Consider the following 1,027,019-nt stretch of genomic DNA (forward strand, 5'->3'; position numbering starts at 1 on the left):
TCATCATAAGGATTTTCTTTTCATTTTTTGGCCCTCATTCAAGCAAAGAATAAGAAAAAGCAGAGACTATTTTCTCACATGTGTAGTGATGTGCAGAAGGCATGTTCTCCACCTGAGAAATATCTGGTAAACTATTGCAACTATACTTTATTACTCAAGTTGGCCTGGCACTAATAAATATGTGAATTCTCGTTTAAGTCTCCCTGTAGATCAGTAATCCCAATCTTTCTGAAAATTCCCATTCTGCCGCCTTCCCCAAAGGGCTCTTCCTTGTATTAAAAGCATAATAGTAATAAGAGTAGAGAAGCCCTTAGCATGGTCAGAAATTCAAGGGTAAATTAGGATTCGACTTAAACATCATTATCTCCAGATTCTTGTCCAAGATCCCAATAATTACAAAAAGCAATAATAGTAATAAGGCTCTAACTCTCCTTTTAGGTACTGGGTTCATTATGGTGGATAAGCCTCTTATGGGTAAAAGCTGCTTCTAATCTCTCTTGGCTGTTTATGGAAAGGTATGTCCAAGTCTTGGATAGTTTTCAGAGAAGAAAAACAAACAAACTGGATTCTTTTGAAATGAAGAGCTGAGAAACTTAACGGAGAATGCTGTTGAGTATTTGTAACTGCGTGTGTTACATGGGCATTTCTCAGAAGGGCTCCTCCAAGAGTAGGCATCCAGCGTGCACTGAAGATCCAACTCCTTATCCCTGGCCTTGGAATAGAACTACTCCATCCCCTAAGAATGAGGTTTGCAGAGCTTTCAGGGTTATCCACTTTAATTGAAAGAGGAAAATAATCGAAACTAAAGTAAGCCACATATGGAGACATTGAGAGAGCCTAGTCTCTCACTCCCTCTCCCCTTCCTCTTTTCCTCTCCCCATCACCCCCTCTCTGTATCTGTCTCTTTCTATGTGCATATATGACTCTCTCCTCTTTATCCGACTCTGTGACTCTCTTTATCTCCCTCTTTTTTGTCTCTTTATGTCTGTCTCTCTAGTTTCCTGTGTCTCTGTCTTTTTTCTCTGTGTCTCTCTGTATCTTTCTGTCTTTGTCTCATGCTCACTTATTCACACACCCCATGCTTGTACAGGCATGTACACACACACACACACACACACACACACACACTGTTCTTCAGGCCTATTTCTCCTAGCTTCAGTCTTTCTATCTTTTGCCACATGGTCTTACTGTTCTTACTCACTATTACTCTGAACCCCTTCTAACCCCAAACCGACCCCAGACTCTCTGTACAAGTCCCATTTTTAGTCACCTTTTAATATATATTACATCGAGACTCTAAGAGAAAGAAAAAAACTCATAAGCATAGGACAAGGGAGTGACTAAAGATCTAGAAGGCACATCAGCTTCCTTTTTTAAAATTCCCACATTGGAGTGGATAGACCTTGCTGCTCTACAAAGGATACCTGTAATCTGTACAGCAGGTAGGAGGGGAACTTGAGACCAGCTGGAGAGGTGACTGCCCTGGGAGGCAAATGGGATTTCCAAACCAGTAGCAAAGACTGGCACACCCTAGAGTGATAGGGAAGAGGGACCTAGGGTAAGACAGGGATTCCGGACTTCCCCGAATGCAAATGATTCAAAGATGAGAACGTTGGGCTCAGTTGGTAGATGATTGTTTGGCATAAACAAAGCCCTGGGTTCAATATCCAGCTTTGCATAAATCAGGTATGTTAATAGATGCCTGTAATCCCAGCCCTCAGGAGACTGAACCAGGAGGATCAGAGGTCCAAGGTCATCTTCTGCTACATGCAGAATTCAAGGCCAGTCAAAGATTTATTAGACTCTGCCTCAAGATGAACAAAATAGAAAAGATGAGGACATGTCATCAGGAAGTTAGTTTACCCTTGGCTAATTCTAAGGACAAATAAAAGCAGGACAGTTGAGTGGATGAGAAACCCTGAGTCCTGCATCTGGTTCTATCATGTCTGGTCACGTGTCTTCAACACACCTGTCAATTAATGCAAACTCTCTGGATTCCCTCCCAAGACTTAAACTAATACCTCTAGCTCACCTTCTGGTGTCAAACAGTCAAATTAAGGAGCAATGTGAACAACTATGGTGATGAACATACCCAGTAAACCACTGAACATTACAGGCTTTAAATACCCATAAAGTTCTTTGCTCTGATACTTCAATACAACTGAACCTGAAGAACTCTTGTTGTTTTGCATTTATTTGTGTTTGTGTTTGTGTTTGTGTGTGTGTGTGTGTGTGTGTGTGTGTGTGTGTGTGTGTGTGTGTGTTACAGCATGCATGTGGGGGTCAGAAGACAACTTAGAGGAGCCCATTCTCTCCTTCCATCTTGTCAGTTCCAGGGATCACTCAAGTCATCAGGCTTGGTGGTAAATGTCTTTACCCACTGAGCCACCTCATTGGCCAAAATCAAAAGAACTACTGAGGTTTGTTGGAAGACCAGAAACCCCATTGTTTCAAACACCACTCTCGTCGTGAACACACTCACGTTAGCTCAGCCAGCCTCACAGCATCCCCAGGTAGCAGGAGTTGGTTTGGGGTTTGTGGTGGTATTTCTCATTCCACGACTAAACTTGTGCAGAGTATAACCATCAAAAGAGTTACCTTTTTAAAAGTTGAGAGTACCCTTTCCTCAACCTGAATTGGGCTTTTTCTGTCACTTGCCATGAAAGAATATTTTTATACAATGCAAGGTGAAGCAAGCCTGTCTAAATAATATCAGTTCCAGCTCATCCAAGGTTCAAGGGCAACTATACCACTGCTCTAGGGAATTAAGTCACACCTTCTATTGTTCTCCAGCCTCTAAATAGCCTCTAAGGACTGAGGGGATGGCTCAGTGAGCAGTGCTTGCCTTGGAAGCATCATAACCTGAGTTGGAGCCCTAGCCCAAGGCAGGCATGGTGTAGTCAAGGTGGGAAGATTCCCTGGGGCTTGCTAGCCTCGGTCTTGCCCAATTGGTGAACTCTAGGCCAGTGAGAAATGCTGTCTCAAACAAGGTAGACAGAGTTCCTGAGCATGATATCTGAGGTTGTCCTCTAGCCTCATATACAGACACACATACTTGCAATGCACCTACACATACATTCATGAAAAAATAAATGGGGCTGGAGAGATTGCTCAATGGTTAGAGATAACAGACTGGGATGGAAGTCCATTCTCATAATCCCTACACCCAAGAGGTAGAGGCAGGAGGGTCAGAAATCCAAGGTCTGCCAGGGATTTGCTGCCAAGCCTGACAACTCAACTCAAGTGATGGAAGGAGATAATCAACTTCCACAAATTGTCCTCTGGCCTCCACACATGTGCCAAGGCATGTGGGTATACACACACACACACACACACACACACACACACACACACACCCCAAATGAATATGTACTTTTGTTTTGTTTTGTTTGTTTTTTGAGATGGGTTTCTTTGTGTAGCCCTGGCTCTCCTAGAACTAACTCTGTAGACCAGGCTGACCTCGAACTCACAGAGCTCCATCTGCCTCTGCCTCCGGAGGGCTGGGATTAAAGATATGCCTGGCTTATACTTTTAAATTTTTTAAACAAAAACAAGTTCAAGATCATCCTCAGCCACATAGGGAGTTCAAAACCAACCTAGAATACATGAGATCCTTTCTCAAAAAAGAAAACAATGAAGTGGCTAGAGTGAGGGAGAAAGAAAGGTCTCTTCCCCCCCCTTTATCCTTTCAGGATTCTAAAATGAGGTTAAAACTTTAACGAACTTCAGAGCTAGAGTAACCCCGAATAGAATATCAGAGAGTTTTGAGTTAGAAGAGTGTTTTTATTCTCCAGCCAAATGTATACTCAAATCTTCTGTGGCAGCTGTTCTCAACCTGTGGGTCACACATCAGATATCTACACCATGATTCATAACAGTAGCAAAACTACAGTTATCAAGTAGCAACAAAAATAACTTTATGGTTGAGGGGGGTGACCACAACCTGAGGAGCTGTATTAGAGGCCACAGCGTTAGGGAGATTGAGAACCACTACTCTATGGCTTCTGTGACAACTGACCACCCAAAAATCTGCATATATAATTCCAGTGGCAAGAAATTCATTTTAGGCAATTTCGTTGCTTTGTCCACAAGTTCTAGCCTTCCAGGGCATGAATCTTCACTCCACACTCGCATATGAATATCCCCAGGGAATGGACCAGGCCTTTAGAAAGAGCATTAGAAGATGATTCAACAGTTCAAGAAAATCCTTTCCCAGACCCTCAGTGGCCAAAGGTTCTTTGTCCCAAGTTAGCCTGCTTGAAAAAAAATCATCCCTTCTGCATTTGCATTTCTATTTTTTATGACCTATCTTTTACTTGGTCCAAATATTACACCTATGAGCAAAATTTTCTGGACAAGAAATAAATAAATTGTTCCAAAATGCCTGTTTCCTGAGATAATAACCAATGGCCAAAGATCAGAAGACCTTCTGTAAGAAATGTGGCCGTGGGGATGATTGAACGGGTAAAGTGCTTACTATGCAGGCATGAGGACCTGAGTTCGGATCCCCAGAGTCTGCATAATGCTGCATGCCATAGTATGTATCTGTTAACCCAGCATTCCCGTGGAGAAATGTGAGAGTATGACAGGAGACTCTCCAGAAGCTCCTGGTGGACACAGCAGCAAACAAAAATACCTATCTGAAGTCAGGGAGAAGGTGAGGACGGGGGCTTCATCTTTGGTCTCCACTCACATGCTGTGGTCCATGGGCATGTACAGTCTTACACATACACGCATACACATATATTATTCTCTCTCTCTCTCTCTCTCTCTCTCTCTCTCTCTCTCTCTCTCTCTCTCACACACACACACACACACACACAATAGAAGGAAAAGGAAGAGAACTAATAATAATAATAATAATAATAATAATAATAATAGAGACTAGTGAGATATTTGATCTAGAGAACAAATGTGAGCTGAAATTCTGCTTATCCTCTATCCATTCATTTATCTATTAATCCATCCATCCATTCAGCTATTTACTGTTCATCAATCCATTCATTCATTCATTCTCCATTCATCCATATCTATTATATATGTAGAATTAGAGGCAATATATCTGTCATAAAAACACATTTGCCGTGTGGTGATGGCACACACCTTTGACCCCAGCACAAGTGGATCTCTGTGAGTTCAAGGCCAGTGAGTTCAACTAGCTCTGGTCTACAGAGCTAGTTCCAGGATAGTTAAAGCTATACAAAGAAACCCTGTCTCAAAAAACCAAAAAAAAAAAATTCTTTTGAATACATTTCTTTAAGCTGAAAATTAGGCCAGATTTCTTTCCAACGTGAAATAAATGTAATTTAGCTGATTAGCCTGACAATGAGAACTGGTATTGCCAATTATGATACATGGTGGATATTTTTCATGAGGTTCATAATAAAATCTGCACTACATTTTAACATATATATATATACATATATATGGAGAGAGAGAGAGCAGAGATATGACACACTAACAAAATTGAACCCTTACAAGATAGTAAATTTATGACTTAAAAAATGAGGACAAAGAAAAATTATGCAAGAGGTGTTTTGCTTTGAAAAATTCAATTTGTGTCCATGAGCAAAAAAATGCAAGAGAGAGGTTCTATAGAAAACAATTTTAATGTCCGTCCTCCCCATGACAGACCTCTAGACTCATGAAAACAGCCCTCATTTCTCATTCTATCCTCCTCCACTTTTTCCTCCAAAGTCGTCTTAGCCACTCTCATAATGCATGATCCAGTATACCCCAGAGGTGAGAAGAAATGAGCCATCCCAGAGTCACACCCGGACGTCCTAAGTCCTGCTCAGGAAAAGACTGTCCACTCCACTCCATCTTCTCAGAAGCAAACCAGCAGATGGAACATCATTTCTTATCCTGAGCCAAGGCTTCTCTCCTGGACTATGTGATACTCATCTCAAGATACATCTACCTACAAATAGAAAACTCTCCAAATGTAGAAAGCCTGGGCCAAGGGGACAGCCCAACAGATAAAAGAACAAAAGTCTGGTGACCCAAGTTCAATATCCATAACCCACATTAAAAAAAAAAAGAGGTAACATGTATTAGTAATCCCAAGACTCCTGTGGCAAAATAGAAGGCTGAGACAGAAGAATTACCCAGTATGGGATACACATGCACACACACACACACAGACACACACACACACACACACACACACACACACACACACACACACACACACACACACACACACGAGAAAGAGGGAGAGATTTTTCAAATAGAATCCAAAGCTGAGGATGTAGGTTAATGGTAGTGCACTTACCTGTCATGTACAGGGCCCTGGGTACCACGCATAGCACTGGTAGGAAACTAGTAAACTATTAGCAGGATTAGAAGACATTAGGGCTGAACTCCTCCCTCATAATCAACAGTTTATAAAGCCAAGAACTAGAACTGAAGACTCATTTGCTGCTCAGAGGAAGGGGGCCTGGTCCTATCTTTGGATCTGGGAGGAACCGCCAAGACCACGGATAGCTCCCTGGCTTTAAGAGGCCTAAACTTTACAAGATAACTATCTAATAGAAAGCTTTCTGCTAAAGAACGATTGCCCCTCCTATAAGACCCAATCAAAAAGGTTGCCAATCACCTGGACAGTGGCTGGAGAGATGGCCCAGCAGTTAAAGAGTTCTTATTGCTTTTGTAGAGGACCAGATTGGATTTTCAGCACCCACGTCAGGAAGCTCACAACCCTCTGTAACTCCAGTTCCAAGGGATCTGACACCCTCTTATGGCCTCCATGGGCACTTTCATGCATGTGGTACACAAACTCATGCAGGTATACATACATATGCATATATAAAAATAAGAACATTTTTTAAAGAAACCCACCTCTCAGCTGGGTGTGGTGGTGCAAGCCTTTGGTCCCAATGCCCAGGAGGCAGAGGCAGGAGGATCTGTGTGAGTTCAAGGCCAGCCTGGGCTATTACACAGAGAAACCCTGACTCAGAAAAAAATGAAGGAAGAAAGGAAGGGGGGAGAGAGGGAGGGAGGGAGGGAGGGAGGGAGGGAGGGAAGGGAGGGAGGGAGGGAAAGAAGGAAGGAATCAGCCCTCAGGAATGCTACCTAGTGTGGAGACTTTAGAAATCATATAAGGCCTGCCTACAGTGTAGGTCAGCATAATGTCCTCTTGGCCACTGTCCACTTTCACTGCTTGAGAGTGTTATCCTCTACCACACAGTATACTCTATCTTCTACACTATACTCTATGTCTCATCTGAAGTTTTTTAATGGTGATCACAAGGATCAGGAAGTTGAAAGAAAGCCAGAGAATGATCCTAGTAGTAGTATGAGCCAAAATAAATAATAAGGGAGAAATACTTTCTTCCGGTACAGCCATGCCTGTAATGCCAGCAGTAGAGGGCTGAACTTTGTAGGAATAATCAGTAAATCCATAACTTCTTTTTGCTTGTTTGTTTGTTTGTTGTTTTTGTTTTTGTTTCTCGAGACAGGATTTCTCTGTGTAGCTTTGCGCCTTTCCTGGATCTCACTCTGTAGACCAGGCTGGCCTCGAACTCACAAAAATCCACCTGCCTCTGCCTCCCGAGTGCTGGGATTAAAGGCGTGTGCCGCCACCACCCGGCCGATAACTTCTATCTTTAAAATGTAGTTTATAATTTTAGCAGCAAAGCTTAAATACTATGTAATTTGTCCTCCTTACTATGTCAAAATTTTTGAGCCTGGTAAACATATATTATCCTTCAAGACCAGGTATTTGTATTAAAATACACTGTGATTGCACATAATCCAGACCCCAGATAGTGGTTTCCACCCAAAAAAATTATCTTTCATATACTAGTCTGAGCTTAGATAACAGTTAGCAAATATTCTTTTAAGGTGTGTTGCTTTTGTTTATGTTGCATTTGTTTAACTCTGTGAAGCTGTGATACTGTGCCTGTGTAAAATACCTCGTGGTCCAAAAATTGCTGAACAGCCAATAGCAAGACAGGGGAGAAAAATAGGATGGGCTGGCAGGCAGAGAGAAGAAATAGATGGAGAAATCTGGGAGGAAAGAAAAGAGGAGAGAAGGAGGAGGACATAAGGGGCCAGCCACCCAACTACACAGCAAGCCACGGAGTAAGAAATCATGAAAGATACACAGAAATAGAGAAAGGTAAAAGCCCAAAGGCAAAAGACAATTAAGAATAAGCCCCCATGTGTGATTTGGGAGCTGGGTGGTGGGCCCCCCAAAAAGCAAAAAACTAATAACAACAGATAACTCTTGATAAATCAGACTGTGCGAGTTAAGTTCTCTGGGTTTTATCATCTTATTCAGGGTGGAAGCCAGCACTGTTAGTCAGATTTCCATCACCGAGAAAAACAGTGTAGTGGAGGAAGGATGTGTGTTGGCTCATGGCTCTCAGATGTTTCTGTCCATGGTCGACAGCTCCATTGCTTCTCGGTCTGTGTGTGATAATGCAGAATATCGTGGTAGATCCATAAAATGGAGCAGGAGGTGATGAGGGGCAGAGAAAGCATTCTGTCCCCAAGGGCACACCACTTAGTTACGTGTCTATTGCTGTGACAAACACCACAATAACGGTGACTTATAATAGGATTTAATTTGGGGCTTACCCAGGTAAAGAGGAGGACCCTAAGAGAATTGCCCCAGGAAGGGGAAAGGGTGAAGATCTCCTGGGTAAACCAGGAGGGGGAAACAGAAGGGAGGGGGTAGTGGGTAGGAAAATGAGGGTTTGAGATGGCCGAGTTGAGGGGGGGACAGAGAGGGAAAGCAATGAAAGAGATATCTTGACAGAGTGAACCATTATGGGGTTAGGGAGAAATTTGGTGCTAGGGAAATCCCCTAGGAACTCACAAGGAGGTCCCCAGCTAAGACTCATAGCAATGGTGGAGAGGGTGCTTGAACTAACCTTCCCCTATAATCAGATTGGTGATTACCCTAATTGTCATCATAGAGCCTACATCCAGTGACTGATGGAAGCAGATGCAGAGACCCACAGCCAAGCACTTGGCCAAGCTCCTGGAATTCAGTTGAAAAGAGGGAGGAGGGATTATAGGAGCAAGGGGCGGTCAAGATTATGATGGGAAAAACCACAGAGACAGCTGACTCAGCTAGTGGGAGCTCATGGACTCTGGACTGACAGCTGGGGAGCCTGCATGGGACAGCACTAGGCCCTCTGAATGAGGGTGACAGTTGTGAGGCTTGATGTGTCTGTGGGTCCCCTGGTAATGGGACCAGGACTTATCCTGGGTATATGAACTAGCTTTTTAGAGCCCATTCCCTATGGTGTGATGCCTTACTCAGCCTTGATGCAGGGGGAAGGGGCTTAGTCCTGCCCCAACTTGGTATGACAACCTGTGTTGACTACCCAAGGGAGGCTTTACTCCCTATAAGGAGTGGATGGGGGTGGGATGGGGGAAGGTGGGGAGGGAGCAAGAGAAGGAGAGGGAGGGGGAACAGTGGTTGGTATGTAAAATGAAAAAATAAATAAATAATTTAAGGCTTACAGTATAGGGTGAGTCCATGGCCATCATGCAGGGATTGTGACAGCAGGCAGACAGGTATAGTGCTGGAGCAGTAGATGAGAGCTTACATTGTGGTCCACAAGCATGAGGCAGAGAGAGATGTAACTGGGAACGTCGTGGGCTTTTGAAATCTAAAAGCCTGCCCTAGTGACATACCTCCTCCAACAAGAACACACCTCCTAACCCTTCCCAAACAGTTCCACCAATTCAGAACCAAGTATTCAAACATATGAGCCTTTGGGGGCCATTCTCACTCAAACCAACATACCACCCTATGACTCAGTTTCTCCAAATAGTCCGCCAAACTTTTCATCATCTTCTGTCTTGGCTTCTTTACCTATTGGTGTGATAAATGCTCAGTTTAATTGAGAAATTGTTTATTCTGGCCCACAGTTCAAGGCACAGTCCTCCATGGCAGGGAAGTCCAGTTGGCTGGAGTTTGAAGCAGCCGGCCGTGTTGCATCTTCAATCAGGAACAAGAAGCAATGAACACGTGCTGTTTCTCAGTTCACTTCGTCACTTATCCAGAGGAGGGCCCTCGCTAAGGAATGTTGCCACCCACAGTGGGTGTGTCTTCCTTCCCTGTACTGCCTGATTTTGTGTGTCAACTTGACACAAGCTAGAATCAGAGAGGAAGGAGCCTCAACGGAGGAAATGCCTCCATGAGATACAGCTGTAAGGCATTGTCTTAATTAGTGATCAGTGAGGGAGGGCCCAGCCCATGGGGAGGACCCAGCAGGCTGAGCAAGCCGGGGAAGCAAGTCAGTAGGCAGCTCCCCTCCATGGCCTCTGCATCAACTCTTGCATCCAGGTTCCAGCCCTGCTTGAGATCCTGTTCTGACTTCCTCCCATGATGGACTATGATCTGGAAGTGTAAGCCAAACCCTTTTCTCCCCAACTTGCCTTTTGGGCATGGTGTTTCATCGCAGCAATAGAAACCCTAATTAAGATATGCCCCAATTAAAACAATCAGGATAATCCCCTGGACAGGTATGCACACCCACCTCCTGGGTGATTCTAGATTCTGTCAAGTTGACAATTAACACTAACCATCACACCTCCCCAAAATGTCATCAAATGATGACTCCTTCAGTTGATTAACCCATTGGTTAGGTAAGAGCCTTCCTGGTCCAACCACCTCTCAATAGTGAATCCATCTGCTGGGGACCAAGCCTTTCAACACGTGAGCCTTTAGGTGGTTGGGGGCATTTCATATCTAAACTATTACACACTCTGGTTGTCACATTTTTAAAGGAATAGAGAAATGATCCAAGAAGAAAATAGCACATCACATGAAGCATCACTCCTTTAAACAGAATCCTTTTAGCTGTATGATGGCTCTGCTAACATGCTATGGAGGAGCCTTGGTTGCCTAGCAGAATTTAGAATTCCCCATGAAAGCATGTGGTGGAGATTGGAGGAACACTAGTTTTATGGTTTAAATGTGAGATGTTTCCACTGGGCCCATGTGTTGAACAGTGTTTTGAGAAGTTTTGGAAATTTTAAGAGGTGGGGCCTACCTGGAGGAAGTGGGTGACTGGATATGCATTTTTGAAGGCTAATCGCTGCTCTTTCTCCTTCCCCTTTCCCTCCTCTCTCTCCTTCTCTTCTCTTCTCATCCTATCCCTTGTCCTCCCCTTCCCTCTCTTCTTTCTACTCCTACTTTCTCCTCCTTTCTACCTGCCATGAGATAAAGAACCTATGTCCCCACATTCTGTAGCCACCATGATGTTCTGCTAAAGCAACCGGACTGAACCCTGTGAAATGATGGGCCAGATTTAATCTTTTGTCACTTAGGTGGTTCCCTCAGGAATGTTGGGCACAGCTACAGCTAACACACACTACTCAGTATCTGAACCACATCTAGTTCAGAGAATAAAGTGGAACCCAGCCTCCAGGGACAACATGGCCTCTGCCAGCTTGAACTCTCAGCAACTTGTATCTGTAAGTTGCTTGTGATCTGTTGGTAACACCAATTAAATTCATTGGTTCACCAAGCTAGAGTTGAATGGTGTTGTTTCTTTAGTCTTTTGTTGGTTTCTTATGTGGGTGAGTAGACATTTGTTCATTTCCCCAGGGCAAGTTAACAATGAATGATCCAGAAAAAAAAATCGTTTAGGTCACTGACATCAGGTATCCATGTCACAGCCAGCCCAATGTCTGTACTAACTACATTAACACTAGTTGCCAAAAACATAGGCCCCAAGCATGTGTGAGTGTTGGGGTGGAGGACTGGCATTCCAGGAGCTTATTGCCTGTTCACTGACAGTCCAAGCCAGTATCCCTGATGGACAGGTAGGTTCCCTCCACAATATAGTTCGGAGAGAAATGTTATTCCATTTGCTCCAGCTGCAGCCAGCAGAAGAGGAATACAGCATGAGATGGCACAAACACATCAGAACGTTTTGGTCCAAAAGGACATGACACATCCACTCAACAGCTCGAATGCAGCCAGCTGACCACATCAGGCACTGTGCCCAGGAAAGAGGGGAAGGTGTCCTGAGTGGCTTTGTCCACCAGGGTATGTGTCTCTCTTAGAGGAAATGTTCATATAGATGACTCCCATGCCAATGCCACCTGATTCTTCTGCCGGGATTATCTTCACTTGGAGTGTGAGGTGTGTGTGGGTGTGTGTGTGTGTGTGTGTGTGTGTGTGTGTGTGTGTGTGTGTGTGTTTACTGAAGACCAAACCTAGGGCTTTGAACATATTAGGCAAGCATTCTACCACTGAGCTCTATCCCAAACCCACTCCCTGGCTCTCAAGGTGGTTCTCAAGGTGACATTGGCACTGTCACCTCTGTGTGACGACTGCAGTTACACTGGAATTAGCATAGGAGAGCAGAGGAATGAGGAATCTGGGAGGAGAATCTGAGTATCACTCTAAAACATGAGCCACTTTCAGTATGAAAAGAAGTCAGAAGTGGATACAAGAGAAGGGGCTGGCTTTCTTGGTCATTTGATTGAGTAGGAACAGTTCACTAACCATTATGTGAATCAGTACATGTTGTTTTCCATTCAAGAAATTCGCCCACTTCGTTTAATGACAGCCACAGACACTGCAAAGAATTGAGATTTACATTCATGCTAGGGTCCTTCTGCAGCCAAGAGAGAATGGGGAGTGGGGAACAGTTGACTGGATTTAAATTCCTGCGTGGTGAGCTGGTATCTATGACCCCACCACCAGGATTCTTGGGAATAAGAGCTTCCCAGGTCCTTTCTCCACTCTCAGCAGCCAGCCAGGCCCTATAGATTACTCTCATATACACACAGAGTCGGAACTCCGACGTCTATCTTAATTTTAAATCCTTTACATTGACTTCATCAGCATGGCACCCCAAAAGCCATGAGTCCAAGAATTGTGAGTTTAATCTAACAGTATACTGATTTCAACAGCTGCATTCTGAAGCGTACATACATGCAGTTCTCTTCATGCACACCAGAGGGCACTGTGTGACCACTTACTGCAATGGCGTGGACTCGCTTCAACAGTTTGCAGAGCAAGCCATCTTTCACAACGTGTTTTCCAATCTTAGAGGATTCTTTAAAGCAAGATAGGCGGTCAATACGGAGACTGTAAACTGAGAAATAGCTTGATTTAGAGTCTCAGGAACTGCTATCTGGAAAGCTGATTTGAGTAAAGCCAAAAGTAGATCCAGAAGAAAGAACAAAGGACTTGGTTAAAGAAATCAAAAGCTACAACCGTTGCTGGGGTGAGAGCCTCAAGCGTCAGCACTGATTTGATCAGTTACAGTTATGGAGTGGCTGCGGCTACAGCTGGGCATGGTGCTAGTTCAGGTGCAATAGTTAGCTGGCCCCTAGGCTCCGTTTTAGACTCCTTTTAAAATGGAATTTCTAAGGTTTCCAAAAAAAGTATTTATTGGCTAATTGCTCTTCTATTTTATTTAGAAATGTTTCAAAATTGCCCTGCAAATAGCAATGTAAGGTCGTTCACACACCAAAAGACTTGGGCAGCTGTGTGTGCAGAGATGGAGAGAGAAAGGAGAGAGAGGGGGGACTTGGTGCTGGCTAGTTTTAATCAACTTAACACAAATTACAGTCCTTTGGGAAGACAGAATCTGAATTGAGATAATGCCTTCATCAGATTGGCCTATAGGTCATGGTATTTTACCACAATAGGAAAGTAACTAATACAGCCTCATTCTGTATCCACTGGGGAAACAGGAGCGTGCTTTAGGCAGAAGTGTAGGGATGTAGAGAACATTGCTGAACCCAGGCTGTGCAGAGTAGGAGGTTATGAGAGATGGGGGGGAAGGGGGAGAAAGAGTGAGCATGCGCAAACTCCGGTCATTAGCGGAGGGAAATGGGTGTCGGTAGCAGCCCAAAGTCTGGGGAAAGCTGGTTCTTTCTCCAGCATTTGTTTCAACACGGCAGCGGCTGGGAGGCAGAGTGGAGGAGCTTTCCTGGAGGCCATAGCTCTCCATCCGGGTATTACTCCTTGGTCTGCTGGAAGGTGGGGCTTGGTCGCAGCTGCCTTTCAGCCCTGGGAACTAGAAGCCAAGCAGGTTTCTCTCTCTTTTCCCCAAACTGTCTTGAGTGGCCTTCTCAGCATGAGGGTCCCTCTGCTCTGATGGAACAGGAATCCTAGAATCAAGTACTAAGAGGGGTATAGGCTTTATCTACCCTGATTGTGCATATAAGGAAAATGGAGGCCTAGAAGGGAGTAGGCTTTCACACAAGGTCAAACAGGGCATTAGTGTTAGCCAGGGTCCTGTTTCTGTGTTCTCTCCCTAGATGTTTAGATGAGAGCAGGATCCCATGCTTGAGCACCTTACGTATCCCCGTCACCACTCATGACACACTGGGTCTCACAAATAGGCACGTCTACCTGGTTCCACTGACTAAGTCCAAGTCTGGTGGGTACCTGTGCTGGTTGGAATTTTCTGTGTGTCTCAACCTGATACAAACTGGAGTCTTTGGGGAAGAGGGAACCTCCACTGAGAAATCGACTCCATCAGATTGGCCATCGACGAGCCTGTGAAGTATTATCTCCATTAATGATTGATGTGGGAAGGCCCAGCCCAATCGCGGGTGGTGCCACCCCTGGGCAGGCAGTCCTGGGTTGTATAAGAAAGGAAGCTGAGCGAGCTATAGTGAGCAAGGCAGTAAGAAGTGCTGCTCCATGACTTCTGCTTCGCTTCCTGCCCCAGGTCCATGCCCTGACTGCCCTCAGGGAAGGGAATGGGACCCAGCAGGCGTAAGATCAAATAAACCCTTGCCTCTCCTGCGTTGCTTTCAGTCAGAATCTTGTCACAGCAACAGAGAAGCAGACTAGAGCAGTCTTTAACAAAACAAAATATAAAGGTAGTTACTGATGGCTGGAAAGATGGCTGGAAAAATGACTCAACTTACACCACTAGCCTTATAACCACGGGGACCTGAGCTCCCTCTCCAGGACCCACATAAAAAGTGATGACGCGACAGGAGGCAGAGACAGGAGGACCTCTAGAGGGTCAGCTAGCCTGGCCTACCAGGCAGAGCCCCAGGCCAATGACACGCTGTCTCAAACAAAAAGGTAGAAGCATCTGAACACTGAGAGCCAAGGCTGCCCTCTGACCTCCCAGCATGCACCCATACACGTGTAAATGTGCACACACTCACACACTCACACACAAATAATTGGCATGGATAAAAACTACATTTGAAGAGCAAAATTAAATAAGGGCTAGAACTAAAACTTAGAAAAAAAATAAAAGGAAAATCTTCATGATGTTAGTTTGGTTGTTAATTTCTTAAATATGCCGCCAAAAGTGCTAGCAAGAAAATGAATGCAGAACATCCATTGGTCATCGTGTTAATTACATTTCTCACTGCTATGACCAAATACCCGACAGGAAGCAATTTCAGAGATAAATGTTAGCATTTAGCTCCATGTTCTTTCTGGTCCATCATGAAGAGGAAGGCACAGTGGGAGGAGCATGCAGTACTCTGTGTCTGCCGCCAGGGAAGCAGAGATACATGAATGCTGATGCTCAGCTCACTCTCCTGCTTTCATTTAGTAAGTCAGGAACCCCACCCCATCCATTATGCCTGCCATGTCCACAGTGAGTCTCTTTCTTCCGTTAAATGCTTCAGGAAACACCCTCATAGACACCCATACTGTACAGGACTGTCTTCCAAGACAAACTGCCGCCATCTTCCTGAGTTCACCTGGGCCAGCTTACATCTCCAAGCTGGGCTTGCTGGCTGTTGACCTTCCCTCATGGGAGAGGTGGGGAGAGTCATGAGACCCTCAGCTGAGCATGTGATTCTGCCCTAATTGCATGTGGCCTCGGGGAGGAGCTAGAAAAGTCTGGGAAGAACTAGGGAGGGGGTCCCATCTATGGGGACCTAGGGGAGTCAGCATCCATGCTGAGTGTAGGCCTTCAGTGGAGCTGCTTTTTATTTTGTTTGTTTGTTGTTGTTGTTGTTTCGAGACAGGGTTTCTTTGTGTAGCTTTGGCTGCCCTGCCTCTGCCTCCCGAGTGCTGGGATTAAAGGCAGGCCTATTCCACCACCACCAGGCCAGTATGGTTGCTTTAAGACCACCCACACTCCTGCCTGTGACCCCTCACCAATTGCTCTGTAAGCCTGATAAATTCAGAAGTTCCCCACAATGAACTTTGGAGGAATTTGTACCTCCATGTGTCCCTGGAACCTTAGGAGAAAGAGAAGACGTTTTATCTTTTCCCTAGGGAAGGGAGTTTAGCAAAACATGGTCATTGCAAACCCAATCAGGTTTCAGTTAACTATCGCACATGTCAACAGAATTTTCTCCAACAGGAAAAAAAAGAGCTAAGAAGGGGCTGGTGAGGCCAACAAGCTGCGGGGAGTTGGAGTGTCTGTTGTCTGAGGATCCAGTGACCTCTTCCCATCTCTGTGTGCATGGTTCATGCACATTGTGCACTTACACAGGCAAACAGTCATATACATACAAGAAAAATAAATCTTTTTTACAGTTACATAGCAGATAGATGTCAGAGCCATCAGAACCAGCACACAGATCACAGGCATCTGGCACCAGCATGATTGACTACTCCTGGATAATGCTGTGGAGCATTAGGATGGCCGGGCCTGTTAGTTCAGTCACCTTTATTTTTAAATAAGGTAGGTTTCCACAGCTTCTCCCAAAATGTTCTCAGAAACTGGTGTCTGTTAAATAAAAGTTGTTTGTTGTTTGTGTTTTGATTTCTATGTAGTCAAAGTGCATGGGGCTGTCCCTGGCTCTGTCATAGTTTGTGACAGTTTCTCATAGTTTCCTCCTACCTCAGCCTGCTGAGCACTGGAGTTAAAGTGTGCACCACCAGTTCCTGGCTGTGTATGATTTGGAACAAGCTCCCAAGTTTCAGGTTTCCTAGCAGAGATGAGCACCTTACCATGCTTTAGGAATTAAGTAACAACTGTAAAATTAACTAATTAATTGGTCAATTAATGAAATTTTAAAAGCTCAAGTGCCCAGGATTAAGAACTACTCAGAGGGGTTGGGAAGCTGGCTCTGGCTGCACAAACATGAAGACATGAATTCAGTCCCTAATATCAATATAAAAAGCTGGGCGTGGCCCCACACATTCCCGTTCCACCGGTGCTGTAGGGAGGAAACACCGAGTCACAGATCACCAGGATACTGGCTGCCAGTCTAGATGCAGGTGCGGTGAGAGACCCTGTCTCATGGGAATAAGGCAAAGTGGAAAATTTCCTTTAGCAAAAATCTAGTTTTGTTTAAAATGTGCAAACCCTGGAGAGAATGATAGACATCAGGCCTGTCACTTTATGGCATAAGTCAAAGCTTGACATAAAGTTCATACGACACAGTGTCACCTGGTGTGACAGATTGTTTTATGCACCATTACAAAATATACCACCCGTTAAACCATGAATTTTCCAATAACAAAGATAGAAAGAAATGTATTTACTTCCATTAAAAACACAACATGCATTTTAATATGCTCGGCTTTTTTAATATGTTCTACTTTTGATGTAATATATTTAAATACATATTTTGGTGTGATATATTAAACCTAGATAATGTTTCAAGTTTTACCATGTCATCTTTTCAATTTTTCCATATGATTTCACCTACTTCTACACTGTAAGAAAATGAACCATGAATATACATTCAAAAAGCATATATATGGGGTACACATTGACTCTTTCACTTGAGCTCCAGTGGGACGCTGTATGTGGCACTTCCCCAACTTCAGGGACCATCCTGATGTCACAATTTAGAATTCCACCTTCCTCTGTATTGGGATTTCTCTCTAGAAAAACCTGAATCAGAAAGTAAATAAATAAATACATAAATAAACTTTAACTTGCTATGAGAGCTAACGTTCAAAGTCTCAATGAAATCAGACTTGCTAAAACATAACAGAAGAAAACGTGTGTGGCTTTCCATCCTAGCCCTCGGACTAGGAGCTGAAAGGCTTTTCCTCCCTCTCTCATATCTCATCTTTCCTCTCGAAGCTTCCAGGTGTCCTGAAGCATCGGTGGCATCTCTCCAAGTCGTTCCTTAGGAGAACGAAGTTTGATCCTCCTGTGGATATGGCCCCCAAATCTGCAAGCAGTGAGCTGGGCTCTGGAAGGCGGGGCAGGGGCGGGGATAGGCTTGCACCTGCGTTGCCAGGCAACCGTTGCTGCTGCCTGGATCCCTCAATTTATGGTCACTCTGCTCCCTCTCCTGGCAGTGCTGGGCAATCTCTGAAATTCAACAATGGGATTGTATCATTTTGAAAGAGAAATGACCAGAATAGACCTTGTATCCTTATGTCTAGGGAGGTAACTTTAAAAGCTAAGAAGTTGAACAATAGGGGGAAAGAAAAAACTATTGATTTCCTATAAGCCAACATTATAGGAATAATTAGAATTCAAAAATAAAGTACTATCTCCAGTAGCATGCCCTCGAATTGAAGTTCTTAAATAAAATTCCAGCAAAATCTATATAGATACACGTTCATAAAGCCTTGAAAGGAAGTGCCAAGAAGTCAAGAGTTGATAAATAACGCAGAGCTATCCTTTGGTCAGCTGCAGTGATGTCGGCTCACAGTAACCATTCTTTCTAACTTGATGTGCACACACAGCAGTCTAAATCCTCAGCAAAAACAGCAACAGTTTCTCACCCTACAGCAGATATGTAAAACTGAAGACAACCGTCAGGCAGGCAGGCAGGCAGGCAGGCACGCAGACCCAGACCCACCAGTTAGGCTTCAGTAGTGAAGCGTGCTCCCTGTTGATAAGGGAGTGGATGAGCAGACAGAACAGAACAGCCCAAACTGGACCAGAATAACTAGAGACCACTGGTTTTGCCAAAGGGACAGGTAAGCCAAAAGATACGGAAATGTCTGGCCCCAAGCGGAACTAGTGCGATTGGAAACCCTAAGAAAATAAACACAGGCAGGAGCTTCATAGCTTTCCTAAAACTTTAGCTAAAATAATCCATAGAAATCCATACAGAGCCCTGAGTTCAACCCCCAGCACTGCATAAAGCCAGATATAGCAGGACGTGAGAAGTAGAGGCAGGATGGTCAGAAGTACTAGGTCGCCTTCAGCAACACAGGAAGGCTGAGCCCAACTTGGGCTCAAAAAAAAAAAAAAAAAAAACCACTAACGAAAGTAAATGTAAAGTGTCTACTGTAAGAGATGTTATTAAGAGAACTAAATAATGAGCCACACACTGAGAGAAAGTATTTGAAAAATACGCAAATTATACAAATAAACTCTAAAACTCAACTAAAGAAGACAGACACAAAAGTGATTTAAAGATAAATAAGAGCTAAATCAGCTGGTGGCACAGGCATGTGGTCTCAGCACTCTAGGAGCTGGGGTAGGGTATCATGCATTCCCAGCCAGCCAGGACTGCAAGGTGTGGCCTGGGGTATGGCTGAGTGATAAGGGAGTTCTTAGCAAACCCAGGACTCTGGTTCAATCCCCAGCACCCAGCAAATCGTTAATAAAGGTCTGAATAGACACTTTAACAATGGAGATGTGCCGATGACAGAGAAGCAGGTAGCAGTGTGCATCTAATAAATTGTTAAAATACAGAAACAGAATTAGAATTACAGCAGGAATGCTTATCCATTGCAGGTGGGATATGTAATGGTATGGTCACTTTGGAAGACAGTTTACTAAATATAGTCTTACAGATGAGCCAACAATTATATACATAGCAACTAAATAATTGCTAGGAGTTATGTCCAAACAAACAAACAAAAACAAAAAACAGCATGCAAACTGCAGGCAGCAATGTAGAATGTGACCTTCACAATGTCCAGCATGACCTTCAGAGGTAGGTAAGTAGCCTAGCTAGGGAGCACCCATGAGATAATAGGAGGATGAGCTCTGAAGTCATGCCAAGACAGTGAAGAGCGGCTAGTGTTGTAGGCTGTAGAATACAGTACACATGCACAAAGCCCTGGCTTCAATCCCCAGCACATAAGAAGGAAAAGGGGAGGGGGAGGGAGTGAGGGAAGGAGAGAGGGGGAGGGGGAGGAAGGAAGAAGGACAGGGATGAGTGCATATACATTGCTAAGAAGAAGGAGCCAATCTAAAGAGGCTACATACCACATGATCCCAATTACATGACAGGGTGGAAGGAAGGAAAGGCAGATAGGTACCAGCTCCAGGAGTGACGGTGGATGTGAGCTGAGTGGGGACACGGGATGATGACAGAGTGGGTGAGACTGTGAAGTGTGAGGGAAAGCCCGGAGTGTGTAGTACCAGCATGAATGAAGAGTGTTTGTTACTCTAGGAGAGAAGAGTCCTTCACCACCCATAGAACTATAATGGGACCATCTCTGAACAAGGGTTTTAGGTGAGAGAGAAGGCCCTATATATAAGAATTTAACATTCAAATCATTTCTTATTATAGTAAAAGACAGAATGCTTAAATTTCCTCTTCAATTTTTTTTTAAATTACAGTGAAATTCAAATCACATAAAAGTGATTTATCATTTCAACTATTCTGAGATTATGGTTCAGTGTAAATCAGTTAAACACATTTTCACACTATGGGTTTACAACCCCATCAGCAATGCTTGGAGTTCCAGGTTCTCCACACTCTTGTCAGTCCTGGATGCTTCCTCTTTGTGACTAATAGTCACACTAGAGAGTATGACATCACAGACTGTTGAGGGTTTTATTCTCAGTTGACTAGTGGCTGTAATAGTCATGATCTTTCCATATATTTACTGGCTTGGAATTGGTGGTGGCTTCCTGAATATGACACTAAAAGCATAGCAAACAAAAGAAAAAGATAGATTGTGGGACTTCCTTGACATTGAAAGTTGCTGAAACTAAAGGACACTATCGATAAAGTAGAAGAGGTACCAATGAGATGGCCCAGGGGATAAAGGCACTGCCACCAAGCCTTGAATTCAATCCCTGGGACCCATACCATGGGAAAGCAGGACCAATTCCTACAAGTTGTCTTCTGATCACCACACACTACTGTGGCATTCATGTACATGCACACAATACACATAAAAATAAGTAAATAAATAAAAATATAATTAAAGGAGCTGAAGAGATGACCCAGTGGTTAAGAGCAATTGCTGCTCTTACAGAGGACCCATGCTTGGTTCCCAATACCTACATTGGGAGACTCACAACAAACAATATCTCCAGACCTGGAGGATCCAATGCCCTCTTCTGGCCTCCTCAGGCACTGCACTCACATGCGCACACATACACTCAGATATACACATGTAAACCTAATTAAAAATAAAATCTAAAATTTTTCTTCAATTTTTTAAATTGTGTGTGGGGGCCTGTGTGTCTATATGCACCAGACATGCTCAGTTCGAGGAAGTGGATTCGTGCCTCTATCTTTATACTTTTTCAGAGCTGAAGCTCCCTACACTCACATCTATTCTCATTCCTCCACCCTCTGGATGCTAAAGATCCATTCTGGGATCTACATTCACCCTTCTTCCCCAGGATCCTGCCTCTGGAAGCTTCCCCTAAAGTACTCAGGGCTCTGAAGACACACTCAGCAGGTACAATGTGCATCTGAACCAGAAGGGCCTTCATCACTGGGATGGTTTCTTTTCTATTTTAAAAGTTTACTTATTTTTGTGTGTATGGGTGTCTTGCTACATGTATGCCTGTGAACCACATGTGTGTCTGGTACCAACAGAGGCCAGAAGAGGCTATCAGATTCCCTGAGACTAGAGTTATAGAGAGTTTTGAGCTGTCATGTGTGTGCTGGAAATGGAACTAAGGAGGTATAAAAGAGCAATCAGTGCTCTTCACCACTGATTCATCTCACCATCACCCCCCCCCCCATTAGAAGAGTTTCTGCAAGTGCTTCTTTCTTCATAGGCTGTAAGGGACAGGAGAGACACTTGTGTGGTGCCCCTCAATGTCTCAGTACTCAGCCTGACTTGTTATTCAATTGTCAAAACCTCCCGACACAGAGTTCTGGGATTACAAGCACGCACCACCACACCCAACTTCGTGAATACTAGATGAGCACACTATCAACTGAGCTGTATCCTCAGCCCCTTTATGTGCCTACCATGTAACCCTCGAACCCAGCATGAGGAAGGAAGGAAGGAAGGAAGGTACACAGACTATATATCCTTACATCAGCTTTATTCACAATCACCCCAAACTAGAAATATCCAAATGTCATCCCCGGAAAAATGGTCTCTCTACACTATGCTATGCAAGTCAGCAAAAAAGACAGATCTGCTGATACACCCAACAACAGGATAGAGGCTCACAACATTTATACTGAGTGAGAGAAGCCCAATCAAGACCAAAAGAATAACATCAATAACACCAGTACCCTTAGCATGGACTATGATCATGTTTATATGAGATTCTAGAAAACACAGCTGATCTTTAGTGATAGATCTGTGGTTATGGGAGTGGTGGGGAAGAGACAGGTGTCCTAGTTATCTTCTGCTGTCAATTTGACACAAACTTAGAGTCACCTGGGAAGAGTGAGTCTCGAAAAGTTTCCAAGAGTGGCCTGTGAGCATGCCTGTAGAACATTTTCTTAATTGCTAATTGATGTAGTAGAGCTCAGCCCACTGTGGGTGGTGCCATTCCTAGGTAGGTGTGCCTGGGCTGTATAAGAAAGGTAGCTGAGCAAGCCAGAGGGTGCAAGCTAGGAAGAGTGTTCCTCCATCAGTTCCTGCTTTGAGCTTCTTCCTTGACTTCAAGCCTAGGCATCCCTCGATGATGGACTCTGGCCTATAAAGTAAAATAATCCCTTTCCTTCCCCAAGTTGCCTTTGGTCATTGTGTTTTATCACAGCAACAAAGAGGCAAAGTAGGACAAGAGGTAAGGCGTGAGGGAGTGTGCACATTTCCTTCACTGGAGTTGTGGCTTTGTCCCCGGTGGGCATGCAAGTGACGAGTAGAAAACCACTGGTGGTTCTGACTACATGTTGCAGCCCATTATGCACAGATCACACCTGAGTGAGATTGCTTCTCAAGAAAGGTTCAAGGTCCTCAGATCACAGCAAAGAGATGTGGGAGACTTGGGAGCTGGAGGAATGAGAGAAAGGGCTGCAGTGGCCCTGTGGACAGGTCAAGTCATGAGGGAACAGGGTACAGTGGGCACATGTGAGCCATATCAGCTCCTAATGAACAGAGAAATGAGTGCATCCAGGGGACTAGAACACCTCCCAACCTAGCTACTTTCGCAAACTTAGTATGTAATTTGGGAAGGTGCCCCTCTTTCTCACATACCACCCTTAATTTTACTTCAAGTTGACCTGCAATCTGCTTCTAGATTAGGGAGACCCCTGTAGCCTAGAGACATAGTCCTGGTATGACCCATAATGTAGACAGGATACAACGTTAGCTGATAGGTGATATTCCCTCTGATTAGCAATCTAAAGGAGTATGCATGTAAGCATCCTGAGTTCAGCAGTGTGGAGTGGATGCCATGGGTTTTTCTACATACATCTTTTAATTCTGCTAGTAACCTTGTTAGTTGCTCGAATGCACATAGTGACACATTTAATTGATTGAGACATTGTATTGCAAATAGCTCTTTATAATCTATACACCAACTATTTACAGGAACAAGGCATGTTAGCAGTTGAGCAGGTAACATTTAGCCTGTTTAGCATTGTAGCCTGTACTTACCATACTCTGAGACTAATTTTCAGTGTGTAACAGAGCCAGTTGGCAGAGACTGAGCAGAACACTGACTCTCTGGAAAGCAATGCAGTGGTATATATTTAAACTTTGCCTGGACAGACTTAAGGGCAGGCAGGGTTGTAGCTAGAGTTTTCCTGCCTGGCCCACAGTCAGGACAAATCTCTCTCACCTGCCAGTCCCACAGCCCATCAGACCCAACCAAGTAAACACAGAGACTTATATTGCTTACAAACTGTATGGCCGTGGCAGGCTTCTTGCTAACTGTTCTTACAGCTTAAATTAATCTATTTCTATAAATCTATACCTTGCCACGTGGCTCGTGGCTTACCGGCATCTTCACATGCTGTTTGTCATCGTGGCGGCTGGCAGTGTCTCTCCCCTCAGCCTTCCACTTCCCAGCTTTTTTCTCCTCCTTGTCCCGCCTATACTTCCTGCCTAGCCACTGGCCAATCGGTGATTTATTTACTGACCAATCAGCAACACACTTGACATACAGACCATCCCACAGCACAGGGTTGGACATAAGCTTGCCTATTTGAAACACAGTGTTGAGCTGTGGAGAGTTCTGTCTGAGACAAGCCCTTGAATTCCATGTCTCTAGTCTGGAAGAGTGAGTGGCTTATTTAGGTATCTAATGCATTCCATCCACTGTGCTACACTTTTAAGTTTTGTTTAACACAGGTAGGTAGATGAGAAACAGAATAATGTCGATTCTGCAACACAGTGTTTAGCTTAGTGTGGTATGTTTTTATTTGTTTGTTTTGTTTTGTTTCGTTTTGTTTTTTGAGACAGGGTTTCTCTGTGTAGCTTTGCACCTTTCCTGGAACTCACTCTGGAGCCCAGGCTGGCCTTGAACTCACATAGATCTGCCTGTCTCTGCCTCCCGAGTGCTGGGATTAAAGGTGTGTGCCACCACGCCCGGCACATGGTATGTATTTAACACATTCTTTCCTGTATTTTGTTTAAATGTAGGAATTAACAAAGTTGTACATGTAAGACCTTAAGTGTGCTGACTTTTTTAAAATAAATTTTACTGTCTATATTTAAATGAGACAAGGTGATACTCTAGGATATATGTTATAGACAGTTAAAAGCTGGTGATAGTGAAGCAAAAGAACATAGCCATCATTACAATAGATTCCTTTGTTGTTGCTGGTGGTGGTGGTGGTGGTGGTGATGAAGATGATTGATGGTGATGATGATGATGATGATTGATGGTGATGATGATGATGATAACAAGAACAGCTCACCAGTTCATTTCGCAAGAAAACTAAGTGAAGTAAAATTTGATCACCTACAGTCCTCATGAAGCACATTAGGCCTCTAGACCTGTTTATCCTTACATGGCTGCCGCTTTATATCCTCTCTTCATCTCTTCAATGCCTCTGCCTGCCACCCCTGGTGACCACTCCATTTCCTTTCCCTTCTCTCCTTCTCCTTTCACCCCTTCCTTCTCTCTCTCTCTCTCTCTCTCTCTCTCTCTCTCTCTCTCTCTCTCTCTCTCTCTCTCTCCTTCTCTTGCTCTCTCTCTCCCTCTCTCGCTCTCCCTGTTTGTGCAGTGTGGGTGTACATGCATGCACTTGTTCATACACTTTGGATATAATCTGGGGCTATTATGTCCCCTGGGCAGTGTAGCTGCGTAAAATAACTTTAGGAAGTCAGGAGGTATGATACCTCCAGTTTTGTCTTCTTTCTCATGAGTGTCTCGGCTATTGGGAGTCTCTTATGTTTCCCTACAGATTTTAGAGTTTTTTTGGTTCTGTTTCTGTGAGTAATGCCTCTGGGATTTGACAGAAATTGTACTACATCTGTAGATAGGTGTCGTAGTCAGGTTTCTATGGTTGTAATGAAACACCATGATCAAAAGCAACTCTATTTCAGCTTACAATTCTACATCACAGTACGTCACTGAGGGAAGTCAGGGCAGGAAGTCAAACAGGGCACAAACTGGAGGCAAGAACTGATGTCAAAGCCATGGAGAAATGCTGTTTATTAGCTCATTCAGCCTGGTTGCTTCCTTCCCTTCCTTCCTTATTTTCTCCCTCCCTTCCTTCCTCTCTTCCTCCCTTCTTTCCTTCCTTCCTTCTTCTTCTCCTCCTTCTCCTTCTTTTTTGAAAGGCAAGACAAAGTTTTACTTTTAAATGATTACAAGCACACCAAATAAGATGGAATAAGTTCTTGAGTCCTAGCATCTAGTAATTTGGGTGAAGGTACACTAACAGCAGCCTGAACAAGGATATTCACTGACCTGAATCAGCCAGAATGGACTGCTGTACAGCTGGCTGCTACTTCACACCAGTTACACATAACTATTTACTACTTTTTCACAGATACAGTCCCTGACTTTTCAGAAAGTGCAAGGGAACAAGTTACTCCCTTTCTTTCTCTAAATAATTGTTTATTTTGGCTGACCGGTGGTGGCTCATGCCTTTAATCCCAGCCTCTTGGGAGGCAGAGCCAGACAGATCTCTATGAGTTCAAGGCCAGCCTGGTCTATGGAGCAAGACCCAGGAGAGGCACCAAAACTACACAGAGAAACCCTGTCTCGAAAAAAAAATTGTTTACCTTTCCTACTAGACCAAGAAAGGAAAAGTCAGCATTGACACCTGTTGCTTGCACAAACACACAGGAAAGCAGTGGCATATACTCTTTAAAGATGCAGAAGGTAAAAAGATAAAACTTCAGGTAAACACTAAACTAGACAAAATGCTAGATTTGCTTCTCCCCCAAAAGTGAAGGGATCTACAACAGCATAGAGGAATAATTTTATGCCTTCCAGAACAGAACTCATCTCTGTGGATGCTTCCTATTCCATAAGGGCAACTAACTCCCATGTCAACCTACAGAGCAGGTATTTCCATCTTTTATCTATTTATGTGGTGGCTTTTGTGGATTTCTGGCTGAATGTCACACACAAAGGCCAGGAGGTTATCCAGGATTTCATCCCTGTTCTGTTAGAAGTAGTTCTGGAGGACGGCCATCTTCCCCTGGGTCTCCTCCACCTCACTGCTACAGCTGCCATGGAACCCTAGTGCCACAGCCTCCTTGGCCTTGAGCTCCGTCTCCCTCTGCACTGTTCAGTCTCAGCTTGGGCTGCTTCTTTGGCCTGCTTCAGCCTCCATACTTGCAGGCCTCAGACACCTTCTCAGGCCGCCCACTTCAAACCCTGCAGAAGGCGCTGGGTGCCCTGTAGCTGACCGGCCATCACAGCAGGGACTCCTAGCCAGGAGAATGGCTTTCAGTCTGCTTTCTTATGCCGTCCAGGACCATACCCTCAGGGGTGGCACTGAACCCTATGGAATAAGCCCACCCATGTCAATCATCAGTCAAGAAAATGGGCCATAGGCTTGCCCACAGTTCATTCTGGTTACAGGTATTTCTCAAATAAGGTTCCCTCTTCCCAAATGACTCTAGCCTGTATCAGGTTGACATGAAAACTAGCCAGAACACTAGGCTTTGAGTAAGATACCATTAGGAACATAGTTAAAAACCAGGCCGGGCGGTGGTGGCGCACGCCTTTAATCCCAGCACTCGGGAGGCAGAGCCAGGTGGATCTCTGTGAGTTCGAGGCCAGCCTAGGCTACCAAGCGAGTCCCAGGAAAGGCGCAAAGCTACACAGAGAAACCCTGTCTCGAAAAACGAAAAAAAAAAAAAAAAAAAACCATTTTGTGTAACTTACAAAACCATTTTATGTGACTTGAAATATGATGCCTGAGCTTGCCACCAGCCAGCTCTAATAAGAGTGAGGCCTCAGAAGCAAGAGGAGTTTGGTCCAGAAAAAGCCTTGATATGCTAATGAACTAACTCCAAGGGAGTGTAGATATGCTAGTGAACCAGCATGGATCTGGGAGTCCTGAGAGTGCAAAGCTACCGCCCAATGAAATGATACAAAAATAGGAACTTTGGAAATGGTCTTTAGGATCCCACTGCCAGATTCCCAGGACTTGGTTTCTCTAGCCTCTGTGTTGATGGCCATTAACGTGCGGCCCTGGCTTCAGTGATCTGTGGTGAACTTCCGGCACTGTCACTGGGCTCACACAGGCCCACCTGTGAGCTAAACTCTGGCCTACAATCTCAAGTACTTCCTGGACCTTCATTAGTGCCAACCTTCTATCCTGCCACAGCTAAAAGACTTCACAGTGGACATGGGTTGAACCTGTGAGCTTTCTAAGTATCCTCACCAAGAAGATTTCCCAGTGGAGCCCTGCAGAAGCATTTTCTGCCCAAACAATGTTCTCTACTTGGTAAGATGTCTGTTTAACTTTTATATTAGCATAGTATGAGAAGGAATGTTTGTGTGTGAATAAACTGAGTATATTCAAAAGACAGTTCTTATGTGGGCATGCTAATTTCTGAGCACCATGGGCTGTACTCTTCTCACATACACAATTGAACAATATTGGCTTTTCTGACTCATAAGCACACACCATTTTCCCATTTATTTGTGTCTCGCTCAACATCTTCCATCAGTGTCTTACAATTTTCAATGTGTGCATCTTTTGCCCCTTGACTAAATTGGTTCCTAATTATTGTATTTTGTTTAACTAGAAGCTACCATAAATTAGATTGTTTTCTTGCTCTCTTTTTCAGTTAGGCCATGATTTATGTATAAAATGCAACTGGTTTTACATAATGATTTTTGTATCCTGCAACTTAACTGAATGTATTTCCTTATTTTTGGATTTTTCAGACTGAGGGTAACCTGTGTAGCTCGGTCTGATCAGGACCTCACTATATAGCCCAGGCTGGTTTTGAACTCATGACTTTAGAGGACTGTCAGTCCAGCAATATACCTTCCTAGTACATGTCTAAGTATTTATGTCTTCCAAGAATAGGATTGCCATGGCCCTCAAATAGCTGACCTAGGACCAGTGAAAATCAAACCTGATGGATACTAAAATTCCCTTTGACTGGGAAATCTAAGTCATAGCTTTAAGATGAAGTTTCAGGGCACTGTGGTAACAGCTAAATGCTATAGTTAGTCTGTGGAAAACTTCAGATGATGGAAATAGAGTTTTCCATGGTGGAAAAAATGCAATCTTCTACCCTATTGTAAAACTACATGGAGTTAATAGGATTTCCATAACGTCTGTCTAGTACCTGGTCACCTTAAATTAATAGTATATTTGTAATATTCTCATTGAAATATAAAATGACCACATATTCTCCCACTTTTGAACTCATCACATAGATTGATTTAATAGAAAGGTGTTTTTATACTTTTTATATTTTACTTACTTTATATATATTTTTTCCCTGTATATATGCCTCTGTACCACTTGTGTGCCTGGTGCCCACAAGGTCCAAAGAGGTGTCAGATCCCCTGGAACTGGAGTTAAAAACAGTTGTAAACTGTTATGTGGATGCTGGGTATGAACCCAGATCCTCTACAAGAGCAACAAGTGCGCTTAACCACTAAGACATCTCTCCAGCCACTATTATTTTTAAGACAGGGTTTCATGATGTAGCTGAGGATGAACTCAACTCTTGGCCCTTCTATCTCTGCCTCCCAAGTGCTAGTATTTGATTTAAACCTTTTTTTTTTTTTTTTTAATTCTCACTGCCTTTTCTCCACTCAATCTTCTCTACTCCATCTTCCCTATTTTTTCTTCCTTTATGTCTAAAATCACTCTTTTTTTTTTTTTGGTTTTTTGAGACAGATTCTCTGTGTAGCTTTGTGCCTGTCCTGGATCTTGCTTTGGAGACCAGGCTGGCCTTGAACTCACAAAGATCCGCCTGCCTCTGCCTCCCGAGTGCTGGAATTAAAGGCGTGAGCCACCACCACCCGGCGCTAAAATCACTCTTGTACCCAAAGCATTTTACCTCCTGTCCTGGGCATCTGTATCCCTAAGCATAACTGAACCTAGCAGCTAACTGACAGCTCCTCAGAGAGCAGTTTGGGGAGCACTCTCTGATATCTATCACCTCAGTCAGAACCATTAAGAAGCTTTACAGTTTCCTCCAAGAAGCACAGGCAGGAGAAGGGGTTGCTGTGCGCTGCCCTTAAGCAGTGTCCTGGCTGCAGCATTCTGCCTGCAGCATTCTGCCTGCATCGAATCATTAATCCTGTCTGTATGGGTGAGAGAGGGCATCAAGAGTCTGTATCTGTCTCAGAAAGCCCTTCGAGGAGTAGACATCTGAAGCTACAGGGACTCAGGCTGCAGAGCAGATAGATCACTGAGTTCTCCTTAAGAAAGATGAGCAAGCGCACGCCTTTAATCCCAGCACTTGGGAGGCAGAGGCAAGCGGATCTCTCTGATTTTGAGGCCAGCCTGATCTACATAGTTTTAGGATAGCCAGGGCTATGTAGAGATCCTGTCCCAAAACAAAACAAAAAACAAACAAACAAACAAAACAACAACAAAACCGAGAAGTGAGCAGCTAGAAGTTGATTTGGATGGTTCAGAAGCCTTTCCCCCAAGACCTCTCACACATCCCCACACTGGAATTTCATAAAGGCGTTTTCACCAGACCCTCTTCTGAAGTATTCAAATTGTTTTAAATGAAAGTAAAACTTAAAGCGTGAAGACAAAGGCTATTAACACTTTTGTTTATGCATAGTCCCGCAGCTCTCAGGTTCACCAAAGAAGCTTCTTCATGCAGAGGACAGGACCTCACCTGATCAAAGTACAGAGAGTAAGTGTCAGTGTCAATGGAGTGCCCTACCACAAACGGAACATCCATAGCACTCTTCGGGGCCTGACAGGACCACTCTACTCAGGAACTTACAGCAGCCGTGGTTGTTTGCACAAGACCTGCAAATGATAAAGACAGTCAGCAGCAATCCAGCACATATCTAGGAGCAGCTCACGAATTCCCACCCTAACTGGGGAGCTATTGATAGTTGATGACTTCTAGGGGAGAGAGTGTCAGTTTTAATCAGTCAATCTTTGTAGACTCAGCTTCTTCCGGGAATTTTCTTTCACCCATCCATAATCAGAAGAGTGCAATGGATGCTTTTGGCTGCCTAGGGCTATCTCTCCACTTTTACAGTCTAGAATCACCTGCCTGGAGTATGGTCCAGCCCATGGTTAAGATGGGGTCTTCCCACAGCCATTAACATAATTAAGATAATCCCTAATGGGGATGTTCAATGGCCCCTCTTCCAGGTGATTCTAGATTCTTTCAAACTGACAGTTAACACCGAAGGTCACTCCTGCTGTCCAGTTGCTGAAAGAAGCTCAAAATGACCTTAAACTCTGGACAGAACCCTGGTTGTCTTCATTAATATCCATTTCCCCAACTCTTGTTAATTTTTGGTGGGAAAGGGAGATTAGGAGTTCTGGAAAATGCTAACATCTCTATCCCTTAGATGTTTTCACATGGATCCAATCCAGTTATTTCATATACTTTGAAAAAAATTAAATGCTCTTAGGAGCAAGGGGACAAAAAGTTCATTATAAACAATTCCAACTCCCACTCTCTCTACTGGTGTATTTGTTAACCACATAACTGATCCCTGGTTAATCTTTCTAGCGTAAAAGAAACAGCTTCTCTGTATGAACTGAGTCTGAAGCAGTGTTTTGCATTCTTCTATAATCATGCTCTGTCAGGCCCTTTAAAGCTGTGACAGGTTATTGCATAATACTACTAAATGGATAAGAATAAGGTTGTATGAACTCCTCCATAGGTGCACGAACACCTTTGAAGAAAAGCATAAACTGAACACTCATAATGTGATGTTCCATGTAAAACATTCTGTAATTATTGTTTATACTTGTAAATTATAGCCCACACTATGGAGAAATTTAATTTTCATAATTCCTAGTATTTTCACTTAATTGTATTCTACAATATGAAAAACATGAGTGAAGTTTTGGATTTGAGATATCACCAATCATTCTTAGTCCTTAGGTTAGAAAAAAAAATAGAGTGACATTGAATAGTTGTTCCTTTATTTGTACAAAAAAAAATGGATCAGATTCAGCTATATACCAAGATTTTGAAACTAGATAAGAGGGCAAGCAAATGAGATTTTCCCAGATTGACTATCCTGCCTGAAAAATATGCTAGGACAATGGTGGCACAGAGCTTGTGGGAGTAACCAACCAGTGTCTGATTTGACTTAAGGCCCACTCCACATGAGGGAACCCATATTTAGCACTGCTTGGGTAACCAAGAACCAGAGACTAGATAGCCCAGGGACTTAGGGTAAAACTAAATACTACTGTTGAGAGAGAGAGAGAGAGAGAGAGAGAGAGAGAGAGAGAGAGAGAGAGAGAGAGAGAGAATGGAAGGAAGGAAGGAAGGAAGGAAGGAAGGAAGGAAGGAAAAGAAAGAAAGAGAAAAGAAAAAAGAAACCTAATAAAATGACTCCTAATGATATTCTACTGCACTTATTGATCAGTACCTTATTCAGCCATCACCAGAGAAACTTCTTCCTGCAGCAGATGGGAACAAATACAGAGACTCACAGCCATATATTATGCGGGGGTTGGGGTAGGAGAACTTAGAACACACAGCTCCATCAAATTCTACCCCTCAGAGCTCAGGAAACCCCAAGAAAAGAGGAGGCAGAAAGAGTGTAAGAACCAGAGGGGATGGAGGACACCAGGAGAACAGGACCCTGTAAATCGACTGAGCAAAGCTCATATGACCTCAGAGACTAAGCAGCAAGCACAGGGCCTACATGGGTCTGCACCAGGTCCTCTGTGTATATATGATAGTTTTCAGTTTAGTGTTATTATGGGACTCCTGAGTGTGTGAGCAGGGGCAGGGGAGTATCTCTGATTGTTGTATCTTTTCTTGAGGATCTTTTCCTTCTGTAGGTTTGCGGTGTCCAACTTGGAAGTGATGATTTTTGTTTGATTTTGTTATATTTTATTTTGTCATGTTTGGTGGTTATCTCTTAGAAGCCTGTTCTTTCCTAATGAGAGACAGAAAGAGAGTGGATCTGGATGGGAGGGGAAATAGGGAGGAAGTGGGAAGAACAGAGGGAGGAGAAACTGTAATCAGGATATATTTTATGAGAAAAGAATCTACTTTCAATAGAAAAGGAGAAAATATAGGGTTTTTTTTAAGATTTTACCAGGTTGAAATGTGCTAAAGCTTCATGCTCATACCTATGAATAAAAAACTTCGCAACCAAAATATCTAAAAATTTTTCACTTTTAAAAATCAACATACACCAAAATACCCCCCATTTCACCCCTTAACCCTCTAAACTGTTTCTAACAGGTCTCAAGTTGAAATTTCTATGCTATCTGCAGAGATCAGGTCTCTGACATCAGGAGACTACACTTTCTTCTTCTTTTTTTGGAGGGGCGGGTAGGAGGTGAAAGTTCATTGTTATTCTGGAATAGAGCAAATATGAAGAATTAATGAAAAGAAAATATGGGCCACTCAGGTTAGGGTAGTATCCCCACTCAGCCAGACATAGGCATGCTTTAACATGGATCTCAGGGAGGAGGAAGCTGGGTCTCTTCGTTGGTTTGAAAATTACTTCTTCAAACACATGAGCCAGCCTCATTAGCCAAATTCAACAATGCTCCCTTTGTAAATGCACAAAGGCATGTCTGTAGACACTTAACGGTCTGTTGCAGATGAACTTGAGAAATAAAGCATTGATGTGAAATGTCCTTCATTAAATATATAGTAAGCAGGGGTGTTGGTTAGAATCCAGAGTCTAATAGGTCATTGTACTCAAGAGTAGACTCAGTTTTTTTCCTTTGAAGCATCCTTTTTGTCTCTAGTCCTAAAAGATGTTGGAACTGCAGCAGAAAGCCCACAATTCTAAAAGTCAAGGACGTTTAAAAGTTGGTCACAGAAAGTCTAGTGTGATGGTAAGCACTTGTAATATGAATGCTACGGAAGCAGAGACAGACAGATCACTCACAAATTGGCCACAGAGCTAAGGATGAAGCTCAATCATAGAGCACTCATCTAGCATACACAGGACCTAGGTTTGGTACCCAGCTTTGGAAAAAAATAAAAATCAAGAAAGTTGGCCACAGGCAAATTAGTGCAGTCAAGTACTAGAGGTGTGACATGACACTGTCCAGGTTGTCCTTAGTACTGGGTCACCAAGATTCTGCCGTGTTCCACACTAAGAAGGGCAGCCACAGAGACTGTGTCTGCCATGTATGAGGTACATCTGTTCTGGAACAAATCTTCAGGATTATGTGTCTCACACAGCAGTTTAGATGATGTCCTCTGGGAGTCGCTATGGTCTTCCTCTTCCATCACCTCTTCCTGCACCCAAGGTAGCGTCTTTTTCCTTCACATCGTCCATGCTTTGGTAAATCAATGAGAAGCTCTTTCATATCTAAAGTGTAAGAAGGAGTGGATAGGCCAGTTTGAAGTTTTTTACCTTCCCAGGAAGCCTTCAGTGTGTTAAATTTGGGGTAGTTTCCTCCTCATTCCATAAGTCTGAATTCTCTAGCTTCTTACAAAGATGAAGGATAAGACTCCAAGCCCTTTCACTATGATTTACTAAATCTAGCTCACAGTGAGTGCTACTTCTTCTGAAATTTTGAGCATTTGCTTGATTGTTTAAATAAAGATTTCCGTACCAGAGCAGTTGGTCCCTGGTAGACTTAATTAGAATCAGAGGGGATCAAAGGAGACACATGGTCTCCAAGTGATTCCAGAGGCAGTCTTTGGAAATTGGGGCAGGAGGAGAGGCATTACAAAATCCGTGGTCAGCTAGATGGGTGACACACATTGCTGCAGGCCGCAGGAATATATCATAAGAACTCAGCTGGTTATGGCAAAGTCACTACCTGGAGGGATCAGGGAATTCCTCCAGAGGAAGCCAAATCCCAAGGATTTTTTGGTGTTACTTGGCTTGTTATACTGTTATGTATTCTGTTATGAAAATCATGTGTGCCTTCATTGTTTTCCCAATTGACTTTTCCTTTAGAAGGGCTAACAGTGTGGACTGATCACTCTCTGGACATACACATTCCAGGTATTTGGAGAACAGCCTCAGGAAAGGCTTTCTCTGGAATCAGATATCTCCCTTAGCCACTTTCAAGGACTAGCAGTAATAACAGTCCACATGAAAGTCTCCTGATTTAAGGTAAATTCCACTAGGAGACACCACCTAGGTCAGGTGGATGTTAAGTAATAGCTTTACACAATTCAGCTCGGACCCTCCTTTCTTACAGCCTTACTAACTTTATAGACCGCTAACTCCTTACCTAACCACTTCTAGGAATATTTAGATAACCTTCTGCGCTGACAGCTATACTCAGCCAGAACCCCAGTTCAAGACTGCCTGTAATTATTACCATTGGCAGCATCCAGCCAGGTCCATCCCCAGATGGAGGAAAGTACCTTATCAGAGATACCTCTGTACTCTCTAAGAACAGACTTAAGCATCCAGGCTACCCATTTGAGAAAGCCTGGCGGATGTGCCAATTAAGCTTTACTTCCTGCTTTCCCAAACCTTACCTCTAATTCCAGATATCCCTTTAACTATCACCAAAGGCATCTAGCTGTACACAGGTTGCCTAGTGACTGAGCACACTTTCCCCCACCCTGCAGAGAAACGGCAGATAGCTTGGACAGATAGGAGCCACAGGAAAAAAGAAGGCAGTTTTATTTTCTCCCATTGACCTAGCAACTTATAGATTCTTAACATTTTCTACTAATCACGTTTAAGAGTTTAATAGTTGAGCACATAAGATCCCTCTTCTATGCCGGGCGGTGGTGGCGCGCGCCTTTAATCCCAGCACTCGGGAGGCAGAGGCAGGCGGATCTCTGTGAGTTCCAGGCCAGCCTGGGCTACCAAATGAGTTCCAGGAAAGGCGCAAAGCTACACAGAGAAACCCTGTCTTGAAAAAAAAAAAAAAAAAAGATCCCTCTTCTTAGATATTACCCGAATTTAGCCTTTAGTTAATTCATTTCCCCATTGGTCACTTCCCTTTGGGGTTGCAAATGATAATTAATGGTTATTGCCTCTCAATGTGATTCCTATCACCCCTCCGTTTGACCCTGGAAGCCTGGCTTTATATACCAGGACTTCCAGGGCACGGGGAGACGGAGAAGAGAATGGAAGGACTAGACGGGTAAGAACTTGAGAGGAACAAACTGAGATGGGGAAGTACTAGATTGAAGGGCTAGAAGAGAGTACTAGAGGAACGAGATGGAAGATGAGGAAGAGCCAGATGGGGAAGAACAAAATGAGGGAGAACGAGAAGGAGATGGGAAAGGAGATGATATGGGAAGGAACAAGATGGATGAGAACCTAGAAGGGGCAGAACTAGATGAGGGAATTAAGATAGAACCTAGAGGGGACCTCAGACAAGTGTAGAGAGAAATCAGGCTAGAAATGAGCTAAATATGAGAGCAGAATATAAGCTTGTAACTGACACAGAATAATAAAGTATATGGACTAAGGAGTTTCGTGTACATAGATTCATTTCTTCTCATCAAAGATTAATTATCAGCTGGTTGTAGATTCTTCCCAGACCCTGGGAGGGGACTATCGAGGGGCTGGACCCCCATAGTCCCCAATAACACATCTGCTATCTCAGCTCTGGAAGTCTGAAGCAGGAGGACATGAGCTTGAGGCCAGCCTGAGCTAAATATGGAGACCCTTTATAAAACAAGAGGGAGAGAGTGATGGGAAGAGAAAGGAATGAAGGAAGAGTGAGGGAGGGAAGGAAGGAAGAAAACAAGAAAGGAAGGGAGGGAGGGAGGGAGGGAGGGAGGGAGGGAGGAAAGAAGAAAGAAAGGAAAGAGTGAGCTAAAGAAGGGAAAAACAAGGGAAGACAAAAAGAAAAAAATTTAAAAAAGAAGAAAATCATTGTCAGGGCTCAAGCCTAAGCATTCAAGAAAAATTTGGGCAATATAGCAAGACCACATCTCAATAAAGAGATGGAGGGCTGGGGCGATGACTCAGTGGCTAAGAGCTCTTCCAGGAGATCTCAGTTCAATTCAGTACCTACATGGTGTATCACGGCCATCTGTAACTCCAGTTCCAGGGGGATCTGATGCCTTTTCTGACCTCCACAGATACTAGGCATACATGTGGTATACAGACATGCAGGCAAAACACTCATACACATAAAAATAAAATATTTAAAATAAGTGGATAAAAAGCCATTGTTTCTAGGGTTACTGATAAATCCAGAGGAGTTTATACTACAGGATATTTTATTAAATTTAAAGCATTCAGGAGACAGATGTGTAACCATTTGACTATAGCCATAACTTAAGACTGTGTGTTTTTAAGTCTCAGCCACAAGAGCAAAGCTCCAAGTTCAAATCTAGATCGTGGCTGACTGACTGCTGCCCTGTTCCCAGCGTTCAAATCAAAGATGATCATGAATCTTTCTCACAAGAGTGAGAAAGTCCACCTTTAGGACTGTGGTTGGGATGAAATGAACTAATTCATTTGAATTGTTCAAAATGGTTCCACTAGACAGAGGGGTGAGTCTGGGACCTAGACATCCAGCCAGGTGTTATAAAAGCCTATACCAGTATAGTGCATCTGCTTCCTCTCAGTCTTCCAGGGGCATGGTCCTCCAATCCACACTCCCTGGTAAGGTCCAGTTAGAAATTCTGAGGCAGAGCAGTGACTCTGTAAGCCTCTGTATGACTACCCCTACTGAGGACAGCCAACAGGAGCCAACCCAGAGCCAGACTATTCTCCTGGGTCCCACAGTGGAGGCTTCTGGTGTTCTAACTTCCCAGAGATGGTCTTCATCCAGAACTCAATGGTATCCCCTGGCAAAGCCCTCTATATGGGCTTTGCAGGAACAGAGGATTTTTCTATGAATCTGCAAGTAGCATCCTTTGATCAGGTAAAGCACATCTGGCTCCCAGATGATGGATGTCACTGACCCCAGACTGTTGCCAGAAGACCGCAGTCATTATAAGCAAGATGACAATCTCCAAGGGAAAGTAGTCGGATGAAGAACTGAAGTGGTGACCAGACTGTCTGTGGGGTCCAGATGACAACCCTGTGTGGGGAGCAGATGAAGACCCTCACTGACAAACTCTGACAAACCGTGGGGAGGTAGCTCAGTTGATAGGGTGCTTGCCTAGCATGCACAATGCCTTGGGTTCAGTCCCCAATACTGAATAAACTAGGTGTGGTGGCACATGCCTGTAATCTCAGCAAAAGGATCGGGAGTTCAAGGTCATCCTCAGCTACATAGTGTAAGAATCACAAATATGCAGGAGGCTCTTGGCCATCAGCTTTCCGAGCTGGTAGCTGGTGCTTGCTTGGCTTGGCTCTCAGTTCATCCTAGGGTTGAAAGGTTATAGGCAGTCTGCTACGGGACTGAGGCCAAGTATCAGAAGGGGAGGGACCCTTGAGCCCCAGGTTATATATCAGATGGGGCTTTGCACCCTGGATCAGTAAAACGGGGATAGAGGGGCAACCCTTGGAAAATTATACCTCACTGAAGAACTCAGCCAATGAGGAATAATTTGTGGCATGAAGATGTGTTCAGGATTGTGAATAAAGACTTGTGAAAAGAAGCTGTGTCTGGCTGTGAACAAAAAAACTGGAAGGAGTCTGTGTCTGCAGAAGCCGATGGGCTGATTGAAATTTCAGTACTGTGGAGAGGTTGGAATTATGTAAGTTCAGAGGCTAATGACTTTATCCTGGGCTAGTTTTAACCTTCTGGGACAGCCATTTCTTCCCCACTCTGTATCTGAACTAACATCTCGTGGTAATAAATAAAAAGCTCTTAGAAGCTACTGACATGGCAGAACTCTGGCTTCTACCAACCCAAGAGCTAAGAATGTGGCCAGAGGGCATGCTGGGCCTGTAGAATAGCTCCCCATCTTGTCCTGCCTCTCTGCTGTAACCACCAATGGATTCTAAAGTTGCCTTGATTTATGACTTTCTTTGTTCTGCAAAACTAAAAAACTCTGTGAAACTGCTTCCACACAAGAACATAGAATTTGGAGTAACCTAAAATCCGTGTTCCCAGGCCACGGTCACTCAGAATCTGTCTCTTACTCTCTTTAAGCTGAGAGCTGTGGATTTTACCTTAACGGGAGTATACGAACCACTGTTTTTTGAACCAAATCAACACATCAGCCTCTTTTTTGTTGTTCGCTTGTTTTTTGTTTGTTTGTTTTGCCCTTTCTCTAGGGTGGGAGCTTACTTTGTAAGACTGTAAAATAAATTATTTTGCTTTCACTACCAAGGCTCCAGAACTATTATTATGAAGTGAGGATTACTCTTTCTCACAAGAGTGAGTTCAAGGCTGGCCTGATCTACACGAGACCATGTTTGAAACAACAAAAAGCATCCACAGATAATTTTGCCTAAGACTACAACCCATCACCATGAGAAATGTGGACAGCCAAAATAGCCTCCCTAATACTAGGCGTTTGTTTCCTTAGTACCTAGCATCAGGCCTACAGGCTCACAGCAGAGGATGCTGTCTGGGTAAAAACAAACATCAGAGTTAAAAGAGCAAAGTTGGGGACATTGGGGAAGATAAATAAGGCTTGCAGCTGGTTGTGAGATGGCCAAGCTGACTTGATTAAGAAGGTCAGACTGGGTGTGGTGATGCAGGCTTTTTTAATTCCAGCACTTTGAAAGCAGAGGCAGATAGATTTCTGTGAGTTCAAGTCCAGCCTGGTCTACATAGTGAATTTCAGGACAGCCGGGGCTATGTAGAGAGAGACCCTGTCTGAAAAAATAATAATAATAAGTAAAGAGGAGTTCAGGACTCTGGTAAACACAACAAAGTTTGTCTTGGCAGGTTCTTGTGGGTTCCCATTGCAGCCCCTCTCTGAGGAGTATATGCACAAGATTCTGTTGTCCTTCCCCCAGTAAACTTGTCATTTTTTGCATAATTACACTTTTATACATCTTTAAAATTTTCTTGCATCTAGTGCATCTTATTGTAGTCCTCTGAATTGTGAGTAAGAACAGCCTGCACCTATTTAGGAAGGGGACTACCGCAGACTGCCTAAGGGCAGGCTGAGGGCAGGAAACCCTGGACTAGGACTTAGAAGACTCACGCCTCTGTTTTTGCTTACTTGCCTGTAAAAAAGAATCCTTGGCAACTCTTTCACTTTCCCTGTCCCCAAGTGTGAGTTCTCCTTCAGGAGGAACACAAAGAGAAAGCTGGAGGGACTTCTGCCACAGCTGGGATCTAACAAGGCTTCATATGATTTACAGACAGATTTCTAACAAAGAAAGTGGATATTCATTATCACATTAAAACTTGCAGGATCAGAAGCCCTCCCCCTTCCTCCAGGATGGTTATCACGTGCAGAGGTTCCTAGACCTGGCTCTGTGCACTCACCTCTGTGTGCACTTACAAAAATGTGTTGTGAAACATGAATAAATAAAAACTCTTCCTGGTTCCATGTCTGCATTTTCGCCTTTAATATTCCACTCCTCAACTAGATTTTAAGTGCCCGGAGGACAAGAAGGCAAGAGGGCTCAGTGGGTCAAGGTACTCTCCACCAAACCTGAAATGACCTGAGTTCAATCCCCAGGCTATACATGGTGGAAAGAGAGAAGCTCTTACAAGGTGTCCTCTGATATCCACACATATACTATGAGATGTGCTTAGATACGCATTCTCACATACACACACACACACACACACTCACACACACACACACACACACACACACACACACCAAATTTTTTAATGTCATTTAAAATTTATTTTATGTATGTAGACATGTTGTTCAACTATGTGTATGATATATATGTTTATGCATAGCACATACATGCAGAAGCCCACAGAAGCCGAAGAGGGCATTGCCATATCCCCTGCAACTTCAGTTCCAGGTGTGAGCCTCCGTCTAGGTGGTAGGAACTGAACCTAGGTCCTCTGCAAGATCAGCAAGTACTCTTAACTACTGAGCCATCTCACCAGCCCCCTAAAACAAAACTTTCTTAGAGTATCACATAGTGTATCTTTTAAAACATCTCACACCATTGGCACATAACTCATGCATTTAATAGGAACAGAAACAAAAACAGCCTATACCTTAGAATCTGACTTCTTTTTCTTTCTTTTTTTTTTTATGGAGAAGTTATGCTTTTATTTCCATAGAAAACAAAAGGCTATGAGATTGTTCAAGGTTAAAGATAATCAGGCTTGATCAAGGAAGACCCCCTGAAAATTCTGACTACAGACATAAAGAAATCAACCTAGAAGAACTACAAGACACATGATGTGTATTTGACCTGCTCAAACATAAAAACAAAACAAACATAAAACAAAAAATCATCTTTAGCTAACTTGTGTACACCATGCAGTCTATGATTATATTACTATAGATATGTATATTACCTTTAAAAGTTTATGTATTTTCAGAACAAGGAGACCAGATACCTGTAGCTAAAGTTTTTCTGGTTCTGTTCAGCTCCCATGACCCTGCAGCTGGCCACTTGAACACATAGATGCTTATATTATTTAAACTGTTTGGCCTAATGGCTCAGGCTTCTTGCTAGCTAGATCCTACATCTTAAATCAACCCATTTCTATACATCTATACCTTGCCACGTGGCTCGTGGCTTACTGATACTTTACATCCTCCTCCTCATGGTGGCGGCTGGCAGCATCTCCTCTGCCTCAGCCTTCCACTTCCCAGAATTCTCCTTACCTTGTCCCGCCTATACTTCCTGTCTGGCTACAGGCCAATCAGCACTTTATTTATTTATTTATTTATTTATTTTGGTTTTTCGAGACAGGGTCTCTCTGTGTAGTTTTGTGCCTTTCCTGGAACTCACTTGGTAGTCCAGGCTAGCCTCGAATTCACAGAGATCCGCCTGGCTCTGCCTCCCGAGTGCTGGGATTAAAGGTATGCACCACCACCGCCCGGCCAGCACTTTATTTATTAACCAATCAGAGCAACACATTCAGAGCAGAATCTGACTTCTTAGACTAACTTCCAAAAAGGTGGATTTCTAGGTGGTAATGTGTGGGAGCCCATTTTCAGGTTCCTCGTGGCTTTACCCAGAAGGTCCGCATAGAGGATGATTAGGACCACAGGCCTGAGTGCAGGTGTCTGAGATGGTCTGCACTTGGCTGTGCTGGGGGAGGAGATCTTTTGCTCCACCCCTTGGCATCTCTATAAATACCCTGGGGCAGAGACGGTCGGGGCCTGTTGGAAAAGGTTCCAGGCCCTCTTGAGGTTATCCTTTATTTTCTATCTGTTTATCTCCGAAATATAAATCCTTCTATCTAATATTTCCTGCTGCTCACACTCAAGAAAACTCTGGGGAGCTGTGGGGTTGGTGGGTAAACACCCCACAGTAATGTGAACATTAATTTTGATTCTCAGTTTGCCTGGATTAAGAAACCCCTGGGGGCCGGGCGGTGGTGGCGCACGCCTTTAATCCCAGCACTCGGGAGGCAGAGCCAGGCGGATCTCTGTGAGTTCGAGGCCAGCCTGGGCTACCAAGTGAGTCCCAGAAAAGGCGCAAAGCTACACAGAGAAACCCTGTCTCGAAAAACCAAAAAAAAAAAAAAAAAGAAACCCCTGGGGGACTAGTGAAACACACCTCTGGGTGTGTCTTGATGGCTTCTCCAGAGACAATTAGATTCTGAAGGCTCTGATGTATTAACAGATGAATTCATCTGTTATGGAGGCGATCGAAGGTAGCAGGTGAGGCCTGTTTAGAGGAAGTAGGTCATTAAAGGCATGTCCTTAGGAGCTGTGGCTCACCTTGACCCCTCTCTATGCCACACTTGTCTCTGCCTCTTGTCTGCCAAGAAGTGAAACGCAGCCTCTGCCGCACATTCTTGCTGCCCTGATGCCCTGTCCAGCATGTAAGGCCAAGAATGCACGGACCGAACCCTCCAAAACCGTCAACTTAAATCTTTCCTCCCTCTGGTCGTTTCTTTAGGTGTTGGGGTCAGAGGGATGTAGGAGTAAGCACTGCGCCGGGCGGTGGTGGCGCATGCCTTTAATCCCAGCACTCGGGAGGCAGAGGCAGGCGGATCTCTGTGAGTTCGAGGCCAGCCTGGGCTACAGAGTGAGTTCCAGGAAAGGCGCAAAGCTACCCAGAGAAACCCTGTCTCAAAAAACAAAAAGAAGAAGAAGAAGAAGAAGAAGAAGAAGAAGAAGAAGAAGAAGAAGAAGAAGAAGAAGAAGAAGAAGAAGAAGAAGAAGAAGAAGAAGAAGAAAGCATTAAAGCATTGCAGGCCCACAGCATGCTGGCTTTATACCGAAGGAGGCTGTTCCCACCCCTTTCACCCAGGACGCCTAAGCCAGCACAGGGCACTTCCCCACATACAGGACTTGCTCTTTGAGAGACGAATCCATGGCTACTAGGGAATAAATACCCTTCTAAAGAAAGAAAAATATCAGATGAAGGAGATTGTATGGGTGCAGGAAGTGGTTTATACTAGCCCCTGATGAAGAATTAGTACATTGATGGGATCCCAGCTCCTGTGAAGGACAGCCGGAGGTAGACAGACATGAAGCTGCCAAGCAGAACTGCAGATGCTGGTCCTAGACTTGTCTCCTGAGGTAAGGCACACCCTGCCATGAAACTTTACACTAAATGATCATACAGTGAACTTGATTTTTAATTGTTCATCTTCAGCTGGAGACAATAGCCTAACCTTGAGAAAAACAGACATATACATGTATAAGCACACACATGCACATGTAAATCCCCACATAGTGAATATTTCAGCCAGGTGACATTTGTTCCCATGAGTCCCTTCCCCAATCCATGCATGACTGATGTCAGACCCAGTCTTGTGCAGGCCCAAGGCAGGCAAACTATAACTTCTGTGAGTTCCTTCTTCCTATCTTCTGCACTTACATTTGTTCTGCCCACCTTTCTTCAGTGTTTCCTGAGCCTCAGCTGGATGGTCTTGTTCAGGGCTTACCACTCCACTCTCACTTATACTCAGCGCCCTGAGCACTCATGAGTCTGCATTCACCACAGCTCACTGCAAAAGGAGGCTTCTCCGGGTTAGGATGGGTGTAACATTTGTCGATGTATATGAACATAAATGTTTAGAAAGCAGTTTAGTGTCACACCTCTTGAACTTAACAACTGTTATCCCCTAAGACCTCCTCAGTCATGGGTTTTTGACTGGGTTGACAATACCAGAAATGAATTTCATTCTGCAGAGCAGGCCTCAAATCCCAGCAGAGAGTGGTTGGTTACCAGTGGGTGCATCTTGCCTTGTGGGTTGGTATTGTCATTTGTGTTATGAATTATTACATGGGTATGGTGATATTTTATTTGAACTAAAATGTGATTTGTATGTTAATAAATAAAGTTGCCCGGGTGTGGGAGCCTGTTCTCGGGTTCCTCGTGGCTTTACCCAGCAGGTCTGCATAGAGGATGATTAGGACCACAGGCCTGAGTGCAGGTGTCTGAGATGGTCTGCACTTGGCTGTGCTGGGGGAGGAGGTCTTTTGCTCCACCCCTTGGCATCTCTATAAAAACCCTGGGGCAGAGACAGTCGGGGCCCATTGGAATCGGTTCCAGGCCCCTCGAGGCTATCCTTTATTTTCTATCTGTTTATCTCCGCGATATTCTCCACAATAAATCCTTCTATCTAATATTTCCTGCTACTCGCACTCAAGAAAACTCTGGGGAACTGTGGGGGTGGTTGGGTAAACGCCCTACACCCGGGGGTCAGAGCTATTAGCAAGCCATAGCAAAAGTTGGGCAGTGGTGGTGCATGCCTTTAATCCCAGAACTTGGTAGGCAGAGCTAGGTAGATCTTTGTGTGTTCAAGGATACAGCCAGCATTGGAGACACACATCTTTAATCTCAATACCAACCATAGAAGACCTGGAGGTCTGTACAGACAGGCAGTGACTAGGAGGTCATGTGGTTGGGTTTACAACCAATGAGAAGGCAGAACAGAAACTCTATAAAAAAGACAGACACACAGGAAGTAGCTCTCTTTGCTGAGAGGAAGGACAGCGCCAGTGAAGGGTAAGGTTTCTAGCTCTGACCTCTTGGCTTTTAACTCTGCAATTGTTTCTGTGTTTCTTAATTAATAAGACCATTTATCTACACATGGGTGAGCCCCCCACCAGGATATCCCATGAGTGCAAGGAACCATGCTGACATGCTCGGCAGATGCAGCAGCGGGCTGGTGGGCACCCCACTCCATGTGGGTATGGCGGCAGGGCGTCGGGTGGACATTTACAACCCAGAGGCTGCATCCGTGTGGAATGATTTATGATAATGAGGGGTAAAAAGAAAGACAGGAAAATACAGAAAGGAGAGGAAGAGAGAGGAAAAGAGGGGGGTGGGGTTCGAGGGTGCATACCTCGAAAAAGCGGAAGAGAGAGAAGGGGCAGAGTTTTTCCTTTTACATGCAGGGCAGTGCCAGGGGGTGTAGATAAAGTTTTCCTGCCTGGCCCACAGTCAGGACAAATCTCTCTCACCTGCCAGTCCCACAGCCGCTCAGACCCGACCAAGTAAACACAGAGACTTATATTGGTTACAAACTGTATGGCCATGGCAGGCTTCTTGCTAACTGTTCTTACAGCTTAAATTAACCCATTTCTATTAATCTATACCTTGCCACGTGGCTCGTGGCTTACCGGCATCTTCACATGCTGTTTCTCATCGTGGCAGCTGGCAGTGTCTCTCTGACTCAGCCTTCCACTTCCCAGCTTTTTTCTCCTCCTTGTCCCGCCTACACTTCCTGCCTAGCCAATGGCCAATCAGTGTTTTATTTATTGACTAATCAGCAACACATTTGCCATACAGAACATCCCACAGCAAGGGGGCAGGATTAGAATATTAACAGTTTGCAGATTCATAGCTGGGTGAGATTGCTGATGTCTTTCCCAGCAACCTGCAAAACACCTTTGGGCACTGTGACAACTGCATCGCTTAGTGATTAATCAAGCCATTGTTGAAAGTGCACTAGCCAGCCACATGGTAGGCCATGGACCTAGAATACCAGTGCTGAGGTGTATGGGGCAGAAAGATGAAGGCAGATTTCAAGGCCAACCTGAGCTACAGAGTAAGATTCTGTCTCAAAATAACAGTTAAAGCAAAATACAAAAATGAAAAAGAAATAACTTGGTGGCATATAGTATCTATTTTCAACATCTCCAGACCTGACCCTTGAAAGAACAAGAAAATGAGAGTTTAGTAAAATTAGGGAAGCTGACCTTCCTCCCACAGTCAATACTATTTTGACTCTACTCAAGGTTCTACCCATACAAGGAAAGGATAGAAAGTCAAGACTTGTTGCTTAAGAAATGCAAACTAGTTCATTCAACCTTCACTGAACCTGAAGTACGAATTATTTTTAGTCTCATTTCCTATGTCAGCCAAACTGGTTTAACCTGTTCACAATCCACTTGGTCCAAATGTCAAAACTGTTGTGTTTCTGACAAGCATTTGAATACTCAGATATCTGTCCAGATATTCACTATGAAGCCCATGAACAAGTTGTCCAAGAAGACAAAGCTGGGAAAAATCAAGAGCCCCTGAAAATAAATTTAGCAACTAAGAACAATGTCTAGTGTTTCACACACACACATACACACACACACACACACACACACACACACACACACACACACACACACACACAGGTGAGGCTGCAGAGATGGTTAGGAACACTTACTATTTTCAGAACACCCAGTTTGCTTTTTAGAACCCAGATGGTGGCTCACAAGTATCCATCCCTAACTCTACTGTAGGGAATATGATGCCCATTTCTGGCCTCCACAGGCACCAGGCACACATACATACTTTCAGGCAAAACACTCATAGTCATAAAATAAATAAATAAAACAGGGTGAAATGTTAAATATACAACAGCAAAAAAAAAAAAAAAGAGTATTTTCAGGAACTACAAGGCAGAACCAACCAATGGAACCAAGAACATATGAATGCATCAGGCTAGCCATGTGTTAGTAATTGCTAAGGCTGGATGGAAGAACATGGCAATGAATCTTTCCAGCCCCTTCCGTAGCTTTTATGTTTGAAATTTTCCATACTGAAAAGAAAATAGAGAAAAATGATCCAGGAGAAAAAACAAAGCCAGTTTGTTTTTGTCGAATGCTGCCTTTAAACAGCTAAACAAAAATATGGAAACATACTTACAATGCCTACAAAATCCAACTGCGTTGTGGTGCGGCAGCTTCCTGTTAGGAATTCAATACAGAATGCTGAATTACTATCAGAAGGATCACCCATTATCCCTGAAACTTGTGACTTTTAACAAAATGGATTCTCCTTTGGGGAGAAAAAACAGCTTTTAATCAATTAGGAGGAAACATTTAGAAAACAAAGTGTGTTGGTTTAAACACATCTATACATGCAAACACACATCCGCACAGAAAAACAAAACCAAAATCTATTCCATGCACAACCCTGCCTACTCCGGAGGCTAAGGCCGGATGTAAGGAATTTCAACAGCTGCCTGGGCTACAGAGGGAGTTCAGGGGCAGCCTGGGCAACTGTAATGAGACCACATTTCAGAAAAAAATAAAAATAAATAAAAAAGCGTTCCCACACACATACACACAAATAGATTCTGAATTCCCTAAATTTATGTGAAACTGGGTGCCCCTATATAAGTCCATTAGACATACAGCCTTTGTAACAGTGGGGTTCTTGTATATCAGGGGGTCCTGTCTATGCAGGAAGGGATGCTAGTGGGCTTTTTCTGCCTTTCCTCACCCCATCATGTGAAAATACAGCAAGAAGACAGGAAACCAGAAGGAAGCTTATAGGAAACCAAGTCGGTCAGCATGTTCATCTCTGGCGTCTTGGCCTCTCAAACTACGAGAAAATAGATTTCCTCTGTTTGAGCGACTCAGGATATGGGATTTTATTACAGAATAAAGTAGACTAATAACAGTGAGTGCATTAAAACTCTGCATCCATCCGGTTTCCTGCAGATGTCATTTTTCTCTACTGCTGAATAAGTACTATTGTGTGTAGACAGCACTTCGTCATTATGCATTCATCTCTTGAAGGATTCTAGGTTGGCTCCATCCCCTTGTGAATAGAGCAGCAGTATGCATGGATGTGCAAAGTGTCTCTGTGGCAGGAAATGGAGACTTCTGGGTATTTGCCAGGAGAAGACCCTAACCTGTAAAGTGGACCAAGACAGGGTGATAGTAAGTGATGTGGAAGGATGGGTGGATAAAGGGACACTGAGGCACAGAAGGAGAAGTGACTGGGGTAAGGCTACAGGAGCATGGGGGGAGGTAGTAATGGAAAGGGAAAATGGCTAAAACGTACCCTATTTCAAAATGCCACAGGGATATGTAATACCTTGTACAGCAATTTCTAAAAACTACACAATTCTATCAAACCTGATGCATTTCATATGCCTTTTCTCAAGCAAGTCTTTCTTTTTTTTAATTTTTAACATAATTTCTTTATTAAATCTTTGGGAATTTTACATCATACACCCCAATTATGATCACTTTCCAGTCCCCCCATATCCTCCCCTCCCCGCTGCAGCAGCCCCCCAAATGAAAATTTTTTAAAAATCAAACCAAATCAAAACAAACAAAAAGAAAAACACAAGAACAAACAACAACCGTTTTCCGTCCTCCATCTTTCCTGCCTCTGCAACACCTTTTCATTGGTCCTGGAGGCGTTGGGAGCCAAGGTGTGTCACACAGTCTTCCCTTTTGTCCAATCAGCTTTACTTCAAGCAAGTCTCTTATCAGTTATCAACTCATTTAATTTCCTGTAACTCTTCTGGCTTACAAGTGGGGGAGGGGAGGGGTGTGTGGCGAAAGAGGAAAGAAATAGAGATAGTCCACAATCTGTACGCCAGGCAAGCGCCTTCTTAACTTCTCATTATTTATGGTGCTTAAGTGTGTTAGGGCATGCATGCATGTTTTATGAAACTAAAGGTGATCTGAGTGGAGGAGGGTTTCTCGACCCAGCCCCTCTTCTATCTATCAAAGCTAGAGTTCCAGAGATAAAATGTAAAGATACAGAGAGGCATACCTTGGACTCAGAGAGACTGGCTGGTATATGTTGTCTTGGAAAGCCCACTTAGATGTTCTATGTAAAACGGATGATAACATCTACTTGGTGAGCACCCTGAGCCTTAAGAAACTGTGCTCACTGAAACAAATGTTGCTCGGTGGCCAGGGAGATGTCTAAATGGGTAAGAGCACCTGCTGCCAACCTGAGGAACTGTGTTCAATCCCTGGAAGCCACATAGTAGAGGAGAGAACCAATTCCTACCAGATGTCCTTTGACCTCCACACATGAGCCATGCTGCGCATGTGCGCAACACACACACACACACACACACACACACACACACACACACACACACACACACATGCACATTAAATAAATAAATGTAAAAAATTTAAGTGTTAGCTTGTTATTACTAAGAGAAAGAATTTAATGCCGAGAACTATGGTGTTTGAATTGATCATCAATAAAAACAGGCACTGGTGCAAATCTATATTGTCTCTAGGAACTACATACCCAAACTCTTATGCACAGAACCCCATGATACAATCTGAATCCTACTTTTATCTGTGAGTTAGTTTAATGGGCGAGAAACCACAGAAGCTCTGACCCCTTCGTGGAAAACGGTTCCTTCCTGTATCTAGCACTGCCAGTGGCTTTGGATTGGAGCCACTGTTCTGAGTTCTCAGCCAGGTCCCGTGCTCTCACATGCAGCTCCTCTTCCAATAGTCAGGGCTTCTAGACCCTTCCATATGGTTCCTGACATCTGGAGTAAGCTAATTAATGGCTTCAAGTTTTTTCAAAACTTTGAGTATTTTCATTTAAATACTATTTCCCTTTGATAGATCTCATTTTCATTACAATAAATTTCCAATAACATAATTTTATCAATATAATTCATTCTTGTTATAAAAAAATTAAGTCAGAAGTAAACCAGGGAGGTGGTACATGCCTGTAATTTCACCATTTTGGGAGGCTTGGACAGGATCATGTGTTTCAAGTCAGCCATGGCTATATAGTGAGACCCATCTCCAACAAATGAACAGACAAGAACCAAAACAATAACAACATATCAGCCATGATAGGAAAGAATACTGATCCATTCTCAAGACTGCTGAATGGTGTGAAGAAACTAAGATGTTGCTGCTTCCTGTGATGTATAAAATCAGATAGCTGGGGGTTGAGGTGGGGGTGGAGGTGGACGTGGGACTCAGTCAGTAAAGCGTAGCCTTGCAAACAAGAGGGCCTGTGTTCAATCCCCAGGAACCATGTAAAAGTCCTCTGACTTCCACATATGTACCTGAACATGTGTATCATGCACAAACATATGTAGTAATAATAACACCATTTAATCTTTAAAAAGCCAGGCGTGTTAGTGGGCTTCTACTATTAGGAAGACAGAATCAGGTGGATCCTGTGACTAGCTAACCAGCCATCCTAGCCTACCTGGCAACTTCCAGGCCAGTGAGAGACCTTGTCTCAAGAAATAAACAAAATAAACAACAACAACAACAACAAAACCAAGTTGGATTAAAACAGAAATGATAAATGAGATTGTCCTTTGAATATGAAAAAAAACCTTTTATTTATTTTTGGGAATTTGATAAATATGTACTGTACTTACATCATTTCCCTTCTCTTCCTCCCTCCAACTTCTTCCATGTCTTTTGCCCTACTCTCTCCTCAAATTATCTCTTATTCTTTTTTTTTGTTTTGTTTTGTTTTTTGTTTTTTTTTTTTTGAGACAGGGTTTCTCTGTGTAGCTTTGTGCCTTTCCTGGAACTCACTTGGTAGCCCAGGCTGGCCTCGAACTCACAGAGATCCGCCTGGCTCTGCCTCCCGAGTGCTGGGATTAAAGGCGTGCGCCACCACCGCCCGGCCTCTTATTCTTTAAGTATCGTTTTACACACACACACACACACACACACACACGTGCACACACACACACAATGTATACATATAAATTTATCAATACAACCTGCTAAGTCCACTTGGTGTTGCTCATATGTATATGTGTTTAGGGCTGACTGATTGAGACTGGATGACCTATTAAGGGCTCATCCCTGGAGCAGACTGCTTCCCCTCTCTCCATAGTCATTAATCACCTATAGTCTTCATCTAGGGGTGTGGCCTTGAGGGATTTCTCCCACCCACGCTGGCGTGTCAATTGGTGCTGTCGTTATTCAGGTCTTGTTTAGAAACTTCCTGGGTGCAGCTTCTCTGTCATATGTAGGAGACACTGTCCTGCAGCAGATGTCATCTTCAGTGACATTCCCTGGGCCTCAGGGGCTCTGCTGTAGATGTATCAACTGAGGTCGCCCCCCCCACACAATTGTTCTTTGCATTTTGACCAGCTGTGTCTTTCTGCAATGGTCTCTGTCTACTGCACAGAGAAGCTTCTTTGATGAGGGATGAGAACGACATTTTCTGACAAAGGCTGTTAAAAAAAAATCAAACAAACTAAATAAATAAAATGAAGAACTAGATCATTTTCAGATGCTGTGTTTTGAGAGCTGCTTTGAATAACAGAAAACTTCTGACCGACGTAAATGAACCTTCACATCATAAGATACTGTTGTTTTCTTGTGTTCTTGGTGGTGCCGAGAATTGAACTTGGACTTTGCAAGAGCTCTGTGAGGCCTCTGCCACTGAGCTACATCCCTCAGCCCAAGATACTACTTTATTTCTCCCAGTTGTCCCCGGAATTAACAACATAATTATATCTAACACAAAATAATTATATATAACAAAATAATTATATCTATATATCAGATATATGATACTAATTAAATTTGTTCAGTCATTACCTTCTCTATTATGCCCTTTATAGGGCTTCTTGAATTTTTTCTTTATTTTGTGTATATCTATACTTGTTACATAGACAAAATAGATTTCCAAGAAGTCTTCCTTACATTAAGGTACTTAATAGGGACAAAAAGCATGTGAGTTGACATTAACAGGGACATAAAAGCTATTTAAAATGCACACGATGACACAGGAGTCCAGAGGATATAATCCTCAGTGCTTTAATCCTTAAAGTTTCTCCACTGAAAGATTTAAAGAAAAATGCAACAGACAATAGAAACTGTCGATTCCCCCATAAAGATTCAAATAAAATAAAAAGTCTGAGGGAAACGCAGACCGCATGGAGATTTATGCCCAGGCAGCGGGGCAGTTGTTCTCAACCCCTTCCTGGTGAACAAAGACCCCTAAAATCTCGGAGTGCAGCTGTGATTATTGCTGAGGTGTTCAGACCACTGACAATCCAGCCCTTTATGAGCCCCACTGCCCAACATGTGTGCTGTTTTCAGCAGAGCTGCCATCCATTTGTTGCCAGGGGACTGCAATACGGGTTTCAATAGCAAAGATACTGAAGTAGCCCCCTGGGGTTCAGTGTTTCCCTCTGGGAAGAGCAGTTACCACAACAAGTAGGTTGTCCCTTTATGCACTCCTTTGCTGGCCAGGCTGCCTCCCTGGATTTTCCTCTGATCATTTCTCCCCCATCCCCCAAGTCTGTATACGATTTGGCAGCTGAATTGATCTTGTAAGAGAAAGAGGTTAACTTGGTGACATCCTGTGAGCCGCACATCCATTCAGAGGATGAGAACAGATCCTAAGTTTTGACAGCTTGAGGTTTTCTTCCCAGCAGAACGAGGCTGCATCATTTGTGACAAACAAAGTGTTTCTGTTAGAGCTGCATTTAAAATATTAAAACGCCAAACTCAGTGCTTCTGTGTCTCTTTGCAATGTAAGAAGTTATGTTTTTATAGAATAAAGGCTGAAAATAATTGGCAAGATCAACAATGCTTGGCAAAGAATTAGGTCTTAAGAAAGAAGGGGGGTTGTTCCTTATGAAGGGGGTGGGGGTGGGGACTACTAAATGGCAGCGGCTTGTATTTAAGGCTCACCAAACTGCTGAGCTAACAAATTCTAAAAGTCACATACAGAATAACTAATGGGAGGTGAGCTAAACAGAAGACGCTCATGTGCAATAAATAGCAGTGATGTCAAACTATGTCGGTCCTATGATTGTAGCATAATAACGTGATCGTAATCCTTTTTATCTCAAATAACATGTAATGTTGTATGTCAAGCAGAATGTACATTCCTTTGAATGAAAATGTTCTTGAGATCCTGCTTAGACTTGAGGATAACTTTTAAGGTTAGATTATTAAACTGAGATCAAATTATTAAACTACACAAATATGAAGCATAAAAATGTGTGAGTTGTAATAATTGCCTCCTATTAGTCTTCTTTGTTGTGTGGGGGAGATTACAACCTTTTGAAAACTGAGTCTGAGAAGAACCATTTTCCTCCTCCTCCTGTTTTTCTTTCCTTTGTTGAAACAGGGTCTCACTCTGTAGCCCAAGCTGCCCTTAAACTCAAGACAATTGTCCTGTCTGTCTCCTAAGTACTGGGATTACTGGCATTAGATATTTTTTCATGCTTAGGGACACATATTTTTGAAGCAGTCAGAGGCACAGAGCAACAAGTCAATAGTATCTAATATGGTAGCCAATATAAAATTTAAATGAAGGGAACTTAAAATTTCAGGTCTTTAATTGTGTGACCCATATGTGAGAAGTTCAGCTGCCACAGTGAATAGTGGCCACCATATTGCATAGCCCAGATGTAGAACACCTCCATGCTCTCAAAGAGAGCTGTTTGGCATTGCTGCTCTAAGGACAAGCCTATTTTCGAAAAGAAAATAGACAGGAAATGTGGAAGAGGGACAATGAAGGAAGACATGGCTAGCTCTCAGTGTGGACCTAGGTTTCATCCATCATTTCTCACTGTCAGAGTTTGGGAGAGGTTTCACTGTCCAAATTACCAGTCTCCTAAACGTCTATGGACTCTTTCAGCAAATGCCATCAATAAACTTTCTGTCAATCAGGTGTGGTGGTGCACACCTTTAATCCAGCACTTGGGAGGCAGAGGCAGGCAGATCTCTGAGTTTGAGACTAGCCTGTCTCAGTTTCCCAAGTGCTGGGATTACAAGCATTAGACTGTAATTTACAAACTGAGCTCCAGGACAGTTGGGGCTATGTCATCCAATCTGCTACATGACAGACAAAGCATCACTTTCTAAAACAATTACTGTGCAAGTTCTAACAGGCACAGTGATATTGAGAAAGGGTAAAGCAAACATACATTAGCTAAAATCTGTAAAATTCAGAGAAGACAAGGATGTTTCAGTAAAACAACAAGAATGGGGAGGATGCTTGTTTTAAAGGAAATGATATACAATCTGAACAATTTTACAATAAAATGATTTGGACTTAAAAGTCAAAACATTGCATTTATTTTCCCACTACTGCCAGACAAAAACTTTTTTTTTTAGGGTTTATTTTTTATTTGTGTGTCTGTGTTTGCATATGAGCACCCAAGTACTTGGAACCCAGGAGGCCAGAAGAGGGTGTGGGAATGCCTGGAGCTGGAGTTGCAGGTGATTGTCACCCTGACTTGGGTGCTGGGAACCAAACTCTTAATAGCTGATCCATCTCTTCAGCCCTAAAAGCACTCTTAATTTTTTAAAAAAGTAATCAAACCCATTTAAATATATTCCACTCTAAGTAAACGATAATATGCAAGCAAACATGATGAAAACTTAAAAAAGAAGTTTGTACTTTATTTATTTGTTCGTTTGTTTTGGTTTTTCAAGAAAGGGTTTCTCTGTGTAGCCCTGACTGTCCTGGAACTTGCTCTATAGACCAAGCTGGCCTCAAACTCATAGATCCACCTGCCTCTGCCTCCTGAGTGTTGGGATTCAAGGCATTTGCCACCATGCCCAGCTTCCACTTACTTTTTTAAGGCAGGGTCTCTCACTGGATACAGAACTCATGGATTGGGCTAGGCTGCCTGGCTAGTAAGCTCCAGGAGTCCACCTGCCTCTAACTCTCTGGCACTGAGATTTCAAATGTGCACCACTGTACAAAGCTTTTTATATGGGTGCTATAGATCAGATTCATATCTTCATGACTACAAGGCAAGCGCTACTGACTGAGCTGTCTCCCCGGAGCCAGAAGTCTGTATTTACTGATAAATGCTCTAATAACTAGTCCATCTCATTCCTAGAACATTGACTATTCTATTGAATTCCTAAATTCAACGGAAAGGAATCATAAAATCACTGTCTGGCGTTAAGAACAGAGAGAACAATATAACAAAGAAAATAAGTAGAAATCAGCAATATAAACCTGGCAAGAAGCCAAGAAGACAGGTGCAATAAGAAAAAAGAAATAAAAACCATATTTCCTTTGTGAAAAAGAAAATGAGAAATAAAGACAAGTGTAATTTCTGGCACTTTTCTCCCTTAATAAAAATAAATGGAGTTCTGACCTTTCAAACCCTCTGGAAATTAGAACTTTCTCATACATAAATATATTCCTGATTTTCTTGATTAAATTGCTATCATCAGTAAGATACTTATTAATAGCCTCCCCCCATTGCTCTTTGTTTAAGCAATAAATCCATGTCCTTCCTCCATCTCTCTGTAAAAATCAGTGGAAACTTACTAGCAGAATTTTGTTTCCATTTTCATGTGTATGTGGCACATACATATATGCATAAGCAATTTTGCACATGTAGGGGCGTGTGTGCAAACTGTGTGTGAATGTGGAGGCCTGAAGTTGATGTCAGGGAATCACTGTTCCATTTGTCTTATTTACTGAGGCGGGGTCGCTCAATCAAAGCCAAAGCTCACCAATCAATATGGCTAGTCTCACTAGTCAGCCAGCTCTGGGAATCTCACTCCACCTCTGACGCTGGAATTACAGGTAGGCCGTCACACTCACCCAGCTTTTATGTGTGTTTTGGGGGATCTGAACTTCAGTCTTCACATTTGGGTGGCAAGTGATTCAACCATGGAGCTGCTCCCAGCCCCAGAATTATTTTCATTATAATTGGCACTGTAGTAATTTGATCTATGCTAGCTATTAATTTTTATCTTTTTTTTTCTAGTCTCTCTTCTTTAGTAGACATATACCTCCTTGAGATTTCATCCTCAATGATTTTCTTCTTGTAGGACATGATTACAGACCTGCAGACATACAATCTCAGTTCACAAAAAAGGCCCACTGATTCGCAGACAGACCTGGGAGTTAATTTGCTGAGATCCAGGCTATCTCATTTTACTACCTGGCAGAGCCAGCCTGTCCCTGACACCCTTGGAATTTTTATCCTGGAATCTTAAACTCTAGGAAGCAGACAGAAACCATATGCCCCTTTCTTGCTTAGAAGCCTAAACATAAACTGCCTGCAAACATCTTTAAAGCACCCACTAACCCACTAAGCATTTCCACTAGAAAAAATCAGAGAGAGAGAGAGAGAGAGAGAGAGAGAGAGAGAGAGAGAGAGAGAGAGAGAGGAAGAAGGAGGAGGAGGAGGAGGAGGAAGAAGAAGGGAGGGAGGGAGGGAGGGAGGGAGGGAGGGAGGGAGGGAAGGAGAGAGAACACTACACAAAAGACTTCTAGCAAATTCTTCACCTGGAAGCAGTGTAATGAGCACAAAATTCAGGGTCAGCCAATTCCCCCGATTCTCACCTTCCCGAAGTTGGTAATTTCTATCATCTAATCGGTCAGCTTTTCCTGAAGAGATAAAACAGTGAGAAGGCAGGTTGACATGTCCTTACGTGCCTCCCCTCTTTCAAAAGAGCCGAGGAAGAAAGGAGTGGTGAAGAGAGAAGAAGAATGAAAACAAGAACCAAACAGGCAAGACTTTGGGATTCTGCTTCTCTCTGTGTGTGCATTATTAGGAAAGGGAATCTGGACCCCGAAGACACTCGGTGCATTTATACAGGCGAGCCACCAGTTCCATAGCAGTGATGAGCTTACCACCTAAGAGACTTTTTCAGCCACACAGCTTGCCAGGGGGTGTATTCATTCAAAATCAAAACAGGCATAGCTAATCCACTCTCCCAGCAACCACACAGCAGGCTGCAGTGGCTGTAGATTATTATTCCCTCCAGCCAGGCATAAAAACACTGGCCTAACGTACAAGGGGGTTGTTTAATGGTTGCAATCTGAGCCATGTAACCAAGACCCCCAGGGTATCAAAAGAGAGAATTCTTTACAGTACGTGGTGGAGACAGTGCCTTCTGGCAGTGGAAACTCCTGACGGGCAACCAGCATATGCCAAGATCCGTTAATGAATCTATTTCCAGGGTTAAGCAGATCTAGTAACCTTACCTTTCATACTAGTGTCTTTCACATGAAGTACCTAAACCTTACCAAAGTGTATTAACATACAAGACAAGTATATTTGTCACATCCTGCTGAAAGGCATTATGTGACAAGTATATATCTTAGCAGAGAGATGCTTTCCAATTCTCATACATTGTGTCCTTGGGGTGGGGGAATGCCTGTTGAATACAGGGGTCACTGGTGGTTTCTGCATGAACATTCTGGATCCTCACTGGAGATGGGCACCCTTCACTTTCCACAAGCTGGGCACTCTCAATCTACAAGATCTTTAAAAATCAATGAAGAAGAACAGCTGAGGATGACAAAGTAGAGGGCAATTCATAATCATAAATATAAAACATAATCAGTTTTTAGATAGGCAGTCACGTATCCCAGTCTGTCCTTGAACTGACAGTGTAACCAAGAATGGCTTCCCGATTCTCCTGTCTACATCCTCAGGACTAGGATGTGCACCACCATGTCTGATACTATGTGGTGCTGAGGCTCAAACCTAGGACTTCACGCATGCTAGACAAGCATTCTGCCAACAGAGCCATATCCCCAGCCCCATAAATAATTTTTAAAGACAGTGACTTCTCCTGTCTCTTCTAGGGAAGAGATAATAAAAAGGGGGAAAAAATCATTGTTAAGTAGAGTCAGGTCAAATATAAGAATTTGTTTCTACTGTACATCATTAGATTATCAAAATTTTAAGAAAGATTTCCTGAAAAAAAAATACTATGTGTGCATGCATGTGGGCATGTGTATGTGGGTAGGTGTGAATGAAAGCAAGGGGGTTGTAAACACGTGCACTTGAGGGTGGAAACTGGAGGACCTCAGGTGCTGTTCATCTCATTTTAAAAAGGGTCTCTCACTTTGTCTAGAACTCAATTAGGCCAGACCAGCTGGCTATTAAGACCCAGGGATCCTCCTGTCTCTGCCTTCACAGTGCTCCATTTATAAATGCACATCAACACACCCGGCTTTTCTACAAGGATTCTAGGGTGTGAATTGGGGTCCCCATACTTGCATTGCTGAGCCATCATCCCAGTCCCCAACAATGGTACTTCTGGATTCTATAACCAATGGAGTTGAGCGTCACTGCCTTCTCCAGAAATGCTGTAAAATTGCCAAGAGGCAGGTGGATTGCTGTGAGTTTGAGGCCAGACCAAGTCTCAGAGAAGGAGATGGGTGGGGAGGGAGAGGGCGAGCAGAGAAGAAAGAAGGAGAAAGGAAGGGAAAGGAAGTAGGACACAGTGTAAGGAAAATGTGCCCGAGTTGAAACAGGGTTTACGGTGTATATATGGAGAAAGACACACCTTGCCTTGCTGAAATACTAAAACATACCGCATAAGCCTTATATTAGTTCTTACTCCCCTCAGGCATTCTAATTCTAAGCTGTTTTAGTATTCTCAGCTCAGTTATCAGAATGATGCTTTTATAGAAAAATATATTTAAATTTTATTTTATTTTTTTAATTTAATTTTTATTTTAAAACCTGTATAAAGTTGTGTATCTCTATACACTGGCATTTCAACTTTGTAACATTTTATTCTAATACTACTTTCTACTGTTTGCAAAAATGAGTTACTATTTTTTCCCAATAAAAATAATTCAAATTCTGCTTTCTCTAGGGAAACAAGTGAAAATATTTCACTGACTTAAGGGATTACACAAAATAGGGTTTTAAAGTTACTGTGTTGGTTTTAAGCATTGTCACTTTTATTTATTTTTAATATTTATTTTAGTGTGTGTGTGTGTGTGTGTGTGTGTGTGTGTGTGTGTGTGTGTGAAGAGGCCAGAAGAGGGCACCGTTCCCCGGTAGCTGGAGTTACAGATGGTTGTGAGTCACACCAACTTGAGTGCTGGGAATCCTAGTCTGAGCCTCTGAAAGGGCAGCAAGCTAACCCTCTCTCAAGCCCCAAACTAGCACTTAAAAAATCCTGAGATGAACCGCTCTTGTAGACAATTTCTTAGTATGTAGTTGAATGAATGAGCTGTAATGGGAATTTGGAGTAACTAAATCGGATAAATATTTCTGTGTGTGTTTACTAGACATGTGCACTTTATATTTTAGTTCATACATGGGAGGGATTTACGTACATTAAAAGATTCTAGCTGGTGTGGTGGCATGCACCTGAAATCTCAGTACTTGGGAAATGGAGGCAGGAGAATCAGGAGTTCAAAGTCCTGAGCAATATACCAAATTTCAAGATCTGCTTGGGCAAGTGAGATCCTATCTCAGATAACTAAATAAAATAATAATAATAATAATAATAATAATAATAATAATAATAACAATGGAAAAAGCTTTTCATTGAAAAACCAGAAAGGAAAGTATCAAGATTAGAACAGCCCTAGCTCAGGCGGTGCCTATATTGTCTACATTTTGAGACTACACTCACTGTAGGGCCAAAGTGCCTTGTGGAAGACATGCCGTAACAAAGAAGCAATGAATACTTCTATCTTGTCATGTAAACTCTCATCGGTGGAAAAAAACAAAAAAGACTAGAAATCACCACTGAGTTTGCTTTCTATAAGAATGAAATTAGATGGAATATATGTTCATATACATATATACATGTGTATATATATTTATGACAAATATCAAAGTATATCTGGGAAGAAGAGACTAGTGGGAAAAGATAGGGAAATAGTCATAGTACATGGTATATTTGAAGGAAAATGTCATTATGAAACCCATCAGTTCAAAGAGAAATAAAAGCATGTGTGTTAATAAAATGCTTGTTATTCTGTCATCTTTCCAAAATACAAATCTTTACTGAGCACTTCCTAGATAATCCCAATAATCCTAAATACCACTTCTGATTTGGCACCTGGCATGTATGAGATGCATGCACAAACTTACATATAACATGGATAGCTTCCTTACTCTGGGCACACAGCAACATGCCAGGGTGGGCACTGACCTACACTGGGATTATAGTCAGATTAATGAAATCACTCAAACTCAGATCTACTCTCCAAGTCTACCCATTCTGCCATTCTCACCTACTCTTAGTTGTTTTCTATGCAGAGTCTGGCTGTATAGCCCAAGCTGTCCTCCAACTCACAATTCTCCTAAGTACTAGGATTACAGCAAGAACCACCATGCTTAGTTAATCCACCATCACCTGTTCAATTCTTCCCTTGAATTATGCTTAGTTAATCTTTGTGAGGGCAGGGGCTAGAGAGATGGCTATTGCTCTTTCAGACACCCAGGCTAAGTTCCTAGCACCCACACTGGGTAACTCACAACCACCTAGAACTCTAGTTCCAAGGGTCTGACCCCCTCTCTGGCCTCTGCATGTATCTGCAATCGTGTGGTACATGGACATATACTCAGGTGCTCACACATACACCTAAAATAAGATTAATAAATAATTAAGAATCAAGCCTGGTTTTCATTGTTGGTAGTGGCTTTTTTTTCCTCTAAAGATGTGTGTAGGTAGTGTGTGTGTGTGTGTGTGTGTGTGTGTGTGTGTGTGTGTGTGTGCGCTAGAGGTTCATACCAGGTGACATCCTCAGTTGTTAGGTTTCTAGCTCTCCAGTTTTGTTGTTGTTTTCTTGTTTGTATTTTTTTTTTTACATCCCAAAGTTCCTTCTCCTTCCTTCCCCCCACTTCTATCCACTCCCCTTCCAGTTCTCTTCAGAAAATGGCAGGCTTCCCATGGATATCAACTAGCCTTGTTGCAGTGAGACCAGGCACTGGTTTTTGGGTTTTTTGTTTTGTTTTGTTTTAGTCAGAGTTTCTCTCTGAACCTGGATTTCAGTGATTTGGCTACATTGGCTGGCCAGCAGATTCCCAGAATCCTCCTGTTTCTGCTTCCCTCCCATGCTGGGATTACAAGCGCCTTCCACATGCCTGACTTTTTACATGGGTTCTGGCTATTGAACTCAGATCCTAAAGCTTGTACCGCAAGCACTTTACTCATGAATCCATCTTCCCAGCCCTATGTTGAGATTTAAATGTTATGTTACATGGATAGTCTCTATAAAGAACAATATCTATTACTCAACAAGTACATTGTTAGCGCTGTCTTAAGTATCCTCTATGCACAGACAGACACTACTTTCCATTACCCAAATGAATAGAGGGAAATAGGTGCATAAATAAAACACAAGTGGATATTAAGAATGGCAAAATAAGTGGGATGCCACTTTCATTTAAATGGTTTATCCACAACACAATCCTGACTTAAGTGGATGGGAACTGAGTCCTGAGTCTCCATTACCAAAACCTTTTCCCATAACCTTGACTTCCTGTTGACAAAGATCATTATCAAACAGGAAAATGTGTATATCAAATTTGCTTTCTTTTTCTCTCTTCCCTTCCTTCCTTTCTCCCTCCCTGCCTTCATTTCTTCCTTCCTGTTTTTCTTTTTTTTTCTTTCCTTAAGTCTTGTTCTACAGCCCATACTAGCCTCAAAGGAACAATCTTCTTACTCTACCTCTACAGTACATCAGATATCTTCTGAAGTAAGGAAACTTATTAGTAGTGAAACACCATGTTGGCTATAACTCAGTCCAGCAAACAAATTGGTCACCAATAAGCCCCGAAGTTCCCATCTGCCTTCATGGATTTAGCATGAGCCTTCATGTTATAAAAGTCAAAATGGTATTTTCTTCATGTGTTTCTGTGACAGGCAGCACTGGCTTCCTCCTTGACATGCCAGCTTCTCCACCTCCATCACTGACTTTCTGTTCTATCTAGAAAGCTACAGGGTATGGCTTTGCCCCCACCCCATGCTCTAAAGGAGGCCTTTTCCGGTCTTATAGCTAGACATAACATGTAACATTTATAAAATGTCAATTCCCAAATGCATCTCTTTCCCCCCTTCTTGTAAGCTCCAGACTTCCATGCCCCCAAATGGCAGCACTACCAGGCAGGTTCTCTACCTCCTGACTGTATGTCAAAACTACCTACCTTTCCTCTAGCTCTCATTTCTGTCCAGCTCCAGGGACTCTGAGGATGTTTCCAGGGACCCAATTTCCTCCCATCCTTCCACCGGTCAAATGTTAGAATTTTGGACCAGTAGATGTTTGGAGACTTTTATTACCTCCATTGAACATAATGCTTTCTGTCAGACTGTATGGTTTTTACTTTACTATTTTAGAAATATATATTCAGGATAAGCAGAGGGCTCTAGCTAATAGAATAGATTTTTGTTTTTCTGTTGTTTTGAAACAGGAGTTGCTAAGTAGCCAAGGATGACCTTGAACTTTGATCTTCCTGTGTCAAACTCCTAAATGCAGGTATTGCAGATGTGTATAACCACAGCCAATTTATGCCATACTGGAGACTGAACCCAGGGCTTTGTGTGTACCAGACAAGTGCTCTACCAAATAAAGCATACCCCCAGCTCTCCAGCTTTAAAGGAGAGCTAGAAGACAAAAGATCATGTGAGGTAAAGGAAAAACAGACAGGAAGCGAAGGAGGAAGTACAAATGAATATAGAGTTCCAAAATAGTTTGCAAAATCTAAATAGCAAAAGGACACATTTTGTTTGTGTGTGGGTGGGTGTGTGTGTGTGTACGCGCGCACGCAGCCAGAAAGAGACACAGCAACATTTCGTTGTTGGTGTATAGCTGGTTATTTTTGCTCTTTTGGGGGGCCCGCCACCCAGCTCCCAAATAAATCACACAGGGAGGCTTATTCCTTTTTGTTTTGTTTTTTTTTGTTTTTTTGTTTTTTGTTTTTCGAGACAGGGTTTCCCTGTGTAGCTTTATGCCTTTCCTGGAACTCACTTGGTAGCCCAGGCTGGCCTCGAACTCACAGAGATCTGCCTGGCTCTGCCTCCCTAGTGCTGGGATTAAAGGCGTGCGCCACCACCGCCCGGCCTTATTCTTAATTATAAATGCCTGACCTTAGCTTGGCTTGTTTCTTGCCAGCTTTCCTTAACTTAAATTATTCCATCCACCTTTTGCCTCTGGGCTTTTTCCTTTTCTTACTTCTGTATATCTTTCCTTCACTCTTACTCCATGGCTGCCTGGCTAGGTGGGTAGCTGGCCCCTAGCATCCTTCTCTCCTTGTTCTCTTGCTCTTTCTCCTTTTCCTCCCAGATTTCTCCTTCTATTTATTCTCTGACTGCCAGCCCCACTTATCCTTTCTCCTGCCTTGTTATTGGCCGTTCAGCTCTTTATTAGACAATCAGGTGTTTTAGATAGGCACAGTAACACAGCTTCACAGAGTTAAACAAATGCAACATAAACAAAAGTAATACACCTTAAATTAATATTCTACAACAGTAGGGTGTTTTGTTTTTGTTTTTTGTTTGTTTGTTTGTTTTTGAGACAAGGTTTCTTTATGCATTACAGGATAGCCTTGAACTTGCAGTAATCTTCCTTCTTCAGCCTCTTTTTAAAATATTTATTTTTATTATTTTTAAGTGTGTGTGTGAATGTGTGTGTGTGTGTGTCTGTCTGTCTGTGTGTCTGTGTGTCTGTGGTCTGTGCACATGACTGCAGGGGCTCACAGGGCCAGAGGCATTGGGTCCATCTGGAGATGTGAGTGAGAAGAATTGAACTCAGGTCCTGTGCAAGAACAGTATGAGCCTAACTGGGAAGCCATCTCTCTAACCCCAGGAAACAGCAACCTTTAAGAATAAATTTAGGTAGGATGTGTTGATGCACACTTTTAATCCCAGCAGTCTATAGGCAGAAGTGGGTGGACTTCTATAATTTCAAGGAGAACCTGGTTTACATAGGGAGTTCCAAGTCAGCTGGCTACAGAGTAAGACTCTGTCTCAAACGAAAAGGAAAAAAAAACAAACAACAAACAACACACACACACACACACACACACACACACACACACACACACACACACACAAAGTAAATTGTGTTTAATAGAATAAGAAAAAAATGATTATAATGATTTTGTTTATCTATCCATGATGGCTGTATACTAAATTGTTTCTGACTTTGCCTTTTTTTTGAATATTAGTTTATTACTTTCATCCTCAAGTTTGACAAATCTCTATGTTTAGAATGTTATGGAAGCAACCAGGCCACCATTTCTGGCAAGAAAGTTGGATGTGTCACCTAGTCACACATGCAAAGATGAACGTGACTTTGTAAAATTAGCACTAACAAAATGTTTTTATTTTAATTGTAATTGAAACAAAACGTCACCTAGGAGAAATTGTTTTGATTAAAGAATGATGTCACTGGGCATGGTGCTATAGGTCTTTAATCCCAGCACTCAGAAGGCTGAGACAGGCAGATCTCTGAATTCGAGGCCAGCTTGGTCTACAGAGAGAGTTCCAGGACAGCCAGGGATACACAGAGAAACCCTGTCTTGAAAAACAGACCAACAAACAAAACAACAACAACAACAAATAAAAACAAGAGAATTCTTGCTAAAAGCTGTAGGCCACAAAGCTGGCCATACTTCACTCTTCCACTCTTCATTTGCATTGTCAGCCCATCCATCTCTCCTGACTAGAAGCCAGGCCCCTGGAGCTCTTTGAAGGAGTAACAAATGAAACCACCAATGGGAAGTCAACTGCCCTCATGAGTAAATGATTGAGAGAGTTGTTTGCTTTTGCTTTTTATGTTGCTTGATTAATATAAATACTATTTTTAGTTGAGGTTTTAAGATTTTTGCTTGTTTTCCCTTGTATATAAAGGCCTGTTTTTTATTACATTTTCATTTATTATTGAGGGGTGCATACATTTCACAATGTATGTGTAGAAGTCAGAGGACAACTTGCAAGAGTTGGTTCTTTCGTTCCACTGTGTGGATGCAGAGTGGCAGGGGCATGTCAGGGACTCAGGTGGTCAGGCTAGGGGACAGACACCTTTGCTCACTGAACCATCTCCATGGCCCTATAAAGGCCTATGATGTGAATCTTTTTAGGCAATTTAAAACATTTTGTTCTAATGGGCAGACATTTTATTTTTATTTATTTGTTTTGATTTTTATTTATTCATTTAAAGACAGGGTGTAGTGGGTAGCCATTCCAGCTTTGACCTGGAAGTTCCAACCCCCATTGAGGCTTCAGTAACGATCAAGCCTACAAGGCAGGGCTGAGAGAGGACGCTGAAGACCCAAGATCCGGATGCGCGGGCTTTCTTGGTTCCTGGACCCTGGACGCTGGAGCTAGATCAAGCAGAGTTCTCCAAAGAACACCGCCGCCGGGATGTGCCAAATCTTTCCCAGACCCTGTTACCTATCCCTTCACTTGTAAGTTACCCCACAAAATAAACCTCCCTTTTAACTACGTGGAGTGGCCTTAATAATTTCACCAATAACAGGTTCTTATGTATTCCAAGCTGTCAGACTTTCAATGTAGCTAAGAGGATGACTTTGAACCCTTGATTCTCCTGCCTCCACTTTCTGAGTGCTGGGATGACAGAAGGTGCTGAGACTCAAACCCAGGGCCATGTATATGCTAAGCAAGCACTCTACCAATTGAGCTATGTTCCCAGACCAGAAGAATAGAACCCTTAATACAAAACAGGGAGGTATATGTGTGCATGTAGCATTAAAGAATATTTATAATAATGGGCTTTTAATTGAGGAATACATCTAGAGGATACTCTATACTGGGAATAATGACAGAAGGAAAAACTTCCTGACTTCCTGGAATCGAAGAGACAGGTCTAAGTTAGGTCATTTGCCACCTCTGAGTCAAGATAAAATATTTGATCTTTCAAATCAGTTTTAAGCCAGACTCAGTGGTCACCATTTGGGAGGCGAGGCACTCTATAGCCCAAAAGTAAGTTCAAGGCCAATCTAAAATACATGAATACAATCCTGACTCAGATAATCAAAAAACAAGATAAACCCTCCAAACAGACAGACAGACAGACAGACAGACAGACACACACACACACACACACCCCAACTCAATTTCTTCATGAGTGCAAGTGAAAGTTCTGTTACTGAGGCTCAAACAAGCTTATGACACAGCAAAGGGCAGCTAGTGTCGTCCACTACACACACAGCAAAGGGCAGCTAGTGTCCACTACACACACAGCAAAGGGCAGCAAGTGTCCACTACACACACAGCAAAGGGCAGCTAGTGTCCACTACACACACAGCAAAGGGCAGCTAGTGTCCACTACACACACAGCAAAGGGCAGCTAGTGTCGTCCACTACACACACAGCAAAGGGCAGCTAGTGTCCACTACACACACAGCAAAGGGCAGCTAGGGTCCACTACACACACAGCAAAGGGCAGCTAGTGTCCACTACACACACAGCAAAGGGCAGCTAGTGTCCACTACACAGTGTTCAGAATACTTCATTTCTATGGATGCAGGCTCTAATTGTGCAAGGGATTTAACAATCAAAGCTAACTGATAGAAAAAAAAAGCTTGCTTTCTTTCTTTTCTTTCTTTTCTTTCTCTCTTTCTTCCTTCCTTCCTTTCTTTTTTTTCTTTACAGGGTTTCTCTATTTAGCCCTGGCTGTCCTGAAACTTGCTCTGTAGACCAGGCTGGCCTCAAACTCAGAGATCCGTCTATACCACCGCTGTCCAGCAGAAATAAGCTTTCATAATGCACTCCTCATCAACACATAAAGAATTTATCTTCATGACCTGTATCATGTAACACCAACGTATCTGCCCATATCAAGCATTGCCCTGACTTTGGGATGTTGTCTATTATTTATTGGGGTGGCACGGGCATGGCATGGCATGCATGTGGAGGTCAGAGGACAACAGGAATGAGTTGGTTTTTCCATTCCTTGTGTGGATCACAGGAACTGAACCCAGGTCATCAGTCTTGGAAGTAAGTGCCTATACCCACTGAGCCAACTTGATTGCCCTAAAAGTTGTTTGAGGGAAACCTGTTGATTTAAACTTGGAAACTGTAAATGTAACAGAACCCAAGGATCTCTGGGACTGGAATTCACAAGGCATACACATAGACAGTTCTGGATGATTGTTCCAAAGGAGGCAGGGACAGTGGGGGTCCATAGAGGTCAGCTGTGCTGACTTGTTGCAAAACAGTAAAAATTCCTTTGCAGGGAACTTTAATTGAGAGCTGAGAAAGACAGAACCAATGTGACAAAGGCTGTATGTGACAAATAGATGACAGAGAAAAGAATGTCTATAAGTAGGGAAATAACCTTAAGTCAGGGTTGGATAACCTCTTGACACATGTCTTACTTTTGGGGACGAAGCATAGTGATCTGGTGGCTCCAGATGCCTGCAGTCAAAGGGCACAGATGGCAAACGTTCACATTCGCAGACTTCCTCTGCATGTGCATGTGTCCTGTTTCCTTTGAGGTGTTCTGCTCTGTGGCAAAAAGCTCATTTGATGTCTGCCTGGTGGTTTTATTTTTATTTTCACAGAATTTACATGAAATGCTATTCTGAGGGATTTCTGAAGACCCAACATATTCTTAGATTACCACTGTAATGGCTGGGCTCCGATTCACTGTGCTGTGTGGCTGAGAATAACCTTGAACTTCTGATCCTCCTGCTTTCATTTCCCAAGTGCTGGTTACAGATGTGCAGGGATCAGAGCAGGGGTTTTGTGGATGTGAGGCAAGCACTCCAGCACTCTAACGTGAGCTCCATCTCTAGCCCACAGCTACCTTCAGGTCTCTGGGTCTGTCCCCTTACTTTGGTGGGTCATATTTGGGTATGTTCCAGTGTAGAGATAAGAAGAACAGTTAGCGAGAAAATTAGACCGAGTTTCACCATTCTAGAGGGAGAACAGAAATAAAATCTAAAACTGATGTCGCTGGGCTGAACCATGAGAAAACACCGACAATTTGTTTCTTTGACTGACGCAAATGACTTCAATTTGACTCTTACAACCAGAGTGTTATTCCTCTCTTAAGAGAATGAATCTGTTCATAGAAATTTTTATCAGAAATATATTTTCCTAGATTATAGGGTATGGTTGAGGAAAATTGAATTACTAAATGAACATAATTTAGTTGTAGAAGTTTTCTAAAAACCAATATTTCATGTTGGCAAGCTAATAGAGTTATAAAATGAATATAAGTTCAAAAAAAGAAGAAAAAGCAAATCACAAGGTCTTATTTGCCAGAGGTTAACCTATTAAATATTTTATATTACCATCTGTTTTTTTTCTAGCATGTGTGTATGGTCATTTCTATATGGTATAATCATTTTCCATAATGCATATTCTAATTTTTCATTTCCATGGCACTATAACCTTTATAAGATAACCCCCTAATGGTTACACACATTTTTCCATGTTAACAAGTTATAACTCAAGTGTGTGTGTACGTATGCACACGCATGCCCCTTCAAATTTGAGGATGTCCGAGGACAAATCAATTCTCTCCTTCTACCATCATGCTGAGTGGCAAGCACCTTTACCTGATGAACCATCTTGTTGGCCCCTTTGCTTTTACATACAAGCATGTAAAGTTTACATATCACCTTGCCAACATAATATAACACTTGTGTTATATTATGTTGGCAAGGTGATATGTAACACCTGACAACTAAGCTTCTATAATGGAAACCCTTGGCTAAGTACTAATTAGAAATAAGCAAAGGTTTTGTTTTGTAGGGTTAAGACTTGAACTTGGAGCTTGGCACAAGCTAATGAGGCACTATGCCACTTAGTTACGTCCTCAGCTCCTAAAGTGTTTTGATAACTAGCATTTAGAACATTAGGAAGTATAAAATAAGTTATATAGTATCTCTCAGTCTTTTAAACTACATATTCAATCAACGTTTTGCACAGTGGTTCTTTAACTATTACAATTGAGAGTCAGCACGATGGCTTAGCAGGTAAAGGTACTTGCCACCTACCTTCATGACCAGCTTTATTCCTCGGATCCACATTGTAGAGAGACCAGATTCCCTAGATTTCTCTGACCCTCACACATGTGCCATGGCATGTGAGCACATGCATACACACATACATACAAAATAGAATAAGATAAAACAAATAAAAAAAAACAGGGCTGGAGAGACGGTTCAACACTTAGGAACATTTGCTGCTTTTGCAGAGTTCAGTTCTCAGCACTCATATTTGAAGTCTCAAAAGCTGCATGAGATTTGATGCTTTCTTCTGAGCTTTGGAGGCCCCCCACATATGTGCACATACCATCCCTTCATGTATACATACATACATACATATAAAAATTATGAATTAATAAAAATGAAAATACTACTACTAATTTTAAAAACCAAAAATGTACTGAGTTTCACTTTTACTTTCACTTCTATTCTGGGTGTGTTTTCAAACAGAGATAAGATAAACTAGCAAAAATTTAATAAAAGAATTAATTAACCCCTAAAAAACACTCGTAGGTAAAACTAACATGGGCTTTCCAAGGCAGAAGGAAGGATAGAAAGTACTTGAACTGCCTGAGGTTGCTCCACAGCTGACACGGGCCCAGAAGCATCAAATTTTCTGTTTGGTAGTTGAAGACACAACTTCCTGTGTTTGAGATTCTTAGAGCAGTTAGATTTAAAAAAAAAAAAAAGAAAGAAAAAAGAAAGAAGGGCTCTCTAGCTTTGGCTTCATCTCAATATGACACATAGGTGAACTGAGCTTTCAATCTGTGAGAGTTAATGCCAAGTATCTTAGGAAATATTGGGAGACTAATAATTTTTTAAGGAAGTATAATCCAGCTCAACGATTTTTCATTTAATTTTTCCTCTAGATTTTTATTTCCTGATACTTCACCTAGGAGATCTAAGCTGTTTCATAGACAGTATTTATTTTTTAATTTCCTTTTCCTATTTGTGTGTGTTGCTTGTGCATATGTATGTGGTATGAGTGTGTGCAGTATGCACATGAATGTGCAGGTGAATGCACCCATGTAAGCATTCGAAGAGGATGTGGAGAGTCTTCTGTTCTCTGACTCATTGCCTTGAGAGTGGGGATATCACTGCACTGGACACTTACTGTTTGGGCTTGGTTGGCTGGCCAAGGAGCTCTCAGGATCAGCTGTCTCTGCTCCAGATTCCTGAAGTTACATACACAGCTATGCCTGATGGTTTTTCACATGGGTTCTGGGGATTTGAACTTAGATCCTCAAGGTTGCACAGCAAGAACTCTTACCCCTGGAGCCATCTCTCCAGCCCCCCAGTAAATTTTATTCTTCATGTTTTAAGAAATTAATCTAGACATATAATTTCTTTCAAATCATAAAAGAGAAAGGACTGTAAATGTACATTATATGCCTGGTAATTTCTAGAGGATAATTTAAAAACTAAACTATTTAGGTTTGCTACCTTCAATGTCCCTATTCCTTCAGGCTTTAATTTTATTTTCTCCCCATACTTTGGAATTACAAATCCAAACCATGTTCACTGACAGCATCAGCTCTAACTTCCTGTCAAGTATCCATATGTGAAAGGCAGAGTCTATGAATATTTTTAAAAGAGGAGAGGATCCTTTGAAACAAGAAACAATTCCAAAGGCATGGAAAGAAAGTTCACTGACTGATGGCATCTAAAATACAAATTTCTATGGGATCGTAATTATCAGTTAGTTACCAAATCTCAACTCTAGATTTGCTGCTCTCTCACAGGACCCAGATTTGATTCCCAGCACCCATGGTGGTTCACAACTTTCTGTAACTTCAGTTCCAGGGGATCTGACATCCTCTCCTGACCTCTGAGAATATCAGGCATGAAAGTGGTACACAGACATACATGCAAAGTACTCATATACATTTAAAGAAAATTAAATCTCAACTACCACTAAGCTTAAGGAAGAGAATAAAAAATGAAACCTTAAATACAGCAACAATAACCATAATAGTGTGTGGTTTTGTTGTTCTTCATGGGATTTAAACCTACAGCCTTGTGCATATTAGGCAAGCACTCTATTACTGAGCTATATCCACAGTGCACTATACTGGGTTGGATTTTGTTTATGTGTATGAGTGTTTTGTATGCATGTATGTCTGTTGCACAATGTGTTTGCCTTGTTCCAGAGGGATTCAGAAGAGGGTATCAGATCCCCTGGAACTGGAATTACAGACAGCTGTGAGCCACTGTGTGGGTGCTGTGATTGGACCCCAGGTCATCTGGAAGAGCAGCCAGTGCTTAACCATTGAGCTATCTCTCCAGCCCCCTGTAGTGGGTTTTAAAGGCACATATTCTCCTTTGCTACCACAGACAATGATAGTAGAGAATGCTCTCTAGCTTGCTATATAGCCAATTTCTGTAAAAATGTTACATTCACAAGGAATCCTTGTGGTCAGATAGCAATATTGGTTAAGTACATGTGTCCTTCCTTCCTTCCTTCCTTCCTTCCTTCCTTCCTTCCTTCCTTCCTTCCTTCCTTCCTTCCCTCCTTTCTCTTTAATGTGAATGTGTGTGTCCCCAGAGTCCAGAGGAGGGTATCAAATACCCCTGGAAGATGAGGAACTGGCCGCTGGGAGTCACCCTACAGGACTGCTGGGAACTGAACTTGGGTCCTCTGGAACAGCAGTACACACTCTTAACCATTCAGCCATCTCCCCAGCTTGGGTATCTTTTATTTTAATGTCCATTCACTACATACAGTCCTTCATAATGGAACAGCCAGACTGCCCACTTTTCTCCTCCTCAAACTTGAAACAACATCCTGAAAAGAAGTCAAAGGACGTATAGAAGAGCACACAAAATAGACTGCACGATAAAAACACAGGGGAAAGATAGGTGGGCCTTAAATAGAGCCTAATGCATAGGAATGTGGGCTCAGGAGTTGAAGGGAGGTAGCCCATGCTAGAAAGTTGCAGGAAGACGTGCTCAGTAATACATTGCACAAAGATGTGCCCAGGAAGGCAGGGCTGACCTGTCTTCCAGGTAATCACCTGTGACCTAGCTGGGTCAGGTATGAAAACCAGTCTCTCCTTGTGGAAAGATCATCCTAGAAGATGCCAAGCCAGGACTCCTCTCTAACATAATGTCCACGAATCATCCAAAGAGCACAGGCAGTGCCCTCTTTTCTGAGAATAGAGCTCTAAGAACAAGGATTGACTGGCAAACTTTCAGGCTCCTTTCTTTCTTTTTTTTTTTCTTTTTGTTTTTTTTTTTTTTTTTTTCGAGACAGGGTTTCTCTGTGTAGTTTTGGTGCCTGTCCTGGATCTCACTTTGTAGAGCAGGCTGGGCTTGAACTCCCAGAGATCCACCCGGCTCTACCTTCTGAGTGCTGGCATTAAAGGCATGCGCCACCACTGCCCGGCTTCAGGCTCCTTCCTTCCTTCCTTCCTTCCTTCCTTCCTTCCTTCCTTCCTTCCTTCCTTCCTTCCTCTTTCTTTTTTGTGCTTGAGTGTGTGTGTGCCTCTGTGTGTGGTGTGTGGATTTATGCATATGCACGTGGAGACCAGAGATTGAAGCAACCTCCTCTCTCACTCTCCATTTGATTTGTCTTTTCACGCAGGCTCTCTCCCTGAACCCAGCTCAGTGATGGGGTAGACTGGCTGGCTGGTGAGCTCTGGGGGTCTTCTTGTCTTTGTCTCCTCGGCGCAGAATTACAAAGGCACACCACCACTCCAGAGGATTTGTGGATTCTAGGAGTCTAACTGCAAATCCTCTTGCTTGCAGGTCATTCACTTCATGACCTGAGTCAAAGCCAAGCCCCGGCAGGGGCTCTTCATAGGGAGGCTCTGAGAGACGTTGGTGATTCAACAGTTTGGACACCTAGAGGAAAGGCACGCTGCCTTTTTTTTTTTTTTTTTTTTTTTTTTTTTTTTTGCCTTGAGAAACCTCTGAAGCCTGTCTTCCTCTGTCAAAATGTTCACACGAAGACAAGAATTTCCTGACATGTGGCCGTGACATCCACATGAAATCTGTTCTTGTCCTGGCTGTTGGACAGGAAGAGAACAAGGAGTTCGAAACCAAGAAGGAGTCTCTCCAGGAGCACCTACTTTCCCACGGGGTGACAGGCTCAACAACACAGAATGGCCAGCCCCACAGCGCTGGTACAGAGGCTGAGAAGTATCACATATGATGGGAGTTTTCAACTCCACCAACAAAACAGAAGCAGGGAGAAAGACAGAAGGCAGCCAAGGAGAAAGAGAACCAAGAGCGCACAGAACACGTGAGACTATCCCAGCGAAGAGCATTTTACAAAGGACCTTAGAAGACTCTAGTGGAAGAGAGCAGATGGCTGGAGAGATTGCTCAGTTGGTAAAGTGTTTGCCACATAAGCAGCAGGACATGAGTTTGGTCCCCAGAACCAACATTAAAAAAATGAGTGTGGTGGTAAATGCTTGCAATCACAGCTCTCAGGAGGCAGAGACAGGCAGATGCCTGGGGCTTGCTGGCCAGCCAGCATAGCCTACTTGTTGAGTTCCAGGCTAGTAAGAGACATTATCTCAGCAAAACAAGTGGCCTAAAGAATGGCACCCAAGATTGAGTGCTGGTTTCTACATGTACCTTTGTGCATGCATGTGATCAAATACCCACATCCACTTACACACCATCACCACCACCACCACCACCACCACCACCACCACCACCACCACCACCACCACCACCACAAAATCAGACAGTAGGAATTGGAGGACCAATGATTCTGGAACTCTGAAGTTCATAAAAGTCTGTGCTAATGGGAACATAACATGCAATTAGTAAGCCCCCTTCAATTACAGAGGGAGCTGACATGGGGAGAAGTTGCTACTTGCCAAAAGTTACATAACTAGTCCAAGGTGCTGCCTGCTGAGAGTGGAGTTTTAACAGGCCTCCCTAAAGGTGTGCATGAGGGCTGGAATGGTTGGAGCTCTTCTCCTATAGCAATTAGCCTGGAGTTAGGGGATCGGAAATCTGCTCTAAACCTGGCTGTTAGGAGGGGAACCACAGGAGTTGGAAATATACCTGGGACATTGAGGGAGCAGCCTGTGTCCTCAAGTATCCCGTCTCCTTGACTTTAGGATGGGATAGGGCAGAGCTTGCCTGGTGTTGTGTATTTAACAATCCTTAGTTCATTTACTATCCCTAGCTACTATTGTACAAATAATAGTCACAGTATACCTAAACATCACATAATCCTTTTGCCATGGAATTTTAATTACTGTACATTAAGAAAAACTACAGGCAGGGAAGATGGCTCATTGGATGAAGTATTCTCTGTGCAAGCAATGAGGCCCTGAGTTCAGATCCCCAGCACCCAGGTAACAGCTGAATGTAGCGGCATGTCTCTACGCCCAGTACTGGGGGTTGGGAGAGTGGGCAGAGACATGGGTCCCAGGGGCTAATGGTCAGCCTACCTAGCTGAAAGTGAACTCCAGGTTCATTGAGAGACCCTGTCTCAAAACACATGGTGGAGAAGCAATTGAGTAAGATATTCTGAAGTCAATCTCTGCCCAGCATGTGCTTGTACACCTTCCCACACACATGCATGCACCACACACCTACACACACCAAAGAAAAAAAAGGTGTAATACCTAAATGACAGAGCCACTGGCATTATGTTATTAAAACTATATCTTAACAGCATTTTGCTTTCAAATGAGACTAGCAACTTTCCCTGCAGCATTTTTCATTTAATGGGTACTGTGTACCTAGATGTGTTTCTCTGTAGGATGATAAATTAGCTTGTGGTTTGGAGAAAGATCCAGGGAAGATCTCTTTAGATTGAGCTTCAGGAAAGTTTCGTTGCAGAGAATGACGTTTTACATTAGTAACCTGACCACAACCTGATGCTTTCTGTTCACTTATTTCCCTGCAACATGCTTTTTTTTTTTTCTGTGTTCCTGGGGCTTTACACAGATAGTGCTACACTATGCCCTCAGTCTGTGCTTTTGGAGGAGGGATATCTATATGACTCAGTTTTTATGTCATTCACCCTTAATACAAAACAGATTTAAAACCAAGAATAAAAGTAAAAGCAAAACAGAAAACACTGCACTTCAGTGGCAGGGGCCTGAACTATTACAACAGTTAGCAGTTAGCAAGCCAGGAACTCTCAGAAGGTCACAAGAGGCTTCTACTGTCGATGGCAGTGAGTATGACTCTTCTGGGGTTCCAATACACACACACACACACACACACACACACACACACACACACACACACACACAACTTTAATTACTATGAGAGAAACCAGGAGAAAGTACATAAGAAAGAACTTCTCATGGATATATTTTAGAGACCACACTTTTTGGACATGATTTTATACACTTTTATAGAATCAGATTTATTAGTCTACCAGAGTGGGTGTGACTTTCTTTCACACACACACCCCAACCCATTCCTGGAGAATTTTGGATAGTTTTTCTCCACTCAAAATCTCACAAATATTCATCTGTATGTTTTTCCTAGCTTTGGAAAATATTTCAGTTTTTATATGACATAAGTCATTTGGACTTTGTAAAGAAAAAAAGAGTATTATATAAGGTAAGAATATAATTCCTCAACGGACAAAATTTTCACTTTTAATATGACATAAGTCATTTGGACTTTGAAAAAAAAAAGAGTATTATATAAGGTAAGAATATAATTCCTCAATGGACAAAATTTTCACTTTTAATTGCTTGAATTGCTGCTTACTGTATGTCTATGACTTTTCTCTAAGTTGAATGTGAAAAAAGCAATCTGCTGAATAGATATTATGAGGCACAGAGTTTATTGGTTGGGGCCAAGGAAGGGCTGTGTTCCCACAGTCTGTGAAACACATCTGGAGGGATGCAAATCATCCCTCAAGTCCACCATTCCTCCTGTCCCCAATTTCTTCCCTCAGAATCTCAACCTTTTGCCTTCTTTTCACAACTTAGTACATAAATCCAGAGTATGTCACAGGCTGCATGGAAACAACTATATTATTTTGGTCTTCCAGACCTTCTCCTAACCTCTAGCCACTGGCCTTCTGACCCACTCTCATATACTTGCCCAGCTGACGGACAAATGCAGTTAATGATGCTGTTGGGCTGGGAAACCAGAGCAAAGGAATTTCCTAATCTTAGGGACAGGTTATCTAAGAGAAGTGTACACAAAAAAAGAAGTGATTTCTATTCGGTATAACTGGGGTGCAAGGTGGGGGGGGGAATTATACAGTCCTTTTCTTTCCTAAAAGGTATGATTCAAACACACACACACACACACACACACACACACACACACACGCGCGCGGGGCGGGGGGGTGAGAGAGAGAGAGAGAGAGAGAGAGAGAGAGAGAGAGAGAGAGAGAGAGAGAGAGAGAGAGAGACAGAAAGATGCTTGAGTGGCCTCTGTAAAATACATAAAAATATAGAAGTAGGCATTCCTCTATAGCTGAAATACGACCTTTTAAAAAGGTGATTCACTTAAACAGGTGGTTCCCAGCCCAGCGTTCCAATCAGATATGGCATGATTTCCCTCTATCTAGTTTTAATGGCATTTAATCTCATTCCACCATATGTACAGGTCCTGGGGATTGAACTTGGATTGTCGGGTAGTGAGCACCTTTGTCTGATGAGCAATCTTGCTGCCCAGTCATGCCTTATTTTGTTATTTGAATGAATCGAAATATCTCATGATCTTTGAAGTGGGGGGAAAAAAGCCAGAAACAAAACAAACAACAAAACACCCAAACACTACTCTAGGAGATTCGGCTATCAGTGCCAGGGCTGTTAACGGGTTGAAAGACCATGTTTGACTGGTGTACTTCAAAGGCCAACTCAATGCCATTCATTTCTCAGTTCTTAGCTCTGTAAACAGGTGGATAATTTGTTTAAGAACCCCAGGTTTCTAGAGGCGTCTCCAATGATTTTTCAGGCACATATATCCGATGAGAACAGGGGCAAGCAATTTTGGCCAGTAGGGTTTCCCTTTTAAACTCTAGCAGGCAAAGGTTATTAGGACATTGTATGACATCTGTATGTGCTTTTATCTCTGCTACTTTTACCCCCAAGACTTTTTAAAGCCATATAGCTTAAGGGATCTCCTCTGATTAGATCTAGAATTCCTCACTAAAAAAGATAACCTGCTTCTCACAGCAATCTGTAATGTTCTAGCCAGACTGGTAATGGGTGGTCCATTCTTTCTAAATGGTCCATTTGTGCATCTACGGGACGGGGGAACTTGGGTGTCTTGCAACTCTTTTTTTTTTGAGCACAGGGTTGGAAAAAGAGGGAGACTATCTTACCTACTCGAGTCAGTACACGGGCGAGTGCTGGTCCAACACGGAGCCCTTAGGAACCAAGCCCAGTGTGGAGCGGGTCCACCCCGCGAGCCGCGTCGCAGCCCACCGGGCTTGGCCCGATCCTAACAATGCTACCCTCGTGTCTCGGTGCTCGGCTCCAGCGCGCCTGCACGTACGTAGCTTGCACGTGTGTGTTGATATGGAGTTCGTGTGTGGACCCCTTAGAATAGGCTGAAACCGATTTCGCAGAGAGGCGCCGAAGACAGGTCGAGGGAAGGTAGGAGCGGGTGCGGCGGGCTCCCCCGGCCTCGGGGCGGGGAGGCAGCGCGGGCCGCGCAAGTCCCGCGCCCGCCGCTAGAGCCCCCCGTGCGCGGCTCGGCCCAGGCCCCGCTTGCCCGGCCCGGCCCCGCGCGGGGAAACACTCGAGCGCACACAATGAACTCCGAGGAGGCTGCGAGCCCGGCCGGCCGCCGCGCCCGCACCATGGGAGCCACCGCTTAGTGGGGACCGTCAACTTTCCCCCACGGGCGTCCTCTGCAGCCCCGCAGGCCCCGCGCCGCCGTCGGGCTGAGGAGACGCGGTGAGTGAGCGAGAGAGCGAACGAGCGAGCGAGCAAGCGAGTGCGCGCGGCGGTCCAGGCCTCCAGCCGGCGCGCGACGCCCCGGCCGCCTCACCAGGCTTCGCCCCGGCGCGCGCTGAGGCATTTTCTGTGGTGAAAGCCGCCGCCAACATGGCGCCCCTCGAGCCCCGAGCCCTCCGCGCCGAGCCAGCGGGGGGAGCCGGGGAGGAGGGAGGAGATGGCGGGGAGGAGGAGGCGGCGGCCTGCGTCCCCCCCCGCCCCCCGCGCCCGTCGCCGGCTGAGGCCCGAGAGGCGCCGGGCGGCGGGAAGGAGGCGGCTCCGGAGGGAGGGCCGGGCGCGGCGGCGGCGGCGGCGGCGGCGGAGCGGAGCATAATGGTGGGGAAAGCTCGGCGGCGGCGGCGGGGCGGCGGGGCGGCTGGGCGGCGGGGCGGGCGGAGGCGTCCGTGGCGGTGGCGCGGCCTGCGCTGAGCGGCTGCCCGGACCGCGGCCTCTCGGGCGGGCGGCGGCTGATGGTGGCCTCGGGGATTGCTCCAGGCCGGTGAGGCCTGCGGGCTGGGCGCTTTCCCTCGGTCCGGTGCCTCTTGCCTCAGGCAGCCGTGAGGAGCAGGCCCGGGTGGAGGCCGCGGAGAACCGCGCGCGGCCTACTGGCGCCGCGAAGCCGCGGAGTCTTGTGAGCTCCTCCCGCCGGGTGCCCGCGCCTCCCGCCTGGCCAGGCCCGAGGGCCCTTTGCGTGTAACGTGTGGCGGGCGGAGGGGAGCGATGGAAGCGTCGGTTCCCGAGACCCGAGACCAGTGGCCGTCGGTCTCCCGGGGGCTGCAGGCGAGCGGGTTGCGAGGCTTCAGCTGCCTCAACAGGTCCTCCCGGCCGTCCGGCCGGATCAGCCGCCTTGTGCCCACGCAGAGCTGGGGAGAAAAGCTGATGGGGACGCTGCCTGTGGGGCTGTGGCCCGAACTTTCACTTGGGCTGTCTCCCCTCATGCCTTTTTCCTGGGCCGAGCCGAGAGTGCTTTGCGGTGTGTCCATGGGACTTTGTCGTTGGTGTCCGTGGTACTTAGTGTTTGCCGTGTGTCCGTGGTACTGACTGTCCTGTGTGGTTTGTGAGTAGCATTCAGTGTCACAGGCAGTATGCACCCAAGTGTCCTCTAATCTGTATACACACCAGACTGTGCCGCTGCACAGCTGAACTGTGCGCTGGATCCCGGGAGGGAGGGATAAGATGTGCACATAGTATCTAGCATTGTGTGCAGTTGTGTATACAGTGTCTTTGTATAGGGTGTCCAGTGTCATAAAATGTCAGAGTATCTGGTGGTGTTAATAAGCTTTGCATGACCAGTGCCTTATACTGTGTAAACACACACTACCTGGTTTCCTGTAGAGTTGTATGCACAGTAACTAGTGTCACGTAGTATTTACACAGGACTCATGTTAGTAGGAGTTATACACCGTACCCAGTGTCTTTTGTGGTATGGATTCAATTGCTGGTTTCATTTGGTGTGTACATAATGACTGGCATCGTTATGTTTTTGAACCTGAAAGAAGTGGCCAGGTGGTGCAGTCAGGGGAAGTCACCCCCAAAGCAGTAGGCAGTTTGAGGGGTTTTTGTGAGTCTGTCTCACTCAGGTCCTCTCTCTGCTTCACCTGGGAGTTAAGTTTCCTCCAGTCCATTGTGTTATATGCCGGCAAAAGCATTAAAAATAGTCACTAGGAGACGCAGAAAGTAAATGCTTTTTAAAAATAAAACGAGAAATGCAATACTCTTTAGCTTGATTATTGTGGGATACAAACCTCAAATGATGGGACAGTTGTCATTGATTACAATTGATGGCTGGAAATTAGAGAGTGTCTGGTTGTACTCTAAAAGTTTGAGTGGTTTTGGGTAGGTAAGATGGTCTTTGTACTTTTTACAATCTCTAATGTGTTCAGTTCTCAACCTTCCTAATGCTGCAACCCTTTTAATACAGTTCCTATGTGGTGACCCCCAACCATAAAATTATTTCGTTGCTACTTCGTAACTGTAATTTTGCTACTCTTATGAACCATAATGTAATATCTGATATGCAGGATACCTGATATATGCTCTCTCTGTGAAAGGATCCTCTGGCCCCCACAGGTTGAGAACTGCTGGGCTAGAAGCAATGTGAATTTATGTACAGGCACATTACTTTCCTGGTCTTTGTTACATTGTAATAAATACTTCGGTTACATTGAAGTCAGTATTTCAGCTAACGCTGTAAGATAAAAGGACAGAGAATCAAAGATCAGAGGACACGAAAAGTGATTATGATCAAATCAAATTTTTCTTGTTGAACTCTGATTAAGAGAATTGCTGTAGTTTATACACTTATCTTTCCCCATAGAGATTGTTCATGTGAAATCAGCAACTCATATTCTCCAAAGTGGACAGTTTGATTTTTGTGTTAGCAATTGCAAGGCATTTAAACAAATATACACATGAGTGCTTTCTTTATAAAGAAAAATGGATTTAAAATGTTATAACTGTGCTCTAGTTCTTCTTAACTATTCTTCAGATATCCTAAAGTTGGTGCTCTGGTGGATGTCTATTTGTATGTTTCTTTGAATGGCATAGATTTATTTGAACCTTCACCCTTTTGTAACCCTCTTTCCATTTCCCTTTAGGACGGTTCTGATAGCAAATAATAGAGGCATTCATATCCCGGCATAACTTAATTGAGATGCTAATTGGAGTAAAGATTTTTGACATTTGTAACAGAACTATCACATGCTGTTAGGACAGTGGTTGCTTAAAACCCTAACCAGCTGCTGGAAGATTTTTATTACCCTCTTTAGCCTTCCATTGATTGACTTTTTTAAAAAAAATACATCATTAAATCTAAGCAAAGAGAATGTGTTATGAAAAAAAAAACTATCAAAGAGCAGTGAACCTTATTCTTTCACTGCTTGCAAACCTTCAACTCAATTTAACATTACTATTTTTCAGGGTGATTAATTTTGTTGTTTTGATTTAAGACCACAGACCTTGAGGCCCAGTGACTTGAGTTTGAGTCTCACTTGGGTCACTTAGTAGGCTCTTGGCAAATTACTTAACTTTTGGCAGGTTAGGCTAGGAAGAACAGGGAATAACTGAGCCAGCCTCACAGTTCCTGTGAATGTTAGGCCATTTCTGAAGCAGTGCCAGGCTCACGTGAGAAAAGTGAGCACAGGTTTGCACAGTGGAGGTCCTTACAGTGCATGGTTTCCTTCTTGATGTAGGATGTGTGGAGAGCCACAACCAATACTCCCATCTTGGTGTCTTGTGTTGCTAGTTGAAGTCTAGCTCTGAGTTATCTAACATGGAAGAAAGATGCTGTTTCCTGTTCCTTTAAAATGTATTTGATCAGTTTTGTTCATTCGGATACAAGAAAGACTGCAGATTATATACCCATATATAGTTTGTAAAAGGTGCCTATATGCTGGCTACTTCCCAGAAGTGGTCATTTTGGCACAGGTCAAGTATCATAGGCCTGGCTTAGAAAGCTCATTAGTTCAGAGCATGGGTCAAATGAAATCTGAGACCCCACTTCTCATTGTTTTGAACTTTTGTTTTCAGTGGTGGAAATTATGTGTAAAAACTTTCTAGATGTATTGTTATTATGTGTGCGTATGCATAGTGTGTATGGGAGTGCATGCTGTGACATGAGTGTGGAAGTCGGAAGACAGCTTGAAGGAATCCTGGGGAGCGAACTAGAATCAATAGGCTTTTGTGGCAAGTGACTTTACGGATAGAGCCATCTCGCTGGCTCACAGCTTTCTAGTTTTCATTTTGATGTATTGCTACTTTGCTTCTCTCAGTTACCCTTCCTGCTGTTGTCCCCCTGCCCCTTGGTTTTGTTTACAAATCATATAAAGAATAGAAGGAGGGATAATATCTATCTGTCTATCTATCTGTCTATCTATCTATCTGTATATATATATGTGTGTATATATTACTATACCTAGCTCCCTGAAGCAATTTTAACGATGATGTTTTTTGTTTTTTAATTCATCACTTCCTAATCCCTGGTATTTATCATCCCTGACAAATAGTAAATAGCTGAAATATACTATCTGAGAGTTACTTTTAACTGTTGGCTCTAATTTGATACTTTCCTCACCTACATTACCCTATCTATAACATTTCAGGTTGTGTGTTTTATATTGTGTACGGAGCAAACCTGCAGAGAGCAACCACTGTTGTCCTTTCCTTAGTTCATTCTGGAAATAGATTCCATTCCTCACCCTCAGTTTTCCTGACTGTTGTCCTCATAGTGGACAAGAGATGAAGGGTAACTGGTTTTATTCCCACATGCGAGCTGCTTGTAGTGCCTGTTCTCATACTGTCCCAAGAAGTGTAGCTCGGTTATGCTGTGGTGCCTGGGGGTTCTAGGGACCTGTGGCTTCCTGTGGTTCTCTATTGAAATGTTTGGGACCTGCAGTGTAATCACAGAAGTAAGTAGCAGGAGAGTAAAACATTGTCTGCTGTGTCTCCACCCCTGTGCAGCTATTCACCTACACTGGCCCACTTTAAAAAATGATAGATTGTCATCCTAAAAGTATAGCAGTCTTTTAGTTGTGGGAAGTTGAGTTCCTTGTAGCAGTGTGCTCCCCATCCTAGCATTCATGCCTGTGCACTGGAACCACTTGCGGGGGAAGTGGCAGTCCAGGTGTTTTGAGAAAGATGTGATCTGGAACATTAAAGGTCAGGAACTCCTGGGATGATGGCTGAGTGACAGGAATGGAAGCTGCAGAAAAGAGAGCATGTTATAGAAATTCCTCGAAGAGCAGTCTTTCTGAATAGTCTAACTCTAAACATGTGCATGAAGTGGGTACCATTTGAAGTTGTAAGCAGAGGGAGGGAGAAATAGAAATGAGCCTGCTGCTATTGACTTTTTTCCACTTAGAAAATTCTAGTTAGTTTCCACTGTGAAAACGTTCTGTAAGAATCAGAATCAAAATTACTGCTTTGTAAATACAAAACAATAATCTGTAAAGTAAAACATACATTTGAGCATTTAAAAATGCTTGCCCAGTCCATTATTTGAGTAGATAAACTAATTGTTAGAATTAGCTACTTAACAGTTGGACTATTAATAATAGGTTAGTCAGATACTTAATCTTCCATTTTTTGATGATGCCTTCTATTTGAGAACAGTTTTCTGATTTTTAAGTCACGTTCTTTAAAGGGAAGTTAGTGTTTGGAACAATATTTTCACAGTGAAATGCAGGGTAAGACCTCGGGGTGCGTTTGATAAGGGGAGTAGAAATCCCTTATGTCCAAGTGCTTAAGTGATTTATTTATTGACTCTGTGTAAAACTTAAAAAAGAAAAAAAAAGGAAAGAAAAGTAGACAGTACTGAATACTGTTAGGTCAGAGTTTTTAGACATTTAAAAGTTACATCAACCAGTAAGCCAGACATGGTGGCCCACATCTTTAACCCCAGAACTTGAAAGTCAGAGACAGGTAGATCTCTGAGTTTGAGGCTAGCCTGGTCTACAGAGAGTGTTCCAGGACAGCCAGGGCTACACAGAGAAATCATATAAATGAGTGAGTGAATGATAGACTAGTATCTGTTTATTCCTCAGATATGGGAAGGATTGATTTATGGACAGGCCACAGGTGAATTAGAAAGTGTGTGTTGCTGACAATTTGTCTAATTTTTTTATAAACAATATTTTAGAAGCAAATTAGTTTTGTTTTAATGCATACTTTAATAAGTTAGTCCATAGTTAAGCATCACTTAAGACTGCATTGAAATGTTATATTGTATTTTGTATAAAATATGTATAATTTTGGTATATTTATTAATACATTATTGTCTATTGAAACTTTGCTGTGTGTCAGATACTTGCTAGATTCTAAGGTGAATAAAATAAAAAGATTCCTGCTTGAGAATTTAGAGTAACAGTTACCAAGCCAGTGAAATAAAATGTAAAGGAAAAGTAAGTCCAAAGTGCTACAGTGAAGACCAGTTGAGATACATTGTGTTTGAGTTGGGATTCTTATGAGGTCTTGTAGATGTCTTATCTATGCTAGTTTGTAACCTCGAGATACACTACACGAATCATTTGTAGTTTCTAAAAGCTACTTTCTTATGACTGGTAACACTCCTCTGTTGAAAAGCAGAGCTGGAGTAAACACCAAGCACAAGTTTCCCCAGATACTATCTGAGCAGGTAAAGAAAGGTAGACTCCTTGAAAGTTTTTAGTGCTTTCCCCAACCACTTTGGTCTGTTTAGTAAATTTAAAATATAGCATAAAATATGGAGGATCTTGCTGGGTGGTGGTGGTGCACGCCTTTAATCCCAGCACTCGGGAGGCAGAGACAGGTAGATCTCTGTGAGTTCGAGGCCAACCTGATCTACAGAGGGAGTTCCAAAACAGTCAAGGCTACACAGAGAAACCCTGTCTGGGGGACAGGGGGAAGGAGGAGGATCTTTTTTTTAGTTTTAGCACTTATAATGTGAACATGAAAGATCTATGCAGATTTTAAAATGAGTATCTATCTGTTGAGAGTCTGTCACATAATATTCTCATTACGGGTTTTGAACCATTTTTTAAAATCAGGATGACCTTAACTGGGCTCAGTCATTTTACCTTGCACATTAAGTTACTTTAAAAGTCTCCCTTGTAAGCAGTTTTTGGGAAGCTGGCTTTCCTTATAAATTTGGCCTATGCAGCACAGCAGTGCTGGCCCTGTTGTCCAAGGTGTGGGTGACCCAGCCCAGATGTTGTGAGCAGGGGAGGCTGCCCTCATTACTCATCTGACATTTGGTGGCATGGGCCAAGGAGAGATGCCTTCTCCACCCAATCTCTGCCCATCAACATCTGGGACAGGAAGAGGAGCTGGCCCTGGGGTCATGGGAGCGGGAGGGCTGTCCCTGCCCTTTACCAGCTGCAGTCCTCCAGAGTTTTAGCCCCTGTACCTCACCTAGGCAACACAGTGGAGCTGGCCCTGATGGTGTGAGAGAGCCTACACTGAGGGCTCCTGAGGAGAACTGGCCACGCCCCTCATTCATTGCTGCAAGGGGTGAATTAGCAAGCAGTGCTGGAGAGCTCACCCTGGTGGTGAAGATAGAGAAAAACTAGAGGGCTGATCAACCTTACAGCTGCTCAGGCCCAGAACCAGGGTTGTGAATTGGCCCACCCCAATATTTAACCCCATGTATGATCTGCTGGAGCACAGATCCAAAGCTGCAGGATCTTCACAACACAGGGCAACAATAGGATATCCAAAAAGAGTCCCAGTGAGGGCACAGTATAGATAGTGTAGTAGAAGCCAGAGGCCTCAAACCAGACCAATGACTCTTTTTGCAATGAATACTTTCAGTTATAAAGGTATATGGACAAAGGGGTTTACTGTGTGACTCACTGTGTCACACTGCAGCTTCCAGGATGAGAATTTGAATTTTTTTCTTTGCTTGTAAGTTTTGTTTTATTGGGGGCGGGGGAGTTGCAGGGGCTGAGGGCAGATGCAAAGGGATGGGGAAATGAATGGGATCAAGATGCATGATGTGAAAGACACATAGAATAAATAAAAGGAAAGTTAAAATAAATATGGCCCTATAGCAGCACCGTTTATATTGCCATTATTTTTTAAGGTGTTAGTAAGTGAGCATTTCCCATAGTAGGCAAATTATATACTTCATGTATCCCTCACAGCAGTGTCTTGTAGTACAGTTTCATAATAAGATAGCAGGCCTTGAATGGTGGCTCCTGTTGCTCAAGGTCACAGAGATATGATCAATTGATTTGAATGCAAACTGAGGAGCACCAAACATTCAGTTGGTTGTTCCCCATCTCTCCAAGTTCCATGAACCTTCTGGGTTTCTGTACTGATTCACTTCTCCCTGGAACACCTTTATAAATCTGCAAAACAAAAGAGAGAGAGAGAGAGAGAAAAGTACATAAGATAGGAATGTGAGACCATGCTCACTTGAAAAAGCAGTAGTTGGAAAGAAAAGATTATTAGAGAACTGATAATCCGAACATTCCATAAATAAAGTTCAGGTTAGTTCCAGTTTCTTTGTTAATGACAGCTAGTAATCTAAGAACAAGCATAGATAATTGGTTCATTTTCTTTCCGTTGCCATAGCAGCTCATATTATGGAGACACAACTTGGCTCAGGTTCAAGAGTAGTGAGTGGGGATACTTAAATCTTTATTTTAGTGTTTATAGCAGGAGAAACATGCTTGAAAATACTTGGCATGAACTGCAGTGCTAAAGTCTTGCTGTCTTAGGAGGGAGGGAAACCTTTGTCTTGGATCTTAGCCATCTCTCAAATGGCTAAGTTCATTTGGACTGAAATTCTACCTTCTGGAAAGCTGTTCTACATGCTAGCCTTCAGATTTCTGCAGGGTGTGCTCTGCCGTCCGCAATGGAAGGGTGTGATTCCATGAGAAGCACATGCTGTCAGATGAGCAGCACTACAGCATCCAGAGTCACGTGCTCCAGGCAGTCATAGCAGTGATGCTGCAGTGGGATAGTAAATATGATTTTCTCATTTAGTAGCTATGCCCAAGTTTTCAGAAAGAAACAGTCCCTTAATGAAGGCTAATTATGGGGAAGCTTTCTCAACTTGAAAGCTATTGGGTTTTTTTTTTTTTTTAAGTTTTATTTTTGTCACTTCTGGATTTATCTGCTTAGTATTTTTCTGTCTCCAAACTGCATCTGAAAATAACTATTTGAGAGAGCAAGTCCTTAATTTTTCATCAGAATTTTACATGGAGCCCTTTGTCAATTGACATAAAGTTTATCTATTTTAACTGCTTGGATTTTACAGTTAAAAAAGTGAGACTAACCTGTTGGGGGGTAGTTTACCATTGGAGATGTATCTTAAGTTAAAGGGAAAAAAGTCTAAGGTAATTTTGCTACTGTGTTCATAAGTTAGCATTTTTTCTTATATGTAAGAACTATCAAATTAAATATCTTTATCAAAATGATGAAATTTTTATTTTAAAATTCCTACATGCTTTACCACTCTGCATCTCTCTCATATATATATATATATATATATATATATATATATATAAAATCTCCTACACGTACTAAGAGGTTACTTGCTTCTGATTGACATTGCAGATGCGAAATTATCATTTGAATCATTCAAAATAAAGATTTCTTAGAATTGTTTAAATAAAATTAGTTTTTCTCACCATGGTAATTAAAAGCTAATTAGATATTAGTTCAACTCAAAGTTAGACTTTTCCTTTGTTCATCTGTATATTTTAAATGCTAATAAGGATTATATTATGTAAACCTTGCTTAAATTAAAACTGGAACCTCTCCTTTTTTCTTGAATGTTTTAGTGTGATTTTAGATGACTGTGCTATTGGACTCACATTAGGAACCAAGAATAGTTTATCATACTGGTGCTCAGTTGAGGCATGTGCACCTTTGGAAAATGCTTTTTGGGATAACTTACAGAAAATGATGTATCCTCGGACCTTTAGCTCTACTTCTCAGAAATGGTTGAAGAATCAAATCTGCTAGGAGTGCATGCATGAGGCCCCAGGTTCTAACTTCGGAACCAAAAATCAATGAATCGAGTATCCATAGGTACAGAATAATCAAGTAGCCGGAGAAATTTATCGCTAAAGAAAGCCTGAAGTCTTTCCATGTCTCAGAAATGTAAATATTGCCACTGTACTAGATCTGGAAGATGATTGTCCAAGGGAGTTAGTACTCCCTGGTGGTCTCAGATATAGTTGTAGTCATCAGTTACTGTGCATCATATCTGGGGATAAAGGAGGCTCAGAAAATGGGTTCCATGCTGCTTGGATGTTCCTCTAATATGCACATAAAGCAGCAGCATTCTTGTTCCACATGAGCTCTCCAGGATTCCTTATTGCTCAGATTAAGAGCATGGTTTCCCTAGGGCAGACATGTCAGCTTTCAGTAGTGTGGGCATTTGAGGAAGCATTCAAGCTCTTATTCTTCTGTCCATCTCCCTCCTCAGCCCTAGCCTTTAGTTATATATGCTTGAGGAATTCTTGTTATCCCCCTTCATTCCAGGTCCTTCCCTGTAGTTTGCTGTACCCACGTGGATGATAGGAGTAGTTCCCTTGCGTATCTGAGATGTCTGGCTTACTTTCTTTGCTCTGGAAGAAATCTCTGAGCTATATGCCCTTACTGTTGCAGCAGCCACGGTAGCCGTGTCTGCAGGTTCTCCTCCACTGCTGTGTTGTCACGGCATTCTGAGGCTTCATAGGATCCCAGGAACTAGGCAGTACTTGGTCATTTGCACAGGCGTATCTGATTCTTCTTGAATGTAGTGTTCATACTCTTCCTCCAGCTCCACAAAAGTCAAGGTGCATGGTAGATGGGCTTCACTTCAGTGAGACAAGGAATTTCGGACCAGTGCCACTTTCTATAACTGCACTCACCACAGTGTGGCAACCTTTTCCTCTTCTGACTGTATAGTGCGGCCCATTTACAGACCACTGTCTTCTGTAATCATGCACAAAGTTCTGACTCTTTCTCTAGAGGGTATCATGTCATATTTTTGTGTATAAAAATATTCCTGTATTCTAGATCATACACATTGAAGAATTCTATTTCTTTTTGTTGCTGCTAGAATTTCATTTAAATGGAAATATTACAAAAGAGTATTTTTACAAAAGAGATTTTTTTCTTTTTACAAAATTTGAACTTGAAGAACAGACATTTTAGATGGCAGTACTGTCGGAGTTCGTATTTGTTTGTAGGTCCAGGTGCTTTTCTTGGACAGCACTCAGTGCTGTGAGGAAAGAAGAGGGCCTGAGGCTGGGCTCACAGTCTGGCTTACTTGCAATAGCTGGCACTCTGTGAGAAGAAGGGCTCCACTGGAGAGTGGCCACACCAATCCAATTTCTGTCACTGTGGTGAAGATGGACCACAGACTACTTGGGCCTCTCTGTCTGTCACTGCTCTGTGGGATGGGAAGTGCTCCAAGGCAGTAGACTGAGGCTCTCCACATTCGCTATCCTCCCCTTGAGATGATAACCCTATCAGGACATTTTAGGGTATTTACTCATAGTTCAGCCTTCTGATTTCAGTTTCCATTTCCCTCTTAAATGTCAGCCAAGTCATTCTGTGTAGTCATTCAATAAGCTTTTTCTCCCGTGTGCAATTAGCACTGCTATATTAAATGAAAACTTTAATAATTGGATTTAAAGTTTGCGAGTGGGCTGAAGGTATAGCTCAGTGGTAGAATACTTGTCTTTCATTTGCAAGGTACTAGGTTCAATCCCCATTCTGGAAAGTAAAAAGTGAATGCATTGCATCAGGTTTGTGTGCATTTGATGTCTCTGTCCTGTTCCTCTCCCTCTTACTGCCATCAGCTCAGTGATTTGATTTCTTTGTTTACCTCTACAGAGTTCCGGCCTCCATATTACCTACTGTTTAAGGTTTCTCTCTGTCACTGTCTAGCTTCCTTAACTTGAGAACATCAACTTTTAAATTTCTTAAACATACCCAAGGTGCTGTTTGTAGAGTTGAAGGTAAGCTTACTCAAAGTGCTGTTTGTAGAGTAGAAGGTAAGCTTACTCAAACTGCTGTCTGTAGAGTAGAAGGTAAGCTTACTCAAACTGCTGTCTGTAGAGTAGAAGGTAAGCTTACTCAAAGCGCTGTTTGTAGACTAGAAGGGAAACATGCTCAAAGTGCTGTTTGTAGACTAGAAGGTAAGCTTACTCAAAGTGCTGTTTGTAGACTAGAAGGTAAGCTTACTCAAAGTGCTGTTTGTAGACTAGAAGGTAAGCTTACTCAAACTGCTCTTTGTAGAATAGGAGGGTTACATGAATGTCGATGCTGCCAAAAGAATCAGTTCTTCGTCTTTCCAGTGCCTATTATATATAGGCAAAACCCTGAATCTGTCATTCTGCCCACAACCTGCTGGAAACACTATGGAGGGGGATGGGTACAGCAGTGGGATCTTGGACACCAGTGTGTGTGCCCACTTGGGTTCTCCCAGTCCCACCTTATTTCTCTGATTGAAATCATACTTCCACTTCCCACAGTGTTTTGAACTTTGTATTCTCACACCCCCCTACCCCCACCATTCTTGGAGCCAACCCTAGCTACTTTCTCGGGGGGCCAGAGACACTGCCATTGGGAAGTAACATGCTTTACTGCAATCTGCAAACCTGCCTCCATCTGTCAGAACCCACACCTGTGTTCTGTGTAGCATCCCCTCCAGAAACTCCTTGCCTGTTTTCTAAAAATGTTGTCCCCTCCCATTTGCTTCCAGAAAATAATACTAGAACACTTCCCATCCTTACCAAATAAAGCAAAGCAAAGAAATAAAACCAAACAACAAAAATCTTTACTGAATTCTATGCCCATTTCTATTGGTTTCTTTTCTATCCTTTACAAATCTCTCTCATCTGTAAATACTCACCTAAAGCATATCATTCTTTTCTCTGCTTTCCTTATTCATCAGCAGCCCCTGCCCCTGCTGCTCCCATTCATAGACTAGATAGGTGATCACTGCTGCCAGCAGCATGGAGATTGCTGGCCTAATCCCTCCCATTCCGGGGCGGGGGGGGGGGGGGGGCATCCTTTGTTGCCTTAGTTCCACACTTTTTGTGCTTTTCTTTATAACCTTTCAACTGCTCTCAGAACCCTTCTGCAGCCTGAAATTGCAAATGATTGGCATCGTGCTCTGCACCAAGTCTCTAATTTTTCCCTGACGCTCCCCCTTCAGAATCACATCCCTGGTTATGGGTTCAGGCAACCAGCCACACACCCTCAGCTTGAACAGACAGAGCTCGTTGACTCAAGCCAGTATTAAACTTTACATTCTTACTATCTCATAGTCCTGGAAATCCAAAGGGAGGATGGACTCTTAAGTAATGCATTCAGTAGCTCAAAGGACCACTCTTCCTTTGTTTATTCTGCTACTCTCAGCATATGCTTTATTCTAAGGCTAGTCCCCTCAAGGTGGCAAGGTAGCCACAGCCATTTGGGGCATCACATTCAGACCTAGCACTATTTGGAGAACGAAATGACCATTTTAAGACATTTAGAAGTTTCAATTTCAAAGTACCATTAACATCCATCTCTCGCCTGACTGACAGGTCAGGTGTTGATTTTCTGCAGAAAGGGACAGTGGGATTCCCAGGATGGCTGAAGACTAACCGTGTGAGGCCCGTAACTGCTGGCAGTTCAATCACTTAATCAAAAACTCTTTAGTGATTTCACTTTCCCCCTTTGCATCCTACGTCCTTATAAGACAATAATTAGATATATTTAGTTGCTTGGGAGACTTGATTTCTCCTCTTCTAAACTTGCACATTCACCCCACCCCACCCCCCGCCCCCCCAGCCAACTCCAGGATCCTCCCTAAATAGACATTAGCAGCCAACCATTGCAAATGGGTTAGGACTGCAAAATGGGACCAGACCTATGGTGGCCCTTTCAATGGTAGGTGTCTTAGGGTTTCTGTTGCTGTGAAGAGACACCATAACCACAGCAACTCTTATAAAAGGAAACATTAAATTGAAATTGGATTACAGTTTCAGAGGTTTAATCCATTATTGTCATGGTAGGAAACATGGTGGCATGCAGGCAGACGTGGTGCTGGAGAGGTAACAGAGTTCTCCATCTTGATCCACAGTCAACAGAAGGAGACATTGTGTCCCACACTGGGTAGATCTTGAGCATATAAGAGACCCCAAAGCCCACCCCCACAGTGACACACTTCCTCCAACAATGCCACACCTCCTAATAGTACCACTCCCTATGAGCCAAGCATTCAAACAATGACTCTTTGGGGGCCATACATATTCAAACTACCACTCTAGGAAACACATTTTAGCCAAATCACAGCCCAGAGTGCTTTGAACCCTAACTGCAGGACAGTGGTAGTTAGCAGTTAAACCCTCACACATTGTCAGTGTCTGCTGTTGCTATGTGCACAGTTTCCTGACACTTCAGATTGTGTGCAATAATTGTAAGATTTCAAATTATATTTCATGTTTCCAAAAATGCTGTACATTTTAAGATAATTCAATAAGACAATACCAAAACTAAAATAAGATGGAAACTTGTGTTCTTCAGACCTGCTCAGGAGTTGACTGTCAGCTGAAAGCATGCTTTATGACTCTGGGTGATGCTGCTGTTGGTGCTGCAGGGGGGAGCCCTGGTGACATGCCCCTCAGCCCTGTATGTGTTTGCTCTTTGGTCTAGAAAATACTGGTATTATGTTGAGTACTTTGTCCTCTTAACAAAATGAAACACTTGTAACCTTATAGTGTATCTGTTATATAGAATGGTAATTGAGAGTATAAATTATGGTAATTTTCATGTAGTTAAAAATAAAAAGTTCATTTTTGGTCTAATTTCATAAATTGAAATTGTGTTAGATTTATTAAATAATTTAAAAATAAAAGTTAATTTACTCGAAGATGATTTGAATAAAAGGTCAGTACTCGTTTAGTTAGTGACAGCTGTTTGTATCTAGCAGTTGACTCACTCCTCCCTGTTTCCCCCTCTAGTGCACTCATCATGCTATGAATGTGTCCCAGTGAGTCACAGTTCTGAAGCACGGAATTGCTGCCGCCTTCTTTAGCTTTGAAATTTAATGTTACACAGTCAGCAAATTATGAAAGATCCTTCTTGAAAAACTGTTTGAGAAACAAAACATTTGGTTAATTTGGTGTAGACTGGAGTAGTTGCCACATAACACATGAGTGACTAGTTAAATAGACTTGAAAAAAATGCCAGCATGTTCTGCCTCTTAGATTTCTAAGTTCCTGGGAGGCAGGGGTTATTTCATCTCCACTAATTGTTGGGAATCCTTTTGAGATTGTAAGGTCAGAGTGATTTCTGGTTCAGACAGGGGGACTGACTACTCAGAGCTGACTGTGGCTGGCTGGCAACATTTCAGAAAATTTTCATTTCCTTCATACACCTCTTTAACCTGGTTTCAGAATGTTGATACTGTTAAAGTACAGTTATTCAGCATACTATTTTATTATCCTGTATCTGATCTCCACCATGGTTATGTTCTGTAAAGGCACCACATTCTTCTACCTGAGTGTAGGCTGAGATGCTGCTCCACGTCTGAGAATCGTGTGGCCTAGACAATTCTCATGTTGAGACCCCACGGTGGGCACAAGAAGCCCTCTGAAATTTAGTGCTTTGGCTGAAAACTCTTGTTTGGGACAATCCAGTTATTAAAGAGTGCATTAACAGTATACATATACATAACAGTATAACAGGTATGGATATTCCCAGTACCATTTAGCCCAGAGTGTCCTAGAACTCATTATGTGGAACAGACTGGCCACTAGCTCACAAAGATCCCCTGCCTCTGCCTCCCAAGTGCTGGGATGAGAGGTGAGCCCCACCACCACCTGGCTGAATTATTTAATTCTTAAATCATTTATTTGGAAAGTTCAATTTTTAGAACATCATACTTTTAAATTGGGTTAAATCAATTATTAGTATATTTTAGTGTCTTATTTATACAAGTCATGTACCTGTAACTTGCTAACAAGTCTTTATTGCTGTGTTTTTATGATTGATTTTTTAGCATATATGTACTACATGCTTTAGTTTCTGTTTTTTCATCAGTTTTCTTAGGTTTCACAGCCTCTTCTTCCAGGTGTGCTGTTCTTTGTTTTCACTCTTCCCCATGACTGTGTAACACCTTCAGCTGCTTGTTCTGCTCTCTTAGCACATGGATTCTGTTGCCTGTTGTTTTTTTTTTTACTCTTTTTTGGGGGCCCACCACCCAGCTCCCAAATAAATCACACAGGAGGCTTATTATTACTTATGAATGTCCGGCCTCAGCTTGGCTTCTTTCTTGCCAGCTTTCCTTAAATTATCCCATGTACCTTTTGCCTCTGGACTTCTGTAAATCTTACTCTTATTCCGTGGCTTGCTGTGTAGCTGGTCCCTGGAGTCCTCCTCCTTCTCTGGCTGCTTTCTTCTCCTAGATTTCTCCTTCTATATATCCTCTCTGCCTGCATGCCCCGCCTATCCTTTCTTCTGCCTTGCTATTGGCCAGTTCTTTATTAGACCATCAGGTGTTCTACACAGGCACAGTAACACAGCTTCACAGAGTTAAACAAATGCAACATAAGCAAAAGTAACCCACCTTAAAGTAATATTCTACATTGCCCTCTCTTACCTTCCACTTCCCATTCAAGCTTGTTCACCTGTGCACATAAGTATTTAAATATATATACCTCATGGAATTTTAGGGCTAGGTTCTGCACAGAAGACACAAATCATTTTGAGCCTGGCTTACTTTGCTTAACATAATGATTTTTAGCTTAATTTCTAATGATAAGTATTGCTATTGCTTTAGCTTAAAAGCTTTTAGTAAGCAAAACAACAACAACAACAAAACAAAATAAAACAAAAATCCCTATCTGCCTATTTTCAGATAAGAAACAGTCAATTTGGGAACAGACTGGTCGATCCTATGTACTTGAGAGGCAACATGCTTACAGAGTGAGGTGTTTCTGGTGGTTTAGTTTGAGTTCTCATAAAGCTTAAGATTATGATTCTGAGTACTTACTAGAAGAAAAGCAAAAGATAATTTAGGAGCTAAATTAGAGTTAGGCAGGAGTTGTGCTCTGTTAGTGTTTTGGATGATGTAGGGATGACTTTCTCGAAGGTCTTCAGAGCTCACTCTGTCGTTCTGATTTCTTGACATTGATGGTAGCCCTGAGAGTTTGGGATGAAATTTATTTTTAAATTGAAAGTTATAATTTACACTATGCACTGCTAGTTTCTGTTATTAAGGTTGAGTTACTTGAACATTTGTTATGTAGGTCTTGGAATTTGAAGAAAATGATGAGATTTAAAATGTATTACAGAGGGTTGGAGAGATGGCTCTTCCAGAGAGCACTCTTCCAGAAGACTAAAGTTGGGTCCTGAGCACCCATGACTAGTGACTTACAACTGTCTGTAACTCTAGCTTCGGCTCCAGGACATCTGATGTCCTATTCTGGCCTCTGAGGGCACCTGTACATGTGCACATTCTGCCCCCCCCCCCCCCCCCCCCCCCCCCCCCGCCCCCACAGATGCAGACACATAATTAAAAAATAATAAAAATAAAATGAAAAATATAAGAAAACATATATAGCAAAGCTATTGTTACATCACAAAAGAGTCATAATTCTCTCCACCTTTGTATGCTTAGAAATGATAGTAATTTGTGTGTGTGCTTGTGTGCATGCACATATTAATGTGTGGACAGTCCTTTTTTTGCTTCATTTTTTGAGACAGGATTTCTCTATGTAGCCCTGACAGTCTGGGAACTCGCTTTGTAGACCAGGTTGGCCTTGAATTTGCAGAGATCAGCTAGCCTTTTGGCTAGCTTGCCCTAGGGATCCACATGTCTCCACCTCCCCAGTGTTGAGATTACAAGTATATAATATAGATGTAATATATGGGTTTTAAGAATCAAATTCAGGTCTTCAAGCTTGTGTGGCAAGCTCTTTACCTATTAATTGAGCTATCTCTCCAACCCTATTACTGTAGTTTAATTTTTAAAGTTATTAATAACCAAAGCAGGCAGCAACTAGTGTGTGTGTGTGTGTGTGTGTGTTTTTTCTCACCATGTAGCTCTGGCTGTCCTGGAACTTAACTGTGTAGATTATGCTTGCCTCAAACTCAGATCCACCTGCCTCTGCCTCCCAGGTGCTAGGATTAATGGCGTGTACCACCATGCCCAGCTAATAGCTAGTTTTTAAAAAGGTGGTTGTAAAGTGTCAGAGAAAGGAAGGAGAGACACACCTAACACTCAGCAATTATTTTTTGAAAGTACTTTGTTAAGTTGATAATCAATAATTGCTTTGATCAAGTAAGATAGTAAAGATTGCATTTTGACACAACCTCTCATTGTAGCAATAAAAAAAAATAGCTGGTTTTATTTCTTTATTAGCTGCCCCAAACTGCATTTAGCCAGTACTGTATAAGTGGCAGTGTAGATGTTTTTACCTGTGAGAATGTTGGGGCTGAGTAAGTGCACGTGCATTTTTGCTGGTTGTTGCCACATTCCCCTCCACTCACACTGATTTTTGTTTTCCCATCATTAATGTGGAGAAGGCTTATTTATCTACAGTCCTGACAAGAGTACATTGCCAGATATCAGTTTCATTAGCCTCACACTTAGAAATGATATTTTAAAGTTTCATTTTTCTAATTGTAAGAGAAATTAAGTATCTTTCCATATGTTTATAACCTGTTTGCAAGCTTTTTCTGGTTTTCGCCTTTCCTTATGTTTTGTTCATTTTCTTCTTCTTCCTCCTCCTTTTCTTTTTTGGCTTTAAGAAAAATGTAGAGTTTCATTAAATATTAGGGATCTTAGTGTTTCATTTTGGCGTAATTGGCAATGTTTCTTATCTGTTTCCTTATCCAGCTTGCCATTTAACTCTTTTGCCTTATGTGCCTTTGATCTTGCATGCTACATTCCTTCCTTCCTTTTTTCTTTCATTCATTTATTTTTATTTTTTTAATATGTATTTTTTATTTTTTTCTCTCATATATTGCATCCCAACCTCGGTTTCCCCTCCCTCCTCTCTTCCCAGTCCCTCCTTCAACATCCCTTCTTCCCTAGATCAACTCTTCTTCCTTTTCCTTTAGAAAAGGGCAGTCTTCCTAGGGATATCAATCAAACATGGCATATCAAGTTATAATAAAACTAGGCACATCCCCTCATCTAAGACTGGATGCAGCAACCCAGTAGGAGGAAAAGGGTCCTGAAAGTAGGCAAAAGAGTCGGAGACAGCTCCTGTTCCCACTGTTAGGAGTCCCACAGGAACACTAAGCAACACAATCATGACATATGCAGAAGACATAGGTCAGGCCCGTACAGGCTCCCTGATTGTCAGGTGAGTCTCTGTGAGCCCTGCTTAGTTGATTCTGTGGGCTGTTTTCCTCAGGTGTCTTGATCCCTCTGCCTCCTACAGTCCTTCCTTGCCCTCTTGTGCAATATTCCCCAAGCTCTGCCTAATGTTTATCTGTGGGTCTCCGCATCTGCTCCTATCAGTTGCTGGATGAAGCCTCTCTGATGATGATTATGCTAAGCTCCTGTCTACAAGTATAGCAGAGTATTATTAGGAATCATTTCATCGACCTTTATTTTTTTAAACCCAATCCTGTTTGGTTCTACCCTTAGTTTCTGGGCTATCCAGACTCTGGTTCCTGGCCCTCAAGACAGTGGCATAGGCTCCCTCTCCTGGCATGGGTCTCAAGTTAGATCAGCCATTGGTTGGCCACTCCCATAAATTCTGCATCACCTTTACTCCAACAGGACTAATTGTAAGTAGAAGGTTTATGGCTGAGTTGGTGTTCCAGTCTGTCCACTGGAAGTCTTGCTTGGTCACAGAAGATGACCAGTTGAAGTTCCATGTCTGCCATTACTAGGAGTCTTCACTAGGCTCACCTTTGTGGAGTCCTGGGAGTTTCCATTGGACTAGGTTTCTGCCTTGCCACTTAAAACAGACAAACAAACAAACAACAAAAAACTTTCAGATTTTGTGCTTTGTTTATGGTTCTTGTTGCTGACAGTTCTAGTTAGATTTACTAGCCCTTCCCTAACTTGCTCTGCTTCAGGTTTTTGAGTCACAGGACACCCCCCCAAACCACCCCCATGTACACACTTTGACATTAAAGGGTTTTATGCTTTCTATTACTTGACAGTCCTATTTTTCTGACTCTTGGTTGGATTTTCCATTCATTTTTTTGTTTTAATACTATTCATAACTATCACCTGTGTCTCTTGCAAGAAGTAACTTTACTTTTTCAGTTCTTGTTCATCTAAGTAACTTCTTGATCCTCTGCCTCTTTAGCATGTGCTGTAGGCATGAGGTCCACCACTGCTCCTGATTGTCTTCTCTGTGTAGTGTTGAACAAGGATGGAGACAGTGGATATGCTTATCTCTTTCTGCATAGTAGCTGACAATCCCAACATTTTAACCATCGGATATTCTGGTAGTTTTGAAGCCAGGATGTGCATATTAAACAATCATCCTTCAGTTCTTATTTGTTTAATGATTGTTACACAAATTTGTGCTGAATTCTGTACTTTTTTAGCATCTGTAGAGATGATAATATTCTTAGTTTTTCTGATATCCCACTAGAGTTTCTAATATTAAACATCACTGCATTTCTAGAATAAAACATCCTTTTTTTTTATTGTTGTTGGTGTTTGCCAGGATTTTATTTAGGATTTTTTCATAATCTTAGCTAACTTGTTGGATTTTCTTCCTAAGCTGTTTGTATGTTTATTGGTGTAAGTATTTGTCTCCGAGTCCACGGGAGCTGCCTTTCTGCTCCTGGGTTACTGCTGCTCTTGCTCTGATGTGGATGGGAAGTTTTCAGGTCTACTCCTGGAGCTACTTTCCCATGGTGAACCTGTTTCCTGGACAAGACAGGATCTGGGGCTTTTCTTTCTCATGGTTTACTAGCTTATCATTGCCACTTCCCGAGAAAAATTACAGAGGTCATAAAGTTGTGGGCTAGCTGAATGACTGGAAATGTCTCTTGTCAACCTCCAGTTGATTGTTTGGATGGCTTAGAAATGTATGTAGCAGGAGTCTTAAAAGTTCTTATTAATAAAATCAAACCTGTAGCCAGGTATTGGGGTGAAGCTGGAAGATCAGGGAACCAGATCAGGCCACAGCTAACCTCACCTGGCCAACTTCTCAGCTGATCTGTTTCCTCAGACTGGAAGCTTCTGAGTCCTCATCCAAATGAATCTCAGCTGAACTGCTAGAAGCCTGAAAGCTTAACCAGCCAAAATGCTTAACCAGGCCAAATGCTTCTAGTTCCTGGTCCTCACGCCTTATATATCTTTCTGCCTTCTACCATCACTCCCTGGGATTAAAGGCGTGAGTCACCATGCTTGGCTGTATCCTTGAACACATGGATTTCTGCCTAGCTCTGCCTCCCAAGTGCTGGGATTAAAGGTGTGTGCTACCACTGCCTATCCTCTATGTTTAATATTGTGGCTGTTCTGTCTCTGACCCCAGATAAGTTTATTAGGGTGCAAATCTTTCGGGGAACACAATACCACCACATTTCCCCTTTTTTGTCTAAAATTTAAAAAAAGCTTATAACTAATACAAGAAAAATTATATCCAGTAAGTATATACAATATACACAGTCAAGATTACATTAACGATGTCTAGTCCATTAACATTTGACAGATTCAGACAAAAAACTCCATTATATACATTAACAATGTCAAGTCCAGGAACATTTGATAAACTCAAAAAATTTTCATTACTTATCCTATTTAAAACAAGTAGTTCCTTTTTAAAAGTAGATTCAAAAACTGACCTTTTATCCTACCATATTCATATTTTCATAAAAGTTTCAATAATCTACCTTTTGTCATTTTTATATCTTCCCCTTTTTCTTTTCAGTGTAGATTCAGTGATCTACCCATTTATCCTATTATTTCTTTATCTTTTTTCTCAGAGTAGATTCGATGATCTATCTCATATCTATATTCTCTTTCTTTTTGCTTTCTAGGGGTGAAGATATCTTTAGGGAATCTTGAAAAGAAAATTTTTGGGTTAATTGTCAAGTCCTGTATTGTATCATTTGTCTAGTCGCTGCATAATGAAAAAGTGCAGGCCTTGTTTCAAGTCCTTGTTCAAGTAGTCTGTCAGGCTAGATCATCTCAGCTAGCCTTCTCAAAATTGTCCTGAGTAGTTTGTAGTCCAAAGTCAATCTTTCCATAGTGTTAATCAGCTTAATGGCTTTACCATAGTCCATGTGGAATCATCGTTGTGGGGTCCCATCTTCCTTTTGAAGATTTCAAAGTTGCTGTTAGGCGTGGTCATGGTTCCCTGCAGATTTTTTTTTTTTTTTTTTTTTTTTGTGCCTCCTCTGTGGTTTGGAGCAATCACAGTCTGATAAATGTCTGTCTCTTGGGACCACGAATGTTCTTCCCTAGAAGAGAATATCTTCACAGTAATTTCTCCCCACCATTTGTCTTGCCAAACTTTTCCAAACTGACCTTTGCCGATGCTTTTTGGTAACACAATGGTCCTGGTAATTCTTCTCTGAACAAGCAGCAGTAAGCCCTTCATCCCAGGTAGCAGCATCACCAACATGATGAGAAGCAGCCAGCAATTTGGAGCAGCAGTCGCTGCCTCCATGGTCCCACCACCCGTTTGTCACTGGGTCCCGGCTGCCAGCTTCTCCTTAGCAAGCCTCCTAGGCCAGCCTCAAACACGGGATCCTCCTGCCTCTGCCTCCTTCAGCAAATCCTACCGGCTTGTGCCACCACAACCGGCTGAGGGTAGCTCGGATCTGACCTGGGGCCCATAAGGCCACAGGCAAGCGGCTCTCATGAATTTGTACCACGAACGTTGGGCGCCAGATATGGTGGTATTGTGTTCCCCGAAAGATTTGCACCCAATAAACTTATCTGGGGTCAGAGACAGAACAGCCACAATATTAAACATAGAGGATAGGCAGTGGTAGCACACACCTTTAATCCCAGCACTTGGGAGGCAGAGCTAGGCAGAAATCCATGTGTTCAAGGATACAGCCAAGCATGGTGACTCATGCCTTTAATCCCAGGGAGTGATGGTAGAAGGCAGAAAGATATATAAGGCGTGAGGACCAGGAACTAGAAGCATTTGGCCTGGTTAAGCATTTTGGCTGGTTAAGCTTTCAGGCTTCTAGCAGCAGTTCAGCTGAGAGCCATTAGGATATGAGGAAACAGGATGAGCTGAGAAACTAGCAAGGTGAGGTAGCTGTGGCCTGTTCTGGTTCTCTGACCTTCCAGCTTCACCCCAATACCTGGCTCCAGGTTTATTTTTATTAATAAGAACTTTTAAGATTCCTGCTACAAATGTAGGTAGAATAGAGCTTCTCAGTCAGAAGGCAGGTACTGGGAAGTGTGGCCAGTCCTCTGAGCCCACTTCCTGACCTGTAACCCCTTGGAAACCTCTCCTACCTGCTTGCACCTCTGACTTGGGACATTGCTTAAACTATACCACAGGTTTTTTTGTTCTCATTGTACATTTTTTAACTTGGCTGACAATTGCATCAACTTCAACACTAAACCATTTAAACTCAGCTCGTTATTATTATTATTATTATTATTTTATTATTATTATTTTTTTTTTTTCAAGACAGGGTTTCTCTGTCCTGGATCTTGCCTCAAACTCACAGAGATCCACCTGGCTCTGCTTCCCGAGTGCTGGGATTAAAGGCGTGTGCCACGGCCACCTGGCAGCATTATTTTTTTTAAAAGATTTATTTATTTTTGTGTATACTGGTGCTCTATCTGCATGTATGTCTCCATACCTGAAAAGGGCATCAGATCCCATTATAGATGGCTGTGAGCCACCATGTGGTTTTGGGAATTGAACTCAGAACCTCCAGAAGAGCCCCTGGTACTCTTAACCACTGAGCCATCTCTCTAGCCTCAAACTCAGCCTTATTTTAACATTTCATTAGCATTCCTATTTGCATTATCCTATTTATAGCTTACAGATACAATTCTATTTCTTACTTTTCCGTGATCCTTTATATTCTAAAAATCTTTACTAGCATTTTCTGATTTGAACCCCTGCTTCCATTTGTTTTGCTTGATGTGACCTCTTGTTGAGAAGCTACTTCTGAACATCTAATGATTCTTGGCTGCCTTTCCATATTTAAGGGGGAGACTCCAGAGAGCTAATCACAGGTCTTATGTAGGAGCATTATAGGGATGTCAGGTGGCCAGGTGGTATTTTTTTTTTTTAGCTTCCTTCAGATGTCAGTGTCTGAAGGTCCTTTCTCTGGAACCATTTGATTTTCCAGGTAGGAAATTATTTGGATTTTTTAGTCTCATGCCAGAGTATGAATTCAGGTGTCTAGAATTTGGTGTAGGAAAGGGACTGCCAACCATTCATGCTATGTATTTTGTACTTGTCCTTTCCTAGCCCCTAGCCTGCCCCAGTGTGAAGGCTTCTCAATTTCCATGTATTGAAATCAAACTGCTTGCTAGTTAGCTCCTGTTTATCTGTTGTCAGTCTACCCACGTCCTGTTTCCATTCTGCTTTTCTTCACTTTCTGTTCCTTCCAGCCTTTCTGTGCCTCCGACATGGTGAGTTCCTTTCCAGATACACTTCTCCATCATTCAACTACCACCTCACACAGCACATAGCATTCTTAAGCCACCAGTGGAAAACGCAGACCTGCCTTTATGTAATGAGCTAAAGTCAAAAGCAGGTGCACTGAAAATATTGTATAAGACTACCTTTAGGGTGTTTTTAGAGTGTGCATGAAACCTTCATGGGTTTCATGCCTAGAATTGAGCCCCAGTCCTGAGATATCTCATAATTATGTATGTGCAGATCTCCCCTAATCTGAAAACATCTGAAATGTATCTGGCTCCAAGTATTCAGGATAAGGGGCACATTTCTTTAACATTTTATGATAGTTTTCATAAGCAACTTCAGAAATCACAGTGGCTTAAAGCAGTGATTCATGCTCATATTAGATATCACAGTTTAGCTAGAGCTCACTGTACTGTCCTCTTCTGAGATGCAGGCTGAGAATGCAGCGACCATCAGAGACATCACCCTCACCCATGCATGGCATTAACGATATCATGAAAACTTATATTGAGAATCTTACATCTTTCTAAGTAGAAGTGGCATAAATCACTTTTACTTTCCTTTGCCTAATCTAGCCCACGTGGCCTCGCCTAATTCAGGACAGTAGACCTCACCTAATGCAGCCCACATGGCCTCGCTAAGACAGAACACATGCCACACCTGATTTCACTGCAGCAGTAGGGAACTGTAGCAGTGCTGGTGATGCTTGAGACAGGTAGAACTGTTGGGTGAGTATTACTGTTGATTACTGTAGCAACCTTGACAGCCAGTCTAAGGTAGCTGTCCTGCACATCCATGGACAAGGATGCCAAGTCTACTCAGTTATGAAAAAAATCGTCTTAGGAGCAGGTGTTTCTTGATGACCACACTTTAAAAGAAGTTGAAAATCTAATGCAAAGTGAGCCAATGACCTTAATAAAAGAGCCAGAATATGAAAACTCTTGAGAATTGATAAATTAATTTTTTCACTTTTGATTACTTAGAAAAATCTTAGATAAGACACCAAAACATGACCAACTAAATAAATAAATTCTGCTTCAACAAAATTAAAACCTTTCTGTGTATCAAAGGACATTACTTAAAAAAAGTATAGAGCTAGGAGTGGTACACACCCATAATACCAGCACATGGAAAGTTGAGGCAGGAAGATTGAAAAATCCTAAGGCTGAGTATGGGCTACATACTAAGAGCCTATCTGACTGAGTAGGAGGGAGGAGGAAAGAGAGCGACAAGAAAATCATAATGTAAGTGGTAAAGGCAGCATGTAGAAAGGTAGAAATTGCCTGTAAAACTTGCACCTCTGAAAAGGGGATAATACCTAGGATACATAAAGCTCCCTATGCACCAACTAAATAACAGTTAAAATGGACAAAGGATTTGAAGGATATTTCTCCCAAGAAAATGAATAGCAAAAAGCCAACAAAATATGAAAAGATACTCAACATCACCAGTCATGGAAATCAGTTAATCAAAACCACAGTGATGGACTATTTGCACCTACCCAAAATAGCTTAGATTTAAGGAGGAGGAGGAGGAGGAGGAGGAGGAGGAGGAGGAGGAGGAGGAGGAGGAGGAGGAGGAACAGGAACCTTGCTGATCAAGGTGTAGTGCTTCAGCTGCTATAGAAAGCAGTTTTCTCATTGCTGCAAAGGTTAAACAGATTTACTGTGTGATTTAGCAGTTCCTCTTCTGGGTACATGTCCAAAGGAATTGAAAACATACACTTATCTGCCAGTGGTGATGTTAGCTAGATGTTAGCAACCGCCTGTGTCCATCAATAGATGATGGATGAACAAAGTGTAACACCTGTTGTATTCAGAGGAGTGCTGTGAGGTATGAGGAGAACTGAAGATCTGCTACATCCTGTAAGAGATGGACTGGGGAAACATGATATCAAGTGCAATAAGCCAGATGCGGGAAGACACACACTGTGGGATTCTACTTGTGAAATATCTTTGCTACATTCACCCCCACCCCAGTAAACTGTACATTGTACATTTGTGAGTTGAATGGTTTGTGGTTTTATAGCTCAGCGAATCTGTTTGAAAAAGAAAACGTTGTTAGTTCTCTAATTTGTCATTTCATTTTACAAACAAGTCTTAGTCTGGACACATCCTTTGGATACACAAATTACTGTGATCTGAATATCAGAAAATGATTTTATCCTCTGAAACTCATTTTGGAACTTGATATTATCTTAAAAAGGGAGAAACGTAATTATTCAAAAGTGGAACTTGTGGGTAAAATCATCAGAGTTGGGCCTTTGAATTAAATACTGGCGGCTTTATGAGAAGAGAGAGACCTCACATGCAGGTGTGGGGTTACTAGTTCACTCCACTCATGATCACCCTATGATGCTCAGTGCTGCCAAGGAGCTCTGCTACCAAAAGCAATCTGTAGGCACGGGCCTTCTACTTGGACCAGAACAATTAACCAAAATACGCTTGTAAGTAACTTACCTAGCCTGTGCTGTTGTGCTAGCCACAGTGGAAAACAGACTCAAGCTAGTAGAGTTAAAAAGTGAACCATTAAAAAAAAAAAAAAAAAAAACCTTTTAAATAAAAGCCTTGTGTGGCGTGTTTTGTTGTCAGGAGCCTTGGTTGTTTCTAGTTTTCAATCTAACGTGCAGACAAAGAACTAGCAGGCATCCACTCTGTGTTCTTTGTATCCCTCCACACCAGCTGCTCACACACATGGAACGATGCCATCTGATTGTTGTGGAGGTTCTTAGTGGAGTATTTGAGATTTACTCCTCTTAAGACCTAGTAACAAATCTTTATTATTATTGTGGGCTAAGTTTATGCTTTCTCTGTCTTTTTTTTCAATTTTTAAAAATAGAGGTAAAATACTCTTAGCATAAAGTTTAACCATTTCAAGCATATAGTTCAGTGTAAAGGCATTTGCAGTACTGCACAGTTGTCCTCAGCACCCACCCACAACTCAGTAAGCTGCAGCTCTCCATCCCCTCACACTGAGCTCCTGGCAGCCACAGGCTCATTGCAACATATCACAATAATTAACTGGGGAGGAATGTTCATCCAGGAAGCATTTATTCATATCTAGTTTGTGGTAAAGCTGAGCAGCGACATAAGGAAAGCTTAAAAGAGGTGTGCTTTAAAAGCTGATAAGCTGGGATAATGGTATACCTCTGTCATCCCATCATATGGGAGGCTGAGGCAGGAGGATGACAGGTTCTGGGGCACTCTGGGCTGTGTAGCAAGACCTCCATTTCAGAAAACCCAAGAACTAAATTAAATAAGAAATTCAAAACTGATAGTATTGGGCAGGTAGTATGTAGATGTATCCAACCTTCTTATTAAATAAGAAACACAGAACCAATGTAAAGAAGAAAGCCAAGAGGTCAGAGCTAAGAGCTAAAACCTTACCCTTCCTCCTGCGGTGGTCCTACCTCTCCGAACCAGAGCTACCCCTGTGTTAAAGTCTTTATATAGAGTTCCTGTCCTGCCTTCTCATTGGTTGTAAACCCAACCACATGACCGCCTCCTCACGGCCTGTCTGTATAGGCCTCCAGGTTTTCCATGATTGGTATTAAGATTAAAGGCATGTGTATCCAATAATGGCTGTATCCCTGAACACACAGAGACTTACCCAGCTCTGCCTACTAAGTGCTGGAATTACAAGCGTACACTAGCTACCACTGCCCTGCTTTCATATGGCTTGCTAATAGCTCTGACCCCCGGGCAACTTTATTTATTAACATACAAATAACATTTTAATACAAATAAAATATCACCATAGTAGTACATGTAAAATAATTATGTAGGACTCGACAATGTATTTAATTATAATTTCACATATGTAGCTTGCATACAAGTTTTAATAATGACAGTTGTGAGACACTAACAACAGGCTAAACAAAGTCAAGAAATTAATTCTAGTATTCCTAACAATTAAATACATATTTAGAAGTATCACATTTTGTTGTAGAACAGAGAAAATTTCCAGCAAATCATGCTAATTCATTTGGTTTCCTCTGTGGTAAAACATCATATTATCTCATTTACAATCATTCAGAAAGAAATTCCACTGTTTCCAGTTGGCATTGGCATTATTCTATGTTGATAACAAGTTTAAAAAGATGAGCAGAAAGCAAAAGTAAGAAAAATCAGTCTTTTTGGATCTTTCAGAGAAGTGAGGCCACGAGGGGCAAGCTACTACATGGAAAACTGAGATAGGCTGGTAGAAAGAGCTAAGGCTTCTTAGAGCTGAAGTGTATGAGCAGGACTGTGCATGGGAACAAAAGCCATGGTAGGATTGATGGACTGTCAGAATTTTAAATCTGGGCAACTAGGAGAGGACTCCAGGGAAACCCAGGAAATGGCTTCCTTATGTGTCCAAGTATTGCCTTAATAGGATCTCACTGTGAGTATTAGAGAGAAATGCCCTGTGCTTTGGGCAGCAACAGGCAGGAGGAAGAGAGGCTAGCAGATGTGCCAGAGTGCTCCATTCTTTTTTGTTTGTTTTGTTTTTCGAGACAGGGTTTCTTCAGTGTTTCCCTGGCTGTCTTGGAACGTGCTCTGTAGACCAGGATGACCTTGAACTCACAGAGATCCACCTGCCTCTGCCTGCCTTCCCAGTGCTGGGATTAAAGGCATACCACTACTGCCCGCCCTGCAAAGTGCTCCATTCTTAGTAAGACCTGTCTGCAGGCTTGAGGCTCCTTTGTGTGACCTTACCAGCTGTGTTTTACCAGAACCTAGCCAATCTGGGGGAAGGAAATAGGCAGCTTCAGTTCCTTCTCACACTCTGTCATGTGAGAGAGAGAAAACCTGAAGTGCTGGTGACACTGACAGTCCAGTAACAAGACTTAGGTCACTGTGAAGTCATAGGATTGAATGACTACTCCTCCCCACCCCTTCAACTACACGATTAAAGGCCTGTCCATCATGGCTCCATTTGCTCAGTACACCATGCCCATTTTCTCCCAAAAGCAAAAGACCATAAGGCTTACCAAAAGGTGGAAGTATACTTTGAAGAGACTAAGCAAACATTAGAAACAGTCAATGTAATAAGAATATTGTGTAATAATCAGACAGTGCATTATTTAAAACTATGGTTAAAATGCTGAGGGCAAAAGTAGGCAGCATGCAATAATGAGTGGATCATGTAAGCAGAGTCAAAAATCCTAAGAAAGAATAAAAAGTGCTAGAGAAAAGCAGTGTAGCAGAAATGAAGAATTCCTTGGAGGAGTTAGTCAGAGATGGGCTGGGTTAAGGAAGTAATCTGAGTTTGAGGATATGGAAGAATTTCTGAACTGAAAAAGCAAAAGAAAAATATGGGGTAGATAACTTCAGAATAGAACATTCAGGAGCCATGGGCACCTCAAAAATATGTAATTTATGTGTGATGGTAATATAAGAAAGAAAAAGAACTTGAAACAGTATTTGAGGCAACACTTCCCAGAGAATTTTGCCTAGTGTCAAGACATTAAGTACAAGAAACAGTAAGAGGGACAATGTCACAAGACCCACACCAAGGAATGAAGTTTCAAGCATAAAACACATCAAAATACCTTGAAAGAAGCCATGAAGGAAATACCTTGGTAAGATCAAGATATAAGGTTAATGTATAAAAATTCCTTATGTACCAGCAGTGAACAGTATAATTTAAGGTAAAACATATTGGAGTTTACATTAACATGTAATTAACATAACATAAATTAACATAACATTAACATAATTGAAATGTTTAGATAGAAATCTAACAATATATGTTCTAGGTCTATATGAGGAAGACTACAAAACTCTAATATTAGATAATTAATGTAAAGATAACTCATGGCTAGGAAGATTAATGTCAAGATGTCCCACCTTCTCAGTTTGATCTGTAATTTTAATGCAACATCAGTCAAAACCTGAGTCACTTGGTACATGGACACCAACAAACCCTTTCTGAAATTGATATGGAAAGGCAAAGACCCAGAAGAACAAAGTCAAAAAAGTTGATGGTTGCCAACCTTGAATCTTACTATGAAGATGTTGCAATCAATTATGATGCAGCTTTGGCAAAAGAACTGACGATGGAATAGAATAGAGAACCAAGAGATAGACCTGAACATCAGCCAAGGAGTCAAGGCCATGCTGCAATAGATGAACATTTGATTATAAAAGTGAATTTAAATGACATTACTGGAAATTAATTGAAAATGCATCATAGTTCTCAATGCCAAATATAGAACTGCTAAACTTTGCAAGACAGCAGAACCTCCATGCTCCTGCTCTGCTGATACCACTGTAGATACAGCACCAAAGGGACTGTCAGTGAAAGAGGGAATTAATAAACAGGACTTTAGATTGCCAGGTGTTTGTCTGTGAGTGACATATAGTGTAGAGAATAAGAACATATACTACAGACTAAGAGAAAAATGTTTCCAAAAGATGCCTTTGATAACTTTTAATCACATTTGCAAAGGGTCTGAGCAGGTAGCCTGGTCATAGGTAAAGTGCTCTAGAATGTGAGTTTGATCCCCAGAATCCAGCTGTGGTGGCATGTGCTTATAATCCCAGTGTGGAGAGATGGAGACAGGTGGTCCCTGGGGCTCACTGGCCAGCCAGCCTAATCTTGCTGAGTTCCAAGTCAGTGAGAGATGCTTTCTCAAAAAAGGTGGATAATGCTCCTGAGGACTGATACCCCAGATTGTTTTTGGCTTGCACATGCACATTCATCTGCACCCCTAAAATACAGTAATACAAAAATAAAGCTTTAATTCAATAATAAGAAAACCCAGTAAGCAGGCTGGAGAGAGGGCATATTGGTTGGGAGCACTGACTGCTCTTCCAGAGGACCTGGGTTCAATTCTCAGCACCCACATGCTGGCTCACAACTGTGTAACTCCAGGATCCAGCACCCTCACACAGATATACATGCAAGCAAAGCACCAATGCACACAAAATAAAAATACATAAATTATTTGAAAAAACAGTTAAGAAGGCAACCCCCTGGGTGGACACCTTACTAAAGCAGATGCAAAAGGTGACAAACATAAGAAAAATGAACAGATGTTCAATAAAACTATTAGGAACTAGAAAGTCAAAACATCAGCAATCAGTACATGCCTACTGTTTAAATCCACAGTCCTGGCTCTGGCTGCTGGCAGGGAGCTTCCATGCCTTGCTGGGAGGAATGTCCTCCTACTTTAGAGGACAGTCGGGCAGAGCTTTTGATGTTTTACAAAACTAAAAATACTTTTACTATAAAATTCAGCTTTCATGCCCTTTGCTATTTACCCAAATGAGCCAAAAATTTATCTGCTTACAAAAATCTTCATGTAGATTTTATAGCAGAATTTTTCCCATAACTGATGAAACTTGTATGCTATCATGGCAGCCTTTAGTAGGTGAGTGGGTAGATAAACTGTTTCATATAACCACTGGAATAGTATTTAATGTTGGCAGATGCTATCAAGCTAGCTTGTGATAGCTAGCAAGAAGGCTTTGTGATTCTAACCGCATGTCATTCTGGAAGAGGCGAAATTGTGGGAACACTGAATAGTAGTTCCCAGAGGTTAGAGGGGAGAAGACAGCAGTAGGTTAAGCACAGAGAACTTTGTAAGGCAGTGAAATTATAGTGTGTGATGTCACAATTTTGCTTGCTTGTCATTGAACATGTGCCAAGACCTAAAGAGTGCACAAAACCTTAACCTATGCACTTAGTTTGACAGTGATGTCAGTGTAGGTTCATTGATTATAGCAGGTTTCACCATCCTGGTGAGGTGTTGATGGCAGTAGTGCCTATGTGGAGACAGGATGTATATGGGAAATTTGTTATTGACCTAAAACTTCTCCAAAAGGATTTAAAAATTGTCTGATCTGAGTGTAGAAGTATTTACCAAAAAGGTAATTATAAAGGAACATATGTCTAGATTTCTACATCATTCCATTTAATGCTTATTAAAAGGCAAAGAGAAAAGTATTTTATGAATAACAATACATAAAAAACACTAAAGCTGGAGATAGTGGTGTTGCCTATAATCCCAGGAATAAGGAGGTGGAAGCAGGAGGATCAGAAGTTTAAAATTGTACTTGGCTACATAGTGAGTTCAAGGCCATCCTGAGTAAGACCCTGTCCCCCAAATAAAAAAAAAGAAAACCACCAAAAGCTAAGATATAAATGGGAGGATGGTGAAAATATATAATCATAAAGTAAAATCACTAATAGATAAGGAAGTTTCATACATATCTAAGTTACAGTGTAAACCATGGAAGCAATAGGACTTTTTAAAGTTTTATGTAATATCTGGTGTAAATATTTGAATATTTATGCAATAAAACCAAACCTTCACACATAAACCTATACTAGAAGTAAATAGAGCTCCTTCACTGCAGAGGCTGATTGCAGTCTTGTGTCTTTTTATCTTTCCCTCACCCATGCTGTCTTCACTGTGTGCTTTATTACTCGTTACAACACAGCCTCCATACATATGCATTTGCCATCAAGTGATGCGTTATTTAAATTTTGCTTGTTAATTTTTCCTGGCTTGCTGTGTTCTTTTTGTGTAGTGCTGTGATGAGACAGGAGTATACCTATAGAATGGAATTGTGGTAAATCTCGATTTCCAAGGACAATATCAGCATCAGCTAGGGGCTTATTAAAATTACTTGAAGTGTTTTGCTTACTTTTTAAGCTACAGAACTCTTGAAAACTGTTTCCCGTGTAGCTTTTACCAAAAGGAGTATATTGCATTCCTCATGTATGTTGGAAAAGACTGTCATAGTGATTTCTACACATCTTATAACCTTTCTTTTTGAAATGAAGGGCCACTTTAGGGTCTTATGGCATAGGTAGAAGAGTTGAATTTAGTATTTTTATATGGAAAGGTTAGCATGTTTGCAACTCTCCTAGGCACCTAGAAAAACATTAGATGTAAAAGTAAATGAGACAACTTTCTTAGTTGAATTAAAGAATTATTTTTAGGAATTTATAATTAATTTTATGAACAGATTACCATTAGTGCACTAAGAACAATTGTGGGACCACGTGATCCCCACTCAGAGAGGCCAGGGACAGGGACCTAGTGATCCTACTCAGAGGGGACGGGGACCTATTGATCCCCACTCAGAGAGGCCGGGGACGGGGACCTAGTGATCCCCACTCAGAGAGGCTGGGGACGGGGACCTAGTGATCCCCACTCAATGAGACTGGGGGCAGGGACCTAGTGATCCCCACCCAGAGAAGAGTGGACTGCAGAATTTGGTTTTTCCATGTTCACACAGACCTTGAGTGTCCACTAGTTTTTATGTAGAGTCTAAGAAACCAGATTCCAAAGATGTTTTCTTTTTGTTGACTCGTACCTAGTTATCATTGTTTTCCGGTATCCAACCATGTTGTTACTAGATTAGAGTTTTTGTCTTTTCTGCCTGTTGTTTGCCCACAGTACAGGAGTGGCTCTTATACAGGCAGAGTGTGTGAAATGAGTGAACACAGATATCCTAAGAAGGGGAGCTTGAAGGGTGGAGCTGTAGCTCAGCAGTAGAGCGCTTGCTGAGGATTCCTGAAGTTCTGGGTTTAGTTCCACTACTATATTACTTTTTGAAATTTCTCTTTACCCAGAACTAATTGAATGGTGGTACTTTAATGAAATAGGAATAGTCTTAATAGGCTTAGTTGTTTTGGCACTTTGAAGATGTACCACCTACTTCACCATTCACTCAGTTGCCAGTGTTCCACTTTGACTCCCATAACCAGTGATCATCCCCAGGTCTGGTGGAACTTGAATGACAGCATGTCTGCTATCTGTCACATGCCCATGGCTCTCAGAAGCCCCTGCTTGTGTCTTTGCATCTGCTTTCCTGAGATGTAGCTCACTTCCTTTTTCAGTCTTGATTTTTAATAATTTCTAGGAATGTAATATCACTTGAAGCATTTCTGCTACTTAGTTTCCGTTATATTAGTATGATTGTTATATAATAATTATAGTTGTTATTCTTATATTCTCAAAAGTTAGATTTTCTATTAAATTTGTCTATAGATCTGATAATTATTCTTGATTAATTTATGAGACGGCATCTCTCTAGGTTGCCTGAGCTGCCTTGGAGCTAACTCTGTGGCCCAGACAATCTTTGAGCTTGCAGGGCGCCAGCTGCAGTCTCCGGGTAGTGGGATTCCAGGACTGCACTGTTCGTTCTAGCTCATACCATGTGTTTGGAAAGAATAATTTGCAGATGAGTTTCATGTTTGCTATATCTGCTTGTATTATTCTCTTATTATATAGAACACAGTGTGCTCCTGATTTTACCAGAAATCCCACTTTATTTACTATGATGCTGTCATATCTTATTTTATGGTCATAATATACCTTACTTCTGCATATATTATAAACATAACGACATCTATTAATTATTTTTCTTTTTGCTTTAAACAATTATTTTTAAAATAAATTAAGAGCAACATTGGTATTTATATTTTCTCATATTTCTTATATTTTTTTCACTTATTTCTGCCTAAATTTTACCTAGGCAAGAAGCAGCATGACCCTTTTCTGAATCTCACAGGAAGTTCTAGAGCATTTGTATGTTTGTTCTCTATGACCTTACACTGTGCACACTAGATTTCCTCTGTCAAATCTGTTTTATGGCAAGGATTGCCGTTCATTACATTTTAAATATCTCCTGGCAGTAGCCACAGAAATATGAACAAGGCAGGCACTGGCCACTCAGTAGATAGTTGAGATGGCTGGATTGTGTTCCTGTGTGTGAACGACACAGCAGTACTGGGCTGAACCTTGCTGCAGCTCCTGCAGTTTCTTCCCATGGCTTATTCCATCCTTGAGCTGGCACTCCTGAAGAAGCGCATTGAAACCCAGGTGTCTGTGTACTCACTCTACAGCAGAAGCATCATAAATCATAGTTGTCATTTTTATCATCACTTAGTTACAGGTCTAAGTTTATTCAGAAACCAACTGATATTCCTTTAAAACTTGAACACCAACTTTTTTTTTTTGAGTGTGTAGTGTGTGCATGTGCATGCATGTGCAAGCATGTATGTGTGTAGAAGAGTGTTGAATATGTGCCAGGAGGCTAACGGATGACAGGTGTTCTACTCTCACTCTCCGCCTTATTCCCTGAAACAGTCGCTTACTGAACCTAAGCTAGGGTGGAGGCTAGCAAGTCCCAGCCATCTCCTTGCCTCTCCTCCCACCTCTTGCCAAGTGCTGGGGTCACAGGCTCACAGGGCTATGACATTTGACCTCAGGTCTTCATGTGTGCATCAAGAGTTGTAAACCACTGAGCCATCTCCCTAACCTAGCATTGTTTTAGAAGTAGCCCTGTGAAAAGTAGGCCATCCAGAAATACCTTCAGCCCTTCCACAGAGCACTCACACTCTTTTGGCTCTCTAGTGCTGGAAGCCACCATATCCAGGATCTGGCTGGCCCCAGCCTCCCCATTGAGTCTGGTTAAGATGAACCCTAGTGGCACTTACAAGTCTCACTCAGGTTGGTGAGAGAAAGAAGGAGGCCAAATGGGCCAAGACAGAAGGAGAGAAAAGTGAGATTCCAGCAACTTCTCTGGCCTTTCAGGGAGTACACTGAAGTTTTAGAATGGGCTCCACACTTGCTGTCTCCTTGAAGGGAGTAGCCAGCTGGAGCTGGCCCAATGCCTGCCTTCCTGCCTTGCACTTAAGGGCCTAGCACACTGCTGTGTGGGTTGTATGTTTCACTGGATCCCCAGGACTGGCTCTCCATGTGCATGAAATAAAGCTTCAGTGGGCCTCCTTTAATACTGCCACCCACCAGATACTGGGCTGTCATCCATTTGTTCTTTCGTGCCTGGAGACAGCCAGAAGAGTATTCAGAAGCTTGACAGCTATTCCCTTCATCCCATACAGAATACTAAAATTTGAATAAAATAGTAATGTATTTCCCAATAATGTAATTATTCGCTCTGAAATGAACCCCTATTCTGGCAGCTGGATCATTACTGATCATTTGCGATCTGGTGTCCTATTGTATTTTACCTCAGAACAACTTGGCTTCTCTGTCAATGGTTTGTTTGTTTCTTGAGACAAGGTCTTGCTATGCAGTTCTGACTCTCATGGAAGTCATTGTGTAGATTGGGTTGACCTTGAATCTGTGCTGATCCTCCTGCTCTACCTCCTGTGTGCTGGGATTACAGGTGTGCAGCTCCACATGCCATTGCCACATATGACTAGTGTTCGTTTTCATAAACATTGTTTTCATTTGTATATAACTCTGGAATCTCTAAGGTTCTGATAATAAAAAAGCTGAAATACCAAACAATTAGGACATGTAAATACCATTCTGTATTGCTCATATTTCACACAGTGTAATACCTAAAACTGAAATTTTATCTTGTAATATTTATGTGTTTTAGAATTAACATTAAATGTCTTTGTTTTTTGACACTGATATAAAGTTGACTTCTTAGAAAGACCTTTTCAAGTGTTTTGGATTTTAGAACACCAGACTTTAGCAGGTAACCAAGTGAATGATTGCTTTTCTTAAGTAGAAATGTAATTTGAAAGATAGAAAATGGAAAACTGCAACAGTGCGTCTCACTTCAGTATGACCAGTGTCAGGAGGTGCTGCTGCTGTTGCTTCTTGTGTTGGAAAGTCACTCTGTAATTCATAGTTTCTGCCTTATGTTTTTGTGTATTACTACAGCTAAAGAAGTAAACAGGTCATGGCACGTTTAACAAAAAGACGACAGGCGGATACAAAAGCTATCCAACATCTTTGGGCAGCCATTGAAATTATAAGGAATCAGAAGCAAATTGCCAACATTGACCGTATTACAAAGTAAGTAAATTTAAACAAACAACGTAACTGTCAAAGTTCCCAAATGCCTTTATCTCTTATGCTATTCATACGTTATAAGAACTAAAGTCATTTTGCCTTCCAGAAGAATACAGAAAAGAAAAAATAACAGAAACATGTATAGACAATTTGTATTTAGAAGCCTTGTAAATAAATACTAGATAAGTAAGTAAAAGATCAGTCTATTCTGTTTATAGTAGTTTTTCAATTATATATTTTTTGGCTCTTAGAAACTTTTATTTAAAAAGCTTGTTAGTAACATGTTTTATTGTAGTGAAACTATCTAAATAAAATCTATTGCTCATGGCTTATTTCAAAGTTACAATGAACATGCTTTTTTCTAGTAAATACTATTTTTGAGTACTTTATAACTCACTAGCAGAAATTAGCTTGAATACACATTCAGTTTAAAAAGAAAATTCCCCTTTCTTCTTAGTTTCTAATGCTATTTGTTTTAGTAGACCAAGATTCAATGTAGGAACAAAGCAAAACAACAACCAAAACCAAACTACCTAATAGATCTTCTTTTTACTTACTTTGTACTGTGAAGGAGTCTTCAGTTAGGACTTTGATTTTATTTATTTCTCCAGATGCTTTTTAAAAAATAAAGCTAATGTTACATTTTAAAAAGCTTATCTGATTTTTACATGTTAACTGAAATAGAATTTCTTTATGCTTATCCTGCCCTCCATTTACTAGATGGTGTCTATAAAAATGAAAGGCCAGCTGACCTCTAAAGACTGACTTCCATAGTGCTTTGGGACATTATTAATACATGATACAGTTGAGCCCCATGCACATCTACATGGTCCCCAGATGTGAAGACAATGAGGCTAGCTAAGATGGAAGGACCAGGAGATTGGCAGGAAGCCAACTGCAGCCCTGCCTCCTGTGGGCTAAAATAAAAAACAATTTCCAAAAATAAATAGTACATTGCTTTAATTATTACCTAATTGTTGTTTATTTTTAAAAAGCAACCATTTTGAGGTATGGTAATTAAGTACAGAATAGGGTGATGAGTTTTAATAAATCTCAGGCTATGTCTGTAACATAGGTCAGTGTTAAAAGCACATACCTTTCAAAGGTGAGGCCTATTTTATTTTTTTGTTGTTGTTGTTTTGTTTTTTGGCTTTTGGTTTTTTGGTTTTTTTTTTTTTTTTTTTTTTTTTTTGGTTTTTCGAGACAGGGTGTCTCCGTGTAGCTTTGCACCTTTCCTGAAACTCACTTGGTAGCCCAGGCTGGCCTTGAACTCACAGAGATCCGCCTGGCTCTGCCTCCCGGTTTTTGGTTTTTTGAGACAGGGTTTCTCTGTGTAGTTTTGTGCCTTTCCTGGAACTCGCTCTGTAGACCAGGCTGGCCTCGAACTCACAGAGATCCGCCTGCCTCTGCCTCCCAAGTGCTGAGATTAAAAGCGTCTGCCACCACTGCCCAGCGAGGCCTATTTTCAATTCCCTTCACTGGGAAATAAATCTCAAAGAATAATAAAAAAAAATACTAAATATGTCCTTGAGATAGCTGAAATGTTTGTAGCAGAGCATTGAAATTAGAAAAAAAGATACTGTTGTTTGGATTGAAATTTTAAAGCATGTAATTTTGAACAATTTCAGTTTCTCAGACATACTTCTTTTTCTTCTATGGAGTGTCTGTTGAGCAGCTTAGGGCACCCACCAAGAACCTCAGGAGTATCATGAGTGCTGCTGCTGGGTTGGGTGACGTGCTGATGTAGGAGGAAGAAGATTAATGCCTGTATTGATGGTGCATGTATCTGCTGGCTACTTAAGACCTGTGCGCGTATATTTGTGCATATGTGAAACTAGCAAAAGACCCAGAGGTGGTCATTGGGACCTCACACATCTCCTTTTCACTATGGATCATTGACAAGATTTCTCTTTTCTCCTTTCTTCATCAGTGTAACTTTGAATGGTGACCAAGCCATATTTTTCTTTATTTCTTAAGTTCTATAATTCTTAAATATGAATACATTCGCTTACCTGTCAAATGGTCATGGATCTATAAGTCTGATCTGAAGATGGAAGCAGAGGACCACCTAGGAATTGCCCAATCTAGTGCCCTTGCTTCTTGGCTGAAGTCAGTTCCCTTGATGTCCCCTTGTCCGAGGTTGGCTGGGAAGTGCCGTTAGTGGTGATGGAAAGTAGGTCTGCTGCTGTGTGGTCTGGGACTCCTGCTCTGCACCCTTAGGTCAGGACTTCTTACACTTTCCATAAAGTTTAAATCAAGCTACTTGGCGTAGTTCATGTCAGAATACGCAGGTATCTTTTAAACTTTGAAACTACCTTAGGTTGCCCAAGCCCACAGCTGAGTTCTCGTCAAGACCTTGTTTTCTATCTGTGCTAACTGGTGAGCAGCCCCATTATTTAGTCATGCACTAAGTGTTACGACCTTTGAGGTTACTGCCTTATGGCCTGGTATATTCTTAAGTATCTTGTCTAACTCTGCGTAATGGTGTGGTTCTGCCTGCTTTTTATTTTTATTATTTTAATCTATAAATTCCACAGCCATCATTTTATTGTTGTTCTCCCTTGGGATTTTTACTAAGGAAACTGGTTTACTTGTTCTGCAGTTCCCATGCTCTGGTTGTGCTGGTCATATCACTGTGGTCTAGTAACTCAAGTGTGACCCCAGTCCTGAATTTCATGGAATGGGGAGAGTTGTATCTAGAGACTGTAGGCAGACTCTGTAGGTGATGCTGTGCTCTACTGTAGGAGGCACATGTTAATTATTTCTCCTTTGGTGACATTTGTAGCCATTCATGTTAGACCTGAGAAGTTAGGAACAGTGGTAATAGTCTGTTTTATCTTTGTGAGTCTTCCAGCTAGAGCACTTTCCTCAATACAAGCTTCCCTGCGTCTGCCATGTGGCTGCCATACATAGGTCACCACAGAAAAGGATGTTTCACTTTACTGCTTTTAAAGATAACACACACATACACACACACACACACACACACACACACACACACACACACACACACACACACACACACCCGAGACAGGGTTTCTCTGTGTAGCTCTGGCTATCCTGGAACTCACTCTATAGACCAGGCTGGCCTCAAACTCAGAGATCTGCCTACTTAAGCCTCCTGAATGCTGGGATTAAAGGTGTGCATCACCACTGCCTGGCTAAATATGGCATTTTTTTTTTTTTTTTTTTTAAGATTTTACAGTGTTCTACTGGCATGCATGCCTTCATGCCAGAAGAGGGCACCAGATCTCATTATAGATGGTGGTGAGCCACCATGTGGCTGCTGAGAATTGAATTTAGGACCTCTGGAAGAGCAGCCAGTGCTCTTAACCTCTAAGCCATCTCTCCAGCCCCTAAAAAATGGCATTCTTAGTAGATGACTGTGGACTTCCTAAGAACCATTTGGAATTCAAACACCAAATGTTTGACATGCTTCCATCCATACCCCTTATAACCTAATGTTATCATACACTTCTGTACACGCTTGCATACATACCATGGTTTATTTTTATTTGGTATGCTGGATTTTATCTTTCTGTAGTGTATCTGTGATTTCTTTTGTTCTTTTTATTTTAGTTTTGATATTTCTCTGCTTTGCAACTTGGTCTGGCAGTGGCGTGGTCTGCTCTCTGTTCTCTTGGACTTTACTTCTGAAGTGCTTTTCATTTACTTTAAGTTTTTGACTCATTTTTGAGGTTTATCTACTTCTGATTGACAGTTTTTGTAGCTTATTGACTTCCTGTCTTACTTTGCATTTGAAATAGTGGATTATGGTTTTCCTGTTTTGCAGGTGACTATTCTGACTGTGTTCTACCTCTTTAGCCACAGTGCTTCATTTGGATTTGAATCTCTTCTTGAATTTACATTAGATGTATGTCTCTGAAGTTCCTTTTCATGCCATTTTTTAATTGACAGAAATATGGTTTCCACAGCACATACAGAAAATCTTTTTACCTGACTCCAGCAGTGTTGGTGTTTTAATTCCTAGCATTGTATTAAACATGGGGCTTTTTTCCTGGAAGGGAGCTTTAGCTATTTAATTTGAGCATCTACAGTACATATTATTCTCCTTCTCTGTGAGTGTGTGAAATTCCTTCTGGTTGTCACTACTCTTCTGAGACTGTCCTTGGCTTTGTAGTGAGAAGCTATTGGCTTAGATCATGTATTTTTTTAAAGATTTATTTATCTTTATTTATGTATATGAGTTTCTGCCTGTGGTAATTTGTACTCTGTGGGCATGACTGGTGTCTGTGGAGGCCAGAAGAGGGCCCAGATCCCCTGAACTAGAGTTAAACTGGCCCATGGATGCTGAGACCTGAATCCATGTACTCTACAAAAGCTATTAACCACTGAGCCATCCCTCTAGTCTTTCGACTGTCCATCCTCTTGGGCAACCCTCCATAGCTGGTAGTGCCAAGTGCATTTGTAACTCTGGGAAGGTTGTCATCATCTGCTTAGAAACAGGACAGAATCTGCCTAAGGAATGGAAAGGGGCTTCTGAAGAGATGTTGTCAAGGTATAATCTCAAGTAAACTTTGACCTGTCAATAAAACTATTTTTACATTTGTAGGAACTGATGTTTAATTATCATAAAATTCATATGAATTGTTATTTTATTATAAATAAGACTAGAGAGTTTAGATTATCTGAGAAGATTGCTAGGAAAGATCTCTCTCCACCTTGCAGTATCTGTAAGTGTATGGGACAGTAGGTATATGTGCATGGACCTCTTCTGTGTAGTTTGGATAGATGCTCTTATGACAAACCTTGGAAACATTTGGCCTCTAACATTTATATTAAACAAGCATTTTGAAAACATTTATGTGTTTAAGATGCTGTGCATTAGTGTTAAATCAAGACACAAAAGATGAAGAATCCTGTGACTAGGAGCAGTCACAGAAGTAAAACTTAGACTTTGAACCTCTGAACTGTAGCGGTTCCTAACTCATTGTTCTTGGGACTTCAAATGCTGTGGGCATTATATGCTGCAGGAAAAACAGGTGCACAGGTCACTTTGCTTTTCTCCTTAATCCAGACAGAGTACTCACATATGCTTTGGATAGTTATAACACAGTATTAGAGGGTCATATTATTTCCAGTGGTTATTAGAGATAGTTTACACACGTGCTGATGAAGTTAGTGTACATTATACTTGTCTTTCCTGGCCTTTCTGGCTAGGCAGGATGCTTATAGTGGAACATTTACTTTCTACTGCCTGCTAGAGAGACAGTTGAAGTAGTCACTGGCCAGGTTTCTCCCTTGCCTTGAGCACTTGGCTCTGCATTTCTACGGTTATTTGGATTGATGGAACTCAGTCCACTGAGTTCACAATGTATTGCTTACTTTAGGGTCAAATCCCAGTTAGAAAGTGTTGCCTCTGACCTCTTGTGACATGTTTGGCATTGACATTTCTGAGTCTTCCTGAACTTCTTGTCGCTACAGACATAGGTAGACCTGAACTCTAAGTCCTCCTTCCTTGTGCCTAGGCTTCCTATGAAGGTATAAGTAGATGCACATTGCTTATTTACTAAGATTCTGTCACAACCAGTTCCTGGGAATTATGTGAAATTTAGCCGTGTCTCTCTTTGTGAAATTTTATTCTCTTGGGATTATCAGAGAGGAGGAGAGTGAGCATTGCTTAAACAAGCTCTTTAGAAATGTTAGCTTTAAAACCTGCCATCTACCCCCACTGTTCTGCTCATGGGGTCTCCGGAGTCCTTACAGTGTCACTTCTGCATCCTCATCTTAGTTTTCATTGACTCTTTTTATGTACCTGAGAGATTTGTAGACACACTTTATCACTGTTATAATTATGACTTGACTTCTCATTGGGCAGACTTATAGGAGTGATAATGGATGCTGTGGTCCACAGTTGCTTCTTCCAGAGGACCGATTTTAGGGCACTCTTCTTGCCTTAGAAGCTTGTCTGTTTGCATAAATTTGTCATTTCTTTGCACTTCTATGAATAAAAGACAAGGCACCTGAGAGCATAACTAACCACTAAGGAATAAGACAGCAGTATGGAGGATAGAGAAAGGTATGGTCTGGACAACAGCTTGCTCCCATGTATAGTGATGTATAACCCTGCAGACTTGGTTTGAGGGAAAGTTGCAGAGAGAGTTTGGAAGGCCTTGAAGCAGAGAGTCAAAATGTAGATTGTCTGGGTCATGTAAAGCATCTGTAGATTTGAAGGGACATGGCTGAGAGGGTCAGGTTAGGAGTGTGTTTAATGCCTGCACCGAGGTGTTTAACCAGTAGCTAGAGAGGAATAGCAGGGGTTTAAAATACAGAGTTAAGATAAAGCACACTCATTTCCCCCTTCCAAGCTAGGTTGAATGGTTCCCTATGTCTTAAGCATCTGCTTTTTGTGTGTGCTCCTCTGGAGTTAGTTGCTTTGCATTTTCCTGCCTGTGTTGTAGTCCTCCTGCCTCTTGCTGTCACTGGGTTAGTGCTACCTTTTCTGAGGTGTCACTAACTATCAATGTGCCATATTCTTGCCAACCTTTCTCTCGTGGCTCATGGAGTCCACCTGGCCAGCACCTTGCTCATTTGCTATCTCTGCATGGCTCCCTATGTTGCCTCCTGCTGCCTCACTCCCACTGTACTCTAAAAGCCCTGGGCTCTCTGTAGGCCTGGCTGCCTCACACTGCCTGGGATGACACTCCCAGGCTCTCCTTTCTGTTCTCCCTCCACAGCCCCACACTTCTCTAGTTTTCATATATGATCATATTCTTAGAATTCTCTTGATTCCAATTGTTTATAAAATCCAAAGCCCTTCTCAGTTAGAGCTATCATGTCTTCTTTTATGTGCAACTCTTCCCACTTGGCGTTTCACCAGAGACTGTCCTGGGGTATGTGAGAATATCACAGATCCTGTATTTTTGTATTTTTCCCCCATTCATGAACATGTGATGTTGTCATGTGCATCCTTTTAAGACCTGCTTCACGCAGTTTTGAAGATGTTGACTTTGATATAGTTAACTCTAACTGTTCTCTCTATTTTCATAGTAATATGCTTAAATTCGTTTTTTATCATTTGTTAAAGTTTCTTAGAAACTTTAAAAAATATTTGTGGACTGTGGATATTTTAAGATTAGATTACTCATGCATGCCAGGCAGTGATGGCACATGCCTTTAATCTCACTCAGCACTTGGGTGGCAGAGGCAGGCGGATCTCTGAGCTCGAGGCCAGTCTTGTCTACTGAGTAAGTTCTGGGACAGCCAGGACTGTTTCACAGAGAAACCCTGTCTTGAAAAAAAAAACAAAAACAAAAACAAACAAATAAAAAAAATAGATTACATCATTCACGCTTACCAATGTGAGTGGCAAGTACAGCAGTTGGGACAGTAATAATGATGAGTGTTTGGGCTGGGACTGAAGCTCAGTGGTTGAGTTCTTGCCTAGTATGTTTGAAGCTGTGGGTTCTGTCTGTTTCTCTCCAGCACTGCACAGCCATGTACGTATGCATGCGCACTCACAGAATACTAAGAGCTGTTTAGTTGCACTAAACTGAGGAAGTAATTTCAAGAAGGCCTATAGTAATGGAGAGCATGGAGCCTTCATTCAGTGGTATTTAATTTTCACAGCTCCCCTTCTCTGTCCTCCCACTCACTACTGACGAATACAGTGAAGCCGAGGAGAGTGAAGGAAGTTGTGTAGCACTCTACTAGCTGTTGGAGACAAAACAGAAGTCTGAGAGTGCCCGACTCACTTTCCATTGGTGGTGTGCACTTCTCCACTGACTTGTAGATGCTCTTATTCTAGGTATGATTTCCTCCAGGAATTGTGTGTTCTCTGAACATGTTTTTGTCTTTTAGTTCTCATTTGTTCAACTTTTGACCAGCATGGCTTCAAACTCACAGATAACACATGCTTCTGCTCTCCAAGTGCTAGAATTCCAAGTGGGCACCACTGTGCCAAGGTCCCCATTTAGTTTTTATTAGTGCGACTGCATCCAATCTTTCCCCTGACATTTTGTGCTTTTGAATTTTTATTTAAGAATTTCTTGTATTCACCAAGAATGATAACTCAAGAGACTGAGGTAGAAAGATTGCCTTGAGTTTGAGGTCAGCCTGGGCCACAGAGAGAGACCCTGTTTCAAAACAAACAAACAAACAAACAAACAACAACAAAAAAACAAATAAGAAAAAATAATTCATTTTTCTGTTTTAAAACAGGTTTGTTTTATTTTTTTTTGTGAGTATATGCATGAGTTTGTGCACATGAGTCCAGATGTGTGCAGAGGCCATAAGAGGACATCAGATTGCTTGGAACTGGAGTTACAGACAGTTGTTAGCCACCTAGTGTGGCTGTTGGGATTTGAACTCAGGTCCTCTGGAAGACCATTAGATTCTTCTAACTCTTTAGTCATCTCTCCAGCCCAGAATTCCCCCCCCCCTTTTTTTTCAAGACATCTACAAGAATATTCTCTACACTTTGTTTTACTATCATAACAGCTGTACCTCTCAGTTCGGTTTTAGTCCACCTGTTTTCTATGGCCATTCAGGATCTAGCTAGTTTCATTTCACTCTATAGTGAATCTCCCTTCTTTAGGATCTAGACACAACTTATTAAAAAAAAAAAAACTTGTAAAAAACAAAACAAGATTGTAAAAGCCCAAGACCTGTGGCCACCCATCATGGTGTGGTTTATTTGCAGTCAGCCTTCTTTCTCCACTGCTGTGCCCCCTTTGTGGGTGACAGACTCTTCTCTGACAGACTCTTGGCTTGAGTTAATTAATATCATACCCAGAGCTGATGACTGACACAACACACTCAGCAGTCTTCAGTGACATTTGCTAAACACTGAGGGTGTATAGACTCCTTTTACTCAGTGATTTGTCTTTAACAACTGAAAACCTTAGATCTTTGATGAACTGTGCAAATCCTCCTCCTAGCCCTGCTGTTATCTGGTTTGTTTTATAGAGAAAGTCATTTCCTTACTTCTGAAAACTAGCACCCCTTTGCACCCAGTATCTTAGTAGAAACTAGGGAATTTCCATGGCTAGGCAACATTCCCTGTCCTCCTCACTAACACAAGACAACCGGTGCCTTGCTTTCCACGTTGGTGATTCCCTGGCTTGCTCTAGGTTGGACATCCTAGAGCATCCTTAGTCTGAAAATGCAAATTGAAGATGATCTTTGGTCTCAAGCCTCAAAGTGGTACTCAACAAGTTTGCATTTTAGACTTGAAACAGCAAGGGATGCTCAGCTGTAAATTTTAGGCAGAGATTCCCCAGGCCTAAATCATTTGTAGCTACCAGCATTTCTGATAATGTTTAAGTTGTATGTTCTTTTTCATGGTTAACTATTTTTGGTCAGTGTGGTTTGAGATCAGTTTGCTGAAGATATTGGTAGTTCATTCCAGGAAGATATCCACATTTAGCATATGATAGTGGAGCTAGCAGTATTTCCTAATGGGAAAAAGAAAAATTTTGAGATGTCACTTACACAGTGCAACAGTTCTGCACCCCACTGACTCTTTACCTGAAGCCCAGAAATACAAACAACCTGGCCTAGGGCTGCTTACCTTTCAGCTGGGTTCAAGATTTCTTTTTAGAGAATTCCTTCATGATTTACCTTGGGGATGGGAGCGGGGAGGGCCACAGGATAAAGGAAATGCAAGTAAAAGTTATGATACACAAAAAGGGAATTGTGACCATAGTCTTGATAAATGTCAATAAAGTTAAAGCAGTACTAGTAAAAACTAAAACTAACACTCAACATAGAAAAGAGAACAAGGTAGAGCAACTAGAACAACAACCAAATCTAGGAGTGATAGCAGAGCTATACAGAGGGCAGTCATATATTCATATAGCAGGTTGTTATACTGAGCAGTATCATTAATCCATCCAGATTAGCAGATAATACTGAAGAAAGGATTCCAATTACAGAGACTGTGTGTACTGTGACTCCATTCTGAAAGCATTCAAAACCAGGAACATTGAACATGCTTGTAAGGAACGTGTCCCAGTGCTAAAATGCATGTCTAGCATGTACCAGACTCTGGCTTGAATTCCTCGTGTGTGTGTGTGTGTGTGTGTGTGTGTGTGTGTGTGTGTGTGTGTGTGTGTGTATGTGTGTATGCGCGCGCACACGCATACACACAGTTAAAACAGAACTTTAAAAAGAAGTAAAGAAGAAGGAAGAGTCTGTTTGGGAGCTAAGTGATGAAGAAGGGTAGGCAGAGTGGGCAGGTTCATGTCTCTGCCCCTCTTGTCCCTTGCTGTCTTGTCTTTCTGTCCCCAGTAGGCTTGCTAGGAACAATATTAACCCACTGAACTCTGCTCTAAAGATCCAGATCTTTTAATATTACTTATCATTTTTAGTTAGTTCTCTCTTTTCCACTGAAGACCTTTCTGTGCCAAATTAGCAAACTGAAGACAGTATCTCAGTTGCATGGGAATTATGTCCTTTTAATGCTTTGCTTCTGAACATTCCTACCTTTTGTGGAAAGTACACTCTACTAAGATTTGGGAATAGAATTGTGGTAAATGAGATCAAGAGGATTTATAGATAATTTAAACAGAAGGCCTAATTATTTTGCTTCTTTCTTTCACCAATAGGTTAGATAAGATATATGAATTTTCTGTGACTATTTTTTTATAAATGAGATTAAAATTAAAATTATCAAACTATATGTGATTTTAAAAGATTATATTCTAATTTATTTTTTTATTTTTTATTTATTTATTTTTTTTTGGTTTTTCGAGACAGGGTTTCTCTGTGTAGCTTTGCGCCTTTCCTGGATCTCGCTCTGTAGACCAGGCTGGCCTCGAACTCACAGAGATCCGCCTGGCTCTGCCTCCCGAGTGCTGGGATTAAAGGCATGCGCCACCACCGCCTGGCCTATATTCTAATTTAAAATGAAAAAATATACTTATTTTGTATATGTGCATGCAAGCATTGTGCGTCCACATGCCATGTGAAGGTCAGAGGACAACTTGTGGGAGTTGATTCCAAGCCTCTTTGAGCAACCTGTGCCAGCTGGGCATGGGAGGCCCTGAGCTAAGTGTTGGTCCAGATTCCCCAGCATACACTTGGAATAAAGTGTTACGTGGTTACCAGAATGGTGACTATTCTCAGGTCTTAGAACCTATAACCAGTGTGGAGCTGTTCACAAGAAGTGAGAGGGCATGCAGCCATGAATTAGAGTTTTGATGGGCAGGAAGCCTTGCTACACTTCTTGGCAGCCATTTTCCCCTGGGTGAAGCCATTGTTTTCATCTCTGGGCTCAGTTCTCAGTATTCATTTAGATGCGGTGCAGTTTCTGAGACTGACTCGTCTTTGGGTTCATAGGTAAATGATAAGTCAGAAATGGTTTATACAAGTTCTGACTTTCCTAAAAGTAATAAGTATTTTCTGTTACACTTAACTGTATATGTTTGTTTTTCTTGTGGGGATAGAGGGTCTTCAACATGCAGAATTGGTTCAGGGGAGATGAAACTTAAGAATTTTACAGCTTGTTTCAATGTATCACAACAGCTGCAAAGTAGTATCCTGGGGTCCCAGACAGTGGGAGGAAGATTGCAGGAGTGGAAGTGAATAGGAAAGATGAAGAAATGTACTGAAAATGTTCAAAGAAATTAAATATGTCCTTTAAGTAATTAGACATTTCTACACTGATGATTTGTTATGCTGAGTCAAATTGTAGTAGAGGACTAGAAGGTGTCTGTGACTGTCCCTCAAATGAACTCTGAAGGCCCAATGCTTTACAAGATAGTTCCTTGTGCATCACCTGGCTTCTCAGCTTGTCAAGACAAGTTTACTGAGCATGCTCAGGCTAACAGTACTTGGGCTAAAACATCACTCCTCTGTATAGGAACTGTTTTGTTCTGGCCCAGTTCTTGCCATTTCCTTTACTTTCTGAGAGAAGTGGTAATCAGTCCTTGAGTTAGTGTTTTACAGAACGGGAGGAAAGGGGTGAGCATAGAGAGCTGGTAACCAAAGATGCTTCAATTACTGAGGAAAAAGTAAAACTATTAGGTGTTTTAGCCCATGCCCCAAAGCAGTCTGAGGACAAAGCAGCTCAGAAAACCTATTTTTATGGTGAAAATCCATGGATCAAAGTGTATCAAGAAATAATAAGATGCAAAAATGTTTTTCTTAACAGTCTGGGACCAGAAAAGGGAAATCCTCAGGAAAATGTCCTCTATCTGGCATCATACAGCCACTGTGCAGTAGCCATCTTCAAGCATCTTGTGGCATGGTGGCTAGTTTAAGAATTTCCTGAAAAAAACAAAAATGTCGCCAGGCAGTGGTAGCACATGCCTTTAACTCCAGCACTTGGGAGGTAGAGGCAGGTGAATTTCTGTGATTTTGAGGCCAGCTTGGTCTACAGAATGAGTTCCAGGACAGCCAGGGTATGTAGAAATCCTGTCTCAAAACCCCAAAACAAAAACCCTACAAAAATAAGACTTTATTGCTACCTCAGATGTATAGTTTACAGAAGTCCTAAATGAGACAGCCCAGGCAGATGAATGTAGTGAAGGCAAATCTGAGTAGAAAGGCTGTTGCTCAGTTTAGACCTAAACACTAGCCAAAGTTTACACGGCATGTAAAGTCAAACCTGCTTCTCTAAGGGCAGTCGTTCTGATTGCCAGCATGATGGCACAGTGGAGAATTCCATGTGATCCCATGAGATGACTCTGTTCAGAACACAGGTGCACTAACTACAAATAATAGTGCATGCATTACCTTTAGACTACATATGTGTAAAAGAAGAGTTTCCTGTTCAAGTTGAGTTCCATCCCCAAGGACTCTCACTGTATGTGCAAGTATTTCACAGTCTGAAAAAAATTACAATCCGAACTATTTCTTTTTTTTTTCTTTCTTTTTTTTTTTTTTTTTTGGTTTTTCGAGACAGGGTTTCTCTGTGTAGCTTTGCGCCTTTTCCTGGAACTCACTTGGTAGCCCAGGCTGGCCTCGAACTCACAGAGATCCGCCTGGCTCTGCCTCCCGAGTGCTGGGATTAAAGGCGTGCGCCACCACCGCCCGGCCTATTTCTTGTCCTAAGCATTTTGTAAAGGGAGGTCAACATGTATGTGCTGGGGTTCTTAGGACTATGTAGGACACACTAGGTCTTTAGGATGTACGTTGCTTCCCAGCTTATATGCTGCATTTTAACTGAGGTTATTGTGCCCCCCCAAACCCCATGTTAAAATGGCTACTTTTGTGTAAATCTGTCCATTGGTAGTGTCACTTGTGGCTTTGTTCCATGCTTAGAAGGTATTCTCACAGCAGTATAAGAAAGTCTCTAGTGTTTCCCTTTGAATGCTTGGTGGTTTTGTTTTGACTGTTAAACTTGATCTGTTAGGATTTGCTTATGGGCACAGATGTACACAGGGCTTCTTCCCCCAACTCCATCCCAGCAGTCAGGTGTCCTCAGGCCATGCAGTGATAGCTGACCTTTCTACCAGTGATCTGAGTGCTCCTTTGCATAGCCTGCATTCCTGACATGCTATCTTTAGTATCCATGGCTGTCAAAATTGTCCTGATTCAGACTTTTCTGTTTCTTTTAGTTCTTGTTTTGCTCATCTTCCTGAGTGGTATTTCAGGTGCTTATCTACCAGTTACTACTCTTTAACTCTCACTGTCTGGGACTCAGGTTCAGATTACTGCTAGAGTGTGGGCTGGGCATGCACAAGGTACTTAGTCAGCCCTTAATACCTGACCCATTGACTAACTAATGAAAACAAACACCTGATTGTGGTATATCAGTTCTTCTATTTTTAATATCTTCATTTGTTTCCCAGAAGAATTTGTGAACGTACTTAGTTTGTCAGCTGAATATCTAGGTTCTAAAGATGTGGTTTGTGAATGAAGATTCTGTTGACCCTTGTTGGATTTTGGGGCCCTTTCAGCTGTGTTGTTCTCTCCTTTCAGTGTCTTGGAGAGCAGCAGCAGCAGGAGATGTCTTGCATAGCCGGTCCCATTACAGAAGTACCTGCTCATTCCTATGTACTGACGGGACTGGGTGTTGAATTTCATTAAGTCCCTTTCAACCTGGATTACATTTTTTAGGTTGTATGTCTGTATCTGTGTCTGGGTGTAGGGATGCACACAAGAGCACAGGTGCCCATGGAGGCCAGAAAAGCCTCTGATCCCTGGAGCCATAGTTGCAGGTAGTTGTGAGTCACCATATGGGTTCTCCAAGAGAGCAGCGTGAGCTCTAAATCACTGTGCCATCTCTGTGGCCCCCTTAGTTACATTTTTAATGATTTGTTTTACTTTTAATCTCTTAAATAAATTTTGTATTTATAGTTCTCAATATTAAATTTTCAGTGAACATTTGGTTATGGTGTTTGCTTTTGATATTTGAATTATATAAATGTGTTAACATGCACAAACAGATGTAATATTAGACTGTATATTCAAATATCTTTTGTTAAAATTGTGCATGAGCTTTCCTTTGGTATACTAGTTTTTTTTTTTTTTTTTTTTTTTTTTTTGGTTTTTCGAGACAGGGTTTCTCTGTGTAGCTTTGCGCCTTTCCTGGGACTCACTTGGTAGCCCGGGCTGGCCTCGAACTCACAGAGATCCGCCTGGCTCTGCCTCCCGAGTGCTGGGATTAAAGGCGTGCGCCACCACCGCCCGGCTAGGTATACTAGTTTTTATTTTGCATGTTGTTTTGTAAGGTTTTTTTGTTTGTTCGTTTTTTAATAATCATTATATACCAGTACCCTTGCCTACCTTTATTACTTATGGGCTAGAAGAGAATCTGGTCACTGAAAGTATGGCAAAGTCAACTTCTGACCATGTCCCCAGTGGTGTTTTTTTCTAAGGAAGCTTTTTTTGCCCACTTTTTCTTTATATCTTTGGAAACTGGATATTTTAATTGATCAGATAACTACATTTGGTCATTTAACATTTTCTTAGAAGACTATAATATCTATTATTTGTGAAGACCTGAGAAAAGTAGCCGCTTAGGACTCTGGAGATTTCCTTTTTGTGTGTGCCTGTGCCCTCTAGATAGGTCTGGTTTGCATGGTTCTTCACTGTGAATTCAATTAGCTAGTCATAAGTCTTCGTGTTTTTTCCCAAGAAAGGACTTCTAAGTTAATACTCCCAGGCTGTTCTTCTGACTCAGTGGCCTTAGCCTTGACTGACTGGGATCTCTGTGATGTTCCTGTTTTACCATTGTCTGTTCCAGCTGCATGACTGACAAAGTGTGTCACCTTTGGAATCTACCTGGGCCGTCTCTGTACTCAGTCCTGTGCACCCCTTGCTCGTATTTAGTTTAGGTCCCAGATCTGTTAAATCTCTAGATCCATGTTCTGTTTTCTGTAGATATTTCCCAGGTGTGAACTCAGAGAAGGGAACTAATGTCTCCAGCTCCCTATTTTTGCCAGCACTTCATTTATTCCTCACAGGTTTTGGATTATAACTGTCTAGGTCTTGAGAGTTTCTAACGACTTTTTTCAGTGCAGTTGCTCTGGGTTCCAAATCCTGTACACAGAGACCCTGATCTTACTCATGTTTATGTTTTTACATTATTGTTGTTTTTTTAATTATCTGGCAATGTTATACTGTATGGATATTCTGTATTGAATTTTTAAAGTATTTTATCCTTTGACAGTTTCATGTATTGCATTTTGACCTATCCCCTGCCCTCCTTCTCCTCCCAGATCTCCTGCAGTTTGTTTTGCACGTTTGTTCATTTTCCGTCTTTCTGCAGTGCTTGTTTTTCATCTTGTCACATTGGATGTGCTTTCCATTTTTATTGATTCTTTTGTTTTTGTGTTTCACTATATATGGTGTTTTGTGTGATAATTAAGAGACTTTTTTGTTCTAAGTTATTTATAAATTTAAATAATCTCTAAGGTTGCTTTTAAAAGCTGTTGACTGAGAATGTGGCAGAATTAGTATGCTTGGACTTCATCTTCCTCCCTGACACATTCTTATTTGTTAATTACAGCGTCTCCATTGTCAGAGTTAATGTTCTGTTCTGTTCTCTAATCATAATCTCCATGTTTCTTTCTGTCTTAGTCCTTCAGTTAATTTTATGACAGAAAAAGGAAATCTGTAAAAGTTAGCTGCCTCCTAAACAGAAAGTCGCCATCTTCCCCATGCTGAAAATGCAGGGCTTGGCAGAACATCTTTTGCTGAGCTCATCTGGGCTTTCCCAGAAAAAAAGAACAAAAATTCATCTTTTGAATCAAGAAGGTCCTTAAATGCTGGGTTTTGGTATTTTTCTTTTCCATTTTCAAAATCATGATAAAATTTCTTTTTCTTTCTTTCTTTCTTTCTTTTTTTTTTTTTTTTTTTTTTTTTTTGGTTTTTCGAGACAGGGTTTCTCTGTATAGCTTTGGAGCCTGTCCTGGAACTTGCTTTGTAGACCAGGCTGGCCTTGAATTCACAGAGATCCGCCTACCTCTGCCTCCCGAGTGCTGGGATTAAAGGCGTGTGCCACCACTGCCTGGCTGACAAAATGTATTATGTCCTGTTTTATTTTCTCTTATTTTATTTTACTTATTTCTTAAGATTTGTTGTGTTACTTTCTTTTCTTACATAGGATATTCCTGGGAAGATGCAGAGGCCATTCTGATTTGTCTCATAATTTGATTTTTTTGTTGTTGTTCTTTTGAGGCAAAGTCTCACTTTGTACCTTATGCTAGCCTCATACTTGCTGTGGAGGCTTTGTAGTCCAACCTGCCCTTAAGCTCAAACTCTTGATGCCTCCTGAGTGCTGGGATTACAGGACAGCATCCATATGTGCTCTGTTTTTTATCTAGATTGGCAAAGGGCTCTTTGGAGACCACTAATTTATAGGGAAACAAAATGTTGATGTTTTCTGGTTTTTTTCTTTTTTAAATGAATAAAAATAGAAGAAATTTATAGCATTTTGTTTGTAATAGAACCAATAATAAAGATTAAACCAAATGAAGTACAGATGGACATAAGCAAATTGTGCAATGTTGGAGTAAGTGTAGCTGGTGAACATAGCATAGGAACTACTATTATTTTCTGTGGTTCAGGGGAGGTTTGTAATGTTTCACCTTTTTACCTTTTATTTTTAAAATACCATAAATATGTAAATCAGTTAGCACTAGTGTGTGCTGCCAGCCACAGAAATATGAAGTAGGAATTCCACTGACTGTGGCAAAGCTATTACCTGAAAGGGTCAAGGACTCTTCCAGAGGGAAGCCAAGACTCAAGAAGTACTGGTGACACTGGCTTTTGAATGTCTTAGCAGTTTCCTGCAGTGAATTTCTTGTGTTTTGTAACTTTCCCATTTGATTCTTTCCCCAAGAACTTCTAACAATGTGCTTGATCATTTACTGGGCACAACTTCCCTTATATTATTGGGGTATTTTGGATAACATTCCCCAGCTGTGTTTATTATTCATTAGCAAACATCTGGCCAGGGCCATTCTCTGGACAAAAGTATTTCATCTGAGACATTTCTCCTACATCCAAGGACAAACTGCAGATAGATAAGCATTAGCTCATCTTGCCTACAGATAATTCTTAACTCCTTACCTTCACCCCAGTTTATTAACACAAGACCCTAATTTAAGAGATTTACCACTTACTATTCTGAGATGGTGTTTTGGACATCTGCTAGTTACTGAAATAAGGTAATTATTTCCACTGATCCAAGGAGACTACAACAAGGCCAGGTAGATGATAGGTGCCAAGCTTCGTTTCTTGTGCAAATCAAGCTTTAATCCTCCCTCTTTTATCTCAGCCCAGGTGTTATTCCTAGTTCTAAAGATTCCCATGTTAGCAATTAACTCAGAGTGAAAGTGCTTTTACTAACCAAATACTACACATTGTGACACAGGTTCCTAGCAACCGAGTAAACTTCCCCTACCCTACTAGAAAGTGATGCAGCCAGAGAATTGGTGATTGTATGTGTATATAAACTGGAAGCTTCAGAGACTAGGGGGAGAACAAAGATGGAAAGAACTAAGATAGAACAATGAGAGAACAGCAGCAGAAGGGACAGAGAGGAGCTAAGTATGAGAACAGAAAAGAAGCTATGTAGGTAGATTTGACCTAGAAGAATAAAGTGAATGGACTAAAGAGCTCGATGTGCTTAGATTCTTTTGACATCCCTCAGATTAATTCTCAGCCGCTGATAGCATCTATTCTGGACTCTGGGAGAAATCTCCACCGACAGGTACCAGTGGGGACTTCCATAAGTGTGTACATTGTGTTTCTGGTGATGGCGTGTGTCCATGTTCTTTGTCTAACAACCATTCATATAATCTCACACACTCACTAGCACCATTTCCTGAGTTTTGAGTACAAGTTCTTTTGAAAAGTATTAAAAGTATTCTAAAGTCTTTGATGGAGGATTATGAGAACCTGTCTTTAGAGTCTGCAGAGTAAAGGCAGTAATGCAAAAATTAAATTGCTTGTTTGACCCAAGTCTGCCCAGTGATTTGTATTGTTAATCGGGACTGTTTTGAGCCACTGTTGGTCCAAACATGCAGGTTTAAAATAGTACCATATGCTCCTTAGCAAGCCTATCTGAAAGGACCAGTGGATTGTTAAATTACCCCATCTTGGGTGAAGCTGATTTGATCTTTTCCTCTAGTTCCTTTACTTTATAATTGTGTTTGTAGCTTTAAAAAAAGTGTACTTATACCTTTAAAAAATGTTTATGTCTTTGAAAATGTTTAAATTGTGATGTAATTCAGAACATTGCAAATGGCTAAAAACAAAATGTTAAAATGTTGCAACCTAAAACAACTCATGTCACAAGTACTTTATTAGGGTGATGTGCTTTTGATTTAACTTGGGACACTTAGAAGGAAACTTTGTGTTTGTAATAATCTTTGAAGAGCTTGGAAATAAAATCTTTGCCTAATTCATCATTTTCCATGAAAAAAAAAATAGCATAATAGAGTTGAGGGACACTTTTCCTCTTTCCTTCCTCCCTCCCTCCCTCCCTCCCTCCCTCCCTCCCTCCCCTGCTCCTTCCCCCATTCTTCTCTACTTCCCTTCCTTTGTTCCGTCCATAAATATATGTCATAATAAAATAGGAACAAATGGTCCTTCCTTTTCTTGTTTTTACTCCTTTTTAGTTGGCATCACTGGAAATTTCTAACTTTGTGTTTCCTCTGTGTTCAGGTATATGTCCCGAGTCCACGGTATGCATCCCAAAGAGACCACCCGTCAGCTGAGCTTAGCTGTGAAAGATGGTCTTATTGTCGAAACTCTAACAGTGGGCTGCAAAGGCTCAAAAGCTGGTATTGAGCAAGAAGGATATTGGTTACCAGGTGATGAGATTGTAAGTATATTTAATTTGATAAATTCAGAAATTTGGACTTTTGGGTTTTTTGAATATTAATATAACCTATAGAAATCCATTGTCAGAAATTTAACAATTCTTAACATTTTTATTAACACTAAAGCTCTGTATTGATAGCTTCCTTGTGATTCCTTAGGAGAAAACTAACTTTTACAAAAATCCTGCTATTCTGTCTGTTGTCTTGCATCTAAAAAATAAAACTAAATGTGCATATAAATCATGGTACTTTTGGTGCTTTCTTCAACTAATATTAGTTTAAAAAATGTTTCAGTGCAGGACAGTGTTTACACTGCCTAGATAGATGGAAAGGGACACATTGCTTCTTTAGGAATGCTCACTTGGATAGCATCAAATCCCAATCCAGGCTTACGGCAGAGTTTTCATGCACCAAACAAAGGTCCCAGATGTTAGAATGACTGGCCCTGGTCCACACTGACCAGTGACTACTGGCAGGCTTCCGGCCCTAAGCATAAGCCAATCAGGATGGATATAAAGTTACTTCTTTTGTACCTTCATTTAGCTCCAGCTGTGACATCTCTTATGGGGGTGTGCTTTGCATGATTGTGTCCTTTCAGGACATGGCTTTATGCTTGAGAAGCACATAGAGAAGTCCTTTCGTCTTGCATAAAGATTGATTTCATGTGTGGTATTTCTATCTCCCCATTATATTTTTTGATATTTTAACCAACTAATTGGAAATGTCTTAGTTATTATAATAAACATCATTTCAGATAATAGGTTTTAAATGTATGTTTTGGGGGATTTAATAATTCTCTAAAATCTAAAATTTTGAAAATTTCATAAAATCTTAAAAACTGGTTCATTGTGGGAAAATTTCCTGAAAGTTTTTGCTTCATTTCATTTTTCTGGTGATATGACAGACAAACCCATGGGTTCAGTGAGACTGAAGGACCACCACCAAGTGTCTCTGATAATTCTAAATGTAGGAAGCTGTCCAGGCCTGACAGTTTTATCCATTTTATTTATATGTCAAAGCCTCAGAAAACCTGGGGGTAGCGTCGTTACTTGTATCAGTGTGATTAGTTTGTTCACCGGAACTGTTCCTCAGAAGAAGTGTAACTGTTGCCACCAGAGCAGTTTCCTTTCCAGTCCCTGCTGCATCTGGAAGCTTCGTTGGTGCAATAGCCAAGATGGTGTGAGCCAAGATAGAGCAAAGGTAGAAAGTGAGAGTCCAGTGACTCGGGACAGTCCAGATAAGCTGGTGTATCCTGTCCCAAGCACGTGGACACTTAGAAATTCAGAAGACCCAGAGAAGGTGTGCGATGGGAGTGTAACTGATGACTGAGCTGACACGCAGGGCTTGGAGTTGTGGGTCATGTGCACATTCCTTTGGGTTTGTTTGCTCCTTTAAAATTGGTGGGTTTTTTTTTTATATACTTTGTTCTTCCTTAGACTGAAATTTCTTTAATTCATCAAGCAGCTAACTAGCTTATTAGATGTTTCCTACAGTATTAGACTTTATATTTCTTTTTATTTGTACATGTTTTTTTGCACGTATTTATTGTCGTCTTTCCATCTCTTTTTTACTAAATGAAATCTTAAAGTATATTAAACAGCAGCTATACAGGTTTAATGCTAATTAGTCCTTATTCACAGCAGTTTTATACTAAATATGCACATGTAATATAACTGAGTATGTCAAACTTCTGCTTACGTTATAAAATATATAACCATAAAAACTCAAGGATAAAGTAGTATGTGGAATGAGATAATGTCTATCTTAAGCATTCCTTGCTTACATGTCTAGAATTGTTTAAACATCATTGATTTAGTCCTCAGCTGTAATGTGGGCATATTAATATTTATTTCATTTAATCAAATATTAAGAGACATCATAACTAAGACAAGGCTTTCTTATAAATGAAAGTATTTAATTGGAGGCTTGTTTATAGTTTCAGAGGGTTAGTCCATTATCATCATGGCACGGAGCATGGTGTCAGGCAGGCAAGCAAGGGGCTGAGAGCTTACATCCTGACCCACAGGCAGACAGGCAGACAAAGAAAGACACTGGGCCTGGTGGGGGCTTGTGAAACTTCAAAACCCACCCCCAGTGGCACACTTCAAACAAGGCAATACCTTCCTATCCTTCCTAAACAGTTCACCAGCTGGGAACCAAGTGTGCAAATATATGAGCCTATGTGGCCATTCTCATTCAAACCACCACAAGGATTAAATGAAAATATGTTCATTCAGCAGTGAATATATACACAAATATATTCAAAGCAAGTGTTTTGACCAGTAAATAAGTATAGTTAGTAATGACCTCTTGTGCAGAAAGGTAATAAAGTTAATAATAATATGGTGTATATTTCAAAACAGCTAAGAAATGGACTTTAAATGGATATGTTAATTAGCCTGATGTGATCATTCCACTATATATGTATATGTGTGTGTGTGTGTGTGTGTGTGTGTGTGTGTGTGTGTGTGTATGTATCAAGGCATCACACCCTAGAAAGTTGTAGTTATTACTTAAAAATTAAAACTTTAAAATGATTAAAATAAGTGTCTGTAGACAGTAAAGTAAAAGCATCAGGTTTTTTTTACTAGCTATAAGCAGTCTTTTTATACTATTTACTTTGTAATCAGTATTCTCCAATATAAATACTGTGAAGAGCTTGCCTTGAAAAGGTAGCTGTTGTTGAAGGTATAAAACAATGAAGCTGGCTGACGAAATGAGTATCTTACTACCTGGGCTGATAACACCCCTGACTTGGCAGTAAGTGTCCTCATGCCCTATGATACCCCACAAGCTCATGTGACTAACCATGTCACCTATATCACAGTAGATATTCCACAATGCCCAGCCTTTGTGTATTTTTTTTTTATTAACTCTGTCATCTGTGCAGGAGGCAGGTCTAAACTGTGAACTGACAAGTTAGTAAATGCCCTCCACACCACAGATACTATGTATGTTATTTAAAAGTTCTCTCCTGAATAAAAAGTATACCTCAAGAATGTTTGATGGAAGGAAGGGCCACCTTTTCCAATTTATACAAAGTTCTGTGGGCCAGGGCATTTGGGGCTTTATAGTTTCACCACTTTGTGGTTTCAGTTGCTTTGGTGCCCTACAAACTTGAGTTTTAGAGTGCAGTGTGTATGATGAACACATCGTTCAGGTTACAATAGGCTTTTAGTAAGGGGGTTCTGTTATTTAAGAATAGGTGCTAATGCTCTTCTTCTTATTCCTCTGAAGAGAGAAGCTGTAGTATTGGAAGTGGGTAAACAGGATTAATTCTTGAGTCTTACAGGCTTTGTCTCCTGAATTACTTTATGTAGCAGAAGTTGGACGATGCTTGTCTTAACTCCCATCAATGTGTGGAGAAAGAGAAGCCAATTAGTATAGTTTTCCTTTCTCCGACACAGCTATGGTAAAAGGAGCTTAAAAGTCAGTTTGTTGGTATAACATTGTTAATACACTCCTACTACCTCTTTTTCTCTAATGGTCAATTTTAGAACTTGAAACAATCAAAAAACATGCATCTCTGGACCATGATTTTTATTAAGTACAGCAATCATGTCCTAAAAGCTCCCTGTCCTATATGAAACTATATCTGTCTTTGAGGAAGCTAGTATATTATAATACAAAGGCAGAGGCCCCGTGTTACTAAAATTCCTCCTTCTAGCATATTCTCAGCCATTTTTCATTGGTGATCTCATACACAATTTGCACCTCCCTGTGTAAGCCCAATTCTGTTGGAGAAACTATGGTCAAAATGTTTAGTGTCTAAGTATCTTCATGTTGATTCCCATATGTGTATATGAGATGGTGGAATAAAACAGCAATCATTCACAACAAGACTACTCCTATTTCTAAATGGCCTGCTTACACAGTAGTCGATAAATAAGTATACACATCAGTCTGTTTTCTAAATGACATATCCACAGTACTTGAAAAACACACGGGAATTTTTGTGGTCATCTGAAAACTCCTAGACTGGTAATAACATTACATTAACTGATAGGGTCTGAGTAGTTCTTATAAACATGGTTTTCTTAGCTTTTGAAGTTCTGTTGGTGAGAAGACATGGAGTGCCTTTTTGCTATCTGAACATTTAATACTTTGTCATGTCGACACCTTTTCTCTTTTCAGTTTTTAAAGCTAGCAGAGTGCACTTTTTTTTTTTTTGGCATTCTATGCAAGACTGGCCCAGTATTGCAAAATAATTAATGAATGCATACATATACATGCGCACACACACACACACACATGCTTGAATGTATATATGCCATACATGCATGCATACATGCTCATGTTCATAGACTGCTTTATCATCTGCTTACTCTAAAGTACACATGATGGGATGCCATATCTCCAATATTACATCCCCTTTATTCTTAAATTTTGAGAATTATATTTCTTGGGCAGAGTTTTACCACTTGCTAGAGGACTGAAGTTTAGGATTTACGAGTTGTCTTTGTAATCAATAAGTTAATGTCTTACAAATTAGCCTTTGGTTTATAAAGTGCTCAGCAAGGGTAGGAAGGTGTTTCCAAAATACTTATTTTAACATAGGAAGCAGGCAACCTTGAGTTTTGGATCATTTGCAGATAAAATATATACAAATGTATCTTGAAACCAGGTGATTATTATGAACTGTTGGTGAGTTCCAACTTTATTGACAGTTCCCAGGGCAAGGCCACACTTTTATTTGTAAGTGATTTTGATCCTGGTAGTAAAGAATTGGTTGCTAGTGTTGACTATGGCTTAACAATCTTTTATAAAAATGATGTTGCTTGTAAAACTTCTTTCTCTGTCTATGGACCTGCTGGATTTGGACTCAGGACCTCATTTCTTTCATAGTTCATGGCAGTATAGGGATCAGGCATCTGCTGAGAGCCACAGATTGCAGTTTTATGTAGAATCCTCTGCTCTCTTGTTTTCCTGCAGTGAGTCCAGACTAAGTGCTGCACTTTCAAGTGAATCATTCCTAACATCAGGACTTCAAGCTGCTCTTGGGCCTGAGAGCATCATTCTAAATGAAAAGGGGCATTCTACATTTTTCTTTCTGTATTTTTCACTTCTCAATTGTCTTAGGTTTTTGATATTTTTTAAAAGCATAATTAATGGAAATATGTATTTTGTGGTTTCCTAAAGAGATGAGCATATTATCTTAGCAGTGAATGGGCTGAAACCCCACCCCCAGTGGGGCAAGATGGACACTTGGAGGGAGTGCCGTCATCTGTTCTTTCCAACTCAATGCCAGCTTGTAAGAAGGGTTGACTTATATTTATCTTGAAATTTAGCTAAGTTCATGCCTCTTAGGTAAAACATTGGATTAGAATTGATGGCCTTGTTCCTCACAGACCTTACAGCCTGAAGCCACAGCAAGAGGGGCTTCCCTGGCTTCATTCTTGAGGAAACATGTCGAGAGGCTGCTGAATTCAACCTAACTAGACATTCCAGTACATTGCATATATAAAGCATGTAAATTTAAGAATTAATTTTAAAAACAATTTAGATTTTGGCCCTTTTTTGTTATAGTTATATTTGTCATTAGACTTTTGTTTCTTTTTTCTTTTTGGGGGGAGCAGGGGTTTGACACAGAGTTTCTCTATGTAGTCTTGGCTGTCCTGGAACTATGGAAGTAGCTCTATAGACCAGGCTGGCCTCGAACTCACAGAGATGCACCTGTCTATGTTTCCCGAGTGCTGGATTAAAGGCGTGCGCCACCACTGCCTGTCACGTTCGTTGTTTTAAATACCCTAAACACAAATTTCAATGTACGTTGATGTTGTTTGTGTTTAAAAATTGAAATGTTTTTATTATCTTTATGTCATTTATGTATGTATATTATGTATTTTTTCTTTGAATATTCATTCCCAACCTTGGTTACAAAAAGAAGTAAACAGTCCTTTATTTAGTAACTAGTAAGTAAATGCTGGCGATTGTTAGTTAACTAGAAACCAGTTACACTAGAGTATTCTGTGATTTGAAGCCGTGATTTACTGAGAAGTGACTCCGTTAAGAGTCTGTTTGCTCAGTGGGTGAGCAAACATTTTGGGTGGGTCTATCCTTCTCCTCATGTGTTGGTGGACTGTGTGTGTGAGCTCCTGCTGTTTGGCCCTTTCTCCTTCTGAAGTCTGTTTCACTGAGCAATATTGTAACTTATTTTCTATACTGAAAATCACTAAAGATATGTAACCATCATATCCTCCCATGTAAATGCTTAGCTGAATTTGTTAACAGAATTAAATTAAACCTAGAATGGTAGAGGACTCACTTTACATTGTATCTGCATTAAAGCACACTGTCATACACATGCTTAGTAGTGTAATATGGGTCTGCTCATAAAGACATAGGGAGTTCAAAAGATAAAATTGCCTTTGATTATTGAAGAGCCTTGATCAGAATTTGGAATACCTTTTTTCCAACAGTTCTTCAAACGCCTCCCTTGGTACATGGCCAAACATCTTTCTGAGCTTCCTTTTTATCCCTGAATTGGAGCTAATTATATTTTCTGTTCTGCCTTGCTCAGAGAAATGTTGTGAAAATCAGATATGATAATGAGTTCTGAAGTGCTTGGAGAGAAATGTACTCATGTGATTAGAAGCATGTTATTCATTTGTGGCGGCTTCATTCCTGTTTTGTGCAATACATAGATAATAACACTGGCTGACATCTCCTGAGTGATCAGGCTGTGCCAGACACTCCTCTGTGCACTGTGTACATATGAACTCATTTGATTCTTACCAAGCCACAGGAAACAGCTACTGTCATTCTGTTCATTTTACAGATAGAAAATGACATATAGAGAAGCTAAGCATTCTGCCCAAGACTATATGGCCATGAGTATCAGGGCCAAGATTTGAACCAGCCTGGTTCCAGTGTGCTAACCGAATGTGTATCAGGCTGCTGCTGGTGTTTGCTCCTAGGATCTGAGGGCAGCCTGTATAGATTTCATGCTGTGGTGAGAGATTGAGTTTACTACTCTCACATTCATTATTCTGATTTTTAGACAGTTCAGTGTAATCCAGTTTCAGACCAATCAGACATGCATTCCTGGTAGTGTACAGGTATGGGTGGCACAGACTTTATTTGCTAGTAAGATGTTTTCCTGACATGACTGTACATTTCATGGTATATGAATTCCCCAAGAGATTTCTCATTGTCTATCCATAGCCTTCTTCTACAGTCAGTGACAACTCTTAAGTTTGCATGCTACCATCTTTTCATTAATGATGAGCTCATTAATAGACTTTTGTTAATATTGTCAGCCAAGTAGTATGAATTGTACTTCAAGTAATAGACCATGTGTGAAATCCCTTTAGCCCTGTATATTATCTGATATGAGCAAAATTGTGGTAGAGAGACCAAGATGATCTTGTTTTTATTTTGAAAGGCCTACAGTATGCAGCCTTTCTCCAGGACAGCAGCCCCAGACAAGGTGAACTAATTTTGCACTATGTTGTTTTATTTTAATTCTGCTTTTTTTTTTTTTTTTTTTTTGTAATGGAGTTCTAGCTTATTTAGGTTAGCTCAGTTAACTCTTGCTAGACTTGTTTGTGAAAATTGTAAAGTCTTTACACTGCTTCCAGTTTTGAACTTTGTGTTAGTGGGTTTGCTTTTTAAAGCATTCTTGTTCTGAAATAGCATTTTACGCATGCTGCTAACTAGGCTGTATCTAGAGCAGCTGATGACTTCTGGTGACATCCAGTGCAAATATAAACTTGGCTTATTGGCATAGTGACAGATGTGTGTCAGCCTCACTATTTAATTTCTGTTCACTAAAGACAAACTGGAGGCAGCTTGGTCATGGTCCACATGACTCATTTACACCTCAGAAAAATTTTAATAGTTTCTGAATTAGTGATGTTTGTGTGTTTGGTGTGTTATGAATAGCTCTTGCCATGATTAAAATAACAAGAAGCATTGTCTTCTTTAATCCATGTGATGATAGAGTTAGTGATATCCATATGAAAAATATACCCAAGCCAGGTACAGAGGCACACGCCTGTAATTCTAGCACTTGAGAGGCAGATCTCTATGGGTTTTAGGCTAGCGTGTTTTACACAGTGAGTTCCAGGCCAGCCTAGTCTACACTGTGGGTTCCAGGCCTGCTAGTGAGAACTTGTCTTATAAAAGAAAACATAAAAGTATTTTTTAAAAAAGTTAATAATATCAAGCAAATTAATTTAAAAAGTTTCTGTACTTTGCTTCACTTAAGTTATGGTTGCATTCCTGCAAATTTTTTTCAAAGTGTAGAGTTAAGCACACAACAAGGACAGATCCATCTCAGTGTCCGTTTCATAAGTAGGTAAAAAGCGTGTGGTGGAAAGAGGAAGGCGTTGATGTGGACAAGCTGGAACTGTGTTCTTCCTGCCCTCTTAACCATCCCAGTAACTACTATTTGACCCATCATGTGAAGATGAATTAAAATAAGAAATTAAATCATGAAGGATGGCAGTTTCTATTATTAGTCAATATATATAAATCATTAATGTCCTTTAAAATATTTCCAAACAGCCATGAGAATAAAATATTTGTCTAACTGCTTAGAACAAGTTCTTTAATTAAAATATAGACTAGAATTCTGAGGCTTATTTATATTAAAAATTTTGAATATGAAAATGAGATAGCTAATATACAATGTGTGTATAAGCTGTCTATCTGAAATGTGACTCGCACTTTAATTTTAATTCAGCTAAGCACCACATACATGTCTTTGGTGTACCTCAGTCAAACTTGGTAGTGTAGATACTTTTTTCTGAGTTTTATGTAAAATTAGTACTTCATGATTGCAGTTCAAATGGATTGCTCCATCAGATGAGTGTACATTATTGTTCTGGTCAGTGAAGACCATCAATTTCTTAATGAAACGTTAACCCAGAAAGTTTAGATTTCTACAGAATTGACTACTCTGTCCTCACCGTGGCTCTGGATGTGGGTTGGACATACACTGTGAACATTAGTGACTGACTATGCTCTTTGTGAGTGGATGTTGGCATTCAAATGTGGTTGAAGTAATCAATGCTTATTGAATACTAGCTTGAACCCCATTTTCTGGGATAATATTAGCATCTGAGAAAATGAGGAAGCCACTCAACCTTGGAAAGAGTGTGGATATACATAAAAATAATGGATAGCTAAACCCAAATGTGGAATGTCAGGATCCCCACCGGAAGTAGCCTTGGTGTTAAGTTTTCCCTTTGTTCATTTGACTTCCACATCTACAAAAGAAGGTCAAGAGTTAACCTTTACTCTGAAGTATACTTTAGAAAAAGCGAAGAGTAACATTTAGAAAGAATGAATTCTAAGCTAAAAGCAAGTCTGAGTCTTCCTGTCTCTACTCCGCCTGCCCTGGCTATTCAGAGACCTCACTAGTCAGACCTGTTGAAGAATGCTTGTCAAGCCTTTGTGTTCTTTGATTGCTAGGACTAGCCACATCAAGAAGCGAGCCTGCTTCCTTCTGTTTCATACGGTAATCAATCTCTTTCAGATAGTGTGACTAAACCTTTAGTTTCATATTTTCAATTTATTTTTCTAAATTCAACAGACCCTGAATATTTGGCGACTTGTCGGGACTTGGGCATTTTGATTAGTTGTTATTTTCAGTTAAGCATCAAATACTGTGGATGAGAGACGAGCACAGTGAGCTCCACCACATGGGACTATGCACCCCGTCCCCGCAGTATGGCGGCACTCAGTTTATAATCTGTAAAAAGCAGGACAAAACACAGGTTTGTCTGTTTGAAATATTAAGCTGCCAGTTGGTGTGGGGCACTCAGCTTATAAAAGACACCATTCCTTATGTTGTAGTTTTAAATGAAAGATAATATTAGACCTGGGGTTGGCTTTGGGCATAATTCACTTTGGAGCTGTTTGCTATCAGATCATGTTAAGGTATTTCTGCGTATTGATACTACATAGGAGAGAATCCAAGTTTTAAAGAAGTCAATTTCTAGATATTTTCTCTCTTGTTTTAACACAATAAATGTCTTAAATTGTTTATAATGCCTAACTTGTGATGGACTTTAGTTTCAATTTTGTTGTTAGTTATTGAAGATATTGACAAAATATCATACGAAATTATTTTGTATTTTTTGTAGGACTGGGAAACAGAAACTCATGACTGGTATTGTTTTGAATGCCATTTGCCTGGAGAGGTGTTGATATGTGACCTGTGTTTTCGTGTGTATCATTCCAAGTGTTTGTCTGATGAGTTCAGGCTTAGAGACAGCAGTAGTCACTGGCAGTGCCCAGTTTGCAGGGTGAGTACCTATGAGCTTTCATGTGCTGGTCAGAGGGTTGAAATTTATGAATATAGTGTCACCAAGATACCCCAGGTGGTCTTGCCAGGTGAATGATAAATCCTGGAGGGTGGGGGTTATCTGCTGAAATTACTGTGACAAATGAACACAACACTCATAAATACACATACAAAGCATACCCCATGTCTCAGGGTTTACATTTCAGAGAATTTTAGTCATATGAAAATATCTTCTCTTCCCATACTTTACACCTATTTCTAGATTATGTGACTGCTTAAAAGGATAGCTTTTCAAAATATGAACTACTTGCCACATGGAGTTCTCTTCAATAATGATCTTGTAATTTGTGGCAGAGTTGATGCTACTGAAAATACACATGGGCAAAAGGCAGAGTATGGGGAGTATTCGTGATGAGCTTCCTGTCTTAGAGCTGTGGAAGTTACTTTTCTGTCATCATGACTTAGTTTATTCTTTGCTTATACTTTATGTGGAGGGTGGAAGGATGGGACATTTGCACATTAAGAATTCCAATTACTTGTAAAATGCATTGTGCGGTTGGTAAAATACATATTTGCACAATAATTTTCCCTCATTTTTCTCACTGACGAATATGCATGCTGTGAGATTGTAGTGCGTCTGCATATGAGCGATGTGTGCTGACTAAATACTGCATTTCCCAGGGCACTGATGCTGATGGTACGAACTTGTTTGGTTGCACGGACTGTTGTTTTATAATTTGTATTACTCAGCAACTTAGCTGGAATCATGACATTGTCCCAGTTACCCAGGAGTTCAGATTCTGAGTATGTCTTAAATAATGCTTTAGTAATTTGAATGTTTAATTTCTCAAAATTTTATTTATGTTATTTTCTCCTCTTTAACATCAGTCAAAGATTTCATCTGGGCATGATCAGTGAATGTCCAGACCCATCCTCCATAGTAGCCGAGTCCTTGGTTACCTCAGGACACTTGGTGCAGTGTTTCCTTAGGAACTGAGGTCTTGATTACCTGAGCCCACTTCACCCAGAGTTTCCTTACTAATTGAGGCCTTGAATTACTTGAGCCCACCTCACCTAGTTGTCACTTTGTAAGTGAGGGCTTGAATTAAATGGGCTCTCTACCCAGTCCTCCCTTGGGAACTGAGGTCTTGATTACCTGAGCCCACTTACCTTAAGAAGTATATAAAAGGCAACTAGGACAACATTAGAGACCTGTTTCAGGTGAATTATCGGGAAAGGTGAGACAGTATCAATAAATAAATCTGACTGTATCAGTGTCAAAGCTGAGGCTGTAGATTTCTTCTAGATATTCAGCAGCACGTGATGTCCACGTGGAGTTAGTACAGGCATGCAGGTCACCATTCTGAGCAGGGCTGGTGTCACTTAGTTCTCTTTTCACAGATTTGGATCATGCCTCTTGAAACCAAATACATCTCTCTTATATTCTAGGAAGTAAAAACTTGATCTCTCAAGAGGAAGAGCTGGGCCTGGTGGCACAGGCCTCTAATCCTAGCTACTCAGGACTGCTTGGGCTACAGAGTAAGTTTAGGGCCAAACTAGAAAAATCAGAGAGGCCCTGTCTGCAAAAACAAGCAAGCAAGTAAAAAACTAAAGATGACTTCTCTCTATATATATATAGCTCAGCAGTAGATTCCTGACCAGCTCTCCTAGCATGTGGGAGAGCCTGGATTCAATCCCTTGTACCTCATCCCTGAGAGAGGGAAAAGTGAAAGCACACCAGTGAACACCAGGAACAAGGGAGCGTGAGACCCACCCACACCTTCAGGTTGTTACAGTTGATGTTCAGTTCTTACTTCCTAGAAGGAGTTGAGGTAAAAGACTGAGAGTTTTGAGGCAGGGTGACCGCAGTCAGGGTTTTGAGTTATTTATATAAGAGATAGAAAAGGAATCATACTTTAAAGAAAATAGTATGCGTGAGGTTTTGTTTCTGTTTCTCATTCACAGTTGCTCTGCTGGGTTCTGATTAGGTTGTTGTTGTTGTTGGTGGTGTTTGTTTTGTTTTTGTTTTTTTAATATTTCATTGTCAATTGACTCAAATGCATGGCCTCATTTTTTTTTTTTTTTTGTTTTCCCTTGTTCAGTTTGGATGTGTTTATGATACAAGGACATAATTGTACTTATGCAAATGATACTGTAAGTCACATAAAAAAAACTAAACTGTGTATGTATAGTATAGTATATGAACTAGCCTCCAGTAAGACTCAGAAAGCCTGTGTTTGAGGCTGAATGTGGGGAATTTTACCTTCATCTCTGAAGCCTCCAAAGAAACCATCATTTGTTAAGTTAGGTCTATTCTGTTGATTTAATAGTTATGTTCAAGAAAAGGTAATTGCTAATGATTCTTTTTCTAGTATGAAAAGAAATAATAACCTGAAAGTTGTAATGGAATTTTAAATGTGTATCAGGTGAAATTTAGTTTTTAAAACAAAATAAATTTCAATAAAAGCCTTCTTTAATATTTAACAAATGAGTATTCCTATTGAAATATTCCTGGACTAAGAGAGCGTGGGGTTCACATACTAAAACTCTAGAACTGTGGTTCCGATTAGAATAAACTTCCTAGTCTCTTTCCCTCTGTGGAATGTCAGACAGTTAAGTAGGATAGTTACGTATACACACAAAGAATTTTGTAGAAAAGAACCTTATTTCCAGTCAGGCAAAAATAGCAGACAGAAATCAGTCATTCTTACCAAAATTGAAGTTTAAAGCAACATGCTCTAATAACCGGTAGAGAGCTGAAGACTTTTCTGCCGTAGGTCCCAGGTGTTTGGAAACACTGCTCCCTCCCCGCTGTGAACTGCACTGTCACACCAGTCACCTTGTGTCTCAGGTCCGAAGGTTGAGAGGACAATGTGCACCTTTCCCAGCCAAAGTCATTTCCCAGTTTTCTGATTACTTTAGGAATCTTGCATTGCCAAGAACCCTTTAGATGCCTGCTTTCCAAACCATGGATGTATCTTTGCAGACACAGCTAATTGTTTTTAAAGAGTAGCCCATGAATATCTAAGTAGATTTTACTTTGAGAAAAGTATCCTCACCGTTATATACTCGTTTCTGTGAACTTACTAATTTAGAAAATATTTTAAATAATTTTTAAAAACTGTTGTAAAGAATTAAAGTAAAATAAGAAAAGCAAATTCATAGAATTCCTTTTCTGTAGGTGAATATTCTTCAGGCTTCTTGTGTTGTGCGTATGTGTTTGTGTGTGAGTGACATGCACTATTGATACAGTCAGCTTGTCTCCAACTGGCTGTGTCCTAGACATCCTATTTGTACACCTTACAGTAGAGAAAAGCCACGGGTCCCTCACTTGACCAATTCTTCTAAATGTGTATTCATGTGCCGCCTGTCTTTCTCCACTGACAGCTTGTCAAAGATGACGTTCACATTGCTGTGTTTGAAATCATACCCAGTTTCAGCTTCTGAAGACTGTGCTCACTATTTATTTCTTCATGAAGCTGATTTACATTTTATTTTCATGAAAGGATCATGAATTTACTAAGCAAAACTTAAAAAAAATCCTGTTTTGAAAACTCCTTTAAAGATTTTATTTACATAAAGGAAGTACCTTTAAAATACAATATAGTTCATGGTACTTTTCGAAAAGCATGTGTGTGTATTGTATTGTGTGTATATGCATGATTCTGTCTGGTCAGTTCTAGTAATATGAGTTCACTGACTACAATTCTTCAATATGACAAGTATAGACAGTTATATTATTTACTAAGATGACCACGTGCCCTTCAAAGAGCGCCCACTCACATCACAGCGCACGGCAGCTGTTTTCATTGACCCATTGGACTTCATCAGGTGTCTCATTTTTACCTCACTTCACGTTGGTATGTCGGTTCCAGATTGCAAAGTCATGTACCTCTTGGTGTCAGGGTTTGTGGTAGGCGTGTGTGTCTGTGTCTGTGCGTGCACTGCATTCTTATTAGCCTATAAGCTTTGGGGGAGAAAAAATCATAGGACTGTTGGAGTGATACCTGTGAACATTATTCTTGGACTAAGAGAATTGGGAATCATCAGACTAAAATCAGGAACTATGGTTACAATCAGAATCAACTTTCCAGTCTACTTTTTCCTCTTAAAGTGTGGAAAAAATATAGGATAGTTAGAGATCCTAATAAGGAACTTTTGAGCATTGTTTTAACATACAGGCAAGGTCATCTGTTATTAAAACTACACAACCACCTGCTAGGGTGGCACCATACTGCCTTTTGGCATAGTGTTCCCTGGCATTCTGTGGTGGTGGTGGTGGTGGTCTCTGGTGCTGTCCAGTATGAGCCTCCAGCCACATGTAGCTCTGGCTACCACAGCAGACAGTGTTTTGTTTTTTTTTTTCAAAAGTCATATTCTGAACCCTGTACAGTCCCAAGAGAAGCATCTTCCAATGTAAAATGTCACCTTCATCAGAGTGCTATAGCCTTTTTCTCCTCGTCAGACTCTGCTTATTACTTTAAGAATTCTAAAGGAATGGTCTGCACAGACCTTCTCTTCCCAGTGTACAGACTCTGTAGCAAGCCCTCTCTGTGAGAGCAGTGATTTTCATATCTGGGAGTGTGACATTTGCTCTCTAATACCTCATAAAGTATCAGAACATTAACAAGGGGAGCAGAACCATCAAGCAAGTGAAATGTCTCCTTTCCAGACATTTGGTACTTGCCAGTGAATGACAGAGATCGGGTTCCAGAGTGGGCCCCGTCCTCTCCTCCTCCCTTCACCGTGTTCGCCCTCCTCTATGGGTCAGGTTTGTTTTGTCTTGGTTTTTTGTTTTGTTTTTGTTTTTTGACATGGACAAGTTATAGATTCATGTTAGTGCCAGTTTAAATTCATACAGTTTTCATCTGTGACTATAATGTGCTGTGGGCAGCAGGTAGGACACCAAGTGTGACCATGCTTGCATAGTCAGTGTATCTCAGGAAGGGAATAATTAGACGTCATGGTGAGTCCCTTGCTCTCATGTTTGTATCTGGGCCTCAGATGGAATACCGCTCTGAGATTTTGCCCACAAGGGATAATAACAGTGCCACATAACTATTCATCACCTCATCTGACTAAACTCTACATCACTTTACATATCATGTAGTGTTCATGCACACACACACACACACACACACACACACACACACACACCCTACACCAGACACCACAACACACCAAGCATATCAGACACCACACACTATACCAGACATCACACACCGGACACTAGACACTATATACACACACCACATATATTGTACACTGCTTTTGAGTGAAAGGATCCTCTTAAGCAACAAAAGATAACAATTGTTACAGTATGTCTTTTTAAAAACTGGAAAATATTCGTCCCTTCTCAAATATCCACGTGGCATTTTTCTCTTTGAAAAATTTGTTTGTGTATGAATTGCATGGTGAATGAATGTAGCTCAGTAGTAAATTATGGAAGCATAGGCAATACAGATAAGAAAACAAAAAAGATGGACGTTGGAGAATATCATCATCATATAATGTCCTGGGCCTGGGTTATAAAGCACTCTTAGGTTTGTAGCATGTGACTCCCTGACCCTTGACCTCACCTCTAAAAAGTCCACTGAGGTCTGAGAAAGCTCCTTTTAAGGCCTCCGTCCTGTGGGAATGGCTTTCAAAGTCTCCCAAGCTTCTTCTGAATGTGCACAGAAGGGACAGGTTTTACCAAACAAATGGACAAAGACTTGAGAAGTGAACTTAGTGAAGAGCTGGAGACATGGCGCTGTGTTTCAGAGCATATACTGTTCTTTCAGAGGATCCAGGTTCAATTCCCAGCACTCATCTAGGCAGAGCATAGCCACTTGCAACTCCAGCTCCAGGGTACCTGGTGTCTCTGGCTTCCTCAGGCACCAGCCTTTTAAAATTAACTTTTAAGTCCTATGTCAAGCCAGCCCCTGCTGCTTTTTATGTCCCACCCCGGGGGTGCAGTTTGCCCATTAGGTAGATGGAAATCAAAGGAGCAGAATTTGTTTACTATTCAAACTAACCACAGAGTGTCTACATGAGGGAGCATCAGGGAGTCACTGACTGCTCAGAGTACCTGGTGTGGGTAAGTCACATGACTACAGTGTTGAGGCACTTGGAAGCTGTCCCATGGAAAGAGTTGGTGGTTGCATCTGTACTTCTTGCATGCTTTGGGGATGTGGATAGTATAGTGTTTTCTAATTCCTGAAATAGAGTGATATGCAATTAATGCTCACAATGAAATGAGACCAAATGATAAATGAAAGTGGTTTATATGCAAATTTCTTTTATGTGTCTGCTTTGAAATAGCTACTCTTGTTCTTTGGTTAGTCCACTTTTATGAATATGAGCAATTTATTAATATCTTCACCCTAAAGTAAATACCTTTGCTTTCAAGCTCCATATTAACAAATGTAGAATGGAGATTTGTGTTTAGCTGGGAACTTTTCTTGGGCCCCACTCCTCCCTCTGCAGACCCCGCCCTCAGAAAGCCCACCAAGTAGTGGCTCTTCCTCCCGAGCTGCTCAAAGACCTCGCCTACAGGGTATTTAAGGCCCCTCCTTGGGAGCAGAGGTGTGATTTCTCCTTCCCCTGAGATCACCTGGGAATGCTTTGCTCATTAAACCTGGACTTTTAATTTGGCTCGATTTGGCTTATTGCATTGGTGGATAAACCCACAACTGGGGATTCAAAAGCCTTATCAATTTGACTTTTACATTTTTTTTTAATGGTAAGTAATCATAATACTGAAAATAATGAACATTGGTCACATTTTTGTTTTTAAAGACACCAGCATCCTATAAATTTAATTAAAACAGAAGTAGAAATTTACTTTTAACATGATGCTGCCTGAACCATGTACTGTCACCAGGTGACTTTGTTGCTTGGTATGGGCTTAGCCATACAAAAAAGCAACGAGAACTCTGAAAATGAAGAAGCTGTTCAAATTAAGTCCAAGACGGAAACTGTAAAATCCTGCATATAGTTATCTAATCATTGTAGAAGCTACCTAAGCCCACCCCGGTAAGAAAAGAAGTAGCATGATTACTATATTGCATTTCTGTGGTAAATGTAACAGTTTTACAGTAAACAGGCTTGGAAATGACTGATGCCTGTGTGACATGTTTTGGGCAGTAGTGTATTAGATTCTTGTGACTTCTCTTTCAGAGGCTCGTTAGCACTTAACTGAACTTTTTAGATTTATTTTTATTTAGTACATATGGGTGTTTTGCCTGCATGTATGTCTGTACACCCACCACATGCATACCTGGAACCCACAGAGATCAGAGGAGAACATTGGATATCCTGAAACTGGAGTTACAGATGGTTGTGAGCCATCATGTGGGTCCTTGGAATCAAACCCAGGTCCTTACCAGGATAAAAACTCTTAATAAATAAAACCACTGAGCCCCATGAAGCTTATTATAATGCTCAAGATCTGAGAAGGGAACACTGACTGACTGAACAAGGCTGACTCCTGTACAGATGGGTATGATCTGAAGCAAAACTTTTTAGTTTTTGTAGTGTTGAGGAACAGAAAGTATATAATTTCCTCTTGTCCACACTGTAAAATACATGGTATAGGGTGGGAGGGATGTGGAACTACACAGGCAGAGGTCTCACTGTCTGCATGTTTTCCTTCTTAAAAACAGAACAAGTGGTTGGGTGTGCCTTGGCACAACACAGAAAAGGAAGGCTGGCAGGAGAGCTCAGTTGTCAGGCTTAGGGACCTGTGTTCCATCTCTAGAACCTAACATGTGGAGGGAGAGAACTAACTCTCTTAAGTTATCCTTTAATCACTCTGTGTGTTAGTGCTGTGTTTGATAATTTGGCAGGACTGGGCTCTTGACCAGGGAAGGCCATGCCCATGTTCTTAATTCATTTTAATTGAAGAAGGCTAAGGCCTGCCAGTGAAAACAAGCATAATCTTCAAAACCGTGAAGGAGTTGAGGTGTGTGTGTGTGTGTGTGTGTGTGTGTGTGTGTGTGTGTGTGTGTGTGTGTGTGTGTAGTGTGTTGGGATAGGTGGCACTCTGACTTGGGTGTGTGTTTCTGTGTTTGTTGTGTGTTGGGCTCAGCAGTACTTGGACCTGGTCAGGAGCTGTCTGTTTAGTGATTCTGACAATCATGCTTACTTTAAAAGCTATTCCTCCATGGGTTGGAGTAGCTTTTCTCAGGCTACTCAGATTTGTGCATGGCCTAATGGTTACACACTGCCACACTGTGTCTGTGCCTTAGTGGGCAGCCCTGTCTATTTCCTAAAGCTACCCCAGAAGTCTTGCTCTGTGGATTTTTCTTTTCTTTTGGTTTTTGAGACAAGGTTTTTCTATATAGTCCTGGCTGTCCTTCTGAAACTCCCTATGTAGACCAGGCTCTCCTCAAACTCACAAAGATCTTCTGCCTCTGTCTCCCCAGTCCTGGAATTAAAGGCATGTGCCACCACACACAGCTTCTGTGGGTTTCTTTTATGAAATAGTAAATCTGAAATACACCTGGTAATGGGAGAAAACCTACAAGCCCCTCAGGTATAAAAATATCTTGCAGCCCACATTTTGTTCTCATACATCCCTGAGAGAGGTTCTGCTTCTGTTGAGAAGCCCCTCTTTTGTGGGAGGGAGATTCCATCACTCTCTGGGTCCAGACACAGCTCTGTGGTGGCTAGCAGCAGACAATGACCATCAGGAGTGGGAATGTGCAACAGAAGGCTGGACGGCAGCTTCAGGATCTGGAGCAGAGTTCCCTGTTTGTCAGCAGAAAAGAGGGCTTGAGTTTCCAGTAAAAACTACACACTTCACAAACTGATCTGGTTTGCCTGTGAAATCCCTTCGGGTCAGTCCCATATGGCTGAGGGCACTGAAGCTGCAGCCATAGTGGCTAAAATGAAGCCACAAATGCTTAAAATATAACCAACCTCCACAGTGATTTGAGGCACACAGTGAGAGGAGGCACTTCCTTGTATGAGCAGCAGACCGAAGTTGGATAAGGATTGAAAAAAAACCAGACTCAGGCGGCCTGTGAAGTAACCTTCCAAAGGAGCTTTTGAAGACTCACCACTTCACACTTACTCAGGAGGGCAGCAAAAGGTGAAATTTCAATTGCTGCCGCAGTATGTGCCTACTGTTTGTGGTTTTTGTTTTGTTTTTTAATGACCCTAGGCAGTAGGTCACACAGGACAGCATATAGACTGTGACCACTTAAGTCTTGTCCTTCACCCAGCTCGATCAGAACCCTGGGAGTGGCTTATAGACATTGGCAGTTGTCATTGAAGGAAAGATTTATGTTAGAAGGGCACACACAGGTCCCTGTGTGGCATCTGAGGACCACATGGGGCACAGCTGGCTCTTGTCCCTTCCCATCATTTGTCACTGGAGAGTTTACTTGTTCTAGGACTTAATAGAAATGGACACTGGCATCATTTCTCAAGGCTTCTAGCTGGTTTTCATGTGATAGACTAAAGTGGAATGTCTAAACCCAAGAAGAACTTTTCAGGCAAGGGTAAGAGTTTCTTGGAGTAATATATGAAGGTTGTATTTAAAGCATTTGGCCAGTTTCCACTGAACATAGCTAAGGAGGGGAAGCCATTTAGCTATTTCCTGTCACACTCTTCTGGAATAGTTACTTTTCTAGGCTTATGAGATCTGCACTTGTAATTGCACTTAAATCCTCCAGCCACCTGGCTGAAAACAAACTTTCACAGTCTAAGAACTAGTGTCACCCTCTTCCCTACTGTGTATTCCAAGAAAGCGCCACCCTCCCGTTATTGTCCCAGTAATGTTGCTGTGTGCGGCCTGCGCAGATCAGTAGCCCTGATCACACAGATAAAGCTAGAAAGAACTGAACTCAGATTCTGTTGAAGCTAGGTGATGATGGGAGCAAGTGGGAGAGGGAGTTCCCTGAGCCTCAGTGTGATTCCATGCTGTTACAAAGTGTTTTAGAGACAGAAGAATCTAGTGGAGATGTTTCAGCTGTAGTGAGATTCCAGTTCCATCTGAGTTTTGCACATAGGAAAACATAGTATTGCTTTATTTTGTGCAGCACTGGCATCAAAAGAGCTTAGATTCAAGCCAAAAAAACAGAGTGAACCATACCATTGGTTTATGTTTAGAACGTAGGTGCTTGGAGTTCAAAGAGCCGAGGCCACTGTTGCCAGCCACGTGGCCGCAGACAGCCCAGTCGGGCTTGAGTAACTCAAAGGAGGGTGCAAAGAGGACAGATGTTTGGTTTGTGCAAGGCTAGGTTCAGTATTCAGTGAGCGTATTTTAGTACTGTATGAAGGGTTGAATGTGTATTTCCTTGAAATGAGTTACCTGCCTATAGACTGTAATCTGGTCAATAGCATTTCAAGACTTCTGTCGGGTATCTGCTGCTATTGTAGATGACTGCATGGACATTTCTCATTTGAGTTCAGCAGTGCTAATGATGTGTCCATGGTGTATAGAGCAGACCAGACAGGGCACCTGGCTAGGAGCACGTGTTTCCATGCTCCCTTCTTTTTAAAGGATGTAGACTTGTTTTCCTGCATGCTGGGAAAAGAGGCACTTGTCTCCCCTCTTCACCCCTGTATCTAACCACTTACCATCTGTTTGTGTTAGATGATGGCATAGCCCATCAGGCTGAGAGGGGAAACATGGAGTGTGCCTTCTCTTTGCCAAAGAGTCCAGGTGAGAAACGTAAATAGAAGGAAAGCTAGGTCTTAAGTGGTAAATGTCTGAGCAGAGTATGACACATGCCTATAATACCAGCATTCAGCCAGATGAGTACCAATGCCAGGCTAGCTACATAGCAAGTTCCAGGCCAGTCTTATCTGTATAATGAGGCCCTATGTCAAGAAATGAAAGAATTATCTGAGATTATTTCTAGATAGTAAATTGTCAACTTTTTATTAGATATTTTAATATGCATATGTAATGAATCTGAAAATATTTGTTTTTCTCTCCAGGCTTAGCATATTAAAATGACTTTCTGTGTGTAAATTACTTCCTGTGTGTAAAGCTTTCCAGTAGAAATGATATTAACTGTGGAAAAATCATAATCTAGTAGCTGAAAAGTTGTGACATCCATTAAAATAGAGCTAGACCCATTCATCTCTCTGCAGTATGATGTAACAGTGCCGCCTTTGGCCTGGCATGTGCCTTTGTTCTGACAAAGGGACATATGTCCTAGTATCTTAGCTGTCTAGAAAGGACATGAAATGTGAAATCCAGTTTTCTCGAGAGGTAAATCAATTCTAATTAGCAGTCATTTCTATTTCCATTAATCTGGCATATGAGATAAACATGTCTATAGCATGAAAAACAGATATGTTAGTGTGTGTACTCACCATGCACAGTTCATCAACAGATTACTTTTTAATGTTTTAACAAAATATGATATATTGAAATTGTCTGTTTGGTAGTATCAATTTACAGTGTTCCCTAAAAGACTTTAACCACTGATCTTTAGTAAACTTAGAGATTCTCTGTTACAAATATTATTTCTCTTTCTCAGAAAATGCTTTGAAGTTTTAAAATACCAAGAAAAGATAAAATTTTCATTTCTTAAGCATTATGTCAAGGACAACATATTTTTCAATTCCCTCCTTATTGAGAGAAATTTTACTCATGTTATGCAAATACCACAGACTTTATCAAATGTTGGAATTAATCTAACAAAGTATTTAGTCCTTTTTAGTTTCCTGCCTTTTACACATGGACACATAAATGATGGGCTTGTTTGGCCTCTTCTTTCTTTCTTCCCCAGAGCATTAAGAAGAAGCATTCAAACAAGCAGGAGATGGGCACCTACCTGCGGTTCATTGTCTCCCGCATGAAGGAGCGGGTGAGTGCTGCTGAGTCCTGGCATCTTGCCAGGCTTGCTTTGGTCTGGCTCTTAGCACTGTGGTTCTCGCACTGGGAACCGTAGCAACTTCTGAGGGCATATTTGGCTTTGATCTAACTTGGTTTCCAAGACAAGGTCTCAATCTGTAGCCCAGAAATGAACTTGAATTTGTGACCCTCTTGCCTCAGTCTCCTGAGTGCTGGGATTATAGGCCTGTACTACCAAATTTGGTTGCTGTTTTATTCATTTTCTACAACTAATGTTTTTGTACTGGACTGGACTCTGTGTTTTGTCTTGTTAGACATAAGCATTTTGTTGACGACATTCAGTTAAAACACAGTTTAAAAATTAATTTATCAAATAAACATTTGCTTTGGTTATTGCTACTTAAAGTGAAATGGAATTTCTCAAATAGCTGTTCTGTCAAACCTTGAAGAATGCCACATTACATTAACTGTACACATTCTCCATTCATTATAAAGGACATCTTGTGAGATTATAAGATATGTTGAGTTTTAGGAATTGATGCTTTACATAATCCTTTTATGTATTTAACAACCTTTTAGGCTATAGACCTTAATAAAAAGGGAAAGGACAGTAAACATCCCATGTACCGGAGGCTGGTCCATTCAGCTGTTGACGTCCCTACCATACAAGAGGTAACTTGGCTCCTTTTATTTCATGTCCGTGTGTCTTTAACTGTCAGGTTAGAGAGGAAGTTGTGGCACAGCGGAGGTGGCTATGGTGTCATGATGTTGTGCATTCATGCTTTCTAATGCAAATTTTAAAAGACACGACTTTCCACCACTGACAGCTAGCTTCTTGATATTTGTTGATTACAGGAAGATATTCCAGCCTGGGCAGCTTGACATTTTGTATGTAAAGTATGATTTCTGAACATACCTTTCTATTTTAGCAGTGTGCTTGGGAGTTTTAGGTCAAACTTAGGATGTAGAATCGATTTAGTATCTTGGGAAACCATCAAAGGAACAAAACTAGAGTTAAATCTAAAAGAAGTAATTCTTATATCTTTGAGAATGGCAAATAGTGAGTTTTGACTATGTTCACCGTCTCCCTCAACTCCTCCCACACCTAACCCCTCTTTCCACCCACCCAACTTTATACTCTCCTTTTTTTAAAAGCCCATCAAGTCCATCTTGCGCTGCCCATATATCTTGGGCTTTGGTCTTGTCTTTGTGCTACAGTATAAGGTATGAGGATGTAAAGACACAGCCCCACCACCACCACACACCCTGTGCTTGGGCTCCTATAGTTCCTTCCTGCCAAAACCCTCCAGACCCCACTGCCATCATCCCTCCCTGAGGCCTTCTGGATCCTGTAAGGCTCCCTGTGAAATGGGCTGATGCTAGCTGGGTTAATACTTTGGCCTTGCATAAAATGAGAAGTCCTGAAAGGAAAATTAATAGAAAGACAAGATTTTTATGATCTTATCAGTTTAAAATCCAAAATATGAATCATGGTTCAGAGCATAACTCAACAGGAGACACTTTAGGGGTGCTGTAAGGAGGTACTTATTAGCCTGGGAAAGGCCCTGTACAGGCTGATGTACCCCAGCTTTTCAGAGGCAGGAATATAAGGAGGGAAGGCAAGCATCAGACCTGGGATGTGCCACATGGCCTGTAACTTCACATGTGATGTGTTGATGTGAGAAGTGGGAATCTTCACTGAAGGAAGGGCAGTTGAACTAGAGTTATACAGGAAAGAAGCTGTAGGAGCAAAGAGGTGAGGCACACGGGAGGGGCATGGGGTGTGAGCATTCTTTAGAGGCCTTGGCCTTGGCCTTCCAAGTCATTTTTAGGCCAAGATCACTGGAATTCAGAAATGCTCTCTTGCTGTTTAGCTACATACACACTACTTGAAAAAGTTTGGTTTCCTTTCTACAAGGAGGGAAAAGCCCTCCAAATTATTCTGTAATCCTCTTTGGCTACCAACAGTAAAGCTACAGAGAGTGCACTGAAGGAGTCCTTTTCTGTGTCTCGTCCATGTAGAGAAAGCTGTGCATTGCCTTGGTCTACAGAGGAACTCTCAAAACTTCACTGCAAGCTAGTGTCTGTGCGTGCCTTAGAGCAGTGGTTCTCAACCTGTGGCTTGCCTATCAGATATTTACAATATGATTCATAACAGTAGCAAAATTACAGTTAAGAAGTAGCAATGGAATAATTTTATGGTTGGGGGTCACCACAACATGAGGAACTGTATTAAAAGGTCACAGCATTAGGAAGATTGAGAGTCACTGTCTTAGAGGTTTGGTGACTACTGTGGAGGCTAAAGGCTCCTTTTTCCTGTCTTCATCCAGCTGTTAGAAAGAGGGCAGGCATGTGTGGTCCTGCTTTTTCTGACAAAGCTCAGCAGCAGCTGCTACCACTGCTGCAGATGAGGTGTGGCAGCTGTGCAGTCCACCACCGCTGCAGATGAGGTGTGGCAGCTGTGCAGTCCACTGTGGGAGTTAACACAATGGGCACAGTGCTACTTGTGGCCCTGTCACTTCTGGTGGGGGCAGCAGGAAGAGTCCTTATGTCATCTGGACAGATTCTGTTGTGTCCCCTTAAGGCCTGTCACTCACAACACATTTGTCCTTCTGTCTTTTATCCCCACAGAAAGTGAATGAGGGGAAATACCGGAGTTACGAGGAATTTAAAGCTGACGCACAGCTGCTGCTTCACAACACAGTGATTTTCTATGGAGGTTCAGTTCTTTTTGTCTTTTGTGTATAGTTTTGAAAATGTTAAATTCCATGTTGAGAATATCTGTCCCAGTTCCTTGTTATCCATACATGAGTAATTATGTTAGAATTTAAACTGATGGCTGCTTGCTGGTGTGGTTTACAGAGGTGAGGACCAGTGGTGTGAGGGAAACATTCTTTCACTTTTTTTTTTTAATGGTGCTGAGGATGAGGAGCTAGCCCAGGGCCTTGTGCATGCTAATTAAATACTACCACTGAACTAGATCCTCAGTGAAATGTACTCTTTACATTCACATGCTTTATCTTAGCTAACAGGGTTGTCCATCCAGGCATCTCATTAAGTCTGATACTTTCCCACTAAGATCTCATTCTGAAAGTCAAAAGGTCATTCTCTACCTAGAGAATTAGTGGTTGTGTTAAGTGTGAAAATGGAAGTTGCCTGTAGAATTTATTTTGTTACCTGAACATTCTGTAAAATGTGTGTTTTGATGAATGTGTCTCTATTTGGTAAACTGAAATGACTGTGGGGTCATGGACTTGCTGGTGGCAGTTTCTGAGTATTGATGATAGGTTGTGTTTCTCTTCAATTACAGCAGACAGTGAACAAGCAGACATTGCGAGGATGCTATATAAAGACACGTGTCACGAGGTACTTACCATTCACACCTAATCATTAAACCTGCTATAGTCCAAATTTATTTAAGGCTGCTGGCCTTCCTTGCCACATTTTAATTACGGCATTTCCTTTGAAAGTAATTTGATTTTCATGTTTGGCATACATGGAAAGTAAGTTAACAAAATATTTGGTAACTTTCAAGCACTGCTAGTTGCTCTTGGGAGTGTTGGTGAGATGGTGGGATGTGAACAAACTGCACTCTGCAGCAGCCAGAGCCACGTCGTGGAATGGGGCTCACACATGCCCCCAATAAATAGACCAGTGGGCAGACCAGTTAAGGAGAGAACAAAGTGTTTAGGCAGACAGTAAGTGAAGCCCCTGCAAAGACGGTTTTTGTAAAAATTCTCATAGAAGAAGTGTGATTTCTTCAGTTCATTTCAAATTTGACTCTTCCTTTTTAGTTATTAAACGAATATTCTGTTGAATGTCTACAGTGTGCCAGGCAGTGTGTCAGAAGGAATGAAATGGTGATGTAGGTATAGACTCCGGTGTATGGAGGGTTGTCTTCTGAAGAGATGTTGACATATGAAAAAAAAAAAAATACAAGTGACCTTTACAGTGATGAAGAGAATAGTGTGCCAGTGAGGGATGCCAGTGGGCAGAGCAAGGGAAGGGTTCTGTCACCCGGGCGTGGCTTCCACATGCTGCTCAGTGTGATGGCAGAGTCCAGCCATAGCAGGACCTTCCGTCATCCCAGAAGATTTGAAGTATACTAGATTAAGTCAGGAGCTGACGGAGAGCTCCTGTCAGTCGCACACAGCTGCATTGGTTGGCTGTGTGGCTCAGACCGTTGCTTTGCTTTTCAGCTGGATGAGCTGCAGCTTTGCAAGAACTGCTTCTATCTGTCAAACGCACGGCCCGACAACTGGTTCTGCTATCCTTGCGTATGTGGAATTTTGTCATTCATTTATAGAGTACTGTTTGGATCATATTTACTTCCTATTTCCTTGGGGATGATAATACCTGTGAATTATAGTTCTTTGCATCATAGTACATGTGGTCTTAATGAATATGCACAAGTGAAACATGAGAAAGTAACACTAATTGCTTTTCTGAATCTCAAACAGAGTACTTAGTAAGACCATGCACTGGGTCCTTTGATAGGAGACTGAGTCTTTGCTTTTCCTATCATTTTCAACAAGAGACCTGTGGCTTTGCTTCTATCTGGAGCTCCATCATTTCCTCTGAAATGGAAAAAGGCCTCTGGGTATTTGAGGGCAGTATCCCCAGTGACACTGACATTGGGTGGACTTAGGAGATCTCACAATCAGAGAGTCTGTGTGGGACCCAAAATTCTCCTCTTTCTAACAAGTACCTAGGTGATGCTGGGACAGGAGCAAAGTCAGGGCATTCTGTTTACTCCTCTCGTGCACAGGGCCCTTGACTTTAGAGGTGACCTTATTCCAGTTCCTACCTCATCTGGGAAATAGTCCATAATTCTACTTTCTCTTAAGCATATGAATTGTTTTTCTTTATGGCAAAAGGAAAACAAAATAAAACACTTGTATGTGTTTCAGAGTTAAAAGGAAATATTATCCTAATGGATTATGTCTTACTTAATCCATGCTTCTTTATTTAAGTAGTTCAATATTAAAAGAAATAACATTTCACTTTCAGATACCTAATCATGAGCTGGTTTGGGCTAAAATGAAAGGTTTTGGGTTTTGGCCAGCCAAAGTCATGCAGAAAGAAGACAATCAAGTTGATGTACGCTTCTTTGGCCACCACCACCAGAGGTAATCCCAAACACACGCAGTAGCAAGAGCTGCGTACATATGTGTGCGGACGGCTCTTAGAGATAGTGAGGGCCATGATTGTTTCAAATACAGCACGCGCCTGTAGCTGGTAACAATTTATGCAGGTTTTCCAATATTATTGTGAACAGGACATTTCAGTGGGATGCTTGGTCCTCAGGTGCGGAGCACACTGTGCTGAGACTGAACCCATCATGTAGGGCGTGTGTGTGTGTGTGTGTGTGTGTGTGTGTGTGTGTGTGTGTGTGTGTGGTGGGGGGTGTCCACAGGCATGTCCATTCCACACTGTAAAGATGCGCACGTATTTGAGTCTTCTCTGTAAGCCTTTAACAGACAGAAACAATCAACTTAATTATAGCATCAGTCTAAGACTGTGGACCAGCACAGTGAGTGTGGAGAGACAGCGCACAGTTGCAGAGCATCGTCTCCACTCCCAGGTTTAAAAACTTCCATATGTGGAATACATACAAAGAAGCTGATAGAAAATTACTTCATATATTTCATAGAAAGATACCAACCTATAGGATGGCATGCTTACAATACTGTTCTCAGTGTGAGTTATGGCCCTGATAACATTGAACATTAAAATTAGGATGTTAACAGTATCGTCATAAAGTGTTGTGCCCATTAGTTTGGATTAGAAAGGTGAATTCAACTTTTGAGAAGTGCCATTGGATTCAGATTAATGAGTCCATTGATAAAGTCAGAAAAGGTTCCTGTAACAGATAGGAAAGGAACGGGAATCATGCTGAAAGTCAGCCGTGCGTGTACTCTGAATATCTCCGTAGTTCTTAGTGTCTGGGGCAAAGGTCAGTACGAGAAGCTTCAAAACAAAGGACTGTATTTTCCCTCCTGGTTTAAATTTGTCTTAGATAACCTGTGAGTACTTTAAATGCCTGTTTTCTCATTCATATAGACACACCTAGCAGACACTGTTATGTTAAGAAACATAAACTAAAAACACAATGTACAATTTTAATACAGAGTGAACATTTTAGCTTTTGATGAATAGGTAAATTTTAGCATGACAAGCTTCATGCATCACATCTAGTTAGTTTCAGGTTCTCACAAGGGGGCACTGTACACATCCAGTGGGGTAAGTCAGTGTCTGTCAGCGTGTGTCCAAGTCTCTGCACTGACTCTGTCACCCAGACACACTAGCCAGGCTCTCTGAGCTTTGGCAAAGCTGGGGCCTCACTCCTCATGCAAGCTTGATACAGACATAAGCATAGCACCTAGCTGGTTGTGGCAGTCCACAAAGTGATGAGTTATAACGCCAATATAGGGAGAATGGGGAAGGGGAATTGTTTTTTTAACTTCCAGATAGATAGGTCTCTCAGCAGACTGCTATTCCATCACGTAATGCAGAATCATTGATCTGGATAGAATATGACATGAATGATTGCTTAGGAGATACTGTAAAAATTCTATTATATTCAAGTATTTGATGTATTGAAAATAAACAGAAATTGTAATCATGAATTAAGCATCAAAAAAATATGACTCATGAGAAGGCACTAGTTGCTAGTTTTGAGGGATGTGTTTTTTGATAGTATATTGTATTACACATGAGAGGCAGAAAAAATTAAGCAAATAATTTTGGACTTGCTTCACCTAGACTGTGAAGTTGACTTAGCCACCAGGAGAAACCAGTTGCCTGTACATAGGGCCTGTGGTAGTGGATCTATCTAGAATCTGCAAGATGGTCAGTTGCTTTGGACCAGTCAGCTTCCTTAACGCAGCTAGACCTTTTTGCTGTAAATTGCTAGAGATGGCATGACCCCAGTAGGCAGCCAGCAAGAAAGTTGTTGAATAATTTGTAATAAGTCACAGAATCAGTTCATACATCTTTATTATGCTAGCCTTAAATTGTGGGATGTCTTTACTTCTTTTTTTTTTTTTTTTTTAGCTCAGAGTACCCAGTGTTAATTTAAACTGACACCTATGCATGGAAATGTTTTAAATTGTGTTGATAATGTAAGGGAAGGAGCATCTATCCTGGTAGGTGACCAGCCCACTCTGCACACCTTGCCACAGGATCCTCACTGAAGCAGCACACTCTCACACTTTTGCTGACTGCCCTTGTGCAACAAGAGCACATGATTTCCATGTTCTAGATCACCTTTACCTCCTGTCACCTCTTATCTTTAGCTTAGTCATAAAGGCAGAGAGACTATGTATCAGGAGCATGCATCACATGCTCCCAGTTACCAGTCAGTGTGTGTACATGCACTCACGCACTGGCACACACACACACACACACACACACCTATTCCTTTCCTTGAAATCTCTGGCACATGTTGTAACTCAGATGCACTTCTGAGGGCTTGCATTATTGCTAAAGAATACAGATCCAGTTCCATGTGTTAATTTGGTTTGTCTAAAGCATAGGGGCATAGCAGAAATGTAACTTAGTTAATAAAAGGTACCCTCATTGTATGCAGGTACACACACACACACACACACACACACATAAAAATTATGTGCATTTTGAAATGGTTCCATAATGCTGATCAGCATGTAGCTGGATGGGTCCTGCTAGCTTACATTATCCAAAACATAGATAATATTTTTTAAAAGACTTACAAATGTCTCTCTGAACATGGCAAGCTGAGGTGACTAAAGAGGACAGCGAGGAAATCACCGTGGCCTGGGAACTGGCTCCTCACTTCTTGTCTACTGGCTAAGAGTTTGGTAAGCCTGAGTGTGAGCCTCTGTCAAGTTGTTGCAGATATTCTTTCCAGTAGGCAGAGTCCACACCATGCTCTTAACCCTTCCCACCACAGTGGCTGTCTCTAACTACACCTCCCAATACTTCCCATAGGGCCTGGATTCCTTCTGAAAACATTCAAGATATCACAGTCAATGTTCATCGACTGCATGTGAAGCGCAGTATGGGCTGGAAAAAAGCCTGTGATGAGTTGGAACTGCACCAGCGGTTCCTCCGTGAAGGCCGGTTCTGGAAGTCTAAGAATGAGGACCGAGGTGAGGAAGAGGCAGAATCCAGTATCTCCTCCACCAGTAATGAACAGGTGAGTGATGTCTCGGTAAGAAGGTCCTGCTGATTCTGATTTTTCAATGCAGAAACCTCTGTGTACACTCGTCACTGTCATAAACAGGTTTTGACATCTTCTTTCCCTTTCTGTAAACATCTGTAAAGTGCTCTGCCCAAGTAAGCAAACCAGTGCAAAGATGTGAGTGGGTAGAAGCGCCTTGGAGCCTGACCCAGCCGGTGGGAGGAGTGTAAGTGTGCTGCTTGGCTCTGCAGCTCCACTGGCCCTTTGATCACCAACCCACAGCGATAACGAAGCACGTGGCTGCTTCGTGGATGGAAGGACTCCCTTCTCTGCTGCGGGTCCCTACAAGTACTTTCAGCACAGAGGTATTTCCTAGTGTGCCGAATAATAAGATGTTACTTTTATAATGCCCACAGCTGAAGGTCACTCAAGAACCAAGAGCAAAGAAAGGACGACGTAATCAGAGTGTGGAGCCCAAAAAGGAAGTAAGTTGCCCACCTCACAGTGTCCAGGTGGCAGTGGAAAGAGGAAAGAGTCTCACAGTTCGGTCAAGACAGTCAAGTAATGTCCGTCAAGTTAAAGCCCAGTCTCCCGACTCCTGTCGTTGTGGACTGCTGCTCGACCAGCACACGAGTGCACAGTCTCCTCCGTCCCCAGTAAGCAGCCGTGGAGCAGAGTCCGGGGAGCAAGCAGGGTGCTGCTGCGGTTCCTGAGAACCCGGTGGTTTTCATGGTGGTGTGTGAAACAGAGCAGTTATCTGATGAGCCTGTCATGCCAGCTTTGAAAACAAGGAGACCACGGTCAAGCTTCCTTTTTTGTGTGAACTGAGCATGTTTTAAAATTGTAGATCTGGCTACATGCCAGACACATTCCATAAGGTGTGGTTTATGATTCTAGGAAATCTGTTGATAGTTGATAATGATTTTATATTTTATAAATCAAAAACTTTATTTTAAAAGTATATAGTGAAATCATAAATGAAATTTTTGTTTAGACTTTTCTTAAGCTATTAATGGTTTAACTTTTCATTTACTGGTTGTGTTTGGGGAGGATTTATTTGTGACAAAGTATAACAAGATACCAGCATTACTTGCTTGTTAATAGCCATTTGTGTGTGTGTGTGTGTGTGTGTGTGTGTGTGTGTGTGTGAGAGAGAGAGAGAGAGAGAGAGAGAGAGAGAGAGAGAGAGAGAGAGAGAGAACATGCGAGCTTGAATGTGCACATACACTGAATTTTTCTCTTAACAGAGCTGTGTGAGTTACATTGCCCTGTTTTGCTTCTAAACACTATAGGAACCAGAGCCAGAAACAGAAGCAGTAAGTTCCAGCCAGGAAATCCCCACAATGCCTCAGCCAATTGAGAAGGTGTCGGTGTCAACCCAGACCAAGAAGTTAAGTGCCTCCTCCCCAAGAATGTTGCATCGAAGCACCCAGACGACTAGTGATGGCGTCTGTCAGAGCATGTGCCACGACAAGTACACCAAAATCTTTAATGACTTTAAAGACAGGATGAAGTCGGACCACAAGCGTGAAACAGAAAGAGTGGTCCGCGAGGCGCTGGAAAAGGTGGGGCTGTGCATTGCTGGGGGGCGGGGGAGAGTGGACAGCCTCTCGCAGGAGCGGCTGAGCCAATATTCCGTACACTGTTGTAGTTAGTAACGCCTTCTCGCTAGCACCTTTTGGGCGTACTGAAGTAGTGGGAACAGAGCCTAACCTCAGCAGGAAGGCTTCATTTACCTGTGTGTCCTGTCTGTTACTGTCTTCACTTCAGCTGCGCTCTGAAATGGAAGAAGAAAAGAGACAAGCTGTAAATAAAGCTGTAGCCAACGTGCAGGGTGAGATGGACAGAAAGTGTAAGCAGGTGAAGGAAAAGTGTAAGGAAGAATTTGTAGAGGAGATCAAGAAGCTAGCGACACAACACAAGCAGCTCATCTCTCAGACCAAGAAGAAGCAGTGGGTGAGTAGACGCTGTCCCCACTGCTCCTGGGAATGTGATCTGCTGTGCTGAGGTCAGCTCAGAAAAAGAGGTGCAGTGCACACAGAGGGACCCCTGCAAGAGTAGCTAGAACCCCTCCTGGGCAGAGTGCGCAGACACTGTGGTTGTCTGGTCTCAGCTTCAATCTGGAGATGTCTAATGGTAGTCAAGCTGAAAAGCTGCACATGTGTCCCAGCAAGCGACGTCCCTGTCCTAGACATTTCCTGTTACAGTAGCCTTCAGAAATTGCTTCCTTTTGCTTAGAGTAAGAGCATGTCATTGCTCGGTAAGTGCCCTTCCCTCCACCTGCCTGCAAGTGACACTGAGTCCTGGTCCTAAGCCGTTCCTCCTTTTGGGACTCCTGCACAGAGCCCCATAGCCCTGAGGGAACTACCTGGTGGGAACAAGTCTCCTTATGCTCCTTACTTGGTTTCAATTTAAATAATATTCTAAATAGCATTTCATGATAGTTCTTCCTTTTACCCAGCTTCTATTATGAAGATTCTGTATATATATGTAAAGTTTTCATGAAGTCTGTGGTAAGAAAGAATTGTTATAAAGATTTAGCAGAAATGACAAGGGCATCTTGGCACATACACAGAAGTCTGTATGGACAGCTTGGTGGGAAGAACTGCTGGCTAGGGAGACAGGGCTAGACAGGGGCTAAGGTGTGCTCCAGCAAGCTCCAGAAGGCCCAGACACCACATTGGTAATTCTGTCTTACATAAGACGCTAGATTTATTGAAGACATGACTCTCTTCACCTTCCCAGCAGCAATATGGTAGAAGTTGCCATTGTTGACGTAGCAAAATCACCAAACTCAAAATACTAATTTCAACAGAAAATAAAACAAATATGCAACCAAAAAGAAAACTGGAAGGTTGAATTTTGAATTTTTACCAACCCGAGTGGTCTGGGTCCTCACCGTGTCTGTCAGCCAGGTGCAGAGTACAACTCTATATAGTCTTGTGGGTTATAAGCTCAGTCTGGTCTCTCCTGCTCATCCTCTTTGCAGGCATCTACAGCAGTGCAGCTGCTAGCTCACCAGCCCTACTTAAAACTCAAGCATGGGGTTGGGGATTTAGCTCAGTGGTAGAGCGCTTAAGGCCCTGGGTTCGGTCCTCAGCTCTGGGGGAAAAAAAAAGACAAAATAACAAAAACTCAAGCATGAACTTCCCCTCATTTCTTCTCCCATGTCTAAAGGTCTAGCCTCAACACTAGGCACTTTTTGACCCAGCTGGCCATTGTGAGAACTTCTAGTGTCAAGAGTGACTTCTCCCTGAAAAGGCCAAGCTAGGACTTCCTTCATAGATATGCAGTGGAGGGATTGATCGTGGGAGAACAGAACTACAAATGCCTGTCCTTAGGGAGTCAGGGCAGCCTGAGTCAGGAGGAGTTGATGCTGGAGCTGGTGGACATGAACAAGCCTATAGAGACACAGGGATGAAGTGTGGGGGAGATGCCTGAGCCCTCACCCTGGCTTCCTGTCCTTTCACATGTGATACTCGCAATGCACATGCATGTGCCTGTAGGCTAGCCTGAGCCAGAGAGAGCTTTGCAAGCGCAGCCTTAGAAACTTAGCGGGCCTGAGCCGTGGGCTCCTGGTCTCATGTGTGCCTCCCGCCCTGCAGTGCTACAACTGTGAGGAAGAGGCCATGTACCACTGCTGCTGGAACACGTCCTACTGCTCCATCAAGTGCCAGCAGGAGCACTGGCACGCCGAGCACAAGCGCACCTGCCGCCGGAAGAGATGAGCCCGCTCGCCGCCCTCACACGCAGCGGTTTTTCTTTCCAAGAAGCCAAAATTGTGTAGAATTTGCTTCCCATTTTGCACCAGCCTTTAAACACTTTTCGTGGTGAAATTTTGCACAGTAGTTTAAATCTTTTGTTAATGCTCCTCCGGCATTTTTCGGGGGCTGAAGTAACATCAATGGAGGGTATTACTCTAAATAAATTCTAATTGAAGATTTGTTGCATTTTCAGCAAATTTTAAAGCATTTTTAGGTTTTACAGAGATTTTAACCTTTAAACAACAGATCTTAAAACAACAGCAACAACAACAACAGGTGAATACGAGTGAGTCTAACAAAGACGGAACAGAGCTGAATGTAAGAGCGGCAGACGCTTCAGAAGAAAACAGACTACCTGGCCGTGACCTGGCCGTGACCTTGCTGAGCTGGTTTTGTGTAGCTTGCTCACTGTTCACAGGCCTCGCCTGTGGCTGTGCTGGCGGCATGTGATTGAATATAGGGAACAGGGTTGACACAGCAGGGCTAGCCCTGCATATTTTTTCTTAAATATTTCCCAATTGTGTTTTCATTATTTCTTTTCAATATATAACTTTTATAACAAATTATTAGCTTTGATCTTGTAGTTTAAAATTGCAGGGAAACTGGGGTAATCTTTTACTGAGCTGGATCTTAGAGAAAAATGAATATTTAAATTTTAAAGTTTGCACATTTCATCTTTGTCCTGACATGAGTGCTTGTAACAAAATCAGCAGCAAAAACAAAAATCAAAAGCCAAAAACTACCTGTACTCAGAACGTGGAATACAGCTGAGACATGGAGTCTCTTCACTGAGCGCCCCCTCCCCAGGGCCACCCTAACCTTACTCCCTGTGTCTCCTCGAGTAGAAGTTACTGCTCAGAGAGAGAAAGCACTTAGGTCTCACAGAAGCCGTTGTGTGTAGGGAAGGGTCATTGCTACTAACGAACTCCGTCGCTGTACACAGTGAATAATGCATGTTCCTTTTCTTGTATTAAAGATGCCGTGATTTGTACAAAGTCTGTATTTTGCGGGATGTCTGGTTAAGAAGCATTACCAGTAGGAATGGATCGATAGTTGAATAACATTTTTATATATACATAGATATATAAAAGACAACCAGGAAAATTAAATTTCTTTAAAACAATTGGTTCCCACCCCCACTCCAAGACCGATCATAGACCAAACCAAATTCCCACTTTATCCTTTAGTTATTTTTTGAGGTTAGAGAAATAATTTGTAAATATTTATTTAGACCTTTGATATTTATTAAAGGAATTACTCACAACAGAAGTGAAAGAGTCGGGAGAAAAGCCTTTTAAAAAAGTTTTCTCCGGTCCATCAGGGTCACTCTAAAGTGAAAGCTAAGGAGTCTTCTGTGAAACCTCTCCATCAGGCCTGCTGCTGGTGCAGATGGTGGTAACACAAGTTAATTGACAAACTACTGCCAATCGGAGCACACGCTTTGTCTAGAAAACCACCAGGAGCCATCCATCACCTCCTCCAGGCTCTGCAGTAACCGCAGTAGCCGGCGCCAGCGCTCCCTCCTCGCTGCTGCTGCCGCAGAACCATCCTCGATGCGCCGCCGCCGCTGCCCTAACCAAGGACACGGACAGTCTTTGTTTTCAGGTTTTCAAACTTCGATCCACCCTGTGAAAGCAAGTTATTGTGGGAATATTTTTGGTGTAAAATCATTCCAGAGTATGTACTATTTACCTGATAGCTGCATGAAAGTGAGGTTCCTGTTACTTTGGCTTCTTGTCTCTGTCGACACGGCTGCACATTTCCAAGTTACTACAGTGTGAAAACTGTGTGTTTTAAAAAAACAAAAAACAAAAAACAAAAAAAAAAAAACAAAATTAAAAAAAGATTGTGGCCTGGTTTTGTAAAAGTTTTAGGTAAAATTACAATTGATTGTTTTAGGAATCATTAAAATTTTCTGCAATCATAAAGCTATATCAAGGTGTTGAGTTAAGCCACTCTGCACATTGTAAGTACCCATCGTGGCTGTCCAGTTCTATGATGCATTCTGGCATTTTGTAAGCTGCTCTGACTAGCAATATATAGATTTCATTTACTGTGTTAACATTGGTTAATAAATGTATTTAAAAAAAAAAACAACAATTCTTGTTAATAATGTGCTTTAGTCCAGTGTCATGTACCAGACATAAGACCTGAAGGTCGTTCAAAAGCGGTGGGTTGGTTGTGGGGACTGTTAAACCAGTGTGGGGAGCTGGAGAGATGGCTCAGTAGTTAAGAGCACTAGCTGCTCTTACAGAGGACCCGAGTTTGATTCCCACATGGCAGTTCACAGCCTCTGTAACTCCTGTTCTAGGGACAAAATGCTCTCTCGGACCTCTGTGGGCACCAGGCAACAAATGGTGCACATATTATGAAGGTAACACATTCATACACATAAATTTAAAAAAAAAAACATGTTCTGTTCAATTCTTCACCTCAACATTTACCTTGGATTACGAGGGTCATTTCTCAGAAAGGAAAGGATGAGATCATGTGCTCATATCTGCTCTTGACTGGAGTGCTGAGCAGGCAGGGCAATCCTGTTCTCACTTGGGATGACAGGTGGGTACGATTTTACTAGTCTGCAGCTTTCACACCAATGTTAACCTGTCTGCATGTAGTTTTTTGTGTGGTTTTATCATTGGCATCCTGTAGTAGTACCATAGTTGGGATGAGATGGTTTAGCTTTGAACTTACTGTACGATTCTGAAGCTTCCAACAGTCCTCACAGAATATTCAATCCACTTCATTTTTGTCTTTGTCTCTGTCTCTAAACAAGAAGCTTACCTGTTTTTTTTTTTGTTTTTTTTTTTTAAACCCTCAAACTTTGGACACCTAATTCTAGACCTCAAGCATAAGAGTTGTGCTCAGAAAGGTTTTCAACTAAGAAATACTTAACAGGTATGAGCCCGTGACAGTACAGAGTAAGTGACAGTCTCACTGCGACCGCCCAGGCCAGAGTAGAGTCGGTGATGATCTCACTGCCTTGGTGTGTGCCAGGAGACAGGAAAGCAGTTTGCACCTTCCCCCAGGATACTGCATAGAAAGAGCTGTATTCTAACACATTACAAGGAAGCTTTTCAGTTAGTCTAGCAACTCTAGCCTCGGTCTGGCCACACAAGACCAGGAAAGTATAGACAGATCAATTCAAAGTGATCTCCTAATATACCTAGATATGCTTAACTGGTGAGTCACAGAGCTAGGTGTCAAGCTTAGGTTGGTTTGATTGCAAAGTCCATTTTTTTAGCCCATCTGCTGTGCCAGACTTGATAGAAAAACTTAATGACCATCCGACATTGTGAGTGTCAGCAAGTTCAACATCCCCTGAGTCGTACTTGTCATCTCCCCCCCCCCCCCCCCCCCCCCCCCCCCCCCGCTGGCATCTCCACTCCACCCACACATTGCTCTCTCAGTCCAGGGCAGCCATACGCTCACTGCCTGAGAGGGACAGCAAACAGCTGTACCTGTGTCTTCATCTGTAGTCTTCAGTTTAGAGGTGCACAAACCTGAGGTCAGGAGTGTTATGGAGTGGCGGCGCTCAAGGCCTTGGTGGGTTTGAGCTGCGGAGACAGGCCACGCGGGCAGGGCCAAGGGGGAACTGTGGAAAGTTATTCACACCACGCAGGTATAGCATCCATGTGGAAAGGTTTATTGGGGGGAAGGTAGAAGGAAAGGGAGGGAGGGAGGAGGACGAGGGAGAGAGTGGAGGTGCACATCATGTGGGAATAGAGAAAAAGAGGGGAGAGGGGAGTTTCTCTTAAAGATGGTATCAGGATGCTGGGTGGGTCCTAACAAGGAGGTCTGGGATTCATGCACTTCGAGGTCCTACTTAAGCACAGGCATCATTGACAAGTTCCCAACTCTGAGGACCACAGCTTTATTGCCAGGAAAATAAAAGTGATGGGTCCATATACCCGTGTTTAAGACAAACTGCATGAAATTCTATAGATGCCTCATGTCCAGAATTATCTTGACCTTCAGGTTAAGAATTCTTGACCCGGGGCTGGAGAGATGGCTCAGAGGTTAAGAGCACTGACTGCTCTTCCAGAGGTCCTGAGTTCAATTCCCAGCAACCACATGGTGGCTCACAACCATCTATAATGAGATCTGGCACCCTCTTCTGTATACATAATAAATAAATAAATTTAAAAAAAAAAAAAAAAAAAAGAATTCTTGACCCAAGCCAGGCGGTGGTGGCGCACGCCTTTAATCCCAGCACTCAGGAGGCAGAGCCAGGCGGATCTCTGTGAGTTCGAGGCCAGCCTGGGCTACCAAGTGAGTTCCAGGAGAGGCGCAAAGCTACACAGAGAAACCCTGTCTCGAAAAACCAAAAAAAAAAAAAAAAAAAAAAAAAATTCTTGACCCAATCGAGTTAATGAAACATCAATATGTAGAGAGACAAATAGAGTTACTGTTCTGTAGCATGACTCTTAAAGGGTCTTACTAACAAAACAAACCCAAAGCCAGGTATTGGGGTGAATGCTGAAAGATCAGAGAGACAGACCAGGCTACAGCTACCTCACCTTGCCAACTTCTCAGTCGATCGATCCTGTTTCCTCAGACTGGAAGCCTCTGAGTCCTCATCCAAATGGATCTCAGCTGAACTGTTGCTAAAAGCCTAAAAGCTTAACGCGACTCTAGTTCTTGATATTCACGCCTTATATTACCTTTCTGCTTCCTGCCATCACTTTCTGGGATTAAAGGTGTGTGTCACCATACCTGGCTGTTTCCAGTGTGGCTTTGAACTCACAGAGATCCAGATGGATCTCTGCCTTTGGAATGCTAGGATTAAAGGTTTGTGTGCCACCATTTTCTGGCCTCTATGTCTATCTAGTGGCTCTTCTGTTCTCTGACCCCAGATAAGTTTATTAGGGTGCACAATGTATTGGGGAACACAGTATCACCACACTGTTATAGTTCAAACTGCTCAAAGCCACATAGATAGCTCACCAGGGAAGTGCACATGTCAGGATCCATGAGTGGGTCTGCAGCATGAAAGGCTAGAGCTTGTCTGCTACTTGTGAACTTCCAGGCAGTATGGAGTCTGCTGACCAGGTGTGAGAATTCACAGAAGGTGAGTGTTACTGCATTAAACCACAAACTCCATAAAGCAAAATGCTGAGAGGGAAATACAGAACTATACCAGAACTATACATGTTATACAGTAGCCATGTTGTAAAAAATCACAACCAGGTAAATTTAATGTATCTCATCAAACACTGTTTAATTTGCAAGTAATATAAAATTACTTACAGTTATTACTTTTGATACAGGGTCTAACATTTTCCTTCCTGGCCACAAACTATGTAGCCAAGGATGACCTTGAACTTCTGATCTTTTCAAGCTGTCCCACCAGAGTGCTGAAATCATAGGCATGTGCCACCACATCTGCCTCATGTGGTTCTGAGGATGGAACCCAGGGCTTTGTGCATGCTAGGCAAGCTTTCTACCACAGAGCTACACCTCAGTTCTAATATAAAAATTATGACTGATGGCGTTTGCATTCTTAGTTTGTATCAAGCTTTCAAAATCTAGTATTTAATTACTTTCTCCCTGTCTCCATTGAGACTAGCCACACTGTCCCATGTGACCAGTGGCTTCCTTTGTCATGGACAAGTACCTGTCCTGTCAGTGACTCACTGTGTCATTCACCAGCATACATGTGTTAGAGTTCCTAGGAGCTGCAGAAAAAAGAAAAATTAATTCTTGCCAGAATTAGAGCCTCCTTGAGGCTCTGTTGCAGTCTCAAATTTGAGAGCTTAGAAATTGTCTGGTCACCATATTCTAAAGAAAAGTGAGGACCCTCACCCCATCAGATATCCTGTAATGTGATAAGGATTGACCTTGAGGAGGTAGTAGGCAAGACAAAATACCTACATCCTCCAGCTAGGAAAAAGCCTGACCTGGCAATGGGGTACATGCATTTCACATGGGACCCCACAGAAGTCCCGATACTCAATGAACTGGCAAGTCCCGGGTCTGATGTGGAGCAGCAGGTGAGGGGCTGGTGACGGGGCTGGCAGAAGAAAGGAGTTTTGGGAAAAGATCTCATGCAGTTGTCTGTTCCCCTGCTGAGGATGTTTCTTTGTACTTTCCTTGATCATTCTCAAGAAAGTTTCATTCTCCTGTTTTTAAGAGGGAAGAGCTGATGAGAACATCCTTTGCACCTAACCTTTGTGCAGAAACAGAGCATTTCAGATGGTATATTTTGCCACTCTTCAGGGAAATGTTAAGTGAAGCAGTCCAGAGGAAGACAACACTGTGATCCTAAATGGATGAGATTCTAAAGCAGTCAAGGACAAAGATTCAGAGAGAACCATGCCTTGCAGGGGTCAGGGATGGAAGTTGCTAGTGAATGGTCAGAATCCCAATTAGGAAAGATGAGTGAGATCTAGAGACCAACAGCAACACTGTGGCTCCTCAAAGTGTTAATTTGGTGGCTCTCATCCCCATCCTTACCAGTATAGAAAAGACTGAAACCAAGGACAAAAAAGACACGGAATGAATGCAAAAGCCATCAAAAATACACCTCCCACTGAGAGACCAGGTCACACCCACCAGGACTGCTGTTCAGTCATTATCCTCATCTGCAGTGTCACCTAGACTCTGGGGTTACAGGAAACCTCAGGTACTGTTGACTTCTACATGTCCCATGTCTTCCTATACACAGCAATGATCTCTTCTGGTTGCTGTGAGAAAATTCCTGACAAAACAACTTTAGGAAGGAAAGGTCTATTTTGGCTCACCAGTCAAGGTTCCAGTCCCTCATGACATACGAGGCACAGCAGCAGAAGTCAGGGGTGTCTGGCCATGTTCTGCAGCTGGAAGGCAGAGAGGGATGAATGTTGATGCTAAGCTCTTTCCCCTGTTTATTCAGTCAAAGACCAATGCCTGCCAGATGGTTCCACCCACATTCAAAGTGGATCATTCCTTCTCTATAAATACTCTCTAAAACAATGAACTCAGTCCATTTGACAATGACAATTAACAATTACATATGCACACCTAGAATGAAAATCTAATAAAAATTGTTAGACTCCTCTAGCAATATACTGTGCTGAATGCATGTGAATGTGGTGTGCTCAACCCCACTATGATCAGAGAATTTGCAATGCCTGCCTGAGGAGATGGAGAGAGAGGGAGAGATACTGTGAGACAACATGATGCCAGGTGACTGCAGGTAATTAAAAGATGGGAATCAAAACCACACGTAGAGGATAACTGGTAGACAAGATAGATGCTCAGCAGTACTATCAAGGATGTAAAAAAGCTAGAATCCTTATGCACTGCTGGCAAGAATGTAAAATGAGGACTTGGAAGATGGCTCAGTTGGCAAAGTGCTTCCTGTGAAAGTATGAGGACCTGAATTTGATTGCAGCAAGCCACAAGAATATAGAGATTTAGCTGTATATAACAAGCTATTATCTTGACTGATCAAGGTGTCCTTCAAGAGGAAGCCATTTATCAAGGAATATTTGGTGTTATTTAGCTTATTAATATGTCAGCTGTCTTCTGCTATGAAATTCTTATGTGCCCATATACTACTAGGCCATATTGGCAAACAGTTAAGCTTCTCAGACCTACTGCTGATCCACTAGGTAACTAACACCCCTGCAGGGCCTAGGAGACAAGCGGGCTGTAGATGCATAGCTTTGTTTCTTGTGCAAATGAAGCTCAGACCATCCCTTGCCTTCAGGCCTAGTAACATGGAAGAGCTATTGACTCAGGACAAGAGGGCTTTTTGCATAACCAGGTGCAGTAAGGACTGGAGCCAAATTCTAGAGGCAGGCAGAGCTGTGTGGCCAGAGAGAATAGAACAAGGAGAATTTCTGTAGATGGTAGGCAGAACCACGTGGCTGGAGAGAAGACAGAGTTCCTCAGAGCCAGGGTAAGGAGCAAGGAAGGAAAGATGGAGAACGAAGGAACAGAGGACAAAGATGAGATCGAAAGCATAGGAAATTACTAAAACTATGAGGACAGGTATAAAAGGGACAGAAAGGAACTGAGTGTCAGGATGGAACTGAAGCTGTGTAGATAAAAGTTTGTTATAGAGAAATAAACAGATATAAAAGCATGGTGTACATAGATTCTTTTCCCTCAGATAACCCCATGCTGGATGGAGCGCCTTCCCCAGGACTCTGGGAGGAATCTTCCCAGGACAGGCCCCTGGGAAAATTCCATTATTTGATCTCTAGAACCCATGCAGAAAAGGCCAGGCATGGGGTTGTGTGCTTGTAATTTCAGTGCTGGGGAGGTGGAGACAGGTGGATCCTGAGATCTTTCATGGAGCCTTGACTACTTCCAGCCATAGAGAGACCCTATTTTTTTTTAAAAAGATAGATTATCTATCTATCTATCTATCTATCTATCTATCTATCTATCTATCTATCTATCTATCTATCTATCTATCTATAATCCTGCTCATGTGGGGGGCAAGAGGGAGAGAGAGAGAGAGGGAAACGTGGACAGTATCTGAGGTATGATACCCAAGATTGTCCTTAGGCCATATGCACATGCATGGAAATGCGCACAAGCACACACACACACACACACACACACACACACACGTAAAAGCAGGCAGTCAGCTCAGGAAAGTCTGGAGTTACTTGGATGTACCATACAATATGACCACACGGTCCAGCCATTTTACTTTTGGGTATGTATGTTCTGAATTTCCACATGTGGGGGATCCCCAGCTACCCGGGTCAGAGTACCCCAGGTGTGCAGGGAACCATGCTGGCATGCTGGGCAGATGCATCAGCAGGCTGGTGGGCACCCCAAGCCATGTGGGCATGGTGGTGGACAGTCATTCACAACTCAAACGCTGCATCTGCATGGAAATGGCTTATAATAGAGAGGTGGCAAGATAGGAAAGAGGGAGAGAAGAGAAAAAGGAAGGGGGGTTGAGGGTGCACACCTCATGGGAGGAAAAGCAGGAGAGAGAGAGGAAGGGGAGGGGTTCTTCCTTAAGATGAGGCTTTTACATCAGGATGCAGGGAGGCTCCAGGTGCAGGTCAGAATATTTTAACAACATATACCTCACAGAAAGAAAAGCATGGCTGCCACAAACTGTGCACACATGTCCATGGCAATGTCACTCCTCAGAGTCACAGAGTGTGTCTCAGATGCCCATGGAAATACAATGAACACACTCTGCAACAGCCCAAAGCAGAATGACAGATGTATTTATCACTTATCAGTCTTATGTCTGGAAACCTATTGAGCATATGTGCTTATCACAGAGGAAATGAACAATGTGATTAACAAAAGTAAGATGTTTAAAATCTCAGGCTGCCTAAAAAGACTTTGTGCCACCAATAGGGACTATGAAGCATCCAGACAATATCGTATCATTTTATTGTTTGTTTGCTGTGGTACCAGAGCACCAGCCCAGGGTCTCATGTGTGCTAGGCAAGTGATCTACCAAGATAATCCATAAAGAACCCAAGGTGTAAAACGGAGTACATACTGTTGGATTAAGGGAAGGGTAGTAAGGATCTAGTTCCATAATCGGTTTGTATTCACAAACACTGGAAAGATACACCAGAGGTAATATAAATGGCTAACCAAAACACCAAGTTCTCGGTGACTGCTTCAGAGTTGCCACATTTGAATCAAGTGACTCAATTCTTATGAAAATTTTATTCTTTATACAAAATGAAATCATTTCCCTTTCCCCAACAGCCCACATGTACACATCGAGCTGTTGACCATACCAAGTAATGGAGATATATTTGTTTCCCTCTTAAGTGTCATTTCTACCCTAAAGGTTTCTCTCTACGTGTCCATACTGCTAATGATTCCTTTGCCCCAGTTAACCTTCAGTCTTAGCAAGACTTAGTGGCCTTGGTGTTTGTGAGCCCTCCCATGCTACACAGAGGAGACCGTAATGAGGAAACACTGCCAAGCCCCTGCAACCACCCCCACCACCCTGAGACAAGACCAACCACTTGACCGCAGGGGACACTAAACTCTGAATTGATTGGCTGGTCTTTGATCTGCCAGCTGAAGACAACTTGGAATATGGGGTAACAATCACTGTCCTCTTAGATCACTGGCTCTCTGATACAGCTGGCTGAGGATCCCATTGGGGTTTATCAGGCAGCATAAGGCCATGTGCTCTTCAAACCCCACCCTCACCTCTAGTGAGGCACTTTAAACGGTAAGAATTCCCTGTGTAAGAATTCCTATATATGCTCCTTATATAGACTGCCAAGGAGTCACTGAAACCCAGGAGAGAGGCTGAGTCTTTGTGTCCTTTAAAGCAGCTGGAAGGACAGCTGGGAAAACTAGAGAGGCTGTCTCCAGAGTGGCCCTCAGTCATATCTAAGGAGGTCTTTCTGTAGAAACCCATCCCTAAGTCATCCTTTACAAAACTACACAAAGCTGCCTGATGCTAATGCCCAAATGTTTGATGCAAACTTCAGAAAGGTCAGACGGAAGGTTTAATTATCCACATTCCAGAGGATCACAGGATTCTTTCAAGCTGCTTCTCAACAGCATCCTTACTTCACTTTAAACACAGATGGAGTGAGAAATGAAGTAAGTCTGTTTGCCTCTGCTGGTGGACTATTGAGCAGAAATTAAGACAGAGCAGTTCTGAACTGTGGTGTGGGGAAAGAGAATTTGGGGGTATCTACTGTCACCAGGAAACTCGAGGCCTGGCTTATTATCCTCTCTATGTATCACAGCCCTGCATTTCTAAATGAAGAAACTAGGGCTATCAGATGCAAGAGGGGACCTGGTGCTGCACTACCAATCAGGACCTGCTCTACCATTCAGGTCCCCACCAACCCCCCAGGACCACCTTTCACGCATCTTTACCCATAAGCTTAGCCAGGCCCCACACCATACACAGGGGCCTTCAGGTATTCCATGCATTAACCTGAAGAAACAAAAATGCCACGTCCGTGAGACTAGGGACATGGCTTGATTGGTCAGGTCACATGCTTTCTAGGAAAGTTTAATATACTACATTAGATCCACAGCACCCACATAGAAAGCCAGGTACTTGTAATCCGAGCACTGGGCAGGCAGAGACAGGAAGATCCCCAAAAGACAGATACTCTGATTCAAAAAATAAGGTGAACGATTGAGTAAGACCACTTATGTCAACCTCTGCCCCCACACATATGAATAAACACATCCACACAGATGTTACATCCTTTTTGTTCATCCCAGTGCTCAATGGGTGTATTCTATCAGGAGCACAGTTTGCACAGCTTCCTCATCTCCTTGAACATACTAAAACTCTTCAGCGTTAGGGGACTATGAAGAACAGCATTTTCTGAGTTTTTCCAGATAGCGTACTGAAAAGGGGCCAGGTGTGGACAAGTTCCCTCAGCAGGCACAGATGGTAACTCAAAGTACATTCACTGGACCTAGAGCTAAGAACTTTATTTTTTAACAGTCTCATGTAGCACAGGCTAGTCTTGACATTACTATGTAGCCAAGGATGACCTTGAACTTCTGCTCCTCCTGCTTCTATCTCTTGAGTAGAGTCTGGATTACAGGTGTGCACCAATATGCCTGGTTTAGAAGCATCTGTATCCTGAGCACTGGGGCAGGAGAACACTGGGTCCACTGAAGTCAGACTGGCTACAGGGAAGGAGTGATGGAGCACAGGAGGGGAGGCTTTGCACAGAAATATTGGTCTGGTCACGTGAGAAGTGCTTTTGTTCCCAGGTTCCTTGGAGTCCTGTGGACATTTAAGTCATGATTCTAGTTTACCAATCAGGAATGTCAAATTTTCCCTTGGGCTTGACCATAGCTGTCTTTACTTCTATTCTCTACCTCTTGTCACTAAAATTGGGATATAATTTCTTCACATCAGCAGCAGGTAAGAGGTTAAGAGAGTGAGCCAGCCCGGGCGGTGGTGGTGCACACCTTTAATCCCAGATTTTGGGAGGCAGAGGCAGGTGGGTCTTTGTGAGTTTGAGGTCAGCCTGATTTACAGAGCTAGTTCCAGGACAGTCAGGGCTACACAGAGAAACTCAGTCTTGGAAAAAAACTAAAGACATTGAGCCATCATTTTGATACATTTGATTAGATGAATTCAGAGAATCTTGTATATGGTGGGGAAAGAGGAGAGATCTTCCCCAGAAAGTAATGTTTCCCTGCTGTATAAATGGACACACTGTGGAAGGACAGAGACTGGAAACAGGAAGAACTGAGACTTCCCTCATTACTCATAGCCTGGTCTTGGGTCTAGGGATGCTACATCTATACCCTCAGCAACAATCAGTGTATGTGAGGTGTGTTGTTTAAGTATGTGTTGAGTGAACACCCAAATGAGACAGAACTTGAATTAAACATTTGCATTCCTTCTTCCTTTCAGTTCACACAACTTTACCATTCCACGGGTCATTTGATGACTCCCCTTGGGAGATACCTAAACGGGTACACTTCTCTTACACAGAGTGGGACGTGAAGTTGAAAGAACATGTCTCCTCCCACTCCAGGTATGTAACTAGGCTTCCTGGGGTATCTTATCTGCTTGCCTCTCCATTCTTAGACTGCCTCTAGGATAAACCCTGGCAAAACAGGTACCACCTCAGCAAGTTCACACAAGGCATTCACCATCCGGTTTCTGAGGCAGCAAGAGGAGCCTGACCCCTTTATATTTCTACTTCTTCTACTTGGAAAGTCAGATCTCAGTGAAAATGACCTAGCCACTGTCTGGCAGAGGTCAGATACAAGGTCATTTAGTCCTATTTCAAGGGAAGGAGCCAAGATTGAGTATACTGTAGGGAACAGAGTCAAGATATGACACAAGGTGACCTGGCCTTGCCCATCATGGAAAGACATAATTGCAATAAAATGACAGCCCACACAAATACTTGAGCCAGATGACCAAACCAGGAGAAAAGTATTGGTTCTATGTTCCCTCCGTTTTTTTTTTTTTTTTTGTTCATATAATCAACCCGAAAGATCAAAAACCAGTGTAAGGCAACCAGAGTAGACCTACCTTTGCTCCAAGGAAATGAGAATGCTGACATCTCTAGACTTTCTGATGCTACAAAGAAAACCCAAGGACCTTGGAAAAGGTCATTTAGGATTCCATTAAGACATTCTAGCACAAAATAGAAAACAATGTTTAGTATATGGGAAGGATCAGGAATCAAGAGGCCTACATACAGATGAAGCAAGCTACAGTAAACATTACAGTCCATGTGGTAGCTAAGGAATGCTTCTTTCACCCCAGAACTTCTTCCATAGAACTTCACCCCACTATTTCCATGTTAGTAGACAGACCATTGGATCTCAACATACTGAGATGTCATAGTCTGAGATTCCTAGGACGGAATAATTCGCCAGTAACCAAAGTGCTACAGAACATGTCTCAGGACTGCAGCCTTGTCCTAGAGGACAGAGTGTACAGGACACTACACTAAAACATGCTATATATACATGCATATATACATATATATAAGTACATATGTTGGATCTGAAGTGGCCTCCATCAGTACAGTTCTTGTGGTTACCTGGTCTCTATTTGACTAGTTGTTATCAGGGTTGCCATTTTGAGAAACCTGGGTCTGTAGACACACCCCTTTCTTCCAAGATTCTTTCACCTTGATGCTGCCAGGCAGGTCTTATACCTTTTGCACACTCAAAGCAGCATGAACATTTGTCATGCCTGATACAACCTGGGCAGAGGCAAGTAGAACTCAACACAAAGGCTTTAGGTTAACCTTGTGCTCTGCGCAGATGCACCTATGTTCTGATACTGTGAATAAGCTCTGAGTGGAAGCCAGACGTCCAACTAAGCTGTCTTTCTTCAGGACATATCCATCTTGATTTGTGATCCTGGGTCTCTCCTTGGCCTCGAACTCAAAGATTAGGCTGGTCAGTAAGCCGCAAGTATCCAGGTTCCCTAGTGCTAGGCTTAGGAGCACATGTCACCATGCCCTTCTTTAACATTATTGTGTTTTATATATATATATATATATATATATATATAGGGAGGGTGTACCATGGTGTCCCTGTGGAAGCTAGAGAACAACTTTGTGGAGCCGGCTCTTTCCTTCCATTTGTATATGAGTTCCAGGATCAAACTCAGGTTGCCAGGCTGTGTGGCAACTGCTTAACCAGCTAAGCAATTTCCCTAGCCTCATGCTGATCCTTTTTATAACCATCAGGCTAAAGAGCAGGTAACTAGTCGAGGCTTTCCCAAGACAAAACTGTTAAGACTCCAAGGATCTTGAGCAAAAGATAGAACCTTTTGTTATTAAACAAGCAAAGACAGTTTGAATTAGAGGACAGGCAACCAGTGACCTGTCCAGACATGCCAAGTTCCCCTTTGACACAGTAAATAGAAAGGTTCACACACAAGACATGCTTACTGTCTGTCCCAAAGAGTTACCAATAATCTGTACACTTGCAGCAAAATGTGAACAAATATATTCAGATATATTTAAAAGAATAAAAAAAAACATTTCACAAAACATTTGTTGCCATAGAAACTGCTGTTAACTAGAAATGCCTACATCAAGATTTATACATCATCCAGAGCAGGGTCATCTGTACTAAGTTATGCAACAAGTCATGTAAACAGAGTCAGATACATTTCCCAGCAGGAGTCACCTCCTTCCTCACATGGAAGTGGTCTGTCCCAGAAATTTTTTCCAGGGTACCAATTAAGAAACTGCTATGTTCAGAGCAACAAAAATAAAAGCTTTTATTTGTTCATTTGAATATAAAACAGGCGTTATCACAGATGTACAAAGCGTACTGGTGGTTGAACATACAAGAAGGTTGCTGTCCTTTGCACATAAAAATTTTGTTTGAAACTGTGATTGGTTGAGTATACGAGTTCTCTCTAACCAGTCACCACACTCTGAAATAACGCTGCTAACATTCAACTGATAAAGGGACCGTCCCCTTGGGTAAAGTGTCAAGCAGGGTTAAATATATATAATAAACAAGCACCATGAGGAATCTGCTCCTGTTTGATTAGGTCTGTGTCTCAGTGTTCTTTGTGTACCCTCTTTTTGTGCAAGTTGATTACATGGTTTTGGCTGACTCCAAAAGCACATGGTCACAAGACAAACATTTTTTTTTTTAAAAACATTCTCATGAATGATTTATCTACAGTACGATTTCTAATACATAACGATCCTCCTTTATTGCTGAAACTGGTGGTACTTAAGCATCTCCTTTCCTTTTTCTTGCACAATGAAGCTTCCAACCCAGTCCACCAACTCTTTCCAACCTAAAGTCTAATGTCCCAGATGACAGGATGCAGAAGAGACCTGCTGTGAACGGCCTGTGCAACTGTACTGCAGCCTTCGCCCTCCTCGGGTGTGAAGCTGATATGGTGAAAAGTTAAGAGTATGTTTTGAGTGACATCTAAATTTGCTCTGCTTCCTCACATCAGCCAGATGGAAGATTTCCTGCACACTGCAATGATGTTTACCTATCAATATCCTATCTGAAATGTCAAACCAAGTTCCCTTTAAGAGAGGGAGAGAAAGAGAGAGTGCATGCATGTGTGTGTATGTGTGTGTATGTGTGTGTGTGTGTGTGTGTGTGTGTGTGTGTGTGTGTGTGTGTGTGTATACATGTATCAAGAAAACGTTTCTTTGTATGTGGTAGGGATTTTTTCCCCCTTGGGAAGCTACAGACTGTTAGGAATGTGCATTTGAAACATGTATAAACACATAGCAATGAGCAAACAATATTTGAAAAATCAAATGATTCATGGAGATGGAAGAATGCTTTACATATGCAAATTAAAAAATGCGCCACTTAAATTAAAAACAAAATAAACAGCCTTACATCTCAGAAGTGAAACAAACTCTCTTTTAGCAAAGGGCTGACTGTTGACTGCATATAACTTAGGCAGATAAAGACCTCACCCATAATGCAATCAAGAGCCTCATTTCTGCCCAGCAGCAACTTTAGTCAGGGTTATCTAGTACTGGGAACCACTGCAGGAGAATACTGTGGCAATTATAAAAGAGACCCCCTGCATTGCTGATACATCCTCCTTGGTTGGATGCAGACAGGCCAGATAAACTGACAGATAGAGTGGCCGAGTTGTAGACACACATAACCAGGGATTGGTGTACCAACAGTTAGTACAAGGATGAAGCTGACAGAATACCTTGCTTCAACCAGAGCTCTGTTTTGAGTTCCTGGAATAGTGGCTACTCAGGACCAACCTAGGAAGCTCCCAGGACTAGAGGATTAGAGTTGGCTGGGTCTACAGTCTCAAGACATCACACATAGCTTTTCCCTCAAAGCTGTTCAGGACATTTATCTGCTCACAGTGGCCAATGGAAGGGATAAATGAGTGACACCTGGTACAAATGACCACAAGGTATCATTCTTTTCTCACTAATCAAAAAAAAAATTTTTTTAAAGTGACACACACACATAAAATGCCAAAATAAAATAAAATTGACATTATGCAACAGATTCTTGCAGCTGAGAAAACAGTGCCATTTGCCAACCTGGAGCCCCTCAATGTCATTGGCACATGCTGGCACGAAAGCATTCACTGTCGTCCTCACAGCAAAGGAAAAAATAGTGCATGTTTGCATTAAATCCCTTTACTATCTTAGAGACGGCGGTGACTCCACTTGCTGGTCTCTGGTCTAAGACAGGGTTACTGGCAACCTGTGATTGCTCGGAAACAGCCAAGTATGTGTGAATACAGTGGAGGGCGCACCATGCAAGTGACAAGTTCTGCATTTAAACTTTAAAATCTCCTTTGTTCATTAGTGAATTTATATTTCATATATATATATTTGTTGTGATACTATCCACGCAAGATAATACAACACTTTTTTATATTAGCAAACATTACAAGACTTTAATATTCTTGAATGTTTTTTCTCTTTTATACTTCTAAAGAGATCAAAATAAATTAAACATTTTGTACATAATTACATATCGAGGAAGTTAACTTATTTTTATCTTTTTAGTTTAGTACAAAGATATCTGCAAGATAGTTGCCGAAATACCTTATTTATAATCGCTTCTTGTTCTATGTTAACTTCAAAGGCCATAAACTGGCCTCTGTTTCTTCAGCATGTCTCTGACAAAGAAAGCTGCTAAAATCTAATTGGAAGGTGCTACCTGGAAGGTTCTCGTACCTCAGTAAACTCTCCTAGAAGGGTGAGATCTAGTGATGGCTTAAATTAGTAACAGATCCATGTCATTAAGATTCCATGACACATTAAAACAGAGAAAACAATTCTTTGTCACACTACATAAATTGTTTAAAAGAACCCATTTGGAGGGTAGAATATTCTTTTTAATCGCTATTTTGGCTTAACAAAATACCACATTTACGAAGAGAGCACTTCATATCCAATAATTAAAAAAAAAAAAAAAAAAGAAAGAAAGAAAGAAAAGAAAGTTCTTAAAATGAGCTTTTCTAGCAAACTGAAGGCAGTGATCCAAAGTCCTTCTGAGCAAAATCCAGCATAAATTCCCATTTCATCTCCCTGCCAGGTGACTGCTCCTAGAAGTCCTCCCCCAACCCCAACACACAAGGCTCCTCCTTCGAGTGTGGCCGAGTGTCTGCATGTCTCTGTGGACACTGAGAAAAAAAAATGGTCACATCCGTAGAAAAGTCTGTGGAAGCCAAAGTGACGGGACTACATGTTATAGGCCACGTAGATGGGATCCAGCTGGTCTGCCAAGAACCCGTCTCGCAGGTGCATCCTCTGTTTCTCTCCCCGGGAGTTGATGGGGATGACACCGATGTCCACCACGACCACCACTCCTACAATCAGGTAATGCTCTTCCAGGACCACATTGGTTACCAAGGGAACCAAGTCCAAGGCTTCCTGCTCTGACCCATCAAGTTCAACCACAACCACTAACAGGTTTGTCCAGGTAAAGACAGCACTAGAAGACAAGAAGAAAACCACCATCATTGGGGGAGTCTTTTACATAATGCTAACACTTTTCTGTTCAGATCTGCCTGAATGATCACGTGTGAATTCATCTCCTCAGACTGGCACATCCCTCTGAGCTGTGTCAGGCATATAGTCTTTCTGGACACAACATACCTTTTTGAATTTTCTCCTGTCCTTCTCTCATGGTGGCTCCTATGTGTTATATGGTGTTTTCTGGATTCTGCTTCTCTGGCACAGGGCCACTTCTGCCTCCTTAAGGGAGTCTGGATTCCAGTTCTGTTGTTTTACAGCTGCCTGAGATGTGATTCCCCCACAACTTTCATCAGCCTCCCAGCTCTACTGTTGCAGGGGTTTGAGCAGCAGCAGCAGGAAGCACCCTTACCCCAGTGCTCACACTTTCCAGTCCTTGGGCTCAAAATAAAACCTAGTCAATGTGTGTGAGCAAGATGATCCCAGCAGAGGGTATAGATGCTTTACCCTCTGGGATGTTTTTGCTTGTTCTGGGGTAGCACTACCATTGCCAGGCTAGAGATGTGCCTGAGCTGACCCCAGAGGACAAGGCAAATGTAGGGCAGAGGCATTGGGCCTATTTCCAGCCAAATAGATGCTAAGGTGACCTATCTGATCACCCATATACATGTGAGTATGATTAGTAGTTCTGTCTCAGAGTACTGAGTTGGAGATGACAGTAATGCAGAAGCAACTAATTCATACAGTGGGTATTTTTTTGGTGGGGGGTCTCCTGAGTATTTAGTCTACTTAATTACTGGAAGCATGAACCCAGTGCTTTACCATTTGAAACTCCATTACCCTTGTGACATTGGCTTTTAGGACCAGTATGCACAAGCTCTGGCACAGGTCTGCTTGACTGTAGGAACCAGAATGCTGAAGGATGGAAGGAACTTTATGGACAAACAAGAAGGTTCCTGGTAGGGAGGAGGGCACAGGAAGAAGGGCACCAGATTTACAGCCAATCACATCGGCTCTCCCCTACCTGTCTAACAATCTCTATCCTATCTTGAGATGGAATGAACTTAGAGGACCTATTTTTCCTACAAGCATGAGACTAAGTCTACTAGAAAATAGTGAAAATTTTATTCAGTATCATCAATGCACATGTATTATGCTAAAAGGGAGAACTGTGGAGAGCATTACACAGGGTGTTGCCTTGGGACGCCTGTACCTCCTTAGAGAACAGTTTTGAAAACAATTTCCAAGATGTGCTGACATTTCATACATTTCATTCCCTTAATCTGAGTTCCTGTGACATTGAAATATTGGGTTGCATGACCTCTATAATACATTGTTGTGTCTGTGATATCAGTGATCACATACATCTCCCAGACACTCTGGGTCATATGGTATTATAGCATCTGAAATATAGGCCACTGTCCTGAAGTACTAGGCACAGCTCAGCCATCCAGAGTGGGATGGGGATTAAGACCTTCCAGCTATCACAGCTTTCTCAGGGGCTGTGTCAACACAGCAAGTCCCCTGATGAGAAATGAATTTGGTTGGCTTGAATTTGGCAACATGGAGCTGGTTTTGTCTTTGACATGGGGTTTCTCAAGTGACAGGCAACCTAGAGGACATGATGGGGTGTTGAGAAGACACACAGAGAAGAGTGTAAGAGGACCAGCAGAAGTAGGGGAGGAAGTCTGTGACTAAACAGTTCCCAAAGTCCTGAGTCCATCAGAATCAAATCCCTTGATTCATCAGTTTCCTTCTGGGGCTTCTATAAGAATAGGGGAATTGGAGACCCTGACTGATCACCTCAGGATCAGACTCAGTTCAGGAGCCACATGGTAGATAATCACAGTGATGCTTAAGATAAAAGTCCAGAGGGAGGCCCTTCAGCATACATCTTGAGGGAGATGATAAAGGCAATTAAACTGAGGCTGCACCTGAGATTTATAGCCACATAGGGACAGAATGAAGTCAGCCCCAGGCCTATGTCTTGAGTATCAAGAGTTTGTACTGCTTTTGCATTCTGTCATCTATCCACAGTTAAGGAGGACACTGGCAACTGGAGGCCTTGTTCTTTGTTTGTTTTTGTGGTGCTGACATCGAATCCAGGGATTTGGGCATGCCAGGCAAGCATGCTAACACAAACCGTGGAGGCCTATGTTGGTAAGGATCTACAGCAATGTGACCACAGAACAATTCATGCATATATAAATAGGATCTCAGGTTCTTTGCCAAGACCTCCACAATCAGATTCAGGACTGCGGCAAAGCACCTGCCTAGCATGTAGGAGACACTGGGTCAAAGCCCAGCATCACAAAAAACAAGTAAATAAATATACCTGTACTATTTATATTCAATAAATGGCAATTAAATCTGAGCCTGTTTTTGGAATTCCATTAGAAGAAGGAACAGTCTCAGAACCGAGGTTTGGAGACTACTCAGAGCATTCTTGCACCTGTTTTCTTTACTGGTTATACCTCAAGACTGAGATTGGTCACATCAGGCTCTCTGCCAGGAGGGGGTATAGTGCCTTAGTGAATAAACACCTTGCCTGTCATCAAGGGAGTGAATAAACCTACACTGAAAAGCATGGAGTTACTTTTCATTCCTAAACACACCAGGAAAGTGCCAAGCAAGTCTGTGACTGCCATTAGTAGAGACTGATGAATTGCTCTAGCCTCCTTGCTTCTCCCAAACACAGGGAGCAGAAGTGAACTCATGGCTGGAGGTCCTTCTGTTTGTCAATGGCACTTTACAAATGCATTGAATGGGCTTGGGCAGTAGACAGATGCATGCCTCTGGGAAGGATAAGAACTCATATTCCCACCCTTGGGTCACTGTGTGCAGGGCCACTGTATGCAGGACTTGTGACTTGGGCTTTGGTTTAACTGAAGCAGTTCTTACCTGGTATACAAGTCTAGTGAGGTCGGGCCAAAACAATGCCTCTTCTAATGTCCTTCCCGCGCCCCCACAGAAGTACAACATTTCTTATTAATCAGTCTCAGTTGAAGGCCTGTCTTGTTTATTTTGTTGTTGTTTTAATTTGTGAAAACATGATATAGGAGCAAAACAAATGTCACATCTACATAATTGCAGACAATAACAACTTGGGTTCCTGGAAATACTGTTTAAGCTAAAACTCTTCAGTCATCTGGGATGTCCTAACAGAGTAGGTTCTTTCTTGTATTGTCCTTAGCCTTGAGAAAGGCTTACCTTGAAGAGACACCCCATCCTTTCCAGTACTTTGTCTTGGGGAAATTCTTCCATATTCCTGTGAACAATAACTAGGCTCCTGACTTCAGAACAGACAATGACCTCCCATCCTCTTACCATTCTGTGACACTTTTGTGGGCTCTGATGACTGAAGTCTCGATGTCTATTGGGTGGTACCTCATGCCCCGCAGCTCCATGGCTTCATCCAGTGCCCCCACCACGTAGAGGGCATCATGACGCTCTGTTGGAAAAGAAACCAAGTACCAATCAAGACGCACCCCCCCCCCTTTTTTTTTTTAATTTTGGCACATCTAATAGGTATATTGAATTTTTCCAGAACACACACAGGAGAACAGGTGTTTCAGGAAATAGACTCCTGGAAACTAAGAATGAGCGGAAAATGCAGTTCACTATACTGCCACTCCAGAGGGCAACAGCAGTGTCCTCAGGTTGTCCCCCTGTAGCTATGCTGAGGGTGTTCTGGTTTTCTTTTCTTTTTTTTTTTCTAAGAGAAAATAATCTTGAGGCTGGGGTGTAGCTTGGCTGGTAAAGTGTTTGCCTGGCATGCATGTTCTGTCTCCAGCACCTCATAAACTAGGTGATGGGTGCAGCCTGCAACCCCAGTTTTCCTGGGGCGGAAGCAAGAGGATCAGGATTTCAAGATTATCTTCCACTACACAGTGAGTTGTAGGCCAGCCTGTGCTTCTTGAGCCCTTAGGGGAGGAATGCCCCATAGATGGAATCCTTCGGTGTGTAACATTTTGGGTGCAGCATCTTGTACTGGCTAACGTTTTGAAGTCTTTCCAAATCCCTACTTCTGTCAACAGTCTGTTCTTTGTGGTTTCCATTGTGCACATACCTACAGTTTATCCACTAACCCACTCAAGGACAGTAGAGCAGCTTCCAGACTTGTACAATTATGAATAGGAGTTTCTATGCACACTTGAGGACAGCTTCTTCTCTTTTGTATAAACAAACAGGACAGGAATTTTTAACTTTATGAGAAATTGCCCAAACTATTTTCTGCCCCTAATGTGTAAGCATCCCAGTTGCTCCCACTCTTCCTGGTTTTAGTTTTTAGCAATGTTTTTAATGTCAACATTTCCCCTGGGTATGTAACACAATCTGTGGTAGCTTAGTTTGCAGTTCCTAACGACTCATGAAGTTGAACACCCCTGTATATACTTATCTCTATCCTTACAGTTCTTTGATTAAATGTCCATAGATAAATTTATGGAGAAATTATATCATTTCTATATCAAATCTTCCAATCCATGAACACATTTTTTGAACCTGTCCTCCATAGTGACATAGACAAGCAAGGAAAGGAGATCCAGATCTAGAGGAGGTTGGCTGCTTTCTCCTGGGGAAGTGTCAGCTGCCTCAGGCTCAGGCATTTTTCTTATCTTCCCAGAGGCTGGATGCCAGGCCACCAGGTTCTCATTTTTTTTCTTCTTAGATATTTGTATGTATGTGTGCATAGGCAGGCCGTAGGTCAATGTTAGGGGTTTTCATTTATTACTCTCCACATCATCTTATGAGATAGGATCTCCTACTGAACCTGGAGCTCAGTAATTCAGCTAGGCTGCCAGCTAGTAAGCCCCAGGTATCCTTCTCAGTATTCCTAGCACTGTTATTAAAGCCATATCTGGCTTTTCTTAGACATTTTGTATGAATGTGTATTAATTATATAAAATAGTAAGTTCCATTATGACACTCCATACAGGTATACAACATGCCTCTCTATTACCTTCTTACTCCTTTTGACTTTTTATCCTATCCTGCCTAATTTCTGAATCTGTCCACTGGGGAAAAGCCAATCTTCTTTTGGACCAGCTTTTACTATCAGACACAAGATCACATCTTCATCAGCGACCAAGGGACTAAGTTAACACTAGTTAGCATTTAATAGCCTGAGCATTGTGGAGTGGAACTCACAAGTCCCTAAGGGCTTCACTAGTCCAAAGGCATAAAGGTCATATCTCAGCCAAAATGCAACTAGTTCCCTCAGCTCAATTACAGGAGTTCCTCAGTGTGTTCATCTCATGTAAATGGGATGGAAAGCAGTTTCTGATCATGCTCATGAATGAAGATTTCCTCAGGTCCAGGGCCTTAATATTTACGGGTGTGTGTGTGTGAGTGTGTGAGTATGTGTGTGTGTGTGTGTGTGTGTGTGTGTGTGTGTGTGTGTGTGTGTGTGTGTGTTGCCTATGCCTGTGGAGAGGAGAGGCTGGCATCAGGTGTCTTCTTCAGTTCTTCTCTGTCTCCTGTACTGAGGCAGGATCTCTCACATGAACTCAAATCTTGCCAAATAGAATAGTTTAGCTAGTATGATCGCTCCAAAGATCCCCTGTCTGACTCCTGTGAGCTGAGATTTCAAGCAGGCTGCCATGCCTACCTAACATTTATGCTGGTTCTGGAGATCAAACTCTGATTTTTCACTTGCTGGGCTATTTCCTTGGGCCCCACAAGACTTACTTTTATCCTGCAGAAAAATTGTATATTAATGAAAATGTGGTCAGTCCTATTTTTGCTTAAAAATAAGAACCATCCTTAATTTTTAACTGGGTAAAAAGTACATCAGGAAAAATTTGAAAGAAATGATTAACATGAAGTAACAGTATATAAACCTTTCCTAATCTAAGTAGACAATCAAGATGGAGACCACTACTTACTTGCTTCTGCTTCCCACAGAGCTTTGTTTCCTTACTTGGAGTGGAGGTTCATGCCATCATCCAGGGGCCAGTGAGGTGAAGACAGTAACCATACTCTGCTGCCCTGCACCACCTTTTACAACTCTGAACGCTACATCCTTGATTAAATGAACCCATGACTATCTATCCTGAAACTGCCACACTAGCATGTTCTATTTCCCTAAATGCAAGGCTCAGCTTAGCAGGTGTGTTAGGTGACTGAGGAGGCCTCATCAAGGCCCAGAATCTCACCTGCCCAGGATTCTGGTCTCACTATGATTCTAGAAATACACGGTAAAACAGGATTCTTCTATTTTTACCTAGATTAGGGAGGTGAGAAAGAACTATGAAATAAGCAAAGGATGAATATTCAAGCCAGTTTACGGTTGTGTGTGTGTGCTTGTGGGTGCACCTGAACATGTGTCAACATAAGAGATCTCCCCCTTAATTGTTCTCCACTTTACGTTCTGAGACAGTGTCTCTCACTGAATCTGAAACTCACCAGTTTGGCTAGGTTGGCTGGTCTGTGAGCTCCAGGGATACACTTTTTTGCCTTCTTTGTCCTGGGATTACAGGTGTGTGTGGCTACACCTGGCTTTTTACATGAGCACTGGGGATCTGACCTCAGGTCTTTATTCTTGCATAGCAAGTATTTTACCACCTGAATTATCTCCCTAGCTTCTGACATATTAAAATTAATCATGGGAAAAAATTAATCGTGTGTGTGTGTGTGTGTGTGTGTGTGTGTGTGTGTGTGTGTGTGTGTGTGAGAGAGAGAGAGAGAGAGAGAGAGAGAGAGAGAGAGAGAGAGAGAGAGAGAGGGAGAGAGAGAGAGACAGACAGACAGACATGTGAGCCTTAGGCATGCACTCTGCCACTGAGCCACTCCCTAAGCTTGTGAGTATGCTTTGGTATCTTGGCTTTATGAAATACCCAGTGTGGCTCTCCACATGGAGGCACAGACAGCTAGCAACAAAGTATACCCCTGCTAGACACAGGGCTATGTCCTAAACAATGGGAACAGGAAGGCCCAGTTGCTAGCCATCAGGGCCCAGAGCCTAAGGACTACTCTCTTCCAAATGTCATAGAAGTGGTCCTGGTAGGGACAGCAAACAGCCCCAGGAACTTATGAGGACACTCAGCAGACTTCACCATAGGGAGTGCTGAGCTTGCATTTAGCTTTACCTTTGCTCTTGGTTCTCAGAAAGACAAAGGAAAGGGATGCACAGCCCTGCCTACTGCATCTATATCTTACCTGCCTGTGTGCACATCTTCATGTGTATGCATTTGTACAAGTGTGTGCACATTCATATATATGTACATGAGTGTGGAAGATAGAAATCAGCTCCAGATATTTTCCTTGGTTGCTAGTCACCTTGTTTGTTGAGACAAGGTCTCTCACTGAACTTTTGTCTAGGCTAGGCTGGCTACAATGGCCACAGGGAACTAACTTTCTAGCCCTAAGATTGTAAGACACACATACTTGAGTTCTAGGGATTAAACTCAGGTCTTACATTTACATGGTAAACATACTTTGCCAATTGTACTAACTACTCAGCCCCTACTTGTTTCTCTTTCAAGATTAGGCACTTTCAGATTAGTAGGGGCAAGCAGAGGTCCTAGTATGGCTCTCAAACTTTAAGGTCATTTTCAGTATTGGTCAAATTCAATTTCTGTACAATGTGTGTCAACTTCCAGCCTGGACTCACCTCCGTTTGCATCTGTGAGCTCAGTTCTCCGCAGGAAGCCCAGGTAGCCTGTGCGGGCCCAGATGGTTTGGGTATCTCCAAAACTCAACCGGGAGTTGAAATGATCAGACTGGAGAGACTCATCTCCATAAATGGTAAAATAGCCACTGGCATTGTGGGCACTATGGACCCAGATCTGTGGACAGAGAGAAACATCATTGTACACGAGCCACCCTGTGCATCCAGCCTTCTCCAGGGAAGAGAAGTTAACTGTCTTTATAACTCAACAAGTTATTTTCCACAATGGCCAAGGTTTCCTTGGGTCAGTCTGAATACAAGGCAATGGTGGCTTTGTTCAGATGTCTAGGGGTGGGGCAGAGGACAGGGAGTACAGACACCTACAAAGTTCTCTATAATAAAAGTACCATGCAAAATACGTTACAGTGAAGCAACCAACTAAGCCATCACCTACTAAAAATTACTTTAAAGCAGATTACTGGAAGATTTCCAAGTGAATACAGTTGTATGAATTTCCTTATAGTTTTCTAAATGTCATTTCTAAGAGCAACTAGAAAATGTTCAAAGCTTTAAGATTGTGCTTTTCCCTTTCACTTGGCTAGCATACCTTTTGAAGCAGACTATGATAAAAATAAGACAAAATACAACGAAGTGGCAAAGTCAACAGAAAGGAGAATGTGGGGTCATTGGTAGCACAGTTAAGTAGAGGCTGACACAGATTCAAAACAATAGCTGTGGAACCACACGAAAGGCCCAGGGAAATAGTGTAGCCAACACAATTCCAAAGACATTTGTACAATGCATTCAAGTGATGTTGGCACACAGGGCCAGACCCATAAGGAGGGCTTTTGGATTATACTGTTTGCAGCACAGGCATTCTGAGATTGGATATTTTGTTATTTTATTAACATTGAAACATGGTTGAGTATGCTGAAGAGAGACCCTCATCTGTATTGTTTACCATTTTATCCCAAGACCCCAGAATAGTGCCTGGATCCGAGCAGACATTTACTAAGCACTTATTGAAGTAATCAAAGGGTAACATATAGATAGAACAACAACATCAGATGAGGTAGAGGCAACTGTTTTTTGTGTCCAATATGAAATATTTCCTTGCTAAGACAGTGTGACAGATTATACTGGTTGTCAACTTGAGAGGATCTAGCATCACTTTGGAGACAAGTCTCTGGGCACATCTGTGAGGGATTATTTTGATTAGGTTAGTTGAGGTGGGAAGAACCACCCTAAATGTGAGCAGTTCCATTCATTAGGCTGCATTCTAGACTACATAAAAGGGAGAAAGCTAGCTGAACACCAGCATTCATCTGTCTAGGCTCCTTGACTGTAGATACAATGTGACCAACTGTCTTGAGCTACTGACATTATGATTTCCCTGCCATGATGGACTATACCCTGGGACCATAAACCAAGATAAACTCTTCCTTATTTTCCTTTTGTCACAGCAACAAGACAAGTAACTAATACAGACAAGGTCATATAATTCAGTCTTTTTTTTGTTGTTGTTTTTTTTCGAGACAGGGTTTCTCTGTATAGCTTTGCGCCTTTCCTGGAACTCTCTCTGTAGCCCAGGCTGGCCTCGAACTCAGAGATCGGCCTGGCTCTGCCTCCCGAGTGCTGGGATTAAAGGCGTGCGCCACCACCGCCCGGCAAGCAATGCACCACCAGCCGCCTGGCCACTTTACTGTTGTTTTTTTGTTTGTTTGTTTGTTTGTTTTTTTCGGAGCTGAGGACAGAACCCAGGGCCTTGCACTTGCTAGGCAAACGCTATTCCACTGAGCTAAATCCCCAACCCTTAATTCAGTCTTAAAAAGGGAAAATGGAAGTGTGCCATTTCTAACAACACGAGTAGGAGAAGTCAGAGCAAGACATATACTGCCTAATCTCACCTCTATGTGGACTCTGAAAGGTCGCTCATAGAAAGCAGAGGCAAACAGCTTTCACTGGTGCCTGAGGGTGGACAGGGATGGGGAAATGTTGGCTGAAGGGTAATAGCCTCCATTTAGATGATGAAGGTCTTCTGGAAGCCATTATACAACACAGAGACTATGCTTTTTCGGTTTGAAAATTGGCAGCAGAACTTAAATATTCTCACCACACACAGGAAAAGGTAATTTTATGAGGTGACAGGTGTACCAATTACCTTGAATGTAAGTCATTTTTACAATGCACACAACCACTACTGCATCACAAATATTGTGTGTACAATTTGACTTATGCACTTTATTTGCCAATTATGATTCAATCAAGCTGGAGTAAAGATGAAAAAAATCAACTTCCTGGCATCGCCAGTCCTGGTTGCCTTGGGAGGGGGCAGAACTCTGAATGCAGCACTTGATTAACCTAGTACAGATCATTTTACATGATCACAAGATTCAAACTCAGGGTCACAAAGTAGCCAGACAAGAAAGGAATATGGAGAGCAGGTAGAAATGGTCAGGACTTGATCATGTGTCTACCCACACGCTCTGTGGGAAAGTGTTCCTGGGTGGGCTGATACTGTCCAGATGCTGGTGACATGTAGGGTAGAGGATGCAGGCATGATCACACAAAGACATTTTCAGCTGGGCAGCCAAGGCATAAACAGGATAACTGGAGGAAAAGGTAACATGGCTCTATACATAGTCTGAGACTTGGGCTTTGTCATTTCCTCATGTTCTCTACTTTCTCAGAGAAATTTTATCAGTGGAGAGAATAAGAGAAAGGACAAGGTGTGACACTTGACCTCAACAAACGAGTAGCATCAAGGCCCAGCTGATGTCAATGGAGAAAAATTTAGAGGCTAGGAAGCATGATGAGATACTTCTCTCCAGCCATACCTTACCAACAGCCTGGGGGGACCAAATGACAGGGAATCAGTGAGTGGGATTTCATCACAAGTGGTATAAAGTACCATTGTCTGCTCTCTGATCTAAAACACATATCTAACTACCACTTTGCTATTTTGTGGGCTTTGAGTTTTGTGGCCATCATGCTAAATGTAGATCTGTTCATTCTGAAGGTTTCAATAATTTTCTGATGAAGGAGTTCTTAGAAACAGAGAAGGCTCATGAGAACACTCTACAGAGTGAGTCTACAGAAGTCAGATTTGCTGTGCTTTTGGAATTCTCTGATGACACGTCTTCTATGTCTTTAGGGGAATGCCACTCTATAATACTGAGATTTGCAGGCATGACTGAAGCTGTAAAGCACATCTCCAGCTCCTTCCTGGTCACCATGACTTGCTTCATGTGAGCAGCATGAGCTGTGGATGACAGGAGGCGTCAAAGCAAAAACAGGCTCAGAGTTCTGATCTGGGAGGAAACATCTCCCAGAAGACTTTCCATGACTCACCTCTCCAAGGTGGGAGTCTCCCAGTGGGCCTTTAGTTTCTGGATTGGCAATAATAATCCGGACCCCAGGAAGTATCTGTTTGAGATAAGAGAGGAGACAATTTCTGATTGCGGCTAAAAAGGCAGGCAGGTATCACACTCTCCCATGGCAAACTAGCCTCAATGCCAAGGGGGCCATTTCCTTTCCAAAGACCATTTAGAGAGCACTGTGGCATGAAGTTAAAGTGTGTGCCATTATGAAAGGATGTTCTTGCTGCCAATGCTCTATGATTCTACAGTCTGGGGCAGAGGGACTTTAAAATATGAAACCTGATTGTCAATGATATCTCAAAGCTGATAAATGCCCAGATCTGACCTTTACAAAGGAATTCTGAAGCAAAATCCATGATAAATGATGCAAAATTTCACATGGTCTGCTGTGCAAGATAGGAATTTGCACACTTTGATTTAACAGCCTGGTATATAGGGATTAAGGAAGGAGACAGACCAGAGTCAACCGGAACTTGAAGAGTTGCAGAGGCGAATTTGCAGGGATATGCGTGGTCTAAAAGTAACCAGTTCCCAAATGATCCTTGGTAAATGAATCAATAAGGATGTTTTTGTAATGGGTAGAAGTAAAAGTTTGGGCCAACTCCTAGCCCAGCCTGGTAGGTTCTGACTGGAACATCTATCCTGCTATTTACTCCTCTCCACTATATCTGTATCTTGAGCCCCCGGGGACCCATTCCTATAGGTGAACAACTTTTATTATAGACACTGACACTAAGTCCTTCCTCTCAATTGAACTTAGCAACACTCTACTGTATCACACAGCAAAGGGCTCCAAAGTCTACTCTAAAATCTCAAATATGGCCTACCTTGGTTCAGAAAACTTAACTTTCTATAGTCAAGTTGAAGCAAGACACTCTGTGGTACAAACTCATGACATCTTAGAGCAGTCAGGCTGTACCTGAAGGGTGATGACCCTGGTATCTGTACCTAACAGTCCCTCAAATTATGTTGGGATGGTAGTTACTACCTTCCTACCCTGATAACCACTTTATGAAGGGATAGTACTTGCAGAAATGGACACACATATTCTAAAAGGCCTACAGCAACATAAGCTGCTTTTAGAAGTGTGTCACTTGCCCTGCAAGCATGAGCACTTGCCCTGCAAGCATGAAGGCATGAGTTTAAATCCCCAGCATCCACACAAAAAGCTATGCATGGCTGTGCATGCCTGAAATGCCAGCATTGGGGATTACAGACAGGTGGATCCCAAGAACTCTCTGGTTAATCTAGTCAAAGACATGATGAACTTCTACTTCAGTGAAGACCCTTTTGAAGGCAATATGGCAGAGAGTGAGTGACAGAGGAAGGCATCCAACATCCTGCTCTGGCCTCTACATGTGTGTGTGAACATGGGCATGCATACCACATACACATCCATGAATAAAATAAACAACAACAGAACTATGTCAAATGGAGAAAGGATTGCTATTTAGGGCAAAAAAGGAAAAATTCATGTAAGTTTAAACATATTTTTAGTTCTTTGAAGACTAACAATGTGACAGAAACTAAACTTAATAGTTGACCACTGAGAACCATTATTCACATACTTCTTTTTAGTATGATACCCTGATTTTTAACTAGACCACTAGGATAATAAGAATACTTAATAACCTTTGCTTCTATTATGTATGAGCAGGTGACTAAACAGTAACCACTGGTACTTAAGTATAAGACAGCATGAAAATCTTCTCAATGTTCTGAAAGTCTTTTCTCCTCCTGAGAGTTGAGACTGGGACTGGGAACATGGGACAAATAATTGAACTGGAACACTCATATTAGAACCTAGGGACAGACACCCTTAGGACAGAGGCCATAGAGAGAGAGGTAGCACTCAGGCATCTAGTGATTCGAATGCAGCATAGGTTTGTTATTTCAAAAATAAACAATGTTCAAATACTATTATGGACTTTTTTTTTGTATACATAGCCAAACCATCCTGAAACATTATCTTCAAGAAAGCTTTCATTCCCGAGGTAATACAGGGTCTCTGAGAACATATTCCTTGACACTTTAAAGTCCATTCATCCTTACTCACCTTCATACTGGGATAGCACTTTAACACTTTTAATACTTACTTTTCCAGATTCCATCAGAGGTAAGCTGTGAGGAGATCCTCTTTCTACCAAGCGGACTCTGTAAGTGGAAATACACATCACTCAGTGGGCTTTTTGGACCACACCATTGTCTTTGGCTACCTTTAGTACATGGCTTGGGTTTGGCAAGCTATCAAGGTAAGTTAATGGTTAGTATTATCCCATGGGAAAGGTAGATGTTCCAGAAAGGGCTACTGATAGTAGAGTCAACAATGCCCTGGCAAGGACAAATGGCAAGAACACATCTGTAGTGACCACAGAGAAAGGAGATGGAGTCAAATTTGTCCCATTTGCAAAACAATTGGAAAGATGCCTCTGTACTCAAAGTGCCTCTGCACTTAAAGGGGAAGGATGAGCATCAAATGGCATTCTTAAACACGTCATGTGCCCAGGCCATGAACTTTCAGCCTATAGTTAGTACAGCTCTGCTTGGGTATAGACAACATGCTGAGAAAGGCAGTGCCTATGTGTTGTGGAATATTAGTTGAAGATGTGTTATGTTTGTGCTGTGGAACATTTGTTTAGTGATACACAGATGTGTTGAATTCTTTTACGTTGCATTTGTTTAGCTCTGTGAAGTTGTGTTACTTTGCCTGTCTAAAACACCTGATTGGTCTAATAAAGAGCTGAATGGCCAATAGCAAGGCAGGTGGGGCTGGCAGGCAGAGAGAATAAATAGAAGAAGAAAAAGGGAAGAAAGAGGAGCAAGAGGAAGAGGAGGAGGACTACTCAAGGGGCCAGCACCCAGCTACACAGCAAGCCATGGAGTAAGAAGTAAAGAAAGAGGTACAGAAATAGAGAAAGGTAAAAGCCCAGAGGCAAAAGACAGAGGGGATAATTTAAGAAAAGCTGGCTAGAAACAAGCCAAGCTAAGGCTGGGCATTTATAAGAAAGAGTAAGCCTCCATGTATTTATTGGGAGCTGGGTGGCAGGCCTCCCAAAGACCAAAGTGTAAAAGAGTAAAAACAAACAACTACACCTATGGGCTCAGTAGCCACAGGTGGCCTGCTAAACTAAGAGTGCCTAACTAAAGAAATAGTGAAAACCCTCTCTAGAAGGGAAAGGTTTTTAGTCTAAAGCATAGTTAATAGTAACTTTGTATGGAGAACTGCTGAGAAGACCTTGGCTGACCATGACCAGAGTAGCTCATTGTACTTCCCAGGGTTCTGACTTTCAGGCTCTGTGATCTTCACTATTCATTTTCCTTTCTTACCAGTTAATTAAGGACTAGATGCTCTTCACTTGGCCACAAGACAATTTTATGTGTGTATGTATGAATACACGTGTGTGTGTGTGTGTGTGTAGGTGGAGGGAGGGGAATGAAGGTCAGAGGTCAATACCTTCTACTACTTTTTTTTTTTTTTTTGCCTGAGTTTGCTAAGTAGGCTAGGCTATTTGGCCAGAAAGCTCCAGGGATCTACTGTCTCTGCCTTCTCAGAGCTGGTAACATAAACATGTGTCATCATGTCTGACTTTTTGACAATTTTTATTCACAAAAACAAAGAGTGTTTGCAAATACTTCACAAGGTGGGCCTGCACTTGGAAAAAGAAAGAGCTAGGAGCAGATATGAGGCCAGGGCAACATCAGATCACAGGAGGGCTTCCCTTTCTGTGCTTTATCAGCACATCCCTCCAAGACATAGGATACACAAAGCCCCCATTCCTCCACACTAATAAAGAGTAGTAAAGCAGACCCCAAATCTTCCCAGAGAATTCTGGATGTACTTGGAAAAGTATGCAGGAACACTGGCACATAAACCACAGAAGTACAAATTCATGTTAGCATGTGCACACACATACATAGAACACCTGTGTGCATGTAACACACACAATACTAGCAAATATACCAACAAGAAACACACACACACACATCCTCACACACATGAAAGTCTTCGTTTGCTTGTAATACCTTCTTTACAATCATAAGCATTTTCATATGTAGCCCATTTTAATAACACACTATCCAAATGCTCTTACATATTCGACACACAATACTCTTGAGCATACATGAGCTTATGTGCATGTATACAGCATGCCCACACCACACCACACATATACATATGCAGAACTGATGCCACTCACACAATACACACCAGGGACCAAGCTAGAAAAAGGCTCCTGTTCAAACAAACATTGTCTTCGATTTTACCCTTGCTTCTCCTATACTACTGCCGACCAATCATAAGTCCACTGGGATGCCCTTTTCACTGTCCACTGTTCTTGGGAATCTTGACATCCACCTATTTATTGGGTAGTGATTAGTCTAGAATCCATGCTTGGATTTCATTCCTTCCTGCCTTCCTCCCAGGATGGTTTCATGGAGCCCAGGCTGATCTCAAACTTGGGATGTAGCTGATTTTCTGGTCTGCCCACCTCTTCCTCCCCAGTGCTGGGATTACTGCATGTGCCACTACCTCCAGTTTATGCAGTGCTAAGGATGGCACATAGAGTTTCTTACACACTAAACTAAGCAAGTGCTCTACTAACTGAACTACATGCCCAGCTCTAGAATTCATAGTGTTCTAACCACACCCTTTAATCATTACTTCAGTTTACAACCCCTGATGGAAACAAACAAATCTCCACTCTAGACCTTTATACCATACTGGGTTAGGATCTGACAACCCATTAAAATTGTTTCTTAAAATGTTGGAGAAATGTTTTTCTTTCTTAAAGATGGAATAAGTCATGTGCTTAAGAAAAGATCAAACTGAAAGAGATCAGGAACTATGAATTCATTTTAAATAAATACACAGTAAATAACTTATTTAAAAATTAGTAACTTTCAAATAGCCCCTGAATACTTTCCCTGTATATGTGGGAATTAAATTTATTCTGGAAATTGGAGGAATATGTATCCTCATAATGTGAGGCAGAAATGTTCTCTATGGCAACCTGGCTACAAATGCAGATTGCCAAATCCCTAATACTGGGGCTACAAGAATAAAATGAGTATTAAGCACAGAGGCATAAAACCAGGCTGAAATGGTTAATGACTCTATTTAATCACTTGTTTCCACAGGATGGACCTACTGAGATCTTGATCTCAATCTCTGAGCTACCTTGCACCTACCCATCCTCTCTCCTTCTTTCTCTCATAGTGCATAGCATACTGACAAACTAAGCTTTCCCAGGCTAATTAAGTGGTAATTGGGCAGGTGTCTTGACACTCCCAAGTGAATGTCCCATTAAATCAATAGGTAAAGTAATTAATCCTTATGACAGATCCTCACATAGCTGTAATGAGAAAACCACTAGCCTACTTTCATAGGAACACCAGAAGAATGAAAGTATAACATTTTTAATAGCTCTCCTATCTCACTGCTTTCCAGCTTTGGCCTTGTGTTTTCTCTGAGGATAGCACATCTGTGTGCTGTGGATGGAGACACTAGGCCTCTATAGGGAAGACTTATCTCACCACTAGAATCTCCACCCTCTTTCTGCCCAAGGCTCCCAGCATGTTTCAACCTACCCTAAGAACCTCAAAGTTGTTTTCCTCCCCCGCCCCCAGGTATTGCAGGTACCTGCAAAGACTCATTTTCCTGTGTCCATCCTAAACAGGGAAATTGAGACCCCAGAGCTAATACCCTGTTCCAGGGCCATAAACAGGAAGAAGATCTGGACTCAGACCTGTCCAATCCTGGAGCCCCTATGTCACAGGAGATGCAACACAAAGTATATTTAAAATATGTCAATCAAGGTCAAAAGCAATGCTGAAGATATAAAACCTGGGCATTATTTCCTTCTAGAAGGAGGTGGTTTCAATGAGGAGGAGACTGTGTTTGAACTGAGAATGACAGACTCAACTTCTCAAAAGGCTATCAGAGAAAAAACCCTGGGAGAACACCAACCATGGGGTATCCCAGAGGACACAGATGAGGCTGTCAATGTGTCTGGATGTCAGGACGGTGGACCTCCACTGACAAGTGAAGGAAGGATCAAGATGATACTGAGATTTTATGCAGTAGGCCATGGAAAAAGGGCCTAGGCAGATGGAGTGAAGTGGGCAGGACAGACTTAGACAAAAGGCCAAACAAGCAGAAACATTGTAAATGTCTATCTATTAAAAAATATAGTGGAGGATAGGTCTGAGGAGATAACTCATTCAATAAACCCAAGTTTTATCCCCAGAACGCATGTTAAAAACACTGGTCATGATAATATGCAATTATAATAATTTCAATGCCGAGGAGGTGGAGGCAGGGGGATTCCTGGGAACTCACTGGCCAGCCAGTAGAGCAAATGTGGTTAGTTCAGTGAGTGGTCCTGTAGCCAAAACCAATCAACCAACTAAACAAACAAACAAAGGTGGACATAACCTGAGTAATGGCACCCCAGGCCGTTCTCTGGCCTACTATGTGTGCATTCACATATGAGCTCTTGTGTGCCTGAGTACCTATACAAACACACACATGTACACACAGATGCACACACAAACCCCACAGTACAAATTTAAGGAGTGAGTTGCAGAGTCATGGAGGGAAGGAAGCATCTCTCAGCCCCAGGATGGGGAAGAGTTGCTGGGATAGAGAAAGAAGAGCAGGTACATCTACTAGAAAAAGTAGACTGAAAAGGCCTGAGGCAGACTGAGTGAAGAAGGTAGAGGAGTAAGATACCAGGAGATACTCTGGTGGCTAAGGAATAGTCCTCAGTTTTTCTCTGATACAGAAGAGAACTCAGAAGTTATTTCAGGAAAACTGCACTGTATCATACCCAAGCTCCAAGAAGGTCCCTGGGCATAGTCCACCATGCTGATATGAGGCCTGGGGACTGCTCAAACACAGCCCCTTAGTCTAAGGTATCCCATGCAGGAGGAGCTGTGGTTAATGATCAAAGTACCCTAGAAGGGAAGACTATTATTACTGACCTGAAATTAGGACAAAAGTGTCACTCAGAAGGCCTTGGTCAAGATAACAGAATTAGTTGATCACAAAGGGCTCATCTTTGACACAGGCCTCTGGCTCTTTCCAGCAGTACAGTGCTGATCTGATGTTGAACATGGATTACTTCATCACTATATACCATGCAGACCCTTAATCCCTCATTTCATAGCACTGTCTCCACACCCTGCCCTTCTCAGTAAGGAGATTTGTCATAATGAAGACAAATGGAGGGTTAAAGAGATTAATAGATAAAGACAGTTCTTGAGACATTCTGTTCTTTTGACAAAAGAAAACTCCAAAATCCAGACTTGAGGCTTTCCCTGATAGCCTAGGTACTCACAACACAAGAGGACATCCAACCAGACTGCACTAAGAAGCCTGCTCTTCCTGTATTTGGGGGGCCAGGCCAAAGGCAGAACTGCTAAATTGTCACTAACACAGACACTCTTTGTGCAAGCTGTACAAACAAGACATTTTCCAAGTAAGGTTTATATTTAAGTGGATTTGTTTTCAGATGCAGAAGACATCACTTGGAGACCTTCACGCCTCTGACCCGGGAACAAATTATTCAGTTGTTCTAATGCTGGTTCTGAGTTTTGAAAGTGCTCCAGATTGAACCCTGACCATCCAGAACCCGATTCTGTGGGGGAGAGTGCTGAGGAGAAAGACATTTTCATTGGTCCCCAGCCGTCATGTAAGGAGTTTTAATGACACAGCCTCTAATCATCTGTGATTTGTGAGAGTCTCACATAGCTCTATGCAGGCTAGGCAGGCCATCAACAAAAATGCTGTTGGCGTCTGTTTGGTGCTGCTGATATTCAGCATTTATTTCATGCACTGCAGTGTGTGGGCAGTGTCCCTGACTGTATCAACTACACAACAGCATATCACTTTTGATGGCAAATTGCACCAATCAAAAATGGCTCCAGATATGGCCCAACATTAGCTAAGGATGCACATAGCCTTGTGGGAGTAGGGAGTGGTGACTACCCTGGTCTCCCGGGTGTTGCATGCTCCACCTGGCCACTAAATCTGGACCCCTTCTCAGTTTGCAGAGCTACTGGTTCCTGTCTCTGAAGAGTTTCAGCTGCCTATTCTGTCAGGCAGGGATGAGTGCTGCTTTCCATCTCTTACCTCTAACCACACAACCACTCTTGGTCTGTTTTTCCATGTATTATAGTGCTGATAGATGCGTGAACTTCTAGAAAACACAGGGTAAACAGCATACTACCTGGTGTATAGCAACACACTCATGTAAAACCTAATCAACTGAGAAATACATCAACCTATGCTGGGGCATTTCCATGGCCACCAAGCAGAACACAAATCATATCAATGGGGGGCACTGATGTAAAATAATAACAACATTTTTTTCTTCTTCTCTCTTGGCCATCTCAATAGGATCTTCTACTTGAGGCAGGGCTTCTTATGTAGCCCCCTGCCCTCTCTTCATGAGATAAACTTTACATAAAAAACACAAATGACACACACCAATAGCTCCATTTTAAAATCTTATTCAGCAGCTTGGCAGAAAAGGTAGGTTCACATCTACTTTGCATAGAAACACCTATATATGGCGTGTGTATGTGTGTGTGTACTCGCACACATGTGCGCGTGTGCATGCATGCACGCACGGAGACACACACACATTCTCATGTAGAAATGTTGACATATATTGGCATGCAAAATAGAACCTGACTAAGATGGCCATGGCTTCCAATTAGCAAGGTATGTTAGACACTTCTAGTCATACCATTGGTCTTATACAACCAAGTTTTTATCTGTAAAGTTTAAGCCAACTTGTTCTGCCATCCATTTTATCCATGTAATGATACTTTGAACAAGGAAACATGACTCCTTTCACTTTTTTTTTTAACTTGGACACACATGTGCCAATAATGGAGGAAGGGAGAAAAGGAGAGAGAGGACAGAACTCATACCTGTCATGTCTCAGGGCTCTCATGTCAACATAGACAGTGGTAGGGTCAGGTCCTGATGTCCCCTGCAAACAACAACACAGTATAGTTAACCTGTTTGCAGGGAAAGAAGCTGTGTCTATACTTTCTACTAACTGGTAAGCATTTGTTCAGTAAAACCTTAAACTGAATGAACAATCCAAAAGACCAACGATGCTAAACTTACACCTCTCCAAGTAGCCTTTAACATCTGGTTTGAGCTTCTAAATTCTCAAAGGAACATTTTAAGATCACACTGGCCCTTCACAAAGCTTGACCCCATCCATGCATGTATAATAAGAATAAGGGAGGGATATAACCTCTTTTACTAGAAAATGTTTGGCTGCAGAAATGGATTGTCATATGAAGTGTCTTGCTCAGAAATTTTCACAACATGCATACAGAAAGGCTATTTTTAGACCTTAAGATACTGAAGCAGAAGTGTGACAGGTGCTGACAGATTGAGGAGGAAGATACAAGAGATAATTATTTTGTTCCTTTTAGTCCTGCTTGTGCCTCCAGCCTCAGGTTATTTTTGTCTGTGACATAAGTCAGGGAGGTTCTATGTTTCTTCAAGCCAGCTGAGCAGTAAGTACTCTGAGCTGTCTTCATTTAACATAGCAGTCCAGAAATCTCATCTCAGCATAATAAATATCTTCTAAAAATAGACTGGACTGACTTCTGGCCTCTGCTCAGGAAGGTCTTTATTATTGAAATGGTATAACAGTTTACATTTAGTGATAAGGCAAGACAATACTGAGGTTGAAAAAATACGGCAACCACAACAGATCTGTGAAAGGGGTGGGAGAAGTTAAGCCCTTCAGAATTTACTTAAACTACACTATATTTCTTTAAGAAAGAACCTCAATTTTTCACCAAAAATATGTTTAAATATAAGAATAAAATAACAACAGCTTTGTTGGGCATGGTGGTGAATGCCTTTAATCCCAGTGCTCAGGAAGCAGGGGCAGAAGCAGGTGGGTACTTTTAAGTTCCAGGCAAGCTAGGGTTACAGAGTGAGACTCTGCCTAAAAACAAAACAAATCACTACTTTTTTGTTCTAACTCTCAGTGACAGTGGCCATTGGGGTCCCATCACTGAGAGCAGGAAAAAGCAAAACTTACACATGCAAGTAAGATTTAGATGCTCACAGTGACAGTGACCTAAAAATAATGTTCTTTCTACCTTGTAATTATTCACTGGAGTTGCAGATAGTGAAACATTGTCCAATGTAGTGAACAATGTGAAACTCAAAACATGTCCTGAAAAGTGGACAGTGGTGGGAAATGGAAGTAGAGCCAATCAGCAAGGAAACCAATGATTAAATTCATGATGATGCACCATCTACTCTAGGTGGTACCTCAGCCACAGGTCTACAAAACACCTGTCAATTTCTGCACTGCACTTCCAGCCTGTCCTGATGTTGGAAGCTAGAAAGGTAAGATAAGGAGGTGGGTATGCATTGGTGTGATGAACAGAAAAGTCCCCTACCTGCTCAACCAGTGTCCACAGCCTGTGGGGCTACAAGCAGCAGGAGGGTGGGGACAAGAAAAAAGGAAAAGACAACAGGCCAATAGACAGGAAACACAAAGGACACACATAGGAGAGACATACAGAAAACGCAACAATTAAGAATGGGATGAAGAAAAGGGAGGGATGGGGTTGGGGAAGAGAATGCAGAAAGCAAGGAACAAAGTAATAACAAGATCAAAACAATGTCAAATATGGAAACCATTAAAATTAACCATACTATACTGTTAAAGGTGAAAAAAAAAACTGAAAAGATGTCAACATATCCACAGAGCACAAAAGAGAAGTAGAGGACAGGCCATGGCATGTTAATTGTGGCATTATCTTTATCAGTAAAGTAGATAGCATGCCTCAACAGTGACTTTATGGTGTTTTGAGTCTTCTCTTTCCAATGGCATTTGCAAGTATATATCTGAATGGTTCACTTCAAAGTGTATATTTCATTGGTTTAATCTATTGACTTGAAACCATTTTTAAAATGTATTCTATTTTAACTTATGTGTGTGCATGTATCTGTGCCTGTGAATGTAGACACTAATAGAGGACATAGGTGCTGGGAACCAAACTCAGGTTTCCTTCAAGAGCAGTAAGTGCTCTTAACCTTTCAGCCACCTTTTCAGCTCCTTAGTAATTTTAAGTTTCTCATTATGACAGTGAAGAGAAGTCTTTACATTTATAGTTATGGTATCCCACCCTATTCATAAGATTACTAAAAGGAGAGCATCAGAGGTGCATTTGAAGTATGAAGGTATCAAGTACCAGGCTCTTACACTGTATACTTGCTCCTTCCTCTTTACACATAGAGTCAGCCTGGGCTACATGAGACCCTGTCTCAAAACAAAAACAAAAACAAAAAAGGTCCAAATTTTTAGGGAGAGTGGGGGTGGGATAAGAAAAGTGGATTATTCGGTTTGGTCTAGGCAAAAGATAGTGAAAATACAGTTTCACTGGACTATAATCTGCCAGGCTGTGCCATTAGCTGCCAAGTTGGTAAATGGAATGATATTCACAAGGACCAGCCAAAGACCATCTTGCTCGGTTTTGAAATGTTTTACTGGAACATGGTCCATTTATTCACACATTATCTGTTTTTGCCTTGAGCTGAGTCTTCTGAAAAGGTCATACCAACACCAAGCCTGACCTCCTCACTCTGATCCTGTAGAAAAACATGCCCAGCGAGGGCGCTTCCTTTTAAAAGGCCGGTAAGCAATATGAAATCACTCAGGCTGGAGAGTGGTGCAGCCTTGCTGGTCCCACTGAACTTAAATGACAAGTTTAGGTTCTGGTTTCTTGGTTCAAAGCATAGTCTGAAACCCAGGAACTTTTCTTGACTGTAACAAAGAACAAGTCAAGTGATGGAGAATACAGGTTCTGTAATCTCGGATCGGAGTCTTAATTATCAAAGACAACATAGAGCAGAAGATGATAGGAAAGTTGTAGCTGACAGTGACTACTAACTCCCCAGAGCATGTAAAAATCTCTGACAACACTTTATTTTTAACTTCTCTTACCTAAGAACATGGCAGAGGAAAACAAGTGGCTTGAAAGTGCAAATTAATTAAACTCTTATTATAGCTATTTGTTTTATTCTGAGAGACTTATACTGCCCTTTGAGCATTCCACTTTGTTCTCTTTAATGATCAAGGACTTATTTCTATCATCGTGATGATGGTATTTCTCTTTCTTTGCGGGAGTTTCAAGATTTAAGGTTTACTAGAACTATTACTATTGATTTAATTCCACAAAGTTATTTATAGACAAGCTTTCCTCTCAGACAAATCACTCATTTAATTCTATGTAATAAAAAAGTCAGCATTCACACTTAAGCTTTTTTCTTTTCCTTAATGAAAAAACAACTGAGGTCTCCTTTGGGAGATGGAAGGCATTGTTTTTCCTTCTCTTCCTTTAATGAAAAGAGGATGCTAATTTTTGTGTTACATAGCTAATGCAGAGAATTTTTCTGCTTTAAATAGCCATCAAGGCTATGGGAAATTGTTCTAGCATAGGTTAATAAACAATGACACTGTTTAATGGTACTATAGAAACTGAACTTAAGTTGGGAATAGTGGCCCATGCCTATAATCCCAGCACTTAAGAGGCAGAGGAGGCCGGGTGGTGGCGGTGGCGGCGGCGGCGGCGGCGGCGGCGGCTGCGGCAGCGGCGGCGCACGCCTTTAATCCCAGCACTTGGGAGGCAGAGGCAGGTGGATCTTTGTGAGTTCGAGGCCAGCCTGGTCTACAGAGCGAGATCCAGGAAAGGTGCAAAGCTATACATAGAAACCCTGTCTTGAAAAAGCAAAAAAAAAAAAAAAAAGAGAGAGAGGCAGAGGAAGGTGGATCTCTGTGAGTTTGAACACAACCTGGTCTATACAGTGAGCTCCAGGAAAGCCAGAACTTCATACTTGTCTCAAAAAAAAAGAGAGAAAGAAAGAAAAAAGAAACTGATGTTAAAGCTAATTAAAGTCATACTTAGATTTTTCCCAATATCTACGTTCATCATAAATTCAATAAATCAAAATTACATCATTTTTATAGCTCAAGATTCTGAGAAATACATTCCTAAAAATGATAAATGGCTCATTCTTATAGATTTCTTTGTTTTTACTTCATAGCTCTGTCAATTAGCAAAGTCCACTTACCTCTCTAGGCTTTTCTCTTATTATAAAAACCAATGACTAAACTTTATCCTTCATGAATATGGGAGGATCTAACTAGAAGCTGTCCTGATAAAAGGGTCCAGCATGTTAATAACACTCCACATTCTGTCTGTCTGTCTCTGTGTGTTCTTACAGAGCAAAGCTTAAGTGTCCATTTTCACTTGTAAGGACATTTCACTTGATGCAGATTCACACTATGAGTTCATTTTGGGGAAAACTCAGAAGTGCTATATGCTTTTTACATGGGACACTAACCTCCCACCAAGCAAGTATTCATTGAACTGATACACTATAATTTATGTTGAAATGCATAGGGTTGATGGCTAAAGGACTCCAGTTTTTTTTTTTTTTTCTGAAACTTATTCATACTCAGAAGTGACAGAATCAGTGTATGTGAGAGTGTGTTGAGTCCTAAAGAGGGTCATTAGCGAAGTTGTTCCCCAGCACAGCTGCTTACATAAGACAGGACAGAAAGTGTGGAGCAAGAAAAGGCAGAGGAATGAAGGTCTTTGCACCTATGGAGTCTGAAAGGTCTTACAAGGGACCAGGAAGGGGGCACAGCCTCTGCCATGCAGATACTGGACAGCCCATTCTAGGCAGGAACATTGAAGATAAAACTGTCAGCAAGCAAAGGCATGGACAAACTCCATAGAAAAGAAGGTTGTTCAACATAAAACTGACCATGGGTAAAGAGATATGTAAAGGTAGTGAAAACAGCTGGGTGAAGATGTTTGTAAAATAAAAACAAATCCCTAATTTATTCCTTCTAAAGTTTAATTTTTAAAATTACATTCCTTTATTTGTGTACAGTGTGGGGAGGAGAATGTTGAACACATGGACCATGGTGCATGTGTAAAGGTCAGAGGACAATCTATGGGAGTTCTCACCTTCCACCACATGGTTTCTAGAGACTGAACTAGGACCACCTCGTCATTTCTCTGGCTCCCTTTTAAACTTGAAAATGACATGCTATCTAATATATTTGTGTATGTGTATATACAATTATAGATGTGCCTGTGGAGGCCACAGGACAACCTCAAGTATTGTTCCTCAGGTACTGTCTGTCCACTTTTCTTAGAGACAGGGTCTTTCACTGGCTTGGAATTTGCCAATTAGTCTAGGCTGGCTGGCCAGTGAGGTCTGAAGATCTCCTGTGTTTTACCTCCTTGATGTTGGTATTATAAGTGTGTATTATGTGGGTTCTAGGATTTGAACTCAGGTCCTTGCAAGGTAAGCATTTTAAAACTGAGTCATCTCTCCAGCCCCCTCAAGATGCATTTTAAATGGTATTCATTAGTGTCTGTTCAGTAGTAGAGAGAAAAAAAAAGTGATGGTCTTGACCGTCTTCTGATGACTTTTCAAGAGCTAGTATTACAGGCATGCACTACCATGTTTGGTTACATACAGGGTACAAAGCCCAAGGATTTGTACATGCTATGCATGGCCACTCTACCTAGTAGCTACCTCCCCAGCCCTACAAAAGTTACTTCGCTAGTAAAATCTGACCCAAATAGTCCTTGCAAGCCTATTTTCCTTTGTGTATCATTTACTTCAGTTAATTTCTATTATCAGACATTTTGATATTTCTAACTTAATAGTAGTTACAGTTAGAAAAGGAAAAACCAGGTAAAAATTAAAATGAAAGCATGGGAAAAAAATGAAACAGTACAAAAAATGCTTGAAGATTTTTCAAAGACCCCCAAATAGGGCCATAACTCCTACTGGTTATAATAAAGTTCAAGTTAGTACCCATACTTATGAGTTTTTTTTTTAAAGAAAGTAAAAATACACTACTATCTCCCATTATGAAGCCAACACTTCATTTACTCAACATTGTTACAACACATTTATCAGAAAACCAACCATTAGGTGCCAGGTGCATAGGAAGCAAGGATTTCTCCCGTTGCCTGGATCTTACACAATGTTTCATTGCAAAGAATCATTTCAAGTAAGTGATGTATTTAGGGAAACCAGTAACTATGTGTGTGTGTGTGTGTGTGTGTGTGTGTGTGTGTGTGTGTGTGTGTGTGTATATATATATACTCATTTAAGCTTTGGAGTTAAGATGTTAACTCTACATTTTGTAACTTCTCCTGTGGAGACATGAACAAATGTCTATTTATGCCAAAGAGGGCACAAACAAATGCTCAATGATTCTAGGTTTAGCTTACTGAATCAATGAGTTTATTGAGCTTACTTAAAAGGGACACAGGTGAGGAATCACTTATAGGAGAATGAATGACTTAGGCAGCTGCATCACCAGAAAGCCCACTCCAGCATGGGTGATGACTTATGAGTGCAACATTTCCAGAACTCCCTACATAACTTGGCAGGCAGCTTGGCTGAAGACTTTCCTGGGCACAGACTGGAAGCACTCAAAGAGTATGCTCATCTGCTCTTTTTTAGCGATCTTAATCTTGCATCTTCATCCCTTTACAGGTTCGGAGTATTGTGGGAGCTCAGCTGGGAGACTAGCTCCCACATTTTACAACAGGGTACTCTTGAGGAGAGAGGGATAAGAGATATTCGATAAAAGGATAGAGGGGAGAGAGACAAATAGAAACACAGGATAGCCTCTGGAGAGTCTGGATCATAATCCACTGGCACCTTCTGTCTCTTCTAAAGGGCTATTTATAAGAATGCCAAGAAGTGGAGCAAAGACCTCCCCACTAGCTCAGCCAAGTGTAGACCCTTCCAATCACCTAGTACATGGTCAAGCAATCCTCTAATGCAGCCCTGCTCGGTGAAGCAAGCTCAGACCTCACTAGGAAACATCTGTGGGCCTTCACAGTATATCAAAAAAGGAAAAAAATAGTGAGGGGAAACAAGAAGTGGACTAATGAAAAAAGGAAAACCACCTAAGTTCCCTTTGCCATTGCAATTGCCAGGCTTCCTTTAGAGAGCTGCCTCTCTCTCCCAGCTATTTCATAGAAATGCAGCCTTTTTATTTCTATGTTGCTATGGCAGCAGCAACTTCCCAGACTTGCTCAACATAATGAAATTTTCCCTCCAGAAATTACTGCCTAAACATGAATCCATATAGATCAGTGATTCTCAAGCTGTGGGTCTCAACCCTTTTAGGGGAGGTCAGATGCCCTTTCATAAGGGTCATATATCAGATATTCTGCATATCAGATACTTATATTATGATTCATAATAGTAGCAAAATTACAGTTATGAAGAATCAATGAAATAATTTTTTGGTTGGGGGTCATCACAACATGAGGAACTGTATTAAAGGGTCACAGAATTAGGAAGGTTGAGACCACTGACATAGATTATTTTCTTGTACCTAATTTTTGAAATAAAAGTCTGACAGCCCAATTTTGGCCAAGAGCTACTCTTGTGTCAAAGTTGAAACATTACAGGACAAAGTAAATGCTGTGAGTAATGGCTATAAATGCAATCTCCAATTAAAAACAGAAAAAGAAACAGGTGTGTACCAATTATATCTGTGTGATGAAAAGAATTACATCTAACATAGGTAAGCATCTGCCAGGGAAAATTCACTCAACAGGTCTGCACTGCACACCTATCATTGAGGTTCACTCTTCTGACACAGCACTCACTGGTTTCAATGAAACTTACCTGTAAGCAAATTGCCAGGTTCACTCTACAGCCAAAGGAAGTGCTAACAGCCCGTGGGTGGAGGCCCAAGTCCTTAAAGAGCTTTGAGAAAGACTGTGTGAGGGCAATTCGGGGACGCTCTTCTGCCACAACCACACACGTTCTTACCCGGGACAAGTCCAGTCCTCGTGCCTGGAAATAAGACAGGGACACTAAATAAGCCTTCAACTTGTGTAGCTGTGTAACCTAGACATCCTTTCACTCACAATGCTACAGGAATGATGAAAATCCAACGTTGTTCTTCAATCTAGTTCCATCTGTACCCAGCATTCTGTAAGCCACTCTAGGAGATTAGTGCAATAAAACCAAACCAACCAACCAACCAACCAACCAGTTGAACAGACAAACAAACAATCAAAACACAGGACAAAAACATATAGACTTTAAAAATTAGTCAAGATGCTATTGAAAATATGCTTGGAGCAATAGCAAGAATCTTAAGGAAATGGTTGAGGCAAGCACTCTCATTGAGGAAGAGCAAGCATTAATGTGCATTCTTTTGGGAATGACCTAACAAGAATAGACATACAATAGGACTAGAAAGATGGCTCAGTGGTTAAGAGTGCTTGCTGCTCTTCTAGAGGACCCCAGTTCAGTTCCATCACCTACATCTCAGGGTTCACAGCTTTCAGAAACTCCAGCTCCTAGGGACTAATACTCCTTTATGGCCTCCACAGGTACCAGGAAACATGTAGCATGTTTACACAGTGCACGTGCATACACACACACACACATACATACATACATACATACATACACACACACACATTTTTAAAAAAAGAACTCACATAAGGGATGGGAAATATGTTTAAATATATTTTAAAAAGTTTATAAATATTTAAAATACAAACACATTTAAAAATATGTTTAAACAGAAAGGCAAAACTAAAGTGCTTAGGCAATTTCCTAATGACAGTTCTCCATTTATATCCTTTTTTTGAATATTTATTTATTTGTTTGTTTATTGGTTTGTTGAGACAGGGTTTCACTGTGTAGTCCTGGCTGTCCTGGAACTCACTCTGGAGACCAGGCTGGCCTCAAACTCACAGAGATCTGCCTGCCTCTGCCTCCTGAGTGCTGGGATTAAAGCCCTGTACCACCAGGGCTGGAGACTTGAAAAGTCATCGACCAACTTTCATTATCAAGTGCATTTCCATTTCTATATAGTAAACACATCATTAATCATTTCTCAGGTTCTACAACTAATATAGACAGCTGAACTGTATAATGAAAAGTACAGGAGAAAGAATTCAATGAACTGAACATAAACACTGGATGGCTAAAGCCAGCATGCCTCAGGCTAGGCTGAGGGAGATGAGATCAGTCACAGAGGGGCCTCAACTGAAGGCAGTGGTGCACAATGAGAGTAATGCTGGCTTGAGTGAAAGCAAAGCTGTTGACACAGGAATTAGCCAAACTAGTCCCTCAAGCATTCCCCAGCAGAGATAACAAGGGTTTTATGTGCTTCACCAGTAGGCTACACTTCCAGACTTCAAGATCACTTTGACATTAAAAACTGGTGTATAACCATAACTGCATGCATAGAGTTGCATGGGAACAACTAAACTATGGATGATACTAATAATTTTGTAAATGTTCAAGAGGCTGTGCCACAACAGCAACTCTAACTAGCAATTCAAAATTTGTCTCTATAATTCTTCAAATGTAGGAATGTGGGTAGAAAAGTTGCTTAATTCCTCTGAATTTAAGTTTCTCATTTTTAAAAGGAAGACAGTAATGTATCCTGCTTCACAGAGCTGTGGCAAGTATCAACTGAAATGTAAAGTGCTTGGTTATCACTCAATTATGATAGTTATTATTATGTATATGCCAACAGGAAAAGCTAGTGAAAATGCACCAGACTACTTTGTAATACAATATGGATATATCTAAGAGATAATTATGATCTGTAATTCTTTCTTATACAAATATGTAATTTCAAAACATCTTAGTTGCATATTTTGTTTTATTGCACTGGGCTGAATAGGAAAAAAATTCAGAGGAGATAAATGTACTATGTTCGGCTTCACAATATTCTTGCGGGCCGCAAGAATATATTATAGAGATTCAGCTGTATATTAAAGCTGAACTTTGATGGGCCAAGGGTCTGTCAAAAGGCAAAGCCATTTATTATGAATATTTGGTGTTACCCAGCCTTTAATATTTCAGCTGTCTTCTGCTATGAAATCCTTGTGTGCCCAGACCTATTGGTAAACAGTTCAGCTCCCAGACCTGCTGAATCTACTAAGTTACTAACTGCCCTGTTGAGTTTAGGAGACAAGCTGGCAGGAGACACCTAGCTTTGTTTCCTGTGCTAATGAAGCTCAGACCATCCCCTGGCCTTGAAGAGGTCTAGTGGTTCTCCAGAGCATTTTTACTGAGAACAAAAGATGCTTTTACATATTAAGGTGAGAGGTAAAAACAACATTCCTGAGGAGGCAGGGAACCACGTGCCCAGGGAAAGAAAAGGCAGGCATTTTCTGTAGTCAAGGACAGAACAGCATGGAGAGAGAAGACAACAGAGGTTCCATAAAGGGTAAGCAGATCTCAAGCAGAGTTTTCTGAGTGCCAGGAGTAGAGAGTAGCAGAGACGGAGAAAGAGGGTACTAGAGAAAGAGGGTACAGAGGACGAAGATGAGGCTGAAAGCATAGACATTAGTCGTTAGCAGGACTATGAGCTAGGGAGCTGGACGGAACTGCAGTTATGGAGACAGGATTTCATCCTAGAGAAATAAAGTAGACGGATATAGAGCTTGGTATGTCTAGAGTTGTTCCTGTTGTGAATGCCTGGTGGGGCTATTGCTGAATTGACAGAATTTTGTCTTTGAGGAATAAAGTTAACAGACATAAGAATATAGTGTATGTAGATTTTTTCCTTCAGATCCCACGCCGCACTTAGCTGAGCCCCTGGACCCTGGGTACTTCATACTATATGTGTACACACACAAACATAAATAACCTGCACAACTGTAGACACACACACACACACACACACACACACACACACACACACACACACACACTCTGCACATACAGACAGAGAACAGCAGATTGGAATACTATCAAGACAGATCTTAGTATTTTTTTTCCCCTCTTACTAATGATTATTCAACTTAACATGAAAGTATGTCTATTAAATGTCCTCAATTTAAATGGAGGGAAACACTAGTCTCACTTAGTGTAAATCAAAAAAAAAAATTAAAACCAAAACACTGTTCACTTAGTTGCAAAATGAATTCTGTTATAGCACAGACCTTCAAATAAAGGCCTTTCAACAAGCTAAAGATGGATGTGTAAACTTACAACTTTCTACTTGAATATTAGTATCAGATAGGAACAGAGAAAAATTTAGCATGTCTTGAACACTGATGGAGGAATTTAGGACAAACTACAGTCCTGCTTATTATTATTATCTGTGGCAGTGGAAAGCTATTTGTGTGGAAAAGCTAAAACCTCATTTTCCCCAAAATCAATCTGCAAGCAGATCAGATTCAGCTCTTTGAGCTGACTTAACCCAGTGTATGAGTGTCTTTTCTCAAGACCAGAGTGGCCTGAGTGCTAGTGAGCATTGAGGCCCTTGCAGGGTTGCTTACCTTGAGGGACTCAGTTTGTGAGCCCAATCCCTTGGTGCAAAGCTCCATCACTGAATAGGAACAGAAGGTATCCCGGACTTTGTACTGACTCACAGCAAGAAGCCACAAGGCAGGGTTGGTCTCCAGTTCAGAGGGTGGAATCAATATGGACTGATGCCCGGAGTACACACTGTAAAGACAAAACAGGCCATCAAGGCTGGTACCCAGGGTAGATGAGAAAGAGAAAGTAACATTCACCCTTGAGAAACAGGACCACTTTAAGCAAGAAATTTTCATCATATGTAAGATAAATGTAATAGAAAAGTCACATGTAAAGATTAAGAAAACCACATAGGAAGAAAGTTAGGACAATCAAAAGAAATCAGACACCTGATCTTCCCAGTTTCAACCTGCACTCTAATATGTCCAACCCACCACACAGAAGGACATGTACAGTAATTCTTACTTTTTATCTTTGTACTTGAGAATATACTTATGAAAATGACAGATTACATATTTTAATTCACCATCAATTGATTAGGTAATTGGTGTAGATTTAAAGATTAAAGTATTTGTTCAAACTGCCATTCTTAATGTTTGCTTATCACTGTGAATTAATAATACTTGATTTATTAATAATATTGACAGTAATAAAGGATCCAAGATAAGTATTCTGAGATTTAAAGAGATATTTTAGGTATATAGAAATTCATAGATGAAACCCACATCAGTTATGTTGTATCAAAAAAATCTCTCTGTGTTTGTGTGTGCATGTGTGTGTGTAATTTTCCCAGCACAAGGTATTTCTTCTTTAATGTGGCCAATCTCATTTTAAAAATTTCAAAGCCAAAAGCAAGAGGGCCTAGCTGCCTCAAGAAATATAAGTAAACTCAATGAGCCCACAAACTCATTTCGAACAGGACCCTTTACATAGAGAAGCACCGTAAAGGGAGCACGACAAAAGGACACATTATCCTCTCTCTTTTTTTTCCATTTCAAATTTCACTTATTTTTGTCAAATGGAAATATAGCAAACATGATCTTTCCTATGGCCTTTTCAATGAAGTTACTAATTAGAGAATGAGGAGATCAGGTACATACAAAGAAGGAAAATCAGACTTTAAATTATCATTATGTTTTAATTTAAACTGGCTATTTCTTTTTCTCTTTTTAAAAATTCTTATCATGTGCATTTACACAATGGATTATTACTCAGCTGTAAAAAAACATGGACACCAAGAAATATGAAGGCAAATGGATGGAACTAGAAAAAAAATCATTCTGAGTGAGGTAACCCAGGCCCAGAAAGGCAAACATGGTATGTACTCACTCATTAGTGGGTACTAGATGTAAAGCAAAGGATAATCAGAATACAACCCACAGCTCCAGAGAGGCTAGGTAATAAGAAGGGCCCAAAACAGGACACATCGATTTCCCTGGGAAAGGGAAATAGAATAGATCTTCTGGGTAAACTGGGGGGTGGGTGGGAACATGGGGGATTAGGTTGGGTGGGTTGGGGGTGGGATGGAGTGGGAGAGTAATGAAAGAGGTGTCTTGATGGGGGTGGCAATTTGTGGTTAGGGAGAAACCTAGTGCCAGAGAAAACCCCAGGAATCCACAAAGATGATCCCAGCTAAGACTCCTAACAGTAGTGGAGAGGGTGCCTGAACTGGCCATCTACTGTAATCAGATTGGTGACTACCCTAATTGTCATCAGAGAACTTTCATTCAGTAACTGATGGAAGCAGATGCAGAGACCCACAGTTAAGCCCTGGGCCGAGCTCCCAGAGTCCTGTTGAAGAGATGGAAGAGGGATTGTACAAGCCAGGGTTGGGGTCAAGGTCATGATAAGGAAGCCCACAAAGGCAGCTGACCTGAGCTGGTGGGAGCTCATGGACTCTAGACCAACAGCTAGGGAGGCTGCATGGGACATACCTAGGTCCATGGCATGCAGGTGATAATTGTGTAGCTTGGTCTGTTTGTGGGGCTCCTAGCAATGGGATCAGGACCTTGAGCTGGCTTTTGGAAACCTATTCCCAATGCTGGGTTGCCTTGCTCAGCCTTGATGCAGGGGGAGGAGCTTGGTCCTACCTAACATGATGTGCCATGTGTTGTTGACTCCCTTGGGAGGCCTGCCCCTTTCTGAACGGCCATGGAGAAGTGGGTGGGAGGGTAGATGGGAGGCGGGGGAGGGGCGGGGAGGGAATGGGAGGAGATGAAGGAGGGGAAACTATGGTCAATATGTAAAATAAATGAATTTATTTATGTATTTATTTATATTTTGAGACAGCATCACTAAGTTCCCTAGGCTATTGACTTTGACTTTATTCTGTAGCCTTGGCAGGCCTTTAATTGTGGTCTTCCTGCCTCAGCCTCCCATGTAGCTGAGATTATAGAATTGTACTGTCTTTCATTGTAACATGTCTCAAGAATAAAATGTCTTAAGCTTTTAAAAAAAAAAATCTTATCATGGGGCTGGAGAAATGGCTCACATTTAGGAACAATGGTTGCTCTTCCAAAGGACCCAGGTGAAATTCCTAGCACCTATGTGGTAGTTTACCACTATTGTCTGTAATTTTAGTTCTAGGGGATCTTCATGTTTCCATGGGTACCAGGCATAAATGTCACGCAGAGACATGTATAGAGGCAAATACTCATAAACAAAAAATAAAGAAAAACTTTAAAAATTAAAATTCTTATTATACTGGGTTACATAAGACCATTTCTAAATGAGTGTATAATGTACTTTGAGCATATTCCTCTTCATCATGCACTGACACCCTTAAGTAAATTATTTTTGGCTTGATTTTTAAAAATGTTGTCAAGGCAAAAAATACATATGACATTAACTTTACCATTTTAAAAATTCATTTTATTATTTTATACATATGAGTGCTTGCCTGCATGTATGTTTGTATATCACGTGTGTACCCAGTGTCCTTGAAGGTCAGAAGGTGTCAGATCTCCTGGAACTGGAGTTACAGACAATTGTGAGCTATTATGTGGGTGCTAGTAATCGAACCTGGGTATTCTTGAAGAGCAGTCAGTACTTAACCAATGAGCCATCACTCCAGCCAGCCCCCAACTTTCCATTTTAACCAGTTCTAAGTATACATATCAGCAGCTTTTGTTATACTCACAAGGATGTGCAAACATCACTCCTATCTATTTCCAAGCCCTTTCTCCACTCAAAGAGAAACTCTGTACCCTTATAAATAATATTTCAACACCTCCCTTTTGTCTTGCCCTCTATTTCTGTGTGTGAACTAGCCAATCCCAGATGCTCCCTGTAAGTGGAATTATGCAAATATGTCCTCTTCAGTATGGCTTATTTCACTTAGAATAATGATTTTAAGGTTGCCCACCTAGCCATGTGTGTCTGAGTTTCCTTCCATGTTACATCTGGATACTATTTAACTTGGTGTACACATCACAAGGTGTTTACACATTCTCCACTGATAGATATTTTGCTGGGATCCACCTTTTAGCTACTGTGAGTAAAGCTGTATGGAGCACCATTATACCAACATCTGTTTGGATACTTCTTAATTCTTTTGACCATATATTCAGGAATATAATCGCCGAACTTCAAGGGTAATCCCGTAATTAACTTTTTGGAAAATGCTGACACTATGTTCTATACTGACTGTGTTAATTTTGCATTCTTACTAGAATGCACAATATCCCAGTCTCTCTGCATCCTTTGCCAGCACTTGGTATTCTCTGCTTCAGTACAGCTACTGTAGTATAAATTGATAGATACTTCACTGTGATTTTGATTTGCTTTCCCTGTGGAAATGTGCAAATGGTTATAGTCAATATGTCATAATCAGTAAAATCTCACGTAAATAATCCTTTTTTTTTTAAAAGATTTATTTATTATGTATACAGTGTTCTGCATGCATGTATGCCTGCAAGCCAGAAGAGGGCACCAGATCTCATTACAGATGGTTGTGAGCCACCATGTGGTGGCTGGGAATTGAACTCAGGACCTCTGGAAGAGCAGCCAGTGCTCTTAACCTCTGAGCCATCTCTCCAGCCCCCTCATGTAAATAATTCTAATATCCAATAGAAGGATATACCTTTACTGATTTGACATTGGGAAGTTATTTATTAAGGATCATTTTGTTTTGTTTTGTTTTATTAAGACAAGGTTTTACTTTGTAGTTTAGGCTTGAACTTAATGGTAACCTTCCTGTTAGAGCATGACAAGTATTAGGTTACAGGTGTGAGCCATCATACTCATCTCTAAAGATAACTTTACATTAAGCCTATTTGACAGAATTCAAATAACATTACATAAGTATACCTATAAAGTATAGCAGATTTATATACTATCCTAACAACTATTTTCTATTCAATGAAATGTGGTTAGCTTAGTTCTTGAGAGCAAACTTACACCAAAATGTTCTTCTATCCAGAATCAAAGCTTTTTATACTCACTTTTCCCACTAGTTCCATCAACCTTCCAACAAATCATTTGTTTTCTTTCAAAGCATATCCATATTATTCTTCAATTACCCTTTTAAGAAACATACTTTGGATCTGACAGTAAAGCAGATGTCTTCTTAGCTCTGACAATGCATTTAAGGGATTAACCTATACCTCTTCTCATCCAGTTCCATGTAAATTAAAAATATCATCCTAGCCTTTTTCCTAGAAATGTGCAGCCTTTCTCAAGTTGCTCAGGGAAGCAGAGCATTACCAACTGGACTGACTTTACTGGAACTTAAGATTTCATTTGCTACCAGGAGGCCCCATTTTCCAATTGTACTTCTTGGCACTCTAGGATGAGTTTACAGACTCTAGGTGTGAGTTGGAATTAGAGCCCTCCCTACTCATTAGCTACTGTGTTGTCTCCAATTAGAAGCCTCATGTTAGCACTGAGCAGCAATCAGAATAAATGGAAAATTTACCTTGGTTGTATATATATTAAAAGAATTACCTCAAGGCCAAACACAGGATCATACACCAGCAAAAGCCTAAGCTCTAATAAGCTTACACATTATATATCCCCCAAATCATAATTACCCACCAGGAAGTACTTTGTGTCTTTCTATCCTGAGAAGCATAGGAACATGGTGTTTTCTGTTAATATCAAATGCTGAATATTTAGCCCATTCATGATACAAGGTTAACAATGCTACTTTAATTAGATGTTCTTAGAGGCTTTTTATTGAAGCTGAGATTTAAACAGCTACTTGTTCACACTAAGGACTTTTCAGTACCACCAAACAAGCTTAATGACATTTGAGCCCAATGTCTTAGGGAATAAAAATTGAGGTATATAATCTTATAATGATTTTCCTCTTAATTCTGACAATCTACCATATCTATATTCCCCACTTTAAATTTGGAAAATGCTAGCATAAGTAAATCCAAATTGAAGAACATTAAATACAAATAACCTACAACTCAATTTCTCAACATTGTACACCAGGATTAATGAACTGTTTGGTTTGAGTTTTAGCACACAAAAACCTTGGGCCCAGAATGTGAATTTAGGGCCATCTAATTTCAAGCACATTAATGAAAATTATACATAGATTCACTGACCTCTTTAGCATCCCAGAGAAATCAAGTAAGAAAAAAAAATCCATATAGCCAACTCTCTCTCTCTCTCTCTCTCTCTCTCTCTCTCTCTCTCTCTCTCTCTCTCTCTCTCTGTACATCCCCCCGCCACACACACACACACACACACAGGCATTGACAGAATTCAAATAAAAATGCACAAAAACATGTACATAGCAAAGCAGGTTTGCACCACAGAATAAAATGACATTTAGTAATTGCAATGTTGTACAACTGTCACCACAGTGCTGTTGTGGAATACTGGCAACCATTGCCCTACAGTGATTCCTCTACCCTGACTCATGAATTTTGGATTTGCCCTTATCAAATCATCCAGAAAATTCTGATCCAACAATTTTTACACATGCTGATTTTTCTGGGTACTGATTACAAATAAACACTCATATGGCCAAGACCAGCCTATGTAAGAGCAGGTTACCTATACAGAACAAAGTATTTTGTAAGATTTCCTGGAATTTGATCTATTCTAGGTTAGAACTAAGCTTCAAATGATGGAAAAGACATTTTTCTTTATACTATTTAATTAAGTGACTTCAGATTACTAACTGGACAACCCACATACAAACAGGTGCCAACGGCACCATCTTTGGCTCTCAACAATACAGCAACATAATATCCCAGGATACTCCTAGGCTGAGCCTCCTTAATTAGCAGGTCTGTGATGAAGAGACACATGGGCTACACTCTGTAGGCAAGCTTTCTTCTTGGGAAAGCTGCAGCCAGGTGTGGTGGCACAGCCTATAATGTCAGCACTGAGGGGACAAAGATCTCCTAAATTTTGAGCCTGGCATGATGGATAGCAGGACTGCCTTAAAAATAAACAAACACTCTCAACCAAGAAGGTATCTACAATTGATACCTGATGGCAAAGGAGAAATGAGTTTCCTTCAATGGAGTCTCACTGGGTATATTAATCACATTTCAGGGTAGGCCCTGTGCCTAAGAGTAAGTAGTTAACCAACACAAAATGAACTCAATGGCAGTTTTTTTGACCTTTTGTCTCATTTTGTTGTGTTTGGGCATTTATTTATTTATTCATTCATTCATTTATTTATTTATTTATCTTACTGGTCTTCTGCTTATATATTTTGGTTTCTGGTTTTCTGTTGTTTTTTTGTTTAAATGTGTGTTTTGTGGTTTTTTTGTTTTTGTTTTTTGTTTTTGAAAGAGACAGAGGGTATAGAGTTGGGTGAGTAAGGAGGTAAGGAGGACCTGGGAGGTTTGGGGGCAGGAGAGAAGTGTGATCAGAATACATCATATGAAAACATTAAAAAAAAAAATAAAACAACCAACCAATCAACCAGCTTAATTTGGGTATGCTTTGCCTAACAAAAAACTTATCCCTGTTAATTAAACATGGAATGAAATGATTCTCAGTAACTTGGGTCAGTCATACAGTTGTTACCACAGTGCTACTTTGGGACATTCACAATTCGCATTACTCTAAAGTCATCCTCATGTCCATTTGTAGCCAACTTTGCCTCTAAACCTTGTCTGCCCAACTATTTTATGGCTATAAATATGGTATTTCTATGATTTCATACAATTTAATCATGTTGCATATGGACTCTTGATTTGGGCATTCCTTAATCTAGCATGCTTCTGAAGGCCATGTACACCATGGTTCACTCACCCACGGGCAGAAGGGTGTCTGGGTTTTGACTAAGCCTCTTGTGAATGGTGACATCAAGCCTTCCTGAGGATGTGCCAACTTTCCCATCTCCTGGTAGATGCCGAAGAATGGAGCTGCTCCATCACAGGGTACATTTATGTTCAACACTTACATAGTGATAAATTGTGATTCCCCTGGCTTACATTCCCATCAGCAATATATGAGAATTGCAGTTTTCCCACACTAGTAGTTACTGTCACTTTATAATGTATCTCTTAAGTCAGAAAAACATTTGAGTCCTGCAGAGCTCTGTGCTCCACCCTTGCCTTTGGCTTATACATGTTTTAGTGTGTATAAATATATGTCACTGCAGTTTTAACTTGCATTTTCCTAGTTAACACTAGACATCTGGTCTTTATACATGCATTCTTTTGGTATAGTACCTATGAAGGATCATGTCCATATTTAAATGTTTGTTTTAAATTTTTGAGATTTATTAGAGCTGCTTAAAGTTCTACATGAGATAGTTTACAAATATGCTTCCCAGACTGCAGTTTGGCTTTTTACAATGCAAAAACTTCACAACTGTGTCTTTTGATATGTAAAAGCTTTAAGCTTGTTGAAGTCTAATTTATTAATATTCGTATATTATGCATTTGGCATAATATTTAATAGTTTCTTGCCTTACTCCATACTATGGTGATTTAATCTTATGTTTTACTCTAAAATGTTTACACTTTTTGCTCTTACATGAATATTTATGATCCATATCTGTACATGCCTGCAATCCCAATACTTGGGTGGTTGAGGCAGGAAGATGACTATGAATTTGAGACTAGTCTGGGCTAAAGCAAAACAAAAATTAACCAAACAAAATATTTAAGATCCACTTGAGTTAATTTAAGTCTGTCATATAAGGATTAAAAAAAAAATCAACCAATTTCCATATGAAAGGCCAATTTTCTCAGTATTACTTATTAGAGAGTCTGTCTTCCTGCTGAATTCTTTGGTGCTCAGGTTTAAACCCAGTTAATTATAAATGCAAGAGCCTTGCACAGCCTAGGTGCAGTGAGAAGGGGCTTGGACCTGCCTAGGCTCAGTGTGCTGGGCTCTGCTGACTCCCCATGGGAGATCTCGATTTGGGGGATGTGGGGATATGGGGATGCGGGGTGGCTTGGGAAAGAAGGTTAGGGGGTGGGAGGAGGGAGGAGGGGAGGTCTGTGGATAGCATGAGGAGTGAGTAGAAAATTTCTTAATAAAGAAAAATAAATAAAACAAACAAAAAAGATAAAATTAGCAGATAATTATAAATTAAAAAATAAAAATAAATGTAAGAGCTTATTTCTGGATACTCAAATCTTTCGCATTAGTATCTCTCTATCTGTTTCTATTTTGTCTATATTTATCCACCCACCCACCCATCCATCCACTCACCAATACATTGATCTCTAGGCCAGTGTCTAATTTTCTTGATTATCAGTTTTGCTCTAAGTTGTAAAATGAAGAAGTATGGTATGATGCCAGGCGGTGGTGTCTTACACCTTTAATCCTAGCACTCAAGAGGCAGAGGCAGGAGGATCTCTGTGAGTTCAAGGCCAGCCTGGTCTACAGAGCGAGCTCTAGAACAGCCAAGATTGTTATACAGAGAAACTCTGACTCAAAAGAAAACAAAACAGGAAAAAAGGCATGGTATGCTACCTTTTTATTTTTAGCTTGCATGCAAAATAATTGTCTTAATTATGACATTTTCATACATATGCACCATTGTACTTTGATCACATCTCACATTTTGTATATTCTATTACAAGATCATGTTGGCTACTATGAGTCCTGGGTCTTGGTTCCAGGATCAGCTTTGTCTATTTCTACAATAAAGGCTGCTAAAGGTTGGTGGAGATTATACTCAGTCAACAGACCCATTTTGGTAAAAATTGATATTTTCATTAAACATTCTAACTCATAAATATGAGCATCTGATATACTTTTTTGAGTAGGTACAATAAGGGATCTGAAGGCTTTGCAATATGCTGACTCTTCCACTGAGCTTCATCTCTAGCATCTGTCTCTGAAACACTTTGAAACAATATTCATAACCTTAGAAAATATTTTAAAACAATTCCATTTTATCAATGAATTTCAATAGAATCTTCAATTCCATGACTGAAAGTTGCTTTAGGATAAATATTTCTATCTATCTATATATAGATAGATATTCCACTTGTATTTATATTTTTCTTAACTTTCAAAGAGCTACAAGGTCATGGACAGGTGTCAAATATAGTCAATATAACTTTTTTCCTTTATTTGATATTGAGTTACCAACCTCATGCTTTATCAACCACAAATATTATCATTGGGGGAGGAAATGTGGGAGGGTTTCCAGCAACCAAGAATAATTTCCTCCATAAACCAATGAAGCTGTCAAAATCTGAAAACAGATACATTTCTCCATGTATGCTCATAGCCTATTCAGCTTCATCAGCTGTCCTGATTACAAGTTTTGCAGTGAAGGATCTGGTTCAGACTCCCCCATCACTTACACTGTCCTCTCTTAAAGGTTCATTTACTGTCAAGACACCATAATTTGTATCAAAGATGACAGGCACTTGTGTTCCTCAGCCTAGGTGCCTGATGTTTCTACAGGATTGGGTCATGTCCATCAGCTTTGGCAAGAAGGTAGCTGCTTTCCTTGTTCAGCACATAATGTGGACCAGGACTTCACCTACTGCTGCTGAAGACAGTCCCTCTGATTCCTTCCCTTAGGATTTTCCACTGTGAAACTTCTCTTTTGCCCTTTGCAATGAATACCTGTTTTATGGGAAACTATTTTATAAATTCTTATTCACCAACTTTTCAATTTGCTCACCTAATTAAATCTCAACAGTTGGATAGTTTCCCATTTGACTTAAAATATTATAATCTGCTGCAAATGTTATTTTGATGCACAATTTCCCCAGTTCTCCCAAGGAAACCTGTTCAAAATGTCTCTCACTTTCACATGACCTCACAAATCTCTGGTCATTCCCTTGTTTCCTAGATGATATTTCAGGGTCATTTTGCACATACTCAGTCCAGCTTAGAAGTAAGCTATTTCTTGAGAGAGGTTTAAGTGCATTTTATTCCTATAAGATGTTTATAAGGTGAAATGGGGGTTAAAAGCTGTGCTAACTGCTACTGGGATATAGCTGTTCCCAGGTCCTTTCAAAGACAGCTGAGGAATGCATAAGATCTATTCATTCATAAACAGAGGACATTAATATTTGTATTTGTGTGTGTGTGCATGCATGTGAACATATAGCCCCCAGACGGGAATGTTCAGGTGTGTGTATGTGCATACTCATGCCAAATTTAGAGCAAGGTAATGGATGTCTTCCTCTACCACTCTCTACCTTACTGCTTTGAGAAAGGCTCTCTCACTGAACTGGATGGAAGCTAACCATTTTACCTAGGCAGAATAGCTGGTGAAGCTGTGGAATTCATTTCTTTCCACCCACTATGCCAGGGTTACAGACACACATACCCATGCCAAGCTTTTTATGTAGGTGCTGGAGACTCAAATTCAGGTTCCCATGCTTGTAGAGCAAACACTCTTACCCACTGAGCCTCCTATACCCACATTTCTAAATCTACTGATGTATGTTAGAAAACACAAAATCACACTAACATACAAAACTGAATGTAATACCAGAGTTAACTGTACTTTCTGTACCTATAGCCAGAATTCAGCTTCATCACTTTAAACATTTATATTTATTTTTATTCCCCTTACAAGAAGCAATCTTCTCCACTGAGGCCAAGCCCTCTATACTTCCTCCTATCAATTCACTCTCAAAGCTGACACCAGTCACCTCACCATGTGAATACTCTCCTCCCCCTGCCTCAGATTTCATACCCATGTCCTGCTCGCTAATGCTGACACCCTCCCTGTACTGCCTGCGTACTTACACAACCACTTAAAAAGTTTTTACATACAAGTTCCTCTTTAGACAGTCCCTAGTCCTAGATGCTGGCTTGCATGAGGAACGGAAGCTTCTCGTTCTTTATAAGTCTGATTACTGATTGTGCATCTAAGACTCCACATTGATCTTTTTTAAAGCAAGCCCTTTGTGATCTGTGTGCACAGGTTTCTGAAAAATAGAAGTTTACAGATCTCGTTTTTGTTTACATTTACACATTGCCTTTATTGTTTCAGATCATAGGCAATCAGCAAAACATCATAGCTTTTTATGTGCACTTATGTGTATGGAAGCAAGGAGACAGCCTCAGCTATTGTTCCTTAAGTACCATTCATCTTGGGATTGTTTTTGTTTTTGAGACAGGCTCTCTCATTAGCCTAGAACTTGCCAAGGAGGCTAGGGTGGCTGACCACTGAACCCCAAGAAACCACCTGTCTTCTACCTCCTCAGTCCTTAGTACTGGGATAATTAGTGTATACCACCATATCTAGCTTTTTTTATTTGGGTTGTTGGGACCGAACTCATGTCTTCTATAATATTTTACCAGCTGAGCCAGAATATATTCCCTTGGAACAAGCCCTTCTTTGAGGATGTTATGGGGATGAGGCCTAGTAGGCCTGCAGAACCAAAAAGTCTTCCATTACTGACTATATGTTGACAAGTCCTTTGTTAAATGAATATAGTCAGAGGTAATATTCAGAACAAAACAGACCCTAGTCCTTGCTCAGCTGGCATAGATGGCTTCAGGCACATGGGCCCAGTTCATAGAATGGGATATTCTGAGCTCTCTCCCGAGGGCTAAAAAAACTCAATGCAATTTTATCTGTATTGAGGCACATAGAAAACTATTAAGCATGTCATTGTTTCAATTCTATTTGCTTTCTCAAAAAACTGAATTATCTAAATACAATGTGCGTTCAAAACATATACATCTAGGCTTCAATAGAATAATTAAATATTAAATTAGAATTAAATAATATGAATACACTAAAAGTAATTATCCATGAATGTTCAAATTCATAAGAAAAGAACCACCATGGACTAATAAGAAAAAAATGAGAAATTACACATAATACTACCTAATTATACAACAGTATTAATGTACATTTATGAAATTTATACATATAAATGTCATGGATAAAATTTTATATTTGTATTAAAACACAACTCACAACAATAACACAAAACAAATAATACACAGCAAACAAAAACAACAACAAAAACCAACACACATAGGAAAAAAACAGGAAAGAAAACTGAGAAACTGTAGATAGTCATAAAAGCTGGGTCAGGAATACTGGTACCTACTTTAGTATACACTTAGATGGACGAGAAAATACTAGTTAGAAAGTATGCTACATTAGAAAATACACCCTGGAAGACTTTACGCCATCTTGCTTATCCTGGATACTTACTAAGGCCACCACTGATTAAGTGATACTGTTAACAGCTACATTCTTCAGTTTTGTTTTCTGAGAAAGGCTTTCTTATCTCTAGGCAGGTTTCAAACATGCTACGATGCTAAACCTGGTCTGAGCTCCTGATCCTCCTCCTACAATGTACCCAAGGCTGGAGCTGAACTCCTGGTCCTTCCTTCTTTACCTCCTAAAGTGCTGGACTTAGAGGTGTGTGACATCATACTTACCTCTGTATTTATTTTGTATTTCAAAAATGTCTACAGAAAAGATATATGTATATTCAGGGGAAAAAAGAGCCAGGAAAGAGCCATTTGTGTATTCTATCCTATCATTCATTCATTCTGTAAGTATTTGCTAAACATTTTCTAAGAGCCAAGCTGGTGGCAGGACAGAGTCCAGTGACCAGAGAGGTCAGCTCAGGCTTCATAGCCTCACTTCTGTACCTCCCCACAGCCCAAGGTTACCACTGAGTAAAATTAGGGAAAAGACCAGAGGAGGTGAGAATTTTGATAACCCCCAGAAGGCATGACTCCAGGGTTAAGAGCTTCAGACTCAAATCTGATAAGTCTTCTGATGATAAGAAAACAATAGTCTGCAGTGCACATCACCCTACACCTTAAGCAAGCACAGTCTACCCATTGGATGTTTCCTTAAAATGTCATCCAATTACTGTAGAAAGTAAAAGTGCCACCATTACTACACTTTGGTCCTGAGATGGGGCCTCAGTGAAAAGCACAGGGTCAGGGTTTCTACATTCAGCTTCATAGTCAAAGATCCAGAAAGAAAGGTATAAGGTTTCTTTTCTTTGAAAAACAAAAACAATCAATTTAAAGACGTTAAGGAAGAATCTCACCTGCAGAGACACCAGAGGACAAACCCAAGCCCACAGTAAGGGTCCAAGCAGATGGCCACTTCTCTAGAAGGGTAAAGCTCACACTGCAGCTTAATAGAACGGCAAAAGGCACTGGTGGCTGCATGAGACATCTGAAAGACAGAAAGTAGTACAAAAAGTAAGTGACTGGACACCTAGCACCCAGTGACATCTGTGGGACAATATGCCTGTGTTAAATTCATGGTAATTCACATTAATTGCCGCAAAGATACTTTTAGGGACAGACACAACTATGGCAAGTTTGGGTCACATTGTTCTGGAAAGGTGGATGCTGATGTTCTCATTAATCTTCCTACTTTCCTTCTTTCTTTGAGAGCCGGTAGGTAAGTGGTAGATAGTAAGCATGGTCTCACATGTGTCATCCAAGGTGGCCTGGAACTCACTTCAAAGCCTAAACTGGCTTTTAATTTGTGGCAATCCTTCTACCTCAACCTTCTAAGTTTTGTGGATTACATGCATGAGTCACTACACTCAGAAAGCTTCCATTTTGAACAAATAAACCACAATCAAAACTTCTTGACCTTCCTTGTAACTCCAGCAATGGAAAAAAGAATGCTTTGGATGTGAAAAGTAGATTATACAAATAGGGATTCTTGTGTTCACATAACTGCCTACAGGTAGATGAAAAAGGTATGAAGCTTCACGGCCACCTCTGCAGTGGAGATTGGGCCTTATTATTTCCTGAGGGTCAGGAACCTTTACAACACCTGTTCAAGATACACAGGTGCCTATACTTCACAAGCATGGAATTCCATGCTTATGTTTAGATAATAGTGGCTCAGAAGTGAAAAAATGTGCTGAAAATCATGTGAGTTTTGGAAGTAAAGTCTTAACCTTCTTGCTAACCCTCAGGTCCTTCCTATATATGAACATTCCACAATGAAATGGCAGTCAAACCCTGTCTCTGCATAGCATGAAAGACAGTAAAGTTCTTTCCTTGTAATCCTTTCCTCTCTTCCCACCTCAGAATAGATACTGTACAATAAGCAAAGTGACAGATTCTGAAACACCACAGAGTGTATCTAACAAGATCACTGTTTTTGTGAGAACCAAGCTGACTTCTGAGAAGTCAAGGAAACAAAGAAAGCTATATCAGATATGATGGCTTAAAAATATATCACAAGTTAAATGTAAAGCAGCATGCCACTGCAGTGCTAATTTATAAAAAGAACCAGTAAAGAACAAAGGCAAGGAAACCCAATCCATTCATTCAACACTTCAGCAGAAGATATAAAAGAAAGAAGGGTGAGGATTCCTATTATTGTCAAGTATCAGTTCACTGTCAGAAGTTTTGCCCAGGGAAAGGCTGTATTATGGATCTACTTGGCTGAATTCACTCCAATAATGGAAAAAGTTACTCTAGAATGTAAAATATATATGGATATATATGTATGTGTATGTGTATATGTACATGTACACACACACATACACACATACACACACCCACACACACACACACACACACATACACACACACACACACACACACACACACACACACACACACACACACACACACACACTTTTAGATCCATAGTATCTCTTTAATGGGGAAACAAAGCTATAGTTATACCATATTCCTCTAAGGTCCTGTCACTCTTTGAATCACAGTAAATTCTCCTACCATGCACTCAAGGTAAGTGGTCAAAGCAACCTTTACTGCCCAGGTACACTGGGAAGAGCACCATGCAGAACCAGAAAACAGACCTTCTGTTTATTGGGTAAATGCTGCCATGCTCAGTTCTTGCTTTGTCACTCTATAAGGCACTGTATTCAGTGCTAGAGATTAAAAAACAAACAAACAAAACAAAAGCAAAAGCAGGAATCAGATGTGGTACACTATTATTCAGCTCTTGGGAACCCTAGGCAAGGGGATTGCTGCAAGTTTGAAGGCATACAGTGAATTCTATACCAGCCTCAGGTACAAAGAGATTCTCTCTATAAAAAAATAATGAGGATAAGCCTACTCTCGAGAGTTTATCATGTAGTGGAAAGTTCAGACATAGGGGGGTAACTGTAAGGTCTGCCAGCATTTTGCCAAACATGATCAATATAAAGACAGCAGAGAGAAGCGTGCTCACATCTCCCTGGCTGGGAGCTGTGAAGTCCCCTAGGTTTTGAGAGTAGTTTTAACATAGTGACAGGAGGACAAACCGGTTAAGAAAAACAACAACATGGAAAGAAAAAAAAAAACCCAAAGAAAACAAAACAAAATAAAATAAAATAAACCCTATAAAACCCTCCATCTCTCAGCAAATTCCAGTTTGGGCCCTGACTTAGGAGTGTGTTCTGGAATGAAGTGTGAATTCCTGATTTTTACTAGATAACCTCAGACTTGAATAAAGAAGTATTTTTTCCAAAGGAAAAGGACTCTGAGAAACCCCAAAGGTCGATCTCTGAATACATGTGTATCAGATGTGAGACAGCCTCAAACCTATGTACTACTTATTTTGGTTGTACTATGATCTAATACACGGCATGTCCTAAGCAGATTTGTCTCTCAGTGCCATTTTGCTTTGCTGATGTTAAGTAAGTGTTCTTTTGCTTCACATATTCATCAAATAGATCATCAAAAATTGGAAAAACATTTTAGGAGTTTGTAGGAGTTTGAAAGAATGTCTAGTTACCCATTTCTTTGAGTTTTTCTATGGTGCACACATTAAACTGAGTCACCAGAAAGTAATACATATAGATCACACTACTGTTTCATGGAGATGTATCTTTATTAAATTAAAATTTAGTATTATAGTTCCTACTTCCATGCTCTATGAGAATAATAGAAAGTATGGGTTTCTATTTTTGGCTCTGACAGGAAGAAACTCAAAGCTCACTTAAGGATAACAGTAATTAACTCATCTTGGTTTCAGAACATTTCTTTTAGGAAGTTTTTTTTAAAAATTATTTAATACTCTAGAAAATTTGATGTGCATTCTCTAATTCCACTGAAGAGATCAAGTTTGAGAACTAAGTAACAGGTAATTGGCTCAAACTGTCCCATTCTGATTCAGAGGCAAAGATGGAGAGGAAAAGGCTTTAGACCCTGAGACGCAGGACCCTGACATCTGAACTGTGAGGATGCTGATTCTAGGTGACATCAGTAGTTCTACCCTTTGATAGCCAAAAGGTTCTCACTGTAGCTTCATCAAGCAGCAATCTTCAGGTTATGATTATGTTCAAGTTTCATAAGTAAGAGAATGCAGTACAAAAATGCAGAACAGAGTAAGAAGAGTAGAGAATCAGCAAGCAAGAAGATTGTATATAGTATTCTAGTATGCAGTTAAGATGGTGACAATACGAAAAAATTGTTAGGTTTTTGATTTTTTTTTTCTTTTTTCAGTACTGAAGATTGAATCCAGAGCAATGAACATGCTGGGTAAGGGCTGTATGAATAAGTCATGCCCCCAGCTTTCCCCAGATTATTTGGAAATTAGCTATCAGGTACTGAAAGGTCACATATGTCATAGCTTGTATGAAAATCATTTCACATCTCTCTCCATACATTACAGGAGCAATCATATATAACATTAGTGAATGATCAGTACATGGCTTGTCTGTTGTCCACCAGTGGTCTGCACATTAGGCAGACCCCTCTTCTCACCTTTACACCAGCTAGCATCCCGGTTGTGGACACACTAAAGTCAAGGTAAGCCAGTGTGTCTGGGTTGGAAGGTTTGTAGATCTGGGCAGGCCGCTTCTTTGGCAAATCATCTGCAGAGGAAAGCAAAGCTATCAGTCTACTTGCCTACACTAAAAACCGTAAAAACAAATGCACGTAGAAAGTCAGTCCAAGTACTGACCTGTGTCCAGTATGAGGGGCCATGTCCTGACATCTACAGCTGCCGCTGCCTCCCTGGACCGTAGCAGTTTACAAATCAGTTGTGTTGTCATGAGACAAGCAGAGCGACTCACCTGAGGACCAGAGACAAGAAGGGAAGGAATGAATGTACACCAGAAATGGACACATCTGGGAAGTGCTCATCACTTATGTGCCTAGTGTTCCTCATAGATTAGATGTACACAGCTTCCCAAGAGTTAGCTGAGGAAGTGGAGCTGATCTGGCTGCAAATATCACCCGTGATCTGCCAGAGCTGATTCAGCTAGTGTGGCTGGCTTAGTGGGTTTTCTCTTTTTCTCTCACTGCTCCATGAGCCTCACTGCTGAAGTTTCACTCTTGGTGGAAGAGGATGACCTTTTCCAGTAGTGGAAGACCATTCTCTAGTCTAGAACTTCCAACCTAGTTCTCAAGAGCTAGCTAGGGTATGGCAAAGCCAGGAGCGATGGTCCCATACACCCAAACAAAGCTTGGAGGCTAGGTTCCTGAACTCCTAAGGCTAAGCAGTGTCCTAGCATTACTCTCACACCCAAGAAAAATATGAGCGTCTTCTCTCTCAGTATGTGCTATTTCCACAAAGGCTACTTATGCAGATGCATTGCAGGTATTTTCTAGCAAGAGTGTCTTCCTTGGCAGTGCTCCCCACACAGCTACCAAGAACATTCAGCAGGGGGCCAGGACTGTGCTTTGCTTGTTTGACTCTGCTTCCCATAAGAGAAACACATACGCTAGTCTTTTTAACTTCCTCATACATAAAAACAAAGCACATATATATACTCTAAAAATAAAGAAAACAACCTTTTAGATTGAGAAGGGAACTTGAAGAAAACACATTGTTTTTTCATTCCAATTGCTTTTTTGTGTTTGATGATGAAGCCTTCTCTATGAGGCAGTCTGAGGCATCTTCAGTGTCAATGCACTGCAAAAGCTGCTCCCAGCTGGCCAAGGCTTCTATGTTGCTCAATTTAGATCTTACTCCCAAAGCTAGATGATAAACTCCCTGGAGACAGACTATTTCCAATTCGATTACTTTCATTGCAAACCCACATATACAGCATAGCTAGCAGCTGCCCCAGGAGACTTTAGGTCTGTGACTCACAGCTTGCCACTGAGCACAGGCAGGTGAAAGGCCCACAGCCTCCTACCCAGGCCTTGGTTACCTCTACGATCATCTTGACTGTAGGCAATGTTGTTGCAATGTTCTGTGGATGTGGAGGTCGTACGGTGATTGGCACGCAGCCTGCATACAGGCAACCATAAAACGCAGCAATAAGGTCTATTCCTACACAAGAGGAAAGCAGAAACACTCTCATGAAGCCAATCACATTGCTTAATGACCACCACTGTTCTTTCTTAGTGAAAGTTCTAGTCTGGGAAAAGTCAGACAGTTAAGGAAACAGGCCTTTAATGAACTCCTCCTCCTCTGTGCCTTTTGGAAAGTCTCAGGAATTACTTTCTTGTGGCTTGTTCTTTAAGACACAAGATGCTGAGACAGCTTAGATGTTTCACTTATATGTCACTTCTCTGGATAACTATTCAATGGTATGATTATGTCTAGGCACTGAAAACTTTACAACTACCAATAATATGAACTACCTTAGTAGCTTAATCAAATGTAGATATAAAAGTTTGGGTAGGTATTGCTTTAAGTCTCTAAAGCAGTGTTAACATGTAGCTTAGATCCTGTGAGTGGGAATAACTAGAGGCAAATGAGCCTGGTGAGAATCTAAACAGATACAGAGAACATACTAGGCAGTAATCTAGCAACTCTGCAAGTATAGTTGGGGGCAGCAAAGTGCCTCCTCCCATAGCTGTCCTTGCTACCTCTCAGGGGTCAGGTCTGATCCTACTGTTTTACCTGGAGGGTAGACTAATGCGACATGGTCTCCATCCTGCAGGTGGCCCCTTTCCATCAGCATCACAGCTATCTTCTCTGCGCGCTTGTGAAGCTGAACACATGTCAAGGAGTTGGCTATTGTTCCCTGAGCATCATAAGAAGAGGTGGTTAGGGAGATCTTCACCATAGCAGATTATGTATCATATAATCCATTTACACAAAATTCTCAGGTCAATGGGTTTTGATATAGTCATAGTTTTGAACCATAATTATAATGGTCATATTTATAATGTTTTCATCATTTTATCCTACTATATCAAGAGAAAATTGACAGTCCCTCCTCAAAAGCCAACAACTGTCAATAGCTCTCTAGGCAGTTTAAGTACATGTTCATGTAGATTTTTTAAAATATGTTAAAACAAAAAGAAAACATCTTTAGGCTAAAAATACCTTGAAAGAGGCTTACCAGGAAACATTAGTGCAGGATAGGAACTGAGAAATACCAAAAGGTATGTCATTCATTATTTCCATTGTGAAGAAAAGAATGAATAATTTATAAGTGGGCATGCAGGTATATGCCGACAGTCCCAGCACTTGGGAAACTGAGGCAGGAGGATCCAGAGTTAGAGGTCAGTCTAGACTATCCAGCAACTTTGAGAACATCCTGTACTGCTTGCAGTAACCTGTCTCAAAATAAATAAGTGTGTGTTTGTATGTGTGTGTGTGTGTGGGGGGGCAGGTAAACCCTCTTCCACAAATTACATTCAATCAACTTAAAAAAATTCCTGATACAATGTATAGTTCATCTGCATCAACCACAGGTGTAAAGACTACTGTCTACAGCTACTCTAAAAAAGGCCCTTTAAAAGCATTTGACAATTCTGACTAGCAGTTTACGGGGTGAGAAAGTCTAGGGAAGCTGAAAGTGAAAAGTGATCATGAACAATCTCAGACTAAATATATCATATTAAAGTAAGTAGTTTGAAAGAAGGATGCTGGAGCTTGTGGGACTCATAGGAAAACAGTGAGCTTCAAGACTAGGTACTGAAACTCACAAAAGAAAGATATGTATGAAAACAAGATCCTAAAGTAGCTGATAGTAGGAGCTACCATGTGGAAAACTGTTGTATGGACCAAATGTCCCATGTCATAAACACACATGTGGATGGGAGTGCAAGAGAATATTTTATGATGCATTAAGATACATACACCAGTACCTCATATTTAGCAAAAACATGCACAGTGAGCCCTATGAGGCCAAGTTGTTGTCTGATAACTGACACAAGGAAAGGCAGGGTAAGTGTGGAGCCATCCAGGTCACAGCCAAATCAGCCTTCAGACATCCACTGATGCTGTGACTGGTGTTTTAGATAGAAGAGATGCTTGACTTGCAGGTCTCTAAATTGATCCTTCTCCTCCCACACATTTTTCTTTGCATCGCAGGAAGATTAAAAGAAGAAAACAGAAACTGGTGTGTAAAGTAGACTGGTGAGAAAGAAAGCAGAATGCAGCAAAGATGCTGAGTAGGAGTAAGTGTAAGTGTATGAGATGGTATGAGTCTAAGAAATACAGACAAAAAGTTATAATTTGGTGCCTTCAAGATTAAGCATTTCTCTGAGCATTTATTCATGGACATGTCTGTCAACATGAATCAAAACACACATCTAACTGGACTTAAGGCCAATTGAGCTCTTCAAAGTGGCTATGGGGAAAAATGAACAGCATAGCTGATTCTCCTCATCAAACCCATTCCTGACATTGGAGTATGGCAGTTTTTTTATAAGCAAAAGCAGCATACCTATGGTCATACACAGGGGATGAGCCTCATGGCATACCGGCAATATGTCTCAGAAGAGAGCTCACAGAATTAGTGTATCCATATGTTCCTACTGAGAACATCTACCTGTTATGGGGGAGTCCCTTACCATCCTACTGTTATGCTATGCCTATCTCTACCTAAGATAACTACAATTTCTCTAATCAATTTTCTTCCACTATCAGAGGAGCTAAAGTGTATCCCTACTATAGTTTGGATGTGGTGTGAGTTTTCTCCAAAGTACAATGGGTTAAAATTTAATCCCAGTGTGAAATATTAAGACACTGGAAACTTATTAAATACCACGGTGTTTAGAGGTAAAGCTTTGGAGGCAGAAAGTAGGATTATTACATGATGTCATTAGAATGGAACCTCCATGGTTGAATCATGGTGGATTTTTGACAAGAGGAAGAGACCAGCATGCAGATATTCACAGTTCTACTCTCCTCCTGTCACATGACACTCTGTACTGTCTCAGGATTCTGTCAGCAAGAAAACCATCAAAAGATATGACCTCTCAACTTTGCATTCCCAGAACTGTAAGCCAACAAAAGCATTTTAAAATTATATGAATCTGCTGAAGAGATTTTATTATAGCAATAAGAAGTGGACCAATACAACCACCTATCAATAACCTGTGTGGAAGACAAAGCCCACTATTTGCCCCCTCCCTTTCTGTGGTTCTGAGATTTGAGAAGTTTGGATGACTCACAACCAGCAGTCAATAATTTCTTAGAAAATACACTTTAATTCTAGTTCCTGAAAATTCTTACCTACAGGCTTTTAACAAAATGTGAAGTTTAATCCACACGCTGTCTTTTATCTTTGATGAAGTTCTGGAACAATTTCCAATTTCTGCCATTTTCTGAGGCATAATGATAAAATAATTAACCCACCACACTCTGTGATAATGGCTCAGGAGAGAAACATACTTTATGGGAATTAGGATCTGGAGCCAAAATACATAGAGACTTGAAATTCATCAGTATTACCCTCAAGTCCCTTCAGAAGCTGCTAAATTGAAAAGAGGTAGATTATCATATAGTAGGGCTGACATCATTTTTTGTTCCTTAGCTGGGGCTATGTGATGAGGTGATCACCAAATGGGTAATTCTCTTGCTTGGAAAGAACCACATTCTTTGAAGAAAAAACAAAAAGAATAAACAGTCTTCACTTGAACATTGGAATCCTTCACTGGGCCACTAGAGATGTGATATATGTTGAGACACCTCTTTCCCTTATCTGAAGAGCAACTCATTGTAGGCTTGCAGCATGAATGTCAATAATGTTATGAGACATTATTCTATTTCTTGCTTTTCCTCCTTCCCAGCTTACAAGGTTGAATGTGACATGGCTCTACCATATAATGGGTATACAATGTGACACAAGCACATTGACACTTGCCCTTTAATAGTCTTGTGTGTTTGTGTTCATGTATGGGAGGGTACATGTTTGTGTACATCCACATGGAAGCAAGTACGTGAATGGATACCAAAGGCAACCATGAGAACTAAACTTTACACTCTGAAGTCATGTGTTTCAATCATCTTAAAATACCCATAACCCAAGAAAGATAGTAAAAAAGAGGCAAACTCATAATTATTAAAAATACTTTGCACAACAAGGCAGCATGAGTTGTAGAAAGCACTGGAAAAGCTGCAGGTGACACATGATGCATGATGGTCCCCTAGACATAGCACAAGAAACTCATTATGACAATGAATTCCCATGTATCTTTGTACTCTTTTTAATGCTGCATTTAGAAAACATGACTACACATGTGGCCTAAGATGTTTTTCTGTTGGACTGAACAAGACAATGATTTAAATGGAAATTGTACTGTAGTGACCATGAGCTACTGTTGCTGCTATGTCCCAGGTTGAGCACTTTTAAGTTGCTCCAGATATATATAGAGGATACAGCTGCTTGACTTTTAACCTTCTGAAGACACTGTAACCCTTCAGACATCTCAGAATAAAACTGCACACAGGTCATGGGAGAGTTAGGAATGGGTCACATATAAAAGGAGAAGGCACTCTTGGTCCACACTTTTTACATGCTAAGCAAAAGTAAATTTATTCATGGCTTTGTCCTCTACAACTAACTTTCTGTATCTAATTTTCTGCTATTTTTGTTGAAATGACTTTAAAGTATGTGAGTTATTTTCTAGTAAACACTTTACCATAGATTCAATGTTTTTGCTACACTAAATGACTATAATCGCAGAGCTCAAGGACCTGGATAATGTACACAAGGTCACACAGATTGGATGTCAAGCCTCGTACTCTGATGTCACTCCAAGGAGGTATCTGAGGTATCTTCCTCATAGTTAGACACAAGCAGGACAATACAGTTTTCACTAGTCTGTCCATCAAGTTTGGATCTTCATGTCTACAAGAATCTACTTCCTCGTGAGCTTAGACTTAGATGTCCACAAAGTTTGAACACAGGTATTTATTCATCTTATCAAAATGGGAGCAAGGTATTAGGCAATGTTAAAAGGGGGGTGTTTAAAGTGATTCAGGTCTAACTTGCTCTGTAAATGTTGACAGTTTGTACAGGATACAATCACCATGGCAATGCTAGGGAAGTTAAGGAAAGGGAGAAAGTTATACTCATTAAAAGATTTTAGAAGGTACCCCGCCCAGGGAAAAGGAGGTAAGTTACAATTAAGACCATACATGCTAGACATCACTTGGGAGGCAATATTCGAAGAGGGAGAGCCATGGAAGAAGCTATGGACAAAGGAAAGTCAAGAGGAGCTTATAGGAAAAAACACTAAATGGAGAGAGCCAGGAGAATCCAGGAAGAAGGAAGATTAAAGGGAAATAAAAGTATCACAGATGTGAAGGAAAATGAAAATGGACAGTTGTGTGAAGTAAGGGCAGTCATGTCTATATCTATAGGCTGAAGATGAATTCAGATAAAAAATAGAAGTCTGGGACCAGAGAGAGATGGCCCAGCAGGTAAAGGTACATGCTGATAAGCCTGAAGATCTGAGTTTAATATCCAGGATCCACATGATGGAAAAAGAGAAAACTGATTCCCACAAGTTGTCCTCTGACTTCCAGAAGCATACTGTTTCACACATGCACTCATGCAAGTACACAGAAAAACAAATAAAAATGTAATGAAACTGAAATTAAGAAAAAAAGGGGGGAAAGGGGAGTCATTTTAGATGCATGGATATGTAGTCACTGAATTCTCAAAGTTCAGACTTTGACCAAATGGCCATATGCAGGAGGAGGCCCATGGGCTGTGAACACAGGGTACCCCTCAGAGGAGAGGCATGCCATTAAACATTCAGAGAACAGGGGGACAATAGGGAAATGCTCTTCCTTGTCTCCAACAACTCCCCCTGGATAAGGTCTTGAGCAGATGTAGTATATGATGATCCATCATGGCCAACGCCACAAAGGGTAATTTCAAGCTGAGAAGGACCTTTATGACAGAGTAAGGTGAAAGATGTTCAAGCACATATATTCAGAGGGACGCAAATCACACATAAACACCCTGATAACTAGAAAGCAAAACTTTGATAATTAGGAATCCTAAACAGCTGCAGATTTACAGACTTGCAGATATCTGTACCCACCAAGAAGTCCTAGATCATGGTCTATTTATCAAACTTTAGTTCCACAGCATAAATAAAAGCCAAAAAACAAAACAACAACAAAAACCAAAACTAGATCTTTGCATATAACTTTTATTGTTAATATTCCCTCCTATATTTAAGGTCTAACTTCTAAGTGCTTTTAAGGATGAAGAGTTTGATTTCTTAATGTAAAATTTAAATAGAAAATTTATAAAGTAGAAATGGTTTTCAAACATTCCCTAGAGCCTGCAACTAAAACATATTTATATGTAAACAAGGTAGCTTGTAAAAAAGAATAAGAATATAACTATCTCTTATGACTGTATTAGTTCTCTACTGTAGATATCATTAACGCCTCAGTTTTGGGTGGGAAATATTGAGGATGAAGTGAGAGCACTGAGAAGTGTGCTTTTATTGCTTTGCTCTCTGCCTCTTGACTGCTGATGCAGTGTGATTTGCTGTCTTAAGCTCCAGAAGCTGTGACTTTCTTCACAATGGTGAACTGCAACCTCTGAGCAGAAATAAATCCTTTTCCCCATATGTTGGTTTTGTTAGAGTATTTTACCATAGAAACAGGAAAAAGAAGTCTTTGGGAGTAATATAAAGGAGGTGACCTCCCAGGAAAAAGTTCAGACTACTAAAGGAAGCAATTAGGAAATATGAGCTCTGGAGCCCTGGAGCCTACCCGACAATTGAGCAGTGTGTAGAGCAGGTGGTCCGGGGTGGTCTGTGCTCTCCATTGTAAGACCTCTGAGAGGAAAAGGAACTGGAATGACACAAGGATGTTAGAATCATTCCACTGGAGTCTGTACTAGGCAATATCAATATTTAAGCAAAAATAAATTGTGTAAGTGCATGCTTTCCTACATAGAAGCATAAGGACACATTCACATTTAAGAAAAAAACAAATATATCATCAACAGAATGAACAAATACATGGCTTTTCCCCTGCAGCTATTTAGAATTCAACGCAACTCAGCCTGACTCAGCCTGATAGCTCTAAGGACTGCTATAGTACCCTTGGTTAGGCAAGTTCCATACAAGTCAGCCCAAGTAAGAGGAGAGCTATCACCCTTATAGGTAAGATCAGCCAGAAGAGGCAATGTTGATTTCTGTGATGTTCAGAAAAAGAATATAATCTAGCTAACTTTAAAAACCTTCTATTAAATATGTGATTGTAGAATGCTAATTCTCTGGTGGTATTAAACTGCATTGCAAATTACATAAATTATTAAATGCATCTTATTGATTTAGTCTGTAATAAAAAGGACAGCCCCATTTCACATGAAGATACAGGAAATATCTATATAACACCCTAACACCTTTTATTAATAGAAATGTACTAAATGAGGGGAGTGTGATGGTAAGTTCTTTTAATGAACAAATTGCTCTACATTATTACACTGGCAATATTTAAATAATTTTGTCACATTCCTTAATAGGCCATACTGAATGGGCCTACCTTTGGGCTGTGGGAAACAGGGAGTCCTAAGCATTGTCAGAAATGAAGTATGATAATGTGATTCAGAAATAGATAGGCAAGTTACGTGCTTTGCTGCATCAGTGAGGAGGAGCTAGATATTTGCTCTTTAAGCTGCAGTAAGGAGATTAACTGTTAAACTCCCAAAGACAAAAACTGTGCACCAAGGCCACCATGAGGCAGTGTAGGCTTGACATCAGGACTGGCAGGGGATACTTAAAAACAAATGATGAAGATCAATGACTTCCTAACATTTGCCTCAGTCCTGCCCATGTTGATGATATCATTTCTTCATTTCTGTGCCCTGATGAAATTTCCTAAAGCCTCATGTACCCTGTGACATTCTCCCCTATAAGACTATGAATCTCCATTGTGAAATGGGGTAGTATCATCAAAGATGGGAAATCAGTAATAGATATGGAACTGACATAGTAAGGACTCAGGATAGTCACTCTGTGATTCTAAAGTTAACAAAGCTCTAGAGTCAAGGGAATAATGTGAGCTCTGACCTCGGTTCTCACCTTCCGGGCCTGGTCATTGTCCTCTATCTGACCCAGGTCTCTGCCACTAGCCTGGGCAATCCTCTTCCCAGACACCAGGTTTCCCACCATCACAGAGGCAGGGCCAATTTCTGGGAAAAAAGAGAAGAATAACCTTAAAGATATAAGTGAAATTCTTTTCAACAGGACTCTTTGCCAATTAATAAAGAATTAACCTAGGGAAGATATTTTGAAAGACCCAGCTTTGAATCACTCTTATTTTAAAAGATAGCAAAGGAATCATTGATGTGTTTCTGATGGCCAAAATGAACAAACCTGAATGAGGTTACATAGGAGTGATATTTTCAACACAGACAGAACTTAGCACTCCGTGGCTGATGCTTCTAGCATTAACAACAGGTGATGATGCATATTCAGATGTGATTGTAAGAGTAGTACAGAGGATAAATACAGGATATAAAACCAGGGTGCATTCACTGAGAAAGACTTCTGGATTATACCTCTTCTTGTTTTTTGGTATTAGGACTTATAAAGAGGGTTGACTCAAACTAAGCACATTATAACACATTTACCTCTTGGGATAGATTCAGAGAATACTCATGAAGGGACATGATAGATAATCACTTATTCATAGATTTTACTGACCAGTGAGGTCTGAGATTTTCCATCAGGTGTACAATGAGATGTAGAAGAGTAAACCCAGAAGTCACTATAAAATGAAAGTTTCTTTTTACTCCACTGTTACAAACTCAATGAACATTCTTTCTCTAGATTAAGACAGCAGTTTGAAAGAGAAACATCAGACATGTTTCTGATACCTTCACTTTTTCAATTATAAAAGGAGGATGTTTCTTTTAAAAATATTTTGTGTAAAAATTTTTATTACATTTATTTACTTGTGCACGTACAGTACATGTACTCATGCCATGGTATGAGTGTAGAGGCTAGAGGACAACTTGCTAGAGTCAGTTCTCTCCTTCCATCATGTGGGTCCTGGGGGAATCGAAATCAGGTTCAGGACTGGCATCAAGTACTTTACTCACTGAGCCATTTTGATGGTCCAGAAATTTCTTGACAAACTGTAGAAACTAAATTTTTTGACTGTTAGAAACCCTAACATGCTAATTACTCACATAGTTCATTAAATGCATACACACAAACCAAGGAATATATATTTAATAGGGAAAGGATAGCCATTCTAGATTCCCCCCTGTGTGTGAGTGAAATGGGGGAGGTAGAGGAGAAGGGAGAGGAAAAAGATATTTAATAAAAGGATTTCAGTATAAAGACTGAGATGATGGATTGGTGGGTAAAGTGCTTGCTATGCAAGTGTGAGTAGTGGAGTTCAACCCCCCAGAACCACTATCAAAAGCTAGGTGGGTGTGGTGGCCCATCTGTAACCTCAGTGCACAGAAGGCAGATAAAGGGGCAGAGACAGCTTTGAACAAGCTGCCTAGACAGATTAGCTGAATCAACAAGCTCTGCATACAGCAAGAGCCCCCGCCTTCACATATTAGGTGAAGAATGATTAAAGACATGTCACATCAAACCTTGAGCTTTCATATACTGCACACACAAGTGTACCCATCCATGTGACTGTGCATGCAAAACACACCACAAACAAACAGGAAAAAATTGCAGCATAAAGTAACAAAGGCAGCATAATCAATTTGTATTTAATTTCTGTCTCATGAAATTTAAGTTAGCAACTGGTAAGTCAAATTGCTACTTAAATGTCTGGTGTTTAAGTTCTATGTTTATCAATCAAGACACATGCATTATTTACTATACACGAAGAGCTGAGAGTGTCTTGCAGCTCAACCAGGAGATCATGGGGCATATAAAATAAACAGATAAGATTTACTTCAATGGATAAAAGTGGCAGAAAACAAGGTATAGAATAGGTCAGTTACCATGGCAACCACAATGCCCATTATTCTGGCTTCCCCTTGAAAACCTTTTAGAATGCTGACTCAGATCATAAGGCACTCCAGTACCTGCTCATCCTTTGCTGACTGTACAAGTTTAGTACAGGGCCACTCAACCTTCTCTACAGACATGCAGTGGTCCATGCTGAAGTTAGTTTGCCAGAAAATACTCAGTTTGGAGAAAGTGGTGTACTTTAAGGTGGGTTGAAATTGAGAGGAGATGAATCTGTGATAGACTTTGGGGATTCTAACTGCTGGTGCCTTTGGTATGAGGTTAGACTGTCTCAAATACTCAGCTTAAGCATTTACCAGTTTTCCCATAAGGTAACTGTGGGCAGACTAAATTTCTTTTCTTGGTTCTTCCCAAAGCACTATGAAAAAGAAATCTTTTTTCACATTTAACAAAACAACACTCAAATCTGGTAATGTTCTACTTGCTGGATGAATGGAGTGATGGCTGTGGGAGAAGTCCATTCATGCACTGATTTATGCAAGAACATTAATCTCTCCTGGAGCTGAATCCTCACTCATTAGCCATTTGCTTTCTACCTTTACTATTTGTTAATGATGTATCTTAATGTTCTTTCCTTGATGACTGAGGCCTGGCAAGATATTCTCTCTAATAGCTAACTTGAAACCCTGCTTAACTGGTTTAAAGGTGACTACATTATGAGTTTGAGAATTTAAGCTAGGGAGGTGAACAGTATTTTGAAGAGACGTAGGGGTCTGCACAAAGCCTTACTTTGGATACCTTTGATATCTGTGAACTCTTTCCTCACTAAGGTTTGCTTCTGCTTGTGTTCTCTCAAGGTGGAGTCTGGGACCTTATGCCACTTTCTCCTCACATACAGTTATGCACTTAGTTTTCCCAAATGATGCTTGGAGACTCCAAGTTTTATTGCTGCATTTCTTTATAAAATCTCTTGGCAGAAACTTACGATAGTCCTCCCAGTTGAAGTGAGGTGGGGATATATGAAATGCTCTTATAGAGAATCGCTGTCCCATAATCTGAAAGTATCAAACTGAGATACACCCTAAAAAGTGTGTACTTGAGATTCATGAATACTCTCCTATGTTTCCATTCAGATTTGTGTATCTGCAAGCTAGCAGGAATATCACCAGTATTCTTGAATTCCGACCAAACAATGCTTGACCAGTTGACACAAAGACAGTGTAAATCTCGTATCTGAGACACTAGCAAAACAATTCTGAAAGAGAAGCAACATCTTTCCCTTCTTGTGCTGGACCCTCTGCATGGGTCTCCTTAGTGTTCTTAGCTATTCTGATGGAACATCTTGAGGTAAGCTGTAACTGTGGACTTGTGTCTATTCTGGTAATTGTTGAAGAATTAATGCTAGTTTCTACAATAGCTGAAAGGTCTTTCAACACTTCTGTGCTCAGGTTTTTAATAACATTATACACTACTATTAATTGAACAATTAACTTGCACATTAAAAACAATTTCGTTGTCTATGAATCTATACTTTAAGGGTTCTTTTTGTAGCTCATAGCAAAATCTTTACTCATATTTGGCTACAGCCAATGTTTGGTCTGATTGCTAGTAGCATATCAGTTCAGAATAATTTTAAATATTTCTTCAAAAGGGGCCTTTGGAATCATCGACTTTAATTCCCTTGCAATATATATAGAAAATGAGGTCCCAAGGCAATGTCCTCCAAAGCCATTACAGATCATCAGCAAATCTAGAGAGTCACATACAAGTGAGTCATAGGGCCTCAGCTTAGTTACTATTTGGTATTTGCTGAAGGGATGGGGAGTAAGGGAAGACAGAAAGAGGATGAAAAAGAAAATGACAGAGGAAAAGAGACAAGACACTGTTTAGCATTTGTAAAGCCCTGGGTTCTATTTGCAGAATGAAAGAAGGAGAAAAAGAATGTGTTTTGGAGATACAATTATATTACCAAACCTGCACACACATATATGTGCATATATGTATATATATATATATATATATATATATATATATATACATAATTTCTTCCTTGAGTTAATGATCACATACAGCTTTATTGAGTAGGTACAGTATTAAAGTATTAATTAAAACCATTTCCCTCTATAACTAATAAAAGCATGTTTCTTTGGGTGTCCTGACCTTTGCTCCAGCCTCAGATCAAGGTCTTTTCCCATGGGTTGATTTTTCCCAACTACTTAGTTTCTTAAGATTGAACAGGTGAGGTCCGTCATTATGAAATCTATCTATCTATCTATTATCTATCTATCTATCTATCTATCTATCTATCTATCTATCTATCTATCTATCTATTATGGTGATATTTTATTTGTATTAAAATATTATTTGTATGTTAATAAATAAAGTTGCCCGGGGGTCAGAGCTATTAGCAAGCCATAGGAAAGCAGGGCAGTGGTAGCGTACGCTTGTAATTCCAGCACTTGGTAGGCAGAGCTGGGTAAGTCTCTGTGTGTTCAGGGATACAGCCATTATTGGATACACATGCTTTTAATCTTAATACCAATCATGGAAAACCTGGAGGCCTATACAGACAGGCTGTGAGGAGGCGGTCATGTGGTTGGGTTTACAACCAATGAGAAGGCAGGACAGGAACTCTATATAAAGACTTTAACACAGGGGTAGCTCTGGTTCGGAGAGGTAGGACCACCGCAGGAGGAAGGGTAAGGTTTTAGCTCTTAGCTCTGACCTCTTGGCTTTCTTCTTTGCATTGGTTCTGTGTTTATTATTTAATAAGAAGGTTGGATACATCTACAATCTATAGCTATCCCAAGGCTTCATGTGGTACTGAACTGGCAGGCTTTGCTGTGGGAACTATTGCTAGTAGGGTCACTAGGGCCAGACCTTCCACTACTGAAGTCATCAAAATGATAGAAAAATGGTCTAGTCACCTTCAATTTGATACTGAAGACATGTTAGTGTGTACTGACAGAAACATGAAACCCTAACACTATAGATACCAACATGCCTACAAAGAGCAAGCACTATATCATTTCCAATGTTATTTATGTTCTTAGACAGTATGGATAAGAGAGGCTGGTTTCCATCCTTCTGTGATGCTCTCTAAAAGGCAGTGTGTAGACAAATTTCTAAATGGTCTTACTAAATAAGAAACACAGAGCCAAATACAGAGTTAAAGCCTAAGAGATCAGAGCAAGTGCCACAACTCCCTTTAGCTTACCACTTGCTGTCGTCCTTCCCCTGAGATTGAGACCTTGTTCCTGTGTGTCTTGCATTTTATTGCTTTCCTGTTCTGCCTTCTCATTAGCTCTAAGACCAGCCACATGCTTCCTCGTCACTGCCTGTCTGTACAGACCCCCTGGTCTCTATGGTTGGTACTGGGATTAAAGACTCAAGGGTCACCACGCTTGGCTGTGTCCTTGACCACACAGAGACTCTGCTTGCCATGTGATTGGATTAAGGGCGTGGGCTACCACTACCTGACTTCTATTCCTGGCTCGCTAATGACCTTGATCTCCAGGCAAACTTTATTTATTGACATACACTATAAAATCACATTTCAGCACAATTAAAATATCACCACAGCAGTGCTTCCTATCTTCTTGAGGTTTGCCTGTTAAAGCATTACTTATATGTATACAATTTAAAGAAGTGGATACTTTAGTCAGCTACAGCTCTACATTTATCATAGAAATCACAAAGACCAAGGACAGTGAAAAAATACATATTCAAGGAGAAAAGAAATAGAGGAGATCTAGAACATAAGAAAAAAATAGAGACAGAAAAAATTCAGGTGTGTTGGTACACATCTGTAATCCTGACACTTGGGAGACTGAGACAGGAGAATTCTAAGTTTAAGGCCAGACTGGGCTACATACCAAGACTCTGTCTAAGAAAGAGATGGGGGAAGAGAGATAAGAGGAAGAGAGAGGAGAGAGAAGGAGAGAACAGTGAAATTAAATAGCGACAAGAAAACCTAATCAAATGTATCTGGAAAGCCAAGCAAACCAAACACCCACTTCCTATACTCTTTTGCATACTTAAACATGATTATACTAGGGGAGATTACACTACTTAGCTGTAGCTAGAGTTTTCCTGCCTGGCCCACAGTCAGGACAAATCTCTCTCACCTGCCAGTCCCACAGCCACTCAGACCCAACCAAGTAAACACAGAGACTTATATTGGTTACAAACTGTATGGCCGTGGCAGGCTTCTTGCTAACTGTTCTTATATCTTAAATTAATCCGTTTCTATAAATCTATACCTTGCCACGTAGCTCGTGGCTTACCGGCATCTTCACATGCTGTTTGTCATGGCAGCAGCTGGCAGTGTCTCTGACTCAGCCTTCCTGTTCTTTCTTTTCTCCTCTCTGTTAGTCCCACCTATACTTCCTGCCTAGCCACTGGCCAATCAGTGTTTTATTTATTGACCAATCAGAGCAACATATTTGCCATACAGACCATCCCACAGCATTTAGCTGCATAAATTCCACATTGCCTACCACATGAAACATCCTGAGTTGTAGAGATAATAAAAGCAAGGGTTTGCAATCTGAAGACATAGATTCAAGTCCTCAGCCAGAAATATGTTTGGCCAATCACTTTTCTACTTCAAGCTTTACATTCTTAATCTTTGAATTTGAGGTTACCCACCTGCCTCATTGACAGATCTATGTACTGGAGATGTGCAGGCAGTATGAAGACCTCAAGACCTGGTCACTTTTGAAGAGCACCCAGGATGAGATCTTCAGAAGTAGACTGCACGTTTATTATAAAGGGCACTGTATTCAGTCACTAGCTGAGGTAATAAAGATCATCCACCTTTAGGATGATTTGTTAAAGACTTCTGTCCAACAGTATAATTCTTTAACAGGTATCAGTAAAAGATCCCAAGCTAGGTTTAAGAAACAGGGGGTGAAGGTGGGTAATGTCGAGGAACAGAGTATGCCACCTGGGTTTAGAGTCTGTGTTGAAAACATTGTAGCTATGTAACATTAAATAAAACTCAGTTTCTCTGTAGCTCATCTTCTTCATCTGTACAATGAAGAGCAGGCTTTTCATGGGGTCCCTTGAGAACCAATAGATTAGCACATATAGAGACTGCAATGAGGATATGGTACACGCCATATCATGTTCGTCTAGCTTTGGTCTTGTCAGTATGTACCAGCTCTTCTGCTATTGAGTTAGCAGGATGAGTTCCTGCTTCCTAATTTACTGCATTTGACAATAAATTCACTGACAAGTGTGTGAAATCTAGTAGTACACAATTGATTTAGTAGCTATGAGAAGCAAGCCAGATAAAAGATAATGTGTTTCTAATCTGTCACATACTGAGACAATAGTCTCAGTCAGAAATAAATAATTTCTCATGTTTCAAAGTGTTATCTTATAGCCTACCACTTTCACTCCTAAATTAGCCACATAAAACCTGTCAGGGTGAATTATCCAGGTTGTGTACACAAGGATCCCACCTAAGGGGTATATGTCTAGTCTAGGGCTACCAATAGGTGACTGAGTGTGGTGATATTGTGTTCCCCAATATATCGTGCACCGTAATAAATTTATCTGGTGTCAGAGAACAGAATAGCCACTAGACAGACATAGAGGCCAGAAAATGGTGGCACTTACACCTTTAATCCTAACCTTCTGGAGGCAGAGATCCATCCGGATCTCTGTGAGTTCAAAGCCACACTGGAAACAGCCAGGCATGGTAACAAGAGCCTTTAATCCCAGGAAGTGGTGGCAAGAAGCAGAAAGGTATTTAAAGCGTGAGGACCAGGAACTAGACTTGGTTAAGCTTTTAGGCTTTTAGCAGCAGTTCAGCTGAGATTCATTCTGGATGAGGACTCAGAGGCTTCCAGTCTGAGGAAACAGGATCAGCTGAGGAATTGGCAAGGTGAGGAAGCTGTGGCTTGTTCTGCTTCTCTGATCTTTCAGCATTCACCCCAATAACTGGCCTTGGGTTTGTTTTTATTAATAAGACCTTTTAAGATTTGTGCTACAACTGAGCATTATCAACCCCAATGGAAGTGATATGAGAAGGCTGCACACCTCTTCTACCCACACACTCTGTGCAGATTACCTGAGTAGACTGCACTGTTTCAGCAGAGCTGCTACACCCCAGCCCTGGGGGTGCAAACACATCTTGTGAGGAGAACCTACTGCCTAGGAGTGTGCATCATGTGGAGAACATGAGTGCAGAGATTACCAGTATTCACGGATGTAACCCCTCCCAAGCCTGCTATTGACAAGACATAGCTTACAGAGTCCACTCAAGGCTATGTCAGACCATGCAGGGCTACTGGGCATACCTGGCTGCTTCTGCCGCGGTTTGGGTAAATTTGTGACACAGGTATGTGGGCACATCAGGACATTGCAAGGGTGGAGAGAGCCCTCCAGGAAAAGCTGCTTTGTTTCTGACAAATGGATGCCACCAAGTGGAGTTTTGGGAAGGGTATTTGCTGGTACCAGGGCCAGGCAATAAACTCCAACTTGATGTATACTGTCAATTGCCTGAAAAATAAGAAAGACAGTCATATTAAAATAGGATCTATAAACTGAAAAAGTGCATAGTATATTTACTTAGGGTTTTTTTGTTTGTGTATGGGGGTGTGGAAATGTGTGTATGTGTACATGTGCAAATGCATGTGTATACATGTGTGTAGAAGCCAGAGGACAACCTCTGGTGTTGGTTTTTAAGTGCTGCCTACTGTTATTTATCTTTTTTAAGAAAGAAAGGGTCTCTTACTGACCCAGAATTTGACTAGGCTGCCTGGACGGTAAACCCCAAGGATCTGCCTGTCTCTGTCTTTCCATCAACAGGATCACAAGTACATACCACTGTGCCTGGCTTTTCTACATGGCATCTGGGGATTGAACTCTGGTCCTTATGCATGCATGCACAGCAAGTACTTGACCCACTGAGCTACATCTCCTATCCTCTCCATTTTGAGTTTTTTGTTTATTTGTTTTGAGACACATCCACACACTATAGCCCAGGCAATTCTCCTGCCTCAGCCTCTGAAATGCTGGAATTACAGGGATGAGTCACTATAACTAGCCTCTGTAAATAACTGCATGCACAAAAAAAGTCTTGTCTATACAAATGCCAACGAAGGAAAAATTAGTCACAAAAGAAAACTTCATTTTCTCCAATAGAGTCTTGTGGGTAGCTGTTCCAGCTTTGACCTTGAAGCACAGCCCCAGTGAGGCAGCTGGTAACTGCCATGCCTACCTAGGACCTGCCTCTGGGGCATGGCTGGGACAGGAGCCCTTAAGACAGGAGATCCAGACATGCTGGCCTTCTTGGTTCCTTGTGATCCTGGATGCTGGATGACCGACAGTGTCAGAGTTCTCCAGAGAACCCCGCTGGACTGCAACTCACCTCTCCCAGATCCTGTAACCAACCCCTTTACTGGCTGTAAGTTACCCCTAAATAAACCTCCTTTTAACTACATGGAGTTGTTTTGTTAAATCCCCACATTAAGAGTCTTACTTGGTATATAAACTATACTTAAGGGCAAGGCCCCATGCCCGCAGTAGATAGCCAATACAAAATGAACTCAATGGTATGTTTGGAGGGTTTTGTCTCATGATGCTTTGCTGGGCATTTTTTCAATCATAAAGGCCTTTTGCTTATATATTATGCTTTCCAATTTTGTGTTTTTATGGGACTTCAGTGTGTACAACTGTGTGTATCTTTGTGTCTTTATGCATTTCTTGTGCTTTTTCTTTTGTTTGCCTTTGTCCTAGTCGGTCTCTATCTCTGTCTCTGTCTCTCTCTCTGTGTATGTGTGTCTGTGTGTTTAGTTGCCTCTTTGTTTTCTAATGAGAGAAAGAAAGGATGTGGATTTGGATGTGTAGGGAGGTAGGGATGATCTGAGAAGAGCTGTGAGAGGGAAAATCATGACCAGAATATACTGTATGAAAAAAAACTATTTTCAATAAAAATTAAATTATAAAAAAACCCCACTGTCTATTGTATACAATATATATTATAAAATTATGCATGGTATGGACAGTGCTCTGGGTGTATGAAAGTCAAAGAAAGAGATGGTTTTCTCACTACAATAAAACGGTTGCATAATTTCACATAGGGCTATTGGAAAACTATAATAATTAAAAAGAGGGTTTGGAGAAAAGAGCATATATTCTCATGATTGTAACAACACATGCTTGTTGACTTCTAACATAACTACTAAGAAGCAGTTTTGCAGTTCCTGACTTCTGCCTTTGATCTGTTCATCTTGTTTCTGGACACTGTATAGAATTTCCAATCAGGTAGTTTCAACAACAGAATATGGACATATGGGCAAAGGAATGGGTGACAAAGATTGAGCCACAATCCTATAGTGAATGAGAAGGACCTAATTAAAAGCTTTAAGACACAGCCATACTACCTGGAGCACTCTGCTCATCCACTGAAAACTGTCTTCCTCTGTGGAGTCCGGCCTCTGCTCAGCCACAATCACTATCCTTTCATCATGAAGGACAGTCACGGAGAACACAGCTATCCTGCAGGAACAGAGGGAACCTGTGGTGAGCAGAGGAGAAAGACCTGCTTCCAAGGACTCCTGTGCCAGTAAGGACTTTGTAATCAAGATTAATTACACAAATCTCAGGATTCCTTCACAGATGCAGACTAGTCCCAGACTGCTACACATGAGCTACTGTGAGAAAAGCATGGGGTGAGGGGAAACAATGCACAACTAACACTGGGAAGCTGTTTGCCATCTCTTTAAAGTTTTGGGATAAGATTATTATGCAGTCAAAAACAGCTACAAATGCAGCCCAACAGAAAATAGCAAACAAACTTACAATCTTGTGACTTTTTCTATGTATAATTTTATAGCAGGGGGTAACTTCAATTGTGTAGTTGTCCAAAGGCTGGCTATGACTAGAGAATGAATTTATGTATGATCAGCAGAATGCCCAGTATTCGGAGACCTGTATCAGTTTTTCTTGAGCTGAGAACTGTAAAGTAGTCCTTTCCTTAGTAGCAGAAAGTTTGTTTGCAACTTCTGTGCTCAAATTTGCCTGCTTTGTATGGCCAACATACAATTGCAACCACTGAAGACTTCCATAACATACCTACCCTTTCAAAAATAGATTCCCTGTTGTAGAACATTTGTTTACACTGTAAAAATGTGTCTCTGCCTAAGGTGCCTTCTGATTGGTTTAATAAAGAGCTAAATGGCCAATAGCTAAGCAGGAGAGATAGGACATCAGGGCAGAGAGAGGAAACTTGAGATGTATCTAGGCACAGATGTGGAGCCAGCCAGATGTGGAAAAAGTTGGACACACAGAATGGAAGAGAAGTAAAAGCCACGTGGTAGAATGTAAATTAATAAAAATATGGGTTAATTTAAGTTCTAAGAGCTGGTTAAAAACAAGCCTAAGCTAAAGGCCAAGCTTTCATAATTAATAATTAGTCTCCATGTCAATGGAAGTTGGATGGCGGGGCAGAGAAAGACTCGCTACATATGATGCCCAGTGTGAGGGCACATATTTCCACATAGGACCAAAGAAAGCTTTAAAAAAAAGTTTCAAACATGCAAACACAGAGCCAGACAAGGCTTCCTAGTACCACAGTCTCTCAGGCAGGCCGAGGTATACAGAGATGCAGCTCCCTGCTGCTGCTTGCAGGTTTGAGCCAGCCAGCACCATTGTGTAGAGCCATGTGTGGCAGGTTTAAGGCATGGCTAACATGGTCAGAGAAGGATGCAGGTGTGTAATAAAGCAGTCCGGACTGAGAAAATCTTTAAACAAATAAAGTTTAAAAAATGGGTATAGACAAGTCATAGAAAAATAGTTTAAAAATAATAAAATCTTTAAAGAGAGAGCAAAGTAATATATTTTTAAAGTCATGTAAAGATGGGAAATACACAAGGTGTCTGGATCTGGTATGGTGTTTTGTTGACTTTGAATTTTTTAAATGCTAATGTAAAAAAAAACAATAGCTGCTAAGAGACACTGGATTATGGAAAATGGTAAATAAACCAACCTATATATCTTAAGAATGTCTTAACTTCAAAATGGAAGTCAGAAAATATGTTGGGTTTAGGGGAGAGGTTATGTCTTTGTTTCCATAGGAAGCAAAAAGTTAATGGTTCTCTTCAAAATTAATGAAGATCAGATTTGATTGGGGGAGACCTCCTGATAATCTTGGCTATAGACATGAAAAAAAAAAAGAACAAGAAAAACTAGAGGACAGATGACTTATATGCTGATCCCTCTAATATGAGAACAGCTCTGAGATTGTATGAGACATGATAAATCTTGTTGGCTACAGAGTCCTCATGAATTATTATTATATGCATGCTATACTTTAATAAGGCATGGATAGAGGTTTGGTTATACAGTCCAAACAAACTCACAAAGTTAACAGATGCCTTGTACACACTCAAACATAAAACAAAAAAATCATCTTTAATTGACTTGTGTATACTGCACATTTTATACTTCTGTTAATGCAGTTATATACATTACATTTAAAAGTTTATGTGTTTTCAGAAAAAAAGGACCAGATACCAATAAAGACAAATAGCCCAGGTAATCCAGCCTCTCAGAATGCCTCTGTTGCAGTTTCCACAAAATTCTGCATCCAGAACAACTTCAAAGCTGTTAGCTGAGATGGTCTGGCCTCACAGATTATCCAGCCAAGGCTTCAGATAAGCTTTACACTTTCCCATCACACAGAGACTAAACAAAAAATAATACAACTAGCTCTCCCAGGTCTTGATCATTATCTCAATTTTCTTAGGTTATCCCAAAGATGTTGGTGTCCTAGACAATAGGAAACAGCCTAGTGAACATGATGACCACTTTCCCAAGAGGTGGGGGTGGATGGTTTTTTTGTCCTTCAGTAGATTATGGATGTTTGTCATCACATCAATAAGTTGATATTGGTCATGCTCAAGGAGGAAACTAAACAAAAGAAATTAGATTCAGGGATCTCATTCTGAAAAGAAATTGAGAGGATATAGAAATGATAGGATTAAAGGGTAGATTATTGAATCTACTTTCAAACTAAAAATATGCAACTACTAATCTTAAATATTTTACATTGGTATGGATTTTTGTATATCGATACAAACTTAAGGTTATTTTTCTTATACTGTATATATGTTTCTACTCTTATTAAAGGTATTGTACCTTCACAGCTCATTTAAAATTTTAATGCATATTTAAATAATACAGATTAGTAGTTAGTTATCTATTATAATCAAACTTGTAGTCATGTTAGGTATGTTTTCAAGGTTAAGCAGAGGTATATTTTAGATAGGTGGTCTTCAAACACTTCAGAGATCTACAGAATATGGCACTTAAGATGTTTTAATAACATAAGGCTTTTCATGAAAGTGATACATGTCTGCTCCTGGGAGCACCAATTTACTTAAAAAAAAAAAAAACAGTGGGCATTGAAGAAATTCTATATGAAGTTGCTTTCAATGTGGCAAAACTAGCCATTTGGGTAAGAATCTGCCTTTGCCTCGACTGCTGAAAGTATGCTGTCCAAATTGGACAAGCAGGGCACAAAAAAGGTGACTGCTGAACTTTTTCAAGACAAAGTAGGACAGTCCTTCGAAATTCCTGCTTCACAGAAAAGTCTGTCAGATATTCCATACCTGTAGGCTGAAGATAGATGCCCCAAAGTTGCAGAAGAACCTTGGGGTGGCTGTCCAGTCAGCCAGATGTCTTTGTCATTTCTATAGTTTTGGAAGTTGCTTGCTCTGCACTTCCTGTTTATTCAAGTACGTATTTGCTGGTTTTGTGTGTCAACTTGACAAAAGCTAGAGTCATCAGAGAGGAAGGAGCCTCATTTGAGGAAATGTCTTGATGACATCCAGTTGTAAGGTATTTTATCATTTAGTGATCACTGAGGGAGGGTTCAACCCATGGGGGTGGTGCCATTCCTGGGCTGGTGGTCCTGGGTTCTATAAGAAAGCAGGCTGAGTGGGCTAGGGGAAGCACATCAGTAAACAGCACCCCTCCATGGCCTCTGCATTAGTTCCTGCCTCCAGGATCCTGCCCTGTTTCAGTTCCTGTCCTGACTTCCTTCAGTTATGAACAGCAATGCTGAAATGTAAGCCTAATAAACCCTTTCCTCTCCAACTTGCTTTTTGGTCATGGTGTTTCATCGTAGCAATAGAAACCCTAAGACAAAGTAAAATTATATCCTTCTTGGGTCTCTGATGGGGGCTGAAGATAAATAGTTATACTGTTTTCTTTGTTACCAAATTCAGAAAAGAAATTGACAAAAGAGATGTAAAGTTTATAAGGCTGAGAAACATAAAAGCTTTAAGTTGTTTATCTAAGATGTTTTTAGGTCTAAAAAGATATTTTTAGAATGGTAATACAAGTTATGATAAAAAATGGTTTAAGTATAAAACTTTGGACTCACCAAGATGGGATAGATAATGGAGTAATTTCTACAAATTTGCCAAATACAAATGGACTGGATATTGTAAATGTAATTTTTTTTTTTTCGGTTTTTCGAGACAGGGTTTCTCTGTGTAGTTTTGGTGCCTGTCCTGGCTCTCGCTCTGTAGGCTAGGCTGGCCTTGAACTCACAGAGATCCACCTGGCTCTGCCTCCCGAGTGCTGGTATTAAAGGCATGTGCCACCATTGCCTGGCTGTAAATGTAATTCTTACCTGATAATTGTTCTTGTTGTACATAGTTTTACCATGTTAGAGTTAAAAACCCTTCCTTTTTATTTAGACAATACCTGATAACTGCTCTTATTGTTTATAGCTATATTACAGTGAAAACCTTTCCTTTTTATTTAGACAAAAAGGGGGAAATGTTGTGGGATATTTGTACAGTACGTGAAGATGTATTGCTGTGATTAGTGTAATAAAGACCTGAATGGCTAATAGCTAGGCAGAAAGATTTCTGGGGAGAGAAAGGTAGAGAAAGAGGAATCTAGGTGTGAAAATTAAGCCCAAGAGACACCAATGAGACATAGAGGGAGTCAGACATACAGAATGAAAGAAAGGTAAAAAGCCACATTAAAATATAGATTAATAGAAGTAGGTTAATTTAAGTTATAAGAGCTAGTGGGGCAAGCCTAAGCTAAGGCTGAGCTTTCATATTTAATAAGTCTCTATGACATTGTTTGTGAGCTGGCGGCCCAAAGAAAAAGTTGAAAAATCAATTCCTGTCTTCCAGTTCCTTTTTCTGCTCCTCAAATGTTTTTTTTAATGCTTTGAAAATTTCATGTGTGTATACAATGTATCTCGCTCATATCCACCATTCTCCTCTCTCTCCAACTCCCTTCCTTACCCACAACACATCTCTCTCTCAACCTCATTTCATTTTTTTTTAAAATAATCAACTGTGCCCAATTAGTGCTGCCAATATACACACGGGTATTGGTCAGTCACTGAAGCAAAGGTAGCCTGTCAGTGGATACCCCCTCCAAAAAGAAGACTGACCCTGCATCTCTCAGCAGTCAGCCATCAACTGTCAGTAGCTCCTCAGCAAAAGACAGATGGGTTATTTTGAAGTTAAGAGAAGCTGGCAAGGAACAAGCCAAGCTAAGGCCAGGCATTCATAATTAAGAATAAGCCTCCATGTGTGATTTATTTGGGAGCTGGGTGGCAGGCCCCCAAAGACACAAAGAGTAAGAAAAAACAGTCACAACACCCTTGCCACATAACAATAAAAATACTAAACACAGAACAAAGAACAAATATTAAATGCTGCAAGGGAAAAAGGCCAAGTAACATATAAAGGCAGATATATCAGAATTACATCTGACTTCTCAATGGAGACTCTAAAAGCCAGAAGGGCCTGGAGAGATGTTTTGAAGACTCTAAGAGACCACAAATGCCAACCCAGACTACCACACCCAGCAAAGTTTTCAATCACCATAGATGGAGAAAACAGGATATTCCAAAATAAAGTCAAATTTAAACAATATCTAGCCTCAAATCCACCCTTCAGAAGGTACTAAAAGGAAAATTCTAACCCAAGGAGGTTAACTACATTTTGCAAAAACACAGCAATTTATCTCACATCAGAAAAACCAAAAGTAGGAAAACAAATACACACACACACACACACCCCACCACCACCACCAAAATAACAGAAATTAACTATCCTTGGTCATTAATGTCTCTCAATATCAATGGACTCAATATCCCAATAAAAAAGACAGACTAACAGAATGATGTGAAAACAGGATCCATCCTTCTGCTACATATAAGAAACATACCTCAACATCAAAGATAGACATTACCTCAGAGTAATGAGACAGAAAAGGATTTCCCAAGCAAATGGAAAGAAGCTGGTATAGCCATTCTAATATCTAACAAAATAGATTTCAAACCAACACTAATCAAAATAGATGAAGGACACTCCATCCACAAAGGAAAAATCCAACAAAATGATCTTTCTATTCTTTTTTTTTTTAGGTTTTTGAAGATAGAGTTTCTCTGTGTAGCCCTGGCTGTCCTTGGACTCACAAAGATCTGCCTCCCAAGTCCTGGGATTAAAGGCATGGGCCACCACCGCCCAGTGATCTTTCAATTCTTAACATCTATGCTCCGAAAGCAAGGGAATCCACATTTATAAAAGACAAACTTGAAAAACTTACATCACACAAAGACCCTCACACATTGGTAGTGTGAGACTTCAATACCCCACTCTAAGCAATGGACAGGTCATCCAGACAAAAACTAAACAGAGAAATAATGGAACTAACAGAGGTTATGAACCAAATGGACCTTACATATTTCTATAGAACATTTCACTCAAACACACACACACACACACACACACACACACACACACACACACACACACCCATTCTTCTAAGCACCTCATGAACATTCTCCAAAACTAATCACATACTTGGTCATAAAGCAAGTATCAACAGATAAAAAATTAAAAAACTTCTGCATCCTATCAGACACCATGGCTTAAAGCTGAATTTCAAAAACAACAGAAAAATCTACAAATTCATGGAAACTGAACAACTTTCTACTGAATGACTACTGGGTCAAGGCAAAAACAAAGAAAGAAATTAAGAACTCCCTAGAATTCAATGAAAATGAATGCATAATGTATGGAGCACAATGAAATCTGCATTTAGAGGAATCAAAGACCAGATGTAAATCTACACACATATGAACACCTCATTTTTGGTAAAGAAGCCAAAAATACACAAAAGAAAAAAAGAAAGCATCTTCAACAAGTGGTGCTGGTTAAATTGGATATCTGCATGTAGAAAATAAAAATAGATACCCTACACAAAAACTCAAGTCCAAGTAGATCGAAGACCTCAACATAAATCAGATACACTGAATTTGATTGAAGACAAAGTGGGGAATAGCCTTGAACACATTGGCACAGAAGACAGCTTCCTGAAAAGAACACCAATGGCACAGGCACTAAGATCAACAATTAATAAATAAATGGGACCTCATAAAACTGAAAAGCTTCTATAAAGCAAAGGACACCATCAATAGAGCAAAATCGCAGCCTACAGAATGGGAAAATGCTGTGGGATGTCTTTCTGTATGCTGTGAATATATGTTGCTCTGACTGGTTGATAAATAAAGCTGCATTGGCCTATGGCAGGGCAGGATAGAGCCAGGAGGGGAAATCCAAGAGAGATAATGAAAGGAGAAAGGAAAGTCAGCAGACAATGCTAGCTGCCACCAGGAGAAGAAAGATATAAAAGTATCAGTAAGCCACAAGCCATGTGGCAAAGTATAGATTTATAGAAATGGGCTAATTTAAGATGTAAGCGCTAGCGAGAAGCCTGAACCATTAAGCCATATGGTTTGAAAATAATATAAGCCTCTCTGTGTTTATTTGGGTCTGAGCGGCTGCAGGACCTGGCAGGACACAGGAAAATCTCCTACTACAGGAAAAGATTTTCACCACTCCACATCCAACAGGAGGCTAATATCCAAAATATATAAAGAACTCAAAAAACAAGACATCAATAAACCAAATAATCCAATTGAAAAATGGGGTACATATCTAAACAGAGAATTCTCAACAGAGGAATCTCATATGGCTGAGAAACACTTAAAGAAATGTTCAACATAATTAGCCATCAGGGAAATGCAAATCAAAATGACTTTGAGATTTTATCTTATACCTGTCACAATGGCTAAAATCAAAAATACAAATGACAGCTCATGCTGGTGAGGATATGGAGCAAGGGGACACTCCTTCATTGCTAGTGGGAGTGCAAATTTGTACAGCCACTATGGAAATCAATATGGCAGTTCCTTAGAAAATTGGAAACCGGTCTACTGCAAGACACAGCTATACCACTCTTGGGTATATATCCAAAGGATGCTCCATCTTATCTCAAGGACAATTGCTCAATTATGTTCAAAGTGGCTTTATTCATAATAGCCAGAAACTGGAAACAATCTAGATGCCCCTCAACTGAAGAATAGATAAAGAAAATGTATATTTACACAATGGAATATTACTCATCTGTTAAAAAAAATGACATCAGGAAATTTGAAGGCAAATGGATGGAACTAGAAAAAAAATCATCCTGAGTGAGGTAACCTAGGCCCAGAAAGATAAACCTGGTATGTACTCACTCATCACGGGACATTAACAATGAAGTAAAGGTTACTCATGGTACAATCTACAGACCCAGAGAGGCTAAATAACAAGGAGGGCTCAAGTGAGGGAAGCATGCATCTCCCTGGAAGGGGAAATAGAATAGATTTTTCCAGTGGACTGGGGGTGAGGAATGGGAACAGAGGGATCAGGTGGGGGTGGGGTGGGGAATGAGAAGACTGGAATTGGGGGGTTATGGGGGGTCTGTGTGGAAACCCAGTGCAGTGGAAACTCCCTGTAATCTTTGAGAATGACCCTAGTGAAGACTCCTAGCAATGGGGGATATGGAGCCTGAGCTAGCCGTTTTCTATAACCAGGCAAGGCTTCCAGCAGGGGAACTGGGATACCATTCCAGTCACAAAACCTTCAACCTATGATCTGTCCTCCCTCCAAGATGTGCTAGGATAATGTTGGCAAAAAATGACTGGCCCAACTCGAGGCCCTTGCCACAAGAGGAAGCCCATGTCTGACACTGCCTGGATGGTCAGGAACCAGAGGCTGAACAAACAGCCTAGAGACCCAGGATAGAACCAAATACAACTGGTGAAAAAATTCGATGAAATAATTATTAATGATATTCTACTATACTTAAGAGATTGGTAACTAGCCCGATTGTCGTTAGAAAAGCGTCATCTAGCAACTGATGGGAGCAGATGCAGAAAGCCACAGACAAACACTAGGCAGAGCCAGGGGAACCCTGCAGAAGGGGCAGGGGGTGGGGACTGCAGAAGCCAGAGGAACCAGGACACCATGAGAACACAGCCAACAGAATCAACTAAGCAGGGTTCATAGGGGCTCACAGAGACTGATGCAACAATCATGGACCCTTTATGCGTGTGAGCTAGGTCCTCTGCATATACCTTATGGTTGTGTAGCTTGGTGTTCTTGTGGGACTCCCAATAGTAGGAGTGACAGATGTCTCTGACTCTTTTCCCTCTCTCTTTCAAAGAAAAAAAAAAAGCAACAACAAAGCCAATAAGCAGCACTCCTCCATGGTCTCTGTATCAGATCCTGCCCCCAGGTTCTTGCTCTGAGTAATTGTCCTGACTTCCATCAATAATGAATAGTAATGTGAAAGAGTAAGCCAATTAAACTCTTTCCTCTCCAAGTTGCTTTACATCATGGTGTTTCATCACAGCAATAGTAACTCTAACTAGGAAACCAACACCACCAAAAATAAGTATTTAATTAGCAGACATGTACCACTAACCTTCCTCTGTAGACAAACTTCATGGGTTCTACAGCCAAGGCTGTGGCTACGATGTCATCGGCATTGTGTCTTCGTCCACTGACTACCATCAGACCATCCATCTTACCCACCACAAAGACAAGGCCCCCAGGACCAACAAATCCCAGCAAACCTGTCCTTATGAATGGGTATTCACTGATTGGAGCCCCGGAGCTCGTCATGGGAAATACCTAGGGAAACAAGGCTGTAATTAGGTCAACTCAAAGGGTTAGCAGGGTCTATAGTCTCACCACTTCTCTAGAGAGAGATCACATTTACTTCCTTACCTCTAATAACTCTACAGCATGAGGTCATGGTGACTCTGTTTGACAGTCTATGAACATGGTATGTTGTTTAATCTTTGTCATCAATTAGACTGGATTTTGAATCACCTAGGAGACACAACTCTGGTCATACCAGAGAGCTTTAACTGAGGGAAGACCCAGTCTAAATGTGGGTGATATGCTCCATGAGCTAAGGATTAGACTAAATACAAAGGAAGCTAACCACTGACATTTACCTCTTGGTGCTTCCTGACCTTAGGTGTAATTGGATAAACTCTCACATTCCTGCCAGCATGGCTTCCCCACCATGATGGATTGTACTCTCAAACTATAACCAAAATAAACTCTTCCCCCTTAAGTAGCTTTTGTCAGGTAGTTATAGGCAGGTCAAAAGTAACTAATGTACAATGATACACATTTTTCTCTTGTGTTCCCTACAGGCTCAGCAAAGTTCTGTTGCTTCTGCATGTCTGGGTGATGTGCAAGGGCTAGAGGAATCTCCTCTCACAGGCTGAGTCTCCAGACAGGCAGCACCATAAATTACTGCACTATGCTTAAAATACCAGGTGTAAGTGATTAATGGAGACTTGAGGTACATTTTTAAATAACATATATTGGCAGTAACTGATCCCTATTCATTAAAATGTTACTTTTCCTTATTAAAAACATGCTGAAAAGGAAAATGTAAAAGGAACACAGCTAGTCTAAAATACAAATCTTGTTTCCTTCAACTTTGAAGATAATCACATAGAAAAGGAAAGTTTTACTTAGATCACTCAGCTCCAGTTCCAAGGTTTTTAGAGATCTGAGTTCATATTCACATGTATGCTTACTCTGAGATCAATGTAGAACAGAATGGATAATCTGTTCTACTCATGAATCAGTGAAATAGTGTGTCAATCCTAAGGCTAGATACCATATGAGAAAAAGAAGAAAGCTCTAAGAATACCGTGATACAGTACAAGACACCTGAACCTGTGGACTTAACTCCTTTCATGTCTCTGTTTACTGTGTTCATCACCTACATAAAGCAGGTTATCTATGTACATCAGTCACACATGTGTATACCACACATTTTACATATATCCCACATGTATAACACATGTACAACACATATCAACACACATGTACAACACATATCGACACACTATATGTATATCTATATCCATGATCTGTCACCACATACCTTACATATTCACTGTACCAATGAAATCATTATTTAATGTGCACATTTGTTCAGATTCTCTTGAGTTCACACCTAGCCAAGTCTAATCTATGCTACAAGATTGTGCAGAATGGCCAGCTGACTTCCTGAGTGAGGACATTTACCTACACACCTATGTACACATTCTCCTATCACATATGTGGTTTTTCATCACTCATCTGTAGCTGAGAAAAACAACTAATGAAAACCTCATCTCCTGGACACTGGTTAAAAGGTCAGAATAATGCTGATAACTCAATTATCAAAAACAAAAATATAGTATGAAAAAAGCCACCAGTTTAACTACTATGAATGCTCTTTTGTGAAATCATTATCTTAGTAGGTTTCTAGTCTGTTTCTGAACACCTGGCAAAGCTGTTAGAGGCCAGAGTCAGGGAAAGAGCTGAAGGAAGGAATTTCTCCATCAACCTACCTCAAAGGTGTTCTTGGTCATGCCGGAGAGACCATAATATGAGGTTCCTGTGGCAACTGCACAGACACAGAGCTCCCCAATTTCATCTGTCCTGCATAGCTGAGGAATCCCATCTGGCTTCACTGAACACATGATGGCTAAAGGAAACATAAAAAAAAATCACAAGGGGAGTATGAGCAAGAAGGAGGAAATTAATAAATCCATGAATACCAATGGAGGCACAAATGAACAGAAATACCACCTTGAATAAAATTCCAATAATTTCCAGGTGCTCATTTTCTCTAAGAGTTGTAACTTTTCATGTTGGAGAAAAATGTCAGATTTCATTATTATATCAATCATTTCAATTACTTTCAATTTAATATGAAAATCATATTTAAAGTATTTAAAGAAACACTGTGTGCCATTTACATATGACATGATACTTAGGGATGTGTCAGTCTTTCACTACACATATACCAGAAGAACAGGTCAAAGTTCCAAAGCACATTTTCAGTCCTTCAAATGAACCAGCACAGGTATCTGCTCTCAAGTCATCCAGAGTTTCTCTAAGTTGAAAGAGAATATATAGCCTCCAGTATCCTACATAAATCTAACACTTTGGTTTAAATTACCTGTTGCACATAATCCTTCAGAGAATACCACTTAAAGGTTTTGGCATTCAGTGTGTGTGTGTGTGTGTATTCATGCACACTCATATGTCAAGGCGAGAAGTGTCTTGTGTCTTCTCTGTTCACTCTTCCACCTTATTTTCTTTTGAAACAGGGTCTCTCAATGAATCTGAAGCCCATCACTTCAGCTATGTTATCTGGCCAGTAAGCTCCATTGGGTTTACTTGTTCGTACTTTCAACATCTTATAGCATCAGGATTACACTGCTGTGGCAGATTTTTAAAGGAGTGCTGGGGATCCAAAGTCTGATCATCATGCTTGCACAGTAAGCACTTTGCCAACTGAGCCCTGGCCATCCAGCCTTTTAAGCATACATTTAATGATGTGTTATTAATGATGATTAATGATTAATTATTTAATGATGTCTCATTAATCTGACTCACACATTTACTTGATAACTTATGTGACTTCAGCATCCTACCTACCACCACTACAAACCATAAGCCTGACTAGGGAGCTAAGGGCCTAGTGTCTTAGACAATTTGACGTTAATAGCCAGTGACAGTTGAGTGTTTAGAAATTCTATAACCTCCAGAGGCTGGCATTACATCTAAGAAACAGAATCAACAGAAACATGAAAAGTTAAACTCACTCACAATAAGACAAATATACATCCAAACTACACCAAAAAGCAGTCTTGTAGCAAGTGGGTTCAAGGTCGGCCTAGTGAGGTTAGTAAGACCTTGCCTAAAATAAAATGTACAGGAAAGGGTCAGACATAGTGGCATAGGCAATGCCAGCACTCAAGTGGCAGAGGCAGGCAAATCTTTGCAAGTTCACAGCCAGCTTAGTCTATATAGAGTTCCAGGACAGCAGGGTTATGTAGAGAGACCTTGTCTACCTGAAGAAACAAAACAAAACACCAAAATGTATAAGAAAGGCTGGGGAGGCAGCAGGCAGCTCAATGGTAAAATACCTGCCTAATGTGTGAGGGTGTGGGTTTAATTTCTAGTAGCAGAAAACACAATCAACAAAACAAAAAGTAGACCAAAATGTCTTCACTTATCAACTAGAAAACATCAAGAAGTCTGATGGGAAAGGCAGAGAGAAAGTGGGATTAACACCCATCACTGCCAGGAGTATGAATTCTTACAGGCTTTCTGGAAACTATTGACTATAATCAAAATGAGGTGGGCATGCTGTCCTTGAAACAGACACAGACCTACAACTAAGATTAAGCCAGTCAAAATCCTAGCGTAGATAGGAAAAGAGGCTTATAAAGGTCTACCCTAGCTGAAGTTACTGACAACTGATGGCTGATTCAGGAGGAAGAGTAAGTTTTTCTTCAAGAATGCAGTCCCTAAAAGGCTGCTCATGATGACCCTATACCCATGTACATACAGGCAGCACTAAGTGGATTTAGTGGGTTTACAAAAAGAGGCAATTGGAAAGATGGTTCAGTATTAAGGGCACTAGCTACTCTTGCAGATGACCCAGGCTTGATTCCCTGTACCCACATGGTGGTTTACAACCATCTGTAACTACAACCTCAAGGGATCCAACATCCACTTCCAGCTTCCCTGAGCACCAGACATATATGGTACACAGACACATATGCAGGCAAAACACTTATACACATACAAAAATTTAAAGAGAGAGAGCACATAAAGGTGGAGGTAAACTGGGTTCATAGGGAAAGAATTGCAGAGGAAGAAATGGGGGTAGATTTGATCAAAACAGCTATATATATGTGAAATTCTTAAATAATAAAAAAGAAACACTTCACTTCTGAGAATTTTTTTTCATTATACTCCCACACCCTTGTAGAATGAAGTTCAGATGTGGTCCTTCACATCAGAATGCAGCAAAGAGTACAACTCCCCCAACTGTGGAAAGCATATATTATTGTGCATTCAAACTGTGCAATATTGTACATCATGGAAAGATTAAAGTTCTTTATGTGCTAACAAATGAACATAAGACACAAAACATGGTGTACTATATCCTATCGTTGTGTTTAAAAAGCCCAATCCAAGAAAGACAATATACAAGTAGACATGGATGTGGGGTATGTTTCTTTGATATGATACTATACCATGGAGTATTTCTGAATAGAAATTTCTGAAAAGGAAAAAAAAAAAAGAAATTTCTGAAAAGAAACCTGTGATGCTGTAGGTGACTTGAAAAACAAAGATTTTCATTGTTATGTCACCTGAATCTTTTGATGCCTCCAGCATGAGAATCCATTTGCTTAAAGACTAGTTTGCTTGGCATCGTAAAGTAAAGCAACAGAGTTAGGTGGTCTGGCTAATCCTGGACAGCCTGAATTTGGAGTTTAGAGACCTAAGCTGCTCTGACTCTAAAAGAGCTTTCATGACAGCAGGTGAAATGGAAACGGTTAGAAAGCTATAGAGAATTAGGAGCACAAGAGACATGCTTTATTTCTGTTATGCTTTGAACTAGGCAAGCAGAAAGACCACTTCATTGTGATAGACACACTTGATTGTGATAGACAGTGTGAAAATTCCATCTCTCTGTGATTCCATGAGAGCAGTGTGGCCTTTTACCCACCAAGATTTGTCCCAGTACTCAGATCCCATCCAAGATACCATGAGAAGCTAATTGGCTATATATTGTTATGTAGTATAACTAGACATAGAACAATGAGTGCTGTTCATATATGGACTTGCCACTCTATTGTATGAAGGAACATGGAGCAACTTAAAAGAAGGAGGCCTAGATTCTTCAGAACAACTCTAATTGAGAAAGAAATGTGGCTCCATGCTGGAAGACAGAAATTGAGGACAAATATGCTGATATGTGTGGCCTTGTGAGACAGGAATCAGGAACAACATTCGGCCATAAGAACGTGAGCTGTAGACTTGTATGTGGCTCAGAAACACCAAAGCACGTTATATGAGGGTCTAGAGGGGCTAGAGGGGCTAGGGAGGAAGGTGGGGGTATGACACAGCAGTGTCTCTTCAATCAAGTGATTCCCTATACTGCTTTCATGCTAAACAGTATATACAACACAACTCTTATTCCTCAGGTTTCATACATACTGCTCAAAGCCTTCCATGAGGCTGAGCTTTGGTGTCTAGCTTGGGCTGAGGCATCAGTTAAGATGATTGAAGAGGATGTCTGGGCTGCAAAAAAGGAAGCATCTCAGGACAAGCGTCTGGGTACAGAGTCAGTCTGGAATGTCTTCCTGGAGAAAAGGGTTCCAGAGGAGAGATGTCCTTCACCAGCCTTATGAATATTTTTGGTTTCTTTTTCTTGGGAGAGAGAACATTGCTTTTGGTGTTTAAAGATTGACCAGAAACGTCTTAATATTAGGAGTTTCAGTGTTGAACCTGAGATGTCATATAAAGGGAAATGGGATGGACAGTAAGAGAAGATGCTAACCTGTGTTCAAAAAGCATATACCGATTGTAGAATCAGAAGGCCATTCTAGCACTGTCTACTTCATATATGTGCTGGTTGGTTTTATGCCAACTTGACATAAGCTACAGTCATCTGAAAGGAAGGAACCTCAATTAAGGAGATGACTCAGTAAGATTCAATTGTAGGCAAGTCAGTAGGGCATTTTCTTCATCATTGATTGATGTGGAAGGGCCCAGCCCATTATGGGTAGGGCAAACTTAGGCTTATGGTCCTGGTTTCTATAAGAAAGCAGATTGAGCAAGCCTAAGGGAGCAAGCCAATATACAGCACTTCTCCATAGCCTCTCTGCATCAGTTCCTGCTTCCAGGTTCCTACCCTGTTTGAGTTCCTGCCTTGGCTTCCCTAAATGGAATGTAACCCAGAATAGATAAACCAAATAATACCTTTTATTCCCAAGCTGTTTATAGTTGTATTCTATCACAACAATAAACACTCAAACTAAGAAAACACCCCAGGGCTGTACTCACCTCCAGGCATGACAAGGCCAACATCCTGCACTGTGAGCACAGATAGCTTCTCCTCTGAATCCACACGGATCACACCATAGGTCAGCCCATGCATAGATAGCACACCTCGCCCTGGTGGCTGGTTGCTGTCATCTGTGGGCCTAAAAGGATAGTTTTAGCTGAGTATGTGCAAGCAAAGAAACCATTCTGTCTTTAGATGTGCACATCTTCACATATACAAGTAATACCTATAGCCAGGTATGGGTAGGGAATCTTCTGGAGAGGAAGCTGGCTACCATCTGTACCAACACTGAGTAGCACTTGCCTCCTGTTTATGCAGTGTTAGCTCTACCCAAGAGTGGCCCCAGAGTTCTCAGGCTAAGTAAAAATGCCTTAGAATGTGAAGACAGCATTAGATCCTATACTCTCCCGATACTCCCTCAGGACACTGGTAATAATAAATAAACCTACTGATTCATGATGCCCTTTCTGCTCTCTGAGGTCTGGTTTCCAAGTCTTGCAAATGGTGAACAAGAGAGAGCAACAATCCTAAGAATATTCATAAGCTCAGGGAATAGAAAAGGTGAGCATCCTGGTTGTTCAGCCTCAGTTCAGATGTATGCTATTTAAGCTTAAGCTCAATTACATATGCAATAAAGAATCTAAGTTCTATACTAAGCCATGCTGGATAGGCCAATTACTTAGATGATAGGTATGCTGTAAGAACACTTTATGGTTTAGGAAGTATGGATTTTAGACAAGGCACAGTTGAAATGATGACCATGTCTTTATGTCCCCTGTTGCCAGCAGGCTCCAAGAGCTGGAACCTCTGTAACTCCCTGGTCTTCAAACACCTCTATCCAAGACCCCAGCTCATACCCACTATGGGGTTTCTCATTGCTTTCTTCTTTCTTCTGCCTGGAACATTACTTCAGTAGACACACATACATACACACTCTTTCTCCAGAGATTTTCTCAATTATGAGACAAGAATTAACTAGCTTAATAAAAATACATCTGCCTACCACTCTCATTTCCAGAGCCTTGAGAATGTGACTGTGTGCAAGCCTTCCTCCATCCAACTCTACCATTCCTAAGAACAAGCAGCTGGGTTATTCATTTGAGCAGGAGCTAGCAATAAAAACCTTTTGATGAATAACTTTACTAAAGAAAAAGTCCAAGATTATAAACTTCAACAATTAAAGATTCCATCATCACATTTTTTAAATAATTTTCTTTATCTTTACTATATTTTAGTGATTGTGTGCATGTATGGGGGCATATATGTGCTATGACCTGCATGTGGAGGACTTTTTCCACTACGTGGATCCCAGGGATTAAACTTGGGGTGTTAGGCTTTGTGGCAAGTACCTCTACCTACTGAGCAATCTCATTAGCCCTGTTTCTATATTTTTCTGTGGGAAAATCTTTCACAGGGTCTTAAAATGTCTACATTGGTCTATAAACATGAGTTTATGGTTTAACTATGAATACTGTGAAGGTTTATAAAGAAGATAAAGAAGCAAAAGTTAAAATATGGGATAGTATAAAAATTACAATTTGCAAAAGAAGCTCTTACTTGTATCAAGTAGTTGGGATGTTAAAAAGTGTCAAGAAATACAATTATTCTACTTATAAGAATTAATAAGGATAAAGCTAACCAACTATGAACATTCACCTAAATAATAAGACCTATATGAAACTGTCTGGAGTCAGTAAGCTTAAAAAAGAAAGAAAGAAAGAAAGAAAGAAAGAAAGAAAGAAAGAAAGAAAGAAAGAAAGAAAGAAAGAAAGAAAGAAAGAAAGAAAGAAAGAAAGAAGAGAAAAAGAAAGAAAGAAAGAAAGAGAGAGAGAAAGAAGAAAGAAAGAAAGAAAGAGAAAGAAAGAAAGAAAGAAAGAAAGAAAGAAAGAAAGAAAGAAACGAACAACACAAAACACTACATAGCTGTTACTTCCTTGCCTTTGCTCTTTTCTGAAGACTTCAACAAACCAAAACTATAAAATGAAAAAACACAGCCCTCAGGAGCCCCATCACCCTTTTCCTGCCTCATGACAACACTCTACAAAGATTTGATGTGCAAGCCAGTAGTTAAAATCCGTAGGATTAGAGCTGGGGAAGTATTTCAGTTGGAACAGTGTTTGCCTAGACCACACAATCTCTAGTTCTGCACAAACTGAGTGTCATGGCATATGCTTGCAATCTTAGCACTTTGGAAGTGGAAGCAGGAGAATCAGGAGCTCAAAGTCATCCTTGGCCACATATAGCAGGTCCAAGGCCAGTATAGGATACATGGGACCCTGCCTCAACAATAAATAAACAACAACAACCCCCCCCCCTCCAATTCCTTAAAGCTGGTTGTGAGCTAAATTGTTTGCCCTCAAGGACAACCTTCCTGGTACCTATGCTAGCCTTACTTGGAAACAGAACCTTCCCATACACAGCAAAATACGATTATACTAGCTAAGTGTAGACCTTAAATCTAATTACAGATGTCTTCAGGAGATCCAAAGAAACACAGGCAAGGGAGAATGTCTCATGAAGACAGAAACAGATTAGACTAACACACAACTCAAAGGATGCCCCAGCTATTGGCTACCTTCAGCAAGTGGAGGGAGATCTGTGACAGATGCACTCCCAGGGCCTCCAGAAGGAACAATTCTGCCCACACCTTGACTTTGGGCTTCAGACTCCAAGAGGAGAGAATTAAGTCTTTTTTTTTTTAAATTTTTAAGGCAGCAAGCTGCATTTCTTTGTTATGATAGCCTAAGACACTTACATATTCTTAGTAATAAAGGGGAGAGAGTTACATAGAAGCAACATCTTTGGCTGGTTCTGACAATCCCAAGCATGGGAACATTGGCCACAAGCACACTTAGTAACAATGTGCTCTGCAAACCTAAAGCCAAGATGGTGGCATACTTTTAAGGTCCAATAGTTTGTGGTTTTTCATCTTAGTTGCAACATGTCTTTTCTACACTTGATAATAGTTGAAAAGATTCATAAATGTATTAAGTATCTTAAATTATGACTTTCAGAAGTGATTAAAACTAACCAAGCTTTAACATAGTCTACTAGTACTTATTATATATAATAGACTCCCTTGCTGGGCAGAGGAAAAAGCCCCAGTTTTCTTCCTTACAGACTTACAAAATGCATGTCAAAAGGAAAGAGGAAAGGCTTATAAATTCCTAGCTACCTTCTGTATCCCTATCATTCCACCAGCTTCTTAACTTCTCCATGATACCTGGTGTGCTTCTCCTCCTCCTCCTCCTCCTCCTCCTCCTCCTCCTCCTCCTCCTCCTCCTCTTCCTCCTCCTCCTCCTCCTCCTCCTCCTCACTGACTGCAAACCTAACACTCTGATGTGTTTCAAGTCCAGAAATGTTAAGACCCTTTACAAAGGTATACTTCTTCAAATCTCTATAGCAAACCTATATAGGTACTATTTGCTTCACTTTCAGATTAGAAATTTAAGGCACAGACATGTTTCTTGTTGGTATGACAGAGTACCTTACAAAATCAACACCATAAATAGTTTATCCTGGCTTATGGTTTTAGAGTATAGTCTACCATAGTAGGGACGGCATGGCAACACATGTGAGGCAGCTGGTCACATTGCAGCTGGAGCTTGGAACCAAATAGATGAATATTGGTACTCAGAATGCTTTCTCCTTTTATTCTGTCTAAGACTCTAGCCCATTGGATGGTGCTGTCCCACTGCAACTAACCCAATCTAGAAACTCCCTTATAGAAATGCCAGAGGTTTCTGTCCTATGTGGTTGCGGTGATATTTTATTTATGCTGAAATGTGGTGATATTTTATTTGTATGTTAGTAAATAAAGTTTGTGTGGAGATCAGAGGACATAGACAGCCAGCTATAAACAAAAGTCAGGTGGTGGTAGCACACACCCTTAATCTGATCACATGGCAGGCAAAGTCTCTGTGTGTTCAAGGACACAGACAAGTGTGGTGACACACACCTTTAATCCCAGTACCAAACACAGAGAACTGGAGGTCTGTACAGACAGGCAGTGATGAGGAAGTGAGGTGACTAGGCTAAGAGCCAATGCGAAGGCAGAACAGCAAGGCAATAAAGGCACAGATTAGACAGGAAGAAGCTGGTTCTCTTGGGAAGCTACGGTGGCATGGTGAGCTAAGGTTAGCTGGTGGCTATTCCTATTTCTCTGATAAGGCTTTCACCTCTGTATTTGGCTCTGTGTTTCTTATTTAATAAGACTGTTTAGAAATTCATCTACATGTAGTTCTAAATCCTATTAAGCTGACAATCAATACTAACCATGGCATATGCTAATTGTACAAGTAACTGGTATGCTTCAAAGTAGACCTCATACCCAAACTTGAACATTACTGGCCTCTCATCTGGATGGTTTCCCTGTCCCAGTCACTGAGATAAAAATACACATCCTAGCTAACTGAAGCTTTAGATGAATATTTAAATGCAAACATATGAGCCATACACAAGCACATTCTCAGCAAAAACTAGTCAGATCAGGCAGCACAACTGGCAAAATTCTTACCTGCTCTGTAGTTCTACCCTGTCCCACCAGTAACCTATTCACATGCCTATATAACGCTCTGGACTCTAACATGAAAGTAAATATAAATTATGTGCATATGTAAACATATTTTCAATGAGAAGAAAAATCATAATATACATGGTTTCAAACAAATATATCTCTGGATCTTTCCACATGAGTGACTGTACATACCTACAATGTATGTGCTGTATCAATGAATCCAGCTGTCTTAACTGACATATAGTATTAAATAATAGGAACATAGGGTCATTTATTTTAGCTCAATTATTTTAGTTTAATTTTTTAATTTTATTTTATTTAATTAACATTTTTTCCATTTATTTTTACATATTGACCACAATTTCCCCTCCTTCCTCTCCTCCAGTCACCTCAACCCCATCTACCCTTAACTCCATCTCCATTCAGAAAGGGGCAGGCCTCCCATGGGCTTGAACAAAACATGGCACATCAAGGTGAGATAGGACTGAGCTCCTCCCCCTGAATCAAGGTTGTTCAAGGTAATAATCATGGGGAACAGGATCCCAAAAGCCAGTTAAGACCAGGGACAGGTCCTGATCTCACTGCGTAGGAGTCTTACAAACAGACCAAGCTACACAACTGTCACACACATGCAGAGGGCCTAGGCCTGTAACTGAAGTTTTTTTGGTCCTGACCTGCTTCCTTGATCCTGTGGTCAGGACAAATTTCTCTCACCCACCAGTCTCACAGCCGCTCAGACCCAAGTAAACACACAGAGACTTATATTACTTATAAACTGTATGGCAGTGGCAGGCATTTTGTTATCTAGTTCTTATATCTTAAATTAACCCATTTTTATAAATCTATACCTTGCCACGTGGCTCGTGGCTTACTGGTATCTGTACATCTTGCTTTTCATGGCGGCAGCTGGCGGCGTCTCCTTTTCTCAGTCTTCCACTTCCCAGAATTCTCCTCTCTGCTTATTCTGCCTATACTATACTTCCTGCCTGGCAACTGGCCAATCAGCATTTTATTTATCAATCAATCAGAGCAACACATTCACAGCATACAGAAAGACATCCTCAGCATTTCCTTTTTTCTTTTTTTCCAAAAGGAAGGTTTTAACTTTAACATAGTAAAATTACATATAATAAAACAATCATCAAGCAAGAATTATAGTTATAATATCTAGTCTGTTTGTATTTGGCAAAATTAAAGAAGATAAACTATCTATCCTATATTTGTGAGTCTAAGGTTTCATATCTAACTTATCTTTTATCATAACTATGGAAATTATAACTATCTAGTCTTCAACTACATCAAAGACCTCAGAAGGATATAATATTACCTGAGAAATGGGAGAAGGACGAGAGAGTAGACAGAGATAGCTGGCAGCCTGGACAGTCATCTCACTGTTCAGAAAGTCTAAATTTTTAAAACATTTTAATGCCATATTCTGTAGGTCTTCAAAGTGTTTGAAGACTACCTACCTAACTGAATCATATCTATGTATACCTAGAAAACTTAACATGACTATAAGTTTGACTATCATAGAAGACTAATTATTAATCTGTATTTCTTAATAATCCATTACAACCTAAATGAGTTACATAAACATAATACCTCCAATGAGAGTAGAAATATATATACAGTATAACAAAATTAAGTTTAAATTTGTATCAATAAACTAAAATCCATAGCAATGTAAAACAATTCTAAACAAGTTGTTGCTCTTTAAAAGTAGGTTCATTAATCTACCCTTTCATCTTATTATATCTATACTGTCCCCTTTTCTTCTTTAAAAAGAGATTGTATTTATAATCAACCTGTTTTAAATAAAAATATTGGTTTTTCTCTATCCCACACCAGAGGGTTCTTCTGATATGGGACAGAAGAATCTTTCAACTTTTTTTTTTTTTTTTTTTTTTTTTTTTTAGCAATATGTTTGGGTTTAGAGGAGTGAGCCAATTCCATCTCCAAAGCCAGCTTGGTATATTTGGGAATTTGGGCGTAGCTTCTCACAATACTTCCTGCTGGGTGAGGGTGCTGTACTCTTATGGGGACATAAAGAAAATTTTAGGATTATGGAGTAGTCTGTGAGGCTGTGTTGTCTAAGCCAGTTGTCTTGAAACCATTCTGGATGTTGAATTATCTGGGCCATGGTGTCATTGGAGAACTTTCAGGCGGTCTTGGCTGGTCAAACCTGATGTATCTTAATCTGGAACAAATCCATAGCCTCTTGCTTTCTGTGAAAACAAAAGCAGAGCCTCCTTTCCAAAGCAACATGGGCCAGTCCCATGCAGGCTCCCTAACTGTTAGTTCTGAGTCCATGTGCTCCCACGAGCTCATGTCAGCAGTTTCTGTAGGTTCCTCCATCATGACCTTGATCCCTCTGGCTCATACAATGCCTTCTCTCTTTCTTCAGGAGGACTCCCAGAGCTCGACACCGTGATTGGCTGTGGGTCTCTACATCTGCTTCCATCAGTTACTGGATAAAGGCTCTCTGATGACAATTAGAGTAGTTACCAATCTGATTATAGTAGATGGCCAGTTCGGGCACCCTCTCCACTACTGCTAGGAGTCTTAGCTGGGGTCATCCTTGTGTATTCCTGGGAGTTTCCCTGGCACCAGGTTTCTCCCTAACCTTGAAACGCTCCCCCTAATCAAGATGTCTCTTTCCTTATTCTCCCCTTCAGTCTCACCTCCAACCCGCTCCCTCAAGTTTCCATCTGCCCACACCCCAAACTCTGCCCCCAGTTTACACAGGAGATCTCTCCTATTTCCCCTTCCAGGAAAATCCATACATCCATCTTTGGGCCCTCTTTGTTATCTAGCCTCTCTGGGGCTATGGACTGTAGGATGGTTATCCTGTACTTTACTCCTGATATCCAATTATGAGTGGCTTTCCTTTCCCTCTAACACAATGAGAATATACTAGCATTATCTCATTGATTAGACCTGTATGCAGCACTGGATGCATGTAGTTATACTTACATGTATTCATATATATTTTTTTACAGTAACCCTGTGCAGAGATGGGAAGAGGTTATCTCTAGACCATGACCATAGCTCAGGAGCAGAAACAGGTGCCGAACTCGGGTGGTCTTAAGAATCTGCTTCTCACCACAGTGCTCAGCTGTCCCCCAGCAGTCTTCATTACTTAATTTTTTACTTAAGTTGATGAAAGCAGCATTTATCTTCCTTGTTTCAGTTGTGTTTTCTTGACGATTATATTAGTTTCTGTGATTTGTTACTGCAATAAATACCTTGATATTGTCAACTTAAGAGAGGAAGGATTTGTAGCAGGCTGGACTTGTGAAAGCAGGCCAGACTACCACCCTCCCTACTGGACCCTGTAATCTACAAGCCCCAATCCACCCCCAAACCCACCCACCTTCTGAGACCACAGCTACTCCACCAGCTCCGATTTGACCAAGATCTCCAATTGGACCCTGAGACACAGACTTTGCCAGCTCCGATTGGGCCAACAGCTCTGACTGGACCAAGAGTGGCACCCTGAGACACAGACACCATTTGCACCAACTGGAGGAAGAGATTGGCAGAGGCCAGTACAAGAATATAGTCAACAACATAAACAGCAATATGGCACTACCAGAACCTAGTGATTCTACATCAGCAAGACCTGAACATACCAACATAGATGCAGCAGAAGAAAACAACCTTAAAAATGACTTTATGGAGATAGAGGCCTTTGAAGAGGAAATGAAAAATTTTCCCTTAAAGAAATTGAGGAAAAGAAAAACAAAAAATTAGAAGAAATCAATAAATCCCTTAAAGAAAGCCAAGAAAAAGCAATTAAATGGGTTAAGGAAACAGTTCAAGACCTGAAAATTGAAATAGAAACAACGAAGAAGACACAAATCAAGGGAATTCAGGAAATAGAAAATCTGAGTTGCTGTGGGATGTCTTTCTGTATGCTGTGAATATGTGTTGCTCTGATTGGTTGATAAATAAAGCTGCATTGGTTTAGAGGCAGGTAGAAATCCAAGCAGATAGACAGGCAGAGAAAGGAGAGGCAGGGAGATACCAGCCTGCCGCCCAAGGAACAACATGCCAGCAGACTGGTAAAGCACAGAACACGTGTCAAAACATAGATTAATAGAAACAGATTAAGTTATAAGAGCTAGCTAGCAAGAAGCCTGCCATATGCCATGCAATTGGTAATTAATAAGCCTCCAAATGATTATTTTTATAAGTGGCTGTGAGACCTAGGGGCTGCGCGAGACCAGAGAAAGCTTCCAGTTAACACTGAGTAAACAAACAGGAACTACAGATGAAAGCATAACCAACAGAATACAAGAGATGGAAGAGAGAATCTCTGGCATGGAGGATACAATAGAGGAAATAGATTTGTTAGTCAAAGAAAATACTAAAGCCAAAAAAGTCATAACATAAAACATCCGGGAAATCTGGGACACCATGAAAAAGTCAAACCTAAAAATTATAGGGAGAGAAGAAGGAGAAGAATACCAACTCAAAAGCACAGAAAATATATTCAACAAAATCATAGAAGAAAACTTTCCCAACCTAAAGAAGGAAATGCCTATGAAGATACAAGAAGGTTACAGAACACCAAATAGACTGGACCCAAAAAAAGAAGTCCCCTTTCCTCATAATAATCAAACCACTAAACATACAGAATAAAGAAAAAATATTAAGAGTTGCAAAGGAAGAAGGTCAAGTAACATATAAAGGCAAACCTATCAGAATTAACACCTGACTTCTCAATGGAGACTCTGAAAGCAGGTCCTGAACAGACATTATGCAGACACTAAGAGACCATGGATGCCAGCCCAGGCTATTATACCCAGCAAAACTCTCAATTACCATAGACAGAGTAAAGAAAATATTCAATGACAAAACCAGATTTAAACAATACCTATGCATAAATCCAGTCCTACAGAAAGCATTAGAAGGAAAAATCCAACCCTAGGAAGTTAGATGTACCCATGAAAACACAGGCAATAGATAATCCCACACCAACAAATCCCAAAGAAGGGAAACACAGAACACTACCACCAAAAAATAACAGGAATTAACAATCACTGGTCATTAATATCTCTTAATATCAATGGACTCGACTCACCTATAAAAAGACACAGGTTAACAGAATGGATATGAAAACAGAATCCATCCTTCTGCTGCATACAAGAAACACACCTCAACTTCAGAGACAGACACTACCTCAGAGTAAAGGGTTGGGAAAAGTCTTTCCAGTCAAATGGACTTAAGAAGCAAGCTGGTATAGCTATCCTAATATCTAACAAAACAGACTTCAAACTAAAATTAATCAAAAGAGATCAAGAAGGACATTATATATTCATCACAGGAAAAAAATCCATCAAGATGAAGTCTTAATTATGAACATTTATGCCCAAAATACAAGGTTACTCACATATGTAAAAGAAACATTACTAAAGCTTAAATTGCATATCAAACCCCACACACTAATAGTGGGAGACTTCAACTCCTCACTATCACCAATGGACAGGTCTGCCAGACAAAAACTTAACAGAGAAATAAGGGAACTAACAGCCATCATGACTCAAATGAACTTAATAGATATCTACAGAACATTCCACCCAAACTCAAGAGAACATACTTTCTTCTCAGCACCCCACGGAATCTTCTCTAAAATTGACCACAAACTGGGTCACAAAGCAAATCTCAACAGATACAAAAAACTGGAATAACCTCCTGTATTTTATCAGACCACCATGCCTTAAATTAGAATTCAAGAACAGCACAAATTACAAAAAGCCTACAAACTCATGGAAACTGAACACTGCTCAACTGAATCACCACTGGGTCTAGGAAGAAACAAAGAAAGAAATTAAACACTTCCTAGAATTCAATGAAAATGAATGTACAACATACCCAAACTAACGGGACACTATGAAAGCAGTACTAAGAGGGAAGTTCATAGTGCTGAATGCCTACATAAAGAAATTGGAGAAATCTCACACTAGTGACTTAACAGCACACCTGAAAGCTCTAGAACAAGAAGAAGCAAAGTCTCCCAGGAAGGATAGACGCCAGGAAATTGTCAAAGTGAGAGCTGAAATCAATAAAATAGAAACAAAGAGTACAATACAAAAAAATTAATGAAACAAAGAGTTGGTTCTTTGAGAAAATCAACAAGATAGACAAGCCCTTATCCAAACTAACCAAAAGACAGAGAGAGAGTATCCAAATTAACAAAATCAGAAATGAAAGGGGAGACATAACAACTGACAACAAGGAAATCCAAAGAATCATCAGGTCATACTTCAAAAACCTGTACTCCACAAAATTGGAAAAACATACAAGAAACAGACAATTTTCTGGATAGGTACCATATATCCAAATTAAATGAAGACCAGATAAACAATTTAAATAGACCTATTACTCCTATGGAAATAGAAACAGTCATTAAAAGTCTCCCAACCAAAAAAAGTCCAGGGCCAGATGGTTTCAGCACAGAATTCTACCAGAATTTCAAAGAAGAGTTAATACCAATATTCCTCAAATTGTTCCACACAATAAAAACAGAAGGAACATTGCCAAGCTCCTTCTACAAGGCTACAGGGTCTATGAGGCTACAGTTACCCTGATACACAAACCACACAAAGATGCAACAAAGAAAGAGAATTACAGATCAATCTCCCTCATGAACACTAATGCAAAAATATTCAATAAAATACTGGCAAACTTAATCCAAGAACACATCAAAAAAAAATCATCCACCATGATCAAGTAGGCTTCATCCCAAAGATGCAAGGATAGTTCAACACATACACAAAAATCTGTCAATGTAATACACCATACAAACAAACTGAAAGAAAAAAACCACAAGATCATATTAGATGCTGAAAAAGTCTTTGACAAAATCCAACACCCCTTCAATGATAAAGGTCCTGGAGAGATCAGGAATACAAGGACAACCCCAGATTAGACTACTAGCAACATTGGTGAGGGTGCCTGAACTGACCTACCCTGATAATCAGATTGGTGAATATCCTAATTGTCATCATAGAGCCTTCATCCAGTAACTGATGGAAGCAGATGCAGAGATCCACAACCATGCACCAGAGAGAAGAGCGATTACATGTGCAGTGTGTGTGTGTGTGTGTGTGTGTGTGTGTATGTGTGTGTGTGTGTGTGTGTGTGTGTGTGTGTGTGTGTGTGTGTGTGTGTATGTGTCAAGATCATGATGGGGAAATCTACAGAGACAACTGAACCAAGCTCAAAGGAACTCACGAACTTTAGAGAGACAGCTGTGGAACCTGCATGGAACTGTACTAGACCCTCTGCATACGGAAGACAGTTGTGTAGCTGGGTCTGTTTGAAGGGCCCCTGGCATTTTGATCAGGATCTATCCCTGATGCATGAGCAGGCTCTCTGGACCCCATTACCTGTGGGTGCACACCTTGCTCACCCCTGAAAAGCGGAGAGGGGCTTTGTCCTGCCTCAATGGAATGCACCAGGCTTAGCTCTTCCCCCATGGGAGAACTCTGTTGCAAAGGAGAGGAGGAGGGGTGGGAGGGAAGGTAGAGGGAGAGCAGGATGAGAGATGAGAGGGGGATCTGTGGTTGGTATGTAAAATGAATTTAAAAAAAGGGAGAGCGAAGAAGGGTTAATTTTGGCTCACAGTTCCAGAGGGAATACTGTCCATTATGGTGTAGAAGGTATATCAGCAGGAGTATAAGGCTGGTCAGTTCTTTCCATCAGTAGTCCAGAAGCAGAGTGAATGAACAGAAAGTGGGGCCAGGATATGAAAGTCCTAGGCCCACCCTCAGTGACTTATTTCCTCCAGCAAGGCTCCACTTCCTAATAATTCCATTATATTCCTGAACAGCACCACTAACTGGGGACCAAGTGTTCAAATGCAAGAGCTTATAGGGGGGCATTTCACATTCAAACACATGAATTATTAACAGAATTAGATCTTTTTCTATCACTTACTGTTCAAAGAAATAACAATACTCCAAGTAGATAAAAAGAGATGGTGAAATGAAAAAAAAAAAAGTGCTGATAAGCAGAATCCAGACAGATTCAAAACACTTACTGCAATAATCAATATGAGCAAATTGAACAATGGCTGACAAAGACAGAGACCCATTTGTCAACCTCCAGACTCAGCTCAAAAATGGAAGAATATGCTCATGACTACAGCAATGGGTGCCTACAAAGAACACGCTTCAAGAAAAGTGAGTACAGCAATTTCCAGGAACGTTAAAAGGTTTCTCCATCTAGAGATACAGAAGGAAGAAAATACACAGCTATGTATTGTACACAGTGGTGCAATCATGCACAAACAGAAACAGAGAAAGCAGCTTTTCGCCCTTGGCAATGTGGCCTCATAAGAAATATGCTGTAAGGTAAGTGACTTCAACCTGTGAGTATACTACTTAAAATATGCCTAGCATTTCCTCCCCTTTCCATGGCATTTCCAATCTCTGTAAAGCATCTGATAAGCTATTAGCTAATCTTGCTGTATAATACCTGAAGAAATAGCTACTATAAATTTCAAACTAGAGTTTGCTATTGCCAATAGCTGGCAGAGCCAGGCAAGCCTCAAAAAGCATTAACACAAAATAAACAGAGGCAAGTAAATAACAAGCAGTCATGATGATTCCTTTCCCAGGGCTTAATAGAGTAAAGGTGACTACATTTACAAAGCCTGCTGCCATCTGTCATTCACTTACTGTTTGCAAGAGAGTAAACAAAGGTCTTTCCATTTTCTCATTGTATATAGGTAATCTCCAATGGAACAATTCTCAACTGAGAAACAGTGGGTTATTTGGGGAGGAAACAAACAGGGGCAATAACATGTTTCCTTCCCCTTGTCTATAACATTCACTGTATTACTTCTATATAACAGTTCATTACAGAACATACACACAATAATAAGCAGCTAGGATTTCTTGAACTCCAGCTATGTATCAGGCATATTTTTAAACACTCAAAGTAGTTGAACCTAAGCCTATGGTGCAGGTACTTTTTCATCCTCAGGACACATGAAGAATCTAGTTAAAACACCAGTAGGGAACAGTAAGGAGATGGAGACACATAAAGACCAATAACCTCCAGAGGAGACTAGCTGATGAGGGTACTGATGCAGATAGCAAGCGAGATGTGGCTCCATCCCTGGAATTCAGAAATGTGTCCCCACAGAAAATGTACTCTACTTGGTAGTATCAAAGTAGCTCATTCACCTGAGTGTGATGGCACTAATGCCTGTCACCCCTAATCAGAGAATGTGAGAGTAAAAGGAGAACCAGGAGTTCAAGGCCACCCTTGGCTACACAGCAAGTTAGAAGTCAGCCAAGGATATGTAAGTCTCAGCAAATAGTCCAAAGTAGCTTTGGCAATGCTGCTTCTGTGAAAGATTGTCTGGGCTTCTAGTAAATCAATTGCTAAAATGCTACCATGAAAATCGCTTGAGGAGGGTTTCTTCAGAACTGCTGAGCAGGGCTGGGAAGGAGGTAGTTTTTCTAGGACAGCTGCTTTGCTCTGGAGTCACAAAGCCATTACTGAAGGCTTTACTTCCGGATGGTGTAAGCTAGTATTAAGGTGCCTGGGTCACCAAGCCGTGTGCAGATGCAGAGTATCTCCACTGATTATCAATCTTCTTTAGAGGGATCTTTTTAAACTGAAGGAAAACAGTTCAAAATGGTCCTAGTAAGTTAACAGCACCATTATATCCATTTGCTTTGAAGGTTAGAAAACAGATACTTATTTTAACAAATAGTATTTGTGGGGAATTTTTCAGAATGCAAGGAGAAATTCAAGGTGAAAATAATTCCCTAATTCAATGTTTAGTGTGAAAGACATGATAAAATTCAACAAATAAATAAAGCCATGATTTTGGACAGTGAAGTTACAAAGTAAAACCAGAGCACAATGCAGTTTTCTTTCTCTTCTTTCATATGAGCAATACTTACTATTATGCTTTGAATGTGAAATGTGTTCCACAGTCTCTTGTGTTTGAACACTTGTTTCCTTGATGGTGGTGTTGTTTAGGAAGGTTGTGAAACCTTGAGAAGGTAGGATCTAACTGTAGGAAATGGTTTACTTTGCAAGTGTTAGCAGCTATCTATGTGGCAAGAACAGAAAGGACAAAGTCAGCCCATTCTAGGCACAGGGTGGAGGCCAGTTCCTCACTGTTCTTTCCTCTGTACATGTTCCTTCTCTATCACAATAAGCTTCTGAGTGCAATTTAATTCAACCCAGTGTGGTGATCTGAATGAAAATGGCCCCACAGATTCATAGAGAGTGGTGATATTGGAGGTGTGGCCTTCTTGGAGCTGGTATAGTCTTGTTGGAGAAAGTGTGTCACTAGGGGGTAGGCTTTGAGGTTTCAGAAGTGCAAGCCAAGCCTTAGTGGCTCACTCTCTCTTCCTGCTGCCTTCAGATCCAGATGTGAACTCTCAGTTACTTCTCCAGCAGCACGTCACTATGCTTCCGGCCATGATATTAGACTAAACCTCTGAACTGTAAGCTAGCCCCAATCAAATATTTTCCTTTGTAAGAGTTGCTGTGGTCATGGTGTCTCTTCACAGCAATAAAAAGGCTAAGACAACAAGTAACAGAAGCCTTGTGGTCAGAATCTAAGGAATCAACACAAGTGAACAAAGACAACTGCTCTCTTGGTGTTCCTTAAGTCTGGCTCTCACTGAGGTGATTTTCATCTCTAAAATATTGTGATGAGATTTTTATAATTTTTCCTAAATTGTTCTTTATCTTCCTGTGTTCTAAAAATGAAACTATGGTTCTCCAATTTTGTTTGTTTGTTATTAAGTAATCATGAACACTCCTGAAATATTCATGTTAATTTGTGGACTAGTTTTATAAATTTTTTCTTTTTACAACTCTGTGTCCCTGATTACATCCTAAGAAGAAACTACTTGTTTTCATTGTTAGATGGGCATCAGAAGGTGGAGTATTACCTTTTGGTTATCTTTTTCCTCTTGATTTTCTCCAAGACTTTAATCCTATGACTGATTTTAAAAAAGCAGATGATGACTATAGGGACAGGGGCATCTTTATTATTTCTCTGGAATTATATTTTGATTGCTCTTTTACATTATTATTACTTTTCTTTGCTAGTATCAAGGTATTGAAGCAGAATCTTGTCATTAAAAACTTATGAAATGTTTTTTAATTGAATAAATTGTCACAATGTAGCATAAAAAGTAAAATATCATGTGGGGATATGGCTCAGTGACCAATAGAACTGACTGCTCTTTCAGGGGAGCCAGGTTCAATTCTACATAACAACATGGAGATTCCAAGAGATCTGATGCCATTTTCTGGCTTCTATGTCATATACACAGGCAAAACACCCATACACATAAAAATTTAAAAATGATTTTTTAAAGGTCAAATATGGATGGGTATGATACAGCATACCTACAATTTTCCATATTTGGGAGGTAGAGGCAAGAATATCAGTTAGTATCATAAACTAATAAAATCAAGTATGTTCTCTTTCTGTATCCTGCATATAAAATAGACCTAGATGTCAGGCTACTATGGGCCAGAAAAACATCTGCTAGATTATTTTTATTTATTTATTTTTGGCTTCGATCCTTCTGATGAGTTTGGTACCATACTCCATGTTTCCCTAGTATGTTTCAATTCTACAATTTGCCTTGAGGAAACGGGAACATATAAAATACTATGGGATGGCGACTGTAGGAAAGAAGTAAGTTTTTAATACTTGGGTGTCTCTGTCTGTTTTCTCTTGTTATAACAAAATGTTATACAGACTGATCAACAAGAAGAATAGAGGTTTGTTGAGCTTCCAGTTCTGGAAGTTTGGAAGAAATCCAAGAACAGGTTGCTGGCACTGGTAAGTACCTTGTAAGTATCATAACATGATGGAAGGACTCACATGACAAGATAGGGCAAGCATGCTAATCTCCTACTTCTTTCTCTCTTCATATTAAGCCATTATTGTCATCATGGGACAGTGACCTCAACTAATCCCAATCATCCTCTAAAGGTCTTACCTCCAGACACCATTAACACATGGATTTGAGGACCAAGTTTCCAACAACACCCAAAACACAGCACTTAGTAAATAAATATATTCTATAGGAAGCCAGAGCATAACAGTATGACTTCCTGCTATCACCTGCCTGACCCTCATAAAGATAGGAACACATGTAAATAGAGATGCATGCATATTGGCACACATAAAGGTGAGGTCATGTGCTGTTCTTGCTACTTTCTGTTAGCTTCTGGTCTTAAAAAGTTTCAACATGCCACTTCAATAATGTTAATTCTGCTTGGGGACTACCTTTCTCTGAGAACAATGACCAGATTAGTCATAGTAATCAACTGCCTTTGGCAACCACACAATGAGGCATATCACCCTAAGACTGGCTGTCAGCCTGCTCCCTTTCCCCATTGCTCATCACGGTCTTCTGCTGGCTCTTGGAAGCATCTCTGCATTCTGTTCATCTATCAAGAAGGATACTGGAGGTTTCATTCATTATACATGACCCAGAGCCTTCCAGTATGTTCTATTTTTGTGCAAGAGGCACTTTGTATTACTTATAAGAAAAAACCATGGTAAGATACTCAACAGTTAGTGGGCCATGGTTACCACCTCACCAGGTCTGAAGCCTTGGAAAGACTTGACTTCACATTTCCAAAAGTCTGACTCATGGGCATGTCCTCACTAGCACCCATTGCCCAGATGCAGAAGCCACCTAAACAACTTTCCCAGCTTGCTGATTTTTGGTTTGTGTGTGTGTGTTCTTCTTTTTTTAAAAGAAGAGAACCACAAAGTGAATAAATGTACCAAAGGGCTAAAAATCTACCAAGAGTACACAAATGCATTTGCAATTTTGTCTTCATGGATTACCATGGATAATAACTGAACATCTTCTAATTAAGTGAACTATAAGGCAGACAAGCAATCAGCTGCACTGTAATGTTTACTGGAGGTTCAATCTTTCCTTCATTACCAGGGCAGAGAAAATTGATCCTGGAAGAATATTGAACACGGGACACAATTTGCTTAGATGACAACATAGAAGAAATGTCAGTCCTCCTACCCACTTCAAGCCAGAGTAATTAGTCCGCTGAAGTCTTTTCTCTACAACAGAACAGCAAAATCTAACAGCCAAATGCTTGCTTTCCTTTAGAAACTGCAAGCATTAGGCAAACTACACATGATGGTTAATTTGGACTGTCAACTTGATTGGACTATGAAAACACTTTGGATACTAGTAAGACACACCTTTGGGTATGCCCAAGAGGGCATGTCCAGAGAGAATTAACTGAAGGGAGAAGTTAAATAGAAGATCCTCCTTAAATGTGGACAGTACTGCCCCATGGGCTGGGATCCTGGAATAAAAAGGAAGAAAATGAGAGAGCAGAGTCCCATCATTGCCTACTCTCTGCTTCCTGGTCTGCTGAGAGTGAGCAAGCAGCTGCTTCATGTTCCCATCACCAGAGAGCTGCCTCCAACGATATTTTAACCCACCATGATAAACTATGTCCCCTTAAAGCATGAACCAACACAAATACCTCCTTTAAGCTGATTCTTGTCAGGTATTTTATAACAACAATGAAAGCAATGAGAAATCATACAACATGAAGAGTGCAACATCATTTAAACTATACTTTATGAGATATTTAAGAAGCCCCATTTTGTCTTTGCACTAAAATCTTTAATGAAGCTTTTCCATAGCCCCAGGAAAAATAGTTTCATAGGCTATTTCAAAGCTATTTTTCTTTTTTAAAAAATGATTTACTTTTTCTCTAAGTTGTTGTTTTCCTAGCACTTGTATATCTGTGTGAGGGTATTGGATCCCTGGAACTGAAGTTACAGGGTTGTGAGCTGCCATGTGGGTGCTTAGAGGTCATCTGGAAGAGCAGCCAGTGCTCTTAATTGCTAAGTCATCTCTCCAGACCCAACAACGCTATTTCTCTTTAACCTAATAATACAGCATCAGAGTTCTCACACATGAAAAATTCATGTCAAGTACACAAAGCATGTTTTGGAGAAGGTGGTATGCAGTCAACACAAATGAAGTGAGAGTCACTTGTGTCAGCTCATTTCCCCAAAACAATAATCCTCATCATCCTATCCATAGGATACAATATGTGAAACATCAGCCAGAGGACACTTTTCTCTGTTCATATATTATAGAAACAATCCAGAGAGAATGTTGAAACAAATGCAAGTATGTATACCACTTTCATCAAATGTATTCAGGAACAAATTAAATGAAGAATGAGAAAAACACAGAATATAAACTAAGGAAGCGTGCTTTGTTTCCTAAAGATACTCAGTGTTCATCAATGTCCATTGCAGCACTACTCATAACAGCCAACTTACGGAAACAACGTAGGTGTCCAACAACAGAGCAAACCATAAGGAAAACATGGCACATATACACAGTGGGGTTGTTTTACAGCCATAGAAGAGAGTAAACTTGGGTTGTGTAGGGAGTACAGTGTAGAATAAGCATTGGAGAAACCAGGATTGTCAATCACTATTTTCTTCAACAGAAGGAAATGAATGATGTCTAGTCACCTGGAATGCCAGAGTGAAAAGTAGTCAATCAACCCGGTGATTTTTACTATTCTATTAGGAGCCAGCCTCCACCTGAGTCCCCTCAATATACTGAGCATTGTTGAGACCCTAATCTACCGCAGTGAAAAGAACACATTCCTATGACAGAGGCCCCACATACTTTGCATCCTCCACCAACAGAATTCATCCTTATGCTTATCACAGATCCTTTCTCTAGGCCAGTGGTTCTCAATCTGTGGGTCAAGATCCCTTTGGGGGACGTCCATCAGATATCCTGCATATCAGATATTTACATTACAATCCATAACAGTAGCAAAATTCCAGTTATGAAGTCACAATGAAATAATTTTATGATTGTGGTTTACCACAGCATTAGGAAGGTTAAGAACCACTGCTCTAGGCACTAGTCCTGAACTCTGTTTATCAGCTAACAGAATTCATCCTTATTTTAAAGGTCACAGGTCACAAGTTCTACAAGTTCTACAGGTCACAAAGTAAACCATGAGGTCAGTCTCAGGAAAGGTACGACCCAGTGCCTGCAAAGATGGTACTGAGTTTCATTCTTCACTTCTCTGGGATGTCTCCCTACAGGCTGTGAGGCTTGTGGGTGGGGGAACGGAAGAGGAGGGTGCCCAACAAGGCTGTCTGTAGGAAAATCGATGCAGTTAGAAACAATCACATTAAATGAAGTTAGCCAGTCTCAAAAAGGCAAATATTGTAGGTTTTCTCTTGTTTGTAGTTCCTAGATTTTATATAGTCATGTATAGGAATGTATACATATATTAAATGAAAGGAGAAGTAATATTTAGTGGAACAAAAGGCTTAATGGGAGCAAGGAGGGGTGAAGAAAGAAAGATCAGAGGAACAGGCTAGGGGTAGAATATGCTCAAGATATGATATATACCTTTAAGAAAATAAATATATTCAATACCAAAAGGAGTTATCTTTTGCAGTCAGTCATCTCAGGAAGTCTAATCCCAATAGTTAATTATAAAGAACTGCTTACAACACTAGCATTGGTTTAAATATGCATAACAATTAAATAAGGATTTAGCTACTTTTTAAGGCTGAGAAATGTGACCAGGGCACAAGGAAAGCACCAGAGAGTAAGCCAGGATTCAAAGACGGTCTTAGTTTTTTCTTCCACTGTTTTTCTCAATTCAACTTTAAATACTAAAATCATAGCTTATCTTTTTCTGTTCCTAAATTTGTTCCTGAATCTGAGGACTGATGCCAATCAGAAAACTGGCACATTTGAGAACATCACCACCCACACTAGGGAGAAGAACAATTACCTGTCATGATCTGTGTCCAGAGACTTCTCTCTCCTGACCCTCTGCCCACAAGCCAGGGGGATATGTGTAAACACTTCTGTCTCATCATTCTGTCTATCCACTGGACAGCCCTTGTCTTTTCCCAACTTCATAACTGACAATGTAAAACTCTCACCCTGGTCAGGGAGATAATAGCTGGAGATTTTCTGTACTTGTATTCTACTCCACAGCAATGCAGTGAATGTTCTCTCCTGACCAGAATATCTGAGGATACACCTCAGACTGTTGCCCGAGACCTCTACCCACTACTTCTCTCTCACCAAAGCATCCTCTGGATAGGCCTCAGGTTTTCTCAGGGAAACACAAATCAAAACGACTCTGAGATACCATCTTACACCTGTCAGAATGGCTAAGATCAAAAACACTAATGACAGTTTATGTTGGAGAGGATGTGGAGTAAAGGGAACACTCCTCCACTGCTGGTGGGAATGTAAATGGATACAGCCACTTTGGAATTCGATATGTCAGTTTCTCAGAAAACTGGGAATCAATCTACCTCAAGACCCAGCTCTACCAATCTTGGGCATAAACACAACGGATGCTCAATCATATCACAAGGACACTTACTCAACTATGTTCATAGCAGCGTTATTCGTAGTAGTCAGAACCTAGAAACAACCTAGATGCCTCTCAACCAAAGAATGGATAAAGAAAATGTGGTACATTTACACAGTGGAGTATTACTCAGCTGTTAAAAACAAGGATATCATGAAATTTGCAGGCAAATGGATGGAACTAGAAAAAAATCGTGAGTGAGGTAACCCAGGCCCAGAAAGACAAACATGATATGTACTCACTCTTAAGTGGATATTACCTGTAAAGTAAAGCATAACCATGCTACAGTCCACAGCCCCAGAGAGGCTAGGTAACATGGAGAGCCCAAAGGGGGATGGGGACACATAAATTTCCCTGGGAAGAGGAAACAGAAGAGATCTCTTGGGTAGAGTTGGAGCCAGCAGGGGTGGGAACATGAGGGACTGGATTGGGGAGGGTGGGTGGAAGGGGAAGAGTAATGAAAGATGTCTTGATAGGGGGTTGCATTTTGGAGTCAGGTAGAAACCTGGTATAAGGGAAACTTCCACAAATCTACAAGGATGACCCCAGCTAAGACTCCTAGCAATAGTGGATAGGTAGTAGGTAGTGTGAACTGGCCATCTCCTGTAATCAGATTGGTAACTATCCCAACTGTCATCAGCGAGTCTTTATCTAGTTACTGATAGAAACAGATGCAGAGATCCATAGCCACGCACTGGGCCGAGCTTGAGGAATCCTGTTTAAGAGAGGGAGGAAGGACTGCATGGGCCAGGTGGGTCAAGGTCATCACAAGGGAACCCACAGAAGCAACAAACCTGGTCTCATAGGAGTTCACAGACTCTGGACTGACAGTTAGGGAGCCTGCATGGGACTGACTGAGGGCCCTCTACATAAGTGTGACAGTTGTGTAGCTTCATCTACTTGTGTGACTCCTAGTGGTAGAAGTAGGGTCTGTAATAGTTTGAAGTTGAATACAAGATATACTTAAATTTATCCAAATGAGTGTTTCTCTCATTCATCAAAGTTTTCCTACAGTATTTGCCTTTCTGAGTAATTTCCCAGTTAACCTTTGATCATTTATCCATGTTGTGGGAACATAGTTCAACTGCACTGTCAGGACTACTTCAATTCATTCTCTGTGGATTTAAGATGTTTACAGGTGCCCTAAAAGCTTGCCAATTCAGCTAGACTGGCTAGTTAACAAGCCTCAGCATTCCCCTTTCTCTGCCTTTCCAGCTCTGGGGTTACGGATGTGCACCATCATGTCAGCTTTTATGTGGGTGTCGGGGTTCTGAATTTAGGTCTACATTGCTACATGTTATGCAGCAATCACTTTATCCACTGATTATCTCACCAGGCCTATGGAGCAGTCACTTTTAGTGGAAGCTGCTAAAGCTATGATTTTGTTAAATATACAAAAGATTTCTTAGTGAAACTTCTGCACTTGAGCCTCTTCTTCAATTCTATGGTAATGGCAGTTTTTAAAGCTTCCTAAAACAGGTTTAATCCACGGAACAAAAATTAAACTTCTGTCCAGTTTTAATCCATTATGAATTTCTATGAAACAGTCTTCCAGAAAAGCTGACAGACACTTAGATATATCACAGAAGATGTGGTGAGGAACAGGACCTAACAGCAATTTCACTGGCAAATCTGAACTGAATTACATTTATATATAAAATGGCAAACCTCTCAGTAGTGATTAGTTACCAGGTTATTATTTTTTTTGTCATTATATCTAAAGCCTGTTTGTAGACATTCCTGTTCTAGTACCTATAAGAAACCACACAAAACCTTTCTTTTGTCCCATGAGTTTAACAGACTATGTTGCCTAGAAAGTTTATTATATGTAACTTAGCAACAAGTCAACTGTCAATGTCACTGAGAGGAGACTCACAGTCTCTAGCAGCCTTCAATCTGGCTGAACTGGTTACCAATCATCAACCAGAATGTAAGCCAGACTTGAACTGTGACTGTATTGACTTTCCATCACACAGCTCCAACTTATCCTAAGTTTTTTCAGATGCTAGATACCGTATCTTATTTTTGGAAAGATTATCTCTGTTTGTAAGAGCTGTGGCTTTGAAAATATCTACCAAAAATATTAGCTAAGGGAAATTAAATTATAGACAGGCTTAATTTTTCAAAAGTACACAAGACGTGTCTAATATAAAACAATGTGAGTTCTAGCACAGCACAGTAAAGTGACAATCTCTGTACAGACTTGGCGCTGTGGGAACTCAGTAAACTCCTTAGAGACAAGGATCTCTGATTCTTGTTCTGAGTATAGAAATCAGAGGTTGACCAACACTGGATGTCTTTCTCAATTACTCTCCACCTTATTTTTCTCAGAGCCTCTCATTGGACCTGCAGCTCACCAATTTCCCTAGACTGACTAGCCAGCAAGCCCAGAATTTGTCTGTCTCCAACTCTCCAGCACTGGGATAAAGACATGTACCACTGCACCTAGATTTTCATATGGCTGGTGGGGACCCAAACTCAGATCATCACGTTTACATAGCAAACACATTATCAATTAAGGCATCTCCCTTTACTGATTCTCTTAGTTGCTCTTCCTTGGAGCCAGAGGCAGGGGTGTTTCTTCAAAGAACCATAGGCCTCCTCTGGAACATGAATCAGTCATCCAAAAATTACTCAAGGTAGTATTTAGAAATAAAACGTTAGATTCAGAAACTGTACTATAATTTCTAACACTACTCAAAGCTTGCTGCTTCATTTTAAGGGCTTTTGGTATGAGTTGAAGAAAGACTATTCTGTCAGATGTGGTGGCACACGCCTGTAATCCTAACATTTAGGATCCTCCTACCTCAGCCTTTGGAGTTCAAAGTAAGTCTGGGCTACACAGTGAGTTTGAATCCAGGGAGAACTGCATAGTGAAACCTGTGTCATAATAAAAAAGATTAAAATATAAAAGAAACACTCTGTTTCAAATCTGGTTACATGCATTTATAATTCTGAAGTCCACAAAGGAAGAGATAGAGCATCACTTGTACTTGTGAATGCTTCATGAGGATAAAACATTTAAAATCCTTTCTTTTCAAGGTTGGGAATGTCCTATGATGGTGGAATGCTTGTCAAGCATGTGAGATCCTAGGTTTAGTCCTCAATACCACCAAAAAGCAAGTAAAAAAACATGTCTACATGTGTATTACAAGTTGAGTATCTCTGACCCAAAATGTTTGGAATAAGAAATGCTCTGAATTTTGGCTGCTGCCTTGATTTTGAAATTTTTGAATAAGCACAATATTTTGTGGATGGGAAACATGTGTAAGAAAAAAATTCATTTATATTACATATATTATTCATATAGCCCAAAGATACTTTTACATGTATTTTAAAACGATATGAAAAATAGTGGGTATACATTGAGTTTTGAGAAAAACAGATGTCATCATTTCAGTCACCCATTTGGATAACCTGTGGTTGTCTGGCATTACCATCAGTCCTCTCTCCAAATTTATGTGGTACCAACGGGCAATAATATTCTCACATGTTACATATTTAGCAGTGCAAAATAGGGCACACCATTATTACACAGAAAAAGTAATGTGTCAGCATAACCAAGCTGCCTAGTGTCATCCCCATAATCCCTGTAGCACCTGTCAGCAGCAAACAGTAGCAACCATCAATCTCCACCTGTGATGCTATTGTTTCATAAGGAAGTGGCCACACACTGTATGTATGGTGACAAGCATCAGAAGCAGCAGTAAAGCAGCAGGATTCTTCTCCATGGACAAGGAGACATCTGACAGATGAATGCTTAAAATGTTTCATCAAGAGCCATTGGTCTCATGAACAAGGATCTTTTCGTAGAGATCTCCAATTCCATAAACTAATTGACGTCTTGTGTAGTCACAAATGATTGTTGTTCCAGTCTTAAATTAAGTGCATCCTACCTTTTCACCATGCCATTGTAGGTACTTACAAGTGTTATCTCTATCACTATTACTATGATTACCTCTTCTACCATATTCAATGAATGATTAACTGGAGCCTCATTATTAATGTGGAAAAAGTTCAACATTCACTTCCTCCAGCTGACTGATGGATTCTAAAGATGTGTATGTTTTGTAGAAGGAGCTCAGGCATCCTCCCCATGACACCACTTGACATATGGACGCCATCAATACAACCACTTTGTTCATTATCACAAAACAGTCCTAGGTAATAGTTTATGCCAGCATGCACATCTGTCTTTGGTGTTTGTCTTCCAAACACTGTAAATTCACAGATGACATGCTGTGGGATGTTCTGTATGGCAAATGTGTTGCTAATTAGTCAATAAATAAAACACTGATTGGCCATTGGCTAGGCAGGAAGTATAGGCGGGACAAGGAGGAGAATAAAGCTGGGAAGTGGAAGGCTGAGTCAGAGAGATACTGCCAGCCGCCACGATGACAAACAGCATGTGAAGATGCCGGTAAGCCATGAACCATGTGGCAAGGTATAGATTAATGTAAATGGATTAATTTAAGCTATAAGAACAGTTAGCAAGAAGCCTGCCACGGCCATACAGTTTGTAACCAATATAAGTCTCTGTGTTTACTTGGTCGGGTCTGAGCAGCTGTGGGACTGACAGGTAAGAGAGATTTGTCCTGACTGTGGGCCAGGCAGGAAAACTCTAGCTACAATGACACCCTATCCTTCTGAACACCTTCCATACCCATGCCTCTGTTCACTGCTGCTTAATATCCTATTAAAGACAGTGGCTTTATACTGACTATCCATCTACAATATCCTGGTCAGATGGGTAGATTCATGAAAGCATGTGACAAGAACACTTTTCTAATGAACATTTCATTAGGAGGATAAACAGTATAGCCATCTAGGAATAACAACCTTGCAGCTGTCACCCAGTCCAACCTCACTGCCCTGAGCAGTCACTGTCAGGATGAAATGTTTTTGAAACCAATTAGGAACCACATCCTTGGCAACTCATGGCAGTCAATAGTAAGAAATTCCTTCCTTTAGAACAGTGGTTCTCAACCTCCCTAATGCTGTGACACTTTAGCATAGTTCCTCATGTGTGGTGACCCCCAATCATAAAATTATTTTGTTGTTACTTCATAACTGCGATTTTGCTACTATTAAGAATTGTAATGTAAATATCTGATATGCAGGATAGCTGATATGCAATCCTGTGAACGAGTCACTGGACCTCTAAAGGGGTTGTAACCCATAGGTTGAGAACCACTGCTTTAAAACAAATATGCCAGGTTTTTGGCTTTCATAGGAAATTAACTTTGGGATGACTTTTTTATGTCCCCACACAATTATTCCTTATGAGCATCCTTTATCCTTATAGGGACTGTCTTGCCAGCTGTACTCAGTGTCTCTCTGGGATGTTACAGTGTAACATACATGTTTCATTAGCATTACATACTAGTTCTGGCATTCCATTTCATCAACAGTGACCTTGCTAAATTTGTCAGTAAATTACTGCTTTGGGTTCAGAAGATATATTTTCACCACAGATGTTTGAAATCTTGATGCAATCTCTTTTGGGGAACTAATGGTCTATGTTCCCCAGGCTTGTCTTCAACTCTTGGGTTTAGGTTATCCTTCCTTCTTAGCATTTAAATATATGCTAATATGGGTATGGATCACACCTTGCTATGCTCTGCCTTTTCTTAAAAATTTGTACAGTCGTCCTGATGAATATTTACAATACCCTCAACTTTGTAGTGATAGATCTCTACTTGTTTCCAGATTATCATGGCTTTAAGTGGCATGGGCACAATGGAATATTGACAGACCCATTCTGAACAAGGTTAAGAACTTTCCCTTCCCAGTTTTATGCACTGTTTCCTTAGTTTTTGTTAACTTGGTTCATCACCTTCAGTACACAATTCCAATAGAGTACCCCTCTTGGCTTCAGGTTATACATGGAGGTCATTCTAATATCAACAATTTCTTTAAGATGCTTTGTATGTGTAACAGTGAACAGTTTAGCTTTCTGTGCATGAGTCAAAAGCTTCTTTTTCCTTGTATTATCCATGGAAAAACTGTGGGTCCATCCCTTCTTCCTTTCCTCAACATTTCCCACAGTAGCTTTACACAATATAGCAGAATTAAACAAATCATGCAATGGTTAATGCTCATGGGCTTGTCTTCCTAGGGGATATCCTGGGGAACTTGTTATTAGCATTCCTGGCCTTCATATATGCCATGTTATCACTCCCTGTGAATATGCTTCAGTGGCAGAATGAAGGTGTGCCTGGAATAGGGACTCAGAAAGTAACAGGGTCAGTATACAACCCCCATTACTCTACTGGCTTCCAGACTGGTCAGAGGAACTGGGAAAGGACTTTGTACAGATGAACTAAACTCAGCCAGGCAAACTCTAAAGGACTGAAGTATCCCTGGCCTTGGAATTACTGTCTTCCAGAGACATAAACAGAGATGGGACCATCAGAGAAGAAGCATACTATTTTGCTCTCTACTTAACAAAGGGAAGATGGCACCATGGGGTAGAGGTAGTCCCCCGACACTGGAAGAGAAATGGAACCAGCTTCAGGGAAGGAGACAGCAAGGTCCTCCGTGAGGGGCTGTTTTTCTTTTCTCACTTAGTCAAAACTTAGAGAAGAAAGTAAAGTAATTTCTAGAGATTAGATCACTTGGATTTTCAGTAGCACCAATTTAGACCCAGATTGTAGGCAAGAATTGAATTGTCAAGAAATATATTATTTCCTACTAGTTGAGATAACTAAGAAAAAAATTTGTGTTGTAAACCCATAGAAAATAGCTGCACTTATTACTTCATGAACATACTTGCTAACTGAACACAGAATTTGGTCTCATATTCTACTCTGTTTCCAGAGAATACATGGTGATGTGTTTCATGGAAATGAGGATAAACTGAAGATGTTACAGCACCTACTTAGTGTTATAATATTTTTCTTTTTAATTTATATGTGTCTACATACTTGTGTGTGTGTGTGTGTGTGTGTGTGTGTGTGTGTGTGTGTGTGTGTGTGTATACACGTGGAGGTCAGAGATTGATATGGGGTGTCTTCCTAAATTACTCTCCACCTTATGTTTTGAGACAGGATCTTTCATTGAACTTGGAGCTCAACTGTTTGTCTGAATTGGCTGACCAACAAGTCCCACCTAAAGATCTTCCTCTGTCTCTGTTTCTCAATGCTACAATTATAGGTGTGCATTGTGTGCCCAGCACCCACTCCCATTTTCTTTCTTTTTTTTTTTCTTTTTTTCTTTTTTTTTTGGTTTTTTGAGACAGTGTTTCTCTGTGTAGCATTGTGCCTTTCCTAGAACTCACTCTGTAGCCCAGGCTGGCCTCAAACTCACAGAGATCTGCCTGGCTCTGACTCCCGAGTGCTGGGATTAAAGGCGTGTGCCACCACCACCCAGCTCCACTCCCACTATCAAAGCATAGATAGTGGGGATTGAACTCAGTCCTCATGCATATATACTAAGCACTTTACTAAGCCATCCTCCTAGCCCCTTATATCTTTCCAGATATTTTCTTTTCTATAGATATTTAAAACCTACAGATCTCATAGAAACTGTTTCCAGCTCCTGTAGTATCTTATGGTAACAATCTCAGTCACATTAGCTTGCCCAAAAGGACTCTAGCATGCCATGTTTGGGGCAGTACTGTAGTAACTACAGATGTAAGTATGAGTAACAGAGTCCAAGAGAACATACACTAGCTTGTGCCAGAGGGTTGAATGCAAGGATATAAAAGTGAATTAATAGAAATTTTTTTTTCATTTTTTGAGACAGGGTTTCTCTGTGTAGTTTTGGTGCCTTTCCTGGATCTTGCTCTGTAGACCAGGCTGGCCTCGAACTCACAGAGATCTGTCTGGCTCTGCCTCCAGAGTGCTGGGATTAAGGGTGTATGCCACCTCCACCGATCGAATAAATAGAATTCTTAAGGCTTATAAAATGTTCTTACTGAAAATAGTTCAGGATTATACACAGATATTTTGACTCTCAAAATGACAAACCTTTCCTTTTTTGACCTATAATCTTTAAATTTCTGGAGGAAAAAAAGTCTACATGAGAATTTGTCAGTGAAATCATTTGACAAAATTCTGACAAGGTAACCAGTCATGGTAACAAATGCTTGTAATCCTGATGCTTGTGAGGCTGAGGCAGGAAGGTTCTGTGGTGGTTTGAATAGGAATGGCCCCCATAGGCTTATATGTTTGAATGCTTGCTCATCAAGGAGTGGCACTATTCAAGAAGGACTAAGAGGTTTGGCCTTGTTGGAGGAGGTATGTCAAGTGGGGGTTGGCTTTGAGGTTTCAAAAAGCACATGCCAGGTCCACTGTCTCTCTGTATGCTGCCTACAGATCAGGTTGTAGCTCTTAGCTATTGCCCCAGCACCATGCCTCCCTGCATGCTGCCATGGTTTTCACATTAATGATAATGGACTAAATCTCTAAAACTATAAGCAAGCCCCCAGTTAAATACTTTCTTTTATAAGAGTTGCTTTGGTCATGGTGTCTCTTCACATCAATGGAACAGAGAATAAAACAGGGTCCAAGTTCAACATATCAATACTCTGTGTTTCAAGAAAACAAAACCAACAACAACAATTAAATTAGCCCCAATGATCATATCACATATTCCATCTTCTGCTCAGTTAACACCACTTAAAAAATGGCGATGAAAATAACAGTGTCCTTTGAGACTAATGAACCTAGATCCTATTTTTGTGTGTGATGATCTTTTATAACATCTAAGACCTACAATGAAAACCTCACCATCAAGAACACATTTTTGGGAAGAGCAAATTATCCAGTCAAATCTATATGGGGATCACATTTGTGACTTTTTTAGTGGCTGTGTTTCTATTTAACAGCATTGTAAAATCTTAAACATTTATACAAAAGACAATTTAGAGATTACTGTATCCAATTCTCTCACTTTTCTTTTCTTTTTTTTTGGTTTTTCAAGACAGGGTTTTTCTGTGTAGCTTTGCACCTTTCCTGGAACTCACTTGGTAGCCCAGGCTGGCCTCGAACTCACAAAGATCTGCCTGCCTCTGCCTCCCAAGTGCTGGGATTAAAGGCATGTGCCACCACCGCCCGGCCAATTCTCTCACTTTTCATGGAATAAACTAAGGTCCTACAACAAGTGCTTTGGTGACAGTTATGTGGCCAAGCATCAGTAAGGCTGAGCCCAAACTTAAGACTTTAGACCCTTGACCCCCACCAAACTTGATGCTCCATCTTGATTTCTACTCTTAGGAGCACAAATCAAACACATTTAAAAACTGATCTTGGAAGAGGATAATTTGGATAAATCTCCTGTGCTATACAACCCTAAGTGTGTTTCACATTTCAAGGTCAAACACAAATGTCAGGTTCTTCAGAGAGCACCTACAGTATAATATTTCTAAAGGATGGAGACTAGCTAGACTCTTGCCAATAACATGTTTCATCATCCATTTAAAGATGTGACAGTCATAATTTCTAGTTTGACAAGATTAAAAGTACCTCATACTTTGAAAAATTTCATTTTCTTAGGCCCACATTCTAGTTAATAATACAACAAAAATCTAAGAACATCACAGGTTTTCTTACCTATGGAAACTATCTGTAATGGGTAAATTTAATTGTTAGTGTCACTGGAAGTGGAATTACCTGGGGAATAAACCTCTTAGGGGCATATGTAATGGTATTTGCAAAAAGGTTTAACTGAGGAGAGAAGATACATTCTGAATGAAATACAGATCTAATGAACTGGGGTTCCAATTGAATAAAAAGGACAAAGCTAGCTGAACACCAGCATTCATCTTTCTCAGCCTCTTGGCTATTGATGCAATGTAAACTGTTGCCTCACACAGTCTTGCTACCATGCCTTCCCTGCCCCAATGGACTGTATCTTCAATATGTGAGACAAAAACAAGCCCTTCCTTTTCTAAGTTGCTTTTGTCAAATATTTCATTATAGCAACAAGAAAAGTAACTAATATACTCTGCTGGGGATGTCTTTCTGTATGCTGTGAACGTGTTGCTCTGATTGGTTGATAAATAAAACATTGATTTGCCCGTAGCCAGGCAGGAAGCATACAGGCAGGAAAAGCAGGGAGGAGAATTCTGGGAAGTGGAAGGCTGAGTAAGGAGACTCTGCCAGCTGCCGCCGCCATGAGAAGTAAGATGTAAAGTACCGGTAAGCCATAAGCCACGTGGCAACTTATAGATTAATAGAAATGTGTTAATTTAAGATATAAGAACTAGATAGCAAGAAGCCTGCCATGGCCATATACAGTTTATAAGTAATATAAGTCTCTGTGTGTTTAGTTGGGTCTGAGCAGCTGCGGGCCCGAGTGGGACTGGAGAAGACTCCAGCTACAATACTCTTCAGATTAATATTTTTAGGAAGCTCTATTTTTAATTTTTAAAAATTCTTTGACAATTTCAAACATGTGTAATATGTTTTGTTTGTTTTCATCATCCCATTACCCTCCCTTCATCTTCCCACTCAAGCTGAGCCTCTTCCAAACAAGTTCCCCTGCTAACTTTATGACTTTGGTTTTCACATGTGTATGACCCACTGAATTTAATTAGGGAAGGAACTCTCTTCTACTGAAATAAAGCACAGTTTCTACTTTCGAATACTGAGTTTGCAATGTGAAGTATACGTCCATTACATGGAATAAAAAAGACACTAAAGAGGTAGGCCCCCCAAAAATGAAAAATAACAGGTTTTAAACTAACATAAACTTCTTTATGTTAGTGTTGATAATTGAGAGGCTGGAATGAGGATTGACAGCCAGCTGCAATTACTGATGATGCTGATCAGGTGATCCTTCCTTGTATCCTCTTACAGGGCTGGGCTTTTCTAACTGGAGTAGAATAAATTTTATATCTCCATAACTACCTCCCCTTCCCTGTACTGTTCTGTTCTGAAGCAAACTGGAGTGACTTCTGATCAATATTGAGTAATGTTGTTCCCAGCCAAAGCATCTCAGAATACTTAATGGTCAGGCTGTGAGATAGCTGGTTATCACAGTCCTCAGAGCTCCTGAAATGCTACCATGTTGCTCAAAAGCTCAGAAAACCAGGGTTTCTTTTCCTTTCCTTCCTTCCTTTTTTTGCAACAGATCTTACTATGTGATGCCTAAGCTGGCCTGAAACCCACTATGTAGACCAGGTAGGCCTTGAACTCACAGAAATCCAGCTGCCTCTGCCTCCCACATGCTGGGATCAAAGGTGTGTGCTTCTCTATATCTGGCTAAGTTTCTTAAAGTACATTTTTCCATGGGCCAAAAAGTAGAAATAAAAAGGAAACCACACTTCTAGGATCATGGTTCAACATTTACTTCATTCCACTCCCTAAATTAAAAACCAGAGATTTATACAAGCCAATGAAAATTGAGTACTGCAACCTGAAAATCATATTCCTTATACAGAGTTCTAACAACTTGGGAAAGACAATGAAACTGGAGAAAACCAGAAATATTTCTCTAAGCAAGCTAGAAAATTCAAGAGAATCCATTCTTCCCTAACCATGGAAAACTTAAAGGCTATTCCTCTGCTCACACTAAGGACTGCCATGACTTCCCCCTTTCAGTTGTTCCATTAGGATAGCTGTATACTATAACTGACATCACCCAGTACCTCCGGATTGCCACAGTGAGGGCCTCTGGTGAGCTGGCACAGGGACAGATGACCTCCTGTCGAAGGCCTTTACTCTGGAAGACATTGAGAAATGCATCACAAGAAGAAATAGACCCTGGAGGGAAAGAGGAACAATGGTTAGATAAATGTAACACTGTGGTTGACTTAAAATTATTCTATAATAGTAAAATAATTTTAAAGTTAGGATTTGGACATAAACAGAGTAAGGCATCATAGAGAAACAAAACATTAACTACAATTTATTATTTATGTTACACTGAAAGATACTATTGGTAAGCCTGTGGAAAAAGAATTCAGCTGGGCGGTGGTGGCCCATGCCTTTAATCTCAGCACTCGGGAGGCAGAAGCAGGTGGATCTCCGTGAGTTTGAGGCCAGCCTGGGCTACAGAGTGAGTTCCAGGAAAGGCGCCAAAGCTACACAGAGAAACCCTGTCTCAAAAAAATGTAAAAAAAAAAAAAAAAGAAAAGAATTCAAAAACTGCAACTTCTATACATAAGACTAAAGAATTCTTTGCTGACTAATTAATTTATTTTATTAACTTTCCTGAAACCTGGTCTACCACCTTCAGGATGCAAATTCCAGAAAAATGTGTCAATTTAAACAAAGAAAATGTCTCTAAGATGAATTTGCATTAATTGCTAAGAAGCCATGAAATAGCTGACTTTCAAATACAAATTTACTTTGTTTTATGCAAGATGTTCTGTGGTGATATATATTAAAATTAATTATTTAATTAGTTCATAGTTTATCCAATTATTTTATAAGTGAAGGAATCACTTATAAACCAAGTTTATATATGTTTCTAAGTTTACTTTCACCCATCAGGCATCAAGAAAGCATAGCCTGCTTTAATTTAGAAATACAGCTCAGCACGGTTTACAGATGAGGTGAGAAACAGTCTTTCATTCAGTTCTAGTCTGACATATCGCTCTGACTTTATAGACCTGTTTCATAAAAACAAGCTATTTCAAAGCATTTAAAAAATATTTTATAGAAATGCTAACTTATTATATCTGAGTTTTTAATTAAAGTATTTTATAACAACGTTTTATTAAAAATGAAAGCTTAGCTGGGATGAGGAGGGGTGCATGCCTTTTCTCAGCACCTGGAAGGCAGAGACAGGTGGATGGATCTCTGTGAGTTCAAGGCCAACCTGGTCTACAGAGTGAGTTCCAGAACAGCCAGGACTGTTACACAGAGAAACCCTGTCTTGAAAAACCAATAATAAATAAATAAATAAATAAATAAATAAATAAATAAATAAATAAAGCGAGCAACCTTAATGCTGATCAATACAACTATAGTAGACCATAAAACAGTATTTTCTAAGCTTTTATTCTTTGCTAAAGAACTATACCTAGGAATTGACTCTTTTAATCCTCAAGCATTATGCTCTGGCTACTATTGTAGAGTTGAGAAAACAAAATTCAAAAAAGAACTATCTCTATAGAACCAGAATGTTTCTTTTGATTCTAGGCCTGCAGCCTGTAAACACCTTGTCCTTAACTACTCTGTTATACTGCTTGGTTATTTTAAGATAATCTCAACCAAGACACAGATTAGGAAAACAACAACAATAAAAACATCAAAGTGACAAGAACAACATGTGGAAAACAAGGAACTCTGACGCTTGCCCATCTTGGAATCTACAATTGATGCTTCACTTACAGGGATTTGCTCCGTCAGCCACTATTAACATGCGAAGGGAGGACAGGTTGACATCTCTCTGATCTCTATGTGCTACAAGTGCCCAGTGCATGTCTCTTGATTTCACACAAGCCACTTTTGCTACAAAGGAAAATAGAAGTTGATATGTCACTACCAGACTGTGTGAAGCTGAAAAAGACAGGTAATTGCAATTCATGGGGAATGGTAAATTATCTTGTCACCAAATCACCCACAGACCCAGGAGAGACCAACCTTTGTACTGGCAGACCTTCTGGATCCAGGAGAGGGGGTTTACCTTCATCAGTGAGTACGGGATGCTGATGACATGCATCATGTTCATGACACTCTGAAACCAATGATGAACACAAGAGGTAAGAAAAGAGGTTGGGATACAAGATAAGAGGGTTCACTGTTCTGATGTAGGGAAAACAAGTCAGCCACGGCTCAGCAGGTAAAAGAATAAACATGAGCACCTCAAGGATGTACTGTGGTTGACAAATGCAAGAGGAGCTTTTGGGAGACAAGCAGATAGCTGACTCAAGTGAGGCTCAATATTAAGGTATACTTAGGTACAATCCTTTTAGACAAAGGACCTCTTGGAGATTAGCTCATCTTCTCTACTCCTCAACTACTCCTGATCGAGTCAAACAATTTAAGTTCCAAATCCTTTTCTCATTAAAATCTTGTATTAAAAAGAATCTCAAAAGACATTTTTCAAAAGCGATGCACAGGGCTGGGGAAATAGTTCAGTTGGTGAAGTGTCTGCCAGGCAAGCATGAGAACATAAATTCTGATCCTCCAGTACCCATGAAAAAGCTGTACATGGTGCTATGTGTCTGTAACTCCAACACCAGGGGGAGTGAAGAGGCACAGACAGGGAAATCCTTGAAGCTCATTGGTTAGTCAGCCTAATCCAATCAATGAGCTTCAGCTTCAGAAAGAGAAGACCCTGTCTCAAAAAGATAAAGGTACCAGATATTTAACTTGGGCTTCTATGCATATATATGCACACATGTGCACAGGAACCTGTATACATCTACACTAACAAGTATATATACCACACACATGCACATAGGCACATACACAAAGCACAACATACACACAACACACCATACACACTCCAAATAAGAAGAGGATACATAAATACCCAAGATATTTATGAAAAAATGCTCATCACAGCAAACCAGGGAAATGGAAGTCAAAATTAAATCAGTTATCACCCCTTTCAGAATGGCTATTACAAAAAAAGAAAGAAAGAAAGAAAGAAAGAAAGAAAGAAAGGAAGGAAGGAAGGAAGGAAGGAAGGAAGGAAGGAAGAAAGAAAGAAAGAAAGAAAGAAAGAAAGAAAGAAAGAAAGAAAGAAAGAAAGATGGAAAGAAAGAAAAATGCTAGTAAATACTCAGAGAAAGGGTAATCTTAAAAAAAACTTGATGGGAATGTACATTCGTATAGCCATAGTGAAAAACCAAATAGAAACAATAATAACAAGACAACTACAATGTGATCTATCAGGATCACTACTGGGCATATTTACAGAGGAACTGAAATCATTATGTTGAAGAGACATCACACTCATGAGCTCACTGTAGCACTGTCTCAAACAGCCATGATACTAATTTAACCTAGGTATCTATCAATGGAGGAATGGGTAGAAAGTGTGATACATATACATAGTGGAATATTTTGAAGATATAAGAATGGAACCCTGTCATGTGTTGCAATAGGAATATAACCAGAGGACATTATGTTAATCAGTCAGGCATAGGAAGACAAAATACTTTATGGTGTTATTTATATGTGGAAGCTAAAATGTTGATCTCAAACAAGAGGTAAATACAGTAGTGTTATTAGAAGTTTGAAATGGGAGTTACAATGGAATGAAGAAGAGGTAAATGCACACAAGATACAGCTAGATGGGAAGATTATCCTCTAATATTCTACACTTAATCTTAGTCAAATGACCAAGAAATGGTAACTTTTAATTTTCTATAGCACAGTAGGATAACAAAGGTGGACAAGATTGATAGTTTCAGAGTAACTACTAGAGAAATTCTGAATGTTTCTGGAATAACAATGATACATATGCCCACACCAATTACTCTGCTCTTATCTTAACACATATTACATATACTGAAAGTCACACAGGATTACTTACACATGTAATTGTCAATTACAAACAAATATATAACACTTAGCTTTACAGTTTTTTATTCTTAGTCTGATTCCTTTTTAAAGAAGAGCATAATAGCCATCTCCAAAATTAATGTTGCTAGTTAACAGACTATAAACAAGCAACTTTGGAAAGGTCTCAGAACCACAGTCTCCATCCAGCCTTGCCACCATAGATAGACTCTTAGTTCCTTAAAGTGGATGATGAAAGTTGACTATAAAAATGGTCAATGCACAAACGTTGTGATTAAGACTCACATGCCTTGCAGATATATTGATCTGCAGCACAGCCCTAGGAAGTACTACAGACTGTAAACATCAAGTCAGTGCTTTGGCTTGGCTTCTGTGCCCTGGGGAATCACAGCTTCAAAGGAAGAAGCTCCAAATGAAAACGAAAAGACCACCATACATCCCCCACCAGGAATGAGTTCTCCACAGAACCTATGCAAACTCAGCTTCTGGGAGTTTCTTCCTATTGAGTTCTGGGGAGGAGCTTAAGCACCACCAAAGCACCGCCAGGACGAGGCAAAGCATATGCTACAATGTGTTCAATTATCTGGCTTTAGGAGAAGTCAACAAAAGAGACTCACAAATTGCCAGGTACTGCAGACAGGGATGTAGAACAACAGAATTAAAGTGTGTGGTCAACAAATGAGCCACTTGAGCAGAATTGGTGATACTGTCTGAGGGCGCTGGGAAGCAGGGACACAGAAGACAATGTATAATCAGAACCATGGCATGTGCTCTAGAGGTACTAACTGTAATAGTAACCATTTCCGTTCTTGAGGATGTGACAATGGAACCACATGCATCACAAAAACAGACCGGCTATGTGCTTACTCAACACCAAGCCCATCATTCTTATGCCAAACACAACAGGTAAGACTATTCCCATTTGACTCTATTAATAGATGAATTTTGCTAGGCCCCCCAGCTACTTGGGAGGTTGAGGCAGGATAACTGCACATCCAAGGCCGGTCTAGATAACTTAGCCAAGACTCTATCTCAAAAAGAAAACCCTGCCCAGTGTGGTGGCACATACCTTTAATCCCAGCACTTGGGAGGAAGAAGCTGGAGGATCTTTATGAGTTCAAGGATCTTTATGAGTTCAAGGCCAGTCTAGTCTATAAAACGAGTTCCAGGACAGCTAGGGTTGTTACACAGAGAAACCCTGTCTCAAAAAAACCCAACCAACCAACCAACCAAACAAACAAAAAAACAAAAGAAAATATCTAGGCTGTAGTTCAATGGAAGCATTTGCCTAAGATTAAAAAAGCCCTGGACTTAATTTTCAGCACTGAAAAAAGGGTCTTGTACACATAAATATGACACTCACTAGAGGCTCAGCTACAACAGTTTTCTGAATTCTATAACCTCAAACCTGTGTTATTCCCTCTGCAACAGCACATACCAACAATGCCAACATTTTGAACTATTTTTCTGCATCTCCACATATAAAAGCATCCACATGTCAGAAGTAAGCCTTACTGGACTACCTACAAGATACTTTTTCTTTTTTTTTTTTTTTTTTTTGGTTTTTCGAGACAGGGTTTCTCTGTGTAGCTTTGCGCCTTTCCTGGAACTCACTTGGTAGCCCAGGCTGGCCTCGAACTCACAGAGATCCGCCTGGCTCTGCCTCCCGAGTGCTGGGATTAAAGGCGTGCGCCACCACCGCCCGGCTCTTTTTTTTTTTCTTTTTTTTTCTTTTTTTTTTTTTTTTTAAGATACTTTTATGTTAATGGATCATACTAATAGATCTGGCTCACCAACAAATAGTAAACTGCAATATTTATATTCTCACCATTCATGTAAAAATTACTGCAGTTTTCTACTTCAGAAAATAAATGATGTTTAGGCATAAGAAACTACTAAGAAAACAAACAAGTCAGTCAAAACTGCCCCATATAAGACGGATGGGGAATCCCAAGCATGTGTTTTTTTCTTTCTCTCTTTCTTCCTTTCATTTTTCTATCTTTCTTTCCTTCTTTCTTTCTTTTTTTTCTTTTTCTTTCTTTCTTTCTTTCCTCTCTCTCTCTCTCTCTCTCTCTCTCTCTCTCTCTCTCTCTCTCTCTCTCTCTCGTGCCAAAAACACCTTTAAAATCTAAGGTTATTTCTCTCCTAAAGTACCCACAGCCAGCTCAGTAATTACTTTGCAAGTGTCACTGATAATAAGATGAACATCTGTTCATAATGCATGATAAACTTTCATTTTAAGGACAAGTCTAAAATCCCTTTTTTCCCTTGCAAATAATCTAAGAGCAAATTTCCCAACTCTTAGAAAACCAGTAAGAACATTCTGTAGAGAATGGGAAAGTGATCCTGACAGATAAGGCAATGGTAACATCAGCAGGAAACCTTCAAAGCTCACAAGATTTGAATGGGCCTTAAAAATGCCATTCTTGTAGCTGTTACCTCAATATATGGGTCCAAGATTCAAAACAGTTTTTCTGAGACCAGCTGTCCTTATTGTACTATGGCAGTAAGCTGGCTGAGTGGACAATATAACTCCTAACACAAGATTTCTTTGTTTACAATGTGAGAAGAGACTTTGCAGATGTTGGACACACTTGCATAATGATACTTTGAGGCATGAAGAGGGCTTACTTACTGTCAGTATGCCATGCCAGAGCCCCACATCCTTTTTGAAGTCTAGAACATTCACAATTGTTTCAGCTGTATAAGAAAAAAAAAATCACAGTTTTACTTGACATGATAGAGCAGCATTAGTGAAATTGCAAGGAAAACCCATCACCTGAGGGGTCATCCTGGATCTTAGAAGAATACCATATTACTCTGTCTTTACAGAAATTTTACAGTCATTTACAGATGACTAAGCAGTGCTGGCCAGGCTAGAGAGTGTTTTCAGGATAATATTTGGGCATGCCAGTGAACAGCAATTGCTGCCCACATACCATCACTGAAAAACATCTTCCCATTATCAGATATGGTAGTGCAGGCCTGTGATGACAGCACTTGAGAGTCTAAGAGAGGATGATCACAAGGCTTGGCTACACAGCTAATTCAAAGCCAGCTTGGGCATACAGTGAGACTTCTAAAACGCTGTCACATAACAACATATCCCCAAACACAGTATTAACCATCCTATTTATGTTTTGCCTTCCTGGGGCTTTCTTTTAATTTCTCCCACATGTGACCTAGTTTTTATAACAGGGAAACATGGAGGGGGGAAGAGATTTTGGCAATGCATAGGCTTGCTTTGTCATATTAGAACTGTTTAATAGTGGTAGGGGTAGGACAAAAAAGAGGGTGAGATTCCTCAAGATAGGGATGATGTAATATTGAAGCAGCATGGCAATGAGAATTCCAAAGGGGAAAGAACAGGGGAAAAGGTGTAAAATATGTTGTTGAAAATTATTTCCAAAAACCAAGGAACTTCAAAGCATGCAGGCCAGGATACACAAGTCACTATGTTTTAACAAAAAGAATAGCAGAGATCAGAGGATATGTGTCTCTAAGTGTTAAACAGTATAACCATTAATAGAGCATGTCTAACAGACAAATTATTCTTTAAAAGGACAAGAATGGGAAGATCACATGAACAGAGGGAAAAAGGAAAGTCACTTAGAAGTAGGTTTAGGGACCACTACTTGCTTCTTCAGGTCTCAGAAACTGACGTCAGTGTAGAGCTGTCTGCTGTGACTATGCCCTCCCTGTAAAGGCAGTTGGAGCCACAAGCCAAAGGCTCTTGGAGGGGTTGCTTTAGCTCTTCCTTCTCTGTGTCCACTCAACCCTATTATCATGGTTACTGCCATGCACTCTATCTCTGCTTCTCATAACTAGAGAAAACACACCAGGAAAAACAACTGTCCTCCAGTAAAGCTTGAAAACCTATTCTCAAAACTTCTTATTTAATAGTGAGGAGTGGGCTAAAACATGGCACTTAAAGAGAAAGAGCTTCCAAAGATTCACATGTTGGTGGGGACTAGCACATGTGTGCCAACTGTGAGATGAACCACACGTCTTCAAACTCACTGGTAAAGTTTTAACACCTCTTATGGGGCTGTTATTATTAAATGAGGACATGGGCAGGGCTCCATAGGTGTATACATGGAAAATTTCATATGAGGACACAGTAAGAATGCATTATCTAGAAGGACGGTAGAGCCCACCATTGCCAGCATTCTCATTTCAGACTTTCCACTGCAGTCCCTGTGTCTCTGTAACACCAGTTCAAGTTGACACACTAATTCGACTACTTAAAGTTCACAAACTGATGGATGGAATTGGGCACAAACAGATTGCTACTTTGATGAGTACCAGTAGGAACCACACAAGCTGGCTTGCCATCAGGCATCCCTGGTTAGTGGGGCATCTCCAAAAACCCAGATCCAAGGGAGTCTCAGGGCCATCCACACCTTCTGTATAGCCGCAGGCCTGTGTGAGTGCCTGGCAGTGTGTCAGAAGTGCTATCCTTGTCACAGTCACCCCAAGAACGCTTCCATCTTTACACGTCTTATACTGAAACGAGACAAAAAGTATGGAAAGAGATTTGACACATTTCTGGTCCCCACTCAATAGCTTCTAGTTATTTGAGATACTTTGAGTCTCTCCACTAGTGTAATGAGGAGAAGTGCACACCTTTTTCCAGTATACACATCCAGACCCTGGGAAAGGATGATATCCATCTTACCTCAATATAAGCTGTGTCGTTATTTGCATCTTTGATGTGTGGAAACCAGTCACGAGGAGGTTTAGAGAGGTGTTTTGATTCTGTGACAAACCATAGCAGCTTTGGCCAACCTTAGAAATAAATCATAAATTCCCTTTAAGTAAATAGGGCCTAGAAAACAGGTCTGCAGAATTTCCTTCTCTCTGATTACAGAGCTTGCTTTCAAACATCACTTCAGCCTACATGGAATCTCTGGCATTCCCATATGTTAAACTGAAGACAGTATCATCAAAAGAGTGTTCAAGATACCACCAGCAACATCATGTCACCCCACAGGTTATGAGCTACACATATTATCAGAAATGTTGACATGCCAGAAAAGTTCTGTTCTAGACTCAACAGACATTCTTCCACAAGTGAATAGCCAGTCTACAGAATGAAAGATTGAAAGGGGAAGCAAATCTCAGGGACTCTGTAGCATACCTTTGAACTGTGGGATCTCTCCTGTTGGGCTTTTGGGAAGTCCTTTGTGACAGGCATCACTAGTCAAGGCAACAGTTACTCCACAGCTTCCAAGCAAGAAACCTATCTGCTGGCTCCCTGCATCCTGAAAGGTGATCAAGGAAAGAGATCAGAATCTAAGACAAGTCCAGCAGTGGTGGCATATGCCTTTAATCCCAGGACTTGTGAGGCAGAGGCAGGCAAATCTCTGTGAGTTTGAGGCCAGTCTGGTCCACAGAGTGAGGTCCAGGATAGCCAGGGCTATACACAGAAACCCTGTCTCAAACAACAAGAATCTAAGACTAAATTGCACTCCTAGCCAAAGCACTGCCTTATCATCTAGGGTTGCAAGGAAATGAACTGCCCTCCCCAAGACCCTTCTTCCCCAACCGTATGTGTGTGTGTGTGTGTGTGTGTGTGTGTGTGTGTGAGAGAGAGAGAGAGAGAGAGAGAGAGAGAGAGAGAGAGAGAGAGAGGAGATTGAAAGAGCAAGAGAGCTCATAAGTATGTGTTCACACATAAAAAACAAGTTGTGTGGGTAGGAAAGTTGAGAGGATTTGAGAGGGGTTATGGGAGGGGATAATATGATCAAAATATATTCTATAAAATTTTTTATTAAAAAAATGATCCTAAGGTTTCATTATTGTGGAGAGAAATTATCTATAACATGAACATCTAGCAACCTGATTTTGACCCACTCCAAGACTGGTTATAGAGATGTCACACCTAGTAGGTTATAGAACCAAGAGGAATCTTCATCCAGAGTAATGACAACCAGGATCACTTTTTCCATGATGCATACGTCACATCTCAGTGGAGTAACCAACACACACTAAAATGGGCTATGGATTCAGGGCAATAACTCTGGAGACAGAAAGCTTAGAAAGGCACCAAGCTGCCAGGACTAAATGTCACCTTTCAGCAGATGTCACAGATGGGGCTGTCCCTGGCTGCAACAGCCTCAGTTGTGAGTTTTACTGTCCCTATACCTAGCTTGCTTCTCATGAAGATAGATGATAAGCAGACTAGTCACCTAGATTCAATTGCTCTCCCATCAGCTCTTCTATGCTGTTGGTTTGAAAAAAAATCAGTCTCAGAGTATCCAGCATTTCTGGAACTAAAAACATATCATGGTATAGGAGAATTGAGTTTGACCCTATGAACAACCTTCAGGAAGTCTGGCTTGTTGACTCTCCTGCCTGTCCCAGGAAATCACTGGGCAAAGCAGAGTGCTTTGGTATTCATCAGCATTAACATTTCAAAACTGCTGTCTGCTAAGTGTTTGGATTATACTTTTCCTAATGTAGATTTAAAATCTTTAGTCACCTTACATGGATTTTTTTTCAGGGAGCAACAGCCAACAAGTTAATTGCATAATTAACACAACCCTGCAATGAGAGAAGTGATGTGGACTTCACTATATGGGGACAGTTCCTATTTTGGAGACATTTTTGTGGGGCTTTTTATTGTTGCAATACTGTTTTCAAGTAAAGTCAAGATCAAACACTACTCCTCTGATGAGGTGAGGCAGGCAGAAGAAGTAGGTTTTAGCAGCAGGAAGCTGGCTGCTTCTCAAGCTTATAAATGCCTTGCTGAGTCAAGCCAACACCACAGCTGTCTCCCAGTGGGGAGTGACTGGGGTCAGAGTTACACACAGCTACCTGCAGCATACATACAGATAAGAGAGTATGACACTCTGACCTTGGGCCTAAAGCCAGGAGTCCAACCCTCTCCTACCCCAAACAATCAAATACATAAATAGACCCCTAAAAGCTAGGAACATAATTAAGTTTAAAGAGCATTTGCAAGATATATATGAATGCCTGGGGTGTTCAATCCCCAGTACTGAGAAAAATTTTAAAAAGAGAAGGAGCAACATGTTTGGACATAAATACTACTTAAGAGGGGTGAAAAACAATATGCAAGGAGCATCATGAAATGTGCACATCTTTGTTCCTTTCAAGCTCAAAAAAACTTTTTATCTGCAAGATTATAGTATCTTATGACTTAGAACTGTATGTATATAATTTATTTAGCTCTCTATCTCCAATGAATCTGTTTGTGTTTTTAATATGATCTCTATATCTTGGCTGAATTTACCTGTTATCAGTATTTGTTCCCCTAATATTATTAAATTACTTCTCTGAAAAACAAAACAAAACAAACTTCAATACTGTAGAATGGTCTTTCTGTATGCTGTGAATATGTGTTGTTACCACTGTTGAATAAAGAAGCTGCTTTGGCCTATGGCAAGACAGGTTATAGCCAGGTAGGAAATCCGAGAGACACAGGGAGAAAAAAGGTAGAGTTGGGCAGATGCCATCTAGCCACGGAAGGATCAAGATATCAGCTTACTGATAATGCCACGGCCATATGGCAATATATAGATTAATAAAAATAGGTTAATTTAAGATGTTAGAGCTAGTTAGCAGTAAGCCTGAGCCATAGACCAAACAGTTTGTAATAAAGAGAGAGAGAAAGAGAGAGAGAGAGAGAGAGAGAGAGAGAGAGAAGCAGCATGAGAAGTGGGAGAGGAGAATGACATGAGGAGGAGGAGGACAGCCCTGCAATATAAAAGAGTGAAAGTCATATGAGATTTCAAGACTGCCATCAGTATTAAATGTCTCTAATTGCACCTCCTATTCTACAAAGTACCTCTCCAGGGGCTAGACATAAGCTTCCGATAAAGTCTACCCCTCAGATAACACCAAACACACACTAGAGCCAGCTTCATCTACAACCTTCTACATCCAACATTCAAGCAAGATGGTGGGATGAGGTGATGCATCAGACTGTATCAAAACAAAGGGCAAAGAAGAAGAGCTTTGTGGTCCTTACAGTCTCTCCTCCTGACCCAAGAACAGGATAAACAGCTACAAATCCACATAGCAGCAATGGCTTCCTGTGGTCTGCAAGGTCCCTGGAAAGGTATCTGCCTCCATCTGGCTGGATGAGAGTCCAAGCCAGAGAAATGGTCACCACATCTCAGGATGTGAAATGAGATAAATCCTCCCAGACACACACTCTGACCTTGACATCATCTGCCAAGTACTTTGCCCCTAAAAATAAGCATGGCTCTGACAGGTAGTTTCTTTCTCAGGTAAGAGCACATATGTAGACACACCACACTCAGAGGAGAGAAGAGGCAGGCTGTGTCACCAGAACTCCATCTATCACACCCCTGGCAGTTCTGTAACACTAAGGGCAGCAGATGATCACTCCCTTTATGATCAAAGTTCGTAACTTTTCCTATTTAATAAAAGCTACACCAAATCTGAACTCAAATATTTCTATTTATTTCCAAAAATTTCTTCAACATAGAAAAGGCTAACTGATAATGTCATTGTTTAGAAATCGCTTGTGTGTGGCCTCTGGGGCAGTAACTCTTCACATCATTGTATCGTATCAAATTTTTGTCTAAGATAGGTCTATCAAAGGTCTATCAATTAATGTCTTTTTAGCTGTGTTTAGAATGGTAACCTTCAAGCACACACAGATGCCAGAGATAAGAAAAAGCATCCTCATGTGCAGATCATGCAGTGTTAATAATTATAAATTTTTGACCATGCTGGCCTCATCAATTATCCTCACTGTACAAGTGCATACTCATAGAAAATGTTTATTATTCCAACACAAGTGAATATGCTGTATGTGCTCACGTGCGCACACATACACAGGAACATATCCACCCATGTACAGTAACTCACATGTGAATCACATTATGGTCATACACATCCCCAGATACATACTTGGATGTCCATACACATTAAGGAACACTCACACACCATATCCAGGCATATAATAAAGTGAATCCCAGGTGTCTGCCATACAGTGTATACAAGGATACTTCAGCTAGAGGACACCCTTTCTGGAGCAGGCCTTCCTCACCCTGGCAAGCAGCTGTTCCTCATCTCCCCACAGCCCTCTGCAGCTCCACTCCTATTTTCTTTCTATTTCTGTGGTTCAAAATGCCACTCTGTTTATATAAAGTAGTAAGCATATAAGACTCTGACATTATTCCTTCCAGATGTCCCATCTGAAATGGTATTGGAAACATTCTTTGTTTTTGTTTGTTTCCAGATAGGGTCTCATTCAATAGCCCACATTGGTCTCATTGAGGGCAACCTGCCTGTTTCAGCATCCCTAGGGCTATGATTACAGGCGAGTGTCCCAGGTCCCCATAATTTACTAACACAAGCAACCAATCAATCATGATTAGAGCCCTCTGGAGAAAGCCAGGTACCCTTGACGGCATACACAAAGGCTCAGGCAGCAACAGATCACTATGGCTGTTACGCAGCTGTTTAAGATATGGCAGGAAGGGAATGACCAGGCAAGAACAGGCTATTTCATTCTGTCATCACTGGTACATACACAGTCAGATTCTTCATTCTGCCAGCCTGGCTGGGTCTGTGCAGTAGCTATCACTTGGTACCCACATCATCACACCTGTGGATAACCTTTGCTCCTCAAGGACATCTTGCCCTAACTTACTTTTCAGGTTCATAAACTCACTTGTCTGACAGAAATACATACAGGTTCAGACACCATGAGATAGTGACAGTCATTTTCCAGATACACAATGACAATTGAAATCCCACTGACAAGATTGTAGGTTGGTTTTCTCTTGTCCCCTCCCCTGTCCGACTCAAACTATAAGTTGGGTCACTAACTTCTCAGTAAAAATGCCTAGATGTTTTCCTTTCACTACTAGAATTAGAGAAAAAAAAAAAATAAGGGAAGTTGTTACTTAGGCATTAAACAACCTTTAGGATTGAGAACAAGGAGTGTTCAATAGCGCCCTTATGGCAACTCTAGTGGATGTTGAACAGGGAGATGCAAGAATTAGGCTTCACATAATTTATTACCTACTCATACACTTATTCCATTTCCAATTGTTCCCAAGTAAGAACAGTGAGGTAAAAATAAGAAAACTGCACAGGGCAACAGGCTCCTATGTTCTACAGGCACAAGACAGGAAAGAAAGTTCAGCTGCACTCTTAGGGAAATGCAAATTTAAATCACAGTGAGATTATTTCACATCTATTGGAATGGCTTTTTATCAAACAGGTGAACAGTAACAGGTGAGGACAAAACTGTGAAGAAAAGTAAACCCTGCAAACTATTAGTGGTGCTGAAAACTACTACAGTGATCCTGGGAAATGGTGTAGAGATTCCTACACTAACACCAGAGCTTCTACAGCCCTGGTTGCTGCAGGCAACAAATCATATTAGAGAGCGCCAAATACGCTGGTGAGCAGTGTATACAATATTAGCTTCTTATTGGTCTCACAGTAAGAATACAGAATAAAGATAATAGCAAGTTTAGTCATCTTAATTAGAGAGTAACATATGAGGTGAACATGGAACTTGACAATATCAAGACAACTGAACACAAGTCAAGGACCATCACCCATAATCAAGACAAGTCAATGAGTGCTATCATGTACCTGGCTTTCTATGTAAAGATACTAAGGAATGAGAAAATAGATCGAGATAAGACAGTTCCATGCTGTGCGGACAAATAAACTTAAGTTCCATCTCTGAGAGGTCTCACACCTGCAGGTGAGAGAGACATGCTGTGTGTGTGAATAACTATTCCCTTAATAGATGAAACTGATGAAAATCTGTTCTGAGCCTTAGAGACAGCAATTACATGTCACTGCACTTGCACAGCAAAGATAAAAATCCATTTACAAAACGGTAGCCAGCATATTCTCGCCCAGCATATTAAATTGCCACTGAGCCTGTCACTTCCCTCTAATAGGGTTTAATAAACAATGAGTTCTTTACCTTTCTTGTGAGTGGCACTTCAATGGGGACAGGAACAACTTCAGCCAGAAGGCAACCATAGAAGGCCACCATGAAAGCAGCAGGGTCATTGTTGGGGAACACCAGTGCCACCTGGAGATGTGCAAGACACAGAGCAGACAAAAAAGCATGATTTATCTTTCCACAGACAGCAGAATGAAAATTCCAAGACCCCAACACAATAGCATAGGCCTATAAGACCAGTACTCAGCAGGCTGAGGAAGAAGGGTTATAAGTTCAGGGCCAGCGTGGGCTACATAGCAAAAATATATCTCAAAGGTGATGGATGATGAGAAAAGTGTTTTATGCAAAATGCATAGTAAGAAATACTTTAATATGTGTCCCATACTTTTTTTTTTCAACTTACATGGAAGGGAAACATTAACAGCTGCCAACTACAGTACCATTACTAGGCAATAGCTCATTTTATTTTCTTCTCTCATCTTCCATAGCCATGTAATTTTCATGTACATAAAAAGTATACATAATATGTGTTTTTACTCTTTTCACTGATCTATATAAATAACTCCTTATATTCTGATATATAGTTCTCACAACAATAATTAAATGCTTGTATAATCCATTACTAGGTAGTTGGGTAAAAAGCTTGGGAGCTAGACCCAGATAGGACTTAATTCAGATCCTAAGGTACTTCTGAATTCTGGGATCTTAGGCACAATTTTGGCCTTTCTAAGCCTTGGTTTCCTTGTATGAGAAAAAGAGCAATAATAGAAACTGCAACTGACTGTCACAGTAAAGGTCAAATGAAACAGGGTTTACAGAGTTCAATGTGAAGCATGACACATCGCATCATATCTATCTATAAACACGTGTTACTAGTAATCCTCACATTACCAGTTCTGGTATAAGTTCAACATCAGTCTCTTACATTGTACATGCATATTTTCACTGCCTACTACTACTAAAGCTAAGTATTTAATCAGTATTTGATTGTTCCTGGTCCTTCCTTGCTCATCCAACCTCCTCAGTTCAGCCAGACTGAAAGCAGACAATTATAAACCAGCACTGATTACTAAATAGAGTTTCCAGCACTCCTTAACAATATGGCATATCTTAAGGATGGAAATTTTTCCTCTTATGGATTCCTTTGCATTTCCCATATTTACCCTTTCAATGTCTTGCTATGTTCCCTGGAACTTGTGTTTAATATACTGTAACAAAGATTTCTTGATATATTTTCACATTTTGGCATATATTTGATATTTTAAATGTGTTTCCTTTATATTCATAGGTAATAAGTATTAGACCCAATTTCCCCATACCCTTTAAATGAAGAGAGACTTAATGTTGGTGTGGACATACATTCTGAGAAATATGTTAAGTATTTTTATACTTATGGCTGTATCAGAGAATGTACTCATGCAAACTGTCATTGAATGTCAGTATGTGGTACATGACTACAACACAGCCAATTTAACGTTTATCCTATCCTAGTGCTCTCCTCTACAGTAAGTTTTTAAAACAGGATCCCCACTATGTTCTTCAGGATGCTGCCTCTATTTTCACACCAGCTCCTCTAGCATGTTGCAGCACCTTCAGTGTTAACTCTTTACAAGCAAAGTAGGTGTATTTTCACAGGCACATAAATCTAGCACATATGCATCATTTTTTGTAGTTTCTTATTCTGGAGTTCCAAATAGTTTCTTTAAATAATGTTCTAAATAGGACTTATTAATTTTGGTAAGAACATTTAGATAAGATAAACAGGCTCCCATAAAAGGATTGTGATGGCAGTTATGAAGGCAGGAGCTGTATATCTTAAATTTGGTCATGCTGGCTGTTTAGCAATACAAGACAGTTGGTGGAAATAATATTAAGTTTTAGAACACGTGATTTCTTTTCTACATGGCTAGAAGAGCAGCTAGATGAACAAGTTTGAAAAGGAATAAGGTGATTTATTTGTGTGTGTAAGCATACTAAAATTCTTTGAGACTGAGGTCTCATGTGTATCTGCCTTCATTGAGGAAGTCAGTGTGTGTGGACAGCACATTTTCGGATGGGGAGGCTCCTAAAGAAACAAGAGACAATAATAAATTTATAACTTCCCAGGTGACTATACTGCCACATGATTTATTCCCACAAAGTAGGCCAAGAAGTCTAAGGAAACTGATCAAAGCAGCAAAACACACAAAACTCCCCAATCTGATGGTCGTACCTGTTCACAATGAATGCATACTTGTCTTTCAAATCCAACTGTATTCTAAGGAGGAAGGCAGACTGAATTCTGGGATTATAAAACAGAAGTTATCTAGTTATTTGAACCTCACTTACCCTGTCTCCAGGCCGTACCATAGGTTCTTGCTTTGTACCTAATTTATGTAGAATGTTGTAAGCAACCTTCATACTTCTTGTCCATAGTTTGCCTGTTAATATAAAGTACAAACATACAAGCAACTTTAACATTCACATGCATATTCAGTTACACACAACTGTAAATATTAAGTAAACTAGGGAACATTTTCAAAGTCAAGCACATACATCTATTTTGCTCAGTATATGTGGTTGGAAGTAACTGTCATGTAGGAAACTATTGACAAAAAAGGGAACAGGGAAATAATAAAAATCTGAAAGCTAAAAACACATTCAGAAGTAGTAGTAGAGATTTTAAAAACAGCACAGAGATGAGGGGAGGAGAAGAGAGGGAGAGAGAAGAGAGGGGGAGAGAGAAGAAGAGAGAGGGAGAGAAGAAGAGAGAGGAAGGAGGAGAGGGGAAGAGGAGGAAGAGGAGAGGAGAGATTGAAAGATTTAATTTCCACCTGTTTAGCCAGTCTTATGCTTGGCCTATGACAGGGAAGGAGTTGATGGGACATGAAGCCGTAAGTTTTTTTTATTAGTTAACAGTATACAGGCATGGGAATGGGAGGGATGGGGTCTTGAAAAATCCTCTCTCACGAAGTTTACCCAGAGATTTTTTTTTTTTCTGTTTTAAGCCTTCAACTTAAGTTCCTAGAATCAGGATGGAAAATAAGTACTAAACATGACACATTGCCAGAAAATCATCAGAGCAAGGCCTTAACACCCTTAATTCCTCTCAGTGTATGATGTACTTACTATAAAGCTACAGAAAAATTTAATTGCCACATTTCTTCTGGGTTAAGCATGGGGACGACAAGTCCCAGTGAGAGTAATAAAGCTGTACCAGTGACATCCATCTCTTATTAATGTGTCCAATGAACACAAATTGTGTAAAAATGTCTCTGACAGGTCATTCAAAGCCTGATCCCCTGCAAGTTGTAAACTTCTCAGAGTGAACATTTTCTAATCTCAGGACTTAGGGATTCTGGAAGAGGAGTCTTTGCCCTTAAAGTAATTAACAAATATCTATAATCATTTTAAAATTCTGAACTCTAGAAAAAAAGTAGAATGCAAATTAAAAAAAGATAGTTTTTTTTTCTTTTCCTAGAGGTTTCCACAAGTTTTATTTAAGAACAAAACCAAGCTCTGAAGGAGTCTCACATTTTAAGCCTTAATCCTATGCCTGTACATTTCCAGGTAATTATGAGTAGTGGAATAAAAGTGACTTAAAATCTAAAGAAAATTCTTGCATACATAAGGCATTTTACAGCTTCGTCTAAGATACTCAACTATTAAGGGCTTTCAAAATAAATCAAGATTCAAGTCAATACATTCATATAAAAGTAATATAATGCAGATCAATATAATTATGTCTCAGTATACTCAATGTCCAGTTTTCCTCTTGTAATTAGAAATTATTGTTTATAACAGTTTTAATTTTTAAAAAACTGAATTTGTTTTATTTCCCATTAAACTAAAGCTACCTAAATTAATGTTGCTGTTATTTACCATTCATAGGATTCTACTTGTCTGCCCCTTAGTAGACAGTGAACAAGAAGAATGTTTTATCTTTCATTGTTCTAACTCCCAGGATAATTCCTGATTCTTAGTACATGCTAACCACTTTTTTTGGGTTTCACTAATGTCATAGGCAAGCACCAATCAAGTCCACAATCAAGGTGTGCAACTTAACTCTTAAGTATTTCATTCATTTTTACTTCCTCATCTGAACCCCATAGATCTTTAAAGTCATTTGATACTTTATTTGGGGAGCATACATCTCTATCAATAATCACTAGTTTATGAAAAACGTAACAGGGAGGTGATTTTTGTTGTTGTTGTTGTTTTTACCATAAGTACTTTAAGGATCCAGACTTTCCTTACTGTGAACAAAACTAGGGAACTATTCTAGCTGAATAATTACATTTTGTTATCACTGAATAAAATAAAAAGTAATGTGTTGTAAACAAACCAGTCAATTAAACCATTAGAGTCTGTTAATGCTTCAACTTCATTTTCAGCTGGGATTCTTAGAAGGCGGTATCTTTATACACTAACACACAAGCTAGTTTTACATAGGGTCTCAAGGAAAGTACAAAATGCAAACTTTGGGCAAAGTTCTTGAGATATACTTAGTATTTTTACATCTTGTAGTTTTCAGAGAAAAGGAAACTGAGTAAGTGCAGTTGCTAGTGTAAAACAAAGGCAAGAAACACTTCCAGAGTGGGTGACAAGGACTATTTTCTTTAGCTTCTCTTAGATTTGAATGAAGTTTAAGTTGCTGTACAGACAATGTAACTGCAGAGAAAGGAGACAGATATGCATGGGGTAATACAATTCTCAGAAGAACATACCACCCATAAAACTGGGGCAAGAATTGAAGAGAGTTACCAGTAACAATTTATAATAAGATGGGGGAAAGATTGGTAACTCAGGCAGCTAAAACCCTGCCATACTTGGAATAAGTCAGAATGGATGAGGAGGAGCTAATTAAGTTTTACCCCTACATGAGGAGCTGTTGGCAACTGATGGCTGCTGGGGAAGGAAGAGTTAGTTTTCTTCAGAGGTGCAGGCCTGAAGGCTACCCATGCTCTAATAGATGGTCTTATAGCCATGTATATACAGACAGCACTAAATGGACTCAGTGGGTATTGGGAGAAAAAAAGGAGCACATTAGGTTGTGAGTGAAAAGAGATGGTGGAGATAGGGGAGGAAATGAAAGGGAAAGAATGAGAAATGGATTTGATCAAAATATATCATATACATGTATTGATATTAAATATTTTAAAAATAAAAAAATAAACAGGAACACTGATGTGGTAGAAAAGCTAAATGTACTTACATGTATCCTAACAAAACAAGAGGAAGCATATGAAGATGGTGGTTTCTACCAGGCCAGATATGAAAAGGGAAGCACTATGCAGTATGGTTATTTTCATGAATTAAGGTTACAGTAGTCCATGGGTGCTGCTTAGTATGCTTCCTATTTCTACTGCAATGTGAAGATATAAGTACCAGATATTTTATAGGTTTATTCTATCTACATTTCTACCAAATATTCTAAATTTCTCAGCTAAAAGTTCTGCTGTTTCAGGACTTGACTGGGAATTAAATTTGAGGGCTGAAGGGATATATGAAGATTTTAAATACTATAGTCCTTCAATTACACCAATTTCCTCAGGCATTAGAACAACTGAAATTCAATGAGCCTTCTTTCCCCTGAATTTTCTCAGAAATAACCAATTGGTGGTTCATTTATTTTTGTTTCCCACAGAGATAACATTCATGTACAGTATTCAATGTCTCAGTCAAGGTTTTCATCTTATATATTGATAAGGTGTAAGCTAATATTTGAAAATATCTTACTTTCTAATATTTTCTTAACAATTAAAATTAAAGATTAACCAATAACACATTACTGACAAATAATATCAAAATACAGAAAAACGTTAAGTGGCTTATAAGACAAGTTGGAACATTTTGGTAAAGGAACAATGCATATGTAAAAATATGTATCCCTCAAAGCAACAGTGTTTCTTGTATCTCAAACTTCCCATAGCCTTAACAGAAAAGCAAAGAAGCAAGCACTAGTTTCCTTAACAAATCATCAACAGAGAGGGGCTCAAGTTTTACTCCCATGATAATCCTCTTGAGAACTCAGTTTCATTCAATTTGACTTCCCAAGCCAGAGTACTGCACCACTGCACACCACAAACTTAATCTACCTTAGTGCATGCTTGCAGGTCACTAAAATGCATACTTTAGTGTAAAGTAAAACTTCTAGGACAAACACAAAGGTTAGTGCTAGGGGTCCCCAGTGACACACAGACAGGTGAGTGTTGGAGCCATTAGCTGTAAAACAGCAGTGATTCCAAGTACATAATTAGCTTTCAGAATTAATTTGACTGGGCATGAAGATTACACAGAAAAAAGTCTCCTTTCTTTGATTAATAAAACCTTTTCCTAAGAGCATACTTTAAAAACAACAACCAAAGCTTATGCTAAATCACAGACAATAATCTCTATCTATTTTAAAGCCACAAATACAAAGGGAGCATAAAAAATATACTGCCAAACCCAACATACTTCTAAGTCCAAATCCCACTTTGGTACATGAAATGCAGAAGTGCCTCAGGGGCCCCACTCTCAAAATGCTGGGCTCTATTTAGTTCTATTACTTACATAGCATCTAGCTCTTAACCTTGTTGGCTCATTTAAAACTGAAACTCTTTCCTCATAATTATCCAAAGTGTTTGTGATATAAAAACAAAGCCAAAGTTTTTTTTTAAAGCACCACTAAATGTCATGCATGCAGATGTAAAATGACCATTTGTTTTTGTAGCTATGAAGCTTAATTCTTTGTAAAGCTGAATCCAGGAGTATGAAAATAATTGTGGTCTGTTTTCTCCATAGTGATGCAACTAAGAGAAAGACCTCTCTCTAGCACAGCCATGTGTAAAAGTTTAGTCTGCACTAAGTATACTGTGGAAAGAATTACGTGAAACCTATTTTTCTAACTTTCTGCAATGTGTATCCAGATTTTTCTGCTTCTGAGTGATAGATATCAAAGTGGAGACAGTAAGAAATAATCATAAATGCATAAACCTGAATGCTGAAATAATAAAGATTAAAATCTCCAAAGTTTAAAAAGTCACAATCCTAAAAGTAAAACTACAGATCCTGAAATCCCAAAGGGCCAAATCCTGAAAACTAATTCTCACTGAGAGAATAGGGGAAGACTTAGTCAAAGGGACAGAATGAGGAGCAAAGTTTGGGGATGGGTTATTGTCTCCACATACATGCAGGATGGTATCATGTGATGTAGAAGAAATACTAGAAATCTGATCAAACACCATCTTGGATATGGTGAGGTTGTCCAGAGATCAGTGTGGGTCTGAATAGACCAGGTAGGGATGATCACCCTTGATATTGGCTGATAACCATCTAACCAGCTAGGAGAGCAGAAAGAACAGAGGCAGAAGGTGAACTGCTCTTTTTCTTTGCTGCATTAGAGATCAGAACATGAGGCTTGGGTAGAGGAGTTAGCTCATTGACAGTATGTGTGCCTGATATACACAAAGTCCTGAGTTCAACCTCCACCAGTGCTCAAGTCCAGAATCAGCAGCCTCTGGATTCAATAACCCATACCACTAGCTTCTCCAGAGTCAGCAGGCATTTAGCTCCCTAGTATTTTTAAATGTCAGCATTACTTTTGTTTAATTTGGTATGTTGTGTCTTTTATTATTATACTGTTCCTATTCCAATACTGGAGGTACAAATGATACAGCCTTTCAGACATCTCTAACTCAATGTAGTCTCTATGAAGGTACCCAAGGTATTGCCTTTCAGTATCAATATTGTTCAAATATATAAATGCACTGAAATTTCCTCAAATTAACAGTTGTCTTCATTAAGTACTTGTATTCTCCTAAGATAAAATTTTCCAAGATCCCAGTTCTCTGGTGATTACAAACACAACACTGACCCAAATAGCCTTTGATTAGTTTTGTCAGAAGACTTGGACTATCCACCATGACATTGCAGGGGACCACAGTTATAAAGCTGTTATATGTAACAGCCAACAGTAATGATACACGTGTAGATATTTGCTTTCTGACTTGGTTCTTTATGAATGCAGCTCATCGACTTGTAACTCTTAAAGTTATATGACTTGTATGAATAAACCTGAGTATTTAGCTTGACAAAAATTTCTCTATTCTTCCATATATTATTGTAGAGTGGTCTATAAAGTATTATGTCAATATTTTCCTATCTTTTTGATATAAATCTCCCTTGATAAATGTAAATGAAACCAGGTATAGTGTATGCCTTTAGTCCTATGTGGGTGGATCTCTGCATGTTGGAAGCTATCCTGGTCTACAAAGCAAGTTCCAGGCCAGCCAGGGTTACATATAGAGACTCTGTCTCGAAACAAAACAAAACACGTATGTGTGCATGAGTGTGAGTGAGCGTGTGTATGTATGTATGTGTGTGTGTGTGTGTGTGTGTGTGTGTGTGTGTGTGTGTGTGTGTAATAAATGTCTTTTAAAGAATTTTAAGTATTTCTCCATAACTGTATTTTGGGATTTAAAACTTTTGGAGTTTTAGATCTCTGGAATTTCCGTCATCTTTCAGTTTCAGCATTTGGGTATTTTTGGGGATTATGATTTAAACCTAGGCCCAAAGGTTTGATTTTTATTCCCTACTGATCACCAATGAAAGTATTCATCTGAAAAACAAAAACAAAAACAAAAACAATAATCACAGCTTTATACATCCATTTCTGGTTTTAATTTTTTTTTAAAAAAGTAGTAACTCCTCTATCAACACAAAGTAATTTTACTAAAAATTTCTTTAAATTTTCATCTACTTTTAAACCAGAAACAAAAAAAGGAACATGCTCATAAATGAATTACCCAGAAGATACATATTTTTTCCCCAACCAGTAATGACAAAGGACAGAAAATAGATCTTACAGGATTACTATAAGTGACATTATGGGATTACCATAAGTGAGGATGTACAAGGGTTTTCCATTTGTGTCCATGGTAGTCAGACAGGGGGCCTTTGGTGAGATGGTCCCCCATCGCTGTAGTGCAGCTTCTAAAGAGGGTGGCCAGTTTGTGACCACTCCCAACTGCTCCCCTCTTGTGGCCAGCATCTGGGCACCCTCTGGCTTTGGCTGGTTTGGATCTGGTTGTTGAACTAAATACATTTAAACATAGAAGATTTTAAGAAAAATATATCCATGTTAGTATAATATTTTTAGAGTTTATAAAAAAATCTAGGAGATTCATATTTCAGGCATAAATCTATCAGCTGATAGCAAACATGCTTTTCTAGAATTAAAATGATTATGGATGTAACAAAAGAATTGAGCTCTTACAATTTCCAAGGCAACACAGAATGGAGACTTTAGGTGAATGTGAGAACCATATGCCTAGAGTCTCACATTTAAACACATGGGTTTAAAGTTCTAATTATTAGCACACAGTATTCAAGACTCCAAAAGGCTCAGCTCTTACATTATATTTTTCCCTTTACCAATGACATACAGGTAGAAACCTTCTACAAATACTCTAAATAACAAAAGCATGGTGAAAGCACTTTCATGAGTAAAACTAAAATAAATGCCTCATTGTAGAACACACTGTTCCTCTTCTTCTAGTTTAGATAGGTGTTAGCCAGTGGTGGTGGAGCATACCTTTCTTTAATCCCAGCACTCAGGAGATAGAGGCAGGTGCATCTCTGTGAGTTCAAGGCCAGCCTGGTCTAAAGAGAGATCTCCAGGAAAGCCAGGGCTACACAGAGAAACCCTGTCTCAAAAAACCAAAAAGTTTAGATAGGTGTGAAACTGAAATTATTTCCCCTATTTTTAGAAAAAGATTCTCTCTCAGAGTTTGAGTGATCACCTCCACCTGCTATCTGGAAAATCAGCTGAGACTTCTATAAATTTTATTTTATTTTTCAATTTTCATTGAATGTGTGTATGTATATGTGGTGTGCATGCTTGTGTGTGTGTGTGTGTGTGTGTGTGTGTGTGTGTGTGTGTGGTCCCATGTGTACATGAGTGTGCATGTGTAGGCTGAAGAATGATGTTAGGAACTGTCCTCCATCATTCTTCTTCTACCTTATTCATTGAGTCAGTGTCAGTCAATCAAACCCAGAACTCATGGATAAGGCTAGTCTCACACCACCTTGCTCTGGTGATCTGTCTATACTTTCCAAGCCTGCATTATACATGGGTTCTGGGGATCTGAAATCCCATCCTCACACTTGCACCCAAGTGCTTTATCCCATTAGTCATCTGTCTCCCCATCCCTCAGCTGAGTCTTAACTTCAGTTAACAGATAACAAGAAGCTTAGGTTTGATCCAGCACAAAGATCTACTTTGTTTCAATTTTAAGTTATCTAGGTAAAGACTCCCATTCACTATAGGTGAGATGGAGGGCAGAGTCCCCACCATGCTTCCCCAATCTCATAAACTTGTGTAGAAAGTATCCTTTGGCTTTGAGACAAGGATCTCTATAGTGTCATTTTGCTTTGCTATCATGGGACTGAGTCTTTACACAGAGGCCCAAATCACAGAACAGAACCACATTCCACCGAGGGGGAAGATGGTTCCAAAGCTCTAACTGCTCAGCACTTGGTGTACCTTTAACATATTCATTGGAAACAGCAACCTGCACTCTGAATTAGAGTTCTATTATTAAGAAAAGGCCAGATTATTACTCTTAATAAAATAAAGTCATTTTGCAGAAAATGTAGCATTGTATACGGAACTATAGGACCTCATAAAAGAAGAGGTAGAAAAGAATTTACCTTCTAACAACTCCTCAAAGTCATCAACAAAGAATTCCCGTAATGGGGGCCTCTTCGGTCGTTTAAGGGTATTGACAAGCTGCTGAATTTTTGCTGATACCCGACTACTTACTGGTACACCTGAAAAAATAGGAATCAGAGTGGAAATGAACAAACTCTAGAAGAAGTAAAATAACTTATGAAAAAGTTCCCAAAAAATAGTGATTTTGTTTCCTGTAGTAGGGATACAGTGTAAGGCCTTATATATACTAGACAAAATGTCTAAGCACTGACTTGTACCTCCAGTACTTCAAAAGCATTTTTAATCTTAAAATGGACTTTTGGAATCAAAACATTATTATAGCTCTGAAAACATGGAAAAATAGCCATAATTCTTAACATCTAAACATAGTATCTTATCAATTAATCTCAATCAATTTGGTTCAGATAAATCCAAGACCAGTGGTTTTGAAGCTTAGGCGAGAATGTTAGTACTACCTACCTCTGGGTGTGCTTCTGAGATGAGGGAGTACACAATGAGAAACACTGGACTACACAATATAGGAGTCAGAATTTACCTAATTCTGGAACTTGACAGATTTCAAAGATAACAGAAGTTTTTAAATAATGACAAGAATAATACCAATGATCAGTTTCAACAATGGGTATGCCAGAGAATGAAAGCTAACTTGGTAGAATGCAAGGGCAGCCGATTCTGTAAGAATTGGAACTGCTACCGTTTTAATTAAATTGATCTTTATGAATAAGTAGTATTAGGGCTTCAATCATGCTGAGGACAGTATGCCATTTGCTAAAGATATGGCCAGAACTAGGTATTTAATAGTGAACCACCCAGTCATCATAACAACATCAACAAACACTGAAGGTACACTAATTGTGGCATGTTGATACTGTTCTGTCCATTTTTCATAAAGAAAAAAAAAGAATAATTTTACTGCCAGATTCTAAACCTACCTTTTATAACCCCGGCAGGAATATAACACAATTAAAGGAGAATACAGCAGAAAGTTCATATCTGAGGCTTGCTGACTGGTACTCCATACTGGGAACTATTAATGTTATTGTAATGCCAAGATTAGAAATATGGGAACTAGGGGAACCCTTTTACTCTATAAGTTAGCAAAGCACTGAAAATTTATTTCTAATTTTGAGAAAAAAAGATACCTCCTTCTTCCAAAATCTGAGGCTATAACATTCCTATAAATCACTTTGTTTTTCCATTTAATTTCATGTTGCCCTCTGAAGTAGGCATTCAAGGTCTTAACACTTGTACTGTAAATCCTTAAAGACTCTAATGACTCAACCAACATTAGTTATACATTAGAAAAACATTAGCATCTAATTAAATCTTTATCTTCTGATGGCCAAATTACTATAATATTTACATTCTTTTTAATAAGGAGAAATTCTTAGACAATTTGGAGATGATTTACATTTTTCATGGTCAGGTCACCTTGTAAAAAAGCTCCTGAGGAATCTGATAAGCAGGACTGAAGGAACCAATGTGTATCTAGAAGCAGCATATTCAGTCAGAAGGACTCATACTAATCATAGTAAGGACAAAAGTAGAGTGTTCACACAGAAGGAAGCACCTCACTATAAGACATACCATCCCCAGTCTCCATGAGCTCAGCATTGCCATACTTTGGTGCTGTCCGGGATGTGGTAGAGCCCTGCGGCCTTTCCACTTGTATTGAGTGTTCTGAGGTGTATGTGGTTACATCAGGAGGTGCAGAATGATTTTCTGTAAAGAAACACAGAAGACAATTTTCTGATGAACCTCATGGTTATTTCAAAGGCTAAGTAATAGGGCCTCAAAGATGTCTAGAAAATACTCTGACAAACTCATATAAAAAGATCACTTTGACCAATCATGGCGACACAAGCCTTTTTCCTAACATGTGGAAGCAGATGCAATGAAGACCATGAGTTTGAGGCCAGCCTGGACATATAGATGAAAGGATCATGTTTCATAAAACAAAGAAGAAAGATTACTCTAAATAAAAGTTGGCCATAAAACTCCCCAAACAAAGGTGATTGATTTTAAGATAATGTGTACATCTCTAGTGAAAAACAGGTTAAAAAATTCAGATTTAATTTCCTAACAGGAGTGACATCAATGAATCACTGTAGCATTTTAACTAGGTTAATGTCTGACATGAGCAAAGGCTCAAGTGTTATGAGCTATGTGCTTTTTCACAGAAATAAGTCACTTTTCTTGGTATGACAACAGAGGCAGTAAATGACTCAAGCTTTGACCAGAGAGCCTAGGACTTAAAGGGAAACACTGTTGATTCCAGGATATCTCAGGATACATTTTAATCTCTCTGCACCTCAGTTTTCTTAACTACCAAATTGAAGCAATAATGGCGACCCTTTCGAGACTGGGTAAATTCAACAAATTAATACACGCAAAATTCTCAAGGTATTCCTGAAAAATGGTGAGAGACATCAAGAAATAGCTAACTATTTTAATTAAAACATGACTAATCCTAAGAAGTTGTATAATAAAGCTTATAATCTAATGTTTATTAAGTGTCATGCCATGGCTGTCCTAGTTAGGGATACCATGGCTGTGATGAAATACCATTACCAAAGAAACTTAGGGAGGGAAGGGTTTATTTGGTTTACACCTCCTTATTCATTAAAGGATGTCAGTACAGGAACTCAAGCAGGGCAGGAACCTGGAGTCAGGAGCTGATGCAGAGGCCACAGAGGTATGCTGCTTACTGGCTTGCATCCCATGGCTTGCTCAGCCTGCTTTTTTATAGAATCCAGGACCACCAGCCTGGAGACAGCACTAACCACAGTGGGTAGGGTCCTCCCTTATCAATCACTAAGAAAATGCCCTACAAGCTTACCTATAGCCCTATCTTATGAAGGCATTTTCTTAATTAAGGTTCCCCTCCTCTCAGATGACTTTAGCTGTGTCAAGTTGACATAAAACTATCCAGTACACATGGCCAAGGAACTGAGCAAATATCCCCTACAGCATTCAGAATTAAGCTCTTAAATGGTTAAATGGCAAAAGAACAGTTTTTATAATTATTCAAGCATTAAGAAGACCATGTCTAAGAGATAATCAATGAATTATACATATGTAAGTTCTAATAGTGTATATCAGAATGCTAATTTTGATTTACTAAAGCATATTACATGGAAATTTTAGATTGCTTCCTTTACATGTTAGAAGTATGAAGTCTTGTGCTACTGAAGGTAAAGAAATCATTTAATTGGGGGCTTGCTTACAGTTCCAGAGGCTTAGTCCATTATCATCACAGGAAGACCATGGCAGCAGGCATAGCAGGCAGGGTGCTAGAGAAGTAGTTGAAAGCTACATCATGATCTGCAGTCAGGGAGAGTGTGCCTGGGCCCAGCATGGGCTTTTGAAACTGCACCTCCTAATCCTTCTAATCTTTGTGAACAGTGCCACCTTCTGGTGATTAAGCATTCAAATATATGAGCCTATGGGGGTCATTCTTACTCACACCACCACAGTGTCATTCATATAGAAAAGTCTTTTTTCTTTGCCCACTTCAATCTTATACTAAGATTCTGTTTCACACAAGTTTTCATCAATAAAAGCACAAAAAAACACCACATAGGACAGGCTGTAAAGAGCATACACTTTCATGGCCAGAGAACTAAAACAAGAAGGTCAAGGCCACACTATTGGACCTTAGCCACAAACGTGCACTTCAGGAAACAAGAGTTTTGGGGTTCTGCACATGTTCATGAGTGACAGAAAACTCTCCACTGTGTTGAGAGTATTACAAATAAATTTTGTCAAGTAAGCAAAATATACAAATATCAGAAGTGTGGATAATGACTGAATTTCTACAGAAATTAGTTTGCACACGCTACACAACTCTGTTGGAGAAAGACTGGTAGTTAAGAGAGAGTAATTTGCCTTCCTGAGGAAGCTTCAAATGGACACCCTGGGTTACCAACCTATCTGATCTACCAGAGTCATCCTGGGAGCCCTTAGTTCCAAATACTTGGACAAGAGGTTTGAGAAATATGCATAGGACTGAAACCATATGGGTCCAAGTTCTGTTATCAAGCTTCCATGTCTTTGTTTCCTAGTTTATAGAATAGAGGTGATACCTATCTTATACTCACCTTGCACAGTTGGAGTGAAGGAAAAATGCATATCCAGTGCTATACTTCACTATCACTGGGTACACACACTTGTCTTGGAGGAAACATTCTTATCAACATGACATTCTATGACGTATACAGGCATATTTACCAGCTAGTTACCATCAGTTGGTTGTTTGGGACTTGAATCACAGGATATTTTGTAGAATCAAAGATGGCAACAGGCTCCTAAACAGACTATTCAGCATGTTTCTTCCTAGGAGTACCTGATCTTTCATGGTCTGAATTCTCAGCTTGCAGCTCAAATCTCAGTAATCACAATTTGACTGTTTATTTAGGGTCAGGTACTTTGCAGATGATTTCATAAAAAACAATGCTATTGGGATGGACCCTGACCCACTATAATTGATAGACTTATCAGAAAGAGGGACCACCCCAGAGATGGCTCAGTGAATGACTGAGCAAGTCTGATGATATCAATTTGATCCCTGGAGACCACAGGGGGTAAAGAAAGAACAGACTTCCAAAAGTTGTCTTCAGACCTCCACATACATTCTATGGTGCACATGCACTCCCAACATGCATACCCAAACAAAGCAATAAACAAGCAATCAACTAATAAATAGTTTTTAAAGAAAGAAAGAAAGAGGAATCAGGGTACAGACATAAACAGATAAGAGACCATGTGGAGATTATAAAAGACATGGCTCCCTCTAAGGCAGGGAGAGAGGCATCTGAGAACTCAGAACTGCCTGTACCTTCACATCTCTAACTTCTAGGTCCCAGATCTGAGGGAACATAAATATTCCCTGTTCAAACCTCACAGTCTATGTGCTTTACTATGACAGCCAGATAAACTACCACACATCCTTATTGGCAATTTCTGAGAGTCTAGCTTAAAGAAGGTGTGCCTTTGTCAGGAATAGACATAGGAGTACTAGAGGGAGCAGCAGGAGGTAGGACATGCCACCCACTCACTCCTATGAGTGGGAGAAGGAAAAGAAAATCATCCAAGTTGCCTCTTTATCATCTTCAACTCTATATTTATCCTTGTCACATCCCATTTGTGCTTTTGCCAAACAGGCCTTTGTTCATGTTTTCAAATGGTCTAATTCTCTAGAAACTCTACTACCTCATGGCCAGACATTATACCTTCAGGAGTATCTCACTACAAATAAAAACACAATGCATGCTAATGTGTGATAAACAAGGTCTGAAAGACATCCTGTAAAAACAGCAACCACTAGGTTTGAGCATCCTATGTTCCAATTTGACTCAAGTTAGCCATGCACTTCAACACATATATCATTAGGGTTATCCAATCAGACTGTGCATTAAGCAGGATTCCCACTTCTCTGAGTGGGTGAATAAATTGGAATAATGATTCCAATTTATCTGATAGTGTAAAAAATAGGAACAATGACAGCTAGATGACTTCAAAGTGTTTCCAAATTTATATGCTGGTTAGTTTTTATTATCAACTTGACATGCAACCTACAACACATGGAAGGAGGGAACCTCATCTGAAGAACTGTCTCAATTAGTAGAGAAGCCTATGTCCCTGTACTGAAGAATTGTTTTGATTGATGATGTGGGAGGACCCAGCCAACTATGGGAGGTAATATTCTCATGCAGGTGGTCTTGGGCTGTATAAGAAAGTTAGGTGAGCAAGGCAGAGAACACGCCAGTAAGAAGCATTCCTTCCATGGTTTCTGGTTCAGTTTCTGCCCTGATTTCCCTCAGTGATGAATTATTACCTGGAAGTGTAAGCTAAAAATAAACCCTTTCCTCCCCAAGTTGCTTATGGTCAGAGTATTTTATCACAGCAACAGGAAGAAAAGCAGAACAATTTATGTATCACCTTATCTCTTTCTCCTCAAGACCCTCACATTTGCCCTCACTACACGATAAAGCCACCAGTGGCTTTAAAAAAAAACTCTGTCACTGTAATGACACAGTACACCTGTTCTAATACACACCAGGACTCCTGCTTTATAGTGAGTTAACTATCTTTTCAAAGAATATTTTGAAGGTTCTTGCATATAACATCTGCTCCAGGAACACTTGTTGAGGGATGAAAAACAGTAGTTCAGATTGAAAGAGTAGGTTTAAAAAGTCAATGAAATGATTCCTAATGATACTCTTCTATACTCATGGATAGGGCCTAACATAATCGTCATCAGTGAGGCTTCACCCAGCAACTGACGGAGACAGATGCAGAGACCCACAGCCAAACATTAGGCAGAACTTGGGGAATTTTGCAGAAGGGGACAGGAGGATTATAGGAGCCAAAGGAGTCAAGGACACCATAAGAAAACTCACAGAATCAACTAACCTGAGCTCATAGGGGCTCACAAAGACTGAACCAACAACCAGGGAGCTTTCATAGGACTGATGTAGGCCCTCTGCATATATGTTATAGTTGTGTAGCTTGGTATTCTTGTGAGATTCTTAACAGTAGGAACAAGGGCTGTCTCTTACTCTTTTACCTGCTTTTGGGACCCTTTTCCTCCTACTGAGTTGCCTCGTCAAGTCTTATTATGAGGGGAAGTACCTAGACTTACTGCAACTTGATGTGCCATGGTTGGTTGATAACCCTGGGAGGCCTGCCCTTTTCTGAAGGGAGAGGGGGAAGAATAAATGGGGATGGAGTAGGGACTAGGAGGGGAAGAAGGAGGGGATACTGCAATAGGAATGTAATATATGAGAAAAGAATAAATTAATTAAGAAAGGGCAGGTTCAAGGTTTCAAATGATCATATGTTCTAGGCCAGAGGCCAAGAGGTCCCTATGAATCAGAAACACTTAAAGAAGAGTTCTCTTATCACAGTGATTCGTGTCTTTTAAGACAGCTCACTGTTCAGCTCAGATTCACAGGGCTTTTTGTTTTGACTGTGTATATGTTCATGTTCCGTAGGAACACAGGCTCAATATGTACACCTGCAGAGGTCAAAGGTTGATGTTGAGATGTTTGCTCTCATCAGATGCTCTCCATCATATTTTTTGAGACAGAATCTCATTTCAGCTAGCTGACTGACCAGAAACCTTTGGCAATCCAACTGTCTCTACCACATTGTACTTCAGTTAAAAATACCTATGGCCATACTCAGCCTTTTATATGGTTCCTGGGGATTTAAACTCAGGTCCTCATGCTTGCATGAGCAATCACTACAAACTGTGCAATCTCCCTAGTCCTCACAGAGCTTATAAAATCAAAAGAAAACTGACTCCCATCTTTCTAGGCTCATGCCAGAGGTTACCTGCTACTGCAAACTCTGCCCTTAGTGCTACCTCTGAGACTTCTACCTGTGTCCCTACAACAGCTTGTGAACTTCCCACAGGAAATTACTGGATCACCCATGCTGGCATCACTACTGCTCTTTTCAACTGGCATGAGTCCTTAAGAAATTGAAGTTAGAGGCTGTTTAACAGGAAAATAGAGGATGCTGCAATTCAACTATTTTTATGAAAGTATATGCAAGCTGTTTTGAATCTACTGGTACCAGGCATCTTAACTCACTCACTGTCATGCCCTCAACATGGAAATCTTCAGTCTGTTTATAAACAGCTGTTTCTTGGCCATGATCAATTTCAGAGTACTGGCTGGTCCTTGTTGTTGAACCTGCCTGAGTCAAATGGCTTCTTCCTTGATCTGACTTTGTCCTAGTCACATACTCCGATAGGTCACTTCATTCTGGCTTCCTGCTGCATGGATTTATAGAATGTCCTCCTTAGATACTGGAGCTACAAAATATATCCAAACCATATCATCTATGCCCAATAAATGTAGGCCAATTTAAAGTGTGAGTAAATACATAAATGAATACATTAGTAAATATTTCCAGAGAAGACCAAAGACAGGTTCTAACATCAGTTTCAAAGCTGAGTACTCTGTAATACTAGTACTGCTAGTCCCAAGGGTTAACAACAGAACCCACTCATGAGCTGTATTATAATTATACTTCAATCTTTACATCAATTCTAAAGAAAGACAAAAAGCCTCAAATTTAGTATTAATATGCAGAATACAATAGCTTTAGTTCACTAATTGAGAATGAATAAAGAATTACTACTTCAAAGGAACTTAAATGTTTATTCTTTGAAAACTTTCAATCCCTAGAGTCCTGTGGATAATTCAACCACGACTGCTCAGTGAAAGCAAAAAAAAAAAAAAAAAAAAAAAAAAAAAACTGTGCCCACCTAAGAAAAGGATGCCTATGAGATAGGGCTATCAGACCACTCAGCCTACCTAGTCTACCCAGCTGTTTCAGATTCCTGGTAGGTTATGGTCTAGGCCTCTACAAAACAGTATAAACCAAAATACTTCAAAAAGAATGTAGAGGAGATTTGAACAGAGAGGCAAAGCAGATTTCTCTGGAGTTCTGGAATTTGAACTTAAGAGTTGTCCAAACTGTGGGTGAAATTCAGACAAACCACAAGATTTGCAGGAACACAGACTGGCCACACCTCCTTTTGGTCAAGTATAAATGCTCCTCTTTGAAACACAACTGCATTAGATATGACCTAACCCTACACAAAAGTTAACTCATGGTGATAGAAAGACAGAAGTACCCTTATGATGTCAAAGCACCTAGCCAGTTACGATGTCAAAGTACTCTTATGATGTCTGCCAGCCACTGCCTGTTCCAGGAGACTCAGTCAGCTTAAGTGCTCACTGAATCAATACCCTCTCCCCTTTGTAATTAACTGGAAGACAGGACATTCCTCTGCAATCTCCCCACAGTAGAAATAAAATAAAATAGTCTCTAAGAGTGACGCACCAGCAACTGATGTCTCAGCCCAAAGTGACATACCAAGGAAGATCTACCAAGACATGCAAAGTAGGACAGACACACATACAAATGATACACCTTATTACACCTAAGACTGTATTCCTTTAACAGTTATTCAGCAACAGAACAACCATCTTCCAACATTGCTTCTGCTACAGATTGATCTCTCCTGCTTGCTAAATAACTAATAGTCATTCACAACTGCTCTTAAAATTTGAATCATCTATAAAACAAACCAAGAGGAAGTTAGGTTAGAAAAGGCTGCTGTGTTTCTGTATTCAAGGATCTGAGAGCCAAGGTTGACTTTTACCGATTGTACAGTTCCCCATATGTTCTCCTTCATATTTGTGATATAGAAATTCCAGAAAGTGTGATATACAAATTAAGGCTAGGACTATTATTATTATTCCTCAGTGTGGCTGTAGAAATCCAATGACACAGTACCCTGCGATCATACAACCAAATAGGAACTGCTGCCAAGGACTCCCTGAGCATAGGCTAGATTAGAGGATCCTCTCTGCTTTTTGTTCTGTGTGAAGCCACAAGAAAGAATCTGAGAGACTCATGAGCATAAAGTGTGAATGAATGTGTTACTACTTTCTAAATTAAATGCATTTAAAAACATAGAAAAATACAAGCTTGCATTCCCACCAGCAGTGGAGGAGAGTTCCCCTAGCTCCACATCCTCTCCAGCATAAGGTGTCTTCAGTGTTTTTGATCTTAGCCATTCTGACAGGCGTAAGGTGGTATCTCAGAGTTGTTTTGAATTGCATTTCCCTGATGATTAGGGATGTTGAGCAGTTCCTTAAATGTCTTTCGGCCATTTGAGTTTCCTCTGTTGAGAATTCTCTGTTTAGTTCTATAGCCCATTTCTTAATTGGACTGTTGGGCATTTTGAGACCCCAAGAAAGACACAGGGATCACCCAATGACAGAGAAATGGAATGAGATCTACATGAACAGCCTGGACATGAGTGGGGGTAATGAAAGGCGAGGGTTGAGGGAAAGAGAGCTTGGGGGAGCGGGAGATCCCAGCTGGATCAACAACAGAGAGGGAGAACAAGGAATAGGAGACCATGGTAAATAAAGACCACATGAGAATAGGAAGAAGCAAAGTGCTAGAGAGGTCCACAGAAATCCACAAAGATACCCACACAACAGACTGCTGGCAATGGTCGAGAGACAGCCCGAACTGACCTACTCTGGTGATGGGATGGCCAAACACCCTAATTGTTGTGCTAGAAACCTCATCGAACTACTGAGGGATCTGGATGCAGAAATCCATGACTAGGCCCCGGGTGGATCTCTGGGAGTCCAATTAGCGAGAATGAGGAGGGTTTATATGAGCGAGAATTGTTGAGACCAAGGTTGGATAAAGCACAGGGACAAATAGCCAAATGAATGGAAACACATGAACTATGAACCAATGGCTGAGGGGTCCCCACTGGATCAGGCCCTCCGAATGGGTGAGACAGTTGATTGGCTTGATCTGTTTGGGAGGCATCCAGGCAGTGGGACCAGATCTTGTGCTCATTGCATGAGTTGGCTGTTTGAAACCTGGGGCCTATGCAGGATTGTTTGGCTCGGCCTGGGAGGAGGGGACTAGACCTACCTGGACTGAGTCTACCAGGTTGACCTCAGTCTGTGGGGAAGGCTTTGCCCTGGAGGAGATGGGAATGGGGGGGGGGGGGGTTGGGGGGAAGGTGAGGGGGACGGGAGGGGGGAGAACAAGGGAATCCGTTGCTGATATGTAGAACTGAATTGTATTGCAAAATAAATTAATAAAAAAAAAAAAAACATAGAAAAATAGATGTCAGTGACTAGATATAATTTTATCTTGTGTACCAATAAGGCATTCTTAAAAATTTGAGTGCTAATTTCCTCCAGAGTGGAATGTGAAGAGGATGAAGGGTTAGTATACTTTTGGAGCCAAGAAGTATTATTTGGATTTTAACAAGTCAAAGTAAAATGTATTTTGAAAAATCACATCATAGAATCATTTCTAGTCCAAATTCATGTTTTAACCATCCTGCTGGGACAATGGAGGACTGGACACATAACATTGGCCACCTCTTACAGTTTCCATTCTGTCTTTCATTATCTTATAAGATTCATATTTTTCAGTTTGCTTTTGGAGTAAAATAGTTTAAAATTCTAAAATGTGGATTGACAAACTATGAGTAGTTGTTTACCTGGCCCCTGATTTTAGAAATATTAGCAAATAGATGTGTCTTTGTGTTTGTAGCTTCTTTTGTAATTGAGGCACCATGTTCAGCAACTGGCAGCAGTATATGGGTACAGAGCCTAAAATGTTTACATCTGTCCCTTTATAAGAAAAATTTGCTGAGCTGCTCTAAAATTATAATACTCTAACTTCAATACTACCCTAGTTGAGAGGGATGGGACATTAGGGGGATCCCAGCCCTTAGCAGCCAGGCTGTGGAAACATCACCAATTTCAGTATATATGTGCTATTTTAAGGGAATAATGTTTGAAAAGTACAAATATTAGGATGATTACAGATACATAAACAAGAGTAATTTATAATAGTGGCTATTCAAACTCTCTGAATAAATTTCCCTAATAAAGCAGACTCCACAATCAAAACATCCAACTGCCAGGCTCTTGCTCATTATGTAATAATGCATCTCTGGGGTAGATAAAGATTTTTATAAATTCATTTTTGCTGGTTTTTCATTTATTTATGTTTATATTCACATATACTGGTGTGCAACTTATGTAGAAATGCACATATGAGGGGACAGAAGTTGATACTGGGTGTCTTTTGTCCATTGATCTAACCTTATTTTTTTGGGACAGGCTCTGTGATAGCTATTCTTGGTTGTCAAACTAACTACATCTGGAATTAACAAAAACCCAAGTGGCTGTGTACACCTGTGAAGGATTTTTCTTAATTAAATCATTTGAAATAGGAAGACCCATCACCTTTAATCCAGATCTTTTGGAGGAGGGAAATCCACCTTTAATTTGAGCAACACCTTATGGTGGCAGGACTACATAAAGGAGGTAGAAGAAAGAAGTTTTTGCTCTTTGCCTGGTTGCTCTCAATCTCACGAGCAAGTTCATTCCTTCACTAGCATTAGGGTCTACTTCTTCAAGATTCCAATGTATAAACACCAACTGAGACATCTAGTCTTGTGGATTGAACAACTACCAGATTCTTAGACTTTCAAGTTGTCAGACAGCCATTGTTGGACTAGCTGAAACACAACTTGTAAGCCATTCTAATAAATGCAATATATGTACATGTGTATACACATACACACACATTCATTCTATAAGTTCTGTTCCTCTAGAGAACCTTGACTAATACAGAGTCTCTTTTGGAATCAGGAACTCACCAATTACCCATACTGGCTGGTCAGTGAGCTCCAAGAATCTATTTCTGACTCACTAGGATACGGATTATAGACAGAGGTTACCAGACCCAGCTTTATTACATGGTTGCTGGAGATCCAAACTCAGGTCCTGATGCTTACATGGCAAGCACTTATCAACTGAAATATATCCCCAGCTCAATCTCTTATCTTCTTAGCAGAGATGGATACAAGGATTTTTATGAGAATTCAGTAATACAAACAGTACATACTGAATGTAACATTCATGTCAACTGAATTCTAAAACATTCTGGGAAAATCAATTACTTTTATAAAGATTAGGTTAATAAAAATGTACTGTCAACATACTCTGTGACAATGTAAGATGAAGGCGTTATGATAAAGATTACAGAGGCTTAAAACAAGTTCTTGTGAAAGTCTAATTTCCTAAATATATATATTTTGAATGCAGTCTGCTTTTTTTTTTTTTTTTTTTGGTTTTTCGAGACAGGGTTTCTCTGTGTAGCTTTGCGCCTCTCCTGGAACTCACTTGGTAGCCCAGGCTGGCCTCGAACTCACAGAGATCCGCCTGGCTCTGCCTCCTGAGTGCTGGGATTAAAGGCGTGCGCCACCACCGCCCGGCTGCAGTCTGCTTTTGAATGTATGACATAACACTATCTATTTTGCTTTGTTCTTAGTTCTTACTCTATGACTATATTAATACAGTATGTGTTCAATTTCCCTAGTTATGTTATCTAAATAACTCCTATATTTTACTCAACATTTTATCAAATATAAATCTTGGTTTTTAAAAATCATTCAATTAAATATACTGGCTAGTCTAAGTTATATTTCTCAACTTTTCATTCTGATGAAATTTTATAGATCATTACCCCTTCATATCTAACTAAGGTTCTTTTTTTAATTTTGTGGTATTTAGGATTGAACTAAAGTCACAAAAAGAGAACACTGAGCTATAATGCCCAGTCTTAAGGTACTTACTTAATAAATACTTTCCAATAATTACCATGAGTGATCCAGAGTCATTCTAGGGCTGGGATGTGCCTCAGTGGTACAGAGCTTGGATAGTATGCACAGGCCCTAGGTTTCATGTCCAGAAAAGAAGTTGTCCTGGTTATAGTAATGGTCAGAAGGTCAGCAAGTCAGTCAATGGATTATTCTGCCAGTAATGTAGGAAGTCACAACATCAGGTCTGACTCCTTGTACTAGCAGTCTACACAGTGTCAGAATTTAGCACTGTCAGGTTTGAGGCTTTGCTATCAGGATCCTCAGTTGGAGAATAACAAGTATATCTTGCAATATACACAGCAAGTACCACATGAGAAAGTAAAAATGATGGCCCAGAATAGAATTTTTGATCCTATAGTAAGCCATCCTGGCTTACCAAAATGCATGGGAGATGTCTTAGGTGTGTACTCAATGAAATTTGCAGAAAAAAAATACACAAGGACTGGAGATTTAACAAAAGAGGAGAAGAATGCCCATTTCAAGAGAGACTGTGTGCTTGTTATCTCTTGGCTTTTTCATCTATATACAAAAGAAGTCTCTACAGGCTCTACATGAAGCAACTTGCCCAAAGGGATCAAACTTGATTTTGGAGTTTATTTTGTCTTGAGCTTTGTCAAACATGTATATGTAGGCACACACACTCATGCTATTTTCATTCTTGTTCCCAAGCTTTTGATGATCTCAGTAAAAGGTCAAGTGCTGCCAACTTTGATTTTTTTTTTTTAATCTCTGGAATGAAGTATTCTAATTCTCATCAGGTTTCATTAGCTTGCCTTTGCCTAAAAAAATGCCAATTCCTATAGATAAGTCCCAGATATTCTAGGAACTTATCCTGTGCCAAATGAGAAATTACTGAAATGTCACACATTCAGGAGTTATATTTAGGCCACATTGAGCCTTGGTGTATATGAGTAATGCAACCTTTTATAGTTTGGATAAATTTAATTCTGCATGCTATAATTTCCTCCAGTATTTCAAGTGTAAACTCACAAAGGGAAAGCCAAAGGCAGTGATTAATTTGTTCAGAAATATGTGGTGCTCTTAGTAAGATTCTGAGAATTTTCTTAAAAGAACAAAAGCAGATAATATAATCACTTCCATGTGACAGTTGGTGGGTAACCTCTCTGCTCAGGTACCATGGACAGCTGACAGCCTCAGCAGCCATCCTAAGCTCCAATAAGCAAAAATGAATTGTGTTGTCTAAATATATTTGATGGCGACATTTATATACAATGTTTAATTTTCTGATATTTCAAATGTAAGTTATTAGGTACACTGACTGGTAATTTTCTTCAATATGTGTTAAACTGAAGTAATATCACTTTGAAAGGATCATTGTTTGTTTAGAATGTTCCTATATTCTCTTTTTTACTTGCAACAGTTCTGAGAGGAACAAGGGCAAGAAATTATGGTTCACATATTTTTTCCCTTCACTGAAAAAGTGACTTCAAGATCCCAGTGGTTGTTAATGGGAGAACTTAAAGTAGATGCTGCTCTTCAGGCAATGGACCAAACAAACTCATTTGGATACAAAAAGGTCAATGCTTTTAACTTTGTTCACTGAGTTCAAATGGGGTGAAGCCTAAAACGTGAGTTTGAAATGACTTTGGCTGCCCATCAAGTACTTAAAGAGCCACATTCTGGGTATCTGAGCTGACTATGCTATGTTTAATTCATTCCACTTCCTGTTTCCTGATATGGAAAGGTATTCCTGCAGTATTGCAGGTGTGACTTGGGAGGACTGCATCTGTATCTCACTCATACTCTCAGAATAGATAACAGTGTAAAATGCAACTGCCTCCAAGTACCTGGCTGTTTATTTGGCGGCACCATGATGGAGAGACCATACTGGATCTTATTCAAGCAATTTACCTTGTGAAAACCTCTTACCATTGAACTGTTTGAGCATCTTAATCCACAGAAAACAACAGATGAGAAAAGAGATCTAGACGTCCTACTTCTGCCCTGAGAGTGAGGACTAGACTGGGGCACAGTATGTAACAAGCGCATGGACCAGAATGATAGTGTCATCCACACATTTCATACAACTAATTACTCATCTAACATGTTTCCCCTAATTATTGCTTACCTATTTTCCTAAACTATTTTCATATGCCCCACGGTCATGTTTCTGACCTTGTGGGTTTAAGATTTTTATTTTTCATTATGTATATGAATTTGGGGATAGACGCATATGAGTATAGCTGTCTGTGGAGGCCAAAAGAGGCTGCTGGATCCCTTGGAGTTGAAGTTACAGGGAGTTGTGAACAGTTCAATGTGCTTGCAACAAAACTCAGGTCCTCTGCAAGAGCAGTATGGGCTTTTAACTGCTGGGTCTTCTTTCTAGTCCATCTTCTACTTTTTTTAATCTACACAGCCTTCCTCATTCTAGAGCCCACATACAGAATAATATGGCATAACTAAATAATCTGAATGCCTTTGTCAGAAAGCATTAAGTCCTTCAAGTTCCTCAAATGACCCCCTAAGTAACAGCAACTGTATTTTATAATCTGTATCTATACCAGCACCACAATTTCACTGGGTAGTGTATTTAGCACAAAACACAAACATGTAAATAGATGTGGCTGCAAGATTTCCTAATGAATAAGAATGCATTCAAAGACCACACAAAGATGGCAGAATTCTTGCTACAAGAGACTGAGATGTTGAATAACTATAAAGCAAGACCTTTAGAAATGTTTAGTCCAATGCAGTAACCCAGGTGTCCAATATATCCTATAACCAGAGCATTCCTAGAGAACAAACCAACACTCAGTGCTAACTCAGGTTAATGACAAGAGCAAATCAGACAACAGCAAAGGCAAAGGCACCCAGTCCTCCAGGCTACGTGCATCTCACTCACCTATGTGTGTCTGGGCCATGACGTCTGCCAGCCGGTGTGCTGCCCCACTGCCCCCACTCTGAGTGGAGGAGGAGGAGGTGGTTGATGTAGTAGAGCCATGGATGGCCTGGCTGATCCAATGCTCCATGTTGATGCTGCCCTGGCTAGAGGTCGGGGTTCCCTGGGAATCACCCTGCACTGAGCCTTCGTCTTCTGAACCAGAAGAGGTATCTGTTTTCAAGAAGAGATTTGATTTGTTAAATAGTGCAACAAAGATGATCCTCAGTCTCACTGCCTTTCTACACACTGCCAAAAGATTTGCTTCAGATCATATAATAACTTTTGGCTTGAAACATTCTTGAAAAGTTATTCCACTCTTCAAATAATGCAACTTTTATATATAGTAAATTTCATAACTAAAATACCATAAGTATGCTATAGGACATTTACCTGGACATTAAAATACTAGGCAAAGATCCTAATTTTCTCAAGAGTAACTGTTTAGGAAGAAGCCAGTATCTTCCTTTTCACATCCACTAAGTTATAGGATGGGACACAATTTTCTAAGACATGCTTGAGCTGCTTCCACATGTTTACAAATAGGTTTGCTGTGATTCCTTGGAAGTTCAAAAGACTTTTCTCAATTGTAACTTATTTTTAGGCTTACTATGAGTATAAGATACCTATGAGGCTCCTCAAACTTTGAGATTTTGATGAAGAAATGGCAGCTAAAGAAGAACCCACTTTAAAGTATACATACCCTACCTTCTTCTCCAATAACCTATCTACTCTGTGATCTCTGCCTTTTCCTCTGGTGCTCATGACATACTCTCATAAGACCAAATTTTATGTTCAATGAAAGTCTATTCACTTTTTAAGCATTCATTTATTACAAAATGTTTTCACACTTAGTTGGTTTATCTTTCTATCTGAAAAAAACCTGAGATAACCTAAGGAAAATGTACATTATTCATGAAAATTAATAGATATATTTTCATTCAATGAGAGATCAGTTAGCAGCCAATGGTTAAGAATGAATGACTGTAGTGTTTGTTATCTAACATACAGTGTAAGAATGACTTAGGATCTTACCTAGAGGGGAGTTATGTGAAATAAAAGGAAACAAGAAGGCTCAGAAATAGCTCTGAAATATGTAACAGGAAAGAGCAGAAACAGCATCATTAAGAATAGCTACACTATTTTATCATAACCCACGCTCTCTATATTTTTGTTAAAAATATGTTAGAAAAACAAGAATATTAGAAGATTTCTCTCCCACTTTGCCTTTTAGCATATAATTTATATACAGTACTATTTATACAAAGTGAAGCTTAAGTATTTTATCTATATTTATTAAGACTTTGGAAGATCCTTAAATGCATATATTAATGCTATGTATAAGCTTCTCCCCAGATGCTCTTCATATGTCCCTTTCTAGTCAATATTTCATTTCTTACTCTACCCCATACCACCTTTCAATATAAAACTATAGGATACAGACACAAAATCCTCCAGAATATATTATTTAGCTAAACAAGCAACATACAAGACAGTTGATACACCATGACCAAGTGGCTAGAATTAGACAAACTAAAACCCACAATTAAAGTTCATGTTAACATTTACAAGTGAATTAATGTTACTAATACACTAAAAGAATGGCAAAATATGACATCCTCTAAGACCACAAAAAGTATTTGATGATATCTCAGGATGAAAACATTCAACAAACTAGGAATATAAGGAAAATTTCCTTAAACTGTTAAAAGTCCATCAGTAAAAATCCACAGCTAGGACTACATCTAATAGTAAACAACTAAAAGCATTCCTCCTAAGGCTGAAAATGAGGCAAGAAAATCTTTCTTTCAACTTCTAGTCAACCTTATCTAGAAGGTTATGGACAGTGAAACAAACTAATTAAACTAAGTTACAAACACCCAGTTTTGTTTTGGTTTTTTTTTTAAAAAAAGGTCTTTATTCACAGATGATGTAATCTTATAGGTGGGAAGCTAGTACAAATACTCCAAAATTCTCAATTATTGAAAAATGGGCTCGTGGGCTCTTTGAGTACAATGATTTAGTGCCACAAGAAGGTTATTTCCCTCTGGTGTTTTCCCAGGACTTTCTTAGTTCCTGTGGGAATATGCTGTTATAAAAAGTGAGACTAGTCAAGCTCCTTTGGCTCTCTGTCTTCTCATGGGATTTCTCCCTCTTACACTCACTCTACCATCTACCATACTTTGGCATAGCTAGAAAGCCCTCACCACAGGCAAGCAGATACCATGCTTCTTAACTTCCCTAACCGTGACTTATATCAGCCTTTTAAAATATTTTTAAATAAAGCACACAGCAACAAGTATTTCACTAGTCATATAAAACACACAAACATGGCAAAGGGAAAGTAAATAGGCCACTACTTCTAACCATTTTAGATGAAGGGTTAGTAAATCTGTGGACCAAATCACACCTACTGCCTGTTTTTGTGAACTTTTACTGGGATACAGTACTTCCATCCACTGGCATACAACAATGGCTGCTTTTATACTACAACAGCAGAGTTGAGGAGCTGAGAAAGCCTACAGAAGCCAAAATACTGTCTCACATTCCACAGGTAAAGCCTAGTGACTCCTGTTTCAGGTCACCATCTGAACTGGTTGACCAATTCATTTGGTTTCTTCCACAATAATATAGGATATTAGTATTATAAAGATTTAAGGATTTACAGTTTAATATATCTGTATGTATGTGTATATACATATATATCTGTCTAGCAGAAGAAAGATCTAACTTCAACTATAACTAAAAGGTATAATATTTTCTATATGGATAAATAATTGAGTAAAAATTTTTAAGGCTTTGAGTAATCAGAGTTGAGTCTTGATGATACATAATGATGTTAAAATTTCCCTTCCAAGTTAAACTCACATACTATTTTTGGAGTTTGGTTCATGAAATTGTTACCTCCTGGGTATATACCTGAAGGACTCTATGTCAACACACTAAAGATATTTGTCCATCCTTGTTTATTGTAGCAGAAGTCACAATAGCCAGGTTATAGATTCAACTTATATGCCCATCAATAAATGAATGAAAAATGTGGTTAAGTATACACAATAGACTTCTATTCAGCTGCAAAAAAGAATAAAATGAGGACATCTAGAAGAAAATGGTCAGAGAAGGAGAGTTCATTATGTTAAGGGAAATAAACCAAACCACTAAAGGAGGAACATTGCAGGTTCCCATTCATACACGGAATCTAGGTAGGTGTATGTATGTGTGTGTGTGTGTGTGTGTGTGTGCGCGCGCGCGCGTGTGTAGGACGTGAAAGCAGAAAAAGAACTATAGAGGAGAAGATAAGAACTAAAGTGGGATGAATAAGAGAGTAATGGGATATATGTGACATAAAAGGGAAAGAGTGACAAGTTGGGGAATGAATGGGATAAAATGAGAGGCAGAAGGGGATCGTGGAGGGGGATCAGAAGGACTCTGAGGAGGAGGAGGAGTAACAGCAATTTAATGTGAAGATGCTTTAATGAGATCCATTATTTTGTATTCTGACTTTTAAAAAGTTTTTTTTTTAAAGACTGCTGTTGCTGAGATAGTTATCAATTAATTCTAAGGCAGACAAAACACACATTTAAGAAGCAGAAACATTGAAGGTGTTGCTTACCTGGGGGTGTGTAGGCATCCATGGACGTCTGTACAACCAGGGATCTTCGTTTGGAAGGCATGGGCACTGCCATCTTCCTTTCTTTGTGTTTAGCAAGAGCTGCCTGGACAGCTTCTGTATGAACATCTGAAACCAAGACAGAGCCCAATTATTCCACCATTCAGACCAACCCTCTGTCCCTGTGGTACATGAGATCTTTGTACTTATGCTGAAAAATAAGTGGTAAATGAAAGCAAAGTAGTTAGTCCCACCGGCCTGAAATCCCCAGTAGACAGAAACATTTAGATTCATTAACTTTATTAGCATTTAATCTTTATAAACAAAACAATGGCTCTAAAATGCTCATGGCTTTTCATAGAGTAAATGGACCTTGACCATTACAGGTCATGTGTTCAAGCTTGATAATTCCTTTCAATATCCCATTAGAGGAAGTATATGTGCCTCATAACTCATAGTCAGAAAGTATAAGCTACAATCCAGGCACTGTGTTAGACATTTTATAAATATTAACCCATGATATAAATTCCACACGTTATTGAACGCCAAATTTATGTTTATTTTTCTCCACTGCTAGAGATGGAAGGCAAGATGTTGCATACACTGGCAAGAGCTCTAACACTGAACTACATCCCTAGCCTGAATGCATACTTTGTAAAGTTGCATCGTTACTAAGGACTTGGGGTCAGGAGATAGTAGGAAACACTGAGTTACACTGAGCAATTTTTTTTTTTTTTTTTTTTTTTTTTTTTTTTTTTTTTTTTTGGTTTTTCGAGACAGGGTTTCTCTGTGTAGCTTTGCGCCTTTCCTGGAACTCACTTGGTAGTCCAGGCTGGCCTCGAACTCACAGAGATCCGCCTGGCTCTGCCTCCCGAGTGCTGGGATTAAAGGCGTGCGCCACCACCGCCCGGCTAGCAATTTTTTTTTATCTGTAACAATTTTTGACAAATTATTTACTTGGTGAGAACTATAAGGTATAATTCAGTTTTAGTGAAAATAGATTTTTCCCTGCAATTTATTCTAATTGAGGATTCTCACCACACCTCCTCCCAGATCCTCCTGATTATCCATTCACCCAAATCCATACCCTTTCATTCTCTCTCTCAAAATACAAATAGGTATCTAAAAATAATAATGGAAAATAAAAACAAAGAAACCAGAATAGGACAAAACAAATAGAAGGAAAAAATGCCTAAGAGAAAGCATAAGAAACACATATAGATGCAGAAGATGCACACTTTCACAAACACAGAAATCCCACATACCAGAAACCATAATATATACACAAAAGACTTGTAAATAAAAAAAGAAAAAACATGCCCAGACAAGGAACCTCCAAAAATGGCATCGTTTCTGTTGGCCATTTACTGCTGGACACACGGTCAGTCCTTAAGAATGATTTATACACCCAGTGAAACTCCATTGGAGAAAACTAATTTTTCCTTTATGAGTAGTTATCAATTGAAGAGATCTTCTGGGATGAGGGCTTGTGTCTACTTCCCCTCTCAGTGCTGAAACCACATTAGGCTTGGGCCTATGCTTGCTGTCACAGTCTCTGTGAATTAATATGTGCATAAGTCCCACTGTGTTCGGGAGACCTTGTTTCTGTTGGTGTCATTTATCCTCACTGGCTCTTACAATCTTTTTGCCTAGAGCTCTGAGGAGAGGAATTTGATAGAGACATCCTATTTAGAACTGAGTGTTCCAAAGTCTCTCACTCTCTGCATATTGTTCCATTGTGGGTCTGTTTTTGTTCCCATCTATTGCAGGTGAAGCTTCTCTAATGATGGCTGAGCAAAGACACTGTTTTATGAGTATAGTAGAATGTCCTTAGGAATCATTTTATTGCTGTGTTCCTTTCCCAGAATAGTAGTATTTGGATTTCTGTTAGGTCCCTGATCTCTCTAATCAGGTTCTTGGCCAACTCAGCAGTGTCAGGGATGGGTTATATCTCATGGAGTGGACCTTAAATCTAATCAGCTATTGGTTGGTGCCTTAGTTAGGGTTTCTGTTAATGTGATGAAACAACATGACCAAGAAATAAGTTGAGGAGGAAAGGGTTTATCTGGCTTATACTTCTACTGTACCTGTTCATCATCAAAGAAGTCAAGGCAGTAGCTCAAACAGGGCAGGAACCTGAAGGCTGGAGCTGATGCAGAGGCCATGGAAGGGTACTGCTTACTGGCTTGCTCAGCCTGCTTTCTTATAGAACCCAGAACCACCAGCCCAGGGATGGCACCACCCACAATGGGTTGGGCCCTCTCCCATCAATCACCAATTAAGAAAGTGCCATTCAGGCTTGCCTACAGTCTGATCTTCTAGAAGCATTATCTTAACTGAGATTCCCTTCTCTCAGATGACTTTAGCTTGTGCCAAATTGACATAAAACCATTCAGCACAGTTGTTTACTCTGTAGCTTTGTGCTACTATTGTACCAGCATATCAAGTGGGTAGGTCACCCTTGTAGAACTTAGGGTTTGTAGCTGGGTTGGTGTTTATTGTTCTCCTCTGGTATGGACAGTACCTTCCAGTACCATGAACACTACTCAGTAGGAGTGAAGGCTCTAAGTAGGCACCAGTTTGACTTCTCTGTGCTAATGAGTTACACAGGTATTCTCTTCAGTTACCATCAGTTTGTGGAGAACAACCAATAGCTTTGGAAATAGCCTCAGTTGTTTGGTGGTGTTCATGGGGCCCCTTTGGCCAACAACTTGATTAGATGTAACTCATTCTTGGAACTAGAAAGTCACTTGGTGATAAGAGATGTCTACTCAGGGCTTTGTCTCCCCTGTTATTTGGTGATTCCATTTAGACTTCTTTCACATATGTACATATTTTAAGAAGCTTCTACTGTATTAGGTTACATTTGACTCCTCAAATGGCCCTTAGTTGTATCTGTCTCTTCCAATATTACCTTCCTCACTTCTTCCCTTCCCTCTCCCCTTTGATCTTCCTGTTCCAATCCCAGGTCCCATATTTCCTTACTATCTATTTTATTTCCCCTTTCTATGGAGACCCACCACCACCACCACCACCCACACACACACCTAGTCCCTTACTCTATACCTAACCTCTGGTTATATAGATTGTAGCCTACTTATCGAAGAATAAACAGCTAACATCCATAGATAAGCAAATATATACCATATTTATCCTTTGGGGCCAGGGTTATCTCACCCAGAATTATGTTTTTTTTATAGTTCCTTCTATTTACCAGCAAATTTCATGATTTCATTTTTTTAACAGCTGAACATTATTCCATCGTGTAAACGTAGCACATTTTCTTTATCCATTCTTCTGTTGACAGACATATAGGCTGTTTCCTATTTCTAGCTATTATGAATAGAGCAGCAATGAACAAGACTGACCAAGTGTCTGTAGCAGGATACAGAGTCCTCTGCGGACATGCCTGTCTTAGTTGCTGTTTTATTGCTATGAAGAGACAACATGATCACTACAACTCTTATAAGAGAATACATTTAACTTGAAGGCTTGCTTACACTTTCAGAGGTTTAATCCATTAGCATCAAGGCAGGGAGCATGGCAGCAGGCATGGTGGAGGGGGGGGGGGAGAGAGAGAGAGAGAGAGAGAGAGAGAGAGAGAGAGAGAGAGAGAGAGCACCTGTGCCTAGGTCTGGCATGTGACCTTGAAAACTCAAAGTCCACCCCCTAGTGATACACTTGCTCCAACAAGGCCACACCTCCTAATCCTTCTAAAGCTATCAATGAGTTCTACTCCAGGGTGACTAAGCATTTATATAAATGAGCCTATGGGGGCCATTCTTATTCAAACCACAATACCCAAGAGTGGTATAGTTGGATCTTGAGGTAAACCTATTCACTGATTCCTGAGCAATCACCACAGTGATCTCCATAGTAGCTGTACAAGCTTGTAAACCTACCAGCAATGGATGAGTGCTACCCTTACTGAACATCCTCAATAGCATGAGCTCTCATTTATTTCTATTGATCTTGGCCTTTCTGACTAGTGTCAGATGAAATCTCAAAGTAGTTTTGATTTGCATTTCCCTGAAGACTAAGTATGTTGAACATTTCTTTAAGTGCTTCTCAGCCATTTGTATTTCCTCTTTTGACAATTCTCTGTTTAGAGCTATATTCCATTTTTTAATTGGATTATTTGGTTTTTTTATATTTGAGTTCTTTAAATATTTCAGATATTACTCCTCAATAAAATGTGGAGTTGGTTAAAAAAAAATCTTTTCCCATTTTGTAGGCTGATACTTTGTCTGAATGATGGTATACTTGCCCTAAAGAAGCTTTTCAGTTTCAAGAGGTCCCATTTATTAATTGTTGACTTTAATGCCTTCAGTATGGGTATTCTCTTCAGGAAGTCGTCTCCTGTGCCAGTGAGTTCAAGGGTATTCTCCAACTTTCCCTCCTATCAGATTTAATGTATCTGGTTTTATGTTGAGGTCTTTGATCCACAGGGTAATAAGTATGGATCTATTTGCATTCTGCTACATCCAGACATCTAGTTTGACCAGCATAATTTGTTGAAGATGTCTTTTTCCAGTGTATATTTCTCGCTTTTTTAATAAAAAAAAAAATCAGGTGTCCATAGGTTTGTGTGTTTATGTATGTCTGGGTCTTCAATTCAATTCCATTGATCAGCATGTCTGTTTTGACGTCAATAGCATGCTGTTTTTATTACTATAACTCTGTTGTACAATTTGAGATTGGGGATGCTGATATCTCCAGCAGTACTTTTATTATTTAGTATTGTTTTAGCTTGTGTGTGTGTGTGTGTGTGTGTGTGTGTGTGTGTGTGTGTGTGTGTTTCCATATGAAGATGAAAACTGTCCTTTCAAGTTCTGTGAAGAACTGTGTTGGAATTTTGACAGGGATTGCATTGAATCTGAAGATTGCTTTGGTAGGATGGCCAATTTTATTGTATTAATCCTACCATCTTATGAGCATGGGAAATCTTTCCATTTTCTGGTATCTTCTTCAGGGACTTGAAGTTTTTATCATACAAGTCTTTAACTTATTTGGTTAGAGTTACCACGAGATACCTTCTTTAAGACTACTGTGAAAGATATAGTTTCCCTGATTCATTCTCAGTCTGTCATACAGGAAGACTATGGACTCGTGTGTTTTTTATTCTGTTATTTTGTGAAAATGTTTATCAGCTGTAGGGGTTTCCTGGTGCAATTTTTGGGGTCATTTATGTATACAATCATATCATCTGTAAATAAAGCTATTTTGACTTCCTCCTTTCCTATTTATATCTCCTTTATCTCCTTCAGTTGTCTTATTGCTCTAGCTAAAACATCAAGTACTATAGTGAATAGGTATGGAGAGAGTGGACAACCTTGTCTAGTTCCTGATTTTAGTGGAAATACTTTGAGTTTCTCTCCATTTAGGTTGATGTTGGCTGTGAGCTTTGCATGCTGCAACTTTCTAACTGAGATGAGACAGACAAGAGACAACTAGTTAGGGTAGAGAACTAATGGAAGATGTAACCCAGAGGCATAGAGTGGTTAATCTGAATTGTGAGGCCAGAGAGGTACTTCTGAAGAGTATAAGTGAACAGGATTATTTCTAAAGTATACAAGGATACTGAGATTCTAGGCACCAAACTGTATGCAGAATATGTTGGTTGAGAGAATGAAAACCAGAGGCCAAGGAGGCTGCAAACATACTGGAATTGCAAACAGGGTACATCCTGTTCTAAGTAGGACAGAAAACAGATGATTTTAAGCAGGCAAAGGATGTGGTTGGGGTGTGTGTGTGTGTGTGTGTGTGTGTGTGTGTGTGTGTGTGTGTGTGAGAGAGAGAGAGAGAGAGAGAGAGAGAGAGAGAGAGAGAGAGAGAGAGAGGGAGGGAGGGAGGGACGGAGGGAGGGAGGGGGAGAGAGAGAGAGAGAGAGAGAGAGAGAGAGAGAGAGAGAGGGAGGGAGGGAGGGAGGGAGGGAGGGGAGAGAGAGAGAGAGAGAGAGAGAGAGAGAGAGAGAGAGAGAGAGAGAGAGAGAGAGAGAGAGAGAGAGAGAGATACCTTTCTGGAATGTGTATAGAAAACTGTAAGAAAAAAATGAGACCATTTCCAGAGAATAAGACCTCTTATTCCCATTGTAGCAGGGAGCAAACAAGTTATGAAACTTAAGAACTATTATCTGAAGACAGATGTGACTAACTCTAAGGATGCCACCACCCATTTGCTACCCCCTCCCCAATGGTTTAGCCATTAACTTGCAGGACAGGATCTTTACATCTTCCCCAAACTCTACACAGGCAATTCAACTTTCTGTTGGAGCAGGGCTCAATCAATTATAGCCTCAAACTCTTCTTGCAAATTATTTCATTGGCACACAGCTACACTGCTTATCCATAGTCTATTGCAGTAGTTCTCGAACTTCCTAACCCCTTACTATAGTTTCTCAGGTGGTAACCCCCAACGACAAAATTATTGCTACCCCCCAACGACAAAATTATTGCTACTTCATAACTTTCATTTTGTTACAGAGCTATGTCTCAGTCCCTAAAACCATCAGAAATATGTATTTTATGATGATTGCAACTCAAAGGTTAAGAACTTCTGGTCTGTGGCTATTCCACACCACAGAGGGACACTATGATGTTCCAGAAAGCCCCAAGCATTTGCCATTTTGCGCTTTAGAGAAAACATTTGTTGATCTCAGATTAAAGCTATTAAATGACATGCATAATTAACTTATTACACTGCTTAATCTTTTTCAGCCTTTGTGTGAACTGTTTTCTCATCAACTAGACTCAGTACCATGAGATAATCTAGTTTTCTAGTTATTATTTTTCTTATGTTATCAGAACAAAAGCCAGTAAACAGAAGACCATGGATTCATGATTTATCTGAAGTTTTCAAAGAAGGTCAGATGTTATGAATTATCTTCAAATCCAACATTTTCAATTTTATATATCTTTCTTTTAAAACTTTTTGGTGGTAAACTGAAATTTGGAGAAAATCCTAAAACGCAACAAGAGAGAACTCCTATGTGATTTTATCCTGATTGAGCAACTATTTACACTTTTTCCTAAGAATTTTTCCTTTCCTCTTTTTGCTTCATGGATCACTTCAGAACTGTATTAAAGTAAGCTGTAGAAGATATATCATTTATACCTAAATATTTCTGTTTATTTCCCCAAAACAAGGTTTTTCGTTTACAGAACAATTATTTCTCTAAAAATCTGGAAATTTAACAATGACATATTAGTAATTAATCCAACGACCATGTCCAAATGTGGTCAATCAACCTAGTAATTTTCTTTATATTTATTTGGTCTTCCTAACATATGATCTATCCCATGATAATAGACTGGATTTGTCACATTACCTTTATTCTCTTTTAATCTGGAAGTTTCTCAGATTTTATTTTCTACAAGCTGGACATTTTAAAGATGGAAGACCACTTTCTTCACAGCTTTAACTATTCCTTATGACTGGATTAAGAACTGTTTCCTTATGATTGCATTTAGATTAAATTTGCCAATGACGACATCACAGACTAATTCACCTCAGTAGGTGAATGTTGACACTGGTTACTTCGTACAGTGGTGTCCATCAAATTCTTCCAGAGAAAAGATCCTGCTTCCCACTGCAAATAAGAAATAATTCGGAAGTGGCTGAACAGGTCTAACAATCCCAGCTACTCAGGAAGTGAAGGCAGAAGGATCACACAAGTTCAAGGTCTGTCTGACCTTTACACTGAACTCAAAACTAATCTGAGAAGCTTAGCATGACTCCAAGTCAAATAAAAGGTGAAAAGAGGACTGAGGATATAGTCCAGTGGTAGAACATTTACTTGCATGAGAGACACTGGGTTCAATTCCCAGTATGCCCTCACCCCATTGGCAAAGTAATCTACAAAGAGATTCTTTGAAACTGTGGATACATTTAAAAGAAAAAAAAAGCAATTGCTCAACTTCTCTACCTAACTGGACAAAAGAAAGATATAAAACAAAACAAATTAACCATGACTTAAAGATATGTTTTTTTCTCTGCTGAGTTTGATTTTAGTTATTGCTGCTGTCAAAACTCTCAGACAAGCCTGGGTGAAGTTCTACACTACATATATAGCAATATTTATATATAAATATTACTTACTTTAAAAACTATTTTAAAGATTTCTGAGGAGGGAATATTTTACTGAGAAAAGTGATTATGTAGGTTAGTCCAGGCTAAGGAGTAAAAAAGTCAAACCATTCCTATGAAATAAATGATTGTTATAATTGGAAAATCTGAGAACACTACAAAATGCCAATGTATCAATGAGGGGTTAAATGGATCTTGTGGAAATGATGGGTGAGGATTGGCATGAATCACCACAATCATTAAGTGGTGACTCTGATAAACCCAAATGTTTTGAAAGCTTGAAGTTCACTCCATGCAGCATTAAGTTACTCCTATTAAATATAAGTTACTTAAGCAATAAGCAAAACAATCATTTGATTATACAAGAAAAACATACCCTACATCATTATGGATTTTTTCATAAAAGACTAAAACAGTTTCATACACAGTTTTACTAAATTCTTCCTATGTAATCGAAAGAAAACAATTTTAAAAAAGGATATTTCAAGTCACAAAGAAACCAGCATCTCTTTGTTAGGGAATGTTCTTCATAATAAATAAGAGATGTGGAGGAGTTCACTTACAGCTGAGCTACAGGGATCCAGTAACACAAACAAGAAATACATATCATAGCAGTCATAATAAGGACAGATTGCTGACTTACTAGCCAAGTCAAGCAACATATAAATCCAATAAAGTAACTAAAATTTAAAAATCTGTTTTTAAAGCCTGCTAGATGAGTCAGTGAATAAAAGTATCTACCACCAATCCTAAACCTAAGATTGATACTCAGGACCTACATGGAAGAAGGCAAGAAGCTACTCCCACAAACTGTCTTTGGCCTCTACATGTATGCCATTAAATGGCTACACACATGTACACAGAATAAATCCACTGGACTGTATACATTAAAATATTTTCAATAACAGCAAGTCTAAATTGTCCTTTAATGTAGTGGGTAGCCATTCCAGCTTTGATCTGGAAGTTCCAACCCCCATTGAGGTTTCAGTAACTGTCACGCCTACAAGGTGGGGCCAAGGGAGGACCTGAAAGACCCGAGATCCAGATGGGCCAGCTCTCTCTGTTCCTGGACCCTGGACAGTGGAGGTTGACCGAGCAGAGCTCCAGAGAACACCGCTGGACTGCGATACACCTTCCCCAGACCCTGCGACCTACCTATCCCTTCATTTGTAAGTTACGCCACTAATAAACTTTCCTTTTAACTACGTGGAGTAGCCTTAATAATTTCACCAATACTTTAACCTTAAAGTATCACATTGGTTTAAAACATCTAAAAGAGCACTCTGAGAATTTCATCAATTATATTGTGAATAATAATTATAAGGGAAATGATAGTATCTCCTCCTCAAACCGATTCCTGTAGACCCCTCCAACAGCACATGAGGCCCATCCAAATATGGCAAAAAAAAGGTAGGAAAGAGTTAACTTTCTAAAGCTGGAGAAGCCTCTTGAGCCTGCAGCTTCGTTGTGGCTCACAATATTCTGTACAAAGCTAAGTAAGAATGTCTGAGACAGAATTTTCCTCCATGCATTAAGATGATCCAGTGTTAGGTAATCTAAATCAAACCTCAACTACTCAAACCAAACAGGAGTGTTTGACTGCTAACATCTTAGAAAAGTGATCAGCCAGATGAGAAAATAGACCTCTGAGGAAAGATGGTTTTAAAAAGATGCATCAGTGAGAGGAGAGACTAAGCCCAGGTCACTGTGTGACTTTCCTTTTGTTCTTATCCACAAAGTTGAGTATATGTCTAACTGTCAACTAGAAAGGAAACGCCCATTGTTGTTACTAGGAGTGGCTTCAAAGAATCTGGATTAAAAGGCTGTAGATCTGTGATGTTTAATAATGACTGCCAACTTGATATGATCTAGAGTCACCTTCAAGACAAACTTCTGGTATGTCTGCTAGAAAATTTCTACATTAGATTAACTGGTATGGAAAAAAGAACCTTGAAATGTGGATGGCATCATTCTATGGGCTTTGTGTGCTGTAGGTGAGTCCCAGACTGCATAGAAAGAAGAAAGCTAGCTGAGTGCTGGCATTCATTGCTCTTTGCTTGACCATGGATACACTGGGACCAATACCTTCCTCAAACTATAAGCCAAAATAAATCCTTTCTTAAGTTGCTTCTTGTTAGCTATTTTGTGACAGCCACAGGAAAAGTGATGGATATAATGTCTAACAACCAGAGAGTCAAATCCTGAAGAAGAAAAGGGCAAGGCTAAGATCTGGGCTCAGGGCAAATGAGAACTTGATGATGTATGCTCTGTCTCCTGAAGGTGTGAGAACCAAGGGATCACAGGAAGTCCCCCAAACCCCAGCTAGTCTCAGTACCTTGGACACAGGAAACAAGAACTGTTTAAACATTTAAGACTGGAAAGGGTGGGTATTATCTGAGATATAGGGTGAAACCCCACATAAATTCTAAAAGAGCACATACAATTAAAAACTTTGAGGACAAAATGGTAATATGATAAATAGGTTGCTACAAAACTGATCTTCCTTTTATCTTCATGAGTCTATGAATGAAATTTACCAGCTGTGATGCATTAGAAACCCATTAAAGCACTTGATTAAGTGCTCCACAAAATCTTAATTAAAATGTTCTTGATGCAGTTTTTCTAGCCAAATGAATTAAAAACTAGATGAGAGGCTGTGAAAGGGAAATGATGAAAAGAAAAAAATAAACCTCACTCATGTGAAGGTATTTGGTCAGATAATGAGGTTCAGTTTACACTGAGATGTCATGTCTTTCTAATGAGAGTCTGTAATGTCCACAAGACCTTAACAGGACCTGAGGATCACACTAGACACATAGACCATGTCATGAATTCCAATTGAAATTCCATTTGAAATACAAATGGCTACAACGACAAACCTCACAGGAAAAGACTTAGATCCTAGTGTACACTATGCTGCAGAAGATAACTGACTTCCTCTCTTTCTAACTATCACTATCCATGAGTACCAAAAGGTGGCCAAAAGCTAGGAAGTGACAGCCTACAATATCAGGGAAATGGAAAAATGACTTTGGGGTAGATCACAAGGTGGCCTTAATATAGTACCAAAGCAAAAAGTAAAGCTAAGCAGCAAAGTTATAACCTAGGAAGTAGTAAATGAGACAGACATAAAGGAATCCAGGAGGGATAGCTGGACTAAGGAACCACATTTTGTTGTCCTCTATGAACAGCTAGCCCAAATCTGTAAAGGGCTCAGATTCACTGTTACTAGAGAACATCATGGAAGTTGTCTTTGGAACTAGGTGACAGAAATTGATAGTTTTCTCCTTCAGTGATACAGGGTCAATCTTTCTTGTCTGTGCTCTTCCCTGCTCTAACAGTTTATAGTTTATTCACTTTATTGACTTTCCTTCTATTAATAGCCCAAAAGCACTCAACTATAGACACTAAATGATTCAAGGCCAGCTTTACACAGCACTAAATTAGCAGATCACTGTTATTAGTAAACAATTTGTTAGGAACTTCTTATATTTATAACATTAAGCACATCATACTAAGAGTCATTTCTTCAGCAGAATTTCAGAAAGTACTGGAAATAATAAACACCTTTGCATGACACACAGTGCTCGAGGAAAAGGCACTAGTGTCTCCCTCAGCAAGTTTATTAAAAGCTCAGTAATACAACAAAATGTTGGGTAACTCTGGCTCATTTGTCGCCATTTCCTGCAAGCATCTCTTTCTAAAGTAATCACCATGGGTGACTAGCTTGTAAATCTACTCAGTCAGTTCCCACTCCTCCAACTCAGTCCAAGATAGACCTTTCTGGCTTCTAACAATTTATCTACTTTATTACTTCCTCTAATAGACATTTGAAGTTTTTCTTTTCATTTAGTTCTGTGAACTGAGGATCTATATTAATGATGGAAGGCACAATGAATTTAGCAACGGGAACTTTAGAAACAACAGGATTAAGAACCTAGGCTTTGGTGGAAAATAAACCACCAGTTCTATTTGTTACTGTCTGTATTAACTTTAAATACAATTTTGGTCTTGTTGTCTTGTGTTTTAAGGTAGTGTACTGATACATAATCCAGGCTGGCTACAAACTCACAGCAATCCTCCTGCCTCCCACATGCTGGGATTACAGTTATGCACCCCCATAATAGGCTTGAATAGATTTTCTTAAGGCAAGAATACAATTTCATCATCTATAAAATATTGAATATCATCACATAGTTGCTGAAAGAATTACATAAGATACAAAAAGCAAAACAGTAAATACCTGTTGCACAACAAGTACAAGGTGACAGCTGCTTTCATCAATATTTTGAGGCAAACAGATTATTATACTGAGTATGCAACATTTAAAAGGCACAGAGGGGTTTGGCTGCTGACTCAACCTGGTCTTCATATACTGCACTATGAATTCTTAGAGCAATAATACTATGGAACACATGACAGTTGTGGTGCACATGTCATTGGCAGTCACCCAAATACACTTATTCTGATGTAGATGTTCCTGTCTGGCTACAGACTGCAAGAAAAAACAGCTATGAACCACATGTGAACAGCAAGGAATAATATAGACGGTGTTCAACTCTCTATAGGAGCCAGTGAATTACTCTATTCCATTTACCTACCATTAGTCATACCATTTACCTACAGGCTCTGATAGAGAATTCTGGAGTTAAATCCCTCCAATTCTTCCACAAAAAACAACCACTAGCATACAGGTTCTTTCTATTCATGAGACTCTCCAAGTCAAAAGTCTAAGTAAGACAAAGTCAGGAAATAGGCAGATGTTCTTAAAGAACAGAGAACTCTACTTTTGGAGTTTTGAATTTTGTTTTGAGATAGAACGTCCATATGTAGCCCAAATTCACATAAAAGTTGTGATCCACCTGCCTCAGCCTCTCACGTGCTGGGAATAAAGGAGTACAACAGCACATCCAGAAACACTCTGTCTCACTCTGAAAATAACTAGTATCCTGAAAAATGATGAGCAAATACCATCATCTGCTACCAGCTCAGTTAGTACAATACATTGACTGATATTAATAAGGAAACACTGACAATTTGTTAAATAACATCCATGCTATCAAGTGCACATTTGGTGGTAATAATCAGTGTGTTTAATAACATGAAACATGAATAACAGTGTGAAACAACATGAAGATACCAGTGTCATACATGATAGCTTCACTGCTCCTCAAGCCCTCTGTGCCTTGACCTTCATTCTTTCAACTCTAATCTCTGTCCAACCTCCTGACTCTTTTTTAACCCTCTCTAGATGTACATTTTCCATAATGATATGAAGATGAAGTCACAGGATACCTGCCCTTTTCAGGTTGATGCTTTCACTTACTAAGACACCATTAGGTTTCATTGGTATCTTTTCATGGATCAATAGTGCACTTCTTTTTACCACTAGTAATCCACTGTCTGGTGTATTTTAAAATGGATAAATGAAGACACATCTTAGGTTCTTCTATTTTTACCCATCAAGAACAAAGTCACTGTGAACACTAGTGTGAAGGCTTTTTGTTTTTTGATTTTTATAACCACATCTTCAACTCCTTTGTGTACACACCAGGGAGTATGTTTAGCTTTATAAGAAACTGCCAAACTATCTCCTTAACTGGCTATGTAATTATGCATCCTCACCACCAATGATAGACCTGTTGCTCCATGTCTTTCCTAGCCTTCAATTTTCATTATTTTGATAGTATCTTACCTTATTAATCTGCATTTCTCTGATGACATATGCCAAGCATCTTCTCCCATGCTCTATTAATCATCTGTGCATCACTTAGGGGAGATGTCTATTCACATCTTCTGTCCATGTTTTAATTTGATTGCTTTCTTACCCTTTTAATAAGCTGGCTATTAGTCCTTTATAGCCTATCATTGAAAGATTAAAAGAAACTCAGATTTGTGGCCTATCTTTCACTATATAAGAGCACAGCCTTCTAATTTCAGTCAAGTCCAGCTTTTAACTTTTCCTTGTGGATTGCACTTTTGGTATGTTACCTAAAATTCATCACCACACTGAAGTTCATCTCTATTTCCTCCACACTGTCTTCCAGGAACTTTGTGTTTTACTTATGGAACTGTAATCCTTTACCACTTCAGACCTAAATTCAATGTCTAGTTTTTTTGCTTTGTTTTGTTTTTATATACATGTGCAGTTGTCCTATTACCATTTGTCGACAGGATGATCTTTCCCCATTGCTGGTTCACTTCTGGGCTGTCTATGATGTTCCACTGGCTAATACTTCTGTTCTCTTCTCATTTAGTTTCATGGTAGGCCATGAACTAAGATATTTAATTCTAGGTCTTCACATTTCCATATGAACTTAAGAATAAATTTGTTGATAACAACAAAAGAAAAAAAACCTGGATCTCTAATGACCGTCTCAATTTTATGTGACTGAAATTATATTTAACATACTGATCAAGTGAGTTTTTGTTTCTTCTTTTGGTGCTGGTACCGTAAAGCTGTCATGTCCCACTATCACATAATGGTTCATTCCTCATTGCTAGGTTTCTTGCCTCACATACAGTGATAGTTTATCCTTGGTCACCTATATATTAAGGATTGTTTAGTTGCCTTTCCTCTTCTTGCCTTTATCTGTGGCAACTGACCTTGTCCTCTAGGTATCTTAACTAGAATTATAATGCTTACTTTCCCCATCTCTTTAATTTACAAATGCATATTAAACCTAGATCTCTTGTAGGAAATACAGACCTGAGTCTTATTTTTAAATCCACTCTGAAATCTCTTCACATATTTAGATTTCTGAGACTTATGCTGGTTGCTGAAAGTTATTTCCATATTAATAAATTTCTTACCATTGATTTATATTTCTTTTCTTATTTAACACATATTTTCTGCCTTTTCTAGTACTGAGTTTTATATAATCCCATTTTCCTTTCTCTTAACATGTCAATTATACTTTACTGTAATACTTTCTGCATGGTTGCCACTGAGTTGAAAACATACATTTATAATTAATCCAAGTAGACTTTGAACTCAGATAATATCACCTCATGAATGGTATAAGGACTTTATTACAAATTATTCCCCAAATCTTCATCCTGTCATTTGCATCACTGCTGTAATTCATTGTACTAATACGTGGCTACAATTACTTTATCTTTGTCTGTTAGGTCAATATAAAATTATTCTATTTTAATGTTTTTAATTGAAATAGAATTATATCACTTTTCTCCCAATAGCGCTCTCTTCCATATCCCTGCTCTCAAGTTGATAGATTCTTTTCTTTACTATTGCTACATATGTGTATACACAAATAATTATGTGTGTATATACACAAACAGACAGGTATAGCTCCTAAATCTATGGCTCAGGGAACAGGGGGTAGAAAGACTTTAAGAGCCAGGACAATAGGGAGTCTGCTGTGAAACAGTCTCTCCTAGAAATGGCTACATAAACAATACCAGAACAGTAGCTACATCAATGTACATGTTAACATGGAAGGGGAAGTTTTTCACAGGACCTCACTCCTGGAGAAAGAACTGCAGGCAAGTAATGACTGCTGGGAGAAGGAAAATGAGCTGCCACAGGTATTAGATTTTATCAAATGTTGAGGATTAGGCTCTCCATATCCCTGCTTACATTATCCATTTGCAATTTTGGGCCAACAATTCTTTGATGAATCTAGGAAGAATCCTTAGTTTTCAGTATGTTCAGTTTTTTTCTTACGAGGACAAGTTGGGTAGTTTCGAGTGCCTTACAACCTAATAACGGGCCTGTACATTCTTGATTTCAGTTTACCTTCCTTATTTTCTCATTTCTTCTTTGTGTGGAATTAATTTTTCTTTTCTGATGTCCTAAGTCAAATGCTTTTTTCACTTTCAAGGATATCTCCTTTTCCTTAGCATTTGACATTAATTTCCTCCTAAGCACTGTTTCCATTGCACCCTACAGATTTTAATTCTGCATCTTTTCTTCATATCTATAATCTAACAGGCATTTAATCTGTTTCTGCTTAGAGTTAGATCCATCCCAAACCTACCAGTCTATCCTATATATTTCTGCTATATTCACTTTTCTAAAATCTCCTATGGACTAGGCATAGTAACCAAATTAGTTTCACTTTCGTTAGTGTGGAGCCAATAAACCTTTATGTTCTTTTAACTGCATCTTTTGCCTTTTCTTCAATGAGTTCCCAGAACAATGCTACTGTAATAGATCATTCGGCAGGTACGGCAAAGTTCCTATATGCAGTGTGCACTATGGAAGCTGCTCATCTTAAATGAGCTAGTAATATTTTTATTTTTAATTTTAAATTTAATTTAATCTTCATTCATTTAAAATTAACAGGTCTTATGTATATACTGACAACCCCACCAGGCAGGGCATCCCTCTACAGATGGATTGTCACCATTCTAGGAATAGTAAGTAAAATTCACAGACAAATTCAATGTTACTATGTGCATTTTTGTCTAATAGCCCATAGTATTCTAACATAAGGAAATAAGCATATTTCTATTATAATCAATAAGGAAGAAATTGAGTTGTTCAGAGAAAGCACAGGCCATGCCCTAAGAATCTCTATGAGTAAAACCAGCTGTCTTGAGAAAGAAAAACCTGCAACTAGAAAATTAAACTTCAGAATAAAAGTAGAAATTATTCTAGGAAGCTCTTTGATAGCAGGGACTGTGTGTTGCTACAGTTTTGCCTCAGTCACAGTTCATAGCAAAGTGCTCAGTATACAAAATAATTTGTACATTTGTTGAAAGAAAGAATGAAAAAGAACAGAGGAGTAAGATACAAGTCTATCCCTAGAAACTAAGTGTAGCTAAGTTCACATCTTGAATTGGGTTGGGGTGGGAGAGAAAAAAAAAGCTTAAGAGGTAAATTTCAGCTGTGTGGTGGTGGTGCATGCCTTTAACACCAGCACTCGGGAGGCAGAGGCAGGCGGATCTTGAGGCCAGCCTGGTCTATAAAGCAAGTTCCAGGACAGTCAGGACTGTTGCACAAAGAAACCCTGTCTCGAAAAACCAAAACCAAACAAACAAAAAAAACCCACCAAGACATAAATTTCAATACTAAAGTTTTTAGCTCATATCATTTCTCAACTTTTAAAAAAAGTAGCACTTGAAAAAAACCTGTGACAATAATTTCCAAACTCTGACTCAAAGAAGGCTTTTAATTCTTAACTATTGTAAAGCTTAAAATTAGTTAACTAATGGGTAATGTTCATATATGCAGTATTAAAAAATTTAAGGGGGGCGGGGGTTGGCTGGAGAGATGGCTCAGGAGTTGAGCACTGGCTGCTCTTCCAAAGGACTCAGGTTCAATTCCCAGAACCCACATGGCAGCTTACAACTACCTGTAACTCCAGTTCCAGGGGATCTGACACCTTCACAACAGTGCACATAAAGTACTTTAAAAAAATTGTGCGGGGACCAATGAGATGTATCAGTAGATCAAAGTGTTTGTTGCCCAAGCCTGACAACCTGAGTTTGATATCCAGCACCCATGTAAATGTAAAAGGAGAGAACTTACTCTACAAACTTGTCTTCTGACCACCACATAAAATCCAACACACTAATCATAAAAACTAAGATAAACAGCTGTTTTGAAACCCCAAGCTTTACAAGCACAGAATCCATTTGTTGCCACCATACATCACATGTGTGAAGTTTCTGGGAAAATAAAACAAAACAAACAAACCCTACTGTCTACTCTATGAGAATGAAAATTTTTTAAGTAGCATATTAGTATCATTCTGAAAACACAAGAACCTTGTGGATCTCCCCAGAAGGATGGAGGTCATTCTAGAGCTGCCAGCTCTGTTCCAGACTGGATTACAAAGGAGACCAGCACTGAGATCAGAGTGCCTAATCTCATTAGCAAAGCAAAAACAAACAATCCCATGGTTTTTCAAGCCATATCTGAGCCCATTCTAAGCACATTACTAAACAGAATCTTGCATTTGACTTTTAATAATGTTCATTGTCATGGTCTTTTTTTTAATAACATGTAAACTTAAACATCAAGGTTTTCTCTTGTGAAGTTTCTGATTATGCAAATAGGATATTGAACATAACTAGAAATGAAGCTCTCACTTAGACCTCATAAAGGTAGTAAAGTACCTAGCACAGTGTCTGACACAATATATTCTAAGTGCCCAATAAATGCCTTTACAGTCATTCATTTTCCAAATTTAGTAACTTAAAAAGAATAGAAAAAAAGGGTGTATCTCAAAAAGGGTACATACTATTATAAAGAATTAAAGCTAGAAATAGTGATTCATACTTGAAATCTCAACACTTGTGAGCCTGAGGCAAGACTGACACAATTTTGAAGCCAAGTTAACTGACAAGAAACTAAAATGTTAGCATCTCTGAGTCTCCTGATATGAATTGCAATTCCTTTCTCTGCTTCCATTACCACAGGATATTACTTCACTTTGATTGGGGTTGCAGTAGTAAGTCAGCCATAGGGGGCCTGATGCTTTGCCATATTATATGAGTTCTTGGGAAGCCTGAGCTCAGGTATCAAGAATTAATGTAGGTTTGTGGATTTTGAAATGAAATAGAAAAATTATCATCAAGAGAAATTAAGTTTGCTACTATATAGCCAACTGAATTGATTGTTAATTAGTTCAATTATCTGTGAGGTAACAGAATTATTTCTTAAGTAACATAATTTGATCACTGAAGCAACTAAAGCAGCTTTACTGAAAGTGGTCAGAGACCTTCAGCCCTCTTAGGGAGCTAGGAAGCTCTTTCCTTACAATCTTCCTTGTTGGCTCAAGAAAAATTAAATCTACTAGAAAACTGAAAAGATACAATAGCAGTAGAATAAAATGAACTATATTATCTCACCTCTTTTTAGGCTTTTATTTTTTAAGATATGCATATTTATGTGTAGGTATGTGTATATGTGAATGCAGGTGCCTACAGAGTCCAGAAGAGGGGGTGAGGAAAAAGAAAGGGCAGTGGGAAGAGATGAATAAAAAAACCTCCTAACAAAAGTCTTCTGTGTGCAAACTCACTGTTAAGGTAGTCTGGTTATCTCTGTTTACAGATAACAAGTATTTAAAGAGGTAACAATTACTACTTTACCAAACATGAAAGAGTTGTTATGGATTGAGTGGGTATCCTAGAGCAGTGGTTCTCAACCTATGGGTCGCAACTCCTTTGGAGACTGAATAACCCTTTCATGGGAGTCACATATCAGATATTCCACATATCAGATATTTACACTATGATTCATAACAGTAGCAAAATTACAGTTATGACGTAGCAATGAGATAATTTTATGGTTGGGGGTCACCAAAACATGAGGAACTGTATTAAAGGGTCGCAGCATTAGGAAGGTTGAGAACCACTGAACTAGAACATACACTGGTACATAAGCTAGAGCTTCACCTGCTCAAAGTCCAAATGTCCTGAACTTGTGCCTCATAGGCAATGGGAAGGTGGACCCAATTCATTCACAGTAACAGACCCAAGTACAGTGAGTCTAGTGTCTCCATACAATTCCTTACCTGACCTATAACGTTCATCTCGAGAGCCTGAGGATCTTCGACGGTGGTATCGAGAGGCTGAGGAAGGAGTGACAGGTGCCCGTCGCTCTTGAGGCAAAGCTTGGTCCACTCCTGGATACAAGATAAAACAGCAGAATGAGGGGTGAGGCTGTTCTCAGCAGCTAAGCTAAGGAAACTTAGTTACAATAAATATTTACTCATTACATTCCTATGACCTATTAAACCAGGTAGTGGTGAGAAGCCTGGGCTCACTCTGCAGATCAACAGGAAGGTGGGCAAAAGCAAGGCTGAGCCCTAGAGAAGTTCTAATTGAGGGCAGGCTACAGGCAAGTGTTCTTTCTTGTTATAGTGTCTACCAAAGCATGAAGTCCAAGACATAGGATCAAATTATGATTTTTTTTAGAATAAACAGAAAGACCATAAATGCCCTGAGAAATTTTAAAATTACAGTTATCAATAAAGTCAACTTTAAAATAAACCTTATAAACTATTTGTATTTGGTAACTGGGAAATTATCCATTTGTAGCATCAAGTTTCAGCTTTTGTTATTCCCAATTACTAACTCTGGAAACTTGCTCCATTTAATGCTAAGTAGATGAACAAGATGTACTTGAAAGTAGCTTTTATTAATTAACAAAAGTGTTATGTTAAATTCAAAGACAAAAGCTGACCCCCATATCTGCTAATCAAACTATCTATTAGACTGACAGAGCACAGTACCAAGGAACACAATGTAGATGAAACTAAGTAGCATGGGAAAGAGTACATCTTTACAGTTCTGACATAAAGAAATTGCTCCCACTGAGTTCTAATAACAATCGTTGCTTCTTTAGAAAAGACCAGTGATAACTAGAAGACATAAAACATAAGCTATACCAAAAAGGAAAAAAAAAGTCTAGATTTCAGTCCTATTTTAATATTCCTTATCATATGTCAAATTTATGAAGCCAAGTAGTTCTGCATTGAGCTGACATTTCCATTTGGACTTACAGCCCTGATTTCTTTTTTCTGTTTTTTTTGTTTAATTAATTTTTTCCAGCACAATCACAGTTTCCCCTATCTCCCTACTCTCCTCCCAGTCCCTCCCCTTAACCTCTGCTACCCTGGACATCCACTCTTCCTCCTTTCTCTTCAGAAAAGAGCAGGCCTCCCATGTATATCTGCCAGACATGGCATATCAAGCTGCAGTAAGACTAAGCACTTCCTCTCCTATTAAGGCTGAATGAGGCAACCCAGTAGAAGAAAAGGGGTCCCAAAAGCAGGCAAAAGTCAGAGACAGCTCCTGCTCCCACTATTAGGAGTCCCACAAAAAGACCAAGCTACACAACTATAACATATGCATATCAGTCCCATGCAGGCTCCCTGATTGTTGATTCAGTCTTTGTGAACCCCTATGAGCCCAGGTTAGTTGATTCTGTGGGTTTTCTTGTGGTGTCCTTGACCCTTCTGGCTCCTACAATCCTCCCCTCCCGCTCTTCGGCAAAATTCCCCAAGTTCTGACTAATGTTTGGCTGTGGGCTTCTGCATATGTTTCCATCAGTTGCTGGATGAAACATCACTGATGGCAATTGACAGGCCAGACTCTTAGACAGCATGTAGGCTTCTCTCCACTCACCATAGTTTCTACTACGTACAAGATCAGGATTATGTTGAGATGATGAAAAACCATAAAAGTCATCAGAATGTGATTGATATATTCCCATCTTATTCGCTTTTTAATAATTCTGGGTCTAATATTTATACCTTCCTACAATTGTCTTGTTTTCAATGTACCTATGTCTTGTTTTCAATGTACCTATTTGCTGATACTTTTAAAATATTCCAACTGAAAACTAAAACAAACCTGATGGGGGAATGTCTTTTTGTATCTTGTGAAAATATGTTGTTCAGATTGGTTGGTAAATAAAGCTGTTTGGCCAATGGTGAGGCAGAATAGGGTTAGGCAGGACATTCTAACTAGAGAGGAAGAAGTTGAAAGGCAGAACAGAGAGTACACTGCCAACCGCTGCCATGAGAAGCAAGATGTAAAGATACTGGTAAGCCACGAGCTATGTGGCAAAGTATAGATTTATAGAAATGTGTTAATTTAAGATGTAAGATCTAGCTAGTGAGAAGCCTGAGCCAATAGGCCATACAGTTTTTAACTAATATAAGCCTCTGTGTGTTCATATGGGTCTGAGCAGCTTCGGGACCCCAAGGACACGGGAGCTGGGTGGACACAGGAAAACTTTCAGTTACACAAACACTTCCCATACTTTTCCTCCCTTAGTCAAACATTCACAATCTAGTCATTTTCCAGTTCATTTTTTTTGCTTGTTTGTTTTCATTGTTTACTTGGAGTCTCTTCCTCCTCTAACCGGGGTCACTAGACCTGTTGTGCCATTTAGGATCCCTTTCATTCTGGACTTGCTTTGGTTTTGCAGAATTTTAAGTCACTGGTTCCTTGAATTCATCCATGTCTTTCTTCTTCTCATATTTTAAAGAGGTAACTAAAGTAGCTTCCTCAGGAAAGATAAAAGAAAAATAACACATAGAAGTCTTGTGTGTCCCCAAGGTTGTCTTTCTACTATAACAGGGATAGGTCCTGGATATTCTAGGTGAAAATTATATTTACTTTTTGCCTTTCATTTCCATTATTTCCCCAAAGTTCATCATTATGATGCTATAATCATTACACTGTCTCTTCTGTGACAACTTTCATAATTTCCTCTTTATTTTCACTTTAGGAGCTAATAGCTAGTTCTCTTCTTGTGGCACAACACTAATGGTTATCTTTCAGATACATCTTTCATTTGGGTTGATTGAGACCTTGAGTGTCCTGCACCTTGAGAAAATGTCTCACTCTGTGGCTGAGACTGTTTTCAGGACAGTGTAGGTGCTCTGACATAGTACCTTTTACTGCATGACTTGTCTGATTATGTTCAAAACTGGAGCCTTGTTAACTTTAATTCCTCAGAAGGTATATATGTCCATAAGGACTGAGCAGAGGTAGTCGCCATTTCCCATAGGTTGTTTCTTTCAGCTACTTAGTGAGTGATTCCCATGATGTCCACTTAGCATCTGAATGTACTGGCTTTCACTTTGCTAAATGACTCCCCTACTTTACATATCATTGCTCTCATTCTCTTTACACACTGATTGGCATTTTGGAACAGCTCAAGGAGCAGCAGAGATAAACATACACTTTCAAGTTGTCAGGTTTACCGGCTGTAAATCTCTGTACTATTAATACTATTTTCCTGTCTAGTTCATGAATATAAGCCTCCTCAGAACTATTTTCACCCTTCACCTCTTCTCAGGATCCATAGTATACAAAGCCAAGACTACTGTCTGGTTTATTGATGAGCCTTCTATGGCTGTCATCAGTGAGATAATTTTGCATACTCCCATGGATTGAAATGCAGTCTACTACAAATGTTTTAAAAGAGAAATTAATACAAATAGGCAGAAGAGCTCCAACAGGTTGCCAGTAACAAAATATACTTTAAAATAGTATTTGAGTCAATATTTCATTCATTATATTTCATCTGACCTTGTTTCAACCAAAATTTGAAATGGTATATTCAGAGAGAAAAAAAAATCAACAATTGAGTATGTAACTCTCTATAGAACTGACTCTGTCACCATAAAGTCACTTGCACGCTCATTCTCTTTCTCCAGCACAAGGCAACTGGCCAATCCTTTCTGCTGAAGCAGATGAACCCTTAACAACACAAATATAAATAATTAGCAAAGCAGTTACAGTTCAGTGTTTAGCACTGGGAGAACTCAACACTCACTGAAATGTTTAGTTTAGGGAACTATGATTGGAGACCGATTCTCAAAAAGCCACAGAGAGACCAGCATTCTTACAACAGGAAGTACAGTGAGAGTTAAGAGGCTAACGTGGGCACTAGGAAAAAAGGCATTGTGAAACAAAAAGGGTGACAATCCCCAACATGCAACAGTCAGGAGTATGAAACCATTGATTCTCGTTCGCTAAAACACAAGCGTCAATACTGAATTCCTTCTCCCACAATATTTATGAGGCAACTACATGCGATCTATATGCCAAGCACCAAGCCAGCTCCAGGACCCATAAGCATGAAGAGGCAGAACCACACAGATGAGGCAGCTATGCATAGATAATAGTTTACCAACCTTAGATCCCATTTGGCTTAGTTCTTAGACTCACTCTTCTAACAATACACTTGGCAACCTAGGTCTCTTACTTGCATGTATTATGCATACAAACCCTCTTCTAATAATACAAGTAGCAATTTAAGACCCCCATCTTTATTGAGCTGTATTCACACCCCTCTCTGAACAGTGGAATAATTTCTCCTTAATGATCATCAAACTTGGACAAATTCTATTAAAATGCATTTCCAGTAATTTTAGTAGGAAAAGCGGGGGTCTGATTAGGCCTCAACTGTTTTTCTGTACCTACACAGTCAGGCAAATTGGGTCTTTAAAGTTAACTTTCCAGGAGAACCCCATATTTACGATCTTATATGCTTATGCATAATTGGATGTGCATATGATTTAAATCGGATGTTGTCAAACATAGTGGAATAATAGTTTTAATTCCAGCACTCAGGAGGCAGAGGCAGGTGGATTTCTGTGTGGTCAAGACCAACCTGATCTACACATAGTAAATTCCAGGCCAGCTAGGTCTACATAGTGAGACTTTGTGTGTCTGTCTGTCAGCCTGTTCCCTCACATCATGCTGCATCATGAAAAGAGACAAACACAGTAAGCAAAGACTTATATAATTCAATTTGTAGATCAAAACAAAAACCATCGATTACATACCAGGTAATCAAACTCTTCCTTTCCTTAAACAGCATAAAAGGCACCCCCAAACAATAATCAGTTCTTGAGCTGTTTTTTACCCTCTTGCAGTGTGTTTCTTTCCTTATACGTATGATTCCTTTCCTTTAAATAGTTTCCTAGCTACTCTGTAGTCTTTGTGGGCTTTTATTTCATCCTTGAATAAAAGACCAAGAACCTGGATATCCCAGGCCCAGATACCACATGCCATGATATCTGTGACCTTGGGCAAGTTCCTTAACCTTTCCTAGGCCTGGCTTTCCATCTGTATTTGAAAACAAACAACAGGTAACACTTCAAATCACTGGCTTAAGGACTTAATTAAAACCAGGACATGAGTTCTGTTATTTAGCCATTTTGTTGATGAGGTAATACAGAAACAGAAGTGGAACTTAAACATTGTGCCACATTTAGATCTCAATTTTCTCTTCATTCAGAATTACCTTTGTGTTTGTGCTAGAGGTCCCTCCCAGTGCTCAAAGACCCCTCTCCTCCAAGCACAAAGCATTCTGGATACCTCACTTTCTGGCCCTGATGACCACAATAGCAAGTACCAAACTCATCCATCTGGAAAAGAAGACACCTCCAACTGTAGCCCACCTTCCTCTCCAGCTGATCTTCCAAGTCAAATAGAAATTGTGATTCTTCCAAAGTTTTGCCTTGCCTCCCTAATTTCACCTCTTTAAACACCTCACCTACTCACCAGATTTGGAAACCTGAAGACAAAAATAAGAAAAAGTAGGAGCATCATAAACTGTCATTAAGTGATTCTCCAACAAAAATTTCTGTTATAGTTGTCATACCTAACCAATCTAACCATTACAGATGAGTAAACACTGTAGTGTCTTACATGAACATGGTACTCAGACAGACACTAGACACCATGTTATCCCAAAGAATAAGGCACAGGTGGGCCACCCATCTGTCTCTCTAACTTGAGACTCATTAGGTTAGAGGCCACAAGGCAGGATAGAAAGCCTTGAGTTACTTAAGAGACTATAATGGGGGTGGGGGGGGGATTTCTAAATTTATATTATAAAAGAAATATACCAAAAATCTTTGTTTTCAAATACATTTTAAAATGTCAGATATATGAAGAATACTTCAAAAATATTATTTGTGATCAAGATAAGACCTTGATCCAAACTGGTCTGAATACTTGGAACACTGAATACCTTGAATGAATTATTCTGCTTCTACATCTATGATTTCACATGTGCCATGGAAAGCTTCAGTGGACAAAAACTCTCAAGTGTCCCCAGGGCATCCACTGTAGCTCACCTCTCTTGGCTTCTTCCCTGGCACTGACAATAAGCTCCTTGCTGGAGCTCCAAAGCTACCATAGGCTTTCACAAAATCTGTGAAATTGCTGGAGAATTTTCCTTTTTTGCAGACTGTCCAAAACTGTTTCTGAATCAAGTCCCACTGCCTTCTAGCATCTCATTATAGTCTCCGGATCACACAGAAACCCCTATTTTTGAAGTAAGTGTAATTAAGGAATTACCCAGGAAGTAAAAAGTACCTGTATGATTAGGTAAGACATTTTCTACATTTGCTTTGTACTAACACAGATGAGGACACCACAAAACAGAAAATTGAGACTTCGTTCTGAGCACCTTAGTATCTACCCTACCATGCACACCTAATTCTTACATTACTTTCATGGTTACTTCCATTTCATCTTTTACTAACACAGAGCTATTGTATAATATCTTACATTTGTTTTGTAATCATTTTCCTATTACAGTATGTTGATGGGGGAATTCATGAACTAGCAAGGTATGAATGATCTAAAGCCTGTGACAATTTGACACTTGAATTAAACTGCTATCCTGCGTTATTTGTTTATTTTGTTGGTAGTGCTTAGAGTTAAACCCAATGCCTCAGTGTGCTATGCAAGCAATCTACATCTCAACCATGTCCCCAGTCTCAGTCTGATTTTGTTCTCCACTACTGGATAAAATACCAGTTTACTGTCAGGCCTAGGGCTTTGAGTTGTTCTTTTATGACTCAGAGTTTTCACAAGAAACTATGATCCAGTCCTAATTGGCACCATCTTTAGTGTTAGGTGACTAAACTCAACTCAGTCTGAACCCTAAGATGCTAGCTGGGCATGGGTTTAGTGATGTTTTCTTTTTACTACTGATTCTCTGACAAGAAACCTAATTCATTAAATGTCATTAAAAATAATAGGATATTCAGCCAATCAAGCCAACAGACATGTGAATAGAATATATCAGAAAACAGAGCAGCAACCTATGCATGAATCATCAACAACAGAGCTCACTTAGAACACAGGAGACTTGCCTTTGCTGATGAATGTCCTTTCCTCTCACCATTCAAGCTGGAAAGGATGCCTACTAAGTCCCAGACCAGAAATGCCAGTTTTGAGTGCCTCTCTCCCTGCTTTTGGAGAGGGAACCTTGCATCTCACCTTCACCCTCCATAGACTCATGACACAACAGAATTCCTTAGCAAAGGGAATGTGCCTGTACAGGCTTGTGTGTCCTTCAGCCTGTGTTGAAGGAGGTCACGTGCCACCAAACACAGCATCACTCATTGTCCAGAGACCAGTTGTATTTCAGTCATGAGGTTAAATTCCTCAGACAGAATGAAACATAACCAAACTGTGTACTGAGGAAGCTCAGCAGTTGTCCACACAGATATTGAACCTAACAGTATCAGGCTCAGGCAAGCAGACAGCCAACTTTATTTTCTAGAGAAAATACTCAAGTGTCAACTGACTAGCGTTTATATCCTCAAAATCAAAGACCAAGCTTTTCATTTTCCATGTACCCAAGATACAAAATTCACCAGCCTGAAAACTTTGCCAATCATGACAACTTTTTCTATCATAATCTAGCAGAGCATTTGCAGCTACATTTCAGATAAAACCATCTCCATATTGGACGTGGACACACACACACACACACACACACACAAGCTGAGTCACTTCATGTAAAGGCATTCACATCAAAGCAACTATCTTCAGTGACAACATCAGATACTGGGGTTTACAAACCAAATTGTATAAAATAAATAGAAATCAATGAACTAGAATGAGCTATTGGTCCAAAATCATGTAATCCTTTGCCATTTCTGTCACTGATTAGTATTAATGGGGCCAACTGACATTTAGATTAATCCAAATAAGTAATAAAAACAGAACTGTCACCATAGATAAGGGAAGCCTGGTACAGAAGGCTTGTGCAAATCACTGTGCACACCTGAGCAGTGAATGCTTTTGGTACTAACCTTGGCTACAACAATTGTTGAAAATACTCTCTTACTGCTCTACTGGCAAGGCAACAATGGACAGCCTTGCTGATCCTCACTGGTATGACAGGAATTTAGTGGACATAGGATGGGGAGGAAAGAATTTAGGGTCCAGAAGAAACCAGCCACTGCCTTGTTCTACCTCTTCCTGCTATGTACAAAGTCTGGAACTGGGTATACTTGCCTGCAAGCGGGTTGTGCTTACTGTGTGCAGGGGATGAAAGATGCTCAGTCAATTCATATCATATTATTGTGGGGTAAGGGACAGAATACCAAACTACAGCTGCCTGGAAGTATTACACAAATATATCATAATAAGACTGGGACTAGGATTGTCCTAACCAGAAGGACTAGGTGAAAAAATCCTTCAACAGTAGCATTTGAGTTGATGATTAAACAAAACTTAGTACAGGCAAAATATACATCCCCAGGATTTCTAACATGGAAAACAGCATGGCCATCTGGGGAAGCCAAAACCAGGCAAGGGCTGCAGGAGGTACAATAGCTGGACATGATTATTAGACCCACTCTCCGTGCAGGATTGCCTATGGTCTGCAGTTGTAACAAGTAGGGCCCATAAATTCTCATTAATAACAGACACTTTGCCGCTGTGAACCCTAGGGAGTAGCAAGAAATACAAGAAATTTGCCAATTAGCTTTTATCAGTCCAATTCACATTATGTCTCAAATTAACTCAGCCACAGCCTTGTAGCTAGGCATGAATCCATCTAGCTGCTGAAAACAAAGGAAGATGAGCTTCAAACACTGATTCTGTAGAAACAGTTCCATGCCAAGAAATATTTCATGACAGCCATGTCATAAGTAACACCTAGTCAATATACATATTATAAGAAAGGAGGTATTTAGATTCATGATAGTTTACTATTTACAGTAACATTGAAATTTTACTACTTTTGGTTACCAAATAAGTCTTCTAAAAGTAGTAAAGACTCTCTATACAAGTCTACAATGTATTATAAAAACTCCTCTGAGAACAGTGCTAGGTAGCTAGCTTTATCATCTGTTTTTGTCAGTTTGATCTGGTTTAGATGGCAACAAAGGATCATTTTGAAATCTGCACTTTCTTAGTAAAAAGTACAAGAGGAAGTGTCAAACAAGTTCCCTATTATCTCTACTCTTTAATTCTCATCTGTCTTCACAGTTTCTAGTACACTGTTCCCAATCTGAATTGAGGTGTGCACTCAGAATTGTGCTCAACCAAGAGAAGCTGTCTTCCCCAGTAGGTGCTTCACTACCATTCCTCTCACAGTGTGGATGTCCTGAGTAGCAGTGAAATCCTGTAGAAGAAACTATGTCCTGCGCATTCTCACCAGGAAGGAACCACAGCCTGGGAACTCTACCTCCAGTATCCTAACTTCATCTTATGGCAATCTAATTCATAATCATGTGTCCCAAACACCTCAGAAATATTTTTGGAATACTTTCTGGGAAATCTTAACTTTTATGTAGTAAATAAAACAGGTACATTCAACTACAAGCTCCATACAGATCCTACTGTGACAGAATGCCTTCCCAGATGGCTGGTCAAGAAAGAGCTTCCAGCTTTAGAAACACCTGCTTTCCTTGATATCTTCCTAAGTCCTAATGACGAATGAGTCTTTCATGCAGTGGCAACTTTTCAGAAAGAGGTTATCTATAAAATGCTTTTGCTAGGAAGGGTGGTAGTTTGAATGAGAATGGTCCCCATAGGCTCATATATTTGAATGCTTAGTCACCATAGGCAGAACCTAGGACAAGTACTGTTTGGGAAAGATTAGGAGGTGTGACCTTGGAGGAGGAGTGTTATTGGGAGTGGGCTCTGAGGTTTCAAAATCTCATGCCAGGCTCCTCTTCCCCCAATACCCCCTCTCAGATCACAGTTCAGGGTGTAAATAAAGCTTTAAGCTACTGTTCCAGCACCATGCCAGTCTGCTTCCCATCATGATGATTATGGACTAACTCTCTAAAACTGTAAGCAAGCCCTCAATTAAATACTTTCTTTTAAGAGTTGCCTTAGCCATGATGTTTCTTCACAGCAATAGAACAGTAATTAACAAAAGAACTAAGTCCTCCATCCTAAAATGACACCCTCTCCCGTATCACAGGAGGGCGGGATGGTGCTCATGTTTGTGGAAAGGTGGCAGGACAAGGCAGAGAACAAACTCAAAACATCCAAATTTTTACATTCAGTTTTTATCACATTCCCATCAGAAATTCTTAAATGGAATCTACAGCTAGGATCCAACTCGAGCTGGTCATCTACTCTCCAAACCTTGTCCATTTCAACAAGACTATGGTAACTGTCAACAAGGTCACTGGGAGGTCAAATAAAAACAAAGATGGGAAATAGATGAGATGTTCATTTCTAAATACTGAAGTTCACTTCAATATTTTTATGAGATTTGTTTGTTGGGACCTCTCACACACTCAACAAGTGCTCTACTACTGCGCCATAAACTCAGCCTATTATTTAGCACATAATTTTTAAAAAAAATGCATTCTATCAGAGGTATAACCCAGAACATGCAGTTCTGGGTTTATACAGTTTACAAATACATATGCTCCTGTTTTAAATACAGTTTACAAATACATATGCTCCTGTTTTAAATGTTCTTATTCTACTAAAGAGTACATAAAGTCATCCTTCTGCTTCTTGAATTTCCTAAGTTCAAAAAAATGGTCCAAACCTTTTAGAAGGACCCTGACCTGAAAACCACCTACTCTAAGATTACGTTTGTCTTTCTATTGAAGAAACCTAACACTTTGATCCTTGATGATAGGAGTACGAGAGCATGCAGGTCTCAAAGTCTCTCCCTTTCGCCCATGTCAGGGCTCAAGATTTAATTACTCATCCTCTTCCTAGGTGTCTGGCTTTAAGACAAAACAGTGCAACAACTTTAAGGGGGAAAAACTCATCACTGGGCATGCATCCTTTCTTAAGGTCTTTGTACTGGAAGAGCCAGTTGACCACGAATTGTAGAGAGAACATTCCAAATTAGCAGCAAATGTAGAAAGGACCCCGATTCTGGGACAGTCATTATCCATGCATGCAAATTCTGAGCCCAATGAGCATGGTAGGTATTCTCTTGGGGGACCGAACCTCTGGTGCCTTCGGTGTCAGCCCTATACATGGGGAAAGGCTTCCAAAACTGTCCTTTTCCCTGGGGGCTGGTCTCTCTCAGGGATGCAGGGCTCACCGAAACGAAAGTAAAACAGAGGCCGATTCCCCGCTGCACTGGCCGCCCGCTCCCTGGCTGCAGCTTCTCGGATGTCGCACACCCCGATGTGGGCAGAGCGGAACGGTCTCCTCGGTACGCCTTCACCGGGCTGCAGTCTACACCGAACCACGGCAGCTCCATTCGCTGCTGTAACAAGTTGAAAAAAAACTAATTAATTCAGACTTTAGTTTTTTTTAAATTTGTTACAGCGCTGAGCAGAGCTGCCGACCCCATGCAGAAACAGCACACAGACCACCAAAGGCTCCACTTGGTGCAGAAACCCTCTGCCCCCAGCCAGACTCGGTCCAGTGAAGGCTACAGAACATCCCAGGTAAGCCAGTAACTGCTCCTTTTTCATTTTTATTTGGTATGCCAAATCAATATCCAACAGTGTTGTCAAATGAACGAAGTAGCCTTCCTCAAGGACAGGGCAGACATAGACATCAAGTGACCTGGCCTTTCTGACAATCACACAAGGGGAGGCTAAGGTGAAGAAATACCTTCCCCAACACTTGCCCTTAAACCATTTACCTGTTTATTTACTTTTTCTTCTTCCAAATAAAACCATGCTTCTTCCCTTCACAAGCCAGACCACAAGAAATCAGTCTCTCAGCTAACACACAGGACCACTTTTAAACCAACTTCCTTAAAAATTGCAGGAAAAGACATAACCAGCAGAACTACAAGCACAGCAGACTCCTGACATTAATTTCAGTAGCCGTAGAGCTTTTTTGCCATGTCAATTCTATAACACTGGGGGGGGGGGGGGTCACATCCTGGAGGGAATAGAAATGGGGTTTATACACATGCACTTTAAGCTTCTTAGTTTTGTTTCATCCATAGAAACTGCAGTTTCAGTTTTTACCTTTAACATGTGCGTTACTAGCATTTTACCTTGAGGAAGGATATTGCTTGCATTCCCTTTGAGTTGATTCCCTTTGAGCTGACACAGGGAATTCATGCTGGAATGCCAATGTACCTCCATTTTCTTTTTCTTAAAATCTGTACAACCTAGCGCAAGTACAGAAATTCTCCAAAGCCACACATGACACAACAGTGGCAGGAAATATATCTTGTATTTTGCAAGTACAGGTAGTGCATATTCTAACACCATCTCTAAAAACACCAAACCTTTACAATCATATCCTCTGAGTCAGACTACCACAATATTTTCTAATGGTCAAATCTTGCATTAAGTTAAACCATAATCATTAGCAATAATTAACTCATCAAGTCAAAAATCATGTTTAAACCACAAATGCTCCTATTTTTATAATTACAGTGTTTCAAAGACAACAACAGATGAAATATCTATTAAATTGTATTAGGTTTATTTATAGAAAAGTCACATATGCCTTCAATATTCACAAAATCTTTGAGTAATTATACAAAGAATTTGGCTGTAGAGAATGCAGGTGTCAAGTGTGCACTCTTCAGGCAGGTTCCAGAGTGAAGGAAAAGCCTCTTTCAAATGTGGTTATTAACTTTTAAATTTAGACAGTTTATACTATTCAAGTTTTACGTACTTGGAGGCTGGGGAAGGTAGGCTCCAATTAATTTTGACCTCTTCTTTTCATACCCCTTTTGTGTAATGTCACCTGTAAGAGAAGGGAAAAAAGAAAGCATTTAGGATAGTTTTAATGGATAGAGTTGGTCATTTAATGGAGTATGACAAATTTACCAACACTTGTAACTGTGATTATCTTTGTTTGCTTTATAATTAGAGATTTATAAAGGAATTATTGTGTATCATTTACTTTAACTTTTTCCTTCACCCAAAACAAAGAAAAAAGAAAATCATAGGCATTCTTGTTATATAAAAACTCATTTGCTCAATACATGCTCATCTCTGGCCCTTTCTGGCTGGGTTTCCACCCTGAGGGCCCAAAATTAGATCTGTGCAATTTTATTCACGTCTGCAGGCGCATCAAGCCTGCTCAATCTTCAGGTGCTCTCATTAACTTAATCAACAATGGAATGGACAACTGTCTGGGCTGGGAAGCTGGCAACACCATTACAAACAGGCATTGCCTTTCATTAATGAGGTTTATTTTCTAATCAGACATGTCAGTCACAAGGACTTTAAACAGCTAAGGTGTTTTTTAAAAAACAACAACAAAAAGAAAGAAAGAAAGACTTAAGACAAAAGAAAGCATTAGATAAAACCAAGCAAAAGAACACGGGGCCCATGGAGATTTAAAAGACATTCATTGTTCAAAGAAGAATTCAAATGATAAAGCCAAAGATTCATACACAGAAGTCAAAGGCGGTCAGGTCACTAAGGACACAAGCAAAATAACATTATAGTCTTTCCTAACTGTAAGCTCCAAAACACAATGCTAATTTTGTCCTTCACTTTTAAAAAGAAAAAAAAATGTGCACACATGTAGACATGTGCACAAGCGCACAAGCACTCAAGCATATGCACCACATACTTTGTCCTTGAATTTGGAAAGGGTTATAAAATTGATTTTGTCCTTCAATTTTTTGAGCATGTTTCAGATTTTTATTCCTTGCATTCTAACCTACCTCTTCAAAGAGAAAAAAAGATTTGAACATCTATGAAAACAAAGCAAACCAAAGAATAAGTCTTACTATATATAGTCAAGTTGGTAAATTAGCTTATTCTAATGATACATGCTTAGTATTGCCATATTACCTTACAAATTTGAGGGCTGATTCTATTACTCAAAGCTGTTCTATACATCTTTGCTTAGGTTAGAAAACAATGTATGACCAGTATTTAAATGTGAGCCATAAAGCAGTAGAGAGATATGAAATACACATTCCCTTATCAACTATTAAGTGATTTTATGCTAAATGTATCTTATTACACCATTATGAATAATGGAGTCTGTATAAATGTTACACAAAGATTAAGCCAGCATCATATCTGGCTATACTTTACAACCTCAACCATCAGCTGTGTATCACTGAAGCTGCTGCATTACTCTTATAACTGCTCCCCCTCATCTCACCTCCTCATCACCACAGACACTACAGGCATGTTAGCATAGTCTAGCATATTCTTGTGATTGACCAGGAAAATAAGGGAATGGGGTAATGTATTACAGGCTGGCTATGAAATTTGCTTTTGCCTTCTTTCTACAGTTGCCTGTACCTGCAGCACTACAAGATAGAGAGAAATGTCTGGCTTTGAAGAAATAAAATAGTTTGTAAACAAAATAAACTCTGTAGTGCCTAGTTCTGTGACGTTTAGAGCAAGAGTCTAGGACCAGTAATCAGAGGAGACCTGATTTACTGCTCCACTTCAACATTCCTGACAGTAAAAAGAAATGAGGAAGAACACTGGCACCCATTCTGGCTAACCTAAACATCTCATTCCTACTCAGAGAAAAGGTAGAGCCTCTGTCCTAGAAAGGCAACAACCTCCCATCCCATATACACAGCTTCTTGAGAAATCCCCAAAACGGCAAATCAAGAGCACTACAGAAGCAGTTGCTTTACTGCCTGTTTCCACAGGGGATATAGTAACCTTGACTAACAAGCAACAGCTTTTACTAACAGTAATCATTCTTTAAACATACCATTACAACTGAAGAAGTTTGTTTTCATGTTAATTGTAATGCTACATAATCCGTCTTGTCTCTGGCTGAGACAAAACCCAAAGCACCGCCTGCTAAATTAAAGGGAAGAAGGCAGGCCTATAGGAAAATGAAAAGGAATAAGGAGAACAAGTAAGGCTGCATGTGGAAAGCCCCCAGTAAAGAGGACCTCATTTGGGCCTCAGGCAAGATGCTGTCTTTGCACTGTTCCAGCTACTGCCCATGTCCAGATTGAGTAGCTGCTTTGATAAGCCTACCATCAAATTCTTGTCCTGGTAAACTCAGAATCAATTCACATGTTGATTACACCCAAAATTCAGCTCAAGTTTCATTAATTTCTCAACTGAATACTTAAAAGCCAGAGGGTACTCACTCTTCCTTGATTTTTACTGTAGGTCAACTTAAAAGAACTGAACTTTGAATTCTTACTTCAGATTTGGTCTTATTTTGGAAAGTTCTGGTTGCTTTAAGGCTAACAAGATCTAAGGACATATTTTTTTTCTCCCAGCCCTGAATTCCCTCCTAGACTCAAAACAAAACAAAACCAAAACAAACAAACAAACAAACAAACACAACTGAGCATCCCCATAGAGGATACTTAAGAATTCCAGGTGACCACCACCTCCGAGCCTGAGAGAGTGAAGGAAGACATTACAGAATGATGTCTACCTGTCACTCAGAGTAGCCACTGTCATGTAGGCCAATGGAAGCTCTCTGGTCTGTGCTTTTAAAAGGATTCAGTGGCTGACAGCCTGTTCCATTATCAATAAACTATGTCACTTGCAAAGCTACATTTATGTATTGGGGGTTCTTTACAGAAAATTATGAAGGACTATGTCCCAAATGTCCTAAGCAGTCCCTTTTAATCCTAACAACTGATTTTAGAGAGGAAAACCAAGGCACAAATACTATTTATGGTTCTTGACTCAGACTTTAGAAATAGAGAAAAGTATATCCTTAATTCCAATATTTTTTCCTATTATAACCATACCAAGTACTGCTCCCTGTACTCTGGACAAAACTGGGATAGACATTGTCCCAGAAAGAGACAATAGCATTCCTGACTTTGCTAGTAGATTCTTTCCTGTCTGGGCATCTTCTTACCCAGGTCTTTAAATGGCTCTGTACATTTTCATCTCTAGAGAACAATCCTACAAACAATTTCCTGTTTGACTCCTCCCAATCCCTACCCAAGGAGTATAGCACTTTCAGGCTTTGAGTGACCATAGCATAGATGATGACTATCCAGTTTCCATTAAGACCTTGGAATACTTGTCTGTGCTGCATCTGTGTAACATATATTTACATATGGCTTATCCTGAAAACCAGAGTGTTGAGCTTTTGTGAAAGAGCCCATGTTTTACAGAACTCAGTGTTGACCCCACTATTTTCCTACTCTAGGACTATGAAGTGATCAATTTATTCACACAGTAAGAGACAGTGAGAAACACCAATGTCTATCTCTGACAAAGATATAATTGGCAGCGGCAGCAGCACAGACAATCAGTACAGACATGGGGATGATTAACTGTTTGGTGACTGGTGGGGCAGAGGGCAGAGGGGAAAATCCATACTAACTCTGTTATTAAAATATACCAAACAATGGGGGGGCACGCCTTTAATACCAGCATTCAAGAGGCAGAGGCAGGCGGATCTCTGTGAGTTCAAGGCCAGCCTGGTCTACAGAGCAAGATCCAGGACAGGCACCAAAACTATACAGAGAAAACCTGTCGGGCGGGGGGGGGGGGGGGGGGGGGGGGCAAACAGTAGGTCAACTTGTAGTGCTCAAAAATTGTGATACCATCTGTAGCACTGAGATTAGACTCATTCATGGTCCCAAAGCATCAGGGCTAAAAATACCATTACTCTTTTCTAAACCCAGAACTACTTAAGCATCTGGTAGTCAGAGGTTCAGCAGACAGATTATGACTAACTCTCCCTGAAAATTTACAGCAAACTTTCCAACTGAGCTTTTTGTGTCATGTAGCTTTCCAAAACCAATGATTTTTGTACTAATGAAGTTACAGATAAATAGTTACAGATTATCATCTGTGCGGAACAGATACATTATAGTAGATGACAGACAGATGATCACTGATACATAAAATAGGTAAATTAACAGATTATTAATAAATGATGGATAAAAATAGGAAAGACAGTATGAAGAAACTGGTTGACAGACAAATGACAGAGACAGACATATAGTAAATAGTAGATTTTGCAAACATCTTCCTTCTAGACACCTCCGTGGCTTCTGTTCAAGGCTTGACCCCTGTCAATGCTCTAGTGTCACCATGGAAGCACAGGCTCTCTGCAAAGTACATAGGGTTTCCCATTTTATCCCATTTTATATCAGTTCAGGTTCAACAGCCAATTGGCTGCCCCTTTTCTCTGCTTCCCACAGTGGGTCTGTGCTATACATACAGCTTTGAGGATAACACCACATAAATTCAAAGAGGAAAGGTTACAAAACGAAGGAAGCAAATCTTCAGCTCATACTGCTAAGCAAGGCTTCATTTTCTATCTCTTATTACAAGGCATACCACCCCACAGCAGGTTAGCTAACATTCCTTTAACTTGCAAACTAAAGCCAATACCATCCAAGGCTATTTTGAAAGTCAACTCCAATCAATAGAAACTTCTTAGGCGATAAAGAATTTTGCTGATTGTACATGTGTATTCTAAATGATTCTAAATGTTTATTCTAAATGTGATTCTAAATGTTTTCCTCCTTTAAAAAGTGGTTCCTCACATTAAGCCTTGAACCACAGAATTGCTTATTTTCCACAGAAAATTTCAAAAATAGCATACTTTCCATATTTTAATACCCAAGATACTCATAAGCACAAATAATAAAGTATGAAAGTCAGTGCAGAAATTTTAACCTCAGCAAGGATAAATTAAAAGTGATCTCTTGAAACAACTATCAATTTCAAGAAAAATGCTCCCTGTTCTTAAATTCTCCAATACTTCAGATTCAAGCAGTATAATTTTTTTTTTTTTTTATTTTAAGAAAGAAAAGCGATTCAGTTGGGCTTGGTGGTGGTGGCAGGCTTAGAATTTTAGCTACTCCGGGAGCTGAGTCAGGAGGATAACAAGTCCAAAGCCAGCCTGAGCTACACATGGTAAAGACTCTATTTCAAAATAAAAAGTGAAGCAAATGCTGAGAATACATCTATGTGATGAAGTGTTTGCCTAGCATGTCCAAGCCCTAAATTTAATCCCCAGTACTACAAAAATACAATGGAGAGATTAATAAACAAATCATAAGTTTACAGAGGAAAAATAGAAGCAAAAACCACGTGAGGTCAAACAATACTCTGAGAGGAGATACAATTTTTCTTTTCTCTCCCCAACAGGAAGAAAACACTCTGAGAGAAGATACCATTTTTCTTTTCTTTCCCCTACTGGAAGAATCCTTTTATTTTTGCAGAATAGTGTTTCAGAGAAAATAAATTCAAGTCAGAAAAGTAACAGTTGGTCCAGCAAATGCAAAAATTACAGTGACCAAAGAGCATATGTCATTGTGGACACAAGGCAAGTTTGCAAACTTTGACCCCAAGGAATTGGTGCAGAGCCAACCTAATTGCTTCCTAGCTCTAGACATGAAATCTTGGAGAGTCCCTTGGTTCTCAAGGATAAAACCTGTACCACTGAGCTACTTTCAGGGCTGGGATTAGTTCTGAGTAAACAGACAAGTTTAACAGTGATCATTTCCATTTTTGGTGTTGAGAGTTTATTTTATTATTTAATGCTGGAACGAATGCTTTGTATAACAAAGGCATCATTTCCATGTTTGGAATTTTATGGTTGTCAGAAGCTTCCTAAGGCTCCTTTCTTTAGTCAACTATTTTATACAGCTTTAAGAGGCACAAAGGCTCCAGTTCTCTTGTTCAAAATGTGTGTTTTAGCTCTGTGATAAGCTTTTCTCCAGAAAGAAACTATCACTCATGACAACTTTTACATGCACTGTTCACCTGCTCTGGTAGCAGAAGCAGGCAGACCTGGGGACTCTTCTCACCCAAAGCAACCAGCACTCAACCTAGAGTACTTGGTGGACCACCTGGTGTCTTTTTGTTCTTACTGATAAGAGAGGTTATACATGTCAACTTCCTATTGGTGCTGGAAAAAGCATGTGCAAAATCTCAAAGTAGGGGTCAAGTAGATGACTCAGAGGTTGAAGTACTTATTTGTCATACAAGCATGAGGACCTGAGTCTGGATCCCCAGAAGTCACAAACACCCCAGAAGTCACAAATACAATAGCACCCATTTATAATCTCAGTACTCCCATGGTAAGATAAGACATAGAAACAGGGAATCTCCAGAAGCTCACAGACCAACTAGCCTGGTATGGGTAACAGTAAACAGGATAGAACCTGTCTTAAACAAAGCAGAAGTCCAGGACCAACACCTGAAGTTGTACTCCAATCCACACATGCCTGCCTTGGTACATGTGTGTTTGCACTCACACACACAAACAGGCACATACACACATTTTTTAAAAAAAAATTTCAACAAATATTTCAGTTAGCTATGACATAATTAAACTTATGACTTATCTTACAATAGGAAGATATGTGCCAGGTACACTAGCAAGTGATAAGCATAAAGGGAACCACATGACTATATTGGTGACAGAAACAACCCCTTCAGGGTACAGAGGACAAAGAAAAGCTACCTGTGCCGGGCAGTGGTGGCACATGCCTTTAATCCCAGCACACGGGAGGCAGAGCCAGGCCAGCCTGGGCTACCAAGTGAGTTCCAGGAAAGGTGCAAAGCTACACAGAGAAACCCTGTCTCGAAAAACAAAAAACAAAAAACAAAAAACAAAAAAACAAAAAAAAAAAAAAAAAGCTACCTGACTACTAGGAATTCTGAAGAAACTTAAAATCCTGTTTTTCTTTGGTGCTACTGCCATCTTTAGGTGCTGCTCCTTGCTTGCCTTGTCCAGAAGCCTGTCCTCTCTACACAACTAGCACTTGCAGACATCCCCATTAACACAGACATCTCTTTCAAGATAACACAGACATCTCTTTCAAGAATGGAAAAGTGAACACAGTCTGCCCTGCTTACAGATTTAGCACCTTCAGGCTTCCCCCATGCATCTGCACTCATCAGCCAGAGAGATGGTTTCAAGAACAGGAATGTAAACATGGGGCCTATCTAAGCCTCTCACTGCTATGACAATGGTCCCTTCCTCAAAGGGTCACAAAGGCCCATCTTCTACCTTCTTGATTATTGGTCATATCAAGCCACACTTTAGCACATCTTCCCTTTATTATTACCTATACTATTCTATTTATTACAGAGTTCTCACACTCACACCATATTCCCAATGTAAAACTCAGAAACTTACCTTTCTTAAAGACACTTTAAGATAAGGTAACAGAGGACATTAACACCTGTGCTAAAATGAGAAAATTATCAAAGCTCACTCAAATATGCAGAGGAAAGAAAAAACATTCTCAAACACTACAGATGAACAGGATGTGAAACTTCTGTGTGCATGTAAGTGAATTATCATAATGTTCTCCCCAACATTTAGTTAATGACATAAGCAGAAAGGAAACATATTTTAAATATGCTACTGTGTGTTATTTTACTTTAGTCTGTCAGGTCTCAAACCACTTACAGGTTTACTACTCTTCATGTTTAACCGTTTGTAGGTCTCCTGTGACATTTCTCTTTGATAGGTCTAAACCTCCAGTTATAAGAGGTACTTTAGGGAAGCAGCATGTACTTCACTTTCAACCAAAGGACAAGTTCAGTTACTTGATAGAAGGCTTGAAGATAAGTGTCTATGTGACTGAGAAGTAATTCCAACCCAATCACTAAAGATCTTAAGGGTAAGAATTCCAATAAAGCTATTTCAATATATCATTAGGGTTGGTGAGGTTAAGAATAGTAGGCTGAGTTTGTAGTAACTTGCACAGTTGCTACACCAACAGTACTAATGCTTAAGGTTCCTGAAGAAGTTAGAACAAAAGAGGTTCTTTCATTTTTTTCTTTTACTTATTGTGTGTGTGTGTGTGTATTATGTATACATGTGTGTATGAATGTGTGTGCATGTGTGTGCATGCACGCATACATGTGGAGGCCAGAGATTAACACTGGTATCTTTGTCAATAGTTTTTGACCTAATATACATACAGCTCTCACACTCAACTAGTCTAGCTAGGCAGCTTGCTCTGAGAATCCCATTGTTACCTCCTTAGCCCTAGGATTACAGGTGGCTGCTATGCTTACACAGCAAGCCTTTATTCACTGACCATCTCCCCAACCCTGACAAGAGGGGCTCTAAACAAGGTCCTTGAGACATCCAGTGGCCGAGTCAGTCCAGAAGATTTTTAATTGATAGCTTTATGGAAAACTGCTGCAGTAATTTGCACAAAATTCTATAAACAAGCATCACTTTTTTAATATTTACAGAGATTTGGATATACTTTCTTTAATCAAAAAGAGAATCTACAGGGCTAGAGAGATGGCTCAATGGTTAAGAAAGAGTACTTGTTCTTGTAGAGGACTTGGGTTGGATTCCCAGCACTCACATGATGGCTCACAATCATATGGGAGTCTAGTCTCAGAGAATCTGACACCCTCTTCTGACATCTGTGGGCACCAAGAACACACCTGGTACACAGATATAAATGAGGCAAAACACTCATATATATAAAATAAAAATAAGTCTTAAATTTTTTTTTCAAAAGGAACCTACTACTGCTACTTAACTAGAACAGCCTAATTCCTAACAAAATTCTAAAAGGTAGCTCTCACCCCTCATCAAAGAAGCTTCTTTTTACAGACAATGGAGACCATTATAGAAAACCACAACTTGACACAATGCAGAGATCAAAAGATCATGGGAAACCCAGTCCCCAATAGACACATTTACAACACAGCAGGGAACATTGCTGAAAGGGGGTAAACATCTAATTTTTTGTTTTGGTTTTGTTTTTTCAAGACAGGGCTTCTCTGTGTAGTTTTGGTGCCTGTCCTGGATCTCGCTCTGTAGATCAGGCTGGCCTCAAACTCACAGAAATCCACCTGGCTCTGCTTCCTGAGTACTGGGATTAAAGGCATAAGCCATCACAATCCGGCACATCTTTTAACTATACTACAGTGTGGTGAGCATTTGACTTTAACCAATCAGGTTCAAGCTCACTCACAGGTTTGCTACTCTGTGTGCTCCTCCTTTTGTAAATTTCCTGTGACATTTTGCTCTCCTCTCCTCCTGTCTGTCTCTCTCTCTCTCTCTCTCTCTCTGCCTGTCTAAAACTCCAATTGCAAGAGGTACTTTAAGAGAGGCTGCTTGTGCTCCACTTTCAACAAAAGAACAAGTGCCAGAGAAAGGGGAAGGTCTTTTTCCTTGTAAAAGTCAGAGTACCAAGAAGTCTGCTGTGAGACTGTGACTCCTCGAAATGGCTGACTAAATAAGACCTAACAATGACAGTATCAAAAGGGGAAGAACTCATGGGGTCCAACCCCTAGACAAAGAACTATAGACAACTAATGACCACTGAGTGAGGGAGAATTAGCCTCTCTCAGGGATGAACCCTTAATCAGTTATCCAATACAAGAGACGAGAGTCTCAGCTTTAACAACACATTTCTTGACAGAACAACTCTTAGAACCTCTGAACCTCATTGGCCTCTAAGTCCTGATGGTACTTAAACCAAGTGCCTGTAAACCAAGTCTCTTAGCATTATTTACCCAGGCTACATAGGTAAATGCCATAGGTACTTAGGTAAGTATAAGTAAGCCTTGGCTATGGTGATATTTTATCTGTGCTGAAATGTGGTGATATTTTATTTGTGCTTTAATAAATAAAGCTTGCCTGGAGAGCAGAGGAATAGGAACAGCCATTATAAGTAAACAAAGAAGTCATGCAATGTTAGCACATGCCTTTAATCCTATCACCTGGCAGGCAGGGATCTGTCTGGATCTCTATGAGTACAAGGCCACCCTGGGAACAGAGCCAGGCGTGGTGGCACACGCCTTAAATTCCAACAGTAGTTAACCATGGAGGTCTGGAGGTCTATACAAATAGACAGGAAGTGATAGAACTGGGCAGGGAGAGGAAGTGATGTAGCTGGAAAGACAGAACAAATCAGATGGCAGAACAGCAAGGCATATAGGCATTGGTAGACAGGAAGTAAGTTGCATTTGGAAGCTGCAGAGTTGTTGAGGTAAGGTTAGCTGTGGCTTTCCCTGTTTCCCTGATCTCTCTCAGGCTTTCACCCTTACATCTGGCTTCGTGTTTTTATTTAATAAGACAATTTGGAAATTTATCTACACTTGGCCACAGCTTTACCACCACCCCCCAAATCTTTTACTCAACCAGGATGTGGCAGTCAGACCTTGTCATCTTTACATGCTTAGCAACACCCTGGTAATGCATACAAAATTCCCCTTGTAGGCTCCCTAGGTATCAGGTTCTTGATATGCAAGCAGGGCCTCGAGGGTGGTCTCTGTGTAGGAACACTCAGTCCACCAAAGCATGGAGAAAACAGCCAAGCTCCTTGTCCCAGCTTCTCTCCCGTGAGGCATGAAACCACCACAGCTTTCAATTCCTCCAACACATGTTATCAAGTACCATACCCAAAGAATAGTGCTGAACTTTGAGAAATCTAAACATGTGACAAGAGGAAATGACTACAACTTAACATATCCACAATTGACAGATACACAAAAAGGTATTGCTGCTTTAACCTGGCCTTTCTCCAAGAAACTTTATCTTCATGCTTATTTTACATAAAAATATCCAAATGCCATAGAAATAATCCAGAGCGTATTCATTCATTCAATAAATATCCATAGTTACACTATGGACCTGTCAATAAATAGAGTACAGAAAAGGATACAGACACTGACACTATCAATTCATGCTTGCTAAAAGATTAAGTCAAACTTAATGTTTCAAAACCTTTTTAAGGGTAAAAATAAAATAGAGTGATGCTAAGTTAAAGACTCCAATGATTTTCCTAAGCAAATAGTCCATAAAGGCAGATACACAAAATGCCTTTTTCCATAAGATCTCCCATTTATAGGTTTTAAATACAGAATGTTCCCTTTTTCTTAATAATTTCTTAATAATAATAAAATAATGGCCTAATCTTGAAAAGATTTGCAGTTATGGGGCTTGGGGACATTTTTGGAGGGGCAGTTAATAACGTACAAGAAGATGTATCTAACAAGCTCACATGATGGCAGGAAGTCTGTACAATTGTGACTTTTTATGAAACCAGAGAGGTGCAGGAAATCCTTCAGCACATACACCAAGGCATCTAGGCTCAAAGTCAATCCCAAAGCCCAAAATAGCTTTTTCTATTGGGAATAAAACAGATGGACAATTCCTGGCACAAAATATATACCTGATTAAATTTTAATGAATTCACTACCTAATTAAAAAGCAATAACTGTGACAGTATAAATTTCAGCATTAGAAACATCCTATCTAAATATATTCCCACCCTTTTTCAAGAGGCAAAGATTAGCAATATATTTCATTCAAAAGGTGGACAGTAAAAACATACTGTTTGAAATACTATATTAGGAGTTACAAGAAATATCTGTTCCATTGTGAATTTATATTTGAGGCAAGGAGTGGCAGGCTCTCAAATAGTCCACATTGGCCTAGGTACATACCCAAGGATGATGGTGAATGCCTGATCTTCCTGCCTCTACTTTTCAAGTGAGACTGCTAGAATTACAGTATACATTGCCATGAATAACTTGCTGGGGGGGGCGGGTTATGCTTTTGTTTTGAGACAGGGTGCTGTGGGATGGTCTGTATGTCAAATGTGTTGCTGATTGGTCAATGAATAAATCACTGATTGGCCCGTGGCCAGGCAGGAAGTGTAGGCGGGACAAGGAGGAGAATAGAGCTGGGAAGTGGAAGGCTGAGTCGGAGAGACACTGCCAGCCGCCATGATGAGAAACAGCATGTAAAGATGCCGGTAAGCCACGAGCCACGTGGCAAGGTATAGATTAATAGAAATGGATTAATTTAAGCTGTAAGAACAGTTAGCAAGAAGCCTGCCACGGCCATACAGTTTGAAACCAAAATAAGTCTCTGTGTTTATTTGATCGGGTTTAAGCGGCTTGGGACTGGCAGGTGAGAGAGATTTGTCCTGACTGTGGGCCAGGCAGGAAAACTCTAGCTACAACAGGGTCTCATGGCATAGCCCTAGCTGGCTTGGAGCTCACTATGTAAAGGCCTCAAACTCACCGAGATCCACCTGTCTCTACCTCCAGTATATGCTGGGATAGAAGTCACTTTTACCTGGCCTCTGATTCATTGCTTCTTAATCAAAAATCTGTACTGTATATGAGAGCACATTTATAAAGCAACATGTATTGGGACCACGTATTCCCACTGCAGGAAAAACAAACAAAAAACAATGCATCACCATAACTATGAATTTTAATCTTACTCACTAGTTAAAGTGATATTTGAATGAGCAGTATAACCCCAACTGTGGATTCTCAATGGGAAATTGAAAATACTTTACAGAACAGGTTGAAGGCCCTCTTTTAAAATAAGAATAAAAGATTAAAGGCCAAAGTCTAAATCAGAGTACTAATATAGCTTTCAACATGTGGTCATAATGCCAAGTAATTTGGATAAAGAACCATTTCAAAGAAGTGAGGAGACTCATCTAAAAGTTGCAATAGGATTTAATTCAAAACTCAAGCAAAAGAACCCCAAAATACACAGCAAATTGTTACATGTCAGGTACCATTTCAGATATTAATATCAGAACAAAAGCAAAACACAAGACCACTGTGCACTCATGCCACTTATATTCTAATCCCCATGTGTTAAATTGCTTTTATATCAATAGTAAACCCTACACCAACCATATGCTTGATAATTCAATTAATATTTTCTTTTTTTAAAAAAATTATTTATTATTCTTTTATATAAATTAGTGTTTTGCCTGTATGTATGTCTGTGTGAGGGTGTCAGATCTTGGAGTTAACAGACAGTTGTTAGCTGCCATGTGGGTGCTGGGAATTGAACTCAGGACCTCTGGAAGAGCAGTCAGTGCTCTTAATCGCTGAGCCATCTCTCCAGCCCTCAATTAATATTTTCTGGTCAAGGTAGAGAATGTAAAAATATTATGAAGTAAATGCAGGACATAGATTTGCATCAATTTTAATACTTTGCTTTTTCTTAAACAGAATTTCCTATGCAGCCTTGGCTAGTTTCAAAAAATCTTCCTCACTCAGCTGCGTCAGTTCTGATATCATGGACATACTCCAATATACCTGGCAAGGAATTCACATTTTGATAAAAATGTAAAATGAGATTTAAGTGAGCTACACGACTATGCTTCTCAAAGAAAGGATATTTTCAACTAAACAAAAATACAAATGAAAATATGTCATGTGCAGTCAGTAAGTATATAGTAGTAAAGGTTAACATGTGGATAAAATGAAAATCAAAGCTTGTACCATACTAAAGGCACACATCTAAAGAAAGAGATAGTAAACAGCAAAAATAATAATAATAATAATTGGAAAGAGGAATACCTAATCAATAATACCTAAACCCTACAAAAGATAACCCAAGGGACTGGGCAACATTAATTTCCAGATCAAATCACTAAGCTTAGCAAGGTCACAGCATACAAAGTAAAATTCAGTTTCAATATGCTAGCAATTATTGAGAAACAAAATTAAAAATATCATTGGGGCTGGAAAGATAGTTCAGCTATTAAGAGCACTTGTCACTCTTCCACAGGACTCAAGTTCACTTCCCAGCACCACATCAGAAGGCTCAACTCCCTGTAATTCCAGCTCCAGGAGATCTGATGCCCTCTTCTGGCATCACGGGCACCTGTACATATGTGTCATACATTCATACAGACACACCCATATATGCACATAAATAAAAAATTTTAACAATACAAAAAAATACAAATATAGTTTCATTACACTCACTATATGAAGAACAAAGCACATACATATCTAACAAATTTGTAAAATAGGTACAAGATATATACATATGCTGAGAATGATAAAAAGCTGATGAAAGTCTAAGATCTACATAAATTGGCATAACTATGCAAAGACTAGAAGACAACATAGAAAAATGTGAAATTTTTCTAAATTGGTCTACTACTTTAAATAGATATATCCAATAAAAGTCCCAGGAGGATTTCTGGGAGATACAGACTAGCTAATTCTAAAAGTTAAAACACACACACCCCAGTGTAATAAATTTGGTGTGGGCTCACAATGCCCAATTTTAATATTTACTATAAAGCTACAATAATCAAAACAATATGGTATCAGCAAAGAAACAGATGGAAAAGCAGAGAAGTCTAGAAGTAGACCTACACAAATTCAGCTAATTTATTTTTAACAAAGGTACAAATTGAGTTAGGTAGAGAAGGGATGCCTGCCTCTTCAACATGTCAGTAGAAAATTGGAAAATATATTAAAAAGAAAAACTCCATGCCTTATACAACATTAAAATAGATGTCAAACCTAAATAGAAAACACAACTATGAAATCACCTCAACTTTGGAGTAGGCAAATAATTCTCACAAATGGAATCAAAAGCATAAGCCACTAAAATAAACAAACAAAAAAGAAACTAAATGAACTGAACATCAGAACTTGGAACATTTGAAAATATTTTCTACAAATTGTATAATTAATAGAGTAACAACCGGAGCGGGGTGAAGCTCAGTGGTAGAACATTTGTCTAGTATGTACAAGGTCTTGGGTTCAATCCCTATCACACCAGAAAAAAGGGGGGTGGTTTAAATTACTAACTGGCAAGAAGTTATTTTCAAACTATATATGCACAAAGGCCAACAAACATCCAATTAAACACTGGCAAGTACACTCTGATGAAGTAACTAAGTACTTTGTACATAAGCATAATAAAAATGTGTATGATTCACACAGAGTTGACCTTACAAGATATGGATTTAAAAAGAAAACTATGAAGAGAGGGTGGAAATGAAATCACATGTTATAAGGCGCAGATTTTAGAGATGAGTAGGCAACTGTGGAAGGCTACCATCCACTTCTCACCCAAGATCAAAGAGGGAAGATTACTGACCGTCTGGAAATGAAAGCCACTAACTAAAGCTGATGTACAAGTAGAGGAGAAAAAAATAACATCAAGCACAAGCAATAAATTAATAAACCTGGCCCTATCACCACCAACGTTTTAAGAGATCATTGGGTATTAAAAGACAATTAAGTGAACAGAAAAAAATTTTTTCCAACTAAGAATTGTTGCACGAATCGTAAAGGTCTTATTAATAAAAACAAACCTGAGCCAGGTACTGGGGTCAACGCTGGAAGATCGGGGAAGCAGAACAAGCCACAGCTACCTTGCCTTGCCAATTCCTCAGCTGATCCTGTTTCCTCAGACTAGAAGCTTCTGAGTCCTCATCCAAATGGATCTCAGCTGAACTGCTACTTGAAAGCCTGGAGCTTAACCAGGCTAGTTCTTGGTTTTCATGCCTTATATACTTTTCTGCTCTCTGCCATCACTTCCTGGGATTAAAGGCTCTTGTTACCACACGTGGCTGTTTCCAGTGTAGCCTTGAACTCACAGAGATCCAGGCGGATCTCTGCCTCTGGAATGCTAGGATTAAAGGCGTGTGCCACCATTTTCTGGCCTCTATATGTAGTGACTGTTCTGTTCTCTGACCCCAGATAAGTTTATTAGGGTGCACAATATTTTCCACCACAAAGGATTAATATCTAGAGTTCACAAAACATAGATACTCAAAAATAAACAAGAAAAAATAAACTGGTCAAAACACTGGCCAATGAAAGAAACAAAGTTTTCAAGAGGAATTCAAATAGCTAATAAACATTTTTAAAATGTTCAACTTTAAAAGATTATGGTTAAAGATTATTTAATACAAATTAAAACTATTTTGCAATTCCATATCATCTCAGTCACTAGGACTATAATCAAGAAACAAATGACAACAAGTGTTGCTGAGGAGGTGGGGAAAGTAACTCTTACACACTATTGGTGAGGATGTAGTGTGGTGCAGCTACCACACAAATTAGATTCTGAAAACATAACTAATTAATACATATGTAGAAAATTCTGAAGTACCCATATCCAAGTACAAATAAATAAACTATATGAATGAGGAAAAAAGTAACACCAAGCAAATACAAATAGGTAAATAAATAAATAAGGTGGAGAGATGATTCAGTCAGTAGAGTGTCTGCTGCACAAGCAGACCCTCAGTTCAGATCCCCAAAACTCTCATATAAAACCAGGAACGATGGTACAGGACTGTAACCTAAGCCTTGAGGGAAGAGTGGGTGCATAGACAGGTAGATCCCTGGAGCTCATTGGCTAACCACCTTAAGACCACAGGGTGAAAGAAATGTGCATGTATAGACATGTGCATATGGAGGTATGAACATTTTAAATCAGAAATAACATATATTCTATAGCATCACTTCTTATTAACTTCTTAGTAATTCATAAATGTGTGTTGGGATGTGCATAAGTAGACTAACATCCTCTCAGGTAACAAACTGTCAATTCTTCCTCAAGGAGAAATGCCAGGCCAACCTGACTAGAGCACTTAAGAAGCTGGGCTGTAGTAACTTGGAGCCAAGAACTTCATAAGAAAGAGAAAAAGAATAGTAAAATAATTCAGCTCACACTTTAAGCTCCTAAAATACTTCATTAACCCTGTGCCATAATTACTTGTAAAGCATAGAGCATTGGGAACCATTGCGTTTTAGGACATGAAAAGGAAAAAGAAAGCAACCACACAGCCTGTTGGCTATCCCACACCATCACACTAAATATACCTGGAAATAGAAGCAAAAGATGTGAAGAGAAAGCCTGCCCTTCAGTGAGCACATTCACCTCCCCAAGACCTAGAAGACACTCAAATGCATGTGCATAAGTACACATACTAATTCAAAGCACATTTTTGAAGGACTCCATGAAATAATTCAGGAAGTTCAAAAACAGACTGACTCTAAAGGCTGAAACCATGACTTACAAGCAAAGCTCATCATTTTTTTCTATATTTTTCAGTCATGTTTCTATAGTATAGTACTCTAAATAGAGTAACTTGTGCTTAAAAAAAAAAAAAAAAAAAAGCCAAGATGCACTGGGTTGTCCTAAAATTGTTAGCTGAGAGAACAGCGATGAAAAATAAATGTAGGAAAGGAAAGTACCTGTAACGATCCTCTTGCAAAAGACACTGAAGGGGCACAACAGAGACATGAGTAATGGAGGAAGCCTAAGAAAGGATTAGAGGTTAAGCAGTGATGAAAATAGAAAAGTAGTTATGGGTGAGTACATATAGCTTCAATTTTGCTGCTATTGCCTAGTAGCTGATGAACATCTTTCCTAGAGCCCTAATCCCCCCAAAACACTCATCAGCCCTGGGGGATGAAGTGGAGGAATGGAACTGCCTGCCTCTATATGGAGCCCCATTTTGAAAAAATACTCAGATGGCAAAGCTGTGTGAACACACCTATATACTCTTCAGTAAATATGTCAATCTCATTCAACAGGTCAGTTCTACCCTGCCCCTCTCATTTGTAAGCTAACTACAGAAGTCTCAGGGGGTGGAAGGGCCTAGTGGAAGGGTCTAGTCATGGTTCCTATACACAGGACAGGTCATGGATTCAATCTCCAGTACACATATGAGAATTTGCATGCACATGCACACACACACACACTTAAGACATCTTTGTTACCATAATAGTGAGATTTACAAAACTTATCTTCTTTTTTTTTTTTTTTTTTTTTTTTTTGGTTTTTCGAGACAGGGTTTCTCTGTAGTTTTGCGCCTTTCCTGGAACTCACTTTGTAGACCAGGCTGGCCTCGAACTCACAGAGATCCGCCTGCCTCTGCCTCCCGAGTGCTGGGATTAAAGGCGTGCGCCACCACCGCCCGGCTCAAAACTTATCTTCTATAGCTACCTGAATTTGAAAAGAGGTAGCCACGTAACTAGTGCATAGACAAGAGAGGTTCAAATGGAGATTAACCTGACTAACCAATTCAGGCCTCCCAGTTACAGTGGACTCACCCTTTCCCTGAAAAAGCTTATTCAAGTGATGTTTTTCTGTTTTAGTAATGTTCAGAAACATCAGAACAAGGAACACACTTGCTTTAGCTTTGAAGAAAAACGATGTTTTCATCATACTATCAGGATTTTCCTTACACTCAAAGTATAGAGTAGGCGGTGATACAAATCACACCCACACAGCTGTCACTAGACAAGGACTTGAATGTATTAGCTTATTTAATCTCCCCAACCACACCATTCTGGAAGAACCATTACCATTAGTACCCCACAGACAAGGAACACCCCGGTAAGGTAGAAATCTTACCACTGAGTAATAAGGAATAAATACAGATTACATGAATGAAGACTGATGTCAAAGACAGTTAACTCAGCAATCACCCATCTCAACATGCTCTTGAAGAATCTAGCTCCCACTTGTTGGAGTCAAGCATCTTACATGTGTTCACAGGAATCTGACAACCTGCCACATCAGAATTGTTAATTTTCTTCATAGGAAACTAAAGCTCGGAGTACTTTGCACATTTGTAATCAAATCACGAAAGGTGTCAGAACCAGGTTCAGCTCAAGATGGCTCAGGCTCCATGTTTGCCTTCCCCAACAAGGCAGTGACCACCATCTCTGCTAGGTGAAAGCAGAATGAGTAGATATCTGGTGACATAAGCATCTTCTGAGAAGCATTCTCAATGGGAAATGGTCTGTTAAAACAACAGCAAGAGTAGTATTTTTCAATCCCAAGCACAATACAAACTAGGACTAGTAAGAATCTGCCTATTATCCCAGTATTTTGGAAGTAGAAGCAGGAGGATCAGAAGTTCAAGATCATCTTTACCACACAGCAAGTTTAAGACCTGGTAACTTCTCTACTGGGAACTATATGAGAACATCTCAAAAACAAACAACAGTAAAAATGCAATAGGTCAAAATCATCCATGATTCTTAAAAAGAGATAATTTGGGGCTAAAAGGTAGCTAAATGATTAACAGTGCTTGCTACTCTCTCAGAGGACTCAAGCTGGATTCCCAGAACCCACATAAGGTATCTTACAACCAGCTCAAGGGAATCCTGTGAGCTCTTGCTTTTAAACACACACACACACACACACACACACACACACACACACACACACACACACACACACACACGAGAGAGAGAGAGAGAGAGAGAGAGAGAGAGAGAGAGAGAGAGAGAGAGAGAGAGTTATATACATTTGTTTTAACTCTGAACTTAATGTTAACTTGTTCCAGAAGCCATGTTGCATATACAAAACTGCCACTAATTTGCCTCATTTTGACAACTTAGGTCCTTTCTATGTTTATCCTCAACAGCTTTTCTCATGTATAGCCATGCTTGAGGATCATAATGCAACATATATAGAAGTCATAGCAAAGACCATTTTTAAGAATGGAAGCAGACTGATTTATTTATAGTCTCTCATTTTTACTCTTTCCAGAATGTCAAAACTATACAACATATGCAGTCTCTTAAAGTGGCTTCTTCCATCTCTGTACTTGTATTGTTAGAAAGTTTATTCCTTCTTATAGTTGAACAGTATAGTGCTATATGGATGTAGTGGGTTCTTTATCCATTCACTCATGTTGGTTAGTTTGGGGCTTTTCTAAATAACATTCCTACAGATCTTTATATTAAATTTTTGTGGATATGCCTGAAAATTAGTTGGGTAAATGTCCATTTGGGGTTGAAGTGCTATCTCCTATAATAAGAAACTTTCAATTTTGTCAAACACAGTACAGTATTAAAGATAACAAGTTAGTATTAAATGAAGAAGCCTAGCAAATGTGACCTTAAACTAGTGGTGAAGGTCAACATCCTTGCTCATTTAATGTGTAGATGGATGTACCTCTGATGTAATAAGAAGGGATCTTAGCTTCCATGGTCTTCCTCCCCAGAATACAGGATATAAATCTGACCATAAGTAAAATGCAAGAGAATTTCAATTGAGTTGGTTAATCTCTTGATGTATTCATAATATGAAAGTATTATTTGGATATGAAGAAAGGTAAGAGGTAGGGCCTAGTTAGAAGCAGGTAACTGAAAATGGGTCCTGGGAGCTACATATATGGCTAGCTTCTTCCTGTTTTACCATTTCTTTGCTTCATACTCACCATGATATGTATTGTTCTGCTCCACTGTATGACTATGTGATACTTCTGAAAATGTGCACCAAAAAAAAAACCCCAAAACAAAACAAAAAACCCCACCAATCTCCCTTGTGGTATTCATGCCAGGCATTTAACTTTGATAAACAAACAAACAAACAAACAAAAAACCGAGTTCCTCTCTTTCCTTCTCCTGCATCTACATGAACACCAGTACAGTACAGGATGCTGATGTGGCCTCTACAGGTATGCCTTCTTAGGTTTACGCCCTGAAAATCAGGACTCCTTCCCTAGCATCTAGCAGCTTCCACCATCCACAATGATCCAGAAAGCTCAAGTCTTACACGTGGCTCTGATCCCAAATACAGTAGCTTGTGTCTTCTGGGTTTATTCACCAACAGCCATTGCCAATCAGGTTCATAATATATTCTTAAATTTGACACAGAAGGTCCAATAATGTGCTGATAAGCCACAAAAGAGAAAATCATCTAGTACTCATGGACAGAAAACACCGATGGGAACCATCTAAGTATGAGCACATGCTTACACTCTGCTGTGTCACAGGGCTGAGTGCAACATTAGGCTAGGCCTTAGCCAGGAGGCACCTAACTACCTCCTTCTGTAAGTACCAGCCTCTGATACATGAAGTACCCTCAAATCTTAACAAGCTTGGGCATACCAGTCCTGTGGAATTCAAAGGCATCTCTCCCAGAAAAGCTTACTCATCAATAGTGTTCTTTCTGTTTCAAATCCAGGGGATTTTCTGTTCTTCCGTGGACTTACATGTGCTAGGAAGGTAGAACCATGAAGCTAAGCTATGGCTCCTAGGCAAGGGAAGCTGTGACCGCATGCAAAAACAAAATGTACCACCTCTGGTTGCCCACTCCATGTAAAGAACTATCCTAGGAATAGAAATTAAAGTAAATGAGCTACATATAATTCTTGTATCACATTCAACAAATCAGTTTCCTGCTGTGGGATGGTCTGTATGTCAAATGATCTGATTGGTCAATAAATAAAACACTGATTGGCCAGTGGCCAGGCAGGAAGTATAGGCAGGACTAACAGAGAGGAGAATTGAGAGAACAGGAAGGTGGGAGGAGACACTGCCAGCCGCCACCATGACAAGCAGCATGTGAAGATGCCGGTAAGCCACGAGCCACGTGGCAAGGTATAGATTTCTAGAAATGGATTAATTTAAGATATAAGAACAGTTAGCAAGAAGCCTGCCACGGCCATACAATTTGTAAGCAATGTAAGTCTCTGTGTTTACTTGGTTGGGTCTGAGTGGCTGTGGGACTGGCAGGTGAGAGATATTTGTCCTGACTGTGGGCCAGGCAGGAAAACTCTAGCTACAGTTTCCCCCGAGCTGTAGCACCACATCCACACACAATTAGAAACATGTGGTTATGGCACTTGACTACCTTGTCTCTCTGGACATCTCCAGTATTACTTTGTGTTCTCTCGAGAACTTTTAAAAATCTTCACATATTCTCTACACACACACACACACACACACACACACACACACACACACACACACACACACCTATTTATCTTAAAAAAATACATATTTGTTTTAGTACACAGTATCAAACACTGGAGTATAGAGCTCTTACCAAGCCTCCACATACTGTTCTACAAGCAAAACCTTGAACAAATGTATCTCTCAATCAGAAACAATCATCAGTCCTGTGAGACCTAAGTCAGGGATGCAAAGTTTTTGTTCACTTAGACTTAACAAAATCTAAATGAGATGCTAATAAAGTGTCCTAAACTGCTAATGCCCATAAAGTTATCCAAAGAACCATAAAGAAATTTAATGTAGGCCAGCAAGATGGCTCAGCAGGTAAAGTCACTTGCTGCCAAGTTTTGTGACCTGAATTATATCTCCAGGGCCCACAGGTTAGGAAGGAATTGACTTCAAATTACTCTCTGACTTCCACACATGCATGGTGGCATGTGTGCACACACAATAAATAAATGCTACATATTATTCTTAAAAGAAATGTAATGCTTAGAATTTTAAGACTGAAACTCAGACACTGATTTTATTGACCTCAATCAAACAAATGCTGCAGGCTTATCAGAGCCTAGCTCCATGCAAAAGAAGTGGCTAACCTAAAGCATCTGAGACCATCAATACCACAGAACAGCCAACACTGTCGCTACCACTTCCTTCCTTAACACTTCTCATGGCTCTCCAGAATTGTAGTTAATGATCAATGATAGCAGTATCTCAAGTGATTTTCTATTATGACACTACAGCCTTTTATGCCATCAACTCTCACTATGAACATTTAAAAGTTAGCATTTCTTTCCTCCCATCCTGCCATTCCCAAAGAGGAAGCAGAACAAGTTCATGTTCTTTCCTATGTGGCTGATGCCAATGTCAATGACTACTGGAGCTGACTCATGTGTACTTGACCAGGGAAAACTCATGAACCAAAGCCCCTGTTTCCTCAAAATGCTTTCTGACCATAAATATGAGGCTATGGGTTTAAATGATAAAAAACATTTTCTTTCTTTCTTTCTTTCTTTCTTTCTTTCTTTCTTTCTTTCTCTCTCTCTCTCTCTCTCTCTCTCTCTCTCTCTCTCTCTCTTTCTTTCTTTCTTTCTTTCTTTCTCTCTTTCTCTTCCTCTCTTTCTTTCTTTTCTTACAGTGGTGCTGGGGTTCACATCCATAGCATTGCATATGCTGGGCAAGCATTCTACCACTGAGCTTTATCCTCAACCCAAGCTCCTATTTTAAAAGGGTATGTTTCGCCAGCCTGGGCTACCAAGTGAGTTCCAGGAAAGGCGCAAAGCTACACAGAGAAAGCCTGTCTCGAAAAACCAAAAAAAAAGAAAGAAAGGGTATGTCTCATTCATTCCATCACAGGCACTGCTATTTTAGGATCACTGTCTGAGGACCTGGAACCCAGTCTCCAGTGTTTTTCTGGGTGTATTGCCTTGCTCCTCTTAACCTGACTTTCCATGGCCTGATATTCTCTCTACTCATACACATCCAGTCAACTCACCCATCACAACTCCCAAGTCCTAGCCCCTCTCAGCACCTTCTCCCCAATGGGAACCCTCCTTGTCAGGTACACCCACTCACTCCCTGCCCTTAGTCATTCTGTGTCATTCTTTTACAATGCCATTTCTTCTGAGAACATCTGTTGTGTGTGACAGATTCTACCTTTCCCCAAAGCCCATGAACCACCTCTGCCCAACCATCTTCCACTGCCACTGCAGCCAAGCCCCACTTAAGCCTGCTGTCAAACACACCTCTCAGTAACCACAAGCTGGGGCCCTAGTAGCACCCCTACACCTGCTTGCTACCTGTATCTCCTCTTGCTTCCTGTTCTGGTGCCTTTCTTCTTTTCTCTCAGAATTAATGTCACTAAGCTTCCATTTTATAATAAATAAAAGAATAACACAGCAGCACTTACCTAACAGGGAACTTGTAGCATGAATCTTAAAAGATCTTATTAATAAAAGCAAACCTGGAGCCAGGCATTGGGGTGAACGCTGAATGATCAGAGAAACAGAACCAGCCACATCCAACCTCACGTCTCCAATTCTTCAGCTGATCTTGTTTCCTCAAACTGAAAGCTTCTGAGTCCTCACCCAAATGGGTCCCAGCTGAACTGCTGCTAAAAACTAAAAGCTTAACAAGGCTCTAGTTCCTGGTCCTCACGACTTATATACTTTTCTGCTTCCTGCCATCACTTCCTGGGATTAAAGGCATGTGTCACCATGCCTGGCTCCAGTGTGACTTTGAACTCACAGAGATTCAGACAGATCTCTGCCTCCGGAAAGCTAGGATTAAAGGCATGTGCTACCACTGCCTAAAGCTATGTTTAATATAGTGGCTGTTTGGTTCTCTGACCCCTAGATAAGTTTATTGGGGTGTACAATATATCAACCACAGGGAACTATTTAACGTAGCATCTGCCATAGAATAATCACTCAATAAATGAACACTATTGCCATGTTGTTACTATTTGTATGTGCTCATTTCGATTTCCTATGAGCCTTTAAGCTCTTTACCAAAAAAAAAAAAAAAAAAAAAAAAGCACCACTCACAGGAGCCAGCTGAGGGGTAGGTACAGGGGCTCACCCTTCATCTATTTAGAAGGCAGACAAATAAGCCACTGACAGTGACATGTGGTGCATAATGAGAACACACTTGAAATCAATTCCATTTGCTTTAGGCAATAGTCAGAAGGAAATGTCTCAGATGCTTGTTCTGTGGTGGTCTCAATTTCCAGGTGTTCAGGAAGAACCATTTACATACATCCTACATACCTTGCAGTCATTTAGAAGGGCCAAGACAGGCAAAATACACAGGTGTTTGGGATTCACTAATTCATGAGATTGCACAAGTTTGTTCGCAAGTACCTTCTTAAAAAAGAGAAAAGCAATGGAGAGGGTGAGCTGGAAAGAGATAGACTACTAATTGAAGACATAAGGCTTGATTATATTTCAAAACTGCCATCCCATTCCAACTGTCATGCTCAGATCCAACTGCTGCACACTCAAAGTCAAGAGGTGTATGGCTATAGTCCTACTGGGACAGATATCAAGGAGGACTTTGCCTGAGATGGGTCTTGTTCTTTGTTGGCCTGGGCACCCTTTCTGTAGAATAAATAAGTCCTCTGCTTTCAATTTCTCCTTCCCAGAAAACTGGATACCCAACCTTCTATAAGCCAAGCTAGCTCACTAAAGGAGTCACTGTGAAAATTCAAGTATAACAAAGGACAAGTCATGGTATTCCCTGGAAAGAACATGTATTCTGTTTTATCATAAAAGCAGGAGTGAAAGAATGAGTGAGTAGTTGGCTCAGTACATTTTCTAGTAGTACTCGCAGATTGTGCTTTACCTAATGGGAATCAAGAGGAAAACTGGTGAATTTGCAAACACTAAGCATTTTTCACAATCCAGGCATTTCCACACACACTATAACATTGGAGTTAAATGATGAAATTTTTTCTTACAGGTGAGACAAGTGATATTCATGAAATTAAGGCCTGAGTCCTAAATCAGCAACATGTACATGAAGCTGCCAAAATTCGTTGAGGCACTTCCATGAGCTTCTTACACTGCCAGCACTCCTAATATGTAATATGGGTTAAGTATCTACTCACAATGTAAATTATGGACAAGAGCTGACCCTGCAGGTGCAAGCCAAATGCAGCCTGCTTCATACTTGCTGGATGACTCAGTGACTCCATGCATTCAAGTTTGCAGATGTGACCTCATTCCAAACTCAGAAACCTAGGCTATGAAATGATGTTACCTACCACTTCTCTGGGTAGAGGAAGGACAATTGAATAGGAACATTCTGAATGGAAGACCTAGGCCCACCCAGTTCTCCATGAACCTTGTGGCAGCTCTAGGAAAGGACTGTCCATTGGGCCTCTCTAACCATTAACACCCTGAGTTCCCCACCTCTCTATCACCTTCTCCTCCTAACCTCATAGCCTGATATTTTGGAGAGGTACCTTGGCCATGTTACTCTCATAAATGAGTATGGAAGTTTGAATGTAATTGACCTCTGTAAGCTCACAGAGAATGGCACTATTGGGAGGTGTGGTTTTGTTGGAGTAGGTATGGCCTTGTTAGAGAAAGTGTGGGGGCAGGCTTTGAGGTTTACTATGCTCAGGATACTGCCCAGTGTCACAGTCCATTTCCTGTTGCCTGCAAGATACTCTCAGCTACTATTCCAGCACCACATCTACCTGCACACTGCCATGCTCCTCACCATAATGATAATGGACTGAACCTCTGAAACTGTAAGCAAGCAATTTAATGTGTTCCTTATAAGGGTTTGCTGGGGTCTTGGTGTCTATTCACAGCAATAGAAACCCAAACTAAGACAATAGGTCATAGTTTATAGGAGTGCAGTCAGTCAAGATTGTCTATACACAAGTAGGCTTCTAACAATTGGAATGGCATTGAAAATGACTTTGCACCAAATGGATGCAACCATAGTAACAAGAGCTTTGGGAAATCCTGAGATGAGTGAGTATTATGGGCTTCCTAATCCAGGATTCCTGACAGACTGCTTATATCAGAAACCCTTCCTGGATGAAGGAACTGTGCATAGTGGTGGGGATGGGGAGAGACACAGATAGCACATTGTAAGGAAGATCCAATATACCTCTTGGTGACCATTAACTGTCATAAGATGTCACTGAGCTGATGAGCAATCAACGTGCATCATCTCTGCCCGGTCAGTAATTTAAGTGATATGATTTAAGAGTGTACTGAGATGTAAGACAAAGACCAATTGGAGTAAGGATGAAGGCTCTTCAATAGAACGTTCTATAAAGGACAATTAAATACACTACTTGACACCTGAGAGAACATCCTATAAACTTCACAATTTTATTCAAACTTGGAAATCAGCAAAAGGCAGATAGAACTGAGACAAGTTTACTTCCTACAAGTTTACAGCCCTCTGAAAGAGGCACAGTCAGGCAGAACCCTCTGAGGCATTTCCTGTTCTTCACCCAAAGTGACTGGAAAAGAAACATTTCAGGGCCCATTACTTCCTGGGCCCAGCTTTACATTCAATAGCTTCAAGCACAGAAGGCTAAACCAATTAGCCCAACTCTAAAAAGCCCTACCACAGGCTTGAGTCTAAATAAATCCAACCAACCAAAATTCAAGTTACCAGTTTAATATTTAGTAACATCTTGTTGATGGATGTGTATGTAGCAATCATGTTCTTGGACGAATCTTTAAAACATTAACAATAGCAAATCTTACTGACCCCTTACCTTGGTTCTAGGTGCTACAGTTACCATTATTACAGAAGAGGCTTCATACCACAAATGCATAAATCATAGGGACCTTAATGTTATAGATGATTATTTAAAGAAAATGAAAATGAGTTTATGGCATAAGTATGGAGTCAGATTTGAACCTTAACCTGCTCACTGTGTCCTAGAGTCTCACATGGACTGGTTTGGTTTTATATTCTGAAAATCACTAATTTCACTTAAACTTCCTTTGTAAATATCCCATTTAACCTGGTATGTGTCCTACACTGCAGGTGCTCATCCCACAAAGGAATGAGCGAGCCGTTCCTCTCTTTCAGGTTATTCCCATTAGTTCAGAGAACCCTGCATTCTGCCATACAATTGTGACAGGGAAGCTTGGAAATATACTGCAGTAAAATCACTTTGGTGTGAAAACTAAGTGATGCCTGGCATTTTAAACAGTAGAGCTGCTTAAGCAAGGATAAAGTGGATAAAAACTCTTGTATTTCAGCACAGAAAAAAAAGTCTCAAAGATATAAACTAAGGTTTCCAGAGAAAAGATACACACATGTTAAAGATTATACAAGGCTAATGAACTAAGGAGAGTTGGTAATGTTGCAAACCCCAAAGCCAAATTATGCTGGGCTATCTCTATCATTTAGTAGTCACTCATTGCCCACCTCTGTGTCTGACCTAACAGCTTGTGACTATTAGGTAAAATCTTTTGGGATATATTAATTTATTAGACCAATAGCTTCTCAGCAACCTAAAAGCAAAGAATATTAGATACTATCTCATTTCCCCAATTTGAGGTAGCCCACCTACCTCAAGTTCTGACCAATATATCTGAAAAGTTTCTTAATTTAATATCTTCTCTTGTTCTATAACTATAAAAACCTCATGAAGTTGGTAAAGATCAATAGGATCTAAAATGAGCCAATGACCATATTCAGATCATTCACAGTGCACAGAATCGTGGGGGATGGTCCTCAGTCATTTGGCACAGAGCATGCCACTATTCTGTTCCTACTTTCTTTAAATCTGCTTTATCAAAACCTACTATTCTTCCTCAATATTAATTATTAGCATAGTTAAGTCTATTTGCTTTCTGGATACATTTTCAGTATCAACTTATTATAGTCAAGATGTTTAAGACCACTTAAAACCATCTTACTATCTTTATCGTGTACATGTGTACACACACACACACACACACACACACACACACACACACACACACACACACACAACCTATTACTGAAATCTAATATTGGGGGAGAAAACACATCAGTGCCCCAATAGACAACCCACAGAAATTAGTTCTCTGTTAACCACCAGGGGGTAGTAAAGAGCAACAGACATTGGTGCTCTATCAATAGAAAAACTGTATTTTCTAAATGCTTACAATCACAATAATGCCACAATGGTCATGTACAAGTTCAAGGCCTACAGAGTGCTCCTACATATATGAATATGTGAAAGTGAGATTCCACTTACTAACATTTTAGCTGTACCCTCACTAGCTATTAAACTACTTTCAAATGGATCTGCCAATAAGAGGCTAGCAGATTTAACGAGAGTTCTTGTGAGAAAGACAGTATTAGATTCAGTGTAAAGTAGCCAGCCATAATGTGTTATTATTATGTTATTCTACAAAGCTTGTTAAACACAGAAAAGAAAAAACCAGCATGGCATTTACTTAGGAAACTTCCTTCAGGTTCTTAATTTGCCTAGTTCATGGATATTTACCATTATAGGTTCTTTTGAGAAGCAAACAGAGTAGGAAAACTGGATTGTAAATCTTACCCAGATTCCTACCAGGCAAGTTATTTTCTGCAAAGCATTAGACCTACTCAAGTTCTGTCACCTCAACACAGTCATGTCACCATTTTAAATCTCCTTGCAGAAATTATCAAACTGGAGCTGGAGATAGAAACAGAGATGCTGACACACAATTGCTTTAAACATTAGTAAGTGTAATGGGCCTGGAGACACTCATGGCTCAGAGGTTAAGAGTGCTTATTGCTCTTGTAGAGGACCCAGATTTGATTCTTAACACCCACATGGTGGCTCCCAACTATCTGTAATTCCAGTTCCCAGGGGTTCCAATACAATCTTCTGACCTCCAAAAACACTGGGCATGCACATGGTACAAGCAAAATGCTCACACATACACAAAATAAGTCTAAAATAAATTTTAGATGTAATAAAGATTTAAGCAATTATGAATTCCACTAGAGATCAAACCCAGAGCCTAAAGGAAAGTCATCTACCCACTAAACTATATCTCTAGCCTTAGTGTTTTAAAATCATAAAAACAAATTAAATCCAGCTTTAACCTCTGTACTACAATAAAATAAGGCAAGTATCTTTTGTTATTTTTACATGTGATTCCCTGTAGGTATTCCCTATTTTAGTGACTTGACAGTGGGTATCCTGTACAGTATTTCTAGCTTTAGACCCTGCAGTCAAAGTGCAATCCCTATGATGCTGGGCACATTAGCATAACCCACGGACCAAATACATTTAATGAGCTTTTTCACATTTTCTATATGTAAAAGTTTGCCTTCTTCAGGTACCTGGGATTGAAAGTTTAAAAATGCAATCCACAAATAAATACTTGCACTTTCTTTTGTTTTTCTGTTTTGTTCTGGTGTCACTGTCCTCTTTTAAGTCAAACTGAATTTAAAAGTTAAAAAGATTGTGAAAATTGATTTCTAAACATGGAATGAATGTTTATACTGTTTTATATTAATACTTGGTAAGCCCCTACACTCCCTTTGGTTTTTTATGGACATGGTTTTGCTCTGAAACCCTGGCTGGCCTAAAACTCCCTATATAGCCCAGGCTGGCCTCAAATTCAAGGTAATCCTCCTGGCATAGCATTTATAAAATTCTGGGATGACAGGTATGAGCCACTATACCCATTTTTGAGTTTTTATAAGACTAAGAAGACCGAGTCAAACACTCATCATTTTTATGTCCTTATACACACACCACAACAACACCTTTACCTACTCAAGACTTGTATTCCTACAGACACGGGTCAACTACTGACAAGACACACTGCAGAAAGTATCAACACCTAAGAGTCCTATTCTAGGTCTTATAAGCACAGGTATCCAAGTCTTTATGCAAATTGGCTGACTATCATTCAGGAACAATGTACCTTAGGATCTTGTTAGATACCAATTTTAGAATTTGTGATTAGATTTTGATGAAAGAAAAACATTGAGGAATTCATGACAAGAAAACAGATATTGTACAAATAACAGCATAAAAGAAAAATAAAGTTTGTAAATTGAAAGTTCAGAATGTATTAGTAACTAAACTGAAGATCTCCCTGGATGCCACTCTCACCCTAAAAGATGAGTTCTAGGAAGACTTAATTTTCTATGTTTGCTCCCTGGAGATGGAAGTCTCTATTTCATGATCCTGAGCTCAGAAGAAGCAGGCCCCTGTGCAAAGTTAAAAAACCAACTGTTCTAAAAAAGAAGTAAAATTATTATCCCTTGAACCTTGGATCCTATAAATTATTCTGTTCACACATCTTGACAGTAATAATGGCTAAACTTAACCACGAAAAAGAAAAAAAAAAAACAGAAAACACAAAAATGGCCACCATCACCAAGATTCACTATCATGCAATTTACAGTACTCCTCCTAAAAAAATAAACAAAAACAAAGTATTAGTTCATGATTCTAACAGGTAGATTCATTTGCATGATCGTTTTTTTTATAAAACTATTTAAATAAAATGACTTGGCTAAGACTTCCCCCAAAAAATGATATTTTGTACAAAAATGCATTTGTAAAGCATTGAAAGTTAACAGGGCTTTCCACCCAGCTCCAGACCCTATAGCTAAGCAAGCAATATATAACCACCACCAACAACAACCTCCACAGAAAAGTGTTGGAAAAGTGCACATGCTCAGCAATATACAAAATCAAGTGTGAATTGGAGAGAAACCTTACTATGTCCTAATAGTCAGAAAATGGAACAAATGAGCCAGTGTCCCCCAACAATGTTTATACCATACTTAAAGCATGTGTAACAAGAATTAGAACACCACGGTGGACAGGTGATTCTATGTCTTATTTGCTCCTAGTGGCCCATGTTTGGTTCCTGACAAGAAAGCTGCCAATCCTCATAAGGTACATTATTTCCTTGAGTTCTATTTCATTTAAATATCCTAATCAGAAGACTATTTACAGAAACCTCATGGAAATAATACAGTGCCATTTCATGTCAGGACAATTCTGATCCTCTTATCAATCTTTACAGTAGCCCTACATAGTACTTCTGTTAACATCTATCAGGGACCTGAAATTCACAGGGTATCACATTCAGATCATTTACGAAGCCCACCATGTATCCATCAAAGTATCCTCTAGGCAGTGCCTCATTTCCCAGGACCTTGGGAAGCAGGATAATTTCCCTTCTGCTTTCTTTCCATGACTCCCTGATCCAACCCTCATTCTGTTGTTCATTTTCCTTCTGTGCTTCTGCAGTGTGAGATTCTTGATGCACCCTGACTCCTGGCTCCCAGTAGTCTGGACCCAGATTGGGGGAGCTCTCACACACTTCCTTATGGTATCATTTATCCTGCCAGTCCTGATACTGAAGAATCTACACTTTCAATTTTTACTTTGTTGCTTGTTTAGAATTTTTTTCTTCCAATTATGAAAATGGAAGAGGTAAGAGTCTAATTGCCTGGGACGACCTCATTTTTGCAGCAAGGCAACAACAGAAGTAACAAAACACAAAAGGGTTTTAACCTCATCTTTTCATACAAAAAAAAAAAAAAGGCTGCTTGGTTTTTGTTTGTTTTGTTTTCCCTATATCAGGGTCTCAAGAGTTCCCACCAAACAGGCATCCAAATACTAACTTCCAAGAAAACCAGTTGTTACATATTATGATCATCACTATTAAGCAACAATTATCCCAAAAGATACAAGTTGATCATGTTATTGGGCTCACAAATTAAAAGGTGTGTAGAAAAAAACATTTAACGAAAGGGAATGTTTCATTTCTGGTTTCTGAACAGAAAAAAAAAAGTTGATTTCTAGCAAAGCAATAAACATTAATTAGGTAACTATGCAAAATGCCTCAGGAAGATTTAACAAATAATATAATCCAATTAGTTCTTTAAAGTGTTATGAATGCAGCTGAGTTGTAATGGTAATTTGTCCATAATCAAAACTGTCACAAAATCTTTTAAAATTTTAATGCCAAAATAACCATAAATGGATAGGAAATGCAAGACAGAGGTGTTAACATTTGGACCATTTTTGTCTGGCATTTTTAACACATGGTTATTATTTTATCAGCAGAAGCATATCCCTCTCCTAGGTACTTTAAAGGTGATTTTTCAAACACAGGCTGATTTCTGGTATGTCAAAGTAGCTTTAAAAGATGTCTAAGGCATCTAAACATAAAAACTTAGCCCTTAAGTAATTTGACAAGCCTCCTTCCAGGAATAAGCCTGCAATGGTTTCACAATGAAATCTCACTGCCTTCACACACTTTAGTAAACATTCATCACTACTAAAAAACTAAACACAGAATTAAAAACCATAGGTGAGATGAACTGCACTTTATCATTAAGAAACTGTGCCAAAGTAGATTGCTCAATCTGGGGACAGGGCAAGCATCTCAGAGACCACCTAACCAAGTAGAGTGGTTTCCATTTCCAAGCTCACAAACAAACAGAAAAGTCATTCTGAAAAATCTGATAAGACTGGAGATCTGGCTCCTGCTCTCTTCTCTGGCCTTCCTATCATAGGAATGACAGTGTGTAGAATATGATGACTATGAAGGTGGGTTTGTTCTCCGTTATCCAGGGCTGAGTGAGAGATGAAAAATTCAGGATGATTGGTATTTAAGCCTTCTGTGTTTAACAACTCACTGATAGGTCTAGGGTCCTTGAAAATGGACAAGTAGCATCTACAGTGTAATGACAATCCAGAAATACGATAGACAAGAAGAATGGGCATCAGGATTGTGTCCATTGCTGTACAGGCTTGGACCAGTCATGGTTTGTGCCCAGGCCTTGCTCTGCTATCTATCAGGTAGGTGACCAGGGTTGACCAGTGGCTTTCAATCTGAGAGCCAAGGAAGACTATCCAAGGAAAAGAGGTGCCACGGCAGTCCACATCCCTGCAGAGCCTTCCAAGAGTCCCCACGAAGAACACATTGCTTCTAGACCTCCAGGCTGCCAATGTTTCTGCTTTCATGTGTTCTTATTTGTAGCTTTAAAAAATTCTTAAGAGAAGGCAAAAAAGAAAATCTAAACCTCAATTTTAACAAGACTCTAGATTCTGCATGAGAGTCAGATAATGACTCAATAAACATAACTATTCCTACTTGAAAATCTACTTATCTCTAATGTGTTACTAAGCATGCTTTATTTTTTAAAAAAAAGTCTCCAAGGACTTCAAATCATTGGATCATTGGCAGTTGAGCAGTACTGAGCCCTTCCATCACATGCATGAAAGAAAATAGACATGGGAAACAGGTGGTCTGAGCAACATAAAGTGATTCAGAATCTCAGCCATTCTTCTTTCCTTCCTTTGCTTTTCATTTTTTGACAGTTTTTATCAAGATACTCTAGCTTTTTAGTTAAAGCAACATGTTTACTCACTTCCTGAAACACACTGGCTCACAAGTGATGTTAAGTGCACAGTCTCTGTAGGACCAGTTAGCACCTGACACACACTCAGAACATCCCCCATTGGCTTCCCTTAGAAGTTTGATCTCTATCATCTCCCAGCTACTAAGTAGTCTCTTGCTACTGCCCCTCCTCCATCTTTAGTATACTTTTCATAAGTAGAGCTGGTCAGACTATCTAGTAACCACTATTACCAGGACTACATTCCACTTGATGAAACCCAATGTGGTAATCACCACACTGTTCCTCACTATGCCCTGAAGAAAGTATTTTACACCTCCAATGTTACCTAACTTATGAACATACAAACAGGATGCCAATCATGTTCTCAATGTTTGCATCCTCAGAGAAACCAAACTTTGAAATGTTAGCCTTCCATGATATCAGGAAGCAGGGGCTTTAAAAGAGAGATAGGTCATGAAGGTATACTGTATTAATTAACTTTTGTATTAGTTACTTCTGTATTGGGCACTTTTCTGTTGCTATGATAAAATGCCATGACCAAAAGACTTCAAAAGAGGTTATCTTGGCTGTTTCAGAGGGTTAAGAGTCTATCATGGCATGGCTGCAGGTAGGCATGGCAGGAAGGCATAGTAGCCAGAGCAGAAAGCTGAGAATTCACATCCTCAACCACAAGCACAGAGGAGAGAGAGCAAACTGGAAGTGTGGAACCAGGCTTTAAACTCCCAAATCCTGTTTCTAATGACCCACTTCCTCAACAAAGCCATATCTAAACCTCTCAACAGATTGTCACTAACTGGGGACCAAGCTCACATATCTGAAGCTCACATATCAAAAGCTATGGGGAATGTTATTCATTCACAGTTCACAAATGGAATCATTGTCCTCACAGAAAGACTGCCAATAAGTACCCTGCCACCTTTCCACATATGACAATATAGCAAGAAGTTAGTCCATCTGTACCTGGAAGATGCCCTACCTAGATCACCCAGTCCTCTCAGACTTCTTCCTGATTTTTTTAGTACCCAGTCAGTGTTACTTTGTTATGGAAGCCTCAGCAAATCAGACACTGAGATCCATTATTCTGCACATGGACATGATTACTCTTTCCCAGAAACTGAGACCTTCAAATGGTTTAAAATCTCTGTATCGGTGACTGTGTTTTGATTAGCCCACACCCACACTTGGGTGTGTGCTATCCTTTCAGCAAACCTATTGAAATATACTAGAATTTAAATTTCCCGTTAAAATCTTTGTGTATATATGTATGTGTGCGCATGTGGAGGCTGGAGGACAACTTCTGATATAATCCTCAGAAATGTCATCCACCTCCTTTGAGAGCCACCTCTTGTGGCTTGGAACTCACCATTTAGGCTAGACTGAATGCCCAGAGGGCCTCAGAGAACCTTCTGTATCTACCTACGAACACTGGAATTACAAGCACACACCATCACACTCATCTGTTTATGTGGGTGCCAGGACTGAACTCAGTACCTTGTGCCTGAGCCATTTCCCTAGGACAAAAATCTTTTAGCAAGATCCAAAAATAAGTAATTTAGTAACTTATACAAAACCCCTCTATGTTGCAATGACATCCAGACTTGGTCTTCATCTTTGTACTCTGTAGGCAAATGGCTGTGACAATTAAATGAAAGAGAGACCATTTGAGATCAATATACTCTCTAAGTCTAAAGGTAGTTTCATTATTTGTCTATATCAATAACCTAATGCCTAAGTTCTACACGTGTAATTAACTGCACACTTTAAATTGCTCATGCAATGGCTACTTCTTTCCTATTTTGCTACTAGCATGCAAACTTTCCTAAACATACATCTTCCTGTAGCCAAACCATTCCTAGTGAGGCTAGTCTGCTGCCCAAGACAGTATAATGAAGCACCTAATGTTTTCTTGGCCCTAGTGCTGGCATGGCCCTCTGTCTGCCACTAAGCCAACCTCACCAGCCTGTTGCCCTGCATCCTTGAAGAAGACATAGAAAAAGTATGTTCTGAGGCTATTGGCAGTTATGCCATGACAGATGTGGATGAGCAGACACCAATGAAGGTACAACAAAAGTAAGTGCAACCTCAGAGATTGAAAGGTAGTATTGAGCCATTAAACAGAGACAAACCCTAGCCTGTATCAGTTATAAACTTTCCAGGGTCATGAACTTGCTTGTTTTCACCACTGTCCATCCAGTGATTATTTCTGGATTACCCCCCTGCCCCGGGCATCAGGGATACAGCAACAAACAAAACAGGACTTCCATCCAATAGAAAGACAACAGGTACATAGCCATGCTTATTGCTACCTGCCACCACAAGGCTCTCAGGAGGTATAATTTCACACAGTGCTGCTGCTCACAGCCTCTGCAAGGAACCTCCCAAGTCATCTCCACTGTGAAAGTTCAACCTGAACTTACAGAAATCTGTTGTTCTCTAGTATAAAATGGAGAGTTTAAGGACAGAAACTGGATCTTATCTTTCTTATTCTCCCTCTGTACACCAGGTTACAAAATGATGCTGCAGCTAAGAGTGTTTAACTTATCTAGAAGAATCCAGGTCTCATTGATGCTGCTATCTGATTCCATTTTAGAAGTAAATTGACATGTGCTGACATTAGAACCTTGAACCACCTTAAAGTAGACAATATACCTTTCAATGGTTACTTCTGCCCCCAAAAGCCTTGCTCTAGACTTGAAATGTTATACAATCAAAGTGTGAAATTCAATCCAGGGAGAAAGAGATGTGTTTTCCTGGAGTAAAAACACATACATAACCAAGTTCATGCTGAGCGCCACTCACAAGGTGAAATTACATTAGTAAATTATACTGAAATGGTTGTGCAGTAAATTTCCAAGGCCACTATGACATCTCAGTGAGCCCACCACTTCTGAATGAGGACTGCTAAAGGAAATGAGATAGAGCAGCACCAACTTACACACACACACACAGGACCTGCATCAAGGAAAGTGTACACCAGCTCACATTGACACTGCGGCTGACATGATGGAACACCACACAGAAACTTACCACTGAGGTACACTAACAAAATCATCACAAGTAAAACTGAAATGGGGAATGGAATGAGAGTTCAGTAACAACATGAAAACTAAAAACCATTCTATTTTCCTAATATTGGCACATATATGCATAAAATCATGCAAATAAGATGGAAAAAACAGAAGTAAGTTTGTATGTGATAATAATGTAATTGACATTCATTCATAAGGCATGTGCTGGTGACATTCATTTTTGAGCACATTTTACATTTTAAATTCAATGAATTTAAGCAATCAAATTTAAACTTGCTGATAACTATTAATTAAATGGATGTAATACACTACCAATGGTTATAAAACTCAGAAAGGTTTAACATAAATAATGAAGCTTTAAGGTTTTCCATAAATGCAATGTGCAAATTAAACTGCAGCATTTTCAAATATTTAATCCAAATGACCCAACTTCCTAAAAATTTATTTATTTATCCCAGTCACAGTTTCCCCTCCCTCCTTTCTTCCCTCCAACCCCCTAATACACTCCTCCTCCTCCGTTTCTGTTTAGGAAAGGGAAGGTCTCCCATAAGTATTAACAAAACATGGCATATCAAGTTGCAGTAAGACTAAGCACCTACCCCTGTATTAAGGCTGACCAAGGCAACCCAAATGACCTATATTTTGTAACGAGAAGAAGTGAATATTCATATACAATTTTCAAAACCACAACTGAGATTCTAAGCAAGGTAGATTGGTGTTTAATTATCAGTAGACCAACCCAGTCAGTGTACCCATGAAGCTGAACTAGAAACCAACCATCCTGTATGTAAGAACTTGTTGAACATGAGAACATACAAATTCTCAGATACCCCTGAAATCAGGCCTCCTAGCTGTCAAAGTCAAAATGGCCCTACAAGGATCTGCAGCAATTATTGCTATGGCAGGAGCTAATGGAGTCAAAGACTGGCTCATCTGCTTAAAATAATAAAAATGGCTAACAATTTATTCCTGACACCACAAGGAAAGCTGAGAGTTCTAGTTTCATATCAGCCTTGTCCTCAGTATAGTTCTGCTGCAGCTGGCACTGTGACAATAGAAGTCACCTGAGCTGTAAGGTAAGAAGCCAAGAGAAAAGCATCTTAGCCTGGAGCAATTCTGAAGCAAACTGATACTGTGATTAATCTCTCCATTAGTTAGAATCAGATTCAAATTATGAATAATTTATATATTAGTATGTCAACAGAGAATCCTACACACACTGGCCACATCCACACAGATTTTTTTTTTCTGGCTAGCACTGTGGTTACACTTTGTTTCTAAGTATACTTTATTTTTAAAGTAGTTTTAAATACATAGTAAAATTTACTTCAAAGTACACAGATTGCCCATACCCATCTTATACCTATACAGCAATCTCTCCAACCATCAATGACCTACACCAGAATGGTACATTTGTACAAGTGATGAATCTACACTGACAAACATATCATCCCACATCTGTAGTATATATCAGGGCTGTTGTTCACCCTGTTTCTTCCTAATTTAAACAGTTTCCTCACCTCCCTCTCCCCACTGAAGAAGGAGGGAGGGTCATAAGATTCAAGAAGTTGATGAAATTTATAAAGTTCAAAAAGATCCTGAAGGTTACAAGATTTAAAAGATTCTTCCCATAGAGTTGTACAAGCAGAGAAGAAACTCTCCCCACTAGTCTTGCAGCCAAGCTTTTCACAAATCACACAGCAGCACTAGGAGCCAACTTTTACACCCAATGCTGGGTGGGCTTTCTTGGATGTATGTGCCTTTGAGTCATACATGCTCCTGTAAATAATCCTAAGAAACTCACTAGTTTACTAAGACAGACTTAGGTAGTATCATTTCTTTGATCTGTCTTCAATGCCCTATGGGGGATAAAGAAACATTTGGCTCACATATTCCCAAGGAAACTCACACAACAAGAGCTCACAAACCCATAATAAATGTATAAAAGTTTTCTTAATGTTCTCTAAAACTTGAAGACTTTGTCTCAAGCTTGAAGTGTTATTGGGAAGTGGTAGGAACTTTAAGAAGTATAGCCTAATTGGAGAAGATCATCAGGGGCATGGCCTTAGAAAATATATAGGCCTCTTTCCCTCTGTTTTTGCTTGCTGGCTTTCTTGTGAGGTACACATATTTCCCATGACAAAGAATTCTGCTAAGTCATAGACCTTAAACCAAACAAGACAATTGACCATGGGCTAAAACCATGTGTTAAAGAATTTAAGTTGATGTCCCTCAGGTCTTTTATCAGAATGGAAGACTAATACAGCACTCCATTGCTTTGGGCAAATGATGCCAAGTATGGCATCAAAACAAAATACACTGTAAAAATAATATTCTGTGTTCCACCTATTTAATCTCTGCCCCATTAATCCAGACAACCACTGAGTTTTTCACTGTTCCCATGCACTTTTGCTTCTTTGAGAATGTTGCAAATAGTCACACATTAGGTTACTAATTGCAAACCTGATGATACATTCCTATGCAGCTACATGCTGGGATTACAGGCCTCATTCACCATTCCTGAATCCAGAATTAAATTTTTTGACTGAAAGTTTTATAAAAGACAGAAGAAATACCTCAAGCATACCAGATCAAATTCATCTTACCTATGAATGAAAATACGTTTGTGATAACCACTTGAACAAAACAGGTGAAGTACATATCCTCCTACAGCGAGTGAACCTATTAGAGGAAGAGTCTTTCTGTGGTCATATACTGTGTACCCTAAATGTGGTGATATATTGTTTACCCTAATAAACTTATCTGGGGATCAGAGGACAGAGCCAACCACTAGATTAGACATAGATGTCAGACAGTGGTGGCATACACCCTTAATCCTATCACTTGGGAGGCAGAGATCCGTCTGGATCTCTGTGAGTTCAAGGCCACACTGGGAACAGAGTCAGGCAGTGGTGGAACACGCTTTTAATTCCAGCACTTGAGATCTCATGTCTTTGCTTGGAAAGTACACATGCCTTTAATCCCAGGAAGTGACATTGCTGGGTAGAGAATGGTATATAAGGCGCGAGAAGACAAAAACTAAGCAGCAGTTCAACTGAAACCCTCAGGTGTGAGGACTTAAGAGGTTTTCAGTCTGAGGATTCGTGGAAACACGATGGGCTGAGGAGTGGGTGAGGTGAGGTTGGCTGTGGCTTGTTCTGTTTCTCTGATCTTTCAGCTTTCACCCCCAATATCTGGCTCTGGTTTTTTTTATTTTTATTTTTTTTTATTAATAAGACCATTTAGCAATTCGTGTTACATCTTCCCAACTATAAAAGCAAAGGAGACAAGGAACAGAACACTCTGGAAGACCTTGAATGCTTTCATAGGTCTTCAGCAGTAAATCACATTGAGTATCTTGGTGCCTAATTCAGACAAGGGTTACACAACAGACACCTTACTTTGTGGGCATGCTGAGCACCTGTGAGGGCACCTACCTAGCTACACTATTTAATCTTCATTACGGTGGATATTAAGTTCTTAGAGGAGAGAAATACTGAGGTTTAAGGCACTTGTCTAGATTCTGGATTCTTACACTGGGGCAGAATTTTCTGGAGAGTAAATCCAGTGCCCTCAAACCCCACCTCAGATTCCAATGCCTCAAGGTCCTCATCTAGGAATCTGTATCCCCTAGATGCTGCTGCCAGGAGCTCTGATGGAGGTTACAGGAGGCAGAGTGAACACTCCTATATACTACCTCCCTTACTGCAGCACCTGGTATCAAGAGCCTCCTTAATTGCCTGAATCACTCCGTTGCACTCCTATTCTTTTTCTCATGTGCACTGAACTTACAAATAGAATAAAAATGTAAGTGAATGCAGAACTTCTGTAAGTCTATGAAAGGGAATTTACCTGAAATAGCATTAACTGATATGATACTAGGCTCATCAAGAGCAGGAAAATGCAGTAGAATGTGCATCACAAACAGCTCTCTGTTGTTCAAGAAAGGATAAAAGGCCCAGTAATCACCATCAACCTACAGCAATTTAGCTTCAACTTATAAAGTTCACTGGTGGGCAGTAAGGAGATGCCCAGCTATTGTTTTTATGCTAAGAAAATTTTATTTCATTACATAAGACAAGCTATATAAGTAAAAATACCTACTTAACATAGAGATGTGCACATGTCTATTTATATGCTAAATACCAAAAAAAAAAAGCCAGGTATTTTAAGTAACACTACTATGGACATGATTACAATTCCTTTTCATACACACAGAAACTGTCTGCTGATGGTCCAGAATCAATATTGGACAGATACGTTATCATATCAACAATTTTCCAATCAGATCTCCAGCTCTAACCACCAAACTAAAAACCATATCATTTAATACAAAAATTGATTAAAAAAAAACAGGTTTAAACATTTTTAGAACTAACCCTGTATTATATCTCAAGACTGCTTCATAAAGTGCATGTCAGATGAGAATATTCTATCATGTCAAGAACCCATCAGCATTAACTAGAAATAGCTAAACTATTTCTACATGAGTAACTTTCCAAAGGCATTTTATTTCATGTCAATATCTGAACTCTAAAACTTTCATTCTCCAATAGTTCATGACTACTTACTTCCCTACTTTATGGGAGCAGCATCTCCCCCAAGGAGTCAATGCAATGCTCTGATGTGTGACTCACCTAAGCAGCTCAAGTAACACTGTGACAAGGGAAAGGCTCAGAAACCCAGCTCTAACAGTGTTCAGCTGGATGGTATGAAACAAGTAACTTCACATAAACATCTCTTAAAAAAAAAATACACTTAGGATACCCAGAAGGTGACAGGAGGAAGGTCATAGACAGCAGGGATTAAACTGGATGCATTCAAGTCAGTGGGGTAATGGGTATACTAGCAGGCAGGTATTCTGACAGTAGTAATCTACCATGACATGAGAATCTACCCAAAGTGCTGTCACTCCCTACTTCCAGTCCTTCAATCCTGTGAGGACTAAATTCTTTTACACCTTTGCAGCCTTCACCAAGTTCATAGCTCAGCTCACAATGACCTCTGAGATGGCTAAGGATGGCAAACCCACCTGTGGCTGTTTATCTTGCCTTCCTAACAGACTTAGATCTAGTGGAGCTATCTTGACTACATAATATCTATGACCTTATACACATAAACACTGCTGATTGGTCAGAATCAGGTCCCACTCTATTAGTCAGGTTTTGCCCACAATTCCTGATGTTAGGTCACATTCCAGAGTAGCTAAGACTACAGGAAGCACTACTGTACTCAGCCCAAAAATCTCTAACCTCTATCTCTATCACTACTTTTATAAATTTTATTATACTTTAATTTTGGTGTAACTTTTGGAAATAAGAATTTTAAAAAGAAAATTTTGAAGTATCATGTTACACTTTTCCCCTAAACATCCAAGAAGTAGCAAAGATTTACTAGAAGTAACTTCCACAGAATATAATTCTACAAATAATCTATATACTAGCAAATTACTACATGGATACAAAGAGAGCTATAGAACACAATGGTTAAACCAGATCAAGAAACATATACCAATCTGTGGCCCTTCTAAAACTGCTGTAGGATCCAAACTAATCTTCACAGCAGAAATCAACAAGAAGATTAAATCTACTTTGAAAGAAGAAGCATAGCATGTTACAACATAATCAATCTTTTCTTTACATTCCTATCCACCAGACCAATAGGAGATGTTGCCAGATGGTCTTCAAAACCTACTACTTACCCAGTCTGAAGGCATGGTTCAATTGGCCAAGTACCTCCCATACAAGAATGGGGATCTATATTCAGATCCCGAACACTCACTTTAAAAGCTAGGCAGAGTGATGGATCTCTGTGATTCTCTAGAGATCACAGAGACAGGAGGGTTCCTGGGGCTTTCTCCTCAGCCATTCTAGCCAACAGTGAGCTCCAGGTTCAATGAGAGACTTTCTCAAAAGAAAAAAAAAAAAAAGACAGAGGGCTGGAAAAATGGCTCATCAGTTAAAAGCACTTGTTCCTCTTCCAGAACACTGGGATTCAATTTATACCACCCACATGAAGACTTACAACTCTAACTCCAGTCCTAGGGGGTCAGACCTCTTCTGGCCTCCATTGGAATTGTATGTGCATGATGCACAGACATACATTCAGGCAAATGCTCATTGTGTGTGTGTGTGTGTGTGTACATGTATAACTATATAATACTATATTTAATGTTTTTATGCATTACTATATATAACTATATATAATAACAACTATAACATATATACAATCTCCCAGAAATTTTTAAAAAAATAGGTGGAGAGTGAGTGAAGCATAAATATGATGGTTATCTCTGACCTCCATACTCATACATGTAGGTGTGTACACATCTATTGTCCCATCTTCCAGTGCATGACTATTCCTTATTCCTAAACTACTTGAATTGATGGCTTTGGCTATAAACTTCCCATCCAATCTCTTTCTTATTCCCACCAGCATCAACAGAGCCTTCATATTCAACCACACAAATGATAAGAGTACTCTGCTCTGACCTTGGGAATTCAGGGGAGGAATTTGTATCTCTGGACAGCTGTATGGAGCAGAGTCATGACCTAGAACATGCGCCTTAAACAATTTTGATGGAAACTACTTTGTTTTTTAAGTATACTTGTAATAGCAGCCTTTTGCCCTAATACAGTACCCTTTATTTAATAATGTCATAATTAAATAAAAATACACTAAAGCATTCATGCACACTAAAAATTTATCACTATTAATCTACTGCTCACATTTGTTTTATCCACAAGCTACCAAAGTTAACATTTTCAATTTGAGTAACATGGCTTTTGTTGTTTTGTTTTTTTAAACAAGGTCTCAATTTGTAACTCAACATTCTAATGGAAATTGGCTGTAGGGCTGGAATTCACTCCCAAGCCCTGAACCTTCATTCTTGCCCCTGTGCAACATACCCACCAGCTTAAGAGTATGGAGGGAGTATTTGTATAAATACATGTAATGCTTCTTGGCTAAAACTTTTCATATTGTTTTTAATTCTAACTTACAGAGATGAGGAAAGTTTTTACATCCAAGGAGAAGGAAATAATCATGAAGCAGAGGGGGAAAGGAGGAAACCCTCCAAGTTCTCAAGGTATCTTTTCACTGCTTATGTGTTTCCTGTTTGTTTTCTTCTTTGTTTCGATCCTTAAAATACATAAAAGATATTTCTCAAAAAAGCCTATTTTCCTGACACCTCTGTATACTGAAGCTGACAACAAGTCCAAGAGGTTGGATAACAGGGGAGAAGAGAGAAAAAGATCACCAACAAGGTTGGAAAGGAAAACATTAATAAGAAGACTCCAGGAGGACTATGAAAAGATAGTTTGGCTGTCACTTCAATTAAGGAGTCACATAATCCAAGGTAACTCAACCTCAAAAGATTTTCATTTTAAGATTTTCATTGCAATGGATTTAAATTGGTATGAAGGAAAAGGTTTACTACATGTCTTGGCTAACAAATTCCAAATGTAAAGCTTCACAACTAGCAGGTGTTTTCTTGTCATCCTCCTTGCTTCTCCTAACCCACCCCACCCCATGCCTAAGCTATTTAATCTCTACTGATGTCAGTTACACAATACAGCTCTGTCCAAATTTGGATAACAAACTCACCAGCTCTTCAAAGCCACATGGCCACTGCCAATTGAGTGTTAATACCTCTGCCCAGCTAAATAATAGCCCCAAATATTCCTTGACTTGCTAGTGCATGTGGTATTTTATTCCACACTCCCACTTCTCATATGATTAGATACGACGTGAGGAGAGACTAAAAGGTGTTAAAAACAGATACCAAACAATCAGAGAAAACCTTAGTTTCTGTGTATTTGCTATGGGCTTGATTCAAAACAGCTTTCCAGATTCCCAGGGAGAAACAATTGTTACTAGTTAGGATTCCAGCTTTATTTACAGAAAAGTCATCAAGTGCCCAATTCACAACAGCTGTTCTTATTAGAACTTAAGGCCAGAGGGAAAAATAAAAAGGGGGCAAGAAAAGCATCTGATTTTATATGAGGATGACCAGTGTGCTCAAGGGGTAGGAAAACAGGATATCAATGTCAGTTTTAAAGCATGGTTGTAACAAAAACAAAAAGAAGGTAAACTCAAATGCTACTAATACAAATAAAGCAATCAGACTTTATGAAGATATAAGTAACAGTTATAAGCTTCAAGAGCCTTCAGTCCAGCTGTTGTTCCTTGGAATCTATTTTGGCAGCAAAGGGAGGCACACAGGGTACAGGAAAGCAGAAGCTGTGCCTACCCTATGTGTAGAGACCAAAAAGACTTTGACAGTGGGATGTGAGAAATTCTTGGGTCTGTTATATGGTTAGGGGAAAATCTGAAAGCCAACAGATATTGGCCATCTGTGGTCAGGCCACCATGTGTATCAGACTCAAGGAGTTTTTAAAAACAGGTTCCAAAGACCTCAAGTGGGAAAGCCATGAGATGCTCACCAACGCTGAGGAAACAGACATATTGGGAGGAGGAAGAAATGCACACAAGATTCCAGGTAACTCTACCAAAAAGGCAGGGTGTAAGTTGCCAAGCTCCACCAGAAGTGCCCTACAATTTTACTAAAAAATTTGAAGAATCAGCTTTATCTAGTTATAATACCGTAACTGACTTTACAGACAAATTAGGTATACACAGGTACCAACAGACTCCACAAAGTCTAGCCAAAGACCTAGTCTACAGTGTGGAGGGCCACTGCTCTAAGTACTACATGGCATTATTAGAAGCACTGTGCTTCTTGATCTAGATGCTTCAAAACCTTTGTAAGACCAAAAGAAGCCTTGGAGCAACCTAGTGTTTTCTCTTCCTCCACTTTACAGCAATCTCCTGCAAAGCATTGATATCTCTGGGCCATTCCAGTAAGAAGTACCTCCATCAGTAGCCTGATTTCTGTTGAATGGATGTGAATCTCAACTTCAAGTATTAAGTCCTTCCTCTTGGCAGCTTCCATCCATTTGCTCCAGCTCATCCTCTGAGGAGCCCAATGTGCCCCCAGCTCAAATATCCTAGGTGGGCTGAGATTTCCATTTCTCATGAAAACTAGTTTCCAGGGCTTTAAATAACCTTTCATTCTCTGTTATACAGATGCATTCTCATAGTATAAGTCCATAATAACTTCCTCCAGAAGTGGTCCTGTTAGCAAAACAAAATAAAATAAAAACAAAAAAATCTGGAAACTTTTCTACCAAGGGAACTCAGCACAGCATCTTCTCATTGGCAAGTAAAGGGACATTATTATCTAAGCAAGTGAAGTCCATTCTTGAACTAAACATGATCGAATTCAGTGACATGAATATCATAGCAGAGATCTCCATCCACTCTTCCAACTTATAGAAATGTCAAAATATTGATTCTGTTGTTTTAATGTCCAAATGTAAGGAAGGATCAGAATTGACTCTGTCCCTCTATAAAGTCTTAGAACAAACAGAACAGATCTCACCATAGCTAAGCAGAGGGAAAGATGAAACATATTCAAATTCTTACATTAAAATTACACTTTTATAATTTTATAAGTAGTAGAGGAGAACATAGGAAGGGGAAAGGAAAGGGATAAAAAGAGGTAGTTTAAAGGATGACTTGTCTGCTACTCACATCACCAGGGAGGCTACCTGGAAAACAGGATCCCAAGAAAGACACAGGGATCGCCCAATGACAGAGAAATGGAATGAGATCTACATGAACAGCCTGGACATGAGTGGGGGTAGTGAAAGGCGAGGGTCGAGGGAAAGAGAGCTTGGGGGAGCGGGAGATCCCAGCTGGATCAACAACAGAGAGGGAGAACAAGGAATAGGAGACCATGGTAAATGAAGACCACATGAGAATAGGAAGAAGCAAAGTGCTAGAGAGGCCCACAGAAATCCACAAAGATACCCACACAACAGACTGCTGGCAATGGTCAAGAGACAGCCCGAACTGACCTACTCTGGTGATGGGATGGCCAAACACCCTAATTGTTGTGCTAGAAACCTCATCCAACTACTGAGGGATCTGGATGCAGAGATCCATGACTAGGCCCTGGGTGGATCTCTGGGAGTCCAATTATCGAGAATGAGGAGGGTCTATATGAGCGAGAATTGTTGAGACCAAGGTTGGATAAAGCACAGGGACAAATAGCCAAATGAATGGAAACACATGAACTATGAACCAATGGCTGAGGGGTCCCCACTGGATTAGGCCCTCTGAATGGGTGAGACAGTTGATTGGCTTGATCTGTTTGGGAGGCATCCAGGCAGTGGGACCGGGTCCTGTGCTCATTGCATGAGTTGGCTGTTTGAAACCTGGGGCCTATGCAGGATTGCTTGGCTCGGCCTGGGAGGAGGGTACTGGACCTACCTGGACTGAGTCTACCAGGTTGATCTCAGTCTGTGGGGAAGGCTTTGCCCTGGAGGAGATGGGAATGGGGGGGAGGGCTGGGGGGAAGGTGAGGGGGACGGGAAGGGGGAGAACAAGGGAATCCGTGGCTGATATGTAGAACTGAATTGTATTGCAAAATAAAAAAAAAAAAAGAGGTAGTTTAGACCAGAACATTATATTCATTAATGAAATTCTCAAAAGATAAAATACAAAAACAAAAACCTCAAATGATCCAATCTTGAGAATCAATAGTATCATGAGCAATTATATTAATATGTTTATGTGCTGCAAGAAAAAAAAATCATAGTTACCAGACAAGTGTAGTGGTGCACTCCTTTAATCCCAACCCTCAGGAGGCTCAGACAGGAGGATCAAATAGAGTTTGAGGTGGCCAGCCTAGGTTACAGTGTGAGATAAGAGTTTTTGCTGCACAGCCATCCCTCCTTAAGGACAGATAGACAATAGCAAGAGAGATGCAGAAAGCTATTAGAAGACAGGAGCCAAAAAGACCAGAGATAATAAAGACAGTTAACCTCTGTATCCTTAATCCATGAGCTCCTTGAAAACTCAAAGTCCTAACTGGTCATTAGACCTCAATTCCTTGAGGACATTAACTTATTACACTGAAATCACCTGCATCTAGAATCCCTTAATGAGGCCAACATTTGGTTTGGTCACTGTATAGTGATTGGTTTAAAAGCTTCACTGCAAATCTGTATTTTTTTTTCTCCTCACACATCATACCTTAAGCCACTCAATGGCTATTGTTCACACTACAGTGATTGAGAGACCTATACAAAGTCATAAAGAGTCTAATGCTATAATAGTCACAGCTGGTTTCACTCTCTAACTTCTTTACTTCTATTCACTTGTTTCCTTTTTTTTAATTTAAGAAGAAACTTAAGATGAAACCTCAGAGGCTATATGAGCTGGGGCCAACTTGAACCACACACTTATATCCAATCCTTCTATACCATGTATTTAGAATACAAAAAAAAAAAAAACAGAATACAAAAAAAAATGTGCTTAAGAAATAGCTGTTTGTGACATAAAGAATGTGACATTGTACATCTTACTTGCTATAATGGTTTATTCTCAGAAACCTTTCACCAAAAGATAAAAATATGTGGACATCTGACACTTGCAACATTTCTCTCCTATCCTCATGTAAACTGTCCCAGGTCATGATTGGGGCACAATGTTTTCAGAGGGATGCCATTTCCCGGGGCTTCTGCCACAAATCTCACAGACTGGATGTACACAACAGAAATGTCTTCTCTCTCATCTCTGAAATCAGAAGACCAATATCAAGGTATGTGCTTTCTTTGAAAGCCCCAAAGATCGGCCTTTTCTGCCTCCCCTAGCTTGTGACAGCATCATATCAATCTGTTATCACAGGCCCTTTTCCTGCCTATCTCTAGCCTTCCTCTTGTTTTTTTTACAAGAGCTCCGCCCTCTATGTTTATATTCATTGTGAGATACTTACACCTGCAACTCCCTTCCCCAGCCCACTCCATTTCCTACTAATAACAGCAGCACTAAGATGCAAGTTTTGGGAGGATTTGATTTCAGAACAGGTGCTGAGCCAGCCATTGAATTCAGAATTCAGTAATTGTAATCCTGGAACCCTGTAAAGTAGAAGACATGAGGAAAAAGTGCTGAAAGACAGTCATGTAGTATTTTTGGAGGTGAAACCTGTGACTCAGTTTTGATTAAACTTTCTTTCCAGCAAATAGCTTCTGCACAGATAGGGAAGAGAAAGTGTGAAATTCAAACAGGGAAGGTGAAGATCTCAAACCATTTCTTTTTCTCAAGTTACCACAGAATTCTGTACTCTATCTTGAAGTGTTTCCAAAAACACTATTTTCAAAACCACTGGCTAATACTTAAATTTTTTCCAGAAAGAATTACAAATGCCACACGATAATACCACATATTTTGTAGTGACATAAGATGAGCAACACCTCTCCCTCCTCCCCCAAAAAAGGCCAATTGTAGTTAACCCTTAGCAATCAGTACATTGGGTTCACATTTGAATTAAACATCCACAAGCTGTAAGCATTTATCCAGATTAAAGGTCAAGTCTCATGTTTCATGATCGAGCAATGAGGGAAGAAGGCCAATTGGGATGAGTAAACCTGACCTCGTCTTGACTGTGAAAGACGAAAATCATCCAAAGGAAACGGAAACCATCAGGTACCTCAGTCCCACCTGGGGCAGAATCCCCAGATTTGGGAGGGTAAAGTCTCCACAACAGCAGGCACACACACTCTTTTTAAAAGACCCTTTTTAAACTGATTTTTAGCATGCATTCATTAAATAAGGTTTGTCACCCTGGCATCTATTTCCAGTCCTCTTAATTAAAGCATGCTAGATTGTAACTTGGTTGGTAAAGTGCTCACTTAACATACACAAAGTGCTGGAGGGGTTTGATTTCCAGCATCACAAACTATACACAGTGACACACTCCTGTAATCCTAGTATTCCAGAGGTGAAGGCAAGAAGATCAAGAGTTCCAAGTCATTCTCAGGCTCAAGGAGAATTCCAGGCCACCTTAGGCTACATGAGACCCCATCTCAAACAAAACAAATCAATGCATACATGTTTCCTTCACAAAAGCAGCTAATTCCCAAAGAAGCTACAAAAATAAATAAATAAATAAATAAATAAATAAATAAATAAATAAATAAATAAATAAATAAATAAATAAAGCAAGCAAGCAAGCAAGCAAGCAAGCAAGCATTTAGACTGCCCTGGTTGTAAGCACTCCACATCCCTCAGCTTATCAAATAGGTCACAACATGCCAAGAAACAATGTCACACCTATTACAACCAGGCTTCTTGTTTTGCCTGAGCTATGACAAAGTGAGAGGACATTGGAGATGATGCTGAAAAAAGCTAAGGAAATACCACTATTGAGTAAATACAGAAACAGTCATAAATTTGCTGCTCTGGCTACAACTGAGATTCTTTCCCACATGATGTGGCAGGTCTCTTTCAGAGTTGAGTTTACTCTGAATCTTCATGCTCTTTCTATTTCTAGTCTGTAATACTCTGGGGATAGAAAAATGTTTCCTGAAGATCTTCATCATTAAGGACTTTGGATTCTCTTCTATATCAACCCAACACAGGAGCCAGCAGAGAAGGTCAATGACTTAGGTCTCTTAAAGCTGAAAGCATCAGGCCTTCCTCCTCTTTCTAATCCAAGTTAACATGGCCACCCTTAGGTACTTCATGATTTCTGTTTTGGTTTGGGTTTTTTGGCAAGAGGGGGCAGTCTCTAGACAAACAACCTTACAAACCTTACTATTATCCAGAAAGGAATAAACCTTGTTAATTTAATTAAAGTTAAAAATCAAACAAGATGATGGTAGCCATTAATACTGTTAAAATACTACATTAATATGAAGATTTTGAAATACATATCGTAAAAATTGCTAACTATACACACACAAAAAAAGATAGGAAGACAAAAAAGGCACGTGTTTGTTAGTGAGCTATACTTATCTCTGAATCATCTTTCATGCCATTTTTTCATTCTATCTACTGAAATCTTATAGCATTTCTTATCAACTGGAATAAACCCTTCATAGATTAACAACATTAACCATTTAATTATTAGTATACTTTATCTTTTTAATAGTGATTTCACCTGTACTTGAAAATAAAGAGCTTGCATAATAAATCAAAAGAGTATTAAGAATTCACTGTTTCACTGAGCATAGTAACACATACCTGTAATCCTAGCACATGGGAGGGTTAGGCAGAATGATCACAAATTCACAGAACAGTCTGGGCTACACAGCAAATTTAAGGCCAGTCCAGGTTGCATAAGGAAACCCAGTATCAAAAACTCGCCTAACCACCCCACCAAAGAATAAAAATAAAATAAAATTACTGTTGATCATATGTTTTATTTTCAAGTCCTCCCTGGCCAGAAGCTTGATGTGGCCTGTTCTTTCTGTCCATTTCCTTAATTAAACATACCAATAAAAGTTTACTAACTGTAAGTCAATTTAAAAACCTTTCTAAAGATAATTTCTCAAATACCCAAGACGGCCTTGAACTTGCTATGTAGCTAAGAATGGCCTTGAACTTCTGATTTTCTTGCCTCCACCTCCTAAGTGCTGGGATTATACAATCATACTGGCTTTATGTGGTAATCATTATTAAATCCAAGGCTTAGTGCATGCTGGACAAATCACTCTACTAACTGAGCTATATTCTCAGCCCCTAAAACTAAATTCTTACAAAAATTACAATTACACTGTAAGAGAGTTAATTTTTAGTAAAGTAACACTTGAAAACAGTTTTTTTATAGGTTTATGGAATAAGACAGATCTGTGATATACAAAACCAAATGGTTTCAAAGCTAATCACACTGTAAATCAAAGTACAAAAACCCTACATACTAAGCACCACAACAAATATTTCAGAAAAGTACAAAACAATTAAAAAAAAAAAAAAAACCCAAGGTGTCAAGAGCACTACAGGGGAATCTTGTCTGCTGGTTTTCCACACTGTTCCTCCAGGACTGGCATTCAGAAAAAACCAAGAACCATCCAGAAGCAGCATCTACGCAATCACTACTACTGCAATCCAGAATGTTGACAGGGTAAAATAACAAGCAAATAACACACTGTATTTATGGTAACAGGTACACTTATAAACATAATGTGTGCTTTTAAAATCAGCAATGTGTGTGGAAATACAAAACCCATTCTCCATTTGAGTTAATAACTCATGTCCTGGAGGTAGGTTCCAAGGGGAATTTTACAAATAGTATGATCCTCACCTGAGACACTGGTATAAGGAAATGTGTCTCGACCTTATCAAGGAAGCTGCCCAACCAGGAAAGCCCTAGGGTTCTGTGGAGCATCACAAGAACAAACTAAGAACAAAACCTTAAATGCTTCAGCCAAAAAGACAGTCTCCCTGTGTCTTCTCCCTTCCACAATTCTCTTACAGAGTAAACAGTCTGGTGGTTATAAACAGCTGAGGTAGAAGACAAACTTGGTGTTCCTGGCTTCTGTCTGGGAAGGAGAGAAATGTTCTAGATATGACACTAGTGATGGTGGCACAATAACAAGACATACTAATGCCACCAATCTATATACCTCGGATGGTTATTTATATTTTACCACAAAAACAATAAAAATTAGCAATCTACAGGCACCACCTTGTGTCCAATTTCTTGCAGCCTAAAAGGTACACTTGCTTTTAAATATATTTTCTTCCGTGATGAAAGATAAATACCATTACACTTTGTAAGATACAGGAAAACAATCTTTTAAGTGTTAATGAACTTAATAAACTCTATGAATAGTGCCTGAATATAGTCTGCAAGCATTTTTGCTTGGTGACCTTGGGGACAGCTTGCTTAGAAGTTCACATGGGGGTTATCCCCACCTCAGGCCTGTTTCATGCAGGACGTACCCAGCTCTTCCCTGTCACAGATCTAAGATATAAAAGGCCTTATCAAATCAGAAACACTTGGGGAGCTATTACACTTTGCCCAACATCTTTTTTTTTTATTTTTTTGAATCTCTATTCTTCAGGTTCTTCTCTCCAAGTTGATCTTTTACCTCTATCAGCACAAAAGAGCCAAGTGTGTGGCAAGGTTGCACCTAGACCCTCTACTACTCCCTCTATACAGGGTCAACACTGTGTCCAAATCACATGTCCAGTCTAAACATTGCTGAGACTCCCCAGAGCCACAGTTGGCCTGTATTCAAATTCCACGGCTGCCACCTCCCATCAATGTAACAAGAGGCAAAGGACCTTCAATCCCTGTGCTATATCAGCAAACGATTGAATTGAGGAACATTTATAGAATTCTAACAAAACCCAGGTCCCAGAACACATCCCTTCACAGATACTGCACCCACCCACTCTCTTCTTGGGTAATGTGAGGAGGAGGCCATTTTCTCTGTGTTTCTACTTAAAAACTCCCCAAACATACAATTCTAAGAGACAAGGCAATTCAGTCCATAGCATTTCAGGAATCATTAATTAACTATTCCCAAATCAGATAGAAAAATGAACGATAATTTTAATTCTGTTATTAAAAAGCAGCAAAAGTGCTCCAAAAGGCAAATTAGTACTCCACAACCTAATTGGGGGAGGGGTGTTCTTACTCTGACCTTAGCAAAGGGAATCTATGGCTGAGTGTCTGTGTGGGAGCTGGTGCACACAGAACTCAGAGGTCAACTTCAGGTGCTGTTTCTCAGGTGCTGTCCACCTTGTTTCTTGAAACACATCTTTCATTGGCCTGTAGCTTGCTGGTTAGACTAGGCTGGGACCCATAGGTTTCCATCTTCACAGTACTGAGATTGTAAGCATATGCCACCACACCTGTTTGTCTTTGTTCTTGATGATAAGTTCTGGGGATTGAACTCAGGCTTCAGATTTAAAGGCAAACACTTCACTATCTCCCTGATTACTTTTATGTCTACCACATATAAGCATCTTTGTTCCAGAAAATTAGAGCCTTGAACCACTAAGCCTTAGTCAGCAGAGACATTTTATCAAGCAAAAGATAAAAGATACAAGCTATTTTTATCATGCTTGATAAACATCAAGTGACAATGTTGATGGCTATACTAACACAACTTTAGCAAGAAGGTTAACTGGCTGTATAAATATACCAGAGACCTATGAGATTGTGGACACCTCAGGTGTTCCAAAAGATTTTGTTTCTAAGCACTCTGCATATCACTTGAACTGTTATAAATAAATCTCTCTCCTTGAAAGGTTCTCTGGAGCCATGTTTACTGCTTCCTGCCCATACAGCTGCTTCCCTAGGCTAGGTGCAACTTTCTATGTGAATAATTGGACAGGTTCTAGTACTTATTTCTATGGAGGGAATATACAATATACAGACTCCACAGAGATAGGTAACCCCGTGAGCAGCTCTGCAGGAAAGCATCAGTGACAAAATGTGCTACACTTAGGTTGCCATGGAGATGAAGCTCATGTACCAGGATAGCACCTCTTACTACAGTACACAAAAACCATCTGGGTATGAGAAATTTGATTTTGCAGGACACTCAGCTCAAACTTCTGTCAGTTTTCCCCACACACAGTTGTTTTATGAGATACAGGTTAATAAAATGAATTGCTACATACTGTGTGTGACTCACTATTGTCTAATATGCTTAAACATATCACTTAAGATTCTATAAAAGAGTAGGAATGTAATACAGCTCAGTGGTACAGCACTTGGCCTAGTATGTATGAGTCTTCAGGTTCAATCACAGCAATGAAAGGCAGAAAGAAAAAAATTTAAATTTAGGCATTGCCTAGGAGTAATCTACAAAGAAGTAAATGGTTGTGTCATCAAACTACTTCCTAAATATTTATGTTTATATCCATAGATCTGTGCTGCTCTTAACCTTGCTTAAAGAAACTCTTTGCAGTGAGTAGTGTCAATGCAAACTCATAACAGATCAAAGTCCTGAAAATAAATGACTGGATATAACATTTCTATTAACCCCTTCTTCAAGCCTCAGAGAGCATCTTGGGAGAAAGAGCAGAAAGAATTAAGAACCACAGAGAGGGAACATGCAGCTTTCTCTTTGTGGGTCTGAGTTACCTCACTCAATATAATCTTTTCTACTTCCACCATTTATATGCAAATTTCATTTTTCTTTGCATCTGAATAATATTCCATTATGTACATGTACTACATTTTCATTAGCCATTCATCTGTTGAAGAACATTTAGGTTGTTTCTATTTCCTGGCTATTATAAATAGGACTGAGCAAATATCTGTGAAATAGTATGCTAAGTCCTTTAGGCCATATGCTAAGGAGTGGTATAGCTCGATCGTGTAGTAAATTTAATTTAATTTTAGTTTTCTTGGGATTCTCCATGTTCTCTCTCATCTGTTGTTCCTAGCTCCAAAGCCTCAGATATGAGTACACAACAAAGGGTAACCAAAGAAACCATGAAATTATAAAGGGACTATAGGTGGGACTTGAGAGGGGAATAGCAAGATATAGGTGATATGAAGTGGGAAAATGAAAAATAGAGGAAAGGTTTCAACTGGGAAGAGGGGAGGGGAGTAAATACAGAAGGAGGAGGAGGAGGAATGAGGGACAAATAACACCAAAGTTGATAAAGCCTCAATGAATTGTATACATACATATATCTTAAAGGAAGTTAAAGCCACTTGGGCTTACAATACTCCTTATAAGAACCACAGACAAACAAAAACCCTTTCCTAGACCAGCATAATTCTTTACTACATTCTAAATCTTTTTTTAAAAGATTTATTTATTTATTTATTATGTATACAGTATTCTGTTTGCATGTATCCCTGAAGGCCACAAGAGGGAGCCAGATCTCATCACAGATGGTTGTGAGCCACCATGTGGGTGCTGGGAATTGAACTCAGGACCTCTGGAAGAGCAGCTGGTGTTCTTAACCTCTGAGCCATCTCTCCAGCCCTACATTCTAAATCTTATCCTATACCCTCAAGTAAGTATAACTACCACCTTTCAGCATAGAAGCCCCTCTACAAATGGAGACCATCACAGAAAACCACAATTCGGCATAAAGTAGTGATCAACAGATGACTGGGAATCCCAACCCCAACAGATGTATCTACTTCACAGCTCCTGCATCTATGGCTCAAAAACCATCTTGGAAAGTAGGGCAGAAGGATTGTAAGAGTCAGAATACCAGGAAGTCTGCAGTTAAATAGTCTCTCTTAGAAATGGCTGCATACATAAGATCAGAACAAAGGCATTATCAATGGACATGTTAACATGAAAGAGGGAAATTTCTAGGTGTCTCAACTCTAGATAAATAACTAAAGGTAGCTAATGACAGCTGGGAGGAGAACTGGCCTCTCCCATTGCTGAGTCCCCTAACTGTCCAAACAGAGTGGTCAGCCCTAAAACCATATATATAAAAACAACAAAAACGGACTCAGCAGGTTGTATTTATTTGTGTGTGTGTGTGTGTGTGTGTGTGTGTGTGTGTGTGCTCTCATGTGCTTGTGCATACACATGCATGCATACATATATATGTACATAGCAATGATCAAAGCAAAAAAAAGGCTTTCTACTTGAGGTGGGGGAACATGAGTAGGAGGAGTATAAAGGAAGGTCATTGGAAGGGACTTGAGGGATGGAAGAGTGAAAGTGATATAATTCTATTTCAATTAAAAATTAATTTTAAAAGAATTGTTAAGAGCCATAGAATGGGGACAGAGTGCTGTGAAATGCCATCTTCTGGATATGACATGGTCATTGCACTCAAGGAGTCACAGCAAAAGATATGTACAAAATCAAGCCAATTCAGGATCCCAACCCTAGCTGAAGACCTACTGTCAATTGATGGCTTCAAGGAGGAAGAAGAGTCCTTTTTTTTTTTTTGCAAGTCTGGCCACTGGAAAGTTGCCTATGCTCCAGTAGATGGCTGCATACCATATGCATAAAGACTTCACAAGGGACTATGGAGGGGGTGAAGTTCAGAGTGGGGACATGGTGGTGGATAGTTAGGGGGGAGGGTTCAGAGGGGTGTGGAAAGAGGAGTGAGGGGTGGATCTGACCAAAGTATACTGTATATGTGTATGAAATACTCCAAGAAGTATTAAGAAAATATTGACAAATAGTTTGGGAGATATATATATAAAATATTATCTTATATTCTTTGAGTTGTCCTACTTTGACAATATCCTTTAAAACGAAAGTTTTTTGTTTTTTAATTTGGTTGTCTGTTTAATCTATTTCTTTTGGTTTTTCATTCTTTAGATGTTACATTTAAGAAAATGTTTTCTAATCTGTGCTAACTAGTTTTATGTAAATTTGACATAAGCTAGAGTCACAGAAGAAGAAGAAGAAGAAGAAGAAGAAGAAGAAGAAGAAGAAGAAGAAGAAGAAGAAGAAGAAGAAGAAGAAGACAAAGAAGAAGCTGCCACCGCCTCAATTGAGAAAATGCCTCAATAAGATCAGGCTATGCACAGGCCTGTAGGGCATTTTCTTAGTGATTGATGTGGGAGGGTGACCCCTGGGCAGGTGGTCCTGAATTCTACAAGAAAGCAGATTGAACAAGTCATGGGGAGCAAGCAGGCTAGTAAGTAGCACCCCTACATGACCTCTACATCAGCTCCTGCCTCCAGGTTCCTGCCCTGTTTAAGTTCCTTTCCTTTGATAATGAACAGTAATGTGAATTTTAAGATGAATTAACCCTTTTCTTCCCAGGTTGCTGGTCATGTTGTTTCATCACAGCAATACTAACCTGAAGACATCGTTTAAGAGTTTTTGATCCAGCTGGGATCTCCCGCTCCCCCAAGCTCTCTTTCCCTCGACCCTCGCCTTTCATTACCCCCACTCATGTCCAGGCTGTTCATGTAGATCTCATTCCATTTCTCTGTCATTGGGCGATCCCTGTGTCTTTCTTGGGGTCCTGTTTTCCGGGTAGCCTCCCTGGTGATGTGAGTAGCAGACAATTCATCCTTGTTTCATGTCTAGTATCCTGCTATGAGTGAGTACATACCATGTTTGTCTTTCTGAGTCTGGGTTACCTCACTCAGGATGATTTTTTCTAGATCCATCCATTTGTCTGCAAACCTCATGATGCCATTGTTTTTTTCTGCTGAGTAGTATTCCATTGTGTATATGTACCACATTTTGTTTATCCATTCTTCAGTTGAAGGGCATCTGGGTTGTTTCCATGTTCTGGCTATTACAAACAATGCTGATATGAACATAGCTGAACAAGTGCTCTTATGGTGTGGTTGAGCATTTCTTGGGTATATGCCCAAGAGTGGTATAGCTGGATCTTGGGGGAGATTGATTCCCAATTTTCTAAGAAAGCGCCGTAACAGAGAGGGAGAACAAGGAATAGGAGACCATGGTAAATGAAGACCACATGAGAACAGGAAGAAGCAAAGTGCTAGAGAGGCCCACAGAAATCCACAAAGATACCCACACAACAGACTGCTGGCAATGGTCGAGAGACAGCCCGAACTGACCTACTCTGGTGATGGGATGGCCAAACACCCTAATTGTTGTGCTAGAAACCTCATCCAACTACTGAGGGATCTGGATGCAGAGATCCATGACTAGGCCCTGGGTGGATCTCTGGGAGTCCAATCAACGAGAATGAGGAGGGTTTATATGAGCGAGAATTGTTGAGACCAAGGTTGGATAAAGCACAGGGACAAATAGCCAAATGAATGGAAACACATGAACTATGAACCAATGGCTGAGGGGTCCACACTGGATCAGGCCCTCCGAATGGGTGAGACAGTTGATTGGCTTGATCTGTTTGGGAGGCATCCAGGCAGTGGGACCAGATCTTGTGCTCATTGCATGAGTTGGCTGTTTGAAACCTGGGGCCTATGCAGGATTGTTTGGCTTGGCCTGGGAGGAGGGTACTAGACCTACCTGGACTGAGTCTACCAGGTTGACCTCAGTCTGTGGGGAAGGCTTTACCCTGGAGGAGATGGGAATGGGGGGGGGCGTTGGGGGGAAGGTGAGGGGGACGGGAGGGGGGAGAACAAGGGAATCCGTGACTGATATGTAGAACTGAATTGTATTGCAAAATAAATTAAAATAAATTAAAAAAAAATAGAAAAAAAAAAAAAAAAGAGTTTTTGTTTTTTTTTTTTTTTTTTTTTTGGTTTTTCGAGACAGGGTTTCTCTGTGTAGCTTTGCGCCTTTCCTGGAACTCACTTGGTAGTCCAGGCTGGCCTCGAACTCACAGAGATCCGCCTGGCTCTGCCTCCCGAGTGCTGGGATTAAAGCGTGCGCCACCACCGCCCGGCCGTTTAAGAGTTTTTTAAGCTCAGTCTCTCTCCCTGAAAAACATTGATACTCTGACCAGAAATAACTGGAAATATCTCACCATACTTAAAGGCAGGGCTTTACACTGGTAAATAACAGCTAAATTAATTCATACAGCTTGACCCTGGTTCCACATGACCAGTTTTAAGAAAAGGAAACTGGACACACCCAGAGACATAAGAGATGTAAACAAAGAAAATGGCCAAAAGAGGACAAAAGAAAAATATGCATGCCAAGGAATACCACTATAGAAGTAACCAACACACAAACACCTTGATCCTAGAAGGCCAAACTTCAAAATCATCAATAGTTAAGTTTCTGTTACTTATGCCACCTAACCAGTGATATTTTGTTATGGTCACCTTAGCACTATAACAAAGAATTTTATTTTTGGTCTTATATTTGATACATTTATATTTTTATTATTGTATGTCCATGGGTGTTTTGCCTGCATGTATGTCTATTTACTACATGAGTGCCTAGTACCTTCAGAATACAGAGAGGGTGTCAGACTCCCTGGGACTGGAGTTACAGATGGTTGTTAGCCACCATGTGGGAACCCAGGTCCTCTGCAAGAGCAACAAATACTCTTAATCACTGAGCCAATGCTTCAGCACTTATTTGCTCCATTTTGAGCTATATTTTACATAGGGTATAAAGCAGAAATATGTTCTTCTTTTCCACTGGCTAATTGTATTGATGACTGTCCTTTTCCAATCTAATAATCTAAGTACATTTTTGCATGTCTGTGGTGTACATGCATATATGCAACTATGTGAGCATAAGTGTAGCATCAGAAGCTGACATCAAGTGTCTTCTTTATTCAGCCCTCACTGGAACCCAAGGCACAGGCTAGCCAGCTTAATCCAGAATTCCTCCTTCTCCCACACTAAGATTACAGGAAGACTGCCATGGCATCCTGGCACTTAATTGGATATTCAAGATCCAAACTATGGTCTTTACACTTGCAAGACAAGTATTCTACCTGGTAAGCCATCTCCCCAAGTCCCAATAGTCTTAGTACTTCTGCCTCCCCCACTCCAAACCCCTATTGCCACCAAAAGAAGGAAAGAAAAAGAGATTCATGGGCTAGACTTCCAGTTCTATTCCATGTGTTCTCCAATAGCAGCACTACGCAGTTTGAATTTCCAAAGCTTGGAATTAAAATTTTAAATTGTTAAAATGTGAGCCTTAAACATTTGTTATTCTTTCCTAAGACTGTGAAGGCATTTCATTGCATTTTTATCTTTTAGGAAATTTAAAAAAAAATCTGTTCTGTAATATATTAATCTGGCCTGAGAAAGGTTAAGTTTGATACTCTCTTCTAGCTTCTAAGAAGGTAACCTGCTAAGTCTTTAGAATGTCTCTGAGCCAGCTGAGTGGTGGTGGTGCACGCTTTTAATCCTAGCACTTGAGAAGCAGAGGTAGGCAGATTTCTCTGAGTTCAAGGCCAGCCTGGTCTACAAATAGAGTTCTGAGATAGCCAGAGTAGATACACAAAGAAACTCTGCCTCGAAAACACACACACAAAAACAAAACAAAGCGTCTCGGAGCCATACTGCATGACCTATGCTAGCTGTATGGTTTACTGTATGGTCCTCAAGCCATGCAGAATGATCTTTACTAAAGGGGATAGAAATAAAGGTTGTCTATATGGGTAGCCAACTTGTGAACATGATTAGCCACCAGTAAAAACTGTGGATCTTAAGGCTCAAGTGAGTTTCTTTGTTTAGCAATAGTTTATGTGTGGTGATACATATAATTGCTGGAAGGAGTACTACCCAACAAGCTGAAGTCATACCTGGTACTCTCCCAATCCAGCCCCTCATGTTTTCCCTTGATGGTTTTTTTGTTTTGTTTTGTTTTTTTGTTTTTTTGAGACATGGTTTCTCAGTAACTTTAGAGCCTGTCCTGGAACTCACTCTGTAGAACAGTCTAACCTCGAACTCACAGAGATCCACCTGTCTCTACCACCCCAGTGCTGGGATTAAAGGCGTGTGCCACCACCGCCTGGCTTCCCTTGATGTTTTAATACCCATTTAGTGAAATAATTACAAATGTGATTAAAACAGCTTTGCTAGTCTGCATTCAAGCGAATTACTGAATCTGAGGGTAGTCTTAGAAAACCCTGACTTGCAAAATCATTTAAAGCAGAGATCATTTGCCAGGTAGTCATGATCTTTTATTCCCACCATTCTTTTCAGTGTATGTAAAGCCCTAATTAGGCTATGGCTAAGTTCTACAGGGCTGCTGTCTTAAAATACAACTACATGAAAGTCAACCTTCACTGTTGAGCATCATTAATATCTCCCAAGTCACATCTAATAGAAATTTTCCAGTAAGTGGCTTTTATCAGATTAGCATTATTCAAAGGTTATCCAAAATATGCAACATCCTGATTTGTCAAAGAGGAGGAATGTAACAGTTCCAGCTATCTAGCAATAGATCCAATGATATAGACTGAAAAGGGTGGACATCTCAGCATCAGTTTACCAAAGTGGTTTTCTATTTAGAAATAGAACCCTCTCTGGAACCCTTTGTAATCTTACAAAATTTTTCAATGTCAGAAAAAGCAATTCTATGGGTTACACCTATCAACATTTACCATATAAGAAAATTGGAATTTATTCACTTTAAAATAATAAAGTCTGAGGACAGGAAGGAAGATGACTCAGCAGGCCAAAGTGCCTGCTGCATGAGCCAATGACTTGATTTCAATCCCTGGTACCCATGTGCCTTAGTTAGGGTTTACTAATGCTGGGAAGAGACATCATGACCACAACAACTCTTATAAAGGAAATATTTAACTGTGGTGGCTCGCTTATAGTTCAGAGGTTCAGTCCATCATGGTAGGGAGCATGGCAGCATGCAGGCAGGCACGGTGTTGGAGAAATAGCCAAACGTCCTACATCTTGCAGGCAACAGGAAGTTTACTAACACACTGGGAAGTATCCTGAGTATATGAAACCTCAAAGCCCACCCCAACAGTGACACACTTCCTCCAACAAGGCCACACCTACTCCAACAAAGCCACACCTCCTAATAGTGCCACTCCCTGTGAAATTATGGGGTGCAATTACATTCAAACTACCACACATGTAATAGTGAAAGGAGAAAACCAACTGTGCTAAGTTGTCCTCTAGCCTCCACAGGCATACCATAACATCAATGCACATATATTCACAGTAGTAAATGTATCTAATAATAGTCAATTTGAAAAACAAAAGTATTGTTTTCTAAAATAAAGGATGGGTATGCCAATGTTTTTCTTAAAGTTTCTTACATCTCATTTCATACTAGATAGCAAAGTTCTCACATCCATCTCCACATTCAGTTCATGGCATAGCCACTTTATTAGTATAAGAAGACACATTGGCCTTACACTGATACACAGTTTAAACAGAATTAAGAGTTTCCCTCCAGGATTGTATGAGCAAGAGATATGGAGACCATGATTGGAAAAAGCACAGGGACAAATAGCCAAACTAGTGGAAACACATGAACTGTGAACCAATGGCTGAGGAGCCCCCATGGAACTGGACCAGGCCCTCTGAATAAGTGGGACAGTTGATTAGCTTGAACTGTTTGGGAGGCTCCCAGGCAGTGGAGCTGGGACCTGTCCTTGGTGCATGGGCTGGCTTTTTGGAGCCTGGGGCCTATGCTGGGACACTTTGCTCAGCCTTGGTATAGGGAGGAGGGGACTGGACCTGCCTTGGCTGAGTCTACCAGGCTGGGCTAACTACCCAGGGGAGACCTTGCCTTGGAGGAGGTGGGAATGGGGGATGGATTGGGGGGGAGAGCTGGGAGGTGGGAGGAGGGAGGATGGGGGAATCCGTGGTTGTGAAATTAAGTTATGTGAAATTAAGGATATGTGAAATTAAGTTAATTATAATATATATATAAAAGAGTTTCCCTCCAGATAACTTACATCTTTTTTTGCTATGCAAATATAACAAATGATATTTCCATAAAGGCTATTTGGAATATGGAATCTGAGATCTCATCTACAAATCTTCTAGACTTGATTCCTTTCAAACCTACTGTCCATCTTGAACTTTAACTGGTCCTTTTGCTGGCACATGATCTCTTATCACATTTCAGTCATTTAGATAACACTGGTTTGCACAGCTTATAATGTTTACAATTCATCATATAACATCAGAAATTACAGATCTATATTTTTTACCATTGATTACATAATCAATAGTGGGTATAAGATTTCTGAAAATTTTCATATTCATTTGAAAGTTCAAATGTCTATCACTGGAGGAGAGTAATGTAAAGGAGTCAATCTTTCAGTTTCTCTCAGAATACATATGTAAATGTCTACTTCCAAAAAGCCAGAGCATGCGATTCATTCTTTTAAATAAAAGAGGAAGTTCCATGGAAAAAGTGGCTCAGAAAGTTGAGCCCATGACTGAAACACATGCATACTTCTTCTATGAGGTGACTGTCAGACCTCAGTATCGGGTTCTCACTCTGTCAGACCTCAGTATCTGGTTCTCACTCCAAGTCTTAAAGAGAAGTGTGCCCCAGTGGTAAGATTTAATAAAACTAATACTTTCACTCTTTCACCAAGAATATTCCAAGTGAAATTAGTCTTTTCTTCCTTTAACTATGTGATGTACAGAGTGAAAAGGAATTTCATGGACTGTGCTGCCCTAACTTGGGCCAAGACGCCTTTTCTTCCAAATTTCATGAGAGTCCTGTATCCTGACCAGAAAAATTCCTAGAGGTCACAGCAAGGTGGGGCCCCTGTGGGCACATGAAATGCTTAACAGCCAAAAGCTACAAGTTGAAACCTCAAAGAAGCCACATCCTAGGAAACAGACAGGCTCCAGGACCTATTCATGAGCCCAAGACATGAAGACATGGAGCCTCTACACAGCCAGAAGGACAGTCAGACAAGAATGTGAGGAAAGCTTTTTGAGGAAGGCTGTCTTCAAAGTTCTCCAAAACTGCCAAAATATTACAGTTGTACTAACTAGGAAAATGCACCTGATGTCATTTTAATGAAAATTTTATAATTCAAGAAAAGCAGCAATTCAGAACTATTATGTACATTTAAAGCTCAATACAAATATAGCATACTTTCAAGAGCAAAGAAGAGCAAATACACTGGCAGGAAAAATACAAAGCAGTTCAACTCCTCTCCAAAAAGGGCAAATAAATGCATAAAGAAGAAATCATTTAAGGTTATGGATGAAGACTGATCCTCCCAGATGTGACAGGCCCATCTCCACCCTGATGTAATTGTGGGAAAACAGAAAGCTGATTCAATTTACTTAGTTAAAAACTAAAATGTGTTCAAGTTATTTTCCATTACATAGAAAACAAGATGGCAATCTCCAAACCCCCAAATTTCTGTCTATTCAATTTTATCAGCTGCATATGTACATACAAAACTATTTCCCTAATCACCGTAACCCCAGGAATCTGATGGCCACAGATACACTGTGTGCAGTTTTATACTATAATCCTTAGGAGTGCACATCCACTGTTACAGCTAAGATTTTCTCCTTCTAAAGATCTTGTATCATCCCACTGAGGATATAAAATGCACACATAGGGATGTAAACCAAACTTTAAAAAGGTGTGCTCTCCATGTTAGTAGAAAGGGAAATTGTTCCAAAAGACAAACAAGAGTAGCAAGTTTGAATGATTCTGAAATCACTAAAGAATAGACAATGCAATCTCATCAAATGCCAAGTGACTTTTCTAGAAAAGAGGTGGTCTTCAGAGATGCACAGCTCCCCAAGGCTTAGAAGATACAAGTTTTAAGGGAGGAGGTTAAGCCTTGGACTTGCTCCTGCCAGATATGAGACACAAGTCTCAGGTGCTTACTTCTAGGCTTATTCTGTAACCCTGTATTTTTCCCTGAAATACACAGCAGACAGCTCATAAAAATGACCGTCTATAATACAAATCACCAGTCCCTGCTATAAACAAGCACACCTTACTTAGTCAACTGATGCCCCAACAAAATGCTGTAACTTTTTGTGGCAACAGCAACAGGAACAAGTTGCTTTAAAAGTGAGGAAGGGAGAGGGAGATAGCTCAACAGTAGTGTTTGCCTAGCATGTACAAAACACTGGTTTCTATTCCAGTTCTATTAAAAAAAAAAGTCTGCATCATGTAACACTGTCAACAATATTCACACAAAGGTATCACAAGAATTATGTTGTCATTCACCATAGTCAATAGCCATATGTGGCTAAGCTCAAAATAAAATTAAACATTCATTTCCTCATTTGAACCAATCAAATCTCAAGGGCTCTAGAATCACATTTGGCTACCACTCACCTTCTGCAGACACCAGCACAGCCATTACAGAATAAGTTTCTATGGTATGGACATAGGGCTCTAGATCATCACATTATCTCTACTATAGCCACTCATTCTTTACTTATGTCTGAGGAGAATTACCTTGATTTTGTTAATTGAGTGGGAAGACCCACCTATTAGGTATGGTACCATCACCTGGCTAGAGTCCTGGACTTTGTAAGAAGAAAGGGGGACTGAACAACAGCATGTATTTATTGCTCTGTGCTTCCTAAGTGTAGATGCAATGTGCCCAGCCAGCCTCCTGCGCCTTCCACCATGTCTTCCCCACTACTATGGACTGCATCCCCATGGAACTGCAAGCCAAAATAAACCCATTCTTAAGCTGCTTTTGTCTTGGCAACACAACTAAAACACTTAGCTTGAAATTTGTTTTTGTGAACAATGACCAATAGTTAAAAGTAAGTCAAGAGATTTACTACTCATATTTTCTATATGATATTTAAGATAAAAGCATCATGAAGTTCCAGTATAGAAAAAAATTATAAAATCTGTCTCATCGTGATAGAAAATTTAGCTAGGATTTTAACAGATCTATGCAATGAAACAGATGGGCCTATTTTAAGAACAGTGTTTGATGGATTTTTAGAAACATAGTAAAGTCCTTGCCAAGTAAAAGGTTGTTTATGCCTTTGCTTTGGAAATGGATTGGGGAAGCTCTCCTTTAGTACTTGGACATATTAAGCATTTGAGTATTCTGATATATGAAGTATACTTCTATTTAGCTGACTTTAAATCTAACTTTTAAAAAGAATAGCAAAATACCCCAAGTCAGCCCAGGTTTAAGCAGGTCTGTGTGAAATGAACAAAAGTATTAGAAAATACCCATTCTATTGCTAGAGCTGTGATGCTCTAGTTCAACCTACTATGTGGGGGCCATGGCTGTGATGTTAATAGCCGTGAGAAGCAAGCCCACATCTGTATTTGACTGATAGTACTCCAAAAAATACATTTTTCCTCCATTTGATGTTAATGTACTTCAGATCTGAATCTGCATTACAGCTGTAGCTGCTTTTGCCAACTAAATTATATACCAGTTACAGCTAACATGGCTCAATAAATCTGGTACCATTTTACACTGAGCTGGGGTTCATGTTCAGTCAACAAGCTAGGGAAAGCCTTTCTTCACTTGAACTCCAGTCATCACCTGGAACAGGCACATGTAGGGAGCATGGCCAGAGATGATTTCCCTACAATGAAGAGACATACACCCATTCTCACTCTGTGCCATCAGAGGCCCAATGTGAAGCTGAGGCACCAAGAATTCCATTCCTCATTCTCATACCTGCACCTACTTTGCTCATGGAAACCAAGCAACACTGGCAGATCATTTATGAAAAGCCACTTGCAGGACTTTGTACATTCACAATGGTCACACAAGTGGATTTGTAGACAATCCCTTCCTGGTGTAAGTACTACCACTCATTTCATTTCAATTGTCTGATGGCTTTTATCCACCAGGAAAAATGCCTTGTTTATCGAGACAACAACACAAGTTTGAGTCCAGAAACTTAAAATTTGAAATAGCACATTTAAAATTTGCATAAAAATCTATGCCACTATTTGCATCTTTCACCATTCACTCATCAGATAATCATCTTGAGGAGAGCTATAAATACAGTCCAACACAACCTTGTAAACTTCCTTATTTTATTTCTGTTAACTAGATTATGGGAACTTTATAGTTGACAATGTCACATCAGAATGTCTAAAGGTTGGACACACATGTGGTATGTAACATAGAAATCAACATAAATATAGTAAATGTAACACAATGTTTAAAGCAAGGGAATCTCAAAGGGTTAATTGTAAAGAGCTTAAAGACGAAGAGAAAGCTATTCTTTCCACTTGTAGTAGACCAGATATGTCACTGGCAGAAAAACATTTTTCTAGTGATAAAGGATCTTATACAGTTTGCTTTGTCAAATATTAAACTACCACATTTTACATGATGTTTATATAAAATGCACCATTCTTAGAAGAACTGTAAGTTGTCATAAAATAACTTAAAATCTTTCACACAACTTTCAACTGAAAACAGCTTAAGAAAATGAGACCATGTGTTCCTCAGCGCTACTGAGAAGCAGAAAAGGAATAAACTCCTTTCTTCCCCTTCCTCTATTTCTACAAGAGACCACAAGGAAATGTCTCATTCCATGTGAAGTCTGTGAAGTTCCAAAGATCCATCAAAACCAGGGTTCTTAGTGTCCAATAAAGACTTTTCTTGAACCAGGAAATAACTGCAAGCCTTGAGGATAAGTCATCCCATCACCAGGCATTGAGTAGGGAATCTCCACCAAAGAACCTGCTGTGGGATGGTCTGTATGTCAAGTGTGTTGCTGATTGGTCAATAAATAAATCACTGATTGGCCAGTGGCCAGGCAGGAAGTATAGGCAGGACAAGGAGGAGAATAAAGCTGGGAAGTGGAAGGCTGAGTGAGAGACACTGCCAGCCGCCATGATGACAAACAGCATGTGAAGATGCCGGTAAGCCACGAGCCATGTGGCAAGATATAGATTAATGGAAATGGATTAATTTAAGCTGTAAGAACAGTTAGCAAGAAGCCTGCCACGGCCATACAGTTTGTAACCAATATAAGTCTCTGTGTTTACTTGGTCGGGTCTGAGCGGCTGTGGGACTGGCTGGTGAGAGAGATTTGTCCTGACTGTGGGCCAGGCAGGAAAACTCTAGCTACAGAACCTTTGCAGCCAGAAAGAGAGGACAAAGCAGGAGGCAGGAGGAAACCTGTTGAGTTTATTCCCCAAATCCAGACACAGGAGATGCAGCCAAGCAGGGATTGGTGAGTCATAAAAAGCTTTCTGGAATATAGCAGCAATTTCTGCACATTCAATGTCAGAGCTTATTTTCTAGGAACAGCTTTCTCACTTGTGGACCTCACCAGCTCCTACCCATCTTTAACAATGAGGACATGAGCTCTTTGAGGGTTTTGAGAAGGAAACAGACTGACATCATCTGATACTCACATATTGCAACTGATACTCTTGCACTTGGAGCCTTTCGTTAGGACAACAACTGAAAACCAACTGACACAGCTCACTTACCACACATGTATTATGGTCTATTATTATTGTTTGGAGCTTCACTTTTATACATTATGCTTTAAAGTACAAAAATACCACAAAGATTTTCTACAAATACCCCTAAGATTATATTTATCTCTACCCCCTTCTTGTGTAAAAGAATAATTTCCTTCTATGATACAGTGACAACATTGAATTTGTCAGATTGCCTTTTCACAGTGAACAAAAGACACCACTTTTATTCCCTGGATTGATTATGGATTTTTACCATTTTATACAGTTTTCACAAAATAAAATACTTGACAACTTAGTCACTATCTACAACCTCTTCTACTGTGATATGGATAGCCCTGTGCTTGCTCATCTTTTAACATTCTTTATCTTCTCCGAATTCTTAGTAATAATAGAATCTACACATGCTACCAGGAAGTTTCCAGAAATACTAAATGTTCACATTTACCTTTTTAGTCAACATGTTTTTGCTGTTTCTATTTTTAGATTTCTGTTCTCTTAGAGTATTCCTAAATTTGCATCCATGTAATGTATTTTTAAAAATATTCCAATAACCCTTGCTTCCAGGGCTACAGCCCAGCTGGGACAGTCTTTTCATAGTTAAGCTGGCAAGCAGAAATTAAATGACACAGCTTTATAGTGTTAAGAATAAACATCTGCCTCATTTGATGGCACACACCTTTTATCACAGCACATGAATTTTTGTGTTCATAGTATATGCTGGGACTATCCTAAGCAATTTAGTACATCTTCAAAATATCTCAAGAAGCAGGTAACTAAAGGCCATGCCATTGTATAGCCAGGAATGCTGAATATGGAACATCACAGTACCTAAGGGCTGGGGTCACATCCAGGAAACCTAGCTTGGGGCACACATTCACATGGTCTTCTCTCAGTCAACACCCTTCAATGAAATTCTCACAAGACAGAAAACTGATTTCAATGCATGTGGGATTTTACAGGCAAACATTCAATTAAAGTGCCTTGCACAAACTTTGCCTAAAGAAGGACTAATTGAACAAAGCATGATAAATCAGTCTTAATACCAAATGGTTTAAGAAGTTACCACTGGCCTAGCATTAGGACAACTATGTAAAAAAGTGATGGCTCTCTCCAGAATGTGAGGTGCTGCCAGAAAAGAGTGGTTTTTTTGTTTTTGTTTTTGTTTTTGTTTTTTCCTATGCTGATTCAGAAAATAAATCACGAAGTTCCAGGAAGCCAGCATTAAGTTACACATAAAGCAGAATCCAAGAAACTGAGGGACCAGACCTCAGGCTGAATAACGTTCACAGTCCCATCTCAGTTCTACAGGTCTGATATTCTATACTGACAGAATCAGGATAGCTTGACCAACGAGCCTGGAGGAGAAGACTCATTTAGACCTGATACCAGGGGTACAAAGCCAGGTCTGGCAACCTGCCTATGAGTACAGCACTGAAGGCTGTGCTTTAAAATATACGGAATAAGGGAGCACCTGGTTTCCTCAAGTCTTAAGGTGCTATTTCATACCATTTTACAAGTGAGTTGCCATTTTGAAAATATTCTTGTCATTATTTTTCAGTTATGCTTATTCTAAGACTTACATAGTATCTCTGTTATGAGAGTCCAAGTAAATAAATGACCTGTTATAAACAACAATTAAGAAAATACTTTGATAATCCATACCAAGTAGTTCTGCTATATCTTAATTGCTCATCTTTTTCTTTTGATTGTAACATTCATTCCCTGCACCATCCTATTACCCAGTATAAGGCCCTGTCTTGAAGCATGATCCACAGGAGGTTGTGCAATGATGTGACAGGAGATGGGGGGAAATGTCTCATAATCAATGTGCAACACAGCACACACATAACATACACACTCTAAGAGATCTTTCAAGATCTATCAACAGGGCAACTAAGAAGAAATCTGTGTTCAGTAGGGAAAATGTAAGCTGCTTCCTTTCTTGAAACCCCAGTGAAATATACAGACTCATTTCCTGGGTTGAGAGGCTTTGAGCACAGTTTTGAATCAAGGACCCTTCACCAGCCCTACTCATGTCACATCTGGCAAGATAAAACAGATGCCAGCTGATGTGACTGAGTAAATAGCTTCTCTTCCTCCAGACTGCATTCTACAAGAGCAAAAGGAATAAAATTTGCTGGGTGCCTCCCAGAGAAGCTATATATACCTGGCAAGATCCCTGAATGTCATTTGCCACCCTAGATATTTCCTGCAATCTTTTAGGACTACAATGGATAACAAAAGGTCAAATTCTATTGGAAATATCACTCAAGAGAGAGACTGAAAACAACTACATTCCAGTTCCTATTCTGAAATGTCCTCCATCTTTTCCTCCTGAATCGGGAATCTGCCAAATGAAGTCAATGCTACCTCACAAGGTCACCAAGCTTGGCAGGGCATGTACAGATACCCAACAATCAAGCAACACTTTCCAGCCTCCCTTAACAGGCTAACCATAGGACGAAGTGCTGGCTCATGAAAGATGAGGCAGATATGGCTCCTGGCACTTCTAGATATAGTTTGAGTCTTCCTCACATCCCCATGAAGGGAAAAATGTATGGGAAGAAGTTGACATTCAGTACAGTACAACACATGACAATAGGAAGGAAGCCAGAGAGTAACAGATCTCTATTCTGACTAGACCACTCCTAAGTAGGATTTCAGTCACATATCATTGAACATAATCCCAGATAAGGGGATGTCTTGCAAGAGTAAAATAATTAAGTAAATACTTTGACAGTTGTGCTTAGCTTGGCACACACAGGGGAAGAGGAGACACTGGGGAAGAGAGAAGAAACACTCGGGAAGAGTGGGAGAGACATGGAGGGAGAGGAAGAAAACACTGGGAGAAAGGAGGGAAATATGGAGAGTGAGGTGGACAGTGTAGAAGGTAAGGAGAACACTGATAGGTATGCTTCAGCCATATATTCTGACTTATAATCAGTGGTACAACCTCAATGTCTCTTAAAGTTCCAAAGACCACTGAGAAGTATCAATGGTGAAAGGCCAGTAAGGTCCCTGCATGACTGGTTAAACCCACTGTATGACTAGACACAGGGTTTATACTGTAGCAGAAGTTTCTCCAGTCCCACTCAGCCCCATGGTCCCTCAGCCACTTATAAAATAATCACTCAGAGGCTTATATTAATTACCAACTTATGGCCTATGGCAAGTTTCTTGCTAGCTAGCGCTTTCAACTTAAATTAACCCATTCCTATTAATATATATGTTGCCATGTGGCTGTGGCTTTACCAGTCTGCTGGCATCTTGTTCCTCTTTTGGTGGCAGGCTGGTATCTGCCCCACGCTCCTTTCTTCTCCTCTCTCTCCAGCTCGAATGTACTACCTAACCTTACTCTGCCTTACCATTGGCCAAAGAGCTTTATTTATCAACCAATCAGAGCAACACATATTCACAGCATACAGAAATACACCCCACAGCACTTCCCCTTTTCTGTCTAATCAAAAAGGAAGGTTTTAACTTTAACATAGTAAAATTACATATAACAAAACAGTTATCAAGCAAGAATTATAGTTACAATATCTAGTCTATTTATATTTGGCAAAATTAGAAAATATTTTATCATCTATCCTATTTTTGTGAGCCTAAAGTTTTATATCTAATTTATCTTTTATCATGACTAAGGAAAGCTATAATTATAAATATCTAGTCTTCAACTCCATCAAAGACCCCAGAAGGATATAATATTACCTAAGTAAACAGGAAGTGCATTGTAAGCAATTTCTAAAAATCTAGAATAACAGAGACATCTGGTGGCCTGGACAGTCACCCAAAGTTACTCTGCAACATTGGAGCATCTATCTTCAGCCTATAGACCTAAAGTCTCTCAGTCGCTTTTCCCTGTGTCTTATAGAATGTCTAGCAGTCTCCTCTGTGAAGCAGGAACCTGAGGAACCATTTCACCTTGTTTTGGCAAATTCATTCGTCATTTTCCTATGGGTCCTGTATGTCCAGTTTATACAACATATTATCAAGCAGTCCAGGCAGGAGCAGTTTCTTGCCCAAATGGCTATTTTTGTCATAAAAAAAGAAAATTCCATATGGAGTTTCTTTGATGGCCATCATCCTCTTTGAAGTAATTGGTGCTGTCAGGAGCAGATGTGTCTCACTGTCCAGAAAAGTCTAAGTTTTTAAAATATTTTAAATGCCATATTCTGTAGGTCTTTGAAGTGTTTGAAGATTACCTACCTAATTGAAATATATTTATGTATACCTAGAAAACTTAACTAACATGACTATAAGTGCGATTATACTAATCTGTATTTCTTAATGATACATTACAATTTTGAATGAGTTGCATAAACATAATACCTTAAACAAGAATGGAAATATAGTCGGGCAGTGGTGGCGCACGCTTTTAATCCCAGCACTTGGGAGGCAGAGGTAGGCGGATCTTTGTGAGTTCGAGGCCAGCCTGGTCTACAGAGCGAGATCCAGGAAAGGCGCAAAGCTACACAGAGAAACCCTGTCTCAAAAAACCTAAAAAAAAAAAAAAATGAATGGAAATATATAAACAGTATAACAAAATTATCTTTAAATTTGTATCAATAAACTAAAATCCATAGCAATGTAAAACATTTCAAGCAAGCTGTTGCTCTTTAAAAGTAGATTCAATAATTTACCCTTTTATCCTATCATATCTCTATCCCCTTTTTTCTTTAGAAAGAGATGGCATTTATAATCAACCTCCTTTAAATAAAAATAAACATTTATAAACAATATTTTGGGAATTTGGGCGTAGCTTTTCATACATACTCTTCCTGCTGATTGGGGGCATTGTTAATCTTATGGGGATCCTGAGAAAATTAAGAATTATAGTTAAATCTTGGCTGTAGTAGTCTGTGAGGATGGATCGTCTCAGCCAGTTGCTTTGAAGCTGATTTTGGATGTTGGATCATCTGGGCCATCGCTGTCATTGGAGACCTTTCAGGGGGTCTTGGTTGATCAAACCATATTAGCCTGGAAGTAATTCACAGGTTCTCATCTTCTGTGGAAACAAAAGCAGAACCTCTTTTCCAAAGCAACATATCCTTAGACACAAATTTTGAAGTCAAGATACCTTTAAAATATACATATTGGTTTAACTTAGCAGCCTTTACAATCAAATGTCTTTATATAACTGTCTATCCTCCTTTTCCTCTCTTCCAAGCCTATGTACATTTTTACATACACTGTAAACTGTTTAGAGTTTTATTCCATCTGAATCTGTCTTATTGTAAATCTGTAATCATTTTTTGACCAATGATTTAAACTGCAGTGTGGCTAGAATCGAAGTAGCAGCCCTGGCTGCTGTTTCAGCCCATCTCAGATTCCCAACATGGCGGAGGTACGTTTACCGCCAGTTATGGAGGAACCATGCTCACTACTAACTCTGGGAAGTGGGTCTATATCTCCATACAGCAGCGTGTAACCCAGAAACCCTTTTTTTTATTGTCTGTATTAGCAAAAGCTAAATCCACCATGCAGTGTGCTTCACAGCTTGGCGAAACCTCTGTGTACTGCAGCGGGAATCTGCAATGCTGTAGCTCAAGCCCACATGCTGCAACATCTTTATATCATGGCCTCCCTGAGAGACACAACTAGGAAGCTGTTTTTAGCTCCGTTTAAAAAAAAATTTTTTTTTTTAAACTTTCTCAGGTTTTGGGTGGAAATTCTTGCTACCACATCTGGGCACCAAAATGTAGCAGAAGTTTTTCTAGTCTCACCCAGCCCCATGGTCCCTCGGCCACTTATAAAATAATCACTCAGAGGCTTATATTAATTACCAACTGTATGGTCTATGGCAGGCTTTTTGCTAGCTAGTTCTTTCATCTTAAATTAACCCATCCCTATTAATCTATATGTTGCCATGTGGCTGTGGAATTACTGGTCTGCTGGCATCTTTTCCTCCTTTGGCAGCAGGCTGGCATCTCCTCTGCCTCTCCTTTCCTCTCCCTGTCTCTCTCCAGTTCAAATGTACTGCCTAACCTTATTCTGCCTCACCATTGGCCAAAGAGCTTTATTTATCAACCAATCAGAGCAACACATATTCACAGCATACAGAAAGACATCCCACAGCATTATACCTTGCTCCAACACAGCTTCTTTTGAGAAGATGTTTCACCTTAGGAACTTGTGAGATGGCAAGTCTATCCTTATTGCACAGATATAAGGTTTCTGGTATTTGGAACAACAATACATTCTATGTAGCACCCTGCTCTCATTTTCTTCTTGATCCTTAAACACTAAGTTTCTTTCAAGGACAAATGGCTACAGACTTACCTGAGAGCTTGCCCCAAATGAAGGATGCCAGGACCTCCCAACCCACAGAATCAGAAACTATGTTTTAAACAAACATATGCAGTGGTCCTTCAGATTCTTCTAACCAAGAAAGTGCACAAAGAACCATACAGCAAGATTCAAAGATAAGCAGAACTTGGTGAAAAAAGGCCCAGGTAGGAATCCTACAAGTCAACTTGGACAAGGCCAGCATTGATATACAACCCCTTGACTCTTCCCTTCAGTATACACACATGCTAGAAGGCACTTCTTTTTTGTTCTTTGGTTGGTTGGTTGGTTGGTTGGTTTTGGTTTTTTGAGAAAGGGTCTACACAATCCAGGCTGGCCTTAAACTTCAAAAGGATCATCTTTTCTTTTGTTTTTTTGCCTCTCAAATGCCTGGATTAGAAGTGTGTACCATCACTATGGTGATATTTTATTTGTGCTGAAATGTGATTTTAATTTGTATGTTAATAAATAAAGTTACCTGGGGGTCAGAGCTAATAGCAAGCCATAGCAGAAGACATGCCCTTAATCCCAATCACATGACAGGCAGATCTCTGTGTGTTCAAGGACACCACCAGCATGGAGACACACACCTTTAGTCTCAATACCAACCATAGAAGACCTGGAGGTCTGTATAGACAGGCAGTGACGAGGAGGTCATGTGATTGGGTTTACAACCAATGAGAAGGCAGAACAGAAAGTCAATAAAATGACAGATACACAGGAAGTAGGTCTCTTTCTCAGGGGAAGGACGGCAGCAGCAGCGAAGGGTAAGAAGGCGGTTTTAAGTCTTAGCTCTTAGCTACTGCTCTGACCTCTTGGGCTTTTAACTCTGCATTTGGCTCTGTGTTTCTTATTTAATAAGACCGTTACATCTACACATCATACCTAGTTAAGAAGGTGCATTAAATGCTATCTTATTAAACCAGGCCAGGGCACAACTAAGCAAGTCAATTCCCACCAAAGTTCATCCACCAAATAGTAGCTCATTCTCTTGGCCCGTTACTTTTCATTTCATTGCTAATCCTTAAAGAACTGTATTTTAGTGGGATACTACTACTGGTCAATAGTCTCCCCAAGTCTGGGGACAAAAACAAATAAACAAACAAACAAACAAAAACCTACTTCCTTTTTAAATCAACTAATGCACAAAATCAAAAAGATGGGTGTTGTTTCCATTCTTTTTTAGGTAAAGAATCTAAAAGCAAGCAACACATCAGAAGCCCAAGAAAGGAAGCAGAGTGGGAGGCAGACCTCCCTTACACCCCACCCCTATTTTGGCCATTTGCTGTACATAGCTTTACAGAGCAATTTCAGAGGCAGTTGCTCATGTTATGACTTTTCTTTGGGGGTATAATTTTTGTTCTTTTGTTTTAGAGGAGTCTCAGTATATAACTCTGGCTACCCTGGAACACACTACCTGGACCAGGCTGGCTGTCAAACTTAGAGAAAAAAACCTTGCTTCTGTCTTCTGAGTGCTAGGATTAAGATATATGCTACAACTCCTGGTAACTTTTCTTCCAACACTACAAAAGCTGGAGATCATATCTATGCTATTTATCACACTCTTGTAAATCCTTCATAACAGTTCTTTGCACTTTTCTGACCTGCATCCAGTCTGTCTTCAATGACTAGATCCTATCTCAGCATACCAAGACACACTTACTGCAGTATTAATTTTTCTACCTGTGGCCAAATCCAAAATCTCACATCTGGTCCCTCCCTGCCAACATTAGCTACCACTGCAGGATTTGAAATGCAATCGAGAAAGAGACACTGAGGTTTCTCTGTAAAGTCTCTCCTACTGGAGAGTGTGGATGTGATTAATCATTCAGCTCAAGGGCAAGCCAGCAGAATACCTGGCCTCGCTGTAAAGTAATTGTATCACCTTCCACCTTCACTATCAGATAACAACAAGGACCCTTTAGCCTTTCTACACATCTTCCAGTCCAATTCACATGCTCCACATTTGATCCTCCTATCTTAAGATATGGGAGGTTCAATCTGACTTTGTGATAGAAACAAGAACCAGCCATAGGGTAGCTATGGGAGGCAGGATCATCCAGAGTCAATTACATACATATTCCCAAACTTCTAGTTTACTGAACACCTATTGCCTACCTGGATTAAGTGCCAGTGAGGCAAAAGGAACAAGAGAGAGCCAATTTCCTGCCCTCATTTGGGCCTTCTGCTTCATATGTAGAACAGTCAAAATGAAGCCAAATTCATAGTGTACTAGTAGTAAGTAGCCAATGTTGTGAAACAAACCACAGCAGAGGAAAAGAACAGGGACTTATTTTAAATAGCATTTGCCAGAGGTGCATTTCACCAAAATCAGACCCTTTCCTAGAAGGAAGAATTGAGAAAAGAGCTCAGAAGCCTGCAGGGCAGAATCAGACACATCAGAGAATTTATTTAGATTGCAACACACAGGCATTGTGTGAAGTCTTGTCATACTGAGAACCCATTTTAGCTTTACGAATTTCTTGTGAGAAGGTAATGTTGGTCCCAGAATCCCCCTTTGAGCTAAGCACTCCATCAAATATACAATGTGGGGCAAGCTGGATTACAACCATGGTGCTCAAGCTCTTGGAAAAGACAAGAAGGAGCTCAGCTTCCAGCCAGTTTCTCAACTCTGGGAGCTCTCTAACAAATACAGTGTCACCCCTCAGCTAAAGAGAACGTCATTCAGTATGGTACCCTACATCTCACATCCTCAGATGCTATCAATGATCCTGAGATGCTCAGAGAAGTCCCAGAAACATAAAGACAAGACTTCCCATGGACAAGGGCTGTACCAAGTAGAATGTTCCATTGAATAGAGAGGCAGAAGGGGTGAAGATTCATTCTCTCCTAAGAATGCTAAGGTTTCTTCAAATACTTTAACCTCTGTGAGCTACATTTTCCAGAAGTGCTGGCATGCCTGTCGGAGTAACAACAAGGATGACTGTAATGATGAAACTAAGTACACACAGCAGTGCACATTTCAAACACACAATTTTGCCTCTGGTTTTCTCATTCCCATTTGTGGCCTAAATGGTAGCCTCTACTGGTACAAATTTGAACAGAATTAGAAATTTCTCCAACTGTCCTCCAAAATGAGCTCGCAAACTTGACTAAACCAACAAGTTCCAACCCATTTTTGCCTAATAATAAAATAGAATAAAATACTTATTCTAATAATAAAAATTAGAATCTGACTCCCCTCAAAGCAATAATGTATCTTTCCACACCCAAGTAATTTCTTCCTGTCCATTCATTGATCTATTCTAATTCTTCACTCTGTGGTTCAGGGCCTAGATGATCAAGATCACAGGAAGACGACTTGTTCTCAATGTTCATGTTCCCTAAAATGCCAGTTTCCAAGTTGTGCTCAATACCCCTTCTCTTAATAATGTATAGCACATTTATGTCTTACCTCTCTAATTTAAGAGTAAGCTCTATTATTTATGGTGATATTTATTTGTGCTTAAATGTGATTTTATTTGTATGTTAATAAATAAAGTTGCCTGGAGATCAGAGGTAAAAACGAGTCATTAAGCAGAAGTCCGGTGGTAGTAGCACATGCCCTTAATCCGATCACATGGCAGGCAGAGTCTCTGTTTGGTCAAGGACACAGCCAATTGTGGTGACCCAAGTCTTTAATCCCAGTACCAGCCATAGAAACCAGGAGGTCATTATAGACAGGCACTGACGAGGAAGCCATGTGGCTGGGCTTAACACCAATGAGAAGGCAGAACAGGAAAGCAATAAAAAGACAAGTCACACAGAGAGAAAGTCTCTCTCAGGGGAAGCGACAGCAGCGAGTGGTAAGGTAAAGGTAGTCTTGGCTCTTTGCTAGTGCCCTGATCTCTTAGGCTTTTAACTCTGTATTTGGCTCTGTGTTTCTTATTTAATAAGACTGTTTAGAAATTCATCTACAATTATTATTGTAAGAAATTACTGTATTGTATTATAAGAAATTATTGCATTCCCACTTAGGATAATTCTATGCAAAGTAGAGATTTTGAATGTATTAACTGACACTATGAAAAAAAATCTAAAAATTTTACTTTATCACACACAAAAAAAAAACCTCACTGATATATTCATTCCTTCAAAACCACTTATTCAGCACTTACTATAAGGTTAAGTCTCTGTGAGGCATTGTCAACCTACTGACATTTAAAATGCCTTGGCCTAAAAGCAGCAAGTCTGCATAAAGACAAGGCTATAACTTCCGACCCCAAGCAAATGGCTTACAAGTGCTCAGTACTTTAACAAAGAGAGAGACTATATGCTATAAGAAGCTAGACAGAAGGAGCCCTTACCATTTTCCATGATAAAGGCAAGAAGCCAGCAGTGGAGGAACACATAGCAGTAGAAGCCAGAGAGAGCTAGTAGGGCTAAACCCCACAGCAGCACTTCCCACAAAAACAAAAACAAAAAAAATCCTTCCAAGTCTATTTTGAGTCTATCCTACTTACAGGTTAGTGATTACTGCTTCTCAGATGCTAGCAAAAGACAGAAAACTCTTGGATCTGAGACAAAGGAGTTGATTTCTCATGGCCCAGTGGGTGCATGATCTTTATAATTATGTCCATTGGTCCAGTAGATGTTGCACATACAAGTTTGCATCAAGCTGAGAAACACCTCCATGGGACAGAAAGTAAAAAGACAGCTCATTCTTTGATGCCAGATGGAAACATTACACCTCATTTTTCAACTGCAACACTGAGCAAGAGACAAAAATGAAAAGACCAGGGTCTATGTTTTTGGCAAAATCAGAAGGTCAGCAGTTCAAATAAGAATTCTCATACATTAATGAGAGGAATGACTGAAATTCTGCATTCCTGAGAGCATTCAGGTGCAAAAGGCACTAAGAAGGTGGCTAGACCACACAGGCAGAAACAAAACAAAACAAAAACACTGAGGGCAGCAGTGCATCTATATAGACCATGACATTGAGTTCAGAGTTTCCTAGGTTGGCAGAGTGCTGGCAAAGGAATATGAAGTAAATAGAAACATGCCTTATCACTAACTCATGGTTCACAGAACAAATCTAAGAGCTCCTAACCCAATGGCGTCTCTACACAGCTCCACAAAAGCTGATTTCATTTCACTCAAGAACAACCACACATTGGGGAACTGTTTGTGTGTGTGTGTGTGTGTGTGTGTGTGTGTGTGTGTGTGTGTGTGTGTGTGTGTGTGTGTAACTTGACCTCTCTATATCCAAACATCTTTTGACTTGTCTCATGTGCTATAGCCATGGTGTCTTCTGGCCAAACATCCAACTATATTCCCATCACTTTTTTGTTCCCCAGAGATATCTATATAGCATGGATTCCTTAGTTCTCTGCTTGTGTCATCAGCAAGAATTCCCTGAGTGTTCAACCCCTAAAACCAATATACATGGGGCTGAGGATACAGCTCAATTGATATAATATTTGCCTAGCATGCAGGAAGCTATTCCTAGTACCCCATAAAAACCAAGCATGGTGGTACACACCTGTAAACCCAACACTTAGGAAGTGAGTAGAAAGATTAGAAGGTTCAAGATCATCCTTAACTACATAATGAATTTTCAGAACCAACCTGGACTATGTCTCTAAAAAATAAAATCAATGTATATGTACACACACACACACACACACACATACACACACACACACACACCATGTACACACACAAAAGCAAGCCCAACCACCAAAATTCTTCAACCTGTTAACAACCTGTATTCTACATGTGCTTACTTGGCTGTTGAATAACACATTCAAACTCCAGCCTAGTTCTTGACAGGGAAGTGCTCAAAACATAACTTCCCTCCCCTGCATTTTGGGCAGCAGCTATAAATAGGAGTACCCTGAAAAAAAATAAAATTTTACCTCATTTACCCTTTTTTAATTCTCCGCTACCTAGTAGAGAAGCCAACAATGAATTGGGACTTCTTCCTACATTCAGCAGTGGAAGGAGATAAGATACAGCTTTTTAATAAAGTAGTGGCACCTCAATTCTATGAAGCCTAAGTCAGTGCTTAAATCAAACTGTCATATTTGCACATAAAGTAACTAAAACCTAAAGCTGTACCCAACCTCAGCGCAAGTGAGATGGGAGCCTAAGGACCTGCTAAGCCTACTGTTGTCAAAACCTTTGTCTATCTGATGGCAATGTGTCTCTTGTTAATTATGCTGTTCTCCACTGCTGTGACTTTAAGAAAGGGTCCAGTCAGGACAATAACTGAACGAATAGGTATTATTTACCATGAGGCTGCTTCTAAGAGAGGAGCATCATCCAGTTTGGCAGATTTCTCAAGACACAGATGTGGTGGTATTTTACTTGTACTGAAATGTGATTTTAATTGTATGTTAATAAATAAAGTTGTCTGGGGGTCAGAGCTATTGGAGCCATAGCAAGTGCATGGCGGCGGTGGCGCATGCCTTTAAGGACCTGGAGGGCGGTACATACAGGCAGTGACGAGGCAGTCACATGTTTGGGTTTACCACCAATGAGAAGGCAGAACAGAAAGACTTTAAAGACATACACACACAGGAAGTAGGTCCTTTTTTCCCGGAGAGCTCTCTTGGCTGGAGAGGATCCCTGAATCAGGAAGGGTGAGGCTCTTAGCTCTGACCTCTTGGTTTTCTTCTCTGAATTGGCTCTGTGTTTCTTATTTGATAAGACCGTTGGTTACATCTACATTTGGCGCCCAACGTGACAAGAATCCATTAAAAACCGCTTAACTTGGCTTGGCGGGAGGTCCGGTTTCCCGCCAGGGCGGCCGGCAGGTCCCGTTTTCCGCCAGGGCGGCCGGCTCCCTAGCCCGGGCCCAGGTCGGCTTGGCCTCAGGCCGGACTAACTTTGAGCTACTTGCTTAAAGCCGGTGCTACAGACAATTCAGGCCTGCCCTGCCGAACAGGGCCCCTGCCTGTAAAGTCAACACACGTGGTTGGAGCTTAAGGTAGCCAGAGCCAAGGCTTGACTAGGCTCAAGCGGGAACACGTGGCTGGATTCAAGTTCTTAGGCAGAACTTGTGGCTACGGTTCTTGCGTGTTCTCTCTCTCTCTCTCTCTCTCTCTCTCTCTCTCTCTCTCTCTCTCTCTCTGGATTCACACCTCGGACACTAGGAGGCTGTTTTGAAATTCCCTCGGATTGGTACTGTTCTACGAGGACTTGGTAAGTCACTTAACATATCGAATATTTTAAAGGAAACTATTTAAAAGAGAAATTTTTTTCCACATTTAAAAAAAAATGGGTTTTCTGTGTTCATTGGAAGAAAATTGGGCTTTGTTTGCAATTTTAGACAGTCTGACAATGGAACAGCTATATGAGAAGATTAATGTTGACCGAATTATGCATTTTATTACTATGCTTATTTTCATTTTACTATTTAAAAAGATAGTCAATTTAAGTGCCAGGATGACAGCTTTAGAAAAACTGGATAAACCTGTAAAAACTCAGACAGAAGAAACTTACAGTGAAGTTGCTTCAAGATTGGATCATAGGGTTACAGAAAGAAAGCCTGTTTTCACACAGTCACCCTTAGTTTGTCCAGTAACTGTACAGCAGTTGCCTGATCAAATGACTACACAAAATATTTGGGCTCCAATTGAAATGTTAGATTTACGAAGGTTTAAGGAGGCAAAAGTATCTTATGGCATGCATTCCCCATATGTAAAGCAAATGTTAAACTCTTGGTCAACATATAATAGGATTGTACCACAGGATTGGCGGGAGCTGGCACAAGCTGTTCTTGAACCCAGTCAAAGGCTTCAGTGGCTATCTTGGTTCAAGGATGAAGCTAAAAACATAGAAAAACAGTGGAGGGATAAAGGAATACAAGTCTGCCAGGATCAGCTTATTGGAGAAGGTCAATATGCTTCAGCACAAGCACAATGTTTATATGATGTCCAAACCCTAATTTTATGTCGAACAGCAGCCTTGAATGCATGGGACAGAGTTGAGGAACCAGGAAAAAAAAACTGAGTCATTTACCAAGGTTGTACAAGGCCCAAAAGAATCTTTCACAGATTTTTTACAAAGACTGGCTTCAGCAGTAAAGAGAATGGTCCCGGATTCAGAAGCTAGTAAGATAATAATTGAAACTTTGGCCTTTGAGAATGCGAATGCAGCATGCAAAACAATAATCAGGCCGTTAAAGGCAAGATCTGCACCTTTGGAAGATTGGATTAGAGACACGGTTAATGTTGAAGCTCATGAGCATGATGATACGTGGGTAGGAGAAGCAATTTCAAAAGGTTTGAGGAATGTTAGATGTTTTGGATGTGGAAAGCAAGGACATTTGAAAAGGGACTGTAAACAGGTCATTCCTAGAAACAATGTTTCTTCAAGGAACAATGGCAACAGACTGCCCCTTCCTTCTGGAGTATGCAGAAGGTGTGGTAAGGGAAAACACTGGACCAACGAGTGTAGATCAACAAGGGACAGACAGGGTAATCCTTTGCCTCAGTCTTCGGGAAACTCCCAGAGGGGCCTCATGCAGGCCCCAATAGCAAATCCAGTTCAAACCTTTCCTGCAGTCGTAGAGGAAACTCCTACTCAGAGCAATTAAATAACCAAATGCCTATTGGAATAAGTCATGCTGGTCAGGATGATGAAACAGAGAGAATAGAAAATTCAGGAGAAAACATAAAGAAAATTTTTTGGCAAACTTCTATTAATGAACAAAGACCAAAATTATCGATAAAAATAAATGGTGTTTTGTTGTCTGGTCTGGTAGACACAGGTGCAGACATTACATAATTGCACCAGAATTTTGGCATCCAACTTGGCCTCTTCAGGAGGTAAACATTCAACTGTTAGGAATTGGGACATTATCTCAGGTGAAACAGAGTGCAAGGTGGCTCGAATGTATAGGTCCAGAAGGACAGAGAGCAAAATTAAAACCATATGTGGCTAACATAGCTATGAACCTGTGGGGTCGAGACTTGTTACAACAATGGAATACTCAGATTAACATCCCTCCAATCTCAGAAACAAATCATAAACTAGCACATGTTTCTGAGAGAAATATTAGAAGGCATTATTCTGAGTGGTCACCAGCCATCCATATTATACAAGAACAGGGCACAACAACTGATGATCTTCCAAAAACAACAACAGCTCTACCTTTAAAATGGTTGACAGACAAGCCTGTGTGGGTCCAGCAATGGCCTTTAACAACAGAGTGCTGTGGGATGGTCTGTATGTCAAATGTGTTGCTGATTGGTCAATGAATAAATCACTGATTGGCCCGTGGCCAGGCAGGAAGTATAGGCGGGACAAGGAGGAGAATAGAGCTGGGAAGTGGAAGGCTGAGGAGACACTGCCAGCCGCCATCAGGACAAGGAAGATGTAAAGTACCGGTAAGCCACAAGCCACGTGGCAAGGTATAGATTAATAGAAATGGATTAATTTAAGCTGTAAGAACAGTTAGCAAGAAGCCTGCCACGGCCATACAGTTTGTAACCAATATAAGTCTCTGTGTTTACTTGATCAGGTTTGAGCGGCTTGGGACTGGCAGGTGAGAGAGATTTGCCCTGACTGTGGGCCAGGCAGGAAAACTTTAGCTACAACAGAGAAACTCCAGGCTTTAGAAGAGCTGGTAGAAGAACAGTTAAATGCTCAGCATATTGAAGAATCAACCAGCCCTTGGAATTCTCCTGTATTTGTTATTAAGAAGAAATCTGGTAAATGGAGAATGGTAACAGACCTTAGAGCAATTAACAAAGTAATTCAGCCAATGGGCTCTCTACAATCTGGAATTCCTTTGCCTACTCTGTTACCAAAAGGATGGCCTCTCATAGTTATTGATTTAAAAGACTGTTTCTTTTCAATACCCTTACAAGAAAAAGACAGAGAAAGATTTGCTTTCACAGTGCCTACTTACAATAATTCTCAACCGGTTAAAAGATTTCAATGGAGAGTCCTCCCACAAGGAATGTTGAATAGCCCAACTCTGTGCCAATATTTTGTACAACAGCCATTGGAAGTGATACGTAAAAAATTTCCTAAATCTATAATTTATCATTATATGGATGATATTTTACTAGCTGACTCAAATGCAGATACTTTAGAAAGAATGTTTGAAGAAGTAAAGAAAATTTTGCCTTGCTGGGGATTACAAATTGCTCCTGAAAAGATACAAAGAGGAGATTCTATTAATTATTTAGGATATAAAATATAGCTACAAAAAATTAGACCCCAAAAGGTGCAAATTAGGAAAGATCGACTACAGACTCTTAATGACTTTCAAAGATTATTTGGAGATATTTCTCATCTACGAACTATTGTTGGGGTAAAAAATGATGAGCTGCATAATTTGTTCAAAACCTTAGAAGGTGACAAGGACTTAAATAGTCCAAGAGAATTATCACCTGAAGCTGAGAAAGAATTGGCCTTGGTAGAAAAGAAAGTACATGAAGGACACGTGGATCGTATTGATCCAAAGCTGGATTGCATTTTGGTTATTTTACCTTCTAGACATTCTCCTACAGGAATATTAATGCAGAGGGAAGATATTATATTAGAATGGATATTTTTACCAAATAAACCAAATAAAAAATTAAAAACTTATGTGGAAAAAATCTCTGACTTGATTTGGAAAGGAAAATTGAGACTTCGTCAATTAGCAGGAATAGACCCAGCAGAAATTGTCGTACCTTTAACTAAGGAGGATATTGAAAAATTATGGACAGAAAGTGAACCTTGGCAAAGAGCTTGCAGTAATTTTTTGGGAGAAATTAACAGCAAATATCCCAAAAGCGATAGAATTGATCTTATAAAGAGAGCTGATTGGATCTTGCCTCGAATTGTACGGGAAAAGCCCATATCTAGAGTTCGTACATTTTATACAGATGCCAACAAACAAGGAAAGGCAGGTTACAAATCAGAAAATTTAAGTAAAGTGGTTCAAAGTCCTTATAATTCAGTTCAAAAATCAGAATTGTATGCTATTCTGTTGGTATTAATGGATTTTTCAGAACCTCTCAACATAGTAACTGACTCTCAGTATGCTGAAAGAGTAGTATTACATATTGAGACTGCAGAATTTATCCCTGATGCTTCAGAATTAACTTCACTATTTATTCAATTACAAGATATAATCAGGAAAAGGAGTCATCCTTTATATATAACTCACATTCGATCCCATACTGGTCTGCCAGGCCCTCTAACACAAGGCAATGATGAGATTGATAAATTATTGATAGGAAATGTGCTGGAGGCCTCAGAATTTCATAAAAAACATCATGTCAATAGTAAAGGTTTAAAAAAGGATTTTTCCATAACCTGGCAACAAGCCAAAGAAATAGTAAAGAAATGTCCTACTTGTTCCTTCTACAATCAAACGCCATTACCAGCTGGATGTAACCCAAAAGGTACTCAAAAGAATGAAATCTGGCAGATGGACGTGTTTCACTTTGCAGAATTTGGAAAACTGAAATATGTACACCACACTATCGATACTTATTCAGGATTTCAGTGGGCAACTGCTTTGAATTCTGAAAAAGCTGATTCTGTAATCACTCATTTGCTTGAAGTTATGGCCATCATGGGTATACCTGCACAAATCAAAACTGATAATGCTCCATCATATGTCTCTGTTAAAATGAAACAGTTTTTTGCTTATTACAATATAAAGCATATTACAGGCATACCACATAATCCTACAGGTCAAGCAATTGTAGAAAGATCAAACAGAACTCTAAAGGATATGCTAAATAAACAAAAAGGGGTAACAAAAACCCCCAGAAACAGACTGCATAATGCTCTATTAACTTTGAATTTTCTTAATGCCAATGAGAAAGGAACAACAGCTGCAGAGAGACATTGGATAATAGAAAAAACTACAGAATTAAATCAGCCTATATACTTTAAGGATGTGCTGACCTCAGAATGGAAACCAGGGTATGTGTTACGTTGGGGACGAGGTTTTGCTTTTGTTTCTACAGGAGAAGATAAGTTGTGGATACCATCAAAATTGATAAAGGTTCGATTTGAACAAGAGAAACCTCTTAGAGGAGGTGATAGTTCATCAAGCAGCATGAACATCCAAATTAAACTAACTTACCAGTAACACATGTCTTTTCATTTAATCAGATAATAACTTGCCAAAAAGGAACATCCCCAAAATTAGTCTTGGGGAAAGGTTTTTGTTTTTGTCTTTTAGGAGAATGAAGGTTAAGGAATCTGAAGAACACTGGACAAATGAGACAACTGAAGAAAAGGGACAAATCATCTATCCCAAGAAACAGAGTGAAACGGCATATGGGTATATATTATCTAAAAAATTTTATGTCTTCCTAAATGTTTGTTTCTGCTTTTCTCTAAAAATTTAACACTATTGGTCTTCTAATAGTCCCAGTTCAATTAAAATTTAAAGCTGACTTTAGAGTTGGAGAATGGCTCCCTCCTTCTTTAAACTCAAGCATGTTGTTAAAAGGAAAATGCAAACCCCCTGTATCATGCCAGAATAAAAGAGCCATCTTCTGCTATGGGACAGGAGAAAAGCCAAATTAACTAAGGGACTATTCTATTACTAATCTCAACTCTTTGATTCTATTCTGACTCTTTAAAACTTTTCTTAAAGTATAAATTTTATATCAAAATTTACAAGATTAATATATATAGATATATAGATATATATACATTTTAACCTTTGTTAAGATATGAATGGTCATATAGAGTATTAATTAATTCTAGAAAAAAGGCTTCAATTAGCTGCATATATATGTCTTTGTGTTCGAGTCTCTTATCAGTTTTCTGCAGGAAATCACAGCCAGGCCTAACATCAACTGAAGTCTCCAGGAAGAAGTTGGGGCCCCACAACAACAACAATTCCACGTGGACAATAATAACATCATTGAGCTGACAAACATCATCTACAGATCAGCTTTGAACTACAAGGTGCTCAGAGCAATTTTGAGATGACTAGCTGAGATGATCCAGTCTCAAAGACTACTTGAATAAAGACTTGAGATAAACCCTGAACTTTGGCATTATACACAGACTGGATAAGGAAGGATATGGTTACCTTTCCTAGAATTTGACAATTAACCTAAAATTTTTCTTTCAGGATAAAGATAACTTCGCCCATACCCAGCAGGAAGCAATTTTAAGAATACGACGCCCACATTCCCAAAGAGGTGGTGTGGGGCGGGTGGTTTTTTGGTCTTTTTAATGGGTTTTCGGTCTGGGATAATTTTCATTGTTTAGGGGAGTTGGTTACAAGTTGTTGTCAAGGGTTAGGATAAAGGCTAAGCAAAAGAGATTAGATTTAAGGTTCTTGTTTAAAAAAAAAAGAGAAAGAAAGAAGAAGAAAAAGACAATTACTAGTTTTAAATACTATACATTGGATTGGATTGTTTTATATTGTATACAAATTATATATATTGAAATTGATATTGTTAGAAAATGCTATATGTATATTTCTAATTGTACTTATACCGTTCATTTAACAATGCAATTTTCTGATCCTTGAATGTTATTACTACCAACTATTAGGATATAAAGAAATGAAAGTTAGTAGTTACACATTACAATAGAACTTGTAGTCATATTAGATATGTTTTAAAAATTGAGCAGATATATTTTAGACGGGTCATCTTCAAACCCTTCAGAGATCTACAGAATATGGCATTTAAAATGTTTTAATAACTTAGAAAATTTTTCTTTTTTGTTATGATTATGAGACATGTCGGCTCCTGGCAGTACCAATCTACTTCAGGGAAAATATGGGCATTGAAGAAACTGTGTATGGAGTTAACTTTCATTGTGGCAAAAGTTAGCCACTGGACAACAAAGTATCCTTGAATCAACTGTTGACAAAATGGACAGACAGGACATGAAACAAAGGACTACTGATTCTTGCCAAAACAAGTGTGGTTATGGCTTTATCAAAAGGCATCTTCTGAGGCCAGGACAATATGGCACCATCCCTGAAGTGGCCTTCGCAATTCGGAAAAGGTACAGTGCCCTTTTCTTCGAAGGCAGCTGAATAGGCAGTGGGCCGATGGTTTCTGATGTGCAATGGAACAGTAGCTGAAACAGTTATTCTTGAAGAGTAATTAAGCTCACGCCTCGCAATAGTAAACTGGCATTTGACAGAGGGATGTGGAGAAGAACGGGATGCTAAGATGAAGCCATATATACACAGCCAAGAAGAATGGACAGCTGAATTAAAAAATCAACAACAATTTCCAGAATTTAAAATCCTGAATCATGACATGACACTAGTGGAATTCAGGTGTTTCTGGTACATGGACTGCTCTCACCCAATGTGAGGTTGAATTGTTGACCTTGTGTACATCCTACTTCACAAATGAGTCTGTCAGATATGCTAAGCCTATAGGCTGAAGATGATGCCCCAACACTGTGGAGAAACCTCAGGTGACTGTCCAGGCAGCTGGCTGTTTCTGTCAACTCACAAATTTTTTGCAAGTTGCTTACATGCACTTTCTGTTTTTATTTTTGTTAGCTAATATTATTTCCTTCTTGGGTCTCTGAGGGAGTTGAAGATTAGGTAGTTATAGTTGAAGGTTAGTTAGTTATAGTTGAAGATTAATTAGGATAGAAAGTGAATTAGATACATTTTGGACTTAACAAAATAGGATAGATAATGAAATTATTTTCTCTGAATTTGTCAAATACAAATGGACTAGACATTGTTTAGACATTTATTACTTGTATATATTGTATATAGTCATTGTACTTTTGTATATAGTTTTTCTTTTGTTAGTTATAACCTTTTTCTTTTTTTCTTTTTATTAAAATAGAAAAGGGGAAATGTGGTGGTATTTTACTTGTACTGAAATGTGATTTTAATTGTATGTTAATAAATAAAGTTGTCTGGGGGTCAGAGCTATTGGAGCCATAGCAAGTGCGTGGCGGAGGTGGCGCATGCCTTTAAGGACCTGGAGGGCGGTACATACAGGCAGTGACGAGGCAGTCACATGTTTGGGTTTACCACCAATGAGAAGGCAGAACAGAAAGACTATAAAGACATACACACACAGGAAGTAGGTCCTTTTTTCGGAGAGCTCTCTTGGCTGGAGAGGATCCCTGAATCAGGAAGGGTGAGACTCTTAGCTGTGACCTCTTGGTTTTCTTCTCTGAATTGGCTCTGTGTTTCTTATTTGATAAGACCGTTGGTTACATCTACACACAGATTTTAAAGATTTCTTAGTTCAGTTCACTGAAAATACCAAGTGGAGAGACAGAAGGAACATGAAGGCCAAGCATTCACATTCAGGCTTAATGCTGTACTCACTATAAGATCAGGGCAGAGTGGTTCCATTTCAAAAGCAAGATACAGAATTCAGACCATAGAGTCACATACTTCTGTCTTCTCTTGTTCAAAAATCCCTCCACTCTATCATTAGACTCTATCATTGGTTTGGTTCCTCTACCATTCAGAAGCAGCGAAACACTACCACCACCACACCTCAGGACACATACCCCAGGCAAATAAAGACACACTCCATACTTGTGCAGAACCCAAAACAGGGATATTTCATTGCTGAGGTGTTTTATTATTTGTGTCTTTTTTTTTTTTTTGATTGAGGCAGGGTCTCATGGAAGTCCATGAATGTGTTCCATAGCTGAAAATGACCTAGAATTTCTAAATCTTCCTCTACCTTCCAAATGCTGAGATTACAGTTGTGTACTACCATACCCAGTTTTTATGCAATAGTAGGAACTGAACCTAGAACTCACTGTATGCTAGGTAGGCAAGTACTACCAACTGAGCTGTATATCTCTAGCCCCCCTTTCTTCCTATCTTTACTTAAAAGGTATGCTTACAAGCCAAGTACAAGCAAACACAACCACCCTCTACATTTAATTCTATACAGTGAAAAAGCAAAGGCTGTCACTTTCTTCTGCTGGTTGTAGCTATTTATATCAATGATGATCACCATGGACCAAAGGCTATGGTAACAGGGACACGAAGGTCTTGTTCTTGCTCCAGCCAATGTCCTGAGAATACCACAAGCTATAAGATGCTCCTCAGATCCTTCATGGAAGTGTGGAGGTGAAAAGGGGCCAAATTCAGGATTCATGAACAAAAGGCAATACAGACACACTCAGCTCAGATGTAAGCTAAAATCTGAATACAATGTGAAGAGAAGCCAGTTCATTTCCATTATCAACATGCAAATGTGACTTTTTCTCTTGAAAAACAGGAAGGATTAAGGAGTTAGGGCACCCTTTCACTCAATTCTTTCACACTCCATCTCGAATCCCTCTGATTTCCCCACTTTTCTCCACACTAATTTCACAAGTCTACCCTGAGAACAATTGTCCCCCAGCTCAATGTTCTTCTTAAATCTTCACCATTACAATCACTCTTCCTTCCCCCACTAATTTTAAAGTACTTCTCCCAATCTGTTATCACAAACATACTTATTGTTCTAATACTGTTTCCTTAAAATTCTAGAGTATTTTACACCTTACAACTAGCTAACCATTAACCAACCACACACAATGCCATGCAGACAAAAGAAGTTTTAAGCACATTAGTATTATCAATATTAAAACCTCAGAAGAAGACAATCATGATGGTATGCACCTGTAATCACAAGCACTCAGGAGACTGAGGCAGGAAGATCAAGAATTCCAGGCCAATCTGAGTTACATATTAAGACTATTAAAAAAGAAGAAGGAAGAGGAGGAGGAGGAGGAGGAGAACCACTACCACCACCATCGAAGATCTAAAAGAATTCTGAGTTGGTCCATCGGGGTGGGGGTGGGGGGAGGCTGTTTTGATCACCCAGCCAGTTCTCCTACCTTCTTCCTAGAAAACAGCTCACACTGAGCATTTGCAAACAGAAACCTTCCAATTCAGGATGACCCTAAGACAAAGAACAACTTCAGGAAAATCATATCTCTAGGGCTCTTGGTATTCTTATGGTAGAAGTCCACTGAAGAAAGAGCTTGTTAGTCTCCTCATCACAGGACTTCACTATCTAAACACTGACTTCCAGCAAGCCCCTCTGTTCCAACACTGTCAAATGACCTACATGTCTATCTTTTTCCATTCACCCACTCCATCACATTCTTTTTCATTCTTCTGTTTTTTTAAACCGAGTTACATTATTTTTCCACTTCCAAGCATTTTATTCAGACATGCAAATTAGTTAAATATATAAATGTCAAAATCAGATTGATACTAAAAACAATGGCTCTTTGTTGGCACATTCACAGCCTCACCTCTGCACTGATGGATGGATCCCTGCAGTCTCAAGGTCGCTGTTATCTCACAAGTAAAAATACCACTTTGAAAATGAAAGATATCTTAGATGTCAAGTTGCCTTCCCTGCTGTGCCCATTATTCCCACATGGTCATTTCTTAGGCTCTGTTTTGGGTCCCTTTGACTGCACTATTACAAATACCCCCAACTACACAGCAGTCAACTCCTCTCCACAGAGATGTCATCACCCTGCCCAAATTGCTACCAGCTCTCCTTCTCACCCACACTCCACTTCCATTAGGCATTAGGCACAAATTCTAGGATGCCTACAAGGGTCCCTCACAAACTTATTTACAATTCTATCCTAAAAGCATCAGAACATAGACTAGTTCCATTAACAAACACATGCTTTATAACTTATGTTTCTTTGGAGGCACCATAAAGTAAAAAAAAGTAACTCTGCAACTTACCCCAGAAAACTATCTGTGTGTCAGGCCCTGTCACAAAATTCCATCTTTAGTCAGTATCCTAACAGCCACAACTATAGCCTGAAGTTGAATCCACTCTTACCTCCTCCTCACTCTCCATATTACCATCTGTCATTTTCCTACTTTAAATGTTTTCAAGTTTAACTCAACTTTAAAGAATGTCCAAAATTCTTCACATGACATGAAAGCCAACTTCAAAATGAGCCCTAAAGAACTCCACACCTAAAGAACCCACTACAGTGTATTTTTTTTGGGGGGGGGGGTATTCACACCATTATTTGTCTCTCACTTGATATCAGGGCTATGCACTATAATCAATAGAACATGACAGAAGAGAAGTTATGTGCTGCTTCCAGCACTGGGTTATAAAGGACAGGCTCTCCTACACCTGGAGTTCTGGGAATAGTCTGCAGCCACATGATATAAGTGCATCCATCAGCCCTTCAGTAAGGTCCAGGTAGCAAAGACCTGAAGCTACCTATTCACACCAATGCTACTGTGCCATGATGGAAGGGACCTTTAAGCCCAGCCAAACTTTCATATGACTACAGCCCTAACCTGCATCTTTACTGTAATTCAAACTGAGCCAGAACCATCTAGCAAAACTGTGCTAGAATCTGCACAAAACATAGGGAAAGTATATTGTTTTAAGATGCTACACATTGGGGCTGTTATGCAACAACAGATAACTGACATACACTGGCTCACAGGCCATGTATGGTCCTGTCTTCATCTATCTCTCCAAGAATGACTTACTAGACTCCACTACTGCATTTCTTTTAGTTCCTCAAAGACTGCCCGCTCCTTTTATTTCACAATACATTTTAAAATTCACAATATGATTTTGAATTAAAATTAAAATACAAAATACATATTATTGAATAAAATAGGAAAGACAAATGTACCAGGGGTGTGTGTGTGTGTGTGTGTATGTGTGTGTGTGTGTGTGTGTGTGTGTGTGTGTGTGTGTGTGTGTTCTAAATGTTAAAACTCTACGTGAGTGCCTAGCCTTCAGGTGTTTTCCTCCTTATCCTTCTGCATTTATATTGTTACTAATATAAATTCTGCACACTATAATACTTTTGCCTCAAGCTCTCAGCGACACATACAATGTTCTTTAGTGATGTAAACCCTTGCACCAGTCATCTTTTAGGACTGAAGGGGATGCTGTCTCCACACTGCCAGTATAGGTTTGGGTCCCTGACTCATTCCCCTATAGATCATCATAACTGACAGTCCCTTTCTCTACTCACTCTCATAACAGTGGTAGCTTTCAGAATAGAGACCATGCCTCTCCTAGCACTCAGCACAAAGAGCATACCAAATATTTATTAAATCACCACTTGTCCACAGAAAATATATAACAATTTTTACTAAATATGATTCTGGAATTTTTATCATAGAACTTACAATTAAATGTTTTCTTTACAAGCACTTCAACAACCTCAGTACAAAGTGGTCAGAAATACCAATAGATAGGCTAAGCCCAAAATGATCAAAACCACTGGAACTCTGAAGGTAAATACATAATTAGCATGAATTTGCTTTTGACACTTGCCTTTGGTACTTCAAATAAAATAAAAACAATATGCAAAAGGAAAATGCATATTTTCATTCTCTGTATTTCTGTAGTAACCTCCTGTATTTCTCTCCTGTACACAAGCCAAATTTTCAAAAGAGACAGCATCAAGATGTATTGTGTCTTGTCCTCTGTTGGGGACAGGTCACAAGGGAGAGAACAAACTGACAAATATTCCAAGAGAGTAGAGGTGGATGTGATACTTCCTAGCAATGCTCTGTGAGCTAGAATCACACACAATAGCTGTATAAGATGGTGAAACACGGCATTTCAGCAAACTGTACATCACAGGAACTATGTGACTAGTTATTTTTTAGATTCAGATTACATCTCAAGTAGTTTCCTAAAAATTGTAAAGGCAATGCATTTTGTTACCAGCCACACTTTTCCTATAATATTGCCAAAAGTAAAAACTAAAAAGCATTTGAATTCAAGGACCAAGTCCATCGAATAGGAATCTCTCCCTTTTCTGAGTAAAGGAACAGATTCCATAAGGCTAATTTCTAGGGATCACAAATCCCACTCACAATCCACATCCTTCATTATCTTACCTTATGAACAATTTAACCAGCTACAGTGCCCTATATTTTAAAATGTCAAAGTCTAATAGCCTAACCAGTCAGATAAATGTATAAGAAATTTTAACTATATGAAATTAACTAACTATATCACAAACTACTATATTAATATTGCATTGATTTATATTATATGAAATTAAATACAGAAAAGAATCACTCACAACAGAATTTATCTGCAGTGACAAACTATTTTTTGTCCAAAAGGTCATCAGGGACATTTGCCTAAAAAAGAGCCAGGTTTCTGGGCATGCTGGGAGTGCAGGGTTGACCAAAGGCTCTAGATTAAGACTAGAACGGCCCTATTCAAACATCAGTGACAGAGAAACCTGTTACCTCTGAGGTTCTCCATCATCTGTCAACATTTAGAAGGAAATGGAGACTTGGAATGGTAGAAGAGAAAAGCTACCTAACTAGAAAGGGGAGTCTCTTTCTCTCTCTCAAAACTGTACACCTTCATGAGTGATAGGCTCATGAGAGATGCTAAAGTACTACTCTGTCACACTCACTAACTGTGGCCTGATCTATGGATACAATATTTCTATCCTGTAATAGTCACTTCACTGTTGCTATGATAAAATACCACAACCAAGACAACTTATAGAAGGAAGTATTTACTAGGGCTTCTGGTTTCAGAGGAAGAGTTCATCATGCCAGAGCAGCATAGCAACAGGCATGGCAGCAGGAGCAGGAAGCTACATCTTGAACCTTAAGCACAAAGCAGAGAGCAAATTGGAAATAGACATAGTTTTTCACTCTCAAATCCTGTCTCCAGTGACATACTTCCTCAAACAAAACACCTCTTAAATCTCCCCAAATAGTGTCACCAAATGGGGACCAAATGTTCAAAGATCTGAACCTATAAGTGATATTCTCATTCAAACCACTACACATCCCAGCTGTGGAAATACTGTCACAAGACTGACGAGATTAGTCTCAAAGCTGGGGGCTCCTGGCAGATTCCAACCAACTCAAAGCAATGTTTTGAAATAAAATGCCTCCCTGCATGTACATTAAACTACTTGTAGATGTCAGATGAATAGCAATGGGAAGTAGCAAATGCTAATTCCAGAAGCTAAATTAGTTTTTCAATGTAGTTTGAGATATTTTCATTCTCTAGCTTTTGGAAGGCAGAGATAAATTAATTTTTGTGAAACAGCCCTTTATATAAAGATTTTGGATACTAGTTCCACTTTACTCTTAAATCCCAACAAGTTCTCAGATTTTTACTTTTCATGGAAACATGTTTTTAATGTCTCTCCTCCATTCTCTTTTAAGGCACTTTTCCCTTACAGAACACATTTCCCTCCCACACCTATCATCCTCTCAATTAGTGAAAGTGCGTTTCCTTTTCTATATACTCAAAAAATATACAAAGACTACATTCATTTTTTTAAAAATCCTCAACTTAAGGCTAGAGAGGGAATGCAGCTGGTGAAGTGCTTACCACACAAGCATGAGGAGGCATCAACTTTGAGCATCAGAACTCATATACAAAATCCAGATGAAGTGCCATTCTTGTAATCCCAGTAATAGGGAGGTAGCTGACCTAATTTACTTATTGCAATGCAGGCCTGAGAGAGAAAAACTCTTTCTCCTACAAGATGGGTGGCTCCTGAGGAAGGACACTAGGTTAACCTCTACCTCCACAGATACACACATGCGCTTGTGTTCTCATTCTCTCTCTCTCTCTCTCTCTCTCTCTCTCTCTCTCTCTCTCTCTCTCTCTCTCTCTCTCTCTCCCTCTCTCTCTCTCTCCAGTTCATAACTGGGTTTCTATTTTAAGATTCATAGCAATAGAAGAGCCCAGAGACAATGCCTTAGCTCAAACAAGGAGCTTTTCTCAAAAGCACATTGTTGGCTAATTTGTAAGTATTCACTGAACACTCCATATATCACTAGATATAGTCTCAGGTGGACAGAGTCCCAAATCAGAGATATCTAGAGATCCCATCCCCTAGAAGAAAAGTCAAAACTTGAACTCTGCACCTACTGGGTTATGATTGGGTGATAATGGGAATGAACACTTCAGATTAAATGCTCCAAGAAAAGTCTTAGGAGTTGAAGGAATTAAAAATATCTGAGATCTGTGGAAAGCCTTCAGAGTGATCCTGAAGTGATCCTGGAGCATTACACCACCTCTCTGGGCTCCAAGTTCCTCCTGTATAAAAGAAAGTGTTGAGATCAAAACTGATTTCCAAGAGAGGCTGAAGAAGATTTTAAAAGTTTTATGAGAATTATGTATTTGTACCTATGAGGTCATAGAAGCTAATTCAAAGAGAAAAAAAATCTTCTCTCTGCTAGAATTATAATTTACTTAGTATGATAGCAATGACTATTTTTCAGGTGACTCAGAAGTTTGAAGACATTTGTGTGTCTCATGTCAATGAAAAGAAATGCTTATATACTTGAGCCTGGACCATAGACCCTAGACTGTCTAGATGGATAATAGACCTGACCTAGGAACAAAATCTGGTGTAAAGCAGCAGAGGAAAACAGTAATAAACTCAAATCAAGAACCTTTCCTATTCAGTCATAGCAATGTAATTTATTCACAAAAGAACTTAGGCCAAGCCGGGCGGTGGTGGCGCACGCCTTTAATCCCAGCACTTGGGAGGCAGAGACAGGCGGATCTCCGTGAGTTCGAGGCCAGCCTGGGCTACCAAGTGAGTTCCAGGAAAGGCGCAAAGCTACACAGAGAAACCCTGTCTCGAAAAACCAAAAAAAAAAAAAAAAAAAAAAAAAGAACTTAGGCCAAAACAAAAAGCACTGCCCCAGAGACTCAAAGCTATCCAAGACAACCAGTTTACTATGATTCCCCCTTTTCCTGTGAACCACCACCACCATATACTATAAGGCTCTTGATAAAGATTTATCTGAAGATCAAGAAGCTAAGATGTCTTCATGCAGTTTTGGGAAACCATGAGTCCCCCTCAGTCTGCCATATAACACTACAACTTGTTCAACACTTCTCTCCAGAAGTTGTTTTAGTGGCCTCAGGCCTCCTTTATTTTCAACTCAAGAAACACAAATCAGGAGTGATACCACAAAGTTTGATGTGTATGATTACCTCACCACCAGGGGAAAGCAGGACTGCCTAGGTGGGCTGGTTCCTATAGAAGAAAGGAGCTGAGTCTCCATCAAGATACATGATGCTAAAAGATTGCTACATGGGAGAAATCACTGCCCATTTAAGCTTCTAGCCTATTAACTTGAAATGGACACAGAAATTGTGCATCCTATACTCTTATCTGAATCTCTACCTCTCTAGTTCTCATTCTCTCCTGGAACGGATATCTTCATTGTGCCTAAGAGAAAACTCCAAGTTTCACTGTGAATATGAGGCAATGACCATTTTAGAAACTGGCAAGAACAGATCAAAGGAGTTATATAAAGCAAATGTTTACCCACCATCTGCAATATATGGTGTAGGCAAGGTTTCCTTGATATTACCAGTCTACAGGTGGTCTTCCTTAACATGATCTGCTAAAGAAGAGAGCATGCATCACAAAGGAAGGGACCACAGAGAGGAAACACCAAAATTGGAGCAGGAATCCAGACAAAGGAGAAGAAAGACAATTTTAAGTACTCAGTGGCTGAAGGACAAACAAAACCCCAACATAGCATGAGTCAAATAAACATTAACTTAAACAAAAATAGTCAGAAATCTTCCTGCTAAGTGTCCATCAGGATTCACATTTTTCAGCCACTTACCACATCAGCAAACTTCCTCAATGTCCTTATACACTAGCAGAAGATTTCAGTCAATGTGACTGAATTGGTCTCTATTGTTTTCTGATACATCAAAGCCTTATCTTCTGTTTGCTGATAAACTCAACACTTAGCATACTTGAAAACCCACTAACTTCCAACAAGATCTGCTAATTTGAGAACAAACTGACTACTAAACAACAGAAAATTACAATAATCAAAAAATCACTTTTTGATATTTTTCATGTATTCCCATTTTCTGGCAGGTGAAAACCACCCTTATCAAGAGAAGAAAATTATCCTATGGCACAAATAAGCCCAGGAATCTCTCTAGTCAGGGGATCCTGAGCCCCATGAGAAGGCAGCTCTCTCACATATGACAGCCTATGAGATTCTATTACTACCCTCTACCTCTGGGACTTCTGACTGCAAAACTTCAAAGAGCAAGGCTCCCAGCCTTGGTCTAGCTCACAGACTTATCAAGGCTTTGTTTTTGCTGTTTTTCTCCCTGGGTTTATTTCCTGTATACATTGCAACAAGAGTCCTAGGAACACAGCTCTAATTCTATAGTTAGGGATCTGCCTGGTAACACTGCACTTCACCTTCAAAATACCCCTGGCTCTCACCCTGAACCCAGTTTCCTGAGAGACTCTTTTCTTGCCATCTGTGGTCTCTTGGAGACTCGGAAGTCTCTTCTTAAGAAGACTATTTTCTCACTTATCCAGAGGGCCTGGTCCAGTTCCATGGGGGCTCCTCCACCATTGGTTTACAGTTCATGCGTTTCCACTAGTTTGGCTATTTGTCCCTGTGCTTTTTCCAATCATGGTCTCAATATCTCTCGCTCATACAATCCCTCCTCTCTCTCGCTGATTGGACTCTAGGAGTTCCACCTGGGGCTTGGCTGTGGCTCTCTGCATCCGCTTCCAGGCAGTGGAGCTGGGACCTGTCCTTGGTGCATGGGCTGGCTTTTTGGAGCCTGGGGCCTATGCTGGGACACTTTGCTCAACCTTGGTATAGGGAGGAGGGGACTGGACCTGCCTTAGCTGAGTCTACCAGGCTGGGCTGACTACCCAGGGGAGACCTTGCCTTGGAGGAGGTGGGAATGGGGAGTGGATTGGGGGGAGGGAGGGCTGGGGGGTGGGAGGAGGGAGGATGGGGGAATCCGTGGCTAATATGTGAAATTAAGTTAATTATAAAATAAAAATATTTAACAAAAAAAAGCACATAGGACCCCCCCCCAAAAAAAAAAAGAGGGCTATTTTCCCAACAGGTCACGCAAGATCCCACTTTCACTTCCTCTCCAGCCTGTAGGTGGGAAGAAAGAGGTTCCTCAAAGTCAGATTTTGACCACCGTGGAAAGGAATACTAAAGAAATAAACTTTTTCTTCCCTAAAGATACTTTATTTTATTTTCTATGAGTTGCCTAAGACAGTCTTCATAGTCCTCCATGGGAAAGTTACGTCCCTATTCTCTGAGGCTGAAGACCTCATTTACAGAAGAATGTTTCTGCATGATCTTCTTACCATAGATATCATGGAGCTTCCTGACGCTGTCTGCAGGCCTATATTCTATCATGTCTAATCACTGTTCTTAATGAAATGCAAGTAGAAGAACCAACCAAAGTCACAATCCTAAAGTAATCAAACTATAGTGAAAAAGCTACTTCCTTAATGGGTACAAGTTCATTAGCATGACATCTGATATATCTTTTGTGATTCAGGCTTATTGCTTCCTCCCAGTTTTCAATAATTTTAACACTAAAGGTTTCCAGTAACAGGAGAGTCAGAAGACTACTTTCTGAGGCTTAAACCTTACAGTGATACCTGTATGACAGAATTCTCTCTGGTTACCAAAAAGATAAATTTTAAAAAGTAATGTTTTTCTAACCTGGAAAATTAAGCTCACTAGAAAACCAAAGCCACAGAGTATTCTTGGCTAAGATGCATGTGATTTTATCTCAGTAAGCAAATCATTACTTTAGGAAAAATAAGAGCTTACCATTTAAATACATCTCTGCCAAATAATTTCTATTTTTTTTCTAATTTTACTTTCATATATCAGAATCATTAAGCAATACAGTCCCACCTGGTAAGTCACAGAATCTCACTAAACACTCTCCTAACAGACCAGTGGGTGGCTTTATCAACACTGCCTACTGGAGCCTCCTAGGCTCTGTAGGCTTAATTTGGAGAATCCAGCAATATTATGCATGTTTAGAGACTTTTCCCTGTATAGAAGTCACATGACTACTAAACCCCCAATCAGACCCCTTACAGTAACCAGACATAGATCATCACTCAGGGCCAGCAAGCTGATGACACCCACATGGACTATTCTTAAAACATTTTCAGAGGGCTTTGCAGCAACAATATTTATAAGGTCTGGAATTGTTTATTTGGTTGTTTGTTTTGGCCATTCACTGATGAACACTTCATAAAGACTCCCTTAATTATGATGATAATGGTCTAACTTCTCTAGTGAGGAAAAATAGCCCCTGCCAAGAGCAGTTGTCATTCATTTCTTCTCTCCATCAGCCATTAATAGAAGTTTCAAAATTGGGTGAGGTTCCCAACAGAAAGTAATAACACATGTCTGTACTAACACATGAGTACATCAAAATTAATTTAATGCTCTAACTAACTACAGCCTATTAGGCACTGTGCCTCCTATTTCTGTACGGCCCATAAGCTAAGAATGGAAAGAGTACAACAGGATATATGAACATGATTGAAATGCAAATGTGACAGAACAAAGTTTTGAGATTAGAGAAATCTTCATGTTCACATGCATCTGGTCTACAACTAACTGCTTTCCCTTTGCAAAGACAGGTATTGAATGGCTGTTACGACAGCATGTCTCAAAGCTCCATACCATTCCTTAGCCCACGGCAGGTCACAGTAGTGCAGTTATAAGTAGACACTATTTGAGTGGCACACAGTTGTCTTCCCACCAAATTTTATTATAAAATGTCTTTTAAAAGGTGATCCTCAAGTGTACAACTACCACTATTAAGCACAGAGAAAAGACTAGTTATCAGTTCAGAGAACAAATTACTATATATGGATTGTGAGATGAGGTAGGAACCTATGCATGCAGTGTGAGCATGTATACAAAGATAATATGTGTGTGTGTGTGTATATGTGGGTTTGTGTGTGTGTATCACAGCACTCAACATGGAAGAAAGTCAGTCATGAACATTAGAAAATTTAAAATGTTTTTATTGCATTAAAAGACCCCACACACAGAAAAAAATAAACTGCTAGCAAAATTTGAGACTCATTTATTAACAAGAAAAGCTATCAAGTGGTAAGTTAGTTGCATGACTGTTGCAGCCAGAGACACGTGCCATAAAGAAAAAAAAATGCATGTGTGTGGTCTATGTGTCAGACCTGTTACTCCATCTAGGCCACCAGAAGACAGAATACAGCAACAACTTTGAATATTCAAATTGAATATCTGCCACATAGCTCTACAGTCTTTTGCAAGTATTACATTTACCTTAATTTTCTCATGTAGTGATATTTTATTTGTGTTCCCCAATAAAGTTTATCTGAGGATCAGAGGAAAAAGCCAGCCACTATATTAAACATAGAGGTTAGGCAGTGGTAGCACATGCCTTTAATCCTAGCATTCGGAAGGCAGAGATTCATCTGAATCTCTGTGAGTTCAAGATCATACTGGGAACAGAGCCAGGCGTGGTGGCACACACCTTTAATCCCAGTGCTAGTTAACCATAGAGATCTGGAGGTCTGGAAAGACAGACAGGAAGTGACAGAGCTGGGCAGAAAGAAGAAGTAATGAAGATGGGCAGAGAAAGGAAGTAAGATGGCAGAGCACAGAAAGGTATACAGGTGTAAGTATACAGGAAGTAGCTCTCTCTGGAAGCTGAGAAGTTGGTAAGGTGAGGTTGGCTGTGGCTTGTCCTATTCCTCTGATCTTTCAGTTTTTACCCCAATATCTGGCTCCGGGTTTTGTTTTGTTTTTTTATTAATAAGACTGTTTAGCAATTTGTCTTACATCTGGCACCCTATGGCAAGGCATCTTAGAAGCAGGCAGGAAATCCAAGGAGAGAGACAAGAAAAAGAAAGGCGGAGTCTGGAGAGACGCCAGCTGCAGTGCAGCGGAAGGAGAAGCAGGATGCCAGCAGACGGCCATGTGGTAAAACAAAGATTAATAGAAATGGGTTCATTTAAGATGAAAGAGCTAGCTAGCAAGAATTCTTAGCCATAGGCTATAGTTTGTAAATAATATAAGCCTCTGTGTGTGTTTACTTGGGTCCAAGCAGCTGCGGGACCGTGGGTGAGAGAGATTTGACAAGACCCGAGAAATTTACAACTACATTCTCATCTTTAAAATGAGGCTATGCTGGGGCCTGGTGACAAAGGTCTATAATCATAGCTGCTCAGGAGATGAAGGCAGGGGGATTGCAAGTTTAAAGGCCTATCTTGTGGTGGGGTCAGCCTGGCAACTTAGTGAGATATTGTCTTAAAATAAAACTACAAACAATGCCAGTTGGTTAATCCCAGCACTCAGAGGCAGAGGCAGGCAGATATCGGTCTAAAGAGTTAGTTCCAGGACAGCCAAGGCTACATAGACAAACCTTATCTCAAAAATCAAACAAACAAACAATAAAACTACAAACAAAAGAGCTGAGAATATAGCCAGTAGAAGGATACTTCCAACAGCATGCATATGGCCCTAGATTCAATCCCTAAGGCTGGTAAAAATAAAAAGTTACAGTAATACTTGACTTGGAATGTTGTGGGCCCAACAGAGTATCTATTATTTAAAAAAAAATGTTCATTTATGCTAAATACTTGGGCTACATCCATTTGTGCTCAGCATCTCTTAGGATAATTCCACAACCAACTAGGCATGATGTACATCTGTCACCTGAGCAGGAGGATTAGAGTTCAAAGCCATTCTGAGATATAGAGTGACACCTTTTTTCTAAATAAAATCCACATGTTGCAGAATATTTAGATATAAACTAAAAAATAAATATTTTTCTAACCTACTTAGGAGACACCAAACAACAGAAGGCATTTTATTTTGACCATCCTCCCCTTTATCCTATTCAAGCCAAATTTCATTACAATTAAGTGAATTAAATTTCATACAGAAACACCTGGCAAGGCCAAACAAAGCCTTTCAAGGATGAACAGAAAAGTGAAATGCTTTTTTTGGTCTCCTTTGCTATCATAAAACTCCCCTTCTTCTGTTGGAAGAAGAAAGCTGCCACCTGCTGTCCCTCAGGTCTGTGTCAGCACTCTTCATGAAGCATCATCAGGAAACCCAGACAGAAATATAAAGCAGCCACTATGGGCTTTGTGCCACCCATAAACCTGGTGACACTAGTCAGTATGGGGCCCTCAAGTGGTCACAGATAGGTGAAGAATAGGTCTGTTCTGTCAAAAATCCAAAGCACATTATTGTAAGCACCGTGTGTTCACTCATGTGATTGTTTCAAACTCAAAATTATTTCTGTCTCAGCCTTCCAAGCACTGGGATCATAAAGAGTACTCTCAGCCAGTTGGTGGTGGAGCATGCCTTTAATCCCAGCACTCGGGAGGCAGAGGCAGGCAGATTTCTATGTGTTCAAGGCCAGCCTGGTCTACAAAGTGAGTTCCAGGTCAGGTAGGGCTGTCACTCAGAGAAACCTGTCTCAAAAAAAAAAAAAAAAAAAAAAGAATACTCTCCTGGGCTGAGGGTCTACACAGCTCAGTAATAAAGCAGGGCACTAACAGCATTCCTGAGGCCCTGTGTTCCATACCCAAGGAGAAGGTAGTTAAAATACCCTTTCATAAGTATGAATTCCATGAAAGAAATAAGTCATTTCTAAAATTGTAATGCAGTACAAGTTCCAAAATAGTATTATAGTCAGGGAGAGAAGAGGAGGGAAAGTCAGTACTCAGTCAAAAAAAAAAAAAATTACACATTACCATGAAATAAAATTTTAACTAGCCCAGTAGATTTCTTTTCCATCTTGATTTTATTTTTTAAACAATGTATGTGAGAAATATGTTTTCCAATTTGAAAAGAAGACATTTTCCACAGACTACTAACCCAACTATACCTAGAATTTAAAACCAGAGAGTTCACTTGTGCTCAACTAGTAAGATGCAATTGTGTTTTGTCCATTTACCACCTGCAAGCTTTGGTTTTTAAACTGTGTATCATCTAACACACTGTGATTTCTGACTGAAGGAGTAGTGTCCAACCTTAGAAAGGAAACATGCCTATTAACAATGTTGTTTAAAAAGAGAAAATAGCAAGGAAAATGTAAACATGGGAACTACATGTTCTCCAAGTTGGCACACTGCTTACAAGCACCTAATACTTTAATAAAATAATAAAATACCTAACTTGAGTGAAGAATGCCTCTATAGTCTAGATTTCCACTAAAGGTTCCGGCCACTGGGAAGAAGCCCCGTGGATGAATTGTTTCAGATACACATCCTGTAAATTACAGCCTCAAGATAGCACAGTGCCCTGGGTTTCCACCTAGGAAGGATAGCATCCTGATGTCTTTGAAGCTGATGATTAACAGGACAGACTTCAAACCAAATCCAATGCCTATTTCTAAATTGGAAGACATTTTAAATAATAAAAACTTTAAAACTAACACTTTCTTATGAGACTTTGTTACATCAAAATTCTTAGTTCAAAACAAATGTGTATGTTTTAGCTTTTGTGAAGAGCTGTAATAAACTTATTTTTACTGATTTTAAAATCCTAATGACTACCCCTATGTAGTCAAAGCCTAATCAGGAATCTTACAAACACACTTTCTCATTGACTTAATTCATTGTAAATATAAATCTTTCTTTTCAGGACTACACTACTGTGTGTTCTATGAAGGTGAACTATTAGCCAGCAGGAAGCCAACACTTTGCCATTACAGAGTTTCCTTTTTCTTTTAAACAGCACACTCAAAATAAGTTCTGCTAGGCTCCAACACAGTTGCTATTTTTACAGTTCATTTAGACTTTGAAGCTTTTGGAAGCTTATAAATTCAGAAAGAGAGCAGCTGTGCTGGAGTGGAGGGGTCTGGATGCTGGCACCATCTCCTGCCCTTTTCCAGCTGTGCAGCTCCATAGGCCATCACACATTGAGAACCTAAGCTTTTCTTCACGGCAATGCTGGCTCAGAGTCCCTCAGCATCTCACCAGTTTCTGAAGACACTGGTAGTGACCCCAGTTGTGATCAATATAAGTGAATCCTGTAGCTCTTCAGTCTGTATGTAAAGCCACATCTACCTAGCAGGCTACCTAGGATCACTGCACAGTCCATACACAGAAGAGGTCCCAGGTAAGCATCCTGCTAGCTCTCTCCCATGTTACATTCCATCTCAAAACCAAGCCTCAGGTAAGATTATATAGTTATGGAACAGTCTCAGAACTGATGTTTCAGTAGCTGAAATCTCCATTAGTGAAGAATGAATCTTTTCATAGGAAAAGAATTTTTAAGTAAATGGAAATAGGCTAAATGTGCGTGCATGTGCACGCACACCTAGCGCCCCCCCACACACACATACACATATAGGGCTAGACTAGCATCACCTAAAAACTTATTATAAATGTTCATATTCAGTCTCCATCCTCAAGTACACAGATAGCAAACTACTTCAACAACACTACTTCCCGTCATCCTAGCCAGGTAAATATGAATGAGGTAGGGGATGGATGCCTGCTGATAATACAGGCATTTTCAACAAAAGATAGAAACTCCACAGATAAATAGCAACAATGCTGATTCTCCAGTTAAAACACACTTCCTACATAGTTAATTTCTGGCAAATTGATTTCTACTTGGCTTACAATTCTTGGATATCAATAACCATGAAGAGTGTATGGCTCTGGTCCTAAGTATTCCCACTACTATAAGGATGTTCTGGGCAATCTATTTCCAGTATTGTGGACATCAAGCTTGCAAATAATGCTGACTATGACATTATTCATAATGTCACTAGGATGGACATAACTGTGATATTTCTGTGTGAAGATGGCTGGACTCACCATAGTTCTCTGTACATGACAATGTTAGAAACCTAAAATGCCACAACACCTGATTGCTATTTAACCTAGACATCAGAAACAGGATATATGTGTTTTGGGCACATCACAACAGAACTCACCTGCTTTCCGGAAGAGAAAAGCATCACTCTTATCAAAAGGAGTAAGGCCAGGAGGCTGGTAGAAGGGAGAACAATCATCCAAATACATTCATCTTAAATAACTTCTAGAGTTCAAAGAGAAGGAGAGAGAAGTGAGGAGCCTTTTGTGTTTTGTTTTTGAAAGAACTCAAAAGAGTAAGAATAAGAATTCCCTTGTGAAATCATAGCAGGCTCTTAACTGGGAACGTAGTCTATTTTTCCAAGTTTCATGAATCCACATGGGAACAAGGTGATAGCCCCTGCAAGAGTGGGTGGTAGGAAGTTGGAACTTGAGTCTCAGAGACCTGCTTAACTGTATAAAGTTCTGACCTGCACAATATTTATGTATGGACTGGCAGATTCTCTACAGCTGTCCATCAGCTATGGGTAATCTCGGCAACTTGCTCTCTAGAGCAATAATAAAACCAAAACACTGTTGCTTATCTGGGTTGTATTTGGTTTTTGCAGAATAAAAATTCGCAGTAAAATCATCTGCATTTGTGGAGAGATGCTTAGGCCATGCAGGAAGGAAAATCTTTCAAGGAAAAAAGTTAATTAACTTTTGGCATGAAGTTAAGTGATTTTTAAATGAAATAACCAAAGGTATACCTGTTCATAATATACAAGCTCAAACTTTTGAGCAAGACATACTCAATGGCTACAAATTATGATGTTGAGCCACATTCAGGGAGCTAAGAATTAAAGTACTTTTTAAAAAAACATTTAAAGAATATATACAAATAATGGAGACCCACAAAACAGAATAGTTACTGTCTGGACCTTGACAGAAAGCTAGCTTCAGTCACCAAATGTCTATAAAAAATAATGCCACTGATTATAATCCTGGAAATATTTGGAGCTGAGGTACATGCTTCTTAACTGCCTCACTGGAGATACACTATCATGCATTTAAAACAAATTTGATTTCTAAAAAAGTCAAAATAAAGGTGGTTACTAAGCTAAGCAATAATAATATTTGAGATACTAGCCTCTTTCCTGTGTGAAAATAAATTACATTAAATCAAATACAAGCAGCATGACCAGGCATGTTTTTGCCTCTCAAAGTCATCAATTAAAATTATGAATACAGTATAGTAACACACATTCACTTGCTTTACTAGTAAAAACACAAACCAACCAAAAAGACACTATAGAATAAATTCTGTTATGTGTGGTGTCCACATACCAGTCCTCTTTCCTGGAGCCTGTCAGGAAGCCTGTGTTGGGAGATGATGCCAGAGGCCCCCTTGAACATGGAACATGAGGAGAAGAGGCTAGCAACAACAAGGTGACTTTGAACTGCTCAACCACTGTATTCTAGTACCATTCTTCCAGAATTAAAATTTTAGAGCAATTCCAGCCTCTGCTCTGTGACTTCCTAAATCAAAAGGTTTTGGGCAGCAAAAACTTAGATGTGATTTTAGTGGCCAGATCTGCCTCATGTTTCCTCTGCCTTTTACTGGTGTGCTAGTGTTGAACAGAAAATCCATAATTATGTCAATTACCTCTTAGTATCAACTGACTTTTCCTGAAGACTCCAGTCAGGCTCTTTTGTCCTGTGAACTACACTTACTGCAGGACAAAGAAATCCACTCTGCTGTGAGAATGCCTGCTTCTACTTATCCAAACTTCATGTTGCAATGCCTGGCTTGAACACCACTTCAGGCAGAAGGCTAATGTTATTGGAAGAGGTTCTACTCCCGAGTACACAGCATGGTCTATACTGTTCATGTGCACCTTCATGCATAGAAATTCTCACTTCCCAATCTATCCCATCAGATGCTTAGAATAGAGAATTATGTAGACAAACCTATATCCTACCACCTAGCACCAGAACACTGCCTTGCATCTAACAGGCAGTCAAATTCACAATTAAATTCAGATCAACATATCATTTTGTTTCAAAGAAAAACTGTGGTGATATTGTGTTCCCCAATATATTGTGCACCCTAATAAACTTATCTGGGGTCAGAGAACAGAACAGCCACTAGATATAGAGGCCAGAAAATGATAGCACACACAGCCACACAGCTTTAATCCTAGCAGTCAGGAGGCAGAGATCCATCTGGATCTCTTTGAGTTCAAGGCCACACTGGAAACAGCCAGGCATGGTGACACACACCTTTAATCCCAGGAAGTGATGGCAGGAAGCAGAAAGGTATATAAGTCGTGAGGAACTACAGACTGGTTAAGCTTTTAGGCTTTTAGCAGCAGTTCAGCTGAGATCCATTCGGAAGAGGACTCAGAGGCTTCCAGTCTGAGGAAACAGGATCAGTTGAAGAATTGGAGAGGTGAGGTTGGATGTGGCTGGTTCTGTCTCTCTGATCTTTCAGCGTTCACCCCAATACCTGGCTCCAGGTTTGTTTTTTATTAATAAGACCTTCTAACAATTCGTGCTACAAAAAAACAGAGCAGGAAAGTTTTAACAATGGAAGTTTTCTTTATCATTTCAGCTATTTACTACACTGTGGTAAAAACTTAAAACTCCTGAATTTTTACTTCATAAAAAGAAGCCACTATTCTTCCAGCATCCAATCAAAACTGTATAAAGGCGTGGTACATAATGCTGGTGTTTTGCACACAGAGTCAGCATCAGCCTTACAAAACACAGACAAAAGTTTTCTCACTAAATCATGAATCTGAAACTGACCAGTCACCCTTAGAAGGATATAGATGTTCTGAATCCCTAACACTTCCATAGAGAAACCACCCAACATATCATAAGAACAGTAAGATTCTAAAAGAAGTGGACTTTTTCTTTCCAATCTGACATAACAAATAACAACAAGGACATCATGCATCTCTTCCATAGTGTAACAGATTTACACATGTCAAGGGCATCTGGTGTTTGTTGGTGAATGAGAAATTATCAGTGCTGTCTCCTTTCACCTCTTCCAAAGCTTGTCACTTTAAGTCAGCCTCTCTTAGAAGGCTGAACTCAACATCTGCCACAACAGTCCTCAGCACATTATTATAGTTTGAATTAGCAATTATTTACCAGTCCAAGTATCTTTCTGTTCTTCCTATCTCGTTCTCCCTTCTGTTGTATTTCCTTCTCTCTCCTGGCCCTGTGTTTTTTTTTTTTTTTTTTTTTTTTTTTTTTTTTTTTTTTTTTGCTTTCCCATTCTTTCTCACCACTTTTCCTGTAGTTGGAGGTTTTCAATTGAGTCAGCCAACTTACTTACAGAACACTAGTAAGATTCTTAAATTCTGTTTAGTTGTGTGTGTTTGTGTTCATGTAAGTGCATATAAGTAGAGGACTGAGATGAACCTTAGCTGTCATCCTCAAGCACCATCAATCCTTTTATTCTTCTCCTTTTTGGAGAAACGTCTTTCACTAGCCTAGAACTCATCAAATAGGCTACACTGGCCAGGCAACAAGCCCCAGACAGCTGGCTGTCTCAATCTCCATAACTGGGATTGGATGTGCTATCACACCTGGCTTTTTCATGTAGGTTCTGGAAACTAGACTAAGCACTGTTTCCCTAACAAGCAACTAAACCAAAACCCTACTCTCTGCCTTACCCTTTGAAAAGAACTCTTCCAAAATACATATTGAGTAACTACCTTCAAACTACAGACATCCTTACAGGTATCAGTGGGGATTTGTCAGAATCTTCTGAACCAAACACATCAAATGTTTCAAGGGTCAGAAAGTGTCTGTCAAGAGAGAGCTGGGGATGTGGATCAGTGGTAAAGGACTTGACTAGCTAATCTAGCATACACAAAGCCCTGGGTTATATGCCAAGCACTAAAGGGTGGAGTGGGGAGGAGGAGGGTGTAAAAATGTCACCTAGATGTCTTAAATACGGCAATTTTTGCTAACATGTGCAAAATATTTTGTTCACACCAACCATCTCTCTTCTTTTACCTTCTACCATCATATGGTAATATATTATGCACCCTATCTTCCACCAAGGTTATTCAACTGCAAAATAATGAAAGCTTGCACCTTTTAAATCTCTGGATACCCATACTAGCAGCAGAAGCTTTTGAAAAGAATGAACAAGTCTACTGTTAACGAGAGTCTCAATGTATCTTCAGTACCCTCCCCCTAAAGTAAAAATGGCCAGCTTCTCAGGCTTTAATAACAGAACAAAAAATGTTTCCACTCGTTGCCACTTCACAAGTAACCCATTTGTGAAGAATGTGAACGTAAATGTATACCACACACATAACTTGAAAACAGTGAACATCAGGAATATCAAACTTTATAATGCAATGAAATATATACACTACCAAGGATACATTTTCCTATCAGTCCCTAAGACAAATTAAGAGAGAATTCTGCAGTATAACCTTTACTAAACTGACTGTCACACACATGAATTTTCCTTTATAACAATCCATAAGTTCCACAAGCCAAGTTTAAATGCATCCAGGTGGAAGACTGGCTCCCCCATGACCAGAAACAGTTCCTTCAGGATCTACCAGAGTCAGACGTTAGGGGAACACTGAGGTCACCAAGAAACTTTCTCTAGTATTAGGCTAAATGAGTAGATCAAAAACTGAGATCTTTCAGAAAGTAGAAAGCACTTAAACAGTCATGATGCCCCATTTCTTGAATTTTCTACAAATAAATGAGAATACCAAATGCTGGATAAGGCAATGATAAAAAATGTCTTCAGGTAGCAAAGCATCATTCTATAAATGAAATGGGGCTGTTTTCATTCTATATGGAAAATATTTTGAAGCCCTTAACTGTAATGATAAACAGAACCTGTTGGGTTTATTCTATTATTGAGTATAGCCAATTATCACAAAAGTCAAAATTATATAGCTAATATAAAAGGAAGTACATAACCAATCATTCCAACCTATAGCAGCCAAGAATCTTCCTCAAATGAAGTCTCCTGCTCCAGATTTTAAGAACAAAATAAAGATAATGGACAGGGAAAATTTTGATACTAATAAAACATAATTCCATGACTAAAGTTTAAACTGCAGAAGGCGACTGGATGGTGTATGCTCCTACACTTTTATTTTTAAATGATTAACTGTTTCATACTCCTTTGAGGCACATGTGTAGGGAGACCAACGCTAATTCTGTACGAAAAAATGTGAAAGTTTTCAGTTGTCAGTTTTACTGACAACTGAAATTCTAAGGATAAAATTCTTTTATTCCAGAAACAGCATTCAGATCCTTCCACAGCAATGCTGCAGAAGAACAGTTTGACTCTCCAAGGACTCAAGGCAACAACTCAAGTTTTAAAAAACACATCCCAGGTGGCCTCAAACTCACAATTTTCTGTCTCAACTTCCTAAATGTTGATATTACAGTATACACAACCACATAAGTTGATGGCATTCTCAAAGAAAATCAATGTATGATAAATAAACTTGAATAACTGGATTCTAAGTTAAAACCCTTTATCCACATAGAAAAGATTGTTCTTAGTAATAAAGCCTTTTGTCATTTACATACAATTATATGTAATTTGAGCTAACAAGTTAGTCAGTCCTTTTACATAAAGATTCTGCACAATTCTTCGGAAGGATTTTAGCAAGATCAACCCCATGACTTTCTAAAATTAAATAGCCAATAGGAAATTACATACCATTTATAAAAGTATCTACTATTGTATGCATACATAAATGAAATGACATTTAATGTGCTTTGGAAACCCTATTTCAAATAATGTTAGCAGTAAAGTAGAAAAAAACTCAGATGACAGCCTCATATGGCATAAGACAAACTAAAGTAATCTGACCCCAATCTGTTAACAGAATCAGGAAATAAAACTCATTAGTCACCTTGACAGGGTATCCTGACAGGAAAGAACGGCTAACATTTATTTTGTCTTCATAATGGGAAATCAACATGTTGTCTTTTCAAGATCTACTATTTACTCTTTAAAAAACAATCTGCTCCAATATTAACCTTAAGTTCTTATTAATAAATACACATAAAATTATTGTATCACTCAAGTTTTCAGACAGGTTCTCAAAGATCAGAGTATGGTACATATCTAAGCTTTCAATCACTCAAAGTTACACATGTCTTTTAATTACCTTTAAGTATCGCATGGTTTATATCTGCAAAGATAGCTATTTAAAATTTAATTTTATGTTCTCATTTGGATACTGTAACAAAATGTCTTAGAATAGGTAACGGATAAGGCGTAGGAATTTACTACCCACATCTCTGGGTTTTGGAAAGCCCCTTATCAAATTGCCAGTCATGTCAGAGTCCAATGAGGACTGCTCTCTGCTTTCTAAGATGGCACCTCTCAATTGTGTCTGCATATGACATGCACATTTCCCAGAAGTCTCCAACTCTTAATCCTATCCCAAAAGATCTTAGGTTCAATATGAAGTCTGGAGAAACATATTCTGATTATAATATATGACTTAACACTCTATTTGTCACAAAACTGAATGAAGTTCATGCAAGTCAACATGTTAACTCTTTGTGTTCACCAGACTGTGAATGGGCTGTATGGATAGAAGAACCAGGAAAAGAACTTGTTTGATGATGGACATTCATAATTCGGTATTATTACCATCTTTTTGGATGTGAATTACAGGATAATAGAGTAAGTATGCAAATAAATGAACTCTCTCCATCCAGTAAGAAAATGTGTTCTACTTACCTTGTCTAAACTAAACAAACAAAGCCTCTAGGATAATATTGCAACTACTCACTTAAAATTCATAGAATCACTTAAAATTGAATGCAATTTATTGATATGCATTTAAAACAATTAGCAAAATCCTTTGTGCTTACTTTTATAAGAAAAAAAAACTGGAATTCTCATGTGATGGCCAGATATTTCTAAATAATTATTACCAGTAACTAACTGAGAAATTCTTTCTTAGGCTGGTAAGTCCAACTTTATTTTTTTAAAAAGGAATGGTAGGCTACAATACACTATTTTTTAAATTGCTCCCCCACCACCAAACACACATAGAACTAGCAATTCAAACAATGAGCTCCCCTTAAGGAAAACTGAGGAATTTTTTTTTTCAGGTGGTTAAGAAGTATTTTTACTATTGGGTCATACATATATGACCCTTGCAAAAATATAACTCAGTACCATCAAAACTCAAAAGAGCACAGACATTACAATGCGAGATAAGGTGGTAAAGTGTAATGCTTCAATAGTAAACACATCCCCAGCAGAATAATTTACAGAGGTTAACAGTTGGGTGAGATTGGGGAAAAAATTTTCAAAACACAGAGGAAAAAAGAGTTTTATCCTGTCCCACCTGGAGCCAAGCCAGGCTACTGTGCCTGAAACACAGGTAGCAAATGGGTCAATAGTGAAGCAGTTGGCTCCACCTGTGACCAAGCTCTGGCTCAGTTCTGCCCCCAGTCTCAACTGCAAAGCACTGGAGATCATCAACATCTGCCTTTCAGAAGCCCTCAGAAGTTTAGGTTTTGGAATATAATTCAGTAGCAGAGTGTTTTCCCAGCTTGTTCAAGGTCCTGAATTCAACTCAATTCCCAACAGTAGGGCAGAAGGATAGGAGGATAGTAGGATGGATGGATGGATGGATGGATGGATGGATGGATGGATGGGCAGACAAAGTGATTAGAGATAGAAATTGTCCTAGTTTGCTTTCTGATACTGTAATAACACCATGAGCAAAGCAAATTGGGGCAAAAAGGGTTTATTTCAACTTACAGGTTATACTCCATCAGTAAGGTAAGCCAGGGCAGAAACTGAAGAACTGAAATAGAAATCATGAAGGAATCCCATGCACTGGTTTGCTCAGCTACCTTTCTTATACAACCTGGGTTCATAGTGAGCCAGGCCTTCCTCTATTAATCAGCAATTCAGAAAATTCTTCTATATGTCCACAGGTCAATCTGACAGATTCCTTGATTGGTGTTCCTTCCTCACAGGTAACTCTAATTTGTGTCAAATTGACAATAAAAACTATACACAAAGAGAGATACCCACATACATATAAATACCTTTTATTATGTGATGAAATAGTATAATAATTTGTAAGCCACTATGTTTTCACTATAGCATTATGAACAACTTGGTTTACAAAATTATTTGGCCACTGTTATTCCCCATCAATATGCAAAGAGAAGTGTTCAATCATATTTCCTCTAAAAGATGACTTCGGCCATACTAAATGAACTCATAACAACAATAAAATGTAAAGTACATCTTGCAAACACCATTTCCTCCTGAAAACCAAAGTGCTTTCTGTAAAAGCCTTTCATACTCTGAGGATACACAAATTATCAGCTGACCACAAGCAGGACTAACAATGGCTATTGACTCTCCTGGGGGGCAATTTGATGCTCCCACCAAGAGTCTTCAGAATCTGTCTATATGCCAGCTAGGCCAGTCCTCTGGTGCTCTCAAGTAACCATCAGCCATGAAGAAAAAAGCATCCTTTATTACACATTGTGGATAATCAAGTGCAGGGAGAAAAGTACCCTACAGAGAAGTAAAGAAGAGCCAAGGCAGCTTCCTAAGGAGATACCACATCACCAAATGCTGTGGAATAATCCATTGTACACTGTCAATATATATTACTCTCATTGGTTAATAAAGAACTGACTGGTTGGTTGGCCATGCATGAAGTATAGGTGGGACAGCCAAACTGAGAATGCTAGGAGGAAGAAGTGCAGAGTCAGTGGAGTTGCCAGGAGACATAGAGGGAGCAAGACATGCTGGAGGACAGTTAAAGCCATGAGCCATGTGACAATACACAGATTAATAGAAATGGGTTAATTTAAGTTGTAAGAGCTAGTTAGTAATAAGCTTGAGCTATTGGCTGAGTATCTACAATTAATATTAAGGCGCTGAATAGTTAATTGGGAACTGGCAGGCGGGACAAGAAATGAATTTTACTATGTTAAAGTTAAAATCTTCCTTTTTAATTAAACAAAAAGAGGAAAATGCTGTGGAACAATCTTTGCACACTGTAAATACGTATTGCTCTCATTGTCATAAAAAGCTGACTGGCCGACAGTTGGGCAGGAAGAGATTGGGCAAGACAGCCTGACACAGAGAGAATGCTGGGAAGAGGAAAGGTGAACTCAGAGGAAGATGAATGTGCTATGCTAATAAAGGTACCATCATGTGGCAGAGTGTAAATACGAAATATGGGTTAATTTAAATGTAAGATTACCTAGTAACAAGCCTGAGCTATTGGCCCATCATTTATAATTAAGACTCACTGTGGTTATTTGGAAGAGGGCTGGTGGGACAGGAAAACTCTGGCTACAACCCCCCCAAAAAATAAAATAAAATAAAAGCCACAGGAGAGGGAAAACACAACCTTTGCCAATTTCAGAGGAAGATGGCAATTCTAATGAAATGATTTAATATTTACATGAAATAAAAAGATTTATTTTTATGACAACTGGTCAAATTCCCTCTCTTAAGTGTCTTTTATTAAATTAAATCATTAAGTTTCTTTCTTTTATTAAATCACCTTGTTGTAACAAGCTTACAAATAAAAACATCACACAGCTAGATTAAGGTAGCCACATTTTCCCAGTTCCAAACTACATATCTTAGTTAACTTCTAAACAGTTAGAATGACCACTCTGAAGCCATAGAACTTTGAGTTTAGCACTTGTGATAGCTAGTCTTGGTAGTCAACATGACTATGACTAGAATCAACTAAAATCCAAGCAGCTGGGCATACCTGTGAAGGATATTCTTCACTGTATCATTTGAGGTGAGAAGACACACCCTAAATCTGAGCTACACCTTCTGGTGGCAGTCTACATAAAGGGACATGGAAGAAAGAAGCTTTTGCCTATTCCTGTTTACATACCTTCACACTCGCTGGTAAATTCATCTATTCTGTGCTGAGGCATTCCTTTGCTGGTATTAGAACCTTCTTCTTTGGGATTCCAACATAGACTGAAGAAGACCAGCCAAGATATCCAGACTCATGGACTGAACAACTACCAGATTTTGGGCCTTTCCATCAGAAGACAGCCATTGTTAGACTAGCTGGATGATAGCCTGCAAGTCACTCTAATACATCCCACAGAGTGAGTGTGTGTGTGTGTGTGTGTGTGTGTGTGTGTGTGTGTGTGTGTGTGTGTGTGTGTATACGTATATACACGTATACACACATCCGTATACACACACACACATATATATACATATATGTAATTTTCTCATTCTATCAGTCCTCTTCCTAGAGAACCTAATTCATACTTTCAATTACATTTTTATATACTTATCCAAGACACACACACACACACACACACACACACACACACACACACACACACACAGTGGTAGAGTTGAAAGGAGGGGAGGAAGCTTTATATCCTCTTTCATGGTCTTTTGCATATACTTCATCCTTCCTCATCACTTCAACATCTTCTGCTTTAAATCAGACAAATCTTTGTGACTGTGCTCAGCTCAGCCTTTTAAATACCATCTTCTTCCCAGTGACTCCTCTCATTCATATTAAAACAAGTTAAGCAACTTCCTCTCACTTAGAAAAGTATCCACGTGCCATGAATGTAATCCCATGCATTAATTAATGATCTCTCTGATCACTCATGTTAAGGTTAAATAGGGAATCTGGTTTCAACAGCATGGGTTCCAGGGGTCAATTTACAGGCATGTACTCAATGTGAAAGGAAGAGGCCTTCATTACTAGCAGTGGAAGTACCTATTGGGGCATAACAAAGAAAACATTTACATGAATTACTGCCAAGAGCTTTATTCAGTACTTACAGAAGAGATGAAAGGCAATTTATTCTATATAATAAACAGAAGATTTACAGTGACAGTACCTTAAATAGTAAATTCACCTAGTGATTTTTAAATACTTGGATTTTAGTATACACACAACTTTATAGGAAGTTAGGCAGGAGTGTGGCTCAAAGCATATTGTAAGACAGCAAAAGAGACAAGGATGAGACCTACCTGGTCCACTTTGTTGGGTGGTCTTTGACTGGTTTATAAGTTTTCTCTCTAAAACTCACTTTCTAAGTAAGCAAATGAGGGTAACATCTATTTCCTATGGGCTTCTCCCAAGATGCCACTGGTATATGTGCAAAACAGCTCACTGTTGACCCACAATCAGCTGCTTGGTAAATGGAACTCACTTCTACCATATCATCACCATGACGATTAGAAAAATACTGCCTGCACAATACTCTGAGTTTACAAAACATCATGGTGGGGGCGGGGAGAATGATGAGAGGAGAGAGAGCATTTACCTTTGGGGCCCACATTCACACCCACAGATGGCTGAGCTTCTCCCAGAGGCAAGCTACACTGGTTGGCTTTCCTACTCCAACACTGGAGGAGCAGCACTGAGCACACAAGCAATGTGAAGAAACTTTAGGATGAAGTCCAGGGTCCCAGGCCTTGGTTGGCCACTGCCTAGCATCTCAGTAAATGCTAATCTAGAAATAAAATGTCCCCAAACTCTCTAAAGAGGTGTTCTCACCAACCAAGTGATTATCATTGGTGTTGCACCTGCTTTCAGATTCTCCTGTCAACTACACACCCACCAAGTTATCGACCAAAATCAACTATTCAGACAGAAAACAAGAAAGACAGGGAATCCTGATCTATTCAACTGGCAATTTCATAAAGCAAAAGAACAATTACGACTGTTGCTAAAAGAAAAATAACACTGAAATGTGCCCTTTTGAAATGTTTGGGGTGATCAGAAACATATCTACCTGTCACATGTTTAGGAAATCAGTTAGCAGGTTCCAAATAATATCGAAGTCTGCAACCTGACCTACATTCCTTTTGGTGGACCAAGTAGGGGGTACTAATCAGATAAGGAGGTCAAGTTTGGCTTTGCCTTTTAAAACTAGAGGAGGGGGCAGGGTAATTGACTCTTGTAAGCTGGAAGAATACATGCATCCATTTAGAGACCACCCCTAAGTTGGTAACTCAGCATCCTCCCTATGCATCTAGGTCCCTTTTGCAGAACGAAGTACCATGCACACCAGAATTATCAGTGCCTCACAAAGGCAAAAGCTGCATTCACCTGGCCTTCCTTAATCCTCCATTGTGTCCGAGGAGAAAACTGGCCTTCAAACACACCCTGTTCTATCTCCACTACAAACATGTACATGATACTCAAAAAGCAAGTAAATTCTACCAAGATTATTTCCTTGAACAGAAATGCAATGCCTAATTTTCCTCAGAGAAAACCATGAGGGCTAGAATATAAAGGGCCTACAGGAAAACTGCAGGTATAGGAAGGAAGCATTTGTGCTATTTCACACTCACTCACATTTTACAGTTTTGCTGTCTTAGGGAAGACTCAGGGGAGGCCACCTGTCCTTACCTACAATTGAGAGTAGGAGCCTGCCACACTGAATGGTTCTAGAAGGAAGCTGGAGTGCATATCCTGTGTGTTGCCTTTTATAACCATGAACCAGGCATGGAAACTGGAAGAGGGCAGAGGAAAGGAGGGAAGAGACTCAGAGAGAAGACTCAGAATGGAATGAGACTGTCAGTTTTGGACAGGCACTGGAGCAAGGTACTGAAGGCTAGTGCCCTTAGGTAGAGGACATCACAATGGTTACCCCAAGAAAGGATTATGCAGAGCACCTTCTACTGTGGGGTGGCATGTCCTCTAGTCTGAGGAAGAGGCAAACATAGCCACTACGGGTCTCCAAATCTCTGATTTTGGAATCTGTGTCTAACTCTTTTGTTAGAATGCTTGTCTGGCATTCAGTAGACCCTGGGCTTCATCCCCAATACAGCATAAAATCTGGTATGGTAATACATGCCAATAATTACAGTACTCAGGAGGATAAGAAGTCCAAGGCTATCCCTTGACTACAAAACAGTTCAGGGCCAGCCTGGCCTACATGAGACCCTCTCAAAAATAATATGCCAAACTAAGTGAGGCATGGGAGCTGATACCTGTAATCTAGGCACTTGAGGCTCAGAAAGTGTTGCCTTAAGCTACAAGTTAGAGGCCAGTCTGGGGTGCACTGAGTATCATACATGTCAGGGCTACATTGTGTGACCCTGTAGCACGAATCTTAAAAGTTCTTATTAATAAAATCAAACCTGAAGCCAAGTATTGGGGTGAATGCTGGAAGATCAGAGAAGAACAAGCCACAGCTACCTCACCTTACCAATTCCTCAGCTGATCCTGTTTCCTCAGACTGGATGCCTCTCAGTTGAACTGTGCTGCTCAAAAGCCTAAAAGCTTAACCAGCCTAGTTCCTGGTCCTCGCGCCTTATATACCTTTCTGCTTTCTGCCATCACTTCCTGGGATTAAAGGATCACTTCTTGGAATTAAAGGCATGAGTCACCATGCCTGACTGTTTCCAGTGTGTGCTTTAAAATCACAGAGATCTGGATGGATCTCTACCTCCCAAGTGATAGGATTAAAGGCGTGTGTGCCACCATTTTCTGGCCTCTGTATCTAGTGGTTATTGTGTTCTCTGACCCCAGATAAGTTTATTAGGGTGCACAATATTTTGGGGAACACAATATCACCACAAGACCCTGTCTTCAACAGTAGCCAGACTTCAGAGAAGCAAAGACAGCAAGCAGAGCCTGGAGACAGACAAAAGATTTATGTCATATGAACATGGTACTCAAAACCTAGCCCTAGGGACCCTGATGTGTCAATGATCCAATGGCTAAAGAGTCACCACTGTGTGGTGGCTTCAATGTCTCAGTCAACATGGTAGAGGGGCTCTTGCACATATACATGTATGTCTTCACTAACACCCATCTGCTCACATGTACATACATACTTGCATTCCATACACTCAAATACACCACACACAAAAAGAACACACTTGTGATACCCACATTGCATCTCAGGGCTGTAGGAGATTCCAATACCAGAGCTGTCACAGTTGTGTGAGCTAATGTCTTTACTGCAGGCATCATAGATGTAGACAAGATGGGCTTAGAGATACACAAGCTGTAGGACACCAATATGCAGGTAATTTTGTTTAAAAACATTCAACTTCTTTGTTCATTTGCAGGTCAATGGAAGGTATTCATGTTACAACAAACATGAGGGAATTCTCTGGAAATACTCAAGCACACATACTAGACACACAGGGATGAGACAAGCAGTATACACACATATACATGCACACTAGATGTGGTAGTTTGGATGAGAATGGTCCCCATGGTCTCATATTTAAATATTTGATCCCCAGTTGGTGGAACTGTTTGGGAAGGATTAAAAGAGTATCCTTGCTGCAGGAGGTGTGTCACTGGGAGCAGGCTTTTGGGCTTCAAAAGTGTTCCCAAAGTGTGCTCTCTTCCCCCACCCTCCTCTCTCTCTGTCTTACAGTTATAGATCAAGACATGAGCTCTTAGCTTTTTTTTCACCCCTCCCCCACCATGGACTCTAACTTTTTAAGCCAAATTAAACACTTTCTTTTATAAGTTGCCTTGGACATGGTGTTTTATCTCAGGAACAGAAAAGTAACTAGCACATCAGCCTAGAAACTATCTGCTCAACCACAACTTCTGCACTTTCCCATTCCACTTCCTCACCCCATCAACATCAAGAGATATTTTCTCTGCTAACACATAACACCCAGGGGAAGTGCATCTTCCAGGCAAACTGTGATCACTCAGTTTTCCTTTAAGTGCCTGTGGGTCTCCACAAGCAATCTCTCCTTGACTCACTTAAGCTTAGTTAAGACTGGAAATGATTTCCATGGACTAGGGATTTCCTCCACCTGTTCCAAGGTTCTCCCCTGGAGGAGAAAGCAGTAAGTGGTATAAGACCTAGGGATATGTGCCACCATTTCATTACCATAAAACATTTTCTTCTATCAAAAAGGAAAAGAGATAATTTGACATTACTGGAGATAAGGAAACTTTTCTATATCTGAATGAATGCAAGCAGTCAACGAGACCCTAGCATTTGACTTAGTAGTGAAAATAAGTGACTCAATGTAATCTCTTGTCTTCAGCTCACTGGAGAGTCAATCACATGCCCATGGCAATGTGGATTTCTGCCACAGGCCTGCCAATGAACAAAGCAGCTGATCTTATCTTTCAAATAAAATTAAATGACCCTCATATCATTGCCCTGCAATGTGTGGTTCTCTTAAGGCTCACTTATCTATTCCACATCTATGCTACCTACAATAGGAACAAGGACATTGAATTAAACACACTTTGTAGCTCAGTTACTAAACTACATTTCAGCCCTTTGACAGGGAGGTAAGTTCACACATCCTACACCCAAGGATCAAGACAATTCAGGAGAGAGAGGCTTGATCTCTATCCACTTTCCGAATGACACTCTTACTATCAAGCAGCTTACTTATCTATGCTTCTATTATTGTTTTTACATTGGATCACAACTAAGAACCTCTTTGAAAACTGTTCATTTGGATTTTATAGTTTACAAATAGTCTGAATAAAATTATAAAATGCCAAACCTTCATTCAGAATTAACCATGTTATATTATAAAATGACTACTGAAAAAAATGACCTATGAAATTAAAGTCCATATTGAAATGCATCAAAATGTCTTTCATAAAGGGAAGTATGATTGAAAGAACAGAATGAAAATAAAAACATTCTAAGTATCAGGCAGGAAAGTTTATCTTCGATTGTTGATTCTATATGCTTAACGAATTATAAAGAGTAAGCTCAGACACAACCTTGTAGCCATGAGCTCAATCTTCACACTACTCAGGTTCCACTGTAGTAAGGAAGCTGTGTAGAGGAAACCACTTAAATTGGCACTAACTGAACTGCATGATTTATGGCTACAAATTTCATGGCAGTTGTTCTCCAAGGTATGACACAGAGAAAAGCGTCAACCTTGAATATAGCTATTACTAATGGTTTTATAACAGGGACCTGAACCTAGAAGGTCTTGGATAGACTGCTCAAAATATTCTGAAAGGAAAGGCACAATGAAACAAAATAATCTGGGTTTTTTTTTATTTGTTTGTTTTGGTTTGGTTTTTAGGTGAGATTAAGAAGGAGAAAGAGGCAGGCATAGTGTTTCATGCCCATATTCCCATCACCTGAGAGGCTGAGGCAGGAAGATTTCCATTAGTTAGAAACCAGCTTGGGCTAAGAGCAAAGACCTATCTGAAGGAAGAAGAAAGTGAAGGAAGGATGAAGGTGAAGGAGGAAAGTAAGGTGAAAGAATTAAAACATGTTTCTCAGAATTTAAATTCTGTAATATGCAAGTACACAGAAAAAGTAGCAATACTTTTAATAATTATTCAATATTATTTTGAATATTTAATAGTTATTAAAATTATTATAATAAACTTGAAGCAGTAGGATAAAAAGGTAATTATTATTTCTAAGCAGTTTTTTTTTTAAGTTCACAGTAAAAAATTGTTCCAAGACAGGCATGGTGGCACACACCTTTTATCCTAAGACAACCAATAATATATAGAGAGGCATTCTCAAAAAAAAAGAAAGAAAGGAATGGTTATTTATTAAGCGGTGCAATGTTATATTCATTAAGCAGCGCTATTTACCATGTGAGAAAATTCACGAGGTACAACAAAACCCACTATAAGAGTTTTTTAAGGGAAGGGAACAGAAGGGACATGCTTAGGCCCATGGAAAGATCAGGCAGGAAGAAAGGGTGGAGGGATGAGTGGGACCCGCTTTTATAGATTCCCCTCATATATGTGAATATGGGCTTATGTAGCTACCCCACGAATGCGCACAGATTATGTGATCACGCTGAGTGCAAATTAAGAGATCACGCAGCGCACGGATTACGTAGAACATAAGGCCCTGGGATAACTAAGCATCTTGCCTGTGCATGAGTGGTCATGGGGTAGTGACTAGGAATTCTAACAAAAGGAAAGAAAGGGAAGGAAAGAGGGAAGAAGGAAGGGAAGGGAAGAAGGGAAGAGGGAAGGGGAGGGAAGGAAGGGAAGGAAGGAAAAGAAAGGAAAGGAAAGGGAAGAAAAGATAAAGGGGAGGGGAGGGGAGGGGGAGGGAGGGGAGGGGAGGGGAGGGGAGGAGGAAAAGAAAAGTAAAGAGAGAAAGAAAGAAATTGTTCCATTAGTTATGTATCATTGTATTTGGGGGGGGGGGTGAGGGGAGAGGTTGTTGTTGCTGTTGCTACTGCTGCTGCTGTTGATGTTAGAAAGGTTATCACTATGTAGCTCCTGCTTGCTTGGAGCTAACTGTATAGACCAGGTTAGTCTCAAACTCAGATATCCCTCTGTGTCTGTGCTGTGCTGGGATTAAAGGCATGTACCACCACACCCAGCATGTACCACTTTTAAAATCACTTGTGTAAAACAAAGACAGTACATACAGCAAAACTGGTATCTCAAAAAGTTTTACCAAGCACCATACTCATTATACTTTCATTACATTTGCTTTTGGCATCTTAAATGTGTGAGTCACAGGCAACTACTTTTTGTGTTCTTCTGGTACCTGATATTAACAAGAGGTTATCACTATGGAAATGTGCTTTAACCTTTTCTACCATCAGAATGCTTATAAAAAATTATTTCACTCAAATGTACGGTAAGAGTTTCCCACTTTCCCATTTCTATAAAGTATGCCTAGTCAAATTCATCTTAGTGTACCTACTGGAAGTTATGCATAAGAGAAGAAACTAGTGAGCATATCAATGTGACCAAATGCCAACAAATGTATGCAAATGAAGGGCTCTAAAAACAAGGTCAAGGGGTTGCAGTAGCTTATTGCAGCAACTTATCTTCCCACAACCTGAGCACAGTCCTGAACTCACCCCAACTCATCACTGAATTGATTCTGTACCGTGATTAATGGGGAAAATTCACTCTAAGTACCAGCACACTTTACTCCTAGAAAATCTATTTAAAAATTCATGAGCTGTGCTTACTACTCTATGCAACCCAGAATCATTAGCAGACATGATATCTTACTTTTATTTTTTATCCATATTCCAGATGAGGAAAAAAAAAAAGAGCATTTGTCTGCAGAAGACCTGTCTACAGATGAAAGCACTGGGTACTCCAGAAGAGGGCCTCACAAAACACATGGTAGGTGACCTACCTCAGCTGATAATACTCATGTTAGAATCTCATGATCCAGCTTTGGGCCTTCTCCAGAAAGAAAATTAGGCCAGTTTATCTTCCTTATTTTTTCTCTCATGCAAGGTGCCTCCACGACTCCTGGTCTCAGTAGAGACCATGGCTGGGGTCATTCTTATTATTAATAACCACCACAATATCCATGTTCCCATCACTCAAATGCCAACTTTTTTCCTCCCACCCCTTACCATGAGGACAAGTTTGTCCCAATTTCCCTTCCCTCTCCACTTCTGTAGGATCCACAAAAGCTGGTCTATGAATCCATGGGCCGCTATGATATGAAAAATAAACATCCTTTCAAGAGTCACACTGAAAAGCTGGGCATAGTAGCAAATGCTTTTAATCCCATCACTCAGGAGGCAGAAGCTGGTGAATCTCTGAGTTCAAAGTCAACCTGGTCTGCAAAGTGAGTTCTAGGACAGTCAGGACTATTGCACAGAAAAACCCTATCTTAAAAAAAAAAAAAAAGAGTCACACTGAAGTCCCTTTCACATCACTACAAGATCCTAAAACACTCTAGAATCCTCAGTTACCTGAAAATCATGACTGATTTTCTTCAAGGATGAACACAGCTAAGGATCTACCTCAGTTGATAGAATACCTACTCACCATGCACACAGACCTGAATTCGATCTCCAGCACCACCTAACACAGAGTGATGAGACAGACTGAACTGGAGGCAGGAGGATCAAAAGTTCAAGGTCATCCTTGGCTCTTTAATTCATTCTCCAATGCCAGCCTGGGCTACATGAAACCATGTCTCAAAGAAAAGAATTGATGCAGGGTATATAGGTTCAAATGTGACTACAAAAGAGAGTAATGAAAGATTGTAACTAGATATCCAAAAAGGTGGGCCAAATTTAACCTTCAACTTTCTACCTGCATGACTTACGCAGTAAAGTCATTCTTTAGGAGCACGCCTATTCTGATGAGACATCTGAAGACACACACATAAATAATTTCAGAAAAGAACAGTTAGCTGTGAATAAAATCAACCTACTATATTTGACATTCATTTTCATCAAATAAGGCAAAAATATCAAGAAAAGAATTTTTTGAAAACAGATAAAATGATTCTGGAAAAGTAGAAAATGGGTTAAGAGTTTATAGAGTCTTGGGCTAGGCAGATGGCTCCGTGATAAGCATGTAAGCATGAAGGTCTTAGTTTGGATCCCTAGAACATTCATAAAAAGCCAGGTATGGTGACATGAGCCTGTAACTGGAGTGGAGGAGTGCAGACAGATGGATCCCTGAAGCTCATTACCTAGCCCATAGTAAATTCTATGAACTTCAGGGTCAGTGAAAGAGACTGTTTAAAAAAAATAGAAGTGGACAGTCATCAAGAACATCACTGGACATTAATCTTGGGCCTCCACACAGCTGCATAAATGTGCACACACCCATACTAAAAAGTACATACATACATATCTTGTAGGGGGAAGGGGTAAAATAGTTATTTAAAAGTTTTTCCAGGACTTAATATCTCTAAGTCCTTTTTCAAGTAATAGAATTTTAGAGAAAAAGTCTATACAAGCACCCTTTTTTTTTGTTTCACAGAGTGAAATGGAGTCCTTATGACATGTACTATTTTGTTTATTTATTTGCTGGCAATATAGGGACTGAGCCTAGGGCCCCATGCATGGTAAGCAAGTGTTCTACCATTGAAGTATAACCCCAGCACTGAGATCACATTTTCAATCTAATAAATATAATCTTTCTAGTCCTTTGACAGGTACTTCCACATCTCAGGAATGGTTTAGGGCTGTGGCTGTAACACAATATTGAGTATCCAAGCAGACTTGGCTCAGTACCTCACAGGCATGGTCTCCTCTCAGCATCCTCATCTGATGTATATGTATACTAAGGCTCTAAGAGAGACAAACTCTTGCTAGAGTACACTGAAACTTAGACTGAAGCTCTAACTCCTCTTCCTTCTTTATTCATCACCATCAAACAAGAAAGTTGCCCTTTTGCTGTGTTTTATTACAGGATATTTTAAAAATTGTAAGTCCTACTGTCACAGTCATTGCCAATGTAAGAATTCTAATACTGGCCCAATTTGGGAAATGGCACTCACAACACAGTTTTGTTTGCCTTCATATCCTCCAAGGTTCTAAAACAATTCCAGACAGAATTAATAAGGCACAAGCTAGGATTTGTTTTGCTCTCATTTGAAAAGGTTGCAAAGGGACTTTTTCTTTTTAATTGAAAAGTTCTCCTGTTACTACCTTCTTTATCACTGATTAGTTAATAAGTACAAACAACAAGAGAAGGTTACCATTCTCCTAAAAGTAGTGAAGGCATAAAACAAATTGAGCATTTCCATCTACCTGGCTGGAACAAACAGGTGCTCTCCATAGGCCAATGACCATGAACTAGAATGCCTTAGGCTTCCCTTAGTGTGTATCTTGGGGACACTGCAATCTAAGCCAAAAATTGCATTTCCTGAAGGAATCACATGAATCTAAGAAGCCAAAAATTCTCCATGTGACCAAATGGCATCAGAAACCTACAAGAGCTTTTGGAAGCCACTCAGAGCCTGTGAGGAGAGTGCTGCTCAGTCAGACCCTTCCGTCTCTCATGAGTCCCATATATCCCCCATGTACTTCTAGCAGTGGTGACTTTATCCTTTTCTAACTATACTGTTTTACTATCATGCTAAGAAACAAGCAAGACTTCAAGGTTCTGAAGATAATTAGTTCAGTCCTTCCTTCTCTGCCATAATATAGAGCATTTTGCCTTTCTCACTATGAACACACCTGTACACTACACCAACTCCCACCTAGCAGAGCAGGAAGTGCTGATTCCATGAAGGAAGCATTACTGGGCATAAAGAAAAAAAACACCTAGAATGCCTTAACCTAATAAGCAATAATTCACTCAGTGTTTCCTCCTCTTCAAAATAACTAGTTAAAATTGTGCTAGCAGCAATACATAGTGAACAGAGACCAAGTCACACCTACAGAACAACAGAAACATACTTTTCTTTAAAGACTCCTCCCAGCAGGGCAGACTGTCTAAAATGTATATGTCAACTGATACTTTAACACCAGAGGCTTCATGGCCCAGGTTAAGTATGAGTGGCCCAACCCATTTCCAATCCATAGTTCACAACAGCCTTTATGCTCTACCTACTCTATGTTTCTTCCAATGCTGCCTGGTCATCCCCTAAATGATTTTAGAAACACCGATACACACACTGAGGATACATGTTCCATAGCACTTTGTAGCATACTGACTTAGAAGATGAGCACTTTCCACTTTTATGTGCCTTGTGCCTGAACCTGTTATTTGGCCAAGTCCCTATTCAATATTGTGACTAAATAAAACGATACAAACATTTGCTGTTTCTGAATTAAATGCAGATTGATTATTTACTATACATCTTATTACCTAGACACACATGAGGATTTGTATATGCAATGTCAAGTACATAATTTATTTTTTAGCTTAAGCTTTGATAACATTTTAAGCTTTTGAAGCCCCTTTTGACACACAATCTCTCATAATTCTCACTTCACCACAATTGTTTCCTACACTCCCATCCAAAGCCTAACTATGAGGCTGCTAATCTGTAACTAGAGACTGCAACTCACAACTCCAGGGAGGCTACCTAGAAAAGAGGACCCTAAGAAAGACACAGGGATCCCCCAACGACAGAGAAATGGATGAGATCTACATAAGCAACCTGGACATGTAGGGGGTTGGTGGGTGGTAATGGAGGGCAAGGGTCAGGGAAAAGAGAGCTTAGGGGAGCGGGAGGTCCCATACCTTAAAAAACAAAAAAGCGCCGGGCAGTGGTGGCGCACGCCTTTAATCCCAGCACTCGGGAGGCAGAGACAGGCGGATCTCTGTGAGTTCGAGGCCAGCCTGGGCTACCAAGTGAGTTCCAGGAAAGGCGCAAAGCTACACAGAGAAACCCTGTCTCGAAAAACTAAAAAAAAAAAAAAAAAAAAAAAAAAAGCAAAAAGAAATTTATTTTTAAAATCCCTATACCTATAATTTTACTTATTAAATATTAAGGTAAATTTGCATGCCAATGAAATGATTGTGCTGTTTATTTTCACACAGAGAATTAAATCTTGATGATGCTTTTGATGATACAGGATGGAGAGCATCTTTGGTGTTTTTCAGAGTTGATGGATACTTTGATTTTATTGTTAAATTGTCGTTGCTGAGAATGTCCTGTCACATAAATACCTGATACAAACAAACAAAAAACCCAAAGGTACAAGGTAGAGCAGAAGCAAGGAGACTGTCCAAGTTACCAGACAGACCTAATACCCAGAGTCACATGCTTCCTCTGGCTTTAACCTGACCAGAAAAAAAAAATTGCTTCCTATGTATTCAACATCAGCACAAATATATCCTGGCTCAAAAGACACAGCACTAGATAAGCCTTGTTCTAAGTACTTTGGTTCTATACTTACTACAGGATAATTTTTTAAAATGTAAAAACAACTCCTATGCAAATCAATGAAATGGGAATGCTGAGGAGCCAAGAGTACCACCAACACAGGCTCAAACAACACTGAGAGATCACACGCAGGCACTTGAGAAAATAATGGGAGCACATTACTGCTACATTCCATATAAAACAGACTCACTCTACTGGGTCATGGGATCCTTGAGATTGTCTTCTTTATGAACAGAAATCATTTGTGTTTTGCTCAGAAAAAAAAAAATCTCCAAGTTGATGTGTAGTCTCACAAAATCTGGGCCTTTAGCCAATAAAAAAGATGTGTCAAACAAACGTGAATTTGCCTGATCATTTTAAAACCCTGTGAAGGAGCTCCTAAGACAGACAGTAACATGGCTTTCAAAAAGTACCCTGGCCTCCTCCCACTCCATATGCAAATTCTAGACAACTGTATAAACTGCAATAAGAAATACTCTCGAGCCGGGTGGTGGTGGCGCATGCCTTTAATCCCAGCACACAGGAGGCAGAGGCAAGTGGATCTCTATGAGTTCGAGGCCAGCCTGGTCTACAAAGCGAGTTCCAGGAGAGGTGCAAAAGCTACACAGAGAAACCCTGTCTTAAAAAAACAAAACAAAACAAAACAAAAGAAATACTCTCTAATATTCTAACTTTAGTATGGGGTCCCCTTATTTTCTAATAAATATTTATATAAAACAAGAATCTAAGCACCCTACTGATACCTGCTTTTAAAAAATGCTTCAAATTATTAAGGGCCATTCTTCAACCAATGGTGGGCTTGGGATGATTTGCACAAATCATGTACTCTCTGAAGCCAGACCATGAAATACAGTTTTCTCCTTGCTGACCTGAGAGAATGGAATAATACCACCATCCTGAGGCCATCCTGATATGTGGAAGCCCAAATATAGCAAGGAGAAGATACATGGTATGCCGGCCCAAGCAGCAAACAATGAAAAAAGTTCCTTCACACCATCTCAGTCTTTTCAGCCAAGACCCTGGACACTGTGAAGGAGCAAGATACCATCACACGGTCTCAGTAAAAGTTAATGACAAAATCCTTGAGCATTTGGGGAAATACAATTATTTTCTACCACAGGACTCTGGGTTGGTTTTTTTTCCAACACCTGCCTGCCTTCTGATCCTATGCAAACAGGTACAAGTTCTTGTCCTATTACAACAATAAAAACAGTCCATACCAAACACTGTTCAAGTCTTAGTAAATCTACTCTACATAGAAATGGCTGGCATAAGTCAAAGATCTGGTTCTGATAACTTTGGAGTTGCTCAGAAAGAAGGTGATATTACAAGGTCAAGTCTGAGGCTTCATGGGCTCCAGAGCCAAAAACAAGAACCATTTTTTGGTTCCTTTTTACATGCATCAGCTAACAGACTCCTAGCCTAAGGCTGTACATCAGTAGGTCCAGCCATTCCCCAACCCCCACAAATACTGCATCCTAGAGCATAAGTGTAGGTAGCAAGCCATCACAGCCATAACCCAAAGGCTAAAGACAGAACCAGGAAGCAAAAGACATTACAAATCCTCCCAACAGGAGCCCTGGGCATTGAATAAGAAAGTGGCAGAACTATAGGACTAGGAAAATGATACATGGAGAAGGCAAGAGCTGCCTATCATCTCTAACCTCTACACAGTCCATTCTCAAGTGAGCAAAACCAGCATTAGCATTGACAGTGCCATCCAAGGACTGCATTTTTCTGCATAGGAGTCACATGCACTCCATTTTGATAGCCTAACTAAAATAATGCTTTCCTGATTATTTTATTGCACATAGGAAGAGCTTTCAGAATCCACTTTGATCTTTAGGAACAGGGAAGTGGGGGGGGGCGGTGTGTGCATCTAAGCTTTCTCCCTTAAAACGTCTCATCTCTTGGGAGGGGATTAACCAAGAAAGAAATCAAATACCATAAAATATATCCATCAATTTGAACATTAAATTTTAATAATACATTTTAAGTTGAAGATGAGTTAAGTCACATTTCTAAACCTCTAAAAGCAGTGCCGGGCTTTGATGGGAGGGAGTGATGTGCAATACACAAAAAGCTATGTCTGTAAATGCCAAGGCTGAATAATGGCTCAAACATACAGTAGAAGTAGAAAGTCTGCATCAAATGCTTCCCTCTCTTGCAGCTGTCCTCTTCCATAAAATGGTGAGTTATTTGTCAGTTCAAGACAAGTCATAGAGATAGAGGGGGCCAGAGCTCCAGAATGGGTCTCTGTGGGTCACCTAGCAACCTAGCAAGACACACAAGAGGTACCAACCCCTTCCCACCCACACTCAGCCATACAATGCCAAGTGGAAAATGAGAACACAACACTCTTACCAAAAAATAAAAAATAAAAGGTAGTGTGTTTCACCTTGGATGTGTGATGTGACAAATAGCTAGAGTACAGTTAATCCTGCTTAAATCAGGGAAAAAGTGGAATGAAGTGTTCCACTCCTGATTCTGATTTTGAGTTCTCGTTCTCTCTCTCTCTCTCTCTCTCTCTCTCTCTCTCTCTCTCTCTCTCTCTCTCTCTCTCTCTCTCTTTGCATGATTCATTCTAGTCTTAAATGACAGAAAATGAAAGTTACTGGTATCCAAGAAAGATTCAGATACAAATCAAAGTATGTATTTCCTTATGTTAGCCAGTTTTATATCACAGTAACAAAACACTCAAGAAGAAAAACACAGAGGATTTATTCTGGCTCATGGCTTCAGGAGTTTTAATCCTTTGTCCCTAGATTCATTGTTATGGGACTGTGGATTTAAGACAGCATTGTTGAGAAGGCATAGTGGCCAGAAAAGAGGGAGAGAATGGGGTAAAGGGAGAGAGGAGAAAGAGGAGAAGAGGGGCACAAATAAGCAAAGAAGAAAAACAGAGAGGGTGCTGTGGGATGTTCTGTATGTTAAATGTGTTGCTCTAATTGGTCAATAAATAAAACATTGATTGGCCAGTAGCCAGGCAGGAAGTATAGGCAGGACAAGCAGAGAGAAGAATTCTGGGAAGTGGAAGGCTGAGGCAGAGAGAAGCTGCCAGCCGCTGCCATGAGAAGATGTTAAGATACTGGTAAGCCACGAGCCACATGGCAACTTATAGATTAATAGAAATGGGTTGATTTAAGATACAAGAACAGTTAACAAGCAGCCTGCCACGGTCATACAGTTTATAAGTAATATAAGTCTCTGTGTTTACTTGATTGGGTCTGAGCAGCTGCGGGACTGGCGGGTGAGAAAGATTTGTCCTGACCCTGGGCCTGGCAGGACCAAGAAAACTCTAGCTACAGAGGGGGAAGAAGCAAAAGGTGGAAAATGTATGAGAGTGTATGGCCCTATGCATGCGCGCGCGCACGCGCATACACACACACACACACACACACACACACACACACACACACACGTGTGTTTGTGCTGTGACATAAGACATACTCTTCAGAAGCATAGCACCCCCAATGACCTATTTCTTCCAACCAGGCTGAATGCATTCAGTTATGAATTTGTCAATGGACTGATTCATTGAAGTTAGTGCCCTCCATATATAATCACATCTTGAAGGTCCACTGACTAGGAACTTTGCCTTTGAAAACTGTTTTAGATTTAAACCTTAATACTCCTTAGAAAGAATGCTAGCTAAACAAGGTATGGCTCATGTCTACAATGCAGAAAGGATAATGAGTTCAAGTTTGGGCTAAAGTATGAGGTGTTTAAAAAAAAAGTAAGCATTGTACATTAATTGTGCACTCAGAATTATAGCACTTAGCCGGGCGATGGTGGCGCACGCCTTTAATCCCAGTACTCGGGAGGCAGAGCCAGGCGGATTTCTGTGAGTTCGAGGCCAGCCTGGACTACCAAGTGAGTTCCAGGAAAGGTGCAAAGCTACACAGAGAAACCCTGTCTCGAAAGACCAAAAAAAAAAAAAAAAAAAAAAAAAAAAAGAATTATAGCACTTAAATGCCTCTCAGGTACTTTTATTTTTAATAATCCCACAGTCAGTAATTCTATACAACCAAGAATCACAAATCAGATAATATGATCGCATATGTTCTGAAGCAGGGACAGTTAACTACAGTTGAGCTGGTAAAAATGACTAATGGTATAAGTTTATAGTCACATGAAAACAAGATGTACTGGCAATTGCTAAACTAGACACACTCTAGTTTCTACAGTGGCTTGGCTAAATGCCTCTCCAAGGAACACCATGGGAAGAATATTAAGCAAAATTGAGGCACATGGCATAAAACATTTGTCAGGAGATTTTAATTACCAACAGTACTAGCTGTATGACCCAAAGATGACAAACTCCCACTTGGCCCTTAAACTGTAACTACAATGAAATGCATTTAATTGTCATTTTTAAATGGAAGGAGCATCCTTTATTTCTTTGTCTTATATGTAGCAAATCCTTCTAACTAGCCTGTAATTGTGAAAATCAATTTGCTCAGTCAGAAGACATAGCCTCTTCAAGGATCTCATGAACCATTAAGGAGATTTTGTTCTCAAATGGGATAAAAGGCAAGAACTTCTGTCTTAGTTACTTCCCTATTGCTGTGAAGACACCATGACCAAAGCAACTTATGAAAGAAAGGGCTTACTGGGGCTTACAGTTCTAACTGGGAGTGGCTTGGGCTTTTGAAACCTCATAGCTCATTCCCAGTGACACACCTCCTTCAATAAGGCCACACTTCCTAATCCTTCCCTAACATTTCCACTAATTGTGGACCAAGCATTCAAATATATGAGCATACGAGAGCCATTCTCAAACAACAACATCCTAACAGAAATGGTCGTGCTAGTCCCAAACAGATGTCACTAAGCATATCTGCCAGCACAAAGTATGGCCCAGGGGTTCTATAGCACTCTGATTTTGCACTGGCCCTTTTCATCAATTCTAAGTTGCAACATAGTTCTCAAGTATCTCTAGGAGAGAAAGGGAATTAAGTGATGCCAAGTGTACTGGCTATTTTTGTGTTTCAATTTGACACAAGCTAGAGTCATCAGAAAAGGAGCCTCAGTTGATGAAATGCCTCCACGAGATCCAGCTGTAAGGTATTTCCTCTGTTAGTGATCAATGGCCCAGCCCATGGTGCGCAGTACATTTCCTAAGCTGGTGGTATTGGGTTCTTAAGAAGGCAGGCTGAGCAAGCCATGGGAAGTAAGCCAGTAAGCAGCACCCCTCCATGACCTCTGTATTAGCTCCAGTCTCCAGGATCTTCCCGTTTGAGTTCCTGTCCTGGCTTCCTTCAGTGATGAACAGCAATGTGAAAGTGTAAGCCAAATAAACCCTTTCCTCCAAACTTGCTTTTTGGTTATGGTGTTTTGGCACAGCAATAGAAACCCTAACTAAGACATCAAGGGACTTTACAGAGTTTAGCAGACCAAATACACAGCCAGTTTTTGTAAAGCTAAAAGTAGAAGTCTGTGGTGGCTTGAATAATGGCCCCCACAGGCTCATATATTTGAATGCTTAGTCACCAGGGAGTGGCACTATTTGAAAGGATTAAAAGACTTAGGAAATGTGGCCTTATTGGAGGAAGTTGTATCACTAGAGGTAGGCTCTAAAGTTTCAAAAGCCCATTCCAAGTCCAGAGTCCCCTCCCATTGCCTGCAGATCCAGATGTAGACCTCTCAGCTACTTCTCCAGCATTGTGCCTGCCTATGTGCTACCATGCTACCTGCCATGATGGTAATAAACTAAACCCCTGAAACTGTAAGCAAGCCCCAATTAAATGCTTTCTTTCATAAGAGTTGCCATGGTCATGGTGTCTCTTCACAGCAACAGAACACTAAAACAAAGTCCATATTGTATTATAAAGTCACAACTGAATCACTTTTGAACTTGATCTGAAACAGGCATGAAATGAGAGCACAAGAAGGCACTGTTCCTGTCAAGCCAAGAATAAAACAATTAAGTCATGTCTGTGATCGCACACTCCCTATTATTCAGGACCTGCTGCCCATACTTGAGAGCTTCCCTAAAGGCCACAGACACTCACTAACAGGATCCCTCTGCTTCTTCACTAGGCCATAAAGAACTAACACTCCATTGTGAACTGTGTCCAATCCAACTTCCAAACAGGCTGGTCTCAGCTTGTTGCTATGAATTCATTCATACAGGGGAGGAGGGGGTTTGCTTTGAGAGCACAACTCATTTCCTTTACAGTTCAAAAAAATGTTAACTAGAAACCCAAGCCTTTTTCCTATTTGTATAATATATAATATCTGTAACATTTCTTGTAATATTTTACAAGAAAAATTTTGGCTGGAGGAAAAAACAGTTTCAGGATCCATGATGACGCACAAGACAGACACCCACAAGATTTGTATTTACACCTATTCTGTTCCCAGGAATGCATATTCCAAGGAGAAGTTCAGGTCTCAACATAATAAAGTTTCATCCATTACTAAGTAAGTGGTGATTCTGTTGGATAAACTATGAAGATGCTGCCTTAAAGTGAGGAAAGAAAACCACATTCATTCTAGAAGGTATGCAGTGAAATAGGACTAAAGATTCTAAACCCAGGTTGCCCAGGTCTCCAGTTGACAGTGTGTGCCCTTAACTCTACACTTTAAGCTCCTCAATCAGTAAAATAGAACAATAGCAACAACTTCCCCATGTGATTGCAAGGGAAAGGAGTACACAAAAAGGTGTCAACACCAAATCTATGGGCATGTGCTGAGCAGTGTTTTTATTACCCCATATAAAATCTTAATTTGCCAAATCCAGATTTACCAAAAAAGAAGAAAGCAGAAAAACTAGACAAAATTAAGAATTCCATAAAATTCACTAAGAATTCCATAAAAATCATTCATCCTAACCATCTTTAAGATACAAATTGTACAGTTGATCCTTTCTCCTTGGGACAAAACCCTCTCCCTGTCACTCCAAAGTTCCCACATTTCTGCACCATTAATGTTGGAATGAAAACAGACTAAGGAACATTCTGTATCTTGAGAAGTTATAGCATGGAAATCAAGTCAGACAGGTGGGTATTGCTCAAAGTCTTGTTCATTAGAAATTCATTACTGAAGGTCCAAAGTAGGGATCACAATTCTGCAACAAGCCAGGCTCCTGCTGATGCTGGCTTTGGGGAAGCACTGGTACTAGAATGAAAGCATCAAGGAGAATTCCCACTAAATTCAGCACTGCAGGAAGCAGCTGCCCACAGCTAGGGTCCTTCCAAGAAATTTGTGCCAAAATCCTTTCAGGTTAGCCCTGAAGTCCAGAGAAACAACAGAATTCTCCCAAGAAGACAGATATAAGCAAAAGGGGAAAACAGAAGTAGGGGACCAAAATATTCACTGTGAAGTAAGCAGCTAAAATGCTGATGATCCTAAGACTGTCTTAGGACTTGATGGTCTCCAAGCCGTTGGCCTGAAGGATTCCTGAAGATTCAGTACCTAACCTATTCCCTGAGCCCTCAGACTCTCTCCCACCCTGCACATCCACAAGTTAGCTTGAGGTGGCATGTCCCAGCCCTGGCCTCCTAGAAAGAGCCCCCTGTGAATTCAGACTAAGACTGAACTAGTGCCCTAGACCACAGCATCACCTATACCCTTCTAAAGGCTCTGCTCTCCACTCCCAATGTCACCAGAGCATTACATCAAAGATAAAGACAAAAACATCACAAAGTTAAAGCAACTTGTTTGGTATTTTCCCTAAAACTAGGAACAAACTATTAAGAATTAGAGTACATTTCAGTAACCAGCAAGTGACTCAGCAGATAAAGGTGTCTACCACCAAGCATGGCAATCTAAGTTCAATCTCCAGAGCCCATGAGGTGGAAGGACAGATCTGACTGACACAATATTTGTCCTGTCTACATCTACATTATATCCACACACAAAATAAATAGATACAGACAGCTGATAGATTATAGATAGATAGATAGATAGATAGATAGATAGATAGATAGATAGATAGATAGACAGATAGATAGATAAAGAGATGGATGAAATGCTGGAGTACATTTTCATAGTTACAAACACAATGTCTCCTTTAATGGGTCCTACATATTTTTGATTTTTCTTAGCAACCTTCCTATGCTTTCACACCAATGCCTCACAAAAACAAGTTGTTCCCAAAAAAGAAGGAATTTATAATGATAGTCAAGGTTGTTAGTCTCTATGAACCAGCATTTATATAGCAGTTCACAACGGTCTCAAACTCCAGTTCCAGGGAATTTGATGCCTTCTGGCTTCCATGGGCACCAGGTGCACATGTGGTGCACAAGTATACATGCAGGGAAAATACTCATACACATAAAAAAATATTTTTAATTAAAAAACTGGGGGGGGGGGAGCCAAGGTCATTTCATGTCTTAGATCCCACTGTATAATGGCTGACAAAATAACAAATGTTAGGGGCTGAAGAGATAGATCAGTGGTTAAGAGTACTTGTCACTCTTGCAGAGGACCTGGGTTCAATTCCCAGCACCAACATAGTGGCTCACAACCATTCATAACCCCAGTTCCACGGGATCTAAAAGACATGCATGCAAGAAACACACACATAGTAAATAAATCTAAACACCAACAAAGGTTAGGCAGCAGTAGTAAGCAGTGCCTGGTGCAATACAAGAGGTCAAATACTACACTGCCTCAAGTGCAATCAATTAACTCAGTGTACAGGATCAGAAAATACTCAGCCTTTGAGAGGCTTGAATTACTGATGCTCACTAATGATCAAAAGGTGATCTTGGGTGACGGGACTTCTAAGCCCCTCAACTCAAAAAGTTCAATAAACTTTGTTGTTGACCCTTTGGGAACATGGTAGTGTTCCTTTAAAATCTGGTGTTTCATGAGCAGTATACTTACTGATTCATTCTCATTTGGATTAAACAAGATAACTCACGTCCTGACCACTGAAAACAAGAGCTTTCTACAACCTCAGGAAAAAAAATAGAAAAGCTACAATCTGTTTTTGTGTAACACTCACCACCACCACTCAAACAAGATGGGTTTTTATGTTCCATTTCCTTCTCTTCAGAAAACCAGAAGTCAAATGGAAAATATAAGGAATTCTGATAATCTACAGAACAAGAACCAAACATCTTATTATAAATTTTTAATGAAATGTTTCTTAGAAGCAAAATGTCCTACCTTGCTTACCATGCAAACTCCAGCATGTGCCTATTGTTCCTAACATGTGGGTTTACTATGATTCTCTTTAGGTCTACTATCATGAAACAGTGCAGAATGAAAGGCTGAGCACACTGTGTAAATTTGTACAAGGTTAAGAATATTTGGTCAAGTAATTGACTGTTGCAGCAAACATACTAGCAAGTATGTATTCCCATTGCTGTCCCTTTAAAAAGAACCATCACAAAACTCATACGTGTATCTCAATTAATTAATGACAAAGCAACCCAACATTTCCAGAAGCTTCTCTAGCATCATTTCCCTTCAAGTAGCCTGAAATACATTTATAAAATTCTCCCAGGTAGGAAAGACTTCAAAGGTCTCCTCAGTGTAACTAGGTCTTCATTCCTAAGGCATGCAGTAAGGTAATGTGATCTCAAACCCAATGCTCTAACATGTTGGGCATGGTATCCAGGAACAGTATGTTCACATACTTGGAAGGATTAAACTTTCATAGTCAACAGCAAGATAACTATTTCCAGTGAATTTAACACAAGGCATGAATACAAATTAATGTGACTAGCTTTTCACATGTGGGGTATAATCTAAGCAGAAAGGAAGAAACGGAAGAAACTTGCTGTGTACCAAACCTGCATGTTCCCATTGCACACAGTCAACTGAGGAATCCCTGGATCTTCAGTAGTCTGACATAAATACAGAAAACTCTCACTGGAGTGGCAGAAGAGTCAGGACTGCTCTCCTTCAGGAATGCAAAGAACAGATACAGTGCACATCTGGAGCAACTTAATGTACAGAGGGCTCTTTCACCACCCCAGTCCTAGAGGAAGAGGCAAAAAAGTCAATTTTACCAGGCTTTTTCTTTTAGACCACCAACCAGCTCCCAAATCATGACACAGACTTATTATTAGCTTTGAGTGCTTGGCCTAGCTTAGGCACATTTCTGGTTGGCTCCTTTAACTTCAATTAACCTGTTTCTCTTTACCTACCTTTTGCCTCAGGGCTTTTGACTTTTCTTTCCTTCTGTGTACCCTACTTTCACTGCCTCTTGAGTCTGTCCAGCTGGTGGCTGCCTGGCTTCTTGCCCTAGGTGTGTTCCTGTTCTCTCCTCCTTCTCCCTCTTCTTCTTCTTCATTCTCTTCTCTCTCTCAAGCCTAGATTTCTCCTCCTATTTATTCTCTCTGCCTGCAAGCCCTGCTTATTCTTTCTCTGCCTAGCAACTGACCATTCCACTATTTATTAGACCAATCATGTGCCTCAGGCAGGCAAGGTGAGACAGCAATGCACCTTTACATAGTTAAACAAATGCAGCATAAACAAAAGCAATACACACCTTTATACAGTTAAAGTAATATTTCATAGCATAAACAAATGTAATACATCTTTGCCCAGTTAAAATAATATTCCACAACAGTCAATGCCCTCTGCCCTTTCTCTGGCTCTACCATTTGGGTTGCCTACTCATGGTAAAGTATCACCTTCTAGAAACTTCCACAGTATCTGGTACTAAGTATTTGCTATGGTGCTTTGGTCCACACCTACTCCATACCCTGGGAGCTCAATAATCATGACCAGCAACTCTGTGGTCTACTCCTCCTTCACTCAGTCCCCACATCTTCACTGATCCTCATTCATCAAATGAAACACAGTATACCAAGCCCCATTCTCAACCACAAGGAACCAGGAGGAAACCCTCAACCATGTTCTTCATGGCTCACTGATCACACTTATTCTCAGAATCCTTCTTTCTTTCCTCCATCAGGACACAGCAAAATCGTCTATGAATGATAAGGTTCAAGTTGGGTAAGGTATGGGCTCTCAACATGCCAGTTCAAGCATCAACATTGATATGGATTCCATGCATGTCATTAAAAATTATTCCATTGGGTACATTTACCACCAAAGATAAGGGCTTTTTTTCTTATTTAAATCATTTGTAAACCTATATTACCCGATTCCTGCATTTTTTAAACAAGCTTCTTACCTATATGTTTTATTGACAGAACCATTAAGCACTAATGTATCTGGAGAACAAGTGATACTTTCTAGAAACAAAAAAATACCATTTATTTGCCTAGATGCTTCCATACATCCAGCTGATTTAAGTCATGCCAACAAAGGCAGATGGTTGGCTGCTTATGATTTTCCTTTCACCTGTTCATCTTGAGTTAGAAGCAGAGTCAGTTCATGGGCTAGAAATATCAACAGGAGCCAATAAAGCAAAGGTAGCTTCTCAAGAAACACTTGCTATAAACACAGAGCTCTGACTTCTCCTTTTAAAGGACTTCAAAACACAAGGACTCTTCTCAGAAAACCAGTCTGCCTGTGAACAATCCCCCACATGTTCAAGGTAACTAGAGTGAACCATCTGCATGTCCTCTAATGACCACAGAAGCACAAGAACAAGCATAGCTGAAGACCAAACTGAGCACAGGGATTCAGTTATTGGCAAGAACACATGCCACAAACAGAATATTCACTGAAGAACCATGTGCAGGCCTAAATGTAGAGCTAGAGAACAACAAATCTTACATTTCAAATGGGGATCATGGTGACACAAGAAAAAAGCATGACCACATAATGAAATTTTTCTGTTTTAAATGTATTACATTCTCAAATTTCAGCATGATATATTCACTGAACTGTCAGAAGTATTAATAAAAATGAATTACAACCTTAAGATTGGAAGAACTTTTTCTATAATTTTAGGTTGTATATTTGTAGATATTTGAATGTAAGAAAATGGTTGTGATATTGACTCGGGAACACATTATATATGGCATTCTTATCTTCTATAAATGTAATATGAATTAACACATTAACCATTTCCCCCAAATAATCTAATGTCCAATAATATTACATATTACAAATGGATGTTCACATTGTATATACACACACATACAATGGTCACATAATGCTCAAAAGAAAATCACATCAACTAAAACTACAGGAATAAAGTCAATTGTATGCATAAGAATATGGACTACATAGAGTTTAGCTATCAAAGCAGTTTGTTTCAAAGAGATGCTGTTAAGCATGTTACTAAAGTTAAAATTAACAATGCTTAGGGTGCAAACAATGACTACACATAATTTTAAGTTCTTATGTTTACCTTAAAATTCTAAAAATTGAAAAGCCTTTTCCCTTAATTGTCACTTTGTAGCTTCAAAATGAATCCCATGAAATAAAGCTCCAATGAAGTTAGGCTCAATTAAAACCTGGACATTTACTGTCTGCCTTTATTCCATGTGTATCTACAAATCCTGTACAAACACAAGAGCACATCATAAAACTGAACTGTAGTTCTGGTTATCTTTCTAATCCACAGTTAAGTGTATCTTTGAAGCATCTGTTTATTCAATCTTTTTTTTTTCCTGTGCAACCACAATATGCTCATCTAAGTTTCCATCCCTCCTTCTCCTCTCAACAACGGAAACTTGACTTTTTCTCATCCTGTAGAGATTAACCCAAAGGACTCTTAAATGTCTAGCCTCAAAGCACAAAGACACCCATATTCAGGGTGAATAAAAAGGTATCTGCCGTGGAGAATATATTTATGTCTGTTTTCCAAGCATGACTTTAACTGTTCTAAATGATTCTCCACTTACAATACAAAACTGAACTGCCTTTATACCTAACCCTTGGATGCTATGTGATTGCTGATTATCATTTGAAGATCCGTATGCTTCAGGTTTATATCTCAAAGGGGTAGTGCTGTTCAAAGGTGATAGGACCTATTGGAAGTCATGGGAAGACATGGGACCCTAGTCTCTTTCTGTTCACTTCCTGGTTCATAGTGTCAGCAATTGCTCCTCCATGTACTTCCTAAATTACTATCAGAACTCACCAGCAGCACAAAACAAACAAGTCCCAATTCTTGGATTAGGATATCTAGAACTGTAAGATAACATAGACTTTTTCTTAAGTTATTACATTTCAAGTATTTCAACCAAGAAATGCAAAGCTGACTAATGCCCTCCACCCTCCAGTAAGCACACCCCATAAACTCCACTCCCTAGACATCCCCCCTCAGAATGTCTGCCTTCCTTAACAAGTGTACCAGCCCTCCTCAGCAGTCATCAGCAGCAAACTCCAAACTGCAGTGTACTATTCTGATCACTACCAGACCATCTACTCTCCTCATCCCTCTCACAAAGATTCAGCAAATCTCCACTTCCTCAAATACATCCTCAATTCTGACCACTAATCTTCTTGGACCAAGTCAAGAGCCCCTCCTCTGTGCTTTCCTTATTGCTAGGGGCACAAATGAAAACAACACTGATCAAGCCATGTTCTCTGGATGCCCTGGGCAAAGTCTTCAACTTTCTTTATTTTGGTTTCCTTATCTAGTTTGCCCATAGCTTTGAGGGATTAATAAAGACATCAGTTACACAGTGCTCACAACATTACCTGAATATTCATAACAAGGGCCAAAAATATGGCTCAGTGAGAAGATGGCTTAGTGGGCAGCAAACATGAGGATCTCAAGTTTAGATTCCTAACACTTATATAAAAGGCCCAGATCAGCAATGTGTGTCTATCATACCAACACTGGGGAGTAGAAACAGGAAAACTGCAGGGGTTTGCTGGACAGCAAGTCTACTCAAATTGATGATCTTCAGGTTCAGTGAGAGACTGTCTCAGAGGGTAGGATCAAGATTGATAGAGGAGGGCATCAAACCATCAATCTCTGGCCTCTACATGTACTGAGCATGCATGCATGCACAGACAACATGTGTGGCTTGAAGATTCCCTCATTGCTCTTCAAACTCCCCAAAGTTAACCTGGCATATAAAAGAGACTGATGAATATTTTTTTAAGGATAGGATTAAGTGAGGTAAACACATACATAAAAGAGAATCTGCTTTCTACTGCAGTTAAAGGGCCTCTGAAATACAAAACCCTCTCTAGCAGTCCGACACACGTTATTAATGACCCCAATCACAGCAGAAAAACTGGTTTCAGGAATCACTGCTAACAAACTTAAGGCTTGTTGACTGTTTTCCTCATTCAATTCATTATCACAATTTATGCTAACAAAGTAGCCTGATATAAACCCCTAATGGTCTGTCTACAGAATCTAATGACAGTGAGATTAAAAGTATATTGTAACATGACAAACTATTACATTTTGTGTAAAAAAATACTATAGACACAGAAACAAGCATCTAGGTTATGTATCATGCTTTTATATGCAACACTTTACCTCCTTAACAAGGGCCTTTTCTTATGTATGTAGGTTCTAGCAACACTTGTTCCAAAACATATACCAGAAGGATGTGATAGTTAATCTTAATTGTCAACTCAACAGCACCTGGAGTCACCTAGAAAACACACCTCTGGGAGTGTCTGGGGGGGCATTTCCTGAAAGATTTAATTGGTAGATGAAGGCAACACCATCTCATGAGCTGGTACTCTGGACTGAATAAAGAGAAAGTATGTGGAATACAACCATTCCTGGCTCTTTGTTTCTTAACTCTGGTTACAATCTAACCAGCCATCTCACATTCCTGCCTATATGTACTACCCATTTTAATGGACTGCATGTTTTAATGGTAAGCCTAAATAAATGAACTCTTCCTTTGGTTAGTTACTTCTGTCATAAGCAAGGAGAAAAGTGATTAATATAAAGGGAGAGCATCTAACAGATATCCTACAAAATTAGGTGAAACCTTCCTATTATATGCTACCAAAGTGATATCTGCCATAAGCTGAAAAGAAATGATTTAAAGTCTGAGGGAACTGCAAAGCAAGAAGACTTCATCTTAAGTTCTTGGTGTATGTGCCACCACTTTTTTTTTTGGGGGGGGGGGAGTTTGAGACACGGTTTCTCTGTGTAGCCTTGGCTGTCCTTGAACTTATTCTGTAGCCCAGGCTAGCCTTGAACTCTGAGATCTGCCTGCCTCTTGAGTGCTGGGATTAAAGGCATGAGCCGCCCCTGCCAGGCTGCCACTTCTTGATAAGACAATCCCAATTCTTTTCATTACTAGTGCAAGTGGAATAGTATTATCTCCATTTTAAAATTAAGACAACTCATGTTCAAAGTTCTCAAGACAGCACAGTAGGAATTCAAACCCCAATCTTTCAATTCAACTTACATTACATTAGTCACTGTTAGTAATACCCTTAGGCTTTAATGTCAAATTACTCTGAAATATCAGTGCTAGGGCCCCACTGATATTACAACCATTTGCATTTCCTAGCCATCTTGGCTACTCAGTGTCATACAAAATCCAAGAACAAGTTATGAAGAACACCTTAGTGAAGGAGTCTGGGGGATCAAGGCACAAACTACCAAGATCCTTTTTCAGAGATCCTTGTAGAAGGGCACATGGGAGGACCCACAGGAAGCATCATTATTATTTCTATAGCCATGTGTGATGTGGGCTGCAGTTCCCTGGAAAGCATCCCCTGAGAGACACTTACTTACTAATGGAGAAAAAGCAGGAATTAGTCCCAAACAGCCAATGGGGCTACAAAGAGGAGCAAGGCTCATAACACCCCCAGCTTCACCAGAAAAGGAAATGAGAAAACCAGATGCTGGGGCTGGAAGCAGAGACTCCATCTTATAGAAATCCAGCCATTGGGCAAATTTACAGTACACTGGACAGATTCCTGTGCCATCTCAGAGTTGATGTTTGTAATGGCCTGTGCCTGTGCCAACATGTCTATTTGAGAAGTATGGATAGGCCTGTGGATTTCAGAGCCTATTCCTAAAATGGAAAAACAGCCATGTTGGCAAATAGTTGGATGCGAGCTCATGGCAGCCGCTGCTTTCCAGAGCACAGTAACAGTGAAAACAGCAACAGCCAATGTGTGGGCCTGGCTTAAGAGCTGTTTGATACCCTGCCCTGGATATTCAACACACAAGCCCATAAAGAAAGTCCCCTGGCCTGGAGCATTCATTCCTGAGCACGCTTCCACTTATGAGGATCACCATCATGAAGAGTAGCAATCCTAGGAAATTAGTAAGAACCAGGCACAAGAGTGAGAGGCAATCAATGGGCTTTGCATACAGAGTGCAGACCCCGGGAGTAAAGTCCAGGCATCCCCATATCTTTTTTTTTCTTTTTTGTACAGGAACAATCCTTGTTCCTATCCCCTTCTACAAACAAATTTTTATGGGCTTTAAAATGTCCTACAGCAAGGCAAGGAGAGTCCTTTGGCAGTGGTAATGGGAAATCCTAAGCTAAAATGATTTACACTTTTACTGTTCCTTGCCCTACTTCAGGAGAACAAAGCTCACAGTTCATTCCCCACCCCCCTCTCTTTAATCCTTACAATCTATTATAGTATAGGAGCTATGGAGCAATAACTGAGTTTATCTCAAAGAAATGTAACAGAAAAAAACAAAAACCCAGGTCTTTTGATTTTACCTCACAGTAGCAACTTACTACTACATGCACATACAATCTATCTTCTCTCAAATGTTTTAATTTGAGAGTGATCTCAAATTAACCCCTTCATAGCACCTGTCAATGTTAGAGACTTTGTTCAAGAACCAGGCTGTGATGAGATCACTGGAAGAAGTTGTCACAATTGTACACTCCAAAGGTATAGAAACAAATTGCAGAGAAGCTCCTCCAGCAGCACTTGAAGCTCTGAGATGACCAGCCCACGCCAGCTCTAGCCCACTGAATTCTGTATGACACTAATTATGTTTCATGTACTGCACATCTCAGGAGACAGTACTGGGTTCATGCAGACAGACTACAAGAGGGATGGACATGCACTTCTTGGCCTCAGGCTTAGTATGAGTCACCTAGGCCCCTTTGATCTGGACTGTCCCAATGTGGAAGCCTAACCATCAGTGGTCAGATAACTACATTTGATCACTGCAGATATTACAGAATTTTAATCATATCTATCAACAGCTACCATAGGCCAAGATCTTCGGGTCTTTATCCTCATGCCAGGCACAGAGTACTGCAGAGCTTGCTGTGACATTTACAATGTTTAATGTGCTCCCTATAGCCAGCAGCCCTTCTCTACTACTGCTGAGTTACAAAGCTGTATCATGACAGTTACAAAATACAAAGTCACTGCTGCCTTCCTTCCTCATAATTCCTAGTAACCGTAGAGACCATGCTATGGAAGCCTACCTCCTCCCACCCTCTCTGGGATTCTATTTTTTTTTTTTTGTGGCAGGGTCTCATGTAATCCAGGCTAACCTCAAACTTGCAATATAGCTTAGGCTAGCCTCAAAGTTCTGATATTTCTATGCTGGGATTACAAGTGTGTCACTATGCCTGGCTATTTCCTTATTTTAGGGGGCAGGAAAGCAGGGATGCATGAGAATAACCTTGACTCCACACTACAGTTTTCTGGGAAAATCACAATAAAGTCAAAGATTTACCTCAGCTCTTTGCAGGATTGAGCAAGCTAGCGCCCTACAAGGAAGCCAAGGCCTACATAACCCAGCCCCTATTCCACCAGCACACTGGCATGAAGAAGGAAGCCAGGAAAAGATACATCACAAAAAGAGGACCTAAGGACACCTTCAAAACTAGCATCAAACAGCAGATTGGAGTCCTATTAAGTTCCCACTGTTCTTAAGTGCATCAAGTTGTGCAGTCTTTGTTACGGTAGTGTATGTACAAGGCAGCAGATACACGTTACTAGTGTTTTAAGGAGTTTTCATAAAACATTCTCAGGCATCTGGCTGGGGATCAGTAAAAGCACTTGCCACGCAAACATTAAGGACTAGAGTTCAGATCTCTAGGACCTACACATAAGCCAGGCAGGTGTTTTGGCCTCCTGTAAGCCCATCACTCAAGAGGCAGAGACAGGGGATTCACAAGCAAGCTGGATAGCTACACTAGGTTGACAATCTCTTCAATAAATGGAATGGACAGCAATCAAGGAACTGTCACACCCACCTGTGACCTGCCCCTGAGGCGGGGCTGAGACAGGAACCCTTAAGACCTGAGATTCAAATGTGGCAGCTCTCTTGGTTCCTGGTGATCCTGGATGCTGGATGGTAGAACGAGCAGAGTTCTCCAGGGAACCCAGCTGGACTGCATCTCACCTCTCCTGGATCCTGTAACCAACCCCTTTACTAGCTATAAGTTAACTCCCAAAACAAAACTCCTTTTTAACTATGTGGAGTTGCCTTAATAAATCATCCAATATCACTTTGTTTTGTTTTTCAAGACAGGGTTTCTCTGTGTAGCCTTGGAACCTGTCTTGGAACTCACTTTGTAGACTAGGCTAACCTTGAACTCACAAAGATCCGTCTGTCTCTGCCTCGCAAGTACTGGGATTAAAGGTGTGCACCACCACCACCTGGCTAGTATTGGCAATTTCATATAGTTCAATGGAGCAAAACACATTTATGTGCTTTGATTCAAAACTGGTGATTTCATATGAAGAACAAATTCATCTTCCATTCACTCAGGATTCTATACATAAATCCTGATAAGAGACATCAATATCATACCAAGGAAACTGCAGGAATGAAATAACCAATACCTCTTCTCCTATGGATACTTTTCACAAAGTTTTTGCTATTTGCTATTATATCATGATAATCAGAAGTCTGAAAACCATCATTTTGACATATTAACTTGGTATCAGCTAAAAAAAAAGGGAAACTATATTTTTAAGCTACCAATTTGAGAAGCTGTAATGGTAAAAACATACAGAAGTCCACTACTACAATCCCTGAACTGATTACCCACTGATGTAAGTGATCAGACATCCACTTAAGAACCTGTTCCTGTTTTGCTTATGTCAAAAGGGACAATAGTACTGGGGGGTGCAGCTCAGTTGGCAAAGTTATCTGCCTAGCACGCATAAAACCCTAGTGTTCAATCCCCAACACAATATCACCTTACATGGTTGATAATCTATAATCTCAGTACTCTGGGGGTAGAGGCAGGAGAATCCAAAGTTTAAAGTCATCCTCAATTATATATTGAGTCTGAGGTCAGCCCAGGCTCCATGACACATGTCTCAGTAAAAGAAAGGAAAAGAAATGTAGCAGTGGGGAGAGGGGGAGAATGGAGAGATGACTCAGCAGTTAAGAGCACTTGTTGCTCTTGCAGAAGACCCAGGCTCAGTTCCCAGCATCCACATGATAGTTCACAATGATTTCTAATGCCAGTTCCAGGGGATCTGGCACCCTCTTTGACCTATCTAGGCACTAGGCACACATGTAGTATACATATATATGTCCAGGCAAAACACTCATATGTGTGGTGTGTGTGTGTGTGTGTGTGTGTGTGTGTGTGTGTGTGTGTGTGTGTGTGTCTTTAAATTTAAAAAAATACGTACAAAGGGAGCAATAATCCCTGCCCTTGACTTTATTGCTGAAGGACATTTTGAATTAAACTACTAGGGCTATGGAAGTCTAAAACAAAACAAATACTATAGTCTAGTTCTATATACAATTTTCCACCATACAGCTTATCATTTATTCACCCTTGTATCCTGTATACAATTGTTCCTGCTGGGCACAGTGGTTCATACCTATAATCCTAGCACAAGCTATGTAGAAGAAGCAAGAAGATCACAAGTTTTAGGCCATTTTCAGCTACATATCTAGTTCAAAGCCAGCCTGAGATACATGAGAACTCATCTCAAAACAAAAGCAAAGAAAAACGAAAAGACTGATCTTCTTAAAAAGTAGTTAAACCTGATGTTAAGATTTAAAAAAAATGGGCCGGGCAGTGGTGGCGCACGCCTTTAATCCCAGCACTCGGGAGGCAGAGCCAGGCGGACCTCTGTGAGTTCGAGGCCAGCCTGGACTACCAAGTGAGTTCCAGGAAAGGCGCAAAGCTACACAGAGAAACCCTGTCTCGAAAAACCAAAAAAAAAAAAAAAAAAAAAAAAAAAAAAAAAAAGATTTTAAAAAAAGTGAACATATTCTAAACTGGATCAACATAAAATATTCCATTAGACAATCTTTCCAGAACACCTTTCCAAGTGTCCATGAAGTCTGTTGATAGTTTCATCTTCTACACCCCAGTCACCTCGCTCAGACCTATTAACAGTCAATGCAGGGGCATGATAGTACATATACAAACCAGCACTCAAGAGTTTACACACTGACAAAGAAAATGTAAGAGTACACAACATGAAGACACATATTAATGAGAACATGTAACTTTAGGTACCACATCATCTGAGCCATACACAGGATACCCTGATTGCAGATAAAAGCCTGTGAGGATGTTTCTAGAAGAGATTATAGGAATACCTGTCTATAAACTTTATAAAGCAGATGGTCCTCCTCCACTGTGGGTGGGTACCATCCAATATGTCTAGGACTTGAATAGGACACAACAAGGTGGAGGCAGCTGGACCAGTTCTGTGCCCGATTTCTGGACTGCAATACCCACCTTTTCCAGACCTCAGAGTTGGTATTGCCAGGTCTCAGGCCCTCAAAGCCAGTCTGGCATGTACACCATGGGCTCTGTGATTCTCAGGCTCTCATCAGGCTATCCCTTGTGTCTATACATCATGGGGCTTAAGCTTCCATCATTGCTTGAGTCAGTTCTTTCCAATAAATTTCACTCTAGACATAAATATGCATCTTACTGGCTCTGCTTCCCTGAAGAATCTGACTACCACAGTCCTCAAGTTATTTTATACATTTAGATGATCTCATTAAAGGAATTTCACTTTACAAGTAGCCTCAGAGCTTCCCTCTAGTCTCCAGACCTAGTGTCCTCAGCCCCAGTCACAACTCCCGGTACAATGGAAAGACAAACTGGGGTTGATCACTAGGAACGTGTGTGCAGAGAAGTCTAAGAGCTCAAGTAGCAATACCCACCAAGGAAGATCACATACTTATCAAAAATACTAAATATTTTTACTAAACCAAGTCATCTGGCTGCTTACCACAAGAACACTATTTATATCAATTTGTTCAAAACATATAATTTGTTCATAATACACAATGAATCAAAATTTTGTCTATTAATAATTATGTAAGTCTTTAAATGTCCTTGAACTATTTCTGCCTCTTCATATTTTTAGAGCAAATAGGCCTAGGGTTAGAAGAGTATAAATAGTATTACTGACAACAGCTGGATGACATGAAGACAGGCTTTATACCCATAAGGTACTGATGACCCCAATTGCTTTCTTTTCTCTATATTTAAAAATATAGAAGGGCAGAGGCCAAAATGTGTACCTTTGCTGTGTTTCCAATGGCCAACAACTATACCTTATCTTTCTGAGGGTTAATTCTGCTGTCCCTGAACCCCCTCATTACATAGCCCCTACCACCCATGTATTGCCAAACACTTCTGACAGCACTCACCCATTCAGCGTGATAAATACATGTCTATTTCTGCACTGATACTTCATGTTCTGGAAAAGCTGTTGGAACCTAGAGTTAAGTCAAGACCCCATACTACTCACAGACTCATATATCATACCACAGAGTGAATACATGAGGAATTGTTTACCAAGGTCTCCAAACCAAAAAAAAAAAAAAAAAAAAAAAATGCCAAGGAGAAACAATTTAGGAAGTGCCCTATTCATTTATTAAAGAGGAAAATATTATCAGAGCAGCATTCATTTGTAGGAATGCATCCTAAAGCTACTGTGTCCCCACAGAGGCATCCATGGTCATATCCATGGTCATATCCATGGCAGCTACAGACACACATCTCAGTATGGTTTTTCTCTTTCTTGGTCCAAATGCCTACCTCCATAAAACATTAAGTCTGGTGTAGCCTATGTTTTTTTTTTCACTTATGGAATATAGGAGTATGATAATATAAGCAATTTTAATGTTTTCAATCATTTCTATTTGGCAGCAATTTATAATGATAATTTGAATAAACTTTAAATCATTAAAAAAAAACAAAAAAAAAAACATTAAGTCTGACAGACACACGTTTCCTGTGGAAATCTAATCATCAAGTCCTCAAGAGGCATGACATCAACGAAACACCTCCCCCGACATCCTCTTTTCCCCTCCTACACAGCACCCCACACTTCTGGCTACCCATCACTCCTTTACATAAAGCCTCCTTGATAAGTAAGCCATCCTTCAAATCCAAAGCAATTGAAAACATAGGTACTTACAAGACCATCTAAACTAGGATTAGTTTTTCAGAATTCTTGGGCTGGGGAGATGGCTTAGTTGGTAAAGTGCTTGCTGAATAAGCATGAGGACCTAAGTTCAATCTGAAAGACATTAAATTAATTTTTAAAAAAAAGCAGGTGTCATTGTACACATTTGGAGTCCCAGAGCCAGAGTTGCCAAGACAGGCAGATCCTTGGGGCTAGCTAGCCATCCAGGCTAGCCTAATTTGAGAATTTCAGTAAAAGATCCCCATCTCAAAAAACAAGGTAGTCTCTGTTGTAAAGAGAAGCTTCTTTGATAAAGGTAGTAGCTACAGTTATATGTGGTTATAAGAATAAGAAACCGGTATTGGTGAAATTATTAAGGCCACTCCACGTAGATAAAAGGAGATTTATTTAATGGCGTAACTTACAAATTAAGGGATAGGTAGGTCGCGGAGTCTGGGGAAGGTGTATCGCAGTCCAGCGGTGTTCTCTGGAGCTCTGCTTGGTACACCTCTCTAGTCCAGGGTCCCGCAACAGAGAGAGCGCCAGCCGATCCAGATCTCGGGTCCCCAGGCGCCTCCTTTCGCCCCGCCTTGTAGGCGTGACAGTTGCCGAAGTCTCAATGGGGGTTGGAACTTACAGATCAAAGCTGGAATGGCTACCCACTACATCTCCCCCTTTTTGTCTAAATAAGAAAGTTCTAACCTAATACAAGACTATATACAAAGGAATGGTTATCAAATATAGTCCAGGAATAATGAGGGATAATGACCTAGATAAGATGGAACTACAACCAATGCAAACAATATCAAGCAAGAAACACATACTATTATCCAGAGAAGTATAGAGCATAGGTAAATGGCATGTTACAAAGATCATTCCAAAAGGTGTCCTATCCTAAAGAACCTGAATCTAATACTTAATATGTTCTATCTACTAGGTTGTAACTATAACTGCTAGTCTTCAATCCCATCAAAGACCTGAGAAGGAATATAATGGTACCTGAGAAATGGTAGATGGATGCAAGCAACTTTCGGGAATCTTGCGAGAGTAGACGGAGACAGCTGGCAGCCTGGACAGTCACCTAATGTTTCTCAGCATTGTTGGTGCATTCAAATTGGCTACAGGCCTAAAGTATCTGACAGACCATTTTCAGAAGCAGGAATTCTGAAAGACCATCTTACCCTGTCTTGGCAGAGTACAGTGGTCGCTTTCCTTGTGTCCCGCTTGTCCAGAAAGGATAGCATTGCATTAGTACTGTCAGCCGTCGAGGCAAGGGCAGTTCTTTGCCCAGTAGGCCATTTTGTGCCAAGAAGACAAACTTCCAAATGGAAATGTCTTAGAAGCCCAACATTCTCTCGGGATCAAATGATATTGGTGAAATTATTAAGGCCACTCCACGTAGATAAAAGGAGATTTATTTAATGGCGTAACTTACAAATTAAGGGATAGGTAGGTCGCGGAGTCTGGGGAAGGTGTATCGCAGTCCAGCGGTGTTCTCTGGAGCTCTGCTTGGTACACCTCTCTAGTCCAGGGTCCCGCAACAGAGAGAGCGCCAGCCGATCCAGATCTCGGGTCCCCAGGCGCCTCCTTTCGCCCCGCCTTGTAGGCGTGACAGTTGCCGAAGTCTCAATGGGGGTTGGAACTTACAGATCAAAGCTGGAATGGCTACCCACTACATCTCCCCCTTTTTGTCTAAATAAGAAAGTTCTAACCTAATACAAGACTTTTTTTTTTTTTGGTTTTTCGAGACAAGGTTTCTCTGTGTAGCTTTGCGCCTTTCCTGGAACTCACTCTGTAGCCCAGGCTGGCCTCGAACTCACGGAGATCCGCCTGCCTCTGCCTCCCGAGTGCTGGGATTAAAGGCGTGCGCCACCACCGCCCGGCTAAAGATATTGGTGAAATTATTAAGGCCACTCCACGTAGATAAAAGGAGATTTATTTAATGGCGTAACTTACAAATTAAGGGATAGGTAGGTCGCGGAGTCTGGGGAAGGTGTATCGCAGTCCAGCGGTGTTCTCTGGAGCTCTGCTTGGTACACCTCTCTAGTCCAGGGTCCCGCAACAGAGAGAGCGCCAGCCGATCCAGATCTCGGGTCCCCAGGCGCCTCCTTTCGCCCCGCCTTGTAGGCGTGACAGTTGCCGAAGTCTCAATGGGGGTTGGAACTTACAGATCAAAGCTGGAATGGCTACCCACTACAAACCGGGGCTGGAGAGATGGCTCAGAGGTTAAGAGCACTGGCTGCTCTTCCAGAGGTCCTGAGTTCAGTTCCCAGCAACCATGTGGTGGCTCACAACCATCTGTAATGAGATCTGGTGCCCTCTTCTGGCTTGCAGGCATGCAGGCAGAACACTGTATACATAATAAATAAATAAAAAAAAAAAAAAAAAGAATAAGAAACCACAACTGGATACAATGCAGAGATCATTGGGGAGATTGTGAGGAGCCCAGCTTACATCTATGGTTCAGGGAACATCTTGCAAGAGGGAAGAGAAAGATTGTAAGAGCCAGAATACCAGGAAGTCTGCTGTGAAATAATCTCTCCTAGAAATGGCTACATAAACAGACTAGAACAATGGCAATATCATTGGACATGTTAATGTGGAAGGAGTGAATTTTTTATGGGGTCCAACCTCTAAACAAAGAACTACAGGCAACGAATGATAGCTGAGAGGAGGAGAATTATAGAGCCCCCTTAGTGTTTCTACCAATGCAGAGTGGTCAGTCTTGAAACCATATACACATAAACAAGAAAAACAGATATAACAAGTTATGTATATATTTGCATGGGGGGGGGGTGTGGGTGGAGGGGTGTATAATAATCAAAGAAAAAGAGGTTATCAACTTGAAGGGGGGCATGGAAAAGATTCAAGAGAGGGTAGCTGGGCAGGGCTAGAGGGAGTGGAGAAAGTGATATAATTCTATTTCAATTAAAATATTTTTAAAAGTCATACAATTGTTATTATACCATTCCTAGGATTCAGTAATCCTCCAAATAACCAGGCATAAATAAAAAAGTATACCAAATAATAAAAATAAAGTTTATATTGAGGTTTCAAAATATACCCATGCTTCAAGAACCACCATTCCCAATTTAGATGTCAAGGTACATATGAAAAAAATAGAAGTATTTAAATCATTGGTTCTCAACCTGTATTTAAATCATTGGTTCTCAACCTGTGGCTTGAGACCCCTTTAGGGGTCCAAATGGCCCTTTCACAGGGGTCACCTAAGACCATCAGAAAGCACAGATATTCACATTATGATTCATAATAGCAGCAAAATTACAGTTATGAAGGAGCAATGAAATAATTTTATGGTTAGGGTTCATCACAACATGAGGAACTGTATTAAAGTGTCACAGCATTAGAAAGGTTGAGAACCACTGATTTAAAATGTTTTTCTTTGAGAAATCCTACACAGAAATGACCGCTTTTAGAAATACAGGAGTTTATGGTTCTAAATGGAACTAGATTGCTCACTCTACATTGATTGCCCCTGGTATTGGAAATTGGAAGACCATGGCTTGGAGGTTACCATCAACCACAGCTTGGAATGCAGATTTGTGGCAGGGAGTCCTACCTGAAAGCTTTGGCTTTTCTCTGAAGAGAGCCAGCCAGAAGTCAAAACAAAAACAAATCACAACCTGCTAAGGAGAGATTCCAGTGGAAAGCATTGTGAAATAGGAGGGACTGTCACTGCCCATCTGAAATATTTCAGTGGTGCTGGCAAGAGGCTTTTCTTTGATGGGGAGGGGTAAACAGGGCTAGAAAGAGCCACGGAACCACGTATGGGGTGACAAGGTAGCTGACTACTTGGTTGCCTGTTACCAAGGGGAAGGATGGGAGATGAAGCTCAGGTCAAATGTTCAGGGGGTCTGAGCTAAAGACAGAGTACAACAAGGTTGGTTGACCAGAATTTGTTCTGGTTGATCAATGGAAACAAACTCTACAACCAATCATTTGTGGTACAGAGAATGGGAGGACACCTTGGCCTAGGTAAAACCAGTCATCCTCAAGTTTTATCTAAGACATTTGTTAAAGTGTTTCTTAGCAGGAAAACAAAACTGGTAGGGGTTTTACGTATTTATTCGTTTAGAAGTAGGGGCTTGTGCCAGGTGGTGGTGGGGCATGCACTTAATCCCAGCCCTCGGAAGGTGAGTTCAAAGCCAGCCTGGTCTACAAAGTGAGTTCCAGGACAGCCAGGACTACAAAGAGAAAACCTGTCTCAAAAAGCCAAAAAAATAAAATAAAATAAAGAAATAGAGGCTTGCTCTGGCACAGGTTTGCTTGAACTCAAGATCCTCCAGCTTCTGGAGTGCTGAGATGAGAAATATAAATTGCCTCAGCTTGGCAAGGTAGAGTCTTCACCACCCCTTGGTGCAGACTCAAGGGGTTTGAGGAAGTTCAACATGGGCTGATGCCAAGTGGTATGAGGCACATTCCTATCACCAACTCATATCTCAAGTCTTTATAAGTTCTTCCTAAAGTTTTTGTTTTGTTTTGCTTTGTTTTTTTTAATGTGCATTGGTATTTTGCCCTGGATGTCAGGTCCCCTGAAACTGGAGTTACAGACAGTTGTGAGCTGCCAAGTGGGTACTGGAAATTGAACCTAGGTCCTCTGGAAGAGCAGTCAGTGCTCTTGACCGATAAGTTATCTCTCCAGCTCCACTAAAGAGATTTTTAAAGAAGGGTTTCCACTTCCTACACTAAGCCCTAACTCATTCAAGATACTTAATCTTCTTATTGTAATAAATAGTTAACAATAAGGTTCTGCAGTAATAAATCACAAATGGTCCCACTATTACAGCACCACACTCCTAGGCTATAACCAGCCCACCACTTGTGTTGAAACAGTCCCCAGTGTGACAATGTGAAGAGTTGGGACCTTTGGAGCCTCTACCCTCATGGATGAGCTTGATGCCCTTGTAGAGGAAGCTTGAGGGACAGACTCCATTTTGTTCTTCTGCCACATGAGGATGCAGTAAGAAGTTATCTCTGAGTAGCAGACCTTCACCAGACAATACATCTGCTCCTCTATCTCATACATCCTTGCACTTCAACACTGTAAGTACTGAATTTCTCTTGTTTAGGAACTGCCCAGTCTACCTTAGTCTTAGCTGTTTATAGCAACCTGAATATACTCAGACAGTAACATTACATCATTATTATGTCTCAGGAAACTGAAGCACTGTAAGGAGGCACTGCAATATAGCAAATGGAATTCACTAGAAGGTAGAAAAGGGGGTTTGAGAATAATTCTATGTTTGTAAAAGGATAGACCACAGCAAAAAACTACAGTTGGGATTGGATAGCAACACACCATACCCTTACTCTCCAGAGCCTAGCTTCCTATGATGGCTATAGTGGTATAAATGGCCATCATTAAGACCACGGCAGGAGGTGATACTCAGTGTTCAGACAACTGTGAGTTCTTAGTAACTCAGCAAACACACCTTGTACTCTACAAAAAGGAAATAAAACCAGCCCAAGAAACCATACTGCCACTTTGCTGTATTATCACATTTAGGTTCTGGTATGTCAACATGAAGTCTATGTGAATTTAATTATGAAACATATACAATAGGAAAATAAAAACAAATTGTGCCACTGTTCACTCAAAATTAACACTATTTCAACTTCTATTTCTGATATTCTCGTATTTTCAATCCAATTATAAAGTATGTACAAGAATAGTCCCCTCAGAGTAAGCTCCTTACTAGTATTTTAGATAGAATGTTATTTTAACAAGACCACAATATGTGACTAAAAAGTAATTTTTAAAGCATTAAAATGACAAGCCCATAGAAAACACACTACTCCTGTCCTATTTTCCTTGTCACCATAGTTTAAATATCTGTTTCCTAGAAACCATCTCTCCTTATAATTTAGGGTACACAAGAGGCTGATACAACAGTTATTTTTAAAAGACACAGTCAGGGAATAGGAACACTATATTATTGTTTATTACTACCATAACAAATTTCCTCAAAGGTAACCACTTCAAACAACATGAATCTATTAGTTCTAAGATTTGGGAGGAATCAGCCTCCTGAAGTCAAAGTGTTGGCAGAGCAAGTTCCTTCCCAGTGGCTCCCAGGAGCAATCAGTTGCCTTGTCCTCTACAGTTTCTAGAAGCCATCAGGGTCCTGTGGTGGTATTTTATGTTTATAAATAAAGTTGCCTGGGGTCAGAGCTATTAGAGCCATAGCAAGTGTGTGGCAGTGGTGGTGTACGCCTTTAAGGACCTGGAGGGCGGTACATACAGGCAATGACGAGGCAGTCACATGATTGGGTTTACAACCAATCAGAAGCCAGAACAAGGAGACTAGAGAGACAGACACACAGGAAGTAGGGCTCTCTTTCGGAGAGCTCTCTTGGCTGAGGAGGATCCCTGAATCAGGAAGGGTGAGGCTCTTGGCTCTGACCTCTTGGCTTTCTTCTCTGAATCGGCTCTGTGTTTCTTGTTTGATAAAACCATTGGCTACATCTACACTGAATTACATCTACAGGGTCCCGTGGCTTATGTCTTTGTCCCACTCCCACTTCTGCTTCTGTCCCCACATCCTGTAAGTCTATCTATCCTCCTCTGTGACTACACTGGGCCTGCCTCTATAGTCCAGGATCATCTCCAACCCAAGACCCTTAACAGCTGCATCAGAAGTGTTCCTTTCCCACATAGCATACTCATAGGAGTCAGGGACTAAAACATGGACATCACTGGAAACATTTCTGACTATTACAGATGCTAATAAAATAAACATTGTGTATAGTGCCTACGGTGATTTTTGTTTTCCTTTTAAGGAACCTAAGTATTACATCAGTTGACCACTAGCAGAATCAGAGATGCCAAGCAGTATTTTATTTTTAAATCTAGCCAAGTAAGAACTCAGTACCTAACCATACTCAGAGTGTTACTGAGTAGATGCTTAATAAACATTTAATCCAATAAAAGAACTTTAAACTTTGCTTTTTTAAATAAATTTTACATCATTACAACAAAGCAGTCTGATTGAATATTCATAGTTCAATCAAAAGATTTCTCTTATTACATAAATTACCCTTCCCCATAAAGCACACTTCAATTCTATTGTTTCATAGGAACTAAAAAGGTACAAAGAAAAAAAGACAAAAAATATTTATGTGATTTGCCTATGCATATGACTTTTGCCTAGCTAAGTAGGGAACCACACAAAATTGAGCAGGAAGGAACAACTAAGCTTTTTCACATAGTGAAGCCCAAATGCAGTAGGTTTCTCTATTGAGCTGTTCATCTGAAGCTTTAGACATCAATGTCTTGGAAAACACACACACACACACATGCACACAGATATTTGAAAAGTCCACAATGTATGGGTAAATTAAAATCTATGGACATTGAAGCTAAAACAACATAAAAGATTTCAACATCAAATGAGGTCTCTGAACCTACCTGGTTCATAGAAAAGAGAATTATCCCCACTTGAAAGACCAGAGAGTTGGCTCCTAGCTACATTGTTCATTAATGTAGCTATAATTTCCTGCCTATAGAATACAGTTTGGAGTCTGGAATTTCAGTCATCAGATCTCAGACAGAACGTGTGAAACCTGAATAATATTTTCCTCTTAAGAAGGGAAGCTGGAATACTACAACTGTGATCTTATTTTAATTTTATTAGCCTGTATTAATGATAGAAGGTAATGGGTTTTATTGTGACATTTTCATACATGCACATTAATATACTCTGATCAAAACCCACCCCACCCCACCCATCATCTTATCCCTTCTGCCTACAACTCAATCTTTAAACTATCTCAACCACTGGGATTAGAGTAAATGTTTAGAAATCTAAGCCTCTTAGTTTTGTATTAGATTCCAGATTTTATTGTGGATTTAGAAATATCTTGAAGCATTAATCAAAGTGTCACTCAAGATTCCCTGGAAAAAAAAATAATGTCTAAAACCTAAATTCTGTACAAAAATGCAAACTAAGCATAAATAATAAGCATGTAGAAGCTCAAGTGATGCCTTGCCATTGGCATTATCCAAACATATGTTATTAATAAAAGATGGTTCTTCAAGTAAATCCCATCTCAAACTAGGATCTATGACATTTAATTGTCCCAATTTTGAATTTCAGTGTGAAGTTGGTTACCAAAATAGATCTCTAAGCTCAGAGCACATATTTCTAAATTACGAATGTGCTTTACCTCTTTGTCTACCCCTGACCTGAGTAATGATCTCCCTCAAGGCCACTAAATAATTCATTCATACTTGCACATCATTCACACAGCCACAAAAAACAATAATGGTGGTCAGTAAAGGTGCTATCTAGGGAACACTGTTATACTAGAGCAACTTAGAATTCAATGTAAGACTAATAGGTCAATGAAGAAAGAACAGTTCTGTCAAAACAACAAAACACACACACATACAAAAAAAAACACACTTGGGAGGAGGAGGCAAAAGGGTCAGAATTTCAAGATCATCTCAATTACATAACAAGTTCAAAGCCAGCTTTGGACACAGGAGGATGCCCCTCCCCCATAAAACCCACCTTATAAAGATTCAAGACAAATGAAACAAAAAAATACCATTGACTATTTCAAACCCATCATACCCCTATAAGAACACAGTATTACTGTAAACTAATCTATTTCAAGGGCTCCTGATTGCAAAACTTCTACCCCACTTCCATTCTGGACAGAAGTTCAAATCTGCAACTCTCCTTTGTCTAAGGATGAAAGGCTCCTAGGGTGACTGCTTACAACCTTGCCTTTGCTTGGTGTTTCACATCTGGGAACCCTAATAAATGCTGAATGAACATAGATAAGCGAACCCTATTTTCATGCTACTCTCTTCAGAATAAAGCCTGGGGAGCATGGATACACACATCACGCTATATTGGCCCTACTGTGTACCTCAGCATTGAGGACTAACCAGAGTGTAGAACAGCACTCCTTGAACAATCTCCCTGAGGAAACCTTCTAGACCCCAGCATGCTTCCTCCCTCCCTCCCTGACTCTGAAAGGGCAACAGAAGACCAGCTGGAGCCTCTATTGTTCAGTGAAAGGAATACAACCAACCACCACAATTATCTTCTGTGCAATTAGAAAAAAAGCATCTAACTCCATGCTGTCCCTTGAAAACTTAAAAACTAAAGCCTCTCTTAAACAATGTTTCTGCCCCCTCAGAAAACTAGACCCATACCAAGACAGAGAAAGAAGCACAAATATTTGAGAGGTGGCTTACTGATAGATAGGTAAATCTAGCCAAATTTATCATGAACAGGCAACTAAAATGCACAGCATATGAACACCACACACCCTAAGTTTCAATGTTCACAGACAAGCCAGTATTACCACACAATTATAGCATATGTGTGCAAATTATTTAATAAGATAACTATTTAAGACAGACCTGTCTTAAAGGTCCTTTAGCAGATCCAGTACAGAGTCAGGAATAGGGCAAAAATAAAAAGAATCATATTTGTCCCTAAATGTGTGTGCTCTGGTCCAAGGAAGAAGGCACTTAAGTCTAACATGAAAGTCTCTGTTGCTTCCATTTGTTCCAAAAAGCCTGAGGCCAGGAAGACATGGTAAGAACCAAAGTGTGTCTTTAGAAGATTCAAATGTACACCTTTTTAAAGACAATTCAAATATATGCATTAACTCAGACACAGAATATTCTACTCAAAGCTCTGTGACCATTCTGCCCTTAGAATGTATTCTAAGATGAAAATATAGGATTCCTCCAAAGACAAAGAGACCATATGTATTCTAGGAACCCATCTATGCTGAACTCCTTTTGGGTTTTCAAGTCAGAATTGAAGATTATTCTTTATAATTATATACTTTGTTAATACACATAATATTTTTCATAGAACTAGACACAGAGGAGAGTCGAGAGGTGTAACTCAGGTGTAGAACACTTGTCTAGCACCCATGAGATCACCAGTTTGATCCTTACCCACCAGAGAAAGGTGAGAGGGAAAGACATCCATTAACTCATATTAAGAACCTCAAAATGGATAAGGGGTAAAGTATCTAGACTCTTAGCATTCTACCAGATTAAAGTCATTTTCACTAAGATATGCACACCTATTATTATTGTTGAATTTCACTCCAGCTCCACAGACTAGGTATTACCATGGCTAAAGAATACTATTACTAACCCCAAAACCCAAGTCCTTAGATGCAGCTCCATGACATCTTCATTCACAAATGAAATATGCATGAATATTCATCAGCAAATCTGTTATCTTTGCTGTATCTCCCTCATGGCCTGAAAACTAACCTGCCCACACACAAAAAGATCACCTCCAATAAATCCTAATACTGTGATTCAATTCTGGCCACTCAGACATTCTAGATAAATCTTCCTATAACCAATTGCATAGTTTTATAAGATGCAAGACCCCATGTAATAAAGTTTAACCTATGAAACATCTTGAAAATAAGCTTCATATGACTCTCATTACAATGATGCAACTAGCATACTAGCCACCCCAGCACAGCTAGTCTATTAAAATGATTTACTTGTTCCCTTCAAGATCCCGATACTGAAAACCAGCCCCCATATATCATCAGCCTAATTCTTTTGTCATTCTTTACTACAGTCATAAGTCAGTTTTGTATCACAAAACCCAAAAACTAAAATACATCAAGCTCTTATGATTCATTTCTCTATATTTAATGCAAAATTGCCAGGTGGGGGATGGGGGGGGTGGGGAAGAAACAGAGACAAATCTGATAGCAAAGTATTTATTTCCACCTAAACTGAAGTCACTGTTTAAATCCTGCTATTTTTATTCTTCTTAGAGGAGTTTTCTCTTAGAAGGCTCTCCCACAAAGAAGACAATTTGAGGATGAGAGAAAAAATCAGGAAGAAATTGATTAAATGTTCTTCTCTGTCAGGAACTTTTCTGTTGCAAAATATTACTGAAACAAAAGAACTCATCATCCATCCAATTTGCCTGCAACGTAGCAAAGAGTATCAAAGCAGACATTAAGTATTAGTATCATATTCCAAATCAAAGCTACCTTTCCTAAAAACTTAAAAGCAAGAGTATTTCTTTATTCTGCTGTGTACAACATCATTTCAGGACCATTCATTCAGGGGGGGAAAAAAGTAAGTAGCCCCTTTAACCTTCCAAGTAAAGGCATCTTTTTCCTAAAAAGATTAATTCAATTCAGAAACAATAAAATCAGCCATTTTACCTTTGAAACAGGGGCTCTTTTCCCCAAAAAACAGGCTGTTTCTTTCTAATACTTTATAGTTCAGAGAATTTAACTGTAAGTATAGTTTATGCCCCTTTAATACTCAAATAATAAGCCATATCAAAAATATTGATAATACCACAGCCAAACCAGGTTAAAATCACAGTAAGTGAAGAGCTATGTATAGCTTTGGGTATATTGGGACATATGTTCAGTTTTCACCCACACATCTTCTTGGGATGACCCAGCCACGATATGAATTAACCACAAATCTAACTGCCTGTGCTCCAGTTCCTTCCCATTGTATGATCAGAGAGATTTGACATTGCATTCCCAAAAGGGATTATAGTTAGTATTGGAGTGGCCACATTCCAGAGCATAAAGCCAGTTAGAAAACTGGCTAAGATAAATGTATAAGAAAGGCTCCGATACTGACAAATGTCTTTCTTTGGTCCAACAAGCATCAAGTCATCCTGGTGCTGTTTTAGGGATACACATTTCTCCCTTCTCACACGCACCCCATCTGTCTACCATATACATCCCTCACAATTTTTTTTCAATGCCTGATCATTATTTGTTACTCATAAAGATTTATTTTTGATTGGACTCAGACTTTCAGCAAAGAGGCTTTCAGCAAAGGTAGCCTATGTCTCTTGGCAATCAGTTTCTGGAGTTTAGCCTTGGCTTCCTTCATTCTCTTGGCCAAAAGTTTAGCATATTCAACAGTCTCCTGCATTGTTTGTGTTGTGGGACACATGGAGTAACAAGATGCCGAATCTTGGGTGCTCTTGTAGTGGGTGGCCGTTCCAGCTTTGATCTGGAAGTACCACCCCCATTGAGGCTTTGGTAACTGTCACGCCTACAAGGCGGAGTGGAGAGAGGACCCCTGAAGACTCGAGATCCGGATGGGTTGGCTCTCTTGGTTCCTAGACCCTGGACACTGGAGGTAGACTGAGCAGAGTTCTCCAGAGAACACTGCAGGACTGCGCTACACCTTTCCCAGACCCTGTAACCTATCCCTTCACTTGTAAGTTACCCCACAAAATAAATCTCCCTTTTAACTACGTGGAGTTGCCTTAATATTTTAAGCAATATGCTCTGGTCCTGGGCTTCTTATCTTAAGGGCTTTCTGACAACATACTGGCAGAAATCATCTTGTTTAGAGAAACCTAAAAGTTTTGAGATTCTGCTATCTCTTTTGAGACCCCACAACCAAGGTGCGGTAGTATGGGTCAGTCCAGAAACATCCTTCTCTCTCTCTTTTTTTTAAACAACCACCAAATTGAGAACATTCATATTGGCATCCACAATGCATCTACAAACAGACTTGCACTTCCTCTCTCTAGTTCCCCTTGGTCTATATAAAGAATATTCTTTATTCAACAGTAGGTACAGTCTACCATGGGTCAAGACACCTTGCTTTATGGGAAAATCTTGTTTGTTTTTCCCACCACTGATTCAGACCACATAACCCTTTCACTCTTCACCCAGCTACTTCTGTGTCCTTGTGCTTCTCATAGAAAATACATAGCTTGTGTTCATCATTTACTTCAATGAGTTTCTGGCAGCCAACGGGTGGGAAGGAAATACAAGATACTCAGCTTTTGACACAGCCAACTACCTAGGAAGTACCATGAAAAAAAGCCCTTACAATCTTTCTTAAAAAGATATATCTAGAATATCTTCTCTCAAGAGTCCTCTTTTGTCTGTACTCTGAACATTTTCTATCAGAGAAACTTTTCTGGAGTAAAGATTTTCAGGAGAAAAAATCTATACTAACTTTTACTTCACTTACTCTGGACAATTAAGTATCATATGCTTTAGGTTTAAAAAGGGAAGGAAAGAAAGAAAGAAGGAAGGAAGGAAGGGAGGGAGGGAGGGAGGGAGGGAGGGAGGGAGGGAGGGAGGGAGGAAAGGAGGGAAGGAAGGAAGGAAGGAAGGAAGGAAGGAAGGAAGGAAGGAAGGAAGGAAGGAAGGAAGGAGCCAACCAAAGGAGGCTAAAAGTGCTATGAGGGCAGGGACCCTAAAGTCTGAATCATGACTAAATTGTCAGATTCTGAAACAAACCACAGTCTGCTGGCACACAAATTTTATACGGTTAGATACTGTTCATGGTACATCAAAAATACAAGTATCTTGGACTAGAGAGATGGTTCTTTTGTTAAGAGGACTCTGCTTTTGCAAGGACCTGATTCAGTTCCCAGCCCCACATGGTGACCTACAGCCATCCCCAAACTCCAATTCCAAAGGATTCAATACCCTCTTCTAGCCTCCACAGGCACCAGGCACACATATGGTGCACAAACATAGATTCAGGCAAAACAGACATATACATAAAATGAGGGGGGGGGAGAAACTATAGACTTTGCTTTAAAACACACAGGAAGGGACACTTAGCCCTAGAGTATTCACTCCATCTCTGGACTCACTAAGAGACCTACCAGACAAACAGTGACAAACTCACTTATTGAACAACTGGAATCATAGCCTGTCTCCATTCAAGGATTCTATCAACTCCCCAGCAATGAAGTATGCTCACCTGCATTTCTACCTCACAGGGAGAAGTCAAGTTAAAGTACCACCTGGTGGGAATGAATGCTCTCACAGAAGGTACCTAAAATGGGCAATGTTGGGAATACTACCTTCTCTTAGTCAGACACAGAACAAGTACTACAAAGATAACCCTATACCCCCATGAGTCATCTACAAGCACCTGCACAGCTCCTGTCAGGAATTAGTGATTTGCCACCACCCAAGAGCTGGAACATAACCAAGAGTGTGACCTTCCCTCAGCCTCAGTTTCCACACCTATAAAATATCAGTTCAAACAGACAATAGAGTGGTGTGATTTTCTATAAATAATAAGCACATCCTGGCATGTGAGTTGAGACTCTGATGCCTGGAATGTGCAGCCAGACCCGAGAAGATCTGCAGCAGCTGAGGGAACATGAGCCAGCAAAGGAATCTGATTTGGAGCCAATTCAAGGCGCCTAAAATTGGTTCCACTGGTTTTATATTCTTGGCAAGGCCTGATCAGGCAAACAACTGCAGTAGTTTCCACCTAGGATATCTCAGATTCCTTACCTCTTTTCATAATTATTGCCGTTTCTAATTCATGATAATTGGGATGGGGACTTAACAGCAGGTAATTAGAGCAATTGCACAATTTGCTACTGCATTACAATGGCATAGGTTCCTAGTAAGAATGGACTCTATGGGAGAAACTGCTGCCCTGGAATAGGGGTCAACAGGTTCTCCCCACAACCAAGGTAAAGCAGCTTTTTCACACAACTACTTCTATAGATCAGGACCCAAGCCACTTCCCTGGTAAGAGAGGTATAGCATATAACTTTCTAACCAAATCTCAATCTCAAACTGGCATGTTCCTCCAGCTCAAGATATTCTAATATTCCCTCCATAATTTCAGGTTCTATAAGATCAAGGACTGCATTCCTAGTCAGTAATCTGAATCAGCTATAGCACTTTGTCACTAAGGACCAGAAAGCAAACTCAGCAATATTCAAAGAATCTTTCCTTTAAAACACACACACACACACCCCACCACCACCACCACCACCACCACCACCACCACCACCACCACCACCACCACATACCACACATGCACATAGACTCTGATTAGCAACCATCTTTGTGCTTATATGTACACACTTACATGTGTCATTCCTCATTTTTTGAAACAGGGTCTCTCATGGACCTAGCATGGACCTTGCAACTAGGTTAGACTGGTTGGCCAGTGGGCTCCAAGGATCTGTCTCTGTCTCTCCAGCACTAGGGTTATAAGCACACACCACCATAGCTGGCTTTTGCTTTAAAAAAAAAAAAAATGGTTATGGATCTAACTCAGGTCCTTATGCTTGCAATACAAGCATTTTACTGACTCCCCAGCTCCCTCTGTACCTTTTTGCCACACAGATAATACAGACAAGTATATAGACTCCAAACTGACAAGCAGTTAAGCAGAGTCGCAATTCCTGTTCACAATTTATAGTCAATACTACAGGAAGCCCTACCATCCTTCTGTGAAAAGGTGTCAGACTATGGAAGCTAGTGTTTTCCCTACAGACTCAATGATAAGGAAGTCTGGCCAGGGAAGCACAGAGCTGCCCCAGACTCCATGTGGCCTAGCTTATCACTCAACTGTCAAAACAGAGCACCCAAACCCTAACAATGCTAACTCTGTCATAATACAGGTTCATCATAGTCTGCACATCACCTGCTATAGGCAGAGATAGAAATCAGCAGCTAGAACCACCAGCTCTTCACCAGAGATCAGAGTCCTTTCACAGTCAAAGGACTGCAGACCTTTCCAGAGGCTCATCTGCCAGGGTTTCCCACTCTGGGACAGAGCTATCTTTCAGAACTCTCTCTTTGTCCAATGCAGGAGGAGCCAGAAGTCACCTGTAGCTACTATGAATAAAGCACTAAATTTATAATTTATCTTTTCAAATGCATTAAATGTCATGACATACTATCATAATTCAATTTAAAGTGCTCCAAAAACTACTCCTGCCATGAGACATCACTATCCTACAGAACAAGAATGTAAAGAGATGCCACAAGGTGGGTGGAGAGAACCAATTCCCCCCAAGTTGTCCTCTGACTTCCACATATATTCTGTGGCACAGACATACCCACATCCATATACACACAGAATAAATGCAATTTAAATAAAAAAAATTGATGTCCATCACCTCTTTGGTTTCTTCAAACTAAGTCAACAAAGGAAAAGGACTGGCAGCATGAAAAAGCAGTGCAATAACTCAGTCTGGAAGTCAAACAGACCTGGCTGTGTGCTATGAAGTTCCAGAAGTGTGTTCCAGAAGTTATGTGGAGGCCAAAAGAGACCTGAAGAATAACATCTACCTTATAATTTTGAAACAAGGGGTCTCATTCACCTGGAGGTAAGTAACCCCATGAATCTGCCTGTCGCTGCCTCCCCAGCATTGGGATTTTAAGTGGAAACCACCAGGTATGGCTTTTCATGTGGGTTCTAGGGATCAAATTCAGGTCATTATTATATGCCAAGCACTTGAACGAGTGAGTTATCACCCCAACTCCCAGCCCTGGCTTTGAGATGCAGTTCAATGATCTCAGTGTCCTCCGCTTAAAATGAGAAACCCCAATGACCACCCAGGGCTGGTATCAGGATCAGAGATGACATTACCAGTCACTTAGTACCATTTCTAGACCAAAGACTAGTTTTTCATTCTATGCAAGAGAGAAAAGCAATCACCTGTGCCTAAACTCACAAAAAGGGAATGGCAATGCACACAGTTTTCCAGAACACATCTTGTGCTCCCCAATGAAACGTGAAATGTAAATTCTATTGTGAAAGTGTATAAAATTTGAGCCCTGGGTCAACTCTGACAGCAAATATTCAGGTGACAAAACAGAAATTTGTGTACTTCATTTGCTCTTTTTATTTCAGAAGAAATGACTTGTCCAGATGTTAAACAAAGGCAAATGGTTTCAATCTTCCATCTAATCAAATACTACTGTAGCTATCTTTCCAAACTCAAAAACTTAAACTTGCAGATAATCTTTTAGGGTCATCATCTTAGTTACTGTTCTAAGCTGTAAATAGACCAATAAAGGCAGCTTATAGAAGAAATAATTTAATTGGGGGGCTTGCTTACAGTTTCAGAAGGTTTGTCCATGATTGTGGTTAATTCAGGAACATGAGGACAGGCAGGCAGACACAGTGCTTGAGTAGTAGCTGAGCGCTTACATCCTGATCCAAAAATGGAGCAGAGAGAGAAACTGAGACTGGACCTTGCCTGGGTTTTTGAAACTTCAAAGTCCATTCTTAGTGACAAACTTCCTCCAACAAGGCCACACCCCCTAATCCTTCCTAAACCGCCATCAACTTGGAACCAAGCACTCAAATATATGAGCCTATGGGGACCATTCTCATTCAAACCACTACAGACTTCTAACAAAAGAAACAGGCTATTGTGCTGTTTTACTTCTCAGGTCATTTTAATTTACACTGACACCAAGAAAGAGTAAAAAGCCTTTATTCTAACTTCTCTGCAATTATAGAAGGGAGATAAAGATGCTGTATTAGCAAATGTCTGTTCTCTAGGACATATATCCTACAAATTTAGGTATGCTTCAAAGGTTAACTTACTTGAGATGCTTTGAAAACACAGCTTTGAACAAGAGTTTGTTAAGCTTTCTTTACTAGAATTTAAAAATCATTCAATACAAAGTCATCCACAGATTCAATTGAAGAACACAGCCACATTTCAGGCACGCATAACTCTCAGAAAGCCACTTCAATCAGAGCTACAACCAACAACTCCTTGGCTGTGTTGCTTAAAATCAGATGACATTACATTCCCAACAACAGACAGTGTGGCTTACCTTGTCACCCAAGGGGACTCCAGGAGATAAAATACTGCTTAGATACCCAATGTCACAGGTTATTTCTAAACTAATTTTTTGCCCTCAAGGAGGTTGCACTTATTCAATTTACTCATGCTGTAGGGCAATGAAAAGCTCTGGGTATAAAGAACTTCAGCATTAATCTGACCACACTTTTCTTTCTGCTTTATCTCAAACTGATAATCAATAACTCTTCTCCTGACTCCCAAATGCCTCAAATTACCAGCCCCTCCCATTACATGTTTTTTTTAGAAACTATTTTGTCCTTTATGTTCTGGGCTCAAAACTAGAACAAATTATAAAACAATTTTATCAATCAAATTATTAGGTGGCAGTTCATCATTTGAACCTTATGAAAAATTTAAACTTAATTTAGGCTGTGGTAAAAGATCTTATTTACATCACATATTAACAGATGAAAACTTCCAATTCCTCTGAGGTATTTTTGATGGGGCCAATTCTATAAACCAATCAATTACTGAAATTATAAGCATCTTCAGTCCAATGCAAATTAATGTACTTTCTTCTTAAATTTTTTTTCTCCCCAGTATGAATTTTCATGGTCTTAAGGAAAACTGTCATTAGTGTTTATTTCATCTATTTCTACATCTATACCATCTTCCAAGGTATACAGTAAGACTCCCCAAATTGTTCACATGGCCATCTCAATAAACATACAGCATTCATGTCATGATGGAACCTAAACCAGGAGTCAAATCTAAGGCAAAGAATCTCAGATTCATCAATGGAACAAGTATCTCAAAATGAATATTGTTAAGACTAATGCTGCAGCATGTATTATGAGTAGAGTGAGGAGCTGGAGAGATGGCTCAGAGGTTAAGAGCACTGACTTCTTCCAGAGGTCCTGAGTTCAATTCCCAGCAACCACATGGTGGCTCACAACCACCTGTAATGAGATCTGGTGCCATCTTCTGACATGCAGGGACACATGCAGGCAGAACACTGTATACATAATAAACAAGTAAATCTTAAAAAAAAAAAAAAAAAAAAAAGAGTAGTGCACTGGAGGCTGAGGCAGGGAGTCACATCAGCCTAGGCAAAAGAGCAAGCCCTTGTCTCTAAAGTAAAGCAAACCTGTGTATCCAATGCATAGTTAGATGTTCAGCAAATATGAATTCCTTTCTTGGAAGAAGCAGTTCACCTCAAAGACAATATCCTTTTTGGCTTTTTCAAATTATTCAGGTTCAGGCATAAAAATTCTAATGGGGTTTCCTTAAAAATTATACTTTTGATGTGATATTATGGATATGAAAGTTAGAGAATTGTTGTGATATGAATGTAAAATGCCCTCCATAGGCTCCTGTGTTTGAATGTTTGGCTGCATATTAGACAACAAATGGCTGAGAATGTATGGTGGGACTATCAGGTACCACCAAAGAAGACAGAGTAGCCCTGCCTCATTTGTAGCAAAACTTGAGAGGGAAAGATGCACAGACAAGGTACTAAGGAGATTCCACCTAAATTTTCTAACAAAATGCTGAAGGCTGAGGATGGGCAAGCTGAGGCACTGACCAGACAGCCATAGACCAGACCAGACCCCCACTATCAGACCGTATAAAAACCACTTTGGTGCTCAAAACTAGGGGTATATGCAGATGAGCCAGCACCAAGTACAAGCAGAACCCCTATTCCAACAAGACACCAGCCTTCAAGGCACTAGGTTGGGGGCACAGGGAGGGATGGCAAAGCTCTGACCCTGGAAGAGAGGCAAGAAATGAGTCCTATGAAAAGAACTATGTATTATACAGGTGGGAACTAACTGCCAAGGGAGAAGGAACCCAGGACATCAAAAGCACCACTTTGCTCTGCACTCAAGGACACAAGATGGGCAAGTCAAGAGCGACTTTCTTTATGACCACTAACAAGCACCAAGTAACAAGCAACAGCTGTCTTCAGGGTAGGTCCACCAAAGCTTAAGAGCATACCTTCTGAGAGCAAGACAAAACTCAAGGCAGATCAGTTAAGACTCAGGCAACACCAAGACAGGGTACAAGCAGGGACAGAGACATCTGAAGATCACTGTAACAAAACCAAACCCAGTTCATGTCCTAATCAGACATTCAGTATCTACTATGAAAACTTGGAAGCCGCTACCATTCCTTACTATTTCTTCACTTCTATCTCTTTCCTCTCACAACCATCAGATAATTCAATCAAAGTATGATACAGAGGAGGAAAACAGCTAATAAACAAAGCAATGAACAAAATCTCCATTAGAAGCACTAATAATTTTACAAGTTTCCAAACTTAGGTCAGTAAGTTTGATAGAAAAAAAATGGCCAGCATGCATGAAGAAAATTTCAGGAAAAGGAAGAAAAAGGGAATATATTATATATATATATATATTTGGTTTTTTTTTAACTTACACCAGGGCCAGGTATGGCACAGGCCTTTAATTCAGCACAGGTGGATCTCTGTGAGTTTGAGGCCAGTCTAGTCTACATAGTAAGTTCCAAGACAGCCAAAGCTACATACTGAGACCCTGTTAAAAAAAAAAAAATCAAGAACCTTTACAATAGAAATAAAGATCACCTTCTACTGGCTCATCAGTGCATGTAAACTTCCTGAAAGAGAATGGTCAGGAGGGCAACAATGAACTTGAATAACAATCAGTAACTGCCCAAATGGAAACAGAGGAGAGACGGTATGGAGAAGAGGAAGAGAGGGCAACATCAATGATTTATTATGGATGCCAAGTCATCTTGGAAAAGTGAAGAAAAAAAACTTGAAAAGAAAATTTTCCAAAATTAAAACATAAAAGATTCTAAAAGCTGATAAATGCAAACAGGATCCATTACTGAACAGTGATTCTTACCAAAAAGAACACTCTTTCATTGTCAGAATAATTCAGATTTTCCCAGTTACAATCACCCGTGAGTCCCTTTTAAGTGCAGGGAGGAATCCCTGCATCCCCACTTTAGCAAATCAGTCATTCAAATCTGTTGATCCAGGGCAAAAAGTATCTTCCTTTTCCTCCATTCAAACATCCATTTCAACTGTTTAAAAAAATATCCCTGTAGTTTAATTACAGGAAAAGGCAAAGAAAGCCAACAAAAACTATCTGGTGCCTACTGTTCCTGGAGAATATTGTAATCAACAATTATTTTTTTTTTAAATCCAACATGCCAGCCTGACCTCTTAATAAGGAAAACCCCATTAGGTTATCTGTGAAAAAGCCAAGTTTTAAGAACTTTATACCTCAATAAGGTGAACAAGAAAAATTTAAATGAAAAACTAACAGGTTCACAAAAGGCTTGGGCTTGGAGTTGAATTTACCTCCGTTAGAAATCCCTCTCTAATAATTCCCAGTAACACACTAGTTTTCCAAATTTGGTGGACATACAGATACATTCACGGGCCCAATACATTTTAATGCAGCCATGGTTTCTCAGTGGTGAAATTCAACAAACATGTTCAGTCTCAGCTTCTTCCTGTTTTAATTAATTGCTTTAGAACCATCCTTAAATGGATTATTTCCACAACATTCTCTCTTAGAATGTTATGTAACTCAAGGCTATTCTCTGAGTATTGACTATCACCTGCTACTTAAACTTTCTAAAATGAAGGTCTTCTAATCCCATATCTCCTGAATAATGCTACTTTCATCCACCTCCTAACACCCATTGTCTTGCTTAGATAGGTCTTGTTCCAAATTCAACATATTTGGTCCTACCACACAGTTCATCCTTCTAGCATGCTCCTCTTTTGTGCTCTGCCCCAACTTGCTTACTGCCACTGAACCTTATTTCATTTAGGACTCTTGGTCTCCTCCCTTCACTCTATGCAGCTACTTGTTTCACCTTCTTTATGCCTCATGTATGTTAATCAATGCAGCCTCACAACAGTTTAATCAGCTGAATACAAAGTATCTCCCTAGTTAGCAGTGCAGGCGACTTTAACTCCTCACTCAAGCTCTGTACTCAAAACTGCACAGTAATAGAAGTTCTAATGGAATCATCCCATGTAAGTGTAACTCACTAGACAAGTTTTACTTTTATACCCTGATTGTGTGTGTGTGTGTGTGTGTGTGTGTGTGTGTGTGTGTGTGTGTGTGTGTGTGTGGTTTTCTGAGAGAGTGTTTCTCTGTATAACCGTGGCTATCCTGAAACTCTCTCTGTACACCAGGCTGGACTTGATCTCAGAGATCCACCTGCCTCTGCCTCCTGAGTGCTGGGATTAAAGGCTTAAGCAATGCACACATACCTCACACTTCTGGAAGTTAAGACTGAAACTGTCTCATCTGACTACAAGAAGGGTAAACACAAGGCTGGTTATTTCCAGACACTTCAGAAAGAATTTGTCTCCTTCCCACCTCATCCTACTTCTGCAGGGTTGCACAATCCTTGGTTGAGAATGAGCACTCACCTTCAAAGCCAAAGATGAAAAGCCTGCTGAGTCCTCACTGGGAATCACCCTGACCTCTTCCATAATCACATAAAGCTTAATATGATATTCTTTTTTTTTTTTTTTTTGGTTTTTCGAGACAGGGTTTCTCTGTGTAGCTTTGCGCCTTTCCTGGAACTCACTTGGTAGTCCAGACTGGCCTTGAACTCACAGAGATCCGCCTGGCTCTGCCTCCCAAGTGCTGGGATTAAAGGCGTGCGCCACCACCGCCCCGGCTGTTAATATGATATTCTTTGACCTGCTTCTCTCACACCACAAAAAGGCAGAGCTCTAGTGCCTGCATCATCTTCTAGCTTCCATCTCAATCCTTTGCATGCAGGTCCCATAAATTTATATGGCTTTTACTATAACTGGACTTCACCTGTGCAAGGAAGGGTACACAAGACAACAGCTATGGACCTGCACCACCAAGACCCATGCAATGAACATAAAAACAAATTCACCTGCGTATGAGTCATACAGGAAATAACAAAGCATGGGTACCAATACAGCCAATACTAAGCCCAGTGCAGGGATTTATCAACATCCCCTCTAGAAGTGGGCTCATCTCTGGCTAGCAAAACCCCCTCCAACTGACTCCAGGAGGGTCCAGGTTCTACATTAGCCAGGGAACATTGAGCAAAAATAGTCACTTCATTATTAGTGGAGTCATCTATTCACTAGAAAGAAACTCCACCCCCACCTCCATTCTGCAGAGATGCTAGATGAGCAACACCAGGGATAATACCATAACTCAAACAACCTTTACATCTATCCCGTGTGCCACCACCCACTTCTGCCTTCATACTACTCTTTAAGTAGTCACCTTCATGGTGCCCAAATAAACATATTTGCTTGGGCAACATGGGGGAAACTCCAGTAAAAATACTTTTAATCAAAATTACATAGTGTTAAAACATGGTCCAAGAATGGAGTCATGTAAGGGATTCTGCGTATTTGTGAGAAAACTCCAAGAAACCAAGACAAGAGTCTTGTGACCTCAGTTTCATCAAAATATGGAATTATTCTTGGAATGTGTTTTCGTGCTCCTCCCAGGTATACGAAGTGAGTTTGCTTCAAATTATTCATTACAACTAGCTATTATTTGTTTATATGCCTCTATGGGAAAAAAAAAATGTTTTGTGACATGTAGCTTGTCCTTGTGATTATAGACATCTTGAACTCATGAGAAGTTTGCTAATGTGACCCTTCTTAATCCTGAATATAAATTGTCTGATGCTCTGAATAAAGTTAGCTATTGCTTGAGACTTTAGTCTGCCTCATTTTTAGGCTCCATTCCCCAGGTTCCACTGCCTTTATAGCAGTAAACAACATATCAGTGTTCATCATTATCAGGGCCACATGTGGCAAAAGCTTATTTACATAAGGGGCCTACAGTTGATCTGGCTTGACTACATGTATTTCTAGTAGCAATTTTTATAACATCACACATTTTATTTGTGTCTTACTAACTTTTATGACTTTTCCTTCTATTTGCCTCATGGAAAATCATTCTCTAGCATAACCATAATGTTATTTCAAGGTGCAACTATATATGGAATGAGCTTATAGCTAATTGGTTCTGATGTTTGGTCCTAAGGAAACACAACTACTTATAAACAAAGAACCTTAAAAATTTTGCCACTTATATTTAGTATGGGAAGACAGACACATGGGACTGGGGCTACTGACTAATTCCACAGCAGGGCAGTGCTTTGAGACAAAATTTATCCCTTATAAGCATTTATAAAACCACATGAAAATTCAATATAAAGGAAGAATGTGAGTGAACAGGGTCCTGAATTTGCTTAATTTCTTAGACTACATTCAATACCCACTTGTGTGATTCTGGCAGTTACTATCCTTTTGTTTCAATTCTCAAATCTCTCTTCGTGTGAGTATCGATGACTTTCTCGCAGCAGGGTGAGGGGTTTCAAAAGCAATTCAAGCAAAGCTTGCAGCAAGCTGCTGAGCCAAAAGCACCCGACAGACACCTTCTTTTTTATGTTGATAGTATAAAGCAGTAATAAGTTGATAATTTCAAAAAAGGGTATCATTAGGATATAATATACCAAATATAGTAAGGCACAGCTATAAACAAAACACTTGGGAAACAGGCTAGAAGATCAGGAGTTCAAGGTTATCCTTGTCTACCTAGTGAGTTTGAGACCAGCCTGGAATACATAAGACCTGGTCTCAACAAAACAAAATACTCTCCTACAGTCTATTAAAAGGAAGATTCCTTACACCAGTTTAGTAAGGTATGACATACCTGTGCAAAGAAAAGCAAAACAAACTTCAAGCAAAATATAAACTAGCAAAAAGGCTGATCATTAAGACATGTGCTACCAAGACTAAGGACCTGAGTTCAAGCCCCAAAAACCCCACAGTGGAAGGAGAAAACTGACTTCTGCAAGTTGTTCTCTGACTTCCACATGATGTTCGTGCCCTTGCAACACCCACCACCCTTGCCATATACACGCAGTAAGTACATAAATGTAAAAAAAAAAGGTTTTTTTCAAAAAATTTTTTTAATTGGGCAACTTTTAGAACCCAACTAAAATGTGACCTGACAGCATGGATCTGTTTCAGTAAACTGAGACTTGGAAAACATTAGCTAGCTACAGCTTCATCAATCAACATCACAGTCAGTGATTACAGTCCAAGGAATCTTCTACACCCAGCCAACGTTGCATATGTATTAAACTGCATATTGTCTAGGTCAGCTGGGCCCAGTGCACACACCCAGGCCAATCCACAGTCTCCCACAAATTGTATTTAACAAATCAACAAACAAAAAGTTTTGAGCTTTTTCTTTTTCCTTTCCAAATACCATTGTGTGGTGGTTTTATGTAAGAATCATTTAGCTTTCTTTTTAATCCACTTCAGCTCTATATATCCACCAACCTTCTTAGCTACACTTTAAGATGCATTACTTTAAGATTTCCATTAGCTGTTGGGCACTAGAGATAGTGGGATATGAGATAGTCAATCAGATCTCAAGAATCTTCAAAATTCTCTCTTAAAGCTCCATAATGTATACTTCTAAAAGTACTAAAGATCATTACCCAACTTCAGCCCATAATTATAAGTCACTTTCATTCCATCCCAGTTCTAAACTTCAAAGCAAAAACATCACTAATTTTTCTGAATTTTGGAATATCCAAACAGATTAAGAAGAAAGATTGACTGGTGTGGGATATATTAACTATTGTCAAAGAGTTTACATAACAGTTGAACAAAGCACAGATATGTGAGGAGTTGAACTGACTAAAGAAGTAGTTAACATTAGAGGAGAATAAAAAGACAAAATTGGCCGGGCGGTGGTGGCGCACGCCTTTAATCCCAGCACTCGGGAGGCAGAGCCAGGTGGATCTCTGTGAGTTCGAGGCCAGCCTGGGCTACCAAGCGAGTCCCAGGAAAGGCGCAAAGCTACACAGAGAAACCCTGTCTCGAAAAACAAAAAAAAAAAAAAAAAGACAAAATTGGTTCATCTCTATTCTGATCACGTTGGGAATAACTGCAAAGACTTTAAGAGAGGAGAAAAGTAATTTACAATTACACACATTTCATCTCCAACTATTAGCTTATAGCTCTTGTGAGCACATGTGCCCAGGGCTGAGGTATGTCAAAATCAAAATGGTTTATGGCTGAGATGAAGTGGTAAGAAAAAAAAAGATTGTGGAGATCACAGAAGAACATCAGAAACAGGGCACATAAGGGAAGCACCATGTCTTATGTTCATTCCACCAAAATAAACTTTAACAGTATAAAACTTCAAGAAAAGTGGTGAGCTTGTTGACCATGTTTCCATGGTAAATGTATTTCAAATCCATAGATTATGTAATCATTGAAAACACTTCTGAGATTTCATTTTGTTTACTTATAAGATGATATTTAAATAAAAGATAAAGGGGGAAAGTAGCTAGAGTAATTGTGCCCAAGTCCCTGCTGCATTACTTGAATCATAGATTTGAGCATATGCTAGAACCTGTGGTGGTATTGTGTTCCCCAAAATATTGTGTACCTTAATAAACTTATCTGGGGTCAGAGAACAGAAAAGCCACAAGATATTTAGGCTAGAAAATGTTAGCACACGCCTTTAATCCTAGCATTCCAGAGACAGAAATCCCTCTGGATCTCTGTGAGTTCAAGGCCGCATTGGAAACAGCCAGGCATGGTGACTCATGCCTTTAATCCCAGAAAGCAGCCTTTAATCCCAGGGAGTGGTGGTAGAAAGCAGAAAGGTTTATAAGGCGTGAGGATCAAAAACTAGAAGCATTTGGCTGGTTAAGCATTTGACTGGTTAAGCTTTCAGGCTTTCTAGCAGCAGTTCAGCTGAGAGCCATTCGAATATGAGGACACAGAGGCTTCCAGTCTGAGGAAAAAAGACCAGCCAAGAAGTTGGCCAGGTGAGACAGCTGTGGTTTGTTCTGTCTCTCTGATCTACCAGCATTGACCCCAATAACTGGCCTCGGGTTTGATTTTATTAGTAAGAACTTTTAAGATTCATGCTACAAGAACCCTTAGGTAAGGATGAAGAAACAAAATTGTCCATGAGCCATCTTGTCTCCAGCAGGCTGGGCAGGAAAGGGCACCTTGCAACTGACCACTCCTAGAAAATGGCAATGCTGCTTGAGCTCAGAGGACAAGGCATAATGTTCCTGGGTTATCTGCAAATTAGCAAGCAAACAAAGAAATGGGATGACCTGTACATGAATTCTAGACTCATAATTGAAAAAAGCCTAAGGAACTCTCATCTGAAACTTTGTTCATCTATTTCATCAAGACTAGAAAAGAAAAAAAATACAAAATAAGTGGGACAACTAGACTAAAGACAAGAGCATGCCTGTTTCCTCCTCTTTGGAAGCGCCTGTGCTCAAGACCTCAGCAGCTGCTATACAACTAGAGCTCCAATCTGAGTTAAGGTACCAAAGTCTGAATCAAAAAGCTAAACTTAGATGCTTTCAGGAAGCAGCGTAGTATACAAGTGGGTAAAGCAGCTTGCTTGGAACAGCTGGGAAACTTAATTTTTGTGCCCTTCTTAAGACACTTAGATGCAAAATATTTTAAAACCTTTACCAGCCATGTTCGAAACCCAGGTTATATTTTGCTGCCTGGGTTGAGTGGGAGAGACCACTCCACAAAGGGTAAACCTCTCATATTCCTTATTGACATCACCTGATAATAGCCTACAGCTGACACATTACTATTTCATCATTGAACCTTTAAAATAAATGCATTAGATTTAAATACAAACCTCTAGCATAGCACCTGTTATATAGTAATTAATTAAATCTTAAGTGGTGATGGTAGGATCTGAGCCCTCCTATTGGACATCAGGCATTCCTGTATAGTCATCTACCTTAAGGTCTCCAGACTAAATGTTGCCTGCTTCCCATCATACTTTGCCTATGCAGCATGATGACATTGAGCGAATTATAGTAACTGACCCCAAGCAGACAAACTGTATTGTGGTGGTATTGTGTTCCCCAAAATATTGTACACTCTAATAAACTTATCTGGGGTCAAGAGAACAGAACAGCCACAATATTAAACATAGAGGTTAGACTGGTAGCACACGCCTTTAATCCTAGCATTCCAGAGGCAGAGATCCACCTGGATCTCTGTGAGTTCAAGGCCACACTGGAAACAGCCAAAAGGTATATAGGGCATGAGGACCAGGAACTAAAGTAGGTTAAGCTTTTAGGCTTTTGAGCAGCTCAGTTCAGATGAGACCCATTTAGATGAGGACACAGAGGCTTCCAGTCTGAAGAAACAGGATCAGCTGAGGAATTGGCAACCTGAGGTAGCTGTGGCTTGTTCTGCTTCTCTGATCATCCAGTGTTCATCCCAATACCTGGCTCAGGGTTTGTTTTTATTAATAAGACCTTTTAAGATTCGTGCTACACTGTATTCTCACTAGGTCTGAACCTCATCAATACTAACTACAGCAATGGTTCTTAAGCTTTAGCCTGCATGAGACTTGCTTCAACAAATCACAGAAGAATGGGAATGGTGGTCCACATCTGTAATCTCAGCACTTGGGAAGCTGGGGCAGGAGCTTTGAGAGGCAGAGGCCACCATTACCTCAAAGAACACACATCAAGGTTCAACTCGGCTCATTTCCCACTGTTTCCAAACTCTCTTAACTCTGTTTAGACTGCACCTACTATGAGACAATGCACACACATTTTCAACAACAGTAGTTTCTTCTTCATTACCTAGAGTAGATTACTACTATGATTCAGAAATCTATACACAATAAAGCCATAAAAAGTAGCTTCTTGCCGGTCGGTGGTGGCGCATGCCTTTAATACCAGCATTCAGGGAGGCAGAGGCAAATGGATCTCTGAGTTCCAGGACAGCCAGGGCTACACAAAGAAACTCTCTCTCAAAAAACAAAAATAAAAAAAAGTATCTTCTTATATCCATATTTATTAACACGTACAATCATTAATTTCTATTATCACCCCAGACATATTAAGAAACACATGGGGATTAGTAAGATGTGTCATTGGGTATGTCTGTGAGGGCATTGCCAGAAAGAAGTAATTTCAGAGTAAGAACTCTGAGTGTGGGCAGCACCATCCCATGGGCTGGGGTTCCTGACTGAATAAAAAGGGGAAAAGGAGAAGGCAAACTGAGCACTAGAATTCATCTCTCTCTGCTTCCTGAATGTAGATATGATGTGAGTAGCTGCCTCTCACACCTGATGCTACAGCTAGAGCCACTCTCACAGTCAACCTCCCCACAATGATGGACTGTACCTTCAAACTGTGAGCCAAATCAATCTCTTCCTTCTTGCTTTTATCAAGTATTTGATATATAGCAATGAGAAAAATAACTAATACTACATGGACATGTTTCATTATATATTACTGACAGAAAAAAAGCAAATACAGAACATAACCAAAATATGTTTTAAATATGGGTTTGGTGGGGAAAGGAGTTAAGTGGAGGGATGGATACTATGGAATGTGTAACTTTTACCTGGTTTTAAAATATTTTCACAAATACGTTTCCTTAAAGCTTCATAGAGATACTGACTTTATTGTTTATGCTCATTCTCACTGATCCTAGAGTTGGTATCTGGCAATGACAAAACACAGTGCCTGAATACTAAAAACCTAGCCCTGCCTTCATATCTGCCAAGATGGAGACAACAGCTACCCTGTACACACTTAGTCTTGGGGGAAACAATGAAATCATCTGTTCTTTTGAAGACTCTGAAGCTGCAGTACAGCACAAGACCTGAGAAATATTGATTTGGCTAATCAGCTCCACTTGGAAGCCCAGCTTTTATTTGTTTTTTGTTTGTTTGTTTGTTTTTCCATTTACTGTCTACCACAGTCAAAAAGCACAAAGAACCTGCATATTGAAGTTTAATGTGATTGAGTTTTTATAATGTATGATACAAAAGGAAAGCACCCTTGAGTGATTTGGAATTGACTCCAGGAGCAGGCATTCCATTCCTGCCAGTAAGAATCTGAGGAAGGCACGCCAACTCATCTCCACAGCCCTAATACCCAAGCTCTACAAGTAGTGCCATAAAGGAAGGCCAGCATTTGGAATCCCTCTGTCTTCATCTCACCTAGTTATAAAAATCTTAAGTATACAAGCACACACATAGCTAAGTAACTTACCAATTCAAAAAGGATTTACTAACTGTGTGCCAGGCACAACTGAAGACAAGGGACTGGAATATAAACCACCAGCAAGTGTTCACTTAGTGAGCACTACTGAGAAAAATCTGACGTTGCTGAGGTAGAGACACACACTCTGTTACTATGATAACCCAGAAAAGGAAACATCACACAAGGGCAGGGAGAGCCAGTCCTCATGGGTAAACAAAGCTCTAAGCACACTCTATACTCCTGAAAATTATCTGGGCTCTAAAAGCCTTGGAAATATCTCCATCTACTCACTTGATTCCAAAGAACACACACCATCTGAAAGCAAAAACTTACTTATCTTAAAGAGATATCGATTATCATGAGTTGCATTTTTTCTACAGAGCCACCTGTACTGGTATCAACTAAGAGAATAAAAAATATCACCTTAAATTACAGACATTTCTTCAGTGCGTCTCTGCTTATGCTAAAAAACTACAAAACAGCTTGAAATCAACTGTAACCAGCAGACAACCAAACCCTTATTATCCATCCTCCAGCCAGCCTCATGAACTGCTGAATAAGGGCTCTAGGCAGCAAGCCTGCCTCTGCCAGTTCTAGGAACATCAAGTCCTAGGACAGTGACTAGAAGCTAGACACATGCTTTCCTGCAGTAAAGAACAGAATCACATAAAAACTGCATCCTAGAAAGGTGCAACAGATAGCAATAGACTTCTGAATCACTGCTGTAGCAATAGGTTCCTGGTAGATGCCCCACTGCAAAAGGTGACTAAGGTGCTGGACTTAGTTTTGTGGAACTTGTTCTGAAGCCTCAGCTACCTGTATCATACAGGAAGGATACTTTAACTTTGTCAAATATCACTAACACAGCTTCCTAATGCTGGGGAAGGAAAGCTCAAAAGTAAATAAAGATGGAAAAGGTTTAGAAAGAATAGAAAAATTACTTGCAGGCAGGTATGGTAGTTCATACCTGATGAGGCAGCAGGATCAATGAAACTTCCAGGCAAGCCTAGTCTACATAGCAAATGAGATTCTGTATCAAAAAAAAAAAAAAGTAAATACACATTCTAGGCCAGCAAAGCCTTGTGCATAATGCCATTTTACTCTTGCTGCCCAAAGTTACAAACTCATAATATTCCCACAATAAATACAAAAAAAAAAAAACAGCTATTAATGAGAAAGCACTGCCTAAAATACAAACAAAAGAAAAAAATCAACCTGGAAATGGACAAAAATTTATCTTAATATGATAGCAAGTTTAAAATAATTAGATACTAAAGTATGTCCTAGCAGAAGGTAACAGAATAAAACTATGAAGGTTGTCATGAAGTTCTTTGAGGAAGGGATGCCAGAATTTAATTTCTCAAATCATATGTCCAAAGAGATTCTTCTACTAGAAAACAGAAGGGATGTACCTAAAGAAATATACAATAAATCACTTGAATCTGCCCTACATTGTAAAAACCTGAGTCTGTTGGCACAGGCCTGTCATCCAGCTACTCAGGAGGTAAACTGAGGAGATTGCAAATTCAAGGCCTGAGTGAGACCTTAGTTAAAATAAGGAGCTGAGAAAATCCCAGTGGCAGAGTGCTTGCTCTACATGAATAAAGCCTAGGACTGCAGAAAAACAAAAGAAAAATTTTAAAGCCAAGTGTGATAGCAAATGCCTCTAAGTCCAGGACTTGGGAAGCTAAGGGAAGGGAACTGAGACCACTCTGGACTCCAACCAGTCTGAGCTATTGAGACAGTTTCACACTGTTCAAAGAAAATTTAAAAACAACTCAGATGGAAAGGTAGGAAGATTGCCACAGTTCAAGGCTAGCCTGGTCTACACAGTGAGTTCCGGGACAACCATAACTACATAGCAAGACCTGCTTCTAAGATATAAATAAATGAAGTAACAACAGAAAAAGTAAATATTGACCCAAGGGATATTCTACTTTACAATTAAACTTAACATTTAGTCATGTCAAAATAAATATTAATAACCGATAACATTCAATCAGTGCTGAGAAAGTCCTGGGCACTGTCTTAAGGGCTCTACATTTGTACTCACTCTGTGATTGAGACACAGTTGTGATCCCACTTTACAGATGAGAATGGATACAACGCTATGTCAAGGAACTCAAACACAGACAGTCCAGAGCTGCAAGAATGAAAAGCAACAGTATAACATCTCACATTGTAGATGTTCCCTTTTCTGTCCCCTACGGAGCTGTTTATGCATAGCTGGACTAGCAGGGATTTAACCCTGGGCTTCAAGGATGAAGCTCACATTTACAAAGTGAAAGACAGGTTGTAATTCACATAACAGCCATATTACAAAAGCAGCAGCCAACCTTAAGATTGGTCTCTTCGAACTCAAGAAACTAGACATCAAAATACCAAACAATCCAATTAAAAAATGGACTACAAAGCTAAACAGAGAATTCTCAACAGAAGAATCTCAAACGGCCAAAAAACATTTAAAGAATTGCTCAACATCCTTAGTCATCAGGGAAATGCAAATCGAAACGACTCTAAGATACCATCTTATACCTGTCAGAATGGCTAAGATCAAAAACATTGATGACAGCTTGGGTTGGAGAGGATGTGGAGCAAGGGGAACACTCTTCCACTGTTGGTGGGAGTGCAAACTTGTACAGCAACTTTGGAAATCGGTATGGTGACTTCTCAGAAAATTGGGAATCAATCTACCTCAAGACCCAGCTATACCACTCTTGGGCATATACCCAAGGAATGTTCAATCATACTACAAGGACACTTGCTCAACTATGTTCATAGCAGCATTATTCGTAATAGCCAGAACCTGGAAACAACCTAGATGCCCCTCAACCAAAGAATGGAAAAGAAAATGTGGTACATATACACAATGGAGTATTATACAAGCTGTAAAAAAACGACATTATGAAATTTGCAGGGAAATGGGTGGAATTAGAAAATATCATCCTGAGTGAGGTAACCCAGACTCAGAAGGACAAACATGGTATGAACTCACTCATAAGTGGATACTAGATATAAAGCAAAGGACAACCATACTACAAGCCACAGCTCCAAAGAAGTTAGCTAACAAGGAGGACCCAAAAAGGGACGCATGGATTGCCCTGGGAAGGGGAAATAGATGAGATCTCCATGAGTGAACTGGGGGGAGGGGGTAGGCAGAGGGTAGGGGATGGAGGATGACAACATGAGGGAATGGGATAGTCAAGCTGGAACAGGGACGGAGTGGGAGAGCAATGAAAAAGATACCATGATAGAGGGAGACATCATGGGGATAGGAAGAAACGAGGTGCTAGGGAAGTTCCCAGGAATCCACAAGGATGTTCCCAGCTTAGACTACTAGCAATAGTGGAGAGGGTTCCTGAACTGGCTTACCCCAGTAATCAGATCAGTGAATACCCTAACTGTCATCATAGAACCTTCATCCAGTAACTGATGGAAGCAGAAGCAGAGATCCACAGCCAAGCACCAGGTTGAGCTCCAGGAGTACAGTCCAAGAGAAGAGGGATTCTATGAACAAGGGGCATCAAGATCATGATGGGGAAACCCACAGAGACAACCAAACCAAGCTAGTGGGAACTCATGAACTTTAGACCAACAGCTGTGAAGCATCCCTGGGATTGGACTAGGCCCTCTGCATAAGCAAGACAGCTGTGCAGCTTGATCTGTTTAAGGAGCCCCCTGGCAGTAGGATCAGGATCCATCCCTGGTGCATGAGCTGGCTTTCTGGAGCCCACTGTCTATGGTGGGAACACTTTGCACAGCCTTGATGCAGGGGGAGGGGCTTGGACCTGCCTCAACTGACTGTACCAGGCTCTGCTGACTCCCCATGGAAGGACTTACCTTGTCAGAGGAGGGAATGGAAGGTGGATTGAGGGGGAAGGTTGGAGGGGCAGGAGGAGGGAAGAGAGAAGGATCTGTGGTTGGTATATAAAATGAATTTAGGGGCTGGAGAGATGGCTCAGTGGTTAAGAGCATTAGCTGTTCTTCCAGAAGTCCTGAGTTCAATTCCCAGCACCCACATGGTGGCTCACAGCCATCCGTAATGAGATCTGGCACCCTTTTCTGGCCTGCAGGCATACATGCAGACAGAACACTGTATACATAATCAATAAATAAATCTTAGAAAATAAATAAATAAAATGAATTTAAAATTTTTCTGAATTAAAAAAAAGATTGGTCTCTTTGATAGAACACAGCCTGAAGGTCACCAAAATGTGAGACACTATAGCAGTTTTGTTGGGAGGTATCCTACAGTAGAACACGAAAGGATTATATGAAAAGAAGCCTCTCAGCTAAGATATTTACATGACACTTTGAGACAAGCTGACCACCCCATATCCTTGAACTTTGTTTTCCAATATACTCCAATTCTAGCTGAATTTGAATGAAATTCCTCTCAGTCTTTAGTTATGGTAACAGCAGCTTGAGCCACCCAAAAATTGCTAACCGGAGCTGATATCAGACCCTCAGGAGGGAGGTCCTGCCCCATTGAACAATAACTGGAGCTGATGCTGAACCCCTCCACTGACTAGGAGGATGCCTCTTGTCCTTCAGTACAGCCCTTATGGGCTATGCTTAAACCAAAGATAGTTCGCTTTCTCAAACATAGAAAACAAAATAGAAGGAAATTGTCTCCACATTTGCCTCTGGCTCTTATGGTTTGAACAGAAAATCAAAGATGTTCACATACTGAACTCCACTAATCCAAGAAGCAAAATACCTAAGCAAATGAAGGTATACATCTATCACCTTTCAGGACACCGATGATTTTTTTTTTCTTCTCTGGATTATTTTTCTCTTTTTGCTTAAACAATTACAAATAACCATTGGTATGTAAATTTTTCTCTATAGAATTATATGGTTTTCTTTCTAATTAAAGCTTTTAAATTTTTTTCATCTATTTTTAATTGTAATTATATCCCTACTTAATGTTAAGTATTTTAAGTAACTGAAGATTAATTATAGAGACTGTGGTAATTACAAAAAGTAAAATAATAACATGTAAAATGTCATCATGAATAATTAATTGACATCTTTGATTTGGTTCAAATCAGGAAAGCTATACTAACAGGCTCTAAGGTCTCTTGTTATTCTTTATTATGAGAACATCTTAATAAATAAATCAAATATGTGGTGGCCCAAAGCAGGAGTTCATAATATCCATTTAACTCTGCCTTAAAAGTATAAGTGAACATTTTCAGTCAGTTGCTTATAACACCCCAAAACTGAGGCATGGCCTTTCACGTGCCTTATGTACAGACAGTAAGAATAACATTGCCCAATGTGCTGGTTCCTGTTGGACTGTTACAGTGAAGGCCTCCAGGCTGAGGTTAAGCAGGGCAGCAGGGAACACAATGCTGGAGGAGGAGAGTTTCTTGCCCAAAGGAACATTCTAAATCTTGTCAGAAGGTCAAACAAAAAATAAAGCCTACAGCCACAGAATCCAGAACAGAGTTCCTGGGCCCCACCCACATGACAGTTGCTCAGGCACCTCAGAAAACCAGCCCTACATAGGCAGCTGCAGGGCCCAGGAACAGAGGACTCAGCTCTGGGTCTGCAGAGCTGTTGAGGACAGGGTCAGTGCTGAAGGGAGATGCTGCAGAAATCAGTCTTCTGGGCCAGCTCCCCCTGCTGCTGACAGTTTCCAGAAAGTTTCTACTCAACCTGCCCTCAGCTTATCTCTTCATTGTCCTTCCTAACTCCTGAGAACTCCCACACCAATCAATTCTGTTCTACTGACTCAAATACTCTAATAACTTACAAAATCGACTTACATGATTTTAAATATTAAATTAAAATAACAAAAATTCAAGTAATTCACGTAAATTACTTACACTCTCCTGGCTTCTTGTCTTTCTCCTTCTCCCCTGCCCCTCTCCTCCCATGGCCTGGTTCAGTTTGCAGGTCATGTTCACTCTTCACTCACGCAGATGCCTCTGCTTCTGTCTGTGCTCTCCCTTATATCTATAATAAAAACCTCAGCCCCTTAGGAGCAGTCATGTCCTCCTTTTATTGCATTTTTGCATTCATTACTAACTTATTCAAAGTAACTAAAATAATAAGCATCACTTGGTCTGGCACATAGTACTTCACATATTTTGGAAGAAAGTAAGATGCCTTCTACAAAAGTATATTCTGGAATCTTTTATTTCCCAAGCTTTTATCAGTCCCTTTGGGGCTATATAGTTTTACGGTGATCTCCACTATAATTAGATTTACAGAAGATTACTTCATCTGCAGGGAATCCATTGTACAATAACATTTGTGATCACATCTGATACACAGCTAACTATGAATACCAGTGCTGCTTAAATATGTCCATTCATGAAAGTAATTATCTAGAGAGCAGGCCAGGTTAGCATTTAGCACCTCTAGGTTTCAACGCTCTTAGACATTGGCAAACCATTACAGCAAATAGAAGTAGTTTTTAACTATTTTTAGAATGAGACAAATCTTTACCAAATGTTCATTCAATATGAAATTCCCCTTCTCTACCTAGTCTTTCAAAAATAACTAGATTTTTTTAAAGAACAATGTCTGTAATTGGATTCTACTAATGTATTCCTATTGACTCTAGGGTATAGCTCAGCACTTTGACATTTTCATATTACAAAAATATAATATTCTGTGAAGATACTTTAGTATTTTAAATAAATCCATTTGTTGCAGAATATTACTTTAACTGTAAAGATGTGTTACATTTGTTTATGTTGCAGAATATTACTTTAACTATGTAAAGGTGTTACATTTGTTTATGCTGCATTTGTTTAATGGTGTGAAGATGTGCTCTGCCTGCCTAAGACACCTGACTGATCTAATAAAAAGCTGAATGGCCAATAGCTAGGCAGGAGAGGGATAGGTGAAGCTGATGAGCAGAGAGAATAAGTAGGAGGAGGAATCTAGGCTCAAGAGAGAAGGAGAGAGGAGCAAATGAGGTAGAAAAAGAGGGAGACACCCTGGGCCAGCTAGCCAGACAGCCACCAGACAGACAGAAATAGAGTAAGACATACAGAATGAAAGAAAGGTAAAAAGTCCTGAGTCAAAGTGTAGATTAAGAGAAACAGGTTAAATTAAGCTATAAGAGCTAGTGGGACAAGCACAAGATAAGACCAAGTATTCACAACTAATAAGTCTCTGTTTCATGATTTGGGAGCTGGTGGGCGGCCCAAAGAAAGCCTACTATATTTGGTGCCCAATATGGGGCCTGAATTTCCATATAGGGCCTGAAGGGAAAAAAAGGGGGGGGGGGAAATACAGCTCCTTTTAGAAATTCTGCCATACAACAAGCACTTGAATAGCCAGTACACTAAGAAGAAACAGAAAACTAAGTAAAAATGCCTGCCACAGCATGAGGCACCAACTTCTTAGAACTGGAGCAGCAGAATTCATCTCCCAGTTGAGCACAGCTCCCAGTCAGACTTGTGGGGTATAAAGCTCAGCTTTCACAAACCTAGAGGAGGGCAGAGCCAGCTGCCAGCACAAAGCTGCTTAGCAATTTAAGGTTTGATTCACATGGTCAGAAAAGGCTAGAGACACACAGTAAAAACAGATCCAGACTAGACAAAAAACCTCTAAACAGGTTACAGTGTATTTAAAAATGTGCATAGGCTTAAGAAAAAAAAGAAAATTGATATATATAGTCATATGAAAAAAATAGTTTAAAAATAATAAAATAAAGTCTTTTAAGAGAAAATAAAGTAATATAAAAGAAAAAAGCCAAGTAAAGATGGGAAATACATAGGAAGTCTGGATCCTGTATGGTGTTGTGTTGACTTTGAATTTTTTGAATGCTGATGAGCAAACAACACCTGCTGGGAGACATGGGACTGTAAAAGGGACTGCTGAAATAAACTAACCTACTTTAGGGATGCCTTAATTTTAAAATGGAATTCAGAAAATGTACTGCGTTGGAGAAAAGGTTATGCTTTTGTTTCCACAGGAAATTAAAGACTATGGATTCCTTCAAGGTTAACAGAGACCATGTTTGATCGGGGGGAGACGTCCTGAAAATCTTGGCTACAAATATAAAGAAAAACTACAAGACAAGTGACATATATACTGATCCATCTGCATGGGAACAGTTCTGAGATTGGATAACAAATGTTACAACCAGTTTTCCCAGGACTTGACCATTATTTCAATTTTCTCAGGGTCCTCGAAAGATGCCATATCCCTCAGACAACAGGAAGCAGTCTAGAGAACACAAAACCTACATTCCCAAGAGGTAGGGTGAGTGATTTTTGGTCATTTGGTGGGTTTGTCAACATTTAACAGGTATATAGGAATACAGGATAAAGCAAAAGATATTCATCTCAAATATTTTACATTGGTATGGATTTTGGCATATTGATACAAATTTAAAGTTATTTTTGTTATACGACATGTATGTTTCTACTCTTGATTGGGGTATCGTGCTTATGCAGCTCATTTAAAAATGTAATGAGCTGGGCGGTGGTGGAGCACGCCTTTAATCCCAGCACTCGGGAGGCAGAGCCAGGCGGATCTCTGTGAGTTCAAGGCCAGCCTGGATTACCAAGTGAGTTCCAGGAAAGGCGCAAAGCTACACAGAGAAACCCTGTCTCGAAAAACCAAAAAAAAAAAAAAATGTAATGTAACAGCTAGGCAGTGGTAGCACATGCCTTTAATCCCAATACCTGGGAGGCAGAGGCAGGCAGATCTCCATGAGTTCGAGGCCAGCCTGGTCTACAGAGCAAGTTCCAGAACAGGCTCCAAAGCTACACCGAGAAACCCTGTCTTGAAAAACCAGGAAAAAAAAATGTATGCATAATTAAAAATGCAGGTTAGTAGTTAGTCATCTACAATAATCAAACTTGTAGTTGTGTTAGGTATATTTTCAAGATTAGACACAGATATATTTTAAATAGACAGGTGATCTTCAAATGCTTCAAGAATATGGCATTTAAAATGTTTTGTTAACATAGGGCTTTTCATGACAGTGAGACAGGTCTGCTCCTGGCAGCACCAATCTACTTCATAAAAGAATGATGGGCATTGAAGAACCTCCATATGGATTTTGCTTTCATCGTAGCAAAGCTAGCTATTTGGGCAAGAAACTGCCCTTGCCTTAACTCCTGACAGTATGCTGTATAAACTCGACAAGCAGGACACAAAGGAAAAAAAGACTGCCAAACTTTGTCAAGATAAGGCGGGACAGTCCTTCAAAATTTCTGCTTCATAGAAAAGTCTGCCAGATAATCTAGGCTCAAAGACTGAAAGTGGATGCCTGAACATTACAGAGGAACCTTGGGTGACTGTCCTGGAAGCCAGATGTCTCTGTCATTTCTATAGTTTTGGAAGTTGCTTGCTCTGCACTTCCTGTTTACTCAGGCAGCATTATATCCTTCTAGGGTCTTTGATAAAGTTGAAGACTAGATAGTTATAGTTACAGTTTTCCTTAGTTATGATAGAAAGTAAATTAGGTATAGGGCTTTGGACTCATCAAGATAAGATAGATATTAGAGGGATTTCTCCAAATTTGCCAAATGTAAAGGGCTGGGTATTATAACTGTAATTCTTACCTGAGGAAGAGCCATTGAGTTTGGTCCCTTACTTCTGAAGTAAAAGTCCAGTGCTAAAGAACTGCCTGCCTAACTAGTTACCATTACATGGCATCTCCACAGCTGCAAAGGACATAGAAGAATAGGAGATGACCTTGGGGCTTTACTGTATCCACCTGTGGGTAGAAAGGCTTGGCTGCTCCATCAATGATGAACCAGAGGAATGTAGGAAGAGGAGCAAACAAGAAGTTATCTCTAGCTCAGAGGAGTGGTAACATTAAACTAAACCGGCATAGATGACCATCAAGTCAGACTAACTTAAGCCTTTCATAGTGACAGCCCCTGAGAACAGTCATAAAAATTAACTCAAGCTGTGCTTATCATGAAATCTTACAAGTTGTTTCTCCAACCAATCATCTCTCCCATTTTAAGACAAATCAAACTGGCTGAGTATTTTTGGTGCCATCTATGCTCTTAACTATGTATAAAATAACTTTATTTTATAAATAAACCACATGGTAAACCCAAGAAAAAGAAATCCCAAAGCACTTAAAGTGCCACGCATACTTCATACTTCAATTGTTCAGTCTGTCACAGTTCATCTTATCAACTTGACTGAACTTGAAATCATCATGTAAACATATCTCTGGGTATGTCCCTGAGGACATTCCTAAAGAGGTTTAAGAAGGGGGGAAGGGAGCTGAGCAGCAGCATTCATTTCTCTCTCTGCTTCCTAACTTCGGGCACAATGGGACCAGTCACATCAGCCCCTGCTGCTATGATTTTCCTCTATGAAGAGCTGTACCCTCAAAGTGTGAGCAGAAATAAGTTTTCCTCCTTTAGTTAGCCTCTGTCAGGTGTTTTGTCACAGCAATGACAGAAGCAACTAACTCTGTCTTTTTTTTAATATGCATTGGTGTTTTGCCTGCATGGTATGTCTGTGGAGTCTGTTATAGACGGTTGTTAGCTGCCATGTGGGTGCTGGGAATTGAATCTGGGTCCTCTAGAGGAGCAGTCAGTGCTCTTAAACACTGAGCCATCTCTCCAGCCCACTAACTTTGTCTTAATCCACAAAAGTACAGTTTCAAATTAACTTCTTTTTTAATTTCCAGATTTACTTGTATTTTCCCCATTACACAAATGTTGAAACATATTAAAAAGCTGCGAGTAATACAATGAATGATTTCTCTACTCATGGCCAATAACTGCTTAAATTTTCTCTGCCCATACATGCACCATCATCAGCCTCAGCCAAGTGGTGGACAGGTGAGAGCCTCCAGTAACTCAAGGCTGGGCATAAACTGAGTGCTAAGTCTGAGAAACAAAAACAGAATTGCTGAGGGAAAGAATCTTCCTTAATTACCTCCAAGTCCTAAATGCATGCTTATTCTAGTTCTGGATGGCAGGAACTCTTTAAAAATATATATGAACAGTGACTAGGCAACAAAGATGGCAAGCTCTCAATACATGTTTGATGAATATATGAATTTTTTAAGTGTATGAAAAGAACATGCTCTGTTTAGGGTAATTGTATTTAATTTGATAGCCCCACTATAGCACTGTTTCTTCACAATGGCAGCAAGCAAAGCTTGCTTCAGGTAAGTAATTCTAATGGGAAACCAAAAAGCTTTACAAATAAAATTATACTGCCAATTCAGTCACATGTGACAATTTCAACTAAATATTTAAGTTCCCAAAGCACAGTACTCAAAAAGGTAAGCCACTAACATAATCAAAAAGATGGGCTTGAACTTGACAATATTTGATTCTGAAGACTAAGAAAAGAGCTGGTGCAGGGTTTTCCCTCTACCTACATTCCATTTTGGCAAAAATTTTACATAGTGAAGTTCCTATTTCTGGTTTACAGGCAGGCATGTGAGTGTTTCTAGACTTTATTTTCTTCATAAATAATGTAAAAAAGATGGAGATCTCCGAGGTTAACTGCTGTGGGATGTCTTTCTGTGAATGTATGTTGCTCTGATTGGTTGATAAATAAAGCTTCATTGGCCTATGGCAGGGCAGGATGGAGCCAGGCAGGAAAATACAAGAGAGATAGTGAGAGGAAAAAGGTGGGGGGAAAACGCCAAACTGCTTGTCCAAAAAGCAACATGTAATGGAATACAGGTAAAGCCACGGAACATGTGGCGATACATAGATAAATAGAAATGGGTTAATTTAAGATGAAAGAGCTAGCTAGCATAAGCCTGCCATAGGCCATACAGTTGGTAATTAATATAAGCCTCTGAGTGATTATTTTATAAGCAGCTGCGGACCGCGGGGATGGATGGGACGGGAGAAACTTCCAGTTACAGTTAACATTCAAAATTCCACATTTAACAATTAAAATGCAATTTGCCTGGTAGAAAGGGATACAGACTAATACATCCCTTCATATCCTGCAGGTTCCAATTCCATTCCTGGGCTGTGGAGCAAAAACAACCTTGATACAGACCCATAGCCACCAGAAGTTCACATGGGGAAAACCTCCAGTCCTTGCCTCCCTTCCCAGAATGTCTCCAGAAGATAAACTATGAAACTTACCAGTCTTTTTTTTTTGTTGTTGTTTGGTTTTTTGGTTTTTTTGTTTTGTTTTGTTTTGTTTTGTTTTGTTTGAGACAGGGTTTCTCTGGGTAGCTTTGCGCCTTTCCTGGAACTCACTCTGTAGCCCAGGCTGACCTCGAACTCCGAGATCCGCCTGCCTCTGCCTCCCGAGTGCTGGGATTAAAGGCGTGTACCACCACTGCCCAGCAAAACTTACCAGTCTTATTCTGAAGTCTATGCCCTGAGTTCAATTCAACATGTTTTAGGCCACCACCTGCTTCCACGATAAAGGTCCCATGACCCTAGAAATATATCGACCTGTGTGACTTTTACTATAAAATACGTAAGTCCTCTACTACAGCTAAAACTGCAAAGGATTAGAAAATGTCTGCTTCTCTGTTTAGAAATGCCCAGGCCCCAAGCTTCAGTCTCTGGTACAGAAGTTGTACTGGTAAACTGTAAGACACAAAACCAAGAAAGTGGAGGTCATAACACAGGTAATCAGACAAGTGCTATGTGCTCATCACAAATGTTATTCACCAAAGAAACCAAGAAACAACTGTCCCTGCCTTATTACTGATTTTTTAAAGTACTAATTATGTATATGTTAAGATCTGTGTATCCCTAGCACATTACTGACACAGTGGAATCAGTTGGTACAGCAAGGATATTGGCCCTCATCTCAATATTAACAGCATAGGAAGTGTTTTAAGCCACCTAGTTAATCATTTTGGATGCACCTTCTGGCAGATTCAAAACTCCTATCCAATATCAGAAACCCCCCACAATGGGTGTTTGACTTTGTTAATGAAAAATAACATTTCCACTACCCTGAATAGTTTATAGAACATTTTAAGTCTGGAATCTCCTTGAAATGCACAGATTGTACCGGTTTTACAGATTAAATCAAGACCCTGATCAATTTAGATACTTAATCTAAGTCATCACAAATCATTACCATCATTATACTTCATTTTGGACATCAGGAAGAAAGACTTACAACATCACCCATTGGTGTAATTAAAAGTCAACTTCCAAATGTGTCTAGAAAACTCTTCCTCTATCTGGCTTGTATAGTTTAAGTGTTTCATTCCTGTTAACTTCAGGCATTCCCAGGGTGCCTTGCAACTCCTTCAGCCACTCCCCATGTTCCTCCACAAGGCCACAAACAGGTGCTAGCCTCCACGAGGGCACAGCAGCTGCCTGCACATTCCAGCAGCTGGCAGGGTACCCAGGAAGCAGGAAGAAAGGAGACTAATAAGGTACATGAATGCACCCTAAGGCCTTTTATCAGGGTTCTGTAGAGTTGTGGTACCCCTCTATGCTTTGATTAAGAACCATATCATACAATAGCAACAAATATCCAAGTGTTAGAAAACTAAGGTTTAGCAAAAAGAATGTCGCCTGGCTTTTAAAGGAACTAGCTGTTCTACATGGAAGACAACACTAAGAGGTAATTGGGCCAATAGCACTGGGGAAAGGACATTCCAAGGCACAACTCTTCCTTGAAAGACTATGAAACAATTTCTTCTACTAGTATCTCATCACACTCTAAAAACCAAGCTCACAATGGAAGACAGGGAGAAGCCGGCCTTCCTCAGGCCTCAAGAATCAGGAACTGGACAGAGGCAGGGCAGACATGGTAGCCCCGCCACTACATGTGCCACAGCCACATCCTAGACCCCAAAAGGAAGGTCATCCCCACCCAACATGTTAACTGAGCTTGCACATACAAGACGCATGGACATACATGCATGAATATATTAATCTCAATGGCTCTGGCTTACTGTGAAACATGCCATGTGGCACCCTAAGCCTTGTTAAAGATGGGCTTCAGTCTCTCTTCCTCTTTAAAAAAAAAAAAAAAAAAAAAGGAGAGGTCCAAGATCAAACACAACAAATTACTGATTCCTGTTAAAAGTGAAAACATTAGAATTCTTCAAAGATCCCAAGGTCACACCACATTCTTCTACCTTTTAACTGGAAAAACAACTTCAACAGTTCTATATAACTACAGAGAATTCACCTTTAAGTGCAATTTTCAGGGTAAGCCATTAGAGTTCTTTTTTTACATTCTAGGGCTAAATAAGACTACTCTGTGACCATGGCCAAGACAGCAGTAACCTTTTTCTACACTTCAGGCCCCATCAGGTACAGAACAAGGCCAGTAAAGGCTGGAATAAGGCACACAGGAAACTCTGGTTACAATGGTATGCATAAAAACTCATCTGGCATTGCTTCTGAGTCTAGATCACTCCTATCACTCCTTATTGTCACTGTATTTATGGGGTTTTGCTCATAATTTGATACTAGTTACCTTGAAGATGACATTGCCTCTTACCAGATCACATCAGAAAGATAATCCCTCAATAACAATCGTTCTCTCTTGTTGCTAACCAACTGTTGCTCCTTTCAGTCAATACTTGGATAAAGTACATTCAACATCTAAATTCTTTTCCTACTGCTAGCTACTATCATTGTCTATGTTACTGTTAGAATGTAAGAGGGGGGGATCATGTGTTAAAATTGATAAATGGTATCATATGCCTTCCCCCACAAAAGAAAAGCAAGAAAATTAGGAATGGTCTAATAATTTTATTTTTTATAAATCCATCTGTATTTTATGGATAAAAAGGTTATTTACAATAATATCACTTTTCTACAAATATGGTTTTTTAATTCACTTAAATATAATAAAATACACAGATAATCTAATAAGGTATACTAGACAGTACTCAATACTTTTGTACATTTCTACAAGTTGACATCATCAGAACCACCTTGAAACCAGAGGAGCAGCTTACAGGAGGTTCCTCCTCTCTGGAAGTCCTAAGCCCTCAGTGTGGGACAGGAAAGAGTTTCCAACTTCTAGCAGATTGCCCAAGGGGAACTGCTGGTAACAATGCTGGAACCACCATCACAGAGGGTGCATAGAAAGTATGCAAACTTCTGTGAAAACACAGTGGCCACTGGGTATCAAGTTAAACTCAAAAAAAAAAAAAAAAGAATAAGAACATAGTCATCTACAAATACTATTCTTACCTTATATTTTCTGCTTACTAATTCTGTTCAGAATAATAAGTATGTGAAAGGATCTGCACAGTGCTTGCGCTCTCTCTCTCTCTCTCTCTCTCTCTCTCTCTCTCTCTCACATACACACACACACACACACACACACACACACACCATATCATGTCTATGGCCATCACACTATAGATGTCCACATACACATTGAAACCACACCAGACATCCAAGTTCCTACATGTCTTCAACACAAGAATCACCTCACCTCTTTACTTTTCTGTCAACTTGTCTTAGGGTTTCTATTGCTGCGACAAAACACCATGACCAAAAGCAAACCAGGAAGGAAAGGGTTTATTTGGCTTACACTTCAGCATTGCAGTTCATCACTGAAGGAAGTCAGAACAGGAACTCAAATAGGACAGGATTCCAGAGGCAGGGGCTGATGCAGAAGCCATGGAGTGGTACTGCTTACTGACTTGCTTCCCATGGCTTCCTCAGCTGCTTTCTTATAGAACCCAGGACCACCAGCCCAGGGAGAGCACCACCCAGCTGTCCTCCCCCACTGATCACTAACTGAGAAAATACCTTACAGCTCGGTCACAATGGAGGCACTTCCTCAACTGAGACTCCTTCCTCTCTGATGACACTAGCTTGTGTCCAGTTGACACATAAAACCAGCCAGTACACAACTATAGTTAATGCTTGACAGGATAATTTGAGAAAAGAATGCCATGCACACATATGTGAACTCCACTCCACATCAACTAGCAGGTTCTCCTTTGGAGGAAGAAAGGGGTTTTTTTTTTTTTGTTTGTTTGTTATGTTTTCAATATAATTGTTTTAAGAGACTAGAGAGGTGGCTCAGTTGTTGAAGTGTTTGTTGTACAATCACAAGGATCTGAAATCAGATCCCCAACACCTACATAAAAAGCCAAGCATGGTAGCATGTACCTGTAATTTTAGTGATAGGAAGTCAGAGACGGGCATATCCCTAGAGCTCACTGACTTAGCAAAACTAGACGGCCAGTGAGCTCCAGGGTCAATGAGAGACTTTGTCTCTAAAACTAACAGCAATAGAGAAAGATATCTCTGGCCTCCACATACATGTACAGACACACAACTCACAAAAAAAGTTTTAATTGTTTTAAATCAAATGGAATGAAATGCTGCACCATTCCACATTTGTTATACATGTGTCACACAACAATAAGATGAACACAAAAGTATCCACAACCTCACTTATGGGCACTATTATGCTAAAGACAGAATAGAAAAGAACTTAAGACAGATAGAATAGAACATGAGAGAAGCTTGACCTATATCTAATCTTTCATTAAGTCCGTTTCATTCAATAAATATTCATTAGGCATCAATGGTGCATAGGAAGTCACATCTAGCCAACCAATGGCTTCCATTCTGTAAACTTAAAGGGAGGAAAAACAGTTCATTTGAAATGTTACACATAGCAATACATATTACTAGTTTTTCTTTGGGCTCTAAAAGCCTGTACTTTTTTCAAAGCCTGTACTTTTCTCTATCCTCAGATGCAACATTCTCCCCCAAGTTAAAAGCATTTGTAGGCAATAATAAGGCAAATCTACCAAAGTTTGTTTAGATCAATTCAACCAAGAGCAGCATTTGGCCTTCTGAGCCAGAGCTCTGTTGCCTGATTTCACATTCCCAAGACATACCAAAATTTATTTATAAAATTGTATTATTTGCTATCTATAAACCTGTCTTTTGAGTATATAAAAAAACAAGAAATTTTTATAAAAATATTAACGATTTGATCATGGTAATACAATTAATTTTGAAACAAACATGTCTAAATTTCCCACTATGAACACATACTATTTTAATAATAGCCGGGCGGTGGTGGCGCACGCCTTTAATCCCAGCACTCGGGAGGCAGAGCCAGGCGGATCTCTGTGAGTTCGAGGCCAGCCTGGGCTACCAAGTGAGTTCCAGGAGAGGCGCAAAGCTACACAGAGAAACCCTGTCTCGAAAAACCAAAAAACAAAATAATAATAATAATAAAAAGGCTTTTAAAGTCATCCTAAATCATTACATATCCATTATAAGATCGTAATTATACAATAAAAAATGAACACCAAAAACAGTATAGGGTGACTGTGTGTGCTGCCTGGACCTTTTACCCTTTTATCTTACTACCCTCATGGCTATAAGGCTATAAGGCTATAAGGTTATAAGGGGATCACAGCATATCCCCACCCACCAGGGGCATACACTAAAAAAGAGCCCACAAGACTAGGAAAAAAATAAGAAGCTTTGGGAAGAAGGGTGGGAAAGATAATACAACAAATTGGAAAAGGGAATACTAGGGGTCAAATGAAGTATGGGAGAAAGGGAGTGAGGGCAGAAAGATAGGGAGAGGATATCAACTAAAATGAAGTAAGTATGAAAATCCCATATGGGAACTTGTTACTCTGTAAATCCATTTTTAAATACAAATATAATTAAAAACAAAAACAGTAGCAGAAAGAGCCAGCAAGATGGCTTAGCAGGTAAAGACTGTGTAAACCCAACAACTTGAGTTTGATTCCTGCTGGAACCCAGGATGGAAAAGAGAACCAATTCCCAAACGCTGTCTTCTGAACTCCACATATAAGCCATGGCATGTGCATGCTTGGACTCACATGCACATCATGGGATAATAATAAATATAGTAAATCTGAAAAAAAAAAAAAAAAAAGGAAATGCTCACAGGCTCATAGCATTCAGAATGTTTACCTCAGGATGGGGTTAACAGGCATGAAGACTCAAATACTTTTTGAAAGGTGATGTATGAACATTTAAATAACATTTGTTCTGAGAATACCTCCAATGGGTACACAGTCTGCAGGCTGAAGGACAGACTGCAAGACTACCAGAAACCCTAGCTTTGTGGGATGCATAGGCATCTGGAGAAGTGAGTCTCCATTCCTACCTACCACCCTTTATCGCAGACCACAACAGGAAACACAGCTGAGGCAGTGGTTCTACTAAGTCCCAGGGGTCCTTCTACCAAGCTCTTCAATGGCCCTAACATCCTGCTCCAGGTCACACTGACATACAGACTACTTGACACCTCATATATGACATACTAGAAGCCTCCCTTCCACCCATCAATTATGTGCATCATTCTATCCCACATCTCTTCTATTTCAATAGCAAGCACTCCTCCACTCTCCAATATATATCCTAAGGCATGTGAGAGTAATGACAGCCAAGTACAAAGTACCTCCTAACCTCAGTCTGGCAGTGGGTGGCAGTGCATGCACTAGTCAGGGACATTGCAGAACCACATGTAAGCATAGGTGGATGTTCTAAAAATAAAAATAAAAAAGCTACCCTTGTCATTAAAAACAATTTATAAAATTTCATATGGACTTTGCTAGAAAAATTAATTTTCTAATACTTGGTCATAACATTAATTTGCATTAATCTATCATGTTAAACAAAGAAACTGAAAAAAAACACATATTAGAATACATTAATATGCATTAATTTATAGTGTTAAACAAAGCAATTGAAAAAAATAGAAAACCAAAATATACCAGAAGAATTTTATAGGATTATAGGTTTTGTTAAACAAATTATATTGAAATCCAAGATCAAGGTAATTATGTTTGTGATTCTCAAAGGGGCTTTTCTTTTAATCCCCAAACCTCACCCATCCAGCTGAGCACTTCTACTGCTATAACTATGTTCCAATCCTTATGTTCAAAACAAGTACTAATGATTCTGAAAATTCTCTCTTAAAGCAAGCACAGAAATGGGTGGGAGCATCACTCATTAAGGTAAGGATAGAGGGAATAAGCAATTCAGACACCATTGTATGGCAGTCTAATACTTTTAAATTACAGTACACCAACTTCAGAGTATTAGCTTTATTTTTATTAAATTTCAGATAAATTCTAATATTAGGAAAATCACTTTTTGTTGGAAATAGTAAAAATTAAATAAATAAAAAATGGTGCAATCACCTGAAAGCAAAACAACTGAAAATCAACTTTTCCTTTTCTTACATTCTCCAAAAATTCTAAGTTTTGTCATATTATAGAAAATGCTATGGATTAAAGATAATCAAAGTCAGAATACTGTACATACATGTTTCATAAACTCTCAATAATTAACTCAAATGTCATATTCAGAGTGCTACAAAATAAAATTACTTTTAGTTTAACCCCAAATCCCAAATGACTTGCCAATAATTCTCTGTCTATTTTAAGAAAGGGATGAGTTCTTTCTGGAAAAACCCTACTAAAACTTTGAGATAAGAGAACAATGTCTTTTTTTGCACCCAATAGCTTGGGGTTCAGTTCTGCTCACATCTAAGTGTATCACTGCTTTGCAACACAAGATAAACACTAGACAAAAAAGGAAATTTAGGTAGTATTTGTTGCCCAAAGCCTGTGATCATTTAAGCTATCTTGTGAGATTTATGCTCCCCGAGGAGTAATTTTGAGTCTTCTCATCTGCATCTGGGAGATACTAGCAACAAAATTCAAGGAGGAAGTGTAGTCTAGCATCCCACCTCAGAGTCCTGTTACTAGGGATGATAACCCACACACACACTCAGGAGAGAGGAGCTCTCCAGAACAGTCACACACTGGTGGGCTCCAACATAGAGGGTGGTTTCCTTTCCTGTTCCTTTGGTAGTGGTAGTCACCTTGAGAATGCACTTCCCCACTGTTAGAATGTAGTGTTAACAGCATTGTGCTATGTTTTCAAGGTCAGGTGACTATACTGTTCCGGTCTGTGAACTACTCTAATTCCATGAACAGCTATATGTGGCTAGACCAAAACAAGAGACACATCACATGGCTGACTGATGTCTTTGTGTATAACAAGGCTATTGTCATCATCTTACAAGAGAAATAAGGGCCCCTGTAGCCATGTGCACTTTCTACTCTCTACTATCACAGCTGGTGGTAGCTCAGAAAGAACTGCTCCTGAGGTCTACAGATCAATGGAGTCCTTTTCCTACAAACTTGGGCTCACAGCCAAGGGAGAGCAGGTAGCACCTTTCACCTAACTTACCAGCTGGACACCTCAGAGAGCTGGTCCTCAGAAGCAGAGCTACAAAAAGAGACAGGACAGCTGAAAGTCCTCTTGGTCCCAGAGCTGGACATCTAAATCTTGGTGTTTGGAGCTAAGCTTTCAACTTCATACAATTCTTCTGCATAATTTAGTTTGAGTTGTTTTCTGTAATTTGCAACCAGAATCCTAGCCAGCTCTAGCTCATACATAGAATCCATATGTCCTAAGCCCTTGAAAACTGCACCCAGGACCCAACACCACTTTGGCTAAGATGTTCTGCCTTTGTTCTGACCTGTAACATAATGCAAATGTTCCTTTAAAATGTCTAGGGCCATGGAAAAGCTACAGGTGGGCTCAGGAACAGATCTGAAGGTATTCAGCTTCTAGCTCCAACACTTCTTTCTGTGGTTTATAGCGAACTAACCTCTGCAATGCTCATCCATTATCTCTCAAAGCCCATCTCCTCAAAATCAATAGCTCTTCTTTCCTGTCTCAGGCCCTGCCTACTCTTCCAGCCTTCATGTACACCATTCATCTTTCCTACAGTCCAGCCAAGTCCCTGTAGCTCCCTCTTTTCCTGGCCACCTTTTGCCACTCCTCCCACCTTTAGAGGCCATCCACCAGGGCCTCTTGATGACCTTTCTCCTGCACCAGTAAGGCCCTAGACCATAGCTCCCATAGCCTTCTATAATGATTACCATCTCCTGTCTTGAGTCATGGATTACACCACATAACGGTTTTCAGTTCTCCTCTGTTTTTCCACTGAGGTCAACTCCTCACCAACAGTGATCTTATTTCCCAACACAGTAGCTACATCAGAAAGATACATCACTAAGCATTGTGGAATGACCAAATTCTTCAAAAGATAAATCTCCTACATACAAAAGAGCAGAAAATAGAATAACACATGTGGAAGACAGGCAAAAAGCACTTCAGAGCCAGGTGTGGTAGCTATATTTCCAGCACTTGAGAAGCTGAGGGAGAAGGATTGTCTTGAGTTTTAGGACAACCTGGGCTACACAGAAAACTCAAGACTAGTCTGAGCTACACAGCAAGATCCTGTCTCAGAAACAAAAGCTAACAAACAAAAACATTACAATTTTAATTTTTGTTCTAATCATTCAATAAAATACATTTCTAAAAAGTACTTCATCTAAAACACACAGTATTTTACAAGATAAGACCATATTATGCCTCTGAAAGCATTTCTTATAAAATAATTTCTTGCCAGGCAGTGGTGGCGCATGCCTTTAATTCCAGCACTCAGAAGGCAGAGCCAGGTGGATCTCTGTGAGTTCGAGGCCAGCCTGGTCTACACAGAGCGAGATCCAGTACAGGTACCAAAACTATACAGAGAAACCCTGTCTCGAAAAATAATAATAATAATTTATTATGTTTTAAATATGTGTGTATGTGTACTTATGAGTGTATGCTATGTGTGTGGATGCCCAAGAGGTCAGAAGAGTGTATTAGATCCTCTGGAGCTGGAGTTACAGGCAGTTGTTAGCCACCCAATAGGAGTGCTGGGAAACTGAATTTGTGTCCTCTCCAAGAGCAATAAGTGCTCTTAACTGCTGAGCCATCTCTCAACCCCCTGAAAGCATCTGAATATTTACTCTGAACATTTGCCTAAATGAATTCACACCTTAAAACTTTTCTCATCCTGAATCTGGGGGTCTCCCAAATACCAACCCTGCTATAACCTACTGAGGCAGGCTAAATAAGTAAGCGGCCAGAAAAGAGATACTGTATTCCCTGCTCCTGGGTAATCCATTCATCATCAGCAGTGACACCATCACAAAGGGAAACCTGGGATGGATAGAGAAACTTAAAGGAAAGCTATATAGAAAAAATAACCTACTGGTGAAATATGTGGTCTATACAAAGAACACCCAGCATAGCTAACAGAATAAAAATTGGAAAAAAAAAAAAAAAAAACCTAGGCAACATGTGGACATGATAGCTCATGTCAAGGATGCTAGCCATTAGGAAGCTGAGGCAGGAAGAATGTGACTTCAAATCCAACCTGGGCTACATAATGAAAACCCAGACCAGAGTTGGTTACATAGTGGGACCTTGTTTCAAAATAAATAATAATTTTTTAAAAGCTTAAGCAGTATCAACTTGAATAAACTGGCATATTTATTCTTCCTGCTGCTGGCTGTGGGCCAAAATGCTCTTGACAAATTTCCTGACCACACTCCCAAATACTCTGAGACCGAGGACCCAGTCAACAGAACATGAAGTGTGTCACCTTCAAGGCTGCCACAGACCCTCCCAACTCTCTTCCACCACTGCCTGAGACATAGGCTGAGACAGAGTGGCCCATAATACCACTTTCTGAGGCTATAAAGAAGCTGAACTCAATCTTAACTTGAATATTTTGTTTTAGAAAAGAAAATAGTATAAAGGTAGCACCTAATAGCTTTTTCCACCCACTCAACCTGCCCCTCCCTAATTCTCATATCTAACACTCCCCCAAAAAAACTGAGAGCTGGAGATATATCTCAGTGGGTGAGAGTGCTTGCTTCATATGAGAACCTGAGTTCGAACCGCCAGCACCATGTTTAAAAAAAAAAAAAAAAAAGGAGCACATGGCCCAGTATGCTTATAACCCCAGCATTTCAGGGCAGAGTTCCTGAAAGCTCTAAAGCCAGCCCACCAGCCTAACTAAAACAGCAAGCTTCCAGGTCAGTGAGAGACAAGGCAATTAAGGCAGAGAGCAATAAAAACAAACACCTGAGGTTCTGGCCTAGCCTCCATATGCACATACAAGACATGCCTATCCACATATACAAGTAAATCACTCTCTCTCTCTCTCTCTCTCTCTCTCTCTCTCTCTCTCTCTCTCTCTCTCACACACACACACACACACACACACACACACACACACACACACAAACTAATAAACAAATAAATAAATAAAAGCTGCATTTTCTAAATATTTTCTATCCTTGTGTTAATGCAAAAGGATGAATGCTTGCTTTTGTTTGTTTTAAACAAAAGAGGTACCAGGGCAAATGACTTTTTTCTTTTAACAATTTTTTTACATTCCTGGGCACTTATCCATGCTGGGAAAGGCAGAAACACCTGTTTTCCTTAGCAGCTCCACTACGACCAACTACATAGGTACTTTGATTCTCATCACCACACAACTGTGAGCATCTCTCTTGATGATACAATGAGATATGGTTTGGCTTCATTAACTAGCAATGCTTAACACATGGTCATCAGATCCTTGGGCCTAGGCAGACAACCGGAACAATCCTAGAGAAAGAATCCTCAGTTATGTCTACATTGCCTACCCCTAAAAAAAGAGGCAGATAGAGCTGCATCCAAAATTGTTAAGCAGAAAACCGTGAGAGAGCCAGAACATTCTTTGTATGGCTATCTATTACTGTTCCTAACAAATGCCTTCTTGCTAACTGTAGCTGCTTTCCTCTGTGTCCCTCTGTTGACAACAGGCAGAGTGAAGCCGAAAAGGGGAAAGATTAACTTCTCCCTTCACACCAGCATAGGACCATCTCTATTCCTCATCTTCACACTGTAAATCACTTCAGATGGATTTATGGACGAATAAAAACTTAGGGGAAGGAAGGGCTTTTTTAGTTGCACTCACAGTCAATTGGGCATTTATATTTTGTAGCCATGGAAATTGGTTTTCTCCTAACACAAATGATTAATCTTACACTCCTGTTCATGATGAGTTCAATACACAGAATTCATTGCCACAATACTTTAATTTCACTTCCTGAGGGTGTGGCCCATTGGTGAGTTGGAAATTTGGCTTTAGAGCCTAAGTTCAATATTAAGTATTTCTAGACTCTGGATGTACATCATTCACATCCCCTCATATTTAAAACCACTCACTTATGATTAGAAAACATCTTAGATGCCTAGGAAACAAAATCCCCACCCCTAAAAACAGGTTCTTAAGATCTGATATGCCATTTATACAGCTACTAAGCCATGTTGTATAACCCACGTCATTCCACGGTCAAACTGAATGAATTTTTGTTTAATATCATTTGGGATATCACTGCAATTTCTCTAGTTTCCAAGCTTGGCTGTGTCTACATCAGCAATTCACTAGATTTGTTGACTGACAGATCCTGGGTATGAGGCCAGGATACAGAAATAATATGCAAGGAAAGCCAAAGGCTGTTTGCACAGGAAGCAGGCAAGTGTCACACGTCCACGCACATCTCTAAACATGCACGCATCCACACTGTACAGTCCTGAGCCCATCCTTCCTAGGCTTCATGAATTTGATAAACTGAGCAAAGGCCCCTGCCATGTGAAGCACACAGAAGAAATGCCCTACATACAGATGCAGCCAGCTCTGAATATTGTCCTATACAACCCAGGCAACCCAGCCTCACACATACTCCACAGGTCCATTCCCCAGAGGCTGCTGGAACTAGAGTGTATTTTCCTACAGGGACATCAGCAAGGGTAATGCCCTGGTACAGGGCTCAGAAGCAGAAATGCTTGGTAAGAAAGGGAATCAGATTCTCTGGCAGTTGCTTGTGGGGAGACACTCAATGTAGCAGGACATGTGACTGGGCTGGTGTCCATCAACCATAAACAGGAGCTTGCCAGAAAATATGTTGATGGGGTAAATTTAGGAAACTACCAGGATTCTAACAGCAATTAATGTTCTAAAAAGCCCTAATGGTGAAATAAAAAAAAAATCTACAATGACTTGGCAACTAAATAATCTCTTTAAATGTTTATTAATAAGCTTTAATGCTATAACACAATCATCCTACCCCCACAACCCTCATGCCCAGTCCCTTTACATACACAGCCTGTATTCCCATAGCACTGTAAAGTGTACTAGAGAAAATGAATTCTCTCAAATCATATGAGCTTCCTGCAACATTTTGGAAAAGACTGAAACTTCTGCATAGGTCCCTTTACTCACTACTAGTGAATCAACAGTTTTGGGCCTAAAAGACAAAGATAGCATTTAAACAAGTACTGTCCCAATCCAGGTAAGGAGACAAACTTCATTAAACAATTATTCAACCTGGGGGAGGGAAAAAAAAGTGTTCATGCCAGGCTATCCACTGAAATTAAAGGCTTCTCAGAAATTCCAAGCAGCCATACCACACCCTCTCCTGATTCCTTTCACTTCCAGGCACTCTACAGAAACAGCTGTAGAGGAACACAGGGAAAGGCATCCAGAGTGCCACAGACCTTTGAATGTCACCAAGCACACCCAGAGTGCCTAGCACTACCCTGGGCACCACCCAAGACACAGCGGAAGAGCCACAGGGCCTGTCTGCCAGGGACTCATATTGTGCATCAAGATCTAATGATGATCAAAAAAATTACTCTAATAAGAATTAAAAGCATATAACTTTTAAATTTTAAGACAACCCAAGCACAGTGGCACAGTCTGGAATCTTAGCAGTTAGAAGATGGAGATAGGCCGGCGGCGGCGGTGGCGCATGCCTTTAATCCCAGCACTCGGAAGGCAGAGCCAGGAGGATCTCTGTGAGTTCAAGGCCAGCCTGGTCTACAGATGGAGATCCAGGATAGGCACCAAAACTGCATGGAGAAACCCTGTCTCGAAAAACCAAAAAAAAAAAAAAAAAAAAGGGAGGGTTGGGGATTTAGCTCAGTGGTAAGCGCTTGCCTAGCGAGAGCAAGGCCCAGCGTTTGGTCCTCAGCTCAAAAAAAAAGAAGATGGAGATAGGAGGATCAAAAGTTCAAAATCACCTTCTACCTCACAGGGAGTTTAAAGACAGTCTGGGCTGTGTAAGTCAGTATCTCAAAAAGGGGGAAGGGGGCCTAATGCTATAGTCCAGTTGGTAGAGTGAGTACCTGCCTAGTACCCACAAAGCTTTAGGTTTGAATTCTAGCACTATATAAACTGAGTATGATGTCTCTCGCATGTCATACCAGAACCCAGGAAGCAGAGGCCAGAAAGATCAGAAGTTTAAAATCATCAACTACATGGTTGCAGGCCAGCCTGAGTTACATAAGACCTTGTCTTAAAACCAAGCAAATAAATAAATACCAAAGATATTCTATGATCTGACAAGTCTCCACCAGAGAACTTCAGGAAAGTGAGCCGTTCTAGGTCAAGCAGGGCCTCAGCAGGTAAAGTACAGGAATTCATCATTCCTTTAGCACAAGCAGCAATGAACTAGTGTTGGGAAATATTATTTTAAGGTGTGTTACTTTTGTTTATATTGCATTTGTTTAACTCTGTGAAGCTGTGTTAGTTTGCCTGTCTAAAACACCTAATGGTCTAATAAAAAGCTGAATGGCCAATAGCGAGGCAGGAGAAAAGATAGGCGGGCTGGCAGGCAGAGTTATAAATAGAAGGAGAAATCTGGGAAGAGAGGATCAGGAAGAAGGAGCAAGAGAAGGAGGAGGACTCCAGGAGCTAGCCATCCAGCTACACAACCAGCAATGGGGTAAGAGTAAAATTTACAGAAGTAAGAGAATGGGAAAAGCCCAGAGGCAAAAGATAGACAGAACAATTTAAGAAAAGCTGAAAAGAAACAAGCCAAGCTAAGGCCAGACATTCATAATTAAGAATAAGCCTCTGTGTGTGACTTATTTGGGAACTGGGTAGCAGGCCCCTCAAAAGAGTAGAAAAAACAGACAACAACAGACTGGGTTGCTTTTATTAAGCTACTTTACAGTCAATGTCTTATATTAACTACATCACAAGTCTAATTCTTGAGCTTGCTAGTTTAATCATTTATCACAAACTAAAGAACACACTTTAAATCTCTCATTAAAATGCCCTGGTTCAGAAACATTAAAAGAACATATTTCTTTGGATAAGAAAAAGTCTTCCACCAGGCTGAGAAACAGAGGATCTGCAAAGTGTGTTATGGCTTCCTAACCCCCAAGGACTTAGCTATACATAGCTGTTAAGTCTCAAACCCTAGGCCAAATGGCTGAGGTGCCTATTTAACATATCAAAGTGGACCTGGCTACCAGGTTCTACCAGCATCCCTCAGTTCCTACCTGTTACAGGGTATGGCTAGCATACCCCACCCTCTACCCTGAACTCTCTAGCCCAGGGGCTGGGCTGTCCTTTCATATATAATCCAGACATTTTGGTCACCTGTTCTTTTTGTACCTTTGCCCTCTTGACTGTTGAGAGGACACCTGGCTCCTCTATCTCTCCCTCTTCCCCCTTCCCCTTACTATCTCCCCACATGACTCAGGGTCATGTCCACTCTGGACTTTCCCAGATGTCTCTGCCTCTGGCTACACTCTCCCTTTTATCTACAATAAACTTTCTCCTCTACCATACCTAGAAGAAGTCATGTCCTTTCTTTTTTATTTCTATTGTTCAAGAGCAAGGCAGACAGCCCAAAGAAAATACTGAATTTTTCTTTGACTTTAGTTGTTGAGTTTGAAAAACCAATATTCTCTTTAGAAAGAATGAAATAAAAAATAGCTCATCAAAGTGGCTCCAATTCTCTTATCTGAGGGGATATCCTTTGCTAATCACATTTAGATTAATAGATGCCCTACAAGTCATCTCTTCAGAAGATGTTCCTACAAGGAGAGGTAGGTCAAGGGCAACACCACAGGTCCCTTTTCCAAATCACCTGACATTCACTCAGTAGGCAACAACCAAGTCCAATTAGGAGATGACCCTCTGAGTATGCTACTTGTGGTGGTTTAAATAAGAATGGACCTCAGAGACTCATATATTTGAATGTTTGGTCATCAGGAAGTAGCACTCCTTAAAAGGGATTGGGGGTGTGGCCTTGTCAGAAGTGTGTTACTGGGTGTGGGCTTTGGGGTTTCAAAAGCCCAAACCGGTCCCAGTGTGTCTCTCTTCCTGTTGCCTGTGGATCTGGATGTAGGGCTCTCAACTATTTCTCCAGCATCATGTCTGCCTGTATGCTGCCATGCTTCTTGCCATGATAACAATAGACTAAACCTCTGAAACTGTAAGCAAGCCTCAATTAAAAGTTTTCCTTTTTAAGAGTCACTGTGCTCATGTTGTCTCTCACAGCAATAGAACAGTGACTAAGACAGTAATCAAAGCCGGGCGGTGGTGGCACACGCCTTTAATCCCAGCACTAGGGAGGCAGAGGCAGGCAGATCTCTGTGAGTTTGAGGCCAGCCTGGTCTACAAAGTGAGTTCCAGGAAAGGCGCAAAGCTACACAAAGAAACCCTGTCTCGAAAAACAAAAATAAATAAATAAAAGAAGACAGAAATCAAAGAAGGTAAGGACAGCAAGAGAATTCTGGGAGTATCCTGTAATCCTCTACAGCATCTCTCCTTAGCTCTGCTACACAGGATATTTCCCAGCTGGGCTTTCATCTTTCATGGCTGCTGGCCAAATATTGAGCTACTCATTCATCACAATGAACTTAGGTATCTCTGAAACAATCACCCAATGAAAGAAGTGAGAAAAAGAAACATTAGAAATGCCCCCCCTCACTCTATACTAGACACATGGAGTCATTTACAATACAGAATATTAAAGAGTTTCTGGCTTTCTCAAGATGAGGGAGTTTTCAGTTCTTGTTCAAATACAACGTCAACTAATGAAGAGACTCTGACTTTACACAATACATGGCATTTATCATGTGCCTTTTCTCTAACAAAACTGAGATAATACAAAGAAATAATCAGAATACTAACCACAGGTATAATCCATTGAGGTTGTGACAGGCAATAGGCATATACAACTATTTTCATAAGAGGTAATACTGAATTCTACAAAGAATGCATAGAATGCTACAGCAAATACTACCAAATAAACAGGGCCCACAAGATGATCCCAACAAGTAATGGCCTTAAAAGCAAATAATAATAATAATTAATAATAATAATAATAATAATAATAAGCCACCTTCCTTGCCCTCTTATATCTCTGTCCTGATTCTCAGAATAAACCAAAGAAAGATCAAGGACAGATACTATAATACACAGTCTAATATTAGAGTCCCAATTCTATTGACACTATACTATCCTATAGTACACTACAGATGTTCCCTGACCTATATACACAGTGTATTGATTTACAACTTTTCGACTTCTCAAAAGCACAAAAGCAATACACCATCAGTAGAAACTATACTTTGAATTACAGATTTTGATCTTTCCACAAGCTAGTGAGATATAGTGTAATGCTTTCTCATGATGCTGGGAAGTGGCCACAGGCTGCAGCTCTCTATCCAGCTACACAATGAATAGGAAAGACAATTGACAACTACACTGCCCAGCTACGAATAAAGAACTATCGGTTAGATATGCTACTCATATTTTCAGGCTTTTTGGACACGGCCCTATCATAAGTCAAGGAGCTGTACCAAATTATTTATTCTGTTCTATACAACACTGTTAGCTATTCATTCTAGTCTATGTGATATTATTTTATAGTATGATATCAAATACTATGATATTCCCTCTGTTCTATACTATACAACCCTATGCTGTTCTAGGCTGCCCTAATACTAGAATATATAAGATATACCCATTAATACTTTCATAATGTCTCTTTTCTGATTTTATATGCTCTATCTAAATGAACTTTTTACATAATCAATGACATTACCTATTTTTGAATAATTCTTTATGTATTTTTTCTATGAATTCTATCTTTTGCCATATCTGGTATCCTAGTAAGAAAAACTAAGGTCCCCACTGAGATCTCAGGGAACCTATACTCGCACACACTCACCTTCACACACATGTCCAAGGCTCCGACATGTTGAATAGATGAGAGTAAGACCAACAGTTTTGGTGGAATGTTAGACAATCATCGTTCAAAATAGTGACCGTTACCAAAGCTCTAGCACAACTGGAGGCAGGTCACAATTCAACTTCACCCAGAAAACCACAAGGATTAATCATCATAAATAGTATAAAACTTTACTCTTTTTTTTCTTCCTGTGTGTGATATGTGCATTGTGTATAAGCATGTGTATAGGTCAGAGGTTGATATTAGGTGTCTTCCTCAATTATGTTCCACTTTATTTATTGAGGCAATCTCTTGCTGGACCCAGAATTCACCAATTCCAGATAGTGTAGCCAGATTGCTCCAGAAATGCAGTCTCTGACTCCCTAGTGCTAGAATTATAGGCAGTCACTATACCTACCAGCTTTCTTTTTTTCCATACGGACACTGGAAAAATCTAAACCCCAAGCCTCATGTCTACATACCAAGTACATTTCCACTGAGCTATCTCCCCAGACCCCTAAGTTTATTCTGATAAAAGTGATGAACCTAAGGAAGAAATAGCAATCAATTCTATTAATGACTACTGTCTACTTGTAGAGACAGGGTAGGAAGGGAGGTTTGCAAATAAGTCATGTGGAAAAGCAGCTGGATCTCTCCCATTAAGTGAATTCAACACTACACATTTCTATGGAAAAAAACTTCTTTGGAGAGCAGCTGTGGATAAAACTAATATGAAGACTAAAAAGGAACAAAGATGCTGAAATTATTAAACAGGCAGTAAGTCAGTGACCCTTCTCCAAAGTTGTAACCAGATGTTTGTGAATATAAAAATTAATCATTAGCCAGACCTCCTAGCCAACATCACCACTAAATCCCTGTCATTTTGTACTGCATCTTATAACCTATGCCAAAAAAAAAAATCACCCACAAAGCAAAGGGAACAAAAATATTACATTATTTTATTATAATGCATTAATACCTTTAAACCTTTAAAATATATTTGACCTTACATTATATGCAGACATGCATTTCATACAAATTCAGGCATGATTAAGCAATGGTGAGAACATTTACAATTCCAATCCCTTCCTGAGAGAGCAACTAGAGAGTCACCATAGGCTATACAGTAATAACTGCCCCCTAGGGAATAAAATATGCCCATACACATAAAAAAAAAGTATGCAATACATTAAGATGGGCACACATGTAATTGTGTACATAATTTGCACATTCACACACAACTATATACATATATGCATACACAAGTGCAATGCAAATACATATATGAATTCATACCTTCCACAAAAATTGCCACATAAACACATACAATGCATATGTACATATGGATAAACACATTTACAGAGACACACTTTCATACCCACTCATATAAATACATGTAAAATGTACATAGTCATATGTAAACATTCACGTAACATTCACATGTGTATCACATATACACACATGCATATATACATTAATACATAAGCACAATATATGCAAACAAATTCACACATACATAAATATGACCATGCATACACAACATCACATATACAAATATACCTCAGAGGAGGACAACCATTCAATTCTATAAAAAATAGTATCAAGGTGCATACATATACATATACTCATTCCACACACATGAAAAAAAAGTTCAAAAGTTAAAGGCTGGCTGTGGAAGCAAGAGGACTACAATTCAGATCCCCAGGTAAACACCAAGTGGGCTTAGTAGGCTACCTCTGTTTCCAGCCTCAGAAGGCAGAGACAGGGAGTCCCCAGAGCAAGCTCGCTAACAGACTAGCTGCACCGGCAAGTTCTGGGTTTGACTGAGAGAGCCTGCCTCAAGGAATAAGGAAGGAGAGCTATTGAGAAAGATTCCCAACATCAACTGTGGGCCTCCACAAGTACCCCCACATGTGTACATATGCACACATACCATATACACATGAAAAAGGTAGTATATCTCCTGAATGCACCTTCTGGAAATGAATAACCCTACTTTATTGCACATTTTTTATTCCAGATAATAAGATTATATGCATACACAAACATATGAATACTCACACTCAAACACACAGAACACACAAAGACACACGTATGAAAATCTGTTCCCCACTAGCATTCTCAAAGTTGAATTGAACAAATTCTGCTAAGTATAGTCAGAGTCAGCAAAGACATATATTTGACCTCCGAATGAATACACTCATTCTTTCAGTTGCCACAGTAACAACAATGATGTAAAATAGGGCTGTGTAACATGGTGCCACTTATTCAATCCAACTTCCTGGGATCTGACCCACTTCTAACATTTTTTTTCTGTCTGGGTGATTTCCTTCTGACTAAAATCATGAGATAATTCCTTCCTTTCCTGCTTTTTCTTTCCATGCCCTTTTCACTACCCTTTCATCATCTCAGAAACTAAAACATAGTTGTCAAAACTGAAGGCAAAGAAACAGCCTCAGGAGATATTACCACAGAGAATTAACCAAAGAGAAGAAAGGGATTCTTTATAGAAATCTATAAAAACAGAAAGTCAAGAAATTCTGAGTTACTTCACAGGACAGAGACTAACAGAAGGAATCAGGGAAATAGATCCCTCAGCCCAGTTGAGGGCATTGTGTATAAAACAACATCTGACTGTTTTGTCCCCTATTTCATAAAGCTGAAGAGATAGAAAATAAAACAGGCAAAGACTAGCCAACTAGAAAGAAGAGAAAGGGAGATCATTTTTAAACTGCATCTGCTCTTCAAGGGTACAATGAGGACAGATCCTCAGCAGAGTGAACCTTATTTACAAGAGAGGGCTCTAAGGAGTCTATAATGCCATTAGACTTTAGGCTTCTTTGTAAAAACAAAAGCAAATAACATCCTTATAGCAGCATGAATTGGGTGTTCTAAAAATACTAAGAATAGCCAATATGATAGGAGTTTTCTATAGTGCTCAAAACATAACCCAGACAGTGTGGCCAACAGTTCTTCATACCTGATTTCTAGGAATCTAATTTTAGACATTTTTACAGCTGAAATATCACCAAAATAAATATAATGTGCCAAGTGCTATTCACACAAGAACAAAAAAATAAAAAATAAAATATACCTAACCAAAAACAAAAGTAACATTTCAAGGGGAAAATCCCAGTATCTGAAGTATACAAACTATACCTCCTAAAATTTTTCAAAAGCTTTGTTTTTCTTTCTTCAACTATACAGATGCAATAATATAATAATAAGGATAATGATCCATTAATTAAATAAATAATTAAATAATTTGCTAAAGAATCTAAGATCTTTCCCATATAGGTACCTTCTATAGTGAAAAAGTCTCACCCCCTAAAACTGGGGAGACAACTCAGTGAGTAAAGTGTTTTTTTGGTTTTTGTTGTTGTTGTTTTCAAGACAGGGTTTCTCCGTGTAGTTTTGGCGCCTGTCCAGATCTTACTCTGTAGACCAAACTGGCCTTGAACTCACAGAGATCTGCCTGGCTCTGCCTCCCCAGTGCTGGGATTAAAGGCGTGTGTGCCACTGCTACCCAGCAGGCAAAGTGCTTTTTATATCAGCAAAAGGACCTAAGTTCAGGTCTTCAACACCCACATAAAAGCTGACTGTAGCACTGCACATCTGTAACCTCAGTACTAGGAAGGGACATGCTAATAGATCCTGGTGGCTCACTGGCCAGCCAGTCTTAATAGAGCCACAGGTTCAGTGAAAGACTTGTCTCAAAAAAATAAGGTGAGGAGAATAGAAGATGACTCCCAAAGCAGACCTCTGGCTTCCACATGTGTACTCATGGGTGAGCACACCAGCACACATACATCACACATGAGTACATATGAGAGTGGGAGAGAAGACCATTTTTCTCTTTCACCATCCATCTGTGTGGTGTGTAAGCCTGAGGCTAGCTTTATAATTACAACTGCTGATTTACACTTGTCTCTACCCACAGTATGAAAAAAACCAATGCACAAGACCAAAGGCAGAAGTTCCAACAGTCCTCACCAAGACAGAAGCATCCCTGTGTAGAGCAAATCTGAAATATTCAACATAATGAAGGAGAAAGGTACATGCTGTTCTCCATCATACTTTATCAGCATGATATAATAAATGTAATTGGAATGGAAGTATTCAATGAGAGATGGCTCATTTGGTAAAGTACTTGCCATGCAAATAGAAGAACCTAAATTCCATCTCCATCATCCAAGTACAAGCCCATGTGTCATGCATTCCTATAATCCCAGAAATAAAAAGAAAAAAAGACAAAAGATCCCTTGAGCTTGCTGGTCACCCAGTGTTGCCAAATCAGTGAGTTCCAGGTTTAATGAGAGACCCTGTCTCTCAAAAGATAAGTAGAGAGCAATTGAGGAAGACACTCAACATCAACCTCTTACATACACACCCTTGCACATGTGCACACACACACACACACACACACACACACACACACACACACACACACACACGGGGGGGGGGGGGGGGAGGATGAATTGGACACCTGGAACTACACACTCTAAAATAAACTCTGAGAGTACTTCCTGAAGCAAATTCCTTCCAGACAGCCTGGGAATGGCCAATTGCACTTGCTTTCAAAAGCACTGTCGGGATTAGAATGTTAGCTGAGGCTCTTCCACAGATTTCAATAGCATGCTAAAAATTAGTCATCAGTAATAAACCAAAAATCAAAGGACACAGTGTTCTGTTGTGGAATATTAGTTTAAGATGTGTTACATTCATCTATGCTGTGGAATATCTGTTTAATGATACAAAGATGTGTTGTATTCTTTTATGTTGCATCTGTTTAACTCTGTGAAGCTCTGTTACTTTGCCTGTCTAAAACATCTGATTGGTCTAATAAAGAGGTGAACGGTCAATAGCTAGGCAAGAGAGAGAAATGGGCAGGGCTGCCAGGCAGAGAGAATAAATGAGAGGAGAAATCTAGGCTTGAAAAAAGAACAGTAAGAACCAAGGAAAGGAGGAGAGGAGGACATCAGGAGACAGCCACCCAGCCACACAGTCAGCCACTGAGTAAGAAGGAAAGAAAGATACATAGAATAAAGAAAGGCAAAAAGCTCAGAGGCAAAATGTAGTTAAAGAGAAACAGGATAATTTTTAAGTTAGAAAAGCTGGCTAGAAAAAAGCCAAGCTAAGGCCAGGCATTCATAAGTAAGAATAAGCCTCCGTATATTTATGTGGGAGCTAGGTGGCAGGTCCCCAAAGAGTGAAAAAACTAACAACAGTGTTCTAAGAAGCACAAGACATACTCCAGATATGAAGGTTCTTAGAACTTTCTTTAGGCTACATGAGTGGATTCAGAATAAAAGCCAATTCACAAATGAAGATAGAAAAGCATGTCCATTCTTGGGAATCTGGCACCATTGTTCATCATTTCCATGCATTCCTCTAGCCTGGTTCCTTCCTCTAGCCCTCTCCCTCTATAAAGCTGTCTTCATCTGTATTCTCCACCCAAAGTAAAGTTATAGACTTAAAAAGTACCTTTGATACAAGTTTCTCAGGGCCCAGCCTCCTCCAAGGTTTCACAGGAACTCTTCCTTTCTGAATCCTTGCCCTTCTTGTAATTGTTTTCTGGAAAAACCTTTCTCCTCAAGGCTTTCAGCAATTGCACTACTTAGCTTTCTTAAATTCAAGTAGGCCTTTTCTCTGTTGTCTGACTCTTTCCAAATTTGAACTTTCCTTTGGCTTCTCTCTTCCTAGACACAGATACTATCTTCAATTGCTAAACTTGTTTCTATGTTCCAGATACCCCAATCTACTGCAGTCCAGCTTCTTCCCCAAGCATCACTCCACATTCCCCAATTCACTGCTCAATGTTACCCGCCAGTATCACAAAGTTATGTCTGAAACAAAATTTGTCATCTTCCCAGATTTGTTGCTTAGGATAATTAAGTCTTGATTATCAATTTTATGAAATTTAGAATTACCATGGGTGTGAATAACTATGAGGTTGTTTCCATAAAGGTTTAACAGAGCTAGGAAGATATACCCTGAATGTGGGTGGTACCATCCCATAGGCTTGAGTTCTGAAGGAAAAAGTTGGTACCATCATTCATATCTCTCCCTCCCTCCCCATTCCTGAATGGAGATACAATGTAAGCAGCTGCCTCATGTTCCTGCTGCCATGCCTTCCCCACCATGATGGACTGTACCCTCAAACTGTGAGCCAAAATAAACCAACCAACCCATCTACCCTCCTTCCTTCCTTCCTTCCTTCGTTTTTTATCACTTTGTTACAGAAATAAGAAAAGTAACTAACACTCTCTTCCTAACTGCCAAAACCCACCATTACCAACTTTAACCCAAAAATGAAAACTTCAGTCCTATCTCCCTCCTGCTTCATTCCCTCCCTCTACTTGGTCATTAAGTCTTTCCAGTTCACTTGTTCCCTGCTCCCATCACTTTTCCTCTTTTCACTAGAGTTAGTAACAACCTCTAAGGTCATCTTCCCATCGCTCCTGGCTCAGGGGTATGCAGAGCCCAGTCATCTCACAATTCTTTCCAAAAACCTTAGAGCGCTCTCCTAAGTTAAGAACTTCTCCATTTTGACCTTGGATATGCACATTCATATTCTATCTCCCAAAGAGATTAACAAGCAACAGAGCTGCAAAACATGCCTAGACCCAACACCTAAAAGTACTGCCTAGAATATCTATGTTTATTCTATATCTTGCATGCACATTTTTTAAAGATTTATTTATTATATATACAGTGTTCTGCTTGCATGTGCCTTCAGGCCAGAAGAGGGCGCCAGATCTCATTACAGATGTTTGTGAGCCATCATGTGGTTGCCGGGAATTGAACTCTCAGGACCTCTGAAAGAGCCAGCAGTCAGTGCTCTTAACCACTGAGTCATCTCTCCAGCCCGTGCATGCACAATTGTAAAAATAACTTTCTTGATAATTTTGTGACATGACCAAAAATGTTGAACAGACACAAAACATCCTCTAAGTAAGGCTGACACACACCTTTCTTAAGCAGCTTCATCTAGCCAGCCCTGGATGCCACAGTAAGCTGGGCTTTTTTACTGCTGGAGGTCCTACATGCTTCTGCTCTCACCAGCTGAGTTGTATGCTAATGATAAGACAGTTCTATTTGCTCATAAATAGGTTTATGTCAGTTCTACTTGTTACTCAATAAAATATGACAAGAAATAAAATAAATGAGTCTATGAAAACTAAGATGAGTGCTCCACAAAGACCTGACATACAAAAATGTTTTGTTTTTAATTTTTTTAAAGGCAGGGTCTTACTTTGTAGCCCAGGCTGGCTTTGAATTCATAACCTTCCTACCTCTGTCTCCCTGGTGCTGGGAATTACAGGTGAACACCACCATACCTATCTGTGTTTCTTATTTTTATTTTTTTAATATTTTAAAATTAGGTGTGAATAAAACAATATGGAACACTAAGAAAACTTTTAATTTTTTAAGGCTTGGATTGTTTCCCTACTGGCCATTCTTTCTTTTAGAAAACTCTAACCTGTAATAACAGACCTCTAATAACAGACCTCTGTTATACATGTACTACAGTCAAGAAAGAGGAGGCAGTCACCAGTTAGGAGAACCTTCTTCAGAACTGCCTTGGCCCAATAGCAAGAGCTCAAGGTACACATTCAGTACTTTGAGGTCAGGAGTTTATTATTTTTATTATCAAGAAAATGTGATAGTTAAGCTTCATTGGCAGCTGGACTAGATCCAGAATCACTTAGGAGATACACTTCTGAATATGTCATTAACTGAAATAGGAAGAAACACCCTAAATGTAAATAGTACCATCCCATGAGCAGGGGTCTCAGACTGAGTAAACACAGAAAAAGGAGAAAGACAGCCTCTTTGTCTGTATCATGGTCTACCAAGAAGCGAACAAGCAATCTCATGCTCTCACTGCCTCAGGTGAGATTCCCACTATTACATCATCCCTACCATGATGCATAGTCTTAAACCATGAGCCAAAATAAATCCTCCTTCTCTTAAATTGTTTCTTGTCAAGTGTTTAGTAATAACAATGAGAAAAGTAATTAATATATGGAACACAGTGGCTCTAACCACATCAGTCAAAAGGTTTCTACTGCTAGGAGAGATTTTTAAGTATTCTGGACCTTAGCAGGGCAATTGGTAAGCCAAGTAAAGCAACATTGCTCTCCAAGGAACAGTACTATTTCAAAGGAGCCCCTTTGGACCAAGAATTACCTGACAGAAACTGAGTTTCTGTTATAATTCTACGTCTACTTTTTTAAACCAGTTTAAGTAAACTTTGGAAAACTTGGATGTGGTTCAAGAAAGCAACTGCATAGAGTACATGAGAGAAAGATCTGAAAGAAAAGGCTTTAAAACTCTAAAATTAGTTTAGGAAAGGAGAGGCCCTGGAACACTTAATATGGACTTTCAAAACTATTATGCAAGAACAAGACAATGTCTGCCTTCCTCCATCCCTGGGAGGGAACACACAGAGATGCCAAACACTTCCCTGACTGAAAGGGTTTAGTCTTTATAAATCTCCCTCTTGGAACAACCCCCACCACCACCACCACCACCCAGGGATCACTTAACTCTCTGAGGAGCTTAGCATAGATTTCTAGTCCTGCATCCTGGGCAGAAAGAACCTCACAGCCTCCTCTAAGTACAAGGATAGCATAAGTATTTTAGTGCCTAAGTAGCAATGCTACACAAATACTGCAAGATCCATGCGGCAAAAGGATGTCAGGAATGAGGACATGGCTCAGTGGTAAAGTGCTTGCCTAGTACTCACAAGGCCCTTGGTTCCTTGCCCAGCACCAGAAAAAGGAAAAAAAAAAAAAAAAAAGCAAATAAACTTAAAAAGGTTGAAATGCACAGGCCAAGTCACAGTTCAGAAGCATGTCTATTCAAAAAATATGGGTGTTTGGCTACATTTCATGTTCATCACAATTATATTTAGAAACACACATACACAAACTATTATTAAAAAATACAAACCTCCATGTGTCATAGCACCTTCTAAAGCAGCAGTCTAAAGCAAGAACAATTCTGTTGGGGGTGACAGATGCAATGGCATCTGATGGGAAGAAGACAAATGACCTCTGATGCCTCTCAGGATGCATGCATAGCTTCACAAAAGATCTTCAGGTCCAAAATGTCAAGAGTGCCAGAGCAAGATATCCTGATGTGAAGGACTTTTTACACCTTCAACAAAGCCATAGGTATCTTGTATATAAACTTTTACTTACATAGTTTGCAAAGTACAGTACCTTGCAACATACAAATCTCTGTAAGAAACAACATATGAACCCAACAGTTTTATTTTTCTTTAAATAAAAAGTTTTGGGTGAGCTACTAAATTCTGAGAATTTCTGACTAGAAATGACCAAGTCCACTGTACTGTGGAATCAGGAACCCTGAGGTGGGTTTAGGCTTCAGGTGCACACCAATGAAACTAAAGCAAGACATTTAACCTCAAGCTCCAATTTTTATTTTTCCTTTCTAACACTACCCGTTTTTGTTTGCCAATAAAATAATGCATGTAAAACTATAATAAAGTAGACAGCCTTAACATTATTTATCAATGTTATCTTTATAGACAATTAGCTTAAAATGACATAAAGAAAATAAAATACACTAGTACCATGTTAAAGTTGTAAGATTATGAATTTTTAAAATCTATGTATCAAAATCATTTACACTATTAATTCTAAAATAGAAATAAATTTTTATTCTAAAACTGATGTTTAATGTAATTTATCATTTTAAAAAGTATTAAAAATATACCTGAAATGATAGCAAATTATGAATATCAGAGAAAGAATTACAACTTCTATAACACATGATAATTCACAATAGTCCCTCAACACAATCTACCCATACAAAATCAGGTGGAAATCACTGAAAGAAGCATTTGTTTCCTCCCACCCCATAGTATTTAAGCCCTCACAATATCCTTTATATAAAGCCTTCACCTTTGCAACCTCCACCACAGCCAAGAACACCTAGAAAGTAGAAGCATCTCTTCTTTCTACCTCAACTTTCTACCTCTACTGTTGAGGCCTTTCTCCTTTGCATAGTTAGAGAGGATGGCTATCTTTGCCAAATAATAAGAATCCATATTACATATGTAATTCTGCATTTTAGTTTTCTTTAAATTTCTGCATACAGCTTGCCTACTTGGAAAGCAAAAAGAAAGCAAAGGACTCCTTTTCCAAAACCAAAATGCTTATAATATCTATGAGAAAACAAGAGGGCATGGTTCATCCAAGTCCATAGAGTCAGAAAGTAGCAGAAGCAAGACAAAAATCAGAATTGCCCTGCCTCATTCTTTGCCATTCTGTTATAAATATATGATAGACCGGATGAGAGAAGTAACCACTGGCTTCTAAAGACTGGTTTGCTGCACTGGAATCACCTGAGATTGGATTCTGGAGGCCTGTGTCAGGGCAGGAGAATTCACGAATTGGAACTTTGGGTGACTGTAGTAAATGGTCAGGTTTCTGCACTACAGGTAAGGGAAAACTATAGTGAGCCAGTGATAATGACATCAGCCTGCCACTGCAGTATTTGCTCACAGGTATTGAGTGGCAGTGGTGGAACAAAGAAAATGTCTGACTGCTGGAATGTGGCAAGGACAGCTGCCACACACACAGGAAGAGCCAGCTAATATCTGAACATGGACCCAAAGACAGGGCCTGGTGAAAACAGCTCAGTTTAGTGTGGCTAAAGCCTTGCTTCTGCCAAGACCCACAAGGACAGAGGTAGGTAGCTCCCCAGAAACTACTCCAAAGCAGCCCCCAGCAGGCATGTCAGTCTGGCCAATAAAGTACACTCCCCCTATGTCACAGGCCTCAGCAAAAGGCCTCAAAGGAATATCAGAGCAAAGGACACTCATGAGAAGACAAGCCAAAGACTTGACTCCAATTAATTCTCAAACTCGCAATGACCAACCACTGTTTTAGTTTACACTACCAAAACTTCCAGGACTATTTCAGAAGCTCTTATAAATCACAACTGTTACTACTGGAGTATAAAAGTTCTTGTTTTAAAAAATAAAATATGGAAATACGTCAAATATTATCTCTAATAGATAACCACTATTAAAAGATGACAGATTCTCTTTTATGCATCTGCAAACACTTATTTTTAAACCAGACAAGGAGTAAAATATACCCAGAGTTTTATAAGAAGCTTCCCATGAATTGTTATCATATTATTAAGAAAGTTACAAGTTTGACAAAGAAAGGCGTTGTTGTGTGTAGCAGGTGACCGAGTACACACCCACAGCTCCTCCTAGCCCATGCCAAGGCCAAATCATCTGAAACAGATCCCGGCCTTGAGGAAAGATTGATGACACAGCCCCCAACCTCCTAGTAATAAAGTAAATTAACAGCAACACCCTCCAAAAGAAACACTATCATTCTGACCTGGAAAGAGTAGAACTTAAAATCCAAGACAGTACACTATAACCAGAAGGCAACCTGACAAAAGATTGTCTCTGATCTTTAAAAAAAAAAAAATAGCAGTTTCACAGCCTAGACAATTAAAGGCTTAAACATTCCACAGAGCAGTAGAAATTATATAGTGCCCCACCCATTACAGTACAACAGGCTAAGGGGTCAGAGGAGGGATGAGGGGGTGGTATAAATAAGGCAGGCATTGAATGTAGAAAGTAAGGTATTAAGGTATCTGTATCCAGAAAGGTTCCTTAGGAAGGACTGTGCCTACCTGACTGCCTCAGTTTGCTCTAAGCAAAGACTAAGATTTTCTCTAATATTAAACATAACCCCTTCCTTTCACTAATTGGTTGTGGGCCTATCAAGAGCAAAACTCTTCAGAGTTACCAAAGTCATTGTTTTTGGGGTTAGGAGAGATGACCACTGTACTTCCTGCTAAATCCAAAGGAAGATCTGGTATGAGACGACAGAGAAGAAAAAAAGAGAAAGGTCCTTAAAAACAGCTGAGGAATGCCACATATAGTGGTACACAACTGTACCTAAGAGAGTGGGAGAAAGAGGCAGGAGAATCAGTAGTTCAAGACCAGCCTCAGCTACATAGAGGTTGAAACTAGCCTGTGCTACATAACTTGTCTCAAATAAGCAAAAACAAACAAACAGGCTGAAGAGATGGCTCACCAGTTAACATTGCATAAAGCTTTTGCAGAGGACCAAGTTCAGTTCCCAGTATCCATGTCAGATGGCTCATAACCTATAAATTCAGATCCAGGGGACCCAACACCTTCTCTAGCCTCTGCAAGCCCCTGCACTCACATGAATATGCCCATACCCATACCCATACCCAGACACACACACACACACACACACACACACACACACACACACACACACACACACATTTAAAATTTTGTTAAATAACTCTTAAAACACATACACACCCATAAGGAGGAAGCACACCCAAAGCTCCATTGTGTGTCTGAAGATAACACAAAGACAGAACCCATGCTGAACTCAGAATTTAAGGCTGAAGAGTCAGATATGTTAGTGTAGGTCTGTTATTTCAGTACTCTGGAGGCAGAAGTTCAAATGTCATTCTCAGCTACAGAGCAAGTTTGATGCTAGCTTGGATAACAAGTGACCTTGTCTCAAAGCAAACAAACAAAGGAAGTTAGAACCTGAGCAATCTGTAGCTATATAAAACCTCCTGAGGTGGAATGTTGACGAAGAACCTTGCTGCTTTCTGACTGGTCAGGACTCACTGGCTCAGAAAGATCTAGAAGGCATGACTCCTGGAAGAGTTTTAGTTTTAGTTTATATATTGGGCTCTCTTTTCTTTCTCACAAAAGAACAGCATATCCAGACAACACACAACACAAACTTATGCAAGACCTAACACCCACAACTCACATGAAACACACAACTCATACAACACAAAGCACACTAATCTACATACTATACAACACATGATAAAATATATAACTCACATAATATATTCCACAGAACACAGTCACAGCACAACACAAACTCATATAAACAATGCACGAACATAGAATATACAACACAACTCACAATATAACTCACAACATATGAAACAAAACACACATGCAAAACAATCACAATGAAGCATGGGGTCATCTGAGTTTCCATTAATGATTTACTCCATGCAGGGTTCATATCACTTATAAGGAAGAAGGGTCTGCATTGGGCAGCCAGCTGGACCGGGTATAAAGAGACTGAGTGCTAGTAGGTGTTGCTACTGAATCTCTCAAAGTTCAACTCCATTATTCAAAGAGCTAAATTTTCTGCCTAAAATCAATGTTGAAAATTACACAACTCTCACACAGCAACCCTGTCCTGGTGCACACTGTACTGGGGAGGTTAGGTGCTGAAGCAGGGGTAGGGGCTGAGGAGAAAACAGGCAAGATAAGCATGCATATAAAAACAAAATAATGACTCAAATCATGCACATGTCTTTTGAGAAGAAGGAAGAGACACATGCAGACCCAATGGCATCTTTTAGTAGGTTTGGTAGTACCATGGAACCTTAAACCTTGAACCTCCTCCACTACCTGCCTGAGTGAGAACTAGGAGGATGCTGAAAAAATATTGGCCGCCTTACAAGACACAGACTGCAGACACCAATATATCTGGTCAGCATCAGACTGAGTTGGCTTTAGCCCCTCAACAGACCCCCAAATTCCCCAGTAGCTTTACCTCATTCCTGCTATCTCCTTAAAACCTGACCCCCACCCCCAAGCACTTAGCATCTGCTCCTCCAATACTGCTAACTCTCCAGTGCCTCCTCTATCAGCTGCCCTATCCAGGTGCTCAGCACTTGACCCCCTTAGTACACCTCCTAGCTCCCAGCACCTGGCTCTCAGCCCCCCTAGTGCTTGGTCCCCTAGCACCCTACCCCCTAACAGCCCTAAACTCCTTAGCTCCTCACCACTTGGCCCTCCAGACATCTCTGCTCACTCTAAATTCAATAGCACTCCTTGCCAAGGCAATCCATTCAGCACACTCACTTACAGTAGGTCCTACTCAACTGTTTTTCTATCAGTACTGAACCTCCCACGTGCTACTTCTTAGCTCCTTCTAGACTGTAAACCGGGCTGTCACCCACCACTGTCATCATAGTGGCTAATATTCAATTGCATTTTAAAAACTGCTAAAGAAATGGATGCTTAAAGAAAAATATTTCGGCCGGGCGGTGGTGGCGCACGCCTTTAATCCCAGCACTTGGGAGGCAGAGGCAGGCGGATCTTTGTGAGTTCGAGGCCAGCCTGGTCTACAGAGCGAGATCCAGGAAAGGCGCAAAGCTGCACAGAGAAACCCTGTCTCGAAAAACCTAAAAAAAAAAAAGAAAAATATTTCAAGAGCTCTCAAATGACAGAGGCAATCTCTAAAATGGATTTGATCACAAATTAGATGTAAATACATGTGCACGCATGAAAACGCATACATACTTCCATCCAAGTACACATCAACATGGAGCTAGGAGGTGTACTAAGCTATTAAATTTTTGATATTTAATAAATAATACAGCAAATCCACTGATATAAATCCCCAGAGAGCATTTTATCACCAACACAATTACCCTTTAAGCAAATATCTCCTGTAGGAAACTGCTGAAATTTAAATCTAAAACAGAGAAGAGTAAAACTCAGCATAAGCTGAGTTTTCACAATGTGACAAAAGCCACTTGCCTTTTTTTTTTTCAAAAAATTCATCCAACATGCAAATTGATATCATATCTTAATGTTTAGCTGCTCTTCAAAATCAACTGTCTTTAAATGGGCTCCACAGTAAATAATAATTAGAATCACCTTGACATTGCACACTTATTTTGGAGTGCAGTACCCCCAAAGACCAAGATTTGCAATTACTTGTAGGAACTAACTAACCAGCACTCAGATGCCAGGGGACAGTACCTATAAGGCAACACATGGCTTCTTCCATATAGAACTGTGTTCTACAGACAACCAGAGACAGGCTTAATGAGATTCAGCATAAAGACTTGGGAAAGAAACTGATTGGTCAGAGAATTATCAGCCAAACTCCATGAAAAGGGATTAAGTTTTCCAGAAATATTCCATAAACTAGATGGTAGTTAGGTTTATTTAACAGTAACTTGCTTAAAAGAAAAGGTCTGCTACACATATTACCAAAGATTCACAGCAACATCTCACTACAAACTGAGAACGTGTGTCAAAAAGATAAAAGAGAAAATGGAACAGAAGAAGTGTAAATACATGAAAGAGATGACCCAAGAATGAAGCCAGAATTAGTAAAGTCACAACTGAAATTAAGAGGCTGAAAAGATGGCTCAGACTGTTAACTGTTTGCCAGAGTACCTGAATTCAGATCCATAGCACTCATGTAAAAAGCCAGGCATGGAAGTACATGTCTGTAATCCCAGTGCTGAGGAGATAGAGACAGAGGATCCCTGGAGCTTGCTGGCCAACCAGCCTAGCCAAATCAGTGAGCTCCAGGTTAGTGAGAGACCCTGTCTCAAAACTTAAGGTGGAGAGCAATCAAGGAAAACACCTGATATCAACCTCTGGCCTCAACATACACATAAGTACATATATATGCATGTACATATACAAACATGCACACATGTGTAACAATAAGTTAAATACATAACTCCAGTTATCTTCCCATAGGAACCAGGTGTTAGCAGTCACAATATCAACACTTTCATCTGATCCTGCAGTAGATATTCTAGAAGCCCTCTACAGTATGAAGAGGAAAAATAAAATTAATTCACAATGTAGTATAATGATTCAGTCATCTGTAATCAACTTAATATAATCAACTAAAAGCCAAATTGCATCTTTAAGACTGAGTTATTATGCAGATAAGGGAAGCTTCATATTTAAAACACTTAACGATATCTTGTTTTGTTGAATTCTGACAACCATGGCACCATGTAAAACAAAACTGAATGGTTTCACAGCTTAGGGAACAGGTGGAATCTTAAATATGCAAAAATTACATAAAGACAATTATATTTCATGTTTTATGTTTAAATTTGTCATGTTATTTCCAATATGTAGGAAGCATGCATTTACACTACTTTCTACAAGAAAATTCTGATGTATACACAGTATAAAAAGAACTATCTTGTTTTGGAATTTATTTATTCAATATAGCTGGGACAATCTTAAGGGATTCCCAATAGTAGCATATTCATCTTTATTAATGTTGAGATAGACATGTTCTGGATGAAAAAAGGGGGAAATGTCTTTACTTAACATCTACCCTCCGCCTGTATTATAGGAAAAATGCTTATGAATACAGACACATACGTATATAATTACTATCTCAGTTATAGATACAAAATTCTAACACAAATAAAATAATCAGGGAATATGGCAGGGTATAAATGAATCACAATAAAGATGGCTGTTGTAGAAAACTTCTCAAGACAATATCCCAGTTGACTATAAACCACATAAAAATCTTAGCTACTTTAGACATTATCCTTTCTGCTAACATTTTTTCAGATTAAAACTTTTCATTTATGTACCTGGGAGATGGCTCAGTGGCTGAGTTCCCTGGGGCCCAAGTAAAAAGCCACATGGGGTGGCATACATCTATAATCCTAGCACTCTTACAGTGAAATGGGAAGCAAAAACAAGAAAATCATCCAGCAGCTCATGGACTAGCTAACCTGGAAAATGCTAGGCAGAAACAAGAGACACCCTGCCTCAACAATGTTGAAGGAAGTACAGCAAGTTAGCTCAGCAGGTTAAGGCACTTGCCACTAAGCCTGATGGCTTGAATTTAACCCACAGGACCAACATGATGAAAAAAGAGAAGTGACTCCTGCAAGTTGTTCTCTGACCTCCACATGCATGCTATATATAGCACATGTACATACACACATACCAAAATTAATAAACGAAATGTAATTTTTTTTCAAGATGAATAGAATGAATTAACTCCAAAAATTGTTCTCTAACCTCTACACACAATCATGGCATTCACTCATGCATACACATCATAAGCACAGGCAAAATTAACTAATAAAAAAGTTTTAAATAATTTTCATTTAAGAAAACAAAGATACATGTTATATGTAATACAATAATAATCTAACAAGATTCTCTAATGATTTGGTCATTTTCACAATTATACATAATCTCTAAATAGCTTCCTCTCAAGAACTAAAAATAAAAACAGGATAACAAAAAGCAATAATCTTGATAGTTTTATTCAACAAATTATAGCTTTGGAAGTACAGTACCTTTTTGAGACTGCATTTTCCTAAAATATCCTTCATAGAATTTTGTACAAGAGATGGCTGGTAATTGAGTTAACTATTCTACCAGTAGAAAAAAGCAAACCATTTAGGGTATATGAAAGTAAATATATAAAAACTAAAAACTACCGCATATACTATGAAATTTATCTTTTATTTTTATTTTATGTGCATTGGTATTTTGCCATGGGTGTCAGGTCCCCTGGAACTAGAGTTACAGACAGTTGTGAGCTGCCAAGTGGGTGCTGGGAATTGAACCCGAGTCCTCTAGAAGAGCAGTCAGTGCTCTTAACTGATGAGCCATCTTTCCAGCCCAAAATTTATCTTTTAAAACATGTTGTTGCCTTGGGCTGGATGTAGCTCAGTGGTAAAGTGCTGGCCCAGCATGCTCATAGTTCTGGTTTCATTCCCAGGGTAGCAACAAAATAAAAGGTAATTCTGTTTCTTCCTTTATAAGTACTTGACCTGCTTCAAACAGGGAAAAGGTAAAGCTGAATCCAAACATGAGGTAACAGGAATGCTTAAGCAAAGGCTGAGGCCAAACTCCCCAGTCTAATCTGAAGCTCAGTCACTTGACTTTAAACTAACATCACTTCAGTTCTCAGAACACATTTTCCTGTTCATAAACAGGCATGACATGTGGATTATAAGTGTAAAAAAAGGAAAGCAGTATATTCAAGACAGTTAATTTGGTGTTCAGCATATAGTAAATAACCAGTAAGTAGTGACAAGAACTCATACTAGAAAGTAGTAACATCTGATTTAGAAGTTCCAGCTACCAGGCAAAATAGCAAGAAGCACCTACCTGTAGTCCCAGCTACTCAGGAGACTGATGCAAGATTGCTTTTGCCCAGGAGTTACTAAAAACAAAAGCAATCTACCAAAACCCCAGTTATACACCATCTACTCCTACTTGTACTGTAGTTCAGGGTAGGAAGAACAAAAACGAGTTGTGCCCCCATGTCTATTAACTATAGTCTAATCTCTGCAAGAACTGAGGATCACTATTAAACTGAATAGGCACTTGACATGAAATCAAAGCACTCAACATGAAACAGCTAAACATCGATTGTATCATGATTGGTGGCTGCTTTAAAATGATCATTATCATTCTGGCTAGAATAAAGGAAAACTTCAGTAGAGGTCGTTCTTTTCCTGTAGGGATGCTGAAGAGGTGATTCCTGGAAACTCACTTAGAATATTTTTTTCCAAACATAGCCAAAAATAAGCAGCATTTTCTTAACAACAACAACAACAAAAATCAAGATTCCTGATGATGCTCTGTCATATCCAGCCTTCTGATTCTTAAACTATACTATAGAGAAGAGTTAATCCCAAAGGATTGCATTTTTCTATATCTATCTTCTATGAAAAACATGTAAAATTTTCAAGCATAGAGAATATTTAAAGAATTACACATCAGACACTCTTCAACCATCCCTAAGATCACAAATGTTGTATACAGCTTTACATACTGAGACAGGGTCTTATGTATCTCAGGCTGATCTTGAGCTTCTTATCCTCCTGCCTCTACTTCCCAAGTACTGGAATTACAGGCACATACCACTATATCTGGTTTATGTGGTACTAGGAATCTAACTTGTAGCTTCACTCTACCAACTGAACTACATCCCTAGCCATGAATTAGATTTTAAATAAGGTTCTAGAGGCTGAAAGAAAAAAAAAAGACAAAGCATATGCCTCTACCCATCACAGCCAAGTAGGAGAACTCAAGTTCTCCTCATGGACATGCTACTTGACTGAGATACACTGCAAGGGCTTGGCCCTCTACCAAATACCCAGGATGACCATTGAGCTCCCTAGGCCACCTCACAGGCAAAAGCTAGATACCCAACTTTGGTGTTAATTGTAGGTAAGCTGCTTTGAACTTTCATAGTGTACACTTTCGTTGAAAAGTTTTCAGAAAACCACAGATCATGTGTGATAAATTCCAACCATTTGAAGTTCTATCTCATTCTCTATACAAAGAGGATAGTCACATCCCAGTTAAAAGGTTTGTGTTGTATTTTGTTTTGTTTTCATCAGTGCTGAAGATGGAACCCAGGGCCTCAAGCATTGTCCTACTGAACTAGACCCTGTCCCATATCCTTGAAAAGCATTTCAGAAGAACCAAAAATGTTCAACTTAGGGCTGGAAAGAGAGTTCGGTGGAAAAAAAACCTTGCCAAGCAAGCATGAAGGCCAGAGTTCAGATCCCCAGCACCCACATATAAACATATAACCTGAGAGGACATGGGAGTTGCCTTGAAATTCTAGTGCTTCAGAGGCAGAGACAGGGTATATTCCTGATACATATTGGCTAGGAAAACAAGCTGAATCAGCAAGCTCCAGGGTTCAGCAAGAGACCTTTCCTCAATAAATACAATGAAGAGCAAGGCAGCTGACGTCAACCTCTGTCCTACACAGGCATGCACACACGCATGCACGTGCGCACACATGGGGGGGGGGGTCCGGGGGGCAGCAGTAATCCAGGGCCAGAATTAAAGAGGTTTACTGGGAGAGAAATAGAAAATGACACACAAAAAGGGAAGTTGAAGACATTCAAACTATTACTGGAAAAATACAGAAATTCACTAGATTCTTTCTCTTCCTAATAATAGGAGGTTAAAAAAAATCTAAAATACTAACAAGCCCTTTGATTATATGAAATCAAAATAAAATATTATTGTTTACAATCAACCAAAGAAAAGCAGATTCTACTTCCTTTTCTCATTAATTGCAGGTAACTATGTGGGGAAAATTATAATCTAGATTCTGATAGCAACAGCAAAATAACACATAGCACTATTTCTGATTGGGCAAAAACTAAGTCTTGTGTTTCTAGAATTTCCCTATATGACACAGCACTGAAATCATAATCATTGGAATAAAAAGTAACAAGTAACAAAGTTTCAACCCTGCAGGGCTGATAACACTATGTGTATTTCAAAGGCTTGCCTTCAATGAAATTTCCCCCTTGCTTGCATAAGTCCTTAAATGTATTACTAAATCTCAACAGCTTTGAAGCAACCATTATATCCTCTAATGAAAATAAGACCAGAACGTGTTTTCAAGAGCCTGAAAACATTCACTTAAGAATCCAGAATAAAGTACCCTGAAATGGCAATTCCACCTCATTACTTTGTTTCTTTTTAAATAGGTAGTTATACATAATTGAAACCATGATTTCTGCAACACCATTAAATTCACAGTGGGGGAGGGTAGACTTCAAAGTCTATCTCTGGGTTTTTATTTTAAAAGAAAAAGCTTATTGGAGAGAGGGTTAAGAAAAATATGTACAAAAATCTAAAAAGTGCTCAAAACTCAAAGGCTGCAAAACAGAGCTCCATGACCAAGCACAGGTGTCCAGCACATGAAGACTGAGGTTCAGAGCCACACTATCACCAGATCCTGCCTGTATCATGGCAGAGCAACAGCTAGAAGAGAATAAGGCTCCAGGCTGCAATCTTCCGAGCTGCCTGGCCTCAACCAACTGATTGAAGGCTCCACATGCCACCTGCCCATATGGTCTCTAGCTGACCAGACTACTCGTGCATCTACAGTGCCCAGCACAGAGCTGACTAGAGGGATGCCAACTCTTCCTCTATCTCCTCCAGGCTGATAGGTGAACACCACCAGTCTGGGAGAATGAAGTTCCAAAGGCAAAATAGAATTGTTTTGTTTTGTGACAGTGTTTCTCTATATAGCCCTGGCTGTCCTGGAACTTGCTTTGTAGACTAGGCTGGCCTCAAACTCACAGAAATCTGCCTACCTTTGCCTGCTGGGATTAAAGAGATGCACCACCACCACCTGGCAGGTAAAAAAAAAATTCTGCTCTCCAATGAGCAGGGAGAGGAAGGGAAGGCGCCACAGACATTCAAGAGGCTTTGGGATTGCCTCTGGTGCAGATGCAAAGGCTGGCCCCAGATGTACATTAGAAACTAAGACAGACTGCCTTCTCAGACTCTACCAGGACATCTGTCCCAAATTTTCACCCCAAAGTTTGCTTAAATGAGTACTAACTAAAAGAGGCTACTAAAAAAGACATATTGTCTTTTAAAAAATGGTATAATAATATAAGCTTCACTGAGGCAAAATGATAGCTGCTCCAGCATAAAGCAAGCACCCAAGAAAGATCTATCAAGAAAGATTTCCTAAAAACCAGGCAAGGTCAGCAGTTCCAATCTAGCCTTGGCTACAGAAAACCCTGTTAAAAATTAAAGTGTGTGTGTGTGTGTGTGTGTGTGTGTGTGTGTGTGTGTGTGTGCGTGTGTGTTTAAAATACCATTTCAATATCACGGTTACTTCAAACCATCTAGATAAAGTGCTATTTTAAAAAACAAGCTAGGACTAGAGTTGGCTCAGTGGTTAATAGTGTTTACTGCTCTTGCAGAAACTGTGGTACTATTTCCAGTTACCCACATCAGGCAGGTCACAACTGCCTGTAATTTCAGTTCCAAGGGATCCAATATCCTCTGGCCTCCATCTGCACATGAATGTACTTCAAATACCTAGATATTCAAGTAGGCACACACACAGATAAATAAATCCTTGTTTCTTTGTTTTTGTTAGCTAAGTGGCTGGGGATGTGGCTTAGTTGGTAGAGTGCTTGCCTAGCAAGCCCAAAGCCCTAAATTCAATCCCCAGAACTTCATGAATCAAGAATGGTATTGAAGCACATTCCAGTAATCCCAGCACTCTGGGAAGTGAAGACAGGAGGATCAGAAGTTCATGGTCATCCACAGCTACATAGTAAGTTCAATGACAACCTCATGAGACTACCTCAAGAAAAAGGTTGTTTGTTTGTTTGTTTGTTTGTTTGTTTGTTTGTTTGTTTCAGGAATAAAAGGTTTGAGGATTCTGCCCAAGCTAATGACATTGTGGAAGAAAGAAATATAAGTGAATCTTATCTGGTAAGAGTGGGACCCTGCCTCATCTGATCCCATTCTCATTGCTTTTTTTTTTCTTAATTAGGGGAAGGGGCTATTTATGTAGCCCAGGTTGACCATGAACTCTTCATCCTCTGAGTACTGGAATGAGGGGTGTGCACTACCATGCCCAGCTTTTCATTTCAGTTCTAAAGGTAGGTTTCCCTAACACCATCAGTCAGCAAAGGAAACTGAGACAGAGAGACTAACTGGCAGAGCCTGGCACTCAACAGAGCCAAGGAAAAGGGTTTCCCAACAGGCAGATACAGAGGTTCAGCCCTGAAAACTCTGAGGGTCCTAGCACAAACTCCTCCACATACAAATTCAAAACCAGTCCAAAGAAATCCAAGATTACCAAAAATTAAATGGATTGCCAAAGTTTAAATCTCCACAACCCTATCTTTCATACAAATGACTCTTAAGTGAACCTACTCTTCTGTAGCATTTGGCCAACTAAAAGATTCTCCTTGTTCCTCTTCTCTGAGAATATCAGCTTTACAACCACTCTTAGATGTACTTGACATCTTGACATTATTATGGTTATAATTATTATCACAATTGTTATTGTTACTACTCTGAGATGTTACCCAAGCTGTTCTCAAACTCTCAGCTTCCTGAGTAGCTGGGACTATAGGTGTGTAGCATCAAGCACAGCTCCTTGACATTTTTATGCAAGATTTAATAAGCTACATTTTGTCAGTGTATCTGTAATTTCAATACTGAGTCTCCTAATAAGATTTAGTAACCCTGTTTACTTTTCCATTTTCATTTCAAGTTAATATGGCCAAAAAAAAAAAACCTATTTTTTTTCCTGATTCTTCCTTAGCAAGATTGAGAAAAGCCTTCTATTTTCATCTCTATAGAAAAGCAGATTTTAGTTTGGCAAGAAAGGAAACTGAGTAAAGGAAGTACACAAAATAAATGTTCCCATTTTTCCTTGGAGTGACAGTCAACAAATGTGGTTCCATCACAAGGCAAGGAGAAGCCAGGAACAGATCCACCATGATCTGGGAGTGAAGACAGGCTGCATGGAATGAATGATTTAAATAGATCAACTGAAGAAAGGCTGGGGGTATGTGTCTCCTATGTCTCCACAGCTCTGTTTTACAAACTGCACACAAGTGGGATGACTACTTTTATACAGAAATAAGTACCCAGATGGGAAGTCAGCACATGAACCCAAATCATATATCTTCCTTAACAGCAGGTTCAACCTGAGGCTGGTATGACTAAAGCAGCTCTGATTCTTCAACTGTACCTGAATCACCCCATCAACACATGAATGGTTAGCAGGAGCTGAAGAGACTGTCCTAGAGGACAAAGGGTCACATTCCCTTCCTATTCTATCCCATAATATGCTCAGGACCCCAAAAAGAACAGGACCTACTGAGCACTTTCAGCTCTGATTCTTTAACACTAGCCAACATAAAAGGACTCACAAGGCTCCCAAAAGCAACTACATGTTCATTATGGTTTGACATTTTTTTCAGGAAAGAGGCTATTTCCTGACAATCATAAAACTAGATTCAACTCCTTCCATTGGGATTAGCTTTAAATCTTGTGAAATGATCAACCAAATACCTACATTTATATTACAGGAAAGGAAGTGGCAAAAAGATAAGACTCAGCCCAGCGGTGGTGATGCACGCCTTTAATCTCAGCACTCAGGAGGTAGAGCCAAGCGAATCTCTGTGAGTTCAAGGCCAGCCTGGTCTACAGAGCAAGATCCAGGACAAGCAACAAAAACTACACAGAGAAACCGTGTCTCGAAAAAAAACAAAAAAAAAAAAAGCTAAGACTCAACCAAACACCAATAAGGAAGGATCAGCTAACTAAAATATCAGCCCAATGACTAAAAATCAAACAACAAAGTAGCATAAGGTTGAAATTTGAACAAGTGTACATCTCTTATAACTCCAATGAGGAAAAGTGGTAAGTTTACATAGAAAATGTTTATTTTATAACTTTAGTGTTCTATTATGTTTCAAATGAGAGAGGCCACAAATATATAATAGACTAACCAGAGAATTCAGTCTTTTAAAAAATAAAGATCCATGGAAGGCTTATGTAAGGAATCTCTCTCTCCCCTCTCTGATACTAATAGAATTGATTTAGGTCAGGCTCATAGTCTCCAGTCATTTCAGAAGAAAAGATTTTCAAAGAAACCATTTCCCAAGCTAATAATCAAGAAATGATTTAAAGTCATCAACCCAGAAGAAAAAGAAAATCTACTCAATCCACATCAATCATAGAAGCCCTCCATACTTAGCAAGGTAGCTTCCCTCCATCCTTCTCTTCCTTCTTTCCTTTCTTCTTATCCACAACACTTCACACCACACGGAGAGCTCATGTTAATACCCAGACATCCAACAATAATGAAGCAAAACTTACACACACACACACACACACACACACACACACACACACACACACACACACGTAATTTCACCTCAGTTTTACAACTCAGTATCACAGCATTTCCTACATTCTTCCCTGACTGGATGCTGAAGAAAGGAAAAGGATACACAGGATATATATGCTAGCATGACTTTAAATAGTCACTTCTCTGGCATGCTGACTTCTAGATGTGCCACCACCACCCCCCACCAGCTGGGATTCCCAATTAGAGTCTCCTCTTGAAGAGAGCTATTTATCATCATCAGGAACAAATGGATGCAATTACTTCTTTTGAGATGTGACAAGATTTTGACCCACAGCAAAAAATAACAGAGCACTGACAACAGGAGGTAACCTTTGTATGACACACACACGCACAGACAAAAAAAAAAAAAACACAAAAGAAGGAAAATTAAAGTCAGATAACCTCTAAAGTAGAATACATAAAGGGAAAAAGGTACAGGGAAAAAACAAAACAAACAGAAGATATTATATATTATCTACCTTATAAAAAAAGAAGGAAGAAGACGAGGATGAAGAAGAGGAGGCAAGAAAGAAAGAAAGAAAGAAAGAAAGAAAGAAAGAAAGAAAGAAAGAAAGAAAGAAAGAAAGAAAGAAAGAAAGAAAGAAAGAAGAAAAAGATGTCCTCCTTCCCAGAAGAAATACCAATGGGCAAAAGTAAGTTAGTAACTGCAACCATGCAACCAGGAGTTTGCTTTTTAAGGTGTTTTTTCCCCCCCATAAGAACTAGAAATAAGCTTATAATATAACTAGGATTTGAACAGGTAAGTCAGTTGATATATGTGACATCAAAACTAAGATTATTCAATACATTCTTTGCAATTCAGACAAATGCTACAACTCATCCCATAAATCACTGCTTTAAAAAAAAAATCAGTTCTAAATAAAGAGACAACCCATTTGGAAGAGGCTGGGAAGAAGGCAAAATGTGACTCATAACATCCAACAGCCTCCAAACCATAAGAGGAATATAAAACTAGTGGGTCACACTTGAAGCAAAAGAGACACACTGTTAAGCTTTCACCTCACAAAGTCAGATCTAAGGAGTGTGACCATGGCACTGCAAATATCTTACTAGTACCTGAAATAATCTTACGTGTGTGTGTGTGTGTGTGTGTGTGTGTGTGTGTGTGTGTGTGTGTGTGTGTGTGTTAAGCTCCCTAGCTAAATCTGACACCTAGAATTATTCTTTAAGGAAAGAACATCCAAATCCAACTGTGACGAATTCTTAAAACTCAAGTCCACCCATTTAAAATCCTACACTAACAGCAATGCTATCAACATCTTTGTTTCTTACTCATTTCAAGTGTACAAAACAGTTTTATATGAGATTTCACACATATATATCCATTATACCCTGCTTTCATTCACCACCCATGCTCACTATGTCCCTTCTATCCCCCTCATTGATATCACTTCTCTTCCTGCAAACAGTCCTCCTTCTGCTTTTATGTCACATGTTCATGTGTATGTGTGGACAAGCAGACAGACAGAGAAAAGAATGACCCTGGAAGAAAACATGCTTCTACACACTTGTTTTCCCGCAGAAACTGTTTTGTTTCTTTCAAATGAAAAGGAGGTACACAAAGTTTGGATGGTATTAGAGATGCCAGAAGTCTCCCTTCCAGACTCCCAAGAGTGGCCATAACACAGAAGCTGTGCAGAAATGTATCTTCCTTATTCTGTAGCAATACAACACCTAAGCAAGGCTGGGGGACTAGGGAGAAGGGCAGGGGGCAGAATCTGGCCCTAGAATGAGATATCTGCCATGTTATTCCAATGGAACAGTGCCACTCCCAAACCTTTAGAAAGAGTCAGCTCTTTGGTGAAAGCAATAGACAAGTTGCATGGGCCCTACTTGAGTAGATTAGAAACAAAACAGTATTGATTGCTTGGCCAGTACAGAAAGACCTGACATTCAAGCAGACTTTTCACCACTTTCCTGGAGCACTGTCATGTACTGAAAAAGTGCTGAATAGGACTCTATTTTGGAGAATAAGTAATAGCTGTAGTAATCTGGTGTGATAATTAATAAAGCACAGTATAAACTAAGCAACTCCCACTAGAGGAAGTTACAAAGATATTAGGGATGTGACATGCTAACAATTTTAAAGCAACAAAGTTTAAGGACAACATATATATATATTTTTTAAAGACTTCCCCTTCTTGGGGCTGGAGAGATGGCTCAGTAGTTAAGAGCACTGACTGCTCTTCCAGAGTTCCTCAGTTCAATTCCCAGCAACCACATAGTGGCTCACAACCATCTGTAATGAGATCTGGTGCCCTCTTCTGGCCTGCAAGGACACATGCAGACAGAACACTGTATGTATAATAAATAAATAAATCTTTAAAAAAAAAAAAAAAACTCCCCTTCTACAAAAGCTAGATAACGATAACCCTTACAAGCTACATCTTAAGGCAGTTTTCTTGAATTTTGTAAAAATAAGAAGTCAACCCTAACCAGGCATAGTAGTGCACACCTACAATCCTAGCTACTGGGGACACTGAGGCAGGAGAATGGCTAAAACCATGCAAGACCAACCAACTAGAGCAACACAGTGAAATGCCATCTCATCATAAAAAAACAAACAAGCAAAATATGGGCTGGGGATGTAGGTCAGTAGGTAGGGCACTTGCCTAACAAGCTTGAAGCCCCAGGTTCCATCTCCAAAACCACATAAACTGAGCATGGTGGTACATGCACGTAATCTCAGCACTGGGGAGGTAGAAACAGGAAGATCAGAAATTCCAAGTCCTCCTTGGTTACACAGGGAATTCAAGTCCAGCCTGGACTACATGAGACCCTATATCAAAACAAGATAAAATGAAAGAGTAGGAAGGCACTTCTTCTACAGCTCTTCTAAGCCCAATGAAGTACAGGCATAGTCTAGGAAACAAGTGACCAGTTAACAAAGAAACCTACGAAACCTACTGACATAGCAGTCAGTAACTAAATTTGATTTTTTTTTTTTACACTTGATTTTAGCCAAAAGGCTGTCAAGGAATGATTTTTTTTCTTTAATAAAACATAAGTTTATTTTTACACCATGTTTTCTGTTTCCTCCTCTAATTTGCTTGGTGGTCGTGTATAAACTTTTTTCCTTAAGTCAAATAATGTTTAATCACATATTAATGAAATTATGTCTTGGTCCTTTAAAGCCAAAAAGAAAAAAAAAAGTATGATTCCAAAAGGCAAGAATAGAAGGGCTTTTTTGGTTGTTGTTGTTTTTTTTTAAAGGAAGAAAAATAATCTAAGAATTATGAGTGTGAGAAAGGCCACCTGGCACACTACAGGTGCGAGCTCTGACATGACTTTTTCCCCAGCTCATGTTCAAATCCAAGCGTCTGAACAGAACCAGGATCAGGATCCCTTGCCCCACATTGAATGTCTCCACACATGTAGGCCCAAGGCTGTCTGAATCAATATGAGAGGCTGCACACTACACCTCCTGCAAAAACCTCTTGGGTTTTTCTGAAAAGGTTCTACAACAGTAAGCAAAGTCTAGCTGCTTTCAGTGAAGGAAGCACTGGTCAGTGACAGGCTAGAAAAACAGAAGACACAACAAAGCAGGAAAGTTAAAACAAAAAAAATCTGCAACCAACATATCAATGCATAACACTTTATCAAACAAATAATAACCCATTCAAATAAAAAGAGCATATATTTCAGCACCCAGTAGATGGTACAGACCCAAAATAGCAATACTAGAAAACAAGTTGATTCATCTCTTCCAGGTAAACACTCCTTTTTGGTTACAAGACATGAAATTTCAAATGACTTTTGTAAATCACAACTCCAAAAATTCAACAAAGACAAAGCCACACTTTATAATAAAGTCAAAGATGGGGCAGCTGATAGATGGGGTTGGGGATGAGGAGCGTGAGCAGGTTCCAGGGAATGGCAGAGGCTGAACAAAGTGACACAAGGCTTTGATTTTTTTTTAATTTTTAAAAGTTTAGGTCAGGTCTCAACACAACTTATATAGAAAATGCCAATATACATACACACCCCTCTGAGCATACCTATTTACCAAGAAACTCATAAAATCCTTTAAGTTCTATACAGACACAAGGTGTTCATAGGGAGTTAAGCTAATTACATCTCATACTTCTCTAGGCAACCAGAAGTTAACAATCACTCTTCCAGAGTGAATGATGATAACAGGTGACTTCTGTCACCGGAAAAAAAAACAAAAAACAAACAAACAAAAAAAAAAAAAAAAAAAACAGATGCTCTCAACAAGGGGAGGGCAGGATATGTGTTCCCAGGCACTGAGACTTTGAGAGTAAATGTGAAAAAACTTCCTGGTAGGCAGGGAGAAGGGGATCCTGCAGAAAGGGCTCAATGTTGATGTGTTGAGATGGTTTCTCACTTTTCAAGTATGGATGGGCACAGACCCATCACATTAATGTATTGCAGGCCTAGCAGAAGGGCTTGCTTTGAGTCAGAACATGAATGGGAGGCGATGCTGTAAATACAACAGGTGCAGAACAGAAACTAGAGCTGGTAAACTGAGGAAGAGAATCTATCTGAAGGCTGACAAAACTCATGTATGTTTCCTCATGGCTACTTTATAGGGTTAAACTGTCTAGCCACACTGCACACTTCATCTGCCAGTTTAAATCTAAAGACTGTTCCCTGTTGAATCCAGCCCTGTATTTTCTGCCTGTGGACCCTCTCAGGAAAGAGTGATGCTCTCATCATCATCTCTAGCTGGTCTGAAGAGAGACAAGGAAGCACAGAGTCTGGGACACTTTATCTTTTTCCTTCCATTGGAGTTTCCCACAACTGGCCCCCAAAACACCTTAGAGTCCCAAATTTGAAACAGAAGAAAATGTCCAGTCTATGTATGAGACTCTGATAACACAAGCAACACCGCAGCTACCACGTTTCTTTCCTTCTCCACCCTTAAAGTGTTAAAAGGGAAAACACAAAGTCAACATCAGCTCCTCCCCGATGATGAAAATTGGCACGAATGAATTTACGTTCTGGCTGCTGGCCCTCACAAACCGTTACAAGAGAAAAAAAAAAGTTCACCATACTAAACTGCTCCAAATACTAATTCAAGAGGAGACAGCCTATCTCCACACAATTACATTGTAGCCTTCTCAGAATGAGTGGGATGGCTGCTAAATATTTATTATTAAACACATTTTGGAACTTTAGTGGGAAAAGAAAAAAAAAAAAAAAGCTTATAAAACCCGAGCTGAAACGTATGACCGTTGAGCACATGATGTTCACCATGAAGAGCAAAGACGAAACCGTATATAACACTCCATGAAATCACCGTAGCAGAGCAGCCGCAAATTCTCAGCATCTCTTTCCGACGCGATGGGAAAGAGGCATCCAACCTGGCCTGAGGGGGGAGGTTTTACGGCTCTCACTCAACCTGCCCATCACACAGCACGCCCGAACAATAGTACTACTATCTTCCTCCCGCTGACAGGACCGTGTGCCTGCAACCTCGGAGAGATCCAATCCCGAAGTCCACTGACAAGTTTCGCATGAAAATCAGGCCATTCGGGGGCCGTCCCCAAGCATGGAACGTGGTGGCAGGGCACCGCTGCTGCTGCTTGCTGCTGCTGCTGCTGCTGCTGCTGCTGCTGCTGGTGCAGCTGCTGGTGCAGCTGCATCAAGGACGCGGCGCCTCTCCATTAGAGCAGAGCGCACATCCCCACCAAGGCCATTCCCCAGCAGCCCCAAAGGTTGCTCTATCTTGCTTCCTAGCCCGGCGCCCCGGGCCCAACCGCAGCGCGCAGGGGGCATCGCCGCTGCACCGCGCCAGCTGAGCCTGGAGGGCGGGGGCCGCGGCACGCACACGCGCGCGCGCCCTCCCTCACACACACTCGCACACTCACACACACACGCACACACACACTCACACACACACCACAAGCAAGCACGCGCGCACACAAGCACACGCACACACTTGCACCCGCCCCGGGGCCACCTCTCGAGGCCAGGGCCAGGGCCCCGCCGCCCCCAGTCCCCGCGCGCGTCCTCCCCGGGGTGACAGCGCGGCCCGGCCCGCGGGGCCCCGAGCGCGCGACAGTGAAGAGGTGTCCGACCCGGCCCGGGCTTGGGGCTGAGAGGGGAGCGGGGGCTGCTGTTACCTTCCGACAGCTCCAGCTCCAGCTCGGCCAGCCGGGCCCTCACCTCCAGCGGCAGAGCCATGCCTTCCAGGCTGCGGTCCGCCATGCTCGCCGCAGACGCCCCCGCCCTGCCGGCCTCCTCTTTGTTCGCCGGCGGAGGGCTCCTCAGCGGCCGCCGCTCGAACCTGGAGGAACCGCACCGAGGAGGCGGCGGCGGCGGCGGCGGCGGCGGCGGGCGGGCGCGGGAGGCCGGGCGGCGGCGGGCGGGCGCGCGGGGATTTTTCTCCTCAGCCTCCTCAGCGCCTCCTCAGCCTCGTCAGTCTCCTCAGCGCCTCCTCAGTCTCCTCAGCGCCTCGTCAGCCCCCTCAGCGTCTCCTCAGCGACTCCTCAGTGCCTCGTCAGTCTCCTCAGCCTCCTCAGCGCGGCCCCGACCCTGGCGGCGGCCTCGCGCCCGGCTCTCTCCGCGCGCCTCCCCCAAGCCGCGGGCTCCGGCCCCGTTCGGCCGGCTCCGGATCACGGGCCCGCCCGCGGTCACGGCCACAGGGCTCTCTTGCTGCTCCGCGGCCGCCCTGCCCCGGCGGGAGCGAGCGCCGCTGCGCGCGCACCGGGCAGCAGGAGGGCGCGCGCGGAGAGGCGGGAGCGCGCGGACGTGCCACGGCGGCGCGCGCTCGGGGGGCGGGGCCTCCAGCGGCCACTTCGTGAGCGCGCTGGTGGGACAGTCTTATGTTTAGCCTGGGGGCCATCTCAACCCCAAGGCTTGGAAGACTCAAGGGGGAGAAAAAGCCTTCTGAAATACAGCTTAGCCTACTTGTTAAAACTTCAAATGTTCTGGATCCTTGAGGACTGATTTTTTTTTTTAATGGCTACTTTTAAAAGGGAAAAATGATAAGAAGACGGCCTGAGCCGTAGATTGAGTACTAAGTTTGAAGTTTAAAAGCATGGATCTACAACAGACTAGCATATGACCTTGAATCATCCACTGTTTTTTGTCCAGGCGTTACTTTCTGCTATCTGTGGAAAGGAGATAGAGGAAATGGTTGGGTCTGTCACACACTGTCCAGCCCTTCCTGAGACTGAGGAGTGCCTGTCATCCACTTTTGCAAGTGTCTTCTCTCGGACACCCTACAATATTGTCTCCTTTTTTCTCCTACCTCTCGTGTGTTCTTTTCCCTTTGGTCATCACCCCTGGTGTATCAATGCCTCTTCTGCATGGCTGATACCGAATCTATATCTCTAGTCTGACTATCTTTACATGGCCAGCTTTCTGCTGAATAACCTCACCAAGCTTCTCCATAAGCCCCAAACACCACAAAGAAAAACCAGCATCTCCCGACATTAAATATCCACTTGTTTTTTAAAAATATACTATTAATTCTTTGAAAATTTCATTCAATGTATGAAACATATTCCAAGTCTTCCCTTAACTCCTCCTCCCAGATTCATCCCCCACCTCCCTACCCTCCCAGTTTCATGTCCCCTTTTATTATTGTTTAATAACCTATGGACTCCAGTTTGTTCTGTCCAGATATTCCTAGCATGATCGGTCTCCAGGAGCCACATCCTTATATGAAAAAAATGACTCTCCCTCTCCCAGAAGCCATCAACTATCTATAGGGGGAGGAGCTTGTTAGCCCTTTCCTGTGCCATGCTGGAATGATGGCTGGCTTGGTCTTGTGCAGGCAACCACAGCTGCTGTGAAGTCATGAGTCCAGAGGTCTTGTCCTGTCAGTTTTGCTCCAGTCCTCCTCAACCTCTGGCTCTTACTACCCTCTCTTCTGTGATGGCCCCTGGTTATGATATAGACATCCTACGTGTGGCTGAGCATCCCACTGACACTTATCCTCTGCAGTTTTATCAGTTGTGAGTTTCCATATCAACCGCTGCACAAAGAAACTTCTCTGATGAGGGCGGAAGGCTGCACTAGTCCGTGGGTAGAGAGATACAAATTTAGAGGGCAGTTTGATGTCACATCTATTTAGCAGGATAATAACAGTAGGTTAGGTTCACTCCTGGAGCTTGTGATCTCCCCAGCCAGATTTGCACTACTCGGCATATGTTTCCTCCTGTGGAGCAGACCTGAAATCCATTCAGAAAGCAGTTGTGAGAGCATATGACCTTGATCTTCACTCATAGCATTCATGTCATGAGGGTTATTGTTTCAGGGTTCATAGTTGGGTAAGACTGTTAATGGCCCCCCCCTGCCCCCATCAACAGCCTGCATAGCACCTTCCAGTACTATGCAAGATAACCAGCAGAGAAGAAGCTTCCTGATCAGCACTGACTGGATTTCTCCCAAGTCCTGTGACCAACGTGTGTGGTGTCTTCAAGCCCTAGGGTCTTAACCACCATCTACCTGCTTTCATTAACTACTAGCATTTTCCTAATTATCTAGGCTGACATCACCCTGACTTCTCCATCTTCCTTGATCTCCATGCATCTTTTGTTTCTCAGTGCCTTCAAACCCATCCCACAAAAATGCTGATCATCTGCTTCCTTCCCATGCCTGCAAACACTCCCCAAATTCCCTCCTGCCTGGAATATTCTAAGACCCATTGAGATGGTGCCCCCACTAAAGGAGCTCCACAATTGCATTCACTCAGCCCTCAGAATGAGACAGCAGTACTTCATTGCATTGTTTCTTGAATGTAAATGCACTTCTTAGCTTAAGACAAGTGGACCCTCACCAGCTGCTCCAACCTTCAGCCTAGCCTTACTTCCCCATAGGTTCTTGATGACATGATGGCTAATCTTCAGTATCCTTGCTTACTGTACATCTGTCTGTTTCTAGGCAGGACCTTGTGTATTGAAGGCTGGCCTCCAAAGATGGTGTTGTACCACACTGCCCAGTTTATGCAATGCTGGGGATCAATTCCAGGGCTAAACAAACGTTCTAAAAACTGAGCTACATCTCAACCTCCTCACTGCAACATCTTTCTTTTTTTAATTTGTTTCATTTTGTTTCTTCATTTTTATTTTTATTTATGGAAGTTCAGAAGAAGGTGTTGCGGAATATTAGTTGAAGATGTGTTACATTTGTTTAATGCTGTGGAACATTTGTTTAATGATGCAAAGATGTGTTGCGTCCTTTTATGTTGCATTTGTTTAACTCTGTCAAGCTGTTATTTTGCCTGTCTAAAACACCTGATTGGTCTAATAAAGAACTGAATGGCCAATAGCTAGGCAGGAGAAAGGATAGGTGGGACTTGCAGGCAGAGAGAATAAATGGGAAGAGAAATCTGGGAAAGGAGATGGAGGATTGAGAAAAGGAGGGGAGAGGATCCCAGAGGCCAGCCACCCAGCTACACAACAAGCAACTGAGTAAGAAGGAAAAAAGGATATACAGAAATAGAGAAAGGTAAAAGCCCAGAGGCAAAAGGGAGGCAAGATAATTTAAGAGAGGCTGGCTAGAAATAAGCCAACCTAAGCCAGGCATTCATAACAAAGAATAAGACTCTGTATTTATTTGGGAGCAGGGTAGTGGGCCCCAAAAAAAGCCAAAGAGAAAACAAAAAAAACAAGGTGTTAGATCTTCTGGAGTTACAGACAGGTGTGAACCGTCACGTGGGTACTTGAAATGGTACCCAGGTCCTCTGGAAGAGCAGCAGTGCTCTTAATTGCCGAGCCATCTCATCTTGATCAGGCGTTCCGACTTCTTTTGTCTGCTCAGACTAATATCAACTCTCTTCTCCCTTAGTTTCTGTCACTCTGTCCTCATCCAATTTGACCCTCAGTTAATCTTTCTCATTAGGCTGTGGGTAAACTCCTTGCAGACAGACCTATCCACCTTGGTAAATTCCATCCATTTGACAAGTGTTGTCTTCTTATGAAGATCCGCTTCTCAGTATAGAACGGTAAGAGATAAATGCGTCGCTAGCAATGGGAAACTTGGAAGGTGTGAGCCCCAAATTGCAGGCTCTTTGTGTTCTATGCTGTGTCCTATACTGAGATGTATGTCCATTGGTTTGGTCTTTATTCAGGAACATATTAAAAATAGACATTGCTGGCACAATGTTTGGCCCTACTACCATCTCCACTCTTCTCATTAATGAACAATTCAACCACTAATTAAGAAAACCCTAGAGATCTCATTCCACTTTTCATGTTATGGATGAAAGACCCTTAGGGAAATAAAATATAGTAAAACCAGGACTTAAATCCTGGTCTCCATTTTTGTCTCATAATGCTTTGTCTGGACATTTTTTTTTTTACCTTACTGGTCTTTTGCATCTATATTATGGTTTCCAATTTTGTGTTGGCATGGGTTTTCCATGTGTCTGTCTGTCTGTCTGTCTGCATGTATATGTGTTTTTCATGCTTTTTCTTTGTATTTTTTTCTATTCTGTTTTTTTATTTGTCTGTTTATTTTCTAAAGAGAGAGAGAAAGGTGTGAAGCTGGATGGGTGGGGGAGGTGGGGAGAATCTGGGAGGGAGGAGAAACCATGATCAGAATATATAAATAAGTAAAATAAACACAATAATAACATCCTACAGTTCCCCATCTGTAGTTGTCTACACAACACAAGTGCAAGAATAAGCCAGTCAGCACCCAAGCATGGAGCAGGAGGGCTTTATGAGCCCCACCCTTAACTGAGGAACTATAGATACCTGATGGCTTCTGGGGGAAAGATGGTTGATTTTCTTTAAAGCTGTGGTTCCTGGCAAGTCAACTACACTCCCATTGGCTAGCCCAAATACCAATGAGCATATGGGCAGGACAAATTAATCTTGGTGGGTAGCTCAATTAAAAAAAAAAAGAGGGCCTGAAGGGAAGGCTCAGCAGTTACGAGCACTGACTGCTCTTCTAGAGGTCCTGAGTTCACATGGTGACTCACAACCACCTGTAACTGTAGTCCCATGGGCTCCCATGTCTTTTTCTGGTGTGCAAATGTACATATGGACAAAACATCCATATACATAAAGTACATAAAATAAGTCTTTGCAAAAGCAAACAAACAAAAAGAAACAAAAGTTGGGGAGGTGAGAGGTAGGGAATGATCCGAAAGGAGGTGGGGACAAATATGATCAAAATACCTTGTATAAAACTCTCAAAGAATTAATAAAAATGTTTTATTAAATTTTAAAAGATATCCTAGTCTCTAAAGTAGGAAGTCCTGGGCTGATTTTACATTCAAAACAGTAAATGGCACCAAGGAAATTTAAGGCAGGATAATGTCAAAATAAAAGTATATTCCCCTTTTAGGAACTATATGGATCAGGCTAGAGAGAGAGCTCAGTAAGTAAAGGTGTTTGCCACCAAGCCTGGCAGTCTGAATTGGATTCCTGGGATCCACACGGTAGAAGGGGAGAACTCACTTTCAGCAACACACACACACACACACACACACACACACACACACACACACAAATCTTTTAAAAATGTATAGGTCATAATTTATTTGTGAATGTTGAAACTGATGCTGATCTCAGAGAAAACTTGTATTTGTCATTAAATATGTAGGTTGAATAGTTAGATTTGGAGCTGAGCGGTCTTAATTTTAGCAGGCCTTTGACTAACTACAAAATTCATTGGAGAGGGTGTGTGCTCTTGGCTCTTAACAGTGTTTTCAATAACATGATACCCAACTTTATCAGGAAGTTCTACCATTTCCTCAAAACTATGATATCCAAAACCAAACTCATCTTACCCACTGGTCCTCACCCCCAGCTTCTTATTTCTGATAATAACATTCCTTTCTCTTACGTATCCCTTCTCATCTCAGAGACCAGTTTCAATAACCTCTGCCCATGACATTTCTCTCATGCATATCTTCCTCTCTTTCTATCCTGTTGATACGGTTCAAACCAGGTTTGGTGTGAGAGGTAGAGAAAAAAGGAATGGGGATGAGAAGGGGAGGGAAGAGAGAAGCTGGAAGAGACAGATTTTGTGTTTTCAAAATTAAGAGAAAGAGTTCTTTAGCTTATAAGTGGAGAATTGCTACAAGTTGCCAGAGCGGGAACTGGAGCCTCCTCGGTATGGTGCTTTAGGAGATCTGCCTTTCTCTTCCTAGACCCCTATGTTCAGCTGCAGAATTTTTCATGGTCATGAGGAGCCCCACCTACTTGTGCCTATGTTTCACTAGCCTCTTCCTTCATCTTCTCCAACCAGGTCTCTAATATGTGTCATAGCCACATGTCAGATTTTGTACAATGACTCTCAGCACAGTAATATGCCTCAATATCTCTAGGAAGACCCTTTGACTAAAACATTGGAGGCCAACCCAGCCTGGGAGCATACACCTTTAGTCCCAGCACTTGGGAGTCAGAGGAAGGCAGATCTCTGAGTATGGCTAGCTTGCTCTACATAGTGAATTCTAGGACAGACAGAGCTCCATGGTGAGACCCTGTTTCAAAAACACCAAAGTTTGAGGCCAATATAACAACACCCTGTGAATTTTTTTTCTCCTGTGAACAAATGCCACTCCTTCCATGAAGCCAACCCTAATCTCACCTCTGGAATTACACACCTCTTTATCTATCTGTTCTCGCTGGGATTTGTAATTAATAGGTGTGTCTTATCTGACAGCTAACTTATCTACAATCCTAGCATTGGGTTAAATGGCATAAGAAAATTATTGTTTCTCAAAGAGTAATCCTACTCTGGGACAAGGAGAGAAAGCCTGTGTGTGTCTTCATGCCCAGTTCTACTCTTGCTCAACTTCACAGAATGCATGTTTTAGTACATATGCTAGATACACATGTGTTTACATGTACAGAAAACTGTTTCAAATGTACATTAAGGCCTGCATCAAGTACCCTAGTGGGTATTGGTTCAGATGAATGGAATAGATTCACAGATCTATTGTCTCAAAAACTCTGCCAAAGCCCTAACACTTCTGGTTGAGACCAGAGTCACATGCTTGGACTCTGGTAAGTTATCTTCAGTAAACCAATGTTTACTGAATCCCATGAGTTTTATTTAGGAAATGGCTCCCCAGTCATCAGCATTTTTTTTTTTTTTATTTTAAAGACAAGATCTTTGTAGCTTATGCTAGTCTCCAACTTGCTAGGTAGATGAGGATGACTTGAGCTCCTGATCCTCCTCCCAAAGACTGGGATTATAGGCATGTTCCACCATACCCTTTTATACAGTGCTGGGCACTCAACCCAAGGCTTGAGGAATGCTAAGCAAGCACTCCACCAACTGAGCTACATCCCCAGTGCTTCCAGCGTGGAGATCAGAGGACAACTTATGGGAGATGGTTCTCTCCTTCCACCAGATGAATTGGATTCCAGGGATGGAACTTAGGTCATTAGGCTTGGTGACAAGTGCCATTACCCACTAAGTCATCCCCCTGGTCTGATACAGCATTTATTAACACAATAGAGTGATTACATTATCCAAGAAATCAGCCCCTAGGTAATGAAGGCCAGGAGACAAGGGACATAAGACACAGTTCAGAGCATTTAAATGGCCAGGAAAAAGAAAGCAGGAAGAAGATGGCCTCCCCATCAAGGATTTAGGCTCAGGAACAAGGAGGTAAGGAAGAAGCTTGCTGAAGAGACAGAAAGATGTGCCATTGCAAACTATCTAAAGCTACTCTGAAGTTTTGTCCAGATACATCCTCAACACAGGTTTGCATTTCCATGAAGGGGCAGCTACAAATACCTAATTAAACAATGAATTAACCATCATACCAACTAGTAGTAGAGTAGTACTTCTTTCCGTATCTTACCCACTAAGAGGTCATCATTTGCCTATCTTCCAGGACCATGCCTCTTTTTTTTTTTTTCCACTGATCTTCAAGCCTATTTTCTTGAGATAATTACCTAACCTCTCCCTGAACTCTTGATTTCAACAAATCTGAGGTATGAGAGAAGTCAAGGCACCTGCTAAATCAGAGTATGTCAGAGGTGTCCGTGCCAGCAGGGAGGGTTTATTTATTCATGAGATCACTAACAGCAAAACAAAGCCTCATAGTAACGGCTCCCCTTGCATCTCAAAACCGCACCCTGGCTTCCTAAGCCTTATTTCTGTTGCTGTAATAAAATATCAAGACCAAGGCAACTTACAGAAGACACAGTTTAATTGGGTTATGGTTCTAGATGGAGAGTCATGGTTCTAGAGAGGCATGGCAGCAAACAGCGGGCTGGGCAGCAGGAGCAAGGAGCCGAGAGATCCTATCTTCATCCACAAACACAAAGCAGAGAGAGCTAACTGGAAGTGAGGCAAGGCTACAAGCTCTGAAAACCCACCCTCAAGGACATACTTCCTCCAGCAAGGGTGCACCTCCCCCCGAAACAGAACCACCAGCCTGGGGCCAGGTGTTCACATACCTGAGCCTTTAGGGGACATTTCTCATTCAAACCACCACGCTGTGAGATGATCACATTGTTCTCTCCTTTGCTTATCCCGGATTTTGTGAATTTTCTTTCCTTCCTACCCCCTAAGGCTCTTGGGAAGAGCTGGATGAAAAAAATTTTGTGTTTGGAGTTCTTCGGGTACTTGAGTCTAACAAATGCTATAGCGGAGGGTGGCATATGAACCTATAGTGGCAGATCTTCCTAAAACTGCAATTTCCATACAGAATTATACCTGGAAACTCATAGTTTGCTTAGGGTTCAACCATGTCTTAAAATATTATCACAACTGGGTTCAGGCAGCCTTAAAGGCAGGAGAGGTGTGACACAAAGTTTGAGTTTAATTAACTGGCGTTTAGAAAACAGCTGGAGAGGCTTGAACGAAATTGTGCATTGATCATTAACATTGTTGTGACACATTTTTCACAGCATAGATAGATAGATGATAGATAGATAGATAGATAGATAGATAGATAGATAGATAGATGACAGAAATAAAAATTATATAAATGTAATTACAGGAATGTAACTAAGTTCAGAGAATTCTATGTGCATTTCCACTTCTGCTTTTATTACTGTTTTCTTCCAGAAACAGTAAACCCTCTGTGATGGTTCATTTTCTTTGTCAACTTGACTGGATTTAACCTAGGAGACACATGCGTCAGAGGGAGTATTTTTAGAGAGGTGTAACTGAGGAAGGAAGACCCACCCTAATATGGATGGCATCATCCTATGGAGTGAGGTCCCAGACTACACTAAAAAGGCTAAGGAGGAAGCTAGCAGAGCACCTGCAGTCATCTTTCTCTGCTTCCTGATTGCAGACACAATGTGAGCAGCTGCCTGGTACTTCTGCCTGCTGCCATGCTTTCTTCGCCATGATGGACTGTGCCCTCAAACTGGGGGCCAAAGCAAGCTGTTCCTCCCTTTAAGTTGCTTCTTTCAGGTATTTTTGTTATAACAATGAGACAGTAACTAATGTACCACTCAACCCATTTACCTAAGAGCCATTACAGTAGCAAAGAAAAAGAAACCACAAACAATCTCAGAGTCTGAAACTGCATAGATTTTCTTTTCCACACCATTGATGCAAAGCCTGAGAATTCCACTGCCAGTCAAAGATGTTTTCATGGAAAAGCAAGTTGTGAAATGTGTCCTAGGCAAATCGCCTAAATGTTTTATTGTATATGTTTTCACACATCAAAGTACAATTATCAATGAGGTAATTATTTCTGATATTTTAGATAATTTGGTGAAGTCTAAATCACTTCTGCTAATGATTCTGTGGCTAACACAAAGTAGCAAATTATGTGAACATTATTCATGTTTGGTCTTAGATTGTATGAGTTTTCTGCAGCATATTTCCTTTGCCAATTATGATTGATTAATGCCTGGTATAATTAAACTATTGTTAAAATTGTCATTCCCAGAATTTGCATCTGCAAATGGCTGAGACAAATGACACACAGACTTCTGAAGTAGAAGGGAAAGAAGTTGGGAACTAAAATTTTGCCACTGAAAATCCACTGTGGCACATGGTGGCACACTCCTTTAATTCCACTAATTGGGAGGCTAGAGAAGGCAGATCTTTGTGAGTTCAAGGCCTGGTTTACATGGTGAATTCAAGGCCAGTCAGAGCTATGCATTAAGATTCTGCCTCAGAAAAGAAAAAAAAAAGGGGGGGGGAGGGAAGGAAGGAAGGAAGGAAGGAAGAGAGGGAGGAAGGAAGGAAGGAAGGAAGGAAGGAAGGAAGGAAGGAAGGAAGGAAATCGACAGTAGGGCTGGAAGAACGGCTCATTGGCTAAAGCCCCTCCAGTGTAAGTGTGAAGGCCTGAGCTTGAATTCTTAGCATCCACAGGCATCTGCAATCCCAGTACTGCTACAGTGAGATGGGAGGTAGGAAGAGGAGAATCTCTAGAAAGCTTTGGGGCCAACTATCCTGGAAAACAACAAGAGACCCTGTCTCAAGCAAGGCAGAAGGTGAGGACTGACAGCTGAAACTGTGGTTGCCCTCTAATGTCCACACAGGTCACAGAAAGTACATGCTTACCCTCACATACATGAACATGTATACACACACACACACACACACACACACACACACACACACACACACACACCTATAATACAGTGGGCTAGAGATGTAGTTCAGTGGTTCAGCCATTGCCCAGCATACATGATACCCTAAGCTCAATTCCCAGCACTACCATGAACAAAGTCCACATAGTAGAAAGGAGTCATAAAAAAAAAACTAATTTAAATTTGACCTCATCCCTTCAAAATGCAAAACAAGCAAACATACACATAGACTCAAATACCCTCCTAAATGGCTTCTGCTCTTCCAAGTAGAATTACTTCACAAAGCTCACAAGAATGCAGAAGAATCTAATCTCCGTGAGGCTAAGAGCAATATTTTCCAGTTATTCTGTACTGTTTCATTCCTACACTCTGTAAAACAGCTAGAGATGGTATGACCTCCATTGTTTATATAAGGACGTGCTCATCTAAGAACATCCCAAGGAATCAGGCCTTCCCAACTATCATCCAGCCAAACAAGAAGATGAAACTGTCCTTTGACAGTGGGAATGAGCAGGCAGCATGAAATGATGGGACGAGAGAGACAGTCAAATCCCAGCATAAATGGAAGTTTTCTTCAATAGGTATTGTTGCTTCTAGTCCATGCCAAATTCCAAATGTGTCAGTGGAGCAGGGTGATGTCCTAGGCTGGATCACCAAGAAGCAGATCCTGAGTCAAGGGTTTGGGGGAATGTGCCTTATTGAACACCTGCTCTCACAGGAAGAACCAGGGAGAAGTGTTCACATCTGGACAGGGAAGGAGAAAGAACACATCAATACGGCTCCATCCAAACACCAAGCTGTGGTGATATTGCGTTCCCCAAAATATTGTGCACCCTAATAAACTTATCTGGGGTCAGAGAACAGAATAGCCACTAGATATAGAGGCCAGAAAATAGTGGCCTTTAACCCTAGCATTCCAGAGGCAGAGGTCCGCCTGGATCTCTGTGAGTTCAAGGCCATACTGGAAACAGCTAGGCATGGTGACTCACGCCTTTAATCCCAGGAAGTAATGGCAGAAAGCAGAAAGGTATATAAGGTGTGAAAACCAGGAACTAGAGCTGGTTAAGCTTTTAGGCTTTTGAGCAGCAGTTCAGCTGAGAACCATTTTGGATGAGGACACAGAAGCTTCCAGTCTGAGGAAACAGGATCAGCTGAGGAATTGGCAAGGTGAGGAAGCTGTGGCCTGTTCTGTCTCTCTGATCTTCCAGTGTTCACCCCAATACCTGGCTCCGGGTTTGTTTTTATTAATAAGAACTTTTAAGATTCATGCAACACCAAGCATTTGGTTCTAGAGCACCAGTGCACAGAACCATCTGGGCAGGATGGCCAGCCTCTTTTGTTGTGGAACAGTTAGTAATTACCTGTGGTGGAAAGGCACTTCCAGAGGGTCCAGAAAAACAAACAAAAAAAAAACTGTGTTAAAGATTCTACAAGGCTGGTTAACTGATTAGAAAAGAAATTCATCACTGTGAGAGTTGAAATGGTACAAATGGGAACCAATCTTGATCCTTAGTCACCTTAATAACCATCCTTTGCTTGCTTTATTCTGACCTAACATCCTCCTCCCCTGTCAGATAAAACCTGTGGAATATGTTAACTTAGTAGACCACAAGCTTCCACCAACCCTAAAGCCAAGAGCATCATCAGATAATATCTAAAACCTATAGCATAATTCTCCCTTCTACTGTAATCCATCTGATGCCCCTGCCTCTGTATTGGGAAAATGCTTTGGCCTGTGATTTTTTTCGATTCTTTTTCTATGACTGTAAAGGTTCACATTCACCATAAAGTGGGTTTGTGTAAACAGTACCACCAAATTAACCTGTATAATCTCAAGAATGAAAGCTTAATTTAAGTGACTAAGCATTGGGGGAATTATTTTTTATTTACTCTTTTTAATTCAAATAAGACAAAGAATTATTTAAAGGATTCCACTTACTTTCATATATCCATGAGTTTTAGACACTGTTCAGACTTGTGAGGAGCTTTACAAAGCCATCAGTATAAAACATGTCGATGCCATCCAGATGAGTTCCCAACCTGTTTGTGTAGGGCCTGAATCCCAAGCCAAGAGGCCCAACTTGATAGGACATAGAATTGCACAGAAACATTCCTCTCAGTAGGTTGGTCAGGGTCTTACCAGAAAGATTTAACTGAGCAGGGAAGACCTATATTCTGAGTGTGAGTGGAGTCATTCTATGAGCTGGGATCCTGGGCTGAATAAATAGAAGAAAATAAACTGAACAGCAACATTAATCACTCTCTGCTTCCCAATTGCAGATGCAATATCACCAGGCACCCCTGTTTCTGTCTCCATGCCCTCCCTACCTTCTCCTTAAAACTTTTTTTTTCCTGTGTTGTTCTTTAAATCACAATTTCTAATTGTGTGTGTGTGTGTGTACAGACACACATGTGGTACAGTGCATGTTTGAAGAGCACAGCAGAGTACACTCTTGGGAGTTGGCTCTTTCCCCCTTGTTGAAGCAGGTTCTCCTATTTCTGTGGCTATTCTCTGTCCTCCAGGCTAACTGGCCCACAAGCTTCTCCTGTCTCCACCTCCTATCTCAGTGAAGGGACATTGATACTATAGACATGTGCTACTACCTCCAACTTCTTTATTTTTTTTTAATTGCATGGGTTCTGGATATCAAACTTGGATCAACTGGCTTGCATGGCAAGTGCTTTTGACTTGCTGGGCCATCTCCCTGCCCCGTAAGTTGTGTTTGCCAGGTATTTTGTCGAGAAAGAGAAAAGTAACTTACACAAGGCCAAATGTAAACAAAGGCTAGTGAATGTCCAAGAAAGAGACGTGGGTGCATGCTTTAGACACACCTAATGGACACTTGGCTATAGAGTATTATGCGTTGTGCAAAAGATCTAACTCAATGAAGTGTTTTGCCCAGTTGTACCTCTGCCTTCTAATGCACTGTGTGGACTCTCACTGGCCCACTGCAGAATCAACTGCTATGTCTATTGTTACCAATAGTGCCACTATGTTTTCTCTCTTACATTTAGACCTTGGGCACTAGTGTGGGCAGACTTTAGGCAGAATGGAGCAATGCTAGAATAATATATCTTGACTATCAGAGTCCTATAGATTTGCATGGGTATGTTATTCCTTAGCTCACTACCTTGCCTCTGTCATGAAGATGGGATAGGATACCTCAGAGCTCCTAGACTTGCTGTCTGTCATTCCTGTTATGTCCATTGTCAGTGTATGATAAGAGGAAGCCCCAACTCTTGATCTTTTGACCAATACCAAAGTTAAGGACACAGTGTCCTTGAGAAGATGGCCTAAGATGGGAGCCAAAACATAGTCATGCATACAGTTCTCAGTATCTCAAACAAAATGTTTATGCTGGGCAACTTCCAAACACCTGCACTGAGGAGATGGCTGGCTTCCCAGTACCTGGCCCCAGTCTGAGAGACTCAGGGCATTTACCTAGTTAGAACAACCCTCATAGCACCCACTGTATGGTGTGGTGTGTGAGGATGTGTATACACATATCTGAGCATGCATGTAGAGACCAGATGTCAACATCAAGTGTCTTCTTCAATCCATCTTCACCTTCCTTTCTGAGACAGGATCTCTCACAGAACCTGGAACACACTGATAAGGCTAAACTTGCTGACCATCAAGCTACAGGAAGCCTCTTGTTTCCACTTCAAGGACATTGATTACAATTGCATGGCACTGAACCAGCTCTTTACATGGGTACATGGTTCTTATGCTTATGCAACAAGAGCTTTACCAACTAAGCCATCTTCCCAGTCCCTGAGAACCCTTTTTTCCAGAGTATGCAGCCTAATCAAGGGCCTCACTAGCTTTGTGGTGTTTATAGACCCCAGGAAGCAAAAGATATGCACATAAACCACCATAGAATAAAACAGAATTAATAAGTGCCATATGAACAATGTGTTTCTGAGGAAGGTCAAGAATGAGGAAGTTAGGCGGGCGGTGGTGGCGCACGCCTTTAATCCCAGCACTCAGGAGGCAGAGCCAGGTGGATCTCTGTGAGTTTGAGGCCAGCCTGGTCTACAGAGTGTGTTCCATGAAAGGCACAAAGGTACACAGAGAAACCCTGTCTCAAAAAACAAAAAAAAACAAACAAAAAAAAAAGAATGAGGAAGTTGATATAGAAAATGTGTTAACTCTGGAGTTATTGCTTTGATTTCTAAACCACATCTTTAACTGCACGGAATCTACTCTAACCCTTTTCATAGTCAAGTAATGCTACCTCTTACCTCTGACCACCCACATATTATAAAACTCCAAAAAAAATTCTCTTAAGAGCAAGAAAGAGACAGAGACAAGGACTGAAAGATGGAAGGAATAAGGTGAATGGAGGGACTGGAGAAATAGCTTAGAAGTTGAGAGCACTTACTGCACAATTATGAAGACCAGAATTTAGATCCCAGAATCCATAAAGTGAGCTGGGCACCGCAAACATGCCTATAACCCCAGCTCCAAAGGAGGTGGAAACTGGAGGACCATTAGGGCTCTCAGGCTTCCAGCCTAGCTGTGAAAACTACATCGACAGGTTCAGGGAGAGACCTTGCCTCAAAGGACTATGTGAATAGTAACAGATGGGGACTCTTGATGACCTCTTCTGGCCTCCATGCACACATACAGAAGCATGTACCTACTCACACATGTGAGCATACATTCACAGGTATATACGCATACATGTAAATAAATAGATACATAAATCTTAAAAACAGTTAACAAATAAAGAGAGGATAAGAGAAAAGAGTGGGGGTAAAAAGTGGAGGGAAAATAGTCATGTATACCATTTATCTTTTCAAAGAAACATCTTCAAGAAAAAAAGAATCGAGTCAAAAACAGCAAAAGAGATTGATGGAACAAAACACAAATAAGGCAGAAATAGAGTCAAATGAAATGGATGATTTTTAAGATATAAATTAGACAAAATATTTTAAAATCAAGAAGTAATATGTTATTTTCAAATGTTGCAATGGAAATTAGATGTGGTGGTGAGTTCCCGGTGCTCCCACGACAGAGTGCCACACATGGGTGGTTCTAAATAACACAGTGTATCGTCTCATTGTGGAGTAAAAATCTGAAGCCAAGGTATCAGCAGGACCATATTCTCTGACAGCACTAGGGGATAACTTTTGCTTTTCCAAGCTTTTGGCAAGTTTGTGGATTCCTTGGAACTTTTTATGTCTGTCTGTCTCTGTCTCTCTGTCTCTCTCACTATCTATCTTTCTCTTTCTCAAGATAATACATCAGTATGGAAGGGTTCATAAACACATCTGTGCACATTCACATGGAGACCAGAGGTCAACCTGAGTATCATCCCTTGGGACACTGTCCTTCTTGAGTTTTTTCGAGACAGGATTTCTTACTGTCCTGTAACTTACCAACTTGAGTAGAGTACCTGCCAGCAAGCCTCAGAAAGCTGTCTATCTCAGCCAACCTCCCCAGCATGGGTGTTACAAGTGCACACCAGCATATATATATATGTGTGTGTGTGTGTGTGTGTGTGTGTGTGTGTGTGTGTGTGTGTGTGTGTGTGTGTGTTATTTATGGGGGTGGGGTGGGGTGGGGGTTAGTGTATATGTGAAAGTCAGAGTCCATGTCTGGCTTTTTTATGTAGATTCTGAGATCACACTCATATCCTCATGCTTACACAGCAAGCTGTTTACTGACTGGAACATCTCCCCAGTCCAACCCTCAGTATTTCAAACTCTGACTCCAGGATAATACAGCCATCTTTATACTGTCTTTTCTCCATCAGTGTTCACATCCAATTTACGCAGGACTGAGAACCCAAACTGGGGCTTCCTATATGACAGGGAAGCCACGTAGCCTCTGAGGTACTCCCTCAGCTCACAATACAGCTCTAGGCTGTTTTGATTGTTTGTTTGCAACCAGGTCTCTATGTAACCCCAACTGGCCTGGAACTCACTGTGTAGACCAGGTTGGCCTCAAACTCAAGAGAGATTTTTCTGCCTCTGCTTCCAGGTGCTAGGATTAAAGGCATGTGCCACCATACCTGATCCACAATGCAACTTTTATTAGTAAGTGGTCCATAGATAGTCAGGTAAAAAGACTTATTGGTCCTGGTCCCTGAATAGTCCACTGGCCTGGGAAGGCCTTCTCTTGAAAACCTTCTATCTTATCAGAGAACAGAATGTGTGCCAGGCACTTCCTCCAGGCACCCCAAGGAGGAAGAAGAGATGGCACTATCTGTCCACGTCTGTCCAGTTTCTTCTTCAGTACCACCCACTAGGTGAGGCACTTCAATTTTTCTGGAGCAGAGTATGTTTGTGTATCTGCAAGTATCTGCAAATAAAACAGGGCTTAAAATGTTGCTTGCATACAGCTTCCTCTACATGGAAGAAAGCAAGAGACATAAGAAGATATCCTCTCTGAAAAAATGAAACAATTAAAACTGGAATTGATAGAGTAACTCAAGTGATTACCTTAGCAGTGGCAATGAATGGCCTTTTTAAACTATGGGGGAAAATTACATTTGTTACCAAAAAAAGAAAAAACACTAATCTAATAGGCAGAATACGGCAATTATCTACAATCACAGTGTATTACATTGGCAAGCTCTGGATATTATAATACAATAACAATGTAGCATTCGTTCATTTGCTTGGGTTTTAGGCCCATCCTGTTGCTATTTGTTTTCTGCTTCCTTCTTCCCTTCCTGACTTTCCTTTTCTTTTCTGCTTCTCCTTTCCTGGCTTCATTTGGATCAATCAAAAAATATTTTGCACTCCATTTTAATTCCTCTATGTTTCCTTATACCTCTGTTTTAGTGTCTTGTTTTCTTGGTTCATTTCTGTTGCTTGGAACACAATGGGTAAGTTATAGAGAAAAGAGGTTCGTGGCAGGCATCGTGACAAATACCTGTAATCCCAGTGCTAAGGAGGTGAAGGTGTGAAGACACAAGGTTGAGGACATCATCTTCTACATAATGAATTCCAGTGCTGCACAGTGAAAAACCATCTAGAAAATGGGGTGTGGGGAGGAGGGATGGGGAGGCAGGCAGGGGAAAATCATCTTAAATCAAGCATGGTGGTGCATGCCTGTAATCCCAGCACTTAGAAAAGTAGAAAGCACAAGTGTCAGGCGTTTACAGTCATCCTTGACTACATAGTGAGTTTCATGGTAGGCTGAGCTATGTGACTCTGTCTCAAAAAAAAAGAAAAAAGGACGGGAGGGAGGGAGGGAGGGAGAGAGGGAGGGAGGGAAGGAAGGAAGGAAGGAAGGAAGGAAGGAAGGAAGGAAGGAAGGAAGGAAGGAAGGAAGGGAAATTAGAAGGAAGAAAAAGAGGTTCCTATTGGCTCTTAGTTCTGGCAGTGATAAGCTTAGGGGCTGCACTTGAAGATGGCCTTCTTTCTGGGATGTCCCTAGGGGATGCAGGACATCACATGGCAAGAGCCAGGTGGAGTTCAGGTGCATTTCTTCTAGTCTCTCTCTTCTTACAAAGCCACCAAGATCCAATCATGGTGGCTCTGTCCTGAGCATTTCTTTAATTCTAGTCACTCCTAAAGGCCCACCTCCAAATAAAAAAAACTATATTAGGTTTCTACCCCTCTTCACACATCTCCAGCATGACCCTCATAAGGAACAAGCCCTCCCTGACATCTACATTGTTGATTATATATTCTTATTAGATCATATATGTACATGTACTATAAACTTAACATCAGTGGAATAATATTTAGTTTACCAGTAACATGTCTTTTTAGAAATTAAGAGAGGAAAACTTTTAAAGTATATCATGTTTTTCTTTTCAATTTACATTCTGATACTCTTTCGTCACTCCCAGAGATGTGAATTTCTCTCTAGGGTCATGAAGACCTTCCTTTGCATAAGCCAGCAATGAAATATCTTTACTGCATCTCAATTTTAAATGATAGTTTTGCTTGATTTAATATCCTAGTTGGTGAGTTTATTCTTCAACATTTTAAAATCATATTGCATTTTATTCTGTTGTCCACTATTTCTGAAAAGAAATGAACCATGATTCATATAATCACTTGTGAATAACTGTCATTTTTCGTGTGTGTGTGTGTGTGTGTGTGTGTGTGTGTGTGTGTGTGTGTGTGTGTCAGATCTTGTCCTCAGTCATTCTCCACCTTGGTTTTTTTGTTGTTTTCTGTTTGGTTTTGGTTTTTTGAGATAAAGTCTCACTTTGTAGCACCAGGCTGGGCTCAAACTCTCAGAGGTCTGTCTGCTTCTTTTACTTCCCAAGAGCTCGGATTAAAGGTGTACACCACCATGCCCAGCTTTCCACATTGTTTTTTGTTTGTTTGTTTTGTTTTGAGACAAAGTCTCTCATTTTTACTTGGGACTTACTGATGCAGCTAGCCTAGCTAGCCAACAAGCTCCAGGGATCCACCTGTCTCCATCTCCTAAGCACGTGCCACCATTCCTGGATTATTTTTCCTAGATTTTGGGAACCAAAGAAAGGCTTTCATGCTTGCCCAGCAAGACCTTCACCAGCTGGGGCATCATCATATCCCTTAATTGTCATTTTTTCCTGGGTGTTTTCAAGACTTTCTCTTCAGCTAAGCACAGTGGCTCACACAGATATTCCTATTACTTGGGAGGCTGAGGCAGGAGGATCTCTGAGTTTTGGTCATCCTGAGACCACTTCTCAAAACACAAAAATAAATCCACTTTATCCTTGGCTTACCTTGTTTGCATTCTAGCTAGGACCTGTTGAGACTTTGTAACCTATATTTGGTTAAGGTTGTGAAAGACCCTTCTTAGGCGATCCTAATTTCCTATTTCCTGCTGAGTTAATTTTGGCAGACTTCATGAAAACATTGCTCATCCCATCTATATTTTCAAATTCACTGGTATAAAATTGTTACTCTTTTTTCTCACGTATGTGTGCAGTGGCTATAGTAACAGACCCATTTTGTACCCCAGAGCAGTATTTGTGCCTTCTCTCTATTTTTGGTCAGTTCCACAACTATCACTTTTTCATAATTCCAGTTTTTGTCACTGCGATCTGTGTCATTGAGAACAGACCTGCATTTGTCCAAAGCTTCTTATTGGATGCTTCTCTTGACTTTCATATTTGTTTTCTAACTGCTGTTCCGTCCCTACTCTTCCCTTTGTTTTTCCTTTTTGGTATAATTTTGTTAACTTTTAAAAGCTCATTTGAGAGATAGTAATAATAAGCATTGAAAGATATTTTTACAATCATTTAGTGTGTGTGTGCGTGTGTGTGTGCATGTGCGTGTGCGTGTGCGTGTGCGTGTGCGTGTGCGTGTGTGTGTGTGTGTGTGTGTGTGTGTGTGTGTGTGTGTACACAGATGTGTGAAGGTCAGAGGGAAACTCAGAGGAATCAGTTCTCTCTTTCCACCACTTGGGTCCTGGGAATCAAACTCAGGTTGTTAGTCTTGGCAGCAAGCACTCTTGCCTACTGAGCCATCTTGCCACCGGACTTCACTTATATTGGTCTTTGTTATTTTCTTTTTTCTTATGTAGGATGGAAAACTATGCATGTTCCGCTCATAACTTTTTTGGCTTCATACCGAGATTTATAGTTTGTAGCACTGTCATTATTGTTTCACATACAACGTGTATAGAATAATATCCTTTGTTTCTGAATGTGAAAGGAATTTCCACTTATCTGTTACTGGTGGGAGTCTCCCTTAGTTACATGAATTCTAGAAATATTTGGATATTATTTAATTCTTTTCTGTTTGTTTGTTTTTTGCTATTTGGAGATAAGATATTGTTATGAAACCCAGATTGATCTTGAGCTCACTATTTAGCCCAGGCTGCCCAGATGTGCAATTTCACAACTGACTCGTTCCAAACATTTTCATTCTTGCTTTATAGTCATATTTGACATACTCAGTGCATGGTGGGAAGTATGTTCTTTCTTGAATGTAGTATTTAGCAGATTTTTATGAATCTGTTTGTTAACTTATATTTATCATTTTATATTTTAAGCAACTGATTTTTGTTTTGTTTTGTTTTGTTTTTCGAGACAGGGTTTCTCTGTGTAGCTTTGTGCCTTTCCTGGAACTCACTCTATAGACCAGGCTGGCCTTGAACTCAGAGATCCACCTGCCTTTGCCTTCCGAGGCAACTGATTTTCTTATTTGATAACTTCTATCAGTAGATGATAGGAGTATATTGGGTTTTTCCTCTTTAAAGTCTGTGCATTTCTCTTCAGAAAGGGAAAGCTACTTCAGGGATTTCAGTTAAGGACCCCACCTGTGCGTAAGTGTCAATCATTTGTAAGTGACCTATCCATTTTCATTAACTGATTTTAAGATTTTTATTGGTTTTACAATGTATCCATTGAGCTTTAAATTTTGGTTATTTTTCATTTCTAGAATCTATATCACTTTTTATAATGTCATGTTTCCTAGCAAGCATTTAATTTTTCTTTTATTTCTTTAAACACAACATACTTAATTATTTCCAAATATATGTGTAATAATAACTTTTAAAAACCTATACAGGTATGTCTCAATTAAAAAGAATTTAAAATTACATGTATGTGTCTGTACATGCTTCACACATATGTGAAGGTCAGAGAAGTCCCATCTCACCTTCTTCCTTTTGGGTCCTGAGGATAGAAACAAGTTATCATATTTAGTGGCAAGTCTTTGCCCACCAAGCCATCTCTCTGGCCTCTTTCAATTTTTTGTGTCTTCTGATTCTCATTCACATTGTCTCTTTGCCTCTGCACCACCACCACCACCACCTTGAGTACTTATAATCACTGTATTTGAGAAGTACTTCTGTCAGTCGCCCAAATTCTGGCATGGATATATTGTTTAAAAAGTGTACATGTTTCTTCTTAGGATATTGGAAGTACCAACAGCTACAACTACATCTTAGCTCAAGTCTGTCACTGGTTTGGCCTTAGTTTCTGAGTTGTAGATATTATGATCCTGGATGCAAGACCATCTAAAAGCTGATAAGGCCCCAAATCAAATTTGTGGGGTTTTTTTTCATGTTATGTTTATTTCCAAGAAATATTTTGTCACAATCTCTCTTGGTTGGAGTGGAGAATGTGTTTAAATATGGTTTACTTTATTCTGAGTGTGATTCTCACTGGAGCATCCCAATTTAACATCAGGACTATCTCCTTTAAGATCTTGGATATTGGGCATGACTTTTGTCTTTCTCATCTAAGGAGATATATATATATATATATATATATATATATATATATATATATATATACCCCCACAACTAAGTTTTACAGGTATAACAAATGCTATCAAGATATTAGCCCCATGAATGATGAATGATCAGGTACACTTATATATACATAAACATTTAGAAAATGTACAAGTATGCTTATAAGCCTTGTGAACAACTTTCTTACAATAATTTGCAGTTTCTACTGTAATTTCAGATTCGTGATACCTTTTTGTTTGAGACAAGATCTCAAATATTCAAGGATGACCTCAAACTTGATATATAGCTGAAGATAGCCCTGAATTTCTGATCCTTCTGCCTCTACTTCTGGAGCATTGAGATTATAGGCTTGGTTCTGGGGATCAAATCCTCAGCCTCATGAATGCCAGGGAAACACTCTGCTAATTGAACTACACCCCCAGCTCCTCAGGTTCTTGATATTAAAAAAGAAAGTTAAATGTGTCAAACTATATTACATAATTTTCCCCATTGTCTTTAGCTGAGAAGATTATCTAAAGAATCCAATCTGCTGGTTTTGGAAACTAGAAGCTACTACTTAACATCAAACTATTTTTATATGTTACTTCTATTAAAATGAAAATTGAATAAAAGAAAAAGAGTAAGCAGACACTGAAAATGGGAAGACTGTAGAGAGAGTCATGTAGGAGAGGGATGGAAAATAAGGACAGTAACTCTGTCTCCTGGGGACTATTTCACACAACAGACAAACTTCCAGCTTAGTCTCAAATGGTGATAAGAAGTGTCCCAACAGAGAGAAACTGTGGCCATTTCAGGAAAAAAAAAATATCAGCATGTGGCAAACTTGGAGAGACAAGGAAGGTATTGGGGGATGGTGTGGGACCACCCCAGTGTAGATGTTTGCAGCAGCTTCAGGGTGCCCAACACTTGTGGGTGCTCTTCATTCCTCTCCTTCACCATTGATCTGACTCTTGATTTTATTTCCCAATTTCAGTCCATTCCCTGACCACCAGATCTGATGGTAGGACTTGGTTTTCCAGCATTGACTGTAAATACTCTCATTGAGTTTCACTCTTTGTGACCTGATCTCCTTGGCTGGCTTTAAAGCCAACACAAGACCCCTGGTACCAATCAGTTTGGGTATCTATGGTTCTCCTGAAAACCAATTATCCTAATCACCAAGATATAGAAGAGAGAGATGTAGATATGCAGAAGATAACATTGAATTTAAAGCATGTCAAGGGACTGAGGATATAGCTTCAGTAGAGGACTCACCTAGCAAGCATGAAGCCCTAGGTTTGATCCCTAAGTGTAGTGGCATACACATACTCCCAGCACTCAGGAGGCAAAGGCAGGTGGATCTCTGTGAGTTTGAGGCCAGCCTAGTCTACAAGGTGAGTTCCAGGACAGAGAAATCCTGCCTCGAAAAAAAAATGAGAAAAAAGAAGTTCAAAGTCATCATCAGCTATATAATGAGTCCCAAGCCATCATGAGATACATGAGACCCTTTCAAAAGAAAACAGTTGAGATTGAAATACCAAAAGTCTCAGTAAGATGCTAGCTATATTAAATTCAGAACTCAGAATGTGACACTTAGAAATAAAGACGAGAGGACTCAGTATATGGAAGGTAACTATGGGGCTTGAGAGATGGCTCAGTAGTTAAGAGTGCCTGCTGCTTTTGCAGAGGATCTGAGTTCATTTCTAATTATTGGCTCATAATCACCTATAAATTATCTCCAAGGATCCTGACACACTCTTCTGCCCTCCACTGACACCTGGACTTACAACCCCCTCACACACACACACACACACACACACACACACACACACACACACACACACACATGCACACACACACACACACACACACACACACACACACATGCACACACATACAGGCAGGATTTTAAGAGTCTTATATAAAAACAAAATAGGCAACTAAAACCACCAGAAAGGATGAATTTGCATCATTTAGAATGAGAAGATAAACGCTCCAAGAATGAGCCCTGGAAACTACCAACATTTCATGGTGGCCCAAGAAGGAAACTAAAAACAACTCAGTCAGTAATGCAGAAGTTCTAAGGCATCCCTTCCATTTGCTCTGGATTATGGATCCTAAATGTTAACAGTTTCTAAAACATCTAACATCACCAGAAGACCTGAAGCTCTGCAAAAATCCAGCTCAACAGCAATTAAGATGCATTACTCTCCTTGAATAAGTACTCTTTGGAAAGTAAAAAGTATTGTTTTATAGGCCTCCAAGGTACTGGCTTTTTATTACTGTATTTTTATACAGTTCATGGAATTGGAATCGGGATAATAGAGGTTTTAGACAGCATGGTCCCTGAATTACTTTCCACTAAACCTCTTAAGCCGCTGAGATGCCCTCTTCACAGGGAAGGTAGAAAAGTGAACAGTGTTATGCAATCAGAAGTCCTTAAACTGGAAGGACCTTCATATTTTTCTGAACCAACCAATCAGTGGATTTTTTTTTTTAAAAAGAAAGGAAGAAAGAAATGTAAGAACTCTGAAGGTCAAGTGACTTGCTCAACAGCGAACCTGCAATGTTAAATTGCAGAGCTTCGAGTGGAGGTTGCCCTCTGCCTTTCAGGTCACAATCTAATGTGGACACAGAAACACAGCTTTCACCACAGGGGGAATAAAGGATAGTTTATTTTGGAGCCAAATATGAGTGACTCAAGCCTGGAAACACAGATTCGGGTTGTTTCAAATACCATTTTCCAAAGTGGTTATAGTTTCATGAAGTTTGGATAGTTACAGAACAAAAGGAAATCATAAATCAAGGCAGTTTTCAAATACCTTAGTGGGAACTATGGGTGGACAGGTTACAGCAAAGCTGGAAAATAGATCTCGGTGGAATCCTGTCAACTTGACAGTATCTAGAACACACAGGCAACAAGCCTCTAGGCGTACCTGTGATGGACTATCTAGATGAGGTTAGCCTCTGGGACTCTCATTGGCTTGCAGCTCTCCAGGTAGGCTAGGCTAGCTGATCAGTGAGCTCCAGGACCTGCCTGTCTCTGCGTCCCCTGTGCTGGAATTATAAGTGCCTGGTTTTTGTATGTAAGTACTGCTGATCAAACTCAGGCCCTCATGCTCACAAGGGCAGCATTTCACTGAACCTCCTTAGTCATGGCTTTTATTCTTCATAACACCAAAATACAGTTCTCTCTCATAATATTTGTGATGCTGACGATCACAAACATAGATAGAATAATTTCACATGCAATTCAACCAATGGTGCCTCATCTACCCCTTTGCGACCACCATACCAAACAAAAACAGAGAACATTATATATATATATATATATATATATATATATATATATATATATATATATATATATATATATATGAGAGAAAGAGAGGAAGAGGGAGGAGGAGGAAGAGGAAGGGAGGCAAGCAGGCAAACCCAGTTTGCCCTATGTTTGCATTCAGGGACATGTTCTAATCAGTAGTATGGGGACTTTTCACACGCATGCACGCACGCACGCACGCACGCACACCTGCACGAAGCCAAGGCTCCTGAGCCTCCTCAACCCGTCTACTCCGATGGTCATTGAGAGCCTTAGGTTGTTTCACCTGCACTACTTTTATGGCCAACCTTGGGTTTGGCTAATTTGCTACAGTGGCTCACTTAACTCGGGGATATATGCTTTCTGGTTTATTGCAAAGGACACAAATTAGGATGGCAAGTTGGCTCAGAGAGTAAAGATGCCTGCCTTCGAGCCTGATGGGCTGAGCTTGATTCCCAGGATCTACACGGTGGAAGGAGAGAACCAGCTCTTCAAAGCTGTCATCTGACCTCCACAAGCATGCCATGACACAGGAAAGAAACAAACAAACAAAACCTAAACAAAGGACAGAGATACAAGAAGCACAGGGTGGGGCACTTGGGAGGTCTGAGGACCTCCCTTCCCTCTGTTTGCCTTGATTTCAAGAAGCTCTCAGAACCCAGGCTCGTTGAGCTTTTCTAGAAGCTTCATTAACTATGCATGATTGATTAAGCCATTAGCCATTGGCGTTCTAGCCTCTACCCACTCTTCTTTCCCTGAAGGCCATCAGAAAGGGTTCAAAGTTCAGCCCTCTAATCCTGCCTTGGTCTTTCCAGTAACCAGCCCCCATCCCAAAGCTACATAGGGGCTATCAGTCATCAGTCAGCTAATTAGCATACAAGAAGACATCACTTTGGAAATGCCAAGGGTATGATGATGTGGTGGTTTGAAGGAAAATAGCCCCCAAAGGAGTGGCACTACTAGGAGGTGTAGCTTTGTTGGAGTAGATTTGGCCTTGTTGGAGGAAATGTGTCAGTGTGGGGTGAGCTTTGAAACCCAGTATTTCAGACCACCTCTGGTTGCCTGCAAGATGTAGGACTCTCAGTTACTTCTCTAGCACCATGTCTGCCTGCAAGCTGCCGTGTCCCACCATGATGATAATGGACTGAACCTCTGTAAGTGAGCCACTCCAATTAAATGTTTTCCTTTATATGGTGTCTCTTCACAGCAATAGAAACTCTAAGACAATGAGTTTCTTATCTGGACATGGGAAAAGACTAAATTATATCTCATAAAGTCACTATTACAAATCCTCTTTTATCCCTTCCCAATCCCAAACCCCCTACCTGAAGGAGTATCTCAAATTTCTAGTGAGCATTACTTTTTTTTTTATTTTTCTTCATTTATTTTCTCTTTTTCTTTTCTGAGACAGGGTCTCACTCTGTAGTCCAGGTTGACCTCAAATTTGACGTAATCCTGCTGCCTCTACTTCCCAAGTGCTATCGTTACAGGAGTGTGGTACCTTGTCTAGCCTCATTGCTTTCCTTTTTTCCTCTCTTTGTGTTTTTTTCATGTATGCATTTGTGTGGGGGTGTGGAGTGTCTGTGTGTGTGTGTGTGTGTGTGTGTGTGTGTGTGTGTTCACATGTGCGTGTGTTTGATGTATGGTATATATGTTGTGTGTGAGTCTCTCTGTATGTATATGTACATATGTGTACATGGCCCAGTCTATCACAGTAATAACCCCACTCTCAGTACCAATTTCTGTTCTACTTTCATTTTCTGTTGCTGTGATAAAAACCATCTGACCAAAAATGACTTGAGGAGGAAAGGGTTTATTTCAACTTATAATTCTAGGCCATATCTGTCATTGAGGGAAGTTAGGGCAGGAACTCAAGCAGGAATGGAAGCAGAAAACACAGAGGCAAACTTCTTACTGGCTCCTGTGGCTTGCTCAGTTAGCTTTCTTATACAGTTGGGGACAACATGCCTGGGAGTGGTACTTGCATGGTGGGCTGGGTCCTCCTACAACAATTAACAGTTAAGACAATCCCTCCCCAAGACATACCAATAGGCCAATTTTCTGATCCAGAAAATTCTTCAACTAAGGTTCATTTTTCCCAGGCGATACTTGGTTGTGTCAAGTTGACAATAAAAATGAACCCACATAATCCATTTCTTGTGAACTTGATGTTCAGTCATTGAGGAGATCTCAGGTTGATCTCAGGACTCATCCCTAACTGCTCTTCCTCCTTATTCAATGAGGCAGGGTCTCTCAATAAAACCCAGAGAGCGGCCGGGCAGTGGTGGCTCACGCCTTTAATCTCAGCACTTGGGAGGCAGAGGCAGGCGGATGTCTGTGAGTTCAAGGCCAGCCTGGTCTACAAAGTGAGTTCCAGGACAGCCAGGGCTACACAGAGAAACCCTGTCTTGAAAAAAAAAAGAGACAACTGTGTGTGACGGATGTGCTTCCCTTGATCACAGTAATTATAGTATTATGAAATCAGCATGTTATACACTTAAAATACACACAAATCTTTAAGGCCAGGCGGTGGTGGCGCACACCTTTAATCCCAGCACTTGGGAGGCAGAGCCAGGCGGATCTCTGTGAGTTCAAGGCCAGCCTGGGCTACCAAGTGAGTTCCAGGAAAGGCACAAAGCTACACAGAGAAACCCTGTCTCGAAAAACCAAAAAAAAAAAAAAAAAAAAAAAAAAAAAAACCCAGAGAGCAAAGATATGGCTTCTTTGCCCTAGAGATCCCACCTCCTAAGGCTGGAATTATGGCAAGGCACAACTTGGGTTGTGAGGAACTGAACGTTTCTCCTCAAACTTGTGTAGCAAGAACTTAACCACTGATCCATCTCAACAGTCCCTGTTGAGTTCTTTGTAGTTTGACTATATGTGCGTCCTTCTTTAAGACATACAGTGGAGTCTTTTTTCCTGTTTTTGAATTTTATACAAATTAAAGCAAGATGTGTGTATTCTTTGGGGATTCATAATCACAATCACATGTATGTATTAGACTTGCCCATGCTACTGTATATATCTGGCATACATTAATCTTCACAGCTGAATAGAATCCATGGAATAAATATACCCCATCTTATTTATCCATCTGTTATTGATGAGGACTAGAATGGTTTCCAGTTTGGATCTGCTACGAACAACAACCTTTTGAACATGATTATGCTATCTTTTAATACACTTTCAGGAGGAGAACTTTTAGAGGTTGAGTGTCAATGTCTTCCCCTTCTTAGGAATGACAACTGCTCTAAAATGATCCCACTCATTTGCAACATTGTAATGACTAATATTAATTATCAATTGGATAGTCAATCAAAAAGATCCAGAATCCAGGCTTCTGAGATGGCTTAGCCGTTAAAGGCGCCTGTCACCAAGCCTGAAGACCTGAGTTCAATCCACATAGTAGAAGGAGACTCCTGCAAGCTGCCCTCTGACTTCCATGTGCATGCCATAGCACATGCATGTGTGAGCAAATACACACAGAATGCATCTTCAAACAAAAGGAAAAATCATGGAATGTTGGTGTTGCTGAAGTTTTCCTGGTTCCACCCGGCTTCTGCGTTCCCTCACTCCTCCAGCTGCTCAGACCCGAATGAACACACAGAGGCTTAATATTATTTATAACTGCTTGGCCATTAGCTCAGGCCTACCGCTGACTAGCTCTTACACTTAAACTCAGCCCATTTCTGTTAACCTATATGTTGCCATCCATGGCTTTACCGGTCTGTTGGCATGTTGCTTCTCCTTCGGTGGCAGCTAGTGTCTCTGACTCAGCCTTCCTCTTCCCAAAATTCTCCTTCTCTGCTTATTCCACCTATACTTCCTGCCTGGCTACTGGCCAATCAGCATTTTATTTATCAACAAATCAGAGCAACACATTCACAGCATACAGAGCAACATTACCCATCAGGTTGACTCTGATTTTGGGTCCAGATATTGGGATTTGTAGCCCATTCTTTAGTCTCTCTCTGGGTATATTATTAAAAGGAGCCTGTGCATGTTCTCTCACCCCCATTCATGTCTTATTTCTTATACTCTGTTTGCATTTCTGACCCATTGTTTCATTATTTTTTTTTTTTTACTTTATTGCCAGGTTATGTGACATATTTAAGTCTAGCATGTACAAAGCACTGGATTTGATCCCCAGCACCATATAAAATTGGGTATGGTGGTGCACACCAGTAAAGCCAGCATTCAGGAGGTGGGGGCAAGAGGACCAAAAGTTCAAAGTCATCCTCAGCAACCTAGTAAGTTCAAATATAGCCTGGAAAAAAATCTGGGTTGGTACAGTGCTTTCTGCACAAGTATGAGGCTGTCAGTTAGGATACCCAGAACCCAAGTAGAAAGACTGAGTATGGGGCTAAAGAAATGGCTCAATGGTTTAGAGTACTTGCTACTCTTGCAGAGGACCCAGGTTCAATCACCTGCACCTATATGGTGGCTCACAATCATCTGCCATCTGCAGCTCCAGTTCCAGGGGACCCAATGCCCATTTCTGACCTCCATGAGCACCAGGCATGCATGCATGCATGCACACTAAAATAAATTAAAACTTAAAAATAAATCTGGTATGGCAATGCATGCTGGTAACCTTAGCTTTGCTGGATCAGGGGGAAGGCTGATTCCTGAAGCTCATTGGCCATTAAGCTTAGAAGAACTGGCAAGCTTCAGGTTCAATGAGTGATCTTATTGAAATAATATAAAATAAAATAGAGGTGAAGAAGATTAAGGAAAGATACCTGATGTCCCACAGGCATATTTACACATATATACACACACATCCATTGTTGTCCCACTGACCTGATGTTCATTTTCAAACAGCCATATATCATATCATATGCATGTGACTTCATCAAGGTTTTTATATTCATTTGGTTCAACTGTCAATCACCAGCACACTGCAACTACAAAACTGTATAATGTGAACTATATTCTGTGAGTGTTTTTTAGGTTGAGCCCAGAGACTTGTGCATATTAAGAATACACACTTATACTGCACACCAAACCTTTGAACTGATGTTTAATTCTAGGATACCTTGACTGCTCATACCACTTTACAATTCCATGTATGTTCCAGAAACAGCACATTCCATTCAACTAAATGAACATACAAAATGTTGCTGAGGCTCCTTGACATTGCTCACTCTGTTTGGGAAGTAGCTCTATGACAGTGCTTGGGAAGAGTCTGTAAGATGCGACCAATTCTACAAACTCAAGAACATTCTTTAGATTTCCATCTCTCTGAGCTTTCCAGATGTCTCATGATGAATTTTTATACTTTTCCCCATGGAGACCTTTTATTAGGTTTCTTTCTGGCTATGTGACATTTTTTGATGGCATACTTTAATAGCATATCTTTTACAATGTTTATTCTTTGTTCCTTAAATACAGACATGCGAGTTTTAGCACATTCACTTCATATCCAATAAATTTCTCATGTATTGAGTCCAGTAATTTATGTGTAAGTTGCTCTGTTTGTCCATGTGTACAATAATCTATAAATAATAGTTTTATTTGTTTTTTGTTTTTTGTTTTTTTGAGACAGGGTTTCTCTGTGTAGCCCTGGCTGTCCTGGAACTCACTCTGTAGACCAGGCTGGCCTTGAACTCACAGAGATTCTCCTGCCTCTGCCTCCCAAGTGCTCCACCACCACTGCCCGGCCATTATGAGCATTTTTAAAAGAATAAATAGCTGGACAGTGGTGGCACACACCTTTAACCCTAGCACTCAGGAGGCAGAGGCAGGCGAATTTCTGTGAGTTTGAGGCCAGCCTGGTCTACAGAATAAGTTCCAATAGGCCATACAGATTGTAATTAATATAAGCTTCTGAGTGATTATTTTATAAGAGACTGCAGGGTCCATGGAGCTGGGCAGGACTGGAGAAAACTTCAGCTACAAATAGCACAAGAAATGTAAGTAATGCACATGCCGAACTCTATCAAATGCTTTTTGTAAACCAGCTAGAGCGATCATGTTGGTTTTTTCTCATTTACTGTGTTTATGTGATGAATGATGTTCATTGACTCTCTCATGCTAAATCTACTCTTAGAACACTTGGTGATGACATATATTTCCTTCTGTTGCTGACTTCAACTTTCTGAGTTTGTTTAGTATTTTTGCACCTAGTTCACAAGACAGATTAGTTTCCCAGAGTGTCCTTATCTGGTTTCTGTATCAAGGCTATGCTTGGCTTGTAAACAGGTTAGGGTGTGATTCTTCTTTTACTATTTTCCGGTATTATTTGTATAAGATCATGGTTAGTTGCTCTTGAAAGGTTTGTAAGAGATGAGATGATCACAGCCTTCTGGAGGGGATGAAACCTGGCTGTGACAGCTTGTACCCCCAGGCTCCTAAATAGCCTTCCCTCCATCTCTGCTTGGCTAACTCTCAAGAAGCTCTCTGGAGAGTTTCCAGGGGTTGAGCCAGATAGTGCCTACCCCACCACCACCAACCCCCACCCCCGTGTTGACCTGGGTAAATCTGTCATAAGGCCTCCCATCCTGAGCCAGCCTTGCCCTTTCCGCTCCCACCCCAGGTTGCTTTGCGCATATTTTCAGGCTCTAAAGTGAGTAATGACCTTAGCTCAGAGGTGTGACTCTAGATAGCATCCTCAAACACTTCTTTCTGTTTGTGTCAACAGTTGACCTTGAGCTCCCCTACTGCCTTTTCAGATCCTAATGCTTTCATGGTACTTTTTTCTTTCACCAAATGCAGTCTTTTTCATTTCATTTCAGTTGGAAGGTTTAGCTTTTAACGTTACAGATATGAGAAGCATCAACCATCCTCTTTTGTCTTGTCAAATAAACTCTCTGAAATAAACCGTTGTCTGCTGGAGCCAAACCAACCCCTTTACAGCAAAACCTTACTGGGATGTACAACTTCAAAATCAGCCCACACACTCCAATCAAGCAGCCATAACTATAAAACAAAAACAAGCTAACACTTTAACATTTTTTTTTAAACTGGAAAATGTCTTAGTGTTCTTGTTTAAATGAATAAAAATGGAAAGCAAAAATTTTTATCTCTCTGACTGGGGCAGGGGGAATCTCACAATAGATAATGTCAAGGTGTACATTTAAGAATAACAAAACAGTACTCAGGAGACTGTAGAACAGATCAGAAGCACCAGCCACATCTATGATTGCACAAATGCTTACGTGCTCATGAGGAAGAAGAAAATGGCAGCACCCAATGAGGATGCTGAAAACAGCACTCAGTCCTCTGGAAGACCAGGGAGTGCTTTTAACAAGTAAGCCATCTCTAGTCCCTTCGTTCCATTTTTCTGTGAGATCCCATGCATATTTACCAACCCTGATATTGTTCTCTGTGCCCCCATTGTAAAAGAGCATAGGCTTTCTGCCTTCTGAACTGAAAGTCAGAATTTTTTTAATTTTAAAACTTGTATTATTGTTATGCACATGTGCATCATGTGGGATATGTAGGAGAGGGAATATCTCAACATGAAGGACAATTTTGCAGAACTGGTTCTCTCCTTCTACCCTTACCTGAGTGTTGGGGATTGAACTCAGGTCACCAGGTTGTATAGAAAGTGCCTTTACCTGCTGAGCCATTTCACTAGGGCATCATCATTAATTGTTAAAAAACAGAGCCAGAAACTAGTAAAAGTGGCTTGTACCAATCATCTCAGGACTTGGGAGGCCATGAGAGGAGGATTCCTTGAGTTCAAGGTCAACCTGGCTGTAGAGTGAGAGTCTCCCCATTTCAACACAACAGCAGGGCCAACTAGGTGGCTCAGTGAGTTAAGGCACTTGCTACCCAGTCTGATGACTTAAGTCTGATGACTTGCTACCCACTATGATGACATAGTGACTCCTGAAAGTTGTCCTCTGACATCCACACATGTGCGGTGATACACAGGTGATACCCACCCCCAATAAAATAAATAAATAAATGTAATTTTAAAAAGTCTAAGGGAGTCATAAACAGGATTCCATTGGGTCTTTATGCATCAAAATACCACTCCTGTTATTTACTGGTAGAAAGCAGAGAATGTGTGTTCTCTGCTCACATGGAAATTATGCTGTGGGAGATTACTTCCCCTAGGTGATATTTACAGGAAGCATTATGCCACTGCATGCAAGTCATGTATACACAGGTTTAAGGAAGGAGTTGTCCAGGAGAAAGAGAAGCTAAACATTAAGGATTTCAATATTATGTAAAAGAGTCATTCAGAAAGTGAATTGTTCTTTTACACTCTAGGACACAGGCTGATTCTATTCTTTTAGAGCCAAGAATAGACACATAGTGACCCCATGGTGCCAGGGCAGGACCCATCCCTGGCAGTCTGTCTGTCTTCCTCCCTGTTTTAGTTTCATTTCTGGTGCTGTGATGAAACATTCCTTAGGCAAAGGAGGGCTTATTGGCTTACCCTTCCTTGTCACAGTCCACCACTGAGGGCAGTCAAGCAGGAACTTGGAGGCAGGCCCGCTTGCTAGTCTATGAGGCACCACCTCTAACCAGGGAACTTCCAGCCAAGGTTGTGCAGCAGAAACCATGGGGGAAATGCTGCTTGATGGTTCATGTGGGCTCATGCTAAGCTGGCTTCCTCAAACAGCCCAGGACCACCTACGCAGGAAGAGTATCACCCACACTGAGCTGGGTCTGCCCACAGCATTTGACAATAAGACATTTCTCCATAGACTTCTCAGAGGCCAATCTAATCAAGGCAGTACCTCAGTCAGGGCCCTTCTCTCAGGTGATTCTAGGCTGTGTCAAGTTGACAGAGCTAACTAGGACACCCACCTTTCTCAACAAAGGCCCAGCATGGCGAGAATGGTTGAGTTGAATCATCGGTGACATAACAGCACACAAGAATGTTGAAGACCCTTCAGTCTTCAAACTGTAGAAGTTATACCACAGTGTGTAGTAAGTGCTTGGAGAAGATGGGAACGACCTCAGATCATAAGACTTAGAACTCTTTCCCTACCCTTTCTCTCTCTCACTCTCTTTCTCTGTTTCTTTTTAGCTTTAGTTTTTGAGACAAACTCTCATGTAGGCAGGCTGGTCTTGAACTCACTATTTTGCCAACTATGGTCTTAAAATCCTGATCCTCCTGCCTCTGCCTCCCTAGCTCTGGGATTACAGACATGTATCCTACTATGTGAAGTCTCTTTCTTCTTTGAGGAATTCACTGGGAATCTTGAACATATCCTCCATGGAGAAGGGGTATGACTTTTTAAATAAACCCTGATGCCCATCCTTACACATTAGACTGTTTACATATGATTTTACTGTGCATGTATATAGTTCTGGCAACAACAGGCTAAGGATTTGTGCAAATGAAAAGCATGTGAATAGTGTGAACTTAAAAGGAAATAAGATACCATTAGTCTTGATTTAATTGCATCTTTCATCTTTTTCTTCATTCTGAAATTCAGCAAAGAAAGAAAGTTTTCTTCCTCAAATGCTTTCCCATAAGTATCCAACTTGTTGCCACTGGCTTGGCTTGGCTCTAAAACAACAATCCAATGCAGGTGTAGGGGTACAAAAGTCACAGGAAAAATGAAGCCATGCTTTCCCCATCCCATTCTCCCTGGCACAGTGGTAACATTGATTCTATAAGATTTGAGTCTGAGGTGGGTGTGAGGTGAGTAAGAATCCTGGTGAAAACCTGGCTTGCCATTAACACAAAAGATGAATGAAACCCAAGCAGGCGCTGAGGGCATAGCTCAGTTGGTACAGTGCTTGCCTAGCATTCATGAAACCCTGGTATTGCATATGCCAGGCATGATGGTACACACCTATAATCCCAGCAGTGAGGACGTGAAGGATCAGAAATTCAAGGCCATCTACATACCAACTTTGAAACCAACCTGTAACTGTCTAAAATCTCACAAACAACATAAATGTCACAGCAAAGTCCACATGCTCATGTAAAAGAGGAGGTAAGGAAAACAGATCCAACAACTCAATTAATGTGACCCTATACACCAATGGCTCCCCAGAAATGAGACTCAAAGGCTGTTTGGGGAACCAGCATAGGTTCTGCAGTGGTTTGAGTGAGAACATCCCCCATAGAATCCAGTACTTGAATACTTGCTCCCTTTGTGGAAGTTTGGCGTTGCAGTCATGTTGGAGGAAGTATGTCAGTGGAGGAGGGCTTTGAGTACTTAAGAGTCTCGGCCTACTTTCAGTTCACATCTTTTCTTTTGCTTTGTGGTTCAAAACATGAGCTCTCAGCTGCCTGCTCCTTCCGCCACGCCTAATGCTTGGTGTCATGCCTCTGTTCTGCCTTCATGGACTCTTATCCCATTGGAATCATAAGGCAAAACAAACATTCTCTTCCCTAAGTTGCCTTTGCTCATTGTGTTTTATCACAGCAACAGAAAAGTAACTCTAATACAAGTTCTATGAATGGATGACTGGATAAATAAAATTAGATAGATAGATAGATAGATAGATAGATAGATAGATAGATAAACAGACAGACAGATAGATAGATACCAATAAAGTTCATATAAATGATCCATAAAGATAACCCAAATCATGACATTTTTAGGATACTTGAATGGAACTGGAGATCATTATGCCAAGTGAAATCAGCCCAACTCAGAATGATAAATGCTATGCTTTCTCTCACATGCAGAATCTATTCATGTGTTTATATGTCATGAATGTAGATGGAGGACCATTTAGTAGGAGGAAGCAGACTAGTCATAGAAAAGAGGGGGAACAAGAAAGAGTAATAGGGGTGAACATAAGCAAAGCATATGATATGCATATGTGAAGGTATCATAATGAACTCATTATTTGGTATGTTAAGACTATTCAGGTTGAAAATTTCCTCTATATTTAACAATACCTGAAATGCTCACCACTACCACAAATTCAGCAGTTATTCTCATTACTCATTTTTTCCTCCCTACCACACCCCGATGATTTTTCAAGACAGGGGTTTTCTGTGTATCTTTGGCTGTCCTGGAACTAGCTCTGTAGATCAGGTTGACCTTGATCTCACAGAGTAGCCTGCCTCTGCCTCCCCAGTGCTGGGATTAAAGGCATGTGCCACCACTGCCTGGCTCATTTTTTTTCTTTTTTATTTTGGTTTTTCGAGACAGGGTTTCTCTGTGTAGCTTTGCGCCTTTCCTGGGACCCACTTGGTAGCCCAGGCTGGCCTCGAACTCACAGAGATCCGCCTGGCTCTGCCTCCCGAGTGCTGGGATTAAAGGCGTGCGCCACCACCGCCCGGCTCATTTTTTTTCTTAAAAAAAAAAAAAAAAAAAAAAAAACAACTTTAGGAATTTATATGTAGGGGGCTGGAGAGATTGCTCAGTGGATAAGAGCACTGACTTCTCTTCCAGAGGACCCAGGTTCAATTCCTGGCACCCACATAGCAGCTAACAACTGTCTGTAACTCCAGGATCTGATACCTCACAGAGACATACATGCAGGCAAAACACCAATGCAAATAAAATAAAAATTAATAAATTATTTTTAAAAAAGAATTTATGTATATGTGTATGTGCATGAGTTTATGGGTAACATGTAAGTGTAGTACTCATAGAGGCTATAAGAAGGTGTCAGATCCCTGAAGCTGGAGTTACAGGCAGATGTGAGTGCTGGGAACTGATCTGAGTCATTCACTACAGCAGCAAGTATTTTTAACCACTGAGACATCGCTTCTGACCCCTCATTTTGTTAAACTCTGCTACTAACATTAATGCTGAATCTTGCTATTAATCTAACACTTCTTTCCAGCCTCACTACAATCATTTTGAGATACACAAGAAGACTAGAGGCAATTACTAAGATGCATTTATCTCATTCATTGGTGAATGTTTAGCGAGCATCTATTGGGTGAAGTGTTGGTCTGGCTATCCAGCAGTGAACAAAACAAAGGACAGCAATCAAATAAGCACATATGTGTAGGACCCATCAGGTGATAAAAGCTGTGTCATAACCAAGTTCTGCACACAACGCATAGGCAGTCAACATGTCAGATGACATCAATAGCTTTGGATCATAGCTCATGCAGCCTGTTTGTAACAGATCAGAAAGCAATCTAGAATGTATTATTCCCAAACTAGTGTTTCATTACTTCTGTTGTGAAATCAAGTACTTGTTTAACAAACATTTGTTGAGTGTATGCTATTGTGTGTTCTTATGCTCAGCTCTTGGGATGCAGAGGTGAAATACCAGTGCCATGTCTGTCCTAAGCAGGATCACCAAAGAATTCTTCTGGATCCCCTGTTCTCTATGATGTGTGTCCAAAGCTGTGATACAAAATCAACATGTGCAACTACAGGTACATTCTTCTGGGTCCAGGGCTGTTACTCTGGACAGTGCTCACAGTCAGGTCTGGCCAGTCTGAAACCCATCAATGTCTTTCTTAGTTAAAATATCAATCTTCCCAGGCATGTTAGCATATGCCTATAGTTCAATCTACCCAGGAGGCTGAGCCAGGAGGATCACTTATGTCCAAGAGTTTGAGAATAGCCTAAGCAACACAGCATGACTGGGTTTCAACAACAAAAGACAAACAAGCAAACCAACCTTGCACTAATTTGGGAAATCTCTTACAGTTTCAGTTTCTTTGCTGTTTTAAAATCCTAGGCAAAATAACATTTTAAAGATAAAATTTGATGTTTTGTTTTCTTTTGGTTTGATTTTCTGAGACAAGGTCTCATTTCATGTAGCTGAGGCTAGACTCAGGTTCACTATGTAGCCAAGGATGAATTTGGACTCCTGATCCTCCTGTCTCTACTGTCCAAGTGCTAGGATTGCAAGTGTACAAAACCATACCAGCCTTGTGAAATTTTTTTGACCATTTAAGTTTCTATATAAATCCTTGGATTAAGTAAAGGATGTCTTGGTTAGGGTTTCTGTTGCTATGATGAAACACTGTGACTCAAAGGCAAGTTGAGGAGGAAAGTGTTTATTTAGTTTATGCTTCCACATCATAGTTCATCATCTAAGGAAGTCAGGATAGGAACTCAAGCAGGGCAGCAACCTGGAGGCAGGAGTTGATGCAGAGGCCATGGAGGAGTACTGTATACTGGCTTGCTTAGCCTGCTTTCTTATAGAACCCAGGACCATCAGCCAAGGGATGGCACCCACAATGGGCTGGGCCTCACCCATCAATCACCCTACAGGCTTGCCCATAGCCCTCCATCTTATGGAGGCATTTTTTTTTTAATTGAGGTTCCCTCTCTCAAATGACTTTAGTTTGTGTCATACTTTTTGCTATCAAGCATAAAGAAATAATTATCCTTTAATGGGTTAGTTTTTTAAACCAACAAGTTAAAACAGAAATCTTCTGGTACATAACCCCTATATTTAGAAATCTTTAGCATCCTTAGGAAGAACAGAGGACATTTCTATCTCTCTTTGGGGAGACTGGTTCAGGAGGAAGTGGAGAAGGCTGTGATAAGCATATTGTATTAATTACCTTCTTCATCGCTGTGACAAAATACCAGACAGAAACAACCGAAGAAGGAAGGGTTTGTTCTGGCTCACATTTAAGGAAGGGTCGGGTCCCTTGGGGTGGGGAAGGCATGAGGCAGAAGCATGAGGTGGCTGGCGGCATCCCATCAGCAATCAGTCAGAAAGAAGAAAGATGCATGCTGCTGTTCAGCTTGCTTTCTCCTTCTCATTCAGGTAGGAATGCCAGGCCAGGGAATGGTGCTGTTCACCGTTATGCTGGTCTCTCCACCTTCATGAACCCAGTCTAGTAACTCCCTCACAAACATGCCCAAAGGCTGGTCTCCTGGTTCTTTCTAGATCCTGCCAAGTTGACAGTCAGTATTAATCATGACATACTGAAATGGGAGTGTTAATATTCTGACCCGCCCCTTAGAAATCAATGTTAGTATTCTGACCCATTCCTTGAGGTTTCCTGATGTAGAAGACTAAATTGTGGGGAAAGGCCCCTCCCTTTCCTCTTTCTCTTCCGCTTTTCCACCCACGAGGTGTGTACTGCTTGACCGCCCTCTCTCTCTCTCTCTTCTTCTCTGTTCTCTCCCGTTTTCCTGCTTCGTCTTTCTATTATAATAAACCATTTTCTCACGAATGCAGCATCTGGGTTGTGAGTGTCCACCCGCCGCCCCACCGCCATGCCCACATGGTGTCGGTCAACCGCCAGCCCACCGCTGCATCTGCCCAGCATACCAGCATGTTTCCCTGCACATGCGGGATACCCTCTGGGTCCTCTGCATGCATGTATCAAAACAGGGAAGTTTATGAGGAGAACCAGATAAAAATTTTAACTAGATTTGTATCATAGATACTAACCTTTTGGTGCATCCTCAAACCCATTTTCTCTATATCAAATGCTAACCCTGGTCAGAATGAGCACCTTCTTTTCCACATCCCACCATTGTTTGCGATTCTGTCTCCCTCTCCCTCTTCCTGTCCCTCTCCCTCTGTGTCTCTCTCTCTCCTTTTTGTTCTAGGTCCCACATGTTGAATAGCTTTGGGCTAGCCCTGAGCGGCCCAGAGTAAGCTCTGGGCCAACTCTTCCTGGGGCTCTGAACCAAATTTATCTAACTATAAAAGACTGTGTCCATCCACCTCAATCAGCTCATACTTGGGAACATAAACAATCTGTTTATAGGTAGGGGTGTGGCCTGGTTGGTAGAGTGCTTGCCTAGCATGAACTAAGCCCTGGGTTCAAACCCTAGCACCTCATAAACTGGGTGTGGTGGTGCAGGCCTGTCATCCCAGCATTTAGGAAGTGACAGAAGGATTGCAAAATTCAAGGTCATCCTCAGCTATATAATTTGAGGCCAATTTCAGCTATATGAAACCCTGTCTCAGTGTTTGGAATCCTTAGGCCTTCTAATAGTGAAGGTTATTGCAAAAGCACAAAAGAAAAGATTTGCAGAACAATAGACAGTGATCATTAATCTTATCCTTACCTGCAGGGCTTCCAAATGCCCGGCCTGTCTCCTCCCCACACCCAGATCACGCTCCCTGCTGGCCCCTCCTGAAGTATCACTTGCCACACTCTGAGCCTTTTAGTTCCTGGACTTCAATGTGAATTTTTATTTCACTTTTCCTTCTGCTACTGCAGTAAAAATGTTGACTGTGTTCTAGTCAAAATGGTATATTTGACTTACAATGTATCCAAAAAGTGATGTCATGCATGAGAACTTAATGCTTGGCTAACACTGTTTTAAGCATGCAAATTGAATCAGAACCCTTCCCGGGAAATCAATGCAGTTGCAAACACTGCTTTGCCACACTCTGCCAGCACAGTAGGCTCTAGGAGACTGTAAGAGACAAACCTAGACCCAGCTTCTGAGGACACCCGAGGTAGCCATGCCTCACAGCAGCAGCCGAACAGAACCTGCCCTGTCTCCTCCCACTCGGCCTGCTGAAGTCACTGACTCCAAGATGAGTCTCTCTCCTGACTCGTGATGATGACTGTTCTCTGACTCAGAATATTCACCCATATTCATTCACATGTTCATCTGCTCAGGCGTTCATTGAATATTTATTGCCTAAATTATGTACAGTGTAGACACAGAGGCCAAATGAAGAAGAGTTTGGCTGTCACAGTTGCTTTGGCTTGTGTGACAGGCCCTGAAGTGGAGAGTCACACCGCAGGGGCTGTGGTGGGACTGGTAAACCAGCCCAGGTTGGAGATCAGAGTTGCCTCTGGAGGAGACAAGCACCTTCAGTCCACATGCTGTTGGGTCCCAGTACCTTGTAGAACAACACATGCCCACATAAGCCCGGTGGTCCTGAAGCCCAACACACATACTTAATGTTTTGGTTTGAATCTGAGATGTCTTCCATAAGTTCATGACTTCAACAGGTGGCCTCCAGCTGGTAGCACTGTTGTGGGAGGGAGGGTACCTTTAAAGGGCAGATTCTAGCTGGCAGAAGTAGAACACCAGAAGTTAGACTTTTCAGGTCATAGCTGGTTCCTAGTTCCTGCCTTGCTTTCTGCTTCCTGATCCACCAGGAATGGATGCGAACAACCTCCACCATACTCATACAACCATGACTGGAGCTGTTCTACCATGCCTTCCTCACCATGATGGGCCAAAAACATATGCCAACATAATCTTTCATCCCTTATGCTGTTCCTATTAGGCATTCTTTCACAGCAATACAAAGGTAACTAACATGCCTCAGCAGTGTTAGCATTTAGGCATCTGTACTGGCCTGCCCTTAGGGTCCTCACAGGTTTACCTCAGCTGCAGCCACTAAGAGCACCCCCGCTTTGTGCATTCACTATGTTTCCTTATAAAAGGTGGGCTTTGCCCACCTCCTAGCTCTTTCTCTTCCTTCGCTCTCGTCCCCAGGGACTGATCTCTGCCCCCTTTCCTGCCCTTCCCTCAACAAACCTCCCATGTGAGCCCTGTTGTATGGCATGACTCCTTCCAGTCGTCTTTAAAATATAACAAGCGGTTCAAGAGTCAGGCTTACTTTCTATGTTGTTTTCTGTATGTGTGTGCATGTTCATGGATACAGGTGTATGTGTCTGTATGCACATATACAGAGGGCAGCCTAAAGCTCTTATTCCTCATGTGTCAATCACCATTTTTAAAATCACATTTATGTATTTATTAACTTATATAGAGAGATGGGGGGTGACAAATGAATGCCATAGCCCATGTGTAGAGGTAAGAGGATAACTTGTAGCAGTTCGCTCTTTCTACAACATGGGTTCTGGGGAGAAAATTCAGGCTGTGACCCCTAGGTTGGTGCTAAGAGCCTTTACTCCTCTCTCTCTCTCTCTCTCTCTCTCTCTCTCTCTCTCTCTCTCTCTCTCTCTCTCTCTCTCTTCCTCCCTCCTTCCTTCCCTCCCTCCCTCCCTCCCTCCCTGCCTTCCCCCCTGCCTTCCTTCAATCCTTTATCTCATAGCAGGCAGGGTCTCTCACCGGCCTGGAACTCACCAAGCAGGCTAGACTGTTAGCCATGGAGCCCCAGAGATCTGCCTGTCTCTGCCTTTCCAGTGCTGACTGGGATTACAAGTGTACACCATCACACCCAGCTGTTTTAAAAATGTGGGTTCTAGGATATCAACCTCAGGTTCTCATGCTCAAAGGGCAAGCCCTTTAGCAACTGAGTGATAGCCCCAGCCCACCACTTCCTAGGCATAGATGCTGGCCTTAACTTGCTCATGTGCTTATTCTTCCTGCATCAGGTCTACAGAAATGACAGAAAGCCAGTTTTGTAATTGTGTCTGTGTTTTAGAACAAAAAGAATTCAGATGCTTTGGGGACCCCATAAAGGCAGCTGGGATAAGAAACAGGGCTGTCACTAGGACCCACAAGGGCATTCTGCCATGGAGACACACAGGGTTAATGGGCAGGAAGCATCCGCTCTCATCCAGGACCCAGGACCGGATCCTGCAGCCCCATCATGGAGACACACAGGGTTAAGGGCAGGAAGCATCCACTCTCATCCAGGACCTAGGAACAGATCCTGCAGCCCCATCATGGAGACACACAGGGTTAAGGGCAGGAAACATCCAGTCTCATCCAGGACCCAGGACCAGATCCTGAAGCCCCATTTCGACTCCAGGGAGATGGGAAAACAATCAACCACAAAGTTCATTTTCAACAGTCACCAAAGGCTAGAACCAAAAGAGGAGATGGAAGTGAGAGCATAAAAGCTTCCACAGTGCAGGAGAATTAAACGCAGAGTTGGAGCTGATAGCTTTAAAAGATTTATCTCGAATAGTCAGGCACAGAAGGATAAATATCAAATGTTGCCACCTGCAATGGAAACTGAAAAGTTGATCTGAATCATGGCACCAGAACTTAGGAAGAGGAGGGGCACGGAGGGGAATTTGCAGATACAGAGATGCAGCTGGACCTAGGTGAGTAATCATAGTTGAGTAACTGTTGTAAATGTCGGTGCCATTAACTGGATATTTCTAAATAGCTAATGGGATGTTGAACATCCTCAAAACAAATAAATGATAAATATTTAGATGACAGATACACCAGTCACCCTGATCTCATTAATCATTATACATGTATTGATGACCACATTGTTCTGTAAATATGCATGATTGCTTTGTATCAAAGATTAATTGATGCCAGCTGTGGTGCCACTCACCCTCGATCCCAGCATTCACTCACCCTCGATCCCAGCATTCATTCAGAAGGCGGAGGCAGGAAGATCAGGATTTCAAGGTCATTCTCCACTAAAAGCCAGATCAAGGCCAGCCTGAGATACACAGCAAACTCTAGAACATCCAGGGCCACATCGTGAGGCCCTATGTTAAAATAATGACAACAAGAAGAGTAAATTTCCTCCCTTTCTAAAGCTAAGTCAAGTAAAGCTCTTTTATGTATTTGGTTTTGTTGTTGTTCTCTTTTGGCTTTAAAAATGGGCATTACCCTTTGATAATTTCAAATGTGTATATAATATGCTTTGGTCGTTTGAGAGTGTGTCTGTGTAGGTGTGTGAGGTATGCATGCATGTTTGTATGCACCTTTGTGTGCATGTGTGTGAGCCAGAGGTTACCTTGGGGAGTCCTCCTCAGTCGCTTTCCACTTTGTGTGCTGAATCCAGAGCCTGTCAACTGAGCTAGTCTAGCTAGCCAGTTTGTCCCGGGAATCCCCCTCTGCCTCGTGAATGGGAGGATTATAAACGGGCTGCCACACCCACCCAGATTTTACTTGGGTTCTGAATGTCTAAACTCTGGTTCTCATGTTTATGTGGCAAGCACTTTGTCCACTGGGTCATTCATAGCCCCTGGTTTGTTTTTTAAGACAGAGTTTCAGGTCCAGGCTGGCCTTGAACTTGCCGTGTAGCCAAGGATAGCCTTGATCCTCCTGTCTCTGCTTCCCAGGTACCAGAATTGCAGGCATGTGCCACCACACCTAGTTTCTTTGGTAAAATATTATTTACTGTTGAGAACAGGAGTGGTGGATTCGGTATTATTTTTCCCCATTCAACAGCATCAAACAAGAAATGCACTTGACTCAAATTTGTGTTGTAGCTACACGGATGTTGAGGCTAAACGCATTCCTCGTGAAAACTTCACAAGTCTGATGGGAAGCAGTTATGTGATTTAACTGAGGGAATTTAAAAAGATTATTATGTCTTGCTCTCTTGAAATAATTCTCCATTGGAAAAATGAAGAGATTTTTAAAAAGAGATAATTGTATGTTTTTCATCCGATTATGAAGTCTGCTACCTCTTTCCTGTCCTCCATCCCCCGCCCTCCCGCCCTCCCTTTGGAGCGTTAATTTAGAATAAAAGCTGTTTGTTAACTTGTTCTGGAGTCTGACAGATTTAAGGATAATATTAAAAGAAAAAAATGAAGGCCATATGCCAGAAAAAGAGAGAAAAAATCTACTAAAAGCCAGTATTGTTTCATGTAAAAATTATGGACATTTAGTGAGCACAGATTGAGATACAATGTAATTACATACAAGGTTAATAGACCCAAAATGAGACATTGAGGGAAACCAGATATTTGAAGGTCTTTCTCCAGTTTAAGACGGCAGAGGATATTTGACACAGCCCTTCATTTCCCTTATAAAAGTGGGGATTACTACTAACTTCTCTTTCTTTTTTTCTTTTTCTTTTTCTTTTTCTTTTTTGAGATAGGGTTTCTCTGAGTTAGCAGCCCAGGCTGTCCTAGAACTCACTTTGTAGACCAGGCTGGCCTCGCACTCACAGAGATCCTTCTGCCTCTGCCTCCCAAGTGCTGGAGGCTTGTGCCACTGCCCAGTTATCTTTCTTTTAAAAAAAAATTATTTATTTCATATGTATGGGTGTTTTGTATGCATATATGTCTGTGTATCCACATGTATTCCTGGAGGCAAGAAGAGGGTGTCAGATCCCCTCAAACTGGATTTATAGAGGGTTGTGATCACATGTGTGTGCTGTGATAGAACCCAGGTCCTCTGGAAGAGCAACAAGTGTTCTTAACTACTAAGGCATCTCTCTAGCCCTATCTACTAACTTTCCTAAAAAAACTTTTTCCTAAAAGAAAGTGCTATCTATTATGTGGAAATGCAAACAACATAAACTCTACCCAAAAGTGAAATGTAGACCAGACATGTAACTCAGTGATAGACTCACTCATCTAGCAAGTGCAAGGTCCTTGGTTCAATCCCCAGCACTGCCCAAAACTAAAAATAAAGAAAAATGTTCATAACTGTAATTAACACAGAGATCTGACATGCCTGATTTATCTTTTTTATCCTATGGCTGCAGATATGTAAGTCTATACATTTAGTTGTATGAATTGTTTTATGAACCAACCTTATACAGTAAGTCTGTTTAATATATTTTTGAGCTGGTAAATACACTTCTGTGTGCTGATATTGTAACTGGAACATAAGTGCTTCTAACTAAAGGGCGGAATTAGAGGGGTTTGTTTTGTTTTTAAGATGGAACTTCATGTGGCTCAAGCTGTCCTTGAATTCAACATGTAAGTCAAAGCTAGTCTTGAACTCCTGATCCACCTCTCTACACCTCCTAAGTGCTGGGATTACAGGCCTGTGTGCCACTACTATGCCAAAATAAAACCCCAAACCAAGCAAACAAATAAAACCTTGTTTTTAAAAAAAGAATCCTTTTTCTGGGTGGTGGTGGGACATGCCTTTAATCCCAGCAATGGCAGGCAGATCTCTGTGAGTTCAAGGCCAGTCTGATTCACAGAGTGAGTTTCATGACAGCCAGGGCTGTTACACAGAGAAACCCTGTCCCAAAAAAACAAAAAGAAAGAAACAGACTGGGCAGTGGTGGCGCACACCTTTTAATCCCAGCACTGGGGAGGCAGGCAGATCTTTGTGAGTTCAAGGCCAGTCTGGTCTACAGAGTGAGATCCAGGACAGGCACCAAAACAACACAGAAAAACTCCGTCTCAAAAAAACAAAACAACACAAGAAAGAAAGAAAGAAAGAAAGAAAGAAAGAAAGAAAGAAGGAAGGAAGGAAGGAAGGAAGGAAGGAAGGAAGGAAGGAAGGAAGGAAGGAAGGAAAGAAAACAATCCTTTGGATAGGTCTGACTCTATTGATAATTGCTTGCTTGTTGTGTGAGCATGAGGCAATGCATTTGATCTCTAAAAGCCAAGTGAAAAGAGCCATATGAGGTGTTGTACACAAGCAGCTTCAGGTAGGGAGGCATGACTGGAAGATCTCTGGGGCTTACTGGCCAGCTAGCCTAGCCCACTTGGTGAGTTCCAGGACAATGAGAAAAACTTGTCTTGATAACAAAGTGGATGGCACCTAAGGTTACCCTTCAGCCTTTCTATGCACGTGAATGCGAGTATACACCTGTTAATGCGAGTATATACCCTCACAAATAACCCACCACACCAGTTCTTTGGGTGGCAATTTTCTTTTCAGTTTTTTTGTTCACAATTTTCTTTACCCACTCACTCTGGTTTTTTTAAAAGCATCTACCAGCTTTCTACTTCCAGCAGATATAGTAAACAGACCTGTCTGCCACCTTCCAAGTGCTGGAATTACAGGCTGGTACTACCACACCCTCCTTTTTGTAGGTGCTCTGAACTCAGGTCCTCACACTTACAAGGCAAGCTCTTTATCAACTGAGTCATCTTTCTGGACCCTAAGGCCCACTGCTTAAAGTTTCTACCAAAGTTCTTTCCAATAGTGTAACACGAATGTTAAAACGCTTATTAATAAAAAAACAACAACAACAACAACAACCTGAAGCCAGATATTGGGGTGAATTCTGAAAGATCAGAGAGACAGAACAAGCCACAGCTAACCTCACCTCACCAACTTCTCAGTCGATCCTGTTTCCTCAATCTGGAAGCCTCTGAGTGAGTCCTCATCCAAATGGGTCTCAGCAGAACTGCTGCTAAAAGCCTAAAAGCTTAAAAGCCTCTCGTTCCTGGTCCTCACGCCTTATATACCTTTCTGCTTCCTGCCATCACTTCCTGGGATTAAAGGTGTGTGTCACCATGCCTGACTGCTTCCAGTATGGCCTCAAACTCACAGAGATCCAGATGGATCTCTGCCTCTGGAATGCTAGGATTAAAGATGTGTACTACCACTGCCTAACCTCTATGTTTAATATAGTGGCTGTTCTGTTCTCTGACCCCCAGATAAGTTTATTGGGGTGCACAATATATCAACCACACAATAGTCGCAGAGGCTGGGGGCGTTGGGGAATATTTTATCCAAACCACAGCAAGAAATGAGGGAGGTAACATTATTAAGTGGTAGTCAATGGGCCTCATTGATGGGTATATCATTTTGCCTACTATGATGTTAATGTTAATTTTTATTGTCAATTTGATACAACAGAGTTATTTGGGAAGTGAACCTCAATTGGGAATTGCTTAATCAGATTGGCCTGTAGGCATATCTATGTGGCATTTTCTTGATTGCTGACTGATGTGGGAAGGCTCAGCACACTATGGGCAACACCATCCTTAGGCAGGCAGTCCTAGACTGAGCACAGGACAGCTAGCTGAGCATGAGTCATCAGCGACCAGAAAGCGAGCCAGTAGGCAACATTTCTCCATGGGTCCTGTTGTGAGTTCCTGCCACAACATCACTCAATAATGTGTTATAGCCAGAAAGTATAAACCAAATACCCCCTTCCATCCAAGTTGGTTTTGGTTTTATCACAGCTACAGCACTGTAACCAGAACACCTACATACACAATGGAATCTGGGCATGCACACCACATCCCTCCAACACAGATGCACACAGTCACTCTTCCAGCTCCAAGTCTCCTTCCTCTCTCCACTACTTTATTAATGACTTTTCTCATCTCTGTGGTCAAATACCTAAAATGAAACAATTTAAGAGAGAAAGAGTTTATTTGACTTGTAGTTCAAGGAGATACAGTTCATCATGGTTGGGGAAGCCATGGTGCAGGAGTGCCAGGCAGTTGGTCACACTGCATCTGCAGTCAGGGAGCAGAAAGTGGGGAATGCTGGTGCCCAGCTGGCCTTCTCCTTTGTGTGCAGTCTGGAGAAATGGTGCCGTTTACATTCAGGGTGAATCTTCTCACATCAGTTATCTCAGTCTAGAAATGCCCTTACAAACAGGCCCAGAAGTTTGTCTCCTAGGTGATTTTAGACTTTGTCAAATTAACAGCCAATATTAACTACCACAGCCTTCAGGGATGCCCTTCCTGTCTGTTTTCATCTGTCACTGGTGGAAGCCATTTTGAGGGCCAGATTGTGTGCTATGCCATGGAGATTCCTCACCAAAGGTAGCTCAGCTTAAGGAACCCTGAGAAGGACCTATCAGAACAGGCACAGCCAGTCTATTTTTAAGTGTGCCTTACTTGGGATAAAATTAACTTTGTAATTTCACTGACAGTCTACATTTCATGACAACCCAGGAAGCACTTTCACATTTTACATTTTGGAATTTTTTTTTAAATCCTCTTAAATATTTTTTAAGCTTCCAGTTAAAAATTAAAGTAAAATTGCTTTAGCCTAATTCAACAGCATAAATACTTCATGGCACATATAAAAACCAAGCACCATAAAAGAAATGACTATAAGATAAAGAACATGAAAGTTCACCACTAGATATATGAAGCTTATGTCAGGGTAAGGCAGTTCTTCCCAAGGACAGTTCCAAGAGGTATGTTAAGGTGCAACAGTGGGTGGGGGGTGGAAAGAATGGGCTCTGATGCAACTAACAGGGAATGAAAGGTTTTGAACAGCATTCAGTGATTTTCTTATAACCGAAGCGCTTGTTTGTGACAGTATCTCAAGGATCCCAGAACTGGGACACAATGACACTTTGTCACAGTGATATCCGTGGCATGTTTCCTTTCTCTGTGATTTGTTTAATGATGGTGTGCCTTGTAGCTGAAACCGTCTTAGATCACATGCAATATGCCTACCCTTCTTTACTTTCTCGTGACCTTTGAGCAGCATTTAGTAGAGGTGAGAATGTGAGTGTGCAGACTGCTCAATGTTTTAAAATAAATAAGAATCAAGTGTCTTTCCTTACACCCTAAAGCCCACTCTTTCACCCATATCTCTTTAAAATTTTATTACATTGTAAATTTTTTTTATTTATTTATTTGGGCGTGGGGCAAGCACCATAGCTCACTCCTGTGGAAGTCAGAGGACAACTTGTGGGGGGTCAGTCCTCTCCTCCTGCCATGTGGGCGACAGAGATGAAACTGAGGTTATCAGGCTTGTTGGCAAATGCCCTTCCCACTGGGCCGTCTCTCTCTGGCCCTTGCCTGCATCTCTCATATCAGACTTTTTTCCACTAGAAGTATGAAAACTGAGTTTTTTTTCCACATAGCTTAAGGTGCTCTATGTGTGTGTGTGTGTGAGAGAGAGAGAGACAGAGAGAGAGAGACAGAGACAGAGACAGAGAGACAGAGAGAGAGAGAGAGAGAGAGAGAGAGAGAGAGAGAGAGAGAGAGAGAGAGAAATAGACATATTGGGGGTGGGGTAGAGGAAAAGGCTTGCTTGGAAGGGAGGGCTCTGAGTCACCTGACTACATACCCAAGTCTCCCGTTCTGTTCTAAAAACCAAGTATTCATCCCCCTAGGACACTTTCCCCAGCAAGAAATGCCCCCAGGTCTGTTGAACTGCAGCACACTTCTTCAACCTAGCAGGATGCTTTGGAAGCCAGGGCAAACCTCTGTGCTCATCTTGAACTGTCTGCTCAAGTTGACAGGCTGCTTCCCTGTAATTGGTGGGTGTTCGTGGAAATCCTAGAAATACCTCCCTGGGCACCTAAGGGCAAATGAGAGGTGCTGTCAGCTGTCCCCCTTCTTTTCTGGGGTCCCATTTAGGGCTGCAGGTAATCCTGCTGCTTTCCCTCACTGACGCTTTTGCGTTGATTTGACCTCTTCCTGTTCCTCTTTCTGGGCAAGCAGCAGAGGAGTCTCCTCCTCTAGGATGTTTTCTCCCTCCAACAAATGTCTTTCTATTTTTGCTCTGACTCCATTACCTCATGGTCACACGATAGCTGTGTTCAAATTGTGTCTCCTGATCACTGCCCTGTGGTACAAGTCTCTCTGCTTTTGTCTTTGTTAGGCATTATATTGGACTTAAGAAGCTCTTGAGCCTCTGGAATGCTTTTACTGAGTGTTGAAGTTTCTAGAACTCCCGAGTCTGTTCAGGATGGGATCTGGAGGGAGTAAGAGCCATATGAATCAAACAGCAAAACTCCTGGAGCCCAATCTAGAGACACCTCCTGGATTCCTGAGCTTATTTTAGCATATTCCAAATCGGTTAGAGAGCCCAAGTCCATGAGGTGACTCAGCAGATAAAGGCACTTGCTGCCAAACCTGACAACCCCGGTGTGATCCCCAGAACCTCCATGGTGGAAGGAGAGAATCAGTCATCACCTTGTCCTCCATACAAGCGCCCTGGTATGCAATAAAAATGAAAACTAAAAATACAAAGCTGAAAATAAACACCAATTTTATCTAGAAGCTGATTTCAACCAATATGTTTGCTGTTTTGTTTGTTGTTTTTTTCAAATTGAAGAATTAAATAGAGGAAAATGATATTTCCTGGAAAATATTTTCTGGAAAATGCAAATTAGGCAAAAATGGCATTTATTAATAGATACTTCCTCCTTGCAAACCAATTAACATGGTGGCAGCATATATGAAAAATCACCTTGGAACCATCCACTTCAAAATAAATCAAAGCTAGGTATGGTGGCCCACACCTGTAATTCCAATACCTGCGCTACAGCAGGAAGACAGAGAGTTCAGGACCATCCTGGGCTACACAGTAAGATCCTAGCTCAAAAACCAATATGGGTGCTGGGAACTGAACCAGGGTCCTCAGCAAGAGCAGTGCAGGCTCTTAACCACTGAGTCATCTCTCTGGGCTCCAGGTTAGAGGATCTTAATTTGGTTTTGAAAGTCAAGACCATTTTAGACTTGGATGAAACTAGATAGTTTGACTTGAAAAATGTTAGGATTCTTAGTGGCTGGGGAGGGAGTATTATTGGTGAAGATGGAGGTGATGGAGATGGGTAGAAACAAGGAGGAGATGGACTAGGGCCAGTCAGGAACACTAACTTCAGCTCCAGGAGATCTGATTTGTAGCTAGAGTTTTCCTGCCTGGCCCACAGTCAGGACAAATCTCTCTCACCTGCCAGTCCCACAGTCGCTCAGACCTGACCAATTAAACACAGAGACTTATATTGGTTACAAACTGTATGGCCGTGGCAGGCTTCTTGCTAACTGTTCTTACAGCTTAAATTAATCCATTTCTATAAATCTATACCTTGCCACATGGCTTGTGGCTTACCGGCATCTTCACATGCTGTTTGTCATCGTGGCGGCTGGCAGTGTCTCTCTGACTCAGCCTTCCACTTCCCAGCTTTATTCTCCTCCTTGCCCCGCCTACACTTCCTGCCTAGCCAATGGCCAATCAGTGTTTTATTTATTGACTAATCAGCAACACGTTTGCCATACAGAACATCCCACAGCACTGATTCCCTCTTCTGGCCTCCATTTCACAAGCACAAGCACATGCCACACACACACACACACACACACACACACACACACACACACACACACACACCACAAATAAAAATAAACCTTAAATATATATATATATATATATATATATATATATATATATATATATATATATATATATATCCCATAACTTCTCCTTCCATCAATTTTTTTTCTACTTCCAAATTGGACAAACACAGATGCTGGGGATGTCTTTCTGTACACTGTGAATGTGAATGTGTTGCTCTGATTAATTGATAAATAAAATGTTGATTGGCCAGTAGCCAGGCAGGAAATATGGAATAGGTGGGATAAGGAGAGAGAAGAATGCTGGGAAGTGGAAGACTGAGTCAGGAGACACTGCCAGCTGCCGCCAACATGAGAAGTAAGATATAAAAATACCAGTGAGCCATGAGTCACGTGACAAGGTATAGATTTATAGAAATGGGTTAATTTAAGATATAAGAACTAGATAGCAAGAAGCCTGCCACGGCCATATAGTTTATAAGTAATATAAGTCTCTGTGTGTTTACTTGGGTCTGAGTGGCTGCAGGAGCAGGTGGACACAGGAAAACTCCAGCTACATACAGAACTGAAAATCACACATGTAATGGACACTCTTGCTAAAAAGCACTGACCCCTCACTTTGGCCCATGAAGTCACATCACTAAAGCAGAATAAAAGCCTGACAACTCTGCCTCCATTTTGTGTCTGGTTCCTTCACTTGAGGTCAGACTCTTGATTGACTCTGGACAGGCATGACAGACTAAGTAATGTCTGTCTACCTGACCATCTCATCCCCCTTCAGGGCTGAAGATGTAGAGACATTGTCCTAAACTTGCAGTCACCCTGGATTCCAGAAACCTTTGGGATGGAGGACCCCCAAGATGGAGATAATGTTCAGTCATGGAACAGTTCATCTTGTAGAGACCAGATTGGCCCTCTCTGTGCTGACGTAACCATCCTGGCAAGAGAAGAGATATTCTAAAGAGAAACATATGTGCCCTTTGCTTTGGCTATTAGACCTTTGAAACAACAGACCCCAAGAAACTGGAATTAATTCAGGAAACTCATGCTGGGGGAGGGGAAAGGCTGAAAAACTGGAGTTGTCCAGAGGAAGAACTTATTTCCCAGGAGGAGATTTAAAACAGCTCTGAAAACTTGTCTGACCACCTTGCAGGATGCACTAGAGCCAAGACAATGACGGATGGGTCAAGGATGGGCAAGACCATGCCTCAATCAGGACTGCTTAGCTATACATCTCTCTTGCCCTCCATGTAAACCTTAACATCATGTCAAAATCCCTGAAGACAGACTGGGGCATGGGGTATTACTGGACCTGTTTTATTTATTCCTCCTCCCAGTGGCCACATTGAATAAATTTCCTTTCTCTGCTTCACCTTGTCTCTTTGATTGGCATACTGAGAATGGGTGGCTGAGCCTCGCTTGTTAGAACTGCCAGAATCCAGGCTCTGACCCTAACAACTCTGGTAACAATGACAGCGATTAGTAGACTAACAATTTATCAGAGTACAGTGAAGGCCCAGAGCCGAGACAATGAGGGGAGGGGCCACAGCTTGTCCGGGACTGCTTAACTAGGCACCTGCTTGCCCCCTTCCTTGATTCTTCCCATTTAACCTAAATCAGTGTTAGTTTATGAAGGCGAACTTGGGAGTGAGTGTATCCCTCTGTTCTTCCCGATGTGCTGATTAAAGACTAAATTGCTCTCTGCTTTTCACTGTTACTCATCCCTTTAATTGGTGTGTTGAGATTGCAGGCAAAGCCTAGCTTGGGGCGGTTGGTGTTTTTGTTCTGAAATTCAATTCTGGCTATGGGCAGACCTTGAGTTCTCTATCTCTTCTCTCTCTACCTCTCCTCTCTCTCTTCCCGTCTCTCTTCTCTCCCCGTCTCCCTCTTCATGTGTGTGTTCCTATGTGTGTGTTCATGTATGTGTATGTGTGTGTTCGTGTGTGTGTGTGTGTGTGTGTGTGTGTGTGTGTGTGTGTGTGAGAGAGAGAGAGAGAGAGAGAGAGAGAGAGAGAGAGAGAGAGAGGAGGGAGACAATGGGTGTGTGTAGAGATGAGAGGTTAGAGGTTAGTATCCCATATATTCCTCCATCTCTCTTCATCTTACTTTTAAAATTATGTATTATTGTGTAGTGTATATGCATGATGTGTTTGTGTATGGGCACACATGTGCCAAGGTGCACATATTGAGATCAGCGGACAACTTTGTAGAACTGGCTCTCTCTTTCCAGACTGTGTACATTCTGGGGATTGATCTCAGGTGATCAGGTTGTGTGGCAAATGACTTTACCTACTGAGTCATCTTGCCAGCCCCTCCACCTTAGTGTTTGAGACAGGCTCTCTCAATAAGTCTAGAGCTCAGCTAGACTGACTGGTCAGCAAGCCAAAGGGATTCCCTCTGTCTCTGCCTCCCCAGCACCAGGATTACAGTTAAATACCACTCCATTTAACTAGGTGCTGGGGATCCAAGCTCAAGTCCTAATGCTTGTGCAGCAAGCATTTTACCAACCAAGCCAGCTCCCATCCCTCTCTGCCTCTTTTGAGACGGTCTCATGTAGCCCAGGCTGTCAATAAACTTACTATACCCGAGGCTGAGTTTAAACTCCTGATCCTCCTGCCTCTACCTCCAAAGTGCTGGGATTACAGTCCACACCACCACACCCAGCTCAAGGCTTTATTTTTATTTGTGTGTTTAAGTGTGTGTGTGTGTGTGTGTGTGTGTGTGTGTGTATGTGTGTGTGTGTCTGTGTGTCTGTGTGTGTGTGTGTCTGTGTCTGTGTGTGTCTGTGTGTGTGCCTGTATGTGTGCAGGTGGGCATCCATGTGCACACAAAGGCCAAAAGAGAATGCTGAGTGTCTTCTATAGCTTCCCACTTTAATCCCTTGAGACAGGATCTTTCATAGAATCTGGAGCTCACCTCTTTCTTTCTTTCTTTCTTTCTTTTTTTCTTTTTTCTTTTTTTTCCCCAGATAGGTTTATGGTCAGTCAGCCTCAGTGATGATTCTGTCTGTGCCCAGCCCGGTGCTGGGGTTCCAGGCACATGTTTCAATGCCCAGCTTTGTATGTGGTGCTAGGGATCCGAACTCAGGTCCTCATGCTTCTGCAGCAAGTGCTCTTTCCTACTTAACCATCTCCCAGCCCTCCATGCTTTTTTAAGTCCCCTCCACTTAGCCAGTTTGTTGAGTTTTTGCCCTACAGTTCTCTGTGGAAATCCTGACAGATGCCACCCACCAAGCCCTGAGCATCAGGAGTCCTGCCCAGCACTTACTGACACAGAGAATCAGTTCTATCACCTCCCAAAGCTGCTGATACCAGAGGACTCGCGGGTGCCTTTTATGCTTTATGAAAGGAGAACAATCCACAGCAAGAAAGCATTCACTTAGCCATAGGGCGGAGAACCTGCTCCTCAACTGCCTGCCTGGTCGCCCCGACTTCAGACTAAGGAATTCCCCAGGAAGACATGTCGTCTAGGCATACCTGGCAACTGGCCTTAGATGAGGTCTCTGCTGCAGGCACCGACACAAGCAGAGGGTTCGATGTTAAATGCTGCTATTTCCTGGGAAGAGCTGCTGCCTCAATTTGGCAGAGGTGATAAGAACTTCTAAGAATCTACTGTATCTAGTCAATTACAAAATACCAGACTGCCAACCCACTCAGGAAAAGTTTAATCACTTTTTAAAAGAAAAAGCAGACATTTGTCCTGGGGCAGAGAGAATGACTAATAAGTAAATAATTTATATTGGATTCCAAATTTCCTGGGCAGCTCTAGCACAAGACTCGTATACAGCTCAAGTCAATAACTGTCAGCTAACAGCACAATCAAAGGCCAGATGCGCCTGCGGGCTGGACACCAGACTCAGGCGGAGCTGTAGCCCAAGTTGATAATCTTTCTCAGTAGAAATGACTGCTTTCAAGCAATTTTGAGAGAGAGAGAGAGAGAGAGAGAGAGAGAGAGAGAGTGTTTAGCCTCTTAACTGTAGCCCAGGATGACCTTGAACTTCTGATCCTCTGTCCTCTGTTTCTCAAGTTCTGGGATTACAGGCGTGAATCATCATGGCCAGTTTGTGTACTGCTGGGGACCAAACCCAGGGCTCTGTGCTTGCTAAACAAGCACTCTATAATTATGTCCCTAGCTGAATTCTGACAATAGTTTCACTTGGCCGTGACTGAATGCTACACTGAGTAGGGGACCAGAAGGAATTGGTGTGTGTGAAGAGGGTAGGCCATATAAACAGAACTTTGTATGTAGGTAATGTTGGGGAAATCATCATCTGAAACTGCCACTTAACGGGGCTGTCAATTACCAGCCAGTTGATGGGAACCAAAGTCTCCTAAGCAGGTGGTTTAAGTCTGAGTTTTCTTAGAGAAATAAGGTTATCAGTGGGACCAGGATCAGGTTTGTACAGGAATGGGGGCTTTTATGGGGGGCCTGGACTCAGCATGGCCAGATGTTGAGAGGCAGTATGCTCCCACTCCCCAGAAGTTCCTCCAAGCTACTGAGTCCTTCAATAACACTGCAGCTCCGCCTTCCCCAGAGAAGCTGTTTCTGGGGCACTCTTCCCAGGCCCTCCCAGTCTGCCATCCACCCTGTGTATCTGGCCCTGTGCTGCAAGAATAGGTGACTGGCTCTCCGGGTACGGACATCACGCCCGAGTGAGGAAGCTGAGGGAGACATAAATGGAGGGGTGTTGAGGTTAGGGAGTGAGGACTAGGAAGGACTAGGAAGGCCAAGGATGACAAAATAAAGGGTATAAAGCAGTCCTGGGTTTATAGAGGCAAGGGGAAATGGAGAAATGGAGAGAAGAGAGACCAAGAGAGATAGCATGGGGCAATAAAAGGGAGGGGGGATGGAAGAGAAAGAGGAGGAGGAGGAAGGGTGGAGGGGAGGAGACAAGCTGAGTACCAGCATTCATTGCTCTTTTCTTCCTGACTGTAGATACAAAGGGAACGGCCACCTCATGCCTTCCCTGCCATGATGGACTATACCTTCAGATAATGAGCTAAAACAGATGCTTCCTTGTAGCTGGAGAGAATTTCTCTCCAGCTCCTGCCAAGCCCGGCAATCCTGCAGCCCACTTATAAAATAAACACACCGACTCTTATATTATTATTTTTTTATTTTTATTTTTTTTTTTGGTTTTTCGAGACAGGGTTTCTCTGTGTAGCTTTGCGCCTTTCCTGGATCTCGCTCTGTAGACCAGGCTGGCCTCAAACTCACAGAGATCCGCCTGCCTCTGCCTCCCAAGTGCTGGGATTAAAGGCGTGCACCACCACCGCCCGGCAGACTCTTATATTATTTAAACTGTTTGGCCTAATGGCTCAGGCTTCTAGCTATCTAGTTCTTACATCTTAAATTAACCCATTTCTATAAATCTATACCTTGCCACATGGCTTGTGGCTTACCAGTATCTTACATGTTGATACTCATGGCAGCTGGCAGAGTCTCCTGACTCAACCTTCCTGTTCCCAGAATTCTCCTCTCCTTGTCCCGCCTATACTTCCTGCCTGGCTACTGGCCAATCAGTGTTTTATTTATTGTCCAATCACAGCAACACATTTAACATACAGAACATCCCACAGCACTTCCTGCCTTAAAAAAGAAGAGAGAGAACCTTAACCTCCAAGGCAGCAGTATTAAGAGATGGAAGCTTAAGAGACAATTAACATCTGAGGGCACAACTCTCATTAATGGGAGGAGGACCCTGTAGTAGAGCTGGAGGGGACGTGGCATTCATCCCTTTTGACCTTCTGACTGGTGATGATACAGCATTTGTGCCCCCTGCAGGACACAGCTGCAAGGTGCCATTTTGGAAGCAGTATCAAGAGCCCTCCCTAGACACAGAAAGTATTAGTGACTTGACCTTGGATGTCCCAGACTCTAGAGCTATGAGAAATAAACTTGTGTTGTCTCAAGTATTTTGTTATGACACTATACACAGGCTAAGACATTGTGTTACTCAGACATACCTTAATTTATTCAACCATTTCCCACTGAAATAAATTCAAGAGTATTTAAACCACTTTTCTACAACAAGCACTGCTTCCATGAACATCTTGGAAGCTGTTAGTTTATTCATATTTCTGTTTTGTCCTAAAATTATAGTTGCTTGGTAAAGTATTAGGCATTTTTAAAATCTTTACAGTCACCAGGTGTGTCAGTGCATGCCTGTAATCCCAGCACTTCAAAGGTAGAGGCAGAAGGACTAGGAGTTTAAGGCCATCCTTGGCTACATAGAGAGTTCAAAGCCAGCCTAGGCTACGTGAGACCCCAGCACAAGCCAACCAACCAACCTACCAACAAAAAAGGAAGCCAATTGCCTTCTGATTTCATTGTCTATTTCTACAATCACAACCAGAGTGTGATACACACCCACACACTGGGTAACTGGCTGGCAGCTCTGCTGATCCTGCCCACAGACTTGCTACTACCCTGTATCTGCAGATTGCCAGAAGCTTGGCTGGGATGATGGATAACCATGCTGCAGCAAGGGAGGCTGGGCAGGTGCAAGGAGAGAAGGCTAGCCAGCCTCACCTGTCAAATCCTTGATTGAATTTTGCTGACATTCCATGGTGACAGCAAGTCCCAGGGATAAGCTCAGAGTCAGGAAGAAAGAGCACCACAAAGTCACAAGGCCAAGAATACTGATTCATAGAGAGGTAAAGAGTGAGAGCTATTTATGCTACCTGTGGTAGCTTGGATGGTAATGCCCCCCCATAGGCTCATATATTTGAGTACTTGGTCATCAGGCATTCACTACTTGAGGAGGATTAGGAGCTGTGGTCTTGTTGGAATAGATGTGACCTTGTTGGAGGAAGTGTGTCACTGTGGGGTGGGATTTGGGGTTTCAAAAGCCCAAGCCAGTCCCAGTGTTATTCTCTTCCTCCTACCTGTGGATCTGAATATGGAACTCTCAGCTCCTTCTCTAGCACCATGTCTGCCTGCATGCTGCCATGCTTCCTGCCATGGTGATAATGGACTAAATGTCAGAAACTGTAAGTCAGCCACAATTAAATGCTTTCTTTCATAAGAGTTGCTAAGGTCATGGTATCTCTTCACAGCACTGGAACACTGACTATGATACTAATCAAATAGTGTGAGCCATTGCACACTGTCTTCCAACACCAGTTAAGAGCATTTATTTCACTCAAAGCTTATCAACACTGGACAACAATTTTTCAAATATTTGCTAATATGATAGGTTAAAAAATTATATTAACAATTGCCTTTGTTTATTTCTCCGACTAATTGTGATGTATAAGTCATTTCCGTGTTTATTGACTACCTCTTGTATTATAATTAGTAGTGCAGATTAATTATACAGATTAATGGGTTTCATGCTGACATTTCCACACATGCATACTGTACTTCAGTCATGTCTACCATCCTTTCCCTAACCCTCATCTACCAGCCCCTTGCTCTTCCCACGACTATTTTTATTTGTGTTTTCAGAACTGTATCTTCACATCCTTGTCTTGCTTCCCTATTAGCTATGTTGTTTTTGTTATTGTTGAAATAGGTTCTCATGTCGCCCAGACTGGCCTCAAATTTGTTATTGAGCCAAAGATGACTGTCTGATCTTCCCACCCCCACTTCCTGAGGATGAGGATTACAGGTGTACACCACCCTGCTTGGTTTTACTCAATGCTAGAGCTAGAACCCAGGGCTTCAGGTGCATGAGGTAAGCACTCAGCCAATTGAACTATATCCCTGGCTCTTTATTCTTTTTAAGAAGATATTTTAAAATGTCGGAGCTGGCAAGACGATTCATTGGGAAAAGGCTCCATCAAGGTTGATGACTGAGTTCAGTCCCAGGACCCACATCAACTCTTCTGACCTCTATGCATGTAATGTGGTACCTGTGCACCCACTCATGTACACACACACACACACACACACACACACACACACACACACACACACACACAAGAATAAATGAGTAACTGTACTAAAGGTTTTTAAATGTCTTTTCCTAGACCTTCTGTTTTTCACAACGGTTCTATGGAAGATAAAACAATTTTGAAGGTCATTCAAGCAAATGAAATCTTCATTTTGTCCTCAGCTATCTGGCTCGTCCATGGGCAGATTTTGATATGAATTATCCATGTATATTATGAATTCTCTATTTTGTATTTCGTCCAAGAAGAGCTACATTATTTCCTTTGTACATCTGCTGGAAAATTCAAAAGTAAATTTCTGCTCAACTTTGTCCTTAACAAAACCAAATTCTAACACCATAAATTAATTCCACCTCTTCTAGTCTCTGTGGGCTCTTAACAGAGCTTTTCGTACTGTTCTTGCCAAACAGCCTTCTTCTAAGGCTTTGTGTTTGGGCATGTTCTTTCTGGCCATTTTCATGGAAATCACTAATCAAGTTGGAAAGGAAAAAAAGAAAATCAATAGAGCCCTGGTCTAGCTAGCCTGCCCCCACCTCGTCATTTCATCTTCAGGGAGGTAGCCTCCACCCTGAAACTGTGACAGGGGACAGCAGCAGAGCCGGGAAGGTATCACTGAGGGTAAAAACTGAAACAATGGGTAAGAAGAAAAATAAAGTTTTCGGTAAGATGGAAAAGAAAGCTGACAAATGACACTTACCAGGCTGGGGGTGAAGTCCCTGTGGAGCATCTGCCTGGCAGGAGGTGCAAGGCCTGGGCACTGTCGCCATCATACACAGACCCACATGTCTATCATCATTATTTACAGAGACGACAATTTTTCCTAGAAATTAAAAAGAAACACAATGGGGAAAAATCAGTAAAATAAGATTTTGTGGCCAGCAAGATAGCTCAGCAGGCAAAGACTCTTGCCATCACCTAAGTTCAATCCCTAGAACTCACATGGTAGATGGAGAGAGGCAATTCCCTATAGCTGGCCTCTGGCCTCCATGTGTGTGCTCACACACATACATAAATAAATAACAAATGTACATAACATTTTAAATAAATTTATTTAGTCAAGGGATGGTATGAATGGTAAGATGAATTTTTTTTTAATTCACAGCTATATCCTAGTGACAGTGACTAATTAGGGAATGAAGAACAGATAAGAAGAACAAGGATACTACTAATCTTTAAAGAAAATGTATTATTTATGATGTGTGTGTGTGTGTGCATGCGCGCTCACACATGAGTCTGTATGTGCACCACATGCATACAGGTACATGCAGGTGCCAACAGAGGTCCAAAGAAGGTGTTGGATCCTCTGGAACTGGAGTTACAGGCAGCTGTGGGCCACTTGGTGTGGGTGCTGAGAACTGAACCCCGGTCCTCTACAAGAGCAGCAAGTGCTTTTAACGGCTAAGCCATCTCTCAAGCCCTAAACACTAACATTCTTAACAGGCTCTAAAAACTAAAATGCCTTTGAAATTTTAATGAAGAAGATGGAGAGCATCGGTGCTAGAAATCCAAAGTATTTCTTATGAGATAAGAGAAGCCGTTTGCCCTCTACTGTTAGGTTTTAAATTTTCATTGTGCATATTCACCTAACATGGTGCTGTGTTATCTGAAGGAATTTTCATGCAAGTATGCATTGTATGTTAAGCATAAAGCCTCCTATTTTTAATAATGACTAGTAAGATCCTACTAGGCCATTAGTCATACAGGAAATTATTATACAATTCAGATATAGTACAAAAGGCTGTTCCCTAAAGGTAGAAGGAAGGGAAGGGGATGTGGAGGCTTGGTGGGTGAGAGGTGGATTCCACAGTCAAAGGAGGACCCTTTCATAAGCATTATAGCTACTAGGCAGGGGCTGGGGTGTGGTAAGAAAGAGGCAGAGCCAGGAAAAGTGTGTGTGTGTGGGGGGGGGGGGGACAGATATGAATGACAGAGAGAAAAATCATCGAAGGTTAAACCAGAAAGAGAATTAGCTATCTGGCCAGTCTTTGAACTGCACATATATAGGACAGATTGGAAGAATACCTACTCAAAAAGTATGAATGGATACTGGAAGCTGCCACCCAACCAACACTGTAGACTTCAAAATTCAGGTACTGACACTCAACAGTAAAACAAAATAAAACAGAGCCCTGAGTCTTCACAGGCAGTGTTTGCAATGTCTACCAGGTCCAGAGTTACCTCACATTTATACAAACAAGCAAACCTCAGGGAAATGGAACCCACTCTCCAGAGGAAAGATGATACTGATAGAATCTGAAATGAAACAGATGTTGGAACTAATGATTTTCAAGTGTCAATTATAGGGCTGGAGAGATGGCTCAGCAGTTAAGACCATTTGCTGCCATTGCAGAAGACCAGGGCTTAGTTTCCAGCACTCACATGGCAGCTAACAACAGTATTTAACTCCAGGTCTATAGGATCTAATGCCCCCTTCTGGCTTCTTCAGGTACTGCATGCACATAGAGCATATACACACTTTCAGGCTAACACTCATATACATGAAATAAAAATAAATGTTTTAAAAAAGTATCTTTTCTAACTGCTATTAATAAAGTCAAATAAATCCTGTTCACAGAAAAACAAAACATGTTTACAAAATAAATGGACAGATGAATATAAATACCCCTCTGTAACTGAAAAAATGCATCTGAAATAGAAGGCTCGCTAACAAATTCAATGTCCAAATGGGAAGAATAAATTTAAGGAACAAATAAACAAGAAGATTGATTAAAAATAACAGGATGTCTTAGTCACTGTTCTATTGCTAGGAAGAGACACCAGGACAGAGGAAACTCTTATAAAAGGAAAGCGTTTAATTGGGGGGTTTGCTTATAGGAACACCCAAGCCTACCTCTGAATTATGCAAGCACGGATTTGACTTTCCATATGTATGTAACCTATAGAAGATACACACACACACACACACACACACACACACACACACACCTCCATAGGATTTTAAAGGACCTAGAACCTTTTAATGTGATATCAAATTGTCCAGCATACGATCCCAAATTAGTGAAAATCACTAGCTTTTTGGAAAAAGGCAATCCACAGGCACAATGCTAAGGGGATGTACTAATGTTACCTGATGAGACTTTAAGTCAACTGTCTTCAGAATGTTCCGTGAAGTGAGAGTGGATGCTCTTGAAATGAATCATAACAAAGAAACTGAACACAGAACTGATTGGAGTAAATATGGTCAAATGGACATTATACACAGGTTGTCAACACCAGGGTGGAGGAATTGCAATATCTGTGTGCCATTGGTTAAAATATAGAATACAGGGTTGGGGAGATGGCTCAGTGGGTAAGAATACTTGCTGCATAAATATGCAGAATTGCATTCAAATTCCCAGCACCCATGTGGAAAAAAATGGTTGGGCATAGAGCTATGTATGCCTATAACCCCATTATTGGTGGGGGTGGAGACAGGAGAATTCCTGGGCTTGCTCCAGGTTCAGTAAGAGACCCTGTCTTGAGGGAATTAGGCAGAGTGTGATAAAGTAGGACATCAAATGTCCCCCTTTGGCTTTCACACAGACACAAGTGTATCCACACACTACACATGCTTGTACGTTACACATACCACACATACACGTACACACAATATAAATACATACCTAGGTCATTAATTGGGTACACATCTGGGTATGTCTATAAGTGTGATTCCATAAAGGTTTTGCCGAGGAAGGAAGGCCCACTCTAAATGTGGATGGAACCGTCTCACCAGTCAGGGTCGGAGACTGAATAAGGAAGAGAAAGACAGTTGAACACCAGCATTCATTTCTTTCTGCTTCCTGACTACAGAAACAATGTAACCAGCAACCTCCGGCTCTTGCTGCCAAGCCTTCCCTGCGTGTGGACTTTATCTCCTCTAATCTTGAGCCAAAATAAACTCTTCCCTCTCTCCCTCCCTCTCTCCCTCTCTTCCTCTCCCTCCCTTCTTTAAGTTGTTCTTGTCGTGCATTTTATCTCAGTAATAAGAAAAGTAATTAACACAGAGAGGTTATAGAAAAAGAAAATTGGTATAAAATTTATTTAAAGAAACAATAGGAAAGATGTAAGATATAAGCATTCATGTATAGGAAGGTCAAAAATCATCAATCAGATTCATTACTACTGCCCACGGGTATATTTATTACAAGAAAGGGTCTTACAGAGCAGAAAGAAAAGAAAGAAAGCTCAACACAGAAGGGAGTTTCAATACATCTGGGAACAGCTTCTCCACAGGAACTTAAGGCTAAAAGAGACAGGGGGAAAATTCAAAAGAACCAGCAACCAATAATAATTCCATATCCAGCAGAGCTAACCTTCAGAAATGAAGCTATTACAGGGTCTCGAGTGATGGGCAGTTGGTTAGGGTACCACCTAGTTCATTCCATAGGATAGACCAAGACTTATACATCCTAGAAAGTAGACACACAAAAACAGAGGTGACACTTGGAGACAGAGGGGTCACTCACAGACTGTGGAGATCTGAGATGGGTGACCTGAAAGCAGGCAGCTGCCCTAGAGTGAAAGTAGCAGCCATCCTTAGGGTCCTAGACAGAAAATAAGTTCAAGATCCTGGAGGCGGCTAACAGGGTGAAAGTAAGTTACATATTGACAGGGAACAGAGAAACACCAGCCACAAAAAGAAAAAGAACAAACATGGCAAACTTTATTAGAACAGACAAATAACTCCTATCAAGGGACTCTGGTTGACTCTTTTCAGGCTCCTTGGGGCCCACCCCCCTCTGGACTTCCTCTCCTCCCTGATTAGTTCTGTGCACACCCCCCATTTTTTAACAGTTGCAATCTGGGGAGAAGGTAGGGGCAACCCTGGAGCAAGGAGCAGCCTTTCTCAATGAGTCCAGTCTCTATTTCCCAGATTGTCCCAAGTTCCCCCGACCTTCCTACAAAGGAGAGATAAAAGCCTTCCCTTGTAAGCTAAGCTAGCTCATCACTACCCAACACACCAAAGAGTCTTCATAGGACATGCTAAAGAGAGTTCTTCAGACTAAAAGAGAATGCTAATGGATCACACAAAAATACTGCAAGATATGAAAGGCAATGGCAGGGGTTAGGGAGACATCTCAGCTGTTAAAGGCACTTAATGTTCTGGTGGAGAACTGGAGTTCATTTATCCCAGCAGGTCACAGTCATCTGTAACTCCAGCTCCAGGACATCTGACACCCTTTTTTGTCCTTTGCAGATAACTGCATGAATGTGTGCATAACCACACAAATATATGCACACATGCACACATAAATAAAAATAAAAATTATTTTAAAAGACTACAAAAGCCGAATCAAGTGTGGTGGTGCATACTTTAATCCCAGCACTCTGAGAATTTGAGGCCAGCCTGATCTATGTAGCAATTCCAGGCCAGCCAGGGTCATATAATGAGACCCTGTCTCAAAACTAACTAAGTTAATTAATTAATTAAAATAAAAGACAAGAGTATAGCAAGTCCACAAGCCAGGCATGGTTTCTGTAATCCCAGCACTTAGGAGACTGAGGCAGGAAGATTACCATGAGTGTAAAGTCAGCATAGTTCACAGAGCAAAACTCTATTTCCAAACAACAAAATAAACTCCCAAAGCCCCAGCTACACACTGCCTACATGAGCCTCATTTCACCTATAAATGCAGAGGGAAGGTGAAGGCAATAAAGGATAGCCCATCGACTGAAAGACGAGGTGAATAGGTCTTATGCAAATAAAATAAACCTTTAAGGGAAAAACTGTTCGAAAGAGACAAGAAAGCCGTTGGATAATGACAAAGGCACAAAGTGACCAGAGGATATTACTACAAGTACACACACTTCAACATTAGAGGGCCAGGCATGGTGGCACATGCCTTTAATTCCTGCACTTGGGAGGCAGAGGTAGACAGATCCTGGTGAGTTTGAGGTCAGCCAGCCCAGGGACCTCATAGATATCGAGATCTAGGCCAGCCAGGATTACATGGTGAGACCCTGTCTTAAAAGAGCAAAGACAAAAACAAATCCCAAAGCCTTAGAGTTTTAAAATACACAAAGCAAATATAAGTCGATGCCTAGGGAGAGCTAAACTATAAAGCAGGAAGAGCTGAGGAATCGAATATCTGATTCTCAACAGCAGACAGATCACATAGCCAGAAAAACCAAGAGACATCTTATTCACCTGCACTCTTGGCCAAATGGATCCAGCAGATACTTAAAAAATACTCAACCCACTGCAGAATGGGAATGATACATTCTTTGCAACTACACAAAAATGACTGGAGTTCAAGTCCCAGCACTCACAGTTCACAGCCTCCTTAACTCCAGTTCCAGGAGATCCAATGACCTCTTCCGACCTCTACATGTACATGTGTGCATCTGTCCATACTCACCCACATACACACAAATAAAAATAAAATCAATTTTGAAAAAAGATGATAACAAAATAAGTTCCCCGGCCAGACATGGTGGGGCTACAGACAAGTCTTTACAAATTCAAGAAGGTCAAAGTATCTTTTCAGACCATGATGCCATAAGAGTAGAAACCAATTTTGGGAGGAATCTCAGAAACACCATAAACACCTGAAAATTAAACAGCAGGTTCCTGATGAACAACCAACTGACCAATAGTGAAATTCAAAATAAAATTTAAAATTTCTTGAGACAAATATACATAAAAACACCACATATAACAAAGTCTGTGGTGTTCTGGAAAGGCAGTCTAAGAGGCAAGTTTGAAGCAGTAAGTGGTATGGGAATATTAAGGTGTCTTTGAAAGTGATGGAACCTTCTTGGTCCTTGGTAAGCTTGGCTTCAGGGCTAGAGTCCTGACAAACTTGGTAGCAATCCAAAAACCATGCTGAGCCAGTGGCTGTCCGGTTCTTGTCTCCTGAGTTCAATGAATGAAATTCACAGGCCATAGAGGGTGAGTTTTAGAGAGATGTTTATTATAAATTCATAGGTGGGTACTTAAGAAGGAAGGAGAGACAGAAGGGAAGGGGGTAAAGGGGGGCTCCTTAGACAGCAGGATGGGGGTCCCAGGAAACAGGGTACCATCAAGCTGCTAGTCTGGGGGCTTCTTAAAGAACTTTTGGCAGAAACTAGTGTGGGACATGGGGAAGGGGTTGAGCTGGTCCATCCAGCTGGCCTACCTGCAAGCTTCCAGGTGCCTCCTCTCAATTTCAGTCATATCCTCACCTATAGCCTCGAGGTGCTCATTCAGGGAATAGATAAGAAGGAACCAGGAGCCAGAGCTCTCCTCTGGCCTTGCTGGAGAGACAGCAAGGACATTCTCAGGACTGCTGTTACAAGGTCGCTACCTTACCTGACGAGTTTCTATCTCCAGTTACTGTCTTAAGGATTTAAGAAAGATCTCAGACAACATGATGTTCTCCACTAAAGAACTAGATAATCAAGGATTAAGAAAAGAAGGAAAGAAAGAACCCAAATCAGTACAAGAAATGAAGATCAGAGGGGCAATTTTTTTAAAAAGTCTAAAAAAGACAACAGATCAACATAACAGAAGAGATTTTTGAGACTGTAAACAATATTGAGAAATTATTAGCTAAATAACTAAAAGAAAAAGTAAAAGACTTGAAAATAGTTGGCAAAAGAACATATTAAAATGGCTATTACAAAAATATAAAGGATCATAAGCCTACCATAAACAATCACCCATCAATAAGCCAAAAAAACCTGGAAAAGGGATAAATTCTTGGATAGCCACAGCCTACCAAGACTGAACTTCAAAGAAACAAAACAAGAAAAAAGGTTGAATCCATAATAGAAACATCTTCCATGTGAGAAAATTCCAGGACCTCGTGACTTGGATGCTGATCACTGTCAAACATTTCAGAATGAACACTGATTCTTCACAAACCATCCCAAGAACTGGGGAGAAAGCTCTTCTTCCAATCTCACTCTATGAAGCCAGTATTGATAAGGACAGAAAACCAACCTGCATTCCTGATGAACAGAGACACAAAGGTCCTCCAGGTGAGGGGAATACTGGAAGGACAATGAGATGGCTCAGCAGGCAAAGGCATTCGACATCAAACCTGATGACCTGAATTTAATCCCCAGGACTCTTAAGGTAGAAGGAGAAAGCTGACTCCCACAAACTGTCTTCTGACTTCTATATGTGTGCCATGGAACACACACACACACACACACACACACACACACACACACACACACACTTTAAAAAAGATATTAGCAGCTGGCCAGCGGGTGAGAGACCCGCCTGTAGGCTGCACCACCACCGCTGCCACCCACTGAGTTCTGTTCCCCCAAGATCACTCACCCACCTGATCATCCTCCCTGCAGTCAGCCCTTCTCACAACTCCAGCAGATTCTATAGGCTCAGGCACAGCGCACACCAGTCAGAAGAACAGAAGGATATGCTGGATCTAGTCACCCAAACTCCCACAAACCTCTGCTGAGACACCCCACTGGACCTGAAAACCTGACAATCACCAGAACCCTTGGCCATTCAGGCCAGAAGACAATAAAGGAAACAGATAATAAAGGAACAACACATTCGTCCAACAAAAGCAACACAAGAATCAACACCCAGACAGACCTATAATCATCCCAAACCCAGATGCATAAACACCAGGGTAAGAATACATTCAACAACAGAAAGTGCAATATGGCACCACCAGAACCCAGTGATCCTACAACAGCAAGACCTGAACATTCCAACACAGCTGAAGTAAAAGAAAAAGACCTTAAAAATAACTTTATGAAGATGATAGAGGCCCTTAAAGAGGAAATGAATAAATCCCTTAAAGAAATCGAGGAAGAGACAGAAGAAGTAGAAGAAGAAGAAGAAGAAGAAGAAGAAGAAGAAGAAGAAGAAGAAGAAGAAGAAGAAGAAGAAGAAGAAGAAGAAGAAGAAATCAATAAATCCCTTAAAGAAAGCCAAGAAAAAACAATCAAACAGGTGAAGGGAATGGTTCAACACTTGAAAATTGAAATAGAAGCAATAATAATATAAAAAACCCACAATTCTAGAAATGGAAAGTCTGGGTAAGCTAGTAGAAACTACAGATGCAAGCATAACCAACAGAATACAAGAGATGGAAGAAAGAATCTCAGGTGTTAAAGAGATGATAGAGGAAATAGATTCATCAGTCAAAGAAAATGTTAAATGTCATAAAAGACCAAACCTAACAATAATAGGAATAGAAAAAGAAGAATTCCAGCTCTGAGGCACAGAAAATATATTCAACAAGATCATTGAAGAAAACTTTCTCAGCCTCAAGAAGGGCATGCCTATAAAGGTACAAGAAGCTTACAGAACACCAAATAAACTGGACCAAAAAATAAAAGAAAAGGAAAGCCCCCTTACCACATATTAATCAAAACACTAAACATACAGAATAAAGAAAGAATATTAAGAGCTACAAAGGAAAAAGACGAAGTAGCAAGAAGGCAGACCTATCAGAATTGCACCCAACTTCTCAATGGAAACCCTAAAAGCCAGAAGGTCCTGGACAGACATTTTGCAGATACTGAGAGACCGCAGATGCCAGCCCAGACTATTATACCCAGGATAGCTAAAACAATCCTGTACAATAAAGGATCTTCCAGAAGTATCATAATCCCTGACATCAAACTTTACTGTAGAGCTATAGTAATAAAAACAGTTTGATACTGGCATAAAAACAGACAGGTGGATGGATGGAATTGAATTTAAGACCCTGACATAAATCCACACTCCTATGAATACCTGATTTTTGACAAAGAAGTCAAAATTATACAATGGAAAAAAAGAAGCAAATGATACTGACATAACTGTATGTCTGCATGTAGGAGAAGGCAAATAGATCCATATATGTTGTCCTGCACAAAACTCAAGTCCAAGTGGATCAAAGATCTCGACATAAATCCAGTTACACTGAACTTGACAGAAGAGAAAGTGGGAAGTAGCCTTGAATGCATTGACAAAGGAGACTACTTCCTGAATAGAACAGCAGTAGCACAGACACTAAGATTGACAATTAATAAATGGGACCTCCTGAAACTGAGACGCTTCTGTAAGGCAAAGGACATGGCCAACAAAACAGCAGCCTACAGAATGGGAAAAGATCTTCAACCCCACATCTGACAGAGGGCTGATCTCCAAAATATATAAAGAACTCAAGAAACTAGACATCAACATACCAAATAATCCAATTTTAAAAATGGGGGTACTGATCTAAACAGAGAATTCTCAAATGGCTGAGATATACTTAAAGAATTGTTCAACATCCTTAGTCATCATGGAAAAGCAAATCAAAACAACTCTGAGATACCATCTCACACACGTCAGAATGACTATGATTAAAAAAAAAAAAACAACAAAAACAAAAACAAACAAACAAAAGACCCCTTCTGCTGGAGAGGATGTGGAGTAAGGTGAACACTCCTCCACTGTTGGTGGGAGTACACACTTGCACAGCCACTTTGGGAATCAATATGGCAGTTTCTCAGAAAATTGGGAATCAATCTACCTCAAGACCTGGCTATACCAATCTTGGGCATATACCCAAAGGATGCTCAATCATAACACAAGGACACTTGTTCAACTATGTTCATTGTGAAATTTACAGCAAATGGATGGAACTAGAAAAAAAATCATCCTGAGTGAGGTAACCCAGACCCAAAAAGACAAACATGGTATGTGCTCACTCGTGTTTATTAGCTGTAAAGTAAAGGATAACCATTTTACAATCCATAGACCCAAAGAGGCTAGGTAACAAGAAGGGCCCAAAAGAGGGACACATGGATTTCCTTGGGAAGAGGAAGTAGAAGAGATCTCCTGGGTAAACTGAGGGTGAGGAAGCAGTGATGGGAACATGAGGGCTTGGGTTGGGCGCGTTGGGGGCAGGACAAAGGGCGGGGGGGGGGGGGGGGGGGGGCGGATTGCATTTCGGGGTTAGGGAGAAATTCCCAGGGAAACTTCCAGGAATCCACAAGGATGACCCCAGCTAAGATTCCTAGCAATAGTGGAGAGGGTGCTGGTCTGGCCTTCTCCTATAGTCAGATTGGTACTACCCTAATTGTCATCAGAGAACCTTCATCCAGTGATTGATGGAAACAGATGCAGAGATCCACAGCCAAGCACTGGGCTGAGATCCAGAAATCCTGTTGAAGAGAGGGAGGAAATAGTGAATGAGTGGGAATTGGGTCAAGGTCATCACAAGAGAACCCACAGAAACAACTAACCTGGGCTCATAGGAGCTCACAGACTCTGGACTGACAGCTAGGGAGCCTGCTTGGGACCAACCTAGGTCCTCTACATATGTGTGACAATAGCGTAGCTTGGTCTATTTGGGGGACTCCTAGCAGTGGGATCAGGGTTTGTTCCTAACCCTTGAGCTGGCTTTTGGGAACCTATTCCCCATACTGGGTTACCTCATCCAGCCTCAATACAAAGGGAGGAGCTTAGTCCTACCTCAACTTGATATGCCATGCTTTGTTGACACCCCTGGGAGGCCTGCCCCTTTCTGAACAGAAACAGGAGGAGTGGATGTGTGTGTGTGTGTGTGGAGGGGGGTGCAAAGGGGAAGCTGGAAGAGGAGTCAGGAGGAGAGGAGGGAGAGAAAACTGTGGGTGGGATGTAAAGTAAGTGAAACATTTGATTAATTACAAACAATGGAAGAAGACACAAATAAATCACACATTTGTGGACTGGAAAAATGAATATTGCTAAAATAATCATACAATCCAAAGCAATCTACCTGTTCATTGCAATTCTTTTTTGTTTTGTTTTGTTTTTTGTGGGGGTTTTTTGTTTGTTTGTTTGTTTGTTTTCGAGACAGGGTTTCTTTGTGTAGTTTTGGTGCCTGTCCTGAATCTTGCTCTGTAGACCATGCTGGCCTCAAACTCACAGAGATCCACCTGACTTTGCCTCCTGAGTGCTGGGATTAAAAGGGTGCACCACCACCGCCCAGCTCATGCAATTCTTATAAAATACCAATAGCATCATTCACAGAAATAGAAAAAAAGCAATCTTTTCAAAATGACTTGTCCATTCATTTTATTATTCTCTCTGTGTATATGATATATTAGGGGCACACATGCCACAGCATGCATGTGGAGGTCAGAAGACAACTTTGTGAAGTCAAGTCTGTCTTTCCACCTTTATGTGGGTTCTAGGGATTGAACTCAGGTCACAGGGCTTGTGTGACAAGCACCTTTACCCACTGAGCCATCTCACTGGTCCAGGAAAAGTAGTCTTAATAGGTGTACAGAACCACAAAGTACATTGGACAGTCAAAGCAATTGTATTAATCCAGTGGTTCTCAACCTTTCTAATGCTTCGACCCTTAATACAGTTCCTCATGTTATGGTGACCCCCAACCATAAAACTATTTTCATTGCTACTTCATAACTGTAGTTTTGCTACTGTTATGAATTATAAATGTCTGGGTTTTCTGATCATCTTACGTGACCCCTGTGAAAAGGTCATTCAACCCCCAAAGGGGTAGGGATGTACAGGTTAAGAGCCACTGTATTAATTACTTTTCTAACTTCTGTGACAAAATATTTACAAAGAAGCAACTTACAGGAGGAAGGGTTAATTTGGGGCACAGTTTTAGGGTGTAGTCTGCACCCTACAGCGTGGCAGCAGAGGCAAGAGACAGTTGACCCCACTGTGTTCATAGTCAGGAAGCTCAGAGAGGTGACTGCTGGTGCTCAACTCACTTCCATATTTCACTTTCAACTCTTTCATATTCAGTCCTAGACCTCGGCCTGTGGAATGATGCCACCCACGCACACCTCAGTTAAACCATGGGATGGTGTCACCCACGTTCTGTCTTCTTACAGCAGCTACACCTTTCTGAAGCATCCTCTTAGACACACCCAGGGTGTGCTTCTGTGGTGATCCTAAACCCAGTCAGGTTGATGACAAAGGCTGACCATCACAATAATCTTGACCAAAACAAATGTATTAGTCACTTTCTGATGCTGTGACAAAACATCATGACTCAAGGCAGCTTACAGCAGAAGCACTTTGTTTTGCCTTATGGTTCCAGAGAAGTAAGAGTGCATCATGGGAGTAATGACAGGAAGCAGAAGGCATGAGGAACTGAGAGCTCAGATCTTCAAAAGAAACCACAAAGCAGAGCATGAACTGGAAGAGGGACCAGGCTTTTAATCTCAAAGCTCACCTGAGTGAGCTTCCTCCAGCAAGGCTATACCACCTAAAACTCCCCAAACAGGGCCACCAACTGGGGACCAAGTGTTCAATCACCCAAGACTATGAGCGACATTTCTCATTCAAACTACCACAATGAACAAACAAACAGATGGAAAAGTAAGCAGGAGCATTCACTGTCCCTAATTTCAAAATATAGTCTAAAACCACAGTAACGAGCCAGGCATGGTGATCAGCACGCCTTTAATCCTAGCACTTGGGAGGCAGAAGCAGGTAGACCTCTATGAGTTTGAGGCCAGAATGGTCTACATAACAAGTTTCAGGCCAGTCGGGACTACATAGTGACATCCTGTCTCAAAAACAAAACAAACAACCCCCATCTCAAAACAAAATAAAACCCTCATCATAATGAAAGCTGCATGGCAGTGGTGTGATAACAGATGTAAGACCCAATGTAAGAGAGAGATCCTGGAAGAAATCTAGACATTTACTGCCAGGCATAAGTCAACAGAGGACACACACTGGGCTGGGGTTGTAGCTGTAAGTTTTCTCTGGTCCCACCCGGCTCCCAAGGCCCCACAGATCCAAATAAACACACACAGAGGCTTATATTATTTTTAAACTATGGCCATGGCAGGCTTCTTGCTAGCTAGCTCTTATATCTTAAATTAAGTCATTTCTATAAATCTATACTTTGCTACGCAGCTCATAGCTTATAAGTACCTTTACATCTTGCTTCTCCTGGACAGCGTCTCCTTGCCTCTATTTTGTCTTCCTGTCTATCTGTTTGGATTTCCCACTTGCCTCTAAGCTGCCTTGCCATAGGCCAAGCTGCCTTGCCATAGGCCAAATAGCTCTATTTATCAACCAATCAGAGCAACACAGACATCCACAGCATGGGGTTTCTCTTTTTATTCTTTTCATGAAATGGTGTTGGGGAAACTGGACATGCAGAAAAATTAAACTCTTTCACCTCTTACCCTATACAAAAGCCAGCTTGAGGTTGACTAAAAATTCAAAGGAGAGATCCAAAATAATGAAATAGAAGAAGCACAGAGCAAAGAGTCATTACATTGTTTTGGACAATAAGTATTTGGATGTCTTCAAAAAGTATTGTAATAGAGAATGTCTATAATCCCAGCCTCTCAGGAGGCTGAGGCAAGAAGATCCCAAATCTGAGGCCATCTGGTGCTACATAGAAAGTGCCTAGCTCAAGAAGTGGGTGGGGTGGGTAACAACAACAACATCAATCAAATAGGGTTATGGGATGCCATCAAACTAAAGAGCTTTTACACAGCAAGGAAAACAGTCAACATAGTGAAGAATCAACAAAAATAACAGGGAAAAAATTGTCAGCTATGTATAAGGAACCCAAATAATATCAAGAAAGCAAATAACCCAATTGAAAAAGAGCCACATTCCCAAAATAGCCACATTTCTCCAAAGAAGACATACAAAGGGCCAACAGGTATATATATTTTTTAACACTCAATATTATTATCATCAGAGAAACACAAATCTTAATCACAGTGAGATCACCTCACTCCAGTTAGAGTGGGAATTTTCTAAGACTCAAAAGTAACACATATCAGCAAGGATACAGAGAAAGGGTAACTTTCACACATTGTTTCTGGGGTTATGAATTAGTATCATCATTATGGAAAATAGTTTCTCAAGAAATTAAAAATATCGACCAGGATGACTCAGAGGGAAAAAAAGATGCTTGTCACACAAGCTTGACCATTGAGTTTGATGCCTGGAACCCACATAAAGATAATCAGAGAGAGATGATCCACACATGCTGTGGCTTGCTCTTTCCTATCATGCATTCACACACATAATAATTTTTTAAAGAATATAATATTAAATTAAACTAAAAATAGGGGCTATGGTGTAGCTCCATTGGTGGGGTGCTCATCTACCATGTCTAAGGCCCTGGGTTTTACCCTTAGAACTACAAAAAAAAAAAAAAAAGGCAACAAAAACAAACAAATACCACTTAAAACCAAACAAAAATTACAGAACTAAAACTGCCAGCATCCCCTCCACTGAGACTATATTTCCCAAGGGAATGAAAAAAGTATGTAAATGAGATATATATACTTCCGTGTTTAGGCAATAACCAAAATATAGTGCCCATCAAAAAAAAATGAGTAGGGGGCTGGAAAGACAGGTAACTGATTAAGAGCACTTGTTGCTCTTACAGAGGACTGGGTTAAGTTTCCAACACCACCAGTAGCTCACACCCACCTGTAACTCCAGGTCCAGGAATCTAACAACCTCTTCTGTCCTTTGTGGGCACTGCAAACATGTGGTGTGCCCACATGCACAAAAGCAAAACACTCATACACATAAAATAAAAAAATAAATGAAATATTTTAGAAAATAAGATGAATGGGTGAAGAAAATGTGGTACACATAAAACAATGGAATACTGTTCGTTCATACAAAAAAGGTAAAATTCTGTCATTTACAAAAACACAGGCATACCTGGAGAACAACATGTTAAGTGAAATAAACCACACACAGGAAAGGACAAGTATTGTCTAAAATAGTTGATGTTGGCCCATAAGATGGCTCAGTGAGTAAAAGCACTCATCACCATGCCTGAAAACCTAAGTTTGGGTTCTAGAACCTACAGGGTGGGAGAAGACTCTTCCAAAAGTTGTCCTGGGCCAGGCGGTGGTGGCACATGCCTTTAATCCCAGCACTCAGAAGGCAGAGGCAGGTGGATCTCTGTGAATTCAAGGCCAGGGTGGTCTACTTGTCTACAGAGTGAGTTCCAGAACAGCCAAAGAAATCCTGTCTTGAAAAACCAAAAAAAGAAAAAAAAAAAAAAAAGAAAACAAGTTGTCTTCTGACTGCTTCACTCATTTCTACCCCAGTCAATCAATCAATAAAATTTTAATTTAGAAGTTGATGTCACTGAAGTAGGAAGTCAAATGGCAGTCATCAGTGGCTTGGACAGTTAGCAGGGAGAAGGAATGAGTAAATACTGATGAATATATATAACTACAGTTAGATCTAGAAAGTAGATAGATGATCACTGGGAATAGGTTGAGGTTCAGCAGGGAGGAGAACAAGGAACTGACACCTGATGTTTACTGTGTTTCTTTTCACATGTGATAAGGTTCGATAGACAACTGTGCCGACGGTGACACAACTGTATGGTCATACTGAGAACCCTCGGAAGGAACACTCTAAATGGGCAAATTATGTGATGCATGAATTGTATGACCTTAACACAAGCTTAACCAAGGAAGAAAAGTTGTCCCTTTGGCGCCATAAAGGAGTAAGCAATATACAAACTTGACTTCCGGTTTAAAAAGTTGGAAAATTAAGCATAATATACTCAATAAATGAATGAAAACGCACATGGTATTGAAATTGTTTCTAGGTGTGGACAGCAAACAGTGTGTGCGGGCCGTGATTCTTAGGAAGGAAAACAGTGGATGTGGGTTTTTAAATGCCTGAAGGCAGTTTGCAATCTTGACTCAGAAGACCTAGAAAGCACAGGCCAGGTGGTTTCCTCCGGCTCAAAAAGGCAGACATTGGAGCCTGGGGAAGGCTGAGGAAGCTGTGAGCCCTTACTGGAGTGGAGAAAGTCATTTTGGCAAACTCAGTTACACAGAAGGTTTCTAGTGAGTCTTTAGTTAGACACCTTTGCCCGTGATCAATACAAACTTCTCAGAGGGCAAAGAGCTCGTGCCGAGGAAATAATGTTAGAGTTAGCTGCGGAGCAATTCCCAGGGCCTACACCGGGCTAGAGACTGTTCACTCTACAGAGTGGAGCAGATTGTCCCAATTGTAAGTCTAAAGTAGAATCACTTTGACCAGCTTAAAAATCCTGTTTACACCAGTGTGGTGGTGCACACCTTTGATCCCAGCACTCAAGAGATAGAGGCAGGTGGATCTCTGGAGTTTGAGGCCAGCCTGGTCTACAGAGTGAGTTCCAGGACAGCCAGAGCTACACAGAGAAACCCTGTCTTCAAAACAAACAAAAATCTTGTTTACGGCCACAAAGGAACAGCTGGAAGCCTGAAGGTAGAAACAGTATATATGGCAACAACACTGTAAGATGAGAAGAATGAGTACCCTGTTGATGATGTGTGGTTATCCCTTGCTCCTTGCTCTGCACTACTGCTTACCATATGCTAAGCTCCCTCCCCCAACTTCAGAACCTTTTCTTCCATTTCCTACCCCTCTGTTTCAGGCAGAAAAATCCTAAACCTTGTTGCCCTGAAACTCCAGCATTCTCTCTCTCTCTGAAGACCCCTCATGCATTCCATTTCTGAGCCTTCTACTTTCCTGACCTCTAACTCACAAAATGTAAATTATGCTATACTCATTGTATATGGTACTGGATCACATAAGAAAATGTTTGTTTTAAAAGAAGAACCTTGCTGCCTGTGGTGGCACCTCTAATCCCAGTACTTAGGTGTAGCTGGAGTTTTCTTTAAGAACTTCAGAAAAGAAACTCACTAAAGAGGTGTAAAATGTATAAATTTGAAAGACAATATAAGATAGTTTTCTGTTGGTAATACAAATTAGGATAAAAAGTGAATCAGGTACATTTTGGACTTACCAAAATAGGATAGATAATGGAATATCTTCTCTGAGTTTGTCAAATGCAAATGGACTAGACATTTTTGAGGTATTTATTACTTGTATGTATTTTATATAGTTATCATAATTATTGTATATAGTTTTTCCTATATTAGTTATAACTTTTTTCTTTTTTCTTTTTATTAGAATAAAAGGGGGAAATGTGGTGATATTTTAATTGTGCTGAAATGTGATTTTATTTGTATGTTAATAAATAAAGTTTGCCTGGAGATCAGAGGTCATAGCCATAAACAGAAGTCTGGTGGTGGTAGCCCATGCCCTTAATCTGATCACATGACAGGCAGAGTCTCTGTGTGGTCAAGGACACAGTCAAGCATGGTGACACGAGCCTTTAATCTCAGTACCAACCATAGAGACCTGGAGGTCTATATAGACAGGCAGTGATGAAGAAGTGATGTGGCTGGGCTTAGAGCCAATGAGAAGGCAGAACAGGAAGGCAATAAAAGTGTAGTTGAGACAGGAAGAAGCTCTCTGGGGAACTGACGGCGAGGTGGTAAGCTGAGGCTAGTTGTGGCTATTCCCTATTTCTCTGATCTCTTCAGCTATTACCCCTGTATTTGGCTCTGTGTTTCTTATTTAATAAGACTGTTTAGAAATTTGTCTACACTTAGGTCACGAGGGCAGGTGGGTCTCTATCAGTTTGAGGCCAGCCTGGTTTGCATACTGAGTTCCAGGCTGGCCAGGGTTACAAAATGAGACCCTTTCTCAAAAACAAATAAAAAATAAAGATCAATTATGGGGCTGCAGAGGTGGTTCAGTTCTTGCAGAAGACCTGAGTTTGGATCCAGCATCCATGTCAGGTGGCTCACAACCATCTCACACTGAAGCTCCAGGGGGTCCGATGCCCTCTCCTGGCCTCTACAGGTATATGCAGTCATATTTGAATACCCACATAAAAACACACCCATGCATATAATTAGAAATAAAATAAATCTTTAAATAAATAAATACAAGGTTGTTGTTGTTGTGTGTGTTTTAAGTTTTTAAAAAGATGGGCATGCTAGAGGAGTGCTTGTGCTACCAACACTGGGGGCAGGTGGGGGGGGGGGAGGCAGGCAGATCCCCAGGGCTTTCCAACCAGCCAGCCTAGCCTACTTGGCAAGTTCCAGACCAGTGAGAGACCCTGTCTCAAAAAAGTCGGCTGCTCCTGAGGAGGGACAGCAGAGGATGACCTCTGGATTCCACATTCATAGGGACACAGATAAGCACACAAAAACAAACAAATCATTGGGAAAAAAAAAGAGAGGGAGATCCCTTTGAGGTAGTTGGGGAAATATCTTTTTCAGAGGCTGGTTTCCAAAACAATGAGAGGTGTCTTTGCAGTGTGAATGTTCTGAAAGGGGAAAAACAAAAATGGGTGGTACCACACCATCTCCTGGATAGTAGAGACATGGAGGCAGGGTGGCCCCAGGCGGCCCCAGTACCCTGAGCATTGAATTCTTGTCCCTGCCTAAGGTACTGTGCTCTCTGGTTGCCTGAAGGCCCAAATTCTTCCAGCAGTTTCAGAGAAAGCTTAGCCATGTTGGATAGGCTCACACTGGCCGCTGCTGGACCTGGTACCTAGATGTGTGCAGGTGGGGGACGTCACAGCAGCTGGTGCTACTTACACAATCAGGGTCTCCCTCACATCCCATCTCTCCCCTGTGGTAACACTTGCTTCATAAGGCAGGTGAGGCGATTAGGGCTTTATCTTCTCCACTGTCCTCTGGAGCAATCTCTCAATCAGGTCATTCCTGGCCCACCTGTGGTAAGAGATGTGTTGCAAGTGAAGCGTGCCAGAGCCCTGGGAACAGAACCCGAGGCATTAGCAAGTATGGGAGAGGAGAGGAAGGGCACACCTGGGTGGGGCCAGCATGCTGTACACAGATGAAAAGAAGCACAGCTACGGGGCGGCTCCCATCCTGTTTGTATTAGAGGGCGCTGGCTGGATGAAAGGGAAGATGTGACAGGTGCACCATTAATTAAAAGCCAGTGACCCTTCCTCTTGGACAGCTTGGGGCCCTACTTGGCTCTGTTTGGCCACTGCAACTCCAAGCCAGGCCAGGTGAGAACACTCCCTGAACTTGGGCAGAACAGAATCTGAAGTGAGAGTATCCTGATTAAAAAAACAAAAACAAAAACAGAAACAAAACAACTTTGTGTGGTGGTGGTGGTGGTGGTGGTGGTGGTGGTGGTGGTGGTGGTGTGTGTATGTGCATATGTGATTGCAGGCGTGTGCATGCAGTGGTGGTGGTGGTGGTGGTGGTGGTGGTGTGTGTGTATGTGCATATGTGATTGCAGGCGTGTGCATGCGGTGGTGGTGGTGGTGGTGTGTGTAGGTGATTACAAGCATATGCATGCCATAGTAGGGAATGTGTGTGCGTGTGTGTGTGTGTGTGTGTGTGTGTGTGTGTGTGTGTGTGTGTGACAGACAGACAGACAGAGACAGAGAGAAAGAGAGAGAGATTGCAGGCATATGCAAGCCATGGCATGCATGTGGAATTAAAAGGCTAGCCTCTGGTGTTGGTCCTTGCCTTCCCTTGATTGAAACAAAGCCTGTTGTTGCCACTGTGCATGCCAGGCTAGCCGGCCCACAAGCTTCTGTGTTCTCTGCCTCCCATCTTGTCGTAGGAGTGCTAGGATTACAGACATTGTTGCCCTTAGCTTTACATGAGTGACAGGGATCTGAACTCAGGTCCTTGGGCTTGCTCAGCAATCACTTTACCCACTGAGCCATCTTTTCAGCCCCGGATCACCCTCTTTGATGGACACACTCTCTGACAAAGATTTTGACAAAGTAGAGCGACTGAACTGGTAAGATTTAATTTCTGAATTTAGGTAACTCTAGCCTGCACAAGATTGGGGGAGATGTAGGTAAAAATTAAAAAGAAAAAGAACTCTGGGTGTGGGTGGTGCTGTGGGATATCTTTCTGTATGCTGTGAATATGTGTCACTCTGATTGGTTGTTAAATAAAGCTGCATTGGCCTGTGGTAGGGCAGGATGGAGCCAGGCAGGAAAATCCAGGAGAGATAGTGGGAGGAGAAAGGAGAGGAAAGAGACACTCTGAGCCACCAGCAGAAGCAAGATGTAAAAATATCGGTAAGCCACGGCCAGGTGGTGACTTATAGATTAATAAAAATGAAGTTATAAGAGCTAGCTAGCAAGAAGCCTGCCTTAGGTCATACAATTGGTAATTAATATTAAGCCTCTGAATGATTATTTTATAAGTGGCCACCAGACTGTGGGGGCCAGGCAGGACTAGAGAAACCTTCCAACTACAGGGTGGTACAGTCCTCATGTGAATGTCTTAAGTCCATTACATGAATTCATCATCTGGTTACATTGGCAACTCCTGAAATACAGTATCTAATACTCAAGCATGCATTCAACAAATGATCATGCAGCATTTAACATGTGCCTAGGGGCTTGAGTGACCAAGCCCTGCCCTGGTTACAAACAAAAGCCTGATGAGAAAGCAAAGCCAGGGAGGAGATAGAGGACGTAGGATCAAAAGGCATCAGCTGTGGCAGAGCTGCCCAGGGTCTACAAAGGGACAAGATGAGCTTGTGCCTAAACTGAAGAACAGTCAAAAACAGAAGAGAGAGACTTGGGTCTGGATATCTAGAAACATTCAGAACATACTGAAAACTTTAAATTTGTTATAAAATTCACAGACATTACTGGACCATTAGAGCAGGGGCATGGAGTGACTGTTTATGTTCTCAAGTAACTAGCCTCGAGGACTACTCCAGGGACACAAGTGTGAGGCAGGAGCCTGCTGGAGATAAGGGTAGCTGGTACCAAGGGGAGAAGGGTTGGACAATTGTGTGGAAGATGAACATGTTTGTGTGCTGTGCAGGGAGGCAGGAAGTTATTAGACTTCAAAACAGCTTGGGTTGGGGGGGTGGCGGTACACACACCCATGCTCCCTGATATTCTTCAGTGGCAAAAGCCTGTCAGCCTGCATTTTATATTTATTCTCCCTGTGGTGACTTATTAATTGTAACCCCCAAGTTAAGCATGTTTGAAAGTAGAAAAGGGATTTCCACCTACCGTGTGTGTTTAAAATACCTAGATATTAAGGAGCAGCGGGTAAAATGCTTGCCATACAAACATGAAGACCTTAGTTTGATCCCCAGCATCCACATATAAAAGCTAGGTGCAGCAGTGGTGTGTGCATAAAATCCCAGCACTGGGAGGTGGCGACAAGGGGGGCGGGGTCCTTGTAGCTCATTGGCCAGGTAGTGTAGCAAGATCTGAATGCTCTAGGTTCAGTGAGAGCCTGTCTCAAATAAGGTGGGGAGTGAGTGAAGGAGAGGTTAGGCTCTAGCATACAGATGCACACAAAAGAAAGGAAGAAGGTATGGGGTGAGGTGGACCTGTTCCTTAGAAACAAAAGAGCAGGACCAGACATGGCGGTCCATGCCTATAATCCCAGCACTTGGGAGACTGAGGCAAGAAGATTGAAAGTTTGGGGTCAGCCTATGCTACATAAAAAGATCTTGTCACGAAAGAAGAAGGGGAGTGGGAAGGAAAGGAGGAAGAAGAGGGCCAGCCCAGCCGGGACCAGCGCACCAAAACTCGTCTGTGCTTGTGCATGGCTGCAGACCTTGCTAACATGCAGAATCTGAGCTAGTAGCTTTGCTGGGACTGACATTCTGCATTGTCTGTAACACCTGAGTGATAGCCATGCTCTGGGTCAGTGGGTCAAACTTGGAGCATCAAGTCCCTAAGCTGGAGCCCACATTCCCTGGGCCTTAAGGGGTATGCTCAGAATGAGGCTAGGGAGTACATACAACGGAGTAAGGATGCTGAAACAAAGTTGTAATCTTGTAATATTATTTTCCCCTTAACTTTCTTTCATGCCCTGGGGCATTTGCCCTAATTCCAACTCTGATGGGAGTTTGGAAATAGAATTTGTTAACATAAATGGTCTTTCTGAAATGTTTTCCTGAGGACTGAAACCTAAACTGTGCCCCTGCATGGGAGGGTGGGGATGTGGACCAGAGGTGAGCAGATGTGATCATGATACTACTCTACCTCTCTACCAACTCTGCATGGGAGGGGGAGTGTGGTCCAGAGCTGAGCAGATGTGGACATGACACTGTGCTGCCCCTGCATGGGAGGGTGGGGATGTGGTCCAGAGCTGAGCAGATGTGGACATGACACTGTGCTGCCCCTGCATGGGAGGGTGGGGATGTGGTCCAGAGCTGAGCAGATGTGGACATGACACCGTGCTGCCCCTGCATGGGAGGGTGAGGATGTGGTCCAGAGCTGAGCAGCTGCGCACTTGACATGGTGCTAAAGATAGGTACAATGTGCACTGTCATCTTCTTTCTTTTTTTTGTTTTTGTTTTGTTTTATTTTGTTTTTTTGAAACAGGGTTTTCTGTATGTAGTTTTGGTGCCTGTCCTGGATCTCATTGTGTAGACCAGGCTGGCCTCGAACTTGCAGAGATCCGAATGGCTCTGCCTCCCAAGTACTGGGATTAAAGACGTGTGCCACCACTGCCCGGCTTGTCATCTTAATTCTTACTCTGACTTCTTAAAATGTTTGAGACAGAGTCTTGAATACACCCTGGGCTAGCCTGAAATTTATGGCTATCCCCCGCCTCCACTTTATGGAGTGCTAAGATTTCAAGCAATGTGCAAACACAGTTGGCTCCAGTATCTCACTTGAAACTACCTGATTTTCCACATTGCTGAGACCAAACCATAGACACGAACCGTTGTTCCCTATGTACTAATGAAGACAAGCGACATTCAGAGGCAGAAGTTGGTAGAACTCTGTGAGTTCAAGGCCAACCTGGTCTACATGGCAATTTTCAGGCCAATCTATCAGGAAGGGAGGGAGGGAGGGAGGGAGGAAGGAAGGGAGGGAGGGAGGGAGGGAGGGAGGGAGGGAGGGAGGGAGGGAGAAAGGAAGGAAGGAAGGAAGGAAGGAAAAAGCAAATAGTATGCTATTTCAAAGTCTTTTGAACTTTTTTATTTCAGTTGACAAAAGAGTCAACAGAAACGGAGTCATGACCATTTACTCTGGAGTGTGAATCTCTTGGTACCTCTGAGACGAAGGTTAAAACAGCCATAGTCACTCGGAGAACCTAGCCAGTAGAAAGAGCTGCAGACTCCATGCTCTCTGGTTTGACCGTGGACTTAGAAGCTTGTGTTGCACAGAATTCTACCGTCTGTCTAGGGTTCACCTCATCCTACTTGAAACCGTTTGTTCTCAAATAAGCGGCATGACTTTATAAAATACTTGTGAAGCTGGGCAGTGGTGGCACACGCCTTTAATCTGAGAACTTGGGAGACAGAACCAGGTGGATCTCTGCTACTTTCGACTAGGCAGTGTCCATTACCTACCACTGAATTCCTAATGTACAAACTCAGTCCTCTTCCTAAAGGAGTAACACCCAATGTAGTTGGGCTGCAATACCAGAATTGGCCAGTAGGTGCTGCTGTCCAACACCTGATGGAGTGACTGGGATTAAAGTTTGCCTAGAGTACTGGTTCTCTAGTTTTCTGAAAGTTCAGCAGAATACAAGTATCTTTCAGGGGTGCTGCCAATCACAAACATTTGCTTTTCATGCTTTCTAGGAATCTGTGATTTTGGCAAGTTCCAGAAATTTAATCTGTGACAATATTCTCATGTTTATATAATTTATCCACCCACACAACCTGTATAATTGAGCTCCCTCCATGCAGCAGACACTGAGTGCAGCTCTGGGCATGCAATAGTCTATAACAACCAAGAGCTCTTTCTAATAGTCGGGTTCCAGTCTTGTAGTTTTTGGTCTGCAAAGATATTGTGGTGATTTGAATGAAAATGGTCCCCCAAGGCTCATATGTTTAAATGTTTGGTCATCTGTTAGTGGAACTGTTTGAGAAGGATTAGAAGGATTAGGAGGTGTGGCCTTGTTGGAGGAAGTGTGTCACTGGGGGTTGGCTTTGAGGTTTCAAAGGCCTATGCCAGGCCGAGTTTCCTCTCTTCTCCTCTCCTCTCCTCTCCCCTCCCCCTGTCTCTCTGTCTGTCTGTCTGTCTCTCTCTCTCTCTCTCTGATTGTAGATCAGTGTGTAAAGCTCTCAGCTACTGCTCTAGCACCATGCCTGTCTGCTTCCCACCATAATGATAATGAACTAAGCCTCTGAAACTGTAAACAGCCCCAATTAAAAGCTTTCCTTTATAAGAGTTGCCTTGATCATGGTATCTCTTCGCAGCAGTAGAACAGTGACTAAGGCAGATATTTTCTGATGACAGATATCTCTTAATACTTTGCTTTTGGGTGATCTCTCCATGAACTTGGACTGTCCTTGGACTTAACTCAGAACAAACAGGCTGTATGGAAATGATACCTGCTGGCTTCTCAGACAGGTTAGGGGCATCCCTGAAGGTTCTGTCTTGCTCAGGGGAAGCTGAGTGCTGAGGAAGGCAGTTGTTAGGCACCATGCCATGGCTCGGTAGTACAGGCCTGTAATCCCAGTCACCCCAGAGGCTGAAGCGGGAGAATTGTAAGTTTGTGGCTAGCCTGGACTACAGAATGAGTTCAGGATCAGTCTGTCTAGTGTAGTAAGGCCCTTGCCTCAAAACAAAACAAAATAAAATATAAGACAGAAATAAACTGGGATATGCCTGTAATAAAGTGGCACATGCCTGTAACTTCAGAAATCAAGAGGCAGAGGCAGGAGGATCTTGCCTTGAGTTTGTCTGTGGTCATTGTGGCTACATAGATGAAGTCCAGGTTAGCACGGGCTTCAGGGTGAGACCTGTCTCAACAACAAAACAGTAACTAAGCAAGCTAACTGTATAGTAATTAACAACAACACTAATAATCAAAAGAAGGCTGTGAATGTAACTTAGTGGTAGAGGACATTCCTAGCAGGTGTAAGGTCCTAGGTTCAAACCCCAGTAATAAAGAAAGAAAAGAGAAAGAGAAGCTTATTATCTCCTCAGCCCCGTTGTATTTTACTTTGTTAATTGTTTGCGTGCAGGCACAAGTGTGTGCACGTGTGTGCACATATGTGTGCATGCATATGGAGGCCATAGGTTGACACCAGGTGCCTTTCTCCATTACTCTCCACTTTATTTTTTGAGACATGGTCTCTCACTGAACCCAGAGCTCACTCACAGATTCGATAGGATTGGCTGGTCGGTGATCTCCTGCCTTTGCTCTAACCAGCACCGCATTGGGGTTATATACATATGCTGCCATGCCCAGCTTTTCATGTGGATGCTGGGGACCCAAACTCGGGTCCTCGTGCTTACACAGCAGGCATTATACTGACTGAGCCATCTCCCCGGCCTCTCTGCATGCGATTTCATTCCATGGAAGCAGAGGTCAAGCCTGCATATGGGGCCTGAGGTCTTACAGTGTATCTCTGCATCCAGAAAGGCTCATCTGTGCTTTGTGAAATCAAAGCAAAACAGCTCCGTTGAGCCATCCCCTGATCTCCTTGGGTACAGCGCACAGCAGAGCTGGCCTTGGGGGAGGCGGCTCAGATCTCTTGGATTATTTATAAGTTAGGTTCAGTGCAGCCCAGCTAAGCAATCTATGCTCTCCTTCCAGGCCTGGCAGTCAGCCAGGGAAGCACTCAGCCTGCCCTGCATACCCAGCCGCGACTGCAGTGGTGGGAGAAGTCAGGGAACCCTCTCTCCTTTTGAGGAAACTGTTTTCATGAGGCATTGCTCTGTCAAACTGTGCCCAGCACTCATGTGCTTGAAAATCTGGGACACAAAGGGCCGTTTCAGTGGGAAACCCTTCAAGCCAACAGCTTCCGGCTACTAACGGCTCTTATGCTCATCACTGGTGCTGTCAGCAGCACCAGGCATTTTCCAAGTTCTATGCAAAGCTGATGTGCGGTATTTTCACCCGTGCCCTCTCCTCCTCCTCCCTCTCCCCTCAACCCTCCCCTCCCCCTCTCCCTCTGCTCCTCCTCTTTTTCTTTTTCTTCTTCTCCCTCCCCCTCCTCCTTCTCCTCCTTTTGACGGGGTCTCGTGTAGTCCAGGCTGACCTCAAGTTCGGTACTGGAGGATGACCTCTTATCTAGACCCACCCTGGAGGAAATGAGGAGTAAGAAGCTGAGCTGGAGAGATGGCTCAGCAATTAAGAGCACCTGTTGCTCTTGCAGAGGCTCCCGATTTGACTCCCCGCACCCACATGGTGGCGTCAAATCATCTGTAACTCTAGTTCCAGAAGATCTGAAGCCTTCTTCTGGCCTTTGACCTACATGACCAGGCATGTACATAATGAACATATATACATGTAGGTAAAACACTCAAACACATAAAATATAAATAAATCTAAAACCATTTTTCTTATAAAAAAAAAAAGAGTAAAAAAGAACTGTAGGGAGGGCTGGGAAGACAGCTATGCATGCAAGCATAAGGACCTGAATTCCATCCCCCAAACCCATGTGAAAAGCCGGGCATTGTGGTAATACTTGTAATTCAGTGCTGGGGAGGCAGAGACAGGCAGGTCCCTGGGGCTCTGTGGCCAGCCAGTTTAGCCTACCGAGTGAGTTCCAGACTAGGCCCAGTCTCAGAAAAGGATGGCTCGCTCCTCAGAAATGACACCAGAGGCCATCTTCTGGCCTCTACATGTACATGCATGTACACCGTGCCCCCAACCGCCACTATAGGGCTATTTTGTTCTAAGGCCAGGACTTCCTGACAATGATTTAAGGTGGCACTGTTGAAGCAGAGGCTCAGAAAGGCCCCCTGCTGGTGAGGAGAGGAAAAAGCAGGTGAGGGCCCCCTGCTCATATTTGGTTTAGCCACTCAAAATCTTCTACATCCACGCTTTCCCCAGCATTCTCTCTCACATGGGGGAGGGGGGGGGAGTAGATCCATCCCCACATAAAGGCAGAGGGGGCTTGATCTACAGCTGCAGTCCAGCATCAAGCCAGGGGTTTAGTGTCAAAGGCTTTTCTCAAGCCTCAGGCAAGGAGGAGGATGAGTCATGCCTTCCTACTCAGGAGAAGGAACGTAACCAAATGCCTCCTTCACCAATGAGTCAGGGCTCGGAAGTGCCATTTTTAGAAGTCTCCGGAGGCTCAGAGCTGGTGAATCAGAATACCCAGTGCTGAGTGAGACTTTACCGAAGCCTGGAATCCAAGAGGCGGAGCCTGGTGCATAGAGCACACACAGACAGGCACCGCCCACACAGACCCCTGGGCCTGCAGGCCTCCGTCAAGGAGGGTTAACCCTGCTTCTATGAAATTAAAGCGTGCTGCACTCCCTGGAAAGTATGCAGGAGACGGGGCTCAGGCTACATTGGAGAATGTAGTGATAGGGCCCAGGCTACCATGAGAGGTACATTGTGACATTGCCTCAAGTTGTCACCGAGTCACCTGTTCCGTGTATCTCAGGGTTCTTTGAAAACAACAGCCACTTTTCACACTTGCTTGCTGTAGTGGGATGCTGGTAGCATTCCTAGGATACTAGCATGGGATACATAGAGTGTGTGCCTGCTCTCACAAGGGGCTGAGTGGAGGAATGGTTAGCCTGCTCTTGAGTGTGTGTGTGGGGGGGGCTTTCTTTCTCTGTCTCTCTCTTAGCATCTCTATTGAGCATATAACCAACCATTTCCACTTGTGCCCAGCCCCAGGGTTAAGGCTAGAGAAATTCTGGGGTGGGGTGGGTGGGGGTGTTATGCTTGGCTGGTTACACAGAGGTGTGGTGCCTGTGTTATCTGAGTGGCAGGCCCCCCGCAGTATTAGGGAGGTAGACTCAACAGGATCAGCTACACATGGAACTCAAGGCCACCCTGGGCTACACTGTTCCACCACAAAACAGATAAGAACCCCCCCCCCCCCCCCCCCCCCCCCCACACACACACACACACACACAAGACTGGAGATTCTTGAGCTACAGGGCAGTCTTGGGTAAGGACTTGCTGGTTTGTCCAACTTGGAGACATTCTTGCCAGCAGGTGGAAGGATAAGGGCATGGGGGCCACTTTCTACTGCAGTGTTCTCAACCTTCCCAAAGCTGCCACCCTGTAATACAGTTCCTCATGTTGTGGTGACCCCTACCATGACATTGCTGCTTCCCAACTGTGATTTTGCTGTTATGGATCGATCTTAATGTAAATATTTTTGGAGATGGAAGCTTGACAAAGGGGTGGAGACCCACAGGTTGAGAACCTCAGTTCTAGCTCAAACCTCACAAAGGGACTGGGGTGCAATGGGCCTGACAGCTCCCCTCTGGCTCTGCACTCAGCCAGAGCCCACAGCGAGGGGCACATCAGTGGTACAAGCTGCCTTGCGTTCCTCTGTGAGCAGACATGTGGCTCCGGATCAGTCCACCACTGACATCTGTGACCTGACCAAGCTCAAAAATCCCAAGGGGCTTTCACGCCAACCCCACTGGTGTAGCAAAAATCAGGACTAACCTGGCTGGCGAGTGATGGAAAGAGGCTGTCCTTCCCTTCATCTCTCAGTCATCTGAGCACCTTGTTAGGGGGTGAGGTGGGGGAGGGTGTGTGGTTGGTGTGGTCCCACTGAAGCCTATGGCTGGATCTGCCCGCGGCACACAGGACAAGTGTGGAATATGCATGCATGTCAATGGGAGAGGAACTAATCACCTCCTTCTCCCCCATGAGGAGCTCAGCGTCCCCTGGGCCTGAGCCACCTGTGTTCTGGCAAGCCTGTCTTCTGTGCCAAGAGAAGCCATGGCCTCACGGAGCATTCTTGCCATTTTTTTCCTGGCTGGCTCCTGTCTTTGTCTCCTCTGGCTTCCTGAATCTCGGGAGCTGGTTTTCCAGCCGCGCTGCCAATGACTAGGGAAGGGTTTTCATTCGTCATTTTCTGCTGCAGCATCAGGGAGTGAAATCCTCCAGCCTCACTACCCCTCACTGCTGCTTCGGTTCACCCCTGCAAGTTAATCTCCAGTCATCTCAAGCATGCAATTGTTTGCTTCCTGAGCCGGGGTGCCTTCCTCCTCAGAGCTAACTTGTGCGTTTGAGGCGCGAAGAACAACTTAATTATGACAAGGCACAAAGCAGCCTCATTTTAAAAAGTATGTTAGTGCTGATCTCTTTTCTCCTCATTCTATATTATTTACTCGGCTGATTAGCTTTAACGAGCACCTAGAGAGTAATTCGGCAGAATGTTGGCGAATTCATAGCCCAGTAAATGGGAGAGCGAATCTGTTGGCACTCGAGAGAGATTGAGCTCAGGTGGCGTCACTCCAGGAAACACACCTGATGCCTCATGCGCACAGAACTCCACACAGGTGTGCATGGAAAAGCTGTGTGTGTCCAACAGCCAAGGCTAGCCCACAGAGATTCAGAGCCGCTGTTTCTGGGCCTGGTATGTTGGCAAGTGTGATAATTAATACCGACTGCCAACTTGGCAGGATCTAGAATCAATTCTAGATACAGCAGTATATGAGGAGGGAGTTTCTAGACTGGGTCAGCTGAGGTGCGAATTCCCATCCTGGCTGAGGTCCCATACTGAATTAAAAAAGGAGACAGTGAGCCTTAGGTCACCATCCATGTCTGCTTCCTGACTGTGGCATGAGCCGCCTCAAGCTTCCCCTTCCAAGCCTTCCCCGCCATCGTGGACAGGACCCCCAACCCCTGAGACTAAATACAGCCTTTCTTCCTAAGTTGCTTTCGTCCGAATCTAAACTTGGTCATATGAGGATAGAGCATAGGCTCTCTTCGTTGGTTCTCCCAATAAATAGAGGACAGCAAACATTTCTATTAGAAAGTCTTCAGAATTTTATCACGAAGTGATATGCCAGTGGGGAGCTGAGACAAGCCAGGGAAGGAGAGGAAGAAGTGAGGTGTGTGTCTTCTGAACCAAATCCTACCGGCCTGTGGTCTGCAGTCATGAGCTCCGTGTGTGGGTCCCAAGGCCACACAAGCCATTCAACTAACATGTAGTGCCCGGCCAGCCCTCCTGCCTCCAGAAGGTTGCTAAGGGTAGAGCAGATGTTTAAGGAGGGGGTCCACAGTTGACAGAGCCTGGGAAGAAAACAGGAGGGAGGAGCAGGGGTCACAAAGGGAAGCTGACCCAAACTTGTCATGCCCATTCTTCAGACTCTGGAGTACTGAGACGACAGCCACAAGCCACCGTGTTTGTGGAGTCTCCCTCCATTCAGAGGGTTTTTTTCCTCTATTAGAACAAATTACATGCCCTACCCTGGGATTCTTTCGGAGCCCCAAGGCTAAGCTGCTCTCAGCAGAAAAGGGCTACATCTAGGCCTCTGAGCCTGTGTCTAATAGGGACAGACACTGGACAGTCAAAGGGACCCCGCTCAGAAGCCAACAGAACATAATTTTAACCAGTGGCTTTGAGAAGGCCAATCACTGCATATGGACGTACATGTGCACTATATGCACACACACACACACACACACACACACACACACATATATGCATTGTGTGTGTGCATGTGTGTTAGTGTCTTAAATCCCATGCAGATCTCTCTGAGGACGTGTGCTCTGCAGCAAGCATTTCTGATGTGAACCTTGGAGCACAGCAATCAGTCAAAGTTCCCGGACTACAGGGTCCACATGGGTGGCTAGTCTTCCCTTGAGTACCACAGGTCTCTCTAAAGCTCCAGGCATGGCTGCTGCTCTTCCTAATCATCTGTAACGGTGCAGCCAGTCCACCAAGAAGGATGACTTCCAGTGTATGGCAATCTAGGGAATCTCCGAAGTGTCACTGCCCCAGAGCAGGCTCTCTTCTCATCTGACCACAGTGACATAACCTCACGGATGTCCGAATCCATCATCCTGAGTCTCTGAGACTCAGTTCTTGCTGGTTAAAAATATCCTCTTTCAGAGACAGGCACTGGCTCACATAGTCACCGAGAAATGCCTGTTCTTTGACCCTTTAGGCAGTATTACTGACTCGCTTGTCATACGAGAATCAAAGGCAGGGCTGGGCTTGACTTGTGATAGCAGCCTCACCATGCCTGATGGATGCCGCTTTAGATAGACTTTGAGAAGTACTGAGCTAGCTCAGGAAGCCTGGAGTAACCTGCACCCTGGAATGCTGTGGTGGTGGTAGTAAAAAGTGTCTGAGGCCAGTGGCCAGAGACCCACCTGCCGCTGTGCGGCATGGGCCAACGGGTGCCATTACAATGAGCGAGTATGTGGTGGAGAAATGTGAGAGAAAGAGAAACAGAGCAGTTCCTGTGCTGTGGAGAGAGGCGGAACTGAAGACACGAAGGCAATGAGGAACAGGCTAATGTGGGTGGCCTGCACTGTCCCCTGAGGCCACCTGATGTCCGAGTCTGTGCTGTCTGGCTCTGTGTTGATGTTCGTGGCCCGTGTTACCACCAAGGGCCACTGTGGATGCCTGTGGTCTAGGCTGCAGCCTAAAGCCATGTTGATGTCCAAAGGCTGTGCTGAGCAGGTCCCGCCCCTCATGGGCCCTGGGAGAGCTGGCTCCACCCCTCACGAGGAAGTTGACCTTGCCCTCTGCTGGCGTTGGCAGAGTGATGGTGTAAGCATCAGAGAGCTGGTCCTGATGGTGAGGGCCCCAAAGCTGACCCCTGTTGGTGGAGGGCTGACCCCAGTGGCATGGGTGCAGGAGTGCTGTCCCTGCCCCTCACCTGATTGGGGGGGGGTCCCAGTAGAGGCCCGGGCTACCAACTCAGCTACCACCCACGTCCACATCCAGGGTTTTGAGTCAGGGAGTCCCAGTAGAGGCCTGGGCTACCAACTCAGCTACCACCCACGCCCACATCCAGGGTTTTGAGTCAGGGAGTCCCAGTAGAGGCCCGGGCTACCAACTCAGCTATCACCCATGCCCACATCCGGGGTTTTAAGTCAGGGAGTCCCAGTAGAGGCCCGGGCTACCAACTCAGCTACCACCCACGCCCACATCCAGGGTTTTGAGTTGGCCCATCCCAGCATCTACCCCATTTATGAGCTGCTGGAGTGCATGAAGGTGGCCAGTTCTGCAGAACCACAGCTGCGGATCTCCATGACTGGGGCAACAGCAGGATATCTGAAAGGAATTTTTGTAAGGGTCCAGTATTGATGGTGTAGCAGAAGCCACGGGCACTGAACCAGAGCAAGAACCCATTGCAATGAACATTTGTAAGTAAAGCTGTTTGGGCAAAAGGGTAGACTGCACGACACACCACAGCTCCCACTGCCACCACACAAGCGAATATGCGATGGAGAGGCAGGCAAGATGGAGGAGAGAAGTAGAGGTGTTGTTTTCATCATTATTGTTTTCTTTCCTTTTGTGGGGGGAGCTACGAGGGTGGAGGGAAGACATGGAAGGACTGGGAAATGAGTGGGATTGGGGTGTATGATGTGAAATTTCCAAAGAATCAACTTAAAAAAATATGTTAAATAAATAAATAAATAAATAAAAGTGTTTGAGGTGAGGAGTGTCTACTGCTGATGGCCTCAGGGATCACTACACAGAGCTTCGGGAACACTTAAATGTGGCCCCACCAGGACCAATAGGGTCAGACTCCCTGAGAGTGGGCCCAACACCCAACGGTTGTAAAGTGTCCCCAGGTAGTTGAGATACACTGAGCTACAGGCAGATCTGTAGTCAGGCGAAGCTCCGGAGAGCTGCTGGCCCCAGAAACAGATGCCTTGAGAGTGCACACAGCTCTCACCCGGCCTTGGCTGTGCTAGCCTGTGTGTGCTCATAACAGGTGCAGGCATGAGAGCAGATTTGATGGGATTCCACCTTGTCACATTAGACAAGGATGTCAGTTGGCATTACAGCTGCAGTATCATCTTTATAAGGTTCTGCTCAACGTCAGCGCAGCAGAAACCTGGGGAGGAAGACGCCAGGTGATTCAGGTCTGGGCAAAAGGCCAAAAGCCCCAGGTGCAGATTCTAACTGCAGAACACTCGTCCTGCTTAGAAGGTGGTGACAGCTTTGTTCTCCGGCTATAAATGCACAGCTGTGGTCCCTGAGCCCCGCCGCCCTGCTGTGAAGCTGTTGCCGTGTAGCTGCTGAGGTCAGGCCCTCTCCTCCCCAACTCAATGACCCATTCCATACTTCATTGTAAGGAACAGGTCCTGGGCTCCTTGTCCGTGAATGGACTGGCTGCTCTTGGATAAATGCTGCTCCAGTGAGGTCAGTAACAGCTGAGGGAAGAGTGGAGGAGGACTGAGTCCTACTACTTGGATCTGAGCAGAGTTGGGCAGCAGGGTAGCCCTGTGAAAAGGAGGAATGACTTTAGGACATCAGGGCTTGGCCACCCATAGGTATAGTAAGAGTTATGGATTTATATATCTTATACAGAATCACAAACTGATGGTAAGGCCCTATTGCTGAAAAATATATATAATTGAACATGGAGAAGTTGAGCTGGTGCCTACCTAGAGCCTTCACCCCTGCTGGCGAGTGTTCATGGTACTGGAAGGTACTCTGCACATTACCAAAGGAGAAGGGTAAACACCAACCCAGTTACAAACCCTGCAATGGTGACCTGCCCATGATATGCTGGTGCAATAGTGTCACAAATGTCATGGGAGTAACCAACCACTATCTGATTGTATTTCAGGCCTACTCCATGAGATGGAGCCCATGCCTGGCACTGTTCACGGTGCCAAGAACCTGAGACTAAATAGGCCATGAACCTAGGGGAAAACTAAATCCTATTGCTAAAGGAACACAGCAATAAACTGACCCATAGGGACATTCAGCTACACCCATGGATCAGTGTCTTGCTCAGCCATCATCGGAGAAGCTTCCTCCTGCAGCAGATGGAAACTAATACAGAGACTCAAAACTGGACAATACAGAGAGTGAGAAGCCTTGGAGCATTCAGTCCTAAATGGAATGTCTTCATAATGTCCCTCCCCTCAGGGCTCAGAGAACCCCACAGAAGAGGAGACAGAAAAAGCCTAAGAGTTAGAGGGGACGGATGACACCAACAAGGTCTTCTAGACAGGACAGAACTGATGGACATATGAACTCATGGACACTGTGGCAGCATGCACAGGACCTGCACACGTCCAAGCCAGAGAGGATCCCAGGGCTGAGAGAGGGAAGTGGACCTGAGCTCCCACCTCTAACCAAGAGGCTACCTCCAATTGACAACTATTTGCAAAGGAAAAACCATTTTTCTCCAATGGAGTCTCACTGGGTAGACATACCACACTTAAGACAGACCCCTGCCCATGGCCAACACAAGACAAACTTGATGGTATTTGTATAATTTTCTTTTTGTTCCATGTTGCTTTGTTTAGATTTTTTTTTTTTTTAGTCTTACTGGTCTTTTGCTTGTACATTATGGTTTCCAATTTTGTGTTTTTATGGCTTTTGTTTGTGTGTGTATCTTGTGCTTTTTCTTGTTTTTGTTTTGTCTATTTGTTTTCTAAAAAGAGAAAGAAAGGTGTGCGGTTGGATGAAGGGGGAGGAGGGGAGGGTCTGGGAGAAGATAAAGGAGGGAAAACTATGACCAGAATATAGTGCATGAAAACAATTTATTTTCCATTAAAAAAATAAAACAAATCATATATATATTCACATCCGTGATCAGTCGCGTTTCCGGCAGCCCCTGAAGTGCCCTCACCAAGTCTCCTCTACGAGCACCAGGAGGAGGAGAAGGACGAAGCTGCCTCATGAGCAGGCTTGGATTCCTATGCCTTTCAAACAAGAACACAAAAGAGATTGTCCCACCTTCTCCCTCGCCACAAACAAAGGGACAGCTTTGAGCACTTCAGGATGAGGATCGGGCGCCCCCTTGTGGTGACACTGAACAATCAGTATGTGGACCATTAGAAAGCAAGACACCAGAGATTTCAACCATTTCCAGTGTTGGAAAAAAATGTAAGAATACAAAGTGCCCTGAGCTGGCGCAGTGAGAGGGGTATAACTCAGTGGGTAGTGTGCTTGCTTAGTGTGCATGAATCCTGGGTCCAGTCACAGGAAGATTTGAAGTTCAAGGTCATTCCCAATTACATAGTAATTACATAGTGCCAGTTTGGGATATATGAGACCCTCCCCCCACCCCCCCAAAAACCCAACCAAACAAAAGGGCCCATCAATGTTTAAAAAAAAAAAACAAACCAAACCTGTTTCATATTGATGCATCACTGTGTTTTAGCCTGCTGAAATGGAGGAAATAGTCTGAGATTAATTTCATCAGCATCTTACAGTTCCCTCTGGTGACTGTGATGGTCACAGTCACACACATGACTCGTGTGGTTTTCCTCCCAGCACTGAGTTTAACCCTACTGAACCTTGTTACGAGCTTTGGCCGGGCTTATTGGAAAATGAGTCCAGATAGCCATGGTTGGGGCAAACAGAGCCAAAGAGGGAGGAAGAAGGAGGTGTGGGCCCTTTTGGTCCTTCTCTCTGCCCATATCAATAATAAATCTGCTCCTGGAGTCAGGGAGGGTCCTGTCCACTGAGGCAGAGCTGACTCTAGAAATGTCTGAAGCATGAGGGAACAGTGTGGCAGCACATGATCACCAAGTCCCTGACACCCCGGCCGTTTGCTGTGCTGTGTGTCTGACAGACATACAGATGTCATGTTGTGAGCTGCACTGCAGAAACCTCTGTCTGGGTGGCCCCTTGGCATCAAGGCAGCCGGTGACCTGTGGGGGCTCTTCACTGAGAAAGAGAGTTCCCATCCTCACAGGCCCTTCAGGGAATCTTTTGGTGTACTGTGGCTGCTACTGGGGACAAACCCACCTGCTTGTGTGTCCAAGAGGAGGGGTGAGACCCAAAAGTTTGCCCCCGGTTCTGAAAATGATTGCTCTGATTGTCCCTGCCTTCTGATGCTGACAACCCATCAGCTTTCCTTGGCCTCAGTGGCATGACTTGACATCACAGGCATCTGAGTAAGGTGTCCGAACTTTAGGAGCCAGGACGTCACACTCCTTAACCATGACACGTCTCTGTATTTGGAGAAAATATTGCATCTACTTATCCTTGTCAAGAATACCATCAAATCTATTTTGTCAGCTTGACAGACCTAAACCCACCTAGGAGACAAATCTTTGGGCATGTCTGTGAGGGGAGTTTTCTAGACTGGGTTAGCGGAGTTGAGTACTAACTGTTCAAAATGTGGGCAGTACCATTCCTTGAGCTGGGATCCCACACTGCCTGAGATTGAGAGCTCAAGCTGAGCAACCTGGGAAGGGTTTCTTTCCACTCACTGGTCAAGGGGGATACAGTCCACGATGCGGGGGGGGCGGGGGGGGGGGGGGGGGGGGGGGAGTCAGACAGCAGGAGGCAGCTGCTCACACTGCACCCACAGTCAGGAAACGGTGAACAAAACTGAGGCTTAAACTTCCAGGCCTGTCCCCCAGTAACTTCCTTTCTCCAGTGAGGCTCCACCTCCTAAAGGTTCCCAAACCACCACTGGCTGGAACCACGTGTTCAACAGACAAGTCTAAGGGAGAATTTCATATTCAAACCACACACCACGAATGCCTCACATGCTAGGAGATGGTAAGTGGCTGATAACGTTGGGCTTTCTGATCAAAAGCAAATAAACAACGAGAAAAGTTAAAGTTATGATAAGTAACTTAAACAGAGTAAACAAAGTAACAAATGTACAGAACAGTGTGGCCGGTGGCCAGCCTCTGTGAAGGGCCACTGCCACGCAGAGTAGGAATATTTGAGTGAAGGCATCAGCAGCTCAGCAGCTCTGCTATGGAGGAATTTGGTGTGTTTGAGGAAGAGGAAGCGGCAGTGTGGATGGAGAAGGGCTGAGCGGTGGGAGATGAAGTCAGACGTGAGTGGGTGACAACTCCCATCTGTCTATGCTGGCCAGTCACTCTGCCGCTCCAAGTGCTCGAGGAGCTGAAGCAAGCAGATGACACAGCAGAACTCAGACAGCAAGAGGGATCCTTGGGCTGCTGGGAGGAGCAGGGAACTGGAGACATTTAAGGGCACCTGTGAGAGACAGTGCTAAACGTGGGTGAAGGGAAACATCTAAGTGGTTTTTGGAGGTCTGGTGACTAGAGCTTGCGCAAGGCAGAGGAGAAACAGCTCAGGATGCCTCAGGTTCCTGAGTGCGTGGTTAAGGACACCAGTGGAAATACTGCTTTGGGGGCAGAAGGAATGGAGGGAGGGGCCCTACTTGGGGCGTATGATGAATCAAGTGTATGAGTAATCCAAATAGGCATGCCAAGTAAGAAGCTCAACACCAGTCGGGCAGCTGGAGGGCCAGTGAGATGGGGACACTGTAGTACTTCAATTTGGGTTTCTATTGCTGGAACAAAACACCATGACCAAAAAGCAAGTTGGGGAGGAAAGGGTTTATTTGGCTTACACTTCAGCACTGCTGTTCATCACTGAAGGAAGTCAGGACAGGAACGCAAACAGGGCAGGGTTCCAGAGGCAGGAGCTGATGCAGAGGCCAGCGAGGGGTGCTGCTGACTGGCTTGCTTCTCCTGGCTTGCTCAGTCTGCTTTCGTAGAGAACCTAGGACCACCAGCCCAGCGATGGCACCACCCATAATCAACCACTAATTAGGAAAATGCCTCACAGGTGGATCTTATGGAGGCATTTTCTCAATTGAGTTTGCTTCCTTTCAGATAATTCTAGTTTGTGTGTCAAGTTGACTTAAGACCAGCCAGCACAGCTGCCCTTCTTTCTTAACAGTCCCGATAATGCTCAAAGCCCCTACTGGCCCCTAAGTGGTCCAAAAGTCCATTTTCCTCTACAGCAGGGCTCAGTCCCGACTCTGACCAATGAACAAGATGTGCAGTTTTTGGCAACTCTTCCTTAGTTCAAAACAACAACAACATGTAAAGAGCTGTTCTCCCTCAGAGGCTGGAATGTGTGCCCACCACACCTCCAGCTGCTGCAGCATCCTTGCTGCCTGCAGAAGAAGCCGACCTGATGGTGGCAGGGCAGGGACATGGAGAGAGCACGGGTCCTTGAGGACATCGCTGGCCTCTGCCTCCTTCTGCAGTTAGAACAATGAATTGCTGCCCACACAGGGGCAGGCTGAGATTTTTCAGGTTGGGGCATTCGTGATCATGGAATTATAAGCCCTGTGATTAAGTATAACCACAGGTATGAGCCTTGGAAGATTACCCAGTAAGACAGTGCAGACACAGACGCTCCTGTAAGGATTAGACCTGGGGGGTGGGGAGAGCCCAGCAGTGGGTCCTGGAGGAAGCTGAGAAATTCTGAGGACTCAGGGCACCAAGATGTTTCCATCCTTGGTCCTTGAGTGTGATCCTCAATCCTTATCATGTTTACCTGCTCTATGGGAAAACTTGGGAGAGGAAGGACTCACCCACTCATCTCTTCTGGGAAGCCTATTTACAGATTGTTTGGCCTGGGTAAGATGTCTACACCTGCCAGTGGATCACAAGCTAGTCTCTGTCAAACAGGTGCTGGGTGAGAACAGTTTCATTAAGAAAAGGCCTTGGGAGTGCCATACCCTGAGACAGACAAGGAAAATGCACTCAGCCTTTTGCTGCAGACAGTTTCAGGGGGTCTGTTGACATGGATACATGAAGACTCTAAAGGCAGATATGTTTGTAGCACTAGCTCGGCTCAGGGTTTTGTGATGTCAGAGTCCTCTTCTGGGGTTCTTCAAGTTCTGTTAAATATTTTGCCCTGTCTTCAAGCTGGCTGTTCGTAGTCTCTGCCATTCTTATCGTAAACCTATGACAGTGGACAGATCCTTCCAAAGCTCCTGCACATCTCGTTACCTCACCGCCCCATGGTTACAGGCTTACCTAAAGCAGCCCGAGCAGTTGGGAATGCAGTGTGCAGCTTGTGAACAAACACACTGAAGACGGTGAACGGAAAACTCAAAGAACTTGAGCACTGATGGCTGGGGTGTGAGTTAAGGAACTGGTGGCGGGGGGTGGGGGAGTGGGATGGGGGTGGGGGAGTGCGATGGGGGTGGGGGCTCCAAATGCTCACCATGAATTCTGAATAGCCCCAGGAAGTAGGCAGTTAAAATCTTATTTAACAAACAAACAAAACAAAAAACAAAAAATGTAGCAGGTCACTCATGGAGTGACTATCCAGGAGAGCCTACCCTGGCAAAGGTAATTTGATGAGTACAGAGCATTGCTGGATTTCTTTCTCATGATGATTCCTAGTGATGGATTTAGAATTGGTAAATTATGACATCCAGGAATGCAAGAGAAAGAGACAGACCATGGCCTGGTGAGATGGCTTAGTAGGAAGGGGAATTTGCCAACCACGCCTGGCCGCCAAGTTCAATCTGTGGGACTCAACTGGTGGGAGAGAGAATTGACTCCTGAAGGTTGTCTTCTACCTTCTGCGTCCACTTCCCAAATAAATAAATGTATAATAATAATAATAATAATAATAATAATAATAAGTGAAAAAAACCAACAAGAAATAGAAAGCAAATGGGAGACAAAAAATGGCAATCACTGTAGTTATAAAAGTGCTATGTACAGCAGGTAAAAGGCAGAAAATGGTAGAATGGAATGAGCACAATCCAACCATATCCTGTCTACAAGCAACTCACTTCAAATATGATGGCACAGGTGGGTTGAAAATAAAAAAGGAAACAGTGTCCTACACAAATTAATTAAAAAAAAAAACCAGAAATTGGTGTATTAGTCTCAAATAAAGCAAGGTCAGAGCAAAGGAAATTAATAGGGTCCTAGAGGGAGATTCTTTAACAACAGAGGGGTAGATCCAGCAAACCTAAACATGTATATATCAAACAACAGAGTTTCAAAAATATGTAAAGCAAAAACCCAACTATGCTGGAAAGAGCAAATAGCGAAACACAGGAATAAGCATATCTGTTACTACAGCTGTTACTCCACCTTCTGCAAGAAACAGAACTAGATACAGTCAGCAAGACAAAGAACCACCAACCAACCCCCTTACTCCGAAGGATACAACTTTTACCAAGGTAAGCACATGCGGTTCTAACAGTCCTCACACCCCCGACCCTTTTTTTTTTTTTTTTTTGGTTGTTTGAGACAGGGTTTCTCTGTGTGTGTCCCTGGCTGTCCTAGAACTCACTTTGTAGACCAGGCTGGCCTCAAACTCACAGAGATCCACCTGTCTCTGCCTCCTGAGTGCTGGGATTAAAGGCGCACCATGTCCGGCTCTGCCACACACTTTCAAGAAGAATGACATCGTAGTGTCCTCTGGCCACAATGGAATCATTTTAACAATGTGAAAGAGGAGGACAACAGGACAATCCCCAGCTAGTTGGCAGCTGAATAACACACTTCTCCACAGCCCACAGTACAAGAAGGACACTGAAGGGAACCAAACACATTCAGAACTAGGCTACAAGTGCGAGGAAGTTACAGTTTATACTAGAAAACAAGTTCTTAAGCTAATAATCCAAAATCTTAGCTAGGAAAAGGAGCAAGATGAACCCAAAGCAATCAGAAGAGGAAATGAACTAGACTCCCTCCCCACTGCTGATTTCCATGGGGCTACTTGCTTCTTTCTAGACTCTGGCCAAAGCCACATCTTGCTGACTCTTAACAGTTGCCTGTGTGCTGGGCGAGCATGCCAACAGTACCTCATGTTCATGGCACGCCAGCAGAAGGCTATGTGCAAATTCGACTCTGGCATTTCTCTTGATGTGGACGCCAGTGGTCCTTGGGAGCACTGGCCACAGAGCAGGCTTTGTGCAGGAGGGTACTGGGTTCTGCACTGTTTTCAAATTCTACCCCCAGGAAAAGGACTGCCCAATCAATTACTGAAAACACCTCTTCTGTCCCATAGTCATTACTAGGTTGGGTGGGCCCAGAGAGACAGCTGACAACTAAATAGGAGGTCTCCCTGCACACCCTGGGGCAGCGATGGCTAGGGAACTGGGTCTTCCCACCAGTGTAGGCCTCCACAGACCATCCTAGCAGCCCAAACTCTGTTTGGAAGGAACAAGTGTGGGGTGAGTTGGAGGTTATGTGTAGAATGAAGGATAAGCTGAGCTGGCTTTCCCCACCCTCTACTTCTGTCACGTTCCCTCTGCTGTCTGCTGGTTTTCTCAAGACCTCACAGCTCAATCCTTAGAATACAATGTGGTAAACCCAACGCTTCTGTGTCAGGGCACATCGCAGGTCTGAAGAATTACAAATGGACCAAATCCCAAATCACAGTGTAAGACACCCAGTGCTCCAGAACACACCAATCTACTGTAGTCCTTCATCCCCCCCAGATCATTCAAACTGGTCCAACCACAGCAGGCCACAAGATTTCTAGGCCTCTTCAGTGAGCCTGGGATGGAGCCAGAAAACAGATTTTAGTAAGCATTCTTCCCACGGCCAGGCTGAGGACACACTTAAGAAGTACTGCTGAGCTGGCAGTGATGCAAACCTTTAATCCCAGCACTCGGATTAATCCCTGGTCCTGGTCCTGGTGGTCTGCCTGCATGTATACCTGCAGGCCAGAAGAGGGCACCAGTTCTCATTACAGATGGTTGAGAGCCACCATGTGGTTGCTGGGAATTGAACTCGACCTCCGGAAGAACAGTCAGTGCTCTTAACCACTGAGCCAGCTCTCCAGCCCTGGCACACGACTTTCTTTAATCCAGCACTTGGGAGGCACAGGCAGGCAGATCTCTCCGTTCGAGGCCAGCCTGGTCCTGGTCCTTTCAGCATTCAGCACTCACTCACTCTGGCCTAGTGGCATTTTCTTTTCTTCTCTTTTTTGGTCTTTTGAGACATTGTCTCTGACCGAGGTGCTGGCGGCACATGACTTTTTTTTTTTTTTTTTTTAAGATTTAGCTATTTGGGGGCTGGAGAGATGGCTCAGCGGTTAAGAGCACTGACATCTCTTCCAGAGGACCCGGGTTCAGTTCCCAGCACCCACATGGCAGCTCACAACTGTCTGAAACGTCAGTTCTAGGGGATTCAGTACCCTCACTCAGACATGCAGGCAAAATACCAATGTACATTTTAAAAAAATACAAAAAAAAGATTTAGCTACTTATTATAAGCACCAGAGATGGTTGAGAGCCTCCATGTGGTTGCTGGGAGTTGAACTCAGGACCTCTGGAAGAACAGTCAGTGCTCTTAACCACTGAGCCATCTCTCCAGTCCCGGCACACGACTTTCTTTAATCCAGCACTTCGGTGGCAAAGTCAGGCAGATCTCTCAGTTCGAGGCCAGCCTGGTCCTGGTCCTGGTCCTATGAGTTCAAGGCCAACCTGGTCTACAGAGCAAGTTCCAGGGCAGCCAGGGATACAGAGAGAAACCCTGTCTCGAAAAACTTAAAAAAAAAAAAAAAGTACTACTGTGGCCTGAGGACAAGAACCACCATAGTCCATGTTTTACCAGTAGAAGCTCCCACTTTTTTTTTGTTGTTGTTGCGCTCAGGGCCATTTGATAGAACTTCCTAGACTGAACACAGAATACTGTATTTACACAGCACACCCAAGACTCCACCTACAGTTTGTTACTCTGGAGAACCTGGGGGGTCCTTGTCGGGCCCCTCCACCCCAAACATACTAAGGGGACACTTCCTTGGGAGGCCGCAGCTCCCCTAGAGGCTATGCTTCCTCCACCACAGCCAGCCTGCCTTAGTTCAGCCATCTTGACCCCGTGGTCAAGCTGTCCATTCTGGGCACTCATCATTGTTCAACTCCAACAACAGCACTACCCCCCAGGACCCCACTTAGAAGAGCCCCCTCCCACCTGTGGCCTGGCCACCCTCCCCGCTCTGTGAGGGCAGGGCTCAGCTTATTTGGCCAAGCAACCTAGCCATGGACTGTCTGACAGTCACTCTTGAGAGTGAAGATTCTTGAAGCACTGGGAAACCTCTAATCAGTGGGAACCTGGTAGGGGCTTTTCTTCTCTGAGTTTCCTTCCTACAGCTCCCGGCATCTCAGGAAAAGCCCACAGCCTTTAATCTAAGTAAGCTTGTGGCTTACCTGGCTCAGGAACTGCTTGGACCCAGCCAGCTGTCTACAGTGCTACTCTATTGGCTGTTTTCTCCAGTGACTTGTGAAAGGATCTTAAAGTTAAGATATGGAGAAAGCAAGGAAGGAGCTAGTTAATTTCAAACTTCTCTGTGTATGTATGTTAACCAACGTTTGGTCCTTGCCTATCACCGTGAGCCATGCTGATCAACAGAACCACCAGCCAAGCCGAGCAGGCAATCCCCGGTGCTGCAATTATCCCTGCAAATCACTGTGCTTCGTTACAAGGCACAGCAAACCAAGTCTCACACTGTCTCCTCTTAATTTTCTGAGGCCAGTGCTGTGCATGGAGACCACGTAACCAGCAAACACAGAAAGTAGAACAGAGATTCTCAGGGATGGAAAACCCGCCTTCAGGGACACACCTACCTGAACCTGGGATGAGCTGCACAAGAGAAACTCTTGGGAATAATGGAAGACAGGTCATTTACAGGGAATGGTGTCACAGAAAGAGAGACAGGGCCTAGATAGACTCAGGTATATGGAGGTGGTTGGTGGGAGGTAACCAAGAGGCATCACAAATCTGGGGAAATAACTCACTACTGAGAAACACTGGGAGCTCTGTGGTGGTGCATGCTGAATCCCAGAACTCTGAAGGAAGAGCCGAGTTCCAACCAACCTGGTCTACACAACTAGTTTCAGGTCAACACAAAACAAACAAAAAAGATATACTGGAGGGGGCTAGAGAGATGGCTCAGCGGTTACAAGCACTTGTTACTCTTTCAGAAAGAGGACCTGGGTTCTGTTCCTCACACAACAGGCTGTATGTTTCAATCTTACAGTGTGGGTGACCAACTTACATGAGGGGCTGGAAGACTTCAAACCCTGAACTATATCTGGGCCCCTGTTTATCATCCTCATGCAGAGTGATGGGAATAGAGTGAAACAAACAACATCTTGAAAAAAAGATGTATTCTTGAGGAAAATTTTAATTTGAAAGAATCAAAAGAAAAATTGAACAGTGCCTAAATCTTTTATTTTTCATAACCTACATTTTTTTTTCAAATTAGACAGTTTTACACTGAATGACAAAAGGAAACTTAAATTACCGATAGTTTACATGTAAGCTTGATTCCAGTCTTAATGAAAAGTAGGACAGAAACAGAAACCCTCAGGCAAGCTTCCACGTTACACTCCCGTTCTGTGACTCGCAGCTGTTAGCACTCCTGGAATCTTCGATTGTCTGCTGCTTTCCGTATAACAGGCTACAAAGCACACAAACCCACAACTACAGCTCACTGAAGGGGACACAAAGACAGGTATGCACCATCAGTCGCCTGCGGTGACAAACTGGACCAGTTTTTCGATATCAACTGCAGAAACCCTAATACAGCAATGTAAGACTTTTTTTCCTCTTTTTTCCCTCTTTTTCTTTTTTTTTTCTTTTTTTCTTTGCCACCCACCAGTGGCAACCAGTGATGCAATGACAGGAAGGATTCACAGAGACATCAGGACACTGACTACTGAGAGCGGAATCACTTGAAATTCATGTCTGGTGAAATGGGGCCAGATTCCTATTCCATATTTCCATATGATAATTAAGTATCATCACACAATTTTACAAGTTAAAAATATCATTTGTGACTGTGGTATCTCTGATTCTATACCTTGAGATACTGAAAGGAATGAGTAAACTTAAAAAATAGATTATGAAAACCACATATCACGCTTGCTGTATGTGACATAGCAAGAGTCTGCATGCACCCTCCACAGCTTCCTATTGTGATAACTCCATTGTTTTCTGAGTGGAAAACCTCAGTGATCAGGAAGTCTCTGTTTTGACATCACACAGCTATTTGGCATATCACCTTTGCTTCCTGAAAAAGAGTGCTATTAAAAAAAAAATCACATCTGAGCAAGGCTTTAGATCCTGGTGCCAGGCTGTCACTGGCTAAGCAGTGATTACAGTGTCCCGACCTCGTGCACATGCCCAGCTGGCTCTGCATGCGGCCACTGAGCCTACTCCAGCCAGCAGCCAGCAAGCATCTACAGCTGGCTCTGCCACACACGCTTCGTGCTGCAATGCTCAGCCTTGGGGAAAGGACTTCTCATTACAACTCAAGGATCCTCTGTGAGAGCACCCTTGGGGATAAGGGATGCTGATCATAATCTGGCCCCTCTTCCAGGAAAGATGTGATGGGAAAGACCTGAGGCCTCAGGCTCGCCTTTCCAGATAGACGGTATCTGCTAGTGTGGGTTCAAGAGGCTGGTTGTTGTTTCTTCTTCTTCTTCTTTTTTTTTTTTTTTTTTTTTTGTCAGTGATGTGACATCTACAAGGAAATTCATCCTATGTTCCTTTCACAGGCATTTGAAACAGCACTGCATATATTCCTATGTAACTGAATGACAGCTGCTCTGAAGGAAATGGTCACATGCATCAGGCATCTTTGCCTCTGGCAGGATAAATCACTTAGCAAAGTATGATTTTAATTAGTACATTTCTGTTTTTTACTCTCATTGGAAGATCCTGCCAGTCTCTGCTCTCTATACTCTCCTTCAAAACCCTTAAACATCAGATATGATTAGTATGTACTTACATACTTTTTAAGAGTATGAAAACATCCAAAGGCTTTAATAAGACTTCCCATTTCCCTTTTGCAGCAAAGAGGCAAAATCAGTTCAACACACCAGTATAAGGGGAAAAGAAAAACCTTAACACATTAAAATAATACTCAAACCACAACATTTAGTTTATCTACATCCAGCTCAACAGTAACATTTATAATATATCAATAATTTTTATCAGATTCTTCTCTGTAGGGTACCTTTCTCATATGTTCTGATTATTTACACTGTACAGGCAGAGTACACTCCCAAGTGCACAGATTTAACACAGTAGCGACTATTTGCATTTACAGGATTTTTCAACAATTTGAAAAAAGATCAATTGTCGAAGATCTGTAAGGTATGTTACAAAAACCACTGGAGTTCTTGTACAACAGTATGTGTACTCAGCAAAACCACTACCAGGAGATCCGCACGGTGACTGAGTAACCGATCCACTCCCACCAACCCAGGGGCCGGTCTCCGTGAGCTCTAAGCTGTCTTATACAAAAGTTAAGGCAAAGTCATTTTCAAGTTTAAATAAAATTCAAGTCTTTAAATATTGGATGGAAATCATTTTTTCTTTAAAAAAAAAAAAAAAAAAAAACCAAAACGAAAAAACAAAAAAACCAAACCAAAAAAAAAAAAAAAAAACCCAAAACCAAAACAAAGTTCAGTCTTATTAAATAGCATTTTGTGGAATAAGCTGTATGGTTACACTTAGCAGGAACTATTTTAATGTCTGCTGCTTAGAATACTTAAAGAAAAATTTTAGGCATTTTAAAACAAAATAATTTATCTGTAACTTTATTATAAACTTGCTAACTTTACTGCACCCTTGTTCTTCACAAGTGCAGCAGCGCTTCTTAGAAAGAATCAGTGAGACCCTCGTCTTGGAGGTAAAAAGAGCAAGGATTCTGTCCTCCACCAGCCAGAGGGGGGACCACAAACACCACTCTCTCACGGCTAGGTACTTCTAAATCCATGTGCCGAAGCAGAGGTACAGGAAGACATCCACACAGAGCTGGTTAAGACACGACTCTCCAGCAAGGATGCGTGGGGGGACACGGACAGAGCAAGCATTCGAGGCTGGGAGCCAGGCAGCCTGCTCACAGGGACCAAAACGTCATGGTGTAACTTCATGGTATGATGTCAGTGGGCAACAGAGTTTCTATTTCCATCTAGGTTCTATTCACAATGTGCTTTGAATTTATTTTACATAATAGCCACTTGGAACTGGAGTGAGAAGCTGGTTACTTGCTCGCAGGACATCCAAACTCAAAGGTTTCAGGTCTTTCTAGGGTGCTCTTTGCAGGTCCTTCTGCCCACGAGGTCAAAAAGAACTGTATATACATAGGTATCTTTTTTAAAGCTAGAATTTCCTGTCAACTAACGGTTTAGATGAAAACACAGCTCCTGTGCCAGTATGCCAGTGCCCTGACATTGCCAGTCCCTTGCTCTGTGAGGCCAAGGCTGCCCCTGCTTGCGCCATTAGCCCTCATCCATCTGTTGGGGACACCCTACCCATATGCACTTGCAGACCAGTTGTTTAAAAAAAAAAAATGAAGTAGCATAGTTCCCTTAATTTAGAAAAACTCATATATAGCTTGCATTCAGAGCCACGTGGAGGCTTAATAAAAAATATCCATTTGTTAGGATAAATACATTTTCTATCCTGAAAAACAGACTTCTGCATCACCTCCAGTTAAGCACCAACCTAAAATAAGGTTTATATTATATAATTAAATCCTGAAAAATAGATTTTTTTTTTTCAAGAGGGGGAAAATCCGACTCACAGAAGGAAAATAACTTGCAGGCATCCCATGGGCCTCACAGACACTGCAAGCTCCTAACCAGCGGCTCATTCCGTACTGAGTGGGAGAGCTTCATTTGTGGTGAATACAGCTCTTCCAGACCCCTCCCAGGCATCCGGCTTTCACTGAGGAGACTTGGGGGGAGTGTTCTGTTCCCTGTTTAGACGCTTCCCAGCAGCTGGAGGCGAGGGTCGGCGCCCAGGCTGCCTCCTCTGATCTTTGGGGACCCCAGGAGTGGACTTGAGGGCAGGGGGCTCTCTGTATCTCTCCACAGGTTCAGTGAGCTTCTTCTCCTCCTTCCCACAGGCGACAGTGTTTGGCTTTTGTTCTTTTGGGGGTTGCAATGGGGAGGACGGAGGCTCTTTACTTGTTCTCTGACAGATCTCTGCATAACTGGGCTTTCGCAATTCCTGGAAACACAAAATGTGGGATTATGGGTACAAAGTGACAAGAATGAAGTTACGTAAAATAAAACTTTAATTTTAAGTAAAATTCCATCTTCATGGGTATTTTTACTTTTAAAACATTCACAAACTCCAGTAGCAACTTCTGGCATGTCCATGGCAGCTAAAATGACTATCATTAAAGTTCCCGTCACTAGAGCTATGGACAAGCATATAGGATCAAGAATTCTCACTGTGACAGAGCAACTAGTGGTGGTCTGAATGTACCTGGCCCCATAAGCTCACAGGCAGTGGCACTATTAGGAGGTGTGGCCTTGTTGGAGAAAGTGTGCCACTGTAAGGGTGGGCTCTGAGGTCTCCTATGCTCAAGCTTCACCTAGATCAGTTCACTTCCTGTTACCTGCAGATCAAGACGTAGGGCACTCAGCTCCTTCTCCAGCACCATGTCTGCCTGCACGCTGCCATGTCCTGCCATGATAATAATGGACTGAACCTCTGAATTGTAAGCCACCCAATTAAATGTTTTCCTTTTAAGAGTTGCCATGTTCATGGTGTTTCTTCACAGCAATAAAAACCCTAATTCAGACACAACTGTTGGTACATTTCTAGGATTTGATGACTTTGCCAGCTGGTGCTGGAATAAGTCACAGAGTTTGAAATTACTAAAGAAGGACGAAGGGTTACTAAAGAGGAATAATATAACAAGGCTGCTTCCTCGAGGAGAGGAGCCTGAAGCATGAATGGATTTCCTTGACTTATGTTAGATTCTGGCTTTTTATTTGTTTGTCTAGACTCTATAAAGCTAAGTTTCTGTGAAAAGAAAATACATCCATTTTTCTAAGCTAATCATGTTTTTTTGGAAAAATTTGTTTTTTTTTTTTAAAGCTTAAAAAACACAGATGTTTTGGTTAAAAAAAAAAAAAAAAACAAAACATAACAAAAAAACCACTCCCTTCCCTTGCAGTACACTTTTCCTCCCAAGATACTATAGAGCTAACCCCTCTAACATGGCTAACAACATGAAATGGTAACCAAACTCTGCCCAGCATGAAGCCTTTAAGCATTCTCGAGAAATATGGGAGCTTAAGAGGCTCAAGGGGGGAAAAAAAGGTACAAACCCTGCTTCCCTTGATCTAAGACAGGACATCTGCAAGTGCTCTGCTTACATAGGGAATAAACTGCGATGGTGTGGCACAGTGGTCCTGTGAGCCTTCTTCATTTATCTATCTATCTATCTATCTATCTATCTATCTATCTATCTATCTATCTATCTATTTATTGAGATAGTATCTTATGTAGTGCAGGCTAGCCTCAGTATGTGAGTTGCGCTCAACTCCTGATCCTCCTACTTCCACTTCCTAAGTCTAAGATGGAGTCTTACTGTGTAGCCCTAGCTGGTCTGGCACTTACACAGAACTTGTGGAAATTTGATCTTCCTGCTTCTGCCTCCTAAGTCTTGGGATTACAGGTGCGTGCCACCATACCTAATGCAATTTTAACTTAAAGACTTACCTCAACACCAAGCTGAGGAAGATGCAAATCTGTATAAGAGATGCTAGATCATCAAGGACAGAAACTACTAGACTTAAGGACTCACTGTATCACTGTGTGTCCCTGGCTGGCTGCAACTTGCTATGTAAACCAGGGGCCTCAAACCTGCAGGCATTGTCCTGCTCTGTCTCCCAAGCATTGGAACTAAAGGCCTGCGCCACTATACCTAGCAGAAACACTGGAATTTAAACAAGGCAAAAAGAACACTATGTTGTTCTTTTTAGTCATTCTGCTTAATTCTTTTTCATATATACAATACACATAGTAAATGCAGAAATGATCAACCTTGGGACCTTGTTACTATCTGAGAGATAGTAACTGAAATAGAGAGGCTCAGCAATGTGGTATAGAGAAATGAAGGCACACACAAATGAAAACCAATCTATTAGAATGACTAAAAACAGGCTGAGGCAGGACCTATATAGAACGCCTGAGAGCTGTGGAAGGCAGGCAAAGCACTTACTGTTGCTGCTCCATTCACCTGCACTGATTTACATGCAGTTGTAGTAGGGGTAGAAGGGAGTCTGTCCACACTGTGGGTTTCCCTCTGCTTTTCTGCCACCTTGGGATCCCTGTGAAAATGCCATCTGGTTTAAGAATCGTGTGTAATATTACAGGTCATTCCCACTTGTACACGGCCGAGGGCTGGTAGAACACTGATACTTACTCGGGTAAATGGGCTGGGGAAGGGGACCGTTCAAATGCTGCTGCCACAGCACAGGGTGCTGCTGCCACGGAAGGCTCTCTGGGGACCACTACGGGAACGGTGTTTGTGCTTGCATCTGCACTGAGGTTCTGAAATCATTAAAGTAGCAATTTACGAGCGGTCAGATCTTTGCCCAAGAAGTTAAGGGTCTAACCATTAAAACCATGGCAATCTCTAACCCACCTGTAGAGTCTGCTTCCCACCCCCGACTGACTGATGCTGAATGGTGTATCCACCCTCCAAACCAACAGAACCAGTGGTCCTACCAACAAACTGCCAAGTCCCAGCACAAAGCCATAGGAGAAGAAGCCTCCAGCAAACACAACAACATTTTGAGTTGTTATCTGCTGCCCAGCACTCAGCCCTCTTGCTCTCAGCAAATGCACTGTAATTATCTGTAAGCTTGTCTTCTTAAGTGAACAGCTTCCAAACACACCTTACTCATCTGACACGTCAGGGCTCCCCAGGCAGGGATGGAATTACCAAGACAGTACACTATGGTTCACTGGTGTTACTAATACAAAACAAAGACTGACGAATCCACACCCACATAAATTAAGTGCTTGGTGGTAGGTGGAAGACACCCACAGGAGCTCTCACCTGAATCCACAAACCACCCCTGAAGCAGGCCTACAAACCTGCTTTACCCAATTTAACGGGTAAGGTCACTAAGCTAAGACCTGAGTGAATGAGAAATTGCTCCATCAATGACCTGCTCAGTGCAGCTGTAATTCATACAAGTTTACTCATATGTCATTAACCTAGGATGCCATTTTAGAGCTAGTAAATAATTGGTTATAAGTTTAAACATAAAAAGACAAAATTTTCTAACTGCCTCTCTTTTCAAAGTAGGTAAAAGTTCAAAGGTAACAAAGTAGCTGGAAGTGCAGCTTTGGGAGAAGGGCACAGTTTACCCTCTTCTCTGGGGCTAGGGTGAGGTTCTGCTGGCTTGAGAACCAGAGGTACTTAGGATTGCTCACATGAAAGGGACCGAGCTTGCTAAAACACAGGGCAGCCAATGACTTCTTATTTGTAAAAGCATGCTCAGATTCAACTTATGTTCAACTCTGCCTCTATTTGAACAGACACATGTGACACTTTACAGAGAGTCACAAACCCTGTGTCGAGCAAGGAGGGGTTCTAGGGCCTAACGTCCCAAGTCTTCTGTAGCTCTTGCAGATGCAGCAACACTGGTAGCAGCAAAGACTGTGTAACTTGGCCACAGAGCCAGGCCCCGCCTTTCAGAAAGCAGTAATTCTTTCTTCAAGAAAGGCTTTGCACAGAAACTCAAGTACACTCAAAGCAGCAACTGTCTGTGAAACTGAGGAGGGCTGCCAGTGTTATTTACCTATCACTTAAGGGAGACCATAACTTGAAAACAAGACTTCATAACTGCTGAAATGCATAATTCTCTACTGTTTTATAAGGCAATTGGAAATTATTCATGTGGACATTAAGATTTGTAAGTTCTAAGACATCCCAATTCTAACATGTTACCCTTATTAGATAATATGGACTCTTGGAAAGCATAGCTTCCATGGCTAAAAACAGCAGCAATTACCACTTCTCAACAGGAAAAGAACTCAACTTTTGACCTGACCTTAGTCTCAAGATACTGTAGTAGCAAAGTCATCTGCCTTAACTACTGCAGCCACTACCGTGGCTCTACACTTGGCTGTGGAGTGGTGCCCCTCACCTCTGCCCGAGACAGATGTACCATCTGATGTATGGCCACAGCTGACAACTGCAACATAAGAAATGCCTAGAGCCAGGACTACTCTACAAGTCCACCTCACCCCCACCAGGCTGGCACTCAGTCATACTTTAGTAACTGGGCACAAAGTCCTTTTTCTGCATGTCCCAGAGCCTTGAAACACTGCTACTGGCAGGGGGCAAATCCCACTGCCAAGCTGTTAGCTAACTGTATTGCAGGAGCTCTGGGAAGGAATCTCTTTGAACTTGAGTAGCTCAGCTGAGACTAGCAGTGGTGACCACAGCAGTGAACGACCTTGGGGCAGCCTAGCGTTTGCCTGAAATCACCAGACGACAACAAAGTGACTTTAAGCTTCTGGCTACTAACACTATGTAGATTATTTCTGGTGTAATGCAGATTCTTGTATCTCATTCTGTTTCATGAAACAAAAGGGCTTTAACCGTCAACAGCAACAATTAATCTATGCACCTGTACAGCACAGGCGCCACAGCAACCTCAGCAGATGGCAAGAGAAGGGCAACTTGACCTGGCTCCAACACCAAGTGAGCAACACAAATCACCCAAAACCTTAACCCTCTTTCAATTCCTTTCTCCTTTTAATGTGTGTAAAGAACTTGGGCCAGGTCCCTGCACAACATCAGTGCTCAGAAAACATCAGCAAACTTTACAGCTGTAACACATAGCTTACTCTTTCTTTTGAAGATCCTATGATCAAGCTGGAAAGCCTGTTTTCAAACAAGTCCTCTGCCTTCAAATTGCCTGCAGCTCCAGGTAATGGGGGGAAGTTGGACAGCCCCAGTTCGAAACTTGGTGATGGAGGCTTTGGTGGTGTTGGAGACTGAGTCTGACTGCTCTGCAACACAATGACACACCAGAAGGTCACACAAGTGTGGATGGACAAGGGTAGCACAAAAGTATGGCAAAGAATCTTCCAGCTGTCACATCTGTCTGAAAAGTCTATAAATGTTGCACGAGTGATTTCTAGTGTTCACTTAACTTGAAATTTAGACCAATAGGATAAATTGCAGAGTTCAAATGCAAGCAGTGGGCCAACGAGAGGATTCAAAGATGCCTCCTGCTAAGTTTAATCCCCGGGGACCCACATGGTAGAAAGAAAAAAATACACTCCCATAAATTGTCCTTTGACCCTCATATATGCACCAAGCATGTGCACATGCACATGCACGCGCGCACGCGCGCACGCACGCACGCACGCACACACACGTAATATTAAAAAATTCAAATGTAAGCAAGTTAAAGGATGAAATGTATCTAAGGTGACAAATTCAGGCTGTACTGGAAATTTTTTAGCTGAAGTTTACCTGGTTATGTGCCCTCACAACTGCTCTCTTAGTAGCCTTCTTGGTAATCAGATCAAATGTGATCTTACAGAGCTTGTTCAAAGTAACCCTTACTTCATTTAATAATGGTGGCCAAATGCAAAAGTAGTTGGTGCCCAAATGCAAAAGCAGTAACTAGAAAGTCAGATAAGCCACAGAGAAGCCAAAGAGTGCTTCCTGTTGAGAAAAAGGTGATTATTCTCAACTGTCCCAAGGTACAAACTAAGCCTTTGCTCACAGGGCCACAAAGGGAGACAAACTTAGGCTCGTCTGGCTGCTACACCTTGCACTTCTGAAGCTACAAACTCTGTGTGTGGCAAGATGCCTTCTATTACCCAAGGTTTTAGCATCCACTCTGAGTCTTAGATGTTTCCCAGTGGATGGGAGAAGAAGTCCTGCTTATAATCCCACTATAGTTCTCCACACTGCAGCCACATGTAGACTGTACTAAGTATAAAAGTGAATCCTACCTGTAACTATTTACAGCACCATAAACCAGCTGGTCATCAGTATTTCTAAAAACTACACAATCCTTTCTTCTTTAGGCCAAAAATATCAGTTATTACCTTAAGGATATCACATTAAAGTTTTTTTGCAATGTTCCTTGTAGATGTAACCAACCTTCTTATTAAATAAGAAACACAGAACCAATGCAAAGAAGAAAGCCAAGAGGTCAGAGCTAAGAGTTAAAACCTTACCCTTCCTCCTGTGGTGGTCCTACCTCTCCAAACCAGAGCTACCCCTGTGTTAAAGTCTTTATATAGAGTTCCTGTTCTGCCTTCTCATTGGTTGTAAACCCAACCACATGACCGCCTCATCACGGCCTGTCTGTATAGGCCTCCAGGTTTTCCATGATTGGTATTGAGATTAAAGGCATGTATATCCAATAATGGCTGTATCCCTGAAAACACAGAGACTTACCTAGCTCTGCCTATTAAGAGCTGGGATTACAAGCGTACGCCACCACTGCCCTGCTTTCCTATGGCTTGCTAATAGCTCTGACCGGGCAACTTTATTTATTAACATACAATAACATTTTAATACAAATAAAATATCACCATAGTTCCTCCTCAGATCTTATCCTTAATCCATGTAGTTAACTCTGATGTTTGCTTACTATTAGATTTAAATGTCTTGTAAAAATAAGCATTTGGGGCTAGAGAGATGATTTGGTGAACAAAGTTGCTTGCTCTGCAAATATAAGGACCTGAATTCATATCCCTAGCACTCAGGTAAAAGATAAACACAGCAATGTGTCTGGAACTGCAGCATTGATGGGTGGAGACAGAATGATCTAGGGAGCTCACTGGCAGCCAGACTACTTCAAGCAGTGGGCTTCCAGTGCAGTAAGAGACTGTCTCAAGACAATAAGGTAGACACTGATGAGATACCTGAAGTCTCTTTCTGGCTCTTGCGTATCCAAGTGTACGAGTTCATGTGAGTGCGTACACACACACACACACACACACACACACACACACACACACACACACACCACTTTATGTACTCACTGTAAACTTCTCTTCTCTTTTCTTCCGATAGCCAAAGGAATTTTTCCTAGGAGTAGAAAGGAAAAAGACCATTATTTTTTTTCCTTACTTGGAAAATTTGCCAAGCTTATGTTTTCTCATATATTCAAAGCAGTATGCATCAATTCAGTCAGTCGTTAATATTTTTAATCTTCCTGAAGAAACTGATTCTAAAAGTCAACTTTAAAAAAAGACAATCAAGCCGGGCGGTGGTGGCGCACGCCTTTAATCCCAGCACTCGGGAGGCAGAGCCAGGCGGATCTCTGTGAGTTCGAGGCCAGCCTGGGCTACCAAGTGAGTTCCAGGAGAGGCGCAAAGCTACACAGAGAAACCCTGTCTCGAAAAACCAAAAAAAAAAAAAAAAAAAAGACAATCAAAACCCAGGCATCATAGCACATGCCTGCAGTTCTAATACTGGGGTTGCTGAGGCAGAAAGATGATGAGCTTAAGGTCAGCCTGCATCAGATCATATAACAAGACAGTCTTACTGTATTAAACAAAAGTATAAACAACAAAATCCAAATGTTGACAGTAAATCATCAAGTTAGATATCCAGACAGATAACAGAAAAATCATTATTATAACAACTTATCTACTGGCTACTTAGAATTTTTAAGATTTGAATGTTTAACTGTCCCTTGAGCTGGAATGATAAGATATATATATATATATATATATATATATATATATATATATATATATATATATATATATATATGTATATAATATATATATATATATATACAAAATCTGATATCAAACTATATAGGTGAGCAATTTAAAACATTAGTAAGAAACCATGATTATACCTTACTGCAAAAGCCACATAAGAACCTCTAAATCCTGAAAGTGCCCTAAAACCCAGGCTTGCCTTCCTTATCAACAGCAAGCAGCCAGACACTGGGCAGCAAGGCTGGGAGTCTGTACCCTGCAGCAGTACAGTGAGCCACAGAATCCGTATTTACAGTTTCCTGGATGGGTTTATGTGGTTTAACAAGCCACACATGAATCTCAAATGGCAATTTCATTTTCATTTGTTTATCCCTTCTATCATTTTAACTGCACAGACTCCCCAAAGGCTATGCATTATATAAACTTAAAAGGAATTTAGATATTATTAATTTCTTTATTTATAGAAAATAAAAAGATGCTTTTGTCTGAAGTGTTCCTGTTAGAATAAGAGGTCTGAGGGAGGCTCTAAAGACCCTCTGGCTAGCCTCTAGGATACAAACCTTTTTGGTTCTAGAGTGGATCCAGACTGTCTCGAGCAGAAAACTGACTCTCCTGAAGGAAACAGAGTCTGGCTTTCTGCTGAGCTAGCCTAGTCGGGGCTAAATCCCTGAGCACAGATGAGGTATTATGCCATAAAGGTGGGCATGAACAGTCACCTTCAACCTGTTGGAACAGGGCCCTCAGTCCCATCATGACCAGGCCTCTGGGCACTTGGATGAGAGGTGACAAGTTCTGGTATGGCATGGGCACTGTGAACATCTGTGCTACAGTTGCTGCCTTAAGACAACAGGCAGGCTCCACAGTGGGCTAGCTTCACTACAGGTGTCTGTGCACCAACACCATCTAACAACAGCGGCTCCCTGTTAGTGGAGCCCAAAAAATGCATGGCTGTCCTTAGAGCACCTCAATAGACCACTAGGAGCTCCAAGTGCAGTAACCCCATGGAATGACAGGACGTCCTGGAACATGCTCTCAGTGTCCATCCCTTGAAAGTGACTGCAGAGAGAAGACACAGCCAAAGGACTGCTGCTTACAGTGTGTAGTTTGTTGTAGCAGAGACACAGGCAGAGGCACGGTCCCAGCACCATGTAGTTTTACACTTGGGATACTGGGAGCTCACAGGTTTTGGATCCCACATGGGCATGCTTCTGCTCTGTATCTAAGACAGATCCCCAGCTGGCATTTGGAGTTTTTCACTTTATTGACTTTGGCATGCACAAGGGTAGCAGAAACATGACTGAAGCCTTGAAGGCTCTATAGCAACCTCTTAGTGCTCCAGACCAACAGAAAAAGTTGATGAGTAACATACTCTCAAGGAAAAACAATAGAAGAGGAAATGCGAACTCTGTGGAAGATCAGGTCCTTCAGGAAGGAGGAACTAGATCACCCCTCCTGCTTCTGCATAGGCTCTCTGGACCCAGGGCATATGATGGAGAGAGAAGGAAACTACTCACTAATCCTGCTTTCATCAATCCATGGTTCAAAAACCAGGACTGAAAGCTATACTCACTCATAAGTGAGGTGTGCAAGTCCTTACTTAGGTCACAGATTAAGTGGAAACCTGATCCCTTTGTTGAGAAGAGTGAGAATCTCCATTAGTACAAAGCCTGGTCTCTGGTGAGCACATAACCCTGTTCCAGTGGCTACCTGGAAGCTCACTCAAATACTGTTGGGAGATTGACAGTAACTGTCACCAAAGAGGCAGAACATACTGGTTAGCAAGATACTATCTAGTCTCAGCCCTACCTTTTTATTTCATTTTTTTTTTCCTTTTCTTTTTTTAGGTGGCTGGGATTCTGCAAACTCTGACAGGAGGCTTTGTTAAGCTTTTATTAAAAAGGGCTGGAAAGACACAGGAATTTACTCTTCAGTTTACACTCTCTTTACACTGTGCCTGTTGAACCCAGGAGATCTGCGGTCCAGGCTCCCTTCTCTCAAGATTTTAGCCTTAGAACCCCAAACATGACCACTGGGTTTGTGGCTGCCACCTGATGTCACTAGCTCTGTGTTATTCAAGGCTCCCTGAGTTCTCAGTCTTCATTAACCGATTTGGTATAAAAATGGCTGGTGTAGCTTTTGTCCTTGATGGCTCCCAGGCCGGTGTTAGCTCTACCAAGCCATGGTGCCTGTGGCCAGTCTCACAACCTACCACAGCTCCACAGATGTTGGCGCCATCGCTGAAAACAGGAATTTTTTCAAATTCTTCAATTGCACTAACTCTCCAACTGCACTAAAAGTAAAGAGACTCTCCCTCCTCTTCCACTGTTGTCCTTCATGGCTACTAACTTTCACAAGTGGCAGCCCCAGCCACACATTTCCACAATACTGAAATGAATTATCCAGTGGCTTACACATGTTTAAGTGAAAAGAAGAGTCACATGTTTTTCTCTTTAAAAATCTAGAAATGATTAAGTTGAGTGAGAAGACATGTCAGAGGCAGAGAGAAGCTGAACACCTATCACACCATCAGCCAGTGAATACGTAGATGACAAGAGAGCCAGCTGACCTTCCTGTTGGTAGAGAGGATGTTCCAGGGACCCCCACAGAAGACCAAACCAGCCACAGTATTCCTAGAGACCAAGTACAATGGCTATCAGGTTCCCTCTTTTTAACCCTGTGAGGGTTAAGAGAGGCAAGGGATTTGTAGATGCTGACAGCGGTTGGCACATGACATTCAGGAAAGAAGTATTTTGTTACACCAAAGCACAAGTGAAGTAGCGGGCACTGCGGCAGAGGCTGCAGGGAGCTACTCAGAAGACCCAGTGATTTCCCTAAGTCAAACAGTTTCTCACTGAAAGAAGACACAATCTAGGACTTAACAACTGCAGAGAAGTCAATGCCTAGCTTTAATGGACTGGCTGACTCTCTACCAGGACTAATAGTCACCAGCTGGTGACTATTATGACAAGGTTACTGAATGTTTTAAAAGAGCATACTGAAAATGTGTTACTCAAGGAAAAGATTCTTTCAGATTATTATTATTATTATTATCCCTCCCCCACCCCTCCCCCCGGAGCTGAGGACCAGATTATTATTTGATGCCAATGCATCTGGCCATTCAAGAGCTCTGACGGAAATACATAACAAGATTAATAGCATGTTCACAAAACCTAACACAATATGCATTCTGCAGTCATGGGTCAAAAATTAATTTCAACTTTTAGGTCCTACTGTTTAAGAAATATACTTCATAGGGACTGGAGAGATAGTCATAAAATGCCTGCTGCTCAAGCATGAAAATCTGAGTTAGAGCCTCAGAATTCACCTTTTTAAAAGCTAGGCACTGGGACTGAGATGCTTAGTTTGTAAACTGCCTGTCATGCGAGCATGAGGACCTGAGCTTGGATCTCTAGGGCACAGAAAAGCTAGGTGCCATGGCTGCATCTATAACCACAGTATGCACAGGGAACAACAGGCATAGATCCCTGGAGCTCACTGGCCAGCAAAATCTGCCTAATTGTCAACTCCAGGTTCAGTGAGAGACCCCATTTCAAAAAATGGGGTGGAAAGTAATAGAAGATGGCTGGCAGTGTCTCTGGCCTCGACACATGCATCATCCAAACATGTATGTCTGTACACACATAAGAACATTAAAGAAACATCATAGACTCTCAAAAATAAAACTGCCAAGTGGGCATGCTTACAATCCCAGTGTTGAGGTATTCAGGAAAGGGGAACCCTGGAGTCAACCAGCCTAATTGGTGAGCTCCAGTTCCATAAGAGACACTGTCCCCAAAATGAAGGTGCATGGGACTTGAGAACAAGACCCAAAGTTGATAAACATGATACATGTAGGCTGTTTACCCCACACACAAATAGGAAACTACATTTCATAGACAACAGTGATCCTTCTGAAAGACAAAGTCAACTGACCGCCTTCTGGAAAGGACCCACACTCCAGGTGCTGCTAAATCGCCTGTGATCAATGGGAAGAGGTCAAGCCAGCAACAGTTACAGGAGTTTGGGCTTCAGTGAGCCTCAAGAGCTTTCTGACTGTGACTTCATTCACCCTTCAATGGCTGAGAAGCTGTTTCATACAGTAGATCAGTGAAAAGATGGTTTCTTGAGACAGATCTACTGCTGACCCAGGTCTTGCCAGTGGTGTGGATGGACAACAAAAGGTTGAAACTTTAACTGGGTGATTAGGCAGCAGCAGGGGGTGAGAGCTCTGACTCCCAATATAAAAGTTCTGTGAGTAAACTAAACAGCAGCATATGCTTTGTAAAACAAAGAAAAAAGACACTAGTGTCTTATTCTTGGGCACTGCACACCCATCCCAACCTTTAGCACCCCAAGTCACTCACTTTGCTGTGATACCTGCTTTATTGTGGTGGTCTAGACCCAAACCTGCCATATCTTGGGGATGTGCCTTTGTTCTGTATATGCCAAGAAAGAGGAATCAACATTTTGAGTTTCAATGAGTCACTAATCATGCTGTATATTGATGTATGGAAAACTGAGGACTTCCCCTGCCTCCACTTAAATTTTTCAAGGTAGGTTAAAAGAAAAAAACCTGGATAGGCTGAGGTTCTTGCTCAGCGTTTGTCAGAGGAAGATCCTGACAGGCTTTATCACATTAGCAACTGGCCCAGTCAACACTGGGTAGGGTGCAAACTCTGAGACCTACCTATGTCTTCTAATCTCACCTCTGTAGAGGAGGTATAAACGGCTGAAGACAAGACAGTGAGCAAGAAAGAAGAAACTGTACTAGAGGTCACAGGGAGAAGAAATGGAAGTACAGTAGTTTACATTCACAGTGTATGGGAAGAACCCCAGGGAATGACTAGAAACACCAAGACTCTAAGAACTACTTGCCTAAGGACGGAAATACTGTGACCAAAGGCACTGGCTCACAATAGCAGCTTTGGTTTATAAGTAAGTTTAGCAGAAATGGAATTTCAATGCTGGTTTGTCAGCCTGTTGACAGCACAATCGCACTTCATTTGATTTTTGTGGAGCACTAGGCATTGATCCAGGACCTTGTTTACTAGGCATGCACTCTACAGCTGACGTACATGCTCAGCCCTCCTTACTACCAGCTGTAAAGAAGCAAGAACAGGAACCTTGGGGAACACACCTTGGAGGCCACCTCTATCAAGACCAGTGACCTAGAGGGCCAGGGCTAACTCCAAGGTGAGACTGTAGTAAGGTCGAGCAGAGGTTAGACACTGGACAGCTCTTACATGCCAGCTGTAGTGTTATGAAAGAAAATGTCATGCTTTTAAGAAAACAAAACACAAAGACAAAAACAAAGTCTCTGCTCTAAAACCAACAACATTCCTGAGGAATTAAGGGAAACCTTTGATGTTTACAGCTTGACTTTTCTGAAATGAATTAGAAAACATCTAAATTAAAATGCAAAATATTAGTAATTCATGATAGGTACATAATATCTGCTTGACAAAATATGCATGTGACTTACCTTCCTCTCCCTAAACCAGGAGAGGATTCAAGACTACTTGGCTCCACGCGCCCAGTTCCAATCTCTCTCTTGGCATAAGCTGAAGGGTTCTGTATTCGTGTTCTAGTTTGCCCTGCTTGCCTCGTCTGTGGGCTCCGGACGCCATTAATTAATCGATCTGCAGTGAAGTTAAATATTGAAGGACTTTCTAGCAGCCCGGGCCCTCTCTCTGTACTAGGAATCGCATGGCGCAGATGAGACTTACTAGGATTCCTGCAAATGAGATGTTTGTATACGCTGAGTTATAACACAATCAAGGAGTATAGAATGAGCATGCTAATGTGAACTATGTGTCAAGATCTGCTTCCTACTTAATGAACACATGGTAAAAGTTGGCCCAAAAGCCTTCTCTGAAGAGAATCTCTTCCTTACTCCTGGCAGCCAGCTTTGGGGTTTAGTCTTTATACAGATTACAGTTTCAAATTTCATCTCTGATGAGCATTCTTAGTGGTTACACAGATCTCTCATTACAGATAACCTGGGACAGTGAAAATGAAGCTCGTGAGCATCGGAAGCACCATTGGAACTTGCCTGCTTCTAGGAGGATACTGTCTGAGTGATGTCAGAGGAGACGCTGCAGGTTTGAAGGTCGGAGATGTAAACCCATTTATAAATCCAGTACTTGGAAATGGAGTTACCTGGATTCATTAACAGAAAACAAGTATGTAAAACATGAGACATGAGACAATTCAATTGGATTTACAATTGTATTTTGGGTAAACCAGATAATGTCTTCCTCTTGCCAGAGGTGTGAACTCCATGTTATACTTAAAAATAACTGCAGGGTAAGGGAAAACTTATTACTAAAGATTATTTCTAAAGGTAATGTCTACTGAGCATTCAAGCCATAGCTAGTGCTAAGAACTTTCTCCCTATCATTTTAGCTAATCCTCGAGAACACCAAGAGGACAGAACCTTGCCCCAGATGGCATGGGAATCCTGAATATAGGCACTGCCTGATGACACCTAAACTAAGTTACTACTACTAGTATAACTACCTTCAGTCTGGAAAGAAGTAGGTGATCCTTTATTCTGAATAACCTTAACAAAATTCAAAGTGCCCAATTTTAGGAATTCTCACATACTTACTGCTCTTAACCATGCCTATGTCACCCTCACAGCCTTTGGCAGAGATTCCTCTCCTCTCCTCTCCTCTCCTCTCCTCTCTCTCTCTCTCTCTCTCTCTCTCTCTCTCTCTCTCTCTCTCTCTCGGGTTTACTTTCATACAAGACTTGCTGTAAACAGCATCCTATTTTTAGACTACAAAAATTTTCCCAAGTACTTTAAAGTGATACAGAACATATAAATATAAAGTTTAGAAGAAAATTAGAACAGGCCATAATGACCTTAAAATATGAGCTAAATTTAAATGTACTTTTTAAAAAGTTTAAAAGCTTAAGTGTAGGATTTTAATTACCACTCAATGCTTTTTAAAATCTTGATACAACTCAGTGAGGAGGGCCCAGTGGTCCCAATGCATAGATTTCACCACTGGATTTTAACACTTGATGCCAGAGGGATCCTCCTGAGAGCTGTCCTCTGTTCTCTGACCTATGCACACCTCTGACCTGTCCTGGCATGTGTGCAGTTTGCACATGTGTACATACACACACTTCAAAAAAAAAAAAAATCAGTGTTTCCAGGCGATAGTGTTGAACGCTTTTAATCCCAGCACTTGGGAGCCAGAGGCACATAGATCTATGAGTTTGAGACCAGCCTGCTCTACATGTTGAAACAATTATTTAAAAAGATGGCCCAGGGGTAAACACACTTGCTACACAAGCCTGGTGACCGGAGTTCGATCCCTGGAACCCACATAAAGGTGGAAAGGGAGAACCTATCCACATTCTTGCTGTTGCATATGGGCACAAAATAATAATAACAATAATAATTACAAGATGGAAGGGTGAGACCACTAACTTTCTGGCCTCTGGAGCATATGGTTTCAAATATTCTCTAAATAAATGACATTACTTTCAAGGCACTTAGTTGCCTGGGGCCTTCCAGTCCCTACCTTGAATTTGTACTAAACTGAATAGTGAGTACAGGTTCCTACACAGCTGAACAAATGGAAAGGGACAGGGAGGGAGAACCCAAGCAGTTCTCTTCAGCATTAACTGGAAGCTCTAATTTCAAGTGGGTATTAGAGTCGGCATTCCATTCCCTGACTGCAAAGTGAAGCGACAAAAGAAAAACACTGAAAAGATCCTTGATAAACTCCACAGTTCACAAAAATTACACTGCTTAAAAAATCTTTCCCAGGGGCTGGAGAGATAGCTCAGAGGTTAAGAGCAAGGACAGCTCTTCTAGAGGTCCTGAGTTCATTTCCCAGCAACCACATGGTGGCTTACAACCATCTATAATGAGATCTGGTGCCCTCCTCTGGTGTGAAGGCATGAATGCAGGCAGAACACTGTATACATCTTTAAAAAAAAAAACTTTCCCAATTACAAGACAGGCAGGGGATTAAAATTTCAAATATTTGAAGAAATCTAACATTAAAGCCAACCTCAAACCATCCAGCTAATAAATGGGCTAATGAACTGGACACTCAGTTCTGAGAGGAGATACAGATGGCCAGTAAAAGCTTAAGACCACCTAGCAGCCTCAGCCACAGGGAAACGCAAAAACTGGGCTTCTCTTTGTCCCTGGTCAGAAGGGCTACCACCAAGACAAGTGCTGTGAGGACAGGAGGAAAGAGGAGCTCTAATTAACTGCTAGTGGAAAGACAGATGGAAACCAGCCTGGAGGTCTCTCAAAAAAACTAAAAACAGAAGTATCACAAGATCCAGCTTATCACTCTTGGATATTACACATCCATGTTTATTGTTGCTCTATTCATAACAGCCAGGAAACGGAACTATCCTATTAAATGAAGCAAGCCAAACTTGGAAAGCTAAAAACTCTGTTTTCTTTAATATTTGGAATCTACATTTGGGGGTGCAGTAGTAGGTAGGTGCAGGGAAAAGAGACAATGAAACTAGAAGGGAGCTCATGAGAGGAGGAAGGGCTTTAAGAGGGAAAAGGAGTCTTAACATGCCAACACAAAGCAGGTGAGACGATCTGAGGGAAGGAAGAGAACCAGCCAGAGGGCAGAAAGAGGTGGTGATGGTCATGGTGGTGCAGTGGAGAAAAGAGATTAATGAGAACAAAGTATAATAATATACATGCACCAAAATGCAATATAAAACCCATTACACCTTTTTGGCTAACTTAAAAATTAATGCAAAAAATACAACACACTAGAAAAGTCACTTAATTCAAATCAAAGCTTTGGAAACTTTAAATCTGATAAAATCAGCCAGGTGGTGGTTGCCCACACCTTTAATCCCAGCAGAGGCAGGTGGACCTCTGAGTTTAAGGCCAGCCTGGTCTACAGAGTAAGTGCCAAGACAGCCAAGGCTACACAGAGAAATCCTGTCTCAAAAAAACAAACAAACAAAAGTGGCAAGACCAAAAGATTAGTTTAAGTTTGTAATTGTATGTAATGCATATCTCAGAAAAGGGCCTGGATGGGAGGGCCTGAATGTAAACAACAGGCAGTGGCTGACCTAGGATTCTAAAAGAGGCATCTAGACAAGGAGTGACGAGGGTGACAGAGTGACCCACTGCAGCTTCGTGTGGGGAAGAGCACTACCAGGAGGAGGTTCATGGACAGAGTCTAGAGATCTCTTCTGATGCTTCTGGGAAGAAGAACACTACAGCCGAGAGTCTGTGCTCATAGAAAGTACACTATTTTTAAAAGCATAATTCCTTCCCATTAGAATTCACTCAAAGTGACAGGTGTCTCTTTTCCTTCTTCTATCAGCTTGTATACCTTGCAACATAAAGGGCTTCACTGTGCATTCTCATCCATGTACACATTGTACTCAGTCATATCCACCTTACCTTCCTTCACCTCTTCTTCCCCTCCTTCCCACGTTGGTCCCTCCCTCCAAACTAGAATTTCTTCCATTTTCATGTCTTTAAAGGAAAAAAGACCTTTATATCCCACATGTATGAGAGAAAACACATGGCATTTGTCTGAGTCTAGCATTATTTTGCTTAATGTGATGATCCATCCATTTTCCTGCAAATAATGTGATTGTGTTCTTCTTTATGTCTGAATAATATTCCATTGTGTGTATATCTATATCTATATCTGTATCTAATCTATACACATACCCTTTACCTACTCACTCACTGACAGGCACCTAAGGGGATTCTCAAACCCGGCCACTGTGTATAGTGCCACAATGAAGATAAATGTGTGGATATCTCTGTCTGTAGATTTTTATTCCACTGGATGTATGCCATCAGTGTTATAACTAGATTCTATGACAATTCAACTTTTATTTATTTTTTTGCAGAATCTACATACTGATTTCCATAGTGGCTAAACTAATTTACATCCCCAGCAACCGTGTACAAGGAATCCTTTTTCCCTGCACCCTCACCAGTATGTCAGCATGTCATTTATCTCCTTTATGATAGATGGAATCTTAATGTAAGTTTTTACTTGCATTTATTTCATGGTTAAGAAAGTTGAGCAATTTTTCATTTATATATAAATTGGTCATATGTTGTATTTCCTCTTAAAAATTTTACTATTATGAGAGATATAATCTATAATTGGGGGGTATATGTGCCCCAGTACACATATGAAGGTCATAGAGATCGTAAAGTCAGTTATCTCCTTCTGAATGTCACGCATTTTGAAGCTCAGACTTGTGCTGCCCTCCCGGCTTGTGCAAGTGCTGAAACCCATCACTGGCCCATTGGCTCTGCTTTCAGAGCTGTCTGTCTGACTGACTGGCCACCTCCGAATTTGTTTTTCTGCTGTTGAATTTTTTAGTTCCTTGTGTATTTAGGTATTAAGCCTTTGTTGGATGAATATGGTAAAGGTTTTCTCCCAGTACAGGCTGTCTCTACCATGACAATTGCTTCTTTGCTGTGTAGCTTTTAAATGTGACAGAACACTGTTTGTCCAGTCTTGCTGTTGTGTCCTGAGTCACTGGAGTCCTACTTACACAGTCTTTACCTATGTCTCCCTGGATTTTCCTCTGGCCAGTTCAAAGTTTTGGAGATAGACATAATTTTGAAATTTAGGTATTGATATAGCAAGCATTTTTTATTGCAGTGGTTCTAGAACTGGGTAAGTGGGAGGGGAGTGTTATGGGCCTCACTGAGAACTCCTTTATAACTCTGCTTATCCTGCACATGCCTAGAGGGTAACCTTTAAAAATGGAGTATGCTCTCATTTCTTAACTCAAACATTCTAGATTACTTCCTACATGATCCAGGTCAAAGTCCATGTGTTTAGGGACTCTCAAGAGGGCAACTTAACCACCCCTGTCCCCAGCCATCTGCTCTACTCAGAAATAAAAGTTCATCTGTAGTGACCTGGGTGCTTCTGCACACACAATCTATTCACAGAGCTTCCTTTCTTTGACCCTTCTCATAAGTTCACAAGAAAACCTGATAAAGGGACAGCACAACAATCCTTGCTGTTAAGTTTAATGATACTTTCTATTTGTACCTATTTTTGCAGTAACAGCTCCTGGGCATACTCATCTTTTCACAGACATTTATCTTTACATTTCAGTATCTAACAGGATCCACATTTCCAAGTCTGAACAACTCTGTCTCAAGTTCCCTCTTTTCCATACCTCCACTGCTTGCCTGCCAGTGAGTGGTATTGTCTCTACATGACAGGTGGCTAGCACTCAGACACATGATCCTGAGCACCCTCTACTTGTTCTCTGATCTGGTCCACAGCCACATCTGGACACGAACTCTTTCAAAGTTAATACCTTTATTTCTGCATTCTGTCCACTACCTTCTATGCATCCTACTGTTTTAGCTTTTATTACATCAAAATCTGATATATAAACCTACAGACATGAATTAACCCTCCCTTTGTAACCTGGACCTCACTTTCAAGGAATTTACCATACAAGGTCGATTTTCTTGTGTCCTACCTCACTAAATCAATGATTCCAAACCAGAACCCAAGTTCCCTAGCATCCCGAGAGCAAAGCTGGAGAAAAATGACCGCACTCATTACGAACTTAGGATTCCACACACAGACCTTAACAAAGGCCAAAAATTAATCATGTTACCTAACCCTAAGGTGGGTATGAGAACCAAAATGTTTTTTTGAGACAGACAGCATGCATCCTGCTTTCCTAGACTGTTAGGAACCTATTGAAATACCTCTTTCTTTAAGATAGACCCCCTCATGTCATGTCCCATGTCTGTTCAGGACACCAGTTAGACTCTAACTGGTAGAGGCTTTACAGCACCGTGTCTCAGAAAAAGGAAATGCCAGCAGGGGTGGGAGTTGGGGAGAGAGGCAAAGATCACAGCATCCAAGTTTTTCATTGCACAGTACTCTATCTTCATTGCCTAATTAAATTTAAAATCTATACCATAACCCCACGGTCTGGATACTAAGCAAACTGTAGGCACATGACTCTCTTATTAGACCAGGATTTTAAACTTTCAAAGTATCTAGTACAGTATCTAAAAATGTGAATCTGTTATGTAAATTTAAAAAACTAAAGAAAAAGGCTTACCAAGGGTGGATCGAGATAACTATGTGTTGCTGACCATGTCTGAGGGGCAATCAGGCCGTACAGAGGGAACTGCTGCTGGGGACTGTACACTGGAGGTAAGTAAAAGGATGTAGCATAACGTTGCTGTGTGTAAAGGTTCATGTCCAGAGGTCTAAATCCATTCTTTGGCAAAAATGTGTTTATCGCTATTGCCTTTGCTTTTATCCGTGCCTGTTTGGAGACATTTAAGTTCCAATTAGAACATAGAAGAATGCTGATCAGACAATAAAGAAGCTATAAGCAAGTGGTCTTGCTTACCTTAATTGGCTTTCCTTGAAAAGTTCTGACTTCTTCCCGAAGGTATTTGTAAGCCTAAGGGTAAAATCATCCAAAATACCATTTTGCTAACTTTATAAGTTAACTCTACAGCTCAAATAATCACATGTATGGTTGACTATAGCTGACAGGATCCAAGAGTGATTGATTCCTGACCCTCTTTCAGACACAAATCCCTAAAAATACCCTTATTATGGTACCTGCACCCCAAATTATTATAAAATATTTAAATATAATTTTATAAGTACTAATAAATACCACATGAGCATCCCCAAGCCAGAAGCTAAGACTCCTGATCTAGAAACAAAAAAGGAATACTGCCTCCCTCATATTAATCCCAATTTGAAACTGGGATTGTGTAGTGCAGAGAAAGGAGTGACTGAAAGGAGAGAAAGACTGAAATATTGGAGTCATTATTACTATGTAGCTTCCATGTTTATCTGCAAATTAAATCTTTATCAAGCCCCCACTTCATGCAGAAGTTCCTCTATGCTCACCTACCCGATTCACTGGGCAGGCCATAAGGCCACAAAGCACAGTGCTTCTTCCCTTCTGGCCTTTCAAATTTTTGTGTTTTTTCTTCTAACCCTCTGATCTAACATTTCTAACATTTTATACTTGTTAGTATGTTTCCCCTAAATCAGACACCTCTTCTAAGAGCCCAAAACTTCTCAATACCTTTGAAAGTACCTTGCCACAAAATGGATGCTCCTCACAGGTCAGGGTTAGGTACAAATTTCCCCATTTTGCAAACAAAATTTTTCTCTTCTCTGATATGAGACCAGATATGACTTCTTGAGACTGCTAACTCACAGTACACTTAAGAAGTAATGTGTCAGGGGCTGAAGAGATGGCTCAGAGGTTAAGAGCACTGACTGCTCTTCCAGAGGTCCTGAGTTCAATTCCCAGCAACCACATGGTGGCTCACAACCACCTGTAATGAGATCTGGTGCCCTCTTCTGGCCTGCAGTCACATATGCTGTATACATAATAAATAAATAAATCTTTAAAGAAGTAATGTGTCATACTTTTAGTAATGCTACAGAGATATACCTGTGGGTTCCTACCAGTCAGTTTTCTCTGCACTTAACCTCAATGTCCTAACTTCTGCTCTGCACTGGTGGTGAACTATGCACTTCACAGGCTGGGAGAGAAATGCACTTACCTGCTGTGCATCAGCTTCTGTTTCAAAGGTAATAAACCAATTATCATTATAGGCAAATTCACAGTTTATAAATTTTGGTAAATTATCTCCTTTAAATAGTGCTTCTACTTCCTACAGGAAACAAAGAAGTTAGAAATTAGTCCTCACTTATGCTACTTTTGGTCCTCATCAAATTAGGAGGAAAATTTACTCTTATGCTATGATGGACCTCTAACCTTCTTTCAGAAACACTGCAGGGAGCACCCACAGGATCACATGCCACAGACAAAGAAGTCATTACTGACAGCTTTCCCTACTCACAAGGAACTGAAACTAATATGAACAGTAGGGGCTGGGATGTGACTGGCTTGGAAGCATGCTTTGCCTAGCACACAAGAAGTCCTGGGTTTGATCCCCAATACCACATAAACTGAGGATCAAGGTACATGTCTGTAATTCTAGCACTCAAGGTGGAAGCAGAACAATCAAGCTCAGGGTCATCCTCAGCTACATAAAAGAGTTCAGGGCCAGCTCGGATACAGGACTCCTTCCTTAACAGAAGAGGATAGAGGAGGGGAGGGAGGCAAGGGGGGAGGAAGAAAACGGTTTTATCAGCAGGCTGATAAATACACAATTTTATTTTAAAAGACAGTTTGAAAAACGAAAATATTAGCTGAATTTTTGTTTCTGGCCAAGGTGAACTAGATTTACTGTCCCAAATAACACAAGTAAAAAGTACAAAGATAAAACATGTGCTATAAGGTTTTCCAGACACCTGTCATCTGTAGGATAGGAGAGAGAGCCTTCCCTGAGAGAACATGAATAGAGTGGGTCAACAGTGCCCAGGGTTTCCGGGTCCCAGGATGGGCAAGTCTCCAGAGCTTTGTGGACGGTTCTCTCTAGGCCGCTGGCCAGAAATAAAACTAGAGTGGTCAGGGAGAATAGCCTCCAGCCAGCTCACCGAGCAGCTGGAGTGGCGAACCCTCAACTCAGAGAACAGCAGGCAAGTGAACGAGAGTGTGCCCATAGGAAGGCTGTTCTGAGCCACTTCACAAATGTGCAGAAACCAAACTGGCACCAAACAATTTCCTGCCTGTGTTTTGGAGCTGGGCATCTTGCTGTTTGGCTCAGAATAGCCTTGGACTCCTGGGCTTAAATAACCCTTCCTGCTTTAGTCTTGAGTAGCTGGGACTGCCAAGGATCTTAACTGAATCTCAGAATATCTATTAGAATTCAAAACTATTCAGTACCTAGTGAAGTAACAATCACACAGAGAAATAGAAAAGGTTGGGCTATAATGAGAAAGATCCATCAGATTAATCTTAAAATAAAACAAATGACAGTACTGGTAGACATGTGCACCAGAATAGTTACTGAATGTCCATTTCAAATGCTCAGAAAGGTAAAGCTTGAGAATGATAAACTACAAAGCTATGCCATAAGACAATCTATAATCAAACTGCTTAAACCAATATACAATCTTCTAAGAGCCAGAGAAAAAGATGTACAATATAGAGGAACAAAGAAAAAAAAACTGGCAGATTTTCTTCAGCAGAAACAATGTGGATTAGAAGAGAACAATGTGTTTAAAATACAGGAATCAAAAAAAAAAAAACTTCACCAATCCAGAAACTTTACCAAGCCAAAACAAACAAACAAACAAAATCCCAAAACCAAAACAAAATAACCCTTTAATGAGCTCCAAATCAGGATTCTCTCTAACATAGTAAAGTTGGAAAAAAAAATTTTCAGTACCAATATGTATACTGAAAGTGTGTACCACAAGATATCTCAAAGGAATCAGGCAAAAGGAAAAATGGAACCTGGCAGAAAGGCTAGATATAGGCTTGTCCAACCTTTAGACATTGCAACAAAGTACACAAAACAAACACATACACAAAAACCCATCCTATTTTAAGGAAGTTCACTATTTTGCGTCATATGGCATCCCTAGCTACCCCATGCTGCATGCAGCTGGTGGGCTGCAGGCTGGACAAGCCTGAAAGCACTAAAAATGGTAAATATTAGGGCCAATCATGGTGGCACATACCTATAATGCCAGCATTTAGGAGGCTGAGGCAGCAGGATCATGAGTCAAAGGTCAGCCTGGACTATATAATGAGACCTTGCCTCTAGAGAACCCAAACTAGACCAATCATCCAACAGAGAGACAAAACCCAAAAAAAAACCCAAGCCCAAACAAACAAGAACAACATATGCAAACAAAACAAACTGTGAAATGATAAAGATCCACATCATCCATCCTCCCCACCCATTACTCTTATTTTTTAAGGAATACATATCTAAACCCATTTCATTTTTTAATTTCTAACTATTGAAATATATAAACCCTATTATCTTTTTAAATTTAAATATACAGAGGAATCCTAAGACCAAAAGGCATGACAGTTATTCTTCCTACAAGTGAGTCACACTGTAATTATTAGTGTGTACATCCTGGGAAAAGGTGTTTGTGTATTTTTTTCTCAAATAAGCCCTATCAAAAACAGATGAAATACATATATAAACAGATGCCCCCAATAGAGGAATGACTTACTTCCACAGGAGTGGATTCAGATATTTCACGCAATATTACTATGCACCGGTTTTGATTTGGCCTTACTTTCTCTCCCTTCTCGTCTACTTGGACTAAAGGTAAAGCTGTGAGAGAAAAAAATAAATAAATGGTAAAGCACACATTATATGACACCCCAACAGGATGTCAACACTTATTACCCAACATATATTACATGATACTCTAAGAGAACGTAAGCACTCATTAACAAACACACCAGAGAAACTTGGACATTGGGCAAATTATTAAAATGTTCAAAACCAGCCAGGCGTTGGTAGCCCACGCCTTTAATCCCAGCACGTGGAAGGCAGAGGCAGGCGGATCTCTGTGAGTTCGAGGCCAGCCTGGTCTATAGAGCGAGATCCAGGACAGGCACCAAAACAACACAGAGAAACCCTGTCTCAAAATAAAACAAAACAAAACAAAAAGTTCAAAACCAACACAACTACTGAACTGTTTAAATCCATCTTGTATGTTAAATTTTCAGAAGGAAGAAACATGTAAATCTAAAAGGTCCTGCAAGAACTACCAAATATACACACAATGAGGTGGTGGTTGTAGATCAAACAGATCAAACAGACCAAATACTAAAAGACAGGGCTCATGGTTTTCTCCTTCCTACAGCAAAATCTGACAACTTTCATCAGTGATACTGGGGTGTGATACTAAGAATAACCCAAGAGACTTAGTGTAGTAGAGTATAGACAGATATAGATCGGATGGAATCAAACCCAGCTACACTCCCCAAGTCTGTATTCTAAATGGCAATCTGGAAAGTAAACTACTGCCTTGGGAAATGTCATATAATGCTTCAAATTTCTACTGATAATTACGCTTACCAGTTCTTTAGCTTTTGGTGTAAGGATAAAAAAGTGAAAAAAATTTTACTTGTGATTAGAAAATCCAATTAAAAGGTTGGCAAAATGGCTCAATCAGGTAAAGGCACTAGGTGTTTAAGCCCACTGACTTGAGATCAATCCCCATAACTCATGGAAAATCAAATGCAGATGTTGCCCTGACCTCCATGTGACACCATGGCACATACTCCCCCCCGCCATCATACACACACACACACACACACACACACACACACACACACACACACGGTAAATTTTTAAAAATGCCTTTTAAATCCAATTAAGTTCTAAAGGAAGATATCAATCTTTTAATATTACTGTTAAGTTCAATGCACAGAAGAAAAATATTCTGAAACAACTGTCTCATCAATGCACAGGGACAGGACAATATAGACACACACACACACACACACACACACACACACACACACACACACAGGACAATATAGACACACACACACACACACACACACACACACAAAAAAAAAAAAAAAAAAAAAAAAAAAAAAGGCTGGTTGTTAAGAGAAATGAGACTTTAATTCAGACACAGCAATGTCTAATCATCCAAACGTTTGTAAGCAATATGGATGTGCTGGCTTGTGTGGCACACTGCACACCACATTCTCTGTGAAGAAGCCACTATACACATATACACCCGGTTCCAAGGAAGGGAATGGGAAAAAGCACTCACCTAGAATTTGTAGCTTGAGTACAGAAAATGAATTTTTGTTTTTTTGTTTTTCGAGACAGGGTTTCTCTGTGTAGCTTTGCGCCTGTCCTGGGACTCACTTGGTAGCCCATGCTGGCCTCGAACTCACAGAGATCCGCCTGGCTCTGCCTCCCGAGTGCTGGGATTAAAGGCGTGCGCCACCAGAAAATGAATTTTTATAATGAATAATAGTCTGATTTAAAAGGAAACCAACACATCACAGCAAAGTCTGTACAGAAAGCATCCCAAGGCCAGCAAAGGTCTGGGAGGAGCAGAGTTGTCCTTAGCCTCACTGTTGTGATGTTTCACCCATGTACCCATGTGTCAAAACTAACCGGCTACAACCTTTAAATACAGCGTTTGATGCCAATCACTCCTACAGTAAAGTTATTTAATTTCTTTCAAAAAAATAAACAAGCTGGGTGTTGGTGGTGCATGTCTTTAATCCCAGCACTTGGGAGGCAGAAAACGGTGGATCTCTGTGAGTTCAAGGCCAGCATGGTCTACAAAGTGAGAGAAACACTGTCTGGAAAAACAAAACAAAACAAAACAAAAACAAAAACTAGAAAAGGTGCTGAGGTCCCCAACATCAAGTAGGATACAAATAAACCACGATTTTGATACAAAAGAAAGGTAACACTTTACAGAGACTTGTATCCCTGAAGTGCCTGCAGACTTTCTATGGAGTATTTAAACATTCATGCTATGTGTCAACTTTCCAAGAAACAGCTTTATTCACAGTAGCTAAAGAAAAATCACAGCAATATTTCATCAAAACTTAAGCAACTAGTTGGAAAGAAGCCCATTTAGTAGCTAAACAAATATATTTGACTTCAAAAATGTCATTATTTATTTTAGCTTTCAATAATTTAGCAGCTGTCTTTAAAATAAAATTTCTAACGAAAAGATTCCTTTTCTCTTTCAATTAGCCTATAATCTGCTTGAAGTTTCGCTACAGGGGCAATCAATGCTCCTGTTACAGAGAGCTGGTCAGAAAAGAAAGGAGGCCAGAAAGTATCTCATTCACCCATATGTCTTATCTGATGGCTTCTGGTGAAAAGAAGGCTCATAATAAGAAAGATAATGTGAAGACAACAATCTTTGCACTTCCAATCGTCATCTACTTACATCTTAGCACTTCAACAATCAAATCCACATCAGTACTGAGTTTCTTGATATGGTCAAGGTTAGCTACCGTTGTAATTGGCACATACTGATCACTGTCCATCTGGGATATAAGGTACATGTCGCTAGCAAGATTCTCCCTGTTGAAAGAGAGCAAACTCTTTTAACTGATAGTTCTTTAAAAGAAGTTTCACCAGAGGCATGAATGTGGTGTGGGATAGCTTTGGGGTGAGAGCTGAGTCTAAACTCCATCTGGTATTTGCTCACTTGATGTAATCAAAATTAGCCAGTGGGGTAGTTTGTTTAAAATGCAGCTATAGCCAGGCATGATGGTACATGCCTTTACTCTCAGCACTTGGGAGGGCAGGCAAAGGTGGATCTCTCTCTTAATTGGAGGCCAGTCTGGTCTACAGAGCAAGTTCCAGGGCAGCCAGAGCTACACAGAGAAACCTTGTCTCAAAACACAAAACAAAGAAAGATACAGTTATGTCTCATTTTTGTTCTGGACAGTATTTGAGTAATTTATTAAAAGTGTACATTTTTTTTTTTTTTACAATAGGAAATCCAGCTAAATGAATAAGAAAGCTATAGGAAATATAAAAGGCCAGGAGAAAGTGCACCCATACAGTCTGGACACATGTTAGAGGCACTGCATCGGCTCTGGCTCTAGGCAGCCAGAGCTAACAAGAAGGAAACAGGATCAGCACTATTAGCCAGATCAGAAGGTACACCACTCCACCAGCAATTAGGACAAGATGCGCTGCTTCCTGGCATTTGAGTCAAAAAAAAATGTTTCCTGCAAATTCTCATGAGAAAGACTGTGTAATGTAACACACAAAGTCTCAAAACACCACAAAACTAAAATATAGTAAGGGGTTTCACAGGCCCTTCTACAGTGTCTCTCAGTGAAGGTCAAACAGTTAAGAGTTCAGTCAAAGAGACTAACTCACTTGAGAGGAAACTGCTTATCCCTTATCTCAGAGGGTGACACTTGTAGCTATTGGAGGGCTACACCAAGGTGTGTGAATAGCAGGGAGCTGTTCTTTGCAACTTGGGCACAAGATCTTTCATTTTTACACCATGACATGTGCTAAAACTCAATACTATACTAAGTTGTGATGAGAGGAAGGAAGAAAGAAGGTCCAGGCATTGACTGTTCCTTCATCTTAAATAGGACCTTTTGTCTTTTTGAGACCTTCATGAAACAGGTCCTCAGAGCTGCAGGGGACTTCACTTGTGGCTAGTTACCTACTTTCATACTCAAACCCATCCCATTGTCTATTAACTTAAAGGTTCTACTATATTTTTCAACAACAAAAATGTTGTTTAAGGGAAACAAAACCTAAATGTACCTAAATGTGAGCACTATATAAATAAAACAGCCCCCTAAACATTGTTTTGGCCATTTATCTGAAGGCCTTATGGCAGACTGATTCATGGCATATTGTGCATATGCAAGAATCCATCGTGAAACAGAAGCCTAGACAATCATCACCAAAATGGATCTGAGGCAAACTCTTGGGGGTCCCTGGCCTGAGGGTCACCACAGTTCTTTACAGCACTTTTGATGAATAGACAGATATGAAATTAGTTATTCATAAACATTCTACTATGAAAACTCACATATGTAACCAATAACCAGTGTACTACAAAAGATATTAGGCATTAGAAAAATTACTAAAAGCCTTACCTAGATAAGCAGAATTCCAATGTTTTTTTAAGTACTTCTCGGGGGTCTTCCTGGCTTTCTGGTTGAGACTCATTTCCTCCTATATAGAAGTAATAAACAACTCAGGAAAAAAAAATTGCTTAAAATTTACCAAGCAGGTAATTCAGTACAGCATTCCAGTGTTTTTGCCTGCATATACACACAATAGTATGAAAAGTGCTATTTTCCCCACTAGAAAAAAGTAAACCATGAAAAAAAAAAATCACTTCCCCTAAGAAAGTTGAGCAAACAATGATTAAACTTCATTAACAGAGTCTAGCAGTGACTCTGTCATCACAAAATAGTAGGCACAAGCTTCCTTGGTGTCTTGTCTGACCTCAAAAAGGACTTTTTAGGTAACAGACAAGAACACTGACTGACTCTAAATAACAGTAAAATATAAAGAAAGAATCAGAACAAAGAAAAGATAAATACAGCTGGGCGGTGGTGGCGCACGCCTTTAATCCCAGCACTTGGGTGGCAGAGGCAGGTGGATCTCTGTGAGTTCGAGGGCAGCCTGGGCTACAGAGTGAGTTCCAGGACAGGCTTCAAAGTTATACACATAGAAACCCTGTCTCGAAAAACCAAAAAAAGATAAACACAGGTGAAACCTAACCACCGCAGAGGAAACAACGGAAGTTTGGAGATTGCTGACACACAGGCCTTCTGAACTAGGCTCTATGGGAGAGTTTTAAATTTGCCTTCCAATTCCCAGCTAAAGAGACAAGCTAGAAACCATCTTATTAAAGAGTCCCCGTGAGAAGACACCAAAGAAGTCAGATTCTCAGACAAAAGCTCATTCTGCTCCAAAGGAAACAGTTCAGATGTTTGGTGGCAGTGTAGCTTATTTATGTGTATGGGGTCACAGTCATCAGCAGGAGAGGCAGGGCCTCTGGCAGAGTAAAGCCAAGTTTGGGCTGAAGGCCCCTGACGCCCTTCGCACTCAGGACATCTTATGAACTAGACTTAATATCACAGAGATGAAAGGCATTGGAAGAGTGTTCGTACGTAAGTCAGCCAAGCAAACACAAAAGACACTGTATCCTGAAAGTCAAGGTTAAACACCATGAAGAGGCAACGTCAAAGTAGGAGAATTTAGAACAGTTTACAACAGTGTTATACTGAGTTTTTCCACAAAATCCATTTTCACTAGCAGAAAGAAACCAAACTGCTAAAACAACCAAGGAACTAAACAAGACCGTGAGACTTGAAAGTGAAGACATGACTTGTCAATCCCTGATCTGGAGACTTGCCCTGGTTATCTCATTTAAACTCACATTCCATTCTCCCCACTGAAGAGATATTTACTTGTTACAGGAACTGTGAATTCAGCCTAAATGAAGCAAGGCCCCTGCCTTCAAGAGTCCAACATTCCATTGAGAGAGGCAGACAATGGACAGCTATAAAGGAGCCACTGCCAGCATAATGAGACTGAAGCGACCCAGAGGAAAACAGCCTGGGCAAGGGGCCAGAGCAGCATGGTGCTGCCCCACATGGAAGGTGAGGAAAATGGAAGTTAAGTTCCAGGCAAAGGCCCTGAGAGGCAAAGTCAACAGACAGTAAGGAGGCTGGCAAAACTGAGGAGTAAAGGAACTCAGGAAAAAAGAAAGTCAAAAAATGAAGCTTGTGTGAGTCACACCAAGGAGGCTGCTTGAATTTTAATTTGAATGTGACTGGGAACCAATTTGGGGGTGACATTTTGGAAAGACCACCGTGGTTCCAAGTGAAGTCACAGCAGTATAATCAGGAGGCTAACACAATCACTGAGGGCAGACCATCATTCAGCACTCAAACCATAGTGTATTGAAGCCAAGTAAGAAAGACAAAAGACCTGCCACTTAGCCCCAGGGCATTCCAACCTTCATCTGAAGCAATAGGAAAGCCGGTGGCTGCAGAGCTGCATCTGGTGGCTCATAATGACTATCACGGATATATATGTGAAGTAAGCTGTGGGAGATGGGGGGGGTGGGGTAGGAAGAGAAGGAAACTATTTAGTGGTATGAAGGATTCACCAACTAAAAATGACATAGGGGACTGAGGAGATAGTTTCGTTGGTATGTGCTTGTTGTGTGAGCATATAAGGACTTGAGTTCAACTCCTACACCCATGTAACTAAGCTAAATGTGATGGTACACATTTGTAATCCCAATATTAGCTGGGAGAGGGGCTGGGACAGAGACAGGTAGCTCCTTGGAGCTTATTAGCCAACAACTACTCCAGCCCAATCAATAAGCCCCAGATCCCACTGAGAGACCTGGTATGCCTCCTGAGGAACTACACTAGAGTTGGCTTCTAGTCATATGTATACATGTACAACACATGCACACACACATATTCACATACACACATTCATTCACACACAGACAAAAAAACTGATATTTTCTAAACCAGAGTGAGATATAGCTCATGGGTAAAGTGCTTCCAAGATGTTAGAGACGCAAGGTTCATTCACTAGTATCACAAGGAGGGGAAAAAAAGGGGGGGGGGGGGTAAACAAAAAAACAAACCAAAACCCAAAACAGACCTGGCCAGAATAAGGTTTTTAAAGAGCTGGATAAATGCAATTCTCGAACTGTAAGGACAACCACGAGCCTTGAAGAGATTCAGGAAGGACGGATCAGGAGTCTGGGATACTGGGACAGTTGGCACAGAACACTATTCTTTCTGAAGGACCGAGCTGAAGGGACAGAGGTGTGCTATGTAAGCACGAGGGAAACCGATCTAGCAGTGCAGGACGTTCATGACCATTCAGCAAGTCAGCAGTAGAGACAGAGAAGTGCTCATATGAGGACAGGCTGCTGGACTGAGTGACATCAGTGAGACTCCAAATGACTTACCACCAGCAAGATGCAGCTCTAGGGACTGAGATTATTTTCTTTTTAAAAATAACAAACATAAAAAATAAATAAAATAAATGAAACATTAATTTCCTAGGTATGTATGAGCCACTCCTCAACCCTAACTACAGAACTGTTAAGAAATCAATGTGACTTCAGCAGGTAATCAAGGTCAACAACCACAATGTTAAGTTTCTTTCACTGTCACCAAGTGTATATATACTCTTGTCACATGATAAAAATGAGCTTTATCTTTATGGACTTCTCCCTACTCCAAATATAAACATGGTGATGGGAATTACATCAGAAGACTTTCAAACAGTATCACAGAACACATAGCTGCTCCTCCTCAAAACTGTTGAGATTACCAAAAACAAGTAAGTCTGAGAACTGTTAAGAGTCAGGAGCCCAAGTAACATAATGACTAAATGTCAAGGCAAGATCCTGCACAGGAAAAAAGACATTAGGTAAAATGTGTCACTACTCACTTAGGTCTGTGGTAAATACATCACATAAGATGAGAACAGAAAAGAGTAGATGTGAGGTGTAGTTCCTTCTGAGGGCAACTGCTGTCAAGGTGGACAGTGTGCTCTGACATACTTGACAATGGGGCTTTCCCGCTTCCTTTAGCCAGAAGCACAAGAAGTCTCTAACGGTCTGAGGCCCTGTGTAAGCTCTAGGTAAAATTCATCTAACAGTGCCAATCCTATGACTAGGCTTCCAGGAGTTTTAAACTCTCGTCGGTGCAGCCTGAGTCTCTAGAAATTTACCAACCACAGTTCAGGTTTCCTACTGTGGCTCTGGCTCCTAAAGACAGAGCTCTCTATTCACCTCTCTGTACACTTCTCTAGTTAGCCTTGAGCTTACTCTTCTTCCTAGAGCCAAGGGCATTGCAGACATGTTAGTTCCGGAGCCCTCAGTTGTGGCACCGGAAGCTCAAGCATCCTCATGTCCACAGACATCCTCAGTGCTGCTGTGTCTACTTGCTCAGGTTCTTAGTGGGCGGTTTTGCTGAGTTTTGTTGGGTGCAAGTCCTTACCAGATATGTGATTACAGATACTGCCTCTGTTTGCAATGGCAATTTAAAATGTTTATATAGCTGGATTTATGAAGTTTTTCTCCTACTGGTCTTCCTTTACAGGTCATACACAAGAAATCTTAATAAGATTATGCAAGTTTTCTTTTATTTTATTGCTTAAGGTTTTTTTGTTTAATCTATGATCACTTGAAATTAATTTTTTATGTATGGTATCAAACATGAATGAGGTTGTTTTTATTTCTAGTATATGGCTATACCACTCTTCCAGTGTAAGCTGTTGAAATGCTATCCTTTCTTCTGCCTCTACAATTCTGTCAAGGTAATACTGGCATAATGACAGAGCAATACACAAAAATAGATGAAAGACCTAGAAATAAATCATGTGTGTGGTCAAATGATCTTTAACAAGGATGCTAAGGCTGTTGAAAGGGGAAAGGCAGTCTTTTCCACAGTGCTGAGAAAACTCAGTATCTATATGCAGAAAGAATGAAATGGTTTGGAGGTGGGCTGGAGTGATGACTCAGAGGTTAAGAGTACATGCTGCTCTTGTAGAGAACCAGAGGTCAGTTCTCAGCACCCATGTCAGGTGCCTCCCAACTGCCTGTAACTCCAGGGAATCCAATGCCCTATTTTAGCCTCTGTGGGTACCTATACACATGTCCATATGCACATACACATAAAAAAAGAATGAAAGGGACAGCATAGCCTTATAATGTGTAAAAAAAAACAAAACCATAAAACTCCTAGATGAAAGCAAAACATAAATAAAAAAAAAAACCCTTCAGAATATTGGACTCTACCTTATTACAGATGCCATAGCAAAGCCCAGGATACAAAAGAGAAAACAGATAAACTGCACTTCATAAAAATTAGACACTTTGTACACCAACTATCAACTAAGTAAAGCAACCCACACACACACACACACACACACACACACAAAAAAAAAAAAAAAAACGGGAAAAAGTATCTGCAAATCCTGTTTGATTAGGGATTAGTAATGCAGAACCAGCAGCATCACTCACAATATCCAAAAGGTAGAAGCAACTCCAAGTGAATAAAGAAATGTGGTACAACAAAAAGGAGTACTATTATTATTCAGCTCTGAATAGGAAACAGATTCTGACATATGCTACAGTGTAGATGATCCTTAAGGATATTAAGTCAATAATGAAATAAGCCAATTACAAAAACATATATGCTGTCTAATTCCACTTTATGGGGTTCCTAAAGTGAGCAAATTAGAGAGACAGAAAAGAGAATTGGTGCCTGTCAGAGGCTAGGGAAGGAGAAATGGACAGTTATTTTAGTGGGTACAAAGTTTCAGCTTTTTATAAGATACAAAGAATTTTAAGTCACATAATGGCAATGGTTGTACAACAGCATCCAGTACTACTGAGCTGTATATTTATATATAGTTAAGGAGCTGAGAGTTTGGTCAATGAAGAACATATGCTTAGTATTCTTACAAAGCCCAGAACTCTATTCCCAGCAAACACACACAACACACACACAGACAATGTTAAGATGGTAAATTTCATGCTCTATGTTTCATCATGTAGAAAAAAAGAAAAGAAACCAATAGGAAAAGCTGGGCAGAAAAAGGTGGCACACATCGGAAATCCCAGCACTAGGGAGATGAAGCCAGGAAGACTACGTTAATCAAAAGAAAACACAAGCAGCTATATTTGTTTCAGAAAGAAGAGACTTTAAAGCAAGGAAAACTGCTTTAATGCTAGAAAGTCAAATCTCCATGAGGATATAATAAGGCCTAATATATACACGCCTAACAACAAAGCATCAAAACAGGGGGCTGAAACAGCACAAGCACCATGCAGACAGCTGGTGACTCCTTACAGACTGAACATACTTTACCATACAGTGATCATACTCCTTGATGTTTAACCCAAGGACTCAAAATCTCATATATCTACATAAAAACCTGCACACTAATGTGCATCATCACTTTATTAGTTATTGTCAAACCCCAAAGGCAACCATCTTTGAACAAATGACTGGATAAACTGGGCTTTGCTAGAATAATTCAGGCTAAAATAGCAGTGAGCCATGTGAGGACATAGAGGGCCACAAATGCATATTACTAAACAGAAGAGGTCAGGCTGAAAGGCTACCCAGTGAATGATTCCTCTCTGGTACCCTGAAAAAAAGGTTACAAAGACAAAGTAACAAAACAAAACCCCCTAAATAAAACAAACAAAAGCAGTGATTGCCCAGGGCTGGGGAAGAGGGGTTGTTACAGAAAACACAGCTGACTGCTTTGGCAGTGGGACTATCCATGATGTTACATACTGACAACAAATGTTGTTATGTGCTTGAAACAATACCAAGAAGTAAACCACAGACTCTGGGTGATAATGATGTTTCCACACAGACTAAGTTGTAAAACACAACACTCTGGGGAGTGGTATTGACAGTGGGGGAGGCTACACAGTGTCCGGGCAAGCACATATGGAAACAGTACCTGACTTTCTGTTCCATTCTGCTGTGAATGTAAAACCACTTTTCAAAAAAAAAGTAACGCCTTTCCAGAAAACTGATAAAAGTGTGGCGAGTAAGTGACTGTGGAATCCCTGTCCCTAAATGGGACAGCTATAGCACCTCTTCCAAGGGTGGTCAGATTACGTAACAAAAGATGGAAGGTAAAAATATAATTTCGCCAGGCGTGGTGGTACATGCCTTTAATCCCAGGACTCGGGAGGCAGAGGCATGCTGAACTCTGTGAGTTCAAGGCCAGCCTGGTCTACAGAGCAAGTTCCAAGATAGGCTCCAAAGCTACACAGAGAAACCCTGTCTCGGAGGAAAAAAATATATATATATAATTGTGAGAAGCTGGGGAAGAGTGCTGCCAAACAGTGTCTTCTGCACATGAATTGACCTCACTGAGCCTGTTATCATTTCATTTACTATGAGTGGGAGAAAGAAATTCATGAAGCTATCCCCTCATCATTAAGAGGTGCTGGGAGGCCAGATGGTGGTGGTGGTGGTGGTGGTGGTGGTGGCGGTGGCGGTGGTGGTGGCGGCGGCGGCGGCGGCGGCGGCGGCGGCGGCGGCGGCGGCGGTGGCACACACCTTTAATCCCAGCACTCGGGAGGCAGAGACGGGCAGATCTCTGAGTTCGAGGCCAGCCTGGTCTAGAGAGTGAGATCCAGGACAGGCTCCAAAACTACACAGAGAAACCCTGTCTCGAAGAAAACAACAACAACAAAACCAGAGGTGGTGGGAGAGGGGCTATTTTCTTCAGAGAAGCTACCAATGTCCCAGTGACAAGCCTCAACTCATGTTCAGGAAGTGAACCCAGCAGCAGATTAGACATCATGGTCAGAAGGGTCACTGGGAAGAAGAGTTTCAGAGGAGAGAGGTGACAAAAAGGTAATGGGGGGGCGGGATCCAAATTTCAGTACATACATACACTAAACTGTCTAAAGAATAACTTCTTTCTTTTTGCTCGGAGAGTGGCTGACTGAGCTCCTGGGAACTGCTGACCCACTGCAGTGGAGAGGGCTTCACCGGTCCTTTCTCCTTACCCTTCCCTTCATTTCCTTCCCTCCACAGTGCTGGGGTCGAACCAGTGCGCACGTCAGTATTTTACAGACTGACTAGATTTTGTGGATCACACCAGAAACAAGACTGGAGACAAGGAATGGCTTCCCACAACCTATGAGCATTTCACATAGGCACATACCCTGGCTTCCAAAGAGAACTCAAGTCTTCCTGTTTTTTTTTCAAAGAATAGCTTTAACTATTCCTTTTACAAAGAACCAACTTCTTTTGAATTTAGACTTTCCAGATATATTTAACACATTATTTTTTTTGATACTACCCATTTTGTATCTTTTGCATACTTTCTGTTCCCAGTTTGAGATTTAGACACAGTCCAAAGTTTAAATTATTTTTGATGGTTTTGATTTTACTATTAGGATCCCCACCTGTTATTCTTTTTTGAAATGTACTTTTAAAAGTCCAGCATTCCCAGGCCAGGTGGTGGTGGCGCACGCCTTTAATCCCAGCACTCGGGAGGCAGAGCCAGGCGGATCTCTGTGAGTTCGAGGCCAGCCTGGGCTACCAAGTGAGTTCCAGGAGAGGCGCAAAGCTACACAGAGAAACCCTGTCTCGAAACCCCCCCCCCCAAAAAATTCCAGCATTCCCTTGTTTTGCCATCAAAAAGTCAACCTCACCATCACTCTGGTTTATCCCAATGTTTTGTCATTTCTGAGGCATTAACCAATTAGTGGTGGGTTAATAAGAAGGAGCTGATCAAATCAAATTGCTACATGCTGGTGAACCCTTGCTTATATGGAGGTTTAAATCACTTAAATTCAAGGCTAATTCATACTTGCCAGAAACCAATGTGATTTTTTTTTCTTTTTTAAGTTCTTACCTTATTCATTTGACTACAGATTTTTTTCACATTTAAAATATTATTTATTGCCGGGCGGTGGTGGCGCACGCCTTTAATCCCAGCACTCGGGAGGCAGAGCCAGGCGGATCTCTGTGAGTTCGAGGCCAGCCTGGGCTACCAAGTGAGTTCCAGGAAAGGCGCAAAGCTACACAGAGAAACCCTGTCTCGAAAAACCAAAAAAAAAAAAAAATATATATTATTTATTGCTGGGTGGTAGTGGCGCACGCCACTCGGGAGGCAGAGGCAGGCGGATCTCTGTGAGTTCGAGGCCAGCCTGGGCTACAGAGTGAGTTTCAGGAAAGGCACAATTCTACACAGATAAACCCTGCCTCAAAAAAATAAAAAAAATTCTTTTTCATTGTTATTATTTTTAATTGATTGGAAACTCACCCCAATCCCACTCATCTCCCAGTCCCTCTGAATATGTCCCTCCCACCTGCAGCGCCCCCGCCAAAGAAAGCCAAAAATAATAAAAATAAGATAAATAATAATAAAAAAGAAAAAGAAAAACACTTTGCTCCTCAGTCTTTCCCACCTCTTCATCCTAGTGGCATTGGGAGCTGCTGTGCATCATACAGTACATCCCTCTGTCCAAACAGCTTTACTTGAAAATGTTCATGAGTTATTGGTCAATCTCAAGGCCTCTGGCCTTGGCATACCATCAATACTGGACCCCCCACCGACATTCTTCTCCGATAGCTTGCTGTTGCCGGGAATCATGGCTATCCTGCAGCTAGGATCAGTCCCTTCACACACTCCAGCAGGTCACAGATGGGGTAGATGTTGGGGTGTGCCCTGGATGTGTGCCTTAGTGACAGCTGAGTTCATTAATCCAGGCCATTGGGACCACTTCTCTCAGGCAAGGGGCGGAGCCAGCTCTTTCCATGGTGAGGGGTGGGGCAAGCTTTCCCATGCCAATTGACCAAAGATTTAAAGCAGTAGGCTCTAACATAGTTTAAAACAGACCTGGTGCTTATAAAACACATTTCCCACTTAAGTGATAATGCTGAATTTTGTTGTATCTGATAGTCTTAAACTAAATGTGGTTTCTGTGGATCACTGTCTCATACTGGCATCTTCGGGTCGGCCAACTCCATTTCCTGCTCATTAAGACAATGCTTCCCTATACTTCCAAAAGCTGACAGTGAGCAATGCAGACTGAGGAGACAGGACTTGATTTAAAACCTGAGGCAATTACACAGTGCAACAATAAAAAAAGAAAATAAAAAAGAGAAAAATGTGTTCAATAGGTTTCCTTCCCCAAGCTTCTTACTTTCTTCCTGCCACTCACCACAATGACAAAAGGGCACAGGTCAAACCATCTGGCTTCCAAGACTCTGCAGTGAAGCTTCAATTGCTTCATCCACCACTGTATAATCTCGGTAACTAACACTCGGCCCATCCAACATGTCTAACCCTCAGTTCCAGCACTAACTCTCCATCTCTGTCCATCTCAACACTTGACCCTGTCAACAACCTTGTGCTTCTCCTAACTCGAAGCCATCTGTCTCCGAAGCTAACTGATAATCTCCAGCACACCTTCCCCTCCAGGGTCTCATTTCTGAATCGATTAGTTTCAAGGAACATTAAAAGGAGGCAATGAAAAGTACACTGTTTAAAGACAGAGTAAGAAACTCATTTTTAAAACTGAATAAGTAAAAAACAAATCCATAAAGCAGGCTTACCCGTATCATTACTTTCAGGCAGAGGTTCATATTCCGAATGATCCAGAGCCAGAGTGCTCATGTCTGTCTGGTCTGCCTCCTCTAAGTCTGACAGTGCGGCATTCTCATGACTTTTGTCACCATCGCCATTGGTATCCAATCCTGTAATTGCAAGTTTATCCCAAAAGCCTGTGTTAGAAGAACAACTTTCCCTTAAAATAAAGCTTACATTGGTGGTTACTCAAAGTTTTAACTGGATTGTAAAAGCTTCCAAGGCTCTAGTTCAGTGGTCCTCAACCTTCCTAATGTTTTGCTCCTTTAATACAGTTCCTCATGTTGTGGTGACCCCCAACCATAAAATTAATCATTGCTATTCATAACTGTAATTTTGCTACTGTTATGAATCATAACGTAAATATCTGTGTTTTCTGATGGGTTTAGGCTGGCCCCTGTGAAGAGGTTGTCTGACCCTCAAAGGGGTAGCAACCCACAGGCTGAGAGCCGCTTCTCTAAATACTGTCACAAACCAGGACACAAATGTGAATGGAGAAGACAGATTAAAATGTTAAGGAAGGCAAAGACTTAAAAGCAGGCTCACACCGGGCGGTGGTGGCGCACGCCTTTAATCCCAGCACTCGGGAGGCAGAGCCAGGCGGATCTCTGTGAGTTCGAGGCCAGCCTGGGCTACCAAGTGAGTTCCAGGAAAGGCGCAAAGCTACACAGAGAAACCCTGTCTCGAAAAACCAAAAAAAAAAAAAAAAAAAAAAACACCAAAAAAAAAGCAGGCTCACTACTCACCCTGCTGGTCGCAGTCTGCAGGATGGCCGGGGGCCTCCTCCCACGAGGCATTCACACCAACAGCCGCACTACTCGCTTCCAAATGTAACATATGAGTCCCCCATACTTTCGCATTAGGGTTTAGCTCTGAAACCTTAGTTGTTGGGACCTAGAAAAAATGTTCACACACACATATATATGTATCCTAAGTTCAACCAAATGCTGCTTTGTCAGTTTATAGTAAAAACAAAACAAACAACAAAAACAAAAAACCTAAATTAATGTTAAGAGAACATAGGATTAAAAGGCCAAGCCTAGCTGGGCGGTGGTGGCGCACGCCTTTAATCCCAGCACTTGGGAGGCAGAGGCAGGCGGATTTCTGTGAGTTCGAGGCCAGCCTGGTCTCCAAAGCGAGTTCCAGTAAAGGCGCAAAGCTACACAGAGAAACCCTGTCTCGAAAAACCAAAAAAAAAAAGGCCAAGCCTAGCTATTCACACACACCTTTGGGATGAAATGAGGCTCAAAAAGACACAAAGCCGATGTAGTCAGAACTCCACCTAAGTCACTCTTACAGTTTCTTCTAAGCACAAAGCTGTTACGCACTGCAAATGACAGACTCCTTCATTTCACCAAGTTCAATCTCACAACTGTATAACCAGTCATTTCCTGTGTGACCTAGCACAAATCCCAATTTATAGATTTACAAATTCAATATAATGTAGAGGGAAACATTTTAATTATAAAGTTCCAAGCACATAAGCAAGAGACAGAAACATTAAAGCTCCTCCTAGCAGCAGCCAGAGCTCCTGAAGCACAGGAGAAAGCTAGAGCATCCACTAAGGCAGGAGAACACCTTACACTCTCAGCAGAGCTACAAACACCTTACACTCCTCTCAGCAGAGCTACTCGCTCCCATTCCTGAGAGCCTCCCTATCACCTCGGCGGCGGGATGGCAGCTTCAGAACTCCCCAGAGCTACTACAGGGGGCTACAGGTGATGCTGACACTTCTAGCACAGGGCTCTCACCTGTGCTAACACCACTGGGGCTTGAGTCCAACATCCCACTGACAGCTGTGTAGTTATTTAATCTCTATAAACATCACCTGGAAGTGACTTCGGCCGGTCTCACTTTTTAAAGTAAACAGAAATTTCCCTTTTCTTTTCTTTTTCTTTTTTTTTTTTTTAGTTTTTTTGAGACAGGGTTTCTCTGTGTAGTCCTGGCTGTCCTGGAACTCAATCTGTGGACCAGGCTGTCTTTGAACTCAGAGATCTGCCTGCCTCTGCCTCCCAAGTGCTGGGATTAAAGGTGTGTGCCACAATCACCTGGCAGAATTTTTCATTTTTTGGTGGTGGATAACTGCATAAAAGTATATTTATTTGGTAGTCAAAGTGTAAAATCCAATGTGAAGCTCCACAGGGTCAGAATGGCTATTCTAACTGTAGAGCAGTTCACTCAGGTTTATAGACCTAGGCTCTGGTTAAATCTGCATGAAGTTTTTTATTTGCCAGTACTTTAAAAAAGAAAGAAATTCAGATATTCATAATCTAAAAAATAAAATGATGAAGTTACTGGCTTAAGGCACTCAGCACAAAGGCTGGTACACATTGAGTGCTCATTAAATCATTAACTCACACGTTACAATAACAATAGCACCCAATGCTCAGATGCTGGAGACCTCATTCAAAGGTTTCCAGTTCAGAGTATCAGAGCACTCTTAGGTCTTGTTCAATTCCAGACACATCAGCTGCTTGCTGTTTCTAGCACCTCAGCACCTCTGTCCTTCAGTCAGTCTGTCTAGCATACCCTTGGATTTCCTTTGGGGATTACAGCCTCTGCTCATGCACTTTACAACTTACAATATCCCCTCACTAAGTGGCTACTTTCCATTTCCACGGCTTTTTTCCTGACATAAAAACCTAGCTTTCTCTGCTTACAAACCCTGAATGTTTCCCCAACTCAATGAAAAATAAAACATGCCAGTGGTAGTTTTTTCCCAAATACTAACTCCAATTTGCCATTGCACTTCTTCAACAAACCGCTTGCCTTTCAATTACACCAGCAGCCATGGTACCATGAAGTAGAGCCTCCTCAAGAAGGGACAAGGGGTCCCAGTCCTGGATGTACCTCAAACTTAGTGTTCTAAGATGGGAACTTAACCAGGCTGTGTTGCTCCTGGGTTCCGCATAGACAGTGCTCATTTCTGCATTCCGTAACACATGAAGCACCATTCATTCATGAGTTGTATCAAGGAAACATGTAGATTTGTAATTACAAACAGGTAAATTAAATCCACACTGTCTCAGGTAAGGGAAGCCACCAGTGAAAACCCTGGAACTGTTTCTGACACTGCAAGTAGAAGGCTTCTGGGTCAAATAGAATTTATGTTCATACTCTGGAAGCAACTCTGACCTGCTGCTACCTCCACTCACTGGGCAATAACTAAAACACCATGCCCACAAAACAAATGCCTAGTGAGTACCCATCTGGAATTCTTTATTTTGGTAAGTATTTCCAAAAAGCCAGAATTCTCCTCTGAGTAAGTGGAAGCACAAAACACCGATTCTTCAACCACAAATAGACGTCTAATTCATCTTTGGCATCTGGCTTTTCTGCAAAGGGTTAGTCTCATCTCTTCTCTCTCACACACCCATCTAATAAGTGCATCCTACATACTCACAAATGTGGCTACGGAAGCACTGTGCAAAGCAATCAGAACACAATGGTTGGTGCATAAGCACCTACAAAGCTAAAGAGACTAAGACATTGCCTGTTATACACATACACATACACAAACACACACAGAGGATGTGTGTTAAAAGCTTTACTGAGGTATGTATAACTTACATCTTTTTAAAAATTTTCACATATTTTAATGTATACAATTTTCACAAGGCTGAATTCATGAAACTATCATCAGAACCCTATTAATTATTTCTTTTATTCTCATTCCTTCTTGACTACCTATATAAATCACCTTTTGGATTAGGTCCAGTTCTCTTCCCAGTACCCCAAACCACAAAATCAACCTTTCCTATTTCAGTTTCATTCAATATATTAACAGATTCTTGTCATATGCACATGCTATACATTTTTTAAATTCCCAATACCAACTAATGATAATCATTTTCATTTTTAGTGCCTTTTGCAGCTGACCAGAATGAACAATACATGTTCTGTAGTTTATAAAGACAGATTACATGGCTTCTAGGCGTGAAGTGCCCTCAAGCAGCACTCAAGAGTTATTACAGCATGGTGTATAGTTAGTCTTCCACGGTGTCCACAGCTGAACTGTGTCTGTGGTCTACGTAACTCTGAGGTGGCAGACACCAGACACACTTTGCTTACCACTGTGTTTAATGTCCAGCAGCAACCAGAAAATAGTAGAAAGGTGCTTGGGAAATATGCTGAATGAATACTTAGCAGAGTAATAGCACAAGAAATTTACATTTTCCATAAAGTGACATAGTTTTAGCTCACAAATGACTCAGACCCTACAATTATTACATCTTAGATGCTGAAGTGATGGCTCAGTGGTTAAGTATAGGCTGCTCTTCCAGAAGATCCAGGCTTGATTCCCAGTACTCACATGGGCAGCTAACAACCACACACACACACACACACACACACACACACACACACACACACACCATATATAACAATAACTTCAGTTCCAAAGGATCTGACACTCTCTTCTGGCCTCCTCAGACACTACACTCACATGAGACAGGCATACACTCAGGCAAAACACCTATATACATAAAATAAATAAATCTTTAAGTGGGGGGACCTGGAGAATTGGCACAATGGTTAAGAGCACATGTTGCTCTTGCAGAGGACCAGAGTTTGATTTCTAGCACCCATGTGGCTCACAACCTTTTACTCCAATGCCAGGGAATCCGAAGACCTCTTTTGACCTTCCCTAGCACTAGACATGCACATGGTGCACAGACACATGCAAGCAAAACATTCATGTACATAAAATAATAAAATAAATAAATCTTAAGTAAGAAATTTTCTGGGTGGTGGTGGCACATACCTGTAAGCCCAGTCCTTGGGAGGCAGAGGCAAGCAAATCTCTGAGTTCAAGGCCAGCCTAGTCTATAGGACAAGTTACAGGATGGCCAGTGTGACACAGAAAAACAAAAACAAACAAAAAAAAAGAGAAATTAAAATAAAAAAAAAAAAGGAAAGAAAGAAACCATTATTCCTTAAGTGGTTACATCCAAGCCAGATAGGAGGCCTGCTATATACAATTTTGAAGAGTTGATTAGGATTCAGTAATAACAACTAACAGCAGAGATCTCACTGTATCCTGTACTCCTACTACAATCAAATCAAGCCTAATAGGCAGGTATCACCACTACCCTCATTTCACAGAACTAAGAATGAGAAAGGTTGGATAATCTGCTAATGGTAATAATGGTAGTTAGAAAATTGTGCTCTAATATCAGCAAACACAAAACATTCAAGAACTGACTTCTCAAAATTCACATGAAAATATTTTTACTAAAGACCAGCCTGCTATTATTTATTTAAAACATGGTTTTTGCTTGTGGGTGTATGAAACTTGTAAAGGATTATAAGAATTCTAGTTTCATCTGCCTTGCTCTATGAGCCAGAATTTTTTTTTTTTTTTTCCTTTTTCTCAGTTTTTCGAGATAGGGTTTCTCTGTGTAACAGCTCTAGCTGTCCTGGAACTCACTCTGTAGACCAGGCTAGCCTGAAACTCACTGAAATCCATCTGCCTCTGCCTCCCAAGTGCTAGGATTAAAGTCGTACGCCACCACTGTCTGGCTGAGCCAGAATTTTTTCCCCCCTGAAAATTTGTGTGTTGGCAACAGTCATTAAAACCAGAAGCAAGCTGAGTGGTGGTGGTGCACGCCTTTAATTCTAGCACTCGGGAGGCACAGGCAGGAGATCTCTTTTGAGTTTGAGGCCAGCCTGGTCTACAGAACGGGTTCCAGGATAGGCCCCAAAGCTACACAGAGAAACCCTGTCTGAACCCCCCCCCAAAAAAAGCAAATTGACCTTAGCTACCACATTCTGAAGTGATTGTACATAAAAGTCAACACTGCTTCTCTTTGAAGGATGAGGCATCAACCATCAGGATGAGGTTTTGATGCTATGCTTTATTTAAAAAAAAAAAAAAAAAAAAAGTACTGACTGACAAGTTTGTATTTTACAGATGTAAGATAGAATAGTCTCTGAATAGGAACTAGAGGAATGTCAGAGAAGAAAAAGTAAATGGGGAAACTAAAATAGATGAGATAATGGAGCAAAGAGTTAGGAACACCTTAAGAAAGCCTGTACTCCTGCAGTTGTCCTGACTTCTGAGTCACACCAATGTTACCTCTGGCCCTTTAACTGCAAAGCAGAGATACAGCAGCTCAATATAAAGTTAGTTTTTAAATGTCTGTAACAAGATTTTGAAAATAAGTTTTGAAAATTAAGGCAACACATTAAATACAGTAATACCAGGAATTATAATACTGCTTGGACATAATCTCCTAATTGAAAAGACAATTTAAAACAGAAAGTATGCATCTTGCATAAAGCCACAAGGATAAAGACAGCACTCAGTGTGCACTTTGCATAAATGTACCAAGCAGTTAGCAATAGCTACTAATTGTACACATTTAAATAAAAGTCTTTGCATATTATCTTAAAAGATTAATTGTTTAGAGTTTTGTCTTCTACAACTATTTAAGGAAAAAAACAAATGAATGTGAAGGTTAACTTTTCTGGTAACATTCCCAAATGTGGGTGCAAAAATAATCTGGGCACGGAGGAAAGGCAGGCAAGACAAGACCAATAAGCAATTCTTTCAATTATATGACTTGTTGATTCCCATTTTACAACTCTTTCCTTAATATTTGAGTGAAATCTATCTCCTCCCTATTACCAATAGCTTTTCTTAATGATTCCATAAAAATTACTACAAAAACAAAACAAACAAACAAAAAAAACCTACTTGCTGAATAAAGAAAAAAAATCTTATTTTGGGTCAGTCTTTTGTATCTATGGGTTTTATATCCACAGATTCAACAAGTCACATATCAAAAATATTTTGGGGAAAACCCTGTATCCCTACTAAATACATACAATTTTTTCTTGCTATTCCCCTAAACAACATAGTATAACAATTATTTCCATAGCTCTTACATGATATTTGATATTTTAAGTATTCTAGAATGATATCAAGTATGCAGGAGAATGCATATAGATTCTATGCAAATACAGTCCCTCAAAAAAGGGACTGTATTTTGGTATCATAGGCTCTTAGAACCAATCCCCTGCAGATACAAAGGGATAAGTATATGTTCTTTCATTACTAATGCCTCGATACATCTGTATAATAAGCAAGATTGATTTCTTGTTGTTGAATAATATATGCACTCACTAGAGAACTTCTAGAAAGATGCCCAAGTTAGCTACCCAACATCAGCAGCAAAGCTTCCCTCCAAACCACTGAGGTCAGGACACAAGTGATTTTCACTCAAACTAAGATTTTAGGGTCAGTTATAAGTAGCAGATTTTTCTGCCTTAGACACAATACAAAAGGAAAACACACTTGAAATGCATTTGTGTTCTGTAAGTGTGACATGCTGTCAGTGACTTCAAATACTTGCTGAAATTCCTCACACTGTCCATCTGACAAGAACCCCTCTCAGAAGGGTAAGGAACACTGAGCAAAACAGTATCCATACAAAAAGGTCTGCACAACACTGTGTGGGGTAATTAGTAGGGCATGCTTCAGCACCAACAGTTTACATACAAACTCTGGCTTAAATACACCAATTAATAATTCATATTTCTCATTTGAAAAAGGTTAGATTGATGCTTCATGCATTCACAATATTACAAAAGCATCCAGACTTTCTACAACCTAGAATTAACTAATTGTAATACACATAATCAAAAGGGAAAGACTGCCAGGGCATGACACAACAAACACTGATACAGCATACTTACTAACTGTCCACCTCTATTCTGCCATCCCCAAACAACACCATCCTCTGACACTGGCAGCTGATAAGGGGTCTGTTCCAATGAAAATGAAGTATTTCCTAAGTACGGGGGCTTACTGTGTAGATCCTCACTAAAAATCTGTGCATCTTCTGTCATGTTTTCTGTGGCTGTGTTAGCCCAGAGATAGCTTACTTGGTATCTATCACACCCACCTGCCAGTCCTTCTGAAAGTGCCTGACTTGCTAGCCCTCCCATCGGGTAATAAGAAAATTTATTCAAATAATGAGCATAGAATTCTTCTGGGATCCTGTGCCAATCCATTTCTGAAGGATTTTCAGATACATCTGAGACGTCCTCTGTAGGTGATGCAACACAGTCACCACTTGGCACTGCACATTCTTTATTATCTGCTGGGATGGCAGGAATTGCCTGGGGAGCATTACCAGGAGTAGCTGCAGGTATATCCACTTGTATTGAGTCAACATTAATAAAAGAGGAACACCCCTCAGAAGTGTCACATAATGCTATTTTTCTTAAAGTCGCCTCAGAGTTTCCTGAAAAATGTTTCTCTCCATTTAAAGTGAATTCTTTAACTGTAGATTGGGCATTTCTTCTTTTCATGTGACGTGGGCCTAAGCAGTCAGTGCTGTCAGGATCAATACTGTCTTTATCCAAACAAAGTCTCTCTTTCTCTTCTTTGCATGTTAGTTTTTGTTTGCTCAATTCTGATGCATTGTTACCAACAGCATTAGAAACTTCTTTAATTGATTCAGAGTTAATGAAATGCAGTTCTGGGCCTTTGTCACTATTAACCCACTCCTTGGCATGTGACACTGGACTGTGGTTTAAAGGGGGCACAACAGTAAGGTCTGGGTATTCATTCACTCCATCAGTTTTGTAACTATTTTCAATCTCATTAGTTTCACAAACAGGATCTGTTGCTATGTCAGAACCAATACAAGTTACCGTGTTCCCACTGGGCACGACTTTACATTTAAGAACACTTGTTTCCCACTGAAAGATTGTTTTAGCATCTGACTTTTCTATGTCCTCCTCACTGATCTCTCTATAATTAGCCTTCTGTGGTACCTTTTCAGCCTTTTCTAGTACATAGGGCCCACTAGATTGGTTATATACTGCACCAACTAAGCCCTTCACGTGTCCTTTATCTCCTGTGTTATCATGTAGAACTGTTTCCCTTGCTTCAGAATCAGTACAGGTTAAAATGAATGCAGAGGGTGTTTCTGGGCCCTGAAGAGATCTGGAGTGATCATGAGACTTGTCACTTGGTATTCTTTGTGAAAGTTCAAGCTTCAGCACATCTGTCTTCTGGACCACCCCTTCTGTGCCTGGTTCACATTCCACTTGAGTTAAATCATGGGCCTCTGTCTGAGCCTTGTCTGCCCTACTACCTACACAGAGGTCTGTGTGATACCAACATTCCAACTCCCTCTTGCAATGGCTCTCGGTCTCTAAAATGCTCCTTCTAGCTTCATCCTGATAAGCAGAACCATTTTCAGAACACAAGAATATCTCACCTCTGTTTGCCCGCTGGACACTTCCAGTTTCCAGACTGCCATCCCCCAGGTGATGCTCCTTCATTAGCACTGGCTCCCCTTGGGGTATAGGATGAGGGCCAGCAGGTTTGCTCAAGGCAACTTCTCTGAGATTAGCATGAACTGGGAGATGCTCATTACCTGAACGCTCTGAAACTAGCCTTTTGGGGCTTAAATTAATCTTATCTAGACCAAAGGAAAGGATCCTACCTGGCCTATTAACACTGATGTGAAAATAATCATTGCCTTCTAATAACTTTTCAGAGTCAGGCTCTCTTTCGACGTTAGAGTTTAAACTTTGGCCAGCACTAACTGTTATAGCCTCAGGTTCACCATTCCCATCAACATATGAAATGTCATTAAGTAAATTAACAAGTGAATCATCCACCTGACTTCCTATTCCTGAAGCACTGCTCTCTCTTTCTTCAGATCTAGCACTTGAACACTTTAATGAGTCACTGCCTATGTTAATATTTAATTCAGGGAGTAGGCCAGTATTATGTAATGTACGATGTTCTGTGTGATCTTTAGGGAATTTGGCACAAATTCCGTGCAGGTCACCGATGTCTGCTTCATCAGATGGATCACGGTCCACCAAAATATCAGAACTACATTCACTTTTCTCGATACATGCTTCATTTGTTTCACAGGGGCGTAGGACATCCTGGGGTAACAGTTCTTCATGCTGCAGCTTTAACTCTCCTGCCCTCTTTACGGCATTTGAGGCGGCATATTCTTCCCCGTTATCTAAGGGCCAATCCACTTGGAAAACTTCGTAAGTGACAGCTGAATGATATTCTTCTGCAGCTGCTACATACATGGGAGTGTACAGTTCCTCTTCCATGTTCAAGCAGTCCAGATCTATAGCACAAATACTGTAAAATTTGCTTTCCCTTGAATTCTTACAGTGTTTGTCACCAACACAAATATGGCTTTTACTTTGCAACTCTCCAGCAGAAAAATCTACAGAGTTATTCTCATTAAAACTACTGATTTGAACATTTAGTACTTTTTCTTTCTCTATTAAAGAGTTTTTACAAGTGGCCAGGTAACACTGCAGATGGTCACTTACAAAAGTTTCCTCCTGCTGGTCAGAAGGCATGGGCACATGTGAGGAAGGCTGATCATCTTCAGAACAAGCCTGTCCATCACGACTCACACACAGTGGGTCACTGACAATCTCAGAATTTTCTTCAATAACAACATTATCTAAACTCTTGTCACCTTCATCTAAATTTTCAGATCCATGAAAGAACTCATATGTGGGAAAGGAATTAGAATTCAGTGACTGCTTTGATCTATGATCCTGTTTGTGCCCAGACCTTGTAAAAACTCTAGTCCACACATTGACACCAGCGGGTGCTCGGCTGGGTCCATTTTCAACATTGTGAAGCTCCTCACCTTCAAGGGTATCAAATAATGAAGATAAAGTTTTACTTATCTTGTTCTCCGGTTTCTTCTCTTCCACAGATTTTTGTAACAGGCCAATTCTCTCATTGTCATTGTCACTACTTAATTCTTTGCTGAAGCAACAGCCCATATTGAAAGTTCAAAAATTCACATCACAATGCTTGTCCTTTTCTGAGCTTCTACAAATACAACTCACACTAACTTGCTATCGTTTCTGAAAAGAAGCCAACACACAGTACCCAAAATAACTCCTTGCACAGCAGTCACATGTTACTGCCACTCAAATCCAAATCCTAATGACAACAGAGCCCTGCCTGGCATTCATCAGACTCCTTGTGCTGAAATCCAAATGGCACATGGAATGTAAAGGTGCAGAACAGCAGCGAGGGGGAGGGGGGCAGAAATATACATGTGGCTTTTTTCTTATTTTCATAAACTTAATTCTTAAAAACAACTCAAGTTATAAGCATAGCCAGAAGAAATTTCAAACTTCTAGCCTTTGTTTTTTCAGTGTTTCAGTATCTCCTGGATTATATTTCATAAGACAGTGGCCACCGAAGAATTCTCTTTCAAGAAAACAATACCAGTAACTGCAGCATTTACAGCTACTAGACTGCAAAGGAACACAGTGGGCGAGGGTGCTTGCTGTGCAAACCTGAGAACTTGAGTTCAATGCCTGGATGGAACGTACGACCTGCACGTTTGCTGCGGCACAAGTACACTTGCACTCTTACTTACACACACACACACACACACACACACACACACACACACACACACACACACACACACACACGATAATAAGAATACATTTTACATGCTACAGCTACTTAAAAGTTTAATCTTGCCAGGCGTGGTGGCACATGCCTTTAATCCCAGCACTCATGAGGCAGAGGCAGGTGGATCTCTGAGCCTGAGACCAGCCCGGACTAAAAAGTGAGTTCTAGGACAGCCAAGAAAGAGAAAGACAAGAAAAAGACAGAGAAACCCTGTCTCAAAAAACCAAAAATTAAAAAAAAAAAAAAAAAAAAAAAAAAAAAAAAAAAAAAAATTATCCTAAAAGCATTATATACTGCTAAAAATATTTAAACTGTAAAATACTGGTCTAAAAGCAGGCAGTTGTCATTTTTAAACCAAATGCAAGTATTGGCTATTTTCAGACCATCAAGCTTTCTGACTGTGAGCCTACTTATTCAATATGCAGACATGTAGTAATTAATCTAAACATTCACTCAGAAATAATATCATCAAAAGGCCTAATTTGCTGATGAGTGGGGTGGGGTGCAGGAGGTTAAACCATAGCCTTGCATAAGCCAAGCAAGCACTCTCCCACTGAGCTACATCCCAAGACAGTTCCTTTGGTTAAGTTCTCTTATCTTGTTATCTTTAAGTAGTTTTAAAGGATTATTTCTAATTGGGCCAATAAGATGGCTTAGTAGGTAAAGGCAGTGGCTGCCAAGCCTGACAATCCAAGTTTGGTCCTTGGGACTAACACTGTGAAAGGAGAGAACTGACTCCCCTAATTTGTCCTCTGACCTCTACACACATGCTATGACATGTGCAGACATGTGTGTGCACATATACATATAAGGAATAATTAAATGTAATGAAATGCTTAAGATCATTATGAAATAATTCAGGTTTTACTGAGTTGTCTACAGTTTAGTGCATAAGAAGAATCAAATTTCCATATCACAATTAGAAAAGACATGGCACTACCCAGAAAAACAAGCACTTCCACTAGTATTACTTGTCCTTACACATCTTTCTCAAACAGCATCTTTGCTCATTTATGTTGAAATGCAACAGAATCATTACAACAGAAAATGGCCCTGAGGCCAAAGTAGTTCCGCTAATAACACTGAGGCAACTTGGCTGCAGGAAGGTAGTAGGATTTAGACCTGAACCCTTGCTTCTTGCCTCTCCTGCTAGGATGACAGTCATTGGCAAACACACCCAGTTGATACAGTACTGAGGATCTCTCCCTATAAGGGAGGCAAATCCTCCATCAACAGATCTATATATTCAGCTGTTTCCTTATTCTCTTATTACTTAGAATTTGACTTGCATACTCTAAAAAGCAATCATCAAAATGTAAAGCTAGTCATATACACACACAATTAACAGAATTCAGACGAACTGAGAACACTATCATGAATACCTGAGAATAAATTAATATATCTGACACTTCCACATGAAAAAGAGACAATATCAACATAACACACTCAAGAGCACAGTGTCAAATGAGTCCTCCTTTTTAGAAACATCTACATTTTTCTAATTTTTTTTAACAATACATATTTGGGATCATGCCATATCTGGCACTCTTGGCTGTGGCTAGACAATCTGTGATCAATCTAGAAAATGAATTACCTGAGTCAAAGCTGGGATGGAGCTTGTTTGAGAAGTGGTTTGCGATATAGGACCATTCATCTGTAAAATTGAAAGCATCAAAAACTCCATCATTCTAACATAAAGAAAACATAATTTCAAACCATAGTAATTAAGTAAAACCAAACACATTTTTTTTAAAAAAATGCATGTTTTTACACAGCAAAGGAAATTTATGAATAAGTATATTCAGGAACAGAAGAGCCTTGAAATGTATAATTTTTGAAGTTTTAGGTAAATTTCTGGTAGTTTCAACTGGGGTGATTTTAAAAAACTACTTTTCCCAATACTATTTAGAAACTTCAAATATTACTGCTTCACAGGATTCAATTCCTTTTTGTTTTTGTTTTTATTTTTGTTTAGGTTTTTTGAGACAGGGTTTCTCTGTGTAGCCCTAGGTGTACTGGAACTCACTCTGTAGACCACCAGGCTGGCCTCAAATTCACAGAGATTGAATTCACCTGCCTCTGCCTCCTGAGTGCTGGGATCAAAGGTGTGTGCCATCACCACCCAGCTAAGATTAAGCTTTAAAAGACTGATTATTTATATATACACTCATGTATGTATTTGCACTTGTGTGCAGGTGCCCTCAGGGGCCACTGGATGGCCTGAAGCTGCAGTTACAAGAGGCTATGAGCTACCTAGGGTGGGTGCTGGGGACTCTTAAACATTGATCCATCTTTCTAGTCCAGGATTAAAATTCAAAGGTAGCCAAAACAAAAAGTATAATAAAATCCTAATTAACTCTTCAAATATACTTTACTATAATTCCTGTGACGTTAGTAAGCTGTTTAGTTTTAAAGATATTTTATGTGCATCTAGGTGATTTGCATGCAAGGATGTCTATGTACCACATGCATGCCTGGTACCAATGGAAGTCAGAAGATGGGTCAGATCCCTTGGAACTGGAGTTATAGATGGTTTTAAGTCATGATGTGGATGCTGGGAACCAAACCCAGGTACCCTGCAAGGGCAACAAGTAATCTTAATTATGGAGCCATGTCTACAGTCCACATTTTCTTTTATTATTTATTATTATTTGTATGTTAAGATATATTTACACCATGTGTGGGGGTGGGTGGGTGTCACAGTGTGCTTATGAAAGAACAACTTTCACGAATTGCTTCTCTCCTTCCACTGTGGAATATGGGAATCTAATTCAGATTGTCGGGCTTATGTGACAACTGTTTTTACTCACTTACTGGCCCCAAATTGCATTTTCTTGATAAAAGCTTTAAGTACCTAAAGTCACAGGCGTCTTTTGTTTTCTGTATCACCTAATAGTACAGTTGTTCTCAACCTGTGATTCATGATCCCTTTGGGGTGCCATATCCATGATTCATAATAGCAGCAAAATTATAGTTATGAAGTAGCAATGAAAAAATTTTATGGTTGGGGGTCACCACAACATGAGGATTATTAAAGGGTCGCAGCTTTAGGAAGGCTGAGAACTACTGACCCAGTACTTTGTTTCTGCTACTAAAGCTGCAGTTTCAGAAGGACAGGGCTCAGTCTGAAATATTAGAGCTTGCTATTTGAGGGAGTTGCAAAATATCTTTCACTACTTTCTTAAGTACAACATAAAACAAGCTGACTTTCCTTTGAAAATAGGTCGCAAGGCCCTCATTCCAGAGGGTGTCCAGTCTCTTACTAGAGACAGCAATGTCACACACAGATGCCAAGACAAACCTGAGCAGGCCTAAGTTCCTGTTAATACCATCGTATAACACCATCTTTGTACAAGTGTGCTTCTGTTATCAGATGGAGCACAGTTTGCTCTGTAGGTTACCTCTAACTGCTAAATAAATGTGTCTGTCTCTGTCTCTGTCTGCCTGTCTGTCTGTCTGTCTGTCTCTCTCTTTGTTGTTGTTTTTCGAGACAGGGTTTCTCTGTGTAGCTTTGGTGCCTTTCCTGGAACTCACTTGGTAGCCCAGGCTGGCCTCGAACTCACAAGAGATCCACCTGGCTCTGCCTCCCGAGTGCTGGGATTAAAGGCGTGCGCCACTGGCAAATGTGTTTCTCTTAATGTAGGGATCTCAGTCAGGAACACTGGATAAATAAGAAGTCCTTTTGCCTCTGTAAAACTGTTATTATTTGATACACTTGTTCTAACAATCTTCTTACATCCAATGTAGAGTTCTAGATCAGAAAAAGAAATGGATGCCCGTGGCCTCTCCCCCCCCACCCCCCACAACACCTACCAGATGAGAGCTATCCTTGCCCTCCTGGACTCGCTGTGCCTGCGGTTCAGCCACAACTTTAGTGTCCTGATCAGAAGTCATGGGCTCCACTGGAGAAGTATAATGCTAACCTCAGGACGCTGGAAAAGGACAGAGAGTGAAAGGGTCACCTGAGAAGCACGCTTTTGTTGTTTTAGTTTTGAGATGGTCTAACTCTGTAATGCAAGCTAGCCTAGAACTCATTATATAGTCCAGGCTGCCTCAACTCACTGGAATCTTCCTGCCTCAGCTTCCCCAATGCTGGGATCCCAAGTACGAGCCACTACACCCAGCATTATGACTAATTCTTAAAGTAAAATTACTAAGTCTGAAAACGCTTGAATCTTCTAGAATATTTGTTAACCCTTCTGGATTCCAAGTAGTTTAGAAATATCTGCCCAGAACACTCATGTTAGTCACTGAGTCCTTAGCAAGTTTCTCCTTCAGAACAACCAGGTGGAAGTGACATCAGAAAACTTGGAAACTGTGTGCTAACACAGAAAAGCCCAGCAATTCATCTTAAAACGTAAAACTGAGGAGTTACTATTCAAGGCACATGAGGAATATTCATAACTTGAGAGTAAAAACAAAATAAACTAATTTCAAAAGTGGCCAAAGAATTAAGCACCACCCTCCTTCAATGGAAAAATGACAAACACACATACTTAGACATTCAAATACCTCACTAACCATCAGGGAAAAGCTAATTAAAACCCCAGAAAGATACCACCATGCACCTGTTAGGATAGCTATAAAAAGACAAGCAGCAACAAGTGTTGACATGGGTGTGGAGAACAGAGAATGCTGCTGGGAGGACCTGTGCGGCCATTACTGAAATGATAGAGAGCTTTCTCAAAAATTTAAAAATACAACTTCTACACGACATGATCCAGCAATTCCATTTTTGTGGTACATAACCAAAGTAAATGCAATAAGCTCCTTGTGAAGATAGCCTATGCTCACTGCAGCATCTCTCACCTTAGCCAAGATACAGACATAACTAAGAGATTTCCCAAATAAATCTTGCTATTTGTCGAACATAAATGAACAGATAAATCTGGGAGATGTCTGGCTAAGGAAAAAAAAAAGCAAGCACTGGAAGTTGAATACTGTATGAATTTACTTACAAATACAATCTAATTAAACAAACACAGAGAGAAACAGAGAATGGTAGTTTTCAGGAAATGGGAAGGAGAAAGAAGATAGGAAGCCATAGGTCAAAGGGCACAACAGTGCAGTGATTTAGGATGATGAAATCTCCTGATCTAATACAACACAGGGCTAGCAATTATTGTGCAAAAAGTCTTCTGTGAAAGTAGACGTCATATGCTCTTGATGTACACTTCAAGGTAACAATGTGAGATGACTGATTACAAGAACCATTTCATCATGTATACCTCAGGGAAGTAAGTATATGCTAAGAAACTAGAAAACTACAGAATCTACCAACTCCAAAAATAGAAATTATTTTCATGAATCCCAAATTTTTAGTTTTTGATTGGTCCTATTGATTTATCTTCACTAAGAACAACAGTTGTGGGTCAGGGATGGTAGAACATACCTTTAAACCCAGCACTCAAGAAACAAAGGCAGGAGAATCGTGAGAGAGACAGAGAGAGAGAGAGAGAGAGAGAGAGAGAGAGAGAGAGAGAGAGAGAGAGACAGAGAGACAGAGAGAGACAGAGAGAGACAGAGAGAGACAGAGAGAGAAACAGAGAGCGCTACATTAAAGAATAATTGCAAAGGAAGTGATTTCACTAGAAAGAAACTGAAAATACCTGAGTACAGTTGTACAAACACTGAAGGATTCGGGAAACACTCTCTCAACACTAGACAATAAACTTCTCATATAATACTTCATCTAACTTTCAAAAATGACTTAGGAAGAGACAACTTTCATGACTTTTATTGTGAGGCTTCCTAAGCATTCAGTTCTGAATTGAAGGCATTTCTTCTTTAATGCTTCACAAATAAGATAAAGAGCTCAATGTCAGCCAGGTACCTTTTCAGTCTGGTAATTGAAAACAATTACCAGAAGGCCAAAAAGGAGAGAGAAGGGAGGAAAATATAAAAGTAACTTGTTTTTGTTTCATTAAGTATCGGTACAGGTACAGGTTTTCCCCCTTATTACTATTTTAATTTGGCACACAATGTAATGAGTTTCATCACAGCATCTTCACATACCTCATTATACTTTGTTCTCACTCATTCCCTCTCCCCCATCCTCTCCCACGCCCAGTACCCTCCAGTTGGGTTCCCTTTCTTCTCCTAGTTAGTCCCAAGTTATGCTGTATTACTCGTATTCCATTTCCCTCCGATATCTTCATCTCCTCTCATGATCCTCTTTCTAGTTATGTGACTGCCATTCACATATATGAATATATGTAAACAAACAGGAGAGAGGGAGGGACGGAAGGAAGGGGAGAGATTTTTGAATGTAGGTTCCATAGGAGAGAAAATGTGGATGTCTTTGAATCTGGTTTATTACAATTAACATGATTTTCAGATGCATCCATTTTCCTGCAAATGTCTTGATTTCAAGAATAAAATTCTGTGGGTCACTTTCTAGATTGGCTACCTGTTGATAGTCATCTAAGCTGCCTTCATTGCCTGACTATTAAGTAGTAGTCTTAGCTTTTTGAGGAATTTCCATAACTGATGCACAAGTTCCCATTTCCACTGGCCCTGTCCCCACATCCTTGCCAGCATTTGTTACTTGTCTTTCTTTCATTCTTTAATTTTATTTTATGTGTATGAGTGTTTTGCCTGTATGTATGTCTGTGCCTAGCACCGTGGAGGTCAGAAAAAGATGTCAGATCCTCTGGAACTGGAGTTACAGTTGTGAGCTGCCATGTGGGGGCTGGGACTTGAACCTGGATCCTCAGAAGAGCACAGCCAGTGCTCATAAATCCCTGAGCAATCTCTCCAGCTCCATCATTTGCTTCCTTGATGATAGCCATTCTGACTGGGAGGAGATGGAATCTCAAAGCGGTTATAAGTGCATTTTGCCAATAGCTAAGGATGTTGAAGGTTTTTCACCTCTATAATGCTTCTCCCTATTCTCAAAAACCTGGTTCTAATTTCCAATACTCTTATTAATGAAATTATTTGATGATCAAAAGCAATTTCAGCCAGGCATGGTAGCATAGGCCTTTAATCCCAAAGCTTGGGAAGCAAGAGACAGGCAGATCTACAAAGCAAATTCTAAACCAGCTAGGGCTGCAAAACAAGTTCCTGCCTCAAAAGATAAATGAAATTCAAAAATAAATAACAAGGAATCTCAGAAGGGCAGTATTAGAATACATGTGCTATGAGGGTGGCAGGGAAACACTAGGGAGCAGGAAGGTTTTAAGGAAATAAGGAAACAGAGCAGAGGGTTGCCGGGGAGGTCAGTCAAAACAAAGGATCTATGAAAAGTTTCTCAAGGAAAGCTGATCCTTGGTAAACTCATTTAAAAATAAGGGGTTGAACTGTGGTATCCTGCACAGGTGGATAATCTGACCCCCAGAGGCCATAGGTCATTAAATGAAGAGCCCAGTGACTCCCTGGCCCCCAAACCTCCCCCGCCCCACACCATGTTGTTGGTCAGGAAGATCGGAGAACACCAAATAATATAGGCAACTGTCACAGTGGCTGACTGTTCACCAGGACTAGATAGCCATATTGCTGAAGACACCACATGATCTGGTTGTAGGTCATAGAGAAATCAAAGTGGAACTGAGATTTAAAAAAAAAAAAAGCTTCCTCCCTGAGGGCTAACCTTCATAGTGCCAGAACAGGCTATGCAGGCTGCTGGGGGAGAATTCTCACCAGCAGTCTTACTCTGAGGTGGATCTTGCATGGTATATTATCAACCTGTTAAGCAGAGCATGCCCCACAAGTACAAGAGAGGTACATCTGTTATGGGGGCAACCAATTTCATTCTGGCTGATATTGAGACCCACTCCACTGGGGGGAATTCACTTCTGGTCTCATTTAATCTGGTCAAAAGCTGAGACTATGGAAGTCATTGGCCCTGGTGAGGGAGCTACTGCTGTTGTTTTACTAAACAGATATGATATGCCCATCTATACGATATGCCCATCAATTTGCCTTCTAAATAACTAGGCTTGCGTCCAAAAGCTGTCAATTTTGGCCTGAGAAACTTCTGCTGCAGTGGGCAGCAGTAATTGCAGACTCACAACTGGTCAGAGTGACCAGAGTACCTGCTGCATGCTCAGCCATAAGTGGGACATCTACAGTCACCTACCCCAAGGCTCAGGGAGTTTAAAGAATGTAAGAACCACAAGAAAGAAAATAAGTTTTGGAATGTTCTCTGCTGGGCATGACACAGCCACTACACTCTTGAGCCCACAGCAGTTGTGATTATGGTACAAGATTGGGGCCATCAACCTGCCATAGTGGGAGAGCTCATGAGGCCCCATGACTCCCTAAGGATTGTAGTTCAAGCTGGCTTTGACCTTGCTATGTAGTTAAATGACTTCTGATTCTTCCATTCTCTATAAGCTAAGATTGCAGGCATGCCCCACCATGCCCACTTTATGCTGTGTTGGAAGTTTAACCCAGGACCTTGTATATGCTAGACAAGTACTCTACCACCTTAGCTACATCCCCAGCCCTAAACATGAACTTTATAAAAGTTATGTAGGTTATTCTGAATCACCTGAGCAAGGAAAAGCTACTTAGCACCCCCCCATTCAACCCCTCCAAAACAGTGAAGAAGTTGGAGGCAGGGCAGCTCTGCTTTAAGTGTGTGAATATGTATGCACATGTGTATGTAGGTACACACATGGAAGGCAGAGGAAAATATCAAGTGTCCTGCTGAATCACTCTATGTCTCATGTCCAAGACAGAGTCTCTCAGGAACTTGGAAGCAGGGTGGCAGCCAACCCTAGTGATCCACAACGCTGGGGTTACAGATGTGAATGCTATGTCCAGCTTTTTATGTTGAGTGCCTAAGACTTACTCAGGTCCTCATGTTTGTGCAATTAGTGTTCTTACCAAGACATCTCCCCAGGCCAATAAGGTCAATTCTGAAGGGCAGATTTTAATATGTAAAAAAAAATGTAGGTCTGACTTTTAGAGAATATGGTGGAGTAGAAGCCATGTCTTGAGTTATAGTGAATGACAAGAGTCAGAGTAACAAGGGACACTTTCAAAGAATCAGAGTAAAAAGGGAAGCACAACAGGAGTGACAGGACAGAGGAAAGGTGTACAAAGATAGAAGGATGCAAAAGGAAGCAGCACAGGGCTCCAGCGTACAATCAGGGAGTGGGCAGTCGTCCCATCTAAACCTGCTAGCCTCAAGCCTGACAGCAGGGAATGAGTCAACCTCCGGAGACCCCTATTCTCCTGTAGGTTCTGCTGCTGCAGAAGCGGAACCCTGAGGCTCCAGAGAACTATGGCTGTATCTCATAGAGCACCCAAGTCCATCTGTATATCTCAGTGCTGTCTGCTCCCCTGATTTCCAAAGCACTCAAGAGTCAGCCCCAGAGTGTACAATCTGGGGGAGGAGGGGAGAACCTGTGCAGCTCAGCTCACAGGCTACAGAGTTAAGTGTGGCCATCAGAGGCTCCTGGTACGCTTGAGAAGCTACTGAAGTGAAGACTGCAGTGACAGACACTTGACACTTGTCTAGCATGTGCTCGACACCAACATAAGTTGTAACAAAGAGTTTCCAAGTCTAACTGACACCACCCACCCACCATGAAGAATCCAATTTTGGAGAACTCAGAGAAAAATTACTCCTACAGGCCATTTTTGGCCTCTCTTTCCTTTTTACTATACTTTGAATAGTATTTTAAATTTAAGTGCTATTCTGTCTTTTTTTCTCCTACTTTCTTATATTTATTTAATCCTTTATTACTTTCATTGCTGGGCTAACTTTTACAAACTCTTCTTCTTGCCTCTTTCATTTATTTTAGCTATGCTTCTCCAGCCCCTTCTCTAATCATTTTCTTTCCTCACTTTTAACTGAAATCACTTTAATTTCACAGCACATACCCACATTATTTTTGCCACTTTTTGTTCCACAAGCATCATGGGCTTTAATTGACTTTAACTGTGTTTCTGTACCTTGTTCAGTTTGGTTTTTGCTGCTACAGTACTTTATTTTCTTCTCTGAATGGTACTGAGCATGGAGCAGGCTGCTTGAAGTTGGGGAGATGGTTCAGTCAACAAAGTACTGTCAGTTTAGCACTGAGTACAAGTATGAGTTCAGATTCCCCAGCATCCACATAAGAAGTTAGGTGCAGTGGTACATGCCAATAATCCCAATGTTGGGGAGGCAGCAACAGGAAGATGATTTGCCTGAGGCTTGCTGTCTAGCTACTCTAGCCTAATCATTGAGCTCCAGGTTCAGTGTGAGATTCTGTCTCAAAAGAAAAAAAAGAGTTGATAGGACACTCAATGTTGACCTTTGGCTTATACGCACACGCACACGCGTATAGATGTACACCACATATGCACAAATATGTGCATGTATACAAATACACAGCACACAACGGCATAAATACACAATGGAAGAGTAGGCTGCTCAGAAGACATAAGAGACTAAAGATACAGAGTGATACCCAGCACTCTGTAAACTAGGTGTGGTGGTACCAGCCTTTACTACAACCCAGAAGATGGAGGCAGAAGGATTTGAAATTCAAGGTCATCCTTAGCTGTCTTGCAGGTTTGGAGCCAGAATGAGTACATGAGACTCAACATTTGAAAAAAAAAAATGTTTACAGGGCCATTAACACCAAGTAGGTTGATTCCTCCTACCCCCAAAGAAGTTCCTTATTTGAGATGAACCTGGGACGTCTTACTACGAAAGCAAAGAATCTATCCAAGATAAGTGGAGTCACACTGCAAGAGTACTAAAGCCACAGCAGAAGTGGTAAGGGTCTCGACTGTATATAAAATATGGTTTCTAAAAACCCCTAAAGGCTAAAAACATCACCTCTATATCTATAGCGCCTGCCTCTGGAGTCTGTTAGGATACCAATTCATTATCCTATAGATTATTAAGGGAAAGTCATGTACTCCACCTCCCCTAGATGAATCACATTTCACAATGACAAAAGAGTTACCAAAGGAAGAAAAGCCTCAGTTAATGGAGAAGAAATGAGTTAAAAAAAATCAATATTCAAAATTTAGTGCTGGGCATAGTGGCACAACAACTGCAATTTCAGCATTCAGGAGTCTGAGGCCAGAAGACCAAATTCCAAGTCAGCCTGGACTACATTAGCGAGACTAGAACAAACCAACTAACCAACCCAACAATAAGAGCAACATCTCACAGAAGGAAGGTGGTCATCGATGTCAGATAAAAATGGGGACTGCAGAGCTGATGAAAACTTCATAAATGGCAAATAAGATACTGACTGGAGCCATTTTTCAGTTTTGTCACTGAAATAGGAACTCTAGGCATTGTTTTCTTGATGTGATACAACAGTACCATCTGTGAGGCACTTTTGCAAAACTAAAACCATGATATTTAATCAAAACTCTAGATCTGATTCCCAATTTAAAGAGAATACCAAGGAAATTCATGTCAAATAAGACAAAGCCATCAGCTAAATGCAAAATGTGGAGCAAGAAAATGACCTCATTCCTAAACTAAATACAACACATTTTATAAGGGAAGAAAAATACACAAACTACAAAAGTTTTCACCAAAATAACCTAATGTAATGTGAGAACTGTTCAGATTTTGAGTCAAATTCAAAATTTCATCTTAGGTACAGGAAAAAACCCTTAACATTACATGGATTAAAAAGAAGGTATTACAGAATGATAGATTTTATTGAATTTAATCAAGGTGTTCCAGTTCTGCCCATTTGAAATGGCCTTGTCTATAGGACACATAAACCAAAATCCTTCATTCATGGGGTATGGTCACACTACTCTAACAGACTTGCTACTTGGGAGGCAAAATTGGGAAGGTCACCCGAGGGCATGAGCTCAAGACCAACCTTGACTACAGTAAGGACTTATCCTATAAATACATAAACAGCCTGTGGAATGAAATATACATATACATCTATGTTGTGGTTTGAATGTGAAATGTCCCCATAGACTCATGTGTTTGGAAACACTTGGTCCCCAGCTGGTGGCACTGTTTTGAAAGGTTATGCAACCCTCAGGAGGTGGAGCCTTGCTGGAGGAAATGAGTCACTGGGGGGCAAGTCTTAGGATTTTATAGCTTAGCCCCACTTACTGTACACTCTCTGCTTCTAACCTTGGATGCATATGACTGATCCGCCTCCTGATACTACTATTGTGCCTTTCCTACCAAGAAGGAATTCCTTTATGGTCTCAAATTGTAAGTCAGAAAACCCTCCCTTCCTTTAGTTACCTGTTAGGCAGTTTGTCACAGGAATGGGAAAAGTAAGACAATCTGGAATTTGCTTTTTAAATATGCTAATAAAGTTTAAAGGAAAAAAAGAAAAAAGAAACAAATCCACAGGATGGCAGAAAGTCAGTGGCTGCTGAAACTACCTAGACAGGTCCCAATATTGTCCTCTTTATCTTTGTGTATTTAAATCTAGTAAGAAAAAAATAAGCACACACGTATAACTTGGATATATTACTGATACTCACTTAAAACAGCATGTTTATTTATACTTAAAATGTGTCCTGATGAAATAAAACGCATAAACCATTTTATGAACAATGGTTGTGTTGACTTTAGCCATAAAAAACAAGACATTTAACTTCAGAAAAGCAGAAACTAGTACAATCAATTGCAACTTTTAAAAAAAATGACAAAACCAACAAAGTATAAGAAAAAAAAGCATGATATAAAATGATAGACGGGAAAGTCATAACTAGATTTTTTTTAATTCAAATGAGTTTGTAATTATTTAAAAAAATGAAAGAAACTAGGAAGAAATAAACCAAGTGATTAACAACATGATTAAAGTTATACTTCTTACACAGTGCACAGAAGTGAGCACTGTAGCAAGGATACAAAAGTACAACTCACTGATGCTTCCTCCCATATCACTCAAAAACAAACGGCTGACTACAGTGCTGGACAGGTACTTTACTCCACCATCAGTACTTATATAATGACTTAAGTATAACATTTACTTAGGCCTCTTCTCAGTCTCACGACTGGGACCAACAAGTTAAGGGTTGGAACACAAGGGTAAGCACAAGATGCTACTAGACAGGCACAGATTCCAAGAACTCCAACTTTCAGAATAAAAAAAGTTAAACGAGGGGCTAATGAGATGGCTCAGAGGAGGTGTTTGAGCACAGGCCTGATGACTTGAGCTTGATCTTGGGATCTCATAAGGTGGCAGAAAAGAATGGACTCCAGAGAGCTGTCCTCACTTCTCCACATGCACCCTGGCATGGGTGGGGTGCCCATGCCTGTGGGCTCATGGATGTGCATGTGCACATGTATGTGTGTGTGCACACAAAAAAATTTTGCAAGTTTAAAAAAACAGTAAATGAATATTCAACTAAGTAAGTAAACAAATTTCCCTGAGTAAGAAAAACAGGCTATTCACAACTTCAGACCTGCCCTAAATACTGTATGGATTCCTGGGGAATCGACTTTAAAGTCAAATTGTTCTTACTTTTAATGTCCAAATGTATTTATAAGTGGGACAGTTTACCTACTAGCCTTTGACTTCTTTGAAACTAAATAAACTCACCAGGGGGAAAATTGTCAAAGCAGCTATAATGAGTTATTAAAAACACAACTGCAGCATCTTAGGGCTGGAAAGGCTATTTCTTGGTGACATTCACTTTCTATTTCTAGAGAGCTGTAAGGAAGTAAGATAGGATAGGATAGGAACTGGAATGTCTCATTTGTTCTGTGTTGCTAGATCTTATTCTCTTATGCCTGTCAGCATCACTCTAACATTCCAAAAATGTGTATTTTGGCTTCACGCACACAAAAGTAATTGTGGGGTTCCTCAGGAAGGCAACTCTGCTTCATTTACCTCGCACAGATTACACACAGAATTCATCTTCAATAGTGGAAATATTTACACAGCAAAAGTCTGCTATCTCCGGGAAGGCTGCTACTCTATATTTTTTTCAGACTTAGTATCTCCATAATAGCCTCTTCAATGAGTATTCTTTATAGTAAATGTGTCACTCAAAGATACTGGCAGATGAAAGCAATAACGCCAATCTTAGTACACTCATTGTTTAATTGTACATTTACACTGGCACCCAGCACTGGCACACTCCTAAGCAGATGCTGCCAGCAAACTTCAAGACTGATTATTTTAAATTTCTTTTTATGCATACACACCTGTGCTTCTACTGAAAAGGCCAATAGTGAGAAAATTGTGATTTTACTTACTTATTTTTGCCTGCATGTATATCTGAATGAGGGTGCCAGATTCTCTGGAACTGGGGTTACAGACAGTTGCGAGCTGCCATGTGGGTGCTGAGAATTGAACCCAGGTCCACTGGAAAAGCAGCCAGTGCTCTTAAACCACTGAGCTATTTCTCCAGCTCAGAAGGGTGTGATCGCTGCCCCCATCAAAGGTTTGTCTGCGTAGCCCTGGCTGCTCTGGAACTTGTTCTGCAGACCAGGCCGGCCTTGAACTCACAGAGATCCACCTGCCTCTGCCTCCTGAGTGCTCCACCTTTAAGGGTATGTTTTTTTGTTTTGTTTTGTTTATAGTTTGAGTTGTTTTTGCTGAGGGTTGTTTTTGCTGTTGATAAAATCAGACAGGGTCGATAAAATCAGACACAAGATACAACAATTTATTAGCAAAATCTGACTGGAAAGGTATCTATTCACATGAAATATATCAAATAAAATTGTATTTTTAAATGTTACAGTAATAAAAATCTAATTTAGAACTCATGTACTGATCACACATACACACATTTTAATAGGTATGACTGCTTTTATGATATACTGTCAGGTCCCAAAGAAACCCGGAACAAGTTTCACTCAGTACCTGTAGCTCCCCCAGCACTTTCCACCCTGCCCCTATCCCAAATCTTTCCAGCCCAGAGGCTGTGCTTGTTTCCCCACCTTCTAACTTCTAGAGACTCAGCCATTTTGGTTGCAGGCCCTCTTGGGCTCTTGGCCTCTTGGTCTGTGGCCCCTCTCTTGGCCCACTTGGTCTCTCTTCTCTTCCTCTCTCCCCATCCCATGGCTCATTTACTGTGGACCCTTCCAGATGCCTCTCCCTTGAATCTACAATAAAACCCTTCTCCTCAACTTCAATAAAATGTACAGTAAAACCCTTCTCATTTTCACTCACTTCTACAGAAGACACTTGTATGGAAACATTTTTAGCTGACATTCTTATTAACATAAAACCAAACAAAACCAAGAGTGTGGATCATCTCATTAGGTAAGCCTCTTCTAGGGAAGATATTATTTTACCCAGAAATATTTTGACAAACTCCAAATCACCATTCCTGTATTTGTTCACACGGAACCCTAAAACAACATAAAGGATTTGAGAGTGGGAGTGAGCCCTTGCTTTTTTCATTTTGCATGTGGCGGTAATGGAGTTTAAAGGGCCCTGGAATTTACTTCCAAAAGGCTGCAGCATGCAGTCAATCACTGCCTGGCAAGATGCAGACCTTCTGCCCTCAGGCAACTTCTTGTTCTTATTCTGTGTGTCCTCTTCCAATAAGCATGAAAAGTTGTTTCTACAAACTCTTCACACAATTCCACAAGAGAAAAAAGCCAGACAGAAAAAGGAGACAACTACATTAGGATTATCATCCTAAAATGCAGGCTTGGCTGATTCACAGATCTTCCTTTGTCACTAAGGAAACACATTATCAGGAAATGCTATAGTAGGCACTTGGGGTCTCTGCAGGGTTCAAGACAACTAACATAACTATTTTAACTAACCTAAATTGGGAGAGCATATAAGCAGGAAAAAAAGGTTTTAATTGAAATTTTAAAGAAATCCCATATGAAAAGTCAGCCATCTCTCAAACTCAGCCTGTTTAGAATACATTTTGATATATATTGGGGGAGGGGGATTTTTTTTTTTTTAAAGAACTGTTTCCTAGGTTTAATGTCCCAGGGTTTGCAATGTCTCACCTAGCAGTCAGTATGTCACCATTTCCTTTACTAATTCAACTGTGCTGGGCTTATCTGTGCCTTCTTCCATCCCTGCAGAGATGTCTGTTACTTGATCCTGCTCATTTGTTGTCAAAGCTATGGCAATTCAATTTGTGTGCTTCTGTTTACTCAAGCCATGTCTTTACAGAAGATGTACATAAGGTGGTGTATGCCTGTAATCTAGTTCTTGGGAGAGAAGAGTATCTCAAGTTGAGGCTAGTCTGGACTACACGGCTAGACCATGTCTCAAACAATAAAGTGCATACAGATTCCAAAGAAGGAGAAGAATAACTTGTCAACAATTCATATGTACTGCAACTGTCCTGACAAAAAGCAGGACTGCCTGATTCCAATCTTTTCTATTGTTTGTACCCTAGAAACTGCATATATGTACTTCCTCACTTGGCAGCTTTATTAACTATCTTTTGAGTAGAGGATCATTTTCTGGAGACAACTGACACTCCCCACAAAAACTTCACCCATTTACATTTGGAAACGAAATTTGTTTCAAGGAATTCAGAATCAGTGCCCCAACACAGAAGACCTTCAAGACCCAGATATCTTCTTAAGAAATCTATCATGGAGAATTGTTGAATGCGAAAAATATTCACCTCACCCTTTGTCTTCAAAGACTGCAGATCATAGTCTATTATCCATTCAAATGTATATTCACAATTAAGTGTCCCAATTGAAAGCACATAAAACTGGGAAGACAGAGATTTTAGGCAAACTTAAAAGTGAATATTTAAAGGAGGGTGATGCTAGAGCTGGAAAATGGCTCTACTCCAACAGGGGCACTGCCTATTCCTAGGAATAGAGCTGAAACCACACCTAAAAGCTGAGGTTTCTGACTACTCAAAGCTGGTTTAGAGGTTCTAGCAAGAGAATATATAATATAGGTATTCATAGACCCTCCACCAAAGATCAGTCCTCTATAGCAAAATTCAACTTCTCCAGCTGAGCATACAGCTTTTAGAGGGGCGCACACAGAGCAGTAAGGGACATCCACCTACCTAGGCAGATTGGCCAATCAGTCCTGGAAACATGGAGTGCCAATGTCAGTCTGACTGCTCTTATATAGAGATGTCTGACTCTTCTGGGGGGATACAATTTCTAAAATGTTTGTCTGCACTCTTTGTATAAGACATTAAATAGCCGGGCGGTGGTGGCGCACGCCTTTAATCCCAGCACTTGGGAGGCAGAGGCAGGTGGATCTCTGTGAGTTCAAGGCCAGCCTGGGCTACAGAGTGAGTTTCAGGAAAGGAGCAAAGCTACACAGAGAAACCTTGTCTCGAAAAAACCAAACAAAACAAAACAAAAATAGACATTAAATAATTAGTATAAGAAAAAACAAAACAACAACAACAACAAAACAGCTGGGCAGTGGTGGCACACGCCTTTAATCCCAGCAGAGGCAGGTGGTTCTCTGAGTTCAGGTCAGCCTGGTGTGTACAGTGCAAGTCCCAGGATAGCCAAGGCCACACAGAAACCTTGGCTGAAAAAAACCAAAACAATAAATAAATAAATTAGCAAGAAAACAACTTTATACTGGAGACAGACAGTATTTTTACTTCTTTCTCCTAAGGAAAATTAATTTCTCCAAAAACTAAAATGATCCAGTTTCCTAGAATGTTCAACCAAAACTTCACTTGGGGCGGGGGAGAGATAACTTCTAATCTGTATTAATCAGTCAATAAACCCAAACAAAGCAAGAATATTTTTACTGTGTAGTGAAGGGCAGTGAAACTCAGCAGGCAATGACTCTCTAGAAAGGGAACAGCTATTTGCCAGTGACAAAGCAGGTGTCAGTTACAGAAATGGCAGCTTGTCTTGTTCAAAGCCCTAAACTACAGCCTTTACTATTTCCTCAAGTCTTGTAACATGAACATGCAAATCACCTTCCTTAAAAGCTACAAGCCAATGAATGAGCTGAGGATGATAGAGGGTATACCTACAGTTCCAGCTGCTTGGGAGGTTGGGTCAGGAGAACGACTTTGAGCCCTAGTGTTAGGGCCTGGGCAACAACACAAGACTGCAACTCAAACTGAATAACGAAATGAATAAATAAACAACTCATTTAACAGCATTAGAGTGATAAAACATCTTACTGATATATAAATATGTAGCCTTCTTTCTCAAATTTAGTATTTTTGTGTATACATGAAAGTATGCAGCCAGGCAGTGGTGGCACATGCCTTAAATCCCAGCACTCAGAAGCTGATCTCTGTGAGTTTGAGGCCAGTCTGGTCTACAGAGTTCCAGGACAGTCAGAAACCCTATCCTGAACAACCAAAAATGCATAAGTACAAATAAATAAAAGTATGTAGATAAAATATGGTATCTATGTTTAATACTTCAGTAAAAGGGAACTAGTTCCTAGCAATTATAATCCTTTATTGCTCCTGGAAAAAAAAAAAATCACACCTCATAAGTGAAGGCAAGGTGCCTAAATATAGCCTGGATATGATGGTTTAAAAAAAGAAAGAAAGAAAAACATGAATATGAATGGGTTTTTGTTCCCAGAAGTTTCTACATTAAAAAGGTTTTGGGGAAAAGCCAAACAACCAACTGGAAGTTCAATGGCTCTCTATATTAGCCCCCACCTATGACCTGGATCCCATTTCCTGTCTTTCCTCATCTTCAACACTCCCCCTGTAAACTGTTTCAAAGAGCTGAGGGCTACAGATGGCTCAATGGTTAAGAGCACTTACAGAGGACCTGGGTTTACTTTTTAGTACCCACAGAGCAGTTCATAAGTTCCAGAAGATTTGACACCTTCTTCTAGCCTCCAAGGGCACCAAGCACACATTCAGTGCACAGATATATGCTCAGGAAAAAGCACTCATACATATAAAAATAAGTCACTTTTTATAAAGTAACCCAATCTTGACTCAAAAGACAGAAAAGATGTGACACGAGAGGAGCAGCAGAGGTCAACCCTGAGTGGATGACCTCATGACCTTTTTCCTGGGAGCCAGTCTAGAAACTGGCTTACCAGACATGCTTTCCACAGCCTGCTCCTGTCTCCAGCCTCATCAGCCATTAACAGTCTCCCCACCGCTGCACTACTGGATGGATTTCTCAGCAGCACAAATAGCCCAACTTCGAGGCTGCTTTGCCTTCTCCCTTTTGGCCTGGTGCTTCTGCTTCTGTAGCTACTCTTCCTCAAGCACCCTGAAATGGTCTTCCTGTGTGCTAAGCACAGTAAGAAGCTCTGGATCCCATGCAATTGGAAGGAACTGCAAAAAGCAAATAGGTAATTACAAAAATTAATGTGTGCACACTTAACTTGAACTTGTATGTGTTCCTTCTTTTGATACTCACCCTAGACCCAGTCCCTCTATTGATGTTCTTTCTCACATAAGCCATAATGCATCATCTAATGTCATTGTTTCTTTAAAGTACATCTACTACACATGAAAAATATAAATACAAAATGTTTATAGGAGGATTATTCTCCAGTGTGTGGGCATGTGTGCGTGTGTGTATGTACACAACCTTTCATGTCACCCTAAGAAACATCTCACAAGCCATTTTCCTGAAGACAGGGACTGGAACCTGCCAAGTAGATCAGGCTGATTGGGCAGTGAGCCTATGGATCCTCCTGTGTCTGCCTCCCCAGAGGTGGGCTTTCCAGTACACCACCATACATCCAGCTTTTCTTTTTCTTTTTTCTGTTTATTTACTTTACCTTGTTGTATTAATGTTCTGCCTGTATGCATATATGTGTACCAAGTGCATGCCTGGTGATCCCCTGGAACTAGCATTATGGTTTGTGTGGTGGTATTGTGTTCCCCAAAATATTGTGCATCCTAATAAATTTATCTGGGGTCAGAGAACAGAAAAGCCACAATATTAAACATAGAAGATAGGCAGTGGTAGCACACACCTTTAATCCTATCATTCCAGAGACAGAAATCCCCCTGGATCTCTGTGAGTTCAAGGCCACATTGGAAACAGCCAGGCATGGTGACACACACCTTTAATCCCAAGAAGTGAGCCTTTAATCCCAGGGAATGATAGCAGAAAGGCAAGATATATAAGGCGTGAAGACCAGGAACTAGAAGCATTTGGCTGGTTAAGCGTTCAGGCTTTCGAGCAGCAGTTCAGCTGAGAGCCATTGGGATGAGGACACAGAAGCTTCCAGTCTGAGGAAACAAGACCAGCTGAGAAGTTGGCCAGGTGAGGTTAGCTGTGGCTTGTTCTGTCTCTCTGATCTTCCAGTGTTCAACCCAATACCTGGCTCAGGTTTGATTTTATTAATAAAAACTTTTAAGATTGCTGCTACAGGTTTGTGTGGGTGCTGGGAATAGAAACCAGGTCTTCTGCAAGAGCAACAAATGCTCTTAACTACTAAGTCAATTCTCCAGTTCCCAACTTTTCTTTATGTGGGCTCCAAGCTATCTCCCCTGACCCTCCCATTATAAACATTTATCATTTCTTAGTGAATGAAAACACTCAAAATTCTCTCTTGGCTATTTTGATTTCCAAGATACAGTATTCATTTACAGTAATTAAATTATGTAATTGCACTAACATAAGGATCAGTGTGAACAGGTTATAAGGCTTTGGTAAGCAGGTGACTCAGCTAGGAGAAAAGCATCTGCCACGGAGGAGCCTACCAGCCACAGAGCAGAGCATTCCACAGGTGCCCAAGGTTTCAAAGAAAGAGTGCCAAATCTGGTGAATGTAATCAGAAACTATGTGGCTCTGGAGCTCTGTCTCTTCTCCTTGAGTTATACCCTTGTGCTCACTTTTCACAAGGCCAGTTCACAACTATATGTTAAATTTCAAGGCAGCTATCTAATCAAGAGACAGTGAAATTTTTATGGTCTGACAATTGTTTAAATAAGTCATTAGCCCCATTGCACTTTTAAAACATAAAAATTGATAACTTCTATTTTAAGAATATGAAAACCACTCCCAATTAAAAACCTGCAAATAAATTGCTATAGCTTCTTCTCAAATAAGGTTCACTGCTACATTCCATGTTACTAAATCCTTCAGAAAGCCAGTATCTCTGAAACAAATTACTCTAACTTCTTAGTTTCTTTACACCTTCTAGGATTTCACCAGGCAAGCTGGCCTCCCTAAAGCCTGGGCCTCGGCAGTTCAGTTCAAACTCTCTAGCTTGTCCTCAGGATGAAGTAGAAGTAAATATGGCTATCTGGGTATTACTTTTCTTCCTTTCAACAAAGTCTGTGTTGGTTATATTTCTTACTACCTTTCTATCCTAGAATATGGTATATCAGATTATGATCATCCCACCAACTCCAAAATTTTATCACAGGGAAAAAGGACACCTGTGTCTGCCTGGCTGCCTTGCTCACCACTGTGCTCCTAACACAGTACCTACTAAAGCAGAATCCCATTAAGTGTGTCTAATGATTCTTTTTTGTGGCAATAAATGTGGGAAGAATTGCCTAGCAATTAAAATAGAAAGCACAGGAAATGAGATGATTCCAAGTAAAACTTTCATTCCAAATGATGGGTTACACACAAAAAGACAGTATTTCTAAGTCAGGGTAAAATTACTCTCAGTAAATTTTCATTTTCATCTCTAGATTTAGTGTGTGTGTTTAAGTGTGCATCCAAGAATACACTTGAGACCTAAGAGTTTACATATAAAATTAAAGAGACATTAAAAATTAATTTAATATTAAAATAACCAATCATAAAGAAGTCTCTGAATGGTAAACACATACTAAGTAAATTATTTGTATGGGAGAGGCAGGTAAAAATACTGTTTTGAAAATCTGCTCAAAGCTTTGTGAATTCTCTCCCTGGAAAATATATTTAATATAAATATCCAATACTTAAGACAGAAACCTGCAAATTCATTTTAGCCTTTTCTCAAATAAGCTTCATTTCTACATTCCAAAGTCACTAAATTCTTCAGAAAATCCTTATCTCTGAACCAAATTACTACTCCAAATTCTTAGGACCCCATCAGAATGAACACAGGCTTTAAAAAGCCCAACTAAAAGTTGTACTCCAAGACACAGAACTGGACTCCATCCCAGTCAGGCACAACAACCTCATTCACCTGGGTTTTCTCATCAATAGCATTGTGAGGACATCTTAGAACAACGCAGTACCTGGTAGACTATGTGCTTAAGACACCTGGTCATGACTATTCCTGGACAGACAACAGCCAGACTCAAAAATTCTGAAACACCAAACTGTTCACTAAGTCACATTATCAAACTACCGTCTTCAAGTATTAAGCACTACAATTGCAGCCACTTTAAAATTTTCCAAAATAACAGTGTATTAAAACATAATGGATATTCTCTAACATGTGCAGAAGTGATACAACATTTATTTAAGTTCCAAAATAAACTCAGAATCAAATCTCACTTTGGCTTGGTGCTCTAAAGAACTGCTCCCAGCCTCTCTATTTCATAAAGTGGGTTATAACTCAGTCATTTAGGATTACACTCCCTTTTCAGAAGATAATATACTTCACATAGTAAGTGTTGAGCAAGCAGAGAATCCACACCAGCATTTGTAATTCCAATTAGCTGTATGGGGTGTGGCTCAGTGGCAGAGTACTTGCCTACCCTGTGAGAGGACCTGAGCTCAACCTTAAGGACCACAAGCCAGTTTTGTTTGCTTTTTAAAAAGAAGCTTGGTAAAACTGCCCATCAACACTACTACTGTTTAGCTACTTTTTGGTAAGCTAAATGAACCTGTTCAGTACTATTCAATGGTATACTTCCAGCTTCAACGAAAACATTAAAACATTCTCATCAGAGCCTATATATAATATCTTTTCTTTTCGAGGTGGCCTTAACACACTAGCCTTGAAGGTGGAATCCTTCTGACTGTTCTTCCTGAGTACTAGGAGTACAGAGGTAGGTACTACCTCACTGTAGAGCCTGCATGTCTGATGTAAGCCCCCAGATACACATTATTGTGTCTTCTGGATCCAAGGTGCTGAACAACACCGGCTCTTTGCCAAGAGGCTGAGCATTGTCATTAAGGGTTAAAAGCATGAAAATAGAAAACAAGATCATTTTCTGTCCTTCCTGTACTAGATAATGCAAAGCAAACTGTTTTCTGGCCTCAGAGTCCCAAACTGTAAAACAGGTGTTCTGAAGAATGAAAAACTTATCAATAGCTCAGTCTTCTGAATTATAAAACAAGCACACTGTTGTGTGAGTTCCTGCAAAGTATTCACTCTTTAATTTTGTGGGAAAACTATTGTTAAACTGAGATCCTGATATACACCAGTTGTTTTGCTTGAACACAGAAAACCAAACCATAGCAAAGCTTTCAAAAAAAAAAAAAAATTCACTTTCCTTCTAGGTTGAGTCTCTTTTCAAAAAGGCCAAGGATGCTCGGCATAGTGGTACATATCATTAATCCCAGAACTAGGGAAGCAGAAGCAGGGGCATCTCTGTGAGTTCAAGGCCAGCCAAGAGATATAAAATGAAACTCTGTCTTTGAAAACAACAAAGCAGGTGGATCTCTGAATTTGAGGCCAGCCTGGTCTACAGAGAGAGTTCCAGGACAGCCAGGGCTACACAGAGAAACCCTGTCTCGAAAAACCAAAACCAATCCACCAAACAAGCAAAAAACAACAAAAGTCACACATACAAATGCAAGATGTGACAATGGACTTTCAAGCCTATACATGGGCTCCCATGTTAGTACCAAGGATACTAAAATGAACAATTGTATGAATGCTTTAGTAAGAAAACCATGTAATTTATATGAATTTCTCTTTAGTTACTCTTTCTTAAAGGTGAATTATAACCCAGTCTGTCTATATTATACAAATTGGGGGGATTCTAATCACAACACGTTATTACTACTTCCCTATCTGCATCAAGGTTCCTGGATATTCTAAAATGACAAAATCCTTAGTTTTCCTTGAATACAGTCATGCACTACATAACATTTATGTCAAAGATAATGCAAACATAATGGTGGCCCTCTACATTACAACGGAGCTAAAGTTTCGGGGCAGGGGGTAGGGGCTGGAGAAATGCATCAGTGAGTGAAGAGCACTTGATGCTTTTGAGTCTGAATGTAATTGGCCCCCATAATCTCATAGGGAGTGACACTATTAGGAGGTGTGGCTTTGTTGGAGTGGGTATGGCCTTGTTGGAGGAAGTGTGTCACTGTGGGGGCAGGCTTTGGTGTTTCCTATGTTCAGGATACCACCCAGTGTCTCAGTTGACTTCCTGTTGCCTGCAAATTGCAGGCCTCTCAGCTATTTACTCCAGCACCACATCTGCACACATGCTGTCATGCTCCCTCCCTGTCATGGTGATAATGGACTGAACCTCTGAAACTGTAAATGAGCAACCCCAATTAAATGTTTTGTTTTGTTTTTTAATTAAGAGTTTGTTGTGGTCATGGTGTCTCTTCACAGCAATAAAAACCCTAAGACAATGCTCTAGAAGAGGACTGGAGTTTGATTCCCAGCACCCACACCAAAAGGCTCACAATGGTCTGTAACTCCTGCTCCAAGGGATCTGACACCCTCTCTCTGGCTTCTGTGGGCACCTGCACTCACATGTACATACCCTCCCACCACCCCATCCTGACACACAATAAGTAAATAAAAAGTAAGAATTCCAATTGCCTACTGCTGCTGTAGCTGTTGCAACATATCTAATACCTAGTTGCAACCTGTTGCTCACCATTGTAGCAATGCTAATATAAACAAACCTACTGCACTGCCAGGTGTGTAAAAACAACCTGCAATAATGTGCAGATAATACTCAATAATGATAATAAATTACCTTTATTAATTTATGTACTATGTCATACTTTTATTGTTTGAGTATACCATTTATTAAAAAAAATACTATAAAACAGCATGCCATGTTGTGTGAACAGCATTATTACAGATCTCTCAGTGTAAGCCTTGACTACATCAAAAGGCTATGTGAAGTGACTAGCCTATCCTGTCTATGTTTGTGCTAAGCATTCTAAGGTATTCAATATAGTCACAATAATTAAATAGCCTAACTGCATAAGCAACAAATAACACTACTTCAATCTTTTTTAAAGCTTCTTTAAGAATCTGCTTTAGGGCTGGAAAGATGGTGCTTAGGATTAAGAACATGTACTGATCTTCTAGAGAACCCGAGTTCCAGTCCCAGTAACTGCATGGGGAGCTCACAATTACCTGTAGTCTACAGTTTCAACTCCAGGTAGATCCAATGCTTCTGGCCTCCCTAGGCACCTGCCCATCACCCCAGTTTAAAAAAAAAAAAATGCAAATAATCTTTAAAAAAAGAATCTGCTTTTAAAATTAAAATGTTCCTTTTAAAATCTACAACAGATATAAAGCTAATGTTTTCCTCAATGTCAAGGCTCGTTTTACAGGCTTGCAAGTGTTCTGACTGAGCACTACTAAGTGCAATGAGCCTGGGATGGGTCGACAATGGGGAGAAGGCAGAAAACCATGAGTTGGAGGCCAGTCCCAGCTTCTTATCTGGACCCTGAAATGTAGTGAGTTACAGTCCTGACTCTGCCACCAATCCGCTAGCTGTATTTCTAACCAAGTGCAACTTTCTGTGGACTTCAGAGTCTTCAGAGCTCTAAAATCCTATGATAAGATACTGTTTTCCTGGCATTTCATAACTAGTTATCAAATCTCAAATGACAAAAGAGTGTAGACCAAAACTCAAAATCTCAGAAAATGACTGTACTATCTGAAAGTGGTATTAATTTTTTATGAGCTAACACTATTTTTGAGCATCTAATAATTCCAGATAGGTAACAATGGCATTAATAAAAACAAAATACTTCATGAACCTGGACTAAAGCTTATTAAACACGGTTAATCCTAAACACTTGGTAACCGTTCTTTACAATAAACTTCTCACCTCCACACACTCAAATTGAAAACTGGAAGTTAAATAATCCAGCATTTTTGCCCCCCCTCCATATAAAACTATGAGCTGATATAATTTTGGAGTGTATAACGGATCTGTAAAAATATCTGTAGTTTTTTATCCTCAGTTGTAACCTCACGTTTCATGAAAAACAAATACTATATATTATAACCCAGCTTGAAAGAACAGCATAAGAGTCTCCCTGAGTTTGAGTGAAACCTACTAAAAGACAATCATTCTGAATTGCAAGGTACTCCATAGAAACAGTTTAAACTTCCCATGTCGTGGAGATTTAAATTCTATGATCCTGAAGGCTTCTGGCACTTTTGGTTCTGGCAATTCTTTTTTATGTTTGGGTTTAACTCACCCTAAATTAGCCAGTCCTGAAGGATAATTTCAGTAGAAAAGGTTTAAGCTCATTATACAGAAAAGCATAAGAACTATGAAAACGCCCAGAACACACAACACTCATTGGGGACACAGCTTCCTGTATTTTACCCTTTGTTCTTCCTCATGATTCTCTCCCTCCCTAAAGGTGTAAAGAAACGAATATTGCTGATTCACCAATTACTCATCTGCACAGCTGTCTGGTCTGTACTCCAATTGACCTGTTAAAGAAAAACACTAATTTGCATTCTGGCAATGATAACAATAACTGGGGAAATATGGTTGTCAGCCACACTAAGGTTAACAGGACTTAATGATCATGCTAGTTAGTTCTAGCTGAGAATAAAACCAAGCACCCGCATAAGCAGAATTCATGTGACACAGTAACAGAAAATTAAAATATTATCGATTGTCTTTTACATGTTCTTACCTCCTAAAAGCATAAAAGAAATGCTTTTACCTTTCTGAATTTAAAAGTGAATTTTTTCCACAGGACTTTAAATCTACTTTTAAAAGTTTTGGTCACACATCACAGTTAAGTTGTTAAGGCAATGGACTTTCACTCCATGCCAGTGTTCTTCAGGAAGGAGATCTTTCTGATTCCTTGTAAGGAAGTACCACCTTCTCCAATTAGACAAAACTTTTCCCTCTCTGCAGACCCTGGTTACAAAATAACTGGGAATACTTTTACAAGTTTCTGTTATTGACTAAAGCAGAGATATACAATTCAAGTGCAGGTACTTAATGGGGATAAAAGTCTCAGCAATGAAACATATGGATACAACGTAATCAACAAAGAAAGGAGGGCTAAAAAAAGTATCAATAAGTCTTTACAGACCATAAGTCTTTACAGACTAGAAAAGCGTGTGTGTGTGTGTGTGTGTGTGTGTGTGTGTGTGTGTGTGTGTGTGTGTGTCCGTCCGTCCCCGCCCACGCTCGCCTTGAACTCTTCCTGTTCATTCTGCCTCCACTTCCCAGGTACTGGGATTACAGGTGTGTGTCACCAAACCCAGCTTACAGAAAGGTTGTACAAGGTATTATTTAAAATGAATGTTGAAACTGTTCACAAAGAGTAACAATCTGAAACCACCTGTAACTTTACATCAAGTTGGCTCAAGGGTTTGCATCCTGTACTGGGATCAACCCACAATAAAAATACAAAGCTTTCTGAAATGTGAAAACAAAATGTTCCCATTTTTCAGAGATGTTACAAAAAAAGAATGTTAGTTTGCTTTGATAAAATATGAACTAACAATATACTTTTAAACAACTGACAAATGCTAGCAGAGTTAAGGTGTGTTTTTAAACTACTTTCTAAACCTGCACACTTTTTTGGGGCGTTGACTGCACACGCCTTTAATCCCAGCATTTGAGTTCAAGGCCAGCCTGGTCTACAGAGTGAATTCCAGAACAAGCCAGAGATACACAGAGAAACTCTGTGTCAAAAAACCAGCAGCAGCAACAGCAGCAGCAGCAGCAGCAGCAGCAGCAGCAGCAGCAGCAGTAGTAGTAGTAGTAGTAGTAGTAATAATAAAAAATAAGCTGGGCGGTGGTGGCGCACGCCTTTAATCCCAGCACTCGGGAGGCAGAGCCAGGCGGATCTCTGTGAGTTCGAGGCCAGCCTGGTCTCCAAAGCGAGTTCCAGGAAAGGCGCAAAGCTACACAGAGAAACCCTGTCTCGAAAAAACCAAAAAAAAAAAAAAATAAAAAATAGACATACATGATTTTTGTACAACAAAAACTATAGGAATTTAAGCAAGCTACCCCTCATTTAGACAGGAACTGGGCATTTTCAACTATGACCAAGAGAAGAATAAATTAGGGATTGTGCCTTGCCATACCACTAAGTAAAATTCCTGTGTGTGAGCTCATTTCTGCCTCTTCTGTATCACTTTCCATAAAGCAGAACAAGTATTTTCTTATATGTGTGGATTTTATCTTTATTTATGTATGGCACAGACATGGCAGACTACAACCTTTAGGAATCAGTTCTCTCTTTCAACCATCTGGGATCTGGGGGTTAACTGAATACAGTTTGTCAAACTTGGTGGCAAACATCTTTAACCTGCTTAGCTACCTCAACCAGCCTCAAAACAATTATTTTTAAAAGGCATTTCTGATCATGTAATTCACCAGTTAATAACCCTTCAAGTGTTTCCTAATTTTCTCAGGATAAACAACAAAATTCTAAATCTACAGAGACATCCTAGGCCCTAGAAGACCAGCTCCTACCTACTTCTTGCAGCTCTTTCACCACATTAAGTCATTTCTACATTAATTTGTCACAAGCTCTTTGTTCCTGCCCATCTCAGAGTCATTGCAACATTATTCTCTTTGCTGAGAAGGCTACTCTCATCTCCTGTCTTCTCTCAGTACTTCCCTCCAGATCCACATCTCTAACCTACTGGACACTGACTTTTACACTGTGTTAAGTGGCTGTATACCTGCCTTAGTGGACACTACATGCAGCCAAAAGAAGACCAGATATTTGCTGATTCGCCATCACAAGGCTGGGATTTATTAAATTTCTCAGGGAGCTAGAGGTACAACTCTACAGCATTTGCCTGGGATGCATAGGGTTCGATTCCTAGCAACACACACACACACACACACACACACACACATCATTTATATTTATGGCACATTACGTGCCTGATACTCTCCTGGGGTCTGGGTTCATAACAATGAATAAAACAGACAAAATCCCCTCTATACTTCATGGACTTTAGAGTACAGACAACAAACCACAAATAAATAATGTGTATGGCATGTTATAGTGCCATAAGAATGATGAAAAAATACAGCAAAGAAAGGAAATAAAAGAGAGCCTAGAGCAGACATGACACAATACATATGATAACTATCAAGGAAGCATGTAGCTGTCACCAGCATCTGAATGTCAGAGTACATGACTTTAAATAGAATATTATAAGTACGCTAGAAATACTATAATTGCTTTGAGTTTGTTAATATAATTTTAAAGCAAAATATAGAAAGCAAAAAAGGGGGGGAGGGGATGTGTTTAAAGACTGAAAGACAATAAAATCTGAGGTCCCATAGTTAAATTACTGTACCTAATCTACTTTATCCATTAAACACAGCTATGAAAAGTCAGCAATAAACTTGGTAAAAGTAACTTTATACACTAGATGAAACTTAGTAATGTATCCTTTTCAGGTGTCCGCTTTTGTTAACAGACACAGGCAAATACATGATCAGCAATGTCTTTTACACGAATGGGAGACGTCCCTAGGCCTGCTTCCATCCCTCATCACACCAGGCCTTGAAGAGGACAAAAAGGTTGTAAGTGTAAAAGAGGCCTTCCCTACAAAAAGTCCCTGAGTTAACTGTGTACTCAATAGGATGAAGGTACACTCAGGGTGCTGCAGCAAGAGAGAAGCACTCAGTCTAAATTCAGAAACCGAGGCAATGATTCCTAAAGAGCCATCTTAGCAGTATTAAATAACTGGGCAAAACTTTAAAAATGTCTCGGGGAGGGACATCCAATTTCAAGCAAAAAACTACCAAGAGCCAAGGCAGCAACACTGTGGGGCAAGGGAAGCATAGAGGACAGGAAGCCTAGAAGGTCTTGGAGCAGGGAATGAAGACACAGTGAGTTCACAGTGGGCTAGTCACGGAGCTTGGGACAGTCCTGATAATTTCTAGGAAGGGCCAAGCAACCAGGATGTATATGCTTGAAAGGCAGTATCTGGATGGAGATGACAAACAGTTTGTGCAAATACAGCAGTATTTTAATTAAGCAAATAAGAAACATCCTGATTAACAAGCTTTAAGGAAGACTTAGCATATAAACTTCAAAAGGATATTTTCAGTGATAACTGAGTCTTGCATCAGTGAATATTAAGCTCCCTCTAAAAAATAATGAGGCAGTATGTTTCCCATTTGTGTTAAGTATGAAATATTTTCAATACCACAATGCCTAGGCCTCAGAAGCTGATAAGGATGGCAAGAAAAAAGAGATCATGAAATCAGCAGCATCACTCCAATGCAAATCCTTCATGATTAAAATAGGGGTCATGTCAGCTTTAACAAAAAAAGCAGTGCAAGACAAACTTTATAAAGGCATAGAGAAAGGGGCAGGGGGGATGGGAGCAAGGAATGGAAAGGAAGGAAGCATGGCTAAGCTAATAATTTTCCCAGTTCCTAAGGAAGACATTTATACATGGGAATAATAAAGCAGCTTGTAAGGCACAACATTAAGGGAAAACATTTCCAAGTTGGAATTTATCTTCCTTCTTGTCTGGTTTTGTTTCTGTTTTCACACTTACTTATTGTGTGTGCAGAGCTTAGAAGATAACTTGCAGAAGTTGGTTCTCTCCTACCATATGGGTTCTGGCGGCTGAACTCTGGTCAACAGGCTTGATACAAGAGTCTTTTTTTTTTTTTGGTTTTGAGACAGGGTTTCTCTGTGTAGTTTTGGAGCCTATCCTGGAACTCACTCTGTAGCCCAGGCTGGCCTCGAACTCACGGAGATCCACCTGGCTCTGCCTCCCGAGTGCTGGGATTAAAGGCGTGCACTACCACCTCCCGCCCGGCAAGAGTCTTTAGTGGCTGAGCCATCTCACATAGCCCCTTCCTTTTCTTAAGGGAATCTAGAGGCTTAGTATTCCAATTCCATGCCCTAGTAAGAAAATTCATTTCTAATTAAAGTAACTGCAGAGAACAGCAGCTCCAAAGACATTAACAAATCTAACAATTAAGCGCAAACTAGTTGGCCTGGTGGTACAGGCTTGTAATCACAGGTACTCTAAGACTCTAAGACAGGAGGACAGGAAGCTTAAGGCCTGTGGGCAACTTACGTGAGACTCTTGCCTTCAAACAAAAAAAATATATGTTTTTATTTTTTTAAATATGGGCTAGGGGTGTAGATGTAGAGTGCTTGCCTAGTACAACCAAGTAGCAGGGTTCAATCCTCTGTACTGCCAAATAAATCAGAGCAAAACATTTAAACTAAACTCAAGTCTCATGAATTTAACCCTCAGATAGTGGACCCACCGTGTACTCTAAAATTAACTCATTTAAAAAAAACAACAAAAGCACCAGATTACTTCATATGAAAAAAGAATATAAACAAATTGCAGCAGTAATCCTTTTCAACACAGGCTCAGCTTCAACGGCTGCATTTTCTTCCTCCCACTAGAAAAAAAGTTGAAATGGTTCAATGGTGGAAATTACACAAGGACGCTGCAATTTTCCTGCTCCTATCAATCTGAAATTAAGGAAGGAATATCCCTTAAACCTGAGAGTATCTACAAGAGCACTGCATGTGTTAGGAAGGTACATAGAAACTCTGCCTTCATTCTAGGGTAAGAGCAAATGGGATTTACAGCAATTAACCTACACAGCACTTTCCCAACCCCTAAGACCATCACACCTCACTAAAAGTGTAAGACCTAGATTATAATCCTAGCTCATATTTGGATGAAGTATGAATGCCCCATGACACAAAAACAACAGTGACAGGAGTGTGTCAGCCATTTCTTGGTACTATCAACCAAGCCTAAAAAGTCTGTAAACTTGTTGCAAATCTGAGTAGTTGCAGCTACTTGAAGGCACTATTTATTGTAATTACCAATAACAACCTGATGTCCAAATTTGCACTGAGCATTTTAAAATTACACTTTAGATAACTTTGTGATGACTTCTTCAGGAAAACAGTGAAATATTTGTTTCCTTAAAGTTCAAATGTATCTTTGTCAAATTCTGTACATATTTAGGGAAGCCAATAAGTTCAATTCTTTAAATCTTGGGTTTTGTTTTGTTTTGTTTTTAACAAAATGGGCAAGCCCCCAGAACATTAAATATAAAATTGCTGCTACTTAATTTCAGCTATTCTTCTACAGAATGTAGTAATATCAATGCTAGCAAACTTGTACACCCATATAATCATCTATTTTCTCTCTGAATCCTACTCAAATATAGTATAGCTCCTTTCTCCAAATTTACATTCTGCTTCAGAACCTGTCTTCTACTCGAGATACATATGATCAAGGGGGGGGGACTAACAAATTAAAATTGACAGCTCTAAGGTAGAATATTAAAAACAGCAATTCAGTAACAATAAAAATATCAAAACAGCCAACATCCACATGCTTGTGTTACATCAGTCTAATGAGGCTTTTATAGATGAGAAACTCTGCCACCAAGAAGGTAACTTCTAATGACTAAGAGGCCAAGCCATTTTTATTCATGTAAATAAGTCATCGAGTCACATTAGTAGTCCAAAATACAAGATGAAATATATTTCTAATTAGTGCAAGTTTTAAGGGGAAACATACAACTAAAAAAAAGTAAACCTTCAGAAAGCATTTCACTTTAGCAACTCCGGCAAACCTCCTGAAGCTATTTCTTGTACAGCTTGATTACAAAACTGTCTTTTGGTATATTAAGCACGGAGAAAAGCCACAACTATTTCAACTTCTGTAAATTAACCCTGACTGTACATAAGGACAGCCAATCAGGTTGTGGGAGTATGGAAATCGCACACTGAATATACTATCAGACCACACAAAAAAGTGAATATCACTCTTCTTTCCTCTTGTGGTCTTGCAAACATCAACTCAAAACAAATCACAAGTGCATTTTAAATATTCACCTCAATTTGAAAAGGAAAGTAGCTAAATACCCTATTAAAAACTTCTTGGTTAACTGTGTACTACAAACTAATTCCACTGCAGCCATGGGAAGCCCTCTTGTTTATTCAGTTACGGAAAACTTCAAAGTTTCAGTTTATGATTAAGACAAAGTTCCAGTCTCAAATAGAAGTAAGATTGAGAGATCATTTTCTACGGGCAATTTTCTCACATTTCGAGTCAGTCCAAATTCTAGGCCACTTAATACCAAAAAATAAGGGGGAAACAGGATTACAGTCACTGAAAGTCGCAATACGCAATGACCTCAACTCTGAAACAAACTTAATGTTCTATTATACACCACGGAGAAGCAGGTGGTAAGAGGTTCCTGGCCTGTTCCCATGAGTCTTCACACTCGATTTTTATTTTTTAACTCTTTCAAAGTCGGCCTTGCTCAAATCTATCCAAAGGAAGAGGAAAAGGTAGCAGCATTCCAAACACACACTCGAGCAACAGGATCTTAACTTCCTGGTTCTAAAGGAATGCGATTCCCTAATGAGCCATCTCTCCCCGAAGCAGCAAGCGCGGCTGTCTGGCCGGTCTCCGGCGGGACCGAGGGGGGCGAGGCCACGGCGCCGCACTGCGGGTCCCCGGCACCCGCCCGCTCGACCTCGGGGCGCTGGTGGCCTGCGACCCCAGCCCATTCTCCTCAGCTGCATGGGCAAACCCACAAGGGCCAAGGGGACGCGGCCTCGGGGACGACTCTGCACACGTCTCACTTCGCTCCAGTCCTCTCCAGCCAGGGCCGTGTCAGTCAGGTCCGACCCCGGCCCGCAGGTCCTCCCAGGTCCAGGATAACCTGGGCCGCCCAGGCCACAGTCCGGCCTGCCCTGCCGGTCCCTCCATGGCCCTGCCCCTCTCTCGGTCCTCCCCAGCGCCGGCCCCCGCCGGGCCCCGGCCCTGTGCCGTCCCTCCTCGACCGGGCCCAGCCCTGCCCGCCACTGGCCCAGTCCCTCCGGGAAGATGGCGGCCCAGTGACAGGCTGGTGCAGGCGCGGGTCCGAGGACGGGGCGCGGAGGGAGGCCGCCCCGTCGGTGGCCGAGGACGGCCCGCTCACCTGTCAGCCGCCCGCCCCGCCCGACCGGCCGCCCGCGGGCTCGTCGCCGCAGCCCCGGTGCCCGGCGACCGCGCAAAACACGCGGGGACGGCCGAGGAGGGAGACGGCAAGAAGAGGCGGCACGGCCGGGCCGGGCCGGAGACAGCAAAGAAGAGGGGGCGCGGGCTTGGCAGCGGCGGCAGCTGATCCTTCCCCTTTCGGGCCCGAAAATGTCTCAACCTCGAGACTCCAGATCCCCAACGCTCCTTCCCGTTCGCATGAGAACACACAGATCCCACTTCCGGGGCCCTGCGGAAGTCCCACCCCCGCGCGGCCCCGCGCCCTACCCCGGCGCCCTTACCCACCCGGCCCGCCGACTGGAGTTTGGCGCCCGGGAGAGCCGCGCGTCATGGCGGCGCTGCGTGGTGATTGGCTAAGAGGTCTCGAGTCCGCCCTTCTACTTCCCCCAGCCTCTCTGCGAGCACCCATCTCGCGGCATCTGTGATTGGCGCGTGCGCGTACGACGGCGACCCCGCCCCGCCCCGCCCCGAGCTGCTGCGCGCGCCGCACCTCCCGTCTCTCCCCGCCCATTCTGCAAGCCCCGCCCTGTAGCTGCCTGAGCCCCAGAGGTTGCAGCTAGCGCTGCCTAGTAAGTGTGCATCTAAGCCAGTGCTAGCTAGCCTGTGGGGAAGCCGGTGCTAGCTAGCCTGTGGGGCCTCCCAGGCTGGCTGCGTCCTGAAAGCGAAAGCCCCTCTCTCCAGATCCTCTGTATCCAGGACCTCAGACACGGTCGGCACTCCTCTACAGCTTCCAGGAACTCAGTGTGAGACAAGAGTGATTCGGATGAGCAAAAACACCTAGTCTTGTCCCTTACCAGAGAATTGAGAATAACGATACCTTGGCCTTGTCAATTTTCTTAAAAAGTAAAAAAACCAAAAGGATGTTGCATTTACTTAGAAGTTGCTGCCTACTTTTCTGCATTCGTGCGCCACTTGGATACTTTCTATATTTCCTCATTGAAAAGGCTCTTTTGGAACTATATCCACAGTTACCGTCTACCTGCTCTACTCATTGGTTTCCAGGAATAGTAATCAAGTGTTGAAGAGTCTACATTTTGGAAGGCTTCTTGAACTCTCATGTATTGTGTCTTTTTGTGGGAGTTTGTTCTCTTCTGCCCTGTGGGTCTTGCGGCTCAAACTCTGGTGTTTGGACTTAAGAGCAAGTGCCTTTACCTACTGAGCCATCTCACCCACCCCTTTTGTGATGTCTTGTTTCACTCTACCAGCTTTAAGAATGGTTGCAAGTTAACTGTACTCGTAGACCCATTTCTTGTGGTGGTTTGAATGAACATGGCCTCCACAGGCTCATAGGGAGTGCACTACTGGGAGATGTGGCCTTGTTAGAGCAGAAGTAGCCTTGTTGGAGGAATTGTGTCACTGGGGGTGGGCTTTTAGGTTTCAAATGCTCAAGCCAGGCTCAGCATCACTCTCACTTCCTGCTAGCCTGTGGGGCATCCCAGGCTGGCTGCATCCTGAAAGCGAAAGCCCCTCTCTCCAGACCATCTGTATCCAGGACCTCGGATACAGTCCGGCACCCCTCTACAGCTTCCTGGAACTCAGTGTGAGACAAGAGTGATTCGAATGAGCAAAAAACTTAGTCTTGCCCCTTCCCAGAGAATTGAGAATAGCGATACCTCTGCTGATCCGTATGTAGAACTCTCAGCTACCTCTCCAGCACCATGTCTGCCTGCTTCCCGACATGCTTCCTGCCTTGATGACAATGAACAAACCTCTGAACTGTAATCCACCCCCAATTAAATGTTTTCCTTTATAAGAGTTGCCATGGTCGTGGTGTCTCTCACAGCAATAGAAACCCTAACTAAGACATTTATTCAAAGACCAGATCTCACTATTTCACACAGGCTGGATTTCAACTCACATTAATTCTCTTGCCTCCTACCTCCTGGCACTCCTGTGCCCTATTCATAGATGTGTTTCTAAAGATAATAAACTGCATAAGAGCGAGATTTCCTCTAGTCCTGGAAAGCATATACAACATTAATACTATTAAAACCTTTCCCTTCTCTGTAGTTCTGCCTGTTGTTATACCTCAGGGTATTTGTTGTCAGAGCAAAGCAACTGGAACACTATCCAGAGTGCCAATGGCATTCCCTTCAAATACATCTCCATTTTTTAAAATAAAGATCTCTATGGCTCCTTTTGTCTTTCCTACAGGATAACATTCTAGCACTATTTCATAGAAAGAAGGCCTTTCACAAACTAGTGAAAATAGCCTATTTCAGCCCCATCCCTTACCTTTCCTACCCTGTACGATGAGACACCCTAACTTTCCAATTACATTAGTATACTAAGCATTCTTAAGACATTGGGTGAGGAACTGGATCTACACTGGAATAAAGCATAGCCTGTACACTCTATATAGTGCAGTTTACTGAAAGTCAAGTCAGTGTTTAACATGTGGTTTTTCCTATAAAACCATGCCACCTGGGATGTGGCTCAGTGACAGAGTGCTTGCCTGGCATATGGAAGGTCCTGACTTCCATTCCTAGCATGGAGGGGAAAATATAAAAATAGAGAGACAGACAGACAGGAAAAAAAATTCCACGCTTACGGGTAGAAACATAAATATTCACAAGTTAATTTGACAGCGTGGCCATTTGGCAAACTAATAATTGCAGATTCAAGCACATGGCCTATGATCTCCCCAGGCACAGGAGACACCGAGCATTGTAGTACAGGCATGAAATTGTCTCTACAGGAATAGAGCTCAAATCCAATCAGAAAGTTGTGAGTCACCCCTAAGAGCTATGCCACTGTTGTACTAGTGGGCATCTCTTGCTTGGTAAGTTATTATTGCAGCAGGCAAGTTCCAGTGCTAGGTAAGATCTTGATGTCTTTCCTCCCCCAGAAGCCTGCATAGAACCCTAGCCCACTAAGAGGGAGTTTCCATGGTGGTTTAACATTGATTTCTCTATGTCCTGCAGCCAAACTGTATGGTGCCTTCAGCAATGGGGTCTTACCTTGCAATTATATTGGGTAACCAAGGGCAATGACAGTTACCTATGCTGCTTTGCAGACCTTTGGGCCTCCCTAACCAATAACTCATAAGAAGGCATCCCGTGTATTGTAGTGAGATTCTCATTTAATAACCTGTGTCTTCTAGTTGAAACACTGTCCACCCATTCAGTGTAATTATGTTCAAACATTTTGCTTTGTTTTTCTAGACAGGGTTTCTCTGTGTAGCCTTGGCTGTCCTGGAACTCACTCTATAGACCAGGCTGGCCTCCGACTCAAAGATCCACTTACCTCTGCCTCCCAAGTGTTGGAATTAAAGGCATGGCCTACCAGGCCCAGCCTAAGGCTTTTAATTTCTAATCTAGGCATGGTGGCCCATTCCTGTAATCACAACACTCAAAGGATTGAGGGAGGAAGATCCCAAGTTTGAGGCCAGTCTAGATTTTGCTGTTTGAAAGTTCAAGGACAACCTGGGCTACAGAATGAGGCCTTTATCATGAATCTTAGAGAGTCTTATTAATAAAAATCAAACCCGAGGCCAGTTATTGGGGTCAATGCTGGTAGATCAGAGAGACAGAACAAGCCACAGCTATCTCACCTCGCCGGATCCTCAGCTGGTCTTGTCTCCTCAGACTGGAAGCTTCTGTGTCCTCATCCCAATGGCTCTCAGCTGAACTGCTGCTAGAAGCCTGAAAGCTTAACCAGCCAAACACTTAACCAGGCAAATGCTTCTAGTTTCTGGTCCTCACGCCTTATAAACCTTTCTGCTTTCTACCACCACTCCCTGGGATTAAAGGCTGCTTTCTGGGATTAAAGGTGTGAGTCACCATGCCTGACTGTTTCCAATGCGGCCTTGAACTCACAGAGATCCAGAGGGATTTCTGTCTCTGGAATGCTAGGATTAAAGGTGTGAGTGCCACCATTTTCTAGCCTCTGTATCTAGTGACTGTATGTTCTAGTGAGTGCCACCATTTTCTAGCCTCTGTATCTAGTGACTGTATGTTCTAGTGAGTGCCACCATTTTCTAGCCTCTGTATCTAGTGGCTGCATGTTCTCTGACCCCAGATAAGTTTATTAAGGTACACAATATTTTGGGGAACGCAATACCACCACAGAGGCCCTATCTCAAAGCAAAACATAAATTCTAATTGTTTTGAGCTACTCGTTGCCCATCAATTAAACAAATATTGACTAAGAACTTCCTCTGCCTTGAAAGACTCTATTGAGTTCTGGGGACAGGACAACAACACTGAAGAGAAATGAACAAATAAACAGGAAAGGGAGGTGTAAGGAGTTATGAGAGCAGGATCTCAGACAACTTGGGAAGGAACCAGGAGTGACAGGTAACCCAGGACTGGAGTAGAGGGGCTGCTCACAAGCCTTCCTCATAGAATGAGCACCAGTTGGAAAGTTAGAGACAGGTCAGTCCTGTTCAGTGAGTCAAGATTTTATTATGAGGCAAGGAGGAGCCCTTCGAAGCTTTTGTAAGATTTGCTGAAGAGTTGCTCTTAGCACAAAAGGGACCAGAATAGAAACACAATAAAGAACCGGCTTAGTCAAATTAGGAGGAAGTATCAAAATGACAGTCATACACTAGAATATGATGGATCTGTAAATGCGTGAGTTCACACAGCTACTACGGTGTGTGTGTGTGTGTGTGTGTGTGTGTGTGTGTGTGTGTAAATAATAGACATAATGAGAAAAGGGAAAGCTCTTCTTTACAGTATAATATTGGTTAGTAAATAAAGAAGCAATTGTTTTAAAAAATCAGCCATGCTGCCACTGTCATAGAACTTAAAATGGTCATGAATGCTGGAGTGAATGGAAACTGATTGAGGCAGAGGTTATATATGACATTTCAATACTTATTAATTTTCAAGGGAAAGGACTTTTTTGTAGTTGATAAATGTGTGGGCTCCTTCTGAATCAAGTGGACCAAGTCAGCAATAATGGCTTCCTGACTGACCTCAGTTGTTCCCCATGTGACTACTTCAGTCATGTGAGATTCATGCCCCAAACACACAAGTTAAGATTAGATATAATGAGCAAACTGATGTGTTGAGTGTTGCTGAAGCTCCATGTGACTGACACACAGAGGTTCATAAATCTCTTCCCCCTGCTTATTTTTGCATGTTGTATCTCCTCATGATAATCAAAATATGAGAATGATATGGAGGATTTTAATTTCTTATTGATATCCCATGAAGATGTGATACTCAAAACACAGTCAAAGAAATGAAGGTGTGCGTTTCCTAGGATTTCCCTCACTCCCTTGCTAAGAAACAAAGGGGCCCAGGCCAGGCCTCTGAGTCTTGCATCCTAGGAAGCTGTAGAGACTTACAGTGCAGCTGATTGGGCAAGCACAGAACCAGGGAGAACAGAGTTCCCGCAAGGGCAGTAGGATGACCTGGGAGAGAGCAGCAACAACAGGTGAAGGGACCTATGGATGAGGGCCTGCAGTGGGGACTTAGGATTTGTACAGTCATAGAACCCTAGAAAGAGAGACCATATCTAGGGAGAATCAAGGCTCCCCCTACCCCCCAGCTCGTGTGTGTGTGTGTGTGTGTGTGTGTGTGTGTGTGTGTGTGTGTCTGTGTCTGTGTCTATGTGGTGCACTATAGTGTATGAGCTTGTACAGGTATGCACATGTGGAAGTTATCAGGGTCCTGTTCTGTCACTCTTCACTTTATTTCTCTGAGACAGGGTCTCTCACTGAACGTGGAGTTAGCCTAGCAGTCAGCAAGCCACGGAGATCCTTCTGTCTCTGCCTCCCACAGCACTGCCAACACATCTGTGCCTGAAGTCACACTCAGCTTTTTATGTGGGTTCTGGGATTTCACATTCAGGTCCTCATGCTTGCTTAGCAAGCACTCTTACCCACTGAACTGTCTTTCCAGCTCCTCTAGAAAGATAAGAAACCTTGCTGTGTTGTGTGCTTTGGAATACCTGGGGGCTGATGTATTTACAGAAACCCACGGGGAAGACCTAGGCTGCTCTAGCAATGCTTCAGATTGGGTTTGTGTCTTCTTTGAATGTAACACTATTTTCTCTTACGTTGGTTGGGACTGCAGCTTGAATTCATGGTATTTCTTGTGGATTTCCCCAGGGAACATTTGACCTGCTTACTTTCAGTAATTTTTTTAGTTATTTTTGCAATATCATAGCCCAAATACCTGACAGAGATATTGAAGAGGGCAAAGTGTTATTTTGGCTTGGTTTTAGGGTGTTTCAGTCCATTATAGTGATGGCATGGTAGAACAGCCCTGCAAGGCAGTGGGAGTTTGGGGTAGAGACTGCTCGAGGCACTAGATCAGAAACTGCTGGGGGCAGAAGCAGGAGTGACCTAATTCCTCCAGCTAATCCCTGCACCCTTAAAACTGGATCCCACTGCCTGGGAAACAGGTACTGAAAACACGATCCTGGAGGTATTCAAACACTAACACCTTTATAGTACTGGTCTATACCTATGCATGAAATGGTTACTAGGCCCATGGAAAGACCTATTTTCACCTTGCTTGCCTGCCAGGTTGAGGCTCTAACAAAGAAAAGAGTGAGTTGGTAAGATTCAAGAGATTTTTGAAAGGACTCCCAGTTGGAGATTGGATACTTCCGGCAGAGAACCAGACTTCATATGTGTATTTTTTTTTTTTTTTTTTTTTTGTGGCTGAGATAAAACACGATAACCAGAAACAATTTATGGAAGAACGGATTTATTTTGGTTTACTGTTTCCAAGGGAGGGTCCATAATGGCAGGAAGGCATGGTAGAGGGCAGGTGGGGCAGGAAGCAAGGAGACCATGTTTTCAAACAGAAACACCAAGTGCAAAAGGAGTGGGGTTAGAAACTCTCCAAGTCCGCCCCAATGAAGCACTTCCACCCGCAAGGCCACACCCACTAAAGTCTATATAACCTCCTAGACAAATCACCAGGGGACCAATTATTAAAATACATAACCTATGGCAGACATTTTTTTTCATTTAAACCTGCACATTAGGCATATGTAAGTGTATTACCTTGAGAAAGTTTTAATCTCCTGGAGATCCGACACAGTTTGTAACCCAGCAACCACAGACACTGAACTTAAGAATTGAGGAGATTTCCCTATGGGAAAAGGGCCAACGTCCAAAGCTCATTGCCTGTCTTCCCGGCACTGAACTTCTTCCTGTTCTTCTTTTCATTGCTTCCAAGCAGCTCACATTCCACTTGACCTTCCCTACACCCACCACCCTTCCACCAAACTAGAATCTGTCCCAGAGCCTCAATGGAAGCAAGAAAAGGTGCCAGGTCCCCCCCAACCCTCACCTTGGGTGAGAAGTACAGTCACCTTTGAGAAGTGTGGTGTCCCAGCAAACATTCCTAAGAGTTGCTTCCGAAAATGGACACACGTACCCAATTCACAGACTGGATGGCTCTTTTGACTGGATAAAAATGATTCCCAGGAGGTCTGGGAAGGGAAAGCCGAGCAATAGCAGGCTCCATTATTTTTTTAGGTTTTTTGTTTTGTTTTTGTTTTTGTGTGTGTGCATGCTTGTGTGTGTGAAGGTAAACATGAGCATGGGGGGCAGACACCAACCTCTGGTGTCATAACTAGCTCGTCTGCCAGCCTCTCATGGGCTTTTGCAGATTCTTAGTGAATGACTTCTATTTTTGACATTATTCAGTAATGAATCCAGTTGACCTGGGACTTTAATCATTTTCTTCTCTTTTCTGAATTCCATGGAGATACCTATTTTTGTTTCTTTGTTTTGTCAACACTATAACCTTAGATACCATATAATATAGTTGAGTGGGATAATCTTCCATATTTCACTTATATTGCAATTGTATCTTCCTCTAGGCATATTTTAGTCACTTTGACTAGACTCAAGGACAGTTTCCTAGATCCTCTTTGTGAAACATTTGAAGCTCATCAGTCACATGCTGCCTACCAGTCAGTAATAGGAATCCCAGAGGGAGACTGGGAATCCAAACTACATTATGCTCATTCTCTCCTTCAATACACAAGTCAAATTTTTCTTTTGAGAGTCTCATGTTCCTAGACGAACCTCAAGCTCCCTATTTAGCAGAGGATGACCTTGAACTTCTGATCCTGCCTCTGCCTCCTGAGCGCTGACTGAGGTTCCAGGTGCATGCCATCATGTCCAGTTTACATAGTATTGAGCTCAAACCCAGGGCTTCAAGCATGCTAGGCAAAGCATCCTCCAACTGAGCCACATCCCCCAGTCCTGATTCATATTGTTTTATTAGGTCAGATATCTAAATCTATTGTTTTCTTTAGAAGAATCCCTATTTTAAAAACTGTTTTGGGTCTTAATTTTAAAGCACCCTAATGTTCAAGTTTCAGTGAAGTCATGTAGTTACTAAATTGTCAGTTATTTTATGTAGGGCAAAATTCTGGTAAGTGCAGTTTTCATGTTTTTTTTAAAAAATGATCTTAAGTGGCTATTGAATACTTAGTCATAAAGGGGACATTTATGACCCCCTCCAAGGCTCAAGGGACAGGGGCAGAGACAATATGACAGTAGGAGTGAGAGGCAGAGAGATGAGAACACTGCCTTCTGGGCCTGACATGGCTGTTGCACCCTCACGCCCCCAGCAGATGTGATTGCCTGCAAAAGAGTGGGCTTATCAGCATCCATCATGGGGTAGAGGAGGGTAGGAGAGGCTCCGCTCCTCTTAGGACCTACAGGCAGTTAGTTCATGGTTGCTGGGTGGAGGGTGAGATTTGTGCAGTGAGCTAGCCACAGGTAAGATGCTCGTGGACTTTGAAATAATCCTAACTTGTACTCCTGTAAGCAACCCTAATAGAATTCACGGGGTTATTAAAAAAAAAAAAAAAAGGTAAGAAAGTAGCAGGGAGAGCAGTTGAGAAGAATCAGGAAGGAGAGGGAGACAAGGGACAGTGAGAAGGTGGTAAACATGCTCAAAAAACATTATATACATGTATCAAAATGCCAGAGTGAAATCATTATTGTGCATAATTAACACATCCGAGTAAAAACTTATAATAAAAACATGATCACACATATATACATATACCACATTACAATCCACTCTGCACAGATACACACTGACACAAAGTTTTGTGTAATATTGGCAACTGGTGTCCTACATCACATGTGTACTCCACAGCACCCAACTGTACACTTACAATGGTCAAACAGGTTAATTTTATGCTGTAAACCACTTAACCTCCATCTTAAAAAGCTTCATTAAATATTTACTTTTTTTTTTTTTTTTGGTTTTTTCGAGACAGGCTTTCTCTGTGTAGCTTTGCGCCTTTCCTGGATCTCACTCTGTAGACCAGGCTGGCTTTGAACTCACAAAGATCCGCCTGCCTCTGCCTCCTGAGTGCTGGGATTAAAGGCGTGCGCCACCACTGCCCGGCTAAATATTTACTTTTACTTTGTGCCATGTTGGTTCTGTGTTTTGTTCCTTCTGGTTGCAAGCATTTAAGTTGCTCTGTGCTTTGTTAGTGTCAGAGCTGCTGGTGGTGAAATGTTGACCCGACAGATGAGACCGCTGAAACTCGGTCTCTTCATTTCCACACAGTTCACAGGACTAAGAGTTCTGACCTCATAGTTAAAATGTGTGAGCAAAACCAAGCTGAGAATTCCCTCTATGTGCACAATCCGCTGCATTTGAAGATCAGGTTTGAAATTCTACTTAGAAATGAGGGCTTAACTGTATGCTAAACTGTATGCTAGTAAATTATATTTCCTTCATTAATTTGAAATTTTTATCTGATTAAGTTCATTAATATTTCTATCTTTTTTGGCCGGGGGGAGGTTTCGAGACAAGGTTTCTCTGTGTAGCTTTGTGCCTTTCCTGAAACTCACTCTGTAGCCCAAGCTGGCCTCGAACTTACAGAGATCCTCCTGCTTCTGCCTCCCGAGTGCTGGGATTAAAGGCGTGCGCCACCACCCTCTGGCTATTATTTCTATCTTTAATGATAGGAATTGCAAACACAAATGCCTTTAGGGACCAGATAGTGAGTGTCCGTGTAGGAGCTGGCTAGAGTAAGATAATAGTGAGTGGTGAGCCCATGGTCAACTAAGGAAGGGATATGTGCCCAAGGAGGAGGTGCTCACATTCACTTTAGCAAATGCCGATGCTGACATGGTGATGTGTGCCTGTAATCCCAGCAAGCTCTTGGGAGGCGGAGCCAAACCAAACCGAACAAGAAAGTACAGCACACATGCACAAACTTCCATGTTGGCAAAGGGAGTTAGGTGATCTTGGTTAGAGAGTTTTTCCAGAGGCCCAGAAAGAAAAAGAAATCGTAGTATCAAGGGATGAGCATGGGCTCATAGGAGAGTTTTAGAACTTGAGAGACCTGAATACAAAGAGTATGAAGAATGTCACAATAGAACACAAATTACAATGACCCCACCTCTTCATTCTGATTGTCCAACTTAATATTGTTGAGTAAGTCATTTGTAGTTTCTAACCACACAGGATTTTACCAACAATCCAAAGTACTTCTATATAATAGAATTAGTGATATGAATACTGTAGACCAAGCACCTGGAAGCCACAAGATGTATTTCGTGTATAACATCTCCTGTATTCAAAATGGCACTGGCATGTAATTCACTACCATATTATAAGTAAGGAAAGCGAAACTCAAACACCAAAACAATCTATTCGAGATTCCCTTATAGGGAAATGGAAAGTTAAACTCGACGCCGGAGTCTGAGCATTTTCCACTGGCCCCTCCCTGTGTCCTTTGTGCTGTGCCCGCAGAATGGAAGCTCCGATACAATGCGGCATTTTCACATTTCCTTCAGTGGAAATTTCTTTTTTTCTTCTTCTTTCTTTTTTCTTTTTCTTTTGCTATATACTTTGCTTAACACAGCAAAGTGGAAGACAAATAGTTTTCTATATAAAGTAGCAATCAGACTTACTATATTGCTCTCTGGTAGTTTGGTCATATTGTGCTATCGAAGCCCAGAGAATAGCTTCTTCTTCCACTGAAGAGAGAAATATGTCTTGTGGGTTCAGCTCTGGTTATACAACTTGTGCTAAATGAAGATGAGAGCCATTTGAAATCAAATGGAAATCAGAATCCCTTCGGTCATGGGAGCTTGAACCTCTCACCACGTCTTAGTGACTTCCGTTAAATCCAAGCAAATGTCCCTCCCTGTCTTGTTCCACCCCTAACTCATCCCCATCCAGGGTTATTCAGTGCCTAGAATTCAGTGCCCTCCTCCTTATCTTGAGCACTGTGTTGTTAAGGAATTCGCTGGAGGCATGGCTCAGCAGTTAAGAGCACTTGCTACCCCTGAAGAGGCCCCCCACATGGCTTCTCACACCACTCTGCAACTCCAGTTTCAAGGGACCTGACATCCTCCTTCCAGTCTCCTCAGGCAGCAGGCACACATGTGAGACCTATACATATATGCAAGCAAAATATTCATACACATAAAATAAGAATATATAAATCCTTTTGAAAAAGGAAGCTCACAGCAGACTTTTTTTTAATGATGGGGTCCTTGCTTAGAAGACATTCTAACTGCATTCCTCCACTGTTTGAAATTCTCACTGCTAGATAACATGTTCGTTAATCTTTTTTACTTCTCTTTCTAGCTTAAATCCAGATTTCAAGTTTATTTTTTTAGAACTTCATACATGAGCACTGCATCTAAGTCACTCCTGCTCCCCCCATTTCCTCCCTTGTTCCCCCACCCAAATTCATGACCTCTTCTTAATTATTATTGTTACACACACACATGGTGTGTGTGCATATATATGCATACATGTCTATGCAACCCACTGAGTCCATTTAGGCTTATTCATATGTATCCAGGGCTGACCACTCAGGATTGGACAGTCTATTCAAGAGCTTGTCCCTGGAAAAAAATGATTCTCCTTCTTTCAAGCTGTTGATTACCCATATCTCTTCATTTAGGGGTAGGACCTTGTAGAATTTCCCCCATCCACACTGGCATGTCCATTGATGTTGTGCTGGTCTTGTTGAGTGCTCATGGGTACATTTTCCTTGTCATGTCTAGGGGATATTAGCAGCAGGCACCCAGTTCTCTGACTCCTACAATTTTCCACGATGTTCCCCTGAGCTTTAGTGGTGGGTGTCACATTGCTGATATATCAATCAGGGTTGGACAGCCTTCTTGAACACCCGTTCTTTGCATTTTTACCTATTGTGAATCTCTGCAACAGTCTCCATCTATTGCAAAAAGAAGCTTCAGGTCCAGACTTTTTTTTTTGTAAACAAGCCCTGGACAGAAACAGTTGAGAAACAAAAGAGGTGTGTGTGTGTGTGTGTGTGTGTGTGTGTGTGTGTGTGTGGCGAGGGGGAGAGCAGTTATGCTAATGGAAAGGGAAGGTACTAGTAGAGAAAACAAGGAGATAGTCATAGAGAAGGTGAAGTAAGTGTCCCAGATAGCTAAAATATTTACTTGCTGGCCAGGAAAAACTCAATTATGAAAGAATAGAAGAAGTCTCTATGGGTATTACATGATCCCTGGAACTTTCCTAAATTTATTGATTCTTTTTGTTTTAAACATAATTTTTTATTGATTTTTAGGAATTTCACATCGCATACCCCAATCTTGCTCATTTATTTCCCATTCCCTCTATATCCACTCCTCATCCCCTTAGCACCCCCCAAAAAGTAAATTTAAAAAATATTAAGGAAAAACAAAACAAAACAAACAAAAAAACCACTTTGCTCCTCCATCTTACCTGCCTCTCCAACACCTCTTCATTCATCTGAGTGGCATTGGCAGTTGCAGTGTGTCACGTAGTATATATCCTTTGGTCCACTGATCTTGCGAATATTCATTGTAATGAATTCTTGGTCTGGTTCAAGGTCTCTGGCTTCTAGTATATCATCAACACAGGACCCTCACTGAAACTCCTCCCAGATAACCTGCTGTTGCCCTGAGTCATGAAGATCCCACAGTCATGGTTCCAGAGGACCAGTCCCTTCACACACTCCAACAGGTCATGGATGGGGCAGATGATGGGGTGGGCCAATTCAAAGCCTTGGATGGGGGTCTGGGTGGTAGCTGATTTGGTCTGTCTGGCCTGATGGGACCATCCCTCTCAGGCGAGGGGTGGAGCCAGCTCTCCCACCCCTGTGGTGAAGAGTGGGGCCAGCTCTCTCAGGAGGGGCAGGGCCAGCAAAGGGTGGTGCTGGCTCAGCATGAGCCCTTGGATTTCAACAGGTATAGTTCCTATGGTCCCTTGTGGTAACATGGACCACAGAGATCAACACAGACCCCAACATGGACCCCGATATGGCCCTCCACAGCAACTTGGCCCAGATGGCATTATGGCACCGCGTGGTAACGCAGGACATTCAGATGACCATGGCTCCACTGGTGGCATGGCCCTCGGACATCAACAGGGCCACAGGTGGCAGCCCAGACCTTGGACATCTGTGTAGCCTTTGGTGGCAACACAGGCCACAGACATCAGCACAGACCCGGCTACAGTAAGACCACAGTCCCAGACTTAATCCTCAGCAGCAGCCTGAACCAGGATGTCAACGTGGCCTCAGGTGGCAGCATAGGCCACTCAGATCAGCGTGGCCCCAATGGCAGCGTGGCCCTTGTACACCAACATGGCCTCAGGTGGTGAGCCATACCCCAGGCATTCGAATGGCCTTCGGTGGTAAAGAGAAGCAACAGACCCTGGTTGCAGTAGGGCCATTGACCCAGACATGGCCCTCACCACAGCCTTGGGTGTCAAGCAGGTCACCCACATCAGCCTGTTCCTCACCTCCTTCACTTCTTCAGTTCTGCCTCTTTCCACAACACATGAAACTGTCTGCTTCTCTTTCTCTCCTATTTCTCCACCATATATTTGCTCATCATAAATGGTGACTATCTGCCTGGTGCCTCAAGGGCCTGTAGATGTCTTTAGCCAGCCAGGGCCATGAGGACCCAGCCAGGCCTGTGGATATCTTCCACCCGCCTGGGTCCAAATTTATTAATTCTCAATCACCACTGCATCATAGCATCCTGAGATAAAGTAACACAAATTAAAAAGAAACTTTAAATTTTTTTACTTTCTAAACATTCAAGAAGAAAATGTTTCATTCCTCTTGCTACTTATATTTTTGTTTGTTTTGTTTTTTTTTTTAGTTGTTTTTTTTTTTTTTTTTTGTTTTGTTTTGTTTTGTTTTTCGAGACAGGGTTTCTCTGTGTAGCTTTGCGCCTTTCCTGGAACTCACTTGGTAGCCCAGGCTGGCCTCGAACTCACAGAGATCCATCTGCCTCTGCCTCCCGAGTGCTGGGATTAAAGGCGTGCGCCACCACCGCCCGGCCTGTTTTGTTTTTTATAAACAAGTTCTCTCTAGGCAGCCTAGACTGGCCTCAAACTTGTTAGCTTCTTGCCTCAGCCCGGCAAATGCTGGGGTTACAGGCACGTGTTACCATACTCACTCTTTACAATTTTGATTGAAAAATTGGTATGTGTGCATGTGTGGTGGTGGTGGTGTGGTAGTGGTGGTGGTGGTGGTGGTGTGTGTATACATGTGGAGGCCAGAGTCAGTGCTTGGCGTCTCTGCCTTACTTATTTTGAGACAGGGTCTCTCATTGAATCTGGAGTTCACTGATTCAGCCAGACTAGCTGGCCAGCAAGCCTCAGTGGTCTTTGTTTCTCCCTCTCAAATGCTGGGATTGTACAGGAATTTTACAATGCACTGCCCAGCATTGCGTGTGGAAAACTTCAAACTCAGGTCCTCAAGCTTGTGTGACAAGCACTTTACCAACTGAGCCGTCTTTGCAGCCCCTATAGTCCTCCTTTTGCCTGCATTTTCTACGTTCTTAATCACAAAGGCTTTCTTTAAAATGAAAACAAGTATGTTTGAGTTATCAGAGAAGGGAGTAACTGTTACTTTTAGAAGTAAATACACAATTATCCAAAAGGACAGGAAGGTGTGAAAGTCAGGTGTCTCCATAGAGACAAAACTGTTATGTGTGTAAACATACCAGATGGGGATTTATTAGAGCAACTAAGAAGTTCCATGACAAGCACAACAGGTCAAGCTGGATGCTCTGGGATACATGTTTGAGGCCCAAACCCTGAGAATCTGGGGAGGAGGCTGCTGGTGAGAGTCGTGGAGTCCAAAGGCCAGGGTGTCTACACTTCTGATGCACTCAGTATGGCAGACCAGTTTGCCTCATTTATCTGTTCTGTCTGGTCCTCTGGCTGGCTGGCTGATACCTATCCACCCTGAGGACAGGTTTACCCTACCTACACAGTCTCCTGTTCACCTCCTCTTAAAACACACTATAGACACCCCTAAATAGTGCTGAGTCAGATTTCTTGGTAGTACTCCATCCAGCCAAGTGCACAACAAAATTGGTCATCACAGAAGGTGAGAAAAATTACTTTGCTGCTTATTTTCAAGGCAATTAGAGTGGTGGTTGCCACAGTTACTTAACAAGCATGAGGAGATCGCCCTTCCTTTGAAGTCTCTCCTCTCATTTACTGTGGTGACATGTCTGAAGCATTTCAAATGCAAAGCCTAGGGCCTCGGGCTTCCCATTTCTGCCCATACAATTTTGTAGATTTTTATTTTGGTTTTTCAAGACATGGACTGTGCATCCCTGTCCTGGAACTCGCTCTGTAGAACAGGCTGGCCTCGAACTCAGAGATCCACCAGCCTCTGTCTCCTAAGTGCTGGGATTAAAGGCGTGTGCTACCACCACCTGGCCACATTTTTGGTTTGTTTATTATTATTATTATTATGTGTGCTTGTAGTGGCAGGATGTGTGTGCTTGCCACGGTGTGTGTGTGTGTGTGTGTGTGTGTGTGTGTGTGTGTGTGTGTGTGTGTGTAAAAAACTTTGTGGAGTCAGTTCTATCCTGGGTCCTAGGGATCAAACTCAGGTTGTCAGGCAGAACATACCTCACCCACTGAGTCACCTCACTGGCCCCTATTGTTACCTTTTGTCTACTTATTTAACTGTTTTATATTTTGTTTTTTCCATTTGTTGAGTAAAATAATTGAATTAGAAACTGTACTATGACTAAGCAAGGCTAATAAAGTTGCCTTTTTTTTTTACTTCAAAAACAATTTTTTCTTTAAGGAAAAAAGCATTGAACAATGAGGGGTTAGGTTCAAGATGACTAGAAAAAAAGAAAGGCCCTAACACTGACTCTGAACCATTTTTATCTGCTATGCTCTGGAGCAAACCTAGCACAGACTGAAAAGGAAGCAAGAACCAGCACCCCATCATGAACCCGCAGGTCCTGCCAAGTCTTTGCAATAAACAAATGAGTGCAAGTCTTGTTTTCTGTCTTTCAGGCATAGAGAAATCGTGGCTGTATTGTGTGATTAGTGCAAACAGCCAAATGAAGCGCTTCCCGGGTAGCAGGAGGGGCCAGTGGCCCACATACGCTAAGGAAGGTTCCTCGGACACAGCCCCAGTTAGTGAGGGTGCATGGTATGGTTCCGGGAATAAGGGAAGACCTAACATAACCTGGAAGAGAACAATGTGTTCTCTGGCCCCGGAAAGCAGAGGTAAAGAAATACCAGTTTCTCATGTGTGATAAGTAAGGCCTTCTTTAAATATAAAAAAAGCAGCCTAAATCATGAAGTTAATCGTGCTTTTAAAAAAGTTAATAAAGCAAACAAAATTTGCTCCACCTGTGCTCTATCTAGTGAGCTGGCTGGGAATGTGATCATGGCCTTAGGACCTCATAGGGCTGTACAGAAGATACCAAGAGCAAGGCCTTTCTGTTCCTGAGGGGGGCATGCTCCTGGGACATGCTTCATGCAGTCCTTAACCCAAACTCAAATACAAGGGCACACTACTTTGGGGTTTTTTTTTTAATCAAAATTTTGATTCTAAGATGGTTATAATTTATATACATTTGTGACAAATGATGCAGAGAGATCCTGTGTGCCTTTTAACCACCAAGGTAACATTTTGCACCACTGGAGTTCAATGTCATACCCAGGCTAAGGCAGAAAACATCTCGAAGTTCCCCCTACTACCTTAGAGTTGCTCACATGCTTCCCAGGGACACCCCCTCTTTAATTCTGGCAACCTCTCATTCATTGTCTCCACTTCTATAATGGTGTCATTTCCACAATGTTCTATAAGTGGACTCTTTCATAAACTTAGGCATAGGCGTCCTTTGTCCAGTATACTATTCTGGAGGTTAATTCATACCATGGCATGAGTAAGTAGGATTTTTTTTCTTTTCATTGCAGAATAGTGTTATGTAATATGGACTTAGTATTGTTTGCTTAATCAGCCACTTGTTAAAGTACAGCTGGATGGTTTCCAGTGTGGGGCTATGACAAATAAAACTGCTATCAATCTTTGTGTATAGGTTTTGGTGTGAACATAAGCCTTCATTTCTCTGGGATAAATGCCAAGGTATGAATTAATCATTGGGTTGTATATTTAACTTATTTAAAATGGTCAAAACTTTTTCCCATAGTGGCCATATCATTTCATGTTCCCACCAGCAATGTACATGTGAACCATCTGGTTTCTTGCCACCCTCATTTAACATTTGGTGGTGTAACTATTTGTTACTTTAGCTATTCCCTTATTTCCCTAGTGCTAGAAATCAAACCTAGGACCTGGAACATGCTAGGCAAATGCTGCACAGCTGAGCTGCATCCTAGGTTCTACTGCAGTCGTTCTGATAGATGTGGTGACACAGTGGGTTGTGGTTTGAATTTGCATTCCCTGCAGGACTCACTGTATTGAGTAGTGTTATGTTGAGCATCTTCTCACACACTTACTTGTCAGTGGACATCACCTTCAGTGAAATGTTTCTTCATTATTTTTTTTGCGTATTTTTTAATTGAACAACCTTCTGAAGACATTGAATTTTGTGACTTCTTCATATATTTTTGATTCTAGTTGGTGGGGTACATGGTTTGTGGGTATTTTCTTTTAGTTTGGAGCATGTGTTTTCATTTTCTTAACAGGTCCACAAGTATTTATTTATTTATTTATTTATTTATTTATTTATTTATTTATTTATTTATTTATTTATTGAGACAAGGTAGCACTGACTCGCCTGGAATTTGCTATGTAGACCAGGCTGTCCTTGAACTCACAGTAATACATCTGCCTCTCCTTTCTGGGCTGGGATTAAAGGTGGTCATCACCATGTCAAGCTGAACGTTTTTTGGTTTTGATGAAGTCAGTTTTCCTTTTGATTCATAGCAGGGCTGTGTGAAGTCTGTGAATTCTTGGCTTTGCCCCAGATCCTAAGCTGGTTTTCTGTTTGGTTTTGCTAACAGGCTCATACATTTGCATTTTATATTTGAGCCTGCAATCCATCTTGATATGATATGGTTAACTTTCTTTCGAAAAATTGCTGCAGCTATTCTAGTTAATTTGTTTTTAATATAGATTTTAGAAGACTCTTCTTCGTATACATAAGAGAAAATTTTGAAACAATTAAGCTAAACCTTTATATTTGAGTACACTGGCATTTTCCTATGGAAAATGTTCCAATCCATAGATATTGCATGCATCTTTGTTTGTTTGGATTTGCTTTGATTTCTGTACATGCTTTGAGAGAACTATACCTATCTTATTTTTTCAAGTGCTTACAAATGCTGTATCATTAATTTTGGTTTCTTATCATTAATGCTATTGTTTTTTGCTGTGGTTACCATGTATCATGTAACAAACGCACTTATTAGTTATAGGACTTTGAGGTTGACTCCTTGGGATTTTCCGTGGAGACAATCATGGAATCTGAAAATAGGAGTCAATCACAATCTCTCTAGCTATCTCTACCTTTCCCTACCTCCCTCTTTTTTCCTTCTTGGATGATTTTCTTTCTTTCTCTTGCTTTATTGCAATGGCTAGAACTCCTGACACTATATTGGATAAGCATGATTCCAGCAGTCCTGATATCCTGATCTTGGAGGAAAAGCATTATAAAATGAAGCACATTGCTAGCTGTTGGTATCTAGGATGTTTCTATTTGTTTTTACTTTTTTGGAAAGTTTTATTTTTATTTTTTTTTGCTTTTGTTTTTGTTTTGTTTTTCGAGACAGGGTTTCTCTGTGTAGCTTTGCGCCTCTCCTGGAACTCACTTGGTAGCCCAGGCTGGCCTCGAACTCACAGAGATCCGCCTGGCTCTGCCTCCCGAGTGCTGGGATTAAAGGCGTGTGCCACCACCGCCCGGCTTATTTTTATTTTTTAATCATGAAGTGCTATAAATTGTGCTAACTTCTTTTCTGCATCAACTGATGTGATCCTTTGATTTTTTTTTCCCTTTCTTGCCTCTTAATGTGGTAGATTACATTGCTTCATGAATTCCACTATTGAGCCAATCTTTCACTCTTAGAGCAAATTTAACTATAGTATATTATTTTTATACATGCTAAACTTTATATAGTATTTTGATATGAATTTTTGCACCTAAATTCATGAGTAACACTGGCCCATAGGTCTTTATCAGATTTTGCACTGCTATTGTCTGGCTTTGGTATTAGGGTAACAATGACATTGAGTAGAATCAGGATCGATCATTTAAATGTTTGATAGAATGCTAGTGTGAGCCGGGCGGTGGTGGCGCACGCCTTTAATCCCAGCACTCGGGAGGCAGAGCCAGGCGGATCTCTGTGAGTTCCAGGAAAAGGCGCAAAGCTACACAGAGAAACCCTGTCTCGAAAAATCAAAAAAAAAAAAAAAAAAAGAAAAAAAAAAAAAAAGAAAAAAGGGGCTGGAGAGATGGCTCAGAGGTTAAGAGCACCGACTGCTCTTCCAGAGGTCCTGAGTTCAATTCCCAGCACCCACATGGTGGCTCACAACCATCTGTAATGAGATCTGGCGCCCTCTTCCATATACATAATAAATAAAATAAAAAAAAAACATTTAAAAAAAAAAGAATGCTAGTGTGAAACCTCTGGGCCTAGAGATTTTTGTTCAGATTTAACTATTTGTATTATGAATTTTTAAATAATTTGCATTTCTGTCATTTCATGTGTCCTATTCCTTTGCAATTAAAAAAAAAAAAAAAGGTGGCCAGGTGGTGGTGGTGGCGGCGGCGGCGGCGGCGGCGGCGGCGGCGGCGGCGGCGCACGCCTTTAATCCCAGCACTCGGGAGGCAGAGCCGGGTGGACTCTGTGGTTCAAGGCTAGCCTGGTCTACAGAGCGAGATCCAGGAAAGGCGCAAAGCTACACAGAAAAACCCTGTCTCAAAACCGCCCCCCCAAAAAAGGAGTTTATTTTATGGGGTTGGGGATTTAGCTCAGTGGTAGAGCACTTGCCTAGCAAGCACAAGGCCCTGGGTTCGATCCTCAGCTCCAAAATAAATAAAAAAATAAATAAATAAATAAAATTTAAAAAAAGGTGACATAAAGGAGCAACTCACATAAAAGACAATTCGTGCTCCCGTATCCCAGTTGGCACCTTTAGGGCAGCTGGCTGCAGTCCTGAGCATCTGTGTCTCACTGGCTTGGGGACCGCTCTCAGCACAGGTGTGTTGACTCAGCTTTAGGACTAGGCATCAGTCTCAACTTCCCACTGGACTCAGCCTTGCCCAGAACCTGGCCTGGTTGGTCACCAGTCTCTCCCTCATCGCTGGTCCTCCTCCTTACTTGTTCCTGGAACATCAGTGTTGCCTCCTGCACTTCTGAGAGTCTTCCACTGTTTACATTTGCTGCTGTGACCCATTCTTGTTGTTCTCTTCCAGGAAGTGAATTTCTGTTTAATCCAAGTCTGAACACTAGACTGTGGAACACCCTGGAGACATCACCTCTATCAGTCAGGTCAATAGCTTCTTTACGGGAGCCTGGCTACCTCTTCTTCAGTTCTCACAGCCAATGCTCTGTGGCTTCAGGTATATAACCCAAGCTGGCATGGATTTTAAATTATATATTTGACCAAGTTGCTGCAAATATCAGTAATACAACTCTTAGTCTCTTTGAATATCAGTTATCTAAAATATCCTCGTTTCTTTACTCCACTCACATATCTAAATGGCATAGACAATTCCTGGCATGTTTTCTCTTTTGCCTTGCTTTGTCTTGTTTTGTTGAGCCAGGGTTTCGTGTAGCACAGGCTGGTCTCAACTCAATGTGTAGCCCTAGATAACCTTCAACTTCTTGTCCGCCTGCCTCTGCCTCATGAGTGCTAAGGTTACAGGTGTGTGTCACCATGCCTGGGTTTATGCACTGCTGGGGACTGAACCCTGGGCTTCCTGCATACTAGACAAGCATTTTACCAATTAAACTATATCCTAGCCCTTTTACATGTTTAATACCACCCATAGGGTTTTTAAGCACAAAAGTATATCAGACGAATTTACTGGTATGATTAAAGAAAAGAAATTGATTAACTGTTACAGAGAGAAAGGATGGGCCTGAGGATGAAGGTGGTTCTGAGAGCAAAGCACTCAGTTCTCCTTCCTGCACAGGTGGCATTCATGTTTAGTTATAGATGTATATAGACACTTGGAGATGTGGCCAACAAGAATGTCACAGGCCTTGGTGGTTCCAGAGTCTTGGTCTTATCAGAGAAAGAGTTAAAGAACTGACACAGAGGAAAACTTATGAAGAAATAGGCTTATTGAAGCCAAAGGAAAGACTTCCTCAAAAAGACCAACTGAGCTGCTGAGTGACCCAAACTCTTAAACGTTGGGGTCTTGTGGGGTAAAGGCAAGTGTTATGCTAACTCTAAGCACAAACCTGGGAGTTCAGAGGAGTGGTTTGGGCAGATACACATCTTTCAGAACTAGAATGGTGATTTGGAAGGAGGTGCATATGTACAATAACAACTATAAAAAGTTCCTAAGTCCTCTGCCTGATCGTTCAGATCCCTGTGTGCACAGCTAACTTCCCCTAAAAGCACAGTGAGCACAATGGCATGATGCCCTGCAGTATGGACCCCAGTAAGGCCATGGCCGTCAGGTTAAGTGTTGAACTTATTGTTCCTGTCTGCTCTCCTACTCACATCAAAAGCTTTGAGAACATTGATGATTGCACTGGGCTGGAGTGCTGGAGATGCCGTCTGTAAGTGTTCACTTCATGGTTCCTGCTGTTTTGGGAGGAGGTTGCTACTCCTGAGATGCTGTTGTTTCCATGAACAGCAATTTCAGCAAGTATGAGTCCAGAGAGCAGACACATTAACATAAATGGAATCACAGTTGGGAAAAAGATAAAGTTTTATATTTTATATTGGATAAATGTATTTTTTTGCCTTAAAACATTTCAACATATCAATGAGGTCACATACTTCTTCCAAAATTGGAGCAAAGTAATGGGCACTTTCTCAAGAGAAATGCCCAATATAATGACCTTAAAACCACATTTACAAAAAAAAAAAAAAAAAGCCAGGCGGTGGTGGCGCATGCCTTTAATCCCAGCACTCGGGAGGCAGAGGCAGGCGGATCTCTGTGAGTTCGAGGTCAGCCTGATCTACAAAGCGAGTTCCAGGAAAGGCGCAAAGCTACACAGAGAAACCCTGCCTCGAAAAACCAAAAAAAAAAAAAAAAACCACATTTACAGAATCCTGCCATACAGCTTGGACTTTATCTTTTCTTAACCTATACCCCAAAATGGTATCATGACAAAATAGAATTAGACATTTCCTCAGTGTTAACTGAGTAATGTGATCCACCATTATTATTAAGTGGTGTCTACCTAACATTGAAAACTCCAGAGCCAGAGATGATCGTGAACTTGGGAGCTCAAGGCCAATCTGGATTATGCCAAAAATCATAAATAAATAAAACTATGAAAATCCCAGGAATGTTTTTCATGTTGCACGTTTTTAGTTATTTGTCATATTTTTCTTTGGGCTCAGGAAAGCAGCTCTGTCCTGGCTTGTGGTCCATGCTGCTGTATCAGAGAGGAAAGTGTTTCTGTGAGCGCCTCAGCATCGCATGCACAGTGCAGTCTTGCAGGACCCTGTATGATCTGTCCATCTCCCTGTCATCTTCAATTGCTCCACACACCACAGGCAATTTCCTTGTGTCAAAGAGCTTTGGGGCACTCTTGCTTCTGCCTGAGACATACCTTCTGTCTGAATTTACTCACCGCTTGTCATTGCATGGCGAGCCTGCAGATAAACAATGACTGAAATAGAGAGTTATGGGGCAAAGGTCGGGAAGGAAATCTCTGAGATAAAGACATGTTTGCCTAGACATGGAATCTAGGGAGAAAATCTCTAGAGGGTGCAGCATGTTAAAAAGTCCTAAGCCAGAAAAAACTTCTAATTAGTGGAAGAAGGCTAGACCAGGTGAAGGTGTGAGAGAGGGAATGGGTTGGACCTTGAGCAAATATCTGGTCATTTAAGGCCTAACATTTCAAAGTAAAATGTTTGGAGCTCATTCTACACCCATCCTGTATCCACTAATTCATCAACTGAGAGAATAAAATGATAAGAATAGGGCTTAAGAGCATCCTAACTTGGTTATTTCTTCAAGATAGAAGATGAGTTGAAATAAAGCAATTGTTCTCAACCCCCAACTGATTTTTACTGCAGCGGATATTTGGTGATATCTGGAGATATCTGAAGTTATGATAATTGTGGGCAGAGGGGAGGCCTGGCATGAGGTTCATATCCTGCTGAGCACAGGATATTCTCTCTCAGTCTCATTCCTACAAGTATCAACAGAAGCGCTGCTGAGAAACTTGTTGGTCAGGGAGGAAGCTGCCTGGGCTGGAGGGTTGCTGCAGGATCCATATAGATGGGACATGCTGTGGCTGGAGGCAGCTTCAGAATGTATCACAAAGTGGAAAGCAGGATGTGGCTTCTGGAAATGGAGACAAAATGCAAGTCCCAGGTTTCTAAGAAACCATGTCTCTAGGGACTTTACTCACCCAGACGTAGATGCATGTGTTGTAGGCTGGGAGGTGAGAGATAGAGACTTCTATTTTGGACATGTCCGGTCTGAGGTAATCCAAGTGCACAGTGATGCTCAAAGAGTGTGTTAGGGCTGAATGGAGAAACCTTGGGGTCTTCGATTCATGAATGGTTTTGTAACCATCAAAACTGATGGGTCTGTGTCTTAGTCAGGGTTACTGTTGCTGTGATGAAACACCATAACCAAAGCTACTTAGGGAAGAAAGGGTTTATTTGGCTTACAAGTCACAGTTCACTGAGGGAAGTCAAGGCAAGAACTCAAACCGAGCAGGAAGCTGAAGGCAGAAGCTGATGTTGATGGAAAAGAGCTGCTTACCCGTTTTCTCCTCATGGCTGGCTTGCTCAGCCTGCTTACTTACAGAACCCAGGACTATCAGCCTAGGGATGGCACCACCCACAATGGGCTGGGCCCTCCCTAATCAATCACTAATTAAGAAAATGTTCTACAACCAATTATTATGCAGGCATTTTCTCAGTTTATGTTCCCTCCTTTCAAATGACTTGTTTGTGTCAAGCTGACATAAAACTAGCCAGCAGAATTTAGGAAGTTACAGGAAGATAAATAAAAATGTCTCAGTGTAAAACCTTGAAGTTTCATTAATCTCTCTCTCTCTCTCTCTCTCTCTCTCTCTCTCTCTCTCTCTCTCTCTCTCTCTCTCTCTCTCTGTGTGTGTGTGTGTGTGTGTGTGTGTGTGTGTGTGTGTGTAAGCCAGAACCTTGAGTATCATTCCTCAGTTGCAATCCATCTTTTTCTTTTGAGACAGGGTTACTTACTGACCTGGAATTTGCCAAGTAAGCAGGACTGGCTGTTCAGGGAGCTCCAGAGACCCACATGTCTCTGCTTCTCCAATGCTAGGAATGCAGGTTCTGGGGATACAGGTCCTTCAGCTTGCAAGACAACACATTAACGACTGAATCATCTCCCCACCCCTAAACGTTCTTTTCTGGATATATAAATAGTGAAGAAAAACTCTTTGAACTGAATCATCAAAACTGATGAAAATGATGCAACATTGTAGCATAGTTATTTTATTGAATTTAAAATACACTGCTTCTTTAGCGCTGCACTGTGGTCCTCTTCAGCAAGTATACAATACAGGAAACATGCTGCTTCTTATCAGAGTATTTGAGGGTCTTCAGTGGCCTGCTGGATTCTTGACTAGTAGAAATTGGGCCAGGCTTGGTGGAGATCAAAGTGTCTGGACCAATGCCCTTTACCTGACAGGGTTCTTCTGTTGCTGAGGCTCTTTGCTGCCTGATGGTTATGACACTCAGCAGAAGTCTGGTTTGTGGCTAATATTTGCTAATATTTCATATGGTTGGTTAACTCATAGAATGTTGGTCTGAATAGTTATATACATAAATTTCTTAGCCAGACTTCGGTTAGCCTTCTGAATTGGCCATAAAGTCCATCCATGTACTCATTTGTGAAGGCCATTTTGAGCAAAGCATGCTGTTGAGTCAGTTTAGCGACAGCCCAGCATTCTGGACATCTGTTTATCTGTGATGACATGGTCAGAGTCATCATCCTCCATCACTCTAGATGATAACTACTCCCTTTGACCTGTCAGGATCCCCTTCAGCAAGATCCTGTCAGGCGGGTTTAGCCAGAATCCCCTTGCCCCTGATCATAGTACTTGTCATCCACTGATCCCCCGTGCTTCCTGGCTATGTATCTCCACTGCCCATGCTGTATTCACAACTGAGTTGTGTCTCTCCCCACCACAAGATTCTGTTTGTAGCAGTGCTAACATAAATGGTCTTACGTCTTAGCAAGTGAACATTTTTTTTTTCTTTAATGCATCCTACGTGAACATGCAGTTTTACCTTGTCAACTTTTGTATTCCAACTTTGAATTCTTCACATTCTTTTTATTATGACAAATTTCACTGGAAGACAAACAACTGATTCTACTATAACATGAAGTATCTGCTAAAAGACAGGTCGCTGAAAAGAGCAACATATATTATGAAAGAGAACAGTGAAAGCAGAGCTCTGTCACACTCTGAAAAGGCCAAAGAGGCCACCGGGTGGGAAGTGGAAACTGAGCTCTCAAATAAGAATGTAGCAAACAACTTGACTTAGAACTACAAGGTTTCTACCACCAACAACAAAAGAGTCACACTAGGCTCAGCTGGAAATCAGCACTGCCTCCAAGGTGCCCCTGGTGCTGTGTTCAGAGAGAAAGCCAGCCCCTCGTTCTTTCTGTGGTAATTCACAGGCAGGACCCCACTCAGGACCAAAGGAAAGAGCAGCACCTTGGCCCCCTCGGATCTTGCTGTCGTGGCAAAAGTACATGGTACATCAAGAGGATCTATAGTCTCAGGAAAAACGGTTGCTGAATATCTTGAAGTGCCTTTTTCTTCTCCCACACTCTTCCCCCCTTTATGTTGCCTGGAGTTTTCTTCCTTACCTAGGTGTAATGGAAAGGAGGACCTCACTAGGTAGGTTCAGTCACTGTTGTGGGAAAACAGTGCCAAGGGAAGCAGCAGGATAGTCACTGAGAAGGAAATGTAACCAAGTTTCAGGGTGCATGCAAAGCAACCCAGAGAGTCTCGGAGACTATTACAGAGTGGGGAGGAGAACATATGCCCAAGTGCAGCTCACAAACAGGAATGTAAGGGTCGGGAGATAACTAACTCGCCATACAAGCATGAGGACATGAGTTCAATCCCTAGGACCCACTTTTGAAAAGGAGTGTGTAATAGCATGTACCTGTGATCTCAACGGGGCGCACGCACAATAGATAGAGGTGGATCCCTGGGTCTTACTGGCTAAGAGGAGCTCCAGGCCAGTGAGAGCCCCTGTCTCAATTGACAGCTCCTGAGGAGTGACACCTAAAGTTGTCCTCTGGCACAACACACACACACACACACACACACACACACACACACACACACACACACACTACACATACCTATATACATTATATACATATGTACTGTAGACTGGGTGTGAGGGAGGAAATTCTCTCTCAATGTCCTTCCTTGAGTCACAGTTACTTCTGTCTTCAGGTCCCAGGCGGTGCTAGTGATATCTGCAGATTATTGTGCAAGCAAACCTATAGCACGATAGAGGGGGCCCTGTCCTGGCTCGTGTCTTGGTTGTAAACTTAAAGTTGCTTACTCTTCCTAAACCTTGGTTTATGTAACCTGTAAAATGAAAATCACTATATTGAATTGCTAGGTTTTTTAGCATTAAGCAACTGACTCACATCCCTCACTAAACAAGTGAATAAGTCACTTGTTTATTCACCCAAAACAACATCATTATCACTGAATTCAACAGCCATAATTGATGGTTGCTCTATGGTTGATACTTGACATGAATTGTGCATTCCCAGATACTTTTAAAAGCCATAGGATTAACCCTCAGTTGTATTCGGTCAGTCAGCCGGGAATGGAAACACCATTTGTAACCTTATTCTGAACACAGCACAGGGATTAGTTTTGAGGGAGGGCTTCTTTGTAATATGAGGACCCTGAACAGTGTGTCTGAACAGATGTCTCCGAAGTACCTCCCCCTTCAGAGACAGAAACTGACAGCAGAGAACTCCTGGAGAAAGCCTCAATTCATAATTGAGGTCCTTCCATTTATAACAGGCTGCATTCAGCACCACTGAAAACAGTTCTATAGGAGGCTGTCTTGTGCAGCCTTCTGCCTTGAGCCATTTATTCCTGGAGGGTAGTGACTCACCAGCTGCCGAAAATACTGCCACCGTGGATTTTTGTGACAGCTACACAAGGTTTCGCTTCCTTCGGGGACATTTCATTGAATTATAGCATAATAGTAAACTGTAGCATTGCACACATTCTTCTGGAGCAGATGCATTTGTATTTTTGCTGTCAGTGGAAACTGCTTGAAGGAAATGTGTGGGGTTTGCTTACAGAGTTTTGCAGCTATAAACTAACAACATTGCTATTTAAAGTCTCCAAACTTAGCCCTATTGTACACCATCTACTTTCTCTTAGCTACGGATGCAGCTCTCTACCCAGAGCAAAAAAAAAAAAAAAAAAAAAGGAGCCCAAAGAATACTTTGCAGCACCAGCAGGCTGTGAAAATGAAGCATGCTGTAAATTGCTGGCTATCGAATTCCACCTGGAGACAGTTATTTACACCAAAGAGAAAGAATACGGAAGTGAACCAGACTTTTGACTCAGTCACGATCCAGAACCACTCTCCAGCAGATACTCTAAGCTCTAGCATTGTTTTTGCTCTGGCTTCACCTATTTATAGTTCCTTCTTGGCCTACAGTTGCTGTACATGCCCAATGGCAAGTCATTCTCAAAACAGACTAGAATGAAGAAAAAGAAGTGGGGTTGGTGCGACAGAGCCACACACAACTGCCCAGGAACTGCACGTCAGCTATGGAACCAAGAGCCTCATTTTTCTCGTGTAAAATCAAACAGATTTCCAAGGATGTCTAAGTATGGAAAAATAACAGCATGAAACAGAACCACAGGAAGAAGCAGGATAATCAACCCCAGATAGAGAGCTGCTAACTTTAAAAAGAGACAAGAACTTTAAACAGTGTTTAAAACAATGCTGTAATCAGAGATACACAGACAGTGTTGAATTTGACTACCAGAAGGAACTGCCAGAGTGGGAGAAACAGTTTCTCGTTTCCAGGTGGTTGTTATTTGGGTATGCGTACACATGGAAGCGGCAGATTCACGTGAAAGCCAGAGTTCAACCTCACTGTTCCTCCTCAGTGTGTCTGGCTGGTAGGTAGCCTACTTGCAAGTAGGCTCGGAGGACTGGTCAGCAAGCTCTAGAAATCCACCTGCCTCTGCCTTCTCAATCCTGGGATTGGAAGCAACTGCCTGCCACCATGTCCAGTTTTCTTTTTCTTTCTTTTTCTTTTTAGTTCTGGGGATCGTACTTAAGCCCTCATGCTTTATAAGGCAGGCACTTTACCAGCTGACCTATCTCCCCAGCTCAGGCCACTGCCTTTTCTTTTCATTTTTTTTTTTAAACTTTATTTTTGAGACAGGTTTTCTCTGTGTAACAGCCCTGGCTGTCCTGGACTCTCTTTGTAGACCAGGCTCTCCTTGAACTCAAAGAGATCCATTACTCTGCCTCCCAAGTGCTGTGATTAAAGGCGTGTGCCCCCACACCTAGCTTGGCCATTGCCCTTTTCAATAAAACATTTTGCTGCCCAAGCAATGTGTGTCTTTTATCTGTTGCCTGAGATGGATAGTTTATATTTTCTAATTCCACAGCTCCTAGAGAGCTTTTCCAGGCTTCCTGACTTCAAATTTTGCCTAATTTATGCTTTCTTCATTTCTTTCTTTCTTTCTTTCTTTCTTTCTTCTTCTTCTTCTTCTTCTTCTTCTTCTTCTTCTTCTTCTTCTTCTTCTTCTTCTTCTTCTTCTTCTTCTTCTTCTTTTTGGTTTTTCGAGACAGGGTTTCTCTGTGTAGTTTTGGTGCCTGTCCTGGATCTCACTCTGTAGACTAGGCTGGCCTTGAACTCACAGAGATCCACCTGGCTCTGCCTCCCGAGTGCTGGGATTAAAGGCGTGCACCACCACCACCCGGCTATGCTTTCTTCTTTAAGTTGTAATAGGAAATAAAGAAAATATTACCTTGACAGTTGGAATAATTTGAAACTACATGAACTGCAGTGACACATACATACATACATACATACATACATACATATATACATACATGTATCTTTGAACACACACACACATATATACATTTCTTTGAAACCCCTGGCAAAAAAGAAAATGCATGAGACTGCTTGGAAGAGCTTGGGCCTCTATTTCTCCCTCTTAATCCCACTTGACTCAGACTGCGCCGGCTGGCTGAGAATTCTCTCCCATGCTGGTGCTTGAAATATGCATCCCTTACTTTGTATACACTGGTGCCTGCCAAGCAGCCCTTGGAGGGAAGGGGAAAGTACACACCACTCTGCAGGAGATGAGGCTCTGAGCCAGGGTTCTGGTCTACCCACCAAACTGGCGCCTTCTTTGTACAGCTGCTCCAGGAGCTGACTCAGACAGCCTTTCTACTCCCGAACTGTTAATGACCCCGTGAACTCTGATGGATTAAATCAAATTATACAGGTACCAAACCCTCCAGCTAGGTATAATGGCAGCTTGGAGCTTGCCATGTACCACAAACTACAAACTACATAGTTATGTTAGCAGAGTACTTATCGGGCTCCCATCTGTGTGCCCAAGGCTGCAGCTACATCCAAGAGGCTCAAGCAGCAGAGTCTAATTCAGAACGTCTTTAATTTATAATTTTGTTCGGTCTAAACTCAGCAGGTTCCAACCAGAATGTTCCTTCCTTGGGCTGTGAGGCACAGGACACTGGGCTACATGCCTCTTCAGCTAAAATCACAGCCACTAGCCAACAGGAAAGTCTCCTCTGTGGGCAGAGCAGAGGATGGCATTGAGGGCAAGGAAAGGGAGAAGAAAGCTTTGTAGGTGATTGGTATTTGGGAGGGAAGCAAGAACATACTAGAATACAACTGCAGGCACACACACCAGAAGAGCTAATGTTTTCAGGTTCCTGCTGCTACATTTTTGGTCTGGTGTGAAGCCTGAGCTACTGTCCATGTTTTGTTTCTTTGTCTTCTGTCATTTTTTAATAAGAATAACTCCAAATTAGAATCTAACTAAGCCTAGAATCCTAAACCCAATAACGCTTCCCCTATCATAAACATTTTTGACAATGGGAGAATGATTGTCAGTCCTTCCGGGGAGTCTGGAACAATGGTTGGTTCTTCTCCCAGCCATCTTTAATCTTCCCCATTCCACTCTTCTGTTCGATCCTTTCGGGTTGTGGAATTAACCGCAGCTAGTATTTCTCCCTGTCTGCAAAGTCTCACTAAACCACCTCAGTTTTCTGAGTACTGAGACTGTGCCTGCCTTGGATCTCCCCGCCCCTTTGCTTCCCTTCTATTCCCACCCACTTCTTTCCTCTTCCTTTCTCCCTTCCTTTCCCTCATCTGCTCTCCAGTGTTTCACTAGGCTGCCTAGACTGGCCTTGAACTCATAATCCTCTTATTTTAGCCCCTCAAATGCCTTGATTACAGGTTCACACCACCACACCTGGCTTCAGTCCTGGATTTTTCTGCTTATAAAAGTCGTGCATACACAGTCTTTGGCCACTAATATGGAAACTGTAGGCAAAGCCAACAGTTCCCATATTCCCACCACTAAGAAATAACAGCTTAATTGTCTGTATATGTCCTTCTAATAATGCATAATAATGCATGTGGCTATAAAGTGGCATCATGATACACAGGTAAGGTTTTGAACAGCAGTTTTTTTCCTTCTGTATATGAAATTCACCACTGTATGTCCCTAAATACACCGAGTGGGCAAGGGTCTGCATGAACTATAATTCAGTAAACAATTCCTCATCATAAGTTGCTAGCATTTTTTTCCAACCATTTAACCATTGGAATTGATGCTTTGATGAGTGTCCTTGTAAATATACCTTGGTGCACACTCATAATTACTTTTACAAGAAACATTCCTGGGAGTCAAATTACTAGGTTAGAAGTTATGCAGCCAATGAAATTGGTGTGTCTCCACTGGTATACTTTAGGAAAGCTGCACTAATTAAGAGCTCATCAGTCTTGAAAGTAGCTGTTTCCTTGAAGCTCCCACCCTGTCCCAAAAACACAGTGTGATCATGCTGTTGAGTCTCCATATATTGAAAAGGAAAGTACCTCACTGAAAATTTCATGATTGCTATAGATGATGACAAATGTTTCTTGAGACCTAATCTGAACTGCCTGTTTATCTGTTTTGCCTCTTTTCCTGTTGGAGTTGATTTTTTTTTTTTTTTTTTTTTTTTTTTTGGTTTTTCGAGACAGGGTTTCTCTGTGTAGCTTTGCGCCTTTCCTGGGACTCACTTGGTAGCCCAGGCTGGCCTCGAACTCACAGAGATCCGCCTGGCTCTGCCTCCCGAGTGCTGGGATTAAAGGCGTGCGCCACCACCGCCCGGCTGATATTTTTTATTTTGTGTATGAAAAAATGTTAAAATGTAAAAAATGGGAAATGGTAGATGAAGGAGTCATTGTTCAAAATGCAGGACTAGTTGTCAAAGGGTTGGAATGGGATGGGGTGATAGCTATGATGCCTGTCTCCTGCTCTTAGGAACTTGCCTTTCCAGTTCTAAAATTAGAAGTTATTCATGTACAGATGCTACCCATGAGGAGCATGAGGTGAGAATAGACAGCTAAAGACGGGCTGCCAGGAGCATCCAAATTTTAAAAGGTACAGGTAGAGAATACATTCACTGGGGCAGGAGAGATGGCTCAGTGGTTAAGGGCCCTGGCTACTCTTCCAAAGGACCTGGGTTCAATTCCCAGCACCCACATGGCAGCTCACAACTGTCTGTAACTCTAGCTCCAGGGGATTCAACACTCTCACACAGACATACATACAGGCAAAACACCAATGCACGTGAAATAAAAAGAAATAAATCATTAAAAAAAGAATATCTGAGAATACAAATTGACAATCCTAGACACTGCCTGAGATTTCCTCAGGAACCAGTGTAGGGTGCTGTCTTGGAAGAAAGGAGACAGATTTGTCAGATATGACAACAGCACTAACTGCAAACTAAATATTAAGTGAGATCAGGACTTGCAGGAAGCCCCTGGGGTTCGGTAAACAGGATGTCCTGATCTATTTGCTCACAGCTGTTTCAGTCGTGCAGAAGGAATGGAATGCAGAGGAGTGTTCGATAATGATCACTGAGAATCCCAGACACCAGCCTGTGTGCTGACGGAGGATTACAACAGTTCTCTTTGCTCAGTTACAGCTCACGTGTGGCCAGCGTTTGGCTGGCCCTTTGGTTAGATGGCTTCTGCGTGCTGAAAGGCTGGACAGACTATGGTCTGTAGCAAAGAGCATCTCATCTGCTGAGACTCAGCGGTTGTCTGCCTTTTTTTGTCATGATTTCTGAAGTTTACTCGGAGCGGATGCTCAGCCTCTAGTTCCCATTCAGTAGGCTAAACTGGTTGCTGGTATTTTCCTGGGCACCTGTAGTGGGCCATTTACATTAATGTGTTCTCTCTTGGACTGGGATAGAGCTCAGTTAGTAAGTTAGTGGAGTGCTTGCCTAGTATACACCAAGCCCCAGCACTCCATAAACCAGTTGTGGTGCACATGCCTGTAATCATTGCACTCTGGAGCTGGAGGCAGGAGGATCAGAAGTTCAAGGTAATCCTTGGCTACAGAGTAGAACTGCAGTTAACTTGAGCTACGTGGGACCTTGTCTCAAAACAAACAAACAAACAAACAAACAAACAAACAGAAAAACTCTTTCTGAGGGAAGAACTAAGTTGGGATAGGGCCTGGGTTTGGAAGTATTCTTGGAGGTCAACTTTTGTTCAGTTTTGTAGGTAAATACCCCCACTTTAGGCGACCGTAGGTTAAGCACCAAACACTAAAGAAAGGTAAACTGGAGAGCAATGGAAACCCAGAATTATAATAACTTTAAATCATGATACCTTTGGGGAACTAGAGAAGAAAGGCTAATACATGGGATTAAACTGTGTAAACACAAGTGTGGTAGAGAAGGGAACTCAAAAAAGAAGAAATGTGAAAAGAAAGCAAAGGTTTGTTTGTTTGTTTTGTTGTTGTTGTTGTTTAGAGACAGGGTTTCTCTGTGTAGCTTTGGAGCCTTTCCTGGATCTCGCTCTGTAGACCAGGCTGGTCTAGAACTCAGAGATCCACCTCCTTATGCCTCCCGAGTGCTGGGATTAAAGGCGTGTGCCACCCCCCGCCCAGCAGAAAACAGAGTTTTTAATGAAGAAAACCATTAAAGGAAGACTGATACTGTATAAGAAATTGCTTGAGGTAGGCAAAGTGTGGTCTATTTTGGAGACTGTGACCATGAGTTTGGCAGCAACTGGCAATTTGTTTCTACAAGCTGCCAGCTAGCATCAGGCTTGTTCAAGTGAGTCCTATGACATGAGAATACCAAGCAGGAAGGGATCCCAGGTCTGAGAAGAGCTGCCTGAGGCCCTGGTTCTTAGGAAATGCTCTGCTTGTATCTGGTGACCTAGTCAGCTCCTGAGGTTCACACCATACACAGCCTTTGGAAGGCAGAAAAAAAAAAGACTGGAAGGCAGAAAAAAAAAAAAAAAGACTGGTTTCTGAGATTATTAAACGATTATTGGACGATATATCAATTGGTAAGGCTTGTTTACTCAACTCCATCCCTAACTACTGAGAGTAAAAGCCAAGGCCTTCACCCTAGGTCAGCGGAAAAAAGTCAGAAGGGAAATGAAGCAGCATCTAACAAAGAAGCCAGAGTCACCCCAAGCGCATGAAGTGAAGAGTCTGTTCAGAAGAAAGGGATGAAAACGGCACAATCTGCCAGGCCGCACTCTGTCTTCTGCTTGTGTGTGAGCACATCATTCCACAGCATTGCAATCTGCATGCTGGATGATGACGGGCTAAGGGTGAAGGGTGCGGAGGGAGAGACTCATGTGACACGCTGACCTGGAGTGGCTAAACCCATCAACAGCAGATGCAGGGTTAGACCCCAGGCCCTCTGCTTCTGACTCATGGTTGCTTTTTCCGTGTCTACCTCTCTTCCAGTTGCATGGGATTTTCCTTATTGATATAGTTAGCTTAATATCGGTTATGTCTTCTATTTGTTGTCATTATTATTATTCTTTTTGCATATGTGTGTCATGTCTGTGCATGTATATGTGGGTGTTAATCTGTGTGTGGGCTCTTGTATATGTGCAGGAGACAGAGATCAATGTCAGGAGTGTTCCTTGATTGTTCTCCATCTTATATACTGAGGAGGCAGCATCTCTCACTTAAACCCAGAATTGCTGACTCCGTTAGTTTAGCTAGCTACCTTGCTCTGGGGATCCCTTATCTCCACCTCCCCCACTGGGACCACAGGCAGGCCAGAACACCCGCCAGGAACTTACATGGGTGCTGAGGATCTGAAATCCAGTCTTCACGCTTCCCAGACAAGCACTGTGTCCAATGAGCATCTCCCTAGCCCCACTCTTTCGTTTTGCCTTGCACTTTTTCTGCGGTATTTGAGCTTTTATTTCATTTTTTCATGACTAGGGATTGAACTTATGGCTTCACTCACACCAGGCTACTAAAAATTTTATAAAACTAAATTTTTTCTTCTCTTGTAACATGCTAATACACTTCTTTAAATTTTTTTATATTTTGGCGGTTACTTTCAGGTTTATGAAAGACATTCACAGCCAACCTAAGCCTGTTCACACGTAGTTCTGTGCCATCTCACTGGTGATACAACAGAGGTCTTCCAATTCCTTCTCATCCAGTCTAAAGTGCTGGCCTTCACTCATGTATGAGCTGTCATTTTCTATCACATCATTACTGTAAGTATTGTGAATAATATTTAACTTCCTTCTCCTTCTTCCTGGCAAAGCAGGTCTGTTGGCAGCATATTTTCTCAATTTTTGTTTGATGGGGGAAGTCTTTATCCTTCACTCTCAAAGAATAATTTTACTGGATAAGAATTTCTAGATTAGTGTTTTTGTCTGTCTGTCTGTCTGTCTTCTGCTCTGAGCCTCCAGCAATTATCATATAAAGTTCCATCTTCCTACCAGCCCTGCTCCAGGGCAGACTCTGATCCAGCCAGCTACACTTCTTGAAGTTCTCCTGCCTTTTCAGTTTGGAGTTTTCATTTGCTCTGTGATCTCTGTCCTTTGATGGGTCCCAGAAGAATTGCTGAATTTCTGTTTAGCCTTTTCCTTGTTGTAAAGATGGAGTGACAACTTCCGGGATTTTTTCAGGTCAGACTGGACCGCTGATACTCTTTATTTGTCCACAAAGTTAACCAAATAATGTCTACTAAATAATGTATTGGCTATCTTACTCAACACCGGCACTCATTTCTGTTTCTCAGTCCCTGTCATTTGAAACTTTGCTTCAGAAATAATCAATAGAAGTTTTGCAGTAACTGAAGCCTCCGTTGTTCCATGTTCACTGCCTGGGGCATAGATTCCTCACTATCAATTTAATACTAATTTTCACTTAAAAGTCTTACCCTTTGGCTGTGTTACTGGACACCCAGGGGAAAGTCTACATTCCCCAACCTCTCACTTAGCCAGGAGTGGCAATGTATCTGAACTTAGACCAGTGGTATCTAAGTGGGATGGACTGAACTTGAGCCATTATCTATCTGTTAGCTCTTCCATCCCTGCATCCTGTTTGAGCACAGGCCATGATCCTTTCCTCCATGCTGTTCAGTCTCTCTATCACTGGGTACTCAGTAAGTCCAGACCTTTATTATCAACTTGAATCATCAACATTATTTTCTGTTTTTACTAGGATGAGTCAAATGCCAAATGGGAGAAGAGAAAGAAAAGTAAGTCAAATTCACACAGCTTGATTACTAGAGAGACTCCTTCCTTCCTTCCTTCCTTCCTTCCTTCCTTCCTTCCTTCCTTCCTTCCTTCCTTCCTTCCTTCCTTCCTTCCTCTCTCCTCTTTCTCTAATTGCTTTGACCCTGGCTCACACCCTAGGACTTTGCTCATGCCACTCAAATGCTCTTCCTCTAATCTCCTTCCCCAGACTGCCTTTCCTTCTTATCTCACCTCTTTCTTAGTTACTTTTTTTACCAGGTTACTGTTTCTCAATGTGTTTTCCGAGAACTATCTGCCTCTTCTTGTTTGAGTTGCTGACAAAATGCTTATCAATGGACCCTGTTTCAGATGTGCAGAATCAGAACCTCCAACATGAGGCCTGGGATGTGCAAATCCTCTAATAGCTCTTAGATGTATTACAGCATAATAAATCCTCTGGTGCTGAATGGAAACTTGGGAAACAGAAAGCTGAACGAATCACCTAGGATTCACAAATTTAACCCAATAAAGAAGAAAGGATGTATGCAATGACAATATCAGAGGAAACTTGGATTGTTCCACAAAAGAGCTCTAAGGAAGTAAAAATGTAGATGTCAAATGCAGGTGGTCTTCAGTATCTGTGTGCTTCTCATCTGGGGATTCAACTGGCTTTGCATGAAAAACATTAACAACAACAAAATAATTGCACTTGTACCAACCATGGGCAAACCCCTTTTCTTGTCCTTCTTCTCTAAATACAGTGTAACGACTACTTACACAGCACTGATACCTGCATTAGATGTACAGATGGAGGTGTATAAGTTTACAGGTGAATGTGGCTAGGGTTCATATGAAAACCATGCCATTTTACATAAGAGATTTGAGCATCCATGGATTTTGGCAATTTTTTTCATATTCGTGATACCAATTATTCCTAATAACAGAGACATGACTGTCCAAATAAACCTGGCTCCAAGTTAACAGTTTTGTTTTTGTTTAATTTTACATCTCGGCCTCAGTTTCCCTTCCCTCCTCTCCTCCAAGTCCCTCTCCGCCCTCTTCTGTACCCACCACCACCACCCCTGCCCCAATCCACTCCTCCTTTTCTGTTCAGGAAAGGACAGGTCTCCCAAGGATATCCACAAAACATGGCATTAATGTGCAGTAAGACTAAGAACCTCTCCACATATTAAGACTGGACAAGGCAACCCAGTATGAGGAATAGGGTCCTAAAAGCCAGTAAAAGAGTCAGAGACAGCCCCTGCTCCCACTGTTAGAAATCCCACAAGAGGACCAAGCTATGTAACTGTAGCATATACGCAAAGTGCCTAGGTCAGTTCCGTGCAGGCTCCCTGGTTGTAGGTTCAGTTGAGTCAATGGTTTTTAAGTAGACATTAATTGTGTTAATTTTTAAAGAGAATTTCAGTAATAATAATTTAATTTCTTTCTTTAAAAAACATTGATTATAGATTAAAGTCCCAGAAATCTGTAGATTGGGGACAGGGTAGATAAAAGACACTGAAGCCAGGATGCCAAATATTTTTGCAGCAAATATTCACTTTGTGGTTCATGGGAACTGGAATTCAACGGTGTGAAACAGAGGCCTGGTTAGTAGATAAGGTAGAGGTCAAAAGCTAAGTCAAGGTTAAAGGCATGGGCCACAGAACACAGTGTTCAAGGTCCAAACCCAGAGTGACTTCTACTTTCCAAGTGCCAGTGAGGGCAGCACTGTGGGCACTGTAAAGAACAAAGGTGTTTCTGAAGAGAAGTAACCACTGCCAAGCTGTGTTGACAGTGGCAGAGGCTGAGGCTGCAGGGGAGAGGGAGCTCTCAGGAGGCAATGGCTGTGGCTGTGGAGGGGGAGTGAGGATTGGCCAGAGTAGGCAGTTCTTAAAAGGGAATGGAAAGTATAAGTCACCACCATGGGAGAGAGGGCTTGTTGGATATTTTGGGAAGTAGCATTATAAAATATCAGCTCACATCTAGTGTAGACACGTTGACAAAGGAGAGCGACACCGAGACGGTGTGTCCATTCTCCACTCTACATCCGTGGCCTCCTGTGCTGAGCCTCTGAGATGTGGGCACTTATCTAGACAAGAAGTGGAAGTAACTGGATCAGGCTGGATGGAAATTTGGCATATGACTTCCCAGGGAGACTCTGTGTCCACTCTCAACAATGAGAAAAAAGATAACCCATAGAAAGGAGTCCACAGCTGGGTGGTGGTGGCTTATGCCTTTGATCCCAGCTCTCAGGAGGCAGAACCAGGCAGATCTCTGTGAGTTCGAGATTAGCCTGGTCTACAGAGCGAGTTCCAGGATAGGTTCCAAAAGCTACACTGAGAAACCCTGTCTCAAAAAACTAAACTAAGTTAGCTTGGTTTCTGTTATAGATGGTATGAGTCACTGACAGGTCCCAGGAGTGAGGAGGTTAACAGTGTTCAGCTTCCTTTCTTCACACATGAGGCATCTAGCAACTCCAATACTAGGCAAATACTTGTTTTGAACAGTTTTACCAAATGAAACATTCACTTTTTTCTTTTTAAAATCACATGTATTTTCAGAGTATGGAGTTTATTAAGTTTATCATCTGAATTTTTTACCTTTGATGTGCATTTTTCTTTTTTCCTGGAGCAAATTTTAAATGTACTATGTGTGTCTTCATATACACATTTCTGGCTCAGAAAATATTCAATCAGACTTCTAAAAATGGATAGAAAATTGAATTCAATACCTACTAAGATTCCTTCTGTTTCTGAGACCCTATAATCCTAAAGGCATGAAAACCTCATTAACTTAAAACCTGGTAATTTGTAGTTTGCAATAATCACACTGGGCTCAAGTTGTGGGGTGCTTTTGAGCTAATAAAAAGGCTTTCTAGGCAAGAAATGCTCCTGAAGATCAAATTGAGGTCAAAGATTACTTATGTAACATGCAAATAATTTGTACAACAATTGAGTAGTTTCTTAGAGATCACTTTCAAGTATATTCTTCTACCTAGCGACTCTGGCTTAGCATAGTTTTGAAACTAAATCTGCTTGACTTCACTAATTCCATTAACCTTTCTTCTATTTAGTCTAGATTGTTAGGGTTCTATCATATGCAGCTGTGGTAGTTTGAATGTAATTGGTCCCCATAATCTCATAGGGAGTGGCACTATTAGGTGGTGTGGCTTTGTTGGAGGAAGCGTGTCACTGTGGAGGTGGGCTTTGAGGTTTCCTATGCTCAGGATAACATCCAGTGTGTCAGTCGACTTCCTGTTGCCCAAGATGTGGGACTCTCAACTGCTCCAGTACCACGTCTGCTTGCAGCCTGCCATGCTCTCCATCATGATGATAATAGACTGAACCTCTAAAAGTGTAAGCAAGCCACCCCAATTAAATGTTTTTTAATAAGAGTTGCCATGGTCATGGTATCTCTTCCCAATAAAAGCCCTAACTAAGACAGCAGTTATTTTAAACATAGATGTGGAAAGGTGATTTTGATGAGGTTCCTTCTAACCCAAAGAACACAAAGACAAGTCCCTGAGATGGAGACTTGGCCTAGGTGGTAGATGCTGCAAGCCTGACAGGTTCAGCGTGGACCATCATGCTTGGTTTGCTGATCACTCTCCCAAAGCTGAAATCCCTTTGACTACAAAGATGCTGATAGAATCGGTGACACAACACTGGAAAGAGTGACATCGTTTTCTTGGACTGTGTGGTAGCGGTGGAAATGAGTCCTGTGTTAACAGGAAGAGGCATTAGGGGACAGTTACAGAGGAAGACTAAGTTCTAGTTTAGATGAAAGTTCACTGGGTGTTAATTGTATAATGTCTGGAGAGAAATTGAATACCATCTTCAGCTTAAGTATTTCACAGAACAATGACTATACCATAATTCCAATCTGCCAATCTGTCTTTGTCTAGATATGACAATATTTTTACCTTAGTACCATATTTTTAAGAGGAACTTTGGACAACCAGTAGCAGGTTGAGATGGGAATAAAAAGAAAACTCTGGAAACTATGTTTTATGAGGAATAATTGAAGGCTGAGAATAATTTCTGAATTTTGGAAATGCTTTCGGACAAACATGGTATTCTGAAATATTTAAAATTAAGAAAATGATTCCTGCCAGGCATGTGGTGTGTGCCTTTAATCCCAGCACTCAGGAGGCAGAGGCAGGAGGATCCTTGTGAGTTCAAGGCCAATGTGGTCTACAAAGTGAGTTACACAGAGAAACTCTGTCTTAAAAACCAAAAACCAAACCAAACCAAAACAAACAAAAATACAAAAAACAAAAACAAAAAACCAAAAAAAAACCCTAGATATATTAGTTACTCTTCTCACTACTGTGGCCAAAAACCTGAGAGAGGCAAAGGAAGAGGGATTGTTTGTGTTCGTAATTCCGAAGGCTCTGTCCATCAGGGTACGGTGTCTGGAATGGGTCAGTCAATGGCAGCAGGAGTTTGCAGTGGTGTCCTCTCACACGGTGCCAGCTAGGAAGCAGAGACAGACAGTGTGATGGCTGTTCTTGGCTGTTAACTTGACTGAAATTAGCTAAAATCCAGATGACTGGGCACACCTGTGACGGATTTTTCCTTAGTTAAATCATTTGAAGTAAGAAGGCTCACTTCTAATCAGGATCTTTTGAGGTGGGAAGATCCACCTTTAATCTGGACCACACCTTCTCTTGGCACCCTATATTAAGAACACAGTAGAAAGAAGCTCTCTCTCCTTGCCTGCTTGCTCTTGCTCTTACTAGCAAGTCCATTCCTTTACTGGCACTAGAGCCTATTTCTTTGGGAATCTAGTGTATACTGAAGATCAACTGAGACATCCAGCCTCATTGACTGAACAATGACTGGATTCTTGGGGTCTTCTGTACATAGACAGCCATTGTTGAATTAGCTGGACCTCAATCTGTAAGTCATTCTAATAAATCCCACTCTGTGTGTGTGTGTGTGTGTGTGTGTGTGTGTGTGTGTGTGTGTGTGTGTGTGGTGTGTGGTGTGTGTGTTCATTATTATATATATTCATTCTCTAAGTTCTATGCCTCTAAAGAACCATGACAAACAGAGACAGGAAATGAGGCCAGGGTATAACTCTTAAGGGCTCACCACCAACGACCCACCTCTGCCAGCCACACCTCAGGGATTGACAAAAGAGCTCCATTAGCTGGAGACCAGGGATGCAAACTCATTGACCTGTGAGGGGCATTTCAGATCCAAATCAGGACAATTAGGTGTGGTGGTGACTACTTGGGCTTGGTTTTCCTGCATTCTCCCGTCTTGTCTTCCCTTCTACCCAAGCCCGTTTCAGCCAATTAGCACCAGACACTGAATCCAATGGGAGTGGATTTGGAGAAGTGTGATGACAAAGGCTTCTTCCGCCTTTTAAAAAGGCTTCGAAGAAATGGTTTCAAGTAGTGGGCTAGAGAGAAGCGTCCTACTCTCTCTGTCTCTGTCTCTCTGTCTCTCTGTCTCTCTGTCTCTGTGTGTGTGTGTGTGTGTGTGTGTGTGTGTGTGTGTGTGTAGGTCTAGTCAAATCTCTCCTACCACTCTGTCAGTCCAAGGGACTAAACTTAGGTTGTCAGGCTTGGTAGCATTTACTCTACCCACTGGGGCATCTATTGCTCTGAAGAGTGCTACTTTTTAGAATAAAGGGAAAACTGTACCCTGGGAGGAACCTTGGGGCTTCGTGACTGTGGCATCAGCAGCTTGCACTCTCACAGCATTCCCAGTAGCATCTAGAAGGGCAGGAAGCTATAGACATTTCAGTGTAACAAGCATGAACTGATTGACAAAGGATTCAGGAACAGACTCTGAGTATCTGGCTCTGCATGGGCTTCTGGAACTTTCTCACACACGAGGCTACAGGGAAGTGGTTGGGACTCCAATAATGATCCAGATGGAGTACTCTATCATCACTGCCTAGAAGAGGCTTTAATTTGAATGTAAGCTGATTTAATGACAAGGTAATTTCTGGATTAGTACATCTGTATAGCTCAAAGACATAGAGAAGATCAATACTAAAAAGGCTATAGAAAGAGTATTTTAGTTAATACAAGAAGTAAGTTTCTGTTGAACCTGTCCAGCAATTGATTCAGATGACTTGAGAAGAATGAGTTCCTGTCATAGAGCAGAAATTTGATATCAAAGCTCTTTAGAAATGTGTTAAGGAAAATCTGGTGATTGGTGGCACCAACGAGACTGAATGATATCTTCCACCCCTTCAACACTGGGTTTTGTGATTTTTCTGAATAGTTGACTTACAGTGGCAAGGGATGGCTGATCTAAGTAGCCAGGAAGTATTACCACAGGGGACCCCAGGAAACAATCAGTAGGCATTCTGTGTCAGCACACTTCTGACTGGTTAACAACTGAAGTGTTTGTTTTGCTCTGGCTCCTAGAGTAGGCAACACAACTCTTTTTTCAAAGGGGGAGAAGGCAGCTGTGTCAGCTCTGACTGTTCTCAGAGCTGGGAGTATGGCTTTTGTTTCCTCCTCTGATGTCTAAGGAATGTGTTTTCTTGTATTTTTGTGGTAACTACAAGACTAAGCATCAAAAGAGAAGACATTTTTAGCACAACTGGAGGGATTACAGGCTTGAAAGGAAAGGGAAGGTAGGAATTGTGCCGCAAGAGTGGAAACATTTCAAACATCACCCCAAAGCCAAACTGAAAGTTTTATGACAGGACATGTTAGTCGCCAAGTGTTGGACTTGGCTCGCTTGTCCTGGGTTTGCTCTGCTGTGTCAGATGCAATTGTCGGTATTTGCGAAAACCAATTAAAGTGGCATTAGCACACACACCTCGAGCTGCCCAAGCAGTGTTTCTTGCCCAGGACCTTTGGCAGTTTGTCAAACCCAGACAGAGCTTTCGAAAAGTGTGATTTGGGCAAAAATTCCAGAGCAGGGGCGGCAAGGTGGCTCAGTGGATAAAAGCTTTGGTGGTCAAGTCCAACAACTTGGGTTTCACCACGTGGTGGAAGGAAAGGACCGACTGGACCTGGAAAGATGTCCTGACCGTACCTGGAAAGATGTCCTCGGACCGTCACACAGGCACGGGGGCACATACAATATATGCATATCTGAAATGCTGGAAATTTAGACAAACTGGATAACAACTTGGGAAACTATTCTATCTCCCACCTCTTGTTAAACAAAGGATGGATTATGAAATGAGCCTTTTCATATCCTTAACTTACTTCCTGGACTTTTCCGGCTACAGTTTGACCCTGTGCCAGAAGGCTCAGACCCTGGTAGCCTTGTCTTAGATTCAGGAGGATGGCTGGCTTAAGAGAAGCAGAGACTTCCAATCTTCCATATGCTCAGGTCTTTGACTGTGAGGCTTGGTAGGATGAAGTGAGGCATTGTTGGTTCATTTGCTTAACCGGTTCTTAAACTATAGTTGGTAATTGGAGCCAGATTGGAAAGTGCTACAGTGTGTTTGAGTTGAGTGAATTCCTTTGACATGGTTTTTACCCTGCATGACCATCCTTTAATAAGTAAATAACACTTCTCAGCATGTTTCTGGAATTAACTTTCCTGTGACCCAACAGAGACTCTTTGTTTACCCAAATGTTAATCAGGATTCTGAATCTCCTGCTGGCACCTCTGTGTATTCACTTGTGATAGCCACTATTGACAAAAAACTCTAAGTTAGTTTAGTAAAAAAACTCATAATCTGGATCTGACTATCCATGATACCTGCCAAGGGTCCTTATTCCCCATTACTCCTAAACAATATCTATGTCCCCTTGCCTGTCTTCAGCAAGAATTCTGCAAGGTCAGTGTGGTAGTTTGGATGTAATTGGTCCCCATAAGCTCATTGGGAGTGGCACTATTAGGAGGTGTGCTTTGTTGGAGTGGGTATGGCCTTGTTGGAGAAGTGTGTCATTGTGGAGGCAGGCTTTGAGGTCTCATATATGCTTAAGCCACAGCCAGTGTCTCTGTTCACTTCCTATTGCCTTTGGATCAAGATGTAGAATTCTCCAGCACTATGTCTGCCTGCATGCCACCATACTCCCAGTCCCTATGCTCCCCACCATGATGAAAATGGACTAAACCTCTGAAACTGTAAGCTGCCACCTCAGTTAAATGTTTTCCTTTATAAAAGTTGCCATGGTCATAGAAATAGAATTTAGAATTCCATAGCAATAGAAACCCTAGAAGTTAGTCTCAGGGACTGGGGTATTGTGATAGGCCTGACCATGTTTTTGTTTGAAATAATATGGTTTTTGGGAGTTTGGGTTAGGAAAGCAATGGAATACTTTAAGTGATGCTTAATGTGTCAAACTTGTAGATGTATGGAAGACAATGGTGCTAAGACTTCTTTAAACTGTAGAAGTCTGGCTCAAGAGGGTTCAGAGGAGAAGAATATTAATATGTGGCCTAGAGATCATTCTTGTGATATTTTGGTGAAGAATGTGGCTGCTTTTAACCCATGTCAAAAAAAGTATGCTTGTGGCTAAAATGAAGAATTTTGGATTAATTCTGTTGGCAAAGAAAAATCTCAAAACAGCCTGGTATAGACTCTGTCCTGTGGTTATTAGTGGTAACTCTAATGAAGATTTATAATGGAAAAGAGCAAGCTGAACAGAGTAAATTACAAAATGTAAAATTTGAGGAGAAAAGGAGCACCAGGAAGTAGAACGGAGTTAAGTGCTGTGTTCAAGGAGATAAACAGATTAAGAAATGGAATAAAGGAAGTGGCGACCTTAGGGCAAGATCCCACGCAGCTAAGTTTCCAACTTGTGAAAAGGAACTGAAGGAAAGTTTAGAGCTGGGTGTGGTGTTGCATGCCTTTAATCCAGCATTCCAAAGGCAGAGGCTGGCAGATCTCTGAGTTTGAGGCCAGCCTGGTCTATAGAAAGTTCCAGGACAGCCAAGCTTAGGCAGTGAAGGAAACCGTTGAAAAACAGAAAGCTAGTGAACATGTAATTGAACCAGCAGGGGCATGCTCCAGCCCCAGCAAGCAGCAGAACTTGGCAGCTTCAGTCACATGGTTCTGGAGTTAAGGATAGAAGAAAGGCAATCTGAAACCTTCCTCTGCACCTAAGGAAAGCTGCTGAGGCAAGGCATCTGTTAGGAATGTCCCTGAATGGAGGCCTAGAGAGGCCATTTCATGAAGCTGTGAAGTCAAAGCCTGAATTGCCTTGGAGACTCAAGATGTTGGAGACGCCAGAGTTGTGGGATACCCGCCGAGGAAAGCTGCTAAAGGGGAGTTAAACCAGCCGAAGAGAAAAAAGTATGTTGCAGTCAACAAAGCTGAATGGAATTGGAGATCTGAAGAGCATTTTGACATCAGTCATGGAAATGCAGAGTTTGGAGTTTGCCCAGCTGGTTTTTGGTCTTGCTTTGGTTCAGTATTTTCTCACTATGCTCCCTTCCCTGCATTTTTGAACAGTAATGTGTATCCTGTGCCTTTATATGTTGAAAGTATGTGACTGTTCTTTGATTTTGATTTTATAGGGGATTACAGTTAAGGGACTGTATGAATCTCAGAAGAGATTTTGAAATTTGGTCTTTTAAACATTGTTGAGACTGTAATAGAATATGGGGACTTTTGAACTTGGACTAAATGCATTTTGCATTATGATATTATTACAAGCTTATGGGGGCCTGGGAGTGGAATGTGGTAGTTTGAATGTAATTCACTATTAGGAGGCATAGCTTTGTTGGAGTAGGTGTGGCCTTGTTGGAGGAAGTATAGTACTGTGGAGGTGGGCTTTGAGGTTTCATATATGCTCAAGTATCTCAGTGTCTCAGTTCACTTCCTGTTGCCTTTGGATCAAAATGTAGAATTCTCCAGCACCATGTCTGCCTGCATGCCTCCATACTCCCAGCCACTATGTTTCCCGTCATGATGATAATGGACTCTGAAACTGAAACCTCTGACACTGTAAGCTGACACCTCAATTAATGTTTTCCTTTATAAGAGTTGCCATGGTCATGGTGTCTCTTCACAGCAATAGAAACCCTAACTAAAAAAAAAGAAAGAAAGAAAAAGAAAAAAGAAACCCTTATAGTGGGTAACAATTCCAGCTTTGATCTGGAAGTTCCAACCCCCATTGAGGCTACGGTAACTGTCACACCTACAAGGCGGGGACAAGAGAGGACTCTGAAGACCCGAGATTCGGATGTGCTGGCTCTCTTGGTTCCTGGACCCTGGACGCTGGAGGTACACCAAGCAGAGTTCTCCAGAGAACACCGCTGGACTGCACTACACCTTTCCCAGACCCTGTTACCTATCCCTTCATTTGTGATTTACCCCACAAAATAAGCCTCCCTTTTAACTACATGGAGTGGCCTTAATAATTTCACCAATATCTTTTGGTCCAGTACCCCCTAGACATCTACCACGGTGGTAGAGAGGCCACTAATGACTTCTAAGTCATTTTGTTTCCAGTACTGTCATTCATCTGTAGTCCTTGGAAGGATGGACTTTGAAGTCAGATTGTTTAGACCCAGCTCAGTTTCTGATGGTGTTAGCCAAGTTTTCCCTGCACCTCTGTACCTCAATTTTCTCATCTATAAAATGAAGCTGATAATTGCACCTTTGTATGAGGTTGTTGTGAGGATTAAATTTATAGTAATTTGTGAAGCAATAAAGCAGTGCCTGGCATATAACAATGTGCTAGATATTGCTGCCTAATAAACAAATCAACAGTTATAGCAACCGTCAAATGAGAAATACCTTCATACTGCTTTCTTTGGACGAAGAACTCCAAGATGGCCCATTCTTCCTTCCCAAGTGTTGGGTAGTTGGGTGCCTACTGTTAGTGAACTTTAGTCTTAAATTCTCCTTGAGCTATGGATCTCCTGACATGTGCCCAAGTTGAATGAAAGCCAAGAGAATGGGGTGCAGAGACTGAGGCAACAAATTATCATTCTGTAAAACAGACTATTAATTGTGAGTGGTTCATCTTTCAAGTTTTATCTTAAATGTTATAAAATATGCTAGATATATATATAAGCACACATTCTCTCTCTCTCTTCCCACGAGACACCCTATACCACGTCACCCTGCAATAAATTGATTCAAATAAAGGCCTCTGAACTTGAATCAGATCCATGAACCAAAATAAACCTCCTTTCTTTATAATAATAATAATAAAATCTCCTATCTATTTCACCCTTAAACAAACAAATTCATATTAATGGCTTTAAAAGCTACTTGTATATTTTGGGGAGACTGAGGCAAGATGATTGTGATTTCAGGGCCAGCATTGGTAATATAATGTATCTCAAAACTTGTCCACTTTAAGTCAGTAACCTGATTAGTTTACTCCTGGGTACAAGGCACCATGTGCAATGACAAAAACAGGGAGGGGCAATGAAGCCAACACCAACACCAGACTTTACTTCTGTAGTAATATACTGATATGAACATGAGACTCTCTCTCTTTCTGACAGAGTCTTATGTAGCCCAAGCAGCCTCAAGCTCATTGTATAACTGAGAATGAACTTGAACATCTGAGCCTCTGCCTCTTCCTTCTAAGTGCCAGTGTGAGCCACCATGTCTTGTTTTATGAGGTTCTGGGGATTGAACCCAGGGCTTTCTGCATGATAGGAAGGTGCTCTGCCAACTGAATTAGATGCCCCAGCCCCATAATTTCTTTTCTCTTTCTCCGTGCCTGCCCCCCTCCACTCACTGATGCTGTGGGATGTCATTCTGTATGCTGTGAATATGTGTTGCTCTGATTGGTTGATAAATAAAATGCTGATTGGCCAGTAGCCAGGTAGGATGTATAGGCAGGATAAGCAGATGAGGAGAATTCTGGGAAGTGGAAGGCTGAGTCAGGAGACACCAGCCAGACAAGAGGAAGCAAGATGTCAAGGCAGAACTGAGAAAAGGTACCAAGCCATGTGGCTAAACATAGATAAAAATTATGGGTTAATTTAAGTGTAAGAGCTAGTCAATAATAACCTTGAGCTAATGGCCAAGCAGTTATAATTAATATAAGCTTCTGAGTGATTATTTTATAACCGGACCACAGGACTGTGGGGACCTGGTAGGACTGGAGAAATCTCCCAACTATATACTGATGTTTTGAGACAAGGTCTCATGGGGTCCAGGCAGGTTTTGAAATTTCTATGCCTCTGAAGATGACCTTGAACTCTTGATCCTCCTGCTTCTACCTATCAAGTGCTGGGATTTACAGGTGCCTGGTTGATTTACAATACATAATTCAATCACAGAGATTAAGAAAGTAAAGTCAGGCCAGGTGGTGGTGGTGGCAGTGGTGGTGGCAGTGGCAGCGCACACCAGGTGGTGGTGGTGGCAGTGGTGGTGGCAGTGGCAGTGCACGCCTTTAATCCCAACACTTGGGAGGCAGAGCCAGGCGGATCTCTGTGAGTTCGAGGCCAGCCTGGTCTACAGAGCGAGATCCAGGACAAGCACCAAAGCTACACAAAGAAACTCTGTCTTGAAAACAAACAAACAAACAAACAAAAAACAAAACAACAACAAAAAAAGAAAGCAAAGTCAGTCAGGCAGTGGTGGCATATGCCTTTAATCCCAGCATTCAGGAGGCAGGTGGATCTCTATGAGTTCAAGGCCAGCCTGGTCTACAGAGCGAGATCCAGGACAAGCACCAAAGCTACACAAAGAAACTCTGTCTTGAAAACAAACAAACAAACAAACAAACAAAAAACAAAACAACAACAAAAAAAGAAAGCAAAGTCAGTCAGGCAGTGGTGGCATATGCCTTTAATCCCAGCATTCAGGAGGCAGGTGGATCTCTATGAGTTCAAGGCCAGGCTGGTCTATAGAGTGAGTTCCAGGACAGCCAGGGCTATGGAGAGAAACCCTGTCTTGAAATTCCCCCCACCAAAAAAAAGTAAACTCAGAGAAAGAATAGCTCAGGCTTGTGGAGCTACCACTCAAACCATGCCCTGTGCCCCCCAAAGCAGGCTTTTGGAATTTATGGAATAGCCCAGACTTTTCAGGATATGAAGAAGAGTTTTAACCACCAGTTGTGGGTGTTTATTTCATTTGCTTCAAACATACTTTGATTCTTTGATGGCTCCACTGTCTAGTTTACCTACAAGAGCCTAATGTGAATGTTAATTGTTTTAGGCAATTGTTTGTTACTACCTATAAAATCACAATAGTAGATGTGGCTCTGCTAACTGCCTTAATTCACACCTTCACCTCTGGGAAGAGAAATGTGCAATCGAAAGAAGAGGGTACTACATGTTTCCTTGGTAACTGCCCTGCTATCTATCTTTGCAGTCAAGCTTCCTTATGTGGGAGCTGAAGAGGCCTAACTTAACGATAATGCAGTCACGACAGGTTGCAGACTAACAATACTGGTGATGGGGGAATGTCTTTTTGTACACTGTGAATATATGTTGCTCTGATTGGTTGATAAATAAAGTTGTTTGGCCTATGTCAAGGCAGCTTAGAGGCAGGCAGGAAATTCAAAGGGAGAGACAGGAAGAAGGCCGAGAGAGATGCCAGTGAGCCATCCAAGGAGCAACATGTAATGGGGTGCAGGTAAAGCCATGAACATGTGGCAATACATAGATTAATAGTTATGGGCTAATTTAAAATATCGAGCTAGCTAGCTAAAAGCTTGAGCCAGGGCCATGCAGTCATAATTAATATAAGCCTCTGTGTGTTTACTTGGAGGATGCGAGTGGGAGAGATTTGTCCTGATCACAGGCAGGCCTGGACACAGGAAATCTTTCCAGCTACATACTGGGATGAGGCCTCAACATTACAATAATCAGGAAAAGCCACAAACTCTACCTTGCAGGGACCAATCAGAATTGAGACAAACATGTACTAGATGCTCCAAGACATAAAGGATAGCTTATATCACTTGTATATAGGTTGTCAATTTCCTTGCAGTAACACCAGTACCAATCTCTGTTTGACAAGACTTCTGTTACCTCACTCCTGACCAATTAGGAGTTCAACCCCCAACTGAATCTGGAATTCCCTGACTGCCCATGCTTTACTCTTTAAAAACCTTGCCATAACTAAGCTCAATGCTCTCCCTGATCCAACTGATGTGTCAGAAGGGATGGGAAGCCCAAGTTTGAGCTTGAAATAAAGGCTCTTTGCTTTTGCATACGAATTTGGACTCCTGGTGATCTCTGGGGAGCTCATGACACAGGCATAACAGGGGCAGGTACTGCCACTCCCCTAGGCTGGCTTTCTACTTCTCTTCTGGGTTAATGAGAAAACAGAGTGATAGTGATGATAAGAAAACTAGAGACATGAAAGAGAAGCGTGGTAGGCATAAACATTAGTTTTATGTGTCACTTTATCCAAGACAGAGGGCCAAACATTCTGAAGGCTTCTGTGAAGGTGTTTGGGATGAGATTAACATTAGAATACTGGCTGAATAAAACAGACTGCTTTCCATAACCGAGTTAGTCTCCTTGGATCAGTGGAAGAGTTGAAACTGGAAAAAAATAGATTTCTCTATACAGAAGGAATACAGCTGGCAGAACTTTGAACTTGACCTGCAGATTTTGGACTTGCTGTTCTACAGCAATTTTCTTCTAAGCACCTAGGATCCAGGAAGTTCTAAAGAAGGCTTGTAGAGACTTGGGACATTTTAAAGGTAGGCTCACTCCTTAAGATTCAGAAAGTAAACAACCCAGGAGTCTTAGGTAATCCCTGAAACTGACCAGATGCACAAGACCCCTCCAAACCCAAGGTTATATAAACAGTAAAGATGTCTTCAAAGAGTCCAACTTTTATGAGCCATCATCCATGCAGGGGTGGGTTTTCAGGGATATAGCTGCCTTTGAGATATTCCTGCTTCTGTAGTTGCCCCTCACCCATACTCCTGTAAGTAACCCTAGTAAATTAATGGGTTCACCAAGTAGGACTTTGGTGTTATCCTTACTTTGGTCTGTTGTCAGTTCCCTATCTGGGATGTGTAGACATTTGTTTACATCTCAGGAATAGTCACTCAACACTTGTCCAGACTATATAATCTCATGAACCAATCTCCTTCAATCAAAAATTACTCAATCAAACAAGCATTCTATTTCTGTCCCTCTCTTTATCTGTCTCCCTCACTGATGCACACACATTATACATATCTTATTTGTTCTGTTTTTCTGCAGAATCCTAATTACAAATTTTGGTACCAAACGGTGGGGTACTGTTTTAATGAGTACTTTGAGGTATAAAAGTGGCTTTGGAGATGGATCATGAGTAGAGGCTAGAAAAGTTTTGTGTTCCTTGTTAAAAATGCCCTAGAGCAGTGGTTCTCAACCTACCTAATGCTGGGCCCTTTAATACAGTTCCTTGTGTTGTGGTGACCTCCAACTATAAAATTATTTTTGTTGCTACTTCATAACTGTAATTTTGCTGCTGTTATGAATTGCAATCTAAACATCTGATAAGCAGGATATCTGATATGTGACCCCAGTGAAAGGATCAGTCGACCCCAAAGAGGTCACGACCCACAGGTTGAGAACCACTGCTCTAGAGTGTCTTGAAGAAACTTACAATAGGAATATGGGTGTTAGAGGTGATTCTGATGAGGTCTCAGAAATAAGCAGCGCACTGTTGGAAAACTGAGAATCAAGTGGCAAGAAACTTGACTGATTTATGTTCTAGTGTCTTTGTTGTTTATTTGGGCTTTTTTGAGACAGGTTCTCACTACACAGTTCCACTTGGCCTGGAACCTGTTAGCCTTTCTGCCTCAGCCTCCTTAGTGATGCAATTACAGGCATGAATTCCACACCCAGCTATAATTCTCATGTCTTGTGGAAAGTAAATGTTAGAATGATGAACTAGGACACTTAGCAAAAGGTTGGAGCTGTGGCTTTGTTTCTCCCCCTTAATGATTATTGCAAAATATAAGAGGAGAAGATACCTTATAGAATGAACTATTAAGTAACCAGGATTTGAGCCATGCGGTGGTGGCACACACCTTTAATCCCAGCACTCTGAAGGCAGAGGCAGGCAGATCTCTGAATTCAAGGCCAGCCTGGTCTACAGAGTGAGTTCCAGGCCAGCCAAAGATACACAGAGAAACGCTGTCTTGAAAAACAAAACAAAAAAACAGGATTTGAAGATTTGGAAATTCTTTCCCTAATTCTAGATTGTCAAATTTTTCATCACTGTGATAAAATATCTCACACACATGACTTAAGAGAAAGAGGATTAATTCCATTCACTGTTTCAGAGATTTCAACGGAAATCATGGTGGCCAGGAAGCACAGAGAAAATGGCTATGCCAGTGGGATTTGTTCTCTCTTCCCACTTATTCTGCTAGGGACCCAAACTATCATGTTGCCTATATTAGAGGCCATATTATAACCATCACAGATAAAACCAGAGGTGTACCTTGCTAATTCCAAGGTGACTCTCAATTCAGTTAAGCTGGTGACCAATATTAACCGTCACACCATATTCTTTCCAAATTAGAAATTTTGTTGTGAGGAGAATATTCAGGGAAGAACTAGACAACCATTTGGCTAAGGAGCAGTGAGTATGAACTTCTGCCATTTGGATTGAAGAAAACAGAACTGTGTCCTAGTTTTCTTTTTTGCTGCCATGTTAAACACCATGACCAAAAGCCACACGAGGAGGGAAAGGTTCATTACAACTCACAGGTTACAGCCCATCATCTGGGAAGCCAAGGCAGGAACTCGGTGTAAGAGCTTGAAACAGAAACCATGAAGGAACGCTGCTTACAGGCTTGCTCCTTCTGGCTTGCTCAGCTAGCTTTTCTTACAATCCATGTCCACTTGCTGAGAGATGGCACCACCCACAGTGGACTGGACCCTCCTACATAAATTAGCGATTAAAAAAAATGCCCCCATAAGCCACGCAATGGTGGCGCACGCCTTAAATCCCAGCACTCAGGAGGCAGAAGGCAGGTGGATCTCTGTGAGTTTGAGGCCAGCCTGGTCTACAGGAGAGAGTTCCAGGACAGGCTCCAAAGCTACACAGAGAAACCCTGTCTCAAAAAAAAAAAAAAAAATGCCCCCATAGATACGCCAACAGGTCAATCTGATGGAGGCAATCCCTTAATTGAGGTTCCTTCTTCCTAAATGTGCCAAGTTGTTGAGCAAGATTATCCATCACAAACTGTTAAGTCTTTGAGGGTTTTACAAAATGGGGCAAAAGAATTATATGGCTATAAATATACTTTATCCTTTAAGAAAAGGAAAGAAGGACACTAATGGTATTCAGATGTTCATACACAGAGAAGAAAGCCATGTGGAAATAGGTAGGGGCCAGGAAGGAGCACCATAAGTAACCAAAGACACCTACACTTTGATCTTTTATTTCCAGACTCAGATTTTTGGGGAAAGTAGTTGTTATTATGCCAAGTCCATGGTTATTTTGTTAGGACAGCTTGAGTAGCTTCATACAATGAATAGCACTTGATGGGAATACAGAATCGCTCATGCCATGAATAGGCTGGAGCAGGGCAGATGTTTAATAAAGTGGTCCTAGAAGTCATCATGGAATTAGGAAGATAGAAAGTCCTTGAGACCACAGAGTAGGATATTGCTGAGCACAGCCAATAGACAGCCATCTACCAAGCAGAGTTGGCAGATGATTAATTTAAAGTTAGAAACACTAAACTACCAAGCAATGATTTATTCTTTGTCCTTGCTGTTCAAGTGAAGCAGTAAATCTGGGAACAAGACAGAAGTTTTGTGTGTGTGTGCGCACATACATGCATACATACATGGGTAAAGAGGTCAGATGTCCTCTGTCACTCTTCACCTTGTTCCTATGAGATAGGGTCTCTTTCTGAACCTGGAGCTCATGATTTCCAGTGAGACTGGCAGCTGGTGAACCCCAGCAATCCTCCTGTTTCTTCCTTTCTCAGTGCTTGGGTTACAGACATGTGTTGGACCACACCCAACTTTTTTTTCCCTTTTTTTTCTTTTTGGCTCTTTTTCGAGACAAGGTTTCTCTGTGTAGCTTTGGAGCCTGTCCTGGAGCTCACTTTGTAGACCAGGCTGGACTGGAACTCACAGAGATTCGCCTGGCTCTGCCTCCCGAGTGCTGGGATTAAAGGCGTGCGCCACCACCGCCCGGCACACACCCAGCCTTTTACATGGGTGCTTGGAGTAAGTACTCAACTCCTGAGCTATCTCACCAGGTCCAGAATTCTTATTGAATAAATGAGTTTATTAGTTGAATTGAGTGATATGGGACCACATTTAAAAATCACCACTCTTGTCCAACTTTACAACCAAGTCTTCCAGTGCCCTAGAAATGCTGAAGGCAGGAGACTTCCAGGAGTCGTGATTTAGTTCCTTGCTTTGGGAAGGGAGCAAAATTAAAATACATAAAAACAGTACGTGGTTCCTCTAGGAGGTAATAATAGCAACAATAGCGGCAGCAGTCATCATTATCACCATCCTCCTTCCAGCCTCAGACTTCTGTAGTGAAGAGCAAGTCAAGTGGTCCATGCATAAGACAACAGTGCCAAATGTGCCTGGAGTTGATGCTTTGAGTAAAAAAGTAAAAGACTGTCAAGTATTTGTATCATGCTTACCCTATTGAAACAGGGGTCAATGTTCATGTGACATTAGATAGCCACTTAGTTAATGGTTATACGCAAGTCACATTTTTTAAGGAGAGTAATTGAATCTATTTCCTGGATTCACCGTTGCTATTAACCCTGTGATTCCTTATAGTGATGTGTGAACAAAGGTGACATGGGGCTGAAGTTACTAGGATTCTTGGTGAATATCCTAAATTTCTGTCATTTTAAGGGTAGGTGGCTGGAGAGAGCTCATCAGATAAGAGCACATACTCCTTTTACAGATGACTGGAGCTCATTTCCCAGCAACCACATTGGGTGGCTCATAACTACAGGAAATTCCAGCTCTAGGGCATCTAATGCCCTCTTTGACCCTATGGTAGGACATGTACATGTTCAACACACATATATGCACAATTAAAAATAAAATAAATCAACTGGACATAGTAGTACATGCCTTTAATCCCAGTACTCAAGAGGCAGAGGCAGGATGATCTCTGTGAGTTTAAAGCTAGCCTGGTCTACATAGCAAGTTCCAGGACAGCCAGGGCTGTTACACAGAGAAACCTTGCCTTGAAAAGAAAAGAAAAGAAAAGAAAAGGAAAGGAAAGGAAAGAAAAGAAATCTTTAGAGTAGGCTGAGAAAGAGTCTGAGGTGTACAAGAGGTAGCAACCAGACCTAGCATGTTTAGAGAGTATGGGTGACATACTTAAGGGTCCCTTTCTTCTGCATGCACGGCTAGAAACCACTGTCAGGGTAGGAAGGCCCAAAGTAACCCTCCATAGATGATTCCCACATGAGTTACTTGCATATAAAATGTTCTCCCCAGGCTCATGTGTTGAACACTTGTTTCTATTTGGGAGTTGTTGGAAACCTCAGAAGGTTGGGTCTAGCTGGATGAACACTGAAATGTGGCGTTAGAGGCTATCCCTGGATTTCAGCCCCTCTTCCTCACTGTCTGCTTCCTGTCTGTCATGAGATGACCACCAGCCTCTTCCACATTCTCTCCCACCATGACAATCTGTCTCATCACAAGCCTAGAAGTCAGTGGAGCCAAGGACTATGGACTGAAATCTGTTACCATGTGTTAAACCAAGCCTCTCTTTCCCTAAGTTGTTCTCCTAGGTATCTTGGTCCCAGCCATTCAAAAGTAGCTGACACACGAGCCCCATGATGTCCCCAGAGGCATCACCAGTGCTTGAGTAGATACCGTGAACATTCTGACACATGCAAAGAAAGGCTTCATTTTTGTATTATTCAGTCTTCCTTATTTTACTGGAAGTTTGAAAAAAAAGGAAAAGGTGCCAGCATCCTGTGGTCCATTTTCTTTCCCTAACATGGTCAGTGGGTTCTTATAACTCACTGGGTTCCTTGTTGCTGACCATGGGCACAAGGCTGACATTTTTCCATGGACAGAGCATGAGTGTTGCTTAGTGATCAGTGTGTTGGCTTTAGATTACAAGTTGAGATCTGATACCAGGGTACAAAATAAGGAAGAAACAGCATTGACAGAGAAGAATAACTTTGGATAATGGTGTTCCAAAAGGAGGTGATCATGAGACCTGTTTGTTCATTATTACCAAAGGAGGTGGTATTGCACATCGCTTCCTGTTGTCTTCTTGAAAACCACAAGCTGACTAGAAAGAGGGGAACACTGACAATTTAAGGTAGGTTAGGCCCAATGACATTATTTAAAAATATTTAAAATTTTCAATTGACCCTAACTTCTTTAGAACTTCTGGGCAAGTTAAATGTTAAGTGCCTAATCCTATATAAACCTTGGTTTTTGCATTGTTGCAATTTTCTCCTTAGGGCAATGGATATTTGAGCTTAGAAAGGGCAGATTTCTTTAAAGGAGGCACTTCTACTTTGTTCCTCTCTGCTCTCATGAACTGTAATTACTGTCCCTAAGGACTCACCCACTTCACAATCCCTGACAACCGAAAGCAAGGGGAACTGAGAAGTTTGCACCAGAGGCAACCAGAGAGCCCTGAGTAGTGTTAGGGCTTTGTGTGGTGACATGCATTTCCTGTCTCTAAGAGAACGATCTGATTCAGGCATGGAGGAGAAACAGGAGTCACAGGTCCTATCCTTGACCCGATCATGCATAGTTAGTGCAGCCCCAGCCCTCGAGTCCCTGCATAAGCAGAAGGACAACCATAAGGACAACAGAGCTAGTTTTCCTTGGAGATGTTCCCCATCTGCGTTCTACCATATGCCTAAGAACCTTCTGCATTCTGTCATAGGACAATACTCTCAATTTGATGCTACAGGACGATGAACACAGGCGAAGCCCAAGCAATCCAGGCCTTGGAAGCCATTAGTGTAACCTATCTGCCTTTCGTGTGGCTTACCTCCACAGCCCTCTCTGCATGACAGTTAGATATCCAGGATGGTCTGCAAAGTCTGCAAGGTTCACTCTACAGCAAGCAGAACAGGGAGGGGAACTGGGCTGCACCTCTCTCTGCTCCCCAGTGACGTCTACACACTCGTTCAAAGTACCAGCAATATATATTCCAAATACAAATGGAAGTGTGTGGGAAACACAAATAAATACACACAGAGTATAATTTCAGCCATCCAGAGAGCCTTTGATATGGAGTGTGAGTCAAAGAAGGGGCATCAGTATCTCAAGCAGTACCCTGGGTCCTCATAGACACAGGTGCACCAAGGGACAGATTACAGTCAGTAATGTCTGTGAGGAATCTGGGCTACAAACCTAAATCCTCATCTCCTCATTCACACTTCATTCTCTTGAACCAAAAATCAATTATTCAAATTTCCTAAAACATTAGAATCTTAGAATACTAGACATCATTATCTTAAAAATTAGCTGTTTATAATTGCACTGATACAGATTTCTTTCCTTGTTTAAAAATGATAGTATTCAGAAGTTTTTCATACTGAGAAATATATAATATAGATATGTAGAAAAAATCTTGTTGTGGAATCAGGGAAACATCTGCAGTGTTCTCTGCTAAGGAGCCCCAGAAATCAGGAGGCTCCCGCTGTTCGGTTATTTCCTCCAATGTCTGATTCTCTTTCTGTTGTCCTGAGTACTCTCATCATCACATGCTGTAGAGGAAATGCTCATCTATTTTATTCATCATTCCATAAATATTATTTAGTTAGCTTTTTACTATTACACTTACTTATTTAATTTGGTGTGTGTGTGCATGTGTATGTGTGTGTGAATGCATGCACAGGCATGCTGTGGCATATGCATGGAAGTCAGAGGCTGATTTGCAGGAGTTGGTTCTCTTCTTCCACCATGCAAGTCTCAGGTATCACACGTAGGTTGTCAGGCTTGCAGTGAGTGCTTTTACCCACTGAGACAGTATTTGTGATAGCTATTTCTTCCTGCATTTCAAGTCTGTGTATTTAAAATACTCACCGTGTTCTTGAAGCACCCTCATATTTCTCAGTTCGTCAATCAGGTTGTCACCATCCTTTGGTCTAATAGGGAGTAAACCTGTGGCACACCAAGAACTTTGTGGAATCTCCCTCAACCCTTTGAGGAGCTAGATTGATCTGTATAATACAATGGTTGACTATGTTAGGAAAATTATTGAATGGCTAACCAGCTTGCATGCTTAATTATTTTGTGTGTAAGTCTTGTCTATCTGCATGTGCTTACATATGTATACACACACACACACACACACACACACACACACACACACATATATATATATATATATATATATATATATATATATATATATATAATTAATACTCAGATGCCCTGGTTTCACAGAGGTCTGGAACATCACATATCAATATTTAACTCAAGTAGAATCACTTTCATTTTAAGATTAACAATTATTTTTTCTATTATTCAGAACTTACAAGAGGAGAGTGAAGGAAGAAGACAGACCTACTGACATCTAGTGAATACAGTACATATACTGCTGAGCATCTTGAAGCTCATGGAGAGATGGCTTAATCAGGAAAGGCACTTGCTGCCAAGCCAGATGACCCATACAGTGGCAGGAGAAAAATGACTACCTCCTCTGACTTCCACTCAAGTGTCATGGCACATACATTCCTACACACACACACACACACTTAAATTTAAAATGTAATTAAAATAAAAGAAAAAGGAACTGTCAGCAACAACTTCCTGAAGAATTATTTAGTCCCCATGTCAATAGTGCTGAGGATGGGAAACACCTAGGGGTGTTCATGTGTCTCTGTGTGGATCATTTACTTGTATTTCTAAAACACTATTTAGCAGTCACTATTCTGCTGTGGGATGGTCTGTATATCAAATTGTTCTGATTGGTCAATAAATAAAACACTGATTGGCCAGTGGCCAGGCAGGAAGTATAGGCGGGACTAACAGAGAGGAGAACAGAGAAAACAGGAAGGCAGAGGGAGACACTGCCAGCCGCCGCCATGACTAGCAGCATGTGAAGATGCCGGTAAGCCACGAGCCACCTGGCAAGGTATAGATTTATAGAAATGGATTACTTTAAGATATAAGAACAGTTAGCAAGAAGCCTGCCACGGCCATACAGTTTGTAAGCAATATAAGTCTCTGTGTTTACTTGGTCGGGTCTGAACGGCCGTGGGACTGGCGGATGAGGGAGATTTGTCCTGACTGTGGGCCAGGCAGGAAAACTCTAGCTACACTATTCCAAGTAGTTTGACATATGATTTCAACTAATTCAACAATCCTGTGAAGTGTAGATGAGTTTCCTGTGACTGCTGTAAAAATTATCATAAAAGTAGTGACTTCAAAGAACACAAATGTATTTTCTTACAGTCTTATAAGTTAGATGTCCAAGAAGAAGCAAAACAGGTCTCATTAGGCTAAAAATCTACGTGTCAACATGACTGTTTGATTTTGATGGAAATAGGGGAAATTCTCATTGTCTAGTCTTTCCAGCTGCTAGATGCTTCTGTCCTCCTTGGTTTTTATGGCCCCTTCCTCAATCTTCAAAGTTAACAACATTAAATCTCTTGGTCCTTTTTTTCCTAGTCACTTCTTTCTCTGACTATAGATGAAAAATAGTCTCTGAATTCAGATATGCATGATATTAGATTAGGACTAAATACACTAGAATGATTTTTCCATCTCAAGCCCCACAATTTTAATTGCATATACCAAGTCCCACTTTTGCCATTGAAGATGACACAGTCACAGGTCTTGAGGACTGGGATGTGTTGGAAGTTACTTTTAACTTTGTAGGGATCGTTATTACCCTCAATTTTATACTGAGAAACTGAAGGTACATAGAAGCAAACAACTCATCCATTTCTGTACAGCTCTTAATGGTGGTGGTGGAGTCCAAACCCAATCCTGTTGGCTCCACCAGAGTTCCTGGGCAGTAAGCAAAAATGTCAGTTGAATGAAAGGAAGATGAAGCAAAGAACAATCTCTGTGAGCTTAGAATCTTCTGGAGTAATTTTTGGGTAGAAATACTCACTCTGAAGAAGCCAACCAGCCCATGGTAGGTAGGTAGTCCAAGAGAGATGAGTAATTTAGGAAATGGTTTCATCTTTGTCTTTAATGTCTCCATCTCTTTGACCGCTTCCTCTTCTGCCTTGGTGGTACTTGATGGCAACCTGTACCTCTTCCATTCTCAGAGCTCCTGGGTTCTATGATACCCTTTGACGAAACATATTCCTGACAGATACTTTAGTGGTATAGCTAGAAGCATAGTCTCTGAGGCTTATGGGGATGTGGTGGCGGGAAGTGATGGCCTAAGGCTGGTCTTAAAGATAGACTTCTTTCCAGAGGCTTTCAGGTGTGAATTCCAGGAGTGATTGCATGTTAATAGAGGACAGCTTCTTTCTGTACTCTTGGCCCTTTCTCCTTACTCTGTAATAGTGACAGTAAAATCCCTACCTTTCTTTTCCTCCTGAGCAAGTCTAGTAGCCCACCACAGCAAGTGTGTGGTTACAGGGTCGTCTTCCAAGGTTCCTGCTCCCAAATTCTGTCAAGACACCAGGGCAATGGGGAACCTTATCTGTGACTTTGTCCTTTTTGGGAGGCTGGGGTAGGGTCTCTCTCTGTATTCCTGACTGTCCTGGAGCTTGCTATGTAGACCAGGTTGGCCTTGACCACTGAGAGATCCTCTTGCCTCTGCCTCCAGAGGCTGGGGTTAAAGGTGTGTGCCACCACACCAGGCTTATAACCTTGTCTCTTGGTGGCAGGTGACTGGGTGATATATGAGTAGTGGCCACTGGAAAAAGAAGGCACAGGAGAAATTATATAATGAGTTTATGTACCAAGTATGCAGAACTGATACCTTCTCTAGTAATGGCTGAATAAGGTTAATATAAATACACACCAGAAACAGGTAACAATAAAATTACCCCAGCTTATTCACACTCTATCATTCTTTCATATTTTTTCCCCCAACCACCATCATCTTTCAGTTGTTACAATGGCTTCAGGGAAGAAAACTAAAGCAGGGAAGGTGCCACACAGCCATTGCTGCTTTGCATGTGGTCAATACAAGGCAGGGTATATTATATTATACATATACACACATATACACATACACACACACACACACACACACACACACACACACACATCCTGGCACTAGAGGAGCAGAGTAAAGAGAACAGTATTCTTCCTTGATTGAGGGGAGAGGAGGAAGTGTTCAAAGATGAGTCAGACTTCTTACTGATTGATGGGGAACTTCCTTTGAAAATTCTAAGCAGGGTGTGGGAAGGGCAGGTGCTAACTGGACAGGATAGGGTACACCCAGTAGAAGCCAGGGAGAAAGAGAATAACAGGGGCCATATCATGGCTGTGTTGTGTGATAAGACTTTAACTTATTGGTGATGTGAACTATGAAAGGGTCAGAGAGAGGCAATGAGGCAATCATATTTGTTAGGAGTGGATTCTGGGTGGGGAGAGAGAGTGGGAACCAGATTAGGGGAAGGTTAATCCTGGTTAGAAATAATGGGTGTCTTAGAACAGCACTGTGCCATAGAAATGAAACTCAGGCCACACCCAGAATCTTAAATGATTGGGTAAACACATATATGCATATATGTGTATGTGTATTTCTCACAGTGGAACATTATTGGAGAGAGGAAAAAAAACCCTGTCATTTTTATGTTGAATGTATATACTCACAAATATACACATACACAAAACTTGTATGTATATATAGATAGAATATATAGATATGAAAATCTGCTATAAGTACATATTATTTTTACTGCATAGTTATTAACATATCAGATATTTAGGTATCAGCAAATATACCATATCTTGGTTTTAGTATATAGGGTTCAGATGTGGGAAAGTGCAGAGTTTTTGGTGGAGACCCAAATATAATCTTACAGGGGATATTTTAATGTAGAAAATGTTAGTACGAGTGCATGGTAGGAACTTAATAAACACCCAGTTTGTCTTAACTGGGCTAGGAACTCTTTGGATTCTCAGAAACTAGTCACTGACTGGCTAGGCTGGTAAATCCACAGGCAGGAAAGGCCAAGGACACTCTGTCAGAGGCAGGAGTTTCCGGCTTGCCGAAGGTCCCCACCCACTTCACTACAGAGAAAGGAATTGGTGTCTGTTGCAGCAGAAGTCCTTGCCGCTTACTGGAGTCACTCCAATAAGAAACCAGCAAGGTCCTTCTCTTCAGTAACCTGGTGCACCACCACCAGAGGTGCTGTTATTTGTGCTTCTGCTAAAAAAGCCCCGTGAGTGGCAGGATGAGAGTCTTCTCAAACACTGGTGTCCTACTGCTCTGAGAAAGCTGCTCGCCTCAGAGTCTGGATTTCTCAGCATCAAGAACTGAATAAAACCACAGAAATTCCTGGCACTTGTCAGTTTCTCAGGTGATGGATACTTTAATAATTGGGCTTTCCAGGTGCAGAGTAAATCCTAACATGCAAAGGTAACACACTAGCCTCTCACAGACCGGGTGTTCTAGAACAGTCCAGTGATACTCAGGAACTCTGTCAGCTGGAGTTCTAGGTGACCAGTGGAGGCCCTGACAAGAATTTAAGACACCATATAGTGAGGGAGTCCCTGCAGGTGTAGGCAAGAAAGAAAATGAATCATGAAGAGGTGAGAATGAAAACTTGGTTCAAATGGACTTTGCAAACTTTGGGGAGTCTGATACAAGGTGGTTTATTGCCAGCATATTTAAACCCAGTATAATTTGGGGAAATTTTTTTCATGGTATAACACAATCTCTGGTACACAAGAAAGCATAATTACATTGAAATTCAACTCAGGTACATGCCATTTCTTCCAAAAAGATGGATTCTGGAGATAGGCCACCTGAATTAGCTTAAGGGCCCAGGGAAGGATCTGGCATGGTCTTGGTCATACAGATAGTACAGAGATCGTTTGGTCCTGGTTGTGGGAGCCTGGGGGAGCCCCTGACTGTACAGGTAATGTAAGGTTCATTTAGATTATTAGCCACCTCTAATACTGGTTGTAGGAACTCGATATGGCCTGGCCCAACAGATAACACAGATCACCAGGCTGTTAATCACCTCCAATTCCCAGCTTTCTGGATGGAAGAACAGGTTATATGTCCATTCCTTTGAGAGGACAATCCTATGTGCTTAATATTCCTGTTTCCCTGGAGATCTGTGGGTGAAAGGACCTTTGTGCTCCCGACAAAGTAGAACCTGGAAGTATTGATGACCAGTTAGGCAGTGGCCAGTGTAAGACACATATGTGCATTCTTTCTGAATCTGATGAAGGGTCTTCCCACCTTCTCTGATGTTTTCAAAATTGAATCTGAAAACTGCAACTATATGGGGTGCATTCCCATGGTGACAGTTTTGATGTTTTCAGCAATACTCCAGCTTGGAATTGCCTAATCCAGCAGAATATCAAGCATTTAAAAATGTAGGGAAGAGGGAGATTTCCACAGTCTTAATAGCAGTTGCCAAACCTAGGAAGAATGGCTACTTACTGGCACACTCAGTAGGAGACTTGAGCTTCCCAGGAATTACTTGCATGGCTTGTCTCCTCCCTCCCTCCATTAACTAGTTGCACTTACTACTCGGAGGGCACATGGCATTGGCAATAAAAACTCTTTCCTCTTGCTTTATTTGTTGGTGAAAATTAAAGGTCCCCCCCCCCCACTGCCGCACACCCAGGAACAAGAACACTGCAGTCTGCCATACTGCAGAGTCAATCAAGGAGAGGTGGGCTACCAGCCAATCCCAGTAATTACTCCATCTCTAAGAACTTCATAAAAACCATTTGGCATGCAACAGCTTTCATTATAAAGAAGAATCTCCCCTCAGATAATGTCTTTTGCTCATTTTCCTTTTGTGTTTAATCCTTCCATTTTTCTCAGGCAACATACAAAAGTCTGCATATGTGTATGGAATTTATTATTAAATAGTTTTTTCCTTAAAAATAAATAGGAAAATAAATGTTGGGGGGCTGGTGATATAGCTTAGTTGGTATAATGCTTGTCTAGCACAGACAAAGGCCCTGAGATCAGTTCCCAGATCCAGATAAACTGGGTGTGAAGGCTCACATCTGTAATCTCAGCACTCTAGAGATAGAAGGATAAGAAATGCAATGTCATCCTCAGTTACACAGTATGTTTAAGACTGCATAGTGAGTTTGAGGCTGGCCTGTGCTCCATGAGACCCTGAGTCAAAAAAAAAAAAAGTTACACAAGCACACACACACACACACACACACACACACACATACACACACACACACACACACACACACACACACACACACACACACACACACACACACACACACACGGTCTCACTGTGCAGCCCTGGCTGCCCTGGAACTTGCTAACTTGCTGTGTATACCAAGCTGGCCTCAAACTGAGTAAGATCCACCTGCCTCTGCCTCCCAATGGCAAGGACTAAAGGTGTGTACCACCACATGCAGGCGCAAGGAAAATCTTGATGTCAGGAACCAGGGTGAGGCCCAAGGGGCTCATGTAGGCTTCCACTGGTGTCTGAATCCTTTTGAGGATGTTCTCAACTTGGAAGCTGATGCTAAGACTGAGTTGGTTAAACCAAAAATCGAGTAGCAGAGGCTGTATCATGACACTCAAAGGAAGCAGCAGCCTGGGCATGCTGCTTTAAATAAAGCCTGGGTCTAGAACTTGTTCTTTCTCCTGGAGTAAGTAGTCCAAGATACTTGGAATACTGAAGAAGGAGGATTGATTGAACCAGGAGTTGGAGGCTAGCTTGTGCAACAACATAGCAAAGCCTCAGCAAAGGGGAAAAAAAAGAAAAAGGAGATAAGATTTAAAAGTCAAAGAGAGACAACTCCAACTAGTCATGGCATCAGTTAGCAGACTGAGAAAGGGATACCTAGCAACTTCAAAACGATCATGAACCAGTCTTTTTCTCTTTAAACCTCTTCAAGACCCAGTTGTTGAGAATACTAAATACTCTTGCATCCACAATGCATATCAATAAATAGCTAAGTATCAAAAGGCAGAAGAAAATGGCGGGGTAAAACAAAGACACAGATACTGGTAGTTACTCTTTTTTTTTTTTAATCTCCCTCCGTGGTCAAGAGCAATGTCCTTGGCATCAGAACATTTGCCTCTTTCTGATGTTTTGTTTAGGGGAGTCACTTCTCTGCTGTAGAGCATTTCTGTAGAGACTGTCAAGTGGGCCACTGAGAGCTTCGCTGTTATTGCTGTCAGATTTACTCCTGGAGCTGGCAGTTACCACCCACTGTGGTGCTCTTGTTACACAAGGAGGTTGTTCACTGCTGACAACCAGCAGGAGCTCCAGGGGTGGAAGTCAAAGGGCAAATGCCTGGTTGACTGGTCATTCATTTACTCCACTGAGGGCCTCTTCCCGTCTCACAGATGTCTGTATGCAGACTTCAGAAACTGCTGGGCTTCGTATATGGATATGTATCTATGTATATATCTATACCTATATCTAGGTATGACATAAAAACAGAAAGAAGGTAGGAAAGGAATCAGCAGGAGGGGCCAAATGTAAGATAAACAGGGGAGTGGGATATAAATATGGGTGAAGATACCATAATATACATTATGGCAGTGCCATAATAAAATACATTATTAAAGAAATCTTTATAGGGATTTTTTTTTCCAGATAGGGTTTCTCTGTGTAGTTTTCGGTGCCTGTCCTGGATCTCACTCTGTAGACCAGGCTGGCCTCAAACTCACAGAGATCCACCTGGTTCTGCCTCCCGAGTGTTGGGATTAAAGGCATGTGCCACTGCCACCTGGCAAAATTTTTGGGGGGAATTGAGTTCGCTTCCTGGCACCAATTTAAAAAATGCTGTACATGGTGGTGCATGCTGGTAGTCCCAGTGTTTGGGACATGATGACAAGCTAATCCCTGGGCTTTCTGACCAGCCAGCCTAGCCTACCTATTTGGCAAGTTTCAAATCAATGAGAGATCCTATTTTATGAGAGAGAGAGAGAGAGAGAGAGAGAGAGAGAGAGAGAGAGAGCGCGAGAGAGAGCGAGAGCTCACAAGAGTGATGGTGCATCTGCTTAATCTCTGTGAGTTCTAGGCCAGCCCAGTCTACAGAGTGAGTTCCAGGACATCCAGGACTACTCAGAGTGTAGGGTGGGTGGGGGTGGGGGTGGGGTTGCCCAGGCTAGCCTTGAACTCATTCTGCAGGCCACAAAGACATTGAACTTGCAATCTTCTTGCCTCAAGCTTCCAAATAGATGGGAACATCAACTTATACCATCAAGTATGTCTCTGTGCGGGCTTTAATAAGAATGGGCACAGAGTCTTGGGAGTGTGGGGCAATAATGCACACAGTAACTGGTTGAGACTTTAGCAGACTTCATGGACCCAGGGTATACACAGTCAGGGAACATACAGAACATTCCTTGCTCTGGGTGAGGCAGGCTTCACTGCTACATCTGAGACCCTGCCTCACTTTTAACTCAATCCCTCATGCTTTATCGATAGAAACATTGTCATTCATTAGTTTAGTTTTAAATCAAACGGTATTGCTATTTGCACATTATAGTTCAGAGTTTTCAGAAGTCATGTGGAACTCAGGGCTTACAAATAACACAAAATCTTCCAGTGCCTCAAGGAAGTAGTCACACTGTGGGACTTGGAAAAATAGAACCATCCATACTAGGAAGATGGCTCAAGAGATAAAGCAAAGTACTGGCCATGCAAGTATGAGGACCTGTATTTGGCCCCTGAGAACCCAGGTAGATGCTGGGTAGGTGTGGATGCCTGCTTGTAATTTTAATGTTTAGAAGCAGAGGCAAGGGATCCTCAGAACAAGCTGGTTACCTAGATGAGCTGTATAGGTGAGCTCTGATTTCATCTGATAGACCCTGCCTCGGTGAATAAGGTAAAGGGAGACTAAAGAGGACTCTTGACATCAACCTCGGACCTCCACATGCATGCACACACATAAGCACACGTGTCTACATATATTCAAACATGTGTACGTATACATAGAGGGGAAAAACAAAACAAAACAAGGGCTGGAGAGATGGCTCAGCAATTAGGAGCACTGCTGATCTTCCAGAGGACCCATTTGATTCCCAGCACCCACATGGAGGCTCACGACAACTGTCTGTAACTCCAGCCCCAGGAGATCTGATGCTATCTTTTGGTCTCTGTGGGCGCTTTGTGCAAATGGTGCACAGATGTACATGCAGCAAAACACTCATTTATTAAAAAAAAAAAAGTCCTAGATTTGTGTCCTCTTATTCATATTGTGGTAAAATGGAACAATTCCACCCTCCCTAGATCTGATCTATAACTGAAGTTAGGTGTGGTTCAACTTCAGCAGAGGTGAATATTCCAAACAGTCTGGGTAAATGGTATAAACCTAGGCTCCTAGGTACTACCCATTGGTACTAGTATGGCCTTCCAAAATTTTAAAAGGATAAACCTAACATGACACAAATATCAAACAAATGTCCAACATCTCAAATATCTAATGCTTTGTATCTAAAAAGAGAGACAGAGAGATGTTTCAAATTTCAGAGACTGTGGGAAATGAAAGTGGTTCCACTATGCTAATCAAACAGAACATCTTTTCTGTAAAGGTCTGCTGGAGCTGGTTTGCAACAGCAAACACTGGCATTCCTTCACCAAACAAAGCAGCAGAGGTAAACAATGGGAGCAGCCTGGTCAAGGTCCCATGAGGGAGGACTCAGCATAGCTCTCCATGACCAAGCAGCCCTCTCATGTCTGAAGGACAGCCCCTGCAACAAGATCCACCACAAACCGGAAGCTCGTTCGTTACTGCTTTCTCCGTTGACTGTCTAGACTGTACGGAGCTTCTGAAATAAACCTTCCTGGGAACAATGACTTCAAATGAAGGTCCATTGGAAGGAGCTGGCCCAAGACTACCCTGCAGAGGGGCTTCATTAGGAGAGGGGCCGTGAAGGGGGAGGGTTGGTCTTCAGGTCCAGAAAGGACCTGCATTAGGAGAGACCACCATCGTAGCATGGCAGAGGGTCCTGAAGGGAGAGGCACGCCCCATGGTTGCTGAAATATATAAGAGTTATGACATTCATGGCCATAGACAAGCACAATGGGACCTTAAGAGTAGAGGGAGAAGCTTTCCTGCGGAGCTGAAGAACCAAGGGAGGTTCTGACTCTTTCGTTTTCAGGGCTGGCAGGCAAGTTTCAGACCAGCCTGGCCTGGCTTAAAAGCTGATGGGGAAGGAGGCTGGCACTAGACTGGACCTGTACACTCACGTTGTAGCTGTTAAGAAGAGGGACTGTGGAGCCACACGACAGCATGCCCTCCTATCCCTTCTGTGCTCCGGAGAAAGAGTTGCAGGGGATGTGGCCTGATATCTGGGGAGAGAGAAGGCACCTGGAGAGTGGGTTCTCACACTGGGCAGCATCATTGCAGCCGAGTGTGTCTGGCGTTTCCTCAGAATGCTCAGTTTCTATGACCTCAGCTCCTTTGCTAGCTGTGTGATTTCAGATAGGTCACTTGACTTTCCTGAGCCTCAGTTTCCTTATCTAGAAATTGGGAATAACAAAATATTTCCTGAAGGATTGCTTCAAGGATTAGGAATAATTTATATGAAGCAAAGCACCTTGCACATACAATATTAAATATAAATAATCCCTATAACCCATAGCCTTCTGGTCTCAGAACACTGGGATAATGCAGGGTCTCTAGTTAGAACACCCATAGTCATTATTGTAAATTGCTGGTGTTTACAAAAGTACCGATACTTATTATGAAATATCATGTTTATATATACCTTAAGGAGTAGTGTGATACTTGAGACAATTAATGCACATAAAATGCTTGGAACCCTACTAGGCATGTGATACACTGTCAACAAATGTTAGCTATTATTGCTGCTGTTGTTATGCAAATTCTTGACCCTCCTACCCTGTCATTAAAGAGTTTGTGAACAGGTTTGATTTGTCACAACAACTGGGAAAACAGCAGTGGGAGGTGGGGCAAGGCCAGGAGCCAGAATCTAGAATTGTTCTTTGTCTAGAAATGGGGTGGGGGTGTGTGTGCCTTCTTCACACCTGGTGCCAGTTTCTTTCTTTGCCCAGTGGTCTCAGTCACAGCTGATATGCACAGCACATAGAAATGTCTACATGCTAGATGAAAGCATGTGTGGCGACCAGTTAACATTTCAACTTAAATTATATACGAATTCGTTTTAGAGATTCCCAGTACACAGGAGAAAAGAAAAATTCTTTTATTAGGAATGAATCACTAAGTGGGGTGTGTTGGCTTATGCCTATAATCCCAGCTCTCAAGGAGGACTGCATGTTCAAGGTCATCTTAGTGATGTATACAGCAGGTCAGCTTGGGGTACATAACAAGACCCTGCGGTGGTGGTTGGGATTCCAATATAGTTACCAGTTAGAAAGAGGCTTGTTCAGACTGATTTTCCTGACTTAACTGAATTAACATCCACCTCTAGAATCCTATTAGCTCAAATGCTCCGAAGGCAAGAATAATTCTATCTTATTTCCTCATATCTTTCAAGTGCTCAGAACAATGGCCACGGCACAGCTGGGATTTAATATTTATTAGCTGGCTACTACTGTTGTTGTTATGCAAATATCTGACTCTTCTATTACATTCTCAAGAGGTATACTAGTATTTCACATACTTTGTCCCAGCCACTGGAGCACAGGCTTTGAGGGTAGACTTCCACATAGACATGAAGAAATGAAATAAGTATTGTTTTCTCAGATACAGTAAAGTTTGGATGTGCACACAGCATAGCTGTTGGAGAGGGTGTGATAAAATCAAGGCACTGCGGTGAAGCACAAGACAGAAAATGAACAGGAACTCAGACGATGTGGCCTGCAATTAGGAGACTCAGACCCGTCATTTAATTTTCAGAAGTCTCTCTCTTTTGGGGTGTGGTTTTGAGACATGGTTTCTCTGTGTAGCCCTGGCTGTCCTAGGAATCGCTTTGTAGACCAGGCTGGCCTTGAACTCACAGAGCTCTGCCTGCTTCTGCCTCCAGAGTGCTGGGATTAAAGGCGTGCACCACCACTGCCCGGCTAAGAGTCACTCTCAAATCTATAAAATGTGAAATTTTTTGAGATGAGAGTCTCAGCATATATCCCAGGCTAGGCTTGAACTCAAGAATCCCCTGTCTCAGTCTCCCAAGTATAAGGATGACAGGAATATACCATCATACCCAGCTCTGAAATGAGATTATTGAAGAATAGACCTGAGATACATGAGAGTGGCCTATTGCAGCCAGGCATGTAGTAGAGAGAAATGTCTAATGAAATTATGTTCATGGATTAATGGTTTGGAATTTGAGTAGCATTGGATTTCTTTCTTTCTTTTTCTTTCTTTTTTGTTTTTGTTTTTCAAGACATGTAGCCTTGGCTGTCCTGGAACTCACTCTGTAGACCAAGCTGGCCTCGAACTCATAGAGATCTGCCTGCCTCTGCCTCCCAAGTGCTGGGATTAAAAGCATGAGCCACCACTGTTCTACGATTTCTTAAAGTCTTGTATGGCTAGAAAATACAGTTGCTCAAGAGATACTGTTAAATTTAAACATCAAAAGTCCATGTAAAGAACATTTCTCTAGGACTTAGGAGTAGCTAATGCTTCCACTTCTTCAAAATTCCTGACTGACCAGAAACCTAATCTAAGCTGGTTTTCTGGCACAGAAGAGTGTGAATCACATGTCTCAATCACATCTGGTGCCTTTTCCCATGACAGGCAGGACCTCAGAACAGTGAGCTCTCCCTTCCACATCTTCAGGCTGCATCTAATAGCACTGGGTGTGCTTAAAAATGACTGTAATTCTTTGAAGCATTATGATCATCTTTAAGCTAATATTTTATAGGATATTTATATGTGGATATGTGTGTGTGTGTGTGTGTGTGTGTGTGTGTGTGTGTGTGTGAATACTTGTCTATCTATCTAGCTACTGCTATGTTGTCAAGGAATATATATGCATATATGTGTATATACACACAAACACATAAATATATGAATATTTGTCTATTCATCTAGCTACTGATAGGTCAATATTACTCTCATGTATCCCAGGCTAAACTCAAATTTGCTATGTATCCAAGAATGACCTTAAACTCTTCCTGTTTCCATCTCCTGAGTGCTTATATTACAAGCATGTTCCACCCCAACCAGTGCTTCATGCATGCCAGGCAAGCACTCATAAACCAGCTGAGCTCCAGCTCCAGCTCAGTTCTTAATACTTTTGTGTTATGATATTTAACTAGTGGACCCAGTAGAATAGTGTTGTTTGTTGTTTTTGCTCTTTTGGGGGGGCCTGCCACCCAGCTCCCAGATAAATCACACACTGAAGCTTATTCTTAATTATAAGTGCCTGGCCTTAGCTTGGCTTATTTCCAGTCAGCTTTCTTTAACTTAAATTATCACGTTTATCTTTTGCCTCTGGGCTTTTATCTTTTTCTATCCCTGTATACCTTTCTTTGTTTCTTACTCCATGGCTTGCTGTGTAGCTGGGTGGCTGACTCCTGGAGTCTTCCTCCTCCTGTGGCTACTAGATCTCTCGTCTCCCAGATTTCTATTCTCTCTGCCTGCCAGCCCCACCCATCCTTTCTCCTGCCTCCCTATTGACCATTCAGCTCTTTATTAGACCATCAGGTGTTTTAGACAGGCACAGTAACACAGCTTCAGAAAGCTAAACAAATGCAACATAAACAAAAGTAACAAACCTTTAAATGACATTCTCCAACAGCATTAAGACCTAATATTTGGTATTTATATAAGTAGAGATAATTCTTTGGAAATCTAAAACAAGTGGGGGGGGAGAAATCTGCTTCAATTTTATACATACCTCTTTCTACAAAGAAATTTATTTTTATTTTATGCATATAAGTGTTTTGTCTGCATGTATGTATGTGTACCACATGCATGCCTGGTGCTATTGGAGGCCAGAGATGGTATTAGGTTCCCCTGGAACTGGAGTTACAGATGGCTGTAAGCTGGCATATGGGTGCTAGGACTAAACCTGGGCCCTTTGGGAGAGCAGCCTGTGCTTTTAACTGCCAAACCATCTCTTCAGTCACTCAATCTCTCCTCTATATAGGTAATACTAACCTATCAGTAGCTAGATAGATAGACAAATATTCATATACATGTAATATATACATCCACAAATATTTACATATATGCAGGTAGATTTCAGCATTCATCTATATTTTTAGCAATCAAAAAAATTATAGATACTAGAGTATTCTCAGAGACATGCTACTTTGCCAGGATTATTTGGCTTTATGTGAAATCAGACTTCATCATTGCTGTGCTCCACCCTTGCCATATTCCTCAAGTAGTACTTGTCATTCTTGTCCCATCTTCTATAGCCTATTAGTGTAGCTTGGTTTTCTTCTTGTCAAAACTTACGTTATACTACCAGCAGTTCAGAGGATACTATCTGATTCATACTGAGCTGTATTTTAACTGCTTTAATTATTTCCCAATACTTTTAGAGCTCACATCTGTTTTGTTTAAAGGAAGACAAATGCAAAGATAAGCCCCCCTTATTTGGATTATAATATTCAAAGCATTTAGTCTGATGTTACTAAAAATTTTTTTCTTGTGGGAAATAAATACTTCCTCCTAAAGTCCCAACAATGAACCAACGTGTGATTCCACTGAAGTTTGCTCTAGAGAAACCAGTGAGTTTATTGGGCTTATGTACAAGGCATAGGTGAAGGGTTACTTTCAGGAATGTGGTGACCTCCCAAAAGGCCCTACTGGAAATTTGTACCCAGCAGAAATGATGGCCTTCCCATAGGCCCATAAATGGAGCCCTCTCCACAGGCCTGGTCCTCCCCCACCTGTATACTCTAGCCCCATCCTGAGGCCATATGCAATTAGAGCAGATTGCATACAACTAATTGGAAGGAGGAGCTGGATGTAAAGGGAAGGATACCTTGCAACTGGATTTATTTTTAAGCTGCTGTGTGGCTGCTGGGAACTGAACCTGAGTCTCCTGCAAGAACAATGCATGCTCTTAATGGCTGAGCTATGTCTTCAGCCTCCAGACTAATTTCCTTATTGTTATTGTCAAAGTAATGGGTTTCATTATGATATTTCCATGTGCACATGTCCTTATACTTTGTTCTCACGTGCTGTCTTCTTCCACTGCGCTCCTTCTGCAGACTCAAAGCCTTTTCTGGTTGGTTCCCTTTCACCTAGTTATTCACACTTGCTTTCTTATTACACAGATTCCATTAGCCTTTCTATTTTCCCCTCCCTTAAGATCTCTTCCTCTCTTCTCATGAGTCCCTTTCTGGTTTTATGATATATATACATGTACTCATACATCTATATAAACATATATGTGTATAAAATTTGAAATCTAGGTTCTATATATAAAAGAGAATGGGAGGCATTTGTCTTTATGAGTCTGGCTTACTTTGCTCAACATGATTTCTAGTTGTATCCTTTTCCCTGCAAATGTCATGATCTCACTTTTCCTTGTGGCTGCATAGAGAATTCCACTGTGTATATACACATTCTTTTTAAAAGCCACTCATCAGGTGATGGACATCTAGGCTGTTTTCATTCCCTGCCTACCATGAACAGCACAGCAATAAACATGGATACAAGCATCTCTGTGACATCTTGATTTAGAGGTTTTCAGAAACAGACTGGAGAGCAGTTGGTACCGCTGGGTCATATGGTAGTTCTATTTTTAGTGTTTTGAGAAACATCCATATTGAATTCTGTAATGGCTACCCTAATCTACACGCCCACCAGCAGTGGTAAATGTTCTCTTTCCACGTCCTCACCAACATGTTTTTTTGATGATACATATTCTGCCTGGGGTGAGATGGAATCTTAAAGCAGTTTAAATTTGCACTTCTCTGATGGCTAAGGATGCTTTTCAAATATTGGTCAGTTTTATTCCTTCTTTTGAGAACTGTCTGTTCAGTTCATTGGTCCATTTTTGACTGAGTAATTTGGTTTAAGCTTTGTGTTTAAATTTGCTGTTCCTTATATATCCTAGACATTATCCTTTGCTTGATGTGTAATTGGAAAAGAAGTCTTTCCTGTTCTGGAAGCTGACTCATCACTCCGGTAATTGTTTCCTTTATGGTGAAAAAGCTTTTTAATTTTATGTAATCTCATTTGTCAATCCTTAGGGTTATTTCCTCTGCTTTTGGAATCCTGTTCAGGACTAATCCTTGCCTTTGCTTACACGTTGAAGTCTTTTTCCCTGTTTACTCTAGCAGTTTCAAAGTTTCAGGTCTTGCATTCAGGTATTTAATCTGTTTTGAATTGATTTTTGTGCACGGTGAGAAATACGAATCTATTTTCATTCTTTTATATGTAGAAATCTAGTTTTCCCAGCACTGTTTGTTAAATGTTTACACCTACCCTGAGCCTAGATCTGCTTGTTCTAGAACAGTGGTTCTCAACCTTCCCAATGCTGTGACCCTTTAATACAGTTCCTCATATTGTGGTAACCCCCAACCAAAAAGTTATTTTGATGTTATTTCATAACTATAATTTTGCTAATGTTATGAATCATAATGCAAATATTTGTGTTTTCCAGGGGTCTTAGATAACCCATGAAAAGGTCATTTTATCCCCAAAGGAGTTGCGACCCACAGGTTGAGAACAGCTGGTCTAGAAAAAGCAAAATATCTTTAAACAGACTCAGTGCTGATCACCCAAATCATTTGATAACTTTCAAGGAATAGAAAAAAAATGAGCTGATCAAATCCTCAGAACTGTTCCTTGTCTCCCACAGAACTGTGCTGTACTCAAGGTGTGTCCTTGGCAACAAGGAGTGGCTGTCTCCTTTGGGGAAATGCTCACTCAGAGAGTATTTGTAAGAGCCCCACTCGTCCATAGAATTGCCCAGTTAAATATGATAAACTGTCAACCCCCCTGTTGGAAGAAGCTCCAGGAACAAAAACTGCCATTGATTAAGTAAAATAAAAAACGATGTGTGTCATCATCTCCAATGCTACGCTCAGTTTTCCCTAGACCTTTCATGCCTCAGTGGGCATGCCTCTCTCAGCCTGGTTTGTTGGTAGATGCTTCTGTTGGTAGCTGCCTGGGAGTCTGAAAAGGACAGAAGAGGTGGGAATGAAGTTCTGGAGTCTGACAGTCTGGCTTGGGCAGGAGACATGAAGACTCTGGGCCTAGAATTCTTCATCTGCAAGCCAGAGAAAAGACTATGCCCCCACTCGGGTTACTGACTTCTCCTCACAATAACTGTGAGAACAAAGAGAAGCAACATAGGGACATCACTGCTTACCAGGTGTTCAATGAGTGGTACCTTGTCCTTCCGATACAGTATGAGACAAACAACGTTTGGGACTAGAGAGATGGCTCAGTGGGCAAGAAGAGCAGCAGCTGCAAAAGCATGTCGACCTGAGCTCAAAACCCAGCATGCATGGAAAAAGTCATGCTTGTAACCCCAGTGATGTGGGAGTGTGAAGAGAAGAGGGTCACTGGAGCTTGCTGGCTGATGGACTAGCTCCAGGCTCAGGGACATCCTGACTCAGATTAATAATGTGGAGACTGATAGAGCCAGACATCCAACATTCTCCTCTGGCCTCTGGGCATGCATACACGTGCCTCCCTACATGTGAATATACCACACACACAGAGAGAAATACACAAATATATGAGTGGTTATCTTATCATCTCCTTCACAGACACCATGCACTTTAACCATTAACTACAAAATACAGATTAAAAAATTAAATCAAAACAAAACAAATCTCAGTGTTATATAGTTCTCCAGTGGCCCCAACCTGCTTTCTGAACATCCCTAATCTATAACTTATTATTACTTGGACAACCCATCTCCTCTCACTTGATATGCCCCCTTTCCTGTTTGAACTCCAACTATGTTTCAAGGTGTGGATTGAATCCTGCCTCTTCAGTGAAGCCTTCCTGACTTCAAAGAGTGCTCCCCACTCATGAGTTTAACAGAGCACCTGGACCAGCCTTTCTCAGTTTTCTCTTGCATGAGACTACACTCACACGTTCCACACACAACCATGGGTACCCAGAAAAGATGTGACAACTAAATTAACTGGGTGTGGGTGTAGTAACTCTTCCCCATTTCTAGTCAAGAAGATAAATCATTGAGTGGCATCACAGGGAGTCTTCAAAAGGGAAAAATAACTCTGATGAAACTGAGGAATTTACAACTAGTAACAAATCTCACAATGCTGTCACAATTTGGAGCTGGAGAACCTCTGGTTTATGCTTCTAGTCTGGTCTGTAGTATACAGACATTTCTCATGGAATCCTGTCAAAACAGCCCTAAAGCTAAGCTTGCAGTTCCATGTTTTTTGTTTTGGTCTAAAAAATGTCCTCATAATCAGTGTAGTACAAATTAGCTAGGTCTTAGGAGAGCTCACATGAACATTCTGCTAGTGATGTAACTGCACTAAATAAAGTACAGGAGCACCTTCGTATACTACATGGCAGAACTTAAGGACCTTTACAGTACTGGACAGACGCTGTGAAGAGAACAAAGTTGTGTGTGTCTGTCCATGTGCATATGTGTGAATGAAAAATTCAGGAAGAGAAGATAGACTTCATGGAGGAAATGTGGGAGTCTCTGATGGGGAGAAAATTAGGACAGACAGAAGGAAAAGGGGCATGAGGAATGATTGTACAAAAACAAAGGGCACTAACTTAGACTGCTTGCTGTTCAATTCTCGTCTAGCCAGTTAAAACTGAAATTCCCAGAACTAAATGAGATGTTCAATACTAAATACATGTGATATGTTTCTGCACATTACAGCTGCAATGTATATCAACTAACTGGTAGCTCATCATTATCATCATTATTAAACCCTGGAAATGCATTTCATATTTATGTATTTATTTACAGACATGCTTTTTAGTTCAAGTTACTCTGGAACTCATGGTCTCTTGCCTCAACTACCCCAGTGCTGGGGTCACAGGTGCATGCCATATTTACAGAAGACAAATATTGTTTTTATGTGTGTAGCTAATGTTTTCATTTTGTGATTACTATTCAAGAAATTTTTAATGCATGATTCACTTTATTTTGGACTTAGTTTATTTGCTCATTAAATGATGGGAGATGTTACTTGAGCAGTTATGATAAACAGTATGAAGTATTTGAGTAAAGAGGATCCCTAACATTTCTACATGTTGTGTATTAGTTTCCTAGGGCTTGTGTAATGAAGCCTCTTCTTTATGGGAAACTGAAACTGCTAACACCATTACCCTCTTCTCTTACAGACTTTCACAATCAATATTTAAACTGGTGACAATGATATTACATCTTCAGAGTAATTTCTTATTTCCTATTTTTATCCTGAGGAGTAGACAGCACAGCTAGCTGCTTAACCAGTTTTCATAAATATCAAGACGAGACTTGTCTTTGAGGTATGGCACAGACTGCTGATCTTAAGAAATTTTGCCTGCAGATACTTGGAATCACTTGTGAACTGATCATTCAAACATAAATAGACAGATTCCAAACTTTTATTGTCATGTGTCTCTAAAAATGTTTAAAAAGTTAGAAAGAAAAGAAGTTGAAAGATTTTTATTACACACAAAACATCCTTTGAGGAGTTGCAAAACGGAAAGAATGTTTTTAACACTGTTAATATAGTGGGATGAATGGTCACATATCAGTGCTATAATTAACACATGGAAACATGTCTTACCAACAGCTGCTGATGTTATCGAGGGCAGAAGTTCACCTGCGCGATGGCAAGTATCTCACCTGTGTGTCACACATGAAGGATAGAAACAACATTCTCACAAAACAGCCAACAATGCCTGGACACACAGTGCTTTAGTGAAACACCCAGGAAGTGGGATTGCTTACACACATATCCCATGAGCAACTTGTCACGCACTGGAAGCTGCACTCAAAAAGGAAATAACTTAAAAGAGGTCAAGAACAAAGTCACCCACGGGAGGTACCAAGATAGAAAACAGTTTTGGAGTCCAGTGGTTCTGAATTCAACCTCCAGTTGTGTGCCTTACTAGCTGTGGGAGAGTGAGCAAGCCACACAATCTCTCCAAAACCAGTGCGTGTGTGTGTGTGTGTGTGTGTGTGTGTGTGTGTGTGTGTTTAATGGGGAGGAATGCATGAGCAAGACACATAGTCACTCCAAAACCAGTGTGGCTTTTGTGTATGTGTATGTGTTTAATAGGAGGAATGTGCGAGCAAGTTACACACTCTCTCCAAAACCAGTGTGGCTGTGTGTGTGTTTAATAGGGAGGAGTGTGTTTGGCTATATAGTCCAGGCTGGCATGGCAGTCATGATCCTCCTACATCAGTCTCACAAGCCCTTGGCATTCCAGGCATGAACCACCATGCTCATATCACAACCAGCATTCTGATCTGTGTTCACCTTACTGCCAGAATCAAAATAGTTACCTGGCATGTGGCAGTTATTTTCTGCATTGTAATTATTAAAGCTCAATGAGATTTTTTTTTTTTTTTGAGACAAGGTTTCTCTGTGTAGCCATGGTTGTCCTGGAACTTGATCTGTAGACCAGGATGGCCTTGAAATCACAGAGATCGGCCTGTCTCTTCCTCCCAAGTGCTGGAATTAAGGCATGTGCCACCACTGCCCTGAGAGAATTTAATGGAGTAAAATTTAGGAAAATTGTAACTAAGTACTTTATAGGAACACATACAAAACAATACATAATTTACTGTACTTACTACACACCAGGCATATGGCAAATACTTTACACTTATTAGTTTAATTTTTTATTAACCTACCCTATATGCATAGTATTGCTCCCAAATTACATATGAAAGAAACAGAAGCTTGTTGACATTGAAATATTTATTCAGGATCATATAGGGTGGAGCCTGGTCTCAAAATTGGAACATACCCTCTTAGACAGTCATGTAACTCCAATGACATCTAAATAATACTTTTGGGGGGTGGCTTTAACATTAGTCATCAGAGCTGGAGAGATGACTCAGCAGTTAAGAGTACTGACTGCTCTTCCAGAGGACCCAGGTTCAATTTCCAGCACCACAACTGTCTGTAACTCCTGTTTCAGGGGATCCAACACCCTCAGACATACATGCGGGCAATGTATATAAAATACAAATATATATCAGTCATCAATACCCTCCATGAGGGTATTACTGTGACTTCCTTGTTGGACTCAGACCCCTGTAAAGTTAAGACACCTGTTCTGTAGCTACACTCCAAGCAAGCTGACAGAACTGGGAGTGGGTGAGATGGTCAGCAGATAAAGCAAGCTTACAGAACTGGGAGTGGGTGAGATGGTCAGCAGATAAAGGCACTTGCGGAGGAGCCTGAGTGTGAGCCCAGAGCCCCACATGGTGGGCCCCAGCAAGTTGTCCTCCGGAACTTTCACATGCATAACATTCCCCAAATAAATAAATACATGTAATTCAAAATTTAAAAAACCTAATAGACCTTGTACAAATCTAGTGTGTTAGTTTAAAAAATATCAAGCCACAGATGGTGCTGTACGCCTTTAATCCAGCACTCAGGAGGTGGAAGAAACAACTCCTGTGAATCAGAGGCCAGTCTAGCCTACATGGCCAGTTCTAGGCCGTCAGCGTTGTATAGTACGACCCTGTCTGAACAAAACAAAAACAAACCCCCCAAAACCTATTGACTAATACTATCTGGGTATAATTCCCATCTGTTGTTTCCATTATGATAATAAAGAAAATCTATGAGTAAATTTTAGCCACTCATTTTTTTCAGTGAGTTCTCTTCATAACCAAATACTTTGACACTGATAGGCCTATATTGTGTGGGCTCAGTTTACAGCCTTGGTGACCAGTTGAGGTATCAAGTTATGCTAGAAGGCCATGGGTCAAGAGTCAGAGAACAGCTGTGTAGAAAGTGGCATGTGCACACCTTTAGGGTAATGAAGTGTCACCCTGCCTGCTCCATGGACTCTTGCATTTTTACTTCATCATAGTATCACTGGATCAGAAGTGAGTATTCTGAGCATGCCTCTTCTGCGAAGTGTCTGACCACTAGGATTCAAGCCACAGTCCCTGAATTTGAGGTCTTACATAACTTTCCTCACTTCAAAGGACCAGAGATTTACATGCTTCTGTCCTGGAACAAGTCCCAGTTATCATTAGGCTGGAAGGCCAGGGTGGTTTTCTCCCCTGTGGTAGAGTTGGGAGGTCTGACCTACCTCAGGGCTATGCACAGGGGGTTCAACAGCCTTGTGATTCAGTAAAATAGCCTGAGGAGCAAAGAGACCACAGACCCCAAGTGTACCAGGAACTTAACCTGTTGTCGGTCAGTGGAGTTCCAGTCACTGTGCATGCTCAGGGTAGTGCTGCTCACTTTGAGGAATGGCAAAGATACAGTCCCTGCCCTTCAGGAGCTGTCCATTGCTTTTAGAGATAAGGGTAAATTCTAGACATCACAAAGTAGCATGTGATTCACAACAAGGAAGTTGTCAGAAGTTTCTAAGGAGATCCATGGAAACAACCTATGCACACCTCAAGTTACTCCTAATACCTCAGACAGGACAACTACCTATGGCTAATCCCCAGACAAAGGCTCCTTTTAGGTAAGAAGTTTGGTCACATTGCACTTGGCATAGCATCTATTGCAAGATGTACTTTTCATCAATCAGAATTACAGATAGAAAACAGAAGAGACCATGCCTACAAACTAAAGAGGCCTGAGAAGTGAGGCTTTTTTTTTTTTTTTTTTTAAATCATGACATCCTTTGCAGGCGGAAGCTTGGCAGAGTGCCCTTGAAAATGACCTTTTACTATAGCCAAAGCTTGCCCGCCTCTGTGTTAAGGTACACTTTCTTAGCTGGATCGTAACTTGATCTCTTTTCAATGGGATAGAGGACTGGTAATTGGACTTCTGCTGCTGTTGGCTTGCTCAGTTTTTTTTTTTTTTTGTTTTTTTTTTTTTGGTTTTTCGAGACAGGGTTTCTCTGTGTAGCTTTGCGCCTTTCCTGGAACTCGCTTTGGAGACCAGGCTGACCTCGAACTCACAGAGACCCGCCTGGCTCTGCCTCCCGAGTGCTGGGATTAAAGGCGTGCGCCACCACCGCCCGGCTCAGTTTTTTTTTAATTAAGAAATTTTTTATTCATTTTACGTACCAACCACAGATTCCCCTCTTCCCTTCCCCTGCTCCCTCCACAGACTTCCTGCACCCGCCTCCACGCGCCCAAAGGAAAAGGCAAGGCCTCCCATAGGGAGTCAGCAAAGCCTGGTACATTCAGTTGAGGCAGGTCCAAGTCCCTTCCCCTGTATCAAGGCTGTGCAAGGTGTCCCACCATAGTCAGTGGGCTACAAAAAGCCGGCTCATGCACCAGGGATAGATCGTGATCCTACTGCCAGAGGGCCCCTTAAGCAGACCAAGCTATACAATGTTTCACTTATGCAGAGGGCCTAGTCCAGTCCTATGGAGGCTCCACAGCTGTTGGTCTAAAGTTCATGAGTTTCCACTAGCCTGGTTTGGTTGTCTCTGTAAGTTTCCCCATCATGATCTTGATGCCCCTTGCTCATAGAATCCCTCTTCCCTCTTTTCAACTGGACTCCTGGAGCTTGGCCTGGTGCTTGGTTGTGGATCTCTTCATCTGTTTCCATCAGTCACTGGAAAAAGGCTCTATAATGACAGTGTATTCACCAATCTGATTACAGGGGTAAGCCAGTTCAGGCACCATCACCACTATTGGGAACTTCCCTAGCACCAAGTTTCTCCCTATCCCCATGATGTCTCCCTCTATCAAGATATCTCTTTCATTGCTCTTCCATTCCATTCCTGTTCCAGCTCAACCATCCCATTCCCTTATGTTCTCATCCCCCATTCCCTACCCTCTATTGCCCCCCCCACCTCCAGTTTACTCAGGAGATCTCATCTATTTCCCCTTCCTAGAGTGATCTGGGTATCCCTCTTAGGGTCCTCTTTGTTAGCTAGCTTCTCTGGAGCTGTGGGTTGTAGTCTGGTTATCATTTGCTTTACATCTAGTATCCACTTATGAGTGAGTACATACCATGTTTGTCTTTCTGAGTCCGGGTTACCTCATTCAGAATGATATTTTCTTTTTCTTTCTTTCTTTTTTTTTTTGTTTTTTTTTTGAGACAGGGTTTCCCTGTGTAGTTTTGGTGCCTGTCCTAGATCTCACTCTGTAAACCAGGCTGGCCTCGAACTCACAGAGATCCACCTGGCTTTGCCTCCTGAGGGCTGAGATTAAAGGCTTGCGCCACCACCACCCAGCAGGATGTTATTTTCTAGTTCTATCCATTTGCCTGCAAATTTCATGATGTCATTGTTTTTTACTGCTGAGTAGTACTCCATTGTGTATATGTACCACATTTTCTTTATCCATTCTTTGGTTGAGGGGCATCTAAGTTGTTTGCAGGTTCTGGCTATTATGAATAATGCTGCTGTAAATACAGCTGAGCAATCACTCAGTTCTTTTTAAAAGGCTTTCAACAGTTTGGTTTTGCTGGAGAAGCGGAGTCAGTGCTATGCTATAAGCTAGATAAAAAAATTAGTATGTTACATGATAAAACATGCTCTAAAGCATCTGAGGCACACATTTGCCCTTAGGAAGCTGCACTGAGGCAGGCAAACCTGAGGAGTGAGAGAATGGTGAGTCTCAGCATTAGGCAGGTGGTGTTAGGTGCTTGGTACTACATCATTGCAATTCTAACTCCAGCTCACGATGGGTCATGATGTTGTGTCTTTATAGGCATCCTATACAAGTGAACAATTTCAGAGCAGCTACAGCTGCTGGTAAATGCTTTAGTTTCCAGACCTTATTTTCCAACTTGATATTCACAGATAAACAAAGAGATGTTTTATTTCTTCTTTTCCTGTGGTAGTTCTTATCCCTAGAAGTTAACAAATAATCCAGATTCTTTTATGACTGTGTTATTGAACCAGATCTGCATGGAAATAACTGAAATGATGAGGATTTTCCTCCCCAAGCATTCTAAGATGCTAAGGTTAAGAAGATAGACCCAAGTCTCAAATCTACATAACTGAGGATAGGGTTTATTGATATTTGTGGGATAAAGGGGATAATTTAAGGCATGGGAAAAGTTGATTGGAGGTAAAGCAACCATGTGTAATTAATCTTTATGGCACATATTCAGAAAATTACAGTGTTAGCATGATCTAAGGGTAGAGTTTTGGCCTCCTAACCTCAAAAAGTCAACCACTGAATGCTTGTGCAGGCCTAAGTTAAGAATTACTAAATTTGGGGTTGGGGATTTAGCTCATTGGTATAGCACTTGCCTAGCAAGTGCAAGGCCCTGGGTTCGGTCCTCAGCTCTGAAAAAAAAAAAGTTACTAAATTTGATGGGCAATGATTGGTACACACCTTTAATCCCAGCACTTGGGAGGCAGAGGCAGGTGAATCTCTGAGTACGAGGCCAGCCTGGTCTACAGAGTGAGTTCAAAGATAGCCAGGGCTACACAGAGAAACCCTGTCTCGAACCCCTCCCCCCCCCAAAAAAGGTACTGAATTCAATGAAAGTGGTCTTCAAGTCCCTAAAAAGTAGCCTAGGTAGCAACTGTTGTCATGGCCATTCTCACCAAGGGCTATCTAATGAAAAGCTAGTGGGAGACTAATAATACAGTGCTCTCAAATACAACTTCTTAAATTCAGCTAAAACCAAGTAACTAAAAGTAAACAGGACTGGAAGGTTTATTCACCCCCTATTTTACAAGCAGTTTAAGAGATTATTTTATTGGCATTCATAGGAAGTAAGAGTTCCTAAAATAAATTTGGCATTAAATACATTATGACAAAAAGGGATTTTAGAATTAAAATTTATGACTAATAGTGGTTGTATTGTGCCTCAATTCTTGCTTTGCTTTTGTGTTCATATTTCTTAGCTACCATCAGTAATCCTTTGAGGGTGGGTATTAGTTGTCCCCCACCTCCCCACCCCATATTACAAATGAGGAAACTAGAGATCAAAGGAATTAAGTGGTAGGTTCTGGCTCACACAGCTTGTAAACTGGAGTTGAAGCCTTAACTTAAAGCTTTTGACTCTGCTGCATTTGTTTAAATATAATTTTAGCCAGGCATGGTGGTGATGCCTTTAATGCCAGCACTCATGAGGCAGGGGCCTTGTTTCTTTTAATGAGTGTTTCCTTTTCTGAATGAAAAGTAAACGTCAACTATATTGAGTAAATTTCGGCGATCACATATACTGACATTTCATATTATGCAAAAACTTCTGTCCCTTAGGTGTGTTATGTATATAATGACTGCTTATGAGATAGTTGAAAGTACAGCAGGCCTCAACCGGATCTGTCCTGTCTGCCACTTACATCTGTGTGACCTTGGATAAGAAGTTTCTAATCGGATCAGAAGGTCACTGAGGTTCTTTCATTTCTTTTTTCTTTTCTTTTCTTTTTTTTTAAAGACAGGTTTCTCTGTTGTAGCCTTGGATGTCCTGGAACTTGATCTGTAGACCGGGCTGGCCTTGAACTCAGGGGATCCACTTGGCTCTGCCTCTTGAGTGTTGGGATTAAAGGCAGTTGCCGTCATGCCTGGCTATTGCTGGAAATTTTTTAAATACTAAAAATCAAATGACTCTGTAAATATTAAGGTCATATAAAAGTAAGATAATTTTCAATTACTTCCCTCACACTAGTGCTGAAGAAAGGATGGCTTCCCATCAGAAGAAAATAAAGTATTATCTAAATGATGGTAAAAGAAAAAGAGGCCTGGGGGTAGATAGAGCACAGTGGCAGAGTGCTTGCCTAGTACATGGAAGGCCTGAGTTCAATCTCCAGCACTCCAAAAGAAAAAAAAAATAATTTAGCTAAGTGTGGTATCTCATACCTATAAACTCATCACTCAGGAGGCTGAGGCAGGAAAAACACCACAAATTTCAGGCAAGTCTGAACTATTATCAGTGAGTTCCAGACAAGCCTGGGCTACATATTGAGTTCCAGAGAAGCCTAGGCTACATACTGAGTTCTAGACATGCCTGGGCTAACCAGCATCTCAGACCAGTCTGGGCTACTGAGCAAGACTTCATTTCAAAAAAGAAAATATCAACCAACCAACCAACTAAACAACAACAAAAAAGAAGAAACTGGTCCTGAGAGTTTGGAAAAACACAGGACCTAAATAAAGGGGTAATAGGGCACTAGGCAGCTGTGGCACACACCTTTAATCCCAGCACCAGAGGACAGAGGTGGGGGATCTCTGTGCATTTGAGGCCAGCCTAGTGTCCAAATCCAGTTCCAGAGAAGATAGGGCTGTTACATAGAGAAACCCTGTCTTGAGAAAACAACAAATAAACAAAAGAAAAAAGGGGGTGGCAATAGGGAGATAGCTTTGCTCATTTCAGATATGATGGACAGGGCATTCCTGGGTAGTACATGATTACAGCCAGTAACTTCCAGTGATCTAGGAGGTTTCCTTTAGAACTATCAAAGACATAGGAAGCACGGTTATCTAACTTGCTGACACAAAAATGGGCAGTAATGTTAAGACAGTAAATGGCAAAACTCAAGTTTCAAATTGGTCTTTAATATTGGAATCTTGGGAACGTATGAGAGATATTTTCACAGAAGAACTGGACTTGTTAAAAGGTTTGAAAAGTGAGAGGGCATGCACAATGACTTAGAAGCAGTATGTTCAAGCAGGCTTTGTAGGAGCCAAGCCGCTTAGATTCAAGGTCTACTCTGCTGCCTATGAGCTGTGCAGCCACATGCTGGCTTCTGGCCTTGCACCGCTTTTGTTTCCAACATCATATGGTTTTTGTAGGTGCTAAATGAGTTAATTCGGGGTCAAGTACTTTGAACAGTGCTTGACTTACAGTCAGCCCTATGTATAGTTTAATACCATATGGGACTCCTGAGTTAACCTGAGAGAGTGGAAATTACATTAACTGTCCAGCTTGTCTCCACCCTTACTCACTTTCTCCTACTTGAGTTGGGCTCTGAGGGCTGGGTCTCCCAGGTGCATCCTAGAGTCTGCTAACCCACTGTATGGGAGGAACAACTTGCAGCTCTTTTGCCTTATCCCATAATTTTCCTTCTCTGCTCCTGTTCCTAGGATTTATCATCAGTGGGATCACTGATTTATGACCTCACCTTTGTCCCAGAGGCCTCACCTACTATCTTGTTTCAAGGTCTTTTAGTCCTGGGCAGCCTTGTTCTTGACTCTGTATTCAATCTTGTTCTGGACCCTGGTGGGAGTCAGGATGTGAGGCTGTTTTTTCTAACAGCACAGAGGGCTGTACTTAACTTAGACAAGCAGAAAGTAAATGTTTTTGATTTTCAGATATGCCTGATTTGACATATCTGGAATCACATAGTGTAGAAATTCCACTTCTGACTGAAAAATGTCAGATTGGAATAGAAAAAGAAACCAGGCTGAAAAGGCTGAAAGAAACTGTATCATCAAAGTAGTCCATATGGAGGCTGTAAAGCCACCATTAGGGAAAAGAGACATCGAAGAGGAAGAACCTTGAGGAGTATCTGGTTAGGGAGAAACAGCAGGGAGATAAGTTAGCAAAGAAGACTGGATTCTAGACATTAAATACCAGAATGAAGGATGTCATAGGAACAGACAGGAGGATTTGAAGGAGATGGCGATAACCTGAGAAAGGGTCATATAGTTAAGGGTAATCAGGGGGCAAGAGTTAGATGGATTGAGCCAGACGGGATCCCAAGGATCCAAAGAAATAGGTGGCTTAAATTTCACTGACAGTGAAAACGAAGGAGAGAAGGTTGGCTTCAATCTACTGTGGATCTCTTCGGGTTGGACTTTGTGTCTCTGTCTTGAGCCTGATCTTGTTCAGGGTAGCAGTGCTGGGCAGGGTTTCTTCACTTGCCCAGGCCAAATGGAGGCTGCAAGGTCGGGAGAGGGAGCTCGGGACACCTGGAAAGATACAGTCTCTACCACCAACAGAGGCCCCGTGTCAACTTTCCACAGACCCAGGCGACAGCACGTGTTGCCGAGGGGACACCAAGCGATGAAGGTGCCCAGCGCCGCGTCTTCCCGCTACTCTGTCACTCTCCCTGACCGCGGCGTCCCATGAGGTGGCGAACAGCCTTTAGAGTGAAGGGAGTCTTTCCAAAGACCCCCAAGGTGGCCAGTCTGGAGTCTCTCCCACACCCCGCTAGGATTTAACTCCCCCATCACTCAAATCCCTCCGACCTCTTCCGTGGCTCACCGGGCTCGTCATCTCTCGGCGGTGAACCTCCCGGCCGAGCGAGGGCGCTGTCTGGACTAGGAGCGCGCCTTGGCGAATGCCCGCCCCACCCCCATATTCAGGAAGTGACGCAACGCTTGAGCTCGGCGGCTAAAGTTCTGTCACTCAGAATGGCGGAAATCCCGCCCACCCCCGACAACGGAAGTCCGGTCCGCCGCGTCTCCAGGTTTCCTCGTGCGTTCCACTGCCGGCATGGCGCACTACAACTTCAAGAAGATTACGGTGGTGCCGTCTGCCAAGGTAGGGGTGACAGAGGTCGTTCGTGCTTATCTCCCTTTTCCCTGACAAGTCGCCATGGAAGGTCCAGCCCTGTATCCGCGCGAGTAGGAGAGGGAGGACACGGTAGACCCACTCGGCTCCCGGCCGGGTTCCACTTGCTAGGCTTGTCTTCGGGATCCTCAGAGATCAGGCCCAGGCTCTGAATCCAAATCCCTCTCCTCGTATCCGTGGGTCCTCCAAACCTAGAGTCCCTCCTCTTAGACCCCAGGACTCCTCCTGAGCCTGTGATTCTTGTATGGCCTGCCGATGTGACAAATTGTCTGGGTGGTGGCCGCATTGAGGAGCAAGGCAGGAAGCCTGAGGTGCTCAGTGGTGAGCGTCGATTCTAAGTTCAACGGAGCATCTCCTTCTTTAAGTAAAACGTCATTCATTACCATCACAGTCTAAAAATTTGTGGATAGTTGTCATTTGTCGTTGGACCTGGGAAATGCAGTTGGTTTTAAGCATGCCAGGGTAAATGTAGCCAGGCCAGATTTGTGAAACGTAGCAAGATACATCTCCTAAAGTGTCGAGTATTAGCTAGGCTAAAGAACCTACGGGGATACACGCGTTTCTTTGGCAAGCCCTGGACATTGAATTGCAGGATAAATTCAGAGAAGGAACTGCTGTCACTATCGTTAAATTTACAGCAGTGTGGGTATTTTCAGTATTCCTCTTTCTGAATGAGAGTGTTTTGAAAACTTCTGTAAAGAGCTAGTATTTTCTAGTGGGCATGGTGGTGAATACCTTTAATCCCAGCACTAGGGAGGTAGAGGCAGGTAGATCTAGGGAAACCTTATCTCAAAGACAAAAAAAAACATATTTTTCACTAGTGACATACAGAGTTCTTTTCCTTACATGTCTCTGTTATTTCTCCTTTCCTCTTTCTGATAACCATTCTGGTACTTTTCTCACTAGTTTGTAATATTTGGAAAGAAACTGTATTTAGGAATCACATCTTGTGTTTTAGACCTCAAGATTGTCCTAAATAACTCTCAAGTGCATATTGAAGGAATTTGTACACTTTTTGTCTCACTGGAAATAGAGTTCATTGGATCAAATGAACTTTGTTAATATAATTAACTGAGTGAAGAATTTTTTTTTTTTAACATGTTAGTACAGCATGTCTCTCTATTGCCCTGACTGAGGTCTGTTTCTAGAAAGCAAATGAATTTGTGTATTTGTAGAAAATGAGTGATGGTAATGCTTTGGTGGTTGGAAATAAAAATTCAATCTGAAGAGTATGGGATACTTTTGTAAAAGTATGTGCTAGGTACTGTCTATATAGATATGCGTAAGAAAATAATATGCTTAAGCATCATTTTCTTTCTTTTTTTTTTTCTTTCTTTTTTTGGTTTTTCAAGACAGGGTTTCTCTGTGTAGCTTTGCTCCTTTCCTGGATCTTGCTCTGTAGACCAGGCTGGCCTCGAATTCACAGAGATCCGCCTGCCTCTGCCTCCCGAGTGCTGGGATTAAAGGCGTGTGCCACCACCACACCTGGCCAAGAATCATTTTCTAAAGGAATAAATAAGTACATTTATACACACAGTATGATAGAGAAATGTGTGACATATTACAATTGGCCCTCTGTGTTTGTGAGTTCCAAATCCACATTCAAACAACTGCAGATCAAAAACACTATTTGAAAGTTGCATCTGTATTTAATGTACACAGACTTTGTTCTTCCTTCCTTTATTTTTTCTTTCTCTCTCTCCCTCTCTCCTCCCCCCTGCAGATTTTTAAAAACATTTCCTACGTATAGTTACAGCTGTTTAAAATATATGACAGATGTATGTGGATTCTTCCACACAAGATCTGTACCATTTTCTACATTGAACTCAATATCTGTTTTGTTGGAAATGGGAGGATCCCTGAATACAAACTCCCCATAAGTACCAAAGATTTAGGACAGTGTAAGAATATAGTGATAAATGGGCCATTCTGGGTAAGCTTTTCAGTAGGCATCTTTTGAACCGTCTCCTTAAAGATGTGAGGACCATGGGAAGGAGCAGAGCAGAGGAGGGGCAGTTATCCATGTTCTTCATAATCCTTGACAGACTGCATTGTGATTGCCTGTTTGCTTGTGGGTTTTTCCCTATCACTAGATCCTGGTTTTTGTTCACGATTTTATCTTCAGCGTTGTATCCATTTTATCCTTTATTATAGGAAATAATTGATGTTGTTGAATTAATGGAAGTGATCAAGGGAAAGTAAAATAGCTTTATATGGTATATGAGTGACTGGGGAGACATAAGCATAGAAAAGCAGGGTCTCCTCCTACCCCTACTGAGGAATAAATACAAAAATCTCAACTCCTCAAATAATTTCCTTATATACATAGGACATTTTAGATGACGGGTTTTAATTTTTTTCATTTTATATCCCCTTGAAATTAAAGCTACAAAGTCCTTAAAATTGAAAGACTTGCTCTTTTTTGGGGAGAATTTTTCTGATTTATTTTTGAGTTTTCGTAGGAATTTGAAAATTAAAATAGCATTTTAAAAAAGCACGGGGTAAAATATATCTTACAATCATTTAACAAGTTGCCCCCCCCCCATTTTTATTAGAGTGGCAACAGGGGCGGGGCCTCTTCCATCAGTTGAGATTATTCACAGGATTTTCAGCCATTCCAAGTGAGGGTCCTGGGGGTGGCTGGGCATGTCAAGTGTTTCCATTTTTTGGAACAGTTGCTGGGTAGTTGTAAGGTGTGGCCTGGTTAATCATGGTGGCATACTTGGTATAGGGGCTGAGTGAGGGTGTAATTAAAGTAAGGCTTCTGACACCAGTGGACACCACCAGCACTGGCCCTTTCACTCAGGCATGCTTGAGGAATGTGGAGAGTCTCCCAGCCTTCTTGCTCTTGATGGTGGCTAGCAAGTTTTCTTTTTTGTCTTTTTTTTTTTTCTGGAGCTGAGGACCAAACCCAGGGCCTTGCGCTTGCTAGGCAAGCGTTCTACCACTGAGCTAAATCCCCAGCCCCGCAAGTTTTCTTAAAGGCCAGAAACTATAAAGATGAGTTAGGAAAGTAAATTTTGTAGTTTACACATGTAGTACTGGATTAAGACAGTTATAAACAAATGGATAGAAAGCACATATTTGAATTGTATCTTATTTTCTTTAATCATAGGACTTTATTGACCTGACATTATCCAAGACTCAACGAAAGACTCCAACAGTTATTCATAAACATTATCAAATTCATCGAATTCGACATTTTTATATGAGAAAAGTCAAATATACTCAACAGAATTACCATGACAGACTGTCACAGATTTTGACAGATTTCCCCAAATTGGATGTAAGTGATATATATGGTTATATAAATGTAAGCCTTTAGAGAATCAATGTTAAGCCAGTTTGATATATTCTTTTGTCAGGGGAGAAATGAAATACTTAATTTGTCAGTTACTTAGCATTCAATGACAACACTAGTTTTGGAATTGAGGTTTTTTTTTTTTTTCTCGAATCTTCAGTGTTCTTCCCAAAGCTATCTTCCCAGGCTTTGTTTGTAGCAAGTGTCTGGGCTTGCCAGTGCCAATATTAGCTTAGATGAAAGCTGTTGGTTGCATATTCTGAAGTCCAGGATTCTTGGGTGGCCTGTGGCTTGTCCAAACTCCACCCTTCCCTGTTCTGAGGCCTCCTTTTCCTCTGGGTTCATCAGAGTCAGTGGCCAAAGGTACCAGAGTTTATGAGCTTGGTACTTCATGGACGATGGTTGGTTCAACACTGACCGTTTCCTTTGCTGACAAGGGATAGCACAGAAAGCTTTAAACAAAGCTGAACCCACTTCTCTGCAGTTGACTGCTGTCACTTGTTTATTCGGCTTCAGAAATGGAAGAGCAGACACCATTCATTGCTTGGGAAAGGTCAAGTACTAGAAAGAACCTGAGGGTTAGAAAAAAAGAATGAAATGATCTAAACTGACTTGATATTAGGCAACACTCAATTTTAGTAAATAGTGCATTTTAAAGTAGTTAAGTTTTTGTGGTTCTTTTTACATTATCTTATTCATTATTTTTTATACGTGAGAGATGGAAGAAATCATCTGCTTGCCTGTTCTATTATTACTGCCTAGTAACAATCTCACCTGCTACTCTGAAATTGTTCTCAGGTGGATACAGTTTTCAGAATTGTAAGTTATTGAACATATTATATGGCAAGCACAATTCCAAGCACTAGGGATAGAGCAGTAGTAAAGGCTCTACCCTCAGCGAGCTTGGTGTCACAGTAGATAGAGGATCTTGAGTTCTTCACCAGCCTGGGATGCATAATGTGACTGTCAAAAACAAACATAAAATACATAGTGTGTCACATCAAAGAGAGAAAGCTGAGTTAGGAAATAAGGTGTCTGCAGGGACACTGAGAGAATTGAAGAGAGTGCATCCTGTAGGCAGAGGGACCATCAGGCAAGAAGAGAGAATTGGCAGTTGGGAAGTTATTAGTGAACTTGAGCTCATAAAATTCTGGTGAAGCATGTTCAAGTGAAAAGAAAAGGTGAAATCTCCCTCCCTGCCAGCATTAACTAAGTTCCTTAGGTGTGTGTGAGTGTGTGTGTTGTTCTAAGTAGTTCTGACACTGCCCTAGGATGGAGGTTGGGGTGACTACAAGTGATTGCTATAGCTCCGTCCCTGGGGAGAGCTTCTGTTTCCTTAGAGGAGTAATTTGACAGGGTTATTGGCAAGGAGAGGGACTGAGGATCCCAGCTGCAGGGTAGAGGAAAGGGAGATAATTCTCTACTGTTCGTTGCATAAGGCTAAGAAACTACTGCACCACGGTGACGTTGTATATTTCACTTTTTCATTATAGGATATCCATCCATTTTATGCTGACTTGATGAATATTCTCTATGACAAGGATCATTACAAGTTGGCTCTAGGTCAAATAAATATTGCCAAAAATTTGGTGGACAAGTAAGGTATTTTCTTACTATAGTATCTTATAAGTTATTATAAAAAATACAAAAAAACCTTAGATATTTTCTCTTTTTCTAAGTGTTGCTAAAGATTATGTGCGGCTTATGAAATATGGTGATTCTCTGTACCGCTGCAAGCAGCTGAAGCGTGCTGCCCTTGGGCGAATGTGTACTATTATCAAGAGACAGAGGCAGAGTTTGGAGTATTTGGAACAAGGTACTTGTTATATATAAGCAGAAATGGGTTTTACAATGTTCTTTTGTTTGGGACTTATACTTAACTTTTTTTTTTTTCATTTTAATTTTTTTGGAGCTTTGGGAAATGCATATTTTTAGTATTTAGTAAGTAAAACATATACCTAAAAACACTTTATTTAATAGGATAATTTCTGAGTTAGAGCTGGAAGTTGGGCCTTGTGCTACACCCCTAGCCCTACAATCATTTTGATTGGCATTTTTCTTCTTCCCTGAAATGATTCATCAAGGTTCTTTGAAAGTGTTTCCTACAGATCTGTGAGAGTCTCAGGATAGCCTAGTGGGCGCCATGCTAGAGCTGTGCTGGTGTTGCAGGTGAGGTAACTAAGTGGAACTAGTTCATGTCACAGCATGCATGCTTCAGAATACACTGTAGCCAAATGTCAGTAATCATCTTTCCCAAGCATGGTTCTTAGTCTCACTTCAGCTTAGAGCAACCAAAATGCAGATTGGTAGGTTAAACACCTGATTCTTGGTGTAGCCATATTTGGAAATACTCTTGTTTATACTTGTATATGCTGTTAGTTTCTCCAGTTATTCCTTACCCCTCATTTTCTCCATCATTTTTGCAATTAGAAAAGTGTAATCCAGCTGCTCAGGAGGCTCAGGTAGGAGTGCAAATTCAAGGCCTGCCCGCGCTAGAGTGAAGGCAGAGCCTGCCTAAGTGAGACTTGGCCTCAAAATAAAGAGTAGGGTTGGGGGTGTAGCTCAGTGATACAGCTCTTCCCTAGCATGATAAGGCCCTAGGTTCAACCACCAGTGTGCTCCTGTCACCCTAAAAAAAAGCTAGGGTGAAGAATTTGTACCATCTTAGTTTATTAAAGTAACCAGGAGCCTGGAGTATGACTAAGTAGAAAGTAAAATTTCAAGCCAATCTTAAATTCTTAATTTTTCATTTAAACTCTTTATAGTACGTCAACATTTATCCCGCTTGCCAACCATTGACCCAAATACAAGGACTCTGCTTTTGTGTGGGTATCCAAATGTTGGGAAATCCAGCTTCATCAATAAGGTAGGTGTGTTTTTTTTATTATAAAGCAGCTATCTGATTAAACTTAGGTCAAAGTACTACTGCATTCCCTTTGTTGGATTTAGGATGGGCTTGGGAAATCATCTAACTAGTCATTAGTAAAGATTGCCCTTGTCTTCACTAGGTCCTGAGGTGGAAGCACATCCAAATTCCTTTCAGGAGGTTTAACTCATTGTAGGAACCTAGATGTATGTAGTGATTGCCGGGACAGTTCATTTTGATTCTTGTGTGCCCTGTTAACTGATAGAGAGGTTTTCCTGATAGTATTGTGTCAGCTCGTTCTGGGAATGCCCTTATGCCTGGTGACACTCACTGAGCTGGAGTTTCCCAGCCTAAAGCTACATGGGTGATTTGTTACCTTGGTGATTGTGTCAGCCTTCATGTGAACTGTGTGTCCATTGTAATAGATTTTCTGATCCCTCTCTTATTTATTTATTTTTTTCTTTCTGAGACAGTCATGTTATGTAGCCCAGGCTGACCTTGAACCTGCTATCTTGCCTCTGTCTCCAGAGTGCAGGGATTATTAGGTATGGGCTCCTTGCCTGGGCTGTGTCTCTCTTTATCTGAAAAGAATTTTTAAGCTCTGGTGTGACATTTAAGTAAAAGTCATTTGCTGCTTCTGGACATACTAGGACTCGCCTAATTCCAGAACATTTTTGCCTTAAACTTTGTGCGTGTGTTCGTGTGTGAGTTTGTGTGTGTGATGGCCAGAGAACAACTTGCAGGAGTTGGTTCTCTCTCTCTACTATATAGGTCCTGGAAATTGAACTCAGGTCATCAGGCTTGGTGGCAGGCACCTTTACCTACTGAGCCACCTTGCTGGCCCAGTAGGTTTTATTTTTGCCCACAAGTTGCCCTGACTTGGTAGTAAACAATGTTCTTGGGGGTTCTAATTGAAGTTTCAAATGCTTGTTGGCTTGCTCTGAATTTGCTGTGATTGTTTTTGCTCTGGGGGATGATACAGTAGCCTCTGGCCACATGCGGCATTTTGAATTGTGGTTTAAACTAATTCAGCACGATGAAAATTTCAGTTCCTGAGTGACATGAGCTGCATATTGAACCTTGGAGAATAGAGAGTGGCTGGTAGGACTCTGGTGTAAGGGAAGAGCCAGGCATTTGCCAAAGCAGATAATATCTGTCCTGTGCAGTTTACTCATGTACAGTCCTTGGGATTTTATTTTCTACTAAAAAGGGACGAGTGCGTGTGTGTGTGTGCGCGTGCGTGTGTGTGTGCGCGTGCGTGCGTGCTGAACCCAGGGCCTCACATGTACAAGACAGTGCTCTCCCTCCAGCTGCTATTCTCTAGCCTTTTAATTTTGAGATAGTCTTTCCAAGTTGTCCAGACTGACTTTGAGCCTATTATCTTCCTGCATCAGTAGCCTATGTAGCTATGACTTGAGCAGTGTTGTGTTTGGCTAAAATTAGTCTTGATAAAGTGTGGGTGCCATGCTTAGATTGTTTGGGGGAAATTGTGGTATGGAACTCTGGTGACTGTGAAAGTATCATTTTTGTCTTCTTCAAGGTAACAAGAGCAGACGTGGATGTTCAGCCCTATGCATTTACCACCAAATCTCTGTTTGTTGGGCACATGGACTATAAGTATCTGCGCTGGCAGGTAAGTTTGATCTGCAAAGAGAACAAACATCCTGGGTTTTGGTTTAATAGAATTTGATGATTTCTAAAGAGCTGTAGCATATCTCCTCCCATAGTGCACCTAGTATACAGCCAGTGGTAAGCAGTGTCCTCTCAGGACAATTCTTAGGTGGGGAATGGTTTCTCTGGTCTCACCAAGAACTTGAGATCTCTCCATCATGATAAAGAGAACTGGCCCGAGGTTTGGAGAAGCATAATAACAGATCACGTTTATGTAACAGAGAAAGCTGACAGTATGGATTTCTGCAGTACTTCTGCAGGGGTGATTTCTTTAATGATGCCTCCAATGAATAAAATACTCTGTGTTATTTTAATCACTCACTAGAAGTGGCATTTACTATTGAAAAGCATGGAACAGTCTAGTTTACAACCAAATCTAATTTTATAAATGATGAAGAAGCCAAGTCTTGGGAATTGGGAGAGTTGGTCATTTATTCCAGTTTTCCTGGGTTTTGATGGCTGTGTGAAAAGAGGGCTCATTTCTCCCAAGGCCAGTATCTCTTTAATGGGCTCTACAGGTTTCTTTAGATCCCTGTATCTGTCCTTTTGAGACGGGGTCTCATTCTAGCCAGACTGGCCTCACTGTGTAGGTCATTCTAGCCTTAAACTCATGTCAGTCCTGATTCCACTTCCTTGGTGCTAGGATTACAGCTGTGAGTCACCATACCAGACTCCTGGATTTGGTTTTGGTTTTATAAAGAATTATGTACTTTTTCCTCCTTTCTTTGTTTATTTTATCGTGGGCAGTTTCTGATCTCATATTTTATTTACTAGTTTTGCTAGAACTGGTTTGGATGTAAGAGAATGGCTCTGGGATCAGACAAGACATTTTTGAGTGAGGGTACTTTGGGTAATGAAGCCTGGTTGTTAGGTTGTAGATACCCCAGGGATTTTGGATCATCCTTTGGAGGATCGGAACACCATTGAAATGCAGGCTATCACAGCCCTGGCCCACCTTCGAGCTGCAGTTCTGTATGTGATGGATTTGTCTGAGCAGTGTGGACATGGGTTGAAGGAGCAATTAGAACTCTTCCAGAATATCAGACCTCTGTTTATCAACAAGGTAAGTGTGGTAACTAATACTTTAATTTACACACCAGTGCCTACTTACTCATAGGTAATGGGTTCTAAGACCACTGTGAACACCTGAAACCATGGATGGTACTGAATGTTCTATGTTACTTGACCACAAACAGTACTGTGACAGTTGATGTGATAACTGACATAAACCAAGTGGCTGGTTTCCTGGTAGCATACACAGTGAATAAGCCAGACAAAAGGATGATTTGTGTTCTGGGTGGAATGCAGCACTAAGACAAAAGGTTTCATTGCACTACTCAGGATGGTCACAATTTAAATTTATAAATTGTTTATTAATAGAACTTTCCACTTTGTATTTTCCAGCAGTAGTAGTTGATCTCAGCCTGGGTAACTGAAATTGCACAAAGCAAAGGCATGGATGGGCAAGGAGTGGGGACTACGTTATTGTGTAGTGTGAGAGTAATAATTTCTTTTCTTCTTTGCTAGCCTCTTATTGTTGTAGCAAACAAATGTGATGTGAAGAGAATAGCTGAGCTTTCTGAAGAAGATCAGGTAAATCACTTGGGTATATTAAATATATATACTTTTTAAAAAAACAGTTTTGACTCCTCATGTTCATTTAGAAGGAATTTTAGTACTTCTAGACGAGTTTTTTATTCTAGAAACTAAGATGGCCCTTAGTGTTTAGTGGCAGGACAGTAAACCTGAAAAACAGTTTCCTGATTCCTTCTTCGTCTTCAGTCTGTGGAAACACTTGTGTTTTGGGGCGTTTGCTACACTGAACCATTGGGAAATGTGGTTACCTAGGAAAGGACTGCTTTTAAGTTGGTACCCAAGAGGAAGTCAGGTGCCTTGATGTGTTCTTTTATCTTTCCCAGGCCTTAGGGTATCAGGTGATCTAGGGAAGCATTTCCCAGAAGTTTCTCTTTAGAAATGGTGTGACTATGGCTTACTTTATTATGTAAAGGAGTCTGTGATTAAGTTGGACAAGTGAGTGAAAGAGGACAAGAATCTGTAAGCTCTCAAAAGAATGTCTGCCAACATTATCCACGAAGCAGGCAGTGTTGGTAGGCATAATTTTTTAAATAATTTAACCCTTTTAGTAGATAGTTTTCAGGATAAATGCTCTGAGAGACTTGTACTCTTGCAGTGTTCTCACTGTGGTCCCTGACTAGAAGCTCTCTTGATGTTTACCTGGTAGCTTGTCAAAAATTAATATTCTTGGGCACACAGATCCCTGGTCTAAACCCCTGGGGTATGGCAGCAGTATGAGTTTGCACAGGTGGCTGGTACACGCTGGCTTTCTGAAAACCAATACACTAGAATGGAAAATGCTATCTGGCTCTATCTTTTGTAATATTAGGGTATTTTATAGATACTAAGGACTCCTCTATTGGAGTATTTTATAGATAGTAAAGTCTCTTCTATTGGGGTATTTTATAGATAGTAAGATCTCTTCTATTGGGATATTTTATAGATGGTAAGGAGTCTTCTATTGGGATATTTTATAGATGGTAAGGAGTCTTCTATTGGGATATTTTATAGATGGTAAGGAGTCTTCTATTGGGATATTTTATAGATGATAAGGACTCTTCTATTGGATTATTTTATAGATAATAACAACTCTTCTATTGGGGTATTTTATAGATAGTAAGGATTGGCTTGTCTTAAATTGTCTACTTAGGGCAGAACACAGCATATTTTGGTTTTGTTTGGCGATTTTTTTATTTAAAGACAAGTCAGGATGGCCTTGAACTCTTGATCCTCCCGTCTGTACATCCCAAGCGGTAAGATTAGCTGTCAAGACCCTGCATTCTTTAAGTTACTAATTATCTGCCCCTGATGTCAGAATCAGTTTGTCTTACAAAAACAAACAACCCTTATATCTTTTAAGTAATTTCAATTTGTCAGTCTAAAAGGCACTGAAGAGTGGAGAAGGAGAGTGGGTAGCACAAGGAAGACTTGAGAAGTGAAACAAACTGGTCAGGTGCTCAGGCTTTGGGGTCAGCCTCACATCCAGCTTTGTTACTCACCAGCAGTGCAGTAGGAAAGTGAGTCACCCTTCTGAGGCCCAGTTGTCTGGATAATTGATTACTTGCCAGCTGTCTAATAGAAAACGGACATCACCTTAGGTCATTTTTCTGGTCCCTGGCTTATTTTCTAGTAAAGGTAATGCCTACATCTTCAGTTGTTCATACTACATGAATTAGGAAATAGATGGTGTTTTAAAAAATCTACAGCTTGCCGGGCGGTGGTGGCGCACGCCTTTAATCCCAGCACTCGGGAGGCAGAGCCAGGCGGATCTCTGTGAGTTCGAGGCCAGCCTGGGCTACCAAGTGAGTTCCAGGAAAAGGCGCAAAGCTACACAGAGAAACCCTGTCTTGAAAAACCAAAAAAAAAAAAAAAAAATCTACAGCTTGCTTAACACTTGTATTGTAGAGCCTGTCCTTGTACTTATCAGTCCTTTTCACATAGTAGTGACAATTGACAGTTATCACATGCACAGAGAGGCTCAGTGACTACATTATGTACTGGGTCATTTGTTGCTAAATGACAGAATTTGTGCTCAGACCCTGGCTTTGTCCGAAACCATGCTTTAGTCCCTTGTTAACAGAAGTTGACCTTGTTCATGGGAAGCTTTAATGTCTATTGGGAGTTGATCCCCTGCCTCTAAACTAGGGAGGTGTTTGTAGTTGTAAACATGGCATTTGTTGGAGGACATACCAAGTCCCTTTTTTAGAGTTTTAGTGATTCATAGAATGATAGATTAATAAACAATTTTTATATTTCCTAAAGAGTTCTCTTGGGCTCATTTGGCAGAAACTTTAAAATAAGAAATAGCATTGAAAACATCTTTTGAAAAAGTTTTTCTTTTCTGCATATAGAGATATACATCAATTCTACAGATGGAGGCTGGGACAGAAGCCACCTTGTATTATATATTGTGTTCCAGGCCAGCCTTGGCTATAAATCAGGTCCCTGCTTTTTGAAAAACAGAACAACAAAATTTGGTCTTTCTCTTTCTTGCATTTTTTTTTCTCTGAAAATTTACATCTTGGGGCTAGGGATGTAGGTCAGTGGCAGCTTACAGCTGAGTTCAATCTCTAGTACTGGGAGTGAGATGGGAGGGGAGAGCTTGTAGAATGTTCTGTAGGGTTTCAGGTTTGTGTGACTCTGATCCGGTTTGATCCTGTAGGAGTTTGCTTATTTATTTATCTTTTATTTATTTATTTTCAATTGTAGAAATATTATTGGAAAAATTAATTTACAGCTGTTTGTTCTTTAGGGGTTAAAAACAAATCATGGCTGTTGAACAAATAACTTCCATTTGCAAAACAGTAGTTTGTTCTCTGGGAAACTGGAAAACAACAATGCATGTTTCTTTTTTATTCCTAGAAAATATTTATGGACTTGCAGGCTGAAGGATTCCCTGTCATTGAGACCAGCACCCTGACTGAGGAAGGTGTCATTCAGGTTAAAACAGAGGTTAGTGCTTCCTTAACTCAGATGGCAGAGTTTTTGTTTTAGACAAATCAGTGTGGTGGGCAACCCTTTTTATTTTTTTATTTTTTATTTTATTTTATTTTATTTTTTTTAGGAATTACTGACATTTCCTTGAATAGGATTAGTTGTTGAAATTGCTAGAAATGTCTGGGGGACCATTTGATTTTTGTGAGGAAGAGGGGCTTAAGGACACTGAGCTGCTTCAGCATTCAGTCTTGGGTTGGCCCTCAGCCCAGAAAGAGGTGGCATAGTTACCTGCTGAAGTCGGTATGGAGGAAGTTCCATACCCAGTTGTCAACCTGTCAATGAATGGGGCACTTGATTCTCCCTTGTTATGCGTGAAGGGGGCCTGGTGTAGAATGGTTTTGTGACTCTGCCGTGGTTTTGTACTTTCTCAGGCTTGTGATAGGCTTTTGGCTCATCGAGTAGAAACGAAAATGAAAGGAAATAAAGTGAATGAGGTTCTGAACAGATTGCATTTAGCTGTGCCAAACAAGAGAGATGATAAGGTAAGGTGGCCCTTTGCAGGAGCCTTTGAGGTCCAGTGACTGTGTTGCTGTGCTTGGTCAGTGGGTGCTTGCCACATGTCCTGGTGTTGCCACTTGTTAAACATGGATACAAATGGACTTCACATAGTGGTGTCAGTTTTCCATTCATGGTAGTCACATGTGCATGAGAGAAAGACCAAACTAAAGAAGAGCTCTGTGCACCCTGCTTCTTCCTGTCAGGCTGTTGCTAGGAACCATTTTGTTTGTCCCTTAGAAGTGGCTTAGATATAACTCCCCTCCCACACACACACACACACACACCTTTTTTAAATTTAGCCAATGGAAGTATTTGTTTTACATTTTTATTTTATTGGCATTATAAGCAGCCTGCATCTTTATCCATGTGTTACTATACATAAATCTGTATTTTGGGATATAAGTTTCTAAAGTTTTTCTTTTTTTCTTTTTTTTTAATCTTTGTCACTTTTTTTTAATAGTTTTATTTTTCTATTGTGTGTATGAATGTCTTTCCTGCTTTGTAAGTATGTACATTTTGTGTCCTGGTGTCTATGGAGGCCAAAAGAGGGCATTGGATCCCCTGGAACTGGAGTTAGATACAGTGGTGAGCTGCCACATGAGTGAGTGCTGGGAACTGAACTCAGGTCTGCAGGAGCAACAAGTGCTCTTAAGTGCTGAACCATCTCTCCAGTCCCTCTTTTTTCTTTTTTTTAAAAAAACATCTCAAAAAAGCTACACCTTGCTGGGGGCAGTGGTGCACGCCTTTAACCCCAGCACTTGGGAGGCAGAGCCAGGCAGATCTCTGTGAGTTCAAGGCCAGCCTGGTCTACAGAGCGAGCTCCAGGAAAGGCGCAAAGCTACACAGAGAAACCCTGTCTCGAAAAACCAAAAAAAAAAAAAAAAAAGCTACACCTTACATAAAATACTTTCATAGTTGTTAGGTTTTTTGAGTTGTATAGAGAACAGATTATGTTCACTCCTAAAATACTTTAAAATACCATTTTCCTCTATATTTTCATGGTTTTGTTTTTGCTTTGATTTCTCTTCTGGGTAGAAGGTTTGTGTATGCTGAATTTATTTTGTTCTGAGGGAGGTATGGTTTACCACTTGTGGGCCTGGTTTCATGGGGTAGTCATTGGTCTCAACTAATCAGTGAATTTAATGCCATTGGATTCTAAACATACTTGGATTTATGATTGTTTCATGTTCATTGATTGATCTACTGTTCTCTTGTCTTTCTTACATACTTTTCTGAATACTTTGGATTTTTGCCTAATAGACTGTGGAATCAGTTTTGAGGGTTGTCTCGTCTCCTTTCAGACCCACTCTGTCCCTGAAACTTACTCCCTAGAACGCACTTTGTTTCCATTGGTTTGCGTGGTTTTGTGTTTCCCTGTAGACTGCCTTTATTTTTAGTTTTTGGTTTCTTTTACGTTCCTCTCATATTCTGGAAGACATTTCACATACATTCAATAATGTGTTCTTAGGAGAGACCCCCTTTCATCCCAGAAGGAGTGGTGGCCCGCAGGAAAAGAATGGAGATTGCAGAGCCCAGGAAGAAGAGGGTAGGTTACTATACCTCTTTGTCTGGGTTTCTTGTGGAGTGTGGCAAAGACTTGCCTGTGCAGCAGAAAAGGCAGCATTAGGGGTCGGGAATGTAGCGGGCCTAAGGGCTTTAGTCACATGAAGGAGGCTTGATGCAATAGACTCAACTGAGTGTGCTCAGAGTTTGGCCCTGTAAGGTTCGTGGACAGAGTGGGGAATCCTTAACATACTCTTCAATCTCATAAAGCTCTTCAGTTGTATCACCGTGAACAGAGTGCATGAGACACATAAACCACCAGGTGGGCAAAAGCAGCCCTCCTGTTCATTGTAGATACAAAGGGTCAGGGGCTTTTTATTGGCAAGGAGGTAGCAAAGCATTTGGGGACGTAATAATAAACTTTTGGGGGTTTTCTCTGCAGGAACGAGATCTTGAGCTGGAAATGGGAGATGATTATATTTTGGATCTTCAGAGTAAGTAAGGCGTTTTGAAATGTCAGTTGTCTGAAAAGTGTTTCAGGAAAAAAAAGTTTGGGGAATGAAAGTCTTCTAGTGAATTTGTTGGTTTATAAGTTTTTAATTTTTTGAAGATTAAAAGTTACAGATATACAGAGCTGTGTAAAATGTTTTCTGTATTATTTTCTGTTATTTCATATGATGGGATTATTTTTGTAGTATTTGAAGATTGGGCATACAGATGTTGGTCAGTGTTGATCTTGTTAGTAATAACTTAGGCAGTGTTGGACACAACTGTTCTGTTTACCTTTGTAAAGTGGTTTTACCTGGCATCTAGAATAATCATTTTGGTTGCACAGTACTTGAAGATACTAGAAACTACCATAAACACCACTTTTTTTTTTCCAACCTTAGAATACTGGGACTTAATGAATTCATCCGAGAAATATGATAAGATACCAGAGATCTGGGAAGGCCATAATGTTGCTGATTATATCGATCCTGCTATCATGAAGGTCTGCATCACATTTTAATTACTCTCCCCCAACTTCACCTCTTTCCCCTTCGTTCTCTTCTTGTTCTATGCCCTGAGGCATCTTCCACCCTGTTCTATGATTGCCTGGAGCCATCACTCCTCCATTTAGATGACTCTGTTCTTCCTTTGCCCTGTGTAGTCCTAGTGATGCCCAGGCCTTTCTCACTGATCTGTAATGGGCTGTGTCATTTTGGCTTGTATTGGTACTATACTGTGGAGATCTGTCACTGGCTCAGTCTCCTTTCTGTAACTGTTGTAGACATTTTTTGAGTATTCTCAGACCTCCTCCTGCTAGTCCAGCAAGTGACATTGCTTTCCCAAGAAAATTGGGATGTGAACTCTGATTTCCAGATTCTGTGTCTCACTGACCCCTTTATGTTTAGATCCTTCTGAAAGAGGGGTTTCATGTCAGTGGGTCCTGCCCTTTCTTAGATACATTCTCCCTAGAGAGCTGTCCTATCCTTGGTACTTACCCCTTACTTGCTTTTTCACTGCATGTCATTGTTTACACATTCATCTCATCATTGATTGATTGATTGATTGATTGAGTGGTGAGTGAGAGTGTGTGTGTGTGTGGTCTTGTGCTTGTTAGGCCAGGGCTTTGCCACATAGCTACGTCCTCAAACCCATATATGTATTTAAAACTTCATTTTGTCTTATTTTGTAAATAGTGTGGCTGTGTTCAGGATGTTATTTGAGAGGATGAATGGGAATTGGTACAAATTTCTTTCATGAGTCTGCTGGGAACCCTGGGGAATGAGGGAAGGGGTCCCTGCATTTGTTTCTTTAAAGACAAAACAGAATTGGCAGCGAATAGGGCATGCAGTGTTCGTGCTCTCTGTGCCCTTCATATGTCCCTATTCCTGTGAGATTAGCTGTGCACAAGTGGGGCCCAGTTGTGACTCTATCATGACACACCATTGTCATATTTTCAGAGACTTAAGGAAACATGATTCCTATAGATATGTTGCTACACTTACTTCCTTGCAAGTTTTTTGTTTTTGTTTTTCGAGACAGGGTTTCTCTGTGTAGCTTTGCGCCGTTCCTGGATCTGGCTCTGTAGACCAGGCTGGCCTCGAACTCACAAAGATCCGCCTGCCTCTGCCTCCCGAGTGCTGGGATTAAAGGCGTGCGCCACCACCGCCCAGCAAGTTTTTCTTTGTTAATTTTATGATTCTTTTTAAAGAAATTGGAAGAGTTAGAAAAGGAAGAAGAGCTAAGAACGGCTGCTGGGGAGTATGACAGCGACTCTGAAAGTGAAGATGAGGAAATGATGGAAATCCGACAGCTGGCCAAACAAATTAGAGAAAAGAAGAAGTTGAAAATTCTACAGTCCAAGGAAAAGAACACACAGGGACCCAGGATGCCCCGAACTGCTAAGAAGGTTAGTCTTAAGCATTGCAGAGGCAGGCCTGAGCTCTCATGCTGGATCCTGTGTGAACCACCACTAGAGACAGGCTTCCACTACTTGGGGATGTCAGGTGGCATACTTTGAGGGACTCAAGTATACTGATTTACAAGATTCTTTGCTTTGAGCTGCTGTATTCTGACTGTTGCATCTTTTCTCTATGAATTGCAACTCCAGGTCAGTCCCTGTTACAAACTGAGTCATTGATGCAGTTATACAAGTTAAAACTAAACTTGTTGAAGTTACAAGATGTTAGTTAATTTACCCCCTCCCCCCAACACACACACAAGTTTTCTCTGTGTAGCCCTGATTGTCCTGGAACTTGATTTGTAGACCAGACTGCCTTTGAACTCACAGAGATCTGCCTGCCTCTGCCTCTTAAGTGCTGGGATTAAAGGCATAATTTTTAAGTAGGGTCTCATGTTGTCCAGGCTAGCCTTAAACTTGCTATGTGGCCAAGGAACTCCTGATTTATGCTCCATAAGTGCCAGGATTATAGTTGTGTGCCACCATGCCCAGTGCCAACATTTTTATATTATTTAAGTTCTCTATTGATTAAGATTCCTAAATCCATAAGGCAGTTTATCAGTCCCTGTTACTGGTGAGGATAGGGAAAACCACTCTGTAGGTGTGAATGGATCAGAAGACATCAAGATTCTTCCCACTTCTTGGCTTCATATTGGGATGTCATTGTCTCTTACTTATGCTTTTGTCTGGATGACAGTCTCATATCACTTGACTACCCCTGTGGCCGTAGCCTCCCTAAAAGTTCAGATAAGGGAGTGGCAGGTTCCCAAAAGAGACAAGGTTCTGGGAAGCTAAACTATAATTGGGGGTAGGGGGAGGAAGGAATGGAATTTGGCACTGTTGGTGCCACAATGGTCATTCCTGGTTTTGAAAATGCTGTTTTCATGTGATTGTATGGCTGCCAATAGTTGCAGATGTGTTTGTTTTTCTCCTGGTAGTCCTCAGTGGTCTCTGAGGAGAGACTCTGATCACTGAACTTTAGTACCTTCTCTATCCTATGCAGCCATTCTCTTACTCCCAGGGTCCTAACGGCCTTGCCATGGCTTCTACATAGCAAGTGCACTGTTAGTTTTCATGAGATTTAACTGAACTGTTCAGAAACAAATGTCATCCCAGTTGGAAAAAGGCATTTTTACAGTGTGTATAGATGATTGTAAAAGGTATCCTTGAAAGATCCAGGGCAAGAGCAAACTCAGGTTTTCTCCCGGTATGCTGACAGTGTGGATGCTTTATTTGATCCCAGAGTGTGAGTGAGTGGGAGAAATCTCCATTGTCAAGCAGTTTCAGTCCTGCAGCAGACACTGCTGGGTGTTCCCCAATTTAATTCACTTCTCACACCGTCTACCTGGAGGTAACATCAAAGCTGAGAAGCTAATAGTTTCTCTCCACCAGAGTAGTCCCACTTAAAACATCAGTCATAAGTCAGGGCCTCCAGAACTTGGCTTTCCAGCTAGAGTATGATTCCTGTGACCCTCTCTTTGAGTTTGATTTATTTGCTAGAGTACTTCACAAAATGGGGAAACACACAACCTTTGCTGATTGCATTTGCCAATTCAGTATAAAGTATATTTGAAAAGATGATGAAGGTCAAGAGGCGGCACTCTGAAGGAACTGTCACACTTCCAGGAGCTGGGGATGCTGCCCTCCTAGCACATGGTTCAGTTCTTTCTAACTTTGCTGTAAGAGTGGAAATCATCGGTATCCCTCCAAACTCTGTTCCTTTAGTTTGTTATTAAAACTTGATTGGATAAGCACACATGGGATGTGCTCTAGAGATGTGCTAGCAGACTGCACCTGTCTGTTTGGCCTCTTCTGGCCTTGCTGTGCTGTTTCCCTGCTCCTCTGAAACAGTCTGAAGAATATACTGCCACAAGGTAGACAAAGCTGGCCAGCTCCCAGACAGAGGCAGGGGAAGGCTAGAGTTCATTCTTCAGTTGTGTCACCTGCCTTGAAAAAAGAAGTATTCTAGCATATGTAGTATCTTACACATAATGAATGGTGTGATACTGTAGCATGTACTTACATGTAGACCTAATTGTTAGAGCCTACCATTCCTTGGGAAGAAAAGGGAACATGTGAAAGAGGAGCAGAAGATGACAGAAACAGAGAGAGAAAGGGAGATGGACTGACTGACTGTATGGCCTGAAGTACCATAATTAACAAATACTCCTTTACCTCAGGCAGCTCTTAGAACCAAGGACTAAAGGCCAAATGTGCTAGTCCTTTCTGTTCTAGTCCCGAGGAAATGATAAAGTTTATGAGCATTAGGATCCAGGAACTGTGGACAGAACAGGTGTCTACCTACCTTCTTATCTGTCTGTATCACAGTATTATCTGTGTATTTTTCCCCTTTTTCTTTCAAAATTAAATATTACCAGGCATTTTATTTATAATAAGTTATCTTCCCCCCTCCCTGACCCCCCACTTCAGGTTCAACGGGCAGACTTGGAGAATGAGATGCGTAGTCTTGGCGTTGACATGGATGATAAAGATAATGTAAGTCTGTGGAGGGGCAGCAAGGTTTCAGATATGGTTTGTGCGCTTTTGTTTTGAGACATTGTCTTACTATGTAGCCCAACCTAGCTTCAAACTTAGTATTTCCTCATCTCTAGTTCTCCAATGTTGGTAGTCAGGCATGTGCTACAATACCCTGCATACAGTCAGGGTTGCTTAACGATGTCGATATGTTCTCAGAAATCTGTCACTAGGTGATTTTATTATGTGACTATCATAGTATGCACATAATGTACATAAACTTAGACTATTTGGGGTGAGGGGAAGGGAGGGTGTTAAAAACCTTGACATACACGATATAAATTGTGAACCAAAAGTATTGTTATTATCATACATGATTGGTGTTAACCAGTAGAGAACATTAACACACAGACAATCCCTGCTCATCCTCAGGTGGAAGGTGCAAGAGCCACGGCTCAAAAGCACCATCTGATTTACCAACAGCATGGGTACTGAGCTGGACATTCCTGAAACCTCCCCAGGAGGGACAATAGCAGTGTGGCGATGCCTTTGACCCTTAACCCTCTGCTTCAAACCAGACCCTGTGCCAGTAAATCTCGATAGACATTCCAAATTCTTTGCCTTGCGTGATAATGGTTCTTAAGACCTTAACTGTCTTCTCTTCTTGTTGAAGGAGTAATTTTGGTTGTTGCTGAGTTTGCTGTTTGTGTGTTTCAGGCCCACTACGCAGTCCAGGCGAGAAGATCTCGGAGTGTCACTAGGAAAAGGAAACGAGAAGAGTCTGTTCCACCCTCTTCTATAGCCCGGAGTCGGAGTTGCTCTCGAACTCCACGTGATGTTTCTGGTCTTCGGGATGTTAAGGTTAGTTTCTTTGATATAGGACAGAAGAAAATAAGAACCTTCAGGGTGTTTACTGTACAAAGCCTCCAGCAAACACCAGCAGTTGTCTGGAGGAGCAGGGTTGTGGGTAAGAGCTTAGCTGTTCGTCCCATCCTCCAGTTTGTGGGAGTCCTATGGAGAGGAACTTGGGCCAGGGAGCAGTTGGATCCTCTGGATCCATTCTGAAACCCTTACTCTGGAGAATGGACAGAAATGTGATCTGATAAAGTATGCATAGGCTGAGCTTAGGTCCCAGTGGTTTGGAAACTACTAGGATGTGGCCCTGAGGAAGAGGCCTCCATTTCCCCTGTGAGGAAGAGGTGGCCCCTGAGGAAGAGGCCTCCATTTCCCTGTGAGGAAGTAGTCCAGGGGAAACTTGGTTCATTACCAGATAATCTTGTGTACGATATTAGAACTTTTCCCCTCAAGGTGGTAGCCTGGATCAGTATGTTATTATTTGTAACATCTTTTGCAAAGGTACAATAGGTGTTTAAATTTTCACTGAAATTTCTTTTTGAAGAAAACTTTATTTTCAATGAAAAACAATTTTATTTTAAATTTTAGCATTTTGAAAATTCAAATATAAGATAAAACCTATGTAAACTGGTAGACTGCTTACTCAGTGAAAGGCTGAATTTTTCTTTTTCATGTGTCCTCTCCATCTGGAAGTCTAGAAAGTGTTAGTTAGTGTGTTTCCCCTGTTGGCCGGGAGCTTGCTATGTAGTTCAGACTCACAGTTCTTCCCCAGCTTCATCTTCAGCAGGGATTACAAGTGTGCACTGCTGAACTGCAGGTTTTAATACTGGCTTTGACAGTTAGGAGTCAAATGTGGCGGTGGGTACTCTGCTGAGTTTCAGTGTGTTACTCTGAACATTTGAGCAGATACTCTGCAATCTAACTCTAAAAGGCCCTCAGTATATTCAGATAGTCATTGAATTTCTGCAGATAGTATGGTGGTCTGAGAGAAAACAGTGACTGAGACTCAACAGGGTCTTATAGTTTGTATCTGTGCTCTTAAAAACGTTTCTCGGGTAATTACAATGCAGGATAGAAATGTGGTTTTCATTAATGTGTGTTCTCCTGTATAGATGGTGAAGAAAGCCAAGACTATGATGAAGAAAGCCCAGAAGAAGATGAATCGCTTGGGGAAGAAAGGGGAAGCAGATAGGCATGTGTTTGATATGAAGCCCAAGCACCTACTCTCTGGGAAGAGGAAAGCTGGCAAAAAGGACAGGAGATAGTGTCCTCTTGAGTTGGAGTGCTTTGGCTGGACTCTTGCTGTTTATTTCTGGGTATAGTATGGTGTGCTTTATACAGTTTGGAACCACCATCTATTAACTGAAAAGAGAAACAGTGAAAATGACTTAATGATACTTGTTGCTTTGCTGAAGACTGGTAAACCTGATTAGGTGTGCGGTGTCCTTGTCACTGCACAATACAAATGTCTAAATACAGAGCATGCTGGTCCCCCCCCCCCCATAGGGTTTCTCTGTATAGCTTTGGAGTCTGTCCTGGAACTCGCTTTGTAGCCCAGGCTGGCCTCGAACTCGCAGAGATCCACCTGCCTCTGCCTCCTGAGTGCTGGGATTAAAGGTGTGCACCACCACTGAGAACATTCTGTTCTTAATGATGTGATTGTTTCACATCTGCAGGACTCAAAGATTTATCGGTAGCCGGGTGGTGGTGGTGTGTGCCTTTAATCCCAGCCCTTGGGAGGCAGGGGCAGGTGGATCTATGAGTTCGAGGACAGCCAGCTCTAATAGAAACCTTGTCTCAAAACCACCACCACCACCCCCTCCCCCCTCCCCCAGAAAAGAAAGAAAGGTAAACATTTATTGGTATAAGTAGGCTGCTTTTGGTGAAGAAAAAAAACTTTGCTTTGTCATCCAAAGTAACTATTTTTTGTGAAGAAAGCATCCCCATTGGGATTTGTAGGCAGAAGACTACCAGCCTTTCTGAGGGCCTGACTCTCTTATGTATTTTCTAGACCTTCAGTACAATGTATCATTGTAACTTTAACCATTTTATCCAAAATAAACCTCCAGTAAAAATGTAGTTTTGATTACTTAAATATGGTTGTTTGGTTTAATTATAAGTTGCTATGGTGGCCAAAGAAAAAGACACAGGGCTTTGCTTCTTTGTTCTTAGAGCGAAAATACTTTCTAGGGAAATAAATGCCAGGGTTATTGCAATAATTAAATGACATCTTCCATGAACTATTGCTGAGTTAAGGAACAATTCCACTTACAAAAAAAGAACAAATGAAAGTAGACAAATAGGACTACATCAAAATTCTTTTGCATCAAAGGGAGACTAGAGTGAAAGAAAAGATTTTCAAGTGGCATGTAATCAGGGATATGAGTGATACATAGTTTGTAAAGTTCAGTGATGACCAACTCAAATATTGGCAAGTGTCTGGATATATGTTTTTAATTTTCAAGAAAATGGTATTAGCCACACATAATGGCACATGCCTTTAATCCCAGCACCTGGGAGGCAGAGGCACATAGATCTATGATGAGTGGGAGGCTAGCCTGGTCTACAGAGTGGGTTCTGGACAGCCAAAGGAGGTACATAGTGAGACACTGTCTTCAGGGAGGGGAAAGCGGGAATTATCTAATACAACTACAGATAGCAAAGCGTTTGAGAGGTAATGAAATAGAAATTCTTCATTATGCTAGTAATGAAGAGAAATCAGTGAGCTGAATTGTTCCTTTCCGAATTTTCTGATGACTGACTCTTAATACAATTTGCATAATAAAGATTATGAGTTTTAGTTATTGTTGATAAGTATCCACAATAACATTTTACCAGACAGATTTACTACTTGAGCTATACTAAAGGGACATTAAACTGATTTTTATTGTTACTTTATACGTGCAAGATGGGTGTTTTGTGCTGGGGATCAGCACTGGCTGAAGTAAAAATACAGCAGGAAGTAACTGATGATGCTCATCAGCTCCACATCGTCCCTGTGAAATTGGTGAACCCAGTGAAAACTAACAAAGTTCTTTGTTTTCAATATGTAATCCTCATACACCATTATGCCTGTAAGCACCAGGTACAGAGGTCGGTCACCTGCAGAGCACTGGACATAGGAGAAGTAAACAGGGACTCCAGAGGGAGAGTGATGCCACCAGGGGGAGTATCAAATCCCTAGGGTCCAAGGGGGCTTTGCTATGTTCGGCGTGGGATCTGAGGGAAAAAAATCTACGTACACTGTGTTCTTATGTCTGTTAACTTTATTCCTCTAAGACAAATTCTATCAATTTAGCTATAACTCCACCAGGCATTCACAACAGGAACAACTCTAGACATACCAAGCTCTATATCCATCTACTTTATTTCTCTGGGATGAAATCCTCTCTCCATAACTGCAGTTCCGTCCAGCTCCCTAGCTCATAGTCCTGCTAACGACTAATGTCTATGCTTTCAGCCTCATCTTCGTCCTCTGTACCCTCTTTCTCCAGTACCCTCTTTCTCCATCTCTGCTACTCTCTACTCCTGGCACTCAGAAAACTTTACTCGAGATCTGCTTACCCTCTGTGGAACCTCTGTCATCCTCTCTTCACTCTCATGCTGTTCTGTTCCTGTCTACAGAAAATGCCTGCCTTTTCTTTCCCTGGGCACGTGGTTCCCTGCCTCCTCGGGAATGTTGTTTTACCACTCACCTTGATATGCAAAAACCTCTTTTGTTCTCAGTCAAAATGCTTTGGAGAACCACTAGGCCTCTTCAAAGCCAGGGGATGGTCTGAGCTTCATTAGCACAGGAAACAAAGCTATGAGTCTCCCTGCCAGCTTGTCTCCTAAACTCAGCAGGGCAGTTAGTAATTTAATTTAGTAGGTTCAGCAGGTCTGGCGAGCTGAACTGTTTACCAATAGGTTTGGGCACATAAGGATTTCATAGCAGAAGACAGCTGAAATATTAAAGGCTGGGTAACACCAAATATTCATAATAAATGGCTTTGCCTTTTGACAGACCCTTGGCCAGTCAAAGTTCAGCTTTAATACACAGCTGAATCTCTATAATATATTCTTGCGGCCTGCAAGAGGGGAGGTTTAGGAGAAAAGTGGCATTTTCCGTAGATTACAGTTGAAAATGTTTAAGAGCTAGAGATAGAGCAAAAAAGGAAAAAAATTGGGTAAAACTAGGAGCTTGAATTGTAGGTTAGTACAAGCAATGAAAGGGTATTAGAACTCAGTTTCTGTAATGCATGCCATTCTAACCGCAGGTTAGTGATGAACCCTACTTTTTGGATATTTTAAAATTTTATGTGTTTGAGTTAATTTGCTTTTGTCTGTGTATATACCACATTGTGTATGCCAGCTACCTGCAGATGTCACAAGAGTGTGTAAGAGCCTCTGGAACTGAAGTTATGGATAGTTGTGAGTCATCATGTGGATGCTGGGAGTGGAACCCCTGTTCTCTGCAAGAGCAGAAGTGTTCTTAACTGCTGAGTCACTCTCAACCCCAATCCCTGCTTTGAACATTACTTTTCCATACGCCTTACAGTCCATGTATCTTGTCAGGCTCAATGAATGGAGACACATCCTCTAAAGAAGGCCACCAAGAGAGCGGGAAGCCTTCTAGGATGGTTCTGAACCATGGGGTGATCTTCTCTTCTCCATGGGCTCCCCTGTCCAGTAGCTCCTGCACGTCCTCCTGGCTCATGTAGCGGTAGCTTCTCACTTCCCTGGTATCTGGGTTCAGCATGAGGTCTTTCCTCACCAACAGAAGATAGCCAATCTCGTGGTCTCCCCAGATGCCATCAGAAGGACTCTTGTGGTATATTCGATTCATAAAAATTATGTCCTTTATGGAAATCTGTCAAAGTTGATACAGTATTAATTCACTAGAGATAGAGAAAATGAGAATTTAGATAGAAAACAGTTCATTCCTTTTCACAGAGTGCCACACAAGCATTTGAGCTTTAAGTAGGTATTAGGTAGACCATATCAAAGGGGCACAATTCCTGGCCATGGTGTTTTCATTTTTCATTCACAATGAAGACCACATGTATACAGGACATGAGGCTAAACACAGATCTGTGAATTAGGACATACAGCAGTGTGAAAGATTTCTTTTGAAAATGGAAATGAGAAACACTTGAGCTCCAGTACAGTGATTTGTTTCACAGCCTGCCTTGTGGACCAGACTTGAGGCACTTCCACAGGAAAACTATTTCCTATACAAGGCAGAAGAGAAGCCATGTTAGCCCAGCAGCCACCCCTAAGTGCTAACATTTTGATGGATGAAATTGACAGTACTGTCATGTGACACTGTAACTATCAAACACATAGATCCCTGAGCACATGAAAAGCTTCATGGAGCCCCATATTGGAGTGAGTGAGTACCTGCTCCTGGGGGATGCCCAGCTCAGCCTGCAGACGTCTCAGGGCTGCCCTCCTCACTCCCAGAGCATCTTTCTCTTCCAGCTCATCCGGCATGTATAAAGGGTGACTAGAACATGAGTCTGTAAAATGTCCTGGGGGAAAATGTACATGCTTCTTTATTGAGAATGCCCTTTTACTAAATAGGGGGCAGTTTCCTTCCTGGCCATATTTAGTATATAAAGTAGATCCAACTCTGACTTATCAGTTCTACTAGACATATTAGAATATAAAATACCACAATTCAATTCCAGTTACAAAATGCCTGTAATTTAATATCCTTGTATCTTCATTTGGAGTGGGACTGATGAGCTCAGAGAGGGATGGAGGAGGGAAAGAGAATATGAATGCTCTGATAGGTTTGCTTATTAGTCATTTCTCTCAGTCTCCCAAACCCTAAGTTAGAATCTGGTGCTCCCTGGATTTCACCTGGGTGGCTCACCGGGAAACGTGTACTTGGCATCCGCTCTCTGCTGGACCAAGAGCTGGTTTTTTGTGTTGAAGAGGACGACACTGAAGCCTCGGTGTAGCAGGCCTGCAAATGGTTTGTGCATGAGTTAGGGCCACACTTAAGTCAACATGGAGCCTGCATAAGCATTCCCTTCTCTTGTTTTTCATTCTCATCCAGCTCAGGATGGTGGCACCGAGAGTCGCTGGTGCTCATGACTGGGATAGAATCTATACCAGTTGCTTAGCATTTGGTGATAATTCAGTATTCATTTACCCACAGTAATACTGCAAGTAAGTACTGCAGTTTTCCTCCACTTGTAAACATAAAAACTAAAGGGCCAAGAAGTAAAGTAAGCCATGCTAGCTAGCACAATTCTAAGTCTTAGACCCTACTGTGCTTCTAAACCTATGGTCTGGAAACAATTGTAGTTACTTTTGCCACCCTGTGCAGGAGTATGGATGACCCGGTGACAAAGAGTGACTGCTTATGTCCTGGACGTTGTGACACATGAGGCACTGAGAGTGCTCACAATGAAGTGCCTCCCCCATTCCCTTTCCTGGAGTCTAGGTATCACTATATAGACAGGCTAGGAACAGGCTGGCCTTGAATTCACAGAGATACACTTGCCTCTGCCTCTGTACTGGGATTAAAGGTGTTCACAACCACACCCAGCTTGGCTGCAATTCCTGACTCCCAGCCCATTTCAAGGCAGCAATCCCAGTCTGTGTTACCCAACCCACTGAAGCAGTGGTACACTTTGGACACTTGCCTCCCCACTGCCTGGTTCAGAGAGTGATGGCATCAGGCCTGGATGCTCAAGGCATCCTCTTTCCAGCTCACCCTTCTCAATGTTTTCCATCAGGTGGCAGTTCTTCTTGGTTTCAGCTCCAATGATCTGATCCTGCTTGTCAATGACAATGCACATCTCCTCCAAACGTTTTATCTGGAGTTCATCAAGGTGTGTTTTGCTTGCCTGGAACATTTCTGTGAACACCAATGTACTCTGTTTCCTATTAACAGCAGAAGGGAAGAGAGGCAGGTAAGTGCCTCCAATACCCATGACAGAAGTTGCACAAAAATTGAAGTGTAGTGGTTGTGTGGAGAAGCATGAAGGTTTTAATTATCAGACAGACAGTGAGCTCCTGGCAACTGGAAGCATGCTCACAAGTCTGAGTTTTATTCCCTAATGGTTTTTAAATCCCTGTGTTGAAGGAACAGCCTTCTGAGATAAAGCCAATGATGAACCTGGCCTGTCCTGTCCAATCTTACAGAGGCATTTTCTCAGTTGAGGGTCCCTCTTTAAGAATGATTGTAGTTTGTGACAAAACCAACCAGAGCAGTTGACTCCTTGTCAACTTGGCACAATCTTTTCTTTCTTCTTTGTCCCCAAGATGTCACATTGATATAAATATCACAATAAAGCACATTCCAGCTTTTAAAAATTTTAAAAACTCAAATACGTTAAAAATTCAGTCTCTTAAAAATATTCAAAATACCTCTGTGAACTCCAAAGTCTCTCTAAAACTCCTGTCTCTTTCAATATTCAAAGTCTCACCTGTGGACTCCTGCAAAATGGAAAATTTTTTTTTACTTTTTATTTTTGAGATTATAATATGATTAGTATGGGAAGGTTTGGAGTGAGAAAAGGGAAAGGAGAAATATTTCAATTTCATGGCCTATTTTTCATTATTATTGTATGAATATATGCATATGTATATACATATATATTCTTAAATATAATCTGCTCAGTCCATATAATATTAGTTGTATGTATGTTTTCATGGCTGATCATTTGGTATTTAATCACCAATTGGTGTGCCATGTCTGTGTCTTCCTTTAATTCATTATTTTTCATACGATACTTGCCTTGTTCCCAAAAGAAGTCAGGGAATATATAGGATTGGAGAAATCAAAAGCACTGAGAATGGGGATATAGTTCAGTGGTAGAACAGTTGTTTAACATGAGCAAGGTCCTGGGACCAGTCTCCAGTACTGCAAAATACACAAATATTCCAACAGGCACTAATGCAACTCAACTCCTAGTAGAAGATGATTTTTCCCCTCTTTGGTTTTTTGAGACAAGGTTTCTCCATGTAACCTTGGCTGTCATGGAACACACTGTGTAGACCAGGCTGGCCTCGAACCCGACATCTGCCTGCCTCTGCCTCTCAATTGCTGGGATTGAATATGTGCATCACCACTGTCCAGCCTAATAGAAGGTTTACTATGCTAAGGAAGCCAGGAGACAAGAGTGCTTGGGTTAGAGAGATAAATACAGCACTGATAGCAAAGTTCTGAAATACCAGCTACAAAGTTGGGCACAGACAGAGAAGCTCTCACCTCTGAAGATGGGTCTTACACAGCCTCTGAAACCTGGAAGTGGACATGGGCTGTCTCATCTGCTGCTGCCCTATATATGCTGTTACACAAGTGGGCGTTCTGTTTGAAGATCTTTTCAGATTTGGCTGTGTGACAAAATGCTGCTGGAGGGTGCGCTTGCCTTATGAATCAGCAAAAAATGATGAATAACAATGTCAAGTGTGCAATTTTATTCCTGGAGTCCATGCATTGAATACTCCAGTGTGGTTGATCTTTTGTGAAATCTCTGAGGCCTACCTAAATGAACACCACTATAGAATGGTCCAAGAAGAGAGTTTTGATTGTATTAAAAACCAAAACAACAAAATGAAAAGTTGGGTTAGCAATTTGAATCATTAGTTATATGTCTTGAATGGAGTAATAGAGAAAAACACTATGATCAGGGAATACTTTTCATCTCAAATATGATTAGTTCAAATAGAGAAAATAAAATTGGAAGTAAATTTAAAAACAAGGTGACAGAGCAGAAGTGTCTGGAGCAGACACTATGGTGGCCAACTGCACTGCTCACTAGGGACATGCATGTCCATATGCTTTTCTCTGGTATGTGATGTACCCTCACTTATACAGCCTTCTGAGATTCTGATGTGACTCCTCCTCACACTTCAGATGCGGAGAACTCTCCAGAAAAGATTTTTAACTGAGGTAAAGGATATCCCACCCGCCACAAAGGGTCAAATTAGAATCTGTACACAAAAAAGTACCCCCCCCACCTCCCTCCTCCTCCCCACCCTGGCCCGCTTCAATCCTCACCAAATGAGTGTTTGCACACCACACCATTTTGTAAGTTTAAGTGGTCCACCTTTTCCTGGAAAGTAGAAGGGTCGCTACTGTTTAAAGCCAAACAAGCAAAACTGCAGTTAATATTATGAACTTAAGTTGTTTAAAAAAAATAAAGCCACATTTATTTTAAGAAAAGTTACAAATGAACTTAGCCGCCTGGGCAGTGGTGGCACACGCCTTTAATCCCAGCACTCGGGGGAGGCAGAGGCAGGCGGATCTCTGTGAGTTCGAGGCTAGCCTGGTCTCCAAATCGAGTTCCAGGAAAGGTGCAAAGCTACACAGAGAAACTCTTATCTTGGAAAACCAAAAAAAAAAAAAAAAAAAAAAAAAAAAAAAAAAAAAAAAAAAAAAAAAAAAAAAAGCTTGCCTACCTTTTGTTTCTATTTTACTTGTTCTTGTCTGTCTACAAATTTCATCTCCTGGAAGCATTCATTCTGCTACATAAAATAAGGGGTCACCTGTTGCCTGATTCTAGAATGGTAAGTAGAAGCCAATTAAGATCCTTAAAACAGCCACCATCAGCAACAAATTCTTTAAAGTTGTTTGTGATTCTGTCTCTTAATAAGTTCTTTGACACTAATCTAATGACACCACCTCCACCATCCAAAATCTCATCTCCTAATTTGGTGACCCAGGGCTACAGTAATTCATTTCTTGCAAACTTAACTCCACTTTCCCTCCAAAACTTACACAGAACTCCAATCCTGCCCTGATCATTTCCTGCCCACCCTGGGCAGAATCAGCAACCCAGAGCTGCCAAGGCCCTCTGCAACCCTCCCCACCCCTCCCATAACCCTGTGCAATAGTCCATTGAGATGACCCCAGGATACCAACTGTTTCCATCTGACTCCTGCTGTACCTTCTTGGGAGAGTCATTCTTTGTCTTTCTAACTGCAGAAACAGCAATGGCCACTGCAGGGAAACATGGAATTGGCCTGGCCTAGCTACCTTGGGAGGCATGCGTCATAGGTTTTTCAGGTTACAGTCTGGCTTCCGGCGTATAGTGTTCCTTCCAGTTCCTGAGAGACTGATGCACTCCCTCAGGCGGTGAAGCATTCAGGGCACTTTGTGTTTCTCTGTATGTTTTCTTGGAAGTCAAGGAAACATGGACGCCTGACAGGACAATTGGTCTTGGGCATTAATCTTGTGTACCTTGCATAGCTTGCAAAAGTCATTGTCTCCTGGCAACTACAACTGTATTGATCCTGGCAATTGCCACTCTATTCTGTTTCTGATAAGGGTATTTAAAAAAAAAAAGTCTGATTGATATCAATAAAATTGTCACCACCTAGGTCTCGTCATGTCCCCTCAAACCAGCCTGGTTTAATTCCTTGACTGGCCATATCAGGTAATCTTGGACTGATAAGTAAGCATGGGACAGGCCCCAGTTCGTGTTGTGGATTATGAATCCTTGACTTCATTATGATCCGTTTTAGAAACTTTTGTTTGGGCTGGGTATGTAGTCTAGTTGCTTAAGTGATCATCTAGTGTGCTTGAAGCTCTTGGTTTGATGCCCAGCACTGTGTAAGATCAGGTATGTTGAGGAACCCCTATAATCTCAGCACTTGGGAGGTAGAGACAGGAGTATTAGAAATTCAAGGTTATCCTCCTCTACATAGTGAGTTTGGTGCTAGCCTGGGCTATATGAGACCTTCTTCAAAACTAACTAAATAACTAAATAAAGGGGGAAAATTGATCCCTTGTTCTTGTTTCATGTTTGGGTGGCTGTAGAGTCCCCTGATGGGTGAGGGGTACTTGAATATGTATGTAACAGGATTACCCAGACTTGAGTTCATTTTTCTATCCCTTCTGCTCCAAACCTCCATAAAAAATTAATGAACAAATATAAATACATAACACAAGAGATTTTTTTAAAAAATCAATTATCAAATGATACAAATGAGTGCCTCCAACAAGAGGGTCAGCTATCAAATGTTTCCTGGCTTATTTTTGCCCCTACCTCTTGTGCTGAAATTACAGGTGTATTCCAACTTCTCTGGTTTATGCAGGCATGAGGATAGAATCCAGGGATTCATGCATGCCAGGCAAGCAACCTACAAACTGAGATGTACCTCCAGCACTCTTTTATCTTTTTTTGGGGGGGGGTCTTTATTTTTTAAGATTTATATATTTTTATATTTATCTAAGTTTTGCCTACATGTGCATGTACAATGTGCAGTACCCACAGAGGCCAAAAGGTGGCGTTGGATCCCCTGGAATTGGAGCTAGAGACTGTTATGATCCGCCATGTGGGTGCTGGAAATTGGACCCAGGTCAGTTGAAGAGCAGCCAGTGCTCTTAACTGCTAAGCCATCTCTTCTGTCTGTTTATTTAATTTCTGTTTTTGAGATAGTGTCTCACTATATAGCCCATGCTGGCCTCATATGCACTATGTAGCCTGGGCTAACCTTGGACTTGGCTTTCTGAGTGCTAGGATTGAAGGCATGTGTCACCTTTCTTGGTTTAAATTATTTTTTCTATTTTCTGTAATTTTCTTTTTCTCACTGTATTCTGATGCAGCCCCTCTGTGTGATGTTCAATTTGAATAAATTTACCTCCTCCCCATTTTCTCACCAAATATCTGTTGTTCCACTAAACATCTAGGCTATCATTTTCTTTCAACAATTATATTTTCAGACCTAGCAGCTAATATGTAATGGTGTGTGATGCCATATTCATCAAGTAAATAAGGGATGCTCCTTAACTAGGTTTTGTTCCATTTTTTGAAAAAACAAAACAAAACTGTCCTCAAACTCACTGTGTAGCTGAGGCTGACCTTGCTTTTCCTGTCTCCACTATCCTTGTGTGACACCATGCACACTGTTCCCATCCTTATGTGACACCATGCACACTGTTCCCATTCTTGTGTGACACTATGCACACTGTTCCCATCCTGTGTGACACCATGTACACTGTTCCCATTAATATGGACTATAAATGAACAATAAATATATTTTAGTTTACCTAGCCCAAATATGGAGCCTATTACATGGCCATGACTCAGCAGCCGGTTCTAGAAAAGGAATGATTTTACCATTGTTGGTTTGAACTGGTCAGATTTAAACTCTAAACTTGTGAGTGGGTCATTGTCCCTGTAGACTCTGCTATCAAAGAGAAAACACTGCATGAACTTATATATGCCAAGATTTTTAAATATCTTCTAATTTTTTTGTTTTTATTTTTTGTGTATAGGTGTTTTGCCTGGATGTGTGTCTGTGCACCATATGTATGCAGTGCCCTTGGAAGCCAGAAGAGGGTATTGGATGCCCTGGAGTTAGAGTTACAGAGGTTATGATCAGTCTGTGTGGGTGTTGATAATTGAACCCAGGGTATCTGGAAGAGCAGCCAGTGCTTTTTAACTGCTGAGCTCTCTCTCCAGCCCCACTTTTACCTTTTTAAATGTTTTTAATAGCATATATTAACTAGGCATAAAGTTGAGTTTCATTTTTAATTTTCTATATGTGTAGATAATGTATTTTGATCATATTCACACACACACACACACACACACACACACACACACACACACACACACACACATTACTCTGTTGTCCACTTCCCTTCCTGCTGATCTCTTTGCTCTACCAATTCCACTTTCCTGACCCAATGGGTTTAAATTAGAGTGGCTTACAGGGGCATGGGCATCTTTCCATAGGGGGAAAAAAATCTCTCCCTCTCTTCCAAGATTCATTAACTGTCAATCCCCAGGGACAGATGGGACTTTATGGCAGCATTTTATAATACTCTTTTCCTTTTTCTTTTTCTCTGATTTTTTACATCCTTTCTGTTCTCTGGTGGTATTGTGTTCCCCGAAATATTGTGCATGCTAATAAACTTATCTGGAGTCGGAGAACAGAACAGCCACAATATTAAACATAGAGGATAGGCAGTGGTAGCACACGCCTTTAATCCTAGCATTCCAGAGGCAGAGATCTACCTGGATCTCTGTGTGTTCAAGGATACAGCCAAGCATGGTGACTCACGCCTTTAATCCCAGAAAGTGAGCCTTTAATCCCAGGGAGTGATGGCAGAAAGCAGAAAGGTATATAAGGCATGAAGACCAGAAACTAGAAGCTTTTAGCTGGTTAAGCTTTTAGGCTTTTGAGCAGCAGTTCAGCTGAGACCCATTTGGATGTGGACTCAGAGGCTTCCAGTCTGAGGAAACAGGATCAGCTGAGGAACTAGTGAGGAGAGGTGGCTGTGGCTTGTTCTGCTTCTCTAATCTTCCAGCATTCACCCCAATACCTGGCTTCAGGTTTGATTTTATTAATAAGATCTTTTAAGATTCGTGTTACACTGTTCCCTCTTCTATGATGATCCTAGCCTTGGAGAGGATGATGTAGATGTCTTATTTAGAGCTGAGAAATCAACAGCTGCTGATTCTCATCACTTTGATCAATTGAGTCTCTGAAGTTACGGAAAAAGAAGCCTCTGATTAAAGCAGACATCAGTAATAATCTTTGAATATAAACATAATTATTTAGAAGGCAATTTGATGCACATCATATCCATTTAGAGAAGCAACAGTAATAGCTTTCCTATGGAGCATATGGTTTTTGATAGGTTTGCAATGCCAGACACAGGTTCCCTCCTGTAAAGTGAGCATCAAATCCAGAAAGCAGTTGGTTACTCCCATAAGACTTGTGCCAACGGCATATCCTGTCTGGCTGGTCTATAGTGTTACTCTCAAGGTCCACTGACATGAGTTCAAGGCTTGTCTAGCCCACATAGTGAAAGCTCATAAGACAAAATGAGGAAGGAGGGAGGACCCCAACCACAAGGAAACATAGGAAAATTCCATATGAAAACTTGTTACTTTGTAAACTAATTTGAAAAAGAAAAAGAAAAAAGAGAAACATATGTAAGATACTCAAAGTATGAGCTTATAATGTATTACTAGTGTCTTTAATGGCATAACAATTGTTGACTCTGAAGACAGGAACAGAACTTATCTCAAAGGAAATAAAATTCATAAAGAAAAATAACATTTCAAGGACTGCCAGCAGCTGGTAAATATGTATGTATTTTACTTTAGTAGCTGTTGAGATGATTTAATAGGTAAGTAAAGTGTGCAAGCATGAGAACCTGAGTTGAGGTGCCTAGAACCCATGTAACCCAGGGAGGATAGAGCACATCTACCAGTCCAGCACTCTAATTGGTCTGCTGTTCACAGTAGTAAATAAGAGATCCTGTCTTAAAACATGTGAAAGATGATGCCCTGTACCCATGGGATACATGTGCTTCCCACCCCTCATATTATACATATAGATATGAAAGTGTACGTACACACACACACACACACACACACACACAAACAAAATAGAGACAGAGTAGCTCAAGGTAGTGATTTAATAACAGCCAATGTTAGCCCAGTGTAGTGGCACACACCTTTAATTTCAGTACTTGGGAGGCAGAGGCAGTAGGCAGATCTCTGTGAGTTCAAGGCCAACTTGGCTTACATAATGAGTTCCAGGACAGCCAGAACTATATAGTGAGACCCTGTCTTGGAAAAACAAAAGAGAATTGTAAATAAATAAATAAGTAAACAAGTAAATAAAAAACAGCTAATGCGTGCTGGGGGCTTATGTCTGGCACTGTTAATTTGTGTCTCTCCTCACACAGCCTTAGGCACAGGCAAATACAGAAGAGAAAATAGAGACCCAAAGTCAACAAAAAAAGGAGAGCAAGGATTCGAGGATATCTTGTCCTCTCTACTTCTGAGGTGTGGTTCTTGTATGGCTATAATCTGAATAGCTTAGTCCAAAATCCCTGTTGAGATGAGCTGAACAGTGTCTTCCTTTCTTACATTAATTTCCCAACATTTTGACCATGACATGCAGTGGAGTCAGGCATATGAAGAGTGAATTGCTTCACCCTCTCTCGTTAGGAGTGGTTGAGTATTACTGGGAACACTATCATTTTCTCATGACAAGGCAGCTGGTTGTTCCTTGAGAGGGGCTGTGGCTCCACTAATCTCCCTCACACTGGCCCTTATCTCCTTGGTTCAACCCAGAAGTGTCTTGAAGCACATCTGAGGCGTGTGGGTGTAACTATGCCTGTCTTGGCCATTCCTGCTGGATTTGTGTTATCTGGACTTTTGACAGTGTGAGAACTCCTCCTAGGTTCTTTCACCACTTCCAGATAACTGGGAGGGATCTGAATCAGGAGAAATGTCAGAATGATGGATTCTCTCTGCAAACTGTTTGAGCTTTGGGGCCTGTAGGTTGGTTCAAGACCTGGTAGCATTAGGTAGCACCTCTTGGCTTCTAGCTTTGTTCTTTCTTTATGTGTTCGATTTTGATAGCAGATACAAGCTCTTTGGGGTGCTATCCCATCCCAGTCTTCTGGTGTACAGGCCAATGGGGGGGGGGGGTCATATTACATAATTATGGGGCAAGATGATTTGGTTGCTGTAGGGTCCAGCAAACCCTAGAATATTCCATTTCATGGGTTTCAGTGTTTAAAACTGAATGGTGCTGAAGAGATGGATCAGTGAGGAAGAGTGCCTGCTGTGCAAGCATGAGAACCCGAGTTCAGGATCCCAACACCCCTGTAAAAAAAGCAAACTATACCTGCTCCCTCTTCTATGTTCCTGTAACTCCAGCATTGGGCAGGGGCAGGGATGGGGGACAGGAGGATTGATGGGGCTCGTTGACCACTAGTCTAGCTCAGGTTCAGTGAAAACCCTACTTCAAATAACCAAGGCTGAGCATGATAGAGCAGAGCAGTCAACATCCTTCTCTACCCTCCACATGTGCATAGATGTACACATCTGCACAGACACATAGGATGCAAACACACACAGTCACACACTCACACTGTGAGTGATAGTATGAATGAAGGCTTCAGGGAACCATCTACCTGTAACCGTTAGATCACTAGAGCTACATACAAGGTTTCTGGAAGAGTCAAGTAATAAGAGGAAATCCAGATTGGATGTGAAGTAGACAAGGACATGGCCTGTCTAAGAAAGGCCTGAACACCTGACCAGGCTCTAAAGTGGAAGACAGATGGATAAGTGGATAAGCAGGCAATTGGATATATGCATGGATAGAAATATGGACAAATGGATGGATGGATGGATGGATGGATGGATGGATGCATACATACATGCATGGATGTACAGATGGATGCATGAGTGTATGTACAGACAGACAAATGAATGAATGGATACATGGCTAGAGAAATGGATACATGAATAGATGAACAGACAAATAGATGCATGGATGTTTGGGCAGACAGATAGTTGGATGAGTGGATGGCTATCTGTGAATGGATGGAGAATGAAGGGGGATGAGTCCTCAGGAGTTTGAGACTGGACAACAGAGCAATATCCTGTCTCAAAAACAAACAAAACCATAGTTTTAGTTTCTTGCTTAGGAGTCATCCCTCTTTCTTCCACTACTTATGTTTGCAACCTTGTCTTTGGAGCACTGCATCAGGGGGGTGGGGAGAAAAATTGAGGTGATATGAGGAGAAAAATTTTAAAGATATGTAATCATTTTTCTAGAATATTCTTTTCTTGGTAAGGATTGCATATTCTTCTTGTTAGTGTTCTTCCTCACTGATATCTACAAGAAAACCAGGGAAATCTAGTGGAGATGCACACTTGTGAGGGCATGTGATCCTTGCTTTGTGCTTTTACTGCTTTCTTTAAAATTTTTTTAAAATATATATCTGTAATGTATGTCTGTATGTGTGGATGCGATTTGTGTGTATCCACCCTCAGAGGCCAGACGACGGCATCAGATCCCCTGAGAATGGGTTGTAAGCTACTACGTGGGAACCTGGTTCCTTTGGAAATGCAGCAAGTGTTCTTAACTACTGAGACATCTCTCCAGCCCGATTCTTTTTTTAAATTCAATCATTAGTTGATGTGCATCTAGGCTTGTGGAGAGCAGATGAAGTTCTGAGTGAATGTATATTTTTGTTGTTGTTTTGTGTGATCTTTTTTGAGACAGAGTCTCTCTACATAGCTCTGACTGTCTTGGAACTCACTAGACCAGACTGGCCTCAAACTCACAGAGCCACCTGCCTCTGCCTCCCAAGTGCTTGGGATTAAAGGTATGTGCCACGTGCTTGTCATGAATGTGTATTGTTGACATGAGCATGGCCATGTTGAGGATCCCAGTGCCTCAGATCCATGGAAATGTCGAAACCTTCCTCTGGTCTAAGAACAGATGTTTGCAGGGGACGGGGGAGCCCTCAAAGTCAGTACAGGACATATCCAAATACCAAATTCTCAGCACCGAAGAGATTTATTACCCTGGAGGGGCAAGTGGGGGTGCCTCTGGATGGGGCAAAGACACACAGCAAGCAGCAGGTGTTTTTTTTTTTTTTTTTTTGCAGGATTGGATTTTTAAGGAGAGAAGGGGAAGTCTGTGCTAGGGTGAGTTGGTAAGTCCTGATTGGACAGGTTAGCCAGTGTAGTCAAATAATGAATTTTGATTACTAAGACCTTGATGTTAGTTGGTGGTCAAATAAGGGAATAGACCTTGGGGACTAGCTTTAAGAATGTAATCTAATGTTTGCAAAGGAGAGGGAATGGGAAAGGGCAAAACCTGTCTCCAGTGTTTGCAATGCTGGGGCCTTGTAGAGAACCCTCCATTCCCACCTTTTTGTTTTCTATTTGGGTCTCTGGGTGTTGAGTAGGTGGGCATAGTTCTTTTTGACTGCTTTCTGCTGATACTGAGACATCATTGTCAGGGACCCAAGGAAGCTGGATCATTGGTCAAGGCTGGGGAGAGCAGGGTGTGTCATTTGATGTCTAGACTCTGTGGGACCATCTGGGGCTAGGGAAGTACAGACAACATTAGAGCAGTTTGTGAGGCTGGACATCTGGGGCTAGCTGCTTTGGAGCTGTCTAGGATGTAGATTCGGAGGGAACACCTGGGGCTGGCAAGTTGCTGGAGCAGTCTGTAGTTAATTTGAAATTTATGGGACAGATAGACTAGGGACAGAAGGTAAAGTTAAGGATTTGGGGGAAAATCTTTATCTTGGATGTACATTTGAAATTTTAGGCCCATGGCCTTAGTAGTTGGGGTAGGGGAGTCCCAGGACCAGGGAAATGGGGAGAGATCCCACCCTCAGGAATAGACAGGTGGGGAAATTTAGGCTGTTGATTGACAGGAGTACTTACCTGGAATCCATTTGACCTGTGACAGGTGGATTCAAGTTGATTTCCTGAATTTATAAGAAATTTTTAAGTTTACAAATGAGATAAAAGTTTTAGATTTATTAGAATTACCATTGCTTGTAATCTGTACTGAAATTCATATTGCAGAAAAGGCAGTAGATTTATGTTTTTGAGTCATAGTAAAAGTTTGGGACTCCAAATAATAGCATAGAGAAAGGGAAAGAAATCTGAAACAACTTATCATATAACTAAAATCACTTTTTTCAGACCCATATCTTAAATCATTTTCTTAAACCCTCACAACTTACTCAAGCTTTTATATCCTCAGACCTTAAAATGCTTTCTTAGACCTTTATAACTTGCATTTACAGACTTTTACAATTAAGCTTTTACATCCTCAGACCTTCATAACTTGTATTTACATACCGTAAAACATTTTCTTAGATTCTCACAATTTCAGACCTTTATAATTTGATGAGTGGGAAAGGTAGGGATTTGTATAGTGGAGGTGGGATTAGTCCTCTGACATACATTGTAGGTTTGGGTTAGATTCTGTAAAAAGGTCTTATCTGCTGGGGTGTAAATATTTGCTGTAAGTAGCAAATAATATCTCGTGTTGAAGGAAAGTTAGGTATGTTGCTATCTAGGTTATGTAGTGGGGTAGCCTTGAAGGAAGTGGGGTGAGTCATAAGGGATGAAAGGGCAGCTTGATGGATTGCCATTTCAGAGCAATTACTGCCATTACTAACAATGGAGGGGTCAGTCTGATGTGCTGTGCAATAAGCCAAGACAATTTAAGAGGGTAAAGGAGAGGCCTTGAGGGGGTTATGGATATATGAAGAGTTAGCAATTGAGTTGCCTTTTCTGTTTAGAAATTCTTGTTCCTTCCAGGTGACCAAGTGTGTCAGCAAGATATATAAAGCACATTTGGAGTCTGTATACATGGTTAATGATGTGTTTTTGTTTTTGTTTTGGTGATTTGGAAGGCTCTGGTAAGAGCTATTAATTCTGCCTGTTGATTGGTAGTGTGTGGAGTAAGGAGGCATATCTTGCAACATGGTGGCCACCTGACAGGAAGGAACTGCCATCTCTATAAAAAGTGTAGGCAAGCCGGGTGGTGGTGGTGCACACCTTTAACTCAGCACTCGGGAGGCAGAGGCAGGAGGATCTCTGCGAGTTTGAGGCCAGCCTGGTCTACAAAGTGAGTTCCAGAACAGCCAGGACTGTTACACAGAGAGACTCTGTCTCAGAAAACCAAAACCAACCAAACAAACAAACACCCCCCACCCCCCAAAAAAGCTGTAGGCAGTAGCTAAAGGACTGTCTTGTATGTGAGAGGGATGGGGGAAGAGGTCTTCGAGAGTCTCTGGACAAGACTGAACAGGGACTGGGGAATGTTGGGGCAAAGAGATAAACCTGGAGGGATTGAGGTAAGAAATGTGAGTGATGAGTTTTCTAATGAGAAGTTTGGAGGGATAGAATCTGAGACGTGGAAGGGATTGGAGTCGTCTGTAAGTTAGGAGTTGAGAGGGGGAGTGGTGGGACAAGATTGTGAGAAGGGATCCCAGAGTTAATTTGTTGGAGTTGAGTACAGAGGCTGCAGCAGGAGCTCACAGACAGGGAGGCCACCCGCTGACTGCGGTGTCTCGAGTTTTGGAGAGGTAAGTGACAGGGGCAAAGGCCAGTTCGAGAAAGTGTCCCAGACCCCAAGGACATAACTTTGTTTTTTTTAAAGTGTAAATATGAAGAGGACTATATAGATCTGAGAGGTGGAGGGCACGGGCTGAAAGGAGAGCATTTTCTTTAGTTTAAAGAATTGTTTGTCAATGGGAGAAAGAGGCTTATGAGGAGATCAAGTAGCAGCTTAGTATAGGGAATGAATTAGAAGTGAACATCCAGGGACCCATGAGCAGAGGAAATTGGCCATCCCCCCAAAAGAAAGGCAGTTTGGATTTTGTTGAGGGTGGAGATGGGCAAGGCTGTCTAAAGTGTTTATAGGTTGGGGTGATAGAGAATCCAAGGTAAGTGACTTGGGGAGAGGAGAGTTGAACTTCAGAAGGTGAGATCTGGTAACCTCGAGCCAGGGAACTTGAGGCACGAGGCACTGTCAGATTGGCTACCAGAGAGGGAAGGACTGTAAAGGAGGCAGGAGGTCCTCTACACACTGAAGCAGGCAGGAGGAAAACGGGAAGGCAAGGCAGGTCTGTTACGAGTGCAAAAAAGAAGGGGACTGTCTCTGAACTCCTGGGAAGGAGAGTTCAGGTCATTTGTCAGGATTGTTGAATGTTGGGATCTGTCGTAAGTGAAGGCAGAAATGGGCATCTAGGGGTATTGAGAAAAAAAGCATCTTTAACTGAGTAGTGTTGTCAGGGATAGTGGATAGGATAGTGTAATGGTTGGGGACCACAGGGTGGAGAGAGACAATGGCAGTGTTGAGCAAAGGTCTTGGGTAGAAGGTCTCATTATGAACCTAGGTTGCACCACCACCCTTAGGATTTAAGCCCTAGAATTCTGTAACTGCATTTGCTTGTTACAGTCCTTACTATCTCGGCACTGAGGATATTCAACCCTTTGACTTTAAACTTCTTGCCCTGGTTTAAAGACTGTAGCCCCACCCATACTGAGAGGCTTTCTCAGGCTGTGTCACATACATCTGGGACCTGAGAGGAAGCAGTTTCATCAGAACTTCCTCCTAAGACCTTCATCATTTTCTCATCAGATATCCCAGAGCTCTGTGGTTGATATCAAGAGAAACTTGTCAGCCCAGAGGCCTATAACTAAAAGAGTGTTCTTGTTAAGAGCATGGGGGATGCAGCAATGCCCCCCCTGCTCTCCAACCAAGTGCCAAAAAGGCTGGATCTTTTATTCAGCACAAAAAGTGATCTGTTGTACTATTAGAGATAGTGATGTTAAGACCAAGCTATGAAGAGATACTCTGTGGGAGGAGGGCTGCTTTCTCTTAGTGACATGGTAGTCTGTTTGGGGGATAGGTGGGGTCTCATTCAAGGCCATTGTGAGGAAGGAGAGTGACCCACCCATGTAAGGCACCTGCTGGGCCTGAATCTTGTCCTTAAGCTGCAGTGAAGCTGTGGGTTGGTTACAGAGGACTTGACTCAAGACCTTGGTCCTGAGAACTTTATTTTTTATTGTCTGTCTTTGAACTGAACATCTGCGATCACCACTGACTGAACATAGTGAGTGTGCTTACCAGTGGGTTGGGTTTGTGCCTGGATTTTGACGTTATTGTTTTAGATTTAGTTTGTGCATGTTCTTCAGTTTATTTTATTACCACCCATTTACTATTATCATCTAGTCATCTGTCTTTGGCATTTTGTACATTGATTTAGTTCTTTACCTTTTGTTAGTATATATTAGCTGTAAAAGATAGGGAATTTGATTCTGGAGCATACCCACCTGCTTTGTTACCTCCTGCAGCCTTTCCCTGCAGGTTATAAATTCCCTATCATGGTAAGGGTCTTCTCCTGCCACCATGCCACTCATGACACAAAACATGTCCTGGGGAATCTTGAGGAACAAAAATTTCAAGGCCTCACAGTGTCATGAACAGGCTATCATCCTTTTGGTGCCCATAAATATGGGTTTAAGGAAAAGCAATTATCATGAGTATAGAGATGAAGAGGTCTGCAGTAGTTGGAGTCATTAGAGAATTTGAGTGTGTGAATGAAAAGGACCTTAAAGAAGCCTGTGTGTGCACTCTCTATCTAATCCTTAACTATATCTCTAACCAAGTCCCCAGACATGTCTGTCCCTGTCCTCTGAGAGCCTGAGCCAAAGCAAAACCTGTGTACCACATGCTACTGCTTCTCAGGGAATTGGTCAGGGCAGTGAGAAAACTAATGTCTTCCTTGGAGACAGAAGGTGAAGAATTTCTGGGTTTTTTTTTTTTTGGTTGTGAAGAGCTGCGATTGGTTCATTTCGTCCTCTGACATCACAAAGCCCTTGTGAGGAGTTGAAGACTCCACCCACATAAGGCACTGGCTGGGGCTGGGGCTTCTCACACTGAAGAGAAGCTGTTGCTTGGTTGGCTGTAGAGTTGTTGACTCAGACATTGGTTCACGTACACTTTGATACTATTGTTCTCCTAAAAACAGACACTGTTCATCTGCTTCGACATCCAAACAGTGAGTTTGTTTCCTGGTGTGTTGGTTTTGATTTATATCTCTTAATTGGTTCTTAATTTAATTGGTGCTTCCAATTCAGTTTCTTTTTTACAGGCCCCATATTTTCTATTCTAAAGCATGATTCTTTGACATTTTAAAATTTAATTTTACTTGTTTCAGAAGTTTTATTTATTCAGAAAAGCTGTAGAATTTAAGAAATTTCATCACCATATGCATTTTGATTACATCTGCCTGAGCTGATATCTCCTGCAAGCTTTGATGAGCTTAAATATTCTTCTATCATGGTAGCTATCTTCCACACTTGCTATGCTCCACCTCAACACCCTGCAGATAGGAACAGAAACATGTATGTCATAAGGTACCGTCCATTTCATTACAGCATCAGAGTGTCAGGGAGGGTTGCCATCCTTTAGATGACCATCTATATGAGTTTAAGATAAAGGAAGTGAATATCTTAAGTGTGGAGATAATGACTGAAATGAATGATAAATTCCGCTGGTTGTGGCGTGGATTAAGGCACAGATTGTGTGACCACACCATGCGTACGTGATCACCAGCACACACTGATGACCCTTTGCTTAACTCCTGAACTACACATGTGCGGTCACGCAACTGGTGTAAGGGCAGAATTCTAACAGACTGTAGTAGTCAGAATTCTTAGAGAACTTTAGGGTACGAATGCAAAGGCATTAGGACAGACCATAGGTTGATTCTCTAACTAGTTCCTAACCCTGTCCCTAACCCAGATCAGCACAGAGTTCCTGAGTCTGCCCACCTTGTTACTATGGCACTTGTTACTGTGTTACTCTGTTGCCTAGTTACTTTGTTCTTAAAGTCAAAGTGTCCTTCTCAAGGTTTGATATGAATGGTCTCATAACTTCTCATGTGTCTGAATGCTTGGGCTCTAGCAGGAGGTGCCGTTAAGGGAGGTCATAACAGCCTAGGGCTGTGGAAAGCAGCAGGAGGAATTAGGTGACTGGAGACAGTAGGGACCTGCCAAAGTCATGTACCAATTGATTCAGACCCATCTTCCCAAGTCACCAGCTCCTCCAACTGCCATGCCTCCCTGTCCTCTGAGAGCCTGAGAGTGGGGTTACTCTTTGTCTGTAAGTTGCATCTTGTTGGGGATTTGCTCACAGCCATGACAAAAGTTGGGCAGTTCCTGGAACTGGAATGAGAAACATCTTTAGGTTAGTCCCTGCTGTCACTGGTCCATTCCTTACTGTGATATTACAAAAAGCCTTTGTGAGAAGTTATGGAAATCTGTTCATATAAGACCCTGCAGTGGGCTGGGATTTTCTTTCTTTCTTTCTTTCCTTCTTTCTTTCTTTCTTTCTTTCTTTCTTTCTTTCTTTCTTTCTTTCTTTCTTTCTTTCTTTCTTTCTCTCTCTCTCTCTCTTCTTTCTTTTCTCTCTCTCTCTCTCTCTCTCTCTCTCTCTCTCTCTCTCTCTCTCTCTCTCTCTCTCTCTCTTTTTCTTTTTTTTCGAGACAGGGTTTCTCTGTGTAGTTTTGGTCCCTGTCCTGGATCTCAGTGTGTAGACCAGGCTGGCCTTGAGCTCACAGAGACCCACCTGGTTCTGCCTCCTACGTGCTGGGATTAAAGGTGTGTGCCACCACCACTCAGCGGGCTGGGGTTTTCTTGATGCTGCAGAGAAACTCTTGCTGGCTGGAGAGCAGTTGTACCTCTACATTGGGACTGATAAACTGGACTCCTAACCTCTTGCACCTAGGCATTGGGAGATTTTCCTCTGTGTTGGTTGTGTTGTGTTCTGTTTCTCTTTTTGGTTCATGTACTCATGCTTTTACTTGAGGCATGGATTTCTGTTTATGTGTTAATTTTGCTTAATTGTTTGGTTTAAAATATTTTGCCACGTTTTATGTTCATTTCATTTTCTTAAACCTTTACTGTGTAAAGTAAGGAATTCCCCTGTAACACTTCTATAGATGAATATAGTGACCTGGGATCATTTCCATCTGCTCTGTTACATTGCAGCTGCCCCTTATATGTGTCCCCAAAGTCCCCATTTCAATTAAGGTTCCACCTACTGATCCGTGGCTCTGGTTAAGCTCACAGTATCTCTGGATCTGGGGTTTTACAGAAAATATTCCTAATGTCTATTTCCAGTTCAGAAAACGACCAAATTTCATTCTTTATGACTGAGCATAAGCTCCTTCCCTTGACCTACCTACATGCTTGTTGTCGAATACTTTCCCCATTGAATTATCCTAGGATTCCCTGCTGAACTCACTGTGAACATGAAGCATCAAATTTGTCATGTGCTGTTGAACTTTGTGTGAAGAAGTACCAAGGAATCTGATAGCAGGTGAACAAGTGAATGTTCACAAAGGACATTGGAGTACAGTCAAGTCCCCCCCCCCCGTGTGTGTGTGTGTGTGTGTGTGTGTGTGTGTGTGTGTGTGTGTGTGTGTGTGTGTGTGTGTTTCTGTGGGGGGGATGTGTGTTTTTATGGGTGTAGCCTCATGGTAATACTGGCTCTCAATACTAAACTTGGAATGATCGTTCTTGTGTCTTTGGTGATGCAGCATGAGGAGAATGGGTCTCCATTATACTATAAGGCCAGTAGGTAAGATCCAACATGCAATCTGTGGGTCCTGGGCTGTCCTTGTTTGCAGAAATGGTATTACTCTTTCCATCTTATCCCTATATTGATCACTTTACATGGTTTGTCACATCCAGAATTGATAATCACACCCAGGATGTAGTAGCTGGAAAACAGCAGGCGGTAATCATGTTAAAAGACATCAGTGTTGGTGTCTGTTTTATGATTCAAGAAATCTTTTTCCTTCAGGATTATCACCTCTCTAGAGTTAGGTTGAATCACATAAACACCCACGTTTCCCATAGATCCTTCTTGTCTTTCTTTCATACTTTATTTCCTGTCTCACATTTCAATAATTTGTATCTTCTCCCTGAGGGATACAGGTCAAGGGTTTGTCAGACTTCTTCATCCTTTCCAATCACCATATCTTTGTTTTGATCTTTGTTTCTTTGGTCTTTGTTTCAACCTCTACCTGACCACTTATTTCAACTCTGGTCTTCCTTATGCTTTCTCCTAACTGCTTTGGGGTTTTGGTTGGATTTTTTATCTTGACCTCTGACCACCAAGATGCATCATTAGGATGTTTGAGGTAACTATGATTTTCCTGATGTAGAAATCAGGAGCCAACAACTTGCCTTCTAGCCTTGCTTTTGTGTTCTTCTTTCTAGCGTCTTGTGGTGGTCCCATTCCCCACCTGTCATGGTGATGAACGTGGAGGGAGAATTTCCATGGACTGGTCTCTGTGATTTACCACCAGCATGCAGAGAAACGGGATCCAGGCTGTCCATCTCCACCATTGTAGATGCTATGTGTTGCTTAGGCCACATGGCTGAAGAAACCCTGGGACTCATAGGAACAAATAGGCTTAATGATGCCCTGGCAAAAAACACTATGTTCAACAAGAGAAAAAGTGGTGGTACCATCCTTGGTGAAATATGGCATGTTCCAAAGACCTATTTGTTCAAGAGTCCTGCAGGTACCCCCAGCCTCCCTCCCACCCTAAGGAAGGGAGGGAGTCAAGCTGCCTTGCCCACATTGGTGGCATCTGAAGACAACAAAGGGCAAGACATGAATGAAGAGAGATGTAGCAAGATCTCCTCTAGGTCCAACTCTCCAGATTTATACAAGCTGCTGGATCTCAGCTGGCCTGGGAATTCTGCCCCACACTTTCATGCTGTGCAGGCCTATAACATCAATAAGAATGTTGAGGAGACAGAGAGTTCCACCTGTTCTGGTGACAGTGACACATCTGAGGATGATCTCTCCTACATGGAGGACACCACTTCTACCTCAGCCCCACAGGATGATGGTGTGGAGGCTGAGATTGAGGAGACTGGCAACACCACCATGCTCAGTCACACGACCCTCAATGCATTGTTCTTCCTGGAAGACACCAGCTGTCAACAGATCCCAGGACCTCAGGATGATGCTGAGGCTACCAAAAGCTTCAGCACATCTAGAGACCTGAAGGAAATTGACCTACAGTCCAGTGAGAGAACACATGATGCTATCGACTCTGTGGACTCCCCCCAGAATGAGAACACTGAATATGAAAACAGCAAGGGAATAATCCTTGAGGAGTCCCTACCTAGCTTTAGCAAGGACCAGCCTCAGAAGGTAGCCACAGCCTCCAAGAAGAAGCAAAGAAGGGGCTGGAAAGGGGTGAGGAGGCAGATTAGTTGCCTGACTTCCAGTTTATTCTGTTGCCTCCTCACCCCAAAGACAAGAGACACAACCCCCAGGTAAGGGACAACAAGCCTGGGCAAAGGAGCAAGCACATGGACACTGAGGAGGCCCGGCCAGTGACTTTTCTGTGTTTTGATCTTTGCTTTTGTAAGGCCCTTTGCACTGATAGGCTGCACCCATTTAGAGGTCATGAACCCTAAGATGTCTGTGACCCTAGAAGGAGCTTTTGTGTGGAATCTGGGGAAGCTGAGCCTAAAGCAGACAAGCAAAGGATACAACCAGGGACAGTGGAGGGAAGGGAAAGAGAGTTGGGTTTGGAAAAGGGGAAACATGTAGCTGGAGTTTGAACCAAGATGTAAAAGTACCAGTAAGCCACAAGCCACCAGGCAACTTATAGATTAATAGAAATGGGTTACTTTAAGATGTAAGAACTAGATAACAAGAAGCCACAACCATACATTTTATAAGTAAGATAAGTCTCTGTGTGTTTACTTGGGTCTGAGTGGCTGCAGGAGCTGGGTGGACACAGGAAAACTCCAGCTACAAAAAAAGGTTAAAGAGAAGAATCATGAGAAGAGCTATTGGGACAGCAGGGGAGCTCAGTGTTAAGTCCTGCTGATGTCAGAGTCACTAACAGAGTCCTTTGCTTGTGTCTCCTTTCAAGGGCTGAAGAACAGGCCTGGGTACATGGTTCTTAAACCATGGGTCTCAGTTCGGCCTGGTGTGGTCTACCAGCCACAGGAGGGAGCCAGGCCAGAATTCCATAAAGCTGTGTACCCCAAACTACATTGTTATATATCAGCCATTCAAGCAACCAGGGCACAAGCTGTCTACCCCATCCTCTCCCTGCAGTGTGAGCTGTTAGCTCCCCAACTTAAGCTCATAGTTGTCCCAGCACTATGGATGGACAGAGAAGTCAGCCACAGGCCACCCTCTTTGAAAGAGCTAGCCGGTCACCTTCTGCAATCCACATTCTAGAACTTCATGTTCCACATGACTTGGGGTCTTCACCAACTTGTCCCCTAACTTGTCAATAACCAGATGGAAAGAAGTACATGTACTGTGTAAGCCCAGGAGGTAAGGAGGCACAGGAAGAGGGGAGGACAGGAAAAGAGGGATGCGTGAGACATGTCAAGGAGAAGAAAATCAGTAAGAGAGTGAGGAGGAAAGAGCATGAATCTGGATGAAGAGGGAGGAGAGTCTGCCCATAGGAAATTCTGGTTCCAGTCAGGCAGCTGAGAAGAAAGGATGAGCATGTAGGGTAGGGACAGCGACCTTGGACTGGTATGATCAGGAGCAAACTACCTGAAGAGGAGAGTTGGGGCAGTGGTGGCATACACCTTTAATCCCAGCACTCGAGAATCAGAGGCTGGAAGATCTCTGTGAGTTCAAAGCCACCCTGGACTACATGAGATTGACTCACTTTTAATCCCAGTACTGGGAAGCACACACGCTTTTAATCCCAGGAAGTGATAGCTGTGCAGAGAAAGGTCTATAAGGCACGAGGAGACAGGAACTAGAGCCCTTTTCAGTCTGAAGAGTCCTAGAGGTAAGACATGGCAGTGGCTTGTTCCTTTGTCTCTTTGATCTTTCAGCATTTACCCCAATATATGACTCTGGATTTTTTTGTTTTTTTTTTGTTGAGACAGGGTTTCTCTGTGTAGCTTTGGAGCCTTTCCTGGATCTCCCTCTGTAGCCCAGGCTGGACTCGAACTCACAGAGATCCGCCTGCCTCTGCCTCCCAAGTGATAAGATTAAAGGCATGAGCCACCACTGCCTGCCGACTCTGGGTTTTTTTTTATTAAAAGACAGTTTAGAAATTTGTGTTACACTGTAGAACATGGGTTCCCAGGAGGAGAAGAGCATGCCTTCCTGGAGAGTTCAAGCCAAACCCTTACCAGGAGCCCCTTTCTCTCTCTGCTCTAAGCAGTCTTGGGATGCTCTGGTAATATCTGTTCTTTCCTTCACAGCCTCCTTCCACTAGTCACCCATTGTGCTTCCTCTGTCTCCAAAGTCCAGGAGCTGGTGTCATATCTTTGTCCCAGTGAGTGATTCTTTGATTTTACTTGACTAAAATTATAGGACTTTTCTGTATACTGGGAAAAGATAAGTAGTGTTTGAGAGGGCTGTGGAACATCACTGTTGAACAAGGCCAACATCTTTGGATTACTTTGTGTCCAGTGTCCACATTAGTGGTCAGCTACAAGATGTCAGCCAGTAGTATTGTGTGCATTCTTGCTGACTGAGGTGTCTGCAGGGTCCTCATGGTCACCATGCAGGTTGTGAACAGCACTCTGAGTCAGCAGAGGCTGCTTAGCAGACAAGGAATCCAGGGCTCTTGTCTGAGGGATCATTTAGATCAGTTCTTCTCAACCTTCCTAAAGCTGCAGCCCTTTACTATAATTCATCATGTTGTGGTCACCCCCAAACATAAAATTATCTTGGTTGCCACTTCATAAGTAATTTTGCTACTGTTATGAATCATAATGTAAAATGTCAAACTCCATGTGACTCTTATATCATTACCTAATTCCTGTCATGGTTTGTAGAATACAGGGGTGGACAGAGAATTCAGGCTGAGAGCCATGGAAGCAGAGCGCCAGAGACATATGTCTGGCCACCTCTCCTCAAAGCAAAGGCTGTCTAGCCAGGGGCAATGTGAGAGAAACATGTCCCTCACAGACACAGTTACAGATTCCATTAGGGACACAATCCAATAAGCCAGGCCACTTCCTTTCAAAGACTCAAAGGCACCAAACCTCATCTGTCATGGGGTGTTTGCTCAGGAAAGCATGTGAACACTTCTCTGCCTCTTTCATTTTAACACAAGTCAGGCAATTTTTTTTTTTTTTTTTTTTTTTTTTTTTTTTTTTGCCAAACTTCCTGATTCCCCAGGCTGCTTACCATGGTAGGAAATGCATAATAACCTTTGGTCTACTTTAGTTTGCAGGCTATCATGAGTCCTAAAGACTCCATAATACAGGGAAACATTTTCAACCACAAGGTTTTCTTGCTTCACCTATGGGCTGCAACAGGGGATTGACCACCACATAGGGTCAATGATCCATTTGCTCTGTGGACTCCAATAGGTTCCTGAGAGATATCATGGGATGAGAATCTAGCCATCCAAGCGCCCTCCTAGTGGCAGGGGTGATAACTCACCAAACCAAGGGCTGGGTCTTCCAACAAGGGGCCATGAGCTCAGAACCAGCTACCACATGAAAGCCTTGCATGCTAATGTGAGCATATAATCCCACCTCTGTGGAGATAGAAGGGAACAGTCCCCTTTTGAGTCTTGTACAGATGGTCTAGATTTATTGACAACCTCCTACTTCAAGGAGAGTGTCTCAGAAAACAAGGTAACTGTGCCTCTTGAGACCCCCTCCTACTCACACATGAGTGAACACATGCAATGCTCCAGAACTCACATATCAACCCATACACATGTACCGAGACACACTGAACGGATGGGAAGCATGAAGAAAAGGAAGTAGAAAAAGACATCAATGAAGGTTTCATCTGTCATCAATGATTGTTCTTTTGTGTGGGATCTATTTCTCACCAGTAATAACTATGACTCTGTCCAACAGCATTCAAGTGAAGGCTTCTGTATAACTGTGGTTTCAATGTAATTTTTGTCTCCTCAGATGAGTCTGCTGAAAATCACGTGTGTGGCTGGAATCCATGAAGAATAGGAGGGTAACCCTTGTCAGCTGCCTTTGTGGGACTGTCACAGAACAGCAGCTCTTAGCTTTATGTGGGAGCCTTTCCCAAAGTGACTCAGTACTGTGGACCCTATGGCTCATTTCTGCTTGATGTGGACACATCAGGACTATATATGAAACTGGAGCAGTGGTGCAGTCTCCATAGTTGGAACAAGATATCCTAGGCCTGACATGAAAATTTGTTTACTTTATTAAATGCTCACTTGATTTTTATCTTGACCCATCTCTTCTCCTCAAAAGAAACCTATGATATCCAGTTGCAAGTGAATTGAAATATTGCAGCCCAACTCCTCAGTCAGCATTTTCTAATCCTGTGTACTCTTCACAGTGGCATGTACTTTCTGGAGTTATTCCACATCAAAGCTTTGGCATTGACACTTCTAGCACCTCTTTGGTCAGGGCACCTATGTCTTAATGGTAGCTGTTTCTGAAGTCCAGGGACATGGCATGTCAAGTCTGCAGCATAGGGATACACAATGCCTCTTGACCGTATTAACATGGGTAGTCCAGCAAGGAGCTAGAAAGGCCTTCTGTGCTTTGGGTCACATGGTCATAGGGCTTTGATTGGTGGGAACAAAACAGACATTTTCTGGAATGGGAAAATGAAAAGGAGACTTCAAGGGATATAAAGGTGCCAACCACAGAGGAAAACATTTATAGGTCAATAAAACAGCCAGAGGCCAGAGAAGGTGCCTCAGTTCAGATGTCCCTGTTCAGCGTCCAGGCAGCACAGACCTACCTCAGGAAATTGAGAGATACAAAAACTGTAAGAACAACTAGGGAAAACATGAAAACCAAAGCCAGCACATTTAGGAGGCAGAGGCAGGTGGATCTCTGTGAGTTCAAGTTCAGCCTGGTCTACAATATGAGTTCCAGGATAGCAAGGGCTGTTACACAGAGAAATCATCTCTTGAAAAACCAAAAACCAAACGAAAACAAAAAAAATCAAAAATGCTTGTGAGAGTCTTGTCTGTGCACTGCTTAGTAGGCAAGCATGAGGCCTGACTTCCATCCCCTCCTTTATCAAACAGGTATGGTGACATGTGCTTCAATCCCACCACTGGGAAGGTAGAGATCTGATGAGTCCTGGGTCTCACTGCCAATCCAGCCAGGCTAGCCGAATCTCTCAGACCTGATATAATTAATGACCTGGTCTCAAAATAAACAAGGTGAATGTGTCTGAGGAACAACCTCTGAGGTGTTCCTGTGGCTTCCACATGCACATGCTATATGGCAAAAGGGCCAGCAAAGAAACGCACCGTGCCCCTGAAGCCAGAGCTATTGAAGGAAACCCACTCCAGCCCTGAGACCTGAGCCAGTGAATGAAACACTTCAGCCCTGAATCCAAAACCTAAGAAACACTTCCTGACTTTGAAACCTGAGCCAAAGAAACACACTTTGCCCCTAGAACCAGAGCCACGGAAAGAAATCCACCCCGGCCCTAAAACTAGGGCCAAAAGGCTAAAAAGGGGCCAGTGAAAGAAACACAGTTTGGTCCTGAAGCCAGAGCCACCTCTGCCCCTGATCAATGAAACCAAGCAATCCTGAGCAGAAAAACTAACCAATCCCGGAGCAGAAAATCTTCTCCCTGGAGAAGCTCTGCCCCTAAGAAGCCCTATATAAAACTCCTCCGCCTGTTCAGTTGTAGGTTGTCCTCCACCCTGGCAGAGGCAGCCACTCTCCTGGACTACTTGTTAGTTTTTTGGCTGCGTTGTGTTCTTACCCTGCAAGTAAATGCACGAAACACGACAGAATCCGCTAACAAGCGTTTTATTAAAGGTAAAGGGACAGAGAGTGAACAGGCCTGCAGGAAACATGTGTGTGGAGAAGAAGGAGGAAGAAGAAGAAGAAGGAACCGGGAACATGGCGCCGGATTTTAAAGGCTGGGCGTGGACAGATCAGCGTCACTACTACACGCAAGCGTGTAGATCACATGGCCACGTTGCGCGCCTACGTAGCCAATGGAACGTCACGGATCTTGGTCACGCGAGATGCCCTGACCTGGAAATGGCTATTCTGACCTGGAACTGGCTAGGTGGAAGTGTCCGTCGGGCACATGCGAACACGCCCGACCGTGGGGGCATGTTGTAAACCTTTCATCCCTGACTCTTCCTTTTTTAAAAAAGGAAAAAAATTGTGGTTGCCTGGGTATGGGGGTGACGTTTCTCTCAAAGACTGCTTCCAGCTGAATAGTGGGCGTTGGTTGGCTCTTGGGGGGCAGGGGGATGAGAGGGTATCTTGTGAAGTCCTGGGATGATGGTGGGCAGGTCCTGGAATGAAGTTCTGCCGTCCCCTCGTTCTGCGGCTGTCCATCCGTGCTGTGGCTGGGAACCTTCCGTGCTGTGGCTAGGAACCTTCTGTTTGACAAGATACTGTTGACATAGAAAAGGCTTAGAGAGAAAGAATCATTATTATTTTATTTTGGAGTTGGCATTTGTCTGAGGTAGATCTGGCCTGTCCAGATAGAGACATGCGATATTTACCTGAGGTAGATCTGGCCTTAGTACTCTGCTTAATTTCTATCTGAGACAAGCCTTATTAGAGGTAGTTTATTTAAGGCACCGGTTTCCCTTATTAGGTTAGCATTTAGGAAACGCAGGTGATCAGTTGGTGAGTATCGAACAATGATAGATTATTGTATTACATTATTCCTTACCGCCTGGATATTTTTGATGGTCCTTTTTACCTCCGGCTCTGTGTGTCTACCTGAGAGACTGTGTCTACCTGAGAGACTGGTAGGGGAAAGGAATTGTTAGAGTCAGAAGAGTGAGTGGCTAGGAGGAGAAGTAAAGGAGCTGCTGGCGCATCTGGGATGAGGTGAATGTGTGGAGCGAAAGAAATGGACGCTCCTACCTTAGCTAGAAGATACCTCCCCATTAAAGGTACAGGGCAGCTTGGCACCACTAAGAATGTGTGTGTGAGAGGGATGCCTCTGAAAATGCAACTGAGTGGTGGTGTCTGATGAGGTAGATAAGGCTGTCCCCAACCCCGACAATAGGGAGATGAGCAGGAGAGGTGGACCCCCAAAACTCTCTCAGGACAGAGTAGGTAGCTCTGGTGTCCAAAAGGAACGAGATGGGGCCGCCCATTGACCTTTATAATTACCCTAGGTTCCCTGTGTGAGATGGGAGTGGCCAGGGTGGAAACCAGGCAGCAGCAGTCCTCGCTGTAAGCCAAGCCTACAAAGTCAGCTGGAGGGTGGTCTTCATCTGGCGTTCCTATGTCGCTTGGGACATTAGGACAGTCAGCTGACCAGTGACCCTTTTGGCAACACTTTGGACAAGGCTTTGTCGGTGCCCTTCGTGGGCCGGTGGTGCAAGCCTGGGCCCAATGGCCTTCTCTCCCATACTTGAAGCAGGGACCAGACGGCTTTCGGGGAGCCGGTCGGGCAGTGCTTGCCAGCATCTGGCAGCTCCTCTTATGGGCTTTTTCATCTCTACCATGGAACACCTTAAACACTATCACCAGTACATCTGCCTGTGGAGTTAGAGGGCCGTTCTCCAAACGTTTAAGTTTATCCCTAATGTTAGGGAAGCTCTGTGAGACAAACTGGGTTATTAGCAGCTGCCTGCCCTCAGGGCTCTCTGGGTCTAAGCTAGTGAACTGAAGTAGAGCCTTGGTGAGCCGCTCTAGGAAATGAGATGGATTTTCATCCTTATCTTGAATAACCATTTTTAGTTTTTCATAGTTTACTGGTTTTAGGGCAGCCTTACAGAGACCTATCAGGAGACAGGTAATAAACCTATCTCTGGCTAGACAGCCACCCTGGGTGTTATAATCCCAGTGTGGCTCTCGGTCAGGAACCACCTCAGCTCCTGGAGGGTGTGAGAGGTTAGTTTGATGAATTTCGTCTGCGTGAATCCTAGCCTGCTCCCAAACCCGCCTGCGCTCCTCAGGAAATAAGTTATTAGAAAGTATCATGAATATATCATGAAAGATGAGACTATAAGATTGAGTTATATATTGAAACTGTTTAATAAAGGCAGCAGAATTAGAAGTATAAGAACCCAGCTTACTTTCTATCTGAGAGAGTTCTGCTAGAGAGAATGGAACATGAACTTTAATCAGTCCATCCACACCAGTCACCTCTCGCAAAGGGAGAACAGTGGAAGGTTTTGGATGGCTGGAATCCAGCAATTTAGCAGTCCGAGAGCAGGTGATAGGAGGAGTGAAGTTTGGAGCTAGGGCAGGGCCTTTGGAACTGGCCGCTGCCGAGGAAGGAGCAGCTTTAGAAGAAGAAGAATCCGGAAGGGGAGCGGAAGGAACAGTTGTTCTAGGAGTTGGAGCTGGAGGTCGAATAGGTGGAGGTTCGTTAGCAGGATCTAGAGTCAGAGATTCTGGAGTCAGAGAATCCTCCGGTTTAGGCATAGCCAGGAGCATATGAGCAGGAGAGAAGGAATCCAGAAGAGACAGTTTAGCACTGAGAAAGAAAAACGCTGACATAGGGCAACTCTTTCCATCTGCCTGAGCGCTGACAGTAATTAGATAACTCCTGTAAAATATCGGGATCTAAGGAGCCGCTCGGCGGCCATTTTTGTTGTTTTCTAAAGCATACTTTGGCCATTTTTTAGAACATAGACCAGTTAGGTTAGGAATCTTTATGTAAGGCATTAAGCTGAGAGGTTTTAAAGCTTCAACAAGACAGCCTAACGGAGAGGAAGGACTAACAGGGTTGGAAGCCTTGTTTCCCATGTCTGCAGCGGAGAGGCAGAAAAATAAAAAAGATAAAAAAACAAACGTGATCCGGAGCCAAGGCCCCAGGCGTCCCCAAGGCCAAGGACGGATCCCGGGCACAAGCTGCTCCTTGGCTCGTCAGCCACAGAAGCGGGGACCCCTGCCACGTGAGGAAAGGATTCCCCGGGAATCCGGACAGCGTCTGCCGCTTCGTCAAGTCAGATGAACGTGTCGGCCCCACGTGGCCCCCAGGACGCACCCAACGGCGGTGGTCCCAACGCGAGAAATATCTCAGGCTGCAGACGTGGGAGAGGGCTAGAAATCTGAGGCCTGCGATAGGGGCCGACCGTAGCCAATGAAGACCGTGGCCGGGGGTTCCCCCGGTCTCAAGAATACTTGTGAGGTACCGGTTGTTCTCACAGATTCAGGAAACCGTTTACACTGGCCGAAAAATGGGGGGGACTCACCAATCGGAGAAAGCGGTGTTGCATGGAATTTTTGCGGTCAGGCAAAATGGAGAGCGGTCTGTCGCGTACGGAGCAGAGTGTTGCAGTCCCCGGTTTATGGGTTTCCAGGCGCAGGGTCCTGGAAGTGCCCGCTCAGTTTCGGCACCAAAATGTTAGTTTTTCGGCTGCGTTGTGTTCTTACCCTGCAAGGAAATGCACGAAACACGACAGAATCCGCTAACAAGAGTTTTATTAAAGGTAAAGGGACAGAGAGTGAACAGGCCTGCAGGAAACATGTGTGTGGAGAAGAAGGAGGAAGAAGAAGAAGAAGGAACCGGGAACATGGCGCCGGATTTTAAAGGCTGGGCATGGACAGATCAGTGTCACTACTACACGCAAGCGCGTAGATCACGTGGCCACGTTGTGCGCCTACGTAGCCAATGGAACATCACGGATCTTGGTCACACGAGATGTCCTGACCCGGAAATGGCTATCCTGACCTGGAACTGGCTAGGTGGAAGTGTCCGTCGGGCACATGCAAACACGCCCGACTGTGGGGGCGTGTTGTAAACCTTTCACTACTCCTTCCCAAATCTCTTTCTCAAAAGAGTCGGGTGAAGATTTTTTTTTTAAAACTTCTTTATTTGCTCTTTGGGAGTTTCACATCATGCACCCCAATTCTGTTCACCTCCTCATCTCCCCATATCATCCTCTCACCCCTGCCATGCCCCCCCCCATACAAGGAAACAAATCGAAGTATGCAAGCAAACAAAAGCAAAGGCAAAACCAAAAAAACAAAAACCAAAAAAACAAACAAAAAAACCACTTCAACAGAAAAATCTCTTTGTTTCTTCTTTCCTGCTTCTCCAACACCTCTTCATTGATCCTGGTGGCAATGGAGGCCTCAGTCTGCCATCTAGTAAACTTCTTTGTCCCATCAGTTTTACTGAAATGTTTATTGCAATGAGTCACTGGTCTGGTTCAAGGCCTCTGGTTTCTGGTACACCATCATCACTGGATTATACCGGAACTCCTCTGGGATATCCTGTGGCTGCCACGAGTCTTGGAGATCTTGCAAGGTATCATTCCACAGGACCAGTCCCTTCACCAGCTCCAGCAGGTCCTAGATGGGGTAGATGCTAGGGTGGGTCAACTCAAGACCTGGCTGTGGATGGTAATCAAGCTGGTCAGACCAGGCCCCTGGGGCCACCCACCTCAGGTGAGGGGATGCAGTCAGAGCCTCTACATTCCTGTCCTCAGGGTCAGTTCACCCTGGCCTGTGGTGAGGGGTGGGGGCCATCTCTCCTGAGAGTGCAGGGGCCAGGTCTTTTGCTGTAGTGTCTAGCAAGAGGCCTAAGGCCAGCCTTCCCAGGGCCATTGAAGAGCATGGCCAGCTCAGCATGTTCCTCTGATTTCATCTCACATGGTTCCTAAGGCCTCCTGAGGTGATAATGGCCACAGACATCCACACAGACCCAGCTGTAGCTGAACCATGGACCCAGACATGACCCTCGGCAGCAGCTTGTGCCTGGTCAACATCCTGGCTCTGTATAGAGGGACTGGCCACTCAGGTGGGAATGTTTGCAGCCTTGACCTTGGGCCTCTATGTGACCTTTAGTGGCAATGCTGGATCTGGACTTCAGCACAGACTGCAGCCATGATAGAACCATGGACCCCAACATAGTTCTTGATAGTGGTCTGGTTATCACTATTGTTCCAGCAGCAGTATGGCCCTGTGACACCAACATGGCCTTCGATCTCGGGTGTCTGCATGACCTTCAGTGGTAACAGGTGCAGCAGATACATTAGCACAGACCCTGGCTACATAGGGCCATGGACCCAGACATGGCCCTCAGCAGCAGCCTGGGCCCAGATGATACCATGGTCCCAGGTGGCAGCACAGTCCATCCATGTCTGTATGGCCCCTGCTATGACATGGTCCTCAGACTCCAATCAAGTCTCAGGGTTCAGCCTACATCCCAGGCCTCTGCATTGGTCCTAGTGGCAACCTGGGCCACAGACTTTAACAGAAACCCCAGCTGCAGCTGGGCCATAGACCCAGACTTGGCCTCAGGCAGCAACTCGGTCTGGGCGACATTCTAGCTCCAAGTGGTAGCCCCCATCAGGACGGCTCTGGTAGCAGTATGGCCCCTGGACACCAACAAGGCCACAAGCTATGGACCAGACCCCAGGCTTCATGTGTCCCCAATAGGCACTGCCACAGTGGCAGCATGAATGGTGGACCCAAACACAGACCTAGGAGGTGGCTCAGGCCACTGGAACTAGTATAGCACTCGATGGCAAGAGGAGCCACAGACATCATCAATGCAAACCCTGGCTACTGTAGGACCAGGGATGCCAATATGGTCCTTGAGAGCAGCCCAAGCTGGGCATCATGGCACTGGGTGACAAGCAGACCTGCCTCTCAGTCTACTCCTCACCTCTGTTACCATGGATCCAGGTGGCAAGCAGGTCTCCAATGTCTGCCCACTCCTCACTGTCTTCATTTCATCCTTTCTGAGTCTTTCCATGGCGCCTGAACCATTCCGTTTCTCTATCTCTTCCATTTCTCCACCACATATTTCCTGGTTGAAAATGATGTTGGTCAGTTGCTTCATGTGTCCCCATGCTTAGCATCTCTGGATAAATTATCAAAGGATGGGAATGAGCTTTGTATTAACCAACCACTAGATTCTCAGAATAAGTTGAAGGACAACAATAGTATCAGTGATAAAACTGACCAGCTCCAGATATGCATGAACAGTCTAAAGGTTTCTAAGTGAGCCCTGGGAGAGAATCTTCTGTCTAGCAGTCACAGAGCTCAAGTTTCAGAAAATCAAAGAGAAGCCCTCATTATAAAGTTGACTGAATTACAGCTCCAGAGGGTGTCAGCAGTTAAAGAAAGGGTGCTAATTGGTAAAGAATGGGATCCTGTAACTTGCTACAGGGATGTGTGGAGGACTCTATTAGGGCTGAGAAGTGTGAACTCTCAGGTTCTCAAGGGGTTGTCTCACCTGGGGCAGTAATCACTCTGCCTTCACCCACCACCCCTTGAAATATTGATATTTTCACCTCTGATTGAGGAAGTTAATTCTTCACTGTCTGCTAAATCAGCTGTGACTTTCTCTGAAGGAAATGCCACGCTACACAATACTGATGTCCCTCAGGGCCACCAATAGTTGCTCTAGACCTCCAACCAGACTGAAGGCAAAGCAGCCTCCTGGGGGGAGGTAGAAAGCGTGGTCCATGACAGTGGGCCCATGATCATGAAATCCACTGGTCTTACCGTGTTCTCCATTATCCTGAAGGAGCTGGCCTGATAGAAAGATGGAATGGTCTTTTGAAGATAGAATTACAGCACCAATTAGGTGGCAGCAGTGTGAAGGGCTGAGGCAGGGCTCTCTAGGTATTATATGCTTTGAATCAGCATCCAATAGATAGTACAGTTTCTCCCATAGCCAGGATCCATGGGTCCAGGAATCAAGGCAGCATGGAAAAGGAAATATTTACACTCATTGCACCCAAAGTGACCCACCAGGAAAATTTTTGCTTCCTATTCCTGCAACCTTAAGTTCTGCTGCCTAGAAGTGCTGTTACCATATGCTCCCATTGGGGAGCATTCCTGCTGGGAGCCACAACAAACATTCCAAAGAACTGGAAGCTCAGAATTCCCCCTGGCCATATGGGCTTCTATTGACCATAAAACAACAGGCTAAGAAAAGAATAACAGTGTTAGGAGAGGTGATAGATCCAGATTACCACGAGGAAATCAAATTGCTTTGCCAATTCTTGCCAATGGAGGTAAGAAAGAGTATGTCTGAAATGCAGGAGATCCTTCAGGGTGCCTCTTGGTGCTACCCTGTCCTGTGATTAAAGTCAATAGGAAACTACAATTGCCTGGCTCATTCCTGACTGACTAAGGGCACAGACCCATCAGGAATGAAGGTTTGCGTCACTCCCCCAGGAAGGAGCCAAGACCTGCTGAGGTTCTTACTGAGGGTAGAGGAAATACAGAACAGAATAGGAAGGAAACATTCATATCAATTATAGTCTTCATTTCTGAAACTTCGTGAAACTGTGAAGGTCAAGCCTGGATTGCTGTGAGGAACCCAGAAATGAAGGAGATGCCGGAGCCATGGGATACATGCTGAGGAGAGCTGCTAACACGGAGTGGAACCAGCCTATGAGAAAGCTGTAGGATATCTGTGGAGGAGAGCTGCTAACACGGAGTGGAACCAGCCCATGAGAAAGAAGTGTGTTATAGTTAACAAAGCTGAAAGGAGTTGGAGATCTGAAGAGTGTTTTGACATCAGACATGGAGAGTTTGGAGTTTGCCCAGACAGTTTTCAGTCTTGCTTTGGTCCAGTGCTTCCTCACTATACTCCCTTTTGGAATGGTATTATATATCTGGTGTCATTATATGTTGGAAGTTTGTGATCTGCTTTTTAAATTTGATTTTATAGGGGATTATAGTTAAGAGATTGCATGAGTCTCAGAAAAGAATTTGAACTTTGGATTTTTAAATGAGTTTGAGACTGTTATAAACCATAGGGCCTTTTGAAGTTGGACTGAATGCATTTTGCATTATGATATGACTACAAGTCTATGGACTCCAGGGAGTGGAACGTGATGGAGGAACCTACACAGAGAAACCCTGTCTCAAAAAACCAAAAAAAAAAAAAAAAAAAAAAAAAAAAAGGTCCCTATAGGTTCACAGGGAGTAAGACTATTAGGAAGTGTGGCCTTGTTAGAGTAGGTGTGGCTTTGTTGGGGGGAGTGCACCACTAAGGGGTGAGCTTTGTGGTCTCTCCTGCTGCCTAAAGATGCAGAGGTAGAGCTCTCAGCTCCTTCTCCAGTGCCATGTCTGCCTGCATGCCACAATGCTTCCCTCTATGATGATAATGGACTAAACAGTTGAACATATGAGGTCTTTTAGTTAATCTTGATTAATACAACAGATTGTCTACTCTTTCAAGAGGATGTGAGAACTCCTCCAGGATATAGAATCAATTGCTTTGCAATTTAAGTGTGAAAGATTTTTAAAGGACAGATGTCATACAGTGTGCCTCAAATATACACCAACTGGTTATCCAACCCAAAGGATCAGCCCTGAAATATACATACAAGCAACAATGTACAGACTGAGCAGGTTGTATATAGGAATATATATGTATTACATGTACATTTATGTATGTAATAGTAATTAATAAAAAAGAAGCTATGAATTTGAAAGGGATCAAGTAAGGTTATGTGGTAGATTTGAATGGGGGAAATAGAAAGGGAAAATGATGTAATTATAGGATAATCTCAACAAATAAGAAATATTTTTAAGGGGTTGGGGATTTAGCTTAGTGGTAGAGCGCTTGCCTTGCAAGCGCAAGGCCCTAGGTTCGATCCTCAGCTCCAAAAAAAAAAAAAAAAAAAAAAAAAAACTTTAAAAAAAATAGATGCTGGAATTAAATGCAGATGTCTACTTCTGTACCTTGAAATATGGTTTCTGTTTCTGTGTATAGACACATGCTCAGAAAACAATGTGTGAAAAATGCTCATGATTGTCGTTTGAAGACATGAAGAGGTATGTGCAATACATTAATGTAAGATTAAGTTATTTCTAAATAAAAATCAAAAAATAAAACTATGTCTCCCATGGAACCAAGTTGGGAATCAAAGCACAGTAAGCAACAGAGGACCCCACAAGTGAAAACTGAGTAACACAAAGGAAACAGAAACCATCGGTTCAAAACACACATACACACACACACACACACACACACACACACACACACATACACACGAGCACACAATGACTAATACTGGTCTTAGCATCAGGGCTTTCCTCTTTGAGGGAGTGTCTTGAGCCCTCTGAAAATGCTAATGGCAAACTGTGGTTGACAGTGTAGGTGAGAGGTTTAGAGAGACAAGCAGGATAAGGGTGAAGCAGAGCACAAAGCCTGTGCAGATGACGACATGCCCCTCGAACATGCTGTGATTTATAGAGGAGGAGCTTGCTGTAAGTTTCCACAGGGCAGGTGCTGTCATTTTCAGGACTGAGTCAGGTTCAGGACTCCAGGGACAGCCCCAGGTAGACTTGGGATGCATGTTTAGTATTAATTGTGTTGTGTGAGATATGGCCCCTGCATGTACGGATATGTTCAATTTATAATGCCATTGTTTCATAAGCCTCTGTTTAACCTGGAAACAACCTGTGCATGGTAGGGAGGCTGTTTTAAATGGGTGTGTCATACAACTCCTGCTCTATCCTCTCAGTGTTCTCAGTGCTGTGGGAAAAGGACTAGGGTGGAGTGCTCGAGCCTTCCTGTGTCTGGCTCAGATAAAATGAACGCAGGACTCTGTATATCCCATAGGTAGAATTATTCTTTTCCATGCTGAAGCTAGGGGAGTTATTGGATCAACATGTCTACATAAGGATGTCTTGTATTGTGAGGTAATGGTAGGAGAATTCTTCATGATAGCCAGTAATGCATGTGCCTCACCTACCGCAGGCTAGACAGGCAACCCCATCACTAGGACATGAAAGACTTAGTAAGAAAGAAGACCAGACAGAAATACTGGGTTGCCACTTAGACAATACCTGTTGCTTTGTGTTTGCTGAGTATTTCCTGGCTTATGAAGGTCATGTGACTTACAATTTGCAATGCATTGTTTGTTTCTGGTTCCTTCTGGAACTGGTTGACAGTGTACAGGTCTGTGTTTATGATTATTTGCTAGATGTTACATAGTACATGGATCCTAAATTCTAATCAGATGAAAAAAATTATTCTGACTCAAGCAGAGGAACCTCATGTGTGACAATTGTGAACATGGACTCCATGCTCAGCTGGCTGCTAGGACCTAGCATGCTGCTAGGTTCCATCCTGACCAGTTGCTGAAACCTTTCCAAGCATTATTTGGTGTGGTGTGGTGTGTATGTGTGTGTGTGTGTGTGTGTGTGTGTGTGTGTGTGTGTGTGTGTGTGTGTGTGTGTGTGTTTTTACCTATGTGTTCATTCCTGTGTATACTTGTTCATGGATCTGTAAATCAACCTCAAAATTCTCTTCTCTTTGGCCTTCCAACTTGATTTTTGAGAAACAGTCTCTCACCAATTGTGGAGCTCCTCAGTTCTCCTAGACTCCTTCTTGAGAATCTCAAGAGTAGGAATTACCATTGTGTTAGTGCAGCCAAAATTGTGTGTAGATGCTGGGACAAGAACGTAGGTCCTCATTGTTTTCTGACAAGTATTTTGCCGATGGAGGTATCTCCCCAACACGGCCCCTAGTTCCAGTCTCTTAATCTCAATGTTCACCATGAATGTTATTGTGTCGCTCTTATAAGCTGGATGTTCCTCAGAATGTGGAAGTCCATTCCCCAGGGCAGAGATTGTGATGCCTGTCAATCTGTGTTGATGTGACTTTGGCCTGTGCACTGACCATAAGATGACGACCCAAGACGAAGAACACTAAGAAATGTCATGCCCCTTGGTCATAACTGTCATCAAAATGCTAGAGGTTTAGCTGTGTGGAGTTAGCATGACTCCTGGCTTTCTCATTCTTACAAGGAATTGTCTCTTCTGAGACTCAGAGAGGGTTCTGTCCCTTGTCTCTCTGAGCTTTAGGAATTGCAGGTGACCATCATGTCCACTGATACTTCTCCTCCTGTGATACTGTTTCTCCAGATTCTGACTTCTTTCTTGGTGTATCTGTCTACTATGTGAGATCCTCACTTACATAAATTGAGAGCATCTACAGTGATCCCAAGTCCAGAGGAGATCCCTTCTACCACTACCTGACACTAGTCTCTATAAAATTTGTAAAATGGGTTCAGGATGCACCTCAGTCATTGAGTGTTACCCCATCATACTATAGCATCTGATATAGAGTGTAGCACTGTACACATGGAAGAGGAAGGCCAATACCTGTAATGTCAGCTCTTGGGCAGTGGAGGCAGAAGGAGCATCATTGTTTGAGGTCACCATTAGATACATAACGCATTCATTCAGCTTCAGAATGGGCTACTGGCCCTGTCTTAAAGAATCAAAAATAAAAATATTGAGAGGGACTGGAGAGATGGCTCAGTGGTTAAGAGCACTGACTCCTTTTCCAGACTATCAGGGTTCAATACCCAGCACCCCCATGGCAGGTCAAAAGTATCTGTAATTCCAGTTCCAGGGGACCTGACATTCATGGCAAAACACCAATGGACATAAAATAATAAAAAATCTGCAATGAAAAACTATGTACCGTGAGACACACAAATCTGTCCACAAAAAGTTCAATTGATCTTTTGTGATTTCTCTCCTCTCTCTCTCCTCTCTCTCCCCCTCTCCCTCTCCTGTTGCTAGAGTTTTCCTGCCTGGCCCACAGTCAGGACAAATCTCTCTCACCTGCCAGTCCCACAGCCGCTCAAACCTGACCAAGTAAACACAGAGACTTATATTGGTTACAAACTGTATGGCCGTGGCAGGCTTCTTGCTAACTGTTCTTACAGCTTAAATTAATCCATTTCCATTAATCTATACCTTGCCACATGGCTCGTGGCTTACCGGCATCTTCACATGCTGTTTGTCATCATGGCGGCTGGCAGTGTCTCTCTGCCTCAGCCTTCCACTTCCCAGCTTTATTCTCCTCCTTGTCCCGCCTACACTTCCTGCCTAGCCAATGGCCAGTGTTTTATTTATTGACTAATCAGCAACACATTTGCCATACAGAACATCCCACAGCACTCTCCCTCCCCTCTCTCCCTCCCCTCTCCCCCTCCTCTCTCTCTCCTCTCTCTCTCTCTCTCTCTCTCTCTCCCCTCTCTCTCTCTCTCTCTCTCTCTCTCTCTCTCTCTCTCTCTCTCTCTCTCTCTCTCTCTCTCCTCTCCTCTCCTCTCCTCTCCTCTCCTCTCCTCTTCTCTCTCCTCTCTCTCCTCTCTCTCTCTCTCTCTCTCTCTCTCTCTCTCTCTCTCTCCTCTGTATGAAGTTCATCAGCAGGGCCACATGCTGAGTGCTCCTCACTCCCTGGCCCCTGGGAAGGTCTGAGACTGGGGCCTCCCACTGCTCTAACCAGGCTCTCCCTGAGCAGGGAGGTGAGTTCCCAGAGAGCAGGGCTCCAGCATGGGCGAGTGGGCGGATGCCTCCCTCGCCAGAGCTTGGAACAAACTCAATTACTTTTGTGCAGATGCACTTGTGTCCCTGTGTAAATATACATTCATTTGGCGTATGTCATGTGGAAGCCACAGGAACACCTCAGAGTTTGTTCCTCAGACACATTCACCTTGTTTATTTTGAGACTGGTTCATTCATTTATTTCAGGTCTCAGAGATTCTGCTAGCCTGACAGGATTGGCAGTGAGACCCAGGACTCATCAGATCTCTACCTTCCCAGTGGTGGGATTGAAGCACATGTCACCATACCTGTTTGATAAAGGAGGGGATGGAAGTCAGGCCTCATGCTTGCCTACCAAGCAGTGCACAGACAAGAGTCTCACAAGCATTTTTGAATTTTTTGTTTTCGTTTGGTTTTTGGTTTTTCAAGAGATGATTTCTCTGTGTAACAGCCCTTGCTATCCTGGAACTCATATTGTAGACCAGGCTGAACTTGAACTCACAGAGATCCACCTGCCTCTGCCTCCTAAATGTGCTTGCTTTGGTTTTCATGTTTTCCCTAGTTGTTCTTACAGTTTTTGTATCTCTCAATTTCCTGAGGCAGGTCTGTGCTGACAATTGGACGCTGAACAGGGACATCTGAACTGAGGCACCTTCTCTGGCCTCTGGCTGTTTTATTGACCTATAAATGTTTTCCTCTGTGGTTGGCACCTTTATATCCCTTGAAGTCTCCTTTTCATTTTCCCATTCCAGAAAATGTCTGTTTTGTTCCCACCAATCAAAGCCCTGGGACCATGTGACCCAAAGCACAGAAGGCCTTTCTAGCTCTTGCTGGACTACCCATGTTAATACAGTCAAGAGGCATTGTGTATCCCTGTGCTACAGACTTGACATGCCATGTCCCTGGACTTCAGAAATAGCTACCATTAAGACATAGGTGCCCTGACCAAAGAGGTGCTAGAAGTGTCAATGCCAAAGCTTTGGTGTGGAATAACTCCAGAAAGTACATGCCACTGTGAAGAGTACACAGGATTAGAAAATGCTGACTGAGGAGTTGGGCTGCAATATTTCAATTCACTTGCAACTGGATATCATAGGTTTCTTTTGAGGAGAAGAGATGGGTCAAGATAAAAATCAAGTGAGCATTTAATAAAGTAAACAAATTTTCATGTCAGGCCTAGGATATCTTGTTCCAACTATGGAGAGTGCACCACTGCTCCAGTTTCATATACAGTCCTGATGTGTCCACATCAAGCAGAAATGAGCCATAGGGTCCACAGTACTGAGTCACTGTGGGAAAGGCTCCCACACAAAGCTAAGAGCTGCTGTTCTGTGACAGTCCCACAGAGGCAGCTGACAAGGGTTACCCTCCTATTCTTCATGGATTCCAGCCACACACGTGATTTTCAGCAGACTCATCTGAGGAGACAAAAATTACATTGAAACCACAGTTATACAGGAGCCTTCACTTGAATGCTGTTGGACAAAGTCACAGTTATTGCAGGTTGGGAAATAGATCCCACACAAAAGAACAATCATTGATGACAGATGAAACCTTCATTGATGTCTTTTTCTACTTCCTTTTCTTCATGTTTCCCATCCGTTCAGTGTGTCTAGGTACATGTGTATGGGTTGATATGTGAGTTCTGGAGCATTGCATGTGTTCACTCATGTGTGAGTAGGAGGGGGTCTCAAGAGGCACAGTTACCTTGTTTTCTGAGACACTCTCCTTGAAGTAGGAGGTTGTCAATAAGTCTATACCATCTGTACAAGGCTCAAAAGGGGACTGTTCCCTTCTATCTCCACAGAGGTGGGATTATATGCTCACATTAGCATGCAAGGCTTTTATGTAGTAGCTGGTTCTGAGTTCATGGCCCCATGTTGGAAGACCCAGCCCTTGGTTTGGTGAGTTATCACCCCTGCCACTAGGAAGGCACTTGGATGGCTAGATTCTCACCCCCATGATATCTCTCTGGAGCCTAATGGAGTCCACAGAGCAAATGGATCATTAACCCTATGTGGTGGTCAATCCCCTGTTGCAGCTCTGTAGGTGAAGCATGAAAAGCTTGTGGTTGAATATGTTCCCTGTATTATGGAGTTTTTAGGACTCATGATAGCCTCCAAACTAAAAGGACCAAAGGTTATTATACATTTCCTGCCATGGTGAGCAGTCTAGAAAATCAGGAAGTTGGGCAAAAACAAAAAACAAAAAACGAAAAACAACAACAAAAAAAACCTGTTGCTCGACTTGTGTTAAGATGAGCAGTGTGAATTTGCTAACTGAAAGAGGCAGAGAAGTGTTCACATGCTTTCCTGAGCAAAGACCCCAGGACAGATGAGGCTTGGTGACTTTGAGTCTTTAAAAGGAAGTGGCCTGGCTTATTGGATGGTGTCCCTAATGGAATCTGTAACTATGTTTGTGAGGGACATGTTTCTCCCACATTGGCTCTGGCTAGACAGCCTTTGCTTTGAGGAGAGGTGGCCAGACATATGTCTCTGGCTCTCTGCTTCCATGGCACTCAGTTTTTATTCTCTGCCCACTCTTCCAGTCTACTTCACCACGACAGGAAATAGATCATGATGTAAGAGTCACACAGAGTTTACCATTTCCCCCACTTTCAAGGCCTCATGAGCAAAGCTGTGAAAGTCATCAATTGCTTGCTTAGTAGACTCCCCCAACCTAAGGAGCTAATGGACAGGACACTCTCTAAACTCCATGGTGTCCTTCACTGGTCCATCACTTATGGTCACATTGACTACTGTGTCTATGACAGTCAGGGGAAGGAAGACACTAACTCTCATTGTCCCACCTGTTTGAGCAAATTGCCACAGAGGCCGGGGCTTGGGTGGGTTGACAGGCTGTTACTGTAGTCAGATTTCATGTCACATATGGCTGACCACTGATGGTTTTATATGTCTGTCTCCCAATTGGAATTGTGGGTGTACCTGTTATTTGTTCTTTTTCTGAGACATAGTCTCCTTGTCTAGCCCATTCTGATCTTGTGGGGTGGTCATAATCATTCATTGTGGGTACAGGGACCCAAAAGGGCTCCTCTAGGTGAGGGGCTCCACAAAAGAAGCTTCTTTGGGGATAAAAGTGGAGTCCAAGAGTCTCTTTATCTTCCTAGGATAATCATGGAGGTGCAGGTCTGTAACTCTCAGGGGATGTTTTCTGGAACATCTGCATGGGAAGAGAGACACTGGTGTTATTTCTGCTCTCCAAAAATGCAAGAAGAGCAGAAGGGTGGGGATATCAACAGTCAGAACACAGATTGATGCTACCCTTAGAGTTTCCTTTCCAAAGCCTCTGGTTAATATGTGGTGTTAGTTTGAATGAAAATGGCCGCCATAGATGAACATGTTTGGATACTTATTCCCAGCAGATAAAATTGTTTGGGAAGGAACAGCAGGTATGACCTTGTTGGAGCAGGTGTCAGTAGGGGTGTCACAGAATATTAAGGATTCAAAAGCTCAACCCATTCCTAGTAATCTCTCTGTGTGTCTCATGCTTGAGAATCAAGGTAAGCTATCAGCTACCGCTCCAAAGCCATGCAGGCCTGCTTATTGCCAGATTCCTATCACAATGGTCATGTACTGTCATTCTCTGCAACTGTAGACCCTAAGTAGCATGCTTTATCTCATAAGTTGCCTTGTTCACAGTGCTTTGTCACAGCAATAGATAGAAACAGCAGGAGTGGTCAAATTCCATTAGTGAATGCCAGAAAAGAAAGTATTTTGTGTCTGTCTGCACCAAGTTCCTATCTCACAGGAGCTAGGGCATCTGGGAAACGTTTCAAGAAATGGGGAGGCAAGTGTCCAGCCCTCCTAATGATGACCTGATGACCTACTACACCATCTATACCATCACTGCAATAAGTCTGGGAGGTGCGGGCTGCCCTAGAGACTTGTGTATACAAGCTGTCCTCAGCTGTGGCCAAGGAAGTGTATTGCAGTCCATTTGCTAAACTGACACAAAGGCCCATATTCCCAAGGACCAATGCCAGCATTCTCAGCAGAGAAAAGAAAGCCCAATTTCATTGGTGTATTATGTCAAGATCAGGCTTCAGAAACTCTTCTTCCACCACAAAGAGACATTCAGAGAACTCAAACTACTTCATCTAAATCAGTGGTTTTCAAACTGTGAGTCTCAACCTTTTACAGGGTCACCAAAGACCATCAGAAAAATACAGATATTTACATTATGATTCATAACAGTAGCAAAATTACTTATGAAGTGGCAACCAAAGTAATTTTATGTTTGGGGGTGACCACAACATGAGGAACTATAGTAAAGGGCTGCAGCTTTAGGAAGGTTGAGAAGAACTGATCTAAATGATCCCTCAGACAAGAGCCCTGGAGTCCCTGTCCATTAGGCAGCCTCTGCTGACTCAGAGTGCTGTTCACAACCTGCATGGCGACCATGAGGACCCTGCAGACACCTCAGTCAGCAAGAATGCACACACTACTACTGGCTGACATCTTGTAGCTCCGTGACACGAATGTTTCCTTCTAATCCTGACCCCGAATATGGACACTGGACACAAAGTAATCCAAGGATGCTGGCCTTGTCCAACGGTGATGTTCCACAGCCCTCTCAAACCCTACTTATCTTTTCCCAGTAGACAGAAAAGTCCTGTAATTTTAGATAAGTAAAAAAGAATCACTCGCTGGGACAAAGATATGACACCAGTTCCTGGACTTCGGAGACAGGGGAACAGCATGATGGGTGACTAGTGGTAGGAGGCTGTGAAGGAAAGAACAGATATTACCAGAGCAGCCCAAGACTGCTTAGAGTACAAAGAGAAAGGGAAAGGGAAGAGTTTGGCTAGAACTCTCCAGGAAGGCATGCTCTTCTCCTCCTGGGGACCCATGTCCTACAGTGTAACACAGATTTCTAAATGGTCTTTTTTTTTTTTTTTAAATAAGCCAATATCCAGGGATTTTATTTTACTTATAGGTAAACACAATCCTGTATATAGAACTCAATCCGGAAATATCTAATTCCAGGGAGAATCTCTGCCCTGGATCATTTGTCCACTTGACACAAAATAGAGTCACCTGGGAAGAGGGAACCTCCATTAAGGAATTACCTCCATCAGATTGGTCTGCGGGCATGTCTGAGGGATATTTTCTGAATTGCTAATAGGTGTAGGAGGGCCCAGATTACTGTGTGTGGTGCTCTCCCGAGGGAAGCATGCCTGGTTCTATAAGAAAAATAGCTGAGCAAGCCAGAAAGCAGTACTACTTCATGGTCTCTGTTTCAGTTTCTGCCTCAAGTTCCTGCCTTGGCTTCCCTGGTGATGGACTGTCACCTACCAGCCAAATAAACCCCCTTCCCTCCCCAAGTTTGTTTTGAGCAGTTTTTTTTTTTAATTGAAGTAACAGAAATCATACCAGAACAATCACCTTCCAATTGTGGTATTCTAAACACTGCACCAATGGCTTCCAAACCTGACTGCACATTTAAGTGATGAAGCTTACATTGAACAATGCCAGAACCACACCCAAACTGTACTGAATTGGAATCTCCCAGACTCAGACTATGAGATACTCCAGAGTGATATGATGATAATTTTGTCCTCAGCTGACTCCAAGCCACCCTCTGTCTGAGGCAAAGGTGGAAAAATTGTGGAAGCACCCATTTTCATGGCTAAACAGTCTTTTAATAAAAAAGCCAGAGTCGCCAGGTGGTGATGGCTCACGCCTTCATTCCATCACTCTGGAGGCAGAGGCAGGTGGATCTCTGTGAGTTCCAGGCCAGCTTGGGCTACAGTGTGATTTCCAGGAAAGGCTACAAAGCTACACAGAGACACCGTGTCTCAAAAAAAAAAAAAAATCCAGAGTCATATATTGAGGTAAATGCTGAAAAATCAGAGAGACAAAGGAACAAGCCACTGCCAAGTCTTACTTCTAGGACTCTTCAGACTGAAAAGGGCCCTAGTTCCTGTCTCCTCATGCTTTATGTATCTTTCTCTGCCCAGCCATCACTTCCTGTGTGCTTCCCAGTACTGGGATTAAAGGTGTGTGCCACCACTGCCTGGCTCTGTTTTCTCTCCTAGACTGAGTCAATCTCATGTAGTCCAGGGTGGCTTTGAACTCACAGAGATCTTCCAGCCTCTGATTCTCCAGTGCTGGGATTAAAGGTGTATGCCACCACTGCCCCAACTCTCCTCTTCAGGTAGTTTGCTCCTGATCATGCCAGTCCAAGGTCGCTGTCCCTACCCTACATGCTCATCCTTTCTTCTCAGCTGCCTGACTGGAACCAGAATTTCCTATGGGCAGACTCTCCTCCCTCTTCATCCAGATTCATGCTCTTTCCTCCTCACTCTCTTACTGATTTTCTTCTCCTTGACATGTCTCACGCATCCCTCTTTTCCTGTCCTCCCCTCTTCCTGTGCCTCCTTAACTCCTGGGCTTACATAGTACATGTACTTCTTTCCATCTGGTTATTGACCAGTTAGGAGATGAGTTGGTGAAGACCTCACGTGGAACATGAAGTTCTAGAATGTGGATTGCAGAAGGTGACCGGCTAGCTCTTTCAAAGAGGGTGGCCATGTGGCTGACTTCTCTGTCCATCCATAGTGCTGGGACAACTATGAGCTTAAGTTGGGGAGCTAACAGCTCACACTGCAGGGAGAGGAGGGGGTAGGCAGCTTGTGCCCTGGTTGCTTGAATGGCTGATACATAACAATGTAGTTTGGGGTACACAGCTTTATGGAATTCTGGCCTGGCTCCCTCCTGTGGCTGGTAGACCACACCAGGCCGAACTGAGACCCATGGTTTAAGAACCATGTACCCAGGCCTGTTCTTCAGCCCTTGAAAGGAGACACAAGCAAAGGACTGTTAGTGACTCTGACATCAGCAGGACTTAACACTGAGCTGCCCTGCTGCCCATAGCTCTTCCCATGATTCCTATCTTTAAACTGTTTTCCTTCCCCAAGCCCAACTCCCTTCCCCTTCCCTCCACTGCCCCTGGTTGCATCCTTTACTCGTCTGCTTCAGGCTCAGCTTCCCCAGGTTCCACACAAGGGGTGCAGTGGGAAAGCTCCTTCTAGGGTCACAGACATTTTAGGGTTCATGACCTCTAAATGGGTGCAGCCTATCAGTGCAAAGGGCCTTGCAAAAACAAAGATCAATACACAGAAAAGTCACTGGCCGGGCCTCCTCAGTGTCCATGTGCTTGCTCCTTTGCCCAGGCTTGTTGTCCCTTACCTGGGGGTTGTGTCTCTTGTCTTTGGGGTGAGGAGGCAACAGAATAAACTGGAAGTCAGGCGACTAATCTGCCTCCTCACCCCTTTCCAGCCCCTTCTTTGCTTCTTCTTGGAGGCTGTGGCTACCTTCTGGGGCTGGTCCTTGCTAAAGCTAGGTGGGGACTCCTCAAGGATTATTCCCTTGCTGTTTTCATATTCAGTGTTCTCATTCTGGGGGGAGTCCACAGAGTCGATAGCATCATGTGTTCTCTCACTGGACTGTAGGTCAATTTCCTTCAGGTCTCTAGATGTGCTGAAGCTGTTGGTAACCTCAGCATCATCCTGAGGTCCTGGGATCTGTTGACAGCTGGTGTCTTCCAGGAAGAACAACGCATTGAGGGATGTGTGACTGAGCATGGTGGTGTTGCCAGTCTCCTCAATCTCAGCCTCCACACCATCATCCTGTGGGGCTGAGGTAGAAGTGGTGTCCTCCATGTAGGAGAGATCATCCTCAGATGTGTCACTGTCACCAGAACAGGTGGAACTCTCTGTCTCCTCAACATTCTTATTGATGTTATAGGCCTGCACAGCATGAAAGTGTGGGGCAGAATTCCCAGGCCAGCTGAGATCCAGCAGCTTGTATAAATCTGGAGAGCTGGACCTAGAGGAGATCTTGCTACATCTCTCTTCATTCATGTCTTGCCCTTTGTTGTCTTCAGATGCCACCAATGTGGGCAAGGCAGCTTGACTCCCTCCCCTCCTCAGGGTGGGAGGGAGGCTGGTGGGACCTGCAGGACTCTTGAACAAATAGGTCTTTGGAACATGCCATATTTCACCAAGGATGGTACCACCACTTTTTCTCTTGTTGAACATAGTGTTTTTTGCCAGGGCATCATTAAGCCTATTTGTTCCTATGAGTCCCAGGGTTTCTTCAGCCATGTGGCCTAAGCAACACATAGCATCTACAATGGTGGAGATGGACAGCCTGGATCCCGTTTCTCTGCATGCTGGTGGTAAATCACAGAGACCAGTCCATGGAAATTCTCCCTCCACGTTCATCACCGTGACAGGTGGGGAATGGGACCACCACAAGACGCTAGAAAGAAGAACACAAAAGCAAGGCTAGGAGGCAAGTTGTTGGCTCTTAATTTCTACATCATGAAAATCATAGCTACCTCATGTTGACAAAATTCTAAACGGTCTTATTCAAAAGGAAACACAAAGCCAAATACAGAGTTAAAAGTCCAAGAGATCAGAGCACTAGCAAAACCTTTAGCTTACTAGTCGCTGCCGTCCTTCCCCTCAGAAAGAGACCTTCTCCTGTGTGACCTGTCTTTTTTATTGACTTTCTGTTCTACCTTCTCATTGGCTCTAAACCAAGCCACATGATTTCCTCATCACTGCCTGTCTATACAGACCTCCAGGTCTCTATGGTTCATACTGGGATTAAAGGTTAGGGTCACGGCTTGGCTTTGTCTTTGACTATGCAGAGACTCTGCCTGCCATGTGATCGGGATTGAGGACACGGGCTACCATTGCTGGACTTCTGCTAAATGGCTTGCTCTTAGCTCTGATCTCTAACATACAAATAAAATCACATTTCAGCACAAATAAAATATCACCATAACCTCAAACATCCTAATGATGCATCTTAAGCAGTCAGTAGTCAACATAAAAAAAACTAAAACCCCAAAGCAGTTAGGAGAAAGCATAAGGAAGACCAGAGTTGAAATAAGTAGTCACGTGGAGGTTGAAACAAAGACCAAAGAAACAAAGATCAAAACAAAGATATGGTGATTGGAAAGGATGAAGAAGTCTGACAAACCCTTGACCTGTATCCCCCAGGGAGAAGATACAAATTATTGAATTTGTGAGACAGGAAATAAAGTATGAAAGAAAGGCAACAAGGATCTATGGGAAACCTGGGTGTTTATGTGATTCAACCTAACTCTAGAGAGGTGATAATCCTGAAGGAAAAAGATTTCTTGAATCATAAAACAGACACCAACACTGATGTCTTTTAACATGATTACCTCCTGCTGTTTTCCAGCTACTACATCCTGGGTGTGATAATCAATTCTGGATGTGACAAACCATGTAAAGTGATCAATATAGGGATAAGATGGAAAGAGTAATACCATTTCTGCAAACAAGGACAGCCCAGGACCCACAGATTGCATGTTGGATCTTACCTACTGGCCTTATAGTATAATGGAGACCCATTCTCCTCATGCTGCATCACCAAAGACACAAGAACGATCATTCCAAGTTTAGTATTGAGAGCCAGTATTACCATGAGGCTACACCCATAAAAACACACATTCCCCCCCCCCACAGAAACACACACACACACACACACACACACACACACACACTAGAGAGAGAGAGAGAGAGAAAGAGAGAGGGGGTCCCGGGGGACTTGACTGTACTCCAATGTCCTTTGTGAACATTCACTTTTTCATCTGCTATCAGATTCCTTGGTACTTCACACAAAGTTCAACAGCACATGACAAATTTGATGCTTCATGTTCACAGTGAGTTCAGCAGGGAATCCTAGGATAATTCAATGGGGAAAGTATTCGACAACAAGCATGTAGGTAGGTCAAGGGAAGGAGCTTATGCTCAGTCACAAAGAATGAAATTTGGTCGTTTTCTGAACTGGAAATAGACATTAGGAATATTGTCTGTAAAACCCCAGATCCAGAGTTACTGTGAGCCTAACCAGAGCCACGGATCAGTAGGTGGAACCTTAATTGAAATGGGGACTTTGGGGACACATACAAGGGGCAGCTGCAATGTAACAGAGCAGATGAAAATGATCCCAGGTCATTGTATGCATCTATAGAAGTGTTACAGGGGAATTCCTTACTTTACACAGTAAAGGTTTAAGATAAGAAAATGAAATGAACGTAAGAACATGGCAAAATATTTTTAAACCAAACAATTAAGCAAAATTAACACATAAGCAGAAATCCATGCCTCAAGCAAAAGCATGAGTGCATGAACCAAAAAGAGAAACAGAACACAATCCATCCAACACAGAGGAAATCTTCCAAAGCCAAGGTCCAAGAGGTTAGGAGTTCAGTTTATCAGGACCACTGTAGAGGTACAACTGCTCTCCAGCCAGCAAGAGTTTCTCTGCAGCATCAAGAAAACACCAACCCGCTGGGTGGTGGTGGTGGTGGTGGCGGCGGCGGTGGCCGCAGCGGCGGTGCACACCTTTAATCCCAGCACACAGGAGGCAGAGCCAGGTGGGTCTCTGTGAGTTCAAGGCCAGCCTGGTCTACACACCGAGATCCAAGACAGGGACCAAAACTAAAAAGAGAAACCCTGTCTCAAAAAAAAGAAAAAGAAAAAAGAAGAAAGAAAGAAAGAAAGAAAGAAAGAAAGAAAGAAAGAAAGAAAGAAAGAGAAAGAAAGAAAGAGAAAGAAAGAAAGAGAGAAAGAAAGAAAACCCCAGCCCACTGCAGGGTCTTATATGAACAGATTTCTATAACTTCTCACGAAGACTTTTTGTAATATCACAGTAAGGAATGGACCAGTGACAGCAGGGACTAACCTAAAGATGTTTCTCATTCCAGCTCCAGGACTGCACAACTTTTGTCATGGCTGTGAGCAATCCCCAACAAGATGCAACTTACAGACAAAGAGTAACCCCACTCTCAGGCTCTCAGGGGACAGGGAGGCATGGCAGTTGGAGGAGCTGGTGACTTGGGAAGATGGGTCTGAATCAGTTGGGTACATGACTTTGGCAGGTCCCTACTGTCTCCAGTCACCTAATTCCTCCTGCTGCTTTCCACAGCCCTAGGCTGTTTGACCTCCCTTAACTGCACCTCCTGCTAGAGCCCAAGCATTCAGACACATGAGAAGTTATGAGACCATTCATATCAAACCTTGAGAAGGACACTTTGACTTTAAGAACAAAGTAACTAGGCAACACAGTAACACGGTAACAAGTGCCATAGTAACAAGGTGGGCAGACTCAGTTACTCTGTGCTGATCTGGGTTAGGGACAGGGTTAGGAACTAGTTAGAGAATCAACCTATGGTCTGTCCTAATGCCTTTGCATTAGTACCCTAAAGTTCTCTAAGAATTCTGACTACTACAGTCATTTTCTCCACACTTAAGATATTCACTTTATCTTAAACTCATATAGATGGTCATCTAAAGGATGGTAGCCCTCCCTGACACTCTGATACTATAATAAAGTGGACTGTACCTCATGATATACATGACATAGTTTTGGTCCTTTTGCAGGGTGTTGGGGTGGGGCATAGCAAGTGTGGAAAATAGTTATAGGGATAGATGAATGTGCTTCCAAGATTTTAGGAGATTAAAGCACACGTAGACATGATGAATGTGCACATGGTGATGAAATTTCTTTTTTACAGCTTGTCTGTACTAATAAAACTTTTAAAACCCGAAAAATTAAATTTAAAAATGTCAAAGAATCATGCTTTAGAATAGAAATATGGGGCCTGTAAAAAAGAAACTGAATTGGAAGCACCAATTAAATTAAGAACCAATTAAGAGATATAAATCAAAACCAGCACACCAGGAAAGCAGATGAACAGTGTCTGTTTTTAGGAGAACAATAGTATCAAAGTGTACGTGAACCAATGTCTGAGTCAACAACTCTACAGCCAACCAAGCAACAGCTTCTCTTCAGTGTGAGAAGCCCCAGCCCCAGCCAGTGCCTTATGTGGGTGGAGTCTTCAACTCCTCACAAGGGCTTTGTGATGTCAGAGGAGGAAATGAGCCAATCACAGCTCTTCACACATGCGCGCGGGGTGGGGGTGGGGGCGCGCGAGACACACACACACACACACACACACACACACACACACACACACACACACACCCCAAACAAACAGAAATTCTTCACCTTGTGTCTCCAAGGGCTACATTAGTTTTCTCACTGCCCTGACCAGTTCCCTGAGAAGCAGCAACATGTGGTACACAGGTTTTGCTTTGGCTCAGGCTCTCACAGGACAGGGACAGATATGTCTGGGGACTTGGGAAGATGGTTCTGAAGCACCTGCTTATACGGCTTTAGCATGTCCCATTGCCTCTAATGACCCAATTCCTCCTGCTGGGTCCCCCCACCATGGGGTTTTACAACCTCCTGAACAGCACTCCCTGCTAGAGACCAAGAACGCAGAGACATGAGATGACATGAAACCTCTCCCATTCAAACCTTGAGGAGGACATCTGGACTTTGAGAAGAGCAGCAATAACAAGAATAATAGACTCAGCCAGCTTTGGGCTAGCCTGGGTTAAAGACATATATTAGATAGAGAGTGTATACACAGGTTTCTTCAAGGTCCTTTTCACTCACACCCTCAAATTCTCGAATGACTCCAACTACTGCAGACCTCTTCATCTCTATACTCATGATAATTGCTTTTCCTTAAACTCATATTTATAGGCACCAAAAGGATGATAGCTTGTCCATGACACTGTGAGGCCTTGAAATTGTTGTCCCTCAAGATTCCCCAGGACATGTTTTGTGTCATGAGTGGCATGGTGGCAGGAGAAGACCCTTACCATGATAGGGAATTTATAACCACAGGGAAAGGCTGCAGGAGGTAACATGGCGGGTGGGTATGCTCCAGAATCAAATTCCCTATCTTTTACAGCTAATATGTACTAACAAAAGTTAAGGTAAAGAACTAAATCAATGTACAAAATGTCAAAGATAAATGGATAGATAATAATAGAAAATGGTTGATAATAAAAGTCAAGTGAAACAGATGGACAGACTAAATCTAAAACAATAACCTGTCAAAGTTAGTCACAAACCCAACCCACTGGTAAGCACACTCACTATGTTCAGTCAGTGGTGGTCACAGATGTTCGGTTCAAAGACAGACAATAAAAACTAGAGCTCTCAGGACCGAAGTCTTGAGTCAAGTCCTCTGTAACCAAGCCACAGCTTCACTGTCGCATAAGGACAAGTTCCAGGCCCGGCAGGTGCCTTACATGGGTGGGCCACTCTCCTTCCTCACAATGGTTCCTTGTGAGGTCACGGAGCCAAGGACCAATCACAGCTAGCCAAAAGCCACCATAGTTCCTGAGTTGTTCTCTCACGGCTCCTTGCAAATCAGTGCCAAGACTCAACTTAAAGAGATAGAGGTAGTTTTTGCTCAGGCTTTCAAAGGATTAGGCGCAGCATGGTGGTGGGCTCAGCTGGTGGGACTGACAGCAGGGTGCCAGGCAAGTGATTTCACTGCATTGACAATCTCCTCATGCTCAAGCCTATTTAAATATCCTTGTTATATGGGCTACTTCTAGAATTCTTTTCAGTGTCAAACCCAGAAATCCCAGTTTGGCCTGAGTCAAATAAGAGTGCTTCTTAGACTGATGAAGGTGACAGTGTGAAGCTAGGTCTCTGCCACCTCAATGGCTGACGTTTCTGGGGTGTTATGCCAAGATCCATCTTAAAGCACCGATGCTGAGTTGCCCTGATTGTCAGTGCACTGATCTACATGTGAGTGTGGTTTGCACGTTACCTCGCAGGTTCCTTAGCTTCTGTTCCTCTGGCCAGAGGTGAATTTAGAGTTTGGTAAGTACTGCTGACACCAAAGATAGAAATCTTGTAGCCTCGCTTAAAGCCAGAAATTCCCTTGGGACTCTTGGTAGCCTTGTCCTTGCCAGAGGCCAAGGTTGCCAGAGTGCTGGAAGGCTCTCCTCCCTGATCTGGTTCCTCAATGATTTTATAGTTACCTCTTCAGAGGATGAAATGTTATAAGAGCAATAAAGGCTCTTTCATAAAAGAACTCCCCTGGTCAAGGGAAGAGTCTCTGGGTAGAGACCTAAAATTCCAGTTGGACCAGGTCAACCTGGACAAGTGGTCGCCCTTAGAAGGCAGACTTGCCTTTAGCCATGCTAGAGGCAGAATAATTGTGCCTTTAATAAATACTGCACTGTCCCTTCTCAGAATCCCCTTTCTCTAGCACAGTATCTTACAGGATGCAGCCACACTGGTTCATATGTCTGCTCACTTTCCTGAAATACTCAGAAAATATACCTTTTCCTTTTCTTTCTGTTTCTGCTCTGTAAGCTCTCCTTCACATTCTTACTCCTCTAAGCTCTCCTTCCCTCCATGTGGCTGTTTGTCTGTCCTGTGTCCTACCTCCATGGGTAAAAGGAATGTGTTTTTCCCCCGTCTCTTTTCCATTCCCTGCCATGAGGTGCTTTTCTTTTAAACTGGAACAAAAATTTCCTTGAGCAAAAAAGAATCCTGAATTCTCATCCATGTTGCATTTCAGCATCAGATGAAACAAAACATGGATTTTTCAGGGGGCATCATCATAATTGCTGTTCCTTCAGATACATGCTGCCTGATCCAGGAATCTATACTTTTAATCGCTATTTCATTTTCTTACAAAACCCACGGCCACTTAAAATTTTCATTTATTATTACAATGAAATAATTTTTTTAATATTTATTATATATTGGTATGCACAATTCAAATGCATCTGTGCATATTGTAAATGTGCTTTAATGGTTCTTAAGTTGCCCAGGGGCTGCTGAAGAGAGGATTTAGTGCAGTGTTCTCAAACTTCCAAACGGTACGACCCTTTAATACAGTTCCTCATGCTGTGGTGAACACCAATCATAAAATTATTCTCATTGTTACCTCATAACTCTAATTTTGCAACTGTTATAAATTGTAATGTAAATATCTGTGTGTTTTGATGGTTCTGGGTGACCCTATAAAAGGGTCATTTCATGCTGAGCAGTGGTGGCACACGCCTTTAATCCCAGCACTCAGGAGGCAGAGCCAGGTGGATCTCTGTGAGTTCGAGGCCAGCCTGGGCTACAAAGTGAGTTCCAGGACAGGCTCCAAAGCTACACAGAGAAACCCTGTCTCAAAAAACCAAAAAAAAAAAAGGTCATTTCTCCTCCCTGGGGGCCATGACCCACACGTTGAGAGCCACTGGCTTACTGGTTAAAGACTCTCTCTCTCTCTCTCTCTCTCTCTCTCTCTCTCTCTCTCTCTCTCTCTCTCTCTCTCTCTCTCTCTCTCTCTCTCTCACACACACACACACACACACACACACACACACACACACACACACGCGCGCGCGCACACATCCAGTGTTTTGCCTCCAAGTATGTAGTGCACCACCTGTGTGTGTTCCTGGTGCCGGCAGAGGTCAGGAGAAGGCATCAGATCCCCAAGAACTAGAGTGGTTCTAAGCCACCGTGAGAATCTAGGGATTGAACCTGAACCAACTCTCCAGTCCCACTCTGAACTTTTAAAAATCTAATAAAATGGGGGTGTGGGAAGGTGGTTCAGCAGTTGAGCACCTGGATTTGGTTTCACATCCATCTGGCAGCCATCTGCATTCAGGGGACCCAATGCTTTCTTCTGGTCTCTGAGGGCATCAGGACACACATGATGCACGCACGCACGCACGCACGCACGCACGCACGCACGCACGCACTCACTCACTCACTCAGATACACAAAATAAAGGTAAATAAATAGGTTTCAAAAACCTATTTAGCCAAGCGGTGTTAGTACATGCCTTTAACCTCAGGGTTTCCAAGTCCAAGGCAGATGGATCTCTGACTTCAAGGCCAGCCTGGTTACATAGTGAATTCCAGGACAGCCCAGATTACACAGAGAAACCCGTTCTCGGAAAACCAATGAACAAACAAACAAATAAAATGAAATGAAAAACCTATTTAAATGCTATTTAGGAGGTTCCATAAAACCTTTAAAAGCTATGTGTTTATAGAAAATAAAATTTATTGGAATCATAAGATAAAGTTTCATTAAGCTACAATGTTTAATGTGATATACAAATATTTTGTTAAACATATTCTTTCAAAGCAGTTTCTAAAGGAGAAAATATTAACATAAAGTATTTCATGCTAAATAAAGGACTAAGGTGCATACCTTAAAAATCCATATTGGTGGAGCTGGAGAGATGGCTCAGTGGCTAAGACCACTTGCTGTTTTTGCAGAAGACCCAGGTTCAGTTCTCGGTGCCTATATCATGCTGGTCACACCTACGTGTAACTCCTCTTTCAAGGGACATGATACCCTCTTCTGTCCTCAAAAAATACCTATGTCCATATGGTATACAAATAGGCATACAATATGCATACAAACTTGAATAAATATTAAAAATCTTTATTAGTCTGATATTGATTTATTTTAAAGAAATTCTTTTTTTTTTTTTTTTTTTTAGTTTTTTCGAGACAGGGTTTCTCTGTGTAGCTTTGCGCCTTTCTTGGAACTCACTCTGTAGACCAGGCTGGCCTCGAACTCACAAAGATCCGCCTGCCTCTGCCTCCCGAGTGCTGGGATTAAAGGCGTGCGCCACCACCGCCCGGCAAGAAATTCATTTTTATTAATTTGTGCATTGGTGTTTTGCCTGCTTGTATGTCTGTTTACCACATGTATGCAGTACCCTCAGAAGCCAGAAGAGGGTGTTGGATCCTCTGGAACTGGAGTTACCAGATGACTGTGAGCTACCGGGTGAGGCTTGCTGGGAATTGAGTCCAGGTCCTTTGGAAGAACACCAAGGGCTCTTAACCACTGAGCCATCTCTCCAGCCTTTTAGAAATATATACATAAGTGGTGGTTTTTCGAGACAAGGTTTCTCTGTGTAATAGCCTTGGTTGTCCTCCTGGAATTGTTCTGTAGCCCAGGCTGGCCTCAAACTCACAGAGATCCATCTGCCTCTACCTCCCAAGTGCTGGGATTAAAGGTGTGTGCCACTACCGTCATCTCAGAAACATTCTTAATTTCCCGATGATAAATTAAAGTTTTAGTAGGGTGTATTAGTGAAGATTCTCTTGGAACTGATGGAATGAACAAAAATATTAAAGGGAGACTTACTAGACTGGCCAAGGCTGTTTCACACAGAGAGGCCAAGAATCCAGTGGTTCTAAGTCCATGAGACTGGATGGCTCAGCACTCCAACCTGTTGCAGCACGCCTGGAGCATTCCTGGAGAGCTGCTGGTCTTTGGTACACATTGGAGCCCAGAAGTTGGTTCTGATACTGATGAAGGACTTCCTCAGCAACAGCTGATGCTTGCCAGCGAGAGTGAGGACAAGCAGGAAAAGAGGCAAGTTTCCTTCTGCCATGCCCTCTTTGGAGGCTGCCACCAGAGGGTGTGGCCCAGATTCAGGGTGCCCTTCCTGTAAGGCTCAGGGTCTTTGAAAGCCAGAATGTCTTCTGTCTTATTAGTATGGAGTCATACTTTCCAACGTACAAATTTGAGGTTAATAACTGCTAAACACTGTAAAAAAAAAAACCAAAAAAACAATCAGATAAACAGTTTAGAACTGGCAAATGAGAAATCCAAATAAAAGCTTTGAAATCTGATATTTTGTTTGTTTGTTTGTTTGTTTGTTTGTTGGGTTTGGTTTTGAGACAGGGTCTCTCTACATAGCTCTGACTGTCCTGGAACTTACTATGTAACTAGGCTGGCCTTGAATTCACAGAGATCCACCTGCTTTCTTACCCCCAAGTGCTGGGATTAAACACATGAGCCACTGTCCACCTTTTGATACATTTAAAAAAAATCTATCTTTATGTATAACAATTCAAATTTATGCATTTTCTGCATGTATTTAGGTTTTAATGTCATTTATAGGCCATCAAATTAATTTATGAGTGAAAACTCATCTAAATTATAATTGTTAAATTAAGCTAAAATTCTTTTCGGTTTATAGTGTTACTACAGTTTCAAAAGGAAAAGACCCAAATCCAGCAGCCTAACTGGTTCAGGTTTGCCTGTCTGTCTCACCTGCCTGTCAAATAAGGACACGTATGGGAAGAGACAAAAAAGAGAAGCTATTTCATCAATATGACCATGTCAGGGAAACAAACGTATGTCTGATGGCCTCAGATCTTTCTGTGGGGTCGTAACATGAGTTTTTAAATTTAAATTTAAAAATCACTTTGTAATGAACTCACGAATAAAAATGTCACACAGCTGGAGTGAAGTATCCACTTACCCAGGCCCAAGTCCCATGCATCCCAGTTAACTTCTATCCATTAGAAAGGCTGTTCTGAAACCAGGGAGCTTCACTTAGGGTTTTGCACTTTCATTATCAGATATATATATGGGTTTTGTTTTTGTTTTTTCGAGACAAGGTTTCTCTGTGTAGTTTTGGTGCCTGTCCTAGATCTCACTCTGTAGACCAGGCTGGTCTTGAATTCAGAGATCCGCCTGGCTCTGCCTCCCGAGTGCTGGGATTAAAGGTATGTGCTACCACCGCCCAGTTTTATCAACTATATTTTAATGCAGTTATCCACCCAAGAGAAAAAAGACAATTGTGACAGAGTTGAAACTAGAGAAACAATTAGCTCTGCATTCTCTGTCATGACTCATGTACCCATTAGTGTGCATCCCATCCTTCTTCATCATCCAATATTACTCCTTTTTGTCTCTTTTCTATATTTTATACTCTACCAACACTTACAGATGTATATATATATATAAATATATATATAAATATATATATATTTATATATATATTTATATATATATATTATAGTGTAGCAACCACATATGAGGGACAACGCATTTTTTCCAAGTTTGGGTGACTTTTCTTAATATCATACTTTCCAAGATCATGCATTTTCCTGAAAAAAGTATTTTCTTTGTAGCTGACTAATATCCCATTTGCACAGGTACCACATTTTCATTATCCACTTATCCATTGGTAGACATTGAGGTTGGATCCATTTCTTTGATATTGTAAATAAGACAACAATAAACACGGATGTGCAAATATCTCTATGGTAGAAAATAGAGTTCCCTGGGTATATGCCCTGGAATTGAAAACTGGGTCATACAGTAGTTCTATTTTAATTTTTTTTGTTTGAGACAGTGTCTCTCTGTAAGTCTTGGATATCCTGAAACTCACTATATAGACTAGGTTGGCCTCTAATTCAGAGATCTGTCTGACTCTATCTTCCAAATGCTGAGATTAAAGGTATATGCCACTGTGCCAAGATTAATTTTTTGATTTTTAAAGGAACCTCCACACTGATTTTCATAATGGCTGTATTAATATGCTCTCCCACGAGCAGTGAATTTAGGGTTCTTCTTTCTCTCTATCTAATATTTATTGTCATATTTCTTGGTGATAGCCAAGTAGAATAGGGTGAGGTAATCTCTCAAAGTAGTTTCAACTAGCATTTCTCTGATGACCAGTAATATTGAACAATTTTGAGAATAGTTATTGATCATTTTTGTTTCTCCTTTTGAAAACTGTCTATTGATTTTGTTAGACTGTGTTGAGTGACAGTTTTACTTCTTTGGTATTTAATGTGTATCATTCTTTGTAAATTCTGCATATTAGCTTCTTGTCTGAGGTGTAGTTGGTAAAGACATTCATCCTTTTGGAAGCAGCAGTCTGTTTGTGTTTGGTCTGTTAAAGGTTTCCTTTGATGTGCAGAAGAAGCATTTTACATTTCCTGTAGTAATGTCTGGTGACATTTGGGGCTAACTCCTATGCTACTGAAATTCTGTTCAGAAAGCTCTTATCTACCCCAGTGTCTTGAAAAGTCATCTCTATGTTTTCCTCTAACAATCCCAGCATTTCCAGTTTTAAATTAAGGTCTTTGACAGGTTTTTAATTGACTTTTGTAAAAGATAAGATGTACTTTTTTTTTTTTATTTTTCGAGACAGGGTTTCTTTGTGTAGCTTTGCACCTTTCCTGGAACTCACTTCGGTAGCCCAGGCTGGCCTCGAACTCATAGAGATCCACCTGCCTCTGCCTCCCGAGTGCTGGGATTAAAGGCTAAGATGTACTTTCATTCTTCTGCAGGTGGCTATCCAGTTTCGTCAGCACCATGTGTTGAAGAGGCTGTTTTTCCCCACTTCCTGTTTTTGACTCCTTTGTCAACAGTTAGGTGGCTTTAGCTTTATCAGATTATTTCCGGGTCCTCTACTCTGTTGCTTTCTCCTAACTGTCTTTATGCCAGTTCCAGACTGTCTTTATCACTGTAGCTCTGTAGTATAATTTGAAGTAGAGTATTCTGATGTCATCACTGTGTTTTTACTCCTGAAGATTGCTTTGAGTATTTGTGGTCTTTTGTGTATCCATATGAATTCTTGGGTTGCTTTTTCTAGATCTGCGAAATATTACATTGGAGTTTTGTTTCTTATTGCATTAGATCTGTAGATTAATTTTGGAAATATAGCTATTTTTACAATCTTACTTCTGTCAATCCAGGAGCATGGAGGATCTTCCCATTATCTAATATTTTCTTTTAAAAGATAAAATATGAAGCTGGGTGTGGTGGTGAATGTCTTTAATCCTAGCAGTTGGAAGGCAGAGGCAGGTGGATTCTGAGTTCAAGACTAGCCTGGTCTATAGAGCAAGTTTCAGGACGGCTACGCTACACAAGAGACACTGTCTTGGAAACAGTGTGTGTGTGTGTGTGTGTGTGTGTGTGTGTGTGTGTGTGTGTGTGTGTGTGTGTGTGTGTGTGTGTGTGGTGTGTGTGTGTGTGTGTGTGTGTGTGTGTGTGTGTGTGTGTGTGTAATTGGGCAGTTCTGGTCAAGGTGTTATCTCCAGGATCCTTGTATGAATTCTGGTTTTGCAAGATCATCCAAATGGTTCCTATTGCTTGACAGGTAAACTGACTTTTGGGAGATAATTGCTCCTGCTCGAGATGCAGCCTTGTCTTCCAGGAAGTGACTTCCATCATGTAAGCTCTGCTGTTATAACGGGTGCAGGCAGAAATGCCAAAGCTAAACCTTCTGGTTTACATCCTAAGACCCTGTCTCAGCAAACAAACAAACAAGAATTATTCCTAATTGGAGCAATTACACAGTAATCTTACACTACATTTTAATAGACAAATGTTTAATTCTATCTATAAAATTTAGCCAGTTATACAAAAAATAACAATAATAATTTGTTAAAATTATCTAAAGCTTTGGATTTCTTCTCAAGTCTATCCTTTCTGGAAAGTATCTATTGTCTCTTTATAAAGTAAGTGCTTGGTGTTCTGTAAATCAATTAAGAAAAAACCACAGGAGTGTTCTCTATTAAAGATGACATATGTTATATAAGAGACTTCTAAATATGATAACTGAAAATTCAAAATTGGTTACAGGGTCTTTCCCCAAATATGAAAACAACCAAATGATTTCATCAACTGAAAGAAAAAAAGACATCACACCAAAGATTCCTTTCTTAGGACTGGAGAGTTGGCTTAGCAGTCAGGAGCAATTGCTATTCTTGCAGAGGACCCTAGGTTCAGTCCCAGAACCCACTTCAGGCACCTCACAACTCCCTGTAACTCCAGTTCCACTGGATCACCTTCTTTTATTGGCCTCGGCTGGCACCTGCACACATGTGTTGTACAGACATCCATGCAGGCACACACACACACACACACACACACACACACACACACACACACACACACACACAATATTAATAAGTAAATAAATAGTTTAAAAAGATTCAATTCTAACTGGAGGAAAAAGACTATGAGGATAATTCCAGCCAGTCCCTGTACTGCAGAACTTCAGATGTACGCTTAGATTCACATTTCTCACATCAAACACGTGTCAGCTTTGAGCACAGAACACATTTATACAGACTTCAAAAATGTTGGATGACATCTCCAACTGCATTGACTATTGAATATACCAAGAATTGAACATTTCTCTCACACTGTATGCTTCTTAAGTTCTGTTGTAATTTGACATTTTGATTATTTAGGATGCTTAGAATTTCCCTTGGTATATCCCTGAGTGACAGTGTGTAGATGTAACCAACCGTCTTATTAAATAAGAAACACAGAGCCGATTCAGAGAAGAAAGCCAAGAGGTCAGAGCTAAGGGCCTCACCCTTCCTGATTCAGGGATCCTCTTCAGCCAAGAGAGCTCTCCGAAAGGGACCTACTTCCTGTGTGTATGTCTTTATATACTCTAGCTGTTCTGCCTTCTCATTGGTTGTAAACCCAAACATGTGACTGCCTCATCACTGCCTGTATGTACCGCTCTCCAGGTCCTTAAAGGCATGTGCCACCGCCGCCACGCACTTGCTATGGCTCTAATAGCTCTGACACCCAGGCAACTTTATTTATTAACATACAATTAAAATCACATTTCAGTACAAGTAAAATACCACCACATTTCCCCTTTTCTATTTTAATAAAAAGGAGAAAAAAGAAAAAGGTTATAACTAACAAAAGAAAAACTATATACAAAAGTACAATAACTATATACAATATATACAAGTAATAAATGTCTAAACAATGTCTAGTCCATTTGTATTTGACAAATTCAGAGAAAATAATTTCTTTATCTATCCTACTTTGGTAAGTCCAAAATGTATCTAATTCACTTTCTATCCTAATTAATCTTCAACTATAACTAACTAACCTTCAACTATAACTAACTAATCTTCAACTCCCTCAGAGACCCAAGAAGGAAATAATATTAGCTAACAAAAATAAAAACAGGAAGTGCATACAAGCAACTTCCAAAAATTTGTGAGTTGACAGAAACAGCCAGCTGCCTAGACAGTCACCTGAGGTTTCTCCGCAACGCTGGGGCATCATCTTCAGCCTATAGGCTTAGCATATCTGACAGACTCATTTGTGAAGTAGGATGTACACAAGGTCAACAGTTCAACCTCACATTGGGTGAGAGCAGTCCATGTACCAGAAACACCTGAATTCCACTAGTGTCATGTCATGATTCAGGATTTTAAATTCTGGAAATTGTTGATGGTTTTTAAATTCAACTGTCCATTCTTCTTGGCTGTGTATATATGGCTTCATCTCAGCATCCCGTTCTTCTCCACATCCCTCTATCAAATGCCAGTCTACTATTGAGAGGCGTGAGCTTAGTTACTCTTCAAGAATAACTGTTTCAGCTGCTGTTCCATTGCACATCAGAAGCCATCGGCCCACTGCCTGTTCAGCTGCCTTCGAAGAAAAGGGCACTGTACCTTTTCCGAATTGCGAAGGCCACTTCAGGGATGGTACCATATTGTCCTGGCCTCAGAAGATTTTTTTTTTTTGGTTTTTCGAGACAGGGTTTCTCTGTGTAGTGTTGCGCCTTTTCTGGAACTCACTCTGTAGTCCAGGCTGGCCTCGAACTCACAGAGATCCACCTAGCTCTGCCTCCTGAGTGCTGGGATTAAAGGCGTGCGCCACCACCGCCCGGCCGATGTTTTTAGCTCCGTTTTAGAATCTTTTTTCTCAGTTTTTAGGTGGAAACTCTTGCCCCACGTTGGGCGCCATTTGTAGCTAAAGTTTTCCTGCCTGGCCCACAGTCAGGACAAATCTCTCTCGCCTGCCAGTCCCACAGCCACTCAGACCCAACCAAGTAAACACAGAGACTTACATTGGTTACAAACTGTATGGCCGTGGCAGGCTTCTTGCTAACTGTTCTTACAGCTTAAATTAATCCATTTCCATTAATCTATACCTTGCCACATGGCTCGTGGCTTACTGGCATCTTCACATGCTGTTTGTCATCATGGCGGCTGGCAGTGTCTCCCTCACCCAGCTTCCTGTTCTCTCAATTCTCCTCTCTGTTAGTCCTGCCTATACTTCCTGCCCGGCCACTGGCCAATCAGTGATTTATTTATTGACCAATCAGCAACACATTTGACATACAGACCTTCCCACAGCAACAGTGCTAATCTTAGTTTTAACAATGTTACAAATGAGGATGACACTATGTCCCTTCGGGAATTATGTTTTCGTCACAACCGTTTGCTTACCTGGAACCTTTACCTTATTTGAATTCGGTTGTCCAGCTGTAGAGGCAAAAGGCAGAACTAAGTCCAGATGAGTGTGTGAGAAGATGGACGGCAGGTCTAGATGAGCAAAGAGGAGGATGGGCAGAGGGCATTTAAGAAGGCGGAGTCAACAGTAGGGAACAAGGTAGGCTGAAGCCCTCACAACAGGGGGGAACTGTAGCTCGGTCTTAGATGTACACTGGGTGGTCAGGTGACAGGTCAGTAGGGTTAATATATCACCCTTACAGTGCTAGGTGTTCACCTTTTAACGGGAGTTATACCCTTTCCTTGGCCTGGTGTGTCCAATAACTTCGTGGGTCCATTTTCCCTGATATTATTTTAATATCCCAATGTTCCTCTGCAGTCTCAACTCACGCCAATGTACTTGGTGTCTATATGTAGGTACCTTGTCCACTCCCAGGAATAGGTGATGTCTGGGCACATGGGTGGTGTTGAGCAGGTGGCACCATTCACTTACTCACCCAAGTGCCACCATCTTCCATCTTCAAAATGGAGACGAAGGCTGCTTGTAAAATGGAGTCTCTGTCTGAAGGCATTGTCTGAAAACCATTGTTTTGCGCAATATGTAGTAATTTAGAGTAAAAATAGCCTGGTCTCAACTGTAAGAAACTCATTGAAGAACAGTGTTGTAATTGGACGACACAGGCATGGGGTATAAAGAAGTTGGCAGAGTGTTTGTTGTGCTTATGTGAAGCTCTAGGTTTGATCTCCAGCATGGCAAAACCAACCAACTACATCTAGTGATCACTTCTTACCTTTATAATGTCAACCGATCAGTGGCCTGAATTGTTGTTTTGTTTCAGTATTCTGGTTATCCAGCCTGAGATGAATACTGCATTGATTTAATTAATGGAGCCTTGAAGTATACATGTGGACAGCTAAGGCTCTTAATTCTTCTGCTTTCCTTGAACCCATTAGCTGTACTTCATGCTGTTTTTTTTTTTTCCCCTAAGTAAATCTCAGGGTACTTCCTCCAAGCTGTAAATATAAAAAGCGTGCTGCAAGTTTGACTGCGGTTGCTTTATGTCAAGGGGAAAAATGTTTTAGTGGAGAAAAATATTTTATTTCTCTTTGTTCTGATCTGAAGAATGAGCGGCCTGTACTGATTGGTGAGGGAGCCTAGAATGCTGGAGGTCATAACACAGTGCTTACTCAATGCTATCTGCCACGAGCTGTGTTATTCTCAGGGTCGTGCTACCCAGTCTTGGAACCCGTTCCTATTTCAGGTATCGTCCAGGCTGCTGTGCCTACAGAATCTCTAATCACAATGTTTATGCCAATTGGATACTCAATTGAAAATGTCATGGCGTCTATATGTTCTAAGGTAAAAAGTAGAATCTGGGGCGAGCAAGATGACCCAGTGGATGAAGATACCACCAAGAGTGATGACCTGGGTTTGATTCCCAGTACCCCACAGGGTAGAAGGAGAACACCTACTCTGACAGGTTATTCTCTGATCTCAATATCTACACCGTGACACATGTGCAACACACACACACACACACACACACACACACACACACACACACACACTCTAAATGTAATAAATTTAATGTTTTTAAGGTAGAATGAGAATGCCAACTAACACACCCAATTTCACCTCCTTGTAATAGAAAGAACGAATGGAGAAAAAAAATTTGGGTAGCAGAGAAGAAAATTTAAAGCATTTTGGTACTGAGGGTTCGGGTGGGCAAACAAGTCTGGGAGCCAGCACATGCACTACTTGTAGCCTACTCTTATGGCTCTAGGGTGAAAAGTGACATCTTTGTGACAAAGAAGTCCCACGGTAAATGTTATGTTGGATTCTGTTGAACTCTACTTCCCAGACTCAAGCACCAGTTCCACCACTCACTCAGCTGCCCGCTCTTTTGACCACCTTCATTCTGGCATATGAAGGCATGGCCTCAGCATTGGCCTGAGCCTTGCCCTCTGGTTCTGACCCTGTTTTCTCTACTTCATCTGTGTCATGTGAGCAAGCTTCAGGTTCTCACTGTTTTACCTTCCTCTCCATAACCGACGGTGACCCTCTGAACTCATGAACCGAACAGTTGTCCTCCCAAAAGCATTTCAGTGTCGGGTGACAATGATGTAAAAGAGATTTAGTGTATATTCAGGGTGGACCAATGGTCTGTGTGTGCTGAGGGACAGACTTAAAAATATAAACCATGGTGGCCAAGCATGGTAGGTTGAAAGACTGAGAGGTTGAGGAAGGAGGGTTTTGAGTTCTGGGCCAACCTGGGCTACACAGTGAGACCCTATTTCAAACAAACAACAAACAAACAAACAAGTTAAACAAAACCAAACCAAAACCAAATTGCTTTTCTAATATGGGATTTAATTTAAGAAGATGTGAGGTATCCGTTTTTTTTTTTTTCAAGAATGGTGCCCTCTCCTCCCTCCATAAGAAAAACAAAACAAAACAAAACCCAGCTAGTTAGAAATTGGAGTTTGAAGTGTTCTTTTGAGTAAATCAAAGTACGGTTTGCGACATAAACTACTTTAAAATCACATCTGTTTAAATGATTGCTCACCCATCTACCCAACTGAGTTTGCGTGTGTGCCTCTCTGCACTTGTACAGCTACTGAGCTTAGCAGTGAAGACAGGGGCTCCCAGGGGACAGGTTATCCAGCTGTGCAAGCCAGAGCAGGACAGGGAAGTATAATCCAGGTAATCTAGTCTTTCAAATTTTGGTGCTTAACAGATTTTGCTGGATTTACTGTCCTTGTGGTTTTCTCCACACAAAGCCTCGGGCCATTGAGAAGACTGGCATCCCATTCAAGGGCTGCCTCTGGTGGTTGTGCAACTGTAGCTACTACAGTGATGACATCATCTCTAGGTGTGTGGGACTGTCTCTCATTTAGTTCTCCTATTTCTAAAATAAACTTTTAAAAATTAGAAATTACATTTGGGGAAAACAATGTATTTCTTCCCTGTACCAAGGCAGATAAAAAAATAAAGAAATGAAGCACCTGGAGAAAGAGTAAGAAGACATGGGATGGGGATGTAGCTGTTGGAAAGTGTTTGCCTCACACACATAGAACCTTGGGTTCAGTCTCCAGCCACACAGAGTGCTTGTATAGTGGTGTAGGCTTGTAATCCAAGGACCAAGAGGGAGGTGGAGGCAGGAGGATCAGAAATTCAAAGTCATCCTTAGCTACACGTTTGGGGCCTGCCTAGGACACACAGCTTTGTATCAAAAAAGAAACAACAAAGATTGAGAGTTAAAGAAGGATTTATGGATTTCTGGAACTCAAGAGCACAATGGCGCCCTGGGTATGCCTCTGAGTGCAGCTCCTGCCTGGGGCACCCTCAGAGCCAGTGCTTGATTTCCTGCTTCTCACACTCTGTGTATCTTATCAAGCTCTACAAACTGGGTCACTTCATCCAAGTAAGGCCACCACCTGTATAGGAACCTCTCCACAATGATTCTCAGCCAGGGAGTGACTTTCACTTCTCCCCGGTCCCCTCTCTCTAGGAGCCCTTCCAGTTCCTCCCGGGTCAGGTAGTCGAAGCTGCTGATTTCACTGGGATCTGCGCAGATAGTGACGTCCTTCCTGATAAGCAGAAGGTAACAGACTTCATGTTCTCCCCAGACGGCATCTGATTTTGCCTTATAATGATATCTTGTCATAAACACGATGTCCTCTAGAGAAACCTGTGACAGAAATTGATGCAATGTGAACAAAATTGGTGTAAAATGCAGAATATACATAGAAATGAAGCAAATCCCTTGGATTTCTGCTGGCACAACTGCTATTGGGCAGACATTGGTACCTGGTCCTCGGGAATGCCCAGCTCAGCCTGCAGACGTCTCAGGGCTGCCCTCTTCACACCCAAGGCATCTTTTTCTTCCAATTCTTCAGGATTACTTAGTGGATGACTGGAACAGGAGTCAGTAAAGTGCCCTGGAAAGAACACACATGAGGAGCAATCCTCTTATTTATTCCTGGAGATAGAATAGATGAAACAGACCTGCAGCCCTCACAGGGAAGCCCATCAAGACATGGCAGATGAGAAAGGCAGACAGAGCCTGAGTCCCTGCTCCCAGGGCTGTGAGATGTACTCCTAAGAACCAGCAGCTCTGACTGCTCCCCTGCCCCTCCTGCAAAAGCAAAACTTGCCCACACACTTGTTGTACTAAGTGAGTCTCAGGACAGGGAGCAGTTCTCGTATAGGTTTGTGCAAAGGCCCAGAAATGCCACCTGACAGCAGGAAGAGCTAAGTGCTATGGACAGCCTGGATTGGTTTTGAGGTGGTGCTGAGGAAGCTGAGGGCTCACTTGATAGTGTTGAGCTATTAGCTAGAGAGATAGCTCAGTGGTCAAGAGCACTTGCTGCTCTTACAGAGGATCTGAGTTCAGTTCCCAGCACCCACATCAGGCAGTTCACAAATGCCTTTCCATTTACTCAAAAGGGCTTTTTATAATAATGCCAAGGGGCAGAGCAAAAGACCTCCCCCTTACTAGATCAAAGCACACTGCACAGCCAAATGTAGACCCTTAAAAACATGTGGTAAACATGCCCGTGGTCAAATCATCCCCTTATGCAGCCTTGCTGGGTAAAGCAAGCTCAGATTCTCAGACCCTGAGTAAGGTCTCACTAGGAAACTTCTGTGGGTCTCTACACTCCAGCTCCAGAGGATCTGTGTGATGGATGACTAACTCCTGGATTGTGTGACAATCAGAAATGGCAGGTCTGTGAAAAGATATCCCTCAGTCCAGGTATTCAGTTTTATTTTTATCTCCTAATCTTTATGCTAAATGTTGCTTATCATAGTCCTTCAGATTCTTAGACCAGTAAATTCTTCTGCATTTAAACAGCGTTGCTGCTGGACCTGGTGTGGGGAGAGAGCATTCAGCTATTCAGGAAGTTGAGATGGAAGGATTACAAATCCAAGGGCAATTACCTGTCTCAAAATAAAAGTGAAAACAAAGGGCCCAGAGTGTGGGCAAATGGTGGTGTGCTTGCCCCCCGGGTTTAACCCCTAGGACTAAATAAATAAGTAAATAGGCTTTCATTTCACACAAAACAACAGATAAACAGGGGAAACAAACAAGCTAGACACTCTTACGGATCCCAGTTAAAGAAGCAGAACAAACAAGACATGCTAACCCAGCATCTTAGAGCAACACAGGCTGACAAGCATGTGTCTGACTAGTTCCTCCAGAAAGCTGTCATCTACAGCCAGGTAACTTGTGGCACATATTTCTCCTGATCACATCACATGGACCTGTTCTCTTTGAGTCATGACGAACTCACCCGGGAAAGTAAGTTTCGTGTCCGCTCGGCGCTGAATCAGAACCTTCTTCTCTGAGTTAAACAGAACAACACTGAAGGCTCGGTGGAGCAGCCCTGAAATGCAAAGGTCTGAGTGTGAGCACCCAGCACAGCCACAGCATGGTTGCAAATGCAAAGGTCTGATGTGAGCACCCAGCACAGCCACAGGATGGTTGCAAATGCAAAGGTCTGAGTGTGAGCACCCAGTATAGTTGCAAATGCAAAGGTCTGAGTGTGAGCATCCAGCACAGCCACAGGGTGGTTGCAAATGCAAAGGTCTGAGTGTGAGCATCCATCCAGCACAGCCACAGGATGGTTGCCTGCACTCTGTCTTCAGTCTGTGTTGTAAAAGAAAAATGGATGCTTATAGCAGTTATATGCTTCGTAGGACCATGGTTACCAAAACTGATGTTTTGTTTTTTTTTTGTTTTTTTTTTTTTGGTTTTTCGAGATAGGGTTTCTCTGTGTAGCTTTGCACCTTTCCTGGAACTCACTTGGTAGCCCAGGCTGGCCTCGAACTCACAGAGATCCGCCTGGCTCTGCCTCCCGAGTGCTGGGATTAAAGGCGTGCGCCACCACCGCCCGGCAAAACTGATGTTTTATAGCCTGTAGATTATTAAACTTATTTGACAAATTAAAACTCGAGACAAATATTTTAAACTTGTTAGGGGAAATCAGGTCTAGATGGTAGTGAGGCAAAATCAGGACAAAAAGATTTTATTCAGGACTATTGTAATAGGGAGAAAAGAGACCTCAGTACAGATTTGGGATCAACTCTGAGTATAAAATGGACAAGTGGGCACTTATAGCCTAGTGGCAGAACAGGGGTAGATGAGTGGAAATGTCTAGTGAGAAGAAATAAGAGGGATGAGGAGAGCTGGATGAGATTGGCAGGTTGAGCTGGCCTTGGTGATGCATATCATTGTTCCCAGCACTCTGGAGGCAGATCTCTGAATTTGAGATCACCCTGATTTTTCTAGCAAGTTCCAGACCAGCCAGGGCCACACAATAAGACTATCTCAACAAACAGACAGATAGATAGACAGAAAAAAAAACACCTAAATAATCCAACACCTCCTGAGGGATGATGGGGCTTAAGGGATCTGATTGGACGTCAGGATGGGGAACTCTTTTTGAACCTCTTGGGATTCCTGTCTCATGGGATTTCAGAGGGAAGTGCACAGCTGCCCACAGGGTTGCAAGGTTCCGGATTCTGACAGTGGTTGGTTAAACAGATAATCCTTCTAAGTGAGTTTCTCAGAATCCACTCCTGAAGACTGTGTACTCTATCTATGGGAAAACCCACATTTTTCTCTTCTGTTTCTTTATCAAATAAAGAGGAGGGAAGAAGGGAGAGAGAGAGAGAGAGAGAGAGAGAGAGAGAGAGAGAGAGAGAGAGAGAGAGAGAGAGAGAGAGAGAGAGAATGAATGGTTATTGCACATTAGACAAAGCAAAACTATGGTGCTACCTTTCTCGATGTTTTCATTCTGATGACAATTCCTCTTGGTGTCTACACCAATGACCTTGTCATTTTCATCAACAACAATCAGCATTTGATCTAAACGCTGTAGCTGGTGTCCATCAATCCAGTCAACAGTGACATCAGACATGTCTGTTAGCTGTGATCTGACATGAAATGGACACATACAATTTCATCTTTGCGTGAAGAATATCATCATCTCATTTTTTGCTGTTTGTTACCAAACAATTCAAAGGTCATCACATGCCTTCATCTCTCAGTGACAAAAATACTATACACTGATGCAGCACCCTTGTTAGCTACAACAGGGGCAGAATGTGCTTCCAATTGTACCTCTTGGACAGGTGGTCTTGATGACTTTCTGAGCGAGAACAGAGCCCTCATGCTCCCTAGAGTCCTTTCAAAGAAGATTCAAAAGTAAACCCTCACAAAAGGAATAAATGCTGATGAAAAGTACAGGTAATGCTGCTTGTGACATAATTTTAAACAATGGCCTGAAGGTTGGAACAGACATGGAGACATTCTATAGCCTTTCTAGAAAGTTGTGTTCACCCACAGAAAGGCTGGTGCATCCTGCTTAGTGTCAAATGGATTCTCTAAGAACATATTGTCAGTAACATTTATTTTCACCAAATCTTTCCATCATCCTTTTCCTCTTGTTTGTGTGTTCAAGACAGTTTTGCTAGTTAGCCCAGGTTAGGCTTGGTTAAATTTACTACCTTTCAGCAAAAGCATTGTAAGTACCGATATGACTGGCATGGGTCCCTATGCCTGGCCTTCACCCTCTTTAGAGAAATGTGAAGAGGGAGGTAAATATGGTCAATTCCTTATGTATGAAAATGTCATAATGAGACCCATTTGTAAGACGAATTGCTAAACAGTCTTATTAATAAAAAAAAAAAACAAAACCCGGAGCCAGATATTAGGGTAAAAACTGAGAGATCAGAAAAGCAGAAAGAAGCCAGCCATGTTCTTTCTACTTGGAAATCCTTAGCCAAAGAGAACTACTTCCTGTATACCCATGCCTATATGCCTTTCTGTTCTGCATCTCACTTCCTCTCTCGACCCAGCTACATCACTTCCTGCCTGTCTGTACAGACCTCCAGACCTCTATGGTTAGTGCTGGGATTAAAGACGTGTGTCATCATGCCTGGCTCTGTTTCCCAAGTGTAGTCTTGAACTCACAGAGATCTGAATGGATCTCTGCCTCCCGAATGCTAGGATAAAAGGTGTGTCCTACCATTGCCTGACTTTTATGTTTAATATAGTGGCTGGCTTTTTCCTCTGATCCTCAGATAAGCTTTATTAGGGTGCACAATAGATTGGGGGACACACTATATCACCACACCCATTATTATATGTTAATAAGTGAACAGTGAAATTAGAGACATTTTACTCATTTCTGCCACTTATCTTCATTCTTTCACTATTTCAGGGCATTGCTTATTGTCTCACTGCTCACTGTCTCAGCAAAGAAGCTGCTTAACTGGATTTCTGAATACGGGATAGGGAAAAAAACAGGAGAAAAATTTAACAAATACATACATGACTTGATCAGTGAGAGAATTCCTAGAGAGAAAGGACACACACTAACCACTCCTGAATACTGGAAAATGTGTAGTGATGCTCCAGCTCAACTATGAACCGCTCATACCTTTAAGTGTGCAAGGACAACAGTTAGGATGGCTGCAGTTCTTAGTGTTTTTTATAAAAATAAACACACCCCAAACTCTCTGTGTCTTGTCTTTTTATTATGTCCTGCTTGTTCAGCTCTCTATTTTCTCTCAAGCTGTAAATGTTCTAAAAGAATGTTCTAGGCATTACTCACTTTCACAACTGGTCAGATCACACCATGGTGCCGTGGGACATAACAAATCATTTTCTATTACTAGATGACTTGCTTTGTGAAGTAGACGATCATAGAAAATTATTTTAACACAAATACTTTTTTTTAAACACAAATTTACCCCTTAAAAGGCTTAACATTTATAGTGTAGGATTAGATAGCATCCCAAATAGATAGGGAAAGATTAATTATTTGAGATTTGATGATACAACTGATACATTTTTGAAAGTAATAAAGTTATATTTTTGCCTCTAATGTTCTGTTAAATATATCCTAATGAATTTAAAGTTAAATTATAAAAAGTGAATGCATAAAAGAACTAGAAAAATACATGCATGAGCAGGGTATGTGATATTTTGTTAGGAAAAGCCTTTTTAGATAAAACAATAATAGCAGAAATTTCAAGACACAACTAAATGGTTAATAAGTAAGTTTAAACTATCTTTCTGCAAGTCAAGAAAGCCATGAACAAAGAAAAAGAGAAAACCAAAATACAACACTTTTATCTTCCTAATATAAGACAGACCAAATATCATCAAGTTATCAAACATTCTTATTTTAGAATAAAAATGAATAGATATAGTAGAAAATCATAGAAGAGCATAAATATATAATTTAAATATAAAGGAACCTACTGTATGAATAGTTCTTCAGTCGGAGGGCAGGAGACCAAAGTCTCAGTACAATGGAGACACAGGATTCTCCCTTTTATTCTATTTGAGCTTTCTGAAGAGTAGATGATGTCCAGCCAATTGGCAGGCTATTCTCTCCTATTTAATCTATAAATTCAGTGCTAATCTCTTCTGGAAACTCCCTCACAAACTGTGGTAATTACTTCTCTTGTTTCTATGAGAAAACACCCAACAAAAGCAAATTATGGAAAGAATGTTTATTTTAGCTGACAGTTTGAGGAGTCCGCCTATGATGGCAAGAAAGGCTTTAACTGTGTGCATGGGAGAGTGAGGTGGCTGGTCACATCACTGCAGATAACAAAGAGACAAAGATGAATGCTAGTATTCAGGTATCTTTCTCACACATGCACACCCCCCTCCGTTTTTTATTCAGTCTGGAACTCCAGCCCAGGAGCTGTCCAGAAGTGTGTCTTATAGGTGATTATGAATTTATTAAAAATTTATTTATTGCCGGGCGGTGGTGGCGCACGCCTTTAATCCCAGCACTCGGGAGGCAGAGCCAGGCAGATCTCTGTGAGTTCGAGGCCAGCCTGGACTACCAAGTGAGTTCCAGGAAAGGCGCAAAGCTACACAGAGAAACCCTGTCTCGAAAAAACCAAAAAAAAAAAAAAATAAATAAATAAATTATTTATTTATTTGAAGTTGTCAATGAAGATTAACCATTACCCAGACACACAAAGAAATAATATTTGATTTGCATCTGAGCATAGTGCTATTAAGTTCCCATATAAAGTTAACCCTCACTTTAACATACTCAGTCGGCCGGTGGTGGTGCACACCTTTAATCTCAGCACTCAGGAGGCAGAGGCAGGCAGATCTCTGTGAGTTTGAGGCCAGCCTGGTCTACAGAGAGAGCTCTAGGACAGCCAGGGCTACACAGAGAAACCCTGTCTTGAAAAACAATAACAACAAAAGTAACATACTCATGATTCCTTTAACTGATGAATGGGCTTTATCACTCCAACAGTTTCTAAAAGAATGCCCAACTTAAAGTAAAAACACAACAAAAACAATGAAGAGAGCAGAAAGGAAGTTAGAAATGTTTGTAGATAAAACTCAATATCCTACAAAAAGAAGTGTTTTCAAGAGTTCATGAAGTATGTGTCTTTGGGGCCATGTAATAGACTCAAACAGTGACAAAATTGAAACTATAGATAATGCTTTCATATTATCCATAAACAACATTAAACATTAATAACATATGTCTATACCTCAAAACAGTAAGGAAACTATACTATGAGATAATTTAGTAAGTGATGACAGATTCATATTATAGCATGTGTGATTCATTCAGCATTCTCATCACTGAAAGGCCTGGTGTGGTGGTATATACCTGTGCCTCCAATACTCCAGAAGATGAAGCAGGAAGATCAGAAGTTCAAGACCAACGTAGCCTACATAGTGAGGCCTGCCAAAAACAAGACAAAACAGGGTGCTGGAGAGATGAATGCACTTGTTGCTTTTGCAGAGGACCCAAGTTCAGTTCTTAGCACCCTCGTGGCTTCTCACAACCATCTGTAAATCCAGTTCAGGATACTTGATGCTCTCTTCTGGCCTCTATGGGCACTACATGCATATGGTACACATTCATACATCTAGGCACTCACTGATACACATAAAATAAAAATAAATAAATCTTTTTTAAAAGGACAAAACAAAGAACCTAATATCCATAAATGGTACATTGTTAAATTTATTGGCAGGCTATATTGCCCTACTTTTAAAACAATGAATCGATAAAAAACATTTAAATGTTGCACAGGGGCTGGAGAGATTGCTTAGTAGTCAAGAGAGCTTATTGCTTTTGGAGAAGACCCAGGGTCAGGTCCCAGCACCACATGGTGGCTCACAACCTGTAGTACCAGCTCTGCCAAATTAAGCACAGAAAGTATTATAGGCAAATTCAGTCAGTATTCTGCATCCCTTTTTAATGTGTTCCAAGGTCTAGTGTGGGGAAAGTTGTCACTGGGTTCCTTGAGGGCTCAGAATCTGATATATAGAACACAAAAACACATATCATGAAAGAGAAAGAAGTCAGAAGACATAGAAGATATAGAAGGGAGAAGAAAAAGAGAGATTGTGAATGAATAACTCAAAGAATTTTCTTAAAAGAGATTGCATGACTGTAATATATACTGTTTTTCAGTGAGGACAGGGAACCCAGGGCCTTGCTAGGGCTTTACCACTGAGCAAGACCCAGTGATCCAGTTTTCAGAGTAGCAGTCAATAACCATGACAATGTCCACAGAAGCTGCAGGAAGGGGGTTAAGAAAAATCAAAAGATTACTGGGAAAAGATGATTATATTATATTATATGGAGACAAACAAGAAGCAACAGAAAGGACATGAGCTATCAATGGGATATAGAGCAAGACATGGATACAAGATCAAGAAAAGCAAGTAATTGGAGGTAGAATGATGCTTAAGAGCACTGGCTGTTCTTTTGAAGATCTGGGTTTGATTCCAGCCCCCATATTGTGGCTACAACTGTATGTAACTAGTTTCAGAGGATATGATGCCCTTCTCTGGCCTCTACAGGCACTAGAGGCATGTGGTACATAGATATACATGTAGGAAAAATACTGACTGACATAAAATGATAATAAAAATTGAAAGCAAGTAATAAGAAATGTAAATATATTTGAGTTAAAAGGATTCGACAAAGAGGTGCATATATGAAGGACACACACACACACACACACACACACACACACACACACACACACACCCCAGAACAAAACAAAAAACTTGCATTTGAACCTGTCTTAGTTAGAGTTTCTATTGCTGCAATGAAACACCATGACCAAAAAGTAAATTGGAGAGGAAAGGATTTATTTGGCTTACACTTCCACATTGCTGTTCATCATCAAAGGAAGTCAGGACAGGAACTCAAACAGGGTGGGAACCTGGAGGCAGGGGCTGATGCAGAGGCCATGGAGGGGTGCTGCTTACTGACTTGCTCCCTATGGCTTGCTCAGCCTGCTTTCTTATAGAACCCAGAGATGGCACCACCCACAATGCCTCCCCCCCCCCCCCCCCCCCCCCCCCCCCCCCCCCCCCCCCCCCCCCCCCCCCCCCCGTCAATCAGTAATTAAGAAAATACCTTACAGCCAGATCTTATGGAGGCATTTTTTTCAATTAAAGTTCCCTCCTTTCAGATAACTTTAGTTTATGTATCAAGTTGACATAAGACTAGCCAGCACAGTATCTTTGAAAAACAGTACCCAGGCTGGACTTGGTAGGTGTGGTGGCACATACTTTTAATCCTAGCACTTAGGAGGCAGAGGCAGGTGGATCTTTGTGATTTCAAGGCCAGCCTGGTCTACACAGTGAGTTCCAGGACTGCCAGGGCTACACTGAGAGACCCTGTCTCCAAAGAAAAAAAAATCATTGAATTCAGATGGACAAGGGGCTAGGCATGTTGTTCAGTGGGTAAAGCACTTTTTTCTAGAGCAGTGCTTTTCAACCTTCCTAATGCTTTGACCCTTTAATACAGTTCCTCATTTTGTGGTGACCCCCCCGACCATAAAATTATTTTTGTTGCTACTTCATAACTTTAATTTTGCTACTGTTATGAATCAAATCCTACATATCTGACATGCAGGATATCTGTTATGTGACTCCTGTGAAAGGGTAGTTCCAACCCAAAGAGGTCATGACTCACAGGTTGAGAACCACTGTTCTAGAGTGTGAGGATCTGAGTTTCAGTCCTTAGAACTATGTGAAAGCTGGACCCAGTAGCTGTTTCTATAAATCCCAGTGTTGCTATGGTGAGATGGGAGGTGGAGACAGGAGAATCATTGGAAGCTCAAGGTCAGGGAGCCTGGTACATGTCCACAGCAGCAAAGAGATTCAGCAAGGTGGAAGTCGGGGATCAACACCTGGGGCTATCTTCTGAACATGGTACATACATGAATGAATGAACATGTATACAGAGAAAGAGAGAGAGAGTGAGTGTGAGAGAGAGACAGAGACAGAGAAAGACAGAGTTAAAAATATCAGAACAACGCTTTTAGAAGAATGACTTCCCTTGGCAAAAGCTCTCAATCTGTTGTTCATGTATGTGTATGAGTTCCACATCAGTGGGCAAAGCACAGACAGAGATGGGTGTCTGTGTTTTTTTTGTTGTTGTTGTTGTTTTTCTTTGCAGCTGTCTTTTCTCCACTTAAAGAAGTTCTTTTATGCTTTTTAAGTTTAGATTTTTCCTTTCAAAAATCATGAATTGATGTTTGATTTTTGTCAAGGGCTTTCCTACATGTACACATGAGATAGACTTTCCCTCTATTCTACTAGTATCCTACATTATATTAATCTTTTAGATGTTTAATAAAAAGCCTTGCTTCTTCAAATAAATAGTACTTTGTTATGGTGCTTACCTTTTTTTAATGTGTTCCTGGATTCTGTTTTTTAATAAAGATTTTTGCATCTATATTCACTACAAATATAACTTCCTTGTGATATTTTTATCTAGTTTTAATTTCAGAGTAGTACTGTACTCATATAATGAATTTAAAAGTATTCTTTCTTTCTCTACTTCTTGGAAGACCCTATGAAGAATTGATATTATTTTCTATTATTTGTTTTTGCCATCATGTTGTGCTAGAGATGAAACTCGGGCCTTTGCATTTGCCAAGCATGTGGTCCGTCTGTGAACTACTGTCCATCCTATTTTCTTTTCAAATGTTTGACAGAACTCACTAGTGAGGCCATCCCAGTTGTATCCCCTTTTGTAGGAAGATTTTAAAAGCACACCCCTTAAGAGTTGAATAGTCAAACATCCCTTATAGACACAGGGATGGAGTCACATCACTTTCAAGTTTAGTAATTTATGCTCTCTCTCTATTTGTATCAATCCATGATTCATTAATTTCCTTGTTATTTTTAAAGATATGATCTTATCAATGTGAGGGCAATACAGATTTTCCCCTTATGTTTGCTGTTTGGTATTTTTTTAAGTTAATAGATTACTTTAGAGTTTTCATTTGTAGTAAAATGAGAAGAAAGCACATTTTCATATATTCTCCACATATGCACACCACTCCCTTCCCCTGTTATTAAGGCCTTGCTTTAGTAAGGTACATTTATTACTATCAGTGACCCTGCAGTGGCCTCCTACTGACATACAAGATCAGCAATTTGCAACAAAGTTAATTCTTGGTGTACACTCAGAGTTTAGACAGATTAATAATGACACATAGTCTCCATTGTAGTACCACACACAGGAGTTTCACTGTTGATCAGAGATGAACCTGATTAATGAATCAGAGTTTCGCTGAATAGCCCTCCGGAGGATTTCAACATCAAATTTATCCTCTATGCTCTGACACCTTCCCTTATTTCTACTTCTGTCACTTCTGCTCTTTTAACTGTCTCCATTTAAAAAATTACCTTTATCTTATGTGTATGGGTGTCTTTCCTGCATTTTATATGTATACCACATGCATTCCTAATGCCCCAAAGGCCAGGAGAGGGTGTCAGATCCCCTGAAACTGGAGATATAGATGCCTGTGAACTGCCAAGTGAGTGCTAGGAACCAGTTCTTCTGTTAAGAGCAGCAAGTGCTCTTAACTGCTGACCCTTCTCTCCAACCTCTTAACTTTCTTTTTAATATTTTAGTATTTGATAATCTCATACTTGCATACAATGTATTTCTATCATGCTCACACTCCCCCCACTCCCCCCCCCCCACCCTCCACCAACTCCTCATGGACTCCTCCCTGCAAGTTCCCCTCCAAACTTCCATGTCCTTTCTTGTTTTTTATAGCTCACTGAACTGCTCCTCCTTTCTAGGAATGTCCTGTAGTTGGGATCATATGCTACGTATTCTTTCTGGATTGACTTCATTTCACTTTAAGCTAAATCCATGTCTTCTTGTAGTTTGATGGCTTCTTTCCTGTTAGCATTGACTAGTATTCCATTGCCTGCAAATAATACATTGGATTTATTCATTAACTTCCTGGAGGACTCGCTCATTGCTTCCAGGTTTTGGCAATTATGAATGGAACTGCTTATCAATATCTATGTGCAGGCATTTGTGTGGATGTTTTCAACTCATTAGAATAGACACCTAAGCACACAGGTGTTGGGAGGTTTGGTAAGAATATGGTTAGTTTTAGAGCTGCACCAACAGGAAGACTAGAGTCCAGATTTTTCAGAATCAATGAAAATGCCAAGTAAGCGTGGGGGATGTGCCTGTAATTTCAGCCTCGGAAGGTGGAGACATGGGATCTCCCAACAAGCTGGCTAGCAAGACTGGCTCTATCAGTGAACTCTGGGTTTAGCTGAGAGACCCTCCCTGCCTTAAAGAATAAGGTGGCTTTTAACGTCATCACTGTAGGGTTTTTCTAGCCAATAATAAATAAAATATTCACCGATTCCCTTTTAAAAGGGTAAAATAAGGTGGAAGCACAATCAAGAAAGATTCTTCATATAAACCTCAGACAGCCACATGCATGCACATGTTCCCATACACAAACGAAACACACACACACAGACATGTACGACTCACATGCATACCCATGAAAGGAAAAGAGAAGATGATGTTTATTTTCACACAGAATGAATGCACACCCCTGTTGTAAACATCCCCTTGAGTCCTGGGCGTGGCCATTCTAATGGAAGGTACATGTATCTCTGCTGTCCTCAGTTGCAGTGTTCTGATGACATAATGTTGAACACTTTATTTATTTTTGGTTTTTTGAGACAGGGTTTCTCTGTGTAGCCTTGGCTGTCCTGGAACTCACTCTGTAGACCAGGTTGGCTCTGAACTCAGAGATCCACCTGCCTCTGCCTCCTGAGTTCTGGGATTAAAGGCATGCACCACCACTTTCTGGCTAAAAATTAGAATTTTTAATATTTTATGGGATCCTCTCCCCAATAGCTTTGATCCTGAACTAGGCCATAACTGTCTTTTTCTTTGAGCTAGAATTCCATCTTGATTAGAGAGAAAGAATGAATAGGCAAAGTCAGAGAAGGACAGATGAAAGTAGACGGCTGACAACAGATTTTTCAGAGTTTTTCTTTAGCTTTGACATAACCTCTAAGTTTTTCTTAATTTCCCATTCATTTTTAACATCTCCTTTAATGATTTTTCTTGATAAATTTTTAAATTGTAATTAAAGCAGCCTGTTCATTTATGATCTTCAATTATACTGGCTAAAACTTTCAGTATAGTGAGAAAAAGAAATCCCAACAACACAGGCTCCAATGTTCCCCACTGAGGGAAGAGTAAAGCCAAGTTATTTTTAGTTAGCTTTCCCATTTTTCTCAAATACTTATGAGTTGAATTAACATAATTATAAAACACAGAAGCAGTTAAAGTACCAAACAGCAGTTTCCCCCTCCAACCCCTTCCCTTTTTTTCAAATTAGACAACAGAGAAATGACAGAAGAAAAAGACAAAATAAGTACACAAACAAAATGGATGTCTTAAACCACATTCTGAAAGCAAACAAAAATGGTACCCAATCAATCTGAAAACAAGCTCAGAATAGACCAACGGACCATCAACAAAACCAAGGGAGGTTCCAGTCCAGAAAGAACTCCCTAATAATCCAATCTACCTGAACAGGTAATGCCAGATGGCTGGGCACAAGGGCCCATTCTGGTATCTGGTGCCTATCTAGGTGACTCCTTTGATGAAAGTAGATTGTCCTTGGGGGCTCAGATTTGTCAACACCAAGCTGTCAACACAAAAACACAACTCTCACCTCAAAGGTAACAAGAGATTATTATGGATTAAAATATGAGTGCTCATGGCCTGGGAACACAGATGCAGGTTATCTCAAATTCCATGTTCCACTGTGGAAGTGCAGTCGCGTGAGATTTTATTAGTTATAGAGCAAATAAAGCAAAAAATCAAGACATTTACCAACTAGGTTGGTGGAGCACAATGGATAGGTCCAAACTAGGGAAATCTCTGATAAATGCCTCAGATGTTTTCTAGTGACATTTTTAGACTTTCAAATTGCTGAAGACTAGTGTTTTTCTAAGAATACGTATTAGAGAGTTGGATAGTAACAAAGAAGTTGGCAATGAATGGCTTTCAAAGGAACTGAAAAGAGCAATCTGGCTCTAGTCTACCACATTTTATCTCTCTACAATCATGAAGTTCAGTCATTCCGCCTCTAGAATCCTCAACAAATAGGAGGCTCCTCTGTGTGTGTTTGTGGGGTAGGGTTCAAAAAGTAAAAGGATCCATTCAGGTCATGTGTTGGCAAATGTGCCAATATTTGATTAGATCAGCCCCTCCTAGTTCCATGGAGATGGGAAGATGTTCAAAAGGTCCATAGCAACACCGTAGGATGAGGAGGCGAGCCTGACCACGGAGAACCTCTGTGGATGACAGCAATCTAAATAAAGCCGTGCCTTCCCACCCTTCCACTGTACTCCGCATTGCTCCTTTGAGGAAGCAAGTGATAGAATCTGTTCACGATGTCTTGGATCTTGCAAACGTCTTGCTTCAGTATTCCTTTCATTGCTGATTCCTGGTACTTGTTTCAGATGGGCAGTCATGGGCCTTCAGAGATCCTGCCCTTCCTCTGTGAAAAAATACAAAGGTTTTATTACACGGGTAGCATCTTTTTAGCCTCTGAGTGTCTTATAGATTTGGAAAAACATTGGGGGAAAAAACCCAGAATTTTAAAACAGCATCCTGCCTACATGAAAAAGGAGCTGGGAATGTGTATTTAGAAAAGTGACAGTTTAGGGGCTGAGGAGATGAATGGTTCAGTTAGCCAAGTGTCTGTCCTGTAAGCATGAGGACCTAGATCCACAGCATAAGGTAAAAAAGCTGAGTGCAGCAGTGAGCACCTGTAACCCCAGGGACAGTGCTGGGAGGTGGGTAGGGTTTGAGAGGGTGTCCTGGAGCCCATTGGCTGCCTGCCTAACCAAGTCAATGAGCTTCGGGATTTCCTCACCTCAGGAGAAAGCCAGGCTAGTGTGAACTGTTGAGAATGTCCCTGTGGATTCAAGATCGTTCTTCTTTATTTTTATGACTTTCTGTAAAAATTCTGGGTCAAGTTTTCCTTGAAATTAATTATTAAAAAATTTCTATGTGTACATCACCCTGAGGCACACTTACCCTAATGTTTCCTTCTAGGTGATTCTACTCTCAGTGACCAAAGGGTAACTTTCTGCTAAGTAGCTATGATCGGAACACTTTATCCCTATAGAAATCAAGATAATTATTGAGTATGTAAAGTTGTGCACACAGGGGAGGAGGAACTAAAAGAACTAGTATTGGTATAAATCACACTCAACAATGCACACAAAACCAGGATTTACTTGACAGAACGAAACAAAGGAAGAAGAAATGTAGTCATTAGGACCCGGAACAAGTGCTCAGTGATTTTCAGATGGAATTAAGGAAGGCTTTGCTAAATAGTACAGTAAGTGCTTGTTGAATGATGGAATGGTGGCTGCACGTCAGCTAGTTCTCTTGGGGTTTCTGAAGGAGCCGTTTTCAACCCATGTCCCTTAATTCAATCATGTGTTGTGTCAACTTGACACTTGCTAGAGTCAGGGGAGAGGAGGGAGCCTCAATTGAGAAAATGCCTCCACAAGATCTGACTGTAGGTAAGCCTGTAGGACATTTTCTTAATTAGTGATTGATGGAAGAAGGCGCAGCCCATGGTGGGTGGTGCTATCCCTGGGCTGGTGGTCTGGGTTCTATAGGAAAGCAGACTGAGCAAGCCATGAGAAGAAAGCCAGTGAGCTGCACTCCTCTATGACTTGTGCATCAGCTCCTGCCTTCTGGTCCTTGCCCTGCTTGAGTTCATGTCCTGACTGCCTTTGATGATGAGCTGTGTTGTGGAAGCATCAGCCAAATAAACCCTTTCCTTCCCAAGTTTCTTTGGTCATGATGTTTTATCGCAGCAAAAGTAACCCCAACCAAGACACATGTCTATCACTGACAGTGTGTTTGTCACACAGATTACTGGATATAAAAATTCTAAGAGAGTTTCAGTTGTACCCAATGGTGGTACGGTTCCCCTTAGTATACCAGCCTTTGGGTCAATGGGAAATAATCCCTCCGCACTCAAGGTTTCTCATCCTGCTGGGAAAATAGTAGCAGCATTCATCCTTCAATCTTCCTGCTGAGCCTTCTATTTCAAAGGGTGTAAATTCCACACTGGATTCCATTTTACCTTGGATACCAGACTTGCTGTGCCCCAATATCTGAATTCTCTAAGTTGAGGTTTACCGTGCACCCAGAGCCTGTCACCTAGACCATATCAGTGTTGATGGGGCCAATCTCAGGCTTTGCTTCCACTTTTTTCCTTTCAACACGTCTGTTTATTTGTTTCATTCTGTTCTTTAAGTTGTCTAGTATGTAAATACCCTCAGACTCAGGCACAACCCCAAACCAGAAGCCTTAAGCAGGCATGGTCAACCTGTGGCCCCTGGGCCACCTGCATCCCAGGATTGCTATGAATGCAGTCAACATAAAATCATAAACTTAAAAAAAATCATAAACTTAGTTAAAACTTTGAGATCCTTTTGCAGGCTTACTCCTGCTTTTTTGTAATTTGATCAGTTCTCCAGTGTGAACTGTGTAGATATCAAAATGTTGTCAAGGTTGAACGGCTGCTAAAGTCTGGCAAAAAGTAAACAAGAAACAGGGTTTACCTGGGTGTGGTGGTCGACACTTGTCATGTTAGCACTGGGGAGGTAGGCAAGAGGATTAGAAATTCAAAGTCATTCCTGCCCTCTAAACCACCCTCCTCCCCACAAACTCCCTCTCTTTCCATCACGAAGTCCGAACACCCACACCTTTCTGCTCCCCCAGAGCTCTGTGCCCTCCTACCCACAGCACAGTCACTGTCTCAAATGTTTACTGAAGTGTGACCTCTGCTGCCAGGTTTCCCAGCCTATCTTAAGACAGGAAGAGCCAAGAACTCACTCCTGACCATCCCCGCTTCTCCAGGATTTCACAGGTGTCAAAGGGAGGACCGAAGCGCCTTCCTTTAAGCTGTCTCTGTGTGAAAGGGGACACCTTTCCCTCCACCCCGTCTTGTGCTTGCAGTACGCATTAGCCTTCCTTTGTGTACAGTATGGGTGCCAGCAAAGTGAGCCGATAGGAAGTAAGAGCCACGGACCTTCATGGAAGGCTGCCTTGGTGGAGCCTGCAGGGTCAGTTCAAATCTACCTCTCACTTTTACAAGAAAATAATGACATTTCAGAAAAAACAAAACAAAACAAAACAAAGTCATTCCTGTTGGAAATAAGATCATAATGAACTCAAGAGACTAGTGAAAATGGAACAGTTTTAACGAATTCCCCCCAAGTGCCTGCCTTGAGGAGACTTCTACCAGGGTCCAGAACAGAGGCTACAAGTGGCTAAGATTCTGATCTGAGGGCTATCAAATGAATCTAAGCACACTGAGTTCTTTAGTTCATTCACTTTATTCTTTAAATCCATTCTATTTATACAGCTTCTTTTCTGCTCTCATACTTAGGTCCTCTTAGTCCCTCCTGCTCTCAGTCCCTTCTACTGTTCTCTCATGTCTATCTAGTTCTTTCTATCTTCGTCCTTATCTTTTTCTTCTCAATCAATTCTTCTGCTGTGAGGGAACCAGTACACATACACAAGCAGTAATTCTCTGGCAATGCAATGGGAGGCTTGAAGTTTTCAGGGTCGCAGAAAGAGGTGATAAGGATCCACACACAAAGCAATAATTGTCAGCTTCCAATTACAACCCAAAAGGGGGGTGACTAAAGGGGAGTTCTCTGGTAGGGTCAACTAAAGGCTAAGATCAATTAGGGAATTTATGTGCTCAAATTATAATCTAGAAATGGCCAGGTAGAATGTTAGGGGTCAATAAGTCACTAGAAAGTAAAATGTCTTTGGCACCCGCTTCCTCCCCTGCCCCCACTCATATCAGCTGCAGCTGCTGTCTGGTAGGGAGGGGGACATTGTTGATGTAACCGTTTTGTTGAATAAGAAACACAGAGCCAATGCAGAGATGAAAGCCCAAGAGGTCAGAGCTAAGAGCTAAAAACCTTACCCTTCACTGCTGCTGCTGTCCTCTTCAGCCAAGAGAACTACTTCCTATGTGTTTGTCTTCTTATAGACGTTCTATTCTGCCTTCTCATTGGTTGTAAACCCAACCACATGACCTCCTCATCACTGCCTGTCTGTTCAGACCTCCAGGTCTTCTATGGTTGGTATTGAGATTAAAGGCCTGTGTCTCCATGTTGGCTGTATCCTTGAATACACAGAGATCTCCCTGGCTCTGCCTCCCAAGTGCTGGGATTAAAGGCGTGCACCACCACCGCCCAGCTTCTGCTATGACTTGCTATTAGCTCTGACCCCCAGGCAACTTTATTTATTAACATACAAATAAAATCACATTTCAGTACAAATAAAATATCACCATAGGACATATGCTCGGTGGCTAAGCAACCTATGTCAGAGCATGTAGCATTTGGTTAGTAAAAGCACCTTCATTTGGAGTAATTGCTGAGACTCTAGGAACAGCAATAGGAGAGACTCTAGGAACAGCACCTGGCTGAGGAGGAATTAAAACTTAATTTACACAAGAAAGAAGCTTGGCACCCATTGCCTGCCTGGCCTTGATGACAATCTCCTTGGGTCAGTGGGAAGTAACTGCCTTAACTCAGTAACTAGCAAGTGGCTAAAACATCATCCCAGGAATGTGAGCAGTAAATCTCTTAAGTTAGGGTCTTGTGTAAATAACCCGGGGTGAAGGTAAGGAGTTAAAGATTTAACTGCTAGTAGTTATTTTATCTGTAAGTGAGATGAGCTAATGTTTATCTGCATTTGTCCTTGGATAAAAAGGTATCTTAGCTGAAATACTTTTGTCAGGAGAATGGCTCTGGCCAGGTTTATGTTAATGAAAAAATAAACACAGCCAGGGACAGTTATCCAACCACGCCAAATGTACAGGGAAAGTTGTGCCAAAGATTGAGATGCAATCGTGAGATTACATGTATACATAACACGGAAATGCACGGCAAATGGGGAGAATCATAGCTGTTATTGTACAAGAAGTTTACAACGAGACAGTCAATTCATTCAAAAGGCAGGAATTCCATAACACCTTGCATGATGGTTTCCTCTAACAGAACCCTTAGTTCTGATAGGCTGACCTTCTGAACTCTAGTTGTCACTGCTGTATACTCCATGGACTTTTGCTACTAGAGGCTCTCAGTACAGTTTTTAATGTACAATTCTGCAGAAAGGGATGCCAGCAGAGAGAAAAGGCAAAATGACTGGTGTGATGATTTGGTGCAAGACACTGGTTTATAAGTCCCTTATCTCAAGAGTCTTGTCATTTTCTCCCACAGGCCAGGACTTGCCCCCTTCCCAAATTTCCCATTTCATTAATTTAGGACACAAAGGCTTACCTAGTTAATCTGAGCCTTGGGATTGTCCCCTTTACTGATTGTGGGTTCAATTACACAGCAGATGCCCTGGAACTTTCCAAGTCTCAGAGTTTTGAGAAAAGCAGGCACCAGCCACAGCTGGAGGAAAGAGTGGCCTAGTGCCTCCTGCTTATCCATAACTATGATGAACTCTTAAGCACACCTCATACTGAAAATGAACCATCATGGTCTGTTTCTTACAATCCCCAGCTATCCTGGGGTCAGCCAAGGATATATAAGACTGTCTAAAAACCAAACAACAAACAACACCCCCTTCACCCCGAAAGGATGAATGGTGCTGGTGGCAGTGCTGGTTACCAGCAGAAAAGTCATGAGCCACGGCCACAACTACCAGTTACAGAGAGCTTTATTAGGAGGGAAGCGGGGGAGGGAGCAGACAGTAGAGAGAGAGGGTGGGGGTCTGCATCCAGCTTTTTAAGGCACATATGTAGTTGCCAGCGCCCCCGATGATGTAAGATGCAAGACCCTGAGCTACACATGTGCTGGAGTGAAGTCAGGATCCTAACAACACCCCCCCCCCCCCCCCCGCGGCACATACACACATACATAAAACTCACCATGCCTATCCATCTTAGGAGGTCGAATAATTAAACATGTAAATAATTTAATTGATTTTAGTGCATATATGTACTCATATTTATAGAGTTGTTCCTGTTTTACCTTAAGTAGCAATAGCTAGCTTAGTAAATACCTGGATGTCAGTATAACTGGCCAAACTCCCATGACAAAGTCACTCCTTAGAATTAGAGACACCTGGTGAGACTCTTTACCCATAAAAGCACTTGCCACAAGCCTGATGACTTGAGTTGGTCCTCAGAACCTGAATGATAGAAGAAACCATACCCCTAAAGTTGTCCTTTACTTCCACGAATGCTATAACAAACACATGCACACATACACATATATACAAACTAACTAAATAAATAAATGTAAAAAAAAAATTGGATCCACAGCTCTTGGATGGTCAAGGTCAAAGGTCAGGATTCGGAGTAGATTCCAGGGACTTGCTGGCTTGAACGTGACTACCCCAAACCCTGGGTATTATCAATTTCACTGAAGTTCCTCCATGAACTATCTCCAAAGACATGTGCAAACCTTAGGATGTTCTTATGCCGTAGTCATGTTTTAAATGCCATAAACTCCAAGGACACAAGCTGTTGTCCAGGAGCATAAAAATCCCAAGATTTTAAATAAAAGCATCTTTCAGGCTTCATGAGATAGGCCTGTAAATTGTCTTCTTCTTGCTTCTGAAGGTAACTTTATGGGCTGTGCACAATATTGTCAGAAAACAACAAAGTATTGCTATCCATTGTCTTAGTTGGGGTTTCTAGTGCTTCAGTGAAACACTAGGACCAAAAAGCAAGTTGGGGAGGAAAGGATTTATTTGGTTTACACTTCCACATTGCTGTTCACCACTGAAGGAAATCAGGACAGGAACTCAAGCAGGGCAGGACCCTTGAGTCAGGAGCTGAGGCAGAAGCCATGGAGGAATGCTGCTTACTGGCTTGCTCCTCATGGCTTGCTCAGACTGCTTTCTTATAGAAACCAGGACCGCCAGTCTAGGGACGGCAGCACCCACCATGGGATGGGCCCTCCCCCACTGAACACTAAACGAGAAAATGCCTTACAGTTGGATCTCATGGTAGTATTTCCTCAACTGAGGTTCCCTCCTCTCTGATGACTCTAGCTTGTAAACAAAACCAACCAGTACATCCGTGAAAACAAAAAGAGAAACATCTTCGCTCAACAAGAGCCCAAAGCAAGAAAGGTGGTGCTCTGTCCATGTCTCAGGTCCTGCTCTACCTCCTTAGCAAGCCGTTTATACACAAGACTTCATGCTTCCCTTCTTTCTTTCCTCCCACTAACCGTTTTTAAGCTCTTATTATGAACTGGTTCTGGGCACAGTTTGGAAAAATCTGTAATAAAAAGCAATCCGTTTGAGAACCACCATAGTGATTTCTGCCTGGACTCATGTCTTTGGTCATATCCTCTGGAATCTGGCTGCTAGGATCTTCTTAAACCATGTCGTTTCTTTCAAAACTCTCCATCAGGTCTTTTATGTCCTTGATAATATTCAGATTTATGTTTTGATGTGTTGGAAATTAAGACCTGTCCTCTGAGGATTTACTAATGGGCTTTTATTTATTTGGTATCAGCCATATTAGCTTGTCATCCTATCTCTCTGATTATTCCTAATGAGCACTGGTCTTAGCAATAGACACTATGTGATACGTTTTCTGTCCCTTGATAATAGGTTTCTCTGTCAACACAGTAAGCCAGATTAAGCCAAATTAAAAAGTAAAAGACCAGGTTTATTTGGGCAAAGCACTCTTGGGTGACCCTCCAGCCCCCAGAGATCCTGGCAGGGGAAGGAGGCAGGAGAAAAATCACACGGCCTGCCTAAAGGAGGAGGCTTATACCCTGTAGCCGATGGATGGTGACAAGTCTGCCACAGGCTGGGTTTGTACCAACGTATGGTACGCTTTTAGGCGGGGTCTTAAGCAGCTAGCAGATTCAGGGAGGAGCTGCCGGCACAGCTAGGCTTTGGGCAGCTTTTCTTTGTTGGAAATTCTCTGAGGATGAGGTTTGGAGAAAGAGAAGTGGGGGCTTTTGCAGGAGCAAGCTGGAAGTCTCAACCAAACATCATGTATGAGAAAAGAACCTGAGGCAACTTGGAGTCTGTGTTTTTTTTTGGTTTTTTTTTGAGACAGTTCCAGGCTGGACCTATTTCCCAATGAGAATCAGCAAATTCTTGTTACTCTAGAATCTAAGACTGGGATTTCAATACAAGCCAGCACTCTCAACAGGACTCATGGTCTTTACTTCCCTATTCTTATCTGTCTTTCAAAAAGCATATTCCATTTCTCAGTCTCCCTGTTCTTTTCCTTTAATTAGGGAAAAGTCAGCCTAGAATGTTATCTCTGGAATTTGACCCAATGGTTTTTAGAGCTATTCAATATCTGAAGTATATTCTAGGCAAGAGGGATTATATCTTGTTGCCTGGTACAGGAGGGCTCAGCCCACTGTGGGCAGTACCATCCCTATGCATGTAGACCTGAGTTTTACAAAACAGCTAAACATGACCTAGGGAGCAGTCCAGTAAGCAGCATCCCTCCATGGTTTCTGCTTCAAGCTCCTGTCTTGGCTTCCCTCAATGACAGACTGTGATCTCTAAGATGAAATAAACCCTTTCCTTTCAGTCAGAGTTGCTTTATCACAACCACAGAAATCTTTTAGAACTCTTGGCATATTATTACCTAAGTGATGCACAACAGCCTGTATGCTTATGGTTGCTGTATACAAGAGGTGAGGCCACAAGACACCTTTGGGTAGTCACTCAAATTTCACTCATTCATTCATTTATTCATTTGATCAACAGTCACACTGATTTCTACTTTATGGAGACAGAGCCACTCACATTGCTTTGATAATTTCAATTTGTCAGTCCAGATGGATTGCTCACGATGACATTGAGGCTAAGAATTTAAGTCTTAAGTCAAATTCAACCAGGTGCAGACTAAGAGAATGCGTATTCCACATGTGTGAAAATGCGTATTCTAGATACAAATGTTTAACCCTTGAAACCAAGAGGTAAAGAGTCCCTCCAGTGCTATACCTGTTACCTCAAGTGGACATACCTCTCTCTGCTTCAGACTGTGTGTACTCCTTTGTTCTTCATAAATAGAACACACTAGGGACTATGTGTATATATCATACATTACCTGGCCAAATGAAGTGACTGTATCTTACAAGGGTGGGAGGTGCTGTTTTACATGAGAGAGATGTGTACAGGCTAACATCCTGGTCAGTTGCTAGGCAAGCCTCACTGGCTATAGGGAGTGATACCCACAGTTGTTGTCTTTTTCACATCAGTGGAGTGTTGCTCCACCAACTGACCAATCTCATACTAGGAAGCAGTGGGCAGAGGGACTCAGAAATCTGCTGGTGATTGGCTACCATTGACCAGCTTGGGATTGATTCTACATTCTTTGATTGAGTCATCACACACAGTGAACAAATCTTATGCTTCAATTATTCTGACATATACATTCACCTGTTCTGGCCTCTGTCTTCAATTGGCTGTGCCTGTCATTAAACTTCATGTCATTAGACTCGTGATAATATATACTTTTTGTGTCTGGCTTCTACTCTAGAGTGGTCTGTCACATTGTGGTGTTTACCACATTTGTTCTTTTCATTGCATGACAGCAATATATCACATGGAACATCAAGGAGGATTTACTCATTGTAACAGTTCTAGGCTAGTAAGAGCTCCATGAAAGAAGGCAGATGGGACCAGGAGATGGCTCAGTTGGTAAAGTGACTGTTATGTAAACACAAGGACCTGACTTTGGATAGCCAGCACCCAGGTAAAAGCCAGGAGTGGTGGTGCACATCTGTAACCCTAGCACTAGGAGTATGAGTGTGGGTGTGGAGACAAGCAGAGCTTACTGGCCAGCCAGCCAGTCTAGCCAACTGGTTAGATTCAGTGAGAAACCTTGTTTCAACAAATAAGGTAGCTCGTGATAGATGAGAGGTACCTGACATCAACCTCTGACTTCTACACACAGGTAGGTGTACGTACACATGTACACACACACACACACACACACACACACACACACACACACACACACACGGAGAGGGGGGGAGAGAGAGAGAGAGAGAGGGAGGGAGGGAGGGAGGAAGGGAGGGAGGGAGGGGGAGAGAGAGAGAGAGAGAGAGAGAGAGAGAGAGAGAGAGAGAGAGAGAGAGAGAGAGAGACTCACAATACCTTACCTACTTAAAGATTAAAGTGATTGCTGGGTATGTGATTCCAGCCCTTAGGAGGCAGAGGAAGGAGGATCTCTCTGAGTTGGAGGCCAGCCTGGTCTACACAGTGAGTTCTAGAACAGCCAGGACTACATTGAAAAAAGAAGCCATGGTTACATCCAGGTCCTTGAGCTGCTGCCGAGGGCCATGTCTTGTTACTGTGACCCCCTGTGGCCATGTTGGTGTCTAAGGGCCATTCAGCCACTGGGGCCATGCAGATCTGGATGGTCTGTGCTACCACATGGGTCCATGGTGACATCTGGGCCAAAGCTGCTATTGAGGGCCATGTCTGGGTCCATGGCCCTACTGCAGCCAGGGTCTGTGTTGATGTCCATGGCCTGTGTTACCACCAGAGGCCATTCAAATTACTCATGTTGAAATCTGAGGGCCATGCTGAGTTGGCCCCCGCCCTTCACTGAGTCTGGGAGATCTGGCCCTGCCCCTTGCTAGCCACTGCAACAGGAGAGCTGACCTCAATGGTGTGGGGACAGGAGAGCTGGCAGTGAGGGGGGTGGTCCCAGTGGAGGCCCAGACTGATCAACTCAGTTACCAGGGCTTTGAGTTAGCATACCCCAATATCTACCCTATCTATGACCTGCTGGAGCATGTGAAGGGGCTGGTCCTGTGGAACCATAGCCACAGGACTGTAGACAGTTCCTGTGTCTGGCCAGCAACTCTCAAATACCCAGCAGTCACTTCCCAAATAATTGACTTGGAGGCTTAATATTATTCATAAATGCTCAACTGGTAACTTAGGCTTATTACTAACTAGCTCTTACACTTAAATTAACCTATAACTCTTATCTATGTTTAGCCACGTGGCTTGGTACCTTTTCTCAGTCTGACATTCTCATCTTGCTTCCTCTACGTCTGGCTGGTGACTCCTGACTCTGCCCTTCATCTTCCCAGAATTCTCCTAGTCTGCTCGCCCAGCCTATACTTCCTGCCTGGCTACTGGCCAATCAGCATTTTATTAAAACAATTCGAGTGACAAATCTTTATAGTATACAAGAGCAATATACCACAGCACAGGACCTCCATGACTCAGGACAACACAAGATATCTGAGAAGACTTTTGGTGAGGGGCCAGTCATTGATGGTGTACCAGAAGCCAGAGGCCTTGAACCAGACCAACAAAACTCATTACAGTAAACATTTGCAAATAAAGCTATTTGGACAAAAGGATATATTGTATGCTACTAAGATGAATGGAGAAGTGATGGAGAGGCAGGATGGAGCAAAAAAATGGAGTAAAGTGGTTTTTTATTTGCTTTCTTTTTCTAATTAATATTTTTATTTTTTGGGGGGGAGGGTGTTGGGGGCCCAGTAAACAGCTTTGGAACTCATGGAACATGGCTGGGTGGACAGCAAAACCATACTTGACTATGTGCCCTGAGGACCTAATGCTGTTATTGAGCACAGCCCTGCTTATTGTCCTCACAGTCAACATGTCCCTCATTGGGCAGTGTTACTGGTACTTACAATAATAGTGATTGACTTTTCCCAAGCATTGCTACTGGAGCAGATTAATGATTCAATCACCACCCTTACAAAGATTTTGACATGTAGACTGCCAGTAAATTTAGGTTAAGATGTTTTTGCTAATGTCTTAGAGGCAGAAAATCTTGGGGAACAATTTAAAGTTTAGAAAGGCACATCACTTGTCCCAATAACCCCAGCATCCAGGGACAAGAATAGGTGGATTACAGGAGCTCACTAGCCAGCCAGCCTATCTTTAGGTTCAGTGAGAAAACCTGCTTCAAAAACCTGAGGTGAACTGAGAAAGCCTCCACCACCCTCCTCTAGTCTTCACATGCACATACATGCATACACACCACATACATGCATATTACAAACTGTAAGGCAGGAAGTATATACAAGTACAACATGCTCAAATTCACTCTGTAAAATGTACATCTTTAAGATTAAAAAATACAAATCTTTAAAAAAAAAGTTTATCTTTGTAAGATATTCAAGATACCTCATTCCATAAGGGATCTATTTCTTACTCCTGGTAAGGGTCCAACATATGGGACTGATCCAACTTAGGGAATCCCATCGCACCAGCATCTCCAAAGGAATAAAGACAACTTTCACTAAGAGTCATTCTAGGCATGTCCTGCTAATGTGTCTCTTCCATTTAGAAAGCCACTATTCCCACCCTATCTGGTAGCATCACTAACACATTAAACAACTAAAAACTTCAGAACTAACATGTCTAAGTTATAGTCATAAGGGTCAGAGGTAGCTATATTTTAGGAGAGGGACACAATTCCTTATTTTAAAAGATGTTGGTGCCAAGGAGTTTATTGGGTCGAGATATTTATACACATCATATCCTAAGCAACATTCTAGCAACACAGTAATATCTAACACTTACTTGACTTTACAGAGTGCCAGGTTGCACTCTTCAGCATGACAGCCATTAGCTATAAAGCTACTGAGAAACTAATTATAGGCAGTTAGTCCCCAATTCATAGAAAATAAAACTAGAAATATTTTAAATAAGTTTAAGGTATATAGCATTTATCATGTTTAAAATACAATATGCAGACAACCTATTATATCCAGATATTAACAAACCAGACAATATTAAAATAATTTATTTTTTAAATTTTCAATAAATACTTGCTACATAGCTGTATCTTCAAAGATAAATCAACTGTTCTGAATTATTAAGAAATTAAACTTTATAAAATTTTTATAAGAAAAAATTATTCATTATACAGCATTTAAGTCTAAGAGCAAAAATTTGACACACCTGTGGCAAGTTTTAAAAAGTACATCAATCAAGACACAATCTCAATATATGCCTATTCTATAACATCAGTCTATTGATCATTGACTTCCTCACTGCTACTCCCTCCTGCTTCTACCTCTAAAGTAAGTCCTTACTACAGAACAGTGAGTGGTTTTCTATTAGAGGTGTCTCTGTTCCTATGCGGCACTTGGTACTATCCATTAAAATTTTGGTTGTTGCTGGGCATGGTGGTTCATGTACTTTGGAGACAGAGGCAGGAAGATCCTGATTTCCGAGGCTATTCTGGTCTATAGAGTGAGCTATAGAACAGCCAGGGCTACACAGAGTAACCCTGCCTCAAAACCCACCCCACCCCCATTTTTTTGGGGGGGTGTTGTCTTAGCAAAGGAATGCTAAATGATATTGAGTGTACAGGGTGCAGAGATGCTATTAAACATCCAACATAGGTCAGACACCTACAACAAAATTAACCAGGCCCAGTGCTGGTAGTGGTAAGAGTTTTGTCAACTCATAAAGAACTTACTCCCATCTTATGACTAACATCTCTTCCACTATAATTATGAGCAGATTTTGCTAAATGGTAAGTAACTATTTAAAAGTTAAGCAGTTACCATTACCACTAAAAGTAATAGTTAACTTTAAGTAGTAAAATAATTTCAGAATGGTTAAAGCACAAAATCAACCAAAAGTGACAAAAATTAGCATACAGAACTGGCCTTTCCAATCTGTGGGCCAACCACCCAAGGTTTCAAACCAATCATATGTTAATATTTGATCTGTACTGAATATGCAGACATGTAGACTTTTACTTAACACAAAGCATAGTAAAACAATCATTTGTTAGCATTTACATTGTATTCAGTGCTACAACCAACCCAGAGATGAGGTGAAGAGTGAAAGATGTGTGTAAGTCAAATACAATGTCATCTTGTATAAGACTTGAGCATCCAGAGATTTGATTATGAAGGGGGTCCTGAAATTATGAGGGATGACTGGATACCATTTATTCTCCCTTGAACCTGCTCTGCCTGTTATTAATGTTATAATTATTTTAAGGATTAGGGACTCAATAACCCATGACCTCATGCCTGCAAAGCAATCATGGTACCACTGAGCTGTATCCCTGGCCTTGACCAGTTAATATATAAGTGCTGTTTTGAAGCAGCTAAGTAGTCTCTTTTGCTCATTTTTCTGTCTTTATTTAATAAGACCACTTAGAAATTCGTCTACAATGATATAATTTAATGGTATAAAAAAACACTTGGCAAATAGCAAAGTGTTCTGAAAATGTTTGTCAAAATGTAAAAAATGAAGAGTTCTACTTATTTCTTCAATCGTGTCAGTCATATATTTGGACAGGCTAATTAACTTTTATTTATGGCATAATTTTGCAATAACCTCTCATAAATGTCCTTTACAAACATCAGTGCATACACATGGGATAGATAATACAAAACTGTAAGTCAGTGGGCTTTTTTCTCAAACAAATTCTGGTTGTAAAATACCCATGTATCATAAAAGGGAGCTCAGTTCAAAACAAAAGAAAACAAAAAAACATTCTTACTAGGTAGAAAAAATTTTCAATTCATTTACACATTCACATTCTATGTATTTTCTTATGGTCAACAAACTGACTCAAATGGTTTAAGTTATCCCACCATTTAAAGAGAAAAGTGTCTACAATAATTTTAAACCATGGAGTTAACTTAATTTCACCACTGGCTGCTTTCTTCATAATTTCTTTGAGTTCTTCCTTTGATACATAGAGATAGCTTTTAATCTCATTGGGATCTGGATTCAAGGTTACATTCTTCCTCAGAAACAAAATATAATCAATTTCATGTTCACCCCAGATACCATCAGATTGGGCCTTGTAGTAAATTCGTGTTAGATAATGCATTTCATTTGGATCAACCTACAACATAAAAAGAAAACTCAATTAATACCATCAACCAAGTCAGACACAGTGTACCTATCTTTAATCTCAGTACTCAGCAGGCAGAGGGAGATGGTTCTCTGAGTTTGAGGCCAGTCTCATCTACATAGCAAATGCCAAGCTCATCAGGGATGTGCAGTGAGACACTGTTTCAAAAAATTAAAGAAAAACTGACTAACGACAAAAAATAACCTAAAATCAACACATTTCAAGAATATCTTGTTTTTAAATATACATTTTGTGTATGAGTGTTTTACCTGCACATATGCCTGTGAACCACTTGTGTGCCCAGTGCCCTGGGAGACCAGAAGAGGGCAACTGCTCTCCCAGAACTGGAGATAGAAGGATATAAGCTGCCATATTGGTGTTGAGTATTAAACATGAGTTCTCTGGAAGAGCAGTCAGTGCTCTTAACTGCTGAGCCATCCCTCTAGCCCTTTAACAATATCTTGAATGGCAGCAGAGTAGTTTTACAATCAGAGGTTTTTTATTTGTTTGTTTTTCTAGACAGGATTTCTCTACGTAGCTTTGAAACCTATCCTGGAACTTACTCTGTAGACCAGGCTGGCCTCAAACTCATAGAGATCAGCCTGCCTCTGCCTCCTGAGTGCTGGGATTAAAGGCATGTGCCACCACGCCTGGCTACAATCAGAATTTTTAAAGTATTATTCTCCTATTGATGATATATGGAAAAATTATCACTGAGTGTCTAAATTTTTTATTCCCGAGACCAAACATAAGTTAATTTTTTTCAAAATATTAAAAAAGTTACTCAAACTAGAACGTTACTCAATATAGGTTATTCAAAATAGAATGCATTCATATTTTAAAGTTGCTATTACAGAAAAACATTTACTATTTCAACTAGATGTGAGACACTTTGTCATACTCTTCAAAGAAGACAGTAAGGCATAGTGGTGTACATCTTTAGTACCAGCATGCTGGCTGAAAACTGACACAGGCAGATCTCTATAAGTTAAGGCTAGCCTGGTCTACACAGTGAGCTCCAGGTTAGCTAGCCCTAAATTTTGGTTTCTTAAAATCATGGTCCTAGTTTTGCTCAATATTGATATACCAGTCTATATGATGGCTTTTTTAATTGATCAAATCAGAGATGAATGCTGCCTTGTGGACATCCTTAAGAACATGAACCACAATTCTGAGTGAATGGAAATAACCTATTCCTTCCTTGGAATTGTTCCCTTAAAAAATACTCATTTTTGAGGCAAGGTCTTTCCAAGTAGCCCTGGCTAGCTTGGAACTCACTATGTAGATAAGTCTGGCCTGAAACTCAGAGAACCATCTACCTCTGCCTCCGAGTACTGGGATTTAGCTCAGTGAGGGCCTGCTAAGCATGGGTGAAGAACTGGGTTCCATCCTCAGTACCACATAAACTAGGCATGATGGTGCATACTTGTACTCTCAGCACCAGGAAAATGAAGGCAGGCGGATCATCAAGGGCATCTTCAGCTAAATGAGATCCATCATATCTCAGAAAGGAGGCTGGAGAGATAGCTCAGCAGTAAGAGTACTGGCTTGATCTTCCCCAGGACTCAAATTTGAGTCCTAGCACCAACATGGCAGCTAACAACCAGCCTTAACTCTAGTTCCAAGGTACTCCACTCCCTCTTTCAGCCTCCTCCTGCACTGCATGCACATGGCACACAAGACATACATGTAGGAAAAGCACAGACATGAAACAAAAATAGGTATCACATTTTTTTTTTTTTTAAAGAGGCTGGAGAGATGACTCAGCAGTTAAGAGAACCACCTATTCTTCCAGAAGACCCAGGTTCTGTTCCAACAGCCACATGGTGGTTCAGCTATTTGCTACTCGAGTTCCTGGGGATCTAACACTCTCTTTCTGGTCTCCTTGGGCACCAGACATATATGTGGTGCACATCAATGTAGGCAAACCATAAAATAAAAAGTTATTTTTTAAGAAAGAGAAGCAAAAAATTTGGCTGGGTTTGGAATGCATGCCAATAAACCCAGGACTTAAGAGACAAAAACAAGCATATTATTTGTTGGAGACCAGTAGGAGCTGTACAGCAAGACACTGTTTCAAAAAACAAAATAATAAAAATGTACACAATATTCCTTATTGAAGGGCTAATTCTGTAAATCAGAAAGTTATAAAGCACAGACTATGTACTACTGTAATCACAGCAAATGGGAGACTGAGGTAGGAGGATCAAGAATTTAAGCCCAGCTTGGACTACAGAGTGAAACTGTCTCAAAACAAAATTCTTGGTCTGGAACTGTAAGTTAGTGGAAAAGTACGTGTCAGGAATGTACAAAACTCTGGGCTCCACTCAAAGCATTGCTGAAAATTGCTTTTTGGTTATTAGTCAATATCTTAACATACTGATTTAGGTTTCGATTGTAGGCTGTCTAAGAAGACTGATTACCTCTTCTAAAGGAATTCCCAATTCAGCTTTTAAGCGCCTCTGTGCAGCTCGTTTTACACCAATGGCGTTGTTTTCTTCAAGCTCACCTGGATTACTTAATGGATGACTACAGCAACTATTGGTGAAACAACCTGGAAAATATTAATATGAACAAAGATGAACTGTTCTTCAAATCAGGTCTGCAAGATCAAGGAAAAGTTTTATAAGTAATCAGATAAACAGAGTTTTAAGTCAGTTACAATGGGCTCCCAGTATTATTTTCTGAAAGATAGTTATGGATAATCTTAATGCTTTCTTAAACCAAGAAGATAAAAACATACAGATAATTTAGATAGTAAGGATATATTCATTGGATATGCTTACTTAATGTAAAATATAAATGAAGCCATTTACCAAGCTATTCCTTTTGGACCTTGGCTCCAAGAAGTTCAATCAGATTAATATAGTTCCCAGTAGAATCTACCTTGTGCGTTAAGTATACTAACCTGGAAAGGTAATTTTAGCATCTGATCTCTGCTGTAACAGGAGCTTATTTTCACTATTAAATAAGAAGACACTAAAAGCTCGATGTAATAATCCTAAAAGCAAAATAAGTATGATTGGTCAGAAAATGCCAGTTATTTGTCCAATTTCCCCTCTTGCAGTTGAGATTATGACTAGCAACCTGTTGACAGTTTTGCTATTTTCCAGTCTTCTAACAGGAATTTCTGTATGGCTGTTATGGAGAATAGTTCCAGCAAACCAGCAAGACTAGTCACCAAGTAAAACCCCTTTTCACTTGGCAGTGTTGGCGGTTTTGATGCAGGCCAAATGCTCTTTCAGGAATAGTTAACCCAGGCTACTTAGTCCCTTGCTTTAGGGTGTGTGCGTGCGTGCATGCGTGTGAGGGTTCATGTTTCCCTTCAATACCTACTTATCTCTATAGCCTTCAGAATGACAGGCTTGAGTACTATGTTAATGGTCTATTCCTTTTTTAAGTGCCCAGAATAATTCTGAAACATCTTAGTAAAATACAAAAAGTGGTAAGAAATACTACAGGAGAGGCAGCAAGGTAAATTTCATTACTACACTATTTAACTGGAATGAAATGTAAAATATCATTAAGAAATGCATCTCTCAGCACCTGGGAGGCAGATTTCTGCAGAGTAGCCAGCCAAAGCTACACAGTAAGACTCTCCTCACCCCCAAAAGAAAAAAGCATTCCTTTTATCCCAATATTTTTGTCAGCTAACTGGAAATGTCTACACAAATCACTTTGTAAAAAATATTTTAAAACAGTACCTTTGTCAATGTTTTCATTCAGGTGACAGTTTTTCTTGGTGTCAGCCCCAATTTTATTGTCATTTTCATCAATAAGAATACACATCTCTGCTAGAAGTTGAACTTGTTGTTCATCGAGATGGCTGGTATTTATTTCTGGCATTGTGACAGAATGTCTGATTTGACCTAGAACACTAATATTGAAAAAGGTCATCATATTATAGTTTTCTAAATGGCATATACATGTAGAGAAGCATATCTATATTTGAGCTGAGGAGCTAATTCAGCCATTAAGCTTATAATTAATTATGCTTACTGTTCCCATCTGCAGCCTCACCACTCGACCCGCCGTGGGTTTCCCAAGGATGCCACTGGCCAAATACTCAACCCTACTTTGACCATCATTTCTCCTATGACAATCATACCTAGCCTTTTATAACAGTTGCTCTAAAGTGCCAAACACAATGTTCTATTCAAATTACTGAGCTGACACCTCTTGTAGCATTGGAAAATCAACTCCTCCTTTTGTGTATTTTTCTTTATATATTTTTCTATTCGTGATCTGGCTCCAACCTAATTTTTCATCTTATTTTTCCACAACAGTCTCTCAATTCTTTATTACATGTTCCCCCAAATCATTCCAAGTTTTTTTGCCATTTGCATCCTCAGCATGATTGCTAAAGAATGCCACACATCAATGTTAATTGAAATCTAGGTTTCAAAGTTCAATTCACAAACATTTAAACATTGTCCCATAAGATTTTACCCAATTTTTAACCTGGGCTCCTAGTTAGAAAAGATTTATGCAACAATTCTGTCAATTCTCCTAAGGGCAATATATAGATAATATTTTTGATGAAGAGGCAAAAACTTTATTCACTATATTCAAGTGGATGCTTTAGAGCAGTTCCTGTAATTTTTTTTTCTGAACAGTGAATTAGTATACTGTCAATTCTGCTTTTATAAGTGCAAGAATTAGACAATGCCTAAACTAGACAATGTGGAACTAGGTGCAGCTGTGTTCCAGTCAGTCTTTTATTTATGGACACTAAAATCTAAATTTCATGTCACAAAATGATTTTTTTTCTTACAATCTATTATTAGGTTATACTTCATATATCCTGACCTTAGTGCAGACACCTAATTTTCTCAACTTAAGTGTAAATTTAGACCACTTTCTGTATTGTAACATCTTTTGCACATCTGTATCCAGCAATTTCTAACTTTTCTAATCTTTGTAAGAGTTCCTTACATATCTTCTCTTTTTTTTAAAATAAGTTTTCCCACAATTTATTTTGAAGATTCTATGTGATCTACTTTCAAATATATAGATTACTGGAGTTAAAACATACCTCTGAACGGCTAATAAAACTTTCTAAAACTAAAAAAGAGTACAGAATGAACTAATTGGGGACAGGGGAATACCACTGATGACAATAAGGCTAAAATACTGAATACCAAAAAAAAAAAAAAAAAAAAAACCAAAACAACAGCAATAACAACAGCAGCAGCAACAGCAACAACAACAACAACAACCAGCAATGAGCTTAATGATTACAGGAAAGGACAAGTATTGTAAGAAATGAAAATGTTCTTCAACTGACAGGGAATATTTTCAACATTCATAGACTAATTTAAAATTCTAAGGTTGATTTCATTCTTGTGGAATTACTGAACTTTTTGAAAAAACGTCTTTAACTCATAATACCAGGATATTAAGAATCAACTTCATTTTCTTACCCATTTAAAGATAAGGTGTGGAAAATACACATCACCTAACTCAAGAAAAAGATCCAGGAACATATAGGAGAGGCGTCTCCATTTCTTTATAAAACTCACCTGGACATTTAACAACCACAACACCTGCAAATCCTCTCTAAAACCAGAAGCAAGCAGCCATCGACCTATTTATTCATTATTCGAAGAAGACAAGTGAGGTGCTCCATAATGGAGCAAAGACTAGATTTTCTTAAGTCAAGTCAGTTCCTTTTTTATAACTCAACTCCCCAAGGTCTATGAACCGCAGCATTTCTCGGACTACTGGATCGCTTCTCAGGGCGTCTCCACCGACAGACAGCCCGTTGGATCCGAAGCTCTGCCGCTGGGATGCAGCCCATCACCCAACCCGCCCCAGAACCAGTACCCAGCCCAAGGGGAGCAACAGTCCCAGGCGGACTGAACGTCAAATGCCCACCATGGCGAGCCAAGCTGGGAAACCGTGTTACCTCAGCCTCATCCTGCCACCCAGCACCTCCTGGTCCCCCGCGCCATCCCCTCAACAAAGTCACTCTTACCAGAGACTCCTGCTAGAAGCGCTTTGAAGTGCTGAGGTGCGCCGTATTTCAACGCTCTTCGCAGCAAGCCCCGCCTTCAGACACCGCCCCCTAACGGCATGTCCAATCACTCGCGCCAGTGCCCGTCCGCACCACATTTCCTCAGCCAATCGCCACTAGCGTAAGCCTGACGTCACGACCGCGCCAGGCAGGCGCGCGGTGGTGCCACCTCCGTGGCGCGTGGCTCAGGAAAACTCTCTGGAGGTTTCAAGAAACGGCTGCGGAACTGGGCCGCGAACGAGGGTGTTGGCGACTCCCGGTGCACAGCTGGGACGGTCGGCACGCCTAGCTGCCTCGTGGAAGGGAAGCTTCTCTACTGGGAAGGTGCCTTGAAGATGGTGCAACCCAATCGGCCACCAGCCAATGGCACCTTCGACCATGCCCGGGCTCGCCAATCAGCTGGCGGCAAGGCCAGGGGCGGGCCCCTGACCTGACATGGGTGTGCGTGCGTGATGACGTCAGACGCCTTGAGACGGGAGCTCTAGCTAGTGCAGTTTTTTCACAGGAACGCCTCCGCTTTTCTTCCCAGAGACCACTGCCCGATCAGTCCTATAGGGCGGAATGAAACTCCAGTTGGATGAACTTGATGAAAGTTAAGAAAAAGCAAGAAATCATTGTTAATGTATTGGTTTAGAAGATTTAACCCTGCTTCCCCAACATGTTATTCCAGTAAGAAAATTCTGTACATTTGCAGCAGCGCTAATTACCAAGGTGCTTTGCAATGTGGAATAAATTGTTCAGCAAAGTTAAATGAAGTTGGGGCAGGTTGGGGAACCAACGTTGGGACTGGATTAATTTGATAGTCATCAAACCATCATGTGACAATCCATTCTTAATAAATTTAGTGAAGCAAGGTTATATGTTAGAAGTCTTTCACTACAGGTTATATGAGGTTTGTGTAAATGAGATGTGATGGAATTGGTCGAAAGTTCATCTATTACATCAAATCGTTTATTTTTTTGTGATGTGTATGTGTAGTGTATGCATTATATGCATGTGTGTGTTCAGGTACATGATGTCTTCCTCTCACTTTTTTTAGTTAACATTTTAAAAATTACAGGTTTATTTATTTTGCGTGTGAATGGGCGTGGGCGTACCACAGTGCTCTGGTGGAGGACAGATAAGAGAGTCATATCTCTCCTTCCACCACGTGGGTTCTGAATAACATGTTCAGGTCTTCAGGCTTGGGGGCAGGTGCCTTTACCCATTAAGCCATCTCGCCCCTCCATCTTATTTTTTGATAGAGGGTATCTCATTTATTTTAGAGCGTATTGATTTAGCTGAGATTGAATAGCCAACAAATCCTCATGCCTCTGCTCCCCAGTTTGGGATCATAGATACCCATTGATAAGCCTGACTTTATACATGGGTGCTAGGAATTTGAGCTCATCATCAGTTCTTTATGCTTTCACACTTTACCCAACCCTCTTCCCAGTCCAATGCCTGTGGAATTCAATATTCTGAATTTGTCAGCTAAGCAGTGCAGTGCACCAGTTCTCAAACTTGTTGGTCTCTAGACACTCTGGACACAGAGCTGTGTGTGTTGTATTAGGTAAAATGTATGAAGAACGTTTTATGTGACAAATTAGTAGGCAAACAAGTATTTTCAGTAGCTTCCAGGTGATCACAATCATTTGTGTGCATATATATATGCACACAAACAAATATACACACACATATATATACAGGTGTGTGTGTGCATTTATATGTGGAGGTCAGTTGATGACAGGTCTTCCTCAAAAAAAATAAGGCTCTGTACCTTATTTTTTGAGATAGTGTCTCTCACTGAGCCTGGAGCTGGATTATTGGTTAGACTGGCTAGCTAGCAAGGTCCAGAGTTCTGCCATTCTTAGCCTACCCAGCAATGGGATCACAGGTACACTTCCAGGCCCAGTTTGTTTTTCATTTTTAATTGTCTCAAACTTCTATTTTTTTA

The 1,027,019-nt window shown here is 41.2% G+C and overlaps 7 protein-coding genes and 1 pseudogene across 27 annotated transcripts; 2 read left to right on the forward strand and 6 right to left on the reverse strand.

Moving 5' to 3' along the window:
- The first annotated feature begins 76,678 nt into the window (after positions 1-76,678).
- On the forward strand, positions 76,679-168,201 carry Zmynd11 (zinc finger MYND-type containing 11). 13 transcript variants are annotated; one of them, XM_052726886.1, is made up of 16 exons: positions 76,679-76,793; positions 113,898-114,032; positions 133,113-133,272; positions 140,655-140,699; positions 143,362-143,523; positions 155,255-155,332; positions 155,899-155,991; positions 157,951-158,038; positions 158,630-158,685; positions 159,519-159,596; positions 160,330-160,448; positions 163,291-163,498; positions 163,900-164,139; positions 164,776-165,048; positions 165,254-165,439; positions 167,089-168,201. In XM_052726886.1, exons 2-16 carry the CDS (start codon positions 113,917-113,919, stop codon positions 167,209-167,211), a joined length of 2,025 nt encoding a protein of 674 aa, XP_052582846.1. In that variant the 5' UTR covers positions 76,679-76,793; positions 113,898-113,916; the 3' UTR covers positions 167,212-168,201. The 13 variants fall into 13 exon arrangements, with proteins under 13 accessions (XP_052582846.1, XP_052582848.1, XP_052582849.1 ...); XM_052726888.1 differs by lacking the exon at positions 76,679-76,793 and adding an exon at positions 76,817-76,898; XM_052726889.1 differs by lacking the exon at positions 76,679-76,793 and adding an exon at positions 76,955-77,201 and having other exon boundaries at positions 158,633-158,685.
- A 13,434-nt stretch (positions 168,202-181,635) lies between these two features.
- Positions 181,636-620,564, reverse strand: Dip2c (disco interacting protein 2 homolog C). 6 transcript variants are annotated; one of them, XM_052729329.1, is made up of 39 exons: positions 620,005-620,564; positions 379,236-379,307; positions 377,689-377,856; positions 366,404-366,514; positions 346,836-346,961; positions 343,187-343,396; positions 328,674-328,808; positions 327,065-327,184; positions 325,250-325,447; positions 318,719-318,810; positions 316,409-316,519; positions 310,598-310,721; positions 310,136-310,245; positions 309,861-309,963; positions 308,093-308,157; positions 303,568-303,661; positions 303,316-303,435; positions 301,626-301,740; positions 269,091-269,230; positions 264,569-264,705; positions 262,630-262,838; positions 253,221-253,335; positions 251,133-251,334; positions 242,965-243,074; positions 241,649-241,729; positions 235,574-235,697; positions 234,876-234,997; positions 233,681-233,792; positions 233,482-233,591; positions 229,845-229,975; positions 216,435-216,603; positions 212,803-212,973; positions 206,520-206,549; positions 205,014-205,075; positions 198,173-198,230; positions 196,048-196,122; positions 192,700-192,874; positions 188,415-188,538; positions 181,636-185,106 (listed from the first exon to the last, which is right to left on the reverse strand). In XM_052729329.1, exons 1-39 carry the CDS (start codon positions 620,087-620,089, stop codon positions 184,854-184,856), a joined length of 4,869 nt encoding a protein of 1,622 aa, XP_052585289.1. In that variant the 5' UTR covers positions 620,090-620,564; the 3' UTR covers positions 181,636-184,853. The 6 variants fall into 6 exon arrangements, with proteins under 6 accessions (XP_052585289.1, XP_052585288.1, XP_052585292.1 ...); XM_052729328.1 differs by having other exon boundaries at positions 242,953-243,074; XM_052729332.1 differs by lacking the exon at positions 377,689-377,856 and having other exon boundaries at positions 242,953-243,074.
- Positions 620,565-723,628: 103,064 nt separating this feature from the next.
- Larp4b (La ribonucleoprotein 4B) lies at positions 723,629-811,114 on the reverse strand. 2 transcript variants are annotated; one of them, XM_052727574.1, is made up of 18 exons: positions 811,093-811,114; positions 780,725-780,843; positions 778,506-778,565; positions 766,218-766,365; positions 765,441-765,581; positions 755,442-755,520; positions 753,755-753,891; positions 751,043-751,146; positions 748,507-748,617; positions 747,324-747,377; positions 747,027-747,236; positions 741,001-741,107; positions 740,431-740,682; positions 734,259-734,304; positions 732,096-732,260; positions 729,655-729,782; positions 729,451-729,559; positions 723,629-727,442 (listed from the first exon to the last, which is right to left on the reverse strand). In XM_052727574.1, the coding sequence occupies exons 2-18, from the start codon at positions 780,803-780,805 to the stop codon at positions 727,155-727,157; spliced, it is 2,220 nt and encodes a 739-aa protein (XP_052583534.1). In that variant the 5' UTR covers positions 780,806-780,843; positions 811,093-811,114; the 3' UTR covers positions 723,629-727,154. The 2 variants fall into 2 exon arrangements, with proteins under 2 accessions (XP_052583534.1, XP_052583533.1); XM_052727573.1 differs by lacking the exon at positions 811,093-811,114 and adding an exon at positions 810,749-811,030.
- An 86,968-nt stretch (positions 811,115-898,082) lies between these two features.
- Gtpbp4 (GTP binding protein 4) lies at positions 898,083-920,498 on the forward strand. The gene is made up of 17 exons (XM_052728485.1): positions 898,083-898,202; positions 901,348-901,518; positions 903,027-903,130; positions 903,213-903,349; positions 904,299-904,399; positions 905,940-906,032; positions 906,942-907,133; positions 907,598-907,663; positions 910,508-910,597; positions 911,014-911,124; positions 912,609-912,686; positions 913,086-913,137; positions 913,534-913,634; positions 914,841-915,038; positions 917,520-917,585; positions 918,282-918,425; positions 919,532-920,498. Exons 1-17 carry the CDS (start codon positions 898,155-898,157, stop codon positions 919,682-919,684), a joined length of 1,905 nt encoding a protein of 634 aa, XP_052584445.1. The 5' UTR covers positions 898,083-898,154; the 3' UTR covers positions 919,685-920,498.
- Positions 900,830-901,267, reverse strand: LOC128103658 (NADH dehydrogenase [ubiquinone] 1 alpha subcomplex subunit 3-like; annotated as a pseudogene).
- Positions 920,499-920,620: 122 nt separating the features above from the next.
- On the reverse strand, positions 920,621-926,280 carry LOC128103843 (isopentenyl-diphosphate delta-isomerase 2-like). Its single transcript, XM_052728486.1, has 4 exons — positions 925,126-926,280; positions 924,277-924,369; positions 923,799-923,929; positions 920,621-923,268 (listed from the first exon to the last, which is right to left on the reverse strand). The coding sequence occupies exons 1-4, from the start codon at positions 925,343-925,345 to the stop codon at positions 922,951-922,953; spliced, it is 762 nt and encodes a 253-aa protein (XP_052584446.1). The 5' UTR covers positions 925,346-926,280; the 3' UTR covers positions 920,621-922,950.
- Positions 926,281-990,202: 63,922 nt separating this feature from the next.
- LOC128104699 (isopentenyl-diphosphate delta-isomerase 2-like) lies at positions 990,203-993,752 on the reverse strand. Its single transcript, XM_052729686.1, has 4 exons — positions 993,611-993,752; positions 992,124-992,216; positions 990,640-990,770; positions 990,203-990,520 (listed from the first exon to the last, which is right to left on the reverse strand). Exons 1-4 carry the CDS (start codon positions 993,750-993,752, stop codon positions 990,203-990,205), a joined length of 684 nt encoding a protein of 227 aa, XP_052585646.1.
- A 23,217-nt stretch (positions 993,753-1,016,969) lies between these two features.
- On the reverse strand, positions 1,016,970-1,025,292 carry LOC128104357 (isopentenyl-diphosphate Delta-isomerase 1). Of its 3 annotated transcripts, none has more exons than XM_052729240.1 (5): positions 1,025,045-1,025,292; positions 1,022,772-1,022,944; positions 1,021,976-1,022,068; positions 1,021,491-1,021,621; positions 1,016,970-1,019,058 (listed from the first exon to the last, which is right to left on the reverse strand). In XM_052729240.1, exons 1-5 carry the CDS (start codon positions 1,025,179-1,025,181, stop codon positions 1,018,741-1,018,743), a joined length of 852 nt encoding a protein of 283 aa, XP_052585200.1. In that variant the 5' UTR covers positions 1,025,182-1,025,292; the 3' UTR covers positions 1,016,970-1,018,740. The 3 variants fall into 3 exon arrangements, with proteins under 3 accessions (XP_052585200.1, XP_052585201.1, XP_052585202.1); XM_052729241.1 differs by lacking the exon at positions 1,025,045-1,025,292 and adding an exon at positions 1,024,976-1,025,001; XM_052729242.1 differs by lacking the exon at positions 1,025,045-1,025,292 and adding an exon at positions 1,024,590-1,024,953.
- Positions 1,025,293-1,027,019: the final 1,727 nt, after the last annotated feature.

Source organism: Peromyscus californicus, unplaced genomic scaffold (assembly GCF_007827085.1).
Source record: "Peromyscus californicus insignis strain IS unplaced genomic scaffold, ASM782708v3 Scaffold_8__1_contigs__length_139910024, whole genome shotgun sequence".
Lineage (NCBI taxonomy): Eukaryota > Metazoa > Chordata > Mammalia > Rodentia > Cricetidae > Peromyscus > Peromyscus californicus.

Bases quoted from the DNA above. Each gene is read 5' to 3' on its own strand.
- Dip2c (XM_052729328.1), bottom strand. From the start codon at position 620,089: ATGGCGGACCGCAGCCTGGAAGGCATGGCTCTGCCGCTGGAGGTGAGG. The intron at 233,592-233,680 runs GTCAGTACTTGG...TTTCCTCTGCAG, and splicing joins GCCCCTCATACTGGACACAG to ATGATTTGCCAAAGAAGCGG. The intron at 198,231-205,013 runs GTATGAGTTCTG...TTCCACTTACAG, and splicing joins AGAGCCCTGAGACATGACAG to AGTCCGCTTGGTAGAAAGAG.
- LOC128104699 (XM_052729686.1), bottom strand. From the start codon at position 993,752: ATGTCTGATGTCACTGTTGACTGGATTGATGGACACCAGCTACAGCGT. The intron at 992,217-993,610 runs GTAGCACCATAG...TTTGCATTTCAG, and splicing joins GAATGAAAACATCGAGAAAG to GGCTGCTCCACCGAGCCTTC. The intron at 990,521-990,639 runs GTACCAATGTCT...TTTCTGTCACAG, and splicing joins TGGGCATTCCCGAGGACCAG to GTTTCTCTAGAGGACATCGT.
- LOC128104357 (XM_052729240.1), bottom strand. From the start codon at position 1,025,181: ATGTGGTGCGGACGGGCACTGGCGCGAGTGATTGGACATGCCGTTAGG. The intron at 1,021,622-1,021,975 runs GTTAGTATACTT...AATATTTTCCAG, and splicing joins TGCTAAAATTACCTTTCCAG to GTTGTTTCACCAATAGTTGC. The intron at 1,019,059-1,021,490 runs GTAATCAGTCTT...TTTATGTTGTAG, and splicing joins TGGGAATTCCTTTAGAAGAG to GTTGATCCAAATGAAATGCA.
- Larp4b (XM_052727574.1), bottom strand. From the start codon at position 780,805: ATGACTTCTGATCAGGACACTAAAGTTGTGGCTGAACCGCAGGCACAG. The intron at 753,892-755,441 runs GTAAGGCTTTTA...CTCTTTCAACAG, and splicing joins TTGGAATTCTGCTTATCTAG to GGAGAATCTTGCTAGCGACA. The intron at 740,683-741,000 runs GCAAGTTCCAAT...TCTCATTTGCAG, and splicing joins CAGTATCCTCCTAGAAGCAG to GAATCCTAGTAAGTCTCATC.
- Gtpbp4 (XM_052728485.1), top strand. From the start codon at position 898,155: ATGGCGCACTACAACTTCAAGAAGATTACGGTGGTGCCGTCTGCCAAG. The intron at 907,664-910,507 runs GTAAATCACTTG...TTTTATTCCTAG, and splicing joins AGCTTTCTGAAGAAGATCAG to AAAATATTTATGGACTTGCA. The intron at 915,039-917,519 runs GTTAGTCTTAAG...CCCCCACTTCAG, and splicing joins TGCCCCGAACTGCTAAGAAG to GTTCAACGGGCAGACTTGGA.
- Zmynd11 (XM_052726886.1), top strand. From the start codon at position 113,917: ATGGCACGTTTAACAAAAAGACGACAGGCGGATACAAAAGCTATCCAA. The intron at 163,499-163,899 runs GTGAGTGATGTC...TAATGCCCACAG, and splicing joins CCTCCACCAGTAATGAACAG to CTGAAGGTCACTCAAGAACC. The intron at 164,140-164,775 runs GTAAGCAGCCGT...TAAACACTATAG, and splicing joins CACAGTCTCCTCCGTCCCCA to GAACCAGAGCCAGAAACAGA.
- LOC128103843 (XM_052728486.1), bottom strand. From the start codon at position 925,345: ATGGGTATTGGAGGCACTTACCTGCCTCTCTTCCCTTCTGCTGTTAAT. The intron at 924,370-925,125 runs GTGAGCTGGAAA...AACCATTTGCAG, and splicing joins GATGGAAAACATTGAGAAGG to GCCTGCTACACCGAGGCTTC. The intron at 923,269-923,798 runs GTACTCACTCAC...CAACTTTGACAG, and splicing joins TGGGCATCCCCCAGGAGCAG to ATTTCCATAAAGGACATAAT.